This window comes from Girardinichthys multiradiatus, chromosome 21, assembly GCF_021462225.1.
Source record: "Girardinichthys multiradiatus isolate DD_20200921_A chromosome 21, DD_fGirMul_XY1, whole genome shotgun sequence".
Taxonomy (NCBI): domain Eukaryota; kingdom Metazoa; phylum Chordata; class Actinopteri; order Cyprinodontiformes; family Goodeidae; genus Girardinichthys; species Girardinichthys multiradiatus.
Window position 1 is genome coordinate 26,733,709 of NC_061813.1, and position 1,151,151 is coordinate 27,884,859.

The 1,151,151-nt window shown below is 39.5% G+C and overlaps 21 protein-coding genes and 4 long non-coding RNA genes across 48 annotated transcripts; 14 read left to right on the forward strand and 11 right to left on the reverse strand.

Moving 5' to 3' along the window:
* Positions 1-2,084: 2,084 nt before the first annotated feature.
* dipk2ab (divergent protein kinase domain 2Ab) lies at positions 2,085-45,727 on the reverse strand. Its single transcript, XM_047350192.1, has 4 exons — positions 45,192-45,727; positions 32,992-33,877; positions 11,504-11,807; positions 2,085-6,116 (listed from the first exon to the last, which is right to left on the reverse strand). Exons 2-4 carry the CDS (start codon positions 33,643-33,645, stop codon positions 5,770-5,772), a joined length of 1,305 nt encoding a protein of 434 aa, XP_047206148.1. The 5' UTR covers positions 33,646-33,877; positions 45,192-45,727; the 3' UTR covers positions 2,085-5,769.
* Positions 45,728-47,595: 1,868 nt separating this feature from the next.
* LOC124857749 (sodium/hydrogen exchanger 9-like) lies at positions 47,596-166,235 on the forward strand. The gene is made up of 16 exons (XM_047349156.1): positions 47,596-47,775; positions 52,446-52,645; positions 61,134-61,211; positions 61,389-61,465; positions 67,788-67,903; positions 80,773-80,878; positions 87,799-87,937; positions 90,967-91,072; positions 100,494-100,582; positions 103,543-103,656; positions 108,622-108,733; positions 109,612-109,765; positions 145,146-145,191; positions 147,928-147,983; positions 164,179-164,284; positions 164,367-166,235. Exons 1-16 carry the CDS (start codon positions 47,625-47,627, stop codon positions 164,532-164,534), a joined length of 1,818 nt encoding a protein of 605 aa, XP_047205112.1. The 5' UTR covers positions 47,596-47,624; the 3' UTR covers positions 164,535-166,235.
* A 21,836-nt stretch (positions 166,236-188,071) lies between these two features.
* chst2b (carbohydrate (N-acetylglucosamine-6-O) sulfotransferase 2b) lies at positions 188,072-190,758 on the reverse strand. Its single transcript, XM_047350609.1, has one exon. The coding sequence runs from the start codon at positions 190,179-190,181 to the stop codon at positions 188,784-188,786; it is 1,398 nt and encodes a 465-aa protein (XP_047206565.1). The 5' UTR covers positions 190,182-190,758; the 3' UTR covers positions 188,072-188,783.
* Positions 190,759-196,655: 5,897 nt separating this feature from the next.
* On the forward strand, positions 196,656-227,812 carry trpc1 (transient receptor potential cation channel, subfamily C, member 1). The gene is made up of 13 exons (XM_047349479.1): positions 196,656-197,215; positions 197,706-197,860; positions 204,452-204,553; positions 204,663-204,865; positions 206,754-206,885; positions 207,270-207,465; positions 208,068-208,404; positions 210,351-210,490; positions 214,335-214,484; positions 221,688-221,881; positions 223,256-223,457; positions 223,736-223,930; positions 227,325-227,812. Exons 1-13 carry the CDS (start codon positions 197,050-197,052, stop codon positions 227,550-227,552), a joined length of 2,400 nt encoding a protein of 799 aa, XP_047205435.1. The 5' UTR covers positions 196,656-197,049; the 3' UTR covers positions 227,553-227,812.
* Positions 227,813-229,368: 1,556 nt separating this feature from the next.
* Positions 229,369-243,870, reverse strand: pcolce2b (procollagen C-endopeptidase enhancer 2b). The gene is made up of 9 exons (XM_047349480.1): positions 243,638-243,870; positions 243,284-243,392; positions 238,918-239,173; positions 237,685-237,809; positions 236,967-237,103; positions 236,696-236,859; positions 233,643-233,726; positions 230,652-230,819; positions 229,369-230,296 (listed from the first exon to the last, which is right to left on the reverse strand). The coding sequence occupies exons 1-9, from the start codon at positions 243,757-243,759 to the stop codon at positions 230,166-230,168; spliced, it is 1,296 nt and encodes a 431-aa protein (XP_047205436.1). The 5' UTR covers positions 243,760-243,870; the 3' UTR covers positions 229,369-230,165.
* Positions 243,871-244,914: 1,044 nt separating this feature from the next.
* On the forward strand, positions 244,915-245,211 carry LOC124858425. Its single transcript, XR_007035830.1, has 2 exons — positions 244,915-245,054; positions 245,153-245,211. It is a non-coding gene; the product is annotated as an uncharacterized LOC124858425 (long non-coding RNA).
* Positions 245,212-247,591: 2,380 nt separating this feature from the next.
* Positions 247,592-265,133, forward strand: LOC124857945 (U2 snRNP-associated SURP domain containing). Of its 2 annotated transcripts, XM_047349551.1 has the most exons (26): positions 247,592-247,696; positions 248,403-248,501; positions 248,617-248,731; positions 249,724-249,848; positions 249,945-250,015; positions 250,113-250,201; positions 250,349-250,384; positions 250,489-250,571; positions 251,318-251,483; positions 251,578-251,789; positions 252,175-252,218; positions 255,353-255,457; positions 255,556-255,622; positions 255,723-255,886; positions 258,242-258,404; positions 258,485-258,564; positions 258,650-258,737; positions 258,849-258,983; positions 259,570-259,759; positions 260,557-260,637; positions 260,713-260,764; positions 260,857-261,004; positions 263,179-263,289; positions 263,376-263,503; positions 263,594-263,779; positions 264,602-265,133. In XM_047349551.1, exons 1-26 carry the CDS (start codon positions 247,655-247,657, stop codon positions 264,738-264,740), a joined length of 2,919 nt encoding a protein of 972 aa, XP_047205507.1. In that variant the 5' UTR covers positions 247,592-247,654; the 3' UTR covers positions 264,741-265,133. The 2 variants fall into 2 exon arrangements, with proteins under 2 accessions (XP_047205507.1, XP_047205508.1); XM_047349552.1 differs by lacking the exons at positions 247,592-247,696; positions 248,403-248,501; positions 248,617-248,731; ... (5 more) ...; positions 251,318-251,483; positions 252,175-252,218 and having other exon boundaries at positions 251,602-251,789.
* Positions 265,134-265,140: 7 nt separating this feature from the next.
* On the reverse strand, positions 265,141-300,687 carry acad11 (acyl-CoA dehydrogenase family, member 11). Its single transcript, XM_047349553.1, has 20 exons — positions 300,345-300,687; positions 300,153-300,252; positions 299,418-299,543; positions 298,250-298,411; positions 297,990-298,154; positions 297,768-297,909; positions 297,553-297,677; positions 295,865-295,971; positions 295,485-295,596; positions 295,016-295,093; positions 294,741-294,879; positions 291,988-292,095; positions 289,386-289,484; positions 268,761-268,830; positions 267,559-267,644; positions 267,400-267,471; positions 267,047-267,201; positions 266,854-266,970; positions 266,359-266,468; positions 265,141-265,637 (listed from the first exon to the last, which is right to left on the reverse strand). Exons 1-20 carry the CDS (start codon positions 300,512-300,514, stop codon positions 265,523-265,525), a joined length of 2,358 nt encoding a protein of 785 aa, XP_047205509.1. The 5' UTR covers positions 300,515-300,687; the 3' UTR covers positions 265,141-265,522.
* On the forward strand, positions 270,952-276,685 carry ackr4b (atypical chemokine receptor 4b). Its single transcript, XM_047349556.1, has 2 exons — positions 270,952-272,420; positions 275,317-276,685. The coding sequence occupies exon 2, from the start codon at positions 275,322-275,324 to the stop codon at positions 276,441-276,443; it is 1,122 nt and encodes a 373-aa protein (XP_047205512.1). The 5' UTR covers positions 270,952-272,420; positions 275,317-275,321; the 3' UTR covers positions 276,444-276,685.
* Positions 300,688-301,801: 1,114 nt separating the features above from the next.
* uba5 (ubiquitin-like modifier activating enzyme 5) lies at positions 301,802-306,061 on the forward strand. 2 transcript variants are annotated; one of them, XM_047349554.1, is made up of 12 exons: positions 301,802-302,105; positions 302,247-302,292; positions 303,397-303,486; positions 303,577-303,686; positions 303,768-303,854; positions 303,941-304,025; positions 304,106-304,210; positions 304,301-304,428; positions 304,542-304,677; positions 305,254-305,335; positions 305,425-305,531; positions 305,643-306,061. In XM_047349554.1, the coding sequence occupies exons 1-12, from the start codon at positions 301,954-301,956 to the stop codon at positions 305,718-305,720; spliced, it is 1,206 nt and encodes a 401-aa protein (XP_047205510.1). In that variant the 5' UTR covers positions 301,802-301,953; the 3' UTR covers positions 305,721-306,061. The 2 variants fall into 2 exon arrangements, with proteins under 2 accessions (XP_047205510.1, XP_047205511.1); XM_047349555.1 differs by lacking the exon at positions 301,802-302,105 and having other exon boundaries at positions 302,256-302,292; positions 303,397-303,481.
* A 2,833-nt stretch (positions 306,062-308,894) lies between these two features.
* nphp3 (nephronophthisis 3) lies at positions 308,895-328,300 on the reverse strand. Of its 2 annotated transcripts, XM_047350378.1 has the most exons (28): positions 327,505-328,300; positions 326,179-326,304; positions 325,874-326,024; positions 325,630-325,782; positions 325,021-325,151; positions 323,914-324,074; positions 322,610-322,766; positions 321,964-322,038; positions 321,662-321,832; positions 321,451-321,554; positions 321,013-321,127; positions 320,779-320,922; positions 320,568-320,665; positions 319,347-319,449; positions 319,178-319,260; positions 318,901-318,906; positions 318,690-318,822; positions 318,406-318,570; positions 317,394-317,488; positions 317,192-317,314; positions 316,913-317,102; positions 316,597-316,838; positions 316,383-316,458; positions 314,708-314,835; positions 314,319-314,559; positions 314,090-314,215; positions 310,059-310,174; positions 308,895-309,956 (listed from the first exon to the last, which is right to left on the reverse strand). In XM_047350378.1, the coding sequence occupies exons 1-28, from the start codon at positions 327,826-327,828 to the stop codon at positions 309,788-309,790; spliced, it is 3,906 nt and encodes a 1,301-aa protein (XP_047206334.1). In that variant the 5' UTR covers positions 327,829-328,300; the 3' UTR covers positions 308,895-309,787. The 2 variants fall into 2 exon arrangements, with proteins under 2 accessions (XP_047206334.1, XP_047206335.1); XM_047350379.1 differs by lacking the exon at positions 318,901-318,906.
* Positions 328,301-330,927: 2,627 nt separating this feature from the next.
* si:dkey-96n2.3 (uracil nucleotide/cysteinyl leukotriene receptor) lies at positions 330,928-336,345 on the reverse strand. Its single transcript, XM_047349224.1, has 2 exons — positions 336,218-336,345; positions 330,928-334,734 (listed from the first exon to the last, which is right to left on the reverse strand). The coding sequence occupies exon 2, from the start codon at positions 334,719-334,721 to the stop codon at positions 333,795-333,797; it is 927 nt and encodes a 308-aa protein (XP_047205180.1). The 5' UTR covers positions 334,722-334,734; positions 336,218-336,345; the 3' UTR covers positions 330,928-333,794.
* A 109-nt stretch (positions 336,346-336,454) lies between these two features.
* si:ch211-285f17.1 (sickle tail protein homolog) lies at positions 336,455-534,068 on the reverse strand. Of its 13 annotated transcripts, XM_047349220.1 has the most exons (23): positions 457,305-457,418; positions 455,987-456,058; positions 424,596-424,882; positions 399,486-399,566; positions 395,448-395,643; positions 385,785-385,983; positions 384,110-384,203; positions 365,613-366,430; positions 362,737-362,841; positions 362,283-362,332; positions 360,239-360,378; positions 359,902-360,077; positions 355,035-355,165; positions 353,833-353,980; positions 352,892-353,375; positions 352,387-352,585; positions 352,025-352,293; positions 348,099-348,254; positions 347,687-347,809; positions 343,241-343,321; positions 341,489-343,135; positions 340,855-340,986; positions 336,455-338,075 (listed from the first exon to the last, which is right to left on the reverse strand). In XM_047349220.1, the coding sequence occupies exons 3-23, from the start codon at positions 424,707-424,709 to the stop codon at positions 337,545-337,547; spliced, it is 5,874 nt and encodes a 1,957-aa protein (XP_047205176.1). In that variant the 5' UTR covers positions 424,710-424,882; positions 455,987-456,058; positions 457,305-457,418; the 3' UTR covers positions 336,455-337,544. The 13 variants fall into 13 exon arrangements, with proteins under 13 accessions (XP_047205176.1, XP_047205171.1, XP_047205166.1 ...); XM_047349215.1 differs by lacking the exons at positions 455,987-456,058; positions 457,305-457,418 and adding an exon at positions 533,733-534,068; XM_047349210.1 differs by lacking the exons at positions 455,987-456,058; positions 457,305-457,418 and adding an exon at positions 491,123-491,601 and having other exon boundaries at positions 343,241-343,318.
* A 1,914-nt stretch (positions 534,069-535,982) lies between these two features.
* LOC124857684 (OTU domain-containing protein 1) lies at positions 535,983-539,351 on the reverse strand. Its single transcript, XM_047349057.1, has one exon. The coding sequence runs from the start codon at positions 539,067-539,069 to the stop codon at positions 537,876-537,878; it is 1,194 nt and encodes a 397-aa protein (XP_047205013.1). The 5' UTR covers positions 539,070-539,351; the 3' UTR covers positions 535,983-537,875.
* A 4,020-nt stretch (positions 539,352-543,371) lies between these two features.
* tgif1 (TGFB-induced factor homeobox 1) lies at positions 543,372-550,242 on the forward strand. 2 transcript variants are annotated; one of them, XM_047350607.1, is made up of 3 exons: positions 543,372-543,770; positions 546,756-546,985; positions 548,669-550,242. In XM_047350607.1, exons 2-3 carry the CDS (start codon positions 546,761-546,763, stop codon positions 549,335-549,337), a joined length of 894 nt encoding a protein of 297 aa, XP_047206563.1. In that variant the 5' UTR covers positions 543,372-543,770; positions 546,756-546,760; the 3' UTR covers positions 549,338-550,242. The 2 variants fall into 2 exon arrangements, with proteins under 2 accessions (XP_047206563.1, XP_047206562.1); XM_047350606.1 differs by having other exon boundaries at positions 543,382-543,991.
* A 2,031-nt stretch (positions 550,243-552,273) lies between these two features.
* dlgap1b (discs, large (Drosophila) homolog-associated protein 1b) lies at positions 552,274-710,082 on the reverse strand. 2 transcript variants are annotated; one of them, XM_047349694.1, is made up of 12 exons: positions 709,898-710,081; positions 660,632-660,717; positions 614,537-615,662; positions 611,470-611,684; positions 595,827-596,004; positions 593,379-593,634; positions 564,503-564,876; positions 564,341-564,420; positions 559,822-560,240; positions 558,671-558,762; positions 557,735-557,887; positions 552,274-557,258 (listed from the first exon to the last, which is right to left on the reverse strand). In XM_047349694.1, the coding sequence occupies exons 3-12, from the start codon at positions 615,593-615,595 to the stop codon at positions 557,043-557,045; spliced, it is 3,042 nt and encodes a 1,013-aa protein (XP_047205650.1). In that variant the 5' UTR covers positions 615,596-615,662; positions 660,632-660,717; positions 709,898-710,081; the 3' UTR covers positions 552,274-557,042. The 2 variants fall into 2 exon arrangements, with proteins under 2 accessions (XP_047205650.1, XP_047205651.1); XM_047349695.1 differs by having other exon boundaries at positions 557,126-557,539; positions 709,898-710,082.
* A 25,200-nt stretch (positions 710,083-735,282) lies between these two features.
* Positions 735,283-735,658, forward strand: LOC124857756. Its single transcript, XR_007035674.1, has 2 exons — positions 735,283-735,513; positions 735,584-735,658. It is a non-coding gene; the product is annotated as an uncharacterized LOC124857756 (long non-coding RNA).
* Positions 735,659-765,102: 29,444 nt separating this feature from the next.
* LOC124858336 lies at positions 765,103-768,465 on the forward strand. Its single transcript, XM_047350332.1, has 7 exons — positions 765,103-765,247; positions 765,367-765,511; positions 765,581-765,694; positions 765,789-765,933; positions 767,327-767,475; positions 767,595-767,734; positions 767,825-768,465. The coding sequence occupies exons 1-7, from the start codon at positions 765,118-765,120 to the stop codon at positions 768,019-768,021; spliced, it is 1,020 nt and encodes a 339-aa protein (XP_047206288.1). The 5' UTR covers positions 765,103-765,117; the 3' UTR covers positions 768,022-768,465.
* Positions 768,466-804,761: 36,296 nt separating this feature from the next.
* Positions 804,762-837,944, forward strand: htr5ab (5-hydroxytryptamine (serotonin) receptor 5A, genome duplicate b). The gene is made up of 3 exons (XM_047350390.1): positions 804,762-804,865; positions 810,643-811,423; positions 835,933-837,944. The coding sequence occupies exons 2-3, from the start codon at positions 810,716-810,718 to the stop codon at positions 836,263-836,265; spliced, it is 1,041 nt and encodes a 346-aa protein (XP_047206346.1). The 5' UTR covers positions 804,762-804,865; positions 810,643-810,715; the 3' UTR covers positions 836,266-837,944.
* Positions 837,945-907,328: 69,384 nt separating this feature from the next.
* On the forward strand, positions 907,329-917,405 carry insig1 (insulin induced gene 1). Its single transcript, XM_047350290.1, has 6 exons — positions 907,329-907,542; positions 907,633-907,980; positions 910,007-910,131; positions 910,364-910,530; positions 911,725-911,824; positions 914,952-917,405. The coding sequence occupies exons 2-6, from the start codon at positions 907,647-907,649 to the stop codon at positions 914,979-914,981; spliced, it is 756 nt and encodes a 251-aa protein (XP_047206246.1). The 5' UTR covers positions 907,329-907,542; positions 907,633-907,646; the 3' UTR covers positions 914,982-917,405.
* Positions 917,406-922,706: 5,301 nt separating this feature from the next.
* On the reverse strand, positions 922,707-977,737 carry LOC124858070. Of its 3 annotated transcripts, XR_007035747.1 has the most exons (7): positions 977,445-977,737; positions 976,811-976,882; positions 973,969-974,007; positions 947,658-947,839; positions 939,608-939,757; positions 939,140-939,267; positions 922,707-924,516 (listed from the first exon to the last, which is right to left on the reverse strand). It is a non-coding gene; the product is annotated as an uncharacterized LOC124858070 (long non-coding RNA). The 3 variants fall into 3 exon arrangements; XR_007035746.1 differs by lacking the exon at positions 922,707-924,516 and having other exon boundaries at positions 939,144-939,262; positions 977,445-977,735; XR_007035748.1 differs by lacking the exons at positions 922,707-924,516; positions 939,608-939,757 and having other exon boundaries at positions 939,143-939,267; positions 977,445-977,736.
* Positions 932,689-938,868, forward strand: en2a (engrailed homeobox 2a). Its single transcript, XM_047349821.1, has 2 exons — positions 932,689-933,523; positions 935,771-938,868. The coding sequence occupies exons 1-2, from the start codon at positions 933,037-933,039 to the stop codon at positions 936,088-936,090; spliced, it is 807 nt and encodes a 268-aa protein (XP_047205777.1). The 5' UTR covers positions 932,689-933,036; the 3' UTR covers positions 936,091-938,868.
* A 14,918-nt stretch (positions 977,738-992,655) lies between the features above and the next one.
* rbm33a (RNA binding motif protein 33a) lies at positions 992,656-1,035,212 on the forward strand. 4 transcript variants are annotated; one of them, XM_047349391.1, is made up of 19 exons: positions 992,656-992,843; positions 1,001,245-1,001,323; positions 1,002,375-1,002,423; positions 1,003,109-1,003,182; positions 1,004,028-1,004,319; positions 1,006,045-1,006,188; positions 1,007,948-1,008,116; positions 1,008,218-1,008,447; positions 1,010,729-1,010,999; positions 1,012,366-1,012,427; positions 1,017,385-1,017,514; positions 1,017,877-1,018,250; positions 1,020,682-1,020,948; positions 1,021,160-1,021,444; positions 1,022,089-1,022,823; positions 1,026,401-1,026,577; positions 1,027,665-1,027,850; positions 1,029,748-1,029,836; positions 1,029,986-1,035,212. In XM_047349391.1, the coding sequence occupies exons 1-19, from the start codon at positions 992,825-992,827 to the stop codon at positions 1,030,032-1,030,034; spliced, it is 3,681 nt and encodes a 1,226-aa protein (XP_047205347.1). In that variant the 5' UTR covers positions 992,656-992,824; the 3' UTR covers positions 1,030,035-1,035,212. The 4 variants fall into 4 exon arrangements, with proteins under 4 accessions (XP_047205347.1, XP_047205348.1, XP_047205345.1 ...); XM_047349389.1 differs by having other exon boundaries at positions 992,657-992,843; positions 1,010,696-1,010,999; XM_047349390.1 differs by having other exon boundaries at positions 992,657-992,843; positions 1,010,696-1,010,999; positions 1,017,877-1,018,238.
* Positions 1,035,213-1,041,872: 6,660 nt separating this feature from the next.
* On the reverse strand, positions 1,041,873-1,060,413 carry shha (sonic hedgehog signaling molecule a). 2 transcript variants are annotated; one of them, XM_047350425.1, is made up of 3 exons: positions 1,060,293-1,060,413; positions 1,047,333-1,047,594; positions 1,041,873-1,043,567 (listed from the first exon to the last, which is right to left on the reverse strand). In XM_047350425.1, exons 1-3 carry the CDS (start codon positions 1,060,305-1,060,307, stop codon positions 1,042,897-1,042,899), a joined length of 948 nt encoding a protein of 315 aa, XP_047206381.1. In that variant the 5' UTR covers positions 1,060,308-1,060,413; the 3' UTR covers positions 1,041,873-1,042,896. The 2 variants fall into 2 exon arrangements, with proteins under 2 accessions (XP_047206381.1, XP_047206380.1); XM_047350424.1 differs by lacking the exon at positions 1,060,293-1,060,413 and adding an exon at positions 1,050,533-1,051,421.
* Positions 1,060,414-1,068,845: 8,432 nt separating this feature from the next.
* Positions 1,068,846-1,071,634, forward strand: LOC124858323. The gene is made up of 3 exons (XR_007035802.1): positions 1,068,846-1,069,290; positions 1,069,419-1,069,554; positions 1,069,691-1,071,634. It is a non-coding gene; the product is annotated as an uncharacterized LOC124858323 (long non-coding RNA).
* Positions 1,071,635-1,151,151: the final 79,517 nt, after the last annotated feature.

Consider the following 1,151,151-nt stretch of genomic DNA (forward strand, 5'->3'; position numbering starts at 1 on the left):
TGTTTAGCTTTCAACATTAATGGTGCCTTCACAGATGTGCAAGTTACCCATGCCATGGCCACCTACACACCACCCATACCATTACAGATGCTGGCTTTTGAACTTTGCGCTAACAATAAGGATAGTCCTTTTCCTCTTTGGCCTGGAGGACACGATGTCCATGATTTCCGAAAACATTTTGAGACGTTGAGTCGTCAGACCGCAGCGCACTTTGCATCAGTCCATCTCAGATGAGCTCAGGCCCAAAGAAGCTGGTGGCATTTCTGGGTGTTGTTGATATATGGCTTCGTTTTGCGTAGAAGAGTTTTAAGTTGTTCTAATAGATGTAGCGACAAACTCTGTCAACTGACAATGGTTTTCTGAAGTGTTCCTGAGCCCACGTGGTGATATCCGTTACAGAATGATGTTGGTTTTTAATGCAGTGCCTCCTGAGGGATCAAAGGCCACAGGCATTCAATGATGGCTTTTAGCCTTGCCACTAACGTGCAGAAATTTTTCAGATTCTCTGATTCTTTTGATGATATTATGGACTTTAGATGAATCTCTAAATTCCTTGCAATTGTACACTGAAAAACATGTTTAAACTGTTGGACTTTTGGCTCATGCAGCTGTTTGCAAAGCAGTGAACCTTACCCCATCCTTGCTTGGAATCAACTGAGCCTTTCAGTTTGACCATCAAATATATTGTCTTTGTACGGTATTCAATTGCACATAGGTTCAACAGGTTTTGCAAACCATCGTATTGTTTATTTAATTACATTTTATACAACGCCCAAACTTCATTGTAATTGGGGTTGTATCTTTTGTTCATAAACACCAGGCTCAGCTTCATCCATTAGTTCAGGGGTTGGTAAATGAGCCTTCAGGTAATTTTCTTATGCATAACGTTAAGCAGAAGGCGGCAGAGTCAAGTTTAAAGAGAGGACACGCAATATTATGTCCTCACAAAGAAAAAAAACATTGCGTGCATGTGTGCAGCTTAACCCTGATGCATGCACACACACACACTGAGGAATTAGCAAGCTCACCTTAAATGCTGCAACTGTTTCTGCATGAAATTTCCAAATTTCATCCCTAAGAGGAAACCACAAATCTTTTACCCTCCCCCAGACGGAGCTTTTATGACGCCAGGATGAGCAGCACTCACTTTAGGTAAATCAAGTAAGAAACAACTTTGTTCAGCTGAAAGTTCTTGACAGCTGGCAGATTTAAGTCAAATCTTTTAATTTCACCAACATGTTTAACGTAGCATCTTTAAAAGGTACTCAGCCAGACTCCCATTTTGAATCTGATGGTCAGACTCAAGTTGGGACTCTTGAAGACATTCAGCAGGAGCTGAACGTTAGAGCAATAGCAAGGAGGCCTTCCAACTTTAAAGATATGAAGCTCATCACCAAAGATGAATTGTCAAAATACCAGCTTAAACATGCTGGTGTTCAGTTCTAAGGGTTCAATTACTGTGATGCTAATAAAGATTTTCCACTGATTGAGAATTTTATAAAACTATACATTTTTTTCAAAATTTTTACTCCTTTTTCATTATTATTTTTTGAGAGATGCCCGTCTCATTTCCCACCAGAAACAAATATCTTGGTTGCAGGAAAATAATATTGAATATGAATCTGCCGGGGGTATTAATAGTTTTGGGCTTCTCTGTATATGTGAGGACTGTAATTTTGCTGTGGAAACTGTATACCTACACAATAAAAAAGCTTATTTGCCATCCGTGTGAGCATGTACAAGTGTTTTAATGTAAAGCTTCTCTGAAAGGTTACCATATTCAATTTGAACTAATCTTTGAGTAAAGATATTCCATAAAATTCATAAAACTAATTAAAAAGAGAAGGACTTGCATGTAAGTTGAGTGGTGAACACAACAAAAAGAGAGCCTGGGCTTCTAATATGAGGAAAGATGAAGATATAATAGATAAAAACAAAGGAGAACTATAAAAGATTTGGCAAACATTGACATCCAGCTGTGCTACAGGGAATCAATTTTTTAAAACAAAACCAAACTAGAGTTAAATCAAAAGAAACATTAGAAAAGAGAATCTGATTCAAAAAGAGTCCACACAGAGCATGGGTATATTTATATCTATATATATATATATATATATATATATATATCTTCATTTATTTTAATATTTAAATCCACTAAAAGTTGTAAATACAACTTTTGAATGAAAGGCACAGGAAAAATCAGACAACGCTGATATAATACTCAAAATAAAATTACAGTACAAAAGTGGACAGTAAGTTACGCATGAACAAATCCCTCTAGATTCAATGTCCTCCTTATATCCGACACATGGGGAAACAGAAACATAGCTGTCACAACAAATGATGGGAGTTGAAACAAAAGGGAGAAGAAAAAAAAAACTCCAGAAGCCAAGCTTGTCTTTATTGCTTTTCCTAGCTGGCGAGAGTCATATCAGTCTAACATGTGAGCTTTCCCATGGTCTGCATTAAATAAACCTCCACTGGGTATTTAGCATCCTACTCATGACATCAAAAAGTCAGAAAAAAAAACCAAAAACAACAAATGGGCTTTCGAGGCAGACTTCTGTTCTCCTTTTTAAACCAAATTATTTTAAGGAACGTGTCCCATGAACCAAAAGCAAAATGAGCCTGTATTTGTGATTATGCTTTTAATTTGTTGGTCCACTGAGTGTAAAATCATCCCCAAGCTCTAAGTGGTGCGGAGTGTTTAAATATTTAACGGGGAGATTTCTGAGCTGCAAAATTTTAAAAACTGCAGGTCTGGAAGCCATTTCTGGAACAAGAAAGCAATTTTAAAAGATATCTTCATTCCCTTTTTTTTTTTTAACACCATTGACCCGACAGAGGTTATTGCATTAAGCGGCACTTGGAGAAGTCTGACAATAGGATTCATTCATCAAATCAAGATGAAGAAGGGAAAATAGAATGGGAATTAATCATGTGTTCTAGTTCTTTTAGAATCACTCAATTTTCTTTTAAATTAAGTGGTTTTATGACACTGATGGAGGAAAAAGTGTCTAACAGATCATTTATCAATTCTGCTGGAGGCCAACAATGTAAAAAGGGATTGTTCAGAACAGCTATGGCTGATCATTGTTTAGGGGAACAAATCAGTATTCAGTCCCTTCTTCAGAGTGTGGACCAACCATAAGAAAAGGTGTGGTCTCTTATTACAAACCGCCTCTTTGGTATCGGCACATCTGCATTAAGGGACTGCCACAGTCCAATTATCACCTTCCTTTTCCTATGAGCAGCTGTCTCAGCATCTCTGATTCCTAATAAAAAGAAAATAATAATAATAATAATAATCCACACAGAAAAACAAAATGATTGCCACAATCCTGAAACCTGAAAACTGAATGACTGGAAAATAGAAAAGGTGCATCTCAATGGGTTAGAATATCATCAAAAAGTTCATTTCTTTCAGTAATTCAATTCAAAAACTTGTGCGATATAAGGAATTACCACACGCAGCGTTACATATTTCAAGCATTTGTTTTAGATCATATGGATAATTACGGCTTAATAGCTAATGAAGAGCAGAATTAGTTTTTTATGTTTTTTTCAGAAAAGTTGAAAACCACCTAAAATGGGGCTGCACAATAAATAACAAATGGTTTTTCTCAGTATTGTAGTACCCAACATGCATATTGCAAACCAACAGCCTGGACTGCAATAAGCACATTTTTTGAAATAACATGCATTCAGGCTCTCTATGATAGTAATAATTTGGTGACACTTGTTTTTTGATGCAACATATGAAGGTTGTAGAAGGTAAAGAGGAGGTAACCAAACACATTAAGCGACTCAATCAAGTTGTTTCACTGACTTATAATCTGGTGTCTATGTTTGCTATGGACCCAAAGCAGAAAGACATAAACACCTTTTACTTATTTATTTATTTAATCCAAGTCATATCGTTATTGAAGCATCACCCAAAATGATCAAATGTTGCATGGTTTCCTAATCTCCCACAGCCCCGATAAACAGAGGTTTTGTTTTGTTTTATTTAAATACAGAAACATTCAGGCCGAATCATGCGTAGGGTAAGCCTCAAATAGTCATTGCTAAAGATGCTGAGCACTGTAACCAAGCACATTAATGGAAAGTTTAGTGGATGGAAAAAGGGTCAGAAAAAGAAGGATTGTGGAGCAAAGTTTATTGAAGATTTTGGGAGAAATTCATGGACATACACTACAGCTGGAGTTCGTTTTTCAAGAACCGATACTCATACGTATTCAGGACATGGGCTATAATTGATGTTTGTGTTAAGCCACTCCTAAGGAGGAAAAAAAAAAAAGAAAACAAGTCTGGATTGTTGCTCTGTGGTCCCAGTTTCTAAAAGAAAATTTTGTATTTCATTTGGAAAAGTGGAGAGATGCAGAATTCCAGTTGCTGGAGGGCCAATCTTACATTTTCCAGTGTCATTGATGATTTTGGCAGCCAAGTAATCTGCTGGCGTTCGTCTTTTAGGACACTTTTTGCTACCCACTGGTGAGAAGCACTATGGAGGAGATGCTAATTTCATTTCATTTTCCAGCAGGACTTGGCACCCGCCCACCCTGCCAAAACTACCAATGCCTACCATAGCATCACTGAGCTTGACTGGCCAGAAAACTGGTCTGACTTGATCCCTACAAAGAATCTACAGAGTATTGTGAAAGGGACAATGGGAGACACCAGACCCAACGATGCAGATGAGCAGAAGGCAATTAATGAGGCAGCCTGAGCTTCGTTCACTTGGTCGTCTCCATGCTGTGCTGAATTGATGCAACAATTCAAAGTATTCAATGCATATATGTGTCATATATTGAGATATCTTTCAGCAGACTGACATTTCTGTATTAATATTTTTTCTATTAGTCTTATGTAGTATTCTGAAATACAAATTCTGGGTTTTTATCAGCTGTAAGCTGTAACTCATCAAATTTAAGTTATAAATATATATATAGGCATCTTACCTTTTGAACTGTTATCCTAAAAAAAATGAACTTTTTAATGATTTCTGACAATCATTGAGATGTACCTGTACATGAACATTAGTATCTGTGATTTTTTTATTTATTTATTTTTTATATATATATATTTTTTAATTCGACTGAAATTCAAAACTTCCAACCCGCTTTTTCGCCTCCTCTCCCTTGGCCTTTCCTGCCATCCTGCAGCAGGTGATTCATGCTACTTCCACCTTCCAGGCAGCAATGCTACAGAACATAAAGAGCCACAACACAGCAAAAAAACAACATGTCTCAAGTGACTTCAATTCAGCCCTGCAAAACAGAATCAATCCTTCCAAACAGGAAAACTATGACTGAAGTAGATCTTAAGGTTTATAATGGTGTAAAAGAATAAACTGAGGCATAAGAAGGAAAATAATAATAATCATCATCTAGGATGTGTGATGTTACTGCTGCTGTTGCTTGGATACTGTTGGTTTGTGTTAGCCTGGCTCCGATGCGGGATGCGCTTACCAAAGCCCTTTCTTATCTCTGCTCCGGAGGTGGTAGCCCACACCGAGAGCCGGGAGGTTAACTTTGTAACCTTGCTCTCCTGCCTCAGTCAAGATTTCTTGCAGTGCCACACTCCTCCCATACAAAGGGGAAAAGTCAAGGTAAAAGCTAGGCCTTTAGCAAAGTTTGATTTGGACTCTTCCTTCCTGCTCCAAGGGAGCGAATGACATCATGAACAAGAACCGATAGCTCAAGAGTCCAGAGACACAGAGTACAAAAATCATGTCCCAAAGCGTCAGGCCAACGCCGACCCCATGCATTACCTTGCCATGGCAGAGGAGGACGCGGCAGATAGCCGTGTGAGGTATTCACGCAGTTCCTTGGCCGCCTGAAAGCGGCCGTAGTGCTTTTTAGGTTTGGTGCACTCGTCCAACAAAGCCTCAAGTTGTCCGTCTTTGGCTATGTGAGCAGGCGGGTTGTGAAGGAGGCCTCCGGTGGTTCCCCGCCACGTGGCGTACTGCGACAGCAAGTTCTGGCACACGGCATAGTAGTTGTGGTCCACAGTGACCCGGGAACACAGGGCCTCCTTGGAGAAAGAAAGGCAGGCCTCCCTGTCGCACTCCTCGAAGCGGCTCTCGTACCACACGTCGTAATTCTCCGGCTTGTCTGCAGGCGGACACACAAAGTCAATTAAACAGTGGTTAAAAAAAATCTTTAAATAACTTTTTTGTGCCTATAATTTTTCTTTTTTTTTGTTATTGTGTGAACAAAAAGCTTGAGTAATTTCTACTTCAGGAGTTTTAAATCAAAATTTGAAAAGGTGAATTCATAAACGAAAAAATATTAGACTTTTCCAGTGGGTGAGACTCCTTGTTCAATATTGCTCTCCACTTATAATATAGGAGCAATGAAATTACTGGTTAACACTCTTTTACCTTTTAGCTTTTGATATCAAAAGCATGAGCATTTAGTAGATATTTGAAGCATTTCACCGTGCTAACATGTTATGCATGTTTTATTTAGTTTCATTGCTCAATGGTTTAACATTAACACTATTGTCCACCTTATTTTTCATTTTAAATGTGCTATATGTATACATTTGACACCGACATCTGATTTTTTCCTGAGGTACAATGATCAAGAGTTTTTGGTTGATTAATGTTCTTTCGTTTTTGTAAGGCTCTGATCTGCTGATACCAATTTTGACCAATTCTGATTTCCTTTCAAGAACCATCATAACACAGATATCAGACAGAAATCAGGATATTTTTTTCTAGCTTCCCGCTGAAAGGTCATTATCAGCAGAGGGGGCAACATACCACACGTGAGGAAAAAGTCACTCTAAATGTGGTTTAAGCCTTAAAAAAATGACTGGAGTAGACATTTTAAACTGGCCTAGCATCTTATATTAGCGATTAGCATAACTACCATTACATAAACAGCACCCATTGTTTGTATTTCCTAGAATCCTTATTTTAACTCTAAGATTTTCAGAAAGCTGCCAACACTTCTAAATCCAGCATGTTCCATGGTAGAAAGACGTTAAAAATGATAACCTTTCTGTATTCTGTTAAGCCATCCTGTTATCTGGTGAAAGCCTTGCTCTCTCTTGCAGCCTGAATAAACAGAAAAACATCTGAACGTGTCAAAGAAAATCAGGTTTTCTTTTAACTAACATCTTACAACCTCTTGCTGATACTGAAAATGGCTAACCCTAAATGTCTTCACTCAGTAACAGCCTCCAAACCAAAGCAACGAAGTCTGCTGTTGCTAGCATGATTTTGTGATGCTTATGTATGGCGTATTCGTCGACCAGAAAAAGACTGGATTTTCTTACAATAAGAGTTTTCTGGCTTTTACTTTATGTTAACTGGACAGGAAAGAGAGCAGAGAGGAAGGTTAGAGATGTAGCAAATGGCCTGCAGTCGAACCCAGAGAGAGGTGCACAGAACAGCCTTGTTACACAGAGCACCTGCTCTACCCGCTAAGCCCCTGGCACTCTAAGAAAACAAAATTTAAAAACAAAACTGATTTGATTTTAGAGCTTCCAACCGACCAGTTACCAGTCAAAAAGGATTAGGCTAGACACTGCCAGAATCTGGTCACCAAAGAGTGAGACTTCAGAAGATAACAAGAAGGCTGAACCTTTGACAGCAATTTTGCCGTTTTACCATTTAGAAATTTCAACCTGACGATTGTGGGAAATTCTTTATGAAAACACAGACATTCGGTTACATTTACCAGTGCTAAATATGCAAATTGCAAATATAAAATTGCAGAGGAATCATAAACCTCAGATTAAATATTTTGTTAAAATTACAGCAAATATTTATGAAGTAACTCAATTTCCTCTTGCAGCAGAACGTCATCTTGTCTCTTTCCTAAATAAAACTAATATAGACCAATCAAGGCACGAAGCATAGAAAAACGCTTTGAATGCTGTTAACCATCTTAAAATCTGAATTGGCTTAAAATTGGTGTCAACAGGTTCCAAAAACATAAAATTAAAAAAAAAAATAAAAAGAAAATGATGTCATTTATATTTTTAATGCATCCAACTATGCAGATTTTGTTCAAAGAGTTTATTTGAAAATTCCAAGAATTTAACCAGCAACTGAGAGAACCAAATAAACTCTTAAAACATCTCCAGCCACTGAGAAAAATCCTTTTTTTTTTTTAAAGCTCACAGCCGAACAACCGTCTGCAGTTTCATTTGACAGAAATGAACCCTTTTACTTGATTTACAGAGCAAATAAAATTATTTCCCCTGCTCATTTTATTTTCCCTTTTCATTCTATTTAGAGGATTGGGTGAGGAAAAAAGGGAGGCAATAAAAAAAAAAAAAAAAAAAAAAAAAAAAAAAAAAAAAATGGAATGATGAGAGAGCTATTGGTTTGCGCATTAAAAGCAGATCAATAACACTGATGGTAGACTGGAGGAGACCCAGAGGATGCAAACATATAATCAGTGTAGCAGGCACTATAATGCACTTCTCCTCTGGCTCATCAGAACAACTCAATCAAACATCCAGCACTGGCCTGTTAGTGAGAAGGGGGGAAAACCCACTGAGGGGGCCCCCAAAGAGAGGCACATCAACCTCAATCAGTGTGGGTGATGAAGATGGATATATCTGCGCACAGACGCATATAAGGATGTACACGAAAACGCAGCGAGGTGAGGTGAAAAGCAATTAATGCTTCAGAGGCGGTCATGCGTCACACCTCAGCACTGATTGACAGATGGCATCGGGAGAGTGTCCTGTTCTTCTACTTACCAGTCAGAGAAACCTCGGAGAAATAAAAGGGTAGGAAGAGACATTTAGTCAAGGACAGAGATGAGCAAAGGAACAGGTATTTTGAGTCTTAACAAAAGGCCACAAGGAAGTTATGAGGCCTAATACAGCGGTGAGCAAAAGTGTTTTTAATAAGTCACAATTACACACTCATTTGTGTTGGTCAATATAATATGTTGAAGCTTGTGGTTTTACCATGAAACAATATGAAAACGCTCAAGGGGTGTGAATATTTTATACAAGGCACCTGGATCTACCTAGGTTTCTTTCTACCTGTAGGTCAGGGTAGATTTACAAAGCAAACTAAATCATTTTCAATTCAAATCAGCGGCCGCATCAGACGAGGTGCGACCGTCGAGCCCTATGTGTCTCGCGTGTCTTCCATGTTAAAGAGCTCAGACAGGACTTGTACGCATTCTTCTCACTCCTCTGGGTTCACAAGGTTGCACAGAGTTGGGACGCATGGCCTGAGCCCTCGTTAGCATAGCCTTACTGTTGACATTTAAAAGAGAAAGTCGGATTTTGGGAACGCAGACAAGTGTGAGAGAGTGTGGGGAAACGAGGAGAATGAGTTATATGAGTGTTGTCAAACCATCCAGAGAGGCTATAAGCTCAATCATAGGGAGATTGCACCTTTGCACTACTGGACTGTGCAGACAAAAAGGGCACAGAACTCTGTCTCCGGAACCCCCTTCATCCATATGGATGATTCTAGTAAGAGGGTGAAACGACGCATTGTTTTCCGCGTGTTTGATTTACAAATCGATTTGCTTCAGTTTGGACCGATGACGCAGGCATCACACGTTTCAGCTCGCTTTCCCGGCTCATGCTCTAATTGTAGGGATTGGATTCTCTGTTCCTGGAGCCTGTCTTCTACTGCTGTTCGCCGCACGGCCGTGACCTAGTAATGCTCATTACCGCCATGATCCCCCCCCACTCCTTCCTGCTGCACGCACACACACACAAACATGCAGTAAGCAAATAAACTTGAGGCTTAAGCTTTGAAAGGCCAGGGGTAAGCAGCTTGAGTTGTCAGGCTCTAAATGTGTCGGGCCAGACAAAGGGAGTATCAACCTGGATTGTGCTCCGGGACTGGCAAAGGGCTTCGGTGACAGGCTGGAAAATTGCAGCTCTTGGCAATACGATAAATATACACACTTCTGGGGAAGGCAAACACACGAACACACACAAGCATAATCGCACAGGAAATGAAGCAAAAATTCAAGCGAAAAACTGCAGGGATGTTGGAGTTCCTTCACACATTCTGCATTACTTTGTTGTCCCCTGGAGTTGAAGCTAGTAATTTGGCAAAATGGCACTTCATCCCAGGACAATTTTATCACAATGCTTCGATTATGCGCGCAAAAAAAGGAAAACAGGCTCCCTTTCACTTGCAAGCAATATCTCATATCCGTCACAGGGTACAACAATGAAACCTCAACATCTAGCAACACAATAGTTTATCACTTTAATAGGATTTCAGCAAGAGGACAAATCTAAGTGCCGGACGAGGTGACCGTCACTCTCTCTGAAGTGGCCCCTGCAAGAAAGACTGATGGGAGGCAAGCAGCAGCAATCAGGGTGTGATGTATAGCTTTCCTGGACCTTGTTATGGGCCCTTTTTCTTCCAAGAGGCAAAAATCTAGGGCAGCAGATATGGCTCGTTATCTGAACAATCTTTGCTTTGATGGAGACACATGTGTTAGAGGCAGTGGGGGTGCTCGATGAGTATATTCTTAGAAGAGAGGAGACTTCCAGCATATGCAAATTTACCCTTACAGTCTCAAGAGGCCATTCCTAAAACTCTCAGTGCTTCTTTATTAGAATCCTATTTCTACAAAATCCAAACTACGGTCAATGCTTCATGCTTCAGGTCATGTTCGGCCTTTAGCGGAAGCTGCACAATTCTCTTCAAAATGGGAAAGACAAGAAAACAGACTATTCAATTAAGGCAAATGTGTTGTAATATTTAGGAATCTGGAACTGACTACAGAAAAAAAGCTTATCGCCCTAACGTGTCTGTATCTACTGTCAAAGGGTTAACTTAAAGGTTTTATATGAAACTGAAACTGTGACAGACCAGGCCGTTACAGAACGGTGGCAAAGAATGGCATTTTGGAGTGACCAGGTCTTCATAACAAGCATCTAGAATTTATTTACATGCCAGCTGCTTCTTGGGAGTAAAGCCATCTCATTGTCCCAAATGTGAACATGTGGAGTTTGCTACAGTCTACAAAGACTCTAACTGGAACAGTGGGCTTTGGTCAGATACAACTAAGATTGAGCTTTCCAGCAACAAACACCCCAGACTGGTGTGAAAGAAAGGATGAATATGTGGAAAAGCACCTCCTGCCCACTGTTTGGTACGGTAGAGGGTCTATCATGCTGTGGATGCGTTGTGTCTGACAACTGAAAAAGCTCATCAGAGAGAATAATGATTAAAAAAAAAAAATAAAAAAAAATGAATCCTGGAACCTCCCAAAATCAGCCTTTTTCATGGTCATCTCATTTCCTGAATAAAATCCACACACATCTGCTTTATTTGAATTAACCAAAATGAAATCCATTTTACATTCATGTTAAAAAACTATTTTATCTTTACATGGGAGTTTTTCACCCCCACTAAATAAAATTATAGTACTGCAACAAAAAGTATGTCTTTTCTTGTTTTACACATCTTTGATAAGATGCATTTTGGTACCTCGTGACAGAAAGAAAAAAGTGGTCAAGTGATAATAAACGACTAGACATCAACACTCACCTTGCTTTATCTGTCTTTTGTCTGCCACCAGGACGTTTTCAGCGTCAACGATGATGACTTTTCCGTCCCGAGGGCCAACTGCAAAGTTATCAAAGCTGACATCTAGCAGGTACAGGGCAAAGTCAAAGTCATTGTTGGTGAGCTGCTCGGCAATGTCCATCAGCTGGCGTGCCAGGTCAACCCTCTTCTCCCACGGCGCATTGTAGAAGCTCCACAGCTCCTCGCCCACGTAGTTGACAGCTACCATGCGCCCACACGCTCCCAGGTACTTGGCGAACGGCCACCCTTCATCTGATGGAAAGCTCTGGGAAGGAAAAATGTGGATAAAAGAAGTGAGGCGTTGAAAACCGTATAACAAATACTCCAGTGGCTTTGAGAGGCAAAGGCTAACACATGAATTGTGGAAACAGTCATTGTGTCACAGAATAGTTTATTTTTTAATTTGCTCTGAAATCAGTTCCTGAATCCAGAGAAAGATGAAAGGGAAAAAAAACACAAGAAGCTAGTGCAGCCTTAGGTAATTTCTGATATACAATTTTAAACACAAAAGCTGAAAATCAGCCAGAGAATCACGTGAAACAGGGCCAGCTTGGGGTATAACGGATTAAATTTAATAAAAGCAAAGAGCCGGTTTGTGTATAAGCCCTACAGCTATGAGCTGATGCTTGCTGCTTTACTCTGTGCTTCCAGAGAACTGATAGGAGGTGATTTGTGGCAGCAGCAGTTAGCAGGAAAGCCTCATGCCTTCCGAAGCGACTGCGGGGCGTTTAAACTGCTTTGTGGTGCTGCTTAACCCGGTTAATGCAGTTTGGGCATGCTGACAGGAAATCACTGCAAATTATGGGTTCAAACTGATTCAGAACACCAAGATAAACCTACATGTTTAGTAGGTCTATCAACGCTTCGGCACAATAATGTTATCTGATTTGTTTTTGTTTTTTTACATTTTCTGGTTTCTGAACTCCAGCAAACATTAACCATGATTCAAATTAAAGTAGAGATATCTAGAAATAAACACAGAGCAGACAAATTCAGATAAATAAAAAAAAAAAAGAGTCTTTTGTCCAGTCTAGCTGCTATGAGACTCCAGCTCTGGCATCTCACAATTTTCCTTCCCTCCGCTCCTCTCTTCTGGATCCGTTTCATCGTCACAGGCTGCTGCAGCAGCCGGACAAATTGATGGAAAATAGCAGACAGAATCCAACTTTTCTGCAGACGCAAGACTTTTTGCCGCAAATGATAATAAACTCCCATCATATCACAAAACTCTCCGCTGAGGACCTCCGACTTTTATAATAAACATCTGCCATATGCTCAGCTAATGACAGCTCACAATTTCCACGTAACAAATTTCTGCCATTTTTTGGCACACGGCTGATGCAGACACACAACCAATATGTAAAAAAAAAACAACAAACAAAAACGATGTTGCAAGGGAAACACCAGATGACTGCAGGTAAGGTGTGAACTATTATGACTGTTGCATCCTGGTCTGCTCTGCTCTCTCAGTAATTCAATATTTTACCAGCTTTCAATTTCTGCTGAGAGGTGGAGGTTAAATATGCATGGCTGCTTCAGCTTGTTTTAAACTTTAATGGAGTACAAATTATTTACAGGCATACGTGTTAACCACCCTCTGCAACGCTACCCACTGGCAACATAGAGGGTGCATCTCCAGGATAACCGCTGGACCTGTACCGCATATTGGCTATAGATCTAAGCAGATGCAAAGGCTAAAGAACAGGAGGGAACCTGTCCACATTTGTCATGTTACAATCAAAAATCTGAATGAATTTTTTGGGATTTTACATGATGGACAAAAGGAAAGTAGCATGAAAGTAGGACATTCTTTCAAATTTCTTGTAACTAATAACATCTAAAAGGTGTGGTGTGCATCTGTACTCTAATAAGCCTCAATAAACTCCAGTGTAATCAAGTGTCTTCAGAAGCACACCTAATTAGCAAATTGAACATGTGAACCACTGGAAACATACTAAGACATGGCTGTCCACCTAAACTGACAAGTCAAACAAGGTAACTTTAGAAGAGCTGCAGAGACTCCACTGCTCAGGTGGGAGAATCTAAGAGAAGAATAGCTATTAGTTGTGCGTTTCACAAATTTTGTCATTTGCAGCTTGACACAAGCTGGGTAGAGGACACAAATGTAAGAAAAATCTTAGAACTTGGAAAATGACTGATAACAACTGCTCTCAACTCAAGGTGATAGAGCTTGAAATATTCTACAAAAGGAGAATAAGCAATAATGTATCCCTAGATGTCCAAAGCTTGTGAAGACTTGCTGCTGTAATCGCAGCAAAAAGTTGTTCCGCAAAGTAAAAAGAGTGAATGCCAAGCAGATTTTTATGGGAAAAATATTTTCTTTGAATCTTCCTGTTACACACGTCTTTGTGTTAGTCTATTAAATAGAATCCTAATAAAATAGGCTGAGATTTGTGATTGTAACTCAATAAAAAGCGAAAAGGTTCACGGGAGTATGAATAATTTGGATAAGCACCATAACCAAAAAAATCTGCAGTTTCACTTTACAACCACAGGCAATTGGTGAGGAATTTCACCTTAAGCAACCCTGAGACTGCGCTGTGGTCCATGACTCTAGCTAACAATTTCAAAGAAAGAGCAACAGAACCCATGAGGGGCCACTTGAAAAATCAACAGATTTATACACTAATGATTCCTGGCACATCAAATCCACCTTTTACGGATCATCACTGTTTATGTGGTATTAATATACAACGTCTTCTTTCTATCCGGTCTTGGGAAAAAGCGGGAAATAATGCTAAACTACATGATCCATTTCCCTGGGGTGGCCCAATCAATTATGGGCAAGACAAAAAGTCTGTCCACAAAGCAGCCCTTGCTTCCTGTTGCCTGTCGGTCTGTGCCTGTCACTTGGCAATGACTCACAGAGACTTCTCCAAATCATCTCACCTTATTACCCTTACTCTACATTTCTGGAGACAGAAAACTTGACAGGATGAAGATTCTGTGGTTGTAAAAAATAAAAAATATATATAAACAAAATAAAGTTGGACTGCCTGCACTTTCCAAATAGTGGCTGGATAGAACACAATCATGTAAGCTCTCCCTCATAGGAGATTTTAGGATTAGAGACTTAATAGGCTAAAAATCTAAAATGGCTTTCTAAGTTCTGAAATTGCTATAAAACGATTAAGCAGATGATGGATCAGATGGTAAATCCGTTAAAGCTCACATATCGTACTCTAACCCATATTCAAATGCTACATAATGCATTTTTTTTGTTGTTCTGGTTGCTAGAAATATTTGCAGCTCCCAGTATTGTTGACAAAACGTAGCCCATCAAATATTACAGCTAAACCAGCTTTGTAAAAACATCAGCCTTCCTCTCTCGCCCCCGCAGGGCAGATAGATAAATGAAGGGAAGGTGGTTGGAGGTGTTGGATTGGGTTGGTGGCAGATGGGGAGTACAGAATGCGAAGGAGGAGAAATGAGAGACATCGAACAGAAGACACAGAGCGTCTTTCACTTCTCCGCTTCAGTAGACAGGAGGAGTAAACCGGCAAAGACCTGCCTGCTAAACACATCTCTTTCTTTGTTGTCGGATCGCAGGCCTGGACTGGAGCAAAAGGAAAGCGACGGCGGATTGGGGGGGGGCGGGCAGCGGGATGAATGCCCCGAGGCTACTTTCAGACACTGTCAACGGCTGTTATGAGAAAGCCTTCATGTCTGTCTGGCCCCCGTCCTCAGTTCTCAGCATAGTTATCGGTCATTTACCTATGCTGGCAGGCCTGTTGCTAAGCGATCTGCGTACCTATGAACTGCGTTAATGAGCTTCTTAAATTTAAACTTTTGAATATAAAAGAGCCCTGAGGAGAGAAAAACTGAGCAGTGCATGCAGGCACATGGAAGAGCGCACCTGAGCACCCGGATTCAAGCCCTCCTATCGCGCATGTTGATAAATACTACACTCATTCTCCCCTAGCACTCCCTAAATGGTTACACTGCAGAAGTCATTAACGGCCGCAATGAGGCGTCTTGGGGGAAGTACTGGTTGTGGTGGGGGAGGGGGGTGTTGGAAATATATAAAGGAGCAGCCTAAAATCATCTTTTTGCACCATCTGTGAGTGGACCTAAGAAGTATAGTGTGGAAACGTGTGTGGTTGTGACTTTTGCCAATCGTCCCTGATGGTATTAAGCTTTTGAAAACTGCTGAGGTTCCTAGACTGCCAATGACAGATCCCAGCAACTTTTACTGCTTTTAAAAAGGTCTGAAAATTTCTTGTTCCCGTCAAGGGATTTAAAAAAATAATAAAAAAATACTTTTCATCTTCTTCGCAAAGAATCAACTTTCCAAAATGTTTTTAATTACAATATTTCCTCCAATATGAATTGCCCGTCTCAAAACTTTCCAAACTTTTTCAGACTCAATTTTGTAAATGTTTCCATAAATGTTTATGGCATTATGGACATTTAAGGAAAAAACATTCACCAACCTGGGTTTTAATTATTAATGAAATCATAAAACAGAGCTGAAGCTACCTTCTGATACTGCTTTGCATCAAAGGTATGCTTTCTTTTTCTTTCTTTTCGTTTCAAAAACTAGATTGTTAAAGGCTATGATATTCAAAAAATCTGGACTAAACCTAAATAGAGATCCCCATATGTGACTCCTTGGAAAGAAATTCCCAAAAAAGGGTATAAAGGGTTTAGTTTATGCAACCAAATAATCATGGGTCCAGTTTGAAACATAAAGGCCTTAAAAGCAGCAATATAACCTTTTTTTTTAATCTGTTAGCAACCGACACTTTTTTTCAACATAGCCAACAAAAAATGTGTATCATTCAAATAAATATCACAGTAAAAACTTAATTTTTTAAAATAACTTTAGATTTTGTTTAAATTTTAACTTTCAGTAATAAAGTTTGGAAATACTGATTTTTTTAAAATCTATAAAACAATCTGAATTTTTCCATTTGGAGATTTGGAGAACAGTTAAATCAAATGTCATACTTTTCTAGACTTTTTAAGACATCGCTCATCTCATAACTTTTTTTAGTAAAGAAATTTCACAAATTACAGCAAAAAAAGTCACAGGAAATGTCACCTCTGGTTCAAATATAAATAATTATTTAAAGCTGCAAGCAGCGTTGAAGGCCCTCGCAACTGAGCGCAGCGACCGCGTCGCCAGTAGGTGGCACTTTGAGCAACATGTCATATGATCTTCGGTCATGCAGAGTTTCGGTCTGGCAAAAAGTATTCAAAATTTCAAGTAAATCGGACCTTCCAGAAGAACACTGCAGTCGCTTGTTTGTTTGTGGGCGGGGCTAAAACAAAATCATCAATTGACTGTGTCAAAATGTCCATCATTAACTCATGATCATGTATACTACATTTCAAGTGGATTCGATGATGTATGAGGGAGACATAGCCCTTGAAGTGTCCTAGGGGGCGCTATTGATCCAAATTTAAATGTAATCCAATAGAGCTGTTTGGGGGCTGACAAAGATCAAGCATATTCAGTTTGGAGTGAATGCATGTGTAATTTAAAGGCAAACGTATGGCCGTGGCGTGACATCAGAATTCGCCACGCCATCATATTCACACCCTCCAGCTAAAGCAGTAAGTACTGTGGACTGTCTAAGAGCATCATATAATCTGTTACTTGGGACAGTTTCACATTGATTAGGTGAATAACATCAAACATTGACTCTGTAAAGGAAAACGTGATACTTCCTGTTCTCAGGGGGCGGGGCTTCGATGATGTCAGCATCTGATCAGTGAATATTGTTGAGGCCTAGAGGCAGATCAATCCCAGAAGGTTTCATTTGTCTGTGACTTTCCTTGTAGGAGCTATATCAATTTAATGTTTTATGGCAAGAAGTCATATTTTGAGGTGTGGCCACGCCCACACGCTTTCATGTATCAAAAAGCTTTTGATAACTTTTGATCCCCAATCCCTTAAGAGTATACTGAGTGGTTTTCAAATCTCTAAGTCAAAAGCTGTAGGAGGAGTTCGCTCAGATATGCGGGTTAGAAACGGCCAAAACAGGGTCAAAATGGCAACTTAAATCCAAAATGGCCGACTTCCTGTGAGGTTTAGACCAATGCTCCAAGAGACATTTTTGTAGGTCCTGAGAAGATACATAAGTGTACCAAATTTCAGAATCTTCGGTCAAAGCATGGCTTGGGGCTAATTTTTTGAAATTTTGTAGGGGGCGCTGTGGACGAATTAGGCCACGCCCACCGAATATGTCATCAGATCTTTGTTAGGGACTGGACTAGGATCAATCACATTGACTTTGGTGCAGATCAGATGATCTATGTGGAAATTAGAGGCAAACGTATGGCCATGGCGTGACGTCTGACTTCGCCGTGCCGTCATGGCCACGCCCTTTTATGAAAAGTCACTGTGCCTCAAACGAAGTTAGACCCACTAGTTATCTGTCTTCTGACACACTTTCAAGTTGATTGGGTCAAGAGGGTCAGAGAGGCACCTTTCCAAGTGAAAAAAGTGACTTCCTGTTCGTCGGGAACCCGAAGGTCCTCCTTCATGCCAACTTTGGTGTGATTTTGAATTTGTTTTGGAAAGTTATTGCAAGTTTTCACTTTGGGCTCGAACGCCAAGTTCGTGGCCCGGTCACGCCCCCTAAACATGGCCAAAAACTCACGATTTTGATAACTTTTAATCCCCCATCCCTTAACTGCATGTAGACCAAATATGAAGCTGATAGCTCCAAATCCCTAGGAGGAGTTCGTTAAAGTTCGAGGTGAGTAAAAGTGAAAAATGGGCAAAAATTGGCCTTTAATCCAAAATGTCCGACTTCCTGTGCATTTTAGGGCATACCCCCAAGAGACTTTTTTTCTTGGTTTGAGGAGCTCTAGCATTGTGCCAAATTTCAGATCTCTACGCCTTACGGTTCGGGCTATCTCACGTTTGGGGGTGTGGCTAAGTGGTTTGGCCACGCCCACTGACGAGGACATTAAGGATCAAGAATTTCACGCGGGGGACAATTTTGGGTAAAAGCGTGTGCATCTAGGGGCTTGGCAAAGTCCCCATATTGGCCCGCAAAGAGGCAACGGAAAAAACAATAAGAATTCGAGCAATTACAATAGGCCCTTGCAGTTTTCCTGCTCGGGCCTAATGATTGGTGACAGAACAGCTAATTAAGACTCCTTTTTAGTCCTGCTGAGTGAAGTGATGATCTTAAAAACAGTAAATCGGAGCTTAGAATGGATCTTATACAAGTAAATATAGATTGTGATATGGTGCTTTTCTGGATTTAAGTAAAAATAGTTTTTTTTTAAGTTAGTAAGTTAGTTAATAAGCTTTAATATAAAAAAAAATATTTTACTTTATTATAAACACTTTTTGTTAAGACAGTTAATTTTGCCATTTATCTAGAAAGTAGAACAAAGTTATCTCGTTAATTACAGATCTTATCAGCAGGACACATTTACAAAAAACGGTGATCAGAAACTGGCCAAAAGAAATCTATGATCAGTGCATCAAGAAATACAACGTTGTTGGTAAAGATGTTTTAACAGCAATTTATAAACCCAAGGCTCTTTTAATCTAATACCTAAAGGTTCAGCTGGTGCACTGAGGCAGCATCAAGTGCATGTTGGAGGGGGGTTGATTTTTGACTCCTCTCTCCTGGCGTCTCCTCCTGGCTGGTGTGTAGGGAGAGGTGGGAGCAGGCTGAAATGAAACAGGGCCACGGACAAATGGGCCGCCTCTGGAGAAGAGGATGAAACGACTGAAGCGAGAGGCGCAGGAACACACACCTGCGTCCTGACATCTGCTGACAAAGGCGTGCCCTTCTACAGGACCACTCGGGGAAAAGCATTTGTGTGTGCGTGTGTGTATGTGTGTAGGAGTGTTCGAAAAGAGGCTCCTTGTTTTGTCTTTTTTGTGTGCATGTGAGTGCATGTCTATGCGCAAGTGTATCTGAGCGAACGTGAATGAGAACATGCAACGTGACCGGGGCTGATAACAACCTCTATTCAGGGGCCGAGTAAACACAAGTGGCTCCCAAGATTATTGCCTTGGCTGTCTTGCAAAGAACACTGGTCCATCAAACACAAACACAAACACACACACACACACACACACACACACACACACACACACACACACACACACACACACACACACGGAGAACATGGAGCAGTGTTTTAATAATGCAATATTTATGAGGAACCAGAAGCATTGCTTTTGCATCTACAACTACTTCCAGCAAAAAAAAAAAAAAAAAAAAGAAAAAGGAAATTAGTAGTTTGCCCCAAAGTGCTACGTGTGAGCAGCCTAATAAAACCCTGAGCAGGGCGTGGTGCAAATTCTGAACATTTTCTGTCTTGAACAAAACCCTATTCCTTCAATAGCAATCAAGCTGGGACAAGTCTCATCTGGAGTCCTGGGATCAAATTTTCAAGTAAGGAAATGCAGTGGACAACAGCATTAAACGAAACAAAGCCTGCTAAACCTGTTACTGCCAGATGAACATTTTGTAGCCCGTATAACACAGGGGCTTAGAGCTAAAGGAGTCACATCTGCTCTGTAAAGCTGGCAGGACGAGGCTGCCAAGCTGGACTTAAAAAACACATTGCTTTCCTGTGTAGCTCTCCTGTTGACCTTGTGCGTCTGGAAGGAAGTGTGGAGAGCCCCGGCTGGCATTTTGCTGGCCATTTAAGTTTAAAATACAGTCCATGTTAGTCCAAGACGAGTGCTCAGGCCCCACAGGGTAGCCGGCGTTAACTCCTCAGCCAATGCACACATGGTCACTACTGCTCCCCTCCCACCCTACAGTGTGGCTCATCTCATGCTGCTGCTTTTCCTGCTAACCTCTCCCCCTCCTCTTCTCTCTCTGTTCCATCCACAAACCCAGAAATGCCTCTGTTGTACCCATGAACCCAGAAGCTCTCTAATCAGTTCAGATCCTGTAGAGTCACTGTGGGAGTTTAAATGCAGGAGTTTTAAGGGTGGAAGAAAATGACTAAAACGAGACTGTATGATAACCCTAAGTAAAAATAGTAGCTTGACAGCATCAAATCTCTTTAACATGATCCAATTATTTTTATTTGTAACAGGAAGGCAACAAATATTTCTACTGATGCATACCATAGCAACATATATTCATACATATTATTTTTAGCTTAATTTTGATACAAATGGTAAAGCAAATGGTAAAATTCATTTAATGTTCGTTTTCAACTAAACATAATAGATAGACCCCATGACAAATTGACTGGATTTGGACAATTTCCACTTTGATTGATCCTGACCTGGTCAGAAATTGAAAAATCAGATCTTTATTCCCGGTCAGTGAACGCATCATACCAAGCCAAACCTAGTCACACTGACCTTTATAAAAATGTTGAGTGGTGCTCCTTTAATTGCTACATTACAGCATAGCCTTCTTTCAGCCAGATGACCATCAGTTCAGAGGTGCAACACTTTAATTAAGTGGACTGTAAGCCATAGGAACGTTATAGCTGAAAGTTCCAGCAGTATTGAAACCTCAGTTTTCAACATTTTCTATACCTTGTTATCACAAACTTCCCTTTGTTTCATTAATATATTTGATGTGTTTTTGAAAGGAAAACAATTTCCGAGACAAGAACATGCCAGTGAGGAGTAAGGATCTGAAGGGATTTACATCCTCAAACCAGAAAAGGTAAAGCTTTACAGCACAGACAGAAAGGGCATGTACATGATTCTGTTCTGTCGCGCACTGACAGAAATGGGTTATATAGGTCTTGGGAGTTTTGTAGGCCTTTGCTCTGTAGAGAGAATGAGAACAGGATGAAGAATGAGTGCAGGGGACAGTTCAGCTTGATGTTGCAAGCGCCCACTGCGTTGCTAGTCGACAGACGAAACCTTTTGACAACCTGAAGCTGAACCACTGAAAATTGAGGCACCTCATAAATCCAGCCTGCTGCAAGATCAGGAATGTATTAAGTCTCAGGCAGTGGTGTTGACTCTGTCTAGGTGGTGTTGCTGCCCACACAACTGTGAAGGAGCCAGAGTAAAACTTGGCTTTAGACCTGACGACTGGGGGTTTGAAGCCTACATGAAGGGCTGCGTATTTCAGAGCAATGCCAATTATCTCGGGGGCAGCTGGGGTGGCGTGGCAAGCAGGGAGAATGCTGTCACTGACCTCGCACTTCAACCTGTCTGCTGAGCAGAGCATGCACAGAACCCACCTCCTAATACAAACCCTATTAAATATCATAAATGTCAGCAGAGACCTCAGATCTAAAAAGAGGTGCTAGGGTTTGACCAGCTCCCTTAACATCCAGAGGGAGATTTGATTAAAGCAAGTAATTTTTGCACTAGTAAGGGGTGCAAATACTAAAACATGGAGGCACTGCGGTATACTGCTGACCCCTCATAATTTCTCCAGCCGGAACCAGGTGCTTCATGCTTTAATGCAGTGGGCAGTTTTATTACTGCAGTCAAGCTGATGTGCTAAAAAGCATATTCTAGCTGTAACATCAGAGCTTAATCTCCCCAGAGGACAAAGTAAAGTAAAAAGCTGCTTGTTACTGATCCATATTGGTCATCTTAAGGGGTCCTGGGAGAGTTTTGCACGTCTCTCACTGCAGAACTGTCTCTTCTCAAGCTGGGCATCTGGTAGGTTGCGGTGCACTGTGTAACAGTAGGAAGCCAGGGCATGGGGGAGCTGAGAGACGCATCTAAAAAGGAGCTGGAGGGAGGGATTGGTGGTGGGATGGGGCATTTTGGGGGGGGGGTGCCACAGGCATTTACCTAACCAAACACAGCTGTCAGACGTGTGTGTATGTGTGTGTTTGGATATGGCAGGGAAGAGAGAAGGGGATTATAGTAACACAAGCTGGCTCATACGATTGGGAGAGAACACCACAAGACTGTGGCTAGAACAAAGCAGTTGCAGAAATGCTCCGTTCATCGTCTCTCCTTTCCACCAGAGCCCACTTCCAGCGAGGGGCGGCCAAAAAGAAGGGAGTCGAGCCCAGATAACTCCTCGTCTTATCCTAACAGGATTCGGTCTGTACACAAAGGCCTATAAGAATAATGAAAGGGGGTTTGGGAGCACTTGAAGCAGGGTTAAGTAGCATACACAACCTCCTCTGTAATGTGCCAATAATGCCATAATCCCCCAGACCCAAAAAAAAAAAAAAGGTACTAATCACAGAATTGCAACTTAAAGACTATTTACTGGTGGACCTCAGCCACCGAGCCAGCCTTAGGAAGAACACCTTAAGGCTGGAACATCATGCAATCATGCTAAGTGCATTAATAAAAATAAAAAGAGAAGAGCTTTCAGTTCTCTATAAAGAGTCAAAATGGGAACACAGACAAAGAAAATACAGTGTCTTGCAACTGTAATTTTGCCACTTCAACATTTTCCACATTCTGTTACATAGCAACCACAAACCTCAGCTTATTTTCTCTTAATTTTGTATGACCAAACAGCACCAAAGAAATGTATTTGGATATGGACATTGCCTGGCCAATTTTGTCCTTCCTAGTATTCTATAAAAATAAAATATTGTGGAGTGCACAACTGATCGTACTGTCCTCATATACAAACTGTGCCCCTCCTTGAACCGGCACCTTAACGTGGGGGAGGGGTTTGAGTGCTCAAATGATCCTAGAGGCTATGTTGTCTGGGGCTTAAATGCCCCTAATAGGGTCTCCCATGGCAAACAGGCTCTAGGTGACGGGTCAGACAAAGAGCGGTTCAAGAATCCTTCATGAGGACTAATATATCGAGGCACGTGACGTCGCCCGGTACGGCAGAGCCGGGGTCCCACCCTGGAGCCAGGCCTGGGGTCGGGACTTGCCGGAGAGCGCCTGGTGGCCGGGTTGCTCCTTGCGGGACCCGGCCGGGCCAAGCCCGAACGAGAGATGCGAGGCCATCCCGCAGTGGGGCCACGACCTGCGGGGGAAACCGTGAGGGACCGGTGCAAAGAGGATTGGGTGGCGGATGAAGGTGGAGACCTCAGCGGCCCAATCCCCGGATGCTTAGGCTGGCACTAGGGACATGGAATGTCACCTCGCTGGGGGGGAAGGAGCCTGAGCTTGTGCGGGAGGTCGAGAGATATCGACTAGAAATAGTCGGGCTCACCTCCACGCACAACATGGGCTCTGGAACCCATCTCCTTGAGAGGGGTTGGACTCTCTTCTACTCTGGAGTGGCCCACGGGGAGAGGCGGCGGGCTGGTGTGGGTTTGCTTGTTGCCCCCCAGCTCAGCCGTCTCGTGTTGGGGTTTACCCCAGTGGATGAGAGGGTTGTATCCCTGCGCCTTCGGGTTGGGGAGAGGTCTCTGACTATCATTTCGGCCTACGGGCCGAGTGGTAGTGCAGAGTACCCTGCCTTCTTGGCGTCCCTGTCGGGGGTGCTGGATAGTGCCCCTCCCGGGGACTCCATTATTCTGCTGGGGGACTTCAACGCCCACGTGGGGAACGACAGTGACACCTGGAGAGGCGTGATCGGGAGGAATGGCCTCCCCGATCTGAATCCGAGTGGTGTTTTGTTATTGGACTTCTGTGCTAGTCACGGATTGTCCATAACGAACACCATGTTCAAACATAAGGGTGTCCATCAGTGCACTTGGCACCAGGACACCCTAGGCAGGAGGTCGATGATCGACTTTGTTGTCGTATCATCAGACCTTCGGCCGCATGTTTTGGACACTCGGGTGAAGAGAGGGGCTGAGCTGTCCACTGATCATCACCTGGTGGTGAGTTGGATCCGCTGGAGGAGGAGAAAGCCAGACAGACTTGGCAGGCCCAAGCGCATAGTGAGGGTCTGCTGGGAACGCCTGGCGGAGCCCTCGGCCAGGGATGTATTCAACTCCCACCTCCGGGAGAGCTTTGACCAGATTCTGGGGAATGCTGGAGACAGAGTCCGAGTGGACCATGTTCTCCGCATCTATTGTCGATGCTGCTGCCCGTAGCTGCGGCCGTAAGGTCTGCAGTGCCTGTCGCGGCGGCAATCCCAGAACCCGGTGGTGGACACCGGCAGTAAGGGATGCTGTCAAGCTGAAGAAGGAGTCCTATCGGCTGTGGTTGGCTTGTGGGACTCCTGAGGCGGCTGACGGGTACCGTGAGGCCAAGCGTGCTGCGGCCCGGACTGTGGCAGAGGCAAAAACCCGGGCGTGGGAGGAGTTCGGTGAGGCCATGGAGAAGGACTACCGGTTGGCCTCGAAGCGATTCTGGCAAACTGTCCGGCGCCTCAGGAGGGGGAAGCAGTGCTTCGCCAACACTGTTTATAGTGGGGGTGGGAGGCTGCTGACCTCCACTGAGGACATTATCGGGCGGTGGAAGGAGTACTTCGAGGATCTCCTCAATCCTGCCATCACGCATTCCCTGGTGGAGACAGAGGCTTGGGACTCGGGGTTGGACTCTTTCATCACCCAGGCTGAAGTCACCGAGGTGGTTAAAAAGCTCCGCGGTGGCAAGGCTTTGGGGGTGGATGATATTCGCCATGGGTACCTCAAATCTCTGGATGTTGTGGGGCTGTCATGGTTGACACGTCTCTTCAATATTGCGTGGTGGCCGGGGACAGTGTCTCTGGACTGGCAGACTGGGGTGGTGGTCCCCCTTCATAAGAAGGGTGACCGGAGGGTGTGTTCCAGCTACAGGGGGATCACACTCCTCAGCCTCCCTGGTAAGGCCTACACCAGGGTATTGGAGAGGAGAGTCCAGCCGATAGTCGTACCTCGGCATCAGGAGGAGCAGTGTGGTTTTCGTCCCGGCCGTGGAACACTGGACCAGCTCTATACCCTCTACAGGGTACTCGAGGGTACATGGGAGTTTGCCCAATCGGTTCACATGTGTTTTGTGGACCTGGAGAAAGCATTAAACTGTGTCCCTCGTGATGCCCTGTGGGAGGTGCTCCAGGAGTATGGAATTGGGGGCCCTTTATTAGGGGCCATCTGGTCCCTGTACGAGCAGAGCAGGAGTTTGGTCCGCATTGCCGGCACTAATTTGGATCTGTTCCCGGTGCATGTTGGACTCCGGCAGGGCTGCGCTTTGTCACCGGTCCTGTTCAGAACTTTTATGGACAGGATTTCTAGACGCAGCCAAGGGCCAGAGAGGGTCTGGTTTGGGGATCAGTGGATTTCGTCTCTTTCCTTTTGCAGATGACGTGGTCCTGCTGGCCCCCTCTAGCCAAGACCTACAGCATGCGCTGTGGCGGTTTGCAGCCGAGTGTGAAGCGGCTGGGATGAAGATCGGCTCCTCCAAGTCAGAGGCCATGGTACTCGACCGGAAAAGGGTGGCTTGTCCTCTTCAGGTTGGAGGGGAGTTCCCGCCTCAAGTGGAGGAGTTCAAATATCTCGGGGTCTTGTTCCCGAGTGAGGAAAGAATGGAGCGGGAGATCGACAGACGGATCGGTGCGGCTGCCACAGTAATGGGGGCGCTGTGCCGGTCCGTTGTGGTGAAGAGAGAGCTGAGCCGAAAAGCAAAACTCTCGATTTACCGGTCGGTCTACGTTCCTACCCTCACCTATAGCTATGAACTTTGGGTCAGGACAGAAAAAACGAGATCCCGGATACAAGCGGCTGAAATGAGCTTCCTCCGTAGGGTGGCCAGGAACCTTAGAGATAGGGTGAGGAGCTCGGCTATCCGGGAGGGGCTCGAAGTAGAGACACTGCTCCTCCACATCGAGAGGAGCCAGTTGAGGTGGCTCGGGCATCTATACTGGATGCCTCCTGGACACCTTCCTCAGGAGGTGTTCCAGGCACGTCCCACCGGGAGGAGGCCCAGGGGACGGCCCACGACAAGCTGGAGGGACTGTGTCTCTTGGCTGGCCTGGGAACGCCTTGGACTCCCCCCGGAGGAGCTGGAGGAGGTGTCTGGGGAGAGAGACGTCTGGGTGTCTCTGCTGAGTCTGCTGCCCCAGCGACCCTGTCCCGGACAAGCGGAAGACGACGAATACGAGTATGACGAGTACAACTGATCGTACTGTCCTCATATACAAACTGTGAACTGTGGACAAGATGTGGATTTCTGAAGCTTCTCCAGAGTTAAACTGGGTCTCTTAGCTGCTTTGGTGATTAATGCTCTTCTTTCCCTACCGGTTGGTTTAGGTAGACGGACTTTTTTTTAATAGGCAAAAAAAATAGACTGGAACAAATGTTCCAGACTATTTTTTGTTAACCGTGCTCCGGGGTGTTCAAAGCTTAAAATATTGTTTTATTACCATATTCTGCTTTAAAATGTATTATAATTTCCTACCTAAACCATGTGCTGTATTCCTTGGTCTTCATGATGCTGTTTGTGCACTAATGTTCTCTAACACACCTGAGGCCTTCACAGGAAAGTTGTATTTACACAGACACAGGTGTCTTCTGAAGGGAATTTGCTGCACTGTATTTTATTTTGGGGCATAAGAGTGAAGAAGGTGGATACAAATGCATGCCACACTTTTCAGATTTGTATTCGTAAAAAGGGTTAAAAGCATGCATTCTTTTCCTTCCCCTTCACAATTTTGTGTTGGTCCATAACATAATCCCAATAAAACACATGACATGAAAACAAAGCGGAGAAAGGGAAGGCAAGGCCCTGTGTAAAAGTGTGTGATAAGGAGGCTAGTGTAAAGTATTGTACATGGGGCTGATTCTTATTGCACCAAACTATAAAGTGCTTTTCTAAAACGGAGGTAAGAAAAAGGAAAATCCTAAATGTATTTCTGCCTGAGCTCTTGCATCATGTTTTCAGACCAAACCACAGGAAAATATTTTCTATTTAGTTACCTTTTCACACCTTGAAACAGAAATAACTTCAGTTCATCAGGTTTATAAAACTTTGTTTTGGCTTCTGTGAGCTGTGGATAATTTGTTTTTGTATAATACTAACAAGGAACAGTAGATAAGTAATCTATCCAATCAATAATCCTGTTTCAAACTGAGTAAGAACCACACAAGGAGTTCATGCCATCTCATACATACATCTCCTGGTCAAGTGATGCAACTAAGTTGGAGTGAGGAAGAAGTAGATGAGAGGTGGTAATAAAAACATGGAGAGGGGTGGCTGCACTGCACAGATTTGAGTTTTAGAGGAGATGAGCGTACCATTGACTGAGTTAACCCCACAGGCCTGTCAGATCCTATTCTCGGCTTCACTGAGCACGACACGGCTGAGAACCGGGTGCAAGTGCAGTCACATGCTTCTGGCAAACCTCGTCGAGCTTAATGATTCGGAAGGCAGGGCCGGGCTAAATCGAACTAATTTAAGGCTGGGCCAGATGCACTTCATCAAACACAACCATCACCTGATGAATGAGTGAGTCATCTCGCTTGGAGGAGAGAAACCAAGGATGGCAAATAAGATTCGAGCCATGGAAATGAGTAGAATAAATTACTTACTTCTCATGCAAACCAAGTTATTCTTGAATAAGGAGTAAAATTAAACAGGATCGTGTAATTCCTCTGATACAAAGAGACAAGACCTTGACAAAGGTTTGATAAATCACAGTTACAGAAACATTTTTAAAACAATTGGAAAAAATTGGTAAGAGGAAACAACAAAATGATTTAGATGAGATGGCTCTCATTGCACAAGGATTTTCCTGTTCGCCTGTTGTCATTTTGATTAGTATAAATATTTTCCAAGAATATTTATTCCCCAAAACTAAAATGTTTTCCACGTGACAGTAAAGTGGTGTGTGGGTGTGTGCACAAAGAACACACAAAAACCCCATTGTTGGCCAGACCCGAAAACAACACAGCAGATTGTTTCTCTACTGACAAAGAAGGTCTGGTGTCTCATAAAGATTTGGAGCCAGTTTACTGCCTGTGGCTTCAAAAGAGTGGAAACAGAAGCCCCCTCCTCGAGTGAGCGCAGCTCGCTGGGCGGGCAGCAGAAATGTTATTCACATTATTCAGGTGTAAAAAACAAGAGGGAGGAGAGGTGAAGCACAAAAGAACAACCGTAAACTGTAACGCCGCAACTGAAATTGTAGAAAATGTTTTAAAGTGGTCACATTTACCTTGTTAGAGGTGTTTTACCGCAACCAAAAAATAGAAAACATTTCTTGCTAGAAGTGGGCAATATGATATTAGACTGATGAGGATTTGAACATGTTGAGCTTGAAAGTTGGTCAAAATATTTCCATATATGTTCCATGATACAGGCTGAGGGCTTTTCATCTTTCCAAGGTGGCACACACCGTTGCACAGTGGCGCTGCAGACAAAGTTTTGAATTTCTGTTCAACACGTCGATTTGACGTTAGGCAAGGCGTTTAACCCCAAGCTGCCTACATGTCTTCATACCATCGCAAGAACGGTTGCACGTTCATGACTATAGCCGGGTGAATACGGCTTGTAGTATTAAAAGGACTCTGAGCGGTGGATAAGATTAGAAAAGCACTAAACAAGTTTAAACCAATAGGACTATCTATCTTTAGTCAAAAAGGTATAGGTAAAACTGTTGCTTGGAGGTAGTTTGTCAACAAGGCAGACAAACAGGAAAAGCAAAAGGACGCTAAACTTTATGGAGGCTGTGCTACACAGTGCCGACTTGAAAATCCAGTTGAACTACAACTTAGTAAGGCCTCTGAATAAAAGACACTGATGTTTAAGGAATTTAAAGAAGGTAATTTAGGCCCCTTTATCTACAACATCAAAGTAATAACCTATACATCCTAGACAGCTAAACTAACATCAATTTAAATTTTAGAAACTTGCTGCTGGCTCCATTACAGCTCCCACACCCTACAAAACCACCAACAGCAGACATCTCCATTTAATTCCCTGAAGAGTCAGGTATGAAACAGTACAAAATGGTGACAGGGCAACATGACCTCAACAATGCTCCCTCTTAACACTGATATCAGTTCAGCAGTAATAAAGGAATTAGCGGCTATAGCTAATTATAAAATAAATAATTTTTAAGAAATCGTCGTTTGTGCTACATTTTAAACTGTATTCATGATGTCCACATTTCATAAAATCTCATGCAGAATAGTGACTGGATTCCACAATAAAACATGGCATAACATAGGATTTGTTCATTTGTAGATAAGGGCTGCATGATATATCGCACATATATTGTCATCGCAATATCAGAGTGTGTAATATTCACATCGCAAAGGTCTGTTTGGAATGCAGTAATTGTAATATATTTCAAGTGTTATAAACTTGCATGTTATATGCTAGTGTAAGATTTAGCCAAGTGGATGGAGTCTCACAGCAGCAGACACCACACCGGAAAAAACAAACATTGCCCAAAATGCTATTGGTCACAAAGTGTAGAAAGCACAGATGAGAAAGTGAGAAACAAAAGGCATATATCACTACTATCATTGCAATATTTACCAATATTATCAACTTTGCAAGGTTTTCTAATATCATGCAGAGATAGATTACAGAACTCTGAATTCCCAGCTGTAGAGTGTTTGTCATAAAAAGTGAAAAAAATATGATTTTGTTTTCTATACAACTGCCCTATTTAATTAAACCCCATTTAAACAGGGCATAATTAAAGGGAATCATAATTAGAAGTCCAAACAAGAATGTCCCAATAAATAATGTGATATAAAACCGTGTCCACATTATCTTTTTTTTAAGAATCAATCACAAGAAAGCAACCTAACCTCTGAACAAACAGGACACTGAAGTGTTGTAGTGCAACACGTCTCCTGTTCAATCTCTATAGATGGCATTAATTCTTTATGGTCCACTGCTGCCTAACCTTGTGTATAGGGTCTCCCAGTCTCTCAGCAAATATTCTCATCTTTTGAGCTCAGTGATTCTGACGAACATTCAAGGTACCGAGGATATCTTGAGGTTTCTTTGCATTCCATCCAACCACACAACCCTATGTGTGTGTAACCCCAACGGGTCACAGGTTTTGCACGAGATAAACAATTCTGTCCCTGTAAACATGCGAGGGCTACAGATAGTGGGAGAAAAAAAAAGAGCTGTGGACAATGTGTGTGCATCATGTGTTGCTGTGGGATGTCTGAGGCTCTTTGCAAGACAGGGTGATTCACCAAGGCTCTGAACTGATGCATAATGTCATTAAAAAACACTGATGGCATTATTTGTAGAGGGGACACACACAGAACAGAGAGGCGGGCAGGGACACAGAAAGAAAAATAGATGGAGAAAGAAAGGAAGGGGGACAGCGAGCAACTACGCAAGGCTTCTCAGATTGTATAGATTTGATTAAAGGTCTCCTTTTGTCCTCCAAAACGCCCAGAGGTATGTGGTCCTATGTGTAAGGGGAGGAGGGGTCAGGACACATTATTCAATGTCTACATGGGCCAAGACCATTGTTGTTGTGTTCTCTCATGACACGGGGTCAATGCCAGATTGAAATTGATTGTCTGCCCGTAAATCAGTGAGGGAAAAGGATGTGAAGCGAATGGACTGGCAGGGTTTGATATGTAGGATGACAGAACAGAGATGGGCTGCGCTTTCACCACCAACATCCCCTAAAATATAAGTTAAATAAGAATATTTCTAAGTAAAAGGTTTACAATGAATGCTAGAAATAACCGTAACAATTAAAGAGAAAAAAAGTATTTTTGTACTTTTGTGAAATCTCCCTGAAAAAAGATGATTGTAGTAATTGCATGTTATGTTTTGCTAGTTCATTTAATTTTCTAATAAAACCAAATATTCCATAATTTAGTACTGATCTCCAGACGGGGATATATTTAAAATAAAAACTAAAAACTCCTGGAAGATTAATGGGTTTTGATCCCACTTAGCAGCTCCCAGGAGATCCCTCTGCTCCAGTCACCCACAAGTGACAAGAATCCAGACGACATCGACGTATATTAAAATTAAAAACAACTTGGACCGTTTACAAATGCATCCTTGAATAATTCAGAACCGCCCTACATTTGGTGTCAAATATGCAGTATTGCCGGCAGCCAAAATCCCTCATTTCTTTTAGAGGCCACAGCCCTTAACTCGTCTATATTCTGAGCAGAGGAACGCTCGTGCTCAACGTAGTGGTGTGCAGTCGTGATCTAGTCTATAGTTTAGGAAAGGGTGTAACTGCTCGTCTTAGATCCATAGAAGAGGAAGGAAAACGATGATCCCCACCCTGCAATTTACTGGGGGCTTTCTGTGGCCAACACCCTGGTTCTGATGCTCTGATCCTGCTGTACGTAATCCAGGATCCACAGTCCATTCATTGTCATGAAAACACCTGCTGCCACAGATCAGGTGACAAACATCTATTTTTGTAAATGTAATTTATTATCCTCTCATCCAACTGTCAAACATCATTCTGAGAGTGATTTCAAACTGTGTCTTCAGAAATGTCTCAAGTTTAAAATAACCATTCTTTCATTGCAAGCCTGCCATCTGGTCTGCCTTTAACACTGCACTGCTGTAGGGTATGCATTCAAATCATGCTGTTTTATTCTTAGAAATATTCAACAATTATCTTTTTCAGGAAATTTATTTAATATGTAAAAAGCTAATATAAACTGCTTTTATCGTTACTGTAAATTGATTAGGTGTAAATAAGGCATAGGCCCTTTGCCATAGTGATGACATAGCAAAGTTGTACAAAGCTATGATTCAAACCCTTTAAACAGCCCTAAAAAGCCATTTTAATTAGAAGCCAGATTAAATAAATAAATAATATATTTGATCATTTTAGCATCAGTGGGAAAAATCTAAGCTGTTCTTTTTAAAATAAAAGCAATTATGTCATGTTAATTTGTTTACTTGTTTAAATTTATGTCTTAATACTGCGACACTAATACTGCATTTTCAAGGATATCGCACTGTAAGGATACCATGACTATTAGAGGGCAAATATGAATTTATTGAGTAGAAATTGGGTGAAATGCATTCATATCAAATGTTCGTTTACAACTTGACTATACAGTGAACTTTGTAGGGTTGCTCTCAGTCACGGCATAGGTAGCTGACTTAGCTCCGACTCAGAGCTAACTATGCTCTGAGGATTTGAATGATTAAATCTGCACTTATACATTTGTTGTTTAATCTAAATCAAAACATGCTGCACGAAATAATTGGAAAACACACAGCCGGTGAGAAGTGAGAGAACGTCAATTTTCTGAACGAATAGAACAGGAAGAAAGGCAGGCGTGTCTCATCTCTTATGAAACTAGCTTAACAGCATGGGAGGCAAAGCCAAGTTTGTTTGGTTCTGAAACAACCCAAAGTCTTTTAATAAAGAGTTCAGTGTCAAAGACAACCGTGTGGTCATTATTATGAAGCTGGTACTAACGGGAACTGACTGCTAGGCGCAATTAATTGTCCAAAGTTTGCAAACTTCACTTCTAATAAATCAAATATGCATACCCCCGTCTAGGCTGTGGTCAGTGGTGTATATACTGGCAGGCTTACATGAAAAATAATTACTCCCAAACCTGAAATCTGAGTCCAATCTCAAGTTTTTAAAGTGAGTATAAGTCAAGTCTGAAGCCTTTGTTTTCAAGACCCAAGTGAAGTTAGAATCACCATATTTAGCAAACACAACAAATTAAAAAGGAAAGTGCGACAATACCTGCAGTACAAGAGGTTCTGGGTTGAATGCCAAAGTCATCAACAGCTGCATTCTCTCTGTGTCCTTCAAGTTCTTTAGGAGGAAGCTGCCTGAGTCCTTCGTTTCAGCATATCTTCGGACCACACGGTCCAGCAACCTCTGTGAGGGGCAGTGTACCAGATCCGACCAGCCCTCTACCACGCCTGGAGTGAGCAAACGAACGTCCCCATTGATCCGGGCAAACTCAGTCTTGTACATGGCCTGGATGAGGTCACAGCGCGGCCTGCCTGTGGCCCTCTTGCAGATTTTCTGGTCTATTTCGGCCAGCTCCTGGTTGGATCCGAGCCGCTTGAGCACCACGCGTCGTGTGCCCTCCCTGGGCTCTCCATACTGCGCGAAGAAAACGTTCTTGACATTGAAAACGTCTAGAAACCTCAGGCGACCCCAGGACTCAAACGAAACCTGACCATTCATGAACTTGCGGCACCAACTGGTGCCAAAGCAGGCGGGACACTTGTTGAGGTTAATGAATCGTCTGTCAGTTAGCTCATTCTTCTGGAAAGAGGCGAACAGATTGTGGGTGTTCATCAACAAGATGACGGACAACCCCAGCACTAACAGCAGCTTCAGACAGCGGTACAGTCGGCCCAGTTTGAGAGGCAGGAAACGCAGCATGTTGGGAATGGACGGGGATGGTGGGGTATTAAGGGACGGGGAACAGGAAGGGTATTGAGTCAAACGTCAGGGAATAAACTTTAATGATTGTCTGTCATGGTGCAAAGTGGAAACTTCTAAAGCTGCAGACGGGGGCACGGTTGGCACAGGTGCCCACTGCCGGTCTCTGGCGGTGGCGAGTGTGTCATGTTCTCTCTTCCTGGAGTTTGGAAGCCCGCTCGAGCAAGCAGTTCTGAAATTAAACAGAGAGAGAAAAATGAGAACTCATAACTTTGGGTAAAATAAAAGGGAACTGCACTGCGTAAATCCACAATTGTCGCTTTGATCACAGATATAAATTTGAAAAATGGTTATTTCATCTTGCCCTAACCCAATTCCTAAAGTGTGAAACATCAGATAAAATAAAAAAAAGAGACTTTCTCTGGCATATGAAATTGTCTCACAAATTTGAATTGCTTGGGTCATTTAAGAGATTTCATTACTTTTTGGGACAAAATGAGTTGGCCTCCAGCCAATGCAATAAACCTGCCTGTGCTGTTAGAGCTCTCTTCTTCTTAAACTCCTTCTTATATATTCCTCTGTGAGACAAATAAAAGCAGAGAAAAGAGAAAATAAAGTGTCAGCGATCAAATTAAGAGGAGATATACAACTCTCTTACAGCATAAATACAAACGTAGACACTCTGAGGATGATTCCTCAGAGGAGTTCCCACAAAAATCCATCACTTGGCCTCCCAAGAACAGCTAAATAACTCTCAGCCTGCTTTCCTCGACAGTTCCGCTGTGCTCAGGAATCATGGGAGGAATCTTGCTGTGCATTGTGAAGACAGTCACCCTGTGCAAAATTTAACCTTTGATCAGAATTGCCCCCCTTCCTTTTAATCACACTTTGATGTGGGTTCTTTGAAAGAAAAAAAAACGGCTGGTGTCACTAAAATAACGTTTGTGATTGGAAGGGAGCAATGAAAACCCCCCGCTAAGCAAACTGATGTCAGCAGAAGAGAGAAATGTATGAAAGAGATCAGGACACAGAAGGGAATAAAAGCTCCTAATAGTACAGCCCTGATGAAAACATTCCAGACTCCCCAGTCAGCTCTTTAGCCAGTCTTATAAGGCGCTTTTAGAAAGACAATGACTCAGGCCACGCAAATTAGCTGTTCTCAATTAAAACTCATTAGGACACGCCTGTTAGGACCACTGACTTGAGAGGGCATGGCTAACGAGGACAATTGCTAGTGCCATTAGCAGGCGTGTCAACAGGGTCCTTGGATTTTCCTCTCAGATCGAAGCCACAGATTTATAAAGACGAGGTCTGAGCGCAGGCAGGGAGCAGCGGTTCTGAGAGATGTGCGCCTGCAAAAGTGTCAGATAAGAGCAAAAACAGCTTGCTCTTGTGTCTCGTTTCTGTCTGAGAAAATGCCTTGATCAGATCAGGCTAACATGACTAATGTTAAAATAGAAAATACCTAAAATATGCAGGCTAGAGACAGTTATATTGCACATTTTTAAAAAGGTGAAAAATAGGTGGATTTAAGCCGTTTTCATTTACTTCTCTGCAACAGGACAGTTTCTTTATTTCGTCTAAACAAGAGAATATATTTAAAAGTCATTTCTTAAAATAAATCGGGCCTGGGTCTTCATCTAATATTTAATAAAGAACAATTACTGTGACCTTATGCATAAGAAACATTTACAAGTAATTTTGAGCCTTGGTTTACCAGGGATTTTGCAGAGGAAAACATCTTACATGAGGCTCATATTTAAGCTGCTACAACAACAAAAACAGAACCAGTGTGATAAATGACCCAACAAAGTAACAAGTCACCCAACAAAAACAAATACTGTTCCGAAAATAAATTTTTTATTCCATGAAAAAGCATTCATACGTCTTAATACTTCCACACATTTTGTTGCTTCATAACCACCAACTTCAGTTAATTTTATTGGGATTTTATGTAACAGACTAACACAAAGTGTTTCTAAATCGTTAACGGGATGGAAATGAAAAGTTTTCAAAGATTTTAACAAATAAAATAATGTAAAGTGTGGCCTGCATTTTTACTCAGCCCCTTTACTCTCCTAAACCTATATTGAAAACTGGGGTGAGGTTATAAAACAATATTCCAAGTTTTAAATGTCTTGCAGCATCATGCTGCGGGAACACTTTTCTTCAGCAGGAAAGCTGGTCAGAAGCTGATGGAAAACAAGGTAATTCTGGAGAAAAACCTGTTAGTGGCTCCAAAAAACTTGAGATCAGGGTAGGGGTTCACCTTCTAGCTGGCCAAATCTTTAAACAAAGCCGGGGCTCCAAGGAAATTGATAGATTAGCGGTTCTCTACTGGTCAGATTCTGGAACCCACCCTTAATGACAAGCCACGACCGACATCAACGAAATGTTTCAACATCTCAAATTTATTGAAAAGATTCAGCCGTTTCAAAAATGAAATGGTAGAACAGAATATCACAGCATGGCAGCATGATGATGAACCAAATCTGCAACGTCTTCCTTTAGCTTAAAACCCACTCACTGAATATATAAAAATGTCTTATTAACACCGTTTGGCACTTATTAAAGCATTAATCTTGAGAGTGATATAATCACCAAACAGCCATTTTAATACACTGTGTTTTCCTGAAAACGCATTAAATAAAAATTTGCAACTACTATTAAAAAAGAACATTCATATCTTATTGTCCTATTGCCTTTTCTTAGGGAGGCTACATACAAATGCTCTTTATTTGTAAAAAAGAAATAAAACAACATATATACATTTCCTTCCACATTACAATTATGCTATACTTTGTATTGGCCCATCATCATTGTGGTCTTAAGGAACACAATGAGGAAAGATTTAAGGTGCAAAAACTTTTGCAAAAGATAGCATATTTAGTGAACATGTGGCAAACCCTGACCTGCCCCCCCACCAACAAAAAAACAAACACTTCAGTATGGTTTCATGAGGTTGTGCTTGCTTTGTGCTGCAGGGAAGTGAGAGTAAGCTGATTGCTTGAGAGGAAAACTAAATATCCTACTGCTGTAAAAGCCCGATTCAAGTGCAGTTTAGTGTTTGACGCAGGCGGCAGCAGCAGACGTAGCTCCAAAATCATGGGAAAGGATGACATTTAAGTAGGGTGAACTAAGTAGAATGCCACCTCACAAAACCATGAAGTTGTTTCACCTCCCTCTTCATTTGAGAGAAAGAGAGAGACGGCCTGGGTGAGCCAAATCAAGACTTGAACATCACTGACTAATGAGGTGCGGAAGGTGACGAGTGATACAGGCGATTATTTGGCATAATACCTAGAGGTTTTATGTAATTTGAGCAAGACCAAGCCATACAGCTAAGGCAGCAAATGAGGCAGTAAAAACATTAAAGTTCTCGTGTAGTTTTGTCACCTACAGGGCTTTGAAAAATTATTTGTAACCTTACAGACTTAGTCTGTATTTGCATTATTTCTTAATGCTTTCGATCAAACAAATGTTTAACAATCAAAGACAACCTGACTAGATACAAAAAGCAGTTTTCAAATGATTGAACTTATTAGGGAAAAAGGCTATTCAAAACAAACCTAGGCCTATGTGAAAATATAATTGCTACTATGGATAAATTGTGAATAAACTATGATTAACCACATTTTTGGTTCAATTTTGGTGGCCAAACCCAGGCCAGATTAGTGCCTGACCTGAGAAATCAAGAAAATGTTTCAAATAGAACCTTTCTAATACCATGAAGTAGGCCAAAAATCTCAAAAGTAGCAAGTAATGCCCCGATCTAACAAAATGCAAGATGAGAAACAGTGACTGAAAGTGTTAAAAAGCTGGTAAGACTTTAGGACTCCAGCAACCCATACTGAGAGCCATTATCCACAAATAGAGTAAACATGGAACCAAGTTGAACCTTTTCAGGAGAGGCCTGCTTACTAAATTTACTCTAAGGGTGCATCAAAGACTCATTATGAAGGACACAAGAGCACCCAGAACATCCGAGGCACAACAAAAATCTCAATAGAGCGCTCCATAGCTGGAGGCAATTTGTCCTCAACGCAACCACCTGGAGTTCAATTCCCAAGCTTAGGACCTTTGCTGCTTCTGTTCCCCCATTCTCTCCCTTCCTATTTTCTGATAACTGTGAATAAAGGCCAATAATGCCACAAACTCCTAAAAGTAGGGTCTGGCCAAAAATGGCATCCATGTCAGATTCCAAGACCACTGCTGACCAGGAACATCTAAGATCCCCCCCCCCAAAAAAACACCTGGAAGATCCGAAAGACTTTTGGGAAAATATTCTGTAGATCGACGAAGCAGAAGTGGAACTTTTTGGATGGTGTGTATACAGTTACATCAACTGTAAAACTAGCAGAATTTAAAAATAATTACACTGTACCACCAGGCAAACAGGGCGGAGGTAATGTGATGGTCTGGGGCTACTGTGACGCTACCGTAAAGGAACGTAGACAGGTGGATAGACATTGCTTTCAAAAGGAGTCACCATTGATAACTTAAGCAAGTCTCTCTGCTGCCTGGGCTTCAAGAGATAAGACAGTAGCTGCTCCTCTCCTACATACAATGTGGTCCCCCAATTATCTAAACAATCAGAATCAGAATCAGCTTTATTGCCAAGTTCGTACATACAAACAAGGAATTTGACTCCGGTACACTTTGCTCTTTGGTTTTGTTTTTGCATTACAGAATATACATATTTACAATGTACAATATACACATATATAATAAAAAGGTGAATTTGCAACATTTGTATGTTGTTGTTTTGTACTCTATTGAATGTTCAACAGAGAAACAGCCTGGGGGAAGAAACTGTCTCTGTGGCGGCTGGTTTTAGTGAACAGTGCTCTGTAGCGGCGGCCTGAAGGTAAAGCTCTGAACAGTTTATGTGCAGGGTGTGTGGGGTCTGCAGAGATTTTAGCAGCTCTTTTCTTGACCCTAGACCTGTATAAGTCCTGGATGGAGGGAAGGTCAGCTCTGATTATTCTCTCTGCATTCCTGATTATTCGTTGCAGTCTGGACCTGTCCTGTTTTGTGGATGAGCCAAACCACACTGAGATGGATGAAGACAAGACAGACTGAATGGTGGCAGTGTAGAAGATGACCAGCAGCTCCTGTGGAAGGTTGAACTTCTTGAGTTGCCTCAGGAAGTACAGTCTCTGCTGGGCCTTCTTTCGAACAGTGTCTATGTGTGAGGACCATCTCAGGCCCTCAGAGATGGTGGTTCCTAAGAACCTGAAGTGGTCCAAGGCCGATACAGTGTTGTTGAGGATGGTGAGGGGGGTGTATGGGGGTGGTGTTCTCCGAAGGCCCACCACCATTTCCGCAGTCTTGAGTGGGTTGAGTTCAAGGTAGTTCTGACTGCACCAGTGTACCAGCCGAACCACCTGCTGTCTGTATGCAGACTCATCACCGTCCTGGATCAGTCCAATGACAGTGGTGTCGTCTGCAAACTTCACAGACGAGTCCAATGAGGTGCAGTCATTTGTGTACAGGGAGAAGAGGAGTGGGGATAGAACACATCCCTGGGGGGCACCAGTACTTATTGATCTGGATCGGGAGAAGATGCTCTCCAGTCTCACCTGCTGCTGTCGGTCCGTCAGGAAGCTGTTGATCCACTGACAGGTGGAGGCTGGGACTCTACTTGGATCACGTCCAGACAAGAAAAACTCAAAAGTTGTTTCATTGCATATTTTCTATGAAATGAAACTTACTTTATAGTTGTTATCTACACTTCTTAGCATTTAATGGCACTACTACGACGATGCTGTTACCTTACTTAAAGCATAATATTTCACTACACCTGAAGATGCTGTCTGCACAGTTTCCTCATTTTCACATTAACATTGGTTTTCAAGCTAACAAAACGCCAGCACTTTGTTACAACAGCGACAATCGTTAGTTGCATGACTGCAGACGCAGATCTGCACTGTGGATACATGGTTTTTCTCATTCATTTTACAAGAGTAAAGCAGTGATTTGACTGAATCAACAGCTGAGTCAACTCACTGTTGTTGTGCACATCTGTAACATCGACTACTGTGACACTGAAAAGGATACGAGCTTTGCTGTAGACCCAGCCCTCACAAAATGCTTCAAACCGCCCCCCAAAAACACTAATAGGGAAATTTACACATGAAATACATGTTTTGTTGCCACCAGATTAATAGAAAGAAGCTTATGTATCAAACTTGATAAAGTGCACAAATTGTTCGAGTGATGGGTTAATCTACCCCTCCAAAAGAGACGCGAGGTGATAACACGCATAATATATTGCCCATTACGTTTATAAATCTAACATATGGCTCATCTTTGGTCCTATATTTCTGGCAATATTCGGCAGAAAATTTATCAACCGAGAATAGATTAAAAATATTTCCTGTAGCAGGCAGGTGCTGACGTTTAAATCAAGATTAAATCAGTCATTTAATTAATTAATAGGATAATGTGGTGATATAAGACTGGGATATTTTTTCCTCAAATATTTTCCCTTTGAGTGAAATTTTCACACCAGCAAAACCATTCATTTATTTTACTCACCGTCTCCAGCTATTTACAGCAACCTTTGAAAAAAAAAAAAAAAAACACAAAGAGAAATTGGCAATTTTCAGCTCAATCAGGCTTGACAGGTGACCGGCTGGTAGGGAACTCAGGACTCCAATCTTTTTCCTACTGGTGAATGCACCATACATGAGCTCTACCGGGTGTTGACAACATTTTCTAAAGCATGTTAAAATGTGTCTGCGGTTAATTCAGTCTGCTACAGTGAGTGCAAGAGTTTTAACAGTTAACAGGAAGGCTGAACAGAGTACATCAAAGTAGCCGTTTCATCATTCATAATTTCTAATATGTCATAAAACACAGAACTGGAAGTGTTGCGAGCGTTTGGAAATCTTAGAGTTAAGGGAAAAAATTGCTGAAGGGAATACACACACAGAGATGCTAGCTGCACTAGCCACCTAAGATGCTAAAACAGCTTAAAATATAAACTCCAGTCATTTTGTCTTTATTAAAAAAACAACACCATCACCAAAACCTCAACTAACAGTGACTGTTCTCTCAGTGAGATGATGTCCCCTTATAGCACAAATAATAAATGGATGCATATGCCACGAAGGCAAAACATTTTGAATGCTGTTCCTACCTCTTATATTATAGCTCTCCAAGGGAAATCAGAAATGGCTAAAATCAATATTGGAAGAACAAAGGTTTTGCAAATTGGCAACAAAATTCTGATCTGTGCATATTGAGAAACAAACAAAATGGCCTTAAAAAAATATATATTTTATTGCAATGACATAATCCCTGTTTTTTTTTGCTTTATTCTACCTCCTAGCCTTGTTTGTCACAGTTTCAGGTAATAACTTTGTAAACATTGCGCAGAGTGATTCAGGCAAGTTTAGAGGAGTAACCATTTCCTGACCTAATAGGGTTAACACACAACAACATTACTTGAATGCCATGTTTTCTTGTCTTTCCCGTTTTGAAGAGTGAGCAACAGAAACAAACCTTGTACAGACAAACAAAGGCCTATCATAATTGCAATACAAGTGTGTAATAATAATAATAATATAATATCACAAAGAACTGTTTGGATTGGGGTTAATATATTCCAAGAGTCAGGAATTAACACTTGACATGCAGATAACATATTCAGCCTGTTGGGGCGTCTCATAACAGATGTTCACATCCGACACGGATGATGGCGCTCAAGATGATAAAGGTCACAGAGAAAGTTGGAAGCATTGCGATGATAGACGAAAAAGAGAAGGAAAATGTAGATTTGTTTCAACTATCATCATCCAAATATTTAACAATGCATGATTTCCTAATATCACGCAGCCCATGTGTCACATCATGTTTATGTTGCTTAACAAGAATTCCCCCCCCAATGAAAAAAATATATATACCTACGTTAAAGCTTGAATTTTTGCAGAACTATTCTAACATAAGATTATTTTAAGGCTTTTTATTAGGGCCCCAATAAATATAGAGCTGTATCACCCAATGGACGAGACTTATTAGACAACATGTGCAGAGTTAAAAGCACACCGCAAGGCGCTCAAGGAGCAAGGTTACCAACTCAAGGTCAACTCAAGGGTAAAGAAGAAAGCCAGATGTTTTGTATTCAAGCACGGATGCAACACACTGGCATACAAAGGCATTAACATTTACAGCTGTGTTTTCTTTTTAGACAAACCTAACCGTGCCCACAGAGAAACTTGTGCTTCTAATTAATCACCCACACACTATTGCTCATCCACAGTGACTCTGAGATAAAGAGCGAGGCACAAAATCAAGAGGAGCACATGGTTTAGAACAAAGACAAATTTACCTTACAGCAAAAAATAAATAAATAAATAAAAACCTCCACCAAATTTGGAAAAAAGAAATAAAGTTTGTCAGCATGCTGATTCTGCAAAGTAAATCGGTGAGCACTTCGGAAGAAAAGAGGGCAAATCAAAAGGGTGCCCGACTCCTCATGCATTGGAGATGAGTCTCGCATGCAGAACGTTCCAAGTTTGGCAGATGTTAAGAGCCGCAAAATGGCTCATTACTGGGACAGAAAAAGGCACAAGATAAAGCAACAGGCTCTGCGTAGGCTTAAAACAGAGTGACAAAGATCGACACAGTGGTGATCTAATATTTCGTTTTGCATTAAACTTGCATTTTGACGGAATAACTGATAAGACAGAGGGAGGTTAAAATGGGAATTTTCATCTATTTTTCCCAGCTCTTTGTGTAAAACTGGTTTCAGATAATAGAGTACAAGGGAAAGAGGTTTCATTCGTGGCAGCTGGGGGTAAGCTTCATTACAATATAATGAAGTCAAGCCACATAGGAACACGCTTGATTAATTCTTCTGGAAATGCAAAACGTGGGTGCACACTGGAATTATGAGGATTCAGTAAAATAAAGCAAAAATATGCATCTAATTAAAATCTAGCAAAATGAGAGACTTTGAGTTATTGTTCCTGGACTGAAATGACTGAGGTCAGAGTGGCTGTTCTCCCCTATCTGACAGGACGCACACACAAACGCACTAATGTCTGCTCGGAAGGCTGCCAGTATTATCACAAAGCCCTAACCAAAGCTCAGGAAAAGGCCTACTCCCCAACCCCCCTGGTTGCACTGGACTATGCGCTTCCTACTGTGGAAACAAACGACTGTAGCCCAGGTTATTGATGGGGCGAGTCGATAATGTTTGATCACAAAAACATTTTTTTTTTCTACAACAGCCATTTTGCCACAGGACAGCAAGTATGTGGGACAGTTAGACGTAACCTAAAGCATCATTCTCGCACTTTCTGAAAACTTAAATCCAGAGAACATCAGTGCCAACTAACCGCATCGCTTTAATGAACCTTAGTCTATTCATCCCCTCTTCAAGTGAAAAAAGCAGAGGGTTTTCTGGGAATATCAATAGTTTATGCTCTGCAACAAAAATCCCAATCACAGACAGGTTTGGGTTCCAAAACAGGTTTGTTTTGTTTGATTTATTCGACAGCATGTTTTCACAACCTCCCTTCCTCCCTCCGCTGGATTGTGAAGAGCCGTCAGTTTCAATCCATGCAGCAGGCAAGAGGAAACACATCAGGTTCAGCAACACAAGGTTGAGGGAATTGTTTGGAAACAATTACCTGATTACGTGGCATTTCTAGACTTGTACCTATGTCTGGTGTGCTTGTTAAAAATACATGGCCACTAGGCAATTGTTAAGCAACAATTACAAAACCACCCCTGCCTGCTGAGTAATCAGAAGCATTCAAATCAACCACCAGTAGAAAATCTTCAATGAATCAAGGGCACAACATTGGAAACCCTGCATAAGAAATTATTTTCTTACTTGTGTAGGATTTAAATTTAAATAATGATTTCTAAAAGCTACACCTCAATAACTTCCTTAAATGTAAAACGTTTTAAGATCAATATTTAGGACCTAAAAAAATCAACTCCACCCGTTGTTTTTCAACTACGCAGGCAAGTGCTTAGGTTGATGAACTTTAACCCCTTCTTTCAGCATATAGTCATATAACAGTCATATTACTGTATGAGTTCTCATATGAGAAGTCATAGTTTCTCATGGCACTAGAGGACTTTAGTTTGTAAGCTGACTGACAGGAAATGGGGTGGAGAGGGAGAGGGGCAGACATGCAGCAAAGGTCAACGGGCTGGGACTCGAACCCGTGGCAGCTGCGTCAAGGTCTGTAGCCTCCGCTCACGCGTTGCCCACCGTACCCCTGCGCCACCGCCGCGCACCTTGGTCAATGTCTTTAAGTCTAAATTCTTCAAGTCTTATATAGAGATACACCAGTAAGGGATTAGAATCAGCCTTGATCAGCAAGTCAAATACTGAAAATTTACTGGATTTTCTATTCCTTAAACGCATCAAAACTAAGAATGTGCACCATTTCCAGTTTATGAAATGCATCAAAAAAAGGCATGCATATGTTCTTATGCATACATTTACTGGGACTAATATTTTAATTCCTTCCTTTTCTTTTGGCTTCGTAAGAACTAAACCTATGTGACAGCCTGCAGCAATAATCAGTGGGTCAGACTTTACAGAAAATTAGAGATATAAGTGCAGCAATCAGGCTTTTCTTGATCTAGTATGGGTCTTTATGTCTGAACATGAATTAGCTAGTATTATTTAACACATTAACCCCATGTAAGAACCTGTTGATATTGGTGACGGCCAACTATCATTGTCATTTATAGTTATGTACATTTGATATAAACCAAAGACTGACACCATGACTGAGTTTGTTACTTTAACTACACACCATGAGAGCATAGTTAAAGTAAGACAAAGTGCATATGATTAAATGTAATTATGATGATCTGTTTATACTGGTTTAGTGAAGGATTGCATTTGATCATGGGTAATTTTCACTTTTAGGGAGGATCTGATAGTGTGGGGTTCTGTATGTATGCAACGCCAGATTTGACAAAAGAAAAGTCTGGAGTGAATTTGCAAATATTGTTAATATCATTACTTTTAAATAAATAGGATGATGGAATTTAATAACACTCATGTCAAATTGAGGCAGATTATTTGGGTTAGTCTGAACTACCAGCATGTTCTTTTTTTACCCTCCTTTTATTTTATTTTTCTCTGTATGCATTAATGACATTGCCTAAAATAGGATCTGTCAAGTTGGATAATAAATTCTCAACGATGACGCTTTATTGTGATCTGACTTTTTGGTAATTACATAACTTTACATTGGGTGCACAAATCTGTAATCTGTTCGAAACAACTGAATTAGGAAAATGAATGAAAAGGTCGGACTATCTAAAATATATGACGCAGACTGATCGTGTCGCCTTGTAGTGACCACGCAGTGTTTTCTCTCATACATCAATGATCTCTGAAATCCCAACGAAGTATCACCGAAGCGCTGAGAAACACAAAGGAGTTTCTCTGCCTTCAGAAACTGAGGAAGTCTGGGATCCAAGAAGCAGACTCCAGAAATTCAAGATAAGCCACCTCACATGTGATGCAGCGATACGAGCAAACGAGAAGAAACAATGAAACAAACCTGTCAGACTTCTCCACTCCCCCTGACTGTGAAGTAGTAGTGAAATGGTCAGAGCTCAGCGGGCATCATTCTTCAAAGTTGCGTCTACTTTCGATCCGAGCGAACGGTGCATTTAGAAAAAAAAAAAAAAAAAAATCTCAGCCAACCTTTATCTCTTTACAGAAAAGCTGTTTCTCCAGAGCTCGACGTCTCCTCAGGGACTTCCAGTGTCCAGCTCGGTTACACACATCTAGCCGAAGAGCTAGCCTGCTAGCCGCAGAAATAAACAGTTGGCTTTGTGGGGGCTCTTAACTCTTCATTTTCCGGAGCTTTTTCCGAGGGGACGGAACGGTCCCTCTTCATGAGGAACGGAAGCGGACGTGTTGTGTATGAACGCCCGTTTCTATTCGCTTATAAATAGTCCTCTTTGTGGTCACACAGTTCCGTCTTTTCTCCTTCTCTCAAGACAGCTGCTCATCTCTCTTCAACACACCACAATGGGTTCTGTGCCGACTCTTTTCAACACAAGCCTCTATATGCGTTACGACGTCCGACGTCTCTTTCCGACAGTGGTTGCTAAGCGACAATTTGTATATATTTTATGGAGTCTGGAACGCCGCCCCGGTGCATAATTTTCTCTTTTTTTTTTTTTTTTTTGTTATTCTCAGTAGCAAACTGTAACTTTATAAAACCAACCTTTATTTTGCGGTTACCATAACATTAGGTGATATGTTTAAGACATATCACCTAATCAAACAACAGAATATGTGAAAAGATGTTCTCATAAGAACCCAGAAATGAAAACAAAAAGGTGGTTTTAAAATACTAATGCCCCAAATTCTTGTTTACTACCAAAAAATATGTATAGGTGAAAAAAAAGAACATGTAAATTAACCACATATGTAAACTTTTAATAAGTTTGGACAAGCATTTTAAAAAATGACTGGATCTGTTAAGTCAAACGTACTCATCCCCTCGAATGTAAGCAGTGGGGATGAAGCACTTGCTTTGCCAGTGCAAATACAAGTGTAGAGGCTCACAGAATATGTTTTGTTTCTCTGTCTCTTTTTAGCTAATAATAATTGCTGGTTCTATCTTGTACTGAATATGGAACATTTTAGCTATAAGCCTTCACCTTTGTAATTGACAGAATTTATTGTGGGCTTCTACTTCAAGTTTTTATGTCCTGATCCAAACTATGGGAACACCTGAGCTGCATAAAGCCCAATCTACAGAGCCATAGTCATTCACTAACAACTAAAATTAATAAAGGCGATACTTAAATTAACCATGCAAATGTGTGTCTAGATTTTCTTATCAAAATCTACAATAAAGAAAGAAAGAAAATAGGTTTTTGTTTTGTATTAATATATAATAAAATATTCAACTGAAACACAATTTAATTTACTATTTGGCAGGTCAAAAACGGATGAGCAGAAAGTTAAAATTGATTTTATTTTGCCTTTATGTTTAAAAACAAAAAGTTAAAATCTTCAACAAAATGAAACGTTTTTTAATACTGGGTTGTGATAAGGAAACTACAAGTAAAAAAAACTTATTGTGAATGAATTTGGGAATAATTTTACCTAATACAAATATGTATTTTACAAAATTAATATTAATACAAGCACAATACTATAAGCACAGCCTAACGCTTGTTTATCCTACAGGACCAATGAGCAGCAGGATTCTCCTGAGGTGTTCTGCATTAACGTGTCTACTGCGCCATCTGGTGGAGAATGAAAAACGTGACTCATAATTTGTGGTATTTTCAAATGAATAAGGTTGCAAACACAAATCCTGCTTGGCAAAAACATTTACATGCTATGCAAAAAATAAATAAAAAATACGATAAAATTAAATAAGAATGCAAAGGGTCAACGTTTTTAACTACAATTATAGGTAACTAAATTACAATTCTACTTAAATGTCAAGCAAAACATATATAGGTAAATGCATAGATAAACTTTGCCAAAGACGTAACGTTATACTACACAAACTTAAAACAAAGTCAAAAAGGTATATTAAAAATTTAAAAAATAAATAAATACCGACAAGGTTAATTAATACTTGAGCAAAGGATACGCTCGTTAGACAATTAAGAGCTCAAATTAATGCTAATTTAAAATAGCATGTTTTCAATTGTCCAACTTTTCGCGTGGTTCATTTCTAGACTCATCCAGGTTAGGTAAAACATTTCCAGCCTATCACTGCTTTATTGTTGTTGGTTCTCTTCTACGTAAGCCATATAAAAAAATAAAAATAATCATCTAAGACTATCCCTTCTTAGCAGTTTATTATTATTCCTTGAAGAGAAAACAAAAATTTCCGAGTTATTTGAAATGCATCACGGACGCTGCTGATGCGGATGTTGCAGCGGTTTTTTTGGTTTTTTTTTTCCGAAGTCTGTCAGTTAACTGAGAAGAGAAGTGTTTGGCCTAAAGATCCACGAAGATGTCAAACACTGTGAAGGAACGGAAAGATAGTACAGCACTGTTTGTTCTGTCCGCAGTATGTTTAGCCTTAATAACAATTCTCAGCGTATGGAAGTTGAAGCAATTCAAATACAGACTCATAAATGAAGCCGGAGGTGCAATGTTTTACGGTAAGTAAAACATTTACTTACAGAGGCCCATTTACTTACAGAGTGAAGCGCGGAAGCTGCTGTTCCACAACACTTCCTGGACTCACAGTTCAATTAATGTGTCGGAATGTTTATGAGACAAAAGTTTGAATATGACAGATACATCTCAATAAATTAGAAAATCAACAATAATTCATTTTTTAAAAAGAGTCATACATAGATTCATTACACATAGTGAAACATTTATTGTGTTTATTTCAAGGGATTGTAGCTTACAGCTAAGTAAAATTTACAATTCAATTTCTCAGAAAATTTTAATTTTTCTTAAGATCAATAAAATAAAATTAAAGTTAATACAGACATGTTATAATCATGTTATGATCTACAAAATTGTCCTTCAGACAGTTGTTGTCCTAAAGACACTGGCTGTTCACACATTGCTGTATCCAAGTATATAAATGGAAAGTTAAGGGGAAGGAAAAAGTGTGGTAGAAAAAGAGCAGCAGCAAGCATTGTCCAGCTAACTAACACAACACATTGATACAGTAATTCATATAAATTCGCCAACTTTGAGTGCATAAACATTGCATGGGCATATTTTTCAGGAGGACAACATTTCCTGTATCCTTATTTACAGGAATTGGACAATGAAACTGAAACACCTGTCATTTTAGTGTGGGAGGTTTCATGGCTAAATTGGACCAGCCTGGTAGCCAGTCTTCATTGATTGCACATTGCACCAGTAAGAGCAGAGTGTGAAGGTTCAATTAGCAGGGTAAGAGCACAGTTTTGCTCAAAATATTGATATGCACACAACATTATGGGTGACATACCAGAGTTCAAAAAAGGACAAATCGTTGGTGCACGTCTTGCTGGCGCATCTGTGACCAAGACAGCAAGTCTTTGTGATGTATCAAGAGCCCCGGTATCCAGGGTAATGTCAGCATACCAGCAAGAAGGACGAACCACATCCAACAGGATTAATTGTGGACGCAAGAGGAAGCTGTCTGAAAGGGATGCTAACCCGGATTGTATCCAAAAAACATAAAACCACGGCTGCCCAAATCACGGCAGAATTAAATGTACACCTCAACTCTCCTGTTTCCACCAGAACTGTTCGTCGGGAGCTCCACAGGGTCAATATACACGGCTGGGCTGCTATAGCCAAACCTTTGGTCAATCATGCCAATGCCAAACGTCGGTTTCAATGGTGCAAGGAGCGCAAATCTTGGGCTGTGGACAATGTGAAACATGTATTGTTCTCTGTTGAGTCCACCTTTACTGTTTTCCCCACATCCGGGAGAGTTACGGTGTGGAGAAGCCCCAAAGAAGCGTACCACCCAGACTGTTGCATGCCCAGAGTGAAGCATGGGGGTGGATCAGTGATGGTTTGGGCTGCCATATCATGCCATTCCCTTGGTCCAATACTTGCCAAGGACTACTGAACCATTCTTGAGGACCAAGTGCATCCAATGGTTCAAACATTGTATCCTGAAGACGGTGCCGTGTATCAGGATGACAATGCACCAATACACACAGCAAGACTGGTGAAAGATTGGTTTGATGAACATGAAAGTGAAGTTGAACATCTCCCATGGCCTGCACAGTCACCAGATCTAAATATTATTGAGCCACTTTGGGGTGTTTTGGAGGAGCGAGTCAGGAAACCTTTTCCTCCACCAGTATCACGTAGTGACCTGGCCACTACCCTGCAAGAAGAATAGCTTAAAATCCCTCTGACCACTGTGCAGGACTTGTATATGTCATTCCCAAGACGAATTGACGCTGTATTGGCTGCAAAAGGAGGCCCTACACTATACTAATAAATTATTGTGGTCTAAAACCAGGTGTTTCAGTTTCATTGTACAACCCCTGTATTGGTCTAATGTAATCAAATTTTCTGAGAAACTAAGTTTTGGGTTTTTATTAGGTGTAAACCATTGTCATTAAAATTTCGAAAAAAATTTATCTACCTATATCTCTGTGTGTAATGGATGTACATGATATCTTCACATTTTGAATAACTGGAATATATTAGCTATAGATTATATTGTAATTTTATTAAGATTGCTTGCATGGCGATGAAGCTTTTGTCAGAATCTCATCATTTTGGTTTATATCTAGTTTGTGTCAGCATTAGGTTGTTAGAATTTTCTTACACCTATCTGGTAATTCACCTCACAAAGCTAAAGCAAGATGAACATGTTTTTAACATGTACAGCTACAGTAAACAGTTTACATATGCTTTCTATTGGGAGGAGTTCTGTAAATCTTAGGGCTTTTAATGATGCATTCGAGTATTTATTTAGCATCCGGATGATCATATACAACAACCAACTTTAAGGAATTTCTAAAGCACGATTTAGATTTAGAAGTTTGCATTTTTCCTATCCCCACAGGGTCAAAATTATACTTACTGGTTTAAAATAAAAGCATGGTCCTCAGATATAGTTCTTTAGATGTCATTTAGCAAATCATACTTCCACCATTTTTTGTTTGTTTCCATAAGCAAGCTTCTGGGATGATTCCTGTTGGATATTTGGCCACTCGTCATTTAAATGTTTTGGTTTTCTGCCATGTTTTTTTTACATATACAAATTTTCAGATCTGCTTTATCCAATCCAAAACCAGTATTAATGTGTGTATGGGTTCATGGTTCTGTTGGAACACAAAATTGTGTCTAAAAACAATGGGAAGATTCTGGAGCTTGTCCAGCTTGTGCAATGCACCAGTACCTCTGGTAGCAAAACCGCCCCACAGCACAATGCCACCACCACCATGCTTGACTGTAGATTGTTTTTTGGTTTGAAAGATTCTAAATTTACTTCTTGTCACTAGGGGCTGCACGGTGGTGCAGTTGGTAGCACTGTTGCCTTGCAGCAAGAAGGTCCTGGGTTCAATTCCTGGCTGGGGGTCTTTCTGCATGGAGTTTGCATGTTCTCCCTGTGCATGTGTGGGTTCTCACCGAGTACTCCGGCTTCCTCCCACAGTCCAAAGACATGCCTGTTAGGTTAATTGGTCACTCTAAATTGCCCTTAGGTGTATGAATGAGTGTGTGTGGTTGTTTGTGTGTTGCCCTGCGATGGACTGGCAACCTGTCCAGGGTGTACCCTGCCTTTCGCCCATAGACTGCTGGAGATAGGCACCAGTTCCCCTGCGACCCACTATGGAATAAGCGGTAGAAAATGACTGACTGATGAGATTCTAAATTTACTTCTTGTCACTAGGCCATTATAGTTTAATCTCTTTCTTTTCTGATCATAAAACTCTCAGTCAGTGGCAGTATAAAATTTGCTTTACTGCAGCCAGTGACTCTGGTGTTCATGGCATCTTGTAACCTTGGTGTTTGCTGAATTGTATTCTATCATCCTAACTATTTCCGTTCTGTTGATGATGGCAGTTTGGGCCGGATAGTTGAAACTTAGACATAACTGTGCGTTCCGACAGAATGACAAACCCAATAACACATAAACTCTGGGTTGGAAATGAAAAATCAGGCTTTTGGATTGGCATTACACAAAATGGACAGAATAATGATGGAATACATTCATATTCTTCAACTTTACCTAAAATCAACAGGAAGATGGTTGAAATTGTGTCACCAGCATGTTTTAGAAGACGCTGATACCAAGCACAAATCAAAGCTTGCTTTGGATTGGACAAAGCAGGCTAACGTTAAATTTCTGGGATGGCCATGACCTCAACCCCTCTCAAAATGATGTTGTGAAGACTCAGGTCACTAATCAGGTTAAATGAACTCTGCCAAGAAGAGTGGTCAAATATTCAGGCAAAAAGTAATTTGGATATGCATAGTTTTGAGGCTGTATGTAAAATCTCGTGTTGGTTAGAGTAAATCTACAATCAGCTCAAATTTGTGTCCCCGATTTAGTTTTTTATGTCATCAGTTATTTCTTGTTTGATCTTTTTACCTGCTTAAATCCTTCATCAAAGAGCCAAAGTTAATATGGTCTTAATGTCCATAGTAAAAGCATTTAAACCTTTTATGAGAATTATTTGCTAAATTAATTTACAGTATCTTGCCCTGTTCAGGATGTTGCGTTAAATCTTCCTAATACTTAAGGCAATCCTCAGCTAATAGAATAGACTGACAGCAGGGTTGCACAATATAGCGCAAATTTGTCATCATCACCATGCAAGTCTGCACAATATCCAAAGAACTGTTTGGACAGCAATATTAACTTAATATAAAGTGCAATGAATCCATGCTTTGTAGGCCAGTAATACATTGTGTGATGCTCCTGTTTAAAGCAGCAGATGTTTCAGTACAGAGAGTAAGAAACTGTATAGTCAGGCATCTATAGTTTTTTATTAGTCAGATGCAAATGCTTCCAATAAAACCAAACTGTTGGAATGTTTAATGTGATAATGTGTTTATATTTATTAATATGTGTTTGTTTAACATCTAAATCTGGTGCTCCCTTTTTGGAGGCTGTGTTTGTAATAAACCAAAAGCTGAAAAACATGAACACTGAAGTCTTAATTGTTAGTTTATTTTATTTAAGTCATATCGTCATAACTACATTCACCACTACCATCGTATAACACATGATGTCCTTTTGCAATATTGGAAGATAATACTTGAACAGTAAGCTACATTCACATTTATTAGATTTTTAATGTATCTGAACTTGATCATATTTTGCAAGCATTTCTTTGTAAATCTTTTGCAGGTGTTTTTTTGGGTTTAGCCCTCAAGTACTTGTGGTCGGACCGAGAGGAGCATTTGGAGAACATGGGCAGTGTGTGCTCTTGCCACGGTCTGAACAGCACTCCTCGTGTCATAATGGTCAACACCTCATCCCACGGGCACTGTTACAGACATATTGGAAAGATGGGCCAGAGATGCTTGCAGCTCTCAAGTCCCCACATGGTAACTATGGCAATTTGGTTTGACCTTCAGATGAAAGCAAATCTTTTACACGGATAAGCTTTTGTATGTTGTGAGATTAGTATAACTAGAAGCAGAGTGTTCTACAAACTCACCGGCTTTGAAAAGACGTATAATTAGCATTGCAGCAGAATGCAAGCGTTTTGGATGCACCCTGAGTATTTGCATCAACATGATCTTCTAATGGCTCTTTGTTATTAGTTTTTCGGGTTGTTTTCATCGTCCGTTTGTGATTAGAAAAGCACCGTAGTGCATATAAAGAAAGGGAGAGAACTATTTAATCCATATTAGGGATTCTTAGGAGGCAAATATGGTAAAGATTGCATTTTTCAGTTGTTCTGTGAGGACTCTTAAGTGAAACAGCTTCTACACAAATCCAGTTCTTTTAGATCATTTTTAGATTGAGATATATAGCAATGACAAACTGAAACTCTTTGAATGCATTATTTAGCCTGCTTGAAAATGTCTTCTCGGGCCAATTTCCAAGTTTGCCGTATTTCAATAATGAGATACGCTTGCAAGTGGATGTTTGTGGCAGATTGCACTGCACTGCAGAAAAGAGAGGAAGGTGTCTCAGCAGACACTGCAGACGTTTCCTCTTGGATAAACATCTCACAATTCAACCTGTGGCACAGAGCGCAGTTATGGATGTGAATAGCTCCCGTCTTTTTTAAGTTGACAGGCTCTATTATAAGACAGACACTAAAACATACAGTGATGTGTACAGTTTATGGTAACTGTAGCCTTGAAGAGATATATAGCTGATGAAGATTTAGAGAGGTGGAAATGGAGGTAATTAATTTCATTGATAAAGGCTGCAGGGAGATCATTATACCTTAATGATTGAAGATTTGATGTAAGAATATGCTCTGTCATTGTTTTCTTATCAACTCTGTTAGGGAGATTGATTTTAAATGCTGAGTATAAAGTGTCTCCTTATATAGACACATATCTTTAGCCTGTAATTTTGCACAAGCCTAATGTGGAAGCCAAAACATGGAGGCACACTTTACTTAAAACATGTGCAACATAATCCTTGTAAGTTACTGGTAGTGTAATTATTATTATTATTTGTTTATTACATAGATTCATTATGCACAGAGAGATGTAGTTCAAGCATTTGTTTTTGTTAATTTAGAAGATTGTGGCTTACAACCAGGGGTGAAAGTCAGCCGGTACGGTCCGGTACTGCGTACCAATAAAAGATTCTGCACCGGTACGTAATACCGGGAAGAGGGAAGAACGGCTGTCTGCTATGAAACTGTCATCCAGAACCAGTTACGGCTGCAAAAATTCACGAGCAAACAAAGAAGATCAGATCCGCCACCAATAGGCAGTCTAAAACACGATTTAATCAGTTTATAAATATAGCTATTTTCCAAATAGTTTCTGAACTGTTCTGCTATGCTGGAGCCTCAAAGCTCTTGCTTGGCTTCTCTCTCCTCGGAGGTCGAGGCTTTTGTGAACGGCCAGCCTTTAAAACGAGCACCGCTACGTTTAATGTTTGTCTGCTCGATGCTAAATACCCCAGATAAAAGCACAGGGAGAAAAACTAGTTGTGTTTCATGTTATGTTGCTGAATTACAACAACACAGTACAGCTCGAAAACACTGCTTATGACCAGAGAGTTCACGTACAATACATGAGAGCGCATGCGCGCTTACCTCCAAAACAGAACGGTTGCCAAGGAGATCGGTGCGTTTGATTTAATGGACTGGGAGATTTTACACAGGTGGTGCACAGACATAAAAACCGACTCCGGTACACTTTGCTCTTTTGTTCTGTTTTTGCATTACAGAATATACAAATTTACAATTTACAATGTAAAATATACACATATCTAACAGAAAAGGTGCATTTGCAACATCTGTATGCTTTCACCCCTGCTTACAACTAAAGTAGAACCGAAAATGCAGATACCTAAGACCAATAAAATTTATTTTTTATGACAAATTTAAAATGTTATGGCCTGCACAATCATGGGGAGAACTGCTGATTTCACAGATGTCGAGCAAACTGTAACCTCCACAATGAGGGGAAGCTAAGGTTCATTGCTAAAGAAGCTGGCTCTTCTGAGAGTGCTGTGTACAAGTAAGTTAATGGAAAGTTTGGTGCATGGGAAAAGTGTGGTAGAAAACGGAACACAAGTCTGTCTAAGAGTTTGGGGGAGATTTAAAAGGCGTGAACTGTGGTTGGATCCGTGCTTCAACAGTACCGTGTCCATATTCCTTGTTTTAAGCCACTCCTGAACCAGAGGCACCGTCGGAAGCATTCCACTTCTCTGAAGTGGGCTTCATTTACATCTAATGGTAGAACCTTATTAGTCCCTTCCAAACGTTTATTGCCCTTGAAAATAACTTTCCTCTATTTTGCTGAGGGCACTTCAATTCAACTTAATTCAGTTTATTTATATAGCGCCAATTCACAACACATGTTGTCTCAAGGCACTTCACAACAGTCAGGTACATACATTCCAATTAATCCTAACCATTGAACAGTGCAGTCAGATTCAGTTATTTATTCAAATTGGATAAAAAGTTTTTCTGTCTAAGGAAACCCAGCAGATTGCATCGAGTCAGTGACTTGCAGCATTCACTCCTCCTAGATGAGCATGTAGAGACAGTGGACAGTCACTGGCGTTGACTTTGCAGCAACCCCTCATACTGAGCATGCATGTAGCGACAGTGGAGAGGAAAAACTCCCTTTTAACAGGAAGAAACCTCCAGCAGAACCAGGCTCAGTGTGAGCAGCCATCTGCCACAAGCGACTGGGGGTTTGAGAGAACAGAGCAGAGACACAAAGAGAACAAAGAAGCACTGATCCAGGAGTCCTTTCTATGGGAAGGAAAAGTAAATGTTAATGGATGTAGCTCCTTTAGTCGTTTCATCTAGAAAGAAAGAACAGAAAAACTCTGTGCCAGTTTTCAAGGTTAGAGTCTGAAAGAGAGCACATAGAGTTAGTCACAGTAAAAGCTCAGTCAATTGCCATGTCTAGGAGAGAGAAAGGGTTAAACACTGAAAGACAGGGTCATGTGGATCATCGGTAGAGGGTGAGCATTAAGTTGTTGCCAGCAGAAGCTTGGACGATGCCCCTCTCCAGAAAGGTGTCACAGGTAGACACAGAGTCAGGCCAGGTGTAGCTTCTAGGAAGAGAAAAGAGGGAGAACATAAAGTTAAAAGCTGAAATAACAGCAAATAATGCAAAATTGGAGAGTAGTTTGAGAATGTAGCGAAGAGGGTGAAAGTTGTCATTATGTCCTCCAGCAGCCTAAGCCTATAGCAGCATAACTACAGAGACAGCTCAGGATAACCTAAGCTACTCTAACTATAAGCTTTATCAAAAAGGAAAGTTTTAAGTCTAGCCTTAAAAGTAGACAGGGTGTCTGCCTCATGGACTAAAACTGGGAGCTGGTTCCACAGTAGAGGAGCCTGATAACTAAAGGATCTGCCTCCCATTCTACTTCTAGAGACTCTAGGAACCACCAGTAAACCTGCAGTCTGAGAACGAAGTGCTCTGTTAGGAACGTATGGAACAATCAGATCTCTGATGTATGATGGAGCTAGATCATTAAGGGCTTTATATGTGAGGAGGAGAATTTTAAATTCTATTCTGGATTTAACAGGGAGCCAATGAAGGGAAGCTAAAATAGGAGAAATATGATCTCTCTTTTTAATTTTCATCAAAACTCTTGCTGCAGCATTTTGAATCACCTGAAGGCTTTTAACTGCATTTTGTGGACATCCTGATAGTGAAGAATTACAATAGTCCAGCCTTGAAGTAACAGATGCATGGACTAATTTTTCAACGTCACTCCTGGATAGGATATTTCTAATTTTGGCAATGTTCCGGAGATGAAAGAAGGAAATCCTAGAAACCTGTTTATTATGGGATTTAAATGACATGTCCTGGTCAAAAATAACACCAAGGTTTTTTACTTTATTACCGGAGGTCAATTTAATGCCATCCAGGTTAAGTGATTGACTAAGCAGTTTCTTTTTTAAATACTCCGGTCCAAAGACGACAACTTCTCTCTTGTCTGAATTTAGAAGCAGAAAATTTAAAGTCATCCAAGTTTTTATATCTTCAAGCACATGCTTGTAGTCTATCTAACTGGTTGGGCTCATCAGGATTCATGGATAAGTAAAGCTGAGTATCATCAGCATAACAGTGAAAATTTATTCCATGCTTCCCTCTATGGCACTTCATGACACTGCTTACAAAGAACAACCATAGTTTATTAGATGCTGTGTAGTTTGTGGCCTCTGCCAAATGGATGTCTTTTTAGTCTTGTGAATAAAATCTTTCCTCTGAGCTGTCTATCTGTACTCCAAAGTTTCTGGCTCTAAAACATTTGCCTGCCAACAGCTGTTCGTGCTGAGCTGCAATTCAGTATTTTCTCAGTGTGAAAAAATTGAGTGTATGAAAAATCAAGTTAGAAAATAGTTAGGTGGAAAAACAGAAAATCACAATAATGTAGTAATCAGTCAATTTATCTTTATATCTATATATCATCTATATAACTGACTGATTATTATAATTGACTGATATGCAGTATACATATATATATATATATATATATATATATATATATATATTTGTGGAAATTACAAATCATCTGGGCCAAGTATAAGTCTTATCTAATGGCTTCGACTCCTTGGCGTGTTATGAATGCCAAGGTCTCATTAGTAAACCAGCAGAGGCTACCGTACAGGCCATTACATCGGTCAGACCGTGTGTGGACCTCGAGCCATTAGGCCTTATACATATGGGGAGCTAGCACAGAGAGATAAGGATTTCATTGCATTACTGAGTCCATTATGTGCCACTGGGGAGAACAGCATTAAAGTTTGTGGTCTGATTAAATTTAGCACTGCTCAGCCAAAGAGGCAATTAGTGTATACAACACACCTCCATCTTCAACTTTGTGGTGCAGGTGGCCCTTAGAATAAAACTGCTGGTATATGCATAATTTACTCATTCCAGTGGCCATGTTGGCTTTTGTGATGCTTATTTATGTTTATCTTAGATTTTAACAATGCATAAATGCTATGCTTTGTTGGTTACTGCAGCCACGAGAAAAGTAATTTATAGAGTGCTGGGTTATGAATGCAGAGCCATTTGTTGATCTAGTTACCTCTTCAAATGCATAATTTGTCAAAAAGCATGCTGGCTCACTGATTTCTATAGTGGAGTCTCCATCATTGAATTTATGCTGTAATTCAACAAACCATGCAACTAATTCACCCTGGGTAAATATTCATTAGAGCCTGGGCATGTCCTGGAAATAGAACATTAGCAGAGGGTTTCATCTATCAACATTATTTATGCTCTTCAGGCTGTTATTGCAGTTAGTTTAAGGGCAGTTGTAAGTTGGTCTCACCAGATCTCATCATTTGGACAGACGGTTTGACTATCCTAATCTTTTTTTTTTAAATAAAACCTTTAGATTTCTGCTGTTTTTTCCTTACAAATCTACCCACAATACAAATTAAAGTCACCCAAGGGTGAAATTGCACATGCAATACTGCCTTACAGATTGGCTTGTGTTACATCTCATTGGCTGAGATGAGAAACATTCAAAGAGAGAGAATATAAATACAGAAATACCGCATACTATAGCTATTGTTTGTGTTGAAGGTACTGTAATTTGCAGCATGGATTTTGTTGCTTATTTATGGCACAGCCCTGCCATAATTGTGGTACTTCCTTATTTCTAAATGTTCTAGCAGCTTTTTGGATGCAGATAGCTATAATTTGTATTTTGCTTTGTGGTTTTCATTAATCACCTAACACATTGGCAGTGTGCTCAATCAGCATGATGTCATAATATCACTAAGTGCAGGAGAGCTCCAAAGCAGTGAATACCATCAATTCTAGCTATTGGCAACCATGTTATTTCATTCTATCACTCTAATCCAAGTATCTACCATTCCCCATTTTTTTGACAGCACCTGATAGATTTTTAATGTGTTTTTATTTATTATAATTGAGTACAGCCTTTTGCAACCTTCTGATTCAAGCAACAAATGAGCATTGTTAGGACAGTGAATAACACAGACAGGAAAAGTTAATGGAAAGCTTACATTTATTAAAACTGTGCTTCATTTCACTTGAAAAGTGATTCAGTGAAGAGCAATTATCTAATGTATACATGCATGCCTTTATATGAAGTAAACAAATGAAACTGTAAAAAGAATGATTTATCATGTATTTTACAAGGAATCGATCTGAAGAGTGAACATTTTTGCTGTCTTGAGGGAAATTTAGCACACTTAAAGAAGCACAATAAGGGTCTCTGTACATCCCTCAGGATTCAGAATTTATTTAACATTTCAGTAAAAAATGTAGAAATAGATGAGAGCGGGGATTTGCTAAAATCAAGAATAAAATGTATTAATAAACCAACATCTATTAGTAGCTGATTATCTTTAGAAAAAAACAAAGAAAAAAAATAACAAAATCTAAGTCTGTTATGATTTTATAGGAGCTTGAGTTTTTGGATTCTTTCATGTCTCGGCTTTTTCCATTTCCCTGTTGTTTATATTATCTAAGTGTTGTCATTGTAATTCATTCCTTTGTGTTTTAGTTTCTTATTTCTTTCTTGTGTTCTTTGTGCATTTAGATTATCTCTGTTAGATTTTCCGAGGGTTCTATTTATCTCCATTCAATTCCTCTGTGTTAATTAGCCTCCCTCCCTCAGCTTCTCTGCCTCAGCTGTTTGTCATTTCCTCCTGATTGCCCACACCTGTTTGCTATGCCTTTCTCCACACTTCCCTTAGTATATACGCTCTCTGGTTGTCATTAATCATTGCTAGTTTCTTCCGTTAGACTGCCGAATGTTCTGTTGCTCATTTTTTCTGCCCGTTGCTGCCTGTGTTCCTAGACCTGTTCTCCCTTCGATCCTCCTGTAAAGTTCTCCTTTGTTTTTTTATTGAAGAACTTTGTTTGCCATTCAATGTGCATTTGAATCCTTCACAAACTGACATGACCATGACAAAATCAAAACAACACAAACTCCTCTTTATTTATTATTCCTCTGCTGATGAATTAAATAATTGTTAACATGGTTGTTTAAATGACCACAGTTAAAGTGGATTAAACATCTGAGTGTTACCAGTTGCTTATCAGTTTCTAAGATGCTGAAAGGAAAGTAAGTTCTAATATCTTACTCCCAGTTTATACTACAGCTCCTGTCCTCACCAACGGTGCCTTGCTACAGAAGCACACCTGCACACAGTGTCTCTAGGGGCATGTTCTTTCAGCCTGATATGCAGGTCCACATTTTTGTATCAGTCTGCATGAAGTGCAAGTGCTGCTTGCCAAACAGAAAGAGCAGCAAGGTCAAATCTGAAAGTGTGTTCATTTTAAAAGCCATATGTGTGGTTGAACATACACACAGATACTTTAAAACGTTACATAGACTTTTAAAAAGAGCTAAAATATAACATTTATGAATCCACATTTTGTAGCTAGATATGTATTGGGAACACACTCCCTCTACTTTTGCTACCTGTTTGTGAACACAGGCCGATTGGATCTGCAGTGACATCCGCTGTTTACGATAAGAACTGCAGCAAATTCCATTTACCTAAAGCAAAGGTATTACAATCTCACAGAACCAGCCTGAGTCTGACATGTGGTCCAGGTACTTGTCTCTCAACTTGACTGATGGCAGAGTCTCTGCACAAACAGTTGTTTGGTCAGACTGAGGGTCAATGAAGGCAGTGTTGTTCCTTCTGGCAAATGCGTTGGAGTCTAAAAGGTTCCAAATGTGGGTCACACTGGAACCAGTTGCTAATATGACTGGGAATAGCACTTAAAATATCTTGCTGGGTTACGCTAGACATGCCTCCATAGTCAATAAAGGAACATAGTCTTATGCAAACTTTGCACAAACTTTAAACAAAACAGACCGAATGCATAATGTGGACAAACAGAATATATAACTCAGTCAAACTTGGAGAATTATGTGATCAAATCCACTCATTTAGTCCAGACAGGAACTGCTTATTGGTCCAGTGTTGTGCTGAGTCCACTGGAATCAACCATATAGAAGTGCTCACTTCTGGGGTGGATTAGTCGTGGATTAGGTGGGAGTAGGTAGACCAGTCAGGTGTCAGAGGGACTCAAACCTCCACAAATAAATCCAAACTAACTCCACATATCAAACTTCAGTCCCCACATAGCTACACTTCATAGTAGCTATGTCATTAGGGATACTGTCCTAAAACCCTATCGGCATCCTGTAGCCCAAGCACACAATCACTTCATTGAATAAAACACAGTATTGACATTTACAGTCAATAATCAGTATTTAAATTTATAGTTAACTTAAAATAATTTAAAGTTTTCTGGATTTCTAAATCAACTAAAATAAGATTATCAACCTTAATGAAACTTTTTTTTTGCATCTGATATGAAATATTATTCTGAATCAATCATCCAATAAGTAAAGTCACTCTCTTTTCAGGATACGTTTAATCCGGAGGTCCTTTTCAATCTTTTCCTGCCACCCATCATCTTCTTTGGGGCTTACACCCTGAATCAGGTGAGACAGCTTTAGGAAACCCACATTATTTAGCTAGACCTTTATTAACTTGTGGACCATCAGTTTAAAATATTTACAGCTTTATGGTATGTTGTGCTGCCAAATGACTGTACGTGTTGACAACAACTTCTCTATTTCATGTTTCTAACTGTAGCTGCTTTTTGATTCATGTTCCAGAGACGATTCATTGAGAATCTGGGGTCTGTTCTGACCTATGCTTTTCTGGGCACCATGATCAGCTTTTTGTGCATAGGGTAAGTGTTCTGTTCATTCACACTAATAACACCACAAACACAAAAACTTCAAAATGTGTAGCTTAGTTTCATAAGTAATTCTAATCGAACCGTAGGTCCAATTTTTATTTGTGTTTATATGTATGAGTGCATGTCATTTATACATGAATTCAGTTCCTGTCAGTGCTAGTAAAGGACTGATTATGCTAGCACCCTGCAATATGATGACGTCAGCTACAGAAAAAAAGTTAGGTTTGATACTGTATGTAGCGAGCTGTTTACCTTTTTTTTTTTCTTAACCATATCTCTGCAGAGAGAGAAAAAACAAATACCATAGCATATGCAAAACACAGGCTGTTAATATTTAATTAATTAATATGTTTACCTCCATTCTTGTCAATAGCCATGGAGTTGACAAAGCAGAAAAAATGTGATTACCTCAGGTCACTTCTGAAGTCTCAGCTGGTCTATAGGGACCACCAGAATCAATGTAAATTGTTTCCAGTGCAAATTAGTCAATTCAAATGGGTTATGCGTAAGATTTGAGCATTTGTATTATTGGTAATTAGCATAATTTATCCACAATAGTTTACTATTAAAAACTGAGATACATGTGGTTTAAACATGTGGGTACAAAATGATATGTGTAGGGGAACAAAATGAAAGGGCCGAAATTTTATTCATCTTCAATTGATACTGTAATTCATTTATCGGTACAAATAAAAGTCACTATTATTGTATAAAGTTGGTGAGTTGCAAATTAGTCATTTAGTGGTGCTAAAGTTATTATTACTGTGCCTTTTGCAGAAACGCACTTTACACAAAATTACATTAGTAGGCTGCACACTCCCTGGCACAATTTTGTATTGTAAATAAATGATTTACTGTAAATATGTAAAAGGAACTCCATGGATTTAGATATTACTTTAAACAGAAAATCAAGATATTGCAACACTTCACTTTTTTTGTTACTTATTTCTGCAGCACATTTTGAGTAGTGGGTTATTTATTTTGTGTCGACATAATGGGTGCATGTTGAATATACTTCCTTAGATTTGTTTGCTGGTTTGAGCAGCGTTTTTGCATCTCTGTGTAAAATGTCTCCTTGCTCTGTTGTACAAGGTTTTGTTAAAGCAAGAACAGCACAGGTGCAGTTAATGACAGTAATTAATGTTCTGGAAGATTCCCAGTCATCTGTTTTAAAGCGCTAGCTTCAGTGGAGAATCAGCACCATGGAACTTATGGACTGAGCTTTCATTAATCACAGCTGTGCAGCTCATACAATGACAAATGACAATGTCTGCAAAAGCTCTAAGTGTGCTGAACTGTGCTAAACTTGGCAAAATGGTCTTGGTACTATGACTTTGCTTGAGGAGCCTGTATGGATTTTTGGAGTCAGCTACTGTGCTGGTTTATCTTGTTGCAACTCTGGCCTGACAACACTAGATGGCGGTCCTTGACTTTGTTAGGATATTTATATCTTTGTTAGCTAAATGGCTACAGCTGCAAAAAATGTGAACCAGCTAATTGTTATTTGTTTGAAGGTTTTTTTTTTGTTTGTTTTTGTTTTTTTGCTTGAGTTTAGGATTATCTTTGATCAGTAAAGCATATTGAACCTTTTTGTGAATGTGATCTTTGATAATAATGTTTAGTAATATAAAATCCAGTACCTGTCCTTATAATATGCAAAATATTTCATAGCTTCCTCCAAAGTTCATTCTGCCTTTTGATCACAAAAATGTGATATTTCCTGCTCACCAGAATCCCTAAGAAACAGAACTAAGTAAGACATTTTGATGATTCTATACATATGCTTCACTAACTCAAGAAATTTCCATTCAAGGCAAATCTGTACTGACTGCCTCCGATATTCTTAGGTAGACCTCAAGATTGTGCAAATAAGCCAAAAAATGATGAAAACATGGAAATGTAGGATTCTGGGGATTTACATGTTTCCTTATGTAGTCAGAGGAATGCTAGACCACTGTACACCTGTGCATTATTTTCAGCTGGCCCAATGTTGCTTGGGGACCTTAGCAGAATTTGACATTATCAGTAAGCATCAGTCATCACAGCTCAATTAATATGTCCTTTTCTGTGGTTATCATCAATGTTTAAATGTGTGTGCACTGCATATTATTGTTGTGGTTGACAACAGAAAATTAATGTAGAAATCAGAAAACAGTAATACTTGAGTAAACCATTAAGTATTCACTTTAAAAATAATACTTTAAAAACAAATATTTTTCTGATCCAGTCCTGGGTCAAATATAGAACCATCCAGCCCTGAGTTGATTTAAGACAACAGAGTTGGGTTATTGGCTTGACCCAGCACACCGAGTTAGTTTTTCAGCTCAAAACATTGCTTAAAGTGATAAAGGTCCAAAATTACGGCTACCAGAGACTGGGTTGAAAAGCATAACCCATAACTTGAATTACTAATACAAATTATTTCAGGACTGAAATGGATGATTTTCATTTTCTGTTTATTCTATATTAAAATTGATCAAATAAAAAATAAAGTCAACAGCCTTGTAATCGATTAAGACTTCTACTGATAAGCAATTGAATTTGGAAAACAAAAGTTATGCTCAACATATAGCACTGCAAGTAGGCCTCAGGAATGAATGTTAAACATAGCTAATACATGGCAGCGCTGTTATAAATGTATTTACATACTTACCAAGATCAGCCTTGTACTGCCAAGGGGAGTATTTCCCCTCTGACAGCCAAGCCGGGGCAAAACCTCTCCCACGGTAAAGTCAACACTCTATTTGGTTTTTGTATTCCTAATTTGGTATACGTCATTTCCTTTTAAGATGCGATTTTGATCTTAAAAGATTACCTGGGAAACTATCAGATTTCCACCAATAGGCCCTACTGTACTGATAGCTCATCTTTAAACACAACTTCACTCCACACAACATGCCAATATGGAATACTAATCAACAGAATTTTTTTTTTTATTGAGGAATGGCTTTATAGAGCTGTGTGGGCTATTGCTAACTTTATGTATGCAGATGGAAACATATTACAATATTCTGAATTCAGTGACAAATTGCATGTATGCGCTGCACCCATGCAAAATATAAACAAATCCTCAAAGTTAGATAGGATTTAATATACTCCAAGGTTTTCCCTCTCCTATGCACACTCTGTATTGAAGGTGTTTATTTTTGGGACGTCAAATGCAACAAGAAGTTTATAAGAAGTTGCCTATCCAATTACTGTGCCACTGGTGCTCTTAAAAGAGAATATATCCTCAGAGACTTCTACAAGGGATAAATTAGGAAGATTAGATCTAAATATTTAACCTCTCCACTACCCTCATAATTAAAAGAAATGGATTTTGAAATTATGAACAGAATATTTCCAACTAATGAATTTCTAAGGCACAGGTTTAAAATAGATGTGGATAATTCTGTGAGAAGGTAACTGAGGATGTTTTTCACCTTATACAATCCTTTTGACAGGATCTTCGCCAGTTTATTTGGACTCGGGGGATTTATTTGACTAATATAACCATCCAAGATTTTAAATTTAGTGTTTTTATTAATGACAACTATTTTTAGAATGGTAAAAAAACAAAAAAAACATTTTTTTATTAGACAAACATTGCATATATGAATGTCGCTTCTTCAAAACCAGGCCAAATGTTATACAGTGGAAGAATGAGCTAAATTTGTTTTATAAGTCCTTGTTTTTTGTAAAGTCTAAAGGTGCATTTAAGTTGACCTCCTTTTTTAAAACATTTGTATTTCAGTTTATTGCCCTAAATATTATGTTGTATTTAACATATGCCCCTTTGAGTATTAAATTCCTTGTGCTTTAATTTCTTTGTAAATTTGTACATTTAGAACATATAATGTATATTTTATTGTAAATTTTTTGATTTGATTGTAAAATGTTTGTATTAAGAAAATTAAAACTCACCGATGGCCGATTTGACTTTTGTAAGTGGCGGGGCCTGAAGCACCTAGGCTATTACCTATAGTTGAAGCAGGAGAGTTATTGTTGCTATTTGCAGGGGAGGAAGTGCTGCAATCCTCATCACTCTGGGGGCGTTTAAAAAACTCAGATATTTTAGCTTGTTTTGCAGGTGGTTGTGACATCTGTACCGACGCGGTCTGTGTCTACTGCCGGGAGTGTGCGTTCACCTTTGCGCTTGCACGTCGCGTCTGTCTGCACGTCCCGGAGAAAAAATTGTAGAGACACATTCTTGTAGAGGTAGAAATGACATTGTGTTGTAAACGTAATAGAAATAGATCATTTTGTTTGTTTCATAAAATGACTGTGTATAGACCTTTTTTGTATGAGAAATAAACTTTCACCACTTCTGCAATATATGTTATTTGAAAAATGTATTTTAAATAATTATTAGCATGACCATTTGGCGAGGGGGTTGTCGAAGGAACAGGATCTCTAATAAAATCACAGGGTAAATGCTGCATAGCCTCCACAATATACTAAGGCTAATGTTAGCTTTAGTAAAGAAATAAATCCTCTTGAGTGAACACAACCCACTGACGTATTCAATACATAAGACTGATAATATGTCCCAATAATATATTTGGACAGTTGCATGGTCTTCAATTGCCCATGCTTCGTACCATATGTATGCTTTTCATGGATGAGACAGGGATGCACGACATCAAGAAACGTCCGATATGCGTTAGTGGTAGTGAATCTCACAATGATGATGTGACTTGCGATAAGTAAACAAATACTTTTAAGTGTTAATGTCTTTCTGCTTTGGGTTCATTGCAAAACATGGTTTTATTGCAAACCTCAGGCATCATATGCTGCTTTGGCAAAGAAACTTAGCTGTGCTTTACCAGAACATTTTTATGCCCTTCTAAAACATTTCATGTTGCATTATACAATAAGCATTTCCAAATGTACTCCTGGTAGTTATATACTTCCTACTAATATTCCTTGTTGTCCAAGCAGATTTTTGCAATATGGAAATGTCCAGTAATTACTTTTGTTCGGGAAACCAACATTCTTTAGATCATATTGACATTCATGCGTGCCTTTAGGGAAGACATTTGGGAAGCGAAGTGTGGCCAACTGATTTGGGAATTACATTGTTATTATTACTGTTTGAAGCACAAATCGAAACGCATTCACTTAATTTACTGGGTATATTGATTCTGAAACCAACAAAGAACAAACATTACAACTATAATTATTTCACTTTGCAGCCTGGTGCAGGTGCAGATTTGTGTATTTAGTTTTTGCAATATCCAAACAGTCAGCGTTTTCTCTTCTTTTCTGTTGTGTTTTCCTTCTCAAAGTGATTTAATGTCACTGGGATGTTGGCTACCCAGCCTGCACTGCACAGGGTTAAGTCTGCTACAGAATCGGAGCATTAAGCATCTTTTTGAAGTACCTGTGTGATGTTGCAAAACCATGTTTTAAACCTTCATTTAACCTGAAGTTTAGACTTTATAATGCATGCTACAGGTCAGTCTTATTGTTTGTTAGCATGTGATGTCTTATGTAGGAGAACCTAACAGACAGACCTGACAGACAATCTCCTCCATGCCTCTCACTATATGTGTACCTGGCTTTGTATTTCTCTACGTGACGTGCACATACATGTGCATGCACACAAATACCCCACCAGTGGAAGCACAATCACGCTAACCTCAAATCTCCCCTTAAGATACATGAATAAGGCAGCTTATGTTGTTCAACCTGAGGACAGTGCTTTAAATCCTGACCATAGGGACAGGGTTGTGTGCCAGCCCCATTGTAACGTCAGGACACTAAGTGCTCCTCAGAGGACTCGGTGGCATATTGATTATTATGGGATGTGTCTTTGCTAACTGGATTAGCACTTAACACACCTGTGTTGCAATACAAGTAGCTGGCGTGCAGTTATGAATACTGAATAGAAGTTTTTTCTTTGCCTTCAGAGTGCAGCACTTTTATAGGCATGATAAAGCTGGGAACAGTTGGAGTTTGAGATTTATTTTACAGTCTGGCTCCAGGGATGATAAGAAAATTCTTCCTCTGTATTATTCTGTCACCATGCCCTTCACAAACCTTTTTTGAGAACACTGCACATATAAAGATTTCAGTCTGCATTCAAATATCGTTTAATTCAAAATTAGAGTGCAAATTGTCTGTAACCTCACAGTATTGTTTGTATTAGCCATTACTATTTGGAAAGGGGTCAACTCACCTGCTGGTTGTGTCTAGCCCCATTAGCCTGACTACTTGGGGGGGGGGGGAGCCCTGCTGTTTAGCAGGATGACTGATAGGTTTGCACCTGCCTGCCCTTCCAGAAAGATGACCGCAGTGTGTTTTTCTCCCATTTGCTTGATCCCAATACCAGGGCCTGTGTCTACGGCTTCACCAGACTCATGGTGCTTCTGGGACGAGCAGCAGATGGAGAGTTCTCCCTCACTGACTGCCTCCTGTTTGGTGCAATCATGTCAGCCACTGACCCTGGTAGGTGACCTCCTGAAAAACCTTCACAAAAAGTTTTTATCCTTTCTACCTACAGCACCGATCTGGCTTTATACAGATACATCATGAATCTACAATATTTTTACTTCACACATTCTAAAAAATATACCACAAAATAAATGATTTACTGTAAATACTGTAAATTTGTAGTGGGTTATTTCATAAACTGTTATACAAGGTATCGACACAGTGAAAATCAAGTATGGGATTTGATTTAATTGTTTCCCAAATCTTGAAAAGTATGGAAAAGTGAACATTTAGTATAGAACAAGGTTTTAATTTTTCACATTTTTTATTTTCTACTATTTAAAAGGTAGAAACTTGAAACTCTTCCAGTTTACATTATAACAATTAGATTTATTTTTCCAGCTGAATAATTATTTTTTGATTTTGAGTTAATTATAGATAAATTACAATCCTTAAAAGAAATTATGCTTTTCATCATGTTTTTGTCATTTAGATTTATCTTCTGTGTTTAAAACCAGACCCTAAGATTTTAAAGTAAGTTTGGTTTAGAGCCTAAACAAAACATTTCAATTCAAAATATTTGGGGTTTTGGGAAATAAATGTATCACTGATAACAAACTGTGATTTTAAGGATCTGTATTCAGTCCAGTATAATCCAATATAGTCCAGAGTTTTCTAAATATTCTTATGTAAGTTTGTCAAGAAGCAAAACAAAAGTGTGAAATAATTATTTACCACACTACTGAACCAGAGGCCATTTCTTTGTTGTTTCATAATTTCTGGAAAAATAAAACCCAAGACAAATAATTTTCACCAAAAAAATCTATAATATTGAGGCTGGAAAAGTGTAGAATTTGAAATGCAAAGATTGTAGAAAGCTTGGTATAATATAGTAACAATTATAAAAAGAAACCCTGACTCATCCTCTTGTTTTTAATAGCAAAATCTAATATTGAAATTAAAAAGCAACATAATGTAATATCCAAACCTCTCAGTAACGTTTTTAGATGTAGATCAAACTCTATAATGAGATGCAAATTTACTAAGCTATTTGTGCTGCTAAATGTACGCAAGTGACCTAATGTCCTCCTAATTCTTAAACAACAGGGTATAAAAGACAACAGGCTCCTGAACTAGCTCTACAAAGAAAATAGCTTATTCTGCTGTTTGCGCATAGTTAAATTGGGCATTATGTGTACATTTTAGGGCAAATTTCTCCCATGCTCATTTATATTACTGTAAATTACAGGTAGAGCAAATATTGTCACGTTTTTAGAGACCAAGACAGTTTAAGTTAAGAGAAAATACCATCTGCTGAAGGCTGTTGGGTAATTTTGATGCAGAGAAAGGTTTGCTGCTATACTGCTATCCTTGCCAAAAAAAACGGCAGGGTTGTCACAGAAGGTAGAATCGATCTTCCTTGCGTTGATGTGACGTTGAGAGAAGGTGAAGGTTATGTCCAAGTACACAGCCCACACTCCACATTGGAAACTAAAGATGTTTTTGTAATTTATTCAGTGAAAATAACAGGATATAATCAATCAAATATTAGTACAGTGCAAATTTGGGTAGACTTCTTTTAATAATTTTACATTCACTTCTGCCTCTGCTCTGTGTTTGGCTAAAGTGGAGAAATTGTGACCTAAAGCAAAACGAGGTGTGAATAGCTCCCATCTGCTGAACGTTTTGGGTGTGTTACGTCTTTTTAGTGAATCTAGTGCAGAAATAAAGCAAATAACAGCATGTGAAACTGTTGCAAAAAACGTAGTAGATTTCTCTGCTTTGTAAGTTTCTCTCTTGTGTTCTTCAGGAGATGAAGAATTCTTTATACCAATAAGTGATCTCAGTGAGCATCAAAGGGAGGATTCAGACTGTGGTTTAGCTGTCGCACTGAAAGGCAATACTTTGCAATGCCATGCTGTGCTCATTCGTTTTGAACCCAGTGAACTTGTCACTTTGATTAGACTCAAACTGAATGCCTACATGCCAAATGCCTAAAATTGCAAGACCCATAGGCTCTGTATTGTGTTGTCAAAATATTAAACATGCTCCCAGACATTCTGTGATAAGATTTTATCTCCAATTCAGCACTCTAATGTACAATCCTGCTTACTCCTTGGCTTAAAATTTCACATTTTACCAATAAAAACAAGTTACATATAATCAGATATTCTCCAGTTTAGGAAAACACAATGAAAATCAGAGTTTTCTTACCTCCTAAACTTGAATGTAAAATTCATTGGAAGCTAAGTGGACCAAAGCACTGAAAGTGAACAAGTTTAGGCAGTAGGAATACTTCTGCATGGCCTTATGTATATGCATAATAATTAGTTTGAGGTTACTTGAAGTTCAATACCATCTAGTCCTGATGTTTCAGGTTTGAACGAACTGAACGACTCCCACCTAATCGGTGGGAGCAATACCCCGGCATAGGCCTTACCAGGGAGGCTGAGGAGTGTGATCCCCTTGTAGTTGGAACACACCCTCTGGTTACCCTTCTTATGAAGGGGGACCACCACCCCAGTCTGCCAGTCCAGAGGCACTGTCCCCGACCACCACGCAATATTGAAGAGACGTGTCAACCATGACACCCCCACAACATCCAGAGATTTGAGGTACCCAGGGCGGATATCATCCACCCCCGAAGCCTTGCCACCGCGGAGCTTTTTAACCACCTCAGTGACTTCAGCCTGGGTGATGGAAGAGTCCAACCCCGAGTCCCAAGCCTCTGTCTCCACCAGGGAATGCGTGATGGCAGGATTGAGGAGATCCTCGAAGTACTCCTTCCACCGCCCGATAATGTCCTCAGTGGAGGTCAGCAGCCTCCCACCCCCACTACAAACAGTGTTGGCGAAGCACTGCTTCCCCCTCCTGAGGCGCCGGACAGTTTGCCAGAATTGCTTCGAGGCCAACCGGTAGTCCTTCTCCATGGCCTCACCGAACTCCTCCCAGGCCCGGGTTTTTGCCTCTGCCACAGTCCGGGCCGCAGCATGCTTGGCCTCACGATACCCATCAGCCGCCTCAGGAGTCCCACAAGCCAACCACAGCCGATAGGACTCCTTCTTCAGCTTGACAGCATCCCTTACTGCCGGTGTCCACCACCGGGTTCTGGGATTGCCGCCGCGACAGGCACCGCAGACCTTACGGCCGCAGCTATGGGCAGCAGCATCGACAATAGATGCGGAGAACATGGTCCACTCAGACTCTATGTCTCCAACATTCCCCAGAATCTGGTCAAAGCTCTCCCGGAGGTGGGAGTTGAATACATCCCTGGCCGAGGTCTCCGCCAGGCGTTCCCAGCAGACCCTTACTATGCGCTTGGGCCTGCCAAGTCTGTCCGGCTTTCTCCTCCTCCAGCGGATCCAACTCACCACCAGGTGGTGATCAGTCGACAGCTCAGCCCCTCTCTTCACCCGAGTGTCCAAAACATGCGGCCGAAAGTCTGATGATACGACAACAAAGTTAATCATTGACCTCCTGCCTAGGGTGTCCTGGTGCCAAGTGCACTGATGGACACTCTTATGTTTGAACATGGTGTTCATTATGGACAATCCGTGACTAGCACAGAAGTCCAATAACAAAGCACCACTCGGATTCAGATCGGGGAGGCCATTCCTCCCGATCACGCCTCTCCAGGTGTCACTGTCGTTTCCCACGTGGGCGTTGAAGTCCCCCAGCAGAATAATGGAGTCCCCGGGAGGGGCTCTATCCAGTACCCCCAACAGGGACACCAAGAAGGCCGGGTACTCCACACTACCACTCGGCCCGTAGGCCGAAACGATGGTCAGAGACCTCTCCCCAACCCGAAGGCGCAGGGATGCGACCCTCTCATCCACAGGGGCAAACCCCAACACGAGACGGCTAAGCTGGGGGGCAACAAGCAAACCCACCCCAGCCCGCCGCCTTTCCCCGTGGGCCACTCCAGAGTAGAAGAGAGTCCAGCCCCTCTCAAGGAGATGGGTTCCAGAGCCCACGCTGTGTGTGGAGGTGAGCCCAACTATTTCTAGTCGATATCTCTCGACCTCCCACACAAGCTCAGGCTCCTTCCCCCTCAGCGAGGTGACATTCCACGTCCCTAAAGCCAGCCTAAGCATCCGGGGATCGGGGCGCTGAGGTCTCCCCCTTCGTCCGCCACCCAATCCTCTTTGCACCGGTCCCTCACGGTTCCCCCTCCAGGTGGTGGGCCCACTGGGGGATGGCCTCGCGTCTCTCGTTCGGGCTTGGCCCGGCCGGTCCCGCAAGGAGCAACCCGGCCACCAGGCGCGCTCCGGCAAGTCCCGACCCCAGGCCTGGCTCCAGTTTGGGAGCCCGGCTCCGCGTACCGGGCGACGTCACGTGCCTCGATGTACTAGTCCTCATGAAGGATTCTTGAGGATTCTTCTTCCTTCTATTTGACCTTTCTTTTGTAATGCTGTAACGATTGCAAGGCATAAGACATCTTACCTTCATCCGGGAAAAAAATTAACAATGCCAAATGAAGGTCGTTTTTCATAGTTGGAATATAAAACATTAAATAAAGTTGTTCTACAGCCAATTTCTTTCTAGGGCACCTTATATAATTGCTTAAAATCATATATTATTGTGAAAGTGAAAATCTAAAAAAGTAAAAAAGGACTGAGGTAAAATAAGTTCTGCCATAATTTAAAATTAGATAATGATAAAGATACTCAGGATGGAAAGGTGCCTGTTTCTAAGATTTTGAGTTGATATTAAATGCAGGCACATTGATTTATGCTTTCAGGTGTAGAAAAAGAGTTGTATTTTTTAAAATATGGGTCTGTTTCACAGTCTTTCTTTCTAAAAAGTCCTCTCCCAGGGGTGTGGCAGCGGTGCAGGGTTAAAACGTGCGACCCATATTCAGAGGACTTAGTCTTTGACACAACTGTTGCGAGTTCGACTCCCGGCCCAAGTAACCTTTGCTGCATGTCTTCTCCCTCTCTCCACCCTTTTCCTGTCAGCTTACGGTCTAAAAATTGAGAAAAATAAAGGCTACTAGTGCAAAAAAACATTTTTTAAAAAGTCCCCTCCTTGTTATTTTTCACCAAAAAACAAATATAAATGAATAAATTAAATGAACACATATCCAACATTTTGATACGTTTGGACAAAGATAAGTATGTCAAAAACACGTTTCTCCTTAGCATATAAGAGAAATGACATCATGGAATGACAAAACCTATGTTGCTAGCGCAGTCAGCTGTATGGAGAGGTTGTGTTTTTTTTATAATACCATCTGTAAACAACATTTTCTTTTTGTTCACCTGATTGTTTCCTTTTGTTGGAAATATGCCGAAATGCTGTGCTGATTAGTTTTGTTCAAAGACTAAAAAATAATCAAGTCTCCTGATCCAGAGGCAGTGCACCCCATCACCTCCAGCATCTAGTCCAGTTTTAGTTAAGATATTCCACAAATCTATTTTAGGCAGAGAAATATGCTACAGCTCCCCTAACAGACATAAATAGTCTATTATTTTACCCTTAACACATATATTAAGCAGGAAGAGACAGAGGAGCGAGTGACACACAGGCACATTATCAGGAAAACAAAAGCAGCACTGTGTTCTTCACTGAATAGCTAGCAGCTATGTTATCAAGTAAGTTTGTTTATTATCTCTTCATTCAATCCTGTTATTAGAAACAACAGTAATAATTTTCGGGCTCATTCCTTTTGGATTTGTATTCATAAAGAACAGACAGAGTTTAGGTTTGTCTACATTAGCACATGTCAATTAAAATAAGATTAAAATTTTTAAACATAAAGATTTCATAGAATGTGAATTTCTATAAAAAACACCTACAAAATGCTCATGTCATCTTAAACACTAGCCTAAATTACTACAAATCCCAACACACCAATCTGGGTCTGCAGGAGACAGCAGCTCATTCAGCTCAATTTTCTAGATTATTGTGGCTCTAACATCCCCTCATTTGGCACAAAAGCTTTACCATCTACGTAATCGCTCCCTGTCTCTCTCCAAATAAAATCCATATAGTATCCTTGCCTCATTTCTTAATTTAAAGCAGAGAGCTATAAAGCTGCAGGCAACCTTTGGCAAGTTTTCAGCTGCTGTTATTTCCCTGTCATACAGTAGATATGTGCATTTCTCTTCTGTTTACCTATAGTGTCAAAATCATTTTCTTTGGTTAAAAATTCATATAATATTGAAAGAGGTTCATAGAGGGGAGAAGAGAACTTTAATCTTCTTGCTGGTAGTAGGGACAGATACACTTTTAAATCTCATTTGGACATCACAAGGAACATGCTTTGATGCTCCTTTTTAGTATGCATGCATTGATTTTATGAAATCACCAGTTTTGTACTCAGTCGAAGTGTTCTTCCCAGATTCAAATATAAGACCAGTAGTTCACATCAAAAAGTGGGAGGCCTGCTGTGATGCATTTATAGCCGCAGGGGTGGTTACTAAAGGTCGGTGAAAGTCTCACTTAACATGAGTATTTTGCAATTCCACGGTTTTTCCTTTAATCTCGGAGTTCATATTTTTGTATTTCTCCTCACATAAACACTGCACACATACATTTCCGTCTGGGCACTACAGACTTTGAGTTAACGAGTCAAAGCATGAACATTTGGTTAACGCCAGTGAACCAAAATATAAAACAAATTTGTTATTGAGAATCTTTTTATGAGAGAAAAAACTTATAAAGAATGAGTTACAACAAAATCTAGTTTCCCTTTGTGATCACTACTGATTGAAACTGATTTTTGTTCACTAAATGTGAACAGAAATAGTGATATAAAATTTAAACACAGCGACACAACTTCTCTATAGTCACATGTGTGTTTGGGATCATCCTCCTGCAATTCACACAATTCTATCCAAATTTCAACCATTTGACTGGGCCACAGTAGGGTGGTCCAACAGAACAATGATCCCAAACCCAGATCAAAATCAGTTTTGAACTGGAAAAAAACAGGCTAATAACCTCCAACATTTTAAAAATGTAACTTGCTAAAGAAAGCAAGATACCATTCATAGTGTTATATATAGAGTATAGAGTATATATAGAGTTTATGCATATGTTTGGGCCTGTATAGTTGTAACCCAGCAATGGTTAGATAACAATTTTAGCTTTTAAAAGTGATTGAAGTTGTATAGTCACTCCAACCTCACAAAAAAACAAACATCAAATGCTACTGGTAAGTGAATCTGAATCTGAATTGTAAATGTACTGGGCCAGTGAGTTTCCTAGCATGTCATGAGAAAAGACTGGACCTGGTGATCATTGCATCGCACATTTTTACTGGGACAGGAAGAAACATTCTATCCTTCTTTAAAATCTCAGTTTAGTCACGAAAAGCAGACTACACCAGATCAGGAGATTCAGTCCTGGAAAACTTTGATTCAATAACAATAACATACGACCCAAACACACACACACACATATATATATATATATATATATATATCTACATATATGTAGAACCAGACGTCTCCGGGGCAGGACTTGAACTCGATGCAGCTGTGTCGAGGACTGAGGTCTCCATGTATCATATAGTTTCCCAAACTGAGCCCACTGACAGCCGTCCATTGCAGTTATCGCACTGACTGCTTAAAAGTATTACTGTCTAATACTGATTTTTTTTTTTTATTGTTGACGTAAATTTTTCTGGAGTTTAGAAAACCACCTATAAGCAGTCTTAAAAGCTTACATTGATACTTTTACCTGTCAGAGCTTGACATGTTATAGTGATTCCCTTTAACTCTTAATCTTGTATCACTTTTAGCATCATGTCTGCTTAATTTACTCAGGAAAGAGAGCTTTCTGCCTCAGATGGTCACAGTCTTTGTCTCTGCTAAGCGTCTGCACCGGGGATAATTTGACCTAATAAGACTTTTCTCCAACCCTCTCAACTGTGTTATGTTGGAAATAATTGTCTACTGTCTACCTTATGGCGTTGCTGTGGAAACTGACGAACACTTGACAGCTGTAGGACTGGTTGCCGTGACAACACGGCCACCCTCCTTGTGTAAGGGGAGAGGATAGTTTTTTTTTCTTTCTCGTCTTCTTCTTTTCGTCTAGCAGCATAAGTGGTGCACAACACGCTTGCACCAGCCGGGCATTATGGGAGTGGGGGAATGGAACAATCCTGACTCCAGGCCCTGAACTCAGAAGGACTCTGAGCCTGTCATAGACCAAAGAGCCAGATCTGTCAAAATGTCTGAACGCAATTGTCTCGCTATTGTCAGTCTGCTCATTTCCTGTATTGCCCTCGTTGGCCTGTTATTTCCCACAGGGCCAAACATTACTATTAGAACTGCCTGTTCATTCAGATCACAAACTTCACCAAGGCTAATTGTGTGGATTACTTATGCACTATGGTCCCATCAAATAGGATTTGAATTCACTTGGAGCCTGTTTAGTCATGAATATCACATTATATATTACCAGCATATTGCTATACTGGTCACATGCATCTAAATTTAATGTAGTAATAGTCAGAAATGTAATATAATATTATTTGGATCATAAAATTTCCAGTAAAGCCTATATTTTACAGTTAATGCTTCTCAGAAGATTGTGTGGAGACTGTTTGTGTGGAGATTACAACCAAATCTTGTTAGTATCAGGATTCTTCCTGAAACGCAGTGTCAACATTTAGCTCATCCTCCAGTGCTGAACAACTAGAGACATACCCCAAACGATTTGGAGCTGTAATTGCAGCAAAAGCTGGTTCTGCATAGTATTGACTCTGGGAGGCCAGATACAAATGCACACCACACTTTTCAAAATTTTATTAGTTAAAAACTTTGAAACCCATTAATCGTTTTCCTTTCACTTCATAATAATGCACTTCTTTGTGTTGGTCTTTTCATTAAATGTCGATAACTGGGATTGATGGATCCTTGTTTCAGCTCTTCTTCATTACACATACTGTAAGCTCAGAAAAGCAGCTCCAGTGTAAAACGTTTTTTTGTGTAAATCTTTTTTGTTTTATTTACATCTGGGGCGTCACGGCAACCTAACATCATTATTCAAGACACGCCTGTGTGAGAGTTCAAATATGTAACAATGGATGAATGTCAAGCAGTCATCTTATCAAAGCGTGGAGCTGTTTGCCAGCAGTTCGTCCACATTATGCTGTAATTGGCTTCTTCTGCATGTTTTAATCAACTGATTCTACAGCTCCAGCCTCCCTCCCTTCTTCTTCAATCTGCATCCTCTCGTTCCAAGGGTTCTAGTTATCTGCCTTCCTAATAAGCTGCTGAAATGCTCCAAGCTGAAGAACACATGTATGTTTGTTTAGCAAGTAGCACCACAATGCAGAACAGAAACACATGCAGCTCTCATAATAAGAAACGTGTGATACTCTGTATAGTCACGATAAGCACAAATCATAGCCAAAAATCAGTTATTTTGGAGTTGGACTTCTGTTGCCAGTAGATTAAATACATGCATCTTTATTTAAACACATTCGAAGCTGTGAGAGTTAGTAAAACTAAGTTAGAAAACAAATGACCCTTGATATGCACCTAAACATGTTTAGAAATACTTCTAAAATCTCACATTACGAGAATCCAAATCAGACTAAAGGGTTAAAATCAAACTGGACAAGAACATGAGTGATAATCTGTCGGTAAACAAAACGAAACCTAAATACCCACAGGGGTTGTCCAGATGCTGGAACCAAAATTAATAAGGAAAGCAAAAGCAAAAGTAAGCACAGAAAGGTTGTTCTTTGAATAAAAAAGTCAAAATTTCTTAACATATTGCCATCAAAGATATAGATTATTAGTAAACTGGGCTGAGTTGGAAAACATGAATCTGAACAGTAAAGTATAAGCAAAACCCTAAAATAGAGATGTGTCGATCAGGCTTTGCTTTTCCAATGCTGTTTTCTGTTTTATTCTTATTTATTTTTTGATATCTAATGTGCCAATTCTAATTTTGACTGACTCAGATTTGTTTTCTAAAGACTGTAACACATAAAAGACAATAATGTGCTGCAGGTTCTTTCATTGAAGGTATTAGAGTTGAATTCAACTAAAATTGAAGGAATTGCAAGATTATGCATTAAACCTTGTATCCTTAACTTTTATCTGATACTTATTACACTCATAAAAATTACATGCTGATGGTGGATGTTTTTATGACTAAACATAGTGAGTCCTTAGTTTTGAAGCACTGAATGAATAAGAAAAACAACAAGATTTTTTGATTACCCAAGATGCCAATCACTGATCAGAGCCAATTGGCCTGCAAAGTTGATTTGTGCATCTCTAAACTAAAAACATGAAAATAAACCCTAAAAATATTTTGCTGTTTACTTTTTCTACACAAACCTTACTCACCAATAGTTTTTGCATCACATTATAAAAATATAAGAAAAAAAAAGAAAAAGCAACATTTATCAGTTTGACGTTTGATCTTCGTTACTAAAGCCCAGAACAGTAATGCTTATCATTTTGAATTAATACCTACATCTAAATCATCAAATTATTTTCTCAGTTTGTTAAGCTAAAACAGTCTGTTCTGTTGCAATAAAAAAGTTCATTATTTTATGAAAATAAGATTGTTTTCTTCTTAGAGTGCCAAATAAGTGGGACTAGATGTAACCTTGACAAATATGGTTCATATCTCTCAAATGTTAACCGTAAGGTTCAGTTTGCTCTAATATATCTTATTACAAATACAGATGAATGTATTGTATTTAAAATATATTATATAATTGCAGAGGCTGCTGTACAGGTCCTTCTCAAAATATTAGCATATTGTGATAAAGTTCATTATTTTCCATAATATCATGATGAAAATTTAACATTCATATATTTTAGATTCATTGCACATTAACTGAAATATTTCAGGTCTTTTATTGTCTTAATACGGATGATTTTGGCATACAGCTCATGAAAACCCAAAATTCCTATCTCACAAAATTAGCATATCATTAAAAGAGTCTCTAAACGAGCTATGAACCTAATCATCTGAATCAACGAGTTAATTCTAAACACCTGCAAAAGATTCCCGAGGCCTTTAAAACTCCCAGCCTGGTTCATCACTCAAAACCCCAATCATGGGTAAGACTGCCGACCTGACTGCTGTCCAGAAGGCCACTATTGACACCCTCAAGCAAGAGGGTAAGACACAGAAAGAAATTTATGAACGAATAGGCTGTTCCCAGAGTGCTGTATCAAGGCACCTCAGTGGGACAGTCTGTGGGAAGGAAAAAGTGTGGCAGAAAACGCTGCACAACGAGAAGAGGTGACCGGACCCTGAGGAAGATTGTGGAGAAGGGCCGATTCCAGACCTTGGGGGACCTGCGGAAGCAGTGGACTGAGTCTGGAGTAGAAACATCCAGAGCCACCGTGCACAGGCGTGTGCAGGAAATGGGTTACAGGTGCCGCATTCCCCAGGTCAAGCCACTTTTGAACCAGAAACAGCGGCAGAAGCGCCTGACCTGGGCTACATAGAAGCAGCACTGGACTGTTGCTCAGTGGTTCAAAGTACTTTTTTTGGATGAAAGCAAATTCTGCATGTCATTCGGAAATCAAGGTGCCAGAGTCTGGAGGAAGACTGGGGAGAAGGAAATGCTAAAATGCCAGAAGTCCAGTGTCAAGTACCCACAGTCAGTGATGGTCTGGGGTGCCGTGTCAGCTGCTGGTGTTGGTCCACTGTGTTTTATCAAGGGCAGGGTCAATGCAGCTAGCTATCAGGAGATTTTGGAGCACTTCATGCTTCCATCTGCTGAAAAGCTTTATGGAGATGAAGATTTCATTTTTCAGCACGACCTGGCACCTGCTCACAGTGCCAAAACCACTGGTAAATAGGTTTACTGACCATGGTATCACTGTGCTCAATTGGCCTGCCAACTCTCCTGACCTGAACCCCATAGAGAATCTGTGGGATATTGTGAAGAGAACGTTGAGAGACTCAAGACCCAACACTCTGGATGAGCTAAAGGCCGCTATCGAAGCATCCTGGGCCTCCATAAGACCTCAGCAGTGCCACAGGCTGATTGCCTCCATTCCACGCCGCATTGAAGCAGTCATTTCTGCAAAAGGATTCCCGACTAAGTATTGAGTGCATAACTGTACATGATTATTTGAAGGTTGACGTTTTTTGTATTAAAAACACTTTTATTTTATTTGTCGGATGAAATATGCTAATTTTGTGAGATAGGAATTTTGGGTTTTCATGAGCTGTATGCCAAAATCATCCGTATTAAGACAATAAAAGACCTGAAATATTTCAGTTAGTGTGCAATGAATCTAAAATATATGAATGTTAAATTTTCATCATGACATTATGGAAAATAATGAACTTTATCACAATATGCTAATATTTTGAGAAGGACCTGTATGTCAAGAAAAAAAGTTAATTTTTTTTTTATCTCAGAACAGCAAATCAAGCAACATGATCATGAGATAATTTCCTAAATGAAATTAATAATTATTATATTAGTTATATATTAGAAATTATATACAATTATGGCTTCCATTCATAAATAGGTTTTAATTTGCCACACTAAAATGTCAGTGGATGTCAACATAAAAGGATATATTTATTATTACTAAACTCACTAACAGACACTATAAAGACAGAATAACTAGTTCCAACATTTTAATTTCTCATAAATATTAGACTTGTGTTGTCTTTGATCTTGGGCTGATCAGTATTTACCTTGTTAGTGTTTCAGTCATCTTCTCCTTCCTGATCTCAATGGACTGACATTTCCCATTAGTTTTTATTGTCACACTTTGATGATACCTCCACTGCTCTCTTCTGTTTATTGTAGCAGAGTTTCGGAATTACTCTGCATCCTGTCCGTGTAATTTAGTTAATTACGTTTTCTCTTTATGTCTGTATTGCTTTAGCATCCCTTAATCTTTAAGAGCAGTTTCTGTTTTGTTTGTCTTTTACAGTCTCAGTCCTTGGGCTATTGTCGGACCTACATGTGGATTTGAATCTGCACGCCCTGCTGTTTGGCGAGAGTGTCCTTAATGACGCCGTGGCCATCGTCTTGACTCAGTGAGTATCTCCTTGTGCTTCAGTGTGCCCTTGGAATCAGTAAATTTCCCGGTTAAATTGTGTGGGCATGAGGAATTCTCCAGCTGGCTGCGTAGAGGTGGATGCATGGGGGTGGAGGAAGGCTGAATGGAAGCTGCCAGTTGTAAAGAAAAGGTGTGATTGGGCAAAGCGGCTCAACTACTTTGATGCTATGCAGTGGACTACATAAGCAAGTTGCCTCTAGCGTTGTCAGCATCTCATTAAGGAAGCTGACTGCTGGAGTTACTACACACTCCCAGGATAACAAGCCAGGCTTGTAAACTATATGCTGTCCAATTAAGGCAAAACTCAGCATGAAATCAATGGAAGCTCAATGGATTAGGCATTATGAACTTCTCCCATGTCCATGCTGTACATTCCCCTTATTCTTTTCAGTTTGATGTCCCATCTTTTCCTTGTACTGCACTCAAATATGCATTTAATTGCTGGGCAGTGATTGTCTGCACTATTTACGCAAAGTCAGTCAAGAAGACGAGCAAACAGATGGCAAAGTGAAGAAGGAGAGAGTTTAGAATTCACACATAGACAAGTGCAAGATTGCTGGAATCCGTTTAGGTTAATGCATTCTCACAGATTAGGAGTTGTCATGGTATACGCTGTAGAGCACAGCAGGGAGGCTGAGTATCTTCCCAAACAAACAGTCGCATAGTGCCACACTTGTTCCTGAAGTGCCTTGACTGTCCTTCATGTCGTCTCCTGTCACTTGACGGGTTCACCGAGGTGCACAAAGCCGGGCCTTATCACCGAGCCATGTTGATTCCTGGCACTGGAAGTCAGACAAGCTTGAGGAGCAGCTCAGCCGTACGCTGATGTGCCCTCTCCCAGGCGTAAACCCCCCCAACCCCGACCCATGCAGCCACTCAGGCAGGTCCGGTATCTAAGAATGTTGGGGTGGTGGCCGAAAGCGAGCAGCACCAAATCTTTGAAGACACCACCCTTAGTAGGGCACACTAAAAAAATTGACTTGCTGCTAAATTAAGTGTGATAATGCAGCCGTAGTCTTTATTTCCACAGAGGGAGTAATAGATTTTCTCTTTTCATTTGCAGAGCTCATTAGTGACAGTTTGATTGATTCCTTCCCTCTTGCCATGAAGATGAAAAATGTTGTGCTGTTACTGGCTCGTTTCAGCTTAAAGCTACCAGTCAGACTTTTCCATAAAATCTATTAAATTGATCAAACCCCCTTTATAGATTGACTGTTTTAGAACAACATGTCATGGTAAGCGTTTGTGTTTGTTTTGCTATTTTGCTATAATTGTATTGAGTCAGGATGAAATTTAACTTCCCAAAACCAAGCTGCTACATGCACATGCCTCTGATGACATCATGTAAGGCACTATGTAATGATCTTTTAAATACAGTGGTCATTTGTGTTGTGTCTGGCTGGACCAAAATGTGTGAGCCAAAAGCGAGAACACCGCATAATTTTTCTGAAAAATTTGGTAAAAAAAAAAAATTCAAAGGATCAGAATTTTTGTGGTTTTGACCACCCAATACTAGTTTTAGCTGATTCAGATTTCTCTTTAAGAAGTAGAATATAAAAAGACATACGGACAGCATTTATTTTGAATAATGAATGTATAACATGGGCTGCACGGTGGTGCAGTTGGTAGCACTGTTGCCTTGCAGCAAGAAGGTCCTGGGTTCAATTCCTGGCCTTGGGTCTTTCTGCATGGAGTTTGCATGTTCTCCCCGTGCATGCGTGGGTTCTCACCGGGTACTCTGGCTTCCTCCCACAGTCCAAAGACATGCCTGTTAGGTTAATTGGTCACTCTAAATTGCCCTTAGGTGTATGAATGAGTGCATGGTTGTTTGTGTGTTGCCCTGTGATGGACTGGCGATCTGTCCAGGGTGTACCCTGCCTCTCGCCCATAGACTGCTGGAGATAGGCACCAGCTCCCCCGCGACCCACTATGGAATAAGCGGTAGAAAATGACTGACTGTATAACATATTGAGCAAGCACCAATTATTAATTTCAGGAACATAAAAGAGGTGATGCCGTGGCGTTCTGAATTGGCACTGGATGAATAAACTAAACTGAATTGAACTGAGTTAAAATACTATTTGAAAGAGAAGAGAAAAAGATTGTAGAGTACACTTATGAAACATCTTAAAGAGATCATTGCAATTAATAATACTGAAACAACTGCTTCTCTGTACATACTCTGAAAATGTAGAGCCTGCCCTCAGTTTTGACATTTCCAAAAGGTTGAACCCTTTGCAACTAAAATTCTTCAGAATCAAAATATTTCAAAAGTCTCTCATCGACCATATTGCTAACAATGTCAGCTGATTTTTGCGGAGTTATAGCTAACTCCCAAGTTACAGGGATGCTATAGATGGTCTGCTGTGGTTACAAAAATCGTGTCACAAATGCAGCCGCCTCTGCCAGTTACTTGCATAGCTGCTTGTCTCTGGTTTGTTGACAGCTGTCGCCTCCTCTCTTCACGCAAACACAGACGAACACATAATTTCTCTCTCTCTCTCTCCTTCTTGCTTGTGAGGGTTATCTTGCACTCGATGACTTGCATGTTGAAGCCCCCCGCCCCAAAGTGTAAATAACATAGCAGCACAAATAACATTATGCTGCTATTTTTATGAGCAGCACTTGTGTTCTGCTCCTCTTTCTCCCACTGCTCTGAAATATCTGTGAAGGAAAATAATTTGGAATGCATTGTTTTTTCTGAAGAGGTTTATACTTCTTTAGAAGGCAATGTGTTCTTAGGAGTGACTCCAGTAAATTGGACTTGGGAGCTTAGCTCAGCATATTAACACTGGGAATTTATGCTCTCTGCTGTGCAGAGCTTTGCAGCAAGAAACTAGTGGTTTACAATAACTGCACATGATTCAGTCATCAGCAATGTTTTGAAGTTAAGAGTAGAGTATTCACAACAATCATATTTAACACTTACTTCAAATGTTTGGATCTTTGTTTTGGAACAATTAATGGAGCATACAAATCCCTCTGCAGAGCTCCTCTGGGGATGTCGGATCACAACGCCGTTTACCTCGTTTCAACCTACAAATCGGTCCTGAAGAGAATAAAGGTGCAACGAAGACAAATTCCCATCTGGACTGAGCAGTCCATCCAGTGCCTACAAGAGTGTTTTTTCTGCCCAGACTGAGATGTTTTTAAACATGTCTACTAAGACTCAGATTACCTGACAGAAACAGTGTCTGCCTAAACCTCTTTTTGTGAGGATATGTTTATTCCAAAAAAGTCCATCACTATTTATTCTCCTATCACTTAAAGGTATTATTATTATTATTAAGAAGAAGAATGTCAGTTTTAACCAAGGAAACAGTTATCTACATGGGTAACTCACTGAACAGGTGAAAAGAGAAAATCAATTAGCCAAGCGTGCATACAAAGACAAAGTGGAGGTCTTGTTGAGAACAGGCAGCTCACATCCTGCATGGGAAGGAGTTAAAACATGGTGACCAAAAAGTCTGCATTCTTCTTTATAATAATTTTAACATTTGTAATTTTAGTGAGGAGCTGTCTTTTTTTAGAGATCCTGGTTTGAATTTTAAACCAGATTATTTTATCTTTGACAAGGACATAGTCTTGATAGTCAATAGTCAATATATGTACCCATCTAAAAGTCCAAAATACCAAAGTCATTAAATGATTTTAGACCAGTGGCTTAGACATCATTAGTCATGAAGATATTCAATAAATTAATAAAGTATATGCTGTTAGACGTAGTACAGGAACCTCTCCAGGAGTAGATGTTGCAATGGGAGACTTTTACAGTTGGTTTTTAAACATCTGGAGGGTACTAATATTCTGGTCAGATTACTTTTTATTGATTTTTCTTCAGCTTTTATGTGTATCCAACCTCATATTTTAGCACACAGGTTAAAGCCCTTTTATGATAATGACTCTGCTTTTATCTCCTGGTTGAATGATTTTTTTAACAGTAAGGACGCAAGCGGTCAGAGTTAATGGTGTTTTATCTGAGCCCCTCTCTTCATTAACCAAGCCTCCTTAGGGTTGTCTCCTCCCCCCCTTTTATTTGTCTTATACACAAATTACTCCAAGAGCCATTACACGGGACACCACATTAACAAGTCTGCAGATGATTCAGTTATTGTTTCACTTTTAAATAGTTAAAACACAGAGCATGGCTTGTCAGTTAACAACTTTTTAAAATGGTGTGAAGCTTCCCTTTTTAACATAAATGTGGATACGACGAAAGAAATGTGTATTGACTTTAATAAAAGCCCCACCTTCATCACTCCAGTAGGGATCAACAACCAAACAGTGGAGCTGGTGCCACAATATAAATACCTGGGAGTACTAATTAATGATGAAGTGAGCTTCGGTGCACAGTCATCGGTAAACAAAAAAAACATACCAATGAATGCACTTTTATCAGAATCCTTGCCTTTTCAATGTCAGTTCTGTTTTTATAAAAGGGTTTTGTTCTTGTTTTATTGAGGCCATTCTTACTATTTTTCCAATATGTTGGCACAGGTCACGTTTAGTTAGGAATAAGAACTGTTTGCAAATCATTGTTAAAGAACACAGTAAAATCGCTGGCATCTCTTTTGACAGTCTTAGTAACCTCTATAATATTAAATCATTACCGAAAGCTAAGAATATTATATCTGACCCCAGCCATCCACTAAGGGCTGAGTTTTAACCATCAGGATGGAGATATGGGATGCCACTCTGCCGATAGGCTGAGGAAATCTTACCTTGTGCATCCCCATCTTAAGAATCAGTTGCTTTGCATTGTAAAATATGCATTGTGATTGGTATGAAGATATGAAATTACAGGTCCTTCTCAAAAAATTAGCATATTGTGATAAAGTTCATTATTTTCTATAATGTAATGATGAAAATTTAACATTCATATATTTTAGATTCATTGCACACTAACTGAAATATTTCAGGTCTTTTATTGTCTTAATATGGATGATTTTGGCATACAGCTCATGAAAACCCAAAATTCCTATCTCACAAAATTAGCATATTTCATCCGACCAATAAAAGAAAAGTGTTTTTAATACAAAAAAACGTCAACCTTCAAATAATCATGTACAGTTATGCACTCAATACTTGGTCGGGAATCCTTTTGCAGAAATGACTGCTTCAATGCGGCGTGGCATGGAGGCAATCAGCCTGTGGCACTGAGGTCTTATGGAGGCCCAGGATGCTTCGATAGCGGCCTTTAGCTCATCCAGAGTGTTGGGTCTTGAGTCTCTCAACGTTCTCTTCACAATATCCCACAGATTCTCTATGGGGTTCAGGTCAGGAGAGTTGGCAGGCCAATTGAACACAGTGATACCATGGTCAGTAAACCATTTACCAGTGGTTTTGGCACTGTGAGCAGGTGCCAGGTTGTGCTGAAAAATGAAATCTTCATCTCCATAAAGCTTTTCAGCAGATGGAAGCATGAAGTGCTCCAAAATCTCCTGATAGCTAGCTGCATTGACCCTGCCCTTGATAAAACACAGTGGACCAACACCAGCAGCTGACACGGCACCCCAGACCATCACTGACTGTGGGTACTTGACACTGGACTTCTGGCATTTTGGCATTTCCTTCTCCCCAGTCTTCCTCCAGACTCTGGCACCTTGATTTCCGAATGACATGCAGAATTTGCTTTCATCCGAAAAAAGTACTTTGGACCACTGAGCAACAGTCCAGTGCTGCTTCTCTGTAGCCCAGGACTGGGGAATGCGGCACCTGTAGCCCATTTCCTGCACACGCCTGTGCACGGTGGCTCTGGATGTTTCTACTCCAGACTCAGTCCACTGGTTCCGCAGGTCCCCCAAGGTCTGGAATCGGCCCTTCTCCACAATCTTCCTCAGGGTCCGGTCACCTCTTCTCATTGTGCAGCGTTTTCTGCCACACTTTTTCCTTCCCACAGACTTCCCACTGAGGTGCCTTGATACAGCACTCTGGGAACAGCCTATTCGTTCAGAAATTTCTTTCTGTGTCTTACCCTCTTGCTTGAAGGCGTCAATAGTGGCCTTCTGGACAGCAGTCAGGTTGGCAGTCTTACCCATGATTGGGGTTTTGAGTGATGAACCAGGCTGGGAGTTTTAAAGGCCTCAGGAATCTTTTGCAGGTGTTTAGAGTTAACTCGTTGATTCAGATGATGAGGTTCATAGCTCGTTTAGAGAGCCTTTTAATGATATGCTAATTTTGTGAGATAGGAATTTTGGGTTTTCATGAGCTGTATGCCAAAATCATCCGTATTAAGACAAAGAAAGACCTGAAATATTTCAGTTAGTGTGCAATGAATCTAAAATATATGAATGTAAAATTTTCATCATGACATTATGGAAAATAATGAACTTTATCACAATATGCTAATTTTTTGAGAAGGACCTGTATCTCTCGCTGCCCGGATGTGACCTGCGAGCTTTAACCTTGATGTCTGATCTAAACCATTCCATTGTAGCTCTGGCGGTGTGCTTAGGCTCATTATCCTGCTTGAAAGTGAACTCTTTTGCAGCCTCTCACAGGTTTTTTTTCAGGATAGTCCTTTATTCAGAAATACAGTTGCACATAGAGGCCACACCAAGGTAGACTCGATTTGCTGATTAGGTAACTTCTTAAGACAAGCGGTCATATTTGGGGGGATCATAGTGAAGCGTATTGAATATGAATTCACGGCACCCTTTTTAAGATAATTGGTAAAAATCATGTATCATTTTCCTTCCATTTTACAACTATGCATTAGTTTGTGTTGGTCTGCCACATAAAATCTCAATACAATGCATTAAAGTTTATGGCTGTAAAGGAAAAAGAAAAAGTTCTAGGAGTGGGGATCTTTTTTCATTTTAATCATGATGTAATAGTGCTCTTGACTTATTTTAGTTCCTTAAAAGTTTTCTTCTTCTTGTATCTCTTTTCTTCCAGTGCCATCGCCTCATATGACCAGATGGGAAGAGGAAACATTTTTGACCCACCTGCCTTCCTCCGCTCTGTCGGTTTCTTTCTCGGAGTGCTCATTGGTTCCTTCCTTCTTGGATTCATATTCACAGTAATAACAGCCCTCATATCCTTTCAACCCCTCCTCATCCCTCCACCCTAGACTCAATTATCACCTTGGCATCCGCTGCAGTAAATCTACTTCCTGGCCTCTGTCACTGCCCCCCTTTCAACACCATGCTGCACCCCTTCATCAGTAAAAGCAACTGGGCGGAGCCTAAAGTGCTGCTGTGGGTTTCATGATCTCAGAGATGTCATCAATCTCACCAAAAACGTGTGATAAAACTTCAACTGCCGTAGTCATCCGGCGTTTCTCTCTCTCTGATCTTTAGTTAATTAGACGTTAGAGTGAAAAATGAGAAGGTGTCAAGCAGGGTGCTTATGTACAGCTTATGTGTGTATGCAACCCATAAATTTAGCTTTTTATTAAAATCATGCTGACACCAGCCACAGCAACAAACAGCTCCCTGATAAACCAAAATGCCTTAAAGGCTACTTATGACAAACATGAAATCATTAACCCATCCATATGCTTTGTTTTTTAATGCTAGGAGGCTTCATAAGGGAAATAAGAAGTCAGCATCGTATTGCAGTCTCAATAACAGAGATGCATACAGTCTGGATTGCATTTAAAAAACAAACATGAGATCATCTTTGCGTGGTTGGATTACATTTTCAGAGCTGGAGGAAGCTTTGCTTTGTCATTAGCGTAGTCGTTGCTGCAGACAGTCACTTAAAAGCCTTCATTATTGTCAGCTCTCTACCTTCTGTGTGTCTGATCCTAGAGTGCATGCATCCGTACTGTACTTACTCTAATAGACTGTCAAAGGTGTATTTCTTTCCTGTGACTCACTATAAACTGACAATGCTGTTCGGTTTTCCACGTTACACTAGGATCTGTAAGAAAAACTTTGATCAGAAACAGAAAGAGCAGGATCATGTATAATCTCGTTCCTCCATCTTCTAGCAGCTTGTTAGGGAGGTTTTAGTGTATTTATATTAAAATGACAAGTGTTGATCTGGTGAAAGAAGATCCCCATTGAGTTCAAGATATAAATCTAGGCAGTTGTAATCAGGATATTTTGATTTGTCCATTATTGGAGAGTAGTAACGGCATTTTGTCATCCGCAAATGAAGAGATTGGAGAATTTATATGTGCATGTTAATTGTTAAAATGCAGAGTTTTTAGAAAAAGGATCATTTATAGCACATCCATTTTAAGACGTTGCACCATGTTTTTATGTTTTAAATATTAAAAGTAATCTGACATCAGAATACAGAGCCCCCCACAGGTGTTGGATTTCAGCATAAAGATGTGTTTAAAGCCTTATTCTGTATTAGGCAAACCTAATTTTGGAATTAATTTCATAAAACGTATTTGTACCAATGAGTATTGGTTTAAATAACTGACAGAGACCTGTCTTACTTGTTATCAGAAACAAACTTTTCAGTGGAATGAAAATCATTTTAAATCTAAATCTATCAGGCAGAAGAATCATTTTGGGCGTAGCTGTGCATTCACAAATCAAGGAAATATACTCTGCTTGTAATATACTCTGCCCTATATATTTACATAAACATCTGTAAAAATCCTTAAAGACAAAAAAAAAGTCAATTATTGGTAGTTTTTCTGCTGCATTAAACAACAAACAATTTCGAAATGGATCAGAACAAGATGCTTTTAGTATGAAAAGATGATGATAATATATCAAAACATATACATACACTCACTGGCGACTTTATTAGGTACACCTTGCTAGTACCGGGTAGGACGCACCTTTGCCTTCAGAACTGCCTTACTCCTTCTTGGCATAGATTCAACAAGGTACTGGAAACATTCCTCAGAGAGTTTGGTCAATATTGACATGATAGCATGACATAGATGCTGCAGATTTGTCGGTTGCACATATCCCCCACACCATTACACCACCAGCCTGAACCGTTGATACAAGGCAGGATGGATCCATGCTTTCATGTTGTTGAAGCCAAATTCTGATCCTACCATCCGAATGTCCGTCTGGCACCAACAACCATGCCAAGTTCAAAGTCACTTAAATCACCTTTTTTCCCCATTCTGATGCTCGGTTTGAACTGCAGCAGATCGTCTTGACCATGTCTACATGCCTAAATGCTTTGAGTTGCTGCCATGTGATTGGCTGATGAGAAATTTGCATTAACGAGCAGTTGGATAGGTGTACCTAATACAGTGGCCGGTGAGTGTATATACATACTATAGATATCTACTATCTCTATGTTTTTTAAAGCCCTTAATCCTTCGATTGCTACAATTTAAATGAAATTAAAAACAATAAAGAGCCCAATCTGCATTTATTGGCACCTGTTGTAAAAGATGAGGTAATACAAACACTGTAGTGTTCTTATGTTTAACATTTACCATTCCTCCTGCCCCGGCTTTATCAGAGGGATTCCACTCAATCATCTGGCAATTACTGGTAAATTTACTCAAACGAGTTTAGGAATGGGTTAATCACACTCTGTTAATATCTGATATCAGCTATGTGCTCTACATTGGCTGCCTTGTAGAGCACAAACCAACACTGGCTCTTAAGTGAACTGTTCATACTTCCAACAGTTTGTTTTCATAAAGACTTGACAGAGCTACATTTCAAAGGGTTTTAGGTCAGCTGCAGTCCAGAATTTGTCCCCCTCAATCTCACTGTTTTCTGACCTCTGGACGTTAATGCATACGACTGTGCACAAACAGAAGACCAAAAATAGAAAAATATGAAGGACCCAAACTTACTTATCTGTTCCTTCTGTGTAAAAACCAAACACATAGTTGGCCAGGAAGCTTAGCCGGAGGGTATGTGGGGAAAGTCATGTAGAGAGGGAAACAAATTCCATTCAGGCTCAGTTGTTATTTTATATGGCAGGTCTCCAGGCTTATTGAGCACCTACTGCATTGGCTTGTTATTTGCAGGTACAGCACTGCAGTAATTCTCAGCCTCCCGCCTGCTGCACTGGAATCAAACATCTACAAATTGGTACTGCAGATCCATCAGCAACCTTAGCTTATTGGAAAAAGTATAAAAACTGCATGATTGTCTTCTTGTAAATCTTTAACTCTCTGTCCACCTCACCAAACTCACACGACTACATGAGAATCCTCTGCTGGAAACATCAATATTCTTCCTGCTGTCCTGGAGCAGCTTCCTCTCTGCAGAAGCCTGTGGACTTTCAGGTGAACACTTCTTGACTTATGTTGTTTGTGTGTCTATGGTCATATCAGAACTATGTGGGTGACTACTGGGTCATTCTGAATGCGAATCCTTTCAGTGAGTCTCTACCTTCACCAACCCTTCCCCCCAGGCATCACTTCTAAGCTGCATGCACTAACTTGCATATTGCCCCTCAGTATCAGTCACACAAGCAGCTGTTTGGGAGGCATGTTCTGCTGCTGCATCAAAGGACATCTGACAGCTCATACTCAACAAAGATTTAGAGACAATGCCAACTTTACAAGCCTCCACTCCAAAACAGATTTAGTTCTCTTCATGGGTGCAACCCTTTTTAATATAGTAGACTGCAAAAGTGTTCATACCCATTAAAACCTTTCCCCAATTAGTAAAATTACTACCAAAAACATAAATGCATTTTACTAGGATTTTATGTTTTCAAAGACCAAAACAACATAGTGCATAGATGTGAAGTGGATGGAAAAGCACACATGGCATTCCCATTGTTTTACAAAGAAAAATCTGGAAAGAGTAGTGAGCACTTGTATTCAGCCTTACTGAGTTGAAGCTTAATAGAACAAGCTCCTGCTGCAGTAACAGCTACATTTCTTTTGGGAGTGTCTCTACCAGCTTTGCACATCTAAAAACTGGAATTTATGTCCAGTCTTCTTCATTTAAGCTTAGAGCTTTATTATGTCCCTCAAAAATAAATAATTTTTCAAGTTATTTTACTGTCCTTTCAATTCTTACACACTGATATATTTTCCTGTAATATATACCTGTTATATTTTGTATACACAACACATTTTCCTGAGGTCACTATATTTCATTTATCTTTCATCTGAGATTTCTAAATTAAAGCCTCATAAACATGGGAGAATTACTTAAATCTGCATTTTTTTAATAAAACAGGATGATATTCCAGGATGATTTTGTCCCAATTAATAGTAAACAATTCTCACGTTACTAAGGTATTTTTCATATATGGTGCTGAATTTCACAATGAAATCCCTAGATGAGGACATTACCTATGAGTCACAATGGTAATATCATTCTTTAAAGAAAATTATCATTTATCACAGACTAATTTCTGTCCAGATTAAAAGTCTAACATCCATACGTCACTCAATACGTTTCATCCACATCTGATGTGGAAATTAAAAAGAAAGTCCCTGAACACGGGAAGTTTATGAATACCTCACCATATCTAATATTCTTTTAAAATAAATCTGTCTGATGTCCCAGGCTGATTCTTCTCCTTATAAACATTAAAAAGGATTATCCACATGTAATGTGAATCAAAATTAAAGCAATACTAATCTGGCAATATCTCCCGATCATTTACTATATTCCTAACGCCATTAAAAGATAATTGTAGCTTTGTAGAATGAAGCTACACTGTCTCTAGTTGTCACTTGATTCATATCTGATGTGGAAATTGACATATCTGGAATATTCTAATATAACCTATATTTGCACTATAATCCTCAGCCTAAAAGAAAAATGTCCGCCAGAGACCGATTCCTGTTAAGGTTAGGAGTTGACCATCTATGTCACTAAAAGTGTACATGTCTGCTGAAGCAATACTTCTTAGCATACATGCAATATTTTGTCCAGAGTTGTAACAGTTGTAGGATGCAACCCTATTTTGGCATTTACCTTCCATGGGTCCAGAGCTGTAATCTTTGAATAAAATTATAGACATCTTTATGAGGCCTTAGAAATCCCACATGAAATATAGATAAAATATAGTGACATCTATAGAAACTGAACTCTTACCAGGAGAGAAATCATTGTTGAATGACATTTGACTTTAAAAAGGTTATTAATATGTTGAATAATATTGCCCATATTTACCAGGTCTTATTTTTGAAAAATGTACATATATCTGAATATTTTTTCAGAAGGTATCATTGTGAATGTTTAAAAACGCTAATTTAATGTTGAACCTCTTAAAATATGTTTCCTCTGGATGGTGAAAACAGTCCACAGATTGTGAAAACAGTCCACCATTGAGTCATGCTTTTATTTTGAAAAAGAAAAAATTGGAATTGAAACTTAGTGGTTTAAATAAAATTAGTGAATTAAAATAGAAAAATATATTTAGATCTGATTAATTGATCGATTATTGAAAAAATATTTTCTATTGTTGCATTTAATGGCTCTTTTTTTATTTTTAGCTACTTTTTGGCCCAGTAATTATTTTACTGAGTCATTTATTTATTTCTCATGACATTTTTAATTATGGCAGGACTGGTTCCTTATAGTTGTGTTTCTTGGTCTTCGTGATGCTGTTTGTTCACTTATGTTCTCTAACAAACCTATGAAGCCTTCAAGGACAGCTGGATTTACACTGAGCTCATATTACTTACAACTGCACTCTATTTATGAAGTAGATGACTTTTAAAAACAATTGGTGGTACTTGATTTTTTTAGGGGTATCGTTGTTAGTGGGTGTGTTTGGTACTGAATACATATCACCTCCTCACTCAAAGGATCTTGTATTTATTGCAAAATTGTATTATAGGCTTCAGGCAAATGCTTTTATCTATCCTCTATTTTGCTTAGTATCTATAAATGTATTTATTTAACATCAGTTTTATTCTGACTACTGATGCAAGTTTTCCTCAAAACCTAGTCTCATGTAAAAATTATTTATATTACAATATAGCTTTTAAGACAAGGAAATATGCCAAAGTTATGTTGAATTTGGAAGAATAAATCTTGGCTTTGCTGCCTGCTGTTGTCTTCTTCTACGCTGACCACAGTGAATATTAATTCAGTATTCATATTCAACAAACAATGTAGTGTTGTTGTTCCTCCTGCTTTATCAGAGGTATTCCACTCAATCATCTGACAAGCTCTCTCTTGCTTGGGAATAGTCCCTTTGGCCTGTGGAGGAAGAAAACGTGTTTTTTAATGAAATAGCTTGACCTTTACCTTGGTGCTGTTTATGAAGTGTACCATCCAGCATGCTGCCCAGTGTGGTACACACACCATTGAAACATATACACCAAGACAGTGTGATAAAACTGTTACATATATTATACAAACTAAATAAATAAAAAATGCAGAGTTCAAAATCACGATTTCATGTATTAGAAGAAAAGCTATCCAAATAAACCTGGCACTATGAAACTATAACTGCTCTTACCTGGGGATAATCACATTTCTAGGGGAATTAATTTCACTATTGACACCCACAACTACATACTAGATCTGTAGTAACAAGAAATTACTTAAATAAAACCTATGACAACATGAAATAGGCAAAAAGATCCCAAAAAGCAACACATCCGGCTGTGATCTATAGATGAGAAACATTTATTAACATGTATCAGTCTGCACAAATGGTAAAAACATGTAACAATGGTGAACCTTGTCAGGGGTGGATGACCTACCAAAGTTACACCTAGAGCACTTAAATGACTAGTCCAGGAGATCAGAAACGAACAAAACCGAACAAAATCTAATGCACAAGAGGCTTGACGTGTCTCAGTTATAATCAGTGTTCATGATTAAATAATATGAAAGAGACTGGGCAGCAATGGCCTCCATAGGAGAGATATCTCCTTATAATCTTCTTCTCTAGCTTCTGATTGCAGCAGGTACCAGAGCTGCTCACATTCCAGGCTGGTGCTGAAAGCAGAGGGAACGACACATTGATCTGCTTGGGAATGCCTGTTTGTTGATCCCAGGACCAAATCTGTCTTTCAACACTCCTCTCCTTAGGCTCTGCTCCTCTGTTCAATTTGGTTTTTTCCGTTATGTCTTGTTGAAGTTACCAAACTAAATCTTATTATACAAAAAGGCAATCACAGTAAAATGCTGAATTTTAATATTAATATTAAATTAATTAATATAAAATAGACATGGTATGAAAATGACCAGCATGAGGAATAAACATAATAAAAGGCAAATCAAAATAAGGATGAGCATCTAAATAAGCTATGTTCAAACATTTTGATGCTGTGTGACAATTTATTTTGCTAAATCATCATTATGATTTACACATTTCTTAATCTAATCTAGTCTAAATTCTATCATCGGTTACTTTCTCTCCATTGATTACCTGGAGGGCATTTATTTATTTTTTTATTTTATTTGTTTGCCTCAACCACAATCACAGCTCTTAGAAGACAGTGTCACAACTAGCAACGGGGTCAACCACATCTCCTCACTAGGATAGGACTTTCTGATGTCTCATAGTTCAGAGTCGCTGTCAGCAGAGAAGTCCTTGTCAGGAATTTTTTAACTAAGATAGGAGCTCTCTGAGAGGACTCATACCTACATCTTCAAATGTGACTGAATTAAAATAATTCTTCAGGGAAGAGTAGACCAACATTAATCCACAGTGAAATAAAATACTCATTGCCATTGATGCATGATAGTAAGTTAGAGGCGATTTACGTTTAGGTTAGTTTGGATAGCTTTTTTTCCTTAAAAAATAAAATGTATTAAAATTGAAAACTGAATTTTGTATTTACATAGCTTAGTTTTGTCTGATATTAAACTTGCGTGATGATCTGAAACATGAATGACCAAAACACCAAAGTAGAAGAAATCTTTGTCCAAGAGGAAAAATGTCCAAACAGCCAACTTTGTCTCCTTTTAATTATGGGAAAAATTCAGGGTGGATGCCCTTATAGGCATCTAAATATACAGCTGACTGACAGCTCAAACCTGCAACTGGATAATGGGAAGTGCTACGCTATGTTCTGTATGATCAGAGGAAATTCTGCTCTGTCTCTGACATTAAAATTAATTGAATAGGGAGGAACTGTGCAATAATTGTTTTTATAACAGTGGTGCCCATTCAAACTGGAAGCTAGACTGTGCTTGTTTATCAATTTAATGTAATAGTCATCTCAGGGGGCTGCAGTATTCTACTTGGGATGAATGGGCAGGGGATAGAGAGGGGTTTAGTAAGAGCTGAGAGTTGTTCCTGGTGTTGTTTGGTTAGTGAAGCACGTTCGGTTTCTGATAATTACTTTAGTTTAGTGAGGTGATGCCTAATGACCCTTACCTCTGCAATTATTCTTATGTCCCCTGCTGCTCTCCATCATAGGACACATCTAACGTATTTCCAAATTCCCTCTTCGGTAAACGCTTTGTGTAGATGGTAGATGTAATGTTACCTCTTTCTCTGTTAAATAAACCAATCAGGATGGTAAAGTAAAAAGGATCAGAAACGGATGCTGAACTGTGGTAGAAAACTCCTGACTATGGTTTCCATCACTCATATCGTATATCAACATCAGTTCAAACAACAACCACAATGTGTAAAAACAAATAAATAAGGACAGGGAACTGTATGTACAAGTGTACGTGTTTAGTATTTTTTCCCTTTTACTTTTTGATGTGTATATAAGATGGAAGGCAGGCTGTGATAATGCAAGTATGCTTATTTGTTTCCAGCAGAGTAGCTGACTACTCTGGCTGTGAGGTGTTCATTGTGTTCAACAGACAGCCTGGGGGAAGAAACTGTCTCTGTGGTGGATGTTTTTTGCACATAGAGCTCTGTAGCACCGACCTGAAGGTAAAAGTCTAAACCGTTTGTGTCCAGGATTCCTGACCCTAGACCTGGATAGAGGGAAGGTCAGCCCAATGATCTTCTACAGATCTGATAGTTCGTTGCAGTTTGGGCCTGTCCTGATGACCAGCAGCTCCTGTGGAAAGTTGTATTTCATGAGTTGCTAGAGGAAGTACAGTCTCTGCTGGGCCTTCTTCTGAACAGTGTCTATGTGTGAGGAACATGTCAGGTCTCAAGAAAGGAACTGGAAATGATCCACATTAGACACAGTGTTGCTGAGAATGGTGAGGGGAGGCAGTGTAGGGGGTGTTCTCCGGAGGTCCACCATCACCTCCACTGTCTCTAGCAAGTTTAGTTCCAGGTGGTTCTGAGCTCACCAGTGTACCAGCTGAACCACCACCTGTCTTTATGCAGACTCATCACTGTCCTGGATCAAACCAATAAGTGGTGTCATCTTCAAACTTCACGAGTTCCATAGACAGATCCGCTGAGGTGAAGTCATTTGTGTAAAGAGAGAAGAGGAGTGAGGGGAAAACACACCCTGGTGGGCGCCAGTGCCGATGGTTCTTGAGCCGAAGAAGATGCTTCATAGCCTCAACTGCTGCTGCCGGTCAGTCAGGAAGTTGGTGATCCATTGACAGGTGGAGGCCGGCACTATGAGCTGGGTCAGCTTCTGGTGGAGGATGTCTTTGTTGATTGTGTTGAAGGCCATGCTGAAATCTACAAACAGGTTGCTGACATATGTCCCTAGGTGGTTTAGGTGGTCCAGGATGAAGTGTAAACCCAGGTTGATTGTCTGCCGACCTGTTTGCCTGGTAAGCAAACTGCAGGGGATCCAGCAGGGGGGGTGGAATGTCCTTCAGGTGCTTCAACATCACTCGCTCAAAGGATTTCATGACCTAAGACATCAGAGCAGAAGGCCTCTAGTCATTTAATCTTGTGATGCCACTTTTCTTGGTGACTGGGATGATGGGGGAGCATTTAAAGCAGGAGGGAACCTCACACAGCTCCAGTGACTTGAAAATATGAATGAAGATGGGGATTGGTTGGCCAGTGCAGGTTTTCAGGCAGAGAGGAGAGGTACCATCAGGACCCGGAGCTTTCATCCCATTTACATGCTGGAAGAACCTATTTACATCTTCCTTTTTGACCTTTACTGCAAGCAGGGGGAGAGAGGAGGGGGTTACAGAGTTATTGGGAGATGCAGGTCGACCCTTTGTGTGAGAGTGAGGTGTGAAAGGCTGGTAATCAAACCTACAGAAGAAACGTTTCAGATCATCTGCCAGGCGGGGTGTCATCACAGCATGGGGTAAGGCTCCTATAGTTGGTAAAAGTCTACAAACTATCACACTGAAAGGCTGCCATTAGCTAAGAAGCTGTTTATTTTCTCACTGTAGGGTATTTTAGCTAGTTTGATCTCCTTTGTCAGTTTATTTCTTGCCTGCTAATGTAGGGCCTGGTCTCCACTGTGGTAAGCTTCTTTTTGGTCTGATATAGCTGCCTCAGATGTGAAGAAAACTTTTTTGATGTTGAAAGTGCTAAAAGTCTTGATCTGGACACATCCTCGCGGAGCTGATGTATGAAGTCACTACATCACCATACAGCTGCCAGTCAGTATAATGACTTGATGATGGCTGGTAAAGAGTATTTTTCTAGCTTTAACCATTTGCTCTGCTGCTACTGCTTTCATTGCACACATCTTGGCCAGTGCAACTGTTGCTCCCCATCAGAGTAAATTCACATTTATTTCATTTTATGTGATTCTCCCCCAAAGTAGAGAAATGAAAAAAGTCTGAAATTCAATCCCTGCAAGCATGCACTGTGAGGCAACAACCCTCCTTTTGTGCAGTATGCTTCAGATTTCAGCTCACTGACGTGGGCTCTAATCACCTCTTCCACAGTGGTTCCTCTTAAACCATTTTTATTTGTTTCCTCCTTGTGTCACACTTGTTTTTCCTTTTTGTCTTTATTCCTTTATGGCTTAAAGTACTGGCAATAAACTTACATATTCACCATTGGGATTTTATGTTATAGACCAATACATAGTGCATGACTAGGAAGTGGAATGAAAACAGCTATTTTTAAAAACAATATCCCAATCTTAAACACCTCAGAGGACCCTTCAATCCTTTCTGAAAATGAGAGTAGGGTACAACTGCAAACCTTCCATCTAAACTGACAAGCAAGGACAGGAGGCATGTAGTAACTCTGCAGTTCTGAGGAGCTGCAGCAATCAAGAGCCCACATAAGAGTCTGTCGACAAGCCAGCTGTTAGTTGTGCATATGTGGCATTTCTGGAAGAGCGACGGGAAGACAATTGACAGAAAGCTATAGAAGGTCCCGTTTGCTACAAGCCATTTAGGGAACAAAGCAAAGGCGGGAAACAAGATTCTGTGGTTAGATGTACCAAAATTAAACTCCAGCTCTACACATGCCAAACATTGTTTTGAGAAAAACAAGGATGGCATAATCACCCTTAACATGCTTTACTACAGTATGCTGTGGGACTGTTTTTATTCAGCAGTGACAGGGAAGCTGGTCAAAGTTAATGCAAAGAAGGATGAAACCAATATATGCTTGAAATGGTTTTCAGATTTTTATTTGCCAAAAAAATTCAAATGAATTACATCATGTCTCTAGGAGGTTTGACCACTTACAGAATTATACATATGAACCAGGTTTAAACAAAAAGGGGTTTATTTACAAGAAGCAATAATAAACCAGGGTGGTTTGACAATGGCTTCAGCCAAATCTGTAGAAGAGAAGGACAACTATAACACAGCGGTAGATGGTTATCAATGAGCTCTTCGTTTCAAGGAGAGAGGGACTTACTGGCTTGTCACAGAGGAGGTCGCTGGAGAGGAGCACGCTGGAGCTGCAGCGATTGACGGTGGAGAGGGTTCCAGAAAGCTTGAATTCAGAGAGAGATTCACAGTGGTGTAGATACAGCACGTTTACCAATTTTATGGTTTCGACTTCAAAGCAAGGAAGACACAGGGTATCAATTCCACAAAAGGTAAGAAGTCAAACATAAGTTCCAGAGCTTTACTCGGGGAACAGATGTCGACTTGAATACTACCAGCAAGGCAGAGCATCAGGCAAAGAGTGGTTGTCCAGCAGCTCCTTAAATCTTTAGCAGCTTGAGGAAATTACCTGCAGGTGTGACGCCTGCAGAGATCCTCTGAGGGAAGAGCGCTCACTCAGACTCACTTTCAAATTTACAGGAAAACACCAGGATGTGACATACTACTTTTTTAATTAACTATGAAATTATGCACTACTTTGTGTTGATCTCACCTAAAATCCCAATAAAATATATTGGGGAGAACGGACAGAGTTTTTATTCAAGTGGTCTAGATGAAACTTGAAAATATATTTTGTGATTTTGGCCTTGCAGCTAATCTTCTGTACATTATTACAGGATGACATTTACAGAGATAGATGTCTGACCCTTTGGTAGATCATATATATTTTTTTATGTGTTTTCATAACCTGACATCTTGTGAGCATTGTATTAGACTTTTGTCTCTCTTTTGTCTTCCATCTGTCCTGTGGCTTTCTGGTTGTAGCCTCCTGAATGTCTGTGTGCAAATAATAGATGCAAGAGCTGTAACTGGTTGAGGATGATTGCACAAAAAGGAAGATTGTCCTACCCTATAAATTTCCTAAGAGAACTCTTTGTTTTTGCTGCAACTGTGCCAGACCCCAGACCTTTGTGCAAATCTATAATCTTGGTATAGCAAAATAAAACACGAAGACGTCTCCCTTTGAGAACTACTGAGTCTGACTAATCCCTGTTGGTTTTTTTTTTTCCCACAATCTGCCTCCACAGTAGTTTGATGCAGCTTTCAGAACTTTAATCTATTTCATTTCCACTTGTTTTTGTATTTCAGGCATTGTGGCTGTTCTGTTTTGTGGCCTGAGCCAGGCAAAGTACACAACTCTCAATTTGTCACACGAGGGGAGAACAAGAATCAAACAGGTAAATTTGGACTTAATGACTGACTAGTTTTACTTCTACTTTTAAGGAACATTTTCCATTTTTACCCATTCTTATGATCTTTTTCTGGCAGTCTCTTTATCTTTCTATTCTATGCACATGGGAGCTGGTATTAATTGCCGTTAGTGTTCTGGTCATCCTGTGGGTGTCTGTGTGGGAGACAACCCTCCACCTTATCTGCTCAGTAAGCCCAGCACAGACGGAGGTCAGCGCTTCTGAAATACTGAGCTGACAAACTTCACTGTGGAGCAAATAAATCAAAAGTGTACACATAGACTCATCTATGCATTTATTTTACATTATCAGTGCCACGGTGCAGCTGTTTATCACGGAAAAGCTTTCTAAAAGGTAACACAGTTGAAGACCTCACCTACAAAGTAGATTGGCTACGCATTTGTACAGAACAGTGTGTTTACTTGGCAGAATGCCTGTTTCTTTTATTTCATGTTTTATACCTGCTGCTCCAGCTGAAATAAAAAGGTACAAAGAACATTTGAATAGCTAGGCAGGCATATATTTTGTCTCCACAGCATCTCTGGTTAATTTAAATTGAAAGCTTTTTATGTAAGCTTTAAACCAAAGTTGGCTTAATTTATAAAACAAAAATGAAATTTGTAAGTAATTATTAAAATCCAAATATCTGCTCTTCTGTTTTTTATTATTATTAATTAATGTCTTTGTGAGGGAATGCCTTGAAAAATGAGATTTTAACAGATGTAAATAACAGACAAGATGAGCTATAAGGTTTTTCTATTAGGAAGTAGTAAAAATCACAACCAGTCTGTTTTTAATTGTTCAGTCTGCTCTCTTTTTCTTCTTGGTTTCTTTTGACAACCCACATATTTGCAATAAAACTCTTTGAGTATATAGACAAAGAAAAAAGAAACTGACTAAAACACCTGGGCCGCTAAACTCAAAAAGCATCATGCCCTCAGGCTGTAGATTTCTGCAACTGCTTCCTCAAAAGGGAATAATGTCAAAACCGGATATGTCGTGTATTTACATATCTCAGCTTATGTAATGAGGAGACATCTGGTGTCGACTATAAAAACATTGTTACTCACCTTTTTGAAGAAGGTTCGCCCTGTTTGAGCCTCTGATATTTAGTTCAGTGTGCTTCTGACTATTAAAAAGAGAGTGAACACCATGGCAAGATTAAAAGAACCACCTGAGGCCTTCAGAAAGAAGATTGTAACAGTTTATGAGTCTGGGAAGGGATTGAAAGAGGTTTTGAAATATGATGAAATCAGCCGTTCCACAGTTTGGAAAATAGTTTACAAGTGAACGACATCCAGAAGAGCTGCCAATATGTCCAGGTCTAGTCATCTAAGTAAGTTTACAATGAAAATATACAATATGCAAAACGCTAACAGAAGTCTCTAAATGTTCTAAAATCTCATTGTGAGACCTACAGCAGGATCTTGCCACTTTTTTTATTTTATTTATTGATTTATAGGGCACATTTTAAAACTACGACCTCAGCTGCACCAAAGTGCTGTACAGGTAGGAAATCAAAAGGTCTAGCACAGTAAAGGTAAACTGGATCAATGATTAAAAAATCATTGTTGATATAAAAGTGCAAAAAGTGTATGCCTCTGTAGTACAATAAGAAGGAGACCAGATAAATTTAACTTTGGAAAATTGAGGTGTGCAAGAAGAAAAACTTGACTAAGAAAAACATGAAGGTCAGGCTGATGTTTACATCACATCTCCTAACCAGGACCTCTGAAAGATTTATCTTTTGACACCATTACAGATGACCTATTCATTTCAGTCAAATACAATGTTCTAGGAAAAGGATGCTTTAATGAAGCAGGATCTGGTGAGCTCACCATCTTAACACTTATCCACTATGAAATTTGCCATGTATCAAAGGGAGGTTAAGGAAAATGTGAGACAATCTAAAGCAGAACTGGACAGCGCAACATGACAATGACCCAAACAATACCAGTTAATCCACCAAGGATTGGCTTAAAACTAAGAAATCAAAAGTCCTGGGCTGTCCTGTGGGTGTGACTTGAAAAAGGCTGTACAAGAAACAAGAAACCTCTTATACATCTCACAGCTGAAAGTGAGGAGTAGGAGAAACTGTCAGAAACAGGTAGATGGCTCCAAGAAGGGTCTCACTAAAGTGCAGTACTGTGCAAAAGTTTTAGGCAGGTGTGAAAAAATGCTGTAAACAAAGAATGATTTCAGAAATATAAATGATGATTGTTTATTTTTATCAATTTACAAAATGCTAAGTGAGTGAACCCAAACATACAGCCAAAGTCATTAAGAACTATCGTCAGTGTAAAGAAGAACAAGACTTACTGGAAGTGATGGTATGGCACCCACAGAGCCCTGATCTTAACATCATCCAGTGTGTCTGGATTACATGAAGAGAAAGAAGGATGTGAGAAAGCCTACATCCACGGAAGATCTGTCGTTATTTCTCCAAGATGTTTGGAACAACCTGCCAACCAAGTTCCTTCAAAAACTGTGTGCAAGTGGACTTATGGAAGAATTGATACTGTTTTTAAGGCAACGGGTGGTCACAACAAATATTGATTGGATTTAGGTTTCTCTTTTGTTCGTTCACTGCATTTTGTTGATTGATGAAAATAAAAAAACTAAGAATTCAATTTTTGAAAGCATTCCTTGTTTACAGCATTTTTTACACTTGCCTAAAACCTTTGCACAGTACTGTATATATGACAGAAGTGAGGCTGCCATACACAGGCGCCAACATCAGTAGGCAAGGTGGGTGAAGTGTTTTGCCCAAGGACACAACAACTGAGACAGACATAGCGGGGGCTCGAACCGGCAACCCATCGGCTCCACAGTCACCCTATATATACACGCACTTGCATACACATGCACCTTCTCAGAACTACACCCTCTTATCTCTTCTGACCCTCTCTCTCAAGATATTTTTAATCCTTTTTCTTTATCATTTGCAGCTCTTTGAAGTCCTCAACTACCTCGGGGAGATTTTCATTTTCGGCTACATGGGATATATATGGTTTACATTTAGTCACCATGTCTTTAGAGCTCTCTTCATCTTTGGTGCATTTGTATCCTTTTCAGCAACACGATAGAGTTTCTTCACCTACTTTTGAGGAGCCTCTGGATTTCAGCCAGAACTCACTCTGTTTGATTTCTCAGTCTGCTATACTTTGAGTTCGATCCCCTTTTTGTGCAAAGTTACTGGTTCATCCTTCTTGTTTTCAGTTTGGCATCCTTATCATCCCTACAGTGCTTCAAATAAAAAAACAACCCACATCTTAAACTGCTCTGGATTGGATTTGTTGACTGCACAGATGGTATTCAGCTGGCTGGTTGTACTAATAATTATGCAAATGTATACCCTGCAGTACATCTTCAGTAAATAAACACCTATATACCCAAATTTATAATTATTGCCACTAGCTTTGCTAGAAATGCTGAGTGGAATAAAAATGTACTTTGAAATTCGTTTGCTCTGGATTACAGTCCACAGCTCTACTGAACTTGGAAAAAATTCCCTATTTACGAACCTTACAAAAAAGAGGTTGTTATTTTTAACACTTTTCATCTTTTTAAAGTTAGAATCAATTACAAAATTATTTTAGTAACATAGTATATTATATATACTGGTTTAATGTTGTTGGTATTATATCTAGTTTCTATGCTCAAGTTAATTTTAATTAACTGTTCATGACTTGGATCTTCTATCAGCTATACAAATTTTATGTACAGTATTATCCCTATATAAGTCCATTTAAATTAATTGATTTATAGATAAATAATTGGATATTTGCACATACTCAGAATAAATAACCGGAACCCAATGCTAAAGAGATAAAACCCTCCCTTGAGTATTTATTCATTTGGAATAAATATGCTCATGTGAAATATTAATTTTAGTGTTGGTTGTAAACCCCTTTTGGAACAACAGCTACAAAATTCTGGCAGATTACTCTCTGGTTTGGATTCATTTCAGATTTACCCTCTCTGTCTTAACACAGCTTGAAAACAACTCTTACATTAGAAGCATTGGTTGATTTTAGCAGGAAATTCAAAGTTATTTCTTCATGAAACTGTATAAAAAAACTCTGCAAGATCTAGTATCGAACAAAGCAAGAAAATATTTGACTTCTCAGTCAATTCATTTTAATAATATTTTTGGGGAAATTAGCAATTAAAATTTTTCTGTTTTATTAAATAGAGTAACACATTTTTCTTGTGTCATGAGTTAACGATATTTTTTTACATACTGTAGAATTAGTGTAGAATAATGCAGCTCATATTTAAACTGTCTATACTGTATACTTTTGTTTTTGTGCTTGTCTTAATCTAAGGTGGATCCAGTGCTGAAAAGCATAGTAAATGCACCTTCTTAGAGAAAGCATCTCAAACTGTTGCTGGATATCCTTTAAAAATAACTTGGAGGCTCCTCATACATTGGGAGACATTGTCTTTTATGAGACAAATAGCTTTGTCCTTTTAACACTGCCGTGCAAACCACGGGTGTTCATGTTTTTCTGATGGTGGATTTATGAACATCAACATTAAAGACTATGAGAAAAGCTCTTCTTGTTCAGAGGTTACCATGGGATTCTGTGTTAGCTAGACTATTACTCTCATTGGTCAATGTGATCCTGTCTGACTGTAGAAATTTGAAGTTTAACAATGGATTAATACCATGACTAACACGAAGAAGTAATTCATTTTTGTTTTTAAAACATTTAAGGCTTTGTTCATGTTGAAAAACAGGGGAGCAAATTTGGGAAAATAAAAGACAATCACCCATCAGTACCTGAGAGAATATTCTATCAAATTAAAGGAATACAACACTGCCTCATGTGTACATGCACCCCATATTTAAACCCCTCATCTTACAGCTCATGCAACAATGTCAGTGAATGGGGTAAACCTGGTGAGTTATAGGAAATGTGGATTTGTTGTTGTAGAGGTCTAAGACAGTGTGTGGCTTTTATGCTTATTAGTCCATTTAAGTCAATTTAAAGATGTTACCATTAGATTTAGTTAGAAAAGGGTCCCCAGTTCACTGGGATTCTAGGAAACATGTGACGCTAGGTAACTGGGAGGCTGTTTGGTTACCCATTTAGCATTTCTTTTTCACAGCGTCCTATTATTGCTAAACTAAAGGCCCATTTCCCTGTTTTTCCTCGGCCACCTTAGAGTGGGACAAGAGTGACATTTGTAATACACTGAGTGGTCAAATCTGGACAGAATTATTTTACTCTGACTACAGATCCTTTAAAGCACCGTTTGAGGTTTGTTATTGTGACTGTTTTTGTGAAAAAGTGGGAGATTTGTAGTATTCCTAATATTTTCATTGGGAACGAATTAGTATGTTTCTTTGAGTTATTGTTCATAGTGGGGTTTTTGTTAGCTACTTTATTTGGTCAACTACTTCCAATATTGTTGATGTAATTCTAAAGTCTTTAAATATTTTTAAAACCAATGTACATGGTACCAAAAGCTGTAATGGCTGCCTAATCATACTGGCATAGTTTGGTATCATAGCAGACGTTTTCTGCTCGAAGCTGCTGTTGTAGCTGTCAGGTTTTCTTTGTTGGGGAATGAATGGGAGGTTTTGTAGTTGGGACTGGGAGCTATCCATTCTTTAATTGTCCTTTTCTCAGTGCTGGCATAAAAGTAGGGTATGCTAGAAAAAAAGACCAAAGTGACTGCACTCCATGGAGCTGTTCTTTCACAGTCCACTGCTCAGATGGCCAGCAATTATTGTTACTGTTCATTGTCCAGCACAGGGTCAAAGGGGCCACAGAAACATGGACTGAGCAAATTCCTTTCTCAGTACTCCTGTTTAGTCAGAGTGGCTACTAGTGGAGGAAAACACATGACTTGAGTTTATCTGTCCTCCATATAATATCTACAAAGATCTCACAATCTGCTCCAACTGGAAGCTGACGGCGTTGTACAAACAGGAAGAAATGGAGGTCAGAGTCATCTTGAAGGGCCATAAATGTGTCTATAAAAATGGAATAACCTGAGTCATTCACCCTGTGTTAATCGCTCTTTGGCTGTTTAGTAGATTTTAATCGCTATAGCCTCCAGCCTTAGCCAGTGACAATGGAGACTGGCTTTATTGGAAATGGAGCTGCGATGAACGTGCTTAATTAAGTCTATTCAATAGCTCAAAGGCCTTTGGAGGGGAGAGATGACTGATTTTGGGAGCAGGATATTGCTTCTAAAATTCCATAGGGTTCACGTGATTTAATATTGACTGCAGGATGTGAGGGAACTCTGTTTTAGTAATAGCTCTGTCAGACTAACGTTCCCCTGCCATAGGTATTGGTGCTGTTTTGATTTCTTGCATCATATTTGAATTTCCCTTGAGAAAGACTAAAATCTATTCCCTCCGTGAATCTAAAACAAGGTTACCTGTCTGCATAAATGGCTCTCATGCATCAAAGATTATAGAGGGTTTGAAAATATGTTTGGTTCTCTTTACCCGTGTTCTCTTAGTGGCACAACTGCAGATGCTACAAAGTAACCAAAATCTTAGGTTCAGTCAAGGTTAGTAGATGTTAAAAGAAGGCCATGGAAGCTTTTTTTTTTTAATGTGACAAAAGACATTAAGTGTCCAAAATGGCAGCTATTTCCCTGATAACTGCCCACCTATAATTTTCTGCATTACTGCCCTGGACACTTAGCATTCAATCCCATCCTGTGAGCAACATCAAAGTGGGTGTTTAGAGCCGAGACAGCTGGCAGCGTCGGATTGGTTTCATAATTCAGCAAGGTGCCACACTGCTGTGTTTGCATTGCAAACGCAGAGTTTAGAGATGATTTTTCATATTCCACATTCATATTATATTAATACAGTTAAAGCCAGATGTTTACATGCTGCAAAAAAAGATATAACCTTTATTCTCATTGTCTGACACTAAATTAGACACTAAATCCTGTTTTAGGTCAGTTAGGATTACAAAAAATGTATGTAATGGCTAAAGGTCAGAACAATAAACTGAATGAGAAAGTGTGTCCACACTTTTGAGCGGTAGAGTTCATTACCTTAGAATTTTGTAACATTGCCTTTTAAACTGTATTTTGTATGGTGCTCCAGTCCCCCGTGCAACGAAGCACCTCCACAACTTGACGCCGCTACCATCATGATGTAAGAAGATGGTGTTCTCAGACTTGCAAGCTTCCCCGTTATGGTTTCATCCTCACAGAGCAGCATTTCAGCCCTTGTATCCCTGTTATGATGCTCTCGTTCCAGCTTTAGCTAACACCTTTACAAGGTCTTTTGCTATTGTCGTGGAGTTATTATTCACATATCAGACCACAAAACATTAATTGCTGGGTCAAAGAACCCATCTCCTTTCTGTACAATATGATGGCTGGATATTCCTACAGTGTTAATACTTGCATACAAATTGTTTAAACAGGTGACATGGCACCATAAAGGGATGTGGACATTTTGTCCAAGCATGAACCAGTGAAGCTCCCCAATTCACTTTCTAATAAATTGGCTTCTTTTGATGATGTCACACAAGGCAGCAGTAGGTTTGAGGTGTTACTTTAAAATACATCTAAAATACATCTGTACCTCAACTACCTTAAATGTTGTGAATTAACGTATCGGAGGTTTACAATGCCATTAAATCATCATCTGGGCTTTTCAGATGATGTCATAGTAATCTTAGTGTATATAAGCTTCTGAATTTGAATACAAAAATACATACAGAAATTTCTAAAATTATCTCATAATTCTAGCAATATCTGTTTATATGGTGTATGTAAAAAAAAAATCAGATTTCAACTGTAAAATTATGGCTTAAGAGGAAGTTTAGTGTTAGGAAAAAACAATAGTATTGACATGTTTAATGTTGAGGTAGACTGAAACTTTTACCACAAAAGGGCTAACTCACTATATTGCCTTGTTAATAAGAGAACCATTTAAATATGTAATGAGTCTGGTTTGTTCTTTTATCTTAACATTAACAATTTCCTCTGTTCACAGGTCAGTTTGTCATAATTTCCTTAACCATACTCAATTGCTTTAGTTATCCATCTTTATTTCAAGAGCCTGCAACATCTACCCTTTGTCTTTCCTGATAAACCTGGGTCATACAAACAAGATATCTCACACCTTCCAACACTTCATGGTGTTTGCAGGTACAGTTTTCTTCCACTTCTATTTGTTATTAGGTCTTCAGCATAGCTGCAAGTGGGACTGCTTGAGGGATAAATGTTGGATTTGCTATCTTATTTCTGCACAGTTTTTCAAAACTGTGCAGAACTTTCTCATTTATCCCATTGTTCTGGGCCTGCAGCTAACGGTGTATGTGAGGTTGATGAACAGTGTCCTTTGTGGAATAAGTGTAAAACAATGTCTTTATGAAGTTAGTTTGACTGGCACAAATGCCAGCAGCTACTTTAAGCCTTTAATATTTCACTGCTGTTGCTCCTGAGGGCAGTTCTGCTTGAACGGATAAATTCTGAATCATAAATGTTTGTATTTTTCAATCATAACTTGTTAGTTTTTGTTAAAGGAAATGTATATAAATAATATCCTTAATAGGAGTAGTAGAGAGTAATATTTTAAACCTGTTATAGTTTAAAGACTGAAGGTAAAGAAATATGTTATAGAAAGTGTTGCACCATCCTGTATCTCTGAATGGCTGACCTACTTTATGTCTTATGTAAGAATGCTTCCCTATAAAAACCCCTTATCTTGCAATTGTTTGAAATTCATTAACCAATGCAAGCAACCAACACCTCCCCCATTTTCTTCACATGGAGTTCAAGAAATCGATATGGGATTTTTTTGCCATTAGGCTCTGTATCAGACAATTTAAGCAATTTTTGGTCAACAACTGTATTGTGGAAGTGATAACCAGGGAGTAATCTGTTTCCCTTCTATAACGTTATTATCTGGATGGCTTTCTGCTGCCTGTTATAAGTTATTGGTTGTTATATAGTTGTCTGGTAGTTTGACAGATGTCATGAATCCATCTGTTTCCTCAAAAAATCTGTTTTCTATCTATACTCAGGTTTAAGAGGGGCTATTTCTTTTAGCTTGGCTATAAGAAACACATCAACAGAAGCACAGCGCACCATTCTCACCACCACTCTGCTCCTGATTGGCTTCACTGTTTGGGTGCTGGGTGCAACTGCCGGTCCCCTGCTGGGCCATCTGGACCTCAGGTCAGTGTTCGCTGGGGGACAAAGTGGGATGCAGGTTAAACCAACTATCCCATATTTTTTTCTTCTTTTTCATCTGTTGTATCATCGTCTGTATCTTACCCATGATGACAATGAGAATTGAACAAGATTCTAAGGCATAATCAGCTCTTTATTTTGTCAAGATGTTCTCTCTAAGTTGGATTTCTGCCTATCTTCCAGTCCTGAGGATATTGTTCAAAAAAAGGTTTTTAAGGTAGCAATGATACAGGTTATGTTAAATTATATTTACATATAAAAAAAATCTATCAGCCTCATCTTTTATTTTATCCATCTAAAATCCAACCACAATTTTCACACTTCCTTATATATTCTCTATATAGTTGAAGACTCCATGAATTACAGTATTAATAATCACACTGATCTATTTTAATGATAGATTAGATTAATAGCAACAAAAACCCACAACATAAAAAACATAATACTAGCAACTATGTAAGGAGAAATGTCTCAGGGAAATTAAAATTCAAAATGCCATTTACTCGGCTGATGAAAGCCTAACTTTATTTACAGTACATCAGACAGGTTGCTGGATGGCTCAGTTGGTAGAGCAGGAACACCATGTAAGGCTATAGTCCTAGGTTTGATTCCTGATCTTGGGTCATTTGCTGCAAATCATCTCCTCTCAGCCCCCTCTTTCCAGTCAAATTTCTATTTAATAAAGACCACTAATGCCAAACAAATCTTAAAAATAGTACACAAAACTGTCTAGTTAAAAGTTAAAAATGACTGACTGACTGAATCTTAAGAAAAGGTTTGAGGGGAATAAAATGACTTAAAAAGTGGTCCAACAGACCAGAACACTGCCCTATCAAAAGAATCTGAACGCCTTACTTTGGCCCGGTTCTTGTTGCGTTACCTTTCAATGAACTAGACTGACTCTCGGCACCTGTGACTCTCGGCACCTGCAGTTCTGACACTCATCCTCCAATTATATAAATGCAGAAAACTAAGGCCCAGCAGCTGTTCTAGTCGGCCTCAAGATCGATCTCCTGAGGGTAACACTTGCTATTTAAAATCTGGCTCAGGCGTTGGATGTTCGGTGGTTGCTCACTTTAAATCTGGAAACAAATTCTCAACAGGAACAATAATCAGCTTGTGGAATGATGTTGAGGCGTGTGGGAAACAAGACAAAACTCAGCTATAACCTTATAAAGCAGTTAAATTTGTCCTGTGAACAAAACACTGTTTTCCACAACCAAATAAGGCAGGGTGATTAGGCCTGAGTTGACCTAATTGGGCTTCCCTTCTTGCTGCTATTATCCTGTTCTCAGTCTCAGCTCACAGAAAACTTCACAAAGTGATGTCAGCATTCTACAATCAAAAAGACTTTGGAAACATGAGCCTTTGACAAAGTAATAGTAAAAAATTATTTATTAACGTTTTCCAGCTAGAAGCTGTGGCTTCCTTCCAGGTTTCATTATGTACTCCAACCACTTTTCAAATTACAACTAATCATTAAATGAATATTTCAAAAGCTTACTGAGTCCTTAACTAGAAGAAATATCATCTGCTTGATTAAACATTATTTTAGCTGAAAATAAAATCATAGTGAAGACCTTCTGCAAAGGCCTTGGTCACAAGAGTGAAATGTGGCAAGTAACTTAACATAAACAACAGCCTTACCTCAGGTATTGTGTTAGCCTGTGTGTAACATGTAGTAGTGCAACCACTGCTCAAAAACAGAGCCTTGATGCAGCTGGTTTTTGTCATTTTTGGTCAATTTCAAAACGTCTGCTTCTTTCACAAGATTTAGCAGCAGCTGTGCTTTTGCATCCCTAATTATTTTTTACCTTATGTTCTTGAAAAGAAACTAACTGCAAAAAGTTAGTAATGTTATTTAATTAGTCACTGATTTAGGTGACAGTGCCTTTAGACCTCAACGCTGCTTTTAAAACTCTTGACCCAAGTATACCTATCTCCTGTTCAAGGCACTGTCTTATTGCAGGCACTGTACTGGAATGGTTTAGTTCTTACTTACTGAACGGAGTTTCTCTGTGAGCCACTCTGTGAATCACTTCAGGCCTCACTTGCCTCTTGTTATCTAATTTAACAATAATTACTGGGCAAAAATCAGTGGGAGGGTTCCAAGGCTACAACCAGTGCTGACCCAATATAACACAAAGGCTTTGCCAAAAAAACGTCTTAATGATCCCCAGATTCTACTAAAGTGCAGATTCTGATCTAAAGTGCATTGGCAAGTCCACCTCTGAATGTGTCGGGGAAGGACTAAGGGTCGGACCAAAGCGCAGACAAGAGCTCGGTAGCCGCATCATAGTTACTTCCTTGTTTTAAAAGTCCAAAAGGTAACAAAACACACTGCAGGGATGAAACAAGGACTAGATCAAAACTTGCGCAAACCTGCAGGTACTCATAGCAAGGCATAGCATAGTCCAAACAAAGCATAGGTATCCAAAGCGTAGCATAAACGAAGCATGAACAAAGCATAGACATAGAAACGTAGCATAGAAACGTAGCATAAACGAAGCATAGACATCACCGACATAGAAACAAGGAACCAGCAAGGAACTAAACAAACAGAACAGCTAATATACACAGAGCACAGAGAGGGGAACAAAAGGCAGGTAATCAAAGAAACAGGGAACAGGTGTGACAAGGAACAGGTGAAACAAATACAAAGGCTGAGGATGGGTGAAAGGACTGAAACAGAAAACACAAACTAAGCAAGAGAATAAATCAGAGGAGGAAATAAAGAACTAGAACAATTATGAACTAAAGTAAACAGAGAAACTAGAGGGGAACATAGAAACAATAACTTAAGAAATAAACAAAGAGCCATAAGGAGAATCAAAAATTACAAAATAAACCAACAAGTCCAAAATGTCACTCCATGACACAATGGCTGGAAACACTAAAAAATGTTTTGGAGTGGCCTAGCCAGATCAAAACCTAAGATCCGATTAGGATGCTGTTGCATAACATTAAATAGACAATTCATGCTGAAACCCTCCAATGTGGCTGAATTAAAATGATTCAACAAAGAAGAATGAACCAAATCTTTGATGGCAGTTTTTAGGTTTAGTGGCAATTACTTTTTCATAAAGGACCAGGTTGGTTTAGATTGGTTTTTTTCCTCTTAATAAATGAAATCATCATATTAAAACTGCATATTGTATTTACTCAGGTCCTCTATGTCGGATTAAAAAAAATCAATAAGCTGAAACATTTATGTATGATTAAGAAAAGCTCAAATGGCCAATAAGGCATGCAGGAAGGTAATTAGTCACCTCTATTGTTAAAGTGTAATTCATGGCCCAGATCATGGACATATAATTGACTCAGTTTTTGCAGTGTCTATCATGGCTGATGGAAAAGCTTTAAAAAGTATTTATATTGTGTAGATATCAAGTTAAACATTCCCTATGCTGCGGGATATTAGTAAATTAATGTACATGAGAAAAGTTATTGTATTTCTGTAATTCAGTTCACAAAATGAAAGTCATATATTAAATAGATTCATTACACACACAGTCCTACATTTTGAGTGTTTATTTCAGTTATTTTAGTTGATTATGGGTTATAGCTAATGAAACCCAATGTTCAGTTTCTCAGAAAATTATAATATTACAAAAGATCAACAAAGAAAGGATATATTTAAAAAAAAATAGAAATATTATTTTATGGACATGTTATGACTCGTTCTTGGAAAAGTCTGCTGACTTCAAAGATGTCCACTAGACAGTCATTGACACCTTGGCATGGTGGGTAAGCCACAGAGGGTACATGCTAAAATAAATGGCTGTATTCATGCATAATATATTTAAGCATTTTAATGGCAAGTTTAGTGGAAGCAAAAGGGTGGGAGACAAAAGTGCACAAGCAAGAGGGAAAACTGTGTTCTTGAGAGGAATGTAAAGCAAAACCAATTCAAGAGTTTTGTGAAACATTTACAGCTGAAGTCAGAGTTTCACCACACACAGACCTGTCCTGGACATGGGCAATAGACAATCTGTGAAGTACTTAAAAGAGGAAAATGAGAGACACGAGACTAAGTAATGCAGAGAATCTCAACACTGCTATTAAAGCAACCTGGCCTTCCTGAACACCTGAGCAGAGCCGGCAGAGATCTCCTCTATGCCACATTGATGCAGTAATTCATGCAAAAGGAGCCCTAAAAAAGTACAAATACTGTATAGTACTTGGACATACCTTTCAATAAGCCAACATGTATGTTTTCAAAATCCCATTTCTTTATTGATTTTATTTAATATGAACATTTTCAGAGATATAGAAATTTGGATTTTCATTAGCTTTAAGCCATGTTGATCAATGCTAGTAGAAACAAATGATCGGAAAAAACATTGCGGATGTAATAAATATATATATAATATATGTGTTTCACTTTTTAAATCGTATTACTGAAATAAATTAATATTTAGATGAGTTTCTGATTTACTGAGAACCAGCTATAGGTAACATATCACCAGATCTCCAAATGTTCCTGTGCATGTCTCAGATCTTCATGCAGAGTTACACAGAGAATATAATCAAAGACAGGTCCCTCCATTTTCTCCTAAATTAGCCCAGTCTTATCTGAGGGCTGAAGAATTCACTCTGCCATGTGTGGATTGTGGATATTTACTAACCCAGCAATGCCCACATTGGAGACTTGAAATGCCTTCTTACAAACAAAGAAAACAGTCATTTGTGAAGTCAAGTGAAACCTAGAGTCCCCCTATTGTTAATGAATTGCATGCTTTGGTAATTCAATCTGATCGGTTGTTTGTTCCAGCTTTTACAGCCAAACAGCCTTTATTTCACTATTATAAAGAGGACAAAGAATGGTTCTCAGCATGAAATCCTGACACAAAATTCAGGCCCATATTGCCTGATCTTTTGCTTGTTTTCTTTGTGGTTTCTAGACCTGTTCATGTTCTTATCATCGAAGACTGAGCTGTATGAAAGCAGACATTACGTGCAGCAATTCCCAACTTTCTGTGCTGTCTGTCTGTTCTGTGAATAAATCTCTGAATAAATCGAACCATTCGAGACTGGTAATCCCAAACAATGACAAGGATATCTTTACAGTTTCACTCTGGTGAAGCTGATTAGCCGGTTATCCAGCCTCTTATCGACCCTTTCTGACAGCAGTCTATGAGAAGTCTTATTTACAATTCAAACTGAAAATCTTCTTTAAAATTGTACTTTACCTATAAAACAAACCAAAAATATATGTTATATAAAAGAAAACATAGAAAGTGTTACAAACAACTCTATTTCTTGAGAGTTTATGGTTTGGATTGATTTGGTTTATTTTTTATTTTGTGTTGTTTTATAAGTAAGCATTCTAAGATCTGCCTAACATTATTTTAAAGAATAATTTGTGTGTGGAAATCTGATAGAGGTGATAGAGAAACAAAGAAGTTTAATGGCCCATTTTGATCTAACATAAGAGAACAACAGAGAACATGCAGCAACCCAATATTTCTGGAATAGCCTTTAAATTGTCACGCAGAGTCAATCTGAGAAGCCATAATGATCAATGCACCTGAATGTTTATATAATCAGTAATGTTTGTTTAAAGCATACTTCTGTCAGTCACTATAAATTTGAGGATCGGGAGCTACATGGTTACTTCTGCTATCCTAAAACTGTTCTGGTGCTCACAGCAGAACCATTGCAAACCTGATCCAAAAAACACCTCTGTTCCCCACTTCCCATACCTTTGCAAAAGTATTCATACACTTTGAAGGTGTTCATATTTTGTCTCATATCAGCAAATTTCAGTATCTGAAAATCAAAATGGTCTGGTATGCATTTGTATTCACCCCCTTTTACTCCTTTAGCCCTAAATAAAAACCAGGGCAACTGACCGCCTTCTACTGTCACATTATTAGTTACCTGAGCCCACTTGTGTGAAATTTAATCTCAGTATTAACACAGCTGTTCTGTGAAGGCCTCAAAGGTTTGTTAGAGAGTGAACTAACAGCCTCATGAAGACTAAGGAACACACTAATAGGCTGATCAAGATGTGCAATCCGAGAAGCAGCCTGGTAATACTTGGAGGAGCTGCAAGCTCCACAAATCTGAGTTGATGGGAAGATGGATAAAGCTGAATACAGGGAGAAAATCTGTTAGAGGTCGATACTTGAGACTGGAACAGAAATTCACCTTCCAGCAGGACTATGACCCTAAACATACAGCCAGAGCTATAATGTAATAGTTTAGATGAACGCATATTGATTTCTTACAATGGTCTAAGCCTAAATCTAATTGACAGTCTTTGGCAGTATTGGATAACTGCCTCTCCATCCAGTGTGGAGCTATTTCTGCCAAGACGAGTGAGCCGAAATTTCCATCTCTAGATGTGCAAAGTTGGTGGGAACAAACACTTACAAGCCTTTTAGAGTAATCACAGCAAAAGGTGGTTGTACGCTGTAGTGACTCAGGCAGGCTGATTACTACTGCAAGCCACAGTTTTTGTATTTGTGTTTAGAAAATTAAATTGTGTACTATTTTTCTTCCACTACAAAAGTATTTACTACTTTCTTTTGCTTTATCACATTAGATCTCAATAATGTGAATGTGAAATGGAATGTGAAAAAATGTGAAAATGCTCAAAGTAACAAATGCTTTCGAGAGGCACTGCATGCATGATTATATCCTTAAAAATTATGCTGGATGCAACCCATCTTAAATTGATTAACTTTTGAGGAACCAGCATATTTTTTAGGTGAAAACAATTAATCTAGGCTGCTCACCTTGGGATGTCAGATCATATTTCTGTGGACCTGATACCAGCCTATAAGCCCCTAATCAGCAGAACCAAACTCACCATCAAAACCATTCAGGTTTGGACCAAAGAGGCCTGCTCAGCCTTACAGGACTGCTTTAAGCAAACAGATTTGGGATTATTCAAAGAGGATGCTGGACTTTGTGTAGACAGCACGGTGTGGACTTTGCTAAAATCCCGGAATGCAGCATTCAGATCAAGTGAATGTCCTTCCTGACATGCTGGCCAGGATAAGGAAACTCACATCTGCCCCACTGATCCTCAACACCAGCCCGCCGCAGGGTTGTGTTCTCAGTAGTGCTCCAGGAGTAACCTCATCCTGAACATCAGCAAGACCAAGGAGGTCATAGTGGATTACAGGAGGTCCAGGAGGACTGAACACGCTCCCCTATGCATACAGGGGGAGGTGGTGGAGCATGTGGACAGCATAAAGTTCCTTGGCATTCACATTTCCACTGACATCTCCTGGACTGAGAACACCTCACACCTGGTAAAGCAGGCCGAATATCTGGAGAGACAAAAGCTCGCAGACGAACTTTTGCTCCATAAGGCCATTCCCGGAAGAGCTTGAAAGCTGGAAATCTGTCTGATACAAGAAGGTCAGAAGATTTATCTGCCGATCGAAGACCGCGCCGACACCCGGCCCAGGTGGAAACCCACAGAGGTTCTATGTCCAAGGAGAAGAGTTTCCTCCTTGTGTAATGCAGTCGACTAACGGTTCATCTTTTCCCCTCCTGGACGGATGAGAAATTACCGTTTTCTTTTTCTTAATTTGATCACGGACGCATGATCCCCCTCTCCTCCTTTTTCTTCAGACCTGATCCATCCTCAACCTGTGAAGAGCAGAAATAAACGTCAAAGTAATTTCGTTCTTTTCATATTAAACCGGATAGGTGCATTTAGAGGTCTGGGCAGGATGAGGCAGTTAAGGTGATTTAGGATCACCAGTAGTTAGTCTCAGGTATTAACTTGTTGCATGCAATACTGATTGAATTATGTTATGCTGAGCTGTGTTTTGATTTGCTGCGCAAGCGCTGCTGAATTGTGTGTGGTTTATGTTTTGTCCGCCTGATCTCAAATCAGCCACGAGTTAGAAGTTGGACTTTTAAAAGTTTTTCATTCAAAGCAACTGCGGTCTGGGCCTCACCCGACCACTCTTTGTTCCAGTTTTATTGCTGGAGTTTTTCCACTGAGTTCCCGCCTCAGAGTTTATGACTCTTTGTCAAGATTTGGGGCGATCAGCTGGTTGTGGCTAAAGGGCCGTGGCCCCACCGTTTTATCAGCTGATCGCTGCAATCGAGACATCAGCACCAGGAGGATCTCTTTCCATTTCACCCAAATTACACATTTTGTCCATAAAACTACTGGTTTGATCTTCATAGACACTAAATGCGCATATATGTTTTTCTTTTATTATTATTGTCAGGTTATCATTTTTATTCCCTTTGTGTAGAATGGTGCTTGTTAGTTAGGTGAAGGTTTTTGGACCAGAATAATGGTATATCAGGATTATTTCGCTTCAATAAATCTTCATATATATAATTAAGAGAAGCGTTTGTGTTTATTTTGTGCAAGAGTGATTTATCTGTAAAAACAAGGTCGAAGTTCCCCCACCTTCAGTGAAGCGGTTGAATAAACAGTGACAGTTTGTGGTTTTGGTTAATAATTTGTAATTATTAAAGAGCTTTGAGCCCATAATCACAACACCAGAGAACATCTCTGATTTCTATTTGTAAGTAATGATTTTGGTTAAGAAATTATTATTATTATTTTTAATTATGATTTTAAATTATAATTCTTGATAAATATTAATTAATCAATTATCATAATCCTTACACTGATGTGCCTTACAATTTTTAGTTTGTGTGTTTCTTTTATCTATGTGCATTCTGAACCGAGTGTCTGACAAAAAATTTCATTATGAGTCCATAATGACAATAAAGATTCTTGATTGATTCTCTTCTTCACAAGGTCTCTGGAAGTTTTAGTTATTATTGTTCCAGTAGAGTTTACCAAGACAGAATAACAAGCTAAGGGCAAAATCTTATCTTCTGGTCTCAAACTGGTTTCTTAAGTGTAACCAAATAATGTTCCCGATTTAGTTTTACAAACTGAATATCAGTATTTAAAAACGAAAAGTGTCCTAAGATTTGATTAACCAAGTCACTTGAACGTCCTTCTGGCAGTGTAAAGGATGCAGTCTATTTTTGACCTGCTCTGTGTGCATTTAGAAGCAGATTCACTTGGATAGATTTGTGCTACACAAGGGTTATTTCAACCAAAATAAATGAGCCAGATATCAGACTGAAACACAGGGTTGCCCAGATGAATATTTTAAAGCTCAGATAATACAAGTACAACTTTTTGGCTGCTCACATTTTCAAACCACTTCAAGAAAAATTTATTAAGTATAAAATATATGCTGATAACTACTTAACAAACAACTGTTTTGTCTTCACTAATAGCAAATGCTAGAAATAAAATAAACAGAATAAATAAAGACCAAAGCTTATTGACTGTACTGAAGTCCTTTTTTACTGTTAGCTTTACATTGGTTTCTTTGTATTATTAGTTTTAAAGGTTAATTTCTAAAATCCCAACATGGGCTTGGGCCTGTGAATTAGCCTTTTCTAGAGGGCCTATAGACAGGAAGTTTTTTGAAATGTAACAATGTTTTATATTGTGCCCCTAATCAAATACATTTTAAATAATAATGAACTGTTCAATTAGGTTAATCCTTAATCAAGCAAAAATAGAACAGTATATAGCATATTTTTTGGCACTGCTGGCACTGCTGGCAAAGTTTCTTGAAAAATCTATTCTACTCAAAGCATTTCTGTGAATTAAATGTAATTTAAGTACTTTCAACACATGCTTTACATACATGCTTTAAAAACATTTATTTAATAATCCAAGACATAATCCAAGACATTTGTCTGTGATGTGGCACAGACGGCCAGTTCTTTTAGCCTATCTTTGAAATGGCAGTAGCTTAAGTAACCACTTGTTTTAACCTATGTATGGAAAATGTCTTCTCTCAACGCACATGTCGAACCTCGTAGCAGATGGGCTACAGCAGCAGAAGACCATACTGGCCCACTACTCCTGTCAGTTAATATCGGAAAACTAAGGCAGCAATTCAAACAGGCTCACTCAAATTGGGCAACAGCAGATTAAAATAATGTTGTTTAGTGTGATGAGTCTTGACTACAGCTACAACATTCAAAAGGTAGCTTCAGAATATGTGTTAAACAAGGTGAAGCAATTGTCATATCCTGTGTTGTATCAACGGTTCAGGTTGATGGTGGTAGTGTAATGGTGTTGGGGATATTTTCTTGAAACACTTTGGACCTCTTCATACCAATGGAGCATTGTTTAAAAACCACAGCCTACCTATGTGTTGTTTCTGACCATGTCCATCCCTTCATGACCACAGTACAGGTCCTTCTCAAAATATTAGCATATTGTGATAAAGTTCATTATTTTCCATAATGTCATGATGAAAATTTAACATTCATATATTTTAGATTCATTGCACACTAACTGAAATATTTCAGGTCTTTTATTATCTTAATACGGATGATTTTGGCATACAGCTCATGAAAACCCAAAATTCCTATCTCACAAAATTAGCATATTTCATCCGACCAATAAAAGAAAAGTGTTTTTAATACAAAAAACGTCAACCTTCAAATAATCATGTACCGTTATGCACTCAATACTTGGTCGGGAATCCTTTTGCAGAAATGACTGCTTCAATACGGCGTGGCATGGAGGCAATCAGCCTGTGGCACTGCTGAGGTCTTATGGAGGCCCAGGATACTTCGATAGCGGCCTTTAGCTCATCCAGAGTGTTGGGTCTTGAGTCTCTCAACGTTCTCTTCACAATATCCCACAGATTCTCTATGGGGTTCAGGTCAGGAGAGTTGGCAGGCCAATTGAGCACAGTGATACCATGGTCTGTAAACCATTTACCAGTGGTTTTGGCACTGTGAGCAGGTGCCAAGTCGTGCTGAAAAATGAAATCTTCATCTCCATAAAGCTTTTCAGCAGATGGAAGCATGAAGTGCTCCACCAGCAGCTGACACGGCACCCCAGACCATCACTGACTGTGGGTACTTGACACTGGACTTCTGGCATTTTGGCATTTCCTTCTTTCCAGCCTTCCTCCAGACTCTGGCACCTTGATTTCCGAATGACATGCAGAATTTGCTTTCATCTGAAAAAAGTACTTTGGACCACTGAGCAACAGTCCAGTGCTGCTTCTCTGTAGCCCAGGTCAGGCGCTTTTGCCGCTGTTTCTGGTTCAAAAGTGGCTTGACCTGGGGAATGCGGCACCTGTAGCCCATTTCCTGCACACGCCTGTGCACGGTGGCTCTGGATGTTTCTACTCCAGACTCAGTCCACTGCTTCCACAGGTCCCCCAAGGTCTGGAATCGGCCCTTCTCCACAATCTTCCTCAGGGTCCGGTCACCTCTTCTCGTTGTGCAGCGTTTTCTGCCACACTTTTTCCTTCCCACAGACTTCCCACTGAGGTGCCTTGATACAGCACTCTGGGAACAGCCTTTTCGTTCAGAAATTTCTTTCCGTGTCTTACCCTCTTGCTTGAGGGTGTCAATAGTGGCCTTCTGGACAGCAGTCAGGTTGGCAGTCTTACCCATGATTGGGGTTTTGAGTGATGAACCAGGCTGGGAGTTTTAAAGGCCTCAGGAATCTTTTGCAGGTGTTTAGAGTTAACTCATTGATTCAGATGATTAGGTTCATAGCTCGTTTAGAGACCCTTTTAATGATATGCTAATTTTGTGAGATAGGAATTTTGGGTTTTCATGAGCTGTATGCCAAAATCATCTGTATTAAGACAATAAAAGACCTGAAATATTTCAGTTAGTGTGCAATGAATCTAAAATATATGAATGTTAAATTTTCATCATGACATTATGGAAAATAATGAACTTTATCACAATATGCTAATATTTTGAGAAGGACCTGTATACCCATCTTCTGATGGCTACTTCCAGCAGGATGATGCACCACACCACAAAATTCAAATCATCTCAGACTAGCTTACCTGCACAACATCTTGGATGTGCAGTCGGGAAAATCATCTAAACATGGAAATACAATCTCTAGGGGTGCCTAATAAAGTGGCTGGTATATGTATGAAGTGGTCAATCCTGGACTGAATTATTTTACACTCATTCAAGATTTTTTAAAATATAATTTGGATTTGTGAAAAAAAAAGATAAATAAATTGAGATTCTTACTTTTCTTCAAAATTGGGTAAACCCTCTTCTTTTTTCATCTTCATTCTTGGTTACCCATTGCTCACTGTAGATGGGGACAGAGAGTAGGGCTCACTCAGGGCGCTGTTTATGCAAGAAACACAGCTTGCAGCAACATGTTTCCCTTTGCCTCTATGTGTTGGTGTGTAAGAACATGTAAATGAGCAGTCCTCATAACCTGGAGGCTAATACTTAACAGCTGGAACCTGGCTAATGACTGACTGTGTGTTCTGGATGGACAGATGGACAGGTGGAAAACCAATGCCTCTGATGTCTCTTACTTTCCTTCATGCCCCACTGACCTTGGGTCACACACACTCTACCTCCCTGAATGTCTTTAGACATCCCCTTGTAGCAACGTTTCGTGTCAAACAGCAGTTTAGATTTGTGAGGACGAGCTTTTTAATTCACTCAACCACTAAGCAAAAAAAACGGACTTCCACTTTTCTCTTAATATATGGGGCAAAGCAGGCTGAAGGAGAATAGAAAGTCAGTCATACACCCAAGGGCATGTATTGCCCGCAATAAAAATATTTCAGCCTGATTGCATGGACGATAGTAGAGAGATGAATGCAGCTTGTGTAGGTTCTGATAAAACAAGACAACAAGACAAGCAAATGTTCATTTGGATTATTCAGGCTTTTTTTTAGGGATACAATCTTTTAATGCAGCAAAAATATGGCAGCTTTATTCTTGAGTATTAATTAAATGCAGTCATGCACTGCTGGTTTGACCTGTTTGACCAAATTCATCCGTCAAAATTGAACCACCAAGCACATTAATTTTTCATGCATCCCAATGATGTGGTGATGGATTGGAGCTGTTGCGCCGTTCCCAGAACACTTTGTCTCACGTATTTATCAGAACAACCTTCTCTCTTCTCTTCCTCTGTTCCTCTACCTCTTTTCACTTCTCACTTTTTCTCCCTATTCCTTTGCCGAAAGTTACGTCCTATATCTCATTATTGCTCCCAGCTTCCAGTCAGCATCAGGCTTTGGATGTTCAGCACATCAGTGGCATTGGAGCAGTGCAAGTTCAGCCAACCTCACAAACCATTAAGTCAAAGCCACAACTGGAGTGAACTGCCTCAGTTTGACACAAAATAATGGTTTATGTATTCATCACATCACTTTTGTAAAAGCTTGGTGCTCAACCAGGTCTTGAGGTTATTGCACTTGATCCAGAACAGTGCAGCCAGAGCATAGCCATTTTCCTATCTTACCCTATTTGTATTGCTTTCCTGTAGATTTCAGAAGATATTGTAAAATGAGTATTTTTTTATACAAAGTCCTGAAGGGCTTCTAGCCTTTAATTGTTTAAGAGCTCATTTTATACCAGTATAAGTATATCCCAGAAAGTTCCTTGGTCAAGAATGGGAGGCAAGCATCAGTTCTCCGGTTCTTCTTCTGTTGAGCTAGTTGCCAATTTGGTTACAAAAAGGAAACAACTTATTTGGATTTAGAAGCAACTTCATCAATTCACCCTTTGTTCATACACCATAGTCCTACACTTAATTCACCCTGTATATCAAAATCATCTAAGTTCTCAGTGGCATTGTCTAAAAGTGTAAATTTTGACTGATCATTTTCGTTTTTTGTGTAGTTGTATTTACAGTCTTTTGACTGAAAAGTAATTTAGTTTTAGATACATTTCAGTCATCTCTAGTCCTTTTAGCTTTAGTCCAGTTTTAGTTTTGACTAATTTTGCTGTATGTTTGGTCAAATAAACATGGAGTAATAGAGGAAAGATTCTTAATGAGCAATTTATTTTTTTACCTGCATGAAATACTTATCCTAAAATGTAAAGGTATGAAGCTAGATTTTACAACACTAATATACACAAATTAGATTTTGTTTAACTTTATTTAGATTTGTTTTTCAAGAAAGTAAAAAAAACACAAACTTTTAAATAGGTATGTGGGATGTATATACTCACAATTGTCAACATTTATTAAAAGAACATGAAAGTAGTGGAACAAATTTAGTTTTCACCTTCATTTTAAAAAGCTGAAATTTACACACTTTGAAAGTCAGTCCTCTTGGACCTGAACAATAAATGAACTATTACAAATATTGAAATATTTCAGTCATGTTTAAATGTAACTGGGAAATAACCACTGTGACATCACACGTCACAAGGCTATATGGTGGTGGTGGTAGCTACAAACTCTCCTGATTGCAGAACTGCATGAAGCTGACAAGAAATGTCAAAAAAGTGTTGATAAGGGAAGGCCCCAAAGGGACAGGGTTTGTTATCCAGGTACCACTGACTTTTTAAACAGTTTGTTTAACTCCTAGAATCAGCTTCATGCAACTCAGGACACAGGAGAACCCCTGGTATCTTCCAGGTACTTCTTTGATATTAAGGTTGACAACCCAACAAATCAGTCTTTTAGTTCATCTTGGTAAAACACTTCGGTGCCTAAGTGTAAGATACTCAACTCCTACAGCATTGCCTCCGTGACCACATCTGCTCTTATCTAGCCTGCTTTCTGATGTCTATCTACGATTGTTATATTTCTGTCAATTACTGTTGGTTCACACGCAGGGAATATTGTTCCCATGGACAGCTTTTCTTTCCAGGGTCCACTTTTTTCACTTCCAGCTAAGAATCGCTACTTTCTAGTGCTCAGGATGTTTAGGTCTCATTGGCTAGTTTTTCAACTCATCATGCCCTTTCGTGCAACTAAAATTAGATAATGTGCATGCAGCCGTATTGTATCCCAATTTTGCTGGCGTTCTTGTTGCACTTCCAACTAGGAACTCTGGGAAAATTCGATGTCTGAATACAAAGAGACCGCACCATCAGTCTTGCTTTATTCATGTCAATTACTCTTGTCATTGTTTTTGTCATTCTAAATTAGTTTTTAATTAGTTTAGTATAATTTTTCACATGTAAAAAAGGCAACTGATGAAATATTTACGTCATAGTTTTGGTCCAATTTCGACCAGCAGGACAAGGTGTCCCCTGAGAAGTTAGGCAATCCTATGTTTTGCTTGGGCTATTCTTCACCCTCATTCTATATTCATGAAGAGGAAAAGGCAAGTCAGTGCAGATTGCAGGGTGTTGATGACACTTCACTGTTGAATACCGGGTCAGAATGGGGTCAGCTCCTGGGGTAATTGATGATGCCGACGTTACAAGAGACACTGAGGCTGGAGGAAACCTGGTGAGTTATGACTCTGATGTTCATCAGATGTGAAATCTTATCTCCTCACATTAGCTTGCAACGGTTATTATCTGTGGTACCAGGTCCATATATAGCCCTTGGTCAGCACAGTTATAAGCACAAATATGCAGTGTTGATGGTTGAGCTCTCTGTGTGTACAAACACAGGTAAGGGTTTATTTAGAGAGAGCTTTTACCTTCTGACACAAAGTTCGTTGGGTTCGCTCTTTCACTGGGTCGATTGATAGTCATGGCTGTGTGTGAAGAGGCTGAGCAGATTGCCCCGGTAACCATATCTGTCTAACCGGCGAAAACGTTGAGTTTATCAGCCGAAAATGGACTGTAGGCAAAGGACTCTTAGCCTGGAGTTCTGTGCTCCAGCCTCCACTAAAAAGGCCTAGAGGTACCTCCTAATGGATATGACGTCAATATGAAGAGGGAGGACGAGTGCATTAAAAGCGCATTAGGGCAATAAAAGTGACCACTTGTGTGTCTCCGTCAATTTATTTGCACTGATGAGGAAGGAATTCATGTGGAAGATTCAAACATAAAACGCAGCTATTTCTGCATGAAAACTCAATGCTCCACCTCAAATGGATTTGTTGAAGAGTGCCTCCTGTTTATTGTTTGAAGATTTCTCATTTAGGCAGCAGAAAGGGAGAGATCATCAATGTGTTTGTCAGGTGTCCCTGGACTGAAAGAGGATCCACACGAGTATGAATAATAAAACAGTCATGTAGTGCCTCATCCGCATGCTCTTTCACACAGTCCCAAGAGCAAACACAGACTAAAACCTAACATGAATGCATATTTCTCCAGTTGGCTGGAGAAGGGACAATGCTTTAAGAAATCAGCTTCCACATAATGCTCCAAAGGAATGGGAATGTTGTTATGGAGGACACGGCTTAATATTGCTGCGTCAGTGTGTCGGTTCTGTACAAACAAACTACTTAGTTTTTGTTTTTGTGGAGGCTTTGCTTTTAAAAATGAAGGCCACACATGAATTCAGCTCACCTAGTTTGCCGAGCTGCTGATTGACCCTTACTTCTCAATCATTCTCAGTAGATCCTGCTGAGAATGATTGAGTGCTTTTATTTTAGCCCGCTATAATTTCAGCCGACAACCTCTTGAAAAATTAACAGATTGAGTTTTGAATCAAGACGGTTGTTGGGAGAGATTGAACCTCAAACTATATAAAACCATATAAACATAGAAGTATATCTGAAAGCATTACCTTATAGTTTTCATAAGTACCTTCTCAAGTGTTTTGTTTTTAAATTGGTGAAGTTTTTGTCTGTATTTTGATTAATTATTCAAATATTTTTACTTCAGTTGATAATTTATGAAATCTTTGAATGAAACATGACATTAAATGAATCTTAAACAAACTCCTGATCCTCCAAACTAATCAGTGACAGAAGATTTATGAAGTCATTTTTTAAAGATATTTTTTGTGGCCCTTGTGGCCTTTATTTTTTGTAGGCAGACAGGAAGTGGCGGTGAAGAGAGGGGGATGACACGCAGCACAGGTCGCCGGGGTCGGAACTCAAACCAGTGACAGCTTTGTCGAGGATTAAGGCCTCTGTTACGGGGTCTCATGCTTTACCGCCATGAGCCCTATGCAGTCATTTTAAAAAGTTTATTTTATTTGGATATCCTGAAATAATTAAGCATATATGTAATCTGTTTACGTCTATCAACATAAAATACCATACACATTTAGTGGCATCCATGGTAAAAAAAAAATAAATAAAACCTCTACAAAAACCTTAAAATTAATATAGTAGCATTGTCTCCAACCTTAAATTTAAGTGTTTATACAATTGTGGTGGCACAATTTGCACGAACTGCTTTAAAATACATTTAACTAAAACATTTTTATTTGTACTTTAACATTATAAGTTAATCAGTTCAAGGAGCTTCTAATTAGTAATCCAAGAATTACTGTTCGACTTAACACAGAGGCCCGATTTGTTTAGCCACTGGCTACAAGGCCAAGGCTGGGCAAAGACCCAAAATTATGTAACTATTACCCAGAGTGAACAACATGGTAATGGAGGTAAAAAAAAAAAAGTTCTTCTTCTATCAGTAACGACTTCCTCACCGAAGAGTGTTGTTAGCTAGACCTGGTAGTTCTTACATATTCATGGAATTTTCATAAACGTTCTTGATGGGGCGGTCAAAAGTTCATGTCAGATCAAGCTCATGCCGCTCAGCAACCGATTTCTCTTTTAATCTTTAATAAAAATTTTTGAAGAAACATTCCACCAATGCACAATTTATTGCTTATTGATGACATTTCTGCTATAATCAGCACCTTTGGGAAGAGGGGAGAATTTAATCAGTAGTGTCTTTAGGGCATACCTGAACAGACGGATTTTTCTGTTTTATGACTATTGGTCCTCCTCATTTATCCACAGAAAGCTGAAATAACGGTGCATCATTTGGTTCTAACTGGGTGTTCTTGCATAAGGAAGTGTCTTTAAACAGAATCTAAAATGCAGGCGGACTCACTCACTGTGACACAATCAAGTAAAACAAGAGAGTGAGTGCTGCATCGCGGTTATTAATTTAGCCTTCGAAAGCCTTTGAGCTTTGCCCCTGCAAAACTCAAGCCTATGCAATCAAATCGTCATGGAAGGGAGCTGTTAGGTAACTGGTACATTGCTGAGGACGACACTGAGACCCACAGAAATGTAGCTTTCAGCACATGCTTGCTTTTCAACTTTGTGTGTGTGGTCTGACTGTTTTCTTACTGTCTGACTTGGACTGTGAGACTTCCAGTCAGAACCAGAAGAGCAGAAGCACAGACTTGGCAGAGTTTTTTTAACTGCCATCTGTTTCTGTGGTCAGTCTGAACCTAGACCCTTCTGTAAGCCTTGCACACAAAGATAAACAATCCCGTTGCCTTTCTGTCGGTTTTCACATGTCCTGTATTTCATCATGCCTCGAACATCTGGCTACCCAGACTGCCATGTCCCCTGGCCATGTGTCTGGACTTCTGTTCAGAGGGTCTGTGCTTTCAAGGAGAGGGGAAAAGAGAGGGAGGCAGATGCTGATGATGCTATAGGGGGTTGGGGAGAGCTCATATCGATTCATACTAGCTAGCAACACACTAGAAAAGCTCTTCTCATAATCCTCCCCTTAAATAATTCAGCACTCACCCTCAAAATTTCATCAGCACCTACATAAAGAGAACAATCTCCCCCACAGCAGCTGCAGCAGTGTAGAGAAAAGGGAAAAGGGTTGTGATGAGGCAGCAGAGGAGTGAGCAGGTGGGAGATATTTGGCTCATAATACTTCTACCAGAGCTCAAAATCAGCAATCAAGGAACAATACAGGCATATCTGTGTCTCTAAATGTTTTTATTTGATTGTAGCAAATTAGACACTTTTATCATGTCAAATGGCAAAGCTTATGATGGTACAACTGGATAAATTCTTAGTTTTAAGGAAGGAAGCCAGGAAAAAATATGGCAGGACAACTTAGGTTTGTAAAACTGCATTTTAAAACAAACAAAGAATCAAGTGTAACAATTTCGGATAGGTGTGACAAAAGTAGATATATTTAGCTATAGTGCACAGCTTAAGTTTGGTGAAAACCAAATACAGACTCAGCAAAAGTACTTCATACTAGTTGTCAAGCATATTGTATGTCCTTAGAACTCCTCTGTATACCAAAGTGTCCTGGTCAGGCGTGAATCCAACTGGGACCATTGTTACGCTGATCAACACATCGGCAAATCTACAAATGAACTGCAGAAAAAATGCTTTGAAGATGTTGCAGTGGAGCATTCAAAGACAAGACCTCAGTCTGACGGTAATGTCGTGGAAGAACCTTAATTGCTGAGTCATACCTCATGCTCTGCTCCACCCACAGGCCTGTGTGAAGTAAACATTTCTAAATCTGTACCTACCCACAGAACCAACTCTCACGCTTTTGGGCTGACACTTAAGCTTTTCCTCTATTTCTCCTTCTCTCACCTTGCGCAGATAAATATGAAAAGCATCTGGTTACTATGTGGATGCTTGAAGTTTTTGGTAGTGATCCCTCAGCACTACTCAGAGATTCAAAATAAGAAGCTTAGCACCTTCTAAGTAGCTAAATAAACAATAAAACATAAACTATGCAGCCAACAGTGTTAAGGCCAACACTCATGAACTACTTTCTTTCTTTAAATAAATAGATATCAGGAACATCCAACTATTTAAAATAGACCCAACCAGCACTATCTCACTTCAAGTGCCCCTAAAAAGATAGCAAATGTGACCTAAAAACTAGGGTCCGCCAGGACTTTGTTTCTGACTTTGACAGTAATACTCACAATGGCGCCAAAAAAGCACCAGTTAAAGAAAATAACTCAGATTCCAAAAATAAGAGAAGAAACAACAACAATGCTTGTAATTTCTTCCCCAGAAACCACAAGGACATAAAATTGCATTGGTATCCTGGCGAGAAATCGCCTCATTCATTCGTTATGGTGCTTTTCTTCCTCTCTTCTAAGTAGTCCAGGCCTTTGCCTCATCGCCTCCTGTGTGGCTGTTGGGAAAACGTCATATTTCTGAGTGGAATGCTGTGATTCAACTGGCCCATTCATTTTGCTGGACAGGTCTGTGTGCCCTATAATTGTATCTGCATTGGCTGTTTTGGCAGTAAATAGACACTAGAAAGTAGATGGAAAGAGTTAAAAGTTAAAACCATGGTAAACGATTTATTAACTCCAGGGTTAATTGTGGAGTACCACAGGGTTCAGTACTTGGGCCAATTCTCTTTACTATATATATGCTTCCAATAGGTCAAATTATCAGGCAGCATGGGATAAATTTTCACTGTTACGCTGATGATACTCAGCTTTACTTATCCATAAATCCTGATGAGCCCAACCAGTTAGATAGACTACAAGCATGTCTTGAAGATATAAAAACTTGGATTACTTTACATTTTTTGCTTCTAAATTCAGACAAGACAGAAGTTGTCGTCTTTGGACCGGAGTCTTTAAAAAAGAAATTTCTTAGTCAATCACTTAACCTGGATGGCATTAAATTGACCTCCAGTAATAAAGTAAAAAACCTTGGTGTTATTTTTGACCAGGACATGTCATTTAAATCCCATATTAAACAGGTTTCTAGGATTTCCTTCTTTCACCTCCGGAACATTGCCAAAATTAGAAATATCCTGTCCAGGAGTGACGCTAAAAAACTAGTCCATGCATTTGTTACTTCAAGGCTGGACTATTGTAATTCTTTACTATCAGGATGTCCACAAAATGCAGTTAAAAGCCTTCAGCTGATTCAAAATGCTGCAGCAAGAGTTCTGATGAAAATTAAAAAGAGAGATCATATTTCTCCTATTTTAGCTTTCCTTCATTGGCTCCCTGTTAAATTTAGAATATAATTCTAGGCTTAAAACTTTCCTTTCCTGATAAAGCTTATAGTTAGAGTGGCTTAGTTTATCAGGGAGGGGGCCTTCCTCCCTCCCTGTTGGTTGGAGTAAGGGGGAGTCAGGTTTAGCCTAAACCGGCTCAGTTATGGTTGTTCTGTTACCTGTATGACCCCCTCTCTTTTCCAATGGTTATAATCAGTCTGACAGAGGGAGGTATCCCAATCCTTGTGGTTTTTAGTATAACAATGACCATCAGTGAGACCCTTTGTGGGGTGCCTTGAGATGACATTGTTATAAATAAGTGCCGTTTAACTAAATAATCTGAACTGAAACTATCTGTGTAGTTATGCTGCTATAGGCTTAGGCTGCTGGAGGACGTAACGACCACTTTCACCCTCTTTGCTACATTCTCACACTACTCCAATTTTGCATTATTTGCTGTTATTTCAGCTTTTAATTGTGTTCTCTCTATTCTCTTCCTAGAAGCTACACCTGGCCTGGCTCTGTGGCAACAACGTAATGCTCACCCTCTACCGATGATCCGCATGGCCCTGTCTTTTAGTGTTTAACCCTTTCTCTCTCCTAGACATGGCGATTGACTGAGCTTAACTGTAACAAACTCTATGTGCTTTCTTTCAGACTCTAACCTTGAAAACTGGCTCAGTTTATCTGTTCTTTCTTTCTAGGTGAAACGACTAAAGGAGCTACGTCCATTAACATTTACTTTTCCTTCCCATAGAAAGTACTCCTGGATCAGCGTTTCTGTGTTCTTTTTGTGTCTCTGCTCTGTTCTCTCAAACCCCCAGTCGGTCGTGGCAGATGGTCGCTCACACTGAGCCTGGTTCTGCTGGAGGTTTCTTCCTGTTAAAAGAGAGTTTTTCCTCTCCACTGTCGCTACATGCATGCTCAGTATGAAGGAATGAGGAGGGAATGCTGCAAGTCACTGACTGGATACAATCTGCTGGGTTTCCTTAGATAGAAAAACTTTTTATCCAATTTGAATAAAAAGCTAACTCCGACTGCACTGTTCAATGGTTAGGATTAATTCAAATTCAATTCAATTCAAATTCAAAGATACTTTATTAATCCACAAGGGGAAATTAGAATTCCAGTACAACCCATCCAAACATACATCATGACACAAGACAAGGGGGGACGGCTCACCGAGGCTTTGCTGCCCACTCACAGGCGCAGCCCTTGCTAGATGAAAAAAGAGGCCACATTAGGTAAGTAGAGGGGAAAAATCATATTTCACACTTTATCCTTAGCAGGATACAGTTTGAGATTGCAAAAAAACCTCAGCACAAAGAAGCAACAAGTTTACAAAACAACATCATGCCGGGAACGGTGAAGGTGGTGTGAGGGGTGCATATGTTTATCTTGAGCATGTGTGTGTGTGCAAGTGAGTGTGTGCAAGTAAGTCCATGAAGCACTGTCCCAGAGGCCATTGTCCTTGATGGTTTGTTGGAATGTACATCAACCAGCCACAAAGTTCTGAGCAGGTCCACAGATGTCCTCAGGGAAGGGAGGGGGCAAAGGGAGCACAGCGTCATGTTTACATAACTTCCGGGAGAGGTTGAAGATAACCAGCCATCAAGGCCGTGCAGGGGAGCCAGATTCAGAAAAACAATAATTATTTGGGTTAGGCTGACTCTTAATTTTCTGTCAGCCTTGAGAGTCTCACTGGTGCTTCTCAAAGGCGAATCCAAACAGCCAAATTCCAAATTTGGAATGTATGTACCTGACTGTTGTGAAGTGCCTTGAGACAACATGTGTTGTGTGTCAGTCATGACCAAACGTTCACGGGTTCATGGGTGAGAAAAGGAATGTAGACGGACCAGTAAATCGAGACCTTTGTCTCTTGGCTCATTCATCTTTTTATATAATACTGCCTGTGTAGTACAGCTCTTTCTGACTCTGTGTCTTTGAAAAATGCTTTATAGATTAATTTTATTTACTTACTTTCCATTTTCAGGTGATGCGTTGAACAGTGAGGCATGAGATGTTAATAGTTTAGGACTAATAAACTAACCCTGCTGCAAACCTCCCTGAAATGCCTGCTTTTTTGTCCACTACTCTGTGTTGGATTGCATAACATCCCCTGAAAATACATTAAAGTTAATTCTTGTAACGTGACAAATAATGGAAAGGTTTTAAGGGATGTGAATACATTTGCAAGATGCTCATATGCATATTCAAAAACACTGAGCATTATTCTTATTACAGAAGATTTAATATTATTTTCTGCGTTCATCTGAGAAATACTTTCTTCTTGTGCAGTAACTGTCACCTCACCAGATTCTCCCATGCTTCATAAAATACACTACTCTAAATTTAGGCAGTTTCCCTGTGTCATGTCGAGGAATCCAGGTGAACAGCACGCTGGAAGATGAACTGTATGTCATAATAATAAATTTGGCCATCACAGCCTCCTTGTCTCCCTGACTGTCCTTGGCTGTAATCTCCTAAACAATTCCTCCCTATTGAAGTGACACGACTTAAAACACTGATGGCTGTCAGCTCCCAAGTTGCAGGAATGTGTTCTGTACTACATGTAGATATATTTATATCTACATACAATGATGTCAGTCTACAGATTAGATTATCTTTTAGACTATATGAAGACATTAAGTCAATTTGTAAGCTTAAATTGTGCATCTTGAGCAGAACATTGCTTTTTGTTATTATATCCTGCCTGCTGCTGCTGGCTGTGGTATTGTTAAATTTAGTTTAAAATCCTATCATATTGATCTGTTGCAAGAAAGCAACATCACATTTCCAGGGTACTTTACGTTACTACTAGATATAAATAATACCACATTGTTACTGATGGGGTAACGTTTCAATCTCAAAATGACATCTATCTGCAGAGCCGGTCAGAAAAGTTTATGCACTCAACACTGGCATGAGTGCCATATGTATTTTGGCCTTTGAATTTTTGGTGAAATCCCTTTTAGCAAGTTTCAGACAATATGTTTTTTCAGTCATATTTTTTTTGTAGCAATCAAGATGGCCTTGGCACAATTCAGGATGGATATTTAATCACTTATTGGAAATGGTAAAGCTGTCATAATCTTCCTGTGTTTGGGGTTTTGAGTTTATGTTCTGTTTACGTTCTCTGCACTCCCATGTTCCTCCCTTGCTTTATATCAGTTAATTCAGATTTATTAGACTCATTCTGGTGTTGAGGTTTTTGTTACTCTCTGGATTCCTATTTTTTGTTTTAGTTTGTATTTCCTTATAGATCTGGTCCCTCCCTGTTTTTGTTCTTTTGGCAGTCTAATTGTTTTTTTCAGTTCACTTAAATGTTTTCTGTTACCTCGCTGCACTCCCAGCTCATCAATGTTAATTAGTCACTCTACCTCAATTACCCTCAGTCTCTCTCCCACCAGCTGATTCTGATTCCCATCTGATTAACTCTGTGTTCATTGGTCCATTCTCCACTCTCCCTCGTTATATATAGCCCCTCTTTACTACCCTGTTTGCTGCCTGGCTCCATGTCCTTTGATCCCACGCTCCTGCTATCCACCTGCCCATGTCTCACACATGCCTGTGTTCCTGTACCTGGTCGTGATGTAATTCTGTTTGTTGTTAAACCTTTTTTCATCTTCCACTACGCTGTGCATTTGGGTCCTACCTCAACACGTCATGACAAAAGCACTTTTATATTGTTTGGTTTTCTAACATGGTCCCAGCTACTAAGCATAGACTAAACATTTTAATAGTTTCAGGCCAGGGTTATTCCAGAGGCTATTCCAAAACCTATTTTAATGTGTGTTTGGGAACAGTGCTGTTGCTTTCAACTATCTAGCTGTTGAATTGAACTGAACTTGAAGAACATATGTGTTATCCATTATTAACACTGACAGCAAAACAGACACTCAGCATGATGCTGCCATCACCATGCCTGACAGCTGGTAGGGTTTAAAGCCTCACCTTGACTTCCTCAAACATGAGTGTGGCAAAACAGCTTAGTCTTTGTCTCGTCTGACCATGAAACACTTTTCATTTAGCTTTGTTTATGGAAGTAGGTGCAAATTTCCAGTCAAGCTTGAAGAAGCCTGTTTTGTTTCACTGTGGAAAGTGACACTGGTTTGCCTGTATCTTCGAGTTTGTAATGATCCCTGGTGGTTGTTTTTGAACATCCTAACCAATAACTGGAGGTAACAAGTTGGGTCAGGTGGGTAAAACTTTGGCACCGTTGAATGTTCCGATCACACAACGATCCAAATATTCAAAAGCATCACACCCTTTAGATTTAGATTTAAAATTATTTTCAGCCAAACAAGAGCTTTTTTTTCAGATAGCAAATAAGACAAGCATTCCTTGGGGGATAATAAAACAATGTAAACAAAGTATAAATTTAGACGAAAAAACAGAAACGTTTTTATTCACATTTTAATTAAAAACGGCAAGTTAGAATTATTTATTATTATTTATTTCAGTAATCAATGGAGAAAATCTGTACTGGTATTATAGCAATCAACCCCTTATAATTGCTGAGCAATCGTTTGCATGTTTCCACTGGTATTTTGAGGATTTATTTTTGGTGATGAGCTCCAAGTCTTTGAGGTTTGATATCCTCCTTCAAATGCACAATTAAAAGCCCAAATTAAATGCAGATAATTTGTATTGTGAAGGCCCCTATTTTTATCCAGTAATTTTTTTGTTGTCTCTCTATCTATCTTTGTAGCTAGTTACCTAGCTTGCTAGTAATCTGTCTTGCCAGCAATTTTGTGAACAGTTTATTTATATAGCACAAATTCACAAAAATGTAATATCAAGGCAAAGAGGTCTAATTTAAATCTAGTTATGTAGAATTGACACACTTGTCACTAGGGCTGAAACAATTAATCACATTAATCGTAATTCATCGTTTATTGAAATAATTGTCTTCTAAATTAGTAATAAATATTACAAATATTAACTAGAGTACACAGACTCTAAAACATGCCATTTTCTGAAAGAACAACTAACTCAGATATGTAATTAAGCCAGAACTGTGCAAAAATATATAAATTTTGCATTTAAGATGAAAAACCTTTGTTTGTAAACATGCGCTATCCAGAATTCCTCAAGTGGCAAAGCTTTAGCTTCACCTAGTTCAAATTCTACAACAAAAATCTCTTAGTAAACACATTTTTCTTTTTATTTCACCTCTGATTTTCCATTAAAAAAACAAAGAGTATATCTTGGCACTAAAGTAGACTACAAAGGTTATCTGGATGATATTATTCTTTTGAAACAAATCTCTTTAAAAATCCAGAATGTTTGTTTGTGACCATTTTAGCACTGTATTGGTCTACCAGAAAGGGATGAGCTTTTGTTGATGAACTTTTTGTTTCAGCTGCAGACGCATCCTTTGCTACAAATGTTCAAGTGTTCACTATTGACATGTTGTGTTATTACATTGGGCAATACGATGTAAATTTTTGTCTTTAAGGTGGGAATCAAACTATTGGTTTACTATTTTCTCTTTTATGTTTTGCTACAAGTCATAGAATAAGAAATTCAACAAAAAATCTGCAGAGTGTGGCAATTTTTTTATTCAATTACTCAATTAATCATCAGAATAAGTGATGGACTGCTTGATTACTAAAATAATCGTTGGCTGCAGCCTTACTTGTCACACAAGAATGTTTAAAGAAAGCAAAGCAAACAATGTGATTTTGTGTCTGTCCTGTTGTCAAGGCATGAAAAGCCATCCTGATTGCATCCAAAGCAATTTTTGTTCGTTATCACAATGCAGCTTAGTCCTAACAAAAGAATTAATGCGCAAACATTTGGACATCTGTTGAGTGGGTGTTTGTTCATCTGCATGCCAAATAGTGTAAAACAAAATAAGAAAAGATAAAGGACTAATGAACCTTGCTGTAATGTACATCATTTCCACAACTTGCTGATATGAGCCACATTCATCCTGCACTAATGCACACATCGAGAAACACTGCCATACTCTGCCAATATTATTTTTACACCAGCTCAAGTCATGTGGAATTGAGGTTAAAGCTTCAGTGGCAGTGGGATTCTCATCTGCCGTTTCTGTAGACTGACCCACATACAGCAGGCTTGGATCTGGTCATGTATGAGCAGTTTATTTAAAGCTGCAGAAACAACAATGAATGTTTACATCGTTTCTTTTTTTTGTGTCTGTATTTAATTAAGAATTGCAACACAGAAACTCCAAGCAGTCCTCATAAATGATATCTCTGCTACTTTGTTTCTTGAAAAGCTCAATTTTGTAATCTAGAATTTAAATTTAATAGAAGATCTAAGATCATAAGAATAGAATATTGTATGCATTAATGTTCAACTTAAAGTAAAAACTATTAACTTTGCTAATGGATCTCAATACAGTGGAATATTATTGAAAGTTAATTTAATTAAGTAGTTCAACTCAAAAAGTAAAATTTAGATTAATAGATTAATTATGCACAGAGTCAAATATGTAAAGCATTTATCTCTGATCATGTTGATCATTATAGCTTACAGCTAATGAAAACCCAAACTTCAGGTTCTTAGAAAATGAAAATGTTACTTGAATCAAATAAAGACTTGACTGTTGTCCAGCAGACAATCACAGACACCACCCACTATAAGAATAAGTCATGAGAAGTTCTTCCTAATGCAGCTTGGTGTTCACAGAGTGCTGTATCTAAGCATATAATGGAAAGTTTTGCGGAAGGAAAACATGAGATACAAAAATGTGCACAAGCAACAGGGATAACCGCAGCATTGAGAGAACTTTGAAGTCAAGCCTATTCAAGGGTTTGATGGATGAACTGAAGTCTGTGCTTCCAGATCCAACACACACAGACATATCCAGGACATGAGCTAAAACTGCTGGATTACTTGTGATAAACTAGTCCTGAACCAGAGAGAATCAGAACTGTCCTACCTGGGCTAATAAGAAAAAGCCTTTTTGTTTTGTAGTCTGAAGTCCTGTTTTTAGAAGCACATTTTAAATTTCACTTACAAGTTAGGATGAATCTGGATGAAGAATGGATGAAGAATGGAGTGCCCCAGAACCTGATGGTGTTGGTTCACAGTGTTTTATCCAATATCAAGTCCAATATCAGCGACTTGATATTGGACCAGTCCGTGCTTCCCTAAGTTAATGGAGATGCTGATTTAATTTTCCTGATAGACTTGGCTCCTCCCCACATTGCCAATAGTACCAATACCTGATTTATTGCTCACTTTGGTATCACTGTGTTTCGTAGGCCAGCAAACTGGCCTGACGTCAACCTCATGGAGTATTTTCAAGAGGAAGACGAGAGACTTCAGACCCAACAACCCTGGCGAGCTGAAAGCTACTATTAAAGTAACCTGGGCTTCCTGAACATCACAGCAGAGGCTCAGATTATCTCCGTGCCGCACTGCATTCATGTTGTAACTCATGCAACAGGAGCCCAGACCAAGTATTGAGTGCATAAAATGTTCAGTAAATGGGCATACATTTCAATAGGTCAGCATTTTTGTATAAAAAGTTGTTTTTGTCAAATTTAGAAACAAATACTTAAATAAATGTAAATATACCACTCTTTAATGAATCTATACAACACGCTATATGTTTTTTAATGATATTCTAATTACATTTTCTGAAATAGTTGATGTAAAGGATTGCTTATGGCAATATGATGTATGAATTAAAAATAAAGTAACCACTTTTACTAAAATCAAAAACAACAGTGCTTTTAATGTTATCCTCAGTATTTATTTAGGTGAAATCCTTGATGTTTCAAAGTAATTGTGGTTATATGTTAGATTTCCCCTAATCAGGTCAAGTTATATCTTAAAGAAAAAAGATGTATGACCAAGATGGACATTTTCATTTTGGTGAGTGCTTTTAACACCCAACACACTATACTCTCTTTATTCCTGTTGCACTGTGCTGTAAATGGGCTGGGCTCATTTCAGTTCCTGCTGAGACGCATGGACGCCATTATGTATGTTTATAGTTTCTCTTGAGAAAAAATACCAACCCAGTGGGAGTTTGGAACAGGAATGTGCAACGATGACTTACAGCTTCCTTGTAATCTAAACTATGTTACGGAAAAAACAACAACATATTCCCTGTGAGACTCTGCCTCCCTTTCTTTTTAACTTTAACATGTTCCACTCCTGATACTTCCTCCCACTCTGGTGGAAACAGAAGTTGAAGAGCTTTATTGAAGAAGGTGTTTGTCATGTCTAGGTTTTAAGGGGCTGATTAAATCTCTTTGAGCAATGTTATAAGGTCTTCTTCACGTTGATCATGAGTTTTTTTAACTCCACAACCGTCACATGGACTGATAACAGAGACAAAGGAGCACATTTATTCACACATACACACACATCTCATCACCACCCTCCTTGTTCATCCTGCATAATGGAAGTGTTAATTTGCAAGCATGGATGTTTTTGCATGCCTGAGTTTGTTTTGCAAGATGATAAACAAAATAAAGTAACTATTAAGGTTTTCATTGAAATCCTTTTAAAGTAGAAGTGGATGATTTGTACGTGAAGGCTGTGTGCAGAGTGCTGTGATGTGCTGCAGTGAGTCAAGAAGCGCTTGAGTCACAGCTGACCTCACAGGCAGACCTTCCAGATTATACCAGCACACAACAGCTGAGAGGAAGGAGCAGAGACTTTTCTTTTGGATCTGCTAGGATTCGTGGCACATATCAGTTCAGCAGTTTCAGCCAGATTGCTGGAGATCAAGTTACCGCCATTGTCAGCTCTCTGTGAGTGGGTGTTATTTGCATTGAGTGTGATTTCCCAGAAGAATGGAGAGCTCGACCTTATTTTGGAAGCTGACAGACGTTCATAGTTTCACCCCATTCCCATGCTGTTCTTTATTGTCTCCCATTTGCTGAAATGGATACATATTTATGCAATGTTTATTGTGTTTTTGTCCCTTTTGCACTTTCTTTCTTCATCTCACTGCTTGTATTTCTTGCTCCAATTTCCAGTGCTTTATAAAAGTGGTCACACGCCTGGAACATTTTAAGCTTTTTGCCACGTTACATCCACAAACATTGTTGTATTTTATTGAAAGGGCATCTGAAACACCAGCACAACGTAGCCCATAAACTGGGAGGAAAGGGACACATTATTTTCAAAACATTTTAATTTGAAAAGTGTGGCATGTATTCAATCCCCTTTACTGTGATAGCCCTAAAACAAATACAGTGCAACAAAGGGTTAAGCAAAAATTACTACCACCTTTTGCTGGAAAGTGTCTGTGAAAATCCATTTTCAAGTCCTGCCACAGATTCGTTTGATCTAGACTTTCACTGGGCCATTCTGAAACATGAATATGCTTCATTCCTTTGTTGCTCTGGTTGTATGTTTAGGGTCATTGTCCTGTTGGAAAGTGAACCTCGCCCCAGCAGCCTATTGCAGCCTCTAACAGGTTTTCTACCAGGGTTGTCCTGTATTTAGCAACATTCTTATTTCCATTATTTCTTTGACCAGCTTCCATGTCCTTAAGAAAAGCCTCCCCACAGCATGATGCTGCCACCACCATGTTAGGTACCTTTGAGGGAGTTTGGCTGCAATAGATTTTACTTAGAGCTATCAGAGTAGAAACATCTGAATAAAAATGCACACTGCACTTTTAAGATTTTTATTTGTAAAAACTGTTGAAAAGCATGTTTTCCTTCCACTTTGCAACTATGCCATATTTGTGTTGGTCTAACACAAAATCCCAATAAAATACATTGTAGTTTGTTTCAACATGACAAAATGTAGGATTTCAAGAGGTGTGAATAGTTATGTAAGGTACAATAACTTATTTGCAGATTTATTTTTCTGAACTGAGGGAGTACCAACTGGCTTAGACTGAATGAATATGAAACAATGGACTCAGAGCACAATGGGCACATCAGCCGTAAAAGGCACGGCTGTGGGAAGAGACGGACATATATCAAAATATTTTCACAAAGCAGTCTCTGCCATTCTCCAGGCAAAATCACACCCTGCCTTGTGTCTATGTTTCTCTTACGTTGGTATTGAAAAAGTATGCAGCGCTCTTCTAGTCTCTTTTATGTCTTTTTGTCAAACTGCCTTTGCTCGTCTCCAGCTTAACCTTTTACTCACACGTTCTCCGGGATTACATGAACCCATCTTGTCACTGTCAAGTTATCACAAATCATCCTCCATCATGCTCAAGACTCTGGATCTTTTTTTCCTTATTCCCCCACACCTCACCTGCCCCTTCCTTTCTCCATCAGCTCAGTGACACAGCCTGTCGACATGGAAAATGTCCTGTCAGACAAAGCGATGTGTCGTGTGGATCGCAAGCTGTCCAATCCTGTCACAGCCATGAAACAATAGCTCAGCCAAAATACCTTAGAAGCCACAAATCTCATACGACTGTTTAGTAAAACTCTTGTGCATCTTGAATGACTCTCACTTTTCTGCTCAAAAGAAGAAGGAAGCCATGTTTTGGCTGAATAATCAGAATATTCAGAGCAGGAGCTTACTTCCTTATAGTAGATAAGGAAGAGAATTTAAAGGAGATGTGATAAAAACAGGAAGAGCGATCTGGGAGATGTGGAAATAGAAAAGATAAAAAGTGAGACATATTATCACAGACAGCAGGTGCTGAGAAATGGGCGAGAAAACTGCCTTTGTTTGAGTTTAGCTTTTTAAAAATTGATACTGAAAGAAGGAAATGAAAGAGAAAAAATGCATGTAGAAAGGGAAGCCACAGTGCCTTGCAAAAATATTCATAGCTCTTAATTTTTTTCACATTTTGTCATATTAAAGTCCCCAACATCGGTGGATTTAATTTGGATCCTGAACAGAAAGCGGTACAAAATCTAAAAAGGGTGGTCTTTGAAGAACCACATTTTGCTGCAATTACAACTGGCAGTCTATTGGGGATGTGTTTTAAAAGCATTGCACACCTAGAGGCTGAAATGTCTGCCCATTCTTCGCAAAATAGCTTAAGCTCAATCAGATTGGATGGAGTGTCGGTGAAAAACAAGTTTCAGGTCTGACCGCAGATTCTTAGTTGGATTTAGGTGTGGACTTGAACTGGGCTATTCCAACACATGAATCTGCTTTGATGTAAAACATTCAATTTCCACTCTGTCTGAATGTTCAGGGTCTTTGTCTTGCTGGAAAGTAAAGAGCCACCCCAGTCTCAAGACTTTAAAAGGTTTTCTTCAAGGATTGCTATGTGTTTATCTCCATCCATTTTCCTAGCCACTGTAATCAGCTTTTCTGTCCCTGTTGAATAAAAGCATTCCCACAGCATGATGCTGCCACCACAATGTCTGACTGTAGCGGTGGTGAGTTCATTATGATGGATAGTGTTAGTTTTAGAATTTTGCATGTATGCCAAAAAGATCAATTTGGGTGTCCTCTAACGAGAGCACCCTCGTCCACATGCTCGCTATGTCTCCTGCACAAACTGCAAATGGGACTTAATATAATTCTGTTTCTGTCATGATGTAGGGTTGTTTGGTTATTGGTTTGTCATGTTCATGTTTTGTCAAGTTTGGTTTTCGGATCTGGTTATGCTTTTGTTTCATGTTTTTCTAGTTATATTTCTGTTTGTTTCCTTGGATTTGCGTTCTGTTCAAGCCATGTTTTGCTCCTGTCACGTTGGGTTCTCTGTCAATTAAGTTTATTCGGTTCACCTGTCCAAGTTAATCTGTCTCCTTGCTCCACCTGTACCATGGTATGGTACTTTTAATTTGGTCCTCTGTGTTCGTTTGACATATGAAAAACCAATACCATAGGATGAGGTTTGTCGTTTTCAGTTACAAAATCTTAAAAAGGTAAAAGGGGTGTGAATATAAATTTGCAAGTTACTGTTGAACCAGTTTGATGACAACAGGAGGTCAGACACTGGAAAACCAAGGAACATATTGAAAGCAATAAATAGTCCAAGTTATGTTATGTACTGAACCAAAATTAAACATTAAGCTGGCCAAGACCAAAATGTGTACAGCTTTAAGTAGTCACGGCACTTTGTTGCTCTGATGAGAAGCTCCAGTGCTGTTGTTGCAGAGAGCTGCTGGTAAAGGCCTTTCATGTCAGCACCTTCTAAAGGCTCACAGACACACTGTGATAAATAGCAGTAGGATACCTTAAAGTGTCCTGAGCAGCACTGCTTTGCTCTTAAGGTTAACTGCTGACCTGTAAGAGCAAGCATCAGCAGCCATTTATGCTCCGTGAGACATTTTACTCCCACAGTCCGAGTTCAAGATTCAGCACATGAATTCGTGGGGTGAATGAACGGCAGGACAATGCCGTTGCTTTTCCCATGAAGTGGCTCGCTGGGCTGTTGGGGGCTGCTTCTGCCTCACTGTATTTCAATTCAAAGTGAGTGAGCTGAGCAGCCGGCGCAGGCCTGCACCTCGATAGGATAATCACAGCAGCCTTCTAGCATATCTAGCACGATTGCTGCTCTGTTTTGTCATTTATCAAAGGTTTACCCCGTTGACATTTTTCTTGGTGTGATGTGGAAGAAGGGGCTGATTTTGATGAAAATGTTTGAAAGGCCATGTTCAAATCGCAGTGTGGCATTCTAAGCTGACTTTCAGGCTTCATGTTCTATGCTGTACAAGATTGGTTTTTCAAATAAAAGCTTCACACATCACGGAAATTAAAAGCCTTAAGGTTTTTGACTCTGTCACTTTATTGTTCAGATCAATTCAGTTCAGTTTTTCTAAAAGCACTAATTAATAAGAAATGTCTTCTAAAGGCCAGATGTATATCCAACTACTGTAATTAGATTTTAAGGGTATCCCAATTCAGTCTTTATAAAATACTATTAATTCCAATACAGCACAATAATATGACCAGAATTAGAACAAACTGTATATAGGTCAGACTCATTTTAATTATAATACATTAAATTCTAAGTGATCATGTAATGGCAATTGGAACAAAGTTATCTACAGGGGTTGTACAATGAAACTGAAACACCTGTCATTTTAGTGTGGGAGGTTTCATGGCTAAATTGGACCAGCCTGGTAGCCAGTCTTCATTGATTGCACATTGCACCAGTAAGAGCAGAGTGTGAAGGTTCAATTAGCAGGGTAAGAGCATAGTTTTGCTCAAATTATTGAAATGCACACAACATTATGGGTGACATACCAGAGTTCAAAAGAGGACAAATTGTTGGTGCACGCCTTGCTGGCGCATCTGTGACCAAGACAGCAAGTCTTTGTGATGTATCAAGAGCCACGGTATCCAGGGTAATGTCAGCATACCACCAAGAAGGATGAACCACATCCAACAGGATTAACTGTGGACGCAAGAGGAAGCTGTCTGAAAGGGATGTTCGGGTGCCAGCCCGGATTGTATCCAAAAAACATAAAACCACGGCTGCCCAAATCACAGCAGAATTAAATGTGCACCTCAACTCTCCTGTTTCCACAAGAACTGTCCGTCAGGAGCTCCACAGGGTCAATATACACGGCCGGACTGATATAGCCAAACCTTTGGTCACTCATGCCGATGCCAAACATCGGTTTCAATGGTGCAAGGAGCGCAAATCTTGGGCTGTGGACAATGTGAAACATGTATTGTTCTCTGATGAGTCCACCTTTACTGTTTTCCCCACATCCGGGAGAGTTACGGTGTGGAGAAGCCCTAAAGAAGCGTACCACCCAGACTGTTGCATGCCCAGAGTGAAGCATGGGGGTGGATAAGTGATGGTTTGGGCTGCCATATCATGGCATTCCCTTGGTCCAAAACTTGTGCTAGATGGGCGCGTCACTGCCAAGGACTACTGAACCATTCCTGAGGACCATGTGTATCCAATGGTTCAAACATTGTATCCTGAAGGCGGTGCTGTGTATCAGGATGACAATGCACCAATACACACAGCAAGACTGGTGAAAGATTGGTTTGATGAACATGAAAGTGAAGTTGAACATCTCCCATGGCCTGCACAGTCACCAGATCTAAATATTATTGAGCCATTTTGGGCACTTTGGGCCATACTAATAAATTATTGTGGTGTTTCAGTTTCATTGTCCAACCCCTGTTTATAAGGAAGCACACCTAAAGGCATGTAGTCAGTTAAATTTGCAGCAACCCATCAACCTGGGTCAGGGTAGGGTTAGTGCAAGCATGTCGCACTGTAAAAAAAATAAATAAAACAAACTCCAGCAAGGTCATCATGGGAGTTGGGAGGAAACACAGGAAATCCCATTGGACTAGAAGTACTTTCTATGGGAAAGAAAGGTAAAAATAGCAACCAAAGTTAATGGGAGTAATGTCTCTGTCAATTCCTCGGGTGTAGCTGCCTTTCTAGAGGAGAACGTTCTGCAGAAAAGAAAAACTAGGAGAGTATGCAAAATTAATGGCAGCCAGAATTCTGTCAGTGTCTCCATCCAAGAACGAAACATAGCTAAATGCTTACTGTTCTTTCGATAGAAAAGAAAAACTAAGAGATTTTACAAAGTTTTTGTCAACATTGCCTCCTACCGCTACTTTGCCCAGGAAAGAGGACAGCTAAACACAGAAGCACTGAGCCATTAATACTTTCTACAAGAAAAAAAGCCAAAGTGGGTAAATAGGGTTTATCGCAGCCATATTTGTTCAGTGGTTTTGGCCAGGGAAGAGAAAAATGGAGAGCTCGACCGAGCCTGGAGTACTTTCTATAGGAAACAAAAACAGCAGAACACAGTCAATGGCAGCAATAACTCTGTCAAATATGGCATAAAGACACAACTAAACACAGAACCACATTCTATGTTTTATGCTACTGCGTCAGGAATTGACTGTACCTTTTTCTGTCTTACTACAGGGTGGTGGAGGACACAGATATAAATTTGCAGGATGTTTCCTCTGAGGTAAAAGATGAGAAATTCATTTTTCTATGGTTTGTCCATTTTTGGCACTAAAATCTGCTATTTAGTTTTCTGATGCTAGCGTTAATGCATTTTTCCTGATCATCAAAGTACTTGCTTCAGGTGCAAATGGGAGCATTTGTTACCCATCACAAAATTATCTTAGAAAGGTTTTTATTAGAAAACAGTCTTGTTCAAATGAGGCTAGTAAGGATCAGTTTGTTTGTTTTTTTCTAGTCTGATTTGGGTCTCATTTAAAGAAACATGTCAAATCTACTGGAACTTTAACATGAAAGACATCTGCAGATATCTGTGTGCGATGGCTGTGCTACTTTATATCCTGAGTCTGCACACACAGTACAGACCAAAAGTTTGGACACACCTTCTCATTCAAAGAATTGTCTTTATTTTCATGACTATGAATATTGTAGCTTCACACTGAAGGCATCAAAACTATGAATTAACACATGTGGAATTATATACTGAACAAAAAAGTGTGAAACAACTGAAAATATGTCTTATATTCTAGGTTCTTCAAAGTAGCCACCTTTTGCTTTGATTACTGCTCCGCACACTCTTGGCATTCTGTTGATGAGCTTCAAGAGGTAGTCACCTGAAATGGTTTTCACTTCACATGTGTGCCCTGTTAAGGTTAATAAGTGGGATTTCAAGCCTTATAAATGGGGTTGGGACCATCAGTTGTGTTGTGCAGGAGGTGGATACAGTATACAGCTGATAGTCATACTGAATAGACTGTTAGAATTTGTATTATGGCAAGAAAAAAGCAGCTAAGTAAAGAAAAACAAGTGGCCATCATTACTTTAAGAAATGAAGGTCAGTCAGTCCGAACAATTGGGAAAACTTTGACAGTGTCCCCAAGTGCAGTCGCAAAAACCATCAAGTGCTACAAAGAAACTGGCTCACATGAGGACCGCCCCAGGAAAGAAAGACCTAGAGTCACCTCTGCTGTGGACGATAAGTTCATCCGAGTCACCAGCCTCAGAAATCGCAGGTTAACAGCAGCTCAGATTAGAAAACAAGTCAATGCCACACAGAGTTCTAGCAGCAGACACATCTCTAGAGCAACTGTTAAGAGGAGACTGTGTGAATCAGGCCTTCATGGTAAAATAGCTGCTAGGAAACCACTGCTGAGGACAGGCAACAAGCAGAAGAGACTTGTTTGGGCTAAAGAACACAAGGAATGGACATTAGACCAGTGGAAATCTGTGCTTTGGTCTGATGAGTCCAAGTTTGAGATCTTTGGTTCCAACCACCGTGTCTTTGTGCGGCGCAGAAGAGGTGAACGGATGGACTCTACATGCCTGGTTCCCACCGTGAAGCATGGAGGAGTAGGTGTGATGGTGTGTTGGTGCTTTGCTGGTGACACTGTTGGGGATTTATTCAAAACTGAAGGCATACTTAACCAGCATGGCTACCACAGCATCTTGCAGCGGCGTGCTATTCCATCCGGTTTGCGTTTAGTTGGACCATCATTTATTTTTCAACAGGACAATGACCCCAAACACACCTCCAGGCTGTGTAAGGGCTATTTGACCAAGAAGGAGAGTGATGGGGTGCTGCGCCAGATGACCTGGCCTCCACAGTCACCGGAACCGAACCCAATCGAGATGGTTTGGGGTGAGCTGGACCACAGAGTGAAGGCAAAGGGCCAACAAGTGCTAAGCATCTCTGGGAACTCCTTCAAGACTGTTGGAAAACCATTTCAGGTGACTACCTCTTGAAGCTCATCAACAGAATGCCAAGAGTGTGCGGAGCAGTAATCAAAGCAAAAGGTGGCTACTTTGAAGAACCTAGAATATAAGACATATTTTCAGTTGTTTCACACTTTTTTGTTCAGTATATAATTCCACATGTGTTAATTCATAGTTTTGATGCCTTCAGTGTGAAGCTACAATATTCATAGTCATGAAAATAAAGACAACTCTTTGAATGACAAGGTGTGTCCAAACATTTGGTCTGTACTGTATATATTAGTAGATGTTCGCTTTTTTAATAACACCCAACATTACAGTGGTTTGCTAATATAAACACTGTATTCTGCAAGGATTTAAAATGCATCCTGGTTTCAGATTGAAGGTCATTAGATTTAATCTGGTCTCTGTTCTTTAGTTGTACACCACCTAACATGAAAGTAGAGAGGAGTTCAAGAGCAGGAAATGCACTTTTAGTTACCGCAAAGCACACAGACTTTACGACATCCTACCTCACACATCCAAAAGCTGCTTTTTTAGTTATGTGGACACATCTACACATACACACCTACCTCACCATTGGTGTGTCCCAGCAGCTCTCTAGCATCTCTCTTTCATATTTTTTTCTGTAACCTTACTCTTATCTGCATGCTATGAATCAGAAGGAGTCTGTGAATCTCTCTAGCATTGAGTGGCCAAAGAGAGGACATGGCTGGCAGGGCTACATGGATCCCGCTGGAGGGAAGAGGCCAGGCTCCATTATGTTTAAATGGATGAGTGTAACCTTGCCCGAGGTGTGAGTTCACACACAAATATCTCAGGCTGTGGTCCCACTTTAGTTGCAACAGATCTTTAGGGATTGTGCAGTTTATAAGATTGTGTTTTTTCCACTATGGTTGGTCAGAGGTTGCACTTGTTTAAGTGGAGGTCATTGGAGTGCAGGTTTTATCATTTTCCATAACGCATCAGCCACTTCAGAGTGTGTTTGTGTGTCAAAGAGTAATATTGGTTCTTTCTTGGTCTACAGGTTGCAGCAGAGAGGCCAGACACAACACAGAGCCTGTGGCACCGTCTGGACCACCGGTATCCTTTCACTGCTTTTTCTTTCTGTGAAAGACTCCAACATCACAATAGTTAATGCAGTAGCCGTTATCGTAGTGTCATATGGTAAGTTCAAGACAAATAATACTCACCATCAGTGACTGAAGGGAAAATCTGGTACATGTCAGTACTGCAGATTTTATCCAAAAGGCATTGAAGCACCATTAAATGCAATAAATGTGTATTTCTTTCGTTTTGCAAGAATTTAGAAGCATTCAAAATTTTTCAACTCACATAGTAAAAACCAAACCTTTAAGTGATTTGTAATATTATTTAAGTATCAGATGTTTAAATACAATTAACACTGAGAACTAGCACTGTTTTCCTCGGATATGACACAACAGAATGGCCTATTTCTTTTAGTTACTGGCTACTAGGTGGGACGAGGATCCGTTTTTACTTTTGCCACCACCAACAGTGACGAGGATAATGAGGGAGGTAAACAACAGCTCCAAAGCTCACTAAAACCTCCACGAAGAGTGGCACCTTGGTGTCACCAGGTCTCCATGACAACCATTATAATTATCTACATTTTTTTGTACTACCATCACAAACAAAAACATAAGATAAGATCCAGGAGTTATGAAAGTAAGATGATCAGAATGTTCAGAAACGTTTTTTTCAGCAATCCAAATCTTCCTGTTTCCCTGGGGTATAAATATGACAAACAGCCATTTATCTAAGTCACTCTTGAAAATACAATAGAACATGCCATTCAAGAATTGCAGATGTGTGTTGATCTTTGTAAATCCAGAAATGGCTACAAGAAAATAGCTTCTGACTTAAACTTTCCCCTTTCTACAGTCAGACAAATAGCTAAAATGTGTAAAACAACTGAAACTGTGACAGTTAATGCTGGATGAGGAGCCAACTTATTCTTGCTGCCATGCACAGTGAGGCAGGGATTAGGGAAGCAAAATAAATCTCCAAAGTTCACACATAAGCGAGGAGATTACACTCCTGCAATAAAATCTACATTTATTTTTAGGTCTTCTACACATCTTTCCCAGGGATGCCAATAAATGCGATGGGTGCTGTACCTGTCAGCTGCAGTATTATTATCATCAAAAAGATGTGAGACATACTTCAATGTTTGAGAACACACTCTGCCAGTAAAACATGTTAAATCCAATTAGATTTGATACATTTTCATGATTTTGTATTCAGTATGATCAGCCACAATAGCAAAGCAAAAACACCTCCTGTTTTTCTCTTATGACAAACAAAAAACTATATCTTTAACTTTGGTACATCCTGCTTATCTCAAAATGTGAAAAATCTGTAATGAAGACACTAAATGTTTGTGTTTTACAGAGTGATGCAGAATCAGTAACATCAGGTGGTTATAATAAATTAATTCTGACCTTTCAGTAGAACTGCACGAAACTCTATTTAATTTAAGATAATCAAATTTTTCCCACTTTCTGGCCTCATGACTTGGCTCTGTTTAGTGAGAAGATTATTTTTCCGTATTGCAATCATTTCTGCAAATTGATGAGATGAACATGCAAAGATTCAGACCACTGCTTTGTTTATCTGAGTGAATGTGCGGTAATTATAGTATTATCAGTACATGTAAACGAAAAAAGAAGAGGGAAACTTCATTTCTTTGTAATTACGGCTTTTCAGTCTGCTAATTTGCTTTGAAATCTGTTTTGGGTTTTTTTTTCATTTGGGTTTTTTGTACTTTGTTTTTTTTATCTATTGTCTGCTTGTGGTTAATTTATTCTTTTTAAGCATTCTTACATCTTTTTCTAGTCTTCTCACTCCTGCTGTTTTAAATGTTGTTCATGCTGCATTTCTTCAGGTAAATGTACTTTTCTTTCTGTTCTTCTTAGATAATTTTGCATTGGGTACTTGAGTGTTTGTTGTTGTTTTGTGCCTCTTTTTATCAATTATTGTCTTATTTTAGTCTCTTTTTGGAAGATCATCAATGGATTATAGATTTCATCTTTTTCCTGACATCTGTTTTGTCTTTGTGTGAATTTGCATATGCATATCTTAAACCACTCTTATTTTTTTGCATTTTGAATTGTAGTGATTCAAAGTCAAATTTTACGTTTTGAAGTAATTTTAAGTCCTGTTTTTCCAGACTTTTGAAACATTTTTCATCCTTGTTTGTGTTTTTTTTTTTTTTTGGCTTTGGCCCTTTTACTTGTTTTCAGAATCAGAATCAGAAAAGCTTTATTGCCAAGTACGTTTTTGGACATACAAGGAATTTGTTTTGGCGTAGTCAGTGCAATACAGTACAAATTAAACAGTATAAACATATCTACAATATAATATAAATATATGTGCACAGTTTTAAGTGAATATGTGCACAGTTTTAAGTTTCATTCTAGTTCTTAAACTTTCTGTTTATTTCTCCCCAACTCAACAGATGAACCAGTATTTTATCTACCTACAACAGACAGCTTAGCAAAAGAACCCATTTTGTTTTTTACAGACCCATTCTTAAAGAACAACTAATTTGTACCAGTTTATTTTGGTTAATTCTGTAACAATGGCAGATGAATATTTATTTGATGGGTATAAACCAGTATTTTTACACAAAGAAAGTAGTTACTAAAACATAGCAGCCAAAAAACTGATATACCTGCATGGTGTGCAGTGTATCCTGAGAAAAGACTTTGCACAATGTTGTACATGTGCTTATTTCTGCTTGTACTGTCGATTTGCTTGAGCTTCTTGCAAAATGAAACAGATATTTATCAAAAACTGGCCGTCACATTGTTCCTTCTTCCTTTTGAACATCTCCATGTTCCTGCCACTAAAATGCCTCCTCACAGTTTGATATTGTCTCACCCACACCACACACAGAAGGGTGTGAAAAAGGGATTGACTTTGTCTGCTAAAGAAACACGGCACAAGATATCTAAGCTCATATGAGACATCTTAATATAAGAGAATTCACATTTATGGATATCTTTCTTTTGTCTTTGGGGATTATTTAAAACCAGACAGCAACTGTTCACATAATGAGTATGAGCATTATGTTTTCTTTAAGGATCAGACAGATTTTAATCAAGCACTGTTTGAGCTCATGCTGCTGAAGCACAGAATAAAGAAGTGGGGAATGTGGCTGAATACATGAAGCTGATTACAAGTTTGTTTTTATGTGTGGGGGGTTTTGTGCTGGTGATGATTTTTAATTAGTTGCACCATCTGAAAACATTAACTTTTTATAAAGGAAGTTGTTGGCTGTCTTGAAAACTACTGTAGTGGAATACTAAAATATGATGTTTGCACTGAACCTTTTTACATGTTCAGGTTACAACCACAAACTTTAATGAATTTTATTGACATTTTATGTGCTAAAACAACACAAAGTAGCACAAATTGAGACATGAAAGAAAAATGCTGATGATTTAAATGCAGCTAACTATGTGTGATGGAAAAAGTACTTATTCAACCCACCTAAAACCCACAACCCCCTTTGTGAAACATGGTGGCTTCTTCATGCTTTGGGGATGCTTGTTAACAACAGGGACAAAGAAGCTCTTCCATGTTGATCAAAAGGTGACAGTATCTAATAATTCTCAAATAATTTTCTTTGTGTTTTGCAGATGAAAATTTGGCGTTCAAATGTTTTCAACCCCCCTGAGTACTTTTAAAGAATCACATTTCAGTGCAGTTACTACTGCAAGTCTTTTAAGGTATGTATCGACGAGTTTAAATATATAAAGAATGAGCTTTTTTCCAGTCAGACCGAGTGGATACAATTTTCAAATATTGCCACATATCCAGTCTCAAATCTTTGAAGAAAAGCCTTCCCCAAACCATGATGCTGCCACCCTCATGTTTCATGGTGGGGATGCCGTTTTCAGGATGATAGTTTTTGGCATGAAGGAGAAAAACCTCAGTTTTTGTCTCTTCAGAGCCACTTCTTTCATATGTTTACTGTGTCACCTACACAATTGGCAACTGACTTATTCTCATTCCTGGTTATCAGAGTAAGGGAGGCTGAAAACATATGTATGCAACACTTTCTATTTTTATATGTCAAACTTTGTGAGGATCTGTCACATAAAATCTCAGTGAAGTTCTTTGAAGCTTGTAGTCAGAAGTGTTTTTCAAAAACACTTTCACTCAACATTGCGAGTTAATTTTTAAATATTTAATAAGTGTCAATTTGAAATTTAAATAAAAAACCTGTGATGTTTTCACAGACTGATAGGTCTCTACTGAGACTATAAGTGGGGGCTCAGACATCAGTTACCATCACTGAAACTCATCCCTAAAAATGTGTCTGCACACACTGTACCCAGTGGCTATGGTTTAAAAGCACACATAATGGTTTCATTTGCACATATGTGGGAGAACAGTTTTTTTAAGTATTATTTTTATGCAAATTAGAGGCAAGGCAAGAAGATGAGAGAAACTGTGAACAGGATGAAGAGGATGAAAGAGCAAGTTCCGACTAGTGTTTTCATAATGATTGTGAGAAAAACACACACAATGTGAAGGTGCTTTCAGGTAGAACAGAACTTCCTTCTGCCACGTAGTCTTGTGACACCTGCGAGCTTGGCTCTGCTTGGCGTTCTGCTGCTCTCTTTACTAACCACACCTTAGGCCTGGGTGGAGGAGTCATTAGGGACAAACAACTCCAAGGTGTTCATTTTTGGTGGAGATCAAAGTCTGTTTAATGTTTGCTGCTAAACTGGTTTGAATGCTGTAGCTTTAGAGGCTGGAAACAGATGACTCTGTTTAGAATCTGGCGTCTCAACGACGGCCACCCAAGGTTAAGAAATTTAAAGCCAGTGTTTCCCATAAATGTGATCTGGCTTTAGCAGGATTGTTATCTCTATGGTTAGATTTAAATCCCTCATCTTTATGGGTGTCTTCTCCTTCTTCTTGTTATTGTTGGCTCCATCCCCACCAAATCCATTTTTTCCTGTTAAAGTGCATCCAGAAAATATTCACAACGCTGCACTTTTTCCACATTTAGTTATGTTGTAGCCTTATTTCAAATAGTATCAAATTAATCTCTTTCCTCAAAATTCTACACACATTGTGACAATGTGAAAAAAAAAACATTTTTGATATTGTTGCAAATTTATTACAAATATAAAACTAAGAAATCTCATTAATATAATTATTCACAGCCTCTCCCATTAAGCTCAAAATTGAGCTGAATGCATACTGTTTCCACTAATCATCCTGGAGATGTGTTTACAGCTTAAATGGAGTCCACCTGCAGTAAATGTTGTTGATCAGACATGATAAGAAAAGGCACACCTGTCTATATAAGGTCCCAAAGTTGACACTCCATGTCGAACACAAACACCAAGCATGAAGTCAAAGGAATTTTCTGTAGACCTCCGAGACAGGATTGTCTTCAGTCACAAATCTGGGGAAGGATGCAGAAAAGTTTCTGCTATTTTGAAGGTCCCAATGAGTGGTCTCCATCATTTGTAACTGAAAGACATTTGGAACCACCAGGACTCTTCCTAGAGCTGGTCGGCTGTCTAAACTGAGCGATCGGGGGAGAAGGGTCTTAGTCAGGGAGGTGATCAAGAACCCCATGGTCACTTTGTCAGAGCTCCAGTGTTCTTCTGTAGAGAGAGAAGAACCTTCAAGAAAGACAATCATCTCTGCATCAATTCACCAATCAGGCCTTTATGGTAGAAGGGCCAGACGAAAGCCACTCCTTAATAAAATGCACATGGCAGTCTGTCTGGAGGTTGTCAAAAGGCACCTGAAGGACTCTGAGAAACAAAATTCTCTGTTCTGATGAGACAAAGATTGAAATCTTTGGTGCAAATGCCAGGCATCGTGTTTGGAGGAAACCAGGCACTGCTCATCACTAGGCCAGTACCAACCCTATAGTGAAGCATGGCGGTGGCAGCATCATGCTATGGGGATGTCTTTCAGCAACAGGAACTGGCAGACTAGTCAGGATACAGGGAAAGTGAATGCAGCAATGTACATCTTGGATCAAAACCTGCTCCAGATTGTTCTTGACCTCGGTTCATTTTCAACAGGACAACGACCCAAAGCACAAAGATCTCAAAGGAGTGTCATCATATTCAAAAAGACTTTAGGCTGTAATTGCTGCCAGAGGTGGACTAAATGTGGAAAAAGTGCAGCGCTGTGAATACTTTTCAGACGCACTGTACCCTGTGGTCTGCCGTCTGATTTAGGAAGCTGAAGATACTCTTAAGATTTTTAATATTTCAATCTAAGCAACACCATCATTAGAATGTAACTGTCCAAATAAGGTTATGTTAACCTATCTACACTTGGTAATATTCCAGACTGGTTAAATAAGTTTCCGTACCCACAGACCCGACAATACATATGATAAGATCAAGGAAACCAGTAGACTACAAATTTTTTCGCAACCTTAATATTCGTAACCTGCTCCTGCCTTTTGTAAACAAAAACTAAACTAAAAACTAAATTTTAGGATCTCATGGGCTTTAAATCAGTGTATAAGCATTCATTTTCACCACCTTTTTAGGCACCACTGCTAATACTCTAAAGTTTTATTTATGATTTTTAACTAAAAGTAGAAGTTAAAAAAGCCCTTTTTTGTTTCAAAATAACCAAAACTACAGTCTTGACCAAAGGATTTGGTACCGAGCATGGCAGTGGTGCAGGGGTAAAACATGTCATCCATATTCAGAGGCTTCAGTCCTCAACGTTATCTCCCTTAAAAAATAGGCATCAACGGGGCAGCATGTGTAAGAAAACTGCTAAGAACAGTTTTCTGTATAATTAAGAACTTTCCAATCAGAAGTTCAGTTGCGAGGAAGAAAGCTTTGGAATGTTTAAACGTGTGTAACAAGCACATCTACCACATTCCTTGACACCACCGGTGCAGAGCTAAGCATTCCCTGCAGGCTAGTATCAAGCACAGTAGAAAACTAGCACTGCATGTCACCCCGAAGATATAAACAACACAATGAACCGTGGTGGTGGCAACTTCATGCTGTGGGGTTGCTTTTCTTTTGGACAGCAGGCTTGTAAAAGACAGGCAGCAAAGAGGCCACTCGTGTCTAACAAGAACATCAAGGACAGAATGAATGTCTGCAGAAATGACAAGTATGGAGTGCAGAACACTGGAGCAAACTATTTTATCTGATAAATCCCCCTTGGGAGATATGGAAAAACATCTGTCCAGAAGAAAAAGTGAGCAGTCCAATGAGTCCTGCGTTGTGTCAACAGTCCATGTCTTTAACCATTCTGTTAAAGAAAGTGCCATTAGAGAAGAGTAGGAATTAAGCCACCTCCAAGAGTAGCTACCCACAGGTGGGTAACATAGTTTCCAGTACAATTAACCACATCAGAAGACAGAAGTCATAAAAAAAGTCTCTAAAGGACTTAGAGTTTGGACTTGTGACAAAGAAACTTTATAGATCTTAACCTTGTTGAGAATCTGTCAAAATTTCACAAAAAGTGGCTAGATAAAAACAAGCCACAAATTGTGTGTAACTACAAGCACTAATGAGACAAGGATGGGCTGCCGTCAGTCAGGATTTGGCCAGACAACTGAAATAAAGCATGCCAGAGTGAAACACAAAAAAAAAAAACATAAAACACAACATTTTTGTCTTTTCTAAAATGTTTGGCCATGACTGCATGGAACTAAATGTCAGCAATTTCCCACCCGTAACAATCAATAATAATTTATATCACCTTTTACCTTAACAGTGAAGCAATAAAGTAAGAAGATTTGTGTGTGGTCAATTTTTTTGGTTGTTGTTACAGCACTTCTTAGCAATAAATCTTATACTGTCGGAAATCCTGTTTGTTTTTTTCTTTGTAAGGAAAATGCATTTGTGGGTTGAGCCGCAGAGTTGATTCCCTGAGGTTTTGCCACTGAAAAACTGAATCTGCCAAACAACTTTTGGTGGAGGCAGTGTGATGAGGTGGGGCAGTATCTTCCACACTGGAAATACAAAACTTGTCATTGTTGGTGGCAATCTTAATGCAGAGAGATATTGAGATAACATTCTGCCACCAGTGGCAATCTCCATTTTTATGGACTGAAGATGTCTATTCCCACCCCCATGGAGAGGATTATAAGACTACCTCCAAAATCTGGACATGGAGAGGATGAAATGAACTGCCTACCATCCTGACCTTAACCCCACTAAACACTCGCATTAAATACTGGCTGAATAATGGGATGTTATCCCACAAACCAAATTAAGGAATCGTGGCTGGGTACAGCTCACCCACGCATGCTCAGGCTCCTGCGTGTAAAAATTAATGAACCTTTGAATTGCAATTATGTCTTCCAATTCCGATCATCCCCCCCAAAAATAGCACCAAACAATAGTCAGTAGCAGAATAAAAAGTTTGCTACTGGCAGAGAGGATTTGACAAGTTTTCAAAGGTACAATCCTGCTGTTCAACCTACAAATGCCTTTTTCTTATAAATGTGCCACTTTTAAGGGAAAGTCAACTGATTTTCCAATAGTACAAGTGCTATTGCCAATCTGTATTGTTACAACAAAGATATAATCAAACAAAAACAAATATTCTTAATTTGTGTTAATTTATATTATTCCCTTTGGCTTCTTGGCAGCTTCTCTTTTTATTTCTACATAAATAAAATCGTAACTCGAAATACGTCAGTTCTAAAATATTACGTGGCCTTATCGGTTAGCTTGCCAGACAAGATGCTCCCTGGGTGTTCAAAATCCAGGTTATAAACAAAAGGGATCCTCCCCTCTTATTCATGGTGTATAGAAAGGTACTGGAATAGATTATCCATTCACAACAGATTGGACCCAACCCTAATTCCACCAAACAAATAACAAATGCAGGTGTGTCATAATTTGTTTACTTAATAGTATGAGCATTTGTCAATCAGTTTTATGAGTGGGTGTGTATTATATGCTTTTTGTTTTTGTTTTGTTCAGTCTGTTGTAAGATGTTGCTCACCTCCTTGGTAACTTTTCATAGTTTCAGGATGTGCCCTGTGGACATAATTATCAATATAGATACTATTAGAATCCACTTATCTGAGATTGGTTTAAAGTAGAAGTATTCTGTGAGGTTACCCCTACCAGTACTAATAAAAATCCAATTTTTTGGTTTAGTAGTTTTAATCAAAATAACAAACAAGCAGGATAACATTAGGGTATGTTTTGGCGCAGGATCGTAAAACTCTGATTAATTTCCTCCTACAAATAAAACAACAAAACTTTGTGTACCTGATTTCAGTCTTGATTCTTTGCTTCTGGCTGTTACCTCTAAATTATTTGTTTTCCATTTAAATTTGCTAGCGTTTTAATAGAAATGCAGGTTAAAACACAATATAATACTTAAACACATCTGTAATTTAAAGCATACTGCAGAGATATGTTTTCTAATACTCCAAAGAACTGAATTCTAACAAACTTCATTACACCATAGAAAACAAAGTTTGAAACTGCTTTAGTGCGTGGCCTTCGAGACATATTTTTGAAACTATAACAAGGAATTGGCAACTAACACAGTGCTGGGGAGGATAAATACAAAGAATGACAGCAGATATTTAAACTGTGACAGGTAGAAGATAAGACATTTCAGGTGTGACAGGGAAGCTTTGGGTCAAAGGAGGGTGGGATGTCTGTTTGGCTGTGGGCAGGAGAGGGGGATGCTCAGCTTTTTCCTGAAATGAACCTATTGAAAAATGTGTTTAGTTCATTGGCTCTGTCCAGACATCCTTCGGTCCGATCGTCCTTCTACTTGAAGCCTGTGATCTTCTTCAGCCCTGACCACACATCTCTGATATTGTTTTCCTGGCGCTTGCTCTCCAGGTTCTTCTTGTACACTTCCTTGCTGTTTAAGTTGCTTCTGTATACTTTTTAACAATTCACTATGTTCTCTGAAGGCTCTCTTTATCTTGTTAATCAGGTCCTTTGGATCACTGGTGATCCAGGGTTTGTTACTGGGGAAGCGTTCTGGTGGGGATGGTGTTATCCACACAAAAGTTTATATAGTCGGTTACACACTCATGTCATGTCATTGATGTCCTCTCCATGTGGCTGGCACAGTGCATCCCAGTCTGTAGCCTTAAAGCAACCTTGCAGAGCTTCTTCAGCTTCCTGTGACCATGTTCTCACAATTCTCTTTATTACAGGCTGCCTCCGAATGTGGGGCTGATATTTTAAACAGAGAAAAGCAAGACTGCAATCTGATTTGCCCAAAGGAGCTCTTGAATTAGAGATGTATCAGTCCTTGACATTTGCATAAAACAAATCCAGCTTTTTTTTTCTCTGGTAGAGCAGCTGACAAACTGTTGAAACATTGGAAGTGAAGCAGAGGGTGAAGTGTGGTTAAAATCACCAGATATTGCCACAAATTAGGGTGTTGGATCTATAGCTTTGCAGCAACTGAGCTGATGAGACCACATGTAATGTCAGAAACAGCTGATGGTGGAACGTAAGCGTTTGTGTTTGCCGGTCGTCTTTAAATGCTGGATCGAAACCTCATCAGACAAATACTATGAAGATTAAGTGAGCAGGCTTTTCTCCATTCATATACTGAAAGTCTTTAAAGTCTACCTTCCTTCATTCATAAAAATGACACTGCACATCACTCTGAACACACCATCCTCACTGTGAAACAAGGTGGAGGCAGCGTTATAATGTGGGGATGCTTTCCTTTAGCAAGGGCAAGCAAGCTATTCAGACATGAAGAGACAATCGATGGAGCTATAGTAAAGAAGACATGTTTTGACTATGGAAGTTTGTTTGCTTGGAGGATGTTTCCTAATACTTTTCTACTTTTGGACATTTGGGGTTGTTTCTTACAACCGGGAGCAGTTGATTAATATCTCAAAAGCTCAAATAATACTTCAACTACAACCCCAAATCCCTGATGAGTTGAAAAGGAGACGTTGTGGATGCAGAGCAGGAGCTAAGCGAAGAGAGAGAAGGAGGAAGTTCAAACCATCTCTTCTGTCAATTATGATCGGCATTGTGAGATCGTTGGGAAACAAGTTGGATGAACTCCAAGCCCCACAAAGGACTCAGCCAGAGTACCAGGAATGCAGTATTATGCGTTTTACTGAGACATGGCTACAGGATCATATCCCCGACTCCACCGTCTCTCTGCCGGGCTTTTTAACCATACGAGCAGACAGAGATTTAAAGAGGAGCTGTAAATGTAAAGGAGGTGGACTGGCAGTACTTGTGAACAACAGATGGTGTAATCCAGAACATGTTAATGTGAAGTGTCGTCTTTGCAGTCCAGATATTGAAGTGTTGGCAGTAAGTTTTCGTCCATATTATTTACCCAGAGAGTTCACCAGTGTTATTTTGGCAACAGTTTACGTTCCACCTTCTGCTGTTGCCAACACTCCATGTGATGCCATCAGCTCAGTTGTTGCTAAGCTACAGACACAAAACCCCAATGCATTTGTGGCAATTTCTGGTGATTTTAACTATACGCCACTCTCTGCTACACTTCCAAAGTTTCAACAGTTTGTCAGCCGCTCTACCAGAGAAAACAAAACATTGGATTTGTTTAATACAAATGTCAAGGACTCATACATCTCTACAGCAAGACCTCCTCTAGGCAAATCAGATCACAAACTTGTTTGTCTCTGCTTGAAATATAAGCCCTTTGTTCAGAGGCAACCTGTAATACAGAATGAAGAACATTATGAAGAACCCTGAGCATCCTCTTCATGAAACTGTCCTACACCAACAGAGCGTCTTCAGTCAGAGGCTTCTTCAGATCTGCTGTAAGACGGAGCGCTACAGGAGACCCTTCCTGCCCACAGCCATCAGCATCTACAACGGCTCTTTGAAGAAACTTACATAATGAGCTACAACAACGTTTAATTTCCCTTTGGGATTAATAAAGTATTTTTGAATTGAATTGATTTGAATTATACTCTGGACAGTTTTTTGAGAGCAATTCTACTGTGGAACTGGGCCATTACATCAGCAGATGCTAAGCAGTAACTCCTCCCAATGCAGTTGTGTGGACAGAGGATTTTCTTAGCTGCTGTGTGTGGGAAAGAGGCTTAGATTGTGGACTTAAAATTTTTGATATTCAGCTATTTAAAAAATACCTGATGACTCTGTCACAGCACTCGAACATTATAACCTAAAAAGAGTCACCTCAAAGGGATTTCGCAGAGACTAGTGTTCTTTTCCTTTGTAAGGAGCTCTAGAGACAGCTCTGGTCAGGACTAAGGGTCTAGTCACACCTGCCACTTTTGGTCCTCTTTAAATGATATATTATAGATATTATGAACCAGAATTAATTTCCCTGCTTCATCCGGACCTTTTGTGCAGGTCTGAATACACCCAACTACGGTAAACATACGTCTCTTTGGACTAAACATTTTGGACTCTCCACCCATTCTGACTGAAAAAGTTTAATTTTGCAAAGATAACTGATTAAACAAATAATGAAAAAAGCATTTTGTTCCTTCTGCTTCACAAATAGGCACCACTTTGGGTTGGTCTATCAGACTTTATATAAAAATAATTCTTGAAGCATAGTTACTTGTTGATTTTTTTAGCCCAGTTTACATAAATGGTCACATGAAGTGGTATTATGAAACACTATCAAAAATGAAGTTATAATAGCTGTGAAAATGTTCTCCAGGACTGATGAGAGGTTAGTGAGAGGAGACGTGGGATGTGAGGAGAGGGAGTGATGCTGGCTGTAAGGGTGGCTGAAATAGCAGCTGGGCTTCTACCAGCACAGAACTACTCAGCACCTCTTTAAGCAAACATATGACACCGCTGTGAAACAGAGAGCACCTCTAGCAATAATAACCATCCACTGGGCTGTATTATTGCAACATGGAACAGGAGGCTGCAGGCTGCTTCATTTCACCTTTCCTGTACCCTTGTTTTCTCTCGTTTCCTCTTTTTGAGACATTTTTCTCATTACTAATAACCTAACCAGAAGTAAACCAAGTCTGGAGACTTATAAGAGCATTTCCTTGTTATATTTGTTGTTGTACTCCTACTCGTACTCGTCGTCTTCCGCTTATCTGGGACCGGGTCGCGGGGGCAGCAGACTCAGCAGAGACACCCAGACGTCCCTCTCCCCAGACACCTCCTCCAGCTCCTCCGGGTGGAGCCCAAGGCGTTCCCAGGCCAGCCGAGAGACATAGTCCCTCCAGCGTGTCCTGAGCCATCTCCTGGGCCTCCTCCCGGTGGGACGTGCCTGGAACACCTCCCGAGGAAGGCGTCCAGGAGGCATCCGGTATAAATGCCCGAGCCACCTCAACTGGCTCCTCTCGATGTGGAGGAGCAGCGGCTCTACTCCGAGCCCCTCCCAGATTGCCGAGCTCCTCACCCTATCTCTAAGGGAGTGCCCGGCCACCCTACGGAGGAAGCTCATTTCAGCCGCTTGTATCCGGGATCTCGTTCTTTCGGTCATGACCCAAAGTTCGTGGCCATAGGTGAGGGTAGGAACGTAGACCGACCGGTAAATTGAGAGCTTTGCTTTTCGGCTCAGCTCTCTCTTCACCACAACGGACCGGCACAGTGCCCCCATTACTGCGGCAGCTGCACCGATCCGTCTGTCGATCTCCCGCTCCATTCTTCCCTCACTTGTTGTTTTTTTTTTCATTTTATGTCAGGGCACTGTGCACTTTTACATCCCACATTATTCATCTCACACTCAGAGGTATAAATGTTGCTTGTATTCCGTTTGGATGACAATGGCGAAGCACGGTTTTTGTCTCCTTTTCAGGAGGAACAACCAGAACAAAGTCTGAACTCTTCTATGAAAGTGGCTAATAATTAGAACTCAGAACTTTTACAGCTGAAAGCTAATGAGTGTGCTGTCACATTTAAGCAGTGGTAATAAAGGGGTTCCAGGATCAAGTGTTTAATGGAATATGCTGTCACTAACTGCCCTGATTAGAGAGGTTTTAGAGTCTTATAGCAGGGTATAATTTTTAATATGCATTAGCCTGAAGCATGTTGATTTCCTTTCCTAACATTAACAGATAATTTCTGTCTGCAGTCATTCTCTAGGCTCATCTGATATGTGACTCTGCACTGCTTTATAGCAGCTCTTAAACACATTTGGAAGCTAATTGTGACCTTGTTTTTTATTTTAATCAAGAGCTTCACCGACCTGATTTCCTGAAATAAGATAGCTCATTTTATTTTTAACTCCATCTAACTTTCAGACATCCCCTCAAATGATAGGAATGTGCACTTTAATATGAAATATGTGAAACGCTTAAAAATCCAAATTAAAAATAGCACAAGAACGTAGAGCTGGAATGACTAATATGGAGCTCTCTGCCCTGTAACAAGAAGGGCCATTGACGCTTGATGACCTCATAAAAGAAATATCCTGCTCGGTGTAGCTGCAAAGAGGTTCATCCTTTTAGCATTACATCATGTGAATGAAGTTAAGTCAGTGGAATGTGCTGTTTTTATACTTAGCCATGAGATTTTGATTAAATAGTGATTCAAAGTCCAGGTGCACAAAGTCCCTTGGGAATGTGTTCATAGCTGATCTTGTCAGGTAATATCTTCAAACTTTGATGTGTTTTATTAGCTGATATGTCAACACAAATTAGTGTAAAAAATGTTTTTGTTTACAAGTGGAAGGAAGGATCAATCCATCCATTGTCTATATCAGCTTTTCCATGCAGAAGATTTCTGGAAAATATTTCAATAATAAGAAAAGTGATGATAAAAAATATTTAACATTTAATCATAGTCTTTGAATGATTAGAGCCCCACAAACAAAAAAACTTTCCCTTTATTGAACATATAGTGCAATTATACCTCAAAATAGGACACAATAATTGCATTAATTAAAACTTTAAAATTGTTATATTTTTATTGATGCTCTCATTAAACCTCTAATGGAAAAATTATCATATTGTCATATTATTAGTTTTTGGGGTTGGCAAATATCATCAATTAGTTAATTGCTAATACAATGAATCCAAATTCTTTATCCAAATAATCCTTTTTCCCAATAATGATACATTTTACAATAATTGCCCTTACTTGGTTTACACTGTGATTAAATTACACACAGGCAAACTCTACTGGTTAATTAGATTGACAAAAGGCACTGGATTTTATTTAGAGGTATCAGAGTAAAGGAGACTGCCCATCACACATTTTAGATCACATTATTTACTGCTACTAGTTTGCATCGGAGTACCTCCTAATCCTCATACAATACACTGAAGTTTTTGGTTGTAACATTAAAAAATCTGAAAAGGTTATGAAATATAAATATTTTCCCAATGATCTGTGTTATGGGAAGAAACTTGTGCCATCAGAAACTGAATTTGAATAGCTCTGACTGAATTTGTATTTGTGTAATTTTAAATTAAATGCATTGGTTTAAAAATGAATTTCTGAATTTTATGGTTTGAAACTGAATTCATTTGCTTTTAAAATGTATTTTGTTGTATTAAAAATCAGTTTGACTACTTTCACTTTCAGGTCTGTAATTCAATTTCAGTTCCATAGTTCAGTTTTTTGTGTCACACATCCGGGTTCTTGAAGCCACAGATTAATCAAACACAGATTTATTGATTCACGGATGTCATTCACTATTGCTGTGTCCAAATTCAGGACTGCATTCTTTTGAAGAACGCATTTGTAGGCCGATAACATCCTGGATGAGGCAACGAATGCTGTCCAATCTCCAAGGTTCCAACAAATGCATTCTTCTTTTCCCCAGATTTGAAGGATGGGTCTGGTGTATCCTCCGTGTCCCACCGTATCCCATGATTCATTTTCAAATCAATGCATTTAATTTCAAATTACACAAATACAAATTCAGTCAGAGCTATTCAAATTCAGTTTCTGATGGCACAAGTTTCTTCCCATACTGTGTATCCACAACGACATAATGAGTGTATTATATGAGATGGTATCATGTGTTCAAAATTATTATTGCTGTAGTTTTTAATGAAAACAATGGCTTTAAGTTGTGGGTCACATTTCTAAAGTATTGGTAATTCATAATTTTATCTAACAGCTAATTCAACATTGTAAAGTGACATCTAATTTGTTATTTAAAATCAGCAGCTAAAACAAAAAAACCCTCCCCAGCTACACTTGTCAAAATCGCTGACAGTAATTTGTGCAAACTATCCAACATCTTTTCACTGCATCATTAAAGCTGAACAGTTGTTCTTTCATACCCGTCTCACTAAATAAAAGCATTTTTTTATCTGTTATATTGACTATGGTTATGACTTGGTGCCTTAATGAGGTTACAGATATCTAAAGCCACTGCTGACACACTGTGGCCCCCCGCTGACCGACTCGCTGCCACAGTGCTGTGGTAGATTTACTGGATTCTTCAGAAGCCACCAAAAGCAGGAGGTTGGAAAGACTTAATTTATGTTCCATCAGCTGTATAATAGATTAAAACCAGAGTTGTTTTTTAATATTATTTGCCTTGCAGGATGAGGAGCGCCCCTTTGAGACTGAGCCAGAGGACTCCAACGTCAATTTGGAGAAATCCGAGCTTTCATCCACACAAAGCAGCGACTCTGGGTCCGAGCAGCAAGAGGACCTGCTGGAGGGAGACTTGGGCCTTGGCACCGGAGCAACTCATGTCATGGAGGAGTGAATTTTACCACTCTATCTCTACTTTATCATCCCCCTTCTGCTCTAACGCTAGCTCACCGCACCCCACAGAGCGCGGGGACTCTGGTCTGCGTATTTCAAAGCTACAGAGTGGGAATGAGTTGTTGCAGTGGCTCACATAAGGTCACACAACCCCCATGCGCTGACATGTGTGCAAAGACACACTCACACTGGAAGGAAGGGACAATTAGTGAAAACTAGCACTCATCCTGTTTCTCTGCTGGAGATGTCTTGGCTTGCTTTGCTTCAGCTCTCTGGAGTTTTACAACTGGAATTAAAATGATGACATTACTTTTTATCTACAGGTGTAAGTCAGTAAATTAAAATATCATGAAAAAGTTAACTTCAAACAGCTCATGTATTATATAGATTTTCCTTACAAAGTCTCCTGTGTTTATTTAAGATGTTTATGGCTTACAGCTAATGCAAAATATTTGAATTATTACATAAGATCAATTAAAATAATAGATTATTTAATACAGAGGCTATGCTGTGGCAGTGTTACAGGCTACAGAATCACAGGAAGACTGCTGACTTGAAAGCCCTTGACGCCCTCCACAAGGAGCGTACGCTGCAACAGGTCATTGCTAAAGAAGATGACTGTTTATTGGACGCTGCATCCAGACATATTAATGGAAAATTGAGTGGAAGGAAAACTAACAGAAAAAAGGTGCACAACTAATACGAATAAGGGGACTTCAACCAAACCCTGTGCAAGAGTAGGTGAAATCAGCACTTTAAGAGCGCACACTCATCACTGCATCTAGAACACTGTCTAAAACTGTAACATTCCTTGTGTTAAGTCACTTCTGAACCAGGTTTCTGTCACAATCCTGTCAAGAGTGATTGTCTGTGGGACTTATTGCCCTTTTCCTACCACACATTTTCCTTTGTGTATTGATCTGATGAAATATGCTAATCTTAAATATTGTGATTTCATTTACTTTTGAGTTGGAAAATCATCATACTTTACAAAAATATAGGCTTGAAAACGTCAATCTGTGTGTAATTAATCTATGAAATGGGTTTAAGTCAGTGAGTTGAGTTGCTAAAATAAATTTACTTTTCAATAATATTCTAATTTGTTGTGGCTTCCCCTCCTTGTGCACGCGGTCAATGACTGTCTGCTGGACGGTTGTCAAGTCAGCAATCTTCCAAATGATTGTGTAGTCCATTACAAAGCCTTTCTTTATTAAAACTCTGTCTTACTGGTCTTATGTAATATTCAAAATTTTAAGCAACTGCATTTTGAATTTTCATTAGCTTTCAGCCATAATCATTTAAATTGGAAATAAACGCTTTTAATGTATCACTGTTTTGATTTTTAAATGGAATTACTTAAAGTGCCTGCGACATGTTTTTTTCCCACAAATGTAGAAATTGAAGAGAAATTGGGCAGTAATTGGCATTATTTTGGGATTAAAGATGTGATAATAGACCATTGTGACACAGAATAGGCATATTTCATAAATTTTGCAAGTCCAACGTCGCCTGGAAATTAAGTGAAAGGGGAGGTCTCCGGTCAGTCATTGTGTGAGCGTCAATTCTAAACTGTTCAAGTAAGACAAATAATGTCAAAGGTCGGGGTGTCAGACAGATGAAGGACAATGTTGAAGCAGATGCTCTAGCCAGGCTGTTCAGTGCATCTGATATGAAAAGATCGATAAAGAAAATGTTACTTCTGCTGTTTCGAAACGGATGAAGGCTCAGCAGGTAATAACACCTTGTCCCAAAAGCACATTTAGATATTGGCTATTGTTGTATCAGTTATTGCTAATAATTAAAAATCTGAAATTAATATTAATAATAACAATAATCCCAAATTATTATTATTATTACAATTTGATAAATTACACTTATACAATATATTTAAATAAATGTTTCTCTAAAGATTTTAATATAAGGTTAAAAAAGTGACACACCAGGTAGTGTCTTCAGATCTTGAATAATCCCTTGTTCTTGCTGCTACTGCTCCATGCTGCTCAGCTTCACCTCCGGTTGTTTTACTCAGTAAATACTGTAACCCTGGATTTACACTGTATCTGCTCAGCTGCACTCCGGTCTGGCTGCGAAGCCCAGAGGAGCTCCAAGAGTCATACATAGATCCAATAAAAGCCAGTGATAAATGCGGCAGCAAGTGTAAAACAACGTATTCTGTCAAAATTAAACCAGTTAAACTGCTTCACTTTTCGTTTTATGCATCCAGATATTTTCCTGTGTTTTGATCTACAACGAGTGAGTACACTGAGTGCAGCGAAGCTATTTTTGTTGCTTAGTTTGGTGCATTTAATGTTTAATTGTTCGATTTAGAATACCTTAGTTAACCCAGTAACTGAACTAAATGATCTGATGTACACAACTGCTAATATATATACATGTATATATAAATATATGCATGTATTTATTGATATAGCGAGATCTAGTCTGTCTTTAGTGAATTATTTTTTGAAAATCCGGATGTTGAGCTCGTTCTGTTTTTTGGTGGTGCGGTATGATTTATGCAGTTTGACTCCAGCCGTGCTCCGGCATTTGGCAACAATAAACTCTGGTGGAATCGGATAGCTGTTGTTGAGGTAGGAAAACCTTACTGGCCGTTAGTTAACTCTTACATTACTCCTCACCTCTCATCGATTCTTTTATTTGGTACCCAAAGGACAATCCTCAGTCAGAGATCAGTTGTACGCTTCCACAAGTTTATAAAAAACCAATCTGAATTCAGAGAGGGGACACACACTCACACTGGTACCTAGAAACGTCTGTGTGTTGTCCGTTTTGGAGGGGCCACAAATACCTTTATATACCCCTCGCTGCTATGCAGTACACATACACAATCATTCTATCTGTGGATATCTACCCAGCAACCATATAACCTCATATCCAAATAAGGAGTACTTCAGGTTCTTCTCTTATAATAAACTTATCGTGTCTGGCCCAATTTATGACCTTGCCCTCTCTGTGTGCTGTTCTCCCCTGTCTTTTTCTCCCCCATCAGTGATTCCTTGTCCTTCACTAATTTATGATTTTGGACTCTCTACTTCCCTCCCCAAGGACCTTGCACTTTCTATGCTTCACTCCCTAAGCTTGACCCCCCCTATGCTCTATGTACACATGCCAGTTACACACAGAGATAGTTAATATTACACACATAAATAGTTTATATTCTACAATCCCCCTTTTGAACTCTAACAAAAGAGTTCACAATCTAAAATGTCCTTCTAAGAATAAGTAGAAATAAGTAAAAATATCCCTCCTTGAACCGTCATCTTAACATGGTGGAGGGGTTTGAGTGCTCAAATGATCCTAGAGGCTATGTTGTCTGGGGCCTAAATGCCCCTGGTAGGGTCTCCCATGGCAAACAGGCTCTAGGTGATGGGTCAGACAAAGAATGGTTCAAGAACCCCTCATGAAGAACAAAATATCGAGGCACGTGACGTCGCCCGGTACGGCGGAGCCGGGGTCCCACCCTAGAGCCAGGCCTGGGGTCGGGACTCGTCGGAGAGCGCCTGGTGGCCGGGTTGCTCCTCGCGGGACCCGGCCGGGCCAAGCCCGAACGAGAGACGCGAGGCCATCCCCCAGTGGCCCACCACCTGCAGGGGGAACCGTGAGGGACCGGTGCAAAGAGGATTGGGTGGCGGACGAAGGTGGCGGACGAAGGTGGAGACCTCAGCGGCCCGATCCCCGGATGCTTAGGCTGGCTCTAGGGACGTGGAATGTCACCTCGCTGGGGGGGAAGGAGCCTGAGCTTGTGCGGGAGGTCGAGAGATATCGACTAGAAATAGTCGGGCTCGCCTCCATGCACAGCGTGGGCTCTGGAACCCATCTCCTTGAGAGGGGTTGGACTCTCTTCTACTCTGGAGTGGCCCACGGGGAGAGGCGGCGGGCTGGTGTGGGTTTGCTTGTTGCCCCCCAGCTCAGCCGTCTCGTGTTGGGGTTTACCCCAGTGGATGAGAGGGTTGTATCCCTGCGCCTTCGGGTTGGGGAGAGGTCTCTGACTATCATTTCGGCCTACGGGCCGAGTGGTAGTGCAGAGTACCCTGCCTTCTTGGCGTCCCTGTCGGGGGTGCTGGATAGTGCCCCTCCCGGGGACTCCATTATTCTGCTGGGGGACTTCAACGCCCACGTGGGGAACGACAGTGACACCTGGAGAGGCGTGATCGGGAGGAATGGCCTCTCCGATCTGAATCCGAGTGGTGTTTTGTTATTGGACTTCTGTGCTAGTCACGGATTGTCCATAACGAACACCATGTTCAAACATAAGGGTGTCCATCAGTGCACTTGGCACCAGGACACCCTAGGCAGGAGGTCGATGATCGACTTTGTTGTCGTATCATCAGACCTTCGGCCGCATGTTTTGGACACTCGGGTGAAGAGAGGGGCTGAGCTGTCCACTGATCATCACCTGGTGGTGAGTTGGATCCGCTGGAGGAGGAGAAAGCCAGACAGACTTGGCAGGCCCAAGCGCATAGTGAGGGTCTGCTGGGAACGCCTGGCGGAGCCCTCGGCCAGGGATGTATTCAACTCCCACCTCCGGGAGAGCTTCGACCAGATCCCGGGGGATGTTGGAGACATAGAGTCCGAGTGGACCATGTTCTCTGCATTTATTGTCGATGCTGCTGCCCATAGCTGCGGCTCGTAAGGTCTGCGGTGCCTGTCGTGGCGGCAATCCCAGAACCCGGTGGTGGACACCGGCAGTAAGGGATGCTGTTAAGCTGAAGAAGGAGTCCTATCGGCTGTGGTTGGCTTGTGGGACTCCTGAGACGGCTGACGGGTACCGTGAGGCCAAGCGTGCTGCGGCCCGGGTTGTGGCAGAGGCAAAAACTCGGGCCTGGGAAGAGTTCGGTGAGGCCATGGAGAAGGACTACCGGTTGGCCTCGAAGCGATTCTGGCAAACCGTCCGGCGCCTCAGGAGGGGGAAGCAGTGCTTTGCCAACACTGTTTATAGTGGGGGCAGGAGACTGCTGACCTCGACTGAGGACATTATCGGGCGGTGGAAGGAGTACTTCGAGGATCTCCTCAATCCTGCCATCACGCATTCCGTGGTGGAAACAGAGGCTGGGGACTCGGGGTTGGACTCTTTCATCACCCAGGCTGAAGTCACCGAGGTGGTTAAAAAGCTCCGCGGTGGCAAGGCTTTGGGGGTGGATGAGATCCGCTCTGAGTACCTCAAGTGTCTGGATGTTGTAGGGCTGTCATGGTTGACACGCCACTTCAATATTGCGTGGCGGTCGGGGACAGTGCCTCTGGACTGGCAGACTGAGGGTGTGTTCCAACTACAGGGGGATCACACTCCTCAGCCTCCCTGGTAAGGCCTACGCCAGGGTATTGGAGAGGAGAGTCCGACCGATAGTCGAACCTCGGCTTCAGGAGGAACAGTGTGGTTTTCGTCCCAGCCGTGGAACACTGGACCAGCTCTATACCCTCTACAGGGTGCTCGAGGGTTCATGGGAGTTTGCCCAACCGGTTCACATGTGTTTTGTGGACCTGGAGAAGGCATTCGACTGTGTCCCTCGTGATGCCCTGTGGGGGGTGCTCCAGGAGTATGGAATCGGGGGCCCTTTATTAGGGGCCATCCGGTCCCTGTACGAGCGGAGCAAGAGTTTGGCCGCATTGCCGGCACTAAGTCGGACCTGTTCCCAGTGCATGTTGGACTCCGGCAGGGCTGCCCTTTGTCGCCGGTCCTGTTCATAACTTTTATGGACAGGATTTCTAGACGCAGCCAAGGGCCGGAGGGGGTCTGGTTTGGGGACCAGTGGATTTCGTCTCTTCTTTTTGCGGATGACGTGGTCCTGCTGGCCCCCTCTAGCCAAGACCTACAGCATGCGCTGTGGCGGTTCGCAGCCGAGTGTGAAGCGGCTGGGATGAGGATCAGCTCCTCCAAGTCCGAGGCCATGGTACTCGACCGGAAAAGGGTGGCTTGTCCTCTTCAGGTTGGAGGGAAGTTCCTGCCTCAAGTGGAGGAGTTTAAGTATCTCGGGGTCTTGTTCACGAGTGAGGGAAGAATGGAGCGGGAGATCGACAGACGGATCGGTGCGGCTGCCGCAGTAATGGGGGCGCTGTGCCGGTCCATTGTGGTGAAGAGAGAGCTGAGCCGAAAAGCAAAGCTCTCAATTTACTGGTCGGTCTACGTTCCTACCCTCACCTATGGCCATGAACTTTGGGTCATGACCGAAAGAACGAGATCACGGATACAAGCGGCTGAAATGAGCTTCCTCCGTAGGGTGGCCGGGCACTCCCTTAGAGATAGAGTGAGGAGCTCGGCCATCCGGGAGGAGCTCGGAGTAGAGCCGCTGCTCCTCCACATCGAGAGGAGCCAGTTGAGGTGGCTCGGGCATCTATACCGGATGCCTCCTGGACGCCTTCCTCGGGAGGTGTTCCAGGCACGTCCCACCGGGAGGAGGCCCAGGGGACGGCCCAGGACACGCTGGAGGGACTATGTCTCTCGGCTGGCCTGGGAACGCCTTGGGCTCCCCCTGGAGGAGCTGGAGGAGGTGTCTGGAGAGAGGGACGTCTGGGCGTCTCTGCTGAGTCTGCTGCCCCCGCGACCCGGTCCTGGATAAGCGGAAGACGACGAACGAACGAAGTAAAAATATTACTGTACTACCTGTAAAAGAGAAAATCATTAAGAAAACATGCATCCATCATATTATGCGTCCATGAATTCACACACTGAGTCTTCATCCACACAAAGTTAAATCATAACCTGAAAAAGATACAGAAACATCAAAATGTAACATAAAATATTAAATGTTCGCCAAACGGTGTCTTCTGGGGAGAAGGAAGTTCCACCACTCCCAGTGAGAGAAACTCAATCATTCCGCCTCTTCTTCTGTCTTTGGGTTCAGTGTGGTGTCAACATTTACACACAGTATTTAAAGAGTATGTGGGTGTTATCTCCACTTAAAAGAGTTTATGCTTTATGGCCCTGAACCGTCCTCGGGTCAGGTGTAACAACGTTATCTATGAGCAGACCCAGCTGCTCCTGGTTTTGACAGCTTCCTCCACTAACACAGATGTTCTGCAAAAAGAAAGGTAACCTAAAGGTCATACACTTTGGAACACCTTAGAGCACTTAATACAAGAATTTACATTAGAACTCCTTTCTTCTGGTACTGAAAACAAATTATCACAATGGCGGAAATGAACACATTTCAAATTAGTACCATAATGATAAATATCAAGCAATAAACATGAAAGTTAGATAAAAGCATCCGAGATTTCCTTCTCAGAGTCAGTTTCGCTGTCAAAGTGGGAAAAAAGAATTTGGCTGACCCTTGCTGTCCAGGCAAAGGAGCCTAATAGCATCATGGCGCATATTTGACAGTCTCTCTGTTGCAGATGTCGCCAGTCCATCATCCAGAGAAAGGTTATGTGCAATGTGTAGAGGTCTTCCCTCTCACTGTGGTGTGTGTGCAGTGAGGCAAATGACCTTATGATTTCTAACTTTCAGGCAATGCGATGGCCTTAAGTCGATTCTGAAATAACGTTGCACTGCCCAAGAGATTATTGTGCCCTTGTAAGAACAGTGTTCTTCAACCACCTCTTCAATCACTTGCCAGTGATCAGCTTACAGTTTTTGTCTTGTGGTGGTCCGCTGTCCTCACACCTTTCAGGCCGTGGATGATCCAGTTGGAAGATGACCCTTGTCCTGGAAGCCAGATGAAGCTGGGGAGCTTTCCTGCAGCTTTCCTGGGTGTCTAGTAGGATCTGATATGGGCCATTCCAGCGCCTGTGACTTCCAGTGTTTTCTCCTAGATTCTCTGATCAGAATCCAGTCGCCAGGGATAAAGGACTGGAGGGTTGAAGTGGCTGTTTCTGGTAATGCAGCCTTCACCGTCTGTGAAACTTGAGAAAACACAGTGGACAGGTTTTGACTGTAAAACAACATCCTATCTTCCCACAAAGATGTGGAAGAAAAGGATCTTGGCAATAACTCCATGTTACTTTATTCTGACACTTCCCCCCCTTTTGGCGCAAGGTCCAACCCCTGCGACAATCCAGCAAAAAGTTTAAACAAGAATGTTCAAGTAATCAAGATCACATTACATAGAACCAAAGAAATGAATTCTGACATAACTATGTGTCTCTATGAATTCAACGAAAACAACAGAAATAAAATCCAGATGTTTATAACTGGAACTCAGTTCCATTAACAACAAAACACAAACTTCAGTCGTTGTACAGTTCATCAATATTTCACTTAGAAATAAGTCACACAATTCTTCCTGATTTGTCTTGCATGAAGATAAGTTTTAGATTAATGTAAATCTAATGTAATTTTGACACATACAGTCCACAAATTAAATCTAATAAATAATTCCTGTCAAATATGAAATCATAACTGATTCTTTATCAAAAATATATTCCTTACTTTTGGCATATATTGACTGTCAGTTAGCGTAATGGCACCAGGGATAACTTTCAATCTAATAAATCACCAATGATTCTGCATGCAAAACTAATTCTTCAAACTAGTGTAAACTATTTCATTAACCTTTTTATAGTAAAACACATAAATCCAAATGTCATGCTACATCCTTAATTATTATACAAAAAAACCTGTTTTTAAGGCAACAATCACTACAAGCATTTTGATTCTATTGTCTCTTAAACAGTGTTAAAACTCAGGAAGGGAGTTGCAGAGCGTTACCATGACAGCAAAGGCATGAACCAACCTGATAGGTGGGCGGAGTCAGGCAGAACAAACCTCTGATTGACAGCCTATGGGCGGACCCACAGTTTATTAATTCAAACCCATATTAGTGAACCTTAAACTGCAAAACTGTCAACATGCACCTACCTCAGAAACAAGCTGCTTCTTAACTCTCCTGAAAACTCAAAGTTTTAATCAATCTGGGATTTAGAAACATTATTCTAAACATGGATTATTGTTTCATGCAACATATAAACAAACATTCATTCCAACAAAACAAAGACAAAACATCAAAGACAAACAAATGGCCAAATTTGAAGCTTCAAGAATTAAAAGAAATATTTAACAATCTCTTTTCAGAATATGTTTTCTCAGCCATATCTATTAATGCCATAATTGATCAATTTTGTTATGACAATCTTCCGGATCCTTTTTTAAGATGAGTGCACAAACTATTTAGAAGCACAGCAACAGTTTTCTCTTAAATTAATCCAAATTTACTGATGCTGAAACCTTTTGCCAATTCTTTGTACTGTAACTCTATAATAATAATAACTACAATCCTGAGAGTTATTGTTATAGTTCTCTTTTGTTTTGCTCAATTTTGATCGCAGATGCATTCAAGAATTTCTCTGCTCAGGTTAAATGCAAAGAAGTATTTTAAGCCAGCGTTGACATTTTTATGGTATACCCAAACAAAACAAAAACTGCAGTGTTTGACCTAATCAGAAATTAAGATAAGAAACTTGACTCCAAACTAGACTTTTTCCACATAGTGTTTCAAAGGGAAGACACACATAATTTTCCTTAATTTGGCTATTTAAATTTTGAGAGTTGGGGAGAAAATCATTACTAGAACCCCTCTTTAATAATCCAAATGCTGATAAATGTTCCAATATTTTATCTTATTAATCTGAAATTACCTTGTGTACCTTTCTACTCCTATGTATTGTTTTAATCTTTAAACCCTAAGAAATCAAACAAGGAACCTTTATTTCTTTTCTTTTCCTAAAATGAAGGATTTTCTTTATCTTTATTTTGTTATAAAAATCCTAACCTTGGTTCCAAAACAAAACTCTTCAACCCCAATCTGTGTCACCCAGAGTAGAAATTTTAAGTATTATTGCATTTCAAAGCCACCAAATGACTGGAACTCATCATTGGCTTAGATCTATTTTAATAGGTAATCAGTCTACCTTTAATTAAGTATTATAATTTTATGGACCCAAAATCTATGGCTCATGGGCTTCAGGAGTCCAGAAACCACAGGTTGAGTACTCCTGCATTGAACAATGATGTTGGCTCTCTGCAGATTGAAGAGAGGATTGGCTAAATATCCCCAGACCTGTTAGTGTATTATTTCTGCTTGGACAATAATCAGATTTAAAATCACTTGTTCACAACTCCTAATTTACCTCAGATCATATTTGCTCCTACCCCAGTTCATAAGAAGCTTCGGACAAACATTATGCTAAAAAGCCAAAAACAAAACAAAAATACAGATCGGTTTTAAAATAAAGGAAAAAGCATGCTTAAAAAACTTGTTACTGTGGTGGAAAATAACTCCACGGTTCTGAAGGCCTTTTCATGCAGAGTCTTTTATGGAACATAAGATTAGTTTAATTTTTGTGTGGTACCACTGTCCAATCAGAATCTTTCTTACCTTCAGAAATAACCCACTTTTTCCCATTTTCATTTTAAAGGTTTGTTTTACCAAGGAAAATGTGTTTAACAAAATCAATTACTCTCAAAAGTTTTAAAAGTTTTTAGCTGGTGATATCTTAGAAAACAAGTGTTTTAATATTTCTGTGCAGCACAGAACTGATTAGGTGTCCTTTCCTTCCCCAAAGGAAAAGAAACTGCAGAACCAAGCCTTTCATAGTTTTTTGTCAGGACCTGATATAAGGTACAGTGTAAATCAACACGCTGCATGAATCAGAAGAGGAAAGGAAAACCTTATATAACATCTTCCCAGCACCTGCTGTGAAAAACAATGAATTTGTACTTTCCACAAGCGTCAGTTAGCACTTGCGGCCAAAAACTGCACCAAACTGTAAGTACTGTGTCAGAGACTGTATGAAGACCATCTGCAGTAAAACTAAGCCTGTTTTAATGAAGTCTCTACCCATTAGATGTATGGGATACAAACTCTGACAACAGAAAATAATACCTGAAGGAGAAACCCATCAGGTGTTATGCATGCAATGGGTTTTAAAAATGCTCCTTCATGAGATCTGTCCTGAGAATGACATAGAAACACTTGGTTACTGCTGAGTTTTGGAGATGTAACTTCCTCTGCTTTTTAATAACTTTTAATAACTATAATAATTGACCCTAAATATTCCATGACGAAAGCGAACTTGCTTCTCTAAAAGAATTAACTGGAAAGTATCAAATGAGTTAAGTTATCACCCTTTTGAAGATACTTTTCTAACCCTAAAATAATATTTTAACCCGCTATATCTGTCAACGTCAAGCAAGCGTCACATGAGCAGCGGTTAATAAGCGTTCTTCGTTGCAGAAAATAGGAAAAGATGTATGCAAATGTGTGTGTGTTTGTACGTTACCCCCATCAGTTTCTTAATCGCTCAGTCAGACTGTCATGGCACACAATCCTTTATCAGTCCAAAAAACAACCCAGGCCCTTCAGGTCTGTTGGTGAGACATTCAATCCTTCTTTGTCCGCTTTTAACTTCTCCAGGAGGGAGAAAGAACTTTGCTCCGGCCTGTTTCTCCGCATAAGATGTGCTTCCAATATAAATCCAGTGTATCGCTCTTCTGGCTCTGCAGCAGCATGGATCGTTGTCCATTTCAGTGGGTTTGGGCCAGACTACTTCTGAGTTTCGTTCTGTGGAAACTCACACTGTGATTTACAGCAGACAGGCAGGCACTCTCTTTCAGGCCGTGCTGAAGAAGCGTCTCTGGTGTAGTAGCCATGGAGAAGGGCAGATTACTAAAGTCCAGACTCAAAAACGCAGATGTTACACTCAAATCCCATACATGTGTGTATGTGTGTGAGAGAGGCAGATGAAAAAGTTTAGTATAGGTTCAGGTTTTGCACACAGAAATATTATCAGTCAGTCAGTCAGTCAGTCAGTTGTCCACCATAACATGCACTATACTCCTTTCTTTTCCGACTGATTGCACTATTTAAGACAAACGAAACTTCCTGCAGGAAAGTTTTAACTCTTGTTGATGCACTCTGTGCTTTTTAATCTTTTTCTTATGTTTCTTATTATTCTCATCTCCATCCATCAACTGTTTTACTTGAAACTCTTTAAACTCTTTAACTTATTTACCCTAAAACTTCCACTCTGTGAAAAACCAAACTTATCTTCCCAAATTAAAGCATATTTAACACAATCGCAGAGGGCCTTGAACCCTTCCACTCAGCGGGACTTTTTCAATCTCTCCTGGCCCAACCGCTGTGATGCCAAACCCAGTTTGACTCCTAGGAATGAACCCTCCGTTGACTCCCTGGAATTCCTTTTACTTAAGCTTATTATTACAGTTTCACCATTTAAGTATCTCAACTGTCTTCCCTCACCTGCCAGTTCAGGGTCTCGGGGTCCTATCCCTGGCCACTTTGAGGCGTCCTCAGTCCCTCGGGGAGGCTCTTATTAACCCCAGCCTAAACACCCCAGTCCTCGTCAGGACTGAGTTTGGATTGCCAAATCCGGAACTTATTTGCTTCAACACCGTCACCATTTAAGTATCTTCGGTGAAAAGTATGTTACAGCCTCAACATTCAAGTATCTCGGCTAAAATTTATCTTGTCTCATTCAACAAATATTTTTACGCAATATATCATTCCTTTACCGTAATCCATTATTTCAACCAACAAATATTTTACCCAAAACTGATCAAGACTGTAAATTTAAGAGAAAACAGATATCTATTCCACAACACCACCTACACTATTAGCAGGCAAAAAGAGAATAAATATAGATCTCCTTACCATTTTGGTTTTGGGTCGACCCTGCGGTGTTGTAGAATGACGTCTGCCTCGTAGTCAATTAATTATCCTTTAGTTAGTGCCAATCCGGGTCACGGCACCAATTGTTGAGGTAGGAAAACTTTACTGGCCGTCAGTTAACTCTTACATTACTCCTCACCTCTCATCGATTCTTTTATTTGGTACCCAAAGGACAATCCTCAGTCAGAGATCAGTTGTACGCTTCCACAAGTTTATAAAATACCAATCTGAATTCAGAGAGGGGACACACACTCACACTGGTACCTAGAAACGTCTGTGTGTTGTCCGTTTTGGAGGGGCCACAAATACCTTTATATACCCCTCGCTGCTATGCAGTACACATACACAATCATTCTATCTGTGGATATCTCCCCAGCAACCATATAACCTCATATCCAAATAAGGAGTACTTCTGGTTCTTCTCTTATAACAAACTTATTGTGTCTGGCCCAATTTATGACCTTGCCCTCTCTGTGCGCTGTTCTCCCCTGTCTTCTTCTCCCCCATCAGTGATTCCTTGTCCTTCACTAATTTATGATTTTGGACTCTCTACTTCCCTCCCCAAGGACCTTGCACTTTCTATGCTTCACTCCCTAAGCTTGACCCCCCCCTATGCTCTATGTACACATGCCGGTTACACACAGAGATAGTTAATATTACACACATAAATAGTTTATATTCTACACTGTCCACATGTCGCAGCACTTGTGCTTTGCCATCTGATGACAGCTGACTTTCTTCTGACTCTGCTTTGTCTCTCTCTGATAATGACTGAAATATATCTAAAGAAACATCAGATTCTTTGCTACTATCTGTGTTGTCAGCCATTGTAGCAGCAGTCAGTTGGCACAGGGGAACCCCGACACAGCAGTCAGGATTGGGGTTCCCCTTTTACATCATAAAAGAGGGCAAAGGAGTGGTCTGGAAATGCCTTTTTAGTGAAATTTATGACCATATATGGTCATAAATTTCAGCGGCATGAAATGGAGTCTTGACGAAAATTCAACTTGGAAGACTCACTTCCAAGTTGAATTTTCAGTTTTACTATTCAAATTTTCCAAGTTGAATAATATGATGTCTGGCGTTTAACTACTGTTAGTAGTTAGACAGTTCACTTCTGGCTCCGTTTAACTACTCCAACACGTTATGCAGAATCTCCGGCTCTTCAGCTGAGCTTCGACCCTCCTCCACCCCATCTCCACCATCTGGCTTCCAAGCTCCTTCCAACTCCCTTATCTCCTCAGGCCTCCACTCCACCACCAGTATCAGGATCCCACGGGGAAGACGTATCTAATTCTAACCCTAAGATGTTCATTCAAGCTCATGTCATTATCAGCATCCATGTCTTCCACCGGGGTCCGAGCGACAAAAGAAAACCAATTGCCATCTCTGTGTTTCTCTCATTTGTGAGTTTATTCAGGTTGAATTTACTTTTTGAAATATTTTATTAATATTTCCTTTCCATAAATGTAATTAGATTTATCATAAAAATTTTATGTCACAGGCACTTTAAATGTATTATCTGTACAAAGATATTTAAAATTATTAAGATGCACCTGTAAAACATTGTAAAAGTGTAAAATGTTAAGGTAACCTCATGATCTTATGTTTCATAATGTGGGAACTTCCTCACCAGCACATATAGTGATTGGATGGCATTGTTTCCCCTAATCACCCAGAATGGTATTTCTGTACCAGTTTTGTTTCTCTTTTCTCCCCAGCTCCTGAGTAAACCTCCATTCCTCTTTGTCCTTTTATCTCATCCAAATGTTTTACTCTGCTCATTTCACTCCCTGGCCTGCTTATCATTCAGAATGTCCTAAATGTGTAAGTATATCAAAATTTCTGCCTTTAATTATGGTCTATCGTGTAAACAAGCTCTTGGATCTTAATGAGAGACCCTGTTTAAATAAAAGTTACATAAAAAATTTAAATAACTATAGATTGCACTTTGTTGCTTTCTGAGTCATAAATCTCCAGGCCTCCCAACTATTTTCTCCTTCAGTAAAGTAGAGTGCAGTCTGCTGTAGGTAAGGCTTTGTGTAATACACCCACTGCCCTTGAAAATGATATCTCCTCTACTTATGCAATGAATGCATGGGTGCATCTGTTGAATCTGGCTCTGTTTTGGCTTTTATTTGTGGAAAATGTTTACCCTGTAAGCCTGATAGCAATCAGTTATGCCCTGATTAAAGAGTTGAGAATAGCAGCCTTTCATCACAAGTCTTCTGATGAAGATCCTATAAATATGTTTCCTAAAACTAATTAAATATAGTTTCTGTTTGATTGCTGACACAGTTCCATTGGTTCCCATGCTTAGCAATTTACATAAACTTGATCTTTATATTCCTAACTTTTACACCCTGTGTCAATCAATCTTGAGAAGTACAAATAAAGCCAGTGTGTTTTTGTCTCCTCATTAATGTAGTTCTTACCATTGAGAGCCTTTATCTCTTTACAGGAGGACATTGATCAAAAACAAGGACCAGCTTTTAAAGCTCTATAAATTCCAGTAGGGAACAAAATCAACCCCACATCTTAAAAAAGTCATTTTTATGTTTTTATATGGTTCATATCTGTCTCTGATGTTTCCTCATTCATTTGTGCATCTGCCTTTCTTCAGTTGCACTTTTATTGTGACATTCTCTTCTAGCTGTTAGTAACTGTTTGATTTACTTGGTTTAGCATTCATTAGTGCGATTGTTTTTTTGCATACTTCTTCCTTTGTATTTTACTATTGACCACTTTATGTTATATATGGCTGTATGAGCATTGCTGTGTAAATAAAATCTGATTGGTTCATTTAATAAATTAGAATCTATTTGAAAAGCTAATTTATTTAAACGACTCAACTCAAAAGATGCAACATATATAGCTCTGGTACACACAGTGATATATTTCAAGCATTTATATTATTCCTGAATATGTCAAACATTTTATTTTTTGGTAATCTCCCAAATTCAGTTTTTCAGAAAATTAGAACATTACACAAGACAAAATAAAAAAAGGATGTTTTAAAAACAAATGTGACCTGCACAATTATGAGGAAGACGTCTGACTTGACAGTTGTCCAGCAGGCAGTCATAGGGGTCATTGATAAAGCCCCTGGCTTTTCAGTGAACAGTGTGTTCAATCATAATAATAGAAGGTTTAGTGGAAAGAAAAAGTGCCATTGACCAAAGGCTGATCGCCTCCATGCCACTTCTTATTAATGCAGTAATTCACATAAATCAAGTTCCTCATAAGTACCGATGGCATATGCAAAAAAATACCTGGATGCAACTTTCAGCAGTCCAACAATTCTGTATTATAATTCCTTATTTAAATTGGTCAACCAAATCATTAGTCTGTAAACTTTTTCTGCAAACTGTATTTAGGATTGTTATTAGGTGTAAGCCATAATCATAAAAACAGAAAAAAATATAATAAATGCTTGGAAATATCCCTTTTTTGTGTACTGAATTTGTACAATTTAAGCTTCACCTTTTGAATTTGGTTTCTGAAAACAAAACTTTATTATGGTAATCTAATTTATGTACAGCTGCACAGTATGTTTCAACATGCCTGTTTCAATAACTCAGTGCTTTTATCGCATATACTGTGAAAGAGAAGTGCTTTTAGGTGCTGATGCCCTCTCTTATTGTTTTTATCTTCAAGCCCAGACATGCATGTGTATTATTACATCATACATGTTTCTGCAAACAGCTTCATGCTTCACCTCCAACAGAAATACAGGAAAGGAACACCGTTAAGACATAAACAAGACAAACCTACTGTGCTACATAGGCTTACTTTTTTCATTAGTACTTAATAAGAGTTAGTATTTCCCACAAAACCAAATGTGCTTGTAATCCTTTGTTTGCAACAGTTACTCCACCTTTTTCATTTCTCTATGTAGATATGGACAGATCTGCAAAAGGCCTGCAGTTAGCAGACATCATGGGAAAAAAATGTTATCAGCCCTCCTTCTGCTTTTCATATTTTGTCTGTCATCTATATTATCAGGCCACATGTGCCTTTTCTCATGGGCGGGCTTACAGAGATGGAAAAATGCCTAATCTTATTTTACTTGTTATTCTTCACCTTAACCCTTCATTTTACTTGTTCACAACAAAAGGGCTATCCTAGCTGTTTCTGTGTAGGTACAGAATAACCATCACATTTGGTACTACTGTTAATTATCCATGATAAGGATAAAATAAATTGTAAAATAAACATTTTAAAATGTTACCACAACAACAAACATTATAATACACAATCTAATGCATAATAATGGATTTGGTTTTGATAGAATTTTCAATTGTAATCATTGAGGATTGTAACAATTTATGATTATATCTGCTGGAGGATCGATGTTTACTCAAAACCTGTAGGCCAAGAGACAGAGTGGAGGTGTTCGGATACCCCATTCTGACCAACATTTATATAGAAATGACTGAAGGACAGTTTTAACAGTTCTTTGATCTGTTTTATGCAACATCTGATAGAATTACACTTATAGTGCAAGGTATACTTTTTTGTTCAGTTAAAACATTGCAAGGCTTTAAACTGTGTACTTTATTTTGTTTTAAGTGGGCCATATATTCTTATATATATATATATATATATATATATATATATATATATATATATATTTTTTTTTTTTTTTTTTTTTTTTTTCAAAGACTAGATTGGCCAGGAACGTTTTCTTCATTTCTAAACCTAAAAATAGAAATATAATTGCAGCTGTTTAATTTCACAATAAAACAAGCATAACAATAAATAATATATAAGTTGACCTGTTATCGTTTTTCAAAGGGTCATGTAGGTGTTGGGGCAAAAATGTCAAATAACAAATTTTACAAAAAAAAAAAGAGAACAAAATGTCTCTTGTAAAAGACACTACAACCACCGGATTCAACTGTCCCCTAGTCCCTTTCTCCTATAGTTGAAATGAACCCAAATAAAATGCGACACTTTTAAGAACCTAATACACTCTCGTCAATTCCTTTTATACGAACAGAAATAAGTTTCAATATTATTTGTAAGTGGTTTAGTATGTAACAGTAGTATGCAGCAGTTATCTAGTATGCTTTTTCTTAATAGCTGTTAAGCAAGACTGACTATGAAAACAAGCATTATACATCAGTTTGCCCCTTTTAATTGCTTGTGTCACAATTAAATATTTTGTACTAATAGCAAAAATACATTTGTGAGGTTTTGTTTTTTTGTTGTTTTTTTTTTTCATTTGAAGCCTATTTTGAAAGATCTACAGTCTAAATGTGCAAACTATGGAGGTAAGGTGATTACACAAATAAATGCTGGGTTATTTGTTTTAACCCAAATGTTGGGTTTATTTATAAACCCAACATTTTTAGGGAAAAAAGTTAGGCAGTTCTAACCAAACTTTGGGTCAAAAATGGTTACAGAAGGCAGTAGAAGGAACCTAATCATTCTTTACTGACACCCATTTTGAACAACACAATGACCACGTTATGACTTATTAAACTTCCTCCATAGGATGACATATGTAATGGTAAGACAGTACGATTAAGCTGGATATTAATGTTTATATCAACGATTTGGTTAATGACTTGTTCACACTAGAGAACAAGTTTATCCACTCCCTCGGGGATCAATAAAGTATCTTTGAATTGAATTGAATTGGATTATCCTTTTACCTGCTCAGTAGTTAGCAAGCTAGTTCTAGCCATATTCAACATTGACATTTTGGCCAGAGAATCAATCCCACCTTATATAGTAAGTATGAATTATTATATTCAGATTCAATTGTTACAACTTATTAAAATTGTGCTCAAATTGAAATTTTACCCAATTAGATAGCTTGTGCTACCTACTTAGCACAAGCTAATGCAACCTATTTTCAACATTTACACTTAACAATAATGTTATCAATGAAGGCAGTATTATTGTTTACAGTTTTATATATTAAGTGGAATTTGTGTTATCAAAATGTATTTCATTTCAATAAAACGTATAAAAGTGTTATTGACATTATGAGGTCTTATTGTCCTGTTTTGGGTTTAGATGTAAATTAAGGGACAAAGATTACCCCAGAAGTTGGTTAAAATGCCGTAACTTTTCTCAACTACATTGCTTGTATATTTTTAACCCAAATATCACATATTAAGTAATCCAAGTTTGATTATTATTTTCAACCCACACTTCGAAAAATATAATTTTAGACATTAATTTACAGTATGTTTGGAAAAACCCATAAACCAACCCTGTTGTGTTAAAGCAACCAAAGTGGATCAGTCGATGGTGGATATAAAAATCTACCCGCCCAGGTTTAGATACCCAGTTGTCAAAAAATTCTGCATTATTCAACTGAAAAACGAATATCTGTTAAGAGGGAAAATGTAAAAAAGATAAACAACAAATAACTTTGTTGCATAGGTGTGCATGCCCTTAAACTAATACTTTGTTGGGGCATCTTTTGATTCAATTTCAGCATTTAGTCTTTTTGGGTCCACACCTGCCATCGATTCTACTAAATTTGAATAAATGTAAATAAGGTTCATCAGCCCTAATAAGAATTTTCTTGACATTTGCATTGGATTACATGCATTTCATAGTATAAAAGCATTCAGTGGAAGAATACAAAACAAATCTACAGTATTATGTGTATATTTACTAGGGGTGCACCGATTGATCGGCCAGCTAATCGATCGGCCCCGATTTCCTTAATTTTGGGAGATCTGTGATAGGCCGATACTTGCATGTGAAATCACTTTACTTGTTAAACCGATTGTGCAAGTTTGTTTTGTTTCTTTTTAACATGTGAAAAATGAAAGGCCAAACGAACTGCAATGCTCTAAACGTTTCATTTATATTTGGGAGCACTACGTCATGTGCAGTGACAAGTTTGTATTGTTTCACGGGTATTACTAAATGTTTTTGAATAAAATAACATTGGAACTTTGAAGGTGTATTGTGACCCTATAACACCTGAAGGTGTAAGTTATAAAAAAAAATCGGTATGGCCAAAATCGCAATCGGCAGGTCAGGTTTTTAAAGATTGGTGATCGGCCAGAAAACTGCAATCGGTGCAACCCTAGTATATATGAGAAAGTGAATGAGAAAGTGAAGTTATCAGTAATTAGAGAATATATGGAAAAACATGGACATGATCAAAACTAGACATTTCCCCATAACTGGCAAAAAGACAAAACGGCAACTTTTCAGGAAGGCTGCCTGAAAGCAGAAATTTCTGGCTGGTAATGGCTGTGTTCTACATGTGACCGTCTTCTGCCATCTTAATTTGTTTGGACTAAAAAGTAGGGTCAAAAGATAGAAGCCTTCACTTCCTAAAAACACCCAGATTTGGTCAAAATCTTTCAACATCTTGTGGATGAAAGGGTTATGGCCTGATGAAACCACAATTTAACTTTTGGCCACAATTCAAGAAGGTAGGTTGGACACAAAACAGCATTGCACATCACCTAAACAACACTTTTTCCACAGTGAAATATACAGGTCCTTCTCAAAATATTAGCATATTGTGATAAAGTTCATTATTTTCCATAATGTCATGATGAAACTTTAACATTCATATATTTTAGATTCATTGCACACTAACTGAAATATTTCAGGTCTTTTATTGTCTTAATACGGATGATTTTGGCATACAGCTCATGAAAACCCAAAATTCCTATCTCACAAAATTAGCATATTTCATCCGACCAATAAAAGAAAAGTGTTTTTAATACAAAAAACGTCAACCTTCAAATAATCATGTACAGTTATACACTCAATACTTGGTCGGGAATCCTTTGGCAGAAATGACTGCTTCAATGCGGCGTGGCATGGAGGCAATCAGCCTGTGGCACTGCTGAGGTCTTATGGAGGCCCAGGATGCTTCGATAGCGGCCTTAAGCTCATCCAGAGTGTTGGGTCTTGAGTCTCTCAACGTTCTCTTCCCAATATCCCACAGATTCTCTATGGGGTTCAGGTCAGGAGAGTTGGCAGGCTAATTTAGCACAGTGATACCATGGTCAGTAAACCATTTACCAGTGGTTTTGGCACTGTGAGCAGGTGCCAGGTCGTGCTGAAAAAGGAAATGTTCATCTCCATAAAGCTTTTCAGCAGATGGAAGCATGAAGTGCTCCAAAATCTCCTGATAGCTAGCTGCATTGACCCTGCCCTTGATAAAACACAGTGGACCAACACCAGCAGCTGACACGGCATCCCAGAACATCACTGACTGTGGGTACTTGACACTGGACTTCTGGCATTTTGGCATTTCCTTCTCCCCTGTCTTCCTTCAGACTCTGGCACCTTGATTTCCGAATGACATGCAGAATTTGCTTTCATCCGAAAAAAGTACTTTGGACCACTGAGCAACAGTCCAGTGCTGCTTCTCTGTAGCCCAGGTCAGGCACTTCTGCCGCTGTTTCTGGTTCAAAAGTGGCTTGACCTGGGGAATGCGGCACCTGTAGCCCATTTCCTGCACACGCCTGTGCACGGTGGCTCTGGATGTTTCTACTCCAGACTCAGTCCACTGCTTCCGCAGGTCCCCCAAGGTCTGGAATCGGCCCTTCTCCACAATCTTCCTCAGGGTCCGGTCACCTCTTCTCGTTGTGCAGCATTTTCTGCCACACTTTTTCCTTCCCACAGACTTCCCACTGAGGTGCCTTGATACAGCACTCTGGGAACAGCCTATTCGTTCATAAATTTCTTTCTGTGTCTTACCCTCTTGCTTGAGGGTGTCAATAGTGGCCTTCTGGACAGCAGTCAGGTTGGCAGTCTTACCCATGATTGGGGTTTTGAGTGATGAACCAGGCTGGGAGTTTTAAAGGCCTCAGGAATCTTTTGCAGGTGTTTAGAGTTAACTCGTTGATTCAGATGATTAGGTTCATAGCTCGTTTAGAGACCCTTTTAATGATATGCTAATTTTGTGAGATAGGAATTTTGGGTTTTCATGAGCTGTATGCCAAAATCATCCGTATTAAGACAATAAAAGACCTGAAATATTTCAGTTAGTGTGCAATGAATCTAAAATATATGAATGTTAAATTTTCATCATGACATTATGGAAAATAATGAACTTTATCACAATATGCTAATATTTTGAGAAGGACCTGTAGTGAAAGTGAAAGATGCAGGATCCTGATGACTCCTAACAAAGAAGATTGAATGCTTGAAATGAATGAAAAGGTGCTTCAATAATGCAACCAGGCAGCTTGTCCCTCCAACCTATTTGTTTGTTTTACAATTGAATTATGGAGAATACATGTCACATTATATGCTGAAAAACATATTTCTGTTATTTAGTGACATTGCAAAAACCTAGCATTCTAACAGGATGTGTAGACAATTTATGCCCACTGTACGTATATTTGACCTAGAACTGGATTAGCAAAACAGCCCAAATTGGGTTGCTGGGTCATAACCCTGCAGTTATGAGCATGTAGGGAAAATGGTGGTGGGAATCGGCATAAACCGAAAAGGTTTTAAAGAAAAAAGATACGAGTTTGTTAACTATTAAAGCACCTGCTCTACTTAACTCCCCAAAATAAAACTGTGGATCTCTAAACATGTATTATAGTGGATTGTTGAAAAAAGAAATATAATTTTTAAATAATGTCTCAAACACTTATTTAGACCTTTAGAGTTGCACATACTCCATCCTTGCCATGTGTTTACCTGACAAACTCCACCTTTAAGGTATGTAGCTATTAGCAACAAATGCATGGTGGTGCTCAAAACTAAAACTGCTTGCAAATATACAGTGCTGTAAAAACGTACGTCCTCCCTTAGAAATTTATTTCGCTTTTGCTGTTTTGTGTCGTTTCAGATCATAAAAGTAATTTTAATATCAGAAAAAGATAACCTGAGAAAATACAAAAGGAAAACTTCTAAAAAATTATCATTTCATTTATTTAGCGAAATAAGCTACCTAAACCAACCTGGCCTTGTTTTAAAATACCGCCTGAACTTAAGAATCCATGCTTCACCTAACAGAACCTGTTTGACAACATGACACATCTTGATAGATATTTTAAAATCCTGCTCTATTCTAAAGGAATTCATAAACAGATGAGCATGATTCAGCAATCAAAAAGAGAATGGGCACAAATGGCATCTATGGGAGAGTTATAAGGAGAAAATTAACGCTGACCAAATGCACAGACCCTTCTACATTAGCAAAAAAAAAACATTTTGATGATCCCCAGTTCTTTAGGGAAAATGTTTTGTGGACTTGTGAATATAAAGGTTAAGTTTTTTTAGAAGGTGGGTATTCAGTTTAACCTGCCATAAAACTAACACAGCATTTCAAAGAACGATAATCATATCAACAGGCAAACACGGTGGTAGTAGTGCAATGGTCTAGGGCTTCAGGACCTGGACAATTTGTTATAAATGATGGAGCCATGAATTCTGCTCTCTACCAGAAAATCCACAATTCCACCTCTGAATTTCTCAAACACTTATTAAATGAAGGTTTTGAAGTGGCCTAGTCAAAGTCTAGACATAAATCATATTAAGATTCAATGCCATGACCTAAATAAAAATAAGAGTTGCCCAAAATTCCTCCACGATAATGTAAAATGACTCGTCAGTTATCACACACCAGTAATTAGTTTTAGGGGGCAATTATTTGTTTTACATAGTGCTAGGTTGGTTTGGAAAGCTTCTTTCTCCAAATTAATGAAATCATAATTTAAAAAAAATCTTTTTTTGTATTTGTATTTGACAATGAGAAACATATAAATGTTATGTTAAAAAAAATAAGTGAAAAACAAAAACTCTGTAAGGAGGGGGAAATACTTTTTCAAAGCACTAACTCTTATTCCAAATTCAACAAGCAAGCAAAATAAGTGTGAGAACCCCTGCCTCAATTTCTTCAACCACAGTTTGAAAATGTTGCGCTCATAAATGATGCATAAACTCGTTTACTGTGAACTTTACTCAATGCATTATTCTCAGATAAGGTGTTTCCATAAGAGCAAGCAATTGTAAACATGTGAAGATGGTAAAACAACAGACTGCTCACACTGACACATAGAGATGATCTCCTGCTCTAAGGTCAAGACTAAATGTCCACAGTGCATGACATCATCCTACAAGGACTCTCTGAAAACATAAAAAAACTATAGAGATTACTAGCACTGTTCTGATGATTCTTCTAACTATGGCACGTCATCAAACCAAATTACTGATTGTCTCTGACTTTAACCAGGTCCTATAAAATAAAAATGATTTTTTTTTTATCTGTTACAACTTTTTTCTTTAATCAACTATCTTGTTTTACTTTTACAAACCGTATGGAGCGTGAAAATAAAATTATTTAAAGATTTTGAACATTCAAAAATAACCTTAAAAACATCAACTTTTAAGATACATAAATTATCCTTTTTTTGCCCCCCCATCTTAAGTCATTGTCCAACACCCGGTGTTCCCATATAAAAGAAGTGAACCCCTTCAAATACAAACTGCAACTCAAAAACAAGATATACATTCCAAATGTGGGCAGTCGGATCTCCTTGAACACTTGAACGTAAAGCTTTAATTCCACAACAGGAGGAAACGGCACTGCATGGAAAATGAACATTAAATTAAAAGGTCTTTGGTGGTGAGGAGGATGCTTTATTTATTTTTCTTCACAGTTTGGAGTGCGTCAGCAGCGATTTGCTCAAATCCTTGGCCTCCCCGGCTGTTCTCACCCTCTCGTACCCTAGGACGGACATGGCGTGGTGGCAGTAGTCTTCCACCTGTTTGATCTGCTGGATGCTGAGCACCGTTCTCCAGGCGCTGGCTGCCTGCGTGGCATTCCGGGAGGAGACGATGAACGGCTTGGAGGAGGAGCTGGAGCCACTGGTCATGTTCAGCGCAAATGACTCGATGTCGTGGTTGGCGGTGAGGTTGGCGAAGTGGTAGACGTTCCTCAAGGTCTTGACGGGGTTCTCCACCAGGTCCTCGTACCGCACGGCCATGTACTTCCCCTTCAGCCAGCCTGGAGGGTTTAAGGCAGTCCTCAGAGTCCTGGAGGTGCGGTCGCAGATCACCTCCATGGCTCCGATGGAGTGGTAGTCAGACCCGTCTTTCTTGTTGGCCTTGTGGCCTGGATCCACAAAAGGTATCCGGCGAAGTTTAGGGTCCCTGCTGCGGACCACCTGTAAGTTCTCCCTAATCAGGCCATGCCTGGATTTAATCCTGGAGTTTGCCACTGCCCGAGGGTCTCTAACTAAGTGGATCACTTTCAAATCCAAGGATGGGTCCTCCATTAGAGGGGCGAGAACGTTTAGGTCCAAAATGCGCACCCCTTTAATGACTATAGTGTTATATTTCAGGCACTCCTCCTCTAACAGTCTAAGGCTCTGAGGGGGGCACTTTTTGCACACTTTATCATCCACCATCCCCACTACCTCTTTCCTGTAGGCTGAGCACAGGGGGTAGGAGCACACCACCTTGTTCAGGGTGGCCCCAAATAGCCCTAAGGAGGTAAAGTTCTTGCCTCCAGGGCTGTTGTAAAGTTGGAAAACAGACAGATCGCAGCGATACAAGGAGCTCAACATGTCTCTGGCCGCCCCCTGCAGGGACACAGCATCCCCAGGGTACAGCTTCTGCCAGATGTGCCACATAGGCTCGTACAAGAAGAAAACATCCGGATTTTGGTTAAAAAGCTCACCAAAGAAGGAGGACCCAGACCTCCAGGTGGTGAGGACGTAGATAAGCTGTCTCTTCTTAGCCAAGGAGGGCCTGTATAGAAAGCGAATGTCAGATCTGCTCTGATGGGTGGTGCTCCTCATCTGATGGTTGCACTGCTGGGGCTCCTTGGTCCATTTATAATTGGCCAAATTGAGCATGGTGAGCACCAGCAGTAGGAAATAGGCCATGACTAACACAATCCTCTTCCTGCGCAGCACTTTCATCACGATCCCAGGCTGTGCTATTATCTTGGTATGATTCCTGTAGGTTCTGAGCTTTCTCCCAAAGCCTGCATCCTTCTCCCAAGGTGCTGTCAACTTCAATGGTTGATGGTATTGTTTGCCTCTCATCTGTTACCCCTGGAGAGAGTGGCTCCCACCACTGGACACAGCGCTTTACATTGACAATAATGCACCAAGGCGCACTCTGTAGTGTTAATGCTGGGAATTTATCCCCCAGATGATTAGGTAATATATATTCCAAAAAATAGAAAAACGGTGCTCACTACACTGCGCAATGTTCCTCATAGGAGCCTTGGTGGATGGTGATGATGACGGAGAGGCTTAGGTTGCTCATACCGAGCGCTGCAACAAGAAAGAAAGAAAGAAGCCGCTGCCGTCGTCTTCATTGTAACAGACGCCCTGTTTGCTCATGTTCAGCGGGGGCATCTCTGCGCAGATATCGTCTGAAGCATCTCTGCAAGCACAGTTTGGCGAGATCCACACACACTCACCCTGCAACAAAACAGAAAAGAGTCTAGCGCAGGGGGCTTAAATCATCTGGATGCAATTAAACGGCGTGCAGCCTGTATGCGCAGTCACAGCTTTAACAGATCCCCCACAACAACCTTCACTGCTAGTCTAACTACCACAAACTGAACAGATTCAATCAGAATGCAGGCGCAGAGCCCCGCCCTCTAAGGCCCCGCATTGGTTCAAGTAGTGACGTATTGCGTAAACAGTTCCTTTTATTGGTTATTTTGGCCGTCTGTCGTCAAGGCCACCCACATATAGATATACATGAGTAGACAACGCATTCGCTTCAGTATCCCGTAGCAACTATACGTTAGCTTCTTCGTGTTTTGAGTTGACAAAGTCGTCTCGGAAAACAGGGTTTTATGAATGAAACATTGTACACACCTGAACTGTATGTTCTGCTCATTTTGTTTAATCATTTTATACAAAATAAGATATGCTTATTTTTAATATTGATATTGATAGTAATAATAGCTATCACTGAGGCAAAAATGACCAATATCTCTAAATCAAAATAAGACCGAGGAACCATTTCGAAATACAATGTGCTTAAAGTTTACGGAAACATAACATTAATTAACTTCTGAAAACATACCAAACCATTATAGTTAGCTAAATTTAGTTTTTGTTGTAATAGCTAATAATATTTTGCTAACAATATTTTTGTTAGTGTTATTTAATCTATTTACAGTCCTTTAACCTTGTTTTTAAGCTATTATTATTATTATACAATGATATACTTATTTGTAAATCCAAAGGGCCAGTATAACAAATTGTAATATACTACCAATAGTGGACATATTTACGATAGTAATTAGTAATGAATGCATGAATAGAAATAATAATAATTATTGTTACTATTATTAGTATTAGTAGTATAAAATAATGTACTCATTTGTAAATACAAAATTGTAGTATTACAAATTGTAGTATATTGTCGATATCGTTGGACACTAACAATAGTGTTGGAAATGTAATAATAATAATAATAATGATTATTTTTATTATAACTAACTGTAAATTCAAACTCTTTGGATTGTAGGAAATGTTTTATTATTAATGACCGAAATAGCTGTAAATATTGCAACTGTAAAGCTTGAACCTTTTTTTTCTTACAGTATCATAACAGAGCATATAACAGCCACTAGCTTGGACTGAATCCCCGGTCGATTGTCTTGCACAGCTTTTTGTGTCTCAAAAGCAACGCCACTCACAATATGGCGCCGCGTTGACGTACAATCTGGGTGCTACACTTCTATATCTATGTTACGTGGAAATGGTTCAAGCTTTGAGCTAGAGAAGTCTCAACCATTCCTTCCTTCCTTCCTTCCTTCCTTCCTTCCTTCCTTCCTTCGTAGAAGCAAAAAATTCAAGTAAGAGAGCTTTGCAGATCTGTTTGAAGCTTTGTTTTACATCCATATTTTACTACAATAGCTATCACCTATTATGTGCTCTGTGTAGGAAGCTGGATTGTTTGGACGGGTCAGAGTCCCATGTTAAGTACATGTTTACCACTTCAGTATTTATTCTTTCTACACTGATCAGGCATAACATTATTCAATTCAATTCAAAAAATGTTATTTCGAACATGATAGTAGAATAAAATTACAGACATATTTAAAAACTCTAGAACAGAGAATGTAAGATACACATTTTTTGTAGTAACAATAGTCCTGACAAAAGGAGTAGGAAGAAGTAAAAAACGTATGAACTCCTAACCCATAAACTCAATATTATGCTTTCAGATGGGCCCACATTATTAGGCATCATAAAGAAAAAAAAACAACAGAATTATGCTACATCACACTCATTCTTGTTCATATGAATTTCTATGACTGCTTACTGGAAAAGTCAATAGAATGCAATAAAATTATTCCTCTGGTGGGGAAACCATTTCTTTTGAATCACATAGGTTTCTAAGTAAAACTGTAACAGGTCTTTTTTGATTATTTTTTTTTTCACAAGAAGAAATCTGTCCGCTTTTCCTGAAAAAACTGGCAAACGTTCTGCTGAAGCTGAAGGTCCAGTGAAACCCTCATACTCTGCTGACTGAAATTTTCCTTCCTAAAAAGCTTACCTTGCCTGGCATTAACAGCCCCACTCAACTAAAAGAGGGAAAAAGATTTAAATGAAATGATGCTTTAACCCCAACCATAAGTCTGACCATCTGTAATGGCCATATGGGTTTTGCTGTTTTTATAACATTGCAAAGTTTCTTTTGATCTACATCATGTAATCAGTTTTGGTTAGAATTTTGCAAAAACAATAATCACAGCAGATCTGAGTTGTCTTGTCTGCAAAGTCCAGCTGAAACTGAGAAAACCTCAGACCGGATTAGACTTAATGATGTTAAACTATTATAAATTGTTATGCTTTGTAAAAACTATGAGCTGCATTTGTTTGCATCCCACAGATGCCTCTTCCGTAGTGTTTGTCAAATGTTTTCGCAGATTTTCTTACTATGAAAGATTTGTGCAGACTGCCCTCTGCTGGGGAACAGCGTGTTCACCCCTCACAATAACACAAAGGAGGACACTAAAGTTAAAGAATATTCAGGAATTATGATTTTTTTAAATAAACCATCTCTATTTTCTAAATTTATGAATGCTTTGATATTAAAAGAAGCAAACAAAGGCTGCCATGAATTAAAAACAAATTACCAAAAAAGAATATTTTGAATCAATACTATCAACCATTGAATCTGTTGAATTCAGAGTTTTTACTATTGGTATAGTACAAGTAAAGTGTTGTTCAAAAGTAATCATACCACTTTACCTTTTCCATATGTTTTCAAATTGCATCTACAAACCTCTATGTATTTTATAGGGATTTTATATGATAAATCAACACAAAGTAGCACATCATTCCGAAATGGATCAATGGTAATCTGGTTTTCAAGATTTTTTACAAATAAAAATCTGGAAAATGTGAAGTGCATTTGGAGCACTTCCTGTTTGTTGCAAGCCATGGTGGGAACACACCAAACATGTGGGAGACGGTGCTCTGGTCAAAGTAGAACAAAATGTAACAATTTGGCCTAATGAAAAGGCTATGTGTGGTAGAAAGCTATGTCCCTGAACACAGGCACCCCACCATGAAACATGGTGGTGGTAGCACTATGCTGTGGGGATACTTTTCTTTAGCAGGGACAGGGAAGCTGGTCAGAGTTAATTGGAAGATGGACGGTGCTAAATGCCAAGAAATCCTGAAGAAAATATGTTAGAATAAAGACTGGGCCATAACAATTTACCCGTACTCGTACTCGTCATCTTCCGCTTTATCCGGGACAGGGTCACGGGGGGCAGCAGACTCAGCAGAGACGCCCAGACGTCCCTCTCCCCAGACACCTCCTCCAGCTCCTCAATGGGGAGCCCAAGGCGTTCCCAGGCCAGCCGAGAGACATAGTCCCTCCAGCGTGTCCTGGGCCGTCCCCTGGGCCTCCTCCCGGTGAGACGTGCCTGGAACACCTCCCGAGGAAGGTGTCCAGGAGGCATCCAGGAGGCATCCGATATAGGAGGAACTCCCCTCCAACCTGAAGAGGACAAGCCACCCTTTTCCGGTCGAGAACCATGGCCTCGGACTTGGAGGAGTTGCTCTTCATCCCAGCCGCTTCACACTCGACTGCGAACCGCCACAGTGCATGCTGTAGGTCTTGGCTAGAGGGGGCCAGCAGGACCACGTCATCTGCAAAAAGAAGAGACGAAATCCACTGGTCCCCAAACCAGAACCCCTCCAGCCCTTGGCTGCGTCTAGAAATCCTGTCCATAAAAGTTATGAACAGGACCGGTGACAAAGGGCAGCCCTGCAGGAGTCCAACATGCACCATAACAATTTAATGATTAATTATTTCAGGTCTTCTTGTAGAAGCTGTTGGACTTTGTGATGCAGGATGAACTGTCTGTTTGTGTGTTTCACTATGTGGAAAAATCTGAATTTGTAAGATTACTAGTAGCTTATACTGGCAGAAGCTGACCTAGAAGAAGTAGCTTCAAAAAGAACAAGCATGTTTCCTTAGATTTTTATCTTTATCTACACTTTCCTTTTTTAATTGTTTTCTTGGGTTTATTTTTTAAGAGTAATTGGTGATTGAAGCCTGATTTGCTAATGAATGTAATAGAGGTTAATATTTTTATTTTTATCTTAATTTTCTGCATGTTAGAACGCAAATAATCAATTATGAAATAAAATGAACAGGATAAAGAATTACGTCCATATTATTCTTCTGTATTACGCAGCAGCACTGCTATGGCTGCCTAGGAACTGTTTGATGTTTTTTATCAAATCTTTTTAAGGGACTGACTCTGGATTTGTTATCACATACGATCTTTTTTTACCTGACTCCCTGCTGGGCTTTCATTTTTACAGGTTTTTTTTTATGTACATTCGAAGCTGTGAGCATTCTTTTGCCAAACTGCAAAATAGTCTTAACCTCCTCAGTCCTTTCTGGTAAAATATATAAAGATGTTTGCAAGTGTTCTGACAAGCTGGTGCAAAGCTCCATTATAGCCTTGTGTGGACTCAAACTGTCTAAATAAAATTTATTTTCCAATGAGAAGAAAGCCTCAGCCATACATGTCCAAACGAATCTATCACACAATCAATATTTAGCCTGTTTTTTCTGATCCCCTGAAATAAAATCCAGTGCAAACAACTGCCTTCCAAAGTCACCTAAATAGCACTCAGAGTCTACGTAGGCAATTTAATCTCAGTATAAACCCAGCTGTTTTGTTAAGGTGAGCCAAAGCTTTGTTAGAGATCATTAATGAGAAATAGCATCTTGAAGAACAGGAAAAACACCAGATGTAAATGAAACATTATCCTTAGCTCTGGAAATCCCAAGAAGTATGTTTAATCCATCATGAAAAATGTAAAGAATATGTTCTAATTGCAAACCTAGCAATACATGGCTGATCATCTAAGCCTGATCATCTGGCCTTTATGAAATAATGGCTAACATAAATGCATTGTTCAAAGAAAGCTATAAGAAGTTTAATTTGCTTTTTTCCAAGTCAGCAAACACATGGAAGAAGGTGCTCTGAACAGATCACACCATAACTGAACCTTTTCATCTACATGCAAAACCTTATGTGTATGGTGCACATCACCCTGATCACACCATCTCTATGGTGACATATGGCAGTGGTACCGTCATGCTGTGGGAATGCTTTTATTCAGTAGGAAGGGGGAAGCTGTGCATTAAAAAGGGAAAAGAGTTAATGGGAAGATGGATGGAGATAAATATAAAGAATATCTTGGAAATCCTGTTAGAGGCTGCAAGATACTTGATACTGGGTGAAGGTTCACTTTACAGCAAGTCAATGAACCTATACAACAACCAGAGCTACATTGCATTCATCAGTTCTTGCCTAAATGTCACCCTTGGCAAGCCACTTCTTCTACATCCCAACATTAATCTAAGGGGATCCTAATACTCACAAAAGCAGTAAAATGCCTGTTTTTGTTCCTACACAGAATAAAGATCTGATAATTCTCCAACTGTGTTGCGAAGAGTCACTGTGCAATCTAGAGACATCCATTTCAGGTTTGACAACTGGATTTTGAGCAAGAGATGATGAAATGCAAACCAGATTACTAAACAAATAATGCAGGACTAAATTAAATGCTGCAGTCAGAGAGCTGATTGAGGAAAGTTTGGAATAATCTTTGCCTAGTTAAATGCTTGGACGCCCCCAGACTGTGCTGCCATGGGCAAAGAGCCACATCGCCCAACATATCACCACTGGGTGGTTCTACCGAGCATTGACTCGAGTATGCTACTTATTAATGCTCACTTTTCTTATTATCTAACTAAAAACATTTTGTGTTTATCTGTCAGATGAAATCCCTGTAATACACTGACGTTTGATGCTGCAACGTGATATAAATATTTTTTTCAAGGCACTGTAAATAACTTGAAACATTGTGCGATTTTTCGCCGTGTAACATATTAAGCCTGCCTCTTCACAGCCTTTACGGTCAGCACAAACAGTACACAAAGCAGCACTGTTACGTAAACATAAGTCACACACGGCGACGCGCGTGCACGGCGGATGAAGGACGAAGCATGCGCAGAGGAGTCTTTGTCAGCAGCATCAGGACCAAAAAGATCCCAGCAGCGAGCCTGCGATGTGGTGGAGAAGATGGTGCATGTAGACATGCTGAAAGAAAGAAATGACAGCTTCGGGTTTTTTCGGCGCCAGCAGACATTCGACCCTTTTAATCTAGTGTTTGAGGTCGGACAGTCGGTAGCAGACGGTTATATTTACTCGCATTAAAACAAACGCAATACCTGGGGGTGTGTTGACCGCACATAAACATTTCTCCTGATGACGACGCTGTGAACCTGCTTCCGTTCTGCTGCGACTCGCTTTGGGAAGGATTCCTCCACTGTCCAGCCACACCTAATAATGACAATGATGATGACGGGCTTCATTGTGTGAGATGGTCGCAGCTTTCTAGTGGGATGCACATCAGTGCTTGGCCGTACTCGCTCTCCGTCGTAATGGCAGCTCTGTACCAGGGCACGGATACCTCCTCTCCAGACAAATTCCTGGCCTTGAAAGACGTGAGAGAAGTGAAGGAGGATACGACGCTGGACGAGAAGCTCTTCCTGCTGGCATGCGAGAAAGGTTTGCCCAGATTTTAATCCCCTTTTTTGAGTCTTTTTATGCTTGTCATCTCATAAAGGCTCACATGTACCTGCAGTGAATCAGTTAGGCCAGTAGTGGAACATTATCTGTGAAGCAGGAGGCCTAGATGTACAATGTGTCTGCATGTTACTGGATTAATCTGCTAAATGTCCTCACCTAACAAGGAGAGGTAAAGCAAGCAGGCTGATGAGATACAAGCAGGTGAAATACCACAGAGGCATGGGCATTCTCAACCAGTCATTGATAAGTTCACAGATTCACCATATAAAGCCTCTGTAAACACAACGGAGCAGCTGTAACTCTCCCTTGAGGGCAATGTTATTATTAAGCAAAGATGGATGCTGCCTGCTCTGTCTCACCACTCACCTCATATCTACTGCTAAGGTCTGGAGGCGTCTCCTTAAACATCTTTGCAAGATTCATTTTAAAGCTGCTTCTGAGTGTGATGGACAATTTTGTGTCTTCTCAGGTGACTACTACATGGTAAAGAAGCTGCTAGAAGAGAACCGCCATGGAGAGCTGAACCTCAACTGTGTAGATGTTCTAGGCCGGGATGCGGTGACCATTGCCATCGAGAATGAAAATCTGGACATCCTGCAGCTTCTGCTGGAACATGGCTGCCAGGTATGTAAAACATGAGGATACGGTGCCCTGCAAATGAGTTTTAATGGAATTTTTGGTGACCACTCAATGCATGACTGATGAGAAGGATACATGGTTGTCCGAAGTTTGGCATCCATGTATCCCCTTTACTGTGACATCTGTAAATAAATTCCAGCTCTGCCTTTAGAAGTCACCTGATTAGTAAATACAGCCCACATATCTGGCTTTTATGCAGTGTCAAGACTGTTGAATTGTTAAAAGAAAGCCACAAGAAATCGTGTTTGCAGTTTGTCATGTAGGTGACACAGCAAACATGTGGCATGTTCTCAGGTCACATGAGACCAAAGTATTACTTTTTGGCCTATGGAAATGCTATGTTTGGTGGGCAACTAACACCCTGAACATACCATCATACCACCAGTGGACAATCGTTGGCGTTGACTTTGCAGCAATTCCTCATACTGAGCATGCATGTAGCGACAATGGAGAGGAAAAACTCCCTTTTAACAGGATGAAACCTCCAGCAGAACCAGGCTCAGTGTGAGTGGCCATCTGCCACGACCGACTGGGGGTTAGAGAACAGAGCAGAGACACAAAGAGAACAAAGAAGCACTGATCCAGGAGTCCTTTCTATGGGAAGGAAAAGTAAATGTTAATGGATGTAACTCCTTTAATCGTTTCATCTAGAAAGAAAGAACAGATAAACTGTGAGCCAATTGTAAAGGTCAGAGTCTGAAAGAAAGCACATAGAGTTAGTCACAGTAGAAGCTCAGTCAATTGCCATGTCTAGGAGAGAGAAAGTGGTTAAACACTGAAAGACAGGGCCATGTGGATCATCGGTAGAGGGTGAGCATTAAATTGTTGCCAGCAGAAGCTTGGACGATGCCCCCCTCCAGAAAGATGTCACAGGTAGACACAGAGTCAGGCCAGGTGTAGCTTCTAGGAAGAGAAAAGAGAGAGAACTTAAAGTTAGAAGCTGAAATAACAGCAAATAATGCAAAATTGGAGAGTAGTGTAAGAATGTAGCAAAGAGGGTTAAAGTGGTCATTATGTCCTCCAGCAGCCTAAGCCTATAGCAGCACAACTACAGAGATAGCTCAGGATAACCTAAGCCACTCTAACTATAAGCTTTATCAAAAAGGAAAGTTTTAAGCCTAGCCTTAAAAGTAGACAGGGTGTCTGCCTCACGGACTAAAACTGGCACCTGGTTCCACAGGAGAGGAGCCTGATAACTAAAGGATCTGCCTCCCATTCTACTTCTAGAGACTCTAGGAACCACCAGAAAACCTGCAGTCTGAGAACGAAGTGCTCTGTTAGGAACATATGGAACAATCAGATCTCTGATATATGATGGAGCTAGATCATTAAGGGCTTTATATGTGAGGAGGAGAATTTTAAATTCTATTCTGGATTTAACAGGGAGCCATGCTTGTAGTCTATCTAACTGGTTGGGCTCATCAGAATTTATGGATAAGTAAAGCTGAATATATATAGTAAAGAGAATGGGCCCAAGTACTGAATCCTGTGGTACTCCACAATTAACCCTGGACTTTAAAGATGATTTATCATTTACATGAACAAACAGGAATCTGTCAGACAAATAAGCTTTAAACCAGCCTAGCGCTGTTCCCCTGATCCCCACAGAATATTCCAGCCTTTGTAAGAGAATATCGTGATCGACTGTATCAAATGCAGCACTAAGATCTAACAGAACCAGTACAGACACAAGTCCATTATCTGAGGCCATAAGAATATCATTAGTGACTTTCACCAGAGCTGTTTCAGCGCTATGATGAGCTAGGAAGCCTGACTGAAACTCTTCAAACAGGTCATTGCTGTATAAATGCTCACACATTTGATTAGCAACTATTTTCTCAAGAACTTTAGATAAGAATGGAAGATTGGATATAGGTCTGTAATTTTTTAAGTCATCTCGATCAAGCAAAGGTTTCTTAAGTAAAGGTTTAATTATAGCTACCTTAAAAGCTAGTGGTACATATCCATTTACTAAGGATAGATTAATCATATCTAAAATGGGGCTGGTAATCAGAGGGAACACTTCCTTAAATAATTTGGTTGGGATTGGGTCTAACATACAAGTTGAAGGTTTAGATGAAGCTAATATTTCTGATAACTCAGGAAGCTCCGCATGATCAAAGCAGTCCAAACACAGATCAGGTTCTACAGTTACTTCCAATGTTGTCTCACTTGCTGAGGATGAAGTAATCATCTTCGGGAGTATGTCAAAGATTTTATTTTTTATATAATTAATTTTATTTAAGAAGAATCCCATAAAGTCATGACTGCTGAGAGCTAAGGGAATGGATGGCTCAACAGAGCTATGACTCTGTGTAAGTTTAGCAACTGTACTAAAGAGAAACATAGGATTATTCTTGTTCTCTTCTATTAATGATGAGAAATAAGCTGTTCTGGCTTGGCGAAGTGTCTTTTTATACAACCGTAGGCTATTTTTCCAGATTAAGTAGGAATACTCTAGGTGTGTAGAGCGCCATTTTCTCTCCAATTTTCTAACATTGTGCTTTAAAGTACGCACCTCTGAATTAAATCAGGGAGCCTGCCTCCTATGAATAATTACCTTCTTTTTCAAGGGGGCTGCATTGTCTAATGCACCACGCAATGATGAAGTAACACTATCAACAAGAGAATCAGTTTGTGAAGGGGAAGAAACAAAATTATTGCACTCCACTGTGTTTTTCTGTGATAATGAGGAAATAAAAAGTGGAACAAATTCTTTAAAGGTTGTTACAGCATTTTCTGATATTGATCTACTCTAATGAAATTTTCTTTCAGGTGTGGAGTACTCGGTTAAATTAAACTCAAAGGTTATTAAGAAATGGTCAGACAGGACAGGGTTATGAGAAAATATTGTTATGTCTTTACACTCAATGCCATATGTCAGCACAAGGTTCAGAGAATGAAGACAAAGGTGGGTAGGTTTGTTAATGTTTTGAGCAAAGCTAATTGAGTCTAAGATAGCATTAAAGGCTATATTTGGGCTATCACTTTCAGTGTCAACATGAATGTTAAAATACCCCAATATAATAACCTTATCTGTATTTAACACTAAATCAGATAAAAGGTCTGAAAACTGATCTAAAAATTGAGAGTAAGGGCCTGGTGGACGGTACAAAACAACAAACAGAAGTGGTTTTAGTGCTTTGCAATTTGGATGCGGAAAACTAAGGATTAAATATTCAAAAGAGTTGTAGCTATTGATTGGTCTGGGACTAATCAATAAATCGGACTGAAAGATGGTTGCTACTCCTCCTCGCCCAGTATTTCGAGGAATGTGAAAATTTAAGTAATTAGTAGGAGTTGACTCATTTATAGTAACATAATCCTCTTGCTGCAGCCAGGTTTCTGTGAGGCAAAATAAATCAATCTAATTGTCACAAATCAGGTCACTAACTAGCAAAGTCTTTTAAGAGAGAGATCTTATGTTCAGTAAGCCACATTTAAATGTTTTATTTTTCTTTTCAGTCTGAGTTGTGTTTATTTTTTATGAGATTTTCATGATTTCCTCCTTTTACATTATTTTTTAATCTATTCAATTTTGGCTGAGGGCGAGATACTGTCTTAATAGGGTAATGGGTGGGTAGCAGTACAGAGGCTGCAGAGAAGAGTGTTAAACTACGACCCTGCTTCCTGGTGTGAACCCTGGGTTGTCAGAGTTTTGGAGAACTAATAAATTCCTAGAAAGAAGAGCTGCTCCATCCAAAGTGGGATGGATGCCGTCTCTCCGGATCAGACCAGGTTTTCCCCAAAATGTCTACTGTCACTTTGATGAGAAGGACGCATAAAGTACTGTGCAAAAAATTTAGGCAAGTATAGAAAAATGCTGTAAACAAAGAAGGCTTTCATAAATATAAATGATTGTTTATTTTTTATCAATTTACAAAATGTTAAGTGAGCGAACCCAAACATACAGATAAATGCATTAAGAACTATCTTCAGCAAAAAGAACAAGACTTACTGGAAGTGATGGGATGGCCCACACAGAGCTCGGATCTTAACATCATCCAGTGTGTCTGGATAACATGAAGAGACAGAAGGATGTGAGAAAGCCTACATCCACAGAAGATCTGTGGTTAGTTCTCCAAGATGTTTGAAACCAGCCGAGTTCCTTCAAAAACTGTGCAAGTGGACCTATAGAAGAATTGAGGCTGTTTTGAAGGCAAAGGTGTCGGGGGAGGACTGTGGGTCGGACCAAAGTGCAGACAAGAGCTCGGTAGCCGCATCATAATTTATTCCACACTCCAGGTAGTATGGCAAAACGAAGCATGAACAAAACATAGTCATGGTACACGTAGCATAAACGAAGCATAGACAAAGCATAGACATAGAAACGTAGCGTAGCATAAACGAAGCATAGACATCACCGACATAGAAACAAGGAACCAGCGAGGAACTAAACAAACAGAACAACTAATATACACAGAGCACAGAGAGGGGAACAAAAGGCAGGTAATCAAAGAAACAGGGAACAGGTGTGACAAGGAACAGGTGAAACAAATACAAAGGCTGAGGATGGGTGAAAGGACTGAAACAGAAAACACAAACTAAGCAAGAGAATAAATCAGAGGAGGAAATAAAGAACTAGAATAACTATGAACTAAAGTAAACAGAGAAACTAGAGGGGAACATAGAAACAATAACTTAAGAAATAAACAAAGAGCCATAAGGAGAATCAAAATTACAAAATAAACCAACAAGTCCAAAATGTCACTCCATGACAAAAGGGTGGTCACACCAAATATTGATTTGATTTAGATTTCTCTTTTGTTCATTCTCTGCATTTTGTTGATTGATGAAAATAAATAAGTACCACTTCCATTTTTAAAAGCAATCTTTGTTTACAGCATTTTTTCACACCTGCATAAAACTTTTGCACAGTACTGTAGATAGAATGAGAGATGACAGAGAGAGAATCCTCTGTACATGAGTCAACAGATTTGGGTTGTCATGAATTAAAAATAATAAAAACAGATAAGAACAGAGGATTCTCTGTAAGAATATCTAAGGTCTGATTTGGAGCCAATCACAAACAGAAGCCATGACAAATCTCCTATGATAAAACACCTTGCAACACTTTTTTTCTTGCGTCTGGATCATTCCAGCGCACCAGAGATCATCTGCTGCTGAAGCACATTACTGATCATCTGCCAGGGAAGTGCGCACAGCCCGTGTAACTAATTACACATCATGCAAATGACCCACTGTGCTTTGATGCTGATAATAGAATTAATAGGAAAGAAATAAAGTCATTATAAGGCAGATTAAATCTGTCATTTGCAAACTAGATGCTACAATCACTTTTTAGCAGGTGGAAAATTACACCCGATCTATTCCAGAAAAAGACAGTGTATGCTTTAACCTTGTCACTAAACAAAACAAAATGCATCGATGACAGACCAAGACCAATGCAGAGCAATTAGAGATGAATCTGTTTTATTACGATCTTTGAATGTGAACATATGCCAGGGGAGGGTTTATACAGTAAAAAATGATTTAATGTCACAAAAAAATAATTTAAGCAATCAAACTTGCTGTATATTGTTAAAATACTGGCAAAATACACAAAACGAATTCGGTAAAGTTATTGGAAAATAATTTATTTTTATGTACATAAATGTTAAACTTAAATTCTTTGCAGGACAGTTATGACGTTATGTTTTAAAATTAGGAAAGCTATAACATACAGATAGCCTAAAACAAACTATTTTTATGTAGCTATTATTATGTCCAGCATCGAATATTGTGCCTGTTTATGTTAAACTCCAAACTCTTCAAACACAGTCACATCAAGCAACACAGTTAACAAGCTGTGTGCACTCCTATGATGTCAGCGTAGACACAGCACCGACCAGCTGCCCCTTGTCCGCACCGATGGCGGAGGGTGCACACTACTTTGGACACAACTCTGCTTTTTTGCATAATGGCCTGTAATCCATCATTCTGTTTAAAGGCTAAGCAGAATACAGTCCTTGCCTCACTGGGTCCGTCCGCACCACAAACATAAAGCATGTGCTCACAGAACAAATTCAAACTCTGCCTTCTGCTTGCCCAATTACGAAGTCAGAGGTGCCCTATTAAAAATGAACAGATAAGAGCAACAAACTCATCCGCGCAGAGGCTGCTGTGACAAACCTTCTGCTGTGAATAGCGACGACAAAAGTGAACTAACTGCAGTCCAGAAAAGCAGGAGCAGAATGGAGCGGAAAGACAAAATCAACAACTGGATCATTTATAATGATGCCGAGCAATCAACCCCTGCATGTTTAAAATGCCAGAGAGGATCTGATTGCCTTTTCCTCCAGATCCGCTGGGGGCAGTCAGCCATTAGCCCACGTAATTTCCTCATTTAAATAGGGCTGTTAGCACCTCTTTTGCACCTGTTATCCATTTCACACGCAATCTTTGAAGATCGTGTGGAACACACCCACTTATTGTATGTGCATTTTTTTTTTTTTGCACAAACAGTTTACCACCCCTTATTTGGCATCTTTGAAGATCAGGCTCTTTATCTTTTTTTCACTTTGCATGCCTTTTCTTCATTTTCTCTTTTTTCAAAAATGATGTATTTCTGTGAAGGCCACAGATGCCTTGCTGGTGGCCATAGACTCAGAGGTTGTGGGAGCCGTGGACATCCTCCTCAACCACAGGCCAAGGCGGTCCTCAAAGCCCTCTATTAGTGTAAGTCCCCTCCCATTACAGATGATTCAACTTCTTTCCAGATTCAAATAACAGAGCACCACAGCGTCTTTTCTTGTAGTCTCTAATAGATGTACTCTGTCCTTCTCAGAAACTGATACAGCGAATCCAGAATCCAGAGTACTCCACCACCATGGACGTGGCTCCAGTCATCTTGGCAGCACACAGGAACAATTACGAGATCCTGACCATGCTACTGAAACAGGACATCTCTCTCCCCAGGCCTCACGCTGTAGGCTGCGAGTGCATGCTCTGCAATGCTAAAAACAAGAAGGACAGCTTAAGGCACTCCAGGTACATACTAATTCAGTGATTTATAGATAAAAATGGCATAAAGCAGGTTTCATGGCAGCTTGTGCATGTTTGTTTGTGTATATGGAAAGGAATTATTTATGCAAAAGCTTTAGCAGGAATGCTTTTATCTCTGTGCCACAGATGACTCCTAATGCAATGTGTTGCTATTTACCTCTGCTTATCTAGCTTAAGAGGAACAGCATTTGGAACTTGTATTATGTAGCTGTTGTACACTGACATATACAAGAGATTTGAAACTTAATTTAAGTAAAAGAAAACCACTGTGTTTTCCCTAGAGAAGTGGTACACGTTTCTTTTGGATTGCATTTAGGATTGGAAGATAAACTTTTGCTGAGCTATTCTGCTGCGCAGTTTTATTTTCTCTCCCACACAGCGCTCTAAATGAATCAAGCTGTGGTGTCTCTGCCAAACAACACAGAGTTTAAAGCAGCTTCAAATCAAGCGACTAAAAAACTTAATGTTTCTGCATTTCATTTTTGAGTATCTCCCTATGTATATATCCCTCAGATACAAACTGGTTGTTATCCCTAAACGTTACCATGAGTTGAGTTAAACAGTTTATTCTATAAAATGGATCCGTTTATATACTATGTCATAGTTCTGTTTGCTGGCAATGTCATCCCTAACATGTTTTGGACTCGCACAGATATTGAACTCGGAACAATACTAATGACCTGAGGAGCAGTTTTGAAGCATTTTTCTGTTAATGTAAATTGCATTAATAGCTCTCTGTTTGTGGTATGATTTTATTGTTGCCAGTCAATAGCAGCACAGTAGTTGGTGATTTAACCTTATAATAACTGATGCAACTGCACCCAGCATATGTCGGGCGGATTGACAGTCTTACTTCATCTTTTGTCACCCTCATAAAGCCTAATATTAGGATCTTTAACTTCGTCCAGTGTTTTTGCAGTAGCATAAGCTCACTTTGAATCTATTCAGGAACAAAAAATCCCATATAAATATTTATTTTTCATAATAAGATTCCTGAAAAACAAAGTTGTAATGTCATTTTTTATTTAACCTTTTAAGTTGGTCAAATTATCCGATAACTTTTAATTAGTAATTCCCAGCTTTCTTTTTTAGTGGAGTATAAATATGGCATAACAGGCTTGTGTCTCTAATGCCCTTTTTCCATTAGTACCTAATCTGTTTGGGTTGCACCGGATTTCACAAGGTATGACACTCAAAATGGAAAAGACAAGAAAACACACCTTTTAAGTAAGACAAATGCATCTTTTGATCTTCAGAAATCGGCCTAAAAGAAACTAGCTTCTTCCATAAATCTGCCCATATGTTCAGTCAAAGCAATAAAGTAACACCACTGGAACAGTGATTAACAACCTGTGACAGCAACCCATATTTATCTTGTCACCATGCACATTAAGGGGGATGTTAAGCAAAACCTCCAAAACTCTGAGAACTCCAGGGAAGAAAGACGTTTTGGTCTCAGCAAGTCACCAAAATAACTATTGGTTGTAAGGCTTTTGTACACATGTTAACTAGAGGTGACATGATTTATACTCTGCCAGTTGGTCCAGAACTGTAAAAAGTTTTATTGTTTATCACAGGTCTTTTTGCCATAGTCATGCAGTTAAATTACAACTCTACTAAACTGTTACAGTTGTCACAGGAATGTTTTTCTGTATTGCTTCATTTTATATTACCTTTGTTTTTATTTTTCTAACTAAACAACTGTGATTGGTAACCATAAAATTACCTGGTTACATATAACTAATGAATCTCATGTTGTGTGTGTAACATGTGAGCTTCACTCACATTGGCTTTATACTGTTTCAGTTGAATTCCAATTTTTAAGCCACTTCAATACTTTTTTTTTTTTTGTGAAACCTTCGTTCATTTTCAGATTTCGTCTAGACATCTACCGATGCCTGGCGAGCCCCTCTCTCATCATGCTAACTGAAGAGGACCCCATACTACGAGCATTTGAGCTCAGCACAGACCTGAAGGAGCTCAGTCTTGTTGAGGTGGAGTTCAGGTAAAGTGCTGCTTATCCATCAGTCTGTCCATCCGTCCATCTATCCATCCATCCTTCCTTCCTTCCTTCCTTCCTAGGGTCTTTCTGCATGTAGTTTGCATGTTCTCCCTATGCATGCGTGGGTGCTCTCTGGGTACTCCAGCTTCCTCCCACAGTTCAAAAACATGACTGTTAGGTTAATTGGTCTTTCTAAATTGCCTTAAGGTATGAATAGGTGTGTGCATGGTTGTTTGTCCTGTGTGTCTCTGTGTTGCCCTGCGATGGACTGACGACCCGTTCAAGGTGTACTCCGCCTCTCGCAGTGTATGCATACAGCACAAACAATGATACTATTACCAATAGAGCTAGTAAGTGTAAGTGTTTAAGGACCTTTCTCCACTGTAGGAATGACTATGAAGAACTGGCAAAGCAGTGCAAGATGTTTGCCAAGGATCTTCTGGCTCAAGCTCGAAACTCTCGAGAGCTCGAAGTGATTCTCAATCACACCTCCAGTGAGGATGATGTTGACAAGAGGGGCCTGCTGGAAGAGCGCATGAACCTTAGCCGGCTTAAACTAGCCATCAAGTACAACCAAAAAGAGGTAGGTTAGAGAAAAGTCTGCATTTTTTCAGTAAAAGCTTTCTGATTTAATTTCTGTTGGCAATGATCTCCTATTTACTGTACTTGTCATATTTATCAGTTACAGCAGTACATCTTGTGCTTGTCCTTTGCGGACAAAAGTTTGGCACCCCAAAATGCTTCCTTCAGACGACAGTAGTCAAAGACAAACTAAAGCTCTATGGTTAAAGCTGCCAAATGATTTACAGCCTGAAAGACCATGTGTGAAAAATTTAACTCATCTATCATTGTACATCTGGCAACACATTTCTTCCTGCAGGAGAGAAAGCATTAATATAGTTACTTAAAAGGCTGCACATCAGACATTTTTACTTATGCAAGACTTAATGAGAAAAAAACATGTTTATTTTATTAGATTTTTACAGTATATAGTCTGAGAAAGAAATGTTGAACATAACTGAACTAGTGCCTTGCAAAAGTATTTATACCTCTTGAACTTTTTCATATTATGTACACAAAGTAGTGCATAATTGTAAAACAGAATGAAAACACTAATATAAACATCAATCTTGTAGTTGTTTTTTTCTCCTTTCTGTCAATTCCTGTTGTTGCCCATCTTTACAGTTTGTTGCTCAGTCCAACTGTCAGCAGTTCCTCAACACCGTCTGGTTCGGAGAGATGGCCAGCTACCGACGCAAGCATACCTGCCTGAAGATGGGCACGGTCCTGAGTGTGGCGCTGCTCTGGCCACTCCTCTCCATCTGCTACCTGCTGGCACCCCGCTCTCGCGTCGGCCAGATAATCCACACGCCGTTTGTGAAATTCATCATTCACAGCGCCTCCTACTTCACCTTCCTGCTGTTGCTCAACCTGTACTCTCTGGTCTACAATGAGGGCAAGAAGAACACAATGGGCCCCGCACTTGAGATGATCGATTACCTGCTGATCCTCTGGATCATAGGTGAGTTGTTTATCCAGTAAATGATTAACTTGGTGTGGTACGACATGCTGCTATGTAGCTCAAAGCTTAAATGTTAAGTTTGTATAACTGAATAATTAACTGTGACTTAAACAAAATAGGACTAAAATGTTTGGTGGAAAACTAATGTTACACATAACCCAGTACATAACATTCCCACTGTGAAAAGTGCTGGTGGCAGCATCGTGCTGTGGGGGATTCTTTTTCTGGGCCAGGACAGGTGGGAAGGTCAGAGTTGTTCATGGGAAGATGGACGAAAGGAACATAAAATCCTGAAAGATCTGTTAGAGGTTTCACTGGATTTTAGATTAAGAGAGAAGTTCCCTGTCCAGCAGGAAAAACAACCCTAAACATACAGCCAGAGCTACAATGTCATGGTTTAGATTCATAGCCTTGAACGGTCTAGCCAACATCCAAACATACGATTGATAAAATGGATGTTCACAAACACTAATCTGACAGATCATTAACCATTTTGCAAAGACAAATTGACAAAAAGAATTGCAGAGCTAACAGAGACATACTCCTTAAAAGTTGTAGCAAAAGGTTGTTCTACAAATTACTAACTCGGGGTACAGAAATAATTTTACAAACCAAGTGTCCATTTCCTTCCACTTAACAATTATGCACTACTTTGTGTTGGTTAATCACTTTAAGCCCCAAATAAAATACATTATAGGTTGTGGTTGTAACACTTATAAATGTGGAACATTTTCATGTGGCATCTATGCCCCAGCTTGCTTATCAGATGCAGCTAAAAAGTCACATTTATAAATGGCCTGTCTCTGGAGAGCAACCTCCTTCCCTACCTACCTCATATGCCAAGAAGCCATTATCATCATGCTCTTTGGGCCTCGTTAATGGTTCTGACTTCTTGCTGGGATGTTTGTAAGTGGCTGTAAAACTCTGCTTTTTTCCCTAGTTCCTTGTGCTGTAGATCTCATTCTTCCCAGCACTTGGTTGATAAATCATCCCATTAACAGCCAAAGAATGCTGTAGAAGCAGTGACATTTGCTCATTTGACATTAAGGAAATGGATGAGGGTTAGTTTTGAATTTGATGTCACTGGAGCCACAACAGAAATGCGGAACTGGATTTTGCATGTGCTGTATAGCGGTAAAACAATTATTTAACTATTGCAAAAGAACAATATCAGAGATAATTTTTACAAAGTCGTTTAATTTGAAAAGATGTGGTCTGCACACCAGGGTCCCTTTTGCATCAACACATCGAGCAAAATAGAAAGGATGGGAGGTTGCCATGATTGCCGTCCTCTAACATGTTTTGTTATCAGGATGCGAGCAGCTATTAGGGCAGCATTTTTACTGCTTGCCATTGTTCATTCTTTCACTCCTGCTGCACCCATCTTCTCATCTTTGTCCTGCTCCCTTGAGCCAGTTGCCTCCCATTAATGGAGAAATCAGATGCTGTAAGACTGAGTGTGTTTTTGCACTCGGATGCATGAACGTGCCTTAATGTTTCTCATGTTGTGTTTGTCTCATTTCTCAAACACGAGTGGGCGAATAAGCAGCCCAGAGGGCTTTCTGTACAAAAGGCTGTCACTTCTTTGCTGGCTTCCTTTTAAAACCCCTGACAGATTAATCATCTCTAAATTACAGTATAGAGTTACACATTGGCTGTTTTTATAACCTATGTACACACAGAATTAATGGATTTTTTTTTTGTGCTGAAGTAAGCTACAACAAATCTTTATTAAATTCCACATGCATCCCTAAATCCTACTGGAGACACATTTTCACCATGTCAATTTTTGAGTTTTTGTGTCTAACACATTCCCGTTTCCCCTGCGGCTCCACCTGAGAGAAGACTTATGGGTTAATCTGAACAAAAATCTCCACATGACTGCAAAAATCAGTGTGTCTGTATATGTAAGTCTATCTGATGGTAAATTTCTGCACCCTTTGTAGGAATGGTGTGGTCAGATGTGAAGCGTTTGTGGTACGAGGGGCTAGAAGACTTTCTGGAAGAGTCCAGGAACCAGCTGAGTTTTGTGATGAATTCTCTCTACTTGGCAACCTTCACTCTTAAGATAGTTGCTCATAGCAAGGTAAAACCACATTACAGATGTAAATATTTTTTTTAATGAAAATATAGAAACATTTCTGGTCAGAGGGCTGCACGGTGGTGCAGTTGGTAGCACTGTTGCCTTGCAGCAAGAAGGTCCTGGGTTCAATTCCCAACGGGAGTCTTTCTGCATGGAGTTTGCATGTTCTCCTGTGCATGTGTGGATTCTCACCGGGTACTCTGGCTTCCTCCCACAGTCCAAAGACATGCCTGTTAGGTTAATTGGTCACTCTAAATTGCCCTTAGGTGTATGAATGAGTGTGTGTGTGGTTGTTTGTGTGTTGCCCTGCGACCCTGCCTCTCGCCCTTAGACTGCTGGAGATAGGCACCAGCTCCCCCGCAACCCACTATGGAATAAGCAGTAGAAAATGACTGACATTTCTGGTCAGAGGTTTCCACTCATCATGGACTTAATCTCATATTAATTTGGGGTTTTAATGATTTGTTTGATTTTTAATTTTACAAGATTGATGGGATGGTATGATGAACAATTTTAGTGATTTTTAACAATATTTGAGTGCATGACTTTGAAATTCTGGCTGAAAATGTGACCACAGTCAAAAACCAGAAATGGTGGAGCACTTTTAAACTGGTAATCTTCCTTCCAGAGATCAGGTTTTTAAGCAAAGTTCACAAATTTTGAATTGGGTTGATGTTGTAGTCATTCCAGAACCTTAATTTTAGCCAGCTATAACCATTCCAAAAACAGTTTTGACATGCATTATTATTGTTTTGTATATACATCAGACTGTGTCCAAAGTTTCAACCATCTAGACCCAAACTGCCCTCTTAGATGTTAAGAAATTGTTTAGGATGTTCAAGAACCACCCATTGCTTGTTGCTTCTTTAATGGACTAATCAAATCCTCACTTGATCAGAGTAAAGTATTTGGAGCAGCATTTCTGGATTTTTAGATGATATTCTAATTCAAATAATGAATTGTTGCGTTGTTACAAGTGGTAAAAAAAATCATTATTTAAAAAAATATATATAAAGGTGTACCCCAAGGCTTAGTTCTTGGTCCACTTCTTGTTAGTTATATATAAATAATTTGCCTTCCCTGTGATGGTTGATGATTCAAATCTAAACATCAGCGGACAACCTATCCAACAGGTCTGAGAAGTAAAAAATCTTGATGCCATGTTGCAGTCTCAGTTAAAATTTGACAAGCATGTCAAAATGTTATGCAGACAAGCAAAAGCAATCTTATCTTTGCTCTTACGAGATACTGCGTACCATTCCATGCTGCATGTATTTTCATGCAATTACTTTTTTGCCATCTAAATTACTGTGTAAGCTAGTGGTCGCAAGCAGCACCTTCAAATATCAAGCTGCTTAGGATAACATGTAGTTTATTAAGATCTTGATAGGAACGCTATTAGATCACATCCGTGTAATGTACTTAGGAAACTGAATATGATAAATTTTAATTACATTTTTGAACCGCATCATATTTTTAATTGCTTACAAGAAAATTATCCTTGAGTCTTCAGTCACAGCTACTGGTTTAGTAACTCATGGAGTTATAAGAGTAAATTACAGAAAACTGCTCTAAGACAAACAGCCTTCTTTATACAAGGGGCTAAGAGCCCACCTAGGGAAACTCATTGCAAATTAGCTAAGACCATCAATGTTGAAGTGTATGGTATTTGTTAATACTTAAGAATTCATTATACAAATAAATAAAAAGGTTAAGTAGAGTTGTACTACCAGTGGCATTTGCAGATTTCACAAAGTGGATGTAATAATGAAGAAGGAGGACCTACCCCAAATTCTTCAACCTCATGTCAAACCAACAGATGCATGGTTGAAATTTCAACAGAGTTGGACAATGCAGTGGGACAATGAGCCTAAAAACACATTATAACTAGCATCGGAACAGTTAAAGCAAATTTCTGGAATGGAACCAACCTAAGCACTAATGTGAAGTGCGCTAAAAAAGTACGTCTATCAGAAAACCAACAACTCCAATATCACTACGGTCAAGAGGAGTGGTTGAATATCCAGCCAGAATTAAGCCAGAGGCATATTGATGACTATACAAATCGCACATCTTCCTTGTAACTCACCAATGGACATTTATTTAAATATAAGGTATTTATTTGAGCATGTTTTTTACAATTTTCACATGGTGTGGATCAGAGAAAATCAACAATAAATGCACATCTGTGCATCAAATTATAGTGCCTAAGACTTACTCAGGAGGTGTATTGGTGTACTGTGTGTCCCCATTGTTTGACTGAAGGGTAGAAGGCTTCCCAAAGACTGGGTTCAACATTTAATTTTTTTTCTAGGCGTTTGAAAAACTTACTCTCACATACCTCAGCTAAGTCTGAAGTTTTGCCAAACTATGCAAGTAATCACTAAATGAGAATCTGTGTATTGTTAGGATCCATAAAAATGTAACATGCAGTGTCTGAAAGCTAATTTATCACATGTTCACATCTTTTTTATAGTTCACAGTCCTTTGATATTGCATCCAGCTCTGAGGTGGAGAAGACAAGCTTGTCTGCAGTTCACTAAAAACAAATATATTGCCTCTTAGTCATGATGTATAACAATAATCAAATCCTATCACAACAGTGTAATCTTTTAGACAAATGGATTCAGTAAAAAGGCAAAATCACAACAATCACCCACACAAACAAGCATAGCCTGCATCAGGTTGCTTTGCTCTGCTTATTTTTGATACTGCCACCAAGCGGCAGCAAACACCAATGCCATGCATCATGAACAAAGCTGATCAATGCAATACCCCTCATCAACACAGTCCATTATGTATGTGTCATGAATGGACCAGGAAGGGAGGAGATTGCAAGCTGGATACAGGCAAGCAGATAAAGACCTCTAATCAGGCAACAGCTTTGCACAGACCTTATATATATATATTTGTTGTATTTCTGAGAAAGGCTTTGCACTTTTAACAGGTTAAATGGCACTATGGTGTGTTTGGATGAAACATCTCAAACCCATTACTTGTTACAATTGATTCAGATGCTATTTTCAGACTAATTATATCTGTTGTTTTCCTGTTTTGGTTAGCTTGACCCATCCAAGCAGTTATAATTTTGAATTTATAATGCCAGGCACTCAATCAAGGTTTCCAGGACCTTTGGAAGAGACAGGTCCACAGCATAACAGGTCCTGTACCGTGCCTAACAGTGGGCACGAGGTGATTTTCTACATAGTCATCCATTGTTTCATGTCAGACTCTTCTAAGATGAAAAGCTGAATCTTAGTCACATCTGATCATAGCACAGAGTTTCAATTGAAGTCCCAGTAGCATTTAGCAAATTTCATACATTTACATTTATAGTAATAGGACAGAAAAAGTTTTTTTAATGGCAGGACTTCCAAACAACCCGATGGCATCTAACAGTTAATATGAAGACTTGGTGACCACAATATGCCACTCTTTGCTAGAGTCCTCAACCAGGCCAGTGGCTAACAGAAATCTGCCTCTGTACCACATAATTTACACCCCCTGAAACAAAAGTTAGTGAAATGCTGATAAAAACCTTCATATGTGCTATTTGACTAAATAAGTAAAGTAGGCTATTTTTTTCCCAAAACCTTCTCAAAGTGGGTTTTTTTCCACCAACTTATTAAATATACTCAAATTAAAGGTTTAAAGATTTTTCTAAATAGGCTTTTTACACAACTTTACAAGGGGCTTCAAAATGTACAGGGGCTTGTAGATAAGATCAGTGTTACCATCAGACAGTTTTACTATTTCAGTTTAAACTGCAGTTTAAGATTTCAAAGCACTTAAAATGTCCTTGAAACAAGTTGGCCTCTTTCAGATTGTTTTGTTTCTTGATCTGCAGTTCAAAAACGATCCAGACACAGAGAGGAAGAACTGGGACGCCTTCCATCCTATCCTGGTGGCTGAGGGGCTTTTTGCCTTTGCCAACGTTCTGAGTTACCTGAGACTCTTCTTCATGTACACCACCAGCTCCATTCTGGGGCCACTGCAGGTTGGTAAGCCCTTATGTAAGGATTATGAAATTATTTTTTATATTATATTCTTATCGCATTGGCACAGACAGGCGATCACACCACCCACTCTCTTCCTCTCTCTGTTAATGTGATAACTCAAGGGCCCACTCTAAACATCACAGCAGCTGTTCTTTTCTGTCTGATAACATCTTCACAGGCATTAATTACAGGTAGATTGAATTTTTGCAGGGGATGAATGATTTCTGTTTGAATAATAAAATGATCCAAGCGCACTAAATATTCTTATCTTGTCATTTGCATTACTATTCTGCTCCTATTATATTAGAATAACTGCTGTTTTTCTTCTCAGGCCAGATTTTCTGAAACATTTTTGCAGTTCTGAGGCAGATGGAAATGTTTCTGAGAGTTCAGGACATATTTTTTACAAGTTATTGGGTTGACTTATGTCAAAATCTGGCAGCTAATCTAAACTCTTGCCATTTTAAGAGCCAATTTGGGTTCAAGGGAACAGAGTTAGTGTGTAATTGTGAAATTGCCATTATCTATAGCAACCTGCATCGAGCCAATTTGTGTTCTTATATGGTCAGTAATTCTCCTTGAAATATTTTTAAAGGTAAACAGATCTGAAACTTTTTCAATCACCACTAAATGGCCCAATGTAGCCACATCATACTAACTACATACAGATGTAGTGCCTTGAAAAGTACTCACACTGTGTGCATTTAACTGGGACACAAAGAAGAGCACAATTGTACAGTGGAAGGAAATTATACATGGTTTTTAACACATTTCGCAAATAAAAACCTGAAAAGTATGGCATGCTCTTTGGGTCAATACTTTGTTGAAACACATTATATTGGAATTAAAGGTGCAAGTCCTTTGGGATACGCATGTACCTGCTTTGCACATCTAAGGGCTGAAATAATTGCAAATACCTCTTTGAAAAACAACTAAAGCTCAAGAGAGCATCTGTGGACAATTATTTTTTAAGTATTGCCTCAGATTTGTAATTGGACTTAGATTTGGACTTTGATTGGACTGCCTGTTGCAACACATGAACATGCTTTCATGCTTTTGCAATCCCTTTTATTCTAGGATTGTCCTATTTTTAGCCCCCTAAATTTTCCATCAGATATGATCATCATCCCTGACCCTGCTGAAGAAACAAACATCCCCACAGCATGATGCTGCCACCATCATGTCTTACCTGGGGGATAGCAGGTTAAGGGTAAGGCGGAGTGTTAGTTTTCTGCCACACATAGTTGTTTGTAAGTTGGCCAAAAAGTTCAATATTGATGTCATCTAACTGAAGCAACTTCTTGCTCTATCCCGTCCACTTGTGACAAACTGTAAACATGACTTGTTATGTCTTTCTTTCAACAATGGTGTTCACCATGCCATTTTTCTATAAAGGTCAGATTTGTGGAGTACAGAACCAATAGTCATCCTTATGACAGATTCTTCCTGTCATGGTAGGTTTGTCATGGTAGGTTTCCAATGCATAATCTTTACATGTTTCCATGTACAGATTATGCATTGAACAGTGCTCTGCATGATTTCTTAAGCTTGGTATATTGTCTTAACTCTGCTTTAAACCTCTCCACAACATTATCCTTGATCAGTCTGACTCTTTTAGCAGTACAATTGCAGTGATTGAAGTTATGGGTCTTTTTACAAAAATCAAAGCATAAAGGCACATTTCTTCTTTTTGCTTTAGAAAATTCTGAAATCTGCAATTTAATTCAATTCAATTTCAATTCAGTTTATTTATATAGCGCCAATTCACAACACATGTTGTCTCAAGGCACTTCACAACAGTCAGGTACATACATTCCAATTAATCCTAATCATTGAACAGTGCAGTCAGAAGGAAAAGTAAATGTTAATGGATGTAGCTCCTTTAATCGTTTCACCTAGAAAGAAAGAACAGATAAACTCTGAGCCAGTTTTCAAGGTTAGAGTCTGAAAGAGAGCACATAGAGTTAGTCACAGTAAAAGCTCAGTCAATCGCCATGTCTAGGAGAGAGAAAGGGTTAAATACTGAAAGACAGGGCCATGTGGATCATCGGTAGAGGGTGAGCATTAAGTTGTTGCCAGCAGAAGCTCGGACGATGCCCCTCTCCAGAAAGGTGTCACAGGTAGAAACAGTCAGGCCTGGTGTAGCTTTAGGAAGAGAAAAGAGGGAGAACATAAAGTTAAAAGCTGAAATAACAGCAAATAATGCAAAATTGGAAAGTAGTGTGAGAATGTAGTGAAGAGGGTGAAAGTGGTCATTATGTCCTCCAGCAGCCTAAGCCTATAGCAGCATAACTACAGAGATAGCTCAGGATAACCTAAGCCACTCTAACTATAAGCTTTATCAAAAAGGAAAGTTTTAAGCCTAGCCTTAAAAGTAGACAGTTTGTCCATCTAGAGCCCACTGATGGCCTTTGTTATACTAAAAACCACAACGATTGGGATACCTCTCTCTGTCAGATTGACCATAACCATTGGAAAAGAGAGGGGGTCATACAGGTAGCAGAAATGGAGGGTGTGTTTGCACCTCAACCATAACTGAGTCAGTTTAGGCTAAACCTGACTCCCCCTTACTCCATCCAACAGGGAGGGAAGAAGATGGAGGTAAAACATAAGGAAGATAGCTCAGGATAACCTAAGCCACTCTAACTATAAGCTTTATCAAAAAGGAAAGTTTTAAGCCTAGCCTTAAAAGTAGACAGGGTGTCTGCCTCACGGACTAAAACTGGGAGCTGGTTCCACAGGAGAGGAGCCTGATAACTAAAAGATCTGCCTCCCATTCTACTTCTAGAGACTCTAGGAACTACCAGTAAACCTGCAGTCTGAGAACGAAGTGCTCTATTAGGAACGTATGGAACAATCAGATCTCTGATGTATGATGGAGCTAAATCATTAAGGGCTTTATATGTGAGGAGGAGAATTTTAAATTCCATTCTGGATTTAACAGGGAGCCAACAAATAGGAGAAATATGATTTCTCTTTTTAATTTTCATCAGAACTCTTGCTGCAGCATTTTGAATCAGCTGAAGGCTTTTAACTGCATTTTGTGGACATCCTGATAGTAAAGAATTACAATAGTCCAGCCTTGAAGTAACAAATGCATGGACTAGTTTTTCAGCGTCACTCCTGGATAGGATATTTCTAATTTTGACAATGTTCCGGAGATGAAAGAAGGAAATCCTAGAAACCTGTTTAATATGGGATTTAAATGACATGTCCTGGTCAAAAATAACACCAAGATTTTTTACATTATTACCGGAGGTCAATTTAATGCCATCCAGGTTAAGTGATTGACTAAGCAGTTTCTTTTTTAAAGACTCCGGTCCAAAGACGACAACTTCTGTCTTGTCAGAATTTAGAAGCAGAAAATTTAAAGTCATCCAAGTTTTTATATCTTTAAGACATGCTTGTAGTCTATCTAACTGGTTGGGCTCATCAGGATTTATGGATAAGTAAAGCTGAGTATCATCAGCATAACAGTGAAAATTTATCCTATGCTGCCTGATAATTTGACCTATTGGAAGCATATATATAGTAAAGAGAATTGGCCCAAGTACTGAACCCTGTGGTACTCCACAATTAACCCTGGAGTTTAAAGATGATTTATCATTTACATGAACAAATTGGAATCCGTCAGACAAATAAAACCAGCCTAGCGCTGTTCCCCTGATCCCTACAGCATATTCCAACCTTACTAAGTGAATACTGTGATCGACTGAATCAAATGCAGCACTGAGATCTAAGAGGACAAGAACAGACACAAGTCCATTATCTGAGGCCATAAGAATATCATTAGTGACTTTCAGCAGAGCTGTTTCAGTGCTTTGATGAGCTAGGAAGCCTGACTGAAACTCTTCAAACAGGTCATTGCTGTGTAAATGCTCACACATTTGATTAGCAACTATTTTCTCAAGAATTTTAGATAAGAATGGAAGATTGGATATAGGTCTGTAATTTTTTAAGTCATCTCGATCAAGCGAAGGTTTCTTAAGTAAAGGTTTAATTACATCTACCTTAAAAGCTTGTGGTACATATCCGTTTACTAAGGATAAATTAATCATATCTAAAATGGGGCTGGTAATCAGAGGGAACACTCCCTTAAATAATTTGGTTGGGATTGGGTCTAACATACAAGTTGAAGGTTTAGATGAAGCTAATATTTCTAATAACTCAGGAAGCTCCACAGGATCAAAGCATTGAACAAATTCCCTCTTTTAACATTTTCCACTCTTCTGTTATTTCAGGGTCATAGGTATTCTTTGTGTTTAAATCACAACATTGTCTACTTGGGGGATTTATAAAAACAGCCAATGTCCAGTTTTCGACTTGATGTCTAGAATTTAATTAGTTCCCCACCTTGTGTGTTCTGTATTACGTAAAGCAGTCCTCAGGTATGCACCAAGATATTTCTAGTCATGCCTTCCTGTCATTAAGTCAGGGCACAGTTTATGGTTGGCTTATAAAACACTAATTCTACACTGCAGACCGTAAACACGCATGTTCCATCTCAAATCTCTTATGGCTTTCTGCTTCCCCTCTATACTGTCTCCCTGCCCCACTCATGCTGTGACATCAACTTGTGGCTTGGCAGGATGGAAAAATGATTAGCTCTGGAAACAGACGCTGCACTCACATGGCAGTCACACCTCTCCCAGCGAATGCAAACGCACCCACACATTTCAGCACTCTCATGATATCAGTCCGAGCCAGTCTTCCATCCAGCCGCACCCAGAAATTCCCCCTTTCCAATGTGCAAGCATACAGACAGTGACTCATGACTATGGGGGCTGCAGTCAGGAAGTTTCTCTGAATTGGATCTCCTGAAGAGCCTCGCTCATGTGCTATTGCGGTAGTTCCCCCTTGCTGAGTTTGGAAAGAGTGACTGGATGTGTGTATATCTGCTTGCTCGCGGCCCAGACTTAACCTCACTGACAGCATTAATCCATCATACCTGATGGCTAACTTCATGCAGGAATGCGCTTGAGAGGACAAACACAAGCTGTGCCCCAGCTATGCAATATATCTTTTTAATAGGGTTCTGAGTAGCTACTGTAGAGAAACAGCATTGTAAGTCCTAAAAAGGTTTCTGCAAAAATTGTCAATTCTGTTATTGTAGCATCATGTTCTTCTATTGGTGCCTTGTGTGTCTTTTAAGTTAAGTATATGGAGATAGTCCTCCAGACCACTGGGAAAGATGTGTGAAAAGCCTTGAATAATTTGCTGTTCCATTGGAGACTGAAAAAGTTGGAGAAGTCCAAGTACAATTAATCAAACAGTCCATCATGTCATGCACGGTAACATGGTTCCGAGGGCCCTCAGAAGACAAACAGGTACACAGCATCACAGATCCTCTGCTTTACTTAAAGGTTAATATGAAGTGCTTTATTGAATATTTATCCATTATTTTATGCCAAGCCCACCTGGAGTGTTGGCTGCTAAAAAGCTCAATCTTCCTCTCAAGCAACGCAAATAGTTTCAGATACAGTCTCATTATAATTTAATAAACTCTATAACTTTAAGGTTGTGATGGTAGGACAGAAACATTGTTTTTCTGGCAAACCTCCCAAACAATCTGTGGCATGTAGATAGCATCTAATGTAGGGATCTGCAACCTATACAACCTAAAGAGCCATTTTTTCCCCATAGTGAATAAAAACCTTGAGCCACAAAACCTTAATGACTCATAAAAAAGATAAAAATTTGAAAATGACTTAATATCCATCTCTATTCAAATAAAATGTGTTTTAAAAGATTCAGTGTGAAATTGTGCTGCTATAATAAAAGATTGATTTATTTCTACCAGGATTACCATGAAACCGGGGTCACTTTGCTTTATTTGGCTATTTAGTCAAGAAAACTATTTTTGCCAGTGTTTTAGCTACACATTAAGGTTTTTTCTGTCAATATTAGGGGCAATTACATTTGGGTTCTATTTGTAGAGTTACTAAACTGGGCTTTATGTCAGACTTGCCAAGGAAAGATAGAACCTCAACTCGGCTCCTAAATCACCTGTGCACACAGGGGAATTTATATATGACAAGAGACTAAATCACCCTAACAGATCAACCCTTCTGCTCAGACAAGCCGCCTGGATCTCAGCTCAAACACGCTGGTCTTCATTCACCCAGAGGTGAAGGTCACTCTGGAAACACTGTGGGCTTGTGATTTTGTTACGGCAACAAGCTTGTTTAAACATCCTTTTAACAGATGGGGCCACTAAGGTTTAAAAATAGCAGACTTCCAGTAATCTTTGTTACAATCTTTATTCTGTCCTCTTTGTCTTCCTACAGGTACGGAGGGCTTAGATCTCCTCAGCTGCCAGATTAAAAAGTATTTTTCCACTTCTCTGTGTGGGCACGGTTTCTTTGCAAAAACAAAGATGTAAAAATGGGCGACAAGGGCACATAAAGAAGTGATGAGGGATCAGAAGATCCTGTTTAGTTTGCCATTAAGCTGTTTTGTGTTTTATATGAAATAGCAGACATTCGGTAGACCTGATCAAAATTGCCTGCTTACCCCCCTTGTAATTATAATTGTTAATTAATATTTGTCTTGGCTTATTCCAAAAGTCTCTGCTGCTGATGGTGTAAAACAGCAATTTTCCACAGTGGTTAAATAAAGTGCCTATTCTATTCTTATCTATTCTATTCTAGCGATGCTTTAATCAGCTCTGACTGGTGATTGTAAGGTCAAACATTTAATTTGTTTTTATTAAAAACATCAAAATTAAGATTTCCTTCTTTTTCTGGTCTTTCAAGGTATCAACCAGCAGTGTGTGCATTGATGCACTTTTTTCCATTTAATAAAAGTCCTTCATATTCCGTTGGATTTAAAACTACTACCTCTGTGAACAAACAGAGGTAATAGCACATTTATTTTTCATTCATTTTACATTTTTATTTGCTACAGTCCTTACAAAAACTGAATTGGCACATTAGATCTCAAAGAAAAGCAGATATCGATATTGGCCTGGAAAAGCTTGATTGGTGCATCCCTGCTGCTTAATATAATAATAGCTATCAATATATACTTACCTTATTATTATATTACTATTATTATGTTATTTTACCTGTGTGCGTTATGTTTTACAGGCGAATAAAAAAAAATCAAAATCAAAATCTTACAACAACACTAATATATTATATTTCTTGGACCAACCTGTCTTACCAACAGTGGAATAACAGACACACATCAATGTCCCACAGATCTCCATGGGTCAGATGCTTCAGGAGTTTGGAAGGTTTCTGGGCCTCTTCTTGCTTGTATTATTCTCCTTCACCATTGGGCTCACCCAGCTTTATGGAAAAGACTACGTTAAAGACACAAAGGACCAGATTAAACCAAACAAGGACTGTGAGGGAATCTTCTGCCAGCAGCAGAGCAACGACGCATTTCACACGTATGGGCAAACTTTAAGCTTTCTTTTAAGACAATGATTACTGTTCAGAATGCTCATTAAGTGATGCTAAAGTTATACTGAAGAACAAATGTTACGCAGTAGTTTTTGTGTCTGCATAACTAATACATTGTCTATCTTTTTGTATACGTGAGACTATTGAGATTAACTAGAGAACATTTAACCGTGAAAAAGATGAATATGATGACCTATTGTTTGATAATAAAAACAATTCTGGTTGTAAATTTACAGCATTCATGACACAAATTATAATAAGTACAGTACAAATTCTGAAATAATTTATTTAAAAAAATATATAATAAAAGCTGCATTAATGTTGGATTTTAATGAGGAAATAGTATAGAATACAAAGTCCCACAAAAATATGTGATCTTATTGGGCATGTATCATAATTTTTACAATGGTTTCTTTTCAACTGTGCTCAGGTCCGTAGCGAGGATAGTTACATTCATTTAAATTTTCAAAATTAGACATCCATGCATAGCGCAGCACCCACCCAAGAAGAAAGTAGTGATACCAAAATCTCCCGCTCCAATGTAAGGTTACAAAGCAAAGATTTATTTGCCAATTTATCCAGTGAGGATGAGGAAGTTAAGACAAATGTTGTCTGAGAGCTGTAGGTTGGAGAGCTATGACTGACACCCAACCCAAGGATATAAAGACACTTGTTGCCTGTAATTTGCAATGGATTTGAATAAAAAAACTGGAAATTTTGGCAGCTTGCAGACCTCATTTCTACTCCAATTCTGACAAGCATCATTAGTCCGATGCACACACGTTTTTCCTAATGACTCTCTCAACTGCATAGCCTACTTTATATTGTTTGAAATATTGCACCAGTGAATGGACGCAGCTAAAAGTCTCACATTTCTACACATATAAAAAGTGAAAGTCGCAGTAATATGATATAAACTTTATTTTTCTTGTTTTCAAATAAGTGACCATCCACCCCTTCGTCATGTTCCTGTTACAAAGGTCTTAAGTGATATTTGCTCTTTAAGTTCATTTTGTATATGTGATCCAGATAAGATATCCTAAGCATTTGTGCAAGTGAATTACTGCAAATTATGTATTTTTAAAGATTTATAACTCAAATAATTACACCGATTTTTATTGAAAAATACTTCAGAAAAATGTCAAAATATTTTAAAGCCAAAACTCAGGTTGTAAAATAAAGTCTTTTTTTTCATCCAACAGTGATTTCAACATGCTGGTTGTGTGATCACATCCAGCCTGCGGTTTTGAGTGACCGCTACAGGGGTGGAATATATTGCTAGGTTATAAGTGGATATAAATGCCAGATGTTTGGCCGGCAGCCACGCTTGTATTAATGTACCAGCATCCTCTGTTTTCCAGGTTTATGGGGACCTGCTACGCTTTGTTCTGGTACATTTTCTCCTTAGCGCATGTTGCGCTCTTCGTCACCCGCATCAGCTACACCGAGGAACTGCGCTCCTTCGTCGGTGCCATGATCATAGGCACCTACAACATTGTCGTGGTTATTGTGCTGACCAAGCTGCTGGTGGCCATGCTTCATAAAAGTTTCAGACAAATTGCTGTAAGTTTAAACATTTGGCTCAGCAGTTGTCTCAAGCAATTTGACTTCATCTCAGAGCTGAAAACAGCATCTGCTTTCACTTACTGTTAAGATTAGATGTTGCTTTAAGCCCCCCTGAAATGCTTCACAGATGGGAAATGGTTTCTTTGTTTATTCTTTGATTAATTGTTTGATTCTGATTAGATCAAAATGGTAATTTTGCATTTTTAAGATTCTTTTCTCTATTGAACTGTTAAGGCTTTAGAGTATGAAGGGCATTTTTCTAATGCTTTTTACAGAATCATGAGGATAAGGAGTGGAAGTTTGCACGGGCCAAACTCTGGCTCAGCTACTTTGATGACAAGTGTACCCTGCCCCCACCTCTCAATATCCTAACCTCGCCGAAGACTGTCTGCTACCTGGTGACCAGCCTCAGGAAGTGGATCTGTTCTCACACCACAAAGGGCAAAGTGAAGAGACAAAATAGTCTGAAGGTGAGAAAGTTGAACACTAGCTGTCATGACGTCAGCTATCACATCATCATTTTGAATTCAAAATAATTGTTAAAAAGCTCATATTCCTTTGATTGAAGGGTTTCATATATCATATATTACAAGGTTTGATATACCTATGTATAAATATACAGGTCCTTCTCAAAATATTAGCATATTGTGATAAAGTTCATTATTTTCCATAATGTCATGATGAAAATTTAACATTCATAAATTTTAGATTCATTGCACACTAACTGAAATATTTCAGGTCTTTTATTGTCTTAATACGGATGATTTTGGCATACAGCTCATGAAAACCCAAAATTCCTATCTCACAAAATTAGCATATTTCATCCGACCAATAAAAGAAAAGTGTTTTTAATACAAAAAACGTCAACCTTCAAATAATCATGTACAGTTAGGCACTCAATACTTGGTCGGGAATCCTTTTGCAGAAATGACTGCTTCAATGCGGCGTGGCGTGGAGGCAATCAGCCTGTGGCACTGCTGAGGTCTTATGGAGGCCCAGGATGCTTCGATAGCGGCCTTTAGCTCATCCAGAGTGTTGGGTCTTGAGTCTCTCAACGTTCTCTTCACAATATCCCACAGATTCTCTATGGGGTTCAGGTCAGGAGAGTTGGCAGGCCAATTGAGCACAGTGATACCATGGTCAGTAAACCATTTACCAGTGGTTTTGGCACTGTGAGCAGGTGCCAGGTCGTGCTGAAAAATGAAATCTTCATCTCCATAAAGCTTTTCAGCAGATGGAAGCATGAAGTGCTCCAAAATCTCCTGATAGCTAGCTGCATTGACCCTGCCCTTGATAAAACACAGTGGACCAACACCAGCAGCTGACACGGCACCCCAGACCATCACTGACTGTGGGTACTTGACACTGGACTTCTGGCATTTTGGCATTTCCTTCTTCCCAGTCTTCCTCCAGACTCTGGCACCTTGATTTCCGAATGACATGCAGAATTTGCTTTCATCCGAAAAAAGTACTTTGGACCACTGAGCAACAGTCCAGTGCTGCTTCTCTGTAGCCCAGGTCAGGCACTTCTGCCGCTGTTTCTGGTTCAAAAGTGGCTTGACCTGGGGAATGCGGCACCTGTAGCCCATTTCCTGCACACGCCTGTGCACGGTGGCTCTGGATGTTTCTACTCCAGACTCAGTCCACTGCTTCCGCAGGTCCCCCAAGGTCTGGAATCGGCCCTTCTCCACAATCTTCCTCAGGGTCCGGTCACCTCTTCTCGTTGTGCAGCGTTTTCTGCCACACTTTTTCCTTCCCACAGACTTCCCACTGAGGTGCCTTGATACAGCACTCTGGGAACAGCCTATTTGTTCAGAAATTTCTTTCTGTGTCTTACCCTCTTGCTTGAGGGTGTCAATAGTGGCCTTCTGGACAGCAGTCAGGTCGGCAGTCTTACCCATGATTGGGGTTTTGAGTTATGAACCAGGCTGGGAGTTTTAAAGGCCTCAGGAATCTTTTGCAGGTGTTTAGAGTTAACTCGTTGATTCAGATGATTAGGTTCATAGCTCGTTTAGAGACCCTTTTAATGATATGCTAATTTTGTGAGATAGGAATTTTGGGTTTTCATGAGCTGTATGCCAAAATCATCCGTATTAAGACAATAAAAGACCTGAAATATTTCAGTTAGTGTGCAATGAATCTAAAATACATGAATGTTAAATTTTCATTATGACATTATGGAAAATATTGAACTTTATCACAATATGCTAATATTTTGAGAAGGACCTGTAAATAGATAGAGAGAGAGTGAGCGAGAGCGAGATTTCTTACCCATTCTTCTTTGCAACATTGTTTAATTGCTTGTATAGTCCAGGTTTGGCCAAGCTACAGCTGTGGGATAGATGGTCTCACATTTTAGTCTAGATTGGAAGACTTCATGGTGAACTTAGTAGGTGAAAGGTGCCCTGGACCCGCGGCAGCAGAACAAGTATAAATCAACATATTCCACCACCAAACTTGGTGGTTTTAGGTGTCTGTGCTGATATGTAGAGTTTGGTGGCACCCTGAATTATTACCAAACATTGCTACTTTAGACGTAGTGGTCCTAAGGACATTGTTCCACAAGTCTTGAGGTTTATTCAGACGCCCTTTGCAAACCTAAGTTATGCTGACATTATTTTAAGAGAGAAGACACTTTCTTTTGGCAACCCTTACATCATCAATTATGATATTTTATGTGCTAAGGCCTGTATAGTTTCACTGGTCACTCTGGTTTTTTTGCAATTTCTCTAACATTGCATGGTCTTAACATGAGGATTTTGATAGATGGAATCTCTCTTAAATATTTTCCTCTTGCAACTTATCTCTATTTCTGTCAAATGATGGACTTCAGATATTTTGGGAATACTCTTAAACAGAGTTTATTTACGTTATAAACAGTCATAAAAAATCGTAAGAAAGAATGGCAATTAAATTTTAGGGCTTCAAAAGTGCTTAAAATGGGCCTAGAATTTTATTTAGTCCTTCTTAAAATTGTATGTACTTAACCTTTGTATTGAGTTTTTTTTCCTTTTAGAAGTGGCACTGACAGTAAACAGTTAATTATGTGTGTTACAGGAGTGCTATAGGAGTGTTACAGCATTTGAGTATTATTACATTTTGATAAATCTATAATGCTCATGTTGCTAGGCTGCAAACAGTCCTATCAGGATAATTTTTTAATGATATTTATTTATTCCCAAAAACCTTTGAAGCTCATTTAGGAGAGTATATTTAATAATGTTTAGCTTGAAAAACATGTATTTCAGTAAACTGACCCCGTTATCAATATCCATTATTTTGGCCTCTGTGTAATTGTCAATCAAGGAAGATAACTTACATGCAAAAGCAATTGACCCAAATGCCAGATCTGAAAAACACTAAGACAAGTTAACAAGGTAATATTTAACTTAAGCTACTGAGAAAGTTAATTATACGGTAGAGTAAGTTATTAAGTAACTTATTTAAATTATTTGTTTGTAATTTGTGTAGTTCCTAAAAGGGTCATAAAACTCTTTTAGTAAATTTAACCTACTAAAAAGGCAAAAACCTTGCCTATAATCTTTTCCAGATGGCAACGGTCACTTTTAATGTCATTGCTATAATCTTTCCATCTTGACATTGTGTTAACTTGTATCTGTTTGATTCAGAACAGCAGACTTCTTAGGATTTGTTACATATACAGATTAAGTTAGATTTAAAGTAAACCAGACTAGACACTTTCGTTATTTCCTTATACAATATATAAAACAGAGCTGAAAGAGGGTGTACTTTTTTATCATGATCCCTGTAAATAACACTATTATTGCCTTTTTTTAAACACAATTATGGTTTACAGAATGTTACACCATGAGTCTGAAGTCCTTCAGTGTGGTTTCCCTGCAGGAGTGGAAGAACCTGAAACAGAAGCGTGATGAGAACTACCAGAAGATTATGTGCTGTCTGGTACACCGCTACCTGACTTCCACGCGGCAAAAGATGCAGAGCATGGATCAGGCCACAGTGGAAAATCTGAATGACCTACGCCAAGACCTGTCCAAGTTTCGCAACGAGATGAGGGACCTGCTGGGCTTCCGGACATCCAAATATGCCATGTTCTACCCAAGGAGCTGAGGCAAAAAGCAGACTGTTTCCCCTTCCGTCTTTCTTAATAAAATCTTTGCTTCATGTTTATCTGGGATCCTCCAAGCATGTGCAAAAACTCTGCTCTTTAAAGTCACTGGGATAATTTTAATACCTGGACCTTTGTTAGAGAAATATGTATTCACCAAAGCCTCAAGACTCAGGCCTCCAATCTGTTAAGCTATGTAACCTTTATTTTGTAAATAAAGAAAGCCATTCTTTTCAACAGGAAAATAAAGATTTCAGGATTATTTGGACTTTCTTGGGATTTAATTGCTTAAAAAACTGACACTAAGCTATATTTTTGTGAAAAACATTTTTCTTAAAGGGATACACTAATTTTGAATTTTTAAATGAGATTCCACTAACAAAATTTTATATCTTACTCATCTTGGTGTCCTCATTTAAAATAAATGCAGATTAGTTGGACCTGGAAGCTAACAGTTAATCAAAGTTGGGCCAAAACCAAAGCAGACTTATTTTGTCTTAAAACAACTCCTGTCTTAAAAATTAGATTATAAAAGTATTTTTATATGAATGCTATTTCCTTTACCTTTATAAAAGCATCACATTTGCATCTGGTGGTTATTTATAATAAGGCCAAAGATCATTATGCCCCTAGAAATGGGCTGGTAACTGAAATTGGAAAAGCTTGATCGCCCTTGACCAGTGACCGCCCAGTCAGAAACAGGATACTGCAACATCACTCAATCTAAAAGTTGTTAATGCAGGCTGAACACTCCATGTTAGTTATTTTAACTATAACTAGGGTGATTGAAACTCATAAATATTAACTTTTCTGATCAGTGAATGCACTAAGATTCACTGACCAAGCTGTGAGAAAGCAAAAGTTTCAGCAGATAACAGAAAGGCTACACAAAGTATTGCATTCTGTGGTAACCTCTTGAACTTCTGTCATGGAACATGCTGGATTTAGTAAAATTTGGCAGCCTTTTGGAGATCTCAGAGTTAAGGTAACACTTTTAGGAATACAGACAAATGGGTTTTACTAATACTAACCATGCTGATTGCTAATTAAGAAGCTAAAGACTCAATTATAAAATGTCAACTTTGTGATTACTGTGTATTTGCTTTAAACTAGTAAATACTTAGGGCCCACTCAGTGCAGGAAGACTACAAAAACTAGCAACTGGATATTGGCCTGAAACTCAGAACCGTGCATCTGTAGAAATAGAGTAAGGAGGCAGTGCACCACCGGTGATTTTCCAGTGTGAAATAGGAACCGAGAGGCTTCACAACCAAAAGCTGACTACCACTGTCTTAAAACAACTCCAACCTTGCGGAAACATCATAGTGTTTAAAGCAAACACTATGTTACGAACGTTTATGCTGTCGTTATGTTTGCGTTGCATAGATATTTGGACAAAAGCCCACAATTATTTACACTGGAAACATACGTAGGAGGTGGTGTGCCTCCAATGATCTGTCGGTATGAAGCATGTTCCGGGAAAGAAACAAGCTACCGATCAGAGAAACTGAAGTGTGAAAAACAAAAATAATATAACAGGTTAAAAAAAGTTAAAAAGGTCATAAAATGAAGTTTGCACAAACCTATATGATGTTGAGACTGGAGTTGCTTAAGAAGTCTGCGTCGCTTATTGCTTATAACGTTTTAACTGAACAAAAATACTGAAATACCCCCTCCTCTTTTTTTTTGCCCTGAAAGGTCTGTTCAGCTAGTAGCAGACTTTTCTAATCCATGTGCGTGTCACATTTTACATATCTGATCCATCCTCATGCTAAGCAGGGCATAGCTGCCTCAGCAGCTTTAAACAGACAAACAAAATAAAAATGTCAGACTTTTATTTGGTAAGATAAAAACAATGCTTTATAAATAATATTCTTTTTAATTGTTTTTTACATGAAAACAGTTTGTTGCCTAAACAAAACAGTGAGAGCATTTCAGTGACATGAACTGATGTTGGTTGTTATTGCACTTTTGTCACTACATTTAATACTTCCGACCTGTCCATTAGAACTGAACACTGGACATGTTAGCTAGTTCTCATAAAACTGGCAATAAATCCCTTCTGAATATTAGGAAAGTTAGGAAAATCAAAAAGTCCTTCTTCACACTGTATTCTGCAGCTTGAATTGTTTAAAACACTACAAAGTAGAGCCTGGAATCATTTTAGAACGAAAGTGCCAGTCTGGGAGGCCAGAACAGATGGGAAGACAAAAACAAAATAGTGGAATGTTTTTCTAAGTAGCTACAATTTAATCCCTGCGAGAAGCGTGGCAGGAATGCAAGGAAAATAGAGGGAGAAATTTTGACTCATTTTCTGCTCATTAATCTCAGTTTAAAAGGACAGAATGACAAGCTGTTTTTTTTTTTTATTGAAGCTTGCAATTACTAAATGTTGTGTGCCAAATTAGCAGAAACAAGTCCTAACAAATGCAAAAATGTGAGTTACCCTTAATTTAATGAACCATACATATTCTTTGTTTTTCCCTGCCAGCTGTGCACCCAGATTTCGTGGAGTTTCGATGGAGTTCAGTTTTCAGCCTAATTGTTTCCATCCACAGCTGAGCCCCTTTGAGCGGGAACGGTGCAGCGGAGATCCTCGGAGCGACAGGGAAAGATCAGCACTGCCTGTTTTTTAGAACGTTAAGTCCTTTCTGGTTCTTCTTCTTGAAGGCCATAACGAAGTGGTGCGGGGCGATCTTCCCCCGGCCGTCCTCATCCACCTGGCCCATGAAGATGTAGTTCAAGCCTGGTGAGGTCACACAAAAAAGACCTGAATGCAGTGGCAGAACGGCAGAGACATTCAGGGAGGCCCAACATGAGAATCTGCATGTGGCAGGTGTGTATGCCTTATGTTTATATGAACACATATAAACATATTTATTTGTTGTTGACTGTTGAAACAGTGAGTTATGCCGCTTACCTAACGCCTTGGCTAGTTCAGCTGAGCGGGAGGCACAGCAGAGGCGGCAAACTCAGAGCCATTTGTTATTTAAAACAGTCAACCAGAAGCTGCATCATAACTATAACCATTTACATAATATCCTTTTTTTATAAACATGTGAGAAGAGATTATATAATTTCACCAGCATCATTGCACTTACCTCTTCTGATTAATGGACACTTTTTGCACAGGATAATGATCTTGGTGCTCATTGTCTTCCCCGCCTGCTGGATTGCCAGGCTCCCTTCCTTATACACATTGATGATGGAGACGGTGGCGTACATGCTTCCTCCTCTTATGACTGCAGTAATGACCGTGCCAGTTATCACTGTCACAGACGCCAAAAAAAGAAAATAAGGATTGGTGCGACAAATAAAAGTGCTCTAATTTTAATGATTATCCAGCTCTCAGTGATTGTGTATGCAAGTTAAACACTGCAGGTTTTTATAAACGAGGCTACAGCAGGTTTCTTGTCAGACGTGGATGGGAAAAAACAATAGAAATTTCTGGAATTTGACAGCAGCAGTAATGACAATCTCTGTTTTACCTTACTATAAATGAGAGAAATATGGACAATATCTCTCCAGTAAATTTAATTTTTATTATCTTGTCTTTGAATTGCAGCTGGGCTGTAAAAGTGTCATGAATTACCAGGATCATCTGACATTTCACAAAGCTGCTCCTTAGCCATGAGCTATAAAGCTCCTTCTTAAAAGTCAAACAACACAATATCAGCAGTATCTTCTACTTGGAGAATGTCAAGTAGAGTTTTAGTGAGAAGTGTACATATACTAATCATGTATTTGAACTGTTGTTTCTAATATCATGATGTATTGATTATACAACAACTTCCAGTAATTAAAAAAATTAAGAATTGGCAGCACAAGTGTGACCTTATTTTAGATGTGCTCTAATCCCCCCCACATAGATCTAGATACACATATTGACTCAAACACATACGTACATCAATCTAAATGTTCATTAACTTGACAATCCTATTAATAATGTACGTCAAGGTCTCAGCAGTGATCCTGATTAAGTACAGTTGGGATTTGTCAGCAAGATTTTATTTTAACATTGTATTGATTACTGGATTGATCAAAACTAAATAGAAAAGGTGAGGGTCTAAGGAGGAGAATTGCAGATCTTTTGTCAAAACAACTGTTCATAAACATAAGCTATCCAGATATATTGTCACTTTGCCCAGGTCTGGAAAAAATTCTTAACTGAAAGGAAATTGTTGACAATGTTCAGGAACATGCCTGCTGTGAAGCTATGCGTGCAACACCAGTGTTGCTGTCCATGGGGAACCCCAGTTTAACATCACGATGTAATGCTGACTGAGAAAGACGTTCCTGAACTGAAATCTACAGCTGCCCACATGGACAACCCAACAGTCTTCTGGAAAAAGCTTCCATGGTCAGATTAGACCATGATTGAGCTATTTGGCCACAACCACAAGAAATATGTTATGAGGAGATGAACCTGATATGAACCTGATAACACTGTGCCAACTTTTAAGCATGTTGGTGGCAGCATCATGCTAGAGGTCTGTTTTGCTGCAAGCGGTTACAGGTATGTTGCACAAGGTGGATAGAATAATGAAGAAGAAAAACTACCTCTTAATCCTACAAGTTTACCAGAAGTAATTAGTAAGATGGTTCAAACGTAGCTAAAATTTGTTGTTCTAACAGAACACTGAACCCAAACACACATTCAAAGTGGTTCTGGAGTAGAATAAAGCTGAACAACATCAAGCTCCTGGAAAGGCCTTCCCAGAGCCCTGACCTTTGCTCTGCCAACAATTTGTGGACTGCGCTCAAAAGCCACAGCAGAAAACCAATCAATTTAAATTACATCCACTGCATAATGTGACAATTATGTGAAAAGCTTTGCTACAAAAAGTGTTTAGTTATGCAATATCATGCTTGGGCTCATTTAACTAAATATTTGTGGAGTGTTGTGAATATATTTGAGCTTGAATTTATAATTTAGGCCCTCTGTAGAGAGAAAATCTAGTTTAAATTAAAACTTGGTTGTTGTTTTTTTAACTCAATCCTTGTAGTATTATAATTCTACCTTGAAAAAAATAAAGAGTCAAATAAATTAAAGTCCAAAATTAAGATGACTTTAATGCAAATGATTAGTGCATGTAAGTTTCAAAACTGCGTAATGTAAAACTTAAATCAGTTAACAAGCGGATGAATTTAAAAGTGATATCACCTCTCTAAAAAAATCCATAAAAAACCAATTATCTTTTAATACAAAGCAAAGCTGGCACTTTCCCCGAATGCTAAAACAATGCTATGAAGTGGGGTGTTAAACAATATTCCTGTTTAGTCTGACCGGGCCTCCTGTTAAGTACAAAAGTACACAGTGTTTTTGTTCTGACTCATGGAAACTCATGGTATCAGGAGGCGAATGATACTAGAGGAATTATAGATAAAGAGGACACCTAAAGGAAAAAACTGGACTCACAGATGCCATCACTATGTCTGTACTGACAGAGCTGAGACTACCCAGAGGGGCTGTTTCAGTCAGTTCTACTGTTACACAACTGATGGTTCTCAGAGAACTTAACTAGATTCAGCAACACCAGCTGCTTTAAGACTTAAAGCATTGATTAGACAAGAGCATTTTCAGCCTACTGTCTCACCACTTCTAACATATCATGAGCTGATTCCCCCAACCACATCACGCAGTAGACATTTTCCACATCGTTTGCTCATTGGTCTCTGGCTCAAATCCAAGTGCAGATCTCTCACACGTATACAGTTAATATTCCGGAGGTTCGTGTCCGTTTATTTTACTGCAAGTTACCTTACAGGCTCTAGATGTGTGAGTGTGTTTGTGTTCTTACTGGAGGTTACTGTACCCTAATGTTTACAGTACTTCAGTTTCTGAGTGCCTTTCAAGGCAGTCTTTTAGTAGCATGACCAAAAAAAAGGAGAGGACATGATCAGGACTGTAAACGGCTATTTAGAGGGGGAGAGTTTGGGCTGTCGGGAACTTCAGCTGATATTTGTCTACAGATCCTCATCTGGGGAGCTGTTTGGGATTAGCATTTTTGCAACAGTTGCACAACCAAATAAATGCTGTGATCTATTAATTAGGGTACTTCATAAACCAAAATATGCATTGATGTTCTCACCAAAATTACTGGAGCAGTAATTGCTCTCAAGGGTTCCTCGTCTTTTGCATTTCTGCTGACACAAGGCGACGGAGTGCTTCAGAGCTGTAGGGACATACACACAAATGTAAGGTTTTTCAACCATTGATACAAGCATGTAAGTTATAGCTACATCTGCTTTTTATGTGGTTTCTTTGTTGGACACTCAGTTACACAATCCTCTCTTCGCTGTCAACGTTCAAGACAAATAATAAAATAACATAACAAGAAAACATCTGTTTTTCAAGTTAGAATCTATAACGGAAAGAATTATGGCTTCGAGAAAATACAAAATGACTGACTAAATATTTTCTCGCTGAAAAAAAGGAAAAGCAGGGAAGATGAACCAATCAAAAAGCAGTGTCACAGAATGACATCAGCACATTAAGGTGGGGGGAGGGGGGGGGCAGCCCAAATAACTGGGCCTGACTAAGGGAAAAAGCAACAGTGTGTGGGAACGTGAATGTTTGAATATGAAAATGAGCCATGATTGCGGGCACAGAGGCATGCCCACACGGCGAGTCAACCTGTTTAATGTGCAATTTACTCGGGGGAAATGGTAGCAAACACACACTTTTAGGATCAGTTCTGCATTAGCATGTGCTGCTAATGGGGACTTTCCATCTACGGGACAGAGTGTTCTCTCCAGAAGACACTCCGAGTGTTCAAAAGGCTTTTCATTATACTTTCATTGTAAGTCATACTATAGGTACTTCTTCAGTATCAAAGTACAGAACCCTCAACTTCACTTTTTGGCACCCCTTGTAAAGATCTTTTTAAAGTATATATAGTTGCAGCAGGAAAATCTCACACAAAAAATAAAAACGGAAAAATCCATACCTTCATTACAGTTGTTGGGGAAAATAAATCAACCTTAAAAAATAATTGTATTTTTTACACATTTCTTGACACACTTTTTGGAATGACCTTTTTTACTAATTCTTTCTGTTTCCCTGGGGTATAAATATGATATGACTCAAAAGCTCACTTCTGTTGGCTCTTCAAAATAAGAAAGACATTCCATTCAACTCAGGGAGATGTGTGTTAATTGTTCTAAGTCAGCAAACCATTACTCGCTTAAAACTAAATGTCAATAATTAAAAGGTCTTTTGTTTTTGTTTTTTTGTGGTGCTAGTGGGCTGTATTAACAGCAATTGGACAAGAAATGGGCAGAGAGACAGAATTCTTCTGCTGGTGTTACGCAACAAATTCAGAGGTGCATACCGGCACCTACTGTACATCATTGTATAACTCCACCCACTTTATTCTATGTTTTAGTTTTGTATTTCATAAAAATGAGAACAATGCTTTATTTATAATACTCTTGATTTCCCCCCTATCACCCCTCTGTTCCTAATATTCCTTTTAGACTGAATTATCTCCCATTACCTTTTTCTGTCATCCAATCCCGGCACTACGTTTAGTGGCGGTGAGGAGTGTGACAGCGCATGCGCAACGCAAATCAACTAAGTCTGTGCTCCACTAACAAGCCTGAGATCACGTGACGCCAAGTCGCTGATGTAAATTCGTATTCTCAAAGAAAATAAATTGTATTCACAAATTGTTATAGGCTGCACGGTTGCGCAGTTGGTAGCACTGTTGCCTTGCAGCAAGAAGGTCCTGGGTTCGATTTCCGGCCTGGAGTCTTTCTGCATGGAGTTTGCATGTTCTCCCCGTGCATGCGTGGGTTCTCACTGGGTACTCCGGCTTCCTCCCACAGTCCAAAGACATGCCTGTTAGGTTAATTGGTCACTCTAAATTTCCCTTAGGTGTATGAATGAGTGTGTGCATGGTTGTTTGTGTGTTGCCCTGCGATGGACTGACGACCTGTCCAGAGTGTACCGCGCCTCTCGCCCATAGACTGCTGGAGATAGGCACCAGCTCCCCCGCGACCCACTATGGAATAAGCGGTAGAAAATGACTGACTGACTGAAATTGTTATAGCATATTGTATTCATAAAGAATAAACCACAACTGTAATCTTGAACTTTGTGTGTGTAATTTCTTGAAGCTGTAACATTTTATTTTGTATTCTTACAGAGAAAATATAGAATACCTCTTTTGGATTTTACTTATGCACAACTATTGACTAATATGCACACATGTCCGTCTTTACATACACATTGTTTTTGACAGCGTTCTTACCCCATACTAATAAGGGTGGATGAGGACCCAAGCTCATCTTGCCTCCTGGTAGGGCAGGAAACTGCAGCTTCGTGGGGTCACCAAATCTCCATAACAACCACTAGTTTCTACCTCCATGCCAACTGGTTGTTCAGGAGTGATGACGTGAAATATCCATTTCTATCCTTCCATCACAAAAGTAAATGTGGAGCCTGCAAGATGCATGGCCATTGTCAACTTTGGTGGAGGACCTGTGATGTAGTCGGTCTACTTGTCTTTCACCACAGATTCTTTGAAATATTCCGGCATTTAAATAAAAATCCAATGGACTCTACCAGAAAACTGAAAACGGGTCATCATTTTGGCCTTTCAACAGAATAATGATCCAAAACATATGGCCAAATTTAAAAGACACAAAACACAAATGGCCACAGGCGCAAAATTAACATTGTTTCATGGCCCTCTGAGCCCCCAGACCTATACTCCAGAAATTCTGTGAGGTAAGTTGAAGAGCTGAGAACATAAGAGACAACCCAGGACTCTGGATGATCCAATGGGATTGTGCAAATGGGAATAGTCAAAGATCTCTCTCTGTATATGCTCCAACCTCGTTAAATGTTGAAGAGGAAGATTCAGTAATGTCCTATTAGCAAAAAGGACTTATGCCAAGTACTAACAGCAGGGGTGCCAATAATTGTTCATTTCATTGAAAATTATTATCTCTTAGCATTTTTTGATTTTCCCCGCTGAATAAATGTACTCAAATGAAAGGTTAAACTTTTCTTCATTTTTCAGTGTGAGGTCATGCTGCTGCAAGAAGTGTTCCCATAAGGTGTGAAAGGTGCTATAATTCGATCAACAAATGGGTATCTATCAATTCTTTTAGTTGTTTTTGCAGGAATACTACGTACGTATGGGCCTAGTAGTGACCGGCTGTGTGGTGGTAGTTGGTGGTGTGGTGGTGTTGGGCAACGTCTTCGGTCTGAACTTGTAGTGTCCAATGAAGCCATCCGCTGTCAGACTGAGATCTGACAGGAACTGAATCAGGAGCTGATTCCCCTCTGAGAACACTGGCCTAAAGTGTGGCATAGAGAAGAAGGATCGATTATGAACCCAGAGGAAGTCATAAGATAGAGATTATTACTAAAAAATAGTACCTTATGCATGACAGAAATCACCTACGCTGGGGGGCTGTCTCCGCAGTATTTGCCGATCCGTTTGGCGTCATTTATTTCTGCCCCGTTGAAGATGGAGACATGGTCATAGCGGCAGTAGTTGTCTCGCTCCACGTCGAACTTCTCAAACTTTACTTCAATGATCTGCAGCAGTAAATATTTCTCAGATGAATTGACTTTCTAACACAGCCACATATGCCTCTAAATAATATTCAAAGTGCACGGGAATCTCTATAAATTTGGAAATCAAAAAGTCTATTTATTTCAGTAAATCAGTTGAAAAAGTGACACTCATGTATTCTATAGATCATTACAGACAGAGTGATATATTTTAAGCATTTATTTCTGTAGATTTTTTTATGGTTATGCCTTTGAGTTTTTCTGAAAACTGCTTGTACACCTTTTGCTACCTGTAACTTTCTGTAATAATGCTTAGATACAGCACCCCAAAAGGCCAGCTTATTTTGCAATGACCTTTTGTGAATTACACTCCTTGAGAAAAATTTCATTGAAGTCAGCAGTCTTCCCAATGATTGGGGAGGAAACCATGGGGAACTATCTCTTGTGGTTTGATTAGCTGTAAGGCATAATCATGAAAATATATCACTCCAAGTGTAAATAATCTATGTAATGTGAGGTGTAGTTTTTTTTTTATTGAATTATTAAATAAATATATAAATATATTTACATTTATTGAGATGCACCTGTCATTTAAGTTGACTGACCTGGTTTTTTGGTGCCACTATATGCCAGAAGCAGGTGACACCAGCTGGATAGTCCTTTTCAGGCCAGTTAGGTGTTTTGAAAGTCCCAGATGGTTTATCTAGTGTGCCTCCACAGTACTGCTCACCTATGACAACACAGGGTGAAATATCATAACTGTTTTTCAGTGGATGTTGTTCCAGATGTTATTTATCATCTTTAAAAAGCTACATTTGGGAAACAGACTAATATTCTTGTGTAAAAGATCCCACAAAATATCTTTAGTCATAATGAACTTTTGAACCTTGGAGCTCAGTTTGGGCACTGTTACAAAAATAAAGGACACGTTGCTCAGATATGACAACCTATTTTAGATGCTCCGCCATGATAAAGACATAGCTCGCCAAACAGGATGCTGGGACAGTATCCATTACAGCCTGTGAACATTGCTAAGTACAAGAAACCATCCATTAAAATTCCACCAAAAAAACAGTAAATAGGACTTCAGACAGAAAAATACCCATTTACCTCTAAGTGATACTTCTGTGACTTTTAACTGAAGCAAAAAACAGCAGTGAGAAATTCCACATCATGCTGAGAGAAAGCTCAGATCCACCTCTCCGTTACTTTGCATGAACCTTTAATTTTAAGTCTTGTACTGGACAATTAAAACACCAAAAGCTAAAACTCATGGAACATTTCTGAAATAACAGAGGTCAGAAGGTCATTTTTCTTTATACTACTTTCAGACAAATCTGAATCTGTACAGATCATAAAACACATTTTTTAAGTTGGTTTTTGATTTAGCATTTTGATAAAGAGCTATTTTGCTTTTTTTTCTTGGCATCTAGACTAAATTAAATCAACTTTATTTCAATATATTTAACAGAGTAGTAAAATCAGTGTTGGATTATCTAACACTAAACTATTTAAAAAGGGTTTAGAGGCCTAAAATGCTGTAAATTTGGCCTTTCTTGGTTCTTTTAATTGCCTCTTTCAGTGGGTCCTTAGTCAACAACTCAAAAACCAAATCATTTAATAGGTTTAAAAAAAAGATAAAAAATGTAAACAAATATAAACCTTTACCTTTTTCACAGTGTAATAATGTATAAGTTTCTTTCATAATTATTCAGGCCTAGAAATGGATAACGTCTTGTGAGAATATGCCCTGTGTACTACAACCCTTAAAGCATTAACATGAGTAGCCATTGCCAAACTGAATCATCCCGTAACCATATTCCTAGCGTCTTGCCTACCTCTCTCATGAGGGTGGGCAGCAGAGAAAACGGCGAGGAAGCCACTGCCAGCAGTGTTGGCGTCAGACACCATCTGCAGGAGCATCTTGTTGTCAGTGGACACGAGGGCTCCGGGCATGAAGGTCCCACAGAAGCGACCAAGTCTCTGCCCCTTGGCATGACCGCTGTGTACATCCACGTAGTCATAGCGACAAAGGTTGTCGCTCTCCAGATCAATGAAGCGAAATGACAGTACGACCACCTTGCCTTCAGGTACCTAGGTCGAAAGTTTTACAGGGCATAGAATAGAGTAGGGACGAAACATTTTAATGTTGAGTGCAACTGATGTGCTGTGGAGAAATGTGTAGCTTTTGCTAATTTTCAAATGACCAACTACTTAAACCTATATTATACTATAGAATAAATTATGTTCATATTCATCACAATATATTTAGAGTGACAGAGTAAAAGGACGCATAAAAAACAACAACCAATGGAATAATTAAATAATTAAAAACAAATACCTTCCATGTCAAATGTGAGCTTCATCAGGACACAATAAATTAATGGGTTCAGCTTTGTTGGTCTGTCATCCAGATCTTAACCTTTGCCGGAAATAGTTTTATTTCCAGAATTAGTTTGAGTTCAGTTGATAATGTATTTCAAAGCTGAAAGCCCTTATTGGAAGAAGTAGGGTGTCCAAATATAGTTCTTCAATCTGGTATTTTAAAGTTACAGTTCACCATCCTTCTTGTTACTCTGGTATCATTAAATCTTTGGATTTACCTGGAAAGAGGTTTTGGGGCTAAACTATGCAAACATTTAAAAAAGGTTCTTGAGAAAACAGAGATGAAAAATATTCTAAATAATTCATACATTTGTAAAATCTGAAAATAAAATGCCGACAATTGGCTTTTTTTAACAACTGAGATTAGATTCATAAGCATTCCTCGCATGTTCATAAGCATTAAATAATGCTTATGAACTTTAAAAAAAATCAAACTTAAGATGTGGCTACAATATTATCCTTAAAACTTAAATCCAGTGACTTTCTGTGATTTACTTGTAAAGTAATTTGAATTTTCCCACGAAGACTATATTTTCAGATTGAAAAGAACATTGAAGAAGTTTTTTTTCGAAAAGAGTATTACATACCACTGAAACATATGTTTCATTAGGACCTCAGCAGCCTTGCTAGGCACACTGACAGTTGTATTTACATCCATGCCATCTACATAAAGCTGGCGGCTGGCAACTTTGAAAATATTAAATTAACAGTGGGCCGGTTCCCACTTTGTTCTTGCTTAGTTTTTTCTTAAAATAACACAAAATACTTTACAGTAACTAATAGTTTTTAGACCCTGAGACTTTTTCACAATGTTTAAGATGTTACATGCACTGACTTCCATTCATATTATTTGTATTTTATGCCATTGATTAACACAAAGTAGTGGATCATTGTGAAGTACAGGTCCTTCTCAAAAAATTAGCATATTGTGATAAAGTTCATTATTTTCTATAATGTAATGATGAAAATTTAACATTCATATATTTTAGATTCATTGCACACTAACTGAAATATTTCAGGTCTTTTATTGTCTTAATACGGATGATTTTGGCATACAGTTCATGAAAACCCAAAATTCCTATCTCACAAAATTAGCATATTTCATCCGACCAATAAAAGAAAAGTGTTTTTAATACAAAAAAACGTCAACCTTCAAATAATCATGTACATGTACATGCACTCAATACTTGGTCGGGAATCCTTTTGCAGAAATGACTGCTTCAATGCGGCGTGGCATGGAGGCAATCAGCCTGTGGCACTGAGGTCTTATGGAGGCCCAGGATGCTTCGATAGCGGCCTTTAGCTCATCCAGAGTGTTGGGTCTTGAGTCTCTCAACGTTCTCTTCACAATATCCCACAGATTCTCTATGGGGTTCAGGTCAGGAGAGTTGGCAGGCCAATTGAACACAGTGATACCATGGTCAGTAAACCATTTACCAGTGGTTTTGGCACTGTGAGCAGGTGCCAGGTCGTGCTGAAAAATGAAATCTTCATCTCCATAAAGCTTTTCAGCAGATGGAAGCATGAAGTGCTCCAAAATCTCCTGATAGCTAGCTGCATTGACCCTGCCCTTGATAAAACACAGTGGACCAACACCAGCAGCTGACACGGCACCCCAGACCATCACTGACTGTGGGTACTTGACACTGGACTTCTGGCATTTTGGCATTTCCTTCTCCCCAGTCTTCCTCCAGACTCTGGCACCTTGATTTCCGAATGACATGCAGAATTTGCTTTCATCCGAAAAAAGTACTTTGGACCACTGAGCAACAGTCCAGTGCTGCTTCTCTGTAGCCCAGGACTGGGGAATGCGGCACCTGTAGCCCATTTCCTGCACACGCCTGTGCACGGTGGCTCTGGATGTTTCTACTCCAGACTCAGTCCACTGGTTCCGCAGGTCCCCCAAGGTCTGGAATCGGCCCTTCTCCACAATCTTCCTCAGGGTCCGGTCACCTCTTCTCATTGTGCAGCGTTTTCTGCCACACTTTTTCCTTCCCACAGACTTCCCACTGAGGTGCCTTGATACAGCACTCTGGGAACAGCCTATTCGTTCAGAAATTTATTTCTGTGTCTTACCCTCTTGCTTGAAGGTGTCAATAGTGGCCTTCTGGACAGCAGTCAGGTTGGCAGTCTTACCCATGATTGGGGTTTTGAGTGATGAACCAGGCTGGGAGTTTTAAAGGCCTCAGGAATCTTTTGCAGGTGTTTAGAGTTAACTCGTTGATTCAGATGATGAGGTTCATAGCTCGTTTAGAGAGCCTTTTAATGATATGCTAATTTTGTGAGATAGGAATTTTGGGTTTTCATGAGCTGTATGCCAAAATCATCCGTATTAAGACAAAGAAAGACCTGAAATATTTCAGTTAGTGTGCAATGAATCTAAAATATATGAATGTAAAATTTTCATCATGACATTATGGAAAATAATGAACTTTATCACAATATGCTAATTTTTTGAGAAGGACCTGTATATGATAAACAATACATGGTTTTCACTTTTTCTTTACTAAGGAAAAGTCCAGTGCAGGCAATTGCCTCCAGACGTCACCTAACTGGTAAACAGAGTCCATCTGTGTGTAATTTAATCTCAGTATATGCATTTGTTCTGTGAAGGCCTCAAAGGTTTGTTAGAGAACAATAGTGAACAAACAGAATCATTTAAGCCAAGGGACACAGCAGACAGGTCAGAAATAAAGTTGTGGGGGAGTTTTTTAGACAGGGTTTTGTTATATAACTATAAACCATGCTTTGTGATCCATTAAAGAACCGTTCAGTGCTCCAAAAATGAAAAGAGTATAGCAAAACCAAAAACCTACCAGTCCATAGGTGGCCGTCTACCTTTAGACTGAGCAAGAAGAGCATTAATCAGAAAAGTAGCCAATAGGTCAATGGTAATTTTGCCAGAGCTGCAGAAATCCAAAACTTTAGCGGAATAATGTCAACAGCACAACTATAAGTCCACCATTGCCTGACAAATCTGGGCCCTATTGCACTTTGACAAGAAAAAAGTCACTGTTGAAAAAAAAAAACAGTAATAAATGTGTGCAGTTTTCCACAAGACATGCAGGGGACACAGCAAACATGTGGAAGAAGATGCTCTGATCAGACCAGACTAGAATTGAACGTTTTGTGGTGGAAAACTAACACTGAAGACCATCCTAAACACACTATCCCCACAGTGAAACGTAGTGTTGACAGCATCACGCTTTGGGTGACTTTTCTTTCTCCAGGTCATGTGAAATGAACTTAACTTAATACTCTTAATACAGCTCAAAACATATTTAAGTGTTAGAATGGCCCAGTCAAAGTCTATTGCTAAATTCAGCGGAACATCTGGGGTAAGACTGGGGCAAAAATGATGTTCGCAGAAGCTTTTCAACTAACCTGACTGAGTTTTGAGTCAATGTGCAAACAAGAATTGGAAAACAGTCCAGTCACTAGATTTGCAAAAGACTTGAAGCATTAAATGTGGGGGAAAGATTGTTCTACAAAGTATTAACGCAGGGGTGCTGGATACAAATGCCGACCACGCTCTTCAGTCATTTGTTTGTTAAAACTGTCATTAGTCTATAAATAAAACTCCCAACAAAATATACTTAAGTTTTTTGCTTTTAATGTGTGTGCCACAAGAGGAGACGTTTAAGGGGTGTGGAAGCACTGTTCAAAAACAGCAATTAAGGAGCAGCACCTTAATCAAAGACAGAAAAATCCCACTCTATTGCCCTGGTTGTCCACAAATATATTTACAATGAAACTGTCATACCACTCTTCCTAAAGTATGGCTGAAAAACAGTGAAATATGTAGCTAGTTTGACTCACTGTGATTCTCCACACACACTTGGTGTTTGGGGGGTAAACGCCTGGGTAACCTTGGCTTCCAATAACTCCAGACTCCCCTGTGATGTTTCCGCCACATATAAAGATTGGTCTGCAGGGAACATTTTTCACATGATGGTAATATTATATTATAACAATACAAGATTTAAAAAAAAGAAACACCATACAATCTGAATTTTAGTCGACATCTATAAAAAAACAAACAAAAAAACATCTTAAATGTGTAAATATTTGTCCGGAGGCAGCTTAGACTAGAGCATTCCTCCTTCTCTAGTCCACGACACCGTGTTTTCTCCTAAATCAATACATTTGAAATAATAGGGAATAAAGATGTACCTCTGCTGAGACTGCGCACAGACTTCCGTCAGGAACAGCAGAGTCCATGCGCCAAAGATACATGTCCTCCACACGGCTGGAGAAACGGAGCAGGCGCTGCGCCTGATTTCGCCCCGTGGCATTGCGCTCAGCAGCAAAGCGGTGGAGGAGTGCTAAAGTGCCCAGGAGTTGCTGCGGGGAGTTTGAACCACTGCAAGATCAGGCACATGAATATAAGGTTTGTTCTGAGCTGTGGGAGGGGACGGAGCTCGGAGTAAAAAAATAAAAATAAAAAAGGGGGAATAGAGGAGGTGCTAGGGGGAGTGGGGTCCTGTAATAGCTTCATACTTTACCTGGTCTGGAAACCACCAAAGGAGATGGCATGATTAAACCTGACTGAGCTTATTCATGCGTGGTTTGACATTCCTAAATAAGATAGATTCCTTCATGTGGCAGAGGCATGGATGAGGGAACTCTGTGTCCCACTTTAAGGAATGGTAATTTACATATATTTAATTTTGACAGGCTAAGACAAAAACAATTTCCATAATAATAATAATAATAATAATAATAAGAATCGTCACTGACTGTCAAAAGGCGGGGAGCGCTCAATCTTCTGTGAATAAAAGGAAGGTGCCACCTGCTGGACTTATATGGCATAGCTACTGTCTCAATAAATTTGAATATTAACGTAAAGCGCTTTATTTAAATAAAAAATAGAAACTTTCATAGATTTATTCAATTCTCAGAAATTACGACTATTACACAACATAAAAACCCAAATTGCTATTTTGACAGTTCACCGGCAGTTATTTCCAGTCTCCACAAAGGCGAATAAACCATAATGTCAGGATCTGGGTGTGTGTTTGTGTTTTTGTGCTTGCTACATGTGCTTATTCTCAGGTGGTGCTGGAGCTCTCAGGTGTGCTGGGTGACAGGTGCGACTTATTCCACTGATTGCCAGGAGGAGTACTTAAGCGGGAGGCTGCCAGCACTTCAATGCGAGAGTGTTTTGCCACAGTGGTACAAACTCTAGCCACACTCCAAATTATGCTTCGTTCTTCGACCTCGTTTAACTTTGGTTTTTGCTCCTCTGCAGATTTTGAAAGCCTAAGCTTTGGATCTATGTCACTGAGTTTTCTGGACTACGTTTTCTGAAAGTTACTCTGGATGATCAAGCCTGTCTTCGTTCTGAGGATTCCTATCCTGTGATCTACCTTCGTTTGGATTCGCATCAAGCTGGCAGCTTCCTGTCCTCTTCATCTCCTGAGCCAAGCCACAAGCGTACCCTGTCCACCCTCCAACGTAAGCCAGCGCACATCGAACTTGTTTACGGTAACCTGAGCTCCACAGCACCAAGTGAACTCTTTACGGATATACCTGCTTAAGACCTGGATCCTGAATCTCATTCCCCCTGGCGAGCTGACATCATAACTCAGTAAGCTGATCTCAGTATCAAAATAACTATTTGCTCTTAGTTTCGTTTTTCCCTCCGTTACCCGTACTCATCCATTCTTTTCACTTCTCTCCTTACAGGGATATATTTCGTCCGTTCCGTTCCTGACTTTATCCTCAATAAACAACCTTTTATTTTACTTCCTCCTCTTGCGTGTTCTCTGTATGTGGGTCCGAACTATTTTCGAACATGACACAAAGCTTTACAAAGTGTTGAATCCAAGCATATTAGTGGAAAGTTGAGTGGAAGGAACACATGTAGTAGAAAAGGCTTCACCATTAACACAGATGCTGTAGCCTTGAAAGGATTGCAAAACAAATCCTGTTAAAGAGTTTAGGGGAAATTCACAAGTCGAGATCTCCAGTTGGCGTCTGTTCTTTGTGAGCCACTATATACAAACATGTTAAGGACATGGCAACTGTAACACTTTGTTTAAAGTGTCTAAAGAGAAACTGGACTGGGCTGTTTCACAGTGGTCTAAAGTCCTCTTTCATTTGGATATTGAGGTCCAAGTTGCTTAAATGTGTAATTTCCACAGTCATTTCTGGAGCCATTTCATTGGCTGGTGTTGATCCACTGTGTTCCATCAAATCCTAAATCACAGCAGATGGATACCAAACTTTTATGGAGATGCCAATTTAATTTTCCAGCAGAACTTGTCTGCTTCCATGACATGCTGCACTGATGCAGGTATCATGCAAAAGTACCCACAGCCAATAACTGAGTGAATATACTGTGAGGTTCATGGACCTACTTTTCAGTAGGGTGACATTTCTATATTAAATGCACTGAATTTGTTTTTTTTTTTAAGTTTTTTTTTTTTTCAATTGTCTAAGAAGCAAAATTTTGTTTTACCTGTAAAACCCAATAATCTAAATGAACACAACAAATCACTCTTGTGTAATAAATCTAAATGTAAGGTTCATGCTTTGAACAGACTTACAGAAATATACAAAACTTTGTTCTTGGTTGAGGGGCACCAGTATAGAACAGTGGCAGAGGAGGAAAAGGTTTTCATTTCTGTTGGTTGCTTTGTGTAGTTATTGGTTTTTGAATTAAATATCCAGGATTTTATTACATGCAACAATCAAATCATGTTTTTATTTTATTGTAATGCAATAGTTCACAACAAAAGTGTTTCTCTGGCATATTTAAGCAGATTAGTATAAAATGATTAAGTAGCTAAAACATAAACATGTCTGATAGGAGTTTAGAAATTTCATAGAGAGGTTGTAGGAAATAAATGTTTCAGTCCCAGTTCTGTCTGAAGCAGACCCTGAACCTTTTTACCATACAAAAAATCTGATCAAACCTTGAATGTCTTTCCAAAATAAAATGAGCAACTTGCCTCCAAAATATATTTTGCACTTTAATGTATTAAGAAATGCTGCCACCACCATGTTTCCCAGTGGAGAAGGTGCATTCAGTTTATTAGATTTCAGCCACACTTTGTTTTGTGTTTAGATTAAAACGTTTCTTTTTTTGCATCATTGACCATCCATTTTCACACTGTTTGTTGTTGCACCTCCATAGCTTTCCTACTTTCCAAATCAACCAAACCATGGCCTCCCAGGTGAAATCAGAATCAGCTTTATTGCCAAGTTCGTACATACAAACAAGGAATTTGACTCCGGTACACTTTGCTCTTTGGTTTTATTTTTGCATTACAGAATATACAAATTTACAATGTACAATATACACATATATAATAAAAAGGTGCATTTGCAACATCTGTATGCTGTTGTTTTGTACTCTATTGAATGTTCAACAGAGAAACAGCCTGGGGGAAGAAACTGTCTCTGTGGCGGCTGGTTTTAGTGAACAGTGCTCTGTAGCAACGGCCTGAAGGTAAAACTCTAAACAGTTTATGTGCAGGGTGTGTGGGGTCTGCAGAGATTTTAGCAGCTCTTTTCCTGACCCTAGACCTGTATAAGTCCTGGATGGAGGGAAGGTCAGCCCTGATTATTCTCTCTGCAGACCTGATTATGCGTTGCAGTCTGGACCTGTCCTGTTTTGTGAATGAGTCAAACCACACTGAGATGGATGAAGACAGGACAGACTGAATGATGGCAGTGTAGAAGATGACCAGCAGCTCCTGTGGAAGGTTGAACTTCTTGAGTTGCCTCAGGAAGTACAGTCTCTGCTGGGCCTTCTTCTGAACAGTGTCTATGTGTGAAGACCATCTCAGGTCCTCAGAGATAGTGGTTCCTAAGAACCTGAAGTGGTCCACGGACGATACAGTGTTGTTGAGGGGGGTGTATGGGGGTGGTGTTCTCCGAAAGCCCACCAGCATTTCCACAGTCTTGAGTGGGTTGAGTTACTCAGTATCAAAAATGCAATCCAAAAAAAGTTCACCGTGGCTTTCAGATTTCGATATCAAGAGAAAACATACAATGTCATCTTTGATAAACCTTAAACATGTGTTTCCGTTCTTTATTGTTTTTTTCTAGTTGAGCAAACACAAGACTTTTCATTTAAAACGAGTGTGGAGGGGGATCAATTACTCGGCATTCGATTGTAGAGCCTGGGCTTTCAACTTAGCTGCTATCGGTGATCGATTTTCTTTTCAGTTGAACAGAAAGATGGCGGACCGAACGCCTGGCTCCCAAAAAGCTAGCGCTAAGGTGAAATTTACCGTTTTTTCTCCTGTTAGCTAAGCTGTTCATATTGTGGCGAAAGCTATGTAATGTTGTGCATTGACGGAAAACGTTTGGTGTTAACATGATGGCTCCTGTAAGAGCTACGCGCGCTAACTGAAAAGTGACACCCCGCTCTAACGAAACCTGTCTATGCTAGCTTAGCTAAGCTAACGACATAGCTAGGGCACCCGTGACTAACTCAGTGTAGTTATTTAAAATAACGCTTAAAGGTAGAGCTGATGATTTGAATACGGAGTGGTTAACATATACGTGCAAATCTTTACTTGATCATTTACATGTATGTTTTCTCTAAGGGCCGAACATTGTGATAACGTTAGCCGCTCAGCGTGCTGTTTTCAGTCAGTTCCGCTGCAGTTTACACCGACCTGTTAGGCCTCTGGCTAATTTTTAGTCTTCACACTGTAACTTAGAAGAAAGTGGATAGTAAACAAAACGCACACAATGCCAAACAGATATTTTGGCATGGTTTTGCTGCGTCGTTGTATATATAGCATTATAAGTTACTGTTGCGTACTAAATAGCTGTCATAGTATGTGACACTTTAAATAACACGTTTTGGGTTTGCTCAGCTGCTGTTTACCTCAGTCAGTTGTTGCTGACAGAAAATATCATTCTTAGTGGTTCTAAACATTTCGTTGAAACGTAGGTTTGTCTTTGTTTACATTGACAGGCGCTGCTTGAGAGCAAACTCAAGTCTTTCAGCATTGGAAAGATGGCTGTTGCAAAAAGGACTTTGAGCAAGAAGGAGCAAGATGAAATAAAGAAAAAGGCAAGTTCGGACCTCCTCTTTTAAAAACATGACTCTTGTAATCCGTTTCTAAGAGGCTTCATGAAATATTTGGATTCATATCTGATTGTTTTATGTTGATTTTCCTCCTGTTCAGGAAGATGAGCGAGCGGCAGCAGAGATTTATGAAGAGTTTCTTGCTGCTTTTGAAGGAGGAGGAGAGGGCAAGGTCAAAGCATTTGTCCGTGGTGGTCTCGCCAATGCACCAAAAGGTACAGCATTTGGGCAGTTTTTAGTTACGTAATTACAAGTTGTGACGGTCTTTTCCAATTGTGCGTCAAGCTGCAAAAGGTTGCATCGCTGTTATTTTGTACCACTTTAGTTTTGCTTTTGACACAAGGAAATGCCAGAAAATAAACTGTATGTAAGGATAATTGTTGCAGAGGCAATGTATTTAAAAAAGGCCAACATTTATGTTTGATAGGAAATGGTATTGAATCATATGAAATCAGACATTTTGTGACCGGTGTTTTAAGGTCATATGAAATCCATATTATCTATTTTCAGACACAGCTTTCCCTTTTTGATTGTTTTTAATCACACTTTACGATGCAACTGACTTGATTTTGTTCACTAAAATAATTTGGGGAGAAAGAAACAGACTCTGAAAGTAATGAAATTGTTTTATAGGATTTGTAGATGTCTCATCGGCAATTTTGTCAAACTCTGACCTGCTGGTACTGATTTTAGCCATTCCCAGTTTCTCTTTTAGAAATATAAATAACAAACAGTTTGTTTTGCTTTCTGGATGCTGAAAATCTACAGAGCGAGTAAAATCCTCCATGTTATGTGACAGCAGCATCCATTAATGAAACCGTACTAAAAAAGATTTACAGCATATTTCCCTTACAATGTAGATTATAGCTTATTGACTTTTTTCTGAACCCTACAGATCCTTTCAATAACCGATCAGCTGTTTGTATTTTGCTGCAGAGGCAACGTCAGAACGTACATGCAACAGAGAGCAGTAGACGTTACACAGATCTGCAGTTAAACACTGTTACACTAATGTCTTAATAGTGATCAGAGTGGACATTTCTAACTGTCTTAGGCATTTTATCTTGGGGATGAGTGCATTGTTAGCATTACTAATAGCAGCCTCATATTTGTATTCCCTGTATGGTTATTAGCCCTTTAATTACTGAAAAGCTGCCAACATTTCATAAGTGGATTTTGGAATCAGCTACTGTGTTTGTCTTTTCAGAGGAATCAGTAACTGATGACAAAAAGGGCAAGCTATACAAGCCCAAATCACGTTTTGAGACCCAGCCAAAGAGCATTCTGCCTTTGGAGACCCCATCTCAGTTTTTAACAGCAGACAAAAGAAATGTAAGTGCTTTCAAAGTCAACTAACCGTGTCCTTTGTTTGTGCTTTGGAATGCTTTGCTTTTACTTTGAAAGTAATAATACATTTTTGTTTTTCAGACTACAAAGAAAAGCAGTGAAAAGGAAAAGAAGAAGAGCAACTTGGAGCTTTTTAAAGAAGAGCTTAAACAGTATGATTAATTATATGTCCACATTGTCTATTGGTCTAATTGTCTGGTAAAAGCAAATAGTTTCGTTTATTATTACATTATGTGCCGCTCATTTCAGGATCCAGGAAGAGAGGGATGAACGACACAGGATGAAAGGACGTGTCAGTCGCTTCGAACCTCTGCCTGGATCGGAGGGAAGACGCTCCTGTGAGTGCATTTAAGCTGCATGAATGTCTTCCATGTTCTAACCCGGCTGGAGACGGCTCAGTCCGGCACGCCTTACTCAACTCCCCATCCCCTTTGTGATACTCTCACACTGAAACAAAATTTATACTGCTTTTCTGCTTCTTTTAGCGGATGGTTCTTCAAGAAGAAACCGTCCGTCCAGTGGTAATTTTGACTTACAGTGACGTGAATATCTCCAAGTTGCTAAGAAAATGAGTTGAGCTATCAGGCAGCAACAGGAAATTCTTTTCTTGTTTCTGTGTCTGCAGTTTTGGACGACTGTGCTCCAGGTTCCCATGATGTCGGCGATCCATCCACTACTAACTTGTATCTTGGAAACATCAATCCACAGGTATCATTCTTTTTTTTTTTTTTTTTTTATATCCAACAATGGATTTCCTCAGGAAGTGCTTCCGTAAAGGACAGATGTGTAGAATGCACAACTCATAGCTGTCCTCCTGGGCTGTGCATCTCTACAGCTCCTCCAGAGTTAACATGAGCCTTTTGGCTGCTCTAATTCATGTTGTCCTTGCCCCGCCTGTCAGTTTAGGTGGACGGCCATGTCTTGGTAGGTTTGCAGTTGCACTGTACTGTCTCCATGTTCAGATGTTGGATTGATCTGAGAGCTGTTAAAGGCTTGGGATGTTGTTTTTTAATCCTGACCCTGATTTCATTTTCTTCACTACTTTTTACATGGCCTGTGTGGTGCTTCCCTTGGTCTTAATGGTGCTGTTTGTTTTCTGAAACCTCTGGGGCCATGACAGAGCAACTGTATTCATACTCTGTTACACATGTAGACGCTATTCACTAATTACATCCTTTCAACTGGTAATTGGGTGCACTAGGTTTTATTTAGGGGTATTATTTTTTTGATGTGAAATTAAAATTAAATCATTTGTGTTTTTTAAATTCTTTGACAATTATCCGTTACTTTGTTTTTGGTTAATTAAATAAATTCCCAGAAAAATGAATAGTTTGTGCTTTTATTCAGAGTTGTTTCAGATTTAGTGCCTTTCAACGGATTAAGTATGTTTGTTTGCACAGGGTTATTTCTGTCCCTGCATTTTGCATAAATATTTCCTATTTGAATTATTACAGATGAATGAGGAGATGTTGTGTCAAGAATTTGGCCGGTATGGCCCCCTGGCCAGTGTGAAAATCATGTGGCCGAGGACGGATGAGGAGAGGGCTCGGGAGAGGAACTGTGGCTTTGTGGCCTTTATGAACCGGAGGGATGCTGAGCGAGCCCTCAAGAACCTAAATGGTACTTTCCTTTATAAGGACCTCACAAATTGCTTATATTTCATTCCACCCTGATAATATACACACCTCCTGTTTCTGCTTTCCATAAATTATAGGGAAAATTATCATGAACTTTGAAATGAAATTAGGATGGGGCAAGGGAGTGCCCATTCCACCCCATCCCATATATATCCCTCCGTCCATGATGGAGCACACACTCCCACCACCTCCCTCCGGCTTACCCTTCAACGCGCAGCCCCGAGAGAGGCTAAAGAACCCCAATGCTCCAATTATTCCTCCGCCCAAAAACAAGGAGGAGTTTGAGAAGGTAACTCAGAATGTCAGCCTGAGCTTTCATGGCATATGGCAGTGTTTAATTGTGCTGGTATTCTGTTAGCCTTTGTAGTTGGCAGTCAGTGCAGCTTTTGTTTAAAGTTGCTTTACTTGGTTGTTTTTTTTTTTCTTTTTTTTTTAATTGTTAAATATGTTTTAGTAGATTCAAAGTAGGAAAAGTTTGGATATATTCAGTTAGCCTGTGTTATAAATAAGTGTTTATGGCTAATGTGGTAAAGTATCATGGGTTTTTGGCGTTTAGTAAAAGGAAATTAGTTCTCTCTGAATTTTGAAATGCATTTTTTATATTTTTTCACCTGTTGCCTATTTAACAATACTCACATTCTATTGTTTATTATCTGATGTGACTTCATATACAGACTCTGTCGCAAGCCATAGTCAAAGTGGTTATCCCAACAGAAAGGTACATGTTTTTCTTTTTTCAAATTGGTGTACAAACTTAGAAAAGAAAGTAACATCCCATTTTGAAGCTAAAAATTTGATCAATTGATCACTGCATGCTACAGGGGGCTGTTCAGTGTGGATGAGCAATGGTTGAGACAGATCGACACTGTTTTTATGCTTGCACATCATGTAACACTGACACGTTTTATCCTTCATTTACCACAATCGTTCTTGTTTTACTTTAAAAGGATTAGTTCAGATTTTTTTTGAAGAGAGGATGTGTGAAGATATCATCACGGTTCCCTTACATTTAGTGGAGAAATGTCTTGTTTCAGTGTCTTTTTAGAAAGTGATTAAGTCCTCAGAGCAGCGGAAGGTTAACAACTAGCCAGAAAGCCAGAAATCATATGTTCACTGACATCACTTCCAAACTACCAGACCGTGTTGCAAAACCCAAAACTTTATTGATCCCTTGTGAAGATTCCTTCAGGGATATTAAAATTCCACTAGCAAGTAAATATCAAAGTGTAGATAAATACAGAGATAAAAAACATGCGCTGCTAAAGCTTTCTCCCGTCCTCTGTCTTCGTATTACCTCTCCTCCCTTGGTACCAAATTTAACCAATTTAGATTCATCTTTAACAACTGTAATAGAGGAAGATATAAGGACCACATCCTAAATAATTGTTCCTGTTGTGAGCAGAGGTATAGATTTGGGGCACAGGTGGCTTCACACAGTCTTATATTAGTAGTTTGTGTTAGCATTACTAAAGCGCAGTCTCTGTGTGTATTCCCTAGAGAATGTGACCCCCTAGCTGTTGAAATTTCCAAATCCAACATGTTCTATAATGTACAGAAGTTGGAAGTTGAAAAGCTGTGTTGTTGTCAGCACCATCTGGTAGCGGTTAGAATGGGACGTTCATGGACCTGAAATAGATTGGATTTTTGCTTTTCTTACTAACCAGTAGATATGACCAATATCAACTTAAAATCTGATCATGATATTTATTGCTGTGGCAAAAAGTTTTTTTAAAAATCATCTCAAGTGTTTTTGATGATATTAACACTGCAGACATTAGGAGCTTTCCTAAAACATTTGCACTCAAAATAAAACGTACCCATTATCAAAAAGCATACTTCACTACAACAGTTACATTCAGTAGTACAGTAGTATACAATATTAGCATTCTGTTGTGTTTTGAAATGTCAAGGCAGCATTTTTATCGTACAGGAAAGCAAAGCTGACAATCCTGTAGGATGATCAATCACAGATGCAAACATTTTCAGTTTGGCTTGTTTTAAATTGCCCGAGTCAGCTAAAACGTGTGCCCCGTCTGATTTTGCTCTTCCTTCCGCTGATCTAAGGATTTCTTGACTTTAAGAAACTCACTGTAAAATGAAATCTTTCTAGCAAAGATAAGGGATCTATAACTGGTAACTGCATCGCAAAGTCTTACTACAAAAAATCCAGATCTGTAGCAAAACATGATCACTTTCATACCTCCACATCATAAACAGTTGATGGTTTTAATCTAGATTAGTGACATCGAACTCTACCACATTCATAATCTGCTGATTCTAGATCTGTACTTCTGGAAGCCATCTCTCTGGCCATTGCTCACTCAGACCGTCTCCCCCCTTGGCCTCTGTCACTCTATGGGCGAACTTAGTAAATCTGGCCCCATGCCAACAAACCCACAATAGAATTAGCTTCTGAATGACCTTTGACATTGGCCTTGGTGAGCAGCACAAGTTGAACTGTCTGCAGCAGCGAGGGACCTGAAAATCATCATGGGATGGATTGGGAAAGTATACAGAATTTTACCCCGCCATTGGTACGATCGGCTCCAATACACGTAAATGTTATCTGTGTTGTCAAATAAAAGACATCCTTTGTCTTGTTGGCCAATTCAGGCTAGTTGTATACAAGCTGCAAGACACATTTTCCCTTAAAATAATCCCCTTTGCACCAGATTCAGTCAGCACAAAGTCCACCAGTAGCTAATCTAGGTCAGGCAAGAAAATCCTGTATTTTTTTTCTTTTTAACTTCAAATTAGTCTGGAGTTGAATGGGATTTGAAAGCCGTTGTAGTGGCAAAAGTTTTTGTCAACACAACGTCTTTTTAATGCTCCCTACTTCTTTCCCAGATATATACAGCTCTACTTGTTGCTTATTTCTGTAAGATATTTATTTGATGTGATTCTGGCAGTGCAATGTAATTAAAATCAGTTCTGCCTTGATAAACACAGGTGTTGACATATTGCAGGGTTTCTCCAGCCTTCGTCTTCCGATTTATTAATCTCAATCGTAGGGTTTAAAAAGTTCAAATTTCTTACGAAATGGTTGAAATTTTCTTATTCAGATCTCATATTCCTCTGATTGTTTTTTTTTTTTTTTTCATCGTCTTATATCATAGCAAACATGGACTTGTGTGCCGGAGTTGAATAAACTTTAGTTTTCAATTAAGACTTAAGAATAATTGAAAAAGCCATTATGTTAACTAACTTACATTATTTATTGGGAATTCATTAAGGTCTTAAAAAAAATAATCTTAAAAATGTCTTTAATTTACAGAAACCCTGCAATATTGAATAAATTACCTTAAGTTATAGAAAAGATTAATTTATTTGAAACTAATTTGTTTTGGTTTCAAATCATTGCGTTTTAATTTTTGGTATCTTTGTTAAAAAATAATCCAAAGATATAGTTACAGTTATGCTTAACTTATTACTGGTGATTTGACACCCTTTAAAAAGTTTTTCCCTTTTAGATATCTTTAAAAAATAATTGTCCTATAACATAACAGTTCTATATATATATATATATATATATATATATATATATATATATATAAATAAATATAATGTTGTATATCTAGAGTAGTGATTTACTCACCGTCTCCTGCTAGTGTCACCAGTCCAGGGCATTTTAGTTGTGTCCAAAAACTACAGGATGCTTGTGATTGTGTCCTTCAGCTTTTTGAGTGATGAATGGTGTAATTATAAATGACGAATAGGGTAAATTTGCGAGCTAAGTGTTGCAGGTGTCAAACCGCCAAGCATAATTTAGGCTTTAATAAGGCAGGCTGGAAGTAGTGCTCAAGACTCCAGTCCAGTCTGAATCAGTTTGCTTTAACTGTGTCTTTCTTGTAGGAATTTGCTCTCTCTCATCCACCGCATGATCGAATTTGTGGTGCGTGAAGGCCCAATGTTTGAAGCCATGATCATGAACAGAGAGATCAATAATCCAATGTACAGGTCCGTTGAATTAGCCAACAAATATGTTTACTCTTTCTACGACTAGCTGATTAGTGTTTACACAGATGACGTTCTGATGGCTTTCTGTTTTCTTTCAGGTTTCTGTTTGACAACCAGAGCCCAGCACATGTATATTATCGTTGGAAACTCTACACTATACTGCAGGTTCGTTCTTCACGTTGGGAAATAAACTTTTACTTTGTGATCACATTCATTCCAGTTGTTTCTATGTTTTTATATTAAAAGTAAATGGTTCGTTTTTCAGGGTGAATCTCCAGCCAAATGGCGAACAGAGGACTTTAGAATGTTTAAAAATGGCTCTTTATGGCGTCCGCCTCCTCTTAATCCGTACCTTCACGGTCCTTATGATGATGGTGACGAAGAGGAAGAAGAAGAGGAGGCCAACAAGAAAGGCTCATTGAAAGACGAGTATGGTTATAATCTTTTGAATGGTTGCAGATTTTATTTGGAGTACTATTAGAATTTAACTTGCTGTTTAACTTTTGACTATTAATGATGTCAATTTATATCTATAACACATTTAAAAGCAAAGCTGATCAAAGTACTTTCCAAAAAAACAAACAGGTAGAATAAATACAAATGGAACACAAAATATGATAAAACCGACTACAAAGAGCCCAAAAACACAACAACATAAAAACCTGAGGGGATTTAAACCGGGTTTTTAAGACGTGGGGGGGGGGGTAAAAACTAATTTGACTCTGCATTGGTGATTTCAAGACAGTTTATTTGAGAGTTGAGACATTGGCACTAAAAATGTCTAAACCCCTAAATATTTCAGTTTACACAGTAAAGGGTTTGATGTTGGGGCTCTTTTTGAGTTTTACAGGTCGATCAGCGTTATTAAACATGGGGCAGATGAGCTTAGGAGCCTGAACAGTACAGCCAGTAGAGTAACTGGACCCTTGTTCTCCACTATGTTGGCTCAATCAAACCCTGGACAACGATGCTGTGATCTCCTTAGTCAGTTTACAGCCATGAAAACTGAATGAAAAATAATCTAAATCGCATTTTTCGCAATAGTGCTGTCTCTTTTTTTTACTCACCTTTTTCCGTCACCCTAAGCAAGAGGTGAGTGAAAACCATGGGAGAAGAAATGTTAAGCTGGAAATGTTTTAACCCATGGAACCACCACCTATTACAATATGTGTAGGACTTTATTGATGCTCAATCCAACAGCATTGTTTCAAGTTGTTGGAGGTTTTTATCTGAGGTGAACATGCACAGAAATCTGGAGGGTTTCCTGTCTGTGGAACGGTTTACCAGATCTCTACCTTCATGCAGTTAATGAGGGGGGTCACATGAGTTTTCTTGTGTGGTTGCATGTGTTTTGTGGGTCTGGAAAAGGCTTATGACTGTGTCCACATTTTTGACACAGTGGAGCTTGTTCTCAGCGCAGGTTTATCTCCATCAGGCTGCCCCCGCTCGCTGATCCTGTGTGTGGTGGTCACAGACGGTATCTTAAGATGTAGTCATGGAGAGGAAGGTGTCTGGTTTGGAACCTCTGGATCACATCTCTTTTTTTTTTTTTAGTTAATGCAGTTCTGCTGGGGTCTCCAAAGCGTCATCTTTAGATTGTGGCAGGGGTGAGAGTCAGCTCTTCTAGAACTGAGCCCATGGTTCTCAGCTGGGTAAAGATGGATCGCTCTGTCTAGGTCAGGGGTCAGTTTCTACTGCAAATGGAGCAGTTACACTGATTGATACCTGCTTTCAGTCTAACATATTTATTTATATTCTACTTATACTCTACACCACTTTTAAGGAAATGTGTTTTTAAGAGCCTGATAAATATCCACGTGCTGGAGGTCGTGTGGAGTAATTTTGGTTTGATCAAAGGTCACAATCTGCCTTGATATCTTAAGAATCAGTTGTTTCAGATGGGAATAAAACCTGCGACCAGTGAAAATATGGTTTGATACGAATTTATACATCAGATTTGAACATTTTCGTCATTGTTTTTTTCTTTTAATTTATGAAAATGCTTAGAGTAACAGCTATGGTAAGTGAAACTTTATTTTATTTTACATTTCAGGACATGGATCACAGTGCTGTCAAAGTAAAACAAACATTAAATATCAGTACATCGAAATAGTTCATTAAAAGCAATTGTAAAATTGGTGCGTTGATTTAAAGTAGCTGGGTATGAAGTGAAAGTAGGAAGGGACAAATTGAAAGTGTGCTGGTATAAAAGTTAGGTAGAAACTGCCAAAGCCTGGATGGGGCTCAAGATGAGGAGCTGCATCATCCAGGAGAGCTTGGAGTGACGTGGCTGCTGCTCTCCTCTGACAGGAGTCAGTGGAGATGGGTCAGGATGCCTCCTGGAGTTTTATCATACTGGGAGGAGATCCCGGAGGCAGACTTATAAGTTGCTGGCAGGCACACCTAGCCCTTTATCTGGTTACTGAGAGGGGTGTTAGGGTTTTCCTGATGGACCTGCTACATTCACAGTCCTACCTCAAATAAGTCGAAGATGAGAAGGATGATTAGATAGTGTTACTAGATTTGATATGCGAGTACAAACCATGGGTGGCCAACCCCTGTCCATAAGTGTTCAGAATGTTTTAGATGTGTTCCTGCTCCAGCAGAGCTGGAAATGTCTCCTCATCAGGTTCTGTAGAACCCTCGTAATGAGCCATTCATTTACTTCAGGTCTGTTCTACCAGGGCGACATCAAAAACATGCAGAACACTGGCTCTCGAGGACTGGAGGTGCACCCTTTAGTATGGACTGTGATTAGTTATAAACTTGCTACGATGTGTGCAGGGAGCGGGACAAACTGGAGGAGATGCTCCGTGGTTTGTCTCCAAGGAGGGGAGACGTTGCAGAGGCCATGCTGTTTTGTCTGAACCACGCTGAAGCTGCTGAGGAGATTGTGGATTGTATCGCAGAGTCCCTCTCCATTCTAAAGACGCCTCTACCCAAGAAGGCAAGGCAGAGCTCATTCCTACACTCCACCAAACATTCTTCAACGAGCTTTAACCTACATGCTGCGTTTTAATGTTTCAGATTGCACGGTTATATCTCGTTTCTGATGTGCTGTACAACTCTTCTGCCAAAGTATCCAATGCGTCTTACTACAGAAAATAGTAAGTTGTTTACTTTAATTAGACGCGGCTGGTCGTTTTTAAATGAATACACCTCAATTAATTCATCTGTTTTTGTTCTCAATAGTTTTGAGACGAAGCTCTGCCAGATATTCTCTGATCTCAACACCACATACAAGACGATCCAAGGACACTTGCAGAGCGAGAACTTTAAGGTACCGACATTAGGTCCACAACCTTCATGAGGTAGATGGTTTAATTTGCTAGTGACCCACATCACCAGGTCTACATGTTCGTCTGTTTCTTTCCTTTTTTCTTCCTTGTAGCAACGGGTGATGTCATGTTTTCGGGCGTGGGAGGATTGGGCCGTGTACCCCGATCCCTTCCTCATTAAGCTGCAGAACATCTTCCTGGGTCTTGTTAATCTCTCTGCAGAAAAGGAGGTCCCTGTTGTTGTAGAGGTAAATACATGCACATCAAGTCCTCTGAATTTTTATCTTAACTTTGACACCACATGCTTGGGTTCTAGTAGGAATGGGTATTGAATCCGGTACTTTTATAGGTACCGACCAAAATCCGTCGGTACTACAGAGTACCTATTCATGTAAAATCAAACGGTACCATGTTTTGGTACCTAAACCCATCACCATGACACTGAGGGAGTGGAAGAGTGGGCAATTTTCCATGGCTGACATGAACACAGCATTGAACCCACAAGAACATAATGGCATCTGTAGCCGCTGGTACCGTCGACAAAGAATGTCTGATAGAAAGTGCTTGAAAGTATGGCTCCACTTTTTAAAATGCGATGCAGATTACGCTCGCTGCAATATTTGTGACAGGAAGTTTAAGGCCAAATGCGGGAATACGTTTTATCTGATTAAGCACAAGATTGAGATTTTATTATTAAACGAATTAACATTACCACATAAACACACAAAAAAAGTACTAAAAACTGGTACTGTTGAGTACCGGGTATCGGATCACATGTGAAAGGTACCCATCCCTAGGTTCTAGCTTGAATTTCTCTTTGTTGTTCTGTTTCAGCCTGAACCTGCAGAAGACCTCGATGGCGCCCCGCTGGCCGAGTTTGTAGATGGCGCTCCTCTGGAGGATGTGGACGGGGTTCCCATTGATGCAGGACCCATTGATGGAGCACCAATTGATGGAGCCCCTCTGGATGATTTAGATGGGGTTCCTATTAAGTCCATCGATGATGACATAGATGGAATACCTTGTGAGTGAAGCAGGGACCGGCACAGGTGGTCATAAATAGGGATGTCCTGAACAACTGTAATTGGATCCCTGAAGAAACTAGGCTCCTAATACCTGTTGCTGTTCTGCAGCTCCTTGTCTGTCTGGTTTGTGACCCGTTCAGCTCAGGGATCCACAGATGGCTCTCTGTGTAGGAGGAGCAGCTGCTCAGAGGGCAGCTAAAAGACTAGCCAGTAAAGTTTATGACTTTCAAAGCAAATAGCTGAGTTTATGCAGCAGGACAAGTGTTATCTACACGATGGACTGGAAGCACATTGAAATATTAGCTAATTACGCGCCTAATTAGAGACTAGTCCTATCAAAACAGTGAGGAAACATGCTAGTGTTAGCATATCACTGCAGCTAACTGTTTATATGAAACCGTTTTTCATAAGGGGTTTCAAACATGGAGCAGTGAAAAAGTACATGCCCTCTTTTCAACCTTCATGTTGCCAGGTTCTATTTAAGGGATTTCTTAATTCTACAGAACAGCCACTGGAAATCAATTTTACCTTTGATTGGTTTTTATTAGTCTGATATGAAAATGTGTTTGATAATCTTAAACAAACTTTTTTTTTATTGTACTGCATACATGTTATTAGTTTTCTAACCTTTCATGATGTGTGGTACTTCCGCAGCTTCCTAATCCTTATTGATTAGGATCAGTACAGGAGGGAAAACAAATTGTGATCAGGACATTCCTAATTATAAGTAGCTGTTCATAATGGATTGTTTCAGATTTACAAATATGACGCTAAATATTCATTCTGGTCCTGACAGTGGATCAGTCTGCAGGAGCAACTTTCAAGGTTGCACCCTCAAAATGGGAAGCGGTGGATGAGGCAGAGTTACAGGCTCAAGGTAATGTTGGGAAGCCTTTAACTGTTAATCATAGATATATTTTCTTTCTTTGTAATTGAACGATTCTTTACTCAGCTGTAACAACCTCAAAATGGGAGATATTTGAGCAACCTGAAGAAGCAAAAAAGTGAGTTGGCTTTGTTTTCCCCTTCTGTTCGGGGTGAATATGTTCTTATGGACTTGCATACTATGTTCACTGCCTTTATTGTGTTTCTGTAGGGGTGAAGCCAACAGTGATGATGAAGAGAAGAGTCCTCGCTCTGAGGATAATCAGAGCTACTCCAACCCCATCAGAGACGACGCTGATAATAAGGCCAAGATGTCTGAAATGAATGAGGAGAAACGCACCAAGCTCAGAGAGATTGAGGTTTGTTTGGATTTTACTAACTGCACATATATTCCAGTTAAAAGTTTACATACAATAACTATCACCATGAATGTCTTATTCATTTTGGGCTTTAAACATTATTGTTTTTATTCTTTTTTCTAAGTCGAATGATCATACAACTGCAAGTCTGAGATTATGGTACAAACACAGGTTTCAAATGTGTATATACATATATTTGAACTAATAGCACAATGACGTTGAATATTTGACCACTGTTCATATAAGAAATGGCAGATGGGAGGAGGCGCTGAGGTAGAGCTTGTCACCATATATGGAGGCCTTAGTCCTCAATGCAGCCTTTGCTTCATGTCTTCCCCATCCCATTTCCTGTTAGTTGACTTTCAAAATAAAGGCCACTAGTGCCACAAAATAAAACAAAAAAAGAAAAGTAGATGGTTCATTTAAACTAGACCTCCTTTTAACTGTAGACCATTATTTTCAAGAGCATAATATTCATCTGCTTTATCTGTTCCAAGACATGTTCTGAGGTGTTTTAGGTCAGTGGTTTTCAATCCTGGTCCTCGGGACCCACCAACCTACAGGTGTTTCCCTTTCTTCACACACCTGACTTATGGGCCTTTGCAGCCCTTGATGGCTTCTGAGAAAGGTAATGCAATCATTTGATTCAGGGGAACTGGAGCCAGGACACATCTAAAACATAAAGGACAGTGGGTCCTGAGGACCAGGATTGAAAACCACCGTTTTAGGTCATTGTCTGCTCAGAACATCCAATTATCTCCCACTTCTCAGCATTCTGACCTCAACTTACATCTTCAATGGAAGAACAATGGTTAGGATGTCTAGAAACAATCCAAGAACCACCAAAGCTCAAGCCTATATTACACCAGAGTGAAGCAAGTTTAAGATCAGTGTATGGCTGGGCGATATAACAAATGTATCGCATTGTGTGATGTCCACAATAACAATATTGTGACTATTTTCATAACCATTGCATCTAATTTGCTGGAAGCTCACCTTTTAGAAATGTAAAGAGTCCTCAAGTGTCTTGCCTGTGATAGAGCTCATATGGAACAGTCATAATGACTAGAGAATTTAACATGGTTCCCAGTCATATTATACCACAGGAACTTTAAACTCAACTTAAAGGGCTGCTCCTCTGGCCACTGAACATTGGTCTGATGTTTTGTTGCTTGGCTTCTATCTGTTTTTTATGTGTGTTGTCACAGTTCAGCATCTCTTTGGTCGGATTTTTGGTCAGAGGGATTTGTACTGGTTTGTTTTTGTAGATTTGTTTGACCGGGTCTAATGTACCGTTTTGTAAATCATTAGCCAAAGATCAGCGATGGTTTTTGAACTTGACGGGTTGGGTTACAAAAAAAATCGGCTTCTGTTTTTCTTGTGTTGAAACAAGTGTTTAGAGACTCCGGCTCACTGTTCACAGCTACGTTAAGGGTTGAACATATTCGTTTTAGGACATATTGGTCGAACAGATATCAGTATGGTCTGAAAGGAGCACCAGCAAAGAAAGCAGCCCCTGCTCCAAAATCTTCAAGCCCAACTTACATTTGCTTTAGGCCGCATGGACAAGCTGAATGCCGTCTTGAGAAAAAGATTTATTGTGGTGGTAGCATTCAATCAGTTCAACTCAAAAATACTTTATTAATCCCAAAGGGAAATTAAATAAAGACTCATTAAGATGATTCCCACCTCAATACTCTTTAACTTGACCTCATATCAACACTTGGACACAATTGGGTGTTTCAACAGGAAAATGAACCCAAAGTTACGCTTCTGTAATGGCGGCGAGTAAAAGCTGGGTCTCTGCCATGAAAGATTTTAATGAACAATAAAAGGTGTCAACTATTCAGCCTGAATTATGCCAGAGGGAGCAAAACATATTTTCCTTGCATCTTGCCAAGGAACATTTTACTAAATATTATTTGGTGTATTATTTTGACCCTGTGTAGATTAGAGTATATCTACAGTAACTTCAAACACCCATTTCTTTTTTAAATGAAAAAAAATAAATCACAGAAGTTGCATGTTGTTATCATACCACACTGAAAAAAAGCAGGGTTAACATGAAATATTAGAAGGCCAAAATCAATAAGGTCTGGAGCAGCAGCCGCACCAAATCATGATGCAAAAGCTTTTTTGACAATTCGTTTATCATTTGCATGTTTTGAAATCAGGTTAAAGTCATGAAGTTCCAGGATGAGCTGGAGTCTGGGAAAAGACCCAAGAAGCCTGGGCAGAGTATTCAGGAGCAGGTGGAGCACTACAGGGACAAACTGCTACAGAAGGTATGGAAATTGGACGCTGTTACCTCAGACTTTATCTGTTACAGCACCGAACAATAGACTGACTCCTTTGGTTACTTTTTTAAAAGGAAAAAGAAAAAGAAAAACTTGAGCGTGAGAAAGAAAAGGAGAAAAAAGAAAAGGAGAAAGCAGAGTCGCGGTTAAAAGAGCTGAAGAAGGAGAAGGAGAAGGATGACACACCAACCAGGAAAGAAAGGTGATGCAGACATTTTGTGTAGAGTCAGATTTCTAAAGTCAAGATTCAACTGGTCTAATATGCATTTTGACACGTTCCCCCTCCTCACAGAAAGAGGCATCACAGTGGGTCTCCCAGTCCACCAAGAACCGGCAGCAGACGAGGCCGGTCATCCTCACCGCGTTCAGAGCGCTCCGAGAGATCGGAACGCTCTGATCGATCGTATTCTAAAGACACATCAACCCGCTCGACCCATAAAGACAGCCCTCGCTCCAGCAACAAAAAATCTTCCAAGAGGTAAGACGGCCTGTGTATAAATTGTTGAAACCAGGTATTTGCATACACTGCTTATAAAGACTTCCCTCATTCAGTCCAAAAACCACAACTATTTGGTTTATTGGTTACTCTAAATTGCCCTTAAGAGTGTGTGTGTGTGTGTGTGTATGGTTGGTTTGCCCTGAGTTGCCCTGTGACGGAGGTGACTTGTCCATGGCGGAACCCGCCCAATGACCACTGGAGATAGGCACCAGCTGCCCCGCCACCCTGCATGGGCAAGCAGGGAGAGATGGATATAAAGACATATTTGTTTTCTCACTGTATGACATTAAATCTGACTAAAGTAAGTCAGCCATGTTTACTAAAGTTATTTATATTAACTAAATGACAAAATGAGACGTGTGAAAACAACGATGACCCGAATCATACTAAATTAGCTACAGTTTTGGCGTGGACATCATGAAGCTCTGATCTTAGTGCGGTAGACGATATGGGCAAGATGGTCAGTTCTGTCAGGAGGAATGGGCCACAGTTCCAGTAAACTATTGTGAGAAGCTTTTGGGAACATTTGACCTAAGTCGTACAGTTCAAAGGGCATTTCTACGAAAGATTAACAATGTCAATTTGTGATTTTGGAGTTAGTAAAAAAAATAATTCCTTCTGCTGTAATTCTGGCATCTAAATATAAAAACAGCAAAGGTTTTGTCTGATTTGATGTTAGACAGTGAGACTAATTGCTTTCCTTTTAAGGTGTATGTAAACATCTGGTTTCATTTGTAACAGATGTTTTTAAAATGAGTTGTGGAAAATTAAAATCTGTAATATCGCTTTAAATCCCACTAGATCCCCATCTTCACCTCGCACGCCAAAACGATCGAGGCGGTCGCGCTCCAAAACACCCAAGAAATCAACTAAGAAGTCCCGCTCCAGATCCAGATCTCCCCACCGATCTCACAAGAAATCAAAGAAGAACAAACACTGACATCATTTATTTTCCACTCGTAAACCAGCCCCTCTCATTGTCCCCCCCCCCACATGATTTAAAGGTGGACTGATTTGGCAGCTGAGGATCTACGATGCCTGAAGGTTAGCGGAAGGACAAAGTGGAGGGCGTTGCATGGGTTGCTATCTGGTGTATCGGGTAGATGGGGCCAGTGCTGTTTTATATTGTAAAGATTTAAAAAAAAAAATGTGGTTTTGTGTCCTAAATTCTTCACCTTCCAATGGAAACCATCCATGTGGTAGACCACAGCCGTGTAGAGTGAGGAAAAGTCTTACGTTCATGCTGTCGACTTCTGTTTTTGTAGTTCACATTAAAAGGAATTCCTAATAAACAAGTGTCATTTTTAAAATATCTGACGCAATGACCGATAAAGGCGGAGTTTATTTATTTACCGTTTATTTTCCTTCACATCTTCATCCAGAGAAGCAGCTAAGCTCTGATTATAATAACAAAACATCATCTGCATTCTTGTCCAGTCATTTAAGGCCTAAATGGACTCGAGTTATCTCAAGATACAACAAAAAAATCACCCAGAAAGTCATTTGGTGTTTGTGTAAAATGCTGCACTGAAAAACTGCCTCCATGACAGTCCTACAATTTATTACTTTCATTTTAACATTTAAAATATTAATTCATAGAATTCCATAGATAAGTATTTTATTTTCCCCAACAGAAATGGCAAGACTCGCATTCAGATCATCATATTTATACTGTATATGTAGAACTATTAGGGTTCAGTTGATGGTCAATGATTGAGGTTTTTATAGCCTGGCCCGGGCCTGCTTCAGCTGATCCTTTAGTTCTAGTATTGCAATGGTGGAAAGGTGCACTTCATCTGGTCCATCAGCAATTCGCAGAGTCCGTGCATACGAATACCTAAGAAATAAAAGTAATGCTACAATCAAGAGAGAGACAGTTGCATCTCAGTAAATTAGAACATAGTCAGTTTTTTTACACATTGATACAGTTCAAGTGTTTATTTCTTTTAATTTGAAAGATTATGGCTTACAGCCCAAATAAGAAACGTCTGATGTAAATGGTTCAGGAATCGCTGACCACAAGGAATGCAACATTTGTCCAGGACACGTCTGTGTGTGGAGGCTGATGAAATCCACATCTTATGAATCTCCTTCAAACTCCTAAATCGGATTTTATTCTCTATCCTCACAAAGCGTCAGTTATCCATGTTGTGTGTGCATATTTCTTTTTTAATAACTACCACATTTTATCCTTCCACTTAACTTTCCATCATAATGCCTGTACCACTCAGCTTCTTTAGCAACAACCTTTTGTGTTCTTCCCTCTTTGCGAAGCGAGTCAATGACTGCATGCTGGACAACTGTTGGACATAACATAATATTTATGTATTAAAAATGATTTTGTTTTATTGGTTTAATGTAATAATTTAGTTTTCTGAGAAAATACATTTCAGGTTTTCATTAGCTGTAAGCCATAATCATCCAAAGTAACCCTTATATTACAACACTGCATAAAGAATCTAAAAAAGATTCACTTTATGAAAAGAGTTACTACATAACATTTTTATTAACATTTAAATCTGTTGATATGCACCTCTGAAAGAAGGTGGAAAACTTACATCTGTGCTAGAGGGAAGTCATCCGACACTCCTGCGCCTCCATGAACCTGGATGGCACAGTCCACCACCTTAGAGGCCATCCTGGCTGCTGCCACCTTGATCATAGCGATCTAGAGCAGAGACAGTGACATTAGGCTACTGCACTACTAATCAGGTTTTACATACTTTGTTTTTCAAAAATGGAAAATTCATGAGAACTCTGAACAGTTGTTATAACAAAAAAAGAGTAGAAATAGGTGATACATGACACCCAAACATCCAATCCCCTTCTAGTTATGGCAAAGGAAAAACTTCACTAAATTGTTTTTACAGCTAGATTTGGAGTTGGAATCTAATATTTCTGCACGCACATGAACCAGAATGGACCACAGACAAGCACACTTGTGTCTGAAGTTGGATACAAGTGCCCTGCTAAAAGTTTTACTAGCATATAATATTAAAAAGGTGTGTGCAGCTCTGCATGTGACTCTTAACGCTGACTACCAACAGTGTTACCTGTTTGCGAGCAGCCCTGCTGCCCAGAGTATCCAAGGCATGAGCAGCAGAGAGAGTCAGCAAGCGGGTCTGCTCAATCATGAGACGGCACTCTGCAATCCAGTGAGCGATAACTTCCTGTAAAAAAAAAATAAATAAGATTAGTCTGTCCTTCAGCTGACGGCAGAAGGAAAGGCCTGCGTTATTCCCTCACATGCTGATAAAGGTTTTTCCCAAACGTTTGCCTGGAAGCAGCCCGCTGACACAGCAGCTGCAGCGCCTGCTCGGCCAAGCCAACGGCTCTCATACAGTGGTGCAGCCTGCCTGGTCCCAGACGCCTCTGAGCGATCTCAAATCCTCTGCCCTCACCTGGAGGAAAACATAAAGAGGCAGAAAAAGGTCACAGAGGAGGGGAATTACCTTTCTTTACATCTTATCCTATGTTTAAAGTTATTAGGCTAACCTTTCTTGTGCCAGTAGAACAGATCAGGCAAATCAATTTCTCAGGCTTTAAAAGGTGTGGCTCCTATCTAAGCCATAAAGGGAGATAGAAATTGAGCGTTTTACCCAGGATCATGTTGGATGCTGGTACTCGCACATTTTCAAAGTGCACCTCAAAGTGGCCACCATGGATGGCATCTGAAAAGAAACAAAGTACACCTTTAAACCAGACCAGATCAGTTCAACATTAATATTGCCAATAGGAGAAGGAAGGAAGAACCCTACCATCGTGTCCGAACACGGTGAGTGGTCGGATGAGCTTTACACCCGCCGTGTCCATGGGTACGAGGATCATGCTGTGCTGCCCGTGCCTGACAAACAAGTTTTTTAACAAAGCTCTTAAGTAATGGAACCTGTCCAAAATTAATCAGTTTTACAGCTGTTAGTGCTGGTGGGAAAGTGCAATCCATTCTCTGCCAGAAATTGTTGGGTGTGTGTTAGAAACTTCAACTTGTAACTTGGAAACAAGGACAATGTATTACATATTTTGGGTGGGACTGTTAAAACACTCCGGTTCCAATAATGCTTGTGGAAACAAGAGAGATGGAGATCTATGATATGTCTCTATGCAAAATAAACATACAGGTAAATATGGGAGAGTGGTGTTAAAATGCAAACTGTGTCACCATGCAACGCTCATTTCCATTATAACAGCACTGAAGAGATTTTTGACTCTAGCGTGTGTGAAGATACAAAGGCACGCTAAAAACATTTGACATTAAATTCAAATATTCGGTATCAGGGGCCATGTGTATTTTTTTCCCCACTGGGAAGTTCTCCTAGCTACAGGCTTCAGTGTTTAGCTGTGTCTCTTTCCTGGGGAGCCCCTGAGTGTATTGCAGCAGTTAACTCTTAGGATTTAATTTTTTTCTACGTGAAATAAAGTACTCATGGATCAGTGTTTCTGAGTTCTTGTGTCTGCTCTGTCCTCTTGCCCCAGATTGCTGCAGATAACGGGTCATCTTGACACCGGTTCTGCTGGAGGTACTTCTTGTTAAAAACGGAAGGCTTCCTCTCAACACTTACTTGCTAAAGTCCATGACTTGATGCAATGGAGAGGTTGCTTAGATAGAGAGCTTTTTTACAAACGTAGAATTAAATACGTAATAAACAATCTACTGAATGTTACGTTGCTGTGGTATAATTTAGATGGACTGTATGGAACTGGATCTAAATGTGGCTCAATGACTGGACAGGAATGAAGTGGACTGGTTTGAATGGAATCTGAATTGATTCTTCATAATTGAACTGGACCTGCTAGTCTTGAGTGTCTTACATGATATTTGTTAGTAAATGGCATGACATACGCATACTGAATTTAATCAAACGGAACAGTTCTTATGCAAACAGCTAAAAAATTCAAAAATAAAAAAATCTGACGATTTTACAAACAAATCATGAAAACTGTCTAAAAGAACACAACTGACCTGTTGCGACCAGCATCAGAGCTGCTCCTGCACATCACAATGGCCACTTTACATTTGGCATTGCCTGCACCTGAGAATACAAAACACAAATCCTGAGCCTCATTTGTGTTCATGTTTAGTTGCATCGCTGCGGTGAACCAGAAAAAGAGACCTGATTAACAATCCACATTCTGCCTCAGTCCTTAACCACTCCATGACCTGAAAAAGTCCGGAAAACAGGGCCTGTTGTTTCCAGGGAAGTGCTGAGCTTGAATTGAGCTCGAGAGAGATTAACGGGCCGACAGCGGGAAAAGCCACAGGTTGATTTACATTTCCGCAGATGGATTCGTTTCGTCTTTTAGCTTGTTATTGGGAACAGACCACGTTTGTTTGAAATTAAGCAACAAAAAAAAAAAAAATGCTTCTTTTGTTGATGCAAAACAACAAAAAATTGCAGTTCAATACTGCCACTAGAGGGCAATATCCTACACTACATCTGAAACCGCATGTTCCAAACTGGAAAGCGTGAGCATGGAGAAATGAATGACTCCAGTGGTTAACTTGCAAAAGTATACACACCCCTTGAACTTTTTCAGCATTTTGTCACGGTACAGCCACAAACTTAAATGTATTTAATTGGAATTTTATGCCATGAATCGACAAAGTTGTGCATAATTTTAAAGTGAAAGAAAAGGTTTATGGTTTTCAAAAAATGTCTAAATATAAAAAGTGTGATGTGCATATGCATTCAGCCCCCTTCAGTATGATATCCCTAAAATAAAGCCCGGCTCAACCAATTGCCTTCAGTAGCCTCCTAATTAGAAAACAGAGTCCACCTCTGCAGAATTTAACCTCTGTATAAACAACGGTTCTGTGAACGCATCACAGACATTAATGAGCAGACAGCAGTCTGGTCAGGAATGCAATTATGGAGAAGTTTAAAGCAGGGTTAGATCATAAGAGCTGAACATCTTACAGAGTTCAACCCATCATTTGATGCCAGGCAAAGAGAGCATTAATCAGAGAAACAGCGAAAAAGCCCATGATAACTGTGAAGGATTTGCGTAGGTCCACAGCTCGGGTGGGAAAATCTACCGCAGGACAACTATTAGTTGTACACTCCACAAATTTGGCCTTTACAGTAGAGTGGAAAGAAGAATAAAGTACCATTTACAGTTTGTAAACATGTGGAAGAAGGTGCTATTGTCAGTCAAGACAAAAATGAAATCATTTGGTCTATGTACAAAATGCTTAATATACCAGCCTCACTGTGAAACAAAGTGGTGGCAGCATCATGCTGTGGAGATGTTCGTCTTCGGCAGGGAAAGGGAAGCTTGTCAGAGTTAATGGATGGAGCTATCTATTGCACTAATCTGGAGGCTGCAACGGACTTTAGATGATGACCCTAAAGATACAGCCAGATTAAATGGCTTCAATCAAAGCATATACACCTGCCAGAATGGCCCAGTCAAAGCCTGGACCTAAATCTAGTGCTCTAGATAAACAGAGTTGGTAGAGACACATCTCAAAAGACGTCCAGCTTTAATTACAGTGAAAATTTCACCAATGTATTGACTTGTGGGGCTGAATGTAAATGTTCACCACATTTTTAATATTCTTAATGCATAATTTTCCTTGCAATTCAAAACTGCTTTGTGTTGGTCTATCACAAAGTCATCATACCGTATGTTCACATTTGGGGTTGTAATGTAACAGAAAGTTAATAGGGATAGGATCAAACATGCAGTAATTCAGAAATGCAAGAAAGTTACATTTCAAAAATGTATTTTACATGTAGCATTTTTCTTTTGTGTTTGTAAATGTGTTTTCTGTTTGATCTCTTACTGTTGTTGGTACTGTAGTCTCTATATTGTTGCAGGATTTCTTTGTCATTTTGCTTATTTATTTATTTATTTTTATATTTTTCCTATGGTCGTTCAATTTTCTGTCTTCTGTTGTAGCCATGTTTACCAAAAACATTTCGATTTTGGTTGTACTTTTGCAGGTTTTTGACGTTTCAGAGACTTAACTTCAAACTGTTGATTCGTAAAAAATACAGATTACTTTGGAATTTCCTTGGTTAGAAGTCCGCTTCAGGTCACACCCATGAGATCTGATGTACACATTGCGTGGACTGATGGTCTTGCTTCCGGTTACTTTAAATCTTTGTCCAGCTGGGAAAACTGTCCCCTAAGGACAAGACATATGGTCACCAGACAGGAACAGACATAAGTATTTTCACAGCATGAAAATCACAGCATGACTTCATGTGAATTCTTTTAACCAATTCATTCTGACAGATGTTTAGTCTCTCAACAGACTGTAAAAAAGTCAAACAAATATTAACTGATCATACCAGCCTAGTAACCACGAATGCAAACTATACAAACTGTTCCACCCCCATAAAACCACATCTAGGAAAGCCTGTTTGGCCCGAGTGCAGGTTCAATCTTCCCATTAAACACTTACGTAAGTCACATGGACCATGATCTGAGGTGATCATGCACAAACATGTCCTATTCACATTGGAATGAAAACAGATATTCCAGATTCCAGCAGTGACACCAAAATATTTCATGTTTGTTATTTGGTTATCCTTCAAAATGAAGTGTTATTTAAGCTAGTTATTTAATTTCTGTTCGCTGTTTTAATTTCTTTATGACCTCTGCATTTGCTACGCTCAACAGAAAGACACCTAAATGGACCATATCAGGAAAACATTAATTTGTGACAATATTGCAAATTATCTGGTGCGAGAAGCTGACAGACCCAAACGCGCTTCCTTCCTATTCCTCTCCCAAACCTTCAACCCAAAATGCCACAAAAGCCTTACATTAAACACCTGATAGATCAATAAACTTAGGATAAAAGTGTTTTATTAAGCTTCAATAATAGTAATCTTAACATTCATTTCCAGACATTTAAATCCCTATTTAGGTAGTGTTCATTGTGTGCTGCCAGAATGCGATATGATCCATCATGCTGTAAATCATAAAATATATCTCCCCATATACAAAGCAAATCTGCTCTTGACACTGCACGGCAACCAAACCCACCTTACTGTGGGCTTAAACTGCCAGGAGACAAAACACACACACACACACACACACACACACGCACACACACACACACAAACACAAACACACAAAATAAATAATAATGAACAACAGGAATGACTAAACTAATATAAAAAGGTTTTTAGAACAGGAAAGGATTCATCACGTGTTACTTTAAACCTTCACAAACACAGGAAAGCCACCATGGGCACTCCCTGCCCTGCAGGACAAAGACATAACAGAAATGAAATTTGCAATTTATCTAAAAAGATAGAAAAAACCCAGAAACTCATTCATCTTTGTATAATGATTTGCATGGACCAACAAACAAAAACAGTGGGATTCTTAGTCATTCAAACCATGCATTCTGGAAATGACCCACACTCACACGCACACACACACACACACACCCACACAGAATGTGTTCAGAGCTACGTGGAGAAGGGACACGCTCCTTGTGCCGGCAGTGCAAGGAGGAGGGCTGGCTGAGAAGCACAGATTAGTCATTTTGGTCCTGGAGAATATTCAAACGTGCCTTCTCAGGACGCAAAACTACAGTTTGTGTGCAGTTTACAGAGGATAATTCTAATCTTTACAAATCTCAGTAAAAAACAGCTGATAGAAGGTAAGCCACTTTCTTATTCGACCCATTTATTTGCTATTACAAAACTCTCTGAGCTGGCAGTTTTAGCGTCAAAACCTGGTTTAGACTGTTAGTTATGAATTAAAAATCTCTTCTATGTTCTTCACACACTGTTTAGCGCTGAAATGGGTCTTGTTTTATTCAAATGGGAAATAGTTTGCCTTATAGTTAGCCTTAAAGTCAAAGTCCTGCTTTGGAGGTTTTATGACGTTATTAAACCTAGAGTGAAGCCATGATAAGTTTGCTTTGTTATCATTACCTCACAAACGCAGCTCTGGAAAGGAGTCCCCGTGTTTTGCAATTTGTGTAACAATCTTCAGAGCTGAATAAGAAAGTTACGATTGCACGCAGTGAGTCAGACGGGTTTTTTGGTCTCTATTACAACTCATAGGCAGACGAAAATAGTGTAAGGGGAATGGCTATCTAGAATACTTACAGAATCACCTGCTTATCTCAGGGGGGTGGGGGGTTATCTTTGCTGAACCTCTAAGCACAAAAGACAGAACATTTAATACATAATTGTTTCAAATTATGACAAACAGAAACAAAATGTCGAAAAAGTTAAAAAAAGAAGGTAAAAATCCAGTTCCATCTAATTATAAGGATGAAGGTAAATGCACTTATTGGACTAAGATGCAACAGAAGTACTTATTTAAAACCAAAAGTGTGTATGTATATGGGGGAAAGTAATACAGTATTTTAATGCAATTTAAATAAGTGTGAAATCTTCTGACACACAGCAATTTTTTTTTTTTAACACCATTCAGAAATGTCATAATTGTTCTGCATTTGCTATGTGAAGACTAAAACAAGCACCAAGAAAGAATGACAGCAAGTTTCGACCTGTTATAAATGACACGCAGCTGTTGACAGTGGCGAATGCTTGGCATTTTTCTAAATATTACTTGAAACATTTCTCCCAGCCGCTGCCACTCCTCCCACACAGAACATTTTACTTTGTTATATAACAGAACTGGACACTTTTCATGAAAAGAATGACTCCCGTTATCTCAACGAGAAGTGCTCTCAGCCAAAAAGATGTACCGTGATGTAACATATCCCACAGTCCCCCAGGTATTATGTCATCAGTCTCATAACATGTTTTGCCTTTGGGCTGCACAGGTTCTTAAACTCCACTTTGTGTATATCAAATTAGATAAACACAATCCGCCCCATAAATATTCTCTTAACCAAGAAATTATAGCCAGAGATGAAAATGTTAAAAATATCTCCTGAATTTCTCTATTTTTGTATCATAATTGATATATTAGGTACTAGCGGTCCTTTATGATTCATATGTTTCCAATTAAAAGGACGTGGATTGTATGATGCCTTAAAAACAGGCAAACAAAGCAACTGATACACTGACTGTTTCTAAAAAACAAACAGATCACAACTGGAACACATTTTCACCATAGTTTTTCATTAAAACATTTAGTATCTGTTATTTTTGGTTGTAAGTTTGGATTTTAACAATAAGCCTTTTACATTTTATGTCCAGTTAACATTGTAAAAAGGACTTTTTACTCCATGAAAACTGTATGTGGCCATCTTGCATTTAGATCTTCCACCAGGAGGTAGAAGACAGGAATAGGAGTCCAAATGTGCAGGTATTTAAAGAGGTAGAGCTCTCAGAAATCAGCGTATTAAAAATGCACATCCCACATCAAGCAGAACCAGCGCCCTGGGTTTGTAGCGCGGGGGGAAAGAATGTTTGCGTGTCATCTTAATCCCTTCACGCATTTCCTGCAATTCTTGTTTTGATCCTGAAGGTATTATTAGGCTACATTATGAGATATATATAAAACAACAAAAAAACAAGTTAAGCTGCACAGTTAACTGATGTTGAAGCTGTAAATATGCCATCTTAAAAAAGGTAAATCTTATCTGCTTGTTCAACAGCTTGTACTGGTGGACATCTAAAGACATGACGGATTTACTGTGGATACTTATTTCACTGAAAGCCTCAAATCAGAAGCAGACATTTCCGGAACCTTGCGGATCACTTAGCATTGCTCGCTGCATCTAAATTAAGTTAATTCAAAAGGTAATTAGATGCTCTCCAAGTCTGTTAGTCTTCATTCATCTCTCTCAGCTGGGTTTCGCTCGCTGTTGTCTTTAAGGCCCACACACATAGTAGGCAGGCAGGACTTAAGGGCTTAAGCTGGAAAGATTCCTTTGAACACAAACAGAATTCCCATCTCCTGTTTCTCCACTTACAGTATTCATGTCCCTTTAACTTATTCACTTATTTTACTCACAATCCGACCGCTGTGTATTCTATTTATGTAACAGACCAACACACATCGTAAAGTGGAAGGAAAATAATGGTTTTGTAAATAAAATATTTTCTGATTGGATTTTATGGTGGGAAAACAGATGCATACCAATCTTCCGAATTCTAGTTCAACAATTTGCTTTCAGGAGTAAGTAAGAAATAGTGTCAAGTATTTGACTAGGTCATTCTAACATGAAAATGCTTTGATAAGCCATAATTTTGTAGCTGCGGCTGTATGTTTAGGGTTGTTGTCCTGCTGGAACGTGAACCTGCATCCCGCTCTCAAGTCTTTCACTGCCTCTAATATGTTTTTCCCCAGTATTGCCCTGTGCAGTGTTGGTTTTTCACCAATCATAGCACTTTGCATGTAGCCCAGTTCAATTTGAGTTCATCTTTCAAAAATGCAATTTTTTTAATCATATTTGTGTTGACAGCCTCTCCCACTGGAGATGTAGATCTAATAAAACCTAAACTGAGGTTTGTGGTCGTAATGTGAAAAAAATTAGAAAAACATCAAGAAGTATGAATATTTCTGCCAGGTACTGGAGTTTGCCTTCTATTTGAATAAACATCTTTAAACTCTGCACTTTTCCTGTGCAGGAAACATGGAAGACATCGATTACCATGAGGATATGGACACTAATTTCAACGACACTTACGAGTACGACTATGAACACAGCATCTGTGAGAAAGAATCGGTGCGCTCTTTTGGCAGCGTCTTTCTCCCGATCATCTACACCCTGGCTTTGGTGGTGGGCCTGGCTGGGAATGCCCTGGTAGTGGTAGTCTACACGTCCCGGTTGAGACTCCGTACCCTGACTGATATGTGCATCCTCAACCTGGCCATCTCAGACCTGCTGCTGCTCTTCACCCTGCCGTTCTGGGCTGCTGACGCTGCCCATGGCTGGAAGCTGGGCAGGTCGGCCTGCAAGCTAAACTCCTTCCTCTACAGCACCAACTTCAACTGTGGAATGCTGCTGCTGGCATGCATAAGTGTGGATCGCTATCGGGCGGTGGCCCACTACTCAATGGGCAGGACTGGGACAAGCACACAGGGGAGAAGGAAATGGATACTTGTGTGTGCTGCACTGTGGGCTTTAGCCAGCTTTTTTGGCCTTCCTGAACTCGTCTTCTCTGAGGTGAAGACGACCCATCACAAGACCAGCTGCACGGCCATCTACCCAACCAGCATGGCACGACCTGCAAAAGCTGCCCTTGAGCTGCTTGAGGTGATCCTTCGATTCCTTCTGCCTTTCCTGGTCATGGTGGTCTGCTACTCATGCGTTGGACGGACGCTGACTAAGGCTGCTGGGGTGCGTAGAGAACGGAAGTGGCGCGCCCTGCGTGTCCTCCTTGCTGTCGTGGCCGTGTTCCTGCTCACACAGCTGCCTTACAACGTGATCAAGCTGTGCCGAGCGATGGACATCATCTACCACCTTGTCACGGACTGCGAAGTCAGCAAGGGCTTGGATCGCGCTCGCCAGGTGACGGAGAGCCTGGCGCTCACCCATGCCTGCATCAACCCCGTTCTCTACGCCTTCATCGGGTCTTCCTTCAGAGGACACATCCTGAAGGCTGTTAAGCACCTTGGACAGAGACTTGGAAGACACTCGAGACAAGTCAATGAGGAGCCTGCGGTGGAGATCGCACTCCGCACACCAAGCCAGAACCAGTCTCAGTCTCAGTCTAGTTTGGAAGACCAGGACACCAGTACCTTCACCATCTGAGACTCCAGCATGTACAGGGCCACCTATCTTTATTGGCTCTCTTGTAATTATGTGTAAAAAGCCTTAAAATAAATTCATTTCTCATGCAGTAGCATATTCTCAGACAAAAAAATGAAAAAGGTCAGCCTGTAATTTAAGTCTATTAATTCAGCAGCAATAATAAGACCCCTACTGTAAAAAAAAACCTGTTTAGGATAGTTATGATTTAAATAAAGCCTTGCATGAATAATGGAAAAAAAAAACAACCTTATATTTAACTTACTTCGTTCGTTCGTCGTCTTCCGCTTATCCAGGACCGGATCGCGGGGGCAGCAGACTCAGCAGACTCAGCAGAGACGCTCAGACGTCCCTCTCTCCAGACACTTCCTCCAGTTCCTCCAGGGGGAGCCCAAGGCGTTCCCAGGCCAGCCGAGAGACATAGTCCCTCCAGCGTGTCCTGGGCCGTCCCCTGGGCCTCCTCCCGGTGGGACGTGCCTGGAACACCTCCCGAGGAAGGCGTCCAGGAGGCATCCGGTATAGATGCCCGAGCCACCTCAACTGGCTCCTCTCAATGTGGAGGAGCAGCGGCTCTACTCCGAGCCCTTCCCAGATGGCCGAGCTCCTCACCCTATCTCTAAGGGAGCGCCCGGCCACCCTACGGAGGAAGCTCATTTCAGCCGCTTGTATCCGGGATCTTGTTCTTTCGGTCATGACCCAAAGTTTATGGCCATAGGTGAGGGTAGGAACGTAGGCCGACCAGTAAATCGAGAGCTTTGCTTTTCGGCTCAGCTCTCTCTTCACCACAATGGACCGGCACATTGCCCCCATTACTGCGGCAGCCGCACCGATCCGTCTGTCAATCTCCCGCTCCATTCTTCCCTCACTTGTGAACAAGACCCCAAGATACTTAAACTCCTCCACTTGAGGCAGGAACTCCCCTCCAACCTGAAGAGGACAAGCCACCCTTTTCCGGTCGAGTACCATGGCCTCGGACTTGGAGGAGCTGATCCTCATCCCAGCCGCTTCACACTCGGCTGCGAACCGCCACAGCGCATGCTGTAGGTCTTGGCTAGAGGGGGGCAGCAGGACCACGTCATCCGCAAAAAGAAGAGACGTAATCCACTGGTCCCCAAACCAGACCCCCTCCAGCCCTTGGCTGCGTCTAGAAATCCTGTCCATAAAAGTTATGAACAGGACCGGTGACAAGGGGCAGCCCTGCCGGAGTCCAACATGCCCTGGGAACAGGTCCAACTTAGTGCCGGCAATGCGGACCAAACTCCTGCTCCGCTCGTACAGGGACCGGATGGCCCCTAATAAAGGGCCCCCGATTCCATACTCCTGGAGCAACCCCCACAGGGCATCACGAGGGACACAGTCGAATGCCTTCTCCAGGTCCACAAAACACATGTGAACCGGTTGGGCAAACTCCCATGAACCCTCGAGCACCCTGTAGAGGGTATAGAGCTGGTCCAGTGTTCCACGGCTGGGACGAAAACCACACTGTTCCTCCTGAAGCTGAGGTTCGACTATCGGTCGGACTCTCCTCTCCAATACCCTGGCGTAGGCCTTACCAGGGAGGCTGATGAGTGTGATCCCCCTTCTTATAAAGGGGGACCACCACCCCAGTCTGCCAGTCCAGAGGCACTGTCCCCGACCGCCACGCAATGTTGAAGAGGCGTGTCAACCATGACAGCCCTACAACATCCAGAGACTTGAGGTACTCAGGGCGGATCTCATCCACCCCCGAAACCTTGCCTCCCCGGAGCTTTTTAACCACCTCGGTGACTTCAGCCTGGGTGATGAAAGAGTCCAACCCCGAGTCCCCAGCCTCTGTTTCCACCAGGGAATGCGTGATGGCAGGATTGAGAAGATCCTCGAAGTACTCCTTCCACCGCCCGATAATGTCCTCAGTCGAGGTCAGCAGTCTCCTGCCCCCACTATAAACAGTGTTGGCAAAGCACTGCTTCCCCCTCCTGAGGCGCCGGACGGTTTGCCAGAATCGCTTCGAGGCCAACCGGTAGTCCTTTTCCATGGCCTCACCGAACTCTTCCCAGGCCCGAGTTTTTGCCTCTGGCACAGCCCGGGCTGCAGCACGCTTGGCCTCACGGTACCCGTCAGCCACCTCAGGAGTCCCACAAGCCAACTACAGCCGATAGGACTCCTTCTTCAGCTTAACAGCATCCCTTACTGCCGGTGTCCACCACCGGGTTCTGGGATTGCCACCACGACAGGCACCGCAGACCTTACGGCCGCAGCTATGGGCAGCAGCATCGACAATAGATGCGGAGAACATGGTCCACTCGGACTCTATGTCTCCAACATCCCCCGGGATCTGGTCGAAGCTCTACCGGAGGTGGGAGTTGAATACATCCCTGGCCGAGGGCTCCGCCAGGTGTTCCCAGCAGACCCTCACTAATATTTAACTTACTTGATAAAGTTAAAAGTAACTTTCTCAACCTAAATTAGAAACCTGGGAAAAAACCTACAACTTTCTGATTGTAAGGTGGCTACTTTTCCCTTTGAACTACTCTCAAGACTTAGCAAATGTAATTATGTAAAAAGTCATTTTAAACCAGGTGCAGTTGGTAACACTGTTGCCTTGCAGCAAGAAAGTCCTGGGTTCCATTCCCAGCCCGGATTCTTTCTGCATGGAGTTTGCATGTTCTCCCCTTGCATGTGTGGGTTCTCTTCGGGTACTCCGTCTTCTTCTCACAGTCCAAAGACATGCCTGTTAGGTTAATTGGTCACTCTAAATTGCCCTTAGGTGTGTGAATGAGTGTGTGCTTGGTTGTTTGTGTGTTGCCTTGCGATGGACTAGCGACCTGTCCAGGGTGTACCCTGCCTCCCGCCCATAGACTGCTGGAGATAGGCACCAGCTCCCCCGTGACCCACTATGGAAGAAGCGGTATAGAAGATGACTGATTGACATTTTAAAGCGGTAAACTTAATATTATCAAATGTGTTTTAAACACCCTGCTAAAACCCTGTTCTTAATTTTACAACATGAGATTTTCCTACTGCAATAAAATATGAATTTGTTTTCCTCCTTCTTACACATCTTTACCACAGCCACCAATAAAACAGCATGACACTGTATGTAAGCAAAACTCATGTCTATTTACTTGATATATATTTACATGCATTAACATTAACTAGGCACGAGAAGCCACACATATGAACCCATAGGCTAAGAAATATAAGTGTTGTAACATTATATGCACTAAGCTATGTATTTTGTATAAATTATGTATTTTCTTAAATAAAAGAACAATGGCTCCAGCGACATGCATCTGTTACGATGAAATAAAGCTAAATCTCAAGCTGCTCGGGGAAACCACAACAACTCCAATCCAACTTTACAATCAGCTCTGTCTTCCAAGCGCTCATCTGCATCGCATTTTATCACATCTTGTGGCTTTGGTTTGGGATGACGGATGGCTCGGTTGCACAGTGGGTGACCTATTGAGTCGAAAAACATTTGGCAAGCAAAGACAGGACAGCTCACAGCAGGAAGCGCCCCTCCATGCTATCAGAGTAGTAAACAGCAAAGTTGAATGTTCCTTAGAGGAGCTTAAAGCCTAACCGCTGTTTTTCATTCACTTATATTTGTTTATTTCAATAAAAGAAAGTTGAAAGAACAAATGATTTGCAGTAGAAAAGAACCTCCCTCCAGATCTCTTTTTTTTAAATGATGCCCTCATGCACCATGATGCCAGACTAACCCATTTACACATCAAATGTTGGCTCTGAGTGCCGGGTGGCCAAAGTCCAATGGTTAACAGTTTGTTTAAAACTCTTTACACAACAACAAAGAATGTTCAGCTTGTTTTGGCAAAGCCTCCCTTTAGACCCCCCCCCCCCCCCCCAATACTTCCAACAGACATGAAACAACCAGTTTACTTTCCTGCCGTGTTTGGTAGCTATAAGTCCACCTGACTCCACTCTAAAGCCTTGAAGGATGTTGGTTCTCACATCAAACACAGATGTTTAGGAGCTGACTTTAGCTTTTTTGTTCAAACCTGATCTGTGTGCAAATCCAGAAACCAGAACCAAAAGATAACAGAAAACCATGTGAAGTGGAGGTAGGAGGCCTTGCAAAAGTATTAACATCCCTTGAACCTCTTACAAATTGTCACATCGCAACCACAAAGTGATGTATAAATGTGACGTGGAAGACAAAGATACATGGATAAATCTGAAAATGTATTCAGTCCCCTTAACTGTGTGATCTCAGAATAAAATCCAGTGCTAATTGTCTTCAGGCATCCCATAATTAGTAAAATCGCCATGAGGATTGGAAAACACAGCAAACGTGTCAGGGAGGGAGTTGGTTATAAAGCAGCATCCCTAACTCTGAATATTTCAAAGAGCACTGTTCATAATCTAAAAATGCTGCTAAGCTATCAGGACAGGACTGACCACGGAGAGCTTTACTCAGAGAAGCAGACAAGACGCCCATGGTAACCTTTGGTAACAACAGACATCCACAGCCCAGGCAGAAAGAAGCCATTATTGGAGGTCATGTAGGAAGCACAGCAAACATGTGGAAGAAGGCCAGAGGGGATCAATGCTAAAAACTTTCACTCCACAAGCCCAAACACTCCATGCCCACAATGAGACACAGAGGTGGCAGCATTATGCTGTTCGGATGCTATTCTTTAGCAGGGTCAGAGTTATTTGGAGGATGAATGAGGCCTGGATTTGGAGTCACACATAAAATTAAAGTGGAAAAACACACTACAGGCTAATCCAACTTTGATGTAATGTCCTTAATGTCTGGGGAACGGGCGGGCCACTCCATAGCTTCAATGTCTTCATCTTGCATGAACTGCTGACACACTCCAGCCACGTGAGGTCTAGCATTGTCCTGCATTAGGAGGAACCCAGCACCAGCATATGGTCTCACAAGGGGTCTGAGGATCTCATCTCGGTGCCTAATGGCAGTCAGGCTACCTCTGATGAGCACATGGAGGGCCGTGTGGCCCTTCAAAGAAATGCCACACCATTACTGACCCACTGCCAAACCGGTCATGCTGAAGGATGTTGCAGGCAGCACATCGTTCTCCACGGTGTCTCCAGACTCTGTCACGTCTGTCACATGTGCTCAGTGTGAACCTGCTTTCATCTGTGAAGATCACAGGGTACCAGTGATGAATTTGCCAATCCTGGTGTTCTCTGGCAAATGCCAAGCGTCCTGCACGGTGTTGAACTGTAACCACAACCCCCATTTGTGGACGTCGGGCCCTCATACCATCCTCATGCAGTCAAGTTTTTAACCGTTTGTGCAGACACATGCACATTTGTGGCCTGCTGGAGGTCATTTTGCAGGGCTCTGGCAGTGCTCCTCCTGTTCCTCCTTGCACAAAGGCGGAGGTAGCGGTCCTGCTGCTGGGTTGTTGCCCTCCTACGGCCTCCTCCACATCTCCTGGTGTACTGGCCTGTCTCCTGGTAGCGCCTCCAGGCTCTGGACACTATGCTGACAGACACAGCAAACCTTGCCACAGCTCGCATTGATGTACCATCCTGGATGAGCTGCACTACCTGAGCCACTTGTGTGGGTTGTAGAGTCCGTCTCATGCTACCACGAGTGTGAAAGCAGCACCAACATTCAAAAGTGACCAAAATATCAGCCAGAAAGCATAAATACAGGTCCTTCTCAAAATATTAGCATATTGTGATAAAGTTCATTATTTTCCATAATGTCATGATGAAAATTTAACATTCATATATTTTAGATTCATTGCACACTAACTGAAATATTTCAGGTCTTTTATTGTCTTAATACGGATGATTTTGGCATACAGCTCATGAAAACCCAAAATTCCTATCTCACAAAATTAGCATATTTCATCCAACCAATAAAAGAAAAGTGTTTTTAATACAAAAAACGTCAACCTTCAAATAATCATGTACAGTTATGCACTCAATACTTGGTCGGGAATCCTTTTGCAGAAATGACTGCTTCAATGCGGCGTGGCATGGAGGCAATCAGCCTGTGGCACTGCTGAGGTCTTATGGAGGCCCAGGATGCTTCGATAGCAGCCTTTAGCTCATCCAGAGTGTTGGGTCTTGAGTCTCTCAACGTTCTCTCCACAATATCCCACAGATTCTCTATGAGGTTCAGGTCAGGAGAGTTGGCAGGCCAATTGAGCACAGTGATACCATGGTCAGTAAACCATTTACCAGTGGTTTTGGCACTGTGAGCAGGTGCCAGGTCGTGCTGAAAAATGAAATCTTCATCTCCATAAAGCTTTTCAGCAGATGGAAGCATGAAGTGCTCCAAAATCTCCTGATAGCTAGCTGCATTGACCCTGCCCTTGATAAAACACAGTGGACCAACACCAGCAGCTGACACGCCACCCCAGACCATCACTGACTGTGGGTACTTGACACTGGACTTCTGGCATTTTGGCATTTCCTTCTCCCCAGTCTTCCTCCAGACTCTGGCACCTTGATTTCTGAATGACATGCAGAATTTGCTTTCATCCGAAAAAAGTACTTTGGACCACTGAGCAACAGTCCAGTGCTGCTTTTCTGTAGCCCAGGTCTGGGGAATGCGGCACCTGTAGCCCATTTCCTGCACACGCCTGTGCACGGTGGCTCTGGATGTTTCTACTCCAGACTCAGTCCACTGCTTCCGCAGGTCCCCCAAGGTCTGGAATCGGCCCTTCTCCACAATCTTCCTCAGGATCTGGTCAACTCTTCTCGTTGTGCAGCGTTTTCTGCCACACGTTTTCCTTCCCACAGACTTCCCACTGAGGTGCCTTGATACAGCACTCTGGGAACAGCCTATTCGTTCAGAAATTTCTTTCTATGTCTTACCCTCTTGCTTGAGGGTGTCAATAGTGGCCTTCTGGACAGCAGTCAGGTCGGCAGTCTTACCCATGATTGGGGTTTTGAGTGATGAACCAGGATGGGAGTTTTAAAGGCCCCAGGAATCTTTTGCAGGTGTTTAGAGTTAACTCGTTGATTCAGATGATTAGGTTCATAGCTCGTTTAGAGACCCTTATAATGATATGCTAATTTTGTGAGATAGGAATTTTGGGTTTTCATGAGCTGTATGCCAAAATCATCCGTATTAAGACAATAAAAGACCTGAAATATTTCAGTTAGTGTGCAATGAATCTAAAATATATGAATGTTAAATTTTCATCATGACATTATGGAAAATAATGAACTTTATCACAATATGCTAATATTTTGAGAAGGACCTGTACTGAGAAGTGGTCTGTGGTCCCACCTGCAGAACCATCCTTTATTGATTGTGTCTTGCTAATCGCCAAAGATTTCCCCCTGTTGTTTATTCCATTTGCACAACATCATGTGAAATTGATTGTCAATCAGTGTTGCTTCCTAAGTGGACAGTTTGATTTCACAGAAGTTTGATTTATTTGGATTTATATTGTGTTGTTTAAGTGTTCCCTTTATTTTTTTTGAGCAGTGTACAAAGCTGCTAGTAGTCAAACAGATTTGCAGCCTTGATTGCAGCAAAAGGTGGTTCTACAAAGTATTCAGTCAGGGGGGATAAAAACAAAAGCACACCACACCTCTCAGAATTTTATTTCTAATAAGAAAAGGTGGAAAACTAATATATGTACGTAATTTGCTTCCATGTCATAATTATGCAGCGCTTTGTGTTGATAATACTACATAAAATCCTTAAAATACAAAAAATACATACAAACTAAAACAGGTATTGCTTCCACTTCAGATGTTTCAAGTTTAAAACCAGAAGACAGACGTCAAAAAAACAACATATCTTTAAGAATCGCATGACACTACAGAAACCCATAGTTCTGCTTTTCTGGTGAGCGTTCTAGCCTCATTCCTCCAGAAAAACAAGTTTAGGCAGAAAACTTCACTTTGAAGGAGATAAAATATGGAAAGAAATTCTAGTTTTCCCCCAAGAGCATGGAGATAAGAGCTAGCAAGTCTGGGAGTAATTTGAGTGCATTATCATGCCCATGGGAGAGAATTATATAGCTTCCACACCACAGAGCTGCACTGCCAACCTCTCTGCACCCTTTTATTTAGAAACTATGTCTAAGAGCTTAAGGAGAAAATGGTGAAGGTAAAAACTGATTCTTGATGTGAAACCTGTTGCTTGGAGTAATTCTAATAAGTTCGAGTTTGGGATGGTACTTCTATGGCAAGTGGTGGTGCTGTAAAATGATGAACTAAATAGTTCTTCTGATCATGAAAAGTTTTTGTTTCTCTAATGAAACAGAGATTCCCCACAGTGGCTTCTCCCAGAATCTCCAACAGAATACTGGGACACACCTGGAAAATGTCACGGAGAAACCAGAATAATTTACAGAAAACAATGAGTCGACCACAGTAACACTACCTTGGAAACATGCTCACTTACAACAGCCCTGTCAAGTTTCACTTGTCTTTTTTTTTCCTGCTTAGTCGAGTCAAAGAGATTCAGTTTGGATATTGTGAGTCATAGGGAAATAAAAATAAAAAAACCAACAAAAAAACAATTTCTATTCTTTCAATTACATGCTTCAGAGCAGCAACCACAGGTCGAAGAGAGCAAGAAACCGGCCGTCAGCACACTCACATACTTCGTGCTAACAAGAAGATATATTCATGCTGGTAAATGACCTCCTTACAACGTCACAAGATTCTTTCCATCGCAGGACATTTTACTTCCAAGAAAAGCAGGGAAGGTTGAGTAGGAAGATCTTCAATGCAGATGTGCGACAGACTTAAACTGTAAACTGTGGAATGATGGCAGGTGAAAATTACAATACACAAAAAACAAGTCTGTTCTTCCTGATAATGAGGGAAAAACCCTCAGGTCACACACACGTAAAAAGAAAAGCAAGGATTATCGTTAAAAAAAACCTTCGGTAATTTCTGGATTTTAAACGTCCAAATAGCTTTTTGCAAACTCCACATGTACACTTGTGATGGTAGGACAGAAGGTAATTTTTCTGGCAAGTGAATCGGTTGTTATGGAAACATGGTGCCACTGAGATGCCACTCCTCGTTATATTCTGCAACAGTGAGCTTTGGGGATTTTTCTTTTGTTTACCTCCCTTTACCCATCCTTCTCGCCGTCAGCAGAAGCAAAATAAACGTGGCTTCTCATTTGGCTTTGTTAGCCACAGTTCCAGTTGTTTTAAACGTTAAATCGCTGCTCTGACTGTACATACAGGCAGGTTTAGGCCAGCAGCTACTTTCTGGGAGCAAATTTCTGACTTCCTGATCAACTTTACTGGAATGCAGGGATCCAGAAAAACATTCTGTGGCGGTAAAACTGCTGTGTCGAACTTTTTCAGTTAGGAGCTCACCAGTTTTTCACAGCTCCTTCACCATCACAATATCTCATATTGAAAAGTTTATCAATTTGAATAAACCTTTTACATCTGCTCTGTTTTACATTATAATTGCTTTATATTTAAAACAGTTCAGCCCGAATGGGGCCCCATGTCTCAGTAAGAATACCTGTATAATAAAAGATGAAATAGAAAAATGACTAAGAAGTTAGAAAAGTTGAATAACTTCTAGATTTTTGGAAGACAGTGGCTGTAGTTCCACTGTGGAAAAAATACCCCCACCGATACATCTAAGCAGAAAGTGATGATTTTACTAAAAAAAGCCACAAGAAAAAAACTGCTGCATATGAAATGAAAAACAAAAACATGGCCACCTTATTTCTGTCTGCAGCGCATCGCTCCTGAACCAACCAGCATGTTGGTTTGAGCTTTTTATTTACAAACAGAAAATATCAAGGTTAAGTTCATTTTACTACTTCTATTTATTAAATGAAGTAGATGACAGTCTGCAGCACAAACCCACGATCCATCCAGCGTTGAAGCTGCCATTTTCTCAAGCCAAGAAGTGGCTGCAACAGTTCAAATATGTCATCAGAACGCATATATATGGCTCTTATTGTGAATGTTTAAAGGAAGTTGTGTCTCTTAATGATGTTGACCAAATACCAACGATCGTAAGACTGCTTAAGACAAGCTGACGATGAGCTGAACAGCCAAGACATTTCCGAAGACAGCAAACATCCATGTCAGGAAAGGACATAAAACATTAGCATTACCAGTGCAACCAAGTAAAAATTGAATAAATAAATAAGAAATGGTCACACTACACCGATTATTTTGTTGTATCCATGATCAAACACATCACACTCTGGAGCTCTGGTGGAGGAGACGCTTTTTCTCTGTCTCCCACCCCTCCCATATCTGCCCTGCTTCAGCTCTGTGTCTCGTCTTTGGAGCCTCTTCTTGCATATCTTCCAAATTCTTAGTTATGGATTTTGTCAGCTGGTCTGTCAATGCAATTGATAAAATTTTCTCGAGGAGAAGACAGGGTGAAGGAGAGCCCAACTTGTCCGGACTGGACGTTTTTCTCTGGATACACAATGGACTCCTGGCAGAAGTGGAGGATTGTGTGTTTGTCGATGTCAGTTGAGGATGTGGAAGTTGTGTATATAATTGGATGTTTGATATCAGGATTTCTGCTTTTTACCTGGTTACCTGGCATATCGAGAAATTCGGAGAATGTCAGCAGCTGTTCTGGCAATTGTGAGGCTGCCTGGCATGTGTGATGGGATCTTCAGGGCGATCAACACTCAGACTGAGATGTTACGTGAGCTGAATCACAGACTGGATGTGATCCATACAAAGGATCGCAGGCAGGTTGCGGTTCCTGGACTCAGGGGTGAAATGGGATAAATCTTGGAGAAAGTTGTTTGCTCGGATCTGGCGAAAAACCAGGAATTTGGCTGTTTGGATTCGCCTTTGAGAAGCACCAGCGAGACTCTCAAGGCTGAGAGAAAATTAAGAGTCAGCCTAACCCAAATAATTATTGTTTTTCTGAATCTGGCTCCCCTGCACGGCCTTGATGGCTGGTTATCTTCAACTTCTCCTGGAAGTTATGTAAACATGACGCTCTGGTCCCTCTGCCCCCTCCCTTCCCTGAGGACATCTGTGGACCTGCTCAGAACTTTGTGGCCGGTTGATGAACATTACAACGTACCATCAAGGACAATGGCCTCTGGGACAGTGCTTCATGGACTTACTTGCACACCCTCACTTGCACACACACACATGCTCAAGATAAACATATGCACCCCTAACACCACCTTCACCGTTCCCGGCATGATGTTGTTTTGTAAACTTGTTGCTTCTTTGTGCTGAGGTTTTTTGCAATCTCAAACTGTATTATGCTAAGGATAAAGTGTGAAATAGGATTTTTTCCCTCTACTTACCTAATGTGGCCTCTTTTTTCATCTAACAAGGGCAGCGCCTGTGAGTGGGCAGCAAAGCCTCGGTGACCCGTCCCCCCCTTGTCTTGTGTCATGATGTCTGTTTGGATGGGTTGTACTGGAATTCTAATTTCCCCTCGGAGATCAATAAAGTATCTTTGAATTGAATTGAATTGGAAAGGCATGTTCTGTTGTCTTTCCCATTTTGAAAAGTGGCTGAGAAAATCAGATCTCTTTGTCACCTCCAGGGAAAAAGGAAGCCACATCCATGGCTCCAGCGCATGCTGTAGGTCTTGGCTAGAGGGGGCCAGCAGGACCACGTCATCTGCAAAAAGAAGAGACGAAATCCACTGGTCCCCAAACCAGACCCCCTCCGGCCCTTGGCTGCGTCTAGAAATCCTGTCCATAAAAGTTATGAACAGGACCGGTGACAAGGGGCAGCCCTGCCGGAGTCCAACATGCACCGGGAACAGGTCCGACTTAGTGCCGACAATGCGGACCAAACTCCTGCTCCGCTCGTACAGGGACCGGATGGCCCCTAATAAAGGGCCCCCGATTCCATACTTCTGGAGCACCCCCCACAGGGCATCACGGGGGACACAGTCAAATGCCTTCTCCAGGTCCACAAAACACATGTGAACCGGTTGGACAAACTCCCATGAACCCTCGAGCACCCTGTAGAGGGTATAGAGCTGGTCCAGTGTTCTACGGCTGGGACGAAAACCACACTGCTCCTCCTGAAGCCGAGGTTCGACTATCGGCCAGACTCTCCTCTCCAATACCCTGGCTTAGGCCTTACCAGGGAGTCCTTCTCCATGGCCTCACCGAACTCCTCCCAGGCCCGAGTTTTTGCCTCTGCCACCGCCCGGGCTGCAGCACGATTGGCCTCACGGTACCCGTCAGCCGATAGGACTCCTTCAGCTTGACAGCATCCCATACTGCCGGTGTCCACCACCGGGTTCTGGGATTGCCGCCGCGACAGGCACCGCAGACCTTACGGCCGCAGCTACGGGCAGCAGCATCAACAATAGATGCGGAGAACATGGTCCACTCAGACTCTATGTCTCCAACATTCCCTAGAATCTGGTCAAAGCTCTCCCGGAGGAGGGAATTGAATACATCCCTGGCTGAGGGCTCTGCCAGACATTCCCAGCAGACCCTCACTATGCGCTTGGGCCTGCCAAGTCAGTCCGTTTGTCTGTAACTTTACAAGGACTCACTTCAGAGGTAACATTGACTTTCACTGACACACAGAGATTATGCATTATAGCTGGAATCCATGACCGTATGCCGTGTCAATCTTCTGGCAAACTGAAACCTTATCTGTCACAAAAAAAACCATATTCAACACTTCTCTGCTCATTAAAATGAGTTTACGTTATACAATACATATTGCATGAGTCATCTGCCCGTTTTTATTGCCCATATGCAAATAGTTTGGGTTCATATGCATCTCTTCAGGGCCCTGCTGGCGTAACATCTTGTTTACATCTAAAGCTGTCCCTTTGAGGGACAAACTTTCGGCTGGACAGTAAAATTTGCATGTCTATTATTCTAAAAACATCCCGTTGTTTTACAAGTTTATTCCACTTACAAAATGCCGTTAAACAGGCTGAGTTGCTCCAAATAAATCTACTTGATCAGTTTTATTGCATTTTAAGCTTTCTGAGTGCATTTTGCATGCTGTAGAAGAAAGAAACCTTTTATTAGGACAGCTTTAAAGTACTCACCACTGCTCCACCACTTTTTGCCGTTTATGATGTAGGTGTTTTTGTCCTTGTGGAGACTGCACTCCATGTTGGCCGCATCGCTGGAAGCAACATCAGGCTCTGGTGGTAATAATTTTGAAGAAAATGAGTCAATGAGGCGCCCAGAGGTTTTCCATCAATCCCGTGTCTTTGTTTTGTGCTTAAATTCCAACTTAAACCGCAGTTAGTCATCAATGTAAATAAAACGAAATGCAAAATCCAAAATGTAAACACTTAGCCAGCAAACGATGAGATTCCTGTTCCCATATCATCTAGTGAAAGAATTAACGGCAACCCCCCCCCAAGTAAAACAAAAAACAACTATGTGTGATAGAGAAAAACCGTAGGGATGTTTGCACTCTCTGTAATCACCTCTAGCCACTTCCAGGCGGAGTGGGAAGCACAGGGGTGGAAAACAGAGGGAAATCACTCGATAATGGACGTGTTTGTTGCTGTTGGCAGGTAATGTTCTGAAATGGGTATTTTACAACGTTGGTAGCAGCGGAGAGGAGTCTAACCAGGCTCGCTTCCGACCGCAACCATCCCAGTAATCCATACCAAATATTTCAAAGAGAAGCTGAAGGATTTTTGTAGGAGTGGTTCAGAAAATTGTACTTTCCAACTATTTATGGGTACAGCTGTGAATATCTGTGTTCCCGCCTTGCTTTAGAATGTACGGTGCCTTACAAAAGTATTCATACCCCTTTGAAGCAAACTTTAATATATTTAATTGGGATTTTACCTTGGATAAGGAGAACATAAAATCTTGCCACAGATTTATTAATTGGATTTTGGTGTTCTTTCAGTATTGAACTGCATTAACTTCATCCATCTTTCCATCAACTCTGAGCAGCATTCCCTGTCCCTACTAAAGAAAAATATCCTCACAGCATGACGCTGTCAGTATCAAGTTTCACTGTGGATCATGTCAATTTCAGAGTGATGTGCACCATTATGTTTCTGACAGACTCATTAATTTACATGTAGGCCAAAATGTTTGGATTTGGTCTCATTGGACCAGAGAACTTTCTTCCACCTGAGCTGTGGATCTCTACAGCTCCTATAGTCTTACTTTAAGCTTCTCTAATTAATGCTTTCCTTCCCAAATCCTTCTAAACTCGGTTAAGTTTGCAGTCTGGTATCTACCACTTCACAATAATTGACTACTTTCTGATGATCCACCACATATGATCCCATTAAAATAAATGTAGGTTTATGGCTATGAAGGGAGAAAATGCAGAAAAAGTTGAAAGGATGTGAATACTTTTGCAAGGGAGAGCATGTAACTATAAAAATATGGGTGAAGTTAAAAGAAGATAACTGAACTACGATCTTGAAGTCTTAGAGGGGAAAACCTCCTGAAGACAGACACAAAAATAAAGCTCAGAAACCATCTGTGGTTTCCATTTAGAGGAAAGTCTTCACACTTCACTGCACAAATTCCTCCCTCACACAAAAACTTCATTCTTTTCTGCTACGTTACATTTTAAATCGTCAAAAACATGTGAGACTTAACCCATTTAACTTTTGGGGAAAGACCCGTTACAAGGAGAAGGACACAGATGGGACGAATCTGGAGGTCTCATTCTTTGTTTAAAGCTGTTTTATTCATGGTCAGTGCAGACGTTAGTCCAGAAGACAAGTAGATCAGGTCTTCTGGGAATATTCCTAGAAGTCCTACAATTAAACGCTCTGCTATTTGACCATTTGATAATCTGACATGATCAGGTTTGCTTAAAGGGGAAAAATAAAAATAAATAAATAAAAAGCTACCTCTTATGGGATGATATTTGTTGACTGCCATGATTAGCAGGTAAAACAGGGAGCACTAAGCTAAACCTCTCAGCTTTGATGAGCAGAAATAAGTGAGACTTGAGTCCAAATATTCAGACAGTGGAAACTATAGTTGCAAAAGCAGACGCAGAGCGAGCAGGAGGTTCAATGTTGATGATTAATCCCATGTTGTTTGACATTGCTCTTTAACAGATGTTTTTTTTCTTTTGGCATTAGTGACCTTTATTTTAAAGTAGACAGTCTTGAAATGGGGTGGAGAGAGAGAGAAGATGAGGACTCTGCTAAGGCCTCTGTACATGGGCCGTGCGTTCTACCGCTAACGCCACGAGCTGCGTCCTAACAGCTGGTATTTTTGAAACAGATCCTCAAAGAATGAAAAACAACAAAAAAAAAAAAACACTGAAAGGAAAAGATCCGCTGTTTTGTCTTCTCGGTCACTCGGAATAGATTTGCAAAAAGAATGAGCAATCAAATTAAAATTCGTCTGTAATACATCCTGTCCTCTTGTGATTATGGAAGTTGGAATGCATGATTAATGGTGCCCAAGCAGCCCACCTTAAAACGCACAGCTGGTCATTGTACTTCGCTTTTAATGCACTTGGAGCATCCTTCCCATTTCTTTTTTTTATCATCCATCATAAAGTATTGATTTTGTAAAAAAAAAATAATAATAATTATTTCTTAACATCAGAGTTTTCAGTGTAAGATTTAGCTACTGCAATAAAAAGCCTTTTTTTTTTTTTACATGTCTTTAGCAGGGGTGCCAGTAGGCGACTGATCATAACAGTACCTGTCATACAGAAGCAGGAGCGGATTTCTCCACTGAGAAGAGGCTCCAGCCATTTCTTCTTCTGCTCCCCGGTGCCAAACATATGGAGCACCTCCATGTTTCCTGTGTCTGTGGAGAAAAACCATTACATGCATTACTGGGAAACTTGCTGCTTTAGATTTTCTGCGCAAATTTCTTCCACATGCCAATTCTTGAGGTTTGACTGCTTTAATTAGAGAGGTTTTTTTCTAAACTGAGGCAGGAAAAAACACATTGTACCATGCAAAAGTATTCACACTCCTTGAACTTTTCTACATTTTGTTATTATTAGCATCCATAAATGTCAACGCATTCTATTGAAGGCTTCAGAGGTTTGTTAGAGAACATTAGTGAACACACAGCGTTATGAAGACCAATGAGCACAGCAGGTCAGGGATACAGTTCTGGAGAAGTTTAAAGCAGGGTTGGGCTCTAAAACAATAAAACAGTCTTAGAACAAATTATGGAGTTCTGTCCTACCATCATCTGAAAATGGTTGCCTTCTTGCAAAACAATGTGTGTGATGTAAAACCACCTCAGAACATCACTGAAACATGGTAGTTGCAGCATAAAGCTGCAAAGATGTTTCACTTTTTTTTTTTAACAATGTACAGACCTACATTCAACTGATAGGCTTTTGCAAAACTTAAAATGTGATGCTCACTGACACTCTCGGTCCAATCTGACAGAGCTTGAGCGATTTTGCAGAGAGAACAGGCGTATTTGACAGCCTCTAGATATGCAAGGCAGATAGAGACATACAGGTCCTTCTCAAAATATTAGCATATTGTGATAAAGTTAATTATTTTCCATAATGTCATGATGAAAATTTAACATTAATATATTTTAGATTCATTGCACACTAACTGAAATATTTCAGGTCTTTTATTGTCTTAATATGGATGATTTTGGTATACAGCTCATGAAAACCCAAAATTCCTATCTCACAAAATTAGCATTTCATTAAAAGGGTCTCTAAACGAGCTATGAACCTAATCATCTGAATCAACGAGTTAACTCTAAACACCTGCAAAAGATTCCTGAGGCCTTTAAAACTCCCAGCCTGGTTCATCACTCAAAACCCCAATCATGGGTAAGACTGCCGACCTGACTGCTGTCCAGAAGGCCACTATTGACACCCTCAAGCAAGAGGGTAAGACACAGAAAGACATTTCTGAATGAATAGGCTGTTCCCAGAGTGCTGTATCAAGGCACCTCAGTGGGAAGTCTGTGGGAAGGAAAAAGTGTGGCAGAAAACGCTGCACAACGAGAAGAGGTGACTGGACCCTGAGGAAGATTGTGGAGAAGGGCCGATTCCAGACCTTGGGGGACCTGCGGAAGCAGTGGACTGAGTCTGGAGTAGAAACATCCAGAGCCACGGAGCACAGGCGTGTGCAGGAAATGGGCTACAGGTGCCACATTCCCCAGGTCAAGCCACTTTTGAACCAGAAACAGCGGCAGAAGCGCCTGACCTGGGCTACAGAGAAGCAGCACTGGACTGTTGCTCAGTGGTCCAAAGTACTTTTTTCGGATGAAAGCAAATTCTGCATGTCATTCGGAAATCAAGGTGCCAGAGTCTGGAGGAAGACTGGGGAGAAGGAAATGCCAAAATGCCAGAAGTCCAGTGTCAAGTACCCACAGTCAGTGATGGTCTGGGGTGCCGTGTCAGCTGCTGGTGTTGGTCCACTGTGTTTTATCAAGGGCAGGGTCAATGCAGCTAGCTATCAGGAGATTTTGGAGCACTTCATGCTTCCATCTGCTGAAAAGCTTTATGGAGATGAAGATTTCATTTTTCAGCACGACCTGGCACCTGCTCACAGTGCCAAAACCACTGGTAAATGGTTTACTGACCATGGTATCACTGTGCTCAATTGGCCTGCCAACTCTCCTGACCTGAACCCCATAGAGAATCTGTGGGATATTGTGAAGAGAACGTTGAGAGACTCAAGACCCAACACTCTGGATGAGCTAAAGGCCGCTATCGAAGCATCCTGGGCCTCCATAAGACCTCAGCAGTGCCACAGGCTGATTGCCTCCATGCCACGCCGCATTGAAGCAGTCATTTCTGCAAAAGGATTCCCAACCAAGTATTGAGTGCATAACTGTACATGATTATTTGAAGGTTGACATTTTTTGTATTAAAAACACTTTTCTTTTATTGGTTGGATGAAATATGCTAATTTTGTGAGATAGGAATTTTGGGTTTTCATGAGCTGTATGCCAAAATCATCCGTATTAAGATAATAAAAGACCTGAAATATTTCAGTTAGTGTGCAATTAATCTAAAATATATGAATGTTAAATTTTCATCATGACATTATGGAAAATAATGAACTTTATCACAATATGCTAATATTTTGAGAAGGACCTGTATCTATAGCCTCGTAGCATAACTGTCTAGGTCATATTTGCCAAAAATATGAGTTAGGCAATTTTGCTATGAGGCTAACGATGCAAAAAGACTGGCAGCTCTAGCTGCAGCAAAAAGCAGTTCTACAACTATTCAGGGAGGCTGAACACAAACGAACCTCGCACTTTACAGTTAAAGGGATGAGTTATGTTCAGAAACACAGACTTTTGCAAAAAATTTCCTTTGAACACAAAAAGACCTTCAACAGATCATGAGAGAAGAAAATATAGTTGTGTAACTTCAATGAATAACTGGCATTTATCAGCCCAAGGCCTCCAAGTCAACTCGAAATATGACGTTGTTTAGCTTCTTTTTTTTTTTTTACCTGGAGCCTGGCAGTTAAAGACATCAGGAGCAAAGAGGCAGCGGCCAGTTTGTTCGGCGATGTAGGCATAATCCAACTGAGTGAGTCCACTGACTGCAGGAAGAAACAGGTTCCACAGCCCGGCCTGCTTGGCTTTCACCTGCACTCACAGAGCAACAATAGGCTGAGTTCAAGGAGAGAAAAATAACTCTTTATTGTAACTGAAATGAATACTGTTGTCTGATGAATCAGTGATGACTGATGTTGAACAGAGACTGTATATTCTTCCAGCCTACCTTTAGATCCTCTATTATTTTGGGGGTGTGCCACCTCAGAGGAGACTGAGCGTGTTTAGCGTAGTACTCTGCAACTTCCTGAGGAAATAACCAACAAATACATTAGTATGAAAAGAAAGTGATTCCATCCTGAATTTCTCTCATTAGTGAAAAGAATTGTCATCCAATAAAAAAAGTAAAACACCACTGCATTAAACTGCATTTTGTTGGTTTGTTTTGATGTTCCCAGCTCTTTCACAGTAAAAAAAAAAAGGCAAATCAGTAAAACATCAGCAATATTGAGCTAACAGCGAGGATTCTGCATGCAAAAGAGATCAAAACTATTAACAGACTCATTATTTTCTCCATGTAATTAATTAATCCTCGTTATGTGTATGAACTAGTCTGTCAAATCCTCTCACATCAAAATGAACCATCATACTGAGCAAACAAAATCTCCTCTGTCTCCCTGACCGCTCTTGGCACTGACCTGCTGAGCAGGAAGCACGTATTCTTGCATGAAGTCTTTAACCTGCTGGACCACAGCCTGGCCTTTGGCAGTCTGCAGGAACAGCCTGTCTTTTGTCAGGCCTGCTAGAGGACTGGCAGGAAACACATCGGAAACGCGTGAAACGTTGGCAGGATATGTTAAGATGCAACAGCTGGGTGCCAAATTCCAGCCCTTGCTCACTAAAGTTCAGTCAGCAGGTGGACTCAATCAGTACTCTTGCCTGCAATAACAATAAGTCCTGGTAACAAGTCTTTTAATGCCAGCCATGTGGGGGTTGTTTTTATATTGACTTGATCACATTAAATTGGAAGTTTTTTTTTAAATCAGAGGATTCCATTCATTTCATGTGTGTAACTAACCTGTTGGCAAGTTGGAGGGCAATTTTAGCCAAAGGCTCGACATTCTGGCCAAACTGATCTGCATTAGGGGCGCTGGCATTACCCAGCAGGTAACGAGCATAGATACCCTACAGTGAAAAAAGAAATTATATATGATAAACCAGAGCTGCACAATATATAAATTCACAATTGTCTTTGCAATATCAGTATGTGCAACACGAGGACCGCCTGGATGCAATATGTGGTATAAATACAGGCGATGCATAAAGATAATGCATTTGGTCATTGGGTGGTATCTAGTGGCTGAGCTGCTCAGGCTTATTTAGGGTGGTGGGACATTGTTTAATGGTAAAGAAAGAAAAAGAAAATGTAGGTTGTAAGTAATCAATTCTGTCATTAGTGTTCAGCAATATTGTGCAGCCTTATAATAAACCAATACAATGGGATGCATAATTGTGAAAAGGAAGGAAAATGATACATGGTAGGCACATTTTTACCAACAGAAATCTAAAAAACTTGCCGTGCATTTGCATTCAGCCCCGTTCCTTTATCTGACACCTCGAAATAAAACCCAGCACATGCAACTGCACTCAAAGGTTACCATTTTATATAGTTTGCCTGTGTGAAATTTAATCCCAATATGAATCTGGCTTAAGGCCTCAGAGGCTTGTTAGAGAACATTAGGAGCACCGCTCAATCCATCATCTGAAAATGGAAAGAGTAAGACACAGCTGCAAACCTAACATGATACGACCGTCCACTTAAACCGACCGACGAGGCAATGATAGCAGAAATCAGAGAAGTAGCCAAGAGGCCCATGGTTACTCTGGAGGAGCTGCAGAGATCCACAGATTAGGTGGAATAATCTCTTGATATGATAACTAATAGTTGTGCACACCACATATCTGGTCTTTATGGAAATGTGGCCAGAAGAAAGCTACTGCTGAAATAAAGCCATGAGAACTGATGTTTGAAACAAACCATCTGAGAAAAATTAAAAATAGGTAGAAGAAGGTCTTTTTAAGATGAGACCAAAATAGAACAGAAAAATTAAAGCTGCACATGACCCTAAACCTAGCTGAATACAACATCCCCACATGGGAGCAGCAGCATCATGCTGTGGGAAGACCTTTCTTCATTGGGAACAGAGAAGCTGATCAGAATTGATGGAAGTTGGAAGGAGCTAAATACACAACAATCGCGACAGAAAACCTGTTAGAGGCTGCAAAGGACTTGAGACTGGGACAGAGGTACCCCTTCCAGCAGGAGAAGAACCTTACCCATTCAGCCAGAGCTACAAAGGAATGCTTTAGATGCATGTGTTAGAATGTCCCAGTCAAAGCCCAGCCCTATACCATTGGAGAATCTGTAGCAAGATTTGAAAATTTATGTACCCAGATGCTCTTCTTCCAATTTTAATGAGTTTAAGCTATTTTGCAAAGCAGAATTGGAAACACTGTATGCCTCTACAAAGAAACCCCAAAAGACTTGGGTATGTTGCAGCTTTAATGGCAGTGAAAAGTGGTCCTAAAAAGTATCGACTCAGAGGAGCTGAATACAAATGCATATAACACGTTTTAGATTTTTAAAAATTTAGAAAGCCATGTATCCTTTTTCTTTAATTCAGTAGTAGACATAATTTATACCAATACATGTTTCTCCCATCACAGGGACTAATGTGTTTGCAAAGCTGGATGTGGTGAAAAAACCTGAGCAATTGAAGCCATTTTAAAGAGAGACAGAGCCAAGTAGAAATTCAGCTGCGGAAAAGAAGCAGAATGGATCCCCCGACAATGGCAGTAAATGGAGATCAGGTCACCAGCTGCTGGAATGCCTGCACAGAGAAGAACCAACATAACATGGAAAATTGTTAACCAATGTTTTACTCAATATGACAAGCCTTTTAATTTGACGTTGGCATTACCTTGTATTCCTTTTAGGCTGCCTATGGAGCTTGTAATGTTGAGATCCGCGGGCCAGTAGAGAGGCATGAGGAAGTAGGCCAGGTCTGCTAGAGGGTTCCCAGTGGTGGAGAGCTCCCAGTCCAACAATGCGATCACACGGGCCTTATTAAATAAAGTATAGTCCGTGAAGCAATTGCTGAAAAATGCCGCCCTGTGGTCAGAATAACTCTTGGAAATCTTACCTCAGTTGGGTGGAATATCAAGTTATCAATCCGGTAATCTCCGTGGACGAGCGTGACCTCATCATCTTTATCTGGTAAGTTGCTCATCAACCAATCAGAGAGCTTATTCATAGCCGGAATGTCTCTATGGGCTGATGCGGTGTACTGCTTCGTCCAGGTGGACACCTGTGGAGATGAAGCCACATGTTTTGTTTTTACTAAATCTAATTACATGCATACAGATTTAATAAAGCGTAGTGAGTGCAAAATATTGTTCTAACTTGTCTCTTGCAGTATCCCGGCCCTCTTCCAAACCCTTCAAGCTTTAGTGATGATAAATCCAGTGAATGCAGCTTTGCTAGAATTTCCACTGCAGCAGCATACACAGCAGTTCTTTCAGCTGGACTCATTCCAGGGAGCTGAAAATCCCTGAAGATGCGGCCCTGCTCAACATAAAACATGCAAAAACCACAGATATAAAGAAAAAAAGAAATGAGCATGTTGCTGTGTAGTACATAAGATGTCTTGCAAAAGTATTCATACCCCTCAAATCTATTCACATCTGGTTACATCTCAACTAAACACTTTGATGTATTTTAGTGGGATTCTACCTGTTAAACCAACGCAAAGTAGTGCTTAATAGTAAAGTAAAAAAGCTGAAAAAGTATCCCCACAGCATTATATTGCCACCACCTTGTTTTACCTTGGTGAATGTGTGTTCAAGGGGATACGAAGTGGCAAGTTTCCAACCACACAGCGTTTTTGCATTTTAGCCCAAAAAGTTATTTTTCCAACCTAACCCAACCAGATCACCCTCTTTCACATGTTTGCTGTGTCCTCTTCTTAGGTTGCTGCAAACATGACTTCTTATGGCTTTTTGCAAACAATGGCTTTCTTCTTGCCACTCCTCCATAAAGGTCATATTTCTAGCATGCAGTTGTGGATTTCTGCAGCTCCTTCTGCGTTACCACAGGCTTCTTGGCTGCTTCTTAGATTAATGTTAGGTTCTCTTGTTGTTTTCAGATGTGATGAAAGGTGCTCCATAAGATGTTCACAGTGGGATTCTGTCATACAACCTTACCCTGCTTTAAACTTCTCCACAGCTTTATCCCTGGCCTGTCTGCCATGTTCTGTGGTATACATGATGGTGTTTTGTTCCCTAATGTTCTCTAGCTAACTTCAGAGACCTTCACAAAAAGAGTTCCATTTATACGCAGAGTAAATTACACAGCTGGATTTTATTTAGGGGTATTGGACGAAAGAGGACTGAGCACAAATCCAGTGCATTACTTCATACTGATCTAACAAATAAAACTCCACTAAAATACAATGAAACATAACAAAATGTTGAATAAGAGTAACGCTTATGAATACTTTTGAATAGGACTGTACAGAACAGATAAAATAAATGTATATGTTGTTGTACACTGCATATTATAACACTCTTACCTTCACATGTTCCATCAAGTAGAACTCTGTTCCTATTACTTCAACATCTGTACAGTACAAAAGAGGCTGAGGGACGGGAAAACCAGCAGAGAAAAGAGCCATCTGGACCCGGTATTCTCTATCCACCTGGACGTTGTCAGAGCACAGGTGAGCACCACTGAACGCATGAACTTTGAGCGTTCCATGCAGGACTAGTCTCTCAGTCCACATTTGGACTGTTCACACAATATAGGAGTGTCTTGGGGGTTGACACACCAGATGAAGATTTGCCACAACCACTAATTGATGTGACAATCTTTGCCAATGACCTGATGGCTGTTAAGAGATATGTTGGCTAAATATCAGCCAACATATCTCTTCATTGATTGGAAAAAACATCCCAAGATAGAAATAAATGACTGTCATTATGCAAGGTCCTGTGCAAGAACTGTTACTGAGAAAATAGACATATTTCTTCTAGAAGAAACAATTTTTAGTATAAAGTGTTTAGAGTTATGCACAAAAGTAAATTATTTCACTTAAAAACAAGCAACTGTATACGTAAAACATAAAAAAACTGAATAAAAATAATTGATTCTCATCATTGTTTCAATACTCTATGACTGAAATAGGCTTGCATTGCTGCCCCCTGCTGGAAAAGGGGCAGAACCACATCCAGCAGAGTTGGTCAATTTCTCTGCAACGTTGTACTTGTGTTTAAAATCTTGAAGCATTGTTGTATGTGTGAAAGCTCACCTTGTGAGCCCCTGGCAACAGCTCACCGGGGGGCTTCTTCCTGAGAACATAACTGATTGAAGATGTCTGGATCAGGAAGGTCGGGTTAGACTGACCAGCACTGCAAAGATAACAGCAGGATATCGTTAGCATTGTTACCAGAAGTGATTGGGACAAATACTAAAACCAGGTTGATGCGACGAGTTAATTTACCTGTACTGTCTAACAGTCAGAGTGTCGTCATTCGACACCAGTGACTTCACCCACAGGTATCTGTGAAGGTTGCCCACATTAAACTTGTGCTGCACTCGTACAGGTGTTGTTTGCTCTTCCATGTCGCAGTTATGAAGGTAAATCTTAATCAGTTCTTCTAGGTTAATCATTACCTTTCACTGCGGAGCCGAGCTGTGCAAACTTTTCCCAGCGCTGAAGTTGGCTTCTTATTCAGAGCTACGTTGAGCCCTTCAATAAAGGGCTATTTCACAATTCCTATGACTTCTGGCCCTTTAATTAGCTCTTGTTCAAGATCTAAACCTAGACTGAATTAATCTACAGGGCTAACAGATTGTTTACCACAGTTTGGGATTTGTAAATCCTTCATTTACAAAAAAAAAAAAAAAAAAAAAAAGGAGGGGGGGGGGGGGAATTAAGTGTAGTTTTAGATCACTTTAGAAGGGGTTTTAATTGACAAAGTATGTTAAATGATCTCCAAGTAGTGCACAATAATTCTCTCCACGTTTTGTTTGAAAACATATTGCAATTTTCAAGTTGGACCCTATCTAAAATGATGCAAAAATAGCAATAACATTTTCTCCTGTTGTGTTTTCATAAATTGAGGTTTTTAAAAATTATATTTTTAACATTTTAGCAATATTCATGTATTGCAGAAAGTTCAGGTCCAGGTTTCACCAGTTTTGAGAATTTTAAGCCAGGATCCCATGTAAAGCAATCTAAATGTAATAATATTAATAATAATAACAATAATAATAATTAATTAACAGACTAAATAAAAACTCCAGTCCAAGTTACACCTGCCTTAAAATTTAGTTTATTTTTTATTAAGATTATTATTTTTATTATTATATATTTCTTGCATATTTATAATGCAGAAAATTCTACCCAAGCTTTGACCAGTCTGAATGGGATTTTAAAGCAGGAACTCTCAGAAAGCGCCTTAAATAATTAAAACGTATATTTCTGTTTTGTAGAACAACCCAGTTCAGGTTTACCAATATAAGTATTCAAAGATCGAAATGCAAAAAAAAAAAAAAAAATACAAAATAAAAAATTAATTCACATAACGATCATCGCTTTTTTTGTATTTTGAATCATGATTTGACATGCCGCAGTGTTTTAGAAACATAAACTATATATAATTGTCTTTGTTATTTAAAAAGTCATGTAGTAATTACAGTTATCAAATGTTCTCTTTAAAATCTGTGAAACAGCCCTTTAAACAAATGCACACGCGGAAGCTACGAATCAGATGCCAACTTCAGTATTATTAACTTTCCCGTTGGTAACCTGTAAAAAAAAAAAAAATCATTAATCACACGTTTCACAAAAATAGCTGATATTAATGTAACCAATAAACGGACTTGTGTAAACAACATTTAAATAATACTTACAGTAATTGGTCCAAATTACCCGACACTTGAAGGTCCGCGTACTCGCTTTCTACACGGACCCTGTTCCAGGGCGCACACATCCTGACAGCTGATTCAAGAAAAGAAGACGTGTACTTCTCTCTCTGCGCCGAGTTTGATCTCCGTTTTGGCTCCGTAAGTTCACTGTATTGCTTGAGCGGGATTCGTTGGAGTCAATGGCGACGGTGGAGGAGCTGAAGCTGAGGGTGAGGGAGCTGGAAAACGAACTGATAAAGTGTAAGCAGAGGCAGTGCGCCGCGGAGGATGCTCACAACAGACCCAAAATTGATCAAATGAGCGCCGAGGTTGTGGATTCCAACCCGTACAGGTGACTTTTAAATATCATTTTCTTTAATTTGTATTTTGGAAAATAGCTCGCAGCCATCAGCCTTGTGACTCGCCGCCTCTTTGAATGGATGTGCAGTAATTCATAGACCACAACCTAACCTCCGCTGTGTTTCTGTTTCAGCCGCCTCATGGCTTTAAAAAGAATGGGCATCGTGGATGATTATGAGGTAGGACATTAATTATATTTGGCTGCTGCTGTTCTCTATTCACGTAACATTAGCTCAAGATAAACATGAAGAAAACACGGGGGGCAGATTTGATGTTGTTCACATGTTACTAATACAACTCTGTTTCAACATGCATGTTTGTATAATGTGCTAAAATGAACTAGACTGGATTTTACATACTGCCAGATGGTCTAACTCATGGGTCAATAATTTATCAATATGTATCATTGTAAAACAGACAGACCCTTCCTAAAGCATTTATACCCCCTAGTCCCTGGTGAAGAAAAACATCCCCACAGCATGATGCTGCCCCCACCATGTTTCACTGTGGGGATGATGTCTGGTGTACTCCTTGGTCTTTATGATTCTGTTTGTTCACTAATGTTCTCTAACAAACCCCTGAGGCCTTCACAGAAAGGCTATATTTACACTGAGATTACACACAACTGCGGCCTGTTTACTATTTGGATTACTTCTAAAGGCCACTGAATTTTATTTGCGGGGTTTGAATACACAGATGTTTTTGGCTGTAATGTGACAAAGTGGGGAAAAATCCAAAGGGGTCTGAATAGTTCAAGGCTCTGAATCGAGCCTCTGCTTATTCTGTTTTGTTTTATTTGCAAGAGTCCAGACTTACACTGACTTTTAGTCACAGTCTTGAAATGTAAGTAAATTTGCTTTTATCCTTTTTCAGGTCAGAAAACGAATGGGGGGGGGCATAGAAACATGTTTGTGTTTGCAGGATTTCTTCATTATTCTGCTGTCTACAAGATAATTAATCTGAATTTCTAAATTTCTAAACAATAAAGTGCTTCTTACACTGATCAAATTTATGTCCTTTAGCTTTGGATTGCCACGCCCCGAACTTGAATTTTTAGTCAAAATTACTGGTTTTACAGGGTCCTGTTGTTTTATTTATATTTTAAATAACAGTATTACAGATTAATTTTCTGCTTAGCATGTAACCACATTTGTAAAACAAGCAAACAAAATATAGATATTTGAAATTTCAAAATGGGAATGAATGGATTTTACAGTTTAGTTCTGTGTAAGCCTTGAAAATCACGTTTTTGGATGAATGACTATTTGGGATTCTGTTGACAGAAAATCCGGACATTTTCGGTAGCTGTAGTTGGTGTTGGAGGCGTCGGCAGCGTGACCGCTGAAATGCTCACCAGATGTGGCATCGGTAAGGTAATAGAAGCCTACATGAACATTTTTCTACCATACGTTCAGTGCGTTCCTACACACAACCTCACCAGGTCTCCCCTGTTGGCCTTACAGCTGCTGCTGTTTGACTATGATAAAGTAGAGCTGGCCAACATGAACAGACTGTTCTTCCAGCCTCACCAGGCAGGCCTCAGTAAGGTGGAGGCAGCAGAACATACACTCAGGTAACACCTAGGGACACTACACCCCCCTCCCCGTATCCACAGCCATTTTGTTTCTCTTATTATTAGTCGTTTTTCCCGCAGAAACATCAATCCAGATGTGGCATTTGAGACTCATAACTACAACATCACGACCTTGGACAACTTCACACATTTCATGGATCGCATCAGGTTGGCATTCCTACTTTACATATTTGCACCTATGAGGAGCTATTTGTAAATATGTTCCTGTTTTTGTTTTTGTTTTTTTTGTTTAGTCATGGAGGGCTGGAAGAAGGAGAACCAGTGGATTTAGTTCTGAGCTGCGTGGACAACTTTGAGGCCAGGATGGCCATCAATACAGTAGGCACCTCACTATGAGAAGAAAGAGGGCCACCAGGATGATCTGTTCAGGTCGTAACATTTTAGTGTTTCTATTTCAGGCCTGTAACGAACTGGGTCAGATCTGGATGGAGTCTGGTGTGAGTGAAAACGCCGTCTCAGGACACATCCAGCTCATCATTCCGGGGGAGACGGCCTGCTTTGCTGTACGTAGACATACGCACAAAAGCTTTTGTTCGTCATTAATTTTGTTCTTTTTACACACATTAAATGGAAACTGTATTTTATATGTTTAGTGCGCCCCTCCACTGGTGGTAGCTGCTAACATTGATGAGAAAACCCTAAAGCGGGAGGGTGTGTGTGCCGCCAGCTTGCCAACAACAATGGGTGTGGTTGCAGGCCTGCTGGTGCAAAATGTCCTCAAGTATGTGGTCAACTTCTCTGGCTGGCATGAAACCTAAAAATAGTAGGTTTTTCAAATTCAAAAAACTTGGAATTGAAGGAGAAACTTTTTGAAATTGGTGTTTTGTTCTTCAGATATCTACTAAAATTTGGCACGGTCAGCTATTATCTGGGATACAACGCCATGCAGGACTTCTTCCCTACTATGACCATGAAGGCCAACCCACAGTGTAATGACCGCCACTGCAGGAGGCAGCAGGAGGAGTATAAGGTTGTATTTTTCTTATAATGTATTTTAGGGGGATTTTTGTGTAATAGACCAACACGGAGTAGTACATGAAGAAGGTTAATGATGCCCAATTAACATTTGTCATTTTTTTTAATCTACTCACAATCTAAAATGTGTACTCTCCATTTGTATTCTACGCCCTTTTTGATACCCCTAAATGAAAGCCAGTGTCAACCACTTGCCTTCAGAAACTCATTGGTAAACAAAACCATCCCCTTGTTGGAGACCAAAGCTGAACTTTCTGGCTTCCATACAAAATGTTACCAGTGGAGGAAATGCCGCATGTCACCCTGAACACACCATCCTCACAGTGAAGCATGGTGGCAGCATCATGGTGTGCTGATGGTTGTCTTTGAAAGTCATTAATTATTTGTCTTCTTCACACTTCTCCACTATTTAGTGTTGATCTATCATATAAAATCCCAAAAAAACTACTTTAAAAGGTCGTGATTGTAACCTAACAAAATGTGGAGACGTTCAGATGTGAATTCTTCTTCTAGTTGCTACGCCAGTCGACGAAAGCTTACAGTTTCTATGTGTGCGGTATTTTGTGTACAGAAAAAAGAAGCAGAGCGGCCCAAGGTGGAAGCTGTGCAGGAGGAGGAGGAAGAAGCAATCGTACATGAAGACAATGAATGGGGTCAGCAGAAGCTCTATTTCTGACATACAGTTGCCTTACTTGGTCTTCCTGAGCTACTGAGTATAAACACACCCGTCTGGATTGTGCAGGTATTGAACTGGTGTCTGAGGTGACTGATGCAGAGTTGCAGGCTGCATCAGGGGTTGTGCCTGACCTACCAGAGGGCATCACTGTGGCCTACACCATTCCTGTTGAGGTTAGTTACCCCAACTTGCCCTTAATGATGTAGAATAAGCGGAGTTGCTTTATGTTTTTCCATTTACCTTTAATTAATCCTGACAATGATGTCCTGTTGTGTTTGTACCAGGAAACAGCCAAAGGAGAGACAGTGGAGGAGACTGAAGTGAGCTTGGAAGACTTGATGGCTCAAATGAGAAAGCTGTAGACAACGATCTGAGCTCTTTTCTCCAGGCCATTTTTTTTTTTTTTTTTTCCTGTGTTCATACTTTTTTTTTTTTTTAACATTCTCATCCAAAAGTCTTGTGTATAAAAAAAAACTATAGAATAAAATCAAGATTAAAGACATGTAATGCATGAAGCTGGTTGCAAGCCCACAAAATAACACATGGAATGACATCAGATTCTCACAAAATGGTCTATTAACCCAAATGAAAAATTAGTTGCTCTTCAATCTGTTTACGAATGTTCAACTTTTCAGCAATGTATCATTCTGCTGCAACATTACTGAAACCTGTCTCAATAAAGTATTTATTAGATTCAATCTAATCTTTCTAAAATGTTGGATGATTTATTTTCCAGTACATATTTACAAGTCATTACATGAAGAAACTGGATAAAAAAGGTTTACACTCCCAAGTTAAAATGTTAGATTTGTCTGATGTAAAGAATGAAAACTATATAAATAATTTGAATACTTTTTTCCACATTTATATAACAGCTGCCCTACACAATTCAAGTAAAAACACAGGCAAACTTGTTTTTTTGTCTCAAGTTCAGCATTTAGTCATATTGGGTTCCAAATACCATCAATGAAAGTAAATCTAATGAATCTGAAAAGTTCAGCTGTCCTAGCAGGATCTGCTAATTTGCATCCTTCAGATTTCTTTAGATTTCTGGCAAGTGCTGGTTGTGTTCTACATGTGAGAACAATCTTCTGTTCTCTGTATCTGGATGACTGGATTAAGGACTAGAATCTACCAGAAGTTTGTGTTATTTTCTAATATGAAAATACAACATTACCGAAAGAACACCAAACACTCAGTGAAACATGGTGGTGGCATCATCATGCTGTGGGATAATTTCTTTTTCCTGATTTGAACTGGGTTTTTTTTTTTTTTTTATGGTCAGGTCCAGATACCAGATTTGGACCCAGAACTCGTAGGTGTTTTCTAGAAATAAAAAGATAGATATAGGGGTGGCCAGTTATCGTATTGTTTATCATGTATCACAAAAAATTCTTATAAGAATTTTGAATTATTGTGACAATAATAAATATCAATTAATGATGTTTGAAAACTCCCAAAACGGGCTGAATTGTTAGTCGTTACTTTTACTATCTTCTCCAATGTTTGCTGCATGAAATCAATAAATGATGAAATGTAGTTACTGCGCTCATCTTTATGTAATTGATGTCCTGAAACAGCAAGTTAATAACAATGATATATCTTAAGAGCAGTATCTGTGTTTGTGATTGCTGTGCCATGCAGTCAGCCACACAGTTAACAAAAAATAATTGAAAATAGTTTTTTATCATCACTTTTGTCGTTATCACAATAGTACCACAAACTATCGTGATAAAATTTTAATTCGATATCACTTGCCCACATTTATATCCCCATGGATATTCATGGTGATTCAGCATCGCTGAAGTAAAATTCCGGGCTCCGGCAAGGGGGTCTTGGCTGGGCAGTGTGCAGTGTTGGGATGTGCCTTCGCTTTGGTGGAGAGGGTGGCAGGCCTGCTTGATGTGGCCGTGTGTACCGTGCGGCAGTGTGGGTGGCCGGCGTCCTGGGGCACCTTCGGGGTTTAGGTGTGGGGCTGGTAGGGTGCCCGGTCCTTGGTGTGCAGTGGTGGGCATCCTCCAATGTGTTGGAGCATGTGTTGTGCCTGCACTGGGTGCGGCTGGTGGGTTGTGCTTGGCCTGGAACTGTAGGCCTGCCCAGAGCGGTTACCCGGCTGGTGCATGTTTTCCTCTCAAACTGATGGGCTGGGACTGCTGGCGCTGGCCAGATGGTTGGGCGGGCTTGGCGGTGTGCTGTTCTGGCTGTTATGTCCGGGGAGGGGTCAAGGCAACGGAATACAGGGTGGCGTGGGGGGGGCTGCAGGGTGTGGGTTTGTGTCCTCTTCTTGGATGTGGTGGTGTCTGCGTGGTTGCGGGGGCATGGTGGGGGACGCTGGCCTCGAGTGCTTCCAGTGGCCGGGGACCTCTTGCCGGGTGAGATTGTCCTATCTTGTTGTGGGGTCGGGGGTTCCGTTGTGGGCACAGTGATCAGTGGTGTCTGCCTTGTTGCGCCTGTGGGCGGGGGCTGAGGTAGGGGTGTTTGGAGCGGGGCTGTGTGTGGAGCTTGCACTGTATGCGTGTCGCTTCGTCTGCTTTTCGGGGATGAAGCTCACCTGTATGGGTGTGCCTGGTTGGGGGGTGACCCTGTGGGAAAATTCATGTTGGGGTTCATTGGGGCGGGGGGCTCATGGGGTTAGGATCGGAATTCATTGGGAGGTTGGGAATATTTCATCTCTGTCAGGCCTCTGCTTGGGGAGTGATATGTCCCGGGGTCTCAGGTGTCTGGGTCCAGGGCTGGATCTGCTCGGGTGTAGATGGCTGCCCGCGGGGCTCGTTGCTGCAGCTCCCTGGGGCTTCTGCACCGTGGCTGCTGGGTGGTTCCCCTGGGACTCTCCCCTGCTCGTCTCCAGGGGGGAACAAATGTTCTATATAGAGCCGCATTTACCACTAATTACATCTTGCATTCATAAGTACTGTGCACTTTTTGGTAAAAAAGCTGTTAACATGAACGTTTCTGTAGGTGTAGAAGCAAGCAGGGCGTTATCTTGTATTCTCTTCATCCTTATTTGTTTCCTCCATTCTTTTCTTCCCTTTTCCTTTTTGCCCCACCTCTCTCTCTTTCGTGCTTCTTATTTTTTTTATTTCTGTCTCAGTGTCCATAACAACTGAAATAATCCCAAGGCAGTATCTAATGAAGTTTCTTTTATAAATATCAAGCAGAGCTTTAAATCGTTAGCTGTAATGCTCCACTAGTAAAAATCTGTTGGGCTTTTTCTAGGCACTCAGACAACAATTCTGAGCGCTACTCTGCCTGACAGGACACGGTAAAAAAAAAACAAAAATCTGGCATTTTAATAGGGGTCCATTTAACGTGAATTTATGAAACAGAAAAAAAAACAAGCAATGTACTTCTCAGATAGGACAATAAAACCTGTTACTGAATACAATTGCAGGGGAATAAATTTAAGTTGCACAAACATGTTTTTGTTAAGAATCCTACATTTTTTGTATGTTAATTAAATCTACTAGAGTATTTTTGGGTTTTTCATTGCATAAAATCATGACGGCATCAGACAATTTCTTAGACAAACTAGAGGCTTGTTTTGAACTTTGGCCTTTTAATATTCCATACACCATTACGGTTAGGTGAACATAAGATGTGCTTTAACATAATTTACAATAACACATTCTTCACTCTAAAAATGCATTTAGGATTATACAAAACAGACAGCTCTGAAATATGTAAACTATATAATTTAAGTGCTTAAGATCTCATGGTTCTGTTGGTTATTAGAGGGCAGTGAGTTTAAATTTCATAAGCAAATCTCCTGTTTTACCAATTTATTAGTGTTATTTACTCTTTACTATCATAAAATTACTGAAATTGCATAAAAACCTACATCAGAAAGCAATAAAAGTGTTAATTGGCACATTTTCAGGGAACTTTTATACAAAGAAATAATCTACCAAACTTCTGAAAGGACGTATTAAAAAAGATTTAACAAACATCCACAGCATTGAGAATAGCTTTTCTTTATATTAGTGTTGTTGTGATACAAAATATTTAGAGAACGGCTTGCTCAGATTAAAAGTGAAGAAAGGTGTACAGTTAGTGCTGGTTATTAATAATCAGAAAGGCTTGCATAACATCAGAGGTTGGAGACCTGTGCCTGTAAGAGTGGCAGAGAAAAACAGTGTCCTGGAAAACGGGAGCATTTTTTGGCATAGTCGCTCCTCTTGCTTTGAATTAAATGTGCACAAAGCACTGTGGAAAAAAGTCAAAAATAAATCACCAGTAACTTTATCCTGAATTTAACAGAAGTTTGTGTGGAAGAAATCCTTCAGCGTACCATTATTTTTCTGTGCTTTGGTTTCTCCTCTATATACTGCATCCCCACCTGCTTGTGCCTTTACAAAGTATTGTACCTATCAGTGAATGGTTTTACATTTCAGCTGTTCTATTGCAAAACAACCTGCAGTGATTCCCAGAGTCACCTCGCAGCATGTGGTAGGGAAGCCGGTGTTTTCAGACTGAACGTGTCTCCGCTGGAGGAATGGTATGATGGTGCGTTGCCACACAACAATGATGGCTCTGCTTCTTTAATCTCCATCGCACACTTATAAAGCTCTGCCGCCCTCTCAAAGTCACCTTTCTCATAACTGGATTGGAAGACAGGGTAAAAGCAAGATTATTAAGGAAGAGTTTAAGGAATGCACTGTGTTTTAATTAAGGAGGAAAGTAAATAATCTTATTTTTTTTACCTTAGCACAGCAAGGTTTTTCAGGGTTTCTCCAACTCGTGGATGTGAGCGGCCCAAACTATCTTCATAGACTTTCAGTGCTCGTTCATAAAGTGGCAAGGCCTCACTGTGCTTCTTCTATAAACATAAAAGCAACCCACTGGTAGTTTAAACTACTCCTTATTGGCTGAGTAAATACAAAAAACTGTGCAAATGTTGATTTCATTTATTATTAGGAGGAAAAAAAAACTAATTATAGCAATTAGAACATAAAGAAGGTAAACGATTTTAAAAAGCAGCAAATAGTGCCCTGATCTAAGAAAACTCAACAATAGATGGGGAAAAAAAGTTATTGATATCCATCAGTTTGGAAAGGGTTACAAAGTCATTTCTAAGGCTTTGGGACTCCTAGGAACCACAGTGAAAGCCTTAATCCACAAAAACACTGGAGAAAACAGAAAACAGTCAAATCTTCCCAGGAGTGGCTAGCCTAATTAATCCAAAAACACGTCAACGACCCATCCAGGAGGTCTGAAAGAACCTAGAACAAGATCTAAAGCACTGCAGGCTTCATGTGACTAAGATAACATCAGTGTTCATGATTCAAAAAAGCAAAACCAGAAGAAATCTATAAGTGGGCAAATAGTGTTTTATAGCAATGTATTGTGCGGGAGGTCGAGAGATATCAACTAGAAATAGTCGGGCTCGCCCCCACGCACAGCGTGGACTCTGGAACCCATCTCCTCGGGAGGGGGTGGACTCTCTTCGGGAGAAGCGACGGGATGGGGTGGGTTTGCTTGTTGCCCCCCAGCTCAGCCGTCTCGTGTTGGGGTTTACCCCAGTGGATGAGAGGGTCGCATCCCTGCGCCTTAGGGTTGGGGATAGGTCTCTGACTGTCGTTTTGGCCTACAGGTCGAGTGGTAGTGCGGAGTACCCGGCCTTCTTGGCGTCCCTGTCGGGGGTGCTGGATCGTGCCCCTCGTGGGGACTCCATTATTCTGCTGGGGGACTTCAACGCCCACGTGGGAAATGACAGTGACACCTAGAGAGGCGTGATTGGGAGGAATGGTCTCCCTGATCTGAATCCGAGTGGTGTTTCGTTTTTGGACTTCTGTGCTAGTCACGGATTGTCCATAATGAACACCATGTTCAAACGCATAGTGAGGGTCTGCGGGGAACGTCTGGCAGAGCCCTCGGCCAGGGATTTATTCAACTCCTACCTCTGGGAGAGCTTTGACCAGATTCCGGACATAGAGTCCAAGTGGACCATGTTCTCCACATCCATTGTCGATGCTGCTGCCCGTAGCTACCTGTAAGGTCTGCGGTGCCTGTCGCGGTGGCAATCCCTGAACCCGGTGGTGGACAGCGGCAGTAAGGGACGCTGTCAAGCTGAAGAAGGAGTCCTATCGGCTGTGGTTGGCTTGTGAGACTCCTGAGACGGCTGACGGGTACCGTGAGGCCAAGCGTGCCGTGGCCCGGGGTGTGGCAGAGGCAAAAACTTGGGCCTGGGAAGAGTTCGGTGAGGCCATGGAGAAGGACTACCGGTTGGCCTCGAAGCGATTGTGGCAAACCATCCGGCGCCTCAGGAGGGGAAAGCAGTGCTTCTCCAACACTGTTTATAGTGGGGGTGGGAGGCTGCTGACCTCGACTGGGGACATTATTGGGCAGTGGAAGGAGTACTTCGAGGATCTCCTCAAACCTGCCATCACATATTCCCTGGTGGAAACAGAGGCTGGGGACTCGGGGTTGAACTCTTTCATCACCCAGGCTGAAGTCACCGAGGTGGTTAAAAAGCTCCGGGGAGGCAGGGCTTCGGGGATGGATGAGATCCGCCCTGAGTACCTCAAGTCTCTGGATGTTGTGGGGCTGTCATGGTTGACACGCCACTTCAATATTGCGTGGCGGTCGGGGACAGTGCCTCTGGACTGGCAGACTGGGGTGGTGGTCCCCCTTCATAAGAAGATTGACAGAAGGGTGTGTTCCAGCTACAGGGGGATCACACTCCTCAGCCTCCCTGGTAAGGCCTACACCAGGGTATTTGAGAGGAGAGTCCGGCTGATAGTCGAACCTCGGCTTCAGGAGGAGTTGTGTGGTTTTCGTCCCGGCCGTGGAACACTGGACCAGCTATATACCCTCTACAGGGTGCTCGAGGGTTCATGGGAGTTTGCCCAACCGGTTCACATGTGTTTTGTGGACCTGAAACAAAGCATTCGACTGTGTCCATCATGGTGCCCTGTGGGGAGTGCTCCAGGAGTATGGAATCGGGGGCCCTTTATTAGGGGCCATCCGGTCTCTGTACAAGCGGAGCAGGAGCTTGTTCCACATTGCTGGCACTAAGTTACTTAGTGCCGGCAATTACTTAAAGTAAGACCTGTTCCCGGTCCATGTTGGACTCCTGCAGGGCTGCCCTTTGTCACCGAACCTGTTCATAACTTTTATGGACAGGATTTCTAGGCACAGCCAAGGGCCCGGAGAGGGTCTGGTTTGGGGACCAGTTGATTTCGTCTCTTCTTTTTGCAGATGACGTGGTCCTGCTGGCCCCCTCTAGCCAAGACCTACAGCATGCCCTGGGGCGGTTCGCAGCCGGGTGTGAAGTGGCTGGGATGAAGATCAGCTCCTCCAAGTCCGAGGCCATGGTTCTCAACCGGAAAAGGGTGGCTTGTCCTCTTCAGGTTGGAGGGGAGTTCCTGCCCCAAGTGGAGGAGTTCAAGTATCTCAGGGTCTTGTTCACGAGTGAGGGAAGAATGGAGCGGGAGATCGACAGACGGATCGGTGCGGCTGCTGCAGTAATGGGGGCACTGTGCCGGTCCGTTGTGGTGAAGAGAGAGCTGAGCCGAAAAGCGAAGCTCTCGATTTACTGGTCGGTCTACGTTCCTACCCTCACCTATTGCCATGAACTTTGGGTCATGTCCGAAAGAACGAGATCCCGGATACAAGCGGCTGAAATGAACTTCCTCCGTAGGGTGGCCGGGCTCTCCCTTAGAGATAGGGTGAGGAGCTCGGCCATCTGGGAGGGGCTCGGAGTAGAGCCGCTGCTCCTCCACATTGAGAGGAGCCAGTTGAAGTGGCTCGGACATCTATACCGGATGCCTCGCAGACACCTTCCTCGGGAGGTGTTCCAGGCACATCCCACCGGGAGGAGGCCCAGGGGACGACCCAGGACACGCTGGAGGGACTATGTCTCTCTGCTGGCCTGGGAACGCCTCGGGCTGGAGGAGGTGTCTAGGGAGAGGGACATCTGGGTGTGTCTGCTGAGTCTGCTGCCCCCGCGATCCGGTCCCGGATAAACGGAAGACGACGAGTATGAGTACGAGTATGAGCAAGGTAAAACCATTGCTACACAACTCTTCTCCGATGGCCTCCCACCCTGGATACCCCATCCCCATGGTGAAACATGGTGGTGGCAGCTTTATTCTGTGGGGATGTGTTCTTTGGTATGGAAATGGAAACTGATCAGAGTTCATGAGAAGATGGATGGAGGTAAATACAAGGCACTTCTGTTAAAGGCTGCAAAAGAAACCATGTAGCATGAGAACATACAGCCAGAGCTACGATTGTTTAGATCAAAGCATCTTCATGTGTTAGAATGTCCCAGTCAAAGACCAGACCTAAATCCAAATGATAATCTGCAACACCTGAAAATTGTTGTTGACAGACCCTCTTGGACCAATCTGACAGAACTTGAGGTATTTTGCAAAGGAGAATAGGCAGAAATCTCAGTGTCAACATGCACAAAGCTGATTGAGAGAAACCCCAAAACACTTGCAGTTTTAATTGCAGCAAACATGTTTCAACAGACATTTAGCTAAAACGTGCAAAACACAAATGCATGCCACACTTTTCAGATTTTTACTTGTAAACATGTGTTAGATCAGTTTATCTATATCCTTATAGACATCACATAAGTACACTGTTGTGTGTTGGTCTATCGCATCTGGGGTTGTAATGTGATAAAATATGATAACAGTTCCAGGGGTATGAATACCTTTAGCAATGCACTGTAAGCTGAGAAAGAATGTACGCTGTAGACAGAAGGATTAATGATGAGTCTCACCAGCTGGCAGTAGAGTACAGCGAGGTTCACCAGTGCTGTGGCCACACTCGGGTGTTTGGGACCAAAACTTTTTTCCCTGATTTCCAATGAAAGCACATAAAGTGGAACGGCCTTCTCCAGCTTGCCCTGTGTAGGACACATCAAACCAAACCTCAAATACAAGAAAAACAAAACCCCTTGAGGTCACAAGACAAAAGTATGTACACATGTAGTTTTATTTATGTCTCACTCTGCGTTTATAGAGCATGGCCAAGTGCTTGAGAGTGTATGCCAGAGAAGGGTGGTCTGGTGACAGGGCTTTCCTGCGGATCTCCAGCGCCCTCTCGTACATGTCCTCAGCAGTTTCGTACTCCCTCCTTTCTGTGTGGAGCGCGGCCAGGTTGTTGAGAGACTGAGCGCAGTCTGGGTGATCCGGACCAAGGACGCATTGGCGCATCTCCAGAGAACGGGTCAGGAACACCTTGGCAGCACTGACAAGAGGCAAATGAAGAAGGATTTCACACACGCAGGTCAAAAATACGTATGGCAGGAAATGTTGCTGCTTTAAGTACAAGCCTAGAACGTCATACTGGGTGTTTATAATACAGGGTGTTGAAGGTGAACTGATCTGGGTCTTACTCCAGGTTGTTTTGGAGGTAGTAAAGGACACCCAGTTCGTTGAGTGTCTTAGCACAGTCTGCAGAGTCCTTCCCCAGGGTCAGCTCCTCCAGCTGGAGGGCTTTACGCCTCAACAAAGTGAAGCCATACTGATGAAAGGTTAAAAAATTAAAGGCAGAATTGTTTAATTAAGTCTTTAGGATTTTTTACAAAAACATTGTTAAAAAAATTCATAAGCCTTAAAACCTTTTAACGTTTTGTGATAACAGATATCTAAGCTTTTAATAGGATTTTTATGTAACAGTCCTACAGAAAGTAGTCTGAAATTTAAGGAAAATCAAACATGATTTTCACATTTCTTTACAAAAGACATGTGAAACGTTTGTATTCAGCCCCACTGAGCTGAGTCAGATTGGATGGGGAGTCTCAAAACATCATTTTTATATTCTCCCATAGATTCTCATTTGGATTTGGGTCTGAACTTTGACTGGGACATTCTAACACATGAATATGCTTTCATCTAAACCATTCCATTGTGGCTCTGGCTATAGGTTTAAGGTTGCTGCCCTGCTCCAAGGCTTCCTCTACATGTTTCAGCATGGGGACGGTGTGTTCAGGGTCATGTGCAGTGTTTCTATTAAAGATTGCAAAGTATTTTGCATGCAGGCCAAACAGTTCAATCTTGGTTTCATCAGACCCAAACACTCTCTTCGATACCCTAGATGGCTTTTCCCAAACTTAAAACAGGACTTCTTATGGCTTCGTTTAAACAATTCATGTTGCCACTTCTCCACGAAGGTCAAAACTGAGTTGTGAACCTCTGCAACTCCTCCAAAGTTACCATGGGGATCTTTGCTGCTTCTCTGATTAATGTTGCTCTTGCTTCCTCACTTTTTTTGGATGATTGATTAAACAATGCTCAATGAGAGTACAGCGAGACTCGGTTGGTAGACCGGGTGCACCATGTGGAGACGCTGTAGTCCTCAACGCGGCTGTGCCGGGTTAAATTCCCCGTCTCAGGCTATTTGCTTCATGTCTTCACCTTTTCTCAACCCTGTCAGGTTAACTAAAGCCCACTGGTGGTACAAAAACTCTTAAAACGCAGTGCTCTGAGAGAAGTTCCAAGCTGGGATAATGTTTTAAATCCAATCCTTCTCCACAACTTTATCCCAGACCCATCTGCTGTGTTCCTTGGTCTTCATGATGCTGTTCCTTCTCTAAAGTTTTCTAACACACCTCTGAGGCCTTCACAGAACAGCTGGATTTCTACTGATATTAAATTACATTGATTACCAATTAGGTGACCTCTGAAAGCAATTATTTCCACTGGTTTTATTTAGGGGTATCAGGGTAACTCTTTTTATTTGTGACACCTTCTGAAAACCAATAATAATTTTCCTTCCACTAATTTAACACAATTTACTAATTAAGTTACCTATGGGGGCCATAGATTGCTGTGGATTAAGGGTATTAGATTAAAGGGATCTGCATACAAATGCAAATGACAATTTTTATATTTTTATTTGGAAAACCTGTATCAGTTTCCTTCTCCCTTACAATTCCTCACTATGTGTTGCTTTATCACATAAAATCCCAATAGAATATGTCAACTTTTGTGGGTAAAAACATGACAAAATGTCATGTCATTAGTACGTTTGTATTTTTAGATATTTTGGTATCTGTAAAATACCCTCACCATGTGACCTTTTTGTCGCGCTGTCTTTTGTCGAATCCTTACCGACCTCTTCCGGAGTTTCTCAGCTTGTTCATACCTGATTGATAAAGTGGAAGGAGTAACTCTTAAATGTTAAATCTAATCCTGTACGGAAAAGCTAAATTTAGTCTTAAATTTTCTTAAACGATTATATTAGTTTGAGAGTACATGCCAATAAGAAGAAAGTTATATTTACTTGTTTTGCTTCTGATAGAGCATAGCGAGTGACTCCAGCTCTTGTGCCACAGTAACATGCTCGGCGCCGTAGGCGTTCTCGCTTATCTCAAGAGCTTGCTTGTACAGCTGTTCAGCGTTCCCATACTTCTTCCACTGGACATAAACCCCAGCCAGCTGGTGCAGAGAGCGTGCAACGCTGGGATGGTCTGGGTCCAGGGCCGTCTCTCTGATCTCAAGAGACCTTTGTAAAGGGGCAACAGCCTAGAAAAACACATCTAAGGTCAATCAGAGACCAATGGTGATAGAGTATGACAAAAAACAAAACAGTAATATACCTGACTTGGAAGGCCCAGGTCTTTGAGAAAGCGACCTAAAGTCTCATAAAGGTTTGCAAGTTTGGTCATACCGTCTTCACTCTCACAGCTCTTCTCGTAACGTTTTAGGGAGTCAAAGTATTCAGTTGCCATGGAGCTTTTGTCTTTGCCCACATACTGCCAATAGGCCAGCAGTTCAGAGAAATGACCCCTTGGGGAAAAATAACAGAAAGCAACCCCTTAGATTGAGTAATACCATCTTGTAACCTATACATGCTTTCAGTCAACACAAACGTTTACCTCTTGTAAAGGTTTTGGGAGACAAACAGGTTCAAAAGGCTGAGCTGAAGTTTAGTTTTGTCCTCCTGCTGTTGGAGCAGCCAGGGGAGCTCATCTGCAACCCGCCATGTGACGCAGTCCTGGCTACAAATATACAGACGATGATTTGAAAATTCATTCTGTGATGGATATGTTAGAGGGGTGGACAAATACTCTGAACAACCTGAGCTGCTGATTGAAGTAATGGATTAGTTTATCTCTGTAAGAAGCACAGCCACTTCCTCCACCTAGGAACTCCAGCCTCACAGCTTCACAAGCCTGCAAGGCAGACAAATAATAAAAAAAAAAACACTATCTCTCAAAAATATTATTTATGACATCTATTTTAATATTGCTAAATACAAATAACATTAAATCCATTAATAAAGTGGTGTCAGATCTTATATGGATTGGCTGGAAGTTAAACAATTAACATCAAGCACCAAGTATAACAGTGCATCTCATTAAATTACAATGCCACTGAATAGTTAAAATATTTCAGTAATTGAATTCAAAAAAATTTGTTAGGACGCAGTTTTTTCTTCCACTTAACGTTACATTAATATGCTTGGATACTGCATTTGTAAACTCTGGTTTCTTTTAGCAATGACCTTTTTTTGGCATACCTTCTTTGTGGAGGGTGTCTACTGGAACGCTGTCAAGTCAACAGTCTTCTCCATAATTGTGAAGCTCATGACACGGCCATAACATAACATTTCTGTATTAATTTGTTTTTTTACTGGTGTTGTAGGGCATTCACATTTTCTGAGAAAGTTTCTGTTAAAAATGAACAGAAGTAAGCACAGGAAATGTGTGTGACATGTGAGTGTAATTTCTTTAACTGAATCACTGAAATAAACTAACTTTTAACGGCATTCTATTTTATTGAGATGCTGCTGGAAGGATGTTTTTAAACAGAAATGGAATGATGCCACCACAAAGACTGGGAATTGGCTGCTGTCTGGATTTAAATGGATGAAATGAGGTGAGGTTCCAGTCAGAATATGGACATTGATCTAACAAACAAGGAAAACATTTCCCACACATCAACTAGGACTGGTATATTACTTCAACATTCAATGTCAGTGGGATCAATATAATTTTGTTGCTCTTTATTAATCATATGGGCCAGCCTTGCAGCTGTTTATAGTATGTTTTTCCTTTCGCTGTGTGTTCTTGCCAGTGAGCATATTTACCTGCATGTGCTCAAACCTGATGAGTCCACAGCGGAGCGTCACAATGCAGACCCTGTTCAGGTGGTAGAGCAGAGAAGACAGAGCAGGCCACTCTAGCTCTGGGAAAAGATCTAACGCCTCTGATTCACTAACTCCATTGTGGCTGGAAAATACAAGGCACAGCATCTAGGAGAGAAAAAAAAAAAAACATGCGCTAATTCTTCCGCTAAGCATTAATGAGTATGTGGTCTAATATTTACCTACTGATGAAATTACAGTAAAGCCCAGAAATGACTTAGTTTTACCTCTTTCATGATGTGCTTCTCTCTGTCTGTGTTGAGGAATTTTAAGATCATTTTTAGTGCCAGGCGATAGAGGGACAAGGTGTCCTGACACTGCAGACACTGTTCCAGGCTCTTCTCCAAGGACCAGCCAGATCTAAAATTATCAATCCAAAATAATTTGATTCATTTCTAAAAATGTAATCTAATATAGAAAATTGTAGCATAATCCTACCTTAAGCTTTCCCAGGAAGCCAGAAAAAAATCACATTACAATAAAATCCAATTCATTCTGAAATCTGAATTACAATCCAATTCAAAAGTAATTTTTAAAGAATTAAATAGGATATGAAGGGAATTCTCTGCAACTGTAAAATATGTGATCCGATTAGGAACAAAGAAGTTAAGCTCAGTAATGGTCTAGTTAATCTGAAAGCTAGGATCTACCTTCTTCTTTACGTTCTTGTTCTTATGCACACAAATAAAGAACCCAAATAGTAGACACGGCTGACCTGGTGATCATCCTTGCCAACAGTGTGACATATAACGCGTTGCATGTCGATGCGGAGCGACAGTGCCTTTCCAGCTTTTTCTCCTACAACAAAAATGAAAACATTCAGAAGCCTTACAAAAGCAAACATTTGCTTGTAATCTCAGATGCTTCAACGCCATTAGTCTGACCTGATCCTTGGTGAGTCTGAGATCCGCGGCCTGACACTCTGCACTGACTACATTCTTGACTTCTCTGGGACTGAGTGGGTCCAAATGAAGTGTGGGCCACAACCTAAAAAAACACATAGTTTTTAACACATGTTTACAGTGCACAGGGGACCAGGAGCAAGAATGTCATATTTATGTATTTCTGCTGTTCTTTTAGCATGGTGGAATGATTTGCATAATATTTAATGTCAATAGGTTTTAAAAACAAGGACTAAGTTTAAGACAAGTTCATAGTGTTGTGGATTTTCTTCTTTCTCAAAATTATACATTCACATTCATCAAAAAAGCTTCTTCCATAATCTTTCATAATTCTGGCTGGACATTTGATCTCTTTCTGGCATAATTGGTGGAGTTAATTTTTATTTGGTTGTTTACCAAACATGTACCACTTTCCGTATGGTTTAGGTTAGGGCTTTCCAGAAGACCAACGTTAGCCTGTTTCTTTCGGATCACGTTCCTACTGGAACCCCCATTTATGTCCACGTTTCAACCGTCTGACCCGAGCTATCAACCATAGATGAAAGGAAGTTGGTTTGGCTGTTTTTGAACAACACAGAAACCTCCAAGGCTTAACCCTGCCATGAACCACCAGTATCACTGTCCACAGCTTTTAGGGTTTCAAATCTAAGAACACTGTCCATACTGTCAAGCATGGTGGAGGCAGAAACATGCTGGGGGCCAGTTTCACTGTATGTGGTGCTGGTGTGTTGCACAAAGCGGATGATATAATGAGGAAAGGAGAACCATCTCTGTATTCTTTAATTTGCCTCGACAACTTGAAACTTACACAGTATAATGATCCCAAACATACATCAGGACTGGCTTTGGAAAGTATAAAGCAAGCTAATTTTAAGCTTCAATAGTTTAAAAATCGATGGACTATGCACAAAAGCAGTGCCAGAAGACCCAGTGATTTAAATATTCTCTGTTATAAGACGAGTGGTGAAATATGCAGCCTGAATGACGCTAGGACCTTGGTAATGGCTGGATTAAAAAAAACTAAAAAAAACGTGCGGTTTCTCTGCAACTCACTCAGGGACATTTAACCATAGGTTGTGGGAGTGGATGCATAGATTTGACCCTATATGTATAATTTTAAACCTGTACACAAAGTCCACAATAAATTCAAACTTTTGATCAGACCATGAATGTACAAAGATAATTTGCAGTCTGAATTATAACCTCCAAGCCTCAGGACACGTCTCTACATTGACAGATACGACCACTCTGACATTGACAGGAAGAGGGTCAATCAGCCACTTCATGTGCCTTTCTGCTTGCTGAAACAGACAAAGCTGAAGTTAGAGAAACTATTCTTGTAATATGGAGTTAAATTATACAAACTGAGATAAAAAAAATGGTGTGTTTAATTCAAATTAGAGAAGGGATATACCTGTATTTGGTCAATTGAGTCAATAATGATGATGATATTTCCTTGATGCCGTGCAGATAGTCTCTCCAGCCAGCGAGGAAACTCTTCCAAAATCTTACTGGGATCCATGGATAAACCAGAAATGGACCAAAAGTGCTGCAGCAACTAAGTGGCAAAGTATAAACAGTAAGCAGACTCTCCTATCAAGTAAGACATGTGATTGCTGGAAGTAACCCACTGACAGAGACTCTTTACCTTTACTGTGAGGCGTTTGATAATGACAACTGGCTCCGAGCTTATGGAAAGTGGGCGGCCGACGAAATGATAAAGGAACAAAGTGCTGGGGGATTGCTTCTGCTGCAGCTCAATCCTGCAAAAATCAAGATTCCACCACTATTAGACAAACTAGACAAAACACAAAAAATCTATTATATTGTGCATGTCTCACCAACCAATAAATCAATCCATCAAACTTTATTTGTAGAGCATAAAAAAAACACTAAGGATGATCAAACTAACTAAACTAAAACCAAAAATCTAACTAAAAAAATCCAAATTAAAAATAAAATAAAAACAAATCCAAATTGTTAACATCAACTAAAAACCAGACTGAATGGATTAATATAGAAGCTGGTTTAAAAGCATCTTAGCCAATATAACCGCCTGGATGTTAGTGTAAAAATAATCTCTCACCATTTGGAAAGCAAGAGAGACTTTCCTGAACCCGGACCCCCAGACACCAGCAGAGGCGGTGTGGGAGGGGGGGCAGCTATCATGTCGTTTAAACGGTCTATATACTGAGAAGAACAGCACACACAGCACAGGGAGAACCACATTAAAGGATAAAAAGGAGAGAATTTTGAAGGGAACGGTAAAAGATTTGAAGAGAAAAGATATGTTGTACCTTTTGGAAGCCTAAATGGGAGGTGGTGCTGCTGCAAGCCTGCTGGTAGGACTCAATCTGCTCCTGTTCGTCATGTAGGTCCCAAAGCACGTCTCCCAAGTCTTCCTCACGCCCCTCGTCTATGGCAGAGTCCTTTGAGTCATCATCTGCTCCTTCAGAACCCAACAATTCCTAAATGATGACGATCATTTTCAGTGTTTAAAACACTGAAGAGAACAACCATCCAAAAATAATGTCTGAACACACCTTCCTTTACATGTTGATGCAATAAAAAGACAATGTATATGAATAATGGAGCGCACCTGCTTGATGACCTTCTCTAGTTGAGTATAAATCAGCTTAGCCCCTTCCTCTGCAGAGCTGCTGTGATCCACCACCTGGGTAGCAGTGAAATTGAGACATGGAAATAAAAAATGTGCATCTAAATTTAGTTTCAAATAGCCTTTTATATTTATAACAAGTGTGCATTTATCAAAGGGTTTTCTTTATGTCACTCAAAAACAGAAGATAAATTAAAATGGATGTAATTATTTACCTAATAAATTTTAAAATCAGCATTTTTCAGAAATGCTGATTTTTATCTTTAAAAAATTAAATAGGGAACAAAGTCTGCTAAATTTTCTTCTAATCCAACTTATCCAGACTAAGAAAATAAAAAAACATCAAAATCCATTCTTCCCAGTGGACAGTGTGGGAGCTCTGTAAGTAAGTAGTACCGTACTAACGAGACAAGACATACAAACTATACAAGCATTGCTTTGTAAAAAAGGTGGGAAAACGAATTGTGGAGGCTTAGGGTCACTCGCATCATCTTTCATCCATTTAAGCCTATTTTATCACAACTGACCCACGATGGTTTGTGTTACTGTAAAACAGCTCACAACAAACTGAAATATTCCCAGGAACATGGTGAAATATATCCGTCTCCCTTGTATACAAGCTACGCACCTTGACTTTGGCAGCCTGGTCTGCTGCATTAACCCTTTCCAACAGCTGCCTGATGGGCCCAGTCAAACTGTTGTCCTCTTCAGTCCTAAGGTACAGCACCAATGGATGTCCATCCGGGTTCTTAACAAAAGCCTCCTCACAGTCTTCAACCACAGAGCTGCAAAATGAATGTTTGTTTCGTCAGTCTATTATTTCTAACAACACAGAGTAACCCCCTCCCCATGTACAACTTCAACCAGATATGTACGCACACTACATAAAAAGATGGATAACCTTTGTTTCTCAGTGTCTGACCTTAAATCACACAATAAATGGCATAAGGAGAAAAGATTATTGTGGGGAAAAAGTAAGCAAAATCTGAAAGCATCAGCCACCAAATATGGAAGGGTAATTATTTTTTACCCAAGTCACACAGACATTGAAAAAAGATTTTAAAAATGTAAAAAAAAAACAACATCTTTCTCATTATTCTCATAGTACAGGTTATGTTTCAGGTAAATATCTGTGTCAACTCTTTTCCAATGTTTTCCTTTCGATTGTTGCCTTTTAGCTCAGTTTCGATTTTTGCCTTTTAGCTCAGCACAGTTTCTTTCATTTTCTTGTGTAACAATAAAAACAGAAACCGAGCTCACCAGAGAATGCAGCTGGAAATCAATGGAGAGTGATACCATTACCTATAAAACACCAAACTCTGACACCAACTTAAAACAAAATGGCCACGCAAAACCAAAGTAGTTATAACAAACCCTCCATCTTGAAAGTGAATTCATCACATTCGGAGTTACATGTAGATCTGTTTAGTGAGCAGCAGTAGCTATGATATCTAATGGACCTGCACCCAACCAAAAGATTTAAAAGCACTCTGTGGCAGACCTGGTCTCGCTGTAATTTGCAACATTGGTGAATAACCGCTTGTGGCAAAGATTTAAAGGCAAAAATCCAGGATATTAGGAGCATTCAGTCAGACACTGTAATTTCTATTCTAGCGCTCACCAGCATTTCTAATCTGATGTGTACATGTGTGAGTCGGCACTCACATTTCATCCAACAACAGCTTCAACTAAATACCCAACTTTATGTTGTGTAAACATTCGATGTGTGAACAGCGAATGAAAGAAACTAAAAAGGCTTGCTTTATCTGTTTCACTTGTACAGTAATGTAATTCTCAAAATGTTATTCTGAAATTCAAACTCTGAGTGAACAGACAGTCCGTCTCCTTAAAACAGGTTTGTTGTCCCTAAAACATGTATGTAATCACAACGTAAGCCAGGAATATGCCAGGGATGTGCAGAGATGTCAGTACCTTGTGACGGTGGATTTGAGAAGGAGCACACACACCGAACTCCGCTCGATCTCCTGCTTTCGCACCGTGGCGTATGAAGCAGCGTCCTCCTCTGGAAAGTAAACGTTTAGGTAGAAATGGCCCAGGCTCTCACACATTCTCCGTAGCACTGAAGAGTGTTTCTGTCCATGAAAAGAAAATTATTATTGGCGACTCCCAACAATTCAAATAACTTTCTTTCAGCCATGTTTAGACAAGCCTTGAATTATGACATTCACACAGGTCAGTGTTTCGTGAGATGTAATCACAGAAAAATGGCTAAATGTGAAGACCATGTCGGTCAGGAGAGAGTTATTATAGATTATCCAAACCAGTAAACTGTGCCCATTAGTTAAGGTTTCGGACCAAGTTAGACACTGTTCTGCTGGAGAGGTTCTGGTGCTTGTGATGTTGGATGACTCCAACGTGGTTCTATAGACTGAAAACAACATCTTCCTAATATTTCCTCCTACAATTTAAAGTTAGATTTTAGGATTGGAATGAGGCCACAGAACCTCTGGTTGTGAGGATACTATAAGCCCCTCATAACATTTAGTTCTTAATCAGCTTAGATAACAGAATCTTTAACATTAATTTCCTAATAAAAATGCCCTTGTTCATAATGAGTGTGTAAATAAATTAGTGTAGTGTTTCGTTCTTGTTCATTTTACGTTTTGTCTGTTTAGTTAATCAGCACTGAAGAGATATTGCTTGATTTATGATCAAATGGATTCTAGATTTTAGTTCAGTTTTCATCATTTTTTCAGTTTTAATTCAGTTGATTCTAAATAAATTTTAATATTGAAAAGTACAATCAAATCTCCTCACTGCTTTTTCCATTTGGAGTAACAATAACTCCCTGGAAAGCAAGTATTTGCTCCTTCACATAGGTGTTTGATGAGTAATGAGAGTGACTGATTTATGAGCATTAATATTGTTAAATGTGGTTTAAATCTCCTACAGTCATTAAAGACAAAGTCTTTCAAACAGCCATGTCTATGAAGGTGCATGACATATTATTAATCTCAAAATAAACCCTCAAATAAAGAACATTTACAGTTACTGACTTCAAATGTCCATCAAACTAACCTTAAAGATATCCAGCTCAGCTTTGGTATCTTGTGTGGAGATTAGGTAGCAGCGCACAGTGTTACTCCATAAGGCCTGGGGCACATGAGGTGACACCTGGAGTAGACTGGCCACTGCAGCATCCCAGTCATCTGAAGGAAGAAATACACCGCAGAATAACCCTGTCTACATAAAACAGAAACTAACATCATACCAATAAACCTACAAACTCTCTATGATATGTCGGTCTTTTAAAGAACAAATGGAACAAAGTAAAGCTATGATTTAGCAGTTTTAACTGTTGTTGCAAGTATTAATAACATTCCCCTGTAGTTATATTGCTGATTATCAAATGCATTTTCTAAGCTGCAAACTTTATAGATAACTGGTACATGTACTTGTTAAACTGATTTTGTTATGTGCTGCTTTTGTGTTGATCGTTATGGTAAATTGATGAAAGCAACCAATTGTTATATTGCTGTTACAAAAAGAAAAAAAACAGTTGGGGGTGCAGAGCCGGTCTGTGAGAAGTGTTTTCCACAGGATGCCCACTCAACCAGCTATTTCCGTCGTGACCACAAACACTTTTTTTTTTATCTCTGCAGGATGTCTTTGTATTCACTTCCTTACCTCTGCTAACATTTGCAAAGGGTCCTTCCACATCTATTAAACTGTGTGCAAACTCAGGTCCTCTGAATGTCTGTTGCAGCTGCATCATGCTACCCATAGAGGGCTCACTTCCCAGCACACCACCAGTCCAGTATTCACACTGAGTTCCTACAGCTGTGGAATACAAAATAAAGTATGTGGATCTAAACTGGAGTATAGACAAAAAAGACCTGGTTCCTCATGTGAACAGATATTTGCATCTTACCCGTCACAGTGGTTTGGTTATCATCTGAGTCAGAGTCATTGGGACCAAAAATGTGGATACCCTGAGTCTGCAACTGCTGCAATTTGGCCTCGAGATCCCTCTTTGCACGCAGCAGATCTTGTATCTCTTTCTCTTTTGTCTCACGGAAAATCTAAATGTAAGTTAATACCAAGTTAAAAGTTATTAGGCTCAATTTGTTCAACATAAAGGAAACCCAAGATTAGGTTGACTCAACTAGAACAAAATTAAACTAAAACTTGCAGTCAAAAATACAATGCAAATAAAATATATTTGGTGCATCTTACCTTAAACTGCCGTTTTACTTTGTCCCTGTCATGCTCAAAAGTGGCAGCCCTCTCCATAGCTTGGTACTTCGCCTCAAGAGCAGCCTCTTTCTCTCTGAGAATCTTCTGGTAGGTTTTCTGAAGAGCCTGTTAAACCCCAGCAGAACAGTTTAAACAGCCCCCTTCCTACATGTACAGGATTGTAAAAAGTATTTTCCCCAAGAGATTTCGTCTTTTTTTTATTTATTTATTTTTTTTTGCCTTTATGAAAGTCTGAAATGTTTCAGATCATAAAAAAAAAAAATTATACTGAACAAAGACAACCTGAGTAAACCTAAAACTCACTTTTTCAATGATGGTTTCATTTATTAAGAGAAAAAAGGTATTCAAATCATCCCGGCCCCATGTGAAGATATATCACCAACCCTGTTAATCAGCCTCAGTCATGCAGGATCCAAAAAAAAAAAAAAAATTACAAATCTTGTCTAACATCAAGTAGACTAAACAGTGAGATACAATATCCACAAACATGAAAACATGGAACAGCGATTAAACTTCCCAGGACTGGCAGGTCTACCAAACTTACTCCAGGAGGTCACAAAAGAACCCAGGACACTGTATCTACAGCACCGCAGTCCAGGTTGGTGTTCATTATTCAATGAGAAAAAAATGGGTAAAAATGGCATCAATGGGAGACTTCCAAGGACCAAACTACTGCTGACCAAATAAAACACAAAGGACTGTCTCACATTTGCTAAAATGACTTTCGGAGGGATTCTGTGAAATGACTACAGGACATAGGAACTTTTTGGAAGGTGTGTTACCTGTTATACCTGGTATAAAACTAAGCAAGCATTTCAGGAAACTGACATAAACCCACAGTCAAAAACAGTGGTGACACTATGATAATCTGGGACTGGTTTGCAACAGGTCCAGGACGACTTGCTGTAATTAACAGAACCATGAACTCTGCGCTCCAACATAAAATCCTGAAGGAGAATGTTCGGCCATCAGTTTGTATCTTTAGGTCCAAACGCACCAGCTGGGCAATGCAGCAGGCCAGTGATCCGAATTACACTAGCAAGCCCATTTCTACATGGGTGGCACAACCAGCTATGAGGTTTAGGGGACACTTACTTTTTCATATAGGGCAGGTTGTTTTCTTCATAGCTCTATTCCCTCAATCAGTAAACCCATCTTTTGAAAATTGCAGTTTGCATTTAGTCAGGTTATGCATGATCGTCTGATGATTTTAAACATTTAAGGTGTGACAAGAAACAAATTAAATCTGTAGGAGGTCGAATACTACTACTACATCGAATATTACAAAGCAGCCCCTCCATTTACCTGCAACTCAGCTCTTAGCCTCTTGTTCTCCTCGTCCAGCTTGGCCTCCTTCTTCTGCATGGATGTGATCTCGTTATTCTTGCTGACGCGAAAGATTTCATACTCCTTACGGAGTCTCTCATACTCCGCTGCATACTCCAGATCCACGGACCCCGTGGATTTGAAACTGGCCCCGATAACCCGAGGTCCGCGGCGGAAGGAGCTGCGAAGGAGTCGGGCTTTGGGCTTAACCTCAACGGGTATCTCACAGGCTTCCCCTCTCTCACCGCCATATCCATCCTCAATCACCTCTCCTGGGCTGACCAAAGAGGATGCGGTGCCCATAATGGCGAAGATTGAAGATATTAGCCTTTTCTAATGAGCATAGCTGCTACTGCGCGATGGAAAACAGGACGCGGAGGGACATTTTTATTTCTACCGAGACTAAAACGGCTGTGATGTTATTTTCATTACATTACCACACAGCTACAGCTACAAAAATAAACGTATTTACGTAGTTGTGACAAGCAACAAAAATGTGATCAAACGCTAGCTAATATAGCAATGTTTGAGTAATTCAACACGAATAAAATACGAAAAGACACGTTTAATAACGCAACGTGGCCGTTCAACAAACTACCTGATACTGTCAAAGGCTAAAAACACTAAAGCTGTGACAAACCCACTTCGGTAAACATTTTTGTTCCCAAATTGTAACCTCTGGAACTTCGAGTCCAGAAGAAAACTTGTGAAGCTAGGTTAAAGAAACAGGCACATAACGGTCCGCTCCCTTTTTCACAGCTTCTTCCTGGCTGCCTTGGTAACAAGCTCAAAATACGGAAGCCCTAAAAAGTCAAAAAAGGTAACATTTGAGTTTTATTTGTTTGAGTTTAACCCACTCACTGGTGGGCTGTAATTCGTTCTATTGAACCCACAGATTTAATAAATCATATAACGTTTACAATGCTTTGTAAACCTGCATATACCATCTGAACATTTCCACATTTTGTGACACTACAGTAAATGTAGGGCATAAATGTGAAATAAAAGGAAAGGGATACACAGTTTTTTAAACTTATTTTTTCAAGATGTACCTATAATGTTCGGAGCGCATATGTATTCAGCTCAAGCTCAGTCATATTGGATGGATAGCGTCTGTAGACGGTGGCAGCAGTTGCATGAATGGTGTCGCAGGTAAACCCCTTCTTCTGCACCCCATTTAAATCCACTACCAACCCAAAAGGCTTCCACACAAGCAAAAATGGGTAAATGTGAAATGTTCAAGGGGTATGAATATCTTTGCAAGCCATTGTATACTCATTTCAAATACGTTAGAAATACTTACATTTACAGTGGTGTGAAGAAGTATTTGCCCCCTTTCTGATTTCTTTTTTTTTTTTTTTTTTTGCTTGTTTGTTGCACTAAAGTGTTTCAGATCATCAAAAAATTTTAAATATTCCTGTCCTGTGATGTGACTTTTGTGTCAGATGTAATGGGACACACACCTTCCACAAAGTTAAACTTTTGTCTCATCAGTCCACAGAGTATTTTCCAAAAAGTCTTGGGGATCATCAAGATATTTTCTGGAAAAATATAGACGAGCCTTAATGTTCCTTTTGCTCAGCAGTGGTTTTTGTCTTGGAGCTCTGGCATGCAGGCCATTTTTGCCCAGTCTCTTTCTTATGGAGGAGACAGAAACTCTGACCTTAACTAAGGCCAATGAGGCCTGCAGTTCTTGGGATGTTGTGGGGGGGTCTTTTGTGGTTTCTCGGATGAGTCGTCGCTGCGCTCTTGGGGTAATTTTGGTTGGCCAGTCACCCCTGGGAAGGTTCACCACTGTTGCATGTTTTGTAATTTGTGAATAATGGCTCTCACTGTGGTTCACGGAATCCCCAAAGCTTTAGAAATGGCTTTATAACCTTTTACAGACCGATAGATCTCAATTACTTTGTTTCCCATTTGTTCCTTAATTTCTTTGATTCTCAGCATGTTGTCTAGTTTTTGACAAAGTTTTGGTCTACCTCCCTTTGTCAGGCAGGTCCTATTTAAGTGATTAGTTGATTGAGATCATATGTTGCAGTAGTCAGGCCTTGATTTGGTTAGAGAAGGTGAACTCAGGTGTGATAAACCAGCAGTGTTTTAACCTGGGTGGTGGGGGGGGGCATGTAGGTTTAGTTTAATAATAAAAACCTTTATTTAAAAACTGAATTATCTGTTTACTTTTGTTGTCTTTGTCTGGTGTTTAAATTTGTTTCATGATCTGAAACACTTAAGTGTGTCAAGCACTACTGTAGATGAGTTATGTTTTTATCAATAAGGAAAACGTTACACTAGCTGCCCGAAACTAATAGAGGATTTTTAGTTCCTCATTTTGGTTTCTGTTAAAATTGTCTTTAAAGAAACGTCTCTGAAATAGAATTCTGACTGTTTCCGTTTGATGTTTAGAGCTTTTTATAGCACACAGGGTAAAAAATAAGTCACTTTTTAACCGCTGTTATCAGTAAACAAAATGAATTTGCATTGCAATATGTCGTATAATTTTTGACACTGTTAATCCTCTTCATTATACGTTTCAAGTCAATCTGGTCTGCTAAGCTGACAGATAGTGACCCATTCTTGTCCACTGGACAAATTAATCACATTTATTAGCTTTTGTTTTGCCACCACCTTTCTTAAAAAAGGATATCTCACTATTGGTATGACACAGGTCTCAACACTCACCTTTGCAGAGCACTCAAAAGAAGACAGACATGCAACTAAAAATTATGCAGAACGCATTTCATTCTAGTGTAAAATTCTTAGCAGCAGTGTCCTTCCATGAAAGATAAATTTGATGCAAAGTGTGGATGTCTGCATGCTTTTTTTTTTTTAGAGGTAACCATTGGTAACCAATCGCTGCCTCTCCTGCTTCACAGCTTTACCAGTTCTTACATGACTGTCCTAAATGAAAGAATATTTTTCAGTGGAAAAAAATAAAGCAAAATTTTTTTCTTCTAACTTTCTAAAGTCATGTAATATTTGTTTTAAAAAGCACAGATAAAACCACGCAGGTTGGACTAAACGGCTGTACACAGGTGAAGCAAATCAGAACACATATTACCAAAATGGAAAGGTAAAAAAGTTTAAATATTAAGTAATCTAAAAACATAAAAAAACCTTACAATATATGATCAATTGCAGTTTAAAAGACAGGATAAGCACAACAGGGTTACATTAGGGTGATGTTGAAGAACCCCCCCAAGGGGTGTTCTGCGTGTTGGTTTATTCACCGTAAGCTGAAAGAGTTCACAAGACATTAGAATAAATCACACGGAAACAGCTGTATGTTATTCAAGTACCTGGACCAGGGAAGCTCTCTGTCATGTGATCACAACACACACCGAGACGACTTCGGAGCTTTTCACTGGGCACATGGCTTTTATTAAAACACATGAAAATGAACAGCGCCCCTGTTTACAGTTTTTTCACACATATGGTTACGTACACACATTTTCCTGCCTACCATATTAGGACATGTTCCTGTCTCCCAGCACCTGCACTCTGCTTTTCTGCTGATATGAGAAGGGAGTGCTTGGCCCGTTAATCTTTTTCACATCCTCTCCCTACAGTTCTTCAGTATTTTCTGCTTCATCACACTCAAGGCCAAGTTTGTGCAACAACACTTCTGCAGGCCACAATGTCTTATACTAACACAGGTTATACATTTTATTTCCCACACTGTTCATGAACATAATAATAACACACTGGTTATGAACATAATAATTAATGCACACACATAATATATCTCCACAGTGTCAAACTCCACTACAAATGAATACCAATGAAAACTGATGGGTTGCCGGGTGTCTTTGAAACTGTCTATTGTCTGAGCATTTTTTCATCTGCACTGGAAAGCTTTTCCACAGAATGGATCTGACCAATGTAAAAGCTCAGTCACCCCTGGTCTTTCGTTAGGTTTGAGGATCATGCAAATGCATTGTTTTAGTAGACATAAGGCCTCTTGCTGGAGTATGATGGTGTAAGAATTGCTTTAAATAAATTAGGGCCAGGCCATGTAGGCTTTATAGACAAATTGTGTCCTTTAATCTGGACAGGGAAGCTCCTCTGTGTCAGATATGACCGGACCCACAGAAGCACTCTTTAATGCCTACACATTGTTTGAATCTTGACAGTAGAAAGTGACAAAACAACATGTCAGAGGCAGCACCAAGGTTTAAAAGGAAAAGTACAACAGATTCTGAGTCTCTTTGAATTCAGTTAAACGACATCCAATCACTCTGGATGATAATCTAACAACAATAGGAATTGTCTTAATAAAACAAGAATGCAAAATTTGCAAAACACAAATTTCTGTGCCACTGCAAAAAAATTTCCATGACTTTACATTTCTATTTTTAACATTATGTCCGGCACAGCTCTAAATTAAAAGAATTTTCTTCGCTCCATTAGATTATCAGCAGACTGATTACAGCACAGCATTGGTGCTGTCCTTCAAGTAGCATATTTACAGATGCTAACCAAGAAATTGTGTAAAAAAAAAACCAAAAGAGTATAAATATAAATGTTAAACACATTCAGTGGGTCATGTTGTTTTGTAGTTATTTTTAGTCTCCAAGTTTGGTTAAAACCTGTAATTTCAGCTACTTCCCCTAAAATTAATTGGCTGTGGCTATATTCCCTTTTCCTTGCTTCAGCATACCTGATATTTCATTTTGAAATCGTTTTGAGTTTTTGATTTAATTTTGTTATTTCATTTTTCTTTGCTTGACAAAGCTCTGCATTGAAAATTGTCGCAGGATAGTGTTCTCTTAATGTTTATTTTTATGCCTATTTTTATAATAATAAAAAGAATATGGGCAGCTGTGCCAAAATATAGAATATCGCAAATGTGGTTTTCCAGCAATAATAAAGCAATCCACTTTATTATTCATAAAATATTGGTTTTCTAAATGAATTACTGGTCATAACCTTCTGAAACCCACAAGAAAGCATAATTGGTTGAGAAAGTAAACACTTTTTTCTGTTGAAAATCAAAGCATTTATATTTAAGTTAGGCAATATTGGATATTTAAACAAATACCGTGTGGTTTAGAAAAATAACATCTAATGGCAATCAAAACTGGGAGGTTTTGTTTTAGTACTTGCCATGCATGAGTCATTTTTATTGGTTCATGCTGTTATTCTGCAACAGTGGTATTGTAGCTCTTTTCATCAGCACCAACATCGGACACAGGTCAATTCTTTGATACGGGCGTTTATTCACAGGCATATTTTCATGAAGCTTTAGCAGGACATAACTTTACATCTTCTTGCTATCCTCGTCATGATGCCATAACATCATAAGGACATCACCACATTTACGAAGTATGAAATGGAAATATGTCTTCATTTATTCAAAGAATGTATTAAATTAACTAATGCACTATAAATAATTTAAAAACATTCACAGGTATCATGTCTTAGATGAGTTTCATGTCAATGACAAATATCCAAAAAATTAAAACCACTTGAAAATGATTCATGGTTTCTCAAACCTTTTATAAATTAAAACCTAAAAAGTTTGAATTCAGTCTTGTTTTCTCTTTTACCAAAAATAAAATCCAGTCCAAATAGTTGCCTTCAAAAGACAGCTAATTAATAAGTAGAGTCTGCCGATGTATAATTTAATCTCAGTATAAATGCAGCTGTTCGATGAAGGCCTCAGATATTTGTCAAAGAACATTATTGAACAAACACCAAAGACCAAGGAACACAGAAGACAAGTCAGGGATAAAGTTGTGGGTAGGTTTAAAGCAGAGTTGGGTTAAAAAAAACAATATCCCAGGTCTTGAACATCTCACAGAGAGCTGTTCAAAACATCACCCGACATAGGAACTGCAAATTTGTGAAGACATGGCTGTTCAGCCAAACTAAGATACCAGCCACAGCAAACAGGTGGAAGAAGGTGCTCTGTCAAATGAGATCAAACTGGACATTTTTGACCTACCTGCATGTGTGGTAGAAAACTGCCCAATGCAGCTGTAATTGCAGAAAAGGTGGTTCTGTTACATTTCTCATGGGGCTGAAGACAAGAGATTTGCCCACTTTTCAGATTTTTATTACTATAATAATAATGAAAGCCATGCATCCTTTCATTCCATTTCATAATTATTATTTTGTTTGTCTAAAACCTAAAATTCCAAAAAAAAAATATTTAGCTGTTGCTATAAGACAATATAGAAAACTGCAAGTGCAAATAATGCATAACAAATATTAAATAAAAATCTCTAAATCCTTTAAATGTGCAACAATAAGACAGTCATTCAGAGACTTTAAACTGATAGATCACATCTCCTAGTTTTACAAAACAGATGAAGAAATGTATTCCTGTACATTTTGTTCAAGAAGAAATACATTACAGGATCCAATACACCGCTGATGCAGGTCAGTGCAGATGTGATCTGATTGGCTCTTTTCAATGACTCCATGCTTCCACCTATACGTTGAGCGTATATTATCCTGCAAATGTGATATGGAACAAATGCAAACAAGAAGTTCATCACTACAAGTATGATCATTTTCACAGCTTTGTCTTTTACCGGACGCTCTTCTTGTTGTTTCAGGTTTCTCAGTTTCAAGAGAATCACTACATAGGTGATAACTATGGTAGAGAAGGGAATTAGAAAAGCAACCATGGTGGAGATCAAAGCTTTGGATGATGTTCTTTCAAGGTACAGCATGCTGCAGTTGTTAGCGGAGTTGTCCTGGTTCTTTTTTGAGAAAAGTGATGGAATCATAGACACAATAACCATCACCCACAGTATGGCCACACTTATATTTGCATACAAAGGCTTCCTTACAAACTGGGACCTTAAAGGTAAAATTACAGCCAGCAATCTGTCCAGGCTGATGAAACTCATCAGGTAGAGGCTACAGTACATGTTAAGGTAAAAAAGAAAGCCTGACAGCTGACAGAGGATGTTCCCAAAGGGCCAGTGGTTGTCAGAGAGGTGATAAACTATGCGCATAGGTAAAATAAGGACATAACAGATGTCCGCAATAGACAGATTTCTCAGAAAGACCTTAGAGGGTGAAGTGCCCTTCTGGTGACAGAATGCCCACAATGCCAAGACATTCCCAGGCACAGCAATGAAGAAGATCAGTATGTAAAACATGGAGAGGATAACATCCCACAATGGCAGAGTTGTTCTGTATAACCCTTCGGTCTCATCCCAATTGGAAATATTCATAGCTGTCATAGCAAGGACCAATCTAGTGCAGAAAAAAGAAAACGTTTAGTTATTACTCTCAGAACATATAGGTTTGACTTAATAAATTTGAATTATATTAAGTGTTTATTTCTGTTGATATTTGTGAATATGGCTTACAGCTAATTAAAAAACACAATTCAGTTTTTCAGAAAATTGGAATGATATATTGCATGATACCAATAAAACTGGTTTGGAAAAATATATATATGAATTTGGGGAAATAATTTGTTATTCCAATTTATTAAGATGCACCTAAATATCATATAAAAAAATACACTATGTTGCCAAAAGTATTAAGATTCGCCTTCAAATCACTGAATTCGGGTGCTCCAATGACTTCTATAGCCACTAAGGCATGCAGACCACTTCTACAATAATTTTTTTAATGGTCGCTAGATGCCACCTGTTCAGCAAGCCCATGGTCAACTGTTAGTATCGTAACAAAGTGAAAGCAATTAGGAACAAAAGCAACTCAGCCACAAAACAATTATAGAGCGGGATCAACAAGTCCAGGTGATGGTATGAGTTTACATCGCCAGACAGCTGCTTTCAAATCTTACATCAACAAGTGCAATACAAAGGTTGGTTGCTATGGTTCATTGCAGTGGTTTAAACCACACCACCAACGGACTCTAAAGAAGTGGAGACAGGTTCTCTGGACTGATGAGTCATGCTTCTCTGTCATGCAATCCAATGGGTGGGTCTAGGTTTGCCGGTTGCCAGGAGAAAGAGACTTATCTGACTGCATTGTGCCAAGTGCAAACTTGGTGGAGGGAGGAATGTGGTATAAAGTTAGTGACCAGGGGTTGGGCTTGGAGTCTTATTTCCAATGAATGAAACTTAATGCTGCAGCATACAACGGCATTTTGGACAATTACATGCTCCCACCTATGTAAAAACACTCTGAAATTACTGTGCACCGGTGCAGAAACTAAGGTCCATAAGGGAGTGAGTAAGTGGACAAACTTTGACTGGCTTGCACCAAGCCCTGATCTAAAACTGATGGAACACCTTTGCATTGACCGAGGGCCAGGCCTTTTATCCAATATCAGAAGATGGAGATTGAAATATGGCTTTAATGATGTATTAAAACCATCATTAAAGTTCATATATGTGGAAAGCCAAGAATCTAAACATTTTTGGCAATATTGTGTATAATAATGACAGAATTGTCTCACAATTGTGATAAGAAAATGTGACCTTCCAGGAAAGAGGAACTACTCAGTTTCCTCTTTGTAGCCAATGTATGTTTTCATTGCTTTACTGAGAGTTACTGTGATAAAGTGTGACAACAATTGTCAAGAGCATTTAAATATGACATCTTTTCTTATAATTTATACTTTAATTTTATATGACTTCAATGTTCTAAGGCTATTTATCACAAAGTACAGCATTTAAACAACTGTCTAGTGTAGATAAAAACTAGAAAAAGCAGCAAAAAGTTTTACAACTTTAAGGATACATTTAGAGCACAACAATCTTACCTGTAATTGGAGCTGGACCCAGTTCTAAATATGCTCACCAAGAGTGGGGGACTTCAGTGTTTGAGTAAGAAACTGATAAAGCCACACAGAAGTGAGAAGTCTACCAGAACGGTGTGTGTGCATCAGCCTTTATATTCACACACAAACACACACACTGGTTTACCCACACGTTTCCATGTTAAGCAGGAAGCAAAACAGAAAATATATTTTTTTAATAATTAACAAAGGTTCAGTGCACTTGATGCATGCAAGTCTTTATTTGCGTTTGCTACTCCAACACACCTTTAACCACATTGTTCATTTATATCATGATTTAAAGCTTTACAAGAAAAAGAGAAACAAAACCAAAATATTTACAAAATCTATCTGTGCAAACATATTTTTGTCTCTTTTACATCACTCTCCTAAAGTATTTCAAAGGCATGCATACAAATAAACTTTGGTATGTTAAAAAAAAGACAACTACTTATTTTCTTAGTAAAAGCATTTGCTGGTATGCACATGTAGTTGAAACAAATTTAGCGCTTGGTTTTCAGTACAGTTCACATGAACAGCAATAATACATGTTAACACAACTTTTGTCCACTGACGTCGGCCGTCACACCAAGAAGAGAGCGTGTAAATTTTCCAAAAGTACATGATTGTAGTTAGGCATGAAGTGAGCCAGTATACAGCTACTTTGGCAAATAGGCACAATAAAATGAAAACTTGCATTAATGATGAGTACAGCTGATAATCTGTAAAAGAAGCTGGCAGTTCATGTTTGTTAAAAATAAAAAAATACTCTAGGAAATCTAAGTTAATCATGAGTTTCATCTTAAAATTTTGTATAAATTCATTAAAGGCTTTTACTTTTCATCCTGAACATAAGAAATATAGAGGATTAAATATACTAGTTATTAAATTTCTCTTTTTTTCAAAATTAAAAGAATTTACATGATATTGTGATTGTAAATTAACTCTATATTCCCTGTTTATGACTACTGCAAAAATATATAGATTTTCAGCACAATTAAAACCTTTCACTTCAACTGCAAAGTCAATCTACAATGTTGTCTAAGATACATAAAAAAAAAAAGTATAATGTTGGTCATCCGGTACACTAAAAGTCCAAACAAGTGAACAGAAAATGAGAGGAAACAAACAGTGCGCAAATGCCAGTGTCAAAATATAAACAGAGGGAGTGCATCATTTTAATAATACTTTCAAATAACAAAAAAAGTCCAATGACAGAAGAAAAAAAACAAAAAAACAACTGAAAGTATATTACATGGAATATATTCAGGTCTACCTGCTGTGCTATAAAGCACACGGGGTGACAATGTGGCTAAGTTGTGTCCTTAGCTGCTGTGGCTGTTGGGATGGAGGATTTGCCGCTGCTGCCGTTGTGCGATCTGTAGCTGGTGAAGCTGGGAGTGTGTATGGTGCGGATGCTCTTCCCACCTGGGCCCAACGGTGTGGGAGACAGAGGGGAGGGGGAGAAGGAGGAGAATGAAGCGGAGGAGGAGGAGGAGGAGGAGGAGTGCACTCGACCGTTCTGAGTCTGTGAGGAGAATGAGAGAGCTTTACCTGTGTGTTGTGAAGGTGCGGGGAGTTTGAGGGATCCGTTAGACAGTGAGGGGATATGGGATGAGGGTAGGGAACCGGAACGGGGGGTGTGAGAGGACAGGACGGAGGACTTTGTCGCAGAGGGAGGAGCGGAAGAAGACAGGTTAATGGGATTAGTAGCATCGGAGTTTAGCGCAAACTGGGGGCTGCCTTTAGCAGAGCTAAGATAAAAAGCAGGGATTTTAGAGACGGGTACAGTGGGGGAAGCAGTTTTATGATCCCCTCCCACTCTTTTAGCACTTCCATTAGCCTGCAAACAGATGCCAAAACAGATACTGGTTGTCAAAAAAAGAAAACTGGTCACACAACACATGTAAAGGGCAAGGCGATGTTAAAAAAAACAACCTTAAGTTATTCACATGGACAAACAGTATGGCTGCACAAACATCAACATCAATGAGGCAGAACTAAAAGTCACCAAAAACAACAAACAGCAAGGAAAATAAGCATTGAACATGTGACATGTTTGTCTTAGTCACTATTTCTCTAATGGGTCTGTTGACATGAAATTCACAGCAGATGTTGGCAACAACCCAGGTAATTAACATATACAAAGAAATCAAAACAAATAAGTCCACAAATAAAGTAATATGAAATAATGGGGAATTACACAAGGTAAAACTATTGAACTTGCTCACTGAAATGTGTTAAATACTTAAAAAACTTCAAGATGTCTTCTGTACGGAGTAACAAAATGATTAAAATTGTATTAAAGTTAGATGAATGACTGGGTCTTTCTAGCACGTTATTTGGCTGTGGGGTTGGGGGTCATTATCTTGGTGTAAAATTCACCCTTGTTTCATCTTGTGATGCCTTTAAAATATTTTCTGGTACATTTCTCCATTCATCCTTCCTTCAGTTATATGGAGTCTGCTACCACCATATGCTGAAAAACAGCCCCCATATCATTATGCTCTCATGATGTTCCCCAACTCACTGTGGCTGAGTGCATAACTGCTGAGTGCATAATTTATTGTTTATTTAAAAGTATTACTAATTTCAGGTCTTTCTTAAGCTCTTTTCTGATTAATCTTTTGACTCTTCTGTAATGCCTGGTTCACACGGCAGGATATTCAAATTGTTGGCTGATTTTCAAAACTTGAGACCCCAGACGTGACGATTAAATATAGGTGTAACACGTTTGGTCCCACAGTATGTGGTGTCCAGCCACACGGCAAGCACAACACACCACACATGAACAGATTTCTCCAACAAACATTCAGATTACAGAATGTAATCTCACACAAACCTCTCGAGATCAAACGTGAGTTTAGAGTAATCTCCTTCCGTCTGTCACGTCGCTTTCTGATTGGCCACACATCACATTCAACAGGCTGCATGCTCGTTTGTCATCGGGGAACACCCCATACAGTAGGATATCGGGGCAAGACAATCCGAAATGTTGAATATCTCAGATTTCACATCGGAGCGGTCCCGAAGTCCTTCCGAGCAGACTAGATCACTGTTAACACACCACACATGGCAGCAATATCTCTTTAGATTATCTTAAGAGCATCACGATAATCAGGGCATGTTAGAAGCAGAAGATCAGGGCAAAAATCAGCATAAAAATCCTGCTGTGGGAACCAGGCATAAGAAATATTGCAAGGAGTACCTAGTTGAGGCTGTTTTAAGGGCAAATGATGTCCTTCCACCTCTGAGTTATAACCCCAATTGGGCTGACTTAAAAAAAATCTAAGTTTAGAAAATTGTCTGTAATGAATGCCATCAATGCGGTTTGTTTTTTGGTAATTGCTCTGGAGCCTCTACAATAAAGGAGGCTTCACAATAAGAACAGATAATGGACAATCATGAGCATCCTCATCAAAAGACTAATACAGCAACACATTATCTTCAGTCAGAGGCTTTTTCAGATCTACTGTAATACAGATGCTACAGGATATCCTTCCTGCACACAACCATAACCATGTACAAATGACCCTTTAAAGAAACTTGGATAGTTTAAGTTAATGCAACATTTCCAGCTGGGTTTAATAAAGCATTTTTAAATTTGAATTTAAACCGAAATTCATAACGAGGGATTATTAATAAATTAATTATTTGGGTTTCCTGTATGTGTGGATTATTTTGGTTGTCAAGAACATCTGTTGTGAATTGAATGTCAATAGCCTTTTTAGAAACATATTAACTGGGAAAAATGCTTAAGTGTTCAACACTTGTATTCCCTGCTGTATACGGAAGTTCTGTTTTTTTTTCTTCTAGAACTGAGAGACACGTTACCAAGAAAGAAAACTGCAAAGGTTAAACAGCACGATGGCAGACAGTAGTGTATCTGTGTTAGAGGCATTGTTAGGCATCGTGAAAAGCTGTCGGAGAAAATCGAGAAGGCAAAGATACATATAGGGAGCTGGAGTGAATAGGAAAAAAGCGTTAAAAGTTTGAAGAGTGGAAAAAGACAGGGACAATGTGGACTCCACTGAACTGATGGTGCAATGTGAGTAGGTTATGCCAAGGTCCTGACGGTAAGAAAACGTATCACCGTGGGGTTAAGGAAGCTGAGCAGTGATGTCGGGTTTGAGCAGAGTTGCAATATGAGAAGGGAGGAGCCAAACAAAAAATCTGTTAAATCTGTATTCGAACATTGCCAGAAGGGTTTTAGGGTTTGGCAACACTGTTTAGGAACTCAGCTGTGATGGAGAACTGGAGATGTGATGACAACTCAGATGATGACAACACAGGAATCCACCTTTCTTTGCCTTTCTCCATTTTGTTTTGTATAGCCACCAACACAGTGAAAACCATGAGCAGTGTGGACATGCAGAAGCATACAGTACAGTGATGTTATGGGGTAACAGTCAAGAGTCAAACATGCTTTTGTGTCTTTGCAGATTCGAGAATAACAATAACAGATCCACAGTTGCAACCACTGTGGCTTTAATTTTTCTTTTTCACAAGTGAAATCTCACAGCTTTGGTAGTTTTTTTTCCCCCTCGTTAAATGCTCCATGCTTTCAATAACCTTTAACTTTAATTCTCCTAGTCTCCGGTAAGACCCTATAATAAAACTACCTGTCGAAACTGCCTCTGAGCGTCCTGCAGTTTTTGCTGTTTTCCAGCTTTGTCAGTTGTACCCGGCGACTGTCTGGACTTCGCAGACAAAGGGACCGGCATCCGACTAGTAGGGGAAGCAACACTGGTGTTCTGCAAGGGGATCCAAATGAAAAACAAAACAAGAAATAAAAAAAAAGGGCAGAAAAAAACAGAATAATTTGGAAGTGTGAGAAGTCAAAACATGGGAAAAAGTTTAACACCTCAAAAAAATCAACACCAGTGAAAACCATGCATCCAGAAGGACCATAAACCTCAAAGTCAGTATATATAGTGCATGCAGTTGAGAATAAGGAGGTAACGACCATCATGACTTCTCTGATGATCAGTGCGCCACTTGCTGAAAACCTCCAAGTTTTAGCAATGAGCTGCAGGAAAAAGATGCTAGTCAGGAACCCAACAAAATGCCACCCCAATCATGTCACCATGATTTCACAGTGGCAAAGCCACTGGGGTTACTTCCAACATTTCTGAGCACCTGTGGAGTGGATTAATGACTTTGTAATTTCAGTGGTTAGGGTTGGAGTGAAGGTAGGTTGGAAAGTGAAAGAGAAGGACCCAAACTCTCCTGGTGCAACAATAGCTAGAGAGAGACCTGTTGTACGGTGGTAGGCACACTGAGGACAGCGGTGGTGTTGTTCGTGGCAGAAGGGGCAACAACAGGGCGAGGAAGGAGCTGAGGTTTTGTCTTCTTTTGCAACAAACGTTTGCCGGGTACTTTAGGCCCATGCGCTTTAGAGGTAGGGAGAGAGGAAGACCTCTTTAACCCGAGAACATCTGAGTCTTTCCCAGTTCTTGCCTTGGTGTCTTCAGTGCTGACTGGCTCTTCCGTGGAGCGTGGTCCCATTTCATTAATAGTGGTTTCCAGCTGTTTGATTGTTTGCTCAAGACTGTCAAGAGTCTTGTAGGCATTCTTCCGAATCTCATTGGTTCTGCACAGGGTGTCTGAGTTCTGGTCTTTCTGTGTGCTAGACACCGATTCCTTGATGGTCTCTGCAAAGGATTTTGAGCGAGCAATCTCAAATCTCTTTGCTTCCTTGTGTTTCCTGACTGTACCATCAGGTTCTTCCTCGTCTTCATACACCACCACCTGTAAGGTCTTCTTTCCAGACTTGGTGCCTGTGCGAATTGCTTGTGTCAGTGCTGCTAGCTGTTTCTTGGGGAACTTGAACTTGAACTTCTTCTTCCCATCTTGTTTGGCATCTCCATTTGTCTCCGTGTTCATTCCACCATCCATTAGGTCAGATATTGAAGATGAGGATGAGGATGACGATCCTGTGTGCTCCACAGTAGTCTGTGTGGACATGATCTTTTCACCATCCACCAACTTTGCACCTTCAGCTTTCAACTGCAGCCCACCGCTACTCTCCGTGTCTGACTCCTCACTCTCTTCATCGATGCGTTCTTCTGCAAGCATTCTCTCCAGTTCGTCTTCGCATTCAAATATGGTGGACAGTCGCTTGTAAGCTGAGCGGATATCCATTGGCTCATCAAAAATGATAATGACAGGCTTCTTGTTAAAGCCATTATCCTGTGGCACACTGGGATCAACTGTAGTGTTGGCTCTGTTTGATGCATTGCCAACAGTAACTGTCTGGACACTACCTTTCTTGGCACTGACCAGTTCTTGGTACTCGCTACAAGACAGTGGCTGAACCTTTTTGTTGGTGATCATAAATGCAATGTCCGGTGGTGGGGGCGCTTCTTCCCCTGGTAAGTCAGGACTAAGACCGGTTCCATCAGTACTGTCTTCAAAATTAGCTTGAGGTAAATCACATTTGTTGCTTGCAGTCTTTCTAGGTGGAGGAACTCTATGTAGCTCTTTTACAGGACTGCTGGTTGTGGTTAACATTTGCTCAGGCTTTGTATTTTTAATTGAGGAAACATGCTCTGGTGCCAGTTTGGTTTTCTTTTCAGTGGTTGTTTTGTTGAGCTTTTTTTCCTTTTGTACTTCTGCACTAGTCTTCAAGGACTCAGCACGTTTAACTTGCTTTCGTGGGAGTTTGAATCCCTTGAGTCCAGTGGGTTTAGGTGATATCGGTGGAGGTGTAACAGACGGAGGTGATTTTGGTGGTGGAGATATAGGCAGCATCTGATGTTGCTGGCTTGGAGAATTGTCATTAGCATTGACATTTGACACCTGTGTTAGAGGTTGTGAGGGCTCCCTGTGTTCTGGGGTGTCTTCCAGTCCTGATGGAGGTGGTTGATCTTTGGGAATCTGGCCAGTCACGTAATATATGACCTGTCAACATGGAATTTAGAATCTTGAATTACTTTCAAACCCTGAAACTCTAGAATGAATATTAAATGAATTGAACGAGTGTTAGGAACTGAAAGTTGTACATACCCCTGGGCTCTGTCTTGTAGTAGTATTTCCATTTTCATCTGTGTCTGGATCTTTATCTTCTCGACTTGGCTCTGAGCTCTGCTAGGACAATGTGTGAAGGAATAATATTACTGTGCAACTGGTGTACCAGGTTGCAACAGATCAACTCTGAAATAAAAAAATTCCTAAAACTGTATTGACCAATTATCCTCCATAGGTCAGTGAAAAGATATTACCATATCCCTTTGAACTCTTTTCTTTTTACACAGTGGGGGAATTGGTAATTTTGTATATTTGCTCGCATAGATAGAAATGAACAGTCTCTAATTTTCCTGTAGTAGTTTTATCATAAAGAAGACAGAAAGAGCATCAACCCCAAATCCTGAAAAATTACATAAAAATCTGACTTTGACTGAATAAGTATTTTATGTTCAATAACTAAGCCAGATTTTTGTTTCTTAGAGATTGGTAGAGGTTTTCTGTTTCAACCTCTTCTCCATCATGGGCAAGACCAGAGAGCTGTCAACAAACATCAGGGACAAGATGGTGAGTCTACAAGGATGAAAATGTGCTAAATGACCATCTTGCTGATCTTTTAGCAAATTCCATCCCTGGTGGGACAGTTTTTGTATTACAAATAAATATAAAATGACCATCACTTAGGGCTGTGTGAAATTAGAAAAATATGTACTTGGATTTTGCTGAATATAGTAATGACACTATTGATTCATTTAACTCACATTTTTCTCACTCTTCTCTCTCTTTTCCATCATCACAATGTCCATACGATAGTCCTTGAACTGTAACATCTTGGTTATTTAAATCTTTAAGAAGGGGTGGGCATCAATGGCAATAAAAGTCCATTAAATTGGCAAAACATATTAACATGCAGATTTTAAATGTATGGTACTTGAAATTTAAATATACTAAACAGTAAATATACCAAGTAGCGATAATGATTATTCACCCATTGGTGTTGCGACAAACACCAACGGGTGAATAATCTGTATTTTATACAACCATATCATCAATCACCCTCAGTCAGTGGCTCTTTGCATGTTCTTGAATCTTGGGTTGAGGATGATTATTAGTAAGCTAAGAGATTGGTCCACAACTACACTGGAGGAGTTTTTAAGGAACTGAATCATCAAGAACAAAACTGGTATTGCAGTACAAAATAATAGGTTGAAATATTGTGGTCCCTGCCATCAAAGACACGTTTAACACTACTTTGAGCTTGTAAGAGAAATAATCTAGAGACTCTAAAGACTTTGGTCATATTTGGTTTCTTTACCCATCCTGAGATGTGTGCAAACCTGATGAGCAACTAAAAGAAACCGCTAGCCAACAATAATTTCCCATCTATTCTAGACTACTTGTCTGAATGTATACAATGGACATCTTGAACACAATTTTCTCTCTGCACATGAATGTGCAAGATGGCCATGATGAGAGCACGAGCTGGCCTGCTGTGTGCCTCTTATAACCCTCAGTAAATGCTCCTCGTCTGGTTGCTTTGTTTCCTGCATTGTGTTTTTCCTGCTCTTACTGTTCCTGCCACGATGTCAGCAAAAAAATAAACAACAGTGATGGAGGCTCTAACTTCTAGCACTATCAAAGAGATACATGCAAAAAATGCAACATTTCTGTGGCCTGTGTCACCCCAACAAAGCTGAGGTCTTACGTAGCACAAATCCGCACGAGTAGGAGGGGGAGAAGCCTGTGCTGACTTGATTGAAGTCATAATGAAACGACTGTCTACTGTTTAAAATAACTTTTTCTTTTACTGCTAACTCACAATCATGTCTATCATGCCACAACTCGTCACTAACAACAGGTTGGTCTCACAGAAACTGGGTTCAGTCTTAATCATGAATTTTTTTAGTAATGCTTTACAATAAAAGATTGTAAAAACTTTTTTAAGTCTTTAATTTTTATGAAATCTGTTGCTGCTGAAGTTTCGTACCTCTTCAAATTAAAATAAAACTACAATTAAAAATAGAAACTGTTCATTCAGAAACCAGATGGGTATCGAGTAATTATTTCCCCACACTCTTGCATTGCATAACTTTCTGTTAATGCTTAGCTGTTCAATACTGTACAAAACGGAATATAGCTCAGATAATTGTGTGTAACCTCTTTGAGATTAACTCAATTTGAGATGATAGATTATTGATAAAAACCTTACTTCTGGAAGCTTTGATTCTGACTTTCTGTTTTGTACATGAAAGAGTTTCATTAAATGACATCTAGTTATACAGTTTAACTCATGTTTTATAAGATATTTTGTAATTTCATCAACATTACCAAGGGTGTCATGTGTTGAAAGTTAACAGTAAACACGCACTTACACTCATCCTAAAACATTGAAAGACATGTTTTACAAAAATCACTTAAAGGGCTACTTCTGATATTTTTGAAGTAAGATTCTATGAAGTTATTATTTGTAATAGTTACCTTTATTGCGATGGAAGATTACATATGACCAGGATCCTTTTGGAAAAGTAAATGCATCCTCTGAGTGGAGGAAAGTAACAAGCTTATCCGATGTATCAATCTGCCTCATCATATGATTTTACGAATCAGCTGATTGTCCTACTGGGATCATTTTTTAAACCACTACATGACCAGCAAAGCACATACCGTCCTCGATGCAGGTGCACAACTTACATTCGGATGCAAAATCTAAATGTTTACTCTATAGGGTGTTTGTTGGCAATTGTACATAAGCTAACCTTCAGTCCGACAGCCCTGAGGATATACATAACACAGGTAAAGAGACACTGCTATTGAAATGATGCCACTGAGGTCTAATTGATGCAAAATTAGGTGTGAGGTTTTGCAAATTGTGCCAATCAGAGACAGAGATGATCAATCTGATCATTTACCAGTCCTTATCACAAATCTGGAAATATTAAAATGAAGACGACTGATTGTCATAAAATAGCAAAGGAGGATTTATGAAATTCAACACGACACCATGTGTGCACCTGCTCATATCCTTTCATTTCAGGTTGGTCTCTGTGGCTACTACTGTCAGACCTCCTGGAGGAAGACGGGTTTATGGTATTTTCAGACATCACCAGGCCGGCGTTGGACTAGGTCTAGGCTTAAGCCTATCGATAATACTTTTACAGACACCTTTTTTTTTTAAACTAAACAGCTTGTGCGTTTCTTAGCCAACACACATACATTTGCAAAGAAATATAGACAGTTGCTGTCGATTTTATTGTCTTAGGCATGCTGGAAACATGTTAAATTTTAGGCTTACAGACGAATTGGAGTTTTTCCAATGCTCAAAAAGCTCATGGCCAGTACTGCTTACTGATAGTTAAATATAAAAAAAAGGAAAGAATTTCATCTTGCCGGTTAAAACAGCAGTGTTTTCCTTTGTGTAGGCCACTGACATATTTCCCACCAAACTAGACATAAACTAGTTGTGTGCGTCACTGACAATACCAAGAAATTGCCCACGTCATTAAATGTTTAGCAGCCTAAGCAATCATATTTGGCATCTGGTACGGGTCTAGTCCATCGATTAAATTTAAAAATTCAAAACCACCCTATCTTCCTTTAACAGCAGTTTTTAATACTTGGTTTCTCCTACATTGCTACATATGTTGCCATGCCTAAGCTGACTAGCTTGTTAGTCTTTTGCCACTCTGAGGATTTATTTGCTTGGAAACAACCTCATAGTGTATGACGTCTTTCTACTACAGATAAGGAACTGGTACTGACAACTTCCCACGTTTAACCTTTTAAATGTATCTTCCTGGAACATATGCATATTCTTTAGAGTTTTGTCACAATAATAAACAATGTAGTTGGAGTTGGATTGGATGAAGGTGTGAAGCTCGGAAAAGCAAATTGAGGTGAAGTTGTGCAAAGACAAAGAGATTGGGAAGTGATACTTCAGAAAATAAGAGGGGAGAGGAGCATGCAAAGTGGTAAAGTTGACCTTTGGTGAACCAAGTCTGCAAAAACACATTGTGTCTATAAATGTGATTTTAAGTATGCTGTTTATCTGAATTGTCAATCAATTGACCAAGTTCCCTATTTTCTTCTTCTTTTACATAACATTTAAATGCTATTAAAGAAAGACACAAGACGTTTTAATTGCCCACAACATACATGGTATATTACAGGTCTTTATTGATTTGGTAGAAAAGACAAATGATAGTTTAATCAGTCTTGAAACACATCATACAAAAGACACACCAGCTCAATTTTATGCAGACTTAATCCTGAAAAAAACCAAAGCTGTGAAATCCAGCAGAATCAAACATGGGAAGGAAACAAGGCAGCAAGGAAAGGAGTTTGGTGGAGAGAGTGGCTATAGGTTTCTTTCGAGTCAAAGCATGAGCACAGGGGTGGTAGAAGTGTTAGGAAAAACAGGCAGCTAGTGCATTACGCAGCTGTTGGTGGCAGGCAGTTAGTTGGGCAGCTGCACGGCGACACACGTGTTACCTTTTTCTCTTTGAGGGGCAACAAATTCCCTGGTCTTAGTTCTTTGATTTGGGGTTCAATTCGATTGGTGGGCTCAACCAAATTTTTTATCCCTAGATCCTTAACTGTGCACTTCTGGAAAACCTGAAGGTTGGAGACAAGTCAAAGGGACATGGGGACAAAGATTTTCAGGACGGGATGAAGACTTTATGCACTACAGCCACAGCTGTGCCATTTGTCACGTACTAAGGAGGATTGTTTCTTTTGGCATCTGTCAGCACCCAGCTGTTGCCACTTCCAATGAAATCAACCACCACAGGAAGAAGCGATAAGCAAAAGATCCCCGATATAAAGAAACAAATAAACCCTGTCCACTTGATTGCCAGGATTGTTTGAGTGTGAATGTGAGTGTGAGTTTTCACATGCATCTAACCTGAAGCTCGGCCATGATCTTGTCGCCATCATCTTCCTCTTCTCTATTACCAGAAGCAGTGATGGGAGGAGGTGTGACGGGTTTCGGTTTGGTCTCTGGAGGAACCTTTGTGGGCTTCGGCTGAGGAGATGGAGGAGGAGCATCCTCCTCAACCTCCTGTGAAAAGTCATGTAAATTAAGCTACTTTACATTATGCAGCAAGAATGTGTCAAGGTTTTGTGCCATTGTGCTGATTGTACAAAGAAAACTGCATTACGATGACAAAAACCTGAAGAGGGACCATTGTTTTTTGATGTCATAAATTCTTAGCAAAATTACAGAGCTTAAAGTGCATATAACATCAAGTTTTATAGCCAGAAAGCCTAAAAATCTTAAGGGTACAAAACAATAATATATCAATACTACCATTTTTTTGGCTGAAAAGCAGATAAGTAATTTCAAAATTAGCTTTTTTTTTTTTTTACTAAAAGAGGCCTTGGAGTCCCAGGAAAATGTCAAATGGATGCTGTGCATTTAATCCCTCCATAGGGTGCCAGTTTGTTAGGTCATAAAGCTATTGCTCTCAGGCAACATTTCTCCTGATCTCATTCTTCTCATTCCATAAAGCAACATCTAAGTCTCCACTTTATGAACTCAAATTCAAGCTAAAGAATTGACAATCACCGCTTTTCTTTTCGGTGGCCATTATATTAGGCCCTGATGCCTGAGTTCTGCCTTCCAAATGCAGCATCATCGCTCTCTGGCAACTTTCAGCTGCACCTGTGTTAGAAGTAGAATCGGAGGCAGATCCTTTAGTTATCAGGCTCCTCTCCTGTGGAACCAGCTCCCAGTTTCAGTCGGTGAGGCAGACACCCTGTCTACTTTTAAGGCTAGGCTTAAAACTTTCCTTTTTAATAAAGCTTATAGTTAGAGTGGCTTAGTTTATCCTGAGCTATCTTCCTTATGTTTTACCTCTGTCTTCTTCCCTCCCTGTCGGATGGAGTAAGGGGGGTCAGGTTTAGCCTAAACCGGCTCAGTTATGGTTGAGGTGCAAACACACCCTCCATTTCTGCTACCTGTATGACCCCTTCTCTTTTCCAATGGTTATAATCAGTCTGACAGAGAGAGGTATCCCAATCGTTGTGGTTTTTAGTATAACAATGGCCACCAGTGGGCTCTAGATGGACAAACTGTCTACTTTTAAGGCTAGGCTTAAAACTTTCCTTTTTAATAAAGCTTATAGTTAGAGTAGCTTAGGTTATCCTGAGCTATCTCTGTTATGCTGCTATAGGCTTAGGCTGCTGGAGGACATAATGATCACTTTCACCCTCTTCGCTACATTCTCACACTACTCTCCAATTTTGCATTATTTGCTGTTATTTCAGCTTCTAACTTTGTTCTCTCTTTTCTCTTCCTAGAAGCTACACCTGGCCTGACTGTGTCTACCTGTGACACCTTTCTGGAGAGGGGCATCGTCCAAGCTTCTGCTGGCAACAACTTAATGCTCACCCTCTACCAATTATCTACATGGCCCTGTCTTTTAGTGTTTAACTCTTTCTCTCTCCTAGACATGGCGATTGACTGAGCTTTTCTGTGACTAACTCTATGTGCTCTCTTTCAGACTCTAACCTTGAAAACTGGCTCAGAGTTTATTTGTTCTTTCTTTCTAGGTGAAACGACTAAAGGAGCTACATCCATTAACATCTACTTTTCCTTCCCATAGAAAGGACTCCTGGATCAGTGCTTCTTTGTTCTCTTTGTGTCTCTGCTCTGTTCTCTCAAACCCCCAGTCGGTCGTGGCAGATGGCCGCTCACCCTAAGCCTGGTTCTGCTGGAGGTTTCTTCCTGTTAAAAGGGAGTTTTTCCTCTCCACTGTCGCTACATGCATGCTCAGTATGAGGGATTGCTGCAAAGCCAACGCCAGGGACTGTCCACTGTCTCTACATGCTAATCCAGGAGGAGGGAATGCTGCAAGTCACTGACTGGATGCAATCTGCTGGGTTTCCTTAGATAGAAAAACTTTTTATCCAATTTGAATAAATAACTGAATCTGACTGCACTGTTCAATGGTTAGGATTAATTGGAATGTATGTACCTGACTGTTGTGAAGAGCCTTGAAACAACATGTGTTGTGAATTGGCGCTATATAAATAAAACTGAAACTGAATTGTGTTCTCTTTTTTATTTTGGCCTTTTAATCTGCAAGCCTGAACGCAGCTAAAAATAAAAACATTAATATACTGGTCCTTCTCAAAATATTAGCATATTGTGATAAAGTTCATTATTTTCCATAATGTCATGATGAAAATTTAACATTCATATATTTTAGATTCATTGCACACTAACTGAAATATTTCAGGTCTTTTATTGTCTTAATACGGATGATTTTGGCATAAAGCTCATGAAAACCCAAAATTCCTATCTCACAAAATTAGCATATCTTTAAAACGGTCTCTAAATGAGCTATGAACCTAATCATCTGAATCAACGAGTTAACTCTAAACACTTGTAAAAGATTCCTGAGGCCTTTAAAACTCCCAGCCTGGTTCATCACTCAAAACCCCAATCATGGGTAAGACTGCTGACCTGACTGCTGTCCAGAAGGCCACTACTGACACCCTCAAGCAAGAGGGTAAGACACAGAAAGAAATTTCTGTACGAATAGGCTGTTCCCAGAGTGCTGTATCAAGGCACCTCAGTGGGAAGTCTGTGGGAAGGAAAAAGTGTGGCAGAAAACGCTGCACAACGAGAAGAGGTGACCGGACCCTGAGGAAGATTGTGGAGAAGGGCCGATTCCAGACCTTGGGGGACCTGCGGAAGCAGTGGACTGAGTCTGGAGTAGAAACATCCAGAGCCACCGTGCACAGGCGTGTGCAGGAAATGGGCTACAGGTGCCGCATTCCCCAGACCTGGGCTACAGAGAAGCAGCACTGGACTGTTGCTCAGTGGTCCAAAGTACTTTTTTCGGATGAAAGCAAATTCTGCATGTCATTCAGAAATCAAGGTGCCAGAGTCTGGAGGAAGACTGGGGAGAAGGAAATGCCAAAATGCCAGAAGTCCAGTGTCAAGTACCCACAGTCAGTGATGGTCTGGGGTGCCGTGTCAGCTGCTGGTGTTGGTCCACTGTGTTTTATCAAGGGCAGGGTCAATGCAGCTAGCTATCAGGAGATTTTGGAGCACTTCATGCTTCCATTTGCTGAAAAGCTTTATGGAGATGAAGATTTCATTTTTCAGCACGACCTGGCACCTGCTCACAGTGCCAAAACCACTGGTAAATGGTTTACTGACCATGGTATCACTGTGCTCAATTGGCCTGCCAACTCTCCTGACCTGAACCCCATAGAGAATCTGTGGGATATTGTGAAGAGAACGTTGAGAGACTCAAGACCCAACACTCTGGATGAGCTAAAGGCCGCTATCGAAGCATCCTGGGCCTCCATAAGACCTCAGCAGTGCCACAGGCTGATTGCCTCCATGCCACGCCGCATTGAAGCAGTCATTTCTGCCAAAGGATTCCCGACCAAGTATTGAGTGCATAACTGTACATGATTATTTGAAGGTTGACGTTTTTTGTATTAAAAACACTTTTCTTTTATTGGTCGGATGAAATATGCTAATTTTGTGAGATAGGAATTTTGGGTTTTCATGAGCTGTATGCCAAAATCATCCGTATTAAGACAATAAAAGACCTAAAATATTTCAGTTAGTGTGCAATGAATCTAAAATATAGGAATGTTAAATTTTCACCATGACATTATGGAAAATAATGAACTTTATCACAATATGCTAATATTTTGAGAAGGACCTGTATGCCAATGAAATGAAATAGAATATGGAGTTCTAGCCCAACCAAATAAAATAAATGATGTAATTAGCATAACATGGACTGATTAATTAACACAGACCTAAATGAGATGACATGACATTAACTACTTATCCCTACTGACCTGGGATGAGATGCTCTCTTTCCGAGTTGTGTAGACCACCTCTCCAGAACGTGTTGTAGTCATGCCTGAGCTGGAGTTGGAGAAGGGTTTTCTTGGAGGTGGCGGTGGTGGGGACTTGTTTGATTTGTCAGACACCTGTTTGGTCAAACTGTCAATGCCTGCTGGCTTTATGGCAGTTTTTGAGGACGCTAGCTTGATAGATTTCTCCATTAAAGTCTTCGGACGTTTATCAGACCCCTTCTTGGCAGGTTTGTCTACTTGAGGCTCCTCTGTAATACAAGTTATTCAAACAAATAATGCTAAGTAAATGGTTTTTAGGCATAGAATGACACAGTGAAGTTGCATGTAGGTTTGATTTGTACCTGATGGTGACTCGACCGGGCTGGGAATGTCTCCCTGTTCTACTATACCAGCAGAGGGCAGTATTTGGCTTTCTTCTAACTCTAAGCTTGGAATTCCCTTCATCATGTTGGCCTGGGCCGCTTGAAGGATCTTCTCAAACTCTTTGCCATCATAGTGACCCATATTCTGCCTTTTCTCTTCCCATTCCTTCTCAGCTGCCTACAAGTTTTAAAAGATAGAAACAGAAGATAAAATATATATATATATATCTTCAAAACTAATAAATGGCAGACTTCTAGTGATCTAACAAGTCAGCTGGTTAGATTCTAGACTTCTAAAGCTAGATGTAGATAGAGAGAATTTTCTGTTATCTCTCTGTTTTTTCTTGTCCTAGAAGCTACACCTGGCATGGCTCTGTGTTTGGCTGTGACACCTTCCTGGAGGGGGGCATCGGCTAGGCTGCTGCTTAGAGGTGTAAGTATTTTTGCAATGCACTGTAAAACATGAGAAAACATCTAAACATACCTCGATGGACATAACTCTGTTTTTGCTTTTCTCCTTAGTGTTCTGGAGCTCCTCTATTACGAGATCCTGGTGAGGAGCGCCATTGCCATTCCCTTGAATCTTCTTCAGCCTGGCAGGACTCTGTGGATCTGAGATGACCAATTTTGGAGATTCCCGGTCTTGAGGCTTACTCAGGTTAGGACTGGGATTCTGAGTGGGGCTAGGGCTGAGGGGAGGACTGGGTTGAACTGAAAGGGCTGCAGATTGCTGGGACTGCTGCATGTGAACTGGAGAACTCTGGACATGATGGATGACCACCGGGGATGAGGGCATCACCTCGGATCTGACGGTGGAGGTCTGTGGCTCTGGTGTAGCTAAGGAGGAGACGAGCTGGACTGATGTGGAGGGACCTTCTGCAGTGGCTTCTGCAGCTGTTGTGTGGCTGTTACCCACTGAGACACTAGTAGAAGGATCGACCCCTTTCTGAGAACCCTCAGTTGAATATCTGCAGATTGAGTGAAACGGTATTTGATACAAATAACATAAAAATTCAGTTAAAAAGACTATGATGTAAAGAAATGTGGTTTAAGGGAGTAAGTTATTTTCTGAAAGGTACAACTCATGGTTGAGCAAAAGGCCAAGACTGAGTTTGGTATGTATGACATATTAAAATGGAAATGAAGTACTACAATGTCCACCAAATTAATTTGGTCATCGGTTCAGTGAAGGTGATGAAAGAAAATCTAGCTGGATCCTGGATTCCTATGTTCACAAGGAATGACCGCTTTGATGGCATGAAGGCAGTATAATCAAACAGCACAATCTCTCACATCAGACTCCTTCGAGAAGCTCTGTAGTGGCCCGTTTGATTTCATCTTCAGTTGCCCCCTCACACACTCACCCCCTACACTCCAGAAGCACCTGTTCACCGGATCCCTACTTTAGCTGCATTTTCCTCCTACCTTCTCAGGCTGCTGAGAGTGTCGGTCAGACTCTTGACCCGTTTTAGCATGCTGTCGAGTTTGTGAGGCTCCTCCTTCAGAAACTTAACAGCCTCCACTTCCACTCTGAGCACAGCTCGCATTCTGGTTTGCAGGGCTGGGAACTCTCCTTAAGTAACACACACATGACAACCATGCAAAGAGTTTTTTTTATCTTTTTTTGATTGTGGAAATATCATTTACTCTACATCTACATACATAAAGTTTCCTATGAAGTTTTTTTTTTTGGTAAAAAGTAACGAGAAGTATCAATGTAAAAGGTTACCAATATATCAATATAACAATATACGGTCATGGTGATTACGTTTTGAAGCTTGGTTTCTCCTAATTATTCAGTTCAACTTAGTTTAGTTTAACACAATGCATCTCAATTCAGTTTAATCTAATTCAAGGTAACTCCATTCATTGCATTTTAGTGCTATTAAGTTGAATTTAATACGATTAAATTCAGTTAATTTAAAATAAATTCAGTTAATTTCAGTTATATTTTTAACTTATTTCTATTCAATTTATTGCATTCCAGTACAGCTTAGATTAATTTATTTAATTAAATTTAATTACATATAGCTCATTTTGCTTTGACTGATCTCAATTCAGTACAATTCAAGTCATTTCTGTTCAAACCTATTCAGTTCTGTTCAATTCAACTTCATTCTTTTTATTTAAGCTCAGTTCAATTGACTCCGATTGTTTTTTTAATTCAGTTCGGTTCAATTCAATTTTAAAACATTTAATTAAGTTGAAATCATAAAACCAAATTGAATACATTTATTTCAGTAAGAAACAGAAAAGAAGTAAATATCTCCAATTCAAATCCAATTGAGTTCTGTCCAATTCAGTTTATCTGTAAATGAAGCCAACAGTCAAATTGAAATCCAGTTACATTCAGATCAGTTCAATCTGTACAATGTATGCCCTGCACATTTAAAACAGCCCTGTTAATATTAGATTTTATCCTTATACATACAACCTATTTAAAGCTAGATCATTCATTTTAATTTTATGAAATAATTATCACTAATATATTGTAAAGTCCACATTTTTAAATGTTGTTTTGTTTGGTCCTACAACTGCTGGTAAAACTTAGAGCTCATCTGCTAGTTACTATTTATGCTTGGAATTTGGTTCAAAGGAAGTACATAGTTCATTGACCTTCATCTTACCTTTAAGGCCTGCCAGAGACTCTCCCACCTTCCTCAGAGTCACTGCTCCCTCCTCCACATCTCTTAAGGTCACCACCCTGGTTGTTGTTGCTGAATCCTTTTGCAGAGACCCTACATATTGCTCCAGCTCGCTGCAGAAATGACAAGAAAGAAAATTATTCAAAGGGTAATAGACACATTCTCCTTTATCCAAACATGAAAACATATGCTTTTTATTAGTAGAAGGGAACATGTACGTTTCTGCTGTTCTCTTCTGCAAGATAAAATAAAATAAATAATTGTGTAGTATACCCGCTTTACAGACACCAGGGGGCAGGGTGCAATAAATGATCCTATTATTCAGATGCAAGAGTAGGAGAGCAGAGGTGACCGTAATGACATGATCCTTAGAAAAGGAAATCGTACATTCTGTCTATAAAATGTTCAGAAGACAGACAATAATCATCTCCCACTTATAAAACCAATTTCCACAATATATTTATTGCTTAGGCTTGATTTTAATGTGTCCAATCCCAAAACCAAAAATGTTGGCTCACTGATTGAGAGCTTGTTTGTGAAAGGGCAACTTCTCACATTGAACACTTTTCACCAAGCCATTCCAGCAGACTCCTAAAGAAAGCCGCCAAATCCGAGGGGAAATGTGCTCAATGATAACATTGTGCGACGAGTTGGTTTGCATGAGAACAGTTGAAATGGTGTTTCATTGTGGTCAGGTAACCTTGAGAAACAACCTTTTATGGAACTCCCCAATGAGAACAGTGACTTGAATGCCCGGCTAAGCCAAGGCCAGTTGGTGAGGGGAGTCATGGAAATTGTAGCTGTTAGAGGGAAAAGAGATTTCTCTTTTGTATCAAGGCTTCGCTATGATGTGCATTTCCCTGTGTCTAAAATGTTCTTTGTCTTATTGCCTTTTGCCTCCTGTCATGTATTGTAATTATTATACTATCAAACCTTTTAAATGTGAAATATTTAAAAATGTGAGACACACCACTACTTTTCAGATTGTGGTAGTTTCAAACCACAGTTTCCCACTCACCCCAAAGCAAACAGTCCTAATTACCACACCTTATTTAAAGTGACAGTAATCATGTTTTGCTAATATATCATTGTCTTGGTACCAAGAATATTAAACACCCAATTCAGTCCTACTGCCAGGTTCTGTTTTTTAAAGAAGCAATAAACTACTATCCCTGGACCTACTGTTCCAAATGTATGTTTGGAAGGCACCCTAAGTGCAGTAAATAATTATAAAATAAATATATACCCATTGAACTTTTTCATATTTTGTCAAATGATAGCCACAAATTTCAAAGGGTTTCATTTTAATTTCTTATGACAGAACAAGACAAAGTATTACATAAATATGAAGTGAATGGGAAATGGTCCATAAAAATCTGTTACGTACAGCATGCATATGTATTCAAGACCCCGAGTCAATATTTAGAGTTTTCCTGCAATTACAGCTGTAAGGCTTTACCGGCTTTGCAAATCTAGAGGCTAAGTATTTGTCAATTTTCTTGCAAAAAGGTTTAGGCCAAGTCAGACTAGATGGAGAGCATATGTGAACAACATTTTTTGGATTTATGTCTGGAATTTGACGGTGAAGATGATTTGATCTGAACCATTCCATTGTTGCTCTGGTTGTACGTTTAGGGTTTTTGTCCTGGTGAAAGGTGAACCCCAGTCACAAATCTTTTATAGCCTCTATCAGATTTTCTCCCAGGATTGTATTCAGCTCCATCTATCTGCCCATCAACTCTGACCAGCTTCCCTGTTCCTGCTGGTGAATAGAAATACATAATTTTCCTTCCGCTCTATGGTTATGCACTACTTTGTGCCAGTCCATTACACCAGTTCCCTGATAAATTACATTAAGGTTTGCAGATGTAACATGACAAAATGTGGAAGAAGATGAGGAGGTATGAATACGTTTGCAAGTCATTCTGCAAATTAAATTCAGCACCGTTTGACCTTGTCTTGTAAACACATCAAAATAAAAAAGGATTTAATTAGGGATCCCTGTTGGCGTGACGAGGCAAGTGAATTAAAATAAGAGCAAGGTAGTCAGTAGTTACACTATTGTTCTAGGCTGCAGCCTCAGAAGCACAGGCAGAGCATGCCTGTATAAACCTGTGAGCTGCAGAGGATTTGGAGGGTGTGGCTTGTCTAAGAGTGGAGGACTGAATAGCTCAGGTGAGCTAAAGAAGACGAAACCTTTTGGGGAATTTCCTTCAAATGGAGCAGAACTTACTGGAGCTGCATGGGTGTGTCTGCTCTCTGCTCGAAGGCTTCTAAAAGCCTTTGATGCAGGGACAACACAGCTTGTGTGTGTTCAATATGTCCCTATTTTGAATTGATATCTACCAAGACGCTTCTAAAAGTTAGGAAAGGTGTATGGTTGCTATTGTGTTGCATCAGCTTCTTTTATAACAAGGTTTGGGAGCTGGAGGTAAAATGTTTGGTTTTTCAGAGTTTCCTTTGTTATGTTTTTAGTGGTTGACCAGACAGCAGCTCAGCTACTTTAGCAACTTGACATTTTTATCAGAGTTGTGCTTTTGCATGTCTGCACAAAGTGGTTTAGGGTTGTCTTGCTGAAAAATCTGTGTTCCTTCAAAAAGACTGTCTGGAAGGTAACATTAACTTCGCCCAGTACGCTAAAGCCCTTCTGTTCCATTCCAAATGCTCATGGATGATTTAGCTCTACCTCTGAGGACGTACTATTAATGACTTCAAAAAGTAATTTAAATGAGTTACATCATGCAAGAAAGAGCTAAAGCCTGCAGAATGCAGAGGTATCTCTAGATGTTATTCATGTTTTAATTGTTCAGCAGAGGATTTTAGCTTTACACCCTAAACGTAGTGATTTCTCTGGCTTCTTGTTTTCTTCATTTTATTAAATGAGAACGTTGATGAAATCCTGCAAACATTTGCAGTTTATTTTTCCTAATATGTTGAAACCAATATTTTCCGACATATTAAATATAGCAACAGCAAGCGACAAGTGACAGTGCCTTAGAAAACTATTCATATGACTTGAAGCTTCCCAACTCCACTAAACTCAGCTCAAACTTTATTTATAAGGCACATTTAAAAGAAAAGGTTGACCAAAGTACTGAACAAATAAAAAGTAAGTACACAGCTGTAGCTTTACGCAAAAAATTAAAACATCACTGTGCAAAATAGAAAGTTGTAAAACTGGCCATAAAATGTATTTACAAACAAATGTTTAAAACACAAAGTCAAAAAGTAGAATTTAGAAAAGTTTAGAAAATTTCCAGGGCCTGGGCAGATCTAATGAGCCATGGCAGGCTGTTCTAGAACCTGTCGCTGTTGCCCAAAGGCTCAGTTGCCTCGGGATTTTAACCTTTGGGAATTCTAGAAGTAGCTGATTTGCTAAGCTAAGCGTCTTGACTAGATTATGAAAGTGCAGCATGTCAGTGCAAACCCACTGAGCACATTTTGCCACATTACAACCAGAAACGTCAATGTATTTTAATTGGATTTTATGTGACCAACACCAAGTAGTTGATAACTGTAAAGAGAAACGAAATTGAGACATGCTTTTAAATAAAACATAATCTGAACACTGTTGTGTGCATTTATATTCAGTCTCCCCGAGTCAATACTTTTGGGGCATATCTTGATGGAAACATCAGTTTTCATGTCTTGCCACAGATTATTAATTAGATTTACATTAGGGTCATTCTAACACATGAATACTATTGAATTTAAACCAGCTCTCTCCAAATGTTTTCAATGTGGGTCAAAAATGCCAAGTTGAAAGAACTCAGGGACTATAATTTTTTTTTTTTATGTAAAAAAGCAAATATATATTCATATATATATTCATTATGAATTATTATCTTGAATTATTATCTTTATATTTGCTCAGCAACAAATTAACAATGCAATATTTTGATTAAACAAAATAGTGGGACCTTTGAAGACAAGTTTAAATCACTGTAGATCCAAAAAAAGGGTGTCGGATGTTTGTCATTTTTCTATTTTGTTTCGTTTTTTTTTACTATTCTCTGCAACAACGACAATTTTCTTTGAAACCTTTGCTGTATGTAGCTAATTTTGATAAATGGCTGTGTCCAAATCTGTTTTTTAAGTAAAAAGTCGCTTGAGGTATGTGGCCCTACTTATTGTAAAGTTACAATAAAAGCAAAATAAAAACATGGCTAATAAAAGAAAAGTAGCTTGTGTTGTACCAAATATTTTCCATTTAAGGAGAAAGTAGATGCGGGCGGCACTTTGGACACCCAACAAAACTCCTTTGTAACTTCCCCACAGCTTCAGCCTAATGCTGAGTTACAATGGGCCTCTTGGTTTCTTCTCAGATTAATGGTCTCCTTGCCAGGTGTGTCAGTTCAGGTGGACAGGTGGACCCTGTTTACTACTCAGGTGACTTGATTGAATTGGATTTTACTTAGGGGTATAAGAGTAAAGTAGGATGAATATAAATGCAGCCACAATTTTCAGATTTTTGTTTAATATCACAATTATGTGCTGGTCTATCACATTAAATGGCAATAAAATACACTGAAGTTTCTAGTTGTAACGTGATGAAATTATTATTATTATTACTATTACTGCTCTGCTAAATATGACTACATATTAATGAGATCAAGAGGTGTGAAAACCTTTGCAAGGCACTGTTTTGGTAAAATCAGATTCATAAAAATTGAGGAAAAAGAATAAAAAATCGTCAAAATTTGACACATTGTTATATTTTCAGTTACTTGAATAAGTAAATTATGTTTAAATGTTTTTATTTTGATAAATCCTAATGCACCATAAATAATATCTTAACCTTTTCAGGAATTAAAATGTATTTTTATTTATTTAAAATTTTTAATCTTACCTTAGCTGCATGAGGACGCGCTCCTCAAGACCCAAGTATTTGTGTCTGTCCTCCTCTACAAGAGCTCTCTGCCTCTGGACAGGGTCTTCCAACCGCTGCATGGCCTCTGTGAGTTTAATACTAATTTCCTGCTCTGCCCGCTTCAGCTGCACCCGTAAAACCTCCTGGTTCTGAACCTGGAGGGGATGTACACAGTTGAAACACAATATGAGAGGACACCAGAGATTAGCAAACCAGTGTAGAACTTTTAAGATGCATGTAGGCTCAGATGTGTGCAAACAAGTCTGAAAAATAACCAAAACAGTAAAAATCATGTAAAAGGAGATGAAGTTCTTGCCTGCAGCTGTCTCGTCTGATGGAGTTGTATCCTGAGGTCAGAAACATTCTTCCTGAACTGCAGGAGATTCACTTTCAGTGGAGATAAGTTCTTGTCTGGTGGGGCTGAATTGGGTTTAGGAGCCATAATAGAAGATCCACCTGGGGCAAGAAAAAAAAAACAAAAACGTTTCATAAACATTGTTGGGATTTCCAGGAAAGCTTTACGCCTCTAAAATGAGCACAGATGCACAAATATATTACACCACCTGTAAGTTCATGAAATTGTTTTCAATATGTTCTCAGAGATAAAAGCGAGGCTGCAAGTTAGCTAATATTTGTCGACTGAGACCTGTGGAAAAGATGGGTAAAAAGTCCTGAAATGGATTCCACTTATAAGGCAGTAGAATAATTTCATACACAAAAAACAAAATCTAAATTTTTAATTTATGCACTGAGTGGTGGAAAAAAATCCCAGGTAAAGATATAGATTTTTAAAGTGAAATTATGGTTACGGCACTTACTAGCACCCCTGCTTCTAACACTTTGTACAACCCCCTTTTGCCTGGCTGGAGCCACATGGCTGGAGCATACGGAGAGAATGATCTTTAACTACTACTCTTTGCACAATTTTTGTAGATCATTTAGAGTTCTACATACTTTCTTTTCAGCTCAACCTGAGAGGTATTTTACTAGATTTAGGTCTGGAGAATAGCTGGTTTTGTTGTCGAGTGACTGCTAATTTGACCAGAGATTTTTAATTTGAATATTGCAAATACAATAAAGATAAATGTAGGTATTTAGTATGCAAATTAGCAAAAAATAATCCATAATGGGGCATAACTTCAATCACTAGATGGTGGCGAAGTGCCAGTAACATGGTCCTTGGTCTGTGTGGAATTGCTTCTAAAGGCACTAGTGGGTTATATATATCACCTTGGCTGCATTCAGACTAAAATCAGTGACGACTGTGGAAGCCACCAATGACAATGGTATATAATGGAGCTAAGGCCCAACATAGCAGGAGAGAATAGTCTAATCTGATATACTGACAGGCATAATGGGCTGGAAGTTACAAAAATACAGGTTTTTTATTCTTCCCGGCAACACTTTATTAGGGGTAAGGTAGTTGCAAAGATTGATTGACTGATGATTGATTGACTGATTCTGAACAGCCATATTTAGACTAAATAATCCCTTCAAACTTTCTTGCATCACATATGATAAGTAGTCCACCTTGACGATATTGGATTTTAAACAAATCAACCTTTCTTTCCTTTTAATTAAAAACAGAATAATAACTTCAAAACATAAAGTGAAAGAAACACTTCTTTCCACAAGCAATCCATTAACTTCAATAGGAGAAGCAGACTTGGAGGATGTAAAACAAACAAACTTTAATCTGTTTAATCCAGAAGCTCTTTCATGTATACACCTTACAGATGTCCTGACCTGAAATACAAGTTACAATTCAAACTCCTGCTTTTGTTTGAGCCTTCAAGTCATAACACCCATCTAAAACGGACACATACAGTAATGTGTTGTATAACTGACATACTGTTATGTTGATTCACATAACAGACTGTAACTGTTAAAGATATTTAGAACAGAAGGCCACACAGGAAGGTTTTTGTCTAAGGATGAACTTTTCAAGCACAACCAATGCCATGTTTTGCTCTGCCACTGGCAGTGGAGATTATGAATGTTTTCTTCAACTCAGATTGAGTGGCGGGGAGCTGCAGAGAACAGATTGGATCACTGAGTCCTCTTGGCAAGCTTAGAAACTAATAGCATCTTGTTTTAAGTAATGCTTTAAGGGTTTGGGTGAGCTCTGGTGATTCCTGCCTCTTAGCTCAAGTTAAACTGGATGTATTGTGAGGAAATATGAGCTGATGACAAGCAAAAGAAGCCTGACTTTGTTTGTTTTTTCACTCTCCTCCACTCTGCTCATTGCGGCCTGATGACAGACGCTGACTTGTGGGCTTGTCTGCACAAGATATTTTGGGATTATAAGCTAAAAAGAGTTAGAGAAAAATAAGGTTGAAGGGAATTACAGTAATACTAACCTGAAATAGGTGCACTGTGGGCTGGAGATGGAGTCTTTGGTGTTCTCTCACTGCATGCAGAAAAACCCATTAGAGCAGGATTGTGATACCAAAAGCTTTTGAGATTTCAGGTTTAAAGGATAATATTAGTAATGATGAAGACATTAAAGTATGACAAGTTAAACCAGAGGGTAAAGTAGTGTTAATGATGTTAAGCTTCATGTCATAGCATAGAAACATACAAATTCACTGCAGTCACTAATTGTCAAGTACACATTAAAACAGAAGATCATAATGCAAAGAATCTAAATGCAGCCAGGTAAAACCATAAACAAAGCCAGTACAAGGAGATCACATGACTTTAAAATCAGTCTAATCTGTTTGATTTTTCATTATTTAGTCAAATCCTTTATCCTTCCTTGCAATTATTTTATTTTTCTCTTGGATCTTACCCTCTCATAATGGGCTCGCTTACCTTTGAGACTCCTTGTTGCCACCAGAGTTTGGGGCCTTTAAAAGTACATGATGAACAAGACCAGTCAAGCTGTTAATCTGTTGCTCCATAAACTTCATTCGCTCTCTGCAGAAATATTAGAAAATGCTACTGATATTAACACAAATAGCTCACTATGAATGCTCTTAACAGAATCATTTGCTGCTATTTTTATTTTTGCTTACTGAAAATGTACTCAGCATTATTTGTTTTTAAAACTGATTTGCAAAAATTCTGAGTAGATATTACTGCTTGAATAATTATATATATTTTTCCACATATAACTAAGTTATTGTGTGATAGTAAATTAAATTTGACATTGTCTTGTTTCTGCTTTTGGTGAACGTGAGTCACTATGGAAACAAATTCAAATACTAGAAGCATGGGGGAAATTCTTGAAGAAACATTTACAGAGATTCCAATTTGTATTTTTTTAAAATTATTTTAGATTAAAATAGAATGTTTATCTCAGTGCTGCCGTTTGATTGGCCAGCAGTCTCTCCAGGGTTAACCTCCACTTTTCTCAAAGTGACTGCTGGGATAGGCATCTATGACCTTAAACAGGTTAATACCTGATAGATGAATGGATGTATTTTGAATGAATATAATCAAAACAATGACTTTTAAAAATACTAAGAAATCTAACAAATAGAAACAGTTCATGAAGCTAATGGCACAAAAAATGTCTTTTTCTGTAAGCTTTGGCCATTTAAATTCCTTTATGTGAAATTAGTTATTTCATGAATGAGATTAGCAAAACATTTGATTATTGTGATGGCAATCCCTAATCTAAAACTTCTAAAAATTTATTTTTTACATGTATTTTTACTAAATTGTGTCGAAGAGAAAATAATTGCCTGAGTGTAGCTAAAGATAGTTGATAAAGTATTCCAGACTTATTCCAGAAATTTGTTTTACAGTCTTGTTTTTAGTAGTATATTTGTCTGTCAAAGCTAAAGATATAACACTAATTGATCATAAAATCTTAAGGGGCTATAATCTAGCTGATAAAGTAGAAGGTTTAATTTTTAGAAACTGGATTTTATTTGTTCTAATATCTTGAATCAACATTGAGGGAGCTTATTTGTGACACACAGAGGGAATGATCTGTAACCTGACACTGCTGTGGCAAAAATGGAATTTTTACGGTTTTTCACCGACACATGTCCAGTTCAGGGTGTAACTCTGCCTTTAACTCAATGACCATGGGAGCTAGGCACTGGCTAATCCCAAATGGATAAGTGGTAATAGACAAGAAATAAATTTATGGATTTTATCATGACTAGAATTGAATTTTAATTAAATCTGAAACTCAAAAAACACATTTTAATTGTTGTTAATTATAGCTGTTAGAATATAAACAAAATCAACCACAATAATCCTTAAAAACTACAATTATTGCGTTTGAAAAATTAATATATTTTGCCTATTATTAGGCATAGTTTTAAATTAAAATTTTGCACTGGAATGTATAAATGAGACTATTTAGTTAGATCAGTACTGGCTCACATAGAACAGTGGCATTTCAGATGTTATGTTACGCTTTTTCAAAGGCCACGCGTTAAGGAAGCAAAACAGAAAGAAAAACATAGCATTTGATAGACATTTTCCCCATGATTCTAATACTTAGGATTTATGCAAATATATATATATACAGTATATGTATATGTATTGCATTTAATAAATACAATGAATGCAAAACGACTGAAATAAATTCAAAAATGCTCAGTTACTACAGCATAACTTAATTTCCTGTCCAAAAGCTATAAGCTGAACAGGTGGCACTATGGAAGAAAAGAGCCCAAAGATTGTCAAACAGGGTAAAAACACAAATTGTTTTACTCTTTAAAAAAAAAAAAAAGAACGTATGGTTGCTATCAAAAATAAAATGAAAACGGAAACTGAAAACTGAAAATAATACGTCATAAAGAAACCCAAAACACCAGAGGAAGCAATACAAAATCATACAATAAGACTGTTTGGTAAGGAAAGTGCTTAGAAAGGTGAGCAACCTTTGTCTTCTGCTCCAAATGTTTATCTTAAAGGAGAATGTGGGGCAATTTAAGGACACAGGGCGGATTGTGGTTATGGCTGCTTCGGACAATACATGGACACAAAGTCAAGTACTAACTCTAGTCTTGCACAGAATATCACACAAAAATATATTTGATGGCAGCTGAGTGGGAGTCTGTTTTAAAGGTTAACTTCAGTACCTTCCTACTGAATTCCCCTACTCTTTTTAAATATCCTCAGTGCCTTCTCATAAAGGTTTTAAAGTGTCTCAAGTGGTCATCTCTGATCTTTTGAACTGACATTGTGAGTTAATTTACTTATTAGGCCCGGTGAATGTTTTCCTAGGTTTTGCATATGCACATGGTTCTTGTAGACACCATGAAAGCAAAGATGCCTCTTGAACGTTCATCGGTGTTCACGTACTTTAACATGGAGCAGAAAAACCAAACACAGGCAGTAAAATAACTTTGTAGACCTAGCTGAGTGATTGTTGATGGAATGATGTTCACAAAGGAAATATTTTACCTTTGAGAGACTATCTTGTTTCATTGTTAGCATTGGGAACATTAACTTCAGACTTTACAGATGTTTGTATACACAAATGGATTAGCCTGCTCAAACTTAATTTACAGACCTTGAAGCTGAAAAACAGTGAGAAGACAGGTTATACTTGGCTTTAGTTGTGGATGATAAATTAGAGACATGGCCAGGCACAGAAACTCAGCAGCATATGGTGAAAGTAAAACTGTGATGCAGAATTAGTCCGTGCTCTCATGCAATGCTTCAGTTCTAATATTAACAATCCCATGCCAAATCTCTGCAACATCTAACCTCTGGTTGCTTACCGTGTCTCCTGGTCACCTGGAGCCGGACTGGGCCCTTGAGAGTGACCCTGAGGCTCTGGGGCCACAGGAGATCCCATGCTGTTTCTGGGCTTAGTGCCTGCAACTTCCTCCTTCCTGATGGACTGGCGCACTGGTGAGCCTCTCTCCAGGGCAATACCATGAGGGGGAACAGCATGAGGTGGAACACCATGAGGGGGGATGCTGTGGATATCAATCATCCGTACCTCAGTCATCCTGTGAGGGGATGGAGGAGGAGTCTTGGAACCCAAAGTAGGCAGTTGGCTGTTCCGGGACTTCTGCCTGTACAGAGGAGGGTGATCCATAGTGTCTGTAGGACTGGGCCCACCATAAGAGCTTGTAGAGCGGATGGAGGCACGGTGAAATCCCCCCATGCCATGTTCTGGACCATCAAGTCCTGGGTTGGAGTGTGGCCCATGACCTGCAACCATGCCTATTCGCGCCTCTTGGAGCAGATATGGATCTGCATACAACCCCTCATTCCCTCTGGTTAGAGTGTGGCTTTTCCCGCCCAAGTCTTGATCTGGCTTTACGTCCCGTCTTTCCAATATAGCGCTGGGACAAGGAGAGATGGAGCGAGCAGAAGGATTGACGTTAGACATCCGGTCCCTTGGAATGGTGGCGTTCCCAGGAACGGAGTTCTGTCGTTGGCCAAATGGGATTCGGGAGGGAGATGGTGGCATGGAGTGCGGACTAGATGGGAGTGCTCCCTGCAGGGGATGCTGTGATGGAGGACCCATAGGTGGATGTCTAAGTGGGTGCTGACCATCACGGGAGGCATGTACCATCTCGGTGTGCATCTGGAAAAGTCCCAAAAGTAAACATTATTATTGTTTCATCTAAATGATTCCTCAGAAGACCTTTCAAATACAATGGTTCCCTTACATATAACATTACTATTATCAGAGTTTTACCACTTGAGGCTTTTTGTTTTTGTTTGAAGTTTTATTCTTGTTCCTTAAAGACCTGGAGAGTAAGTAATTTATCCAGTAAGAGCAAACCATCTGAGTGTTGTGTGAATGGTTTAGTGGTAGAATAGTATTAATAATTGTCCATCAAAAGATTAGCGTTCTAATACTGAAGGACCTGGAAGAGTATTTTTGATCCATGGCAGTGGCAATGGTTAGCACATGTATTTTGTATTTTCATGTTTGTATTTGTAGAAAGGCACTTATGTTACTAGCCTAGGCCTATCTAGGCCTTTGTCTATGTCTTTGGCTTTTAGTTAAGCATAGCATAGCGTGGCCTACGTCTTTAGTCACAAGACTCTACTAGCATTGGGTTTTGCATTTGCCCTTGGCTACTAGCTCAGCCTAGGCTCTCTCTTGAATGCTAATGTTAGTCGTTTGTTCCACTCAATGATATTACCTTACTGTTAGGGTTTTTAATATTTTTATATTGTTTATCACTTGTGTCTGCTCTAAGTGCTTTCTTCCCCCACATGCCATAGACAAAGAGATAAGAGAGAAGGGTGAGTTTTGCTATTATCAGCAACATCTAGGGACTGGCACCAATCCTCACTCCTTTCTCTCTGCTTAAAATCAAGACACATGAACCCTAACCTTTCACACACACACACACCTTGAATGTTGTTTGAACTGTGTGTGACCAAGCATGTATAAATAAAGAGGGAGGAGTGTTAATACTTTGTAGATTTGCACTGCAAAGTGTGAGCTACCCTTGCCACAAGTAAAACTGACTCTGTGTCGTTCCTTACCTCTGAGTTGATTAAATAATACCTATCATTAATTTGGTCCTTCGAGCCGGAGATTATAAGAACTAAACTGATTTTATCTTTCTTTGCAGTGACTGGCGGATCTCCGGGAACAGCCTGACGTCGAGTTAAGCTCTGCCGCACAGCCGCACCTAGGCCTGGTGACTGAAAGTCCCGGTGTGTGACATTCGCATCTGGCCGGTGGATTATTGTCTTGCTCGGCGCCGGGTGACTCTGGAGGTCCGACAGAGTCACCTAGAAGTCAACTCCAAGGTGAGATAGTTTTAAAATACAATACATGAGATAAGAGTAAGCGCTATATAAATGAAAGAAGAAAAGTACTTTAAAGTCGTTTGGTAGTGTGTCGCCGGTCAAGGACACTGCATTGGAAAGGTTTTATTTCGCCGCAAAGAAATAGTGATAAATTTAGGTAGTTATCTCGCCGTAAAGTGATTAAAAACGACTAGGCGCCGTAAAGTGAACTGGATAATTTGGTTGGTAACATTCCGCCGGAAGGGAAATAAATTAAGTGTTGAATAATAAAGAGAGCTCATAAGCTAAGCTAGGTCGAACATACATATTGCTGAAGGGACATAAATATGTTAAAATACTAACTGTGTGAGTGCTGTTTTGTGTGTTTGGAAGACTAAGCATTTTGGAAGAATCTTAGTATGATTCTGCTGGTCTTGTGTTTTCTTTTGCCCAGAATGGAAAGACGTATTGGTGATTCTTGGAGATAAAGGTCGGGTTTAATCCCAGAAAATTAACACCGCTGCGAATTAGTCGCAGTAGAAGGGCGTGTTAATGTGCACTCCTTGAATTTTATGCCAGTGAATTTCTATTTGGGACATTTATAGTATTGTGAACTAAAATTAAACATCATGGGGAAGAAACAAAGTAAATTAATTAACTTAGAAGGGTATGTAAAGTTTATGGAGAATTATGTAGAAGGAGCAGGTATGATCTGTCATAGATGGAATAAAAAACATGGTTTCTTGGGTAAACTAAATATTAACGATATCTTAAAACTACAAGGAGATTTAAAATTAAAAATACTGAAAACCAAGAAACCAACTAAAAAGGAACAGAGAAAGGTTGAGTATAAATTCTCAGACAAATGGCTGGAACAAAGTAAGTTAAGAATCATGCAGAGGCGAAATAAGGAGGAGAAGCGACAGGAGAAGCTGACAGCTGTAGTCTTGGTGCGCCCACATGAGGAAACAGTGGTCGCATCCAGACAGCAAGGTGTTCGGCCCCCTGCCATGCAGGAAGCAGGACAGGAGGCTGGAGCACAACACATTGGAGGAGAGATAGAAGGAGCTGTAGCAGTTCCTACAACTCCTATAAGTAAGCAAGAAAAATTAAGCAATCCTTCTAAAACAGAAGAACAGAGCTCTTCTAGTGAGCCCTGGTCTCCTAATTCCTGGTGGGACACAGGAGTGCGAACTAGGAGTAAAGATAAGAAAACAATTTCTAGCATGTACCCAGGCGAAGCCTTAATGGCTCACGAACAGAAATTTCATCCATCTGGAATAAATTTAGAGGGAGACACATTTCCTCTAGTTCAGGTAGCAAATCCAAACATAGGTGACGCTAATCACCGACAGCCACCAACTATTCTAGTATATAGACCATTGACACAGGAAGACAGAACTGCTGCTTTGAAAGGTATCCCACAGATACAAGAAGGCATGGAAGAATTTCTAGACGCTATTACAGAACTCAGAGGAAGCTTTCATCTTAATGGCAGAGAGATGCTCCAGTGTTTTACCCAGCTGTTTGGCCACCGCTGTGCAGAGTAGCAGGAGGTTTCACTGGATGCGATGATAATGGTGACATATTAGCACATAATTCACTAGATTTAAGGGACACCTTACGCTTACTCTTTGAAATAATTCGAAGAGTTTATATACAGACAGCAGATTATGGTAAAATCTCACAATGCAAACAGAAGGAGGAAGAAGACCCACAAGATTTCTTGGATAGGATGAGACGTGTTTTTAGAGCAAACTCTGCTATACCATATGATGAAGCAGAGGCAGGAGCCTATCAGCAACAGTTGAAGAGAGCCTTTTTGCAAGGCCTTAAAATTGAACTCAGACGGTATACAGACAAACACTGGGTTCATCAAAATACAGGAACTGTTACACAAGCTTTGGAATACGCGCAGCACGCTCATAAAACACAGCAAGATAGGAAGACAGATACATTTGGAATGCAAGACAGTTTAATGGCTTTGCATCGCTCAGGGGCAAGCGGGCAAAGAGGACGGAGGGGATTTAGAGGTCACAGAGGAGGAGGAGGAGGGGGGCCACGGCACAGTTACACACAGAGCAATGTGTGTCTGAGGTGTGGAAAAATAGGCCATTATGCTAGAGAATGTAGGACAATTTTACAAAACCCTGGCGCAAGAGATGACAATTGCTGGATTTGCAATGAGCCAGGACATTTTGCGAGAGAATGTAATGAAAAGCGGGTGTATAACCCCAATTCTACCCAGAATTGACAATTACAGCCACAGCCCCCACCTCCTCCCCCACTAGCAGAGAGAAACAGTAGTGAAATGGAGGAAATTGATATACAAGCAGCATTGGAACTTATAGCACTGAATAGGACGCAGGATTTGCCATATAAAAACATAATAATAAATGGCAAAGCGTATAGCTGTTTGTGTGATACAGGGGCATGTAGAACTGTGCTAACTAAACCTCCACCCGGAGTAAAATATTCTAACACCGCAGTGCATGTTAGATCAGCAGCTGGCACATCAGAGGTACATTACCTAAGTGCACCAGTAACAATAATAGAACCTGAGACAAAACTTACTTGTCAGGCTCCTGTTCTGATAAGTCAAAAATGCCCAGTAAACCTGTTGGGAAGAGATCTTATGCAAAAGTTGCATATAAATATAGTATCAACAGAAACAGGTATGAAAGCTGTAGTAGAAGAAGATGCCCTAGTCCTGAATGAACTCTCACAGCCACATTATTACTGGTCCCTCGATCTAGGCCCCACACCAACAGCTCGAAAACTACTGAGGAGAACCAGAGAAAAACAAAGCTCCAAAGAGGCATAGTACATGCCAGGTACTGAGCTCCATGTAACCATGAGATATAAAAATACTGCAGGGCCAGATCATCAGTATGATACTGTTTTTCACAGAGAAAATAATCAGACTGTTACCATACAGCACCTGTATGTTGACCCCAAAACAGGGAAATCCTCCACCTCAATCATACTGTCAGGAAGACAGCTTCAACAGTTTAAAGGCAGTACACCTCATCTGTCATTAACTAAACCTGTGGGGGGTCAGTGGAAAGAATTAGAAAACTTTATACAGCGTGCTGAAAGAGGGAGATATGAGGCATTAACAAGCTCTGACTGGAAAGTAGATCCTAACACAGGAATCTGGAAACTCACTCTAGGGTGGATAGTCAAAGTTCATCCAAAGACACATTTGGATGAGGCAAAGTGACAAATACAGGGCCTAGCTGAAAGCAAAGAGAGCAACAGGCACCCTGCCTTAGCTGCTGTCCCACCTGAACTGTGGTCCCAATCATCAACTGATGTAGGACTTATAAAGGGGTTTCCACCATGTAAGGTTAAATTAATATCTGAAGAACGGCCAGTAGTTCGCCAGTACCCCTTAAAGCCAGAAGCTGAAGAGGGTATTGAGCCAGTAATACAAGATATGTTGAAGTCAGGAATATTAAGGGAAGCACCTGATGCTACATGCAACACACCTATCTTTCCAGTGCAGAAAGCCAGCACAGGAAAGTGGAGGATGGTTCAGGATTTTAGACCGATAAATAAAATAGTGTGACATGCGAGTCCAGACGTTCCAAATCCACATACATTACTGCATTCATTAACTCCAGATAAAAAATATTTCACAGTGGTAGATCTTAGCAATGCTTTCTTTACAGTACCACTGCATGAAGAGTCACAGCATTTATTTGGCTTTCAATTTAAAAGGGAAAAAATACACTTACACCAGACTACCACAAGGCTTCAGTGAAAGTCCACATGTATATACACAAGCCTTACGATACTCTATGAGCACCTGTGAGGTGCCTGAATATAGTCAAGTCCTGTTGTATGTAGATGATATTCTTATAGCTTCAGACACTCAACAACACTGTGAGGAAGCTACCATAACAGTTTTGAAACATCTCTACCAGACGGGGCACAAAGCCTCTAGGGATAAACTGCAGTTTTGCAAGGAGAAAGTGATTTATTTGGGACATATGTTATCACAACATGGTCGTTCCCTCCTAAGTAGTAGAAAAACAGCCATACAGGAAGCCCCAAAACCACGAACTAAACAACAAATGATGTCCTTTCTGGGACTGTGTAACTTTTGCAGAGAATGGATACCAGACTATGCAGCCATTGTACAACCTTTGCAATCTATGATCTAAGGCAAAGACATGACATTAAAAGACAAAATCATATGGACTAAGGAAGGAGAAGTAGCATTCACAGAGCTAAAAAATCTGCTTCAAACAACAGTCACCTTAGCTCTGCCAGATTATAGCCAGCCTTTCACACTTTGTGTAGATGCATGTAAGGGTTATATGAAAGCTGTATTAACCCAACCATTTGGCTCCAAAAACAGACCTTTAGCATTTTATTCTAAAAAATTGGATTCGGTGGCATCTGGATTTCCAAATTGTCTGCAGAGCTGCCTCGCAGCAGCAGAAGCTGTGAAACAGACAGCTAAAATTGTGTTGTGCCACCCGCTCACACTGAAAGTTCCTCATTCAGTGTCACTTATATTGCTACAAACTTAACTTCCTTTCTTAACTCATGCAAGGCATATTACGTTGACCTCATTGTTACTCTCACAACCAAATATAACTCTGCAAAGATGTGGTCCACTGAACCCTAGCACATTAATTCCAACAGCAGAAGATGGGAAACCACATTCTTGCAAAACAAAGGTTGAGGAAGACACAAAACCTAGGCAAGATATCTCTCAGACTCCTCTGGAAAACTCACAAATAATTTTTGTAGATGGATCAGCATCAAAAGATGAATATGGAAAAAACAGAGTTGGTTATGCAGTAACCACTGAAACTAAAATTATAGAATCACAGGCCCTGCCCCATACATGTTCAGCACAGACTGCAGAGCTGTATGCTGTTATCAGAGCGTGTGAACTATATGAAGGAAAAATCCTAACCATTTATACAGACAGCCAATATGTATTCGGTTCTGTTCACCATTTTGCCAAAATATGGGAAAATAGAGGGTTTAAAACATCAGCTGGAACAGAATTGACACATTTTAATCTGTTAAAACGACTGCTGTTAGCTATCCAACTACCTGCAAAGATAGCACTTTGTAAATGTAAAGCGCATCAATCTGATGAAGCCATGTAAATGAAGGGGAACACCTTTGCTGATATTTCTGCTAAAATAGCTTCGAGACTTCCCCTCACTTTGAAAATGTCAGATCTCCTATTTATAGATATAGATGTGGTGAAAGATTCACAACAATCTGCACCAGCTGCAGAAGTTAAATCTTGGCTGAATAGAGGGGCCATAAAGAAAGATGACATTTATCATTTGGGAAATAAGCCAATATTACCAAAGAATTTATACAAGACGGCGGCCCATGCGACACACGGGGTTTCACATGTGTCGAGAGGGGGAATGATACACTTAGTAAATCTACATTTCCATACCATAGATTTTTCTGACTATGCAAAAAACCTTTGTAGATCATGTATTATCTGCTGCAAACATAATCCACAGGGGAACATGAGACCCAAAAGAGGCCAGTTCCCAGCAGCTATTCATCCCTTTCACACAATACACATGGATTTCATAGAGTTATCATGGTCAGGGGGAAATAAATATTGTTTAGTGGTTATAGATGCATTTTCAAAGTGGGTAGAAATATACCCTGCAAAACACTGTGATGCGCTCACAGTGGCGAAGAGTTTAGTGACACATTTCTTCCCTACATATGGTATCCCACAAATCATAAGATCAGATAATGGGACTCATTTTGTAAATAATGTAATAGAACTGTGCTCTAAAGCATTAGGGTTTCAGTTAAAAAACCATTGTTCTTACCACCCACAATCTGCTGGGCTGGTTGAACGAACAAATGGAACAATAAAAAATAGATTAAGGAAAACAATGGAAGAAACATGGAGGCCATGGCCTGAATGTCTATCTCTGGTTAAATTATGGATGAGAATAACTCCAAATCAAACTGGTCTCACTTCATTTGAAATAGTACATGGCAGACCTTTTCCATTGCCATCAGAAATGGATGACATAGAAAAAGCACAGCAGGAAACATCATTAGCTGAATGGATGAATAAAATGTTACAAACAAAAGAAGTACAGTTTTCCAGTAGTCTGCCAGTAAATTCTGCTCCAATTTCACAGAACAATTTGAGGCCTGGAGACCTGGTCCTGATTAAGACACTTCACAGAAAGGACTGGAGCACCCCCTGCTGGAGAGGGCCATACCGTGTTCTCCTGACCACACCGACAGCTCTGAAAATCGCAGAGAGACCATCCTGGATCCACAAGAGCCACTGTAAGCTAATATCACCGTTACAGGAGCCAAACCAACCGACGGGGTAACAGGGGAATGACCGGGTACAAAGAGGTTGGACCCATATGGTCCAACATCTCAAACCGGCGAAGAAAACAACTGACCTGTGCCCAATTTAGCATGGCTTTTTGTAACGTGTGGACAGGACTGATAAGCCTGGGCCTAATTCTGGTAGCAGGACTCTTTTTCTGTTTAAGGCAGGATCCACAGGATGCAACATCACACGAGAAGAGATGGACACCGGATGGCTCTCATCTCACACCCCTAAAGGAAGGAGGAGGTCACCCATTTCTGCAAAATTACTGGTATCGTTATGTGTATGACACAGCTAAAACTCAAAATAAAACTGATTGTTATGTGTGTTCCATAATGCCCGTGCATTCCCAAGGCCCCACCATATATGTCAAAGCTATGAACCTCACCGAAACAAGTTGCGCCATATCAATGGGCCTGATAGGATATACAAATAAAAAGTTCTTTTTTATGCCAAACCAATATTTCATATTTAACACTTCTGGAGTGTGGAGTGTGAGAGACATAGTCCCTCCAGCGTGTTCTGGGCCGTCCCCTGGGCCTCCTCCCGGTGGGACACGCCTGGAACACCTCCCAAAGAAGGCGTCCAGGAGGCATCAAGTATAGATGCCCGAGCCACCTCAACTGGCTCCTCTTGATGTGGAAGAGCAGCGGTTCTACTCCGAGCCCCTCCCGGATGGCCGAGCTCCTCACACTATCACTAAGGGAGTGCCCGGCCACCCTATGGAGGAAGCTCATTTCAGCCGCTTGTATCTGGGATCTCATTCTTTCGGCACAGTGCCCCCATTACGGCGGCAGCTACACCAATCTGTCTGCCGATCTCCCGCTCCATTCTTCCCTCACTTGTGAACAAGACCCCGAGATACTTGAACCCCTCCAACTTGAAGAGGACAAGCCACCCATTTCCGGTCAAGAACCATGGCGTCGGACTTGGAGGACCGGATCTTCATCCCAGCCACTTCACACTTGGCTGCGAACTGCCCCAGCGCATGCTGTAGGTCTTGGCTAGAGGGGGACAGCAGGGCCACGTCACCTGCAAAACGAAGAGACGAAATCCTCTGGTCCCCAAATCAGACCCTCTCCGGCCCTTGGCTGCACCTAGAAATCCTGTCCATAAAAGTTATAAAAAAGGACCGGTGACAAAGGGCAGCCCTGCCGGAGTCCAACATGCACTGGGAACAGGTCCAACTTAGTGCCGGCAATGTGGACCAAACTCCTGCTCCGCTTGTACAGAGACCAGATGGCCCCTAATAAAGGGCCCCCGATTCCATACTCCTGGAGCACCCCCCACAGGGCATCACGAGGGACACAGTCGAATGCCCTCCAGGTCCATAAAACACATGTGGACCAGTTGGGCAAACTCCCATGAACCCTCAAGTACCCTGTAGAGGGTATAGAGCTGGTCCAGTGTTCCATGGCTGGGCCGAAAACCACACAACTCCTCCTGAAGTCGAGGTTCAACTATCGGCCCGGCTTTTCTCTCCAATACCCTGGCGTAGGCCTTACCAGGGACGCTGAGGAGTGTGATCCCCCTGTAGTAGGAACACACCCTCCGGTCACCCTTCTTATGAAGGGGGACCACCACCCCTGTCTGCCAGTCCAGAGGCACTGACCCCAACCGCCACGCAATGTTGAAGAGGCGTGTCAACCCTGACAGCCAAAACATGCAGAGACTTGAGATACTCAGGGCAGATCTCATCCACCCCCCAAGCCCCGCCACCGCAGAGCTTTTTAACCACCTCGGTGACTTCAGCCTGGGTGTTGAAAGAGCCTAACCCCGAGTCCCCAGCCCCAGTCCAAAACATGCAGCTGAAGGTCTGATGATACAACAACAAAGTCGATCATTGACCTGATGGACACCCTTATGCTTGAACATGGTGTTCATTATGGACAGTCTGTGATTAGCACAGAAGTCCAATAACGAAACACCACTCGGATTCCAATCGAGGTGGCCATTCCTCCCGATCACGCCTCTCCGGGTGTCAGTCTTTTCCTACGTGGGCGTTGAAGTCCCACAGCAGAATAATGGAGTCCCCGGGAGGGGCACTATCCAGCACCCCCGACAGGGATGCCAAGAAGGCCGGGTACTTTGCACTACCGCTCGGCCTGTAGGCCAAAACGACAGTCAGAGACCTGTCCCCAAGCCGAAGGCGCAGGGATGCGACCCTCTCATCCACTGGGGTAAACCCCAACACGAGACGGCTGAGCTGGGGGGCAAAAAGCAAACCCACCCCAGCCCGCCGCCTCACCCCGTGGGCCAAAGTGTGTTTAATATTGGTACTTAAATTGGATTGCACTTTTCTGTTCAGCAGATGATTTCATGGGTATGAATAATTGGTCAGTAGTTAAAAAACAAAAACTCAAAAACTAGTGTTAAATACATTTTAAATAAAAATGAAATAATACATTTTTGTCAGTTGATTTAAAATGTTCAGACCACAAAGTGTTTGGATGATGGAGGCAGTGGACCTTCTGCTATTTTGGTATTTTAGGAGATCCCTGGCCTAGGCTTTTATTTTTGTCTTTTCCTTTGGGTACTAGCACTGATATTTAAGGTTAATTTATGAGTATGTGTAAATGTGTTTGTTTAGCTCTTATGGTGTGTTTGTGAACACAGCTGCCAAGAAAGTCTTCATAAACCCTTAATTTGTAAGTTGGCCCTCATTTCTGGGTGAGGGTGTTAAAATCCATACCCAGAGGCATTGGGTATTTTTTTCCTGCCATACTAAGTTATACTAATACATCAAATACAAATATTTCAACTACAATTTTTTAGCGGTAGCTAAAAATAACCCATCTACCTCACTTTACACTTCTTTTCAAAAGAAAATACTTCAGTTAATACTCTTTCCTACTTGCTTACAAGACTAAAAACATTGATTCTCTAATTTATTTTTCCAGTTTTAAGTGAACTAATTTTAACGAAGATAGGACTATACCTTTCTTAAAAAATGCAGCTCCAGGGCTAGCCTGCAGTTGGTTAATTTGCAACACGATATGTCAAACAATGTCTGTTTAACCAGTCAGCTAATCATTGTCATTTATCATTAGCCCAACCACTTTAAAGGAACGTCAATGGCCAATGTGGAAAAACAAGAATGGCTTTCTATAATGAGAAAATGACTTTTCAGATTTAGTTAGCAAAACTAAGAACTGAAAACAATAAGAACATCTGGTTATTGTGGCAGACCACATGCTATGTGATCTCAACAACTATCTAAACAACACGTCCCCTTGGTTATCTGGGTGCAATCTTTGCATTACTTTCACTAATGTGTATAAACTCATACTCTACATAGAGCATTTATATGCAGTCTACAAGGCTAATTCTGTTTGAATCAAGTTAAACCATTTAGCCAGTTTACCTCTCATTCAGACATACCACGGCAACAGTAAACACAATATAGCCTTGCTTAGTTGCATATAGAACAGAAAAAACAACAAAGATTTCCATTATTAGATTTATAATCCACCAATAAAACATAACCTGAAATACTGAAATCGAGTGTACAATCAGTAATAAAACCTCAGGATTTGCAATACGCTTTGTATAATAACACTGTGCAGGAAGCTGTACATGCAGATCTGGATCCATTCCATTTTCCTTCCTGTCAAACAAACAAGCTATTGTTTTAGCTAGGTATGACTCATAGGTTACACCTAGGAGCCAAGACGTGTCAAAAGCCCTGATGCAAGTTCTTTCATACACTTCAGAGACAGTTTTTCATTTAGCACTTTTTTGCACAGTGTTGCTTTTGTCTGTTTTATTCAAGCACGCCAAGACAGATTATTGCAGGGAAGAAAATAATGACATGGGTGTGACTCTTGCGTGTGCAAAAGTGAGCGTGCTTCGTGGACTGGAAGAAAACAACTGCTCAAAGTGTACTGCAACAAAGGGTTCATATTTGGCTGTGACAACAACTAGAGAGGGAAATATGCTTGGAGTGAAAGCTCGCACAACCTGCATAAAGTCTCACAAGGGGGATCTGCAGAGCATTACAAAACCCCAATGAACTCCTATACTGAAGGTGCACATCTTCATGAAGAAAAAATATTGACTTTTTTAAACTCTGAAGCACTTCACATCTATGCTTTCCTATTCCAGCAGAGCCATATTTAGAAATGTTTAAGCCATTATTGGTCAGTCCTAAACAGATGCTGGATCTCAGAATATCCCTAAAATGAACAGATTTTGTTGTAAAACATGGATAAGTATCTGCTTTGAGATAAACAAATGAGGCTACAGCTCAAAAAATAAGCACATGGGCAACCAGATCCGACCGATGAGAGGGGCCCTGTTGAAAATGGCTAAGTCCAACATGCAGACTTATTTTTCCACCATGGTCTTAAGCCTCCGGTAGTACGGGTAGCCTGTTTGGTTTATGTGCACCGAGCTGCTTCAGTGTCTTGCTGTGTCAGCACTGGATAAAGTTTCTAAACTGATTCACAAACTGCAGAGATTCACAGTGAGTCAAGCTAAACAAATAAAGAGCTGTGCTGTCATGGCAAAGCAGGAGAGTGTAAACATTTAGAGAGCCTGACTGGTTGAATGTACTGTGTGTAAAATGATAACAGATGATTAAAGTCGGGTAATCATGATGTTCAGTAAAATTAGACATTTTTTAACATACATAAACCTCTCTGGTAGCAACTACTAATGACTACAGAACTGCTTTTCAGTGACAGAAATGAATATTAGTAGTTCAAAAGGTTTGCTTCTTCATCTTCAAATAAAAAATATTAGAAAATAATTTATTTAATTTAGCTTTTTTTTTTATGTCTAGGCAGTTTGCACCAGTGATTATGGAGCATTATATTGCTAAAAGACCAGCCAAAAATCTTGACTTAACAACACAAGTTGTAGCGGTTGTAAGTAATTGGGAACACAAATCTCGTCATTCCAGCTTGTACTAAAGCCACATGCATATACTTTATATTATTTATTTAAGTGGGCGTAGAACTCCTTAGGCAATGGCAGTGTTCCTACATTTATGTCTATCCTGTCTCTCAGTTGTCCTTTGAATGGCATCACAACCACACCGTGATTTGTTGACCATGGTTCACGCCTGCCCCTTCAAAGATTACTGCCACCATTGCCATTTTCCTGGAGATGCATTCATGCTTGTATTTCTGAACCATTTGCAAACTTTTTATGATTTTTTAAATTTTACAAAGCTGTTTATAAGGAAACAGTATTTTCTAAAACATGCCTCGACACTTCTGTGAGTCTTTCACTCAGCAAGAGAGCAAAACTTTAAGAAGACAACAGGAAGGCTGAATGGAGTACAGCAAAGTTGCTCTGTTTTATCTTTTGAGCTTTTGACCACAGTCATGAATCATTTGGAACTCATGGCTGCCTTGTTAAAATTTAAGAGCTACGGTGAGGATCAAGATTTTATAGAGCATAACCCCAGAGATTGCTGGTTTTGTAATGCTACCTGTGCTCATACTTGTACTCTTACTCATACTTATAATCTTCAGCTTTATCCGGGACCAGGTCACGGGGGCAGCAGACTTAGTAGAGACGCCCAGACTTCCCTCTCCCCAGACCAGACACCTCCTCCAGCTCCTCCGTGGGAAGCCCAAGGCTTTCCCAGGCCAGCTGAGTGACATAGTCCCTCCAGCGTTTCCTGGGCCGTTCCCTGGGCCTCCTCCAGGTGGGACGTGCCTGGAACATCTCCCAGGGAAGGAGTCCAGAAGGAATCCAATATACAGGTCCTTCTCAAAATATTAGCATATTGTGATAAAGTTCATTATTTTCCATAATGTCATGATGAAAATTTGACATTCATATATTTTAGATTCATTGCACACTAACTGAAATATTTCAGGTCTTTTATTGACTTAATACGGATGATTTTGGCATACAGCTCATGAAAACCCAAAATTCCTATCTCACAAAATTAGCATATTTCAACCGACCAATAAAAGAAAAGTGTTTTTAATACAAAAAACGTCAACCTTCAAATAATCATGTACAGTTTTGCACTCAATACTTGGTCGGGAATCCTTTTGCAGAAATGACTGCTTCAATGCGGCGTGGCATGGAGGCAATCAGCCTGTGGCACTGCTGAGGTCTTATGGAGGCCCAGGATGCTTCGATAGCGGCCTTTAGCTCATCCAGAGTGTTGGGTCTTGAGTCTCTCAACGTTCTCTTCACAATATCCCACAGATTCTCTATGGGGTTCAGGTCAGGAGAGTTGGCAGGCCAATTGAGCACAGTGATACCATGGTCAGTAAACCATTTACCAGTGGTTTTGGCACTGTGAGCAGGTGCCAGGTCGTGCTGAAAAATGAAATCTTCATCTCCATAAAGCTTTTCAGCAGATGGAAGCATGAAGTGCTCCAAAATCTCCTGATAGCTAGCTGCATTGACCCTGGCCTTGATAAAACACAGTGGACCAACACCAGCAGCTGACACGGCACCCCAGACCATCACTGACTGTGGGTACTTGACACTGGACTTCTGGCATTTTGGCATTTCCTTCTCCCCAGTCTTCCTCCAGACTCTGGCACCTTGATTTCCGAATGACATGCAGAATTTGCTTTCATCCAAAAAAAGTACTTTGGACCACTGAGCAACAGTCCAGTGCTGCTTCTCTGTAGCCCAGGTCAGGCGCTTCTGCCGCTGTTTCTGGTTCAAAAGTGGCTTGACCTGGGGAATGCGGCACCTGTAGCCCATTTCCTGCACACGCCTGTGCACAGTGGCTCTGGATGTTTCTACGCCAGACTCAGTCCACTGCTTCCGCAGGTCCCCCAAGGTCTGGAATCGGCCCTTCTCCACAATCTTCCTCAGGGTCCGGTCGCCTTTTCTCGTTGTGCAGCGTTTTCTGCCACACTTTTTCCTTCCCACAGACTTCCCACTGAGGTGCCTTGATACAGCACTCTGGGAACAGCCTATTCGTTCAGAAATTTCTTTCTGTGTCTTACCCTCTTGCTTGAGGGTGTCAATAGTGGCCTTCTGGACAGCAGTCAGGTCGGCAGTCTTACCCATGATTGGGGTTTTGAGTGATGTACAGGTCCTTCTCAGAATATTAGCATATTGTGATAAAGTTCACTATTTTCCATAATGTCATGATGAAAATTTAACATTCATATATTTTAGATTCATTGCACACTAACTGAAATATTTCAGGTATTTTATTGTCTTAATACGGATGATTTTGGCATACAGCTCATGAAAACCCAAAATTCCTATCTCACAAAATTAGCATATCATTAAAAGGGTCTCTAAATGAGCTATGAACCTAATCATCTGAATCAACGAGTTAACTCTAAACACCTGCAAAAGATTCCTGAGGCCTTTAAAACTCCCAGCCTGGTTCATCACTCAAAACCCCAATCATGGGTAAGACTGCCGACCTGACTGTTGTCCAGAAGGCCACTTTTGACACCCTCAAGCAAGAGGGTAAGACACAGAAATAAATTTCTGAACGAATAGGCTGTTCCCAGAGTGCTGTATCAAGGCACCTCAGTGGGAAGTCTGTGGGAAGGAAAAAGTGTGGCAGAAAACGCTGCACAACGAGAAGAGGTGACCGGACCCTGAGGAAGATTGTGGAGAAGGGCCGATTCCAGACCTTGGGGGACCTGCGGAAGCAGTGGACTGAGTCTGGAGTAGAAACATCCAGAGCCACCGTGCACAAGCGTGTGCAGGAAATGGGTTACAGGTGCCGCATTCCCCAGGTCAAGCCACTTTTGAACCAGAAACAGCGGCAGAAGCGCCTGACCTGGGCTACAGTGAAGCAGCACTGGATTGTTGCTCAGTGGTCCAAAGTACTTTTTTCGGATGAAAGCAAATTCTGCATGTCATTCGGAAATCAAGGTGCCAGAGTCTGGAGGAAGACTGGGGAGAAGGAAATGCCAAAATGCCAGAAGTCCAGTGTCAAGTACCCACAGTTAGTGATGGTCTGGGGTGCTGTGCCAGCTGCTGGTGTTGGTCCACTGTGTTTTATCAAGGGCAGGGTCAATGCAGCTAGCTATCAGGAGATTTTGGAGCACTTCATGCTTCCATCTGCTGAAAAGCTTTATGGAGATGAAGATTTCATTTTTCAGCACGACCTGGCACCTGCTCACAGTGCCAAAACCACTGGTAAATGGTTTACTGACCATGGTATCACTGTGCTCAATTGGCCTGCCAACTCTCCTGACCTGAACCCCATAGAGAATCTGTGGGATATTGTGCAGAGAACGTTGAGAGACTCAAGACCCAACACTCTGGATGAGCTAAAGGCCGCTATCGAAGCATCCTGGGCCTCCATAAGACCTCAGCAGTGCCACAGGCTGATTGCCTCCATGCCACGCCGCATTGAAGCAGTCATTTCTGCAAAAGGATTCCCGACCAAGTATTGAGTGCATAACTGTACATGATTATTTGAAGGTTGACGTTTTTTGTATTAAAAACACTTTTCTTTTATTGGTCGGATGAAATATGCTAATTTTGTGAGATAGGAATTTTGGGTTTTCATGAGCTGTATGCCAAAATCATCCATATTAAGACAATAAAAGACCTGAAATATTTCAGTTAGTGTGCAATGAATCTAAAATATATGAATGTAAAATTTTCATCATGACATTATGGAAAATAATGAACTTTATCACAATATGCTAATATTTTGAGAAGGACCTGTAGATGCCCGAGCCACCTCAACTGACTCTCGATGTGGAGGAGCAGTGGCTCTACTCTGAGCTCCTCCCGGATGGCCGAGCTCCTTGCCCTGTCTCTAAGGGAGTGCCCGGCCACCCTGCGGAGGAAGCTCATTTCAGCCGCTTGCATCCGGGATCTCAATCTTTCAGTCATGATCCAAAGTTCATGACCATAGGTGAAGGTAGGAATGTAGACTGACCGGTAAATCAAGAGCTTTGCTTCTCGACTCAGCTCTCTTCACCACAACGGACTGGCACAGCGTCCCCATTACTGCGGCAGCCACACTGATCCGTCTGTCGATCTCCCGCTCCATTCTCCCCTCACTCATGAACAAGACCCTAAGATACTTGAACTTCTCCACTTGAGACAGTAACTACCCTGAAGAAGGAAGGCCAACTGTGCTAATCACACCAACTGTTAATCTAAAAGTCTGAAAACTGTTTAAAATTGTGAACTAATTTTGCTGTTGTTTTCAAAACACTAGTATACCTCTGTTTTACAGCAACCCCTCTCTCACATATGCAGTTTTGCATTGCCTAATATAGGTCATTAATGACTGTTTAGGACATTGAGGCTAGAAAAAAAAACAGTTTTAATACTCTTCTTTTAACATTTCATGTGTTCTTAAAAAATAACAATGGCTATAGTCCATAAGGAGCTTTACAAAAACTGGAGAGCAGCTTTTAAATAATAACATCTTATTGTGCTTGTGATTCAGTGTTAAAACTTGCAGCAAAAACGTTCTATTGAGAAATAGCAGCATTAGTTTGGATTAATGGATCAAACGTCATCAAAGTAATTCCTTGGTTGCACTTAATCTCCAGTTCCCCACAGCCTTGCGTAATATTTGTGTTTTTGTCAATTGCTGGTTGGTTAAACAATGACAGAACGTTTAGGAGAGCAGCGCCCTTCTTCTAACTTGATGCCAGAAACTACACAATGTTTGCCAGAAAGCTCAAGCTTTTTAAAAATAAATTTCAGTGTTTTTTATTTATTTATTTATGCTTTTTAGTAATTATTTCTTTTCTTTTTACTGACTTAAAGAAACAAAAAATATATATTTGAGGAAATGGCTTTTTAGGCTTAGGTTTTACTACATCAGCATGAAATACACACAGCAGTATTAGATGCTGAGAAGACATGCAGGATTAGATAAATGGCTTTTTAGGCTTAGGTTTTACTACATCAGCATGAAATACACACAGCAGTATTAGAAATAAACAAAGAGGGCTTACATTGGGATAAGGAATGAGCAAGGGAAATAGACCCTGGAATTAAGTTGGATTGTCCCCTAAAAGGTTGCACTAGAGCATATAGGGCAGGCCCGAGTGCAGGCCTCCGGGAGAACAAAAAGAAACCCCCCTCTGGACAGATTAACAAGAGCCAGGGGGACATTCCTTGCTTTAACTGCAAACAGGATGTGAGTATATGAACTGGAGGCAGAGCTGCTTTTTTATTGCACCAAATCTATTCATCTCCCCTCAGCTGCTGGGACAACAGAAAAGTACTCACCCTGGCATCACCGTTGGCAGGCCGAGGTCCATGGCTGAAAGCCTGAGCCGGATCCTTGTGGTACACCTTGAGGCAGGCGTGATCTGTGATGTTTCTGTAAGGGAAGGAGGTGTTGGCTGGTAAGAAAGCGGCCCAGATATCCCCGTCAGAGAGCGGCCGATCTTGCCTCAACCTGGATCTCTTTAACAGCCCAGCCAAGGGCACATACCCTGACAGAGGCTCTGGCAGTTCTTTGTTATGTGACATTTTCTCTTACTCTTAGAAGCCTACAAAGACATCTAATAATAGTTTCCTACGATGTGGCAGAGCTACACGAATGTCAAGCGAATCTGTTATTTCCTTTGTGCTGATCTCACTCTCAGTGTGATATTGCACCCTGTACCAACCTTAAGGCACCACGAGACAATTTTTTACAACCTTGATAAAGAATTAGTCACAAAGTACACACTTCACTTGAGCAGGATCTCTGCAGAGTAAGGGGGCAAAGTCCCTATGTCTTCTCAAGCATTTTTATTCTGCTTTTATCTCTGCAGAGAGAATCTGTTGCATTTTAATATATCAGTCAACCACTTACCAAACTAGGAAGCAACAATGCCCAGAGAAGAAATAAAAAAGTTCTTAGCTACAATCTATATTGTTGTGCTTGGATTTGGAACAGCACACACAACACCATGTTTTTCTTATGTAAGCATAAACAGACAAACTTCATGTTGCTTAAAGTTTGCAGGGGGAAACATTTGCATAATAAGAGAGGGCAAGAGGCAGGAAACTCAGGGACATTTCTAAAATGTCTTCCTTGGTTTGTTTGAGTGGATCAGAGACCTGTTGCCACACAGCTCCAACTATAACTTTCTCTTTAACACAAGGGGGAGAGGATGCAAGCTTACCAGCCAAAAGACATTTCCTGTTCAAAGGGAGCTAGGAATAAGAGGGACAGATCCTGGAAGGTGGGACACATTAGAGTGATAGATTTATTTAGCTTAATACTGGGGGGGGATTTCCTAATTCCTTTTTCTTGTGAGAGAGAACTATATTTGCACCAGTAACAATGTTACCTTAACTTAGGTGATATTGATCCTTTCTGGTTTTTATTTGTATCTCTGCAGATAGCTGACTTGTCAAACATTTACTGTATTAGAAAGTCAGAGCTTGGATATTTGCACAAGTTATTTAACACAAGTGCAAACACAACTTTTCCAAAGGTGGCCGTCAGCAAAAACAGCACTAATGTTCTACCCAACAAATGGTAGATTTAAATACTTTCCAAGCAGATGTCAAAACTAGACTGATGTATATTTTTGGTTTTTGACAGATTGACATCTCACAGACACCAGTCACTACAAGACAGTGACTGGTGACAGACAGTCACTACAATCACAGCAAAGTAAAAAAAAAAAAAGCTAATCACTGAACTACTTAACAGGCCTATTGCAGAAACAACCTTAATAACTGGTTTCCACAAAGCAAAAAGTCACAAATTTTGTATCAGGTTAGCTTTTGACTTTCAAACTGCTACTTTTCTAACTTTCTGCAGCCGCCAGCTATGCTGCAGTGCTAACACTAGCTTTTATGTGAAACGTCTTACTGAGACTGACGGCATACCACTAATTGCATGAGGACCTTTTATTGTCCTAGTGATTTATTCTCTATTTTACATTCAAACAACAATCTTTACCTGACATCAGCCAGTTCGTAGTACATATTCCTCATGTCGTCTTTGACGTAGACGGCAACGCTGGGCGACTCTAACATCTTCATGTTGAGCTGCTGCGGGAAGGCACTGACAAACAGAGCTCTGATTGTGTCGATGCTGGTGATCTCATTGGGCATGCGGATCTGTTTGGTCTCATCCCCATACTGCAGGTAGAGTACACCTAAGGACAGAAGAACAAAGTGATTAGCCTGAGATAAGATCCCTAAAAGAGATGTGGTTTCCACAAGTGAAGATGCATAATTTGATTTATTTCTAAGGCACGAAAACTACTAAAAGTAATCCACTATAAAATCTTTTCAGTTAGAAAGCCGTAAATTGTCTTTAGTGATATTAGTGATAAGATCATGACTGTGTACTTAAACTGAAACACTATGATACAATTGCCAGTGTATCATAGTGTAATGTATTAAAAACCAAGGTATAGAATGAAAGGAATATGGGGACAATGTTTGCACAAGATTTAAAAAAGGTACTATAAGTTTAATATATCTGTACTGCATGAGTTCGGCAAAATCTTATATTTTCTTGATCTATAGTTTAAAGATATATGCAGAAAAAAAAAAAAAAAAAAAACTTCCCATTAAAGTGGATGATGCATGGTGACCTTAGTAAGGTTTGAACAGTACAATTTTGCTGAATAGAAAAGCATTAGTTTCTATGCGTTCTGTGCGGAATAAGGCTTTTGAATGACTTCTACCCTGGATTGTGGCACAGAGAGCATAAGAAATCAAAGTCAATCCCTAAAAAAAATATGAGCAGAAATTTACATCCAAATCTAACTTAGCTCCTATGAGTCTTGGAAATTAGCATACCATTTTAGTCATGAAGAAAAGAAGAAAATTACTTTATAATAACATGGTAGCTGGGGCAGAAAAGAGGGCAGAAGCAAAGCTCAGTGTGGAACGGTAAATGTTGTGTACCAGAAAGACCAAAGTCTGAACCTCTGAACTCTGGGTGTGGCTTTTCAGAATCAGAATCAGAATCAGAAAAGCTTTATTGCCAAGTACGTTTTTGGACATACCAGGAATTTGTTTTGGCGTAGTCGGTGCAATACAGTACAAATTAAACAGTACAAACATATTTACAATATAATATAAATATAAGTGCACAGTTTTAAGTGAGTGAGAGTAAATATAGAGCAGTATAAGATGCAAGAGCAATACAACAGTGCAGGTGATCATTGTGCAAGTAAGCAGGAGTCCAAGCTGAGCGTTAATGTAACGCATAGAGTTACAGGTTACAGGTGTCCTGTCAGCAAAAAAAAGGGGGGGTGTGGGGGAAAGGGGGAATGTCAGGGTGGTTTCCGGGCTTTGTTAACCAGGCTGGTGGCAGATGGGAAAAAACTGTTCTTGTGGCGTGAGGTTTTGGTCCGGATGGACCGCAGCCTCCTGCCAGAGGGGAGAGTCTCAAAGAGTCTGTGACCGGGGTGGGAGGGATCAGCCAGAATCTTCCCTGCCCGCTTCAGGGTCCTGGAGGTGTACAGTTCCTGGAGCGACAGTAGACTGCAGCCAATCACCTTCTCAGCAGACCGAATGACACGCTGCAGCCTGCCCTTATCCTTGGCTGTAGCAGCGGCGTACCAGATGGTGATGGAGGAGGTGAGGATGGACTCAATGATGGCTGTGTAGAAGTGCACCATCATAGTCTTTGGCAGGTTGAATTTCTTCAGCTGCCGCAGGAAGAACATCCTCTGCTGGGCTTTCTTGATGAGGGAGCTGATGTTTGGCTCCCACTTGAGATCCTGGGAGATGATGGTTCCCAGGAAGCGGAAAGATTCCACAGTGTCAATTGTGGAGTCACAGAGGGTGATGGGGGCAGGTGGGGCTGGGTTCTGCCTGAAGTTCACAACCATCTCCACTGTCTTTAGAGCGTTGAGCTCAAGGCTGTTCTGGCTGCACCAGTCCAACAGATGGTCCACTTCCCATCTGTACGCGGACTCGTCACCATCAGAGATGAGTCCGATCAGGGTGGTGTCGTCCGCAAACTTCAGAAGCTTGACAGACTGGTGACTGGAGGTGCAGCTGTTGGTGTACAGGGAGAAGAGCAGAGGAGAGAGAACACAGCCTTGGGGGGAACCGGTGCTGATGGTCAGGGAGTCAGAGACGTGCTTCCCCAGCCTCACGCGCTGCTTCCTGTCAGACAGGAAGTCAGTGATCCACCTGCAGGTGGAGTCGGGCACACTCAGCTGGGAGAGCTTCTCCTGTAGCAGAACTGGGACGATGGTGTTGAAGGCAGAGCTGAAATCCACAAACAGGATCCTGGCATAGGTTCCTGTGGAGTCCAGGTGCCGGAGGATGAAGTGAAGGGCTAGGTTGACTGCATCATCTACAGACCTGTTGGCTCTGTAGGCAAACTGCAGGGGGTCCAGGAGGGGGTCGGTGATGTCTTTTAGGTGTGAGAGCACAAGGCGCTCAAAGGACTTCATCACCACAGAGGTCAGGGCGACGGGTCTGAAGTCATTAAGCCCTGTGGTCCTTGGCTTCTTGGGAACAGGGACGATGGTGGAGGACTTGAAGCAGGCTGGCACATGACATGTCTCCAGTGAGGTGTTAAAAATGTCTGTGAAGACTGGAGACAGCTGATCAGCGCAGTGCTTCAGGCTGGCTGGTGAGACAGAATCCGGACCAGCAGCTTTCCGGGGGTTCTGTCTCCTGAAGAGTTTGTTGACGTCCCTCTCCTGGATGGAAAGAGCCGTCCTCGGCGTGGGTAGGGGGCTGGTGGGGGTTGGAGGTGCCAAGGCCCCTCTTGAGGTTGGGGAGGTGGGGGTGGTGGATTGTGGCTGCAGCTGTTGGGGGGCGTTGTGGGAGATGGTTGCAGGACTGTCCCTTTGTCTTTCAAAGCGGCAGTAGAACTCGTTCAGGTCATTGGCGAGGCGTCGGTCGTTGATGGAGTGGGGGGCTTTCGGCTTGTAGTTGGTGATTTGCTTGAGCCCTTTCCAGACAGACGCAGAGTCGTTGGCTGAGAACTGGATTTGGAGCTTCTCAGAGTACAGTCGTTTGGCCTCTTTCACTGCCTTGCCAAACTTGTACTTGGCCTCTCTGTATATGTCTTTGTCCCCACTCCTGAAGGCCTCTTCCTTATCCAGTCTTAACCTTCTGAGTTTAGCTGTGAACCAGGGTTTGTCGTTGTTGTAACTCACCCTGGTGCATGATGGTACACAGCTGTCCTCACAGAAGCTGATGTAGGAAGTCACAGCCTCTGTGTACTCGTCCAGACTGTTGGTAGTAGTCCTGAACACATCCCAGTCTGTACAGCCTAAACACGCCTGGAGATTCTCCACAGCCTCACTGCTCCACTTCCTTGTCGTCCTCACAACAGGTTTGCAGAGCTTTAGTTTCTGCCTGTATGCAGGAATCAGGTGGACCATGATGTGGTCGGATTGGCCCAGTGCAGCACGTGGGACGGCGTGATAAGCGTCTCTGATGGTGGTGTAACAGTGATCCAGAATGTTGTCCTCTCTGGTCGGACATTTTATAAACTGTCTGTATTTGGGAAGTTCGTGGGTCAGATTACCTTTGTTAAAGTCACCAGCGACGATTACTAAGGAGTCCGGGTTGGTCCGCTCCACACTCAGTATCTGGTCGGCGAGCATGCGCTGTGCGACCTGCACGTTAGCTTGCGGTGGGATGTAAACACCGACCAGGATGAACGAAGCGAACTCACGGGGGGAATAGAAAGGCTTACAGTTTATGATGAAGGATTCCAGGTCTGGAGAACAGTGCTGCTGAATCACTGTCACGTCGTTGCACCAACCACTGTTGAGGTAAAAACAGATTCCTCCACCTTTCGCTTTGCCGGAGAGTTCCGTGTCTCTGTCCGCTCTGTAGAGCTGGAATCCTGCCAGCTGCAGCGCGGAGTCCGGTATTAATCCACACAGCCACGTCTCCGTGAAGCACAAAACTGCCGATGAATAAAAGTCCCTGTTTTTCCCCAACAACAGTTGTAGTTCCTCCATTTTGTTGGGAAGTGAGCGCACGTTAGAGAGAAATATTCCAGGTAACGGTGTTCGTAGTCCACGCTGGCGAAGACGTACCAGCACCCCAGCCCGTTTCCCTCTCTTCCGGCGTTTCACCGCGTGAACAAAGGTGAGCGCACCTTTGACCAGAATGTCCAAATATTCCAGAGCAGTAGGTAGAAATGTTGGAAATAACTCCTCTGGTGTCGTAGCCCTGATGTTCATGAGTTCTTCTCTGGTGAGAGAGCTCCGGGTACCATCACAGAAGACCGTTTTAAAGCAAAAAACAAAACAAAACAATGCGCACCAACACGCCGAGGCGACCATCTGCGGCGCCATCTTGTGTACCAGAAAGACCAAAGTCTGAACCTCTGAACTCTGGGTGTGGCTTTTGTGCTGTGTTTTAAAAAACAGATGTCTCTCCCACAAAATTTATGAACACGCCCACAGTGCACTTGCATAAACAGTGCCAGAGGAACAAAACAAATTCTATTTTCAATCTGATTCATTTTTTATACTGAAATATGCACTAGAAACATTTAAACTCTATGGAATCTTCTGATTTGAAAAGCAAGTGCTTCCACATATAGCGAAAATGATCTCAAAAGTCAGACGTCCTGACATATAAGGGCAGTTTCAAAGTAGGTTTAGAATATTTCCAATGAAAACAACTCCATTTGAAGACAGGAGGCATGATTTTACTTGGTAAACCCTATAAATACCAAGCCTGTTGAAGCTAACAGATGTTAGTGAAATATTATACAAGATCCTACATGCTCCATGAGACAAGGAGAAGGCAAATCCAGGAAATAAAATTGCTGAGTCTCGGCACTGCAATATTTGGTTTGTCTGGGTTTCTGTGCAGTAGCAACTTAACACAGTGACCATTTGCAGCTTAATTTATTTTCTTCTGTGAGATAGGCTACAAAACGTCCAGATGTTGGCTAGATGTAAAGGAAAAAGTTAATTACACATCTATTATGAGGATTTCTTCTGCATTTAAAGTCTTATAAGTAAGTCAGAAAGAGGAATCAAGTTACATTCCTGAGTGCCTGACCTTGCTGAGCTGGAAACAAATGGTTAGTGGGTTTCGTAACCAAATAGGCACAGATTAGAAACTTTTTGAGTTTAACACACATCTTCACTCAGGCACAAAAGTACAAACTAAATACCCTCCATTTCAACTGCTGCAAATCTTGAACTGCAACAAAACAGCAGTAAATACTACACTGATGCCACTAATTAACACCATAAAACAGAGTCCAACTGATGCTACATTGTTGAATGAATGCAATACTCACTGAAGAGGTCGTAAGGGTTTCCCGTTTCTTTGCTCAGTCTTATGTGGCAAAGGAACCACGCAGACCATGCAGCAACTCGTGCAGCAAGAAACGAGGGTACGAGGAATCCCCAAATGTTCGTTGGGACAAACTGGAGCGTGTGCCTTTGCCTCTGTGTGTGTCTACACTCTGGGAGGGACACAGTTATAAAGTGGTGCCCCCTATTTTCTCTCCACCTCTTCATCACATCATAACCCCCCACTGTCCCGATGCTTTGTCCTGATGTTTTCGATGGAGTGAAGGAACATAATGAAGTACGCTTATGTGTGAGTTAGTCCGTGCGCGCACATATATACTTGTTATAAAGCCCCTTTTGTTGTGTTTCTGATTGGGTTTGCCTTTCTGCAAATGATTTGTTGCACTGAAGGAACCAAAAACTGTGAAAAATGACACCCTGTGGCCTGATTCTATCCAACAAAATATGCAACTTTCTCTTTATCTGTAACTTGAGGCCTTGCTTAGTAGTGAACTGAAGAAAATCATTTGAAAAACATCATATTTTGCTTTGCTGAAAAGTTTGAAAGCTCTTTGCATAAATGCAACCAACGTTTTGCACAATTTGCACATTTTCTACATATGAATACAAGGTATTCAAAACCCATTTTTGATTCTGTTAGGTTACACAATGCAATAGGTTGCTATTTTAACACAAAAAATGGCTTATTACAAAAGCACAACTAAGAGGCATGATGGAAAGAAGATGGAGGGAGACATATATAAGGTAGAACAATAGGGAAGAAATAAATGAAATTGCCGATTTATTTATTTTTTTACTGAATTGTAAAGAGAAGGAGAAGAATCTCTCCATTTATTAGCCTGGAGGGAATAAGCAAACCAGTATAATGTCACGTAATGGTGACAAACAACAAACATGTATACAACTTTGCAATAATATTGCATGGTAAAAAAACTGGAACCTAACTGCTGAAGACAAAAAATGTAAGTGTGCCCATTAAGTTGTTAAAAATTAAGAGGGATCACAGATACATTTTGGAGTTTGGAGCAGTCAGTGGAACCAAAATGATTCAGTTTCAAAATTTTACATTTACAAATGAATGCCTGATATTTAGTCAATATTGTGTAGAACTACCTTCCACTGCAAATACACCTTAAACGCTTTTGTGATGACTACCAGCTTTGCCCATCTAGACACTGAAATATGCCTATTCTTTGCAAAATACCTTTTGCATCTTCCCATAGGTTTTAGCTAAATCCACCCCACAACAACTCACCAGCGTTTATGTCCTAGCTAAAAACAAACATGTAGCATAATGCTGCCACCACCTTGTTTCAATGTGGGGCTGGTTTGTGGAGAAATATGTATGGTATTACTGGCACACGCGCGCGCACACACACAGACACACACAGTGTTTTGCTTGTAGACCAAAAAGTTTATTTTTTGTCTCATCTGACAAGATGAAACTAAAATTGTTTGTTGTGTCCCCTACATGGCTTGTGGCAAACTGGTGCCTTTTATTACTTATCTTACTTATCTTTAAACTGTTGTTTTTTGTCACTCTTTTACAAAGGCCAGATTCATGGATTGCACAAATTATACTTGTTTGTCAACATATTTTTGTAACTGAGCAATGCTGCTTGTCCAAAGTTACCACAGCTTTCTTGGCTGTTTTTATGATTAGCGTTCTCCTTGCAAAGGTTGATGGTCACTTCCTGGTGGGTTTGCAGTTGTCCAATGCTCTTTTCCTTCTTTCTTTCTTTAACTTCCTGTCCTTAACCCACTTGAGGATTTCTGCACTGAGTGAGAGCACAAAAAAAACAAAAGCCACCTGTAAACTCTACATAGCACATTTAAGCTGCCATTCCAGACAATTCTTTGGGTGGGACAGCGATTAATGAAGTGGGAAGCAGGAAAAAAGCCTTTAAAAAAAAAAAGAAAAGTTTTTTGGTGTATTTTGATCTTTAAGAGATGGTGGAACCAACATCAATCGTTCTCCCCGCATCTTCAATGCTTTATTGCAAAATTTGGATGGTATAAGCGTTCCCTTCTTGCTGTAAGGAGTACTGATTGATTCAAAGAGAAACATGGTTAGAATGCCATGAAATAATAGATAGATAGAACACTGCTATGAGCATGGGCATCAGTTTGACCGACAAACCACTGACTTTTGAAACTAGATGTGTAGATTGAGGCAGTTGTGCCATCTGGGTGATACATTCAAAGCAAAAAGACAAGCATTTCAACTGGCAAGATTGTTCTTCTAATGTATTTTCTCTTTCATTCTGCAGTTTAAGCCGATGACATAATGAGGTAATGTTGGCCTGCTGCAGGGGCAGAGCTCGCAGCTATTAGGGCTATTTGCTCAAGAGACTCTTAAACACAAGAGGCCCATCCTGATTCATTGTCTCCCAGTCTCACTAACCTTCGGCCCCGGGCTAAGACTACTCTGCTTTGCATTGTTTGACAGGGCAGGTCTTCAGGTTCTCCACTGAAAAATAAGGAAGCACAAGTTAGGGAGTTGGCGACTCTGATAGTTATTTTGCTGCTGTTCTTTAGTGTACGAATGTGGAAAACATAGTTTTGCAAAGTAAACGGAAAATTAGCTGAACTGTTGGCAGCAAAAGATGTGGAAACTTCAGTCATATACCTCATTTTGTACTTTGCTTTGAAAGATTTTATTTGGTAAAAGAAATTAGAATTAGTTTAGGTGTGGGTATTGTCTTCAGGGCCTCAGGTAGAACGGCATTAAAGACAGACAACCATGCAGAGAAGGCTCACAAACTTTATTATGTTTTAAAGTAAAAGTACTTCAAAAGAACAGTACTCACAGATGTCCTTACTGATAGTAACATAAGATCTAAACATACTTCTCCTGCAATATGATCAGTCTTATTCAGGGACCCCCTTGATTGCTTTGGAGAAGTAATTAAACACAATGCACATGTTTTGCAACAGTTTCCCTCTGAACTCAGTGTGGATGCTAAGCTGCCACAATCCAGATGTGTTATCCTATGCAGATATCCAATACAGATAGAATGCCTTGCAAAAGTATTCATAACCCTTTAAATCTCTTTAAACCCTTTGAGCTCTATCTGCTATCCACTCTGACCAACTTCCTTGTCCCTGCTGAAGAGTATCATCCCTGCAGCATGATGCTGCCACCACAATTGTGGAGTTGGTGTTGTCAGAGTGATACAAAGTGCAGTTTTCCACCACATAGTGTTTTAATGTTGGACAAAAAGTTTCTAATCTGACCAGAGTTCCTTCTTTTCTATGTTAGTTATGAGAGCTGCATCACTTTTGGTAAACAAATTTAGAAAACTTTATCACTCTCAGAAGGGTATGAAGGGTCTGAGAACATTCTAACAGATGCTGACTCTTTGTAACATACAGTATGCCAAGGCACGGCCAGTCAGACAACAGCATCCACATATAAAAAGAGAACAAGATCCTCACTAGTAAATGGTAAACAAAGAGCTTAAAAGAAGACAGTAAAAGTGACAAATGCTAAACGGAAATGAGTAAAATGGACCCCAATCCAAGCTGTGTTGCCTAATTGCTAAGGGAATAAAAGATTGGAGTATCTGTTTGTTCTACTAAGTGGAACAGGACTTCTTATGGCTTTCCTCTTGCAACTCCTCCATTAAAACCATGTTTTTGGAGTGCACTAATAGTTGTACTGTCAACAGAATCTCCAACCTGAGCTGTGGATCTCTGTAGCTCCTCCAGAGTTACCATCTTGATAAGTTTAGGTAATTTATGCTCATGTCTTGGTAGGTGTGCAGTTGCATCCCCTTTTCCATTTTCAGATGATACATCAAATAGTGCTCTAGTCTTCATGATGCTGCTTGTTCACTAATAGTCTAAGATTTAGGATTTTGAAAACTATTTATATCCATTTTTCCAATTCACAACCATATGCTACTTTATGTTGATCTGTCACATAAAATCCCAATGAAATATAGTGATGTTTTCAGTTGTATTGTGATCAAACTAAAAAAAGGATTAGAGGAGAATAAATGCTGCAAGGAACTGATAATGGTACTATGTGAAATAAAAAAAAAAAACATCAAAAAGGAGGCCCTGCTAAGCAGCTGAACTTTTGTATCGTTGGAATTGGACAAATGTTTATGTTTAAATTACTACTGGTCCTCTTTAGATCACAAAAACCTGGACCATAGCAGAAAACATTTTGTGAAACATTTTACTCTTCATAAAATTTTAAATATGGCAATGATTACAGAAAACAGCACACTTACATAATTTTTGAATATTCTCTTTATACCAGTGCAAATACCTAGAGACCTTAAGGATTTAAAAATACTTGCTTGATAGAGCTGGAGCATGTAAAAGCATATTGGTGACCATACCTAGTGAGCGGTCCTTTGTCTGGTTGGTCGATCGCACCACTGGCAGGCTGGCTCGAACCCGGCTGCCGCGGGTGAAGGCTGTGGGTGCTTCCCCCTCAGACATGGCGTCCAACGACTCTAGTGAGGCCAAAGATAGTTGGTCGACCTGATCGCCGACGCTGAGCTGTGGGCTGGGGCCGTGTTTTGGACTTCTGCTCTGGAGTGGGGAAAAGCAAATGGAAACAATACGGGAAGGAGTGAGACAATGGATGCTTACGACAAAACAGCACATGCATAAAATTTACAATCCTGGAATGACACATTTAAAAGTTCACATTTAATGCCTGGTTTCTTTCTTTTTGCAGCATCATGCAGTTCATAACTTGAACCTTTGGTTTGGAAGTCAATGACATTATAAGCTTAAGCTTTATTCATGCACAATGACAAAATAAGCAGCCATGCAAATGTGCAAGGAGGCATTAATCCGGAAAACATTCCTTTGTAACACTTTAGAGGATCTAGGGCTGCATTTAAGAGAAACCAAATCTAATCTGCATGACATGGCTTCATCAAGCCCTGTTTTAAGAGTAAAGGATGTGTGAAATCACAACAGATATCATGGAGTTGCTGGATTGTGCTTTAAGTTAAAACTTTTTCTACTTTTTCTAAAATCCGCCAAAAAAACATTACCGTATTTTCCGCACTATAAGGCGCACCGGATTATAAGGCGCACCTTCAATGAATGGCCCATTTTAGAACTTTTTTCATATACAGGTCCTTCTCAAAATATTAGCATATTGTGGTAAAGTTCATTATTTTCCATAATGTAATGATGAAAATTTAACATTCATATATTTTAGATTCATTGCACACTAACTGAAATATTTCAGGTCTTTTATTGTCTTAATACGGATGATTTTGGCATACAGCTCATGAAAACCCAAAATTCCTATCTCACAAAATTAGCATATCATTAAAAGGGTCTCTAACCCTGACCTGGGCTACAGAGAAGCCGCACTGGACTGTTGCTCAGTGGTCCAAAGTACTTTTTTCAGATGAAAGCAAATTCTGCATGTCATTCGGAAATCAAGGTGCCAGAGTCTGGAGGAAGACTGGGGAGAAGGAAATGCCAAAATGCCAGAAGTCCAGTGTCAAGTACCCACAGTCAGTGATGGTCTGGGGTGCCGTGTCAGCTGCTGGTGTTGGTCCACTGTGTTTTATCAAGGGTAGGGTCAATGCAGCTAGCTATCAGGAGATTTTGGAGCACTTCATGCTTCCATCTGCTGAAAAGCTTTATGGAGATGAAGATTTCATTTTTCAGCACGACCTGGCACCTGCTCACAGTGCCAAAACCACTGGTAAATGGTTTACTGACCATGGTATCACTGTGCTCAATTGGCCTGCCAACTCTCCTGACCTGAACCCCATAGAGAATCTGTGGGATATTGCGAAGAGAACGTTGAGAGACTCAAGACCCAACACTCTGGATGAGCTAAAGGCCGCTATCGAAGCATCCTGGGCCTCCATAAGACCTCAGCAGTGCCACAGGCTGATTGCCTCCATGCCACGCCGCATTGAAGCAGTCATTTCTGCAAAACGATTCCCGACCAAGTATTGAGTGCATAACTGTACATGATTATTTGAAGGTTGACGTTTTTTGTATTAAAAACACTTTTCTTTTATTGGTTGGATGAAATATGCTAATTTTGTGAGATAGGAATTTTGGGTTTTCATGAACTGTATGCCACAATCATCCGTATTAAGACAATAAAAGACCTGAAATATTTCAGTTAGTGTGCAATGAATCTAAAATATATGAATGTTAAATTTTCATCATGACATTATGTAAAATAATGAACTTTATCACAATATGCTAATATTTTGAGAAGGACCTGTATAGGGCGCACCGTATTATAAGGCGCATAGAATAGAAGCTACTGCAGTCAAACGTTTGACTGGGGTTGTGTTATGCATCCACTAGATGGAGCTGTGCTAAAGAGAATGTCAACAAAACAGTCAGATATGTCAGTCAGTCAAACTTTATTAATACACTACAAACCAGCGTTCTGATAACTCCATTCACTCTCATGGTAAGGTCTCTTCTACATAGAATTCTATTGAATAGAGCCAACCGCACGTTAGGAATGCATTGGAGTCTATGAAGTTGAAGTTGAAATCAAACGTTAGTTAAAATGTGAAAGGGAACTTTTCCCTGATTCAGTAAACACGTAAAAGAAACAGTTCGATGCACTAAATCAAACGTTAGTACATTCACAATATAGTAGCGTTAACTGTTGAATTCTTTCGCTGCTGCTTTATTCCCATGTTCGACTGCGTAGCTGACAGCCTTGAGTCTGAACTCAGCATCGTAAGTGTGTCTCTTGAAAGGTTCAATTTTGGGGTCGTTGTACACACACAAGTGGTGTTGGACTAGGAGTAAGCACAGTACAGGTGTTTACTGCTATTACTTCGGCGACACCCCTGACTACGGTAGCCGTAATGCTGCAAGCGGTGCGGCTTTGTAATTTACCAGTCGTACTGAAACATTTGACAGAGCGCCGTGTACAACCAGTATGGATCAACCAATTAACCAATTGATCCATATATAAGGCGCTCCAGATTACAAGGCGCACTGTCATTTTTTGAGAAAATTAATGGTTTTTAAGTGCACCTTATAGAGCGGAAAATACGGTATGCTCACACACTGCAATATTTTTAGCTGTGATTTTTTTAAATGATCAAGAGAAAGTATTGCTTAATTGTTGAGTGTAACGGAAACGATACATAGTTTTTGAAATTCTTTGCAAAAAAAAAAACTTTCAAAGTGTGGCTTTTTAATTCCTACAGAGAGACCAGCTGTGTGTGATTTAATCTCAGTATAAAAGTTCAGTGAAGGCCTCAGAGGTTTGTTGGAGAGCGATAGTGTACAGACATTATTAGGAAGACCAAGGAACAATATCTCAAGCTTTTAACTTCTCGCTGGGAACTGCATAAACCATCGTGCGGAAATAGAAATAGTATAGTACAACTGCAAGACTACCAAGACATGACTGGCAAGCCAGTCAGGAAGAGCATTAATCAGAGAAAAAGGAGCTGCAGAGATCCACTGGTCAGTTGGGAGACCTGCTCAGTTGGGAGTTGTTGACACATAAATATAATTTGTGGTATTCATAAAAACGTAACAAAAAGAATTGTTGGAAGAAAGCCAACAGGCCAAGGTCTCATTTGCTGTTTGCAACAAGCCATGTAGAGAACACAGCAAAAATGTGAATGTCGGTGCTCTGGTCAAATAAGATCAACACTAAACTTTTTGACCTATGTGCAAAAGCTCATGTGTGGTAGAAAACTAACATGGTGGTGGCAGAATCATGCTGTGGGGAAGCTTATCTTCAGTAGGGGTAGACAAGCTGGTCAGAGTTGATGGGACAATGGAATGGGGGAGGGGTTGGAAACATGCGCACTTTTATTTGTAAAACGTTTTTTTTTTAAAGAACTTTTTCAGCACTAGAGACCTTTATTTTTGATAGTAGGCAGACAGGAAAGAGGGGCAAAGGGAGGGGGAGACATTTGGCAAAGGACACCGGGTCCGGGACTCGAACCCGGGACGGCTGCTTTGAGGACTATAGCCTCTATATGTGGTCGTGCCCTAACCCCTACACCACCAGCGCCGCACCCTTAAAAACATTTTTGAAACCATCATATCGTTTTTCTTCCACTTCTCCATTATGCACCACCTTGTGTTATCTAACACACTACATGCACATGCTGCAGAACTTTCTAAGTCATTCACTGATAGTGAAATTAAAAAATCTAAAATATTTTTATTTTTTGTTTTTACAGTTGATATTTTGGAAGCTTTCATTGGCAGGACTGGTTCAGCCTGACAGCCAAAGCAAGCTGGCAGACGCTGACAGAGCAAACGCTGAGGGACTCCAGAGCACAAAGGTTGGGAACACGGTCACACAACAGATGCTAGTAAGGGTGACAACATAGCCACACACACACACACAGTGACACACAGACCCAGCATGATGCAGATAAGATAAAAGGCCAACTAACTTTGTGGGGTGATTGGATTTTCATCAAATACATCTGAATGTCAAGCTCAGAGTGAAGAGAGGAAAGCATGGCCTGTAAAGACTGATGGAGGGAAAGAAGAGAGAGAAAAGGAGGAAAAACAAAAAGAAAATGGCTAAAAAAAATGCCAGTAGGAGCTCGAAATGGAAAAGCAGGAGACATGATAACAAACCAAAGTCTACACTGAACCATCAATAGAAATACTTTGCATAAATCAGGGATTAAAATGATGCTCCGTGTAACGACATTAAAGTGTGCTCATGCGTTGGTAATGTACTATTATGGTGACCTTTTAAAAGAATGAGGTCACATGAAGTTAACCTGTAACCTGAAACCAGACAACTGTTGGGAATTTAATCTGAGCACTGAATGATTTATAAGCTTATTCAGTGATGGTGGGTCCAAACAGGCCTCCCACACCGCTGCTCTAGCTTCTCGTTTGCTCCACTGGCTGAACTGTACTGGAGTTCCCCATCAACTTTAGGTACTAATTATATCAGCAGGGTCTGTCTGTGTGAAACTCCTAAAGTGTAAAAGAAAAAAAACAAACTGAAATTCTTCAAGAAGTTTAAAACTAACTTTTGTTTGCAATTTTCACATTGAAATGTCCTTGTGAATTTGCGACTTTAATCTCTGATGATCTTTTGCCTTGTTTCTTCTTGCAAAATGATTGCGAAAAAAAAAACGTTTTTTTTTTTTCCCAGTTAATTTAAGACTATGACGTTTCAACTTTTTACCATTCAGGGTTTTAACTTGGTAATATCAGGGAAAATCCCAATCTTATCCTTCTAAATAGTGTTCCTTTACTAATGGAAAATTTGACTTTTTTATTGCAAATGTAAGATTCCCCAGCAAACAGAATATAACAGATTTTGCTCATACATTGTTAAGCTAGTTACTAGTTTTTAAAATGTTTGAGAATGGCTCTATTTTGCCATCATGTGTTCACTTTGCCTTGTAACTTGCCCTGCTTTTCTTTTGTCATTACTAATGCCAAATTAAAATATTTATGGGTAAAATTCCTTGTTGCTTGAACAGCTTCTTTGACACCTCCAGCAAAATGCATTAAGCGGAAGGGGGAGGCCTGTATGTGGTATATTTTTTTAGTTTTTAGATGTTTAGATTCTTTAGATATTTAGGTTTTGAATTTATAAAATAAAAATACTAAATTATTCTTTAAATTCTATTATTCTAACTCACCTTGAAAAAAATGGTGCAAGCAGAAAGATGTTCTGTCCCATTTTCTAAGCTACAACAACCAGTGATTCTAGGTTGGACTGAAAGTTAAACAAACGTTTAAGTACTGTATGCTTGTGAACACAGAAAGGATTGTTTTTGCATTAACACCCATCATGTTTGGCCTTAAAATGATTCACAAAATCAAAGCAAGTGGACCAGAGTTTAATCAGATAAAACATGAACATTCATAGACTCGGCTATTACAGTATTATCTATAAATAAGTAAGGTTAATTCAGACATAAGATTTAAAAAGTATTTTTATAAATATGTTTTTCTCCAGACAAATAGACTTGGAAATAGAATTGGAAAATTATTGAAAAGTTAATTAATTTATCTCAACACATTAATTTTACACAGACTGATGTTTCCAAGCCTTTATTTCTATTAATTATGATAATTTTCCACTTATAGCTATTGAAACCATGACATTTAAGATTAGAATATTACATCAGACCAGTAAAAAAAACTTTTTATAGAGAAATGTACACTTAGGGAACACTGTTTAATACCTGCTTAAAGGTTTTTATTTTTAAAAGGTACTTTCAATCTGACAAACAAGCCTTTATCCAAACACATATTCTAATTTATTGAATATAACTGTAATGGTGCTGCTTTATATTTTTCTAGCTCAAAATCTAAAATAGTTTGACTGACCACAGTTGGACTGCATTATTCTACACTAAAAGGGGATTTTTCAAGTTCATGAAAACTTCATAAAAGGAGAATTTCCATACTCTTGAGGCAATACGACCACCTTTAAATTAGACTAACTTAAACTGGAGTTAAAACTGGAATGTAATGCTCTACATTGATTAAAGATTAGGGTTGAAACTAGCACTCTCCGCTGGCCAAATATGGCTAAACTTATGAAGTTGTCTGAACAAGCCACAAATTGAACAGCAGAGAATCACTGAAATTCCACAGATGACCTGAGGGGGGCAGCCATGCCCTGAGCTGCGACAATGTTTGCTAATATAAAACAGAATGAAAAAATAAATAGAATTAATACGGTGCTAATGTAGATATGTGGTATATTGTTAGACTGCCATTACATTGCAGTTCCTTTTACAGAATTTATAGATGACTGAGGTTTTGAAACATTAAATGTAAGTATTATTATTTAAGTCATGTAATGTGAGTAGTATTATTTATGTAACCATAACAAATATTATCAAAAAGCTTGCATGAACCAAATGTAAAATTGAATGGCTGGTAAACATTTTCTATCACCAGCCACTGTTGCTGTTTTCTATTTTCCAATCATGTTGCAGATCCTTTGAAACACAGTTTTTAATTTCTAAAACCTTTAATCTAGTTGTAAAAACCAACAAAAAAGTGGATTTTATTTTTAAATAATGCAAAAGTCTCATTTACATAAACTTAATATTGTCTAGTCTTGTGAGCTGGCTGAATTGGTGGTTGCTGCATTAAAGGCACTCTGGTTGAGCCCCCCCATTAAAATGGGGGCTCAACCAAGATTGTCGTCCAAGATTCTAGGGCAAGATAAATGCAGTGGAGGTCTGCACTAAGAGCGTTATCTTGTCCACCTAATCTCAGCATCTAGCAGGTGGCTCCAACTCCCCATTGACAGAATAAAAGCAATAGAACACTTATGTAGTTACACTTTTTTTATTTGGTTCTGGTGCACCCCCTTCCAATACCACCCTGGGTAACTGTCCATCTGGCCCATATCAAAAACCACCACTGGCTGGATGTAACCATACTACAAAAATAAAACAAAAATGGCTAATGCTATTTTACTGACAGTTGCCATTAAATAAACAAAATATGTCAGTTACAATCAGCAACATGAATGCACCCAGTAATATTGTCTACACCACAAACAAATGTTTACTGCCTGTTCTCTGATCAAGTTGAAAAAGACAGAGCACATGTAAAAATGGGAAAAATTGTAATTGAGACCTTCAATCTTTCTGTGGAAGGGGGTAATTAAGTTAAATTACTCTAAATGAGTTCAGACTCCACAAATCAGGCATTCTTTAAAAGGTTAAAAGGAATCATGCCAGTAGAATGGGCTACATCAAGATTCTCAACATCAGTTGGTCTGCAGAGAAACTTTGTGTTGGGCAAGGTTGGACGTTTCAGTGTGACCGTAAACAAAAACACACAGGTAAACTGGTGAAGAAATGGTTAGCATACAAATATTTACATTTTGAAGTGGCTTAGCCAGACTCCTGACTTGAATCTGATAAAGAATCAGTGGAGAGAGCCAAAGATTAGGGTGATGGCAAGAAGGCCTTCCAACCTCAAAGTCTTGGAGCTCATCCCAATGGATAAACAATAATAATACTTGCTGACGAGCAAAAAGCTGTAATAGTCAGTAAAGGCTTTTCCATTAGAAGGGCATGAGAATATTTTTGGACATTGCCTTATTATGCTTTGGGAGATGTCTGTCTCATTTCCTATCAGAAAATAACTTTTTGATTGAATGAAAATCACACTATGTCTAAATCTGCCTGGGGTACGAAACATTTGCAGGAACATTGACTTGAAAGCAGCTTTAGCTTCAGCTCCTGTCCCAGCGACCACTTCTTGGTACAGATGTAAAAGCCGCAGGCCAACCGATGCTCTGAGAGGACCTGCTTCAACCCGCTCGCACCTACCGTACATTCCACACAATTTATTTCCCACACTTCAGTTAAAACTGTTCAGCCTGTGAGTCCCTCTTTACACCGCATTGGCTTTGACAGCTATGATGAATGTGAAACTGTGACATCGCGATAACTTCTTCACTGAAATATGCAAAGGTACGAAGTCATGAAACAAGACTTCTGAGAGGCAACATGTCTGGAAAATAAAACCTGAGCATGTCAAAGAAATCAGAAAAAGGTTCATTGTGCGGTGAGCTGCAGCCAGATCCAGTAGGCTGTTATAAAAGACCCATGTTAAATAGCCGCTGTGATTAGAGAATGTTAGAGCAGGTCTAGAAAAAACTCTGCCTAATCAGAAGTCTCAGTTGTGTGGCTGTAGTTGCAGCAAACCTTTTCCTTGGGTCATGAAGCCTTTACTCCCAGATTTGCCTGAATCCCATACTTGCAGGAGCTTTATTTGACATGGATGTCAAGTCTAATGCAGTGTGGGTAATCAGTGATCAGGCAAACAGCCATGGTTGTGGAAAAAAAAAGAGAAGGCTGGAAGTAGTTCATTTGTGCTATGTCTCGTTGTGTGCTTGAGCACTTGGGAGAGAGTAAAAGAAGAATATATAGAGCGACTGGGTGCGTGCATGAGTGAGTATGGCCATTGTTCCAGAAAATCTGACCTGAACCCGGGACGTCCTGCAAATATTTATGCAACAGTCTGCTGTCATCACGAAGAAAGCTCAGGTCTGTGTGTTGGGGTTATGTTCAAACAAAGCAAGAGCTGCCATTTCCAGAATTTCCTCTCATCTATAAAAGCAACTTATCACCCGTCCTGAGTCCTTAAAGAGCTCTTTAAAAGCGAAAGGCAATGTTTTATGGTTTCTTAAAGCAATATGGATGAAGTCATGCCAGCGTAGTCTTGGCTCCTGACAGACAGGCCGCCACGTGAAGCAGAGCTGGAACGATTAAACTAAATTACGATTGTTAAGAATAATGGCGGGTCCCACCAGGAGCCGACTGTGTCACTTATGGAGGTTTGAGTATAGACGTGGTCTCAAAGACTGCCGTTATGCTGTTATCAACTGATTGGTGCCTATGTTCTTATATATCTATATAGGTGGAGTTATAATGAGTTTCTCATAAAGCAAGCCGCTTTCTTATTGTAAGAAGTGAACATTTGTCTGATATTTTGCACTGTACCTTTTTCACCTGTTGTCTGCTAAATTTCCGTATGAAATGCAACAATCTAGGTTTTCATATTTTTGCACATTCAACAAACTGAAATGCATTTTATAAAGATTTATGTGGTAGATTAATAAAATGTTGTACATCATTGTAAAATGGATGGAAAATTGTAAATACTTTTTAAAGAGTTGTACAAATAGTCTTTTGGGTTCTGTCCCAGCTTTGTACATCTGATATCTGACATTTTTGCCCTTTTCATTTTTGAAGAACAGTCTTCAATGCCAACCAGGTTACCTGTCTACTGTATGTTGAAGTAAAGCATAACCATAGCATGATGCTGCCTCCATTTTTCGCCATGGGGATGGTGTGTTTAGGGTGATAAGCACATTTTTCTGCAGCAGAAAGCGTTTTGCATGAAGACCAAAAAGTTGATTAATTTGCTCTTCTGACCAGAGTGCTTACTTTTTTCTATGGCCCCTACATGGCTTGTGGCACACTGCAAAAAGTAACTTCTTATAGATTTCTCCTTGCCACTCTTCCATGAAGACCAGATTTGTGGTACTTCACCACTAGTTGTCCTGCCAATAGATTCTCCCACTGGAGCTGTGGATCTCTGCCGTTCCTCCATAGTTACAATGGATCTCCGGGCTGCTTTGAAGATAAATGCTCTCCTTTTCTGGCCTCTCTATTTGGAATGAGTCTCATGTCTTGGTAGGTTTTCAGTCATTTGCGACTCTTTGCATGTTCGGATGATGAATTAAATAGTGCTCCAGGGATGATTAAAACTTGGAATATTGTTTCATACCTTAACTAATGTTCTCAGAAAAACCTCTGAGGACTTTCACAGAACTGCTGTATTTATACTGAGATAAAATTACAAACGTAGTAATTTATCTAAGGGTACCATAGTAAAGGGGGTCAATATAATTTCATGCTGCAAATTTCAGGTTTTTATTTGCAAAACTTTTTGGAAACAATGTATAATATTTCTTCCACTTCACAATTGTAGTGTTTGTGCTGGCCTATCATTTCTTCAGAGATTAAAGATTGTGTTTATAACTTGACAAAAAAGAAAATGTTTAAGAGGTGTAATTACTTTTGCAAGTCATGCTAAGTTATCCAAAGATACCAAGGAAAGGTCGCCTGTGGAAGTGTTTATCTGAATACAATAGTTTGTATTCACAAAACATCTATGTGTACAACCAGAGCAAACACACACAAGGTAACCTGAGAAACAGGTTTTATTCACTCATTCTATATGGTGAAAAGAATGGCTACAGAGGATGCAGATGGAGGTTGTTATGGCTTTAAAAATGCAAACACCAATGTTGGGAGCACGACTTTTTCATTTAAGATGCTAATTTGGCTGAAGCTCTGGGGAGCGGACCTACAGCTTACGGTAATTACCAAGCAGTGAGCTCAACAGCAAACTCATAAACAGAAGACGGCGGCTTTAGGGATGCTGTAACTTTACTTTTTCTCATTCCAACACATTATTTCACTGAAGGAGCCTAGGCTGGAAAAATTCATGTGATAAGAGAAAAAGTTCAAGCTGATATGCCCAAGGCTCCGCTAGATAATTGTGTTTATGTATACAGCAGAGACAATGTTTAGCAGAGCGGGAGTTAATTTAAAATCAAACGCATGAGTATACAGAAGCGCTACACAACTGGTCAGTACACTCTGGGCTGATGATCAGCCTTTGTTTTCTATAGTCTAAAAGACATATCAAAATCCCCCAGTCATCCATTCCCATTCACTGGAAACACCACCCTCTCCCCGCTCCCTCCTCTGATGCATTCCTCCTCTAATCCTTTCGTCACAATCCTCGCATGACCTTTCACAGATGGGCTTGTTTGTTAATTGGGGTGTTAATTCAGATGACTTTAAAGTAACAACAATCAAAGCTTACAATAGAAAGGAAGCACAGTGCCAGAAAACCCAGTAAATATGAGTCCAGCAGAATATGCAAAACAATAAAAACAATTCCTATGCATTAATTAATTATCAGATTGGCATATAAGATAAAGAAAAAACAAGCTCATGCAAATAAGGGCCATAGCTACAACACAGGACATTTCATTAGCTATAAACTTCACAGAAAGGAGGCTTGGGGAATATCACTTAGACACTTTGTAAAAGAAAACTGTTTTAAAGTTGACTTTCTTTAAGCATCGAGTGCATTGCAGAGCAGTTCTGCATTTTTTTTACGTGTACTTATTAATAAATATTCAAGATAACATTTAATTTTCAATAATATATGAAGCACCAAACCTGTTTAGAGAGCTAAAAATGCGCTATTTACCATTTTTGCCAAGTTTCAACAGCTCACCACTGAGTTCCATGTGAGACTAGAGACTCCCCGCTCTGAGAGAAACAGTCTCTTCCTCCCTCGTTATCGTCGCAAAACTAGCTCTGCACAACTGGCCCCTGTCCTGATCCCTTTCCTCCCTGCTTCACTCCACAGCGGATGCAGACACCGCCCCATCACCACTACAACCATCTACCACATCCCAAACAATCCAGCTGCACAATACAAGCAAACACAAAATCCGCAGCAGGAAGACAGCAAGGGAAAAGCCATTGTTTTTAATTGTACCTTTTAAATTCCACCATGATTATCCAGCAAAGATTGCAGAGTGGCCAGGACTGTTTAAATATTTCTTACTTTCAGAATTATCTACCAGCTTTAGAGGTGGGAATCTGGACACCTGCAGCAACCATAAACTTCATAAATAAGAAATGCTGAAATAGATACTTGTATTTAATAAAAAAATCTGTTTCAACACAAATACCCATGTCTGGTCTCAACTCATCGGCTTATTGGCTATGGCTAAAATGACAGACAGAAGACCTTTGTACCTTTAAGGAGATAAGATCCTACTCTACTCTCAGGAGAGTTATTAAGCATAATCAGCAATGTTTTGAGTTCACTTTGAATTCAGATGCCAACATTTATCAAAAAGAAAAACATAAAAAAGACTAAAACGTTTTAGAAGGTCTTTGTAGAGCCCTAAAATTAGAGATGTGCAGTAAAATGCGCTAGTGACCAGAATCAGACAATTTTCAGCTTGATTGGCCAGTTGTAGACTTGAAAACACAATCTTTTTAAGTTCGTAAACACAACATACATAAGCAAACTCCTTTTTCAATGACATGTTGAGAGATGTCTGTGGTTTACGCAGGCTGCTAATTAAAGCAAGACTTCAGCCAATAGCAGGACGACTGAGGATATTACAGCAGTTGCTTTGTTTTATCCTTATGAGCTTTCAACCTTGGTCTGCCATCAACTATGCTGAATCTGAATACATAGCAGCGTTTTGGAAAATCTTGAAAAGATTGCTGTTTGCAGTAACTAATGCTAATCGTGCTGATATATGATGCTAAAGCTCAAAAAATCATTTTGTCTTCGTTTAAGAAGAACCGTAAAACCGAGATTTAGACAAATAGGTAATGACCGATCATGAAAGAAAGAAAACAAATACATTTAATGCTGCTAATTATAGTAAAATATATCAAAAGAAATCAAAATCAGCTAAAATCAGTGTGGGAGGTAGGAAATCAAATATCTGCCTCAAAGTCCCGATTGAAAAAACAAGAATACACTTTGCTGCATGGTAAAAAGATCTAAGTTCAGAAAGACGAAATGACACTAAATCAGATGCCAAGCAAAGTCAAAGTGATTGCATGACTATGCCTGCCATGAGCTGCAATCGGGAAACTCTGGAGACAGCTGAGCCATGTCACTGGTGCCAGGAATTGTGCCAGGAATGGCACCACTGGCAGAAGTACAACTTTTCCCGCAGCTACTGTTCCACCATAAGGATGTTTTTTCAGCTGCAGGACTCGTGGTAGATAGTCTGCACGTGTCTTTATGCCGACCATGTCAACTCGCTCAATTACCAAACAAATATTAAACAGACCCATTTACTAGATTAGCCTCTTCTTTTACAATTAAAGGGAAACATTAATCTTAACATCATTCAGCACTGATTTCGAATGTTTACTTGTGAATTTCAACAACACACATCTTTTTGAGCATGTTAAATGGTAAATGGACTGAACTTATATAACGCTTTTACAGACTGCTCAAAGCGCTTTACACTAGAGCCACATTCACCCAATCGCACTCACTAATGCGCACAAATTCATACACCGATACGCAGATCGGTAGGCAACTTGAGGTTAAGTGCCATGCCCAGGGGCACATCGACATATGGCAGGAGGAAGTTGGAATCAAACCCACAACCTTCTGATTGCAAGACAACTACATTTCCTACTGAGCCACAGTCGCCTATGTTCCAATATGTCGTTTCAGAAAATATTTGCTTTTCACAAAAAGATGACTTAAGCCTTGCACTAAAAATAAACTGATTACAAAAGAAAACAGGTCCAGACTTACACTAAAACTGAAAGATCCATCAGTGCATGCAGTAATTTGCACCCATTCAATCTGCTTCTCACCTTCACTCTATCTATCTTGCCAAACACAAGCAAACTATTTTCTTACAGCTGCAGAGGTTTGATGTGTCCCTACTTGCTCCTTCGTGTCGACCGTGAGACTGAACATTTAGGACGGCCCAAAACTGCACAATACGTGTGTGATTTGCTTACATCTGCAGAAAAATCTTCACAGTGAAACACAAGGTGGACACATTGGTGATCTCTAGTCAGAAGACCAGTCTTTGCATGAGTTAAAGCTTTTTTAACAAGGAGAGACAGAGAGCTTTCTATCAATATACTTGGACAATATGCTGAAAGTTAGCAAATGGCAGAACAAAATATACACCCACTTTTTAAGTACAGCTGTTTAATTGCTTTTTAGCACCAACAGCAAATCATCCAATCAAATGGCAGCAATTCAATGCAAGTAACTATCTAGATGTGCTGAAGACTTGTTCGATAACAGAGAGGCAACGGTTGCTGAAATAACCCCTTGTTACAACCATTGTATGAGGAGTACCAACTTTGACTGTACAACATGTTGGACTTGAGACAAATGGGCTACAACAGAAAAAGCCTACACTAGGGGCCACCCTGTTAGCTATGAACAAAAACTGAGGCTACAATAACGGTCCCATGACTCTTGATTTTAGCTGTATTAACAGGGTGTACCAAATAAAGTGGCACTTGGGTGTATTTCAATAAGTGGTAGCTCATCTTTCATTTTATGCTAAACTTGTTATCTCGTAAGCCACAGCATTTTGTCAGGAATCATTGAAACTAATTATTAACTTCCTGAAGACCACTCAGCTCCTTTGTGGCACAGATTTATTATACCTATTCCACCAGTGGTCAGTTTCTTGATGTTTTTGTGCTTGCAGGAGCAGATAATTAATAATTAGCTGAGGGTTTCATCTAGAACATTACTGCCCCTTTTCCTTTTTTTTCACTGACCTGTCCTAACACTCATTCCCAATCATCCACCTTTGTTCCTGTCAATTAACAGTAGCAGCCATTAAATCTTAGGACTTATGCCTCAGTGTGTTAGCCGCTGTACATTTTGAACGGCAGTCTAAACAGAATACTTGATAACTTTGTAAAAAATGCGACAAACTTGCTCATGTAAAGTATGAAACCACTGCTGAGGCAAAAACATTAAGAGAACTGTGCCACATCCTCCACATCTTTAAAACCAATTATTTACTGCAAATTAGCTCTAAAAGCCGGGTGCATACTTTACTGCTGCAAATTACAGGTGCTTCCTGTCATCCATGTCTTCTTGTTTAGCACAAAAAACACTTTGTGCTTATTTTATTGGTTAGAAAACACATTTCAAACATCTTATGAGCGCAGCTTGCTTGACTAAGTAATTCAGTGACTGTGCTACCAACGCATTCCTTTATCTTTGCCAGGAGCGGGCCAGTGGGAAATAAAATACAGAGGATCAAAATAGGTTTGAGCCAGATGCTCAGAGCTGTGAAATCATCCTAGCACTCCTTCATCTTTTATTCTTCTTTTGAAGTGAGGCTCATTCCTTTGGCCCAAAGGAACGGGTCCAGATGTGGGCTAGACATGAATACCAAAAGTATGGATTGGAGGTAAAGGGGGAAAATTCAATCAATATATTCAGGTACAGTGCCATCAACTACTCTTGCCACCCCCAAGATGTTTATTTAAGGCTTAAAAATAAATTGTTATGAAGACTTTGTTCCCTTAAGATGCCATTCTTTGCTCTCGTTCTCTTATGTGAACTTTGGAGATTTGTTGTTGTTCTTTACCTCTGGGTTGTCATTTTGCCTTCTTTGTCACAGTTCCAGTTGTTTTAGAGGTTGTTAATTATTGCTGTAACTGTAGATACGGACAAACGTAAGAGCCCATAAAGATCTGCCTTACCTGAATGGCATGTTCACAAGTGTTTCCCATTTTGAAGACAGGCTAATAGAACTACAACATCATATTTACACCCAGAGAAAAATAAACTTGTGGATTACTGATTAAAAATTCCTACATTTTCCTATAAACTTTGAGAACGAAATAAATCACAAACGGGTACATTTTTTTTAACAGAAATTATTTGTGGCACCACAAAAACTGTTTTTTCCCACCTCTGTCCATATTGTGAGCAATGTGTGTACCATGAATGTCAATATTAAGAACCTATTTTTTGAAGGTCTCCCAGTATCAACATTTTGGATTAGTAGAAAACTTTGTTTAAACTGTCTTTGTTTTAGTGGCACTGCATTATGTCTACAACTGCACAATATATTGAATCACAATTGCATTGTAATTGCATTATCAATGTGTGCAAAATCGTAATCACAAAGGACAGCTTGATATATATTTGGTAGAATATTACATTTTAAGTGCCATGCATGCAACCTCTGCATATTAATTATATATTTTGCCAATGGGTTAGATTTTGTACCCCTGATGACTAAACTTGATGTATACTTTTAGTGGCGGAGATGCTAAAGTGCACAAAGATTGATGCGGACATTGTGATAACGGAAAAGGAAGAAAACAGTAATGTTTTCCTCATATTAGCAGTCCTAAGTATGTGATAATGACTATGGGTGGTACTCGCACAGCCGAGTTGGCGAGTAGGTGTGAAATACAAAAATTGCAACAGGGTCGAAATCCACCCAAGAAAACAGCCCCTGTAGGATGGTTTTGAAGTGGTTGAATATTATAAGCATCGTGTTTCAGTCATCTCAGTTTTATCTACAACACAGTTTATATTTTCTGTTAACTTTAATTATCAGAAATTTTAAATCATGGACTTTTAAATCAGGAACTGGTTAAAGTTGTTCCTTTAGGGGTGCAGTGCAACAACCATTCCAGGGGGAAATTTAGCTTTTTTCATTTAAGTTGTGGGGGAAGACAAAATCTGCTAGAAACCCTGATGATAGACATATTTAATTCTTTGAAACCATCTGAACTTTTTAGTCATCCCATTACTTAATCGAAGAGCAGATTAAATTTCAGCTACATAAACATGCCAAATAGCCAATCACAACCAACTATGATGATCGACAAAGGGTGCCACAGTCTTTACACAGAGGTCATGAAGTACCAACGACTAACCAAACAGCTCAATCCAACAACTGCCAAACTGGACTACGTTTAACATAGACACTAAAATTAAAATTCTTTAAGTTGGTGCTTTAAATACAATTTTGTTATCCATGTTGTCATGTACAAGCCCTGTTCATTGTTGGTACACCTTCACACAGATCTAAACCTAAGATGTACTTTTATCTTGCAGAATTATGCTGGTGTTGCCCTAATATTGCTTCATATCATGGTAGATGCACAATTCCTACATTAACTAACAAGATGTCTTTACCCCAAAGTGATTTTAGTGTTTCTCTCAAATTAGAAATGCATTAGTGGGCTTTTTGTTCATTAATGGAATTGCCTCTTTGCCTTTTTTGTGCTGGTGTGGTTTAAACAGTGGTTTTGTAAGAGGGCGAACAAGCTAAAGACAGATGTCAAATAACCAGCAAGCTCCTATATGTTGACAAATGGCATTCATGTTGCTCCAAAGGAACGTAAGGGCACAAGGTTAAAAATGTAACTGCCATTGCCCATCAAGACAATCCAAAATCTTTAGGATGCTCATTACCTCTACATGCCTTTTTAGGGTAGAGAAGCACCAATAAAACTGAAGGTAAGTCGGACTGCTGTTGTTAACTTAAGCCAGCGGTAATACAGCTTTGTTTTTGCTACAGATCTGTGCACAGAGAAGAGCTCAGACCTGATTAGCTGGTCTGATTAGTGCACTGGCGATGCATTTGAGACAGCATGTAAAATTCTGTCTGGCTTGCCTCATTATTAGCATCGGTCAGTGGCAGGTCCATCAGGGCCTTCTGTCAGACCGGCTTAACACCCCCCACTCCCTCAACGACACCGGGGATTAGACACAGCTTCGGCGCCACTCTATAGGCCACTTGTCCTCACAGCCGGGGTGCTGCACCCCAAAAACAAAACCCACCCCCCCAACACAACATCCTGGTTCACCATCCCATCATCAAATGGACATCTCTGTTTTTGTGGATTTTGTTTCTGTTGCTCACAGCAACTCTCAGAGTATCATTCAATGCAGAAGCGGCAATAAAAACACCACCTGCTGCTTGGAAAGCAGATGTTTGGGAGCAAGCCTGCTGGAAAAATGTTTGCGAGCTTTCAAACGCAGTTTTTTGTAAAAGTATCAAAATTTACGTTACAATAACATACTTCAACGTACTTTATAAGGACATACACCAAACAAAGTATCACTTATTTACAACAATTTTAACAAATACAAATCATAAACAGGGGAGGCATCTATTTTAGCACCTTTATTTTGATACCCCTACATTAACTCCTAAGGCCTTTCCCAAAATTCCTATCTCACAAAATTAGCATATCATTAAAAGGGTCTCTAAACGAGCTATGAACCTAATCATCTGAATCAATGAGTTAACTCTAAACACCTGCAAAAGATTCCTGAGGCCTTTAAAACTCCCAGCCTGGTTCATCACTCAAAACCCCAATCATGGGTAAGACTGCCGACCTGACTGCTGTCCAGAAGGCCACTATTGACACCCTCCAGCAAGAGGGTAAGACACAGAAAGAAATTTCTGAACGAATAGGCTGTTCCCAGAGTGCTGTATCAAGGCACTTGAGTGGGAAGTCTGTGGGAAGGAAAAAGTGTGTCAGAAAACGCTGCACAACGAGACGAGGTGACCGGACCCTGAGGAAGATTGTGGAGAAGGGCCGATTCCAGACCTTGGGGGACCTGCGGAAGCAGTGGACTGAGTCTGGAGTAGAAACATCCAGAGCCACCGTGCACAGGCGTGTACAGAAAATGGGCTACAGGTACCGCATTCCCCAGGTCAAGCCACTTTTGAACCAGAAACAGCGGCAGAAGTGCCTGACCTGGGCTACAGAGAAGCAGCACTGGACTGTTGCTCAGTGGTCCAAAGTACTTTTTTCAGATGAAAGCAAATTCTGCATGTCATTCGGAAATCAAGGTGCCAGAGTCTGGAGGAAGACAGGGGAGAAGGAAATGCCAAAATGCCAGAAGTCCAGTGTCAAGTACCCACAGTCAGTGATGGTCTGGGGTGCTGTGTCAGCTGCTGGTGTTGGTCCACTGTGTTTTATCAAGGGCAGGGTCAATGCAGCTAGCTATCAGGAGATTTTGGAGCACTTCATGCTTCCATCTGCTGAAAAGCTTTATGGAGATGAAGATTTCATTTTTCAGCACGACCTGGCACCTGCTCACAGTGCCAAAACCACTGGTAAATGGTTTACTGACCATGGTATCACTGTGCTCAATTGGCCTGCCAACTCTCCTGACCTGAACCCCAAAGAGAATCTGTGGGATATAGTGAAGAGAACGTTGAGAGACTCAAGACCCAACACTCTGGATGAGCTAAAGGCCGCTATCGAAGCATCCTGGGCCTCCATAAGACCTCAGCAGTGCCACAGGCTGATTGCCTCCATGCCACGCCGCATTGAAGCAGTCATTTCTGCCAAAGGATTCCCGACCAAGGAATCCTTTGGTCGGGAATCTGTACATGATTATTTGAAGGTTGACGTTTTTTGTATTAAAAACACTTTTCTTTTATTGGTTGGATGAAATATGCTAATTTTGTGAGATAGGAATTTTGGGTTTTCATGAGCTGTATGCCAAAATCATCCATATTAAGACAATGAAAGACCTGAAATATTTCAGTTAGTGTGCAATGAATCTAAAATATATGAATGTAAAATTTTCATCATGACATTATGGAAAATAATGAACTTTATCACAATATGCTAATATTTTGAGAAGGACCTGTATGTTTTAGGTATTTATTGTAAAAAACAAAGAAAAACAATTGCGTGTCAGTTTGTGTTGGTCTAACACATAAAATCAAACTAAAATGCAATAGAGTTTTGGATTGTAATGTAACAAAATATGAAAATGTTAAAGGGGTTTGAATACTTTTGCAAAGCACAAGATAACTGCAAATAACATAATGTGAAAATATTTTCTAGGGTTTTAAAAGTTTGAGTTTTTATATTTTAATGAGTTATTTTGTGAAGCCCTACAGGGGAACTGAGGCAGGACTGGATATTAATAAGTTATCTTGGGTTTACTATTTATTTAAAACCAGAGGCAAAACCATCCCAACACTAATCCCCAGTTCAGTTCGCCTTTTCTTTAATCATGTTCCGATCTCTTGCAGGAAGCTAAGGCACACTTGGAGTCAGCATTATCTTATTGACCTTGAATCTGTGAGGCTAGAGTGGAGTTGGGCCAGGAACCCACGGAGAGAAGAATGTGGGAGACTGAAAAAATTTTGCAATGCTTAAAAATGACTCAGGTGGATGTTTAAAGACTCTTTTCTTTCTAAACTCCCAAATTTGAAGTATTTATTATATTCAAACCAAGTTTGACATGGATTGTTAAGCTGTTAAAAACATGTGGTGCCATAGTTTTTCCAGGGTTACATTTTAATCAGTGATCCTCTTTTGGTTATGCTGTATTTATAACATGGTCTCTACTAGTGTGGGGGGATTGTTTACCATTCATGCACCCATGAAAAGCTTTATATTTCCCACTGCTTCTCTTATCAGAATATCAGTTAAACATTCAAAGTCCATTCTAAATGACAAAAGAAACTTCATTCAACTTAAAAGAGTTAAATTTGTTTGCAACATCAGCAGAGATAAGGAGGAACCTTTTTAACTTGAGACTTGAAGGAAAAGAAATTGACTCAAACAAAGCCTGTCAACAATGGTCTAATTATTTTGTGTCACTTTAAAGCAGAAACACAGAGTAATGTGCAATCTTTATAATTGAGGATGTTCCTTTTATGTTTGAATCCATAGAACGGATTGAAAGATATTTAGCTGTAGGTCAATTCACCCCTTTACCAGTTGACCCATCATTTTACTTTGCACTTGTAAACAAACCATTTCAGACTCATGCACTTAAGCTACTTAGTTACGTATTTTCATGAATATTGGAGAAACATTTTCAGGAATTATGAAGACAAATAGTATTCAACAATTCTCAAAACTCAAACATTTTATTATTGTCAACCTTTACTTTTGTTCTGATCCCTGTTTGGGTCAGCTGACATGTGAATACATGATGGATTATAATAACTTCGAGTTACCTCCTGGTTGGGGATATTATGTGTTGGAGTCACAGCCCGTTTCCTTACAACAGACCATGACTAAAAGTCACTTGAAATTATTATGTGAAAAAAGGTTATGAAATGTTGCCTGATATTTTATGGTGCAAAATAGGAAAAGGTCCAGCATTCCATACGATTTTATCAGCAAGCAATTCTTTCGTGGTTAGCTCACCACATCGATTAAATCTCGTTGTTTTTCCAACTAAAGCGTGCTTGACTTGTCTGTGATGTCATTTCTAGATCCAAGTTCCACATTTGGAGGCAAATCCAAAGGCATAACTTGCAATTTTTAAATAATGTGACAGCATATTTTAAAATAGTTCCACTCAGTCTACATATTTGGAAAAAGTTTTGACTTAAGGTGTAGAAGTAGGAAAACTACTCCAAAATGCTCTGAAGCATTGTTTAAACACAATCTTGGGCAAATTACATAGAAGAACACCAGTTAAATCGCTGGTTACGACACATGAAACATATTCGCAAAAACTAACTACATGCAAGAGATATAGCAAGCTAAGGTATACAGAACGTTTAGTAAACAAAACTGAAAGATACACAGAAAATTATAGCTCTGCTCTGAATAAAGCAGTGAAACTACTGCTGTATGTTATATGAACAAAGCATCATAGCAAAATATAACACCTGCTTTTGATTGTTAGGCCTATACGGGTGTCAATGTGTATGTCCATTCAGGAAAGAAGATAAAAGAAAATTATATCAGTGTGTTCAGTGCTGACCTAAAATTTGTCATATCTGACAAGGAAATATTACATACAAACATACAGTGCTTCTAAATATTTTCTATTTAGAAGCACTGAAGATGCATTTTTTCCTGTTTATAGTCATTCATCTGAACTGCTGCATCCTTTTAAGATGTCGGTTCTTTAACTGTTCTTTCTTCAGATTGTTCTTCAAGTGATTTTTCTGTGAAGCAACACAGCAGGTCAGGAAGTAGCAATGATTATGATTTTTATATTGAAAAAAACACGTGATGTTAAAAGTGACAGAATTTAGAGTTAAAACCTTTATCTTTCAATTTTAACTGAATGTAGTACGTGTTTCAACAGCAGCATAAAGCTGCGTGTTCTCGAAAATAAGTAATACTGAACAAGGCCTTCCATATTTTTGGTACCACTGAAAAAAAAGTCTTAACAAATTAACCTCTCTTACACTAGCAATGAAATTATTGCTAGTCAATTATTTCTCCTTAAGAAATATTTAATTGCAGTAATTAAAATGATTAGTAGCAGTTTTTCTGCAAAAAATATATTATCACAAAACGCCAGGTAATTAACACCCATTGGAATCTCATCACTGATCTTCATTAAGCCACTATCCAGCAAACTGTGAAGAGACTTGCCTCTGCCCAAGGCAATGGTGTGTCACGTGATCAGATAAGCGTAATCTGATTGGCTAAAAGACGCTCAACTCGATCGAGTGCTGATTGCTTTGGCTTTAGTCACCAGAAGGTCAACACATTTGCAGGCGAATCTTTTGCAGGTGAATTTCTGCAGGTGAATTTTTGCTGGCAAATTTTAAGTACAAAAAACAAAAATTCACATACATAATTACACAGGATAAAAATTCAGTGTTATAAATTCAATGTCTAAAAAATGTCTGATTCTAATGAGACTATTTTACTTCCATACTGTTGGCTGTTCAGAGATCTATGCTTCAATAGGTGCTGGTTGCGTAGTTTCTCTGCCATTTTGTACATTCTCGGTTTTGGTCATTTCATAGCTGACCTTTTCAGGTATGTTTCAGTCATATGCCACAGGACATCAAATTATACCCATCTTGGATATATTTTTGTGAAGTAGCAAAGAAGCAAAGAGTTGACATCAGGAGATAACAGTAAGGCTGAATGTATGACATCACACTTTCTTTGTCTTATTCTAGCTTTTAACTACCTGCTGTTATGGAACATAGATAAATTGACAGCTTTTTGAAAATCTCAATGTGAGTGTAACCGTGCTTTCACACCAAACCTTTGAAACGCTTTGTACCGTCCCAGTATCCCATTTCTACAGCAGATCACGCTGGTATGAACCCATCCTGAAACGGACTAGAGAACCACACCCTGACACGGTTACAACTTCCGGTGTCAGCATGGTTTATCTGGACCCTGGAGTGGTTTGCTTACCGTATGAATGCATGCCGGACCAGCATAGTAAAAGCAGGAAGAGAAGAGGTAATGTAAGAGGAGCGCATTTGAGTCAAGGAAGAAATAGAGGAAAAATAAAGTAGGAGCGTGAATCCGAGATGCACAACTACATTTGAACACCAAAGTAACAACAGAAACCCCAATGAGGCAGACTTTCTTCTTTATGCTTTTTTTCTTCTTGATCAATGCAATACTGTCCCAGAAACAAACCATTGCAACTGCATGACTTTGTTTGATCCAATCTAAAAAATCTCTGTGTGAAAGCAAATTGGGAAAACTGAAGGTGTGAATTTCTTTACTTTTACCAATCTCTGGACCAGACCAGCAGTGTGATTGCACACTAAGGGTCTCTAGAATTATATAAGGAGAATGCTAATCATGCGTTATTGACATGTAAAAGGTCACAGACCTTTCTGTCAGTTTGTCTGCTTGTTGACCAAAAATGCACTCAGCTGCACCAACACATCCACTCCATTCTGTTCAAAAACCTGTTCACAGCTCATCACACACACAGAAACTGACACAGGAGGAAGGAATTTGGATTCCGTGTTTGTGTGTGTTTGTGATCGGTCAAGCGGCTCATTTAGTCGCAGTCGTTGCCCCTGGGCAGAGGCAGAAGGGTGAGGAGGATGTGTGGCGGTCTGGGCCAGTGGGAAGTTATCTCATCTCCCTTTGGGAGGCTTGCAGGTGTGTGTGTGGGTGGGGAGGAGTGGACGAAATTAAACCACTTGCTTTTGTTGTGGCTTTGAGGATCACAGAAGTAGAAAAAGAGCATCTTAGACAGAGTAAATCAGTCACTTGATTTGAGTCAGTGTTAGGGCAGTGGTTAAAAAAAAGTGGGGTCATCAACTTTTCCGGCTCCTGTGATATTATCTTTCCAACCTCCGGATGACCTTGATAAAACTTCCGCCTTTGTAACTCAAACCCAAGCAGACATTTCATTCTCACCTCTGAAGCTTGCACAGCCACTGATGCAGCTTTTCCTGTATGGCCGGCACCTTTACACCTGCGTGGGAAAGGCAACAAATCCTCCCCTCTATCTTTCACACAGCAGTGCCATGCTGAGGTTTGTTTTCTGCTTGTTTTGTCTCAAAGCAGAATAATAACACCTAACCAGGACGCAAGATGACAAATGCTGCAATAAACTCTTTGATTGTGCTTTGTTTTCATTTTATGCTGCATCTGTCAGCAGTTACTGATTGCACTCCTCTTCAGTAATGTCAATCAGATTATGTCATGTTCAGTTTACAGTCATACTTTGCTCATGAGCCCTGAATTCACTTGGCAAATGTTCATGCTGGAACTGTTTGGCATTACGAGAATATCTCGTAATAAATTCAAAAGCAATCACCAATACGCTCCATCTCACCAATCCACATAAACTAGAAATCAGCATAAACTGTGCATCTAATCTCTGGGTTGATGAACTTTAAAAGCAACAAAACATTTTGTTTTCTACAATATCTGAACCAAGATTAAAGTACCATCACAGAAATGATCCCTTCTGAGAGCACTGGGTTACATCCTTAATGATCTATGTGCTTGGAATGATCCAAAATACGTTTAGATACAAAATCTAAGAAAGAAGCTAATGACCCTTGCCATCTTGTAAATAGGCAGCAGGCAAATCGCCTTGTAAAACTGGAATAATGACAAATAAATTAAACTATTCTGGACAAGTCATAGGCCATCAATACAGCATCAGTCTATAAATGTTCCACACTTTATTGAAAGCCTGGAATTCAATGCAATGTTTAAAAAAATGCAATTTTTTTAAGGGCAAAGAAATTAGGCAGCAACAACTACAACACTATAAAAAGGAATTTTGGTGGTATTAAATATTACTAATTCACATTTAAATTGGAATGTAGCATATTAGTTTGTATAACTAATGTTCTGTGATGGTTAAACTCTAACACATTCATTATAATTCGACTGAAGATGTTTCGGTTAATTGTTATTCTCATTAATCATGTGCTGTTTCCAGCACATTTTAGTAAAACTGGATGTTTATGAGTTGTATTATAAATATATCAACTTGGTAAAAGTTTTAAATGGTCATACGGCTTGTGGTTGTGAATGCTAAAGTCAATCTTGCTAACAAGATGAGCTTTTTAACACAGAGATTAATGATACATGTTAGCTGTGGTTGTAGGTGAACGATTAGCATGCACACTTGGAGTCAATTTCAAAAGCTTATATACAGCTTGAACAAGTTTAGCGACAGGATTAATGGTAATGTCCAGCTTGCTAGCAAGCTAAACTTCACAACTGTGAACAACAGTAAAATTGTATACCTCAATCACAAACCAGTTCTTATTTAGTTTCTTTTTAACATGGATGAAAAACCAGATGACTATGAAAAATAGCTTGAAGGTGTTTGTTCAAGGGCTATGGGTTAGAGGTGGAACCATGGCATCACTGTTTTCAAATAGTTATTGCTTTTGACATGAAGTCAAACAAGTTAAAATACCTCACAGGGATACTGGCACACATTTTTATTTTAAAACACATACTTACTATGTTTGTAGCATCCTTTCATTTGTTTTTTTTTTTAAAGGACACAAAGGATATATATATATATTTTCTTTTTGGGTGGGTCCCCAACACCTCTATGGCCCTGATAAAACATTGCTAAAGCCCAACCAACTTTACTACATTGTTATTTAATTTAATTAAAATGATATTGCAAATGACTTACCATGATAAATGTAGCCTACAAAATTTCTGTTCAGAGATTAATTAATATCTACCCAAGTAAAATATATCCAAATCGTTAGTTTTATTACTTCAATTCTAACTGTTTGTTTTAACAGTGCAGTTTGATGCAATTCTAGATCTAATAACTTTTTTAAATTTATTTGTTTATTGGTATTGTACGCCCATTTTAAATGTCTGTCACTCACTCCTATTTACACCCCTTACATTCCCTAAGCATGGCAACAGCATAATAAAACTAACAGTTCTGTGTCATGGCTTTGTTTTGCCATTAAAAAAACTGAATGGGTCCCCCAGCTGGCAACTCGACTGAAAACTTTCTGGAGGCGCCCCTGGTAAAACAATAAAAGTCGCACAACCACCTCAATACAAACATCTACCATCATTACTATGTCATCACCATCCATTTCATGCAAGACGCAGCATGCTGTAGCCTAATTGCATAACCCATAACGCGCGATCATAGTAAGAATTGTTGTGCAATTATACCAACATGAGTTCACGGAGATCCAGGTGAGTGCACCCTTTCGATCATTTTCGAGCTCAAGGTGCCGATCAAACAAGTTACCAACAAGGTCATACATCAGCTGCATTTTTTTCCCGCTGGTAAAACTTGTACGCAAACGTGCATTGTGACAGCGTGCTGCGGTGAGGAAAAACATTGTACTGTTAGGAAAGCGCAACAAAGCACGCATCGGTGTGATCGCTTTCAGCTCAAACTCACAACACAAAAGCAATTTAAACGGCTTCAAACGCACTTGCTGACTAGAATGATATCAAACATCTCGATGTACCTTTATTGCGTGTGATCCGGACGCATGTACTCCTGTTGGCGCAAAAATACTTTTCAAAAAGTTCCTTTTCAGTTTAATCCTTGTCGAACTTCACGTACAGAGAACAATATCCCTCCAAACCATCTTAAGCTCCATTGCCAGTTCAAGCAGAGCTCTCCTCCTCTCACACAGAGCCAGTCCTCTTCTACAAGCACCTACACGTAAACTGAGCCCTTCAGCTGTGACATCACGAGTCCCTATGGCAACCCTGACTCCACCCAGGTCCAAAGCAGATCCTACCTGTCTGACTACCTCCAACTCAAAGCATTCTCCCCTTATTATTTTTAAATCGTTCACCCTGTCGATAAAACCATTTGATTTGTATGTTTATCTGTATTTGGATCCCAGAGGAAAAATATGACTAGACTCAGACACATGTAAACAAACAGGCTGATGATGTCTTTTCATCCTTGCTGGCTGTAGATTTGCATATGCAGCCTTCTGTCAGCATTTATGATCAGTGCATGATGTTGATGTGGAAGAGGGTTTTGCTTTGCATGTAGAAAGGCAATGTGCTGATGCCAAACCTGCACACGAAAATCCCTCTTGCACAATGCTTTGCACCTTCACTCAGAGCTCCTCCGTGGCTCGGTGCCATTCTTAACATTACCTCTTTTGTTTTGACTCAAAACCCTCTGTTTGCTTGTCCCATTTGTCTACTCTGACCCAGAGCAAACACACATACAATGACCAGGTGAGCTGAAATGTCCACCTTGAGACTAGCCTGGCTGCTTCAGAGAACTGAAAGGCCTGGCTGGACTCAGAAAACAACACTGGAAAATAAGGGTTATACATCACCGTGTCACCTAGAGTATACAAGCCTGCCGGAAGGTATAGGCAAAAAAGTTGATTAAAGTAGAAGCAAATATGGCCAATTTGAACTGTTGCAGTTTGCATGTTTTTTACTATACGTCATAACCTATTCTTTCACTGCAGATGTGGGAGGGAACCATGACAGGCAGATTTATTGGATACACAATGTTAGCCGCAGCAAAAAATAGGAAAGAAATAGTTTGGCAGTTTCACTGCAGTATACAAAGAAAAATAATCGGTGTAATTTAAAAACTACACAAAAGCCCTTTATACAGCTGTTACTTTACAAAAATTCAGACACTGACAGATTTCTTAGCGCTTCTGGTAAAGATGAGTAAAAACCTTTCAAATAAATGTAACTTTCATGGCTGTAGCATAAAAACACAAAAAATCAAAAAGCTACTGAAACTTTTAAGTAGAACTGCACCTTCTTTAGTCAGAGGAAACTATATATTTTTAGGCTATTGTATGTTTGCATTTCAGAATATTAAATATTAAGTAAATAAAATTTTGTTGGAATGAACTGAACTACAATGCAACATCACTAAAATCAATGCCAGTTCTTCTATAATAACATAATGTCACAAAAATCTATCAAATGCAATTAGGTAACCAAAAACCAGGTTAAACTCTTTTTTTATTGCCTTCCATTTTTTACAGACTGGTGGGAACAAAACTATCAGGTGGGATTTTCTGTAGCTTAGGTCACATCAGGTATCATGTCTAATGTCTGGTTTCACTGCAGCTGTTCCAGATCTATTTGCCAACCAAAGGCAGGGTTTAACTTAACCACAGCTAGAGCACAGATAGGCACCAAACCTTTGCAAGGCTCCACTGGCCACTAATTCTACTCAAAGCTTAATGCATCACAAGATTTAGCAGCTACAGATATGTCCCCCAGCTGCTTGACGTCACCATCACCTTAACGAGCTGTGTACTGACTAATTTGTGCAAACATTTGTTAGGCAAGAGTTACAGTCTTCCACATATAGTAGAAAACATCTAAGTTACTTTATATTTACAAAACTAAATAGTTATTCCATAGTAAAATTCTCCCGAGTCTTGCAAAAGTATTCATATGGCTTTAACTTTTTAGAATTTAGTCATTTTTCAAACTCACAGGTTCAATTATAGTTTTTTCAATTTAGTGTCATAGACCAACTCAAAGTATGGCATAATGGTGAATTGGAAGGAAAATGGTACATTGTTTTTAATATTGTTTACAACACAATCGAAAACGGCATGCGTTATGAGAACACTCAGAAACACCCTCAACACACCATAACCACAGTGAAACATGGTGGTGGCAGCATCATGCTGTGGGGATGCTTCTTTTCAGCAGTGACAGAGCAGCTGGACAGAGTTGATGGGGAGAAGGATGGAGTTAAATACAGCAATTCTGGACTGCAACACTTGATATAGGCTGAGAAAGTAGCAGAGTTTAACCTTCCAGTAGAATAGTAGTGAAACATATAACAAGAGCTATATGCAAGGTTTAGATCAAAACATAAGTTAGAGTGATGTGTTAAAATGGCTCAAGTTCACACCGATGTCCAAGTGAGAATTTGCTTCAAGACTTGAAAGAGTTCAAAGCTTTTCACATGGAAGAAAGTGTCAGTCTCTATGTGTAAAGCTGGTGTATCATTTTCCTTCCACTTGACAATAATGCATTACTTTGTGTTGGTCTATCGCATAAAAACCTTTAAAGTATACTAAAATATATTGTTGTTGACATGACAAAATGCAAAAATGTTCAAGAAGTGTGAATACTTTTGCCAGGAACTGTAAATACCATTTGTCTGTGCCTAAACAAATTCCAAAACATTGTTTAAAAGGAAATTGCTTACATAAATCACATACTTTACATAACTCTGGTTTCTCAAACACTACAAATAATGTTATTGGTTTTCTTGAAGCCACTGACCTGCTCTCGCAGCCTCTCCTGATGGCCCATGATTGCTGAGGCATGGTGGGGGTATTTTTGCTTCAGGTGCTCCAGGAAGGCTTCCCTCTTCTTGTCCATATCTGATGGCTGCATGGCCAGGATCTCTCTGGAGCTGCGAGCCCCTCCTAATGTGTGCCTTCGAGGGACAGTGCGGTTGCCTTTGGCATCTCCTCTTGTAGAAACCGTCCCATTTGGAGACGCCTGCCTGGGGTTTATGTGTTCAGTGTCCTCTGGGGAGGTGACTTTCAGGTTGCTTTTGGTTTGTTCTGAGAGGGGGACACAGGGATAAGGGATCAAGATTAATGGATTTTACTAAAAGCCACAGAAAGATATGCACATCACAAGAAAACATGTGACTTTCTTAAGCATAACTGCATGACCAAATATGAAATATTTCAAGCATTAATTTTTTAGAATTTTGATGATTTTGGCATACAGATAATTAAAACCGGAAATTCAGTGTGTCAGAAAATTTGAATGTTGTTAAAAGTTAAATATTGGAAACCCGTGGTGTCTCACCCAAATCAGCTAAATAACTCCTGCAAAGGTTTCCCGAGCTTCTAAATGGTCTCTCAGTCTGGGTCAATCATGGGAAAGACTGCTGACTGGACAGATGTCCAAAAGACAGTCACTGACACCCTCCACAAGGGGTGTAAGCCACATAAGATCATTCTAAAGAAGCTGGTTGTTTACAGAGTGCTGTATCCAAGCATATTTAAAGAAAGTTGAGTGGAAGGAAAAAGTGTGGTAGAAAAAGGTGCTTTAAAATTTCCTTTTTTATTGATCTTATGCAATATTCAGACATAATTTTGGGTTTTCATTATCTGTAAGCCATAATCATCAAAATTACAAGAAATAAAGGCTTAAAATATTTCACTATGTGCAATGAATCTATATAATATATGACTTTTAATTTTTGAAATGAGTGACAAAAATATTGCATAACATTTACATGACATTTAAATGTTTTGAGATGTACCTGTATTCCAGTTAGTCAAAACAAATGAGGCTTAAAATGACAAATTAGATCCTTCACTAATTTTATTATAACTGACATTAATGTCAACATTAACTTTGTCAAGAAAGAAGAAATAATTCACAATTTTACTGTATGTTCAGCAAGTCTTTCAGAGGTAGACAGTGCAATTAATGAAATTTCTTGTTACATTTGATCAATTCCCCTTTGCAAGTATGCTCTCAATTTGTAATGTATACAAATTAGCATCAGGATTTTCCCTTGGTCAATGGTTTAACCCACATACAAGTACAAAACAGGAAAGCAAGTACAAGTAAAGATGGCAGAAAGAGGAGAGGACCAGCGTCGAAACTCCTTTCCTTGGCTAGTACGAATTAACACAAGGTCAGTATGAGATGTCCCCTGGTAGATGACAGCATCACATGAACTCACAGTGAACCTGCTCTCATCTGTGAAAAGTACAAGCCGCCAGTACCGAACCTGACAATTCTGGTGTTCTCTGGCAAATGCTAGTCAAGCTCCACGGTGCCGGGCAATAAACACAGGGCCTAGAGGATGCCGGGCCTTCAGGCCACCTTCCCGATGTCTATTTCTAATAGTTTGGTCTGAGACATTCACGCCAGTGGCCCACTGGACATCATTTTGTAGGGCTCTGGCAGTACTCATCCTGTTCCTCCTTGCACAAAGGAGCACATACCGGTCCTGTTGATGGGTTAAGTACCTCCAATGGCCCTATCCAGCTCTCCTAGAGTAGCTGTCTATCTCCAGGAAAATGCGCATGGGAGAAACAGCTAATCTTCCGACAATGGCACTTATTAATGTGCCATCCTCGTGAGGTTGGACAACCTCTGTAGGGTCTAATTATCTAATGCTACCAGTAGTGATACTGACCCTGGTCATATGCAAAGCTACTGAAAAGCAGTGAAAAAATTAGGTGGGAAAAATATCTGTGGCCTCCACCTGCAAAACCATTTGTGTTTCTGGGGTTGTCCAATTGTTACACCTTTAGTGCACCTGTTGTTCATTTTATTAACACTAAAACTGCTGACACTGATTAACAACCCCCCCTACTACTGAACTGACCACCTCAATATTCCAGAAGTTTAACTGACTTGATATTATAATCTGATTAAAAAGTGTCCCTTTAATATTTTTGAGCAGTGTAAGTTGTCATTACTAGAGAGTGCATATTTTAATCTCAGCGAACAATCTGAAATTGGCAGTTTTTACTCAATATTGCACTTTATTGCAAAGCCAAAGAAACCAGGATGAACATCTATATATTTGCAAACCATGTTTTCATTTTTTCATCTTTTAATGTTTATGCTCTTTTTGTGAAACACTTTGGGATTTCTGATAAATCTACTATAGAATAAGTTGTAGGGCTGTCAGGTACAGAGTGGCTTCTGTTAAATGGTTATGCAAGCACATTCACATCATTAAAACCAATGTAACATTTCAAATGGACTGCTTTTATGTTGAACTTTTCAAAAGCTTTTACACTAAAAGCCACATTCACACACACAGACACACATTCACACACTGATTTGCAGATCAGACGTTCTGTGTCTTGCTTAAGGAAACTTTGACAAGTTGTGTGGGGGAAGCTGGAATCAAACCAACAACCTTCCAACTGCTGTGGTAATTTAAATTTATTCTGATATATTAAAATTAATCTGGAACAATTTAGTGATGCATCAGAGGTAAGTTGTCACAGTGGGTTGCAAAATGTATGTCAGAGGGTTAAAAAAAGCATTATGGTGAAATCATCTGGTTTCTTGTTATGTATGCAGGTACAATCTGTACAGGTCCTTCTCAAAATATTAGCATATTGTGATAAAGTTCATTATTTTCCATAATGTAATGATGAAAATTTAACATTCATATATTTTAGATACATTGCACACTAACTGAAATATTTCAGGTCTTTTATTGTCTTAATACGGATGATTGTGGCATACAGCTCATGAAAACCCAAAATTCCTATCTCACAAAATTAGCATATTTCATCCAAACAATAAAAGAAAAGTGTTTTTAATACAAAAAACGTCAACCTTCAAATAATTATGTACAGTTATGCACTCAATACTTGGTCGGGAATCCTTTTGCAGAAATGACTGCTTCAATGCGGCGTGGCATGGAGGCAATCAGCCTGTGGCACTGCTGAGGTCTTATGGAGGCCCAGGATGCTTCGACAGCGGCCTTTAGCTCATCCAGAGTGTTGGGTCTTGAGTCTCTCAACGTTCTCTTCACAATATCCCACAGATTCTCTATGGGGTTCAGGTCAGGAGAGTTGGCAGGCCAATTGAGCACAGTGATACCATGGTCAGTAAACCATTTACCAGTGGTTTTGGCACTGTGAGCAGGTGCCAGGTCGTGCTGAAAAATGAAATCTTCATCTCCATAAAGCTTTTCAGCAGATGGAAGCATGAAGTGCTCCAAAATCTCCTGATAGCTAGCTGCATTGACCCTGCTCTTGATAAAACACAGTGGACCAACACCAGCAGCTGACACGGCACCCCAGACCATCACTGACTGTGGGTACTTGACACTGGACTTCTGGCATTTTGGCATTTCCTTCTCCCCAGTCTTCCTCCAGAGTCTGGCACCTTGATTTCCGAATGACATGCAGAATTTGCTTTCATCCGAAAAACGTACTTTGGAACACTGAGCAACAGTCCAGTGCTGCTTCTCTGTAGCCCAGGTCAAGCGCTTCTGCCGCTGTTTCTGGTTCAAAAGTGGCTTGACCTGGGGAATGCGGCACCTGTAGCCCATTTCCTGCACACGCCTGTGCACGGTGGCTCTGGATGTTTCTACTCCAGACTCAGTCCACTGCTTCCGCAGGTCCCCCAAGGTCTGGAATCGGCCCTTCTCCACGATCTTCCTCAGGGTCTGGTCACCTCTTCTCGTTGTACAGCGTTTTCTGCCACACTTTTTCCTTCCCACAGACTTCCCACTGAGGTGCCTTGATACAGCACTCTGGGAACAGCCTATTCGTTCAGAAATTTCTTTCTGTGTCTTACCCTCTTGCTTGAGGGTGTCAAAAGTGGCCTTCTGGACAACAGTCAGGTCGGCAGTCTTACCCATGAATCGTTGATTCAGATGATTAGGTTCATAGCTCGTTTAGAGACCCTTTTAATGATATGCTAATTTTGTGAGATAGGAATTTTGGGTTTTCATGAGCTGTATGCCAAAATCATCCGTATTAAGACAATAAAATACCTGAAATATTTCAGTTAGTGTGCAATGAATCTAAAATATATGAATGTTAAATTTTCATCATGACATTATGGAAAATAATGAACTTTATCACAATATGCTAATATTTTGAGAAGGACCTGTATGTTTTAGAGGGTAAAATGAAGGATTTCTTGCAGTTTTGACTTCAGCTCTTTAACAGCTGATCAAAGAATTTCCAGCGAATTGCCACAGTTTTTGCCTGTGATAGCCTAAAAGTACACAGTTTACCACAAATGCAGGGAAGACATTATTTTTTCTAGTCTTACCCTCTAAGACACTTTGAGGCTAAGGGTGAGGGAACCTTGTTGTAGGTTTAGCTGTTGCAAGAACTACACCCCTCCTAGTAACTGAAGTTCACCAGAACAGAAGAAGCATTTCAGAAGTGATGTGAAATATCCTCAAGAAACAAGTTCAGTTGGCTTTTATTTAAGCACTTAGGATTGTGAAGTCCTGAAAGACTAAGAATCTATGCAGGAGATTGCAGTTTTTCCATACTGATTTTGTTATCTGCTTTGTTTTCACCTATGTGTTTTTACAAAAGCAGGTATAATTTTGCACAAAATACTAAGTGGCAATGAATCATTGACCTGAAACCCCCACCCTTCTCGTGTCGCAGCAGGTCTCATGTACTCCAATACTATTTTTAACTCACAAAACAGTTTTCCTACTGCTGACAAAATTACACTCAGCAGAAAGAAAACACTCAAACACTGATTGATGTAAATTAATTTGTGGGAGGCATATCAGAAAGTTCATTACCTTCCCTAAGTGAGCAATCTTTGGCTTCATCAGTAACTTCTTCTTCCATTGTTCTATGAAATCAACATAAAAAAAAAAAAAAAGCTATCCAAGCGGGGAGGACCAGCTCACTGCTTGCTTAGACATTCCAAATGTAGCTCACGTGGGAAAAAAGGGGGCCTGAAATAGGCCCTGCCCCTCTGCCCCAGGATAGACTAGTGGGGATTTAGAAAGTCAACTGCATTCCAGGACACAGAGTGACCAGAACCTTGCAACCCCCCAGGCTAAAGGCTCTGCTGCTTCTTTGGAGCGATCACAGACTGAGTTAAAATAGAAAAAAAACAGGAACATACAGAGCAGAAAATATCGTCTCCATAAACCCAGAGCCTAACAGGTGTCAGACCGGCTGACACACGTAAACCCACTCACATTTACTCACAGTCTGTTCTTCATCAGGAGTCTGTCTGCAGGTTGTCCCTCATTAAGTTTGCTGTCTATATTGAGGGGGTCCACCAGATGCTAGAAGGCATCCAAACGTGTCATAACCTACTTCTGAAACATTGCAAACTGCTCTCAGCATATGTAATGTGCTATTATTTAATTAACTCGTGCTCTACAGGACAGAGAAAGACACATGACAGTCGTGTAGGGAATGTTTTAAATTAGAACACACTGTTGCCTATAGTTTATTTGTCTTAATCGAGAAGGTCTGCATCTGTGTGCGAATCGGTTTCTTTGCAGCTGCTGATGTAAAGTGACCCAGTCTGAATGTACCAGAAGAAGGCACAAAGCAACGTACTTTTATCAAGAAAACGTGAGAGGATCAATGAGCCAGGCTGTGGCCCGTGTAATCGAAACTGCTGGGGAGAATGAATGAATAAAACACAATGTAGCAGCTGACCTGTAATGTCTAACACATGGAGACGAGCTTGCCTCTTTAATCCACCCACATGCTCTGCCACTTACTCACAAATGGCTAAGAAATTAGCTGGCCACAGGGGACAGTGTCATTTGGTCATACCATGGAGCTAATGTAGTGCTGATAATGTTCACTTTACTCTATAATGTTCATTATTTGCAGAAAGCCACCTAACAAATGTCTCCCTTTATGAGTCGTGGAACTAGGCAGAATCAACAATGCTGGTGAATGGGGTCGGCCAATTTTCAGCTTGATCGGTCCTGGCTGGTGAGCAGCAGGTCAGATTTTTTTACAGTCAATGAATGCACCTAAGCTCTGCCAGGTCAATGTAAGAGCAATGCTCTTCTTTGTTGATGACATGTCCAAGCATCAATGTGATTCATTCAGGCTGCAAGAGCGTGAGAAAGAGCAAGACTTGAAGCACATAACAGGAAGGTTGAATTAAGTACAGGAAAGTTGCTTCTTTTGTGCTTTCAACCACTGCCTGTCATGAAACGTGTTGGATTTGGAAATATTATTTTAGTTTGTTTTGTTTTTTTTTCACAACTCTAGCCAAGCTAACCGCACTAATCACTAATATAAGATGCTGAACACAGCTTAAAATGTGAACTTTGTAATGATTGTTTTAATTTTAAGCTAGCAGTCTTTTTTTTTTTTTGTTTACAGCAACTTCTCTCTTACACACACAGCTTGCCACTGCTTCAAATATTAATAATCACCGCTCACAGAAGGAAGGCTAGAAAAAAATATTTTAAAATCTATTTATCTATATATCTTATCATGATATACTTGTTGAACAGAAATTATCTTTGGCTAAAACTGGAATCGGCAGGTCGAAGCTAAAGACAGTTAACAGATTGGAAATCAACCATGAAATTCTTATTGGTTCATCTCAACTCTCTTTTTATTTCACTTCCATGGTAAATGGTAAATGGACTGAATTTATATAGCGACTTTCCAGTCATACAGACCGCTCAAAGCGCTTTACACTAAAGCCACATTCACCCAATCGCACTCACTAACGCTTGATAGATCAGTAGGCAACTTGAGGTTAAGTGCCTTGCCCAGGAGCACATCGACATACAGCAGGAGGAAGCTGGAATCGAACCCACAACCTTCCGATTGCAAGATGACTACCCTTCCTACTGAGACACAGTCGCCATGGAATCCTGATTTTCTTCTAGCCTTTTAAAATAGTTTTAATCACTAGTTCTTCAGGCTTTTTGAAGGTCTTTCAACATTGCTTTGGACATTGGCTTCTTTTACCCATTCATTTCAATCCAGTGTCTCACCACTTTCAAATGAATGTATTTGTTAAGCCACTTATTTCTCTGACCTCTGAATAATTTCAACATAAAATTGCTTCTTTGAAATGGACCAGTGTTAGGTCTACTACAAACACCAACTTAGCAAAGAACTAGTTTAAAGCTGGATCTTTAAACCTGTTACAAAGACACAATTTGCTTCATTTTCTCTAGCTGAACCAGAAAGGGACTCAAGGGAGTTATGACCTATAACAAGGAATATTCAGTCCCTTGGGAGAAATCTGCTTTGAACATAGGCTTTTACTGCACATTACCCTCATCTGTAACTTCCAAAAATAAATAGAACAATCCCATATACAAAAAAGCAGCAATTCATTAGAAAAAAAACACTAATCACTTAAAGCACATAATTAAAAACTGTTGGTTACCATTACTTTGAACCTTTTATTAAAAAATCTAGCCATCCAAAATAAATTAATAAATAAATATCGCATCCATCACGCATTCCGTGGTGGAAACAGAGGCTGGGGACTCGGGGTTGGACTCTTTCATCACCCAGGCTGAAGTCACCGAGGTGGTTAAAAAGCTCCGCGGTGGCAAGGCTTCGGGGGTGGATGAGATCCGCCCTGAGTAACTCAAGTGTCTGGATGTTGTAGGGCTGTCATGGTTAACACGCCTCTTCAACATTGCGTGGCGGTCGGGGACAGTGCCTCTGGACTGGCAGACTGAGGTGGTGGTCCCCCTTTATAAGAAGGGGGACCGGAGGGTGTGTTCCAACTACAGGGGGATCACACTCCTCAGCCTCCCTGGTAAGGCCTACGCCAGGGTATTGGAGAGGAGAGTCCGACCGATAGTCGAACCTCGGCTTCAGGAGGGACAGTGTGGTTTTCGTCCCAGCCGTGGAACACTGGACCTGCTCTATACCCTCTACAGGGTGCTCGAGGGTTCATGGGAGTTTGCCCAACCGGTTCACATGTGTTTTGTGGACCTGGAGAAGGCATTCGACTGTGTCCCTCGTGATGCCCTGTGGGGGGTGCTCCAGGAGTATGGAATCGGGGGCCCTTTATTAGGGGCCATCCGGTCCCTGTACGAGCGGAGCAGGAGTTTGGTCCGCATTGCCGGCACTAAGTCGGACCTGTTCCCAGTGCATGTTGGACTCCAGCGGGGCTGCCCTTTGTCGCCGGTCCTGTTCATAACTTTTATGGACAGGATTTCTAGACGCAGCCAAGGGCCGGAGGGGGTCTGGTTTGGGGACCAGTGGATTTCGTCTCTTCTTTTTGCGGATGACGTGGTCCTGCTGGCCTCCTCTAGCCAAGACCTACAGCATGCGCTGTGGCGGTTCGCAGCCGAGTGTGAAGCGGCTGGGATGAGGATCAGCTCCTCCAAGTCCGAGGCCATGGTACTCGACCGGAAAAGGGTGGTTTGTCCTCTTCAGGTTGGAGGGGAGTTCCTGCCTCAAGTGGAGGAGTTTAAGTATCTCGGGGTCTTGTTCACGAGTGAGGGAAGAATGGAGCGGGAGATCGACAGACGGATCGGTGCGGCTGCCACAGTAATGGGGGCGCTGTGCCGGTCCATTGTGGTGAAGAGAGAGCTGAGCCGAAAAGCAAAGCTCTCAATTTACTGGTCGGTCTACGTTCCTACCCTCACCTATGGCCATGAACTTTGGGTCATGACCGAAAGAACGAGATCACGGATACAAGCGGCTGAAATGAGCTTCCTCCGTAGGGTGGCCGGGCGCTCCCTTAGAGATAGGGTGAGGAGCTCGGCCATCCGGGAGGAGCTCGGAGTAGAGCCGCTGCTCCTCCACATCGAGAGGAGCCAGTTGAGGTGGCTCGGGCATCTATAACGGATGCCTCCTGGACGCCTTCCTCGGGAGGTCTTCCAGGCACGTCCCACCGGGAGGAGGCCCAGGGGACGGCCCAGGACACGCTGGAGGGACTATGTCTCTCGGCTGGCCTGGGAACGCCTTGGGCTCCCCCTGGAGGAGCTGGAGGAGGTGTCTGGAGAGAGGGACGTCTGGGCGTCTCTGCTGAGTCTGCTGCCCCCGCGACCCGGTCCTGGATAAGTGGAAGACGACGAACGAACGAACGATAAATAGAGGATCAACTAAAGATTGATGAATCCCTCAGAGCATAGTGTAAGTACCTTTCCTCATTTTTGGGGAGCCCACTGCAGAATGCGCTGCTAAAAATGAGTTCAAATGAATCCAGTGAGAAACGTTTAATCTGATTATGTAAGGTATTTCTAATGAGAGGAGCACTGATTGAGATGTATTTCAGTTTTTTATATTGTGTTATTTGTGACCAGAGGATTTGAAAAATTTGCATTATTTCATTAGAAATTTATTCATTAATTTTCTATACTGCTTATTTCATAGAGGGTCACAGGGGAAGTGGTGCCTATCTTTAGCAGTCAACGGGCGAGAGGCAGGGGACACCCTGGACAGGTTGCTAGTCCACTGCATGGGGAACACAGAGACATACAGTGTTATTTACACCTAAGGGCAATTTAGAGAAACCAATTAATCTAATAGTCATGTTTTTGGACTGTGGGAGGAAGCCAGAGTACTTGGTGAGATCCCATGCATGCATGGGGAAAACATGCAAACTCCATGCAGAAAGACCTCCAGGACCTCCTTGCTGCAGGGTAGCAGTGCTACCAATTGCCCCACTGTGCAGCCTTCATAAGAAACTGTCTTTGGCAAACTTTTAGTAGACCTAAGGAAAGGTAAATGATGAGACAAACATAAAATCTGAGTTGTCTAATTTACTCAGAAAATGTCTGGTATGATCTGAGAGCAGTGGCAGCAGTGGCAGCGTTTGTGTCAAAATTCCTCCATCCTGATAATGACACATACATCATCGCAAACTAACAGGTCAGTCTTTCCAAAACCAAACCCGTAATCAAAGCAGCTCCCGCAAACCAACAATTACAACCTTAGGTTCCAACAACCTGCGTGGCTGCACTTTTTACTGTCAGCATTCCAGACCACAAAGATAAAAAGACTCCTCCTTTTAAAGAGTCACAAGAGACCTGGAAGTGAATTATGTCAGGCTGCAGTGGCTCAAGAATGTGATTCTCTCTTGCCCAGATGCCAGTGTTGAGTAAATGATGGTCCTCTCGATTGAAAGACAACATGGGGCACTTGCTCAATGAACAGCAGAGTAGGCCTTCTGTTTGCAGTTACTGCCTGTCTGTCACTTATTTATGGAGGAATGCTTCAGTGTGCACACGCCAACTCTCCCTTGCTATTACTGTCCCATAACTACGCAGTTGGATACAAAGATCTGTTGTGTGCAATAAAAGCATGGCTCACGTGGCATTGCCCTGAAGCCATGAAAACAATAATGGTTCTCTGGTATAATTACAGCCTTTATTATCTGTAAGTAATTAGAAATGGGATAACCACACAAGGAGCTGTATCATCAACACAAAGTAGATTTGGATTAACATTAATCCATATTAATGCATGTAAATAATCAGTCTCATAATTTAGCACAAAAATCAGTTCTGAGGGATGAACCCCTTATCTGTGCCTAAACGATTCCAGCACAAATTGGAAGAACAGAGGAGACTTTGGATATTTAATAAAAATAACATTTTATATAAATAATTTACACTTAATCAAAGATTTTATTTAACATTGATTACACTATGACATATTACCAAATTATTATCATGACTAATTATTAACACTTTAATCATGACATCTTTTTTCTTCTCCACGCTTAGGACTGTTTTCCTGTTTTGTTTTGTTTTTATTGCCTCCTGTTTTATTTTATGTGAAGCACTTTGTGTTGCTCTCATTATGTGTGAAAAGAGCTATGCAAATAAAGACTGATATAAGAAATTAATGTTCAAAATATCTAAGCTGATTGGAGATTTGAGAACTTTTACTTGGTCTCTCTCTCTGAAATGTAATTTTGAGTTATAATACGAAGCGTTACTTTTGAGGTAAAAATGTAAGAGAAAAGAAAAGAGAAAAGGGATTTGAAGTTTCCCAGTACTCTGGACACATCAGTTTCCCAGCACTAGAAAAACCACCGTAGTAGAAGAAGCACAACACTTTACTGTGGCCCAGATCTTGTGTGTTACTTTTATAGTGCCACTGCAGCTGGCTAATATTTTCTATCTATGGAAAAAAGAAAAGCAACTTCTCTGCTTTTTGGCTCTACATGACCACTCATGTCCTTGTGAACTCAGAAATCAAGTATCACCATGCCCTAAATGTATCATTGCTAATGCTTCTTTTCGTCCTTCCCTTTTCAACCACATTTTCACATTGTTCGTATGGAACGTAGTACCGTCTCTTCTATGTCTATTAAACAACAATGTGCTTGGCGGGGCTGGTGGGATTACATAAATTATACAAATATGTAAAACATACTAAATTATCGTTCAGACAAGTGAGTGGTTTGTGGAACTCCATTCAAGGTTAGAAAATTTCTGGAAATGTTACAAGCACAAAAAGATTTGCAAAACAAATTTAAAAATCATGCAAAGTTAGATTTTACATCCCAAACTTAAATGTACAGTTGTACATGAACTGTGAATAGATTTTTCCACTTTTCTGCATCTTCTCCTAGTCCTTTTCTTATGATTCTACTGTGTGCTCTTCATTTGTTACATGTACTTTCCTCTACCCAATCCCACCAGAGTACACTGAAGCGGCCAGACCGCACAAGAGAAATTGTAGAGGTGGCCTGTGAGGAGTCACTGATTACAAATATAACAGATATGTTTCCAAGGAGGCAGCTGCATACAGCAATGCTGCTTGGTCACATTTTTCAAACTCAAACACATTCATGCCCTAAAAAACTACTAAAGGAAATATTTTATTTCCGATCTAGGTACAAGATATGAAACTAAAATTCTCAGACATATCCACGTTTCACTCAATGAGTTTTATGCCAGTCCTTAGTGATCCAGAGAAGATAGGAAAATAAACACCTTTTATAATTAAGAAACATTTTACTCCTAGTATAAGCTGGGTGGCTACTTAAACAACCAAACAATCGCACGACTTATTATTTAATAAGAAGGTTCTGCTTTAAATAAATGAACGAGTTCCATGTCGAATCTGCAGCCCCCCCCCCCCTCTTTACTCCTGTATTTTCCCATAAGGAATGTAGTGCTGAATGCTAATATGTTCCTATAAATGACAACCTGGTCCAAACTACTTGAAAGGATAGATCAGAATTTTTTAAGTAAGGTTTGGTTGGAAAAATTAGAAGCAGGTCATATCCTACCTGCAGTAGATAACTGTATCTGGCATCTTCATTTAGTACAAATCCAGATTAGTTAGTCCCTGGGGCTGAAGCTAATGGTAGTCAGAGAAAGACCAAGATCAAAGCGGACTTCTACCATTGTGCTTTTCTCATTGGGTGGTTATTTACAGAGAAGTAAATGATTATTTCCACGATGGCGAAGTGCCACCAATAATCTTCCTTTGTGAATTCTGAACCATCCCTTTAACTAAGACTAAAGAGGCATCTATATCTAAACCTTACAGACAACCTAATTTCTGTGGGTCATACGGTCAGTGCAATTATTTTTTTTAGTTAAGATATGCATGCTGTATCAGTGTGAGTGTGTGCTTTCAGATACACAAGACTTCTCTGCTGTGACAAACAGGAAGGCACTGGGCCAAACGATGAGTTACATGGTATGGTGTAGTGGGGTGTGTTTCTTTGAGCATTAACACATGGGAGAAATGAGTGAATGGTTTACCAAAATAGCTCTAAAGGAGTAGATGTGGCCTACTTAAAGACAAAAAATGAGATACCGAGAGTGTTAAATAAGACTATTGGCAGTAGTAATTGATTTTTCTGTTTACTGCCTCCTGGTGAAGCTCCTCCTGAGTGGTTGATAGGTGTAAATCTTTGAATGGAGGCCAACGTTTGTCTCCTTCCTACTGAATAGACAATGTAATTAAACTCGGTCTATGTGCGCCGTCATAAAGGGTTGTTCTACATTCCTTGCAAAAGTAAAATGTTACATTAGACCTGTGTAAATTCGCCGGTTATGTTTTTACAAATCATTTATCTCTCTCTCCCTCTGCCTTCAGTCTTCCTCCCGCATTGTTCAGTCGGCCAAATAAACAAGCAGAGAGGAGGAGAGAGATGAGCTGTACAACTTCTGCTTCGGCCAGCTCAAAGCTCCATTCATTAGCAAAAATAATAAATAAAAGCTCTTGTCTGTCTGTCACTTAATGAATCCAAAGTAATGTTACAAAATGTGGCTCCTTTTGGAATGAGCTGCATCTCTCCACCAGGGGGTGCTGTTGAATATCTCCCACTCATGTTATGCAATATACTGTTGATCAAAGATGTATCTCTCTGTTTGTATTAAAAATACTAAGTATTTGTCCCCCTGATCCAGCTTGAAACAAGCTTTTAAATATGTTCTTTGATAATTTATTAACGAAAACATTAGGTGCTGCTTATTGGACTGGTGTGTCTGTGAGTGTGCTTTTTGCGTTAGCTGACTGTGTACAGGTCTGCCAGCAGTCTCCACCAGTGTGTGCACTTCATAAACTCGTAGGCCATAGTAAGCCAATCCAGCCATTGGCTCAGAGGTCGGCCAGTTTCCCTTGACAACATTTGCTGGGGCAACAGTGAAGTTCTGAGGGAGGGGTAAGGGGACGCTGCGGACAGCTGTGACTGGGAAGACCCACCGAGGAGCCAGAGAGGAGGAATTTTCTCCCTCTCCCTCTGTGTCTCTGAAAAAGAACTGCAGTATCAGACTCGCTCTGGCTTCATCACTTTAAACTCATGTGCACTGCAATCACTAAAGGGAATTTGATCTCTTCCTGGATAAAAGATAAGAAGTGATCTGGGTGCAGTTAATTTATTCACACCAAATTCCCAGTGTGAAAAATCTGTTTAACATCCGACCAAGTGCATCAAGCCAGCGAATCAACTAGTCGTTTTTTGCTCCTGTGCAGAAAATGTCACCTAAATCATACAAAAATACAGAATAAAACACTGCAAATTACACTCACAGTAGTACACAAGACCACTTTGTAACTTCAAAAACTGACCTAAGATAAATAGTTAATAGAAAATGTATTCCCAAGTCTTGAACTTTCTCACATTTTATCAGGACATTTTATGGAACATCCTAACACAAAGATGTGCATAATTGTGAAGAGTCAAAAAAAAAAAAGAATACATGGTTCACATTTGGTCAGAAGAGAAGAGGGAAAATTTGAACTTTTTGGCCAACATGTTATCTGTTGAAAACTTACAGTGTACATCACCCTCAACAGACCATCACCTCATGGTGGTGGCAGCATGATGATGTGGGGATGGTCTGTTCAGGGTAATCATGGCAGGGTCATGGTGTGGGGGTGCTTTTCTACAGCGGGGACGCGGAAGTTTGATGGGGCAAAATACAGATCAAATCCTGGAAGAAAACGCTTTAGAGATGGTAGAAGACTGGGGTGGAGGTTCTCTTTCTAGCTGGATTATAACATAACTTGGCCAGAACTTGGCCTCCATGCTATAAACAGTATATATGTCACCTAAACTAACAGTGTGTTTTATCACAAGACACACATTTTATGAGTGTAAACACTATATGTTTATGTAAGATTGTTTTACAGAACGTTTCTAAACAAATATGATCCTTGAGGCTTGTTCATTTTCGGGATTTCATTAGAATTCCAAAAAAAACCGACCAGATCTTCAGAAATCTGGATAGGTCATGATAGTACCACCATACTATGTGTCTATGAAAAAATGCAAGATAAGAGCATGCAGCTTACATAGTAAGAAATGCAATTGGATTTTCAGGAAATGATAAAAAGGTAAAAATTCAGGATTTTCTGTTTACGTTAGTGTGTGTGTGCTGATAACATATCTCATATCTGCATTGGCAGGTTTCTTTATCAACTGACATGATAGACATGAACAAACAAGAAAGCACAAAGTATACAGAAAGATGGCCAGAAGCAGATGGTTTTCAGGTGATATGAAACTTTAAAAACAAAATTTGTTTTGAGTCAGTAGTGATTTGGCTTAAAGTTTGCGATCTCTGCATTTCTAGAGAGCTAATCCAACATAACCACAGCAAATACATGGTGCTGCTTAATGCTGAAATGGTTCAAGGATTTGCAATAAATCATTCATTTAAGACTTAGATGCAGTCAGGAAGACTTTAGGACAAAGGGTGTGTTATAATTGCTGTCCCAGTCCTTTGCTGCAGCAGGTCAACTACGCATTATTCTGCACAAGCCGTCCATTTAAATATGTCTTTTAATATGCCAACTTTCTCACAACTTTGTTAAAAAGGGATCACGCTGCAACTGACTCTCTCCCTCCCAGTGATAAGCAGCTTAAGACCCAGACTTTGCAGCCAGTCAATCATGCGTTGCTGACTTTTCCAGCTGCACCTCATATCTTGTCCTCTCCGTTCTACCCTGCATGCGAGCCAGGAGTAATCAGCTATAGCGGTTATTACTAACTAACAACTTGAGAATGCAAAACCACAGTTCAGCATTTGTTCAACCAAAAGATTCGCAGAGTTGCTTTCTGTTTCAAACCGTTATACCCCAGCCAGCTCTGAACGTCTTTATATTCTCTGAGACAAATCAGGTTTTGTGTGTTCAAGGGGGAGCAGATGAAGCTGAGTGGCTGCACGAGGCCCTGTTTGAGAGAGGTGAGTGCTGCTGGAACTGATAAGTGATGCAGGTGGTTGGAGATGAAATAGGGCCCCCATGAGGGGGGTATCCACTCCTGAGAACACTGGTGCCTCTGTCCCAGTCTTTATCTGTGAAATCCTCTGTGTGTGCTGTTCATCTGCTGTGTGCTTCTGGCGGTGCACTCTTGCATTAATGTATATGTGTGGCACTCAATGAGCTGGGTGGATTGTATCCAAGCTTACAAGTCCGAGGAGCAGATAGGTGGTTCGACCGGAAGGTTTTTGAATGTGAACTAGTTTGGTAGGATCAACTCAGAAGAAGAAGATTTTATGCATCGGGGCGATGCATAAAATCTGCATGGATTGCAGTGTAGCGTAGTATGTCTCCCATATAGGAGGTGGACCTTCTAATAAGATCATAATAATGTAAGTGATCAATTTTAAAGGGGAAAAATGGAGAGAAACAGAATCTTTACTATTGTACAGATGTGGAAAGCAAAAAATTTTACAGTTTTCCCATGGCAGGGGCTGACAAAGAGTGACTTTCTGCAAACTTTAATAATTTTACCATGTTGGGGCCACAATACAAAGGCCACGATCATCAGGTCATGAGAATGTGGATGAGAGAAAAAGAAACAATGTGACTGATTTTATTTTACAAAATCTTATTTGAAATTGCTTCAAGATCTTTCGGCGGTCTGATCGCGAATTTGTACTGTTAACCTAATTTGACACTATATGAAATTCCCTGGCTAACCCAACAGCAGGATACAATGTAAGTCCTCATAAGTAGCAACTGGCTGAGTAAGTTAATTATTACAGAGAGGCATTAAATTGTTTCTTTTTAAAGCTGCTCTAATAAGAAAATTACTGTGAAAGTCAGATATAAATGGGATGAAAAAATTATACAATACGCAATACGTAAAAGGTATTAGACCATGGGCCTTCTTGACAAAAACACAGAAATCACAGTAGGACCGGTTCCACATGTTATTTATGAAACAGTGACCATTGTGCCCCTCCCTTTCTACAAGTGTTGGCAGCTTGGCAACTTTGCCGCCCTGTTTAGCACTTTGCTGCTAAATATTTAGGTTCATATAAGTTTATATAGTCATTTAGGACTTTGTTGCTCGTAACCTTTTTCAAACCAACGACTAACAACAAATGTATTGACTCTTCTTTGATGTTAGACTTTTAGAGACTCTGACTTGAAAGATTGTATCATTTTTACTCTTCTCAATGAGCAGAAGATGCTGCCGCAGGCCCCTCTCCTGTTCCAAAGGACTCACATGTGGCCCAGTCCACGCACAGCAATCCCTCCTGCAGTCAGAGAAATGCTCACTCTATTATATCCAAAAAGGAAATTAATTGCTCATTCCACTGACAGATATTTTCTGTCATCTTTGGTCTAATTAGGGTAGACAAATAAAAATAAAAACAGTAACCCCACCAAGGCCACATTTGAAAAGATTAAAATAAAGAATAGACACAAGAAAGTTCATTAGTAGTTCTAAAAATATTTAAGGGTTTTACTCATTTTTGTCCCTCTAAAAAATTGTATTCCTCTATCCTACAGCACCCATTACAACAACAGGCACATGTCCAGTTAAGCAAATTAGATAATGTCATTTAGCAAAGTGTTCTGTTAACGTTGGTTCTAAAAGGCATTACTGGTATTTTTAGAGTAGGCTGTGGTCTATTTATAAGGACAGGCAGAAGCTCTTTCTTTATGAGGTATTAAATTAGTTAAACACTCTTTCCTTTTTAGTTATATTTAGATATCCTGCTCAACCTTTCAGGTCGGCCGTTGATGCATTTTACTGAATGACAGTGGCAGTAGCAGGATGTGATAAAATCCTTTTACTCGGAAATGTTAAAACATCCCATGGAAAGGGGCAGGCAAGAAAAAGGCTGCAGGAGGAAAATTAATTTTCAAAGAAAACCGTTTCATCTCTGCAGCTGGCCAGACCGTACCAGCCCACACGTATTCTGATTGGCTATTGATGACATCATCCCCCAGATCCAAACCTCCTTTCCAGCCCGACAATATAATCAGTGCCGAAACATCTCAGTGATGTAATGCAGGAAGGGCTGCATTACATCGCTTAAATAGCACCCTGCTTTCTTTTTTCTCTTCCAGCACCGAACTCTAATTTCTTCAAATAATTCCTCTATCTTTTCAACACAACCCCCCCCCCCCCCCCCATCTCATCAGTTGGATTCAGATAAAATCTTTCCCTGTCTGTTTATTACCACTCAAACACAATAGGCCAAGAGCAATGAGAAGCTTCTGAAACAATTATCAAGACATGACAATTTACAGTTTTTAACACGTGCTCATGTCCTGTGGCTCCAATTAACATATAAATCAGAGATCGCACCTTTTTCTTCCTATAAGAGGTGCGAACGCAGCTGGGCATTACATAATTAAGAACTAAACTGTTCAGGATAAAGTGCAAAATATTATTCTTAGCAAGGGTTGGACAATAAAACTGAAACACCTGTCATTTTAGTGTGGGAGGTTTCATGGCTAAATTGGACCAGCCTGGTAGCCAGTCTTCATTGATTGCACATTGCACCAGTAAGAGCAGAGTGTGAAGGTTCAATTAGCAGGGTAAGAGCACAGTTTTGCTCAAAATATTGAAATGCACACAACATTATGGGTGACATACCAGAGTTCAAAAGAGGACAAATTGTTGGTGCGCCTCTTGCTGGCGCATCTGTGACCAAGACAGCAAGTCTTTGTGATGTATCAAGAGCCACGGTATCCAGGATAATGTCAGCATACCACCAAGAAGGACGAACCACATCCAATAGGATTAACTGTGGATGCAAGAGGAAGCTGTCTGAAAGGGATGTTCGGGTGCTAACCCGGATTGTATCCAAAAAACCACGGCTGCCCAGATCACAGCAGAATTAAATGTGCACCTCAACTTTCCTGTTTCTACCAGAACTGTCCGTCGGGAGCTCCACAGGGTCAATATACACGGCCGGGCTGCCATAACCAAACCTTTGTTCACTCATGCCAATGCCAAACGTCGGTTTCAATGGTGCAAGGAGCGCAAATCTTGGGCTGTGGACAATGTGAAACATGTATTGTTCTCTGATGAGTCCACCTTTACTGTTTTCCCCACATCTGGAAGAGTTACGGTGTGGAGAAGCCCCAAAGAAGCGTACCACCTGTTGCATGCCCAGAGTGAAGCATGGGGGTGGATCAGTGATGGTTTGGGATGCCATATCATTGCATTCCCTTGGCCCAATACTTGTGCTAGATGGGCACGTCACTACCAAGGACTACCGAACCATTCTTGAGGACCATGTGCATCCAATGGTTCAAACATTGTATCCTGAAGGCAGTGCCGTGTATCAGGATGACAATGCACCAATACACACAGCAAGACTGGTGAAAGATTGGTTTGATGAACATGAAAGTGAAGTTGAACATCTCCCATGGCCTGCACAGTCACCAGATCTAAATATTATTGAGCCACTTTGGGGTGTTTTGGAGGAGCGAGTCAGGAAACGTTTTCCTCCACCAGTATCACGTAGTGACCTGGCCACTATCCTGCAAGAAGAATTGACTCCACAATTGACACTGTGGAATCTTTCCGCTTCCTGGGAACCATCAACTCCCGAGACCTCAAGTGGGAGCCAAACATCAGCTCCCTCATCAAGAAAGCCCAGCAGAGGATGTTCTTCCTGCAGCAGCTGAAGAAATTCAACCCGCCAAAGACTATGATGGTCCACTTCTACACGGCCATCATTGAGTCCATCCTCACCTCCTCCATCACCATCTGGTATGCCGCTGCTACAGCCAAGGATAAGGGCAGGCTGCAGCGTGTCATTCGGTCTGCTGAGAAGGTGATTGGCTGCAGTCTACTGTCGCTCCAGGAACTTTACACCTCCAGGACCCTGAAGCAGGCAGGGAAGATTCTGGCTGATCCCTCCCACCCTGGTCACAGACTCTTTGAGACTCTCCCCTCTGGCAGGAGGCTGCGGTCCATCCGGACCAAAACCTTACGCCACAAGAACAGTTTTTCCCCCCCCCCATCTGCCACCAGCCTGGTTGACAAAGCCCGGAAACCACCCTGACACTCTCCCTTTCCCCCACACCCCCCCTTTTTTGCTGACAGGACACCTGTAACCTGTAACTCTATGCGTTACATTAACGCTCAGCTTGGACTCCTGCTTTACTTGCACTGCCATAATTGCACAATGATCACCTGCACTGTTGTACTGCTCTCGCATCCAATACTGCTCTATATCTACTCTCACTCACTTAAAACTGTGCACATATATTTATATTACATTGTAGATATGTTTATACTGTTTAATTTGTACTGTATTGCACCGACTACACCAAAACAAATTCCTTGTATGTCCAAAAACGTACTTGGCAATAAAGCTTTTCTGATTCTGATTATGTCAGCTTGTTCCCATTTAATTTATTCTGACTATTTCATCCCTTTTTTGGCGAGACCTACACATTATGTTTTTTTAAATCACAGTTTGTTGGTGTGAGTGTGCGTATGTGTCCTCGGCAAACATCCAGAGCTCAAGCGGATTAGCGAGGGTACTCTGCCCTGATCAAAGCGCTGCAGAATCCAGCTTAATGGGGCAAACTGTGCAACATATAACCCATGCAGAAGCAAAAGCTTGCAGACCAAAGGCTGATAGTTCACCAACTTTACTGAAGAATAATCCTTGAAAGGCAACAGTTGGAGGTGTTTATAGATCTTTCTCGTTATCTAAAGGGATCCCAGTCAGAGTGCAACAAAACAAAAGATGGAAGTTGGGACAGAAACATTCAAACTAAGTGCTGTCGTCGATTGTGAAGCGTGCAGCTGTCAGCTGCTTCATAGAAACTGCAACTGTTAATGAAGACTTTTTATGCCCCCCTTTTAATATGTTGACATGATTATTACAAATCACATTTATGCCAAGTTGCTTAATTTTTTGATGATTACTCTTGAAAACTGTTGGTATTTTAGGCTGAAATTGTAAGCTTTCATCTGTTTGTTTGGAAATGTGCGCTTTTCTTATTGTTGCAATTGAATGACAAATATGAAAAAAAAACCTTAAATTACCTTGTTGCACAAAAAACAGCAATAGTGTTCTCTTTCAATATATCAATTTTTTTGTGAAAACTTGCAGTTTAAAGCAAAGCTAAAGAAGGTCCAAAAAACCAGCCGCCACAGAGACAGTTTCTTCCCCCAGGCTGTTTCTCTGATGAACAATTGACAGTCAGAGTATCAGAAAAACACTGTGCATACTTGGACTGATCCCACATTATATCCTATTGTAAAGTCAATTGTGTGTGTAAATTAAATATTTTCTATTTTCATCATATATACTTTTGAGGTACATCATGTGCAGCATAGTTAAAGTTAAAATGTGTAAGGAATGAAGATGTGGGAGTCTCGCTTCTTTTCTTCTGATTTGGGAAAACATCAGGATTCATATAGATTATTTATGTAAATATGAATCATGTTCCAGACTTAAAATAAAAGATTCCTCTGTCCCTTTTATTCCATTTTTAGAGACACATCGTTCAATTCGCCACAGGTTGGAAAAGGCCAACATTCATTAGATTGGCTCTGACTGGTTACTGGCAGGTCAAAAACTGAAAAAGAAAACTACAAAAAAAAAGAAGGAATACATACAATAAAAATATTTGATGTTTTTGTTTTTCATAAGCTGCATCAACACTAAAAAGTCCCAATTTGTTGGGTCTATAAGCATGGCGACAACAATTAAATGTCATAGTGCTGTATTTTGTGGTGGACCAGAGGCAGACAAGTACGGAGAGAGCAGAGTGGGATCAGTGAGAGAACTCCTTCTTTAATTCTCAGCGCTTACTTACAGGCGAGTGCAGGGCAACAAACTGTCCAGATACAGGCATTGAAAACAGGATCCAAATAAGGGTAAATCCAAAGCTCCAACAAGACATGGAAGACGTAACCCAAAGGACATATCACGAGGACATGGAAGAGACGTAACGACACCACGTGGAACAAAGGACGAAGGCAAACTTAAATACAGACAAAGGTGGACATGAAACTATAGGGCAGGTAATCAGAGGAACAGGGAACAGGTGAGACAAGGAGGCAGGGAAGCAGAGAGAGCAGGTGAACTAGATAGGGACAAATGAGGACATGGAGGAACTAGACGAAGAACAAACTGTAAACACACCCAGGGACCAGAACACGGGGGGAACAGATCTATAAATAATAATACAAACAGTCAACAGAAGAGAACCTAGGAAACAGAACCCAGAAACGAGGACTTAAGGACTAACCAAACAGTAACAGAAAAAACACCTGACTAAACGTAACTAATTACAGAATCAAAACCACAAACAATAAACTGAACATAACCTAAAAAATAAGACACCAGAACGGGAACTCAAAGACTAATCATATTGGACAGCAACCACCTAACTAAAACGTAAACAAATACAGAACCAAGTGACACACTGTGACATTAAACAATAGGATTGAAAAGAAAAATGTGGAGACACATATTATTTTTCTATTTATTTTCTTAGAAAGATATTACTAGAAACATACCAAAAAGACAGAGTAGGGACCTTGGGATATAGCTTTTTTGCTAAAGCTAGAACCATTGACTGACTGGGAGAGTAACACTAGGGATCTCAAAGAGAGTTTGTTTGACATGTTTGCAGTCCTTATAATGTCTTCCCCTGTTCAAGCAGTTTTTTTGTTCTGATTTTACAAGAAAAAAAATGGAAAACAACAGGTATAAAATTGGAAGACTTATGTACCAAAATGTAAAAACAAATTCCACAAAATTATATTTGCTAGCGCCGTTTATCTAATTAAAGCTTAAAAAAAGGAAACATTCAATTCAATTCAGTTTTATTTATATAGCGCCAATTCACAACATGTTGTCTCAAGGCACTTCACAACAGTGAGGTACATACATTCCAATTAATCCTTACCATTGAACAGTGCAGTCAGAGTTAGTTATTTATTCAAATTGGATAAAATGTTTTTCTGTCTAAGGAAACCCAGCAGATTGCATCCAGTCAGTGACTTGCAGCATTCCCTCCTCCCGGATGAATTAGCAATGCCTGCTGCAATTCCTCTTCCCCATGCACATAAAGTCTGTCATAGAACCTTAACTTTTTAGCTGCATCATAGGGATTTGTTGGCTCTATAGAGAAGCTCACTAATATTAAATAATGCATAATAGATGCCCACCCTGTTAATTCAGATGAAGATAGTGACTGTAATTAAGTAATTCTCCAGCTCCAGAGAGAGTCCTCCATCAAAATGTCTGAGCTGAGCTTTTGGAGGCCAAATGGGCTGCGCCTAGCACAGCACTAGGGGACATCGGGAAATTTTCAAAGCAGTACAAATAAATATTATAATATGCAAACTAGGCATATGGAACTATTTTCCACTTCCTGCCAGTTTAAAAGAAAGTTAAAAAACTGGAGGACGTTGGTTGGAGATCATGCACACCACACTTAGAGACAGATGCAGATCCACAAGGAGAAAGTTGATACAGTACCCCAGTCCTTTCCTGAGCTTCATTATGCACCCAGTGAGACAGTTATTTGGTGATGTCTGTGTGGCTAACCACAGTCATTGATGGCTTTAACATGTGCCCACCAGCCCATGGGCTCCATTGGTCTTAGATCTTGGAAAGCTGAATTAAGTGGGGCATTGTTGTTGCTCTGCCGGGAAGGATACACTCTCCTGTGAAAGGAAAATCTTACAGGAAGGAAATGATGAAAAAAACGTGCTATGAAAAGGTGGTAAGGGGCATAGCCAAGGGAACCTTATGAGCTTATGTGAAAGTATGTTAAGTGGCTGTTTCCACAAGTCCTGGCTCTAAAAAAATAAACGCGTTTGCTCTATAAAGTATTTCTGCAGCCCTGAATGTTCAGTTATTAGACTAGCAAGTGTTGTGATATTTTGAGAATGAAAAAAAAATAATTAAAATTTTTATCAAACGATTTAAAGGGAATGTATAGGAAGCAACTCTACCAAATATTTAAAATTGTAAATCCAACTTAAATATACAATTGAGAGCTGGATTTGGCAAAGGGAAAAGTGTTTTTTTTTTGGTGACTTTTAGAAAAGAAATTGTAGAAATCCTTAAAATTGTCTAATCATTAACTCTGTACCTATAAAGGTATTATAGGATGCTGTCGTTGATCTGAGTAGAGTCTTTTGTGGAACTGCTCAGTAACCTACTCTGGAGCAGAAAAACCAATACCCGGAAAATTATTCATGCCCCACTCAGATTTAAATTTAAAATAATTTTCATCTCACCCAGAAATGTATTGGCCATCGATGATAGGCTGAGCCCGTCAACGGTTGTTTTTTTTGGCCTACAGGTTAACGGCAAAACACAGTTGGGAGAAGCCTACTTGACTCCACGGACATACGCATGGAGGCCACATGGACTCAAAGAAAATGTCCACCGGACTTTTATGACTGCGTCCTGCTCGGTGGGAAAAAGTCTCCACATTAAACTATTTTATATGTGACACACTGCTCTGAGCAGCCGTTCGCAAGTACACGAGTGAAAGCGTAGCATACTCAACAGGATGGTGAACCTATAAATGCTCATGTAAGGCTGCACGGTGGCACAGTTGGTAGCACAGTTGGTAGCACTCCATTCTTGGACATTTGTGTTCTAAATTGGCAAATCAGCCCATGGCTGTTTACATTGCTCTCACAAAAAAGTCCTAACATCATCTGCGTGAATATATCGCCTATCGTCATTTATTGGACTGACGAAAATCGATTGGAAAAACATTACATACCGCCCAACCTTACCCAGGTCTACCCCAACAGAAAGCCCTGGGTGACCAGGGAGGTCCAGCAGCTGTTGAAGAAGAGAAACAACTCCTTGAAGGCCAGGCGATGAGGGTATCCACAGAACAGTCCCAGTGACAGCAGGCAGGTTTGGGATCCAGCAGCTCACCAACTACAAGACCAGCCTCAGTGCTGCTGACGGAGACGCCTTGTTGGCAGGGGAGATGAACCTCTTCTTTGCTAGCTTTGAGGTGGTGCCACTAAAAGGCAGCTGGACTACACCCTACAAGAGACTGCAGCTTCACTCTCACTGTGGAAGAGCATGAAGTAAAGCACACACTGCAGGCTGTCAAGCAGAGGAAGGTTGCTGGACCCAACGGTGTCCCTGGACAGCTGTTGAGGGACTGTGCTGACCAGCTGGCAGGAGTCCCCACCAGGATCCGCTGTGCCACCCTGTCCTTCATCATTGTCCCCCTGCCTAAGAAAACCCACATTTCCAACCTGAAAGACTGCTGGCCAGTTGCACTGGCACCAGTGGTGATGAAATGCTTGGAATGTCTGGTAAGGGCTATCGTCACATCACTCCTTCCGAAAAGTTTTGACCACCACCAGCTTGCATACAGTGCTAAAAGATTCACTGATAATGCAGTAGCCACAGCCCTTCATGCTGCACTGTCCCATCTAGAGCAGGAGGGAACCTACATGCAGCTCCCTTTTGTGGACTATAGCATTTAACACATTTAACACCATCTCGAAGACCAAAAAGATAATAGCGGACTATAGGAAAAGAGGAATGGCATGTCACTCCTGATCAATAGCAGGAACTGTGTGGAGAGAGTGGCTGACTTCCACTTCCACAAGAGGAGGACCTGACCTGGAGCATGAACACCTCTGAGCTTCTGAAAAATGCCCAGCAGAGACTGCACTTCCTGTGGGTTCTCAGGAAAAATAACATCACACAGAGAGTGCTGGTGTCCTTTTATTGGTGCTCTATCTAGAGTATAATGACCTTCTGCAGTTGTGTAGTACACCAGCTGAACAGCAGCTCATAGGAAAGAGCTCTAGAATGTCATTGAGGCGGCCCAAAAGATTGTTGGTTGCCCTCTCTCCACCCTTGAAGAACTTTACAGGTCCAAAAAGCCCATAACATCATAAAGGACACTCACCTGGGTTACGCACTGTTTGATCTGTTACCGTCAGGCAGATGCTACAATACATGCAATAATGAGAATATGGCTCTCAGTATGAATGTGTGTAAGTGAGTTTTTATTTTATCTTTTAAACTGCTTCTATTTTTCTCTTTTACATAAATTATTTATTGCTATATGATAGCTTTTTCTTAATTTTGTTGTACCTGTGACAATGACAATAAAGGATATTCTAATTTTGTTTCTACAAACAGAGATATTTGCTCTGTTAACTAACTTCAGTGCTAACTGCAAAAGTATTTAGCTAGACAAATGCAAAATTGTTTTAGCCTAACAATAAGAAAACATTGAGAAACTATAAGCTGTCAATATGTCAAGAGTCAGGCTCTTTAAAATCTTTCCTATTTTCCTACAAATTCTCAAAGTGTCTTATTGAAAAATTGATAAGAAATTTCAGTAATGGCTGACTGTATGTGCAGAGCAATTATCAAGCAAGAAGGCTGAAGCTATGCTCGCTTTGCTAAACTTTGATCTAAAACATAGTTTTTCACTATTTGATGCGTTCAACAAGTGTGATCAAGTATGTCCTCAGCTGGTTTGATTTAAAGCTGTCACACTTGTATAATCCAATTTAAATAAAGTCCTTAAAGATTATGGACTTAATTCTGTGCAAAAATAGCAACTCGCAACTTTTGCATATAACAGCTTTATTTGATACCAAGTATTAAACTGCTCTGCTGGGCGTCCTTCCAGTATTTACACGGACCTGTCTATTCATCAGTTGAAGCAGGAAGCAGTTTTCCAAACAGACCACATACAGATAGAGGACATGTTTCCTCAAAACGTCCGACTATAGAGCTTCGATTAGCCACCGTTCCTAGAATATCCCAGCTTTATAAAAACATCCTGTGTTTGTCACTGGCTTTCCAGAACTATTTCAGAGATTGGAGTTTTGTAATCTTAGTCATGTTTAAATAAGAGTTTGGCAGCCTCAAGGAGTAATTATAAAATCATGCTTTCATAATTACTCATTAGTAAATTTAATCCATAGAAAGCATAAAAAAGGCCCACATCTGAAGGACAAGGGCAAGCCACTGCAGGTTTATAACCAGGGCAGAAGTCTCATCCATATTTATTGGGATTAGTCGGCTTTAAATCTCAAATTCAGGCATTTCTTAATTAATGCTTTATGAGAATAAAGCATTAATCAGTGGCTGTGGATACTGGTCTGGTATTTGGGTACATTTGTAGGTTGTTGATAGAGGAAAATTATAATATTTTGTGCATTTAACTTTCTCTGACATCAATCTCATCTTTTTCCCCCCAGGGTTCACTAGCTCAGTCATATAGCTTCTGTTCATGTGTATACAAAGCTTATCAATCAGTGCCGCTAGCAGACCCTGGTAGACTATTCTGCCAAATGCCTCAGGGACAGATGTGAGACGCAGCGGTATTTATTTATAAAAAATAACATTGCAGGTTAACAGAGATGGTCAGTATCAATGTTTTCTTCAAGTCCTTTTCTATTCATATCCTTTAATCATATCCACATTTTGTAACTTATAAACATCATTGCATTTTATTTATAACTTTTCTTTACAAATAAAAATCTGTATCGTGTTGTTCGCATTTGTTTCAGCCCCCTTTACTATGATACCACTAAATTAACCCAATGCAACCAATGACCTTTAGAAGTACCACAACTTCTGTGTAATTAATCTTAGTATAAATCCAGCTGTTCTCCAAAAGCCTCAGAGGTTTCACAGAAAACATTAGCACACAAACAGCATCATGAGAACCGAGGAACACAGCACACAGGTTAAGGACAAAGTTGGGAAGATGTTAAAAGCAGGGTTAGGTTATTAGACAATATTCGAAGCTTTGAACATCTCATGAAGCACTGTTCAATCCATCATCTTTATATCACCAAGAACATACAGGTCCTTCTCAAAATATTAGCATATTGTGATAAAGTTCATTATTTTCCATAATGTCATGATGAAAATTTAACATTCATATATTTTAGATTCATTGCACACTAACTGAAATATTTCAGGTCTTTTATTGTCTTAATACGGATGATTTTGGCATACAGCTCATGAAAACCCCAAATTCCTATCTCACAAAATTAGCATATCATTAAAAGGGTCTCTAAACGAGCTATGAACCTAATCATCTGAATCAACGAGTTAACTCTAAACACCTGCAAAAGATTCCTGGCCTTTAAAACTCCCAGCCTGGTTCATCACTCAAAACCCCAATCATCGGTAAGACTGCCGGCCTGACTGTTGTCCAGAAGGCCACTATTGACACCCTCAAGCAAGAGGGTAAGACACAGAAAGAAATTTCTGAATAAATAGGCTGTTCCCAGAGTGCTGTATCAAGGCACCTCAGTGGGAAGTCTGTGGGAAGGAAAAAGTGTGGCAGAAAACGCTGCACAATGAGAAGAGGTGACCGGACCCTGAGGAAGATTGTGGAGAAGGGCCGATTCCAGACCTTGGGGGACCTGTGGAAGCAGTGGACTGAGTCTGGAGTAGAAACATCCAGAGCCACCGTGCACAGGCGTGTGCAGGAAATGGGCTACAGGTGCCGCATTCCCCAGACCTGGGCTACAGAGAAGCAGCACTGGACTGTTGCTCAGTGGTCCAAAGTACTTTTTTCGAAGGAAAGCAAATTCTGCATGTCATTCGGAAATCAAGGTGCCAGAGTCTGGAGGAAGACTGGGGAGAAGGAAATGCCAAAATGCCAGAAGTCCAGTGCCAAGTACCCACAGTCAGTGATGGTCTGGGGTGCCGTGTCAGCTGCTGGTGTTGGTCCACTGTGTTTTATCAAGGGCAGGGTCAATGCAGCTAGCTATCAGGAGATTTTGGAGCAGTTCATGCTTCCATCTGCTGAAAAAGTTTATGGAGATGAAGATTTCATTTTTCAGCACGACCTGGCACCTGCTCACAGTGCCAAAACCACTGGTAAATGGTTTACTGACCATGGTATCACTGTGCTCAATTGGCCTGCCAACTCTCCTGACCTGAACCCCATAGAGAATCTGTGGGATATTGTGAAGAGAACGTTGAGAGACTCAAGACCCAACACTCTGGATGAGCTAAAGGCCGCTATTGAAGCATCCTGGGCCTCCATAAGACCTCAGCAGTGCCACAGGCTGATTGCCTCCATGCCACGCCGCATTGAAGCAGTCATTTCTGCAAAAGGATTCCCGACCAAGTATTGAGTGCATAACTGTACATGATTATTTGAAGGTTGACGTTTTTTGTATTAAAAACACTTTTCTTTTATTGGTCGGATGAAATATGCTAATTTTGTGAGATAGGAATTTTGGGTTTTCATGAGCTGTATGCCAAAATCATCCGTATTAAGACAATAAAAGACCTGAAATATTTCAGTTAGTGTGCAATGAATCTAAAATATATAAATGTTAAATTTTCATCATTACATTATGGAAAATAATGAACTTTATCCCAATATGCTAATATTTTGAGAAGGACCTGTACTATCCCCATGGTAGGACATAGTGATGGGGGCATCAGGCTGTGTACAAGCAGGGTAAAGTCTAAAACACCAGTCATTGAGAGCAGTAATTACACACCCTTGGTCTACACTTCTTTTAATTTACATTAAATTGCTGTTCAGTCAACACAGCTACACTAGCCCTAAATCTTTGAACTCTGGCAGTACTATCAGCTTCCATTCTCCTGTCTATTGCTCACTCTTTCTCCTCTCCCTCATTGGTAAATGTAATACCAGCGCTTTTCTCCAGGCCCTCCTCCAGCAATGAGTTCAGTGCTTACCGCTTTCAATTGAGGAAGGATCCCAGACGTAAAATTTTTATGCAGAAACCACAATTGTGCCAACACTTTTCTCATTGCCTGGTTAAAAATGGGAGCTCGCTTTTAGCCAAACAGAAAAAGTAAGAAAAGTTTACACTAAAATTGGCTTAGATAAGCAATGTTTTAAAAAAAGGAAAAAAATAAATACAGTGAAGTTTGAAATTAGAATACTCTAGTTAGAAGTGGGTCTGTCCCAACATTAGACCATGTGCAGAAATCTACTGAAACCTTTGTCATTTTCATTGTGTAGGCATGTTTTATCACGTCTGTCATTAACCATGAATAGGACCTGTAATGAATATTCTGTCCGGAGGCTTGATCAAACCCAAGAGCTTGATGAGATGTGTCATGAGTTGACTTAGAGCCCACTGACAGATGACAGTGACGACAACTTGACGGAGAAACACCTGGTCAGGCTTCTCACCCCATTCCATCACCACTCCCTATTCGTACCCCACTGATGGCCTCAGCTACGCTCGGCCAGATGCCACTGGCCCAGGTGTGTAACCACAAATATCAATGCTGTGTGAAAGCCATCAAACTCTGTTTGCCATCCCCTGTTTTGCATCAACTAAGATATCTGGCCTTAGGTGTGTGCTTGATATCAGTCACATATAAAAATGTGTCGACTGATCTAATATATTAGTTCTGATTTGTATTAAAGCATTTAAATTTAGTACTTGCATGATCTGATAATTTTAGATAACTTGTAGCATATGGTCCAAAGCTACTGAGTGCATCTGCCTATAAAAGCACTGCCAAAAGGACTGCGCCTCATATGCTAGCATTTAGAAAAACAGCACGGCTGTATTAAACTGGCAACGAAAGCATTGCCTTACAGTTAATAACAGTTTCCTGTGGTCTTGTAAAAAAAAGACAACTTGCTATATCAGCAAAGAACACATAAAACTTGTGAGAGAGTTTAACTCAGCCAAAGTGCAAAAACTGGTGATGAATAATGGGTTTCAGGGACTATGGAAAGAGGTACAAGGGTGCAAGCCCATTTGTCTTTCTGATTGGGGAACTCCTCTACTGTCTGCTCTACAAGCCTAGCAGGAGGACTGAGGTTGATGTATTCGTAGCTCAAAGAAACACAACAAATTGGGGTGTGGAAGTGAGCTAAATGCAAAACACTGCTGAGAAGCAAAGAAATGTGTGGAAGGTTTAGTTTGGATATGACTAAGAAGACAGAGTGGTAGGAAATTTACAGATGCAGGTCTCTAAATTAAAAGGTCATCAAAATCGTTAAATTACTTCAGCAATTTAGAAAGTGAAACTATTATATTATTAAGATTTATTCCACATAGAGAGATATATTTCGATGCTGTGTGACATAGAGGCATTCAGCCATGTTGTTTTATTAGCTGTCTTCTGTTTGTCTGCATTGTTGAGTTCTGGTGTCTCTCATCTTCCTCTTGACATAAATCGACATCTATATGATTCTTTATGGGGTCAGATCAGTTCGCTGGCCAGTAATAATTTAAGAAGTTTTGGTATTTCTGGCAGTGCTGGCAAGCGCCAAGTCTATAAGGGCAATGAAGCTTCCAGAAGAGGGAAGCATGAAGAGCTCTAAAATTTCATGGTAGATGGCTGCGCTGAATTAGGACTTAATAAAACACAATGGAACAACACCCACAAAAGAGGAATTTGGAACACAGAGGACCACTCAGCTCAGGTAAGATGCTTTTTTATCATGTTCTTGTTGCTTGTGGAACTTTTTCTAACACACATATTTTCCTTCCACTAAACTTTCCATTAACATGCTTGGATGCTATACTCTATAAAAGCCAGCTTCTAAAGCACTCACCTTTTGTGGCTTATCGTGGTTGTGCAGAGGGTCAAGAACTGTCTGGTGGACCATTATCAAGTCAGCAGTCTTCTGCATGATTGCATAGGACATAACATGGCCATAACAAAATATTTCTGTTTTAAAATTAATTTTTAAACAGTCTTATATAATATGATTTTCATTGGAACAGTATCTTTGGTTTTGATTAGCTATAAGACATATTCATCAAAATTAGCAGAAATGGATGCCAATGAATATATGGATTTCACTTTTTTAACTAAATATTTGAAATAATATAATTTGTTTATTATATTCTAACTCTCTGAGATCACCTGTAGCAAAAATAAAGAAGCAATCTATTCCCTGCATATATCTGATAATCTAATTGATTGTACCATCATAAAATAAACATTTAAGTACTTAGTTTAACTTATTTAGTTTACTATGCTCAGATTTTCCAGATGCAAGTGAAAAAAGCTAATGGTCTTCCTAGTGTTACTGTAAAGATCCAGACATCAAAATACTGTAAAAGAAAACACAAAACAAAAACCCAGAGATAATCACTAATTAGGGCTTGCTTACTGCTTTTACAGCAGCTAAGTCCTAGATACCAGTGACACTAATGTTTAATTTGAGGAGAGGATAGCAGAATCTTTCTAGTGGAAAAATACTGCAATCCATTTGGTCAAATTAGTAAATTTGATGGACAAGCAGCTACTTTAATACAACAGATACCATCTCTATGTGATCTAAAAAAGGTTCAAAGGATGAAAAAAGTTCAGCCTGTTTGGAATTTTGAAATTAACTATTAAAAACCATTAAAGTGACAGGACTGTGTGAGGGCTGTGTCTTGTAGAAAAATGTAGTTTTTTTTTAAGTTCAATCTCTCATTATCTGACCCTCGACACTCCTCTCCCTTCATTGGCTTAATTAGATGCAGCCACACACACATTAGTTACTCCCTTTTTTCTCTGCCTTCTCTCTCAGTTTTTTCCAGCCCAATATTGAATGGCTGGCTGAACCCCCCCCCCAAAAAAAACTAAATAAAAACAACTATGCAAAGCAAGCTTCTTTTACTGCCAGGGGACTCAATCAGAAAGCAACAACACTTTAAGAAGAGTAAAATTCATGAAAAACCTCCAAATCCTGGTGCAATTAAAAACTATATGCTGTAACTGCAAGACACTTCTTAAGTAAAATAAGTCTATTGCCATTTGATTGCATGAATCAACAGCAGGAAACGAGAAGTGGAAAAAAGGGTTGGGGGTTTAAAGACTAAACATCTGTGCTTTTATCAGTTCACATCTGTGTTGTTGTATGAGATGCAACTACTCACCCTGAGCTCCTTCTGTAACACAGTATGTCCTGATAAAATCAATTCTTTCCCCCCTGGAAACAACCACAGCAACACAAACGAACACTCTGCTTCCCGGTGCCCTAAAACTTTTTGCTCTCTGCCGGCAGATCTCCTGATATTCCCTCCCTCCCCAACTCTCCCTCACTCTTACTTCAGCACTTCCTGGGCTGGTGTTTATGCTCCTATCAGGCCTTCTTATAAACTACCGCTAGTCCCTTCCCCTCTCCTTCTCTCTCTATGTCACATGCAAGCGTACATCCGTGTGTGTGTTCCCTCTCTACTATAAGGTGTTTTAACCTCTTGGCTCTATTTAGGAGTCTGGCTCTCTTCCGTTACGAGATGAAGAGAAAAAGGGTGAAGGTGGAGGGAGGATCAGGCAACGGAAAACACACGGTGGGGGCTTCCTGCTAAAACGTCTTGCTGAGACAGTTACATTTTTAAGGCTTTTGGGAAAAGGGGATTGCAGTGTTCAGTTAGGGCTGGGGGTGTGTCTGGAACTTTCTCTCCAAATCCGACAGCCTGCTGTGAAAAACCACAGTGAGACTCAACCCTTCATATCCCCTACAGTCAGCCTCTCAGCCTCAACCTCTCCCACAGTCTGCCAAGATTTTTCTCCATACTACCCCAACCCCTTTTTTAAAAACTCCTAATCATTATTTCCCCAGCAGGCTGGCCAATGTGCACATTGACACACCAGAAACCCAAAAACAAAATTGCTAGTTAGTAAGGTGAAAGGTTATGTGTGAGCACAATGAGCTTTTGTTGGTGTTGTTCACAGCTTCAATATTGTTTGATTGTAACACCTTAAAGGCTCTCTGTGTATTTGGGCCATACTCTGACCTGGTTATTGTTTTAGTTTGTGTCATGCGTTCAAAAAACAGCTCGTAGATCTGAAAGAATAATGGTGAGCGGGTCTAGTGTGTATAGGAAAAGCAAAACTCTTTGATGGATTTGTAAATACAGACTGAACGGACATAGACAGTGGCAACTCTGGTGTTTGGTAACTTTTTACTCACCCACAGCACTTGTATACAGAGGGGAGTTATGGAAGTCATATAAAATCTTCTGAGCACTTACATGAGAGAACGCTACAATGATTCCCAACGGGTAAGTTACAGTTAAAACATTCAATTGTACATTTGCAACCGAACTGGACAATTTCCAATTTTGATTGGGCCTGACCAGGGATCAGCGGCTCAGAAAGTCAAAAGTCCAATAGTTTTTCCAATCAGGTTGCGCACCACACTAACAGAGACCAGGCTGAGCTAACGACAACTGTCTTCCATGTGGATAATGTGGCTAAATAAGGAAGTATCGTTGATGTGTTTCAAAATGAAGTTGGAAGAAGGACAGAGAGGGGAGAAGCTAAAGGAAACTGTCTTCTACATGACTATGCGTCTTTCAGGCAATGACAGAGGGCTGATATATCTCAGCTTGTCTGCGTACACGAGTTGCTTGGATCTAGCGCCCATGCACTGGCTCCTATTCATACTATTACTTTAGCTCAGCTGAACAGCCAAATTCTGCCCAGAGACAAACAATTTTTACAAAACCTGACGGGGGTGCTGGTTTATACATTGATTACCAAAAAAGGAGAAGAAACATAATAAAATGACTTCTCATTAATGCAGTTTCTGTAAGCTTGTTTTCCCTGTTGTATAAATTTTTCACATGAGAAAAACAGCAGACCTCTTCTCACTGTTTTTCTTTAAAACTCTTTGTTGTTGATTTTCTTCTTCTGCTCTTCCGCTGTGTGTTTGGCACCACCATCTGACTGGGAGAATTATTGTACCTGGATATGCATACAGCCTTGTGCAGATTCCATGGGGCAAATGATGATCAAATTCACGTCATACAGGCTTTGCAGTCAAGTGGGCAGTTTAACAGACTAAACATGAGAGAGAACATAACTTAAACTAGGTAACAGGAAGGGTGAATAGAGCTCAGGGAGGTTGCTCTGTTTTATAATTTTCAGCTTCCAACCCCAATCTCTCACAGAAAAATGCTGGATTTGGAAATACTTGCATCTTTCTGGAAATTGTCAGGTAGGGATCTACATTCTCTAAGGAATACACAAAAGGTTTAGCAAGAATCTTTAAGGACATTGACAAATTGATAATGTTATTGGATTTGGTGGCAGTAGCATCACTGGCATTTCAGTCACATCATATACAGGTCCTTCTCAAAATATTAGCATATTGTGATAAAGTTCATTATTTTCCATAATGTCATGATGAAAATTTAACATTCATATATTTTAGATTCATTGCACACTAACTGAAATATTTCGGGTCTTTTATTGTCTTAATACGGATGATTTTGGCATACAGCTCATGAAAACCCCAAATTCCTATCTCACAAAATTAGCATATTTCATCCGACCAATAAAAGAAAAGTGTTTTTAATACAAAAAATGTCAACCTTCAAATAATCATGTACAGTTATGCACTCAATACTTGGTCGGGAATCCTTTTGCAGAAATGACTGCTTCAATGCGGCGTGGCATGGAGGCAATCAGCTTATGGCACTGCTGGGGTCTTATGGAGGCCCAGGATGCTTCGATAGCGGCCTTTAGCTCATCCAGAGTGTTGGGTCTTGAGTCTCTCAATGTTCTCTTCACAATATCCCACAGATTCTCTATGGGGTTCAGGTCAGGAGAGTTGGCAGGCCAATTGAGCACAGTGATACCATGGTCAGTAAACCATTTACCAGTGGTTTTGGCACTGTGAGCAGGTGCCAGTTCGTGCTGAAAAATGAAATCTTCATCTCCATAAAGCTTTTCAGCAGATGGAAGCATGAAGTGCTCCAAAATCTCCTGATAGCTAGCTGCATTGACCCTGCCCTTGATAAAACACAGTGGACCAACACCAGCAGCTGACACGGCACCCCAGACCATCACTGACTGTGGGTACTTGACACTGGACCTCTGGCATTTTGGCATTTCCTTCTCCCCAGTCTTCCTCCAGACTCTGGCACCTTGATTTCCGAATGACATGCAGAATTTGCTTTCATCCGAAAAAAGTACTTTGGACCACTGAGCAACAGTCCAGTGCTGCTTCTCTGTAGCCCAGGTCTGGGTAATGCGGCACCTGTAGCCCATTTCCTGCACACGCCTGTGCACGGTGGCTCTGGATGTTTCTACTCCAGACTCAGCCCACTGCTTCCGCAGGTCCCCCAAGGTCTGGAATCGGCCCTTCTCCACAATCTTCCTCAGGATCTGGTCAACTCTTCTCGTTGTGCAGCGTTTTCTGCCACACTTTTTCCTTCCCACAGACTTCCAACTGATGTGCCTTGATACAGCACTCTGGGAACAGCCTATTCGTTCAGAAATTTCTTTCTGTCTTACCCTCTTTGCTTGAGGGTGTCAATAGTGGCCTTCTGGACAGCAGTCAGGTCGGCAGTCTTACCCATGATTGGTGTTTTGAGTGATGAACCAGGCTGGGAGTTTTAAAGGCCTCAGGAATCTTTTGCAGGTGTTTAGAGTTAACTCGTTGATTCAGATGATTAGGTTCAAAGCTCATTTAGAGACCCTTATAATGATATGCTAATTTTGTGAGATAGGAATTTTGGGTTTTCATGAGCTGTATGCCACAATCATCCGTATTAAGACAATAAAAGACCTGAAATATTTCAGTTAGTGTGCAATGAATCTAAAATATATGAATGTTAAATTTTCATCATGACATTATGGAAAATAATGAACTTTATCACAATATGCTAATATTTTGAGAAGGACCTGTAAATACCAACAGGTTATGTAGCAAAAATCATATGGTCTAGATTTATAGAGAAACTGGATTAATCAAAAAACTGATGTAAGCAGTTTCCAAAATCAATTACTTTAAGTCATACAACAAGAAAGAATTATACTTTGCAACAAGAACTGAAAATTGCTATTAAAAATTGTTGCTTCAGCCGCTTCACATAAAAAATAAAATGAATGCTTATAATAATTTTTCCTTTTGAAAATTACACTTTTCTAATAATTTTGCTACTCAAAACAGAAATTACGAGTATCCAAACTCTCCTGTTTAGCACTTAAGATGTTGAAAATAATTAATGAAAAGGACAATAAAACTCAACACACCTAGTTTTATTAATCATGATTGATCAAAGAATGCTCACATCAAAGACAAGTTTAGCCCTTTTATGACTCATTCTTATCTATGGGGCGATCCAAATCTACCTCCATCCAGACTGACAGGCAGAGCATTAATCAGCAACACAGTCAAGATCCACAGCTCAGGTGGGAAAATCCACTGACAGGACATCTACATCTGGTCATTATGGAAGAGCGAAAAGAAGAAAGCTGTTGTTTAAAGAAAGTCTTAATAAGTCCAGTTTGGTTTTTGTGACTTTTTATAAACTTTGTTGTCTACATGCAAAACACAACATTTGGAGGAAGACTAACACTGCATATCACTCTGAACACACAATCACCACATTTAAACATTTAAACCCACTGTCACATTGTGGGGATGCTTTTTCTTCAGCAGCACCATGATGGATGGAGCTTAGCAGAGGGCAGTCCTGGAAGAAAATCTGCCATTGAGGTTTGCCTTGTAGCAGGACAACGACCTCTATTGTAGCCAAATCTACAATAGAATGGTTTAAATCAAAGCATATCCACATGTGGGAATGGCCCAGACCTTAATGTAACTGAAAATCATAGGCAAGACTTTAAAATTCCTGTTCACAGACGCTTTATTAACAATCTAATTGAGCTTTATCTATTTTGCAGGTCAGAATGGGCAAAATGTCCATCTCTAGACCTTTAAACGCTGGTAAGTTGTGCCCCAAAAGAATTGCAGCTGTTTTTACAACAAAGGGTGGTTCTACCCAGTACTGACTCCAATAGAGCTGCAAATATTTTGTGGAAAAACGATTAAACCTGTGCATACTTTCCATCCACTTCACAATTATGCATAACTTTGTGTTGGTCTATTAAATAAAATCAAAATTGAAGTTAGCAGTTATGACAAAATGTAAAAATATTCAAGGCGTCTTAATATTTTTGCAAGGGACCTTAAAATGACCAAACTACACCCCTCTCTCAGTCCCACTGTACTAATTTCACCCCATTCCTGGTCTAACATCCCCTTTCCTTCTTCTTTGAATGTAAGCCTTTCAGTCATTCAGCCGAGACACATGGGCCGATTTGGGTGCCTCTGTGCCAAGTTGGATTCAGAAAACATTAATCTTGTTTAGTCTGGGCACCATGTGTTCGAGCAGGGAGGCCTCCCTCCTTCACAGAACCCCTTTCTTCTTTGTGAGAGGAAAAAAAACCCACATACTGACAGTCCCACGAAACAACAACACTTTAAAGCAGCGGTTAGTACAGAAAAAAAGCAGAAATATGAAGAGATATAATGTCCTCTCACTCTCTCTGTGGCTCCACTGTCACAACGTGCATGCTCAGTATGAGGGATTGCTGCAAAGTCAATGCAAGCGACTGTCAGCTCTCTCTACATGCTCATCCAGGAGGAGTGAATGCTGCAAGTCACTGACTCGATGCAATCTGCTGGGTTTCCTTAGATAGAAAAACTTTTAACCAGTTTGAATAATAAACTGAATCTGCACTGTGTGATAGCTAGGATGGAATGTATGTACCCGACTTGAAATCTGTATGATTCTATTAAATTGACTTGCCTTGAGACGACATGTGTTGTGAATTGGCGCTATATAAATAAAACTGAATCAAATAAATAAAAACTGAATTCAGATGTGCTGGCATGAACGTTTTGTACACCAGCATTTATTTAACCATGTAATAATGGTTGAGGAAGACATGTTGACTCAGAGCAAGAGTTATTTATGGAGCAGAGAGTGTGAAGAAGGTGCCACAATGTGTGTCCTGTATTTGTATGGGTGTGACTTTACTTCATATACATCTGTACTCTCAAATACGTTTTGTACAGGTCCAATGTGGGAGTTATTTTCCTGATTTTTTCCCCATAACTGAAAACAGGTCTCACACTAATCCCTGAGCGTTAAATCCTTAAACTGCTGAAAGGAGACCCAACGAAATGCAGAAGGGAAACAAACAAAAACAAAAAAATCAAAACAGGTGTGGATTGAACATATGAGCAGGTGAGGATTTCACCCCAGGCTTTTCAGCTCAGTGTCTCAGCCTGTGCCAATCTGCTTCAGAGGACTCGATCCTTCAGTCACCCTAGTGAATGAGCCACCTGTGAGTCTTGGAAGAACTAGATGCTACTTGTATTATTGAACTTGAGTAAAGAGGGTAAAATGGCAGTTTGCTTTCAGTGACACAAATGAGATGCAGGAAACGAGACTGAAAAGCTTTATGATCTCCAGGATGAATAAAAAATAAAAGATAACTCAACATTGTAAAGCCAGAGGAAAACATAAGCCTAGATGGGGATGAATGGATTGATTTACAAGACGAGTCTTTCAAATTTTAAACAAAACGAATATGACAGCATGTTTTCTACATTTTCTGCTAACATGCAGGTGGAATACACAATATAATTTTAATGTCCACACAACATTAAAGTCGGTAAATCTACTATACCATCATTAATTATAATTTATACCAAATCCAAGAATATTTTTTCCTTTTCAATGTTGCTTCCATTACATCTACAGAAACGGTCCCAATTTGTGAAACCGTAATTTCATCTAATTTCCTGGTTGAGCATAGCCTAAAAGTAGCTTGCGCATCACCCCAAGTGGGCACTGTGTGACTGACAGCAAACACACCCTGACCTCCCTATATTTTATATCATTTGTGAATGCACTGATGCACTTTTTTTGCAGTCAAATGTTTTCCATTTTTGGGATATTGCTTAACTTAACACACCACTGGTTATGTTTCATGTAAAAAACAACCTGTTGCCAGAAACCATTCTGAAATAGTCAGTCAGTCAGTCATTTTCTACCACTTAATCCATAGTGGGTCACGGGGAGCTGGTGCCTATCTCCAGCAGTCTATGGGCGAGCATTCTGAAATATTTCTGTTATATTTAGTAGGGTTATAATTTAAGTGTATAAGTCGTTAAAATTTTTCTTGTCAAATGATTTCTGTGTCTCTTCCTTATTTATAACTTGGCCTATCGTACTGTTAAACTAGAGATGCACCAAGAAAGTTGGGCTGGAATTGGACAATTTTCAGCAAGACCGGCCTTGACTGGCTAGTCAGAAACCTTAAACTCAGACAGTTCAAGACAACTTAAACTTTCAGTACTGTCCGTAAACACACCATAATGGCTCCACTCCAATCGGTGCATTTCTAATTTAAACAGTTAGGATATACTCACGTTGCTCAGATTTAAAAATCAGTTTTCATAAATGCTTTATAACTTATAAAGATGAGACCTCATTTTGCTACAAAGACTGAAAGCAGTGTAGAGCATGTAGAAAAGCATCAGCATAAAAATACTAGGTTTCATATTATATGATCACATAATATGATGATAGCTGCTACATTATGCTGTCAGTCTTTATATCTCCATAGGTTTGTTAATGATGCTTCACAGGAAAATTATGTTTGTTGGCAAATCAATTTCTCTCTTTGTCTTATGTAGCTCCGTCAAGTGAAAGTAAAACAAATCTTGTATTTAAATAAGACACAGCTATTAGTAGCTTGCAACATATGTAAACATTGTTACATATTTGTTACAATGGTTCACATGACAACTACTCCTTAATCAAACAAGAAACACCTTAAAAAACAGACAAACCATAATTATATTTAACGTGGCTGATGAAAGCTGACCTTCAGTCACAGCTTACCAAAATTCTGACCAACTCAGCAAGTTTGATCTCATCTAAAACTCTGAGTGGGGCTTTTATCATCAACAACATAAAGGCTAAAGTTTATATAATGTCAATGCAGACACTGAGCAGTCTTTTTCTACAATGTTGCACAAGTGCAACTATTGAGGTTTTGAATGACTGGACATTTGTGGTTTGACAACTCCCTGAAGTGACAATACAGAGACACATCCCAGACTGTTGGAAACACACAAACTCTTATAAAGCAGACTGTTAATCTGCTGTCATTTTGAGCTTCCAGGGAGCAGAAACTAAACAGACTTTGATTAAATAAATTAATAACACGTTGAAGTAATGAGAATGTGAAGTGAGAGGTGTGAGATCAGAGCCGAACTGTAGAAATTAATGTGGCACTATGAGGCCATCTGATGGTCCTGTGGCCTGCTGCAGCAGTGACACAAAGGAACAACGAGACACAGCTCACCCAGTGAACATCACGCAGAAGGTCAGATGAGTTTCATGACTTTGTTTCTGTCACCTTCTCTTTGAGTTGCGGAAACATAAATAAGTGAGGGTGGAAGATTAGCAGAGATTGGGTCAAAATATTGTCTTCAAACCAATATTTGCATACATAGCCTCACAATATGAGTGTGTGCAAAAATGATTCAAAAAAGGCTGATTGGAAGGCAAAAAATTTTGCTTTTGTATTGCAAGTGTGATGAGTTCACACTTTGCATGCCAATAAGATATTGATCCTGTTAGATGGAGCCTATCAGCACAGATTACAGAGCCGATGATACTAAAGGTCACGGAGTACTGGAAGCACACATGAGAAGGTTTTGTCTTATTTAGAACATTAACAAACCATAGGGTATTACAGAATTTTGTCATAGTTTATGTTAGAATTTAAAATAAATTGTTTTAATTAAATTTACTGGATTGGCGCAGCTCTTTGCTGGCTACCATTTTCACATAACAGAAAGATTTCCAGTTTAAACTGCATGAATTTCAAAGTGAAGTTTGCAATCTGCAATGGGTGAGTTTGAATATGCATTTTAAATTGGCAATAAAAACCCAGTTCAAATGTGCTGATGATAAGCCTTGTATTGTGTGTGGATTCATTGTTAAAAATATAACATAATTCCAGAAAAGGGTCAGTAGGTGTAGGTGCAAGCCTTAGATTGGACATGTTTCTGGAAACAGTGGCTGCTTAGATTTATTTAACTTATTATTTATTTATCTAAAATAGTTCTTGTGTTTGCTTGTTCTTCCTTGTATATCAATATTAGAATAGATTGAGAAAAACTGAGAAAAACTGTGGGAAACATTAAAATAATTACTAACAAACTGTTGGTTTAACAGAAACACTATAAAGATTAGTGTTTTATCCTTCAGATAAGGGAAGCTACCTTAGGCACACTTGACATTTGTGGTGAACTATTTTAACTCCAAGAAAACTTCACAGACAACTTTACAACAAGATTAGTAATTTATGTATTCTATCGTACTGTATATGTGATAATATTTAGAGGGCACTCACAACCCTCTAGCCACTCCTTTCCAAAAAAGTAGCTAGTGTCAAATCTAGCACCTGTTTCTGATGCTACTGGAGAGTTTTAGACAATTTGATTGAGCAGCAGTAGGGATAGTTGTTTTGTTATTGCTTTAGTAAGTAATTTATTGTTTATATGTTCTTACACTGTTTCCATTTTTCTTTTGTAACAATCTCAAACCCATTCCCAGCTCAGTCTTGTCGTGCTGCAGTTCATTATTTTGTTACAGTGACTCAACAATTTAAGAGTTTGGAGAAGAAGCACAAACAAGGATGCTGTCAAGTACTCAAAGGCACCACATGTTATTAATGTGTCTCACTCAATGTCTGACAGTCATATGCCATCAGATGTGATCACCGGCTGTAAGGGGGCACCCTAATTGGCTACAACATTGCTTTAAAATAATACTTTCTGAGCTGTATTTTACCTGAGGGACAGATGGAATACATTCATGAGACAGAGACAGTATACAAGATCCTTTCAAGTTGTTCATGGAAAGTCCAGACTTTTCCAGACTCAGAATTGCAGAGTTCTCAGACTTTTTTTGTTATTATTAAAACATAAATACAAAATAGATGTCAGAAATGTCTACAGTATGGACTGGTGGCCTCTACAAAATGTACTCCACCTCTGACCACTAGATATAGGAAGAAGGATGGAAGGACACAAGGAAAGAAGGAACAACACAAAAAAGAAAAGGAAAATAGGAAAAGAAGAAAGAAAAGAGACAAAAAAGGAAAGAAGGAAGGAAAAACAAGGAAATAATAGAAGAATGAAGTATACATGGTTGAGAGGAAGGAAGGAAGGAAGGAAGGACACAACATGTATACAACAGGATATAGAATCAAGGGAAACGCAATATTTTCCGTACTCATTTTTCTTTTTCCATACTCATCCAGACTTTTATAATACTTAAATCAAATTCAAACTTCACTACTTTAGACTTTTCCAGGCTGTGTAGGAACCCTGAGTATATCCAAGAATCTGCCAGTTGATGATTACAGTGATTTAACCTTTAACATTTTCAAAATTTTCTAAATATGAAGTAATTTTACAACAATAAAACTCAGCTAATCCTAAATCACAAACATGGAATTGTACGTTTATGCCAATTATGTTATACAAGTAATTTACAAAAGTATTATACACAAGGGTACATCTGTGAAGAGTTTTAACAAATTGAATTTCACTTACCACTTCCTGGTTTTCTGGTTAGCTAGCATTCTGTGGTTTTCAAACATTTGCATCATTAGTTTGTTATTAACACAGATATGCCCTCTATCATGCACCCAATAACAACTCTATGTTTGATGAATATACTCGTTTGTATGCCAACTGGCAAGCAAAAATCCCCGTGATAATTTGAAACAGCTTTTTTTTTCTGTGGACTCATACCAAACAGAGGGATAATTCTGTTTCCAGGCGTAAGGCGGTGTGTGACCTCGTATGCAACTCTAAGTTTTAGTCAGTGCAGCGACTAAGTTTGGCTGCAGTTTCAAACATTTTAACTTCTGTAAGATCCACATTCCATGTGCAGGATGAAGCAGATGTCAAAATGAGGCATAACGCTGCATTTCCAGTCAGATCCTCATCCATAAATAAAGCTCTGTGCCTTCTTTTGCTTAAGTTAGCATCTATTGAATTTACTTTATCTTAAAGTCATGAACCGGTTTTAAGTGAGCAAAGGTTACAGCAAGAAATGTGGCAAGCAGTCAGTAATCAGATGACTTTCCAACACAACCTACAGTGCACTACAAAAGTATGCAGACCTCTTGGAGCTAATTTTTTGTCACATTACAGCCACAAACTTCAATATATTTCATTGAGAAATTTTAAGAAAAGTAGCACAATTGTGGAGCAGAAGGAAAATGATGGAGGTTTTTTTTAGATTTGTTCTGTACTGCTGCAACAGGCTGATAGCTTGTGTATGGCAAAACATACTGCTAATTACTAACTATGGAACATCCTGCTAGCTGTTAACTCTTTTGAATCTGATGAAAAACAGAAGTGCTAATTTTCTCCCCATTTACTAAATAGGAAGTGTGTGCACATGCTCTTTAGTTTCAAAGAACATACTGCCTTCTAGTGTCGTGGTGGGGGAAAAACAACTTTCTACTGGTGCCATGTGTTCAGAGATCGTAAATAAAACTTTGTTGTATAGATATGTTAACAGAAATGGAAAAAAGTATCCAGTTTTCAATGGATTGTTGTGTAAACAGGGCCAAATTCCCTCTTAGAAAAACACCAGGTAGGTTATTTCAATCAATCATGGAAAGAGTATAGCACAACTGCATATCTTACAAGACATGGCCATAAAGTGACATACTAGGCAGGAAGAGCATTCATCAAGGAAGCTGCCAGAAGGCCCATGGTAACTCTTGACAAGCTGCAGAGAACCACAGCTAAGGTGAGAGAATATAAAGACAGAATCGCGAACTATATAGACCTAATAAATCCATTAACCAGGTAGTCAGCAGCACAGGAGCACCACAAGGGACTGTACTTTAACCATTCCTCTTCACTCTGGACACCTCAGACTTCCAGTACAAGACGTGACTCCTGTCACCTGCAGAAATACTTGGATGATTCAGCAGTCGTGGGGTGGATCAGACATGGACAAGAAGATGAGTACAGAAAGATGGTGGAGCGCTTTGTAGCATGGTGTGGAAACAAACATGTCATCTTGAACGTGACTAAAACAAAGGAGATGATTGTAGATTTTAAGAGAAACAGGAATAAGTCAAAAACTATTTCCATCATGGGAGAAGAGGTGGAGGTGGTGGGGGAGTATAAATACCTCAGTGTTCACCTGGACAACAGACTGGAGTGGAGATGCAACTGTGAAGCCATCTACAAGAAGGGACAGAGCAGACTGTACTTCTTGAGGAAGCTTAGGTCCTTTGGTGTTTGCAGCAAGATGCTGCATATCTTCTATAAGTCTGAAGTGGAAAGTGTGATCTCTTCTGTCATCATCTGCTGGGGTAGCTGTTATGATTCTGGCACGTCTGCTCTACCCTGTCTCCCTGGCTGCAATCAGCAGATTAGATGCACCTGGTGGCTGCTGCAGTGTAGTGCAATCTGTGGATTGCCAAGCACCTGTGTCTTCCCTGATATATACTGACTCTGACAATCAGACGGTGCCAGATTTTTGAAAGCCATCGTGTGAGTAGATATCCAGCGTTCCTTCCTGTTTGATCATTGTTCTTGACCTTGCCTTGCCTTTTGGATTTATGCCTCTGCCTGCCCCTTGCCTGACGCCTCTTGTTCCGATCGTTGACCCTGTTTCCATCCTTGGATTATTGAGCCAGCCTAGCCCTCGGATTATTCAGCCTGGAGTCACTTTTTACCTGTGCTGTGGAGATCACCGCCTGCCGCCCACTGAGGTTTCCCCTCTGGGTTTCAAGTTCCACTCAAGACAAAAGCAGGTTAATGACTTTTCTGATCCCTGCAAAATCTGGAGAAACTACAAGTCACTAATCCCTCTTTCTGCCTGAGTGATTCCTGGAAGCTGTGAGGAGTGTTACCTGTGTGACGTTTTCCTGTGGCTGAATAAACCTTTTAAACTTTCAGTACTGTGTCTGGCTGAATCTTGGGTCCGCCTTTTTCTGATTCATAGCAGTAGCAGCATCAGAGCCAGGGACTTGAAAAAGCTCAACAAGCTAATAAAGAAGGCTGGCTCTGTTCTGAGGACTGCTCTAGAACCTCTGAAGATCGTTGTGCAAAGAAGGATTCTTTATAAAATGAAGGAGATTATGGAGAACCCAGAGTATCCTCTTCACGAGACTGTCCTACAACAGTGTAGTGTTGTAGGAAGAAGCCTCTGACAGAGTGTCTTCAGTCAGAGGCTTCTTCAGATGTGCTGTAAGACAGACCGCTACAGGAGATCCTTCCTCTTACCTCTTTGAAGAAACCTATATAATGAGTTACAACAACATTTAATTTCCCTTTGGGATTAATAAAATATTTTTTGGAATTGAATTGAATTTGAATTAGAAGTCCAGTTTAAAGTTTGCAAAAAGAACATGTAATGGATGCTGCAAACATGTGGAAGACGGTGCACCGATCACATAAAATCCCCAAAAAACAATACATAAAACCTTTGATTATTATTTTCATTACAAAATGTTCTACAGATGTGAAAACTTTTGCAAGGCAATATAAACCCAAGGCTGTAATGTGAAAGCAGCAGAGATTATAAAAACAAAAACAAAGAAGGCAACTGAAATGTAAGGCACACATTTAAATCGTTCCAAGTGCAGCAAAGTTACGTTTTGTTGTCATAGAAATGTAGATCTAATGTTTATACAGTAATAAAAGGCATTTAGCCTAATTGTGTTAGGCCCATGAGTGCACTTTCGTGCCTTCTGGTGCAAGACAAGAAGGATTGGTCTTAATAAAATCCATTTAGCAAGGCAAACCGTAACAAGTCTGAAATATTTATCAGCACTCGCCTACAATGTCAACAGAAACACAAACAAATGTGCTTCTGCAATGAGCATGGGGTTTACAGCAAGCTGAAGAGTTTCATCTATCTTAAAAAATTCATTATGTAGAACATGTCTACAATGACTTTGGAGAAAAATTAATTTGCTTATCTATAAAAGCTCAATTTATTGGTACTTTTAAACTGTTTTAGCTGGGAATAATTGATGATTTCAGAGCTTCGTATCAACTGCCAGCTGTCGGCTTGTGAGCTGTTGCCCTCAATCAGCAACTTAGCGTACTTCTGTAGACTTCTCATTGATGCAAGAGCTCACCCAGTCAGCCTGTCAAAATCTAATTTCAGAGGATAATACCACAACAAACAAACATGTTATGAAATTTGTAGCAAAGAGAAGCGTTTGGCCCCGAACACCATTAACATTCAATCTCCGGAAGAAGAGAGAACAACGGGAGAGAATAAATGGGAACATCGCCCTGACTGCTGTCTGGTTGCATCTGTAGCATTTTTAAGGCTGATCAGTGTGGTAGATGAAGGGGTCGAAAAAAGGACTTTCAAAAACTATACAGAGGTTCATGTCCAGCTGAAAGTGAAATGTCACAACACATCCACACAATATACTGGTCCTTCTCAAAATATTAGCATATTGTGATAAAGTTCATTATTTTCCATAATGTCATGATGAAAATTTAACATTCATATATTTTAGATTCATTGCACACTAACTGAAATATTTCAGTTAGCAAACACTTAAAGGTCTCCGTATACTTCCACAATGCAATCTGCATGGACCTTGCTGACACACACGTGCCCATATTTATATGGGCACTCTGTTGAGTTGAAGTTCAGAGTTCCACCCAGAGATATGATTGTTTTACTAAAGCCTCAATGTGGTGATAAAGGGCTTGTTTGTCAAATTTATATTCAGCAGACAAGGCAAAAAAAAGGGAAAATAATTAATTATAGAATTTATTTTGTTACCAGGATATGAATGCAGTTTTTGTGTCCTCCTTGTCTCTGAGAAATGCTGGAAACACCAAATCTCCTTTGGGTTTTTTATTGTTAAGTTGCAGGATGTTTGAATGAGGTTAACTTTCTGGAGGAAGTTGTGCAGGTCAGGGCTGCCACCAAAGTGTCAACAGTTCAGCATCTGTTCTGCGAAAACAACAAGCCTGCAGGGACAGACCGCATGGGCAGCCATCCACGTAGTGTTACTACCATCACCCAATGAACTTAACATGCAACGACATGGGGAATCCACCACATTTAGCATTCAGAAAAAGAAAACCTTTTATTTCTAAAAAGAAATCACACAGTCAATCTTCAAGCTCTCAGTCGTTTTTTTAATTCTAAAATGAGTACTCTTTCTCCAGGATTGCTTTTTTCCTACAGTCTCTGCAGTCTTGAATATATCTTATTATATAACAAGAGATGTAAGATAAACTATTCTGAAGCCAATCGTAATGAATGTACATTCTTATGCTGGACGTCATGTGAAACTGTAGGCCAGCAAGATGTGGACAATCTGGCCTAATTTCTAACTCATTGAGACAAAAGTAGCTAAAAACATTCGATGTTCACTGAACTGTAAAAAGGAAAAGAATTAACATTCATTTTTTGCAGAGCAGTTGCAAAAGTTTAACAATTTTTAGAATAATTAAGTTGATGCCACCCTGTCTGTTAAATATTCTATTTGCCGTTTTTAACTTGATTTACTCTGATATAAACTAAGAGGGGTGGGACAAAACAGAAAGAAACGAAAAAGACAAAAAGGGTGAGAGAGGGGGAAACTTTTCAACTTTTCAAAACCGCCAGCTGGTGATTACAGTTAAGCAGAAATCCCCTTCTAGTGTCTTCATAATCTTGCTCAAAAGTGCTGCGTCAGTCTCATCACAAGCTTTCACTGTGAAGCTAAAAAGCATGTGAGGCTCACCGGTGACGTCATCACACAGCCAAACCCTATTATGGCCCTCTTTAGAGAGAAGAAAAATCCTCAGATTTCAGATTGAGTGTTCGGGACAGAGGATGTTTGATCCCTGCTTCAATGTTTCTTAGTGTTTGATACTGTAAGAATGTACCAGAGACGCTCAGAGGCACAGGGCAGCTGTCGGCTCAGCTTTTTATATTAACAGGGGGTGAGAAAGCGAGACAAACTTGGCAAAAAGTGAAGTTTAAGTCACCTCCTAACTGAACGAGCTGTGCTAGCAGGGATAAAGTGAATGCAGCCATATTCAAATCTGACATCGCAGCAAGAGTGAAATTGCAGTGTGGCTTCACTTGAAATCCAAGAAGCTGTACACCTGGGGGCGCTACTATACATGCCAGGAAATTTTCTACTCACCGATCTGGTGTGGAGGGAAGTCCATTTGAATGCTGTTTGGTGTCATTTTGTGAAGTTAGAGGAAGGATGCTATATGTTTTACAGCTTCACCTACATATGGAACAACAAACAAGCCTTTCTGAAGCAGAAGGGCTCTGATTAGTTATATATATATATATATATATATATATATATATATATATATATATATATATATATATATATATATATATATATATTTATATAACAAAAGCTTTAAATAGAGTGTAAACTATCTAATTGCTTTTATTAATAAACACAAATTGTGCTCCACAGCAGCTAAAATGATACAACACAATGCTATAATATTAATTTCTGGGTAAGAAAACACAGGAAAGTATGTTCAGAAAAAAAGTGTTTAAACCACAGGAATAATTTTCATCAAATCAAAAACAAACAAAACTTTTCAAAGATATCAGGGAAGTATAAATATGTTGTAGAGAATATATATAAATGAGCCACATAATTGAGAACAATTGAAAGAGGCATCTGAATTAGTTCAATAATTTTCCTATATCAGTCCAATAAAGGACATATCATTTATAAATCTCAGCATAGAAATCCTGGATCAAAGGTGTTAAAACTTTACTGAGGATATGTTAAGTACAGCAGTGTTTGTCTATTTGCTGCCAAATATGGTCCATTTAAAAGGGAAACAGTTATCTTTGGTAAATCCATAGTCGGGCTCAGAACTCAGAACCAAATAGTGCCTATGAAATCATTTTTGTCTTATTAATGCTACGGCACAGAAGGAAAGCAACCTTATACACTCGGTGACTGAATTGGAGTTCTGTGAAAAACAGGGTCCTTTATCTTTCTAATTAATATATAATGAATGTTGTTTTAAATTTAAACTGATAAACAAAGGGTATTAAGTATTTTTGACTCGCAAGTTTTAAATAAAGTCTAAACTACCAAGACGATCAAAGCCCAAATGCAGCACAGCCAATACACATTAAGAGACTGAAATGCTGGAATCCCTTTTGTAAAAGTAAACAACAAGCTGCTGCTGCTGCAAAAAACGTGAATATCAATATGGTTGGAAATCTAGTATCACTTCCTAGAAACAGGAATTTCCAGGGAATATAATTTATGTCTTATTCTGCACACTTGAAGCAGCCCTTTGCCAAAAAGCCCATTGCTCATTAGTCATTATTTATTATCCACATACTACAGTCTCTAGCAGTCATAAAACAGGGCAAATTCAAGGAGAAACCTATCAAGAGCCACATACTTCAGGGGTCAATAAAAAATCCATAACAACTCCACTGGTAACTGAAGTCTGCAGGTAAACACATCCTGCATTCAGCCTCTAATTTAAATGCAAGTTGATACATGTGCTTTTCGGGACTGCATCGGCAATGCAGTTCCAAGTAAAAACACTGTAAGGTGAAAAACCTTACAGTAATTGCAACAGAAACAGCCTAGAGAAGATCAGAAAAATAGCTCATATTCAGGTGGGGATTTTCTTTGTCTTAAAGATTCATTTTGCTCTCAGAGGACAGAGTGAGGGAGATAAAGAGAAGGAGAAGCCTATTGATCAGTGACATTTAACTCTGCTAGAGCATTAGCTTAAATGCAATGGTCACATGTTTCTCCACACAAGTTCCCAATCAGGCATAACCAAACTTATCATAATCATCACAAGATAACTGCATCAAGGCAACTGTATTTCTTAAAAAAGCTTGAATCCTGTGTAAAACTTGAAATGTTTTTATTATTATTATTTTTAAGCCTAAAGAAAACATTTTCTCATTTAAGAGTCATACCTATTTTAGCTCTTGAAGGAATCTATAGCAGAGATGCACTTAGAAATCTGCTAGTGACAGGAAACAGGTAGCTTTCAGCCTGATCAGCCCTGACTGGTGACTGGCCAGTTGCACACTCGGAAATTTAATATTTTTGCACTCGGTGAACACACAATACTAAATAACCTGGTAGCAGTGACAACAACACTCTTCGGTGTGGGGCTGTGATGAGACTTATGGCTCTTTGAAGGGAGATGAATCTTGCGGATCACTTCTTTTCAAAGAGCCATTCAAAATACTGGTTCCTATGTTAATTTATTTTTAAAAACCCAACCTGGCCTATCTGATTATAATTATTCTAAAATATTGAAGGGACATGAAGGGAGAGTGGATAACTCAGGTGAAAGGGTTAGCCAGCTTTGCAACTTCAATGTGTTATATGGAAATCATAGATTTTCTGTGTGACCTTAAATGTAAAAAGACACCAAAAATGCCATGGTGCGGTCTCCTGACACAAACTAATTTTTGCCATTAATGAACGTTGTATGGGCTGCGCTGAAGTGGAAAACTACAAAACAGTCAATGAATTTTAGCCATTGGCTGGTAATTCTTGACAACTAAACAAAGGTTAGAGGGACAGATCGTTAACAGGCATCTGCAGAACTATACACTGAGGAGGAAAACAATTTGAATCAAGAAGACTGCTGCAGGGATATATCTAAAAGTTGTGGGATAATGGCTCTCAAGGACTAACACTAGGAACCAATTGCCTTGTTCTGTTCTCTCACTCAGCCTCTTCAATTTTATGTGTCATATTTTATATCGAACTGGCCAGTGGCTAGCAACGACCCCCCCACCCCCCCACCCCAGCATCTACGTGGATATTTGTCTATTAAGGTTCATTGTTGCTTCCCATGTTCAAAATTAATCCAAAACATTGATCATTACCACCTTCGTCAATAAGTTGCTGGTTTGATCTTCATTGTTGCTCAGTGTGCTTTCCTTATAAATTGATCAATTTTTGCATTTTACTCTTGATTATTATTTAGTTAATTAGTAGTTAGTTAAAAGTAGTTAGTCAAGTCAAGTTTATGTATATAGCGCTTTTCAGCAACAAGGCACTCAAAGTGCTGTACATGAGGAAAAACATTACAAGTTAGTGAGTGTCTTAGCTAGGCGAAGGGTTTGTTGAACCTGAATTTAACTATAAGAGTGAAAAAATTTTGTTTAATACATTTTTACATAGATAGAGACATGTTTGTGGTTATTTTTATATTAGAGTGATTTGATTTCAGCAAGACTATTGCTTGTATGATTTCTTTTGGTTAATGGCCTGATAGTTATATTTGGTGTGATTTTGGCTAATAAATATTAATTATAATTATTAACAGTTACTAGTGGCCAAACAATCTCAATTCCCCAACCCAACAAGTTTGAATATACAAACGCAGGTGATTTTTGTTAATAATTGTTAATTACTGATAATAATTATTTATTTATAATTGTTAATAAGTGCTAATAACCCAGTAATCACAATCCCATGCACTTCTAATATCTAATCGTTGTGGATGATTTTGGTTTGGAAATTATTAATTATAATGATAATCATATTAATTATTATGATTGTTCTATAGTTCCTACTAAATAAATATAATCACATTTTAATTGCACAACACATGTTACTGCATTGTTGTCTTTGACCTGATTAGCTCATCAAGCGATTTCTATCTAAGCATCATGGAATTTTTTTTCTCATCTGTTTCTCGCTTTCAATGTTTAAAGAGTGTGTGGAGGCTATAAAATTGAATACCACTGACAAATCAAATCTACAAACATGGTGTCATTAAAAAGAAAAAAACAAACAGTGAAATCATTCAAAGTGGGATTGAGAAACATTAAACACTGAACTCAAACGCCAGATGTGATCAAGTCTCAGCATTAACGTTTTTTTTTCTTTCTTTCTTAAAAAGTGCTTAAATATTCTCTGTAGATAACAGATCAAGGTGTATCATCAAGCAGTTTTTTAGGAACTCTGTTTTCTTTCATCTCGGTTGTTTGCTGATCTGGGTTGCTGTCAGATATAGTTTGTTCACAGTTTACTGTCAATTTCAGGGGTAGAAACTGGGGCAGACAAGGGCACATCTGAGGCACTAAAAGTTGCTGCTGCAGTAAAGTGGCAGAGAGGACAAGAAACTGTTTATGTTGAAAGGAAAATACAAAATGACTGTGGTGATTAAGACACCAATGATGCTTCAGATGGAGCAGCCAATTGCAGAGGAAGAAGTGTTATGTTGTTTTATTGCGGGCAGCGTGTATATATTGAGAATGACTAAGGCCTAAGGACATACTTCCACCAAGTTTAATGAGAATACTTTAAGTTAGCGAGGTGTGGAGTGCAAAACCCACTTATAATCAGCCTGTTTTACTCTCTAGCTGAGCTCACCTCGTTTCCTGCATACTGTAAGATAATTCTTGCAGAAAAGTCTTGACTACATCTTTTTCCTGTGTTGCCAGTAAACAACCAAATATGTGTTCAACACATGTCTCTTAATGGTCTTTTTAGTCCAGCCAAAATGTGTTCTGTGATTATCGAGAGAGATTTCAAGGTGAATTATAAAATTATTTATGTGCTTTGAAACACAATGGAAAATGCATCAAGCTTTTCTTTCTCTAAAATAAGATGGACCTTTATTAAAACCAAAAACCATGACTTTCAGCTTAACACAGCAAATTATGTTGCTTTACTATTGTCTGTTATATCTTTGTTTAGGGTTACGCTGAGTGGGCTTAATCCATGCCTAAGACCTATAAATGTAACAATGCTCCTCATAACATTTCACATGTTATTTAGAAGGTAGAATTGTAGAAATGTCAGAATTCATGGCTGAGCAATGAAGGGCTCAAAGGCAGGAACAAGAGCCCGCAAGTAAGAAGGTAAACAATCCAGGAGCTCTATACAACTAAACAGAAACAGACAGAGCTGTAAAATACTCTACATCTAACAATGAAATATTAGCAAAGAGCAAACCAGGAGTATACATGGACTGAGGGAAGTAATTATAAGGAGCGTCATGTGGCGTTAACTCCAAACATAAACCTGATTTCACAGTGAAACAGGAAGTAAACACAACTGTGAGCACAAGAGGAACATTATATCAAAATAAAAGACAAATAAAGGATCCAAGAGGAGAGCATAACAACAACTAATACCACCACAACAACAAACATATGTTGGCAATAGCTTTTAAACAAAATATTCCTCTTGTTTTTCAAAAGTGGAGTTTTGACGATGCTGTTATTTGCCGTCAATATCTTACCAGTAACATAATGTTCTCAGAGTGGTCTTAGAATGGAGAAATGTTCTCACAAGAGAGCCCCCCCCCCACCCCCTGGACTCCGTGCGAGGCTGGCTGGAGAGAAAGCGCGCTAATGTCTCTTTGCTGGCAAACAGACATAACTCTTCAACTGGATCCGAGAGTGTCATACGATCACGCAATCATATGCACAAGTTCAGTAATGAATCACTGTTTTTGTACCCGTTATTCATTCATAAAAAGGGGTAATTAAGGTATAAGCATTGCTTGACATTCTCTCTGAGCCTGCAGAAGCAAACTGTGTTCCAGAGAGTTCCCTGTCTCTACAAAGCAGAGTGGAGCAGTTTCCCAGTCTGAAAGGAGGACAACAGTAGCCGCATCACCGTGGTAACGTGCAGTTTGGTCGGCCCGACAGAGCAACCCCCCAGTCACTGCTCCGGAGGTTAGTTGGAAGCTAACCCTTTGTTCACAGAGCTTTCTTCAGACGTCGTCGTCACCTGGACAACTCCTCCTCAACACGTTTCAAACGAGGTTAGAGTTTGGGCAGAGAGATTTAAGGTGAAATGATCTGAACGTTTTCATTTTATGAAGTTTAGTTTTGTTTGTGTGAAACTCTGCTATCTTATTGCTAGCAGGCTATCTGCAGCACATGTGCTCAGTTTTGTGTTCTGTGTTTTTAAAGTTAAGACAAACTTTATTTAAAGGGGTGATTTTAACACAGAAGATTGATCATAATGCGCCGTCCACACTTATGCATTTTAACCCTTTTATTGACGGTATTTTTAAAGGTGTGTGTTTGATTCTGGTGCTAAGCTATCAGCTTCTTTTGTTAGCTTTAACTGCTAACAGCTAAGAACATGTGCTTGCTGCTAAAGAATATTTACCCATAAAGGTTGTCAGTTTTCAATCCAGTAAATAATATTTTCCTAACATTATTTTACTAAGTTTGATAACTAAGTAAACACCATTAAGCCCCATTTCTCCAGAAAGATTTGGCTCTTTTCCAAAATATTTCCTTAAATATTTTACCATTTCTTTAATAATATTTCTTTAAATATTATTTTAATAAACAAAGGCAGCTAATGAGACACCGTTGAGAAATGGTCATCCAGAAGGTTGGTTTTATTCAGCAGATCATTCTTTAAAACATTATTTTATTAAAATAATATTTTATCTGATCTTGCATTGTGAAGGGTTGTCTAAAGGTATGCTGATTATTGCCTAAGTTAGTTCCAAGACTAACTTAACTTCATTTCCAGATCCTTCAAGATAATCCTTGGTTCTCAAACATAAACATTGCCTGGTAATGTTGCATCACTCTTTTGGTCATGATTTTTAACCATCTTTAATCAACTTGTTTATATTGTACATAGCCCATTAGTCTTCGTTATTCTTTAATTCTGCTTGGTAGTTTAGTTGGATTGTTTTAGCAAAGTAAAGAGTTTGTTGATTGAAATATGTTTGACTTTGAGTTGACTTATTTTTGTTAATAAATTCTTGTATTTTAAGAAATTGTGTGAATTCATTCTATGTGTGTTCAGAGTTTATGCTGTTCAATAATGTCAGAGCTCGTCTCACACCTTTCTATTTTGTCCTAATACCATCGCCTTACTGGGCTGGTATTCACAGGACAACCCTTAACAGATCGAAATATTATTTGATAAAATCTTAAATTATTAATATTAAATATTAAATAATATTTTCAGATTCATAGTCACAACAGCAGTGCAAAGTTTATGGAATAATGCTCTCATGAATTGCTACAAAAGCTTTGATGGCAAAGGTATTTTAGGATGTTGAAATCTGCATAGATATTTTTCCCAAACAATGTACAAACTATCTCTTTAATTAATAGTATATTCATTTATATTTACCTGCCTAATCTGTGTAGTTTTGCTAATGTTGATTTCCAGCAACCGGTAAAAAGGAGAGAGTTGAGATCATCTAGACCATCAAAGGGCAACCATGCACACAAACCTAGGAGCAATTCAGAGTGGCACACCTATGATGCGTGTTTTTTGGACTTTGGGAAGAAGCTGGAATACATGTAGAGAACTCAAATATTCCTGGGGAGAACATGCAAACTCCCTGCACAAAGTGCCTAGCTGGAATTTGAACCCATCAATCTGAACTGTATCACACTGCATTGAATGGACAGAAAAAGAGGTTGAGCATCTTACATACATTATCAAAGAAGAACATATAGCAGATGTTATCTTCAATCCCCAAAACAGATGTATAAATGATCCAAGCCAACCATCTTCGCAATGTAGTGTTAGTCCAAAATCGCAGTATTATTTAAATAACAACATATTCTATTAATTATTGTTTATTAGTAAATATAGTAATTCAATGATGGACAAATGATTAAACCCTATTTGTATTAATATATGTTTGTTGTTGCTTTAAAGCATAATATTTCTGAACATTTGTTACACAAATCTCTGTAACTGAAATGTTAGCTTGATCTTAGCTTTATTTAAAAGCCTTTCCTTTCTATCCACTACATGGACAAACATATCTTTAGTTGGCATTAAAACAATCTTCACTTTTCAGTCAAAGAAGCACAAAAATCCAGTATTCTTAGAATGTTTATGTGAAAAAAATAAACAGAGCAGTGGTTTAAATTTAAAACAAACTACAGAGATGTCTGTTTTAAGCAGTTTTGACATCTAACAACTTTGTCTGGATGCTCCTGCTCTTGCTTACAGTTGGAAGAACAGACAGACGTGGATGAATACATATGTGCACACATCACATTTGCCTGAGAGGTAAAAAGAGCGAAATGGAGAGATATTGATTTCTCTGTCGACTCTTTGAGAGGAAACCCTGAGGGAGCCTTTAAATTTGCTTCCACCCTTCAGTTACCTGAATTAACTACATTTATCCTTTGGACTAAAAGACAAACATAGACAAAGAAAAGATCTATCTTACATTTTTATGTCCAGATGGAAAGAATATACATTTGGAGTATTTGCTTTGATTCTGCACCCTAATCAAGCCAATCAATAATGAAGACCTTGCACTAGAAATCAGAGCAAGTGTGACTGAAACAAATGCTTTTGTTTCATCTTGAATCTAACACACAGAGAAACCTAATCCTCTCTCCTGTCTCTCATTGAGAGCTGGATGGACTACGGAGAAAGAGAAAAGCCCTGCTGCCCCGAGCTACACCTAAGAATGAAAACATACGCCCACCAGTCCCAAGAGAAGGATCTACTGTAGCCAGTCATGAGTGGCCTAATAACTTTAGCTCTTTCTTCTTGCTCAGTGGACCAGTTATTGTCCGCCTGTGTTTGGCAGATGAGTCAGATCCAATCATTTTCCGAGCACAGGCCCCGGGTCAATGAACACACCATTAACTCACCTATAGTCTATTGCTTCTAATGACTCAGTTGACGTCTCTTCAGTCACTGGGTACTTATTGACAAACCAAGGACAAAGGTAAGTTGTCGCCTACAGCTGTGAAAACATCCTGGCATTGTGACTTCCTCCCTTAAGGCATTTAGATGGAAAGCCCTGACCAAACTCTCTTAATTGACTCTTTTTCTGTAAAAGGAAAAAAATCTTTAACTTTAACAAAAGCAACAAACTTAGAGGGTTACAGGTTTGAAAACTGAAAAGAGGTGTTTTGTCTCCTTTGCATTATATGTCACTTGTTATACTTTTCTTTTTGTGATACTCTTGTTATTTCTCTGTAAATTTTTTAGCATGGAAATCAGATTGTAAAAGAGTAGAGAAACATTGCCTGTCTATACTGTACAATGACTAGTGAAATGGGTTGTGATGAAAGAGCCCTGTTTCAATGTGTTTTATTTCCTCTTGTAAGATTCTCTTTTAAAATATAAGTTACGCAACAAAGAAACCTTTACGGCTTTATATTGATCCCTTTTGGCATCAGTCCTCTTTGTGCTTTGTTAAAAAAAAAAAACTGTCAAACTGATGGAAAGAGCTGAGACAGCCATTTTGATCAAATACTAAGAGCTGTTGTTACACAGGTTTAAACATTAGGAAATGAAAGGAATTTGGATAAACAGCAACTGCTATCATGTCTTTGAAGGATGTGAGTTGCTCTTGATGCACTCCTGTTCTGAATAGAGCTTGTCTAATTGGATCAAGACTGTGAAATTCAGTTTTCAGCTTTGTTTATTATTCTTATAATTTATTCATTTTATTTTTTTTTTCATTTATATTTATTTGGCATGACATCACCAACTCATGTCTATATTTCACATTGCCAGAGAAACTTATAAAAAAAGCCATTAATAGTCGATGTTGACAAAACCTCATAACAACACCAAAGAATGCAAACTCAACAAATGTATGCCTAATGGTTGCCTAATAGTGACATAATTACAGTAATTGCTCATAAGACTTTTAAACCTGTTTTCCAACCCTACTGTAGCAACTAGCTGTGCTGCAGTGCTAATGATAACCTTTACATAAAAAGGAACAATAAACTGAGATTTGGGATTAGCTGCGTTAATCTTATTTCCATCCTCCTCTGAAACATGGTTACAACTATAGCTGCTGTTTGCTTACAAAAACAACATCCTTTGCTGTTGCTTTATTTTTGTGTGTGAAATGTCTATTAAATTTGCTTGCAACGTCAGCCATTTCTAATGAGTACAGTACTATAATGAACTAGGTAGGGTTTGACATAGTAGCGTATCTTAAAGCTCTTTTTCTATACAGTTTTCTCATGGTCTAGTTTTAGTCTAAATATTTTGTTTCAAGCTACAAGCAAACTATTTTGCGCTAAGCAGAGTGAAGGTAGTAGTTGAAAATATTTTTACATGAGAGGGCAGAAGTTCAAATTCTTGTTTCCATATATTTTTTACTCATATATGCTCATATATTACTCATAATCCCGTTACTTTAGGTTATTCTAATTGATCAAATTTATTCTGTCAGATTACTCTGAATAGCTGTTTTTAAATAAAATTATGCCATTGTGCTTGTAAATGGACTGAATTTATATAGCACCTTTCCAGTCATGCTGGAATACCCCTGTCCAGGGTGTAACCCACCTCTCACCCGTAGACTGCTGGAGATAGGCACCAGCTCCCCTGCGACCCTGTAAGGAAGAAGCAGGTATAGAAAATGGATGGAAGGATGTTAAATCTGCAACTTTATTGTGTCAGTTAACGTTTGCTTGCTCAGATCCCGCTCAGATGGCTTGATAAATGTATTTTTCAACAACAGGTGGAACGGATTTAACCATTTTCTGAGTCATGAGCAAATGAATAAAAACGCACAGAAATAACTGAATGTAATACACACGAACCCATAAAATGGAAATTTGTGATTGCTTTATTCAAAGTAAGAGCAGGGGTTTTCACTTGTAATCAACCTCCTACTCACTGACAATTTTTCAAGTCAATCAAACCAAATTTAAAGAGGGGCGGGTGAAAAAAAATCACTGAAAATATTTTTTTTTCTGCTGAGTAAAGAAAGTGTGCTAAATTCTCCACTGTCTCTCAAATAGAGTTGGTTTCAATATGGATTAGTTAAAACATTCAATATTTTTTGGCTACATATGACATGCATTATTAGTTGTGTGTGTCTGGAGTAATTTGGTATTTATTTTTGCCGCCTGATGGTTGTCAAAGATGAAAAAGTCAGGAAATTATGGTTTTTGGAGTTACAAGAGAGTACAATTGATTTAATTCCCACTCTTAGATTCAGTGTCAAAGAAATGGGTGAACCCATCCCAATGCTTAAACTCATTTCCATCACACTAAGCTGCTCTTTCAGCTTTTTGTCTAAGAAGAAACTGACACAGTCCCCAAAACGTCAGTCACAGATAAACAACTTTTACAGTAAGTGAGCAAAAATGACACAAACATTTCAGCAGCAAATATGTCAAACCAAGTCCTTCACCAGTGGATCAAACAGTTACAGACAGCCAGACAAGTACAACAAAATATTAAATGTCTCACTAACCTTTGACACTTGGAAGACAAGCTAAAGCAATCCTGCACATACTGATGTGGTTACACATTGAAAGGCCAGACACAGCAAAAGCACAAGTGTGTGTGCCTCTTTAAGCAAACTCTTCTAAGTAAGAGAGTCTTTTCTCAGTCACCAGCACCAGTAGGTGAGGTCAACCAGAATCAGAGAGCCCAGAGGACAAATTGCTACTTGGTGGGTCATAGAATCTAAGGATTTTAATGATCATACACACAATGAAAAATTCAAGTTTGTCTAGACTGAAAAAAGCCTTGGGGGTTTGATGAGAACAGAAACTACTAAGGGAGCTAAAGAGAGGATGAGTCATTATCAAACATCATCCATTTCCAGATACCTTTATCGACTGCTTGGACTTGCCAAGTTAAACTGTGTTCATTCACACACTGTAGTCTTGAAGTTTTCTTCAAAATCACTTTAAATAACCGTTGATATCCTTCATATTCAGTTATCCTTATCTTGCCTCCAGATTGCCATGTTGTCACCTCTTTACCCTCTCATTTACCCACTCGCTTCCACTTGTCCAATAGCCCACTCCCAACCTCCAGTAAATATGCTCATCAGTTTTCTTTGACCGCTCTTTTATAGAACATCTGTGCATTGAAGAGACAGCACCAACAGTCCATCCACTGTCTACCCTAAAATCTTGCTAAATTTGGTATACAACTTTTGTACACATCTAACACGGGATTGAGGCAATGAATAGATACCTGCACTTAACCAACACATAACAAGGATACATTGTTATTTCCATAATCATAACACTGCCAATGCTTCTCACATCCTACAGAACTAAACAACCAGACAAACACAGATTCTTAGTCGATAGAAAATGTCCTACAATGTACACTCACCTGCCACCTTATCAGGAACACCTGGTCAAACAGAGCATCAAAATGGGGAAGAATGGACATCTAACTTCAGCTGCGACAGGGTAGGGTCGGAATTAGGCCTGAACAACATGAAAGCACTGATCCATCCTGCATTGCATCACTGGTTTAGGCTGATGGTAGTGGTATGATGGTATGGGGGATATTTTACTTTGGGCAGTTCATCCTTTTATGACCACGGTGTACCCATTTTCTGATGGCTACTTCCACAATTTAACAATTTAACATGTCACAAAGTTCAAATCATTTCAAACTGGTTTTGAGAAATTTACCATTAGTTCAATGTAGTCTAGTGGTCATCAGAGTGACCAGATCTCAAGCCAACAGAGCATCTTTGAGATGTGTTGGAACAGGAAATTTGCTACATTGATGTTGAGCAAACAAATCTGTGGCAACTGGGTGTTGCTTTAAAGTTTGACAACTCACATGATGACAGTTTTTAATGTTCTTGATTTGGCTGCAGAAGGTCACAGAGTTGGGGAAAAAAAGGGATGACAGGCTTCCATGCTGGAATGCAAAGTTCAACTCCATCATCTTTATCCAAGGGCATTTTAACTCTTGATATAAACAAAAGTTTAATAATTGGAGTAAATTGTCCGTGCTTTTGGTTGGAATTATAAATGTATTGGTTTACATGTTAGAATCTAAGAGTTAGTCCAATGTTGAATGCGGCACTGAGAAATTTTTTTATTTAAGACCATCGTCCACCAGCCACCATAGCACCACCATTTTGCGTATTGTTCATTCAACAAGTGAGCCAACAAAGAATTTTCTTAATTGACTGTAGGCAACAACATCCGTCAATTTGCATTATCTATAAAATAAAAGCACTTTGTATACAGAACTTTGGAAGATAAAAGTTTTGAAGTAAATTGTGGATATTTTGGTTTATTTTATTGGCTGGTGGGATCATCTCAGTTGTACAGCGTTTAACTATAGGCCCACTCCATAAACAATTTCTCAACCAAGTGCTTTAACCACTGAGAATAGTATTCAAGTATTTTGATGATTTATGGTGATAATAAACATAGAAACACTCATATTTCATGTATAATTTCAATCTTATTTATTTCTGACTCCATTGAGCCAATTGGCTCAACTGAAATAAGTGAATTTTGAGCCCAGAGCTAACCAAAAAATACTCTAAGTGAACTTGACCAAGTAGATATTATTTATAGGACTTACATTAAAGTACGTTTCCTCACACTAGACCGCCAGTAGATTATAGGAAATTACTCTAAATCAGAGGTTGTCAAAGCAACTATGAAACGTCCCAAACGTCATGTCCAGAATGATGCATGGCCAGTTCGAAACATTCCATTGCAAGCAGCCTCTTACTCCAAAACAAGGTTTGAATGAAACTACCTAAATTGCAAAACCCATATAAGCAGTATACCCTCTGAGATATAGTATACTGTGTGAAAATTCAACAGCTCTGGTGGCCTGGGGGGTTGGATCTGTCATAACACAGGCACTATAAACGACCCACCTTATTCTATAACCCATCATTCTTTGAGTGAATCATATGTACAACATCCAGACCAGCTTGCTTGCAAACAAAGGCTATTTCACTGTGCAAATATGAATTTAAACATGTGGGAATATCAAGTTTTTTTACTTTAAACTTGTTACTAAATTATAGCTGCACTTATATCTTGCACAGACTTGGAGGATAACCCGGAGAAACTGCCTCTGCTTATGTATAGTAGCATATGTTGCTGCTTCAGTGAGTTTTCCCTTCCTCTTCTCCTTGTTTTCCATCATTGAAATTTCCCCACCACTTTCTGTGAATTTAAGAATTTTGTGGATTTAATCTGTATCGTGTTTTCATATCAATAAGAGCTGTGATGCATGTCCCCTGAAATAAAACAACTTACCAAAAAACTGTATCAGTCGGATTGCTGTTATGCATAAACTGATATTGTGATTCGATATATTGTGTAGTGCTGATTACTACATTACTAGATTACACATTATTTCTTAAACAGAAAATTATACCTAATCTGTTCTCAGCATTTTTAGGAACAATCCTGTTTCTCTTTGGGTGCACGTTACACACACAATTGTTGAAGCCACAAATTTAGCCACATCCCATTATAGGAACAGCCATGAACAGTGCAACAAGTACCGCAACTTCATGGTGATGTCTCCATATGGATAAAAAAAGAAGAAATTTAGGTAAACTTCAAAATAGTTACTTACAAATTACTGTTTCCTTAAGGATAAATGGTAAATGGACTAAACTTATATAGCATTTTTCCACTTACACCGACCACTCAAAGTGCTTTACACTAGAGTCACATTCACCCAACTGCACTCACATTCGAGCACACATTAGTACACCGATTGGTAAGACACTTGAGGTTAAGGGCCTTGCCCCAGAACACATTGACATGTGGCAGGAGGAAGCTGGATTCGAACCGACAATGTTTGGTTTGGATTTAAAGAAGACCACTCTTTCCAGTGAAATTAGATTCAGCCGTATTGTCATTGCAATTGTTGTAAGTACAAGGCAACGCAATACAGATTGCACCTAACCAGAAGTAATTAAATATCCAAGTTGTGGCCACCATCAATCCAACATCTGCAGCACCAGGAACAAGGTGGATAAACTTTTAGAAAACCAACTCAAAAGTAGGAAACTTCTGTTACATAAGGTTTTAATGCCTGACTGTCTGCTTCCTTTTGAAAGCTTTTTGAAGTTAAATAAATAATGTCAAACTTCTGCTCACCAAAATAGTATAAAATTGTGGGTTACTGCAGAATCTTGTAACGCCAAAAGAAAAATTAAACCTAAATCTACACCTAATGTTCCACACTGTCTGGAACAAATATATCAAACGGATTTCACTCTTGGTGGGAGCTTCCACTTTAAAGGCTGAAATTGGATCCTTTGGTGAGCTGCAGTCGTCTTTGAAGCTTTCACACAGTGGAAATGTCACCTGTCACACACATTTATTGTCTGACAGGCCTCTGTGCAACCACTCTGTTTGACTCTGTGGGCTTGGGCCGTTGGCATCTTCATGCCCAGTAACTGGCATTAGTGTAGGAGACAACTAGGCAGGAATTCTCATTTTAACACCCTTTGTGTGTACAGAAGCTATAAATTAGGTGATAATATAACACAAAACTGAAAAGCCTGTTTTAAATGCAAAAACGTAGACACAACTTAAAAGAGGTTGCATTAAATCAAGACACTGTATTGCATAAAGTTTATACATCAAAGTAATGGGAAATTGGTCCATTCTTTTGCACGTTTCTGCCGAGAATGGACTGCTGAGGCAGTGCCTTTTCAACTGAGAACTTCAAAGTTAATGTCCAGGGATATAACAATGTTTGAGCAGCCACTGAAGTACAACTTCCCCTTAAAAATGCACCGCAGGACAGAGGCAGATGTAGAGAACAGTTCATTTATTCTATTTGATGGTCTTTTGTGAGTTTATGAGTGCCTGTGTGTATGAGGGGGGCTGGAGGGGAATCTTTCAATAAGTGATTCAAATGTTGTCATAACACAACAGGAGAAAGAGACGGGAGGAGGAAGACCTCTCAAGGAGAAACAATAGCAGAGAGGGTGTTGGTGAGGAGAAATACAAAATGATTCACAGTGAGGAGTGAGGGAGGACAGAAGAACTCCGTGAGGAGATAAAAGAAAATAAAGAAGCACTGGACATAATCAAAGAAGGGTGGTTAATTAAGAATTTCGGGTGTGATGTCATTTCTACAGGGTCTGACCCCAGCTTTTAAGAAGGGCATCAGCTCTGCAAAAAGACTGCAAGCTAAGAAAGAACAAGCACATCTGGTTTCCAGAACAAACCTGACTCCCCCCAGCCTTGACTTCACCAAGATGAGAGATTCACACAGAGACACAACCCGAGACCTGTTGATTTCCCAGCATGCCCAGCTCACATTCCTGACCTCCTTCTGTCACTCTACCATTTGACTCCGCCTTGTAGCCTTTATCTACATCACCCCCATTCCTCTTGCAGTTCCCTGTAGAAACCGATCACTCTACAGTGATTTATGAGTGACTGACAGGGAACATTACAGCAGCTCAGGAAATTCTATACTGTCAGGCAAGCCATCAACAACAGCGACATAGATGTAACGCAATGGAGTAAATCTTCAATTATATACAGTTCTGCTCAAGTTTTATCTAAGAGTGTAAGAAGATTGAGTCAAGACATGAAAGCCGGTGCCATGCAGAGTTGGGAATGCGGTCAGAAGGACCAAAGGGTACAGTGATAAGAACCAGTGGATCCCAACCCAGCAGGATAGTGACAGAAGTTTCATATATCAATATATATAGATAGATAGATAGATAGATAGATAGATAGATAGATAGATAGATAGATAGATAGATAGATAGATAGATAGATAGATAGATAGATAGATAGATAGATAGATAGATAGATAGATAGATAGATAGATAGATAGATAGATAGATAGATAGATAGATAGATAGATAGATAGATAGATAGATAGATAGATAGATAGATATCTATCTATCTATCTATCTATCTATCTATCTATCTATCTATCTATCTATCTATCTATCTATCTATCTATATATAGATATATATATAGATAGATATATATACAGACCAATCAGTTCTTTTTCCGATCAGTGAAAACATCATACAGATGCCATCAAACTAACCACAACACTCTTCAGTGTGGTAGTTGCTACTGCAAGACTTAAAATTAACAGAGTCAGAGTTCACTAGGTGTTCCAGAGTATATTTCTCTACTTAAAGCATATTTGCGCTAAATGTTGGAAGAAATTGGAAAAATGAACTTATAAATGTATTAAAGCAACAATTAATATTGTTTTTGTGTGGTCATTATAGTCCATTTCAGTTGACTTAAATTATAATTAACTGCCTGAGTCATGAGTCTGAGAGAATACTAAGAGAGAGAGAGTAATGCTAACTGCACTACTCTTTATTGTGCGACGCTAAAGATTAAAATATCAACTCCAAATTATATTGGCTATGTTTTAAGTTAGTAAAACCCTGTGACGTGGCCCCTGCTCCTATTATAAATAATAATGACTGTTCATCGCGGAGGGAAATAACTATTTTAAACACTGCTACATATGTAGAGTTCTTAAAAAAGAAAGCTGAATTTGCAAATATTAACAAAATGTTACAAAAATTGAAGATCAGTAATCAGCAACAAATCTTTGAATGGTTAATCTCTACTAATACACAGTTGCTCCTTAGGTCCATGACTATGATATTTTTTTCAGTAATGACAATAAACTTAGTCAGCTAAAGGAAGCAGAAAGCATAGAGGAAAAATACTTATAAAAGACTTATAAAATAAGGATAAAAGTAAAATAAAGTAAACTTCACCCATGCTAATTCTAATTCAAGCCAATGTCTGTTTACAGGATTCAAACAATTCTTTCCTGAAATACAGTATGTGCTGCTTCTATTCATTTTTAGGAGCAAAGTCTTAGTGAGTTCATCCAAGTCCTTCTCAAACTGTAATACCCTGGGGGGACTTCAGTCAAAATCATATTTTAGTCCATCTAGTAGAATAAAATAAAGCACCACTTGAATGAACATCCCCACAACGAAAAATAATACCAGACTAAACAAATTAGCCAGAATTTATAAATAACCTATTAATATTAATGTTAACATCAAGAATAAAGAAGAAATTTGGGAAACAACTCCAAAACTAAAAAATCCAAACAAAACTATGTACAGTGTACCGATAAACCACAAAACCATTAAAAATAAACTATCTTTCAGAGAAAAATACATTTTATGTTACTTACTTTGCACTGAGCCATGCTGCTGACTTGAAACTTTAGGTGGGCTGATCCTGCTCTTGGAAGATACCATCTCCACATTCTGGTCCTTCTCACCTGGACTCTGGGAAGGGCCTCGAGTCTCAGTCTGGTTCTCACTTTGTGGTTTGTCTTGTGCCATAGCTCCTGTTAAGGGTTTCTGTCTGTTCAGGGCACCGTCGTTACCGGCCCTCATTAGCTTCTCCCCCACACTCAGTACACGGGCACGGCCAGCCATGCCGACTGTGCCAGGGCATTCCTTCCTCGGGGAGGGAAGCTTGGATCCGGCTCCGGCTGAGGAGGGCCGAGCAAGCCGGGAGGCTTTAGACATCCTGTAGGTTAGTTGAACCAGTGAAAGCTGCTCAGCAGCTGTATCCCAAGGGCATTCCGGAGGTTTTCTTGGCTTTCTGTGACTCTGGAGCTGCAGCGTGTTGAAACTAGTGCAGGTAAGACAGAAGGGCCAGAGTAAAGGAGAGAGAAGAGAGGAGGGCACTTTTGGGAAGCAGGGTGGGAGGAAACTTAGCTCCTTGGAAGGTTTTCACCTCTCCTGGCATGGCCTCCGGGGATCATCCTCCAAAGCAAACAGCAAGCGCATAAGTAAGTATGTGTGTTGGTAAACAGCTGAATGTGTGTATCAACCTGTGGAGTGACAGGATGTGCCGTGCCAAATGCAAACAAAACCTCAGGTCTCCAATGTCAGCACAGTCCAACTTAATCTCCCCTTTGCCTCCTCCTCCATCCCTTTCTTTTCCCTTGCAAACCTCTATTGCTCCCCCTGCTCTGCACCTACACTCATAAAACAGCCATGAACTTTTCTGTCTTACCTAATAATTCCTTCCCATGTTAATGTCCACTTTTCCCTTGTCTGTCCTCTTCTCTTTGGTTTCGATTTACATGCTCTCCTTGTCTGATGCACAGCGGGAAACCATCCCTTCGCTCTGGCAGGCAGTAACCAGAATAAGAAAGAATTACAGACCACCAGAAAAAAAACAAAAAACAAGAGCAAAAGGAGGAATGAGAAACTGCCGGCAGAGGCTACGCAGAGGAGCCCTCCTCTTCAGGTGCAGCTGCACAAGCTGTTCCAGATGTGCGCGCAGCGTTTCACGTCATCGGCCAGCTCCTCGGAGCCACACTCAGCTACAAACCACTACTTTGCCTTGTCCTATTTTTGCCTGTTCCTCTTTCCTTCAACTCCTTCTCTGTCGGCTTCGAGTTATTTAAATCCAGTCAGCCTGCGCTCCTCACATGTGATGAAATGTTCAGAGGCAGGAATCACACATGCGCAACACAACACACTCATTGGTGGATTTTACAGAGAATTACAAAGCCCAGAGGAGGGAATCCTTAAAGCATTAGTGAATGTATATGGGTTTGCAAGAGACACACAGTAAAACTGCTCTTAGCTGTTGCATGCATGTTTGAGTGTGTCAAAATAAAAAAAGAACAAGGTGCAAAAGACAAAAAAGCAAAGAAGACCCTGATGGCAGCAGCCTGTTTGCTCCAGGTGGAGATGATTAAATGAATTGTTTGGAGGTACTCTCTAACACATGAGCTGCTGACAAAGTGTGAGAGAGGTGCTGGAAAATGGACACTGCAGGACTGAGAAAGCTTGTTTCAAGGAAAGGAAAGAGCCGGTGAACTGCAGACTGTACTTGAATATATGTAGAAACTGATATTTAATGCTTTAAATATATTTGTTTGATTTTTGGGTGTTTAATTTGGGATGTTATACTTAGTTTCAAGAATAATTGATAATCATTTAAAGGGCTAATTATTTTGATCATAGTTAAATGTGGTTTATTGGGTTTTTGCTTAACCCTTTTGTGTTTTCTTTGTGTTTAAGGTTTTTCACCTATTGTGACCACCTGTGAACTTTAAAAATAAAGGAAAGAAAGAAAAGAAAAATTGTTTCTGGGTCATTGAGTGAAATCCAGTTTGAATCCTATTGAAGCAAGCTGCCTTTTCAAGTGGGGGAAACCTGCAGTGTAAGCCCAAAAAAGTGGGAACCACTTTTTGTTTTTTCTTTTTTTCTGCTCTTGGTGGAGGAGGACGCTTTTTCTCTGTCTCTGTGTCTTGTCTTTTTTGGAGCCTCTTTTTGCATATCTTCCAAATTCTTCCAAAATATGGATTTGGTCAGCTGGTCTCTCAATGCAATTGATCAAATTTTCTCGACGAGAAGACAGGGGTCGGGAGAGCTCACTTGCCCGGACGGGACATTTTTCTCCGGATACACGATGGACTCCTGGCAGAAGTGGAGGATTGTGTGTCTGTCGATAATGTCAGCCGAGGATGTGGAAGATGTGTATATAATTGGATGTTTGATATCAGGATTTCTGCTTTTTGGAGTCAGCGGTTACCTGGCATATCGAGAAATTCGGAGAATGTCAGCAGCTGTTCTGGCAATTGTAAGGCTGCCTGGCATGTGTGATGGGATCTTCAGAGCGATCAACACTCAGACTGAGATGTTACGTGAGCTGAATCACAGACTGGATGTGATCCTTACACAGGATCGCAGGCAGGTTGCGGTTCCTGGACTCAGGGGTGAAATGGGATAAATCTTGGAGAAAGTTGTTCGCTCGGATCTGGCAGAAAGTCCAGGAATTTGGCTGTTTGGATTCGCCTTTGAGAAGCACCAGCGAGACTCTCAAGGCTGACGGAAAATTAAGAGTCAGCCTAACCCAAATAATTGTTTTTCTGAATCTGGCTCCCCTGCACGGCCTTGATGGCTGGCTATCTTCAACCTCTCCTGGAAGTTATGTAAACATGACGCTCTGCTACCTCTGCCCCCTCCCTTCCCTGAGGACATCTGTGGACCTGCTCAGAACTTTGTGGCCGGTTGATGAACATTCCAACGTACCATCAAGGACAATGGCCTCTGGGACAGTGCTTCATGGACTTACTTGCACACCCTCACTTGCACACACACACATGCTCAAGATAAACATATGCACCCCTCACACCACCTTCACCGTTCCCGGCATGATGTTGTTTTGTCAACTTGTTGCTTCTTTGTGCTGAGGTTTTTTGCAATCTCAAACTGTATCCTGCTAAGGATAAAGTGTGAAATATGATTTTTTTTCCCTCTACTTACCTAATGTGGCCTCTTTTCTCATCTAGCAAGGGCAGTGCCTGTGAGTGGGCAGCAATGCCTCGGTGACCCGTCCCCCCCTTGTCTTGTGTCATGATGTATGTTTGGATGGGTTGTACTGGAATTCTAATTTCCCCTCGGGGAAATAAATAAATAAATAAATAAAGTATCTTTGAATTGAATTGAATTGAATTAAATTGACAGTGAAAAACCAATGGATTGAAGCAGAAACTTTGTTGGAAACCAAAATGGCTGACTCAAAGCTACTGGAGCAGCTTAAAACAAACAGAACATCTGTAAAGTGATTATTCTCCTGGATGGCTAACAACATTGTTCGAATGCATGCCATGATGTCTGAAGAGGAGCTCAGAGGCAGCTTTAAAAAAACTTGTAATGGAGGCTAAAGTTATGGAAGCCAATGAAGATGTGGAGGCTCAGTATCTTGCAGAGGCAGACTTAGACAATTCTGGAGAAGTTCCACAGTTAAGTGAGCTGCAAAAGGCTGACATTGAGAAAACTTCAAATGAATGTGAAGTGGAGCTGAAGGACCATGTCCAGAAGACACTGTCATTGTCAGTTCCTCTTCAAACTATGGTGAAGAGGAACTGACAACGGTGGTGAAAGCTGCAGAAGAGAAAGTGAAGAGTGTGGCGTCTTTTGATTCTAGTGGAAATAAAGAGGCTTTTGACATCATGTTCAACTACATGGAAAAATTGGTGAAGAAGTCAAAGGAGCAGTACACACAGTGGACATTCTGGGCCCCTCCAGCTGAGCAGAAGGATTTTCATTTGCGTGTAAGAGAGCTTGAGCAGATTGTTCCAAAGTTAATGTCCAGAAAGGCAGAGTTTATTGAAGCCAAGGCTAGAAAAGATGCTGGAAGAGTTGCAAGTGCATCTCCCATCAGCTACCCAACATCAGCCATCAGATTGAAGCCAACCTCCCTCCCCAAGTTTACTGGCATCAGGTGAGATTTTCATCGCTGGAAAAGAGACTGGGAGGCTCTTCAGAGTCAAGGAGAACCCACCGGGTCAAAAGAAGTTAAAAAGTTCCAGCTCATTGACAGTTTGGATGAGAAAATAAGAGAGCTTCGACTGGTGACCTATACAACAGCAGATGACATTTTTTGTGTACTGGAGAACAGGTTTGGATCCCAACCAGCTATTGCTATTGAACTAGTTGAGGAGCTCCAGAGATTTCCACATGTCTAAAGTCACCAGCCCAAGAGAATTGTTGAGCTAATCCAAGTTATTGAAAAGGCCCTAAAAGATCTAAATGACCTTGGGGACACTGGAGCTTTAAAAAACCCTCTTTTGACCAAGTCCATTGAAAGCAAACTTCCTGATCCATTGAAGAAAGAGTGACTTCTCTTTGCAGCTGAGAGGATAAGTAATAAACCAGAGAAGCGCTTTGACAATCTTCTGGCCTTCCTCAAGAGTCAGGAGAGTATTTATGAGCAGCTCGACCAACTGAGGGATGAGGACTCACAGAGAAAAGAAACTCGACCCGAGCAGAGGCAAGCAAGGATTAGAACCCCAAACCAGTCAAGCAGCCATACACCAGGGTGTGTTGTATGTGGGGACATCAAGCACAGAAAAAAGCTATACTTCTGTAAGAAATTCCGTGTGCTTAATTTTACAGAGAAGAAGGATGCAGTGCGGAAGTTGGGAGCCTGCTGGAAATGTCTGGAAGTCCACAACGCTGATGATCACTGCAAAACTTCATTTTTGTGTAAAAATTCTGAGTGTAAGAAGAGAGGCATAGACCACCATTACTCTCTATGTCCAAATGCTGAAACATCTAGAGACAGCACAATCCAAAGGAGGAACAGTAGGAGGTAGTAACAGGACAAATTACACTGAAGCTCAAGAAGAATTCTTTAAAAAACTCTCACCTGAATTAGCCCAGCAATGCCAAAATGTATTTTGTAACACAGCATCAAGGATCTCCCATGTTGCAAAAAGTCACTCGAGTCTTCTAGAAGAGAATGGACTAACAGAATGGGCTGTCATAATGATGATACTGGAAGTCACAGCTAATGATGGACAAAAAATTGGGACACTGATTGATCTAGCTTCTGATACAAATTATATCACTCATAAGACAGCAGCCCGACTAAATCTCAGAAGTGAAGATATCACGCTTGTGGTCCATGGTGTAGGAGGCATGAAAGTCTTTGTCAAAACAAAGCGGTACCTCCTGAAAATTTGTATCCGTAGCTCAAGATGCACTTTCATGTCCCATCAACTGGTTTGTTATGGGCTAGACAGTATTGCAGATATCCATAAGCATGTGTCTCCAGAGAAGCTGCAAAAGTTCTTCCCAGGCATCCCACTCGGGGACCTGGTAAAGCCAAAAGAGATTCACCTCCTTTTAAGCCACAAAGAGGGTCAGCTCGCACCACAGAAAATCTGCATTGTTGGGGATCTCGTGTTGTGGGATGGACCACTGGGAAAAACAGTTGCTGGCACCCATCCTGAGTTGTTTCAAGAAGTCACTATATCAGCTCACACATCACGAACACACTTTGCAAGATTTATGAGAACTGCTGTTGTGAAGTATGAGGAACATATTTGTGTAGCCCCAAGTTACTATCCACACAACCAGCAAACATTTATTACCTTTCAACCTCCAGTTGCCTCCAGACACAAGTCCAGTTGTGCAGCTACTACATCCAGGTTCCTAGAGTGGTGGAAATGGGACAGCATTGGCGCTGGCTGTGTCCCCAAATGTGGAGGCTGCCGCTGTGGGAACTGCCAGCCAGGAGGAAAAGCAATGACCCTTGCTGAAGAAAGGGAGCTGGAAGTAGTAAAGAGTGGGCTCACGTATGTAGTTGCTGATGACCATAGTGAGAAGCCTCATTGGCATGTCAAGTATCCCTAGGTAGAAGATCCAGCCACATTACCAAGTAACAGGAGTGCAGTTGAAGCTACATTTTTGAGGATTGAGAGACAACTGGCTAAGGAGCCAGAGTGGAAGACCGCATATGCAGCTCAAGTTCATGAGATGGTTGAGTGCCGAGCTGCATTGAAGTTATCTAAAGATATCTTGGATATATGGACTGGTCCAGTATGGTATATCAGCCACCTTATTGCACCAATCCCACGCTCTGTCACAACTCCAGTAAGGTTTCGAAGTGGACGTTTTGCAGCTCTGGGGGACATACGGAAGATGTATAATTCAGTGTGGCTTGAAGACCGAGAGGTGCACCTGCATAGGTTCCTGTGGCGTGACTCTGAGGAGCTAGGGGAATTTGCAGTCACAAGAGTCAACATAGGCGATAAGCCAGCAGGTTGTATTGCTCAACTTGCCCTAAAGAAAACAGCAAATCTCCCAGAGTTCAGCCATTTTGTGGAGGAGCGTTGAGTAATAGAGGAGCATAGCTATGTTGATGACCTTTTGACCACTCATAACAACTTGAACCAGCTCAGACTCATCACAAAAAATGTCGAGCAGATCTTAAATGCAGGGGGGTTTGAATTGAAGCCATGGGTCTTCTCTGGTCAAAATGGGAGGCAAACTGCTGGGAAGCAGTAACTGGAGGCTGCTCCAAAGATTATGACTCTGCCGAATCAGCTTGGAGAGGAAGAAAACAAAGCTCTTGGCCTTGGCTACATCTTGGAAGATGATAGTCTTCATGTCATGGTTGGAATAAACTTCTCAAAGAGAAAAAGGAAAATGAGACTCTGCAAAGACATTCAACTGGAGCAGGTGAGAGCTCAGACACCAAACCCACTGACATGACGAGAATTACTCAACCAGGTTTCCGGGCTATATGACCCAATTAGTCTCACAACGCCTGTCAAGCAGAAAGGGGCCATTCTGGTCCGTAGAGCATTTCAGGAGGCTAAGCATAGAACCATTGCTCTCTCAAAAAAGCTTAGAGCAGATGCTATCAGTCTCTTTGAAGAATATGCTCAGCTGAGTAAGGTCAGGTTTCTGAAAGCTCTGACACTAGTGGGTGCACCTGCTGAAATTGATGCAATTACCTTTTCTGATGGCGGCGAGCAGGCTTATGGTGCCATTCTCTACCTGCGTTGGGCATGTGATCAAGGCCCAATAGTAAGACTTGTGGAGTCTAAAGCTAAATTGACACCCTTAGACCACAAGGGGGAAGCAGTCAAGGCAGAGCTGTGTGGAGCAGTATTTGCTGCCTGCTTAAAGAGGTACTTTGTGCAACATTGTCAAATTCAGGTAAAGCATTGGTACCACGTTGTTGACCGCCAAACTGTCTTTTGTGCAATTCAGCATGAAAGCTATGGTTTACAATCCTTTTTTTGCTAACGGGATTGGAGAAATCCAAAATAGTACACAACTGCAGGATTGGTGGTGGATCCCTGGCCCCCTGAACATTGCTGATATCATTACTTGTGGGTGTGGTTTAAAAGATTTAGAGGAAAATTCAGCATGGCAGCGAGGCCCAGATTTTCTGAGTTTACCAGCTGATAAATGGCCAATTAAATCTCCAAAGGATGTTTCATCAGCTGCAAGAGAGACTGTTGGAAAGATGCAGAAAAAATTATTTGCTGCTGTACTTACAAGAGCTCAGAGGATAAAAGAACCCCCAGATCTAGAGCTTCGGAGACCACCTGCTGGCACTACAGTCAAGAACCTGGTGGATGTAAGACGATTCAGCAGTTTGACTCGACTGATCCGGACGATTGCCCAGGTCTGGCGGGCTGCAAAATGCTTTGCAGGCCAGAAAAGGTTCATGAGGACCCCAAAGTGTGAGGCAGTGTCATTAGCTGGGGTCATTACTGTAGTAGAGCGGCAAGATGCTTTAAGAGATATTTTTCTTGCTGCACAGGAGGGCGTCACCTTTCCAGCCACCACAATAGACCGTTTGGTGGTGTACCAAGAGGAAGAATCTGGCCTTCTGGTTTGTGGTGGAAGAGTCCAGGCTTTCAATGAAGACCGAGATGGTGTTCCCCTATCACCACACAACGCCTGGGTCTCAACGCTGCTGGTTCATGAAGCTCACAGCAGGGGTCACGAGGGAGTGGCTGCAACTCTTTTGAAGGTGAGAAAGAGCATGGATAATCAAGGGACGAAGAATTGCTCAAAAAGTTTTTGAAAATTGTGACTTGCAAGAAAGCCAGAGCTAAAATATGTCAGCAAGTGATGAGTGATTTGCCTCAAGAGAGAGCTAGGCCCGCAGCCCCATTTGAGTTTACAACAGTTGACCTGTTTGGACCTTATCAGGTTAAAGATGATGTGAGGAGGAGAGTCACAGTTAAAGTTTGGGGGGTGGCATTCTGCTGCATGGCCAGTAGAGCAATTCACACAGAGCTTGCCAACTCTATGTCAACTGAAAGTTTTCTAATGGCTTATCAGATTCACAGCAATTCGAGGGCATCCTAAAAAGATCTGGTCTGATCCAGGGACCAATTTTGTTGGTGCCAAGCTTGTTTTGGAGTAGTTGGCATGAACAGGTCTGCTGTGGAAGAAACTTCAGCTCAAAATGGAACTGACTGGCAGTGGAAAATCCAGCCAGCGGATTCCCCTCATCGAAATGGTTCTGTTGAAGCAGCTGTTCGGATTGTGAAAAAGGCATTCCAGAGTCTGGAAAGAGAGTCAGGGCTCACCTTCAGTGAGTTTTAAACAATACTTCAACTTGCTGCTAACCTTGCAAATGAACGCCCTATTGATGCCAGAGTTCAGAGCCAGGAAGACACTGTACAGTATATTACACCTAATTCACTTCTGTTGGGACGAGCATCATCAAGTGGTGACTGGAAAACTTTTGACTTCACAAGTTATCCCTATAAAAGACTTCAAGAAATGCAGCACAAGGTTAACAAGTTTTGGAGGTCCTGGAGTCAACTTGCTGGACCAAACCTCTTTGTCAGAAGTAAATGGCACACCACACAAAGAAATGTCACAGTCGGAAACAATGTTTGGCTGTGTGATCAGAATGCATTGAGAGGTAACTTTAAGCTTGGGAGGGTCATCAGTGTCAACCCAGACTCCAGAGGCATTGGGCGGGATGTGAATGTTAGTCGTGACAGGTTGCTGTGCCCCAGAGGTGAGACCCACATCCAAGAATCCTGCATCCAAGTATCCCAGTTCCAGCATTCTGAGGGACACTCAGACCACAATTCTTCACAGAGATGTCAGACGGTTAGTAGTCCTGCTGACAGCAGAGGAGTAGGCAGGAAACCCAGGAGGAAGCTGACTTTATGCGATCTTGCCAGCGGTTTCCGTGGGAAGATCGAGTGGGAAGTGTTGAGCTGAGCTTCAGGCCCCGCCCCTTTCTGGCTGAGTGCAGGTCTGGGTGTGTCTCCCACCCTGATGGCAGCAGCCTGTTTGCTCCAGGTGAAGATGATTAAATGAATTGTTTGGAGGTACTCTCTAACACATGAGCTGCTGACAATGTGTGAGAGAGGTGCTGGAAAATGGACGCTGCAGGACTGAGAAAGCTTGTTTCAAGGAAAGGATGGAGCCGGTGAGCTGCAGACTGTACTTGAATATACACTGCTCAAAAAAATAAAGGGAACACTCAAATAACACATCCTACATCTGAATGAATGAAATATTCTCATTGAATACTTTATTCTGTACAAAGTTGAATGTGCTGACAACAAAATCACACAAAAATCATCAATGGAAATCAAATTTATTAACCAATGGAGGCCTGGATTTGGAGTCACACACAAAATTAAAGTGGAAAAACACACTACAGGCTGATCCAACTTTGATGTAATGTCCTTAAAACAAGTCAAAATGAGGCTCAGTATTGTGTGTGGCCTCCACGTGCCTGTATGACCTCCCTACAATGCCTGGGCATGCTCCTGATGAGACAGCGGATGGTCTCCTGAGGGATCTCCTCCCAGACCTGGACTAAAGCATCCGCCAACTCCTGGACAGTCTGTGGTGCAACGTGACGTTGGTGGATGGAACGAGACATGATGTCCCAGATGTGCTCAATCGGATTCAGGTCTGGGGAACGGGCGGGCCAGTCCATAGCTTCAATGTCTTCATCTTGTAGGAACTGCTGACACACTCCAGCCACATGAGGTCTAGCATTGTCCTGCATTAGGAGGAACCCTGGGCCAACCGCACCAGCAAATGGTCTCACAAGTGGTCTGAGGATCTCATCTCGGTACCTAATGGCAGTCAGGCTACCTTTGGTGAGCACATGGAGGGCCATGCGACCCTCCAAAGAAATGCCACCCCACACCATTACTGACCCACTGCCAAACCGGTCATGCTGAAGGATGTTGCAGGCAGCAGATCGCTCTCCACGATGTCTCCAGACTTTGTCACGTCTGTCACATGTGCTCAGTGTGAACCTGCTTTCATCTGTGAAGAGCACTGGGAACCAGTGGCACATTTGCCAATCCTGGTGTTCTCTGGCAAATGCCAAGCGTCCTGCACGGTGTTGGGCTGTGAGCACAACCCCCATTTGTGGACGTCGGGCCCTCATACCATCCTCATGGAGTTGGTTTCTAACCATTTGTGCAGACACATGCACATTTGTGGCCTGCTGGAGGTCAGTTTGCAGGGCTCTGGCAGTGCTCCTCCTGTTTCTCCTTGCACAAAGGTGGAGGTAGCGGTCCTGCTGCTGGGTTGTTGCCATCCTACGGCCTCCTCCACGTCTCCTGGTATACTGGCCTGTCTCCTGGTAGCGCCTCCAGGCTCTGGACACTATGCTGACAGACACAGCAAACCTTCTTGCCACACCTCGCATTGATGTGTCATCCTGGATGAGCTGCACTATCTGAGCCACTTGTGTGGGTTGTAGAGTCCGTCTCATGTTACCACGAGTGTGAAAGCACCACCAACATTCAAAAGTGACCAAAACATCAGCCAGAAAGCATAGGTACTGAGAAGTGGTCTGTGGTCCCCACCTGCAGAACCACTCCTTTATTGAGTGTGTCTTGCTAATCGCCAAAGATTTCCCCCTGTTGTCTATTCCATTTGCACAACATCATGTGAAATTGATTGTCAATAAGTGTTGCTTCCTAAGTGAACAGTTTGATTTCACAGAAGTTTGATTTACTTGGAGTTATATTGTGTTGTTTAAGTGTTCCCTTTATTTTTTTGAGCAGTGTATGTAGAAACTGATATTTAATGCTTTAAATATATTTGTTTGATTTTTGGGTGTTTAATTTGGGATGTTATACTTAGTTTCAAGAATAATTGATAATCATTTAAAGGGCTAATTATTTTGATCATAGTTAAATGTGGTTTATTGGGTTTTTGCTTAACCCTTTTGTGTTTTCTTTGTGTTTAAGGTTTTTCACCTATTGTGACCACCTGTGAACTTTAAAAATAAAGGAAAGAAAGAAAAGAACAATTGTTTCTGGGTCATTGAGTGAAATCCAGTTTGAATCCTATTGAAGCAAGCTGCCTTTTCAAGTGGGGGAAACCTGTAGTGTAAGCCCAAAAAAGTGGGAACCACTTGACAAATATACACAAGAGTGACCTATAATATTTGACATTTAGCAGATATTTAACATCATATGATATGGTTTTTTGCTGTTGACACAAGATGCACCAAATTATCGATATACTAAACTCTCAAGACAGGTCACCCTATCCACATGCCACATGAGTCGGTGAAAGTTGCAAAATGTGCTGCGGCACCAACACAGACAAGTGATATAACACGCTCGGATGTGGCTGTTCGCTTGCTGAGTAAACACCAGAAAATGGATTACAGCAAGGGATCAGCTGTGTTGAGGCGACACTCATAAATAAAAGAGTAGCAATCTGCATAGACTGTGGCACAGGATTTACACACAAGCTGCAATGCATAAAAAGTCAAACTGATAAAACACAGAAGTTTACACTGAAATTTACTGTAGAAAGTTTAAGCTTCCCATCCCCCCACGGACCTCCTTTAACACTTTAAAGCCCACACTGAACATGACAACAGCCATCACTGATCATACAGATATTAAATATTAATCACATTGCCACTTATCTCTCTGGCTCTAGATAAAGACCAAAGCAGATTGACCTACATACTTTCCCAGTGAACAGTTTGCTGACAGAAATCTGAGGGATAAGAACCTCGTGAGAACCACTGCATGTCTGGTGGATTTCAGAAAAAAAGGTTGGAGACACGATGATATATTAGAATTGTGTCAGATTATATTTGTGCGTCACTACTGTAGCTGCCTGTGTTTACAAAATTATAGTATTCAGGATTAAATCAAATCCAAACCCGGGACAGTGGTGAAGCAGACCAAACATGGAAACTTGTTTATAATTTGATTGTGGCTTTGGGCACATCACCATATCTGGTTGGAGAAAATGAATGCTCTTTTCAGCAACTAAAAGCCTCCAACACTTAAAGCCATAATCCAAATATACAGTAGGAACTTGCCTCAAAGGTTTTTAAATATTATATTTAGGAATGGATATAATTCAGTTTCCTAATTAAGTCTGTAATTTTGTGCAATTTGACAGATCACAGGGTGCATCGATAGAGGGAGGAAATTCATCAGGTGGAAAAAAGTAGAAGTGGCAAACAATCTACCACAAGCCCTTCAACTTTCAAAAACACAGCTGGTAAAAGATGGTTGTTTGATGAGTGAAAACCGGCACCAGCAATAAAAGCAAAATTAGCAAACATGCACCCTGTCGCTGTGCAAGTCCAGGCCAAACAGTCATCTACTGTTTGAATCTCGGCAGTTAGGTGTTTGACAAGTATGGAAATACACAGGTGCCAGATAATTCCTCAAACTTTGATCTTAGAGGATAAATGTGTTGAGGAGTGGCTGTTAATTCACACATGCCTGTAAATGTGACAGAAAAGACTCATAATAAATGTGCAACATTTGTAATTCACCCAGGATTTGACAAAAAATCAACTATGGTTGAAGACATTTTTAGAACACACACAATGGCTTCAACGGTTCATGTTAACAAGCCAAACAGACAGTTATGTAAAAGTGATAAGTTGATGGAAGAACGTAAAAATCTCATATTTACATTTTGAAGCACCTTAAGTGTTATAATCATGAGATTTAATGCTAATTGACAGTGAAATTGTTACCAACTCAAGAAAAATGTGGTCTTTTAATTTATTAGAGGGGACTGTCTCCACTCCCAGCATTGTCTGTCAGATGAGAGGCTGCACCCCCGGGGTTGTTCACAGGGAAAGCAATGTAATAAAATATGGCCGTACACTGCGGGGGACACTAAAAACCCCCAAGTTGGTTTCTAGTTGTCAGCTTTCGATGTGCCACAATAATAAATGGCTAGTTCTTACTGAATCTGATCATCTGTAGTTCAAAACCTATAAATCTTCCACACTGAATAGAAATCCTTCGGAATGGGCACTGCGCTGGTGGTGTAGGGGTTAAGCGCGCGACCATGTGCAGAGGCTATAGTCCTCGATGCCCCTCTCATTGCTCTCTTTCCTGTCTACCTACTGTCGAAAAATGCAAAATTAAGGTCTCTAGTGCCGCAAAAAAATAAATAAATAAATAAAACAATCCTTCGAAACATAGATTTACAAGAAGGGACAGAGCAGACTGTACTTCTTGACGAAGCTTGGGTCTTTCGGTGTTTGCAGCAAGATGCTGCATATCTTCTATAAGTCTGTTGTGGAGAATGTGATCTCTTCTACCATCATCTGCTGGGGGAGCAGCATCAGAGCCAGGGACTTAAAAAAGCTCAACAAGCTGATAAAGAAGGTTGTCTCTGTACTGGGGACTCCTCTAGAACCTCTGGAGATCATTGTGCAAAGAAGAGGATTCTTCATAAAATGAAGAACATTATGAAGAACCCTGAGCATCCTCTTCATGAGACTGTTGTACAACAACAGTGTCTTCAGTCAGAGGCTTCTTCAGATGTGCTGTAAGTCAGATCCGCTGCAGAAAATCCTTCCTGCCCTCAGCATCTACAACTCTCTGAAGAAACCTGCATAACATGAGCTTTGGGATTAATACAGTACTTTTAAATTGAATTAAATTGAATTGAATTGAGTTTGTGAAACCATCTTTCTATTTGTTAAAAATCAGAAAAGAGCACTCCATTTGTTTCTGCAAAAGCTCTTCTAGATGCCATTTAAGAAAACCATCAATAGTCACCAAGACTTTATGCCATTATAGATTCTTATAACTAGAGAGGTTTGCTTAGAACAAAAAAGAACAAGATAAACCAAGGAGGAGCTAAGCAGAATTATTCGTTTAAAAACACAATTTGTTAGTTTTTAGAACAGCTGTAGAGGTGTGTTCGTTGATGCGACTACAGCAGTTTGAACCTTATTTGAATTAAGTTCAAGCGCAGAGTTGTTTCATGCATTTCCAAACCACCCTCTAAAGGTTCAGAGTTTATTATCAGTTATCGTTTATTAAATTGACAGTCCTCCATATTTTCGACAATGTTAATCTGGCCAGAGATCAGTCAACAAACCTTTAGACAAACAACTGAGATTTATTTGAAACAACACAAAATACGTTTTTACGTATCTACCAGGTTTGACATTTATATGCCTTTTAGAAGTTGACTCCTTTAATTTCTGTATAAGAATTGCAAAAAAAATGTTTTGCTTTCAGTGGTCTGTCGCTTCTGGATTGGCACATTTTATAGCTTTGATGGAGTTTTGGACCACTGTGATATACGATGATATTGCTTTACTGCTCTTTTTTGATCTGCTTTTTATTATACTTTATTTCCTCTTTCCATAGTAAACTGGTACAGAAAAATATTTCAATCAAACTCAATATTTTCCCAAGCTTTGTAGGAACCCCGATTTTATCTTTGCAAACTATTATAATTATAAAACCAATCTTCTCATAAAACCAACAGTTCATAGATTTCATGAGCTATTTTGAATTTTAAGACTGAAAGAAATGAAACAGTAACAAATAAAAATCTAGGTGTTATTTAACCAATTAGAAATTCTTTCATTTGTAAATTCCAACTCAAAGTTTCCAGGTGTTTAAAAAGGTATAACCAGGAACCATTTTCAGTGAGGAAACCTGATATTTTGTTTAGTTCCTGTTTTGTGCAGTGAAAAAAAATATTGGGCTGAGCAAACGATTCCCAAAAATCCCTGTTACTATACCAATGTTTCAAAGTTAAAATGCAGCTTTTGTCTGTCTGCTGTGTGGTGATGGTCAGGAAGTCTGCGCTGGCTTTATCAGATCGTATATTTAAGGAAACAACTATGTCTGAACACAATGCCGATTAAAGAGCAAAGTTGTGGATCACTAATAATTATCAGTGAACTTCATTTATCTGCAGTTTAACCGAACACAAAGGACAGGTTGACTCGCAGTGGAAGTAGGATTTGGAAGGCAGTTGGAGGGGGATGGGGGTGGAGGTGGGGGTTGCTTTGTACTTCTCTGGAGTGGATTAAGAACGAGTATTTCTTTCCAAGCCTGCAGGGCTGGTTGTTTCTTTTCGTACATTCCTTCTCAGAGCTTCTTCTCAAGCATATCATGAGTCATTACTGACTGTAACGTTTAGTCCGTATCAGCAGCTGAATCTGTGACTGTGGGCATCAAACAAACTTTGCACAGACAAAAATTTGGGAATTTCTGTGCAAAACGATGAGGGAGCATTACCAGTGCTTCCCCCTAGGATATATAATGCAGACAGGCTGCTGAATTATCATACAACTTATGAAAAAAATGTATTTTTCCGTCAAACCCTCAGTTAGACTGCAGTCGACCTAAAATTATCCTAATAATTTCCCACTTGAGCAAACCATCAATGTTTTATCAGAGACTTTTTAGTAACTCTCAGGCTCATTAAATTAAAATGTGCTTCCAATCTCTCTCTGGAACACACTCTATCTCATATTGGCATAAACAACAACAAAGTGAGCTTTTCTGTTTCAATAGAAATCCTTTACTCCCCTGTGTATTTTCAGCTGTTGATTGTCCCTATATCCCTTTTGAAGAGAAGTGACTCAAGGGCAGAAATGAGGCAACTAGATTCACAGCGACAGTTGGAACCAATTAGCTTTAAGATGCGGCAGCTCCCTGGGGAGAGCCAACAAGTATGTTTCACATTATTCGCCGCATCAAGTCAGTTAATGTTGTGCCGAACATTGGAGTAGGGGGCTGTCATTCATTCAACAAGTCAGAGAAACCTTTGCAGCCAGGAAAGGTGCTCATCATCAGTTGCTCAGACCAGATTTATTAATGTTAGAGCCATGATACTGCAGACTTGTTAAACAGAATGATGTAACTAGAGACTTCTTTGGGGTCCCATACAAAATATTGGTCTGCACAAAGAATGGCATAGAAAAGTTTCCAACTTAAACCTTCTGTCACAGCCAGAAGCTAACACTGAGCGTTTACAATAAAAATGCTTAAGTATGAGCAAAAAAGTGTTTTATTTATTTTTTTGCTTTACAGTAAACTAAATTCAATTTATTGTAAAAATAAATGTACGAACATTTTAATAAACATATATGGGGCTCTTTCAGTAAAAACCTTTAATAAAATTATTGATTAAAAAGTTTCTGTCAGGTTGGAAAGATCTTATCTCTGATTTTCAATCAGAATAAGTGAAATGTGACAGTAGGTCAGCTTGTACATTCTAGAAAACAGTTTTTTTTAATAATTGATTTATTTACTGTAGATATTTTTATCTAGTGGAACACATACTATAGGGATGGATGGATGGATGGATGGATGGATGGATGGATGGAAAAGACTGATCACAAATGCTTGATAGAGAATTCTGGGAATCTGAGTTTTATTGGGTAAAACCCAAGAACCCACGGCTCCCATGGCAGAATTTCACAGGCTAGAATACAAAGCAAAATTAATTTAATTATTCTCATTTAAACTCTTATCTTAATTTTACATATGAACTCACTTTTAATGCTTTGGACCAATTTAATTTGTTATGTTGTTTAAAAAAATGACATCTAAGTATGTATAGAAAGTGTAACTATAACTGCTATGCAATGTATATAGCCCTTTAATTTGGATTGACTTGTCAGACTCGTGTTGTTCTTTATAGCTTTTCCCAGGCATCACAGGGAACTTTAAACTCCCTGCTGATGCAAAAAGTAAAGATGTAGCGATACAAATATTTATTTTTTCTCATTTCCTGAAGTAGCTGTAAAACTCCTCAGTGGTAAATACATCTTCAGTCACATTGGTGCTAAAGTTTGTTTTAAAGACACATTTTTTAAGCATCTGCCGTAACAGCTTGATAATAAGGGAAACTATGAGCGCAGTATTGGCTCTTTTTTAAGCAGCTATGATGATGCAAAATAGGCCTACATCCCCAATTACAAGTCAGTCCTCCTTAAGAAGAATCCTTTGATGGATTATTTTCCCAGAGACAAGGAGATAAACATTTTAGCTCAATTGTTGCATGATTTAAATGTTGAGAACCTGTGAGGTCTGAAGAATCAATAATGCAGCTTCCAGTGAGAACACAGTACTGTCATCGTGGCTTTATTTCCTGTCTCTGGTGCCCTCCTGTGGCCTTCTGAGACACTTTTGGTCCTCTGTCTTCTGGATTTGAGGCATTTGAGCACCAACTCACTGTTTGGAAACATCTAAACTTCATATTTTCCTCCCTTTGCCCCACAGGAAGCAGCTATGCCTTAACATTTTAGGAGAGTTCAGCTTCTTATTTTGACAGCATGTCAAGGGTGATATTGGAGGAAAGCTGAAAGCCTCTGCCTGAAGTGGACAAAAAGGATATGAGGGAAGACAAACTACCTCTCCACCCAGAATGATGTAAATAAGTGGTTTCTCCATTCTCTTTATGGGATATTGATTTGTTTTTCAGCAACTGACTGCAGAGAGAGGGTGGGAGATAAACAGAAGAGCAGAGAGGAGTCTCAGGCTTATTTCTGTGCAAAATTAAGGCATTCCACTAAGAAAAGAAGAACAAGGGTGTGCCTATTTTATGAAAGATAAAAACAGGTAGGAACATTGCTGTAGGGCAACTATAGTAATTTATGCATTTATTTTATGACATCATATACTGTTTTACCTGTAACTACAATGAATATAAATATAAAACCCCTATTTCCTTGTGAGATTCCCATTTTATGAAAATAGCATTCTCATAATTAGGTAAAGAAATTAGGAGGAGAAGGTTCCAGATTCCTCTCCCAGGTGTTTTTTGCATTTAGCTCTAAAATCAAAATGCTTCTTTAAGGTAAGTTATTTAAACACAAAAAGCCAAAAACATTTACATCAGTTTACAAAATGCAAATGTTTGCACTCAAAAAAAGAAAATAAAAACGTGTAAAAGTCTTTCTTACTTAAAGATTGTCTCTTTCATTTTTGGTAGAGGTAAATTAAAACTTACAACCATGAGGGCAAGTTGTCACAAAGACATTCCAGCGGGTTAGCACCTGTTTGAGCTTGTTCTTGTTAACATGCAAACAGCTTGAGGAGGAAGCATCTTATTGAATCATCTGTTAGGCACAGGGAACAATATGGTTTCTATCTTACAACTTCAGTTACAGTCTTTGCCAACAGTTTGAAAACTTGAGTTCTGAGGTGCTAACATTATGCTGCAACACTGAAAACACTAATAATCCAGGACCTATTACAAACAAAGAGAGGTTTATCTGTAAAGCATTATTGATGCAAAAGGTAATACAAAGTGCAACAAAAAAAAAAAAAAAAAAAAACTACAAATACATTGAAAGCATTATATTGAATTTTACAGATCCAATAAAAATATAAAATATTAAAAGGTTACATTTATAGAAGTAGCTAACTAAGACCAGTAAAAACCTGGTAAAATCACATTTCACCTTTCTGGTTAACCCGTAGTAAACAGTAATATTTTCAGTCTTCAGCAAACAGTTTCTGCACATCTCACGTATTGAGGGAGTTTGTTTCAGAGCTGGCAAGCATTGAAATGAAATATTGCCTCACGTATTCTAAATTCGGGTCCTGCAAACATTAAGGGAACAGGTCTTTGGTCCAGATAGTTCCTGCTTGAGAAGCAGCTCTGAAATATGTTTAGACCCATAACCATTCATAGCCTAATAAATCAATAACATTCAACGTTCTATCTTTTTAGAAAGAAGGATCCAGTGCAGTGATTTTAGAACTGATATAAAATTATCCCTTTTCCTGGTGTTGCTCAGGAACTAGTAGCAGCATTTTGGTTACGGAGACCAGTAAAAATGAAAGCGTACACAATTTTTTCTGTGAACTGTTTGACAAGAAACTAATTTTTTTGACAATATTTAAGGTGGTTGGCTGATTAATTAATAGACTTCATGTGGGTGTTGAAATGTAAGTCTGAATCCCTAATGGGATCTAGGTTTCCTGCTTGCTCTGTGATCTTTAGTCTTTTCAAATAATGTTGGTTGCTGATCTTTAACCTTTGCCTTTTTGTGATAAAAAACAATTATGTTCTGCATTGTTTTTAGGAAATTCTGACCCATCCTTTCATTGATCTTATGGACATACTGACTCAACATTGCAATTAACTATAATCATGTAAAGACATAGAGATGTTGCAGTACTCCATAGTCTGAGCTAGTGAGTATTTAATAAAAGTGGGCCAAAGATAAAGCCTTGCAAAACTCAACACAGTGATCTTTGTTTGCTCAGATGTATGATTACCCTATGACAAGTCTGTCAAAGAAGATCTGAACCAATCTAGTACAGTCTCAGTTATTCAGTCGGTATGTTATGATCAAGTGTGTCAAATGCAACACTAAAATGCTAAAATACCAAAGTTCTTCATGCATCGTTGTTCACATATGTGTCATTTAGAACCTTTATCAATGTAGTCTCCAAATTGAGGTTGAAAACCTGACTAAAAGTATTGAAGAGATTGCTTTTTGTCAAAAATGAGTACATTTGTTAATAAACACAATTTTCAAAGATCTTTGTCAAAAATATTTAGTTATAAATGGGTCTGTAATTACATCTTTAAAAGAAGCTTGGTTATTGCAATTTTCAGGGATTCTGGAAATATAAATGTCCTAAAAACATGTCATATACTAAATGGCATTTTCAAACAGACTCTTATCCAAAATAAAAAAAAATTTTATTATTTCAAACCTTATAAAATGTTTATATTTAATTATTACCCCTAACACTAGTTCTAGGCTGGTTTTCAGTTCCAGAGTATACTTTTTTTAAATTTACCACAAAATAGTCAGTCAGTCATTTTCTACCGCTTATTCCATAGTGGGTCGCAGGGGAGCTGGTGCCTATCTCCAGCAGTCTATGGGCGAGAGGCAGGGTACACCCTGGACAGGTCGCCAGTCCATCGCAGGGCAACACACAAACAACCATGCACACACTCATTCATACACCTAAGGTCAATTTAGAGTGACCAATTAACCTAACAGGCATGTCTTTGGACTGTGGGAGGAAGCCGGAGTACCCGGTGAGAACCCACGCATGCACAGGGAGAACATGCAAACTCCATGCAGAAAGACCCCAGGCTAGGAATCAAACCCGGGACCTTCTTGCTGCAAGGCAACAGTGCTACCAACTGCGCCACCATGCAGCCACAAAATAGTCTGTGATAATATTTCTGTGGTTTAAACTCTATTCAATGAGATATCAGAACAGTACTTGATTTTCTTCAAACACATTAAGGGTACGGTAGTGTTCCCCAGTCCCCCACTTGTTCCAATAACATGCTAGTCAGCTGAGTTTGTCGACCAATTTAGAGGAAACTGCCTAAATTTTCCCCCTCAATGAAAAGATGAGTTCAGCTGTTTAGAATTTTTTAGGTTTTGGCTTGGGCCACAGAGTAGCATCACCTATCTTTTTTAAGGTAATGTTTTTATAGAATACAATAAAGTTCTTAATTGCATCATGCACTGACATAAATGATTTGTTGTTAGTTCTCAGCTTCCAAATGGCCCAGTACTTGAAAAGACACATAAAGCAAACACACAAAACACACTAGAAATATGTGCAATAAAGAGGCAAGGGTGCAAACTATACATTACAAAAGACACAAAGACAAATATAAGCATGGCACTGAACAACATCAGAATAAAAGAAATGTTAGCAACAAGGTAGAAGAGTCAGTATGTCTGTTGGTAAAAGAAACAGCCAACTGAAAGCTCTCTGCCAGGGTTAATGTACTGGAGGTACAGAAGGGCCATTTAATTTGTTTATTTAATCAAAAGTATTTAAAGATGAAAAAATTTAATTTCAAACTGAATGTCAAGTTTTAATCTAAAACTTTGGTTAACAAACCAATTAAATTAAAAACAAAAAGAAATGGAGCTAACATTTATTTAAATTTGAATCCAAATTTAATTCAGCTTAGTTTTATTATTACATTGTTTTTCTATTTTGAGTTTTCACATATATATTTTCATGTTTAAATTTTTTATTTTGGTTTCTGATTCATTTTTTTCCTTTATATTTAGATTTTTTTTTTTCACTTTTAAATTCCTTTATTTCAGTTTTAAACCTCTGACCTTTGACCCTGTATGGGCATGTTTGAGTCCTCCGCTTTTCATTTTGGATTCATGCAACATGGAAACTTTAAAAGTTGACGTTTTAGATCCTATATACACTGTTATTGCATAACTGTTTAGTAAAATAACATCACACATTTGCTATTTGAGCATTTTAGTTGTTTGTCAACACAACTCTTAGAGTAAAAGGAATAAAATATTTAAATTTAAAGAGCCAGAAAAGCCTCCACATTCCCTGTGGACGCATCATGTATCATCGTAAGGAATGGTGCCAATCATGTTTCCACATTCCTGTCCTTCGATGCTCTCACCGTCACATCAAAATCCAGCCAAAGGTTTGAAACTGACAAACAAAACTTTAACAACGAAACTATTAACGTATGTTAATAAAAAATCTAAAAGTGAAAATAAAATATGAAACTGAACAAAACTTTATCTTTAAAAAAGAACTTAACGTGAAAACATATGTCTAAATATGAAAGAAAAAAGATATAAAAGTGAAATGTCCAATGAGATACTGTGGATTTCAGTTGAGGATATTATGCTCCAACTTATGGAGATGATTTGGGTGGAAGTGTCTTATTGGGTACTTTATTACATCTGTTCAACAAAGCCATCATTCAGATTCTTCCGGCAGTTGGAGGTTGTGTCGTTCTCAGGCAGCCCATCATTACCTCTTGTTTTGGACTTGTCAAAAAATAAATAGCTTTCGGCGGAAGAACCTCATGGAACTAGTGACAATATATTGGAACGAACATTATGTTTAACTCGGAGGAAGTTCTTTTTAGGTTTATGTGCTCAACCTTTGTAAGTGTTAAAACCAGTGATGGGAATAACAGCGTTAAAATAAATGGCGTTACTAACGGCGTTACTTTTTTCAGTAACAAATAATCAAACAAAAATTACTTTTTCTAGCATTACAATGTCATCGCCGTTCTCATTACCGACAATTAAACGGGGCACGTTATAAACTAAAGCTACTCATTGAAGCTCTTGTCATCTGTTGTGCCTCACAGCCACAGGAGCTAAACTTTTTTTCTTTGGTAAAGGGAGGAACAAGAGGCCAGACGATCGCATAAGTGATAATGATTGGCTAAGGTAGAGTAAGCTTTCTCTGTAAATCAGATGCAGTGTTCAGTTTATACACAAAAAAGCAGATGTAAGCTGCAACAATGACAGATCTGGAGGGAAAGATTGCGCTTTCAAAATGGAAGTACAGATACTACTTTATTCTCCTTGAGTTTATCTGAAAGAAAAGCAATTACAAAGACATGGCTTAAACCTGGTATAATGTCATCTATGATATATTTGTGATGCAAAGAATCACATTCTCAACAAGACTCCAAATTTAGAGCAAACCAAATTTGGAGACATCTGGAAGAAATGGAAAATGTATATTTTTGAAGTATGCACTCTCCTAATTATTACCATAGAAAATATCTTGTGCTCATGATAGAATATGAATAAAAAGGATTTGGTGTGAAGGGATTGGAAACAATAAGAGAACTGTAAAAAAACTAAGATTTTTGTTGTAGTTTCAAATGTTCTCTTGTACAGATTTCCTGGTTTTTTTTTTCACAAAATGATAAAAAAGTAAAATGTCCTAAAATAAAAAATTTAATCAGCACTCAGAATTAGAGGTAACCTTCACATATTTTGATAACAAAGATATATGTTTTTCTTTTTAAAGTTCAAAATCCAAACTTGAGATTCCTTTTCATCCTTAACTTTTTTTTTCTAGTTTCTTTTTCCTAATTATTATTTTTACTTTCAAACATTTTATTTTTCAAATACACAAAAATCATAGCCCTAATTTATCTCCATATAACGTCTTTAATTAACCATTATTACCCTGCTAAAAATTGTTTTTCAAAGAGGACGAAGAGAGAAAAGAGCTAATATAACTGAAAAATATTTAATATGGAACACAATGTCAAGATTTCTTTTAAAATAGCCTTTTGGTTTTAGCTAACTGTTGATTTAAAAGAACAGTTGCGGTCAAAACACTCATCTGTGTTCTCCGTTGTCATTATAGGTATCTAGACGATAAAATGAAAATAGCTATAAACAAATTGTAAAATATTGATATTTCTGTTTTAATTGCACAATGGCATAAACTTGTAGTGTTTCTTTCCCAAGCATATCATACTGCACTAATTTTACATCCGCCAAAGCCTAACAGCCATGCTAACATTTATTTTCATCCATTTATGTGTGCGTTGGGCTAATTGTTCCATAGCGCATGCACAGAAGTGGATTTTTCCACCATTGGATCAACATTCAGTCTTATCCAAATAGGACAGAATGGTTATAAAAGTCTAGAAATCTCCCTTCCTGAGTGAAATATGTTGTGAGGAGTGTGCTCACTGAATTATATAGGCCTTGATATGGCCAAGCATGAATTTCTCAGCAATTATTCAGCAAGTTTTTCAACCTGAAGTAAGTAACGTTTTACAGTGATGACTCCCTCTGGACCATTACAGCTGGGTGGTTGTAATTTATGCTAACAGATATTTCATTTGTGACCTTTCACATATGAAAATGCCACTTGTCTGAGCGTTCTCTGGGGGATTGTGAATAATCTGTGTGTCTGAGTTTATATCTGCGTATTTATATCTCATGCTTACCAACAAATTGGATTTCCATTGGAGTTTTTTTATTTTTATGCGTGGGTCTCTAAAACCAGCACACCTTAAATAGCTTTCATCACTTTACTCAGTATCTCAGGTCAATCAGATATTTAAATGATATGATTAGTTGTAAATCAGTGGATCAGAGTGAGTGCATGTAAGAAGCTCATATAAATGCTTGAATTACATATATTTAAAGTAATCAGCGTTTAAATTTCTGCAACAATTTAACTGGGTTGGAATTAAAAATAATAACTGTTTTCAAACCTGTAGGTAATCACTGAATCTTTGTCACTTCTGTCTGAACATTTAAAACGGATTAGGCTAGCCATGCATGCAAATATTGCTACAGATCCCAATTGGCATTTCTTCTACACTTTATCTAATTACTCCCTCACTGCAAAGGCAGCAGATGTGGTCAGAAGATTGGGTAAGAACTAACATGGGGTATACATTCCAGGTACATACAGCTCTGTATGATGTCAGTTAAACTGATACAAAACCATTTCACCTCCCAAAACCTGCATTATACTGTTAAAATACAAAGAAAGCCAAAAAAGAGAGTTTAGGAACAAAAACTCCACAAATCAATCCAAAAAATATTTAAGCAGACCGATATCAGATTTTCACAGTATGATAACCTTGAGTGAAAAAAATCACAGTTTCAAATTTCAGGATTCAGCCAGCTGACAACCAGTGCATAGCAACAGTAAGGGGAGGGCTGGCACTGTATTACTTAATGCCCCTTACACCAGGAGGAAACTACATTCACTGCTGCACTTTTTCTAATATCTTCTTAAAAGGACGTTAAAATGTAAGGTTAGAATTAAAAATTTTGTTAGTTTAGGCCCTTTGGTTTTCTTGTGAATTTATATATAAATGCAGACAGAAAAGTCTTCCAAACTGAATTCTGAAAGATGGAATATATCATGAAAATTCAGTAAAAATAATCTTATTCAGCATAAAAAACCTTGTTATATTTAAAAAAAAAATCTCAAGGATTGATTATGTTGAAGAACTTTCAAAGAAATCTGAATACTGGAGCACATTCTTGGGTCACATAGGACCTAGCTCTAGAGACCAGTCTCACGTGTTTGCTGGTCGGTGCATTGTCATTAGCTGTTAGGCATGGAGGTGGAGTGTGGTGACATGGGCTAGATGAGGGCAAAATGTTAGGTAGATAACATGTAATGATGGCAACATGGCTGCTAGTTGGGAAGCAATGGAAAGTGACCAATATGTTAGAGTTACAAAATAAGAGAACGGTAAAAACCAACTATAATTTGGCTGGATTTAAGTCCAGTAGAATTCATCTAAGGAACCCCAAAGATTTTAAAACAACCCGCAGTGTTGAAATGCAACATTAAACCGAATTACAGTCTGAAACAGTTCACTGCTGTTAAATGTTAAAGGTCAACTCTGATGTAAAAAGGGGTGAGGGGTGTAAATCAAACGTAAGGATCAATAATCTGAATTACAAATTAAATGTTCTGTTTGTTCTTTTAGAATTTATTTTATTCTGGACAACTAACTCTGATAATTTGAAGTATCCAAGACAGAAGAGGCCCAGTAAACTCAAGCTGTTTTGGATAAAATATTTCACACCTAAAAATATCGTTTTATTGTTTGTCGCTGTTTTACAAAGAAAATGCCATCAGATTTTCTAGTCAACAGAATCGTTTATACATCCATTTTCTTCACCTGCTTCTTCCATATAGGGTCACAGAGGATTGGAGCTGGTGCCTATTTCCAGCAGTCTATGGGTGAGAGGAGGGGTACACCCTGGACAGGTCGCCAGTCCATCGCAGGGCAACACAGAAACACACAGGACAAACAACCAAGCACACACTCACTGGCATCTAAGGGCAATTTAGAGAGACCAATTTACCTAACAGTACTGTTTTGTGACTGTGGGAGGAAGCCGGAGTACCCAGAGAGAACTCACGCATGCACATTGACCAACATGCAAACTTCATGCAAAAAGACCCCTGGCCAGGAATTGAACCCAGGACCTTCTTGCTGCAAGGCAACTGTGGTCCCAACTGCGCCACCGTGCAACTTTTAAAAATCTGATTTTAAAAAATCTGAATTTGTACTTAAAACAATCCTGCAATTAAGATCTGATAGATTTTGAAATTGAACTATTATTGTAAGATATTTCAATAGCAATATTGGTTGTGATTAACAAACATTTTCCAAACTCCTCTCTTTTTTTCCATCATCATGGTGACTCCACAACTCTCCTTGAAGTTTAGCCCCTTGATTATTAAGATCAGATTGAGAATGAAAGTCAATGAAAGTCCATCCAATTGGTCTAATTAGTTTAGAAAATAGATTTTGAATTCATGTCATCTGAAATACTAAAGCCAACCAAACATTTCGATACTGCACACAAAGTAATTGATGACTGCAATTCAATATAATTTGCTGCGATAATGTTTACTTTTTAATGTTTTTATTATAGATGGAAACTGAAATCGTATTGCTCCGAGCATGTGAGCATTTCCTTAACACTTAGCAAAGAATAAAGCGGAGCATGTGAACTGCAGCGGCAGCAAACAGCAGCATCCATGTCACTACACAACATAAAGTCTCCAATCAGTACACATAGATGCAAGTGGACAGACATGCACACACACTCGTATGGCAACACAAACACACAGGGCTTCAGTCAGCAGTAGAGTTCTGCTGAACAAACAAGAAGGGTTTGACTCGGGTTGACACCGGACAGAGATAAGCATCGAAGTCAGAAGAGACACAAAAGGGAGACAGACACATATAGGGGACTAAATGAAGCATGAAAGGGGTGGATGGTGTTGAAAGAGATCATGGCGTAAAAGTACTAGCAATAGGTGTGGTGGACAGAGTGGAAGGAGCAGCTATGTGACATATCAACCTGCAGCATTGGGCTCATGGTTTGGAATGAGAAGAGAGATTATTTGGCTCCACGTCTCTATATTACAGTATGCTGAAATCCCACCGGAATAATGGTCCCTCACTTTATGGATTCCTTCTATGGCCATAATCTGAATTAACAGCAATTCTCCAAGCTAGAAATTTCATTAACTTCAGGTTAATTGCAATAAACTGCATTATAAGTCACTCCAGACAATTCTTGGCAGCTCATACTGTCTGAGACAAGAAGTTTGGTGTAAATATTCCTTTGGAGAAGTTGATTTCACATGCTTTGCCGACCTTAGGATAAAAAAGTGGAATGGTTTATGAGTACGAGGTTCTAAAATAACTTCCTTTGCCTTACTTGTTCTCCACTTCTCTCCAATGTTTAAGGACACAACAGTGGGTCTTTGTTTTCCTGACCATACACGTATGCTTCAGCCAGAATGGAAACATGACCACAGCACTGGCACGCACATGTTTCTGATTGGCTTTCATTTTCAGAGCTAAAGTCAGAGGTCAGTCCAGGCCCACCACATTGTCTGGCACCTAATCTAACCCTTTTAGCTTGTTGTTGGTTTGTCTGAACACAGGTTTCAGTGTTTATACCCGATCGAGACTGAACCAGACCCCCTTGGTTGTGTATCCTATCCCGAGTTGCTGGAAACACCTACTGCCTCCCTAATGTGCTCCTTTAGAGGCAGGATTCATCTGAGGCAAGATCTGCTGAATGAAATGACAAAGTAAGTCACTCAAGAAACCTGATTTAAAAAACGGTGAGGTGCGTGAGGAGAGTACAGGAAAGGTAACTATAGTTTAAAGAGAAAAGAGATGGAAAAAAAATTACTCTCTTTTGAGGAGGGGGCAAGAGAGTGCTGTGGCTTTGGCCAGAAAACCCAAGAGTCTGATCCTCATTAAGGAGCCCAAGGAACATCAAAGACTAACCCCAAACCTTTATCAGTGAGGAGCAGCCACAATCCCCATGATATTAAAACTGGGCGCCGCTCAGTGTCAAGTTCTGATGCATGAAGAGGAGCTCGGTTGACTCAGAGGCTGGAGGACTTAAAGATCCTCGGGGTCAGTAGAAAGTTAACTTTTGCCCCCCTCAGTGCTTTCCTGCTGTTAAAAAAGCTTTCTGTGGGAAGAAAAAAGCAGGGAACAATGATAACAAGCAGCTGTGGGATATATTGGTGGAATAGCATTGTGAGTATGCTCTAAAACATTTTAGAATGAAAGACACAACCTTCCCAGATGATTTAAATTAGCAGAACATAGTTCATTCAGAGTTTATCCATTACTTGCATTGCATACTTGATCTCAGAACTCTTTATGATGTAATTCTTTTTTGAATTCAAGAACTTAAGAGGAGGACGCTTTTCTAGTTATATTCCTAACTGGTTAAAATTCTGACTTCTTCTCTTTGTTAATAATTTCAGTAATTTTCCAACACAATTACCTGAAATGTAGTACTTAATCATGACAGAACCTTAACTATGTGTATTGTTGACTTTAGATAGTGTTACTTCTTTCAATGACCTCCTACGTTGATACAGTCATGGATTTGAGACAATAATTTCAGATTTGAATCCATAGTCTCAGAAGACCTCTTGCCACCAAATTTCAGGTCAAGTGCTGAGTAATTTAGACCCTTACAAACTATTCTCAACACTTTTGTTTCATGAGAATAGCCTCTACAGAAACTTTCACTGAGACCATTCTTTCTTTCTTTCTCTCTCCAGGCCAACGCTTCACATACTGTTTAAGTCTTTTAGATATAGTATTTATTAAGGCTAAATCTAGGCAATTCAGAGCTTTGGTTGAGATGATTTTAAATGATTGGTCTAAAAGTCTAAAGTTCCCTCACAATACCTGTTGTTGGTGTTCTGTGATTTTATTTTTGCTTCATCCCAAGCAAGGTAATCTGCCACGGTATAAACACCCAATTTGAAAAATGACGGCCTATTTTCATGTGTACAGCCTAAAAAATTCTACTATAGAATGTCAATGTGAAATTTATTTCTATAGCACATTTTAAAAAACAAATAAGTTATTCTTAGTGATTCACAATTTAGCTAAACAAACAATGACATACATACAGAATAAAACAATAAGTAAAATACAAAGAATTGTCTAAAATAACCCATCAAAAAGATAGTACACATAGAAATTAAACAATTAAAGGTATCACAGACTTCTCAAGCCAAGTGAAAAGTCAAATAAAATGTGTGTTCAATAAATCTATGCTCTCAACAGTGCAGATATGTATAGGTAAACTATTCCACTATAGGGTGTTCACATTATTTTGTCGCCAGTCTATCGCAGATTATTTTGTCACTCTAAAGTTGTTGTTTTTTTCCTGAAAATCTAAATGTCTTACATCTTTTACAATGATTTGCTAAGATACAGTTAAGGATCATTTATCCAGAAAGGTTGTTAGTTTTCAATCTAGGAAAATAATATTTCCCTACATATTATTTTTCTAAAACTAATTAAACACCAGTTAAGAATAATTTATCCAGGAAAGTTGTTGGTTTTATTCAAAGTAACATTTTCTTAAATATTATTTTAATATTTCCTTAAATATCATTGTACTAAATAAAGGTAGCTAATTAAACACCACTGAGAATTTGTCACCTAGAAGGTTGGATTCATTCAGCAAATCATTTCTTGCAATATTATCTTATTAAAATAATTTTTTATCTGATCTTGCATTGTGAATGGTGGTTTGAAGGTATATCAATTATTGCCTAAGTTAGTTCCAAGACTAACTTAACCTTATTTCCAGGCTATTCAACATAATCCTTGGTTCTCAAACAAAAATAACACTGAATGGTAATGTGGCATACCTCTATTGGTCATGGTTTTTAACCACCTTTGATTCACTTGTTCATATTATATATACTCCACTGGTCTTCCTTATTCTTTCATTTTGCTTGGTATTTTTAGGTGGATTGTTCTAGTATAGTGAAGAGTTTTTTGATTGAAATATGTTTGACCTTGAAGTGGCTTAATTTTGTTAATACGTTTTTGGATTTTAAAACATTGAGTGAATTTATGTGTGTGCAGAGTTTTGCTGTTCAGTATTGCCGGAGCATATTCCATCCTTTTCTCTATTGTTCTAATACCAAATATATATTAATATATATTAAATAATGTAATCCTCCTCCTTGAACCGGCACCTTAACATGGTGGAGGGGTTTGAGCGATCGAATGACCCTAGAGGCTATGTTGTCCATGGCTTAAATGCCCCTGGTAGGGTCTCCCATGGCAACCAGGCTCTGGGTGACAGGTCAGACAAACAGTGGTTTAGACACCTTCATGAGGACTATTACAACCAGGCATGTGATGTCGCCCAATACGGCGGAACTGGGGACCCACTCTGGAGCCAGGCCTGGGGTCGGGGCTCGTCGCCAAGCGCCTGGTGGCCGGGTTACTTTTCGCAGGACCCGGCTGGGCCAAGCCATCCCCCAGTGGGCTCACCAGCTGCAGGGGGAACCATAAGGGACCGGTGCAAAGAGGATCGGGCAGTTCAAGTATCTTGGGTTCTTGTTTACTAGTGAGGGGAGAATGGAGCGGGAGATCGACACACGGATCAGTGCGGCTGCCGCAATAATGGGGACGCTGTGCGAGTCAGTTGTGGTGAAAAGAGAGCTGAGCCAAAAAGTGAAGCTCTCAATTTACCGGTCGGTTTGCGATCTGACCCTCATGTATGGTCGTAAACTTTGGGTCATGACCGAAAGATCGAGATCCCGGATACAAGCAGCTGAATAAGCTTCCTCCACCGGGTGGCCGGGCACTCCCTTAGAGATATGGTGTAGAGCTTGGCCATCCGGGAGGAGCTCGGAGTAGAGCCACTGCTCCTCCACACTGAGAGTCAGTTGAGGTGGCTCGGGCATCTGTATCGGATCCCTTCTGGATGCCTCCCCCGGGAGGACATGTTGGAGAGACTATGTGTCTCGGCTGGCCTGGGAATGCTTTGGGCTCCCCCCAGAGGAGCTGGAAGAGGTGTCTGGGCGTCTCTACTAAATCTGCTGCCCCCCGCAACCTGGTTCCGGATAAAGCGGGAGACAACAAGTACGAGTACGAAATAATATAATAATAATAATAATCACAACAACAGAAAATTAAGATCAATGCGGTATTAGTCTTTCAAAATAGAAACATTGCACAAACATTCATTAGCACTCTTCTTTTTCAGCCCAATATTTGCTCTGTTAAAAATACAGAAAGAAAACCTTAGGTCTGTTACACAACAGTTCACGGGATAACACCAACAACCATTTGATGATGTGTTTTTAAGGTTCAAAGTTGCAAACTGTATATCTATCACCATGTTTAGAAACAAACATAGCTATGTTTTTTTTGTCATTTCTGAGCTAAAGTGGGAATGCATTGTTCTCTCATGCAACTACATATGCAAATTTTACCTTCAGACAAATCTTAGATATGTTTTATTCTGAAGACAAATGTCGCTTTAACAGAATTTGCAGCAGCTTCTCGACACAACAAAAACATTAAAGCTACAAGCTGCTAAGCTGAGCTAAGAGAGAACTTGTGTGCCTTTCAAAAATGAAACATTTTGTTGATATCAAAATGATCATCTCGCTAGCAAACAGGTAAAAACACCAGGGTGGACAGATTGAGAAGGATTAACAATAATAAAATGGAAACGTGCCCTAGATAATTCCACACACTACATAGATTAGGAGTAGAAAAGCACTGAGTCTACCTTGGTGGTCTAAAAGCTGCAGCTGGACAGACTCATATTAAAACAACACAGAAGGAAGACACCAAAGATTAACAAAATACTCAAATAACATATGTTTTATCTTAGAGTAATGCACCATGACCCCAAGAAGAACTCAGTGTTCATTCAAAAAACTCCAGATCTCCAAAATCGACACATAAACTTATGCCGCTTCACAAAATGCATTCTTGTGTGTCATTATCGAAAGATAAAAAACCACCACAATTCCCCAGAGCTGTATGAACATTTCAAAGATATTTTTAAGAATGGAAGTCTGGAAGACATCAGATTTTAATGCATAGATGTTTCTAAGTCTAATATCTTGCACCCTTTATCAAATGTTTGTTCAGCCATAACAAAAGAGTTGGTTTTCTGGGTACTGTTAGTTCCTGGAAAAAAAAAAGAAAAACATTTCCAAGTGTCAAAGACTCCTACAGCACTTCAAATCAGTTCTGTGACTAAAAGGTTTGCACGTAGGATCAACAAATACTTATTTAGGAAGACAAACAAAGATTGAATGGAAGCGCCAAAGAGTGAAAGCCCTCAGAAAGCTTGCCAAAATGTCTGATGATTACTCCAAGCCACAGCCATTAAGTCTCTCACACAACTGCCGACCTTTGCACTGGCTCCTGACAGCCAAGGCCTCATAATCACAGACTTCAGAAGCTGTTCATCATATTTTTGCTTTTTATTTTTATTTTAGCCATATTACCTGTGAAAGTACTGATGACAATAAAGATGTGCTAATGGATAATAGTCTAAGAAATACGCTTTTAATTCTAATTAGTGACCTTTTCTAAAAAGCTAAATCTATGCAAGGCTATTTTTAACCTTTGAAAAAAAGAGCTTGACTTTGATGTCATGAAATAATTTCTTTGTAAGTACTTCAATATGAAAGAAACAGCTCCTCAATTAATAAAATCCTCTGTCTTTAGATTAGAGATTGAATCAAAGGATCAGCAGCCATTTGCTCATGTCAGCTTTGCACTTATTGGCATGTTGGTATTTCATAGACCTTCTAGGGAGCAAAGTGGATTAGCCCACATTGACTTGAAGTAAAAAGGAAGTAGAAAAAAACCAAATAGGTCCCACATAAAGAATATTCCACAATCATTCTATATGATTTTTGCTGGTAAAGCAATAGGACACTGTTTATTATTCTAAGCTCCAAAACACTGTAATAGTGTTCATAGCCCTTGACATTTATATTGTGACCTCCTGAGTCAATATTTCCATTACTACAAATTACACTTGCAAGACATTTGGGGAATGTCTCTACCAGTTTAACAACATTCCTTTCCGCTCATTCTTCTTTGAAAAAAAAGCTCAGGTTCAGTCAGATTGGATGGGAACCATCAATCAACATCAATTCTGAAGTTAAGTTTTAAAGAAACTCTGAATAGCTGCGAAGTCCGTGGGAAAGAAAGCGTTCTTACAGCAGGGTGCTGCCACCGCCATGTTTCACTATGGGGATGATATGTTCAGTGTGATGTTCAGTGTTAGTTTTCTTCCTTGCCTAATGTTTAAGTTTTAGTCTTATCTGACCAGACCAGAGGACCGTCTGCTCAGTGCATCCCCTACGAGGCTCATGGCAAACTGCAAACAAGACTTCTTATGGCTACCTTCTGATCACCGTTCCATAAAGGCCAGATTTGTGGAGTGGACGACTAATAAATGTAAACAAGTTCTCCAACTTCAGCTTCAGCTTTCTTCTCCAGAGTTACAATGGGCCTCTTAGCTGCTAAAAGCTTAGCTGGTGGATTTTACTTAAGGGTATCAGTTTAGAGGGGTGTGAATATAAATGCATGCAACAGTTTTTTACATTTTATAAAAAATTTTGGAATCCATGTGTTAGTTTCCTTTCACTACACAGTTAAGCTCTATCAGACAATGGGTAGTTCAGTGGGTAGAGCATCATACTTTTATTCTGAAGGGCCCAGGGTTCAAGTTCCTGCTCAGGTGGTATTGTTTTGTATCCTACCCAAGCACCTAACCTGTACTACCGCACCTCCTCTACTGCATCTCTTTGTGCACTTCCCTCTATTTCTACACTGAAGTTAATAGTTGTAACATAACAAAATGTCAAAATGTTCTAGAGATATGAATATTTTTGCAAGGCACTGCATCATCAAAAGCAGACAATGTAAGCAGCTGAAAAAGACAACCGCTGTATGAACTGCAGTTAAAGTTTTCTCAGCACTTTCTGAATGTCTTCGTCCAACAGCCGCTACGCTGCTACCGCACCCAATCAGTGGCGTCCCATCCAGTTACACACACACACGCCCTACAAAACCTCCCATTTGTCACAGTGACAGGAGCGGCCTGCGGTTATTGACTGGGAGAGGATTCTCTTCAGCTTCACAAATGCAGTTATCAAATTAGATACAAAAGCAAAGCATGTGGAAAGCTGAGTGTTCAATGACTTGTATTTGCCAAGTGAGGTAAATTATATGCAGTAGGAGCCATTCAAATAAAAGATAGTTTCTATAGAAAAGTGTTCAGGGATGTGTGCTTATGATTTTGGTTTCTCTTGTACCTCCACTAACTATGCTGAGATATATGTCTTACTTGTTTTAGTTTTCTGTTTGGTCATTTTGATTTGTTACAAGTTTAGTGTATTTATTTCATATTTTTGAAGAATGCTGTGTTTTGTTTTTCTTTTCTCCTTTGGAAGTTTTTGTTTTTCTTTGGACACAACACTGTGTCAAGACTTGGGCATGTTTCACAGCTGCCTTGAAAAATGACGATATAAGGTTTAATTTAAATATATGGACGAAGACAGGCACAAACAACGCGGTAGATTAATCTGGAGTGCGGGAAGTAATAATAAGTAATAACTGAATTAAAACTGTGACGATCCTGGATCATCCTACTTCTGCCCAGACTACGAGAAAATTAATAAAAGAAACAAATTTACTTTATGGACATCTTCTCCCAGTCTTCGTCCATCATCTTCTCCCAATTTGTTATATTAATTCATGTGGGCTTGCTAAGTGTGAAGATAATCCCTGCATCACTTTTTGTCAATTACTAAGGTTAATTTCCACAAGCTGCTGATTTATGTAAAAATAACCCAAAATAAATGCTTGAAGTAAATCTAAATCTGCCAGGAGTATTAATAATTTTGGTTTTAACTGTAACAAATGAAATTGTTAAACCCGTTTTAAATGCTGCTTGGTGAGTCCATCTCCCCCTATGTCTTACCGATGGTGTTTTAGATGTAGAATTTAGTGTTGGTCTGCCCTTCTTGTATTCTGATGGTCTGTTTTTCATAGTCAGATATTTGAGTCCAAGGATTAAGGTGTCATTTATGCCCTGTGAACTACTGGATTTGATTTGACTGGTCAATACAGATGGCAGACATTAATCCTGTAACAAGAAAGCTTCCAGAAGATTAAAAGAATACAGTTAACTCAAGTATGTGCCTGCATTGTATAAGAAAAAAGTCAACCCCTCTGTTTGTCATAGCAGAATTTCCACCCAGAAGAAAAGCAGGTGATAAACCGTATACAAATGTACTGTTGAGGAAGGTTTGATGGTATCAAAAAGTGGAATCAAAAGAAAACCTATTTGAAGCATGTATGCGTGTGTGTGTGTGTGTAATAACATCTGACCTCTGCAGCAGAAACCAAGATCTTCTGATCAATTTGTGAAGTCATTAAAACCACCAAATGTGGATGAAAGATTCAGTGTTGTCAGCACAGAGTGTAGAGATAAGCTTTACACAAGCTCCATTATCAAGTACCACCATACAAGGGTGTGTGAGGACATGAATGCAAATGCACACTTTGTGTTGAATATCAGTGCAAACCCTTATAAAAGCTGGCCCATTTTCTCCACACACACATCTATTTGATATTTTCCTTTGAACATGACCTGGCTGCAACATCAAACGAGAAGCTCTTTGACTCCTTACTCGTGAGTTTTGTGCTCACATTGCTCCTTTGAGAAAAAAGAAAAAGAAACCTTAATCAGGCAGTATATCATGCATGGTTAGTGTTTGGGAAGGTCATATGGAGACTGTGATTACATCCTGACTCCTACCACCAAGACAGACTGTCTCACATCACCAGTAAAGAGGAGCAGCTATTTCCAAAGCACATCTCGTGGTGGATGAACAATAACTCTGTGGAGAAATGTGCAACCCTTTGGGTGTTGTCATTTTGACAGTGAACATTTTCTTCTCTGTGTTATCAGACCTTAGATCCCGTAAAATGACTATCAATATCACAGTCTTGTTGGCTTTTTCTCAGCTGCTTCTACATGTGACAAAAAATGAGGTGATTGCATTCATCACTTGTTGCTTGCAGATATGACAAACTACACTATCATTCACTTTATTGGTGACAAAATCTTACACATATACCATACGTTTCTTAAGCTACTTCATCCAGTCATGTTCAGGAAGGAATTCGTGCAGGGGAATTGTTTAGAAAAACAAAACAAAACAACAACAAAAAACATCTGTTTCTGCTCCATAGCACCAGCTTCCCACTGCAGGAGACACTGGAGCCTCCAGCAGCGGAAGAAGACAGAAGAGGACAGATAATTCATCAGGCATGCAGAGCTTCACCAGGCAGCGAGATGGAGATGATGACTGTACCAAGATTAATTGCAACCACAAGAATATGCACAAGTTTTACTCTTTCCTATCCACCCTTGTCATGTTTCTCTTTCTTTTTTTAGTCTTGTCAAAATAATTCCCCCACTGCCCGCTCTTCAACTTAATTTCTCAAGTATGACCTTTATTCAGACTTGCCTTCCTCACGCTTGATGATCGAACAAAATGTCACAAGTCAGGATGTAGTACACAGTGTTGCTTTTCTACACTGTAATATAGTCTGGGTGTAATGTGAGTTAAATCACAGGAACTATAATCAAGAAAATATGTACACTGTTGTCCAGTTCGAAAATTGAATGTGCATTTGAAATAAAAACAATCTAGATTTACAAGAACACTTACATTGATTATTGCCATAAAACAACTATGTTGTTTGGAAAAAGCTGCCAAGAGAGATTTCTGCCTCAAAAAAGAAGAAGTTGTACAAACGGAAATACTGAGAAGTGAAATGATCACTTGTTGAAAGAGGGGAATTCAGACTGCTTCTCCTCAAGAAGGCCTTAATCACTGGGGATATCTGGGAAATTATGTCACAGTCATGTGAAGTTACCTTGAGCAAGTTCAGAAAAAATCCAACAGGTGAGTGATGTCATTTCATGCCTTCCCAGGTCAGACAATTCAAGATGTTTTAGGGATGTCCTGATCCCGTTCCAGGAATCGAACTGGGGTGGCAGTCAGGGCAATTTAAAATGATTGTATCCGAGTTTTTGGCAGTACTTTAATTTTATGTCATAAAATATTGTAATGCTCTACTTAAAAACATCATCCGCATGAGCTGGACCTGATTTTACTGAAGACGGTAATTGTATGTCAGAAATATCTTGAGAAACTGCTGATAAAGCTTTGTTGGGACAGCATATTTACATTGACCAACAGAAACTCATGTTTGGGAAAAATAACTGTTTCTTTCAGTAAAAACAGATGCAGACCTAAGTATCCTGAAAGTCATTGGTCACTAAGTTAAAGGGGACACTATCACAATACTAATCTAGACCATGTAATACTGATAAAATATATTGTTTTTCCAGGCATATACATAGCATTGATTCATTCAGAGGAAACTTGATTTTTGTTCTTTAGATTTATACCACTGGAATGCAGCCAATTAAAGCAGGAAATATAACAGCATGTTAGTCTATGCTTAAAGCGTTGTTTTGCGCTCTAAGGAAACTTAAGAAGCCCTTCAGGGAAATGTCTTTAATTAATAGTAAAAACTGCTGTTTAGCATCTTGGACGGCTTGCTAATTCCAGAGGGATCGGCTCAAATGGCTATCAGATACAATAATCCTACCAGAGTTTGGCATTTCACACCTCATCTAAGTCACCAGCGGCTGAAATGAAAGAAAAGTGAATGACCCATCAATAAAAGAGTATATCTGAGAAATATAAAGCGCCATCCTCTTCATGTCTGTTGGATTTGTTTTCAGGACATCCTCTTAGCTTCTGAAGATTATTGCAGACACAGACACCATCTGCTTTATAGAGCTGGTAAAGAAGCTCAATCTGTGTTTATGCTTCCATCATAGATTTCACCATATTCCCAAAACCACCAAACAGGGTCTAAATGTATGACAGCATGCTTTAGGTTTATTGCTTGTTTTCCAAACAGTGACTAAGAATGTAAAAGTATTTCAACGAATGCCAAAAATAACTTAAATAGAATGTGAAAAGTATTACGAGGCAATATGTTCAACCCACTCTCCAATATAGGCAAGCTTGTCCTCGTCTAGGATTTGTTGATATAACCTGTAAATATTGTTAGAAATCTGAGATAATGGACACCATAGTTTAGGCTGCAGCTGTCCATGTTTCGATGAAAGACACGTCACTGTTTTACTCACTGAATGACATACTCTACACTCAGTCTGTCCTTTCACGTTGCTGAAGTAGGTCCCCACATAACAAAAACAGATCAGACTGTAATGGTGGCAACATTTTGATCTTAAATCTCAGACCTAATACTACTGTCACACTTACTTAATAAGATATGGAGCTGTGAGAAAAGAAAGCAATAGCACTGTCTTCCAATGCATTTGACACTAGCATATATGATTAGTTCAGCAGGTAGGCCAGTTAGTCATGCATTTTTGAACATGTCCAAAAATTATGCGGAATGAGTGTGGCAACTCTAAGACGCCATAAATACAGCACATAAACTCCACTGATATGAAATTTACCCAAATGCCTTAACGTAGCCTGACAGAAACGTTACGTAATTATACTACTTAATAGTTGGCTATGCAAACACTCTGTCTGCGCTGATGAAAATTCACTCACCTATATTGGCTAAACTCACAGCAGCATGACCTAGTTTCAGATCAATTTAGATCTCACGGACCATTGACCTTTACACCCGAAATGGTCACTTAATCACTAAACATTGAGAAAATTCTGAATTATGATGGAGACGACAACATTTCAGCAATGTATTGGGGGCCTGTTCATTAAAATCATTTTAATCAATTCTAAATTTAACAAGTTGTCAATGTAGGGAGGACATAAATGGTCTGATGTGTGCCCTTCTGTTAGTTCCTGTTAAAAGCCTCGCTGCAGCGTTCTGCACCAATTGGAGACAAGTGACAGCCGGTTTGCCAAAACAAATAAAAAGAGAATTACAAGGACAAAAAGCATAAATAACCATCTCCTGGTCAGATTTGGATAACATTGCACACAATTTAGAAATGTTCCTCAAATGATAAAAGCAATTTTTAACCAGTACTCTTGAGTGGCTTAAGAGACATTAATTGGTTTAACAGAACACTAAGGTTTCTAAGACTGGGCTGAGAGGAGAAGCCCAGAGAACCAAGGTGTTGTTTAATCTAAGGAACTTTCTGTTCAGGGGCAATGATCAGAGTTTCAGTCTCACAAAAGTTTAACTGAAGGCAGTTAAAGGAATCCGTATATTTTAACATTTCACCACACCAACACACGTGGTAAGATAGGAAACAGTGTGACTGGAGCTGAATGATAGTTAACAGCACATCAACGGCAAACTTAACAATATATGCAACTGTTTTTTAAAACTAATACAAAGAATCAGCTGCACAGACTTGTGACTCAAGACACCCTGCAAAACGGGTAAAGTAAAAACTAAGGTCAGAACAGACACTGGAAAACAAAGAGTAACCCCAGAAACAGCAGGTTTAAAGTCATGTAAAATTGGTAAATACATGTAAAAAGGTTCCTCTTTAAAACTATTTGATGTACCTAAACATTACAGATATTTCTAGAATGGTAATGGATTTTGTCAATACATGTTACTATTTAAGCACTACTTTACTAGCTTAAGTACCAAATACCTGCTTTATTTAATTCTATACAGAAGACTTAATTCAAGTGCAGGTTTATTCTTCCAGCTAAGGGTTATTTAGAGAGCACTCAGAGCACTCAAGGAGAAAATGCAAACTCCATGCAGATATGCTTTTGTCGCAATAAAAACCAGGACCTTCTTGATGCTAGCAGTACTAGAAACTCAACTGACTTGCTGCATTTATATTTATATTCTGTAAACACTATTTTACTGTAAACCTGTTTTTTGGGAAGTTCCGCTTGTTCATTGAAGTTGGAATTTCCAACTGACAAATACATTAGAATTGACGTCAGAGTCCCAACTTAAAAAGTTAAAGGACCTTGATATACCCCAAGCTGGAAGTCCAATACGGCTGCTGGGGTGTTGCAAGGATAAACTCTGACAATTTTCATCTCAATAATTCAGCCGCAAACATAGCACAGCACTAAATCTATGTTTGAACATGTTCCTCTGGTGTATGAATGTATAAACCTCGGAGAAAATCATTATCAGCTTTTTGAATTGCTAATAGCAGCTAGCCTGGTCACTGTGCACAACATGTGTGAAATCCCGCTATTTCTCAGACTTGCAGCTGGAACACAGTTAAGATTGTGATGTCATTCCTAAGTCCAAATTCTGACTTTAGAGGCAAAAGCGAGTGCAGAATTATTTACCCATTACAAGGTTAAATTACATTGTAAGGCTTCGATATACTGAATATAAGATTTAACAATCTAACACATCTAACAGTAAATCTTTGCTCACAAATATTACATTGTAAAGGGCTGTAAATTAATTTAAATAGAGGTGGAAAAAACAGAATGGAATTTCCTTTTTTTTATTTTCAAGCACGTAAAAGATTGATATTCTTCTTAACAGTTAACTACTGCAATGAACTGCTTGACTTTAATGTTATTGCTGTGATCATATGTTTTACGAGCATGTGCATCAGAACAGGAAAAAGATGAAGACAGTGAAACTTGACCCCATGTCACCTGCCACTAAGCAGCAGAGAAATGGTTTGGCTGAGTCAGAATGTGTAGTTTGCTGCTGAAGCTGCTGTTGTGCCCTTCCACACATCAACCCCACATGGCCCACATACAATCTGAGTTTAACGTGCATACAGCATCAGCACTTCTACCCTCTGCAGTCAAACCGAATGTTACTGACCTACTGAGTCGAACAAATAAGAAAACTTAAATGAACTGATGATAAATTGTCATAAATGATTCTATTACCCCCAAAAAACTACACACAAAGAACTACGGATGCACTCCTCAATGGCTTTGCAGAAAGCAAGCAATTTTCCAACCATGTCCTAGCTCACTTGTTCTGTCACTCAACCTGTCACTATGGAGATGGGCTCAGTTTCTCTGCTATAGTGCCTATACTGCAGTACACAGCTACACAGGAAAGCGGAGGTGGCCATATTCTTAAGTGATCCTTAAAATGGTCCTCAAGGTCAGTGTCACCTTAAGATGAAGCATGAGAACTGTTACATTCACTGATAGGAAGTCTGACCCAGGAGGAAAAAGTTTGCAGCATCACAGAAAGGGCAACTGCCACCTTAGATGAGTGTACTGAAAGGGAGGCACGTGGAATAATCCCAGTGACGCCCAGGCTAACTGGATCACTGGTGATGCTCACACTGTAAAAACAAAGCGTGGTATTTACAAGAAATTACAGGTAGCTGTTGTTGCCACAACATATTTTTGTTCACGATACATTATGCTAAACAAAAATATCAGTATACATCTGTTTATAGTTAATAACCCTGAAACAGCAAAACAATAATTCTAAGCTAAAAACAATCATTTCTGTAAAACAACAGTACAACTCATTTTAATTTTATTTAAATAGGGGTTGGTTAGTGTTGATTTTTTAAGCATCAACTGTAACGTGTCCACAGTATAGAAAACAACGCATATTCAGAAAATATTTATGCAGTTATTCAACGTTCAAACCAAACATTTCCAATAGTAAATAAAAGCACAGGCTAGAGTAAAAACAAAGATTGTCTGCCAGTAGAGGATAAATACATGTCCACACTGCCCATAAACGGTAATGGTGAGTGCTTTCAATGTTGGGCTCATAACGCACTAAAAAATTTGATTTATTTTCATCCAAACTCACCAACATTGTAGATATATAATAACTTTTACATATTCTAATTCATCAATTTTTTATGACAATATATATAATATATATAAACTCTGGCTGCATGCATATAAGTAAAATATGATGATAGATAGATAGATAGATAGATAGATAGATAGATAGATAGATAGATAGATAGATAGATAGATAGATAGATAGATAGATAGATAGATAGATAGATAGATAGATAGATAGATAGATAGATAGATAGATAGATAGATAGATATGTCTAAAACATTAATAGTGGGGATATAAAGAAGCAAATGGACAACATTTGAGGGCACACAGAAAATGTTACACTCATATGTCACTGTCCTGATGTGCTTTTATAAATTACAAGACCTGACTTTGAACAGATACATACTTTTTGTTCCTAATTGTTCTGATAAGTTATTTTATATAAAAATTACTGTTTTCGCTAAATGAGATGGGGGTGGGGTCTTGCTCTGGGCACAAAAAATGCGAGAACAGCCACTGGTTGCCAGTAATTTATCATAGATTCCTCATTTTGTTTTTGCAGCGTATAGGTAATAACATTTCTAGAAGAATGAGTAACATATCAGTGAGAGCAACATGTTACCAAATAATATTGGTTTAAAGAACGAAAGGACCATTTAAGATTCAGCAATTTTAACATGACTATTATAATGGATAATAAAGTTTGAGCTTTTGATAAAAATAGTGACATCGAATTAACTAGAAATGTTAGGTGCAGTACAGCTGTTTAGTTTGCATCTCATAATGTATTTGAAAAAAGTTTTTTTAATATCGGAAAGAGGAAAAAAATGGTTTATCTCAAAAGTCTTAAAATTTCCTTACTGGCAAATTTGGGGCTTCCTTTGTGCTCACTAGGAAGAAGGTCCGCGAACTGCACCCGGTGTCCCGACATGTTGGGCTGTTTGTTTCAGAGTATCCCCACAGTAAACTTCCCGACGGTCGAGGTGGTGGACCGCGAGCTCTGGCGCGTGGGAATCCTTCACGCAGCACCGCGCGCGGCAGGAGAGCGTCAGCGTCCGTCGGTGACTTTCTTTCTCCCTGTGCGGTGATTCAGAGCCAGCAGCAACCCACTGCGGTGAATGAGCCCACTCTCACCTGCCTCCTGCTTCTCTGCTCTGCTCAGCCTGCCTTCTTGTTTGTGCTCCGGAGAAAGAAAGAAAGAAAGAAAGCGCAGGCACTGGAAGAGCTCATTCCTCCTCCCGCATTAAAGAGAAGATTAAAACTTTCTTATATGTGCGTGTCTGCATCGTTACGTCATCACTGTAAAGCCTTCAGAAATGATATCATTATTCGAAAATAGCATGATACAGTTTAATTAGGCAGCATCTCAAACACACACGGGTAACAAAAAAAAAAACAAGTAAGACATTAGGATGTCGTTAGGTTGTTTAAGAAAGACGTTTTAAAATTTAATGAAAAGAAGACATAATATAATCCTAAATGCATACTTTAGACATATCCAACATTTCCCTTTGACTTGTGCTTTGTTCAGTAACTCATTGAAGAAGCCTTGATTAGCTCTAAACTTGAACAAAAAGACAAATAAATGCTGCATACATTATTTTACCGTTGAAGTAATCATGGAAATATTCAAGTCTACAGTGCCATCTAGTGGAAGCAAAACCCAGCTGTACATTTCTTTCTTGACCTATTCCTGGTATTGTGATAGTTTTGTTAAAGGCAACAAAAAAAAAAATCAAGGGTCGTTTCCTGCACTTTAAATAATTTACTGAAACAAACCATAATGAAGGTATTTCTGGAAACACATTCAGGAACCTTGTAAAAATAGATTGGAATGTGTTGCAGTAAGACAGTGAGGTTTTTTTTTTTGCTCTTTTAAAAGTTGTTCTCCTGCGGGTTTTCCCATTGAAAATCCTCATTTAGTCATAAGATTTATGGGTACAGACTACTCCCCTTCTTTTTTCATTAGGGAATATCCTTCTACTACTGTGGCAAAGGTTGATACCTCCAGCTCCATCATTTATTTCTCTTCACAAATCCCTGGACTTATCATATACAATCCCTTGCACAAATATTTACATCCCTTTTTTCACATATGTCATGTTACAACCACAAACTTTAGTAAATTATATTTAGATTTTATGTGATAGACCAACACAGAGTAGTACTTAACTGAAGTGGAAGCAAAACTCTTTGCTTTTACAAATACAAATCTGTGTGGCACGCATTTTGTTCTGCCCCCTGAGTCAACTCTTTGCATAAACACATTTTGCTGCAATCAGGTTTGCATATCTAGAGAATGAGATTTTTGCCAGTTCTTCAAATTAAATTAGTTCAAGCTCGATCCGATTGAAATTGGTTCATTTGTAAACAATAATTTTCTAATTTTGCCAAAGATTTCCAATTGGATTTAGAGCTTTACTGTGACTAGGCCATTCTAACAAACAACTATCCTTTGACCAAAACCAGTGTATTAAAACTGACTGCATAGTTTGGATCGTTGTGCAGCTAGTAAGTGAACATCTACCCCAGTTTCAAGTCTTTTGCAGTCCCTAATAGATTTGCTTCCAGGATTGATCTGTTTTTAGCTCCATCTATCTTCCCATCCATTCTGTTAAAACATCCCCTTGGCATGTTGCTGCCACCACAATTCTGTGTGTTAGGAGTAATGTTCTGTTTTAATTTTATGCCACAATCCGCTTTGCACGTAGGCCTAAAAAGTTAAATTTAGGCCTCTGATGTCTTGTCCCCTATGACATGTGGCAAACTACAAACAGGCCTTCTTATGGCTTTCTTTTTGCCACTTTTTCAGAAAAGATTTGTGCAGTGCCCTACCAATCAACCCTTTCAACAATTTTATACAGTATTTCATTCACTTAAAGAACAATTATTTCACAAATACTGAATTTTCCATTTATATTTTTTCTGAATTATTTTTTTACAGTGTAGCCAACGTTTTTTTTTTTTTACTAAAAAGTGTCTAATCAAATGGTGGGTATATATAGTTTCAGCAGTGTGGTTCAAATGCAATCATTTGAAGGTTATATAAATAAAATTAAGTTGAAAAAAAAAGTATGAAATATTCATTTGTAGATAAAAACCAGGTAAATGTAAGGTCATTTTTTTTTAATTTTATTCAGAAATAATCCAGAAAAATTAAAGCAAATGAAACTGATAAAAAAAAAAACTCTAATAATTAACAGGATACCAATAAAAACTCAACAATTGTGTTGGAACTAGGCATGGACCAAATATAAAGGTATTGCAAGATTTTTTAAAAATTGGTTTCACAACCTCCTAAATTTACCATTTTACATTCCTACAGTTTGTAGTCGTTTTAATGAGATGCCAGATAAAGTGCTGGAGTGACTGGAATTTTCTCCAGTTGTGTGGAGCATAAAGTAGCACAACTCAACCCCTCCCCGACCTGTTGATGAGCTGACTGAAAGAAAGCTACTACACTTTATACTTGCCTTACAGAAAAAGAATTTCAGCAGTTTAGAAATGTTTCAGATACAAAAAGCAAAACAAGAAAAAAAAACATAATCATGATTTAAAAACAAAAAAAGTGGCACCCGTCCCTCTTATTAAGGTGCTGCATGTTTGCTTGAAAGCTACCGCCAAACTGAGTTGGTGTTATTTATATTTTCACTTATGTCTATGTATCAAGATCAAAATAACGACAAAAATGAATAAAACATAATACCTTTAATAATATATTACTTAAGCAGCAGTGGGAATGCTTTAATGATATAAAATTATTATATTTTACTTTTTTGTGTTAACGCTGTGCTACTGTAGATAAAATACGGTGAGAATCAAATACTGGCCCATGCCTAGTTGGAACTTCTGTGCAAAAGAGAGAAAACAGATTTCACAAAATACATAAAAGTGGGAAAATGCAATTTAGATTTCAGCGCATTTCAAACAGGGTTCTTATTCTTTTTCATTTTAAAATTCTATACTTTTCCCAGTTGAAATACACAGCTTCTTTCAGCAGTCTTTAGTAACATTTTGGACATTAGAGTACAAAATATTAGTGTTGAAATAGGTTGCATAGTTGTCATATCTTATTATTTGTAAGTTTTGCAAATCAAGAAACAAAACAATGCTAAAACCGGCTTTTGATTTATTTGGAATGCAATATTTTACAGCTTTTTTGTTGTTTGCCCTAAATTTGACGAGCTCTGTTTTAAAATCTATAAATGTTGGACTTGTCCAATAAGGACTGGAGTATTCCACACTAAATGTAGATTCTTTAAAGCAGACTGTGAACTTTGGCACATTTATTTTGGTTTGTCAAAAATATAAACATTAGCAAATGTGTTGCTGCATTTTACTCAGACCTAAATCAACAGCCACAGGTTCAACCTCAATTTAAAATTGTCCTTTTTGTTTTATGAATAAGTGTACATTCAGTCAGTCAAAAATCTAAGTAATAATGGCTAAGATATTAAAATTAAGTTGTGAAGAAGCAAATAACAGACATATAATGTCATATAGATATGAAACCACTGCAATTATTAGGCATTTTTAGATTTTTGTGCTTTAGAAATCGGAAAAGGAAAACATTTTTAAAAATCAAATATTTTCCTAAACTTTTTTTCTATTCTTATTCATACCTAGAGAATGACAAAAGCAAATCCCAGACTTTTCCAGACTGCATAGGAACCCCGTTTAAAATGTATGGCAACCGCTCCACAAAGCGTTTCAGAAAAATATAACTGGTCAGCCAAAAAAAAAAGGCAGATAAAGTTTGTACACTTCAAGTACACTCTCAAACTTAAAGTATCACTCAGGTCAATGTAAGTAAAACCATCCAATGAAACAGGCGTACATCCTTTCAAACTCTAATCTGGAAGTTCTCGTACATAGAAAATCTCAAGTCTGTGCACTGCACTTTTTCTCACGTAGGAATCTTGTAAAAATAATTTAAAGCAGGTAGAAAAGCGTTTCTCTGTCATTTTTCTAACATAATATGTCCACTGTAATACAGCCTTTATTTCAAACAGAACCATTTTGTTCTAGGTACATCTTAGACAGCGAGGCTGCCATTGACTTTGCCAGCTCCTCATCCCGCTTCTTCTGCATCTGTGATTGTCGACACCAGTTCTCGTACTCCGGGTTGGGGAGACGCTTGTCCAAGATGACATCATAGTGACCGTTGCTGAGCCAGCTAAGCCAGATTGCCAGTTTGGAGGCGTCCTCCTCCCCCAGATAGTGGACCATGGTGGAGACGGTGGGGCCCTCCAGGCTGCCACCAGTTGTAAGGTGGATATTGACGTTCAACATTTGGCTCATGGCTAGGAGCTCCGGGTAACCGGCCCATGCACCGTCTTGTGCTGCGTTGATCAGGAACTCCCCGATGTCCCCTTCAATGATGGGGATGAACTCGTCCAGGTGGTCAGCGATGTGGTGCACAGCCTGCTCCCGCAGCTCCCCGTGCCTTGCCTGGTCCCCGTACATGGCCTTGCACACGGCTCTGTACAGGCAGTTGCCATCTGGAATGATGTGGTACCTGTACCTGTGCCTCTCCTGGAGGTACTTGTTTTGTCTTTCCACCTCAGCCAGGTACCGAGTGACCTTATCGTTAATGTCCCTTGTTTCTGGGTATCTCTGCGGCGCAGACTCCTGCAAGACACTCAGCTCGAAGGCCTTCTCCTTTTTAAAGTCGTTACGGGATGATCCCATGGCAGATAGTTCTTCCATATCCACAGAGGCAAATCCATTCCTTCTAGAGGCAGACGGTTCGGAAGAAGATTCATCCTCGTATGAATTCCTCATTGTCCCATTGATACTGTTGCTCCTAAAAACATGATTCCCAGGAAACATCTCATCAGTCCCATTGCACAATTGATTTTCACCTCTTTGCGGCTTGTTCTTGGGCTCCTTTATGGTGTGAGGCGGAATTCCCGTCACAGACCTCTCCACTCCATCAGGTCTACGGATTATTATCTCGGCCGTCGATGTGAAGTGAACTGGCCTCATCGAAGAGGCTTCATAGCAGGAAAAGGCAGGCATGTTTGTCTCACCGCCGTTGGTCGCTGAAGTTGTGCTTGGGCGAAGTTGTCCGTCGACCTCAGAGGAACTTTGGGTCGCCCCGTTGGAGCGCTCGGACGCAGGGGACAGAGTGACAGTAACTTTCCTGGACCTGGAAGCCCTCGGGTAGTGTGTGAGAACGCTGCTGTACAGCTGCATGTTTGAAACGCAGTCCTTTATAGCGAGCGAAGCGGCCGTGCCGTTACGAAAACATGACAACAGCGACTAAAAATAAATCCGGCCCAGTGTCATCAGCAACTACAAAAGCAGGGAGTTGTGGGGAACGTTTCCATGGCGCCCAGTCCCGTTATCAGCCGCAAGCAGAGACGACGACACGCTCCAATTCTGGCTCTTTGCGTCATTTGCAGATGGGGTGCCTCCCTAATTTTAGAGTTCAAACTGCAACCAGACCCTGCTGGTAAAACACAACCAGGCAGGATTCAAACAAACAGTATTCCCGTTGAGATTTTTCAAAATAAAAATACATTTTGAAAGTACCAGTCGATTTCTCCTACATTAATCTAGCCAAAAAAGATTGTATGAAGTTAAAACAACCCAATGAACTGTGGTGCAAGTAAAATACATATGTATTTATAACAGACCACACTAAATGGCAGCTTTGTGGTTTAAATTAAGTCATATCTTGAACATCTAGTATTTAGAAATCATTTTAATAATTACAGGACATTGTTTGATTTTAGACATGTCTTATCAAATGACAGTACTTATATCCAGCCCACATACAGACGTTTGCTTTTTCTGCTTTTTGTCACGCCCCAATATTTCAGATCGCTAAACAAATGTTAATATCAGACAAAGATAACCTCATTAAATACACTACTAAGTCCATTCCTATATGGATAAAAAAAGTAAATGAAGGTTTTGGAGTGGCCTATTCAAAGTTTGGACGTAAATACAAAGATGCTGTCATGACTCTAAACAGGTCATTCATAATATAAAATCCTCAAATGTTGCAAAATTAAAACAATTATGCAACGAAAATTGAGTCAAATTATCTCCACGGTGTCATAAAAGACTGTTAGTTATCACAAATGTTTCTGGCAGTTGTTCCTGCCAAGCACTGCGAAACTAGTTATTAGGTTTAGGGGATAATTACTTTCTCATATAGGGGCATGCTGGTTTGGATTCATTCCTTTCCCTTAATAAAGGGAATCATAATTTTAAACTGCTTGTTATATTTACTCAGGTTATCTTAGGGATAATAGAATTTGTTTAATGATCTGAAACATTTAAGTGTGACAACAAAGCAAAAATATTTGTATTTGTAGGTAAGTGTCCATCAGATGCTGTGCAAGATTACTGTTAACAAAAACTAGTTCTAAATTCAACTCACACAGATTACAAATGAATATATTTATGCTCATAGACCACCACCTAAACAATTTTTCTCCATACATTTCTCTGCAACCCTACCTATAGACTCCCTGCCTGCAGCAGGCTCCCTAACAATGGCATGATCTCATATATCAGTTTGATGGATAGTGCATGTCACTTGTTTATATATTAAGGCATAAAGTAAAGAAGAAAGGCAAGGGGAGAAACATACTATTAATAATGGTTCCCCAAAAATACAAACGTATGTCCTAGCATGATGGCAGTATTTGGCAGAGTTGTACCTTCTGTTTGTCTTTGAAATAACAATCATTTTTGGGTGCATTTAAGTAAATGCAAGCAATGGGTCACTGAACCAGATAACGCAAAGAAAGTTGTTTTTTTTCTCCAACATGCAGAAAATATTTGTTCAGATTCCGTTTATTAACATTTTATTTATAAAAGAATAAAAGACATCTCTCTCATCGTTGCTTAACAAATATGAAAAATGGCGGAAAATAGAATTACAGGATTAAATTGTACTAAATATAAGATCCGTCTAAACACACAAGTCGAAATAGTTATTTAAAAAGTGACAAAATAAGAGTTTATATTTATTATTATGCCAAGTAGGCTTTAGGCACGGGAATGCGACAACGTTGTTTTCTTAAACAAGTGGCCCAGGTCCCATAAATGCAACGATACTCTTTTATTTTGAAAGGACACATTTGTCATCCGGTTTACTGTGGCACTAGGTGACTTGACCTATCTCCCTGCTGTTAGTCCAAGCCATAGAGTGTAGGCAGTTTTTTTTATTTACAGTATGACTCTAAGGCACCAACACACAGTGAAACATGTGGCAGAAAGAAAGAAAGAAAGAAAGAGAAAGAAAGATGTGGTAATTCTAAAAAGGTATTTAAAAAAGCACAATTTTTTTTAGATCTAATAAATAAATAAATAAATAAATACAAATAAAACTAATCAAACCACTAATAATATTATTAAGTAATAATTATTCTATTAATGTATAAATGACTTATATTGTTGTTATGTAGTTGTTTCAGTTTGATTTATACTTGAATGACAGTAGGCTACAAGCCTTCGATATAACAAACTTGTTCATGTGCCTATATTTACCACCTAAACTGTTAGAGCTTCTGGAGCTTATCAGACATGTGGCTGCTTAATATAGCCTTTACCTCATAGCAGTCATGCAGTTCCAATTAATGCTGTTACGTATTCTGATGAATGTATGTCTTATATATGATGAAAGTTCAGGAAATATGCTCAGTAATAAAAGGCTGAAATGAATTAGTCTGTACGATATTTATGTATAGTTATGAAATCTTTGAAGAAGCGTTATTTAATGCAATCTTGGTGTCATGCTGATTTAGATCAGAAAGAAAAGGAAAGACCTGGGATATACGTAGTAGAATACACTGGACTTAGAAACCATCTTCATGAAAAATAACAGAGTGTGCTACCAAGTATTAAGAAAAATTTGTTGAAGGGTCCCCATCTCTTTCCATCAACTGCAGCTTCCTTGCTTCGTTGTTGATATGCCACCACCATCATTTTTCACGGTGGGCATGGTGTGTTCAGGGAGCCAGGGAGTGTAGTGTTTATTTACTGCCACACAGTGTTTTGCATGCAGGCCAGAGATTTCAGCTTTGATCAGATCTAATCAGAGCACCTTCATCCACATGTTTGCAGAGTGGCCTTCTTCTTGCCAGTCTTCCTTAAAGGCAAACGTTGTGAAATGTAGGACCCATTATTTGTCCTGTCAAAAGATTCTCCCACCTGAGTGTTAGATCTCTGCAGGTGCTCCACAGTAGTGTTGGTCTCTTTTGCTGTTTCTCTGATTAACAACCAACTTGCCCAACCCATCTATTTAACTGGACAGCTAATTCTTAGTAGGTTTCCAGTAGTGCCGTATTCTTTACATATTCAGATGAAGGACTGAACAGTCCAACGTTTGACCTTAAAAGCTTGGGATCATTTTGTATAACCTAACCCTTTTCTAAACTTCTACACAACTTTCTACCTGACCAGTTTCCTGTGCTCCTTGGTCTTGATGATGCTGTCTGTTCACTAATGTTCTCTAACAAACCTTCACAGAAAAGCTACATTTATACTAATATTAAACAACACACACATGGACTCTATTGACTATTTAAGGGACTTCTGAAGGCAATAAGTTGAAATGAATTATAATTAGAGGTATCAGATTAAAGATGGTTGAATAAAAATACACCCAAGACTATGATTGTTTTTGTGAAGGTTCTTGAAAACCATGTAAACATTTTTGTCCTCTTCCTAATTATGTGCTCATTTGCTGGTCTGAGATCATGAGATATATATATATATATATATAGTTTGTAGCAGGACACAATTTGGAAGAGTGTAAGGGGTGTTAATGTGTTTGCAAGGCACTGTATTAGTCTTACAAAAAGTTAAAGATTAATTAGCTGGTTATATATCTGTGCCTTACAATGAAATATTTTATTTTTGTATTTTAGCCTATGTGATCAGTTTCTCCATGTAAACTTGTTGTTGATTTCTGGTTGCACAGCAGCATTTTAACCACCAGAGGGAGCCCGAGGACCTCAGATTTTCTTCATGCTGTCATCTGTGACAAAAATAACCATTAGAGGGCGACATTTCCACCTCTAAGATGAACCCGAGCATTTGTTTGGAACAAATTCATGCAAACAGCCGATGCCACAGCAGCTGTCGCAAGGTTGTGCGCCGCATACAAATGAAGGCATCGATCGCTTCCCACCCCATCGCCGTCCTTGTTTTTGGCTTCAGTAACCGGGACTGGCGCACTATAACCTCCAGCTGCTGCAAGGCGGGGTCAATATGTCACTACTACACCCACGTCTGAGGTTTTTTAAACTAGAAATGATAAGAGATTCATTTATTAAGGAGCATTATTAATCTACTGCGAGGACGCGCCAAAATGGAAGAGAAATGTGGAGTAGTAGGAATAATTTGAGTCCCTTATTGTATAATGGTAAATATTTTAAAGGTGGGAATACATACAATAGGAACACTCTCTTAAAAAGCACAGCCTGGGGTAGTAGAATATAAAGTCTTGAGACAAAGCCACAAAACATGTTTTGCCTTAAAGCAGACCGTGTTTGTTTCACTCAGTTACTGCCACGAGGTCCGCAGTGCTCCGCCAGCCTGTTGTTTTGTTTTCATCCCGATAGCCCTCATTCAAGAAATAACATGCTCTCTCAGCATATTTTTCATCAAATGTGTGTGTACGTTAATATGCATTTAAGGGGAATTCTGCAGCAGTTCAAGACTTACGAAACCGTATGCATTCATGTCAGTGGAACAAGCCATGCTGATGTCAGAGATTTTCTTCCCCACACAGCTCAACATGGTGGGAGGATCTCTGTGCGTTGAGTCACGCAGCTGTCAAAGATAGCTGTCACCCAGTTTCAGGATCAAACACACACACACACTGAGTCAACGAGGAAAAGGGCTTTGAGAGCCGAAGGGACGAAGAGGTCTCAGGTAAACCCCCACCACCATCTCTTCTTTCTTTTTTTTTTTTTTTTCTTTTTTTATCGAGACTCGCAACAAGGACCAAGAGAAGAGAGACCAACATAAAAAGAATAATTTTAATAAAGAAACTTGATGAATAAGGATTTTTTTCTTTCCTGTGATACACGTTGAACAGAGGAAAACAGAGGATTTAGTGGGCATTTTCCAAACAGAGATGAAGACGAAAAAAGGTAGGTGGGATGTTTTGGAGGAAATTGTGGAAAAATATAAACAATGGAACTCGAGTCCTGAGAAAACGTTAAACAGAATCTTTCCACTCATGCAAACCATGCAGTCCATTGTTTCCTTCCCAGACATGACAGGGGGCTTTTCTTCCACCATGTGCTGGCGCGGTGTCAGAAGTCGATATGCTTGTTTTTCACCCACCGCTTAAGATCAGATACACATGTGTTTTAATGCGACTTTTGTTTATGTTGCACATCCCAGTGTTTACGTGTTTTTATAAGGACGTCTTGACATAAATCGAAAACAAAGCTTAACAGGAAGACGCCAGATTGTTGTTTTTGTACCACACTATGTAGGTATTTCTTATTGTGTTACGGAGTTATACAGTTACGATACAAACCAAAGTTGGTGGCACCATTGTTGTGTTCACGAGTTTGTGACGTTTTGACAACGTGCTTGCTTTAAAAAAAAAATCGATACATTGTATCTTTTCTGTCTTAAAGGGACAGAAACACACTAAGCACGGGTTAAAGTGTCTTAAATCAGAATGTAGGCTAATGTCCATCTTGACCTCATTGTTGGGAAGTTGGCTGTTGCCTTGTTCGTGGACCTCGTGGTGCAGCTCCTTCCCGCAGACACACAATAGAAACCATCTTACAACTTGTGTTAAACTTACAAAACCAGCTACTTCCGTGGGTTTAAGCACTTTTCTGATCATTCTGGTTAGTTGTAACTTTTAGGAAGGTGTGGAGTTCACCATGAAGTGTCTATTTGCGAGTGGAAACTTTTCAATCGGGTACAAAGAAACACGCAGCCCTTGGGTTCTTTTGTTTAGTCTGGAGACGCTGATTTGCAACAGGTCTCCCCTCCCCCTTTCCCTTCTTCTCCAGCCTACGTAATTACCTCATCCTGTTGGGAACTTTCTTTCTCTTCCCACTACTTTGTTGAAGTGCAGACTGCTTTAGACGTGTAACTGAAACCTCATATGTCATTAGAATTTTTCTTATTGGGCTCTCTAAGCCGTTCAGGTGTAAATATTGGCCTAAATGTCACACAAGCTACTAGGAAGATGCTTTAAAAGTTGGGATTTCTTTCCAAATGGAGTCTTCTGTTTAAATTTAGTGTGTTCAGTCTGCTGCCAGTCAGGCGGGGGCTGCATTCCCATAAAGTTTTTAAAACGTACGTTTCAAAGTCGAAACAAAATTTCCCATGTACCAGTCTTATGGTTTAAAGTAATTTGAATGAGATACCAGAAGTTACTGGAGTTTTCTCGATCCCTATGTTGCATAGAGTAACACAGCATTGCCCCTCCCCAACCTGTTGCTCTGTATTGCTGGGCTGTAGGCTGAAACGTGTTTCCATCATTAACAAGAAAGACACATTTGGCTGTTTGAAAATATTTCCAGTCATGAATAAGGTTTAGAGCTTACAGAAACCCAGAGGTTTTGTGGTCCTAAAAATGATACGCGTTTTTAAGTTAAAAAGTGTTTTGAGAAGTAGATATCAATACGAAATTATTAGGAAAAACGCCACAAACACAAACTTAAGTCTCAAACCTAAAAAATGTCAGATAAAATGCCTCATCTTTTGTTTTTGGTGTACCTTAAAGACTGCTATTTGTCACCACCTACAGGCCTGGCATACATACTGCGACATTTTGTCTGTTTTTTATGTCTAAAGACATAAAAAAAAAAAAAGCCATGTTTATATGGAAACTTTTAGAAAGGACACACATGGATAGAAAATCATCACATGGACATGGCATGAAATCTTTGAAGTTGTTGTCTACCTAACCATCAGTCTTTTCTGATTTGCTTCCATAAAATAAACTTTTGTTGTATGGCACAAAAACTAACTCTAGCCTGGGTGCCCACATAATCCTAAATTTGTGTCACCCATTGTTCTAATTAAGACATCAGGGTCTACCTGAAAAGGCACCAAAATTAATATCACATTGTCATTTGCGAACTATTGCATTTATTTCTTTTTTGCTTAAGTTAATGAATGGATTAAGGTAGTAAAAAGACAATGTTATATATTTGTTTTTAGATTTTAGGTGTAACACTAATATTTTTTACTAAAAAATTATCATTTTGTGAGAATTTCATACCACGATTTGACTAGACAACAGGAGGAACGCCTCGTTTTCCACCTTTTTGTAGAGAAGAAACTACCGATACTGCAAGACAGCCATATCCACCATGCTGTTTACCTAAGATGATAGACATAAAAAAAATAAAATAATTAAATAAATGAATAAAGACTCCGACAGCTGAGCAATTCTTGGAAGCAAAGGGGTTAGGTGTATTTAGAGTCATGAGAGTGGCATTGTTGATATGCCACTCTTGTGATGATTCAAAATGCCCCAAACCTTGTTTGACAATGACTAACATTGAAAGCAGAACTTTCTTATCTTTTTTTTTTTAATGAACTGCTGCTGTTGTTCAAAACCAGAATCTGAATTAAACGTTTCCTTTCTCTACAGATTGGCTTGTTTGTTAAGGCAGAGGTTTTTTTTTTTTAACCGACACAGCATTAGACCAGCCTTTGTGACGTCCCCCCTTCGCCTTCCATCTCTCCCCCCTCCTCCTTTTTCCTCCTCACACCCTCCTCCCCTCGCTCTTTATATGAATCACATGGCTGAACTTGACAGCTCGCTTCTGACACATCAGCTGCCTCCCAGACAGCCTCTGTGGGATTTGATGAAAATTGGATAGGCTCCACTTTTTTCCTGTCCTGTCCTAATGTGCTCTCCTTTTCTTGTTTCAGGTCTCATGATGCTATCAGGGAGTGAGACGGACGATGAGGACAGCATTGACACCCCCCTGGATCTGTCCTCGAGCGCCGGGAGCAACGGGAAGAGGAAACGGAGAGGGAACCTACCCAAAGAGTCGGTCCAGATCCTCAGGGATTGGCTGTATGAGCACCGTTACAATGCTTACCCGTCAGAGCAGGAGAAGGCCCTTCTCTCCAAGCAGACTCAGCTCTCCACGTTGCAGGTATGAAGTGAAGACACATAAAATTACCTAAGAATTGCTGCCAGTAAACAGTGAGAGTGAAAAAATACCCCACCAGGGTAAAACTTAAGAGGAAATGAGCGTGAGCTTGACTGACTCATATCCTGTCAAGATGGCAAACACAACATGTCGACAGTGAATTGAAGGTCATCCAAACCAGCTCAACGTGGCAACATAAAAAGTATATGAGGCAACGTGAGTAAACTCACTCCCTGTGAGTGCTACGGGTTTGGCTGAGAGACATTGGACAGGAATTTCCCTCCCTCCAGCCGGGTTCCATCCCAGCTGTCTGGGAACAATGCACAGTCATTTACATAGCTAGAATTACAGGCCTCCCTGAGCCAGTTACAACTAGCCTAAAGGGGTGAACAAAAAGGGGGGTGGGACAACCATCATTAGTGCTGTGACAAAGAAGATTAGCTTTTATTGAAAGCTGTTAAAATACAAAACTTAAAGGAATAGTTTGGGATTTTTGTTTGGTCATAAGCAGTTAACATATTACCTGCCACAGGTAACTCTCCTGGCATGTTCATGTAAATCCAGATTAGATGGTTCCTGAGAATAAAGCTCAGGAACAGATAGGGGTCAAGATCAAAAGCAGATCTTTACTGTCTTAAAAAAATTCCACTTTTAAAGATGACAGGCATTTATGCAAATGCTATTTTACGAAACTTTAATCTATAGACATTTGATTTGGCTGATTATTTACAGAGAAGCTGATTATTTACTCTGGAAATGGAGGCTGGAGGCAGTGTGTCACAAATGATGTTCCTGATAGAAATGTCAGAGTAAAAACACTCTATAAATAAAATACTATTAATTCAAATGACTAATTTCTGAAGTTTAGACCTCTACCAGACAGTATCTCTGACTGTATATGCATTACATGCCCCTTCTCAGGACATCTTTTACACAGAAAGATCATTGATGCCTCATTCCTAAAATTATCATTGGTTAATTTGCAAATAATTGCCCAAGACATGCCAACATGAACATGGTTCAAAGGTTCATTAAATAGCGTTTGCATAAACCACTGTGATGTCTTTGACAAAGAAGTTTTTTTTTTTATAGTTTTACTATGCTTTGGTCTTGGCCCCTTTTGGGCTACTGTTGGCTATAGATTTTGAGGCAAATCAACTGGATTTATTCGGAATAAAGATGGTATGTATATGTTTAAAGGTGTGACACACATACCACACACATACCACACTACAACCTCTATTTGTGGACATGTTCCTGTAGTGTTTGAAGAAAATTAGGGGAAATACATTATCGGCTTGTAATGCTAATACTAGTTAGCACCATAAGAGGTAGCAAAACCCTGTGGCTTTCTGGCTTGGAACTAGAGCTCAACTCGGGAACTCCAAGAGCTCAACTATGAGACAAATTGAATGCATCATCATTTACTGCTGGTCTGGTATGAGCTGCTAATAATCCGAAAATTTCTAAAATAATTCTATAACTCCTGACCTATCCCTTTGAAGTCCAAATTAAAAACGTTGAATGGACTAAATTTAAATTTCCCAAAAATTTCCAAAAAATATGGCTTGTAGAAGGTGCCAATTGCATCTTGTAAAAAGTGGCAGATTTTATTTTGTAGGCATAAAAAGTTAGTCCTACAATACAGCTTTCTCATTACGAGGACATATGTGCTTGTCTTTTCAGGTGTGTAACTGGTTCATCAATGCACGGCGGCGACTCCTCCCGGAGATGCTGAGAAAAGATGGCAAAGACCCCAACCAGTTCACCATTTCCAGGAAAGGGAGCAAGGCCAGTGACAGTTTCTCTGACAGCTCCCAGTCTCCGAAACACAGCAGTCCCGTTGCAGGCGCAGAGGAGGCCTGCGACAAACGCGTCCTCCATCCCTCCAGCTTCAATCCCAGCATTCCCAACGTCCTGAGGAAGCCCACGTCCCCCTCGGTGTCCTCTCCAGTCTCCTCATCTCCCACTCCGGGCCTCATTCCAAACCGGCCCTCTGTCATCTGTCACACCACTGTCACCACAGCCATGCAGGCCAGCCCGACAGCCTCCCACCCTTCAGTGGCAGGAATGAACTGCGACAGGGCGGCCGAGCTGTTGCAGTCCATGCAGGCTCAAGCAATGTTTCGGTGCCGGGATGAAGGGCTGCTCTCTGCCGCTGCCACCACCACCACCAGCATCCTTGGCAGCACCAGCATGGAGGGCAACCTGAGCCCCCGCAGCGGGCTGTTCAACACCCCTCCCCCAACCCCTCCAGACCTCACACAGGACTTCAGTGGCTTCCAGCTCCTGGTAGACGTGGCCCTCAAACGGGCTGCGGAAATGGAGCTGCAAGCCAAACAGCTGGTGTCCTAAAGGAGAGGATGGCAAGGAGACTGACTTTGCGTCTCGAATGTGATACTCCTTAGTTCAGTGACTTTTTTTCTGCACGCAAGAGAGAACAAACCCACATGAAAGCCTGATCATTTCTATTTTTTGGTATACCAATCTACATGACGAGGATGTTCTTTTTTTTGTTTTTTGTTTTTAAACTGTATCAAGGTGCCTTGGCTGTAAATTGTCATTTCATATACATGCCCATGTATCTACATGTGTATTTTATTTGCACACAGGGACCAAAAATGTTATCAAAGCAATGCTGCCTGTCTTTATGTCTTTGGCTTATACTGAATATTGCAATAGAGGGTTGGATGATAATTCGGATAAGTCGTGTCCACACTCATTTATGGGTAAAAAACATTTCAAAGTTCCTGATTGCTCTGCCTCATTCGTTTGCACACTAAAGGCAGAAAAAGGTCATCTCAGTGTCTTACACTTCGCTCTTGGCATCAATGAAAAACGTATTCACTACTGTAGTTAATGTTTAACTGTTTTCATAAGTATAGTTATGATTTTGTCATTTACTTTTAGCTATTTTAAAATAAATTGTTTTTCTTTATAATCATATCTTCATACCAAGGGATATTTTCAGATGACCTATGTAGCAGGTTCTTAGGCTGAACCTTCACCCCTCACCATCACTCAGCGAAAACAACGGCCAGTGGACTAACAATAAACACTACATATTTGCAGTTTTAAAACCTGAAAGACAATTTTTTTTGTTTTGAAATCACCAAAAACAAGCATTTTTGCTTATAATAGGATCATGTGTACAGTTAATGTGACACAATGCCCAATGATGTGATTTCTTTTCATACTGTGCAATGTTTGTGGCAAAAAGTGGTCACATGGGATTCAAATAAAGTTTTGTTTTTTCTACATCTGGACGTTTTTTTTTGTCATTTTTTGCTATCATTTAAGATCCCTTGAAGGGAGAGTATAGAACTTTTGAAGTTGGGTTCTGTCAAGAGGTTCTAAGCAGTAATTGCTTAATATCTTCATTTAGTGTTGATTTTGATGATTGTAGCTTATAGCTAATGAAACTTTAAACTTCAATTGTCCAGAAAATTAAATAATACTGATTTTAAATACATAAATGTTAAGTTATGGTCATGAACACCCAAACATACCAAAGACTACTGACTTGATAGTCAAGTCAGCCTTCTGTTGGTCTGGGACCAACTAATCTTGATTTATTGTCAATAAAGACGCTATGGGAGGGATCTACTGTTAACTGCTTATATCTTTTTAACAAAACCTCAGTTCAAATATCTTGAACTATCCCTTTAACTATCCTGTAAATCCAATTTAAATTTGACGATTACATTTTCATCCCTTCAGGATAAGCAGAAGACTGTTCTGTAAATAAAAGCAGGGAATACAGGAGGAAAGAAAAATGTGGCACCCTCATTCTTCCACAGGCATTCCTGGGTGTGAGGGGTTTTACAACTCCCATGAATTAGCATAATCCTGCATAAATTAACACGGGGCAAATGGCAGACGTCAACAGTTTCTTGCCAGCGGGGGTTGATGCCTCAACGGCTCACAACAGAGGCAGAAAACTGAGTTATTCTGATCCTGCCACAGACCTAAAGCTTCTCTCAATGGCCTCAGTAGGATATTGTCAATTTAATTTGAAATTAAAACGTAAAAAAAGAATTATGAAGCCACAGAAACCAGAGGTAGATTGCTCAAGTATGTCATATTTTGATTTTTTAAAGAGGAGTTTATTTAAGAGGTTATGAGCAGCCAGTGTCTTACCTGTGGCAACTGTCCATAGGTGTGTTTGATTTACACTTTGAAGTCAGAATGTCAGAGTTAGAAGTCTGAAAAATTAAATAATCACCAAAGTGTGACTTCTGACTAGGAAAGTCAGCAGTTCCTGGTCAATATCAATGTCCAATATGGCCTGCTTTGCATAAGCAACATTGTCAAAATAGCTGGTAAGTCACTTTAAAAAAACAAACAAACCGTACAAGCAAATCAAAATATCATGATTTAAGTAAACTGTGTTTCAATTATTTTTATACTACTTTACTTTTGCATCAGGTAGTTACTCTTTACACTTTACATCATCCATATTCTCGACATGTTTAACACAGAAAGATCATTGGTTGCGCATTGCCTTCAACCTTTTTAGAAGGGTTCAAGGTTAATAAAATTGTTCGGGGAAAAAAGCCATTTTTGAGACATTTTAACAGAACATTTAAAAAAATTCCGATTCATTAGTTATTTTAAATATTCTTAAATAAACTGTGTTTCTTGTAGGGACTTGATAGTATATAAACTCTTAAAAAGTACAGCAGTAAACACTGAATTGACAAGTTAGAGAGGAATTATGATGTTGCTTACTGATAAAGAAAAATATATTTTTGTTTTTAGTTTTCTGTAGCAGACTAGAAATCTACATATTGGTTCCTGTAAGACCTCAAATAAGTGTCCACAAGTGTTTTGAGTCACATTTTCAGTTATGAGAGTTTTTATGGTTTATGACCAAGTCTAAGATGAGGGACAAAATCACCAATAAAGGCTTAAGCAGACATTCAGGCACAGTAGTTACCACCCAGCAGCAGGTTAGACCATACAAATGGTGGTAGAAGACCTTGGCCCAGAGTGCACACAAAGCCAACATCCTCCCACAACCATCACAGCGCAAACACCTAACCCTATTTCTGACCACCAAGACCAACGTGCGTCCTTCTCAGCACGACTGATGTGTGAGTGACAAAACACCAGAAGCTGTGCTGTGTAAGGGAGCATCAAGGCTAAACTGAACCCAAGAGTGCCGTCTAATTATAGGGATCTGCCCCTGCGGAAGGGGAACGCCCCAAAACGGCCTACTAATCTGCTTAATTATATTCCAATTGAAAACATGTGGAGACAGGGAAAGAAGAAAGAAACACAACAGCAGCAATGACTCTTTCCTTTAATGCCGATAAGAGCTTATACATGTGCCATAACACCAACAGTGTAATAACTGAATTACAAAATGTATATCTGCTCAATATGTTATTTGTGTGTTTTAGTTTACATTTACATAGGGAAACATTCATGTATGTACAAATATTAATCTGACCAACAACAGGTGCACCTCTAATCATAATATCACCAAAAAGTTTCTTAATTTCAATAATTCAAGTCAAAAAGTGGAAATCATAGAGATTTACTACATACAGTGAAGTTTAAAGTGTTTATTTGTCTTAATTTTAATGATTGGCTTACAGCTAATGAACACCTATAATTTCAGATAGGTTTCCCTAAACGGTTCTCAAATAGTGGTACCTGTACAACTGGTGGTACTAGGGCTGCCTTTAGTGCTGCTCAGAAGACATTTGGTATTATTTATTTGCAAAGTAAATACAAACTGTGATTCGGATTCATTCGACTTTTTGTGTTTTGTTGAGCACTGATGCGTGTTTCCACCAGGTTTGGGAACCAAGCTTGACTCTTCAACAGTGGTTGTTACACAATGTGGAGGAAAGCATGGTGGCAAGACAGTAGAGTTTGCTTATCTGCACGCAACGTTCCTTTTAATGCAAAAAGAAAGCATCCATAAACTACATTTAATAAGGAGGAGATGGCGACTGTGCAAGAACAATGGTATGTACAATGTTTTCATTTGCATATGTTCAGTAAATATTGTTTATCCTGTGCATTCTTCGTCTTTGCTGCCTTACTCTTTGCTTCTATTGTCTGCAGCTTCGAGTTAAACAAGAGTTCGCGCCCTGGAACCTCTTTTCGTTGGTGGAAACACATGCCACTCGTTCAAAATCGGGCTCTGAACCGCGTTGGTGGAAAAGGGGTAGGGTAAGCTACAACAACTCATTGCTAAAACAGCTGGCTACTTAAGAAAGCTGCATCAAAAGTTGAATAGAAGGATAAATGGGTAAAAAAAAAACATGCACAAGCACACGGGTAACTGCTGACTTAAGAGGATTGTGAAGCACAGCCCATTCAAATATTTAATGACAATGGTATTGCTGTGCATGACTGGACAGGAGACCCACCCAAACTAAAACCTATGAAAACTCTATGGAGAATTGTCAAGGTGACAAATAGATATACCAAGCCCAACAATACAGATGAGCTAAAAAGCCTTATTAAAGCAACTGGGGCATCTTCAACACCTCAGTAGAGCCACATGCTGTTCAGCTCCACGCCCCAACCAAGTATTAGGCCCATATGTTGTGATATACATGCACATTGTTTTCAGTAGGCCTGGGATTAGGAATTAAAAGTAATTTTTTATTGGTGTTATTTAGTGTTCTGATAAACTAACCTTTAAGCTTTCATTAGCTGTGAGCGATAAGCAACAAAATGAACAGAAATAATAACTTGATACATATTACTTTGTTTGTAATGAATCTATGAGTTTCACTTTTCAAACTGAATTACTAAAATACGTTTTTTTAAAGATATTTTAATTTATTGAGTAGCAGATGTACATCACAAGCTTCAGAAATGCCAGAATTGCTGCCCATAATTCAACATTCTGGTTTCTAACTCCCTGCTATATCAGGAGGGTTATACTGATATGTTATATTAATAAACAAAAATAGAAAACCTATCTTTTACCAGACAAGTTAATGCAAACACAAGTTCAAAAGTGAAATAAAAAAATACTAAAATGGCTTTGACTCAATTATTTGTATCCTGTAAACTTTCATCCATCAGCTAAAGGAAATACAAATTGTCTGTAAGATTACATGATCACTTCTATCACAAATTATTTTTTACCTTAATGAAAACTTAAGGTTGCTGTTTAATTAGGTAAAATAGCAGGATAAACTGTATTCCCTCCTATTCAATGGCACAAACATTGTCAGATCAACACGGATAACTAAATTACACATGAAGTCCTGCTGTTCGGTTAGCTAAAATAATAAAAATGACTATAGGCCTGATCAGGATTGTCTCCACATTTAAGCAGCTGTCAGAAATACCTTGTTATACTTGAAGAAAGTTGGGTCACATTTCCCAACAGGGAAGTGGTTCAGAATATGGCAGAACACTTTTTCCTTATGTGGGATAATCCTGATGAGAAGGATTATATGTAATGAGAGATGGAACTTTGGGTTACATACAGGGGAATTCCAAAAAAATAGATTGGCATAGAAAAAGTGTATTTCAGTAGATCCATCAGAAAGTGAAATTAATTCATAGATTCACTACACAGAGAGTGATATATTTCAGCTATTTACTTTCTTTAATTTTAAATGTTATACCTTATAGTTAATAAAAATCCAAATTTATGTTTGAATTTGAGTATTTCAAAAGACCAATGATTTTTTTAAAAGGATCACAATCTTCTTGTAGCTTCTACAACATGTTTTCCCTCCACTCAATTTTCCCTCAATATGCTCCTACCCAGCACTCTGAAAGGCAGCTTATTTAGCAATGGCCTTTTTTGCCTTGTGTTCCCTAGGTAACTGGAGCACGGCCAAGTCAACAGTTGCTCCTATGACTCTGTATGTCATCACATGATCATAACATAGCAAATCTGCAATAAATTAATCAAAATTACAAAAAATAAATGGTTGAAATATATCAATCCGTGCGCAATGATTCTAGTACATAATCTTTTGTTAAATAACTGCAATAAATTAACTTTTCCATTATATTCATATTTATTTAAATTTACTAAAACACTCAAGTGAAGTCAGGCACTCACGCAACGTGCCTCCTGCCCTGAGACTGCTGTTGTGCTCAACTATCGTAGTAGAAATTAAGGCTGATCACAGAAACAGAAAAAAACAAAACAGGTGCCTTTCATGCAGAAGAGTCAATAAATAAAACCCAAACACAGTATAAGGGCCGTGTTATTAGTGTATAATTATATTAATAATAATAACCACATTGTCAATATGCAGTCACCTCCGCAATTAATAAATTAAACATTAATACAAAATATTAGAAATATGATTCTTCTGTATGACCTTCAGTAATTGCTTCATTTGGAGGCAGAGATGCACACACAGTGAGGAGAAATAGTCCCTTTCCATTTTTCTAGACTCAATACTTCCAAGAAACGTATCTTGGCTAAAAATGACATTTAAAAAAAATATAGTACAACTACATTATATTGTACCAAATATCAGTATTTTAGCTCAGTCTGATACACAGGAGTGTGAACACAACACTTGTGTAGGAATAAACGTAAAAAAAAAGACAAAAAAAACGTCCACATGCGAGTCATGTTACGTCATACTTGTGTTCTTATTACAGACATGTTTTTCTGAGTTTAAAATGAGACAGGGCAGTTGGTTTGTTGATGTCGCTACCCCAACACTCACGAATCTTTCGGCTCTAGAAAAATAGGAAGCACTTTTGAGATCTGAATGAAAGCACACACTCCTTATGACCCTCATACACAGATTTACTTTTGTGGCTCTTTCAAAAGGAGGACCGCAGTCCCAACCTCTCTGCCTCACATGGACTAGAAAAACCTAGCCATTTAATCCGACCCAGTGAAGCTTAAACAGAATTCCGTTTGTGTCAAATACACTGCCTTGCAAAAGTATTCACATGCCTTGAACTTTTTTCAACGTCACATTGCAACCACAAACGTTTGTTTTATATGATATTTAGGTGAATGTAAAATAATACAGTTTAACAAATGTATTACAAGTAAGAATCTGGAAAGTGTGGTGTGTTTTTGTATTTATCCCTCTTTACTCTGATATCCCTAAATAAAATTCATTATAATTTAATCTCAGTAAACATATAGTTCTGTAGGCCTCAGAGGTTCGTTAAATAGCATTACAGTTTAACTCTGGAAGAGCTGCAGAATTCCACAGCTCAGGTGTGGGAATCTGTTGATAGGACATCCATTAGTCTTGCACTCCCCAAATGAAGACCAAAACTGAACTTTGTGGCCCATAAATCCTTGAAAAAAACCTGTTAGGGGCTGTAAAAGGCTTGATACTGGGCAGAGGTTGCAGGACAAGGATATTAATACAAATGCATGTTGCACTTTTCCGAATGTTATTTGTAAAGAAATGTAAAACCATTATTTATTTTCTTTTTACTTCACATTATGCAATAGAATTGCGAACACACCATCCCACACGCAAACATGGCGGTGGCTGCATCATGCTGTGGAGATAAAAACCCCACCTCACATCCACATGCAACACACTATGCTTGGTGGAACATTGACACTATACATCACCCTGAACACACTATTCTTGCTGTGAAACAAGGTGGTAGCAGCATCGTGGTATGGGAATGCTTTTGCTCTTTGTAAAAGCACTATTTTGTGCTACTTTTTGCACAACATAAAATCACTGTAAAACAAGTAAAAATTTCTGATTGTAATGTGACAAAATGTAAAAATGTGCAAGAGGTATGAACTCTTTGTTATGTAGTATCAGGCAACTTTATGGAAGAGGCTTTTTTTTTTTTAGACAAATCTTTATGAGTGATAAACAGGAGTGCTACATCAAAGCTGAGAAAAAGGAAAAGAGGGAGACAGGAGATATATAAATAATTCAATAAATACTGTAAATGTACATTTCCTGTTCAGACACCTTCCACGGCGAGTGAGCCCACAGTGATCTGGAAAGTCGTCAGAAAAGGTGGTTACAGTATGTTAGCACCCTAGCCTTACCATTCAGTGCTACTACAGTGTTTATGAGACAGTGTAGAATATTAGAGGTGTAGGTGTACGCATCTATGCGTCTCAGAGTCTGGTCTGTGCCTCGGGAATATAGATCTCGATGCTGTCTGCGCTCTCAGTGGCCGAGCTCTGCCGCACCGATGCGGCACGTTTGGCAGCGAGCAGGCGTTTGCGAGCCTCCAGGCGTTGGCGCTCGGAGCTCTCCAGTGAGTGGTCCCTAGCCAGAGGTGGGTGGCCCTTCAGGGGCTTCTTTGGCACAGGGGGGGGCATCCTTCTCTCCTGGACAGGAATAACAAACAGTCTTAAAACTGGGATTCCTCGGGGGCAGGCTGAAGGTAAACAAGCAGGACAACTGCTAGTTTGCATTAAGGTTATGCAGAGCAGTAGGTGGTATAATGTGAGAGCATGCAATCTCGGATGAGGTTATGGTTTACGGTGGCAGCCATTTATGTGGGGTAACAGAGCACGATGGTGGCCTTTGTGTGAGGTAAAAAGACCATTGGAGATGGACAGGCCCCAACGGTGCATGGCAGGTAGAGTGGCTTCTCAAAAGCAGCTCACTGTCAACAACAAGATAGAGCAAAACACACAAGACAAGTAGCGGCATCAGGCAGGCAACACATATATGCATGCTACAACAAAGCCAATATGACTGCAGCAAGCATGCAAGATTACTGAAGCATTCCAAATTCATATTACGGCTAGGCATTTAAAATTCGCTCTGTGACTTTCATGTGTGCTACGTTTGTGCGCACCTGAATTCCTGGGGGGGTCAGAGGTTTCCAGTTGTTGGCTTTGAGCTGGTGGAGTTCATCAAACTTCAGGCTAATGTTCTCAATGGACAGCTGGAGCATGTCCCAGAAACCCGCCAGATCCTGGGAGACGGGCCGCCGGTGTGCATTTGGGTTCTGACATATACACATGAACACAAGCATGCAAACAGACACTGTTTATACACACAGTTTTGGTTATTTTTTTCCTATTGGTAGATTATTTGGAATTTGAATGGGGCTGCGTTTATCAGACACTTTGCATCATACTGTAAAAAGTGGGGAATGGCCTGCTTTACAGTATGTGACTTGACAACTACACTACCCTTTATTTTTCTCAAAATAACTGGTGATAGATAGGCTATTTGTAAATCTTTCACTTTTTTTTATTTAGGGGTATCGGAATGAAAAGGTGATCAATACAAAAGCAAATAAGACTTTTCAGATTTTTATTTGTGAAAATCTCTGACAATTGGGCATCATTCTCCATCCACTTCACAATAATGCTGAACTTTGAGTTGGTCTATCGCATTAAAAAGTTTGTTGTTGTCATATGAAGGGGTATGAATACATTTGCTAAGAGCTCTCGAACATGGCAAATACAAAAACAAAACCTTTGTGTACTATAATCTCACAATTACTCTCCAACAGCTAGTTTTCTTGTTGCGTAAGAAAATGCAACGAAGGGTTTGGCGGTTTATTCATGTACAAGTGTCTGAATTCAAAGATCTTTATCAGGGTACCAGTTAAACTCAGTAAGATCTTTTCTATATGTTATAGATGGAATAGATGTGATGTCTACACTGGATGCATAGTTAATGACAGCTAGTGTGGCCTGTCAGCATGATTTGTGCAGAATGATGTCAGTGTAAAAGTGGCAAAGAGAGGGGGGTGGCATGCAGAGGATGAGGTGACACATACCAGATTCTCCTCACACAGCTCCCGGAACTGCTGAAACTTCTGGGACATCAGCAGCTGGGCACTCCCCACTGCACTGCGGATCTTCCCTAGGACTGCAGAAAAAGACAGAAGCACATGCATGCACACACACAGACATACCAGACACATGCACACGCAATTCACAATGCAATTACTCACAGAGCTGCATACTGCAGGCATGCTGCACCACTCACAGGAGGGAGGTGCATTGGTAATGTAACAAAAGAATGGATGCTTTAGAGGATATCATTCATTCTGGAAAATGGAATTTTGCATAAAATTACATATTTCTGCTCCACATTGCAGATCATTTACTATGAAAGTTAAAATACCACATTTACAATGTCCAGAAATGTTACTATAGTCAAGATCTGATGCAAAATCTTGCAATACAAATATAAAAGTATATGGTTTGGAGGCTGATATTTGAGATAATAAATGATACACTGCAATGCATGATGTTATCTCTCTGAGAAAACAGTTGCCTATGGAATCAGAACCTGAGAAGGGGAGTAATGAATTGGCACTAAGTATTCAGCTCCCTCAGGGTGTGTGTGTGTGTGTGTGTGTGTGTGTGTATGTGTGTGTGTGTGTGTGTCTGGTAGCGTGGGATCTGGGAAAATATAACCTTGAGACACCCTCCCTGTTCTCTGCGCTCTGTGAAAGAATCTCTTGCCTGGAACCAAAAACACTAGCTGCATAAGCAATGACATTTTCAGTAAGGCATGAAATAAGCTGCGCAGTAAGGACAGGTATAAATACAGGGCATCCTGCCCGGGGCTTGTTTGCTCACACTGGTATGACCATGCACTCGGGAGCTGCTCTTGGGTTTCTTCAAAATCAAGTAGTTGCTTTGGAGCAGTACTGAGGGAAGTTTGTTTGGGTGGAAGATCATTATACAGGCTAGAGGACACATGTGGGGCTGGGGCCAGCAGTGGCCTATTGATAAGTATGCACGGTATGTCCGTAGAGGCCAGAGGGCCTGAGACAGGAACAAGCAGCTATTGTGGTCCAATACCATGAATACCAGCATCCTCTAAATCTAGGGAGATCCAATAATGAAAAAAACATATCTAACACTACTGTACAACAGCTCTCTTCATATGGTATTTACACCAAATTATCTAACTTACCCTCATCAGGCAGTTCATTCTCCACCTCATCCTGCTCCATTTGTCTGCACCAGCCCTCCATACGTTCCGTCTCGGCTTGCAGCAGCTTGAGGAACCAGCGGCCATCACGGGGGCACACTGACCGGCTCACGGCCTCCAGAGTCTCTACTGCCCCCGGCTCGGGTACGCTGTCCATCCAGGGGTCTGGGGGAGGCAGGATGGATGGGTCAAAGCCCACCTCACCATACTCATCTGCGGCACAGGCATGGTAGTGGTTCCCAGAGCCCTGGATGCTGACGGTGGAGGTGGTGGCGTCGCGGGAATGCTGACGTGGCATGGTGGCACACTGCCGCAGTGGGAGCTCGGGAGCATCAGCCAGGTTGTCGAGGTCTGCTTGTACAGCTGTGGTCACACTGTTGGACCGGGTCATCCTGCGGTGACTAGAGATGGATGCAGGAATAAGGTAATGTTAAAGTTATACAGTGCGCCTTAGAAAAGTATTCTTACTCCTTGACCTTTTCAAATTTTTATCATGTTAGATCCACATATTTTAATTGTATTTTCTTGAGATTTTATGTGACAGACCATGACAAACTAGTGGATAATTGTAAATTGGAAGGAAAATTATATATAGTTTACAATATATTTTACCAATTAAAATCTGAAAAGTTTGGCAAGCACTTATACATAGCCCCCTTTACTTTGGTACATGTAGGGGGTACAGCAAACATGTAAAAGAAGCTGCAATGGTCAATGTTTCTTTTGCCAATAAATAAAGCGGTATGTGTTAACACACTATCTCATGACAAAACACGGTGTTGGCTGCATCATGCTGATGGGGATGCAAAACCCTACTACATAGCTACATGCAAAACACTGTGTAGTGGAACAATAACACTCTGCATGAGTGTGAACACAGAATTCTCACTGTTAAACATGGTGGTGGTCGCATTATGCTGTGGGGATGCAAAACCCCATATCCATGTGCAACACACTACGTGAACATAACAATGGACACTACCCTGAACACCCACATACATATTCATGTTTTTTAATGCATAAAATCACAATAAATAAATCGATATTCGAGGCTGTAAAATAAAATGTAAAAGAGTTGAAGGTATGTGAAGACTTTTTTTTTACAATTTGTTTTTTAAGATTTCTTTTGCAACATTAGAGGCCTTTATTTTCAATTTTTTTCAACAGTAGGTAGACAGGAAAGAGGGCAAGGAGAGGGGGAGACATTCGGCAAAGGTTGCCAGGTCCGGGACTCAAACCTGGGACAGCCGCATCGAGGTCTTTGTCCTCTATATATGATCGCATGCTTAACCCCTACACCACCAACGCTGTGTCCCGCTGTACTTTTTTTATGCAACAGCCATCTCATTAACACAGAGCTCTTGGAGTTGCTGCTGGAAATGAAAAATTGAAATCTTGATCACAGCGATCTCTCCATTGATAGTGACAAATGGCTTTTGTAGTGCAGAATGGGGGGTCGGGGGGGGGGGGGGGCGGTTTGTCACCTGTCTCATTCAGCAGCAGCAGAGTGTGCAAACATCTGTCACACCACAAGGACTGCGGCAGAGCCGACGTGCACAAACACAGTACAGGCTTAAAAACACCCTCATTCACACACCTGGGAGGCTGTAGTGTAATGTTTCGCTCAAAGGTGTTGTGCCACTGCCTACCAGGCTTTGCTAAGTTCTCAATGACTGTAAAACCACATATACACAAACACAAAACACTCCTCAACAGCCCAGTAATGAATAATATCCATGAGGGATGCGGCTGTTTGATTTGCATTGTCGCAGTGGACCCACCAGGGACTCAATAGCCAAGCTTCTTCAATGCACTCTGACCCAAACATGACCACAGTCTTCTCACACAAGAACCTAAGCTTGACCTGCCTGTACGAATGACCACCAATCCATCACGCCTGGCTCAGCCCACCTCCGGATGTACACTCCTTCTCCAGAAGCATTCATCTTTAATCCCTCCCTCATTCATCCCACCTCCTCTGTGAGCAAGAGCAAGAGAGCAAGACCAGGGGGAGTGGCACCAGGCAGATCAAACGGCGTCTGTGTTTGCGCTTCATGTGTGCTTAAAGGCAGCCCTGGTGTGTGCAAGTATGTGTGAAGAGCAGTTAAAGAGTAACTCCAACGGGCAGGTGTTCACTTCTAATGACTTTATCTGAATTTGTACAACTTCCTGCAGGGGAAGAGAGAGGCAAGGCAAAACACAGCCTAGACAGGTAGGTGTATTGATAAACAGGAAGCCAAGAAGAAGAGAAAAAAAAGGCTTTTAAAGAGAGAAGCCAATCAGTGAAGACAAAAGCTTAAAAAATATTTCACACTGTCATTTTACAACGCAAAACACCAGTGTACCAAAAATGTAACCTTTTCACAACACAGAAAATGCTGACCACCAACACTGCACATTACCCTGAACATACCATTCCAAAAGAAGCGAAACATGGTGGCGTCACTATCATGCTATGGGGGTGCTTTGCTCACACTTGTACACACCATTCACAAATTTGGGTCATATCAATTGTAAAGCTACACAGTGCCAAAGCTCCTGTCCGACTCAGCAGCATAGTAAAGGGCTATTTTTCTTTTATTTTGCCATCAATTCAGATCCTTTACATGCCAGTTTGCGATATCCTTTATTGACTTTTACACCAGTTAAAGAAGTTTGGGTCCAGTTTAAAACCTACTGATAAAAGTATCTTAGAGGCCAATGAAAACATAGAGTTAGACAAACTCTACGATCTTTTATGATTTTTGAAGGAGTATTTGTTCATTTGTTAGTAAAAATTAACATGATCTGTGAGTTGGTGAGCAAATCAAAAATAAAGGCTATCAAACAAATATAAATAACTCAAAAAACTCATTATTTTCAGAAAATAAAGGTACGATTGGATTTTTTATTTTTTAGATGAGGGAACAAAAAATTAAGCTTGGAAACTCAACCTCTGTTTCCACAGTTAGTTTTAATTTCTTTCATACTTACGATCCTAAATACAGCCAAATACATTGAAATTTGTGCCTGTAATGTGACAAAATTGGGAAAATGTTCCACTGACATGAATACTTTCAAAGGGCACTATAAAACCAAAGAAAGATAATTCATCTAAGTCAGCGTTTGTACAATCGTATATTACAAGACTGAAACCTTAGTCTTAACATAAAACACGAAAGCTGAATGACAGATAAAGGAAAAATACATCCAGAAAGTGACAGCTGAAAGGATGAGTTTTCTTGTTGTCATCTCAGTTGTCAGTACCTTAGTAGGTTAGGTAACAATGCAAAGGCTGGGAGGCCTAGCTGTCTGTAAGGATGACTTTTCGTGACAGTGGCTTAGTCACTGCAGGGCTCAGACATCAGCCATCTGTCACCAAGAAGTCCAAACCTTCTCCCAAAAGCTTAACACATTCGAGTTTGTTTTAGCATCTTTCATTTATTACTTGAAAGTTCCTCAATAAAATTGCAATGTCATACAGAAAGAAGTCAGCGGGTAGAGTTGAAGAATTTATTTCCAGACATTTTAGAAAGAAAAAGTTATCTGGCTTGGTCTGATACAGCTTGTTTACATTTCTTAGTAGAGATAATAAGAAAGAGGTTATGACCATCAAATGCTTACAAGCATCTGAAAGCAATGAAGTAAATGCATGCCAATGGGTAAATAGTTGGTATACACCACAGAAAAGGCAATACAAGTAACTCTAAACATTAACCGAGAAAGCAAAAGCAGAGGCTCTGTGCTACATCACGTTCCAGGCAGCCAAGGCAGACTCGAAGGTGTCTGCATGAGTTAATATTTGGCTTGGCGACTCATGGAAATCCGAGCTTGGCTGATCAGTTGAGACCTCCCTCTTTGAGGAAATCCCCTCACATTCTCCGACACTGTTCAAGTGTGCATGTGAAAAAGTGCTGGACTCAGCCCTCCTGGGGACCTTTGATCAAAGCTGATCTCTTTGAAATCAAGAAAGAAACTGCACCCTGATTTCGGAGGTAAACACTCGTACCCGTCACTGAACAGAAGTTCACTGTATTGACAGGGAGAATACAAGTAGACAAAGGGCCTCGGTACTATAACAGTGGGTAAACTGGGCAGTTTCTCCTGAAACTGAACAAGAAAGAACCTCAGAGTTCCTCTGAGGTAAACAAACCCAATAAAACACCCTCCCACTGCTGTCTCTCCTCCATCCTAAACATACACAAACACAGAACCTCAAAGTTGCCTGAATTACAATGTGTTGAGCAACAGATGGCTGTCAACTCTCCCTCTCCACCTTCTCAGCCCCCCTCACCATATCCTCTGGCCCAGCTGTCGCTTGGGGCCCCTGGATGAGGGGAGTCTGACGCCAACCTCCCTTAAACTGGGGACAGCTGCTGAGGAGTTGTCAATGTGAGAGGAGGGGTGGGGGTCAGGAGCTTGCAGCCCACATGACAAACCCTATCTATCTAAACAGGCCCAGTTCTCTGCCGTATACCTCCCATTAGACTGATCAGGTTTCTCTCTTTGTGTCCCCACTCACCATCGGTCATCCTCCACCTGAATTCCTATTGACTGGAATTTAGACTGCTCATCTATCGGCCCTCCTTCCTCCGGGTCCACCTAAGGGGAGGGAAGTATCTGTCAAAACCGGAGCCAACCTTTGTTTTCAGACCCAGGAATACAAGTTTTGCTTTCTTCAAACCTGAATCCCAATGGAGAGGCACTTTCTGAGCGCTTCTCTCTGCGCCTTGCTGTCAGCCTTGATGGAGGTGGTGGCCGTCGCGGTGATTGTGATAGTGCTGTTGGTGACGTGCTGGCTGGCGGGGCCATGCACCTGAGCGTTGGCCGCCTCGATGGCCGCTGTCAGGGCTTTCATGCTGTCGATGCTTTCAGTGGAGTTGGAAAGCCCCTGCTGGGAGCTGATGCCTGCCCGCTGGTTGGGGCCTCCGTCCATGTATGCGTCCTGGGCTGACTCTGTGCTGCTCTGTGCCGTTATGGAGATGAACGGTTTGGATGGAGTGGTCCTTGGTGGCACAGGTGGAGGCGTCTTTTTGTATGTGGTGATGCATGATGAAACTGTGGAAAAATGGCAGAAAAACACATAAAATAATTATTGATATCTGGGGTAGAAATCAGCAGAATATCAAGTACCAACAGTAAATATAACTCAAGCTGAGCCACAGAGGCACATCTGGTACAGATGTATTAAAAGCTCTAAAATAAAGTTGATTTTTTATTACATGTGCATAAAAATGTAGAAAATTCCCAACTTTTAATCTGAGTATATTTATTCAATAGGGGGATAATAATCCACATAAAAAAAGTTGTTTTTATCTAAATCTCTGGTTCCACCCCATACAATTCCTCTGATTGTTTTGATGTTCCCATCACTCTCCCTAAGCTTTAACATCTCATTCAAAAAGATCTATATCAGGGATGCGCTGATTAGTCTTTTCATGGCCGATACAATTTTTTTATTCAGTCAGTCATTTTCTACCACTTATTCCATAGTGGGTCGCGGGGGAGCTGGTGCCTATCTCCAGCAGTCGTATGTGCAGGAGGTGGGGTGCACCCTGGACAGGTCGCCAGTCCATCACAGGGCAACACACAAACAACCATGCACACACTCATTCATACACCTAAGGGCAATTTAGAGGGACCAATGAACCTAACAGGCATGTCTTTGGACTGTGAGAGGAAGCCAGAGTACCCAGTGAGAACCCACACATGCACGGGGAGAACATGCAAACTCCATGCAGAAAGACCCCCAGTCAGGAATTGAACCCAGGACCTTCTTGCTGCAAGGCAACAGTGCTACCAACTGCACCACTGTGCAGCCCTTTTTTTTAAATGCAATTTAATTCAATTCAGTTTATTTATATAGCGCGAATTCACAACACATGTCGTCTAAAGGCACTTCACAACAGTCAGGTACATACATTCCAATTAATCCTAATCATTGAACAGTGCAGTCAGATTCAGTTATTTATTCAAATTGGATAAAATGTTTTTCTGTCTAAGGAAACCCAGCTGATTGCATCCAGTCAGTGACTTGCAGTATTCACTCCTCCTGGATGAACATGTAGAGACAGTGGACAGTCACTGGTGTTGACTTTGCAGCAATCCCTCATACTGAGCATGCATGTAGCGACAGTGGAGAGGAAAAACTCCCTTTTAACAGGAAGAAATCTCCAGCAGAACCAGGCTCAGTGTGAGCGGCCATCTGCCACGACCGACTGGGGGTTTGAGAGAACAGAGCAGAGACACAAAGAGAACAAAGAAGCACTGATCCAGGAGTCCTTTCTATGGGAAGGAAAAGTAAATGTTAATGGATGTAGCTCCTTTAGTCGTTTCACCTAGAAAGAAAGAACAGATAAACTCTGAGCCAGTTTTCAAGGTTAGAGTCTGAAAGAGAGCACATATAATTAGTCACAGTTAAGCCCAGTCAATCGCCATGTCTAGGAGAGAGAACGGGTTAAACACTAAAAGACAGGGCTATGTGGATCATCGGTAGAGGGTGATCATTAAGTTGTTGCCAGCAGAAGCTCGGACAATTCCCCTCTCCAGAAAGGTGTCACAGGTAGACACAGAGCCAGGCCAGGTGTAGCTTCTAGGAAGAGAAAAAGAGAGAACAAAGTTAAAAGCTGGAATAACAGCAAATAATGCAAAATTGGAGAGTAGTGTGAGAATGTAGCAAAGAGGGTGAAAGTGGTCATTATGTCCTCCAGCAGCCTAAGCCTATAGCAGCATAACTACACAGATAGTTTCAGTTCAGATTATTTAATTAAACGGCGCTTATTTACAACAATGTCGTCTCAAGGAACCCCACAAAGGGTCCCACTGATGGTCATTGTTATACTAAAAACCACAAGGATTGGGATACCTCTCTCTGTCAGACTGATTATAACCATTGGAAAAGAGAGGGGGTCATACAGGTAGCAGAAATGGAGGGTGCACCTATGAATCCAACAGAAAACAAGGAAATACAAGAATTTCTTGATTTATGAATCACAGCATGTCCCAAACCATTAAGTTTTCTTTAACTAGAAATAGGTGCATGCTGCTCATTGATGTGTATATAAATCCGAAATGGTGGGACTTCCTGGTTTTGGCATGCAAATCATGAAAATTGGCAGACCGATTAATGAATCTCTAATATAGACCAGGTGTTGGCATAAAGGAGACTGAAAGACCATTCAAGTGGCAGGATATCACATTGGCAAGCAGATTGTGAATGCAAGGCACATGAAACATATATGACTAAATATTGTTGCCCAAGCAGTCCTCTGGGATTGTGATATTCCAGCCATTGATACTGCCATTAAGTTTGCAATTCAAAATATTGTGCAGCTCTACTATTCACCCAAACCTGATCATATCTACAATCTGAGTGATAATTAAAAAGCTTGAAACAACTGGAAATGTTCCAAACATGGCGAGACAATGATCCATGTTTATCTTGCCACAACACTCAGTGAGAGGGATGTTAGCAGACGGAAAAAATACATAAATATCCAGCTCTCACTTGCAAAGATCTGCACCAAAATGTTTTTGAGCAAAAACGTTTAGGTGAGTAGCAACTGGCTTGTTGTCATTTCCTTGTTTATGAAGATCAACAAATATTTGCTTTACTTGAACTTTAAACATGCTATATTGCATACTAGAAAAGACATAAGAACATGCCAATCAAATAGCTTGAATGACATGTTATCTTGTCTTTCCCATTTTGTAGAGTGGCTAGAGACGTGGACCTTTGTGTTACTTCACATCACTGCCAGTTTTTAATATGGGCCATATGGGCAGCTATTTAGGGAAGTGCACAAGCACCATATAATTGATAATGTTTAGTTGTGCCCTGAACATGTTTTTGTCTGCTTTTATGCATGTGCAGTCAGTGGGGAGATGACACCCCCATATGTTGAGTAGTAGTCCCCTGATTGCTGCTGAGAAAAGGAAGACAGTGTGCAGATTTCCACTGTTTCATATGTGGTGCATATGAAAATCCAAATAAAAATGCAAATTTTTTAGCAATTGATAGAGGAGATAATTGTGACACCCGCTATTTTGTTAAAACAATTACTTCTAATCTTTGGTGTGAGTTTATTCTTTTGCAATCACAAATGACCTTATTTTTATGCATTCAATACATCTTTTATGAGGATAGCTATAAATGTAGAGGTCAGTGCAAATCAATTTGGAAAAAATTTAGAAAAAATTGGAAAATATATAGTACAATATCATTTGTAAAGGTTTATCTGCATCAGTCCATCAATAGACCTTTAGTCCAAGCACTGGAGTCAAATCAACATTAGATTAGGGCCAACTTTGACAAATCAGAGACACATCTTGTAATAGGATTAGCATGTCAGCTACTTGACCCACTAAGCTAAATGGTTAAGCTCTCTACATGCCGACTGTATCTAAAACAATTTGGTAATGCTAACAAAATGTACGCCTGGTCATGAGTGTCTGTTGTTTGCACAAATAATTACCACAGAGGTTAACTGACACCATGGAAATGAACAACAATGCTCTATTCAACCTGTATAAATAACTTAAAAAAAAACATCATGAGAGCTGTCTTCTGTAACATGCTCATTCTTTCTGTCAGCATTCCTCCTTCTCATGTTACAGCTACAGGTTCTGTACAGACAATGAAGGCTCTCACAGACCCTCACTCAGAAGCCTCTCTATAGAAATGCTCCAACAGACAAAGAAAACATGGCCCGTCTGCAGAGAGATAAAAATGGCCATCCTAACAACATTATGACCTGGAATCTCCTTTCCTGGACTGCTGCTGTCATCAAAACTAGGTTGCTCTGTCTCTCTGCTCTACGGCAAAAGTAGGCCAGCGGGTTTCCTGGTTCTCTTTTAATCCCTGCAAAAGACAAACATCCTACCCTGGTGAGATTGGAGCTCTGTGTGCAGCAGACAACCTGTTGCCAGACACGCCCAGCCCAAGTAGCGGTGTCTAAAAACGATTAGAGCTGGGGATCTTGTTTGCTTTGTGTCCTGACATACTGGATGTGAACAGAGAGGTGACTTTATCCTGATTTTGATTTTCCTGATTCATCCGCCGCCTCCTGCCACAACGGATTGGATTTCAGTCAGGTTTTGACAAGCTGGAAATATATTCCAGATGAGTTGCTTTGTGATGAGATCATGGTTGATCATGTGAGTGTATTTGATAATCACATAACACAAAAAAGACTTAATGTATTTTCAACAAATCTGCAAAAATGTGAGTAGGAAACTCTATCAATCCCAGTAAGAGGCAGCATAAAGTAGGCAAGCCACAAAATGCTCCGTTGTCTAAACGTTTTCAAGGAATATAGTGCCTCTCAAAATGTTTAACCCCTAAATTTATTTTAGATTTTGTGAGTCTACTATCACACACATAAGTGTACTTTATTTGGTTTTAAGTAACAGACACAATGTAGCTCAGAGTAAATAGAAAATATTTTAAAAAATCTGAACGTTTGGCATGAAATTTTATTCAGACCCCTCTGGTTCAATACCACGTTCAAGCCCACTTTTCTGCAATTATAATTGCAAGTCTTTCTGGGCATGTCTCTACCAGCTTTTCACATCCAGCAACTAAAATTGCCTATTATGTTTTTGCAAAAAAGCTCAAATTAAGTCAGATTAGATGGAGGAGCTCCGATTGTATATTTAATTTTGTCCATCCCAAGTCTTTTGCAGCCTCTAACACGTTTTCTCCAATGCTGCTCTGTGTTTACCTCTATGTTACCATAAACTCTGACCAGCTATCTGTCCGTGCTGCAGAACCCACAGTATAATGCAGCTACCATCATGTTTCGTTGTGAGGATGGTGCTTTTAGAGTGATCTGCAGTGCTAGTCTTCTGCCACATATAGAGTTGTGCATGGTGGCCAAAAACATAAAATGTCATGTCTCATCTGACCAGAGCACCTTCTTCCACGTGTTTGCTGTTTCCCCCTATATGGCTTGCAGAAAACTGTACACAGGACTTCCTATGGCTTTCTCTCAACAATGACTTTCTTCTTGCCACTCTTCTGTAAATCCCAGATTTGAGATTGAGATCAAATTACACACAGATGGACTTCATGCAAAGGTATCAAAATAAACAGAGCTTAATACAAAAGCATGACACTCTTAAAAATATTATGTAAAAAATTGAAAACAATGTATCATTTTCTTTTGACTTCATACATATGTACTACTTTGTATTATTGAATTTCATAAAATACATAAAAATCTGTAAAAGGATTAAGAATACTTTTGTAAGGCACTGTAACTGCCCTTTGGGTACATAACTAACAATTGGAGGGAAAAGGGTGACAAAACACATACAGATGCGCTGAGGGAGAGGGCGAGGTCCTTTCCCTATCAACCAGGAGGTTCAAAGGATGAAATGTCAGCTGCTTTCAGACAATCTATCCCCTGAAGTAATCTTAAAGTCACACATGAGGGTGTGTGTGTGTGTGTGTGTGTGCACTCCTCTCGGGCCCTCAGAAGAGTTAAAGAGGGTTTTCACCCGCTCAATAAAGCACTATATGAAACCGGAGATGGTGGGGTAGCGTCCCACCTAGCTGCCAGGGCAAGGGCCAAGGACCCCAGAGAATGACAAGCAGTTTCGAATGCCAAGGCAGGTTAAGTAAACACACCCAGGAGTTCAGACAAGCCCACGCACACATGAGCGAAGGCACAGCTCTGCAGAGAAACATTTTTAACACTGACACAAGCCAGCTTAATATTTCAGCCTCTCAATGTCAAGATGGGGATAGGAGAGCAGACTTCCTGTCCGCGACATGCTCTCCATCCATCAGGAGCTGATGTCAACAATGTGCTGGTCTGTGCCAGGGTCTATATTGTCGTTTAAAGCAAATTCCAGTGATGAAAGCAAGTGGATTCCTAAATTTGTTCTGGCCTAACTGAAGTGAGGCCAAAACAGGGTGGTGGGGGTGGGAAGGTGGGGGTAGGTGGATGTAAGAAAGCAGTTTGATCCTGTTGCAGAGGCAAAGGCGTAGGGAGAGCTGCACTGCCCCAGACCTCCCATGTGCAGAGACAGTCAAGGACAGAGCGAAACAGGATTCCATCAAACCCCTTGACAATGATTGAGGAAAGCTCTCCTCATCTAATAGTAAGACTAAAATAGGGACGTTCCCTATTCCCCTGCATGTAACAAAAAAAGGAAATTGTCTTGACCAATTTAATCCATCCCCCCTTCACACACACACACACACACACACACACACACACACGCACACACACACACACATACACACACACACACACACATCTGCAGCCTGCTGTGACCATTGTTATCCCAACAGAGGAGTGGAGTTTGTGAGTGACAAAATTCTAGTGTCTCCCTGCCAAATCCCTCTTTTTGACAAGTGCATTAAAAGTCTCATGCCGACAAACTGGTGTGATTGTCGGCTTTTTTTCTTTTTTTGGCAGAGCACTATCCCCACCCTTGGCTTTGATGATATCAAAGAAAGCTCTCTTCCCTCCCCCGAGACAAAGCGGCCTCCATTCATTTTTCCAGCCCTAGGAACAAGAACAGAACTTGCCATCCCAGAGCCCACCTCTATATTTCACTCTGCAGATCATAGCGTCCCACTCTGTGTGTCTGCATAGGTGTGCGCTGTTTCCTTTATTTTAATCACTGAGCTTGGATTGAAAGCAGACAGCTGCTTTGTAACCTCCAATCTGTGGATCTGTGATAGGCCACTTCAAAGAGCAGATGGTTTGGTTTAAGAGGGCTGGCTGCCTTGGTGGAGCGAGCGAGCTCCCCCGTGCGGAGGCTAGGGGAAAACCACTGCCATCCAAATAAATACAAAGAAAAGAGGGTGGATAGTGGAAGACTGACAGCTGAGCCCAGCTGTACTGTGTTTGGGAGTGAAGGTCTGCTGGGGGAGGGGGGAGTGAGATAAGAGAGACTGAAAAACTGAAGGAAATTGAGGAAGAAATGGAAAATGAGGGATGAGGATAAGTTACTGCTTGCCTCTGTCTCCTCCCTTGGTCTATTTTTCCATCTCCTCTCTTTCTGTCCGTCACACTCCCCTCACGCTGACTCCCACTGTGAACCAGCTGGAGTCCTTTGTGATAGTGTCACCATGGTGAAACACGGCAACACGAGGTTTGCCAGTAGGCTTGGTGTTGTACCAGCAGCAGGCAGAGGAGAGCTTCTGTTGGCCATTTGGGACTCTCATCTGAGCGTCAACCAACAAGAAAACACAGTAGGAACGCTGGCTTGGCAGCCAGGGTAACACTGAAAAAAATTAAACGGACAACAGTATATACCAGCATGTTTCAAGCCTTGAAGCGTCCGACTTTTGCAGCCAATTGTTAAAACTCTCCTAACCAGTTTGTTTTGGATTCTAGTAAAAAAAAAAAGGTTTGTCCCTCTGTTTTTAGGGCAGCTTCACAGAATGACAATGACGTTAAAAGGTTCATGCTGTGCAACATTACACCACTGTTGTGAACGGAAGGGCAACAAACACCACGCGACAGACACTACTAGATTAGTTGTTCATGACCTCCCTGGTGAAGATGTGTAAGATGTGTAAAAATTCCTTCAAAATAAAGCTCATCTTTGTTCTAGTAGAGTCTTTTCATATTAAAACTTAGTAATACATGAGTTCCTGTTTTTCTGGGATATGAGTGTGACATGAAGCAGGTGCCTATGTCACTTAGTACTTCTTCAAAATGGTAAAGACCAGTGAACATGCCAAACATGTAAGCGAGATGTGTGCTGATCTTCAGAAATCAGGAAATAATTTTTTTTTTCCCCTTCCTAACCATCCTGCTGTCATGGGTCCTCGTTTCCTCTCGTCTGTCACACCCCAGCTGTTTTAAACTATTGCTCTGGCTGTAGATATGTGCATTAATCTGTGAGTAGCTATTTTATGTGACCATAATTTATGAAGATCAGCACATATCTGCCTTACTTGAACAATCTGTTCTCCTGTATTGTGTTGAGAGTGACTAAAAGGAATAGTGTTCAGGTCACATTTTTATACCCCTTGGAAACAGGAAGTTATAGATGACTAATTCACAGTTCCTCAACTTTCTGATCATTTTTGAAAAGAAAGCATAAATAAAAAAAATGCTGCAGTTACTTTCATAAAAAAGGTTAGGGGTACACCTTGAAATCTGACAAAATTCCAACCTTTGTTTTGACCAAGTTTATTTAGAATATGCAATCTAAAAGTTTTTATAAATCATTAAATCAAGTAAAAATACCTATACAATCTTTACTTCATGGGTACAGAAAAAGCCCTTCTGAACGCTGTATACAATAGCCCCGTTAAAAAGGACCTCCCGACAGCCCTCAGAGCCACCTGAAAGTCCCTCTGAAAGCTTCATGTCAGTCTGCAACTCTCAGCCGTCTAAGGTCAGAGGTCACAGTAGAGGGTTTCTGCTCTCCAGATGCCAGAGATCTCAGACACAATAGCTTGCTGTGTGTGCATATGTGCACGTGTGAGCATGCTGGGAAGGTGGCAATCAGAGTGGGCCTTTTAAAAGAGTATACTTAGCATGTGTGAGCGCTGGTTGGGGAGGAAGTTGTAAACATCCTGTGTTACCTTTTGCACTTGAATAGTTTTTTTTTTCTCTCAGATAAACTCAAAGCATATCAGTGCAAAACTGTTGTTTGAATGTACTTACAGTGTCCTCTGACTGGCAGTGATATCAACAAAGCTATGCAGCCCTTTCTGACATAAACCTGTGTTAACAGTGGGCAACTGCTCCGCCAAGCTATTAAAGAATGTGTTTACAACTGTCTGCTGCCACTAAATATGGCAGCCAACTGTGTGGTGTTAAGCAACAGACTCACTTCACTTAACCTACTTTCCTGTGACCTAAGTTCAAATTGAAAGCCTGGTTACCTGCATGCTTCTTTAAGGGCTTGAGGCTCTCCACGCCCAGTACAGTGACAGACAAGCTGAATGTTACACAATTTTTATGACTGTTTTCAGTTTGATTTTAGTACAATGTCTAGATTGTATTGTTTATGGGTTTGTGTAAATATGCCATATTACAGATGATTGTTTGATATTCTTTAAAATTAACAGAAATTCATTGCAGTTAAATCTAAAAACGGTACAATCATTAGTAACACAGAAAAGATCAACTCAGTAGTTGATCTTTTGGGGTAAACTAAAAATGTCTAGCTGTAGACCTTTGGCTGTAGACCTAGCTTTTCTTTCATGAAAGAAACAGTACAGTTTAAATACTTATACTGTCTTTTTTCACCTTCTATTATTACTATTTGAGAGCCATTCAACATACATATTGTGGAAATTAGTGGAAAATCCACAAACATTTACATACAAAACAATGTTACAACTTATTCCAGAATGTACGTTATTTGCCAAGAGTTAGCTTTGAAATTATGATCCCACAGTGCAAAAATCACTATATATTTCTCAAAACACAATTAATAGTATTTGCACTACTTACTATATTGTATACATGTGCATCCAAGAACAGTTGTAGAAATATTGCACAAATATTGTTCATCATTTATCTGTATATGACTCACTTAGAGGTTGCTTTAGCAAAATTGTCCTGATTTAATCCTGCGTGTCAGCTCAGGGTCCCCTTTGACAATGATCTGTATTGGTGTCATGGACAAAACTCAACTTCCAGTACCTGTTGTTGGTGTTCTGCCTCTGTGTCTGTCGCACCCCCAGCTCAGTGTGTCATGACTTCTTATCATATGCATAACGTGCAGCCGTACATATTATTTTGCCAATCTAGCAAATATGGGTTTTCCCAAACAATCTAAGGATTTTCCATCGTACACATTAACAATTATAGTGAAAGAAAGACTGTATTGGCTCCCTTATTTCCCCATCAGGATGTGCATTGTGACCGGCTCTATATGTTGCACAGTTTCTTGTCTAAGGTTTCTCTGCATGGGATTTTAATAAGGAACCATGCTAAAATGCGCACCTAAAGAGAAAAAAATATGCTGGCCTAGCACTTCAACAAAATGCTCCGCATGAAAACATTATAACATTATGAGTTTATTGAACACTTACACTCTCAATAGATCCTGCATTTATTTTCAGTGTGTTTCCTTGGACATATTATTAAGACATTATAGGACATTTTTGCTACTGCATTGGAGCAACATAATAAGGTCTAACAGAATGTCCAGGTAGGACAAAACAACTGTTGCAGTCAAGAAAACCACAGAGGAGAGAATGCATCACCTGAAGTCCTATTGGTGTGGAAATTAAATGCAGTAGTAATGCTGATCATGCAATACTGATAGTACTTTTGTGTGTTTTATTGTATATTAATTGCCTTGCCTTTAACAGATTGGGACTCCATTTGTGTTGACAAATGTTTATACTTAAAAGATTGTTTTAGGAACCAAAAGAAAAAAACAAAACAATTGGGAGATCCGTAATAATTACAGTATATAATAGGGGCCCACCAATTCATTGATTTCCTTAATTTTTGGAGAACGGATATTGGCTGATACATGTGAAAATTACCTTATTCACTGATCTTATCTATTTGTCTAACTTATTGTGCAAGTTTTGTTTCTTTTTTGAATGTGAAAAATTAAAGACTAAACTATAACACCTGACAGTTATAAAACAACTAGTATCGGCAACAATCAGAATTGGCAGGTCAGGGTTTTTAAAGATTGGTAATTGGTCATCGGCCAGAAAACTGCAACTGGTTCACCCCTAGAATATAAAAGTTCTTTTTTATGTGAAATTTAAAAAAGCACGTTCCATTTATTTGTACAGGTGAATTGAGCAGCAGTAGAGATCATGGTGATTCCTCCCATCTTCTCTGGCAAGACCTCACTTCATGAAGAGGTTTTCACACACTAGACCTGCTCTGTCACACCTCCAGGCTGCTTCTCATTGTTCTCCACTCTTCCTTGGCAACAGCTGTACCCTGACTAGTCCATAACTACATGAAGAGACACATCAGTCTTCCTTTTCTGTTCAAAAGACCTGCCTGCAGGGGCCTCAGGGATAGAGGGAGAGAGAGAGAGAGAAAGAGGGAGCATATTCACTCAGTTAAAGGGGAGAGCAGATAAGCGAGAAAAGGCAGAGGCAGAAAGAGGACGGGACAGAGGGGTTAGTTTGCCGTTTCCTTCAGTTCCAGTGTACATTCCAGTGGCCTTGTGGAGCATAAACTTGAGGATTAGCCAAAACACTAAAGCTAACACACCCACACATCTCACGCATGCTTTCACTGCTCTCATTTCCCAAAGCATTGCTCTCAACTGACTGAAACTTTAAAAGCAAAGCTGTCTCACTGTGCAGAGTGACACATCAGATGTGTCTGAAGCAATTCCAGTGGTAACTGTAATGAGTGTGGCATAGCTGAAGGCAAAATCATGTAGCTGGAAGAAATCAGTCAGTCATTAAACAAAACTGGGTTTGTGATTGAGACCAAAAAGGTCCCAAAATATGTAACTTGTTAAAAGCAAGTGAGTTTTGATGGCCACATTTTGTTTTTTAAGTGGATGACACAAAGCAATTATGGTAAACTAGAAAAGTAAAAAAATCCAGAACACCAATAACACAGTCACTGTCTCCGAGTACCAAACACAGCTATGTGACCATATTACAGTCTACTAGAGGTGTAATGAGATTAAAACATCACTATATTTCTCAAGTGAAGTCTGTCACTCTGACTTTGTGTGGTATATCACATTTAAACGCTTAATAGGTGTTGGTTATGTGTTTTAAATTGATAGCCTGTATGTTCAAGACTCTTATTTTAAAGTAAGAAAGGAAGTAGTTGTTGAGTTGCCCTGCTGGGTTGACACTGTCAGCTAAGAAAGACCGCTTGTCGGGCTGAGCGACAACACACTTATAAAAGCATTGAAGAACCCTCCAGCGCAATCTAAGTAGAAAAGACATGAAGGACTTGTGAATGCTGTGAGAATAAGGCATCTGGCTAACTGTTAGCTGCTAACATGCTAAAGTTAGCATCTGGCGTGAAGCTTCCTAAGAGTGCAAAAGTCCTATTTCTCAATTTTTAAACAATCTAGACTGCATATGATGACATAAAAACCAAAATTTATTAAACTTAAAATGTTAAAACCAGAACTGAATAATTCGACACTGAACAGTTAAAACACAGTTTTACATTTGGGACACATCTGTTCAATTTGTGAATCACAAAAGAGAGTACTTTATTTTTTATTTATCGATTGTTTTATTTATTTATTTCAACAGGGCCACCATAGATTGAGACAAGTATAAAAACTACAATACCGGACATCTGGACTTGATTAATGTGCATCAGTCGCAGATTCTTAAAAACTATTCTAAAGAGTCAGTGTATCCAGGTTACAGATGATATGCTATGTTTGGCTCACTAGAATAAGGTGAGACTTTAACAATATTTTAGGGAAAACTGAGAATAAAATTTTTGTGTTGTCACATACATATTTTTTTCGATTTTCTTAAAGTATTTATTCTTTGTTTTTTATCATTTAAAGGTGGTTTTAATTCAATATATATATATATATATATATATATATATATATATATATATATATATATATATATTAACCTGTATTTTACAGTACTGGCAACACGGCAGCACAGCAAATCCCAAATGCTTTCTTTTTTTATGTTTTCACAAATCAAATAAGGGGTCAAACTATGTCTAAGGAATTGCTGTTTAGTGAATAATTATTTGATCCAGCTTTGACTACTTCAAATACTTCATATTTTTAAGTAAGAGCTGCACAACTGGAGTCCAAACTCCATAGAAATCAGTGAAATAGCTCCTAATACACTTCAGTGGACATACTCTCATACTTCACTTTGATGACACACATAACAGCTTTTTAACATTGCAATATGTCGCTACATCCCAGTTTGTGATTTTTTAATCCTTCACTGCATTTGTAAACACAAAAAAATGAGATTCCAGCTGTCCTTAAAAAAGATGTCTTAATCTCGTTAACCCAATATCGTGTACCGTCTCAACTTGTCTACTGTCCACCAGTAATTAAATCCAACTCATTTTCAGCAAAGTGCAAGAGAAAAACGAAAAATCTGAACAAACCTCTGAAATAAACAACATATACAAGCAGCCCAGAAGAATCAGGCTCAAGGGCTGAAACACAATGCCGATGTCGTATCATCAGATGAAAGATCGCTGCACACGTCGCAGCAGAATGTGGTCAAAAGTTCACTTCTTCTTTCAGCTTTCTACTGCAATCTCTCCAGGGACTAACACCGAAATAGAGGAAAAGTGCAACTTGTAAAACAAAAGGTGTGTAAAAATGACAGATTCTAAAAATAAGACAGTAGTTTTTACAAGTGTATAAGTTTACTTTTTGAGAAATGCAGTAAAACATCAGTGTTGGTGCACGATGCCTTGTGACCCCCCCCCCCCCCCCCCCCCCATCGCATTCCTTTAAATCTTTCCCCCTATTTGACGTTCTTTGTCCTGACCACTTGCACATGGAGCAGGATGGGGTGGGGGGGGACACTGGCAGCCTAATCCACTGCCAGAGGCACACTTAAGCCATCTGAGCCTAAAACTAAACGTCAGGCCTTATATATGAGAGAAGGAGACGAGGCAGACAGTGGGAAATTTGAAAGTTAGGAGAAAAAGGAAGAGGAAAACAGGGGAGCAAAAAAAAAAAGGTAGGAGGTAGAAGAGATTCAAGGAGGTGGGGGGATTTAGAACAAGAGCCAGGCAAGGCTGGTGCATAAAGTTTTTTGTGGTTTCCAGTCCTGACCCCGTGACCCTATACATCCTGTTGAAGGAGGAGGAGGCGGCAAAGGAGGGATCAGATGGCAGCTGTAGGTCCTGGCGGGGTATGTTAATTTGAAGGAATGCATAGCGCATAAAAAGCATATTTGGGTAAAAGTGTGAATAACTGAACTGGGTCCGTTTCTCTCAGATGTGACTTTTCACACCCCTCTTCCCCCTCTCTTCTTGTGTATTTACATTCACTCCCTGCATAATCTGGTTGAGGATGGGGGAACAATGGCTTCTCCAGCATTCCCACTCTCCTGCCGAGAGCTGTCGTTTGTCTCCTGCATTCCTTTCCCCATTCATTTCTCTCTCCCTCTGCAGAATAGAGAGAAAGAGAGAGAAAAAACTGCTTCTCTTTACATGGAGGAGGGGTCTGAGAGCATGTCTTAAAAATCTTGAACCAAACTCCCCCTCCTCCTGCTGTTTTACTTGGTTAGTGAAGCAGGAAAGCGTTAAGAAAGGGAGGAGAAAGAGGAGATGCATTCTTTCTCTCTTTTTCTGTCTCTCAGTACGTATCAGGGTTGAGTTTGTGGCTTATTTTTAATGACTGGGTAAAAAAAAAAAAAAAAAGAGTGGGGAAGGGAGGGGCTGGGACTCCTTCCCCGCCGGCCGCCGCTCGCACACAGACTTCTTGCTCAGTCACATTACTGTAGTCGAGTCTGGGACTTTCACAGAGAAGTCTTTAATTTGCACTGGGGCCTGGCCTCCCACACTGCACAGCCCAAACCACCCACTTACAGCCGTGCACCATTCCACTGAGCTACTCCAACAGATTCTGCACTGAAAGCAATATGAACTCAGCAACCGCACCATTTAGCTGTCATGCAGAGTTGCAAAACATTCAATATTCTGCTGAATCCAGCGGTGGACAGAAACATGTTTGTCCTCCCCTGCATGAAGTTTAACCATATATCCCGTTCCCGCATGTTTTTCATTCCCCGGGGCTTTAAGTTTGCAGGCCCTGCCCTGCCCAGCTTCAGCATGCAGGAGCCATGGGGATCATCCACAGTCAACAGTGAGGAAATCCTTTTGGGGCTTTGCTTTTTTCCTTTGCTCTTTCTGATGCCAAAACATGGACAGGAAACCAGAAGAGTGGGATAAAGCGAACCAACCACATACCTGATGTGCCACTCGGCCCATTTACTTATTTTCGATAATAGCAGGAGTGTAATCATCTTTTTATTTTTAACTGGAAGTAGCTGCAAGTGTACTGACGACAGGGTTGTGCACAGCTGCAGCCACTCTTCTACTGTTTGCCGTCACCCCCTCATCTCTGCACCCCTCTCTCCTAATTGTTTTTTCATTTTTCAAACCAAAATCAGCAGGAGAAGCATGAATGACACTCATGCTTTGTGCTTCCTGTGTCAAAACGCCACTCTTCCTCCCTGAATGGCCACAATCAAAGCATTCCTAAGGCCCCTAACAAGCCAGGACCAATTAAGTCGTAAGTAAACATAAACACCCTGCGGCCACTAAAAAGAAAAGCTTAAAGCCCTTCGGATTTATCCTTTTAACTTTTATTCTGCTCATGAGCATGTTCAGGCAGGTTACTGACAATGTTTTAGGTCACAAAGAGACAAAACTTTTCCTGAAAGGTTACTTGAGATCACGTCACACATTGCAGAGGCCATAATCACTCAGACTGAATCAGATTACACAAGCTTTCATAGCGACATGCACACAGGTGGGACAATGGTGACATCTAGTGAAATATCTCATAAAAATCCTGGCAACAGTGAATTTGTTTTTTTTAGCATCAGACAAACTTCAGCTACAAGAAAGTAAGCAAAATAAACCAAAATGAAGATTGTTGGAACTTTAAAGATTAGACTGTGAACAATATAAAAAGTAACATTGAAAAAAAATAATGCTACCGAATTTAAAATGAGTGTTTCAGGCTTGTCTAATGATCCTGGTTGGGTTCTCTTTTTGCTTCTGTCTCTTTGTCCTTCAGTCCATCATTCTATGACTCTCTTCATTTCACATCGCATTAGATAACTGAAAAATTGTACAATTGTTTAGCTAGATTTCCCTAGCTGAAGGCAACCACCAAGGCTTCAGACCTGCACTGAAATAGTCTTAGCAGTAAAAAGATAAGGTTGCATTAAGATCAACCCTCATTAATTATTTATGGGTCATTTTAAAAGCTTATTGAGAATAAGACCACCACTTTAAAAAGCGTTATTTGACATGCAGAGACATGGACCTGAATAAACAGTTTATGTTGACATCTTCATAGTCAGAAACATACCAACTAGATTTATGGTTTAACAATTGCAGGATCATAATCTAAATTGTATAATAGTATTTCAGGTCAAACTAAGGTCACGATGAAGGCTGTTTGCACAAGTTTTGGTCAGAATGTGAGACGCCTGCCAAAAGTCAGATTTTGGAGCGACAAAAGAAAAGAAAACCTCAGCTGCAAAAGTCAGAGAAAACATCCACACATATCAATTACTTCCTTTCGATCTATTTATCCAGCAGTTAACATCATTTGTTGATAATGACATGTTTAAAAGAAACGCTTAGTGTTTTTTCTTTTTTTTTTTTTCTTTGTGTCAGTGAAAGAGCGACAGTGCAAGTTCCCACTGGCTCGCATTCTCAGACAGCCGTGACAGGACGAAGTAATTACCGAGTGGCTGACACTCCAGCATGGTTAGGATTTATCTCCTCCAGGAAAAGAGATAGCCAAATCACAGTTTACCCACACCCAGCTCCCCGTTCGGGCTTGATCCTGCAGCTGCAAACCGAGAACCCACACACGAACACTTTGACACCATCCCATGTGCGCTAACACCCTCATGCTCTCAAAGCAAGTACAGCTGCCAGCCACAACTGAGACGGCCTGTCTTTATGTTTTCTTTTTCCATTTTATTTACCAAGCAAGCAATGCATGTGCGCAGTGTGTTGACACATGCCTTGACCCGGCCCTTGTTTCCTGTCAAACACACCTACTTGCACCTTCAAAGCATGGGGAATGACAGCATTATATGCAGGTGTGTGAAGGAGACCGGAGGAGAGAGAATCTGAGAAATGGATGACAGACAGAGAAAGAGTGGTATTTAATTTATATCCCTCTTTGAATATAAATTCCCTCTTAGAAGATGGTGGCTTTGATCCACTGATACGCACCTGTAGCTCCTGCATGCAGAGACACAGTGAAGTTAAAACTGAGCTTTAACAGGCCCTGTAATTAAAGCCCAGAACGGGAAACAAAGAAAACTATGACTGTGTTTGTGTGTAACCAAGGAGCACAGGAGGCAGATGGAACTCAAAATGTAACATCCTCACATAAAGCTGTTTAATCTTCATGACTTGGAGCTGCATATACATCAAGTGATGCATGAATGTCAGCCATGACTCAGGGCTTTAATATCCAACAATGTTCACACTGCATCTCAGAATCTAGGCCTGGAATATAGTATCAGACAGTGTTTGCAGGAAAAAAAAGTTATGTTTGTCTATATTCAGAATCTCTTGCGGTAATGCAACAAAAACACAGGTAGGAATGCAGCTCCCTCTAGTGGTAATAAGCTGGACTAGTAAACAGATGTACTTCTATTATACTGTAGTTAGCCTCAAAGTATAATTGCTTAAATCATATGACTTAGGTAATTATACTATGAGGCTAATGTTATGAAGATTTAACAACATCTTCTAAATAGTGGCTTTATAGTTTAATATAGTTTATAATAACTGATTATCATTATACTTTATATAATAAGTAAAGCAAGTAAAACTATTATAGTATTTATATAATGGCCTTCACAAGTTAAAGACCACAGTTGTTTTAAAATAAAAACAAAAACAGAAATAATATAAAAATTGTAGAAGTACTAGTAGTAATAATAGGAATATTAGAGTAAAATGGTTTTAATTATCTTTTATTATTATATTTTTATTATCATAGTAGTTATTGTAGGCATTAAGAGTAAATTATTATATAACTTTTTATAACAATATTAATAACAGCAAAATTACGTAAGAATAACATTAGAGCCACTATAATTTTATAAAGTATTATAGTGATGATGTAGCTTTTATTGTAGGTAATAATAGTATAAGTAATAATAATATTTGTGAAAGTGCCTTGAGACGCCATATAAACTGAATTTAATTGAAATTAATATTTAATAATAAAGTTTTATAAAACAATTACAATATATGAAACTAGTATAAATAAATAGATACTTTATTTAGCTATGCAGAGTTGTAGATTGACAAATAATACCCAAGACAAATGTGTATTGTTTTTTTACAAATGAACCATATGTCATATTTAGCTCATATTGCTCTCATTCAAACAAAAGTAATATAATCCCTCATGACCATGGCCTAGTTGGATCAACATGCTCATGTGCTCAATAATTGTTTGTGTGTATCCATGACATGTTGTGCTCAGCTGGGCTTTTCACCCTATTCCTAAAATAGAGTGCTGAAAGATGGTAGGTGAGCGAGCAAGCAGTTAAGCTTGGCAAGTGTGTCTATGACTCACTCAAATGCACATGGTTGAACAGAAACATGGGGCCACAGACTGCTCATCTGTCACGCAGTAGGGTGTCAGAGGTCCACTATCGACCATTGCAGGCCTTGGACTGGTAAGTGACACCACTTATCTTTTTTCCCCAAAGCATTTGGGGTGCAGTATCTTTCTGCTAGAAGCAACAGAGAACTCTGAGATGAGCCCCTTTGAATTTCAGAGGGGACTTCGGTTTGACCTAAATATCCAGACTATACAGAGGCTCATGTTGCGTTACAGTACCACCAAGCCTTTCTCCGTCACCTGTCAGTCCACCCTGTCTGAAATGTACCAAAATAAACCTGGAGTTGGATAAGGATAAACATTTCCCAGATTCCAAGAGTGGACACACAGGAACAAGCTAATCTGACATGGCCACATGCTCATATGGAGTACATTTGGAAGGGAAAACAGAGTGAAGTGATTCTGAAAGTTCATAAAGATCTCATTGCTGCAAACCCCAGTCCACTTAAAGTGTCTTTCAAATGTATGTATACCACTTCAAGTTTGAACTTTGGGTTCGACTTCCGGCCGGGGGTCTTTCTGCATGGTGTTTGCATGTTCTCCCCGTGCATGCGTGGGTTCTCTCCGGGTACTCCGGCTTCCTCCCACAAAGACATGCTTGTTAGATTAATTGTTCTCTCTAAATTGCCCTTAGGTGTATGAATGAGTGTGTCCATGGTTGTTTGTGTGTTGCCCTGCGATGGACTGGCCACCTGTCCAGGGTGTACCCCGCCTCCCGCCCATAGTCTGCTGACTGACTTTGAACCATTTAATCCAACAACACAAACCTCAGGTTATTTCTATGGATTATATGATGTCACAAAATGCAGACTACACAAAATAGTCCATATTTGGGAAGTAATAGGAAAATGATACGTTTGTTTTCAATTTCACAATTAAAAATCTGAAAAGGGTAGTCTCTATAAAAATTCACCTGAGTATATTCTTCTTGGAGTAACCTGCTTCATAGATCTAGAGAATGACATTTTTGCCCATTCTTCTATATGATAGTTCAGTCATTTTGGATGAAGAGAAACTCTGAACATCAGTTTTTAGTCTTGCCACAGATTCTTCATTGAACTCAGGTGTGGGCTTTCAGTAACCCATTCAAACAAACGGATATACTTTGATCTAAACCATTACAGTGTAGCTCTGGCTTTGTGGATGCTGTTACCCTTCTAGAAGGTGGACCTCCAGCCCAGCCTCATGGTTTTGGTAGCTACCAACAGGTACTCTTTTTCAGGATTTTTCTCCAACTATCTTTATATCAACTCTGACCAGTTTTCCCGTCAGTGCTAAAGAATAGCATCTCTACACCCTGAGGGTAGTGTATTCAGGTTGCTGTACAAGCTTAGTTTTCTGCCACAGACAGCGTTTTTAGTGTTGGCCAAAGAGTCAAATTTTGGTCTCAACTGACCAGACCTTTTTATGCATGTTTACTTTGTCCCATGCATGACAATAAATTGGATTTCTGACGTCTTTCTCACAACAATGACTTTTTTCCTGCCACTCCTCCATAAAGACCACAATTTAGGAGTGCAAGACTCTCACTTATTTCAGCAGATTCTGCCACTTGAGATCTCTGCAGCTCCTCCAGAGTTACCAAGGGCGTTTAGGCTGCTTTTCTGATTATTGCTCTTCTTGCCTTGCTCCTTGTCAGTTTATGTGGATGGCTATGTCTTAGTAAACTTACAGTGGTTACATGCTCTTTTCATTTTCATCTAGCCAAGTCATTATGATGAATTACAAGTTTTTTTTTTCATCAGAGTGGCGGAAATGGGCTTCCATACTCGGCCTTCATAATGTTCTTTGTTTTCAAATGCAGAAAACCAGCTGTGTTTAGGTTGAGTTTAGATCACACACGGGGAAATGTATTTACCAATTAGGTGACATCTGAGGCAGTAGATTCCCTTGATTTGTTTATTTTCATTTAATTTTTATTCAACGTTTATTTAATCAGGAAAGTCACATTGAGATTAAGAACCCCTTTTTCAAGAGAGTCCTGGCCAAGAGGCAGCAAAAATTACACAACAATTACAATTCGATTACACAATTAAAATACCATATAAATTAGGAAAAACTTAAGGGCGTCATGTCTAGTGTTCTCAGTCTGGACTTAAAAGTGCTCAAAGAAATACGTTCAGTTAATTTCCAGGCTTTTCGCAACATGTTTCATGTAGATGGAGCCGAGTAAACAACAGCCATTTTACGCAGTTCTGCGTAGAGAAAAGGTACAGAGAGCAACAAATGATCATTTGAATGCAAAGAGTAAGAATCAACACTACTCCATGTAATTAAATCACAGATGTAGGAGGGCAGCAGCCCAAGCATGGCCTTATACATAAAAGTACACCAAGGCCATCCCCCTTGAGAGTACAGCTCACAGTGATGAGTTAAGGCTTTTCAGTTAGTAAAAAACTCAGAGAAGCATCATAAACAGTATCAATTTAGCTGAGTAAAGGGGTCGACTGAATACGCACACCACAATTTCAGAGGTTTATGTGAACATTTGTGAAAACCATGTACACTCTTTATTCCATTTCACAATTAAACACTGATTTGTATTGGTATATGTTAGGGGTTTGAAAACTTTTGTATTGTTTATCACTCATGTCTGCTCTAAGTGCCTTTCCCTCCTTACATGTCACAGAAAGGGAGATGGGGAGAGGAATGAGTTATGCTTTTACCAGCAACATCTAGGGACTGGTACCGAGTCCTCACTCACTCCCTCTCTCTGTTTAAAATCAAGACACATGAACCCTAACCTTTCTGACCCCACACACACACACACACACACACACACCCTGAATGTTTGTTGAACTGTGTGTGAACCAGCATGTATAAATAAAGAGAGAGGGTGCCAACACTTTGTAGTCTGTACAGCAGAGCTACCCTTGCAAGTAAAATTGACTGTATCGTTCTTGCCTCTGAGTTGACTAAATAATACCTAACAGTATATAACACCAAATAAACGAAAAACAAGGTTTCTGGTAGTAATGTGACGAAGTGTAAAGACGTTTATGCGGTAGGAATACTTTTTGGAGACGGACTCTGTATGTCTAGGTACAGTAGGCCAACTATCTTTATTAAACCACTTAGCTTAAAACATTTACTTTAAAATGCCTAGAGTTTGGAAATATCAGTGAGATATAAATTATATTGTCCACTTTGGTTACACCTCTTAATTTAGTGATCTTTAAATTAATTGCTTTGCAAAGACAAGAAATACATGAAGTATGATGAATCAGAAAGCATGAGATGGGCGTTGGCGTCCATCAGCCAAAACAACAGAGGTAAATAAAATTATGCACCGGATTTTCAAAGTACATCTCAGTACTGGTTTGACAAACGTAATCTCGACTTTTACCACGAAGGTGAGCACTGAACTATTTTGTTTTCAATTAGTAAAATTGAAATGTGAACATATATCAGTGGGCTTTTAAGCATATTTATATATATTTTTTTATGTGTGCTTAAACAACGCTTTTATTCTGAAAGGACCACGTCCTAGCTTCCCGTGAATGCCTTCGTTGCGCAGTTTGCAAATCCCCGGTCATGAAGCCATCATAATCAAACAGCAGCGGTATAGGTTTACTCACACAGCCGGGTCCAGAAGTCCCACATACGGAGCAGCATGTTGTATAAACACTTAAATAACGCCATGACAACTCTTTAGCTCTCCGTTCAGCTCTCATAGGGTCCTCAGTCCTCCTTTTCTCTCTGACGTTAGTGGATCATGTGTCAGTGGAAACCCCCACACCCCACTCTACCCTAACATTTCGGGCACGAACATATCCAGGGTGGGACAGTCTCGTTTAAGGACTTCACCCTATCCTTTCCCCGCAGAACCCCTTGACTTCTCAAATGTCTGTGTAGCTCGGAAGTGACATCATTTACCCCAGCTTTAGGAATATATCACCCATTTTTGTTTTAATTTCTTTAATAACTTTATACTTTGTTTTGCATTTCCAATATTAGTAGAACGTATATCATTCTTAAAATTTTTTCTACCATTATGTTGTGATTTTTGATTTGATGTTGATAACGGGCTTATAGCAAGAGATTTTTAATTAGCTGGGTACTCTGATAGCAGCAATACTGCTCAATACAAGGGTGCCCTCAGAACGTTAGAAAGGGGTTGGCAGAGGGGGTCCTCTGATATTTGGATGGCACACCCAAAATGGGTGCCCCAGTGCTGTGAAAATGTATTGCACCCTATTCTGTTTTTGTTATTTTGTCACACTTTAATGTTTCAGAACATTAAACTAGTTTTAGCATCACACAAACATAACTGTAAATCCAAAATGCAGTTCAAATAAATATTTCATTTATTAAGGGAAACAAGCCATTTGTGAGTGTCCAGCTATCAGTTTGTGACCTTAAGGATCAAGCGCATTTGGGTTATACAGCAGAAAAATCATCCAAACCCACAAGCAATTCCCACATAAAAACATAAAAAAACATAACTAAATTATGATTTAAGAGTAGCTGTGAGTGAATAAAGTAAGTTTACATCATTGGTTCTAAAAAGAAGGTATGAAATTACACATGCTCAGTATGAAACACCCCATAACAGACGGCTCCTATTTATACACAAAAAAGGTATAAAACGTCCATAACCACAACAGCATGAAAGAGAGAAGAAGGCGAAGAGGTGTAATGACCCAAAAATCTTTTTGATTTCTGTTCTATATGCAACTGCTATCCCCTCAGTATTCCTGTAATTAACAAAAATTATTATAATAAATCATCTAAGTTCTCCATAAAGCCAGTTTTACATTTCCGTTGTAGAAAACCACAAGCCATCACAATAAGTATGAACAATTTAATCATAGCTTCATATCAGTTTAGTTAAAAAACCATGGGCTTTAGTATTTACTTAGAGACTGTAACCTGCCCTGAACATATCGCTCTGTGTCCACAGACACAACAGGAATATGGTTTTCTTTTAACTGCCTCAAACCATTTCTGACAGCACTAGCGTCAGCAGGAATGAGCGTCGAAACTCTGCTCAGAGGTCAGTTTTTTTTATAATGCATGTATTTTTATTAAACCAAATGCTGCCGCACTGATTTTTTCACCTGAAATGCCTCATTTAACCCACCTTGAGAGGGAACTTTTAAAAACAACATAAAAACCTTTAGAGTGGTCTTTTATTTTGCTATAACCACACCTGAGTCAACCCGACACATGACAAACAAGTTCTGGACCTGCTCCTGGATGTTTGCGTAGGCCCATGCCGGCAGGAGGGAGAGATCTGCTCGAGTGCGCGGCTTGATCTTGATCCGGTCAGACCGTGACGCTCTGTATCCCTGCTGCCTATATTTAGCGTTGTGGGAAATCCGATGATATTTATTCTCTCAAGCTCTATTCTCAGATCAGGACCTACTGAATGGAGCTGGCGATGGCAGCGATTGTTCTTAATTGGGTCAAGCTGTGTGTAAGTTTCTCCATCCACCCACTCGCCCAGCTACTGTAGAAGAAAGGGCAGAGGTGGAGTGTTGTGTTAAACTGAGCCCCTGGGGGCAGTGTTGTACAGCTCTTTATTTTCAGCTTTTACTCCACTGTAAAGTAACAACACTGTTATTCCACAACAGTGGAGCCAGAAGAGAGATAGTAAGGATGAATGTTGCAACTTGAACTGAGTTCATTTAGGGGTTTTTTGTGTCTCATGCTTAGTGGCAGTAGCTAAATTTTGAAAAATCTAACCTTTTATTAATGTAAGTACATTCATTCAGTGGGGTGAAAGAATTACCATTTTTATTTTTACACACCTTTCCCAGGAGGTGCCAATAAGTGCAGCTGGGAGGGTTAATAATGCCAAATGTTGAAAATAAATGTTTTTGTATGTGTTTTCTGCACTAAAACAAAATAGTATGACTACAATTATTACAAGACGTTAGCGGTTTTGTCTTTTTGAAGCATTGATGTAGCCTGTTAAATAAAAAAAAAACATTAGTTGGTAGAAGTATTGATTGTTATATGCTTGTTTATGTTTATCTGCATTTTGATCCTCTGATCCTACAATTTTATTGCTTAAATATTTCCTTTATCATATTCTCCCTTTGATAAAACAGCTCAATCTGCTTTTGTTTGGCAGCTCCAAATCCAGCATAGCAATGTGCGCAGATGAAAGCACGTCTCCACCTGAGTGTTAAAAACTAAATGAAGAGGTGATATTCCACTGAGTGCTTGAAAAGGCACTCAGCAATTTAAACTGAGAGTATTCCACAAATGCCGAACCCCTTAGGGAGTGCTTTAGTCAGTACAACGCCCCTCTTTGGAGCTGAAGAAAATTCACAGCCATTAAACACCGGCCTGGATAGTTTGATAGAGACTAGGTGGGGGGAAAGCCTGGCATTTTAGTCAATACATTACCACCTCCAAAGAAAAGATGCATAAGGAAATTAGATTGGGGCAGGCCACTGAAAGAAATGTTAAATTATGACACGTTTCCATTAAAATCTTAGTGAGACATTTCAAATTGAAAGTATTCTTACTGAACAACTTACAATAGAAAAAAGGAAGGGGATGTTGCAGTTGTATTAGAGGCCAAGGAGGTGCGAGACATAGCAGGGTGAAAAGGTGGTTAATATGTTAACTGAAGACGAAGCGAGGTGGAGGAGCCACAGCTTAGCGGCGGTGAAATCCTCACGTTAACTGATTACTATGGATTTTCCAGAGCTTTACAAAGAGGATCTGCCACAGATTCTGTTAAACCGATCCGATGGCACTGATGTTCCAGCCAAACGTGTCTGTCCAGGGCTGCAGTTAGCAAACATGTGAGTGATTGCGAGGGTAACGCAAGTGTGTTGCAGTGTGCCAGTTTAAGTGGGCAGAGAGGCAAAGAATGAGAGAGAGAGGCAGCCACTTCACGTTCAAAGAGGAGAGATCAAAGGTTCGGTTCTTTTCCTTTGGATTAAAAAGATCATCAATAATAATGGGCAGGAGAAGCACAGCGGTGAAACGGAAAGGAAGCTGATGGGTTTCTCACAGCTCCCAGAGTGTGTAAGAGTGTGTGTGTGTGTTTGGTGTGATATTTTGGCGGTTTGCCACCGGGACAAACAGGACCAGGAGGTGTAAGTGTGGGCTGTTTTTCTGGAACCGGTGCTTGAAAACAGCCCTCAGAAACGTCATGCAATATTTACCACAACAACTTCACTTCTCACTTTTAGGCCCCCAGCCAATTTCCTGTGAAACCCACTGTAATCTGCATGTGTGCGCGCACATTTGCGCATGCATGCAAATGTCTGCATGCACGCCTCTTCTGCAATGTGGAACAACAGCAATAATTAACCATGAAAATGCTGTGAAGGGGTATGCTCTGTAGCAAATGAGTGTGCTCTATGGTATAGTACATGCTCTCTAAATTTAGTTTTTGTTTTTTATTTGTTATTTTTCTGTTTGTGATGGTATTACAAAAAAGGTGTCCTTGTGAACAGGATTCACTGTATTTACCTTCCTTACCTTCTAACTGTGCATAGTGACAAGATAAATGTGCCTTTCAGTAGATTACATTTTTTTATTATAGCTCTGACTGTAGCTTTGGGGAAGTTAGATGAGCAATCGTTGTGTACTTCAGTGCTTGAATGGCCTGTACTATTGTTTTTCCTATTTTGAGGAGGGGAAAAGAGAAAGTTAGTAATCTAAAAATATTATCTGAAAACAAAAAACATCTAAATAGCAAAAACTAAACTTTTAATGAGTATTTACTTGTATTTCTTGTACATTTTGCTTATAGAGGTTACAACAGAAATGAAAATAAAATAATAACCCTCATTTTTGAAAGATAAAAGAAGTGTAAAATAACCCGAAAAGTTTATTTTAAGGGGGAGACTTACCGCGAATCCTGTATTTAACACTGAGTGAGAGGAAAATTGCTGTTATGTCACCTTCTACATAATGTTTAAGATATATTTTTTTCAGCACTAGTGGCCTTTATTTATTTATTTATTTTGACAGCAGGCAGACAGAAAAGAGGGCTAGAGAGAGGGGAAGACATTCAGCAAATGTCGCCGGGTCCGGGACTCAAACCCGGGACAGCCGCTTTGAGGACTGTAGCCTCTGCATAGGGTCGCGTGCTTTAAACCCTACACCATCAGCGCCATGCCACCTTCTACATAATGTTAATCTCTGTACAGAAGCCTATGTTCCAATGTAGAGCGAGAAAGAGAAAATGTGGTCACGCTGGGCTGTACTTTTGCTCCAGTCACAGCCTTCCTACCAGACCAGACTAAAAAGCAGTGGCTAATTAATTACACTGACTGATGCCTTGGTGGTGGAAATTTCAGGAAGTGATGAACAGCGCAGTAGTGCAACTATGACAGTAATATAAAGCAGTCCTTTATCTCCAGGAAAACCATGGCAAGCTGCTCCCTCCGTCAACCTAATCTTCCTGTCTCGTCTGCTTGTTTGAGCTGATTATAAGGCTCATTTTCCTTCAAAGGTCAGAAAAAGTTGAGGACAAATTACATACAACTTTGAAAACCAGTCAGGAGTGATGCTGCATCGTCCCTGACCACACGGCTAACAAATTTCGTTTTGTGGCAAACCGAAGCTCCAAAAATTGATGTCCACTTTGCTGCTTGAATCTCTGTAGCCATTACGGATGACACAAGTGTATTTTCGCTGGCATTTGAAGGTGTGATCTTCATGTTACGGATGAGAAAATATTTCTGTGCAGGGTTCGAGAGGCAGTAAATTGCAAAAGAGAGGAAAAAAAGAGCTATTCTCTGTGGCATGTCTCTGGTGCAGCAGCTGTGCAGGTGGAAAACTGAGTTTTGTTTCTCACAACATCTCCCCTGATAGATGGTCTTCATTAACTCCTGCTTCCTCCTGGGAAGTAACTGCAAACGTCTGTGTCTTCATTTCAGTCTTCGATAGATCAATACCTACCACCACACAAGCAGACAAGCAGCTGAATTATCCATTATCTTTAATTGCAATGTTAACCTGTACTGTCCGAGATATACAGTGCCTTTCCTAAGGTATTAACTCCCCTGACATTCTTCCACATGTCACGTTACAGCCCCAAACTTCAATGTGTTTTGTTGGGATTTTATGTTACAGACCAATACGTAATATACCTTAGTTGGGAAGTGGAAGGAAAGTGATACATAGTTTTGGAAAGTTTTTACAAGTAGACATCTTAAAAGTGTGGTATAGTTTGTGCACACAAACAAGGAATTTGACTTTGGTTCCATTTTGCTTTCATTGAAGACATTTTAAATATTGTAAACTAATGTTTACAGACGTTTTCAATCAAATGAGCTATTTTGCAAAAAGAATGAGCAAAGATTTTAGCCTTCAGATGTGCAAAGCCAGTAGAGACACACAGCAAAAAGACTTTGATATTGCAGTAAAAGGTGGTTCTGCAAAGTAAACACTCAGGTGTCTGTCTACCTATGCATGCCAAATGTTTCAAATTTAATTAGTAAAATATTTAAAAAATCATGCATCATTCTCCTTCCTCTTCACAATTAAGTCCCACTATCACACTGCAGAGTTTGTCTCCTGAAAAAAAAAAAAAAAATTAAAACCCTGAAAGGATTTAATTGAAAGTTAAACTGTAGTGAACAAATGTTTTGTCAAACTCAAAAATGTATTTAGTGTCACCATTGTTCTAGTTTGCAGTGAATGTGTTTAATTAGCCAACTGCTGCACTTGGCAGCTTGGTTTGGGGAAATGTTTTCGTCTAATTGGCATAATTAAATGAGAGCTGAAGGGAAAGCCAGCCTGCATCAGGCTACAGTGACTCAATGCGTGCGATGTAACGGAATGACGTTTGGATTTTGCAGCGTGAAACATGGAGGCACTCAGTGCTGAATGACAGCACTACTTAGCATCAATACTGCATATAGAGATAAAGTCAAGCTCTCTAGATCATGAGGCACACACAGGAGCTAAAATAAGATCAAGTAGTCCCCAACTTTAGATCTTAGATAAGCTTTCTATGTGGGAAAAAACAGTTCTGGATTCAATTAATTAGATATAAGAAGGAAATTGGGTAAGGAGGATAAAAATACAGAGGATGTTAGCAAAGTGTGACTCCTCTATGGTCAGCAAATTGAGCACAGCCTTTGTAAGGACTAGCAAATGCAATCTAATGTCAATCAAATGCCTTTTCTTGCTGTAATTGGGTTGCTCCTGTATTTCTCGGTTAATTCTATTCAACAGGTTGCATAATGTAGAAACCACACTGCCTTCTCTGCAGGCAGATTAATTTGTAATGGGCTATAGAATATGTATGTTAGTGCATAGTCATAAGCAGATGAGTCAACATGTGAAAAATTGATGTTTTCTCCGACCTGTGCTGCTCTGGATGGTTCGAACGGTGGTGGCGGTGCGAGGCGGGGAGTCCATCCTCCTGTCGCCCAGTGCCACGACACCCCCTTCCTTTTCCTGTGAGCAGCCCTTCTCTATGGCACGCACGTAGCTGTGGCTCCGCATTCGGAAGCAGCCGGACATGGGTAGGTCCAAGGCGTCCACTGCCTGCGACTCCATCTCGCTAAACACTGACTCACAAACTGCCTCTATCTGCCCGTTCACCTCTACCTCGCTTACCTGCAAAAGGAAAGCACCTGGTTTACCGCATGTCCTAAAGCACTGGATAAAAGAAATGATTCTATGCTATTCCACTTATTAAAGCCTGACAAGCGTTTTATGTACTTCAACAGATCTGATCACTACATTTTTACACATTCTGGCTGTACTACCACCAACTTGAATGTTTTTTATTGGGATTTTTTTCTGATAGACCACCGCAAAAAACAATACGTTTCTTTTTTTTTCCACCAATAATGTGCATTTGTATTCAGCAACCCTAAGTCAATACTTTGTAAAACCACCACTTTCTCTAATTAAAGCTGCAAGCTGTGCAATAAATCTGTTAATTTGATTAAGGGCTAGACTTTGACTGGACCATTCCAATGCTTGAATATGCTATAATTAAAACCACTTTCTTGTAGGTCTGATGGTAGTACGTTTAGTTTTATTGTCCTGCTGCAAGGGGGACTTCCACCTCAGTCTGAAGTCTTATGCAGCCTCTATCATGTTTTCTTCCATATTCCCATCAACTTACCAGCTTCCCTTTCCCTTCTAAGGAAAGGCATCCCCACAGCATGAAGCTGCCACCACAATGTCTCACTTTTTAGACTGTGTTTTCAGGGTGGGGTGCGGTGTTAATTTTTATCAACATCTAGCGTTTTGGTCTTTTGAAGCTTTTCTTTAACAATTGGGGACAAGGCTTTAGGAAATGAGGAGAGGCTGAAGACATTTGCACCATCCCATACATAAAATTAATAAAAGCACTTAAGTAGGGAGGGTGATATTAATCAGAAAGTTTATCACAACAATTTGTAGTATTGTAATTAAAGCGATGATAAAAATGATTAAAAAACCTCTTGCAGTCTTTATTTGCATTAGCTTGTCTGGTACTGCACATTACTACAATGAAAATCCCACAAACACAACTACTGCTCTTAAAAAAACTTAAATAGGCTACTTCAGGACTCCAGTTACATTAAGAAGTGTAATGTTATTGCTAAACTGCACATAATACCAACATTTAATCATACTTTAAAAATATATACATTAATATTTATTGCTGCACTTATGAAACAGTGAAAAAACAGGAAACTAACAATAACAAAAATATATTTACTTTTTGAGGTATGTAAACGTCATCAAGTAGAATGTATCGTTGTCAGGATAAACAAATATTTTCACGATAGAAAAAGATTATGATAACAATGAAAGCCTTGTTAGCCTGTTTAAAAAAGGGTCTAAATAAAGTAAAAATCTTTGAACAGTTGTGGGTAATCTGAGGGTAGATATTGTGGAGCTCCACTTTAGTCCTTGTAGAGCTAACATGAAGCAAAAGGCATAAAGCGGAATGTCACTAAAGCTCTGTTTGCTGGTGAGTATACACAGAGATGAGATTGCTGAAATCAGTTATCTGGCGTTGAAGTTACTTAGTGCTTGTGTGATTTTAAACTCAAACAAATACATATATGACACAGAGAAACCAAGCAAACTCTCTATTTTTAAAATTTCTTGAACATTTTTTTTAAATGGCAGGTCCACTCTGACATTTCTCTTCATGTCTGGTCCTTGCCAGAACTTGAAAGGATGTCTCAAGGATCCATCATTCAGACAAAGGAGCAAATTGTTGTCTCTGGGCTTTGGATGGGACATTATCTCCTGAAGTACATTAAGCTTACCTTTTTGTGCAAATTGTCTAAAGTATAACGTTATAGTAAAGTACAAATCAGTGATCAAAATTTCAAATGTTGGCCCCTGCAGCAATGGTGATAAGGCCACCATAACAAACTTTTTAAATATACAACAATGTGTATTTGGATATATTTGAACCGGGCTGAACAATCTAATTTCTTATTCTAAATTCAACAAACTCACCAAAACTGCTAGATTTGTTTACCAGAATGCATTTAGACAGAAAATGCATATCAAGGAAAGGTACAAAATCAGGGGGATTTTGCACATACCTGTGTGTAAATAGTAAATTTGAATAGTAATTTATCAGCTGCTCCCCAGCAAACAGATCTACCTAAAATCTCCCCCAGACTAACTAATCTACATTAATTATGAGTCTAGGGGATTTTCACACTTTTTTGTGTTTGCAGGATTGTTGATCAGGGCATCAGATTGACTACATAAAGGACTTCTTTCCACTCCAAAAGCTTACTGGACATGGCTTCTGAGCTACAGGTTTGGACTTCCAGATATGCTCTGACCTGACTTATGGTGCTCATGGCTCTCATGTAGCTCTCGTTGCGGGAGCGGAATTTAGGCGAAGCCAACAGCCCTGCCGGGTCCAAGCTGTCCAGACTCCTGTTGATGGAAACCTCGCTCACCGCCCGCAGGTAGCTGTGACTTCGAATCTGCAGCTTGGGCGAGTGTTCGGTGGAAATCCTGCCACAAGAGAGAAAGAGAAAGAAGATAAGCATGAACCAATCAAACATGGAAGATAGAAGCAGAACAGATGGTTAAATGAAAATATTACCATATTTTAGAGCAAGAAAACCTTTAACTATTGAAAATATGGAACTTACCGTATTTTCCGCACTATAAGGCGCACTTAAAAACCTTTAATTTTTTTAAAAAATGACAGTGCGCCTTGTAATCCGGAGCGCCTTATATATGGATCAATTGGTTAATTGGTTGATCCATACTGGTTGTACACGGCGCTCTGTCAAAATGTTTCAGTACGACTGGTAAACTACAAAGCCGCACCGCTTGCAGCATTACGGCTACCGTAGTCAGGGGCGTCGCCGAAGTAATAGCGGTAAACACCTGTACTGTGCTTACTTCTAGTCCAACACCACTTGTGTGTGTATAACGTTTGAATGTACTGTTGCAGGAATTGCCTGAACTATATGTGATTAGAAGCTCAGTGTGTGGGGTGTATGTTTCGTGTGTGTGTATGGAAGATGTTGACATTACTCCTCCGGACAGAGGTGGCGCTGTGGGCTGCCGTAGCTGAGAATCAAGAGTGAAGGAGTGACGTCGGTATTATTGTGTGTGTGGGGTGGGTAGAGACGGCGACCGGAGCAGCGGTGTATGAGTCTGTAAGCCCTGTGTTTTTACGTGCTGCAAAGTCATTAAAAAGAACCCCAAATCTGGTCAACAACTCAGTGTTTTGATGCTGTTTCTTCATGCTCAACTCAGCAACGTATGAGTGAGGGAGTTAACCCCGAGGAAACTAGTAACTTCGGCCCTGGAGAAAGAGTCTCCCCTGTGTCATCAGACTACGGTCAGGGGACAGAAACAGGAAAGGTTAACAGTACTAACGTTTGATTTAGTGCATCAAACTGTTTCTTTTACGTGTTTACTGAATCAGGGAAAAGTTCCCTTTCACGTTTTAACTAACGTTTGATTTCAACTTCAACTTCATAGACTCCAATGCATTCCTAACGTGCGGTTGGCTCTATTCAATAGAATTCTATGTAGAGGAGACCTTACCATGAGAGTGAATGGAGTTATCAGAACGCTGGTTTGTAGTGTATTAATAAAGTTTGACTGACTGTTTTGTTGACATTCTCTTTAGCACAGCTCCATCTAGTGGATGCATAACGCAACCCCAGTCAAACGTTTGACTGCAGTAGTTTCTATTCTATGCGCCTTATAATCCGGTGCGCCCTATATATGAAAACAGTTCTAAAATAGGCCATTCATTGAAGGTGCGCCTTATAATCCGGTGCGCCTTATAGTGCGGAAAATACGGTAACTAAATTTCAATAAACATTTACATTAAAATATGCTTTTCTGATGCCTTTGGAGCCATGTCTCTCTAAAAACAGGAAGTCACTACCATATGTGGAAAATGTTGTGTTTTCCAGAAAAGCAAGACTTGACTGCCAATTAAACAGAAAAAATGTGTTCTAGACAAAAAAAAACAAAAAACCTCCCTTAACCAAATATGTAGAAAACTGTTTCACTATTTGAAAAAATGTTTTGCCTCAGTATCTTGAAATAACTGCAGTCTTGGCTTCAAGAGAAATAAAAAATAAAGGAGGAGGGATGAGGACAGAGCACAGTTCATGCCTTGACAGATTGTTATCAGTGAGTCAGCAGACAAACCAGTAAAGTGACCATGGATGTCAGTGAACATAAAGCTGTATGGGTGAGAAAATTTGAGAAAACGTAACGTTCAAACATGGGATGAGTAACATTAGCTTAAGCTGACTTTTTAGTGCCAAATATTCATCGATATATCCATGTTTACAAAAAAACGTTTTCTTTTTATTTCCCTTTTTATATATTTATATTTTAAATTTCTTCATTGAGAGCAAAGTGGAACCGAAGTCAAATTCCTTGTTTGTGTGCACAAACTTGGTGAATAAAGCGGATTCTAAAATGACTGGGAAAACTAACTAGACAAACTTATGGAGTTTGATAAACACAGACTTAACATGTGTAGAAAAAAATTTAAGTTTTAAATAAGCATTTATTGTTATTTATAACATTATTGGCTAAAAACAGAATTTTTTTGACATTTTAATATTTAAAATTGCCAACATTTTTACCTTATTTTACATTATTCGGCATTATAAAATTTTTTGGTAGCCACACTGGGCTCACCGCAGCGATTTTAAATCTCCGGCTATGTTGCCAGTTTGTCAGGTCTAGAAGCTGCTGCTCTTAGACTGCATTTCTCCTGACTTCATTCAGAATAACTAATCAAAAATGCACAAACAGAAACTAACCCACACAGTTTATGGTAAAGGCAGACTTCTTGTATGTACCCAAGGTTTGTTGTTCTGGGGTTATTGTTATTCTGTCTGCTGAGCCTGCTTTGCAGTTTGGAAGGCAAGTGAATCTGGAAATAGTTTGCTTTGTTCTAACATATGTAAGTTACCTGCTGTAGGTATTGGTTTAGGTTTTTAAAATGTGCCATTTGGAAAATTATGTCTTTCGTCTTAAGTTTTTATTTTGTAAAGATATTAGCTATTTTTTACTCATTTTCATTGTATCATTTAAAAATGAATAGTTGCATATTATTTTATATTATATGGCAGATATATTTTCTATAAAATATAGCAAACATACAATCAAACAGTTACAGAGTACTTCAGTAGTCCTTTCACCAAATCCTTTTTTTCTCTAATTTGTGTAATTTCTTTGACTATTACTTTTTACTTCTAATTGGGTAATGTTATTTTCAAGTAATCCTGCTCCTGCTCGAGTAGAATATTCAACTGCTCTCCTTAAATCTGCAATTATGTCATGATTTAATGCCCATGTTTTGTGTTGCATGCATAATTACCCCCATTCACAAACTTTTAGTTGTGCTTTTGTGTTTGCTTTCTTTCTTTCACACTTTTTTACATATTTTTCCCAACTTTAGGCATGGAAATGAATAGAACCATAGCATTTTCTTATAAGGAGTAGTAAAAATGATGGCATTTTATGTTAAAGAGCTCAGTATATGTGAACCTAAATATATAGTACATAATGATCCAGCACTGCTGCTCCAGGAGATACTCTTATTTAATCAACAAGCACAACATTATAGAAAAACACCCACAGTTGCACAGATAGTCTGTCCTTGAGGTACCTCATAAGCAATTTCTAAAACACCTAACCATGAAGACTTCCATATGTGTCAATAAAATGAAGTAATTATATCTGTACAGCTTTTTTATTTTAAAACCCATAACACACACTCTGACCTTCACCCTGATAAAAACGCACAACCCTGTCTCAAAGGAAGATGAACAGAGTGTCTCATTATCTTCCACCTGTTTCCAATCGGATTGCTCAGCAAGCTTTGGGTCTGTGCTGCCTCTTTGCATAGGTGTGAACAACTGTGTGTTTGGGTTGTTGAATGCAGGCCAAAAAAGTCATCAAATAGGGGACATTTAAGAAAAAATCTGACTCGTTCTCTATGCATATCATGGCCATCTTACAACTTACAAAAAAGGAAAATGTTGGACATCATCAATTAGATTCTTGAATCTACTGAGTAATATAAAAGCAAGCACACAGAAACATGCTGTACAACTCCTGCTCTCTGCCTCCAGGTCAGACCTTTTCAATTATGCATTTCTTCCTCAAAATAGAGCCTGGTTGCCACAGCAAAGCAACCTAAATTAGTCATCCTTGGATGGAACACTGGAGGATAAAGGTGAACTAGAGGGACAAACTATTAGGACAGGAATAAGGATGTCAAATGCACATTCATGAAGCTCAAACTTTCATCCTGTAGCTCCGCCATCTTTGTGGCTTTCAAGTGGATCTAACAAACTATTTGATTATTTGATATCAGTTCATTCTTTTCAGATTCAGGATTTGTTTTCAACATATTCTCAAAATACAGCACCATGCCTTTTTATTATATCTAAAAAAGCGTCTGGTGCTGGTGTGTCTTTTTAAAATGCAGCATCATTTGACAAAACATTACTAAATATAATCTGTGCTGACTTTATAAAGAGGAAAAAATTTTATTTAAGATATAGCAAATATGCTTTAGAGAGTAATAACAAGCAATGTGTAACGGGAGAGAAGAGGTGAAAGAGTTATACAATGACAAAACAGCAATAATCAGCATTATCAACTGAAAGAGCAGGGATATATTTGGATCAAGATCAGACAGATGGACTGAAATTGAAAATGTTTCCTGTGAAATATTATATACATATGTTTCATATACATTTATCCATTGTTTATTTCCAAAAACCTTGAACGGTAATTTCCTAACAGAAAAGTTGTTGAATTATGTTATTTGGAATGTTTTCTGATAATTTGCAGTGTAGTGTGCTGTGTTGCTAAAGTACAAGTATTCTCTGAAATTTTAATAATAATTTCAACTCTTTTAAATTTATAATTATTTGAACTAAAAACCATTCCAGACTTTCTTGCTTAAGTTCATCTGTTAGGATTCTTTATGACCTGTTGAGCTCTGTTGAAACTCAATATGTATTCCCGTATTTCACTGAAATGTATACTTACAAAATGACTTATCATTGAGAGGCAGCACACTAGATAATTTATTTTCAAAATATTTAATAAAATCTATACATATACATTAGCCCTGTTAATCTAGTTAGTTCTACAATTAAAAACTTAGGGCACCAAATGAAGCCTAAATATTGGGAATTATGAATATATAATAAAATACAATTAAGTAATATAGCCAAATAATAAAAATTGAAGAAACTGCCTTTAACATTTTTCTGTAAAATGTAATAAAATATGAATTTTAGATGGGGAATAAGCTAGGACATCTATGCATTTTTTCTCCATCTAAAATAGAAACAATCAAACATTTGCACAACACATTGCGTGCACATGAAGAGATCATCATCAATATTGCTCAGCATTTCAAAGTAGGTTTGTCTTGTTTAAACCTGAGCCATTTAGAGTGGTGTGCTCCTGACTGCTGAAGTGAGTCCGGTTGAAATCAGCCATTCAGTTTTTTGGAAAGTATTCAACAAGTATCCAGGTCTGGCCATCCAAGCAAGTTCACCCTGAAAGCTGACTGCAAGGTGCTAAGAAAAGTAATACTTTCCAAAAGGTTATCACAGAGCCTACAGCAGGATCTTGCCAGTGTTGATATAAAAAGAAATGCCTCTACAATTAAAAATAGACTGCATAAGCTTAACTTTCGTGAGAGGTGTGCATCCAGCAAACCTTTGCTTTCTATAAAATACATGAAGTCTGTCAGGGTTTGTGTAGTGGAGGACCCCGGAATGCAGACGAGCAGGCAGCATGACGGTAAGTGAAATGATTTAATTAACAAAAACTTACTACAGAGGGTGACGGCAAAAACAGACATGGGCAGGTTGGCAAAACAGGCTTGGCATGATCAAAAAAGGACAGTACATGAACAGAGACGGTGATCCAAAATGTTTCCGTGAGGAATGAACAGAACAGATGTGTATATATGGAGCAAGAACCAGGTGAAACGAGGAGACTGAATTCTAGGTGCAGGTGAACCAAATGAAGATGACTGAAAACAGACAGGATAGAACAACACGTGGCTAGAGCAGAAAAGAGACTCTTGAATACATAACTAGAATAACATGAAACTAAAGCATAACCAGATCCAAAAACCTAACTTGACAAAACATGAACTAGAAGACAAAAACTAAAGCATGACCAGGAAAATAATAAACAGACACATGATTCAAAACCTCAAACGTGAGAAACATAAGAAGAAAAACCAAACAATCCCAAATCATAACAAAGGCTAGACCAAAAACTAAACCCCGAAAGAACACTGACAAAGACCCAGACATCTAGAATTCTTTGGACAGATGAGTCGGGAATTAAATTATTTGGATGACATAACGGAGGACGTCTTTAGCATGGTCCAAATATAGCACACGTGAAGTGGATTATCAACGGGTCATATCAAAACAGACAGGAAACAAGCTAGCAATAGTCTAGTGCCTCAGCAAACTGCAAAGCATAAAAACCTTTTACCCAGAAGAAATGCAATTCTTCAAGTACATTAAAAATATTTTTATTGATTGCTAGATTTGGACAAAACCTCATATCCCACCCTGATGTTTACCAGAATCTTCAGAATATGGATGTTTTTTTGTGACTGTGAAGGGTTATGCACAAGAAACGAGGTGTCTAAATCTCTATCAATACGTGTCTGAGTTTTCCTTTATAAATGAGCTTTAAATAATGTTAAATGTAAACTTACTATTCAATAAAATGGTCATATTTTCAAACAGCTAATGTGAAAGAGCTCTAGTTATGAGAGAGTTTTACAGGGAATGGACTGAATTTTGATTGAGCTCATCTAATCTGACCACTTAAAGTGCTTTATACAAGAGACACACACACACACACACACACACACACACACTAATATGAATGTGTGCGGCGATGGATTGTTAACTTTCTTGATCTTTTTCTCTAGTCTGAGGAATGTGGCCTGAATAAAAAAAATAATAGAATCTCTTTCCCCTTAGTGTGATGATGGTGCATATGCTGCTCTTTTCTCAAAGTTTACCTCTGATTGGCTGATCAAGCCCACGTGACTCTTTCCCAAGAAGGATTGAGTTTTCACAATCAATGAAGAGGCACCTCCTTGAACCGCCACCTTATCGTGATGGAGGGGTTTGAGTGCTCAAATGATCCTAGAGGCTATGTTGTCTGGGGCCTAAATGCCCCTGGTAGGGTCTCCCATGGCAAACAGGCTCTAGGTGATGGGTCAGACAAAGAGTGGTTCAAGAATCCCTCATGAAGAACAAAATATCGAGGCACGTGACGTCGCCCGGTACGGCGGAGCCGGGGTCCCACCCTGGAGCCAGGCCTGGGGTCGGGACTCGTCGGAGAGCGCCTGGTGGCCGGGTTGCTCCTCGCGGGACCCGGCCGGGCCAAGCCCGAACGAGAGACGCGAGGCCATCCCCCAGTGGGCCCACCACCTGCAGGGGGAACCGTGAGGGACCAGTGCAAAGAGGATTGGGTGGCGGACAAAGGTGGAGACCTCAGCGGCCCAATCCCCGGATGCTTAGGCTGGCTCTAGGGACGTGGAATGTCACCTCGCTGGGGGGGAAGGAGCCTGAGCTTGTGCGGGAGGTCGAGAGATATCGACTAGAAATAGTCGGGCTCGCCTCCACGCACAGCGTGGGCTCTTGAACCCATCTCCTTGAGAGGGGTTGGACTCTCTTCTACTCTGGAGTGGCCCACGGGGAGAGGCGGTGGGCTGGTGTGGGTTTGCTTGTTGCCCCCCAGCTCAGCCATCTCGTGTTGGGGTTTACCCCAGTGGATGAGAGGGTCGTATCCCCACGCCTTCGGGTTGGAGAGAGGTCTCTGACTATCATTTCAGCCTACAGGCCGAGTGGTAGTGCAGAGTACCCTGCCTTCTTGGCGTCCCTGTCGGGGGTGCTGGATAGTGCCCCTCCCGGGGACTCCATTATTCTGCTGGGGGACTTCAACGCCCACGTGGGGAACGACAGTGACACCTGGAGAGGCGTGATCGGGATGAATGGCCTCCCCGATCTGAATCCGAGTGGTGTTTTGTTATTGGACTTCTGTGCTAGTCACGGATTGTCCATAACGAACACCATGTTCAAACATAAGGGTGTCCATCAGTGCACTTGGCACCAAGACACCCTAGGCAGGAGGTCGATGATCGACTTTGTTGTCGTATCATCAGACCTTCGACCGCATGTTTTGGACACTCGGGTGAAGAGAGGGGCTGAGCTGTCCACTGATCACCACCTGGTGGTGAGTTGGATCCGCTGGAGGAGGAGAAAGCCGGACAGACTTGGCAGGCCCAAGCGCATAGTGAGGGTCTGCTGGGAACGCCTGGCGGAGCCCTCGGCCAGGGATGTATTCAACTCCCACCTCCGGGAGAGCTTCGACCAGATCCCGGGGGATGTTGGAGACATAGAGTCCGAGTGGACCATGTTCTCCGCATCTATTGTCGATACTGCTGCCCATAGCTGCGGCCGTAAGGTCTGCGGTGCCTGTCGCGGCGGCAATCCCAGAACCCGGTGGTGGACACCGGCAGTAAGGGATGCTGTCAAGCTGAAGAAGGAGTCCTATCGGCTGTGGTTGGCTTGTGGGACTCCTGAGGTGGCTGACGGGTACCGTGAGGCCAAGCGTGCTGCGGCCCGGACTGTGGCAGAGGCAAAAACTCGTGCCTGGGAGGAGTTCGGTGAGGCCATGGAGAAGGACTACCGGTTGGCCTCGAAGCGATTCTGGCAAACCATCCGCCGCCTCTGGAGGGGGAAGCAGTGCTTCGCCAACACTGTTTATAGTGGGGGTGGGAGACTGCTGACCTCGACTGAGGAGTACTTCGAGGATCTCCTCGATCCTGCCATCACGCATTCTGTGGTGGAAACAGAGGCTGGGGATTCGGGGTTGGACTCTTTCACCACCCAGGCTGAAGTCACCGAGGTGGTTAAAAAGCTCCGCGGTAGCAAGGCTTCGGGGGTGGATGAAATCCGCCCTGAGTACCTCAAGTCTCTGGATGTTGTAGGGCTGTCATGGTTGACACGCCTCTTCAACATTGCGTGGTGGTCGGGGCCAGTGCCTCTGGACTGGCAGACTGGGGTGGTGGTCCCCCTTCATAAGTAGGGTGACCGGAGGGTGTGTTCCAACTACAGGGGGATCACACTCCTCAGCCTCCCTGGTAAGGCCTACGCCAGGGTATTGGGGAGGAGAGTCCGACTGATAGTCGAACCTCGGCTTCAGGAGGAGCAGTGTGGTTTTTGTCCCGGCCGTAGAACACTGGACCAGCTCTATACACTCTACAGGGTGCTCGAGGGTTCATGGGAGTTTGCCCAACTGGTTCACATGCGTTTTGTGGACCTGGAGAAGGCATTCGACTGTGTCCCTCGTGATGCCCTGTGGGGGGTGCTCCAGGAGTATGGAATCGGGGGCCCTTTATTAGGGGCCATCCTTTTTGCGGATGACGTGGTCTTGCTGGCCCCCTCTAGCCAAGACCTACAGCATGCGCTGTGGCGGTTCGCAGCCGAGTGTGAAAAGGGTGGCTTGTCCTCTTCAGGTTGGAGGGGAGTTCCTGCCTCAAGTGGAGGAGTTTAAGTATCTCGGGGTCTTGTTCACGAGTGAGGGAAGAATGGAGCGGGAGATCGACAGACAGATTGGTGCGGCTGCCACAGTAATGGGGGCGCTGTGCCGGTCCGTTGTGGTGAAGAGAGAGCTGAGCCGAAAAGCAAAGCTCTCTATTTACCGGTCGGTCTACGTTCCTACCCTCACCTATGGCCATGAACTTTGGGTCATGACCGAAAGAACGAGATCCCGGATACAAGCGGCTGAAATGAGCTTCCTCCGTAGGGTGGCCGGGCACTCCCTTAGAGATAGGGTGAGGAGCTCGGCCATCCGGGAGGGGCCCGGAGTAGAGCCGCTGCTCCTCCACATCGAGAGGAGCCAGTTGAGGTGGCTTGGGCATCTATACCAGATGCCTCCTGGACGCCTTCCTCGGGAGTTCTTCCAGGCACGTCCCACCAGGAGGAGGCCCAAGGGATGGCCCAGGACACGCTGGAGGGACTATGTCTCTCGGCTGGCCTGGGAACGCCTTGGGCTCCCCCTGGAGGAGCTGGAGGAGGTGTCTGGAGAGAGGGACGTCTGGGCGTCTCTGCTGAGTCTGCTGCCCCCGCGACCCGGTCGCCCAACCGGGTCAGACGGAGGACTGACTGGAGAACTGGTGTTGATCTCCAGTTGTGATCCGGTTGTTTATATAGTACCCTTTGCACAACATTTTTCGTGTTCCTGAAAGGATGTTTGTCTGTTTTTCCACCAAGACTTAGATAAACAGTGGTAACTTTATTTCGTAACTTTTGTTTTTGTTCAACTTTCACCTGAATGAGCCGAGAGATGGTTCTGTGGGAGCTGGATACTACCTGGTGTCATTCGGTAGGTTGGGTGAGCCATGACCACAAAGTAGGCACTCTGTCCTCCTGTTAAATCATTGCAGTTCTAGTCTGAGAAGCTAACGGATAAAAAGTGTTTTTCTGAAATGTGAAATTTCATGCCCACCCCAACCCCACTGTTGTTTTTAGGCATCAGAACCAAGAACTTGGCCATGCAGCCATTTTTCTAAACTCCTGAGAGACCAATATACTGTTGAAAAATGTTAGACCTCAATAAGCTCAAATAAAACTCTGAATGTTTTGTGTTTTTTTTTAGCTAATTAAATCATTAGAAAATAGATTTAAGTGTGATAAATAATAAATAGAAACCTTGATTACACTAATGACTAGTTCCTAGTGTTTCTTCTTGTAATTCTTAATTATGGTGTAATGATTTTTTATTGGTGAGAAATAAATCTTGCTTCTTTAAATTAGTAAAGAAAGTTGTAGGGAAACAATTTTTTGACAGATTTTGTTTATACATTATGAAATTGACTGATTCATATACATCAATATAGATTAACACAGGTTTTTAATGTTACACCACTGAGTCAGATAAATCTTTCGAAAAAAAAAAACTGTACTGCAAAACTTCCATTTAGGACATGAACCAGTTAAGTGCAACACAATCACAATATTAAAGAAGACCATGTGGTGTCAGAGCCTTTAAAACTGCTCATGACATTTATTTATCTAAAGAATCCAAATAATATTCTTAAATCACTCAAATAGGTATTTGGGACAAAAAGTCCTGATAGGGACATTAGTCTGGCCTTAGTTTGTACATTTATATACATAAACATATCAGCGATATGCTTTTCATTACTTTGCACTGAAATTTCTCGAAGGCATACAAAATAATTTAGCATGAAAACTGAGTGGACTGTATTTAGAAGAACCAGCAACAGGAGACTTAAAGGAAATGTACAAATTGGCACTTTTAGCTGACTGTCTCTCAACACCTGGTCCCACTGTATTCCTCTGGGCTCAGGAGACATTTGATATCTTTCAACTGAGCCAAATATGTCACACTGTGTATTTCAAACCTCAGAGATCCATGTGAATAATTCATAACAGCAACTTGACTTCCACATGTGGGTGTGGGTGATGCACAGAGGAATCAGGTAAAAAAACAAAAATCTATTGATGCCTTTATTCTGCTAATTTTTTCCTAATTTCACAGAGGATTGGTTGTGGAACCAATAAGTTCAGCTTTGGTATTTTAAAAGCTTGATCCAACCTGTAACACCTTAGAGTGACTGGCAAGGGCTTCCTAAAGTGTCTCTTTATAGAACAATTGACATTTACACATTTTTCACAGCTGATCATAAATAACAGGGTAACTGTAGTTGTCTTTTCAAATCATTCAATTCCCATTCCTGACTTTGCAAATAATGTAACAGTCTTTAGTTTTTTTTTCTGTAAAAAGACTTTAGTAGCAGATCAGAATAAACACATTGTCTAACTTTTTGAAACCAATTCCAAGCACACCAAGGACAAAATGGTCACAGATTGCCTTCTGAAACATATGGACTAACAAAGCTGATTATTCAATCATTCCAGGGTGCAAAAGACTTGAGCCAGCTGACAAAGACTCACAAAGTATGAAAACAAGTTGTCAGCGGCTTCAGACTCATTCGCTATCTCCAACATGCAGCACTGCAGTTTGGGGCTGTGTCGCTGAATTGTATCAAATGATGATGGCATTCCCAGCACCTCGCTCTAGTCATTAGTGGGGCCCCAAGCTGTTCCACACGTTCTTATATAAGATTGTGTGTCTTTGTGTGCTAATGTTTGTGCAACCAGTAACAATGACTGAGCATACACTTGTGTTTTTCTCATCTCCAAGTATTACACAGCTAATCAGTCACAGCGCTATGCTTTAAAATAAAACTTGTGTCCTCATTTTTTCTCTGTTTATATGAAGTGTAAAGTAAAACACCTCAATTCAGTGGAAGATAAAGATCCACTGTCTAGGACTTAAGAAATGCATTAAAATATTCATAAGAACTAAGTTGGTTTATTAGGATAGAATAACCTTAAAATATGAATGGTTGTACTGATACAGGCAAGAACATAGAAAAACAGAAAGGTCATTTTCAAGTGCTTATGTGATGGACTGAAATGTGGTTATTATAAGCCAGAAGAATAGTCTCTGTGTTCATACCTGAATGTTGTATTGACTTCATTGAAATGTGCTTATTGTAAGCCAGAGGTATAGTTTTTCGGTTCATACATGAATAGTATTGATGTCAATAGATGTAGTAACCAAGGGCGACCAGCAGAGGGGGTTAAGCGCTAGTGAGCGATAACAAAGAGCACGGCACTTCTTCTTCTTCAGTCAATTTACGCCTGAGCAGAGGAAAGACGTGTCCGTGACTCATTTATTTAATATTCCCCTTTTCAGGTATGAGTTTCTCATAAACCAACCTGTACTGTTGAGAGTGGGTTTACTAACTGATAGACTAGTTGAGGATGTTTGTTTTGTTATAATTATAGTTACATACTTTGCTATTATTAAATGAGATTTAACCACGGTTAGCCGGTAGCTCACAGCCTAAAATGCTAGTCCAGATCACGTGTGAATGATGCAGCACATAGTATGTCTAGCTGTAGACAACCTTTGCACATGAGGTTAGGAATGTTGCATACATTTTGAAGTTAATTCATGCACTATTGAGTGTGTGTATTTTGGAAAAGGAAGCTATACAGAAATATAACATCACAGCAAGTTGGTTTATTTTGTATTTTAATTTTTTTTGTCACTTGTTACTGACATATTTGTGTACCACAATATTTTGTGAAACAACTACTGAAGTTTATGGATATAATTATTATCCTGTATGTACCTATGTTTCACTTTTTTTCAGTCAATATACACCTGAGCAGAGGAAAGACGTGTCCGTGACTCATTTATTTAATATTCCCCTTTTCAGGGCGATTACACTTACAGTGCAGAATATTTACGATTCTCCATTTTTTAGAGCAGCACATATAAAAAGCTTATATTATATAAGATTTTTTCCCTAGCCAGAGGTTTTTCTGAATTGTACAGTATATAAACCTTTTAGAAATATCATAAATAAGGCTACAAACTTTTGAAACTCTAAATCCAATTGTGGACATTACCTGTGGAAAAATTAATGTAGCTGAGGTAAACTAAAGCAAACTGAAAGAGCTTTTAGTAAAGACATACCTAGGCGTTTGCCCATTGGCACAGTATGGCACATGATGGCACCATTTACAACAAACATTTTTTTAATTTCCAAACCTTTTTGACATGTCTAAAATGGTTTCTTCTAACATATTGTTCATTTAAATTGCCGATGTTCATTTTCCATTTTTAGTAAAACACTGGGAAACTACTCTCTTTCGCACCAACTGCTGCATGTTCCCTGATAGGCAGTTTCACGCAGAGCTATACCTCGAGTTTGGTTGGTCCGATTTGCACAAACGACCCCTCCTTTTATTCTGTAGAGCCAGTAGAATCAGATTATACCAAACACATTGACATCAGTCCCAGTAATCACCACAAAAAAGACGATGACCAGTGACGCAGACTGAGTGGCTGTTATGTTCTTCCAATCACGTCCGTGTATCCGCATCCAGGAAGCAGGAAATGTGCTACGTTTGTTTGGAAAGCACACTGGGAGATGTACATGGGTTGGACAATGAAACTGAAACACCTGGTTTTGGACCACAATCATTTATTAGTATGGTGTAGGGCCTCCTTTTGCGGCCAATACAGCGTCAATTTGTCTTGGGAATGACATATACAAGTCCTGCACAGTGGTCAGAGGGATTTTAAGCCATTTTTCTTGCAGGATAGTGGCCAGGTCACTATGTGATACTGGTGGAGGAAAACGTTTCCTGACTCGCTCCTCCAAAACACCCCAAAGTGGCTCAATAATATTTAGATCTGGTGACTGTGCAGGCCATGGGAGATGGTCAGCTTCACTTTCATGTTCATCAAACCAATCTTTCACCAGCCTTGCATGTATTGGTGCATTGTCATCCTGATACACGGCACCGCCTTCAGGATACAATGTTTGAACCATTAGATGCACATGGTCCTCAAGAATGGTTCGGTAGTCCTTGGCAGTGACGCGTCCATCTAGCACAAGTATTGGGCCAAGGGAATGCCATGATATGGCAGCCCAAACCATCACTGATCCACCCCCATGCTTCACTCTGGGCATGCAACAGTCTGGGTGGTACGCTTCTTTGGGGCTTCTCCACACCGTAACTCTCCCGGATGTGGGGAAAACAGTAAATGTGGACTCATCAGAGAAAAATACATGTTTCACATTGTCCACAGCCCAATATTTGTGCTCCTTGCACCATTGAAACCGACATTTGGCATTGGCATGATTGACCAAAGGTTTGGCTATAGCAGCCCGGCAGTGTATATTGACCCTATGGAGCTCCCGACGGACAGTTCTGGTGGAAACAGGAGAATTGAGATGCACATTTAATTCTGCCGTGATTTGGGCAGCCGTGGTTTTATGTTTTTTGGATACAATCCAGGTTAGCACCCGAACATCCCTTTCAGGCAGCTTCCTCTTGTGTCCACAGTTAATCCTGTTGGATGTGGTTCGTCCTTCTTGCTGGTATGCTGACATTACCCTGGATACCGTGACTCTTGATACATCACAAAGACTTGCTGTCTTGGTAACAGATGTACCAGCAAGACGTGCACCAACAATTTGTCCTCTTTTGAATTCTGGTATGTCCCCCTTAATGTTGTGTGCATTTCAATATTTTGAGCAAAACTGTGCTCTTACGCTGCCAATTGAACCTTCACACTCTGCTCTTACTGGTGCAATGTGCAATCAATGAAGACTGGCTACCAGGCTGGTCCAATTTAGCCATGAAACCTCCCACACTAAAATGACAGGTGTTTCAGTTTCATTGTCCAACCCCTGTAGTTACCCAATAAAAATTAAAACGAAACAAAGGATTATACATTTGGGAGAGAAAATTACAAAGGTAAGAAAGGTTTTGTATTATGTTTTTCAATCGTGAGTGATAATTCTAGACTTCGTTGGGTGTTGTTTGAGTAAATCCTGGGTGGATTGTGACAAAACTTATATTATCAGAATCTGTGAGGTCTAAGCAGTCTGCAGATATGCTGTTTGTGTATGTAGAAACAGTGGGGAGCTGAGACCAAGATTCGCGGTGACGGCATTCTGTGGATTTTCTGATCAACTGCTTGTAGTTTTAACTGTGTTTGGTGTTCGTAGAAGTGGTTTATATCATTTTTTATCCAAGAATCTGACGTATTAAAGGACAACACACATGTCTATGTTTAACTAAGAGAACATAGAGCAATGAACACAGAAAAGAAAAGTACAATTCCTCCCCCGTTCCGGTTTTACGTTAGCTTCGAGGTTTAAGAGGGGATGTGACAAAGGTTGGGTCGGGTGCATTCTCCTCTTGGTCCCACATGTGTTCACCACCCTTGCAAATGACATCCCAAAACATTCTTGAGTGAAAACAAAAACAGCCCTCCCAAAAGTAATTCATAGCATACACTCACTTGAGCGTCGTCATTTCCGTAAGAGAAGGCTGTGTGGCCTTCAGGTAGCTGGCTCGCCGTGCCTGGACCTTGGGAGAGGGTTTGGGGCTGCAATCTGAGTCGCCACTATCCTCCTCTGCCATGGCCTTGATGTAGCTGCCACTACGCATTCGCCGGCAAGGGATCTCGCCATCCTTCCCCAGTGGAGAGAATCCACTCCAGTCATCCTGAGGCACCTGCAAAGATGAGGTGAGATTAGTTAAAGAAGAAAGAAAAACATTCTTCCCACAAGCGGATCCACAAATGGATCCAACAAGACCACAATATATTTCAAACTTGTCTTGATCCTACCATTAACCTCACAATGCCGATTGCCTTCTTTTGTGAGTCCCATGATGCATGCTGCATATCAAACGTGGGAAAATTAATCGTTTGGACAGAATACCGCTGTAAACCCTGGCCTCTGTCTGCTCTCCTGGCTTTTCACACTCACTAATGAAGGTAAGAAAAATAAAAGGAAAACCCATCTCCTTGCTGGTATAATCTAAAAGAGGGTGAGTCAAAGACAGCAGAGATGGAAAGAAAAGGGGAAAAACAAAGGGGGTTTTGTTCGGCACAACTACCACACTCCCAATGTGAGTGGCTTTTAGAGCACCAGCTCCGAAGTGAAAGAAATGAGATACAGAGTGAGAAAAAAAGTGCAGGGGAATCATTCAACGGACGGCTGCGTAGCTAGGAAACCAAGCTGACCTTAATGTCAGGGGCAACTACTGAGTGGTAAAGAACGGGATTGGATTACCACCAAAAGAGGTGCGTGAAATAAAGCCATGCTTAAATTATATACATATTTTCTTTACATCTGCTTCACAGCATATAGCATTTGCAAGATGTTGCATGAAAATTTTCTTGCACACACTAGCTTGCAGGATGCCATTTAAACACAAAAATAACAACACCTTCAGTAAACATTTGAGGCTCCTACTAAGTGCCTAGATTCACTTTGAAGACACAAAAACAAAGCTTTTTCTGCCTGACAGAATTGTTGCCTCGTTGCAGTGACAACATCCTTCCTTGATCGGCTTTCCAGGATGTTAAAATGCATGGCCAGACAGAACACACTGCCTTGTGCTTTCCCCAATTCTGCCCTTTTCACTCATGCTTTCCTCTGCTCCCCTTATTTACTTTGTCGTTTTTCTTGTAGTGTACGTGCACACATACAGGCACAAACTATGCACTTTGACTCTCTGCCTTTTTCGACAGTTTCTCGTTAACATTATTCAAGGATTTATTTTTAACCTACTCCACAATACAAAGTGCCTGGAAAACTTTTCGCATTGTGGTGTGCTTACGCCCCTTTTCTTGGAAAACCTCAAAATAAAATCTAGTGCAGCAAATTGCTTTCTTAAGTCACCTCAGTCATTATAGTCATCCTGCTCATAATTTAATCTCAGTATAAACATAGCTGTGGAGGCCTCAAAGGTCTGTCACAGGACGTTAGTGAATTAACAGCATCATAAAGACTAACAAACATTACAGACAGGTCAGCGAAAAAGTTGTGAAATGTGGGCAGGGTTAGAGTTTAAAATAATATCTTAAGTTTTAAAAATGGAAAGAGTGTGACAACTGTTTACCTATATAGACCTGGCCATCCACCTAAACTGACAGACCGGGCAAGACGATTATCAATCAGAGAAGCACTCTAGTGGCCCATGGTTACTCTGGATGAGCTGCAGAATCTGTTGACAGGACAACCAGTTGTGCACTTCACAAATCTGGCCTCTACAGAAGAGTAGAGGCAATAAGGTAGCTGTTGTTGAAAGAAATCAATAAAAAATCTTATAGATATGCGTGGTGGAAAACACTGCACATCACCCTGAATTCACTATGTCTACAGTAAAACAGTGATGGCAGCATCACACTTAAGACCATCTTAAGGTAAGGGTTGATTGGAAGATAGATAATCCTGGAGGAAAGAAAGGGTAAACACTTCAAAATGATTCAGGCTGGGATGAATGTTAACCTTCCAAGAGGGAAACAACCATAAAAGTACAGCTGAAGCTACAATGGAATATTTAAGTCAAGAGCATATTTAGTTGAGCTCCAATCTGAGCTTGAACTATTCTGCAAGAAAAATGGGAAAATAAATAATTCTCTAGATGTTTAAAGCTGGTAGGGAAAACCCCATAGACTAGCAACTGTTGTAGTTAACTGTGTCCACAAAGTATTGACTCATGGGCTCTGAATAAAAATGCAAATGTTTTTAATTTAAAACACATTAGCAATTACCATTTACTTCACACATATGCACAAAAATTGAATTTAATGGCTATTAAACAAAATCAGATTAAAACACATTTCAGGGGTGTGATTACTTTTGCAAGGTACTGAAAATATGGAAAATTCTTCCATAACCAGAAAAAAACATGCGTGACCCTGCAACAGTGCAGGGTTAGTATGCATGCTTCTCTGTGTTGTGTGACCACTGAGCTTGGGGACTGGGGCAGTTTTCTTTCCCTTTCTGTCTGCTGAACTCTTGCTCTCTCTGATCTTACAGTGGCACCACACTGACTGAAACACACATTCTCCTGACTGCTGCTATAACCAGACCAAGCACAATCTTGACAGCAAAATAAATGTACTTCGAAGGGAAAGTGTGCCACTCACTCAGATGCTCTAAATCTTCTTCACTGTACTACATACTGTAAAAAAGACACTGACTGTGAGAGACTGTTTGGGCTTGTTGAATTACGCAATGGAAGAGTACTGGATAATTGTTTTACCAAAGAAATGTCAAAGTATTAACCCATAGCAACCTACACATAATAAAATTTAGTGCACACAAACACAAAATAGGAGATGCCATGGTATGGTTTTTCAAGAATGATTTATGAATATACAAAGGATAACAACACAAGACAAATGATCAAGGTTTGACAGGATGAATCAATCATTCAACTCCTACAGACAGACATGAATAAACAAATGCATATTCATGCGGGAATAAAAAACACATGCATGGAGTAGCAGCTGGCCCAGATGATCTATGAAGCATGGCATGCAAGATGTGGGGCTTATACGACAGTCCTACCTGTAGGAAATGGCAAGTGCGTCCCTGCTCAGCTTTGACGAGAGCTTTATCTAGATTGACGGAGGCCTTTTGGTACACCTCCCTCGCTCTGCTCACTGTCAGTGTAGAGGACCATGAGCTCTTCTTAAGCTGGAGTTGTCCATCGAGAGTACTCATAAGAGGAAGACCTCCACTGCTGCCACCTGAGCATGCCGAGCACTTCACGTCATTGTTGCTGCGTGACGTCTTAAGTGACTGGCCGCTGATGGTGTTGTAGGACTCCATGAAGTACTGTGACTGAGATTTGTCTGGATGACGTCCAATAGTCATGACTCCTGAGGGATTAGAACCAACACCACCCCCCTGTTGGTGATGGTAGAGACACATCTCTTTGTCGAGCGTGTCATCCGAGCTCCAGTACCCTGATGTAGAGGTACGCATCTTAGGTTCTGACCTGGAGCGGTCTTTGCTCTTACTGCGCTTGCTGTGCTTTAGGGTGCCAGAGCATGAGGGAGGATCGTCTGGACTGGATTTGCTGCCATTCAGCTTTCCACTCCCACCTCCTCCAGAGCCCGAGGGCCCCTCCAGAGAGTGGGACTTGGTGAAAAGCTTCTGCACAGAATGCACCAGGTGGCGAATTCGACCAGGGCTGTCACTGCGTTGGTGCTCCAATGCTGTATGCTTGTATTGTAGCGTGTGGTAACCTTCACGTCTCAGTGGAGCCTGGGTCTCAAACTGCTCAAGCAAGTTTGACGGTATTCGGTTATTGTTCCCTCCACTTCCCTTACAGCTCCCTGTAGGCCCGGTGTAAGGCACCACAGCGCCGCACTCTTCCTTCAACTCATGGTGGGAGCTATAATGTCTGCGAGGAAAAGTGCAGCTGGTCAGGTCCGGATAGGCACTGCACTCAGTCTGAAAAGTGCTCCGCTGGGTATAGCAGGGGTTTTCAGCTGGATGAGCCTCCCCTGGGTTAAGGAAGTAGGATCGGCGATCGGCATGCCCCAGAATCATAGAGTCATAAGACGGGTCGCAGGTCACTGTGTGGTGACTGCGGCTGCTGGACAGGCCTTTCATGGTCATAGTTGCTGGGTTGGCTTGCGCTCCCAACTGCTCCTGCAGAAAGACTGCACAGGCCCCAAATCTATCTCTACAAAAGCATCACGCAGCCATAAAAAAAACAAAAGAAAAAACAGACAAACAGGAAGAGAGAGACAGAAAAGAGAGTTATAAATATGTTGGTGTTGGCTCTCTATCATCCATGACATTTCTAAATGCTATAACAGAAGGCAACTAGGCCTCTTGTTTCTTGAAGAGGTTTCACCTCTCATCTAAAAGACTGCTTCAAATGACCAGCAGAGAGGTGAAATACCTTCAAGAAATAGCAATCAAGCTGCCTTCTATTTAAGAACTAATGACAAATATGTATCTGAAATATTTTTACAAATTCAAAGAACATTATAATGACTGCTTCCTTTTGAAGAAAGTTTTTTATAGCATCAATTAGTAGATGAAAAATCTTGATGTTGAGCCTTTTTCTCAGTCAGTATTTTATCTTTGTTGTTTAAAACCTCACATGGAAGAACCATAAATACAGTAGCTACATGCTACGATGCAACTAACACCCGTATATGTCCTAGAGTTTCAGTGTACATTTTGTTTGTGTTTGGCTTGAATTAATCAAGAAAAATGACAGATATAAACAAGTGTGTGCTATATTTGTTCAAGGCCATGGTCAGGAGATGCGTCTATGTAACTTAACAAAAGAAAAAGACTTGGGAATGGGTATAGCAGGTTAAACATTTTAAAGGGCCCCTGGGCAGCTCCTGACACTGATAATAAGGGACCCAACTGTAATTGCATTCACATTGACCATAAAATAATATGTAAAGCACTTGCAAAAAGATGAGAGAAGGTAACTCCTTTCATAATACATCCCAACCAAACTGGTTTTATAAAATGGGAGGCATTCATCCACAAATTCATGCAGATAACTTCATTAATAGACAATTCCTACAGTAAAAACATTGAAAGTAATATATTGTCTCTAGATGCGGAAAAAGTATTTGCTAGAGTTAACTGGAAATTCTTGTTTGTAACCTTTTGGAAATTTGGTTTTGGAAACTCTTTCATAAACTGAATATGAATATCATACATTATTATTGAACCACTAGCAGCAGCAATCAAGCAAACTAAAGATATTAAAGACATAAAATGCATGAGCATCAAACATAAAATCAGTCTTCATGCAGATGATGTGCTACTTTTCTCAAGCGTTCACAAACTTCTCTCTCTCCCTCTCAGGTAATTGGGTTGATACATACAGTATTCTATAATTTGCAATCTCCAGTTAATTGTTCTTTCCACAATTCCCTTAATACACAGCTGCAGTCAGGGAATGTTACATATTTAGGTATCGTTTCTCCTAAATTGACAGATGTAACAAAACTAAACCACATCCCGCTATTAAAAAAAGTGAAAGATGATCTTGCCAGATGGTCTCTACTTATATCCCTCATGTGAAGGGTTGTTTCAATAAAACTCACGGTCTTGCAAAGAATCAATTACTTATTCTAAATGATCCCAAAGAAACCATCATCTGACAGTTGTGGATCTCTGGACTCCTCCATTTCTACATTTCTTTGGAAACCCCGTGTATTATCTTAAAAATGCTACAGATTGCCAAATATACAAGAGACGTGGCTGGCTTTGCATCTGGTTTCTTTGTATGGTACTGGGGTGGGGTTGGCTTGTCTGCTGGGTGGTTCCTGGTGGGTGGCGTGTGCTTGGGGCTGGTGGTTTTCACTGCCAACTGGAGGGTGCTGTTACGTCCGGTGACTGGATTTTTTCTGCGGCTTGGGTCCGGGGGTATTTCGGTGTATTTTAGTGTGTTGGTCGTGTGCCCTCATTTGCACAGTGTATTCTTGTTGTGGCTATTGCGCTGGGCCTGCTGGTCAGCTTTTTGTTGCTCGGGTGGGGCCATGCTGTTGGTCGATGCTATGTCCTTCCAGATGGCTCCTCTTTGTTGGGGTTTGGCGACTTCTTCTGTCAGTAGGCTGGGTGTAAGGGTTGGGGATCGTGGTTAGAGGGTTTGGGCAGTTCTGGTAGGGTTGGGATGTTGGTCCTGGTTGTGGTCAGTTCTTGGTGCCTGTACCTAGCCGTCGGCTCAGCGGGGCTCGGTGCTGCTGCCATTGGCCCTGGGTTGGATGTGCTGGTGCCTCCCCCACCCTTGGTGGATCTTGGTGAACAGTGGTGCCTATTTGGGTCAGCTGGGGAGCTGGGTCTCTGAGAGAGCATTTTGACCCCCAGTGCTTCCAACCACTTCCCCGGACACTTTATTCTGCCTGCTCCATCACACTACCACTCATGTAGGGCCTTGGGGTGCGGCCATTGGGCTGTAGGGAGGGTTTTCCATCTCCACGGTCTCATCGCAGCCTGGACCCCAATTTTATTGTACAATTTAGACACTCTCATAACCATTTTCACACATTTTCACACGTCTTTGGTGTGTGTGTGTGGGTGGGGGGAATGAAGCCAATAGGACCACATCATCAGCAGAGACAATCCTAAGGCCATCAAAATGAATCCCCTCAACACCTTGGCTGCGCCTAGGAATTCTGTCCATAAAAGTTATGAACAGAATTGGTGGAGTCTAACTCTCACCGGAAATGAGTCCGACTTACTGCCAGCAATGCGGACCCAGCTCTGACACCGGTCATAAAGGGACCTAACAGCCCGTATCAAAGGGCCTGGTACCCCATGCTCCCAGAGTACCCCCCACAGGATTCCCCGAGGGACACGGTCGAACGCCTTCTCCAAGTTCACAAAGCACATGTTCTGGTTGGGCGAACTCCCATGCACCATCCAGGACCCTGCTGAGGGTGTACAGCTGGTCCAGTGTTCCACGGCCAGGGCGAAAACCACACTGGTCTTCCTGAATCTGCGGTTCGACTATCCGACGGACCCTCCTCTCCAGAATCTTACCAGGGAGGCTTAAGAGGGTGACTCCCCTACTGTTGGAACACACTCTATGGTCTCCCTTTTTGAATATGGGGACCACCACCCCAGTCTGCCAATCCAGTGGAACTGCCCCCCCCCACCCCCCCAATGTTGGTGGTGTCCCGTGAGATGCTAGATGGTGGACCAGAATCGCCTTGAAGCCGTACGGAAGTCATTTTCCATGGCCTCTCCGAACTCCTCCTATGCCTGGGTTTTTGCCTCAGCAACCACCTGACCCGCATGCCGCTTGGACTGCTGGTACCTATCAGCTATTTCCAGAGTCCCACAGGCCAAAAAGACCCGATAGGACTCCTTCTTCAGCCTGACAGCATCTCTCACCTCCGGTATCCACCAGCGGGTTCGGGGATTGCCGCCATGGCAAGCACCCACAACCTTGTGACCACAGCTCCGGTAAGCTGCCTTGGCAATGGAGGCGTGGAACATGGCCCACTTAGATCCTATGTCCCCCACCTCCCCCTGAACGTGTTTGAAGCTCTCCCAGAGGTGGGAGTTGAAGCTCCGCCTCCCAGGAGACTTAGCCAGGCGTTCCCAGCAGATTCCCTCGAGATTCGTTTGGGTCTGCCAGGTCTGACCGGCATCCTCCTCCACCATCGGAGCCAGCTCACCACCAGGTAGTGGTCAGTGGAAAGCTCCGCTCCCCTCTTCACCCGAGTGTCCAAGACATGTGGCTGCAGATCAGATGACTGCGGCCTAGGGTATCCTGGTGCCAAGAGCACATATGGAAACCCTCATGTTCAAGCATAAGGGTTTCCATATGTCCTGGTGCCAAGAGCACATATGGAAACCCTTATGCTTGAACATGGTGTTAGTTATGGACAATCCATGACGAGCACAGACGTCCAATAACAAAATACTACTCGGGTTCAGAATGGGAGGGCCATTCCTCTCAACCACACCCCTCCAGGTCTCACTGTCATTGCCAATGTGAGCGTTGAAGTACCCCAGCAGAACAAGGGAGTCCCCCGGAGGGGCACTCTCCAACACCCCCTCCAGGGACTTCAAAAAGGGTGGGCAGTCTTAACTGCTATTTGGTGCATAAGCACAAACAACAGTCAGAACCCGTCCCCCCACCCGTATGTGGACGGAGGCCACCCTCTCGTTCACCGGAGTGAACCCCAACGTTCAGGCACCGAGATGGGGGGCAACAGGTATGCCCACCCCAGCTCGGCACCTCTCACCAGGGGCAACTCCAGAGTGGAAGAGTGTCCATCCCCTCTCAAGGAGACTGGTTCCAGAGCAATGCATCAAGGTGAGCCCGACTATTTCTAGCTGGAACCTCTCTACCTCGCACACCAACTCAGGCTCCTTCCCCACCAGAGAGGTGACATTCCACGTCCCATGAGCCAGCTTCTGCAGCCCAGGATCAGACCGCCAAGGTCTCCGCCTTCGTCCGCCACGCATAACACATTGCATCCGATCCCTTTGGCCCCTCTCATGGGTGGTGAGCCCATCGGAAGGGGGACCCACATTTCCTCTTTGGGCTGTGCCTAGCCAGGCTCCATGGGTGAAAGCTCAGCAAGCATGCCCCACCTCCTGGCCTGGCTCCAGAGTGGGGCCCCAGGGACCCGCCTCTGGGTGAGGGAACACTCTTTCCATTTGTGGCAATCATCATAAGGGGTCTGTGGGCTGCGCTTTGTTTGATCGCTCACCGTGGACCTGTTTTCCCTGGGTGACCCTACCAGGGACACTCAAACCCTTCCAACACGGTAAGGTGGCAGCCCAGGGAGGGGGCTCTAAATATATCTTGTATTAATTACTACCGTGTACATTTCAGAAATGTTGCTGTTGTTATATATGCGTTTATTGTTTGTCCCTGTGTTTTTTTCTCTTTTTCCCTTCTGTTATTCCTCAAGTGTAGAAGCAGACCTCTAGGGTGTTATATTTTCTTTCTCTGTCTTTCCCTTTCAACTTTTTGCCCCATCTCTCTTCCTTTCTCTCTTCTTTTTTCCCTTTTGTTTGGATTGACTTATGTTGCTTTTTCTTTAAAACCAAGACTCATTGGTCCAGGCCCCGTTTTAATAATCTCTTTAAAAAGTTGCTCTCCTAATCAATTTTGAGGAGACTGTGTGAAATATAGGATCAGTTAGCTGTTTTTACCTGACAAGTTTGGTCTTTTGCTACCGTAGCCCATCTTTTTATAGGTCTGACATGTTGTGCATTCAGAAGTGAGATTCCCTATACCTTGTTTGTAATGAGCGATTATTTTAACTACTGTTATTTCTGTTATCTCAAACCATTCTGCCCAGTGTCCTTTGACCTCTGACATTAACAAAGCATTTTATTCACAAAATTATCTTTTACTGGATATTTTTTGTTTTACAGAACATTTTCTGGAAACCCAAGAAATTATTGTAAAGGAAAAAGTAATCTGGGGCAGTAGATCAGCAGTTTTCAAAATACTAAGACCAGCCCATCTTGCACCAACTAACAGGTTGTGTTGAAAGTCACATAAATACCCTTTCTTCCAAATTCTGATGATCAGTTTAAACTTCAGCAAGTCATCTTCACCACGTCTAGATGGCTAAATGCAGTAAGTTGCAACTATGTGACTGGCTTAGTTGCTGTTTGTGTTAAAAGGAAATTAAACAAGTGTGCCTAGTAAAGAAGCCAACAAAATCTTTATCCAAAACGTGTTCATTAAAAAAGCAGGTCTGTGATTGGTTAAATACTCTGACCATTCATCATTTTTTTATCCAATACAAAATGACCCTTTGAGGAAATAGCCTGTAGATACAATACATCCAGGGCAGTAGATGGGTTGTTTTAATTATGTTAGAGAAGCTCACAAAATTACCCAGTCTCAGCCTTTTAATCCAGGGCTTTTACAGAACACTGGATAAAGGAATTAGGTAAAATGGTGCATATAATTTCAGGTTTACAGTACAACTTCTCAGTGTGGATACATGCACACCCCTTTCATCCACAAACATAAATTGGGCTTGTGGACTTTCCATCTATACCTTCAGTTCTTCTAAAGGCAAACTATCTGACCCAATAAATAGCTTCTGGGCATTAGGTGTGTGGCAACTGTAATAAATGACCTTTTCCTCTCACCGTGTCACAAAAACAACTGCATCCACATCAGCACCCGCTGAACTACTTTCTTGCTCATTTGAGGATGGCTTTTTACTGAATCCTCACCATTTTTAACAGAGTACAAGTAAAAATAATGAAACAAAAATAAAAGTCTATTCACTCCAGTGTAACACACCGACAGCAGTGTGGCTGGGCCTTAGCATTACTGTGATTTTATAATAAAAAGGGGAGGGTAAGAGGGATAAAAAGCATGCAAGCCATACTTTTATGTAACTAGAGGACAGGGTGTAGGGTCAAAATGTAAGACAGTGAGGTCCATTTATTACTTGCTTGCTTGATTAAATGAAAATTTCGAAATTATTAAGGCCATTTAATTCTCACTACTGGAACAGAGGATTATACCTCAGGGGGTAGAGAAATAAACAAATAGAAAAACAGTGGTTATCTTGACCCTCAACAACAACAACACAACCAAAATAATTAACTCACAAAGTAAAGACTTCATATCAGTTAGACATGCACTTCTTGTAGGGCTCCTGCAGGACTGTGTCCAACTAAAGGTATTCATTTCAGTAGACAGAGATCCTGTCTGTCGGTTGCTGAAACACGGAATGTGACCTAAATATAAAGGCCCTCACGGTTATTTACGGCAGTGCGTCTGTGGCACAGCTGGCTGCTACACTGCACTAAAGCTGTAAACCGATGTTGGGTTATATATGCTATTTTCCAGAGAGGAACACATACGCGTAAACACATACACATGAAAGTAAACATGCTGTACAGCTGACAGAGTGCACATCTGTGTGGATTTTTAATGCTACTAGTAAAGTGCAGCTTTTAACAGGTACATCGGTTGGGTTTATTGTGTGTCAGGTAAGGCCAACCCTGACAAGCACTCAAAAACAGCTGTGGTCATGTATTATAATTTATGTCCATCTTAGCTGACTGACCTATTTGTGTCTCTACCTGTCGAGTCAAACCTCTCCATATTGCACATAGACAACTTGACAGGCCTCTCTGAAGTAGTAGCCAATAATGAGGCAAGCTTTTCACACAGGCCTCTAATTTGCTTTTTGCTACACATCACATTCGTTGTAACACCAGTGCTTTTCCACACACACAACACAAAATGAGATATATTGGATAATTACTTTCAGGAATATTAAAAACAATGTAGTCTAAATCTAGATGTAGCTAGCTCCCTGATCAATCTAAAGTATAAACCAAGCTTTAATTGAAGTGTCACCAATGTTTCTTTGAATTAATTAATTCTATTTTAATAGAAGAGTTCTCCAAATGGGAGTCTAAGAATAATCATAGCAACAGGAATAGAAGAAGAAGAACAGGAATAGGAAAGAATTACAGAAGCACATCCTTCGCATAAAAAACAACATAATGAATTTAAACTTTACAGAGCCAACATCACATCTGTAGAAGTTTTTAAATGACTGCATACAAAGCAGTACCGAATTTTGCATACCTAGATATATTATAGCCCGAACTTAAACCAAATCTTTCAAAAAAGAAAATTGGTGGCTTCAAAATAAAAGTTGTGATGGACTGCTGATCTGTCCAGGGTGTACCTCGCCTCTCGCCCAGTGACCACTGGAGATACACACCAGCCCCCTGTGACCTCTCAAGGACAAGTGGGTATAGACAATGGATGGATGAAAGCAAAAACTAAAAAGAAGAAAAAAGCTGTGCAATGTAAATAACTGGTTTTCATTTTATCCCTTCACCACTTTGTCCTTTTACAATTTTGTTTGGCGTTTTCAGATACACAAACAAGCTATCTGCCATTGGATAGCACAGCCGCTTTGAAAACCAATTACTTTAAAGCCATTTTCTGTAGTAAACTCAGTCTGATGCAAGGAGATTTTTGTTTTTAGTTCGATCAGTCGTCATAATCTCCCTTATTCCAAAAGAATCAACTGGCCTAACACGGATCAGAACCAGAACTATTGGAAATAGTGTATGATATAAAATCCCAGAAAATTATATTTAGTTAAGCCCAAAATTCCAGTAAATGACACAAGAATCCCTGAGAAGATAAACAAGTGTAAAAGGAGTCTTGATTTTGAAAAATAATAACTTTAATTTTAAAAAATGGCATGTCAAAAAGTGTTTATATCCTTCTCAATAATTAGTGGAAAATGTTTTGGCATTATGTCAATCAAGCCCTTCTTTTTATTGCTTATGAGTTATTTGCATGTATTCACTGATATTTTGAAGATTTATCTTTGGTAATGAGTACCAAATCTTTAAAGTTGGAACACCTCCTTGCAATCACCCTAATCTTTAGCTCTCTCCATTAATTCCCCATTATAAACAAGATGGGACACTGGCTGTGTCACTACAAAGCATTAATATTAACTCCACTCAGAAGAAGCATTTAGGTAAAATAACCTTTATAAAATCTAAATATCCCAGGGGTATGAACAATTTTATAGCTCAACAGTCCAGTTAAGTTGAAATAATTCAGAATTTATTTTTTTCTTTAAAGAAATACTTAACCAAGAGAAAGAAAATGATGTGCAATGTTAAGTTTATGGGTACAAAATGGCAAAGCATGGGTATGAAAGGGGGGGTATAAACTGGCTTAGGGGCAACCTAACACATAGCCATCTAGAACCCAAAAGGTTAAAGCCAGATGATGCAGAGCTGTCTATTTTAAATGTAAAAACTTGTTTCTCTGTGTGACCGCAGCAGGTACACAGTCAGATCTGCTCTTAGGATTAAAAGATTAGGCTAATATACAGGTAAGCATGTTTCTGACATGATTAACCTTGATGTTGTATAGTTATAAACCATAGTTCAAGCCATTACCTAATTATTCAGCTTAAACTGCTTTTCTGTAATGATAATATAATGAACACTTTTATTTTGCATCTTAAAACGTTTTTCAAAAAATAACAGAAATAAGACAAGATCACAAACTTGATAATACAGTAGATTATTGTGTAATTCTATGAATGTAATTTTATTCTTAAACTGCAATAGTGCAAACTGAATAAATAACAAATACAATCCAAATATCTACATTATGCTCATTAAAACTGCATCAACAAAACAGCACAAGTTTTGTCTTGATGTCATCAACGGTTTCACCTGTGATCAATGAAGAATAGATTTTCCCTGCATTATCTACCACTTGATAAACTGCTGTGTAGCTTTGCAGTGGTATACTCCACCTCTAATGTTCTCTGCATAACCTTGAGCCTTTAGTCTCCCTAAAACATATAAGAAATGTGGTATTAAAATGCAAAGCCACATCGACTTACCACAGACAATCTTTAAAGCAAGCTGGGAAATCAATAAGGCTTATTGCAGGGGGACTGTCGCATCTTCTTTGTTAATGATGAATCCAATTAAATTGATTAACATGGCTAATTTTATATGCATATGAGTTTTTGGTTTCAGTTTTCAGGTACAATTTAATTTAGCCTTTGGTCCAAAAAATGTTTTTATTGCAGTTTATGGATAAAACACCATATTGTATTCCCAACTGAAGCTCCCTACCTTTCTTTTCCTCAAAGGTCTATGCAAAATCACATCACAAAAAGATTTAGTTACACCCTTTCATAGAGTTTGTACCAGTCAGCATCTGCTGATTTAACACACCTGTCTTCCAGTCAAAATGTGCCAGACAAAGCCAGACACTAACAGCATGTGAATAGGGTTTCCAAGTCACACTTCACTTAATGAGAAATATCGAAACCAGTTTATTATTGTGAGATCCCGTTTACACCCAAAGAATAAACGTGACAGAAAAATCCTTCCATCGTCTATTCCTGTTTATCCTACAGGGTCGCAGGGCAGCTGGTGCATATCTCCAGCGCTTATTGGTCGAGAGCTGGAAAGGTCGCCAGTCCATCACAGGTAAACACAGAGGTAAACACTCAAACCAAAGACCAATTTAGTAAGACCAGTTAACCTAACATGCATGTTGTTGGACTGTGAGAGGAAGGCTGGAGTACCCGGAGAGAAAACATGCATGCATGGGGAGAACATGCAAACCCAGACAGAGCTAAGGCAGGGATTTAAACCCAGGACTGTCTTGCTGAATGACAACAGTGACACCGACTGTGCCGCCATGCAGCCCTGTGACAGAAAAAAACTAAAAGCAATAGGGGTTTTCACATGACGTTGCAGTCACGTGGCCCCACACTTTGCGATTGCCATCTTGGGTGGCAGCTGCAGCCTGTTTTTGTTGTTTTAGCGTGTTCAGTGAAGCAAAACTCCAGACCATTCAATTTAACTATGGGGAAAACTTGCTTAATTGGGGGTTGTGCTGCCCGTGGTGGTCAAGACCAACGTTCAGTGTATCGTCTGCCAGCCGTGATAGAAAATCATTGTGAGAAAACAAAAACACTGAGTACACAATCTGGACTGCGGCGGACTGGTATCCAAGGCGGATTTGGACGGCTTGAACCTCACTTACGCCTGAGTGTGCAGTGCACATTTTGACAGGTAAATAAATAATGTTCATCTACATTTATTGTAATAATATTCTGGAAAGTAGACTGCTAAGACCGTGAGCTGATCAGTTGATTCTGAGCTGGGCAGCACTCAGCACTGCCACCCAGCACTCAGTGCTGTGACCTACTTCAGTAAGCTGCTCTCTCACTCCTTGACCAGCTAGATGTTGGCTGCAATTCACCTTTAAGGTTATACTGTAAATGTATTATCTAGTCATATACTTATTATGCAATTATCCAATAAAAGGCAATATTGAACTTATTATGGATTTTTGCCAATGTTGTGGCTATGAAAAAATAGTTGTGCGGCCATTCATCTGGATTTGCGCTAAACAAACCAACTAGCAGTACATATGGATCCACCTTGTTGATGACTGCAGTTTTCTTGAGGTACATGACCCTAACAGGAGGCTGTAATGACTCTAGATACTTATCCATGGTTGAAAAAGTATGCAGTGTTATACGGAGACACCCAAGATGGCAGACCGGAAGTGAGGCTGTGACTTCATTGACTTCAATGAAAACTCCCCATTATGGAAATACGGTTTTTGAGATCAACTAAGCCACTTATATACATTAAATGCAATTCAAACAAACATAGACACAGATATCATGAACATTTAAAAGTTATATCTGCACCAGAATGATGTAGAATAACATTTTAAATACAGCCACAGGCCAGTCAGACATTAAGAATGATTGTATTTTCTTGTGTTTTCACATTATGCTGAAGTTGCTCTTAGGGATGTCAGGAGACTCAGGGAAGCTAACTTTAATGTCTTGCTTTTAAAATGACTTGTAAATGATGGATGAACTCATCTCTTCTTATTGGCTGCAGCAAGACAAGGTTTTAGAGGAAAACTGCAGGTTGTGGTTTCCTGATGAATTTCATACATTTTGATTATCCACAAAAGCAATGGCAAACTGATATTACCTTATGTGGTTATAGTACCACATATTTTAAATAAGCATGTTTCTAAAACATACAGCAGGAAATATAAAGCACATACATGTCTTTATCATGACAGCTCCCACAACATATTTCCATCCTAACGTGTCTGCAAGTAACAGCTTGGCATCACTTTAACACATTCTACAAAATCTAACAAAGTCAAATTAACAGCAATGCTCTACACCTTGTTTCTTAATAGGCTGATGTGCTTTGACACCGAAATCAGCATATTTCTGCCAGCTGTATTGGCTGCATTATGAGACGGCATGCCTTTACGGATGAATGGATGCGCCTGGTTTCTGTAAGGCAGCTCCTTTGTAGCAACCAAAATAATTAGGCTGACTGTCGGGGCCCTTTCTGACAAATGGAGTGACTGTGCCGAGTTGTGGCTGGGGACCCACCAATCACATTCCATAGACAAATTCTTCCAGTGTTGAGGACTATTTGAGAAAGGTAAACAAATTAACCAAAGCCCCAACTCTTGAAGGAGGCACTGCAGATGCTCCTGTTGTGTATCTAAAGACTTGGAAGAAGGAAACTGACTTGACAAGCAAAAGAAATTCTAAAGTCAGCGAACTTGCTTTCAGAGTGCCTTTTGATGTCATTCTTTTACAAATCTCAAGAAATCATTTATCTTTAATCTAACCCTCCTTTTTAATTTCACTGACATTTATCAGAGATGTTCTCCTCAGATATTCCATTTTATATGTCTACTTACAAGCAAATTAATTCCCTGATGCTAAACTAGAAACTTTTCTAATTTCTGTAAGAAAAATCTGCAAATAATATAAAATAAATCTGCTCAAAGTATTTTCCCTTTTTTATAAAAAAGAAATGTAATCATTTAAGAATCTCAGCATCTTTGTCTGAAAAAAGATTAAACTGAGAAGCTCTAACACTTGGCTTTGACTCCATAACAAAATGTCATGACACCAAGGAGACTGCTTTTGTATGGCTTAAGGTTGACTCCATCAAGGGTATATATGTTGAGAACAGAAGGGAATGATGGCAGCCCAGATCTCTGATTTTCTATTTAAAGGTTACATTTACAGACTGTTTATCAGGCAGTAAGTTAGTCTCAAAGAGCAATTACCTCTCTTTATTCTGTTATATGTTACAGTGTGTCTGTTGGGTGTCAGGTAAATCTCTGATTCACAAGAAATAATTACAATAACTGAACTGATGAAAATAGCAGGACAGTTTTGCCTTGATGAGTTTTAACAACATTGCTGTGCAAAAGTATTGTCACCTACTGGACTTTTTACTTTTTTGTAGTTATTTTACACGACACAACTATAAACAATGTGTAAATTCATTTAATTAGTTTTTATGCGACAAAGCCACACGAAGTAGTTAAATGGTAAATGGACTGAACTTATATAGCACTTTTCCAGTCATACAGACCGCTCAGAGCACTTTACACTAGAGCCACATTCACCCAATCACACTCACTAACACTCACACATTCATACACCGATATGCAGATCGGTAGGCAACTTGAAGTTAAGTGCCTTGCCCAGGGGCACATCGACATATGGCAGGAGGAAGCTGGGATTGAACCCACAACCTTCTGATTGCAAGATGACTACTCTTCCTACTGAGCCACAGTTCACCGGTGTCAATGATTTGCCTCTTGTCATTCTTCCATAAAGCCCAGATATAAGGAATTCACAACCAACAGCTGTCTGTCAGATGCTCCCAACTGAGCTGTGGATCTCTGCAGCTCCTCCAGAGTTACCATTGGCCTCTTGGCCACTTCTCTGATTAAAGCTGTTCTTGTCAAACTTCGCAGTTTAAGTGGACAACCCTGCCTTAGTTTTCAGTGGTGCCATATTCTTTCCATTTTGCATTTGATGGATAAATTTACTCAAAAGGTGCACCCCATTTACTAAATAGTCGACTTCTGAAGTCAGTTAATTACCCTGGATTTTATTCTAGGGGTATGAATAACTTTTAAGGCGTTTTATCCAGCAAGCTGTACTGAACTTAAAATAACACCTTCCTACAATGCAATGCACAAGTAAAGAATGGAAAATGTAAAGGCATACTTTATAGCTAGTTCAACTAAACATTTTCAAATATGCAGGGTTCTCTTTAAACTCAGACAATAAAACCCACTCTTCAAGAAGGATATATTTCTGACTTTTTTCAGATTTTCTTATAAAAAAGTCACTTTCCTTTTCCATAATTCGCAAAAACAAAATTGGCAAAAAAGCGACAAGACACACTCACAAGTGCCCACTGATAATAAATGTTGCCCAAAAGCCCCTTTTGAGGATAATAACACCATTTAAATAAAAGGTCATTTTAAGCCTTTCAAACTAATTTATTTCCACCAACCTTGGTATTACGGAGAATTCCTATTTTCTTTCTTATTTTTTTCCCTAATAAAGTTTAATAAAGCCATCCATAAAAAGCTGCCATTTAGACATAATGACAAATAGATTTTCTGGTAGAAAATTATGTGTTTTTTTGTCTAACTTATGAAAACTCACACATGCTAGCTACTTGTAATCAAATGTGAGAGAGGAGTGTTCACAAGAGTTGGCAATTGTAACAGTTTGTACCTTTATAAAAAGGCATAGGCTATGTAGGAAAATTGTGAAAAAATTGTCAAACTTTAATCTGTAATCATATGTTTTGAGCATTCTCTTAGGGGGTGGAGGTTTTAGCGATACATTTTAATTTGTAGAGGGAAGGAATAGGAGTAATGATCATATTTCTGTAAAGTGTTATTAGATGTTTACAATGATACAAGTAATCCAATCTGTCTTCCAACCACAAATATACATTTAAAATTACTACAATTCTTTAACAGAACTACCAAAACAGACAACGCAAACAACCAAAAAAGGTGTGAACTACAGCAAAAGCTCAGCTACATCATTATTGCTCCACATTAATTCTTTGGACTACTGAAAAATGAAGGAATTCGTAAAGGCTCATGAAAGCGTAACATGCAATCTCTTTTCATCAAATAGGGCATTTTTAGCAGCAGTTCTTGAGGTAAATGAACATGACAACAACATCCACCCCCCACATGCAGAAGCCTGAGTTCAGGGCCTGACTGACAACAAAATAAAGCCAAATGACTTCACTCATCTTTATATTTACCTGCAGAAAAAACCCAGATGTGTTGCACATAAAAAAAAAAAAATGAAAAGAGTGCTGGAATCTATTGTTTGGGTAAATGTCCACTGATGGATTTTGCGAAATCACAGGTCTTTATTTTATTTTTTTCGCTAATTGGCTTCCAATGGATAGAAGTGCTAAGCTATTAAACATGTCCATGTGGTTGAACATGCTTTTCTATTGATGCATTACAATGTTACAGTTGCACTGAATGAGTAACTATGTATAAGTTGTACAATAACAGTTTAAGTTTAGCATATGAAGGCACAAAAGTCAGATTTTGTGCTATGCCTACTTTCCTACTGCAAAACTATTCTGCTCTGTATCACCATTCAGTCTGGATACCTTTCTAAAGCATGGCACTCCTTTAGTTTTTATTGTTAATGTATTTAATTAACCGATTAAATAATAATTATAAGAGTAATTTTTCAAGATCAAAAACATTTTTATAAGGCTTTCAATCTAGCTTAAATGCATCAGTAGTTTTGAAGGGCCCTCCCAGCAGTGTGCCATAGGTGAATTATACCTTTCACCCTCCTCAGTGAAACACCCCAGCTCCAAGAGAAATTATATTAGGTTAAAAAGAACAAAACAAGTTCTTTAATAATAAATAAAACAAAGAATTAAGGGTTAAAAATAAAGGAATACCACCCATCACTCTTAACAAGGCAACACAGTTTTAAACTTTACTCGACAAACTGTGAGCAAGATGTCTGTTAGACAGGTAACCTGAGTAGATAACTAACCAAATTATACCAGCCTGTTAGTTACCCTGTAATGAGTAGAAAGACTTTATTATACTGTGCATGATATGAATTTGAAAACCAGGTTTTATATTAGCACATTGCTACTCTATATATTTTTAAAAGGTTTTATGGCACTTGTAGCCTTAATCACTAGTAGCTTGACAGGAAGAAGAGCAGAAACAGAAGGGGAAGACTTCCAGTCCTGGGGTCAGGACTCGCTGTATTTAGAATTATGGCCTTCATATACACCATACCACTAATTCTGAAGCACTTAAAAATATATATAACAGGTGACCAAAGTGTTGTACAAAAAATGTAAGAGAGAACAGGAATAAACAATGAAAACACTGTAAAATAATGCATAGGAGCTATACAAAATCTAAAATAGACACAGATGCCAACTCAGTCTGGGTTGAAAGCTAAGGAGAAGAGGTGTGTTTTTTAAAAACAGGAAGAGATGGAGTCTGTCGGACGTACAGCAGCAGCCCATTCCACATTTTAGGAGCCAAAGCTATAAATCCTCTGGATTTATAAAATGTCTTCGAGAAAATCAAAAGCATCAGGTCAGCCAATCTAAGAGCGTGAAATGGCACATGAGGCAGCTTAGAAAATAGGAAGGGGTAAAACCATTAGACTTAAAAACAAATAAAATGATTTTAAAATGGATTCGAAGCTTAACTGGAAGCCAGTGGAAGGATGCTAAAATCGGAGTTATATGTTCTTGTTAACTTGTACCAGTTGCAAATCTTGCAGCAGCATTTTGTAACACCCGTAGACTTGAGATAGAGGCCTGGCTATTTCCAATCAAAAGAGAGTTACAGTAACCCAGATGTGGGGTGATAAAAGCAGGGATTACTGTCTCTAGATGGCATCGAGACAGGACGGGCTTGATTTTTAGAAGCCGCCTCAAATGAATGAAAGGGGACTTAACCACGACCTTGACATGCGAGCCAGGTTTTAGGCTGGGGTACATTTTTACACCTGAATTTGTGATGCTGGATTTTTCATGCACAGTCAAAGAGGCAAAGTCAAAGGTAGGGATTCAGCTGGAGCCACTAGATTTCAGAAGCATCACTTTTCATTAAAATGAAGGAAATTCAGTGCCACCCATCCCCTGATGTCAACAAGACAGTTAAAGAGAGGCTGAACAGACCCATTAGGTTTTAAAGGGAAGTAGACTTGACAGTCATGAAATGGCACACAAAAATAAAAAAATATCACCAAGTGGCAACAAACAAAGTGACAAGAGGAGATAGCCAAGAATGAAGACCTGAGGTACCCCCACAGGGGAGGGCAGCAGAGGTTAAATCATCCATAGTTAGACAGAAACCCCTTACAGTGAGATAGGACTTGAATCACTGATGTCTTAGGTCATATACTGGTCCTTCTCAAAATATTAGCATATTGTGATAAAGTTCATTATTTTCCATGATGTCATGATGAAAATTTAACATTCATATATTTTAGATTCATTGCACACTAACTGAAATATTTCAGGTCTTTTATTGTCTTAATACGGATGATTTTGGCATACAGCTCATGAAAACCCAAAATTCCTATCTCACAAAATTAGCATATCATTAAAAGGGTCTCTAAACGAGCTATAAACCTAATCATCTGAATCAACGAGTTAACTCTAAACACCTGCAAAAGATTCCTGGGGCCTTTAAAACTCCCAGCCTGGTTCATCACTCAAAACCCCAATCATGGGTAAGACTGCCGACCTGACTGCTGTGCAGAAGGCCACTATTGACACCCTCAAGCAAGAGGGTAAGACACAGAAAAAAATTTCTGTACGAATAGGCTCTTCCCAGAGTGCTGTATCAAGGCACCTCAGTGGGAAGTCTGTGGGAAGGAAAATGTGTGGCAGAAAACGCTGCACAACGAGAAGAGGTGACCAGACCCTGAGGAAGATTGTGGAGAAGGGCCGATTCCAGACCTTGGGGGACCTGCGGAAGCAGTGGACTGAGTGTGGAGTAGAAACATCCAGAGCCACCGTGCACAGGTGTGTGCAGGAAATGGGCTACAGGTGCCGCATTCCCCAGACCTGGGCTACAGAGAAGCAGCACTGGACTGTTGCTCAGTGGTCCAAAGTACTTTTTTCGGATGAAAGCAAATTCTGTCATTTGGAAATCAAGGTGCCAGAGTCTGGAGGAAGACTGGGGAGAAGGAAATGCCAAAATGCCAGAAGTCCAGTGTCAAGTACCCACAGTCAGTGATGGTCCGGGGTGCCGTGTCAGCTGCTGGTGTTGGTCCGCTGTGTTTTATCAAGGGCAGGGTCAATGCAGCTAGCTATCAGGAGATTTTGGAGCACTTCATGCTTCCATCTGCTGAAAAGCTTTATGGAGATGAAGATTTCATTTTTCAGCACGACCTGGCACCTGCTCACAGTGCCAAAACCACTGGTAAATGGTTTACTGACCATGGTATCACTGTGCTCAATTGGCCTGCCAACTCTCCTGATCTGAACCCCATAGAGAATCTGTGGGATATTGTGAAGAGAACGTTGAGAGACTCAAGACCCAACACTCTGGATGAGCTAAAGGCCGCTATCGAAGCATCCTGGGCCTCCATAAGACCTCAGCAGTGCCACAGGCTGATTGCCTCCATGCCACGCCGCAGTGAAGCAGTCATTTCTGCCAAAGGATTCCCGACCAAGTATTGAGTGCATAACTGTACATGATTATTTGAAGGTTGACGTTTTTTGTATTAAAAACACTTTTCTTTTATTGGTCGGATGAAATATGCTAATTTTGTGAGATAGGAATTTTGGGTTTTCATGAGCTGTATGCCAAAATCATCCATATTAAGACAATAAAAGACCTGAAATATTTCAATTAGTGTGCAATGAATCTAAAATATATGAATGTTAAATTTTCATCATGACATTATGGAAAATAATTAACTTTATCACAATATGCTAATATTTTGAGAAGGACCTGTATAGTCAGAAACACTGATGTCATAGGTCTCTTTAGTCAGTGACTTCCAAAGGCTGGAGAGTTGAAGCAAACCCTTGAGGTATAACTGAGGTTGGTTCAGGACTTGCGGAAGCCTGAAACTTGGAGCAATCAGTTGTTCACCGACCAAGTTCACTTCAGTTGTCTGGGTAAAAATGCAATAGATGAAATCAGATTCTCAATTTTCGAGCCACAGTTCTTCTTAGGGCACATGGGTTGATCCTCTTTTTCATGCAGATTAACAGCGGGCTGTGCCTCGGGTCTTATTTCCATGAAAAAGAAAATTTAACCAGACACTTCAAAGAGGTTCTGATGCTGGGGGATGGTGTAATGAATTGTGTGGGTTATTACACCAAACACTTAAACTTATCTACTTGCAGCGTCTGCATACTTGAGCTTGGACTTTAAAATCACAACAAGAATAAAAATGGTGAACATGCGAATTGATCAGTCGGAAGTCCATGAAAATGTTTAGCTGTTCGGCAGCAAATACTGTGACTTAACAGTGAAAAGAAAAAAAATTAACGGACTGAAAAATACGACCAAATATCACTCCCACAGATACAACAAAGTGTAATTAAGGGCTAAAAAAGTAGATTTTGCAAGAAATGTCCACTTTAAATAAAAGCTGTTAGATCGTGTTATGCATACTGTATCTTTTTTTTTTTTTGTACTTACTGTGATATCATGAAACCATTATGTTTTTACTAAGGTAATTATACTGTGCCTATCTCATATGACGTAGGCCTGCATTACTGCTCATGATCAGATGAAAAGCTTTACTATCTTTTCTCAATACACAAAATCACAACTCCTCTCAAAATGGGACACCGTAGCATTCATAAAGCTTTTTTTAGTTTGTCAATAAAATAGCTTTTGAAGCACCAGATAAACAGCCTTTGCCTGTTTCCTCCTGCATTCAGACAAAGGGGCAACGTCACATTTTCTTATTAAGTCCCATCAAAAATCTGGGGCAGCTTATTCTGGTCTATGGGAATGCAGGGTACTGCTGTGATGGTGATAAGTAAATCAAAGCCTGGTGAGTCTGAGCATTATCACATATTGGGCCTTGATCTATCAACCGCAAGCATTACCAAGAAGTGAAGAAAAAAAAGAAATACAATGAACGCTGTAAATGTCAATGTGAGGCTTGCCTCAGCTTCCTATTTGTGGATTTTGGCCTTGTTTATTGTAGCTTATAATAAGAGTGCAGTTTCATTATAGGTCCTGTTTCTAATTATGCAAAGATTTAAGAGCGGTTTTTGCATAGCCTGAGTATACACTTACAATTTACACAATTAAGTGTATATTCTGTGTTAATCTCTCCACCAATTTAGAACAAGATACATTGCCTTGTGTGAGTCACAGTCTTCCATTCTCTGAATAAAAAACAAAAACATCTGGTTATGTGGATGCTCTTTGGTTGTACAGTATGAACAGTGTAGTCACTTGCTACTGTCACCCAGGATCAGCATCAAAACGCTGCCAGAGGCAGATATAGTGTCAGGTGATTTCAAGCCACTGACTCTACAGCTCATTATATGTAGGGAAAGACAGCTGGCCATAAGTGCACACAGCTAATGTGTTATTATGCATTTAGCTAAAACAGTCTAAATACTCACTAAATGTCTGTTGTTGTTGCATTTATCAACTTGAATTGAACATTATGTGGAGAATAAGGATTAAGTATTATATTAATAATGTGCCAGAGTAATGCCCAAGAGTAATTAGGATTTGCATATATTGTTATTCTAATGAATTCAGAAATAAATTGGGAAAAGGAATAAAATGAGAGTAGAGAGAGGTTATTTTCATGAGATGATGCATCAACTCTTCTTCTGCAAAGTTTTGTGCTAAACTAATAAGGGCAGAGGTCACAGCCTGCTAATCGGAGGTGAAAAGACGAGAACAAAACTTGATGGTTTGTGTCTTTCCTATACCGTGGTCAGCATGTCACAGGGAGGACACATCAGCTGACACACGGACAGAATCTGGGAGTGAGATCCAACTGAGCAAGGGGTGGGGGGGGGGGACTTGCTGTCTTCTCGAATGAGAACTGGTGGACACTTATCCATTGTGACACCCACATGCAAGAGCCAAACAATCACAAATACAGATACAAACCCCAAGGACACAAATCAGACATACCCCTGTTGAGACCGGGAGGCATTGGTTCAGCCCTCCCTGTACACCATGGAGATTTCATCCTAAACTAATGTCAGCAGAGAGCAGGTGACAGAGCAGGTAAGAGCTGCACACTGATAGTTGGCAGCTCAGCTCCCAGCTGACATCACATCAGAACTTGGCAACACGAACAGGGCATGTAAATTCCTCCGTAAACAGAGTCTACAGCGTTTATGTCAAAGTGAACGTTATGTCTCATGTCAACCCAAGATTAGCCAATGTCCATCAAAGACTCCAGATTTAGGTCCTGTTCCTCTGATTATTGTGTCAATGGGCAAAGTCCAGAGGCTGACTACTCATGTGGCAAATGTTAAACTTTAATATACTTTTGAACAGACATTTAGCAAGGCAAATTTAAATAACAAAACTTAAAACCACCGAGCTGCATTTCTAACCCTGCTGTTATTTATTTATTTTGGCTCCTTGCTCTACATTGCTGTTTTTTCATATTCCACAGATATAAGATTTGATTAACTTGATGACTTACAATGGAGCTGCTCCATTGCAGATAGGTCCACAAGTCTTTTAACTAAGTCTTAATATCAAGTAAAATGTTTCAAGTTGCCTCTAGTTACTGTTATAATATCTGTACTTATCAAATGCATGTAATTTTATTTACAAAAAAAGTGTGACAACCACAGAGAAACTACAAGTTTGTAATTCAGAACATTTCCCACATGTGTGGACAACAAACAATAATCACACGACAACATGGGATACAGATTGTTCATAACCTCAAGTCTAAGACCATCAGTCTAGGCTAAGTTTCAACTCTTGAAAGCCACATTCCAAGTCAAGTCTGACGTTTCTATTGATATGATTCAAGTCCAACTTCAGTTCAAGTCTTAGACTCAAGTGACTCTCTCTGCTGAATGGACAACTGCTGAGGAAGCAGTCAGCTATATGAGTGAGGATGCATGGAATGTGGCGAGCTTAATGACAGTGGCTGGGCAACACAACCATCAGTTGAACCCAGCTTAGAGCTGATCTGCATGAACCAACTATAGAACTACTATATCCCACTATTTTTTGTCCCCTTGACAACAGGATAGATTATTTACATCTGCATGTACAGAGAGAGTGTCGGAGTCTGGGATTTTTTTTGTGTGTTGTTTCATTCCTGCTATTAACAATCATTCACCACTAGATGCAGCCAGAGCCTATGATTGTGTGTACACGGGTGCTGAGGTGAGCAGGTGCTGCCAATCTTCTTTGTTCTGGAGGCGTATAAGAAGGCTGGTCTGTCTGCACTCCAGTGCCTGAGTGTAAGCCTTTGTGGTAACATCTCCTGGCCAGTTTCCTTGCTTGTCTCTAGTACTTTTGACTCAAGTTTGTCTTATCTCGTTCTGTGCTCCTTCTCAGGTGACTTCCTAGTCCTGGCTCCAAACTCCTCTGAATCATTTGTGTGGGCTTCAAGCTCCAGCCAAGAATCAAGACTTCAAGCCTTCTAGAATTATTTTGATCAAGTTCCAGCGAACAGCCCAAGCCCTTCGACTCCTAGGATCTCAGGCAAGCGAAGCCTGCTCATCCTCCACCTGTAACTTTACATCAAGTCTCAAGAAACTTCTCCAGAGAGCCCACCACTTAACTTTGATTAAAACCCTGATTCAGCAGTAACTGTCCGTCCTCTCAGGCTCCGCATTGTTCTCCCTCAGCCTACCATGTTTCCTTCATCAGTAAGCAAGAACGTATTCTCATTCTCAGAAATTCAACTTCAAACCTCAAGAGTAACTTACCTAATCTCCCTTCCCACACAGTTTGTGTATCCAGTCCCGGTTCTAGTTCCATATCCACAACCTGTCAAGATAAACTTGTTAAACTTTTCTCCTGCCTCCTGAGTGTCATTCTGCATGTGGGTCAAATCAGTAAAGAAAACCATGACAGAGACTGATGTGTGGCTAAAGAAAGTCATCCTGTTGCTTGGACATCAAGACTCTACTTCATTATGAAGAAAAAGAAAGTCTCCCTTTATTACATATTTTATTATGTGTGAAATGACAAATTGTTTGGTTATGTGTTCAATTGTTATTTCAATCCTGTAGAGACTCACAATAGGAAACACAAAAATGCGATTAGAGAAGTTACACAACGGATGTTTATTTCTTTGGCGCTCAGACCCCAGAGGAAGACATGAATGCTGAGAATGACATAAACTTGAATGAACAATTAGAGTTGTCTTCCCCCGGGATCCGATACTGGTGATGGAGACGAAGCTTGACGATAAGGGAACTGGAGGAGCTAAGAATCCGGATGGAGGCGATGGGGTGGAGGAGGGTCGAAGCTCGGCTGACAGCTAGGAGATCCATGGATGGGGGACTTTAAATGCAGAGCCTTGAAGGATTATTGGCTGAGGATTACTGCGGACTTGATGCTGATTGGTTGGAGCGGAGACGCACGGAGGAGCCATTGGATGAAGCCGGAGGTGCGGGTGAGTCTCTCAGATTGAATTTTCGTCATAACTCTATTTCAATCCTGTAGAGACTCACAACAAGAAACACAAAAACGCGATTAGAGAAGTTACACAACGGATGTTTATTTCTTTGGCGCTCAGACCCCAGAAGAAGACATGAATGCTGAGAATGACATAAACTTGAATGAACACTTAGAGTTGTCTTCCCCCGGGATCCGATACTGGTGATGGAGACAAAGTTTGACAATAAGGGAACTGGAGGAGCTAAGAATCCGGATGGAGGCGATGGGGTGGAGGAGGGTCGAAGCTCGGCTGACAGCTGGGAGATGCGTGGATGGGGGACTTTAAATGCAGAGCCTTGAAGGATTATTGGCTGAGGATTACTGCTGACTTGATGCTGATTGGTTGGAGCGGAGACGCACGGAGGAGCCATTGGATGAAGCCGGAGGTGCGGGTGAGTCTCTCAGATTGAATTTTCATCATAACTCCATTTCAATCCTGTAGAGACTCACAACAAGAAACACAAAAACGCGATTAGAGAAGTTACACAACGGATGTTTATTTCTTTGGCGCTCAGACCCCAGAGGAAGACATGAATGCTGAGAATGACAAACTTGAATGAACGTCTTAGAATTAGAGTTGTATTCTCCCAAAAAGGCCGAGGCTGAAATGGGATCAGATGGTAATAAGACTGACAGGCGGGAGTGGATAGTGTTAAATGCCGGAAGTAGATATGGAATGATGAGCGAGGAGGAATGAGTTAGACATAGTAAGAATAGAGGGAGATGAATGAATGCGCCATGAAAGCATGATGACAAAGAATGATGCGAGTGGGTGAGCCTGCATAGGCATGAGAAAGGAGAATGAGGTGCGTAAGCGATGATATGCGATGAGGTGCGTAAGCGATGATATGCGTCATTTTCATGCCGCGAAGGATTAGGATGCGGATGAGTGAGCTTGCGTAGGCATAAGAATGGAAAATGAGCCGCGTAGGCAATGATGTATGTAAAGTGCCATTAAAGCATGAAAATTATGAATGGATGCGGGGAATGTTAAATGAAATGAGCTGTGATTTTTCAATTCAGTTTTCAATTCAGTTTATTTATATAGTGCCAATTCACAACACATGTTGTCTCAAGGCACTTTACAAAAGTCAGGTACATACATTCCAATTTATCCTATCCACTGAACAGTGCAGTCAGATTCATTTATTTATTTAAATTGGATAAAAAGTTTTTCTATCTAAGGAAACTCAGCAGATTGCATCGAGTCAGAGATTTGTATCAGTCACTCCTCCTGGATGAGCAGGTAGAGACAGTGGACAGTCACTGGCGTTGACTTTGCAGCAATCCCTCATACTGAGCATGCATGTAGCGACAGTGGAGAGGAACTCCCTTTTAACAGGAAGAAACCTCCAGCAGAACCAGGCTCAGTGTGAGCAGCCATCTGCCACGACAGACTGGCGGTTTGAGAGAACAGAGCAGAGACATAAAAAAGAACACAGAAGCACTGATCCAGGAGTACTTTCTATGGGAAGGAAAAGTAAATGTTAGTGGATGTAGCTCCTTTAGTCGTTTTATCTAGAAAGAAAGAACAGATCAACTTTGAGCCAGTTTTCAAGGTTAGAGTCTGAAAGAGAGCACATATAATTAGTTACAGTAAAAGCTCAGTCAATTGCTATATCTAGGAGAGATAAATGGTTAAACACTGAAAGACGGGGCCAGTGAAGGCATGAAATTGTTAGATGGATGCGGATGAGTGAGCCCGCGTGGGCATGGGAATGGAGAATGGGCCGCATAGGCATCAGAGTGATGAATGAGCCTGCGTAGGCATGCGAGTGGTGTGAGAGCTTGCGAAAGCATGGAGCGGTGCGTGAGCCTACGTAAGCATGCGAGTGACGAGTGGGCTGTGTGAATTTGAATATGACCATTTCGTGGAGGTTGTACCTGATGAGAGGAGAATTAAATGATGACGAGGAGGTAAGAGAATGTATGAATGAGGTTGATGGTGCTGACGAGAACACCTTGGGAAACAGGATAAAATAGATGAATGAGATTATATAATTTCCTAAGAAGATAAATGCGATTTTATAGGCCATCCATCACCAGTTATTGGATGAAATCTTACCTAGGAACTGAGAGACCGTTGAGCGGCCAAAACAGAAAGGAAGTCTGGACGAACATATGATGCGAAAGATGAAGAAGACCAGCGGCCAAGTTGTTGAAGGGAAGCTGAAGAGACTCCTTGAGTGGCTGCAGTGGTGGCTGCCCCTATTCTGAATGAATGGCCCGAAAACTGACCAGGGGGCAGGTTGCATAAGCTTAAGGTTTGTCTAAAATATTTGAGGAACCGGGAGGCAGACATGGGGGCCCCTTCAGGAGTAAGAAAAAGGGGCGTGAGAGGTGAGCCAAGTTTATGGCATTTTGTAGCAAACTTAAACATGGCTTGTAAGAGTTGAAAATGATTATTGAGGCGGACAATAGAAATGAAGCAAGGGCTTTTCCTTTTGGTGTGTTTAAGGTAAAGTTTATAATGATCAGGATAAAACTTGAGGTCGGAAAAAGTTAAGTCTCTATTCGGGTCAAAGGAGTTATTAGGGGAAGTGAATTCACCCAGTCTAAGGAAGCCATAAAAAGCCAGGAGAAAGGCACTAGAAAGGAGAGATAAATTAAATAGGAGGAAAAAGGGCTGGAGGAAAGGGCTGTGATAAGGGTTTTTAAAAGGGGAAGTGTAACTGGTCTTCGAGAGTCAGAATAAGGAGCGCTATGTTTAGCGATACCTTTAAGAAGGAGTTTGATAGCATGGTTTGAGAAAAGGCTCAAAGTAGGTTTGGAGGGATATTGTTTTGAAAAGAATTTGATGCCTGCCACTAAGCTCCTAATGTAGGGGAGTTTAAAATGACGATATTCAAAACAAAAGGTTATAAAGGCTAGTACAGTTTGAATTAGAACTCGGTAAAGGGGAGTGTTATGAGCAAGACAGAATTTGGCAAAGGTTTGCCAAGCAAAGGAATAAGATCTAAAAGTGGAGGGAGCTAAACCTGATTTGCAATAATAGTGTGCTGATTGGAGAAGAGAATGAAGAGATGGGTTTAATCCAGCTTTAGATCTTCGAAGGGACGAATCGGAGTGGGCTGAATGTTGGCTGTTGGGCAGAGATTGTGGAAGACCTGAAATTTAGAGCGAGAGAGAGCATCGGCGATTGAGTTATAGTAGCCTGGAACATGATGGGCAGCAATGATGAAGTTATGTGTGACAGATAGCCAAGTAATAAGATGAAGATAGGGCATGATAGCTTTAGAGGCAGAACAGCCTTTTATTATTGCTTTGACCATGGCTGCATTGTCACAGAGAGCAACAATGCGTTTCCTTTTTTGATGGCCCCAAACGCAGCAAGCTATGGAAATGGGAATGATTTTATAAAACACTGAAGATTCTGATTGGGGAAAAGAGGGAGGCCATAGCCCTGCAAACCATTCTCCTTGGAAGAACCCCCCAAAACCCACGGATGGGGCTGCGTCTGTGAAAAATTGTAACGAATCGGCCGATTGAATAATGTCGTCTTAAAAGAAAGAGATTCCATTCCAGCTCTGAAGGAGACTTGACCAGAAAGCTAAATCTGAATAACAGCCGTGGTCTAAAGTAACAGGGTCTAGCAGAGAAGGTACGGAGTTGGCGAGATCCAGCAGGCGGGAGATGAAAGAGTGACCTTGAGGGATAATGTGCATTGCAAAGTTAAGGTGACCTAAAAGAGACAGGAGTTGGCGCTTGGAAATCACGGAAAGTGAGACAAAGGACTGAGAAACTCCGCGAATGCGGGACAATTTATCCTCGGGCTGAGAAACAATCATGGCTTTGGAAACGAGGAGGATGCCGAGGAACTCAGATTACTTAGCTGGACCTGACTTCTTTTCTGCGGACAAAGGAACGCCAACTTGTTGAAAGAGCTGAACAAGCTTCGGAAGAGAGGGACCAGGGGAGGGGGGATCGATGAGGAGAAAGTCGTCAAGGAGGTGAAGGACGGAAGGGAGTCTAACAATGTTGAGAAGAATCCAGCAAAGTGCTCCGGACAATTTGTTGAAAAGAAAGGGGCTGCTCGTACAACCGTAGGTAAGCCTCACAGTGAAATAAAATCGGTGATCCCATTTGACACCTAGAAGGTGCCACTGAGAGGGGTGGACCAGCATGATTTTGAAGGCATCAGTGATGTCGGCCTTGGTGAGCCAGGCGCCGCGCCCAGCAGATTTGATGAGCTCGATGGCGTGGTCGACAGTGGTATAACAAAGGGAAAAGGGAAGTTTGGGAATGATGGAGTTGATGCTAGGGTGGAGGCCAGAGAGGGGGGCTGAAAGGTTGATGATAAGGCGCCTTTTTCCCCGAATATTTCCTGATGGCTATCCCAATGGGACTGACTCGGAAAGAAGGAAAAGGGGGAAATTTAAATGGACCTATCATGTATTTTTTTTGAGACTTCTTTAAGAAGAAGGTGGGCCACGACCTCTGGTTCATGAAGTGCTGATTGTAAATTAGGGCAGATAAGATGTAGAATTGGGGGATGGAGGAACGCCTATGAAAAACCCTTGGGAGAGGCCAGAAATAAGAAAATCTGAGAAGAATCGATCTGGATGGAATTGAAGGAGGAGAGCTAGTTCAGCAATGTTAACAGGGGTTGAGAGGTGGCTGGAAATTAGTTTTTGAAACCTCGACGGATTTTGGGGAGGGACGAACGGCGGGGACAAACGGACTTGTGCGCCCTTGCATAAGCTGCAGACATGGAGAAAAGGACATGAAGTATAAAAACAAGTACCCTCATTAAAGTTATTGCAGATAGACGTATTATTGAAAACCTCAATTTTTCCGCCTCGGCGGTCATGAGCCAGTGGAGTTGGAAGGTTGAGAAGCAGGGATGGGTAGGATTACAGGAGGAAAAGGGGACGGAGGGACAGAGGGAGCTCTGATGGCCGACTGAGCCGCAAGTAAAACATGCAATGGCTTGGGTGAGCATGATGAGAATCTCTGTGTCGAGGATGGACCAGTCCAAACGAACACCAGTCAGAACGAGGGTGGAAGCAGCTTTGGGAGAAAAAGATTTATGATACTGATAGAAGATGGAACAACCTTATTTGAGATGAAGGTCTGTTATAAGTGAGAGGTAAATGTCAAGTTCCACTCGACGCGCCGGATAAACTTAACAGATTATATCTCTAAATATACTGAAACCTGCCACGAATTCACCAAAAGATAAGTCTTTGGACACGATCTGAGGATTTAAAAACTGCTGTGAGACCTTCTGAAGAAGCTACTCTGTTCAACTTCTGGGGATGGAAGGATTAGGAAAATCAGGTTGATGAGCTGGCCCTGAAGGATCTTGGAGCGGAGGCACTGTAGTTTGTTCTGTGGAAGCGATAACTTGAGACTTGGTTTAACTTCACAGTTAACCTCACTGTCCAGACAGTTGCTGTACATCTGTATCCAGAAGCTGTGTTTTGTTTGAGACCACAATTTGAAACTGAATTAACTTTGCAGTTAATTTTAGTATCTGTCATGATTTGTGATGCATGTATCCATTCAGGAATTGTAAAGTTTGTTTATGTTTTGAAAGAGCAGGATTTATTGCCAGATTAAATCCCAAATTTAATCTAATCCACCCTGCCATAAAAAAAAAAAGGGGGGGGGGGGTATCAAAAGCAGATTGCAAGTACTACCCTTAGGAGGAGTAGCAATTTTCTTTTCCCTTTGCATTTTAAACAGTGTCTAATCACTAGTTCCTCCCAAAGGAAGGTGAAGAATCACTAAAATCACAAATATCCCTAAAGAAAGGAGTAGCATTGTAACACTTGGAGCATAGTGTTGTCACAAGTCACAGGTTAAATGGTCAACTTGTGCACCTGTTTTACACTCAAATGTAATACTCAAATACAAATGTTTGCAATATATGTATAGTCAAAGATACATATATAGCTGGACATACATTTGTTAGATGTTGTTGCTTTTAGCAATTTCTCATAACTTTGTTGTTGTTTTGTAGTGTCTGCCAGAATGATGGAATCAAACTCCATTATGAATTCAGCAGACGTGGAGATTCAAAAGGTTGTTGTTGCTGATCTCATCCGTTTGTCTCCAAATGAGCGGGATGCTTTAAATCAGTTTTACCTTGCCGCATGTGATGAGAGGATTCAGGAGTTGGTAAACTTCATTAAGTATCCGACTAGAGATCCTCGGATTTCAGATGTTCTTTGTCAGCTTACCTTGTTGTATCAGCAGCAATCACAACTGGAAGCTAAAAGATATTTTCAGTTACAGACTGCCCATCAGATGACCCTTGAAAGAGAGAATGGTGTGAAGTTTGAGCTCTCAAAAGCTGAGGAGAGGATGGAGAAAGCTGAAGCAAAGTCAGAGGACCTGAAGGCAGATGAGCTCAAGAAAGCATCATCTCAAAAGGGGGGACAGACCCCCACCTCTCAGATACCTGATTTGCATTTTCACTCACAGCAGCTGCAGCAGTCACAGCCACAGCAGGAGGCAGACTCAGACAACAGGCATCCAGTGCCTACAGAGTCTCCCCTTCCTAAACTTAGTCCAAGTGTTCAACTTACTTCCACAGACCCTAACAAAAGTGTTGGAAGTCAGACTGTCTCCAGTGGTGTCCTGCCAAATCCCATAGCAGTGGACAACCACCAAGATGAGAGAGTGCCGGACTCAGCATGCACAAGTGGTCCAATTGGGTGGACGGAGCAGCCTTCCAACCTGATCTGCACCCCTCTCACTTCTGACTCTGTGTCAACCCCTAGGGGCCAGGAGAGACCCAACCTGACCCACCACCAGGCAAGAGTCCATTCATTAGAAAGCTCTCATTTAAATCACGAGAAAACTCGTTTTCATCCCCAGAGGTTAGATCATGATCTTTCACCATTTCATGAACCTAACCAGCTTGAGTTCTCAAATGTACATGGTCCACCTTGGGAGCATGGTGTCCGTTTTAAGCAGCTTGAATCCCTTGCTAAGGACATAAAGATTTTTGATCCAGGTATTCAGGAGTCAAATATTGATGCTTACCTGCTTGAGGTTAAACATTGTCTTCTTGGCTTGTGTTTTCCTTCTTCTTGTGAGAAGCTGAGACTTATTTGGAAAACAACAGCTAAGAGTGTTCATGTGTTCATAAAAACTCTTCCTCCAGAAATTAGTGACAGCTATCCAGCTCTCTGCCAGGCTCTTAGAGAGGAGTACTATGTTTACAGAGATAAAACTGCTGCCACTATTGATGCTTTGGCAGTTTTGCAAAAAGAGGATGAACCTCCCAGAGAATATTTTCACTGTTTGAAGACTGCTTACTATCAGGGATGTTATGCTCCAGGTCTTGAAGAAGACCACACTTTTAAGTCTTTGTTTCTTCACAACCTCCATGTAAGCGTGCAGTATGACGTGACCATGCATTGCATAACAGAGAATCTCTCCTTGCAGGAGATTTGTAGATATGCACAGGTTGTGTGGGAAACACGTGTCCGTTCAGACAGAGCAGGAAAAGGCTAAGTTAGAGTGTTAAACATTCAAACTGAGAACAGGCCTAAGAAGAAGCGCAAAATCAGTCCCCAAGTGATGCAACAGAACCAGGGGGGTGGTAACTGGCATCAGCCAAAACCCAAGCTGCCAGTTACAAGACAAACACCTTTTCACAGTGCAACATCGAACTGTAAGGTTGGTGGTAAAGAGTGGAGCCACACCAAAGATGTCATTACAAAGGATGAGTTTGAGATGATCTGCAGGTGCATTATAGCTTAGGTAACGGCGTTCCTAAAAGACATAGCAAGCTGTTGTAGTCCAGAATCAACCCTGTAAAATCTATCAAACAAGGTATGAAGATGGTAAATAATTTATCTCACCCTATATTCTGTTTTAATCTTTTTCTTTCTTATAGCTTTGAACTTGAGAAATTATTAAGGTCTAAAAGCAGTATTATGATGGTGTGAAAATTATTACAGGATTTTTCTTTTTTTTTTTTCATTTCATTAGTGTTAGTCTCTGCCCAAACCTGCCTCACTTCTTCCCAAGCACTAACCTCTGAACCAAAAATTAACTGTTGAACTCTGCCTACCTACAGGAACCCAGTGACTCTATTCACATGGCTGAGGACTGATGGTTAGCCCCAAAGACTGTGGACTTCATCTCATTCTTCAGAACTAAAGGGGAGAATGTTGAGAGCCAGCCATGGGTACAAAATGAAAGGCCAGTATGAACGTTTCTGGAACTTTCAAAATAAATCGCATTAACCTACTTCCAGCACAGCCAGAAACAGGGAATAACAGCGGACTTCCTCTGACGTCCCTGTCCGAATAAAAACACCACTTTTGCAACAACTGACCTCTTCCACGCAGGTCCCCAAAGGAACTGGACGGAGGGACACAGCGCGCTAATGTCTCTTTGCGGGCAAACAGACATAACTCTTCAAACTGGATCCAAGAGTGTCATACGATCACGCGATCTTATGCACCAAGTTAAGTAGGAATGAATTGCTGTTTGTGTATCGGGTATTCATTCATGAACGGGGGTAATTAATGTACAAGTGTTGCTTGACTTTCTCTCTGAGGTCTGCAGAGGCAAACTGTGTTCCATAGAGTTCCCAGCAGAGACCCTGTCTCTACAACACCAAGTGGAGCAGTTTTCCCGGTCTGAAATGAAGGACAACGGGACCGGATCACCGTGGTTACAGCAGTAACGTGAAGTTTGACTGGACGACAAACAAGCCGCCCCACCCCATAGCTATGGAGGTTAGCTGCAAACTAAACCTTTGTTCACTGTGGATGCTTCATTCAAGTTCGTCACCCGGACAACTTTTCCTCACCACGGTTCACGTAAGAGGTTGCGTTTTGGACAGAGAGTAGTAATTTAGAATGAAATAATGTAAACATTTGTCGTTTTATGACGTTTGATTTTGTTTGTGTTGAAACTCAGCTATCTTAGTGCTAGCAGATTATTTGTTCTGCACATGTGCTCAGTTTGTGTTCTGTGTTTGCGTTTTTTTTTTAAAGTTAAGACAAACTTTATTTAAAAGGTGATTTTAAACACAGAAGATCGGCCATAATGTGCTGTCCACGCTTATGCATTTTAACTCTTTTACCAGTGTGTTTGATTCGGATGATAAGCTATAAGCTTCTTTTGTTAGCTTCAACCGCTAACAGCTAAGAACATGTGCTTGCCTGCTAAAGATCATTTACCCAAAAAGGTTGTTAGTTTTCAGTCCAGTAAAATAATATTTCCCTAAATATTATTTTACTAAACTGGATGACTAAGTAACACAATTAAACCCATTTCTCAAAGATTTGGTTCTAATTCAAAATAATATTTCTTTATATATTATTTTAATTAATAAAGGCAGCTAATTAAACAGTGTTGAGAATTGGTCATCCAGAAGGTTGGTTTTATTCAGCAAATCATTCTTAAAATATTATTTTATTAAAATAATATTTTATCTGATATTGCATTGTAAATAGTTGTCTAAAGGTATGCCAATTATTGCCTAAGTTAGTTCGAAGACTAACTTCACTTCCAGATTCTTGAAGATAATCCTTGGTTCTCAAACATAAATAACATTGCATAGTAATGTTGCATCACTCTTTTGGACATTTTCAACCATCTTTGATCAACTTATTTATATTGTACATAGCCCATTAGTCTTCTTTATTCTTTCATTCTGCTTGGTAGTTTAGTTGGATTGTTTTAACATGGTAAAGACTTTGTTGATTGAAATATGTTTGACTTGAGTATTTTTGTTAATAAATTCTTGTATTTTAAGAAATTGTGTGAATTCATTCCATGTGTGCACAGAGTTCTGCTGTTCAACAATGTCAGAACTTGGCTCATCTGTTTCAATTTTGTCCTAATACCACCGCCTTATTAGGCTGGTATTCACAGGACAACCCTTAACAGGCCAAAATATTATTTAATGAAATATTAAAGTATTAATATAAAATATAAAATAATATATTCATATTCATAATAACAACAAAATGGAGAAATACATCTTACCTAGAGAGGAGCCCGGGTGGGTGTTGGCGAGAGTGAATGCTGAGGAGCAGTCTAAGCGTTTGAAGGACCCCAAAAATGTGGCAGTGTTGGCAGCAAACCCTTGGAGGTGGTAGGTCAGAGATGTAATAGAATGCTGGAGGGAGTTCATGGATGAGATGAGCGAAGTTGGAACTATTTGGATTGTAGGAGATGAAGAAGCCTGGGGTGCAGGACCGACGGGAGAAGAAGCGGCAGTGGTAGACTGCCCTGGCGGAGCGACGATGGAGGCCGGAGTCGAAGCAGTTATTTTATTGAAATAACGCCGTTTTGCAGGAGGGTTTGCCGATTTCTTTCTGTGCTTTCTAGGCAAAGAGGAAGGCAGGGGAGGTGAAAAGGGAGAAGCATCTTGGTAGGGCAGGAGATCGGCGAGCTAGGCGAGGTGTGAAGGTTCTAGGTCGGAACCCGGGAATATGCCGCTTGCTCTAAGTTGGGAATTAGGAGAAGGACCTCCACAATTAGCGGCTAGGTGAACGCTCCTACGGGCAGAGGAGGAGGGAAGGTGGGCGAGGGTCCGTGACAGAATGTAGTGCGGAGCCATTGCAATCGTCAGATTCGACGTCGGACATTGTAGCTGAAGTCAAAGCTCGGCTGACAGCTGGGAGATCCATGGATGGGGGACTTTAAATGCGGAGCCTTGAAGGATTATTGAAGGATTATTAAAGTAATGGGTCTGTCTAATTTCCACTTGGGTAAGGGTGTGTATGTGTTTATCTTGCCCTGTGATGTGCTGGCAACCTGTCCAGGGTCAACAGTAAATCCAGTTACTCTCGCCCAATGACCGCTGGAGAAAGGCACTCCAGAAGGAACGTATTTTCCACACTATAAGGCGCACTTAAAAACCTTTAATTTTTTCAAAAAATGACAGTGGGCCTTGTAATCCGGAGCGCCTTATATATGGATCAATTGGTTAATTGGTTGATCCATACTGGTTGTACACGGCGCTCTGTCAAAATGTTTCAGTACGACTGGTAAACTACAAAGCCGCACCGCTTGCAGCATTACGGCTACCGTAGTCAGGGGCGTCACCGAAGTAATTGCGGTAAACACCTGTAATGTGCTTACTCCTAGTCCAATACCACTTGTGTGTGTATAACGTTTGAATGTACTGTTGCATGAATTGCCTGAACTATATGTGATTAGAAGCTCAGTGTGTGTTTCGTGTGTGTGTATGGAAGATGTTGACATTACTCCTCCGGACAGAGGTGGCGCTGTGTGCTGCCGTAGCTGAGAATCAAGAGTGAAGGAGTGATGTCGGTATTATTGTGTGTGTGGGGTGGGTAGAGACGGCGACCGGAGCAGCGGTGTATGTGTCTGTAAGCCCTGTGTTTTTACGTGCTGCAAAGTCATTAAAAAGAACCCCGAATCTCATCAACAACTCAGTGTTTTGATGCTGTTTCTTCATGCTCAACTCAGCAACGTATGAGTGAGGGAGTTAACCCCGAGGAAACTAGTAACTTCGGCCCTGGAGAAAGCGTCTCCCCTGTGTCATCAGACTACGGTCAGGGGACAGAAACAGGAAAGGTTAACAGTACTAACGTTTGATTTAGTGCATCAAACTGTTTCTTTTACGTGTTTACTGAATCAGGGAAAAGTTCCCTTTCACGTTTTAACTAACGTTTGATTTCAACTTCAACTTCATAGACTCCAATGCATTCCTAACGTGCGGTTGGTTCTATTCAATAGAATTCTACGTAGAGGAGACCTTACCATGAGAGTGAATGGAGTTATCAGAACGCTGGTTTGTAGTGTATTAATAAAGTTTGACTGACTGACTTATCTGACTGTTTTGTTGACATTCTCTTTAGTTCCATCTAGTGGATGCATAACACAACCCCAGTCAAACGTTTGACTGCAGTAGCTTCTATTCTATGCGCCTTATAATCCGGTGCGCCCTATATATGAAAAAAGTTCTAAAATAGGCCATTCATTGAAGGTGCGCCTTATAATCCGGTGCGCCTTATAGTGCGGAAAATACGGTACAAGTTTTTAAATGCTCTCAAGAACAAATACCTTAATTTTTGGTGGTATGTCCTGTGGTCTCATAAAAATAAATAAATAAAAATAAAATAAAATTAAGTGTTTCACAGTAATGACAATTTTGCATTCTGACAGAAAAAGAGAAAGCTTGCAAGTATGTCCTGTGGGTATTAGGCTGCAGGTGGATGACAATATGAAGAAATAAAAATGTACAGCAATTTTGAAGCAACATCTCAAGACATTACCCAGCAAGGTAAATACTAGGCATCTGGGGTCTTTCAAACAGACAATGACCACTACCTTAGTCATAAAGATTATTCATAAAGCTACTGAAGGACAACAAAGTCACAAATCGTTGTGCCATTCAAATTGAGCATTTGTGGGTAGAGCTAACAAAGTTCATGTGAGTAAGATGGCCAACAAACTTAAACAGATTTGTCAGATGGACAGAGCAAAATTTTCCAGCAAAATATTGTGACAATGTTGCAGAAGGATAGCCAAAAGGTTTAGCCCCAGTCATGCTATAAAAGGAAATTCTTCCGAATGCTATGTAAATGTATGTAAAACCTTTGTCTGTGAATAGCGAAATAAAGCATTCTCAAAATAAAAGCCCTACCATTCTGGCATTTTAACAAGAAGAAATAAAATGGTAATCATAACTGACCTAAAACAGTAAAAGTACAGTCTTATTTAATTTTATGAACAGAGAAAAATAGGTAATGTGTCTTTTGTAAAACAAATCTTACTTTTGAAATAAGTATGCAGTGACACAACAGAAATCAAAACTATCAGAATGTTCTGTTTTTATTATTTTAGTGAAACAGTAAGTATGTCATATCTCACACAATGTTTAAAAGGTTTCTCCTAAATAATCCCGTCTTTTTCTTTAAGTGTGCTAATAACTGGTGCACATATTTTTCCAGTATTTTTTCCTGCTGATCCCAGGCATTTAAATATTTGAATTCCAAATAAAGCATGGAGAGTATAGAAGGTGATTTGCGGTTGGGTGTTTTATGAGCAGCCAAATGAACTGTGAAATGAACAAGTTAAATTAGCTTCCCATTTCATAATTTGCTCAGGTACACAGAGAAAACTGCTCTCTAATTTTACTGGTAACCGAGGTGACACATGCATCAAAGAACATTACCTTTTTGCCTATTAAACGTTATCACGGGCACTGTTTGGATGGGTACTGCACTTATGGAGTCTCATTTTTCGAAAGGAGATATGATCTTAAATTACCTTTGAGACATAAAAAAACAAAATGACTTAATTAAAACTTTCAAATGTAATTAGAAATAAATGAACTGAGGTTGTTTTGAAGAAAGACCAAGCGTCAAAACAGGTTTTATTAATAGCTTAATCAAAAAACTGTATAAAGCAAAGTATTGGAGAAGGCTTAACAATATCTGTAATTTGTACTACAATATCTACAATTTGTACTACTTAAACATATCATGCTGTTTCTTCCGCTATAAATTATTTGAAAAGCCGTTACAATTGCTTTAAAATTGTTTTACAGCTACATCACAGCTTCATAATCCTGTCTGACTTCAAAACATCATCTCCTTCAGCAACCTATTTATGCCACTGAGTGTTTTGTCTAACTTCTTTTGCACACAGTGTAAAAATTGAATCACAGCATTCTGCGTTAGTTACTCCATTTGAGCAAATGTGTCACAGCAACTTCAGTAGAATATCTGAGACTGTGTTATATATTGATAAACTGAGTAAAAATTGAGAAGTGAATGTTGCACGAGGAAGAGATTCAACACTTTCATTCTGTCAGGTGTAAATTCAATATTCTTCTACATGTACAATCATGTACTTTCTTCATTCTGTCCTGCTCTGCTTTTACAAACAATAATTTTTCACTATTTTAAGGTTCATCCTCTATCATTGCACTGTTCCTGGCCATTGGCTCTGCGTTATTATCCTCAGTGCTGTGAGGATTCATCTGATCAGTACCCATTTACAAATATGCATCCTAGAAAGCAGACTGATGTAATGCATCCTCTTCCATCGGTTTAACATCAAGATGTCTGTATTTGAAAAGATAAAAATTATGTTGCAGCTCTGAAGGAATTCTGTGATGCGGCTAATTATTCCAATGAAGATGCCTTTGAGTTGGTAAAGAACATGGATTATTTTCAAATGGCCTTCAATGATGACCCATGCGAATGGCAGTGATATGTTCTCAAGTGGTAAGCTTTGCTTGCAGTAAATCCAGTTACTTGGCAGGGGTCCTCAGCCTGAGGATTCACAGCTGGCTGGCAAACTAAAGCTGATCAAAAAACAGCCATTGAGCAAGTACTGATTTTTCTCAGCCATTGATAAAATAAACAGTTTCAAATTTATTTTGGAGAAAAATTACTTAGAATCATAAAGAATTACCAGGACCTTAAACGCGTCATCAAATCTAAAACAAAATGCAAAAAACAGAAAGAATCAAGGTTTGACAATGGCCCCAAATCTAGACCTCGAACATGATTGAAGCAAAGGAACCTTAGAAATCTGTGGAGAATGCTGTGGAGAATGGAAAAATACAAAAACCTTAATAGACTGAAGCAATTCAGTGAAGAGTGGGCCAAAATTCTAACACAGTGATATAAAACCCAAATAAACGCATACAGGAAATTGTCAGCTAAGATTTATTCCTGCTAAATGGGGTTAATACAAACTATTACATATGTTTTCCCCAAGCACTGCTTTTAAATTTGTCTTCCTTTTTGTTTAATAAAGAATGAAACTGTGGCATCTGTTGTGTGTTTTGTTTACTTTAGCATTAATTTCAATAACTAAGAACTCTATTAACTTCCAACCTCACGGAGTGGATAAGTATTATTTATCTAAATGAAGGCAGCTGTCTTGGGGGGATGGAAAAGGTCGAATGTAACAAAGTTATTATGGAAATAACACAGCATCTTCATTCCATTGCCTCATTGTTAGTGTCTATGTTTTCCTTCTTTTAGTGGCTTTGTTCCTCCCACCTGACATGAAGAGGACAGGGATGTAAGCTGAGCAAAAGAAACAGGCATCAAATAAAGAGAGACCATTTTGCTTTGTAGTCCATAATTTTAAACTAGTGTCAATTAAACGTGACTGGTAGCACAGCTGCATCATCTGTCCATTTTGTTACAGCCAGCCACTTTGTGTTATCAACCCTGCCAAATAGCACTGTTCACTGCAACTTATGTATTTACTTCTCATTTAAATGCACACCATGAAATAATGTGTTGCTCTTTTTCATTAGTCACAGGATAAAAGAAGAGTCCCTCAAAGGATACAATTTTGCAATGTCACTAAAAATCTTGTCTTCCTCAATATGTACTTAAAATCTAGGGAGTCGCTTTGAGATTGTGTGCTGTGTTCCAGCTCTAAATTATAGGCAGGCTGAAGCAAGAAAAATGGAAATTAAGAAGGAAAAAAAACCCAAAGACCCTTCATGCAGTGTGTAAGACGTGAAACTGGAATGGATGTGGATGGTTGTCAATGGAGGTAAATAAATATCTCAAAATCAGCCATAATGTGTAAACAATAGTCCAAGTTTCTGTGGCCTACATCTGATTATATTTATACACAACATAGCGCTTTTTAAAATGAGAATAAACTTAAATAAACCTGATGTAAAGATATGATGCCATAACTGTCCCTTTCAAAGTTAGAACCAGCACCATAAACTATGATCTCCTTTTAAAGATGCTTGGCTTTCAATTTGTTTTAACGTCTAAATAGGTACCTTATTATTATTATTGTATTAAAATTTTGCAATGACTATTTGGAGGAATGTAACTGATCACATAGTACAGTCATTAAAAGTGTTTTTATTGTTTTCAGTTGAATAAATAGGATCTAAAACTAAACGTTTCTGTATTTCCTCACAGTTATATGCTAATGTGGCCACTGTGCTTTCAAGGGAAAGTACGGCTATTTTTCTTTAATGATTTTCCAAATTGTTTTGAGTCAATTTCTTTTTGCAAAACAAGTCATGCTGTCACTAGATATGTTTCAGTTACAAATGTGTGCCAAACTTTGTCAATATTCTGCTAATGTTGAAAAAACTTAATTTTGCAATTGCAGTGTTTCCATTAAATAAGAAAGGCAATTAAAATCACGTGAATAAGTTTGTTCACATGATAACATCATCCTCCGACTACTTCCTGTCGTTTTCTTGTTGTTGTTCTTTGTTGTCAGTAGTTGTTGATTACGTGACTCGTGTGATGCGAAAAAAGTAGTTTCTTTGCAGTTTTGCTAAATACACCAATATTGATACGGCCCATAAAAAAACCCCTCATCCTACCACAGAAACTTTTTATTAAAAAAATGGGAGTTTTTTCGAAATTGCCTTGTGTCCATTACGCAAATGTATTTTCATAATTACAATTTTCCCAATTTGATGGTCAATGGAAATGCAGCTACTGACAGGAGGTAGCAGCCCAAAATCATGATACTACCACCACTTTGCTTTAATATTCCCTCTGATTCTAGCCTGACTTAGAAAACTGCAGTAATGTACATTTTTCAACATCTCTATAACCTTATGATAAAAAATATTCTGAATAAATACTTCAGACTGGGCATTTCTGGGAAGAGACTTTGACACGACCACCTGTTTTAATGGGCCTATCAAAACAAATTTTCTGGTTGTCTGTGAAGAGTTTCCTTTGACTTCATGGTCTGGTTATTGACATGACACGTGCTTCAAATTGTGAAGCTCCATAGCTGCAGGTGTGTACTGTCCCACATGTTGATTTGAATTTGATTTAATGAAGAGAAAGAAAAAAAAAAAATTGGATACACATATGTAAAACTTTATTTCGTACACAGGGAAGAAAATATCTAAGAGGTTGAGATTTGATTTTAAAGAACGTCAATTATAAAAAAAAAATATTAAATATCTCAAAATTATTTTGTTTAATCAACATAAAGCAATGAGTATGATATTCAACAAAGTGAATTTTATGGTGTTTAACAAGAATGAGCTTCTGATTTATACAAGAATCAATTGAATAATAATAAAAAAAAACCTTCATAAAAACCATCTAAATTTCACAAAAACTGCTCGGATTCTTGTTAATTCCCTCTGTAGATGTTTCTATAAAACAAGAGGCTCGAGCTAACTTTGACATGATGAAATACATGACGGAGGGGCACAAAATCCCCAAATTATTCATATGCCTGGCAGATTTATTAGAAAGTTTGTTTCCTAAAGGAAATGACACACAGATCTCTCAAAAGATTAAATAAATGGAAAGGGAGCAAAACTTAGAAATTAATTTCTGTTTATATATTCAATTTATTTAAAAAAAATCATGTTAAAAAATGGAAAATCTTAACTCAAACTCTTTTAATTGCAGACCAGCTTTTTGGTGGTTTATCTTTGATGATGAGTTCCAAGTCTTTGAGGTTTGAAGGCCTGCTTGCCATCACCCTAATCTTTAGCTCCTTCCACAGTTGCTGGGCCATTGCAAAAAGTTAAAATTACTTCCATTAAAAAAAAAACATGTTGGTAAAATTTAAAGGCTTTGAAAACTCAAGCTACAAGGGGTATAAAAAAATGTTGGTCTTAACTGTATAGACAGTCATGATCAATAATTTAGAATATGTATTACAATGAGGCTCGTTATACCTAAAAGCAGGTATTAAACATACTTTTCTTAAAGCTCACATTTCTGTATTAAAAATGTTTGTTTACTGGTCTTATGTAATATTCCAATCTTAAATGTTGTGTTTTCATGAGCTGTAAGTGAAAATCATCACCCTGTGCGTAAATAATGGATATATTATGGTTCACTGAAATAAATGAACTTTTTAATAAAGCTATTGTTAAATATGACTCTCTTTATATATTTCTAGCGGTTACCAGCATTTGTGCCATTGCTTTTGACATTTTTTTTAATTGTAATCTAGTGCTTTTAGGCAGAAGCAATGACATCAGTTATCCATCAGCAAGTTGATACAGCAAAACAACGATTATGGTGTCAGATTATGCAAGTATTAATGTTTTTATAAATGTCTCACTAAATCCTTGGCGTTGCCTTCTGTTTTGCTTTCTGCACAACACTGCAAGAGTGCTAAAGCTTATGCCTGGCAGAGAAAACATGTTCAGCACTTTAACTTGCTATTAGGCATTTTTGAACACTTTGTCCACTTGTAAATCCCACCGCTGCCATCTGCTCTGTCACCAGTTATCATTGCACATAAATAGGAAAACATTATTATACCCAAAAAGCCTCAGAAACCCTTTTCCTTTTTTCTATCCTTTGCTCTGCTCCTTTCATTCCAGAATCTCCCCATTATCTTCTTCTTCCTCTCAATTTTTCCCCGACCGTCATTCTCAGAGATACCTTTGTGTCTTTCTTGTCTCATTTCTGCAGCCTGTCAACCTTGATATATGTGTTTCTACTGAAAGTGCACCATAGGTTTAGCTCTGCAGAACAGAATGTTGTTTACAAAAGGTCAGAGGTGAGTTTAGAATGTGCTGACTTAAATTTGTTATTAGATATTTCACACTGTTCCTTCATACTGCTGTATTGGCCTGTTACTGTACATCACTGCAGGTAAAGCTACATATCTTAAGGAATGTTGTGCAGAGCCTGGCAAAAGTAATCATGCTCTGTGATCTTTTCCTCATTTTGTCAGGTCATAAAAATAAACTTTAATGTATTTTATTGGGCTTGTATGTGATAGATCAAAACAAAGTACTTCATACTGGGATGATTATATGTGTTTCAAACTTTTTAACAAATAAAATTTTAATGTGTGGCATGTATTTTTATTCAACTGTCTTTACTCTACTAGGCCTTAATAATTTCTATTCACCGTATGACGGGGTTTCTTCATCCTATCTTTAAGGCTAAGTGAACCTACAGAGGAAGCTCATTTCAGCAACTTGTTTTAGGTGTCTTGGTCTTTCAGTCATGATCCATATCCAATGACCATAGGTGTGGGGTGGAACATACACTGCACTTTGTGACTCATCTGGGAAAAGTGCTGCCCAATCAAAATTAACTTACTTTTTAGGCTCAGCATTACTGCAGATGCAGCCCCAGTCTGTCTATTCCTCTCCCGCTCCATCCTTCCATCACTCCTGAATAAGACACCAATTAACCTGATCTTCAGCTGCACTCCGTGCACACTGAAGATCACAGCCTGAAAATGCCAACATAAACCCATCATCTGCAAAAAGGAATGATGTGACCCTGAGATTCCTAAATCAGACACCCTTCCTTTCCACAACTACACCCTGAGATCCAGTCCATGAACACCACCAACTCGGGGGCAAGAGGTAGCCCTGGCAGAGTGCAACATGTAATGAAAGCAAGCTTGACTTTATGTTGAGAATGCAGACACGGCTGGATAGACTATTAAAGCATGTTTTATAGGACACAGTCTTTTTCAGATCCAAAAAACACCAGTGGGCTTGACAATCAAATTCTAACTCTGGGTAAATAAATCTCACTATAAATACAGTTGTTCTGTGAAGGCCGTAGTGGTTTGCTGGAGAACAAACAGCATAATAAAGGCAAAGGAACACAGCAGACAGGTCAGGGATAGTTGAGAGGGAGAGTTGTAGACAGATTTAAAGCAGAGTTAGGTTAAAAACTAATATGCAAAGTTTTGAACATATCTCAGTGTTCAATGAGTATCCAAAAATGGAAAAAAACATGGCACTGAAAACCTACCAAGACATGCCCATTCATGGTTAAGCAAGGAGAGCACTAATCAGACAAGAAGGCAGGAGGCCCATTTTAACTCTAGAGGAACTGCAGAGATTCACAGATTTAGGTTGGAGAATTTGTCAACAGGACAACTATGTGTAATGCACTTCCTAAATTTGGCCCTTATAGATGACTGACAAAAAGAAAGCCATGGTTAAAAGAAAGCCATGTAAGGATGTAACGTAAAAAATGCGGAAGAAACAATGAGGTCAAAAAGGAACAAAAGTGAACTTTTGGACCAACAAGCAAAACGTGTGGGGAATAAACAAAAAAAAGAAATACTGTTGCACATTACCCTGAACAAACTATCTGCATTTTCAAACATTTACATGGAGGTGGTTGTATCTTGCTGTGGGGTGATTTGTTCAGTACAAACACAGTAGATAGTCAAAGTTGACAGAAAGATGGATGGTGTTAAATAAAAAGCAATCCTGAAAGAAAACATGTTAGGGGCTACAAAAGAGAGTGAGAATTGGTTTGAAATTCACCTGCCAGCAGGACAATGATCCTAAACATATGGAGTGGTGCAACTGCAACAGAGTGGTGTAGGTTAAGGCATATTCAGGTGCAAAAATGGCCCAGTCACAGTCGAGAACTAAATCAATTCAACAATCTAGAAAGACTTGAACATTTCTGTTCACCGCTGTCATTCCTCCAATTTGACTGAAGTTGATCTATGTGCAAAGAATAGACAAACATTTGGCTCTCTGGATCAGAGGTTGCACTAAACTTTTTCGTTGTATGTTATTTTGACATGACAGGGTCAGAAGAAGCCTGTCATAATTTTGTTTTACCCGTCACTTTATTTTTTAAAATGATAATAATGAAATATTCAATAGCATTTATTTTCATTCATTTAAATTTCTGCATATTCGTGCATCCTTGGAAAAAGATGTTTCTCATATTAACTTTTTTACACATGTCCCAGAACATTTTTCCATCCTCCCTCCTCAACCAGAAGAACTCCTGCTCCCACTGATCTCTATACTCCTGTCTAACCTTCTTACTGCCGCTTGATCGCTCAATAGTTGCCGAGGGCTGATTAGTTGTTTGTTCTTCATCTTCCTCTGCATCAGTTGCTCTTTTATCAACACCATTGTCATTATTGGTCTTGTTAACACTACCATCTCTAGGGTTTACAGAGAATGGTCCGAAAAAGAGAAAATATCCAGTGAGCGGCAGTTCTGTGGGCGCAAATGCCTTGTTGATGCCAGAGGTCAGAGGAGAATGGCCAGACTGGTTCCAGCTGATAGAAAGGCAACAGTAACTCAAATAACCACTCGTTACAACCAAGGCATGCAGAAGAGCATCTCTGAACGCACAACACGTCGAACCTTGAGGCGGATGGGCTACAGCAGCAGAAGACCACACCGGGTGCCACTCCTATCAGCTAAGAACAGGAAACTGAGGCTACAATTTGCACAACGCTCACCAAAACTGGACAATAGAAGATTGGAAAAACGTTGTCTGGTCTGATGAGTCTCGATTTCTGCTGCGACATTCTGATGGTAGGATCAGATTTTGGCGTCAACAACATGAAAGCATGGATCCATCCTGCCTTGTATCAACGGTTCAGGCTGGTGGTGTAATGGTGTGGGGGATATTTTCTTGGCACACTTTGGGCCCCTTAGTAGCAATTGAGCATCATGTCAACACCACAGCCCACCTGAGTAATGTTGCTGACCATGTCCATCCCTTTATGACCACAGTGTACCCATCTTCTGATGGTTACTTCCAGCAGGATAACGCGCCATGTCATAAAGCACAAATCATCTCAGACTGGTTTCTTGAACATGACACTGTACTCAAATGGCCTCCACAGTCACCAAATCTCAATCCAATAGAGCACCTTTGGGATGTGGTGGAGCGGGAGATTCGCATCATGGATGTGCAGCCGACAAATCTGTGTGATGCTATCATGTCAATATGGTCCAAACTCTCTGAGGAATGTTTCCAGTACCTTGTTGAATCTATGAAACGAAGGATTAAGGCAGTTCTGAAGACAAAAGGGGGTCCAACCCGGTACTAGCAATGTGTACCTAATAAAGTGGCCGGTGAGTGTATGTATGTGTATACAACTCTATATAAAACTTGTTTAAACTGCACCTTTGCTTTTCTCTTGCACAGTCTTAGAGAGCTGCTATTTTAAAATTTCGTTGTGCTTTTTTGTACAATAACAATAAAGGGACTCTGATTCTGAATACAAATGCATACAACACTTATAATTTTTTGCAAACAACAATCTGAAAAACCATACATCTTTTTGTTTTATTTTTGTTTCACAATTATGGTTTATTTTGTGTGGATCAATCACACAAAACCCCAACAAATACATAAAAGTTTGTTGTTGTAAAGGAGAAAAATATGAAAAACTTTGCAAACCACTGTAGGTATTCTAATATTCAAATGAAAAGCATTCATCCACAGTCGAGAGCAACCTACCTGCTTTAGTGTTTCATCTTTGGCATCTTTTCTCTCCTGAGCTCAATTCCACACTCCTTGCCATCTGTGCTTCGACATTTCTACACCTTGAGTAGAATAGAAAAAAAAAAAAAACAAACATCATCAGTGGTTAAGAATTCATCACAACACATCAAAACACTCGTAGAGTCCCCCCTTGTGGGTAATGTGCCAGTCCATGTGCTCATACTGTGCTGTCGCACTCTGCTGTCTTTCCTGCACTCATTTCAGAGTGCACCGCATGTGTTTCATTACTGGTGAAATGCTTGGGGACGAGGCATGGAGTAATTCTTCAAAAAGCACATTTATGAAACTATTCCTGCTTTTAAATTGACCCAGGAAGTAAAAACAGAAAGAAAATTGGCTGGATTAAAGACATTAAAACATGTGCATAATCAGCTAAGCCCCATTTTATATTAGTGGAAAACAAAAAAAATCACCACACCAACATGTTGGTTTTGATCCTAAAACCTCGCCTACTTGGAAAGCTGCTAACAGAAACGCAAGAAGGGAGGGCATATGCAGAATTAATTTTAAGCCTATTTGCACTTACTTAAATCTAGCATGTCGAGTCCTTGAGGTATTCTGAAAGAGAGCGAAAGCCAGCTTTTGTCTCAGTGCAGTGACTCCTCACTGCTGAAAAGCAGAGAGAGGAGATTGCATTTACCTTCTACTTCATACAGCTTTTATCAATGGTCTGTCTTCTTGATTTCTTCCTCGCACAAAAACAGCTTATGCAAGCTGACGCCATCTCTGTCTTTGCAGCAAACAAAATCAATCAAAACACCAAAGCAATAAAAAAAATGCAAAACAAATATTAATGCATTAGTAAATTAGGTTGAGAGAAAATGACAATTTCCTGATTTTCTATAAAAGTGGCATTTAGGCATTTAGTTCAGTGTGAGGGCACCGAACAGATGGTGGTCTGTCACTTACACACATACACACACACACACACACACACACACAATTTCACAGGTCAGAGGGAGGTTACCAATACTCCAGTGGACACCAGATTATTTTTATATGGCGAATATGAAAGACAAAACACGTGTAGGTCAGGCAAATGTATTGCAAAATTTTAATTATTAAAAAATCTTATACAGAAAAACCCCACAAAACATATTAAAAATAAAAACTTTATTTAATTCACATAAAAAGAATCAATGCTTTATATTTTCAAATTCATCATGTAGGTTAGTTGTAAGGCATGTCCTTTAACATATTTGTTTCATGACCACTATAGCAGTCATGTACTCAGAAGTAAGATGATGCTAAACCAGAAATTTTAAATGCATTGCTGCAAACAGCTTTTAAATTAAGATTAGCAGGGTTTTATCTTGTTTTCATTTTAAAAGAGGATGATTAGCACTTAGTCTTAGACCTGAGAGCTTGTTGAAATGAAATTGAGTGGAACAGCTTAATGCTGGGAGATGCTCATCTTTCCAACTTCTAAAACGGAATATTGAGATTTTTTGGAGAGGCTTGTGAGAAAAAAAGATTTACCTTTTCAATAAACCCATTGATTACTTTGTAACTGAAACACAAAAAAGAATAGAAAGCAAATAAAAGATCGAGGTCGAATCCTCAACTTTACCTTTTCCTATGTTCCAAAAAAAAAAAAGAAAAAAAATATCTGTTTATTATAAATAAAAAATATGCCTGTCTCATGTTGCATGAAACTTAAAAGGCTGAAACACTCATGTTCCTCAAAGCAGATTTTACACATCAAAACTGGAGCTCATGAAAATATGAAGACTCTTTGGTCCAGACCTTTTCCACAGTTGCTGTTCACACATGCAATGCACAGTGGGAGAGTTTCTGGTGGAGATGCTATCCACTGGGAGTAGCATCTGTTTAAAACACCAAGGGGGCAGGATGTGGTGCTAAATATACACAGTAGGTTTGTTTTTGTTTTTTTCTATACAGCACACCCCGAATACAATATAAGGCTCCCTGATGATTATTTTTTTTCACCAGTATGTAAATGCAGTCTTAATGTTGAGGAGAAAGTAAGAAAATACAGGTGAACTGGAAGTGTTACAATACAGAAACTCTCACTTGCCGTTCTGGTACTGGTGTGATAAGTTTGAAGCAATGGCATGACCAGTCCTACCTTAATTTATCTAATGACTAAAACACATCAGTGCACCAGCATGGATAGTTTTCCTACAAACTGAAGCATGTAGATCTAACCATAAATGTTTTGTATCCCATGGTTCATTACACATTGCCTTCTGATCATGAAAACCTTGCGAAACTATATCTGTCCTGGCTTATATTTAATGCAGTTGTGCAATCTTAAAGTAGTTCTGGAGGAACAAAAACAGTCTACAAATGTAAGCACTGTCTTCCACAGCCTTCGTTTTCCAGCTTTGAACTAAACTCTTCTGAGGTCAGTTGTAAAAACCTGGTTTTCTGCGCTGTTATTTAGCACCCCCCTTCATAAAAGATTCTGGCTTTCTAAGTGAGGTTATACTAAACTAAGATTATGTTCTTATGGTTGGAGATTTTATTATTTACATGTGTTGTTTTGATAGATCACTGGTAAACAACTGCTTTACTCTTTTAACTTGGTACTGGCCCCACACACGAGCACGGACAACAACTGGATCTGCTTCTTTTATATTTTCTTCCCGTGTCTAACACGGGAATTTGTGACTTTAGACTTTCAGATCATATGTCCTACATTTTATTATAAAGTTTAAATCACTAAGTGGGCTTTCAGAACACAGGACTTGATTGGTTTAGACCTTAACTGGCTGATTGGTCTTTCTGTGCCAACAATTAGGAATCATCCTGCGCTCCTGTCATGTGGGGTCCCACAGGGCTCAGTTCTAGGGCTGCTGCTTTTTCCCCTGAATTTATAGTCTCTAGATTCTATACTTGGGAAGCATTATGCCATGATTGTCAGGTCAATCTGCCTTTAAAACAGAAGGACGGCTTTGGACACTATTGGATTATTCAGAGGATATTGAAACTTGGCTGGCCTTCTTACATTTTAATGAAAACAAAACAGAGAGCACAGTGATTGGAGCAAGTGGCCACTGTGAGTCCACCGCTGTTGATTTGGGACCCCTGAAAGCATATTTTAAGCCAACAGTTACCAATTAGGGTTTTAACTTAGACAGTGATTTTAAATTGGGCAGGCAAATTAGAACAGTTGTAAAGTCCTGCTTTAATCATTATGGTTGTTGGCAAAAGGGAAATCTTTTCTGTCCAGAAAATTCTTTGAAACAGTGATCCACACTTTCGCCCTGCTTAGATTACTGTAATGGACTTTATGTTGGACTGACAGTCCTTGCACTCTCATCTGCAGCTGGTACAAAATGCTGCAGCACATCTTTTAAATGGTACTAACTGAACACATCACCCATGATATGGCCTCACTGTACTGGCTGCCTGTGCAATTTAGAATTCACTTTAAAATTTGTATTATAATTTTTAAATGTTTGAATGATCTTGACCCGTTGTATCTATCCGACCTTATTCATCCCTACTTGCCTTCTCGTCCCCTCGGTTGACCGAACAGCAGCTCCTGCAGGTACCAAGGTCTAGGAGGAAGCTCAGAGGAGGCTGGGAATTATCTATTGCTGCTCCTCAATTGTGGAATAAGCTACCCCTCGACATTAGAGAAGTTCCATCATTGCCTACTTTTAAAACTCGTCTTGAAACCAATTTTTTTCCTTTGAATTTGAACATCAGTGAGACTTAATTTGACCTTGTTTGTTTTAATTACTTTCATTGTGCTTAATCCTTTATCATTCTTTTTTTAAGGTTTTTTTTTATCCACAAGTGCCCTGCATTTTTTTTCTTTGACATTTTTTCAAAAGTGAGTTGGCAGGAAATAGGATGGAGAGAGGGGAGAGGACATGCAATAGACATCAACGGGACAGGACTCTAACTGACAATAGCCTGCATCGAGGACTAAGGCCTCTGTACATCAGTCGCGTGCTTTACCACTGCACCACTGCACCACTGCCCCGTTCTTTTATCTTTCTTATGTCCTATTTATATCTGTTTTTCTTTTAAGGTATATTTACACTTTGCAGTGATGTGCAGCACTTTGTTTCAGCTGGTTTGTCAGAAGCACTTTATAAATAAAGTTGGTATTGTGAGAACAGGGGTGGGGGTTGGGGGCTAATGACCAGTCTGCACCTTCACCAACTTAATTATGGAAATCTTCTGCTACATTTGGACATTGATCTTCCAGGCATCTCACATTAAGGAAGTAGAAAGTATCAAGAAGCTATCTGGAGCTAATGCAGAAAACATTAGTTTTTTTTTTTTTTCAAATGCTGCTACTCTGCATCACCTTTATAGTATTTCAGAACTTTAAGGGAAAAAGTTGAAATGATCCTTATCTGAAACAGAAGTAACTAGCTGGAAAGAGTTAGAACAAAGACATTTTGGCTATAAAACAAATAACATTTCAGAGAAGCTGTGTTGTTAGCTTGAGAAAAATATTTCTTAGTCTAAAACTTTAAACCATGTTGGAATAAATAAATATCTTAGGTTAACACTTATAATCAAGTCTTTTACAACATAAAAAATGAAAAAAAAACATTTTCTATGTCATTTTATAGTTTCACTTTAACATAATGTGCCACATATTAGTCAACATTTTCTTTTATTTTTTATGTCTATAAAGTAACTGATACAGTATAACTGGAAAATGTTCCACTGCATCTAAAATTTAAATCTTCTTAAAAACTGCTGAGGAAGTAAACATGTACTATACAATAAATAAGATTTTTCATGTAACTTCATTTTTCTTGTACTATTTTCTTCACCTCTTAAAAAGGGAAAATTTTAATTCACGCTCTGCAAGAACACGTATCACCTGAGAGAAAGAGCAGAATCAGAAAAAAGGGAGGAGGACGTGTCTATTAAATAATGGATCAACATACAATATGTTTTTAATAAATGAATAAATAATCAATGCATAAGCTTAAACAATTACATGACCCATCGTCATTTTAAGCAACAATTTCAAATTTCTCTCCTAAATTATGCTGTTAGAGAAAAAGACACTTCATCATTACCATAATTACATGTACAGAAACATGAATAATATTCATTATAATCTTTAACATTAATTTTGAGATTTAGCAGTGGAACTGCAGCGGCAAGATCCCAGTAGCTGCTACCTGCTATCTAAATAATGTATCTGTGTTCAATTATTTAAAAGAGAAAATGTTTGACCTATCCAAAAAAAAGAGGAACTAGTAAAAAAGAAACGGAAACGAAATGAATACATTCTCTCCACCAGCAAAAAAAAAAAAAACACCTTTATATGCTTCAGAGGGATACAGAAATAGCTTCCTCTGTAGTCGTGAATCTCTCAGAGCTCAATCAATGGGCTAAGGAATACATAAAAGATGAGGCTGCGTTTGACCTGAGCATGGAGGTTGAGGGAGGGGAAGAGTAGTGCTGAGCCTGGACCGAGGAGATGGCTATTTAGACTCTTTCGGGGGATCCTTTGAAGTTTTGGCAGCTGAGGACGGATTGTGGATCAGCCCGTTTGCCCTGCTACATTTAACCTCACAAGCTCTAGCAATGCTCACATTAAGTCAGCAGCAGCACCAGCTGGCTGCTTGCCTGCCCAGCATAATGCATAATCTCCACTTTTGTGTGGCACAAGTCCATTATACAAAACCAAGATTCAGACTTCAGCAGCGATAATCTCTGTTTTATTACATTTTCACAGAAACATAGTTTCACACCAGTTGGCAGCAGACCTTACGTTGATGCTTGTTTCTGGACGTAGACTGAATTTGTGAAGCAAGAGCTTGACTTCAAGTCAGATGTTATTGTGATTCCTTATCAGTAAGCAGGAACCGCAAAGTGACGAAGAACACAGGATCAAGATCAATGAAAATTTATAAACACACAAAAACAGACACACAACAAACACAACTGGAAACTTGAAATGATTGTTTGAATTAAGCACCCACTGAGGATAGAATGAGGTGAATTGTGTGAAAAAAATTACCCTGACTGAGAAAAGCTAAAAATTAGGAGATTAGGGAAGCCAAACATTAGGAAAACATGACATTGTAATAAGGTTGTCCAATATAGCAATGAGGATATTAATTAGGATTTGATTTTCTTCACTCTATTCTCTTTTCCATCATCATCTATTTTCCCCAAGCTCTTCCTGAGATTTTTGATCTTTGTTGGTTGAATCTACACAAAAACAGATGAACAGATGAGTGACTAATGAAAAATCCAAAAGGTACTAGCCAACCCACTGTAGCTTTAACAGCTTGAATTCTTCTGAGAAAACTTCCTACAAGGTCTAGGAGTATCAATAGGATTTTTTGACAAGTCTCCCATTTCTGTGGTCAGATACTGATGTTAAACAAGAAAGCCTGGCTTGCAGTTTTCGTTCTAATTCATGCTAAAGGTGTTCTGTTATTCTGACGTCAGGATTCTCCAAAGGCCTGTCAAGTTCTTCGACATGAATAAGTCTATTTAGCAGTGGGGAAAATATTACAACTGGACCTATAATAGAGGTGGCATCCTATCATAGTACCAAAGAGGAGTTCATTGAGCTTTACAAAAGTAATGATTGTAAATTTGCTGCTAAAACTACGATATTTCCATCTGTAAAAACATTTAGTTTCATCATTTAAAAAAACTCTGAACCCCTCTTTACTGTATGCTAATGAGAGCTCATAATGACAATTTCAAGACACTTTGAAGTGACTTAATCTATTCATATGGAATTTTTACCACTTGTCCCATGAGTATAGAGCCATTAAAGAATCAGCTATACAGCATCTCTCTAAACCCCTAAAGCCACACTGGAGTAAAACGTCATGGCAAACAGAATGCATAGAAATTGCATTGACTGTGAACTTTCGGAATCTCATCTTGCAGCAGGAAAAAAAAAAAAAAAAACATTAATCCGGTTTAGAATACAACCAAATCTCTATGAGATTAAACTAGTTCCAGATTTGGAGTAATGAAACAGTAGGTGATTAAACTAACTGACACATCTGCTGCCACAGTCCTGGTCTCATGTTTTTTTTTTTTTTTTTTTCTTTACACTTCAGAAAGCTCTGATCTGCCAAAATGCACCTCCCAGGCCCATGGGTTACAATATTACTTAAAACACGTCTGCCCGGTCAGTCAAGACTATGTAAGGAAGAGTGTTTTGCCGCCTAATTGGTGGTGTTTTAGCAAGGGCACTGAAAGGACTACAGCATTTGCAATTGAAATGCAGGGAATGATTTGGTTGGCAGAGGGGGGTTGATGGCACCCCACCTGGTTGCTTAGACTTCCAAAGGCCACATTTAATGAATTCACAGTGGTGCAATGTGAAAACCTCACACTGATGACAGGTACTCATTTATTAAAAAGCAGGTGTTTGTCTCTCCAGTGTGAATATGTGTGCATTTATATAATGCATATGCATATATTGGTGCAGTGAGTACAGGTGTGAGTATTTTTAGGATAGGATAAAAAAACCACAATCATTCTTTGATTTTGTCCAACTGTCTAAAGTCCGAACAAGTCAATCCAGACCTGACCTGTGGTGTGAAAAAAAAACGTAGGAAATTGGACATATAAAAATGTGAAATATTGTAGATTTTGGTCATTTGTGCACTTGATGTAACAAATCTGGTGTTTCCCAAATATCTAAATGTCAAATAAATGACCCCTTTACTCCAATGCTCAGAGTGAAAGAGCAGTAACGTAGAACGCGTTTTGTCTGCTGCTCTCCGTCAGCCTTTGTGTGTGAAATGACCCGCTCAGCTAGGACTCACCTGAGTGGGAGAGACGTGATCGGAGAGCAGCATATCACTAGTCCTAAGAACTCCAATGTGTAAATCACAACGCAGAGTTATGTTGAACACAATCAGGAAACTATTGAGGCCTATAATTGTTTTTTGGTTTTTATTATTATTATTATCATTACTTAAGACTAATGTTAAGAAAGTGTCTTAACAATAGCCTTAAGTTAACAATAGCCTTAAGTTAACAATAGCCTTAATTCTGAAAAATGAAAACAAAACTAGGGAAAAACCTTTATGGAATTTTGACAAAATAAATAAATTTCATGGGGCCCAAGGTTTAAGCAGCTCATTGAAGGCTGTCAGTGCCATTGTTCACACTATTTCTTGTTTACCTCTGTTGTTTTCATTGTTACAGTGTGCTGTTGCACTTTAGGTTCAGTTTACTTATTTTGTGAATTCTTGTGTGTAAATAAACTTTAAGCATGAAATGTCATAAAATTAAGAAATTGCACATTTTCTTACAAAATTATTGACTGTTGAGCTTAGGGTCCAAACAAATAACTGTAGGCAAACAGAAACATTTAAATCACCTGTAAGTAAAGGGATCTGCTCATCGTGAGTAGTTCCAGACATTTGACCTCAACTACAAATCTCATTGAAACATGAAGATTGAGAACAAGTGGTCTAACATATTTGCTGGGATGTCCTAATCTGATCAGAAGTATTGGAAATGGGTCCTTATCAAGGATTGTTATCAGGGTCCCTGACAAAACTCCTGATACTAATTGTTTGTGTACCATCAGCTAAACCCTAATGAGCAATGCAGCTGCAAGTTGCACTGGCAGTTATGGCCTGATAATCAAACAAGTGCCTTTGTGTAAGAGAATGTATAGCCTTCTGCAGTTTTCTGTCTGTGACCTGCATTGTCTACACTGGTATTAGTGTAGAAGCGGAGCTGAAACATGACATAAAATTTGATAATGTTCAAAGCAAAGCGCTGAGTTTATGAAGCAGGAAAATAACCTTTTCTGCTTGTTTTGTCCACACACGAACAACTGAAGCTAAATTATTTTTGGGTCACACTAAAACAAGGTGCCAAACTCTTAGGTTTGCAGCATTAAAAACTGGATCAACAGGAGCTAGATATGAGTTTACTGAAGACTGTAGATTTATGTGTCAAGTAAGAAATATTTCTGGAAACAAAGTTTCCTTAAGAAACTCCGCTTGGGGCAACATTTTGCTATCAAGAAAAACAGATACAGCAGCATCTAGAACCTCATTGATGAGTGAGTTAGATAGCACACAATCACAATACTAATATAGACCTTGTAGTGTATCATTTTACAGCACTGTAAGGGTATTGAGTTTTCAATGAGTTACATGATTTAAACTTGAATAGACTAGGACTCTGTGTTGGCAAATGCCTTTTCTTAAAAGACTTGGATCAATATTAAGAAGAAAATGTTGGACTACTATCATCCACTGATCACTAAAAGAAACAATGTAAAACAAGAAAGAATGCAAACGGTGTAAGCCCTATAAATTTGTTTATGTAAATAGACCCAAGCTCCATATTTGGGTCACTTTATTAATATTGTGAAGAGCTGATCTTTTACACAGAGCAGGAGAAGCATATTAATGTGATATGCTTCTTTTATTGTCTTTCAGTGCAAATTTAAATTTTTGACACCATTGTCAGTTTATATTAGATTAGATTAAGGGTTACATTATATTTTGCATAAGAGCAACAGTCAAAATATTCAGATATAAGATGAAAACTTGGCAGGGAGAGTAAAAGCCTGCAGCACCAATGCTGTGAAATGAGAAAAAAAGAAACATATGGCGCATTATGTCCGACTGTGTGACTGTTACTGAGCCTAGAAATGAAATGAATACCAATGTGATATTTATGGAATCATAAAAGTCAGTACAAGAAACATTCAATATAATTTCCCTTTCTCCACACTGACACTGGATGCTGATGGCTGAGATTGTTGTTCCACCCTTAACCAAGTAGTTTTGTTGCTCGTTTTCAATCAGGTATTTTACGGTCAGAAATAAACTGTTAAAAAACTTTATAAAAGATAGCAAATCAGCAGCAAAAAAGCATTTACTGACCTATTACTACAAAGGCCCGTGTGATCAGTAAGAGATACCAGCTAGGGCAAATTATTTCTACTTATTTCTACTGGCCAAATCATGCTACTATGCTACTTAGGAAAATCAAGTCAAACAGGTCTGGAGCTATAATAAGTCAAAAATTATTTATACCCCTAGCAATTTAGATTTTATCCTAGTTTGTTTCTGATACGATTTTAAAAGTATCTTAAAGGATGAAAAAAAAAACTGTATAAACAAAAGTTTTGAAAAACAAATTATTTACAGGCTTGTCAAAAACAGGCTGCATGGTGGCGCAGTTGGTAACACTGTTGCCTTGCAGCATGAAGGTCCTGGGTTCAACTCTTTGGCCAGGGGTCTTCCTGCATGGAGTTTGCATGTTCTTCCCATGCATGTGTGGGTTCTCACTGGGTACTCTGGTTTCCTCCCAAAGACATGTTAGGTTAATTGGTAACTCTAAATTGCCCTTAGGTGTGTGAATTAGTGTGTCCATTGTTGTTTGTGTGTTGCCCTGCAATTGACTGGCGACCTGTCCAGGGTATACCCTGCCTCCTGCCCATAAACTGCTGGAGATAGTCACCAGCTTCCCCACAACCCACTATGGAAGAAGCGGTCAAAAAATTATTGATACCCTTCTTAATGAATAATATGTATCTTTGGTGATGAGCTCCAAGTCTTTGAGGTTGGAAGGCCTCTTTCACATCAACCTAATCTTTAGTTCCCTTTACAGATTTTCATTCTGATTTAAGCCAGGACTCCGGGCCACCCAAAAAAGTAAATATTTCTTCCAATTAGAAAAAATATTTTAGTAAATATAAATATTAATTTAGACCTAAATGTGTCAGGAGTATAAGTAATCATGGCCTTAACTATACGGTATATTTTTCACTGGCTAGCCGAGCACAGCCCACAAAGAAAACTGGCAATAAACTGACAAGAACAGCACAGCTTATGCATGGACAAAAAGCACAACCTTTTAGAAAGGCTGGAAGGATGGCAGCAAGTGCACAGGTTAACAGATCATTCTACTCCTACATCAGACAATACAGATCCTCCAGTATGTTGTGGACTAACGCCTTATGCAGTATCATCAGTACCACACTGCAATCTTGTAAAAGGGTCATACACTATGGTGCTATAGTTGTGACACACCCTCATTTGCACACCCTTAACTAAAATGTGAAAATATTATAAGAAAATAGAGAAAACATGTTTCTTTATGAAAATACAAGGAGACTTTTACATTACATCTGAGAAGATGGAAATAGTGGAAGGATGAGGAAAACTGTCTTCAGATGCCAGAATGTCTATGTGTGTTTTCATCTGGATCTATCTTCATAAATTTAGGATAAAATAATATAATACTTATTCTGTGTATACTATATACAGAATAAGTATTTTCTGTATATACAGAAAATACTTATTCTGTATATAGTATAGGTGTTCCCTGTTGGTTCCTTTGAGTTTTGCGTTACCTCTTGGAAGCTTCAGGAAATAAAATCCTGAAAATGAGACAAAAGCATATACTGTAATGAGATTATGAGTTAGTTTGACTGCATCTATCTCTAAAATCTACTGTAAAATTAGAAAATGTTTTACACACGCCACTCAGTAACTCAAGAAATGTAAACCAAAAAAAAAAAAAACTGCACAAAGTAGGCAATCATATTTATAACTACTGGTCTTGGGCTACAAAATTCAAGTGTTTTTATATTATCTTGTGTTTTTCATAACTCCTACTATTTTGCCTTGTAATTTCTGCTGCTTCGTGCAGTATTTTGATTTGTTGATTGTTATTGATTGTTTTAATCCAATTGAATGCATTGAATTTGCAAGGAATGTTCAGATTGGAACGAAAACATCTGTGGCTAGTGGTCTCGTTTGGTTTACATACCCTCAGAAAAGTGCAGGAGAAGCAAGAGTTTGATAGATTTGAATGCATGCACAGAACGTGTAGTGAGGAGCATGTATGAGATAAAGGCGTTCACATCAGTCCTACTGCACGCTCAGCTTTGTGGCACAAACATAACACCATTTTAAACCACAGTTGCCATCTATGTGACTCAATAGGAGGAAACATCAGTAAAAGAACCAGATGATAGAAAAAAGGGATTCAGTCGAACTCAATCGGGCCGATATGCCTACGATTGTTTACACCTGGACACCTGGGATCCCTCTCCATCTGGTTTTTATGTTGGCTATTCATCCAGCATGGAAATAAGTCTTCCAATGGCTGGAAATAACTACAGATGAAGCTGGTAGGCCTTCAGATTGGGTTATCTGCGCTCATTGTACAACCTTTGATGCTACCTTTATGCTAACCGTGCTATTTGTGTTATTTTAGCCATCTACATTTTTCATGTGTTTCTCTTTATACCGTCCCTCCGAAAAAAAAATCGTTTGTCCTCAGCGCCCAACCTCTTCTTTGTTTCTTCTTTGTCTAAATATTGCTATCTGTCCGTTCAACTAAAGGCAATTGCTCTCTGATGTAACATGGAGCAAAGTGAAAGAAGATAGAAGTAGAAGGTATACATTTTCCGATTTAAGCTATGATGGGTCATTTGTTTTTGAATTTTCAAGAACATTTAAAACCCATTGTTCCATTTACACTTCTTACATGGTTTGAGCTGGTTAAACAACTTGAGTGATGGGAGAAGATTAAATAATAAATTGTTTAATCTTGTCCCATAACTTCTCCTTATGTGATTCAGAATTTAAACCACGTACCATGGACTGAAGACTTCAAAGTTAGATAAAACAAGGTTGTACAGCATTTTGACAAATCCTGGAAAGGAACTGGTTTTCATCATTTGATAAATTTGAAAGTAAAGGATAATTTAGAGAAATTAGATTTCTTTAGATACCTTCAGTTAAGATAATATGTCTTACCAACAATGGCAAAAGAAAAAATATTACAAAGACCAATGAGATTGCACGCATAATAGCCCAGGCTTATTCTGCCAATTCAAAATCTGTAATCTTAAGAAAAATTATAAAACCTTCTTAAGGGCTGGGGGATCAAGCACACTATATATGAAAGAGTTGGTAGAGGGAACCCTCTCAGATGATAACTTCTCAGCAATGGGAAAATGTGTGTCTGACAGTGTCAACTACAACTTATTCTGTGCAGCAGCATAAATTTAGTTTAAAAAATGTAATGTGTTTATTTATCACTGCCAAACTAGATTCTAAAGTAAAGCTGGGGAGTTTGTAGGGAGGCAGAATCTGGACACCTTAAAAATTTGGAGCTGTCCCAGAATCCATCCGTTGTGAAAGTTTATCAGTAAACCTATTAAGGATATCCTTTGGAATGGAATAGTTATTGGCCAGGAGGGATATAATGAATCACTGAGTATAAATGAAATGCTTTCTTAAGTGTATTGGTGTTGTTCCCTTTACTCCTTTTGATGTGTAATGTCTATGACCATTGACTTAATTTGTATACTCTGCGTATCCCTTCTTATCTATTAAAATTTGAAGACTGAACCATTGTATGTTGTTAATTAATGTAAAAATCTGGCTGTGTAATTGGCAAATATTTTTTTCTGACTCACTGGTTCCCCAAAACACAACAAAAATGAAGTTGCAGAAAAACTCTCATTTATGACATGTCAAATCCACAGAAAATCACAACAAAAAGGTCTAATCATTTTAACTTTTCGGAAACATTCTCCATCCGGGCTGAATTTTGAAGGGCAGATAGTGCAAGTGGTGCATTTGCCTCTCATCCATCTCCACATTTACCACTATTTTATTCTTTTTCATGCATAATTGGATTTTCTTTCCATCTTTACTTTCTTGCCCCTGGAGAAAAATTCTTTTGATCTTTTCTTTCTGACTTCATCCCCCTGAACTGCCCGGAAAGGGTTGGCGTAACCACAAGGCAACTTTTTAGAACCTGCTGGGCAATAGTGTTACTATACTACTAGAAGCCAGGATAATAACACACACACACATGCATGCATGCACGGACGCACGCACACACACACACACACACACACATACACACACACACACACACCGAAACGTATAATAGTGTGTGCACTGCTGGGGAAGATCTAGCAATAGTCAGAACTAGTGATTTCATGCAGATTTTAAAAGTTGCCCTGGGCTGTAAATGACTGGCATGAGCTGTTGGAGAGGGGGGCAAGCAAATAGCGGTAGAACAGAAGGGTGTGATCAGTGATTAAGTGAAAACACAAACTGGGAACTCTAATCAGACCAAATCAATGTGAACTAATCCCGCAGCAATTAAGAAACTGTGGTTGAATGCCCCAGACATAATTCAATTTCTTTCTGAGCTCCTAGTGTGAATGAATTGATTAAAACCTCTGGACGCAAGCCAGCTGAATAAAACAAGAGTTGCAAAAGCTTTTTTCCTTCTACAGACGAATCTTATGGTATTCAGACTTACTCTGACAGCAGGTCAGATGTCAAGTCTGTATCTCTGCTCCATAGCTCAACACTCTGCGGCTTTTTGATAAAATGAGAAATACAATTCATGGGGGAAAAAAGGAAAAATAATGTCAAATGAGACAGTGGCAGAGTGGTGACATTTTTTCTTATCCTGATTAGCCTCTCTTTGTTATTTTCTCTTTTTTTCTGTCTCTGATAGCCTCTTTCTTTCTTCCCTTCTCATCCAAAACCTTTTATGGGATATTAAAAAAAAAATCTGTGCAGATGCCTTTTCTGCTTCTCTGTCATGAGCAGACCATCAAATGGTGAATTATATTTCTGACAGAGATACACAACCAAGGCTCAAGATGGAGACTTTGTCTAGAGCAAGAGAGTGTAAGGAGAATGAGGCAAAACAGTACATTTATAGAATTAAACTAATTCATTGTAAGATTCTTCCAAAACATTTTCTGCTTTCACTGCTTCACTGCAAGATGTCGGATTCAAACAACCCAATAGCTCTTGAAATAAAATTTAAAAAACTAAACTATTTTGAGCCTTATTCACACAACAATTATTGGTCATTTCAGAGAACATCTAAAAATAAGAATTTATGTGGTTTTTAGAGAGTGCACTAATGGGCTTCATGTAACAGCTTATTCTGAAAATCCCATTGACTGAGATTTTAAAGATATATATCATAAAGAAAGGTTTCTTTGAGATATTTGTGCTCTAAAGGACTTGTTAAGTAAATCTTTTGGTTTGCTGAGATGATGGAAATGTAAGAATGAGAAAACTAAGAGGATCATCACCCTCCACTGTAAGTGTAAGAGTTAGAAAGATAGGCAAATAGAAAAGGGAAGAAGTAGAGTTACAATCATAGCTTGTATGTAATGTCGTTGAGGTTAGAATAGAGATCACTATAATTTGTCTTAATACTGCCTAAATCTGACTGACCTGCAGGTTATGAGTCAACTTCACATCACTGATTATTTTAAGAGACTAGTATGGACTACAGTTTGCATATGCACCATGCAAAGTCTGGCAAAGATACTCACAATATGTGAGGCTAACATCTCCATCTGCTTCATACATAAAAAGGTAAATTTGGTTGTCAGATTCCATTTCTGATTCAGACTGTACTGGTATAATTTAATTTGGTTTACAATTTTTCAAATAAGATATAAAAAGATAATTTGTTGATTATAAATGGCCTATAACATTACACAACATGGATCAGAGACATAAAGCCAGTGTGAGCTTCCAGTCCAAGCCAACTATTGGATTGGAAGTACTGCTTTAAAATGCTTGAGGTCTAAATTCTGCCAACAAATATAAAGCTGTCTCACATCTCCCACTAGAATTCCTACAGCTCTTTTTGCAAGGACCCCCGGCCAGTCCCTCCTCTTTCATTGACAGAATGCAACCCAAAGAAGGTGCATATCAGCAATATTCTTTCTATTGCTTGTACAGAATGCTGAAGGGTTACAGCACTGCTGTGAGAACAGAAATAGTTTTACTCGATAAAAAGGGAAGGGCGCAATGATAAATCTATCCAAGTCTAAAGGGCTCACTATATTAACTTGTGTAGGAAGCAACTGATTCCAACTAAAATTAAAAAGAAAGAAGTTATGGGCCACAGATGCACTTAAGTTGCAAAAGCAAAGACTTCAGACTTGACTTAGACTCAAGCTTTAAAAACTCTAGACTTCTGAAAGCAGAATGAGCGACAACAGTTGGTTTTACCAAATTGTACTTTAGACACTGATTTAACATTTGCTCATTTATTATACTCTTATTTCAAAGTTATTTTAATCTCTAAATCAATTTGTCTACATGTGTTGAGGTACAATGCAATAAAATCTTTTAGGCTTTGGTTCTAAACCACTTTAATGCTTTTGGTCCAGCTTAAAAACTAACCTTTGTATTCATAAGTTGGAAGTCAGTTAAACATTTTTGACATGAAATACATTGATATAATTATACTTGAAAACATTTTAAAGTGGCACATAAATAAGTACATTTGGAAATAAGGAGACCTAGCAATAAGAGGCACAATACATGTTTATTCACTGTATTTATACAAGAGCAATAATTGATGATTTTCAAAAAATGAAAATGACCTGCTATTACAATTACCTTTAAATTGGATGCAAAGTGGTGCGCCACATGGCTCAGTGGTAGAGCAGGTGCACCATGTAGGCTACAGTCATCAACACAGTTGTACTCGGTTCAATTTCCAGCCCTTGGCCATTTGCTGCATGTCTTTCCCTTCCTTCTCTCTTAACAAATGGGATGCAAAGTGTATGTGTGATGTACTTAGAATAGATCTTTATTGCCTATTAGATTGGAGGCCTGACATCAGTTCACCAACATATAAAGACAAATTTACAAAAGATAATAGCTCAGAATTTGAACGTCAAAACAATATGACCTTACAACAGATTAAAATCTCAAAAGATAAATATTATTTGAGAATGAGTAGCATCAACTGTTGTCACACCACAAACTGTCCCATGGCTGTCAGCATAAGCTCGTTTATCTAAAACATCTGTGAGACGGCCACAAGCGCATAGCCTGAGGCCTGTCAGGACAGATTCATTCCAGATTGTCAAATCTGCTGCCTCAGAAAATAGTTATTTTTTGTTTGCATATAAAAAAATATATATATTTCAAAACAGACAATCCATTTGTAAAGATAGGATGCTTAAAGGATAAAACCCTTTACAAATTGTTCATAAGTGATGACAATGGAGTAATCTTACAAACAATACTAATGATATTATGTGAAAATATCTGAATATGACTTATGTTTGCACCTGATTTAACCTGCAGATGTAGAAAACATCAAGATGTCTCCAATGATAAAGTACCATGTTGCTAAAATTTACTATACAAATAGGCTTGCCTTACCTAGATTAGTTTAAATATATTGATCAAATGAAGGAAAAACAAAGAAAACAAGAGTTTGTAAGAGTACATATTTCCTTCCATTCTTCTATGGCCTGTCAATTTATAAAGCTCAAAGTTCAACTTCAGTGCACTTCAGCAACCACTTCACTCAAGTCAATATTTTATGAACAGTCTAGTGGATATGTCAATGGAGACTTTAGAGGACATACAAAGTTTTTGTGTAAGTTCATTATTTTTCTCCAGAAAAAAAAGATTAAACAAATATAAATTTTAACCTGTGTCATATCATTTTGAATGAACTTTCCTTTTTTTATACTCCATTCAACACTGCTGGTTGATTTACATTTATTTCATTTATTGATGAATAAATGTAGCCCAAATCAAAATAATCACAAATAATATTGTAAATGCTGTTTTCTAAGTGCAAAATCAAGATCAGTTTATATAGGTTGGCAAATAAATATAGTAAATATATTGATGTAAATATATTGATGTTATGAATATTGTTTTGTATGCCTATTGTATTGCTAAAAAAAATCCAAACAGCCAGAGAAAATCCAGTAACTGGAAGTCTGTCTGGCATCTCACTGAAATAATTGTAAACCATAAAAGCAATATAATGAATATTTAGAAGTTTTGAAAGTATGTTTTTCCACTCTATTACAACAATATATCATGTTTGATGAACATATTTCTAAGACTCTACCTCTAACAAAGTTGGTACTTTTGATAAAAACCTGCTGTATCAAATCCTATACTTGTCTTCTCCCCTCTGGTTGAAGACCAATAAGGCCACATTCACCTTCTAAGAAGCTTCTAGGACATGAAAGTATTTGTAATAATTTAAAACAAATTGCCATTAATTGAGTGATAGGACAAAAAATACTTTAAAAAACTTTTTCATTTTATAGAAAAGCTGTTTAAAATGTGTGTCATCCACGATGTTGCATATGTGCATAGGTTGTATTGGTAGATTTTTGGCCACAATTATTTAAGGAAGACAAAACATAAGCAAATGATTATAAATAAGTATTCTCACACAGTTCAAAAACATGACTGTTAGGTTTATTAGTGTCTCTAAATTGACCCTAGGTATGAGTATGTACATGCAGTGTTGTTTGAACTGTGTGTTTGTACCACGCCTCTCACCCAATGGCAGCTGAGGATAGGGTACAGCCACAAATTCCTGATGGAGGATAAAGGTGATGTTTAAAATCCATCCAATACACACTCTAACATGACTCTTTTACTGTTAGTCTGTTAGTCTTCTGTTAGTCTTTAAAAAGGGTTAAAAAGTTTAGTTTACCTTGAAACTAGAAACCTGCTGATGCCTATAATGTAAGGTGGTTATAAGGGGTAAGTTGTATTATGCACTGTTTTTTTTATTTTAATCAATGGTTAGAAATATTTATATTCAACAGTAAAATCCAGAATATAAAACATTTCATGTATTACGAAAGCTCTCAAAATGAAAATAGTTACGGTAATAGGTAAAAAAACCAAAGAAACCAACAAAGACAACAAAAGCTGAATTAAAATATATAAAATTGCCTTGCCAAATTTTCCAAACTCTGCTGTAGTCATATCATCACCAGATAAATACAATAAAGAAACCCAAACACAGACTTTTTTGAGTGCAGAGAATTAAAAGGCCTGCTGAGGGAACATCTAGCCATCCATCTTGCTGACACCTACAAGCTATGCAAGACAATCCTCAGAAGCACACAGTATATGATCATTAAATCAGCATGTACACACTGCATGCAACCTCCTATGAAATTACTACCCTGTGTGTAACTGTCGACAACTGTCTGAGTTATAAAATTAATGCAGCATAGTATTGCATTTATACAAGAAAAGGGCCTGATTATTAGAACAAAACATGGTTGGACCTCTTAAAGAGACAGGTCCATGTTAAGGAGGTTATGTGGCAATACTTCTGGGACATTAAAACCTAATTTATATGCAAAACTAAATCAGGTTTATTGTAATACATGCAAGGGATGGCATGCATGAATGTAAAACATATGATTTCAATAGGAACAACATATATACATAAAGAATGTGACTGCACAAGATTACATTGTAAACCTTATAGCACACAACATATGTTTTAATATGTTGGAGAGCTTTTTGAATGAAATCCTAATGCAAAGCTGGATCAGACATTTTATTATCCAGAAAACATGTGTTGTCCCTCTGAACTGCTCTGCACGCTGACTGTTGAGGAGTCTTGGTCTCTCCCTCTCCCTCTCCTAATCTAAAGTGAAGGTAGTTGGGCTATCAGAGGAGAATTTAAGGGGATTACACAAGCTGAACAAAATAAGGCTTAGTCAGAAAACTAGAAAATCTGCTGCGTGCACAAGGACATGCAACACACAAAAAAATTCCTGTGACACAACTAAACGCATAACATTTTCTTCAAGGTTGAATAATACCAGCTCTTGGCACTGTTCTACTTTGACATAGCAGAGGAGGGGTGATATTTTAGAGGAATTTGACTGTAGATGCTTGCACACATAAAGGCTGTTCTTTAATCAAAAATGAAGAGTGAAGCATTTAGTCAAATGTTTGCATTATTGATTAATAAAATAAACTATATAAAAATTGGAAGCATCAGAAAAACAAACATCGGGTCCCTATTGTATTTTAAAAATATGTTAAGACAAATTCAGAGGACTAACCACATGTGAGATATTATAGCACATCTTTATTTACATCAAAACATAGCTAAAAAGCGGAATCAGTGGGTGAAAAAAACTGTTCATTGCCAAGCTTCACGACAGATTTGGCCATTTCCAACATTTTTCTCTGCACATGTGGAATATATTTAGCCTTTTTTTCTGTCTACATGAACTCCTGCTCTAGCTGACCTCCTGGTGACCTTGTAATATGAACTGATTGCTGACTGATAAACTTTCCTTTGTCATCCCCCACTTTATTATATCTCTTAATGCTCTTTTCAGCACCAGGTAAACTGCTGGTCCCACTACAGACGCTGTGGCCAGTTGGCTGCCATGACATTTTCCAGGGATTTTTTAAATAAGCAACAGTTTAACAGTGTGGTTGCTACAGAGCACAAGAAGAAAAGACCTCTCCAAACCTGGGCTGTGCACAGTCAATTTTGATGAGACTTTCCTCTGGCATTTCTACACATGTTTATTGTCAAAATTACAAACTAGATTCAAAATTTCACAATGCTCTGTGATTTTTAAGTATTTTAAGGACAATATTTGAATAAAGACATTGCATACTGCAGACACTTGGTTGGTTTGTTGTGGTTGTGACAGCGGGTGGGTGCCTGGACTGAAGGATGGACAGACAGATGGATTTGAGAAGGAATATTAAAGTGAATGACGTTGGTCAAATATTTTGGGTATCCATCAACACGCTTCTCACAATATTTTACTGTATCTTTCCTACAGACAGAACTGGTGTAACTGAATCAGGTTTGTGGGTGAGTTTTCGCATTGCACACACATTTTCTATGGGGCTGAGTTCAGGGCTTTGTGATGGCCACTCCAACTTGTAACTAATTTGATGGTATACTGTTGGTCATTGTCCATTTACACTCAAGCTCTAAATTCCTGGCTGGTGTCTTGAGATGTTCCTTCAATATTTACAAATAAAGTTCTTATGCCATGATGTCATCTAATTTGTGAAGTGCATCAGTCCCTCCTGCAGCAAAATAATAAAATTAATAATTTAAAAATTGGCACCACAACTTCACTGCCAGAACACATTCTTTCCCATAATATAAAAGAAACAAGGTAAAAGTGTATTATCCATTTTACTATAATTGAAATGACATTTGTAAAAACCAGTTGGCTTAGGCTCTAGTTGTGGTGAAATGTTCAGAAGAGCACTTTTGTAAGTTTCAGGTGCTTTTATATGATATCTCAATACAGATGCTCTTCACTTCTGATGACTCAATGTTCAAGTCCCCTCTACACAGGTCCAGTTGAACTAAAGTACATGAGAGATGAGTCAAGATGGGTTTAGAACAGGTTATAGCTGCTATAAAGTTGAGTGCAGTGGTTATATCATAAAACAGCATATATAGCAAGTGTCTTCACCTGAGGCGAAGCGCTGCACTGAAAATATGTTTCTGCTCCTACTCACTTGCAGTCGACATCGTACAGTATAAATATGGACGCACTGCCACTCCAGTTCTCAAGGTCTGGTGCTCTGCAGGTTTTAGATGGGGCTTTGCTACCACACAGCTGATTTGAATGGTGAATTACCTCCTTAGCATTCCACCTAGCTCAGCAGAGGCCTGCTAATGAACCATTCATTTAATTCAAGTGTTGTATTTTGAACCAGGGCAACCAGCCTTTGAGGCCAGCTGGCTGAAAGCAGGCGAAAATGTTCTGTCTTGTACAGAAAAGGCCAGTTCAGCTGTTTTCAATACTGCCGGTCACGAACAACATGTATAGCAACAGCATGGTAACTACAGGTAAGGCGAGGCAAGGCATTTTCATTGAAAGAACTATACCATGTTTTACATGATTGTTTTTTTTGTTTTTGTTTTTTTGTTAGGACAGTAATACCATGAATCTTTCCTAATGTTACTCAACATGAGAATCTCATCCTACGCCATGCCTGAAAACAAATTTAGAATATTTTACCGTTAGAGTCCTGGTCCCACTGTCTGCTTCACTGTCTGCTTTGTAAATAAAATTCACTTCCTTCCATTGAATTATTGACAATACAGAGTGGTGCTGCATGTGTTGTTAGAAATTGCAGACAATACCGGTTGGGATTTAGCCACAATTTCATGTTGCTCTTCTCTTTGTTTTCCATCAACATGATTTTTCCACCACTCTATAGCAGTGGTGTCCAAAGTCAGTCCTCGAGGGCCTGTTTCCTGCATGTTTGTTTCCTGCATCAGCACACTTGACTTCCATTGATGGGCGATTGACCACCTTTTGCTGAACTGCAATTGCCTGAATCATGCGTGTGAAAGCAGGGAAACATCTTAAACATGAAGGACACGGGCCTTCCAGGACCAACTTTGGACAACCCTGCTCTATGACCTGTGCAGTTTGTTTGGCCTATGACCAAATTTGTTATTTGCATGCTAATAATACATGTCACAAGAAATGTTACACCCTACTAAATACAGGTCCTTCTCAAAATATTAGCATATTGTGATAAAGTTCATTATTTTCCATAATGTCATGATGAAAATTTAACATTCATATATTTTAGATTCATTGCACACTAACTGAAATATTTCAGGTCTTTTATTGTCTTAATACGGAGGATTTTGGCATACAGCTCATGAAAACCCAAAATTCCTATCTCACAAAATTAGCATATTTCATCCGACCAATAAAAGAAAAGTGTTTTTAATACAAAAAACGTCAACCTTCAAATGATCATGTACAGTTATGCACTCAATACTTGGTCGGGAATCCTTTTGCAGAAATGACTGCTTCAATGCGGCGTGGCATGGAGGCAATCAGCCTGTGGCACTGCTGAGGTCTTATGGAGGCCCAGGATGCTTCGATAGCGGCCTTTAGCTCATCCAGAGTGTTGGGTCTTGAGTCTCTCAACGTTCTCTTCACAATATCCCACAGATTCTCTATGGGGTTCAGGTCAGGAGAGTTGGCAGGCCAATTGAGCACAGTGATACCATGGTCAGTAAACCATTTACCAGTGGTTTTGGCACTGTGAGCAGGTGCCAGGTCGTGCTGAAAAATGAAATCTTCATCTCCATAAAGCTTTTCAGCAGATGGAAGCACGAAGTGCTCCAAAATCTCCTGATAGCTAGCTGCATTGACCCTGCCCTTGATAAAACACAGTGGACCAACACCAGCAGCTGACACGGCACCCCAGACCATCACTGACTGTGGGTACTTGGCACTGGACTTCTGGCATTTTGGCATTTCCTTCTCCCCAGTCTTCCTCCAGACTCTGGCACCTTGATTTCCGAATGACATGCAGAATTTGCTTTCATTCGAAAAAAGTACTTTGGACCACTGAGCAACAGTCCAGTGCTGCTTCTCTGTAGCCCAGGTCTGGGGAATGCGGCACCTGTAGCCCATTTCCTGCACACGCCTGTGCTCGGTGGCTCTGGATGTTTCTACTCCAGACTCAGTCCACTGCTTCCGCAGGTTCCCGCATGGTCTGGAATCGGCCCTTCTCCACAATCTTCCTCAGGGTCCGGTCACCTCTTCTTGTTGTGCAGCGTTTTCTGCCACACTTTTTCCTTCCCACAGACTTCCCACTGAGGTGCCTTGATACAGCACTCTGGGAACAGCCTATTCGTTCAGAAATTTCTTTCTGTCTTACCCTCTTGCTTGAGGGTGTCAATAGTGGCCTTCTGGACAGCAGTCAGGTCGGCAGTCTTACCCATGATTGGGGTTTTGAGTGATGAACCAGGCTGGGAGTTTTAAAGGCCTCAGGAATCTTTTGCAGGTGTTTAGAGTTAACTCGTTGATTCAGATGATTAGGTTCATAGCTCGTTTAGAGACCCTTTTAATGATATGCTAATTTTGTGAGATAGGAATTTTGGGTTTTCATGAGCTGTATGCCAAAATCATCCGTATTAAGACAATAAAAGACCTGAAATATTTCAGTTAGTGTGCAATGAATCTAAAATATATGAATGTTAAATTTTCATCATGACATTATGGAAAATAATTAACTTTATCACAATATGCTAATATTTTGAGAAGGACCTGTATTGCTTCCAAGCAGTCCTTCAAAATTGCAATGTTGTGCACATTGATATTGAGGGAAAGAAAGGAGAAAACAAAAAGAGAAGAAAAAACAGGTATTTGAATGATGAATGCAATTTCATATCTTTAGCAGCTCTAGTATAAAGCCATGTAGAGCAAGGGTAAAAAAGCTGACTGGATAAGCTGTTTAAACTAGTCAGTTACAATGTATATCTTACAATTCCTTTTCCTTTTAGGCGATTTATTTTTTGAATATCAGATTTTAATATTTCAGAAGTGAAAGCACAGAGCAAAGATTAGAAATAAATATGTTTGTCAATCCCGTATTTTAGAAAATACTAAAAGCCCATTTCATAGTTTTAGATACTTTTCAAGGTTGTATAGTTTCTTTAAATATGGAATTATCACATGGAGTGAGAGTGAAAATAAATCAGTAAATTGAATTTAATAATATTTAGTGGATCATCCTAAAAACATTCACCCTCTTCCGCAGATGCATTGAGTTAATTATTCCTGCTGACATCTACCTCAGGCAATATGAGAATTTCTGACACATTAGTATGGTTTTATTGAGCCTTCACAGAAATCAATAAACACACATTGACTCTTAGTTAATTTTATTGCTGTGGGCAGACTTTTACAGACATCATTGAAAACATTCAACCAGTTCATTGTTAGGGGAGTAAAACTACCATGAATTGTGTTTGGCATTGAGTAAAATCTTAATTAGAATGTCTGAAAGGTGTAGATATAACAGATTTTTTTGTTCCAAGAAATTTTCGCATGGCTTGAGATCAAGTTAACCATTTTTTTCCCAGCCAAAATGTCTTCTTATGAAAATGAAATTAAAAATTTCTGGCGTTTGAAAATACAAGAGATTCCAAACTAGTTACAGCAAAATTAAAAACATTTGGCAAATTCCCTAAAATGATTAAACAACAAAGTTTGTGGCTGAAGGAAACCTACAATTACAAATTAGACAAGTTAATTGCAGCCTTTACTAATTGCTACTATACTCTAGCTGGTTGTCAACAATAATCCAATAATTGGGATTTTCTAGGTTTTTTTTTATGTAACCTGCATGCAAAGCAAAAACAGAAATGAGATTAAAACAGAATCCTTCTCCATAGAAAACATACACACATATGCTCCAGCACACATATACACACAGCCCTCTCTTCCATAAACCTCCCCCTCCTGACATCCCGAATCATTATGACAACGACTGCTCATCCCTCGGGCTGCTTCATCGTCAAAGCTGGCCCAGATTTCATCAGATTATAAAGATGACATCACCGAGTGTGTTATTGTATTGTGCTTTTGCATGCAAAGGCTGTCCTGCAATCTATCTGCTTTGTGCTACAATGCAGCTTTATCTGCTTGTATATTTCCAAACACTTAAGAAGTGCAAAAATCATCAAATGGGCAAGTGTCTGCGCTCAGTTTTAAAGAAGTACACAAAAGCATCAACATTTAAATGACATAATATGCCTCATCAGTTGTTGTAAATGCACAAGGAACTTCAGCCAAATAAGCTCATATTACAAACATCTACAATTAGCATAACATACATAGAAGAACATTGCACAAAATTGCCCTTTATCTTGCCTAAAATATCCCTACCGTCGAACTGAATCTATAAAAAAGACGTGCAAGTAGGTTTATTTTAATTTGGTTTCAATTCAGGCAAATTTCCAACTTCAGTTGTTCTGTCCAGCCAATTCTGACTTAAGCCAGTATCAGATTACTATTTAGAGACTGTAAATAACAATAACAAACTGAAAACCTCTAAGCCTGTGGTTCGCACATTAGGAAGTGGACTGATGAGTCAAAACAAATGCTACAGAATTGCCTTGATTGCACAGATTTAAATGTTTTGAAGCTTCTGTCTCTGATTCAAACCAACTAACAAAACTAACATCATTGTTCGAAAGAAGGCCCAGCAGAGAGTGTACTTCCTACGACAACTTAAGAAGTACAAGTTTGCACAGAAGCTGCTTGTCGTCTTCTACACTGCCATCATTTCGTCTGTTTCATAGTCATCCATCACTTTGGGGTTTGGCTCATCTACAAGGCAGGACAGGTCCAAACTGCAACAAACAACTAGATCTGCAGAGAGCATAATCAGGGCTGACATTCCCTCCATCCAGGACTTGTGTAGTGTTAAAAAAGGGCATCTTTGGAGATCCCACACATCCTGGTCACAAACGGTTTAGACTTTTATCTTCCACAGAGACAGTTTCTTCCCCCAGGCTGTCTGTCTGTTTAACAGTAAGAACACTTCACAGCCAGAGTAGTCAGCTACTCTGCTGGAAACAAATAAGCATTTTTGCATTAACACAACAATCTTTTATACACATTAACAAAAAAATGCACTTGTACAATATTTCTTTCCCCTTTTTGTTTTTACATCTTCTGGTTGTTGTTTGGATTAATGTTGATATACGATGTGAGTGATGGAAACCGAAGTCCATCGGCTACTTGTTGGTGCACACAAACAAAGTTGATTCTGATGCATGATGAGAAAGTGGCATCATTAAAATCTTTTCCTACTCGGTTTCTTGATGCCTGAGTAAAATGCCTCAGCTTGTCACAGTTACCCAAAGCTGTTGGCCAGTGATGACCCTGACTAAGCCATTTATGCTGCATGTGCACTTGTTTCTCTCCCTCTCTTACTCTGGCAGAACCACCAAGGAGATCTGGGTCTCCCCACAAATGCCTGTATTTTATGCTTTCAACGCACATGCTTTTACTGTCTGTCTTCCTGGCAACATAAAAAGCAGATGGAGAAGAAGAGGAACACAAACAGCTTTCTCTTCTTAACAACATGGTTGTCACACCATAAAAGGATTGTCTGGTTTTCATAATGCATTTAACACATCTCACTGACAAAGGTGAACGGCTAAGAACTGATTTGTTTTCCCTAAACAAATTACAGTGAAAAGAATTTGGTCTATATTTTATACATCCTTTTCTTGTAGGTAGGCAAGATGGAAATGCACATTGAAGTAAGGTGACAAAACAAACTATAAAAGCTGAGCACTAATTCAGACAAACATTGATGGGTTAGCAAAAATACAGACAGAGAAGACATACTCAAAGACTAAATGGGACAAACATAATTTTTGTAGGTTCTGGTCTGCTATTGCCAATACCAATTTCTGGTCTTCCTGATGTAAGTGGTCATTATTTGTATTAGAAGCAGACATTATGTCACAGTGTGCCAGAAAGCAGTCACTTTAAAACAGCGCACATTTTAGACTACCTTTAGCATCTCACAGTAGCAGTTAGCACAGCTAACATTACTAGCCAATCTGAACAACAGCAGTGTATATTTCTATCCAAAAGAGAATGCTGATCCTCAAATTTGCATTCTCTTAATATAATGGTGTTCAAAAAGCTGCTAACATTTCCAAATACACCCATGTCTCAGTCATAGAAAATAGAATTTCCCTTTTAATTAACTTCTTACATCTCTGTTCCTCTTCTGACTTATTTTTTAAATAACTCACTAAACCTGAAAACGGGTAACTTTGAGCCATCTTCCGCTAGTACCAGCATCCACAAGGATGAGTGTTGTTGGGTAGCTTTTACAAGTACTGTGTTCACTGATCAGAAATATATGTGACTGGCCGTGGCAAAACCAGGAACAAGTCTACCTGGGGTTGTTTTGAGTTATTTACAGATCCTGAAAGTGTGGAGTCTAAGCTTTTCAATGATGTCAAACTTGTGGAAATCGAGAAAGAATTGAAGAAGATATGACCATCTGAATGTCTGCACTCGCCAGACTACTTTTCTGAGAAATCAGCTTTGAAAGATTTGTTGTTTTCTCTGCCTGAAAGCAGGGCGGTGACAAAAGCTGCTAATTTGAATAACTTTAAATAGCCCACCTCCCCCAACTGTTTGTAAACAGAAGCTCCAACTGACTGCAACAGACTTCTGTCACTGAATTCATAGTAGTATTTTTCTATGTAAAGATAATTTACAGCACTGCATTACAATTTATTATTATATTATTTATGTCTGCAAACTGCATCATGACTGCAACCTAATCTCTGCATTCTGGTGATTGGTTTGGTTTCCTCTTGTTTTTAGATAAGTCTCACTTAAAGTTCCAGTCTATTAAATGTTCTGCCTCAGGCAGTTTGAAATCCTATGTCACAGCAATTAGCAAATTATCAGGGTAATATGGATGTGTTCTTCTTAATATATAATATGAAATGTCCAAAGATTATTGTAGCATGCAGAAATATTGTTTATCAGTATTCATTTTAGGTGTGCAGGTATGAATAAAGCTATGGGCTAATAGCTTACACCTTTTGAATACGTGTTAATCTAGAAGAGGCTGGTGATGCAGCTACTTAATCTGTACCCATCAAATTTTATGTCTGCAAACCTCTTGACTTTAATGGACCCAGGAAGAGAAATGGGCAATAACTTGACTTTGAACATGTCACAAATGTGATTTTTATTTACAACTTTATACACATTACAAATTGCCAAAACGCCAATGTCACAGTGCCACACCATCATCATCTACTGTGTGCTAGTGTGTGTTGTGCTTTGTGGTGCTGGTCATGTAATGTCCTTCGCTTCATCGGAACAGAAAGGCCTGATCTTTGAATAAAGATAAGTCTGCCTGTCCGTGGCCAGTCCAGGTGCAGGCAGGGCAGGAACACAGACAACAGGGTGTAGAACTCCCGGGTTACACAGGAGCTGAAAGCTAACAGGCTCTGTGTCGCTGTGAGTCCTAGCTAGGACCACACCAGGTCTGTTGGCATCAAAGCTGTTAATAAAAGCACACAAAAGATAACTAAAAACAGGGATTAGATTAAACAAAAGCTGTGTATCGTTAAAGCAGTTGTATGTTTATACTTTATCAGAAAAAAAAGTGGAATGTGGAACAAATATCTGCTGTGCAAAGTCAAAGCTGTAGTGCATCCTGATCTTCTTACTTGAAGGTGGGGAGGGGCCGATGGACAACTGATAGTCGTCGCAGGTCTTTTTGCAGGCAGCAGTCATCTCGTTGTAGATGGCCCTCTCTTTTTGAACAAGCTGAAGATGATCCAGTTGCTTCTTGATTGCTGCAGTCTTCCTCTCCTCTAGAAGGTTTGCACTTCTTATAAGCTGGTCATTACAGGTCCTTCTCAAAATATTAGTATATTGTGATAAAGTTAATTATTTTCCATAATGTCATGATGAAAATTTAACATTCATATATTTTAGATTCATTGCACACTAACTGAAATATTTCAGGTCTTTTATTATCTTAATACGGATGATTGTGGCATACAGCTCATGAAAACCCAAAATTCCTATCTCACAAAATTAGCATATTTCATCCGACCAATAAAAGAAAAGTGTTTTTAATACAAAAAACGTCAACCTTCAAATAATCATGTACAGTTATGCACTCAATACTTGGTCAGGAATCCTTTTGCAGAAATGACTGCTTCAATGCGGCGTGGCATGGAGGCAATCATCCTGTGGCACTGCTGAGGTCTTATGGAGGCCCAGGATGCTTCGATAGCGGCCTTTAGCTCATCCAGAGTGTTGGGTCTTGAGTCTCTCAACGTTCTCTTCACAATATCCCACAGATTCTCTATGGGGTTCAGGTCAGGAGAGTTGGCAGGCCAATTGAACCCAGTGATACCATGGTCATTAAACCATTTACCAGTGGTTTTGGCACTGTGAGCAGGTGCCAGGTCATGCTGAAAAATGAAATCTTCATTTCCATAAAGCTTTTCAGCAGATGGAAGCATGAAGTGCTCCAAAATCTCCTGATAGCTAGCTGCATTGACCCTGCCCTTGATAAAACACAGTGGACCAACACCAGCAGCTGACACGGCACCCCAGACCATCACTGACTGTGGGTACTTGACACTGGACGTCTGGCAGTTTGGCATTTCCTTCTCCCCAGTCTTCCTCCAGACTCTGGCACCTTGATTTCCGAATGACATGCAGAATTTGCTTTTTGGACCACTGAGCAACAGTCCAGTGCTGCTTCTTTGTAGCCCAGGTCAGGCGCTTCTGCCGCTGTTTCTGGTTCAAAAGTGGCTTGACCTGGGGAATGTGGCACCTGTAGCCCATTTCCTGCACACGCCTGTGCACGGTGGCTCTGGATGTTTCTACTCCAGACTCAGTCCACTGCTTCCGCAGGTCCCCCAAGGTCTGGAATCGGCCTTTCTCCACAATCTTCCTCAGGGTCCGGTCACCTCTTCTCGTTGTGTAGCGTTTTCTGCCACACTTTTTCCTTCCCACAGACTTCCCACTGAGGTGCCTTGATACAGCACTCTGGGAACAGCCTATTCGTTCAGAAATTTCTTTCTGTGTCTTACCCTCTTGCTTGAGGGTGTCAATAGTGGCCTTCTGGACAGCAGTCAGGTCGGCAGTCTTACCCATGATTGGAGTTTTGAGTGATGAACCAGGCTGGAAGTTTTAAAGGCCTCAGGAATCTTTTGCAGGTGTTTAGAGTTAACTCGTTGATTCAGATGATTAGGTTCATAGCTCGTTTAGAGACCCTTTTAATGATATGCTAATTTTGTGAGATAGGAATTTTGGGTTTTCATGAGCTGTATGCCAAAATCATCCGTATTAAGACAATAAAAGACCTGAAATATTTCAGTTAGTGTGCAATGAATCTAAAATATATGAATGTTAAATTTTCATCATGACATTATGGAAAATAATGAACTTTATCACAATATGCTAATATTTTGAGAAGGACCTGTATTCTGTTGGCACTGCCAGCAGAGGTCGGTGTGGGGCCTACAGCTTCTTATGTGTGGGAGTAGCTGGGTCCAAAGCGCCTTGAAGCTTGATCTGCAAATTGCACGCTCCCCTGAAAGAAAAATATCACAGGGTTATTAATTTTTGATGAAGTTTTACATCACTGGTCATTAGAAGAATTTCACTGTTCTATAAAAATATATTTTTATACATACCAAGCTCCTTAGCAGACTTCATATGGAGGCGCCACACTGAGGCCTTTGACACATGTGTTGGCAGTAGCTTCACATGACAATCCCTGTGGCCAGGATGTCGACCAGGCAGCATGATGGCGTGATCCTCTGCTTAGTTCTTTATGAACTCCAAAACTCTGCGGAGTTGCTCACTGCTGATAAAATCGGGATCCGGTGGCCGCTGGCTCTTTTTCCTCAAGCGGGGTCTTGCACCGTTCTCATCAAAGTGTCTGATGATGTCAGTCAACATAGCTTTACAAATTCTGAGCAGGGGAAACAAAGGAAATATTCAGCTTATGGTTTACATCGACAAGTGTTGACAAAATTGGTATGACAACACACCACGTTAATAGGTATTTGTTTTTTTTTTGTTTATCTTCAACACCTCAAACTTTGATACAACCCTTCCCAACCCCCCCCTAAAAAAGCCAGAAAAGTTTGTTGTGAACACTGATCACCTAGTGCAAGGGAAAGAAAGAACCCATCTCAAGCTTAGATTGAAAATACAACCCCCTCCCCCCACTCAAGTCAATTGTCACATAGGATACAGTGATTGCCTGCTAACCTCGTGTAGCTACGCTAGCCAAAAAACTGTGGTGACCGCCAATCACCCAGCGCAGGCGGAAAAAAAAAACACAACCTCAAGCTTAGATTAAAAATACAAACACAAACCTCACTCAAGTCGATTTTAATATTTGACTGGTCAGGTTTATGTGATTTGTCCGCTTCAGTTCATAATTTTTTTACAGTATGATGCATCATAATAGTTTTTTAAAAAGTTATCAAACTCACCCCATGAGAAACTGAAAGGTATTCCGGCAGACTTCGATGCCTCCGATGGAATAAGTTGCCCTGGCGTGTTTTCTTTTACCTGGTGTCTTCTTAGTGGATGTGGTCATTGCTGAAGTTTCTAGCATATGCCGGTTTGCTTCAAGATGTCCGATTATTCTCATGTCCTGCCACTCCCTTGCTGCTGCTAATGAATCCATCCGTATGTTGTACATGATTTCTGGAGAAAGTTTGCAGCTACAGGACTGTGTCCCAAGTGAAGAGTTCTCCTTTCTTCTTCTGTAACATTTACAGTCAAAGTTATGTATCTTCTCCATTTCACTGTCTCTGTTTTCCTGAAATGTTGTGATAGCAATAGCTTCTGATATCTTACGTTCTAGCTCCTCAGCTGCCAGTCCAAAGCTTTCTTCGTCATCCTCGTCTGGGGTTGAAGACAGCTGCAAACTAGGAATGTTCTCCAAAGTAATGCAGTCGCTATCATCTTCCGCTTCATCTCCTTCTGATTCAGAATCTGAAGAGTCTGGCGGCGGCGGCGGTACTGCTGGACATATACTCCCACAGCGAAGCGCTGTAACAGCTGCGGTACAGTTTGTTTGCAACACGTTGAGCTTGGTCCATCGTGAAGAAATACATAATTTTTAATAGGAGCTGTTAAGTAGCCACGAGGTTTCTTGAAGCACGCTGGTTATTGGTCGACAAGCAGAACAAAAGCCAGCGCGGAGCCAAACAAAGCCGCTACAGAAATGAGCTGAGGCTTTTCCCGTCCCCAAAATGTAAATACTGAGTTTTAGATTGAAAACAAGCTGAGTTTAAACATAAAATTTACCATTTTAAAACCTCCGAAACTGTCATTTAAAGTACTGAGTGGATACTTCATAATTTCAAATTGCACATTTTGCAATAAAACGAAAATCACTATTTTCTCAGAAATTGACGTTTTTTCCTCATTTTCTCCCTTTGTGCTCTGCCGACTTGTTCCTGGTTTTGCCGTGGCACATCACATATATCAGATTTTTGAGTTTCCAATAGTTTGACTAATTGCCAGACAGTTGAACACTTCTATTCCACAAGATGATGGATCCATTCATTTAGAACCAGCAAATAAAGAAATAGGACACTCTTTGTTTTGTTTTTTTCCATTTTATTTTTGTAGAGAATATGATATCAGAAATCGAGTAAAACTACATGGGTCATTGTTTGTATATGTTTTTCATCTTAAGAGATGACAAAGTCTGTATTAGAAATGAGGGGGCAGACAATTTAAAAGATGCTGCCTAATTAACATGGATTCCTGCTGCAGAGCCTGCGAACATATGTTTACTGTGATTTTCAGACAAAAGTAGGTCTCAGATACTTGCTGTACAACAGTTTATCATTAGTCTAGGAATGCGCATTTGCATTTGAAAATGTGTGCATGCGTTCAAGAGTGGGTGGAAACAGTTTGGCACCACACATAAAAAAGCACCGTCATGTGCATGAAGAACTCAGCGCTGTCCGTGGTTCTGAAATCCTTCCTTGAAGCTGCTAACCTTGCTGTCTGTTAGGAACATTCACTCATCTTCTGCTCCCTTTTAAAAGACACAAACCACTCTCACAGATAATATATCTTGATGCTCCCCCCCTCCTCACCAAAATGATCTCAAAATACTGTGATCTCCTGCAAGTCTGCTGTTTCAAAATCAAATCCAAAACAACTTATTACATGTAACAAGATCATCTATACTAAAAAACAGCACGGCCTCTAAAAAGGCTCAATGAGAAATGTGACCTGAAAAAAGAGGTGACAAAAACAGGACAAGAAGCCAGCTAATTCCAGAGCAGCCACATACCCCCTTTCCCAATAACCCAGCCCACAGGGCCAGGCTGATGCATGACCTCCAGCTGTCTGTTCATTTTTGTGCTCAATTAGCAAAGAACTCCCCCTCTGCATGCACAGGGATCTTGGCGCATGTGACCTTTTCTCCCTGCTAATTTAATTACTATTAAATCCAGATAAAATGTATTTGTCACAAATGGGAAGGATGTGGATGTCAAGGATAGAGGCAAGACGAACGTGACTAATTTGTTTCCCCACAAACTCATTTGCAGATGGGAAACTGGTATCAAAGTGATATTAACCATTGCTCAGGATCCAGGCCAATTTATGAGGCACAAGAGGAATTTATAAAACAGTGTTGTAAAGGTGCAATTGTTATAGGTTTTGATATCATAGTTATAATAAAAAGATACAACTTTGGAGAGAAAAAGAGACTATACTGATGTGAAAAAATTAGAAAATTTTCATTGAGGAATATTCCATTTTATTGCAATCTGCAATAACTGCAATTGAAAAAAAAAAAAAATTATGTTACCAGTCCTGTTTTATTCCATTGAGTGAGATATGACAGTAAGTAAATGTGTATGACACACATGACCTAAAATTGTTACAAATAACTTATTTTGTGGATTTTCAAGCTCGTTACCTGTGATACCAAATAGGAATAGGTTAAATAAATAAGTAAATAGGGGGAAAATCACCCCTTTTCTAGTGTAAAAATATAATCTTCATGATACATTTTGGCTATGTGGTAAAAAGGAAGAAAAATAAAACTCTAAAACAAGAATTTTGGACTTTAGTATCAATCCATGCAAGTAATTATAGTGAAAAGAGGGTCTTTCCCTCTTATGTTGTCTCTCTTCTCCATGCATACCACCTTGGTATCTGCAGTGTTTTTGGCTTAGTAACACCTTTTTAAGCCATTCCAACCCTACCTCAATTAATACTCTGCTGACGTGTAATGGGCTCTTGTAATGTCATATGACTGTTGTTTTTTTGTGAGCACAAACATAATAGGAAAATTTATTCTCTAAACTATTGAGAAGTTAATCAGAGATTAATACAAACTTGACATTTGGTCGTTTGCCACATGTTGGAATACATATGCATTGAATACCAGCTGGTAGATTGAACTAAACATTGAAAAGATGCTTTAAATTGATTGAAAACAAATGTTTTTACTATATTGTTTTAAAGTGAAGTCTTTCCTAAAAGGAAATAAAATTGTGGCATTTTAATATTCGGGGATCTCAGGGCAGGAGATCCTTTCATAACCATAGTAACTTCATTGGGCAATTGGTTGCACTGAATTTTATTTCAGGATAGGCATGGGATAGTATGGAATTCTCATTGTATGATAACGTGGAGCACAAATAAACACAATGAAAAAACAACCATACAGTTGACATTGCTTCTACGCTTTAGTTAAACATCCTGCAATCCAGTACACTATCGTTGTTGCATGCCCAAACAAATACCACATGGCTGACCCCCTCATCCTCTGGAAACACGTACACAAACAGCAACAAGAAGGAATTAAACATCAATTATTAATATTATAAGTTTTGCTCCCAAACATCGATAGATACCTGCGTTAATGCCAATATATTATATATATGTGCATCCTTAATAAAAATAAAGTCTGTTTCAGCTACAGCTAAAGTTGGAACATTGTATGAACCATAAATTAAAACAGAATACAATGATTTGCATTTGAGCGGTGGTTGTTTTAAAACACTTTATAAATACAGTTGGTTTGGTATCAAACTCCTTTCCATTGTTGCTTCATATACAACTTCAGTTGCTCAATAGTCTGCGTTGTCGCATTTGACATTGTCGTATTGTGTGCTTCATAATGCGCCACATATTTTCACTGGTAGACAAGTCTGGACTGCAGGCAGGCCATTCTAGTACCAGCACTCTTCTACTATGAAGCCACGCTGTTGTGACACGTGCAGAATGTGTAGGGACATCCCTGAAAAAGATCTGGCATGGTTGGCAGCATATGATGCTCCAAAATCTGTATGTAACTTTCAGCATTAATGTGCCTTCACAGAAGTGCAAGTTACCCAGGCAATCTGGATAGTCCTTTTCCTCTCTGGCCCGGAGGACACAACGTCCATGATTTCCAAAAACAATTTGAAATGGGGTCTGATGAGTCCACAGCACACTTTTCCACTTTCCGTCAGCCCATCTCAAATGAGCTGAGGCCCATTGAAGCCGGCGGCATTACACAGTGGTGGAAGACTAAAGCAAAATATGGAATAAACACCCTCAAAATTTAGGAGAAATATTTAAATAAATGTGATTATTATGCAGGATATTATTGCTTCTTGCTGTTTTGCGCCTCATGTAGAAACACTGAAAGCTAATACTAGCTGGATAATTAGCTGGGCTCTGTTAATCATCCTGCTTTCAGAAATACTGCTCTAGACCTTTAGCATACCAACTTTACCATTAAAAGAACATAACCTTACCATGCTTAAAAGGGGCAGTGTCCTTTAATTTCATCACTCAACTTTCCAAGGAGATGGCTGTCTCTGTCAAATAACAGTTACACCAAACAAGGATGGTGGGACCAGAAAGGAGCAACTGCTCTCCAAACCAGAATGTTCTCTGTCATTTTATTAATGAGACATTAAACCTTTGTAACGTGACAAAATGTGAAAAAGCTATGACGGTATGAACACAGGTGCTTGGTAGTGGATAATACTACATAAATTTGTATCGGTTTATGCAATTTTAGAACTTTTTCATGGAAGATCTTTAAATGCTGTAAGTGATGCTTTCAGATGCAGAATAGTTCTCTTGTGGCCTGGGGCTTTTCTTTGAGAGCAGCCAGAACTGTTTTCATAGTTCGCAGCTGCTCTGTTTACTGTAACCTACTAGTAACCTCGCAGGGATATCTCACTCAGAATATAAATGCGTTTTCATGGCACAGTGTTTAAAGGTTTACAACTTAATAGCTAAAAAGTTTAAACAGAACTGAAATCATGTTGTTGTCAAAGCTGACCCTCCTAATGAATCATAATTGAAAAAAAACAACATACTTAATCATTTCAAAGCTGGCTGCTATCAATGTCACCAACTGAATACCACATTTGGTTTTCTTCTCACTTCTTTCTGTGCAAAAAACGACTTGTGCTAATGCATTGTGCATTCACACACTGACACACAAATACAATCGCCATCTGTCACAATGTAGCCTCCCTGAGCTCACCTTCTCTTCCTGCCCCACAGAGACACATCCTCACTAATGATTCCTTAACTTTGTTATCAACTCGTTATGGCAGATAGTATGCACCAAAGCTAGATTTACATCTTGGTAATGGACAAAGTGTCACATAGTCATCTGCCTGACAGTTGCGCTGATTCACCAGACTGTGACGTACTTGTACAATTTTGACATCCACCTGCTCTCGAGTTACTCCAGTCATTATGTCCATCTGCCTCATAACCTTTTGCGTCTGATAATACAGCCAGAATAGTTATAGAGCAACACTTTACTAAAACATGCTTTAACTGTATTTGGTTACACAACAGCTTTTTAGATATAATGATGACCGATTAGTTATACATGCAATCACATGGGAGGCCTGGTAACAAAAAGGTTTGTCACAGGCTTCAAATTTAGCAGTTCCTTAAAAAATAAACGGACTCCGCAATTGTCTGTATTCTTTTGAATCCAGTATGGGAACTCCTGTGTAAATATAAAACTAGAAATCTTTGGATTTCTTTATGAAATCTTTGCATTTTTTCAATTGAAAGCTGTCAGAAGTAGATTATTCTACTATTGCTAAAAGCTATTTATTACTGCAGTCTGAATTGTTTTATGGTCTAAAACCATGTTTACTCCAACCCACTGGTTACCTCATGTGGAGATCTTAGTAAGTGGATGTCATTATGCTTTCAACTACTGTCTGGGAAACACATCAAGCAACCAGAGGTAAAGAGAGAGTGGCGGATTGGTGAGGGATAGAGTGAGTGTAGTGAAATTATGGCAAAAATGATAATATGACAAAGGGATGTGGTGGTGAACGGAGTTTGGAAGCGTAGCCCAAACTGTAACTCAGTTATACTAAGTCATAAAACATCCCCCAACTCTGAGCGGGGTGAGCACACAAAGAGTTATAAAACCTTTGGCACCAAGCTAGTAAGCAGTAAAGTTGAAAACAAAGAAAATGGTGAATTTCACCATGAGGTTATTATAACAGTTCAGTTCCACAGCGCGCCTGCGCTTGCTCTCAGGTGTTAAACAACCCCGCAAAACACATACAAAGCTGGGTAGCACAGCGGCTTCAAGACATCCAACACAGCACATCAAAGTTTCAATAAAAGGTTGCATGTACATATAATTCAGAACACATTAGATTAAATGGCGAATCTAATCGCACTAAAACCTCCTCCACCCTGCCCAGACTTTTTCTAAGAAATAAATAAAAATAAAGGATGGCTTTTACTTGTTGTTGTCTTCCTTCTGAGCAGAGGGAGAGAGGGGGGGGGGGAGTTGGAAGTTAATGTGCGTCCACAGTTAACTTCAGGAAGAGCGGTCAATCTTCGTCCTCTGGCCTCCTTGGCGAAAGGGGAAAATATGATCTGACCATCAGGAGTCGACTGGACAAAACAAGGTGGCGATCCGTTTCCTTGAAACTCCGTGGTTTTTTTTGGTTACGTGTTAAACTCACGTCTTCGATCGGCAAAGTGAAATTTCTGGCGTCTTATTCCAGAAACCTCTTTTATGAATTTTTCTTTGGCCAACAAAGGAGAATAAAGGAAGACTCCACGTGGGACCTCTTCTTCTCCAGAGGATGCTTCAGTTGCGTGGTAACCGTGTCAAGGTCTCCAGCTGAAGGCATTCTTTAAAGGGGGTCACCTTCCTTTATAATCTCCTGTGACATCAGACTTGGGACGCCCCTGTCATATCAACCGCAGTGGCCGATGGGATTTTTAGTAACGGACTGTCCTGGATACAAAATGGCCGAAACGCCGGAAGGCCTGGTGGTGTCCAGCAATGTGCAAAAGGTCCAATATTCAGCAAACATGTGCTCCAACACCCCCCACTAACACACACACTCACAGTAAACATTAGTAATGCAGAAACAGGACAGCAATGTATTGCTTTCATATGTTACCTGGAATTCATTACTTTGCATACACTGCCTTGAAAAATTATGACCACTCCTTGATTAGTTTACCAAGTTAGAAGTACAAACGTTAGCACATTTTAGTAGGATTTTATGATACAACAACACAAAGCAGGGCATATGTGAATGGTGGAAAGACAATGATTTTGTTTTTCTTTTTTAAATATACCCTGGTCTGTATATGTACTCTGCCTCAATGTCTTTAATACCCCAAACAACTGTGCAACCAGCCAGTGTTCGAAAAATTCTCCCATCATTACAACACTGAAACATGATAGTGGCAGCATTATGTTGTGGAAATGTTTCTTTTCCCAAAAGGCACAGGAAAACTTTGAAAAAACCTGGTAAATGCTGCAGCTGACTCAAGACTGGGGTAGAGGTTCACAATCAGACAGGGTTACAATTAAATGGTTTAGAATCATTTATCAGCCATTTTTCTCTTTCAGAATGACCTAGTCAAAGTCCAGACGTAAAACCTGCCTGAGTAACTGTAGCAAGACTAAGACAATGGTGCTCATACATGCTATCCATTCAATTTTAAGTGAGGGATATTTTGCAAAGAATAGTGAAGAATAGCAAAGAAAACTGAATGTAGTTTATGTCACTGGACCTTGTTTAGGGGTATCTGAGTAAACGAGGCATAATACAAGTGAAGGCCACACCATTATGACCATGTTTCATTTTCATTATTCTATTTATTTATATAGAGGCAGTTTTCACAAGTTCTCCACCTAGCAAAACAGCAACTACTTCATAGAAAGAATATGCAATCCATCTTGTATGAATAAAAGACATTTTTCACTCAAGGATTATCCAATTCTTGATCAGACTTCATTTGAGTCTGAATCTGGACCCCGGCCTGCCTATTGGGGATCTCTGAATTATTGCATAAAATCCAGTAACAAAAACTTCTGTTTTTTTCACGTGACAAAATCTCAAAATACTTTTTGCAAAAGCAATGTATACCGAGTGAAAGCAGAAAAATAAGTAATTAAGTTGTTTAAACTGAGGAAAACAGTGATAAAATACAGTTCTCTAAATGTCTTGTCGTTTTGTGTGCTTCTTCTACACAGCATTTATCCATCTCCACCTTGTTCTACGGCTTGCCTTGGCTCCTCATGCATTGGCTCTTGTGCCTGATTTAGCTGGTGCCTTGGGCCAGCAGCGGTGGTATCTAGCGGTGGTATAGAGGGCCATGTAAATGTCACCATCTCAGAAGCTGTGCTCTGTGGAGCGTTAAATGAAATCTGGCAGAGTTTCAGGGCCCTGCCTCTCCTCACATGGACATTCCACAGTTCATAGGCCCCAATATAAAATCCATCACCATCCTATGATTACATCAAGGCCCACACCGTCTTGCTTTAGAAATGGTCTATTAGGCATGTGTGTTACAGTCACATCAGTATTGCTGTAAGACTCCCCTAAACATGATTCTTGTCATGTGATGTTTTTTGCTAAAGGAGCCCTGCCAAAATGAGTATAAAAGTGCTGATGTATAAGTCATAATTAATTAGAAAGGGGCATGCCTAAGCTTTGTAATCCAACAAATTTAGTCATATTAATTTAATGCTGAATGCCGACTGGCTGATACTAGGTCCCAATGGGAGATGTTGGAAGGGCTGCAGGCTGGCACAGAAGGACGATGAGCAGTTGAAGGTTTTAAAGCAGAAAAATCTCCTCTCAAGAGTTTTTTCTACTGGAAACCCTGTCTCGAGAGGCTCTCTCTCAAAATTAAAATAAGGAACATAAAGGGGCTTTCAGTCTGCACTGATGCCAGGTGGATCCAAGACAACCATGTCAAACCTTTATGCAGAGTAAGGACCATCTCAGACCATCTCTCACATTCTTTTTCCTTGTCAAGGATGGGATCAAAGTAAGGATGGGTACTCTGCTTTCAGACCCTTAAAAGACACAGCGTAAGCTATTTATCTACATGGTGCTGTCTTGGGATGAGATCAATTAAAATCATATTTTTGGTAGAAGATAGCACCACTCAAAAGCTGCCATTAGATATCATCTATCCTGTGCTGCTTATTGCTACTTCATCACCACAGATTTGCACTTCTGATTTAAAAATAGGCTCCAGTGCACCTACCTTTTCCAGCTTATCTTGTGTAAGGGGCTCTTGAAATAAATCTCCTTGCCTTAAATACACAGGATCTCAGCTCACAAAGGCTTACTTCGATGTTTGGACACATGATAGTCTGGGCCTCCTGTGGAAACTCGGACTGGCATAAAGTAACCTAAGGCGAACTACTTCTCTGAGGCAGGGACAAGTAGATTAATTCAGATCTGGAGTAAAATAAGCTGATTAAACTCTAACAGATTATAATGGGCTGGTGACAAGAGAGCTGCTTGACAGAAAAAGTTCATAAAACAAGTTATTTTGAGTGCTGAATGCTATGCAAACAAAACAATGTTTTTGACATCAATATATTTACAAGCATAGTTCTGTTTAAAGCATGACATGATGGACTGGTTTTGAAAAGGGTTAAAAAAAGTTACAGGTTCAAATCTCTAGAATCTTTCATAATACTCTTCCTGTAGTTTACAGTCCTTTTAATGAAATACTAGACAAGGTATACAGGTGTGACTGGTGTCTCTAGCTGTATCGAGGAAGTAAAGCAGTGCTTACCCTCTCTAATCTGTTGCTGGGCATTGCTGCTCAGCTGGCTGAAAGAAGGCTACAAACTAGGCCATTTAAAAATATTTCTGGTCACAAGCAACATAAGCAGTCAATGAATACAAATGAAAGGAGTGCAACCCATCACTCTTAATATGGTAATTTGTATTGCTGTGCATGTGCCGGTTAAAATTGACACGTTCACGAGTGGTGGTCGTGCAGGTGTTTTTTATCCGGTTCACAGTAACACCTTCATGAGTGGTGGTCATTTTTCTGAGAACTTTGAACTTGAAATAAGTGCAACTCAGCCTGGTGGCATTTAACAGTGCTCTATTGAGAAAATGCAAGATGCACACTGTTTTTCATGTGGGGAACTCCAGAATCTAAAGAAAAAGCCTAAATACTTTCCCTTAACAACAAGAGGATGGTACCTGGAAATGACAGTAGACCTAAATTAATGTGTCCCAGTTAATTTCAAGAAGCAAAAGGTATTTTCTCAAGAAACAGGCTAACTGTTGTTAGCAAAACAAGATCATATATTTATCTGCTTGTTACTTTAACTACAGCAAAAATTTTACTAAAAGAGGTTGGATAATACAGTTTGTGAAAGATTCAACAGAACAAAAGCTTTACAATGGCAAATAAACTGTTTCAGTTGCCATTATTACCCTGGTCACAGCATTCTGCATGTGCCCTTGGTTGCAATGGCGTAAGGAGACACAATGCCATATGAAAAATCGCTTCAACAATCCCTTACAACGCATTTGACCGTGCAGCATACACAACTTGATTACCACATAAGCCAGGCTGTCACAGATATTTGGGACATGTCAAAAAAGTCTGTAAGTAAATTGCATCCTTCAATCATGCAGTGCTAATGGATAAAAGCATTTTTGCTGGCTTTTCATGACATAACAACAAACCAACGAAGTCCAATCCAGTTAAAATGTCCGTCAGTATTGTAGTACTCAACATAGTCTTAATAATTGCTGTGTTTAAACAAAAAAAAAAAACAATTAGATCATTTAATAGATTTTTGTGAATTCAGTGATACTCAATTATCACAGTGTGAAAATCTCATACAAGCTCATGCCTAATGCGTTTAGTGAATCATGATTTTCAAAGAATAGCAGTAGCAGAACTTTCTCTCACGACACATAAAAGTTGGCTTAGTTGCGTAAGTAAAGAAACTACAAACTTGCTTGACAAATTTAAAATAAATGTAACTATGATCACACACTCCCTCACTGTGTAACGGTGTCCGGAAACTCTGAGTCGTCATCAGTGCCGGGGAGATCTTTGTCATGCGTCTGATTCATCATCTTTCTCCCTCTCCTGTCAGCTACTGAGAGGCGGCCAGTCCAGACGCTGCAGGCTACTGCAGAGAGCTGTGGCATGGAGGCACACTGGCAGGTCAGGAGAATCTCCTTCACTACTCTAGAAAGCTAATCCGTAACTCTGAGAAACTGTAAAACTGTCATAGCAACATGACTGAAAGCTCCCTAACTCCTAATTGGGTCCAGCTTTCAGTAAGCTGCATTCTATTTATGTTTTTAGACCAATAACCTACCATTGGCAGAACATTTGGTTGTTGTTTTTTTTACAAGATTATTATTCTGCTATGCCAAATTGTGTCAAACTGAAATATAATAAAATGGAGGTCACCCACATATTTGGATTGCAAATTTCCCTCATCAGCGCCAGGTAACAGTGGAAATGTCATACTAATTGGTTATTGCGGGATGTGACATCTGTACTTTGTGGAGGTTAAATAGGCTGACACGACAGGGGCACTGACTGCTGATCATCGCATCCTGGCAACTGCAAAAATATTAATCTTAAAATGATTAGGCAACATACCATGAGACTATGACACATTACAAACAATGTCTTACAATTTGGGGATGACAAACGCTATTACACTGTCAGGATAATTGTGAGAGTAAAGTCGTTGGCTATCCTACTGTTCTAATGGTTTAAAGCCCTGTCAATGAGATCTCAGAAAAACCTACATGGTTAAATACAAGTTAATTGGACTCTTATTTTTTTAAGACATTATATCTAAAAGGCTTCTTCAGTTTTGAACATGTTTTGGAAATATTCGGCCAATCAATTGCAGTCAGAACCATCATGCTAATAGTGCAGATGGGTTGTCACTGTTGGGCCCATAAGGTCACAATAGTCACTGGCCCTACCCTCCATTCAGTTGAATGTTTAGGTTATCACTTGACGACTAAAATATATCCCAAACGATGCTATGCGAGATGTTTTGGTCACATCACAAAATGTGATCAAATGTGCGAAATAATCGCAATTTGGGTGAATAATTTCTCCTGAGCAATCTCTTTTCGGTAAATGAACGCCTACTATGACATTCTAGTTTTTCTTTTATAGAGGATGAACTATATGTTATGAAAGTTTGACTGATTTTTATAGCTCATTTAATGGTGAATTTACACAGTAACAGTTATTTACCACTGTGTATTTACCCTTCTGTTGTTGATGCTGTTGTTTTTCTTTTCCTCCTTTTTGGAGGAACATTTGGTTTGGAACTGAATGCTACATGTAAAGTTAATCTTTCTTTAGTGTAAAGATAAGACATTTTAAAAGTTCTTGTCTTTATGAAATTACACATTAGGTGCCTTAATCCAAATTTCCACTATCAACTTATTGAGAAATTGTTGCAGCTCTAAAAACAAGGTTACAAAATGCTTCGTCAGTGCTGTCAATCTAGTGTAAACACATGCTTTCTGCTTGTGAGCAGCAATGTCTGAGCTTATTAGATTCCAGGGAATCCAATACAGAAGCAGAAGTCCATATAAAATCAATCTTGAGCCGCACTAACCATAAACAGACCTCTCACAGACACATTATTATGTGTATAAATTCTGCAGATGACCGTACACTCCACAACATTCATTAAAATCATCCACACGCTGCTATCGATGGGATGGCTTTCCCCCAGAGGAGCCATTTGTACATCCACATTCAGCCATACATCTGCTCACGTTGACATCAGGAAAAAACTATATCAGGATCTGCCACTATCATTACAGTTCCTTAAACAAGCGAGACTGACTGGGTTTTTTAAATTCAGAATTATTACATTGTTGTAACGTGTGCACTCTATCACACAAGTTTACTAACAGTTGCTTAGCATTCTGCAACAGATTCAAGCAGTGAAAGGCATCTGCATCCGTACAGCGGCTTTGATAAAGGCATCTCTCCCCAAGTCTCCGGCTTAAGGCCTCCCTGGTGGATTATGTTACCCAACAATGGCACTGGCCTTTCGCAGTTGGAGCATGCCCCAGTTGCTGGAAGGCTACCTCTCTCACCAGAATTAAATGGGTCTGTAACAGAGAGCATGTCTACAAAACATCTTTATACTCCCAAATGCATGTCCTATTCTTTTGCAACAAAGAAAGAAGAAAACAAACCAAAATATTTTACAAAGGAGCATGTTCATGATTGACATCCAAGTATCTAAAAAAATAGAGAGCCTTTTTTTCAAGACAGAAGCCTTGAAGTAACAATGGAGTAATAAGAGCTGAAGGAATAAATTGTTGCATGACCTTCGGCATGAATAGGCATGATTTTTTTTTTTAATCTCATGTCATTTTAAACAGTCCAAGTTTCCATCAGACATTCAATAACTGTGACTTTATTTAGCCATGACACACAGATATCTTGAGCATAAACCTGCCTATCCAATGAGATGACAGCAATACCAAACAGTAATCTGCTTTCCCAATGCATGATCCAAATTAATCGGAAATGGTTTCTAAGTCTATTCAAAGATCCCCTCTTACAGACCAATGAGTTACATTAATTAAGCATATATAATGACTCAACTAATTACATTTTTAAAAATTCCTTGAGGCAAAATCTTGCATTTAATGCTTTGTTTATTCCATAAGACTCCATACTTCTAATTTCTCATCATGTTTCAACAGGACAATTACTGTTACACAACATGCTTTTTACTTCACTTTGTGTGATAGAATAAGCCAGAAGATAGCAAATAGAAATAGTTTTGTTCATTTACTCAAGAAGTGAACCTTGGGTAATTCAACAACCTCAGACCCCATGCAGTGTCCTCGTGAGGACTTGTGTTTAGATATGACATTGAGCTGTTCAAACCTCAGTGTTTGGCTTCCTACCAAACACATCTTGCATGTTCTTTTCTGTTCTAAAATACTTTCAAAAGAATGAAAACAGAAATTACAAGACTGATGCAGGTGTGCTTAGAGAGTCCCCTTGATCCAAAACTGTGTGTCTTCTCATCATTGAGGTCTTGGAAATAGAACAAGTCCTGTTCTCTAAAGCAAGTGACAGAGAAGGAGCGAGACATAGTGGGACTCGACAGGCCCCAGCTCTGCAACAGTGAGGCGTAATCAAAATTTGGCAAAGGAAAAAGAACACTGAGAGTATTTACAGTACGTCGGAGAACACAGTAACAGCTGACTCATCATTGCTGTCATCCACAAGCATTGTTACGACACAGCCGAGACTTTCGGCCCTCCTTAATAAAACCTGCAGGGGGCATAAGTTATGACTAACAGCTCTGTCATCATCGTGCTTTGCAGAATCTTCTTGTGTTAACCCCTGGGGTGTTAGAATGCAATCATAGTGCCATTGCTCATCTACCCTATGGTCCTGGAAAATTCGATGGCCTTTATATATATATATGTGATTATATATATTGTAATTTCAGTGTTCTGCAGCTTCAAAGACAATCTCAAATAGTGCAACAACAACAAGGCCATTCTACACTGTCTGTGATGATGCATTTCATCTGGACAGGATTATCTGCATAATCAAGTGAGACTTGCCGGGGTATGTAGGAAGTGTGAAAAATATACAGAGATGTTGAATTATTAAACAGCCCTTCTCTCACTTAAAAGCATTTCCAATGTTCCACTGGGCACACCTTAAAAGGATTTACTTAGGCAGTGTTTGTAGGTATTTTGTAGCAGAGAAGATTCGTTTTAGTGCTGGTCAGAAGTTCACATTTACTCATTACTGACATGAACGTCAATAGATGATGCATTTGAACTTGAACTCGAGGGCAGAATGACAGATAGATAGATCGATCGATCGATAGATGTTCTCCTATCTATCTATCTATCTATCTATCTATCTATCTATCTATCTATCTATCTATCTATCTATCTATCTATCTATCTATCTATCTATCTATCTATCTATCTATCTATCTATCTATCTATCTATCTATCTGTCTGTCTGTCTGTCTGTCTGTCTGTCTGTCTGTCTGTCTGTCTGTCTGTCTGTCTGTCTGTCTGTCTGTCTGTCTGTCTGTCTGTCTGTCTGTCTGTCTGTCTATCTATCTATCTATCTATCTATCTACAAACAGCACACTTTGCTTTCATAAATGGACTGTAGAGTTGAGGTTGATTCATTAAAGAAGGCTAATGTAGAGTTTTTTGGGATCAGTGCCCTGTTCCACCACCCACTACGTCCAAGTTTTAACAATCTAGCTGTTGATCTGTGATAAATTTGAAGAATTAGGGGGTAGTCTTCCTCGGTTATTGTTTCATACCACTGTCAGAAAAATAGCTCACAGTATAGTGCTGCCACCACCATGCCTGACAAGTGGTAAAGTGTTTAGATTTTAAAACCTCACCTCGACAGCAACAAACATCATATCCTTGTCACTGCAGTGAAATGGCTTAGGCTTTGTCTCACCATTAAACCTTTCTCCAGAAAACATGTCACTTCTCCATGCAGGTAACTAAAAATTTCACTTGTGTTTGAAGGTGTCAGTTTCGGAGCAGAGTTTTCCCTCTTGGTCGGCAAGCTTTCAATCCATGTACATGTTAAGATCCCTTCACTGTAGACAATGATACTGGCGATCCAGCATCTTCCAGTATATCCAGTGGTTTTGGGGTTGTTCCTGAACAGCCTAACCAATTTTCTTTCATTGGAGCTAAATATTTCAGTCAGATGAGAGGAACTTTGACACAGTTGGGTGTTCCCGACAAACAATGATCCCAAACACTCATCAGAACTGGTTTGGGGATAAATAAAGCAGGCCAATATTAAGTTCTAGAAGACCCATCCACCATGGCTTTAATCCACCCAATTTAAGTGGTCAAATATCCAGTCAAACATATGCAAGAAACTTGTGTGATAGAACGTGTGTGATGAATATGATCCCGCATAGGAAAACTTAGTTAAACATTAAAGGGGGTATTTTATATATTTGACCCTGTATGTATATTTTTGATCTTGTGTAAATTAAATAAAATTCACATATATTCAAACTCAAGCCCCTTATTCTTCTTTTCGAAATTAATTGATGTTGTATATAGCAATGTTATTCTGGTTGAAAAAGGACTGTTCAAATGCATTATTAAAATGCAATGATCAATGAAATTCATGCCAATGTTATTGCATGTAAAATTTAAAAAATAAGCTTAGGAGCAGAATAAACCCTTAGCTAAATGATAAAAAAAAAAATCACAAGGGTTGCAGACATAAAACATTTCCAAATAGGTGGATTCTTTTAATTTATTAACAAAACTGAAGTGTAAAAATATGAGCTATGAAGCATGAGCCAAGCCTTTAGAGTTGAGTTCAGAAACTAACATTAGTTGACAGCCAAAAAGCAAAACTTCTGTTTTCACAGTATAAGGAAACCCCTACAATCAAGGAAGAGGCAGACAGTCTCTCGTGTGCGGGGGACGTTGCTGTGGCCTTGTGAATAATAAAGAAAGCGTACACGTTTGGTCTTTTCAGAAGTTTCACAGGCAGCAGTGGAAGATCAACAGATTGTTGGATTGGACTGCTGCATACTTGAGATAAGAGAGCAGAAAAAATGTCTGCCTCGCACCTTTAGGTAGAAAACGATAACAAGGAGAGAATTTTAAGAAGCAATTCAGTTCAGCAGCAGTTTTTAATGTTCTCCCTGTGTTATTCAAGCCTTACATTCCATTTAGTTGATGAATTATGGCTTTAGCATATTTCTTTGACCTCTTAGTTCTGATATCTTCAGATCTCAGAGTGCCTCTCCTGAAAAAAGGGGTTTATTGCATTCCCCTGACTCCCAGCCTCAGCACAAACACTGCTGCCTAATTACTAGGTATATCCTAATAGAATAATTTTCATCTTCACCAGCAGACAAACAGCACAACTGTATCTTCCAAGACAAACCAGCACGGCATTTGAATCAGACCAGTAATCCATTCAAACTGCAGGTGGATTCAGTCTGGAGAGAAATTTGCAGATGCAATGTTGTTTATTTCTACTGGTTGAATTGCACTGGTAATGCTATTTGAGGCAGTGTTTAAATGACTGTAATCACACAGTGTGGAGAAGTGCTAGTAGGAAAGACTCAGAAAACCCAACTATCTTTAAAGAAAACTGGGTACCAAAGAGGCTGAATAAGTTCGACATGGATACACGAACATGTAGTCCCTATTACAAAAGAGGAGGCTGAAAGAGCTGGAGAGTGTTTCTCTAAAAGGAAGATGGTCAATTTCACATCCCACAGCCCTGGATGTGTGGTGAGATGACACTGTATAAAGCAGCAAAATCATCCCACAAGTGATAACACCGTTTGCTCTGATTTAATGGATGGTAAAAGGGAATGGTATAAGTGCGCTCGTCGCGGAAAAACAAAAATTCTGCATCTCGTCCTCATATTTAAATGCCAAATACGCAATAGCAGACGCAAGTCTGCCGTCAAAGCGCATGGATGGGGGTGATTGGATATTCTACAACTGCCTCATTATCACTTAGGCGGAGATAGTACGGACAGCTGTCAACGTGCCAATTAAAATAAAGCAGTCTACCAAGTTTGTCAGGAATGTTAACCTTATTTCTAAGATTCTCAGAATAAGGAGAAAGTTATGCACCTCTGAAACATCTATATGCAAAAATCTGATCATTTATACGCTCTATATACGCTCTGAGCCCCATCTGTTCAAAAGTGCATCTTTTATAATACAGATGATTACTTTACTTGATGACCAACACATTCTCTCTGCAGAATGAATGAAGCGGAGGGGGGAGCAATATGCACATTCGCTGCCTACCTTGTCCGAGCGGAGTCCGTGCGACAGCCCAAGAGAGAATAATCCTGTGATTTCCGCTGAAAACTGCTTGTTTCCTTTAAAACGATCTGAGGTCTGGATTGATCACAGCACGTTACTTGTACGGTAAGGTCCCAGAGACCGTAGTATCTTCCTGCACCGCTCCGTCTGTGGGCTGCAGAGGCATCACTGAACGTATGAACGAGCGCTTCACATGAAGGGAGAGACGGAAAGTCAGGAATGGAGTCTGTGATTGTGATTGTCTCATGGAAATCATATGACATGTCGTTTTGCTGTTAAAATCATTCAGTGTAAAACTCACCTTTTACAAAGAATCATTTTTACTTCCCACCTTTCTTAATTTTGTCTACTGGAGCGGTTATCAAACATAGAATGAAAATAAATTCTTTGAGTTTTTATACATGTAATTTAGAGTCTCCAGAAGGTCTAATAATGCTGTGGCTCCTAAACTTTAAAGTCCACCCACCTAGAAAATGAAATAATGTTTTTCACAAAATAATTGCAGTGTTGTGAGTCATCATGACCCTAATAAAATTATACAGACCATCCACTCCACACTTACCAGCATTTACATTAAAAATATTTAAATGTGACGCAGTGGTTGAACTATTATGCAGTAAATAGAAAAATCACATAATTGGATCCATAAATGCAAAAGCCGAGAAAAAGTTGTTGGAACATTTGAGACAATGTCCCCTTAAATGTTTGACTCAAAGTGCCTTGAGGTGGAAAATTATTAATTTCTTTATTCCTTTCTCAAAAGCAGAATATATTTAGGAACTAAATAGATAAGAAATGTATTACTGTCAACAAAAAAACTCAGCGTTCATATTTCAATCAATTTCCTTCTTTAAAAATTCCATGTACTGAGTAGTGCACATTCCCACAGAAGTGTACGCGTCTGTCCAACCTCTATCCAGATGGTATCAGAGTTTTATTCCACATATTCAAACTTTCATTACATTTCTTCTTCCTTTCAAAATGACATTTACATTTTGTTCACAATGTATTCAATGTTTCGTCCTTGATTTTTACATTCCTTCCACTTTATCCCAACGTCTTGGCTATGCTGTGGAACATATTCAATGATTGTTCCATTTTCAGGCTTGAATCTCTTTGATGCTATAAAAGTTAACTTCTTTCCATACAATGGTTGTCAATAAGAGATCACAAGGAAGAAGTAATTACTTGCAACATTTTTCTTAATACCACTGTTACAACTTCCATCCATCCATCCATCCATCCATCCATCCATCCATCCATCCATCCATCCATCCATCCATCCATCCATGTTCAAGGCATCCCCCTCCCCAGTGACATCCTCCATCTCATTCTGGGGATCCCAGGCCGGATGTGATTTATAGTCTCTCCAGTGAGTTCTGTGTCTTCCATGGTGTATCCTCCCAGTGGGACATGCCCGGGAAACCTTGAAGGGAGGTGCCCTACAGGGCATCCTGATCATATGCCCAAACCACCTCATCAAACCATAGGTCAGTGTTGGAACAAAGACTGACTGGAAAATCAAGAGCTTTGCTATTTGGCTCAGCTCTTTCTCCACTATTACAGACCACAGCAGTGCCCGCATTAATGCAGACAAAGCCCTAATCAGTCTGTCCATTTCAAGGAACAGGCCTGATGGCATCCATTGTGACTGGGAATAAGCTCTACTTTGTGCTAAGAATGAGGACACAGCTCTTGTTTTGGGCATACAAGGATTCGATAGCCCTTAAAAGCCACCCAGATACCCTATATTTCTGCAGTCCTCCCCACAAATGATCTCAGGGGACAGAGCCTGAAGACTCATGAGAATGCAATTCTCACACTACAGCAGGGGTTGCCATGGTAGTCCAAAACAGCAGACAGGAGAGTGTGTTCCACTTATTGAGGTATCACACTTTCTGCCTCCTTGGGTAAACTTTCTTTCTCAAAAGCAGGGCTGCTGGAGAAGAGGCTCCGACGGTTAGTTGAACCTCGGATCCAGGAGAACCAATGTGGTTTTCATCTTGGCCATGGACCAGTGGACCAGATCGTTTCCCGGAATTGCTGAGGGGCACATGGGAGTACACTTCTCTGGTCTACGTGTATTTTGTGGATCTGGAGAAGGCCTATGAACACTGGATAGAGGAGATCCAGTCACTATGGAGGGGGTATATACCTCAGTATAAGTTCTCCATAAATTCTCCGCATTAATAAATCCTTCACCATGCTCATAACAAGTTCATGTCTGCATTTTGATCTTACTATTTACAAAACATGACATGCATGCATTCGAGTCCTGTTGATACACAAATAGTTCACGGATCTTGTAAAACCTGCAAGACTAAACCTCCATTCAAGTAAATACATCTTTATTTTCATTGTTTACAATAATCTGTAGTGCTATGGTTTTTTTTACGTTTGTTTTTTAAAGTTGCTTAAACAGTAATCTTTAAGGTCAACAAGGTTTTAATCGATTTACAAAACCAACAGAGTAATAAACGATGCGATAATCTCCACTGGCAGTTCCATGATAAATGAATAAATCCATCCTGAAGGAGATTATTATGAAATAATTTTTTTTTATTACATCTATCTATCTATCTATCTATCTATCTATCTATCTATCTATCTATCTATCTATCTATCTATCTATCTATCTATCTATCTATCTATCTATCTATCTATCTATCTATCTATCTATCTATCTATCTATCTATCTATCTATCTATCTATCTATCTATCTATCTATCTATCTATCTATCTATCTATCTATCTATCTATCTATCTATCTATCTATCTATCTATCTATCTATCTATCTATCTATCTATCTATCTATCTATCTATCTATCTATCTATCTATCTATCTATCTATCTATCTATCTATCTATCTATCTATCTATCTATCTATCTATCTATCTATCTATCTATCTATCTATCTATCTATACTAGAAGCAGTTATGCGAGGACAGATCACAGCACCTTCTTCTATCCACCTTTATTTGTCCCTGATGCTGTGGAATGACTGGAGGCTATCCTGCTGGGAAAGACTAGGGCCAACAAAGCATGTAAGCCGCTGCCTTTTTGCCGCCAGGCAGCCTGGATCTTAAAACAAAGTGGCATACTTTGACACCAGAACCCTGGCAACAGCAGCTGCAGCGGTGACACCTAGGCCTGAACTTGCCGGAAGCTACCTGGATCTGTTGTGTGGGCTTTGAATGTTCAGAAATCAATGGCTGTACGCATGTAGAATCTAAGCAATGACAGGGGCTTGGGAATGACATTGCATAAGAAAACATTTGCCCTCGGCCTTTATTGGTTCTCTTCACCATAGCTCAAAGCTTTTTCATCAGATAGCTTTCAACAATTTATTGGTGCCAGTCGGTCAATAATAGTGTTCCCTGGAAGTGTTGGTGGGATCAATATTTCCCCTGTGATACAGGAAACGATGCACAGAGAGAGAGGAAAAAACAACAGGAGTGATAAGCACTTGCTTTGTATGCAGATTACATTGATTACTTGTGTTGCTAGTGGAGCGTTATGAATTGAGCTGAAGAAATTGGTATATTTTACTGCTGAAAGCAAACTGTGTTAATATCAGCTATCAGGTTTGCTGGGATTTCACTCCCTTTGAGGTTAATTGTTAGTGTAATGATATAATCTTGGTTTATCCCAGTGCTGCAAGTAATTTTTTGTGTTTGGAAACAAAACTGTGACCTTATGATGACTGCAGTAAATCACTGTGGCTTAAACAAGGTTGGGAGTACACAGTTTTGTATTGTCTTCTACCGGTCTACATAAAGCAGGCTTTGATTAAAAGCAACTTCAAAACCTTCATCTTGTGTTTTTGAGCCATTCACCAACTGTCCTGCTGTTGTGCTTCAGACCATTGTCCTCCTACATTTTCCTTCAGACTTTTCTGTTGCAGAGCAGAATTCCTGGCTCAACCAAGTCAGGAAGAAACAAAGTAGCCCCGACTACACTTTTACCACCCTGTCTGACTGTTAGTAAGATGTTATTTTTGTGAAATGCAGGTGTTTTTACTTCCAAAAGTTCTACATTTGTCTCAGCAGTCCACATAATACAGGTCCTTCTCAAAATATTAGCATATTGTGATAAAGTTCATTATTTTCCATAATGTAATGATGAAAATTTAACATTCATATATTTTAGATTCATTGCACACTAACTGAAATATTTCAGGTCTTTTATTGTCTTAATACGGATGATTGTGGCATACAGCTCATGAAAACCCAAAATTCCTATCTCACAAAATTAGCATATCATTAAAAGGGTCTCTAAACGAGCTATGAACCTAATCATCTGAATCAACGAGTTAACTCTAAACACCTGCAAAAGATTCCTGAGGCCTTTAAAACTCCCAGCCTGGTTCATCACTCAAAACCCCAATCATGGGTAAGACTGCCGACCTGACTGCTGTCCAGAAGGCCACTATTGACACCCTCAAGCAAGAGGGTAAGACACAGAAAGAAATTTCTGAACGAATAGGCTGTTCCCAGAGTGCTGTATCAAGGCACCTCAATGGAAAGTCTGTGGGAAGGAAAAAGTGTGGCAGAAAACGCTGCACAACGAGAAGAGGTGACCGGACCCTGAGGAAGATTGTGGAGAAGGGCCGATTCCAGACCTTGGGGGACCTGCGGAAGCAGTGGACTGAGTCTGGAGTAGAAACATCCAGAGCCACCGTGCACAGGCGTGTGCAGGAAATGGGCTACAGGTGCCGCATTCCCCAGTTCATGCCACTTTTGAACCAGAAACAGTGGCAGAAGCGCCTGACCTGGGCTACATAGAAGCAGCACTGGACTGTTGCTCAGTGGTCCAAAGTACGTTTTTCGGATGAAAGCAAATTCTGCATGTCATTTGGAAATCAAGGTGCCAGAGTCTGGAGGAAGACTGGGGAGAAGGAAATGCCAAAATGCCAGAAGTCCAGTGTCAAGTACCCACAGTCAGTGATGGTCTGGGGTGCCGTGTCAGCTGCTGGTGTTGGTCCACTGTGTTTTATCAAGGGCAGGGTCAATGCAGCTAGCTATCAGGAGATTTTGGAGCACTTCATGCTTCCATTTGCTGAAAAGCTTTATGGAGATGAAGATTTCATTTTTCAGCACGACCTGGCACCTGCTCACAGTGCCAAAACCACTGGTAAATGGTTTACTGACCATGGTATCACTGTGCTAAATTGGCCTGCCAACTCTCCTGACCTGAACCCCATAGAGAATCTGTGGGATATTGTGAAGAGAACGTTGAGAGACTCAAGACCCAACACTCTGGATGAGCTAAAGGCCTGCTATCGAAGCATCCTGGGCCTCCATAAGACCTCAGCAGTGCCACAGGCTGATTGCCTCCATGCCACAGCCGCATTGAAGCAGTCATTTCTGCAAAAGGATTCCCGACCAAGTATTGAGTGCATAACTGTACATGATTATTTGAAGGTTGACGTTTTTTGTATTAAAAACACTTTTCTTTTATTGGTCGGATGAAATATGCTAATTTTGTGAGATAGGAATTTTGGGTTTTCATGAGCTGTATGCCACAATCATCCGTATTAAGACAATAAAAGACCTAAAATATTTCAGTTAGTGTGCAATGAATCTAAAATATATGAATGTTAAATTTTCATCATGACATTATGGAAAATAATGAACTTTATCACAATATGCTAATATTTTGAGAAGGACCTGTATTTTCCTAGTAGTCTTGGGGATCATAAACAAGCTTTTTGGCAAATGTAAAACAGGCCTTTGTGTTCTTTCTGTTCTGCAGTGGTTTGAACCTTGGATGAACTTTCCCATGGATGCCATTTTTGCCCAGGCTCTTTCTTATTGTTGACTCTTATTAACTCTGACCTTAACTGTGGCTAGGGAGGCTCTTCTGTGACTTCATGAGTTGCCAATGCAACGTTGGAGTAATTTTGGTAGGCCGGCCACTATTGGAAAGGTTCATCACTGTTCCATGTTTCTCCATTTCTGATAACTGTGGCTTACTTGAGCCCCAAACACTTTAAACAATTTCCTTTCAAAAATTATAAATGTCACAGTTGCGCAGGTGAAGCTCCCTCTGCTCCCTGTCCTTCATCATGGCCACCCTGATGATGGTCATTTGAGTAAACTTCCACCTAGTGTCTTGATAGGTGAACAAGTGATTAGCTGTAACTTATAATTGGCCCAGTCTGTGTAACAGTGTTTCTCCTTAACTCTTCAGTTCTTTAGATCTGGACACGATGGGCTGCTTTTGGAATCTACTTCGTGCTGTCAGACAGATTCTGTTTAAGTGATTCATTGTTTCCACAAGTCTGACAGTAATGGGGCCTGGCTATGGCTAGTGACTTTTAACCAAAAAATAAGGACAGTCAGCAGGAATTCTAAATTTATCAAGGGGAAAATTATATCTTCACATAAGGCCAGGTTGTTTTGTATAGTTTTTTACCTGAATAAATAAAATCACCTTTTGAAAACTGCATTTTGTTTTTACTCAGGTTCTATTCGTCGGATTAAAAAAATAGTTTGAAAACCTGAAACATTTAAGTGAGACAAAAGCAAAAATAGAAAAAAATGCGTAAAGAAGGTAAATACTTCTTCCTCAACACTTTTTCTTCTGCCCTCTGGTGGAAAATCTGAGGCTGCACTAACTGTATAAGAGAGTTTTTATGGAGAGCATAGTCCTTTCTTTAAATTGGTTTCAGGACAAAACATGTAAAAAATCTGATAATTTAAATAATGAGTCTTTAATAAAGCCATATGAAAAACAGCATGAACAGTATTAATAAGGCATTCAGCTGTATTTTATTGGTGATTGCATCAATTGCTTCCTTTTTTTATTTGTTTGTTCTATTCATGTCTTTTTGGTTGGGAGAATATGATAAATAACCACACATTCCTAATGTATTAATAATGATACACAAAATGAGAAGCCCCGGTGAAAATGAAAAAATACGTTTTTGTTATATCAAAAGAATCCAATAAGAAGTTCAGTTTTAAAAAAATATAGAAATCTTAAGGGACTGTTGATTGGTGCAGTGACTTCCTTGTGGGAGACGTGTGATTTAACGTACTTCACAGCATCTACAGTCATACATTAGAAATGCTAGCCTACACGGGTGTGTGATTTTCAGCAAGTGATAGAGTGGAAAATACAAAAATGTAAGATTTACATAACCTTATGACTAATTTCAAACAGTGACAGAAAATGTATAAATTAAGCAGCAGCATAAACATCAGTGTCCACAATGTGGCTGACAGTAACATATCACCCAACTCAGGGAGTCCTATTTGCAGCCAAATCCATTTCAGGTTTTCCCTCAGTCATAAGCTCAGCATGCAACAGCCAGTTATTTATCAATAATTCAAACCAAGATGGTTTGAACAGCATGAAAAATGACAGAAAGTGAAAGGTTACCTTTCATTATTAGGTAATAGTTTAGCATTTCTGTTAAATCACATTTAGACAGTTTGTTTAAAACTGATCAGGTCCTAAACAAAGAAATCTCAGAATACCTCAGTTTACTACAAATGCCTCCATAATTCAATATCCAAACATATTTTCCACAGCAGTTTAGATTATATCTACAGTATAAATAATTATCATTGTTTTTATTTGAGTGATCAAAATAATTGTGCTGTTAGATGAAGCTCAAGCTTCATTGCTGTGAATAATTAATAACAAATACTATGACAAATACTGCTGAGCAACAGTGCAAATATTCATGAAGTCTGGATATTACACCAAAAGAAACAAATGACACCAAAAATAATTTTTGGAGGAATTTGTGGAGGAATTTTGTATGGAAAATATAATGCTTTGCAAAGTATTCAAACCCACTGTACTTTTCACATTTTGTCACATTATAACCACAGGCTTCAAGGTATTCAATGCGATTTTTATTTATGAGATAAACACAAATTACGTCATGATGATACATGATTATTAAAAATCTGTAAAAATCTGGTCTCCAGATTTACTCATCCTCCCTGAATCAATGCTCTGTAACAAATGAATATACGTTGATCTTAACCCAGGTTGCTCTGGCCGTATGTTTAGCATTCTTGTCCTGCTAGAAGGACAAAAATGCAACTCTTTTGGAACTTCTAACAGGTTTTCTTCCAGGATTGCCCTGGATTTAGCGCCGTCCATCTTCTTGTCAATTCTGACCCCTTTCCGGTCCTTAGGCAATATCCCGACAACAGGATACTGCCACCACCATGTTTCACCATGTTGTTTTATAACTCAAGCCTGCTTTGAACTTGTTCACACCACTTTATCTCTGGCCAGTTTAATGTGTTCAGGATGCTGTTTGTTCAAAGACGTCCTCTAACAAACCTCCAAGGCCTTCATAACTGTATTTAAACTGAGATTAAATGCACAGGTTGACTCTTTTTACTAATTAGGTAACCTCTGAAGGCAGGTATATGCAATAGATTTTATTTAGGGGTATCAAACTGAAGACGAGTGCATAGGCATGCCACACATTTGAGATTTGAGAATTCCCCACATGTAAGAGCAATGAGAATTCGGATTTCTGAAGAATGTTCCACAAAGTATAAAGTTTTTCTGAGAGACTCTTTTAATGTTACCAATAGTAATACTCTCCAGAACATAACACCACAAATGGCGGTTCAACCTTGACTCTTGATATCACCACTCTTTTTCTGCACCTCTTTAAAGAACAACTTCAGACTTGACAGATTAGCAGCTCTGACTGGGTCTGGCTAGGAAAAAAAAATCACCTGATTGGAGGCTTTAAGCACATTCCCAACTGGTGCTTTCGATCAAAGCTGGTAAAAAAAAAAAAAAGCCAGAGGGACATCTGCAAACCTTTGATGTTTCCTTGAAGACTCTATTGCTTCCCAACACAATTTAATCTAGACCTTTGTCTTGAAACATGATTAATTCCAGTCTAAAAAAAGAAGAGGGGGAGATGTGTAAACATCAGTGTCTAAATTTAACTCTGCGGTTTCATTATTGTACTTTTTTTTTTTTTAGCTCCCAGTAAATTATTACCTAATGCTGCCACTCACGAGGGTACCTGGATGTTTTCATGCACAGATAAAAGAACATGAAAGATAAAGGTCAGAGCTGTGAAAATGCTGTTTATGTCATACAGTCTGTATGCTGAGCTTTCTTCTGCAGCCATACAAACACTCGTAAAAAACTAAGAAAAGAACTGGCATTGAAGCTGAATTATTCAGATGAAGGGGGTGGAATACACAATGTCTGGTTCCAGGAGGCTTTGAAACAAGCCCTGGAAATGTTGGCAATCAATCAGCATATTGCTCACAATGAGCTATATGTCTGTGGGTGGGATGTGTGCGTTTTGAAATTGTGTGATTGCACTCTAACAACATCAACTAACACTTAAAACAAAATGAATCTCATCTATTGACACACAAAATGGGTCAAGTTCATTTATTAACACTGAATTGTTTTACATTATAAAATTTTGAGTCAAGGGTTACTTTTAAATATACACATATAACTAGCTGAGGGAACGCATCTGGATCAGGTAGACTAGAAAAGACGTCATCATAATCACACTTTAACTAAGAAACTAAGAAAACTCCACCAACTCTTCCTGTTATTGAATAGATCAGGTACTGCTAAAAAATTTTTATTTCCCTCATTCATGCAGCTGCCAGCCTCCATCCAGCCATGGCTCTTCTCTTTTCTCCCTGAGGGACCTGAGCTTTTTACACTTCCCTAAGCTTTACAAAAGAAATTCATTGGGAGCTATTAAATATTGAAGATAGTATAAGGGTATGTTACAGAGGTCTTTTTACATTGCAGAGGGTGACAGAGAGTGATAAAATGTTTGGCACCATCAATGCAGAAGACCCAAGAATGAGGTGTTGCTGTAGCTGTTTTAAAAGGAGAAATGCTGTTCCTTGCATCTCCAAATAAGGGATATTTATTCGAAGCTCAAATCAAAAACTAATATCATCCGAAACTTCTTTTATTTTTTCATACAAGTTGGTTTGAGGGACCTTGAAACTTCCCCAGACATAACATTTTGAATAAATCATCTTTGCTACCTCTTTCTTATCTTTCTATCCTAGAATCTTTTTAATCCCCTAAAGCCCAAAACGGGAAATAATTGTCTATAAAACCTACATTATAAAAGTAAATTTGTTTTTATCATAATTAAAACATACGTTTTTCTTTCTATTTTCTTTCACATTTCTCAGTTTTTGTATCATAGTTGATACATTGAGTATTTCTGGTCATGTAGTTATATTTTTCCAAACCAACAGGATATGGGTCGTATGCTTCATAAAGACACATGACTGAAATCCAGGACAGTAAAATATACTTGCATACTTAAAGTATCAAGATGAACACAAATACTTTCATCACAGTTTTTCTGTTCATAATCTTTTTTTTTTTAAAGTTATTTTTGTTGCATGAACAAATGTAGGATTCAATCCAGCAGGTTTCAGAGGAAAGTACCAATGTTGTTAAAGTACAAGTTTCAGAAAAATATGGATCAGAAATAAATTGGTGGATGTTATCAGAGTAAAGCTCTTTGCATAGCCAATAAAAGTCCCTCACAAGTGCTAACTATTCTTCTTCTCACCATGAAGAAAATGATTATGTACTGTGACAGCTTCGTTAAAAACATAATGTTGGAGACTACAAAGTTTCAGTTAGAAGTTTATATTCACTTGTATTGGGCATGGATGTCATTTATTCTGAGCTTTTTTATGGTGAATTTGAACTGTTGTTTTTCCAGGCAGTGATTACACAACTTCAATGTGTCATGTTTGTGTTTAATTTTATGACCCACATGCAGAGATCAGGCGGATGACACAAAATAAAAAAGTAAGTGGTTTATTTGCACGATTTTTCAGAGCGCATTTCATCAATCCTAGTCCTTCTGTTACAGGAGATGTCTAGGGGAAGAACAAAAGAGCGATTCGAAGTTAAGGAAAAGCAGAGAACATGAAAGATCATGCTAAGAAAACAGAAAATAAGGCGAGGAATCTGAGGGAAGATTGAGTTTGTCAAGGAAGTCCTGAGCAGCGCGTTGGAGTGCCAGCAGGTAGATGATCGCTGAGGAGAGCTGATCTGCTGAAGACGACTATAATGGCAGATAAGTTTCCATGTAAACACTTTCAAAAAGGAGTAGATGACTTAAGAGATCCAATGTCTGTTGTGGAAAGTAACAGGAAATCCAACCTGTGAGGCACAGAGGATGCAAGGAGTTAGAGACACGTAGGTTAGCATAAGTTAGACTCTATGAGGCTTGACTCCATCAATCAGGCTGATTACCAGGCCGCTCACTTTATCCATGTCAGTCTTAATTAGGGGAACTGCAGTCCAGTTTGAGAGCTACAACCTGCTAACCATGCCTACAGGTGATCTGCTACTGAGAGAAGGCCTCAAAAATGCCTTCAACAAATATGTTAAAATCATGAAACAATGTTTTTAAAACACATTTTGTTTACCACACAGTTTTATCAATTAGAACCAAATGTTGCTGTCTTTGGAAGGAAAGTGATTATCGCATGCACTGAGTCTGTTCCCGCTTCCTTTCACCCCATGACCCTGTGCGATCGCTAACGGTAAAACTTTCTAAAATCATGTCAGTTTCGAAGGGTGGGTATAAATGGCGTCATATCATGAAACATATCGTGACCACGTCCACTGCCTTGAACCATTCACTTTGCATTAAACACGCCTCCTACACAAGCATGTACAACTTTGAACCAACCTGTCCAGCATGGTGGTGGTATGACTGTGATACTAGTTCGATTCACAAAGTGTGTGAAATGTTAAGGAAAGAAAACCATCAGAAAATTATTTTGCTTCACCTCATATCAACAGCTAAATGACTGAAACTTGAGCACAGCTGTGGTGTTCTACCAGGATTGAAATCCGAATCACATATTAAAACTGGGTGGGATTAAATAAAGCAGCCTGCCGTTAAGGTTCTGAAATGGCCCCCTCTTCAACCCTGCTAAACATTTGTGAGCTATACCTAAAATCTAGGTCCAACCCCTTTAAATGAATTTGACCTATTCTAGCATAAGGTATGGTCAAGTATATTTATACCAAATGCTTGGTTGCAAAAAGTTTGTAGTTTGTCTTCAACTTGGAAAGGTGGGTGGTGGTGTATGTGTATATTTGAGCTTATCCAATTTTGAACAACATTGGATTAGAGAAAATCCACCGTTTTTGTTTTTAAAAAACATTGTAGTTGTATATTGTATAAGTGGTCCACCCTGGAAAAAGAACATTTCAAATAAACCATAACAAACCCAACACTACAATAATGGCCATGATAATGCATTAGAATATTAGCAATGACAAATCTACTACAGTTGCGACTAATGCAACAAGAGAGGACCTAATGTTGAACATTTGTAATAACCTGTATTGCACAAACATGGTGGTCCTTAAATTTGATCCTTAACACATTGAAATATTCAAAATACACAAGACATTTGGTTAGGACTTTTTTTGCACTGTTTTATGACTGCTTTATGCTTTGGACCAAATCAAAATGAATGAGATTTTACACATTTTGTCATGGGAAAACTTTGTAATAAATGTCTTCCATCTTGTTGGTTAGCCTTGAGTTCAATTTCACCCATCATATGCAATCCTTAACTACCAGAAAGTTTAAAAATTCTTAAATTTTGTCCTTGCTTATCTGGCTCCAGCTGGGATTCCCACCACAGTTTTTATGACCCAATGGCTGTTAGATGATGAATTCAATGTGTCTGTAAAACTCAGCTGAGAAATATGACTCGGAATGAAAGAAAGAACATTTCTATAGCCAGTCAAAATATTTTGACAGATGCAGAGACAGTAGGACATGAATGCATGCAGCATAGTAGCTGGTGCACAAATTGAAGCATTGACCCTTGAGTTATGAGGAAGCGTTAGTCTTTTTAATAACCAGCGTGCAGATTTGACAGTGTATGCTTCACAGATTCCGTTGGGCTTTTGTTACAGCAGAGCTTTGGGGTTCTGAGAGAGAAGCTACTGGTCCCTGGAGCCGGTGCCATTGTGTCCTTACTTTCTGTCATCACATTGCTGCCTTGTCCTTTTTGGTTGAGACAGGCAGGAGCAATTCTTGCTTGAACTATTTGCTGACAGGTAGAAGGTGCTGAGGGAACCAAACAGACTACATTCTCTTTGCTTCACTGCATTGCTTTCTCTTCCCATCTTCTGCTCTTTGCCCTCACCATCTCTCTTCCCACCTGAAACGACAGATGTCAGATGGCACCCCCCCTCCACATTCAATAGACTTTGACCTTGGTAAAGAGTCCACCAGTGTCATACTCATTAAGGCTTTTCTCTGAGTTCTGTTCCAGTCAAAAAGAGCATAAATGATTTCTGTTCACCAGTCATTACAATCCCAGCTCTAGTACAGTTTGAAATAAAATGCACTTTCATTTGCCACATGTAGTCTCACAATAAAACGATTTGCCTAAAAAGGATGTCATGCTATCCTTGCTGCCAGCTTTTCAGCTACATTTAGGAAAGATGGATAAACTAAGTTGTTAAAAAGAGGAAAATATACACTTTTAGTGACAGCTCTTTTAATGGATTATCCACTGTAGCCACACTCCAAATGCAAATAAATATCATTTTATTGGACTGTCATACAGCGCCTTGCAAACCATTCACACCTTGAACCTTTTCGCATTTTGCCACATTACAAGCAAAAACCTCAATGTATTTTATAGGGAAGTCACTAATTGTTAAGTTGTTGCATGTTTGCAAATAAAAACATGAAAATTGTGGTATGCTTTTGTTTTCAGCACACCTGAGTCAATACTTTGCAGAACCGCTTTTAATTGCAATTACAGCTTCAGTTCTTTCGGGGTAAATAACTACCATCTTAAAACATGTAGAAAATGAGATTTCTGCCCATTTTTCTTTGTAAAATAGTTCAAGCTCAGTCAGTTTCGGTGGAGAGTATCTGAAAAGACCAACTTTGCAACAGACTATCAGTTAGATATAGATCTGGGCAAGTAGGTGTGTCGGAGCTACATGGTAAGTGAAGTTTTTAATAATATCTGAACTGATAATTTACAGAGGAGTGAAACACAAGACAGAGCAAAAGTGTTGAGATGCACATGGATCGGACAGGCAAACAGTCATGGACAGGCTGGGCATGATAAACAGTAGGATCCAAGGCGAGCAATGAAAACCAGAAAGTTTAAATACAGAAGCAGGGTGAAGAGAAGACCAATGAACTAGAAGAGCTAATCAGATAAAATGTGGAGCAGCTGGTGGCAGAGAGAATGCAGAGCAACTGAAAGAGGGAGGCTAATTAACACAGATGAGCAGAAACAAAAACACTGGAAGGAATCTAACAGAACACTAAATGTACAGGAATACATAGACATTTTTATTCCAGCATTGCTCTGTGTTTAGCTCTATCTGTCTTCCCACTAACACAGATCAGTGTTCCAATTCTGACTGATGAAAAGCATCCCCACAGCATGATGCTGCCGCCACCTTGTGTAGTGTGTTGAGGGTTATGTGCAGTGTTAGTTTTCCACCGCATATGTTTTACAGTATGTAGGACAAAAGGTTACATTTTGTCTCATCTGATCAGAACACCTTCCACATGTTTCATGTGTCACGTGGCTTTTAGGGAATTTGTAATCAAACCAAATAATTTTTAACAAAGAACAGTAATTTTTATGTGTTCATACAACCAGTTCACAATGCAAAACAGAAGGGTGCATAAAATACTATTTAAAAATAAATTTTATGAATAATTTGCCTATGCTGTCTTCCCTGAGGGCGATTCCTTTTTCGGGAATCTTTGGCTTAGGTCCCTTTCTGGTCAGACAGAAAGGTTTAAAGAGCTAGTTTTATTTTCAGCTGGGGTACAGTCACAAACAGCAGACCATACTTTACTTTGGATCCTAGGTTTCTTTGAATATGCAGTCTTTTAGTCAGCCAATCGAATCCAAACGTTTAGACTCGTTTCCTCCCCTATGCAACCTGTGGAGGCTGGGGGTAAAGAGAGAGGGTTCTGCTGTGCACCAGAGTTTTGTAGCTCTATGACGTGATACGATTCCAGCTGTGAAACTCACACCTCCTGGGAGTCAAGCATGAGAATGGGTTTAAACTGAGATTTCTGGGATTCAGAGTTTGGCCATTTTCTTTTTCTCTTTGCACAAGTTAGTCCTTATTTCATCCCATGGCCGGACCCCAGCAATTCTGACGGCAAATGATTGCACAAGATTTCATTTAGGTTTACCAAAGTAAAAGGGAATTATTACAAATGCATGCCAATTCTTTCAGATTTTTATCCATAGAAATAATTTTCCTTCTGCTTCAGATTCCTTGTGTTTGTTGATCAAATAAATTCCCAATAAGACACGCTGAAGTTTATGGTTGTTAATAGACAAAAGGTCAGATAATTAAAGGTGTAATTACTTTTTCTAGTCACAATATTATCAGACATGTCATGGTCATTACAATTTATCATTTAGAGGATGTAAGGGCAATGAAAATGTAGGTTTTTAAAGGATGTTTCATGAAGTAAAAGTTTTTTCTGAGAAAACAAACTAGCAACCTTCCTGAGAATCAAGCAGTTCTACGTTTGAGGCGCTAACAATGTCACTAAACCACCGTACATTCTGCCACTGGGAGTGTATGACTGACACTATTGGATTCAGAGATGAAAGAACAGGGGGTGGCCGGATATAAGAGTAAATCACAGAGGATAGAAAGAAAGAGTGACAAGCCACTGCGGGCAGACGTGTTAAATGTTAGTTTGTAAAAAAGGAATCTTTGCTGCCAGGGTATCAGGAAAGGATCACAACTCTAAAACAGCCATCAATAGCAACCACATTCACACCATCCTTATGGGATGTATGCTGCACAACAGTACACTAAATCATTCCCAAGATCAGAGGAGCTGAGCTATACTGCAAAGCACACCTCGTCCTCTTTCTTGATCTTACTACAGCTCCTGCTTGTTCGTCATCTGTGAAGCTGCTGTTTTTTCTCATGCATGACAAACATTCAATTTACCTTAATTTTGTTTTTTGGTCCAGGTACGTTTTGCATTATATAGAGGGCAAAACTGGGGTAATTAAATTAAGAGTTTGTGCTCTCCATCCTAAACTAAGTATAATGAATGGTGTGAGCTCAAAGCTGAAAAGTGACATTGACCTGACAGGACATCTAATATCAATTCAGAAACAGAGGAGGAGGATTTAAGCAAAAGCCTAAATGGCTTCACAGATGCAGAAATGATGAAGGTCAAGCCAGCATGAAGTTACTTGTTACAAAGAACGGGAATTGGAAAGCCGACAGAACAGGCTTGGTGCCCTTTAATCGTGAATCTCAGTAAAATGTCCTGGGGAGATCACAAGATTGAAAGACATTTGCTAATTGGAGGACAGGATGATAAAGATGGAGAATTATTTTATTGATTCTGCTACTTTTGGACTTTCACTTCTTAAATCAGAGAAGACTTTGCCTAAACCCCCCCCCCCCCCCCCCCCCCCCCCTTATAACAAACAACTACAGATCTGACCTTTCACACACTTTTTACTGCTTTCTTCCATTACCTTAAAAATGCCTTTGCTTGACTCTTGCAAGTAGCCACGGCAACCTCTTTATGCAATCCTGCGGATAATGGCCCGAAACCTTAAAGATACTGTACACGTTCTTAGGCTGTTGTAATGCAAAGTTGTCTATTCTTTGATAAAAGTTAACAACCCCATAGAAGTTAATGGTTCTAAGCAGTGTTTATAGTCTCTCTGACTTCAAAGAATACACTAAGATATAATTTTATTTTTCCTATTGGCTGTCCTATGTGGTGTACTCGCACATTGTAGCAGAATACTCTTCTGAACTGCAATAAGGCCTGGTGATGTCTTCTGCCCCAGCAGACATAAAAGGACATGAAAGGAGAGCCATTGGGCAAAAGGGGGGTACACCCAGGACAAGTTGTCAGTCTACCAAAGGGCAACACAGAGAAACACATTACAGACAACCATGCACGCACATATTCAAGCCTAAGTTCAATTTAAAGTGACCAATTAACCAAACAGTCTTGCTTTTGCAATGTGGGAGGATGTACCTGGGAGAGCCCACGCATGCAAACTGCATGCAAACTACTGCATTGTTGAGCAGCACCTAGAGAAATATATATACATATATATTAGCATGATTAGGTAAATTCCTCCTTAAGATTCTCAGTGAAGATGATCAATGTTTAAGAGACAATGTAATGTGTATTGAGACTAACAAATTTATATAGTTTAACAAATGAAATTGTGGTCAAAACAGGCCTTGTTTTGCCCTAATTTATTTAAATACAATTAAAGAAAGCAACGGGAACAAAATCCTCAGCAGAAGCAAATGCATGAAAATCCTAAAAATGCTGTACATACACTGAGCTGGTCAAAAAAAATAATAAACTGTCCAAATAAAACAGAAACCAACTTCTTGCCGACCTTCTTTTGCCTTGCAGGCAGGCCTCAATTTAAACAGCAGGGCTGAACAAGTCCCACTGCTGTACATCACAGAACTGAGGGCCCCAAACGGGAGAGCAGAACTTGGTGCTTTTAATATTGAGGTGGAATACTGTGGGAGTCAGTTGTGGCAGACCTGGAAGGCAGACAGAGACAGAAGGAAACAGCTCTTTTTCAATGAGATGACCGACAGGCTTGTGGAGTAACTAATGATCAAAGTAAAAAAAAAAAAAAAGTTGGTTGAAAATGCACATCTGACTTGTATTTGGTCCTGTAACTATTGTTAATTATGATCTTGGAGTGACTGGTGAGAAAGGTTTTGTTTTATATTTTTATATAAGCAGGTGTCTCAGTATCTTTATTGGCTTGGTGTCTATTCACTTATATTCAATTCAATTCAAAAATACTTTATTAATCCCAAAGGGAAATTAAATGTTGTTATAGCTCATATTATGAAGGTTTCCTCAAAGAGCCGTTGTAGATGCTGATGGCTGTGGGCAGGAAGGATCTCCTGTAGCGCTCCGTCTTACAGCAGATCTGAAGAAGCCTCTGACTGAAGACACTCTGTTGTTGTAGGACAGTCTCATGAAGAGGATGCTCAGGGTTCTCCATAATGTTCTTCATTTTATGAAGAATCCGTCTTTCCACAATGATCTCCAGAGGTTCCAGAGGAGTCCCCAGAACAGAGCCAGCCTTTTTTATCAGCTTGTTGAGCTTTTTTAAGTCCCTGGCTCAATATGTTTTGTTTGAAGAGTCCCAAACCATTTACGCACTTACAATTGAGATGCACCGAGAGTGTATACCATTAAAAGCAGCATATCAGCTGGGTTATGTGCTGGATGCTTGGCATATATCCAGTGGTAAGAGCAGGCTGTAATTAACAAGCAAGGGATCTATATTTATTGCACATTTATTTTGTCCATAAAAGTAATAACAATATTTATTTTATTTATAACACTTATAATTTTCTGAGAAGATCCAAAAATACTACAAAAGATTTTAACTCATCCCTTTTGTCAGGTGTTTTCCCCCAGGCCTAAAAAACAGCAAACTGATGTTGAAAAAGAACAATCTGAACAAGTTACTATTGGAAAATTAAAGGTCCACCTCAAATCTCCCATTCATCAATAAGGTTACTGAAAAACCTATGTTTCAACAGTTAAATACCTTGTTAACAATGATCAGCAGCTTTGACATCTTCCAGTCAGGTTTCCGTGCTCACTACAGGTCCAAGACTGCTCTTGTCAAGGTGTTCAATGACATCTGCATAAATGCAGACTGTGGAATAACCACAGTGCTGGTATTATTGGACCCCAGCGCAGCATTCAACACTGTTAATCATGTTAGATTTCTAGAGCAACTGGAGAACTAGATCAGTCTTTCAGATACAGCACATGGCCGGTTTGAGCCATACCTGAAGGACAGGGACTTTTTTGTGTCAATAGGTTCAGAGTCAGAGTTGACAAAATTCACATTCAAGGTTCCCCAAGGTTCCATCCTGTGGTCCCTCCTATTCAATATCAACATGCTCCCCCATCTCAGATCATAACAAATAACAAGATAAGTTACCATAACTATGCTGATGATGCACAGATCTACATTACAATGAAGTAATTACTTTTGGACCAAAGGAGGAGAGATCAAGAATCAGAATCAGAATCAGAATCAGAATCAGAAAAGCTTTATTGCCAAGTACGTTTTTGGACATACAAGGAATTTGTTTTGGCGTAGTTGGTGCAATACAGTACAAATTAAACAGTATAAACATATCTACAATATAATATAAATATATGTGCACAGTTTTAAGTGAGTGAGAGTAAAAGTAGAGCAGTATAAGATGCAAGAGCAATACAACAGAATAAGCACACAGCTACAGTCACTACAGCTAGAAACCAGTGATCAGGCCCGAAATCTGGGTGTAGTGATGGACTAGGACCGTAACCTTCAGAGGCGCATAAAGACAATCACTTAGTCAGCCTTCTATAACCTGAAGAACATTTCGAGGAATAAAGGTCTAACTATGTCCCAGCAGAATCTTGAAAACTCATCTCTTTATTTAGTCAAATTGATTTCTGCAAAAGTGTCTTCACAAGTCTGCCTAAAAGGTCAGTTGGACAGCTGCAGCTGATCCAGAAGGCCGCTTTCCACGTCCTCACTAAAACCAAGAAAGTAGAGCACATCAGTCCAATTCTCTCGCCAGTCCTTATACTGGAGGAGTAAGTTACACTTTGCTATAATGTCATTTTCTAATGTTTTTTTTTTTCTTCACATTTATTGATCAACTGAACATCAAGGGCTATAAGTTCAATACTCTACACAGAGTCAAGGTTTTCTTTCAAATGTTTGAATAGTCATTTGGTTTTCATCTATGTTTGTCTTTTCCTTACTCTATTGTTGTTTATTTTTGTCTAGCCATGTTCAGTTTATTTGTCTGTGTTCATTATTGTTAGTAAGGTGTTTCCATATTAGTTCAATACTTTGTGTTTAGTTTCTTAGTTTATTCTTGGTTTCTGTTCTTAGTGTTTTAGAATTATTTTTTTCTCAGTTTAGTATTAGTCTTTTCTTCTTGGTTAGAAGTCTTTTTATGTCTTAGTTCAGCCTTATTCTCCTTGCTTTACTTCTGCCTCAGCTGCTCCACATAATCCCTGATTAACTCCCCTGCAATCAATGTCATTCTCTAATCTCTACTCAATATATAAGCTCACTGGTTCTCATTGTTCATTACTGGATCCTTCTTTTACACTACCCGTTTCTCTGCCTGTACTTTATGTCCTGTTCTTGTGCCTTCAAATCCTTCAATTCATCATGCTGCTTTAGAGTTCTTGTTTTCGTTTTGGTCTAGCTCCTAACTCACAAATAACAAACTTATTAGCTGAATTAATTCAAAATTGGCACCACATCAGCCAGTTAAAGCCTACAGTATGCAGAGGTGGATGCATCGTTACATTATTATCAGTTCATTGCTGTAACATTTATGTAGCATTTACATCAATTTTGTAGTAGTTTTTGAACAGTTTCCATGTCCTAATGTTAGAAACAATGTATAAAAATTATCATTAAGTTGTAAGTTGATACAATGTTGTCACAGGATTACCAACTTCTTGACGAGGACCAGGACTATGATGACACATTCATGTATACATGAATGTGTTATTAAACTAATCAATAATAAACAGGAGGGAATTGTTGGAAAAATGTATAAAAATGATCATTGTTTAGTTTAAACAAGGTTTATGTTTTAAGTTCTACTCTAGTTAAAGATGATTCCTGTGATTGTTTTTTAGTGTGTAAAAGGGAGTGGAGAGTTAAGGAATGCGGTCCGGAGTGGATCACTCTCTGGACATGACATTCTCATACCATATATGGGAATGATTACTTTTTATGTTGAAATCTCTGTAAGAATTGGCTGAACCGATTCCCGCTTTTTACTTGTAAGAATGTGAGTTGTAAATAAAAGGCTAGTGCAAGGACTTCTTCCTTTGTGAGAAGGAAGTCGCTGTTCTGCAGAGGACTGTCTCTCCCTAGCAAGTCAAACGTATTTGGTTCATTTGTGTCTTCTTTTGCACTGATCTGTAATTATCAGCTTTTTAACTCTAACATTTCTTTGGTCCTTTGAGCCGGAGCACTAGAAATCTGCTGCCCCGGGGCCCAGCGGTGCTTGTGGGGTTTGTCTGCGCAGCCTCCAGAACGTCTGGAGAACAAAAATCCTGCACAGTGAATTCTGTGTTGGTAACCGCCGAATCGACCGAGGGGCACCGGGAAGATGGATCAATGCGTTCCAACAGACAGTGTGAACGAACGCGCAGGTAAGACGAAACCAAGTATATTAAAAGGAATACGCGAGCCGGTATGCTCGGCGTTTTGAAGAGGCCTGATAATAAACAGAGGGTGTGTGTATGAATGCAGAATCACATGATTCACTCAGTGAGACAACCCGAAATCTTGCTGCCGCTAACATAAAGTTGTTAACAGCTGAGATGTGTCATGGGAAATTCTGATTTGGATATTAGGTGCTATCAAATCTCAGTCTAAAACTCCTGCATTAGAACTCAAAGCGGAAAACCGGATCAAACCTAGGTGGAGATGTTGGGGCCCCGTCTGAGGAATTCTGTTGGTTTGATGGTACAACAAAATATATATATATATATATATATATATATATATAAATACTATACCCCTGTTAGATAAAAAAAAAAAAAAGAGCGGAGTCCGAATAATAATAATAAACTAGAGTAAATAGGATAAAAGTATATATAATAAAGCACAGAAAATAAAATACAGGTCCTTCTCAAAATATTAGCATATTGTAATAAAGTTCATTATTTTCTATAATGTAATGATGAAAATTTAACATTCATATATTTTAGATTCATTGCACACTAACTGAAATATTTCAGGTCTTTTATTGTCTTAATACGGATGATTGTGGCATACAGCTCATGAAAACCCAAAATTCCTATCTCACAAAATTAGCATATCATTAAAAGGGTCTCTAAACGAGCTATGAACCTAATCATCTGAATCAACGAGTTAACTCTAAACACCTGCAAAAGATTCCTGAGGCCTTTAAAACTCCCAGCCTGGTTCATCACTCAAAACCCCAATCATGGGTAAGACTGCCGACCTGACTGATGTCCAGAAGGCCATTATTGACACCCTCAAGCAAGAGGGTAAGACACAGAAAGACATTTCTGAACGAATAGGCTGTTCCCAGAGTGCTGTATCAAGGCACCTCAGTGGGAAGTCTGTGGGAAGGAAAAAGTGTGGCAGAAAACGCTGCACAACGAGAAGAGGTGACCGGACCCTGAGGAAGATCGTGGAGAAGGGCCGATTCCAGACCTTGGGGGACCTGCGGAAGCAGTGGACTGAGTCTGGAGTAGAAACACCCAGAGCCACCGTGCACAGGCGTGTGCAGGAAATGGGCTACAGGTGCCGCATTCCCCAGGTCAAGCCACTTTTGAACCAGAAACAGCGGCAGAAGCGCCTGACCTGGGCTACAGAGAAGCAGCACTGGACTGTTGCTCAGTGGTCCAAAGTACTTTTTTCGGATGAAAGCAAATTCTGCATGTCATTCGGAAATCAAGGTGCCAGAGTCTGGAGGAAGACTGGGGAGAAGGAAATGCCAAAATGCCAGAAGTCCAGTGTCAAGTACCCACAGTCAGTGATAGTCTGGGGTGCCGTGTCAGCTGCTGGTGTTGGTCCACTGTGTTTTATCAAGGGCAGGGTCAATGCAGCTAGCTATCAGGAGATTTTGGAGCACTTCATGCTTCCATCTGCTGAAAAGCTTTATGGAGATGAAGATTTCATTTTTCAGCACGACCTGGCACCTGCTCACAGTGCCAAAACCACTGGTAAATGGTTTACTGACCATGGTATCACTGTGCTCAATTGGCCTGCCAACTCTCCTGACCTGAACCCCATAGAGAATCTGTGGGATATTGTGAAGAGAACGTTGAGAGACTCAAGACCCAACACTCTGGATGAGCTAAAGGCCGCTATCGAAGCATCCTGGGCCTCCATAAGACCTCAGCAGTGCCACAGGCTGATTGCCTCCATGCCACGCCGCATTGAAGCAGTCATTTCTGCAAAAGGATTCCCGACCAAGTATTGAGTGCATAACTGTACATGATTATTTGAAGGTTGACGTTTTTTGTATTAAAAACACTTTTCTTTTATTGGTCGGATGAAATATGCTAATTTTGTGAGATAGGAATTTTGGGTTTTCATGAGCTGTATGCCAAAATCATCCGTATTAAGACAATAAAAGACCTGAAATATTTCAGATAGTGTGCAATGAATCTAAAATAGATGAATGTTAAATTTTCATCATGACATTATGGAAAATAATGAACTTTATCACAATATGCTAATATTTTGAGAAGGACCTGTATATAGCGCTAATATAAATTAATAGAAGTAGAACTCAGTTCTTAATAGTTTTTAATAGATATTAAAAAAAATAATAATAATAACTCTTAAAATGGGGAACTGCGTCCGGAAGCAGCCCTCGTTAGAAGGAGATGCAACGTTTATCCACTCAAAGGATCCAGATACAGTAAAAATCTTGCAAATGGCAGAAAGATTATAATTTTAAAGGACATCTTTCGGTTCCTGCTTGTACCCATTTGGTACAGAGATTACAACAGAAAGACAAACTTAGGAAAAGGAAAAAACCCAGTCAAACTTAAAAAACAAATTGCTGAAGCTTATAAAAGAAAGGCAGGAAACAATAAAAAGAGCAAGGAGGTTTATATAGCAGTTGCCAGAGAAGAAGATAATGACACTGGTGTAGTAAGGGTGAGGGGCAGGCAGCCACAGCTCCAGCCTGCTGCTGCAGCTGCGATAGTGCCTGAACCCTCAGCGCCAGTGGGACAAATGACTGAAGAGGCACCACCATATTCACCACCAGTTTTTCCGACTTCACAAACTATGAGAGAGGGATCCCCAAATTTAATAACCAGCTCCCCGGTAGCAAAAATACTAGGCGGAGAAAACAGGCAATTAAACTGGATGGCCTTAATGACACTGCTGATGACACTCCCTATAAACAACAGTTAAAAAATGCCCTCCAGGCAAATGCTTTACCTGAGATTCGAAAATGGGTCACAAAACATAATATTGATCTACCCACCTGCTCGGTTACCAGTTGGCAGAACTGGGCAATGCATGCTGAAAAGGTGGTCAGTGGAAAGAAAAAACAACCCCCTACTGATACCTTCTATGCTGAAGATGAAATATTTTATGCAGGATCAGTATGTAGGGGGAGGGGTAGAATGAGAAGAGTTTTCAGAGGAAATGGAGGCCTTAGGGGACGTGGACAGAGGCAAGTGAGAGGGAGAGATGACAGAAGAGATTATGTATACTGGGTTTGTGGACAGCATGGTCATTGGGCTAGAAACTGTCCAACTGGACGACCCAGTGAACAATGACTGGATAAGGGAGAACAGAATGTTGTTAAAGAAGGAAAAGGGGAAGTTGATGAGAAAGAGGAGTTGATAGACATCGCAGCAGCATACATGGATAATCTGAGATCCTCTCTATATGCAACAGTATATGTCAGTCTACATGAAATATTAATAACTTCACCTACTGCAATGTTTAATGATCTGATTGAATATGTGAAACAACTGACTAACATCATAATGAAGTTTTTTAACAGGTGATGATCATCCAGGAGGAATGCAGTGTTCTAGGAAATGCAGTTAATTTATTAACAATACATTTTTCTTCAACAGGTGGAAACTGGAGAAATAACATCACACTGTGTGGAAGTTTTGTTGACTAATCATTGGTTGGATCCATGAGACATTATGTGCACAGACCAAATGACCAAAAACAACCCAAGACCAAATGACCAAGGTTCTGACTGACCTATGAACCTCACTGACTTGACAATGATAACCTGACACTTCTCCAGATTGGATGGACCCAAAAGACAACATCTTCAAGGTGGACCCCACAAACACCACCTTATTGATCCTTGGTGGATAAAAAAAGAATTGAAGCATTCAAAACAGACCTAGTGGGAAAAAAAGGGTTATGAGAAAACAATGTGCATTTTAAAAATATAAAAAGAAAATTATATGGGAATTTTTGTAAATGAAATTGCTCTGATAGAGAAGTAACTAAGTAAATGTATTTGTACAGCACATGGCAGACAGGGCAATTCAAAGTGCTTTACAATTTAAAATACAAAATCCTAAAAACCATCAAGTGGATGTTCATGACAGCCATGAGGGAAACGTTGTCAGTGTCAGGATCTGGAGTCATCTGCTGCCTGCTGCTTACACCTTTCCAACACTAGGTGCCGCCAGCAGGAGAGCCCCTGAGGCGACAGGTGTTGCGCATCTATTCATCAGCTGAGAAGCATAAAGAGGATGGTTGCCAACACTTCGGCGCCTGAGTGTTTTGCCTCCGTGGTAATCTTTTGGCCAGCTCTGAAGACTTTGCATGATTTTTACTATGAAGAAATTTTGAAGGATTATTCTGTATGAACTCTAACTTCCCCTGTTACCTGTTCCAGGTGCGATTTCTGCCTGACCTGTTCCAGTCCTCTGTAGTGACTCTGGTTACTTCCTGGATTTTGACTGTACCTGGCAAGCGGGGCTTCTTTCCTGACACTAATTCTCTCCCTGGCGGTTTTCCCGGATTCTCCAGTAAGGGAACGTTTTAGTTGGGTCATATTCTGAGGTTCAGCCACTAATCATTTCTCTTTGTGTTTTTCAGTGATGAAAGATTAGACTCGCCGCTTCTGTTGTGCCTGACCAAGCTTTGCAATAAACTTTCTTATTTAACAAGTTCTCTGAGTCTCTGCATGTGGGTTAAGTCGGCTGTTAAAATCATGACAGTTAGTGTGTGAATGTGTGTGAATGGGAATGTTTGATTTAATTAAAAACCGTCTTTGGGGGACTTTTAAAAGTGCTAATAAAGGTCTGATGTTCTAATGATCATTTGCCAAACTTTTACCTCTATAAGGTTTCCAGACTTTTTTTCAAAATCATATAAAGATAGTAAAGGTTCTACCTTATTTGAAATACTGATAAACATAAGAAAGCTCATAGACCTGTCTTCAATTTACGAAATTATTTTACAAGCAGAGTAATTAAATTTTATGTGGCCAATGTCTGTCCATTTTGTCTGTCTGTTTTTGTGAAATGTTTGTTTTGTTATGTAAAAATTAGGGTACATGTGCATGATAATAATTAAAACCAACAAGAGCAAGTATGATCCTCAACAGTACCATAATTATTAGGTCAATTTTTATGGTGAAACAAAAGGATTTTCACAGATGTTTGGACTTTTTCCAGTCAGGTTGATCAAATTAGATTTAAAATTTAACACAAGATGAAATGCTCCTTAACAAAATTACTGGACAGAATTACTATTCCTGAAATTGAGAAAACTTAAGTTAATTGAAATAAACTTTAGTTACTTGAAATAAATACAAATGTAATTAAGAAGGGAAGAGCTGACTGAAACTGTACAGGTGTGTTTATAAAACTGGGTAAGAAAAACTAAGATTGTAAGACATAACATGCTCTTCATTTTTGTGTTCATCAATTTTATTAAGCCTTCTAAACTGATGCGGAGTGATTTTTTTCAGAACTAATGAAACCTAAAGTAAACCAAGCATTATTAAAATAATAGCAACTAACAGAAATAGTGACCTCATTCTTTAATATAATGAGGACTTACTGCATTTAAAAAAAAAAAAATAATTAGAATAGATGCATCTAGTCAGTCAGTCAGTCATTTTCTACCGCTTATTCCATAGTGGGTCGCGGGGGAGCTGGTGCCTATCTCCAGCAGTCTATGGGCGAGAGGCAGGGTACACCCTGGACAGGTCGCCAGTCCATCGCAGGGCAACACACATACAACCATGCACACACTCATTCATACACCTAAGGGAAATTTAGGTGCATCTAAATAAAGCTAAATTAGAATAAATTATTCAGAGCTATAATCTTGCTGATGAATAAAAAAAATGTGTCATTGGAACCAGATGATTAAAAGAGAGCAACGTTATCATGGCCAAAGAGAAACATTTGCAGGAACGATGAAATTAAATATTATTTAACCTTGTCTATCATGACACCATACAAGGTTTTATTAACATCTTGAACAGCGCATATTATGTATGGAAAGAAATAAAAATAAAGGTATAATTGATAGCACAATGGAAAAATGCAGAGTTATTACTGAAATTATTAGATGCTGTGCTGTTACCAGCTAAATTAGTTGAGTGTATATGTGAAGGGATTACTAGATGCCCTGAAGGAAAGCTTATATTACTTAAATCAATGTTTCAATGAATTGTGAGCCATGTGCAGAGCCATGTCTTAACAGGAGGGTAGTAGTTTACTACATATGGATTTAATAATTAATACTTACTAAAAAAACATTTTTTTGTGCATCTTGTTTGACATGTCTGAAACATTACCCCCAAGGAAATTTTTCCTTGCAAAGGACCAGATGCTATAACGGTGACAAAAAGGACTATGTACATTTAGAATTCCAAGAAGGATTTATAGTGATAATGGAATATACACATTTTTGTTAACAAAGTCATACAAGAACTTGGTAAATGTTTCAAGATTGACCTGAAAATATAATGTAGCTATTATCCCCAAAGTGCAGGTCTGGTAGAAATGACAAATGGGACAGTTAAATAGCTTAGGAAGACAATGGAAGAAACAGAAAGAAATTGGGTTGAATATCTATATATATAGTAAAACTTAGTATGAGGATAACCCCATCAGCTCAGGGTGGATTAACACCTTTTGAAATAATACATGACAGACCTTATTAAATTCCTGATCTCCAAAAAGACCTAAAAGATTCACAACAAGAGGCAACGTTAGCAGATTACATGATGAAGGCATTACAGCTTAGAGACATACAAAATGTTAATAATCTGCCAAATGATGTGTCTGAAGCCCTACGGGTTCCTGGTGACGTGAAAGCAGGTGACTGAGTGCTGATTAAGACCATTAAGAAGAAAATGTGGTCTGATCCAAAGTGGGAGGGTCCATTCCAAATGTTATTGACAACTTCTACTGCTGTGAAAATCCAAGAGGGGGCTACTTATAAACACACACTGTAAGAGGTGAGCCTTTCAGTCTTTCCACTCAGGCTGGAAATGAGAAAGCATGACTACAAAGGGGTCGTCGCCATCTAGTGGAGACTTCGTCTCAATGTCACTGAAGAAACCAACGATCTTTCCTAGCCTTTAGGGGTGAGAGAGAGACTGATAGGTAAATCTAAAGGAAAGATGTGGTTGAAACATTTAATTTTGTTTTTCATGTGTGTCCTGATTGTGTTAATAATATGTCAGATATTTCCACAATCTCATAATCTCCAGAAATTAAAGAGGTGGATACATGAAGATTTCCATGGAATGTTTATACAAGATATAAATTACTTGTTTGAGACAAACAGCTGGTACCAATGTGAAAAATTGTAATCAAGTCCAGAAACATTTCTGGTTGTTATGTATGCACTGAACTTCCTATCTCTTCCAACCAGCCCAGGTTGACAGCTAGACCATTACCAGCGCCAAGAAATGAGTGTTTATCAGAAATAGTGTTTCTGGTACCAGTACCAGTATCTGCGTGCTAATGGGCAATGTAACATTTTACAACTGTGATGTTACATAGTTTAAACAGTTTAATGTTACAACTCCTGTGTCCAATTATGTGGAGCTTCTTGCAGGTTCCTATTTTTCTCATTGTGTTGTGGGCACCTGTTCCATCTCAGTGGGGACTATTCCAATGCGCATGTGTAACATGACTTACTATTATTCTTTACACCAAGCTGGACCAGGGGGAAATGTCCTTGATCTAAAGGGCACTTATGCAGTAGATGGATTTCAATGGATGTGTGGAACTGCCATTTATTTGCATTTGCTTCCTGTCACGATGTGGTTTTGGATCGGACCAACGTGCAGACAAGAGCTCGGCAGGATCATCTTTGTAACTCAACGTAGCAAAAACACTGCAGGAAATGAACCAGAGCCTAGATACAAAGCTTACAAAAAATCACTGCAGGTTTCCCAAGGCAAGGCGTGGCAAAAGATTCCCAAGGCAAGGTAATGCAAAAAACAAAGCATAATCATGGATGAGAACGAGGTGTGACGAACACAAGGAACCAGCCACAAACAATGACACAAAACCAACTAATATACTGAGGGATAACAAAGGGCAGGTAATCAGAGAAAACAGGAAACAGGTGTGACAAGGAGGCAGGGAAGCAGAAAGAATAGGTGAAACAAATACAAAGACTGAGCATGGGCAAAGTAACTGATAAACAATAAACAGAAACACAGACCAAGCAACAAGCAAACCCATAGACAAAGATAAATAATCAAATGGGGAATAAGAAAACTAGAATAATCATGACTAAAGTAAACAGAGAAACTAGAGGAAACATAAGAACAACAATAACAACCTAAGAACAAACAAAGAACCCATAAAGAAAACCTGAATACAAAAGTAAACAAACCTAACCACACTGACTGAATTAACTGGAAAGGAAACAGAAAATAAACTAGTAAACGAGAAGAGTGCAAAGGAACAAATAATAAAACACAATTAAACACAAAGATACTAAAGAGAAATAAAACTAGAGAATCCAGGGAAGACCAAGAACTATAATAATTACAATAATAATAATAATAATAATCCATACAAAGTAATAAGAAAAACAACCATAAAAGAACTTAAGAAGTAAACACTTGGAGGTGGAAGAGGGAGAAAAGAAAACATGATACAAAAACCAAAATAGAAAAATCTAAGCAAAAGGTAAACACAAAGTCACAAACAATGTCCAAAAATGTCACTCCGTGACACTTCCAAGTTGGAGTGATGTATGTGCACCTTTTTATGTCAATGATCACACTTGTGTCATTTCAGTTCAACCTTCCCTAAAGAGGGAACTCATCCGTGTGAAGCCACATGAGGAATTCAAGCATAGATCAACAGGAAATAAGAGCTCTTACAAAAGCTCTTACAGAACTGTTCACAGAAGTCACAGCTCTTCGAACCGTGGTGTTGCAGAACAGGATGGTTGTGGACCTGCTGACGGCCTTGGTTGGGGGGGGGGTTTACACTCTCCTGAACGAGACCTGCTGCACCTACATCCCTGATGAAACCAATGGCGAAGATGGACACACAGTGAGCGATGCTATATGCCAATTAAATGAAATTAAAAGGGGTATGCAGCAGGATGTCCATCCCGGTTGAGGAAGCCTTTCTTCATAGCTTACTTCTGGACCGTGGTGGCAACTGCTTTTGAAAATCATGACCCCTGTCATTGCTGTGTTATTGTTGTTTTTTTTTTACTCTGTGTGTTATTCCCTGCATCAGAGCAATGATATTAAGGATGGTTGGAGGAATTTTTGATACAATGTTGTCCCAGGAATACCAACTTCTTGACGAGGACCAGAACTATGATGACACTTTGGAGGAGAAATCACTAAACGTAACAATAGTTTAATGTTTAATGAGGTGTATGCATAAAGCTTTTTGGAAGTGTATACATGAATGTGTTATTAAACTAATCAATAACAAACAGGAGGGAATTGTTGGAAAAATTTATATTTTCTTTACATATTTTTTTACTCTCTTTAAATTCAGATATTTACTTACATTTTCTTAATGTTTGGTCGCATTGCCTTTAAACTGTATGACTTGGATCAAACACTTTGGGTTTCCTTCTACAATCTTCTTTAAATAATTTGCTGGAATTCTGCACACTTTCTCCAGACAGAACTGGTCCAACTGAGTCAGATTTGTCTTGCACACACACACTTCCATTGATTTTCAGTCATTTTCAACCCTTTCTATGCCCTAACCCTGACAATAACCCTAAACCTAACCATTACCAGTGCATGCCTAACCCTGACCTTAACCTAAAGTCAATTCACACCTTAGTCCTAAACCTAACTGTTAGCAAAATAGGTCGTGAGGACCAGCAAAATGTCCTCACTTTGGTACAAACGGTCCTCAATTTGATGGTGAAATCAGGAAAATGGTTCTCACTGTGATGCCAAGACAGGACCTGCCACACATTTTCTATTGGACTGAGGTCAGGGCTTTGTGCTGGCCCCTCCAAACGACTTTCTGTTCTGCTAAGAGCTTCTGTACAACTAGTTTGGCGGTTTGCTTAGAGTCATTGCTAATTGGGAAGTCTTATTTGTGCCCAAGACTTAAATTTATTTTGTAAAATGCTCCAGGCTCTTCCACAGCAATACAATCCCAAAACATGATGTTGACATTCCATGTTCTTAGGCATTATAGCAAAGGCATGCTCTTTTAACTCCAAAAGCATAATAGTCATTCTTGCTAAACATTTCAGTTTTATTCATTAAACCAGGCAACATCTCCAAAAATTAAGGTATCAGTCTCTGATACCACTCTTACCAGCTTCACACCGGATCTTTAAAAGCTCTTTTAATTTTGATCTAGGGTTGATATATGTATTTCACAGTAAAACATGTTCAGGGATTAGTTTCAGCTTTGCACTGCTCTGGTACTCCAGGAACATGTTCTACACTTCCTCATGATACATTAGTTTTCTAATAACTGATATCTTATTGATGGGAATTACAAATATTGGTCAATAAATCTACATCTGTAAAAGAATTATGCGTCCTAACTAATAATATTTAATTGTATTTAGTTTTCATAACCATGAATCTCAACCATGCCACCCCATAGTATAAGAAAAGGCCTAGCTGGGTTGCGGTGACACCAATCACCATGGTCTTCCTCCTTTCTTAGGATGTTTGAGCTTTTGCAAGTTTTCAAAGAAAGATTTGCTGTAATATTGAAAGACGTGTTTTGCTCTTAATACTCTAATTTTATGCTTCCATTAATTTTGTTGATCCCTGGGGGTGAGGTTTCGTCACAGCTACCTCAGCTGAAGTTACAAAGTATTTTAGTCTTATCTGACAACAGTACATTTGGCCACATTTTCTGTGTCCCCAACATGACTTGTGCCAAATTTTAAATGAGATTTCTTTAGACGTTCTTTCAACAATGGTTTTCTTCTTGTTGCTTTTTAACAGAAAGGGCAGATTTGTGGAGTGCATGGCTCGAAGTTTTTCTTTTCACAGATTACCCCAATTGAGCTGTGGATCTTTGCCACACCTTCGGAGTTACCATGGCCCTCTTGAGTACACTGAAATTAAATTGTACACTGTCATTGTTTTTCTAATAGCTCTGACCCACATAAAAAGAACACTCTGGAGAAAATAGAAAGAGTGAAATGATATTTATTGTGCCACAAAATAATCAGGAACGAAAACGGGTGAAACTCCAACTGTAAGGGGAGAGGGGAAGAGAACTGGTGAAAACAGGGAACAAGCGTAACTGAGCGAATGACAAGAATTCAGGTCGCCAGGGGTAGAGGGATTCAAGATCCAAGTTGTCATAGCAGAGTTTGTTTTGTTGGTTTCTTAGGTGCTTCTTGGGTGAGCTTGGAGATGATTGAGTTAGCTCATTTGTGCTGATACTTGCGTTGGAGGGTGGACAGGGTACGCTTAGGCTTAGATCCTGGAGATAGAGGAAGCAGGAAACTACCAGCTTGGTCGGTAATCCAAACGGGAACAATAGTTAGGAAACGAAGTCCTCAGAACGTAGATAATCTTGGTCATCCAGAAAACTCCTGGACACAAAGTCAGTTGTCCAGTGACGTAAATCCAAAGTTCAGATTCTTAGTCTGCGAAGGGACATAAACAAAGTTATTCCAGAACGAAACACAAAGCATAGACTTAGCATTGGCTGAGCTTGTTACCAAAGTAGGCAAACACTCTGGCGTCGAAGTGCTGGCAGGCTCCTGCTGAAGTACTCCTCCAAGCAATCAGCAGAATAAGTCGCACATGTCCCCCAGCACACCTGAGAACTCTAGCACCATCTGAAACACTGAGGCAATGTTGCAAACACAATACAAACACACACACACAACCCAGATCCCAACATACACAGGCTGACTTTATTTATGTCATTATCCTTAGGTGTTTCAGTTTTTGGGTTTCTGCTATGTTTCTGCTATGTTTTCTTCATTTCCCTGTTGTTTATGTTCTATACTTTAACCTTATTAGTTATTCCTTTGTACTTAGTTTCTTAGTTCATTGTTGTTCTGCGTTCAGTATTTATTCTTTCACATCTCTGTTAACCTTTTCCATTTATTTATTATCTCTCTGTGTCCCAGCTGAGCTCAGTTTGTGTTATTAATGCCGCTTTTCCCCGGGCTCTCCACTCAGCCCAATTTGTGAACGTTTCCATTACTGGTTTTTCCAATACGGTAACTGCTTTTATGGACCTACTCAGTACCGAATAGTTCTCTTCACTGTCTCCTGGATTATCTTGCCTATCTAAAACCAAGGCTGGCATTGTTCTCACGCACCTGTAAGCTGCGCAAAATGAAGACTGTTGGCCATGCCATTGAGAGGTGCCTCAGATCTTCTGGCCTTGCAATTCACAGACTGGCATACAGAGAGCATCAAAAAGCTTAAGCTAAATCCCTCCATGATGCAGGGTCCAACTACTATTCTAACATCATCAATAGTAGCCCATGATATTCCAAGCAACTCTTTTCTACAATTAATGATCTCCTCAATGCTCAAAGCCAGGTCCCCGTTGATCACACAGAACACAAGTGCAATGGCTTACTCACATTTCTTCACAGATTTAAAACCTCTCCAGCCTCCTTGTTCCTCCACCATCTTCCATTTACTTTCAACCTGTGACCTTTACCCACTTTGATGAAGTCACAGAAATGATGTTGAATGCTTCATTAAAATATTAAGCCATCTACCTGCGCCTTGGACCCATTCCCTACTGCACACATGGAATCTTATCTCTATGCCATAAGCTCTCTCATCACACAAATAGTTAACCCTTCATTTCAGTGTGGCCAGGTCCCATTCTCACTTAAAACCAAGATCATCAACCCCCTTCTGAAGAGGCCAACCTCAATCCTGAGGTGTTTTCCAATACTGGCCCATCTCTCACCTTTCGTTTTTATCCAGGCTTCATGATCATCTTCATTTTCACTCCTTATTTTAAAAGTTGCAATCTGGTTTTCACCATGTTCACAGTACAAATACAGCACTGGAGAGGGTAACCAATGATCTTCCCCGTCCCTGTTCAATTATCCTTGACCTAAGAGCAGTGTTTGATACTGTCGACCACCACATCCTCCTCAACCACCTCCACACTGATACCGGACTCAGTGATACCGCCCTAAAATAGTTTTAATTCTACCTTTCAGACAGATCTGAATATGGCAGCCTTGGAAATGCCAAATCCTGACCAGCCAACTCTATTTATAAATAGACCAACACCCACCCTGCCACTTCAGCTTCAACTCCATCTAGCACCCTCGCCGCCTGCTTGGAGGAAATAAAGACTTGAATGATTCACAACGTTTTCCAGTTGAACACCACCAAAACTAAAGTCATACTGGTTGGCACCACTAATGGTCCAATCATCTTCCAAAACAACCATCTAAATCATGTGTTTAAAAACGTGTTTCTTCCACCTTAAAAATATCTCCAAACTATGTCCCTCTCTGAACCTCAATAACGATGAAAAACTGGCCAAAGCCTTTGTCGTGTCGGGGATTGATTACTGTAATGCCATGCTAATAGGAATTCATGTAAAGAATATCCAGAAGCTGCAAAACATCCAGAACTGTATTTATCACTCCAATTCTCTATAACTTCCCTGGCTCCTCATTACCTACAGAATTTATTACAAAATTGCCCTCATCACCAACCAAACTATGCATAAATATTCAGTATAAATTTATCTTACATAATTCTTGTAGTTGGTTCTGTAGAAATGGAACAATAATTATGTCATGTTTTGTGAGTGCTTTTGGGTTCTTCTTCTTCTTCTTGTTATTATTACTATATATTATTATTCTTGATAGGTTTTGAATCTTGCTTCTGTTATTTTCCTGGTCATGCTTTAGTTTTTGTCTTCTAGTTCATGTTTTGTCAAGTTAGGTTTTTTGGATCTGTTTATGCTTTAGTTTCATGGTTTACTAGTTGTGTTTAAGTTTGTATTCAAGAGTCTCTGTTTGGCTCCAGCCACGTTTTGTTCTCTCCTGTCTTCAATCATCTTCATTCAGTTCACCTGCACCTAGCATTCAGTCTCCTTGTTTCACCTGGTTCTTGCTCCATATATACACATCTGTTATGTTCATTCCTCAGGGAAACATTTTGGATCACTCTCTCTGTTCATGTCTTGTCCTTTGATCATGCCAAGCCTGTCTTGCCAGACTACCCATGTCTGTTTTTGCCTTCACCATCTGTAGTAAGTGTTGTTAATTAAATCATTTCACTTACCGTCATGCTGCCTGTTCGTCTGCATTCCGGGGTCCTCCGCTACAAAACACTGACAAATTAGGTAGAAAAATATTTCAAAACAAACTGAAATCGCTGTGTTGCACTAGCAAGATATCCTGAAACATACGTCATTTCAAGATAAGATGTGTCGAGGGTAGTTCCCTCTCAGCTGTTCAGTGTGTTGTTGATGTTCACAAGCTGTTTGTTCATTTTCTATATCGTTGTTTTTCTGTTATGCACTGAACAAAATGACAAAGCGCTGCGTGGTGGCCAGATGTTCTAATTACTCCAGTGAACACATGAGACGGTTCTCATTTCCAAAAAATGTAAATCTTTGAGAAAAATAGGCAAAGCAAGTATAGAGAACAATGAACAAGTACTTTCCATCTCTATCTTTTGTATGCTGTAGCGATCATTTCACTGCAGTCTGTTTTAAGGAGACACCTAGCATAAAGGAATTCTTTGGCTTGAAATTTGGACACAAATTGGTTTTAAAACTGACTGTGATACCTTCGGTTTTCAAACGAAAACCCACAACAGAAGATATCAACACATAAAAACATTGCAGAGTGTCAGGGTCTGCCACTGTTAGGTTTTTGAGTTTGGGTTTTGTTTTTGTTTATTTCCTTCTTCTAAGCCACGTGCTTTTCTGTTCATTCATGTTTATTAGATTCCTTCTGTTTAGTTTTTCTTTCTTATGTGTAGTTTTGTTGCTTCCTGGGTTCTGGTGTTAGAGGTATCTAGTTACAATTCCTTTTAGATCTGGTTTCCCTCCTGTTTGTTCTTTAGTTAGTTTCATTGTTTACTTGCTTCAGTTCAGTTAGATGTGTTTTGGTTACCTCCTTGTACTCCCTGCTCTTCTGTGTTAATTAGTCACTCCCTCAGTTCTCCTGCATCCCTGGTTTCCAGCTGTCTCACATTCTCCAGATTAGCTCCTCTCCAGGTTCATTAGTTCATACTCTACTTCCCTCAGTATATTATCTTCCTGGTTTTCATTGTTCCTCGCTGGTTCTTCCTGTTTACATCTGTCTTGCTACCTGGCACCATTTCCATGTCCCGGTTCTAGCTTACCCATGTAAGTTGTTATTATTATTATTACTAAAAGAAGAAACCTTTCTACTCACCATGCGACTCACGAGCGTCAGTCTGCACATTGGTCCAGACAAACCACAGCGATTCATGACACAGAGAAGCAGTGTCAAAACTCGCACAGAAAAGAATCCATTGAAAAGTTCCTTTGTTTATGTTTTTGGGCATTACATGTGTGTATATATCTGATACACAAATAAATTGGGGTTTTAGTATAAAATAAGATGCATATTGTGGATATTTTCAGTAGTTTTGTTATTAGTGTATTAATTAATTAATTATGTTTTTAATTTCTATTTTACTTTTAACCCACATATAAACATCGAGTTCGTTGTCTGAATGAAATATATTGTGGGCTTTTTTCACTGATTACAGTTTGTAATATTGCCATCAGTTATGAAGTCTCAGAACTGCTGACCAGAAAGCCAGAAGTGACAGTCACTGGTAATATAATTTAATAAATGATACAAGAACCTTTACAATTATGAAAATTAATCAACAACAAAAGTGTATGGTTGTCAAGTATATATATATTTTCACCTAATTTGTAGAATATTCAAAGCACACAAGAGATCAAGAGATGGAACAAGAAACAAAGGTATTTTAGATATGTCAGCTCTTAATTTAGCAAAACAAAATAAAAATATGTAACTATTGATTAATAGTTTGATTGACTAGGCTGCACGGTGGCGCAGTTGATAGCACTGTTGCCTTGCAGCAAGAAGGTCCTGGATTTGATTCCCGGCCTGAGCTCTTTCTGCATGGAGTTTGCATGTTCTCCCTGTGCATGCGTGGATTCTCACCGGGTACTCCAGCTTCCTCCCACAGTCTAAAGACATGCCTGTTAGGTTAATTGGTCACTCTAAATCGCCCTTAGATGTATGAATGATACAATGGACTGGCGACCTGTCCAGGGTGTACCCCGCTTCCTGCCCATAGACTGCTGGAGATAGGCACCAGCTCCCCCGCAACCCACTATGGAATAAGCGGTAGAAAATGACTGACTGACTAGTTTGATTGAAGATTAAAGTTCATGTGAATGCCATCATCTATACACAGCTAGTACAAGTAGATAATGTAATTTTGAAATAAAAATTTCCTATGAATGGAGATTACTAAACAGTATCCAATGTTTGTTTTAAACAAATTATAATAAGCTTCTTATTTATGACTATATAACTCTTATACATTTTGTATATACTGGTATGTCTTATTTCAGAGTAATGGAGTTTTGACAAAAAGTCAAACTGAAAGACTCACCTCCACCCCCAGGCCGTCCTATGACTCCACCGTGCGTCTCTCCTCCATCCGATCAGTGTCATATCCGCATGTGTCTTCAATCAATCATCCTCCGAGACTTCGCTTTTAAGGACCTCCAGTCATGGATTCCCCGCTCTTCAACTGAGCTTTGACCCTCCTCCGCCCCACCTTCCCCATCTCCCTTCCATACTCCTCCCGGCTCCCTTACCTTCATAGGCCTTCACTCCACCACCAGTATTGGATCCCAAAGGGGGAAGACTAATCTAATTCTAAGCCAAAGATGTTCTTCAAGTTCATGTATTCTCAGCATTCATGTCTTCCTCCAGGCTCCGAGCGCCAAAAAATATTAACTTTTATTAATAAACTTCTCTAATCGTCATCTTGTGTTTCTTATTGTGAGTCTTTTCAGGTTGAAATGAAGTTGGTGATGCCACCCACATGGAGAAAGAAGGACTAATACGGTCAGGATTGTTACAGATCGCCATGTTCAGATCAGAAAATGGCTACTTGATTGTTAAGGTAGCTAAGATATTTTCAGTTAAATTTTCAGTTACACTGAATTGTCATAATTGACTTCAAGGTCATTGATATATATCTTAAGATATATGACATGAAATTGATCATGTTTTCTTACTTTTAGGATTGAAGAAAAAACTATAAACTTTATTAAAAGAGGATGATTGCAATCAGCTGTCAGAATGGATCAACTGTATTGTACACCACCCCTATTGGTCAGTGATGTCAACCCCTCATGATTACCCAGATGTGGTAAAATGGTTGTCTCTGCCCAACCGTATTGTCAACATCCATTAACACGATAATGACCTCTTCCGTCTATCCCTTCTCCTCTAAGACGTAGTCATTTTCTTATTGGGCTAAATTTTGCAGGTAAAAAACGTAATTAACTTTTGCTTCAAATTATTGCTTAAAAATGTTAAAGATTTGAAGATACTGACAAACCTTTACTCTTGCAGAACATTGCTGGCTGTTTATTTAATACGAGGAATTATCACCTCCAAGGCAGGTTTGAATCAGGATGTTTATGTGAAAATGTTTTTTTGAGCAGGTTATGTTGGAGATGTAGCTACAGAGGTGCTCTCTGCCAAAAGGAAGCTGAGGACCAGCCTAGACTACCATACAGAAGAACGTTATTTTCAGACCAGCGATGCTCAAAGACACGGCTGTTGCTAAAAAACTGCCAAGATGCTGGTCTCAGTTCAGATGAGGGACGTGGAACCCAGTATGAATTGCTGGAAAAGTGTTGTCGATATTATCAACTACAGATGATGTTAGTGGTACTCTGTGATGTATTTCTAGGTCTCTCCAGCACATTCGTAATCACAGTCTGTATGTGCTATGTACTAATACTTTCTGGGAATAAAATGATAATATATGATTAAGAAGACTTTGCAAGTTGATTAAATGTTCATGTATCATTATTTTTGTTTTACTGTGTGAATGTCGGTAGATTTATCCCTCATGTTGTTGAATATGCTGACCATTATGCCTCCTGTAGTGATCAATGTAGGCAGTTTGCTATTCATAGATATTGAGACAACTTGTCTCAAAGCTAGAGAACTGTGTTGCAAGTCTCAAATCTTCGCATTTTCTCAGCATTTCATCTTGCAATTCGTATTTCTCTACAGCACTGGCATTCAACCACCTGTGGAAAAGCTGGCAGTTGTTGGAGGTACCCCTGAAAAGTAAACATCTATTTTTGTAGCTTTTGAACAAATACACATGTATGCATAATATTGTATGTCTTGAATATATTGCCAAAAGTATTTGTCTGTCTACTTTTACATGTACATGAACTTTGATGAGATCCGATTCTTAATCTATTAGGTTCAATTTGTTGATGGACCTGCCATTGCCAGCAAAATAAACTTATTGTTTTTCTTTAGTTATGTTCAGGCTCTGGCAGCCTTAATTATTTTTCAAAGTATTTTTTAGCAGTCAGACAGGAAATGGTGTGGAAAGAGCACGGTAAGGGAGTGCAGAAAGCGTCAATGTGCCGGGATCTATTCCCACAACAGTCTGAGTCGAGAACTAAGGCCTCCGTACATGGGTTGCCCATGTACCCCCTGCACCACAAGCAATGTGCCCAGCAATAGCAACTTTAAGTATTCTATAAACATCTTCCACGAGGTTTACGAGTTCATTGTTAGATAAGAAAACCAGAATTGCAGCCTCTGCTCTAATTAATCCCAAAACTGTTCAAAAGGTTGAGGTCAGGACTCTGTGGAGCCCAGCCTATCTCCAACCCTTCACTGTTGCACCCTTCCTCCTCAGACACGTGAGTCATCGTCGCTTCATTAGAACCAGCTCCCTTTTCTTCATCACTGGACCAAGATTCTTCCTCAAAAATTATCAATGAATTGCTCAAATCTCTGCTGAAGTTTCAACGTCCTCCGCTTCAGTGTACTTATTCACAATTGTTTACATCTTTGCTTACTCTTTGCAACAAATGAGCATCTCAATCATGGAACAATTTATAGTAGTGTGTGAAATACTTAAATTATTGAATTTTTTGTGTACACAGAATTAATGCACATTAGTTCTTATTTCCAGTGAAGTCTTGATTGAATTGTCAATGGCCCTTCTGACATTCCACTCATCCACCCATTCCCTCCGCTCACACAACAGCCTCCATCTGCCTCGCACTTTGTTACAGACAATGGGTAGACGGGCCTTCTGTTTAGCTGCCCCTGTCTTTGGAACTCCCGCCCACACAACCTAAGAGCTCTGCAGACAGTTGCTGCTTCTTTATTTTATTTATTTCAGACAATGATTTCGGTAAATAAATCAATTTCAGAAATGCTTATAACAAACGAACAAATATCCAAATACCATACAAAAAAGTGTTTGGTAAATGATAAGTGCTTTATAAATTCAATTTTCTATAATATTATTTTTAATTTCACATTAAACATTTCACATTTTACTGTCAGACTAAAGGACTTAGATTAAGTCCTTAAGTGTCATTAAGTGTCTTGATTACGCCCCCCACCCTTGCTTTCTCATCTTTATTGTCTGCTGCCATCCTCATTTGTAATCTACCTGGCACAGCCACCAGTATTGGTCATGGCAGTGTAATTGTGACATTAGCATGCACCTTGGTTCCACAGTGATCCTCAAATGTTATGAATAAATATACAGCGTGAAAGTCACATAGCCTGAGCTAGGGAAAGACGAAATGCCGGCAGCTTGTTAGTCAAGGTCCCTAATTACCAAACGGGATATGCAAGATGGTCCCTATTGTCCAAGTCTCCAAAGAAATGTCTTATGGGCATGCTATTTCATATTCCCTGATTGAAAAGATGTATAGCCATTGCAGACATTTTAGTTAACAGTTTTTTTTTCTTGCAAATAGCAAAAAAATGTAGAAACTGTGTTATTATTCAACAATGCTTGAATATAACCACAGGATTCAGAGTTGCAAAGACCTAAATGTGTCACACTGTGAATCACAACATAATCCCAAAGTGACAGTCAATCTTTAATAATACCCATCACAAACATATCCCTCAAAATGAAAGTGATCAAAAGTGGAGGGCATGTAATTGGATGTGATTTGGCTCATTAGTTGATGAACAGCCAACAAATTGGGCCTTGTCCTTTGCCAGCAGCATGGGTCACAGCAATCAGTCAGTCAACGTAGAAAAGCTGTCCATTCTCATCTTTAGAGCACAACATCAACTTTCGACAAATATTGTTCCGCCTGTGAGGTTTACAGCAATGTCAAGGATTGTTTCGGCATAGTAAGTCTCAAAATATTACAATATTGTGAAACGTTTAATGGTTTTTGCCACTTATTTGGACGTGAAACCCATATATTATATAGATTCATCACACATTGAGTGAAATATTTCAGTCAGTAATTCATTCAAAAGAAGGTCCAACCAAGTATTGAGTGCATAGAAATAAACATAATTCTCAAAAGCCTGACAGCTCTGTTTAATTCTGTTTTTTTATTGATCTTAAGTAATATTCAAATTTTCTGAGACCATGAATTTGGGGTTTTAATTATCTGTCAGCCATAATCATCAACATTACAAGAAATAAAGGCTTGAAATATTTTACTCTATGTGTAATGAATCTATTACTGTCTGAGAGAGAGCAGGAACACACCAGCACACCACACATTATTCAATTTTTTTTAGATGTACCTGTATGCTTTTTGACTTAAGTGTCATAAAGTGCTGTAACAATAGATAGCTTTTAATCCTCTCTTCTGTGTCTATTGAAATTGTTTATTCGCTTCCTGAAGCATACCTGTGCATAAACTATGACTGCATGTGTGTTTAGAACTATAAATGCTTTAATCAAAGGCCTTTTTCAGTAACTACTACAGACAGTTCAAAGCAAGCATGTGCACAGACATTTTTGGGGCCAGGTGCTCAAGCCAATAAATGGGCACTCATAGGCAAATTATTCAGAAAATAAACACATACATGTATGCTATGCGTTATGCATGCATGGTCTTTATATGAAAAGGAAATAATTTTCAGCAGGTGAGGCACATTAATTACCCTTTTTGTTTTAGGAAACATAGAGCCAGAAGCCACGTAATGCAGTGCCATAATGTTAAATATTGTGCTCAATTTTGCACCAAACGTCTGGGATTCCCTGACATTACCTGTCTGATGCTACGGGCCAGAGGAGAAACGTGTCAATGCAGTGGTTTGGCCTGGTGCTAAGCACTGCATGTGGGCTAAGTGGAGGAGGAGAGAGGGGCGAGGTGGGGCTTGTGCTTGGATCATGAAAATAGCAGAGGCATTCTTCTGGGTCGAGTTTTTACCTAAATCCTAGTGCCCACAAGCTCAGTCGTCATGAGCAGAATAACCTATTCTTAAAGATAAAAACAAACACTGACACAAAAACAAAAGTTTTAATGCTTTTTTGTGACAGCTCTGTTGGTTGTGTGTGTTTTTTTGTCAGCGGTTGTGGGAAGAGATGCCGTTTGTTGAAATGCTCTGACCGAGTAGACTGGAAACATCTGAAATCAGACCTCATTATATTAGCTCCACAATGTATTTTTAGATTCATTGTCCCACTATAATAAGCCAGTTGTCACAAATCTAGGGGTCAAAGTGAACCCCATCCATAAGTTCAACAGTTGGATTAGGGCAATTGTTAAATCAAGCTTTTTCCAGTTGAGGTAACTGGCTAAAATAAAGCCAATTCTCTCCAAGTAGCACTTTTAGACAGTAATCCACACATTTATTACTCGACTGGATAATTATAATGCATTTTATGTAAGGTTCAGTGCTTTGTCCATCAGTTGTCTCCAGAGGGTACAAAATGCAGCTTGTCTTTTAGTTGTCACTAAGATGTTCCCTTCACTATCTCCCCCTTCCTTTTAGGAATAATTTTAAAATACTTTTATTTGCTTTTAAAGCCCTCCATGGCTCTGCCCTATTCTATCTCTCTGAACTGTTGCAGACATATCCTCCTACCCACTCAAGCTGTTTAGCTGCTCCTCAATGTACCTACGAATGAGTGTAAACCTAGAGGAGATTTTGCTGTAGCATCTCCCAAATGTGAAATGGTGGAACCTTTGGGTTTTCAGACGAGATTTAAAAACTATGCATGTTTTTAAATCTATTCTAAAAAGCCATATTTTTACCCTGGCATTTTACACCCTTTGAGATATTGGTTTTATGTTGGGTCCAGCCATGGATGGATAACAACCACTGAACCACACAAAGAATGCACAGCATCAACTTATTTTAAGGACAACTCCCCAGGAAGGAGTCAGTGGCTGGATTCCTGATGACACAGTACAAAATTCTGCTGTGCAGCATCATTCGTCTTCCTACGTGCACAAGGGGTGGCACGTGGCACAAGGGGTGGCACAAGGGGTGGCACAAGGGGTGGCACAAGGGGGTGGCACAAGGGGTGGCACAAGGGGTGGCACAAGGGGTGGCACAAGGGGTGGCACAAGGGGTGCGAGCCTCTGAGGCCTTGTCCACAAGTTGGCGGAAATCTGGGAAAACTAATAACTATTTATGCGTTTTGGCCTTTTATTCACACATAAACTCCGTTTTACATCACTAAAAACAAATAATTCTAAAACCTCCGGCCAAACTGGAGATTTATAAAAACTCCGTTTTTGAGTCTGCATGTGTCCATGATCCAACGGACTTTTACAATTCGTCGCATCACTGTCTGCAAGAAATATTGCGGCGCTGACTCCAAATGTGCAACCATTGTTTATAGACTTGGCCGTACAGTGGAGTAAAAATGAATGATGAACGATTCCCAATCAATACTATCTTGTGTTTTATGAGCTTTATATTCTAAAACTGTGTTTAAAAGAAGTTAAACTTCTTTTTCTGTACACACAAACAAACCTCCTGGCGCCACATTTTATACCTAACAGGAAGTCGTGATTGTTTTGAAGGATTCTGATTGGCTGACATAGGTTTCATTTTTGCAGTACACTGCCCCCTATGTGTTTGGTGTGTTTAACACAACGCCCAGTGGCGTATTGTCAGGAGGTCAGAAGGAGAGGTTAGTATTCCTCTTGAGATGGGAGGTTTCCTAAGACAGGAAATCTCAGGATCTGAGTCTTCTGGGTCTGATCCCTCTGAGATAGAGAGCAGATAAACTCAGGTAAGCAACTAGGTCAATACAACAACAACAAGGCAGACCTTTTCGATCCTTTAGTGCATGCCATGTTTTCAAGGCAGAAACTATTGCTAAAAGTACATTTAAACAACAATTACTTTTTGGAAAGACTGTATTGAAATGTGAACAAAATGTAGACACAACACTAGCCTATCATTTAGTTAAGGAAAATTTAACACGTGAAGCATTGCTGCAGCAAAGTTAAGTGGACTGACCAAAAAATAAATAAAACAACAACAAAAAAGTTCTAAAACTTCAAAGCCATAGAAAGAAATATTACTCAGGATGACAATAAATAATAATGAAATCTCAAATATCAAGGAAATTAAGAAACATTTGTGATGGTTCAAAACTTTTGCACAATACTGTATTTTTTGTACTATACAAAGTCGCTGAGGGAAATCCAGTTCCAGTACATTTGCTTAAATTTGTGCACTCTTTAGATTAATAAAAGATTCACTGTAGTGGTAAGGCTTAACTGAATAACTGTAATGCATTTTAATGCTTATTCCTCTGCAAGCTGCTTGTCCGCACTGCGCTGACAGTTTTACAATCCCACGGTATAAAGCAATGGTGCCACTGTGTGGACACAAGCTACACACAAGCTGCAGAGGCTTATCTTTACAATGCAATGCATGTGATTTGTAAGGAGTCAGCACAAAGTCAACAAAATGTTTTATCATGATTTAAATATCAGACTTTTATTACTAAAAATACAACCTGTGCAGTGTGCACTAAAAAGAGAGAGCACTATAGTAAAGAAATGCACCAAAGATTAGAGAAAATAGATAAAAATACAAATAATAAACTTCATATTTTATTCAATAAACTCTGACCCACATAACGATAAATCTGTGGCATATCTATTGTCTTTGGAGGAGAGGAGGTTTGCAGCCTTTTAAGTATGGGGCACCATCACTCTCTCTTAATCTTTATGTTAATTTTTTACAGCTTCATTTTTTTACTCTATAAACTACCGACTGCAGCTTTTAGGTTAACTGACTTTGTTATGGAGTTGTCCAACAATGTCTTCTTGTACTTTCACAATTTGGTCTTTTCTCCTCACCCTGCTTTTAACAACTAAATAACAGACTGTTTATGACAGGGGAAGATAACAGATGCTATAAAAAGGAAACACTGTGACACCAGATTTGACAGGTGTTGTTGTTCCCTGTTAATGAAATGTTAAGACTCCATTTGTTGTCTGAGAGCCAGAAGTCTTTTTTCGGAATACTTTACATCCCCCTTTTGTGTTATTGCATGTAGAAAATCACTCCTTGTATTGATTCAATTTATTCTCTGTGCAGCCATTTTCTCTTTACACCCTCCCGCTTGCTCAAACATTGTATGAAAAGACAAATTATTTCCCTATAGGCACATTCTGTTTGCCGAGGTGTGCTTGGTATCTAATGATATTATCTCTTCCCCGTACAGGAGTACCTATGAGTGGATGTACACCACAGCTGCAGTGTTGCCATATGGTTTTCATGTCACGCTCATCATCAACCTTTGTTTGAACATTACCTGGCTCTTTCTGTATGACAGGGAGTAAGTACGCTGGTACACACTGACCGTAAGGTTACTCCTGCTGCTACTTTTTATGATTCACGTGAGCACTTTATTTTTCTCTGTGTCCAGAATGCTGCTCCCAGTGCTTCTGACCTCAGCTCTAATGACGCTAACTGATTGCATGATGCTATTTTTCTCCTGCCATGGGCTGAAGATTTACGGCGCCTGGCTAAGCAAATATCGCAATGCAGACCTCTGGATGTTCAGGATATTGGTAAAACTATAAATATAGGGCAACACTCCTGGATGTCTTTTTTATTGGGTCTTTGTAACATACTTACAAGAACTGACGTGACAAAAAGATTATAAAAGCCAGTGATAAATCTTCACACTCTGAAGCCGGCTTTGATAAGTAATTGTAAAAAAATTGCAAACACATAATTCATTTTAAATGCTGAAAATCGTCAAGTGAAAGTTTAACCTTTTTCTTTTCTTCGCTGATGGACCAATGTCCTACATCCCCACATCTCCGTCAACATGATAAAAAGGAAGATGTTTCTACAAATCAAAATTTAAGTCAGCCTTGTTTCTCTTTAAAACATGGCCCAAATTTTAAATATGTGATAAAAACTATTTGTTAAATATTTTCATTCAACTTCCTGTTTAAATTATGTAAATAGATAAACAGTTATGTTTTTTGATAAATACTTTGAAATGATGAGTACAGTAAGCCCTTGAATTATGAAAAGTCGTAACTTCACAATATAATATAAAAAAATGTATTTTTTGTGTTTTTCTTCTGTTAACAGGTTTAAGTACCGAGGATTATAACAACCGACCTGTATTTAAATAAATTGAACAGATGAGAAAAATAACAGTAGTAACCCCAGACATGGGCCACAACTGATAAAATCATTGTGTTAAGTTGCTCTTGAACCAGAGTGTCACTGGAGTTGAAGGAAAATGGGCTGTTGCTCAGTTTTCAAAGTCCTCTTTTCAGATGAAAATCAGTTCAGCATTTCACTTGGAAATGATGGTCCTAGGGTCTTAACAAAGTGGGCAGAGGCACATAATTTGATCTAGAAGTTGATCTAGATGGCATTCTTGTACTTGATTGGCCAGCAAACTTACCTGACTTTAACCTAGAGAATCTGTGGGGTTTTGTCAATAGGAAGGTGAGGTGAGAGACAGCAGCCCCAACAATGCAGATGAGCTGAAGGCCAGTTTTATCTTACTTGGATTTTCTTACCACCTCAGCATAGCCACAGGCTGATCGCCTCCTTGCCATGCTACACTGATGCAGTAATTCATGCAAAAGGACGCTGACAAAATACTGAGTAAATATACTGTATACTGCAAGACATTTTCATAAAAGCGTTTTTACCAAAGTCAAAATGAACTGCTGTATATTCATTCTTACTATACTGACTCTTGCTATTAGAATATTATCAAATAGGTAATGAATGTATATCAGTGAGTGAATATACCCACTGAAATAAACTACCTAACTACCAAATTTACAGAGATGCAACCGTAAGCCCAGTTTCAATATGTTTAGAGGTTTATCATACATATTCCATTTTCCGATGCACCCTGAAGAAACATTCAAAGTTAAATCAGTCGGCGAGCTAATCTGAAAACTGTACAATCAGCCTTATATACAGAAGTAAATGCCTTAAAAATTATGCACACATCTCTCCCTCTGTAAAGTCTGTAAAAACGGCTGTTGTGAGGTTAGGTGGCGGCTGGAGGTTGAGATAGGTCATGGCAGAAGCCCCGTGAGGAGCTGAGATAAGGCTGCCGAACAGACAAACGTCTAGTGCTACATTAAAAGCTATAGTACTAGGTTCCATAATTGTGCTATAAAGCAGTTCAAGAAGTAAAAAATTAAAACACAAGCAAAATTTTAACTAAACAAATCAATAAACAGGTGATTAAATACAATGACTTAAAAAAACATTTAAACTGACCTTTCTAACTTCCTGTAGCCGAGAACAGTGCTGCAGTGGAAATGCTAGTTACTATGTAAATAAAAACATATTTGACTACAGAGACACTAAATGCAGTATTATATGCGAAATCCAAAGTTCAAAACATTTTTGACACAATTATTATTTTGATATATATTTAATACATAATATATATAATATATTTTATATATATTTAATTATAATTATTATTAACTGCAGCAGAGAGAGTAGCATCTTTTGGTCTTTAAGTCTTCAAAACAACCACTATACATGATCTACATGCTAACTGACAGTTTGTTATGTACAGTGTAGGTCCTGTGATGCTAGGGGCTTTTTTCTTTTCCAAATGTCCTGGGAAGCCTGTTAATGTGCATAGCATCATGAACTTTAAAATATCAAATAAAAACTCCGAAGGTCTTAACCAGAAAGCTAAAAATGTATCATCACTGGTTCTTTCATAAGAATAATGAACTAAAACATATGGGCAAATCATCTCAGTCATTGAGCTGAAGAAAACAGGTGAAAAAATTAAAATTATAAGCAGTCAAATTATAAAAATCATAGCAATTGTGTGAAATGAACAAAACAAAAACACAAACCTAAAAAACACTCTTTTTTGAACTATGAACACATAGTTTGTTGTTGAATTGTAGCATTTAGGAGATGAGCTTCAATCTGCAGTAAATGTCAGATCAGATGAACAGGTAGTGTGTTCTGAATCTATGTTTTCACAGAGAAAGCTGTCAAAGGGAAGGGGAACTAATGCAGTTCTTGTAGATCTGCTGCAGTCCTACAGGTCCTCAACATAATATATAACTGCACTTGGTGGTGCTCATTTGAGGAATACTGGGAAGCTGGCAAGTAACTGCCCCAAGATAGCAGTAAAACAAATCCTTTATTGGCCAATGTGCAGCATATATATAATTAGCAGAATAGTGCTATCAACTGAGTACTGACAGTGTATGTTGGACCTCATATGCTGTCAGTTTTTACTTGGTAGCACTATTTTGTTTTGATTCATTTTGTCTCAGTCAGAGCACATGTTAAACATGTCAAAATTTTGCCTTCAGTCAAATTGTAATTAATTTTTGAATTTGTTTGAAAAGTAGACAATATTCTAGAAATTTTACTGGCTAGGATTCATCTGTATGTGTTCTATCTTTGGCCACAAAAACGCAAGCAGCTTTTAATAAGCAAATAATTGGAACAACCTCTACATAAATCCAATTAACAAAAAATCTTTACATTTACTTACTGGTACTAGTTTCTTAGCAGTCAAGCTCTCTCTCATTGTGTCAAAACAGGTGCAAAATGGAGTGGCAGTGTATGCCACTTGGGGGACACTCTCCACTTTGCTGAACCTGACAATCTACTTGCAGCATCAGACGGAAACATCTCGACGCCACTGCACAATGTTGTCACTGCTGCTGCTACTGATGAAGCTGTTAGTGTGGTGACTCCCTGATGTTTTATGTCGTGTAACTGCTGCTGCTGCTTGTCACAAGACAGGAGCTGCAGGAGAAACAAGCCTTTTTTCTACCGCTCCCAGGTTTCTGTTGGAGAACCTCTACCTCGACGAGTAGGTACGATACACTGTGACCATCTACCCTGTAGTGATCCTGTGGCTGACAGGCATCATGGACAACAATGCATCTCCTGGTAGTCATACGTACATCTTTCATGGTAAAGTTCCAAGTTTGCATCTATATTTATTGATGTTTAACAGATAAAACATTATTGCCTCATTCTGCATGCACAATTCACTGTGGGTACAATTATTTGGCAATTTGCATTTCGAGAATTAATTTTATTATTGAACAGCTACAGATACTAAATGTCAACCTCAAACCTATTTAGTATTTAAGAAATTATAAGTGAGGATTTGGCTTTCTTTGGGGAAACTCTATGTGTGCACAATTATTGGGAAACTATTAGTGAGCAGAATTATAATGCAACTAAATGAAAAATGAAACTGTTCCCATCTAACTTGTTTATTTTTATGTTTCAAAGTGAGAATAATGAACAGACACCTGCAAATTTACAAATAGACATGTCTGACATAAAAACTAATGATCAATATAACCCCCCTTCTTTTTATACCAGAAATACACCTTTCATTAATGTATTTCAGTTTCTAGATTTGTTGGTGGTCATTTTTGTGTAGCAACAAGCACAGCCTCCCAGGCACTGTTCAGAGTGGTAGGCTGTTTTATTTGACTGTAAATCTGCTGTTTAAGAAGGCCCTGCATGTTCTCAATAGGATTTAGGTCAGATAAGAAAGGGGGCTACTCTTTCATCTTTAAGGTCTTTACTTGCTTGCTACACAGAGGAAGACTCCGTTGCATGAAAGGAGCAGTATGCTGCATTAAAATCGTTACCGTCTTGAGGATGCAGACTTTTCCTGCACCACTAATTTAACAAAGTGTCTTCTAAAAACTGGTAGTAGGTTTGGGACTTGATTTTGAGTTCACCTTCAACCTGAAGAGGTCCAACTAGCTCACCTTGAGTCGAAGTGTGTCCTTTACTGATCCAGCCATGGGGCCATCCATCTGGTCGGTCTTACTCTCATCTCATCAGCCCCTTAAATCTTTAAAAAAGCTGTCTTCAGATACTTCTTGGTCCAGTTTTGTTGTGTCTTGTTAAGTAGTGGTTGGGTTTCAGACCTCCTTACCCTAACCATGTCTCTGGGCACTGATTGCTTCATAATTCTGTGCACTCTAGGTAGGGTGCAGTTCTGGAATATTACAGAACAGGAACAGAATGATTTCCTTGGAGCTTTATGTTTAATTCTTGTCTTCTCTTCTTTGACTGGTGATTTTTTCTCAACAGCTTTCTTGAGACCCTGTTGACTGCTTGTAATAATAATACAATATCTTGGCAAGTTCAAGAGTGCTGCCTCCCTCTGAAAGTTTAATTATAATCTTTTTTAAGTCAATTAAATCTCTATTTTGGCCCATTTTGCCATTAGCCCATTAGTTGTCTAATAATTATGCACACCTTGATCCACTGCGCCACAGCCTCCCTCATTACACAAATAGACATCACATAATATTGCTTAAATCCAACAAGCATTCAGGTTAATACAGCTTTGAGGTAAAAATGATCATATGGACAAAATGCTCACCTTCCTAATAATTGCACACGGTGTGTATGATGTATACTTGATGACTTGATTTCTTCTTCCCCTGCAGCTTTGATCCTGGCTATTTCCTGCACACTGATTGTGGTTTGCATCACCCTGGTCACGTGGAGGCATCGCAAACAGCCGCTTTACACGAACAGTGAACCTAGATTGTCTCCAGTGGAAATATCTTTAACACAACCAAACTTTTTTCTATGAGTTTCCTGTGATTCTGGTAAAATATAAAATGTACATGAGGTTTTAGAATGTCATTCTTCTTTCTTAAGAAAACTGGAGACAATATGTGCACCTCTTGGAAAGAAAATGCTGTACATCTTTTGTTTTTGTTTTTTTTTACCAAATGACAACAACACTAAAATTTATGTTTTGAATCCGTTGAAAGAACATAAGTTACAATACACTGACTCATGGACTGTGTGTTGCAAGAATGCTGTTTTGCAACACTTCTGGAAAACTACAATGTTAGAAAACAGCAACAAAGATGGCTTCCTTGGATAACAACATTCATTTTAACGGTTGTTTGAGATTCATGTCAATTAAATATTTTCTATCTTGCCATAACAAACATAAATGTGTGGAGTTTGCTAAACAGATCCAGAACATCAAATGGGAACCCTGTTGTGAAGTCAGATGAGACTAGTATTGAGATAGTCAACATGTGGAAAAGTACCTCATGGCCACCATTATGTACAGTGGAGAGTCTGTGATCCTATGGGCCTGTTTCTCTTCAAAAGGTCCTGGGAACCTCGTTAGAGTGTATGGCATCATGAACCCTTAGGTGATTTTAAAAGAAAGTCTGATGAAATCTGCCTGAAAATTGAAAATGTGCCCTAACTGGTTTTTCAGCAGGATAATGATCCAAATTATAAGACCAAATCAATGTAGAAATTAATTGCCAAAAGAAAAATCTACCTTTTTCCATAACCATCTCAGTCCCAAGACCTGAGTCCTACAAAAACTGTTAGATAAGCTAGTTTAAAAATCAATATAAAGGCAAATGAATTAAAGAATATTTACAGTTAGGTTAAAGGATCAATACGAAAAGTGAAGTTATTTCCACAAAAAAAGGGCTCTGTAACTGCCATGGTTCCATGTGAAACATGTCGTAAAAATCAAATTATAATAGTTATACCAACTAATGAAATTGCTTTAAAACTATGAGTGACTTTCACCCATTCACACACATCCATACATCAAGAGACAGGATTGATAAGGAACCTGGGTTTAGTGTCTTGTCATATGGCATATGAAATGTGGCACTGGGTGAGCCATAGTGGCTCCCACAGCAGTACAAAACAGAGGCAGTTAGGTATTTAGTATTAGGTATTTGCAAAATAATCAAATAAAAAATAAATGCAGCCTAAAGACAATCATTATATAAGTGTGTCTGGTGAAATCTATCTAATTCAATTAACATAATATTAAAATTAAGTTAATGAGAAATGTATCTAAATGTACACAGGGGGGAGAATGGTTCATTATGGTACCCTAAGCATTACATGGAAATGCAAATAATTGCTTATAGTTAAATGAAGTTTTAATCCTTGGTAGACGGTTGTTGTGAATTCACCTCAAATCAAAGTGGTAACATCATTTCACTAATGCCTGATGCCTATTCCACAAATAACAAGGATCGTATAAGAAGCACTTTGGCGCCATGTAGTGGTCAGAGTTATGTCCAGTGATGCCTAATTTATGAATTAGCTTCTTAACTACCTACATTTATATCTATTGTATGTGTTATATCAAAATAAATATCTACTTAATATGGAATGTGAAAGAAAAAACAAATTTTTTCTTCTATAATTGTATGTATTTTCAAGCTGAAAGGGGTTAAAATTTCACCACAGTGAACCATAACATGTTATTAAATTTTTGGCCTAGAACTGGAAAAATGTTTGGATGTTTGTAATCGAAGTTCTTTAAAGATTCATGAGGAATCTTTTTGCACATGAGACAGGATAAACTGGCTCAGTTATGGTTGAGGTGCAAACACACCCTCCATTTCTGCTACCTGTATGACCCCTTCTATTTTCCAATGGTTATAATCAGTCTGACAGAGAGAGGTATCCCAATCCTTGTGCTTTTTAGTATAACAATGACCATCAGTGGGACCCTTTGTGGGGTTCCTTGAGACGACATTGTTGTAAATAAGCGCTGTTTAACTAAATAATCTGAACTGAAACTATCTGTGTAGTTATGCTGCTATAGGCTTAGGCTGCTGGAGGACATAACGACCACTTTCACCCTCTTCGCTACATTCTCACACTACTCTCCAATTTTGCATTGTTTGCTGCTATTTCAGCTTTTAACCTTGTTCTCTCTTTTCTCTTCCTAGAAGCTACACCTGGCCTGGCTCTGTGTCTGCCTGTGACACCTTTCTGGAGAGGGGAATCGTCCGAGCTTCTGCTGGCAACAACTTAATGCTCACCTTCTACCGATGATCCACATAGCCCTGTCTTTTAGTGTTTAACCCTTTCTCTCTTCTAGACATTGCGATTGACTGAGCTTTTACTGTAACTAATTATATGTGCTCTCTTTCAGACTCTAACATTGAAAACTGGCTCAGAGTTTATCTGTTCTTTCTTTCTAGATGAAACGACTAAAGGAGCTACATCCATTAACATTTACTTTTCCTTCCCATAGAAAGGACTCCTGGATCAGTGCTTCTGTGTTCTTTTTGTGTCTCTGCTCTGTTCTCTCAAACCCCCAGTCGGTCGTGGCAGATGGCCACTCACCCTAAGCCTGGTTCTGCTGGAGGTTTCTTCCTGTTAAAAGGGAGTTTTTCCTCTCCACTGTCGCTACATGCATGCTCAGTATGAGGGATTGCTGCAAAGTCAACACCAGTGACTGTCCACTGTCTCTACATGCTCATCCAGGAGGAGGGAATGCTGCAAGTCACTGACTGGATGCAATCTGCTGGGTTTCCTTAGATAGAAAAACGTTTTATCCAATTTCAATAAAAAGCTAACTCTGACTGCACTGTTCAATTGTTAGGATTAATTGGAATGTATGTACCTGACTGTTGTGAAGTGCCTTGAGACAACATGTGTTGTGAATTGGTGCTGTATAAATAAAACTGAATTGAATTGAATGTACAAAAAGTTTTGAATTTTCATTTAGCAGGTGGCCCATTAATAAAAATACAATTCACATGTAGAAATCACTGAACTGGCTCAGGAGAACCTATGAAAATATAACTTAGATAACTATATGGCACTGTAATGATTTGGATAACTACCAGAGGTAATACACACAGTGGTTAAATATGTACTAGCACTCCATGTGGGTTCAGAACGTATGTAAACAAAGTGTGACATGTAGGTTTAAAGTCCACGACTTAAAATGCTTCACTGACAACTGAAAGCAAGTCAAGGTCTATACGACCATAGAAGGTATAAAGCGAGTACATTAGCAAAAAAGAGGCAACGAATGAGTTTAACTCCGTTCGTTCGTTCGTCTTCTTCTGCTTATCCGGTACCGGGGCAGCAGACTCAGCAGAGACGCCCAGACATCCCTCTCCCCAGACACCTCCTCCAGCTCCTCCAGGGGGAGCCCAAGGCGTTCCCAGGCCAGCCAAGAGACATAGTCCCTCCAGCGTGTCCTGGGTCATCCCCTGGGTCTTCTCCCGGTGGGAAGTGCCTGGAACACCTCCCGAGGAAGGCGTCCCGGAGGCATCCGGTATAGACGCCCGAGCCACCTCAACTGGCTCCTCTCGATGTGGAGGAGCAGCGGCTCTACTCCGAGCCCCTCTCGGATGGCCGAGCTCCTTACCCTATCTCTAAGGGAGTGCCTGGCCACAACCTACGGAGGAAGCTCATTTCAGCCACTTGTATCCGGGATCTTGTTCTTTCGGTCATGACCCAAAGTTCATGGCCATAGGTGAGGGTAGGAACGTAAACCGACCGGTAAATCGAGAGCTTCGCTTTTCGGCTCAGCTCTCTCTTCATCACAACGGACCGGCACAGCGCCCCCATTTAATGGAGTTTAACTCCATTAATTTGTTTTCCTGCTGAGGTTTAAATGTGAGCTAAAAGAATAGTTTATCTTTAGAGGTGGTTTTATTAATCTTTCAATAAATATTGCATTAAAACAAACATAAATTGTATTGATCTTTTGACAAATTCTCTCAATGGGGCAAAAATGTAGACCTGTTGCTACATGGCATACAGGTGTAATCAGAGCAATCATAAAATTTATCATGATAAGACAAGATCCAAAGTCCTATGAACTAGATAATAGTACTTATACTTTGTCTCCTGACCTTCCAGCTGTAGTCTGTCAGCACACTACGACTTCCATCATGTTTCTCCTCATTGAAAATACCGGTTTCCATTTAGTGATACATGCTGGCAGCATAGTTCTTGCGATCATCTCTCAGATAATCTCAGAAGTCTTCTTTTATCTGGTGAAGGAAGACAACGTGCCCAATGGTGAGTGATACATCATGCGTGCAGACTGCAGTCATGGAATAGATTTAGGCAGTGGCATTAATATATTTTGCAAGATGTTGAGAACACCAAAGATCAGTGATTTGCTTTTGGGCGCTCAGCTGTTTTTCAGACCTCATCCTGGAATGTGTCCAAGACCTTCTCCCTAGAGGTGACTATGGACTCGTGGTCTGAGAACTACTGGATCCCAATTGACTTATGGTCTAAAATGTGGCTTGTTTATGCAGCTGTGAGCCTTTATAGAAGGTAGATCTGCAGTGAAAGAATGAAGTGTGGTTTTGCCAAAATGTCTTAATTTTACTCTCCTATCTATAGAAACATACTTGGTCCTGAGTCCTGCAATCCTGAAATCCACTCTCCCAAATTCTTTCTGATGTGGGCCATCATTAATTTTACAAGGGTGTTTACCATGCCTATGTGGGATAGACAGTAAGTTGTGTGCAACACTGCATGTCAAAACGCTGGGGTTGGAAAAAATTTATGATTTCTGCAAGTAAGTTAATACTCTTTAAACTTTCCACAGCTTTATCCTACCAGCAGTGTTGTTCAGGTGGATTCTACCACTCCACAGCTTCTACATGCTTTTCATTTCCTACTCCAACCTCAATGAGCACAAAGCATGGCTTGCCATCAACAACCCTGGTGTGATCCCATGGACACGTTATCTGGTGATAAGACTGTGATAGCTTTCGGAGTGTTGTAGTGCCTTGTGATAGTCTCAATAACCCTTGAACCTTTTCACATTATGTCACATTACAAGGAAAAATCTAATGTGTTTTACTGGGATTTTATGTGATAGAGCAACACAAAGTAGTGCATAATTGTGAAGTGGGAGAAAAGCATTCAACGTTTTTTTACAAATATGAATTTGAAATGTGTGGCACGACAATGTAATCAGGTCCCTAGAGTTAACACTTTGTAGAACCACCTTTTCCTGCATTTACAGCTGCTAGCCTTCTGGGGCATTATGTAATACCCCATTAATACATGTAATACTCCTTTCTAACAAACAAATGTGTTTTCTTTTATGTATACCAAGCGTGGCCCGCAGGCCGTTTGCAGCCGCTGGAATGTTTTTACATGGCCTGTGACTGCTGTTCACGAATGATACAAATTTGACCCCCCAAAACAAACAAACATCCAGTGACCTTTATTCAAAACCAGATTTGGGTGTACTTTTCTTAAACTTAGTGAAATGCGTTAAAAGTTTTCAAAGGAGGAGTGATGTATATCCACTTCTTATTGCTGATGGTAAACAAAAGATTTTCTTAGGAAATAGAAAATAATTTACCCCAGAAAATGTTAGAAATTGAATGACTTTAGTTTGATATGGGTAATGTCTGAGACTATTTTTATGTTTTGGATCTTTTTGTTGGCAAGATACGCTTTTTACTGGTTGCTTCATTAAGATATAGTGTCTTTCTTTGCTAAACAGGTAACATAAAACTTTTATTATAAAACAATTTTAGCTTTTTTGATAAAAAAAAATTTAAAGAAGTTTTGGCCCTCACCTACTTTCTACTGGATTATTTTAGCTGTATCTTTCTGCTATAAATATGCTCCTCAGTTTTATCTCCTTTGCAGCTTCTAACATGTTTTTTGACTGTCCCTGATGAAGAACAGCATCCCAGCAGCATGATGCCTCCACTGCTGCATGGCAACAAAAATCTACAACTTTGTTCCTGACCTGTTGGGTGTTTTTCTTAAACACATGTTACTGTACTTATAAATTAGGTGACTTCTCAAAGAAAGTGGTGGGACCGGATTTTATTTAGGCCTTATCAGATAAAAGGGGGCCGAATACATATACATGCCACACCTTTCAGAATGTTCTTAAAAGAAAAGTTGAAAACCAGGGATCTTTTTCCTTCTTACTAATTATGCAATAAGTTGTGTTGGTCTATCGGTAAAAATCTGTCTGAAATATACAAAATGTGTGTTTATATTGTAAAACAAATACAGGTATTTAGGTGTTTATGAGGTATGAGGTATGAAGTATGAATACTCTTGTGAGGTACTGAAGGGGAAAATTATCACATTGTGTTAAACTCCTTTTTATAGACCCAGAATGGATTAGCTGTGTTTGCCTGGTGGTCTCTTTTGCATTCTGTGGTGGGTTTTGGCATAGTGCTTAAATATTACGCCAGTGTTCAGGACCAAGTGGCCAGTTGCATTGTCCTTTCCATCGTCTTCTTGTGCATTATTACATGGTAAGGACAGAAATTCATATACCATATCATTTGTCAGGTTTAATTCTAGATATTGTTTGCGAAAAAAAATAAATAAAAGGAAAAGTAATTAATGTTAACGTTTATTCCTAAACTTACAGGTTTGCCCTGCAGAAGTTCTTTTTGACCAAGTACATGCGCCATACATTCAGCATTTACCCTATTCTCGTTCTGGGACTGGGTGCAATGTTCACTAGCAGCTACCACGTCCAGAACTTCTCCATAAACACAGCCGTCTGTGGTAAGATGAGAATGAAAGTGTGATAAATTATCCAAACAGACTATCTGCACTTTATCATGGAATTTCACACTGAGCATTTTTCACCTTTAGGAGTCCTTATGCTTCTGATTACCATCATGAGCTTCATCCATTTGATCTCTGCATGTCAGGAGAAGTCCCGCAAACCTGTTGTTGCAGAGCTGAGATTTGAAGGCTGTGAGACCGTGTACCAACCAGAAGGGAAAATCAAGCACAAAATACAGAACTCAGAGAAGAGTTCACATGCAGAGGCAGAGAGCACAACTTGAGCAACAGTTTTATGTATAGTAAAACAACACAATAATTGTTATATTGTATGTCTGTACATAGCCTGCATACTGACCTTATTCACTTAAATTTTAAAAGTGTGTGTAATACATCAACCACCAAAAGGTGGCGGCAAACGATTAGATTTCTTTTCCGAGGTTCAAACTGGCGTTGTACCAGGAGATGGCACAATGGTGCATGCTTTAAAATTTATGTGCATGGGGTAAAACTACATTCTTTAAATGAAAAGAATCAGTAGTGACCTTGAAGAGAAGTTAATTTTTATTGACCTTTGTGGCTTACACTATTTAGGAACTCTTTAAATTCAAAACACAATGTGTGTGTGTGTGTGTGTGTGTGTGTGTGTGTGTGTGTGTGTGTGTTCCTGTCTTGGCATCACAGTGAGAACCATTTTCCCGATTTCACCATCTAATTGAGGACCGTTTGTACCAAAGTGAGGACATTTTGCTGGTCCTCACGACCTATTTTGCTAACGGTTACGTTTAGGACTAAGGTGTGAACTGACTTTAGGTTAAGGTTAGGGTTAGGCATGGACTGGTAATAGTTAGGTTTAGGGTTATTGTCAGGGTTAGGACATAGAAAGGGTTGAAAATGACTGAAAATCAATGGAAGTCAATGGGAGTCAACACATGGTCCTCACTACATATAGCAAAACAAGAGTGTGTGTGTGTGTGTGTGTGTGTGTGTGTGTGTTTGTATGTTTACATAACTATAAAATCCTCTTAATAAATTAGAAAACATCTGTATTTTTCATCTCCTTCTCTGCTCCTCTTCAGTTCTGCGACTGTTTACTAGAGGCGTAATCACACTCAGGTTTGAGAGAGCCCTCTTTCCTGACGCTGGTTAAAGAATGGAATATCAAACATGCCCTTTGGCTTCAGGGAAGAGCAGCTCAACCTTTGATGAGAACACTGAGCTTTATTAATTTATTAAGTAATAAATGAAAACAGAGGAGACAAAGACAAGATAGATCCAATACATATGACCATGGCATTGACATTTGTTCATTTGTTATGCAAAATGGATACTGGTTTGAAAGGTGGAAATGTAAAATGCAGATATTTTCTGCTTTTTTTTATTATTATATGTCATATCTGCTTGTTATATGTGTTTATCCCATTCTTTGCTGCAGGCACAGTGTTGTGTCAGTATTTGAACACACATACCACACATACATTCACTTGTAAAACTCACCACCCTGTGGTGGGTGGATGTCTTTGACCCTCATCTTAATCTCAAATTGGCAATTTTCTTGACTGTAACATTTGGGTTATTATCTCTGATTGTATAATACAGAAATAATTTGCTTGCAGGATTGTTTAAGGAGACCACATTGGAAATAGAAGAAAATATGCTACAGATTATGCTTACTTGCAGACTGTTGTCTGCAGTAATGATTTTGTGGCTCACTCAGTTTTTCAAATAAAGTTTAATTTAAACCTCATACTATTAAATATGAATCTAATGTAAATGCTTCATCTCTAAAATAACTGCTGAGGTGTTCAGCTGCTTATTTCATATGCAGTCTGCATAAAGTAAATTATTTCTTACTCATGTTGTGCACAAAACTCCTCAGATCTAGCTTTTTATTTACTCTAGCTGCTTTCCTCCAAGTACCATCAAAATGTCCTTGCGGACCTTTTAAAAGAGCCACAAGAAGATGGCATTTTATCTATACTGATAGTCTGTTGACATTCTTGGTCTGTCTCTTGTTTAAGGAATGTGGCAAAATAAAAACAGTATATTTTCCTTACTAGCTGGTATTTGAGTTTGGGTAAATGTTTTTGTTTGCATTGTATGTTTTTCTACAATAAATTCATCTAATTTGGATCCAGAGGGGGGAGCCACCAAGGCACCAACATGAACTGAACCTATACAACCTAAAGAGCCTTTTCCAGTCACTACGTGACCTTTCGGCTAGATTCGAAGTTGCTGTGCCAAGATTTCCCGCTCAGCTGATTATTTTAGTTTATTTGTGTAATCATATTTAGAGACAAAATATTTATTTGTTCTGTTGGCTTCTTGTAGAAGTTTCTTTAAAATATACATTTTATAGAGACTTTTTACCTGTATAAATAAAGGTGTAATAACAGGTGAATGCGACTGAACTCGATGCTGGGTCATATTTATTTTTTAAATAACATAAAGGTCTTCTCTAAATAGTTGAAGCACACTGTGATTGCTGTGTGTAACCTGTTTGCAAAGGAAATGTGGAGTCTCACTACCAATACAATTGAGAGAAAAATAATGTGTGACTTTTGACATCTTATAACTTAACACTGTGAAATTTGCAGAAAGAAATTACAAATTGTAGCCTTTCTTCAGTATGGGAGATTAAAAACCACCATATTTACACATCTCTTTTCTGTAGCTATATTAACACAGACATATATATTTATTGAGCATGCATGCGATCCTTTCATTTGGAGTCTTAAACATGAGTCCTTAAATGGGTGCCAAATAAAGAGGTCCAAAATAAAAGAATGGCTTTATCAGAATTAAACTCTTCTGCAGAAACTACATAAAAGAGCAAGAAAACTTTTATGTTTTCTCAAGCGTATCATCCCAAATACAATTGATTAGGCCCGTTGTTCACTACAATCTGTTTTCTGGGTTCCTGCTGCTCCTTGTAATTGCAAAGTAGATTCAGCCCTACGTGGGCCTGTTCCCCCTGCTGTTTTTAAACAGAGGGTGAGCAAAAAGCAGACTTTTACAGCTGAATTCACTCCTTTCCTGTTCAGCAGACAGAGTCTGTGGATGAAAATCTGAGACAAAGACGTTTGGAAGGCAGTTCTCTTTGTGAATTTAGATTAACCCCTTTCATTCACAAGCTCAAAAACGCAAAAAAGGTTAGCATGTCTGTTTTTCTTCCACAATACTTTTTTGCTTTAAAAACTCTTTACACCCCCTTGCCCAACATGTATCGAGTTTGTGCAAAAAATGCTTTTTCTCACAAGCTAAAGCGATAAGAAATAGTTCACAGTGCTGAAAATGGTTTAGTTTATAGAAAGGCTTACACCATCAACCATGTGAAGCTGTTAAAAATGCATTCTGTTTCAGCTACAAACTAACAACCCATACAAATGGTTCTTGATTGACTATTCTAGAGCCTTTGACTTGATACCACACACATGGATCCTGGAGTTCTTGGAACTGCACAACAACAACAACCACAGGACACCAAGAGCTCAAATGTGGAAGACAAGTTTGAGCTCTTCACAATGTATAGGGGATAAAGGAGGGAGCCCAAAGACTATTACCCATCAAAGCTATCATCCAGGAAAAAACAGCAAAGTTTCTGGAGTACATCAGGAAGATAGCCCCACATTATGAACTTGATTTTTTTTTTCTATATTTGGTTTTCAAATAGTATGTTTTGTTTGTGTCTTTTTGTTTTACCTTATTTATTTAACAGACTCAAAGTCCACATGGACACAAACACACGACGACTCTGCTTGCTGACAAGATAAAGATAAAGTGGGTCATTGTATAACCTGGAGGAAATGGTCCACTGTATCATGTCATATTAACATCTTAAAGGTAATTGAAAGTAATGGCGCACTGCATAATACATTTTGAGAATCTGAATAACTTACAAAGGCAAGTATAAAAAAAGAAAACGGTTTATGGTTTTACCTTTACAAAATCTGTGTTAATGGTGAAGTATTAGTGTTTCCTGACTCTCACTGGAACATTTTTCAACACCCACACATTTTTCTTACTAGCTTCCAGTTTAACAGGACAGTCTGGCTATTTCTCTTCCCTCAATACACTGCACCAGATCAGAAGATTAAAAATATTTCTAGATTTTGGCACAACAGTCTTTAAATGCTGAGGAAAAAGAAAACATCTCAGCATAACCATTGAAAATAAGATTGTCCTGCATCTTTTACTGGCTGCCATGGATTCCGGAAGGTATAATCCCATTTTCTTCAAAGTGTAATTTTGCTTGGTTCTCTGCAAAACAAATGATAAATGCCCAATGGTAATTTAAAGATTTCAGGTGGAGGCCATTAAATTGCTTCACGGATGTGGCTCGTGCACATATTGCACCACAGCTTTATCACATCTCTCTGGAGCTCTGCGGCCAAATCCTCCCTGGGGTTAAACACTGGCTAAAGACGGCAGACGTGTTGCGAGAGATTGTGGTATTTCACTGTCTGGCAGCCCTGTAATTGTTTCTGTACTCTCCAAAGACCTATCCCTTCATAAGAGAAATAACCTAGATATGCAAATGTGTATTCCCAATTAATTTAATTCATATAATTATGTAGAGAAAAGAGATTGGGTTGGGGAAAAAAGGAGTGAGTGTTACCTTGTGCCAAGTTGTCCTCCCACTCGAGCCCTCTTGCTCTACAGGGTACAGCTAAATTAGCTTAAAATATTGAAGCATTCTTGGTTGCCCAGATGAGCATCAATTATCTCTAACATTTTAATGTGAGGTCTTCAGCGTTTGAAATCAACAAACTGTGATGCTGGCAGAAATCAATGCAAGAGGTTGAATGCAGCAGCTAAGTCTATAAACATGACCCCATTTTCAGATGTTCTTAAAGCTTAGATTAAAGTAGAGCTTTAATGTGAACCAAAGGGCTGCTCAGCATAATGCTCCTTATAAAGAAGCTGGTCTAAACTGAGAAAAACAGTCTTTGTTCGGGACAGGAAAACACTCACAGTTGCTGTGTATTTAGGAAATTATCTTAGGGAGGTTTTGGGGAAAAAAATTGCTTCAAATATGTATCATACATAAGATTTGATTTTACAATATTTACAATAACATGACGATAACCTTTGGTATTTCGAAAATAAAACTTAAAATAAAAATTTGCATACAAAATTGCAAGTACAAAGGTTTTTTGTTTTTTTTTATTGCAACCAAAGAAACAATCTCACTGTTTGCTTATTCTTTCAATTTTAGAACTTAATTTGTAAATGCCAAACACTGATTTTGGTTGTCTGATTATTTAGGTGTCATCCTCATTAAGGTCTCATCACCAGTTAAACCAAAGGAGGTCTTGCTTGACATTTCTTACGTCTTTTACAATTATGAATCTTTTGCAATCTACAGCTCTGCCTTGAAACCTTTTGTTATTTTGTTGTCTTTCTTATTTTTATTTTGCCATTATGAAATGCACTGGATTTAAAACATTTGCCATTCAAACTAACATATATGATCAGTATAAACGTATTAAAAAAATATTAAGCTCTCTTTAAATATTTTGAGATCCCTCAACATTCATCAGTTTCCTGGTCACTGTTTATAACTCATTCTTTCATATAATACGCTGATCATGAAGCACAGGGATGTATTTCTGCTGCATCTAAGCAAATCCCTTAAAATTGCTCATGGTTTATGCCTCTTCACTTATGACTTAAAATTTAAACAACTACAAGGGATTAAATTAAATATTGGGCCAGGTGGAGATTTAAAAAAGTGGTCAGTTTGTGGTCAACTGGGGTCAGACAAATATTTTAGGCATGATCTGTGTCATCATTTTGAAACATTGACACTCAATTCAATGTGCACTGGGAGTTCTGAATCTGAGTCAGGATGGAAAGTTGTTCTACTTTCAGTCAGGAGAACAGCTTCCTTGACAGTTTCCAATACAAATGAGCCACACAACTCAAAATAAAGTAAACTTTTTTTTCAATATTTGCACATATTGCCTGTTTTCTTATTGGATAGCACAGCTTGACTTATTGCATGTGTCAAACTGCAGTGCAAGGGCCAGTGCAACTTTTAGATGTGTCTCTGCGTCAGCACACCTTGATCACATAGTTAGATGATTAGCAGGACTCGGTTAAACTTGCGTGCAGGAGGAGTCAGTTTTTTCAGGTGTGTTGGACTTGGGACACATCCAAAAGTTGCAGGACAATTGTCCTCAAGGATTAGAGTTTGATGACCTATTTTAGTTAATAAAACATCTTTTAAATTAAAAGCTTTTTTTACCACCGCATATCTAATGATCAACCATACTTTTATATTTATTATCTATATTTTATATCTTCCATATATTCAGAGCATAAAATTGTAAGATGGGAGAGAAACTATTGCCATAATAAGTCATAGGCATTAATTCTGAATTACAGTACATGTTGGACCAAAACTAATAACAGCGGATGGGAGTCACAAAAAAACAAAACTTGTAATGGACAAACTTTGGATAAATTGCATTCAAGTGGCATTCTGGGTTTGGTGCGGGCATTTCACAAAGCCAATGGAGCAACAACATGTATGAGGCTGACATATTTACTCTTTGCTGGTAACAAACAAACTTAAGCAGCTCTCAGTATTTCAACTGTGGCACACAGATGCCAATTAGTTTGCCAAGACAATTAGAATATATGTAAATGCTCTGAATTAATTAATCCCATGACACACGTAGACTAATTAGCTGGTAATCCCCGACTCCTTGTTGCTCCATATTTAAGACATCCCACCCAGTCCAGATACGGGGACAGCAGATAGAAAAGTGTGAAATCTTTAAGAATAATTAATCTTTTAAATGAATGTGTTTTTTTTTTTTATTACATTTGCCTAATTAGTGTTGATATGATCCTGTTATTGCTGATGCGCATTTTAAGATATCTTCTAGGACTAAGGCAAACCAACAAGGAAATAGTTGATGTTAATCAAAAGATATGCACTTTAAATTACAGACGTAATTAAGGCGAGCAACAATTATCAGGGGCATGGTTCTCTGGTGGTCCATGAGTGGCTTAAATGAGACAGAAACTTAAATCATTTATAAGAATTATGACAGCCGATAATCTGTTAGACATTTTTACTCTGTATTGATTTGAATCCTATCACTTTCCTGCATCTTGGACCAAATTCCCTGCATGTTTATTTTAATGTTGATTGTGTGTCTCACTGTGTTTTACATAACCAACTTATAATAGTACTGTTACACCAGTGGAATTTGTATTTTGTTTCCATTTATGTGAAATGGAGTTTTGACAAAAATTCAGAATGAAAGACTCACCTTCACCGCCTCCACCTTCCAATGACTCTCCGGTGCGTCTCCCGGCCTTCCAATCAGCATCCTGTCCATCTGATTCTCCATCCAATCACCTTCCGACACCTTGCTTTTAAAGGAGCTTCCACCGTGTTCATCTTCGCTTGTCAGGTGAGCTCATCCCTCCTCCACCCCACCTCCACCATCTTCCTTCACATCTACTCCTGGCTTCCTCGCTCCCTGGCCGCCAATCCACCACCAGTGTCGGATCAGGGGGAAGACATATTTAAATCTAAGCCTTACAAGTGATCATCTTAGCTCAAGTCATTCTCAGCATTCATGTCTTCCTCCCAGGTCCGAGCGCCAAAGAAATAAACATGTAATTTCTCATCATTAAAACTTTTCTAATTGCCATCCCTCTCTTTGTGAGTCTTTTCAGATTGAATTGCTGATACTTACAAAATTTTGGAGCAGAAAAAGAACTAGCTCATTTTTGGACCTTGGAAGAAAATATTAATAGAAAATCAACTAGTTCAGAGATTGAGAGAACTTCAAACTCCACATGGTTCATAATTAAATAAAAGAGGGATTTTGAGAGCTTGGCCTTGTTTTATTCTAAATTCTAAAATGCTAAATAGTAGTTAAATACGGGGATCTTTAAAAACACACAAACACATTAATTTGGTTTTATCCCTGCTTATTCAGCTTCATCTTGACTTGGTTTCAAAAAGAGAGCAACAAACAGATGAACAAAAAAACCATACTAATGATGAGGTAAAGCTTTTGTTATTCTTTAATGCAAAATCTATGACCAAAGTTAGGCAGTGAAAGAAATTATCTAATAAAATTTCACAGTGTGGTGAACAAACACAATTCATCATTTTGATTACTACAAGATGGGCAAATTTAGTTTCTTGTGGATCACATCTTATGACGCATTTATTGTTGTGCTACACAGCAGCCAAACAAACAACTTTGTTTTTGAATGTTAAAATTGTCACGAGTTGAAGTTCTTCTGTCTGTTTTTTCCTTTCATGTGTTGGTTCAGATTCTGGTTTGAGTAGTTCCTGTTTTATTTTTGTAATCTTGGGCACCTTAATTTGCACTAATTGAAGCTTGTCTTTCTCGTTTGTAAAAACACTATATATACATATTTCTAAAAAACAAGTTTTGTTTTTATTTCCCTTTTTATATATTTCCATTTAAAATGTCCTTAATGAGAGCAAAATGGAGCATGACAAATAAAGCTGAGTTTGATTTTGATTCTGATTTTCTTCCTGTTAAATGGCTGCTTTGTAACTTTTGTTTGAGTACTTTTTTTGCTTATTTGATGTTTAGTTTTGCTTGGTTTCCTTGTTGTTTTACCTGATCCTTGTGTTCACTGGTTAGGTCATTTCACTCAGCTCCTTTAGTTAATGCTCTCCTGCAGGTGTTTCACATTCAGTTAATCAATCTCACCTGTTGCCACTCCAGCAATTACCTCCCAAACAGTACTAGGTCTGTTTCCCAAGTCATCTGTCACATTATCCTGTTGCCATACCTGTTTATCTTGTCCCTACTCCACTCCACCCTGTGTCTTTTGCAGTTTTGTGTTTGTTTTCTTTGAATATATCTGAAAAATTACCTTTACCTGGTTATGTGTTCTCCTTGTCTGTGTTTTCAAGTACATTGAAACATGACAGTTCTTTGATAAATGTAAACCTAATTACAGACTATTAGAAACATTTAGCTATACATTTATCTGGGCTTAAATTATAATATCCCACGCAACTCAAAACTGACTCAATTTAATTTGAATGAAGCAAACGTTTAGAGCTTTAACCTAATCTATTTTACATTAGTTTTACCGAGGAGCCAGACTTATGTGTAATATTTTAAAGAGATCATGAACAATGTGCTTCCAGGCTTTCTAAAGATCCTTTATGCAATGTTGTTTTTTTTCTTTTCGTGGCTTAATACATTTTCAGTCAACTGTCTAACTTGTTAAGTAAATTAAATATGAACACATTATTCAGATGTGTAAAGGCTCATGAAACTTGAGATGAATTGGCTTTGTGTCTTTTTATGGCAGACAACTTAGCAAATTAACTATTTTAAATTGGATCCTCGAGCACTTTGTTGATTGAAGCCTGCTGCAAAAACACTGTTCCAATTCCTTTACTTGAATATATAAAAATCTCAAAAATAACACAGGCTGGGCATCATAAAATAGTATTTTAGTATAACAAGATGATTCCTAATGAGTAATTAGATGAAAACCTTGTGTACGGTAGATGATCAAAGATAGGATGATGCATTGCTCAGATTCTGTGGTGGTCTTGTTTTTCTCTCTTTTTGTTGAAGACAGGATTTTCTGATACTTTACTTCAGCCCTTTGGTTATTAAAATGTCATCTGTTTCCATGAGTTACAGGGTTTTGTGTTTAGTTTGTGTTCTGATTTTGTCATTGTTTGGTTGTTTTGGTTTCAAGGCTTCCTTAAGTATCTGTCTATCAAAGTTTTCTTTGTATGTATTTTTCATTCCATAATACTCTCCATAAGTTGTAACAGTTTGCTCTTCAAGGAAACTGCCAGCACAACCAAAACTGGTCAGTTACTTATTACAGGTCCTTCTCAAAATATTAGCATATTATGATAAAGTTCATTATTTTCCATAATGTAATGATGAAAATTTAACATTCATATATTTTAGATTCATTGCACACTAACTGAAATATTTCAGGTCTTTTATTGTCTTAATACAGATGATTTTGGCATACAGCTCATGAAAACCCAAAATTCCTATCTCTCAAAATTAGCATATCATTAAAAGGGTCTCTAAACGAGCTATGAACCTAATCATCTGAATCAACGAGTTAACTCTAAACACCTGCAAAAGATTCCTGAGGCCTTTAAAACTCCCAGCCAGGTTCATCCCTCAAAACCCCAATCATGGGTAAGACTGCCGACCTGACTGCTGTCCAGAAGGCCACTATTGACACCCTCAAGCAAGAGGGTAAGACACAGAAAGAAATTTCTGTACGAATAGGCTGTTCCCAGAGTGCTGTATCAAGGCACCTCAGTGGGAAGTCTGTGGGAAGGAAAAAGTGTGTCAGAAAACGCTGCACAACGAGAAGAGGTGACCGGACCCTGAGGAAGATTGTGGAGAAGGGCCGATTCCAGACCTTGGGGGACCTGCGGAAGCAGTGGACTGAGTCTGGAGTAGAAACATCCAGAGCCACTGTGCACAGGCGTGTGCAGGAAATGGGCTACAGGTGCCGCATTCCCCAGGTCAAGCCACTTTTGAACCAGAAACAGCGGCAGAAGCGCCTAACCTGGGCTACAGAGAAGCAGCACTGGACTGTTGCTCAGTGCACTTCATGCTTCCATCTGCTGAAAAGCTTTATGGAGATGAAGATTTCATTTTTCAGCACAACCTGGCACCTGCTCACAGTGCCAAAACCACTGGTAAATGGTTTACTGACCATGGTATCACTATGCTCAATTGGCCTGCCAACTCTCTTGACCTGAACCACATAGAGAATCTGTGGGATATTGTGAAGAGAACGTTGAGAGACTCAAGACCTAACACTCTGGATGAGCTAAAGGCCGCTATCGAAGCATCCTGGGCCTCCATAAGACCTCAGCAGTGCCACAGGCTGATTGCCTCCATGCCACGCCGCATTGAAGCAGTCATTTCTGCAAAAGGATTCCCGACCAAGTATTGAGTGCATAACTGTACATGATTATTTGAAGGTTGACGTTTTTTGTATTAAAAACACTTTTCTTTTATTGGTTGGATGAAATATGCTAATTTTGTGAGATAGGAATTTTGGGTTTTCATGAGCTGTATGCCAAAATCATCCGTATTAAGACAATAAAAGACCTGAAATATTTCAGTTAGTGTGCAATGAATCTAAAATATATGAATGTTAAATTTTCATCATGACATTATGGAAAATAATGAACTTTATCACAATATGCTAATATTTTGAGAAGGACCTGTATATTGAATTGTTTACTGTTGACAGTTTTGCCTTTCAGCAAAATATAACGATCTCAACTGGTATACCAGAAAGTCTCATCGGAGACATTAAGCATCAGAGACCAAAAAAATTACCCTTAGCTTTGTACCTACTCAAGGATAAATAATATAATTTAGCTCTATATTTCCAATGGGTTCAATTTGAAAGAACTTTTATTACAACAGGAAAAGAAAGTTGGCTGCAATATGTTCAGAAAACCTTTCTGTCTGGCTGAACAATTGCTGATTTGAATAAGAACTTTCAGCAGTGGCTTAGCATAGACTGATCGTCATTGTTTAAATATAGAAAGCCGCAGACTTACAGCTGCAGAATCAAAACCCACCTTCTACTGACCAGAAGGTGGCAAAGAAGACACCTTTCAGAATTAGAGGCATCAGCTACATCTAATTCTCACCAACACAGCAAAGCCCTATGATCAGGAAGAGAAAGCAGTGTGTTGTCTCTGACGGGGATCAATTTCAAGTATCTGATTCAATGTACTCCAAAGGTCTGAGGTCTCTGATTGCAGCAAATTACAGATTAAAGGGTCCTTCATGCTGTTTCTGAGGTTGTTCTGACACTCTAGTGTGAGTCTGAGAAGAATTGCTAAGAGTGATGCTGGGGTGTGTATCCAGTATGTCATTTTCTTGGAAATCAGCAGGCTCATTTCTTCACTGAGCAAGGTGAAAGAACACCAGATTGTCCTTTCAGGTGGCAGATGGATGACATTCAGGGAAATTATTTGGCCCTGACATCATATTGTAAATGCTTATTGATTCAGCTAGAGCAAAGCTTTATTCTACAAGCTAACCGACAGTGCCACAAACTTTGATGCATTTTATTGGAATATAATGTGCCAAACCAACACAAAGCTTTGCTTAATTTAGAAGTGGAAGGTAAATTATACATGATTTTTCACATATAGTTTTACAAATAGAAATGGAAAAAAAGGTGGGGTCACAACTTAGTCAAAATCTTGCAGAACCACATTTTGTTGCAGTTACAAATAGAAACTGTTTAGGGTATGTTCCAACCTGCTTTGCATTCTAGGCTGAAATTTTACTCAGTTTTCCTCGCAAATCAGCACAAGCTCAGTTCGATTGAATCAAGAGACCTGTTTTATGCAGTTTGGTAGACCTAAAATTGTGCCATACTCTTTTTCCATATTCAGATGATAAACTGAACTGTCCTCTGTCAGATGTGCAAAGCTTGGGATTATTGTTTTTACAACCTAACCCTGCTTTAAACTTTTCTACAACTTCTTCTCTGTCCTCTCTTTTTTATTATTTGGTCTTCATGATACCAATTTAGCTAACTTCTACATTGAAGTTGTAGAGTGACAAAATGTGATGAAGTTTAAAGGGGAATGATTATGTTTGCCAGGCAAGGCTACCTTAAACTCAAAACGTAGAATGTCGTGTCAAAGATATAAGAAGCTTCTGCATGTTTTTCCTCAGACAGCCTCTAGGAGCTGCAGATAGAAAGCTTCTCTGCTGATTCCATGTCATATGACCTTGACTATTTTGTTAATTTTCCTTTTTTTTAGGGCAGACCCTCAGGCTATTCCCTCAAAAAGTTAATCAGGGGATCACTTGGCACATTATGTCTGGAATTAGACAATTATCAGTTAAAGGACCCTAATAGTTCATTAACTGTTTCAATTATAGATTTTCATTGATGATTAAATAAATTAAAGTGATTGAATTAGCCCCAATACTTTATGTTCAAGCTTTTCTTTCAATTAGTCAAAAGGTAGTAATTATTTGAGGCAGTTTGAGACAAGTCATTGGTTACCATTTGTGAGGGAAAACACTCCAGGGACTCCAAATCTAAAACCATAGCACTTTAAAAAGAGATTTGTGACAGATAATCATCAGAATAATCCTATTTTGAATCAATTTCTTAAAAAGGTTTTCTTTATTGGTGGAATTTAAATAAGTCAATTGGACATTCATGAAGACAAAGAACTCCCTCAGGTCTGTGCGTGTTAGTTCATGGTAAGTGAATTATCTTTCCACAAACCAGTAATGTTTTGTTTTAAAACACTAATCCTCTACTTAAAATAAAAGCCATTTGTGTTTTCTAACGTCAAAAATGGATGAGCAGAAATTCACCAAAGAGAAAAAAAAAACTGGCCCATTTCTAATATTCTGACTCCCTCCGCAACTCATCTTACTTGCAAAGTGTGTTCCACCCTGTTGCATTACTAACCAGATGTGGTTACCAACTTTTCAAAATTCAAAATTTGACCGACGGTTCAAATAAAAAAAAATGCTGCTCTCTAAAGTCATCAACTGTATATATATATATAATGTATATATAGAGAGAGAGAGATATAAAGATATATATAGAGAGATATATATCTCTATATACACATATGAAGTACTGTGCAAAAGTATTTCACCCTGTGGCGTCACTGACCAGATGTGCTTAGCAACTTTTCAAAATTAAAAATTTGACCGACAGTTCAAATAAAAATAAATTATGCTTTCTAAAGTCATCAACTATATATATATATATATATATATATATAGAGAGAGAGAGAGAGAGAGAGAGAGAGAGAGAGAGAGAGAGAGAGAGAGAGAGAGAGAGAGAGATACAGATATACAGTGCCTTGCGAAGGTATTTGGCCCCCTTGAACCTTTCAACCTCTTGCCACATTTCAGGCTTCAAACATAAAGATATAAAATTCAAATTTTTTGTGAAGAATCAACAACAAGTGGGACACAATCGTGAAGTGGAATGAAATTTACTGGATGTGTCAAACCTGTTTAACAAATAAATAACTGAAAAGTGGGGCGTGCAATATTATTTGGCTCCCTTGCGTTAATACTTTGTAGCGCCACCCTTTGCTGCAATTACAGCTGCAAGTCGCTTCGGGTATGTCTCTATCAGTTTTGCACATCGAGAGACTGAAATTCTTGCCCATTCTTCCTTGCAAAGTAGCTCGAACTCAGTGAGGTTGGATGGAGAGCGTTCGTGAACAGTAGTCTTCAGCTCTTTTCACAGATTCTTGATTGGATTCAGGTCTGGACTTGGACTTGGCCCTTCCAACACCTGGATACGTTTATTTGTGAACCATTCCATTGTAGATTTGGCTTTATGTTTTGGATCATTGTCTTGTTGGAAGATAAATCTCCGTCCCAGTTTCAGGTCTCTTGGAGACTCCAACAGGTTTTCTTCCAGAATGGTCCTGTATTTGGCCCCATCCATCTTCCCATCAATTTTGACCATCTTCCTTGTCCCTGCTGACGAAAAGCAGGCCCAAACCATGATGCTGCCACCACCATGTTTGACAGTGGGGATGGTGTGTTCAGGGTGATGAGCTGTGTTGCTTTTATGCCAAACATATCGTTTTGCATTGAGGCCAAGTTCGATTTTGGTTTCATCTGACCAGAGCACCTTCTTCCACATGTTTGGTGTGTCTCCCAGGTGGCTTGTGGTAAACTTTAAACAAGACTTTTTATGGATATCTTTGAGAAATGGCATTCTTCTTGCCACTCTTCCATAAAGGACAGATTTGTGCAGTGTACGACTGATTGTTGTCCTATGGACAGACTCTCCCACCTCAGCTGTAGATCTCTGCAGTTCATCCAGAGTGATCATGGGCCTCTTGGCTGCATCTGTGATCAGTCTTCTCCTTGTTTGAGATGAAAGTTTAGAAGGACGGCCGGGTCTTGGTGGATTTGCAGTGGTCTGATACTCCTTCCATTTCAATATGATTGCTTGCACAGTGCTCCTTGGGATGTTTAAAGCTTGGGAAATCTTTTTGTATCCAAATCCGGCTTTAAACCTCTCCACAACAGTATCTTGGACCTGCCAGGTGTGTTCCTTGGTCTTCATGATGCTCTCTGCGCTTTGAACAGAACCCTGAGACTATCACAGAGCAGGTGCATTTATACGGAGACTTGATTACACACAGGTGGATTCTATTTATCATCATCAGTCATTTGGGACAACATTGGATCATTCAGAGATCCTCACTGAACTTCTGGAGTTTGCTGCAGTGAAAGTAAAGGGGTCGAATAATATTGCACGTCCCACTTTTCAGTTTTTTATTTGTTAAAAAAGTTTGACACATCCAATAAATTTCATTCCACTTCACAATTGTGTCCCACTTGTTGTTGATTCTTCACAAAATATTTGAATTTCATATTTTTATGTTTGAAGACTGAAATGTGGCAAAAGTTCAAGGGGGCCAAATACTTTCACAAGGCACAGTATATCTATCTATATATATATATATATATATATATATATATATAGATATATAGATAGATAGATAGATAGATAGATAGATAGATAGATAGATAGATAGATAGATAGATAGATAGATAGATAGATAGATAGATATCTCTATATGTATATACACATATAAAGTACTGTGCAAAAGTATTTCACCCTGTGGCGTCACTGACCAGATGTGCTTAGCAACTTTTCAAAATTCAAAATTTGGCTGAGAGTTCAATTTAAAAAAATGCTGTTTTCTAAAGTCATCAATTCAGCAGGCTGTGAAGAAATGCTGTAAACAAAGAATGCTTTCAGAAATATAAATGATGATTGTTTATTTTTATCAATTTACAAAACGCTAAGTGAGCGAACCCAAACATACAGCCAAAGTCATTAAGAACTATCTTCAGCGTAAGGAAGCACAAGACTTACTGGAAGTGATGAGATGGCCCCCACAGAGCCCTGATCTTAACATCATCAAGTGTGTCTGGATTACATGAAGAGAAAGAAGGATGTGAGAAAGCCTACATCCACAGAAGATCTGTGGTTAGTTCTCCAAGATGTTTGGAACAACCTTCCTGCCGAGTTCCTTCAAAAACTGTGCTCTCCTAGAAGAATTTATACTGTTTTAAAGGCAAAGGGTGGTCACACCAAATATTGATCTGATTTAGATTTCTCTTTTGTTCATTCACTGCACTTTGTTGATTGGTGAAAATAAATGATTAACACTTTCTATTTTGAAAGCATTCTTTGTTTACAGCATTTTTTCACACCTGCCTAAACCTTTTGCACAGTACTGTATGTGTATATGTTATGTATGTTATACATATATTATTTTATATGGTTTTGTTCATCTCAATTTATTAAAAAAACTATGCAGGACAAACTTTCAGTACTGATATATATTTTTCTTCTCTTTGCAAATCATTTTAATCATAAAAAGAAATCGGAATTTAAGTTCTGACTCATCTACCTTTGACCAGAAAAGAAAAACCAAAATACTGCTTGCATTTTAGCTAGTATTTCATAGTTTCAAATGTAAATGCAAATCACCATTTCTTTTTTGTTTTGTTTTTTATTACTGGATTTGAATTTGAAGTCCAGCATGGACCCATCCAAAACAAAAAGATTGCCCATGCAGCGAGAAAATGAATGCTGTTTCAAGATCAGCATAGTTGTATAAAATGTGAGCAAAGTAATAAAACAAACAGATTTCTTCTTTCTTCCAAATTCTAAGTTCTAACTGACAGTAGCAGCTATATCTAAGTGAAAATAATCTGTAGAAGCATTTCTGGGAAAGATTCACAAGATCTGCCTGTGTGAAGAGTCATAAATAAATAAGCAGTACATGGAAAAATGTTATATACTGACAGCTATATTGAGAGCAAGGTATCACAAAACCCTGAACAACCTGACTCCTACTTATCTGTGGAAAGTAAATAGGTGGAAATACCGTGACAAAAACTTGGCTTTTGTCCACTACTTAGAATTCAAGAAACATATGAAGCTGCTACAGTATTTCTATTCCTGGCATGTACACTGCATCACATGAGGGTCTGGGTAATTTATCAAGACGTCGGTTCAGTGGTACATTAAGGAAACTTCTGCAATACTGTGTTACAAGGATGTCCAGGGGCCGGATCCCGAAGGAGGAATGATACAGCAGTACCACCTTAACATATGACTCCAGTGGTAATGAATCACAAACAAGCAATAAAAAATGATGTGTGACAAAACGTGTTTGATTATTTCTTTTGAATCCCCATGTGGCACTGTATCGCATTGGGTCCTGCATGGTCCCATAAACATTTACTCGGAGACAAAACAAATCGGTAGCATTTACAGAAAACCACAAAATAACAGAGAGACTGTGACAACACAGACTATAAGTGCTACACTGCAATAGAACCTGTATGATGAGCAAGTATACAATGATACACACAGAAATATGCAAAGAAACAAAAAACTAGGTTGTTTTATCAGCAGTGTCATAAAAGCCAAGATTCAACCTATTTCAGCTGCAAATAGGTCGCTTTATATTTCCCCCCTTACTTTAAGTCTATCTTTGGCTTTTGTGCTACAAAGTTGCAAAACTTTGTAGCACAAAAGCCAAACTCTAATTGACTGCAATTTTATCCTGACTTCAGTTTCCGTTCATACAGTCTTCCTGTTAAGAAAAGTTTCAATGGCTTTCCAATTACAGCAGCACATAATAATTTCTATAGCTGTCAATAAAATTTCTTTAGCCAGGGCCAAATCTCCTTTCGAAGAAACACTAATTCCTCGACACGTTGTCACAAGTGGTGGCTAAATTAAAGCACTTTATTTGAGTGGAAATTATTTCCACAATTTTATTACGTTCCACCAGCAAGTTATCTTTTTTTATTGTACAGTTTCCACTGTCCTGCATGCTCATCTCCTTTCCAACTGAAGGTGTCACTGGTGCCAATGTTGTTGGTTTGTGTATGTCAGGATCTGTGTTGTGTTTTGTTGTGCACTGTGCTTGGCCTTTAGGTGGCTCTGGGTTCGTGAGGAGTGGTGACAGGTGTTCCATATTCCTTAATCATCCTTGGAGGGTATTTACGTTGGAGGCCGCCAGCAGTTCAGCGCCAGAGTGTTGCCCTCAGTGATATAGACTCAAGCCACAGTTAACCTAGCTTTGTCTTTGCCATCCAAGTAATTTTGTATGTGCTCCTTCGCAGGCCGGATACCTGGACCTGACTTTGTCTCCAAGCATCTTTGCTATTTTGGATTTTGACACTGGAGAAGGATTTCCAAACTACATGGATTAAACCTGGTTTGCCTATCCTCTGCTTTCCGGAACTACTGGCTGGCGGCTACTTCGACGGTGCTCTTCCTGGAACTACTACGGACCACCTGAAGCGAACCCTGTCCACCCTCACACACAAGAACATCTCCCACAGAACCTCAGTTATCTCAAAGTGAGTCAAGTACTTGCCTGCTCCGTTCATCTCAGTGTGCTGCTCCATTGTTGTCTCACCCCTCCTGGCGGATCAACCTCCACTTCCTAGTAAAGCAGATTTGTTATTTAGTAATATTCACCATTTTGATTCATACATTCTTACCGTGTCTACTTACCTTGCAGTTTGTCCTCCGGTTCCAGCTCCGCCCCTTTCCCCTCGCTCACTGTAAAATAAAGTATTTGTTAAACTTTACAGTGCCTTGCGAAAGTATTTGGCCCCCTTGAACTTTTCAACCTCTTGCCACATTTCAGGCTTCAAACATAATGATATAAAATTTTTATTTTTTGTGAAGAATCAACAAGTGGGACACAATCGTGAGGTGGAATGAAATTTATTGGATGTGTCAAACTTGTTTAACAAATAAATAACTGAAAAGTGGGGCGTGCAATATTATTCGGCCCCCTTGCATTAATACTTTGTAGCGCCACCCTTTGCTGCAATTACAGCTGCAAGTCGCTTGGGGTTTGTCTCTATCAGTTTTGCACATCGAGAGACTGAAATTCTTGCCCATTCTTCCTTGCAAAGCAGCTCGAGCTCAGTGAGGTTGGATGGAGAGCGTTCGTGAACAGTAGTCTTCAGCTCTTTTCACAGATTCTTGATTGGATTCAGGTCTGGACTTTGACTTGGCTATTCCAACACCTGGATACGTTTATTTGTGAACCATTCCATTGTAGATTTGGCTTTATGTTTTGGATCATTGTCTTGTTGGAAGATAAATCTCCGTCCCAGTTTCAGGTCTCTTGGAGACTCCAACAGGTTTTCTTCCAGAATGGTCCTGTATTTGGCCCCATCCATCTTCCTATCAATTTTGACCATCTTCCCTGTCCCTGCTGACGAAAAGCAGGCCCAAACCATGATGCTGCCACCACCATGTTTGACAGTGGGGATGGTGTGTTCAGGGTGATGAGCTGTGTTGCTTTTACACCAAACATATCGTTTTGCATTGTGGCCAAACAGTTTGATTTTGGTTTCATCTGACCAGAGCACCTTCTTCCACATGTTTGGTGTGTCTCCCAGGTGGCTTGTGGCAAACTTTAAACGAGACTTTTTATGGATATCTTTGAGAAATGGCTTTCTTCTTGCCACTCTTCCATAAAGGCCAGATTTCTGCAGTGTACGACTGATTGTTGTCCTATGGACAGACTCTCCCACCTCAGCTGTAGATCTCTGAAGTTCATCCAGAGTGATCATGGGCCTCTTGGCTGCATCTGTGATCAGTCTTCTCCTTGTTCAAGATGAAAGTATAGAGGGACGGCCGGGTCTTGGTGGATTTGAAGTGGTCTGATTCTCCTTCCATTTCAATATGATTGCTTGCACAGTGCTCCTTGGGATGTTTAAAGCTTGGGAAATCTTTTTGTATCCAAATCCGGCTTTAAGCGTCTCCACAACAGTATCTCGGACCTGCCTGGTGTGTTCCTTGGTCTTCATGATGCTCTCTGTGCTTTGAACAGAACCCTGAGACTATCACAGAGCAGGTGCATTTATACGGAGACTTGATTACACACAGGTGGGTTCTATTTATCATCATCAGTCATTTGGGACAACATTGGATCATTCAGAGATCCTCACTGAACTTCTGGAGTGAGTTTGCTGCACTGACAGTAAAGGGGCCGAATAATATTGCACGCCCCACTTTCCAGTTTTTTATTTGTTAAAAACGTTTGACACATCCAATAAATTTCATTCCACTTCACGATTGTGTCCCACTTGTTGATTCTTCACAAAAAATTTGAATTTTATATCTTTGTGTTTGAAGTCTGAAATGTGGCAAAAGGTTGAAAAGTTCAAGGGGGCCGAATACTTTCGCAAGGCACTGTATCAGTCTCCTGATTGCTTACAGCATGTGGGTCAAAACAATCTGTAAAACTGACAGTGTATACTTGTGTATACTACAGTTTGTTTATTGCCGCACATTACTTGTCCATACCAGAGTAGGCAGGCCTTCCACATCTTCTCGGTTTTTGCCACCACACCCTTTAGCCTCTTTGTATCTTTGCCTGTGATGTGGTGCTGAGTCAGAAGAGCCTTTCGGAGCAGGTTCACCTTCATAGCATCCAGCATTCATGTTTGATGGTGACTAGCCAGCATTCAGTTCCAAACAGAGGAAAACGTTACTATTCATCTTGCAACAGCAGAAGCACCTCGACTCATGGGGAACTTGTTAATCCTACAAAAACAGCAGGTACAGAAAATCTTTATGGAATAGCAAAAATGATTGAAAATACACTCCTAAGTATGTTTTGTTCTCCATTTCAAACACCCCATTGTTTCAATAACCAGGATATCTAGGTTGTGTTCAAATGTATTAGTTTAGTAATATTCTCATTCTTTCTGAGGGTTCTTATGTAGCCTTTTTTTTTTTTTTTTGCTGAATAACCATCTAGATGGAAAGGAACAAACAAATGGGGGCATATCAGTTTCTCCAATGTTTATGAAACAATTTAACTATAACCCAATTGTAAGTCATTTATATGAAATGGGACTGGGAAAAGGAGTGGCCAATGTAATTAAAACCTCGCCAGGCAATAAGTTAAGGGTAGAAGAGCTTGGTATAAACTGTGTTGTGTCAATAGCAGATATGGCTGTCATATTGCTTACCAAGAAGATATATGCTTCCATCCTGGGGTGGCAACAGATTTTTATACCATAGTACATTTACATAATGCTTGTTCAGTGGCAGGTTTGGGGCATCTCCAACGAAGAGTGAACATCTGTCTTTCTCTGTGCTAGTTTGATAAATGAGAGCAGACTAGACCTTTGGGAGAAGGGCCTTAAAATAGACAAGAGTTAAATCTAGGCAATTTAAACAAATAGACAAAAACCACAGCAGCAATTGACATTGACAATTGACATATGTCTTGGATCATGAAAGCATGCAAACCATTTCTAGTTCAAAATGTAATTATATGTTTCCTTATCTAATCAACCAGGCTTGAATCTTTTTCGGTGTAAAGGTTGCAGGCTATTTTAATTCATATTAATGTCCATGATGAACAAGTCTCATAATCTGTTTTACAAAGCCGTTCTGAAGGATGAATCCAGCCAAGTGAAATCAAATATAAAAAAGCAAAGGAGGTTCTGGATTGTTATCAAATTCAAGACTCGTTTCCCTATCTAAAGCAATTGGACATAATCAATGTTTATACTTATTATTAATCACACTATATTCTAATGAGTTAATTAATGAAAAACAAGCCCAAAAGAATAAAACAGCAATTATTTAACTAATTCTGAAGGGAATTACTACAGGAAAAATTAAAGTTTGTTGAACATGAAATTATTATTATTATTGCTGATCGAAGGTTTAACAGTTTTACTGGCCTCTCGAGTTTAAAGAAAGAGTCCAATTTTGAATAATTGTAATTTGAAAGGAGAGTTTGGAAGAGGAAAAAGGATGAAATTCAAAGTTTCAGAAATGCTTTGACAGTCAACAAACTGAACCAGAATGTCAGTGTAAGATTGAGAAAAGGTAGAGCCTACTGTAGGTCAGACAAGACTGTTTACTTTCTTGTGTTTCTGCTCAGTGGTTTCTACCATTTTAGTCCATCTCTTGAGTGATTGTCAGCTTTCAACTCCAACAGCGGTCCAGTCTGCCTGGAGATCACTCCCAAAAAACCAAGCGGACTCTGGGATGTTGAAAACATCCCAGGTGGGGAAGAGAGATAAAACAGAACATTGCAGGACCTCCACACAAAAATTAAATGAAAGCAGCAAAGCGTACAATGCAGAAAAATCATTTATTGCAGTTGATCAGGCTGGGTTTGGTTTTCCTCTGCTTCTACATGTCCTTCTCATAATATTAGCATATTGTTATAAAGTTCATTATTTTCCATAATGTCATGATGAAAATTTAACATTCATATATTTTAGATTCATTGCACACTAACTGAAATATTTCAGGTCTTTTATTGTCTTAATACGGATGATTTTGGCATACAGCTCATGAAAACCCAAAATTCCTATCTCACAAAATTAACATTTCATTAAAAGGGTCTCTAAACGAGCTATGAACCTAATCATCTGAATCAACGAGTTAACTCTAAACACCTGCAAAAGATTCCTGAGGCCTTTAAAACTCCCAGCCTGGTTTATCACTCAAAACCCCAATCATGGGTAAGACTGCCGACCTGACTGCTTTCCAGAAGGCCACTATTGACACCCTCAAGCAAGAGGGTAAGACACAGAAAGAAATTTCTGAATGAATAGGCAGTTCCCAGAGTGCTGTATCAAGGCACCTCAGTGGGAAGTCTGTGGGAAGGAAAAGTTGTGGCAGAAAACGCTGCACAACGAGAAGAGGTGACCGGACCCTGAGGAAGATTGTGGAGAAGGGCCGATTCCAGACCTTGGGGGACCTGCGGAAGCAGTGGACTGAGTCTGGAGTAGAAACATCCAGAGCCACCGTGCACAGGCGTGTGCAGGAAATGGGCTACAGGTGCCGCATTCCCCAGGTCAAGCCACTTTTGAACCAGAAACAGCGGCAGAAGCGCCTAACCTGGGCTACAGAGAAGCAGCACTGGACTGTTGCTCAGTGGTCCGAAGTACTTTTTTCGGATGAAAGCAAATTCTGCATGTCATTCGGAAATCAAGGTGCCAGTGTCTGGAGGAAGACTGGGGAGAAGGAAATGCCAAAATGCCAGAAGTCCAGTGTCAAGTACCCACAGTCAGTGATGGTCTGGGGTGCCGTGTCAGCTGCTGGTGTTGGTCCACTGTGTTTTATCAAGGGCAGGGTCAATGCAGCTAGCTATCAGGAGATTTTGGAGCACTTCATGCTTCCATCTGCTGAAAAGCTTTATGGAGATGAAGATTTCATTTTTCAGCACGACCTGGCACCTGCTCACAGTGCCAAAACCACTGGTAAATGGTTTACTGACCATGGTATCACTGTGCTCAATTGGCCTGCCAACTCTCCTGACCTGAACCCCATAGAGAATCTGTGGGATATTGTGAAGAGAACGTTGAGAGACTCAAGACCCAATACTCTGGATGAGCTAAAGGCCGCTATCGAAGCATCCTGAGCCTCCATAAGACCTCAGCAGTGCCACAGGCTGATTGCCTCCATGCCACGCCGCATTGAAGCAGTCATTTCTGCCAAAGGATTCCCGACCAAGTATTGAGTGCATAACTGTACATGATTATTTGAAGGTTGACGTGTTTTGTATTAAAAACACTTTTCTTTTTTTGGTCGGATGAAATATGCTAATTTTGTGAGATAGGAATTTTGGGTTTTCATGAGCTGTATGCCAAAATCATCCGTATTAAGACAATAAAAGACCTGAAATTTTTCAGTTAGTGTGCAATGAATCTAAAATATTTGAATGTTAAATTTTCATCATGACATTATGGAAAATAATTAACTTTATCACAATATGCTAATATTTTGAGAAGGACCTGTATGCGAGTCAGCACAGCTCAGCTGGCAGCTTCGGGGATCAGGGTGATGAGTCCTCACAAAGAATAATAAAATTCTTCATTTTTGTCTACCAGATTATTTCATTTAGAAAGAGAAGAAAAACAATTTATTATTGACCCAAACAACAACTAGCCCTAAATTCACGATATATTTAATTAATGTTCACAGTTTGCTATCTAAACAACCTGAACCAATTTTGCGGCTCATTTATCATATTTTGTCTGAAATAAAGTTTAAAACATATATGTAGGTCATGACGTTGCTTAACAATTATTATATTAATTATGTCATTGGCTAGCAATTGTAACCAAGCCTTTTCCAGCTTATTTACAGTTTGAATTCTCTGCTGTTCCATTTACTTACATAAACTACAGTACTCTGCATCTATATTTCCACTTAGAACACAGCAGTTCTCATTCATATATTGTCAGGCTTTTCTGTTATGATTTGGGGTTGTTTGGTTTTGGTTTGGTTTTGGTTTTTCCTCATATGTTTCTCACAGTTAAGGTTTTGAATCATGCTTCTGTTTATTATTTTCCTGGTCATGCTTTAGTTTTTGTCTTCTAGTTCTTTTTTTGTCAAGTTAGATTTTTGGATCTGGTTATGCTTTAGTTTCATGTTTTTCTAGTTATGTTTCTATTAGTTTGTATCCTTGAATTTCTGTTTTGCTCCAGTCATGTTGTGTTCTGTCCTGTCTGTCAATTAACTTTATTCGGTTCACCTGCACTAGGCAAATCAGTCTCCTCGTTTCACCTTGTTTTTGCTCCATATATACACCTCTGTTCTGTTCATTCCTCACGGAAACATTTTAGATCATGTCACCTTGTTTTCTGCCAGTTCTTGTTGTTCATGCCTGTTTTTGCCTTCACCGTCTGTAGTTAGTTTGTTTCATTAAATCATATTACTCACCACCGATGCTTCCAGTCCGTCTGCATTCTGGGGTCCTCCACCATACCAAGCCAGACATTTTCCTCATCAGAAAGCCACATAAGTTTGAAACAATAACAGAAATGTGGTCCATTCAGTCTTTATAATTTTGGCTACTTTAAAAGAATGTATTAAGCTGCTGCTTCATTATTCTGCTTTTGGCTCTGCTCCGGCACCTGGACTCCACAGGAACCTATGCCAGGATCCTGTTTGTGGATTTCAGCTCTGCCTTCAACACCATCGTCCCAGTTCTGCTACAGGAGAAGCTCTCCCAGCTGAGTGTGCCCGACTCCACCTGCAGGTGGATCACTGACTTCCTGTCTGACAGGAAGCAGCGCGTGAGGCTGGGGAAGCACGTCTCTGACTCCCTGACCATCAGCACCGGTTCCCCCCAAGGCTGTGTTCTCTCTCCTCTGCTCTTCTCCCTGTACACCAACTGCTGCACCTCCAGTCACCAGTCTGTCAAGCTTCTGAAGTTTGCGGACGACACCACCCTGATCGGACTCATCTCTGATGGTGACGAGTCTGCGTACAGATGGGAGGTGGACCATCTGTTGGACTGGTGCAGCCAGAACAACCTTGAGCTCAACGCTCTAAAGACAGTGGAGATGGTTGTGGACTTCAGGCAGAACCCAGTCCCACCTGCCCCCATCACCCTCTGTGACTCCACAATTGACACTATGGAATCTTTCCGCTTCCTGGGAACCATCATCTCCCAGGATCTCAAGTGGGAGCCAAACATCAGCTCCCTCATCAAGAAAGCCCAGCAGAGGATGTTCTTCCTGCGGCAGCTGAAGAAATTCAACCTGCCAAAGACTATGATGGTGCACTTCTACACAGCCATCATTGAGTCCATCCTCACCTCCTCCATCACCATCTGGCACGCCGCTGCTACAGCCAAGGATAAGGGCAGGCTGCAGCGTGTCATTCGGTCTGCTGAGAAGGTGATTGGCTGCAGTCTACTGTCACTCCAGGAACTGTACACCTCCAGGACCCTGAAGCGGGCAGGGAAGATTCTGGCTGATCCCTCCCACCCCGGTCACAGACTCTTTGAAACTCTCCCCTCTGGCAGGAGGCTGCGGTCCATCCGGACCAAAACCTCACGCCACAAGAACAGTTTTTTCCCATCTGCCACCAGCCTGGTTAACAAAGCCCGGAAACCACCCTGACACTCTCCCTTTCCCCCACACCCCCCCTTTTTTGCTGACAGGACACCTGTAACCTGTAACTCTATGCGTTACATTAACGCTCAGCATGGACTCCTGCTTTACTTGCACTGCCATACTTGCACAATGATCACCTGCACTGTTGTATTGCTCTTGCATCTTATACTGCTCTATATTTACTCTCACTCACTTAAAACTGTGCACATATATTTATATTATATTGTAGATATGTTTATACTGTTTAATTTGTATTGTATTGCACCGACTACACCAAAACAAATTCCTTGTATGTCCAAAAACGTACTTGGCAATAAAGCTTTTCTGATTCTGATTCTGATTCTGGGGCTGCAAATTCACCTTGAACAAGAAACGACAATTTGGAGTGCAAAAAAAAAACTCTTAATGAAATAGTTTTGACGATTAGATTATGTGGCTTAAGCTTGTTAAGTTTAAAATTGAAAAGAAGGCAATAAAGTAAAGTTTAAAGCAGTCGCCAAGCTCTTCTCATGCAGGAAAAATCTTGCAGCTCTTTTCTGCATTAGACACCAAAAGTTTGCCCCTTGAATAACGCAGTGTACATCTTTTGTTCACTCCAGAATGGAAAACAGTAAAATGACTCCAAGGTGAGCAGCACTTACAGTATGTTCTTTATGTAAAAAACAGCATCATTCAGTTTAAAGCTTTAATAAAAAGTGAGCTTCACTCCTGAATGTGTTCGTGTACAACGACTAGATAAAATACTTTTACATGCCTGGAAGCTCCTTTAATGTTTAAGATTTCTGACATGTAATCATTTATTTAAATTAAAAAGACAGGTTTAAACGCACAAATTGTGGATTAGCCCAGTGACACATGGTGAGACAGCTGATAGCACTTTTAGTTGCAGCAAGAATGTCTTGATTTTGAATCCTAGCCTGAGGTCTTTCTGCATGGAGACTGCATGTTCTCCCTGTGAATCCTTAGTTTTTTTGTCCTGTGGGTTCTCGCTCCCAAGTTAGTATAGAAAACTCCCCTGCAGCATTGGTATTTCATTTATATTCCAATCAGTTACCCAAGCCAGCACACACTTTATCACCACCACCTCTTTTCACAGAATGGTTGAAGCTAACAGTCAATTTCTGCTTATCCCTCCTTTGTGTCCAAAGCCATGTCGCTTTGTCTTCTTCCCACTCAACACAAGTTGATTTATTCCCTGACCATGCCTAGAATTGCTCGACTACTTCCCTGTTTTCGCCCTCCTGTCCATCACTGACAAACACAAACGTGGATTAATCTGTGTGTTGCTACAGATGACACGAGTCTAAGTTGTACTCAGAGTTTGTGATGTAGAGAGTGACATACAACCTCTTCAGCTTCACATATTGTGGTCAGTTTGTGGAGGCCTCTGGCTTGATTTTTTTACAGCTTTGCACATTGCATGGCAGGCTAAGTTGTTTCGAAGCTCTGGAGAAATGAAAAAAAATTATTCTCAAAGAGGCCCTCTGACGCATGTAGAAAGGCAATGGCATCTTCAACCTCTAACAAGTTGCTAACATGTTGGAATGGCTTTCGAAAAATGGTTGCTCCCTCCCCCCCCCGTAGGATGGCCAGTAAGAGAAGAGTCTCTCAAGAACATTCATTTTCTGAGAAGTTGAAGCGTTGGGTTGATAGTTAACAGCCAGGAGGAGAGTTTTTCTGGCTACACAGATAAGGAATAATTTATTCCAGAGCTTTTATCTCATGAATTCATTCTTTGAGATAAACTTAGAATAAAATTGTGGGTTGTTACATTTAAAATAATAAGGGCGGGGGTCTGCCTTATAATGTTTGCTAAATAGGCTTTTGATGTTGGAGTGGCATGTGATGTAGAGGTAGAGCAGCCTCCCCATGTATGGAGGCTATTAGTCCTCGATTGAGCCATCTACGGTTTGATTTCCAACCTTGGAACCTTTGCTCCATGTCCCCCATCTTTCACTCTGCTGGTTTTCTGTCTCATTACTGCAAATAAAGGTCACTAGCGGCACAAAAATCTTTTAAAAAGGATTTTATTGTCTCCTACATTTCACAAAATTAGAGCCTAAATTAGTGTTTAGTTCCTCCAGTTCCTGCTTAAATTTCTGTTTCTTATGTTGCAGATTTAGTTGTCACCTGTGGCTGTGTTTTGTTTTTGTGTGTTTCTCTTTTTCCTAAAACACTTACCTTGCATCCATGATCCTGCTTGCATCGTCTCTGCATGTGGCTCGTCACCCCACAGAGATTAGGGATCACCAAAATAAATGTTTGAAAACACTTAAAGCAACGTTGTGCAAAATACTAATACCTTAAATGTCCAGTTGCAATTATTTTGCAGGAACTGACATGGGTACTATTAAATGTGGCACAAATTATTCTGTTAAAAAATATACAAACCATTTTTCTGAATACATTTATTATGCTACTAGCCTTATAAATTTGTTTACCTTAGAACCTTTTAACACATCATCACCATGGGTGGCAATACATTTGAAGGGTGTTGGAAAATGTAGTTGAGAAGTATGGAATTATGTTCCACTTTTCATAATGCAAAAGGTCAGTGGAGCACTCAATAATTCTAATATTTAGTTTTCTCACTTGTAGCTGCTGACACGCTGTTTATAAAGTATAAATATTGTTCTCAGTGGGAAAAAGGCCTGGTTGGAATCTCCAGAGATTGCCATGAATCCATTTTGACTGTTGTGTTTGTAGCCTGGCTACAACTGATCTGATGATGTCTCACACTGTGTCATCAGAAGCTGAAGGCCTGACATGTGGTCCCTAAACATAGCACAGTGGAACTTTCAGGGTAGATCATGAAAGAAAACTCGAGTCTAACAGTTAAATGTCTGTGGCACAGATTCACTACCTCGCAGGAATAAGTCAGCATGAAAAAGGCAACTGTGGTTCAGTAGGAAGAGTAGTCCTCTTGCAATCAGAAGATTGTGGGTTCCTCCCGCCATATGTCGATGTGCCCCTGGGCAAGGCATTTAACCTCAAGTTGCCTACTGATCTGCGTATCGGTGTATGAATGTGTGAACATTAGTGAGTGCGATTGCGTGAATGTGGCTCTAGTGTAAAGCACTTTGAGTGGTCTGTAAGACTGGAAAGGTGCTATATAAATTCAGTCCATTTAAAAATGTTTGCCGATGCAGCTGTTTTACAAACCCTACTCATAAAAACATTACAAGGTATTTTGAGATTACAGATAAATCTATACTTAATTATGAATTATCAACCTTTATTTGTGAAAAAAAATCAAAGAGATCTATCACAAAATTATTGATTGGATGATTAATTGGACTTTTATCCATTTTCCATCACTCCATATATTGCTTTGAGGACATAAAACAGTAAAAGGTTGTGAAATCTCAAATGGCATGCTGCAGTCTTTGACATGCAAAGTCCGTCCATCTTCAAACATCATCCTCAGCCTAAAGAAATAGAATTACTGCACTACAACAAATTGGAGCAACATTTCCAAACACATTACAAGTTTAGATAACTGTTCGTGAGCAGAAGCTCTTGGTGTACTCTGCCAGCAGCCTCTCAAACAGTGTCTGTTCCCCTCCATCTTGTTAATTTATTAAATTTCCTTCCCCTTCATTCAGAGCTGCTCGCCTCAGCACATCTCAGCCTAACACCTTGCCTTTCTGAGCCTCCTCTGGCTTTCATAGCCACTAACATGTGTTGATGCTGTAATTAGCAATGGGTGGCATACATATCATTGAGTTTCAAGGACGGCACAAAGTTTACAGACTGTTGTCTGCAGTGCAAAGGAGGAAGCTTACATTTCGTGCACCATTCAACCAGATGCACGAGTGAACAGTTTTATAAGGTAGGGCTGTGTTGAAATGTAGTACTTATGACACTTACGACCAGTGGCGGTTCTTGAGATTTACCATACTGCATATGCACTGCATAAATGGCTCATACTGTATTAATGCAGTTTTTTACCGCATGGTCATGATAAAATTCAGTACACCTTTTTTCAATTTTATGGTTTTCTGCATAGGACATTGTTTAAGCATAGCCTTATGTGTACAAAGACACAACAGATCCCATTCTGTCATTATTTATTAAACCAAAAATAAGTCCACTTGTAAAAGCTGTGTGAAGTGTTGAAAAACTAAGTACACCCGGCCTACTTCCATTGGTTTTAAGATAGGACGTAAAAGTCAGGTGCGGCTAATCAAATATGCTTGATCAGTGTTGTGCCAGTTCATCCTTTGCAGGAACTAGTTTTAATTTCAGTTCTTGTTCATAATTCTCCACCTAAACAATTTGAACTGAATTCACAGCTTCGACATGAACTAATTCTCGGTCATTTAACATATTTTGACTGAAATGAAGTTTGAAAATATAAACGTTGCGACGTCATTCAAATTTGCATATTCTTTATCCCATTACCGAGCAACCATTTTTTTCTCTTCTGTTGTCATTGCTAACAGAAACTGTATTTTATAATAGCTACTATTCCAAAACAGCAGCTCACATTCACATATTTTAATGCTTTCATTCTCAGAAAGCAAAACGAGTCTGAAATGTTGACTGAAAAGCGATCTGTTTAGACTGCATTGTAATTGTGGTAACTTTTAATCCTCCTATTGCCCTCCCGACAACACAAATAGGATGAGCTTTTCTGTTTTATCTTTTAAACACACTGCAATACTGAATAACTGACAGATACTGAAAGATAAAGCGATCTTGGGAAAGAGGGCGGTAGCACTAACACATTTTTCAGTAATTCTATAGTCAAAAACATACAATAAATCCAGATGGCCTGTAAATAATTTTGGTATAAAGGTCAAACAGCCTGATGTTCCTCTATAAAGAATCTTAAATCTTCAAGCTTATTAGCAGCCAGAATCTTCAATCTATTAATTAATTGTTGTTTTGGCTACTTACCTGAAGGATGATCTAAGGAAAAACTTAAGAGGTGTAACAGAATGAAGCTGCAGTTTCTCTGCTTGTCTTTGTTGTATCTCCTGCCCTTAAACAATAACAAAACAACAAGCTTAGAGCAAGGCAACATGCATAGGACTACAATATGAGTATTGGTCCTCTCAAAGATGGCAAAAACTGCTGACATTTGTGTATACCTTTTTATGATGCCTGCACACAAAAACACAGAGAGACTCAGCAGTTACTCAGCACATGCTGTGAGAAAATATACTGCTGCTCTTTCTGCATAAAGTATCCGAAGTTTACAAAAATATTGTGTAAATCTTTGGTTTTCTCCAAACTACAACGTTCTCAAACAATATTATGAAGATCAACGCCCTGCTTAAGTTCATCATGTAAAAAAGTCAGCATATTCTGCTTAAAGTTTTCAAAAATGAGAGCTCTATAAAAGAGCGCATTAAATTGAATGAGTTTACACACAACACTGCGCTTGATTAAATGACCATCAGGAAATGTGATCAGCTCTGTTGAAGCAGGAGTTCTTGCAGCTGTGGAGATAACAGGTTATTGTTAACAAAGATGCCAAGGAGAAAAGACATCAAGGGAACAAACTGCTGCTGCCCGTCAATCTAGGAAGAATGATATTACAATATAACAATATGAAATCTGTCATTCTGAGGTGTGAAAGATTATTCAAAAGTGGATAACAATTAGGACTGTTGCCAATCTTCTCAGGAGAGGACATCTCTGCAAATTCAACCAAAGGTCAGAGTGTGCAATTCACAAAAAAGCTGAAAAAAATAAGATAAATCAAGCACTTTTTCTAGTGGTCTTAGTTAGCTGGTTAAATATTAAAGTTCATGACGGTACAGTTAGAAAAACCCTGAGCAAATATGTTTAAGAGATGGTTATTTCTCTTTAAAAAGAACATGGATGTTTTTGGTTAGCAAAGCAGCAATCTAAATGAAGCACAAGCCCTGTGGAGAAATTTTAAAAGACTAGAATAATTTCAGAAGCTTAATTATTCATTTGTCACATTTTATGAGCCAGAAATACTAAATAATATTGACCCCAACTAAAAGGATCATCACACCCATTTTGCGTCTTGTGTATTGTGAAAAGTGTGTGAAAATATAGTCAGTGGCTCACAAACAGCTTATCAGAACTTGCAGTTGGGCAAATAACATGTAAAGGACTAAATCATGACACTACCTCAGCGCAGATGTTCAGTTTTTACCATGGATCATAACTTTATCAACATGTGATGGTCTAGGATCACAGAGCAAATAAAGGACAATATACAGTTGTTTTGCACTTACAGTAACTATGTAATGAGGGATTGAAAGTCACACACACTGGCACACAGCCTAGAGTTTATATGACATGTTTACCAGTTAAGTCCTTCAACCAAGGCAACACCATATTTCCTCTCTGGTCATTTCCCAGGACATGCAGTTTTGAGTTATAGTACTGACAGCCATACGCCCTGGTCGCAATAGCAGTAATTGATGATGAAGGCAATTTATGGGGAAGGACAACTGTGGTGCAACAAGGTCAGGGATGTGATGAGCAGGAGGCTGGATGGACAGAAAAGATAGGACTCTTTGCTTTGAACAAGGAGGAAGAGCAGAAGAGGAAGAATACTTATTAGAAAGCTGATTCACAGTAATTCAAAACAAGGCAAAGTATTTCCCCCCAAATCACAGCCATATTTATTGTAAGGAGTGATTGGAGCTTTCACTTTCCTGTGAAAAACAATACTTACCCTGCATGATGTGAGCATACCTGGTGCATTTTCATCTCATACGGCCTTAACAGCTGAACACTTTTAGCCAAGGTATTCAATCTGCATATGAAGTAGCAGTGTCAAATTCAGTGTGGAACACCTTAAACTCCACACCAGTTTTTTTTGTTTTGTTTGTGCAGCAGCACCATTCCAAAAAAGTTAAGGGGGATGGTGGAGTTTATAGGATTTAGAAATGATGCTAAAGCTGCTTGAATGTTTTCCCCAAGGAATGGTCTAATATGATAAACTCTAAGCGTGCCTCTGCACGTGTGCAGCTGTATATTTCATGGTTAGTTAGTAGACCCTCTTTTGTCTCTGAGAAATCCCCTGGATTAGAAAAGACATAAGTGTCAGAGAGTTGGATAAACCCACTCCTCATGCTAGAGTGAATGAGATGGATGGTGTGTGTGTTTACGTATCCATTGCAGATCCAGTGGAAGAGCTTGTTACTTCATGCAGGCTGTGCTAAAATAAACTGGCTTGTTTTATGCGTCAGTAATAAAGAAACGTCCCTTGGTACTAACCGTGGTGCTGGAACCAGCTGTTCCAGAGGTACATGTATTATCGGAACTCTTGTTTCTATTTTGATGAAATTGCTCATCAGGATAGTACTGTTATAGTGCTGCTGATTTGCTATATTTATAGCCAACTTAATGTCAGTCTGCTTCACAACAATAACCTGGCATTATAAAGTCTGATAAGAATCACATTTTGTAGCGGCAATCTCATCTATCCATCACTTTTCAATTTGCAGGTGTTTTATTGAAGAAAACTTTTATTGTATTTATAAAACTAAACCTTCCCATAAGGAAGATTTTTGGCTGGAAAATGCTGATTTCTTAAACCACAATCTAAAAACAGCTGGGTTAAAAGAGAGACTATTCTAAAGTTAAGGCTTGCAAAGAGTGAGCTGAAAAGAATAACCAATGACCTGCATTACACACCAAGGAAGATACAAAACATGCAACATTGCAGTATCCTCATTACCTTGTTTAAGTAACAAAAATAAGGAGGACCACCTTATAATGTCCAATAATATTTGCACTCGGTTAAGTCCAAAATCATTCATACCCGTGGCAGGTTTAGATTTATAGTGATCATTTAATGCCATCAACATCAAGTAACTTTTGCTCAAAACAAGACCCATTCATTAAACTTGGCTTGCTGAGCAAAAATAGAAATGGTTTTCGGACTAACAGAGACAGAAATAACTGACCCCCCCACCCCCTCCGAAGAAATGCCACCCCACACCATTACTGACCCACTGCCAAACCGGTCATGCTGAAGGATGTTGCAGGCAGCAGATCGCTCTCCACGGTGTCTCCAGATTCTGTCACGTCTGTCACATGTGCTCAGTGTGAACCTGCTTTCATCTGTGAAGATCACTTGGCACCAGTGGCAAATTTGCCAATCCTGGTGTTCTCTGGCAAATGCCAAGCGTCCTGCACGGTGTTGGGCTGTGAGCAAAACCCCCATTTGTGGACGTCGCGCCCTCATACCATCCTCATGGAGGCTGTTTCTAACCGTTTGTGCAGACACATGTACATTTGTGGCCTGCTGGAGGTCATTTTGCAGTGTTCTGGCAGTGCTCCTCCTGTTCCTCCTTGCACAAAGGCGGAGGTAGCGGTCCTGCTGCTGGGCTATTGCCCCCCTACGGCCTCCTCCACATCTCCTGGTGTACTGGCCTGTCTCCTGGTAGCGCCTCCAGGCTCTGGACACTACGCTGACAGACACAGCAAACTTTCTTGCCACAGCTTGCATTGATGTACCATCCTGGATGAGCTGCACTACTTGAGCCACTTGTGTGGGTTGTAGAGTCCGTCTCATGTTACCACGAGTGTAAAAGCAGCACCAACATTCAAAAGTGACCAAAACATCAGCCAGAAAGCATAGGTACTGAGAAGTGGTCTGTGGTCCCCACCTGCAGAACCACTCCTTTATTGAGTGTGTCTTGCTAATCGCCAAAGATTTCCCCCTGTTGTCTATTTCATTTGAACAACTGCATGTGAAATTGATCGTCAATCAGTGTTGCTTCCTAAGTGGACAGTTTGATTTCACCGAAGTTTGATTTACTTGGAGTTATATTGTGTTTAAGTGTTCCCTTTATTTTTTTGAGCAGTGTATATCAAGCAGAGCATTACAGCGATAGCAGTAATGATCCACTTGTGAAATAAATCTGTTGGGCTTCTTCGTGGCACTCAGACAACAATTATGAGTGCTACTCTGCCAGACAGGACTCGTTAAAAAAAGAAAAACAAGGCAAACAAAGAGAATTAAAAAAGTTACATTTGCAAAACATTCTAATGGTAATATATGTATATCTAAGCTTGTCTTTCAGTGATCATTTTAGGAGCCATAATCTGGAAGTGTAATATGCACTGATATCTAATTTCACCATAAACCAGCCACTGCCTAATCGACCTCGTAAGATTCCTGACAGAGAAGTCGAAAGACTAATCAAAAGAGTTGTCCAACAGCCAAAGAGCACTCACCGAGAGCTTCAGAAGGACCTGGAAATGTCAAGTACTGTTTTTACAATGAAAATAACTAGGAACTTTGCCTCTGCGCATACTCAGTGGGTAAGACTGCACTGTTGAGGTAAAGGAATGCTGGGGCTTGTTTAAAGATTGTAAAGCTAGTGAAATACTGGGAGAATATAGTCTGGTCAATTGAGGCCAAAGCTGATCTCTTTCAATGTCCTTACACACACCATATTTGGAGGAGGAATGTATGTCACCAAAAAAACATTGTGCCAAAAATTACATTTGCCGGTGGGAACATAATGATGTAGGCTGTCTTACAGCATACAGTACTGGCAGAACTCATATAACTACACAAAGGGTGAATAAAGAAATGTACAGGGACATTCTTGATAAGAATCTGAAGGTGGAACAAGTCTCAAACACCGCCAATGAAACTCCTGATTGATTTCAGAGGAAGAAACTGCTAGAATGGCCCAGATAAATACAGGTCCTTCTCAAAATATTAGCATATTGTGATAAAATTCATTATTTTCCATAATGTCATGATGAAAATTTAACATTAATATATTTTAGATTCATTGCACACTAACTGAAATATTTCAGGTCTTTTATTGTCTTAATACAGATGAGTTTGGCATACAGCTCATCAAAACCCAAAATTCCTATCTCACAAAATTAGCATATCATTAAAAGGGTCTCTAAACGAGCTATGAACCTAATCATCTGAATCAACGAGTTAACTCTAAACACCTGCAAAAGATTCCTGAGGCCTTTAAAACTCCCAGCCCGGTTCATCACTCAAAACCCCAATCATGGGTACGACTGCCGACCTGACTGCTGTCCAGAAGGCCACTATTGACACCCTCAAGCAAGAGGGTAAGACACAGAAAGGAATTTCTGAACGAATAGGCTGTTCCCAGAGTGCTGTATCAAGGCACCTCAGTGGGAAGTCTGTGGGAAGGAAAAAGTGTGGCGGAAAACGCTGCACAACGAGAACAGCAAACTCCAAAAGCAACAAACTCCAAAACATACAAACACAACAATCCAATTCAACAGAACTGAACTTGCTGTTGTTTTTGCTATTTGCAGCATTTTTCCTTTTGCCTCTGTCTATTTTGTGTGATTGCAGCATTTGTCTTTTGCAGTGTTTTTCTGTTGAATTGGATTTTTGTGTTCGTGTGTTTTGGCGTTTGCATCATTCACGTGTTTGCAGCGTGTTTTCGCCTGTGCGTTTGGTCATTGTACATTAGGGACACCAAGGGATTCAGCAGTCGCAAAGATTTCTTGTTTCTAGGGTCGGTGGTAACCCCAGCATTTGGGTTCATTTTATATAATCTAGCAGGCTTTAGGCTGCATTAAATTACTAACAAAAGGAGGTTTTCCTTCATTTTCGCGGGAGAAACAGTGTCCCGCAGGATTTTCCTGAGCCCAATCGAGAAGAACTCGATTATAAGTTGCACAAGGACGTTTCCCCCGAACATTAATTGGATTTCAATCAGTTTCCGCGATATAGAGGTCCATTGTGTCAACATAGAAAGAGACGAATAGCGGAGTTACAGAAAGATCATCAATCACAGAGCAGCACAACCCGCGCTCCTGAAGCAAGCTCTGATCACTGCATAGTCAGACTAATTCGAAAGAGGGAACCTTTACGAGACGCTCTGTTGAAGGAGATAAATCTCTTCGCTCTAGGCGTTAGAGAAAATTAAAGTTGTGTTCATGTGAAGATTACAGCCAAACAAGTCTTCCATCCAAGCCAGAAAAAGTGTCGTTTATCGTTTAATTGGAGCAAGCCCTCCCCCCTCCTTCAGCTCGCTCCGTGGTTTATTCCAGCCGCGCTGTATCCTCCTCAGCGAGGCGCGTCTCCACCGTCATCCACACACTGAACCAGGCGGTTCAATCACAGCACTGAAACATTATCAACGTGAATATGGACAGGGAGATCAGGATCGTCAGGACTGCTTCGTTCTTAACTGTTAACGGGGTGAGTTATTATTTACGGAATGATGAAACGAGTTTTCTTTTCCAACAAGACATGGAAATGGTGTTTTCCGACTACTGTTGATTCAAAAGTAAAGGTGCGTTTCTCAGATTCAGTATAACAAGTGTCTTTGGAGATGATTATGTTTGCAGATGCAACTCATGCATATTAAGATGTTAAAGTTGTTATTCTGGATTGCTGTGCTTTTATTTATTATTATAAAAGATTAATAATTTTCGACATTCATACGTGTACGCATGCAGAAGCTGGCTGGAAAAGATACACGTTGCATCGCTATGCACATTGGTTCTGCTGTACCAAATTCAAAAAGTGATGCATTTCTTCCCTCTTTTTTGCATTTTCTTTTGAGGTTTTAACACAAGTCAGAGGACACATCTCAATAACTACCCTCCTTTTCATCAGCAAATGTCAGCATCAGAGAAACTCTCCTCGGAGGAAATTGCGCAACAGCTGAACAGACAACAGTTTCCCTAATGAAGAGCTTTGCAAAAAGAAAATATCATTCACACTGGTGCAGTTTTAATCACAAGGCGTGCCCCCCAAATGTGAAATGAAAATGAGATGTCACGTTTGCTATTTACGTACATGGCTCCTCAGCTGACTAACTCTTTAAAAAGTAATTTTTTCTACCTGCAAACTGGTACCTTGAAGAGACAGAAAAACTATGAAGGTAATTTGAATACAAGAGAAATGATCACAGTGGTGGCAAATTGGTTTTCTTTCTTTGAGGAAAAATACACTTGAATTCAAAAGAGAATAGCTGCAAATTAAATTGATTTTTTTGAAATGTTCAAAAAGGAAACATGCTCCTGCCAGTTTCCAAACAGGATTGTTTCTGACGAGCCCTTAAAAGGTTTAAGCTCCTCGTAGGTTGGTCTTTTACATCATGATCCCATCCATTCTTCAGCTTGAACCCCATTTGCACCTCTTTGCTCCTACTAAATGGTAGACATGGACACCTTCGCATAGCTAATGAGATCCTAATCACAATCCATTTACGTCAGCTCAAATCCCCAGGAGTGTTTCATCCAAGAGCCAGCTGGTTCTTTCCAAGTAAGGAGCAATCTATTTGCTGCTCCTTGACTTCAGTGGCGGTCAGGCCAATTGGAATCTTTCTCTCAATTCCCTTCGCATATGTGTACATTTTCAGTCTGTTTTTCTGCCTCCTTCCATCTTGGGTGTTTGCCTTTTCCAGAGCGCGTGACAGCGGCCCATCCTGACCCCTGCCCCTGCTTCTGTAATATTAGCAGAGTTTTTGCAAGATTGCTTTCCTGAATGCATGCATGTTTAATCACCTTTTCTCTTCACAACAGCTGTCTCGGCCGTGTTATTGGGCTTGCTAATGAGAGAGGGCAGGAGAAGGAAGCCAGGGGTTAGTGGTGTGTTGAAGTATTTGATCAAAGCATATGGATTGTGATGTGAAGAGGCAGTGTACTATGTTACTCACTGGCGTTTTCACATGTTGTCACATTACAACCACATCTTATTGGGATTTTATGTAATAGACCAACACAATATAGTGCATAATTACGAAGTGGAATAAAAATTATACATGGTTTTAAAATGTTTTAGCAAAGACAAAATCTGAAAAGTTTGGCACCCATTTGTATTCAGTGTCCCTTTAAAGGAATATAATACAATGCAATCCTCTTTCACTGCAAGGCTTTTAGGGTGTGTCTATACCAACTTTGCACATCTTGTGTCTTAATATGTTGCCCAGTCTTCTTTGCAAAAAATAGCTCAATCTCAGTGAGATTGGATGGAGTGTATCTGAATACTTATTTTTGAGTTGTGCCTCAGATTCTCAATTTGATTTTGATCTGAATTTTGTCTGGGCCATTCTAACACCAGTATGTGATCTAAACTACTCAACTGTTGTGTTGGCTATATGGTTAGGATTGTTTTTCTGTTGGAAGGTGAACCTTTGCTCCAGTCTCAATTCTTTGCAACATTTGAACAGGTTTGCCCTGCATTTAGGGCCATTCATCTTACCATCAACTCTGTCTGTTTCTCTGTCTCTGCTGATGAAATATATATCCCCAGTATGATGCTCCCAGACACGTTTAACTATGGAGATGGTATTTCCAAGTTAATGTGCAGTGTTTTGTTTTGCATTTAGGCCAGCAGGTTCAATTTTGGCCTCAGCTGTCCAGAACACCTTTTTCAGAGGTTAGCTCCATTCGCTTTGCTCATGGCAAACAGGACCTCTTTGGCCTTCTTTCTATATTGGCTTCCTTCTTGCCACTCCTCCATACAGGCTAGATTCAGACTATGATTAATAGATGTCCTGTTCACAGATTCTCCTACCTCAGCTATGGAGCTCTGCAGCTCCTCCACAGTTGCCAAGGGCCTCTCAGCTGCTTCTGAATAATCCTCTCATTGTCCAACTGGTAGATTTAGGTTAATAGCCATGTCTTGGTAGGTTTACAACTGTGCTGTACTCTTTCTGTTTTCAGATGATGGAGTTAACACAGCTTCATGAAATGTTCATGGGATTTTAACTTCACCAACATGTTTTCTCTTACTGGGTAAAATATATGATGTGTCAAAATATGATACTACAATGTGTCATAGATTTTCTTTTGCAAAATATTTAAACTTTTATGTTTGACTTTTATTTTATGTAAAAAGAATGCCCAAAATTATACAATCCCATTGCAAATTGCAACAGTCTGTGGGACAATTTAAGGTTTTATGCATCATTCCAAATTAACCATACTGTACTAAAGTGTCCTAATTACCCTGATTATTTATGAGCAGGGGTGTGAACAGGGGTTTTCATCAACTTCATCAACATCAACATCAACCGGTGAAAAACGTCAGCTCTCTGCAGTTGATTTCTGACAATTCATAGCTAAAACTAAAGAGCTTAGTGAGGACCTGTGGCTGCGCTTTGTGGCTGCTCAAAAGTCAGGTAAGGGCTACAAGGCCTACATTTCTTCAAGTTCAAGAAGCCGCAGTATAAAGTATTATTGCAAAATACTAGACCTTCTACACAGGAAAATCTCAGAGGACGCGATCGTAAGTCAAAATTGGCACCAACACTGGCAAAGCTGATGGTGTGATAAGTGAAAAAGAATACATGGACAATCCCCAAAGGCCATTCTGAACAAAGTGGGCCATGCAGGTGGCATCCTCTCAGGGAAGACACTCAGTTTCACACTACATACTGCTGGACTCCATGGGTGTAGACCAGGGAGAAGCCCCTTTAAGGACCACAAAAGTCTGCTTGGACTTTGCAAAATTTCATCTAGAAAAAGTGGAAGACTTCATATATTTTGTTTTGTGATGAGATGAAACAAAAAGTTTCTTGTTTGGCAACAGTGATGTAGACTTGATATTGCAGAAAAAAGGAGAAACATTTAACCATAACACCCTCCTCATGGTTAAACATGGGGGTGGAAATATAATGCTTTTGGTTGTATTTTTTTAGCCAATGAGACTGGGAACCTTATCAAAGTAAATGGCATCATGAAAAAAAAAAAACGTTATCATGATTCTCAACTTGAGTTGGTCTGAATAGAAACTTTGTGTTAAATGACATTTGATGTTTCAGCATGACAGTAAACCAAAATCCACAGGTAAACTGAATGGTTGGCCGACAATCTTTTCGTTTTGAAGTGGCCCAGCCAGTCTGGACCTGAATCTGATGGAGAATCTTTGGAGGGAGCCAACGATAAGGAGACAAGGAGGCTTTCCAACTTTAAAGACTTGGAGCTCATCAAAGATACCAATGGGGACATCTAAAAAGCAACATTTATGAAAACTTTTTGGTTGCTCTATTAGCCCAAAATTGCGTTTTCTTTGATTATTGAGAAGAGTATGAATAATTTTAGGCTTGGTATGTTTTTATTCACATGTAAAAAACAGAGAAATATTTTTTTCCCACAGCGATACTGTGTACATTGTCTTGTTATCTTTTGGGCCATGCTGATTGTTATTTGTAAAAAAAAAAAAAAAAAATGTAAAAACAATATATTTCTGTTCATAATTACATGTTGATCCTATACGTAAACTCTGGCAAAATAAACACTGAAGTTTGTGGTTGTAATGTGACAAAATGTAGAAATAATTTCAGGGACGTACTTTTGCGAGGCATTATTCTTACAACAACTGATGGAGTGATGTGTCTTGTTGTGAGTACCCATCAGGCTTTATTGATGATGCCAGTCACAGAGAGAAAATCCATCTAATTAAACCTTTTGGATGAATAAAGCTATCAGAAGAAAAGATTTTGACCAAAAGCTCTGCTGGGTTTATGTTTCTGGGGTACCTTGCGTTACCTGCTAGACATTCTTGAAGACTTTCATTGATCTGTTCTTATTCAGGAGAACAGTTCTTTAATAAAAAGATTATGGCAATCCATGTTTATTCTACTGATGAAATTAGTCAGTCAGTTATTTTCTACCGCTTATTCCATAGTGGGTCACGGGGAAGCTGGTGCCTATCTCCAGCAGTCTATGGGCGAGAGGCAGGGTACACCCTGGACAGGTCGCCAGTCCATCACAGACTGATGAAATTATACATGGCAAATTCATTTGCCCTATTATTAACAAATGGTCTTCAGAGTAGATGAGAACCCAATTATATCATCTTGACCCCCATAACCCCACCCTCATATCAGAAAAGAAAGCATGCAAAATGTATGCCTGTATAAAATATTTATAAATATCTGTATAACTCAACTGTAGGGGTTAAGGTCAAGGAATAATTTTCTCAGGTTTCTCAAAATGCCTGGGAGAAAGGTTTGAAGCTAGAATATTTTAAAGCATGTAATATCCTTCAAACATTACATCTATAAATAATGAGCAGTATTAATTTTTTTAATTTGCATTCTAAGGGATTGTTAAAATATGAACATATGAATATTTTTCCAAAACACTGTGCATGAAATTATCATTGCTTCTAGGGATTCTTGTGTGAGTTTTAGTTATTGTAATAAGCATTAAGGTTTTGTTTGTTTGTTGTTTTTGTTTTTTACTTTGGTTAAACAGTTTAGGAAACAAACCAAAAATAAAGATAAATACCAGACTAAGGGTGAAAAACGTCATGTCAAACAGTAGCAGCAGCACGAGGTGGTTTTATAATTTACTGCTTTTGCTATGTTGAACATCACACTGTGCAGACTTTAGAGCTAGTCAAGCATCCTCCTGTGAATGTGTTGACTCGGTTGGCGTATCACATTTTTTCCCTTTTCTTGGCTCAAAATGGGAGTAATCCTATGTTGCAATAGAATCTCTCTAAATCAGATTCTTCTTCATAGCAAAGCATATGCATTCCTAAAGCATGCAACTGAAAATACTGATGAGAATGACTTTGCATGTATGACATTTCACAGTTCGAAAAACAAATCTGCAACAAAGACTGTTCATTGTGCAACACAGGTCTACTTTTAATGTTAATCAAAGCACAGCAGTGCGATAATGAAACTGAATATTTTTGGTCCTTTTCCCGAGCTAGAGATGTTACCATGAGTGCTTCTAAGCCTTTTTAACGGCAAATGAAATTGCACTTGAAAAGTTGTAGGTAGGTTGCTTGACTGCTGAAATGAGAGACTCGAGTGCATTTTGCCATTGTGAGCAAATCAATAAACTACCTCTCAGACACTGTAATGCACTGCACTGCATTTTAACACTAGTGTTAAAACAAGCAGTAAACACAACACATTTAATAGGTATTCTCATCTTTAACCTTCATTTGCATCACTGAGACTTGGATCAGATTGAATCACTGTAACCTTTCCTGTCTTCTTTCTGCAGAATACATCAGCTGCCTGCAGACATTTTCTCTGAATTTTCTTGACCCTTGGCTGTGGGGTTGTGAGCAGCTACCATGACATACAGCAACTCCAGCTCTCTGACAGCCAACCTCAGTGGGGCTCTGGATGGCTACAACTCTGGAGGAAACCTTTACCGGCCATTTTCCGTTTTCAGTGTCCTCACTCTCACTTTACTGGCAATGCTGGTGGTGGCCACCTTCGTGTGGAACTTGTTGGTGCTGGTGACCATCCTGAGGGTGAGGACATTCCACCGGGTGCCCCACAACTTGGTTGCCTCCATGGCCATATCGGATGTGATGGTAGCCGCGCTGGTTATGCCGCTTAGCCTGGTCCACGAGCTAAATGGCAGGCTGTGGAAACTCGGACGAGTGCTCTGTCAGGTGTGGATCTCGTTCGACGTGCTCTGCTGCACGGCCAGCATCTGGAACGTGACAGCCATAGCTCTGGACCGCTACTGGTCTATCACCAGGCACCTGGAGTACACGCTCAAGACTCGAAAAAAGATCTCGAACGTGATGATTGCCCTTACATGGCTGCTATCTTCCATAATCTCCCTGTCACCGCTCTTTGGCTGGGGAGAGACGTATTCAGAAGGGATGAAGTGTCAAGTGAGCCAAGAACCATCCTACACCATCTTCTCCACCTTTGGGGCTTTTTACCTCCCACTTTGTGTGGTTCTGTTTGTCTACTGGAAGATCTACAAAGCTGCCAAGTTTCGGATCGGCTCTCGGAAGACAAACACAATCACACCCATGGCTGAGGTAATTATACTTTTTCTCATTTTATTACAGTCTCATTAAAACATCTTGTCATCCTTACACAGTGCTTTGCAAAAGTATTTAGGACCATCAAACTTGTTTACATCATGGCTCATTACAGTTACCATCCACAATGTATTTTGAGATGGCATGTGTAGCTACTTTTTGGTCCCTCTTCCTGAGCAGGTACGATATGGGCAGAGTAGGGACAACATGTGATGTGAATGGATTGCTGTTCACTGATTGGCCATGGGACCAGGAGAAATGAGAAGGTTTTCACTGAAGTAGTGCAGAGAAAAGTTAATAAAACTCAGAAGCGATTACTAAAATACTATGGACCACAATGGCCGGGTGGCACTGTATTTAATAACTTTCTAAACCAGCTGATCACACATAAAACTAGCTGTTCAAGCCCACATACATTTCCCCCAAAACACACAAAACAATACCACAATGAAACAGCTTGTTTGGTTTGGAAATTTATTGATGGTCCTGAAGCGAAACACCATCTGCAGAAGGAAGAAAGGGCAGAGAGCAGCTGCTGTAATCGAACTGCCTGCATCGGATCAAACAAGAAGAAGACTCCAATGAGCACGAATATCCACTGTCCAACCTAAAACTAAGTTCAGCGCGGACAAAAGTCTGCGGTTTTGCGCTTTGAAGTCCTCGTCTTCGTTATTGCCATGGCTGAGACAAACATAAAGCCCAAAATTGTAACATCTTCTGTCAGACTTTGGAGCTTCACCAGTCCAGACAGCAGTGTCTCTATTGTCTGTTTCTCCTGCCACACCCCCTCACATCAGAACCCCTGAGGTTAATTTTATAAATTCTGGCTCGGCTGTGGTCCAGATAATTATCCCAGTGGATCATTTTATACATGATAAAAACATATAACATATAAGCCATTCTTGCATTTAGAATAATACAAACATTAATTTTATTTTGTTTGTTTATCTTTTTATACTCTATTTATTTATTTATTATTTTTATCATTTCATGCTGATTACTTTAATGTGACAATGTAATACACTAACATTAATGGTGGCATAGCGCAGTCCACACAAGTCAATGAAGACACAACAGGTTTCGTGCCGAGTTGAGGGAGACAGCAGCGGTTGAGTATCTGTTTTAGTCATAAAAGTTTCAGTGATCTTTTTACAGCACTTACACTTTGAAACTAATGTTTTTTTTTACATTTTAACAAATACAAATCTTTAAGTGTGTAATGCATTTGAATGAATCTATTACTATTGTTGAGTCTAAACACATTTTACTGCAATTACAGCTTCTAGTCTTTTTTTGGTCTGTCTCTACCAGCTACCAGCGCATCCAGCAGCTAAAATCTTTCTCAAGGTCTGACAGATTGGACGGAGAGTCTGAGATCATTCATTTTCAAGTCTTGCCATAGTTTCTCCTTTTGAGTTAGGTCTGTATTTTGACTAGGCCATTCTAAATATGCAGAAATATTGATGAAAATGGTTTGATCTAAAGCATTCCATAGTAGGTTTAGTGTACAGTTTACTGTCTTCTTGATGGAGGTTTCTCCATCCCAGTCTTGTGCAGCCTTTAACAGGTTTATTTCCAGGATTGTCCTGTATTTAGCTTTATCCAACTATTATCAGCCTTCCTGGCCCTGCTCACAAAAAGCATCCCCACAGCATGCTATCACCCCCATGTTTCACCACGGGGAAGGTGTGTTTGGATGCTGTGTTAGATTTCTACACCACATATAATTTCGTTATGCTTGTGTATTAATAAGGTGACTTCTTAGGGCATACATTGCACTGGATTTTACCTAAGGGCGTCAGAGTAAGGCCTTTTAGATTTCTTTTGAAAACCGTGTCAGTTTCCTTCCACATCTCAATTACGCACTACACTGTATTTCTATTACATAGAATACATTGAAGGTTGTCAGAACTATTCAAAAACGCAAAGGTTCAAGAAATTTGAATCCTTTTTCAAGGTACAGAATTATCTGTATAATGTTCATATTTCACTTCTCAAAGTAATTGTTTATTACTGTCCCTGGGGAGCTGTTCATCAGTAATCAGAGAAGTCCACAAGTATCTGATGTGTGAGCATAGGAAAAAATAATTGAAGTCATTCTGCTCATCACCCGCAGCCTGCTGATGAGCGTAGGCCGAGAGTTGAAAGCTATAAATACTGTCTTAGCATCATTAATAGGGGGCCTGCACCTTCCAACTTTGCTGTTTAGCTAATTAGCACACATAAAAGTCTGGATCTGTTCCGCATTACATTAGCAACTAAGTTTCTGCTGAGAAATTTACCCACCCCCTAATTTCCATCTTACATTCCAGCTATATCTAAAAGGAATCATTTGCATTGGTTACATTTATTCATTAGATAAAGCATTTCCCTCATACCTAAATGTTATTAATTTTTTTAAATAAGATCGAGGTATTTTTTAAAAATACCTAAAATTGTATGACCTCAAAATATATCTACAGATAGTCAATATTTTTCCAAAAAATACCCACTGATGACCACCTTTTTTACCTTTGGGTCTGTAGCTTTGGTATTAGCTTACACCAAAATAAAACATCATGCTCAAGGACTAATTTAATTAGCCCTATCACTAAATAAATTGCCTACTCTAAAATTTTATTACCTTCCTTTTGTCAGGTTGTATCAATCAGGCAATCCATCTCCGAGCAACAGCAGTTATAGGTAATAGGTTTTGGTGTTTTCCACAGGGTTCTGTTGGGTTATTCGTGTCTTAATATAAATTCTACTCTCATCATTTTCAACCATAACCTGCAAACTGTAAATTTGAGCTTTGATATGAGCAGTGTAATCCAAGAAAATAAGCCCTCTGGTCTCACACATCAATACGCCCACTCAGACATACACACACGCATATAGACACTGCAACAGAAACATATGGTATTAATAGGTATGATGCACACATTCCTGACCTAGTTGAACAAATAATTCTCAGAAAGGCCGTAAAATGGATTGCTTTTTGAAACAATACAGCAAAGTGCAAATATGCAGAGAAGGAAATCTGTCCACCCGGAGCTCTGAACCCATCAAACATCATACCCAATCTTTAGCTGCTAAATGGTTTTGTTCATTTACTTAAAATGGAGTGTGAAGCTTACAAAAAATCTTAAGCTCTTTTTCTCTTATCCATAATGCAGTTCCACACAGCTCCAGGATTAGTATTAGTTTTTTCACTGAAGTTGAAATATTTAAAATTTTTGTTTCCATTAGCTTGAAGTTAATGGAGGTTTCTGCTGATTGCATGGTTATGGCACAGTTCCACTGTTTCTGGCTGTTGTTCAGCCAAATGTAGCAGCTGTGCCGCAAAACTCAACAGCTGTTCCTTTCATAGAATGGTGTACACATAGATTTAACTCAGAAGCATGACTTGGCATGAATTGAAGCAGAACCAGTTGTTTTCCGTTACTTACAATTTATCACACTTTTGCAAAACCTTCATGCTTTCATTAATATGCTTACTTTTCTTACATTAGAAATGCATATAAATGTGTTTTGTAGCCTGAGCAAACCTACACTTCTCGCAAAAAGTTAGGGATATTCAGCCTTCAGGTGAAATGTTATGGAATTCAGGATGAACCTAAAATGCGCCACAAGTTGAACTTAATGTGACCTTCTCCAAACTCACAACAGGTGTTTAATCCACGAATCATCTGATACATTTCCTGGTTTAATCAGAATTGGTATTTAAACAGTCCTCCTCATGCTGTTCACATTTTGATAACAGTTGATCAACAGTACCTTGCCATTGCGAGGATTCAAACAGGATGTTCTCAGACAGAAGTGGCCACTGACCTTAGTGTCACAAGTGTCATCAGCAGGTTGCAACGGAGATACAGAGAGCGTGGAAGAGTCACAGAAAGGCACAGAAGTAGACGTCTTTTGGCCACATCCCACCACTGATGACTGCTTCTTTTTGAACAGTGCCCTGTGGAACTGGATGATGAATGCCACTACACTCCAGGCATATCGAAGGGAAGTGAGAGAAACCTGTGTAACATCAGACCAAACCATATACAGCAGCGTGGTTTGCATGCAAGACAATCTGCAAGAGTTCCTTGACCACACCACCAGGCAGGGGTATCATCATCTTGCATTGGCCAGAGAGCATTTACGCTGGACGAGGGACCAGTGTGCCTCAGTGCTGTTCTCTGATTAAAGTCGATTCATATTAATCAGAAATGATGGCCACCAACTTTGTTGGAGATGTCAAGGAGAATGCAATGCATCAGCTATTGTTGTCACCAGACAAGCCTTTGGTGGTGGTGTTACAGTGTGAGGAAGTGTGTAGTAGAACTGTCCTACACTTTGTGAATGGTACAGTGACAAGCTCACACTACCTAAATAATACCTAGAAATTGTCAACGACAATGTTCCAGCTCATCTAGGTGGCATCATTAAGGAAGGGGCTGCTGGGCACTGGGGTACCACAAATGGTACGACAAGTGGCCTGCACTTTTTGTAGACCTGAATCCCATAGAAAACCTATGGGATCAGCTGTGTCACTGTATAGAGACTCTAGAAATCTGTACCCCAGAACCTCAATGACCTGTGAGACGCACTTGTAGAAGAATGGGATGCCACACCTCAGCACACAATATGTGGACTTGTGAAGAGCATGAGATGTCGTTGTCAAGCTGTAATTGATACTCAAGGGCACATGACACGTTATTGAGACATTGACATTTTTTGTTGTGGTATACACACCAATGTTGATGGCTTTTGTTTGAGTAAATTGTTTGAGGAAGTCACCATTGCAAGCTTCTTCTTAAATGTCCTACCTTCATGATATGATATCACTGTGGCATAACTTTTTACGGTGTCCATAAATTTAACCTGAAAGCCAAATGTCCCTAACTTTTTGGGAGAAGTGTAAGTTGGTTCAGGCTGAGTAGTGTCAGTGTCAATATTGATCCTCCTCCCCTTGAAATCCCTATTCAAAGACGAATTATGAATGGTCTCACTTTGCAAGCTTTTTCCTTTCTATTTGACCCTACCTTGTTAGATTCCAACATGAGTTCTTTTGAAAATGCTGTCCTTTGCTAAAGAAACTACATCTGGATTCAACTCTCCCCAATAGCTTTAGGCAAACCTCTAAATTACAGTTTTTCTCAAAAGTCCTCGAAAAAGTTGCTGCTGAAAAATTAAATGACTTTATGTTATCATTGATGTTTTTCAAGCCGGTTTTGGTAAACTGAACAACGCAGAAACTGAAAATACCAAGTATCAGTTGATGGCAGCAGACTCCGGAGAGGCCATTGTTTTGATTTTATTGGATCTTACCTCTCCATTCGACACCATGGATCATGATATTTTGATAAATAGACTGAAGGACTTATTTTACTGTTTTTTATGACTAACCTGTTTTCAGACACAGCTACTCTGGACTATGCAACATCATTTTTACTTGTTTAAATAAGGCACGTCTGGATCGCATTCAGACTGCAGAATGTGGCAGCAAGGCTTTTAACCGGGCCTAACAACATGGACCACATAACCCCAGTCCTGGCCTCATTGTACATCTGAGATGGTGTTTTGCAGGCAGTGCCACTGCGGCTCTGGAATTTCCTTCCACTGTCTCTACGCTCCATAGTCTCTCCTGGCTCTTTTAGAAAACACATAAAGATGTGATTATTTAGACAGGCTTTACTTATTTAGTGATTTGTATCATTTTCTTTTTAATTCTTGTGATCACAAACCAGGACAGCAAAATAATCTGTTCACTTCAAACTGCACAATCGCTCTGTGATCAGGAAGGCCAACCTGATCACAGAAGATGCTTCTCATCCCTTCTATCACTTAAATCAGCTGTTCCCATCAGGCAGAAAGTTTAAAGTCCCTTAAACTGAAACATATTTTAACACACTTTAAACAGTTGCTTTTAACAGTCCCCTTTTGTGTTTTAATGTGCTTTTTATGTGCGTCTTGAAGTATAATAAAGTTTTCTATTCTGCTCTATTCAATTCAGTCAGTCCCGGGAATTGCAAGCAAGCTTTGGGTTCATGCTGCTACGTCACCTATTTGGTTGTCGTTCAAAAGAGTTCACTCCTGCTGCATTTGCCCTGGCAGTTTTGCTTTTCAGAGATACTATTGGGTCTCTTTACCCAGATCATAGATCAGAACTAGATGACTATCTTTCCATCATTCTTGACAGGTCTCTTTTTTTCATAGGCACTGGTTTCTACCAATACCACGCCATCTTTGCTACCCAGGCTGCAGGTCACTTGCACCAATTTGGTCAGTGGACATAGTGGGGTACTCTTGACTATGAATTGTATTACATATTTGCTGCTTGTAAATTTGTCATGCAGTCTTTGTGGTGCGACATTCATCCCTCAGTCAATATTCCAATCCATATGGGTGTTGACAAAGGAGGCCACCTGATCTTGTATCAAGAAGGCAAGATGGTTTGTAACAATTTTGTTGACCTTGCCTGTTCAGTCTCCAGCTGTATATTGCTGCATGCCTTGCTCCTTCTGCAGTGGCAATCATGCAAGGAACTCCTGCCCCTACAATCTGACATTCCAGGCAGATTGACTAAGAAAGCACTTCTCCACATTCATTAAGGTGAATGCCCTTATATCTGCTTTTAAAAGTCACCCTGATATAAAGACTTTGTGAACTTTCTCATTAGTGGATTTATACATGGTTTTCACCATGGAAAACATTCCTAATTCCACCCACCACTGTCACAATCTCCAGTCTGCTCTCTCAGAACCCGACACAGTTGACAATCTTTTAGCTAAAGAAGTCATAGAAGGATTCATTATAGACCCATTCAGCCAGCCACCCTCCTAATTTTTTTGTGTCAGCCCAATTGAAATCACCACACTCAAATGCTCTGGTATGAAGAGACTAATTATAGATCAGTTAGCTCGTGGTTCACTCATTCCTAGTATTAACAGCATCATTTCATTCCCAGATTTTCCATGCAATATGCAACAATCAAATGCCAATAAACTCATCCGCTTGGCAGGCTAAGGTGCCTGGCTCTCCAAAGCAAACATCACTAGCGCCTTTAAAGTCCTTGCTATTCACCCAGATTTCTGGCATTTTTTCAGAGGTTTTTTTTTTTGGAAAGAAGCCTTATTTGCAGTACGATTTACATTAACCTGCAGAAGTTGCCCAAACATTGCTGACTCTTTCAGAAGCATTATGGTGGATCATTATTAATATCTATAAGCTCCCCTTTGCTTTGCACTTTCCAAACAACTTCCTGTTTGTGTCCTCACCACAAACACTTAAAGCTGACCCTGAGCCATCTGGACACCTCTGGACTGCTGGACACTTGCCACGAGAGCAAGCAAGGTGTGAGTGATGTTTCCAGTTGGACAAGAGGTGGGAATATTTCTGTGTTACTCTGCTGATCTGGAACTGAAAAAGAATGGATGTGGAAAAGATAACTGCAAACCCTTCTCCCCTATAAAATAAACTCTAAAAACGTAGGTCTCGGTTAACTTGCAATTAAGCCTTAGGGTTGTTCACTCACTGTTGGAATAAAACTTGACCATCTAGTAAATCAAAGAGGAAACCAAACACGATCCAAAGGAAAGCATTGGTGTATAATTTATGGACATACGTGATTGGAAAACTTAAAATCCTTTTAGTACCTCAGTTGGTATCTGTGTAACTTTCTTTTTCTATACTGCTCCATGTGTCTCATGTACAGGTCCTTCTCAAAACATTAGCATATTGTGATAAAGTTCATTATTTTCCATAATGTCATGATGAAAATTTAACATTCATATATTTTAGATTCATTGCACACTAACTGAAATATTTCAGGTCTTTTATTGTCTTAATACGGATGATTTTGGCATACAGCTCATGAAAACCCAAAATTCCTATCTCACAAAATTAGCATATTTCATCCGACCAATAAAAGAAAAGTGTTTTAATACAAAAAACGTCAACCTTCAAATAATCATGTACAGTTATGCACTCAATACTTGGTCGGGAATCCTTTGGCAGAAATGACTGCTTCAATGCGGCGTGGCATGGAGGCAATCAGCCTGTGGCACTGCTGAGGTCTTATGGAGGCCCAGGATGCTTCGATAGCGGCCTTTAGCTCATCCAGAGTGTTGGGTCTTGAGTCTCTCAACGTTCTCTTCACAATATCCCACAGATTCTCTATGGGGTTCAGGTCAGGAGAGTTGGCAGGCCAATTGAGCACAGTGATACCATGGTCAGTAAACCATTTACCAGTGGTTTTCAGAATCAGAATCAGAATCAGAAAAGCTTTATTGCCAAGTACGTTTTTGGACATACAAGGAATTTGTTTTGGCGTAGTCGGTGCAATACAGTACAAGTTAAACAGTACAAACATATCTACAATATAATATAAATATAAGTGCACAGTTTTAAGTGAGTGAGAGTAAATATAGAGCAGTATAAGATGAGTCCAGTATAAGAGAGTCCAAGCTGAGCGTTAATGTAACGCATAGTTACAGGTTACAAGTGTCCTGTCAGCAAAAAAAGGGGGGGTGTGGGGGAAAGGGACAGTGTCAGGGTGGTTTCCGGGCTTTGTTAACCAGGCTGGTGGCAGATGGGAAAAAACTGTTCTTGTGGCGTGAGGTTTTGGTCCGGATGGACCGCAGCCTCCTGCCAGAGGGGAGAGTCTCAAAGAGTCTGTGACCGGGGTGGGAGGGATCAGCCAGAATCTTCCCTGCCCGCTTCAGGGTCCTGGAGGTGTACAGTTCCTGGAGCGACAGTAGACTGCAGCCAATCACCTTCTCAGCAGACCGAATGACACGCTGCAGCCTGCCCTTATCCTTGGCTGTAGCAGCGGCGTACCAGATGGTGATGGAGGAGGTGAGGATGGACTCAATGATGGCTGTGTAGAAGTGCACCATCATAGTCTTTGGCAGGTTGAATTTCTTCAGCTGCCGCAGGAAGAACATCCTCTGCTGGGCTTTCTTGATGAGGGAGCTGATGTTTGGCTCCCACTTGAGATCCTGGGAGATGATGGTTCCCAGGAAGCGGAAAGATTCCACAGTGTCAATTGTGGAGTCACAGAGGGTGATGGGGGCAGGTGGGGCTGGGTTCTGCCTGAAGTTCACAACCATCTCCACTGTCTTTAGAGCGTTGAGCTCAAGGCTGTTCTGGCTGCACCAGTCCAACAGATGGTCCACTTCCCATCTGTACGCGGACTCGTCACCATCAGAGATGAGTCCGATCAGGGTGGTGTCGTCCGCAAACTTCAGAAGCTTGACAGACTGGTGACTGGAGGTGCAGCTGTTGGTGTACAGGGAGAAGAGCAGAGGAGAGAGAACACAGCCTTGGGGGGAACCGGTGCTGATGGTCAGGGAGTCAGAGACATGCTTCCCCAGCCTCACGCGCTGCTTCCTGTCAGACAGGAAGTCAGTGATCCACCTGCAGGTGGAGTCGGGCACACTCAGCTGGGAGAGCTTCTCCTGGAGCAGAGCTGGGACGATGGTGTTGAAGGCAGAGCTGAAATCCACAAACAGGATCCTGGCATAGGTTCCTGTGGAGTCCAGGTGCCGGAGGATGAAGTGAAGGGCTAGGTTGACTGCATCATCTACAGACCTGTTGGCTCTGTAGGCAAACTGCAGGGGGTCCAGGAGGGGGTCGGTGATGTCTTTTAGGTGTGAGAGCACAAGGCGCTCAAAGGACTTCATCACCACAGAGGTCAGGGCGACGGGTCTGAAGTCATTAAGCCCTGTGGTCCTTGGCTTCTTGGGAACAGGGACGATGGTGGAGGACTTGAAGCAGGCTGGCACATGACATGTCTCCAGTGAGGTGTTAAAAATGTCTGTGAAGACTGGAGACAGCTGATCAGCGCAGTGCTTCAGGCTGGCTGGTGAGACAGAATCCGGACCAGCAGCTTTCCGGGGGTTCTGTCTCCTGAAGAGTTTGTTGACGTCCCTCTCCTGGATGGAAAGAGCCGTCCTCGGCGTGGGTAGGGGGCTGGTGGGGGTTGGAGGTGCCAAGGCCCCTCTTGAGGTTGGGGAGGTGGGGGTGGTGGATTGTGGCTGCAGCTGTTGGGGGGCGTCGTGGGAGATGGTTGCAGGACTGTCCCTTTGTCTTTCAAAGCGGCAGTAGAACTCGTTCAGGTCGTTGGCGAGGCGTCGGTCGTTGATGGAGTGGGGGGCTTTCGGCTTGTAGTTGGTGATTTGCTTGAGCCCTTTCCAGACAGACGCAGAGTCGTTGGCTGAGAACTGGATTTGGAGCTTCTCAGAGTACAGTCGTTTGGCCTCTTTCACTGCCTTGCCAAACTTGTACTTAGCCTCTCTGTATATGTCTTTGTCCCCACTCCTGAAGGCCTCTTCCTTATCCAGTCTTAACCTTCTGAGTTTAGCTGTGAACCAGGGTTTGTCGTTGTTGTAACTCACCCTGGTGCATGATGGTACACAGCTGTCCTCACAGAAGCTGATGTAGGAAGTCACAGCCTCTGTGTACTCGTCCAGACTGTTGGTAGTAGTCCTGAACACATCCCAGTCTGTACAGCCTAAACACGCCTGGAGATTCTCCACAGCCTCACTGCTCCACTTCCTTGTCGTCCTCACAACAGGTTTGCAGAGCTTAAGTTTCTGCCTGTATGCAGGAATCAGGTGGACCATGATGTGGTCGGATTGGCCCAGTGCAGCACGTGGGACGGCGTGATAAGCGTCTCTGATGGTGGTGTAACAGTGATCCAGAATGTTGTCCTCTCTGGTCGGACATTTTATAAACTGTCTGTATTTGGGAAGTTCGTGGGTGAGATTACCTTTGTTAAAGTCACCAGCGACTTTGTGAGCAGGTGCCAGGTCGTGCTGAAAAATGAAATCTTCATCTCCATAAAGCTTTTCAGCAGATGGAAGCATGAAGTGCTCCAAAATCTCCTGATAGCTAGCTGCATTGACCCTGCCCTTGATAAAACACAGTGGACCAACACCAGCAGCTGACACGGCACCCCAGACCATCACTGACTGTGGGTACTTGACACTGGACTTCTGGCATTTTGGCATTTCCTTCTCCCCAGTCTTCCTCCAGACTCTGGCACCTTGATTTCTGAATGACATGCAGAATTTGCTTTCATCTGAAAAAAGTACTTTGGACCACTGAGCAACAGTCCAGTGCTGCTTCTCTGTAGCCCAGGTCAGGCGCTTCTGCCGCTGTTTCTGGTTCAAAAGTGGCTTGACCTGGGGAATGCGGCACCTGTAGCCCATTTCCTGCACACGCCTGTGCACGGTGGCTCTGGATGTTTCTACTCCAGACTCAGTCCACTGCTTCCGCAGGTCCCCCAAGGTCTGGAATCGGCCCTTCTCCACAATCTTCCTCAGGGTCCGGTCACCTCTTCTCGTTGTGCAGCGTTTTCTGCCACACTTTTTCCTTCCCACAGACTTCCCACTGAGGTGCCTTGATACAGCACTCTGGGAACAGCCTATTCGTTCAGAAATGTCTTTCTGTGTCTTACCCTCTTGCTAGAGGGTGTCAATAGTGGCCTTCTGGACAGCAGTCAGGTCGGCAGTCTTACCCATGATTGGGGTTTTGAGTGATGAACCAGGCTGTGAGTTTTAAAGGCCTCAGGAATCTTTTGCAGGTGTTTAGAGTTAACTCGTTGATTCAGATGATTAGGTTCATAGCTCGTTTAGAGACCCTTTTAATTATATGCTAATTTTGTGAGATAGGAATTTTGGGTTTTCATGAGCTGTATGCCAAAATCGTCCGTATTAAGACAATAAAAGACCTGAAATATTTCAGTTAGTGTGCAATGAATCTAAAATATATGAATGTTAAATTTTCATCATTACATTATGGAAAATAATGAACTTTATCACAATATGCTAATATTTTGAGAAGGACCTGTATACAGAGCAACATGCTGGATGGCTCACTGCCTTTCCTGCTGCTAATAATGGGCGGCTTCTTATAATAGCATCCCAAGTGAGCAGCTGCTGTAACTGCACTACATTGTCCATGCAGTTTGACTTGTGTTCGAAAGTGTCCTGTGGAAGATATACTATTTTTCGACATCCCAGCCCAATTAAACGGAACACCCAGACTTTCCTGTATTGAAAGTACCTTAGGAATGCTAAACGCCCATTCAATATTACAAACCTGAACTCTTTAATTCCTATCAGTACAAGTACTTTTTAATTCTTTATTATTAGTCTTAGCGTTCATTGGTAATTTAGTTTATTACATTATACTTGTAAATATGTTAGTTTGGTTAATAATTTATATACACTTTTATTCCATCGGAAGCTCATGATAATTATTTTCTAATCTTTAGCTGATGCGTAATTTATCTATGATTTGATTTTAAAGCAAGAAATAAAAGAAAACACCTAATTTTTTTAGAAGTATAATAAGAATCTTTCCTTGGTAAGGTAAGGCATTCACAGTTATGCAGTAGTTCAAAATGGTGCTAATATCCATTGCACTCTTGTACTGTAATAATATCAACTTTTATTTCTTTAGTTTTAGGTCTGTAGCAAGGAAGCACTGATTTGAATTAGCTTTGATTTTTCCTCTAAAGTCTTTAATAATTTGTTAATGTGGCATGTTGAGTTTTTTCAGGAAACGTTAATCATAAAATAAAATATATATTTTCTTCATGGGAACAGTTGTTATCTCAACAGAAAGGTATAATACATGACTTAGATGGACGCTGGTAATATAGCCAATGAGAGGTTAGTTTATGGACATTAAAGCCATTTAACTTAGCTGACGGTTACTACAGTAAATAAAGACACGGGAAATCATTATTCAAATCACATAAAGAACCAATAATGAATGCAGCTTTTCAAATGTTCTCCCACAAAAGCATAATTACCATTTTAACCAACATCCATTATATGTACTCCAGAAAATGAGTTCATTTTTTCAGCCTTTTTTACTGAAAACATTAGGAATCCTCTGCATCACAGCAATTTCCTAAGATTACATTTTTTTATTTATTTGTTCCTTTTTTTTTATTTTGTGCTTCATTGCCATTTATATATTCTGATAGCCGAGTTGTTCTGTGGAAAAAGATGTTTACAACTCAGTTGAAGTAACATTGCTGAGGATATAGCAACATTATCATACAAAGATGGTTGGCATTTTTCTGCTGTGACTATGAATCTGAATATATTATTTAATATTTTATATGAATACTTTAATATTTTATCAAATAATATTTCGGTCTGTTAAGGATTGTCCTGTGAACACCAGCCCAGTAAGGTGGTGGTATTAGGATAAAATCAAAAGGGTGAGCCAAGCTCTGACATTATTGAACCTCACAACTCGGCACACATATGGAATTAATTCACACAATTTCTTAAAATACAAGAATTTATTAACAAAAATAAGTCAACTCAAAGTCAAACATATTTCAATCAACAAACTCTTTACTATGCTAAAACAATCCAACTAAAATACCAAGCAGAATTAAAGAATAATGAAGACTAATTGGCTATGTACAATTTAAACAAGTGGATTAAAGATGGTTGAAACAATGACCGAAAAAGTGATGCAACATTACCATGCAATGTTTATGTTTGAGAACCAAGGATTATCTTGAAGAATCTGGAAATGAAGTTAAGTTAGTCTTGGAACCAACTTAGACAATAATCAGCATACCTTTAGACAACCATTCACAATGCAATATCAGATCAAATATTATTTTAATAAAATAATGTTTTAAAGAATGATCTGCTGAATAAAACCAACCTTCTGGATGACTAATTCTCAACGGTGTCTCATTAGTTGCCTTTATTTATTAAAATAATATTTAAAGAAATATTAAGGAAATAGTAAAATATTTAAGGAAATATTTTGGAAAAGAGCCAAATCCTTCTGGAGAAATTAAGCTTAATGGTGTTTCGTTAGCTGCTTTTATTTATTGAAATAATATTCAAAGAAATATTATTAAGGAAATAGTACAATATTCAAGGAAATATTTTGGATAAGAACCAAATCTTTCTGGAGAAATGGGCTTACGTATGCAAGCACGTGGTCTTAGCTGTTAGCAGTGAAAGCTAACAAAAGAAGCTGATAGCTTAGCACCAGAATCAAACACATACCTTTAAAATACCAGGGTTAATAAAAGGGTTAAAATGCATAAGTGCGGACGGCACGTTATGATCAATCTTCTGTTTAAAATCACCCTTTAAATTCAATTCAATTCAAAGATACTTTATTAATCCCAAAGGGAAATTAAATGTTGTTATAGCTCATATTATGAAGGTTTCTTCAAAGAGCCGTTGTAGATGCTGATGGCTGTGGGCAGGAAGGATCTCCTGTAGCGCTCCGTCTTACAGCAGATCTGAAGAAGCCTCTGACTGAAGACACTCTGTTGTTGTAGGACAGTCTCATGAAGAGGATGCTCAGGGTTCTCCATAATGTTCTTCATTTTATGAAGAATCCGTCTTTCCACAATGATCTCCAGAGGTTCCAGAGGAGTCCCCAGAACAGAGCCAGCCTTTTTTATCAGCTTGTTGAGCTTTTTTAAGTCCCTGGCTCTGATGCTGCTTCCCCAGCAGATGATGGTAGAAGAGATCACACTTTCCACAACAGACTTATAGAAGATATGCAGCATCTTGCTGCAAACACCAAAGGACCAAAGCTTCCTCAAGAAGTACAGTCTGCTCTGTCCCTTCTTGTAGATGGCTTCACAGTTGCATCTACACTCTAGTCTGTTGTCCAGGTGAACACCGAGGTATTTATACTCCTCCACCACCTCCACTTCTTCTCCCATGATAGAAATAGTTTTTGACTTATTCCTGTTTCTCTTAAAATCTACAATCATCTCCTTTGTTTTAGTCACGTTCAAAATGAGATGGTTGTTTCCACACCATGCCACAAAGCGGTCCACCACCTTCCTGTACTCAGCTTCTTGTCCATCTCTGATCCACCCCACGACTGCAGAATCATCGGAGTATTTCTGCAGATGACAAGAGTCTGTCTTGTACTGGAAGTCTGAGGTGTACAGAGTGAAAAGGAATGGTGAGAGTACAGTCCCCTGTGGTGCTCCTGTGCTGCTGACTACCTGGTTAGATTCACAACCCTTAAATCTCACAAACTGTGGTCTGTTTGTCAGGTAGTCTTTGATCCAAGAGATTGTTGAGGCCTCCACCTGTGTCTTCTGGAGTTTCTGACAAAGCAAATCAGGTTGGATTGTATTAAATGCACTGGAGAAATCAAAGAACATGCTCCTCACAGTGCTGCTGGCTTTGTCCAGATGACAGTGGGTTTGTTGAAGCAGGTGTATGATGGCATCTTCAACTCCAACTCCACAGCGATAAGCAAACTGAAAGGGGTCCTGATGGTTTACTGTTTGCTTACTCAGGTGGACCAACAGGAGTCTCTCTAGGACCTTCATGATGTGAGATGTCAGGGCAACAGGTCTATAGTCATTGAGGACTGATGGGTGAGTTTTCATTGGTACCAGAACAAGACAGGAGGTCTTCCACAACACCGGAACCTTCTTCTGGGCCAGGCTAAGGTTGAAGAGGTGCTGCAGAATCCCACAGAGCTGCTCTGCACAGGCCTTCAGGACTCTAGGGCTGACATGATCTGGACCTGCAGCCTTATTCCTATTCAGTCTCTCCAGTTGTCTCTTCACCTGACTTCTTGAGACACACAGGTGGAAGGGGGAAGCAAAGGAAGCATCAGCATCTTCTGATATGGTTGAAGGCAAACATGTAGAAGCAGAAGGGTCTAGGGCTGAAGTGGAAGATAAAAAATGTGAGGTGTTACTGGACAGCTGTGGGTCCTGTGGGTCAAAGGAAAATGGAATGTCTGTTTGGCTGTGAGCAGGAGAGGAGGATGCGGAGCTTGTTTCTGAACTGAACCTATTGAAGAATGTGTTCAGTTCATTGGCTCTGTCCAGACCTCCATCGGTCTGATCATCCTTCTGCCTGAAGCCTGTGATGTTCTTCATCCCTGTCCACACATCTCTGATATTGTTTTGCTGGAGCTTGCTCTCCAGCTTCTTTTTGTACACCTCCTTGCTGTCTCTTATCTTGACTTTAAGTTGCTTCTGTATAATCCTCAATAATTCTCTGTCTCCCTCTCTGAAGGCTCTTTTTTTCTTGTTAAGCAGGTCCTTCAGGTCACTGGTGATCCAAGGTTTGTTATTGGGGAAGCATCTCACGGTTCTGGTGGGGATGATGTTATCCACACAGAAGTTTATATAGTCGGTTACACACTCAGTCATGGCATTGATGTCCTCTCCATGTGGCTGGCACAGTGCGTTCCAGTCTGTAGCCTCAAAGCAACCTTGCAGAGCTTCTTCAGCTTCCTGTGACCATTTTCTCACAGTCCTCTTTATTACAGGTTGTCTCTGAACAAGGGGCTTATATTTCAAGCAGAGAAAAACAAGATTGGGATCTGATTTGCCTAGAGGAGGTCTTGCTGTAGAGATGTATGAGTCCTTGACATTTGCATAAAACAAATCCAATATTTTGTTTTCTCTGGTAGAGCAGCTGACAAATTGTTTAAACGTTGGAAGTGTAGCAGAGAGTGAAGCATGGTTAAAATCACCAGACATTGCCACAAAAGCATTGGGGTTATGTGTCTGTAGCTTAGCAACAACTGAGCTGATGGCATCACATGCAGTGTCAGCAACAGTGGAAGGTGGAACGTAAACTGTTGCCAAAATAACACTGGTGAACTCTCTGGATAAATAATATGGACGAAAACTTACTGCCAACAGTTCAATATCTGGATTGCAGAGATGACACTTCACAGTAACATGTCCTGGATTACACCATCTGTTGTTCACAAGTACTGCCAGTCCACCTCCTTTACATTTGCCGCTCCTCTTTAAATCTCTGTCTGCTCGTATGGTTAAAAAGCCCGGCAGAGAGACGCTGGAGTCGGGTATATGATCCTGCAGCCATGTCTCAGTAAAACACATTATACTGCATGCCCGGTACTCTGGCTGGGACCTTTGTAGGGCTTGGAGTTTATCCAACTTGTTTCCCAACGATCTCACATTGCCCATCAAAATCGACGGAAGAGATGGTTTGAACTTCCTCCTTCTCTCTCTTCTCTTAGCTCCTGCTATGCATCCACGGCGTCTCCTTTTCAACTCATCAGGGATTTGGGGTTGTAGCTGAAGTATTATTTGAGCTCTTGAGATATTAATCAACTGCTCCCGGTTGTAAGAAACAACCCCGTTGCCATGGCAATGCATCATAACAAATGTCAAAAAATAGAAAGTATTAAGAAAAATCCTCCAAGCTGCACATCATCCGACACTGGAGTGGACAGTCATCCAAAAAAAATCAACTGTATCCACCACAAGAGGAATAGTTCCCAAAAAAGAATAAATCAGAATCAAAAGTAACAGAGCTACTCCAACCTGCTGCCACCTTGAGCGGCGCAATTCTAGAATAATAAATAAAGTTTTTCTTAACTTTAAAAACACACAAACACAGAATACAACTGAGCACGTGTGCTGCAGATAGCCTGCTAGCACTAAGATAGCAGAGTTTCACAAACAAAACCAAACTTCATAAAATGAAAAACGTTTAGATCATTTCATCCTAAATCACTTCTCTCTGCCCAAACCTAAACCCATGAACCGTGCTGAGGAAACGTTGTCCGGGGCGACGAAGTTTGAACGAAGGCTCGCTCTCCGGCCAAACTGCAAGTTACTGGTAACCACGGTGATGAGGTCCCTGTTGTCCCCCTTTCAGAAACTGCTTCACTCAGCTTGCTGGGAACTCTCTGGAAACAGTTCGCTTCTGCAGATCTCAGGGAGAAAGTCTAGCAACGCTTGTACTTTAATTTACCCCGTTTAATGAATGAATACCGGATACACATACAGCAATTCATTTGTACTTAACTTTGTGCATATGATCACGTGATCTTATGACACCCTTGGATCCAGTTTGAAGAGTTTATGTCTGTTTGCCTGCAAAGAGACATTAGCGTGCTGTGTCCCTCCTGTCCCAGTCATCACCGGGGTGGAAGAGAGTGATCTATTGGAAAGGTGGGGGTTTTATCCGGCCAGTGTCATCATGGGAAGTCCGCTGTTACCCCCCTTTCCTAATGTGCTGGAAGTCGGTTATATGCATTTTATTTTGAAAGTTCCAGAAAAGTCTGTACCGCATCTTGATATTTTAATCCATGGCTGTCGGTCCCAACATTTCTGACATGCTTTCTCTCTCGTTTCCATATTGACAAGCTAAAAAAAAATGAGCAAAAGCTACAAAAAATACTTTATAATGCTCAATTTGTCATACAGCAGATGGGAAGTGCCATATTTCCTATTACATCTGTGTTGCTGTTTTCAGTGCTCCAATAGTAATATTATATTCAAAGAAGAACACTAGAATAGCCTTTGACTTTAGCGCTGAATATAAATATGTGGATAAAATGGCAACTGAGGGGCCAGTAGTCAGGGTGTATGGTTGTACTTTCATACAATGCTTGCACTATGCACAACACAAAGGGGGACAGCCCTCTTCTTTGATTAGGAAAATAGTCAATTAAAAGCTCATTCTATGTCCAACTGATATAGGGGCCTTTTTGCTGCACCTTTAAAACATTGCAACCCTGTCTGGTGAGTCATATCGCCTATATAAGCAAATACTGCTGCTGTTCAACAAATGGTCTAATGACAATAAACCAGCATTTGTTTTGTCTCAAATTAATTATCCATGAGCAAAAATATGTATCTTTTCTTTTGTTTCTACCGTCTTGCTTATATGGCTGAGTAATTCACATGCTGTGATCCTTTGTTCGTTGTGCTCAGTTAACTACTCATTCATTGGTATTATGGCATATTGATGTTTAATAATAGTTAATATACTTTGTAAACCCATTAAACATCTTGCAACTATTGACTTTTTTTTAATCACTGTCTTTTTATTAGAATTTTTCCTTTAAACATACAAAAGAACTGTGGGTACAGAGAAATCAACGGTTTGGTCTATTTAAATAACATACTTACAGAAAAAATGGAAATACAACAAAACAATCACTGCAACATAATCCCATTCATTCCTACTCGGGTCACTGCCCTAGATCTGTGCACTACATCTTCACCTCAGACAAGGAGGGAGAGCACATTCTAAAACGAATGAACTCGCATGAAATATTATTCCACATTATGAAATTTGTCAAGGAAGGGGCCCCATGTTTTTTCAAACTTCCCAGAAGAATGTTGAAGAGAACATCTTATTTTTTCTAGTTTCAAGCATGACATAAGGTCATAAAGCCGTTGTTTATAAGTTAGAAGAGCAGCGCCCCGTCACTTAATTAGAACTAGCAGAACCTCACTAGCAGAGAACTAAATGACAACACCTGTCTTTTAGAGACTGGTACGTGCAACTCCTCCCCAGTGATGCCAATGAGAGCCAAGAGAGGGCTGGGTGTCACCGCAACTCTGAAGATGCTGGACAGAGTGAAAAAAACATCTGTCCAGAACTGACCAAGGCTGGGACAGGACCAGTACATATGAATCAGTGGCCTTCGCAGTTTTGCATTTGTCACAGTATGGGTGATTTCTGGAGACAGTTTGCTCTTGGAGAAGAGGGCTCTATGTACCACTTTAAGACAATGACGCGCACACAGAGATGTTGTATTAACAAGTTTAAATATAGAAGTCCATGTCTCATCTGTAATGGCCATGTTCAAGTCTGTCTCCCATAAGGATTTGAATTTGGGTGAGGAGGTTTGTGTCCTGCTTCCCTTTTTGACTATACCATCTGTACATGGGTTGCACGCTTTACCCCTGCACCCCCACAATGCACTCATTCTATTGTATTCTAAACCATAATTGGAAACACTGAAATTCTGGAAGTATTCAGGTTAGACATCAGCACTCCATTTCTCCAATCAACAAGAATACTTTATGTTACCAAGCCATGCATTGATTATGCATGCGCCCTCACACTATGGTTTAACTGCACTACAATAATATAGATGTCTATCTACAGTTAGTATTCTCACCACAGCAGGTCATTTGATCCTAGAAAGTCACTTCAAGCTAATGCTACACATGCAGTTGGATGAAGGGAATTTACTAAACTCAGATGCCATCTGCAGTCAAATGTCCAATTCATTTGGATGGGACACAAAGACAGCTAGTTATCAGTAAAAGTAAGCATTTCTTAATTTATGAGCTTTTTGATCATAAACACCTGCTGTTCCATCAGTAATCTAACTGTTCACTCTGCCCGAGCCACAGAATCTGTGAAAGCCATGTGATGAACTATGTTACTTCTTCCTCTTTCAGCTGGGGCTGGTTCCTGCCATTAGAACCAAGTGATAAATTCTGCCCGTAGATTCTGTGATTAATGTGGGAGATTTTCAGATGGTTCTAGACAATATGTCTTCATACATTTATGATACTGCCTTCTTCTTTTAGTATGTAGTGGTAGTAGCTCCCCTTTTATCTGAAAGGTGTTTGAAAACCAATAGAAAACCTAATTTAGATAGTTTTATGTTTCATTGTTCTAAGATTTACAGGCTTTCTGCTTCTAAAACATGTGTCCTTTAAAGTACAAAGAATAAAATGCTTCCAACTTCATATAAACAACTGCTTGACATAACTTGATATAAATATCTTATGTGATTCTTGGCAGCAACATTTCAGAGTAATGTTGCAATTTGTATATGGTCTTTACATTATTTATATCTAGTATTAGTAGTGATGCTTAGGCCGTAGGTTTTTTCCTAAGAATAAGTCCTACATTTAAGACTAAATTAGACCATAAATAACATCCTTCACATTTTCTTCATCAGATCCTTGACATTGTCCTGATATAATAGATAATAAGCAATAATCAGTGTAACACAACACCTCTTTTGTAAGAAAAACATTTATTAACATTTAAGCTAAATATGATGTATGTTATATTGATAGCATCCAATGGGAAATTTCCATACAGTAAACATCAAAAAATAACAAGCGAAAACATGTATAAACCTTTTCTTCTTTAATTTCTTTAATGAACTGCCAGTAAAAACAGAGACAGGCGGCAAAAACTTAGCTGCCACATAAGTTGATTATCTTGTTGGCAGTGTTGCAGCCTCAATGCAAACAACACTTGATAACATTAAACATCTAAAAAGAAGGGTAATTATTCACAAAAGGCTTCCTCTTTGGAATTCACAGCTATTTACCTAAACACAGACTCAAAGAAGGTTGGAAAGGAGGCTGCTCTTTCATTGATTTGGACTTGTTTGAGTTGCTCTAGAATTAATAGCGTTTGAAAGAGCTGTTCAAGAAGCCATAACATTTTATGATTCTTAGTCATTAAGAACTCTAGCCAGTATTACAAAGAGTCCCATCTTTGCTGAGTGTCCCTCAGCTCCTTTAGGACTTCTTGAGGTTCTTCATGGAGAATTGTGTCTATTAGAGTGAACCTGATGATGTCTCTTTTACTATTACAGCTGATATAGGTTTTAAAACCCTATAACTGTATGAGCCATAACCATCAAAGTTAACACGAATGCTTGAATATCACTCTGTGTAATGACTTTCACTTTTTGAGCTGGTGAAATTAATTTACATTTCATTCATATTCTAATTTACAAAGATGCACCTGTATATATTTTTCCACACAGTACACATAGTAGCCTAAGTGTTGTATAATAATAGGGCAAAAAACGTGCGTAGGTTTTAAAGCTGCACTAAGTGACTTTTGTAAAAATTTATTTTTTTCATATGTTTTTAAAACTGTCCTCACGGTATAACATGAAACCACTGATCTGTGAAAAACATCAAGCTCCTCTGGCTTCTGCCAGTGGTCCTACTGCCATTTGCAGAAATACACCGCTGACAGTCAGAAACAACCAAAAAGAGCTAAGAGGAGTGTTTAAGCGGGGTCAATCACACTAATGTACGTGCTGCTCACACCTTTCCCCCGCACAGCGCGTACCGTCGTTCAAGTTCAAGATTGCTTTAAAGAAAATCCATGTTAAATACTTATCTTGAGGTTTTAGTCTCATTTTAAACTACACTTATGCAAGTGCTGATTTTAGTAAGCAAAGTATACCTCCAACTGGAGGGCCAGAAACATGTTTGGCCTTTTCCAGCATGCAACATGGTGTATGCAGTTTCATTGTGCCAAGTCAACTATGGATTGTTTTTATCCTCCAACCTTTTAGAATGAATCCAGTGCTCAGTGCTTATCGGTGAAGGTTAAAAATCCAAAAGTGTTACTCTCAAAAATCCATCGTAGATTCACTTTCCTATTGTTGAGAGCTATGCCTTTGCCTGTATACAGGTCCTTCTCAAAATATTAGCATATTGTGATAAAGTTCATTATTTTCCATAATGTAATGATGAAAATTTAACATTCATCTATTTTAGATTCATTGCCCACTAACTGAAATATTTCAGGTCTTTTATTGTCTTAATACGGATGATTTTGGCATACAGCTCATGAAAACCCAAAATTCCTATCTCACAAAATTAGCATATTTCATCCGACCAATAAAAGAAAAGTGTTTTTAATACAAAAAACATCAACCTTCAAATAATCATGTACAGTTATGCACTCAATACTTGGTCGGGAATCCTTTGGCAGAAATGACTGCTTCAATGCGGCGTGGCATGGAGGCAATCAGCCTGTGGCACTGAGGTCTTATGGAGGCCCAGGATGCTTCGATAGCGGCCTTTAGCTCATCCAGAGTGTTGGGTCTTGAGTCTCTCAACGTTCTCTTCACAATATCGCACAGATTCTCTATGGGGTTCAGGTCAGGAGAGTTGGCAGGCCAATTGAGCACAGTGATACCATGGTCAGTAAACCATTTACCAGTGGTTTTGGCACTGTGAGGAGGTGCCAGGTCGTGCTGAAAAATGAAATCTTCATCTCCATAAAGCTTTTCAGCAGATGGAAGCATGAAGTGCTCCAAAATCTCCTGATAGCTAGCTGCATTGACCCTGCCCTTGATAAAACACAGTGGACCAACACCAGCAGCTGACACGGCACCCCAGACCATCACTGACTGTGGGTACTTGACACTGGACTTCTGGCATTTTGGCATTTCCTTCTCCCCAGTCTTCCTCCAGACTCTGGCACCTTGATTTCCGAATGACATGCAGAATTTGCTTTCATCCGAAAAATGTACTTTGAACCACTGAGCAACAGTCCAGTGCTGCTTCTCTGTAGCCCAGGTCAGGTGTTTCTGCCGCTGTTTCTGGTTCAAAAGTGGCTTGACCTGGGGAATGCGGCACCTGTAGCCCATTTCCTGCACACGCCTGTGCACGGTGGTTCTGGATGTTTCTACTCCAGACTCAGTCCACTGCTTCCACAGGTCCCCCAAGGTCTGGAATCAGCCCTTCTCCACAATCTTCCTCAGGGTCCGGTCACCTCTTCTCGTTGTGCAGCGTTTTCTGCCACACTTTTTCCTTCCCACAGACTTCCCACTGAGGTGCCTTGATACAGCACTCTGGGAACAGCCTATTCGTTCAGAAATTTCTTTCTGTGTCTTACCCTCTTGCTTGAGGGTGTCAATAGTGGCCTTCTGGACAGCAGTCAGGTCGGCAGGCTTACCCATGATTGGGGTTTTGAGTGATGAACCAGGCTGGGAGTTTTAAAGGCCTCAGGAATCTTTTGCAGGTGTTTAGAGTTAACTCGTTGATTCAGATGATTAGGTTCATAGCTCGTTTAGAGACCCTTTTAATGATATGCTAATTTTGTGAGATAGGAATTTTGGGTTTTCATGAGCTGTATGCCAAAATCATCCGTATTAAGACAATAAAAGACCTGAAATATTTCAGTTAGTGTGCAATGAATCTAAAATATATGAATGTTAAATTTTCATCATGACATTATGGAAAATAATGAACTTTATCACAATATGCTAATATTTTGAGAAGGACCTGTAATACGTGGTTAAATAATGTGACCTTTTAAAATACCGGCTAACATCACCTTCCCTTGAATTTCTAACTTCTTTCAGTGGCAACCTGTTCCTTCTTCAGGTGGCAGACTGATTTCCTTGGTCTATATTATCAGTTGCTGACCTGAACGCATTCATCTAAATTGACCACAGCATGATTAGTTTCCCCTCTCTTAGTATGGCTTCCTGATTAAGTGATACAGGGAACTCAACTGTGTGGACTTGTGTACTTTGTTGGCTTCAATTCTGCCATTTTTAAGAACATGGTTACTCTTACAAAAGCTTTGACCTTGGCAATTTAACCATAAAAAGGAAGTTTGTCAGTCTTAAGCTGTGCAAGGCAACAAACTAGGTAGAAGGAAATCAGCAGATGAATTTTGACAGTTTCGTTTTCCTTTTCCTCCTCAGTAAAGATGTCAAACGGCACAAATTGCAATACTGCTAAATTTTAATTAAGACACTGCTCCAGCTTCATTTTTTGTTATGTGGTTGTATGAAATGAATGAAAGTCTTTGGCTTGATTCGCACTCTACTTAGCAATCTATAATGCATCTTTTGTTGAGCTCCATGCAACATTCACTGCAGCAATTGCCTCCTTGTCAATTTACAGTTAAAGATATTCAATCTGTTATTGAAAACAAAACAGCATTGTCTGATTGATGAATCAGTGAAGTATCTGGTTTATCCTGTGCTCCTAGGTAAAGGAAGAAGCCCAACAGCCGCAGATGGTGTTTACCGTTCGCCATGCAACCGTGACCTTCCAGACAGATGGGGACACATGGCGGGAGCAGAAGGAGAAAAAGGCAGCACTTATGGTTGGCATTTTGATCGGCGTGTTTGTGCTTTGCTGGATCCCTTTCTTTATCACCGAGCTCATTGTGCCACTGTGCTCTTGTGACATCCCACCAATTTGGAAGAGCATCTTTCTTTGGCTGGGATACTCAAATTCCTTTTTTAACCCACTTATTTACACTGCCTTTAATAAGAACTACAACAACGCCCTAAGGAACCTCTTCTCCCGACAGCGCTGAGCCGGTCTGTTCGCTTGGCGGTCGTGCTGCACCAGCTCGCACAGTTCCCCCCCCCGGCCAAACTGATCTGTCTGTCATTTCATCATCTCATCAAATAGGTGATAACCAGAAACTGTGTCTAAGAAGCTTTAGTCGGCATCAGTACTGTTATTGTCAATGTGTTTTGTTTATTAATATGGAGAGAAAACGTCTGTCTCCATTTTTAAAGTGAGGAAATTATTTGACAGACGCCGGAAAAAGGTATTTGGCACCTTACAGATTTCTTCTGTTCTTGCTTTTTTGTGACTTGTATATGTTTCAGAACATCATACATGTTTTAATACCAATATTGCCACAGTATTCAAAGACAGGCAGTTTTCAAATGATGATTTTGTTTATGGCAGTATTTTAAAAAGCAATGCAAATTATTATTTCCCTATGGGAAGAAGTAACCACCCACCTTGCTAAATTATGAATTAAAACTGATTAACCACAATTCAATTTCACTAGCCAGACCTGGTTTCTGCGAGACAGAATCAAAAACAGCACTTCAATAGAAACTGTTGGACAGCATGACGTAGGCTAGAAGGTCTCAAAAGCAACACATCATGCCTCAGTCCAAACAAATTCTAGAACAGATGAAAAACAAATTCAGCATTATTATCGATATGTCTGAAAAGGGTTATAAAGCCATTTCTAAGACTTTGTGACTCCAGCAAATCACTGTGAGAGCTATTGTTCACAAATGAAGAAAACATGCAGGTGTAGGCATAGAGACACCCCCAAGATGTGATATTATACCTGTTTCAGGTCATACTGTGCTACCAGCAGTAAATTGTGTTTTCAACAGAATATCTGACAAATTATATGACAATAAAGAGACAAATTATTCTTTTCTGCTAGCTGACATATTAAAAAAGTGGAGTTATCACTTTTATGACAAGCTTTGATTAAGCAGCATATTATGGTGACACTTTATTTAAAGACACGATTCTGAACTGAAACCTAATTTTGAAGACGCCATGCCATAATAATTCTTTCCTATAACAATGTTAATATTTGAATGTATTATTATTCGATTGTTAAATACTTCAGAGAATTTTTCTCTTACTTTGTGTAAAATGTTTCCTTTTTGATGAGGATAGATTTTGTAACCCGACCCCTATGTCACATATTCAGTATGTGTCTGCTGCTGTTTTGATTTGCCCTTGCTGATCTGAACTTCCGGAAAGAGAGATACTTTTTTCTAGCTGAGAAGCTAGATTGATGTCTTTGATGGATGACTTCAACAAGACAATGTCGTCTGTTGAACTTTCTTATCAATTGCTCCCACATAATTGGAGAAAACGCTGTTTGTGTCAGCCCTTTCTGCTTTATTTCTGTTTCTGCGTGTTGCATTCTAATGTAGGGAAACTTGCCAAAGCATCCTCCCCTTTTGCTGATAGCAGCATCAGCCCAAGTGTGGCATGCAGCCACGAACACCTGTGCTTAAACAGAGAAAGATATGCCTGCCACTCTGAGAAACATTTTTCTTGGTCAACTCAAAGGATTTTTCAGCCGTATTTCCCAGCTTTGAAAGAGGTGGTGGTTAGATACGGGAGCATGCTGCTAGCATGTGACCCCCTGGATGAAAGAGATTACAGGTCCTTCTCAAAATATTAGCATATTGTGATAAAGTTCATTATTTTCCATAATGTCATGATGAAAATTTAACATTCATAAATTTTAGATTCATTGCACACTAACTGAAATATTTCAGGTCTTTTATTGTCTTAATACGGATGATTGTGGCATACAGCTCATGAAAACCCAAAATTCCTATCTCACAAAATTAGCATATTTCATCCGACCAATAAAAGAAAATTGTTTTTAATACAAAAAACGTCAACCTTCAAATAATCATGTACAGTTATGCACTCAATACTTGGTCGGGAATCCTTTGGCAGAAATGACTGCTTCAATGCGGCGTGGCATGGAGGCAATCAGCCTGTGGCACTGCTGAGGTCTTATGGAGGCCCAGGATGCTTCGATAGCAGCCTTTAGCTCATCCAGAGTGTTGGGTCTAGAGTCTCTCAACGTTCTCTTCACAATATCCCACAGATTCTCTATGGGGTTCAGGTCAGGAGAGTTGGCAGGCCAATTGAGCACAGTGATACCATGGTCAGTAAACCATTTACCAGTGGTTTTGGCACTGTGAGCAGGTGCCAGGTCGTGCTGAAAAATTAAATCTTCATCTCCATAAAGCTTTTCAGCAGATGGAAGCCTGAAGTGCTCCAAAATCTCCTGATAGCTAGCTGCATTGACCCTGCCCTTGATAAAACACAGTGGACCAACACCAGCAGCTGACACGGCACCCAGACCATCACTGACTGTGGGTACTTGACACTGGACTTCTGGCATTTTGGCATTTCCTTCTCCCCAGTCTTCCTCCAGACTCTGGCACCTTGATTTCCGAATGACATGCAGAATTTGCTTTCATCCGAAAAAAGTACTTTGGACCACTGAGCAACAGTCCAGTGCTGCTTCTCTGTAGCCCAGGTCAGGCGCTTCTGCCGCTGTTTCTGGTTCAAAAGTGGCTTGACCTGGGGAATGCGGCACCTGTAGCCCATTTCCTGCACACGCCTGTTCACGGTGGCTCTGGATGTTTCTACTCCAGACTCAGTCCACTGCTTCCGCAGGTCCCCCAAGGTCTGGAATCGGCCCTTCTCCACAATCTTCCTCAGGGTCCGGTCAACTCTTCTCGTTGTACAGCGTTTTCTGCCACACCTTTTCCTTCCCACAGACTTCCCACTGAGGTGCCTTGATACAGCACTCTGGGAACAGCCTATTCGTTCAGAAATGTCTTTCTGTGTCTTACCCTCTTGCTTGAGGGTGTCAATAGTGGCCTTCTGGACAGCAGTCAGGTCAGCAGTCTTACCCATGATTGGGGTTTTGATTGATGAACCAGGCTGGGAATTTTAAAGGCCTCAGGAATCTTTTGCAGGTGTTTAGAGTTAACTCGTTGATTCAGATGATTAGGTTCATAGCTCGTTTAGAGACCCTTTTAATGATATGCTAATTTTGTGAGATAGGAATTTTGGGTTTTCATGAGCTGTATGCCAAAATCATTTGTATTAAGACAATAAAAGACGTGAAATATTTCAGTTAGTGTGCAATGAATCTAAAATATATGAATGTTAAATTTTCATCATGACATTATGGAAAATAATGAACTTTATCACAATATGCTAATATTTTGAGAAGGACCTGTATGTTCTGCCACACAGGTGGGATTATTCATATTACTGGCCACATTGAGATCAATGACCAGAGTGACGTTCAAGGCTAAGTTGGACTGTGCCCCTCTTTCCTTCTTTTCTCTCTTTACCATCCTTTGATAATTTGCAAGATAATCAGTAGGCTGGAATACTATTACACACAGCGTTGAAAGTGAGAAAAGGTCTTAATGTTCTTAGTTAGAATTGGTTGACAGATAAGTCGACAAATAGTCCTTTATATTCTTGTCAATGCCTTTTTTTTTTCTCAACAATATAAGTGGTTTGGTTTTTTGCTTAGGTTTATTGTCAGAAAAATACCTTGACTGATTTATTGATGAATTAATGAATTTATACAGATTTTTCTCTTAGGGCTTGGTTGATGTGTCCTGGTTTGTGATAGATAGAAACAAAATACAGTGCTAAGAAATACATTAACTCCTGATCTTTTACATGTATAACAGTTACTTGTTTGATGGGGAAAGAAAATATCTCACATCAGATTAATAATGAATTAATTTAATTAATGGTAAAATATGACACTGATTTATATATTATTATATAGTACTGTGATTAAATATAGCATTAATCTACACTGTATTTTCCAATCAAAATCCAAACCCAAAGATCGCATCAACGACTCATCCAGCAAGCGGCCAAACAGCCCAAAACGATGTCTAAAGCACTGCGCGCCTTGCTTCCATGTTCATGATTAAACAATGGGAGAGAAAGTGGCCTTAAAAGTGTTCAGTGTGACTGAAGCAATGTATATGATCCATTCTTAGTTATTGCAAACAGCTGATGGCAGTTCTTGCTGCCAAAGGTGACACAAACAGGCTGGCCAAAGAAACTGGTTAAGGGGCAATTGCTTTTTCACAAAGGGCCCAGTTAGTTTGGATTGATTTTTTTCCTTAATAAATAAAATCCTCATTTGAAAACTGCATTATCGCTGTATTAAGGTTATTTTTCCCTCTCATTTGAAATTATTTTATGATGTAAAAGCAACAAAAAAAGCAAACAAGGGAGAAACCTACAATAGTACATTATCACAACACTGTTGATTATTGTCCAAGTGTTGGCTTTTTCTAGATCAGACTAATTAAAAAGAAAGGCATGATAACTCCTTCACACCGTTTCATCAGCATGTCTGAAATAGCTGGGCATATGAGCAGAGCAGGGAAAAAACTTCAAGAAAAACGAAATCTGTCAAAAGTAAACAAACTGAGCCTCATAAATAATAAACCAAGAAACAACTGTGGATTTTGTGCAGAGCAAGTTATTAAACTTCATTACAGACAGCATTCAAGTGAAAACATTTGAGTTAATTACAAAAAGATAGATTTTTGTAGCTAGTCCTTATCTAGTGTATGTGCTGATAAACTGCATTCCCTTTCGATTTATTCAAATGTGTGTAGATAGAGGTACGTTCTGTTCTCTGATGCTTATTAGCTATACACTTTACCTCCCACGCATATTGTTTATCCACACACCCACATCATGAAAGCAACAAAACCTCTGTGCAAGTCATTGCTTTCCTCGTCTTTAAATAAATAGCTGCTAAGAGTAAACGATTGGGTTTAATGTCAGTTCTTATTAACAGAGAGAAAATAGGAGGCATGTAGGTAAATTTTCTCCAGACAAAGTAAAAACTTGAAAGACAGCTCTGACTGCACAATCCACCAATCCCAGTACTCTCGCAATAAAACAAATCTCAATCTGCACTAGCATTTCATGGGTTTCTCTTTGCTTAATCTTTATTCCCAGTTGGATGATATATGCCAAGTATGTTTTATTAATATTGTGCTCAGAAAACAAAACAAGCAGCGGTGAATTCAGACACCTTTGGAACCTACCATGGCACATTAATTTGTGGGAAAAGCAAAAAGCCTTGACTATATTCTCGTTTGTGCTTATGTGAAGAAAGCCACCACCAGATACTATCTCTATATGCTCTAAGCTTTTCACAGAAAATAATGCTCCTCTTTCATCTTGTCTTTTATTTTCAAAATGTTGTACGATATGACTGTTTTCTGGCACAAATTGCCACTTTCTACTGAAAGCATTCACCACTGTAGAATCAACGAGTGAACCTTTATTCACTTGTGTAGTGAAATGTACTGTGAAGAATTAAGCATGACTCAGTGATTCTCAACAAACAGTTGTGCCACATGTAGTTGTGAGAAAAACATTAAAGCTCCTTGCACCCTTTGCCAGGAGGTAAATAAATTTATTTGTTCAAAAAATCTACAACTTTATTTTGAAATTGTCTTAATTTGTTGTTTTTTGGTTGTTAGTTTTTTCAAATAACGAGTATTAGGGGTATCGCTAACAGAGAATCCCACACAAATAATCTGGGATTGTTGGGGTTTACTGTCAGCTCTACTAAGTAGTAGTCTATAGGCAGGGGTTGAAGAACGAGAGAAACATGATGAGAAACAAAAAAGAATATATAGAGAAATGTCAAATAACAACAGTTGTGTTTATTGTAAGAGACGACGTGTGATCGTGACAAAATGAGACGCTGGATCTGTATGATCTTTTGGACAAGAAACGATCCTGTTTTACAGGCATGTTGACTTATAAGGATTTTGTGTGTTTTGTCTTTGTTTACAGAGCACGTTTCTGCACATGAGAACTCAAAGCAAAGTAATTGATGAAGGTGATTAAACACTTCACATGAAATAGAAAATAAGCAATAAACTGTCTTTATTCCTGTCTCTGGAATTTACCAATTGACAACTTTAACACACATCACTGGACACATCGCTGAAGTGCTCCATAATACAGTTAAAAAAACAGCGAAATGAAGATATTTATTTATGCCAGCAGGTGGCATAACCTACCATGGGAAACATAAATAAATTTTTTAACTAAAACATTTCCAAATATTAGCATTCCTTCGGTATATCTTTAACTAGATTTCTAATCAGGATAGCCAAACTCATGAAAAATCGATAGCTAGGCAATATCTTTGCATTCCACCTTATAATGACAAGAATGTGGTTAAATTATCTCAATATTTTTCAACTTTAAAGTTAAACCTTCCTCATACATTTAAACTATGTTCACACAAGAAATGGCACTACAATACAATCATAGAAGAACAACTAACAAAGCAGTGCAGAAAAAGAAGAGGCACGGGAGCCAGGATGTAGTTGCATTAGCTTTTATGAGCAGTTCAGGAGCTAAACAAAACAGATTCGTGAAGGATTGGTGGGCACTACGTCTTGGAGCCTCAGCCACCGACCAGATGCTGCCAGTGGCTTGTTTTATAGATAATAACAGGGGCATATTTTTGACATGCACTGTCGTGTTCCCCTTATGAACACTACTACTGTACAATGATTACATTGTTAGGGTCTTTTAGTACCAACCTATAGTTGTTGTTGTTTTTTTAAATATCTACAATGAAAAACACATTGCAAATTCAAAGTTTAAAACTTATAGGTTTACCCTCCTTGAACCGCCACCTTAACGTGGTGGAGGGGTTTGAGTGCTCGAATGATCTTAGAGGCTATGTTGTCTGGGGCTTAAATGCCCCTGGTAGGGTCTCCCATGGCAAACAGGCTCTAGGTGACGGGTCAGACAAAGAGCGGTTAAAGAACCCCTCATGACGACTACAAAATTGAAGCACGCAACGTCGCCCGGTACGGCGGAGCCGGGGTCCCACCCTGGAACCAGGCCTGGGGTTGGGACTCGTCGGAGAGCGCCTGGTGGCTGGGTTGCTCCTCGCGGGACCCGGCCGGACCAAGCCTGAACGAGAGACGCGAGACCATCCCCCAGTGGTCCCACCACCTGCAGGGGGAACCGTGAGGGCCTGGTGCAAAGAGGATTGGGCGGCAGACGAAGGTGGAGACCTCGGCGGCCCGATCCCCGGATGCTTAGGCTGGCTCTAGGGACGTGGAATGTCACCTCGCTGGGGGGCAAGGAGCCTGAGCTGGTGCGGGAGGTCGAGAGATATCGACTAGAAATAGTCGGGCTCGCCTCCACGCACAGCGTGGGCTCTGGGACCCATCTCCTTGAGAGGGGCTGGACTCTCTTCTACTCTGGAGTGGCCCACGGGGAGAGGCGGCGGGCTGGGGTGGGTTTGTTTGTCGCCCCCCAGCTCAGCCGTCTCGTGTTGGGTTTACCCCATTGGATGAGAGGGTCGCATCCCTGCGCCTTCAGGTTGGGGAGAGGTCTCTGACTATCATTTCAGCCTACGGGCCGAGTGGTAGTGCGGAGTACCCGGCCTTCTTGGCGTCCCTGTCGGGGGTGCTGGGTAGTGCCCCTCCTGGGGACTCCATTATTCTGCTGGGGGACTTCAACGCCCATGTGGGAAATGACAGTGACACCTGGAGAGGCATGATCGGGAGGAATGGCGTCCCCGATCTGAATCCGAGCAGTGTTTTGTTGTTGGACTTCTGTGCTAGTCACGGATTGGCCATAATGAACACCATGTTCAAACATAAGGGTGTCCATCAGTGCACTTGGCACCAGGATACCCTAGGCAGGAGGTCAATCATCGACTTTGTTGTCGTATCATCAGACCTTCTGCCGCATGTTTTGGACACTTGGGTGAGATGGGCTGAGCTGTCCACTGATCACCACCTGGTGGTGAGTTGGATCCGCTGGAGGAGGAGAAAGCCGGAAAGACTTGGCAGGCCAGGCACATAGTGAGGGTCGGCTGGGAACATCTGGCGGACCCCTTAGCCAGGGATGTATTCAACTCTCACCTCCGGGAGAGCTTTGACCAGATTCCGAGGGATGTTGGAGACATAGAGTCCGAGTGGACCATGTTCTCCACATCTATTATCGATGTTGCTGCCCGTAGCTGCGGCCGCAAGGTCTGCGGTGCCTGTCGTGGCAGCAATCCCCGAACCCGGCGGTGGACACCGGCAGTAAGGGACGCTGTCAAGTTGAAGAAGGAGTCCTATCGGCTGTGGTTGGCTTGTGGGACTCCTGAGGCAGCTGACGGGTACCGTGGGGCCAAGCGTGCCGCGGCCCGGGCAGTGGTAGAGGCAAAAACTCGGACCTGGGAGAAGTTCGGTGAGGCCATGGAGAACACTACTGGTTGGCCCCAAAGCAATTCTGGCAAACCGTCCCGGTCGTGGAACACTGGACCAGCTATATACCCTCTACAGGGTACTCGAGGGTTCATGGGAGTTTGCCCAACCGGTCCACATGTGTTTTGTGGACCTGGAGAAATCATTCAACTGTGTCCCTCGTGATGCCCTGTGGGGGGTGCTCCAGGAGTATGGAATCGGGGGCCCTTTACTAGGGGCCATCCGATCTCTGTACAAGCGGAGCAGGAGTTTGGTTCGCACTAAGTCGGACCTGTTCCCGGTGCATGTTGGACTCCGGCAGGGCTGCCCTTTGTCACCGGTCCTGTTCATAACTTTTATGGACAGGATTTCTAGGCGCAGCCAAGGGCCGGAGGGGGTCAGGTTTGGGGACCAGAGGATTTCGTCTCTTCTTTTTGTAGATGACGTGGTCCTGCTGGCCCCCTCTAACCAAGACCTACAGCATGCACTGGGGCGGTTCGCAGCCAAGTGTGAAGCGGCTGGGATGAAGATCAACTTCTCCAAGTCCGAGGCCATGGTTCTCGACCGGAAAAGGGTGGCTTGTCCTCTTCAGGTTGGAGTGGAGTTCCTGCCTCAAGTGGAGGAGTTTAAGTATCTCAGAGTCTTGTTCACGAGTGAAGGAAGAATGGAGTGGGAGATTGACACACGGATCGGTGCGGCTGCCACAGTAATGGGGCGCTGTGCTGGTCCGCTGTGGTGAAGAGAGAGCTGAGCCGAAAAGCAAAGCTCTCGATTTACCGGTCGGTCTACGTTCCATGAACTTTGGGTCATGACCGAAAGAACGAGATCCCGGATACAAGCGGCGGAAATGAGCTTCCTCCGTAGGGTGGCCGGGCACTCCCTTAGAGATAGGGTGAGGAGCTTGGCCATCCGGGAGGGGCTCGGAGTAGACCCGCTGCTCCTCCATATCGAGAGGAGCCAGTTGAGGTGGCTCGGGCGTCTATACCGGATGCCTCCTGGACGCCTTCCTCTGGAGGTGTTCCAGGCACGTCCCACCGGGAGGAGACCCAGGGGATGACCCAGGACACGCTGGAGGGACAATGTCTCTCGGCTGGCCTGGGAACGCCTTGGGCTCCCCCCGGAGGAGCTGGAGGAGGTGTCTGGGGAGAGGGACGTCTGGGCATCTCTGCTGAGTCTGCTGCCCCCGCGACCCGGTCCCGGATAAAGCGGAAGACGACGAGTACGAGTATGAGTACGAGGGTTTACCATGCTAGCATGTTGACACTGCTTCAACACTAACAGGGTTGTGGTCTTTAAGTACCAACCTACATTACCTGACACCTAATGGTTTTAAAAAAATTAAAACACATCGAAAACATGTTACAAATTAAGAGGGGGAGATTTGACAATACTTTTGTCATTTATTCTCCCAGGGTCTAAGGTTGAAGCTAATAAATGTAGCATGCTAACATGGAAATATGCTGAAATGGTTGAGGTCATTCAGATTTTTGATAACTTTTGGAGGTTGTCATTGCGCAGTCATAGTTTGACACAGAGCCTATGGAAGGCTATAATTGACATGTTAGCTTTGGCGTTTGCTCAAATTTGTACTAGTTTGTAACTGGCTCAGATGTTTCTGATGCACTCAGTGTTTCAAGCATTGCAAAGCTTGATAAGGTCAGGAAAACATCATAATTTTCTTTAAACCATAAACTGATGTCAGATCAAAATTGGACAACCCAAAAAACGTCATAGTGAATTTCGTTATCCCCTGTGTTATAACTTGTGCTGCACGGCATAAAAGGAAATAAATATTTTGGTTTTTTTTATAGAAAGTTTCTTGCTTTGTAAATATTTCATGTTTCTCTGGGAGAACAGTCTGAAAGGGGTTGGATGAGCTTTCAAAATATAGCTGTAGGCTATTTTGGAACAAGTAGGGGAAGAAAATCCAGGTACTGAGATGTAATGAGAAGAATTATGAATTATGAACCAAAGTCAACCGTATTAAAGCTTTGTTGCACTTCTGGCTTTGTTAACATCTCATATAAAAATGAATAAAAGATAGTAATCCTGATCAAATGGAAATTTTGCAGGTTTGAAGTCCTTTTCAAACACTGACATTCTGATCATTAAATTTTTTCCTCTGCTTGACTGCAAAAATAATTAAAGATTGCACCATAAAAATAATTAAAGATTGTACCATTTTCCTTTTTGTTTTTATGTTTAAAAATAATGTCAAATGAACTACCTTTGGGTCAAATCTGTTCTTTTTCGATTTGCTTTACAAATAAAACAGCTGAATAAACATCACCCAAGAGTGATGATTCCTTATTTTTTGCCCTAAGAAAAAAAAAGACTTTCAGTATGTTTTTCTCTTTTATTCTTCTTACATCCACCTAAAAGGCAACAACAAAATAAACTTACCGGTACTTTTATACCTATTTTTATACCTACCCTCTCCTGTAGAATCTTTAGATTGGCTTGGTGCTGTAATGGAAATGGATACCATATGTTTCTGTGACAAAAATGTGAACATTTAGAAGTAAAAAATAAATAGGTTTAAATATAAAAAATATTTACATTACATTATAACTTCGAGGTTTACAATAAATATGTAACTCCTTCTGAGGACTCAAGGCTGGGATGTTAACTGTAAAAATGTATTTGAGTAGCAGGTTCCTGTGGTGAATGACAAGGATTATGGTGCATGTCAAAAAATGACAATATCATAATATGGTTAATTCAGTTCAAAAATGAACCTGATTACATTCACATATGCAAAGAGAAATAGAGTATTAAGTATGCACGTGTTTATTTTTATGTAATGTAGATGACCATGGCTTAGAGCTAAAGAACACCTCACATTTTGTCGATTAGAAAATTAGAATAACACATAAGACCAATATAAGATAGATTTTCAATATGGTTTAAACCGTTGCTCCTGTCCAGGGTGTATCCTGCCTCTCGCCCATAGACTGCTGGAGATAGGCACCAGCTTCCCCGCCACCCACTATGGAATAAGCGGTAGAAAATGACTGACTGACTGACTGACCGTTGCTTTGACCGTTATCTAGCTAACACCCACTGCAACCTCCACATGGAGAATAAGCCACAGAAGATAATTTCTGAATAAGGTGGCTGTTCACAGAATGTTGTATCTAAATATATGAATGGAAAGTTGAGTGGAAGGACTTCTGACAAGCTCTATAGAGATGCTGATTTCATTTTCCAGCAGTACTTGACCCCTGCCCACTCTGCAAAAATCAATAACTGGTTTATTGACCATAGTATTACTGTGCTGAATTGGACAGCAAACTGGCCAAACCAAAAATAATCTATGTCCTACTGTCAAGAGGAAGACGAGAGACACCAGACTGTCATGATAGTGGTTTGTTGAGGATCCAAATGGCAACAGGAAATTGGCAGACACAACATTGTGGAATGAAGGATTTATTAATAGGAATAGAAGAACACACAGGAACACGGGAGATAGCAACAGCAGGATCCAGCAGTAAGAGAAAGAAACCAAGGGACTTAATGCTGTGGATATGTGATTGTCAGGAAACCAGGTGAGTATAATCAACAGAATGAATGGCAGCTGAGTGGGAAGCAAGGCTAAGGAACAGAGGAGATTAGACCAATGACATCTCGAAAACATGGAATGACAAGAAGAACGACGAACACCAAGTAAACAGAGCTAACTATGAAAATACAGAAAAACCTAAAAAAAACAAGACCCAAAATACAGAACTCAGACAAATGTATGTCACAAAGTCCATGGGATCATGACAGAACTACAACACAACTCCGCTCCCAAGGGCAGAATACAAAGGGCCAGTTAGTTCCTGAATCAAAAACCAAACCCAGGTGTACAGAGAGGGACGGACTGGTGCATGCTTTTCTCTACCTACTACCGAAAATACTGATTTTCACCTCAGCAATAAAATAGACCGGTCGCCTCCATGCCCTGCCATATTGATGCAAATGATGCAAATGGATCCCTGACCAAGTACTGAGTGCTTATACTCTGTGGTATGTGTATATGCTTTTCAGGAGGCCAATATTTGTGTAATCTTTAAATTTTCAAACAAAACAAAATCCAAGTCTGTCCAGGGTGTACCACGCCTCTCGCCCATAGACTGCTGGAGATAGGCACCAGCTCCCCCGTGACCCACTATGGAATAAGCAGTAGAAAATGTTCTTTAGGTGATGGAAGGCCGACCTAGTTACTACCTTTATGTGCCTCTGAAGGTTCAGGTCTGAGTCCATCACTACACCCAGGTTTCGAACCTGACTGGTGTTTTCTAGCTGTATTAACTGAAGCTGTGTGCTAACTTTTAAACGCTCTTCCTTTGGTCCAAAGATTATTACTTCAGTTTTGTTTTGATTCAGCTGAAGAAATTTTAGGCCCATCCATGCATTGATTTCTTCTAAGCATTTACCCACCGCTTGGATGGGTTCATGGTCACCTGGTGACATTGTAACGTATAGCTGTGTGTCGTCTGCATAGTTATGATAACTTACGTTGTTGTTTATTAAAATCTGAGTTAGGGGGAGCATGTAGATATTGAATAGAAGGGGCCCTAAGATGGACCCTTGGGGAACGCCACATGTGATATTTGTGCTCTCTGATGTAAAGTTACCTACTGACACAAAAAAGTCCCTGTCCTTCAAGTAGGATTTAAACCAGTTGAGTGCTATACCAGAAAGGCCGACCCAGTTTTCCAGGCGCTCTAATAAAATGGAGTGATCAACAGTGTCAAATGCTGCACTAAGGTCCAATTATACCAGCACTGTGGTTCTTCCACAGTCTGCATTTATACGGATGTCATTGAACACCTTGACAAAAGCAGTCTCTGTACTGTGGTGAGCACGGAAGCCTGACTGGAAGACATCAAAGCGGTTGGTCATTGTTAGGAAGTTGTTTAACTGCTGAAACACAGATTTTTCAATTATCTTACTGATGAAGGGGAGGTTTGATATAGGCCTGTAGTTCTGTAGTAGCAGCTTGTCCAAGTTGCTCTTTTTCAATAGAGGTTTGATAATTGCTGTTTTTAGGGCCTGGGGGAAAAGACCTGACAAAAGGGGCGTGTTTATTATTTGAGTTAAATCAGATGTTATTACAGGCAAAGCTTTCTTAAGGAAAGCTGTGGTTAAAAGATCGAGACAGCAGGAAGAAGAGCCTTGTTGCTGTACGATTTCTTCTAAGATTTTGCAGTTTATTTGGTGAAATTGAGAAGTTTTGTCAAAATCAGTTCTAGTTGGAGACAACATTGGTACTGGAGTGGATGTGCTGACTGCCCCTCTGATCTTTTGGGTTTTTTCAGTAAAGAATTTAGCAAATTCATTGCAGGCCCTGGTAGAGTGGAGTTCAGATGCTACAGTTACAGGAGGGTTTGTTAACCTGTCGACCGTGGCAAATAATGCACGAGCATTGTTAATGTTTTTGCTGATGATCTCAGAAAAGAAGGATTCCCTTGCATTTTTCAGTTGTAGGTTATATCTGTATAGTCTCTCTTTATAGATAATATAGTAAACCTGGAGTCCAGTCTTTCGCCACCTGCATTCAGCTTTTCGACACTCCTTTTTTTCACTTCTGACTGGTGGAGCACTTCTCCATGGAGACATTTTCTTCCAAGAAATGACTTTCACTTTAATTGGAGCAATTGAATCAATGATGTCCGAGATTTTAGAATGAAAGTTATCTACCAGCTCATCTACAGTGTTACAGGGCAAAGTGGAGGTAGAAGAGTAAATCTGGTTAAAGGTTTCAGCAGCACCGTCCTTAAAGATGCGTTTTCTTATCATGTCTCTTTGGTAAACTGAGTCATTGCAGATGATGTTTCAAAAATAACAGAAAAGTGGTCAGATAGGGCAACATCAGTTACAGACACCTTGGAAATGTTTAGACCCTTAGTGATGATCAAGTCCAAAATATGTCCCTGTTTGTGCGTTTGCTCTTTAACATGTTAAGTCAAACCAAAATTTCTAAGAGTGTAACATAGATCTATTGCACTTCTGTCTTCAGGATTCTCCATGTGAATGTTGAAGTCTCCCACAATAATTAAACAGTCATAATAAACACAAATCACAGATAAAAGCTCATTAAAATCACTGATAAAGTTTATTTTGGACTTAGGGGGCCTGTAAATATTCAAGAACATGGTTCGGACCGGGCTCTTTACCCGTAGAGCCAAATATTCAAATGAGTCCAATTTGCCCATACATACTTTTTTACACTCTAATAAATCTTTAAACAAAGTGGCCACCCCGCCACCTTTTCTTTGCTGTCTGCTCTCACAAACAAAATTGTAGTTCGGAGGCGTCGCCTCTATCAGAATGGGAGCTTCATTAAATTTATGTAACCATGTTTCTGTTAAAAACATAACATCAAGATCGTGGTCAGTAATGAAGTCATTGATTAAAAATGATTTTCCTGACAGAGATCTAATGTTCAGTAAAGCCAGTTAATATGACTTAGTTGTTGATATTAACTCTGTGTGTGGTTGGACCTGACAGTTTATGGCTTTTGTTGATTGTTTATTACTGTCTCTTATCCTTTTGGCTTTGCTCTTTCTGTCACGTATAAGCACAGAGATTTTACAACTATCTCCTATTAGGGGCCCAAGTTTTTCCTGGACATGCTCATTTCTGATAGAGTTACCACTGGGGCCCAGACTATATCACAGAGAAGTGATTTGAAGGTCCTGATTAGGAGGAGATAGATTAGGAGGTGGTGGAGGTCTGCGGCATTTGGAAGATGTTGGTCCAGTAGCAGGGCCTCGGCCACAGGGGGTGTTGAATGGAGAAGATGTCAGAGCAATTTGGGTCCCGACTTTAAGAGCTCCTTTCATGTTATCAGAATCCAGTAAAACAAAAAGCGGGCTCAGTGGAGAGATGGGAGAGTTCTGTGCGGTCTGGGTCGGGGTCTGGGGTGAGGGGGGTTTACCGGGGGTGTTGGTCTGGGTCAGGGTTTGGGGGGATGGGGGTATAATGGGGGGGTCCACTTCTCCTGTGGATTTCAACGGGGAAACCTTTTGTGATGGCCTCTCTTTCTCAGCCAACTGGCTGATTGTTTCTGCTGGAGCTGTTGGAGGCAGCGTTATCATTGCTGTTGATACTCCATGTTCTCTTCTGAAGGTCGAAGCTGCTGGCGGATTATTTACTGAATAGAAGAGATTAGATGTGAGATGTCTGGCTCCTGGCTTGTTCAAACAGAAACCATCTTGCTTGAAGAGTTGTCTTTTTTCCCAAAAAATATTAAAGTTGTAGATGAAGTTCACAGGTGTGGTGGCACATGTTTTTTTCAACCACTTATTAATCATCAGACGTCTGAAAAAAACCTCATCTCCACAGAAAATCGGTGCAAAGGGTCCGCTGAGAAACACCTTGATTTTGAGACCTCCAACAATATTCAGAAGACGAGTGAAATCCCCCTTCAGTCTTTCTGATTTTTTCTTAGCCACATCATCCATGGCTCCACAGTGTATAATAAGGTTTTCTAGAGACGGGCGTTTTTCTGTGATTGCAAGAATATTCTCTGAGATATCAGAGACCACGTTACTGGTACCAATCATAACTTCTGTGTTTTTCTTGTTGCAGAAGTTTTTAATCCCATCCACAGCTGTGTTGCCCACTATTAGGGTTCTTGGTCTGGTGGGGTACTTTTTTCTCTGGCAATTTAGGAGAAGACTGTTTAGAATGAAGGTTGTTCTCAAATCTTTTATTGTTCTCAGAAGATGGATAGTTTTCCTGGTTTTCGTTCTATAGCGGAGTAAATCTGTTTTGGAGGGGAATTCCATTATTTCCAGCTGTCTCACTCCTATCAGTTGTTGTGGCAGCAGCTCGTTGTCAAAGTCTCTTTTTTCCAGGGGAAACGGGGGCATTTCTCTGTAATTCTGACCATTCTAATTTATTTAATTGCTGAGATCTTCCAGTGAGTAGTCTACCTTGATTTTTTGGGCATGCGCCGAAAACATGCCAGATGGGGTCTGCCGTTAGGTTTATTCTCAGTGTTCTGTTTGCAGGCTGAGTCATTGAGCTGGCTGTCACTGTTTGGGATCACAGGCAGAGTTGAATCATTGTTGTACCCCATATTCACCTCCACATTCACTTCTAGTCGATGGATTTTCATCTCCACAACAGCCAATTTCTGTAAAAGTTTGTCGAAGTCCTCTGTGGTGAAGGGAGGCATTTTGTGCTGATTAGCTGGCGTCAACTTGTCCTGCTTTCGAGTTCAATTATAAAAACATCAAAGTCCTTTAAAAAAACAGAATAATAATAATAATCCTTGGGAGTCGCTGGTAAGAAGTTGTTTTAGTCCAATATTTCCGTAATTTTGGCTGAGATAAAAAGTTAGGAGTAAAAGGATGCAAGCAAGCAGGGAGCTTAGGAGAAAAGCGTCTGAGCAGGCAGAGAGGTGGAAGTGGAAAATAAAAAAAAAAGTTTTACATACTTATGTATGTAAAAAGTCTATATGAGTTTCACTTTTTGAATTAAATTACTAAAATAAATTAGCTTTTGGCTGATATTCGAATTTACTGAAATGCTCATGTACTGCAAAACTTTTGTTAACACTTAGTGTAAATATTTTGCTTTGTAGAAGAACTAATACCAAGAAGTGTGTATAGAATTTTTTCTTGAGAAACGTTTTATGATGATCAGTCAGCCATTGGAGGCTGGTTTATAAAAAGATACAAGCATGTCTTAAATCTCTCTCTGGTGCCTAAGCCGGGATGTATATTTCAGGGCCAGGAGTCAGTGTTCTACTGTTCAAAGGATCACATCCATTCATGTCCTCAGGGGAAGACAGCATGCATGAGGACGTGGCTTGGCTAAAATGACTGAGGATTAGAACCAGGCGCCTCTGGCACACAAACCTGTGCTTCAGCTAATGAATATTTCAGAAAAAATGCGAGCAGTCTTTGCACGACAAATGCAGAGAGATGCAGTTAACTCCCTCAACACAAAGAGAAAAATGTGAAAAAGCTTGACTTCTATTGACACACACAGGGAAGAGTGTAAATTTTCCTCTTTTCCCAAACTGTATCCTATCTGATCACCTATAAAAAACCTGGATATGTTGAATCCATGGAGCAAAGGGTGATTGTTGATGTTTCCTGCAGTGACTCATCTCTGTCGCTGTATCTCTTCAAGAAAGCAGGCTCAGTTTCTTACAGTTGGAGGTGACATCAACTCTCCGAATCTGTTGCTGTTCTGTGACGGCTCATTTTTATTAAAATAGATCAAGATAAAAAGAGTAGAGGGAAACTGTGAGAAAAAAGAGGTCCTGCTGAGATTCTGTATGTATGTGTTATGCGAATGCACATATCATCTCCACTTGTTGGCTGCTTTTCATCCAGATTCGTAGGGAAATGCAGAGGTGACTGTAGAAAAAAGGAACATTTAAATATCTATAATGCTCCAGAGGAGTTCCTTTGTTGTTGTTTTTTTTTTTTTTTTTTTTGGATTTTTTAAAAGTATTTTAATGATTACGCTCAATAGGTTTGACAAAGACAAAAAAAGTGGAAAATAGACATTTAATAAATGCTTGGTCCCCTTTCTTATTAATTTACACTGCCTGGTGTATGATTGTTAGAGCAGTACTAAAATAGTTCCACCATGGTTACAAATCAATATACAGTAAAGCCAAAGTCAAGATAATTATATTTAAAACGCAGGGGGAACTGGTGCCTATCTCTGGAGTGCATTAGGCGAGAGGTTAAATGCATCCAAATAACATATGTAAAATCAAAGCTTCACATAAAAAAAAGATTAAAATGATAATTTAAAACAAATTAATAACTAATACATAATAATACAACTTACCTGGTAACATAAGTAAACTGAATGAAGTTACTTTGGGGCAAACGGGTCTGTTGTCTCGGGGCCAGGACAGGGCGGAGGGGCCAAAAGCTCTACCTGCAGCCTGAAAGACACATGGTCAAAGTCATAAAATAACTATGTAACATACTGACATTTCTGGAAAACAACAATAAACATTTTTCTGCTTCAACACACTGGTCATTTTCAGTTTTTTGTTGTGCCTTTTCTCATTTCTGCCCTCAGCACTCATCAACAGCAGTAACTCTGTCCTGCCATGGCCTGAACAGGTAATTTAATGTATATGTGGGAAGCATCTTAAAGATACTCAGCACATACTGTTTTGCTAAAGTGCCAGTGATGAATTATGATTAGTCTCTGACAACTGGAGGGACTCTTAGGTGCCCGTATTACTTTCAACCCTTTCAAAATTGTAACAGTGAAGATAATGTGTCACTTTCCCAGTGCACTTCAAAACATCATGACACACACTGAATGAAAAACAGAATTTTCAACATATCATGTTGGGTTCATTCATGTGGAATGACGTCTCGAGGTTTTGAGTGGCAAGTCAAGATAAAGTCTCTAATCTTTAAGGGGAAAGTTTGAGAGATATCTCAAGTCTTTGTTGTTGAAGGACATAGCAAGTCAATTATAACTTACATTTTTTTTTTTTTTTTGCATAAGCTGAAGTGCTAATAAACTTTTATTAGCTAAATAACATGAATACATGAATGAAAAATAGTAATACACAGCAAGTCTTTTTGGGATTTTATGAAAAATTAAGCATTGGTATTCTGCAAATGCATAATATGTATAAAAAGCAATGTCCAAAATGTCCACAAGTCGTTTGTTCCTATTCAATTCTCAAGTCTATGAGGTGCAAGTCCACGTTAAATCTCAAGACGTCAAAGGGCAAATTCAAGTCAAGTCTTAAGTTTTAGAATAGAATAGAAATAGCCTTTAGTGTCCCAGAGTGGGGAAATTCAGGTGTATCAGCAGCATAGTGAAAGGCAAATGGAAGCATGGAGATACACACAAGGAAGACTCAGGGCTGAGTGAGAACTGCTTAAAGGCAACTGGAAGTAGTAGAGGTCCAAGTCCACATTAAGTCCAAGTCAAATCTCAAATCTTTGTGGGGCAGGTCCAGATCAAGTCTCAATTCTTTAAGGGGAAAGGTCTAGTAAAATCTGTAGTCTTGAGGGCCATTCCTAGTCAAGTCTCAAGTATATCAGGGACAAGTTAAAGTCAAGTCTCAAGTATTTCAAGTGCAAGTCCAAGTCAAGTCTAACTCCTTTCAGGGACAAGCCCAAGTCAAGTGTTTCAAGCGCAAGTACATGTCAAATCTCAAATATTTGAAGAGCAGGTTCTTGCCAAATGACAAATCTTTATAGGAAAGTATGTCAGGGGCAAGTCCAATTCAAGTCTCAAGTCTCTAATGACTGAAATTAACATTGTCACTTTGATGACGTGCCATCTAAGCTACCTCTAACGTACAGGTCCTTCTCAAAATATTAGCATGTTGTGATAAAGTTCATTATTTTCCATAATGTAATGATGAAAATTTAACATTCATATATTTTAGATTCATTGCACACTAACTGAAAAATTTCAGGTCTTTTATTGTCTTAATACGGATGATTGTGGCATACAGCTCATGAAAACCCAAAATTCATATCTCACAAAATTAGCATATTTCATCCGACCAATAAAAGAAAAGTGTTTTTAATACAAAAAACGTCAACCTTCAAATAATCATGTACAGTTATGCACTCAATACTTGGTCGGGAATCCTTTTGCAGAAATGACTGCTTCAATGCGGCGTGGCATGGAGGCAATCAGCCTGTGGCACTGCTGAGGTCTTATGGAGGCCCAGGATGCTTCGATAGCGGCCTTTAGCTCATCCAGAGTGTTGGGTCTTGAGTCTCTCAACGTTCTCTTCACAATATCCCACAGATTCTCTATGGGGTTCAGGTCAGGAGAGTTGGCAGGCCAATTGAGCACAGTGATACCATGGTCAGTAAACCATTTACCAGTGGTTTTGGCACTGTGAGCAGGTGCCAGGTCGTGCTGAAAAATGAAATCTTCATCTCCATAAAGCTTTTCAGCAGATGGAAGCATGAAGTGCTCCAAAATATCCTGATAGCTAGCTGCATTGACCCTGCCCTTGATAAAACACAGTGGACCAACACCAGCAGCTGACACGGCACCCCAGACCATCACTGACTGTGGGTACTTGACACTGGACTTCTGGCATTTTGGCATTTCCTTCTCCCCAGTCTTCCTCCAGACTCTGGCACCTTGATTTCCGAATGACATGCAGAATTTGCTTTCATCCGAAAAAAGTACTTTGGACCACAACAGTCCAGTGCTGCTTCTCTGTAGCCCAGGTCAGGCGCTTCTGCCGCTGTTTCTGGTTCAAAAGTGGCTTGACTTGGGGAATGCGGCACCTGTAGCCCATTTCCTGCACACGCCTGTGCACGGTGGCTCTGGATGTTTCTACTCCAGACTCAGTCCACTGCTTCCGCAGGTCCCCCTAGGTCTGGAATCGGCCCTTCTCCACAATCTTCCTCAGGGTCCGGTCACCTCTTCTCGTTGTGCAGCGTTTTCTGCCACACTTTTTCCTTCCCACAGACTTCCCACTGAGGTGCCTTGATACAGCACTCTGGGAACAGCCTATTCGTTCAGAAATTTCTTTCTGTGTCTTACCCTCTTGCTTGAGGGTGTCAATAGTGGCCTTCTGGACAGCAGTCAGGTCGGCAGTCTTACCCATGATTGGGGTTTTGAGTGATGAACCAGGCTGGGAGTTTTAAAGGCCTCAGGAATCTTTTGCAGGTTTTTAGAGTTAACTTGTTGATTCAGATGATTAGGTTCATAGCTCGTTTAGAGACCCTTTTAATGATATGCTAATTTTGTGAGATAGGAATTTTGGGTTTTCATGAGCTGTATGCCAAAATCATCCGTATTAAGACAATAAAAGACCTGAAATATTTCAGTTAGTGTGCAATGAATCTAAAATACATGAATGTTAAATTTTCATCATGACATTATGGAAAATAATGAACTTTATCACAATATGCTAATATTTTGAGAAGGACCTGTAGAAGCGCTGTAGTTCTTTTAGTTCAAATCATCACAGTTAATTAAAAATGAACATCTTTCTTGTTTGAAACATTTAATTAAACATGTGTAAAATAAATTTTGTGCAAATGTTGACTACTGTGATATATTTAAACAATTAATGTTTTATTAAAGTAATTTTAATTTAATTAACCCATTCATTTAAATGTGTGTCCAAGCTAGAAAACAGCTAGAAGACCTGCTCTCAAGGACAAGAATAGTTTGCAGTAAAAACGTATTAATTTTACAAATGGTTTCTCCAAATTGTAGACAAATGCTACTTTTATTGACTACTGCAATCTTAAAATGATGTAACCCTTTGATGATAAGTGTCTTACGAACTTAGTGAAGCACCATTTTGCTTTTATCATCTGATGCTAAAAGGTATCCAGTTAATAACTATTTTTGGGTTTGCATCCCCTACTATCTTTTTCAAATGCCATCAGAGGTTTTTGATGAAGTTCAAGTCAGGTGATGATCATGTCCAGTCTTGTATCTTCAGGGCATCTTGTGAAAACCAGCCTTGGAGGACTTTGAGATGTTCATGGGATGATTGTCCCATTAGAAGACCAAGTGATGCCCAAGAGTCAACTTCCTCAGAAATGCCACATTTTCTGCTAGGATTCCTTGATACTTGATTGAATCCATCTTGTCCACCACATGTTGCAGGTTTCCATGGTCAGAAGAAGCAAAGCAGCTCTAGAACACCACTGAGCCATTGTAAGTACTGTAAGCATGCTGATTTTTTTAGCATCATCTTCGCTAGTCCTTCTCCAGGCATGTCACTGATCCATGGGTACGAAATGTTCAAGGTTTAATTAATCTCTCTACAGAGCAGAATCCTAAAACCCTTATTGTTTTATTTATATAGATAAGAGTGCATTGGAGCTGATTTTCCTTGTGCTTCTGGGTCAGTAGTGTACATGTTGTCTTTTCCAGTCAGATGAGGGTTTTTGACCACCTGCCTCCTCAGGTATCTTTTGGCAGTGTAATGGAAATTATTTTATTAAGTGTTCTAAAGTGTTCCAAAGTGTATGACCTTTAGGTTACCTCTCTCCTCAGAACACCTGTGTTAGAGGAGGAAGCTGTAAAAGCCATTATCAGACATTTAATGGTTAAAACCCATCCTTTAGGGTTGTGTCTCTGGAAGAGCAGATGGTCCACTCATAAATGACTTTGTTACCTTTGACCCGAGGAGGGTCTAGGGCCATAAAGCACAAACTCTTTTAAGTTGAGGTAACACCCACATACTCTTTAAATACTGTGCGTAAATGTTGATCGGGGCTCTGCTTCACTAACCAAGCTCAGTGACAGGGTCTTCAAATGCTGAATGCCTTTGAATAAAACTTATAAAGACGAAGTCCAGATTTTCTCTTGTTGTGAGTCAACTTCTCTCCCACTTTGATAAGAAAATTCCACTACAGCAGCCATTGAAAGCTTCCTCTTTCTGCATCGTCCAGGTGGGACAGCCACTGTTCCTATAAGTTTACGTTTGCAAACTATGCCTCAACCTATATCTCTAGGGACATTCACTGCTTTTGCTATCTTCTTGTAGCCTTTTCCTTGTTTTTGTAAGATAAATATCTCTTTTCTGAACATTGTGGATCATTCTTTTTCTTTAACTATATTTCAAGCAATGAAACATTACAGTCAACAACCCAGATATTTGAGGTGTTCTGTCTTATTGTATTTCTGACACCTGATTTGCAACGGTTTTCTTGTAAAGATTTATATTCTGGGGGTTGAATAATTTTAGGATTGAGGTTGTCATTTAAAAAAGGATTTGGTGTAAAATCTTGCTAAAATCTATGAAATCATAGTTTTGTAAAGTACTGTAACTAATTGCAAAAACATGAACAATTTTGAATGATGGCAATAAACCTAATTTGCAGTCAGTGTCGAATATATTTAGGTATCACGGTAATTATATTTGAAAAGATGCTTTAATAAGATGTTCACAAAGAAAGACAGCAATGAAACTTCTTAGAAAAACTTGTAAATACTGTTAATAGAAGGCAACCTCCTGCTAAGATCAAGCAGATTTTTTTGCTCTTTGGGGATTAATGTGTATCTCAAGCTAACGGAGAAATGGATTACCTGTACTTTTTAAGATGTAGGAAGCATTACTATGTAGGTATGAGATAGATAGACAGACAGGCAGACAGAGATATATAATTAGATCGAATTTGAGATTGAGTCATACAGAAACACTCCTACTGAAAAACAAAAAAGGCAAAAACAGGGGATTCCACTTTTCTGCTAATTCATCTGTGAAGGGAGTTGCAAACACACAAAGCTCAGTTGCTATGGCACCAAGATATTGAAAGCAAGCAGAATCCAGTTTACATACAGTTAGTGTGAAGTCAAAGAAAAGATATATGCTTGTGACAATTGTACTGCTACCATTCCTAATTAAACCTTTACAACAGATGTCAATTCAGATAAAAGGTAGAAATGGTGAGCATAAATACTCTTGCCATGCTGTGGTTAAATATCAACTTCTAACGGCATTTTGTTTGCACAATATGTCTGTAGGAGTTGATGGACACTCTAAGTCTGAATGAAGAGCCCAGAAAATTCTGCACAGTTACCCCTGGAGAAGGTACTTCCCCTGGTGTAAGAGTCTCTCTGAAACTAGTATCAAGAAATTGGGGATGTCATTTGTTGGCACAAGCGTGTTCATGCGGATGAACGCGTGCATTTCAGTGCTTCTGCTCTCCACCTCAATCAGCCCCATGGAGCTTGTTTGCAAGCTCCTACTTTGATGTCTGATGACACGCATGTCGGTGCTGTGTTATCATCATGACTCACGTTTAATCCAATGTGAGAGGCTCGGCTTTGAATTCCCTTGACGAAATATTACAATATGAATGAGACCTGTTGTGCAAAAACAGAATGTGGCTGATTAGTAAAGATCACTTTAAAACAAAGGATGATAACAGCATATAAATGTGCATGTGCAAGGCTGCGCAAAGAAGAGCAACTCCCCCTGGCATGTCTGTTTACAGAGACCATTAAAACTGCCTTAGAAACCCTATGAGCAATCTGCTGCAGCAGTAAGGGCCAGAACTACAGTTCATACAGTACATTACTAACACAACAAGCACACATGGGAAACAAGTCTTATTTTGCATTCCATTATTTGATTGAATTCCTCCTCAGGAGATGCTTCTGGCACAGGCTCACGGAAAAGCCACTGCATGGCCCTGAAAGTCTTCATTTTTAAACTCAGAAAACACAACTTTTATGACTTTTTTTTTCTTGTTTTGATTTGCTTTACAATTTTGCAAAGAAAGCCAACCTCAACTGGAGATGTTTTCATTATGCATGCAGTGTTTGACACAAGTAAATCCTTGTTTTCCACAGATTCAAATGCTCCTACCAGCCTTTGGCATGTTTCATTTTGAATAAAGCAAAATGTGAAGTAATCACCATTTAATTAATTCATTATCTCTGTTTGCAGATATTAACTGAAAGCTTTCGCAAGACAGATGGCAGAAAAAAATACCGTAACATGGCACTGTAGCATTTTTATTTAAAGCCCTTCAACAAATTGTTCATTACTGCAGCACTTTAAATGGTAACCTTTAAAGCGGAGGTAACTGTGTGACTCCTGCTGTCTTTGAGGGTCAGAAAGCACCAGAAAACCTTCAAAGAAGACATCAGCTACTTAATTAGGAAATTCTAAGGATTGTATTGTAGATACATGTGCAGTAACTTCATTGCTTAGTTGGATGTTTGCCAGCATTAAGATCTATTTAAGCAACAATAATCTGTACTAAATTACTTTTAGTGATACATTTATCTAATATCAACAACATTCAGCAACAACACTCAGTGCTTTGCAAACATATTGCAACCCTTCAAAAAATGTTCCTATTTGATTACCTTACAACCACAAACTTCAATATATTTTGTTGGGATTCTTTGTGACAGACCAAAAAACAGTACTGCATTATTGTGAAGTGAAAGGAAAAGGATCTGTGCTATATTTTTTCTGAAGGGGCTATGAATGCATTTATGTTTAGTCACTTACTCTGATAACCCTAATTGAAATCCAGTGTATAAATTTATCTTTAGAAGTCAACTAATTAATCCACCTAGATGACTTTAATACACATCGGCCATGTCCTGCTGAAGTGTGCGGAAACAGAACATATTCCTATTTCTGTAGATTTTAGCCAAATGCAGTTATCTATTTACCCCAGCAAGTGGCTAAGCCTACCATCAGAAACATCAATAAATTACTCTGTACCCTTAAATGAATTTATTATACCGTAAAATGTTTACTATGCAAATCTTTTAAACAACTTCCAAATATATTTATAGCTTAAATGAAGATACAAATATATATAGATTTAAATATATGTATATCTTCATTTAAGCTAGATCTCTCACCAGAATAGCCATTCTCATGCGAAATCCATCAACAGTCAGTCTTTTGTTATCCTTATATTGACAAAATTATGGGTCAGTTATCTGTAAATATTTTTCAACTTCAAAAATTCTTCTATCCTCGTCCATTCTGAATTATTGTCCCACCAGAAACAGCCTTTGAAGAAGAACAGAAAAAGTAGTTTAAGCGGAGCTGTGGGAGCCTGAATTTAGTCGCATTTACCTTTAGATTGTATTCTGGAGCATGTTCGAAATGGATCGCTGGGGGGCACACTTTGGAGAGTTGTTTGCCAACCAGATGCTGCTGGTGTAGGTTGTTTCATAGAAAACAATAGCCGCCTATTTTTTTGAGTTGTAGAAAGGCAAAAGATGACAGATTGCAGTTTGCAACAAGCCTTGTAGAAGACACAGCAAACATGTTTGAAAGGGTGTTCGCCCTTTAGATTAGACCAATATTAAACACACTACCCTAGTGGTGAAATGTGGTGACAGCACCGTGGGGATGCTTTTCATCAGGAGGGACAGCAAAGCTGGTCTGATTTTATGGAAACATGGATTTATCTAAATAAAAAACAGGATGACTATAAACATAAAGTCAGACCTACAATGGAATGGTCTCAGTCAGAGGCTGAGTCAAGGTCCTGGCCTAATCCATTAAGAATATGTGGCCAGACTTGAAAATTGCTGTTCACGTATACTCTTCATCCAATTTTAATGAGGTTGAGCTATTTTGCTAAAAAAATGGGCTAAAAACTCAATTTCTAGATGTCTGTAGCAGTTAGAGACATACCGGAAGGCTTGCAGCTGTAATTGCAGGAGTAATTGCAGCAAACGGATGCTATATAAAGTATTAATTCAGTGGGGCTGAACACAAATGGAAGCCTCACAGATTTGTATTAGTGAAAAAAATAGAATATCAGTTAGAATTTTCCATCCACTTTATAATCATTAGGTACTTCTTTGTGTGGTTCTATCACACAAAACCCAGAGAAAATACACAACAGTTTGTGGTTGTAATGTTACATAATGTAAAAAGCTTTAGTTGGTATCATTACCTTTGCAAGGTGCTGTAATTCCTAGATATCTAAAACGCCATCAGTAGTGTGTTTCTGTATCTCCCTGTACAGGGCTTTTTATAACCACTGTTGGCCCGTGCCAATCCCACACTACTCAGCCCACTTCTCACTTAAAATGGGCTGCTGGGCTGCAGTGCTCCACAGCATGTTCTCATTGCCATCTCAGGAAGGTTCAATATCTCTTAAACCATAGAGCTAAGCTTAAAATGAATTGTACATTCCACCCAGGAATTATTCAGTTCATGCACTCCTCAGTTACATTTAAGCAGCCAATATAAAAGCTTCTGATAGGCTCACACCCAGAGGGCCTAAAAGATTTGAATTAATTGTTATAAGAACGAAACTGGTGAAAATGAGGAGTTAAATGACTCCCTACAGAACATGATCAAGAAACAAGTATTATCATACATACCACTGTTATAGCGTATCTAATGGCTGGGAACCGTCACTATCCATAGATCATTCTGTACCTACTCATGCATGACAATATTGTTTCAGCAATTTCTAAAAGAAGCTTGTACTGTTCATTAGTTCTTATTGATTATTCAATTAAATGGATCTTGATGTGCTGAGTGAGCAACATTATGAGGGAGTCCTATTTGCTTAAAGGATGTGGTATTGTCAAAGACTGGGTGTGTGTTGTTAAGAACAGTATGTTTTTAGGTAGCAGTGAGCACAGGCAGAGGATGCTAAATAAACTGTAATTCTCTTTTCCATATAGTAATAAACATTTAGGATGAAAGTGTCTTTAAACCACACACTCACGTGACAGCTTGAAAAGAAAATGACTTTTCACTTTGTTGCAGTTCAAGTAATTCAGTGAGGCCACTTACCTGACTCAGCCTCATCAAAAATGGCCCTAATAATTCAGTTAGAGAAAGGTAAAGCTACAAGCAGAAAATCAGCCAGAAACACTTCAATCTGGAGGGATCAACTGCGTGTTAAGCTCCTGAAATAGTGTTGGTTGCTGCAAACAGTTCTCTGTTATAGGAAATTATAACAGACAGTCGAAATCGACATAAATGAGTTGATTCCATGCAAATATACACATTAGCCGAAGGCATGTGTGGAAATATAATCGAATGTGAAATATGAAACATCTAATTGAGGAATACACAAATGAGACCGTTGGGAGTCATGTGGACACACGTTTCATCACTTTTGACAAATCTAACAGTAAACCACAAGCTAACTTTCAGACCTTAGCAAAAAGCCAATATAACTAGACAACATGAACTAGTTTAGATCAGGCAGTCATTAACAAGCTTTTAGTACCCTGTTTTTATAATTTCTGTTTAGACTGCTGATATTGATGTCAATTTAATTGGCTGTAGTGTCTAAATTTTAGATATCATGTCCATAGTTAGAGTTAAGCTTCTCTTTCTAACCATAAAGGTATAACCAAGGGACAACCAGACTGGCCGTTTCATAGTTGTTTTTCCAGAGTCCTGGTAAAGTGTGTTAATCTTGAGGTGGATAGAAAACAGTGAATTAGGGTCCACTTTAAAAGATTACTAGATTGTCTAACTGCTTGGAAAATATAAAATAATAAGAAATACTAAAGGCGTATGTACAACACTGTTTGTCCAGATGATACTGCACTATGAAGCCAGTAATATTTTTAAAAAGTGTTATAATAGTTCAGAATATTTAAGAAATCTTGCATGTCCCAACTCAGAAACTTTGTGTTAGCCAGAATGTTTATTTCAAATCTAAAGATTGACATAACAGTACAAAAAATTAAAAAAATTAATAAATTGGGTAATTTGATTAATTTGGTTATTTTAAATATATGTGGACTATATGGCCATGGATAACAAGTGAAAAGAAAAGAGGAACAGAGAGGAACAAATATATATTTTATTTAACAGTTTAAACCAAACTGCAATGAAACATATATTTATTTGTGAAAGAGGAATTTTGTGTGGTTTATTGTGTTTTTCTTGTGCACTTTGAAATACATATTGATGATTACTTCATCCTCAGCAAGTGAGACAACATTGGAAATAACTGCAGAACTTGATTTGTGTTTGGACTGTTTTGATCCTGTGAAGCTTCCTGAGTTATCAGAAATATTAGCTTCATCTAAACCTTCAACTTGTATGTTAGACCCAATCCCAACCAAATTATTTAAGGAAGTGTTCCCTCTGATTACCAGCCCCATTTTAGATATGATTAATCTATCTTTAGTAAATGGATATGTACCACAGGCTTTTAAGTTAGCTGTAATTAAACCTTTACTTAAGAAACCTTCGCTTGATCACGGTGACTTAATAAATTACAGACCTATATCCAATCTTCCATTCTTATCTAAAAGTCTTGAGAAAATTGTTGCTAATCAAATGTGTGAGCATTTACACAGCAATGACCTGTTTGAAAAGTTTCAGTCAGGTTTCAGAGCTCATCATAGCACTGAAACAGCTCTGCTGAAAGTCACTAATGATATTCTTATGGCCTCAGATAATGGACTTGTGTCTGTTCTGGTTCTGTTAGATCTCAGTGCTGCATTTGATACAGTCGATCACAAAATTCTCTTAGAAAGGCTGGAATATGCTGTAGGGATCAGGGGAACAGCGCTAGGCTGGTTTAAATCTTATCTGTCTGACAGATTCCAGTTTGTTCATGTAAATGATAAATCATCTTTAAACTCCAGGGTTAATTGTGGAGTACCACAGGGTTCAGTACTTGGGCCAATTCTCTTTACTATATATATTCTTCCAATAGGTCAAATTATTAGGCAGCATGGGATAAATTTTCACTGTTACGCTGATGATACTCAGCTTTACTTATCCATGAATCCTGATGAGCCCAACCAGTTAGATAGACTACAAGCATGTCTTGAAGGTATAAAAACTTGGATGACGTTAAATTTTTTGCTTCTAAATTCAGACAAGACAGACGTTGTCGTCTTTGGACCGGAGTCTTTAAAAAAGAAACTGCTTAGTCAATCACTTAACCTGGATGGCAATAAATTGACCTCTGATAACAAAGTAAAAAACCTTGGTGTTATTTTTGACCAGGACATGTCATTTAAATCCTATATTAAACTGGTTTCTTCTTTCATCTCTGGAACATTGCCAAAATTAGAAATATCCTATCCAGGAGTGACGCTGAAAAACTAGTCCATGCATTTGTTACTTCAAGGCTGGACTATTGTAATTCTTTACTATCAGGATGTCCACAAAATGCAGTTAAAAGCCTTCAGCTGATTCAAAATGCTGCAGCAAGAGTTCTGATGAAAATTAAAAAGAGAGATAATATTTCTCCTATTTTAGCTTCCCTTCATTGGCTCCCTGTTAAGTCCAGAATAGAATTTAAAATTCTCCTCCTCACATATAAAGCCCTTAATGATCTAGCTCCATCATACATCAGAGATCTGATTGTTCCATATGTTCCTAACAGACCACTTCGTTCTCAGACTGCAGGTTTACTGGTGGTTCCTAGAGTCTCTAGAAGTAGAATGGGAGGCAGATCCTTTAGTTATCAGGCTCCTCTCCTGTGGAACCAGCTACCAGCTTTAGTCCGTGAGGCAGACACCCTGTCTACTTTTAAGGCTAGGCTTAAAACTTTCCTTTTTGATAAAGCTTATAGTTAGAGTGGCTTAGGTTATCCTGAGCTATCTTCCTTATTTTCTACCTCCGTCTTCTTCCCTCCCTGTTGGTTGGAGTAAGGGGGAGTCAGGTTTAGCCTAAACCGGCTCAGTTATGGTTGAGGTGCAAACACACCCTCCATTTCTGCTACCTGTATGACCCCTTCTCTTTTCCGATGGTTGTGATCAGTCTGACAGAGAGAGGTATCCCAATCATTGTGGATTTTAGTATAACAATGGCCATCAGTGGGACCCTTTGTAAGGTGCCTTGAGACGACATTGTTGTAAATAAGCGCCGTTTAACTAAATAATCTGAACTGAAACTATCTGTGTAGTTATGCTGCTATAGGCTTAGGCTGCTGGAGGACAAAATGACCACTTTCACCCTCTTCGCTACATTCTCACACTACTCTCCAATTTTGCATTAATTGCTGTTATTTCAGCTTTTAACCTTGTTCTCTCTTTTCTCTTCCTAGAAGCTACACCTGGACTGGCTCTGTGTCTGCCTGTGACACCTTTCTGGAGAGGGGAATCGTCCGAGCTTCTGCGGGCAACAACTTAATGCTCACCCTCTACCGATGATCCACATAGCCCTGTCTTTTAGTGTTTAACCCTTTCTCTCTCCTAGACATGGAAATTGACTGAGCTTTTACTATAACTATTTATATGTGCTCTCTTTCAGACTAACTGGCTCAGAGTTTATCTGTTCTTTTTTTCTAGGTGAAACGACTAAAGGAGCTACATCCATTAACATTTACTTTTCCTTCCCATAGAAAGTACTTCTGGATCAGTGCTTCTGTGTTCTTTTTGTGTCTCTGCTCTGTTCTCTCAAACCCCCAGTCAGTCGTGGCAGATGGCCGCTCACACTGAGTCTGGTTCTGCTGGAGGTTTCTTCCTGTTAAAAGGGAGTTTTTCCTCTCCACTGTCGCTACATGCATGCTCAGTATGAGGGATTGCTGCAAAGTCAACACCAGTGACTGTCCACTGTCTCTACATGCTCATCCGGGAGGAGGGAATGCTGCAAGTCACTGACTGGATGCAATCTGCTGGGTTTCCTTAGATAGAAAAACTTTTTATCCAATTTGAATAAAAAGCTAACTCCGACTGCACTGTTCAATTGTTAGGATTAATAGGAATGTATGTGCCTGACTGTTGTGAAGTGCCTTGAGACAACATGTGTTGTGAATTGGCGCTATATAAATAAAACTGAATTGAATTGAATTGAATTGAATATTAAATGTAGTGGAATTATTAAAACGTTTGAATGTGTCAGTATTTAATGGATTATATTATGTTATGAAGTATGCTAAGCAAATGAAGTAAAGCCCACTTAAGGAGCCAGGAAGGATATCACAACATGAGTGGTTTCAGTAATGTTCTCTCCTATCTTACAAACTAATTGCAGTCATTATGTGGGTTGTGATTTATTCTGAATATTGTAACTTAAGTCTGAAACACAGAAAAGTTTTTATTCTGTACATTTTTAGAAGCTATTACTTCCCAATATGTGGTTATAGCCAAGTTTGAGCAGATAACTAGCTTAAGATTATTTATATAGCAACAATTGAAAATAAATGTCGTAACGCACTCTACAAGACCAACTGGTCTAATTCATGTCCATTTATAGAAAAGCCAGTTAGGTCCAAATTCAGTTCAGAGCAATCCTGTTGATCCAATACAATTCAGTCATAAAGTCAGATTCAGATTCAATCATCTATTGTAAAGTCAATTTATCATACAGTGACAGTTGGTAAAACCCTTGGCCAGTTGCATCACGTTGTTGATTGAGCAGCAATCCCACACCATGAGGATGCACGAGGCAACAGAGGAGAGAAACCTTTTTACCGGTATAAACCTCCAGCAGAACCAGGTTCAGTATATACTGCCATCTGCCATGATTAACCAGGGGTTGAGAGACCAGGAAAAAGTCCACATCATGCATGGAAAGAAAATAAATATGGGAGAACATATATGAACATATTTGACTAAAGTCAGCCTTGGTGAACATATCATAAACAATACTGAAACATTTAAAGCAATGGCACAAGAGAGTCTTAAACTGAACACTGGTTTTAGTATTTTCACTAATGAAAAAATGCTCTTTGCTGATTCTTGTGAAAACTTACTTTCGAGTTTTGCTCATTCCAATAAGCACCCAATGCACTGATGGCTTTTTACCTGACCTAAAGAGGAAGGGATCTGATCAGACGGAATATTACTATGATCAAAAAGGAAAAGGATTTCACAAAAAGTCTCAAAATAAAACCTTCCAGAGCAAAAAAAAAACTAACTGGTACAAACATAATCAACTGGTGCTTTACTGTTTTCTCTGTCAGCTGTTTCACTGTTTGTGCCCATGCTTCGCTGTCCAGTTTGCATGAAAACAAATCATTTGTCATCATTTGAACAGGAAGGGGCTGCCAGACAGAAGCAATTCAAGCCTTCATCACAGCTCTCCAACTCCCGTGAAATTTATATGCACAAAGCAACAAAGCGCAGACAAGCACATGATAGTCTTCAAAGCGCAGAGGTCACCATCAGTGTAACTGCTTTGTGTGCATCAACAAAGACTTGTAGGACATGGCTACATGCAGTGGCTCAAAGAAGATACGTGTGAAACCCATTTATCAATGTCAATGAATTATATTTTCATACATCACTCATTATATATATATATATATATATAAGATATTTATATATCTTAGCAAAAAGTATAAAATTTAATTAATATTCACATATGTCCTGTATTTTCGTTTCTTAGTCCTGTTTGATGGTGGCAACTAAGGACTGTTATTTGCGGTGAAATTAATTAGACATCTTACAGTTTTTTTCCCCCAATTAAAAAGATTAAAAGCCTGTTATAAAGTTAAAAAAGAATGCTTAGTGTTGTGTGTACTGTAACTCTTACTGTGAAGTCAACTATCCTCACAGGTTGACATGAAAGCAAGAATGTTCAAATGCTTCATCTATTCCCTTGGTCATTTTTCACAGCTACCTACCTACTGGGAAAGATCCAACCTCTTTTGCCATTTGCTCCTAATCTGTCAGTATTGAAGAATAGATGTCTTACTCTTCTTGGATCAAGAGATCAACATCGCACCCCATGAAAAGTTCCAAACCCCCCAGCATGGTGCCCTGTTTCGGTAAAAGAGAAAAAGGTCCTTTCACGTGCTTTGCTTGGGATTCTTGCTGGAATTTGGAGCAGCATGTGTGGATTCATGTATGTCTCCAGAGAATGCAGATCAATCAGCTACGGCTCTGTGCGCCTGTGTCTGTAATGTAATCGTGGGAAATGTACGAATGGAAAGACAGATGGACGGAGACGCTGACACAATATAAATAGATAATGAGACCATTTGTTTGAATTGGTTGTTCCACTTCACTTAGCATATAGATGATTGCTCCCACATTGCAGCCTTCTCTGTTGCCAGCAATCTTAAATGATGTCCTGATCTTCTATGTTCCAGGGTAGTGTCCTGTCAGATCTGTTACACCTCATAATGTGTGGAAGTCTGTAATCGTGCAAATATGTTTGAAAGTATATAGAGAAATTTGTTCATTTAATTTATTGGCTATGTTGGAAAAAAATATGTATTTATAAGATTAAACTCTGAAACAGCAGTTTTTATCTTTAGAGCTATGAGCCAGTTACAGAAAATTGATAAAATGTACACTAAAACATAAATATCTAATAAAGCTTCACTATTTTAATAGGGGCCTATAAAGGGGGATAAACCTTTGAAGGTCTCCAGTTTCATGTTTATGTTGTTTATGTTTATGCATTTGGCAGATGCTTTTATACAAATCGTCTTAAAATGAAGGATGTTAATGAGGATGAAGTTAATATCAAAGCTATCAATAAGGTACTTAGAAGAAAGAACACTAGTCTCTCAAGGTGTTTTTAGTTTGACTCTGGTGCGAGCAACAATAACAGGCACTTAAAGTTTACAAAGTTTATATCAGTAGGTATGATTCTTCTTGGTCTTGGTCGGGTTCCAATACCACACTGAAGGAGAAAGAGTAGGGCATCTGGGGGTGAAGGTGATGAAGCTAAATAGATAATGATGGAAAAAGAAATGTGTGAGCTTGCTGTCAAAAGATAGAGAGGAGATCTGAGGGGAATGGGCAGATCCACAGAGACTAAGACCAGCAGGTAGGCATGTCTTGTGCAGAGGAGAGGAAGAGAGAGAGCCCAAACACAAACCACCTACACGGCTCTGTGAGCATGACAGCACTTTCCCTTCAACAGACCCCCTGGGAGACGACCAGATGTGGAAGGAGAAGAGTCTTCGAAGTCCCTGATAAGGTAAGGGTTCAGGATGAAGGAGTGTGGAACTCAGGAACGCTCCTCGGGACCATAACCTTTCCAATCGACCAAGTATTGGACACCAAGGCCACAAAGAACGCTAAGAAACCACCATTCGTCGGACCGTGCCAGACATAGGAGAAGTGATCAATAATAGTAAAAATAACTGTCTCATTGTTTGAAGATGGAGAACAGTGACCAAATCTATGACAATGTGAGACCAAGGGCAACTAAGAACTGAGAGAAGCTCAAGAAGACCAGAGGGGGGCTCAAATGGGGCACAAATATGGCAGGCAGAAACATATTCACAGACATCCTTGTTCAACGATGGCCACCAGAAATAATGACGAAGGAGAACCATAGTTCAGCATTCAGTTCAAGTTGGAAGAATGACTCCATCAGATGACTTGAGGCTGGATGGAAGCTGGAACATAGAGCCGTCTTGGGGGACCAGTTTCAACTTGTTAGGCCTACTGGATCTTGTTTTTCAGATCCCAGGAGAGGACCCCAGTAACACATGACTGAGGGAGAATGGTTGCGATCTCCTGAGGATCCTCCTTCAGTGAAACCTGCTGGGAAAGGGTGACTGATTTGATATTTCTGGTACATGGACGAAAATTAATGTAGAAGTTAAATCAAGAAAAATACAGGGAACAATGTGAATTTGGATGCCAAGCTGACTGTAGGTAGGCCAGGTTCTTATGGTCGGTCCAGATGTTGATCCATGCCATCCAGCCAATGCCTCCATTTTTCTAGGGCCAACTTAATAACCAGGAGCTCCCGGCAGATTCTGAAAGATAGGTGGAGAATTGGTCAAACCGAATGGTATGATGAGGAACTCAAAGTGTCCAATGTAAGTCTTAATCGCGGCCTTCCACTCATCACCCTCACGGATACAGACCAGGTGGCAGGCATTCCTGAGATCCAGTTTAGTGAACATGGTGGCTTTTTGCACAGGTTGAAGAGATGAGAGTGGAATATTACTGGAAAATGTAATTGTTTAACTGCATTTGCGTTGGGGGGTATTCAGTCTGATAGATGGCGCCCGCCGGTATCCCCGGTGGGCTTGATCTTTTGGCCGAACTGGACAGGCTAGGCAGAAATGACCAGGTGCACCACAGTCGAGACAACATCCAGACATTAATCTTCTCTGCCTTTCCTCTGTAGAGAAGTGAGTTTGGCATAACTGCATTGGCATAAGTGCAGTTTTCTGATATCATGAGAGGTGTTGTGTTGATCTCCTAGGGCTCCAGGAGTTAGTGAGTTTTTTTTCTCTCAGGTTGATTAAATGTTCCATCGTTTCAGTTCATCTCAGCATGCTAGTTCATCCTTTGAGAGCTGGGGAGTTCCAGCCAGACTCAGCAGCCAAGGTGCGAAACACTGTGGCTACAGTCCTACTCCTCAGTCTCAAATGCAACCGTTTTGTTTGGCTTTTCTTTGTTCCTGTGTTGAATGAAAAAGTATGCTTAAGCTTATCTGAATATTTATCAAAAGAGAAAATATCGATGGTTGTCTCATCTTCTGAAGCCTCAGCTCACCTTAATGCTTTGTTCCTTAATAATCCAATGACATGAAATCTTACTTGTATCATCTGGGAATGAATGTGGAGAGTGGCAAAAGAAGGATGCATCAGGCCTGGAGAATTGAAAAGGCCATGCAGAAGATAAAGCAGGGGCGGAGTAAGTGTAGGATTGGAGTGGTGTTTTTGTTTGCAGATCGTAAAGTTGTTTGGAGAGATTGTCCACAGATTAAATGAGGGTTGTCTGTTGCTGCACACGGGATTGGTGAACAATAACAGGCACTTGAGAAAGTTTACAAAGTTTATTTTAGTAGGTATGAATGACCCTTCCAGGTCTTGGTCAGGCACTGATTCAGCACTGAAGGAGAAAGAGAATATTAGTAGGGCGTCTGGAGGTGAAAGTGATTAAGCTGACCAGATAATGACTAGAAATTTGTGGGTTTACTGTCAACAGGATAGAGAAGAGATCCAGGCAGAACAGGCAGACTCACTGAGACTGAGACAGGCAGGTGGGCATGTCTGGTGACAAGCAGTCTGTAATGCATCCAAGGGAGCGCATCCAACAGAGCAGATTTGTTTAGAGCGTGGACAGGAACTGGGAGAAGATCAGCATTGAAGAACGAGAAGGGCTTCCTCAGTGGTCCAGAAGGGTTATCTTCACACATCATATGCGCAGTACTTCAGGCAGAGATTTGGAACAAATCCTTGAAGTAGGAGGATAGAACTGTGGTTAGTTCTGGGTAGCGAACACAAGGAGAGAGAGCAAGGGAGGCCTGACTACCACGCAGTGAACTTAAACAGTACGGTGTCTGCCTCTTGGATCCAGCCATAGACATTAATACGTAGACAGCCTATCAAACCCTAAAGGGTGTTCCGATGTCACGGCCATTTTGTGGAGTCAAGTCGGAGAGCCAAAATGCCTCTTATGTGTTCAGTACTGAATTGTTTGAACCGTGTAGGTGTCCAAACCAAATCAAGGAGAGCTGGGCTGTTTTGTAAGAGTTCTCATATATAATATTCTGACTTTATTGTTGTAATTTCAAAAACAAAAATCAATTGTCTTAGCCTGCCCGTAATTCTCCGTCGAACCTACAAACAGAGAGAGGTACCCCCAATCCTTGAGTTTTTTAGTCTAACAATGGCCACCAGTGGGCTCTAGATGGACAAACTTTATCAGTTTGTTATTTTACTTAGTACCCCTACACATAGCCCATTCTAAAATGTCCAAACTCTAATACTCAGTAGTTTAATCTAACCTCCCCAACAACCCCGTACCATTCCAAACCCTTTGTGAAGTGCCTTGAGACAACATGTGTTGTGAATTGGCGCTATATAAATAAAACTGAATTGAACTGTACATAAGTGTGTGTGTGTGTGTGTGTGTGTGTGTGTGTGTGTGTGAATAAGGCGAGGTATTAACGTAAATCTCTGTTAAAATGTGCTTTATGAAATACAATCCTTTTATTTGTATTAGTTCACAGCCTTGCTTCCAGCAATATGGCGGACACACGGTTACGTCTCAGCAGCGGGCCAACCCAGTCAAAGAAGTGTCTACATAATAATGTCACTGGATACAGCTCCTCTAAAAACTCCTCCTGATTACTCCAATGAGCTGCAGCCGCAAACTCACACCTGATGGTCCTCCCCTGCAGAGGAAAAGAGAGAGAGACCAAATATAAATGACCTGCACACAGCTCTGTGAGTATGACTTAGTCAGGCTCTATCAGAGATAAAAGGGGTAACAGTGCAGGCATGGAGGGCAGTGCACAAAGAGAAAGTGCTATTTTCACATCAGAAAAGTTTAAAGCATTTCCAGTGCAAATTTGTGCATGTCCCTTCACCATCTATGAGTCTACCCATTCTTATTAGAATCTATCCATTCATCCATTAAAGCCACCAGTCCATCCAGGATCCACCCATTGATCGGTCTATAAATTAATGTATTCACTAAATCCAGCAATCAGTCCATTAATCCATTCACTTAACCAGTGAATCCATTCATCCGTAAATCAATGAATCCATTCATCATGACCACCCAGAAATCAATTAATCTATTTGTTTATTTATGCTCCAATGAATGAATCCATCCATCTATCCATCCATGCATCTATCCATCCATCTAGGATCCACCCATGAAATCAATTATTTATAAACCCATCCATTCACTGAATCAATAAATCATCCATGCATCGATTCATTGACTATTCAGTCCAATCATCAACCAATCCATAAATCCATCAATTAATCTATTTATTCACCAGCTGAATGCATGAATCCATCCACATTTCATCTGAGAATCAATTCCTTCGTGAACCCATCCATTTACTGAATCCATAAATCCTTCCATTAATCCAGCCATGGTCCATTCATTAATCCATTAATTGAATATCTCATTCATTGACTGAATCCATAAATCCACAAATACATCTATCTATAAATCCACAAAGATCTTCAGATTTCTTTACATTCCAATTTTGTAGGGCAGTCATGTCAAGTTTCAGTCTTTGAGGTTCAGTGACCTGCAGCTTTTAGATGTCTCTATTTAGGTAAATCATTAGGTTACTCAGCAAGACTGTAAAACGTGACTGCATGCTGAGGAGGTAATTCAGCCATTTAGATAGGTTGAACCAGGGACACATCTAAAAGTTTCAGGATATCATTCCTAAAGAACAAGTTTAACACGTCTGTTCTAAGGAGACACATAGGCACTCTACCCTAATGCTGCCGTTCTAAAGGAACATGTCAAAAGATATTTTAAAAGTCATCTCAGAGGGGCAGTGGTGCAGGTGGAAAATGCGTGACCCGTGATTGGAGGCCTTAGTCCTTGACGCAGGCCGTCACAGGTTCAAGTTCCAGCCCAGTGACCTTTGCTGCATGTCTTCCCCCTCTCTCCACCCCTTTCCTGTCAACTCACTGTCAAAAAATTAGAAAATAAAGGCCACTAGTGCTGAAAAAAAAAAAAAAACATTTAAAAAGTCATCTCAGAGGGTTTCTAGAGTTACTTCAACCACCTTGGTTGGTGGGTCCAGCAACTCACCTTGGCTGTTTCACATCTTGTTGCAAAGGTTATACAGCGTAAATCTCCACTAGATTGTATTAATGGGGTACATCAATTTTAAAATTAAATTTTAGGACATATGTACTTACCTCTTTCCTTATCTTACTCTAGTTGTTCCTGGCTTTACACCTCATGAATCTGGAAAAGACATAGCAAGCAATGCAATTCTAAAACCATATTCAGACCTAAAATTTGTAATTTACTTCCTATCCATGGTGTGATTTCTAAAATACATGATACATGAAAGAAAGTAAAACATTACCTTTTGAATCTTGGCCATAGGTCTTTCTTCATGCAGTTATCTTCAGGTACTCTGCCTTCCTCCCGCATTCCAAAATTTTGCACGTTAGGTCAGTTGGTCTCCAAATTGCCGTTAGGAATGAGCCTGTGCTTTCATAAGTATTTACCCTGTTGGAGCTGCTGCTCTGTCATGGACTAGCAACCTGTCCAAGGTGTACCCTGCTTCTCACCTAATGACCACTGGAAAAAGGGGCCAGCCTCCTCGTGATTGTGAAAGATTAAGTGGGTATATACATCGAACTGTTAGATGGATTTGAGAGGTTTTTTGACCATTCACCTCCTTAATATAATTTTTTTTAAAATTTAAAACGTACCTCTTGTTTTGGTTTGAGAAATAAACTCACAGAATGGTTTAAGTATATGGGCACAGAATATAGGTATGGCATGGCAATGCGTAAGCAGGCAATGGAGCTACATGTTGGCAATGGAGCGAAGCTTTATTGCTGGACAAAAGAGGTGCAAGGTTACAAAAAAACAAAAGTACTTAAAAAACATTTTAAAAGATTAGTTAGATGAGGTAATGTTTAATGGTGTCTGTTTTTCTTTATTTATATCCTGATGTAAACTAGAGATGTAAAACTCACCAACATTCAGTCTCGCATTTAGAGAAGTTTTTAGTTGAGATGTGGGGAGCAATGCTGGGGATCTGCTGAATGTTATGCACAACTGTCTGGGTCAGATTGATGTTGTTTTGCAGGTGCTTTCAGCTATTTATTAAAATTCCTCCTCTGTAATTTTTTGTAAATCTTTTGCCTTTTGTTAATTCTTTAAGTGTTGGATAAAAGCTAATACAGTCACAAAATTTACATGAAAAGGAGACTGAAGTCCTATCAGGAGTCAGCCAGGGAAACTAGACAGACCAAACAAGAATCCCTAAGAAGAGAACTGGGATTGACAGGACACCTGGAGGAGTGAATAATAAGTGCTGGCAGGAAACTTACAGGGTACTGATTAGACAAGACATGTGCTCATTCTGAGACTGGCAAGACGTCTGCAGACTCTAAGAAGAGAACTGGACCACATGGGGTGGGGCGTTGGTACAACATAGGAGATGGACTGACTCAATGTCTACACTCTCACATAGTTTTCTCATCCAAAACACTAAAGTCCACAGCAACATTACGTCTACAAAGAAACTGATTTGTGGACCCAGGCAAGCAGGACCCTAACAACCCATACTTGGTCAGCCCCAGGCACTAGACCATTCTGCATAGGGAAGTTCTGGGAGCTAGACAGGACTGTGGCATTACTCGGAATTGCTGGCTCCAGTGTGTTAGCTCATAATAAATCATAAATGAAATAAAAAATAAGTATGTTTTTGTTTTTACCATGTCTAAAAGTGCATTACAATGAAATGGCCCTCTCCACACAAAAATGCAAAAATTAGATTTTGTGATGCATTTCAACTGGTCCATACCTAACGTCACATAAAATAGGACTTTTATAAATGCTTACCAACATTGATATTTTATTTCCAACTAAAACATCAGAAAAAAGGGAAGTGCGAATCATAGCAACGGAATAGGCATACCATATATGGAGGTCGCAGTCATATTGGTTACCCCCTTCATTCCTTGCACATTACTGGTTTGAGAACAGCAAAGGCCAAAAGCCCCACAACATTTTATAATCTCGATATTAAGAGATACACCCGCTAATGCGTTCTGAGCAAAAAAAAAGCCCTCTGCTGGCACGGGTTGGATAAGACATTGTGTTTTTTGATTGCAATCCCACAGACCTTTTAGATACAGACTAAAAAAATGGAAACAGAAATATCCTGAATAGTCTAGCTGGGGCTTAAAATTTAAAATTCTAGCTTAACCTGTTATATTACAAGAAAATGAGTATAAACTCTGGAAACAGTGAGTGATATGATACCAGTGTTATTTCTTTGTTTCTGTTTGGGGGTGAAGTGCAGTACAGAAGTCGAACCCTCACAACTGTAATTAGTAGAAGAGGAGATACAGATAAAAAGCACACAGCAGCATGGACCCCTTCATCCTAAACATTTTCATATAAGCCCACTGCACTCAGCTTCTCAGCACTGAGGAGGAGGTTACCTTGAATAGTTATGTATTTCCATTGATAAACAAAACTGCTCAGAAAATGCCTCTACAAATAGTTATTTTAAACTCACTATGCATTTGCTTGTATGGAATGTAGGTGTAGCCCTCTTGCGGTTCCTGTTTGCTTTTAAGAAGAATGATTGAACAAAACATAGAAATCATTGAAAAGATGGGTTCTACTGAGTAACAGCAAATGAATCAAAGGGAGTGAGCTTGAGACTATCAGAGAAAGGCACTCCATGGATAGATCAAACGTAGAGGAGGTCTGCACCTGTCTGGGATTGTGTGATATGAGCAGGGGTTTGCCAGCTCCCAAGGGGGAAAGAGGGCCCCTGTCATAAAGGCATCCTAACATAGACATGCCTCGGTGTTCCCATCAGGACTGATTTGTCAGCTCTTATTTTCACTTAATGTGTTCTTTAGAGTTACAGCGATGCGAAGGCAACAAGTTGGAATGTTATCATAGCAACTGTGGTCCAGGAGAAATGTACAATGATGGAAACTACAAGAGACAATGAGTACTTTAGTAAATGCCAGTTCGGAAAATTGTCACAAGATCTACATGCAGAACTATTTGTACTCTTAATGCTTTTAACATTCTGTCACATTAAACCACAAACTTTAATTTATTTTAAAGGGATTTTGTTGTGATATACCCACATAAGGTAGTCTATTATTGTCTATTAAATAGAATGAAGATGATACATAATTTTGAGCACTGAAACATTTTAAACCTTGGTGTGCATTTTTTCAGCCTGCCTGAATTTGTAGAACCACCTTTTGCTATAATTACAACTTCAGATCTTTGGGTGTATGTTTCTCTACCAGCTCTACAGATCTAGAGACTATTTAGCTCCATCTATTGTTCCCTTCCTTGTAACCAGCCTCCTTGTCCCTGCTACAGGAAAGTATCCCTGCAGCATGATGCTGCTACCACCATAGTTCACAGAAAGGATGGTGTTTTCATGGTGATGAGCAGTGTTAGTTCTCCGCCACTCAAACATAGCATGTCAGCCAAAAAGATTAGTTTTAGCCTCATCACATCAGAGCATCTTCTTCCAAATGTTTGCTGTGTCCCCGACATAACTTGTGGCTTTCTTTTAACAGCAGAGTTCTTCTTGGCATTCTTTCGTAAAGACCAATGGAGTGCACGACTAATAGTTCTCCAGACAACAGATTACCCAACCTGTGCTATGAATTTCTGCAGTTTCTCCAAAGTATTCATGGGGCTGCTTCTCTGATTAATGCTCTCCTCACCCAGCTAATCAGTTTAGGTGGATGACCATGTCTTGGTAGCTTTGCATTTTTGCCAAGCTGCTTTTATTTTCAGATGATGAATTACAAACTGTTTGTGAAATGTTCAAAGCTTGGAATGTTGAAACTTAACTCTGCCTTATACTTAACCATAACTTCCTTCCTGTCCTTTCTGGTGTGTTCCTTGATCTTCATGATGCTTTTTGTTCACTGATGTTCTCTAAGAACAGCTGTTTTACTACTGAGAATACATTAGAACTAGGTGGAATGTATTAACTAAACAGGTGACTTTGGAAAGAAATTGGTTGTCCTTGACCTTCTTTAGGGGTATCAGACAAGAGGGTTGACACTTTACAGATTTTTATTGGTAAAACCTTTTTTAAAACAATGTATGACTTTCCTTCCACTTTGCTACTCTCTTGGTTTATCATAAAATAGACCTTAAGAAGATACTGCGGTTGTTTTTCAAGCTTAATCTTTCAGCAAAGCCCTGTATTTTATAAATTAAAGTTGCCAATTTAAAGCAGTTTTCCAGAAATATCTTAGAGAAGTGAAAGCAGGACACGGAACATGGGTGATGAGAAGCAATGGAAACCAGAGAGTTTAAGTACAGAGCCAGGGTGGAGATATGACCAATAAACAAGAGGAGCTAATCAGATTAAATGTGGAGCAGCTGGTGACAGGGAGAATGCAAGGCTACGGAAAGAGAGAGGCTAATGAACACAGATTAGCGGAAACGCAGAAAACACTGGAAGGAATCTAACACAACTCTATATGTACAGGAATATAATAAATAACTAAACAATGGGATGAAGTAAAATAACAGCAACTAATGAACATAAACCAAGAAGTGCAGATAAACAGACAAGAGGGAAACTCAGAAACACCTAACACAGCTGAATCATGTCAGAGGTGAGAAACTAGAAACTAGGAATTTAGACACTGGCTGTGTAAACCAAAATATTCTAAGCAGCTTTTTGATTTCCTGTGTATTTGATAAAAGGATCAAGCAGTACACATTCAAGAGCAAACAGACAGGAAACTAAATTTAGGTTCAGCCAGTTTTAATCTGTGGATGTAAAACCAGCCAAGAAGTAAAAGCTACAAAACTGCAGGGATATTTTATAACTGTCCAAACCACTGAGCCCAGAAACAAAGATACGTTAGCTTTTATACTTCAAGTCAGATATAAATATTAAACTTTCATTTTGTTTTACATGTCACTGCTCACAACAGAAAAAGATATACAATTTTGTATGTGTAAAAATGTGAAAATTTGTTTTTTATCTCTCTGAGACATCAGGTAGCACCGCTTGACAGAGATAAACACTTAAATATTATAAATGATTAAAGATGCTTTGTTATAAGAAGTAAAAATGTAACAGCTCTGAAAAGGTGAATATTCAATAAATGTATTGACTCACTTCATGTAACTTCAGTGCATACAGAATGATGATTACATCCATGATGAACACCAGTTTAGTTGTGTTAGAAACCATCACAGTACACAAATATGTCAACAACAAATCCTGGATAAAAAATCAATCATATACTTGTTCAATTATGAATTAACTTCATCATGAATTAACGTGCATGAATTAACTTCAGAAGATAATACATAATTTCTTACCTCATGTGCAAGGGCTGTCTACAGCCAGGATACATTATGTATGCTACGACATACACACCTGGGTTAGCATCATCAGGTGTGATCTACCAGCTAACTGTGGTTGGAACTCAACTAATAACAGAGTATGTAAATATAATAGATGACAAAATGTATTCACCAGCAGTCTAACCGTCAGTAAACTCAGATACAACAGTACAGGTGTGTCTATGACAAAACTCATGCCAGAAAAGGGAAATATTTAATAAACGAGCCATAGACTCATTCTTTCCTCTGCTCAGGCGTGTATTGAGTCCGAATGAAGTGCTGTGCTCTTTACATCACTAGCGTTAGACTTTCCACTCCTGGTCACCTTTGGTTACTATATCTACTGAAACAAATTTGACTTTACCATTAAACCTAAACTATTGACAGACACACTGCAAATGTAAACAGCAATAATCAAGTGTGTAATGAATACAATACAGAGGCCTGGCCAAAAAGAAAGTCGTCACCAAAAAAAAAAAAGGTCACACACTAATATTTCGTTGGACCGCCATTAGCTTTGATTACGGCACGCATTCGCTGTGGAATTGTTTCGATAAGCTTCTGCAATGTCACAAGATTTATTTCCACCCAGTGTTGCTTTAATTTTTCACCAAGATTGATGATGGTAGAGTCTGACCGCTGCACAAAGCCTTCTCCAGCACATCCCAAGGATTCTCAATGGGGTTAAGGTCTGGACTCTTTGGTGACCAATCCATGTGTGAGAATGATGTCTCATGCTCCCTGAACCACTCTTTCACAATTCAAGCCCAATGAATCCTGGCATTGTCATCTTGGAATATGCCCGTGCCATCAGGAAAGAAAAAATCCATTGCTGGAATAACCTGGTCATTCAGTATATTCAGGTAGTCAGCTGACCTCATTCTTTGAACACATGCTGTTGCTGAACCCAGACCTGACCAACTGCAGCAACCCCAGATCATAGCACTGCCCCCACAGGCTTGTACAGTAGGCACTAGGCATGATGGGTGCATCACTTCACCTGCCTCCCTTCTTACCCTGATGCACCCATCATTCTGGAACAGGGTAAATCTGGACTCATCAGACCATATGACCTTCTTCCATTGCTGCAGAGTCCAATCTTTATGCTCCCTAGCAAATGCAAGCCTTTTTTTCCGTTTACCCTCACTGATTAGTGTTTTTTAAGGCTACACAGCTGTTCAGTCCCATCCTTTGAGTTCCCTTCACAGTGTGGAAATGCTCTTACTTTCACTATTTAACATAGCCCGGAGTTCTACTGTTGTTTTCTTCTATTTGATTTCACCAAACGTTTAAGTGATCGCTGATCATGATCATTCAGGATTTTTTACCGTCCACTTTTTTTCCTTGAAGATGGTGGGAACCCTTTATCCTTCCAGTTTTTAATAATGCGTTGGACAGTTCTTAACCCAATTTTGGTAGTTTCTGCAATCTCCTTAGATGTTTTCTCTGTGTGATGCATGCCAATAATTTGACCCTTCTGAAACAGACTGACATCTTTTAAACGACCACAGATTGTGTCTTTCGATATGGATGTTTAAAAAATGAGAAGCAACTCATTACACCAGTTGCGGTTAAATAACTTGTTGCCAGCTGGAACATAATCGCCCATGCAGTAATTATTCAATCGGAGGCTCGTACCTATTTGCTTAGTTGAATCCAGGTAGCGACCTTTTTTTTTGGCCAGGCAGTGTATGATCAGACAGAGTAACTATACCTCTGGCTTACAATGAACACATTTCAATACAGAACCAAAACAATATTTCTTCAGAATATTTAACAATGTCCTAAGTCGTTTTTAAGTCAAAGATTAATGTATGAAAAAATATTTTTCTTTTCAGTTTTCTTTATTTAAACACATTGCAATTTCTGTTTGGTGTTACTGCTTTTGAAATATTTTGTTTAATTTCTGAAGTGTCATAGTTATCCATTTACGGTCAATCAATTCAGGGGTTGTATTTAAAGGTCACTGTACACACACAAAGCTCAAGAGGTGACGAGAAGTTGATTTGTTGATGAAAAATGTTTTTTTTCTATGTCTATGTATTTTCCCCATGTACTGTCATTATATAGCATTTGTAATTTATAAAGGACATTGTAGAGGACTCAAACACATGCAGGAGGCAGGCAAGATTAGGTCAAAAGAGCACATTTAATGATAAAAAGAGAACATGCTTAAATAAATTTGAGGTTAAAGATAAAAAACCAAGAAAAAGAAAACTAATGTGACATACCATACCACTTAATAAAGCACGTAGAAAACAACCTAACATCTCACCTAAGTGCTGTATGAAAAATGTAGAGAAAGAATAGGAATAAAACAGCTAAGAGTTAACAAATAGGATCTTAAAATAGTATAGGTACCTACTGTACAAAGGTTAAAAGATTAGGACACAGGTGAAAACTCCCACTTGGTCCCACTATGCCTGAGTAACTCATATCAAAAGAGAGTTTCTATAATCCAGGCGTGAGGTAATAAAAGCATGGATTCCTGTCTTTAGGTGGCATTGAGACAGGAAGGGCTTCATTTTTGACAGCGGTCTCATCTGAAAGAAAGAGGACTTAACCACAGTATTAACATGTGATTACTTTATTATTCCACAGACTCATAGTCCACAAGAAAACAACAACACGACATATAAAAAAGAGAAGAGAGACTGGGGTCCATTTTTACATCTAAATTAGTGATGCAGGATTTGTCATGCAGATCTAACAAGTAAAAGTCAAAACAAGAGATACAGCTGGAGCCACTGGATTTAAAAAAGGATGACCGGCAGTCTTTTTTTTAATTAAAATTATGGAAATTTGGTACCATCCATCCATTGATGTAGAGGAGAGAATCAAGGGGTGGAACAGAACTGCCATGTTTTCAAGGGAAATAGACTTGAAAGTCATCAGTATAAAAATATAATGGCACACACTGCTTTCTAAAAATGGCTTGAAGTGGCAGTAAATAAAGAGAGAACCACAGAGGGCCAAGAATGGAGCCTTGAGGTACCCCCGGGGAAGGGCAGCAGATGTAAAATCATCCATCACGATAAAGAAACGCAGATCAGAGGCAGGATTTGAACCACTGCAGAGCTGAGCCAGTCTGAAGATGACTATGTTATGGTCCCTGCATCAGAAGCAGCTGTTAAAAAAGGACAATCCATAATTATTACTTTTTCTGTGATAAAATCTATTTTCTACTGGTAAGTAGTTCAAACATAGATATTCAGACCTCTTACGGCTCCTTTGAGGGGATACCCTCATGTTCCCAAATCAGTCATATTCCATAATCTCTCCAGGCAGGCTCTGATCTGCCCTGAGTCTTTCCTCTTGTAAAAATCCAGAGTTAGAAAGGAGCAGCAGGTGGCTGCACTCCCCGCCTTATTAATTTTAGCCTAACCAACGTAGGGAGGAAAGCTACTGTTTCTGCTGCTTTTATTCACAGATTCATTCCTTCGGGTCACTGCTTATTGTTCATGATGGCGTGGAAAGAGGATCAATTACTTAATCAACTTCTTCGCCCTTTGGCTTGGCTCTCTCTTTGTGACAGATGAGTTGCAACTGTTTCATTCGGCCTTGAGACTTAAATAATTATTTTAGCTGAATAAAAAAACAGCTATAAAAAAATATGTGGGTGCACCCTCTCAAGTCAAAACACCTGCAAACATGTGTGATCTGTCTTTTATGCCATTCCTGACTTTTGCTTTCTCTGAGTGATTAGATCTCTGCTGTGCTGGTACTTCATTGTATCACCCAGATATGAATAAAAACAATGTGAAAGTGCCCAGTGGAAATTAAAGCAATAATGTGTGAAGGCGGTAACAGGGCACTGAAAGATCTCTCGAGGTCTCGGGTGGCATTTTAAATGAAAACACGCATCGGTGGAAAATGGATGTATAGAAGCTTTATTATAGTTTCCCAGCGTTGCAACCCCAGGCCTTGGTGCTTAATGTCATGTCTACAACTAGTTTGTGGTACAAAAAAAATGTTTTTTACACAATGGTTTGTATTGCTCTTGTCTGGTATTTTTTTATTTAGTGCAGTAGGAGACTGATGGACAAGTTCAGCAACCTGCAAAGAGAAAACTGCAAGATGGTGTTGAAGGTTTTTATGTTTAGCAAATGTTTACATGCACTGTTTAAAAGGATGAACTATCTTTTAAATCAGACTAAAACTATTTAGATTTGCAAACAGCAAGAATATTCAAAGATTTAAAAAAATAAACTCTTCACATTTTGATGTTTATGTACATTAAGACTATTGTGCATTTAAACAATTGGGAAAGCCAAGATAACGATCCTATGGCTTTGTAAGCTTCTGAGATTTAACTTCAAACTTTGATTTGACTGGAAGCAAACCATACTGCATACTGGAGTAACAGCATGGAGAAAAAAATAAATCAGCCAATACATTTAGAAGAGATTTTCAACCTCTGCTAGTCTGGTTCATCCTTTTGTACCAATTCCAGTACCAATTGAAAGGGCCACAATCACCTGTTCAAACAATAATACACAAATGTACAAACTGCAAGAAAAGGTCTAGCAATCATACTATTCAGAAAGAAGATGGGTTCTGTAACCCGGAGATGAGCTTACGTTGGTGCACAATGTGTGAATCAATCCCAGAACAAACTTGTTCTGGGATTGATTCACACATCGTGCTACATGGATTTTTCTGTTCGACCTTATGCCTGGTTCACACAGCAGGATTTAAAAGTCCCTGCAAAGATGCTAACTGAAGCTGGTAAGCTTCAGCTATCATTAGCTATCATTAGATATGTGTATATTGTACATTGTAAATTGCAAATTTGTATATTCTGTAATGCAGAATATTGCATTGTACATTGTATATTGTACATTGTAAATTGTAAATTTGTATATTCTGTAATGCAAAAACAGAACAAAAGAGCAAAGTGTACCAGAGGCAAATTCCTTGTTTGTATGTACGAACTTGGCAATAAAGCTGATTCTGATTCTGATTATTCACAGCATATAAGATCTTTATTAACATGGGCTGAAAGGCCACATTACTTCTAAAACAACATAAAAAGCCAGAATACAATTTGCAAATGCACTCAGGGGACAAAAATTTCAATTTTGTCCTGTAGTTTGGTAAACTAAACTTGGAGATAGTTGACATACATGTCCAGTGTTACATCTGGGGGGGAGGGGAGCTTGCAAACCTGAGAACACATTCTAAGGAGATGGCAGCATCATATTTTGTGTGTTTAACTGCAGGAGGGACTGGTCCATATCACAAATAGATGGAATATTAGGATATAACATTATGCCATGTCAGTCAGAAGTGAAATTTTTGGCACAAATGGGTCTCAAGCATACTGCCAATTGGTTACAAAGTGGTTAAGTACAACAAAGTCACAAAGCCCCGATCTCAGACCCACATAAAACTTGTGGCCAGAACTAAAAAGGTGTGTGTTAGCAAGGCAGCCTAACAACCTGTCTCAGTTACCAGTCTTGTCAGCAAGAATGGGCCAAAAGTCCTGCAAACAACTGTGAAAAGGAAGTTAAACAAATAAAACACAAATAAATTATTTTGGGAGAAAAATAATTAATTGTTAGTCAAATATGTTAGTCATTAACCTTTGTATTTGTTTCCAAAGCTTAAAATGAGCATAATTGAATGCAAACCTTCTTCATACTGAACCATAATATCAGCACTGACATGGGGCAAAGCCATTGAGAGATTTAAAAGCAAATGAAATAACTTTAAAATGGATCCTGAAACATACAGATAAGCAACAGTGACATTAAAACAGGAGTAATGTGCTCTGACTTTCTTGTTCCAGTTGAGAACCGTGCTGCAGCATTTTGCACAATCTCCAGGCGTTTATGTATATGTGGTTTTCAGATCCAAATATAAAAATTTTTCTCTCTAAAATGAACATTGTACATATCTGAGAAAATCATTACTGAGATAAATTTGGATTTTGGATATCCACAACCCAGCTGTTATCAGTCATAAGTTTTCATTTGTGTTCATGTAACCAAGAGTAAAGCTATGTTGACGTATTTGAATGTACATTAATCAATCGCCCTCATTTCTATCAAAGTGCCCAAGATAATACAGTCAATATTACTGAAGCCATTGATTCTTTCCCTCCCACTGAAAAATCTCTGCAAAAAATAAGAAGACAATGAAATTTCAGTATTTCTGAATGGTATAATTTATAATCACTAATAGATAAGGACATGCCAGCTAAAGTTTATGAGAAAATCACTGCAAGGTAATAATTGCATCAAAGTTTAAATTTGGTAATGATGAAAAATGTATATGCGATTAAGGAATTAAACAATAAATACAACAAATAGAAAACAAAACCACATCTACGGCTTCTGTGGCTACTAATGTGGGGACAATTTTCTTGTAGCTATTTCCTGTAGTAGAAAATACATCTGTCTGCCTTACTTTAATGACATGTTTTCTTATCTTACCTGTTTGAAGAGTTGCTGAAAAGAATTGGCTTCTGTGTCATGCCATATTCATTCCTAATGAAAATAGAAAGCTTTGGATTACTATTTAAAAAATTAGTTCAAGTTAAGGTTGGATTTTTTTTAATGTTTTATTGTGACATTAGGCTACAGCATTAAATATTATGTATTAGGGCTTATAATTGAATCAATATAAGTGGCATTTTTCTTCATTCCTATATATTACCTAGTGCAAATCCATGATGTTACATGTCTTCTATCAAGCTAATGCTGAAACCTATCCATATTTATAATGGTTGCAGGATGCCCTGATATAAAATATAAAAAAGCCGCGATGATGTGGGTGTGAGGCCAGTGTGAATGTCAGGATTGGGTGACAATGAACAGACAGGCCGATGTTCATGGAACAATTTGTCTCATTTGAACATGATCACATGATTCTGTAGAATGCAAGCAATTTTCAGTAAGTGCTAATTAAAATTTAGCAATGGATTTTGTTTTGACAACTTGCCGGAGCTGACCTTTCTGGCACTCAAAAAACAACACACAGACGAAATATAAGGAGAAATATCCAAGTGAAATGTAAAATACTATTATTAGACCTCGACATACAATTAATTAGCGGAGCGTAGGAGTCCCATTGGATTTTATTTTCAATTTTCCAAGTAAGTGTTCTTAATACATTCAATCTCTGGAATCTGTTAACAATTTTTAACTTAATTAACGAACATAATCATCTCAATGCATTTTTAATCTTGTCCTAATTTCCTGAAACTTTTGTCTGTCAAAATGAGTTTGATGAAATTTGCTCCCTTGTAAATGAAGAGCCTTGGCTCATCTTTTTTTCTGGCATTTTCTCAGGCTGAACAAGGACACAAGTATATTCAGAGTGGCAGGTACAGTTCTCCTAATACATTCAGGTCCTCAGAGTATCACTACTGAGCCTCTGCTTGACTCTCCGAATGTATTCCTACCTTTAAGGCCTTTAGATTCTGCATGGCTTGACTCACAGGCATTCAAGCGTTGACTAAAGCTGTGCCCTTTCAGTTCAAAGCAGGTCTATACTGACTTATCAATTGAGCCTTGAGAAAAGCTAAATATTCTCAGTTATCATCCTATCGAACCCCTCCCCCCACCACATTTTTCCCCAACTGGAAGTGCTTTAATTCACCTACACCCCAGCTGTAGGCGAATTTTCTTAAAATGTCATGCAGGGATTTATCTAAGAACCTTTGGGAAAGCACTGAAAGCAGATGAGAGCCATCTTATGTCAGTATTACTGTTTTTATCAGCACAGACAGGGCAGAAACCGTGATGACGTCATTTTGAACCACTTGATGATTAAATTAGGTTTTTGATATGGATATTCATTGAAATTATTGTCCTTGTTTCATTATCTGCAATTAAATGCCAAGATAACTTTTTGTTATAATTGCCTGCAATTATTGGATTGGCAGGGCCAATTAGCATTCTGTTTGTTCTACGGTTTAAAACCCACCATTTGTTATAGATCCATGAGAAACAATTGTGTTTAAAGGCTTAGATAATTATGACTGAGTGGAAAACAATTTAGCTGTTTAAAAAGCCATATTGGGGCTTCATAGCTCCCAGAAGAAAAAGGCATGTCTTAATGGTGACACAAAGGGTAGATAAAACAATTTTACAAATTTAAAGTGGCAGGTGCATCTAAATAAACTAGCAATATCATTGACGAGGTGATCTGATTCAGATATATCATATATTTATTAATAATTATGGCCTACAGCTAATTAAATTTCTCAAAAAAATGAATATTACATCTTGCCAATAAAAAATTGTCATGCTTTGTAGATTGTAGTTTGAACCAAAATGCAGGATGAACGTGGGGGAAGATATTTAATAAATAAACAGAAAATGTACAAGTCTTGAACAGGGCAAACAGGACATTGGCACAGACAGAGAAACTGAGAGGGTAGTCCAGCTTATGAACAATGAAAACCGGGATCCTAAATACTGAGGCAGGGGTGGAAAATGACAAAGGAACCAGATGAGCTCATCAGTGGAGATCTGGAACAGTTGTGGCAGAATGAAGGCAGGGAAGCTTAGGAAGGAAGACTAATTAACACAAAGGGAACTGAACTAAGACATAAAGAAATTAGTAACTAAGGGGGGGGACTAACAGTGATCTAAGAGAATAAACTTCAATACACAGAAGAGAACACAAGAAAAAAGTAAGAAACTAAACACAGAGGAATTTGTGTGTAGGAGCTCCTGATATGTGTTCCCTTTTAGCCACAATAGAGAATTGCTAAAGAAGCTGGCAGTTCACAGAGTGTTAAATTCAAGCATAATATGGAAAACTGAGTCGAAGCAAAAAGTGTGGTTTAAAAAAAAAGTTGTACAAGTAACAGAAATATTTTAGGGCAGAATCACAAGGCATTTACTGCAGCTGGCGTCAGTGCTTCAAGAGAAAATGCACACAGACATATCCAGGATATGGCTGCAACTGTCCAATTCTGTGTGTTTAGCCAAGGGTTCTCAAACCTAGTTCCTCAGGGTCCACTGTCCTGCAAAATGTTGACGTTTCCCTTCTGCTACACACCTGACCAAAATGAATGGTTGCTTGACAGGCTTCTGCCGCATATGCTGCCCTGCTGAGGAGGTGATACAAAGACACATCAAAAAAATAAAGGACTTTGGGCTCATAGGACAAGGGTTGAGAAATACTGTTAAGCCACTCTTGAAACAGAGATGGCATCAGAAGCAACTTACCTGGGCTTAGGAGAAAAGGGACTGGACCGTAGCTCAGTGGTCCAAAGTTCTCTTTATGGATGAAAGTTATTTTTTTTCCATTTGAACTGGTGTTGGTCCACTGTGTTTTATCAGGGCTAAAGTCAGCACAGCTGTCTACTAGAAAATTTAAGAGTACTTCATGCTCCCCTCTGCTGACAAGCTGTATGGGGATGCTGATGTCATTTTCCAGTTGAAATTTTCAACTTGCCAACATTGCCAAAAATACCAGTACCTGCTTGAATGACCATGGTATAACAGTGCTTGAGCAAACTTATCTTACCTAAACTCCATAGAGAATCTATGGAGTATTTGCAGTCAAGCTGAGGCTGCTAGGTAAGCCACCCAGGCTTTCTGAACAGCTAAATAGAGGTACAAGCTAATATCCTTCATGCCATGCTGAAATGATGGGGTAATTCATGCAGACACACCCCCAACCAAGTATTGAGTACACTACATGGTCATGCTTTGCAGTATGTTGGTATTTCTAAATGAAAAATTATTTGTCTTTATAATATTCTAATTTTATTATAAATTTTTATTATAAATATTATTATAAATATTATTCTAATATTTATGTGGACTTTTTATTAGCTGTTGAAATCATCAAAATCAAAAGAAATGAAATGAACACTTAAAATATACATATATATCTCTATGAGTGAAGAATCAATATAAGAATTTCACTTTTTTAATTAAATGACTGAAATTAATTAACTTCAACTGTTTTCTAATTTATCAAATTGCACCTATTGTATTTGTCACTTCAGTTGTGGACTATTTTCAAATGAACAGATGAGACAGAGTTAAGCATAACATTGAAAATATGCTTTTGTAAAGCTGAGAGAATGATTGGATCGTAGTGAGAATGTTGCTTCTTTAATTTCTAATTTATAACAAAGCTGCAGCCAGTCAACAGGATACTTTTTCAGCGACTTGTGAGCCTCGTAAGGTTTATTTGTGAGTCAAATTAGGATCAAAGTTATAAATTATCTTCCCCAGACATCTCATACAAATTCAGGGATATGTGGCTGTCAAAAAACTCATACTAACACTGGAAATGATGACTAAAACAACTGGTTAATTCTCCACTCATACCAGTAAATGAACTGCTAAGAAAAAGCTGCGCCGTCTCAGTACAGTTTTGGTCTGAAACAGGTTAAAACCGTTAATCTTACTAATCTTCTCAATATCAAATGCAATCAAGCGATTAGACTGAATGAGAACGAGACTGAAGGCCTATGGGAGTCAAGAAAATGGGCTAGAAAAAGCTGTTTAATTACAGTTTGTATAAATAGTGATGTGGGTGCCATCTGCTGGTTGATTATGTGTCAAACACAATTCTATGTGTAACCCTAACCTACCACTAGGAGGACACTGCACCACAGCAATGCAACATGCATGAACTGTCACACACACACATTGGAGGAACATGTTTTTGTCTTGTTATTTTCTGCTACCTTATAGAAAAAGACATGTGTTTTCTGCCACTGGTACAATTTAGGTTTATCAGGTTGAACAGACCCTTTCCCATGAGGATCTTGCAATAAGTGTTGTGCTTTATCAGAGACAGAAAGTACAACAACATCATACGGATATGACTAATAAACCTGAGCGATAGCGTTTGGCTAATTATATATGTGCAATTAAATGTATGTTCCTGTGAGTACGTTGATTGTTTACAAAAAGATATGAACGAATTCAGTACAGTTATTGCTAAAGTATTCATACCCCTGGGACTGTTTCACATCTTGTTACAGCCACAGAGTTCAATGTACTTTATTAGAAATGTACGACATAGACCAACACAAAGAAGTGCATAATTGTGAAGTGGATGGAAAGTGACACAGAGTTTCCTTTTCTAAAGCACAGTGTGAAAACAGATCCAATCTGTAGCAACTGATTTGAGACACATCTGGACTTTGACAGGGCCATTGTAGCAATTAAAGATGCTCTTATCTGAACCATTTCAATGTTGCTCTGACTGTATGTTTAGGGTCATTGACCTCTTGGAAGGTAAACCTCCATCCCAGTCTCAAGTCTTTTGCAACTTCTAACAGGGTTTTTTTTAAGGATTGGATTGTCTTCAGCTATATCCATGTTTCCTCCAGCTTCCATTCTTCCTGCAGAAAAAAAAGCATCCCCCGAGCCTGATGTAAGGTGTTTGTTGGCATACATTACATCTAGGCTACAAACTTCAAATTTGGTCCCATGTGACCAGAACACCTTTATCCATCTTTGCTGTGTCTCCTACATACAGTACAGACCAAAGGTTTGGACACACCTTCTCATTCAAAGAGTTGTCTTTATTTTCATGACTATGAATATTGTAGCTTCACACTGAAGGCATCAAAACCATGAATTAACACATGTGGAATTATATACTGAACAAAAAAGCGTGAAACAGCTGAAAATATGTTTTATATTCCAGGTTCTTCAAAGTAGCCACCTTTTGCTTTGATTACTGCTCCGCACACTCTTGGCATTCTGTTGATGAGCTTCAAGAGGTAGTCACCTGAAATGGTTTTCACTTCACAGGTGTGCCCTGTCAGGTTTAATAAGTGGGATTTCAAGTCTTATAAATGGGGTTGGGACCATCAGTTGTGTTGTGCAGGAGGTGGATACAGTATACAGCTGATAGTCCTACTGAATAGACTGTTAGAATTTGTATTATGTCAAGAAAAAACCAGCTAAGTAAAGAAAAACAAGTGGCCATCATTACTTTAAGAAATGAAGGTCAGTCAGTCCGAACAATTGGGAAAACTTTGAAAGTGTCCCCAAGTGCAGTCGCAAAAACTATCAACAGCTACAAAGAAACTGGCTCACATGATGACCGCCCCAGGAAAGGAAGACCAGGAGTCACCTCTGCTGTGGACAATAAGTTCATCCGAGTCACCAGCCTCAGAAATCGCAGGTTAACAGCAGCTCAGATTAGAGAACAGGTCAATGCCACACAGAGTTCTAGCAGCAGACACATCTCTAGAACAACTGTTAAGAGGAGACTGTGTGAATCAGGCCTTCATGGTAAAATAGCTGCTAGGAAACCACTGCTGAGGACAGGCAACAAGCAGAAGAGTCTTGTTTGGGCTAAAGAACACAAGGAATGGACATTAGACCAGTGGAAATCTGTGCTTTGGTCTGATGAGTCCAAGTTTGAGATCTTTGGTTCCAACCACTGTGTCTTTGTGTGGCGCAGAAGAGGTGAACGGATGGACTCTACATGCCTGGTTCCCACCGTGAAGCATGGAGGAGGAGGTGTGATGGTGTGGGGGGTGCTATGCTGGTGACACTGTTGGGGATTTATTCAAAATTGAAGACATACTGAACCAGCATGGCTACCACAGCATCTTGCAGCGGCTTGCTATTCCATGTGGTTTGCGTTTAGTTGGACCATCATTTATTTTTCAACAGGACAATGACCCCAAACACACCTCCAGGCTCTCTAGGCCTTTTGACAGCTTCTCTGATTATTGCTCTCCTTGCCTGGGTTGTTTGGTTAAAGCGCACAACCATATCTTGGTAGGTTTGCAGTTGTGCTGCACTGTTTCTGCTTTCAGAGGGTGGGTTGAACAGAGCTCCATAGGTTGTTTAAAGCTTGGTTTTCTAACCTAACCGTGTTTTCAACTTTCCACAACTTTATCCTTGAACTTTCTGCTGTGTTCCTCAGTCTTTATGATGTTTTTTGTTCAGTAAAGTTCTGTAACAAACCTCTGGAGCCTTCACAGAGTAGTTGTATTTATACTGAGATTACATTACAAACAGGTGGGCTTTGGTCCACTGGATTTTATTCAGAGGTTTTAGAGCATAGGAAAAATGTGGAAAAGTTTAATTTCCACCAGGTGAAAAGCATTTTACCCAATATGATTCTATAGAGATTTGACCTTTATGAATATTATCAGCGTTACCTCTAAATATCCTTTCATCTAGGATGAGTAAGTGTCAGGTTCTGGGAGTTGCTGCTTGTATTTTTGTGCCTGCTATTAACTACGCTTCGCCCCTAGGTGTGGGAGGTTTAAAAGGAGCATGCTGCCCGCACTTCGACGCCTGAGTGTTTTGCCTCTGTGGTAACATTCAACCGGCCACGTTTAAGACATTCAGGTTTTGCTAAGCTTCAACTTATCAGTCTTGTCCTTGCTTATTTCCAGGTTCAGCTTTGGACCCAGTTCAAACCCAGTTCAAGTTTGAAAGTACCTACCTGACTTCGCCTTCTTTGCCAAGATTTCCAGTCAGGCTTTGTTGACAGCCATTGGACTCCATACTCTCAGCTCTAGACTCCATCTGTAAGGAAACACCGAATCAAAGTTCTGATCTGTGGGAAGGATCAGTTAATCAAAGTAACCAGGCCAACCAAGCTTACCAGACCCAGAATCACATTCCTCCGGCGAACCAGCTACACCTACAAACTGTAAGATACCAAACACTGCAAATCCTAATTGTCCCCATCCTCTACTTACCTGTTACCCTTCCATGCAGCCGAGAGGTTCCAGTCCCAGATCCCGCCTTCATCGGACCTGTGATAAAATAAACACTTTAAACTTCATAATCTCTCTGAGTGTTTTCTGCATGTGGGTCAGATTGGCTACAAACAAATTGACACTAAGCAGTAAACAAAATCTCTGCTCGTTCACCAGTCATGGTTTGTCCATAATCATTTTTTAAGACTTCTTTAAAACAAACTAGTTTGATAAAATCTCTTGTAGTGTGTCTCTTGTCACTGTTATTGATCTAACTTGCATAGCTTTGTGGAAACCCCATAAAACATGCCCACTTTAAAAATCTGTTGCCCCCTTGGTCTTAGCGTTGAAAAGCCGCACTATGATTCAAGGCTGAACATTCAATTTAAAGCCAAAGAAAAAGCATACACTGTACATCAAGGATTCATCCGTGACAAGTGCACAGCAGGCCAACAAGGACACTGGTATGACGGTCATACTGTACGAGACAAACTGTTCAAACTTTCTGATGCGGAAACTCACATGATGTCAGCAAGAGGGATCGATGTTAATAAGTCATAAAGTCAAATGTTGACATCAAGGTCTTGAACTCTGATATACTGGGTTACCAGACTATCCAAAAAAAAAAAAAATTATTTTCTGTTTTGACTATTCACTCAGACCGTATAAGTTTTACCCCTGACTTTCACTTTTTATTGTAACATATAACAATATACAACATTTTATTTATTTATATCGAAATCTATCCAGGCAACAACTTCTGTTTTTATCAAAATCTAAAGTATGTCAGTGTTGTTCTTGACATTTGTGACACAGATTTAGTTTTTACGTAATGTACGGGTCAAGTGGAAATCCATAAGGAACAGTAAGCAAGAGCAGTTTACTTTTTAACTTTTTCTCACACACAAGTGTTTGGCACTTCCCCTGATATGTGGCAACCATTGACAGTTAAATATTAAACTATAGCAAGAAACACCAAGCACTTAACAAATGTGGTATGATTTTCTTCAAGGGGGAGGTGGATGGCAGCTTTTGGCATGTAATTTTTAAAAAGATTATCTTTAGGTATATGAGAAGAATAATAATTCTCATATACGTATGAGAATAAGTATATGAGATTTAAATAAATATTAAAATATTTATTGAAATAAATCTTTAAATACAGTTTTCTTTGTGCACTATAACATTTTGAAAAAGATCTGTTTTTGTTAAAACATTTTACAAGACGGATTATAATCTACTAACCGCCCATCAAAGTAGTGTGGGTGGGAATTGCACTACTTGAAAAGAGAATATTCATGGTAACTCTATCTTCTTGTATACAAGAGGCTGTGGGTCAGTTCTCTTTAGGTATGGTCCCTCTAAATTGTCCAAAGGTGTGTGTGTGTGTGTGTTCCTGTCTTGGCATCACAGTGAGAACCATTTTCCCGATTTCACCATCAAATTGAGGACCGTTTGTACCAAAGTGGGGACATTTTGCTGGTCCTCACGACCTATTTTGCTAACGGTTAGGTTTAGGACTAAGGTGTGAATTAAGTTTAGGTTAAGGTTAGGGTTAGGCATGCACTGGTAATAGTTAGGTTTAGGGTTATTGTCAGGGTTAGGGCATAGAAAGGGTTGAAAATGACTGAAAATCAATGGAAGTCAATGGGAGTCAACAGATGGTCCTCACTACATATAGCAAAACAAGAGTGTGTGTGTGTGTGTACTTGTTTATGTTATCTAGGACCTGTTTTGGTATGAAAACATATTTTCTGAAGACAGATTGGCTATATGGGGACCAACTGTCTGGTCCTAATGTTGCAGACCCCCATTGCTAGTGGTAGGGGTTAGAGTTAAAACTATGAGGTGAATTATGTTTAAATTCAAGTTACGGATTATGAATACACTGGTAATGGTTAGGGTATTTTACAAGAAACATTGGTTCCTTCTCCTAGGGTTGCAAGAACAAAATGACTTTCTTTTTTTTGCAGAAAATAATTTTTTTTTGGCAAGTTTTTGCAGCTTATGCCTAACATATTCTGGGAAAAACTTTTTTCTTGTGTGGTGCCTCCCCCTCCTTGGTCTCTCTGATTCCCACTGTGGGTTGCAAGTGTCTGCAATGCTTGGGGGTTTCTTTCTCCTCAGTGTTGCGTGGTTCTGCTGCTTTTCTACTCTTGTCTTTCTACATGTTGTGAGGACCTTGCATTGACTGTCATTGTCTTCTATTGATTTCCATTCACTTTCAACCTTTTCTATGGCCTAACCCTGACCCTACCCCTAAACCTAACCATTACCAGTACATACCTAACCCTTAACTCAATTCAGACCTTAGTCCTAAACCTAACCCCTAGCAAAAAACAAAGTAAGAACCATGAAAATGTCCTCACTTTGAAACAAACGGTCCTAACTTTGCTGCAGAAACAGGAGCACACACATGTTCACACACACACATACTGATCCAAAAGATTAGTAACATAGGTTCACATTTTCATAATGTAGAGCCATATGCAACCCCTATTTACTAAAGTCAATAAAGCAATTAGGATACCATCTCCAGCAAAACTGCCCTCGCACAGGTAGGCAACGAGCTTTTCCATTTGGTGTCTCTGATATGCTGCATCAGGACAAGTGAAAAAGAACGATGGACAGATGGACGGACGGATATAACAACAGTAACAAAAGGAAATTGTTTTTTGCCCCCAGTTGTTGAACCCTCTCTAACATGGATATGAATTGACTACTTTGGTAGTTTTTGTGAATTCTAACATTTGAAGATTTCCTCATTAAAATCTATTTTATGTATATATATATGGTTGACATAAGCTAAAATGTTTATGCATTTTTAGCATTCTTATTATGGAATACTCAAGTATTCTGACTTGGAAAATCAAAGGAACCTCATCAATCGTAGATCTCAAAATCCAACTTGGGTGTAGTAATTGTTATAATTTGTTGGGTTTTATGTTCTACTTAGTCATGTCTCTAGTACCACCCATATTTTATATGTGAAGGCAAAACCAAATAGTTCATGAGCACAAATACAATATAAGGAGTGGTTACTAACTGTTAATGGTAATAGCCAACCAGTTTTTAAGTATTTTTCATTGTTTTTCAGCCTAGTCAACCAAAAGGTGGTCTTATTGTGGTGGGGTGTTGTTCCCAGGTTAAACGCAACAGTAAAATAGACTCGAGGTGACTGTGGCTCAGTAGGAAGAGTAGTTGTCTTGCAATCAGAAGGTTGTGGATTAGATTCCAGTTTCCTCCTGCCATATGTCGATGTGCCCCTGGGCAAGGCACTTAACCTCAAGTTGCCTACCGATCTGTGTATCGGTGTATGAATGAGTGCAATTGGGTGAATGTGGCTCTAGTGTAAAGCGCTTTGAGCGGTCTGTATGACTGGAAAAGCGCTATATATAAGTTCAGTCCATTTACCATTACTCACAGCCCATTTCTTTCCAGAACTGGGTTAGACCCTCCTAATTTTTTAACGGCATAGATTCAACAAGCTGCCAGTGAGTGCCATGTGATTGACTAATTTGCAATTGTTGTTGACATGAAAATGAGCAGGTGTACCTAATAAAGTGGCTGGTGAGTGTAGACGTTATTTGCTTCATGGTGCATGTCAGACAGGTTACCTCCCCAAGTTGGTAGATATGGAAGGACATAAGGGTGGCAAATGTTAAAAGTGAGCATGGTTGCAGCTTAAAGAAATAATGTATTTACAAAGTGGCATGTGGAAATAGTAAAACTCAGGAATTAGAGCACAGAGATAAAATACCAACGTAAACATATTTATAATCATAATTTTTATGTGAATTAAGCTTTTTGAATGACCATGAAACTGTCTTTGCTAAAAACACGAAAAGCTTCTCTCAAAAATGAAGGTGCTGATATTCTCACACATTAACAAGGCCGAGCAATCTTTCTCAAAAACCCAATTCAATCAAGTGACTTTTATAAGTTATTAGTCATATACCCATCCGCATACAGCTCCCAGTGAAGGCTCTCATGGTGAGTTGTCTCATTATTCAGCGTGTGTGAAGCAGTTCTGGGATCTGCCTGTCATCAGCATTGTGGTTAATTTGTGTCTCTGTCCACCTTTACTCGAGGACAAACATGTGAGGAATATTTTGGGCACATTGTGCAACTTCTAACTGACTCACTACGACACACGTACCATCCCCTTCCTCTCGCTCAAATGCAAACAAATGCACCCACAGAGGGAACGGCGGTGATTGGTTGAGAATGACATCTGAGAAGCTTGGGATTGTTCAGGATGCTGATTGGCTGTCAGTTCTGTGCTGTTTGTGAGCCGTTTTAGCATAACTGGTATGAATCAAGCTTTTGTGCAAACATCCCACAGACACTGCAGGGCTGTTGCAAACACTTTATTTGCATCAGCACATGGTGACATGTTCATTTTGCTGTTGAGTCATCTGTTTATTTGACTTGTAAAATTACAAAGTCATTTGAAATAAAGCCACCACCTCCTCTGTGACAAAGTACACGGTTTTCTAATACAGCTTTTGTTGAAAGAAGCCAACAACATTATTAAGCTCAGCACTGTACAGTTAGGGTGTTGATCATTTCATATGCAGAAATATATTAAAATATCTGAATGGCTTTTTAAAGGGCAGCAAATTACATTGAATTAAAGGAAACTGTAAACAGAATGAACGATACATTGAAAAAGAAGTCAAAAATGATTAGTGGCACAACATTCAGTACAAAATCCATAAGAATAAAAGAAACCACAAAATAACAGAAGAATTAAAATTTGGGAAAAAATTCAAATAAAACACTAAATTTAGAGAAGCTGTAAAAAAAAACGAGTAGGTCAAATCAGTCCCACAGTGTACCCCACTTCCTGCCTATCCTTAGTGTTTTGTGCTTATAAACAAAGCACTGTACTGAGCCTATCCTCATTTCTCCATTTTGTGATGCATTGCATGAATTCTGATGGCAAATTTCGAACCGACTTTTCTACATGTAAATACATTTTCAACTGCAGAGCAAATACTGATCTCACAAAAAAAAATAAATCTAAGGAGAATTTTAAAATGTTATTTCATTGTCTAGAGGGACAGAAGATGTGCAAAAGCTCTTTACCATCATGATGCATCTTTGCATCATTACAGCATGGCCAACTAAAACAGGTTAGGATATTTCTTAACAACATCTGTCTGTAGGTAAATTTCTTGAATTGGGAATTTGCTTATTTTCCAAACTTCCACCTTCTGTTTTGGCTCAGAGACAGAAAGCACACTGTAACGGGAAGTGTGCAGGATCTCTCATTCCAGCTGCTCCATAACAATGCTGAAGAACAAAGGGATATGGAGATAGAATCGTGATGCCACGCCCTCTAGCTGCAGAGGCAGGGCTTTTATGGCAACCTTTATTAAGGTGGTTGATACACTCAATGCCCAAGAACTTCTCTTTTATCTTCTATGCTACAGACAGAGGACAGCCTCTGAAACAGCTTGATATTTAGACCACAACTCACAGTGCGGGGCGATATTGTTACTGGAAAAAAGAAAAATGGATGGGGCAAGTTCGGGGGAAGTGTGAAATGTTCATCTAGAAATGAATAGATGCTCCAAACATTTATGTCATATTTACATGAAAGTATCATCTCTGATGGGTTAATACAGATTCAGGGTCCCAGAAAATGCGTTAAGAGAGGAATAAATGCCATGTTTTCTGACACATGATGTGAGGGGAATAAACAGGATGAAGCTGCAACCGTTTCCATCTTAATCAACTCTTCGTGAGGGTGGATTAGGATGTTTCCTTTCATATTTTCACAGAGGATTGAGGGGGAAGAAATTGTCAAGCTTGGGTTTGATAGATTAATTTGCCAACTCTTGTAGCAGGCTTCTTCCTCGTCTTTCCCATTGCAGAAATCCCTCTGGGTCAAACAGCGTAATCTGTGACATGCTTGATCTGCTCTTCATTTGAAGTGTCGTATAGCATCCTGTTTTATCTCCTAATGTGAAGAAGACCTCCCTGATGCAAGCACCAACACTGCTGGTTGCTGGGAGCTATTAGGTATTTGCTGAGTCATTTCCATGGTTATTATGGTGCAGCATTAGCTAACATAACACGTATGGGTTTGGCCTCATCATTAATGCACATGTTTCTGTCAGTGGAGCGACTGGACATAATCTACAGGCTCTTACAAAAGAGTTCACACCTCTTGAACTTGTCAACATTTGCCACTTTAGAATCACAAGCCAATATAATTTTTATTCTGGTCTTATGTGATAGACCAATACAAAGTGCAACATAACTGCGAAGTAGAAACATACCTCAGTGATGTCAGCGGAACTTCCGCCACTACATCTCTCACTACTGTGAGTAGGATATGTGGTTTGAGCAGTCCCTTTGTTCTGCTGGCTAGGCCCAACAGGTATGTTTCTTGGTCTTCATGAGGCCTTCACAGAACAGTGGAAATTGAATTACACACTGGCACCTGGATGGCAAACATTTACATACAAAGATACATATTCATTTGGGAAACACATGCGTCACTTCCATGAGACAAATGTCCTCCTCCAGCAGAGAAGACTACTATTGTTGGACTACTTTGGGTGTGGTGGTATTTTGAGGGCCTTGTGAAACTTTTTTGCACCTTTCCTCTTATTTGACCTCTTTTGTCATAAAATTTTGAGTCTATGCTGATTTATGTGCATTAAACGCATTTCTCACTGAAATTAGGTCTTCGTCAATATGACTGATGTCATTATATATGGATTGCAGCGATGTTATTTAAATGTGTGCAAATATCCTCTAGACTGGTGACGTTGGGTCCAAGCATCTTTTAAAGCTACGACCTGAAAGAAAAGGAAACCTGTTCGGGTTAAAAAACAAATTTCATCTTTGATCCTTCATTGCACGGTTTATTTATTCAAGCTTTCCGCCTACCAGGACAACTCTAAATACTCAGAAATGAAACTGGGGAGACAAATGCTAACTTTCCAACCTCAACATACTTTCATGCTTGATTTGTTTGCTTCAGTATGGTAAAACGGCTCAGGCGGAGTGCAGCTGTGACATTTATATTTAACTACTCAGTTATCGGTTTATTTTTCCTGAACAGCTTTTCTCATTCTGTTCAAGTGAAACCAATTTAAAGTCAGTCAGTTTGAATGTTATGTTGGGAAGTTGTAATGCTTTCAAAAAACTCCTTCTAAAGTTGCTTTATCTTTCAAAATGTTTAATGACATGGTTAGAACAGACTAGGCTTTTATATGTTGGCCTATATTTGATTCACAGCCTGAAATATTTGACTCTTACAGTAGAAGCCATTTTTCCCACATATCTTACCTCTGCACAGAGATATAAGGTCCAAAAGTCTACTTTCAGAAGTACTGTAGGCTCCCTGGTCACAATAAATGGAACACCTGTTCAATTGTGTACCACAACTGTGAAATCAATGTATTAAGTCATCTAGACATGGTGAAGATGACCTGCTGAATTTCAAACCCTGCAATAGACCAAAGAGTACCCATCAACTGATCGCTGCTTCTAGGAGGATAATGCCCACATCACAAAGCTCCAATCATCTCAAATTAGTTTCTTGAACATGACCATAAGTTCACTGTATTTGAAGTGCCCCCAGTCACTTGCGACCAATCCGGTACTAGCAAGCTGTTCCTAATAAAACAATCTTTAGGTCAGAAAATTACTGCATCATTCTTTCATTTCATAATGTCATTTTTAAACATGTGCTTATTAAAACTTATGCCCTAAACAGCCAGACACTCCTCCTTGCTTGCTCTAAATGATGTAGATAAAAGACACACTAGGCACACTTATTTGGTTTTAAAGTAATGTATGGGACTATATCACTGAATCTTATAGGAATTAATTAATTTGATCTAAATTAACCTAGATTCATATTATTCAATTTTATTTCTACATGTATGTCTTGTAAAGTGCCTTGAGAAGACATTTGTTTTGAATTTGTGCTATATCAAAAAATGTAAATTTATTTTACTGTCTCTTGAGACTTTAAGCAATCTTCCAAAGAAAATCAACTTTGTCTTACTCTGTTAAAATTGTCTGTTTATTAGCTAGAAACCGAAAGTGGAGAACAAGTGGCTAAGCATTTCTGCCTTGGGAGTCTCAAAGAAGCATTCACACAAACTCAAAAAGAGAGTTGTAGATAGCAGAGGTTTTACAAGACAAACCTCATAAAATGAACTTAAGTTCTCATAGCTAACAGAAGCAAGGTATGCCTCCCAGCAATATGTTGTTAGATGCTTATTAACGTTGTCAGGTAAAAGAGCCATAGGCAGATGAGACTCAGGGAATTTCAATGGTTCAGTTAGCTCCTCAGCATGTCATCAATCAGGAGCATGGTAATGGATTATCATTTGATTCAGGTGTGTTGAACTTGGGAAATAGCTAAAACATGCAAGATACCTGCCCTTAGGGACCGACTTTAGATAGCTCTGGTTAAGATTGTTTGTACAGAGTCAGTGATGTATAGTCAAAACGGGTCTGGAAAAGTAAGTCTATTATTGGACAATAACAAATAAAGGTGGTTGAAGCATCTTGAACCCATCTGAGGATCCAAATATACTGCCCATGTTAAAGAAAAGATGTGGTACATTTAAATAGTTTAAGGCAAGTTAGCATGCTAAAATGTATCTATGTAAACAGATATTTAAAACTAGATATACATGGTCGTACTTGACTGACGGACAGTTGGGTATCTTGACTAAATTGTTTGATAAAATGTTATTTTACTTTCTTCGTCTTTTCTTCAGACTTCTGTTTGAACATGTTTTATGACGATTGCACATTGTTGCATCCAGGTTGGCTGAGATGCACTGATCCATGTGACTGTAGGTGATGCCATGGTTTGACATGCTCTGCAGCAAGAGTTTCACATAAATGAATAAGAGTCATGTAGTTAACTGTATATGCTTAAATATTTTTGCAGTGTCAGTTCTAAGGTATCTGCAGCTATTCTGTCCTGTTTCCTGTTTTTATGCAATTCTTTTCCTGTTCACTCTGACCCACAGGATGTTTTAAAAAAGATGGATGCAATGACAAATAAAACCCTGACACAAATATTACAATTTGGTGTACTTTTTGGTCTCCTTATTTATAATCTGCAGAGTGGAGGATGATGTTCTAAGAAATAAATACTCAGAAAATCAGGTGAAAACCTTAGACAATATTTTACTCTGTGGCATTATTCATTACACCAAAACCACACTGATTTTGCCATTTTACTGTTCAGTGGCAAAAATAATAAGTAAAGTTTATTCCCAGAGATTTTGGGAATTAATTTGTACTCAACCTTCACAGAAGAAAGTTGGCTTTAGGTATGGTGTTTGACAAGAAACACTTGTTTGTTTTCTTTTTTAGCAACTTTAGTGAAGATTTTGAGCTTTGTTTTGAATCATTAACCACGTAACTTACTCAGTTTCAGGAAATATTTAGATGTCAGACAGCTTGAGTTGGCAATAATTTAGTATAAAACAAAGGAGTTCATTGTCAATACAATGAGCGAAAGGTTTCTGGAGCCAATGGCTGCAATATCCCAAATCATCAAGTTGATGCACTTGATGAGTCAGTGCAGACAAAACTGTAGGTCACCTGGGTCAAAATTGCTATGTCAAAAGACCAAAAATATATATTTTAAAAAACTGAAATTACAAGTTACTTTATTTCTTAAAATTCAAGAAATAAAGTAGCCAGATTTTGTTTTTGAAAGGACTGTGTTTATCATTGGAGATCTAAAACCTAAAATGTTTTCATGTTTGCATTCCTTAGGGCTCAACTAAAAAACAAAAAATAGAAAAGAAATTATCCTATTCTCAGCAATAAGAATATGATTTCAGTCACTCTTTCTTTGAAAATGTTTACTGTTTTTATCCAAGATCAATAAATTAATGAAAAGCAGCTTTGGGTATACCTTTTGAGTAAATGCAACTGGACAGATGTGGTCCTATCAACATTAAAATTAAAGAGAATGCAAAAAGTGTGGTTATTAAAAGATGAATGCTTTGTGTTTTTTAACTAACATTTTTCATTGTAAGAAGATTTGAATTTGTCAGTAATAAATTAGCTCAATTAAAAATAAAAACTCTTCATGTGCATCAACACCCTGTGCTGGGGGGCCAAATTTGTATCATTCTTTTCAGGGGGCCACAAATAGCCCCTGGGGCACACCTTAAATGCCTCTGGTCTTAATGGTTCTCCTTCCTAGTTTAATTTGGGGAAACCCTATATGCCTCACCAATGTATAAGATGTTGTACAACACTTGTTAAACCACTTTGTCTTGATAAAAGATAAAGAAAAGTCCTTGTTGTATCCAGCCCAGTTTTAAATCCAAAAAGAAAAAACATATTTTGGAAATGGGATTCCTTAAGATGTTAGAAGCCCTCCTTCCACTATGACTTAAGTGAACACAAATTAAACCAATGTAGGACAAAATGACTAAAAATTACTAAAACTAAATTAAATTTCAGTGAAAAAACAATGACTAAACATATATAAGTTAGAGGAAAGATATTTAGCATTATTAGAATTATGTTGTAACTGAATACTATTTTATTTCTGTTAAACTGAATTATCTGTGACAAGCTGCTTTTACATGGTGCCTAAAGATATAATTTTAAAATGGTACACATACACCTGACCCATGCTTTGACTTCAAAGAGATTCAAAAAATAATCTTCTGAAAATGGCTACGTTCTGGACAGAGAATGAGGGAAAAAACAACCAAAGTCCAGAGAAAAACCCTAAAAGAGCTTCAGAAACTGAAGAACTAATAATTAAGATCACTTTAAAATACTACAAGAAATGATTGGGGCAAAATATAAAGGGATCTAATGGGGCTTAAAAAATTTGCTCACTGCTGTATATAAATTGAAGTTTTTACCTTACACCAACACACAAGTTTTGTGTATTCTGTTTAAAATATTGATCAGATGGGGACTGCCTGGATGTACGTATTGTCTGGTTGATGTTAGCAGAGAGTGTTTAAAAGTTGTTTTGCTACCTCTGAAGCAGGGTTGGTGTATTACCGTAAAAACACATATCCATGTTGTTGTCGATCCTCGGATGAGGGTCATTGATCTTTATCCCAATTACACAATCTCTGAGAGACGTGATAAGACTCTACACACCGCTAAGCCACACCTCCTGTAGACTGACCCAAAGTTTAAAGCCTCCTGCAGCATGTAAATAACAGAGGGAAAAACAGCTGTGCCACTAACCCCTTTTCCCACTGCATTCCTATATATAAGAGTACCTGTGAATGAAATTAGTTAACATAACAAATTTGCTTTTAAGTTAGGAAAAAGGGATTTATTCACCTTCCCTAACCCGACGGATCATTAGCTGACCGCTAAACATATTTTCTTGTTTGTTTGTTTTTTACCTAATACTACTACTACTACACTTTTTAATGCCATGGTTCTCAAACTGTGGTAACAAGTACTGCAGGTGTTCATTGCCCTACATTTAGTGATAAAATATTTACTTGGACATAGTGAATGACATTGAACAAGGAACAAGTGCTGGTGGTTACCTGTGCTTTGTTCCATTTAGCTCTGAAGTCCTTGGATCTGGAAATTACACCAAACCAAACTGAATTGGGCTCAAGTTGTGAAACCCAGTGGAATTTGCTAATCACTGATCACTTACCAGGCTAACTGCTTTAGGAATACAAGCTTGTAACAACCAATCCAGTCCAATCTTAAAGCATAACCAGCTAACAAGGGAATGTTTGAAGAACGTTTGGTGAATATTTGCTTTAGATTAGTTGAAAACATAAACAGATATTCTCTGACTGTCATTATGGAGAGTTTTCCTGATGTTGTTCAAACGTTTGTATTAGTGAAATTTTCCCAGACTTTCAACTAACCATGATTTTTTCCATCCACTGAAGATTTAGGGAAAATACGTTGCCATCTAAATTTTCAGTTTAACTGTTCATGAAGTTGGTTTTATGGTAAATTTAGGGGAATTTTACTTTGTGAGAATAAAACTTTGCAAGATTTTTTAATTTGATTATGGGCTGTAAAATTTTAGGGAATGGTTTCTGGAGGTACTTCAATGTTACACTGTGAAATTTGCAGGTAACTTTCAGGAAACCTTCAAGGAATAGTTTACGGTATAGTCTTTGAATGGAAAAGTTGCCAAAAGAGAACATTACCTAATAGTTCAGAAGGTCACACTGTAATGTTAAACTGAACGTTTAGAGAACCCTTTATGGAGCATTCAGGGAGCTGTTTGTTCCGTCTCTGTGGTATCACCACCTTAATGTAGTAGAGGGGGTTAAGTATCCCTATGATCCATATTGTCAAGTCTTTGGACCCAATAGGGCTCCCATGGCAAACTGGTCTCAGGTGAGGGGTCAGACTATGATGAAGGAAGAACTTGATATTTGGTGTACTTCACCCCGAATAAGGAAACAGGGGCACTCTCTTGGAGCCACTCTGGAGGTGGTTTGAAGTAGGCACCCTGGTTCCAGGGGTACTTTCAGACTCAGCCCTTAAAAAAAGCAGCAGATGGCCACCTCCACATCAGCAATGGGGAGAGAAGTGGAGATCAGGAGCCATAATATGAGTCATAATCTGGATTTGGTGTTTCATGTTTAAAAAAGCCTCTTTCCAACATGGCTATAGTGAATAAAACCATTGAGAAATTAAAATGACTCAATTGTGATTAAATTACATGTCACAAAACAATGACTGGCACAAAACAATGGCTAAAACTAATAGGTCCAAATTATTTGGATCGCATCTAATTGTGATAGCTTATATGTTTGTTAGAATTTTTATATTAATACCCTTGGAATACCTCTTTAGAAGCCAGAATTACGTGTTTTCCCGTCATTTAAAGTATTGCTCAGTTTCTACTTTCACTTCTGTCCCAGAGCCACCTGATCTGATCGTCTGTCTACACCGGACAAGGGAGGGCGGGGCAGAGGCCTCACGTCATATCAGCCGCCGCGCTCTGATTGGCTGCCGACTCTCACCCGACACAGCTGAGATTGTTTTCTGCAGAGGAAGCTGCTGCTCTTGTTGGTGCGATCAGCCCTTTCTTTACCCGCGGAATGAAGCAACACTTTGGGTGCTTACTGAAGACGATATGAACAAAACAACGTCATTCGTGTGACTGTACACTTGACTGTAGGGAAACAAAGAGGGGGGATACTGGCTGCAGGAGCAGAAGTAGAGGTTTCTGTTTGAACTCTGAAACCGTTTGTAGACCAAGGTAAGGGGCCAGAATCCTGACTCGTCTCATGGTAATTCATTTTATTTCAGCATTACCGAGAAATAGTCTCTGTTTATTTATGTCAAACAGCGCAAAAGTGCCAAATGCCCAGATTAGAAGATCACTGCTGGACCTGCTCTTGTTCACCGAAGACTGAAACCAAGCATTCGTCCGGAGCGAGCTGGTTCGCCTCCAAAGCCGAAGAGATGATGTCCATCATCACTGCGATGCTCGGTAGCGCCTACGGCTCCCTGCACGACGTCCGCACCGCCAACCTCATTAGAAGGGGTCTGGTCCTCTTCACTGTCGGGGTGTTTTTGGCGCTGGTGCTCAACTTGCTGCAGATACAGAGAAATGTCACGTTGTTTCCAGAAGAGGTGATGGCAACTCTGTTTTCATCTGCCTGGTGGATCCCACCATGCTGCGGGACAGGAGCTGGTGAGTGGCCATTCACTTTATATAAAATACTTTCCTACATTGTGTCAGTTGTTTGATGCTAATTTGGGGAAAAAAATAATGCAACATCAGACGTTATTTATTAAGAAATAGAGCACATCCTTCTGTTATTATTTTTTGCTTATACATTAGCTTTTAATTCACAATCTAGTCTAAATAAGGTATGTCTGCAAAGCAGATTGAGATCCCGGCCTTCTGATTGGCTACACCTACGTGAGCTGTGCGCTCATTGGTTGATGTCATAACGGGTGAGTTGAAAGCCCTCCCTGAGAACCCCGGACGCACATCCTTGTTAGGCTCCTCCCCCCATGTGCTGCAGGGCAGAAAACAAACTGAAACAAAAAAAGGATGTTGATTCATTTTAACCACATATGGTTGTTATTATCAGTATAGATATGAATAAGGATGATTTTATAAAGGGAAGGAAAAAACTGTACAGGTGGGTGTTATTTACATGCTGGTGATTTTCAGATTCCCTTTGTTTAAACTGGTAAGTTGGGACCAGTAGCTGCTAATGAAATAATAATCTAGCAATAATCTATTGACTATTACAGTTGAATTAAGTTTATCTTGAGAATTTATTGAATGTCTTTTTATTTTGATTCATAACCAAAATGGGAAATAAGTGTTAGCTAAATTTAACAACAGTTTTCAGGTTAACCTGGCTATTCAGAATAATGTTCCTTTATTATTATTATTTTTCTTAATAGAGGTCCACACACATGACAAACAGTAACTGGTTAATTAGTTGGGCTATCTCATCATATAGAGCATGCTGTTCATCCAGTTAGTTTAGTTTACAAACAAATATTGTCAAACTGCCAAAGTTGTTTCTCTTGTAAGCGAGAGAAAAGTGCAGGAGCCTGCTTTCAGCCAGCTGACCGACAGTAGATGGGTTTCTTGGTAAAATTTTGCATAGTCTGGACAATGATCGGAGTAAGTATGCAAAAATGTTTTTCCAGACTTTATTACCTTTCCTATTGTCTAAAGGTTGTCCTTACTTCCTTCTTTCATTGTGTTTCAAGTTTTTTTTTATTTTCTTCCTTCGTCGCTTTAACCCTTGTGCCTTTCCTTTGTTCCTTCCCGCCTTCTGTCCTTGGCCTTCCCCCGTTGTTGTGTTCTTCCTTCCATCTTTCCTTTCTCACCTCCTTATCCTGCCTTCATTCTGTTCATTTTTTCTTCATTGTGTCATTCCCTCCTTTTTCCCACGTTTCCTTCTAAGCTCACTTTCTTTCTCGTGTATTTCATACTTTTCTTAATGTCTGTATTCACCCTTCCTTTAAAATCGTAACCTTCTAAAATCTTAGGACACAAACAATATTCTTTTTAATGGAATAAAAAACGTTATTTGTTATAAAACATTTGGCAAAATCTGCAGAACATTAATGTGAAATCTCCTCAACCTTCAACATTGAGAAAACACCATAGAAAATAACTCCATAAACAGATTAAATTAACAATTAAGAATACATTACATCTTAATATTCTTAAATATTCTTTTCATTGGTTTATGAATTCTGAATTTCTTTAAAATAAGCTTTAGATCAATGTTTTAAACTGAAGTTAAAGAATGTTTAATATTTCCACAGAAACAATGAAGTTCAATCATGTTATTTTGACACATTATGGCTACAAATGTATTTTATTGGGATTTTACAAATTAAGTGACTTCTGAAGGCAATTCGTTCCACTTTGAGCTGAATACAAATTTACAGCAAATTATTCAGAGATTTTAGAAAACTAGGTCTTATTTTCCTTCCACATCACAATTATGCTCTGATTTTATCTTTGACATAAAATCTCAATAAAATACAACTGAAAAAGGGTTCAAGGGGTGTGAATACTTTTACAAGGCACTGTGTGAGTGTAAATAAGTCACTAAGTGTAAAAGCACATGCTCTGCAGATAAGCTGTCACAGCTCTGTCAGAATTGGTCCACTTTGGGTCACATAATATTCTGCTTATCTTGTATAATTCTGGCCTGTTTGTTCCTGTTTTTTTGTTGCAGCTGTTATTGGCCTGCTGTACCCCTGCCTCGACAGCCATTTGGGAGAGCCACACAAGTTCAAGAGGGAGTGGGCCAGTGTAATGAGATGCATTGCCGTGTTTGTCGGTATCAACCATGCAAGTGTTGTATCCTTTCACAAGGGGCTCATGCTCTAGATTCCCAAACCGAGTTGTTCTAAAAAAACTCCAGGTTTGAAATCCGATCATATGGTTTGAACCACAGTAACACAACGTCCAGCTTTTACGTTTGGTATTGATGGAACTTGGTCACAACCGGTCAGACAAATATTTACCTTAGAGCACAGTTCTGTTCTGATGACAATCTGTTTGACTTTGCCCTTAACTCGCCGTAACCCAGAAACTAGACTTTGCCAACAACGTGCAGCTCTCCCTGACCTTGGCTGCCTTGTCTTTGGGCCTGTGGTGGACATTCGACCGCTCCAGAAGTGGCTTCGGCCTGGGAATCACCACCGCCTTCCTGGCTACTGTCATCACGCAGCTGCTGGTCTACAATGGAGTTTATCAGTGAGTCAAACAGTTTTCGGTTGCAGTTTTGTACATGTTGGTCCGAAGACAAGCGACCTGACACTGATAGATTTAAGCTGATAGAATTTGAATTATGATTTTAAGGTTGCATCCCTGTCACTGGAGAATTAACGGCTTCGCCACAACTAGTTTACATTTGCCCATGCATATTTACAGGACTTTTTAAACTCCTTGTTCTTTTATTACATATAAAACCAGCTCAGTAGCCTTAGCCATCATTTAGCGCTGAATAACTTTGGCTAAATTTAGGCTGCGGTCAGTCTAATCACTAATAGCTTCAAAACTGTGTCCTATATAGGCCACACTTACAGCTGAACGCCACACTTACAGCTGAACGCATGTAAGACATTCAGTCCAAATAATTTACAGCTTTTTTTGATTTGCACACAGACTAAAGCAGTTGATTTGCAGTCAGACCATATTTATTGTCTGGGTTTTTCCAGGGTTTTTTAAAATCGCGAAATATTTTTGGCCATAGTCTTAAATACACCTGAATTTTCATACTAGGTCTTTAAATGATGTAGTTACTTCTTAAATTTGTGCGTTTGGGAATTCCTTCCGGAATCACTTTACTTTTCTCTCCTTTTTTTTTTTTTTCCAGTTTCTATTTTTCAGAAACGTGCTGCCAGTATTTGTTTTCTCCTTGATTTGTAGTTCTTGTTGAAGAATTTAAGTGGTGTTCTGCTGTGACAGAACTACAAACCCCACAATGGAGAGAAGCAATAAACCAAAAAAGGAATTTATCACCTGACCTTCATACCTTTTCTGCACAACTACAAAATAAGTCTGCTATTGATACTAACTTAAAACCATTTATTTGGGTCAATAAAATTAAAGTTTCCTTGTTAATTAACCTCTAGTTCTGCCTTACTTTTGCAAAAGTGCATATTTAAAGAGGTTTGGCCTCAAACAGGGTTAACTAAAAGCCATCATCAATACGGTTTTCTGAAACTTAAATTGTGGAAAGGCCTTGTAGTTTAAGTGTGGTTTTAAAACTGTAAATTTTTAAACCTTATGTAATTTACTAAGAGACTGGTTATTTCCCCAATCTGCTTATACATTTGGCCAAAAACATCTGTGGCCAGTTTTAATCCTAGAAATGCTCGGTTCTGACCCATTATTCCAAAAGCGCTGTCATGTTATAATCTGTTTTATTCATTTGCTCTATTTCAGGTACACATCTCCAGACTTCTTGTATGTGCGCTCCTGGCTCCCGTGCATATTCTTCTCAGGCGGTGTTACCGTGGGTAACATCGGACGACAACTGGCCATGGTAACATTTGCTGCCTTTTATTTGGGTTTTCTTTACTAAATGAAGAGTTAAACTTAAAAACTGGTGCCTGTAATAACATTTACACTACACCTTTTTGGGAATGTTTGCTGTTGTTTGGTAGGCCAATTAATCTACTTTTGAAACGAGTACAAGAACCTTTTGGTTCTTCAGCTATTGCTTTCCTGTATTAGTTCCCATTGACCAATCAGAGAACACTCAGTTATCAAACTACATTTTATCTGCAGAGGTGCCAAGTTGAACTGAGAGGTAAACAGGAGATGTCTTTTCTTCTGCTTTATTTGCTCAGCATAACCCTGCTGCATTTATCTCCACCAGCTTCTGCTCTCTTCATTGATAAAAAACAAACATGACTTCAAAAGGCTCGTATTCGCCACACATGCTTTTTAAGCAATTATGAAGCGGAGCCAATAGATAAGATTGCGAAATGGTTTAAATTTGTGCAAAGAGCATTGCAACGCCCCTCCCCCTGCTTTTCCGTCATAATTATCCCATCAAGTCTGCTTTGATGTCTTCATTAGGCTTTTGCCTGGAAGCCTCGCCTCATTCTGCCTGTAAAGTAAGAGTGCCGTCACTCCCTCAGTTTGACTCAGCGAGAGCGTGAAAGCAGATTAAGAGCTCTTGTTTTTCACAGTCGCTGCGAGCCAGTCAGGATTCGGCTGACCAGAGGGTCATTCGCCTGCTTGTTGTTTTTGTTTACGATGAGGCCTTTGGAATGCTGGCACAAGTCTTAACTCGTGGTTTCGTTCGCGTTTTTTTTTTTTTCCCCTTCTTCTGGTGCTGCGGCTAACTTATGAGAAGGATCCGAGGGAGAATTAACTTGTTTTTTGCATCGCAAAATTTTTTAACTTGTTGTTCTTAGATAGGTCTTTATTATGTTTCGTCTTTAAGCCTGTTATGGTGGAACAATTTGTTTTGTAGAATTTTCCACATGGACATGGCTGCTATGTCTACCTTTTTACTGTGGTTTTTAGAATAAGGGTTAAAAAAAGGTTTTTACAGCTTATGCTCAAACTGTACTTAATTTTTCCCAAATGTTGATGTGTTCCTTCAAAAAGAGGAACAGAAAGAAAAACGACTGACTTAACCTGTTGCATTTGTTCAGACATCAGCGATAACAGCAGTTGTTTTTAAGGTTTTCCCAATCAGGATTTTGTTTTTGCTCCCGATACTGATCCAAGTCATTTAGGATTAGCCATTTTCCAATACCGAGTCCTATTCAAGTTAATAGAATCTATGCTGGTTGCGTTTAAGTGAAGAACATTTATATAGTAATTTTATAGTAAAATGTGATTTTAATGTGATTGTGTCCCACATGATTAATTCAACCAATGACGTTCTGGATAATAAAGCATCTTTGCTTAAGCATCTTTGAAAATATTTTATTCTAGACTTCTATCCTGAGCTGTAATTTACTATTTATATTGGAAGCGAAAGAGACATCACACAGTTGAGATAGCTTTTGCTGTAAAGCAGAGTTGACGTTTTCAACTGACTTTAGCATTTATTAACAATTAATGCGATTTAGCTTTAATAGCTCTACTGTGGTCTGCTCAGCTTTCCTATGATCAGCTCGGGGTCAATTCGCTCCTTTGCCAATTCCACAAAGACAACCAAAACTGCAATAAAAACAAAGTTGTAAAGGTGTTAAATGGCCAGCTCACTCTCTGTTGTACCAGCCTCTATAAAAAAAACCTTTTATGCCTCCTCTAACTCGACAACACCCCACTGATGGCAAAAATAACCAACACTGAGTCTTCTTATCTCAGTAACGGCTTCCACACCAAAGAGTATTATTGTTAGAGTGACCCAGTAGCGCTTTGCAATTGTGTATTCACTGGTCAGGTTCAGTCAAGCTGAACATTGCCCAGTTCCAATCACCATCTAATATCATGGTTACTCTCTAATTTTATCACTAGGAATTTCTGGAGCACATCCCTAATCTGTAGCTCCAACATGGGTAGAACTAGCTAACTAAGCTACAATAATGTTTTCACAACACACCCCCTAAAACACACATAGCTGTGTGAGTTGTTTCAAATTTGACTCGATGCTCTCACCTCCAGTCTTAAATAAACTACTGCTAAAGATGTTTCCATGCTTAGCAGTATGCTAAGGTGCTAGGCTAATGCTAGCAACTTGACTCTGTGTTTTCAAAGCTGTTCTCCTGCTCTACAAACTTATTACTCTAATTGAAAAGCCATAAGCTGTAATGACAAAATTTTAGCCAGCACCAAGCAGCTCACCTGTCCCAGTCAAGGAGCTGCGGCAGCCAAAACAGTCTCCCTTTGAACTCTAAATGTAATTTTAAATGGTTCCCCCAAGTTTTCTACTTTACATTTTGAGGTTATTCCAGCAGATTTCATGACATCCTGGAGAAGTGTGTCAATATTGTGAAGGTCTATTTCAAGTACAGTTTGAAAAACCGTAATCTTAGACCAGAGGTAAACATTAACCTTTTTTCACTTCTTTCACTGAAATCCAAAATAAAGGTTCTCATCATTATCTAAATCAAAATGAAAAGTAATTTATCTTTCCTGAAATTAACCTTTAGGCAATGGAAAAAGTTAGAAAGTCTTGAAGCTCATTCTCAATTTTCCTTTATTTAACAGACATTCAGACATTTCATACTTTTTCACACAGGACTCCTGTATATTTTAAGGGAAAATTCAGATTAGTTTGATAAGAAATTGATATAATTAACCAAGCCACACACACAACAATAGTTAAAGTATCTTTATTTGTCTCCCGTGGTAGAAATTAGCTTTGGACAGAAGGTTTTACTGCACCGGCACACATTGCACTCATCCATAACTTCACAAAGATAAATAAATAAAACCATTTCCTACAAAAAAAGCAGTGATTGAATAAAAAACACAATTTACCTAAAACACGTAAAGTTGTTTAAAACGGTTAATTTAAAAATGGTTAAAAAAAAAGTACCAAATTTAGTATATTCCTAGTTGGGAGAGAAATATGCCATAGCCTGAAAGTTGAGATCAGTCGAAGAGTCCGATACCGAATTTTTAAATGTATCTACTCATGTATTTGTGTTGGCTTTTCTTTTTGCTGCATACAGCTGATTGTGGTCTTCTTTGTCTTTCCTCAGGGGGGCGTGGAGAAAACCCACATGGACTGAACGGCAAACTGCCAAAGAGGCAGACATGAAGTGAAGAACAGCTCGAGTGGAAATGGATTAGAGGGATAGGAGGAATGAGAAGGATAACCTGAGTCCTTGTTTTTCAACTCCATCCTTTGTTCTAATAACCAAGTACAGGTCAATTACGCCCCATCAGCTAACGTGCCATGCCCTCCGAACCTCCTCACAGCCAAACCGATCGTCATTCCCGTTGTCCTCCATTAGCATTAAGGCATCTTTCACACTACACTGGAGGATGGATTTTGCCTTGTTTTACTTTTGTTTCGTTTTTTTGATGTGACAATTGGACACACAGTGGTTTTATTCGTGGCGTGGACTCTTGTGTGCACGAGTGTTTGAGCGTGGGTGTAGTGATGAGGTTGCAAAGATGTCTTGAGATTTTCTTCGTTTTTTCAGCCTGACTGATATGGTCATAAAAGGGAAATGTAGTCTAAATGGGAACGCACCTGTGTTCACTCTTACGTAGAAACGTATTCAGTGGCTTTGCATGTTCCCAGACAAACCAAATTAAAGTATTTATTTTGGAAAGTTTTCACTGAACTGGCAAATGTGTGGTATACAGATCGATGCTTTACAGTTTTTGAGGAATGGTTTGGGAAATTATTTGCTTTCTTTTAGTTTTAGCCATGATTCTTTGCCAAGCAGCTGCAACATTTTGCAACAGAACCTTCTTTAAGAACATGTCTGCATTTGCAAAATGTTATTTATCCGATCTCGAATGAGTAACAATTGATTTTTACACAGCAAAATTTGCTTCAGATTTATTGCTTGGTAGTGATTCACTGATTCAATGCATTGATACAAAAAATAAATATGTTATCATCAAAACAGATTGAGCTGAGCTGTTTGGGGTTACCTATGTGAAAAAAGGTATTTTCTCCCAAAAGCTGCATCTCCCTGTAAAGCTAATTTAGACCTGCTTTAAAATTTCAGGAGCAGTTACTTAGCTCTAGTTTCCTCACTTCAACAAAGTTAGAGAAAAGTTTTTGTGTGAGGCCTTGAAAAGTGGATGTAATATGAGTAAATATGCAGGAACGCTTATTTCTTGCATCAGGCCTTACAGGCTCTCGCATCTGCAACTGGACTCGTCCAAGAGTTTCTAATTTGGAAATTGGGCTTTGAACATGGGGATTAAAAATGTTTGTTAGCTTTTCTGCAAATGGTAAAGCGAGACTTTGTTCTTAGAAATTTCAGTTAAAAAAAAAAAGGTTATGAAGATGAGCTTTGCATTTGTTTTCAGGATTTTAGAAGAAATCAAATGATTTCCCAAAGTGTTGATTTATGTAAATGTTGATAGACGGAATGAAAAGCAAGGGGGCGTTAAGTAAAAAGTTCCATTGTTCAGGGTATTCTGTACTAAGTGCGTATAAGCACATGCATTTGTGTTTATGAGGTACATGAAGATACTTGGGGCGCTTCATGCAAACTTTTTAATTTTTTTTGCTTGTAAAAAAATATATATATATTTACTTTTGGCTGACAGCACGATATCAGTTTTCTAAAATACTATTTTCTGCTGTTTTAGTTCCAGGCAAAAAAAACCCCCAGAGGATTGTAACTGAAAGAAAAAGAGATTGTAAACAAAAGTATCTCCACCTTTAGGAGCTAAACGTCACGTAGGATCATGTGATCACACTCAGTTTTCCCAGCTGCTTTTAAAAACCCGCTCGGACAGTTTGGGAACATGCACCAATTAAACGTGTGGGCGGGACATTATTACGTAAGATTTGCAATCTGTGATTGCCTGTGTTTTATAGAATTTAGTGCTTTTGTCACTATAAGGATTTAGTTTTCTTCTTTGTGTAAAGATAGCGTCATTAGTGCTTCTGTGTGTAAAAGCATTCTGCCGATGTAATCACCAGGTATTACAACACTAGGCCTACAGTATGTTTAGTGTTTAGGGGTCAAGAGGATTAAGTGCAATCACACCACACATGAGCCGATCGTTTCTTCTTATTTATTATTTCTGACAAAGGCTTAAAAATAATCCGTGTAAATGCAGTGTGACTTGTTTGGAAACAAAAAAAGCAATAACATCTGTTTTTTGTCAGATTTCATGCCTTTTGAGTCAAGACCAATGACTCCCATCAGAGACGAGATAAAAAATATATATGTTGTGTCAAACTGTTGATTAAATCTCATTTTGTAGCATTATATAAGGATACCTGATTTATATTTTGAAATACTTTGTGGCAGACCACTTTAAGTAGAGTCTGCATTCATTCAGGTATGCTAAACAAGAGAGGAAGCTTTATTTATTGTATGTTATTTCTTCTTCTTCTGAGGTGTTGAATCACCTTGTTTTTATTTTGATGTGTTTTAGTTCTTTGTGTCTTAAATTTGAGCGATGTATCGTTTTTGCTACCTTGAGTTCAATTGAAAAATAAAAAAACCTGAGAAGGATATCTGTGTTGGAAGAGTGAATTTTATATATTTAAACAAAAAAAATCAATCATTGATGCACTATTGTGATAACGTTTTTGCTTTTTTTTGTGGCAATTTCAGATCTCATTAAGGGAAAAAAGCTATCCAAACCAGTCCTTTGTGAAAATTAACCCCCCTACATCATGAATTACCTTTGATTAACCACTTTTTTGAAAACCTTCCAAGGAGTAGTCGGTCCATTAAAATTACTCTTAAGAGTGCATCCATGACTCAACCTGAGAAGTTACAAAACAACCAAGAACAACATCTGAAGAACTGCAGGCCTCCTATTCCTGATGATCAATTTTGGATTTTCATCAAACATGGATTGTGATATAGGACAATAATCCAATGCATACCAGCAGGTCTACCTCTGACTGGCTGAAAATGAGGCTATTGAAGTGGCCTAGTCAAAGTCCTAACTAAAATTAGATTGAGACGCCCCAACATGACCTTATTATGCCATTCATACTCATAAACCCTCCAAGGTGACTAAAGTAAAACAATTCTTCAAACGTAGTTTCGAAGATTGGTTAAACCAGTTATTAGGCTTAGGGAGCAATTACTTATCCACATAGGGCCAGGTTGGTTTGAATAATTATTTTCCCTTAACAAATGAAATCATTTTAAACTGCATTTTGTATTTACTCATTTTATCTTTGTCGGACCTCAAAAAAATATTGGATCTGAAATGCAACTGTAACAAAAATAAAGAAACAGAAGAAATGTGTAAGGAGGAAAATACAGTTTCAATGTACTGTATATGGACACAGAAAAAGATCAGATGAGGTTATTTTGAATGGATGTTCGTTTTGTTGAAAGAAAAATTCACATTTTCCTATCAGCGTCTGCAGTTTAATGCAGCCAGTTCAATATTTGAGAAAAATTTAATTGCAGCACTTTTATTTCTAATTAGATAAAGATAATACATTTTATTTATCTTCTACATTTATGACAAGCAGTACACATGGCTCAATTGTAATCTCCAACTTGGATATCTATGCATTTTATTACAAGAAATACTTTTTCAAAGCGAGTGTGTGCATGGTTGTTTGTGTGTTGCCCTGCGACGGACTGGCGACCTATCCAGGGTGAACCCTGCCTCTCACCCATAGACTGCTGGAGATAGGCACCAGCTTCCCCGCCACCCACTATGGAATAAGCGGTAGAAAATGACTGACTGACTTTTTCAAAGCTTCTTCAAAGGAGAAAGCCTGTACATCTACCACAGTTCCAATAAAGAAATCGTTGCTGTTATAAATGCAAAAACTACTTCATTTTAGTGCCGTAAATCTCAGATGCATAGAATACATAAAATCCTATATCTTTGCTCACTATTGCACACTATAGGACAAATTTAGTTAATCGCCAAAAGAAAGTCTGCTTCGAACATAATTGAGTGCTCATGCACATCAATGATGGGTGTGTAAAAATTTAATTGAAAGCAAATGGTGAAAAAGTAAGTAAAGGTAATTAAACAGAGGAAGCCTCACAGATGCAATGAACACCACTACCAACACTTAAATGAGTTAGATGGGGCTCACATTGTGAGACCAGGTGGTTGCAAGGTGTCCAGTATATGGTGGTTGGTACCAACAGGTATTTTAAGGGATACCCACACATGTTGCGCCATGCCACATTTCATTCAGCTCCATGATGAACATTGTGAAGCCTGGTTATGTTTCTGGTGAACTTCACTTGCTGTATCGACTGACTGTCGGATGCTGCAGCAACAGCCTAATGATCCTGTGGCTGCACAAATTACACACACAAATTAGGCCCTCTATACCTGACAACTACTTGCTAAATGATGAGCTGAGTAACTTTTTTCTCTGTGATTTTATCTGCGTTTATTTTCATTTCTATACCAAAAATTACTCTCATTCCAAACTTGAAAAGGAAATTATTTATCGCCACTTTTAGTCCGAGGGAGGCTTGAAAAATTCAGCACATTGCAAAAAATATTCATACCCCTTTGGCTCAAAGCAACTCTGGAGGAGCTACATAGATCCACAGCTCAGGTGGAAGAATATGTCAAGAATAAAAACATTTTTCATGCACTCCACAAATCTGACCTTGATGAAACAGTGGCTAGAAGAAAGCCATAAGAAGTCATGTTTGCAGTTTGCTACAAGTCATATGAACACAGCAAGGGTGTGGAAGACGGTGCTCTAGTCAGATGAGACCAAACCTGAACTTTTTCTCCACCATACTTGCTTGGTGGAAAACTTTCAATGGAACATGGTGGTGGCAGCATCATTCTGTGGAAATGCTTTTCTTTAGCAGGGACAGGGAAGTTGGTCAGAGTTGATGGGAAAATGGTTGCAGCTAAATGCAGGAAGACTGCAAAAGACTTTAGACTGGGCTGGAGTTTAGCTATTTTGCAAAGAAAAATTATCAAAAATGTTATTACTTAGATGTGCAAACCTGATAAAGACAAGATCCAAGGGACTAAAAGGTGGACTGTTGTAGCCAGTAATGTAATCCCTGCCAGTAATGTTTACTAAGTAAGGTTATTTGTCTGAATTTTTGGCATAGCATAAACTTTTTTTTAAATGCAATACCCGTAACACTCATAGGTCAAATGACCCAACTATCTAACTAACAACTGTAGGCTACTTGAAAGTAATTCGCTAAATATTCCTCCATATGTAAAATTATAATTTTACATATCCAAGCAATGAAACAGTATTCTAAATTTTTTTCCAACTGATATTTCTCTGATTGGCTTTAACAATCCTTAATTAAGAGTGCTACAGAGTCCCTGATGAATGAATATAAGGACTATGTCGTCAATCATCCATTTTTTTCAATAACAAAATGCACAAAAATGGATTAAAAGCTTTAAGGCTTTTACTAATATAACTTGCAGTTTGTAAATTATTAAAGGATTTCTTTAAAGCTACACCAATATCATAATAACCGGCCAATCATGAAAACTGTATTTTTGGCTCAAAAACATTAAAAGTTTAGCAATTACTGGCAAGTTATTTGGATGTTTTACATGCTCTACAAAGTTTTGAGTCAGAGGAGCTAAATACAAATGCTCTTCACACTTTTTTTTACTTAAAAGAACAATCAAAAGCCACTTAATAGTTGAGCTATACTTTGTGCTGGGCTATCACAAAAACTACCAATAAAATACACTGAGGTAGTTTTAATGAGACAAAATGTGAAAAAGGTAAAATAATAACTTTGTAAATCACTGTCTGCTTTAAAAATGCTTCCATTTTACTTTGAAGCATAAGAACCCTAAACATCATGAGATTTACACACGAAAGCTTCTCTTGAATCTTGTTAGTGGAACAGTCTACAAAATGGTTATAATTAGCAGTGCGCTCATTTTGAAAAAAAGAAAGAAAAACAAACCACATCTCTCTCATTGTCGGTGAAACAAATGACTAACACAAACAGCTTTAACTATAGTCCTTTAATTTTATTTAAGTCTCAAACCATATCAGAATTGAGCTGTCTGGGGCGCTGGTGACTGGCTCTGCTGCTGCGGCCAAGCTGAAGCTCTTTTGTCCCTGTGCTCTGTCAGTCTCCAAAGCCACCATGGTGTCTTTGGCGGCATATTCCCTCTCCTTCCTCTTCTTTGTGGGACCATCCCCAATGGGCCAAATAGCCCTGAAACTGCCCCCCTCCCCTTGTGTGTCACTGGGATCATGAGGGACTGCCCCTCCTACTCTTCCTGCCTCTGCGTGCCCCGTCCCAAAACACCCCTTTCTGGAGGGCAGACTTCTATTTATACCTAGTGGGGGACTGACAGTTAACCTTTTGCACTTGGGGGGGGGGATTTCTGGGAGTGCAGCCAATGTCTGCAGGCTATTTTAAATGAACCGCTTAGTATGAAAATATCTATCTATCTATCTATCTATCTATCTATCTATCTATCTATCTATCTATCTATCTATCTATCTATCTATCTATCTATCTATCTATCTATCTATCTATCTATCTATCTATCTATCTATCTATCTATCTATCTATCTATCTATCTATCTATTTATGCTTCCTTGCTATAATAATGATCCTGCACCACATGCCCTCTCTCCTCCCTCCCTCCTCTTAGGAAGGATAATTGGACGAGCTTCAACCTCCTTTCATTTACAGGCACAGCAAACCGAAAGACTCCATTAAGGTACCTCCTCTCTGCCAACAACACCCCCTACCCCTTTTCCTCCCCTTTCTCCTCTCACCCATAAGCTTCATCCTTCCTTCAGGGCACTCAGACAAGCCAGGCTGGGGCCTGATCTGACTTATCGATTTGCCCCATCTACAGGTTTGCCCAGGCAGACGTCTCCTTGCTGATGTTGGTGGCTTTAAAAAGGTTTGAGACTCAACCGCTTGGAAACAGGAGAGCTCTGAAACATTTTTTTTATTTACACTTCATTTGTATGTCTTAAAATATGATCAATATGAAATAAATATGGAATGGAGTCCTCCAGAGTGAATAACACTCTCTGTCATCCAGATGTCCACATGGGAGAGGAAATGAATCTTTAGTATTTGAAGGTCAAGATGTTACAATACAGCTGTGACAAGATAGAAACATTCACTCTAATTTTGAAGGGCACAACACAGTGGTTGTAAAAAAAACAATAATTTATTAAGCTATGCATTAAGCACAGCAATGCACCCATGCTAATATTTTGTTAAATGTCCCTTAGCAGATATATGCAAAACTACAAACTTTCTGTAACCATCAACTAGGTTCTGGTATAATTCTGGCAGGACATTCGACCACTGGATTTCATTTTATCTTGCCAAATCCATTCCAAAACCTGTTTTGATGTGTTCTTAGGGATCATTGCTCAGAACCCCTCTTTCGTCCACAGAAAGCTTAACAGACCCTACCACCACCGTCCATTTGTCTAATAGGTTTTAAAGCCTCACCTTAACTCCTTTAAACATAATTATTCAGTGTGGCCCAATAGCCCAATCTTTGTCACATTTCTCCAGAAGGCATCTGGCTTTTATATGTGGACAGCTGCAGATCTTAGTCAACCTTAGAGGTGTCGATATTGAAACAGGTGCTTCTTCTTTGGCTTCTCATTCAGTGTTGATGTTAAACTCCCATAAATGTGGTGTTTCATCATCTTCCAGCTAATGACAGACCCGAGGCTTTCAGGGTCCTGGGTTGTTCTTGAACATCCTACCAATTTCATTTCATGTGAGGGGAACGATTTGGGTCATATGGTTGAAACGTGGACACAGTTGGACACAGTACAATGATTGTATTCATTAATATTGAAGATAATAATGAAAAACACACAAAAAAACATATTGTTTATTTTATTTGAGCAGCTCTGATTAAACAAGTGATTCCAATGTAATGAAGTAAATCAATACATTTTTATATAGCACCTTTCCCAGATAAGAATCCCAGTGCTTCACAATGACAGAGAATAACATTTAAACATGATTAAAATGACAAGTAAAAATCAAATTAAATGATACAGTTAATTAAATGTAAATGCACAGTGATACTTAAAGGGACCTTAAGGAAAAGCATGTTCAGGTATGAATGTGCTATTTGGTACTGCTGTTTTTATGACAAAGGGACTTTATGTGCACACATTTTATACATTTATATAATTATCAACAGATCTATTGTGTACAGTTCCTCCTCCACATAGCGTCATTCAAGCTGCTCAAGGATTTAAATACAAATAAAAAATAAATTATTTTTCTCTCTGCAGCAGATCTTTTGTTGTCTCCCCTTTGTCTCCCACCTAGTTTGTGGACAGTAAAGTCTAAGGATCCAGATGGATCGGACTAATCTTAATTGTTTACATTCATAGTTATAGAAAAGATATGTGTGTTGTAAGTCACTTAAAGTAAGAAAGTAAGTTCTTTTAATCCATGATTTTTAATACATTTTGGCCATGTTTGTGAACTTATAAAAACCCTCCACTCTGCTGTCTTTCTATTAAACCACCCTACCTCCAAGAACTTCTCAAAACCCATCTAAAAACTTTGAGTTGTAAAGCACAAACCACATATCATGAAGAAGCTTTACCTCCCAATAAAATAAAGAAATTATCTTTCTGGTTACCACCAGATGACAGTGTTTATCCTCCCAGTCTGTCTGGACATGACATCTGCGGACCCCTAGTGGAAGGACAGGGAACTGAAATGTCTTCTGATTTTAAAAAGCTTTTCCAGCCAGCATTCCTCTAACATTTTTTGAAATGCAAGTGTTTTTAGTCTTAATAAATCATAAAATGAGTGTTATTCTGTGATGTGAGAAAATTAGCTCTGAAGTGTTCAAAAATACATGCTGGAGTGTGAAAATCATATTGATTATATAAAAAAAATACATACACGATTTCCTTAAAGCCTGATGAATATACAGTTTTGCGTTTGATAAAGATGCATTATTAAGCAGCGGCAGGTATATTATTGTTAGAATATTTATTTGGTGCTGCAGCCTGCAGACTAAGTCACATGCATGATGGAAAAGGTCAATAAAATGGATTGAGAGTGAAGAAAACCCTTGCACACTCTTCTTTCTCTGCTAAAAGGTATTTGGCAGTATTAACGTGCTGCTTTCACTGATAGATAATGAAAGATTGTGCATATGTATAAATGATGGAGGGAGAGAGGGAGGGAAGGAAGGGGGCCGTTTAGGTCTACTGAGCCTTCATTACACCAGAGCAGAGTCCACTCCTGTCCTTTGCCCTCACTCATTGCCTCTGCTGGCCAGGAATAATGAATTACAGTGGATGCCATGGGAGGGAAGGAGGGGGGGGTGAATGACTGGAGTCCATTTTAGATCAAATTACCTCTCAGATCCCATTCAAATGGCAGTCTCAGGCTGCTCTTTGCCTTCTCTGTGAACCTCTTTCTGCAGGGTAAATGATCCGTTCACATTTGCTTTCCATTAACGCATTTTAGTGGCCGTTATTCCCACTTTTTCTGCTTTGCTCCATTGTAGGTTCCCCAAAAAATAAATAAAAAACTGATTCAGAATCATCTTTAAAAGGGTAAACAACAGCCATCGTTGTGATCATCATGGTGGAGCGGGGGATTTATCAGTTCAGTCAGAGTGCTCAGATACATCCGTGTTGCTTTCCTCCTCTTCCTTCTGTGGGACAATAAAAAAATGACAGCATAAACATGTGGTAATGCCATATTATGCATGCCATCCAAACAAATCCTTCCCAGTGTAAATTAAACACACCTACTTCATCTCACAGCCCAGATCAGACTCTGTAAAACCGACCAGGCCAATAATGGTAAAAGGTAATGGAATAAATCAGGATCCATCATATTATCTGTCCAGAAGTCTAACAATTTTAGGAACTCACCAACAAATAAAGACTAAAAGTGGAACACACGTCAATGAGTTTAGGATCAAGTTCAGGGGAAATAAGGACGTAAAGAACAAAAGAATGAGAAGTTGCTCTGCTGATTCAAGATTAAAGGAGATTAATAAATTATCTTCTCCATCTTTTTATTTTTTCATATTACAACCACAAAAATGTATTTTATTGGGATTTAATGCTATAGACCAACTCAAAAGAGAGGACAGTTGTGAAAAAAATGAAAAAAAAGGATGCATGGGTTTTTTGAATTCTTTCAAATACAACTTTGGAAAGAGTGACATCAATTTGTATTCAGTTCCCCAACACTTTTTAGCACCGCCTTTTGCTGAAATCACAGCTCCAGTTATTTTGGGGTATCTCTCTAGACACTGAAATTGTTCCCAGTTCTTGGCAAAATAGCTCAAGCTCAGTCAGACTGGATAGCAAAACATTTATTAACAGCAATTTTCAGGTCGTGCTAATGATTCCAAATTGGATATTAGTCTGGACTTTGACTGGATCGTTCCAACACATGAACGTGCTTTGATCTTGTTATATGTTTACTCTTTTGGAGCCTCTAAAATAATTTCTTCCACCATTACCTTGCATTGAGGTGCATCCATCAACTCTGACTAGCTTTCTGTCTCTGCTAAGGAAAGGCATCCCTACGCCATAATGCTTCCACTACCATGTTTGACCATGGGAACGGTGTGGGGATGAAGAGGAGTTTTTGTTTTCCTAAGCGTATAGGGTTTTGCACGAAGGCAAAAGTTCAGTTTTAGTTCTATCTGACCAGAGTACCTTCTTTTTCTCTAACAAACAGCTGTATTTATACTGAGAATAAATTACTTACAGGAGGACTCTATTTAGTAAATAGGTGGCTTCTTAAGGCAAGGGTTTTATTTATGGGGAATCAGAGTAAAGGGGATGGAACAGAAATGCATGCTGCACTATTTAGATTTCTGTTTTTTTTTTTACTCATTCTGTGTCCTTTCTACTTCACAGTCATGCATTAGTACTTTATGTTGGTCTATAACATAATAAATCCCAGTAAATTACATTGAAGTTAATGGTTGTTGTGTGGGGGAATGAAAACTTTTACAATAGGGGTTAGGAGTCTTTTCAGCATTAGTTATAAATTTGAATATTATCAATGACTGCAGACTTAATGGTCTAATTAAAGCTTGCAGCCTCATTCAGAAAGCCCTAAAGGTCAGAGTTTGCCCTGTTCTGATTAGTCTCTATATGTGTGGGCAGGCATGCTTTGCACCTCTCAGCTGAGAAACGCTCAGTTAGCAGAGGCTGAAAGTTGGTGCAACTGACGAGCCCGTGCTCCCCATAGGTGACAAATTCCTGACATATCGAACTGGGGGGTAAAAACAACTCAAGTGCAGCAGAGTAAGAGGTGGGGTGAAAGGGACCCAGGCGCACATGGCACTTTCAGGGGAGTCCGGCACTATTTTGGCGAGTTTAACTGCAAAGGGCGCGGTGCCACACAGGGAGAGGGGTCGGATAACTGCTCCTGGCTGACCTTCTTCAACTATAATTAAAGCTGGGAACTGAGCGCGAAGACATAACCCGAATTGTTTTATCACCTTTTAAATAAATTAGAGATCCAAAACAATTGCATCTTAAAGTTTGCATATTTGTTTTGCGATTTCAGTTCAACTTTTAAAACTCACTTATGGGGTATCGTTATTTTGCCATTTTGAGAAGATTCCTTTTCGGCAATGCGTTGAGTCTGCTGCCCTGTGCTTTGATTTGCAAAACTTTATTAAGACGCGTTAGAAAAAGATACATCACGCTGCACAACAAACATATCCTGTACCTATAGAGGCTGATTAAACTCTCAGAGCAAGAAATCCGTGTTTACTCTGCAGCAAGTGCTTTCCACCTGTCCATCTCCCACTTGTTCTTCCTTTCTTGGTATGTGAAACATCCAAAACTCGCAAAACATCGCAGATTTGGCCCGCACAGGAGAGTGCAGGGCCGACAACTGTTAAAAGAAGAACGCAAACTACAGCGCACAGGTGCTGCAGCTTTGACGCTTCTTGGTATCGCACGGTCTTTTCAAATAATCATTCGCAAGTTGCCCCCTTTTTGTTCCTCTCGAACTAACTCTGCAGCTTTCATGTCGCATGGCAGCTTGTTTGTTCTGGAAGACTGGGAATGCAAAGCCTGGAAACGTACAGAAATAGCCACTGCGGGCAGTGCATTCCCTGCTGTCACAGGTAAAACCACCGCACTGTGAGAACCGCATCAGGACAAGCCTACAGGGGCCTGGCACCAGTTATGCATCGCAGACATAACTGCTGTTTGAATATGAATATGCATGGCTAGGACCATGGAGGGATCCGTACAGAGGAGGAAAAAAAGTTAATCTATTTATATAAAAAAGATGTTTAATGTGATTTAAACTTATTTTAACATCTAAATATAGGTGAAACTCGTTTTTGCTGTTTAAAAGTTGCGTGTGGGTTAAAAAAATTGCAGGTTTTTGCTTTTATTTGTACATTTGATCTATATAGAAAAAAATAAAAAAGGCTAAAGAGGGTATAAGTGCAAACATACTGTGCAGGTATTTGATTTATTGATAAATATAGATTAGAAAAATAATGACCTGCTGAGTTCAAAATATATCTACTATTATTTATTTATTGTACTAATGCAATCATTCACTGCAAGCTACTTTTGTTTCCGTGTGTGCAGACTTTATCTACCTATATATTCATTTACCCCTTCATATACGTTATATTTAGGTGTACATTATTCCTAAAATCCATCACCATTTTACTCTAGACCATTATTTATTTATGTATAGAAACATTCATCATTTAATTCTAGGTTACATATTTTATTTATTTTTTGCTTCAGGTGCGGATTTATTTATTATTTGAACTGTAACGCAAAGAAACTTCATAATAAGCCTCATAATTCGTCCTGTTTTGACTTCGTTATCAGTCATCAAGACCAAGATTGCTCCATACAAACACATTTTCGAAGGGGTCTGAATCCCACAATGCTCCTCGGGCTGAAACTATGACTTTAGTTTGGAACTACTGCCACACAGCCACAGAGATGTGACTCTTTTCTGAGTAGATCCCTTTAATTCCTTGATCACTCACAAAATATAAACACCTGCCGTTAAAACAGCAATATTTGACCACCAGACGGGGATTGTTGCCCACGTTGCAGCTTCCAGCGGTTCGCTGAAGGGAAATCAGCTGCATTCAATTAGCCTTCATCTAATTTAGCCGAGGCCTTAATTGCGCTCTGGGTGGTAGCTGTTTGCGCTAAGCTCCGTTTGAGGCTTCTGTAGAGAAAAGAAGGAAGACGAAGAAGAAAGAACAATCCCAATTCAAATGAGATTTATCTACGCCACACCGATCAGACGGATTAAGACTTATTAAAACCTATAAATGTCTAAAAGCAGAAGATTCAGCAGCAACAAAGTCCGCAGCGTGGCGACTCCAGAGGATTTCTCTGTAATCACAATCAAATCATGGCCAAAACAAAAGTAAATTATATAGACATCATCTACCTGCAGTGCGATGTGTAAGGAATAAATTAGAGAGTAAATGATTCGTGTAAAGGCGAATGTTTAGTAAATAAAATGTGAACCATATTTTAATTTAGGCATTTTGGAGAGCCTGCAATACGATCCGAGCATTACTTGCTTTTCAGAACAATAAGGGTTCGGTTTCTTTTGGGATTTTTCCTTTTGCCTTCAGATCTCCCCTGCTCTTTATACATGAGTGGACATCTCACCTTAAAAACGTGTCTCATTCAGTTACCGACTGACTTTCTTTGTTTTTTGTTACATTGCCCACCCGTTGCAATTAGGCCTTGCTTCAAATCTTTTCTAATTCGTCTGCCATAGGCGACCCAGGATAAGACAAAAAAAAAAAAAAAATCTGGGGACAGCCGGCTTCCAGACCTAAAAAAAAGTGTAAACGGAGGGGGAAAAAAAATCATACAGGATCATCAAATAGAAGAGACGTGCTTTCAGGTTTTTGAAAGGCACAGGAAGCTGGAGGATTTGGTGCGACTCCTGCGATGGTGACAGAGCCGATTTCTTAGGGGACCCCCATTCATCTGGAGGCATGGATGATGGCCGGGAATAAGGAGGGTGGAGAGGGGGACGGTGGGACCTTCTGCAGATGCGGCCCCACCGCCCTCTGATCAGTGAGCTGGCACACATCACGGCGTCCATTCACAAATCCTCCTCCTGCGCGTCACCTTTTGTAGTACTCCATAGTACTGACGTATACGACAATCCTACCAGGAGAGATACAGGGAACGAGGAGGAGGGGGTGAAATAAAATAGGTTATAGGAACCCAAGGACAGAGCACATGCGCACAACGCGCGCGATTGATTTGTAGGCGTAGAGAGGGGTGATGTCCACGGGCGCGCGCGCGCGTGCGTGATGTGGTAGGAGGGAGGGGGAGTGGAGCTATAAGCGGATATTGCTGTATACATTCACTGCATGGATACAGAAGTTTAGGCTTTAAAATAAGAAGGAAATGACAATTATGTGGTAAAGATTCTTGGATTATTTTTAAAACACAAGCAATGAGGGGATAGATAGATAGATAGATAGATAGATAGATAGATAGATAGATAGATAGATAGATAGATAGATAGATAGATAGATAGATAGATAGATAGATAGATAGATAGATAGATAGATAGATAGATAGATAGATAGATAGATGCTACACAGACATGATTTCTATTTTTGCAAATGAACAGAGCATTACTCCGACATTGTAGTCATATTTGTCCATGTGGACTTCTGAAATAGTAGAAAAACCAAAAAACTTCAGTGCAATATTAGCCAATAAACCTGCATACTGCAAAAAAATTTAGAAAAAAATAAAAATGCATGGGTTTGCTCCATACGCTGCGATCGAGAAATTCAAGCGGATGCAGGTCCTCCAAAGATGTGATGTTTGCGTTCAACATGTGAAATGATTGCAGACGCCGAGGTCTATGACTGCTTTCCACAAACTGGGTTTCTGCTACACCACAGCAACCGCGACATGGCTCTTTCCCAAAGGCGTGAACAGCAAAAACAACAAAAAAATAATAATAACTTTAAACAAAAACCTGTACCAAAACTGCATGTTCTAACTATTCACTGTGCATTTATGTGGAATGCACATGATAAAAGCTGTTCTGCATATATTCGCCCGACTGGAGAAGCACACGGAGTGATGAAAACAGAGAGCAATTAGAAAAGCACCCAATTAACTATTTACGGGACAATTTTTCAAGAAACCACAAAAATCCTAAATAATCAGGAAAGGCTTGCACCAAAGCACCCAACACAACCAAACAGCCATCAGAAAGCACATTAGCCAAATCATAAGGAAATGCTCAAATATACTCAACCAGTTAATAGCTTCACTGGCGGTAAAGTAAAATAGAAAGATTTGATGTGGCTACAGCAGCCATATTTTGACCCATAGCCAACCAGTAAAGTAGCCATGAAAATATTTTTCTCCCAATAGTGAAACATCGATACGACCATCTGACGTGCGCGTCAAAAAAAGACATTTTCATACACAGATGCAATAATAATGCACATATTATTTTAACTGAAAGTGATGAATGTGTTTAACAAAAAAAAAAAAAACATGATATAATAGTTAATTTTCCGTTTTTCTTTTACAGAGCTGCCATGATGAGCGCTTGCACAGCCAAAAACACGCGTGTGAAAGACTGATGGCATCACTATGATCACCTTTTACCTGCTTTTCGGTAAAAAATTTCTAAAATGACCCGAGCTTTAACAATTGTTCCAGACTCGCTTGTTTTTCAAGTGAAATAAGAAAAAAATCAATTTTTGGAAGTTTATTTTTGCCACCATTGAGAATACTACGACTTTTACGGAGGGAGGGGGCTTAGTTGCAGAATATGTAATATATGTTGTGGTGCACAAAAGGCCTCCCGATCCTAATTCAGAGCCTGCAGTAGTGTCATTTCCTCCACACGCCCCTGTGTTTTTTTACTGGGGAGGTTAGAGGCCAAGCCCAGGCGGTAGCGGCCTGTCTGTTGATCCATTGTTTGCTGCTTATTTAGCGCTCAACATTAATCTGCGCTTCCCCTCACAAGTGAGAAACAATCACAGCGTGAGAATGTGGCCTGTCTAATTACACCTTTCACTCTTAACTCTCCACTGTTTGGACTGGGCGCACAGAAGCGGTGGGTGTTGGTCAGGTACGATTCAGAATTCAAATGTTCAGGCTCAGACAGAATGAGTCCATTTGTAACCTTAAAATGAAGCTCGAATATTCTTTAAAAACTAGCTATTGGGAACATGTAAGTCAGGGCTTTAACCAGGAATATCTGAAGAAAAAAAAAAAAAAAAAAACTACAATAGCAAAAACAATGAACCATACCAAGCAGCAATCAAAAAGGGGAAAGCTTAGAATTTGTTTTTTTTCTAAAAAACTAACCCAAATGTGACGGGGTAGTCTCATACGCCAAAAGTACAAATGGAAATAGTTTGAACGTTGCCCTCAAAGAGAAAACAGCTCATATCAGGGGGGGGGGGGGGGGGGGGGGGGGGAAGCATTAGAACAAGCTCAGGAATGCAAGGCATGCGCAAGATTACATTTTAGAAAAGCTACATATGTTTCCCACACTTGAAAAAATTAAAAAAATATAATTTTGGAAAACAAATGAGCTCAAAGTCGAGCGATCCAATGCTTCTCACTCACTCTCACAGCCGCTCGTTCTGCAGATCCATCCATATCAACGCCGGCTGCAAAACGGCAGAAGAGCACCGTCCGTCCGCGCCGGCCGGTGGAGAAAACCCCAGGAAACTCGGCTTTGGAGGTGGTCAGCAAAGTTACCCAAAGTTTTGTCTTTGGCGCGACTCCGGATCCCGAGCAGCGCGCACAAAACAGTTTGTTTGCATCACTGATCTCTTTTAAAGGGATATGGACCCAGTTCTGGGGCGACTGCAGGCGTCACGGCAGGAGAACGCAATCATATTTTAAATACCTAAAACGCATCAGCTTTGGCTCTTCTTGGCCATCGCGCTTTAATTATGAAGCCGTTTAGTTGCATGTACTGAAATGAAGTGATGTTATTTTCCAGGAAACAAACAAATATATATATAGAAAAGTCTTTAAATTAAATGATCTAGTAAATGTTATTGTACTTATATAACGGTTTAAAATGTTAATATTTTTTTACTCCATACCCAAATATTCATTTTACGCATACCCTTGTCCAGCTGACTTTATTTAATGCCTTTATTTTAACCATAAACAGCTCAAATGTATTAAAACTGTCGAAAATGGGTTCAAATTCAACAAACGGCATCTCCCTTCTACTGGATATGTTGCATTTTGCCCCATAGGTCGTTACCAGTATTTGTTTTCATGTCGGCAGACTTTCAGCTGTTAATCAGCTGATGTGTATTTTTGCTTTTCATAAAAGTGACCTTAGTTAAACTTCTCATCATTCATATATGTTATGGGGCTTATTTAACATGATGAAAATCTGCTCTCCTCTAGTGTTATTGGGAGTATTGAACCCCGGGGATCCACGCAGCTCACCTATTGCGAACCAACGCGTCAATCCTCTCTATGTTTTTCTATGCACCAACCAATGCACATTTCCTGAAACTCCTGAGAAAAATAAAGTACAACATGTCATAATATATGGGTGTATCTGTGTGCATGCACCGGATTCAAATTAGGCTTTCCTCTTCGTAGATGTTCGGGACTCTTTCCCTTTTACTAGGGCGAGGATGGGGCGTTTGTAGACTGCTCCGGAGTCTGCGTCATGTGACCCGGTTTCTGGCGTCCTATTGGTCAAAGGCACGTGTCTGGAAGAAGGGTGGGAGAACGTCACTCGGGGGGCTCGCATTGAAAATAAGAACAAAACTCCAGAGTGAGAGCATTAGAGCATCAGTTTAGGAGCCTCTTTATTTACCCTTAGTTTAGTTTAGGTGTAGGCATTCCCGGGGACGCACAAATCGGATGGTGGTATAAATTGGACGGTGCGCAAATGGAAAGCGCTTTAGCTCTGAGATATCAGTTGTAACCAGATTTTAAGGGAATATATGAGACAAATTATGCTTTTCGCAAAGGACACTACGGCAAGGCTTTGCGTGGTGTCCAAGGCACTCACTGGTATTTGAGTTGTTTTATTTATTTATTTTACCCGTGCAGTTTTTTTGGGGGGGGGGGGTAATTTCCCTTAAAGTTGTTCGCAAAAATTCTTGCTGCAGAGGGAGCGACAAAGGGGTTAAAGAGCGTAAAGCGAGGGAAAGTGAATCAGGATGGAAGAAAATGATCACGGCAAAAGAGATGCGGTGGAGCGGCAGGAGTCGCCGGATGAATCCAACAGAGCCATCCTCCCTCTATTACAGGCGCCGGGGAACCTGCAGATCCCGCACCGGGTCACCAATTTCTTCATCGACAACATCCTGCGGCCGGACTTTGGACGGAAAAAGGATGTGGCCGCGCACCGCAACGAGAGCAGCCCGGCGTCGCGGGAGAGCCGTGGCAGCCCCGCCGCCCCTCAGACCGAGCCGGTGGGCAGCACAGTGCCGGCGGAGGGGACCTCCACTCCGCACACGGCCACCGGGCCAAAGAAGCCCGCGAAAGCCGCCGAGGAGTCCCTGAAACCCAGCGTGGAGAACGGAGACCAGTGCCTAAGCTCAGACTCAGACAGTTCCCAAGCCAGCTCGAACCCATCTATGTCGCAGCCCATGCTGTGGCCAGCCTGGGTCTACTGCACCAGATACTCGGACAGGCCCTCTTCAGGTTGGTGGCATGCCGTTTTACTACATCCTCAAATATTCTCCGTAACCTGAAATACCCCGTAACACTGACCCTGGATGGCTTGACCGAGTTTTAGCTGCAGTAGGGAGAACGATCGATGTGCAGCGCACACAGCAAATATCCCTTTTCAAATACAAACATATATATATAAAGATATATATTTAAACCAGGAAAAGCATTCAGTCGAGGATTTTACACAAAAACGTGCCATCGCGCCTAAATAAACTTACATAATTTATCTCGTTAATATTAAACTTAAAATATTCTCGAACGAAGAGAGCAGGCCTTCTGAGAAAACCAAAACAATAGAGGACAAATACTGAATGCTTACGGGCAGCATTTTTACATCTTTTTAATTTTTAGCGCGCAACAGTACAAACAATATCGACACATTTTTACAACTTTACGCACAGATTTCTCCCTTGTACATTAGTCTAATTTCTCGACTCTAATAGTAAATCCTTTCAGCTAAACACAAGCGTGCTAAACTACACCTCTTCCAGGCAGCATGGAAAACTTCAAACTTACATTTTGAAGCACTTGTAGAACCTAGTTTTGCTTTCTAAAAGTTAAGTTTGGGATTATATCAAATCTGCTTGTGATTTCATAACAAGCTTGTTGATATATTCATAAACTAACTCATAAACTCCCTGAATTTCTTCGTAAGTCTTTAAATATTTCTTAGCGTGCATATACAAAGTAGAGTACAACTTGTTCTCATGCATTATGTAACGTTATACTATAGAGTGGCGTGGGCTACTACTACGAGTTACAGAGCTTCTGTTTTCACTCAGCGTATAGGGTTGATTCTGGGTTTGTTTCATTAATGTTTTCGCGCACTGTTTCGGATGTGGGGACCTAGAAGACCGTCTTTCCAGATGGAAAATGATTGTGGCTCTAATGTGTGCTGCTCAGATCCCGCATTCTGTTCACGTACGTCCACCAAGGAGTTTTTCAAGTGGCCTACAAAAAGTGAGGGAGGGAAGAGAGAGAGAGAGGCAAAGCAGCAGCAGCGAAATTCATCGTAAATCTTAACTAAACAGAAAAAAAAAAACACTGATTCTGCTTTTCCTGCTGTCATCTGATAATATTTGTGTCTACAGACGAGACAGTGTCACTGTGTGTGCGTGTGTGTGTGTCTGATGCGTGTCTGTGTTTGAAAGAGAGGGAGAGAGACAGCAACAGGAAGCCATGACTGCTTTTGGAAGCTTGGAGCTTATTTTCTTGCTATTTGTCAATAATAAACAAACATACATTTAAATTACTCATATAATTTTACGTTTGCGCCTTTTTGGCTTTCCAAAAGCACAAACCGAACTGAGCACACACGTAGATATTCATTTGTTTACATGTATTTCAGGGGGATTGGAATAAATAGTCGGAAAACGAGTCCATTTGTTGTAAAGTGTGCATACATTACGCACGGGTTTTGGTTACACTAGGAGATAATGTTCGCAACGCAGGGCAAATAATAGAATCAGATTCGCGTTTTAGTGAAGTAGTTTAGGAAAACATAAAAATATGGGTCATTGCTCTTTGTCTATCAAGCTGTTTTGGTCTATGTTTCACCATGGGTCGCCACCTTGACAAATCGTGAAGTTGCCATTTCGTACTTGCACAACAATGTTGTACTTAAACCATTCTTTACTGCTAATTAATATTTGTGGTGAAGTATTTTATCCAATACTGGTGATAAATACAAAAACAAAAAACACTCAAATCTCGCTTGAAAGTAGATTATCAGAGATTATCTGAAATCTTGGTATTATGCCCTATTTCCATTTAATTTAAATCTGATTCTTGTTTGAGGCCGTTGATTGTCTTTTAATATGCGCGATTAAACTAACTCCTATCGACTTCCTGCTGGTAAACGTGATTTATTTGAGTCTCAAAACATTTCCTTATATGTAGACTATGAGTAAAATATAGCAAATACTTAAAATGTTAGGTTTTCAGGTACGAAATGGAACTTTCCACATGACATTTCGAAGGATAGTTAAATTTCGGTAGGTTTGCCACTGAACATTTCGTACCGATCATGCATAACTTGACTTCGAGGACTTTTCTGGCTACGAGACGACCAAAACTACAAAAGTACGAAATGGCAAATTAGCGAAAAATGACCAGCAGGCTTTTTATGATAATTTTGTCACCAATGATCGTTTTTTAATACTGACAAGCAACTGCGTGTATCTCTGAAACCCCTCCACCTCTCTCCACGCCACACAGGGCCAAGATCCCGCAAACCAAAGAAGAAATCGACCAGCAAAGAGGACAAGCGACCACGGACGGCCTTCACAGCGGAGCAGCTGCAGAGACTAAAGTCGGAGTTCCAGACCAACCGGTACCTGACGGAGCAGAGGCGACAGAACCTGGCGCAGGAGCTGGGTCTGAACGAATCCCAGATAAAGATCTGGTTTCAGAACAAGCGGGCCAAGATCAAGAAGGCCACTGGCACCAAGAACAGTCTGGCCTTGCACCTGATGGCGCAAGGACTGTACAATCACGCCACCGTCACGTCGAAGGACGAGAAATCAGACAGCGATTGATTCCCTGAGAAGTAAACAGCAGCCTCCTGACGAAAAAGAACCTATAGTAATCCTATGATAGATTTATATGGAGATTAAAAACTCTACTTACAGGAATATTTAATGTTACCACTGCAGATACTTTTAACTATCACTCACTATGGATGTACACAATGGCTCCAAGACACCACAACAAATAAATAGTCCCTACAAGAATGTCTAACCCCACCATAGGCCTCCGTAGGTTCCTATGGGAATATTATAGTGATTTTTTTCGTTATATGGGAGGTGTAATCAAGCCTACAATGCAATAATATGATCGAATAAAGGGCCAGTGTATAGCCTATACCAGCATAAATTGTTTTAAAAGAAACAGAGAGATATTTCTGCAATATCACGTCTATAAAAGATGTATAAAGGTACGTTTTCATTGTTTTTGTCGTGCCCGCCCCCTTCCTGGGGCTACAAATGCTTACACTCTCCATTTTTATAAGCCGTATAAGGATTACTGCTATCCATGATTGTCATCCCGTTACATTTTAACTAACTGGCACTTGACGTTTTTATCTGTCAGTAAAGTCGGAAATTAATAAAAAGAAAAACTGAAGTCCAAAGAATATTTTTCTGCTGCATCCAGGCTACTGTGAATTTAAATATGCTAACAAGGTTTTTCTAATGCCATGCTCGCTTGGTTTTCTTGGTTGTTTTCTGCGTGTAAAACGGACAGTGAAATTTGTTAGGGCTAATTAGGCACTGCGTTATTTTTTTTATTAAATTTTTTTCCCCCCAAGCATTGTTGTAATGCGGTTTGTTGAAAGTGACCAGTGGCAGTTCTTGCATGAATGGCACCCTGGGCGAGCTCCTACTTTGGCCACCCCATGCACACAAAAAAAAAATCAACATTCTGCAAAAGAGCTTTTTTTATTATTATGTGATTTAGCAGAAACATTTAGAATTAAAAATATTGATCAAATAACAATTGAACCTGATACATATTTTTTGCAATATTTTTTAGAAGAGCGAGGGATGCACCAATTGATTGGCTGTAGATCGGAATCAGACAATTTTTTTCTGGAACATCTCTCATTGGGGATTTTTATTTTTCAGGTCTATGAACACATCAACAGCATGTACTCTGCTGCACTTGTTCTTGGTTTAACAAAAATCAAATTAGAGATGTTTGGGTTATATTCTTTGATGCAAAAATTGTGATAATCTTGTAATTTCTACATTTTCTGTTTGAATCAAATCTAAATTTAACACAAAAAAACTGCAGAACATTTTATTTCCCCTTTTATTTGTTTTAATCGCTAACAATAAAATATCTGAATTCATCAGTGTTGGAATTGGCATCTTACACCTCATAGGAAACTGGATATCGGACAGGAAAAGTCTCATCAGTGCATCTCTAATAAGAATGCCCTTCTTCTCTAAATAATCCGTAATCTTTGCAGAAAGAACTCTGTCTAGGTTTGTCCAGTCAGCATATTGTGGTTTTTATCACTGTCTCAGTTTAAGTTGTTTTCCTTTTCTATTTTTTTGTGTCATGGCGCCACCCCCCCACACCCGCCCCAGACCATGCCGCCCTGGGGAGATAGCCATAAATCAAAAACCGCCACTGGAAGTGACAGAGAGAAAATAGGTTTTCTTTTTCTTTTGTCTTTTTTAACCAACACGCAAAGGTAGGCCTTGTTTATATGATTATGGTCGTCTTACAGCCTTTAAACAAATGTGCGTGCTCTCTGCGTTATATGCCAATGCATCAGTGCAGCTATCATAGTTTTAAATAGCAATATAAATCATTTTTTGTAGCTAAGCAAAGGCTATGATGCTGCCTTTTGAGTCACAGAAAGAACTCTGTAGCATAAAGACAATGATGACAACCATTTGTGCGCACTCTTTAGACCTTTACATGCAGGTTGTTGGATGTTCTTGGTAAATTTTTCTCTATTTACATTTTTATTACATATCCATATATCATAAAAAGAAGGGAACTCCGTCAGTGACTGTATTACAAATGTTGGAAATCTCTTATCGTTGTTGAAAGGACTTCATATGTGTATTTATATAGATTATATTGAGAAAAAAATCTATCCAATGAACAGTGTTGCTTTAGAGTAGATATCTGAGGTGTTTACACTGCTTGTTTATCTTGCAATAACTTCTTTTCGTTTTCCTTTTTTGTTTGCTTTTCTTTGTGAATGAAAAAAAAAAAGTTTATGGGGCCTTTTTTGCATGAAAGCTGCAATTTGTTGTACTTTGGGCAGAAACAACTGTGTTTAATAACCTTGGTCTTTATCAACAAAAAGTATGATTGAGTTTTAGACTGTATCCATACCAAATTGTGGACTTTTTTGCCTTTTTTCAATGTGTTTTCTTTCTTTTGTTGTGCATCTGCAAAAAGTGTGTGTGAATTAAAAAAAAGAAAGAAAATCCACCAAACAGAAACACACTTTGCCTTAAAAAGTTCAAGTGGGAACTTTTTTTCCTGAAACAGAACTGTGCCGAATCAGAGAAGCAGTGTTACTTCAAATGCAGACTTACTCAAGTTTTAATGCCTTTATGAGAACTGCTGGTACGACATTATGAATTTACTCATCAGCGTATATCTATCTATATATGAACATGTTTAAATGAAATTACAACACAGAGTTGTAGAATACAATGCTATTTTTTATTTTATGTTGGAAGTATTCTTTGGTATAAATGTACATAATTTGTATCATGTATTAATTGTGTAATTAACTGCCTCCTGAAAAGCCGCAAAAGAAGAGTAAATAAAACCTTGGAGAATATACATGAGCAGGTTTCTGGTTCCTTTTGTATTCATGTGATGAAATATGTACATAAAATCTTTATTCAGATGGTTAACTTGCCAAAAAAATACATTATAGGCTCACAAATTCATTCTTAAACATAAGAAATATCCATGAAATCCATGCTAGATCACATTCATTGATTTCCAGATTGAAACATTTGCAAAAAAAAGCATCCAAACATCATGCAAGAGAAAGCCTTGAACAATTCCCAGGCATGTTTCCCCAACAATGCCTCATCTGCATTTCCATACTTGCACCGCTAGTCTTTGAACGCCATGTCTAACGGCCAGCGACTAGCGTTGGAGCAGATCGGGGGGCTGCTCCCAGCACTGTCTTCGAGACGGTCAGTCTTCTCCGCCACCTCTGAAAGGAGCCTGAGCTATCGCGAGGCAGAAATGGGGAGCAAAGAGGGGGAGAGAGGGAGGGGGTGGAGGGGGAGGGGAAAGAGAGCAATGAAGGTCAAAGCCCGTCATGGCTGCAGGTGGCTGTCCCCCCACGCCCTCCCTCCTTCCTCCACCCTACCCCACCTCCGCCTCTCTTAGTAACCCATTCTCCACAGTTTTCTCACTCTCTAAACTCATGCACTAAGTCAGCCTTACACACACACACACACACACACACACACACACTTATCACTGTACTTCATTTTATTCTCCCACACATTCCCCAGACTCCATTCATTTCTGTTAGTCCCCTCTCTCTCTCTCACACACACATACATTCACACTCATCTGTTGTTTTGATCCTTCATTCAACCAATAGGAATCTTCATCTGCATGTTCACAGGAAGAGGAGCTGCGGGAAGTTCAGATGGGGACACCAATGCGTGAACAGAAGCTAAAGCTGTTGAGCAACATGAGCGCATTGTCCTGGAAATTAAGAGAAAATACGTTATCTGTACATAGCTCGGAAGTGGAGATTAAAGATTATTTCTCAAATGAGGTTCTGTCAAAAGATACAAGCAGTTAATATTTTTCCTGCAGCAGATAACGTTACTGATGTCTTTCTTTAGTATAATTTCCGATGTACTGATTCAGAAAAGACAATAAAGAGTCCAAGAGCGGGTCAAAAAGGAAGTGGACATCCACCGTTTTAAAAGAACTCCATTCTTAAAACATCGTTGGCGCTGTATGTTATGAACCTTTAATCCCTCTTCACATTTGCATTGGGTGGTTATCTACAGAGAAGCCGATAATTGTTTAAACAGGAAATGAGGTTGTGCACTATGTATGATTGAAACGCATACTGAGGATGGAACACATAAAGTATATGTCATAGTATACTTTATGTTACTATGACTCTAGTCATAGTAATCCCCTGATAAAAAATTAAAGCACTGTAAAAGCACAAAATCAAAAATTTGTTTAAGCATTATTTCATAGATTTGTACACTGCCGTACTTTCTCATTAATAAATGCGCTACAGTTTTACAGTCTGCATTTTACAGTAACACAGTCCTGTCCCTCTGCCTCTTGTTGCTGCAAACTGCTGGATGCCTGGCTGAAACAATGCTACTAAACCCTCCCCTTGATTACAACAAAGAAAAATGAGGCTATATGAAAACATTATCAGTCATGAAAAACAAGAACAGTCAATAAACATTAAGAAAAACACTAGAATATGAGTAATAATCAGTATGTTTTGTTAATATACCATGGTAGGAATAATAATTTTCCATTTAAAATAAACAGCTACATCATGTTGTGCATTTTTTGTTTCAAATGTTTTGTTTGTAAAAAAAATGCTGCAATTAACAAAAACAACAGAAAGTTTTAAAAAAGCTGCAAGCTCGCTCCACAAAACGGAAATGCATCAGACCACTAGGGGGAGTCGACCAGACCCTGAGTATAGACACAGGGTCTGGTTGTCTCCCCCTAGTGGTTCAGTGCATGTAAAGACATTAACGGGATGCCCAGAAGAAAGTTGGAGTGAAGAAAGAAAATATATATTTTCCTTCATGTCCTTTTTAAACACGTGGTCGTAATCTTTTACAATATTATAGAACAGCAACATATTTATGTTGAGAATATTAGCGTGCTTCTAGTGGTCTGGTGCACATCTTTTTTTTTTTTGGCGCGAGCTTGCAGCTTTTTTTTGTACTTGCTGTTGTTTTAGCTATTGGCAGCATTTTTTCTTTTGTTTCTGTCTACTAATTGTGATTTAAGCATTTTTCTTATGCAGCGTTTTTTCAATTGCATAAGTTTTTTATGTTTGTGTGTTTTGGAGTTTGCATCAATCAAGTGTTTGCAGTGCATTTGTGGCGTTTTTAGCCGTTTGCACCTGTCGGCCACCCCCTTTCCATTCTGCCCTGGGTAGTGAACTATATAGCACAAAGGTGGTGCACTACCACTTCAATGGCAAACTTGATTACAGTTTCAATTTAATGAAGTAGCAACTTCATACACTGGTATAAGGCTATATATATTTTTGGACCGGAGTTGTGTGAAAACCAATTAGCTTATAACTTGTTAAACCAGTCCCTGCTTTCTCACAAAACGAAAACATCTTGAATCTGTCACAACAAGAGATGTAGAAGAACAAGCCTTAGATAAAAATGAGAATAGTCTGTGTACCTTGAGTAAAAATAGCACCATGTTAAAAATATGCATTTTAACACAAAAAATACAATAAAAACTATAAACCACATTGTATTAGGTTTTATTTAAAGTAGAAACGCAGCAACTCATTATGCTGTTAAAAAAATCCATGTTGATTTAGTAGCAGTTTTTAAGTGCTTATTGCTCCTAGAGTAGCACAAGTATTACATGCTGATATTTCCTTGTTTATTGGTCAGATTACCTGCTCAGGTCGCCAGCCTGCAGTCTGCTCCTTGACAGAGTGTAGTTTTTAATTTTTTTAAATTTTTGACATTGCTGTAAATGCACCAGAATTAGCCAATAGCCTATTTTTTTATCCCTTGTCCCTGGACAAATAAAAAATTGGTCTCACTAAAAACAAGCAAAAAGGTTGCACAATAACAATACAAAGATTAAATGAACATACTATAAAAATCCTGTCAATAAGTACAATAGTCAAAGAAAACCACAAGTACTATATGTAAAGGTCTAAACAGTCATCAAAACATATTTAATCTTAATCATAACAACGGTGACTGTTTATGCTTCCTTAATTTTTAAACCAAAAATGTCTATTGGAACTTTTTCTCTTGCACTCAAGGGAAACATGTAGTAGTCTTCTTTCAGCTAGCTGACCAGCAATGCACAGCGCCATGTGGAGGAAGTGCAGTGCTGCTTTACTACATAAAGCTATGATCACTTCATCACTTTCTCTGTCATCTAATGACAGATTTCAAACCGTAATAACCGTATGAGATTTTTAAACTGTTATTTTTTAAAAACCTTGGTGTGCATCACTATCTATAACCACACAAAGGTTTGGGCTGAGAAGAACTGCAGAAACGTAAACTTTCTGAAGTGAGTGTGGGATGCATCAAGTAAAGTATCAGTGTATATATCTCTGCACACAAAAGGGCCTCATCCTGCTATGACCTCTCCTACCATCCTCCCCCTCCCCTACTGTGTCATTTACCCACAGTTTTTGAATGCTTCCTACAGCCAGAGTGGAATCTGCTCAGAGGTGCCCGGGCTTTGTGGCGGAAACATAATTAAAGTGGTGAAAGATGTAAAAGGTGAAGAATAGGGATGACATCAGGCCAATTTCACACTTGGCACTCGAATGGCTAGGTCCAAGCCAGGACTCTTGCCTCGCAACACAGATCAAAGCCCACTGTCAACGCACCAGTGCAGGGAAAAAAAAAAGAGGCAAAAGGACACCTAACTATGCTAATCCCCAGGACGAATATATTTTAATCTTGTTAGAATACAAGTTAATGCCGTGGCTCAGTGGCTGAACTTTTTTTTTTTTGCAAGAATGAGAGGTGGAAGGAACTACTTTTACCTTTTCTACATGAGGTGCCTCTGTCTGGTACCGCCGAATAAACAGTCAGAGTCTGAACAAACTTTCTTTTGGGCCTACACCCCGTATTATCGAGCTGCATACTGTACAGGCGGCAGATACTGTAGCGGCCCCAAGCCGTTGAAAAGGCAAGCAACATTTTCATTAAGAACAACGATGGGAGGGGAAAAACAGTGTCAGTGACCCTATTTGAATCCCCACTAGGGCATCTAACATGCAAAGGAAATGAGTATTTTGTGGACCAGTTTGTCCCCTCTCACACTGAGCCCTCCTTTCTCAAAAGCACCTTGGTAACCCTTGATCTCTCATGTATGGAAGTCAGGGCACTGGGGCCTGTAGAAGTTGACTGGGCAGACAATAGCAAGTGGATGCATTCCGGTAAAAGTCACACCCAAGCAACTCTCATTTCACACATCGTGTCTGAGTGACCCTTGAAGAAGAATGCAGAACTTTTAAGCTCAAATTCTTTTGGGTCGCTTAGAAAACACACCTGTGGACTATTTTCTATGTTATCAAAAAATTTGATCTAGGATGGGTTTTTTTGAGCTTGTTTTCTACTCAATAAGAAGTGGACTAGTGTAATTAATTCCAGAGCACTGTGTATAATATACATCAGATCCAGATTAGACTAAATTAAGAGTCAGGAGAAAACACTGAAGTCAACTATACTTGGTAAAGAAAAAAAAAACTTTTCCTTTGATAAATTGTACAGGTTAAACTGATTGTTTTGAGTAGAAAATTAAACCTTTGTTCTCAACCAGTGACCACTGGAGTTATTCACCGAACCCCCTGTGACCCTACACAGATAAGCATGTGAAGAAAATGGATGGATGGAACGAACCATTTAGATCATCTAAACACAAAATATTCAATGTTATGTCCTTATTTAAGTATTAAATGTAAAACAAAGAAAAACATTTGTTAATGTTGGAGCAAAGGCAATCACTATAACGGTAAAGATGGGTGAAAATACTTCTAATTTCCTCAAGATATTTATCCATCAATTCCTTCATCCATCGTCTATACCCGCTTATCTATGCAGGGTCATGGGGAAGCTGGTGCCTATCTCCAGCCCTCTACGGGTGAGAGGCGGGCTACACCATGGACAGGTCTCCTGTCCATCACAGGGAAAGACAGAGACACAGGACAAACAACCGTGCACATACACATTCTAAGGGGAGTTAACCTATCATGTTTTTTAACTGTGGGTGGAAGCCAGAGTACCTGGAGAGAACCCTTGAATGCATGTGGAGAACATGCAAACTCTATGCAGAAAGACCCCAGGCCTGGATCTGAACTAAGGACCTTCTTGCTACAAGACAACAGTTCTACCAACTGAGACAACGTGCAGCCAAGATATATATTGGTACCTATTTTGATAGCTATATAAATAACAATATAGTAATACAAAGTATATACAGGTTAATACAAGTATAATACAAGTTATAATTTTATCAATATATTTTGTCACTTTTGTTGAGATTACACTATAAGTCACAATAAGGTAATACAAACTAGGGATGGACAACATAGTTACAATTTTGGCAATATGTTTTCTGGTAATTATGTTGATCGTGATAAACGTGACTAGTAAAGTAATATGGAGATACAATTTTATCGAGATATATTGTGGCATTTATGGCGATTACAACATATGTCACAATAAAGTTAATATCAACTAGCGATGGAAGATATTTTGTAATGTCTAGATGATGATAATGTAAGTAATAAAAAAACAGTTGTACAAATCTGAGATGGGTGAACTGGACTTAATATGTTATCAAGATATTTTGAGGTAACTGCGGCAATGGCTTTAAAAGTAATATAAACCTAGGGATGAGCAATGTAGAGATAATACTTTGTGTTATTTGTCGTGATGATGATGTAAAGCAACAGTAAAAGTTACACAAACTCGGGATGAGTTAAACTTGCTTAAATTATATCAAGATATTTTTTGGCAATTAAGATATAAGTCATATAAAATCTACCACCAACAGTCTAGAAAAAGGCTAAATTTTGTGATATTTAGAGCACTTACATTATAAGTCACTATAAAAGTAATCCACACTAGAAATGAGCAAAATTGTTTATAAATTTTAGCAAGATATTCTGTTGTTTCTATAGTGAATAAATTATACAAATTAGGGATGGGCGATATGGACCTAAACTTTAGTCAAGATATTTTATATTTATGGCAAAGTCATGAGAAAAGTTGTAAAATCTACACATAGGCAAAATTAACTTAAAAGCTTTGTGGGATTTATAGCGATTACCATAAAAATCAGAATCAAAGTGATACAAATTACAGATGGGTGATACAAGCCATAAGAAAAGTAATACAAACTTGGAATACATGTTATGGACTTAAAATTTTGTGGTATTGATGGTGATGCCGATGTAAATTACAATAAAAGTAATGCAAACTAAGATGGGTGAAAACAACTTAAAATTTTATCAAGATATTTCATGGTATTTATGGTGAGGACAATAAAAATAAAAACATATTTTAAAATGTGTCTTTTGGGAAAACATCTGAGTTTGCATGCAGTCAGAGCTCCACAAAAACTATTTCTGCTCTAAAAATAAAAGTTATCGCTTATCATATAGGCAACTTCACAGTTACATGCAGTACTGCTACTGTGCTGCTGCACGCTACATAACTGCATTCCGTCATATTTTGAACCATAAGCACAACATTAATTGATGCTCTCATGGAACCAATGGTAAAAAATAATTTAAACAGCACGGTTAAGTAAATAATTATCAACAGTTTATCATTATCCTAAAATGACTAATTGATGATTTAACAATACTAAACAATCTGATCATTCCCAGCATACCGTCTAGAACCCAACAAACATATATTTTGCCTTTAAAATAAAGCTTTACCATTATCATATAGGTTGCTCCAGTACACTGGTTACATTAAGAAGTTCAACTGTGAGACTGAACAGTGCATATTCAGGTTCTGAAACATAATGTTAGCATTATAGCATAATTGCCTAAGTCATATGACATAGACAATTATGCTATGAGGTTAACGATTTAATTCGGTTCCGTTTAGCTTATTTATGTACCACAAATGTACAATTGTCATCTCAAGAAACTTCGCAAGACAAACAGTTCCAATTAATTTCCCGTTATTTACAGTTCAAATCAATTAAATTCATTCCAACATAATTATATAGTCAAACTTAATTGTTTGTACACGCAATCCTATTCACTCCTAACTGTAATACCTGACAATCCCTGCATACTGTAAATGATACTATATTGCCCATCCCTAATTAATATCTCATTATTTTTGTCAGTTTATGATTATATTGATTGATGAGGTAAAAAAAAATGGGTTAGTTAGTCCAAATTATCAATATTTAATTTGTGAATACACAGGCAAGAGATGAGATGGTTAAAATGTTTAAATAATTCAAAAAGTCTTAAAATTTTAGATTTTCTTTGTTGAGGTTAGTTTTTGTTGAGGTCTAAATTGTTAAATGAACAAACACCCCAGAGCAGATTCGATTTTTTAAAACTCTTTCATCTAATCAGGATATTTGCAGAAATTAGACCACCTTTATACATATGTTTGGCCACGCATCATGTTCTGCAGTATACAAATGTTCCAGTTTCTATTTCTTATTTGTTAGTCATCGTCTAATATGTGATTGTAATGGTATGGTAACATGGAATAAAATATCAATGCATCTGAGTATTTACATATTTAAAACATAAATTATTATACTGTTATTGAACTGCTCATTTTAAAACAGAAAAAACAGCAAACAGCCCTACTGCTGCTGAAATAATGTACCATGTTGATTTTTAAATAATAATGTATCATAATGTTACCTGAAGCATTTATTTCATGTTATTTTGATTTTGATACAATGGTCATAGCAGAAATATCAAATAAACACCTGCTAAAGTGAACTAAACATATTTAGATTAAAAATGTTAATCAAACCTGTGCAGTTCAGCTCTTTATAGAGTAACACATGTATACAAAAGGATAATTAGTCAGACTTTCAGCTCAGGTTGCGCCTGCAGGCAGCTACTTGACAGACAAGCAGCTTACCAAGTATTGTTTTAAAACAAGTATTGTTTCCTTTATAACTCCTATGTTTTTTGTGTAGTAGCCTTCTTTCAGCCAGCTGAATGACAGTGTGCAGTAACAGTGTGTCACATTACTCTGTGCAGCAAACAGCCAAAGAAAACATTCTCTGACAACTTATTAAAGGAGCTGTGAAATGTAGCAACTGTGTGTCAGAAATGTTTTGCAGTACTTTTTAGCACCGTGTTATACATTCATACTGGTAACTGGCCTCTTCTCACTAGAACCTAAAAATATTTTCAACCTTTTAGTCATAGCCTCCTTGGTGTGCATCCCTGAACGTAGGTTTAGAGTGATTACCCACCTCAAAACACCAACTCTAACATTTCTTACTTTCAAAACTATCCCAAATCGCTCACAAATCGGACATTTTTTCATCAATCCAAGCCCATGTTTGGCTGTTCTGTTCTGTATTTAAGGAAAATAATATCTATTCAGGTAGGTTTTTAAACCATAGTCCTCGTGAGGGACCAAGGTGCAAACGAGGCTATGAAAAATATCAGTATGTTGTGTTATGAGGTGCATTACAGTTTCATAAGTCAAGGCAACAGAAAAGGCAGATCTCTTGAGCAGATTGGTTGCTTCTTATGTTACATTCTGCTTACACATACTAAATAAAGATGTACAATGTACAGTCATGCCAGTTCAGACCCTTTTTTTCACTGAGTTCATGTTGCTTACTGACACACTGCTAGACAGGGTCAAGGATACATCTGACTCACCTCAGACCTCTGCTTTCCCCCCGGAGAATGGCCTGTCACTCACTTTATGGTTACGGATCATAGCTGACAGAGGCACAAAGTGAGAGCTCGATGCTGCATCAACAGCACCAACATCATCGCCAAAAAACCCCATCCTTAGTGTGACATCTTCCTCCTAGTCCACTAACACAGCTCTCTCTGCACTGAGGAAAGAAAAAAACAACATTCACACACCGAGAGCTAATAATAAAGTGTCATTCAGCGAGAGCAGGGAAGAGCTAAAAATAATGAAATATAGACATTTACCTTTAAATTCAGCACACTGATGCTGGGATATAGGACGTCTAGCAATAGAGTTGTTAGGAAGTGGCAGCCAGTGTTACAAAGCTTTAAAATGACAGGGTATATTTCTTAATTTAAGCTTTTTTTGCACAGGCTGGGTGTAAAAAATGTTCTGTATTGAGCTTAGTGAAACCGCATCAGGTTGCTGTAGAAGATAGCCTTTTATAGGTATTAGATAGATGACAAAATAATCACATCCATAGAGATGTTTTCCTAAGAGCAAAGGGTTTCGCAAGTCTGTGATCGTGGCGCTTTGTTCTTTTTTCCTGATTTAAAATAATGTGGATTTTAAAATTACTTTAGAAGCCTTAACTAAGACATCAAACACATAAATATTCCAAAAAAAGTCAGATACTTCCCTTTACAAAATGATACGTAGCGGAAAAATGTGATAAGCAGCTAGTATATAAAAGATACTGCAACAACCTGCATTTAATCATTAAAAAAATAAACCAATATGGCCAACAGGTTGAACAAAGAGCAGTAGTGTTGTTGTGCAGTAAGACTGAACACTGAAATTATTATATTAGTAGTGTTTTTAACTGCTTTTTGAAACTAATGGATCAAATGTCCCCTTTTAGTTTTCTATTAGTTTAAAGGAAAAACATAGTTACCTTTTGGTATTTTGTGGAGACCTAGAGCAAAAACTGGTGTGAGCGTACGACCCTACTACCCTAAACCTCTTGGAGCCCGTGATAACATCATTATCAAGCCAGAATTACAGTGAAATTTAGTAACATACATGTATAAAAGTCTACTGATGCACCAAAAACCAGACTGGAAAAAAATTAAGGTCACAAACATTTTTATCATGTTCAGTTTGAGCTTGCACATATTTCAGAGGAGAAGTGCAGTTAACAAATAAATAAAAACCTTTTCAATAATTTAGCTCAACCACATCTTTAAAATAGGAAAAGTTTGGCTTAAAGGAACTCAACACAGCCCCAAACTGCAACCGGAGCACAATAAAAATCAGCTGGTGTTTCAGTTAAAAAGATTTTTTAAGGTCTGGTGTTTTTGGCAGCATTATATACACTCAGCACTGTCAGATTAATACAAATATATAGTAAAAATCTTATTAATTCATATAAAAAAAGACCATGGCTTCTTCACAAATACAGATGCTACTAATTTGGACTGAACTGTGGACCCAGACAGATGCATTTTAACCAAAAATAACATTCCCGTTGTTGAGTTGGCATTCGAGGTGAGCTCCGGCTCAGACAATCGTGCCTTAGCTCACAGAGGTGGGCGTCTCCCTGTTTTGTTTTGTTTTTTTCTTTTACCCTCTCACTCATTTTGCTGCATGCTGCCATTTTAACTCACTCCTGAGTGGCAGGCGAGAAGGCGTGGCTGGTGTTGGCGGCAGCCATGATGGTGGAATCATCACCGCAGCTCCTGTGCAGAAGCTTCCTCATCAGTCAGGTCCTGCATTAACGCTACATTGTGGTTTAGATCCAAACTTAGGGACCATGTAGGCCAGGAGTTGCATGTGATGTCACTGAGGACATGGCGTAAGATTTCTATCAGAGAACAAACTTAAACTGGAACATTTGCTTGCTGAAGTTCAGAATTTAAAAATTTTTAAAACTAATTTTAGGTTTCCGCTTTAGTTCTGTCTTTTAGAGCTTGCACTTTGAATCTTTTAGTAGATGATAGCAAGCGTCTGCTACCTTTGGTGTCTTATACTTTGACCAACTGACAGGGGAAATCCGATCATTATCTAGATAAAAACAGCTATTCACAGTAAAAGTTCAATCTTGTGTCCTGTTGAGTAAGGCAGAAAGTAAATGAACACAGAGATATTTTCTGAAAACAAATAGATTTTGTTTACTTTATATTAACAAGAAAAATGTAAAGGTTACTTATAAAAGGTAAAAATAAAACCCAACTAATTTAACATCTTGTAAGCTAACTAAGGTAATCATGATACTGCTGTTTTTAAAAAAAAGTTTTAGGCAGTAAATAATGCCTATGCTGTTTCTGAGGAGCACATGTTTAATGTTTCAACTTTCACACAGAACCATAATCTCACACAGAAAATTTTAGAAAAATCCGACCTTCATTTTAAGTGCATTCATTCAGTAGTGAAAACAAAACATTTTGAGTAATAATAGATTTATAACACAGCGATTCTTCAAAATGAAAAAGAGAAAACATGCTATTCAAGTCTTGTAATTGTTTTTTGTTAAAAACATCACTGGGGCCATATTTTTTAAATAAATGCAATTGTACCACTCATGCAGTTTATACTTTTCTATTCTAAGCTGGTCACAGACCTGTTATTAATTATTAATCTATAACTTCCTGTTTCTCTTGGGTATAAACATGGCATGATGCAGAGGCTAACTTCTCTTACCGACTCGTCATAATAGGAGTAATAGATAAAACAAGGAAGAATTAAATAGATGAAATTAAAAAAATTATCTTTTCTTGCAGTAGCATCATCTCATGTTGAAAAATATAAGAAAAAAATCATCCTTTATTTTAGGAAATTTATTGAGTAGAAAAAACATTAAGAAATTTTAGTTTTTAACAAAACAAATCTACAGAATTGGAAAGACAAGAGAACATGGCTGTCCAAAAACTCTGTTTTTAACTAAATCACAAATGCCACCATAGTGGCAACCCTGACAATAAATGTATGACATAAATGTAACTGAAACCTTTAAAATGTATACTTCACAGATATATAATTTACTATTCTAAGTTGGTCACAGTATTGAAGTCTGATAAATCAGTAATTCATGACGTCGTGTTTCCTTAGGGTATAAAAATGATGTGACACAGAGTTAGTTGCTCTTCAAAGTGGGTAAGAAAATAAATACATTTTGATCAAATAAAGCAATCTTTTCCTGCAGTAGCATAATTTAACACTGAAAACTCAACATGTCCAAACTTTAATTTGAGTGCATATATTCAGAGGGCAAAAGTCTACATAAAGAAAATTTTAATTTAGTTTTAATCAAAATGGCTCTTCAAAATAGGAAAGACAAGAAAACATGGCATTAAAATGAGGAAAATGTGTATGGATTTGTATGTGTCAGAAAATAAAAACAAGAAGCTATTGGCCTAAATTAGCCCATTACAATCGTCATGAATGATGAAAAGTTTAAAACAGCTAGAACTGTGACACACAAGCCGGAACATGAGCCAAAGTTTATCTTTCCACCATGCACAGTGAACAGGATAGCAAAGGAGATCTCTATTAAGGAAATGCAGGAACTACATCAACGAGGGAGACCTTAGAGCCACCAAGTCTCCATGGCAATTATCTATTTTAATTTATTTTGAAATGATACAAACTGTAGAGGCTACTTACTGCAAATAGGAAAATTAAACTCCACAAGTGCATCCAGGTGGCAGTCCAATAAAACTGTTTTCAAATCGTCTGCATTAACATAGTTTATCATGATGGAAAACTATACATTTGTTCTAAAGTTTAAGGCACTAAATTCATGCCTGTGGTCTTTCTAAGCAGCATGTGTTTAATGTGCGTTGCATCCATATGCAGCCCTACTTTCCCACCTCCAACTCTGAAAATTATAAAGAAGAAAAACCTGTCTTCCTTGACTGACCACAGCATCTCCTAACCAACTATGTTTGAGGTCAAAGTTCATTATTTCCCCTTGGCAACACCACAGCAACAAGAAACAACGGTGTCTAGACAGGTCATGGTGCCCCCTCCCTTTCCCCAGCAGTGCCAACACCCCTCCTTACCCTCCCATTCCTGGCTCCTTCCGGAAGGAGGTGTCAGTGGAAGCCAAGTACAGGGTAAACAGGGCATGGTGTTGGGGGGGGGGGCCTGTGGCCTTTGGCCCGCATGGGGTCAAATTTGCAACTCCACCCTCCATTGATCAAAGATGAGGATCCTCCACACCAGGACCTCGGTCAAAAGAGGGCAGGGTCGGGAGATGAACCCTGCGTTTCTGTAATCTAGACGTGTCCAGGCCCAATTGTCTTCTTTCACGGCCCAAAATGGACCCTTCCGGTGCTGCTGATTACATTAGGGAGGACAACCTTTTTTTTTCACAGGGGCCTCCAGACAAAGAGGCTCTTCCGTGCTCTTGCCATCTGGTCCCCGAAATAACAGAAAAGGTCCCAGGAAAGAAAAAGGGAAAAAAGAAGAGCCTAGAAAGCACACCAATTTAAATGAAAGAACCACTGTTTGAATAGATGGGATGGGTGGACAGATAAGCAAACATACAGTAAAGCCTCATGTTTAAGCCGAGATTGGAAGCCAATCTACATCGGCAAATAAAGCAGCATACATGGGCTCCCCTAAGTAAGTCTGTAAACAAAGAGATGTGCCACAGATACACACTAATACCCCTGCCATGAAGGTAGAAAGAGTCTTCATCAGGTTACAGTGAGCTATGGAGTCAGTGTTGGCTCTTGCATAAGTGGCGCCCTGGGTGAAGCATCATGTGCTACAATATTGAGATGAGATAAGATTTTATCAAAATTTAGTTCTGGTTTCACAAATTACAAACTGTGTTGTCAAGAATCTGTAATCAGTGTAAAATCATCAAGGGTAGGTTTAAATGGTCTAAACATTGCAGGTTCTAGTCAGAAAGGCCTTTAGATTAGGAACAAATTTTTCATCTAATACAAACTTCAGCATCATTAACCAGCCGAAACATGTGGCCATATTGTCTTATAGTCCAGTCCACAACTACTACATACACAGTATGTTGTACAAACCTAAACAATACTGATATTTCTAAGATAGAAAATATGTTAAATGTACTAAATTATGTACTAAACTATGTAGAGTATGTTTTAAAATGTTTGACAAGAAAATCAAGCAAGACTCAAAGTGTTGAACAAACCAAATCAAAACATAAAACAGCCATAGTGACAAAATCTATTATGTAATAAAATAGACAAAAGAAATTCTCTTATGATTATTCTGCAGTTTGGCAAACAGTAATCATCTGATTTAATGTCAAACAATGAGAAAAAAGGTGTGTATCTTTTATACAGTGTTTATAAACATCTAGTGTCAACTAAATCATGTGCATTATCTTTGAAGATAACGGCTGAAGCTAGTAGGAGTGTGTCATTATCCACAGTGAAACTAGTCTTGTACCGACATGAGCTGAAAAGCCACTCAGAGATGAAGACCCCAATAATCAAAAAGCATCATAAAAAGCTAGATTATAGTCTGCAAATGCATCAGAAACAAGTAACAAAATCTATTATGTTTTAAGATATACAAACCTGAGCAACACCCTCTCATACAGTCATATTCAGTAAGTTAGAATATGCGTTCTGATGACGCTCGTTTGTCAGATTAAAAGTACGTTTTGAAAATAACCTTAAAGGAGGCATTGAACATACTTTTCAAGCCCACATTTCTCCATTTTATATTGTTTTGATATAACTATTAAATCTTAAATGTGGGCTTGAAAACATCAGTCTGTGTGTTATTAATCTATATGATGGGTTTTACTTAGTGAATTGAGCTACTGAAATAAACTTTTCAATAAAATGTTAATTTATTGAATATGACTGTATAGAATAGAAATTATGTCAGAAGCAATAAAATATAGGATGTTCAAGATTTGCCTCAGTAATTGGTTGCCCCCTGACATCATAGCATACTCAAAAGCTGTATCTTACAAACCCGAACAATACTAGTAGATCTAAGATGTAAATGAGTTTAAAAGCACTAAGATATGGAATTATGAAAGAAAAGACAGGGAAAAGCAAATACATTAATATGATTCAAGATTTTGAAAAGTTTAAGGATTTTCAACACATTGATTACTAATTTATTTGCAACATTAATTACTCACTCTATGGCCATTAGTTTGTAATTTGTACACCTGTTTATGCTTTGTGGTACATTAAATACTTTTCCTGTAGGTGCAGCACCTTCAACCTGATTTCTATCCCCATGTGTCCTCTACTATTTGACCACTGAGACATTTTAATCCGAGTTGGGATTAAAATGAATTTCAAGATAAAGGAAATTCATCATTTCTCCGTCTATACTTTAAGACTTATTTTAGTTTCAGTTTTTGCAATTCTAACAGGAGATCATTCTGAAGCACCTACATTTGTTAACAGTTTAAGAATGATTCGTCTTTTAAAACGACACACTGATGACTCCTCACTGCCGTCTTTTGAAGATTATGTCCAATTTAAAATCCTGCACATCTTTATTGAGAGTGTAACAATGTGCTCTGCTCACTTCACTAACTTCCTTAAAAAGGTGTTGGTGTTCAACATGCAGTCACTGCAGGTGTGATACCCTGTGTTTTATTGTCACACAAATATATAACCTGGGATTGCTGAAGCTTTATTTAGCTAATGCTTGATTATGTGCTCTGCTGTGCATGGCTTGTTTTTGTTTCTCTCAGTTTAAGCTCAGAAGAAAATTTGCTGAATAAACAGCCTCATTAGTGGCAGAGGTGATGCTGCCCTTGTTGTTGAATGGTTTTGTAAGGAAGAAAGGTGGATGTGCAGCTTTGATGGGGAAACTTTAGCAAGTCATGCAATAAAGAACTGCATTGTTATTTTTAAAACATGTGTTTTTCTGAAAGCAATAATTCTTTGGATTCTAAATAAATTGCAAATTTCAAGGTCTACTGACCAACAGTCAGTCCTAAGATTGTCTATTTCTGTCATATTTACACCTGCACCCAGCAGTATTACCGCTATAACTTATCACCAACTCAGAAACAATTTTTTTAAATGGATGCACATGTTCAAGGTTTTAGATTTCAAAAGGAGAGGAATATTTAAAGAAATCCGCTATGCAAGAACAAAATACTTAAATTAATGATAACATATTTGCATGTTTTTGGTAGATAAAAAACTGAATATCTGTGGTGGAAAAAAGACAAAACTTTGACAAGGTTTCTTGTTAGTTTTATCAGCCATTCAGACATTCAGTAAAATGGATTTAAGTGAGCAATCCTGACAAAACAGCATGCAAATTTATAACCCACGCTTTTTAATAACTTACATATTATAACACCTTTTTTTAAATTCTTGTTTTACTTTTATCTAAAAACTAAAATGTAATAATTAAAGCATCCTTCACATTTATTGACATTCCCGGTAAAGATGTACAAGAAGCCTTTAAATAAATATAGTTTGTATTGCAAAAGCATAATCTTACACAGACAAAATTAGAAAAAGCCAATCTTTAATTTCAGTATACTGAGTCCTCTTCTGGAATAAAAAAAAATCCTTGTTTTAAAATAATTATTTTCAACAAAATCAATCACTTTTTTTTGCGTCTAACAACTGCTATAGAGTAAATGTAACCAAAGCATTTTTCTAACTTATGGTATTTAAGGTAATCAGTGTTCAGAAACTTCTCCTCAGTAACCAATGACTTTGTGCTTCCCTAGAGCATAAATATGATGTCACACAGGGTCCCATTCCTTCTAAATGGGAAAGACAAGAGCACATGCCTTTTAAGTACGGCAGATGGGTGTCGATCTTCATGAAAAGTTGTTAAACAAAAACAGCGACTCTTCTAATCTTTCTCACATTTACCGTCAGAATTATAACTAAAACATTTTAAATAACTGGAAAAAACAAGGCGAGGAAGGACCCAAGTTTATCTTGCCACTACACAGAATGAGAAAGACGGTGAGATAAAAACTGTAGCAAAGAGTGGCACCTTAGGGTCACCAAGCCTCTTTACATAAAACTTCTCCATCAACAAATAAAAAAATTAAAAGCTGCGAATCTGAAAAAAAAGGCAAGAAAGCATGAAACGCTCTTTAAGAAAATCTGTTTCATGCTGTGTTATCAACACACAGCCCAAAAAAGGCAGACGGCACAAATCTGCAAGGCAATTGGAGAAAAGGGACTGAAACCAACTGACTTTATGCTGGTGGGTTTTCTTGACAGCTGTATCCTGGGTGCAACGGAAATTACCGTCAGTGTCTTAAAAGACCTGCTTGAGCACATGACAACAAGCTCCTCTCATCCCTGCTGTACCTGCGGCAGCATCCTGATGTGTTCATCTGTTTCCAGAGGAAGCAGTTTATAGCTCAACAATATGCAAAAAATGAACGAAAGAGGGTAAGCTTCAGAGGTTTGGCTTCTGTGTAATGAAATAAACAACCAAACCAAACCAAAACATGGCTGCACGGACTTCCATTCAGGCTACAATTTTATCTGCGTAAGCATAGCTTAGACATGCTTTGATGCTGCACATTTTCGCTTACTTTTGTACACTTGTTGTTAAAAATTAAACCTCTTTAACATTTATTCAAGTGGTTTATTGTTTTGTGTTGCAATTACTGCCAAAAACAGCAAGACAAAAAGGGCCATAGAGCAACCATGTGCACAGAATGACTGACTAGCAAGGGTGAAAATATTTACTTTCGCCCTCCATATTTATTGGCACAACAGATCAATGTGCACAATAAGCCTTAAAATCTTGTATTGCAAGTTCATAAACTGACAAAGAAAAAATTCCCTATATCAGTAACTGTGAGCTTTGGAGATTTTGTTTTAACCTCCCTCACCATCCTCCTCACAGCTTGGTGGTAGGATGAACTTGGGTCCTTGTCCAGCTGGGTTTGAAACAGCTCCACTTGTTTTAACCTGTTTATTATTGCTGTCAGTGTAGATATGGGCAAGTGTAGGTGAGTACATTTTTCTTATGATGCTCTTCTGAACTACAAAAAAAACTAAATTAACACACACCCACCTTGCTTGAGTGGTATGCTCTCTTGTCTTACCCAGTTTAAAAAGTGTCCAAAAGAATATTTACACCCCAGAGAAACAGGATGTGACATATAACTAATTAAAGTCATGGATTACTAATTGAAAGTTATTCCACATAGCAACCAATTCAGAATAGTAAAATATAAATTACATAAATACTTCTGATATTGATTTTATAGGAATAGTTAGGGTTGCCACGAATTATTTCATAAAGATGATACAGTATCCCAGGAGCAGCCCTAGGCTGGTTACCTGTAACAAAGCATATTGAGGTTTTAAAAAAGTTTACATTGTCTGTCATACTTTTCCAAGAGTTTCAGAACCTTTTAATGACTTCTAATGAAAGGTGCCAGAGACATTGTGTATGGATAATAGAGTAGCGTAGCACTGGCGACCTGTCCAGGGGATCCTTCCTCTCGATCAACAACTGCTGGAGATAGACACCAGCACCGCCACAACCAAACAGGGACAGGCGGGTATAGACAATGGATGGATGGATGGATGGATAGATATATTTCCTGTCAAAAACACGGAGGGGCTGCTGTCAAATTACAGTTGCATGTCAGCATGTTTGTTAAGCAGCTGACTGCAGGCTGGCTGTACAAGCAGATATGCTTCTGTTACTCTATGATAGGCAGAATGACAAAAAGATATAATATTCTTAACAATTTTTTGTTTTAGTCCATATCAAACTAACAATCAAGATAATCTGTTGAAAACATTGATACACTAGTAATATGTAACTTGCTATTTCAGTTCGTCATTGTGCTATTTTATTTTAACAGCAGCTGAAATAATTATTGCTATTTTCAGTTTTAGAGAAGAAAAGCAACTGTTTTTATTGAAGGTTACACAAAGAGGCTCTCAAACCAGCTGATGCCTTAAAAGGCTGCTAACAAACAGTGGTGCTGTGTACTGTTTAAAACATAGCATATATCATATTATGAGAGAAATGTTTTGGGGGCTTCCAGTGCCCTTGCACCATTTGGAAGTAAAACATTGTTCTCTATGCACTCATTTGACTTTACTGTTTTGAAATTCATGAACTGTTTTGCATGTTTTTTTTCTGTTCAAATAAGACAAAGTGGCAGTGTAAACATATTTGGTGCAGTCACAGCCAAAAATGAAGCAAACTCAAGCACAGGCATACAGTACTTACACAACAATACATCTGGGATCTAGTCCCACACCCTTCCAAAAGACAAAACAAAACAAAAAACTCCCACACATTTTAAATTTGCAGGAAAAATCGTTACAAGAAGCACAAAAGCTTCTCGTGCAGATTGGAATGAAACACCTGACGATTACCTTCCTGTTAGAATAAAATCTGCAAAACAAATATCCTTTCCAAACAGTTCTATCTTTGCTGTCATCTCACTGAAGAGAGTTCCCCCACCTTTACTGTCAATGCATCATTCTTCAGCCAATCTCTCAGTCTTTTCCTTTCTGCATTTGATCCTTTTAGTTAAAGCTAATCTAATGAACAATAAGCACCTGAAGTCTAACCCACCAAGGAGTCATTGCACATATGTCTGGTGGGGGTTGCAGACACCAGCTCAGCGTCACAGAAGTACTGAAGTGAGTGCGACACATAAATAGGGCAGGTGGTGCCAGTCAAGTGAAGTACCTGAACGCAGTCCCAGTCTATAATGTCTGAACTACATAATTAGATATTTTTCCTTGGCGATCTTCAAATTATGTCATCAGGACTTATGGAGAACTCATTAGTCAGTGCAGCAAACAAACTAGAAATAGCTCTCAATCCTTTGGAGACATGCAAAACGTGTTCCAGGGAGGAACTGGAATCGCTGTGTGAAACCAACAAGAACCAACATGACACCTGGCGTTTTACAGCTCAGAGTGGGTTGTTGCACGCTGCTAAGCACAGTAGTGACGAATGCTTCTTAATTGTACGGGTTTGAGTGTGCCCACAGAAATCACAAATGGTTGTCCAGAAAATGCTACGACTCTGAATGTTTTTTTATTATTATTCGCTAAAAAATAAACAAATGAAAGAAAAAATGCTTTCTTAAAATAAATGTTATTGTATGTACATTTCTTTAAAGAAAGTAATAAAATAGACAAAATAAATTCTCTTACTGATTATTCTGCAGTTTGGCAAACAGTAATAATCTGATTTAATGTCAAACAATGAGAAAAAAGGTATGTATCTTTTTACAGTGTTTATAAACATCTAGTGTCAACTAAATCATGTGCATTATCTTTGAAGATAACGGCTGAAGCTAGTAGGAGTGTGTCATTATCCACAGTGAAACTAGTCTTGTACCGACATGAGCTGAAAAGCCACTCAGAGATGAAGACCCCAATAATCAAAAAGCATCATAAAAAGCTAGATTACAGTCTGCAAATGCATCAGAAACACAAGCTTAATTTTTTTAAGACATGTCCTGTGGTCTGATGAAACTAAACTGAAACTCAAGCATTTGGTCATAAGGACCACTTTTACCTTTGGAGAAAAGGAGCTTGCATGCCTGAGAACACAATCCTGACTGTGGAGTACAGTAAACTCTTCTGAGTTTAAGAATGTCCCAAGTTTGATTCCTGGCCTTGCGTCTTTCTGCATGTGTGGTTTCTATCTGGCTATTACAGCTTCCTCTTACAGTCAAAAAACATGACAGTTAGGTTGATTGCTCTCTGAATGGCTCTATGTTGCCCTGCAATGGACTGTCCTCCTGCCCGATGACTGCCGGAGTTAGACACCAAACCTCCCCACAACCCAGCAAGGATAAGCGGGTATGGACTGTTGGGACCCACAGCCATGGATTTCAACATTAAACTCCGGTACAAACTTTTCTGGAACTTTCAACATAAATTGCATTAACCTACTTCCGGCACAGCCAAGCAAACTGTAGCAGCGGACTTCCCATGATACCACTGGCTGCACATGGTCCGACCTCTTCCACGCCGGTGATCATCAGGATAGGAGGGGAAACAGCGTGCTAATGTCTCTTTGCTGGCAAAAAGACATAAACTCTTCAAACTGGATCCAAGGGTGTCATAAGATCACGCGATCATATGCACAAGTTAAGTACTGATGAATTACTGTTGAAAGAATCCGGTATTCATTCATAAAAAGGGGAAATTAAGGTATAAGCATTGCTTTACTTTCTCTCTGAGGCCTGCAGAAGCAAACTGTGTTCCAGAGTTCCCTGCAGAGACGCTGTCTCTATGAAGCAGAGTGGAGCGGTTTTTTCCTGGTCTGAAAGGACGACAACAGGAGCCGCATCCCGTGGTAACGTGCAGTGTGGTCAGCGGACAGAACGAGCCGCCCAGCCACTGCTCTGGAGGTTAGCTAACCGTTTGTTGACTGTGGACATTTCTTCAAACTTCGTCGTCGCCCGGACAACTCCTCAACACGTTCATATGAGGTTTGGTGTTTGGGCAGAATAAGAGAGATAGAAGGGATTTAGATTGAAATGATCTAAACGTTTTTCATTTTATGAAGTTTGATTTTGTTTGTGTTGAACTCAGCTATCTTGGTGCTAGCAGAATATCTGCAGCACATGTGTTCAGGTTGTGTTTGTGGGTTTTTATAGTTAAGACAAACTTTATTTAAAGGGTGATTTTAAGCACAGAAGATCGGCCATATGCATTTTCACCCTTTTGTTGATGGTATTTCTAAAGGTGTTTGTTTGATTCTGGTGCTAAGCTATCAGCTTCCTTTGTTAACTTCAACTGCTAACAGCTAAGGACATGTGCTTGCTGCCAAATAATATTTACCCAGAAAGGTTTGTTTTCAATCCAGTAAATTATGTGTCCCTAACATCATTTACTAGATTTGATAACTAAGTCAACACCATTAAGCCCCATTTCTCCAGAAAGATTTGTCTCTTTTCCAAAATATTCCCTTAATAATATTTCTTTAAATATTGTTTCAATAAATAAAGGCAGCTAATGAGACCTGTTGAGAATTAGTCATCCAGAAGGTTGGTTTTATTCAGCAGATCTTTATTTAAAACATTATTTCATTAAAGTAATATTTTATCTGATCTTGCATTGTGAAGGGTTGTCTAAAGGTTTGCTGATTATTGCCTAAGTTAGTTCCAAGACTAACTTCACGTCACTTCCAGATTCTTCAAGATAATCCTTGGTTCTCAAACATAAACATTGCATGGTAATGTTGCATCACTCTTTTGGTCATGATTTCCAATCATCTTTAATCAACTTGTTTATATTGTACATAGCCCATTAGTCTTTCTTATTTTTTAATTCTGCTTGGTAGTTTAGTTGGATTGTTTTAGCATAGTAAAGAGTTTGTGGATTGAAATATGTTTGACTTTGAGTTGACTTATTTTTGTTAATAAATTCTTGTATCTTAAGAAATTGTGTGAATTCATTCCATGTGTGTGCAGAGTTTCTGCTGTTCAATAATGTCAGAGCTCGTCTCAGACCTTTCAATTTGTCCTAATTGTCATATTGTTTCGAACAGATTTGACCCACATGCAGAAAGCAATTCAGGAGTTTAACGGTAATGAGTTTATTTACAGTGTACAAGTCTAAAAGTCTACAAGTCTAAAAAAGGTTTGACTAGTCCATTAAAAATCTATAAAACTGTTTCAATTATTACTCAAATAGCCAACAATGGGCATAAGATGATTCATTAGAAAAACTGTTGGAATTCAACAATTAAACAGCTATCTGAAGACATTAGCTGGAAGGTAAGTATTCATCCTAGGGTTCTCTCCTGCCTTTTTGGTCGTTGTTGATTTTTTAAATAACAGTAAAATTCTTTAGTAGGAAAAAATGTGTTGAGGCTTTTTTTATGTAATTTTGAACAGGACAGCCATCCAGAAGTATATTCAATAGAGAAAAGTTAAAGGCTTTTTTTCTCCGTTATTCTCATTATACACAATTTGGTTTATTAATAAAATATTTTGAGCAGTCGCTCTTATGGATTGGCATATCCAAACAACATCCAAAATGGACCATGCTGCCAGAGATGGTGAATCAAGCTTCAGGCTCGGACTCGGGTCAGACTTAAGTTGCAAAACGAAGACTTCAGGCCTGAGCTACATTTATACCCTAAAGGCTCAAGACTTGACTTGGACTCATGCTCAGAAACTTGAGTCTTTTTCAAATCTTTATCTTATGTGATCAGGTGGGAAAGCAAGCTAGTATATAAGCTACAGACCCCATTTCTGACAGATGATGTGTACCAAGCTTGTATTTTCCTGTGAAAAGACGAACTTCAAATGTTAGGCAGTAACGTTTGTGTACCGTGGGATGTTAATGGCTCATAACAGTCTTTTTATGACAGCTGATTCCTCCTGTCCTATGACCACACGACTGCCTCTCCAACTGAACCATTAAATGACTTCAGGTGGATTCAGACTAAGATATACATAGCTTGCGTTCAACATCTTATTCTCTCACTTAAGCAATCTGCGTCATTACAAAGACACTTGCTGTGCATCAAAATAAAAGCACTTCATGTTCTCTTTATTTGGTAATTTGATATTCATATTTATTCACCACACTACTCCTTCCTCTTTATGTTCTAATTTACAACAATAATTGAAGCAAGTTTACTGTTTGGACCAGACATAAATGCAGACTTGGAACATGGTTTAATAATGTTAAAGAATCCACCAACTCAGAGTGAGGATGAAGGCCTCTAAAACCCATCTAGTACATAATATAGTGAAGGACTGGGCAACATGAACACAGGGATTAAGAAGTGTTAACTAAGTCATTGCAAAGACAAAATAAAAAAGCACTTTCTTTTATCCACTGAGAAATATGACATCAACCAATGTTAATCTCTTTCTATTATTTTCCCTAGAACATCAATATATATAATAATGTTTACAGTGTGGTAAATGTTACACTTTATCAATTTCAAACTAACATAAAACAGCACATACCAGCTTGTTGAATGTTGAATTAAATGTTAAAAGATTAAAAGATAATTGTTTGTGTTCTGTGTTAAATTAGGCCTGAGAACAAACAGTAACAAAAATATTTGTGTCAGTTATTAGATGTTTGAGACTAGACTTGGACTTGGAAAAAAAGGACTGGTGAACATCTCCGCCTTTTTTCAGCTTGTACTGGGTTTAAATAGGGTCCTGTGATCTAGGTAGGGTCCTGCTTTTTTCCCAAATTCAGCGATTTTATTTCCTGAATTTCACTTTTTCCATTCCAGCCATATTTATGAAGCAAAAAAGTGTGTTATTATGGAGAGAATGAAAAAAATGCAAAAATTCAACAGCCAAAGAGATCCACATTTAACGACTGTTATTCAGCTTTCATAAATATATCAAAGTGAAATATCAGCAGAACATTGAGTGCTTTTGCATGGTATTTCCAAGTATTTCCACTATATTTTTTTAAAGAACAAAAAACATGTGCAAAACAAAAACTTTATTATATTTCACATTTTAAAAAGAAAAAAGCTTTAGTTTTTTTTGTGTTTAGCTCTCATGTTCTCCCCAAACAAACAAAGCTTTTTTTATTTTTTTCTGAGTGAATATCTGATTGAGCACAAAGTAACAAAATCTTCAACAAAGTCGTGACTCGCTCCCACTGATTTAGCTGAATGTTGGCAGGCGTGACTGACTAGTGCTAGTACGATTGTGACAAAACTTACAGAAAAGTTGTTGTCCCAATTCCTAAAAAAAATCGCTGGGGTATTGTTCTGTCCTAAACTCTGCGCTAAGCTAAACCCAGTTTTTAAATTTTTGTATGGCATCAGTGTTTCAGCGAGCCTTTTCGTCATGGCAGACCAATTTATTTCTGTCTGTGTGGAGAGGAGAGCCGAGCCGATCTCCGGCTAACCAGATAACGACAGTCACAAAAGGCTGCAGTGGCGAAAATACTTGGAAAACTGCTATATATTTTTCCGTACCCTCCAATATGCGCAAATTCTGTGAGTTTGTAGTGGATTTCATCTTGTTTGTTAAATTCCTCGATTCTGTCTACATCGCTGAAATCATAGGGCCCTAGTTTTATTCCCACTGCAACCGTGTACATTTTAAAGTGGGTCAAGAAAATGAGTAGATGTTCTACGCATGATTTACGGATGCCAAATAAAAATATTTAAAGTGGAACTAAACCCAAAAGCATAACCCCGCTTAATCTGATATACTGAAACATGGAGAGTGACCAGAGCGATGCTGGTAGTTTCGCCATGGATACATCTTGTCATGTGGAAGATTTTTAACCTTTATCCTTGTCAGTTCGAGCCGCTGGGTCAAGGTACTGACTCAGCGATGCCTCCTGCACAGGCAGTGGAGGACAGAATAGATCCAGTTTTTGAGTGGTAAAATGATGTTAGTTCATGGGTTGGAGTCCTGGCCCCTTTGACCTTTGATGCATGTCTTTCCCCTCTCCAACCCTTTCCTGTCAGCTCACTGTCAAAAAATTTGAACTTGTGGTCATTGCGGCTCCCTGTCCTCTGTAGGGAATGTTTGTTGTAGGTTTCTCTCTAAATAATCTAAGTACCTAAGTTAAAACGCTATGCTAACTAACAGGTAATAAAATGCTAGCCTGAAAGACTCAATCGCAATTCCAACTCCTGACTTGCTACGGGGGCGTGTGTCTGAGTGAGATGGTTTTATACCCAAACATGGGTCTGTGACGTAGACATGTACCAAGCTGTACCATTTGTAACAAACAAGAAAATTCAACTGCAGTAGCCACCCTCCAACCCAAAGAGGACAGCACTGAGACAGTTTTAGGCCAAATATTGCAGAATTACACAAGTTTACTCCAAAATGTCCAAATTTGAACAGTGACATGAAGATACCACCCTTAAGGCCCAATAATTCAGTTTATCTGCAAAAAAGGTTGATTTGGGGTTTAGTTACACTTTAACCACCTAAAACATTTACTCCAAAAACGCTGTAAAAAGAAATCAATTTTTTCAGAGCAGCCTGTTTTTCAACATTGCGTTAGCCATTAGTAATCACCCAATAAACTTTGCTGCTCTTTATTACCATATGAGAGTTCATACACTAATGCCCTGACCACATCAATTGTTTAAATGAAGACCATGACAGTCAATTGGCTACTTGACTGATAATTAGATTTTGTTACTTGTAAAACTGATCATAGAGAATTATATTCCATCTTTTTTCTCACATGCAACGGTCTGAATATACCCACGTTGTTTATAGACTAGGGCAATGATTCAATACTGAATTAACAAAGTTTCTAGCCCTCCGATTAAATACTGCATACAGGCTATACATACTGCTAAGTTTAACTTGGTCAAGTTCAGTTTTATTCTGTTTCTATTCTTAGATACTAAAGATTAAAATTGTTATCATATTGCTGCATGCAAATTTCAAGAATGTTTGTGTTATGGTGGAGGAAGTTTGGAATTGGAACTCCCACCTGGAAAATGAATACTAAAGAAAAATCCTAAAAGCTTTTTCCCTTTTTGCAATATTAGCCTTTTTATTTCAAGTGAACTGTCACTGCAGATGAGACTTCTATTTGGCAGGAAAGCAAAAATTCAAAAGCTGGTTTTCACAATAACGTACAACAAAAGCAGTATGATTTAAACTTGAGAATCAGTGGAGATAAAGACAGGAATCCAAAAAAAAATTCAGGTTCAGGTCAGGCCATGGAAAATACATTTCTCAAAAAAATCCAGACAACTCAGTAAATCAGATATTTTCAACCCTTGGGGAGCCAGAATAAAGACTTGGGTAAGATGTGAACCCATTGTGGGACGTGAAAGACCAAGTGACAGTCTCAAGAAAACAAATAAAATGTAAAGATTTGTGCTAATGTACTTCTTTTCATAATATTCATATAAATTGAAGCAGTTATACATGGGTAAATATAGCTGTTTAGGGTCTACTGCAGCTTTAGGGTTTACTGCAGTTTTATAGGTTTATATATTTCAACTGGCATTAATAGAGGTCACGAGGCTATAACTGTTCATTTGTTGACCAGAAACGCAAAAGTATTGGAATTATTTTTCTCAGGCACAGAAAACATGTTTGCTCTGTATAAAAATGACAATTTTGACAAACTGAACAAGTCAAAGTTCAAATCTTTTTAGATAAGAAGGGTCTTCTTCTGACATTATTTTACAGTATGTAGTTAACTTAAACAATAACTGGGTAATAAAATAAGGAATTGGTCTTAAATTATTCCAAGTCAAAATATCTTAATTTCCCATGAGCCAGCATGTGGCTAACAACCACTGTCACAACAGTTTAAAGATTTAGGCTTTAAATTAAATGTGAGCAACAAATATCCAAAACAAATTTACAAACAAGTTTAAGAATGTTTTTAAATTTGTGATTTACAAAAGTGCCTCAACACCTTTAGCAAGATAAACTATACCAAAAAACATCAACTGACAACATGGAATGGAAAGGTTTGTTCATTGTTTCTAGGGGGAACAGCACTTATCTTTTCAAGTAATATAGGGAATTTTGGTAGATATTAAATATAAGCCATAAACATTAAGCAAGAACTCAAGTTTGTACTGACCAGGAAATGTTTACACTTCATAAAAACTTCCAGAACTCATGGGAAGTTCCATGACAACAAAAAAGCAAAAATGACAAAATGTTTCTCTTTCCAGGATTAACTTTACCCCATTAAAATTTCTAAACAATCAAATGTCATTGGACACAACTTTAGAACAAACTTCAAGATCTCCCAACCCAGAGCAACCGAAAAAGAATGAGATCATTGTTTTTCTGCAGCCCTGGGAGAGAAAACAAATTTCTCAGCTCTTGCAGTGTATGTACAGGCCTTAAGAGTGTGATTATCAAAACAAACAAAAGAACAAAAGGAAGAAATATAGCTATACTGTTAACTACTTTCTAAAAAAAAAAAAGCCAGCTACATGCAATTAGCAACAAAAACAAACTTCTTTATGGCTAATTCTACTATCTGTCTGGAAGTTGCACTCGCAAACAGCAACACTGCCAGAAATAAGGTGAATGGTGTTTAACATCGGATACTTCCGGCCCAAACCTTCTGGTCAGATTTTAAATAAAGATGTTGGTTCAGTCAGGCATTATTCTTATTCGTCGTGTGTAGCGTCCAACAGAAAACTGTAAGGTTGACATGTTGATATGGGTTGTAAAATGAATGAATGTGTCAACTAAGTAAAAATAAAAGTTAACTGTGGTTGAGCAAGATGGAGCAAGAATTTAAGTTTGCATCTAGTTTCAATCAGTTTAGCAACATCGTTAATGTGAAATTAAAACTTGCAAGCACGCTAAGCCTCTGGGAAGCTGGTTATTTCACTCCTTCGCCATTTTGTACTTTGCAGTTTTGGATGATCCATAAACAACCTCGATGGGCATAAAATGGAGCCGACTACTGCGGGACATTTAGTCCCTACCTTGCCCATAAGAGAGACATTTCATGCTCACATTGACAAGTGACGATTTAAAGAAATTTTCTATAAACAATTAATAGTCTATTGCAAGGAAATGCAATCTTTATTTTATACCTGCAGGAGGTGACTTAGAGATGTTTTTGTAAATCTTTCATATTTCATATGGGTTAACTGGCCCAAACATTGATCTGAACCAAAATTAATTTAAATGGAGCGTAATACAAAGCTTTCAGAAAAGCTATACAATTGCAATAAATTAAGACATGATATTTGAGTAGACTCTTTCTCTATAATTTGTGAAAATGCCCAACTGGAAAGAAAACTAAACTGATATGCCATGGTTTAAGTGAATGGGTATGAACTGTTATTAAATGGGTACAAAATGGGAGCAATAGGGAATAAAATCACCATGTCTGGAAATTAAATGGGAATATAACAAAGGGGTGAACTGACCTGGAGTTGATCTTCTGCATCTATAAAACTTTGCTTGGGCAAACTAACGACTCCACCTGTCAAATTGTATCCTTATAAATCGTTTGCATTTAATATAAACTGACACAAGCTCGTTGCTTTTAAATATACAGTATACTGATGCACATACTGGGTCTGGACTGGGAAGCTTTTCAATAAACGCTGGTGTTAATTAACTGTCGATGTATTCAATCTAACATTTGATAAACAAAACATTAGTTGACAAATAATGCCTATTCTGACAAACGTTTACGTACACTAACTTAAGTCATTTATTTATCTTTAATTATTTATTTAAAAAATCCACCCAAACTAAAAAGGTATGGAAAATGTTACATAAATTTTGTAGGTTAAATTCTATCTGTTTGCTACATTACCATATTATTGAATAAATGTGGTCTGTTAAAGCCTGTGAGAACTGGTGTAACATCTGCACTCTGGAATTCACACCATGTCTTCACTTTCAAACCAACATGTGCTCTGCCCTAACAGTCTAAGAAAACATTTTAAAGAGGGTCATTAGTTACCAGTTAAAGGCAATAATCACCTATTGATAAAGATGAAAGGGCTCAAAGGAAAACAATGTGGAAATGGGCTGCTACCATTCACATCACAGCTGGATTCCTGAGGTTAGAAGCTAAGTCCTGTTAATAGTCTCAAAGGGCAAAACGCTGAGCACTGAGAACTTCAGTGTGACTGTTTGGAAGCATAGCCAGAGTTTAGGCACACAAACATGAAAAATATCAATTTCACATTTGGTTTAACGCTTTCACACTTTGTGTCACTGACACCAAGAGGGAAGGACTGCGGAAGACAAAACATAGCTCCTGGATAAGGATCATGTTAATGCCTATCAATTAGGATCAAAAAGGGATTAACAGCAGTGGCATGGAAGCCCATGCGAAGTCGCTGAATGCTAGGGGTCGCACCCCCGACTTCATTAGGCCTGACCTTTCCACGCCATTGTGTGACAGCAGAGACCTTGCAGTCGGTGGGTGCAGCTTCAGCCACCTTAAAGGGCTTTCAGAGTCGAATATGAGACATGCAGAAAAGGCTGTTTGAGATCGGTGAAATATGAAATATTCCCTTTCAAAGTCCAGGGAGACTTATTAGGTTACTGCAACTTAGTGCAGGTGGGTATTTACTCATGAACCCCCCAAGCTTCCTGCAAAGAAAATCATTTTCTTTTCTCACCTTGGAGAGAAGTGAGATTTACTAATTAGTCATGGTGCAGCCTGCCCTCGACTATGATGTACCGCAGGGATGACGAGCTCAACTCTGCCGTGCTGTCTTAATTCACAAAAAAAGGTCAAATGGCCTATGTGAAAGCAGGTATTCAAGGTGTGTTGGAATAAGCCCCAATTAAGCAAAAATGCAAGCAACACTGCCAATTCTCACATGTCTGATGGTAACTTTGAACACATCCCCAGAACTGGGAAGACGAATGATCCTTCATGTTAGAACCACTTTTCAAAACTGATCTTTAGATATGTAAAGGTTATATAGAGAAAATGTTTTAAACTATTGCTGTAAGCGTTAGCAGCAATGCAGAGAATAGGTCAGTTTTCACAGATTCATTGATTTGTGTCTTTTTAAAGAATCTGGCTGATTTTCATTATTTCCAATAACAGCAGAATGTGTTGTTGTCTTTAAACCATAAATGTTAGTCCTTCAGTATGATTCTAGTCAACCTACAGCACATTCCTTTTGCCCTACATGCACTTTAGTTTGGCCTGTTCTTCATATCTTTGATGTCATGTGTAGAAAAATGGAAGAAAACAATGTATGCCAATGTATGTTTAGGCAGCAGTATTGATATTTTACAGTCAATACTACTACAGCCAATACTGAAAAATGTTTTAAAGTTATGGTTTTAATACTGAGGATGGTATTCCAAACCACACTAATAGGATATTTTTATAGTTTTTAATATATTATTTAAACACTTTAATGTGGACATTGGCAGATTTTAGGGTATTGAGGTACACTGAGAAATGAAAAGCCTCTAAAGGTTTCCATTGCACTGTTCTTAAGAATGTGCAGAGCAATGCAGTGAAGCCCCTTCCCCACTTGATCCTGTGCACTGTCTGTCAGCTAGCTGTAAGAAGGTCATTACAATTTTAGATGCAGGACAGACAAATTTGGCTGTCTGGACATATTTCTAGTTGCAAATAAAACAGGCAGTCTTGGTGCATGGTGCAAGCTGCATGTCTGAAGAAGCATACTGCAGCAGATAGCCTGACTAATTACCCCACTAATATCAGCTTGTTATACTCCCATGATTACTTGATAAAACTCAGAATGAAAAAAATTAAAATATTCTGCACATTAAGTATGTTTACTTTAAAGCTACTACTGTTTCTTTTTTTAACAAGAGCTGTTAGAGCTTGGTGTGCTATCTTTAAAGTTCTTGTATTAATACCATGACACTGTAAGAATGTGGTATTTTACTAATGTTAGTCTCACCATTAGAATCTCATATGTTTTTTTTTAGTTATGAGAGAAATTATTTAATATTTAATACAAACCTGCTTTAGGGTTGTGGTATTCACACCAAATTAGCGCTAATGTCAAGACTTCACTGTGAACTAGACCCTAAGGATCTTTTTAGAAGTGTTTTTACAGAATTAACTTTTCGTGGTTTTTTTTTATTGAAAAAATCTAATGATTTCTTATGATTTCTAACCAGATTAGAATGTGTTATTTTGTTGACTATAGTATCAGCCTATTAATCTGATGATAGGACATATCATGGGTAATTATTTAGCTTTTGAATTCTTCAAACTTGACATATTTTTCAAAACTTTAACGTCATGTGTAGAAATGAGGTAGATCAATAAATCTACATTTATATAATCTATTCCAACCAAAACAGATGGAGTTGTTTTTTTCATTTTGTTTTTTTATTTGCGAGTTTTTTGGTCAACTTTTTAAATCCATCTTTTAGTTGACAATGCAAACTATTCATGCATAGCATGCATGTTTTGCAGATTACTATGCTTAAAAGCGATACATTCCCCATTAAACAATATCTGTCTTATGTCAATGTCTTGATCAATATCTGTCTTATGTTAGACTCCATGTCAGTGGCAGTTCTAGACCAAATTTACCAGGGGGGCCAGCGTTTTTTCATTGGGGCACAGAACAAAAGAATAATAATTAAGTAAAAATGGCAACATATTAGGTAAGACACAGACAGACTTGTGGCTCTGGAGCTGCAGGTTGCAGACCCCTGATCTAGCAGATAAAACCTGTGATCCTATCTCAATATGGCTGAAGCTAGAAGTGGAACACCTTAATTTTTTATTCATTGTTAAAGTAAAACTGTAAAGTTAAAAAATAAAATTGGTCCAATCGGTACCAATCAGTTACGGTGTCTGTGCCGTCGCATTTCATCAAAAGAAATTGATTTAGTATTATGTCTTCAGTACAGGGATCATAACAGGGGCCTGGACCAGTTTTACAGGGGCACTGGCTCCTGTTGGCCCCTGTCTAGAACCACCAATGCTCCATGTTGCTGGAAAATTGTATGCTGTGTACAAGTCTTCACTTGCAAGGCTTCATTCCACTTACATTTTTTTACTAAGTAAGTACAAAGAATGCAATTAAACCTAAAAACGTTTTAAAGATAGCAGAAGCTTGTCTGAGAAGAGGGAAAGATCACTGCAGTGAACAGTGGTCTTCCGGACCCCGCCAGCCCTCCTCAGGCCGTTTACAACACTTGTAGATGAGCACGCTCAGTGTTAAAGTCAGGTCAAATTTGCAGGAAAATGAGAACAGGAAGCATTCTGCTGAAGCTGTCACTGCGGCGGCTGCTGGCAGGGGGGAGCGGACAAACAACATGTGCACATCTAAAGACTGGCAGGTTCACAAACAGCGGCAACAACAGCAAGGCAAATACACAACATTTAGACTGCTGACAGCAAAATCACTTACCTTTCAATAAAGCTCAAAAATAGCAATCAGCGTTTACAATATAGTAAAAAAGTTTAAGGCCGACACGCCCATTTTAATGTGGACCTGATATTCATGAATTGTTGTGGCTTCAGCAGAAATTCAGAACCTTCAGCCAAACAGCAGTGAGATGTTGGCTCAAGATGGACTTAAGAAGCGGAAATTTTATCTAGAGAAAACCCACCTGATGAAAAACATTTTTTAAACATTAACTGTAGGAAACGCTAAACACCAATAATACAAAAATAAGAAGAAAAAAACAATGAAAAGAACAGCAACGATTTATTATCTGTATATTTTTTTTTCTCCAAAGATATCTAAATAATAAATCGCGTAACTGTTTCAATAACTCAACATAAACAAACTAAACTGAAACTGTAAAATTTCAATATTGTGTGCATGAACTGAAATAAATGTGGTGAAGTTATCTCCACTTGTTACAAAAGCAAATAAGTTAAACATTAAAAGAAAAGAAAATTAGATTTAGTCTGACATTAAGCGATAGGTTAGGCTCATGGCATCGCTGCATATGCATGATCCCTAAAAAAGAGCCTTTTCTCTCACCACAGAGCTGAGGCTGAAGCTAACATTACTGACAGCCACTGTTGTGTTACATGACATCAGAACTCAGTCTGGCTTTCATATGAAGTCTTAACATTGGACAAAAACAAGAAGTAACAAGGAGGGTCGCCTAAACCTTTGCATCAAACAAACTCGCAGGACTAAATCACCGTTCTTTACTGTACTGTACTGTAGTCTTTTTTTAAAGTACATTTCCAAAACAATACAACCTCATTATCGTTTTCATCTTAATTTTTAATTACTGCAGCCTAACACCCAGATCATGTCGTCGCTGTTTTCTTTCATTTTTGAAATAGTAAAATATGGATGAAATATTTTCTAAATTAAACGACTGAATTGTTTAAAAATAAACGGACAAATATGAGTGTAAAAATCTGTAAACAAAAAAAAAGATTTAAACCGTATAAAAACGTACGCAACATGTTTTATCATTTAATACTGGAATATTGAACGATAAAATAATGCTACGTTTTGCGTTATACCATGTTTCGATCCATGACCTGCCGCACATATAAAAATCTATGGAAATAATTATTTTTGATTTCAGTTTTTATCTATTGTAAAATAAAATTTAGCTACATCTAAATGAGTTTTTTAATTCTAGAAAATAAAAATAAAAATAAAAAACACGCAAAATATTTTTCTAAAGGTTTAAATTACTTATTTAAAAGAAAGATATTTCACTTAATTAGCTTACAGCTTGTGTAATTACTGCAATGTAATGACTATAAAAGGTGCATTGCATATGGCATGGAGCACGCCGTTCCGTATTATATTAATATGTAATTGCAGTTTATGTTAGTTTTAAATTTTAAATGAAACTTTTATTTCTACGTATTTGAATTCAAATTTGAATTAGCTTGTGTTAAGACCATTTTGAAAATTTTGAAAATTCACAAAGGTTTAAACTAAAATGAAATAAAATAAACATTATTCGTGCTGCAGTCAATTAAAATGAAACCTATTACTATTAACCACAATTATTTTAAATTATGCATCCGTTTCTGCATAATTGTTTTTCAATGAAAAGTTTGCGTAGTGCATAAAAGTTGGAGGATTTCAAGGACTTAGACTGTAGGTTCAGGTTTTTCTTTTTACAAGCTATATAACCGTTTATCTCCTCTGCCATGAACTAAAATGGACGCTGATGGCTTTGAGATGAAGGCTGCGACCAGCCCAGGGTCTCAGCTGTGCAGTTGTGGACCCAAGCAAATGGACCCAAGTAAAGCCAGACTGCCAAAATACATTTTGTAATACACTGAAGGTATTCATTTGAAATGTCCCACGACAATGTTAGAGAAGACTGACTGATTGAAGATCATGCAGCAAGAACTGCTGAGATAAACACCACCATTTCACCAGGCGGCAACTGCTTCTACGGATGCTTTTCCAGAGGGCCGTGCTTTGAAACATGCTCAGATTTTACTCTGTTCACACTCAGAAATAGACCCAGAAAAATCTTTTCATTAAACCTCAGGAAGCATTAGAGCCCAGATGAAAGCCTGTTTTTCAACAGAGATTGTCACAATGTCAGACCACGTGACCTCACTGTGGGTGGAGACAGCGAGCCAATAGAAAACCAGGGCGGATGCTTCAGAGTGCTTCTTGCATCGGTGTTTTTCAGTCAAGCCTCAAGTGAAAGTTACAAGATTCATATCCATGATTATGTTATGAAGAGATCAAAAAAATCAGCCTTGATAAAACCAATTGCCACTGAGAAGTGAGAGACAGCATCAGGTGCTGATTAGTCAATTTGCAGCCTGCAGCGTGCAGAACTGGCATTGCAGTCCAAGAGACCAGCCTGTGCAAACACCGCTGCATACTGTGGAGTGATATTTCCCCCAGGCACTCACATTCAGTAACTGCAGCACCTAAAAGCCTTCCTAGAATTGCTTTACTCCACTTTAATTGAGCACAAATATGCTTTAATGAAAAGGTCAACGCAGATCTTACCATTTGTCGACATGAAGTCATGACTGTCAATGTCAACGGCTGCAAAACAAAAACAAAAACATGAGTCACCTGTGAGAATGAAGTAATGGCAAACAAGTTTGAGCCTGTTCGAGATTTGGCTGTAAACACAAAAACACAAACATTTTTGAATAACATTTATGTCGCTGTCTTTGTAAACAATCTAAACTATATCTACGGTCAATCTGTGAAAATAGAAAAACAAATTCACATTTTCTGTTAGCTGCTTGTTTTGCTATGATAAATTAAGAGTCTAATTTAACTTTTAACATTTACATGGAAAAAAAGTTTACAAATGATTGTTGAAGTTTGTAAAAATGTTTATAGCACACATAATTTAGGACACGCAAGATGAATAATTTTATTTTATGGTGCCGTAAGGAGATGCATTTCTATTATTTATCATCTTAACAGCAGCCGCATTGATCAGATACATTTTTACTTATTTATAAAGCAGTTGTAGGTTTAGTTAAATCGTAGTTATAAGTTTTGCAAAAACTTTCTCCTGTGCATAATTTATTTCTGCGAAAGTTTTTTAATAATCCACGTTTGCCAATTTATCGCTGCGAACACAAAATTAATCGACGAGCCTAAAAATACATTTACTTTTATTTAACTCCAGACCTGTAAAAACTTCTGCATGTTTTCAAACGCAGCTTCATGCCTCAGTAAACAACACAATCAGCAAGCACTCAGAAACCATTAAAGCAACCAGGACAAGAAGAGATTAAAGGAGCTCCTCTGACGGCAGATGAGTATGCACTAAGTAGATGATAATGAAGAGATCTGTCCAGGCTGGTCAATGATATGGCAAACAGATAAACATCACAGTCTCAGTGAGTGGATGTAACTTGTACTGTCAGATGGACGCTCGAAGCACTTTTAAAGCCGAAGTTAATTTCAGCTACTTGCATTACTCCCTCAGAAAAGAAAGTTGTAAAGAAAAAAAAAGCTTCAACTGCAGATTAGGTGTTATTTTTTTTTTTATTTCAAGTATTATATGGGCCAAAAAGAACATCACTTATTGTATTATATCACTTTTTACACGGCTTCAAAGTTTATATTTACTTTCATGAAACCTACTGGTTTACTCCTCTTTAAACAAAAAAAAAACAGACTTGCAGTGTAAATAAAGTAAAGTTTATATTTATATCCTGTCATGTACCTTCAGATAACTGTGGTTTTCAACAGCAAATTACTTCAAATTTAACCAAAATCTGCAAAAACATCATGAAGTAAATTCTGTCCTTCTACCTATTGGAACCTATGCTCTTCAATAACCTTTAGCTATAACTCTAAAAAGCGACAGAAAGATACTTTAACTGTAAATGTATCAGTTCCTGTCAACGCTAAATTATTTTTATTTACACACTCATTTTGCATTATTTATAAGTAAATAAAATATTGAACATTCCTATTTGATGTCTTAAAATGCTAGATTTATGTGTCATTCCCTGATATTTAGACATGTCTTTTAAAATCCAAAGTAAAGAGGATAACATGCAGAATGTTTATTTGGTGTTTTTCTGATAGTTTGATGCCCTGCAAGCCTCTTGCAGTCATGTAGCAGACAAAATGGCTACCAAGCGTCTCAGATCTGCAGCACTCGATAAGAAAGTGAAGGAAAATGCAACTAATGTTCTGAGAACCAGATTAAAATATTAAAATGGTCAATAGTTCAGTTAACCCATGCATGCAAACTGTTGAGAAGAGTAAGAAACGTCTAAATGAAAATATTTCAGTCAGAAATGTCCGTACAACAACAGCATTCCCTATACTTTCTGGATGCAGTCATGCATTTGCTTCTGGAGCAATCTAAATGTACTGATTCGCTGCCAGTCTCAGGTTTTTTTTGTTTTTCAATTTTTTAATCCTATCTCTGACTGTGTACGTCACGGATGAAGCATTAGAGCTTCAGCAGCCATCTTGGCCAAACAGAGAAGAAACGAGAAGGAGGGAGGAACTGGCTCTCCGACTGAGTCATATGACTGCAGAGTCTGCAGTGACAGGGCAAAAGTGTCTAGACGGGTCTGAGTCCATCAGTCTGAGCCCATCAAAGATTAAGTATACTGGCAGCATCACACAGATAAGTTGCGATTGTTTCAAAATATGGAATATGTGTATATAATTAAATTATTCTAAATATATTTAAAAAAAAACAATTCAGCATCAAATTCAGATGTTCTCTTTTTATTTTGGATACTGTGTGAAATTTGCCTGAGTCAACCAGGCTCATGCATTCTAGGGGTGCCAGGTCTCAGCAAAATCTGAAGAATTTTACATTTGGTTTAATGCTTGCAAATTTCAGTTTTAGTTTTCTATGTAGGCTTTGAATTTTTTATTTAATCTAACTCTGTTGTACTTTGACGCTACACAAGTTAAAGCTTGAGATAAATAAGAGAACATTTAGGCTTGGAAGGACAAGAAGCAAGTTTTTGCCCGATAAACAATAAATACATTTATGAAGAATAAAAATTTTATCACTGGCTCCTTTTATAAAATTTTTGGTAAGGCTATTATATTTTAAATACAGTGAATTCACTCTCCCCATGCTAGTGATACATTTGACCAGCTGGAGGGAGCTTCATTGCCACTGATATCTTTCAAGGGTAACATGAAATGTAATGAATCAGATCCTATTCAATAATAACAACCAATTGCATGTTTCATAATATCTATCTATCTATCTATCTATCTATCTATCTATCTATCTATCTATCTATCTATCTATCTATCTATCTATCTATCTATCTATCTATCTATTGTCATTAACTAAAAGTGAGCAAAACATCTATCCCAACCTAAATTTCTGCTAAAAACAAACCTTTCTGTGCTTTTGCAGGCTGCCTTGCACATGATGCACTCATCTTGAACTCCATGGCTGAGGAATAATTCTCTGCAGAGCATAAACAGACACAATAGAGGGAAAGATTTTTAGAAAGAGTTCATAATGCATCAAAATGCAACAACTTAGGTGCCTGTTGCGTTAGATACAAAGATTACAGATTTTTCTTGGGAAAATAAAAACATATTTGCCAATTTCTTGGTGCTGTGGCCGAAAGGGTTAAAATAAACGCACTGAATCCAGGTTTTGGCCCTCAGGTGACTGCTGAGTAAACAGATAGCTCGAGCGCGCGTGGAGTTAATCAACAGCCTCGCGTCAGCAAAGGTGCGTCACCTGCGCATCTTCCTGAAGTAATGTGTGAATGAGGTCAAGTCCCCACAACAAAATATCTATTGTCTGGCATGAGTTGCACAAAATATAACCCGAATCTGGTGCAAATTCTTTTTTAACAGCACTAATGAACGGGACTATCTTATCTTCCGGTCTTTTTCGCATGTCAACAAAGGAATATGTTGGGGTGAAAAGCGTTAAAAACACGAAAAGGAGTGCTGTAACGCTGCAGCATCCGATCTGTGTAAGGTTGCTTGCACTCCAGAGCTTGCCTTAAACCTACCTGTGCACAAGGAGCTGTCTGTCCGCTGATGGACTGCAGAAGGGAAAAATAAAACTTTCGCTTTTTTGTTTTCTAAAGAGAAAAAATAAACATTTCGTCAATGCCTGGCGACTCAAGGCGAAGAGACGTCTATGGAGGAGCTCAATGATCCCCAATTTCCCACCAGGCGGCTTCCTTGTAGATGCGCAGAGACGGGTAAAACTACATTTCCAATTTTATCAATTTGAGACAGACTCCAGACAGTCTCCTAACGGTTGCGTGCCTGGTCCCCTCTCGCGCGCGTGCACGCCGAATGGCGCGGGAAGCGGCGGCGATGACTGATTCCGGAAAGGACAACGCCCGCGTCCAATGGCGATGAGGGTAATGAAACGGAGAGCCAATCAGGATGGGATGATAGCGTGACGTCCCGCCTCTCCATCCTCCTTCTCACCCGTCTGTTGACAGTGAGTGCACTGAATAAAACAACAGTCTGAGTCAAGCAGTTCATTGCAGCGAGATTTGGGTCACTGACTGCAGTTTATTCACTCTGGGAATAGAGGAGAATGTGCATGGCTGAATGCGGTAAAAAGAAATGATATTATGCTTAATTAACACAGCCATTTTCATACAATTAAGTCTATCACTGGATACAGAAGGACAGATGCAGTGCCTTGAGAAATTATTCACAACCCCAGAACTTTATCACAGGTTGTCCCCTTACAAAGCTTTTACACGATAGACCAACATCTATTAGTGTATTGCATATGAACAGGAAAATAATTTTTTTTTACAAAAGAATATCTGAAAAGTGTGGCACACGCAAGTATTTTTGAGCATGTATCTCTACCAGCTTTGTATACCTATAGTCTGCTGTTTGTGGGGATTCGTCTTTGAAAATGAGCTCATCATCAGTCAGACTGGATAGAAAGCATCTGTGAACAGCTACTTTCTTCCCACAGATTCTCATCTGGATTTAGATTTGGACTTTGACTGGGCCATTTTAACATGTAAATATACTTAGATCCAAACTATTCTAGTCGCTGTACTCCCGAAGGTAAATCTCCACAGCAGTTTGCTGAAGAAAAGCATCCCCCCAGCATGATGTTGCCACCACCATGCTTGAACAGGGGGATAAAATGTTCACAGTTATGTGCAGTGTAAGTTTTCTGCTGCACTAAGCGCTTTGTATGTAGGTAAAAACAAAAAAATTGTTATGGTCTCATCAGACCAGAGTTTGCTGTGTTTCTTGTAGTAAACGGCAGCCATGGCGTCCTATGACAATCCATTAACAAGGTTTTTTTTTTCCTTGCCACTCTTCCATAAAAGCCAGATTTGTGGAGAGCACACCTCATAGCTGTTGTGTTGACTGGTTTTCCCATCTGAGCTGTGGATCTTTGCAGGTCCTTCAGAGTTACCATGGTCCTTGTTGTGGTAGGTTTCCAGTTGTGCCAAACTTTACTGGATTTTTTATTGGAAAAAAAATAATAAAAAGAAAAACTTTGTATAATTTACTTTTGACCTAACAAGTATGCAATACTTTGTATGGCTCTGTCACAAAAAATCTAAGTTATACCAATTTGATGTTTGTGGTTGTAATGCAACTAAAACATCAATACATTCAAAAGGAGTGCCGAGTTCTTTCTGAGGCTAAACGATATTAGCTACAGTGGCTAACTGTCAGTGATTTCAATAAGCCACATACAAAGTTCATTAGTCACAACCTAATTACAGGTCAAAAAAGAAACTTACATAGTTAAACTGAACTCAAAACTAAAAGAAGCATAAATTGTTTAAACTAAACTGAAGTGTAATTTATTGCAATCTAATTCTGTAGATTTAAACGAACTTTAGTACTGGTTGTACAATGTAGGCCCTTCATTACCCTAATTTAAATTTCTCCACAACTTTATCCCTGACCTTCCTTGGTTTTCATGATGCTGTCGTATCTTTAATGTCCTCTAACAAACTCCAGAACAGCTGGATTTTTACCAAGATTTAATTAACCATTTAACTAATTAGGTGACTTTGAAGGAACTTGGTTTTATTTGTGGGGTATCAGATTAGAGGCTAAATACAAATGCACACAACATCTTTCAGATTTGTATTTGTTACACACTATATTCTGTCAATCACCTAAAATCCCAAGCAAATGCACTGAAATAAGATAAGATGAGATAAGATTTAGGCTTAGCAAGACATTGATATTTTCTAGTATAGTTCATGGAGTTCATATCTTCCATTTTTGCCAGTGGGGGCCTTTAACTTCTACTCATTTAGATAAGCTGCTCTCCAAAGTATTTCATTCACAAAATTAAGCTCTTGCAGGGACATTCTGGTTCCATTCCACAATGCTAGTACCACTTTTTCTCAGGACAGCTGCTGATCCTTCAGAATTGACATCAAAAACTTTTCTTTTTTTTGTCCATACAAAACAACTTCCAATTCGGCATAAAAATTCTGTCAAAGTCTACACAAGGCATACAGATAAGTTTGTTGTAAAGAAACCTCTGTCCTTTGGATTGGAAATAACAAGTCTTGTCTCCTTCAGCTTTGCACCCTTTAATTTGCATTGTTATGGAAAACCACTGGATTTGGACAGAGCACAAAATCATTGAGGTCACCATAATAGAGAGTGACAGCTCCCCCTTTTTCAAATCTATTTGGAAGTAAAATCAAAATTCCTGGGAAAGAAAATCCAGGGGGCAAAGAAATATCTTTTACAGCTTTGGAAACAGATGTTTTTGGGAGACCATTAATATGATGTGCAATATGAATTGCACCTGCAGGATCTGAAGTATTAAGAGATGGAAAACATTTGTAACGCCGCAAAAATGAAACAACTCCTGGCCTCTTGTCGCTTTAGTTATTGTTGGAAGTTGGAAACAATAATGTTTGTTGAATTCATAATTTCTATTGCTGCAGAAAATATGTATGTGTGTGGATTAACTGCACCTCAATGTTTAAAATGTTCTATGAAATTCAAAGACTGCTTTTTTTCAGGGAACTTTATGCCTTCTTAAATTAAACGTTTGCGTCTGATCCTCTCCATCTCCCTTCCTTTTTAGATACTGACCTTGTGGCCCGACAAAACAGCCTCTTCCTCACCGCGGGACCCCATAATGAGCCAATACAATGAGGCTTCAGTTCAAGTTCACTGCTCACCTCTCTTTGGTGTTTCTCGGGGTCTTTGTTGACGTTTGTCAGCCCCAGAAGAATTTGGGGGGTTAGAATTCAGCTCTCTAAGCCAACGGCGGTCTCAGACCACAACTTTGACTCCCACACTGGAGCACAAAAGGCAAAACATTTGCTGATTGACGAACAGGCTTCTCCCTGTCAGACAAGAAGAGACTTGGGGAAAAAAGTTGGCATTTTTAAGTGCTGCAGTGTAAATGACAATATGGAAAATTAAATTTTTACACTTGGGGCCAATGTTCAAGGTTTATTATTAATACAGTTCAAACCATTTGTTTACAGAAATTGTATGAAAGACATTATATTTTTATGTCACTGTGTGACAGTAAAGCTTTACTTTCTTCAATTTCAAGTTTACACACATTGCGTCACTAGTTGGTAAAATTGCATTTAAACTGTGTAACTTGGAAAAAATATTTTGGGTATTCTTCAACAAGCTTATCCCAGTAGCTTTCTGGGATTCTGGCCCATTCTTCCTGACAGAAATGGTTTAACTGAGTCAGGACAGAAAACTGGGCTTTGTAATGACCACTTCTTAACACTGGCTTTGTTTTCCTAAAGCCACTTTGCAGCTAATTTGTGGTATAACTCAGTCATTGTATATTTGAAAGAGCCATTTGACCCAAAGCTTCAAATTCCTGGCTTATGCCATGAGACGTCACTTCAATATTTCAACATAATACATTTTCTAAAAATACCATCTATTTTGTAAAGTGCACTAGTCCCTTCTGAACCAAAACACTCTCACAGGATTATGCTGCGACCCCTGTACTTCAGATATGCAAGTTTCTCCCTCTCACCCCCAAAGGTAATAATGGTCATTATGGCCAAACCCTTCAATGTTAGTTTCATCAGACCACAGGGCATGTCTCATAAATAACATAATTTTTTGTTCCAAGGTGCATTTACAAACTGTAATATGGCTTTTCATGTTGTTATAGGAGTATTCCTCTCGCAGTGGCCTTTCAGCCCATGTTGGTAGAGGACTCGTTTCACAGTAAATCATGACTTTTTCTTACCAACTTCAGTCAGTATCTTCACAAGATATTTTGCTCTTGTTCTGGGGTGGATATGCACATTTCACACCAAAACTAGTTCTTGTCTGGGACACAGAACCTGTCTCCTTCCTGAACAGTGTAATTGTTTATACTTAGGTATATTTATGTGAACAGCAGGACATGGCATCTTCAGGGATCTGGAAATGGTTGTGAGGAACCAGAGCTGTGTCCGTAAATCTTATCCAGATATTTTGATTGATTTCTTTTGATTTCATCGTGATGTCACTCAATGAAGCAGTGTGTTTAAGATGTTGCCTTAAAATACATCTACATGTACACATGTATTTCCCTTAGCTGTTGTGAATTAACCTATCAGAAGCCTACAATGCCTTCACATCATCATGAAGAGTTTTCCAATTTGTTATCCTGACATTAAGCAAATAAAAATAATGTTTCTAATTCTAATTGACCTAAACAGAAAATGTTTAATCTGATTTTATGCCTGACAGTGAGAAAAAAACCTGAAATATCTGATTTTAACCGTATGATGTTTCTTTTACCTTGTGTTTTGCTATGAATCTTATCTTCTACAGGCTTCTGCAACCTCTAGGGTGTTTATTTATTTAATATTTAGTTCCATGCCGCTTCACTTAAACTCTGACCAGCTTTCCTGATCCAGCTAAAAGCATCCTCACAGCATGATGCTGCCACCATTTTCCACTATGGGAATAATGTTTTCATGGTGGTGTATAGTGTTAGTTTTCTGTGACAAATAGTGTGTTGGGTGTGTTTTGCACACTTTGTGAACTTTGATGGCATTCCCTCTTTGTGCTCCAAAGTTGCTGAGACATGAAAAAAGATGTTACTTTTAATGAAAGAAATGAATCTGAAAATTTAGAAAATTACATTTTTACACTTAGGGGTGATTTTCAAGGTTTATTATAGATATATGTTTTGCTGTAAATCCATTCACCTTTTATAGTGTTAATATTGTCTTACATTTAATTCAATTTGAGTCCATTTCATTTCTCACATAAACAAATAACGTTTTTTGATTAAAATGTTTTTCTTTCATTAAAACCTGCCAGTCACCTTGTGCCATATGCTTTAACAAACATCCTAGGACCAAGGCTTTGACATACCTCCCTGGATCTATGCCCAAGATCTGCTTGGACCTCATAGACAAGCAAGCCCCCCTATTCATATTATTATTAGCTCAGCTGAACAGCATGTTTCACTCAGGGGTGTAAATTTTTTTTAATTAAAGCCTCATAGTGGACAATAAGGCACTGGTTTAAACACCATACCCAGAGAAAGAGATGAATAAAAAAAGTTAAAAGAAAGAACAAAGTTATTTTCATTAAAACAGTTTTTTTTTTATCCTAGTTAATCCTGAGACAAATTAGCCACAAATTTTTCTTCTTCTGCTTGTGATCTGACTTTCGTTTTCTTTATTTGTTGTGTATTAGGCGCCACCCTCTGACTGGGAGTATTACTGTCCTCATCAGTCAGCACAGTCAACCCAGTCACCAACATTTGGGCTACAGGTGTTCATCCACAGAGATCATTGAGGCCGGGTGCAGATAACTATTTCTACACAACACAGGCTTTGTAGGGCATTAGAAGTTATGAGTTAGGCTTTCATCTGCTAGTACACCATTTCTCTAGGCTGGGGAATAGACACTAAGAAATCCTTGACCCTTCCCCTTTGCAAAATGTCAATCCTAAAGGGTTTTGCTATAGCATTTAGGTCTTGGCTGTGGGATGGACACGGAAGAGGTATGTTTTTGTGTCTGGTGAACTATTAGTTTTCTTTGGCCCTATTTTTAGCCCATTATCCTCTTCCAGTCGGAGTGAACTTTTCAAGTCAGTTACTCAATGCAATCTGCAGGGTTTCCTTGAATAGAAAACTTTTTTTTTTTTTTGCAGCACTAGTGGCCCTTATTTTTGTTATCTTTCCAAAGTAGATAGATAGGAAGTGGGGTGGAGAGAGGGGGAAGACATGTAGCATAGGTCTCCAGGGTTGGGACTCAAACCCAGGACTGCTGCGTCAAGGATTGAGGCTTCCGAATATGGGTTGCATGCTCTAACTCTACATACTGCACCCAATAGAAAACATCAGTCAGTCAGTCATTTTCTACCGCTTATTCCATAGTGGGTCGCGGGGGAGCTGTTGCCTATCTCCAGCAGTCTATGGGCAAGAGGCAGGGTACACCCTGGACAAGTCGCCAGTCCATCGCAGGGCAACACACAAACAACCATGCACACACTCATTCATACACCTAAGGGCAATTTAGAGTGACCAATTGACCTAACAGGCATGTCTTTGGGAGGAAGCCAGAGTACCCGTTGAGAACCCACGCATGCACGGGGAGAACATGCAAAATCCATGCAGAAAGACCCCTGGTCAGGAATTGAACCCAAGACCTACTTGCTGCAAGGCAACATTGCTACCAACTGCACCACCGTGCAGCCCAAGAAAATGTTTTAACCAATTTTAATAATAAACTTAACCTAAGTGCATTGATCATCGTCCACTGACTTGGAATCTATCTCTAGTATTGGATTAAATTAACTTTTTTTGGTAAAGCATTATGTAAACAACCCCCATTGAATCACCAACTTAACATAGTGGAGGCTTCGTGTACTCCTGTGATCCTGAGGGCTATGTTGTCCAGAGCTTTAGTTCCTGCTAGGGTCTCCCATGGCAAATTGGCCTCAGGGGAGGGGTCAGATTAAGAGTGATTCAATGATATGGCCGACCACAAAAAAGGCGAACCTTGCCCGGATTAGGTAGACATAGGCACCCTTATGGAGCGCAGTTGGGGGACGCCTGCTGGTCCGGAAGCTACATGAAGCGCCCTCTATGTGTGCCACCACCTGGAGTAGGACTCTCTCCTACTCCATGGTTGTCCAAGTAATGAGGTACCAGGCAGGGGTTGGGGCACTCTTTGTGTCCTGTCTGAGTGATCTTCAATTCCTACCTCTGCAGTTATAAAGGTACGTTTGTCATACCCCAATGGAGGTTGGGGACATGGAATCTGAATGGACCATGTGCACTGCAGATGAGGCTTCCATGAGCTGTGGCCTAAAGATTATTGGTGTCTGATGCAATGGCAAATCAAAATACCCACTGGTGGGCACTAGTGGTGGTAGAAGCTTTCAGGCTGTAGAAGGAGGCCTTTAAGGAAGCAAGTTTTTTCCAGAGTTTTTGCCCTACCAGTCCTGAGTTTGTCTGCAAAAACATGGGCATATGTAATGTGTATACAATGAAATCCACCTGGTAGGGCTTACTTTACTTTCACTTTTCAATATTTTAAGACTAAAATGAAATTTAGATTTATCATGAGTAAAAGATTTTCACAGATTTTTAAAGACATTACTATGCAACCCTGTTTTAAGTCACTAAATGCTTATATATTATGTGTCATGGCTTGATTATTGCTGCCAGCCGGTAATTATCATTCCTGTTGTGCATGACACAAGAGGCATTAGAGAGGTCAAATGGAAAGGCTTCAGGCAAAACGTTTTGGTCTTAGCTCTACACCAAATGTGAATGTAGAGCTCTTGGAGGGGTTTTTGGCTTTCTGTCATAAAGACCATTTACAGTGTCTTGCAAAAGTATCACATTTTGTCCCATTACAGCCACAAACTTCAAAAATGTATTGGTAATGGTTATTGTTACAGACCAGCACAAAGTAGTTCCACTTGTTAGGTAAAATTAAAATGATGAATGTTTTTGAAATTCTTTTTAAAATAAAAATCTGAAAAGTGCATTTGTAGTGTTAAATCTATCCATCTAAAAATGGAAAGAGTATGGCATATCTGCAAACCTACCAATCGATGTCCATCCATCTAAACTGAGAGCATTAATCAGAGAAACAGCCAAGAGGGCCGTGGTAACTCTGAAGGTGCTGCAGAGAGCTCAAGTGGGAGAATCTTTGGCCCACATGCAAAAAAGCTAATACTGCACATCTTCCTAAATGCTCTGTCTCCATACTGAAAAATTTGTGGCATTGTCATACCTTTCTTCATGCCTTTCTTTAGCAGGGAAAGAGAAGCTAGTCAGAGTTGATGAAAAATCGACGGAGCTAAACTCATGGCAACCTGGAACAAAACCAATTAGAGGCTCCAAAAAGACTGGCGCAGAGGTTCACCATCCAGCAGGACAATCCCCCAAAACATACAGCCAGAGCTACAATGGCTTAGATCAAAGTTGTTTGATGTGTTAGAATAGCAAAGTTAAAGTTCAGAGCTAAATCCTATTGAGAATCTATGGCAAGACTTTAAAAATGACGAGCACAGACATTTTCCATCCAATCTGAGCTGTTTTCAAAGAAGAATGGGCAAATAATTGCAATCTCTAGATGATAGAGGGATGCCCCAAAATACTCGTACTTGTACTCATTGTCTTCTGCTTAATCCGGGACTGAGTCGCGGGGGCAGCAAACTCGGTAGAGACACCCAGACGTCCCTCTCCCCAGACACCTCCTCCAGCTCCTCCGGGGGGAGCCCAAGGCGTTCCCAGGCTAGCCGAGAGACATAGTCCCTCCAGCGTATCCTGGGTCGTCTCCAGGGCCTCCTCCCGGTGGGACGTGCCTGGAACACCTCCCGAAGAAGGCGTCCAGGAGACATCCAGTATAGATGCCCGGGCCACCTTAACTGGCTCCTCTCGATGTGGAGGAGCAGCGGGTCTACTCCGAGGTCCTCCCGGATGGCCGAGCCCCTCACCCTGTCTCTAAGGGAGTGCCCGGCCACCCTACGGAGGAAGCTCATTTCAGCCGCTTGTATCCAGGATCTCGTTCTTTCGGTCATGACCCAAAGTTCATGGCCATAGGTGAGGGTAGAAACATGGACCAACCAGTTAATTGAAAGCTTCGCTTTTCTGCTCAGCTCAACTCAACGGACCAGCAGAATGGACCGGCACAGCGTCCCCATTACTGCGGCAGCCGCACCGATCCGTCTGTCGATCTCCCGCTTCATTCTTCCTTCACTCGTGAACAAGACCCCAAGATACTTGAACTCCTCCACTTGAGGCAGAAACTCCCCTCCAACCTGAAGGGGACAAGCCACCCTTTTCCGGTCGAGAACCATGGCCTCGGACTTGGAAGAGCTGATTTTCAACCCAGCCGCTTCACACTCGGTTGCAACCGCCCCAGGGCATGCTGTAGGTCTTGGCTAGAGGGGGCCAGTAGGTGCCACGTCATCTGCAAAAAGAAGAGACAAAATCCACTGGTCCCCAAACCAGACCCCCTACGCTCTTGGCTGCGTCTAGAAATCCTGTCCATAAAAGTTATGAACAGGACCAGTGACAAAGTGCAGCCATGCCTGAGTCCAACATGCACCGGGAACAGGTCCGACTTAGTGCTGGCAATGCAGACCAAACTCCTGCTCCGTTTGTACAGAGACTGGATGGCCCCTAATAAGGGCCCCCGACTCCTTACTCTTGGAGCACCCCCCTCTAGATGATAAAGGGACGCCCCAAAATACTTGCAGCTATAATTGCAGTAAGGCAGTGAGAGAGTGAATACAAATACACACCACACATTTAAAAATTTTTATTTGGAGCTAATGCTGTAAACCAAGTACCATTTTTTTACACTTTACAATTATGCATTTCTGTTTGCTGGTCTATCACGCAAAACCCCAAAAGCACACTGAGATTGTGGATGTAACATGACAAAGTGTGGTAAAGGTTCAAGGCTATGAATACTTAAATAGGGCCTATAAGTTGAACAAAGGTTGCAAATAAAAAATTGCTTCTTTTCTGATCTCGATTATAACATGACTTTTTTTTTTACTTGTTTCTCTTAGCTTCTCTAAGTATGTTCTTGTCCTTCAGTGTAAAGATACCATCATAAAACAAGGTAGCCCCAAAAGACCTTCTCTCTTGACAAACCCCCCCATGCAAATTATTTAGGAAAACTCTAATATTTGTGGAGGAAAAAAAGATGAGCATACTGATACAACTTTTAAATTGTGAGGTAGCAAGACAAGACCCCATCTTTCCATTAATAATGGTAGAGGTGTTGCGTTTATATCTACAGGACTTAAGAGTAATTTAATTTATTTTCTCTTTTTGGCTCCTAGTGAAATCAGAATTGTAAGCCTTTCTCAATTCTGCTATGGACAGCAATTTATTTTCTAAATACAAACAAAACCAATCCTGAAGCATACCAAATCCAATCTCCTGCCATGAAAATATTGTATCTTTTTTTCTGGTTATGTGATTCTTTTAAAAAAAAACATATTATCTAAGTCTGATTTATTTGCTGGAATAAGGTGCATGCCTAATTCATAGTTTGAGTGGGAGTGTATTATCACCTGCTGGATTTGTTTGTGTATTTCATATAATATTTTGAGAATAATAAGAACATGCAAAAAAGGTTGTAGGGGATAAAATGTGGGTGATAATATATAAGAGATTTTCTTTGATCACTTAACTGGGATAAGAATAAAGGCAAACTTTTACATTGATTTATTAGTTTTCATCGATTTTCTTTTACTTATCCGAAGTTGGGCTGCAGACGTAACAGGTCCAGAAGGAAAACCCTGAAATCTCTTTACATAGCAACACCCTCTAGCTCGCTTTGTTGGATCCCAAGGTTTTTTCAGGCCAGCAGGAATTATACAGTCCCTCCAGCAAGTTACTGGTCTGCTCAGGATTCTTCACCCTGTGGGACATGCCTGGAAAGCCTTTACAGGGGAGGTGTCAAGGCATCTATCTTGTTCAGAAACCCACCACTAGGTCATGAAACCATTTTAGTTGACTCCTTTTAAAGCAGAGGAACTATGCCTCTATTCCAATGTCCCCGCAGATGATGGAGCTTCTCTTCTTATGTCTAAAGCTGAACACAAGGGCAAGGAAGAAGTTCAGTTTAGCCACTGGCTGGTGACTGTATGGGGGCTGGAACATGGATGGTCCAATAAATCAAGACCTTTGGCTTTCAGCTAAGCTTTTTCTACATGATGCCAGACTGAATAATTTCCAATCCATCCATCCATCCATCCATCCATCCATCCATCCATCCATCCATCCACCCATCACTCACTCACAAACGAGACATCAATATATCTAAATTCCTCTTCTTGAAGTACAGACTTGTCTCCAACCTGGAAGGAGCAATTCACCTTTTTCAGTAGAGGTATAGCATCAGATTTAGAAGAATAGCCTCTTGAAGTGTTTTATCAATGTTAAAGAAAAACCTCTTTTAAAATGTGTATTATGTAATTATGGAAACTGCCATTCATGAAAGATGAGCTGCAGACATACAGTGGCTTGCGAAAGTACTCGGCCCCCTTGAACTTTTCAACCTCTTGCCACATTTCAGGCTTCAAACATAAAGATATAAAGTTCAAATTTTTTTGAAGAATCAACAACAAGTGGGACACAATCGTGAAGTGGAATGAAATTTCTTGGATGTGTCAAACTTGTTTAACAAATAAATAACTGAAAAGTGGGGCGTGCAATATTATTTGGCTCCCTTGCGTTAATACTTTGTAGCGCCACCCTTTGCTGCAATTACAGCTGCAAGTTGCTTGGGGTATGTCTCTATCAGTTTTGCACATCGAGAGACTGAAATTCTTGCCCATTCTTCCTTGCAAAACAGCTCGAGCTCAGTGAGGTTGGATGGAGAGCGTTCGTGAACAGCAGTCTTCAGCTCTTTCCACAGATTCTCGATTGGATTCAGGTCTGGACTTTGACTTGGCCATTCCAACACCTGGATATGTTTATTTGTGAACCATTCCATTGTAGATTTGGCTTTATGTTTTGGATCATTGTCTTGTTGGAAGATAAATCTCCGTCCCAGTCTCAGGTCTCTTGCAGACTCCAACAGGTTTTCTTCCAGAATGGTCCTGTATTTGGCCCCATCCATCTTCCCATCAATTTTGACCATCTTCCCTGTCCCTGCTGACGAAAAACAGGCCCAAACCATAATGCTGCCACCACCATGTTTGACAGTGGGGATGGTGTGTTCAGGGTGATGAGCTGTGTTGCTTTTACGCCAAACATATCGTTTTGCATTGTGGCCAAACAGTTTGATTTTGGTTTCATCTGACCAGAGCACCTTCTTCCACATGTTTGGTGTGTCTCCCAGGTGGCTTGTGGTAAACTTTAAACGAGACTTTTTATGGATATCTTTGAGAAATGGCTTTCTTCTTGCCACTCTTCCATAAAGGCCAGATTTGTGCAGTGTACGACTGATTGTTGTCCTATGGACAGACTCTCCCACCTCAGCTGTAGATCTCTGCAGTTCATCCAGAGTGATCATGGGCCTCTTGGCTGAATCTCTGATCAGTCTTCTCCTTGTTTGAGATGAAAGTTTAGAAGGACGGCCGGGTCTTGGTAGATTTGCAGTGGTCTGATACTCCTTCCATTTCAATATGATTGCTTGCACAGTGCTCCTTGGGATGTTTAAAGCTTGGGAAATCTTTTTGTATCCAAATCCGGCTTTAAACTTCTCCACAACAGTATCTTGGACCTGCCTGGTGTGTTCCTTGGTCTTCATGATGCTCTCTGCGCTTTGAGCAGAAACCTGAGACTATCACAGAGCAGGTGCATTTATACGGAGACTTGATTACACACAGGTGGATTCTATTTATCATCATCAGTCATTTGGGACAACATTGGATCATTCAGAGATCCTCACTGAACTTCTGAAGTGAGTTTGCTGCACTGACAGTAAAGGGGCCGAATAATATTGCACGCCCCACTTTCCAGTTTTTTATTTGTTAAAAAAGTTTGACACATCCAATAAATTTCATTCCACTTCACGATTGTGTCGCACTTGTTGTTGATTCTTCACAAAAAAATTGAATTTTATATCTTTATGTTTGAAGCCTGAAATGTGGCAAGAGGTTGAAAAGTTCAAGGGGGCCGAGTACTTTCGCAAGGCACTGTATCATCTATAATGCTACAACCTGTGAGGGAATATAGTTTGATTTTATTACCATTTTGTTTTTTTCACGGCTGGGTGCTTACTGTTTTGTAGCTATGAACTACAATTATCTTTTTAATTCTCCTGCAAAAGCGTAGATAACTTTTGAATTTTTATCCATTTTGTCACATGACAACCAAAACATGAATTTCATCAGGATTATATGTGATTGACCAACACAAAGTAAAACATAATTGTTTTAGGATTGGAAGGAAAGCAGCTGTCAACAAAACTTTTCAAGTCTTGCCATAGATTCTCAGCGGCTCAGTTTCAAGTCTTTTGAGGACTCTAACAGGTTTTGCTCTGAGATTACCAGGTATTTAGCTCCACACATCTTCCCATTAACTTTGACCTGATTCCCTGGCCCTGGGTAAGAGAACCAGCCTCACAGCATGATGCAGCCACCACTATGTGTCACTGTGCAGATGGTGTGTTCAGGATGATGCATAGTTTGAGTTTTCCACTGCACTTATGGGTTTGCATTAAGGCACAAAAAAGTTACCTTTGGTTTTATCTTATGAGCACACCATATTTGAGATGTTTGCTGTTTTTTTTCCCTATATGGTGAAAAACTTTAAACTTATGGTCTCAAACTCCTCTAAATGTCCTCAGGGGCAGGTGTCCTGCAACTTACAGATGTGTTTATGTTTCTAGACACCTGAATCAAATAATAAGATCATTAGCAGAAGTCTAAAGAACTTTACTGCATGCTGAGGAGGTAATCAGGTTATTTCATTCAGATGTGCAGGACCTGGGTTGCATTTAAAAGTTGCAGGTCACCTGCCCCTGAAGACTGGAGTTGAGAGCCCTACTTTAATTAAAACTTCTTAAGGCGTTCTTCAAAACTGACTTTCTTCTTCCCACTCTTATTTAAATGCAATACTTGTATAGTGTGGTAATGACAGTTGAGCTTTCCAACAGATTGTTCCACCTGAGCTGTTTATCTCTGCAGCTCTTCCAGAGTTATCAAGGACCTCTTAGCTGCTTTTCTGATTAACTCTCTACTTGCCCAGTCTGTCAGTTTAGGTGGACAGCCATGTTTTGATAGATTTGCAGTTACCATATTCATTCCATTTTTATATAGTGGATTGAACAGTACTCAGTGAAATATTCAAAGCTTATCATATTGTTTTAAAACCTAACCCGGCTGTAAACTTCTCCACAACCTTATACCTAATCTATCTGGTGCTCTCCTCAATCTTCATAATGCCGTTTGTTCACTTGTGTTTTCTAGGAAACCTCCGAGGCCTTCACAGAACATCCATCCATACATCTATTATCTATATCCACTTATCCTTGCAGGATGGCAGAGGGGCTGGTGCCTGTCTCTAGTGGCTATTGGGCAAGAGGTGGGGTACACCCTAGACAGGTCATCAGTCCATCACAGGCTAACATAGAGGGAATCGCGATAAAGAACTCATCCCTAAGGGCAATTTAGATTAACCAGGTAAATTAACAGTGATCTTTTTGGACTGTGAGAAGAAGCCAGAGTCATCACAGAGCAGCTTTATTTATACTGAGATTAAATTATTGATGGACTCTTTTTACTGGTTAGGGGAATGCTGATGGAGATTGGCTGTTCTGAATTTTATTTAGAGGTATTAAATTAAAGGGGTCTGAATACATATGAACTACACACTTTTCACATTTTATTGTTATCAAAAACCTATTATCATTTTCTTTCATTTCACCGTTATGTGTTTTGCTCAAACACATAATACCCCAGTGAGCATTATAACTATTCATACCTCTTTAAAGGGTTCAAGGGGTATGAATACTTTTGCGATGGATAATAAATTACTTTAAAAGTAGGCAAATAGCAGTCGTATAAATAACTGACTGACATTTCTGAGGTCGGGTGCGCAGCCTGTCTTAATATCCTAGGAACCCCTCTGAGTTTGCTGATTATTCAAAACAATTCATACATGTGGGCTTTCATAGCAGCAAATTTATGATGAGCTGCGCATTTATTGTAACACACAAGAGCAATGTTTTCTTGTTGATAGAGATAGATGTGCATCCAGTGGGTCTACCTCGCCTGTCAGCGCAGATGCAGCAAACAGATCGAAGGACCTTGCTTGTTTCTCCACCCCCAATGCATCATCGCCGCTGATCTCTGGCTGCCATGTTTGTATCCTCGTCGTGGAAAGAGACAGCTACTGCATAAAAGCTGTTCCTTACTACTCCCTTATTAAGCTATCATAATGTTGACGTTGTGAGCATTAAGTGCAGCCCCTAGTTGTGTAGTATTTAAGTGGACGGGCTTTGCACAATGGCAGCCGACGCTCAGGGTGAGTTTTTTTTCTTTTCTTGACCTAAAAATGCTAAGTTAGCTCTAACGCGGCTAGCAAAAGCTAAAGTTAGCTTATAAAGAGGCTGCAGCCAAGGTTGCAGGCCGTTTTGTAGACATCGGCACAGCGAAAAATGTAAACACCAAAAGGTAAACAGCGATAATGAAAAGAAATAGCACAGATAATTTCGCAAACGTGATAGCAATCTATATAATAAACGACGTCGATCTATTTTGTTCTTCGATCACGACGAAAGAAGTAAAGACAGTGTTAGCACGAAAGCTAGCTTCTGAGCTGGTGAACAACTGATAAGGAAAATGTGTCAATTTTCGGAATTGCTAATGCGATCCCAACATAACGTATTATTGCCCAATTGTTTTACAGTTATATTATTGTGTTATTTATTGGTAAGTAGTGTCTAGCGGCTGTTTCCGTTAAATGCGTGACCGCTTTTAATGCCGTAAGCCCTCTATCTTGATTTGCACGTTTTTTACAAGAACAACTCACTTTTGACGTATAGCGGAACTGATCATTTTGAGCTTTTGCTTCATTGTTTCATTGTCTTGCAATTAAAGTCTGACTGAGCTTAAAACCTCGTGTGTGCAAGTGGGCACCATCTGTGACGCAGTTAACGGTGTGTTTTTACTCTTCATTGCTCTTTACATGGTTGTTGTGTATAGTTAATGTTGGGTTGTTGAGGCAATCAGAAGCCTCGGAGCACCTTAGATTTAATGAAAGGCGTGTAGGTCAAATTAGCTTACCTAAAATGACATGTGCACCTATTAACGCATTTACTACAGATACAGTTAGATTAAACAACATATTTAAAAAAAAAAACGATGAATGAACAACATTTAATGTATTAAGCTTGGTGTTTAAAAGCTATATATATATATATATATATATATATATATATATATGCAAAATAATTACATAAATGTACAAATGTTAATGATTGGTGAAATACTATACATAGGGATCAGCATTAATATTGGTACCGGCCAATGTTTGTCATTTTTTAACATATCAGAATCTATCCCATAAGGAAAATGGGCCGATATTAACAGCTGATGTTTATTTCAGTCTTGTTGCAGTTTGTGTGTGTTTCTGGAGGAGAGGAGATGGGGTTGGCCATGTGGTATTTGTTTGGACATGTGACAGTGGTATTGATGCAGCACCATCCTGTACATACATTACTGTCACCAGCCAAATATCACTAGCCTGTGTGGTGTCTGGTGGCTTCATGTTGCCGATGTGAGGATGCCCTTGGAAAAAGACCGAGACTGTATTTAACAGAGGAGGATTTTATTTTTAATCAGTCCCAAATCAAAAAGTACAGATTAATGCATCAGATCTGGAGGGATCTCAAAATCAGATGTGGAAAAACTTTCCTAATCTTCGAACACACAGCCCATATGTTTTGCCATATATCCCTCAGCATATGCCTCTCTCTTTCTTTAAACAGAGTCAGGGGTTTAGATGGTACATGTTTTGCCATAAATGGTAACCCTCTGGATGTGGCTCTGACTTGAGAGCGGTTTATCAGAAAAAATTGTGTCTTCTAGGCACAGTCCAGCATTTGTTTTTCCGATCAGTCAAACACTCCCTGTTCGAGTTTCAGCTGAAGTTGTGAAGAGCCATATGGGAGAATGAATGTCAGTTCAGCATCTGTATAAACTCCAGACACCACGCCTGTCTTAATTCAGGAAAAATACTTGTTCTGGCTACATTTTGAATGTCCTTCACTATGACTTTTACCTTAGGGCTCCTTGACAATGTAAACATTTATAATCACCATTTTTTCAGTTATTAAAATTACAATTATTTAAAGTGCTATTCATTGAGATGGGAAAACAATGCATTCATTGCTCTTGGAGAATTGTGAATTGCCTTGAACTTCAAATGTTCTGGTTAATTAAAAAAAACAAAATAATTTGGAGCCAAAATCGACATTGAAAAATGAATTTGATTAATTGCACAGCTCTACACGCAGCGGACCGAGTATTTACTAATTGACATGAAGTGTCATGGTGGCAATGAAACAAAGTAAAAACAGGACAAAATTTACACAGTTCTCAGTCAGAAATGTCAAATCAAGCAGTGATAATAAGAAAAAGACGATAAACTTTACTTTTTCCTGTGATTCGCCTTAGACAAGAGAGATGTCAACTCATTGCCTTTCAAAATGTTTCTTACAAAGGAAGGAAGAAAAGTTTATAAACCTGTGCAACCTGAAAGCTGGTTGTGGGTTTCTGCAATGCTGAAGCTAACAAAAGCATAGAGAGATAAAGATAACATACGCTACTGTTGTGTAAATGATGAGCAGAGTTGTTCTTTACTTTTATAGCAAAGAAATAAATGAACTAATGATTACCTTTATTATTGTTAATGCAGTCAAATTTGTTTGCTGTTTGTTTTTATTCTGGTCTATGTGCTGCTGTCTTCCAGTCTGTATCAGAGTTTATTTGGAACAGTTGTTGAATGACTCGTATTTCTCTAAATATTCATTGCTTATCAATGTCCCCGGTGACATTGTACGTTTTATGTACTTTCAACTTAAAAAATTAGCCTGTAATTAGTACAATGGGCTGCTCTTCAAATCGCTGGTAACTTTGTGTGATATATCTGTGCTTGGCTCATATTTCTATTGTGATACTGTGGTCATTTAGTTGACCTTCTTGTGTTTTTTGGTAAAAGAGTTTTGCTCTGCGGTCACAGCGGTGTCTGTGATCTCAGAAATTATAAAAAAGGATTTGTCTTTTCCTCAAAACTTTATTTTTTGCTTGTTTTTTGTAAATGTGTATTATGTTTTATAATGATACATTTTCTAATAAAATCATGATATTATAAAAGGCAGCCAAACAGTGCTTGAATGTTTGTTTGTTTTTTTACAATTTGACTGGTTATAAACGTTTGTTCTGCTGTTAGAATATGTGGAAGGACAGTGGTAAGGTTTGTTGTTTATTTTTTTCTGCTGTTGTATCATGATTAATCCCAAATACTTTCAAGTATTTATTTTTAGGTTATATGGCACAGCCCTATGATTGCGTGAACCAAACTTTGCCGCCCATGACAGTTCTGGAAGAACATAGGTACTGTTACATCTCTAATAGGCAATGATTTTAATTGTCTTTTAAACTTCACTTTAGTGCCACACCAGTTTCATTAATACCGCAGAGATCTTTGCCCTTAGAACAGCCTTGTAAAAAAAAAAAAAACTTATGCTGTCAATGCTAAAAATTGTTTATTTTGCTGTTTTGTTCTGCTTATCCGGGCTTGTACACAAATACGAATTTTATAAAAAAAATTACTAAGTGCTCTAAACCTCAGACATTTTTCTGATAGATTTACATAGCAATAAATAATGATAAAATATACCTTTTTAAAAGTACATCTTTACAATATGTGCTTCCCTGTTTTTTTTTTAACTGCTTCTTGTTTGTTTCGTAACCTGAATGTTTGGTCCTTGTTGGTCCTGATTAGTTGCAGAACACCAGCCTAATGTGTAAGAAACTTTGCTAAGGACTATCTTCTCCATTTGTGTGGTCCAAAAAGCTTCTAATTACTTTTTGATTTTCCTCCAACTAATTCAGCTGACTGCACATAGTTCATGTAAACTAACTTTGTGTCTGAGGGATTATTTTTCATGTAAGCGCAGCCAGAATCAAAGCAGAACCACTCGCTGTTAGGATTTTTTTGTTAGGCATTATTACCGTTCTGTAAAAAGATGATTATAAAATAAATTACTTAGTGTTTTCTGTTGACAAGTGACTGCTGTTTTGTTGCAGCTACTTTTGCTGTCATTAAGTATGAGGGATTACTGTAAAGTCAACACCAGTGACTGTCCACTGTCTCTACATGCTCATCCGGGAGGAGTGAATGCTGCAAGTCACTGACTGGATGCAATCTGCTGGGTTTCCTTAGATAGAAAAACTTTTTATCCAATTTGAATAAATAACTGAATCTGACTGTACTGTTCAATGATTAGGATTAATTGGAATGTATGTACCTGACTTTTGTGAAGTGCCTTGAGATGACATGTGTTGTGAATTGGCGCTATATAAATAAAACTGAATTGAACTGAATTAAGCCAGGTGCTCAGGAAGGTGGGCAGATATGCACTTTTCCCCCGGACTCAGATGAAAACGTAGACTTATACAATTTTGGGTTTGTGTTTCCAAAGTTCTGTGTGTTTTACTTCATTATTTTGTGTATCTACATCTTTTATGCTGAAACAAAAATCTGATAGGTAGTGTATTGAAAAAAAAAGGTGACTAAATGTCAGGGTGCAACAGATAATGCTGCTTTTGCTGTTAAAATAATGCTAAAATAAAAATGTATCAGTACATATTAGAAATACATGGTCTGTTGAGAAACGGCAAAGCAAAAGCAAATAAAGATCATTCAGACAAATTAATTTTGTTTTAGGTTCACTATGCGATTGGGCCTGCCAAGTCTGTCCGGCTTTCTCCTCCTCCAGCGGATCCAACTCACCACCAGGTGGTGATCAGTGGACAGCTCAGCCCCTCTCTTCACCCGAGTGTCCAAAACATGCGGCCGAAGGTCTGATGATACGACAAAGTCGATCATTGACCTCCTGCCTAGGGTGTCCTGGTGCCAAGTGCACTAATGGACACCCTTATGTTTGAACATGGTGTTCGTTATGGACAATCCGTGACTAGCACAGAAGTCCAATAACAAAACACCACTCGGATTCAGATCGGGAGGCCATTCCTCCCGATCACGCCTCTCCAGGTGTCACTGTCGTTTCCCATGTGGGCATTGAAGTCCCCCAGCAGAATAATGGAGTCCCCAGGAGGGGCACTATCCAGCACCCCCGATAAAAACGTACAAAAAAACGGAACACTTCGTAACTGCGATTGAAAACTGCCATCGTCTTGCTGCTGCTACTTCGCACAATGACGTCTTGTCATGTGTCCACAGACTAAGCCAGTAGCGAGATTTACCGAGTAATGGTAAAGATTCTTATAACACTCCATTGTAACATGCACACTGGTTGATTACATTAAAACAACCTTTTCTACAACAACATTTAAATCCATGGCTTCAGTGGTAACCCATGTAACAAAGCCTAAAGGTGCTACAATGGACTTAAAACCATCCTTGATGACTTAATGTACAGCTCAGTAAATTTTGATATTAAAAATTATTCTCTAAATTTAATATATCTGCATCACCCGGTCTGTCCAACATTTTTTAAAGGTTTAAAAGGTGACAGATTCAGATTTTCCAGAGCTGTCAACTCTTGTACTTTAACCCGTAACAATGCAAAAGACAAGCTGAACCATCAGCGGAGACTTAGGCAAATAATTTTTCTTAGCAGTAGAAAAATAGATTTAAAGAAAAAATAAGGATGCTCAGCAGTTTTTTAGGCTCCTTGTATCGTGAATGCTGGTTTAGAGGCACCCTGTTTTTCCCTCTCTACTAGTTCCTATGGAAACATACACATCATTGCTTTGTGTGCTGGATGTGTCAAGTTGACTTCTTGGCTCCTTTAATGTGAGCAGGAGATGTCTTGGCAATATGTGGCTGTGTTATTTGATAATTGGTTTTATATAGAATAGATTATTCCAACAGTTATTAGGGTAATCATGTATTACAGAGGAAGGTTATTTAAAAGGTGAACTAAAACCACCTGCTTCTTTAAACTAACCCTTTGTAGATTATTTTTTTTACAAAAAAATGATAGAAATTTATAACGATCTATGGATAATCTGTTATTAGAGCTACAACCGATGTTTTCCCCTTTTTAAAAAGAAAACATTTCTTCAATTAAAAAAAGATTAAAATGAGATTGATCAGTATACCTCTTAATCGTTAGGAATGAGTGAAAATAGCTTTGAATGCTTATGTTCTCGGAAATTTTATGATGTCTCTAGAAGAACTTGAAAACTACTTTTCTACATGCTTTTTGTAAATCTGTCTATCAAATGCAATCAGGTACTTCAATTATAAACTCCCCTTTTGAGGGTGTATGCAGTTTTTCATATTCCAGATCTACATTTTAGCTTTGACTTTGTTGAATCAGTCTAATGTCTGATGTAAAATAGTCTGTGTTGCTCTCTTTCATCTAACTTTGTGGTTTTGAAGGTTTTATTTGTTGACATAAAAACCAAAAAGCTTTATGCGAGTGTACTTTATTCATTTGCTAAAGAGATTTCTTTGCATCTGAAAAATGCACTTCATTATGATTTACATTCTTAACTGAAATAACGAATAGCGGAAATTAATCTATAGTTGTCTATTAGCAAATATTTTCCTTGTAATCATATTGACCTCTGAAATAAGTTTTTTAAATGATCCCAAATACACAAAATTAACCCTTTATGAAGTATTCTGACCTCCTTTCATATGCTGTTTTATTTTTTAGCTTTATCTGAAAATGTTATTTATTCAAAAATATATGTCCTATATAAGTTCCATAAACATGTTGTTTTTGGTCATCTTTTGTTCTCAGTAAAATGGTACATTTTGATTACAGCTACATATGTAAGGGTCACACGTTGCTGCCTGTTTGTGATCCTTAGTCAAAGTCACCGAGCGTTTGACTGTTTGCTGTAGTAGTGTCATCTTGCTTCGCAGTTTTAAAATGTTCATGGTTGAACCTAAAACGTTTTCTCCACCAACATTAAAGAGAACCTTTTCAGGATTCTTTACATACAAACAGAATGTTGCGAAGTGTTATTCTGAAGAAAAAAAAAAAAAAAGTAGTCTTGGAGTAACCATATAAAATTACACTATATTGCCAAAAGTACTTCTCTGTCTACTTTTACATGTACATGAACTTTGATGACATCCTATTCTTAATCAATAAGGCCCAATTTGTTGATGAACCCACCGTTGCCAGCAACAGCAACTTTATCTACTCTGTAAACATCTTTCACAAGGTTTAGGAGTGTGTTCATAGCCAGATGAGAAAATCAGGATTGCAGCTTCCGGTCTAATTCATCCCAAAGGTGTTTAAGGCCAGTCAAGTTTCTCCACACCAAACTTTATACACCTGCAGCCATGGAAGAGATTAGAATTCATCGATTCAGTGCTGTGAGCAGGGGTCGCGTTAACAGAATATTTTCTGGTTTTAAACGGTGACAGAAAAATCTGAAGGCCATCTGTCATTTTGACACATTGCAATTCACACTCCTGCCTACTTGCTGGCGAGTTAGCATATTAATTAGCTGTTTCCTCCCACTGAAGCGAGTGCTTGCTGGATCAGAAAACTCCTCGTTCAGACAGTCAAGCCGACTTCTGATCAATTCAATTGGAGAAATGTTCCCTGATATCAAAACCTTGGCTGAAGCGGCGCTTGTAATTCCGGTTTCTAGTGTGGCTGCAGAGCACAGATTCAGCCTCCACAACAACATGAAAACAGCCAGGAGAAGTCATCTGCCCGAGGCAAAAGTCCAAAATCTTATGACAAAAGGCTCCGCAGCAATCCCACTAGAAACTTGATATACGCAAAAGAAGGTGCGCAATTGAGGTCCATGCAGACCAGGAGGAAGTTATGAGGCGGTGCGTTCAGGTCACAGCAGGTGATCCAAGATGTGTAATTTCACTCTTTCTTCGTAGTTACAGGGATCACAGTCAGTGTTTTTTGTCACTGACCGTGGAAAAAGTTACTTGTATTCATCTGGTTGATGTGGATTCTCTGTTTAGCCTGAATATTAATTAGAATAAATGAAAGGAAGTGCAATTCATGTTTAATTATTGTCATTTTAAAAGATAAAGCGACGGGTAAAATTGGTTATGATAGGATTTTCTTTTGACCCTGTCAGTCAAAATGACCGACAACGAAAAAGTCTTGCACAACCTCTGGGTGTGACCTGATATTTTTGGCAATATAGTGTATGTGCTCTTCTTTATGCCCACACTAGGTGACGTTTCCTGACACTTTCCTTATTAGACATATTGCCAGTATGGTATAGTATTGTATCAGTGGCTTACTGTCGACGTATGAATAGTTGGATGACTTTTATTAGGTATTTAATATTAATAGACAATGTCTAAAGTGGCCCTGTTTGACAGTAGTCAAGTAAATGTTTGTTTCTTTTAATCCATAGGGAGTAATTTATATATTGTTGATAAAAGGTAATTTATTTTTCGAAGCTTTCACATAAAACCGTGTCCCTTATTGTTCTTTGGTTTAACTACAATAGCTCTCCTGATTAGACCCAGTGGGGCAAACACTGTTGCGTCAAAGTAAAAAACCGAGCCAGAATATTCAGATGGTTGATCGTTGATTTAAATCCCTATACAACTAATAAGGTAAAGGTTACTACTGCGACCAGAAACGATATTGTTTAAACTGGTCACCATGTACCTTTACTGTAGGAACTGTAGTTATTAATATATATTTAGAGGATAATTTGTCTTTCTGTTGCAGATTTTGACTTCGATGAGTATAACAAACCTGGTGCTGAGCGTTCCCGCAGAAGAAGAGGTGGAAATGATGCTCTAGAGAGGTAAAACGCATAAAAATGATCCTGCTTTCAGAGCTGGGTTATTATGTCTATATGAGGCTTTGAATACCGTCAATGAAATTTGCTGCAAATGTACTGTTGGTTGATCAAAGATGAGTTAATAAACATTAAATTAGTTTGTGTTGCGAGTATACTTCCTGTTAAATATTCTTTACCTGCCATTCCTGCTTTGTAGCTATTATCCCCCCTACAGCAGCGCCTTGTGTTTATCAGAGTGACTCCAGAGATTACTATTCACAGATGTAAACAGCCTCTCTGCTATGATGACAGCTTGTTTGCTGCATTTACCAATCCACAGCTACATGCAGCATTAACCTGTTTATTGTTTAGTGAAAAGACGCTTTTAATTTAGGAAACTAATGGTAAAACTAATGGTAAAAACCTGTTAGAAAGTCTCAACATGATGATGCATTAAATGCAGATGTTATATAGAACCAGAAGCCTGTCTGTGCAACTATTGTACATTTATTTATTTATTGTGAGGAAGGCTTAGCAATATTACATTTTTTTAATTATTTCTTTATTTATTTATAGAAATAAAGCTACTGAGCATTTATTTTAGTGTTTTAGCCTGCTGACTTTATCATTAATAGCATCAGCTGATTAGTGTCAAAAAGGCTCACATTCCTGTAAAGGTCATGTTAAAGGTCCTGTAGAACATCTCAAGCATGTTTTGAACAAATTATAAGCTTGCTAGATAACAGTTCATTATATTAAAAAAAACAAAAACATCACCTTTAAACTCTAGTTTTATCTGAAAAGCTTAAATACAGCTATCAACATTCATCGTATTTATGTTCTGGAATGTTTTCGTATATTAATACAAAAGTCGCTCATCCATTTAATATAAAAGAACTGAAAATGCAAACAGAAACTGTAAGCATGCAGAGCTGGGATTCTCCTGCTACAAAACATGAATATTAAAGAATGGCTAATGCAAAAAAAGGACATTGTGCATAGACTTTAACCCTATCTTATCTATTTGTTTATTTGACCCTACTCTCATTTTCTTGCCTGTGTTTATGCTGTCCAGTGATTTGGAAGAGGATTTGTTGGAGGAGGATTGGCTGTCTGCTAAAAAGGTAAGAGTAAAACATGTTAGCTGTCGGTTATTGTTTATTTTGCTCTCCACAAAACAATTTACTTTGAAGCACGGCATTTCTGCTTACAGCAGGAATGTAAATATCTAACACATTAGGTGATATTGTTGAAACCCTCGAATAGTCGTGAGGGTTGGACATGGAGCAGGTGGCTCCTCTGCAGGGGGAACTGTTGATGTGAAACAGGAGGAAATATAGTGGACAAAAAAGCCCGGTGTTGACCTGCCCAGATTGCCTTCACCACATGGGAATAAAGTATCCTCAGGGGTTGGAGGTGATCTGCCCCCACGCCTTCAACACACACACACACATCCACGTTTTACTATCTTTATGAGGAGTTTTCAGTTACTTCCATTGACTTCCATTCATTTTCCATGATTTCTAGTGCCTAATCCTGACCCTAACCAGTTCATACCTAACCCTAACTATAACTCAATTGATAGCCAAGGGCTAAACCTAACCCCTATCCCAAAAACGGAATTTGGAAAAGTGAGGACCATGAAAATGTCCTCACTTTGCGATTAAAAATACGAAAAATGGTCCTCACTCAGCAGCAAGTACAAGAACACAAACACACCAAAAAGAATCGGCAGCTAAGAAAAAAATTTTTAATACGGTACATTTTCACACTAGAATGTTTTCTTGTTTTTTTTTATGTTTGTTTCAGAATCCTTCAGAAGTGTCTGATGAAGAGTTGAACGACGACCTTCTTCAAAGTGATGATGAAGATCTGAATATGAGGTAAATTTCTATAAAATAAAGTTTCCAGTTATTTTTTAGTTCACGTTTATCGTCTGCTTCTGTTTCTCTAACACCCTGTAGTGGTTTCTAACGTTTCCTAGGGCTGCCACTATCAACTTTATTTTATTATTATTTTAATATTCAGTATGTTGAGACTGAATAGAATTAAAGAAAACTTGGCTTGCTTCTCTATATATTTCATTTTAAGCAAAGGGAACAGATTGTTTTCCCTTTAGACTGTAACATATCAACTTTATTTACCTGGGTGTATTATGTATGAGGTGTTTTGTTTAAAATGTATTATTTTGTGTATTAAAGTTGTCTCGACAAACGTCTTTCCTAGACGTTCGGCTAATTAGCTGCCTGCGTTGATGTGAAGACTAAATTTGAAGAAGAGAAATGTACATAAACGCGTTATCATCTGAAATGTATGTTGATATCTCCGTTGGACCTGTCTGACATGATTTTGCTGTAACAAGTTCTGTTGTGGTTCTGGTATCTTCTATCATACAGTGTGGCAGGAGTTGGATTTTATAAGTTCACACATGTTAAAGTCCTGTGCAATTTTTTTGAAATTGAACATTGTGCCGTAATTTGAACAACTTTAGCTTTTGGAAACTGTTTACGCAGCCCAGACCGGCAGACTGCAGCCAGCAGTTTCTCCTCACATACAGAGATGTGGAGGAAACATCTAATTTTCATCATTTCAAAAAATAGGGAAACCCTAAATTCATAACAAATGAGGTGTTAACTAAAAATATTGATGTGGGCAAATTATTCCAGTTGAGGTCATTAACCATCACGACGAGTCACAGAAGTTCTAATGTTTGTTTTTTTGCTCTTAGTGGACAGGATGCTACATACAGCATGGGAGCTTCCTATAACCAGCAGGACAACTTGCAGGAAGCATACTACACAGATGATGTCGTGAACCTGGGTGCAGAGGGCTGTGAAGAGGGGGAGGAGGGGTACCACCAGGAGGAGGAAGAGCCGTATCCAGCAGAATTCAACCAGGACAACACAGAGATGTCTGAGGACCAGATTGGTTACACCGGGGAGCCAGCTGAGGGCGATGATGGCTACCAGTATGAAGTGCTGGACATCGAAATCAGCGAGCCCATAGATGGTGAATTTCAAGTGAGTTCTCGCGTTTGCTTATTATTGTTGATGTAAAGGTGTGTGTGCACACACTTCACACCCACACGTTCCCCCACTCACCTTTTCTCCCCACCTCTATTGTGTCCCAGAGATAATGTCTCGTCTCGCTTCGAGAGAAGTCAGGGTGAAAAAAAATCTATTCAGGAGAAGGAGACATCTATTTGGCATTTTTCGGCAGAAGACCATTAAAATCATTATCAACTCCTGCCCGCAAATTTCTCCATCTTGCTGACAAAGTTTTGTTGACGGCTTGTTTGGCGCGAGGTAACGCTCCGCAGTCGCCTTGGAATCCCGCTGCCATTGTGACCTTGGGCCCTGTATCTTTAGAGCAGCGAGGAGCGTCTTTGTGTCGGGGAGATGTGCTGCCAATCGCCTGAGGTTAATGTGGGAGGGGGGGGGGGGAGCCTCCCACATTCTGTCTTCTGTCTTTTTACACTGGATCTGATAAAGTCCCACACAGGTGAAAAGATTATTGACCTTCTTGAGGACACTCCATACAGTTTTCTAATGATTGATGTTAGTTTCTCTTTCATTCGTTTCCCTTTCCTCTTAGGCCAGGCTAAGAGGATCAAAGATAAGGCCAGATCCATGTGCAAATGTCTGTTATGCTCCATTTACCCGTGCTGTGATTCTGTTTGGCACCTGACAGAGATATATTAGCCTGCTTCCCCTTTCAAAGCAAAGATAAGATGTTGACCTTAGTCAAAGTGGCTGTCTATTTTGAATCTTGGGGGTGGATGTGTGGGTATATTTGCTGCTTACAAGGTCACTAAACTCCTTGGCCTTAACATTTTGCTCACCCTGGTATTCATTGAGGGTTACATGGAATGGCTTAAATGATTAAGTTGCTCTCTTCCCTTGGGGTAGTCTGTCCATTTGTTTGCTTGTCTGCAAGTTTGTTTTTATGTTTTGCATGTCTGTGTGTTCCAGTTGGCAGGTTAATGTGGTACAACAAGAAAAAACACTATTGTGTGACCTGCAGCTAGTGCTTGTTATTCTGAATCGCTTTACTAGCGCTGCTAGTAGGCAAATGGCTTGTAGATTTTTGCTTCAAACCAAAGTTATTTATTTTGGATTTATAATAATAAATTGCAACAAATCAGAAGCTGATTCAGAAAGTTGTTATGGAAATATAAAGAGAGGGAGAAAAAAAAGATTTGTCATCCTGGAATGTTTTGCATTGTTTGCCACGGAGTCGTGAACTTACAGTTCAGCCAGTAACGGAGTGATTTGTGAGGAGTCAGTCAATGATATTTTCACCATCACTGAAGCGGGGAGGAGTGTTTTTATCTGTGCCTGCATTTCTGTATATCATGTCAAACATTTACATCTCATTGAATTTCAAATGCTGTCAGGAATAGTAATGAAGCTTTGCTCCCACTGTTATGGTAATTCACCATTGGAAAGGGGTGGGGCTCCCTGGTGCCTTCCAGATCCTCACCATAACATTTTGGTCTGCATTCTCTGTTGTTTTTAAAAAAAAAAAAATTCTCTCTGTTGACGTTCAAATTTTACACATTCAAAAACAAACTTGTATTTTTCTGTACTCATTTACCTATTTTTCCTTTATTTATTTGCTTGTTTAGATGATTTCTGCTAGTTGCTAGTGCGCTGTGATAATTCACCAAGAATTTCTAAAATACAGTGGTGCTTTGTTGATAATTATCAAAGACTTGACATTTACTTTCTGTATTAACCCTTAAGAACGAGGAATTTCAAAGATCCAACGGTGACGAACCTCTCGATGAAGCTGAAACCACTCAGGAGGAGGATGCTGAAGAGGCAGGAGGAGAAGAGCAACAAGAAGAAGACACTACAGAGGAACCTCGCATCTATGAGACAGAGGAGGTAGGATTTGACTGAGTATATTGATTTCTGTTAAAATGCTTCACCTAACACTACATAACACATGCAGCTCCTTTTTAAGACCCTTTTCTTAATATTGCCCTAATTTCTTTAAAACTAATTTCTTTGAAAAATGTCAAGTTTGTTTGTAATTATTAGAGATAAACAGAGTAAACCAAAGGGGAATGAAGGAGGTCAGAAATGAGCAACCTTCATCAACCAAAGAGCCGTTTTGGCCCTCGTCTCTGCAAAATAAAACTCATTTTGTTTTTTTGTTGTTTTTCATATTTTCTTTCAGCACCAGAGGCCTTTATTTTTCAGTTTTTCTGACAGTAGGCAGGCAGGAAATAAGGGGAGAAAGAGGGGGAGGCATTTAGCAAAGGTCGCCGGGTCCGGAACCTGAACCCGGGACGGGCGCATCAAGGACTTTAGCCTCTATATATGGTCTCACGATTAACCCCTACACCACCAGCGCTGCATCCTAGTTTTTTGGTTTTGATAATGTTCTGTGGAAAGTCAGTGCCGATATTACTTGAAAACAGCGGAACTGCTTAAACTATGTTTTCTTAATGCATTTATGTATGAAGGTTATGTAAGGTCATAAAACTATTGAATTTGATGATCTTTATTTTGGACCTTGAAAGGCCTTAAATTTGGCCAAATATTCTATACTTTGTCATAGTTACATTTAGTTATATTTTGATTTTGTTTTCCATCCCATTTATGCATATTGTTTTGAGAAATGCGATGGCAGCATTCATTTGTTCCATTATTTGAAGCTCTGAATGAAGAACTATGGTTATTATGCTGTGACAGAACTACAAACCTTTTCACGTAGGGAAACGGTATCCTCAAAGGAAAAATGTTTTTCCCGACATTCAGCGTTCCCATTGACAGAATTCTGCTCCTGACTGTCCTAAAATTTTATGTTCAGTTAAAATCCAAACTTTGTCATTCAGGACCAGCCTCTTCATCGTTGTAAATAAAATCCTGTTATCAATAACATTTGTGAAGCTTACAATAAACTATATAAAGGCGTTGAAGTTGGGTAACCTTGGTGTAAAAGCGCTCAAGTCTCATGCTAGAACTGAAAAAAACACTTATGTAAGTTGACAAAGTCATATTTAACTTGTTTATGCTGTTAAAAATGTTAATTACAAGTCAAGTGCTTTGCTATAATAACAGTAATAGTAACAATATTATTCTTATTCTTAAAAAGTAATATTAAACTTGCTGAGAAGTATTACACAGACAGTGAAGGAATTACATGATTAAACCAATTTATGCATCAAAACCTGTTTCTTTAACCTTTATCTGTTTTTTTATTAGACTCTAAAAACTACAGCAAAGCTCAAGCTGCTGATTGATGCTTTCCTAGACCAAAAGTGTCCAGAATTGATGCATTAAGTAAAAAAAATAATATTTTTCAGTATTTGACCTATTGACCACCAATCGGCCAGTTGATTGGTCCACCTCTAGATGTTTCTGCATCATTTTTAGTAAAAGTTTTCTTAGTAGCTTCTTTGGCAGGCTTACACAGCCACATGGAGACGTGGAGCTTCAGCTTGTAGACCTCTGCTGAAGTATTAGCATGGAATTTGCCAGTTTTTCGTAAATGCAACTCTCTTCTATAAAACGTCATGATCCTTTTTGGGATAAAACTTGAGTAAAGCACAGTTACTCTGAAATGACTTACAGTAATCGTAGTCAGGGAGCTTGCAGGTGAGGTAATTGTGATTTTAATATTGTGCACGGTCTCCAGGGAGAAAATGAGACTCTTGGTGATGAACAAACACAGGAGGAATCCGAGGAAGAGGATGACGAAGGCGAAGAATCCGGCCGAATACGATTTAAATCCGAGAGGAAGGAAGGTGCTGTTGTGCGACTGGCGGATTCTGGTAGTAACAGAAGGAACATTCCTGAAACTCTAGGTATAATATTGTTTTTATTTTCTTGGCTATATTTGTGGATAATTTATACTTCATTCCCTGAAAGAGCAAAGCTTGAATGTTATGTTTCCACGTGTCTCCAGAGCTGTCAGAGAAGGCCAAGAAAGATTTGATGGAATTTGAGGAACAGGAACGGCAGAAGAGACAAAACCGTCACGGAGGTCGAGGCAGAGGAGCAGGAATAGGAGGAGGGGGGCGAGGAGGCAGAGGAAGAGGAGGTTTCCATGGTTTTGGAATGGCAGATTTTAGAGGAGGACAAAGAAGAAGAATGCATGACCAAATGCTCCCCCTGATGGGAAACATGAGCATACAGGTAAACTGGTGTACTTATCTGCCCAAAGCCCTTTTAAAGGAGTCCATTAGTGAAAGTATTTATACCCCATGAAGATTTTCACTGTTCACATGCAACAATTAACGTAATTTATAGCGATTTTATGCGATGGTCCAAAATAAAGTAATGTATAATTTTAAAGTGGATTGAAAAGGATGCACGATTTTCAAAATGAAGACTGTGTTTGTTAATTCAACCTGTATTTATGCAGGTTGTCACATTGAGATCCAAGATCTCTTTTACAAGAAAGCCCCGTTTGATAGACAAAAACAAAACACAAACACAGTAACAATTCAAATAATTAAAACATTCAACTCAAATTAAATCCACCAATAAAATCTGATCTAAAAACAAGAGCAAGTTTCATAGGATTTCATAGGATGTTCTTTTGTATTCAACCAGTCAGAGTTTTGTAGAACCTCCTTTTTGCTGCAATGCAGCTTCAAGTCATTTAGGGTATGTCTCTACCAGCTTTGCACATCTAGAAATACATTTACTAAATACTTTTACCATTTTCGAAAAGCTCCAGCTTAGCTCGATTGGTCTGCAAACATAAGTTTTCAAGTCTTGTCAAAACATTTTTGATACTGTTAAAAGAAAGGTTTCTTTAATGTTAATCATGTTGGAATGTAGCTCCCCAGAATGTAATTTAATCAAAAAATGTTTTATTCTTTTTAAAAATCACACGTTTAAACTTGTTAGCAAAGGCTAAAGCTAATACTGTGATCCAAATTAGAAGCCTGTTAGTAGCAATAGTCACGACACGGCAGGTGTGTTTTTAGTAATTATTTGGTTGCTCTACCTGACATTTTGTAGAAGTTAAAGTATAAAATACATTTACAATAGTATGAAACACTTTCAAAAGTCTGATAGCATTTCAATATAAATTCAAATCAATACGTTGGTCCCATCTCCACAAATAAGTATTACATCTATTTACAAAAACAAAAAGCCTCGTCTGTTTGGCCTCGAACAGGTTTTCGTCCAAGATGAACTTGTTTTTAGATCCGTCTTTCCATCAGCTCTAAACAACTTCCCTGTCCCTGCTGAAGGAAAGCATCCCCACACCATGATGCTTCCACCACCATGTATTACAGTGGGGATGGTCTTTTCAGTATGATCTCCAGTGTTAGGTTTGGATCCAGACCAAATTTGCTCTTATCTGACCTGAGCTCCTCCTCCCATGTTTGCTGAATCCCCTACAGGGCTTGTGGCAAACTGCAAACAGTTTATAACATTCATGACCGTCAATGGTGGAAAAAGAGGATGGTTTGCATAAAAAGAAACGTGGTTTTAGGATGGTTTTTCTCATTTTAGTTTTACTTATTTCAAGGCATCTGGGCAAAATAGCTTGACAAGAAAACACCTTTTATATAAATAACTCTGATTGTTCTACTGTATGTATTTAGAATACAAATAAAAAAACTGAACTGTTGATGTTATGCGTTTTGTTGGAACCTGAGCTGCTTGATATGCTGTAACAACGTCACATGTAAGGCATGCCACATGTAAACCAAACCTAAATTAGTCGATTTTTCTATACATTTTTCAACAAAAGCCGTATAGATCTGTGGCGGTTCTTCAGACCTTTGCTCAAGGCTACAGGTAACAAAGCAAACCGAGCTAAAGAGAACCCCTAAGGTTAAAGTATTTCTCAAGGCTGCATGACATTTAAACTCCAGCACCGCGTTTTTTTTAAGGTTATATTAATTAATGATAATAAGCTGTGAAATTCCAAACACAACACCAACACAGGGAATGAAAAATTAATGGCACATGGATGACATGCCAACAACACAAACATTTTGTTGGCTGCAGTTAATGAGGTCTTGTTTTTTGCGACATACTGTAATTGTCATGTTTTTACCATTTGACTAATTTGGTCAGTGGCATGTTTGTTTGTTTGCTTGACCAATTATCAAAGATCAATTTGAAACAGCACCGAGCTGCAATGTGTGATTACTTTCCCAGCATTGATCAGTTGGTAAGAAGATTATTTTACTTGCAGGTACAGTTGTTCATGTTTGTGATTCATGTTCGCTGTAGCTCACCTTAGAAAAACTGGACTGGGGATCTAAGTTCTCTTAAATGTAAAATTCAGTGGAAAACCCATTTACTCTTTAACAGGTACACTTTATGTTGCAGATGAACTTGAAAGGGTGTCACCTTCTTAAAGGGAGAGCTGTGTTATGACATCTTGTCTTGTTTTCTTTATTTTTCCAATTAACAGCCATCCTCCCGAATGCCTTCTCCGCATCTGCAGGCCCATCAGCACCACCCTTCGCGTCCAAGAGGACCACCTCCCTTCCAGGAGCACGGACGCCCCATTCTCCAGCAGCCTCTCCAGCCCCTGATCCCCCCTCACATGGCTCACCGCTCCCCATCGCTGCGACCCCAGATGGATCAACCACCCCCTCGAATGATGAGTTCCCCACCGCCTAGTTTCTCTCAGCATCACCAGCAACAGCCCCCTCAGCCCAAGAACATCCACATTAACCCCCACTTCAGAGGGCCTGCACAGTCCTCTGTACAAGGTAGGTTAGCCCATTAATAGCAGTGTGCCTTTAAATTCACTTTTAATTTTAAAATGACCTCAAGTCCTGCTCTTTTTTTATACGTGAAAAGAGAAAACCAGGGCTTTACATCATTATATATTATTAAAGTAGTTATTACTACACCAGCTGAAGAAGAATATTTCTACCTACTTGAACTGTGAACATTGGACATGGAGAGGGATATTTAGGTCACCGAGCATGACAACAAATTAATGCAGTACATTTTGCCATCTCAGAGTCACCCAGACAGAGATTACCCAAGCTGTAAATGGATTTGACCTGTGTGTAATTTAATCCCAGTATAACTGCAGCTGTTCTGTGAAGGCCTCAGAGGTTTATCAGAGAAAATAAGTACAAATTTCTAACATCTCATGGAGCGCTTTTCACCTAATCTGAGAAGTTCCCCCGGTGACTCTGGAGGAGCTGCATAGATCCACAGCTCAGGAGGAAGAAACTGTTGACAGGACATTAATTCTGCGCTCCATAAATTTGGTCTATTTGGAAGTGGCACGAAGAAAGCCATTGTTGAAATAAAACCATAACACATGTTAGTGAAGTCAGAGTAAAAAATAAAACCATAAAAAAATGTACTGGACATCACAAACTGGGCTTCAAAGACTGTATTCAGTATGACATTCAGTCCAGACTTGACACATTAATTTCTAGATTTTGATGTAAGATGGCAAAAAAAGGCAGTAAAATAGCCTTTTACCACATGATCGAATGGGAAACCAACATTACCATTGTGTTCATTTTATGATCTGTGTGACATACAGATTAACAAAGCCAACTGGGTCCATGTTCTGCACTCAGAAGTCCAGAATGATACGAAAAGAGCTGGAAAAATCTTGAAAACCGAGTCTTAAAAGTACAGAAGTTTGACAGACATTATAGCACATGCAGAATGATGTTTAGTGCATTAGTGCATGCATTTGTGCAGCAGTAGTATTTATTAACACACAATTAGGTGGAAAAGCTCCGATTGAATTTCCAACATACTGTCTCCGACGCCTTTTTTCATATTCAGAAAGGTAGCTGGATCGAAATTCAGCTTATTGAATTATTTAATGCCTAATGTTATGAAACAGCAAATACCTTCTTTACTGTTTTGTAAAATACTCTTTATGTATTTAGTATTGCCTTGAGCCCCCTGCTAAGTACCAAGCAGTGTAAAAGAAATGTGTTGAAATTTCACATTTATGCCTAAGAGGCCTTAGCATAGAGAAATCGCTGCCTCTCTACCATCATCGCCTCTCTCTGCCAACTGTCTCTGATTTTCATCTTCCACCCCTCCCCCCTTCTTCTCCTTTTGCTCCCTGTTCCTGCCCCTCTCTTCTCATTGCAGTGCCCTTGATGCCTCCTGCTCAGAGCCAGTCCAGACCTGCTGTGGGTCCTCAGAGGTTTCCTGTGAGTAGCAGCTGCTCCTCCACCTTTCATTTGCCTCACTTTCTTTCACCCCCGCCACACGGCCAATGCCCCTTTATGTGAGGGGAAATATCATCACTTCAATTAGACCGTCTGCACTGGCCAAATACAGCTAAAGCGAATCCGTAAACCCCGATATGAGCCTGGCTGCACGACTGGAAATGCGTGATAGGAGCTTCAGGCAGACGACTTTTGGAGGCAGGGCCCGCAGTGACGGGAATTACTTAACAGCTCTTCATGGATGGTCTGGGGCTCAGACAAGCCAGTTTGGTGCATAATGGACTTGTGAATTCAGGATATACTACTGGTTAAAATAACTCCTCAACTTTGTGTCCTAAAGACACAGAAAGGTTCTTAAATGATATCTGAGCCACTGAAACATGGTGGTGAGCTGATGCTCCCCCCCCCCCCCAATCTTATATTTTGAAGGTGGAATTTCATGGCTTACAAATGCATATAACATTAGTGATTTCCTGGAAGCAAATGTCTCCCATTTCACTCACAAAGAATCCCTCCCAAAAGCGGACACAAATATCTTTCAGGTCATTACTGCATTGAGGAAGCCTGCTTGCCATAAAGTCAGCCAAAGTGCCGTAAGTCAGTGCATCCTTCTAGATAATGATGCCCAGGCATCAGGTGGTGCTGCTACTGACTGACATATTTCTGGAAATTACATTTTATATGGATTTATGCAAATTAGCAATCAGAAATTGACTACATCCAATTGCCTTCATGCGGCTGTACAAATGAGCCTGGCTGTTTCTCTAGAGATGCGCTTAATGAAAAGCTGTATTTTTATTTACCTCTTTCCCAACCTTCAGTGTCAGAATGATGCTGCTGTTCCCAGATGTCTCACATCATGTTGGACATTGATAGCAGAGTTGCTAAAACACACATTTGGCTCTTATCGGAGAGTAGAAGATGTAATGGGAAGAGAATTTAGACAAGTTGGCACATAAACGACACGATGTTGGATTCCCCCGCTGTCAATCACATTTAGGCTGGCGTTGCCAAGGACGCAATTTGAAATGCAGGTGACACACCACTTGGCAACTTCCCATTTATCAGTGGACATGTGATTACTCGTGATTGTCATACATTATCATCCCATCAAATTTAATTGTTTAAAGGTCAGACTAATGGGGGGTCATAGCCTCCAGTATTAATGTGTTAAATTTTTGCTGGTTGAGATAGGTTTTGAAATATTAATCTTAACACGGATTAAAATCATTGTTAGGAATGGTTTTTTTCGCTTCACATTTTAAACCACTACTCCACCCTCTGATGATCATTTAAATTGTTCAATGAAAGAATTGATCTATTTAAAAAAATCAGCATATGGAGGAAAAAAATGAAAGGCTTAATGGGACATTATTGTAAAAACTGTAGTAGATGGATTGGCTTTTTCCTTCATATTTATTTGTTTCGTTTTGAAAACGCTTCAACATTTTAGAAATGATTATCGTTCTGCTTTATTAGGAAGCTTGGCTTACTGCCATCCCTAACCAGTCATCTTCTGGTGGTGCCTACTGATGCTGGTGGCGGTAAAGGAGTTGCTAATGAGGTGTGTGAGAAGGAATTAATGTCGCCACAGTGTCTGTGCTGAGGCAGAAAACAAACCCTAGCTAGCCAGTTCATCTTCTTGCTCCCCTGCTGTCTGTTAGTCACTGTTTCAAACACGGTTAGCCTCTACAAAAGAAAATGGGACTGTTAGAATGATGGACTGTAAAACATCACTGAGACTTTTTTATAGAGGGGTTTGGAGGAGTTGTTTAATCACTATCCTACCTACCACAGGTAGTCTTGAGGATCCTAACACTCGGGTTGAAGTAGGTTAATCAAAGTAGCACCAATTTTCTGTGGATTTCTGCTGTCTTAATCAGCTCTATTCTCAAAAATGGCGTCACAACCTCTGGAAGTGCCATTTTAAAAGCACTATATATAACTATATTTGTTTGCACTGTGTTTTATGCAACGCAAGGTGTAGTAAAATCAGAACTGCACATTGCTGACTATAAAAAAGTAAAATGTTCTAGCACCTATTTAAAACAAGAAATAAAACATGGAATTACTTGAAGGGCACTACAGGTAACTATAGAGAGAAAGTTACAAAATATAAAAAAGTTCAACATTTACCTGCAAAAAGTTCCTTTGTTATAACTATAAGCTGCAAAAGACATTCAGTATGGGTCTTTGGCATGAGATCCCACGATAATAAAACACCACACTGTTTCCTCTCAAAATAAAGCCTGTCTTGTTGTACTGTCTAGTTGCTGTCAACATGTCTTTCTCAGGAGGAGTAAGCCATCATTTTGAGCCTATGATGTAAGGGCTTTAAGCTTGACATACTGGTAAGAAAGGAAGTAGTTCTGGAATAGTTACATTGTTTATGGAGTCGCTTAATATAGTCTGCTAATTAAGCAGACCTTACAGAAGCATTGAAGAAGCCTCCACCTGTTGTAAAATGTTGCTGTGGCAACATTTCGGGTACTCAGTAGAAAAAGTTAATGGTGACAAAGCTACATATAGTTTGTAAGCACTATGAGAATTGTTAGTAAGTAAGTAGATAAAGTTTATTCATAAAGCGCCTTTCACAGACACAAAGTCACAAAGCGCTGTACAGCAGGAGTCGCATTAAAATTATACGTGGTGTAAAAACCACTAACCAAGCTAGCGTTAGCATCTGCTTCGGAGACACTTTTTGCAATTGAAATGAAGGGTGGTTTACTTTTTTTTTTTTTTAAGTAAATAGAGATTCCTGTAAACAGTTAAGCTCAAAATTATTTATAAGCCTGGTAGATTTAGGTTTAAAGTAATCTACTATTATCAACATGTTTCTTCTGACTTGTTATTAAGATGCTATTAACATTTCTGGCCCAACCACAGTCCCGACTTGAATCAGATGGAGAATCTGTGGGTGGAGCTAATGATTAGGGCGATGACAAGGAGGCCCTCCAGCTTCCAAGTCTTGGAGCTCATCACCAAAGATAAATTAGCGAAAACAGCGGAAACATGCAAAAGCCCCACCAGCAATTATAAGAATGGTTTGATTGCTTTTCCATTAATTACTGAGAAGAATATAGATAATTGTCAACATGTTAATTTTGAATAAATGTAAACGAAAACAGATACGTTTTCTTCCTAATTGATACTTATTTTTTGATCTTGTTTCCTTTTTAGAAAGAAACATTTGGATCGAACGATAATCATTTTAATTTTGAATGTGCCAGGACTAGGAATCATTTAGGGATCAACTGTAGTTTGACATTTATGAAACCTTCTGTTTGTAAAAGCACAAGAAAATTGCATTTTCAAAGCTTTTGTTGGCACCACCCTTGCTTGACATGAGCACAGAACTCCCAATATAAGAACTAGTCAAACATGGACAGGATTATTTTCCAGAAATAACAGATTTACAGTAAATCTCAGTAAACCCCAGTCTTTGTCGATCCGGAGTCAGACGATACTCTATTTACAACTTTCGTAATGTTGCAGTTTTGATTGTTTTTTACTTTTTTAATGCCCAACTGTTGCTCGTATGAATTGGTGCTTTCAAAGGCGGGACGTTTCCTACAAATCACGCATCAGTTCGTACCCAACAGGGGATCTTTTGTTCCAGCTTGTAGACCCGACAGTTTAAGGATTGCAACCAAAATAACCAATAAAAGCTTTTTGACGATAAAATTCAGTTTAATTAAATTACACATGATGTTTGAGCATCTTTAATAACTGTTTATCCCCCTATTTCGCAGTTTAGGTACATTGCTGTGAAATGTTTGCCTCACAGATACAGAATTAAAGTTTGAAGGCACAAAATGGCAATGCAAAGGTAGGAAACGGGGGGGTATGAATCAGGGAAGATGTGAAATGACCAACATGGTCTTTAATCATTTATTATGTTTTTCTTCATAGTATTCAAATCTTTAAACATCCATTAACTTTATTGCTTGCTCTGTCTAAGACATCAATATAAATTCCCTAAAACATCTTGTTAAAATGAAATGTTCATTATTTATTTGGCCTTCGTCTAACATATTTGCCTACATTATAGCTTCTTAGCTCGGAGCCATACCGGCTTCACTCAAATATTGAACTTTCCAGACACTGTTTTATCAAGGATTAGAAGTGAGAGGATGAGCTGTGGTATTTGAGCGGTATTATATGGACACCGGAGTCCTCATTGTGCAAACCCGTCTGTCTGACCTTTTAGAATGGTATGATTGTGCCCCCATTGTGATCCCCCTGTCTTTGTAAAGCCCATTTGATTAACTTTTGTTAAGCAAGTTTTGGGGACTCTGGCCTTGCTTTTTAACACCTCTTCTCACTAAATACCTGCATGCGGTGGTGGAATAAAGATGGATTAGGCCTTGATAGCATCTTAAGTAATTTACAATAGGCTTGAAGAAGGCAAGCAGCCCATTTGTGGAAGTGCCACGTGTTGAATAGGAGGTTAATTTTTCAACAAAGATGGATGTTAAAAGAATAAAGGAGACAGTTATGAGGGGGGATTCAAATTCCAAGGAGGGATTAAATAGTTATCTGGTTTTCTTGGTTAAATTGATTGGATGTAGAGTGTGCAATAAGTAGAAATCTGTCGACCAGACGAAGTGGTTGAAACAAAGATTTCAACCACCTATTCCCCCCTGAAACACCCTTTCCTTGTTAGAGGCTGGCTCTTCATTTATATCAATAAAGCCCCAAGAAATATTAATGCAGATTTGCTCAAGAATTCATGCTGAAGGGTTGCTCTGATATTGGCATGCATATTGATATTTACAAGTAAAGGTTCTACATCTGTTTAATGACCCCAGCACCACAATTACTCACACTCCCTGCCCAGTGTAATTCTCCATCAATTCCCTTAGATTAGTTTTTTCCATGACTGAGTTTCTAGATTGGCAAATGATTCATGAGTTTTGTGTTTTGTGTTTTTTCTCAGGGCCTGGGAGACTTCCAGCAGCACATGCCGGGTAATTTTGGTCCACCCCAGCGACCGCCTCATCACATGGAGCCCTTAAGGAACCAACCTCCTCAAGGCCCCCAGGAAAGAGAGCCCCTCTTTATGGGAGGTGAGTCTCACGTCTAGCCTTGATGAGTGTTGCAAAGCTTTCTGAGCATATTGAACCCTCTTCATCACCTCTAGCACTATACCTCCGGTGCTGCGGTGTTAGCAGATCTCATGTTAAATGCATGTATCTATATACATGGGAATGAACCTTGGAAATGGCAATAAAAATACATATTTATGATTTTCCATACCCATTGTTAATGTAAGATCGATTTCCTATGTTCTTGTTTACCCCTTCACCCTAATTGAGCTGTCGGATGTTGTTTTTCATGCTACAGTCTGGAGATTTTTGGAGAAATTTCTTCTTCAGAGAAAAGGAAACTGAGTTGCGTTGTTATTTTGTCTTCTTCTGTGTGGACACAGAGTGTGGAGAATCATCACGGTTTCCAGGGCAGCAGTTGTTCGATCACCCCGGGCCCGGCTCTTTGATGAACAGCGGCAACAACCTCCACCACCACCACCAGCAGCAGCTGCCTGGCCAGGGCCACATGGGCTTCGGTCCACACGGACCGGCCTTCAACCAGCCGGGCCAGGGCCCGTTAGGACTGTTTCAGAGAGAACCCCAAAGACCCAACCTCCCTCCCCACCAAGGTCACCAGGGGATGGCGAACTTGAATCAACAAGGTGGCCCCCCAAATCAGCCCCGACCTTTCATGAGCCCTCGGCAGCCGTTCGGCCAGCAGGGCAACATGTTCCCCCCTCCACCAGTTCAGTATGGGATGCAGGTACGGCTACGAGTAAGTGATCTTAATGTCCAGTACATATTTGGTTATCTTGATTACGTCTGCTTCAAGTATTCAGAGAACATCTAATGTCCCTGAAACTGAAATTATTAAAAAAGAGTCACACTCAGCAACAGCATCTTTTGTAAAGAGAAATAGACTAGAGCTCCCCCTAGTGAGAGAATCCTTATTTTATGACAACTATGAAAGTAAGTAAATTGTATTTCTTTATTTAATTTTGGTCAAAGGGTTGTGCATCATAACTGAAATCCAACAATAAATTAAATAAACGACATGAAAATTAAACTAAGTCAAACACCAGTGAGCAACCCATGCAAAACAAAAAGGTAACTGGGATAATAAGCAGACTGGGAATGCCACATTAAATAGTTCAGCAATAAAAGTTTCTGTAAAAGTTCAGTAATATCCTGAAATTTGGGTTTCTGCCAAAGTCTTGAAACGCCACAAAGTTCTAAATTTAATTGTCTTAATTTTGGGCCACAAAGTCTTGAATCTATCCAGATTTTTCATACTAGGCCTCAAATGGTCAAAAAATTCAAGTGTTACGCTGTGGCAGAAATATAAACTCAGGATTTAGAGATTTGAATCAGCCCATTTTCCTCTCATGCATGCATAGACACATCATGGTTTCCTGTCTCTGCTTGATGACAAGGACTCTGATCACGGTTCTGTGGTGAAGGATTTTATTGGCTGGTGTAAGCGCTCAGGTCTGAAGAGTAATGTCTCAAAAACCAAAGAATTGTTGATTTATCAAAGACGCCTCCATCATGCCCTCCAGTTATTATCCACAGACAGGCTGTAGAGGTTGTAGAACATTACAAATACCTCAGTACAATTATGGAAGGCTGCTTGACCTTTAAGGTTAAAACAGATGCAGTCTGTGCTGAGGCTCACCAGTGTATGTATTTGCATTGGAAATTGAGAAATATTAATATGGAGGCTGTTTTTCTGACAAATCTTTTATTCCTTTTTTCTCGAGACATTTTTAACTTTTTCTTTTATGTGTTGATTAAGAGACTAAACAGCATAGTAAAGATGTGCAGCAAAGCTTGGAGAGCTCCTCCAGCTCTACAGAACCAGAGTCACGTTCATGGTTCAAACCATCCTCTATACCATGATTACATGTTGCTGCCATCAGCTCGCAGATACTTGGTGATAAAATGCAATATAAAACGGTACAAATGTTGATTTGTTACTATTAATGTTAGCCTCCTTAATAATTTCACCTGATGGGCCAAAATATAGACTAGTAGCCTATGGTTGTGTTATTTTAATAAAAAATTATATAAAGGCTACTGACATGTTTTGATGGATAGAGGCTTTAAACCTTCTTTGCAAAACTTGTTGAACAATTCTGCTTCTAATACTGACTTACTGGCTAAAATAGTAAGTTTAAGCAATTAAAATATGTATTCACAGAGAAATCAGTGATGGGAATAGTTGGCTAAAATCAAGAACTGTTGTGAAATGTACAGTATAACGTAGTAGGGCATTAAAGCACTCCAGTCACATGTCGGACCACTTTATGTTGACAAAGTTATATAAGGTATTAGGTTATTTTTTTAAATATTCTTGTGTATGTCTTAAAAGTTTAACATTTTAGCTTTCTAAAACTTGCAGAAGCCAAGACGTTAGATGGCGAAGCAATACAAAGAGACTACAACTGGAGTGATGTGTTTATGTGCTTTGGTACCAGGTAGGGCAGACTTGCAGCTGCATTTCAGACAAGCAGCAGGTCGGATAATTAAGCTGGATGTGGACCTAGGCATAAAGAGTTGCACTTGTCTAATCATGAAGTAGTGAAGGCTTGAAAGACTATTTCTGAATCGTAGATGCTAATAAAGGTTTTGTGATGAGTCTTAGTCGGCTGTAGCTATTTTAACATCTGGGCTGATCCATTTGTCTGAATAGAGATCCGAATCTGGAACAACTGATAAGTACTTTTCATGGGGAATGTCATATATTGACTAAATTGGTATTGCGCTGATGTAATCCAATAAAAACAAACCTTAGTTTTGCCGGCATTTAGTTTGCGGGGGATATTTTGCATCCATACGGTTGTCATTAGGACAGAGAGGGTGAGGTTGAAGGGAATCTGTAGACTTTATAGTGAGGTATAACTGGGTGTCATGTAAAGAAAAAGAAACATTGTGCTTTCTGATCCAGTTCCCTCGTAAAGGCCCCATAATAGACCCGTGTTGTACCCCATGGGAAAGAGGAAACATGAGTTGGACCAGTGAAGAGCTGTGCCATTAATACCAAGCCACTGTTCCAGGCTGTCTAGAAAGATTTATTTGAAAATACAAGAAGTAATTCTGCAGAAGTTGCCCACTCTATTACCAAATAAACCCTTTATAGAAACAGATTTCTAGATGTTCCATATATATTTGCTTAAATGGGTATGTGCATTCTGCTGCCATTGCAGGGTCTGATGCACGGCCCCCCTGTCTCCCAGCTGTCACATCACGACCCCTTATCACCCCATCCCATGCACCAGCAGCAGCCCCACCACCACCATAGGCAAGAGATGCCCCATCAGCAGCACCAACAGATAAATCTCAATGAGCCTCGCCCCATGACACATCATGGTCAAAATCCTTTCCATCAGCAGCAGGGGCATGGTGGCCCCAGGCATATGAATCCCCGTTCTCTGAACCCCCAACAGAGGAACATGTCAAGCAGGCAGAGAATGGTAAGAGATTAGCATACAAGCTCATTATTTTGTCAAATCACAGATTTTTGCTTTGCTATGGTGTCACACAATTAGTCCTTATTATTTTGTTGTTATTATTTTTCAATTAGAAACACCCGATTTGATTTGAGACCAAAATTATGCAAATAGATGATTTAAAAAAAGAACAAAAAAAGGAACGCTATCTCTTTGTGTCTTACCATGTCTTCAGAACACACCCATCTCCAAACAAATGCAGCACCGCAACAGCAACCTACGGGAGCTCCCTGTAGCACCTGGTAACGCAAACATTAACAGTTCCTCCCCCGCTGCCAGCATCAATCCTGTTGCCAGGACAACGCCGGGGACGCGTCCGGGTCAGAACACTCAGCCGGCGTATGGTGGTGGCAGAGGAAGAGGCCAAGCTGCGAAGCCTGAACCACAGGCTGGGGAAGCAGGCAGGGCGGTGACTCAACAGCAGGAAGCTCCAAATGCACCATCCAGCTCAACACCACCGGTCAGTGATTCAGGATCGGACCCAGTTGCATTGAACACAAAAAGAACAATGAAAATCACTGCTCATATAATTGAGAAAATTGGATTTTCCACCCATTGGCTGTATATTAGAAAACACAGTAAAAAAGATTCTGTCAGCCTTGTTGACTTAGAGTTGTTTATTCCCTTGGATTTTTAATTTGTTTAAATTCATGGATCAGTTCAGGGAATATTCCTTAAACTTGGAATACTTGGAATTTATATTTTTATTGTCAACAATAACAAAAACACTAATCTACCACAGAAATTAATATTGAAATGACTTTGCAGTATTCCACTTTTAATACAACTTCTGTAATGCAGAAAGAGCAGAGGAATTCACTGTAAACGCAAAATGTGTTGGACTTTTCTAGATGTAGTGAATCTAGGTTTTTCCAAATAAACGTTTTGACTCTGTGCATTGGTGTTCAATGCACAGTTGTACAAAGGTGACATCATTTGTTCTGTTAGTGTGATAAACGCAGGTTGTTTCTAAACCACGGTAACAAGTAATCATGGCAAATAATCCGGGCCAAAGTTATTATGACTACAATTTTTTTGTTCTTGAAATTTGATGCCCGAATTTACAGTTAAATTATGTTTTGCAACCTGCTTCTTGTGGCGCAGGACCCTGATGAAGATGAGGAGACGCGGCAGTACCGTCTGAAGATTGAGGAGCAGAAGCGTCTGAGAGAGGAGATTCTAAAGAGGAAGGAGTTGCGGCGGCAGATGCAGGCTGGTGTCAGAAAGAAGGAGCTGCTGGAGAGACTTAACGCTCAGACAACCACACAAAACCAGGACTGTACTCCTACACAGACTCAGCCTTCACTACCAAATCAGCAAAATCCACACCCTGTACCACAACAGGCAGTACCACAGCAGCCAGAACAAAACCTGCAGCAACTACAGGCACACCAGCAGAGGCAGGTGCCTCAGAGACCACAACAGTCAGTAAATCACACATTAACCAATCCCAATCAGGACAGCACCATGCCCCCTAGAAGTCCTGCTCAGAACCCCGCACCACGTCCCAACGTCAAGTTGCGCCTTCAGATGGTAAAAGGGAGCCCACTGGAGAAGCAGATCCCCAGCTTAGGTCCTGAACAGCAATGGAAGCAGCCCCAACACAATCAGCAGCAGCCACTTCAGCCACAGAGAAGAAACAGCTCTTTGCAGAGTGTAAACAGACCCGGCGCTCAAATTCCCCAAAAGAACCCCCCTCCTTCAGTGAGGCAAGGCCCAGCTCAGAGTCAAGGAGTTAAACCTGGGGCTAAAAGAACTGTGATGCAGCGAGTCCAAAATGCAGCTGTGGAAGCCCAGCAGGTGCCACAGAAAGTCAGAGTTGTCAAACTTTCAGGACCGGTGAGCACAGGATTTTATTGTTATTTGACACCTTCTTTTGTGCCTGACATTTATTTGATCCTCTCCTGTAGATTTTACCCACAAGGGAAGCTACCTAACTGGGAAGGAAATGCCATTGATTCCCTCTCACTGTCTGTTTTGTAATCTAGTTGATATCTAACCTATGAGAATGACACAGTGATGTCTGTGTCATTTTGGTAAAATTGATCAGTTAACAATGTCTTCTGTGTCTTAGGAACTGGTATTTAACCCTCGATGTCTTTACAGACTTTTTACCTTTCCTAACTCAGAAAGTCTGGGGGCATTAATAAAAAAAAGAGCAGTTTGACATTTATCTGTAGAGTTGGGGGCTCCTCAGCACTGCCTTTAAAGGTTGATATCCTCTTTTCAGGACAGACGCGGGTTCTCCTTAAGGCAAATGGGCCAAATGAGAATAACAAGATGTCCATTTGTGGTTATTTCAGACTCTCCTGATACAGTACATTTCAAAGCTGTTCAAACATCTTGAACTTTTCAAAGTTTCGCCATCTTACAACCCCAAACTTAAGTGTTGGGGGTTCTCAGTTTTCACTGGAATATTTTTTTGTTAGAAAGAGACAGAACTGAGCATATTTGTGGGGTGGAAGAAAAGTGACAAAGGTAGCAATCAGAAGAGATGTTGTGTGCATTTGTATTCAGCACCCCTGAGTCAATAGCTGCAAGTCTTTTGAGGCATGTCTCTGGCATCTGCAGACTGAAATTGTAGCCCATTCTTCCTTGAAAAACAGCTCAGTCATAATTCATGTGAAGATCAATGTTAAAGTCTTCTCACTGTTTCTTTGTTGGTTTTAGGTCATGTCTTTGACTGGACCATTCTTCCATAACTAAGCTATCCTGTTGTAGGTGAATGTCTGTCTGAGTCTTAAGTCTGTTGCAGCCTAGAACAAGTTCTGTTCTGGGATTGCCGTTTATTAAACTCCATCCTGCTTTCTACCAGCTTTTACCAGCTTCCCTGCCCCCGCTGAAGAAAAGCATCTCCACAGCATGATGCTGCCGCCACCATGTTTTACCATAAAGATGATGAGTTGAGGAGGTGCTAAGACAGTTTTCTGCTTCTTGTAGCATTTTGGTTGTTGGCCAAAAAGTTCACTTTTGGCGTAATTTGACCAGAGAATCTTCTTCCACGGCATTTCCACCGAAAAAAGGGGTTCCATAGTGCGAAATATGGTTCAACTCAGGCTCTGCAGAATACTAAATTTTTCTCTACTAACTGTGACGTAACCCATGGACACGTCAAAGCTGGAGACCAGAGAAGCAACAAGTATGGTGGTGAAGACAAAGACCGTGCTACTAATAATAATGATTATAATGATAATTTAGACTTTATTGATCTCACATTGAAGAAATTGTCCTGTGCATTTAACCCATCCCTTAGAGAGCCGTGGGCTGCCATTGTGCGGCGGCAAGGGAGCATTCAGGGTCTTGCTCAGCGACCCAGAGTAGCAGGCTGCGGGATTTGAACCAGGATACTTGTGGCCTCTCTGGGACGCAAATACCCTCCTCTCTAACCACTAGGCCACCACTCCCCCAGCTCTCACTGCGCTTTCCTTCCGCATTGTGTAACACCCAGCGTTGGTGACGCATGCTTAGTTCCCAAAACTGGTGAGAACGTGCGTCGGTTCTCAACGGAACACCAAAGTCTGAAGGCACCCGATCCGAACCGGTTCAAGAACAGGAGTTCTTTCTGTGGAAAAGGGGCTTGAGTGTCAAACTGTAAACAGAATGTTTTGTGGCTTTCTTTCAACAATTGGCATGTTGTACATGGGCATTTTGGCCATATTCTTTCCATATTAGGATAATGAATTGAACAGTGCTCTGTGAGAACGTTTGAGGTATTGTTTTACAATCTAACATGCTTTAGATTTGTTGTGTTACCTGGTCTTCATGAAGCTGTTTGTTCCTTAATGTTCTCTATCAAACCTCTGATGCCTTCAGAGAGCAGCTTGATTAATACCGAGGTAAATTATAGGTGGATTCTATTTAACCATTAGCTTCACAGTCACGCATTTCTGTTGGTCATTTATATAAAATCCCAACAAAAATACATTGAAATGTGTGGTTGTAATATGACAAACTCTGAAAACGTTGAAGAGGAGCGAGGTAGTTAATAAGTTACTGCTTTGTTCCTAATTACACACTAATCTTTCTTGTTGAAAGATGACAAAGAGATGCGTGTCAAGCATTAATACTCATCATTGAAGAGGCACGTTGGTGGGATGTGATACTGTTTGAAATAAGCCGCTTTCAGGCCTCATCTCAGGATGAAGCAGCTGCGCTTGAATTGCCGACTGGCCGCAGATCAGGTTCGCAGGGTGTCACTGTGTTGATGGAACCCAGTGCAGAGCTATCTGATCTGCTGCACCTTGTAGGGGGAAAAAAGTGAAGGAGGGGATGAAGAAGAGGCAAAATGGCTGAAAACGAAAAGCCTCATAAGTTGCAGTGTGAAGAAGATTCTCTCCCACATTGTTGTGCTGTCATCAGCAAGAGCTTTGACAATGTTATCTCTTCTTATTCCCCTTCCCTCTTCCTCTCTGTCATCCCTCAGTTGCTTTTTATATCAACCCTTCTCTCAGGTGTGAGGCAACAAAAGATGCCAATCCAAGACCCTTGTAATTAATCTTTCTTGGTTGAAGGTATGGGGGGGGGGGGAACATAATACCTGTGTAAGAAAGTTGCCACTTTTGAGGATTTGGGTTTGTATAGCTTAGGCACAGAGATAAGAGGCAAATTATATTTTCATCAGGTGTAATACAAAAGCGGTGCAAAACACAAAAGCTCAGGAAAATGTGGGTGTGTGTGACGGGGGGTGGGGATGGAGTACACATCGAGCTGCTGTCGCTTCGGTGTAATGCAGCTTAGCATTTGATGGGCGCAATCAGGAGCTGTGATTTCTATAGAAGGGATTAATCCATTTACTCTCCGCTGGGGACAGGTCAGAGATAGCGCCTCTTTTCTTCCCATGTATTGATCTGTCACATCTTTCTGCAGAGTCGGAGAGGGGACGACCTTCAATTCCTCACTGCATGTCAACAGAGCAGAGCTGTGACTTTATTTGATAATGAGACCATCACCTTGTTGGTTTGATCTTTATTCTCGGCAGAGTGGCTGATAGAAATCCAGTTCCAGTGATTGCAGATATTTAGTTTCCTTTGTGGAGATCCTTTTGCAACCCTCGGTCAATCATAGACAGTGCTTTGCAAGCCTGTTAATACCCCCTGAGCTTTTCCACATCTTGTTGCGGTACAACCCTCGTAGTTCAATGTATTTTATTGGAATTTTATGTGATTGACCAACACAAATAATTGTGAGTTGGAAAGATATAAATATTGTTTTGAATGCATGTTATGATGTCAGGGACGTCATGGAAAAAAGCTGCTCTGGTCAGATGAGACTGCAATTAAGCTTTTTAGGCCTATATGCACTGCTCACAACACTGAACCCATCCATGTTGCCCAAATACTTCATGTTGCTACACACAAACAAAGAGGAGCAGAATTTGGATATGAAGTCAGTGTTTTTCTCCATTCTTTCAATCCAGAGTGGGAAGGAGCTCGAGGCATCCGGTGGCCCTGTGCAGCAGCAAGGCGCCTGGCAAGCAGCTCCACTCAACCAAAGCATCCAGAGGAAGGTGACCATGATGGGACAGCAGCAAACGGGACCAGGTGGAACACCGCAGGCTAGCCGCGGGGGCTTGGGAGACGCACCGCAAAGCAGGGTATGAAATGAAAGATATCTCTCTTTGTGTCTTTATTTCAGGACACTAATAATCCGGTCAGTCAGTCAGTCAGTCATTTTCTGCCGCTTATTCCATAGTGGGTCGCGGGGGAGCTGGTGCCTATCTCCAGCAGTCTATGGGCGAGAAGCAGGGTACACCCTGGACAGGTCGCCAGTCCATCGCAGGGCAACACACAAACAACCATGCACACACTCATTCATACACCTATGGGAAATTTAGAGTGACCAATTAACCTAACATTCATGTCTTTGGACTGTGGGAGGAAGCCGGAGTACCCGGTGAGAACCCACGCATGCACGGGGAGAACATGCAAACTCCATGCAGAAAGACCCCAGGCCGGGAATCAAACCCAGGACCTTCTTGCTGCAAGGCAACAGTGCTACCAACCGCGCCACCGTGCAACCCTAATAATCCTTTCACCTGAAATGTATTTATTACCCGTGTAGAACTGTTTCACCGCAACTCCACGCCAAAATGTCTCCTGTAAAAATGCATTATGCTGGTGCTCAGTAGATGTACCAGTTATGCAGTAGGACAGGACAGTGTGCCAGGTTTGGGAGTATCGACAGGCTGAAAGTAGCAGAACAAGCAGGGCTCCACGATTTCCCCTGGCCTCTCTGGGCAGATGTCACCAGCAGGCTCTTGTCACTGGTTCCATACTCGCAGATGCTGACAGTGTAAGGCAGCCACCAGTACGCTTGCATGGCTGCGCTCCCTTTATGCTCCCCACACACACACACACACACTCTCATAACCATATTCCCTCCACTTCCTCTCTTTGTGGGGCGTCTCCCTCCCCCTTCTTTTTCTGCACCAGGGGAAACATACCTCTCTCAAACAAGATCATATGAAGATATGTCATGCAGCCTGGCATCATCTTCTGACGTTTATGTTCTGTGTAGAAATGTGATGAGTCAATCACGTTTAAAGTCTGAAAGGCACAAGAGGAAAATGCGTGATGTTTCTAAAAGTACCTTTGCGTATAGAATCTCTTTCATCAAGATATCTGAGCAGGGTTTGGTATTTTCAGGCCTTGTGTTAATTTCATACTCACTGCTTGGTTTAGGTTGTCTTATCAGGCCAGGGTCGAGGTCGAGGGGCTGGTCAGATGGGACGGGGTCATCCACTGCCCACCAGGATGAGCCAGAGAGGACCAGATAAACCTCACTGTACTGTGTGCATCGAGGGCCTCTCCACATCTACAACTGAATTTCAGCTGAAGAACCTTCTCATGTCCATCGGCCCTATAGAGGTAGAAGCCAAACGCACGACACCTTCAGTAATATTTATGATTTACATATTTGTACAAATCTTTCCGATTTTCATCCTGTTTCAACCGCAAACTTTAATATATTTTATTGGGGTTTTAGTTGATAGAACAGGACATTTTATTGTTATAAAAACATTTTAACCAGTTGTGCACTTTACAAATCTGGCCTTGATGGAAGAGTGGCTAGACAAAAGCTATTGTTGAAGATAAAACCATGGAGGGAAACACAGTAATCGTGTGGAAGTTGACAAACCTTTTGTTGTACAATACATTTAAATAAATGACGGAAATCAGAGATTTGAACATCATCCCCATGGTGAAACAGGGCGGTGGCACCATCATACTGTGGGGATGCTTTTCTTTAGTAAAGAAAGGGAAGTTGGTCAGAGCTGATTGATTGAAAGATGGGTGGAGCTAAATACAGGACAGAAACTGTTTTGATTATTAGGGTTGCGCCAGTCAATCACCCCCGATTTCCTTCATTTTGGATGAACGGCGATTAGCCGATACTTACATGTGAAACTGGTCGTATCCACCGATCTTATCCGCCTCTGCAAAGGACTAAAAATCAGCCACTGTCCCTTTTTGCTCTGATGTGAGAGATGGCTGACTGACAGACCCGCCCACCAGGTCACATACAGTTTGTATTGTTTCACGGGTATTGTTCAGTGTTTTTCAATCAAATATGATTGGAACATTGGGACGTTTGAACACCTGACAGTCTCAGTTATAAAACAAATCGGTATTGGCCAAAATCTGATTCGGCCCGTCTGGCTTTTTAAAGATCGATGATCGGCCAGAAAACTGCAATCGGTGCAGCCCTGATATCTATGTGTTAGGTTGGCCCAAACTAGGCAGTTAATTAATATTAGATCTTGTAGGATTAGATCTCCCAAAGCAGAGATCTTTAGGGCACGTTCTATGCGTTGCAATGCAAAAACCGTTTCCTTTTGCTCCTTTAAGAGTATATAACAATGTGTTCTACACTTGTCTAACGACATAATGGTGTGAATGCTGGGCACATTGTTTGCTCTGGCAGCAGACTGTGATTAGTCCCTGACAGATGTAATACACAAATGATAACAACAATGCCTGTAGACATGATAAATCTTCACACTGTAATTATACAAAATGTTAAGAGAGCACTCTACCTGAGCAACATTACCATTCTTTATTCAACTCAGAAACGTTTTAATACCTTTTCTGAGTTGGACACAACAGTTTGGGGCCTTAATTTAGGTTTACGTATGAACTTATTAAATTTCAGCTGTTCTTTACATAAGTTGGCAGAATAATGCAAACGGATCCTTTCAGAAATGTTATTTGGCCTATGTCTAAAACACATTTTGTTTACACCGAGAAATTGTGATCTTTAAAGTGAACTGAAAGTGTGTACTGTAAAAATAAATGTTGATCTGTTTTTGAAATATTGCTCACACGTGGCCCAGTCAAAGTCTAGACCATTCTCTCCAACAGAGAATCAGTTGCAAACTTTGAAACTGATATATTGAAGTGAAAAACCCTGTTTAATCTGACTGAGAATGGGCGAAAATTTCAGTGCTTCAGGGGCGTAAAATGGATCATTTTTCTTTAACTTCATCGTTTTGCTCTATTTTATGGTGGTCGGTCACATAATATCCCAACAGAAATATTGACGTTTGTGGTTGTAATGTGTAACAATATTAAAAAGTTCATAAAATGTGAAATTCCTCACCAACCAGTGTAAAAATAAATGCTCTTAAACGTGATGTTATAGCGTCCTCTGTTGGGATTATTTGGAAGTTTGTGAATTAATTATCTTAGTTCCCACCCACCCCCACGTTCTCTTGTCTCCTTCTCACTCTGTTCTGTTTGTCCTTTCCTCTTCTGTCTCCTGCAGATGTTTAAAATGATTCCCCAGCAGAGAAAAGCAATAGCCAAATTTTCCAACCCCCAGCATGCAGCAAGTTTCCAAATGAGCTTCCATAGGTAATCAATACTTCCTTTCAGCTTTGTTCACATAATCGAATGATTACAAATAACGATAGTCTGATGGTTTCACATTTAAACTGTCGTACAGTGCCTTGTGTATCTCACCAGTCCGTGGTTCAAACAATATTATCACCACTGCTACACAGGCACATGATTGATTTGTCCCACATTGATGTCTCGCTGATTGATGGATGAGGAGCACAGCAGATCCACTGATGGCTCTCTTTCTCCTGGTGTTGTGGGAGTCTCTCGTGCATAGCTCTGCTCCACATGGGTGCAGGATTGTTTCTTCAAGTCCCTCGTCGTCCCGTCGCAGATTTCATCTTTCGTCTCCCTCCATCTTGGACAAGTGAACACAAAGACAGTAGCTGTGTGCATGCATGTGGTTGACTTTGCTTGCCAAGTGGCTGTAGTTGTAAAATAGCTTTGAAGAGACACTAAATAGTGAATCCTCCTTTGATGTTTGTGAACTTTCTTTTTCCCCTCCATCTCAAGAGGACACTGGTGAAAATCTATCATGGGATAATGGTTGCTGCCCTCCTCATTTAGTTATCTATAATAAATGCAAAATGACACTTAACACTCATTATTATTCAACTTTAAACACTTCATAGTAAAGTTATGATGTCGTCTTATGCTATGGTTTAATGCGTGGAGACGTTATGGCAGAGTTTGTGGTGTCATTTTTACTCCCTCTCTGTAGATGGCAGTATTTTATCTTTTTTGAAGCTTTGCTGGTTTCAGCGTTTTGGGAGTTTTTTGGGGGGCTCAATAGCGCCATCTAGGGGGGATGTTGCATGTAGTCACAGAGTGGGCCTGGATGTGCTGGGTAGATGTTTATTGCTGCTGCAGCAGCAGAAGCCGGACTGACAGAGATCGATTCAGATTTCCGGACACCGAAACACTTTGTGGATACTGTGTAGGCGTTCTGGTTCTCCTCAGAGTTCTGTGGATTTAAAGTTTAAATCATTTGTTGGGTCATTTTCTGTTGCTTTTCGTTGTGATTATAATACAATCTTTTAGCTGTTGACTTGAACGCATTAGTGGGTAAATCTTTTTTTGACATGCGGTTTGGTTGTTTGTCAGATTATGTACTTGTCAAAATTAAGGGTTCAGGGCTGTGCCAAAAATAGTTTTTTATTATCTTTATCATTATTATTATTAAAGCAGCTTGATTTCTTATAGCTGGCAGGAACCATATTTGGAAGATTGGAAAGAATAGTTTTAATTATATTTGGAGATTAACTGCTCAGGTAGATTCCTTATTCTTTGTGTTAAAGCTGGAGAGTTTAGGGTGTTGAAGCCGTCTGATAGGTTGGTGCCTTATGACGGAGCAGAACGGTCGACTCGGATTTCAAATCATTGTCACTCCCTTATAAGTTTAGTTATAAGGGAAGTAAAAGAAATTGATCTATAAATAAAAGCCCCCTCCTAATATATTCCACAAACGTCGTCTGAACAATCTGAAATAGAAGTTCAGTTATTTCTCCACTTCTTAATTTACCACTTTATATTTTTCCAAGGTTTTCCGTCTTTTCTTGAAGGTGTAGCTTAAATCATTGATGCCTAAATATCTCCACATGTTTTCTGTAATGTTTGACTTGACTCATGGAAAATTTACTTTCATTTAGTCTCATGTCATTCCCTTTTTTTTTCTTCTCCACTGCAATTTATTCCACATAAATGGTTGCAACATTGTTTATTACTAAACTTGGCAACTAAACTTAAAAACTATTAATAGTAAATGTTGAGGGGGCAACCATTATGTTTGTAGTGGTCATGTATATAAGTAGGCCAGACATGTCACTCACTATTTATCCATAATTATTTTTTTTTTTCCTTGTGTTAGTCATGCTGTAAGTTAGTTTTTTTTATATGTAAAGGCTAAGTTGATTTGTCCAGAGAGCAGTCCTTCATACAAGTGGTGTGTTTCTATTCTAGAGTCAGAATGAGAAACAAACTGGACCACATTTCTGTTTATGAGTAAAAGAAGCGTTTAAAGGAAGACAAGAAAACTGCTAATAAAAACATGGCCAATATACCGTAAACATGCTGGTATGTGAAGCCGGTTAAACTTTAGCTCGAACACGTGTGCTTGCTTATGTGTGGTGTCCATGTGTCTGGTGCCTTTATAATCACGTCTCTTTCTATGTGTGCCACGTTTAAATTGTTTTGTACTTCACAGAAGCTGTAAGTTTGTGGGTATTCAGCATTCATATTTATGGAAGCATTTACTACTTGAGTATTAAACTATTTTTAAAACATATTTTTTTTTTAGGTTTAAATATTTAAGAGCTAGATTTAAAAAAAAAGAAAATAATTGAAAAATCCTACCTCCTTGCTCAGTTTTTGCACTGACTTTGTCAGACTTCTCAGCCATTTTAGGCTTCAAATTTTTACGACGGTGACATCCTGATGTGCAGCCTCATTAGACAAAGCCTTTAATGCTACATGATTTCACTTGGATATAATTGGTGTACGACTGGAAGAAAAACTGGAGTATTAAATTTGAAGGAATATCTTGGATAGTCGGATAAAACTTTCTCTCGGCTGCTTATCTGGATGACATCCCAAATTAAGATCCTTATTTTGTTTCTTAAGTTACGATCTTGTTGTTCACAAGTTCTTGTTTACATCTGACCGTTCTGCATGTGTGTGTGTGTGTGTGTGTGTGTGTGTGTGTGTGTGTGTGTGTTTCCTTTCTAATTGGGGTTTAATTGAAAGAAACAATTTTAAAAGACAAGGTTTCACATTCATGAAGTTGATTTTTAATAGTAACTAAGCGGATGAAGCCAGATGTTCCTAAAATTCCTTCTTGTACACAAGAGGTTTCAGGTTTAAGTTCAATTTTGTGTCTGAACTGACTTCAACATGTTTTGTTCCCTTTGATTTAAGTTGAGGTATTTTAGAGATTTTTCTTTACCTCTGTGTCAGATTTCCTGTGTTTATTTTTATGTTGTGGATTTTACTTAAGGTTTTCGTAAATCCTGTGGATTTGGAACAAGTATCAGCAATGCTGCTGCTCATAGTGACAATATTATAAGACATTATGTCTTTATAATGACAGACACAGATTCATATTGAATCTTTTGTACTTTACAGTGAAGAATTACTTCCATACAAACTGTGAATATTTGAATTTGACGCAGCAATTCTGCATATAAACAAAATATTGCAGTGAGCCTTTTAACTAACAGCAACTTTTATATCAGATCACATCATGTAGTTAAAGTAGACTTCATGCATTTTTTTTTTGTTCATTTATTTCTCTCTTTCATTAAGAAGTTAATAATTGATATCAGGTTTATGGCAGCTTTGGTCAAAGTTGTGACATAGCTGGATGCTCAGAACCACTAATGTGTTGTTTGTTTTTTTTTTTATCAGGCTTCAGCATTCAGATGTTCTGAAGAACTGCTGTAATATTGCTACTAATGTCCCTTTCATATTTGTTCCAGATCAGTACCAAGCCCTAAAAATGCAGCTGCACAAGTGTTATCGTGGTTTAAGCCTGAGTGACCATACCAATGGGTTAGCATGTAGTAGTATTTCTTTATCCTTGCTAGTTCAGAGGTGCACTGATCAGAAGTTTCTGATCCTCTGTTTTTGTACAGCTCTTACCTGCCAATACTGTTTTTAGACTTCTGATTTTGAAGAGAAAGAAAATCATTCATGATACTTTTCTCTATTTCCGAAACACTGGCATCATCATAATGCCGTAAAACATGACTTTATTGTTTTAAACAGGAAACATGTTACATTGGACACTACTGTGGTTAGCATCACAAAAACAGCAGTATTTGTGTGTATTCCCGGGAGAATGCAGTTCCCTACCTCGACTCTTGATTTTCAAAACGGTGCCAACATCTCCAAATCCAGCACATTCCTTGACGTCCAGAAGTTGAAAGCTCATAAGAGTGAAACTGAGCATCTTTACTGTACTCTGTTAAGCCTTCCTGTTATCGGCAGAAAGTTCTTCTCTTTCTCGCTCTTCTGCAGCCTGAATGAAGCTCAGACATGTCTCAACATGCTGTGGCAAAAAATCTTCTTTCATTTCTGGGCTTCCTCTCGACTTCAGCTTTAAACGTCTCACTGATACTGAAAATAGCTTGCTTAGTCTTCATCTCTCAGCTTCGTCTTCGTCTCTCAGCTAGACCAGTTGGTCAATTCTGGTCAAAAGCTCATTTCCCTCAGTTCGTTTTTATTCAGTCAACATAATTGTGTTTTATAGTTATTTGTGGACTGAATGTTTCTGTGTGATGCCCAAAAACCTAAAAGTAGAGTAAGATCGGATTGTTGCTGTTGGGTTATTGTTCTCTGAGGGAAATTGGACAAAAACATAAAAGGCTGAGGCTCATAAAACCTAAAGGTCCTACTGATCCACGTTGTTTTTGAGACTTTGTGGATCCCTGTAAATGTAGTATTATCTCCTCTTTTTTCTTTGCTCCCATTCAGATTTGTTTAATTTTTCATGTGGTCGGATGGCTTGTGGTGTGCCTTACTTTAGGTATGGTCCTCTTCTAGTGCTGTTGTTGTAGTCACAATGACTAATGATTTTTGCATGTTATGGTGTTGTGTAACACTGGAATAAACCCATACATTTTGTCTTCAACAGAATGATCCTGATAGGAGCAGTTCGGTGGAGCCAAGACGCTGCTATGTCACATTTCTTTTATTACAAATGCTTAACACTTGAAGTTTTCTTTCAGCTTTGCAGTCTGGTCTCAGAATGAAGGTTTAATGTTGACCTTTTCCCCCCTGAACAGCTGCAGCTGATCTTCCATTACCACCTCTTCTGTCCTTTGCTGCTCTTCTTACTTACCGTACACTTGACCATTTCTCATTTTTCCTTTGACAACTCTGTTGTTGAGTCAATTGCAGCAGGGTGGCCTGCCTGGATTACCATTGTTTGTTAGCCCAGTGGATGGAGGTTTCCACTTTTGTGACGACTTCTGGGCTCGCAGAGCAGAAACGTAACTCTAAAGCGAGCCGCTTTGTGGCTTTCTCTGCACCAAAGGGTCCTCCAAGCTTCTTGACAATCACTGTTGGTCAAACTCTTTAAAGGAAGCTTCTATGAACTCCTGATGTCGAACTGTATGTTGCACCAAACAGTGACTAAAGAAATCCAACATGTTGGAAATTTGATGGAAAATGTTGACAAAGCATCATGTAATATGTTTACACTCTAAACTCTGATGTTTCAAACGTGAAAGGACCATGATTATGTCTGAAGTTATTGCTTCATTTGTTCTGATGCTGTAAATGTGGAAAATATTCTACAGTGATGTTCGTTTGAACTCCTTAAATGTTCCTATGAAGATGTGAATTGTTACATTGGAAAGCAAAAGCGGAAAATAAACTACATGATGCCAGTAACAGACGTGTTATTATTGACTCACTGGAAGGAGATGCGTTTTGCTTTGAAAGGTTAAAAAAGTAAATGCCCTTGTTTTTTATACCTGTTGATTTGCTAATAAAACTATAAAAAATTATGTTTAAGAGCCTATTATTTTCATATCTTTGATTGTGTTTGCTTAACTTTATTAATTTGACATTTTACAAGGAATAAATGTAAAAAGGTGAAGCGATTTTGTTTTTTTACATTTTTGACTTTTGTTTAAATGTTCAGCTTCAGCTTAAAGTAAAGACAAGAACTTCCCTGGACAGTTTCATCCCATCTATTTGCCTTTTTGTCAGGACAGTTTGCACAATTAACTCAATAGTACACTGTTGAGTACTGGTGTATTTTTTCCAGTTGCATGGAGAAACATGGCACTCCACCTTCTTCACATGTGGCAGATGAAGTGGGAATTGAACCATTAACTGTCTGATTGTAAGATGATTGTTTTTCCTGTTACGCCACAGACTGCATTCATTTTTTTCATGTTTTCTTAAAAAGTCTTGTTTGATTGTTGGAACTAATTCTGGCTTGAATAACACAAGACAACATCAAAGGTGTGGATAGACAAGAAATGACAGCAATCTTATTAAAGTCACATTTTAAAAGCTTGAGTTGGCAAGCTGGTTTAAACAAAAATAAATATATTTTGATGTACAATGTTGTTTTGAATCTTTACGTTAAAACATGCCTACCCCAAAGGACCTCAGCCAGATAACTACTCTAAATACTACCCGTATCAGTGTGTTCCTGCAGAGGACAGTGAGGGGAGCTGAAAAGGTCAACGGAGTGTTTATGGGATCTGTTTTAAGAGTCATTGCAGTCACAGCTTCCTCCCACATCCCAAAAGCATGGTCTCTAAATTGTAAGTGCTTGTGTGCATCTTTGTACAGTGTGTCCACTTGTTGCCCTGCGATGGACTGGCGACCTGTCCATGTTGGCTTAATCTGAAGTCACTGAGAACGTCGGGCTATGCTCCTTATGATTAACGGTTGGTGTCCCACAGTATGTCCTCCTAGATCCTGGCCAGGGCATCGCTGAGCTCCTGGACAGTCTGAGGTGCAACCAGGTGGTGTCATATGGATCTACACATATCCCAAAAATATTCCATTGGATTTAAGGGAGCAGTTAATGGTACTCATTTTTTCATTCTTCCGGAAATGCCTGCATACTCTTAAAACATGAGGCTGGGCACCACCTTGCACCAGGAGGAACCCAGGACCCACTGCATCAGCGAAGGGTGTAACAATGGGTCTAAGGATTTAATCCCGATACCTAATAGCAGTCAGGGTGTCATTGTTAATCCGATAAAGGTCTGGGCGTCCCTCCATCGATATGCCTCCCCAGACCAACACTGACCCACCACCATACTGATCATACTGAACAATGTTGCTAGCAGCATAAATTTCACCACAGCTTCTCCAGAGCCTTTCACATCTGTCACATTAGCTCAGGGTGAACCTGCACCAGTGGCAGACCTGCCAATTCTGGAGTTCTCTGGCAAATGCCAGTCAACCTCCGCAGGGCAGGCAGCACAGGGCCTACTAGAGAACGTCGGGCCCTCAGGCCACCCTCATGAAGTTTGTTTCTAATGGTTTGGGGTGAAACATTCCCGCCAGTGGCCCGCTGGACGTCACTTTGTAGGGTTCTGGCAGTACTCATTCTGTTCCTCCTCTCACAAAGGCGCAGATACTGGTCCTGCTAATGGGTTACGGACATCCGACCGCCCTGTCCGGCTCGCGTAGAGTAATTGCCTGTCTCCTGGAATTTCCTCCATGCTCTTGTTACTGCTGGAAGATACAGCAAACCTTCGGGCACTGGCACTTATATACAGTGCCTTGCGAAAGTATTCGGCCCCCTTGCGGTAATACTTTGTAGCGCCACCCTTTGCTGCAATTACAGCTGCAAGTCGCTTGGGGTATGTCTCTATCAGTTTTGCACATCGAGAGACTGAAATTCTTGCCCATTCTTCCTTGCAAAACAGCTGGAGCTCAGTGAGGTTGGATGGAGAGCGTTCGTGAACAGCAGTCTTCAGCTTTTTCCACAGATTCTTGATTGGATTCAGGTCTGGACTTTGACTTGGCCATTCCAACACCTGGATACGTTTATTTGTGAACCATTCCATTGTAGATGTGGCTTTATGTTTTGGATCATTGTCTTGTTGGAAGATAAATCTCCGTCCCAGTCTCAGGTCTCTTGCGGACTCCAACAGGTTTTCTTCCAGAATGGTCCTGTATTTGGCCCCATCCATCTTCCCATCAATTTTGACCATCTTCCCTGTCCCTGTTGATGAAAAACAGGCCCAAACCATGATGCTGCCACCACCATGTTTGACAGTGGGGATGGTGTGTTCAGGGTGATGAGCTGTGTTGCTTTTACGCCAAACATATCGTTTTGCATTGTGGCCAAACAGTTTGATTTTGGTTTCATCTGACCAGAGCACCTTCTTCCACATGTTTGGTGTGTCTCCCAGGTGGCTTGTGGTAAACTTTAAACAAGACTTTTTATGGATATCTTTGAGAAATGGCTTTCTTCTTGCCACTCTTCCATAAAGGCCAGATTTGTGCAGTGTACGACTGATTGTGGTCCTATGGACAGACTCTCTCACCTCAGCTGTAGATCTCTGCAGTTCATCCAGAGTGATCATGGGCCTCTTGGCTGCATCTCTGATCAGTCTTCTCCTTGTTCAAGATGAAAGTTTAGAAGGACGGCCGGGTCTTGGTAGATTTGCAGTGGTCTGATACTCCTTCCATTTCAATATGATTGCTTGCACAGTGCTCCTTGGGATGTTTAAAACTTGGGAGGGAAATCTTTTTGTATCCAAATCCGGCTTTAAACTTCTCCACAACAGTATCTCGGACCTGCCTGGTGTGTTCCTTGGTCTTCATGATGATCTCTGAGCTTTGAACAGAACCCTGAGATTATCACAGAGCAGGTGCATTTATACGGAGACTTGATTACACACAGGTGGATTCTATTTATCATCATCAGTCATTTGGGACAACATTGGATCATTCAGAGATCTTCACTGAACTTCTGAAGTGAGTTTGCTGCACTGAAAGTAAAGGGGCCGAATAATATTGCACGCCCCACTTTTCAGTTTTTTATTTGTTAAAAAAAGTTTGACACATCCAATAAATTTCATTCCACTTCACGATTGTTTCCCACTTGTTGTTGATTCTTCACAAAAAATTAGAATTTTATATCTTTATGTTTGAAGCCTGAAATGTGACAAGAGGTTGAAAAGTTCAAGGGGGCCGAGTACTTTCGTAAGGCACTGTATGTGCCATCCTCACGCAGTTGGACTAACTGCAATCTCTGTAGGGTCCAGGTATCACCTGATGCTACCAGTAGTGACACTGACCCTGGTCAAATGCAAAACTACTGAAAAGCAGTGAAAAAAGGAGGAGGGGCCATAATATGCATTTAGAGAGAAAATTAAGACGTGATCGTTTTGGAACTGCATCCAAAGCAAACCTTCAATAAACTGTATCCTGGGAAGGAATGTGTCCTGGTCGCAGAGTTTAATTTGCTAAATTACTTGCACATTCTAAAGATAATTAGTTGAACTCTAAATTTTAAGATTACTGTGATTTCAAGAACTGTTATGCAATAAAGAATATGGGTAATAAAAGGTAGCATTAGTGTAAAGCTCAGAAACTGCCTTTATGTTGTTTACTAAACATGGTTTTATAAAAGCAGCTCTATTATATGTCAAGAATAAAAACCGGAGAGAATTTCTAAGAATACATACCAAAGTTAAGTTTTCTTATTTCTCCTTGAGATTATCTCAGAAATGGTTTCTAACCAGCTTGACCTGAAGCATTTAGTTTCTTTTAACTTACTGCTCCTCTGCGGCCACAGAAGAGCAAAGCGCCTTCTTGACCAAGCAGGCCAACACCATTTGCAGGCCTTCTCTCTTAGAAACTGCAAGTTTTGTTTTCCAGCAAAGCCAGACTGTTCATGTTTGCGAATGTCAACATTTGTAAAAGCAGTTGTTGAGCCCCAGCAGACTGTGGGCCCCCAGAGGGATTAGAGGAGGCTCTGTTTACCTGCTCTGAGGAATGTTGCCCTGCGTGGACGCTTTTGTGTCTGACAGGGACCCAAGGTCACACCGATGGGATGCTTTGTCCCCTCCTTGAAGTTTCCACCTAGCAATATCAACAACACAACACAATGTGGGAGAAGAAAATGGAATTCCTGCTCATGTTGCAACAGTGCTCAGAAACCCGGGTTCACTGGCCCTTCTTACCTTTGAAAACTCAGTGATGGATGACTTTGTATCAGTTTTTCAATGTGTTTGGTTAAAACTTCCCAATCTCCAGATTATTTTTTCATTTTCATAAATTTCAAGGCTCCTAGTTATTCTGCTTCAACTCCATTCTGGATTGTCTATTGAAATACAGCAATTTAGTCATGTTTTAATCACATACATGTGTTGCTTCTTAATTTCCACACTCACACTGGCGTATGAATAAATATAAATTATGTCTTGATTTGTTTGTCTTGAAACTTGATTTGTTTACTCAGTGATTAAACCTTTCAAATTGTATTGGTTTATTTATCAAGAAATTTAATTTTTTTACTGAGAGATAAACAGAGAAACTACAGAAGTAAACTACATATTCCACATACGTTTGTGGGAATTTATAACATTTTATTTTATACATTCGCTCACCTCCCTACAAGCATAATTTAAACACGACAGAGGTTCTCCAGCTGCGAAATGGCAGACAAGAGGGGCCCTGCAGAAGATAGTGAGGGGAGCTGAAAAGGTTCTTGAAGTGTTTCTAATCACAGTCCAGGATTTGTCTCAGACAGGAAGAGACTGCTAAAGATTTTCAGAGACTCCTCTGACCCTCTCCGTTAACCTTTTCCGCCTGCTGCCATCAGGAATATTGGTACGGCATCATCAAAAGCACTAACACTGTCTCTAAGGCTAAGTTCATCCACGCTCACAGAGGAACACCCTTTTAGCTGCTTGTATCTATGATCTCGCACTTTTAGTGAGGGTCCATAACTCATGTTCATGAGTGTGGGTCAAAATAAACAAATTTGGAGCTTAATGTTATGTTTCCAGTTAGCTCTCAGCTGGAAAAAGTGGGATTGCTTCCTTTGGGTCAGGGAATGTCTTTTCCTCAAGTGGAGAATTTCAATGTCAGTATTTTGTTTATGAGTGATGACAGTAGGATTAGGGTCTCATCTGCAGGAACGCTGGCATTGCTCTGGTCAGTCTTGGTGAAGAAAGATATGAGGAAATAAAATCAAATCTCCTGATTTACACCTCTTTCTCTTTCCGACCCTCACCTATGATCATCAGATATGGATGATCAAAAAACAAGATCCTGGAATCAAGCAGCTGAAATAATCATCCATTCCAAGGTGGATGGATCCAGCATTGGAGCTCAAAGTATAGCTATTGCTCCACAACAGCTTCCTGGATGCCTCCCTTTGGAGGTTTTCCGCACATGCCCAACTGGTAGAAGACCCTGCTCCAACTGAAAGGACTTTACATTCCTTCTAGCCTAGGAACACTTTGAGAACCAACAGAATGGGTCAAAAAGTGTTTGGAGAAGAGGCCTGTCAGGGTTCCCCTCAAAACCTACTTTGCAACCTGATCTTGGACATGCAAAAGATGATGGATGGATTGTTCTTCACCACAACAAACGGTTTCTGTAGTTAAAGTCCCGATCCATCTATTCATCTGTTGCTCCAAACTACTATTAGCCGTGTAGAAAGTACCAAGATACAACTCCTCGGGTGAGGCAGGGCCGGTTACCCACAGAACTGGAGAAAGCAATACAGCTTTATTTTTTTTCCAGTCTCAGACTCAGACTCAGAGGACCTGACATTGAACCAATAAATAATAATGCATTATATTACAAACTTAAACTCAGATTATTTGTAACATGCAAATATTTCTAGTAAAATCTATTAGATTTGCGCCTTTTTGCTTTGGAGTAATTCAATCTCCAAACGTTCTTGAATCAGCAGTACCCCTATGCGACCACACGGTGTCACCATTGCACCGACTAATGACCTCCAAGCGACAGCGCGAAACACCGGCGCTGGAATCAATTTGACAAAGATGCGCCCTGAAGGGTCTCCATTAAGCGCTAAACGCGCACTATAAGTCTTTATGAAAATAGCGGAGGATTACAGAGATTTGCTCTGACTAAGTGAAGCTGGGATTTGGGGTCTATATTTCCTACAGACCGTGTTTGACCTGAAGCAGCCGACACCGGTGGCACAACAAACACGCTCCTGTTTAATTTGTCTGCACGTTGAGAAGTTATTTGCAGAGGGCAGACCTCGTTAAATTTGACATGGGCTCTCAACATTTCACAAGCATGCAAAAGGCAGTTCAAAGCGCAATATTCAACGTTTTTTCTTTTTTTTTCTTTGTTCCTGAGAGCGCTTCACCAAATAGAGCAAAATCTCTTCAAACAGGCCAAGGTAATCCAATTTACATGCAAAACGGCTGGTTCCTGTTCATTATTGCCATCCAGTTTGCTTATAACAAGCAAACGGTAACAATATAAGAAATAAAGCTGATAAGAAATAAATTTCCGATAAGAAATATATATATATATTTCTGTGGTGCTTTTCCCAGTGGTGCTCATTTAGACAAAGACAACTGCAAGTTTGAAGATTTTCTTTATCTCATTTTTGTAATAAACATATAAATAATAAACTCTAGACATTTTTGACACGTCGCCCTGTTATGAAAGTTAACTGGTATGGTAGACTATTCAGACATGTGTATCTGCCGCACGTCATTTTCTATATATAGAAAACTATGTCCCTATTACAAAATATGAAAAGAAAAAACATTTTAGTACATTTACAAGAGTTACTTATTAATTTATTTAACGAAGGGGTTTCAGTTCTACTTTAACTGCTACTGAGCTGTCAAAATCTGCAGTTTTTTTTTTGACATTTTCTTTTCTTAAGAAGAAAACTGAAAAAAATTTAAACAAACACACAAAAAAGCAGAAAATGCAGACATGACACCAAAATAATAAAATAAAACAAATAGCAGAACAAGATTTCCAATACTTTCCAATCTACTGTATTTTTTAAATTAAAATATATTCTCATATCTTACACTATTTCAAAAAACGAAATGTGATTCGGCAGCAAATCTAATTTACATTTCTGAGTATAAAAATATAATTTATGGAACCCCGCGAAGTTTTCTCTATACCCCAAAATATAACAGTCAGTTGCACATGTATAGTGATCTTTTTCTCTGTCCAGTTTTTTTTATTCATTTTTGTCTTTTTTGTTGTTTTTCTCCTTTTTTAATTCTTTTTTTTTTTTTTGCAGTTGAGATATACAAAAATAGATTATGCACAATTTGCTGCTCGCGTCGTTTCACTATCCATTTCTGTGACAGCAGCAGCAGAGTTCACTTGAGAATAAATTATTCAAAGAGGAATTTTTTAAGGCTCCATTCATTCTTTGAAAGGGGACGCATCATGGAAAAGTCACTGAAATAAATATCCCAACTCCGCTGGGGCCTTTGTCGTGTTTTTGTTCGTTTTTCTTTTCTTTTTTTTTTTTTCTTATTTTAAGATCATTCTTATTATTTAATATGTCATTCTACTGGATAGTTCGAGGGTCCTACTTGAGTCAGATTCTGATCCTGTGAGGGGGGTTTCAGCTTGGATATGCTGACATCCCCAGTGGATGGATCGAGTGGTCGTCCAAGAGCCACGTCCCCAGCTGGTAAAGGAGTTTGGAGTACCAGTGCACCCCCTCGCTGTGCGCGCTGACCCGAGGCCGGGAGATAAACAGCGACGAGGACACCCAGTGGGCGATCCTGACGGGCGCCAGGGCCCAGTGCGCCAGCTGGTGGTCCTCGATCACCGCGTAACAGGACGCCAGGACCTGGTCCACCACCACGGTCCCCTGCGCCGTCACGGGCGCGAAGGAGCCCTCGTGCTGTTGCGTGTAAATCCGTTTCACGTTCACGGCCACGAGTCGACCCCGTTCCCCGTGGTTGACGAACACCTTCTGTCCGGGTCGCACGTCGCTGGCGAACACCGCCGACCGCGTGGAGTTCTCGCTTCCGACGAAGATGAGATGCGCGGCGGTGAGGGTGATCTTCTGGCCCGCTTCGGTCTCGATAACGTAGAAGGTCCTCCTGGTGGTGGAGTCTCGGTCTATGAACATGATGAAGTCGGTGTAGACCGGATTCCCGTCGCCGTCCGCCGCCAGGACCCTGTCTCCAGGTTGGAGGTCTTTGACCGCCATCTTGGTGCCGTCCTGCAGGGTGACTGCGGAGGAGCCCGGGAAGCAGCCGCCCGACTTTGCTGCCACTGAGTTTTCTGTTGGAATAAAAGTTTAAGTTAAAATTTCTCCAAAGTCATTACATGACCCAAAAGACACTTCTTTCCAGAATGTTTTAGCCTTCACTCATACTGATGACTTCATGCATTTTGCAGATTGATGCCCTGTTTCTTCCTTCATGCCAGATGCAAATGTGCTTTTCCTTAAATCTGACAGTTTCTGTGAAATCAGAAAACTTCAAGAACTAACTTTCTTCCACTTTGCAAAGTGCCCATAGGCACACTGCAAACTGTTGCCCTTTTGATTGCTTTATGTCAGATGTGGATAAGTTTAACCTGAAACATGAAAGATTCTGTGAAATTCTAAAACATTCTTATTATATTATGAAACATTCAAAACATAGCCATCATTCAAAACCCACTGGGTTTTCAGCTTCCACACACCCCGTTGGGCCCACATTTTGCAAATTGATGCCCCACTGGCTACTTAAGCAAGATGCAACCTAGCCTAAATCTGATTTATTTATTTTTTTGACAAAATCAAAAAACTTTACTTCACCTACTAACCATAATTAAAAACACTCAAGAACTAATTTCACTTGAATTTACAAATTTTCCGCACATTGTATTGCCCCTGTATGAATTTTGCATGTGGTTGCCATTTCCGCTCCTAATGCTAGATGCATATTAGCTTGGTCTATAACCTGAAGGTTTTTATGATGTTAGAAAACATAGAGTTGTAATGTAACCATTATTAAAGAAGTCATCTTCTCTCATTTTCTTTTTATCTTCCACACATCTCAGGGCTTCTTCACGCCAGATGTGCATCGGCCTGAAACCTGACATTTTTTGAGGAATCTGAAAACATAGTCTTATAATAGCCGTCATTCAAAAGCCACTCAAGAACTAATTCCTCTTGAATTTATTTAAGCCTTCACAAGTGTTGGTGTTCCTGTATGCATTTTGCATGTTGATGCCCCTCAGCCTCCTTGATGCCAGATGCATATTGGCTTGGCTTGTAAAACCTAAAAGCCTGGGCTCATCTATCCTTAATTAAAAAAGGGCCCAATAAAGAACAAGCATTGTTATTCTAAATCAGCTTGGTGGATGGAGCTACTCTCCGCAAAGAACACTCACGCCTTTCCCAGCTTCTCTCCCCATATTTACTCAGGTGCAGAAACCTCCATGTGACAATTCACACAAATAGGCGACTCACAACTACTATTTACCCAGTGGAGCCACTTTTCCAAGCCTCTCGAGTTGTAGATTTGAATTTAAATGAGTGCCCCCGGACTCTTAAATGCTTGCTGTTGTGCAACATCAATGCACACCCCTCCGCCACCACCCTGTCTACCACCTCTCCTTGCTTTGTTGTCAGTCTTGATGACAATAATTTTGGCCTTGGTGGAACTCTTCACATACCAGTTTCTAGGATCACGCAGGAAAAAAAAAAGAAAGAAAAAAGGGAGGTTTTCCTACTTAGAATTTGGGAGCTTTTAATCTTCTTTTAAGGTTCCCGAGCATGAAATGAGGTGACAACTGCAAACCAGATTTGGCCAACATTGTTCGGCCAAATCCTTTCTGTAAAGTCGCATGACCCCTGAAGACACGTCGGCCAGGAGCATACTGTGATCTCAGAACGTGTGAGGGGAATGAGAAATAAGGGATTTATCAATAAAGTGTGGGCTGACAGAAGCGCAATGGTTCATCTGTCAGCGGAAAGCGAATTTAGGTGTCATGCAGTTAAAGCCTAGATTATTTTTTTATCTAACATGAGACAGAATAGAAGCCAGAAATGTCATAACTGATAACAAGATCTAAAGAAATGGCCATCCTTTAATTTGTCTGGCCATTAATCAGCCTCATTTTATACGTTTTCAAAGGTTCAAAATGAGTCTTCAGGTGTAAAGGTGCAAGGGCAATCAGGTGCAACCTTTGTGTTGCACTTGATTGCGTTTTTTTGACTCCATGGATTTGCTTTTCTCAGCTTCCCCACTATCCTCTGCAAGGTCCCCTTGTAAGTCTGGTAAATAACATAATTTTCCTTTTTCCCTGTGATGTCTTACCCTATGAAAAATGTAAGAGACAGTGACGGTTCTTGCCTATAGGCCGCCCTGGGCAAGACCCTCCTTCTGTACATTTTGTTTTCACAAATCAAGCCTGGGATTTCAAATTTGCCATCACTGTGGAATATTTTAGTCCAGGTTTGATCTGTCAATACATTGTGATTTTTCACAATGGTCTCAATGTAAGGTGGTCTTGATGCCAAAGAAAGTATTAAAAATGCTCCTTTTTTACAGAAATAGAACAAAGATTTGAAAGATCTCAAACGTTGTTTTTAAGAGCAAATGTGTGGATCAATAGAGTTAAGATTAGTAGTATTTATTTATTTTCGGAGATATCAAATACAGTCAAGATTCCTTAAGAACACTTGTAAAATAGTCCTCGAATAATACTAATAGGAATCTCAAATCGGATTAGTCATATTTCCTTACAATACCCATTTCCCACTGACTGGACAGCACAAAAAGCTGTTGCCCCCTGATAGAATTGCACCCTGGGCTGTGAGCCTAATCCCTCATATAAAAAACCCGAGTAGTAAGAGCAGCGATGATGGGTATAAACGAATTGCAACTTATTTTTGCCACCCAAACCATTACTTTTTAGATGGCCATCCTGCCTCTCTGGTACTTCTCCCCCAACACCACCCCAGCCCACCCTACCCCACTGTCCTGTTTACATAGGATATGGTTTAATAGTGCAGTTGATTTGTCTCAGAAGTCAGACCTTGGATCTGGGAATGATGTCACACCCAAGTTGACCTCCGTCTAGTTGTAGGTTGGAAAACCAGCTTTGGTAGTTTTTGCGTTGCTAACTACTGTTAGCAAGAACAGCCAATTACAGCGTATTTCTCTATTTTATATTTTCAAGTCCACAAGTAGAGCTTGTACTGAGATACAAGCCATCGTAAATGTTGTAAATGGTTTATACGTTTCACAATTTTTATATGTGTGGCAGCCATATTGGATTCTGAACTTCAAGAAAGACACTACCTCCGACTTTCCCATTTGGGATTTCTGATTTCAGGTCATGTTATTGCTACATTTCTGAGAATCACAAAATCCAACTTTATTGAACAAGGACGACACGCCATAGATGTGAAACCCTTAATCTATCAGTGGCCCCCATCTGGCCACCCTCTTTGAAGACCTTTTGGATCCGCACCTGCTCATTGCATGGACAAACCTAATGTTAACCAGTAGGACATCTGCAACCTTTGTGTGTTGTCATCTTCCCTCACTATTGTTTGGAGGACCTTCTTGCAGGTCTGGAAAACATTTCTGAGCTCCACCTGTTTTTGAGGTTCTTATAGCTTATATACCCCTACAACCAGCACCAAAGTGAGCACCTCACAGCTCCCACCTTAAAGGCGGTGGTACCAATGGGGATGGTCAACGGGGACAATGGCCACCCTATGAACTGCCCCCCATCCAAACTCCAGCAACCAAACAATCTTAAATACATAATATTTTATATGAACATGAATTGAGGCTAAAAGTAAATTTTCAATTAGTTACACTGATGTATTTTTTCATATACAGCTATGTACTTTTAGAGGCGCTTTAGTGCAACCTTTGAATGTTCACTCCTCCACCACTTTATATATTAAAGCATATAATAAAAATATAATAAAACTCATGCAATTCTATTATACCTTTTATTTTTTGTGCCATTTCATGATAATCATTGGCCCAAAAACTGGCCACTCTCTTTAAAAACCATTATAGAAGCACTCCTGCTTACCTGCTTTCACAGAGCAGTGGATGTGGGCCTTTGACTCATAGTAGACCCAATCAAATCCAGCTTCCACGGCCAGCCTGGACAGTGTGCCGTATTTGCTCTTGTCTCTGTCAGAGGTGGTGATGTCCACAGCCCTGCCTTCATAGTGCAGGGACTCGTCGAAGTGGTGCCCGTCCTCATCCCAGCCCTCTGTGACCCGGAGCTTTACCCCGGGCCACTGGTTCATCACAGAGATGGCCAGCGAGTTCAGCTTGTCTTTGCACCTCTGCAGGAAAGCAGAAATCAGGTAAATCATTCAAATATAGTGAAATAAAAACATTCTTTGTCATTCTATTTCCAAAGAATATGGCTTGCACACCTTCTCCATTATACATCTGCTTGCTTTTTCCAACAGTGGCAATGAAAGATTTGGACTCAGTGAAGCCTCTCCCTCCCCACCTGAATCCACGAATTCTCTGCAGCTCTGATCCTGAGCTTGCATTTCTCAGTGTGAGCAGCAGCGTCAGAGGGCACAGCTCGGGTAAGAAAGCTGCTCATGAAATATGGATAAAGCACTGCATTCGCTTCACTGCCTCTATATCATATGGGTCTTTGGTTTCTGGAAGGTGCGCAAAGTGTCACTCCTTTTTCCTATCAAAAAGGGGGACATCTAAACAACACTGATTCATTATAAATGCACAAGTTAATGTTAGTTTACTTTAAATAAATAATTGATTTTGGAGTTGATATTAGGATGATCTTCCTTTAAAATGTGTGTGTGCACACTCAGTGAGGATACTTGGCCCTCTCCGGGACAACTATTCTCAATATGTCAAATAAAACATCACAAAGAGTCCTTTTGGACATAGAGTGGGGGAAACTTTCATTATTCTCCTCCTGCAAAGTCCTGGGAAACGTGACATGCCTCTTTAAGAGGAGGTGTTATTGGTTTACTGAGAGACAAACCTGTGAAATATCAGAGGAGCCTCATGTAGGTCAGGATTTTTGAGGTTTCACAGAACTTCACTTTAATCTGTTTAATATGGGCATCACACTTGTAGAATGTGATGAATAAAAACTGTTTAAGGGGGAAAAAACTCAGAGAGGGGATTGTCGGAGTCAAGAGCCGTAAAAGCTTGAACTCTTTTTATTAATTCATCAGGTCGTGTGCCGCAAATCAAGCCAAATTCTGCTCAACCACCATGCATGAAGAAAAGCCCAGCAGGGAGCCTTGCAAACCTGTGCTCTTGCGCTCCGGAGGGGTGAGTTGTTCAGCAGCCCGTCTCTTAATCTTTTTTCACAAATGATTTGGTTAGAGGAAACACTTATCAGCTACCTGTCAGTGGAAACAAGCCCGAGAGCGCATCTCTTTCCCCAACTCACTTGCAGAAAGCGCCGTACTGCATACATATCTACTTTGATTCGGGTTGTTATTTTGACTCAAATGAGTTTTGGCTCATGGATTAAATTGCTTTTAGAGTCAACTAACATTGATCAACTTGTTGAAACAGAAAATAACATGTTCCACAGAGAAAGATCTGGACACGCTCATCTCCGTTTGCTTATTAGCAGACAATTGGGACTGAACCGTGAAGTCTCGGTGTAAGTGGCCCCATCACTTTTGGAGATCAGCTCTAAAACTGTCAGACTAAACGGGGTTGGCATGAACTTTCCTGGGAATCAGTTGGACTTCCTTCCGTGTACGCTTCTAATTCAGCTGTCCTGGCTGGACTGTAGTGGACTGATTTATTACTTTTGGTACAGTACACATCAATCAGAGCTACTGCCTGTGTTAATATAAAATTTCTATAACGTAAGACAACGGAGACAATTGCGCTTCGTACGTAACGTAAAGGCGCACAAACCGTATGCCCAACGATGGTAAATCGTTATGCAAAAGGCTTAAGAGGCTTAAGCCTTTTGCATAACGATTTACCATCGTTATGCCAAGGAAAAGTGATTGCCACTTTTCCTAGGCGATCAGGTCTGTTGGACTCTTAAAGGACCAAGCAGTTTACCTTGTGCTCGAAGTCAAATTGAGGATGTCTTGAAGCTTTTCACAATAAGTCATGAGTGAGATCTGCAAATTGAAATTAACTGAAAAATAAACCCCTGCAACAAAAGACCAGTTTATGACAGACATATTCGACACATTTACACTTTAAGCACCTTCTTTTCCACATGTGTTTAAATCTCTTCCAGAAACTGCACTCAAATTCCTTTAAAATTTAAATTTCTCTTGAAAACGGAGACAAAGAACCTCCAAGTACATCCTCATCGCTCCACTCTGGAAATAACACATCCTCCCGGGCCTGTAATTTAATAATCCCCATCTTTTGGGAACTTACAGGTATCTGATAGAAGGAGAGAGGGGGTTATATGGGGAAGGCTGAGCACGCACGCAGTGAATATTTAATCAGAGCTCATGCATGGTGCAAGGCACGAGTTCAGGGACTCCAGCGCGCCACCCGTCGCCACCATCACTACCACCGTCGCATTTTTATTCTCACTGAGCCGATACCAACACAAAGCCGCCTGTTTTGTGTTTTCACATTTCACCAGGCTCTCAGTGCTGAAAGTAAGGATGGAGCGACGCGGCATCCTGCAGACCTGGAGGTTGGAATCGAGTAGCGCAATAAGATCTGCCGTCATTCGTGCAAAACTCGCCGCAAAAAAACGTGCAACCGGTCCACGTCCACTGGATCCCCACCCTTTAAGAAACGCAACATTTTTCATTGCAACGCTGTGCGCCTTATACGAAAGACAAATTACACAACCCAGTTGGAAGAAATGTCTGAAGCGCATCACCAGAGGACACAATAATCACCCTAATCCAGAAACACAAAAAGAGTCAAAGAAGGAGGCTGTGCAGAGCTCTCAAATTGAGCCTCATTCAGATACAAATATAGATATGAGGAGATGGAGGTGGAGGTGGGGGGGGGGGGGGGCGCATTAATATTTCAAATCCACTGTCACAATAATGAAGGCCGAGTGTCCTGACTGTCCGCCTGCACATCACTCCTCCAGCTGGATTTCTACATGAGAAAGTCCCATGCTGGTGCATCAGAGTGCATCTGCATTTACAGTGAAGTTAAAAGGCTCAGTGTGAAGAGTTCAGACTTCACCTAACGTGCGCAATCAGTCTGACAGGGAGGTTGTTGCAGTGCGCGGTGATGGTGGAGGAGGAGGAAAATAAAAAATACAAGATTATTCAGTGCGCTTACCTGAGTCATCATCCTGTCGGCTCCCGTGTTCTCCTCATCCTTGAAGATGATGTCTGTGTTATAATTGGGAGTGAGCTCTTTAAAGCGCTCGGAGTTCCGTGTGATCTTGCCCTCGTATCTGCCGCTCGCCCCCAGGGTCTTCTCCGCCACGTTGGGGATGAACTGCTTGTACGCCAGAGGTGTCAGCTTCTTGGGGTGTCTCCTCCTGCCGTAGCCCCTGCCCGGTCCGCATCCCACCGCGGAGGACACCAAGGACAAGCAGATGAGAACGACAGAAGCGATTCTGGTCCAGCGCGGATGCATGTTAAAAAGAAAAATAAAAAGGTCTAAAAAAAGAAAAAGAAAAACGAGTCACCGCTGCTGCTGCTGTCTTGTCTCAACCACCGATGTCCTTGTCTCCCCTCTTCTCCTGTTTTTCCGCCTGCGTCTCTTGGTCTCTTACCGCGGCAGGTGCGGAAATGAGCGCCTCAGACTGACGGTAGTAACGGAGAACATCGAGAGAGGATAAAAAAAGAAAACTAGTGAGAGAATTAAAAGCCACGGGATCTCTGGTTAAAACTGCAGCCGCTTGTGCGAGCCCGGCGCTTTTACTGCTTTGTATTATAGCAGCGATCTATAGCAGGGGTGGGACTTAATTGGCTCGCCTAGGCAAACCCTCCTGATGTTATCCCACTGAAAAAAAGGAAAAAAAAAAAAAATCTGAAAAAGGATTTCTCCCACCTTAGGTTAGTCTCCCCTTCATGGAGGACGCGGGCTCCTCCTCCATGGGAAAACATCAATTATGAACGTCTTCAACCCTCCCGTTTTCCAGCTCTTCCACAGCAGAGGGAGAAACTTGCGAAGTGCTTGACTCGGATCTGAAATCAGTGTAAGTTCTCCATGTGCGTGTGCGCATGGGGCAACTCTCCGCATGGAGACACTAGTGGACGCGCAGTGCGCATACCTGTGTTACAGATGACTTGGCAGCGATCCGTGTCCAGAGAGAATGACGTCGTTAAAGATATATAATAAAATGGAGAGCTCGCTTGGGTCTGAAACGACCTCATTTGGCATTACCTATGTAGAGAAAGAGAAAACTCTTGCGCAAAGTTGCACAGTTGGAGACCCTTTTATATAATATAAAGTCCCAGGAAATTCCAGTAAGCCTATCTGGATTAACTTTATGGTTTTAAAACAAATCAAAAATCGCCTGGTCAAAAGGTTTTCGAAAGAACGAGATCTTTGCATTGCGCTCTCCGTGCGCTCATTCTGTGCGCCATTCTGTTGCGCATTAAAGCAACAAGACAAACTGACAGTAAAATAATAGAGACTATTTCAAAACTAATAAGGGTGACCGATGAGCAGAGGAGACTTACGTATTTAAAACCCTGGAATTAACCAAATGATCTCTACTCTGTTTCACTCGACCAATCAAAAAACTGATCATATTTGTAAAGTGAAAGGACAATAATATAAGGCTTCATTTCTAACACAAATGAAAGTCAGAAAACTGGTATACCATTAGAGCTCAGAGGTATGTCTACCAGCTTAGAACGTGAAAGGTTTGTCCATTCTTCCTTGTAAAGTGGCTAAAGACAGTCAGATTGGATGGAGAGTGCCTGCGATCATCAGTTTTCAATTCTTGCCATAGATTCTTAGTTAGATCTAAATCTGGACTTCAACTGAGCCGTTCTACCACAGCTCTGGCTGTATGTTTGGATGATTCCTCGCAGGAAGGTGAATCTCTGCCACAGTCTCATGTCTTTTGCAGCCTCACACAGGTTTTATTCCAGGACTGTCTTGTGTTTAGCTCCAACCATCATTAACTCTTAGCAGCTTCTCTGTCTCTGCTGAAGCAATGTATGCACACATCATGATATTGCTTCCACCGTGTTTTGCCATGGGGTTCATGAGTTCAGGGTGATGTGTGGTGTTAGTTTTCCGCCGTTTTGTATGTAGGCCAGAAAGTTTAACTTTGGTTTCATCAGACCAGAGCACCCTCTTCCACATGTTTGCTGTTTCTTCTACATGGCTTGTTGCAAACATAACTTCTTATTGCTTTCGTTTTGCCACTCTTAAATTTATAAAGGCTGGATTTGCGGAGTGCACGATGACTGGTTGTCCTGCTCATAGATTCTTCCACTTGAGCCATGAATTTCTGCAGCTCTTCCAGAGTTACCGTTGATGTATTTGCTGCTTCTCAGAATATTGTTCTCACTGCCTTGCCAGTCAGTTTAGTTGGACAGCTATGTCTTGGTAGGTAGTTGTGCCATTCACTTTCTCTTTTCAGATGAGAGACTGAACAGTTCTCAGTAATATCTTTAAAGTTTGGGATGTTGTTTTATAAACTCAGCCTGCTTAAAACTTCTCCACAACTTTCTCCTTGACCCATGCTTATTGGTGTTCCTTGGTCTTCTTGATAGTGTTTATTTGCCAAAGTTCTCTAATAAACCTCTGAGACCTTCATAAAACAGCTTGATGGATTTCGATTTATCAATTAGGAACAATAATTGATTGAGAGGTATCAGAATAAAGGCCGATTAATGGAAATGCATGCCACACTTTTAGGCTTGTATTAGGCATGCTTTGTGCTGGTCCCAATAAAACACATTGAAGTTTATGAATGTAATATTGGAACTTGTGGAAAAGTCGAAGGGGTATAAATACCTCTGAAAGTTGTTGTAAAGGTGAAGGCCGGGGAAGTGCATGCATGGCAAGCAGACATAAACATGTCCTTCATTTTGCACCTTTACAGTTTTCTTATGTGTTCAACTAGATTTTATATCATTCAGCAATATTTTAAAGCTGTTTTGACCCAACACGAAACCAATCAAGTCTTATTTTACATAGCTTTCCACTATCAGACCTAAACCCTTACCTCATTTAAGGCACATGCATTCAGACAAAAGCAGATATTTTAAAACAGATTCAGGGATTTATAAAAGAAAGGATTTGTCTCATAAGAGTAACTATAGCCAGAGGACTGTTTTGGGGGGCCAACTTTGGCTCTCATCAGAAAGCCTGCATGGCACATTCACTCTTAGGTGAGCACACCAGCTTGTGGTGTGGCTTCAGACTCATTAAAGCAAGCTCTGGCTGACCTCCAGTTTGGTATGTTGTTCAAGCCTGTGCCAGGCTTAGGGAAACCAGAAAAGGGAAAGACCACCTGCTGGTCAATGAGAGGGTTATCATCAGCTCCTGGCCAAAAGATGACTTGTGCACCTGGCACACTGCTGTATAACCCTTAAACTCTTCCAGTGGTGGATTTCATTTGTTTTTTTCATGGATATTCCTAGATGTTCTTCTCATCAGCTGGTTCTGTAGACGTGGTTATCGAACATAGGGCTCACAGCACTTATGACACCCTGAGGAGGCAGAGTTTCACCCCTGGTGTGTTGCTCCACGTGTAAGGTGGGACCTGGCATGCCACATGCACGTCTAAAACCCACAGAGATGACACCTCTGGTAGACCTCAGACATCTAATTCAGCACAAGTAATCATAATACATCTGTCAGGCAAAATAAAACTCATGATAAGGTGAATACTACAGGCCAAAGAGGGTTCTTTGTAAATTAAGTGGGTGACAAAATGTGATGCCAAATGAAATGAATTATGGAGAAATTGCAATGAATAATGCAGCCTAAAGAGCAAGCAGCACTGATGGGTTTGAACTTGTGTTTCCCCACAGAAGAAACCAAGAATTTCTCAGCCAGACTTGGGGCAAAGACTATTTGCAAACATTAAACTTAAGCGTTTGGTTTTAGTCTATGCCAGTGCCAAATGGGTGGAGTTTGCAGCTAAAAGCAAAGGAAATCTCTGCAGACAAATAAGACAGTAAAAATCTGGTAAATGGAGTTTTGGGGATATTTTCCTCTCTTGAATTGTGAAAAAGAGCAAATTAAAACAACATACGTTTGAGATCATCAGTGGAAGAAAAATGATACATGGTTTTCAATTTTTGTTTACTGATCAAAATTTGAAAAAGTGGATGTGTATTTGTGTTCAGCCCCATTTACTGTTACCCCAAATAAAATCCAGTGAAAAGACAGGCCACAGAGAAAGTCCTGGAAACGTTCAAAGTGGGGTTAGGTTATAAAATAAATCTCATAAACTGAACATCTGACAGTTCAAACCATTATACGAAAATGAAAAGAAATAGGGCAGATAAGCAGCCACGAGCCCCATCGTGACTATGGAGGAGCTGCAGAAATATACAGCTCAGGTGGGAGAATCTGTGTACAGGTCAGCCATTTGTCATGCATTCCACAAACCTGGCCTTTATGGAGAAGTCACATAAACAAAGCCATTGTTAGAAGACAGCTATGAATCAATTTAATTCAAAAATTGTTTATTAATCATAATTAAGGAGTCTTGTTTGTAGTTTGGCACCAGCTGTATAGTGAAGACAGTAAACATGTGAAAGAAGAGGCTATACACATTGCCCTAAACAAAGCATCCTTAGAGTGAAACATGGTGAAAAAAATCCTGCTTTTTTAAGACACTGTATTTTCTTACAGTTTCATTTTCACAGACAGTGGGGTTCGATATGACAGCAAAATAGCAACACGGAGGTCCAGTTTATGAAATAGTTCTTAAGGGATTGAGTTAATTACACAATTCATATTAAGAAGCCTGTGGCATGTGGTGCCTTTCCCTTTAAGGCATCCAACAGCCAGTCAGGAATCACCATTTGCAGTTTTGATGTTTCTCATCCCTAAAACAAAACTCCAGACTTCACCTGCACTGCTTCCTACACTGATAAATACTTGCCTTTATTATGCTGCCTTCCTTTAAAAATCCTCCCTCTTCATCTTGACATTCAAAGGATTTATTAGATATGCTGTTGCTTAGACCAAATCCACGCCCATGTTTGATTTCTCGAACCACAGTCCTGATCAAGCACAAGCTAGATGCAACCAGGAGTGTTTGATGGAGTTTAACCAGAGTAAGTCCCCCCAATTACTGCTTAAAGCCTCCTCCTGTCTGAATGTTTTGTAACATTGTTAGACGGATTAGGACTACAGAATAATCACGCACAAACATTTAAGCAGTGTCAGGCTGCTGTGCTGTTTTCCCTTTGCTGCAAATAGGGTTTCCTTTCTTTCAGTCAATCGGAAAGCCGGCCCTACCGCAACTGGGATTTTTCTCGCTCAGACCACATTCAGACCTTTATCCTGCTTTGAACATTTGACAAACAGTTTACACCACAGACAGGTAGCCATCAACACCACGAACATGTGTCTTCTTTTGTTCCTGCAATAAAGTCTGAATAGTCTTCCCCTGAATGGTTTATCCAAGTCGCACGCATAAAGCATTGTGTTGAAGCAGAGAGTAACAATTCAGCTCAACAGATACAAGTGCCCCAGAGCTAATCTGTGGAAATTTCACAATACAGTATCTGGAATCACAGCCCTCAGCGTGCCCCGGAGTCTGTAAAGGCATTTTATTTGCACTCTCCAGCCGCTCCCAATACTTAAACATTAAACGCCAAGGCTAGACAGGCAAAACCACTTTGAACTGCAGGGCAAGGTGAACTCCGAAGGAGGGGAGGGAGTGCTGAGAGAGTACAGAGCAACGGGGGCTGGTGTTTGAGCTCCAGGTGAGTCAATGCAACACCATCACAGTCTTTTGCAATGGTGACGGGGAAGGGAAGGATCATACACGTCAGTGTTTTTAAATTTGACTGTGCTTAAAGTTTCTCACCAGACAATATAAACAAGATTTTCTTATTATTATTTTTAGGCCTTTATGTTTATGTGCAAAAAGTAATATTATGTGCCCTTAAAGGGCTTATGTCATCATCTTTTAAAGATAGAAATATAAAAGTATGAAACATAAATAAATCGCAATCATTCCATTTCTTTAAAAAGGGGATAAGTACTTTAAATTTAAAACACACTTCTCTAAAGCAAAAAGAGTACTTTTGAAACAGGAAGGCCGCTCATACTGAGCCTGGTTCTGCTGGAGGTTTCTTCCTGTTAAAAGGGAGTTTTCCTCTCCACTGTTGCTGCATGCTTGCTCAGTATGAGGGATTGCTGCAAAGTCAATGCAATCGACTGTCCACGCAAGTCACTGACCTGATGCAATATGTTGGGTTTCCTTAGATAGAAAAACTTTGAACCAATTTAAATAATAAACTGAATCTGACTGCACTGTTTGGATTAATTGGACTGCATGTACCTGACTTAAAATCTGTATGATTCGACTGAATTGGCTTTGTAAAGTGCCTTGAGACAACATGTGTTGTTAATTGGCGCTATATAAAATTGAACTGAATTACCATATATGGATGATGATGTAGCATCTGTACCGACATCTTCTCAAAATTTTCCACAGTAATCACAAAATGTCTTTTTTTTTTTTTTTTTTTACATAAAAGGGCCTTGGAAAAGGTTTTTATCCCTGGATTATGAAATAATTGTAATCTTGGATGTAACGTTGAGGGAAGAGGACACAACACATGGCTATGACAGATAGCTTGAACAGGGAGTCAACAGCCAAACCACCCAAGCTACTGCTGGCGTCATTTGTGAGCATAATGCTTATGAGTTGAAAAATGCAGTAGCAGTTTTGATTTACTCTATGTATAAGCCAAATGATGCAAATGAAGGAGAAAACATTTGTCTGAGGCAGATGTCTGATTTCTTTCCCTTACAATCACTACATGTCTACCATTAGCTTGGAGTGAATTTTAGATCCAAACAACATTTTGTAAGAAAATAAACGACAAACAGACAACCACTGAACTTTTCCTTAACATAAAGTGGCCTGGTCAAACAGTTGTTTGGAGAAATTGGAGCATTGACCACATGCATATCATGCTAAAAATGCTGGTCAGAGCGTAAACAGAAATCCACATACATTTTGTTTTTGTTTTCAATTCAATTCAATTCAGTTTTATTTATATAGCACCAATTCACAACACATGTTGTCTCAAGGCACTTCACAAAAGTCAGGTACATACATTCCAATTAATCCTAACCATTGAACAGTGCAGTCAGAGTCAGTTATTTATTCAAATTGGATAAAACGTTTTTCTATCTAAGGAAACCCAGCAGATTGCATCCAGTCAGTGACTTGCAGCATTCCCTCCTCCCGGATGATCATGTAGAGACAGTGGACAGTCACTGGCGTTGACTTTGCAGCAATCCCTCATACTGAGCATGCATGTAGCGACAGTGGAGAGGAAAAACTCCCTTTTAACAGGAAGAAACCTCCAGCAGAACCAGGCTCAGTGTGAGCGGCCATCTGCCACGACCGACTGGGGGTTTGAGAGAACAGAGCAGAGACACAAAGGGAACAAAGAAGCACTGATCCAGGAGTACTTTCTATGGGAAGGAAAAGTAAATGTTAATGGATGTAGCTCCTTTAGTTGTTTCACCTAGAAAGAAAGAACAGATAAACTCTGAGCCAGTTTTCAAGGTTAGAGTCTGAAAGAAAGCACATAGAGTTAGTCACAGTAAAAGCTAAGTCAATTTCCATGTCTAGGAGAGAGAAAGGGTTAAACACTGAAAGACAGGGCTATGTGGATCATCGGTAGAGGGTGAGCATTAACTTGTTGCCAGCAGAAGCTCGGACAATTCCCCTCTCCAGAAAGGTGTCACAGGCAGACACAGAGTCAGGCCAGGTGTAGCTTCTAGGAAGAGAAAAGTGAGAACAAGGTTAAAAGCTGAAATAACAGCAAACAATGCAAAATTGGAGAGTAGTGTGAGAATGTAGCGAAGAGGGTGAAAGTGGTCGTTATGTCCTCCAGCAGCCTAAGCCTATAGCAGCATAACTACACAGATAGTTTCAGTTCAGATTATTTAGTTAAACGGCGCTTATTTACAACAATGTCATCTCAAGGCACCTCACAAAGGGTCCCACTGATGGCCATTGTTATACTAACAACCACAATGATTGGGATACCTCTCTCTCTCAGACTGATTATAACCATTGGAAAAGAGAAGGGCTCACACAGGTAGCAGAAATGGAGGGTGTGTTTGCACCTCAACCATGACTGAGCCGGTTTAGGCTAAACCTGACTCCCCCTTACTCCAACCAACAGGGAGGGAAGAAGACAGATGTAAAAAAATAAGGAAGATAGCTCAGGATAAACTAAGCCACTCTAACTATAAGCTTTATCAAAAAGGAAAGTTTTAAGCCTAGCCTTAAAAGTAGACAGGGTGTCTGCCTCACGGACTAAAGCTGGGAGCTGGTTCCACAGGAGAGGAGCCTGATAACTAAAGGATCTGCCTCCCATTCTACTTCTAGAGACTCTAGGAACCACCAGTAAACCTGCAGTCTGAGAACGAAGTGCTCTGTTAGGAACATATGGAACAATCAGATCTCTGATGTATGATGGAGCTAAATCATTAAGGGCTTTATATGTGAGGAGGAGAATTTTTAATTATATTCTGGACTTAACAGGGAGCCAATGAAGGGAAGCTAAAATAGGAGAAATATGATCTATCTTTTTAATTTTCATCAGAACTCTTGCTGCAGTATTTTGAATCAGCTGAAGGCTTTTAACTGCATTTTGTGGACATCCTGATAGTAACGAATGATAGTTATTATCAAAAGAAGTCTTTCGCTACTGTGGTGAATTCAGATAGACTAGACTCGCCACTGGATGCTTTTAAATTGTTCTATAGGGTGCTGGTTTGTTAAATCTCCTAGTTACTCCAAGTTCCTGACTTCCTCATCCTCACTTGATAGATCACCATATAAATCGCCACTTTATGAACTGAGAATTGAGCTGGAGACTTAGTTATAACTACTTTCCTCTGGGTTGGCCATTGTGTCATGCACTGATCACCACGGTCGGCTTTCCAAATGTAAGGTCATCTCTCTTCAACAGCTTTCGGCTGTGTTCTCGGCTCTCCTGTTTTTTTTTTCTCTTTCATACTTTTTTACAAGCTCTCAATTTCAGACATAGAAAAGAACTGTTGAGAACTACAAGCGTGACCACAACTAAGATTGAAAAGTTGTAAAAACGTTGGATGACGTGTGCCCTTTAAAATAATCAGTCATAATGAAATTATATTTTAAACACTATAGTAAAAAAATGGGTCCTATCAAGAAATAAAAATTGAATAAGTATAGTTTTGTGACTGGATACTGATAATCAACTGCTAACCCAAACTGTAAAAGCTACAGTACTGTACAAGAAATCACCCTTAATGCTTGGATAGGAGTTAAGAATGATAAGTGGCTGGGTACTGGACTCTAATGGACAACATTCAATGACTAACAGCAAGTGTGACCACTTCTAGAAAGGAAAGTATACTGACTTTTTGGTCATCTGAAGCATTTAAGCATGTGATACATAACACCAATGAGGAAATACTTCAACAAAAACTCTAAAGAAGTAGCCATTGCTGCAGTACAGTCTGTGAAGGGTTATACAAACATTTCTAAAAAACTGTACCCCACATAAAAGCATTCAAGATAGAGCAATTCAAATAATTGCATTTAGTAGTAGTTAGTGGTAGCAGAAGTAGTTACAAGACATCTAGAAAAATAATATTTGGACTTAAATAATCAAAGTGAAGGTTTTGAGGCACGGTGGTGGAGTGATAATTATAAGGGCTTGTTCGCAACCCACAGGGTCTTCTCACATTACAGACATGGAGTCAACACCTCTAATTATTGATGTTTTCTGGGTAAAATACGAGGCTATCCGTCCAACAGCTTTAAATAAAACAGTGTCGCTCAACAGGACTATGATGCCAAACACAACAGCAATTGCCCTGAAAGCTAAAAAGAAAAAGAATTAAGGTGTTTTAATCGTTTACTCACAGTCGGTGTAACCATCTCTATAAAAGCAGAACTTTTGGTGGTTTGCTGATCCAAAGATTACAGGTGTGTGTTCATATAATGCCAAGATGCAAAGAAAAGCAGCAATGACCTAAGATAAGCAATTGTTGTTGGACTCTGATCTCTTAAAGGTTATAGGGCCATTTCCCAACCATCTAAATTATATTATTCTACAGTGAGACAATTATTCACAAGTAGAAAACATTAGAAAAAGTTGTCAAGGTCAGCTTTGAAATGAAAAAGAGAAATAAAAAAAGAACTCCATCTTCATATAGTCATCCATTAGCTTGTTAAATGTTAAGATTATGATAGTCTGGTCAATAAAAAAAAAAAAAAAGTATGGCTTGTTTAGAAATGTTCCCCCAGGAAAGCCACTTTTAGCATGCACAGGTGCATGTGAATGAACCACAATACTTCTAAAAGCAATACAGAGAAAACTAAAAACAGCATATCATTAAAAAACACCTCACACTAGCTGTTCGGCACAGTGGTAGAGTGATTATGATCTGGGCTTGCTTTGGAGCCACAGGACCTGACCACTTGCAAATACTGCTCCCTATAAGGGATGGGTTAAATGCAGAGGACAAATTTTGTTGTAATGTACATGTGCAATGACCAATAAAGATGATGATGATGATTATTATTATTATTGCGTCACCCATAAAATCCTCTGCAAAACACAGTATTCTACAGTCAAATGTGAAGCTATCTGTATGACAGCTGAAGCTTGGCCGAAACTAGGTCACCATTCGGAAAATGCTTCCAAGCTCAGCAGCAAATCTAAAACAGAATGACTAAAAACAAAAGAATCAACATGTTGCAATGGTCTAATACAAGTCCCGACATCAACCCAGTGAGCAGTAGCTGTGTTGACGGAGATGCCTTGTTGATTCTGGAGGTCAAATGAGAATATCTGTTTTTAAATGAAAGAGAAACATTATCTTAAATAACCACTTGTCACAGCTAAGGTATACACACTACCATCTCTGAATGCACAAAAAGTTGAACCTTGAAGCAGACGGGTTACAGCAACAGAAGAGTCTATTATTTTCATAGACTCATTTACAGACTTAAAAAAATACTACCTGGTTTGATAAGTATTGAGTTCAGACATTCAGAAAGTCTGGCCAGAATTTCATACAAACAACAGGAAATAAATGGATCCATTCTGCCTCTTCTCAATGTTTTGGACTGGTGGAGGTGTTTAATGGTGTGGATCAGATTTTCTTGACATATTTTGTGCCCCTTTGTACCAACTGAGCATAATTCAAACACCAAAAGGGGGTCATGTCCAATCAGTGAGTTTTTAAAGCTTGGTATTATTGTTAATCTATCCTAACCAGCTTTGCTTGTCTTGACTTTGGGCTTGTGCAGGTTTATATGTTGTCTCTCTTACCTCCTTTAGCCTTCTCACAGGTTCTCTTACAAACCTTGATAACAAAAGAGCCAAAAGAGGAATTTTCCTCTAAATATGTGACACTTTCTCCCATGGCAACAAAAACCTTTGACTGTTCTCCACATAAACTTGGCATGCTTGCAATGAATCAATATTGAACTGAATCAGAAATGAAACTGAATTGTGACTTTATGAATCAGAGCCATTGTTAGAACCACTAGTGTGGCCTTTTTCTTTTTTTCAGTGCTGAACTTTGCAAGGCTGCCTTTTGTTGTATGAAATAAGTTCTGAAGCCTTAAGTTAAAAGCAAACTCTGGCCCAAATCATCAATGGTCTGTTTTTAAGGATCTTCCTAACATGCACCACAACCTCAATTCTATGCAATGTTTCAACTCCTGCCAGTATAAGCTGTGCCTGTTCCACTACTGTCTAATGGAGCAGCTCTTACCTGAACCAAAAAGTTTCTATTTAGCAGCATCTTATAACTGCCAAAATCCCATATGGTATCGTCGAGCGACAGAGCACTGCAAAAGTATTCATACCTCTTGAACTTTCCCACATTTTGTTATATAACAACCACAAACTTCATTGTTTTTAACTGGATTTTGTGTGATAGGCCATCACATAGTCGTGTATAATAGTGAAGTAGAAAGAAAATGATACATGGTTTTCAAAACATTTACAAATAAACATCTGAAAAGTGTGCTGGATTTGTATTCAGCCCTCTTAACTTGGATGCCCCTAACTAACGTTCAGTGCAACCAGTTGCGTTCAGAAGTCAGCTAATTGGTAAACTGAGTCCACCTGTAATTTAATCTCAGTATAAATCCAGCTGTTCTGTGAGGGCCTCAGAGGTTTAGAGAACATTCATGGATGATCACCATTATGAAGACCAAAGAACACAGCAGATAGGTCTGGCGAAACTTGTGGAGAAGTTTAAAGCTTTGAACATCTTAAAGAGCACTGTTCAATCCATCATCTGAAAATGGTTAGTTTACATGGCTGTCCACTAACTGTCAGTCAAGAGCATTAATCAGAAAAGCAGCCGAGAGAAACATGCTAATTTAGGAAGATCTGCAGAGATCCGCAGCTTAGATTGGAGAGCTATTACCCATGTACTACAAAAATCTAGCTTTTATGGAATAGGGGCAAGAACAAAAGAAACACTATCCACGGTGGAAAACTAACACTTGCACATCATCCTGAACTCACCATGGGGGGGACCATGAGGGGGGCATTTTGTTGTCGGGATGCAGCAGTAATTGCAACTAAAGCTGATTCTACAAAATATTGCCTCAGGGGTGTTGGATACACATGTCTGCGCACTTTTCAGGTTTTTATTTGTAAAAGAGCTTTGAAAATTATTTTATATTTTCCTTTAGCTTCACAATTGAATGAATTAAGTATTTTGTCTTGCTCTATTGCATAAAATCCCAACAAAAAACAATGAAGTTTGTGGTTGTAACGTGACAAAACGTGAAACATTTCAATGGCTGTGAATGCTTTTGCAAGGCACCATCCTTATTTCACATTTTTTGTTGCACCATCTCGACACCACAGGACCACAGTCTTCACTCAGACAAACAGAACAACAGAACTCTGGTGAATTGCAGGAATATGGAAGAAGTCAGGACACTGAACTAATAAAAAGTGATAGTGATAAATGAAACCCACTCAGCAGTTGATAGAGTGCAACTAGAATATTAAATTCAACACAACTTTTGAGCTCTGACATTGTTGTAAGATGCTGCATGTCAGATATAATGCTTGTTCCAACACATGTTGATCTACATGCTTACAGGAGACCTTCAGTTAGAGAGCACCACCAATGACTCGAAGACATAAAGTTGTGTAACAGCGTATAAATGATTTATGCTCCAATCTGATTCACTGTGATCTGAGACCACTGGCTGTACAAATATACTTCTTAGAGATGAGCAATGTGCTTCAACATGAACTCCTCTGGGTTTGCTTTCATTAAAGTGAGGACACTGATTCTATCTCTCTAATGAGCCCTGAGTGCTTCGAGTGTGTGCCATTTTACCTTGGGCAGCAAAAAGCGATGGTAATAACTCTCCTCTGACTGAAATGATGAAAAGAAACACAACAAACACCATGAAAAGCTTCAATCACACACCGTTAGCAGGCTACTACACTACCTGTGCCGACCACAGAAACCACCTGTCTGCCTGAGTCACTTCAGATATGATAATGAACTGCTCAGACATTCCTCTTTGCAATCACTTCTTTCTCATTTGATAACTGCAAAACATTGCGTCTTTCAGCAAACTGACACCGACATGTTTATTTGTTCCCAAGGAAACAAACAAAGATTTTTTTTGCATGTTTCCCTTTTGAGATATATGCAAATAATCATTAAGGGCCTATTTAAACCAATCTCAGGTTAATTTTCGGCAGACATCTCGATTTAACCAAGGGAGGAGGAAGAGTTGCCATGCAACGGAGACTCAGCATTAGTAGTAAATTAAAGCTGATAGCAATCAACCTATATCCTTCCCGCTTCTGTTCCTTCATTCAGACTCTCCTAATCCCGGAAACTGCAGCTGCTGATCAAAGTTGTTGCTTAGAAGGAACAAGGAAGAACAGGTGATGTGGCTGAGCCTCATATCTTACTGGGAGAGGTGGCTTTGGATGCACACAGATCTTTGTCAGCTGGATGTTTGATGACGATCTAGAGTGGAAAAAGCCCAAGATGTTAGAACAAATTACTGCAGTTTGAATGGTGTTGCCAAAGTATTCATGCTGATGGAACTTTCTTTTACAATTTTTCACATTACAACCACAAATGTACTCATTGTATTTTATTGGTACTTTATGTTGTAAACCAAGACAAAATAATGCACAAAGAAATTCAAGACAAAGTGATATGTTTCATATGGTGATGGTGGGATGATGTTCTCAGATTTATATGCTGTGTTAGGTTTCCACTATTGAATAGTGTTTTTTATCCACTCCAAAAAGTTTAATTTAATCTCGTTTCACCCGAACATCTACTTCCACATGTCTCTTGTGGTGAACTGCAAATTTGCCTTGTGGTTTCCTTTTAGCAATGGCTTTCTTCTTGATCAGTAGAGTGCCCAACTGATAGTCTGTTCGGACAGGTTTTCCCACCTGAGCTATGAACTTATGCCGCTCCTCCAGAGGCATAATGGGTCTCTTGACTGCCTCTCTGATTAATGCTTTCCTTGCCCAGCCTCTCAGTTAAGGTGGGCAGGAATATCTTGGTAGGTTTACAGTTGCGTCATACCTTTTCCATTTTGAGATGATGGACTGAACAGAGCCCCGCGAGATGTTTAGAGCTTGGAACATTGTTGTATAACCTCACTTTGCTTTCATCTTCTCCACATTTTTTTCCCTGAACTGTGTGCTCTGTGTTTTGGTCTCCATGATGCTGTTTGTTCCCTGATGTTTTCTAAAAAACCTTTGAGGCCTTCAAAAAACAGCTGAATTTATACTGAGATTAAATTACACACTGGTGGACCTTTTTTAGTAATTATACTGTTGGTTGCATTATATTTTAGTTAGGGGATTCTGAGTAAAGCAAACATGTATTGTTTTTCTTCCACCTTTTAATTATGTGGTACTTTTTGTTGGTCTATCACACAAAATCCCACTCTGGTTGTTACATGGTAACATATGAAAAGGTTAAATGGATGTAATTGCTTTCGCAAGGCATCGTAACTATTAATGGTCTAACTAGCAAACTTTTGAGTCCTAATCGAACAAAAGAAGCAAAAGCCACATTTAACTTGTTATGCCCCAGTATGAAACAAATTTGCTGATCAGAGAGGGACAGAAAAAAAACACCTAAATATAAAAATAGGTCAAAATGCATTTTTTTATCAAATCAACTGCATTTATTACATGTTTTTGATACACACTAGTTGCAAGAATAGTCACTATATAATGGTACCAGCTAATGTAATTCAGGACTTAAAGAAACGATTTTCTGTTCCAGCAGGATTTAGAAAAAAGCCAATTTTAGGCTGAGAATATGAGGAAGAACATGTGAGCAGAGGAAATCAACACTGATAATAAATGCTAAATGCTGCGGAGAAGGATGAGTTTGATTAGCACTCAGGCTACCATGAACCGCAGCTCATACCCTGAGCCCTTAATAACAACACCCAGCCTGCAATGTCTTCAGGCATTTTCTATTACAAGCAGGGCCTCTCTGAGAAAAGATTCATATTTGGGACCAAATCCAGAGTAGCTTCATAAAAGAGCTTGGTTCTCATACCTATTTTTATGATCTGTTTAGCCAGCTTGCCCGTTTGAGCTCGGGGGGGTTAATTGTTTGTGACACTTAAAAGAGGCTATATTGAACTGACGTCCATTAAAACTCGTTTGATGTACGGCAAGCGGTGGATCGATTTAACTTTGAGGAAAGACCACAAACAGACATTTAAATCAACTTCGCCACCAAAGATATATTTGCAGTGAGATTCATTTTAATCAGAGTTGAGATAAACAAGATGTGACATTAATTTAATCAGATAATCCAATCCAGGCCATAATTACAGTTCAGTTTTAAAACTATTTAAAACAGGGTTTTTTTTTGTTTGTTTGAGATGCACAATATTGATGCCACATATATAAAATTGGCAATATTCATACTTCTCTGCCAAGAAAAATATTAGAATTAAGCTAGTTGCTAGTAACATATTTGCCTTTTCAATATTGGATGAGTAAAGTACTTTCATTTACACCAAATATTGAATGACCGGTTATACAGAAGAATAAAACACAGCAACAACCCACAGGCTGGAGAAACATCTATTACATCTCTTGATGCCTAAGCAGTAGGAAGACTTTCTGACGAAATCAGGAAAAGAACATCAAACCCACCATTAAACACGGTAGTGGTAGTGTCATGGTCTTGGGTTGTCTTCTTTCTGCAGGACCTGGATGACCTTTCGTAATCCATAGAACCATGAGTTCTCCTCTTTAGCAGCAAATAATGAAGCGTAATATTCAGCTTTTCTTTTAATAAAAAACATCATCATCTGAATGCTGCATTTTGTATTTGTTCAGATTATCTCTGTCTCATATTAAAATTGGTTTCATGGTCTGAAACATTCAAGTGTGACAAAAAAGCAAATATAGAAGAAATCTGTTATTAGCAAATAATGTTTCACACAGTGAGGTGGAGCCTATCCCAGCAGTGAGTGGGTGAGACTGGTGTGACGTCCACGGTGGACAGGCCGGCAGTCCATTTCAGGGTCGTCATGGACGATGTCAATTTAAGGTCTTACAAAAATAATGAAACTCATTAGGAGTGTAATAATGGATGGCACCTAAATTCAAACAGACTTCACTAAGACTGCGTTTAGACACGTTAGTCTAATTTGGCTGAAAGACAAGAATTAAGCTCAAAATGAATCCGTAACTGGGCCTGAAATCACCTACAGTTTACTGCCATGCAGAAGACGTTCATCAATTCAATTTGAATAGTCAATAATTAGTAATCCTTGACCTCTATGAGCATTCCTTTGGCTCTCTTAAAAGAAATGATGTAGTATCTCAGTCAGCTTGAGATCTGCACCTAGAATAGCCAGCTCCAACACTTTTGTTATTTTCTTTTGGCCCATTCTGTTGTAGATTTACTGTTCTGCTTGGGATGACCTAATTTCAGCCAGACTTGCAGTGTCAGACAAATTGTATTACATTTAACTTTAGAATACTTTGGGAACTAGAGGAACTCATGGTCAACTCAGTGACTGTTTCATTTATGTGCCTCTTTGCAACCCAAAGTTATGTTGCCATATTCTCTTTAGGAAAATCATGTTTTCTCCCCCCACAACACTCTTAAAGAAGCCATACTTGTATTTTTCTGCTGTCATGATGTTTAATGTTTGACATTCTGGGTGAGGCTTGTAGAGTCCAAGGTGTGGTTGCAGAAAAGTATAAAGAGAGGTTGTTCTTTTACTTGAGGTGGGAAGAACTTGAACAAAATTCTCTTTCTGGCCAAGAAATTTCATACTTTACAAGAACTCAAATGCAAAACAAATGAAAGTCCTCATAGGTTGGTTCTACTCCTGTATTTGTATATAATAACCACACAAGAAGGTTCAGGTCAGAAAATGTGTCAAGAGCAAGCTGTTCTTGCAGAGTATGCATAAGCCTTCAGTCTAGGATTTCACAAAGCTGTTTTTTATGGAAAAGTTGCAAGAAGAGAGCCAAAAAGATGTTCATGAGGGGAAAGTGCTCTTGTCAGAAATTGGCCTTTTTGATCTAGAGGGAGAAACGTACACTGAAATTGACATTCAAAACACCATACCGAAGATGAAACATGGTGGTGGTAGCATCATGGTGTGGGAAATTGGTCAGAGTTGATGGGAGATGGATGAAGCTAAATAAAAAGCATTACTGAAAGACAACTTGTTACACTCGGGCGGAGGTTTACCTTCTAGCCGGAAAATGACCCTGAACGTCATGTGCAAAACGCTGCAGCCAGGCTTTTAACTAAGACCTACAGGACAGCTCACATATCTCCTGTTCTGGCCTCTCTGCATTGGCTCCCTGTGCACTTTAGGACTTATTTTAAAATTGTGGTTTTAACTTTTAAGGCACTTCATGGTGAGGCTCCCAAATATATAGTGGACATTTTGAAGCCTCTCTGTCCTCGTAGGACTCTGAGATCTTCTAATCAGATGCTGCTGAAAGTATACAGAACTTAGTTTAAAACCCGTGGTGACAGAGCATTTCAGGTGGTGGCACCGAGGCTCTGGAATGTTCTCCCTCTATCAATGCACTGCTCCGACTCCACTGATTCTTTTAAAAAAAGTCTTAAGACATATTTATTCAAGCAGGCTTTTAGCTAAAATTTTGTTTCACTGATTTCTTATTGTTTTTATTATTTTTATGTTCCTTTTTTTGTAAAGCACTTTGTGACTTTCCATGTCTGTAAAAGGTGCTATATAAATAAAGTTTACGTACTTACATACTTACTAACGTGCAGCTAACTGAATGGTTCAGGTCAAAGCATATTCAGGAGTTTCAATGGTCTAGTGAAAGTCCACACCAAAATCTAATGAGAATCAGAGACAATTTTTAGATTTGTATTTGAGAAATGTTTTCAAAACCATATCTCATTTCCTATCTAGTTCACAATCACACGCTTTGTGTTTATCTAAAATCCCCATAAAAATACATTGAAGTTTGTCGTTGTTCAAGTTCAAGTACTCTTGCAAGGCATTGTAGCTGCAGTCTAAAACATCTCTCGAACAAGCATGATATATTTGAAATGGTAGATAATAAACATGTTTTTCGCCACAGTTGTTGATTCACAAGCTGAGGCGAGGCACATTCTTTCACACTCCACAAAAGTTCACACAGTCTAAAGGGTGCCTGTCCTTTTTGCTCCGTCATTGCACAGCTCGGTAAGCCTGGACTAATCCTGTCCTGCCACCGCAAATAAAACCCCAAGCCCTAAATACATTTCAGAAGTACAAACGAGGAACTGGAGCATTACTTTAGGTGGGATGCATGGAGAAGAAGGTGGGCTGCTGGGGCATGTCTGAGCAAGTCCTAGCAACATTTTTCTTTGTGTTATAACAGAAGGTGAGTCCTTTATGGTTACTTTTCGGGATTTAGGCTCCTATTAGAAATTGAACCGTGTAAGGTCTAAAATGTATTTAAGTTTGGCTGCTCTGGTTTTCAATGAACTCAAAACCACTTCCTGTCGACAGGTGGGAAACTCCTCATCCTTTATCTTTACTGCCTCAGAAAAACGGCTGCCCTGTCAGGCTCAGAGGGCGGAGTTTAACCTTTCTTTCCACTGTGCTGCTGCACGTTGGGAAGGTTTATAAAAGGCTTAGATCACAGGTGAGGGGATCACAGAGCAGACAGCACAGGTGTTTGAACAGTGAACTGAAGGTTGTTTTAGTGCCCTGTATATTTGAACATAATCTCAAATCGTACGTTATGTTTCAGCTTTGTGAAGATGTGTTTCTGTCTGCAGATCAAAAGCACAGGAAACGGACCTGCTCACACTGGAGATGGTGGCAGCGTGTCACACTGTAACCCATCTTGCAGATTATCCTGCTCAGGGCTTTTATTATTTAATAGTAGTGCAAATTGATGATTGTTTAGGGCGCCTAAAATTGATGTTTATGTTCTTGCAGGAAAGGTGTTTCCCCTACGTTTTTGTTTCTCATGTAACTTCGTCTCACATCACTTCAAGAATTGCACGCTGTGAACTGTAATTTAATAGTTTTATTGATAGTTTTGCATCTTTCCAAACATTTTGCACTTTTTATGAAAGGTTGTGGCCATTGTGGGGGCGACATTCTCCACGTGCGGAGCTCCCTGAAAACTGACAGGACTGTGTGCAAAAACTCACCCACTTGCTACATTGTCAAGTCTGCCAACCAGACTACAGCTCAGCACTCAAAAATGTATTGAATTTACTACCCTCAAAGTATTTTTCTTAAATAAGGAGGCACAGAGTGAGTTGTTACTGTCTAAACAGGCAGGGATGGAGAGTCAGAGAGATGTTAAAAGTTTAGTCACAGCAAAACCTCAGCAAATCTGAGATTTAGTCTAAATTGTTTAGGATTCCTGCACAGGAAAGAACATGAGGCATAAACAAGTGCAAAAACAGACTCGTACTAGGATTGTCAGCTGCTCTTGTCCCTATCAGTTCATTTGTCTGCATGTCTGGGTCAGAGTTGAAACAATATGCAGTGTGACACACAGCAGGCCAATACAGAAAGGTAAACTCTAGGCTGACTCATCAGAGGTGCATTTTGGGCTGCTGGAGGTGGTTTATGGAGCTTTGTATCCTTTCATATGAAAATTAAAACAAGGTAACACATTTTATTTCTTAAATGTATTTTAATTGCAATGGATTTTATTTGGGGGTGTCAGAAGATGGAATATAAAGCATGCAACATTTAAAATTTGTATTTGTAACTATTGTAAATCTGAAAATAATGCTTTTCTGTAGACTTCGCAAAAAATTGCTACTTTGTGTTGATTTATCATATAAAATCCAACCAAAATATATTTTTTTGGGTTTATGGTTTCACCATGACAAAAGGTAAAATAGATCATCATAAATACAACAAATATACTGTGGACCTTATCATTTTACTAAATTATCCTTTTATTAACCATTCTCTATATGCACTTTATCTTATTCAGGGTCACCACTGAGCATTGGCAAAAACATATGGAACAGCCTGAACAGGACGTCCACAGAGACACATGGACATGCAGGCAACCATGGACGCTTGCCATCAAATCTAAAGGTGAGCATGTAGTTGCCAATTAAGCTAATAGGCATATTTTGGGATTGTGGGGAGGAATACTCCACGCATGCGCAAAACATGAAGAGTCCACTCAGATTGTAATACATTTTATGTAAATATGTTTGGAAGTTTTTATCAGTTTTTCAACCAATTGGCAGGTCACGCAGATAGAACTTATTAGTGAGTTAAAATAAACCTTTCAGTTTGAAAATTTACCGAAATGAAATAAAATTACTGAAAGCTGAAAATATGTTATTAAATTAATAGACACAAATACAAATATACACGATTATAGAAGCAATAAATACAGTATTTAAAATTATAAATAAAAACGTATTTCCAACACTAAAGGACTGAGTTTTATCACTATGGTTTTCAGTTTTGTAGTCTTATGTTTGGTATGGTTATTAATTTAGCGCTGTGTCATTGTATCATCCTAATGTTTTCCCTTCTGTTAGGTTTATAGTAGGGGTGTAACAGCACACAAAAACAATGGTCGGGTTTTAAAGTGATGCTTCGGTACGCCTTTGGTACATTTAATTTAAGAGAAACACAGTTGTATACATATCTCTATTATTTAGAATATTTCAAAACGAACCAACTGGAGATCTGGTTTGATTTTGTCAATTGATAAATCCATATTCACTGCTCAAAAAAATAAAGGGAACACTCAAATAACACATCCTAGATCTGAATGAATGAAATATTCTCATTGAATACTTTCTTCTCTACAAAGTTGAATGTGCTGACAACAAAATCACACAAAAATCATCAATGGAAATCAAATTTATTAACCAATGGAGGCCTGGATTTGGAGTCACACACAAAATTAAAGTGGAAAAACACACTACAGGCTGATCCAACTTTGATGTAATGTCCTTAAAACAAGTCAAAAAGAGGCTCAGTATTGTGTGTGGCCTCCACGTGCCAGTATGACTTCCTACAACGCCTGGGCATGCTCCTGATGAGATGGCAGATGGTCTCCTGAGGGATCTCCTCCCAGACCTGGACTAAAGCATCCGCCAACTCCTGGACAGTCCGTGGTGCAAAATGACGTTGGTGGATGGAGTGAGACATGATGTCCCAGATGTGCTTAATTGGATTCAGGTCTGGGGAACGGGCGGGCCACTCCATAGCTTCAATGTCTTCATCTTGCAGAAACTAAAGCTCTGCAAACCTGTTGTGAGGACGACAAGGAAGTGGAGCAGTGAGGCTGTGGAGAATCTCCAGGCGTGTTTAGGCTGTACAGACTGGGATGTGTTCAGGACTACTACCAACAGTCTGGACGAGTACACAGAGGCTGTGACTTCCTACATCAGCTTCTGTGAGGACAGCTGTGTACCATCATGCACCAGGGTGAGTTACAACAACGACAAACCCTGGTTCACAGCTAAACTCAGAGGGTTAAGACTGGATAAGGAAGAGGCCTTCAGGAGTGGGGACAAAGACATATACCGAGAGGCAAAGTACAAGTTTGGCAAGGCAGTGAAAGAGGCCAAACGACTGTACTCTGAGAAGCTCCAAAACCAGTTCTCAGCCAACGACTCTGCGTCTGTCTGGAAAGGGCTCAAGCAAATCACCAACTACAAGCCGAAAGCCCCCCACTCCATCAACGACCGACGCCTCGCTAACGACCTGAACGAGTTCTACTGCCGCTTTGAAAGACAAAGGGACAGTCCTGCAACCATCCCCCACGACACCCCCCAACAGCTGCAGCCACAATCCACCACCCCCACTTCCCCAACCTCAAGAGGGGCCTTGGCACCTCCAACCCCCAACCTGAAGTTCCCCCCCACCAGCCCCCTATCCACGCCGAGGACGGCTCTTTCCATCCAGGAGAGGGACGTCAACAAACTCTTCAGGAGACAGAACCCCCGGAAAGCTGCTGGACCGGATTCTGTCTCACCAGCCAGCCTGAAGCACTGCGCTGATCAGCTGTCTCCAGTCTTCACAGACATTTTTAACACCTCACTGGAGACATGTCATGTGCCAGCCTGCTTCAAGTCTTCCACCATCGTCCCTGTTCCCAAGAAGCCAAGGACCACAGGGCTTAATGACTTCAGACCCGTCGCCCTGACCTCTGTGGTGATGAAGTCCTTTGAGCGCCTTGTGCTCTCACACCTAAAAGACATCACCGACCCCCTCCTGGACCCCCTGCAGTTTGCCTACAGAGCCAACAGGTCTGTAGATGATGCAGTCAACCTAGCCCTTCACTTCCTCCTCCGGCACCTGGACTCCACAGGAACCTATGCCAGGATCCTGTTTGTGGATTTCAGCTCTGCCTTCAACACCATCGTCCCAGTTCTGCTACAGGAGAAGCTCTCCCAGCTGAGTGTGCCCGACTCCACCTGCAGGTGGATCACTGACTTCCTGTCTGACAGGAAGCAGCGCGTGAGGCTGGGGAAGCACATCTCTGACTCCCTGACCATCAGCACCGGTTCCCCCCAAGGCTGTGTTCTCTCTCCTCTGCTCTTCTCCCTGTACACCAACAGCTGCACCTCCAGTCACCAGTCTGTCAAGCTTCTGAAGTTTGCGGACGACACCACCCTGATCGGACTCATCTCTGATGGTGACGAGTCCGCGTACAGATGGGAGGTGGACCATCTGTTGGACTGGTGCAGCCAGAACAACCTTGAGCTCAACGCTCTAAAGACAGTGGAGATGGTTGTGAACTTCAGGCAGAACCCAGCCCCACCTGCCCCCATCACCCTCTGTGACTCCACAATTGACACTGTGGAATTTTTCCGCTTCCTGGGAACCATCATCTCCCAGGATCTGAAGTGGGAGCCAAACATCAGCTCCCTCATCAAGAAAGCCCAGCAGAGGATGTTCTTCCTGCGGCAGCTGAAGAAATTCAACCTGCCAAAGACTATGATGGTGCACTTCTACACAGCCATCATTGAGTCCATCCTCACCTCCTCCATCACCATCTGGTACGCCGCTGCTACAGCCAAGGATAAGGGCAGGCTGCAGCGGGTCATTCGGTCTGCTGAGAAGGTGATTGGCTGCAGTCTACTGTCGCTCCAGGAACTGTACACCTCCAGGACCCTGAAGCGGGCAGGGAAGATTCTGGCTGATCCCTCCCACCCTGGTCACAAACTCTTTGAGACTCTCCCCTCTGGCAGGAGGCTGCGGTCCATCCGGACCAAAACCTCACGCCACAAGAACAGTTTTTTCCCATCTGCCACCAGCCTGGTTAACAAAGCCCGGAAACCACCCTGACACTCTCCCTTTCCCCCACACCCCCCCTGTTTTTGCTGACAGGACACCTGTAACCTGTAACTCTATGCGTTACATTAACGTTCAGCATGGACTCCTGCTTTACTTGCACTGCCATACTTGCACAATGATCACCTGCACTGTTGTATTGCTCTTGCATCTTATACTGCTCTACATTTACTCTCTCACTTAAAACTGTGCACATATATTTATATTATATTGTAGATATGTTTATACTGTTTAATTTGTATTGTATTGCACCGACTACGCCAAAACAAATTCCTTGTATGTCCAAAAACGTACTTGGCAATAAAGCTTTTCTGATTCTGATTCTGATTCTGATTCTGATTGCATGAACTGCTGACACACTCCAGCCACATGAGGTCTAGCATTGTCCTGCATTAGGAGGAACCCAGGGCCAACCGCACCAGCATATGGTCTCACAAGGGGTCTGAGGATCTCATCTCGGTACCTAATGGCAGTCAGGCTACCTCTGGCGAGCACATAGAGGGCCATGCGACCCTCCAAAGAAATGCCACCCCACACCATTTCTGACCCACTGCCAAACCGGTCATGCTGAAGGATGTTGCAGGCAGCAGATCGCTCTCCACGGTGTCTCCAGACTCTGTCACGTCTGTCATGTGCTCAGTGTGAACCTGCTTTCATCTGTGAAGAGCACAGGGTGCCAGTGGCGAATTTGCCAATGCTGGTGTTCTCTGGCAAATGCCAAGCGTCCTGCATGGTGTTGAGCTGCGAGCACAACCCCCATTTGTGGACGTCGGGCCCTCATACCATCCTCATTCAGTCGGTTTCTAACCGTTTGTGCAGACACATGCACATTTGTGGCCTGCTGAAGGTCATTTTGCAGAGCTCTGGCAGTGCTCCTCCTGTTCCTCCTTGCACAAAGGCAGAGGTAGCGGTCCTGGTGCTGGGTTGTTGCACTCCTATGGCCTCCTCCACGTCTCCTGGTGTACTGGCCTGTCTCCTGGTAGCACCTCCAGGCTCTGGACACTACGCTGACAGACACAGCAAACCTTCTTGCCACAGCTCGCATTGATGTACCATCCTGGATGAGCTGCACTACTTGAGCCACTTGTGTGGGTTGTAGAGTCCGTCTCATGCTACCACGAGTGTGAAAGCACCCCCAACATTCAAAAGTGACCAAAACATCAACCAGAAATCATAGGTACTGAGAAGTGGTCTGTGGTCCCCACCTGCAGAACCACTCCTTTATTGAGTGTGTCTTGCTAATCACCAAAGATTTCCCCCTGTTGTCTATTCCATTTGCACAACAGGATGTGAAATTGATTGTCAATCAGTGTTGCGTCCTAAGTGGACAGTTTGATTTCACAGAAGTTTGATTTACTTGGAGTTATATTGTGTTGTTTAAGTGTTCCCTTTATTTTTTTGAGCAGTGTACAACAATTAAGCCCAAACAAAAACAGTTACCATTCTTGTTGAGCAATTGTAAGAAAGGATTATGCCAGCATTTGGTTATAAAAAAAAAGTTTCAATCATTTTGAAATCATATTGATATATAGACAATCCAGTGCACGAGTTGTCCTTGAACACACCGTTGAAGCTTACCTGGTCACACATTTCAGGTGTGTGGTCAGATGTCTTTACAGCAACAGGTCTGCTATAAATATCTGGACTAGTAACTTCAAACTGATTCAAACATGAATTGTGAAGCATTGTTTTTTCCTTGAGGAATACAACTCACACAGCAGGAGCCTTCCAGCTACAGGAAGTTCAGCCTCAAAAACCTGAGCCAAAATATGACTCTGTCATGATGGATGCAAACATGGACAGGGATGAAGCAAAGTTGTCATTTTGGATGATCATGATCACTTTTAGAACTGCTACTGTTATGAATCTATTTAGGTTTCTGTTTTAGGCTTTTCATTTGATTTAATTATCTGCATGTTTGCCACTCATACATGTCAGATTCTGCTGCTATTACCTCATTCAACTGAGATGCCGACGCAGCAGAAATATAAATCCACTGTTAAATACATTTAAACTCTACAAAGTGTATGAACAGAGCAGAGGACTTCATTTTGTTACATATGCATAACACATGCATAACTAACTGGTCCAACTAGACCTATCATCAGCCTGTCAGCTTGCTGACCATTCTTGCTAGCTGATCAGTTCTGCAGCTCTCGGTAGAATATACAGTTTGTTTTTGATTTCGAAGTCTTCTCATTACAGTCCATCGTGTCCTTCTTCAAAATCTGCCTCAGTGTGTTGTTTTCAGCTTTTGGGTCAGGGGTTTTTCTACAGCAGTAAAGAATACAACCATACCCATTTAAAGAACGAATGTGAGATAAAAACACAAAAAGTGGTACTTTGAGCAGAGTGGTCATGCAAAGCAATACTCAGTTCTTAAGACTAATACCTACCATGAGGTGCATGGAATGCAGAAATTGGTTTGCTGTAAGAGGGAATTTTTATCCAGGTAAATCACAATTTACCACAGCAAAACAAATCTAAAAGGAAACCATGACATTTTGTTTCGAAGAGATTAAACTATATGTTACATGAGTTCAGTTGATTTTGAGCCTTTGTCTGACCAGTTTGTTTAAAATCAACACAAAGGAGGAAAATGACAGAGATTTCAATTTGCTTTGACTGAATCTATGAATCTATGGCCTGCAAAAAGACACTTCCAGGTGTGCGTGCTTCGCCAGGGTTTTAGAAACCCCTGAACTATTAAACAAAATTAGATTCATGATCACATTTCTGTAGAAGCTATTTCACATATCACACAAACACATTTTGTTCATGAAGATATTCAAATGATGCTTCCGCAATCTGTTAGATGCGATCTAACCCCGCCTCCAACCATGCCACCGTACCTCCTCGTTAGCAGGAAATAATAAAAAGGAAATCTAGCACATATACTGGATGCTAAATAATAATAAAAATAAAAATAGCCCAAAAACACATAAAATGTGTCCAGCAAGAAACATTACTAATAATAAACTGGCAAGTAAATTTAAAAGCTGAGGTAATTGACATTGGAGGGTTAATGTAGAGTTTCCTGATTATCTCATAATTGTTGAAAATTTGGTTTTTAGACATTTACAGAGGTCATAGCAGCAGCACAAAAAATAAAATAATTAAAATCAGACAGTATACTACCTCAGTGAGAGTTTGACAATAAAATCTAAAACATTTGGCATGTATTTGTATCCCCCCCTGTATTCTGATACCCTTCAATAAAAATCCAGTGCAATCAACTTCCTTCAAAGGTTACTTACTTGTCAGAGTCCACCTGCGTGTAATTTAATCTCTGTATAAATATAGCTGTTTTGCAAAGGCCTCACAGAGACCACTAGTAAACAAACAGCATCATGGAGAACGATGAACACAGCTGACAGGTCAAAAATAAAGTTGGTAAATAAAAGATGGAAATGGTATAGCAAGGATTGCAGCCCTACCAAGACATGGTAGTCCAGCATCTCTGATGGACAGAAAGATGGACAGAGCTAAATACACAGCAAAACTGGAAAAGGAAAATAAATGAAGTTCGTGGTTAAAATGTGAAAAAGTTCTGAAGGTATAAATACTTTTTAAGGTCCTGTTTAAAATATAAATGTATCTCCTGTTCTTGCCATACTTTTACCCACCTCAACCTGGATTCAATGTATCAGCACTTCTGACTGAAAAGGGATAAGAAAGTGGAAGCATGCATGACAAACACCAAAAAACGAAGACAAAAGCATATGCCAGAATTTTATCCCTTCAGGTGATCTTATTAAACATTTTTATATAAAGGCCTGAGCTAGACATAATGATTTTTCATGCCATTTTCCTCATGAATATGGAGGATAAGTGTGTGAGGATCAACAGATGATGTGGGGGCCAACAGGGGGCACTGGGGGCCTAATCCTCAATTCAATGGAACATGGAGGAGAATTTCCTTTCACTTCTGCTAATACCTCTCTGCACCAACTTTAAAGCCAACTGAGTCTGATAGAATCTTTATGTCTCTGATCTCATTTTAAGATATTAATGTGATTTGAAGAAGCAATCAATCTTCTGTGTTCAACGAGCCCGCGGACATGACTGCTCCCAAATGAACCGTCATCAGTGAGTCAGTGATGTCTAATCAGGACTTGATTGGCACCCTGGGTGGAAACAACCTGTGAATCAATCAGATGTGAAGTGCATTTTCAAGGGCTCAGTCGGCTCTCTGCAGGCATATGCGCTCCTGTCGTGCTCTCTGTGGATATTCACATGCATTTAATGCGGTTCGTTTTTCCACATATATGCCTAGTTTAAACCTTTCCTACGAATATCTGCTTATTATCGGATTGCATTCAGCGTAATCAACAACTTTAAGAGGCTTTCGCTCTAATTATTCTCTAAGTCTCTCTGCTTCTGTGAGTTATTTGCAGTGGAGAATTATGATAAAGCACATTGTTTTCACCAATTATCCTCTATGGAGAGACTGACCTGCTCCCCCTCTCTACCTACTGAGCCGTGGTTACCAATGGAAACGGTGTGAGACTAACATTTACTCTTTTGTGTGATGCATTGCAGTTAAAAAAATGAACAAAGCATAGAAAGGTAATGTGGGCAAGAGCGAGAGGGAGACGAGGCTCTGCAGAGGCTGAACTTTCCCAACTAATGTACCTTGTGAGGCAGATGGTGACAAAGATAAATTAGCCAAAGAAAGAGCAGGGGACGCTTCAACAGCAGCCGACCCTCCGACACCAATTAGCAGATTGATTATGCGCCTGAGAGAAGCGGACGCTTGTCAATCAGCGCCACACAAGGGGAGCGACAGGAAGGAGCTGGTGTGGATGTACCTGGAATGTTAAAGGAACAAGAGGCTGCTCCAAGGGACTCATACAGAGGCACTGATCCATAGGACTGTGCAGCGCTCAACACTGACACACTAAAACAGCAAAGGTGCAAATACCACTATGCTATATAGAGGCCTGAATACCTTCAAACTAAAATACCTGTATGACTGGATGCAAACAGACCTGTTTGTGAACCTAGATTTTCTTACAGAAAGATCAGAGTAGATTACTGCAAATTACAGTGGCCTGCAAAAGTATTTATATCCTTTGAACTTTACCACATTACTGCCACAAACACAAAGTGAAGAGGATAGAAAATGATGCATGGTTTTTCCAAATAGTTTACAAATACAAATCTCAAAAGTTTGGCAAGTGTTATTCTGATACCCTTAAATAAAATCCAATGTAACCAAATGCATTCAGAATTTAACATGTAATTTTTGTGTAATTTAATCTCAGCATAAATCCGACTGTTCTGTAAAGGCCTCAGAGGATTTGTTAGAGAACATTAATGAACAAACAATATCATATAAAACAATGAACAAAGCAACTTCATCCCTGACCTGTCGTATGATAAAATTAAAGAGAAGCTTAGTTTAGTTGAGAGTACAGTTTGTTTGCAAACCTACCAAGGCTACTATTAGTCGTGCACTCCAGAAATCTGGTCTTTTTAGTAGGGAGACAACAACAAAGTTTATTGAAAAAAAACCAAAGTTCTGTTCGCAGTTTGTTATAAGGCCAGTATTGAACATTTGGAAGAAAATTGCTCTGTTCAGATGAGACCAAATTTAAAACATTCTGGCCTACACGCAAAGTGGTATGAATGTTGAAAAACAGACATTGCACATCACCCTAAACACTCCTCACTGATGTGGCAGCATCATGCTGTGGGGTTGCTATTTTTTCAGCAGAGATCACAAATGAACTGTTTGGCTTGCATGCAAAGCACCATGTGTAGTGGAAAACTGGCATTGCAAATCACCCTTAGCACACTATCTTCACAGTGAAACATGCTGGTTTAGCATCATGCTGTGAGGATGCTTTTCTACAGCAGGGAAAACAAATATGGCCAGAGTTGATGGGAAGACAGATGGAGCTTATGGTGTGTTTGATTTGTACTTGGAAGTAGAATTTTCCAAGTTCCCCATTGGTAAAACAACAAATTAGCCCAGTGAGGTCAGGATTCTTAGGGAAAGTTTGAGCTAGCCAAACAGCCCTCAGTTTTATGTCACCCATGGCTGCTGTGCATATCAGATAGTGACGAAAGTTGTCAGTATAAACTATGTATTAGCACTTTTGACACTTTTTACCAAATTAAACCAGTAGCACATATAGTGGTCTACATTATCTATTCAAAAACCCGTTTTTTTTTAGCATTTAAATGAATACATTTAGGGGAAAATATTGCAACAGCTTCTATTGCTAACAGTCATTAGCACCAAGTCAAACGGCATGATCCAACTTGCAACCTGAAGGCGCTCAACTTAGATGTGACATAATTCTCAGCTCTGAGCTCAGACTTCTGTGGAAAATCAAATGCAACATAAATACAGAGCAAAACCGGAAAAAAACCTGTCTGAGGTGGCAAAATACTTGAGACAAGTGGGAGATTTATCCTCCAGCAAAAGGACAACACTAACCATACAATGAGAACTATAATGGAATGGTTTACATCAAGGCATATGTTGCATGGCCTAGTCAAAGCCAGGGCCTGCATTGCAAAAACGGCCATAAATTCTTTATTAATCTCATGCTCGTTCTCAAGTATGCAAGTATACACTGTTTTGTCAGGAAATTCAATTAAAATACATAGATGTTTCTAGTTATAATTTGCAAAATTTCAACAGGTATGAAGATATTTGCAAGGCAGTGATTGTGTATGGCACAAGGTTCTTATACATTTTACTCATGTTTTTAGTCATACACACACATCTCCATGCTATTCATCACATCCTGAGGAGGTGGGCAGTGGTGTACTGGATGGTGACAGTCCTGTTCAACGTCATTTAGCAAGGACACCCCAGCAAGGACATAAGGTAAAGAAATGCTAAAATTAGTGCAGCCTGACAAGCACAAAGAGATGCTTCATTTTTTTAAACTCACATACTAGATTGCAAATCCTAATGTTTTAGTCAGTTCTAACCAGGTGACCTGAAAGCTGTTAATAGCAGTAATATGTGTAACTGCAGCTCACTTTGATATATGACTTTATATATGCAAAAACACACACTGAGGAAAGTCAAGAGTGAAAGTCCACAAAGCTCAATGGGGCAGCTAAACATGGAAAAGATAAGGACAAAATTAGATTTGGCTGCAAGAGGAGAGACCATTAGGTCCTGATTCTCTGCCTCTCCCTCACAATATATGGTCCACACTCACTCTTAAAAGGATGACGATGACATCACTCCCATATTCAGAATACCAACTGCATGAAAGAATGAAAAAAAAAGACGGGAAACAGAAACCAATTTGTTAGATTAAATATTTCTCCTTGCCACCTGCATGATTTAGATGGCCCCCTGACCGCAGTCGCACAAGGTTTTACCCGTCCTAAGACACAGTATTCTGTCAATCTGGCCCAGCCAGAATTTCTAATTATAGGCTACAGATGCAAGAAGGTCAAAGGCTTATTAAAAGTCAAGATTAAAATTCCCAATGCATATTATAAGCTACCTCCTCCCCTGACTAGCAGTTATTTGCTAACTCATGCCAACACAGTAAGCAATAATTCTCAGGAGGAGCAGGTTACAGTGCATGTGAGGTCAATATATATATATGTGTGTGTGTGTGTGTGTGTGTGTGTGTGTCTGTGGGAGGATAATAGTGTTGCAAATAATTTTCAACAAAGTATTTCACTGAGCTGACATCTGTCTGCAGCTGTGTATCATCTAGTCATAAAAACTAACTGTAACCAATTTACTTTTTGGTTAAATATGTTAATTTAAGCAATACTTACCTTTAATCTTGTACTTGCATTGCATTAAAACAGAATGTTTTTAGTGCACTTTTTCAGAATCAACCTTTTTGTGTAGAGTTTGCATGTTCTCCCTGTTTTTCCTTTGCACTTTTCCTGATATTTCAGTTTCGTCCAGTCTGCAGTCCTAACAAATGCATGTTAAAAGAACTAGTTATTCCAAGTTTACATCAGGTTTGAGTAAGTAAGTAAAGTTTATTTACACTGCAAAAAAGGAAAATCTTACCAAGTATATTTTTCTAACTTTTAGTCCAAACCTCTCATCACACTTAATATACGTCAAAAACATCTACAGAGATTAAGTTATGTGAGATATAACCACTTGTTTTGAGACAATGCATCTTGAAAATCTTGATAAGCAAAATAGTCTTGAAAACTTCTTGTTTTGAGTCATTTCTTAAATGAAACAAGTTTTTTTGTTTTTTGTTTGTTTGCCATTTAGGCGAGTTTGAAGTTCCTGTGAGGTTTGTTAAACAAAGTCTTGTTTCAAGAAAAAAAATTAACTTGAATTAAGACAAATCTGCTTTATTGATAATCAACAACGATATCAACAACATGCCCAACTCACAGTGCATTACAAAACATTCTATAAGTGTAGCTATTTTTAATACATTTCTGTCAAACCAAACATTCAAGTGATTTTGATTTGGAAAAAAGACAGCTAAAATCATATTTCATTCTCTGTTCTGTTGCACTCTGGACAGATTCCAGCATATTATTCCAAAGGTAATGAGTACAAATACTGTTGTATACTACAGTAATTGGCAATGCTCTAAAACATTGTTTGGTCCAAATACCCAGACTCACCACTGAGTCAAGACTGACATTTGATGATATCTGTGAGGTCATATTTCACTGCAATGTACTTGCTATTATTAAAATTCACATAAGAGTATGGTGTATAATCAATACACTTGTCTGCCTCCATGAAAATATTGGCTTGAGCTAGGGAGGGAAAAATACTAAGATGAAAACAGGTTGCAGAAGGGTTATAATGCTGTGAATGCATTTCTCAATGCTAGTCAGGAATGCACACTTAAAGGTAATTTGTCTTAAAATGCAATGTTCAAATCTTAATTTAAGTTGGTTTTGGACCTGGATCCAGAGCAATGCCACAATTATGAAACTAAGAAAGAGTTAAATACATTTTAAAACAAGAGGATGACTTTCAAGCTGAAGAAAAAGATGCTACCTTTGATGCCCAAAAGCTACACTACTTTTGGGCATCACAAGCTTATTATGAGACGCAAAAGCTCACAATTGTAGTAAAATACTGCTCAGAATGAGTTTTCGTGGCTAGTTTCAAGATTCTCTATACCTTGTGAGGCTTTAATGCAATGTCTTATTTCTAGAAATCTTGTCAAGTTAATTTTCCCTTGTTCCATTGGCAAATTGTTTTGCTTATTTCAAGCCAAAAAATCTAATTTTAATTTAATTTTACTTATTTTTGAAGTGTCATTTTTTTCCAGTGTATAAAGTGTCTTTGCAGACACAAAGTCACAAAGCACTGTACAAGGAAATCACATTAAGATGTACATTAAAAGAACAATAAAATCATTAAATGATGCATCTGATCCAAGGTGCTGTCTCAGGGTCTTGATTAAGACTGATCAAATAATCTGTCTTGGAGTTACTTGCTAAAGTCAGCCAGACCCATGGTGTTAGTCAGCAAGCCTTGCAGCTGCATTTTGCCCAGCCAATATATAAAATGTATCAGCTACTGTTCAGATCAAGACTCGCAAAACTCTATTATAGGATGTACACAATATTTTATTTATCTAACTAATCAGAATATTTTATCAAACAATTAAAATGTTTTTCACCCATTATAATGACGTGCACAGCAGAATAAAGACTGTACTGGCACCTGCAGAGCTGCACAGAGAGCAGCTGAAACACTAGTCATTAAATTTAATGCTGTACAAAGTTTATGAAGCACTTAGCAGCATACAATAAACTGGCCAAATGATCAATGAGTCATATCAAAAGAGAGAGAGAGACAAATGATAAAGCCATAGTTTGATGGCACATTTTCCTAACCGAGTTAAATCTAAACAGCCCAAACAGCTTATCGGGTCTTTCTTGCAGAATCTACAGTTGAGACAAAGTGCGTTGCAGTCTGGAGAAATGGTTAGGGCACCTGCTGCATTCAAAATGGCATCACATTACTAATATAGAACATGTAATACAATTGAAATATAGTGTTTTTTCATCATATAAGGCAGGTACTATAATAAAGTATTGGACTTGGACTTAGTATTGGAATGTGACTCCAGTTGGTATTGGGGTCAAAACATTGTTAGTTGTACATCCCAACTTAGTTGTTTTTCATCTTTAGAATTGAGAAATTTTAGTGATATTAAAAGATACATAAAAAAATGTAATTGCAGGAAAAAGGAAAGTATGAATTTAAAATGAAAGAAATAGAAATTAGTTCCTTGGCTTGTCTGTATAGGACTTTGCTTGGAGGCTGTCTGAAAGCCTACCCTTGGAGTAACATGTTTTTGTGCTATAAAAGCTGCCTTGCAGTGACAAGGCAGGTCATCACAATAAACATCTTTTTCACCCTCTTTTCTAAGAGTGACTTCTTTACTCACCTTCTTTAAAGAACCTCCCAAAAGATGTGCAGACAGACACTCCAGTGGACCAGCTAAGCTGTTGCTAGCAGACACGGTCTGTTATGAACCAAGGCCATTTCCGTCAACAAGATCAATCTCACTCAGAAAAAAAACAGGCTGTCTGCTTTTTCTCTTTTTTTCCCCTCCTGTCGCTGGACCAGTTCCAGTGGTGTCTAATCACTTTGCTGCTCTGTTATAGAGTTCACCTTCCATTACAGCATTATAGCTCCTTAATCATAATTGAAAAATTGATTAAAGAATAATGACATGACACTTGTTTAATCAGCTCACTCGGAGCCAAGCAAATAAACTTACTCATCCACATGCACGCACTGTCTGGTGTGTGGATAATGAAAGCGGGAAGGTGAAAAGCACTTTATCAAATGAATGGCTGAAACAGAGCCCGACCATAGTTATTATCAGTCCGAGCTGGAGGCTGAGACTCCTGTGAAGACAGGGATGCAGGTGAGAGTAATCTCTAACTGGATTTAATTGCTAGGTAAAAAACAGCTCTAAGAAGGGTAGAAGGGGGATTGAGGGGGATTGCCATATTTATGAAAGTAAACATGAGACTGTACTTCCATGCTTCTTCTTCACATGTGGTTTCCCAGTCTCAGGTCATCTTCCCTGCATCTGCAGCTTGTGAAGGCACCTGAGGAGGAATAAAGCATTAATTATGCCTGTGTGGTTAAATGGTGTCTCGGGGTATCGGTGTGGCACCGCAGTTTGAATTTGACCCTTAGTGATTCCTGTACGTTCGGGCTCAGATGCTAGCCTGGGCACGTTTATGGGCTGCGTGATGCATCTAGGGTCTGAGGCAAACTCATGAGAAAGCCATGCATTTGTATTCATGTATTCCCAATACAACAATAACGCTCTCTGTGGCTCCAAGAAGGGGATGACACAAGCTTTTTTGATCAATTTACCCGGCCACACGAACATGTTGGTTTCTGAGCCCCATTACTTCTTTTTCTTGGTGATGTGACGGATTTAAAGACTGGAACAAGAGACAAACAGCATCTCTGTAGCCTATATTGGTTGGCTTATTTACATTTTAATGATAGGGTCACTTGATATGACATGGTCGTCCACACTGCTGCATTCATGTAATCTGCACAACTGAGCGGGAAACATTTTCAATGGTAATTTTACATGTCTTGTAAATTCACTCATACCCTTTGAGGTATGCCACACTTGGTCTCATTACAAACACAAACTTCAATGTATTGTAGTTGAGTTTTAAGTTATGAAACAATGAAACCAATCCAATGAACCCCCTCAAAAGTGTAACATGTATTTGCATTCATCCCCCTTTACTCTGACACAGCTAAATAACGTCTATTGCTTCAAGCTGCTGCTTCTGAACTGATCTAATTAGTAAAAAAAAAAAGAATTTTAGAAATATTATTGTTGAAAGTTGTTGTTGTATAATTTCCCTTTGGGATTAATAAAGTATTTTTGAATTGAATTGAATTGAATTGAAAGAAAGCCATTTGAAGTCGCCACTGCAGTTTGCCTTAAGGGGCCACAAGGGGACACAACAAACATAAAGAAGACACTCTGGTCAAATGAAACTAGAATTGGAATTTCTGACCTAAATGCAAAATGCTATATGTGTCACAAACTGAACACATGATCCCCACAGTGAAACATAGGGGTGGAATCATAATGCTGTGGTGGTTTATTTCTTCAGTAGAACAGCGACGCTGTAGGAGCTACTTATAGATAGGTCAGTCTTGACTGAAAACCTCTTAGAGGCTGCCAAAGCATTGAGACTGGGAAGTATAGCACAGCTACTAACCTGACAAGGCATTGGTGTCCACCTAAATTGACCAAACAGGCAAAACAAAAATTTACCAGAAAGGTAGACAAGAGGCCCTTGTTAAATCTGGAGGAGCCACAGAGAATCACAGCTCAGGTGGGAGAATTTGTTGTCATGAAAACTACTGTTTCCTTTATGGGAATCTGGGAAGAAAAAGAGGTTGCAAAAGACGTGAGACATGGGTGAAGGTTTACCTTCCAGCAGGACAATAAACTTATACTACTGCAAGAGCAGCTAAAGGTGTTTTTCCTTCCAATTCCCAATAATGTGCTAGTTGCAAGTGCTAAAATGTTTAAGGGTGTGAATATTTTTGCATTCTGGAAAATTTTGCTTCAAATTTCTGGTAACTTTAACATCTACAGACTCACCTTGTCTTTAAATTGAAATTTAATCTGCTTTTGATGTGTTCTCTCACAGAGGAGAAAGAAGTTTAATGCGCAGGTATCAGTAAGAATTACAGGCAGGCTTCTGCAGAGTATCAGCTGCACTTTCTTCACTGGAAAAAAAGACACTTCAAAAATAAGTTAAATTAAATTAAAATGAGATTTTTTGGCTTGAAATACCCCCAAAAATCTGTCAATGGAACAAATGAAAATTAACTTGACAAGATTTCTAGAAATAAGACATTGCATTAAAGGCTCACAAGGTATAGAGAATCTGGAAACTAGCCACGAAAACTCATTCTGAGCAGTATTTTACTACAATTGTGAGCTTTTGCGTCTCGTAATAAGCTTGTGATGCCCAAAAGTAGTGTAGCTTTTGGGCATCAAAGGTAGCATCTTTTTCTTCAGCTTGAATGTCATCCTCTTGTTTTAAAATGTATTTAACTCTTTGTTAGTTTCATAATTGTGGCATTGCTCTGGATCCAGGTCCAAAACCAACTTAAATTAAGATTTGAACATTGCATTTTAAGACAAATTACCTTTAAGTGTGCATTCCTGACTAGCATTGAGAAATGCATTCACAGCATTATAACCCTTCTGCAACCTGTTTTCATCTTAGTATTTTTCCCTCCCTAGCTCAAGCCAATATTTTCATGGAGGCAGACAAGTGTATTGATTATACACCATACTCTTATGTGAATTTTAATAATAGCAAGTACATTGCAGTGAAATATGACCTCACAGATATCATCAAATGTCAGTCTTGACTCAGTGGTGAGTCTGGGTATTTGGACCAAACAATGTTTTAGAGCATTGCCAATTACTGTAGTATAGAACAGTATTTGTACTCATTACCTTTGGAATAATATGCTGGAATCTGTCCAGAGTGCAACAGAACAGAGAATGAAATATGATTTTAGCTGTCTTTTTTCCAAATCACTTGAATGTTTGGTTTGACAGAAATGTATTGAAAATAGCTACACTTATAGAATGTTTTGTAATGCACTGTGAGTTGGGCATGTTGTTGATATCATTGTTGATTATCAATAAAGCAGATTTGTCTTAATTCAAGATAATTTTTTTTCTTGAAACAAGACTTTGTTTAACAAACCTCACAGGAACTTCAAACTCGTCTAAAATGGCAAAAACAAAAAAACTTGTTTCATTTAAGAAATGACTCAAAACAAGAAGTTTTCAAGGCTATTTTGCTTCTCAAGATTTTCAAGATGCATTGTCTCAAAACAAGTGGTTATATCTCACATAACTTAATCTCTGTAGATGGTTTTGACGTATATTAAGTGTGATGAGAGGTTTGGACTAAAAGTTAGAAAAATATACTTCAATATTAAATTCCCGACTGCATTATTCTATTGATTAAGATTGATAAAAGCCAAGTTCTTAAAACCTCATACACTTTTAAATGGCTTTCTTGAAACCCATACTTGTTCTTTGTCTCCAAAGAGAATAGTGTATTTAAGATTTTAAATAGGGGAGATATTGATAATAATGCATCCACATCCAATTTGTCTATAAAATATATCGTTTTCCATTTGTTTCTGAAAGAAGTCTTGAGCAGACCCGTGGAGTTCAGGGAAGAACGTTCGCACGGCTCAGAGATGAGGGATAAGCCTTTGAAACTCTAGTAAACCACAATGAGAGCCGGTATCCACAAATAGAGAAAACATGGAACAGTAGTTAACCTTTCCAGTGGTGTCCAGCCTCCCAAAATTACTCCAAGAGCACACCGGTGACTCATCCAGGAGGTCACAGAAGAACCCAGAACAACATCATGATCACTGCAGGATTTATTTGCTTTGTTAAGGTAAGTGTTAATGATTAAACAAAAAGAAAGAGACTGGGTAAAAAAGGTAGCCATAGGAAAGTTCCAGGGCAAAAACCACTGCTGATCAAAAAGCACACAAAAAACCAGTTCACATTTCCCAGAAAACATCTTGATGATCTCCAAGAATCCTGGGAAAATCTTCTGTGGACAGACAAGACAAAGTGAAACATTTTGGAAGGTTTGCTTTACATTTAGCATGAATCTTAAACAACATTTCAGAAAGGAATCATGAATTCTGCTCTATAGCAGAAAAAGGAGAATACGTATCTGTTATTCATTTTGTGACCTTGAGTCCAAGCACACTTGGGTTATGCAGCAGGAAAATAATCCAAAGCGCATCGGAATGATGAAATCCCATTGAGAGGCTGTGGTGTTCATGCTTTAAAGCTTTCCAATGTGACAGAATTAAGACTATTCAAAAAAGAGGAGTGGGCCAAAATTCCTAATAAGTAAACAACTGATTGACAGTTATCAAAAAAAACAATTATGGAAATTGTTGCTGTCACTGGTGGCACAAGTTATCAGGACTATGGCTTTTCATACAGGTCCAGGTTGATTTGGACAGGTTTTGTCCCTTTAATAAATGAAATCACCAGTTGAAACTGCATTTTGTATTTACTCTGGTTATCTTTGGCCCAGAACAGCCATGGTATGTTTGTAAGGGCAGTATATTGCACCATGTTTAATTTGTCTTTTATTTCTCTGTTAGAGATGTGAAGCAGAAGAGTTTAACCAAAGAAGATTCATTAGTTTCATCTCTCAATGTGCTAACACGGCCGCTTCACGGACTGCACTCAGTGATGTGTGTTAAATGTGCATCTTCAGACTTAATGTTAAATTGATAAACACTTTTTACCCCGTTTGATCTCAACTGAGCATTGTCTTAATGTTCTTTAGTGATAATCCTGAGAAATCATTTGTGCTGTTGGGTAAATGGAATGAACTTATATAGCGCTTTTCCAGTCAAACAGACCACTCAAAGCACTCTACACTAAAGCCACATTCACCCAATCGCACTCACTAACGCTCACACATTCATACACCAATACGCAGATCGGTAGGCAACTTGAGGTTAAGTGCCTTGCCCATGGGCACATCAACATATGGCAGGAGGAAGCTGGAATTGAACCCACATCCTACTGATTGCGAGACAACTACTCTTCCTACTGAGCCACAGTCGCATTATACAAGACATGAATGGGTATTACATTTAAGTATAAATAATCATTAATACAGGTATAATACAGGTTTCACTTGACTATTATGCAGTAAAATATGTTTAATAAAGAAATTAGATGTGTACATAGATATTTAGAGTCAGTTGAACATATTTTGCCTTAAGAAGTAAAAAATATGGCTGCTCTGCACATATGGCTATAAAAAATAAAGGAAGTATATATAATTGTCTAACATTAGGGAGATTTCTATATTCAATCTCCAAGCCATACATGCTAACTCTTGTTGACAGAAATGTCATACAGATCCCATTAAATGAGTTCAATCTGTACCTTAAAAGAACATTGTTGTATATTAGGCAAGCACACAACATAACGTTTTTGCCAGTCAAACACAACATGATTCCTTTCATTTTATTTATACAACAAAAACTATGAATGTTCTCTATTAGTACATCCATGAGTATATGGAGCCCAGCTCATGTCCTGCTGGAGGAAAATAAAACTTATAAATATCTGCCAAGGTTTGGGAACAGTGCTATCTGGACTGTCAATAGAATCCATGTGTATACAAAACATTTTTATTGTACCAATCCAAAAATGATGGCAGACATCAGTCTCCTGTTTTCATTCATGTGAATTGGAAACTGCAATAAATAGATTTTCAAATAATGAGTATTTAAACACATATTAAAAATGTTGCATAGAATTGCATAAAATATTTGCAGGTTGTTTGCAAATATTTACAAATTTGCATATTTACAAATTTGCATCATTTATAAAATAGTTATTCTTCCTGACCCCTTAGGCCTTGTACACACATAGCAGCGTATTTAAAAAACGAATATCTCCCCTACGTCGTTTTTAAAAATAATATCGTACACACGGGAGGTTTTTCAGAAAAGTTTTCATCCAAACCTACCTGCAGAAATACGCCACTGAGCGTTGTGTTAAACACTCCAGACCAATAGGGGGCAGTGTACTGCAAAAATGAAACCTATGTCAGCCAATCAGAATCCTTCAAACCAATCACGACTGCCTGTTGGGTCTAAAACATGGCGCAAGGAAGTTCGTTTGTGTAGACAGAAAAAGATGTTGAACTTCTTTTAAACACACTTTCAGAATATGAAGCTGATAAAACACAAGATATTATTGATTGGGAATCGTTCATTTTTACTCTACTGTATGGCCGAGTCTATAAACAATGGTTGCACATTTGACGTCAGCACCAGAGTTTTCTTTGAATTTTTCGTTTATAGTGATGTAAAATGTGTTGATGTGTGGATGAAAGGCAAAAACGCATAAAAAGTTATTTGTTTTCCCAGACAAGGCCTTAATTATTTGACATTCTTTCTATTACAGTTTTATTTATCTTTTTAACTTTTTTTTCCTATATTTATTACTTCTTTTTTGTACAGGGACCGGATGGCCCCTAATAAAGGGCCCCCGATTCCATACTCCTGGAGCACCCCCCACAGGGCATCACGAGAGACACAGTTGAATGCTTTCTCCAGGTCCACAAAACACATGTGGACTGGTTGGGCAAACTCCTATGAACCCTCAAGTACTCTGTAGAGGGTATAGAGCTGATCCAGTGTTCCACGGCCGGGACAAAAACCACACTGCTCCTCCTGAAGCCGAGATTCGACTATCGGCCGGACTCTCCTCTCCAATACCCTGGCGTAGGCCTTACCAGGGAGGCTGAGGAGTGTGATCCCTCTGTAGTTGGAACACACCCTCCGGTCACCCTTCTTATGAAGGGGGACCACCACCCCAGTCTGCCAGTCCAGAGGCACTGTCCTCGACCGCCACGCAATGTTGAAGAGGCGTGTTAACCAGGGGTAATTTTAGGGTCTCAAAACATTGGGAGCTTTAGCTCAAACCCAAAATATTTAATTTTCCATAAGACAGTTTATAAGTAATTTAAAGTTAAAATAACATAGAACATATAGTACCAGTTCTCTGTCTCGGCTGGGATTAGACTGAATGTTAATTATTGTGAATCAAACAAAAAACGTTTACAATAATTTTACTTGGTTTTTATTTTTGTTAGAAGCTAAATGAAGGACAAGGAGAAACAGAGTTTAGAATGGATGAAAGACCATTTTGCAGAAGCAGCATTTTGAAGAATTTAGAAAAAACGTAATTTGAATTTTTGCTGACAAAAAGTTTTCTTAAACTTCGAGAAGTAGCTGTAATTAAACCTTTACTTAAGAAACCTTTGCTTGATCACGGTGACTTAATAAATTACAGACCTATATCCAATCTTCCGTTCTTATCTAAAATTCTTGAGAAAATAGTTGCTAATCAAATGTGTGAGCATTTACACAGCAATGACCTGTTTGAAGAGTTTGAGTCAGGTTTCAGAACTCATCGTAGCACTGAAACAGCTCTGCTGAAAGTCACTAATGATATTCTCCTAGCCTCAGATAATGGACTTGTGTCTGTCCTGATTCTGTTAGATCTCAGTGCTGCATTTGATCCCGCTGATCACAAAATTCTCTTAGAAAGGCTGGAATATGCTGTAGGGATCAGGGGAACAGCGCTATGCTGGTTTAAATCTTATCTGTCTGACAGATTCCAGTTTGTACATGTAAATGATAAATCATCTTTAAACTCCAGGGTTAATTGTGGAGTACCACAGGGTTCAGTACTTGGGCCAATTCTCTTTACTATATATATGCTTCCAATAAGTAAAATTATCAGACACCATAGGATAAATTTTCATTGTTACGCTGATGATACTCAGCTTCACTTATCCATAAATCCTGATGAGCCCAACCAGTTAGATAGACTACAAGCATGTCTTGAAGACGTAAAAACTTGGATGACTTTACATTTTCTGATTCTAAATTCAGACAAGACAGAAGTTGTCGTCTTTGGACCAGAGTCTTTAAAAAAGAAACTGTTTAGTCAATCACTTAACCTGGATGGCATTAAATTGACCTCTGATAATAAAGTAAAAACCCTTGGTGTTATTTTTGACCAGGACATGTCATTTAAATCCCATAATAAACAGGTTTCTAGAATTTCCTTCTTTCATCTCCGGAACATTGCCAAAATTAGAAATATCCTGTCCAGGAGTGACGCTGAAAAACTAGTCCATGCATTTGTTACTTTAAGGCTGGACTATTATAATTCGTTACTATCAGGATGTCCACAAAATGCATTTAAAAGCCTTCAGCTGATTCAAAATGCTGCAGCAAGAGTTTTGATGAAAATTAAAAAGAGAGATCATATTTCCCCTACTTTAGCTTCCCTTCATTGGCTCCCTGTTAAATCCAGAATAGAATTTAAATTCTCCTCCTCACATATAAAGCCCTTAATGATTTAGCTCCATCATACATCAGAGATCTGATTGTTCCATACGTTCCTAACAGAGCACTTCGTTCTCAGACTGCAAGTTTACTGGTGGTTCCTAGAGTCTCTAGAAGTAGAATGGGAGGCAGATCCTTTAGTAATCAGGCTCCTCTCCTGTGGAACCAGCTACCAGCTTTAGTCCGTGAGGCAGACACCCTGTCTACTTTTAAGGCTAGGCTTAAAACTTTCCTTTTTGATAAAGCTTATAGTTAGATTGGCTTAGTTTATCCTGAGCTATCTCTGTAGTTATGCTGCTATAGGCTTAGGCTGCTGGAGGACATAATGACCACTTTCACCCTCTTCGCTACATTCTCACACTACTCTCTAATTCTGCATTATTTGCTGTTATTTCAGTTTTTAACTTTATGTTCTCCCTCTTTTCTCTTCCTAGAAGCTACACTTGGCCTGACTCTGTGTCTACCTGTGACACCTTTCTGGAAAGGGGCATCGTCCAAGCTTCTGCTGGCAACAACAATACTCATCCTCTACCGATGATCCACATGGCCCTGTCTTTCAGTGTTTAACCCTTTCTCTCTCCTAGACACGGCAATTGATTGAGCTTTTACTGTAACTAATTATATGTGCTCTCTTTCAGACTCTAACCTGGAAAACTGGCTCAAAGTTTATCTGTTCTTTCTTTCTAGATGAAATGACTAAAGGAGCTACATCCATTAACATTTACTTTTCCTTCCCATAGAAAGTACTCCTGGATCAGTGCTTCTTTGTTCTCTTTGTGTCTCTGCTCTGTTCTCTCAAACCCCCAGTCGGTCGTGGCAGATGGCCACTCCCGCTGAGCCTGGTTCTGCTGGAGGTTTCTTCCTGGTAAAAGGGAGTTTTTCCTCTCCACTGTCGCCACATGCATGCTCAGTATGAGGGATTGCTGCAAAGTCAACGCCAGTGACTGTCTACTGTCTCTACATGCTCATCTGGGAGGAGTGAATGCTGCAAGTCAGTGACTGGATGCAATCTGCTGGGTTTCCTTAGACAGAAAAACTTTTTATCCAATTTGAATAAATAATTGAATCTGACTGCACTGTTCAATGATTAGGATTAATTTGAATGTATGTACCTGACTTTTGTGAAGTGCCTTGAGACGACATGTGTTGTGAATTGGCGCTATATAAATAAACTGAATTGAATTTAATTTAATTAACTACGCGCCTGGTGTCAACCATGACAGCCCCACAACATCCAGAGATTTGAGGTACTCAGGGCGGATCTCATCCACCCCCGAAGCCCTGCCACCACAGAGCTTTTTAACCACCTTGGTGACTTCAGCCTGGGTGATGAAAGAGCCCAACCCCGAGTCCCCAGCCTCTGTTTCCATCAGGGAATGCGTGATGGCAGGATTGAGGAGATCCTTGAAGTACTCCTTCCACCGCCCGATAATGTCTTCAGTCGAGGTCAGCAGCCTCCCATCCCCACTCTAAACAGTGTTGGCGAAGCATTGCTTCCCCCTCCTGAGGCGCCAGACGGTTTGCCAGAATTACTTCGAGGCCAATCAGTAGTCCTTCTCCATGGCCTCATCGAACTCCTCCCAGGCCCGAGTTTTTGCCTCTGCCACAGCCCGGGCCGTGGCACGCTTGGCCTCACGGTACCTGTCAGACGCCTCAGGAGTCCCACAAGCCAACCACAGCCGATAGGACTCCTTGTTCAGCTTGACAGCTGCTGGTGTCCACCCCCGGGTTCTGGGATTGCCGCTGTGACATGCACCGCAGACCTTACGGCCGCAGCTACAGGAGTTTGGTCTACATTGCCGGCACTAAGTCGGACCTATTCCGGGTGCATGTTGGACTCTGGCAGGGCTGCCATTTGTCACCGTTCATAACTTTTATGGACAGGATTTCTAGACGCAGCCAAGGGCCGGAGGGGGTCTGGTTTGGGGACCAGAGGATTTCGTCTCTTCTTTTTGCAGATGACGTGGTTCTGCTGGCCCCCTCTAGCCAATACCTACAGCATGCGCTGGGGCGGTTCGCAGCCGAGTGTGAAGCTGCTGGGATGAAGATCAGCTCCTCCAAGTCCGAGGCCATGGTACTCAACCGAAAAAGGGTGGCTTGTCCTCTTCAGGTTGGAGGGGAGTTCCTGCCTCAAGTGGAGGAGTTCAAGTATCTCGGGGTCTTGTTCATGAGTGAGGGAAGAATGGAGCGGGAGATCGACAGACGGATTGGTGCGACTGCCGCAGAAATGGGGGCACTGTGCCGGTCCGTTGTGGTGAAGAGAGAGCTGAGCCGAAAAGCGAAGCTCTCGATTTACTGGTCGGTCTACGTTCCTACCCTCACCTATGGCCATGAACTTTGGGTCATGAACAAAAGAACGAGATTCCGGATACAAGCGGCTGAAATGAGCTTCCTCCGTAGGGTGGCCGGGCACTTCCTTAGAGATAGGGTGAGGAGCTCGGCCATCCGGGAGGGGCCCGGAGTAGAGCCGCTGCTCCTCCACATCGAGAGGAGCCAGTTGAGGTGGCTCGGGCATCTATACCGGATGCCTCCTGGACGCCTTCCTCAGGAGGTGTTCCAGGCACGTCCCACTGGGAGGAGGCCCAGGACACGCTGGAGGGACTATGTCTCTCGGCTGGCCTGGGAATGCCCTGGGCTCCCCCCGGAGGAGCTAGAGGAGCTGTCTGGGGAGAGGGACGTCTGGGTGTCTCTGCTGAGTCTGCTGTCCCCGCGACCCGGTCCCGGATAAGCGGAAGACGACGAGTACGAGTATTTCTTCTTTTTTTTTTTTCTGTTTTTCTCTTAACTGGTATTTTGATACAGCTGAAACCAGAAGTTCACATATACCGTATAAAAAGACATATAACCTTTTCTTCCTCACTTAAATTACACTAAACCTTTCCTACTTTAGGTCACACATACACCTGAACAGTACGATGGCTAGACATTCTCTTGGTGTTTGTACTTGTGTATATTTATTCAAACAGATGGACATTGATGCACCTTCATGCATTTGGAGATTGTACCCAGGGATAAACCAGGATCCTGATTACTTGGCTGATTTCTTTAGATTTTTCCATGAAGGAAAATTACACAAAAGCAAATGTCCACAGGTTTGCCTCCAGTTAAAGAATCAGAAGCTTATGAAGCCATGAACATGTGGGCTTTACTCAGATTGTTTTAAGGTATATAACCATTTTAGTTTATGTAAACTCCTGACTTTGATAAAAGACTGACATTTGATTAATTATTTTTTTTATTATTCTGGCATATAGCAAATAGAGATATTTTTTTATCCATACCAACCTAAAAACGGAAAGGTTAAGTTATTTAATGTCAGACTGTTAGAAAAAATGGTTTTTGTGTAATTTTCCAGTGAATGTAAGTATCTTGTTTCAAGCAAAATACCCACTAAATTTTTCAGTAGTTTTAAAGTAAACAAGCCTTTTGCACAGAACATTGTGATTTTGCTGTTTTGCTCTGGTAGTTAACACTGTGAGTATAGACAGCAAATATTAGCTGGTTCAGTAGTAGAAGAACCATCGGATGTGACACTGAGTGGCAAGTTGGTTGCTGGCTCAGTGTCACGTCTGATTGTTCCTAAATGTTCCTCGAGCCCTGCTATCAAAACAACTGACATAAGAGTGATTTTTTTTCTTCACCATGACTGTCCTTGTTTTAACAACCAGAAATACTCCCCAACAGCTAAATGGTTTTTTTCAGAAGCAAGATATAATTGTAGGGCCCTTCTTTACAGCCAGCTGCCAGGCAATGTGCAGCAATAGCCTATTAAAAGCTCCGCAGACTCAGAGAAAACTCTGGTAACTTCAACACCTCTTTGGGCTTTCAATAAAGACACTTTATAGTGTTGGAAGAAGATGTCAAAGGAGGAACTTGTCCTACACATCTTTCCGACATGTCTAGTTTAAAAACAACTTCTGTTTGAGAGTATGAATAACAAAACCCAAGGCAAGTTTAAAATTTAAAAAAAAACATCAAGATAAAATAAAACAGATTTTTTAAAATAAAATTTCAATGACAATTTTTTTTTGCCAGCTGGAAAAGAATGCTGAAAGCTGATGAGAATAACACCGATCACAGCCTAAATTAGACTTTCTGTTATTGTTGGTCCTGTCTCGTATTTAAAATTCCATATTGTATATTTGGTTCCCTTTTTTAGAAGTTCATATAATTTGCCTTCTTGCATTTATTTAAATTTATGGGGGAATCTGAATATCACATTTGGCTCTTCAGTTGCATAAATTTCTATATTCCTGCTGATCATGGGACTTTTTGCTTTTCTTATGGGCCAGTCATTATCTTTCCATCTGTTAACGAGAGGCTGAGCTCTTCACTGAAGTACTTTGATTAAAAGTGATAAATGTGACAGAAGATAAAGTAAACAGCATGAAAGTAAGTATCAATTCATTACACCCCTGGCTGTGCGAGCTATAAAGCAAGTAAGAAAAGCATTAGGCATTATGTACATAACAAAATGATATACAGTATCAGTTGTAAACATCACAGTCTATCACACTGACAGTACCGACATATTCAAGATGAATGATTGTCCCGGCAACCAAAAGCAACTCTCTCCTGACTTGCTAACAATAAGTCATCTATAAATCTAGTGTTAAAACTAAAAACATCCCTAAAATACATACACAATCATCCATAAACATTCAATTTAAAAAAAAGTGTTCCCCAGTTTATTAATTTGGTCATTTAGAATGGTTAAAGGTATATTTTTCCCAAGATATATTTCAGTTTAAAGCTAGATTTATACAAAAACATGTAATTTATATATATAAACATATAAATATATGGTGCAGTTGGTAGCACTGTTGCCTTGCAGCAAGAAGGTCCTGGGTTCGACTCCTAGCCGGGGGTCTTTCTGCATGCGTGGGTTCTCTCCGGGTACTCCGGCTTCCTCCCACAGTACAAAAACATGACTATTTGGTTAACCAATCTCTCTAAAGGGCCCTTAGGTGTGAATGAGTGTGTGCATGGTTGTTTGTCCTGTGTGCGTCTGTGTTACCCTGCGATGGACTGGCGACCTGTCCAGGGTGTACCATGCCTATTGCACATAGACTGCTGGAGATAGGCACCAGTTTCCCCGTGACCCACTATGAAAGAAGTGGTAGAAAATGACTGACTAACATATACATATAAATGAAAAAAGCAATATCTGTCTACCAGTCTCCATTGTAGTGAACTGTTTCATTGGAGGATGGATAGTGGAAGTCTCCAATAACCATTTTTCTTGCCCATATGTCAAATATTCATTACAGCATCTGGATATCAGCAGCTTGCAGCAGACCCACTGTTTTTTGTATCCGGACAGAAGGATACTAGCTACCAACCTGCTAGTACATCAAGCTGGATTTAGAGATGTTGCTTTAAAACATTTAAAAACCAAAAAACAGAGTAGTCCCTCACTTCTGGGAGTACAGGTTGCATGTGTATTTGCACCTGTAAACAACCCATCCTGTTATGCATCAGACAAACATTATCTGGATAAAACTGTGTTGTTTCCCACAGGTCATCTCTAAGAAGTGCTTCAAGCACACCACATTCTGCGTCTCCTTACTCATTCAGCTCAATCAGCTTGCAACCTCCTCAGCAGATGGCTATGCACGTTCTTCTCCATAACAAGTTGTCTGTTATCTACCATTCATCATCAAATATTATAATAATTTTAACTGAAACCCAAAGAAAATGCCCCTACATTGTTGTACATAGTGTTAAAATAAACATAAGTTTCCTGGAACAAGAGTGGCTGCTGCAAACGTCTACAGAAAGTTGTAACAGAACTGATACATAATGCAAATGGGTCTAAAGTATTATTAGCAAATAAATGTTTTTTTCTTTGTTGCTCAAAATGTTTCTAAAACCAAACTTCAACAATGTTACCTATAAAGTAACAAAGAGACCAACACAGAAGAAGTGTGCTGGTTTTCCAACGGTTTTTTAAACCGTCTAAGGGATTTCTAATCCACACACAGATCTAATGTGCTTCCTTGTTGACGCTGAGTGATAAACTCTACAATGGGGTGTACAAAGAATCTCATTAAACATAAATCTTTTCCAAAAAATATCTTCATTGTTTTTCTTCCTTTCTCTGCTTATTTTCCAACTTGTGATCTTCTAGATCTTTGTCTTTGACATTGCCATTATCACATTTCCAATACTGTGTCTGCTTTATAGAAAATGAATAACGTGAAATGTTATCACAACAGTTTGATGTTGGGCTGCACAGTGTGCACTGCTGCCTTGCAGCATTGAGGTCCAGGGTATAAATATTGGCCTGGGGTCTTTCTGCATAAAGTTTGCATGTACTCCACTTGCATGGATAGGTTCTCCAGAGGTAATGTGGTTCCCTGCCACAGTCCAAAATCTTGACTGTTAGGTTAAGCGGTCTCTTTAAATTGGTCTTAAGTATGATTGTGTTTTGTGCATGCCCATTTTATCTGTTTGCTTCTGTGCTGTTTTGTGATGGACTGGTAACGTGTCCATGGTGTTCCCCAAAATACAGCAAACAGTGAAATCCTTGGGTCACTAACTTTCTACAAAAACATCAGATAGCATCAACATGCTGAGCAGTTGTTTAGGAGGCATCTGAGAAGAAGAAGAGTCTTTTTCTGTCCTACCATAACAAACATAAATGTGTGGAGTTTGCTGGACTCTAGAGTAACTTTATTTGAAATTGTTTGCATTGGTCAACACAGAAATGGTTCACCAGACACACAATAAACAGTTTTTTCATGGCCTCCTCAGTGTCAAGACTGCATTTTCCAAGTCAGAGGCAAATTTATTTTGTAATTCTGATACCAAATGAAAACACTACTATTTAATAAAGCTATTAAAAAAGGCTGAAGAGGTTATGACAACAGAAGACCAAAAGCAGATGTTCTATGTTTTAATGAAAATGATTTACAGAGCGTTTACATCAGGTTTTTTCAAAATAATGTTTTGATGATGAGGAAAGTTCATCTGGGTATTGAAAGTAAAAATCTATTTCTTTTTCTCTTGTCAACGCATTACTTTAATATCTTCTATCATTGTTTGGAAGACATCAGATCTTGCTCTGGATACATGCTGCGCTGCAAACACTCATGCCTCCAGTGCTGATGATGCCTGAGTATCTTCACCTTAACTGCCTTCCAGCAAAATCAGTGAGGTAATGTTTTTCCAGGGACAAATACAGAAATATGATATTACATCATCGGTACTAAACCTGGGAAGAGGGCACAAACATGTAAGATCTACTCACACATACACTCAAACACACACTAAACCACACCCACCCACAGACACACACACACACACATACATCTTGGATAATTAAGCTTTTTGCTGCTCAGGCTCCATTGTTGCAGCCTTTCAGAGCCTTTGAATGTGGTGCTAATTTGGCAACGATGGTGCTTTTTAGGTGCTTTTTATCATTTAGCAGATGCTTTTCAATCTCGTGTGATGCTGTGGGAGGAAAAGGAGGATTTCAGGATAGTCTAGGGGAGTTTGGTAAATTGGTAGATTTTGGAGGAGGGGGGTAAGGAAGCTTTCAATGTGTCTCCACTCATGGTGGTAATAATAAGACCAGAGTGCAGGAAGAACTAATTACACGCCCTGAAGAGTTGTTTGACAGTTTTATAGTGCAACATCTATTTTGTCTATCTGCCATATTGACATCTGTCTTGGGAAAAGGATAGAGGGTTTGAGGAGGGCATTCGTTTCTCTAAATTAAACCTAAATTATTAATGATTTATTTAAGCAATCACCAAGTAAAATCCTTATTGACCATTGTTTTTTTATAGGATTAAAATCTTTGATCTTTTTTATAACTTGATTAGTTTAATATCATTATATGGATCACACAATCCTGATAATCAGAACTAGATAGGTAAATTATTGATTTAGATTTCTTAGATTGTTCTCATTCATCGAGAATGGGATTTAGCAGCTGCACAAAGGTTAAGACAGTCAAAATATTGCAAAATGCACGACACTATTAGTTACACTAAACAAACAGTGAATGCAGGTGTTTGATCCTACAATTTATGTTTACTTCAGTGCTTAAATTATATAAAAATTATATCCACTGCTTTTCTTTCTCTAATCCAGGTCTCTTGTACTCCTGCGTTCTTATCTTTTCTGGAAATGAGGCACCTCGGCACGGCCATATGTAGTTTAGTTACACAGGTGATAAGGACGGCTCTCCAGATAGCAGTGTCCAGGACAGCAAATATTTACCTCTTGAAGATAAAATACCTGCCAAAGTACAATTACTCTCTATAACTTCCAAGAAAATGCTCCTCATGATATCTAATGACACCAACATGCGGATGTCCCATATTTTGCAGTATTCTTCAGTGCTGCAGTTGAATTAGTTTTGAAACTTTCATGCTAATATCATTTATATTGTTGTGTATGGAGAACGTCCAACACAAACATAAAAACAATTCTTGCTAAATGATTTAGCAATGTTTTAATTGTTCACAGAGGGCTATGAAATCCCATCGCTAAATCATTATCTATAGCCGCAGGGGGTAAACAAAGAGACACACAGGACAAACAACCATACACGCATACACTCATGACTAAGTACAATTTAGAGAGACCTATAAACCTAACAGTCATGTTTTTGTACTGTGGGAGGAAGCTGGAGTACCCAAAGAGAACCCACACATGCATGGGGAGAACATGCAAACTCAATGCAGAAAGACCCCAGGCTGGGATTCAAAACCAGGACCTTCTCATTACAAGGCAACAGTCCCATCATTAGTCAACACAAGTTTTCGACTGCACGGTGGCGCTGTTGGTAGCACTGTTGCCTTGCAGCAAGAAGGTTCTGGGTTTGACTCCCAGCCGGGGGTCTTTCTGCATGGACTTTGCATCTTCTCCCTGTGCATGCGTGAGTTCCCACCGGGTACTCAGCCTTCCTCCAACAGTCCAAAAACATGACTGTTAGGTAAATTGATCTCTATAAATTACCTTTAGGTGTGAAACTCTTGCCCATAGACTGCTGGAGATAGGCACCAGATCCCCCCGTGACCCATTATGGAATAAGTGGTATAGAAGATGAATGAAAGTTCCTCACAAATTTTCAAACATTGAGGTGTTGTGTTGTTTTTGTATTATATTTGTCTGGACTATTGCCTTTAGACAGTCAGTCTCCTGCACAGCAATCAACTTACCTGCAGCTCATCCAGAATATCATGCTGAATAGAGGAAGACAAGTGTATACTGCTGTTCTTTGCCAGATTGCTTGGAAACTACTCATGTTAGTTATATATTTGTTTCCCAGAATCTCTGTATTCCTGCTGAATAGAACCTCTTTGTCCTTCCCTTTTCTGCAACTTACCCTCACCTGAAAAATCATTCTCTGGTCTTTCATGAAAAAGGTCTCTAAATTCCTCCTTCTGTTTTGATAGTGCCCTCCGATCTTAAATTTGAGAACCTTTTCTTGGGTGATAATTGGGTGTTGAGTCCAATCTGTTTCAATTATGACATACCACAAAATGTTGAAAAATGGATTGTTAAAGAAGAAAATAAGTAATCATCTTGACTGAAATATCTTAGACCATCTCTGCTACATTGTACTTTTGCTGGTGTTTTCTCAGCTTTCATCAGTGAGTTTATTGCAAAGACCCTCATCTGGAGTAATGTTTATGGAGTCAAAATTGACCACTTCAAGACACCGGTACTTAAAAATCAGACTGCCGTTGAAGCCGACGCGCCTGGTATCAACAATATCTTGTCAAAAGTTGCCTAAATCACATGTTTATCCCAGCAGAAAAGACAATAAATGCTGACTCAATGTCTGCAAAACTGAGCTGCTTGCATAAACAGGAAGATGTTTCCGGTGAAGCAGAGTCACTATAGAAAGGCCTTTCATTTCCCACATTTCATAATTGTGTTGTTATGACGCATGCACTTCCATATGTAACAAATGCATTAATGTATTGAGGCTTTTGTAAGCAGTGAGAGTTCCTGATGTCTCTCACAATTATGTGTGAGTGTCATCACTGTTTAGCAGAATACCCTGTAATATTATTCCTTCTCTCTGTAAATTAGGGACTATGAAAATTACAGGCTAGAGTTCTGGCTCACAGATTTATGAACTTTAAGTGCTGATATTGATGGAAGGGTAATAGTAGAGCTTCGCCCTGAGTGTAAATAGTGTCTAAGGCAATTACACTTTTATCACATGGGGGGATATGCAGAGGAGAAAAAACCGTGAGAGACCTTGCATGAATGGCTATACTTTGGATAACAAGCCCAAGATTCGTTGCATTTTGAACATTACACATTAAGAACTTCATTATGCAGCTTTCACTGTTAATGAGAGAAACTTTTGTTTATATGTAATAATGCATTTTTTTAAACCTTGCTCTGTTGTTAGCCATGCATTTGTTCCCCACTCAGATTCAGAGGCTAGAACGGGGCTGTCAGGTTCGACCAAATGACCAAGATAAACATAACAGGCTTGTTTAGATGACATTCAACAACACACAGCTTTACGTGACTAAAATATGAAGATATGCATTAATACAACAGACTATTAGGGCCAACTGAAGAAAACATATTCTTACAGGAGATGTTTTTAAGTTTTGTATTTGAGGGTATGGTAGAAATAACATGAACAGAGTTAAAGAACAAAGACAAAACATTGAGACAAATGGCACATTTTTAATAAAACATCTTACAGTATTTTGTGATTAAAGCATGAATGATATCTTGAAGGAAAACTGCTGAAATTGCTCTATCAAAGTTATTTAATGGAAGGAATAACTGCCTTTTCTTATTCTTAAAGGGAGATGGGATTGGAATGGGAGTTTTTGAATTTGTTATTAACATTTCAACTTTGTTCTTGATTTAGCTTTCACTATTTTTTTTTTTTTTTGACTTTTTTTGTCAAATGTTCAGTTTTTTTGTGATTTCAACTTTATTTTCAACATTTGTTGGAAATTTTTACTTTTTCTTGTAATTTTGAATATTTTTATCTAAAAAGTATCTTAATTGTTTCTCTACATTTCACATTTATTCTTTACATGTTTTGTTTTATTTTTTTAAATCAACCCTTAAGATATTTTTTTGTCATTTAAATTTTTTTTTTTTGGTATTCTGTCTTCTTCAAATTTCTATTTTATTTTTGATTAAGATTTTTTTGTTTGCTTTTTTGACATTAACCCTTTTTTCTTGTCATTTTGAATTCAAGTTCAAAAGAGCTAAACAAAAAAATATTTTTAAATATATAAAAATATATATAAAGTCTTAATTTGTTTAACCAGTTACCCTCATGCATTCAACAGGTTATTTTTTTTCTTTTTCAAGTGATTCCCACTTGACGGCCGTAGACATAAAAAGTAGCAGGAAAAAAGGGATGTATATGACAACGTCCAAACTCCAAGTACCCAGATGTTTTTTTAGGCTGCTCATCTCCAGCTCTGCTTGAACTGTAGGATTTGAAAAATAGTTTAAAAAGTCTAAACTGTAAACATGTCAAAGATATGTTGTAAATAACAAAATTAAAAGCAAGCAACGTATCTACTGAGGTCTTGTTTTGAATTATTTGCATGTGAGTTCGGTTGATTTTTATGGATTTTATATGTTAATGGGTCTTCAAAAAGTTTATTTGACTATCAACACAATGATGGGACAAATAAAGGAAACCTCACGATTAAACAGCTTGTAAAACCACCTTAAGCAGCAATAACTTGTCCCTGTTATCAGTCTCATTATCAGCCTCGCTTGCATCATCATTGTGGAGGATGTTTGACCCACTCTTTACATAATTGCTTTAGTTCATTGACCTTTAAGGGCATCCGTTTTGCACAACTATATTAAGGCTCCATCACCATATTTGAATGAGGCTGAGACATTGACCGGGCCAATGCAGCACCCCAATATACTTCTTTCTAAGCCACTCTGTTGTTGGTTTGATGCCATTCTTGTAGTCATAGTCTAATTCACAACCCAATGTCTGCCAGACTTTACTCTTTGACAAGAATCTTTATACTTGATCTTAGAATAATTAAACTATATAATAATTAACTATATAATATATATTAATTAGAACTTAATAGTTGACTCAGCCAGTGAAAGGTGTCTTGGTAGACCTCCAAACCTAAATATTTGAATTACAGTAACAAAATAAATTTCATTGATTTGTATTTATTAGATTCAAAACATTTATATCGTTTGTGTGCACAAGCATTGCCAAACCCCCTTAAAGTACTGTGGGCCAGGTTCGAGTCCAGACTCCAGAGACCTGTTCTGTCTAAGTAACTTTAAACAGTATAGGCATGATCAGAAAAGCTGCTGGCCATCCTATTTCTATGACGTGTTCTTGCTGTTCATGAAGCGATGTATCTGACTGAATTAAATCACTAGTTTCTTGCTTTAACTATTTGAAGGATCCCAGACGATGATGTGATGGCGTTGTAAGCTTCTGATAGGTTAATTCCTAGGATTTGTTTTAATTGGAGGCACGGCAATGGCTGTATTTTAAGATAACAACTGAACCACACTGCTGCCAAGATATCAGGAAGAGAAGGATGGACATCTACAAGTCTGATTAATACTTCGGTACTATTTCTAGATGCTTTAAGGTGCCATGTTTATCTGGTCAAACAATTAAATACAGCATGGATACCATGGGAAAGTCCAGCCGCCATACAATTTAGGAAGGAGATGGGTTCTGTGTTGACAGATAAACCTGTTTTGGTGCAAAATTAACACCTGAACAAAACTGAAGCTGCTAAGAAAGTCAAATTATCCACAGTGAAACAAGTCATGGGAACATGGGATGAAAAGCCACTCAGCAGGGATGGAGTCATTACTCCAAAAGCAACATAAAAAGTCACATTACAATTTGCAAATGGGTCGCAGACCTTAATTTTTGTCCTGTGGTCTGAAGAAACAAAAATTGCATGTTTGCAATAGTCCAATGTAACTTTTATAAGTAGCCGCATGAGTATTTTACAAAAAAAATCCTTTTTAACATTTTCATCATATAGTGTCGCATTTTTAATTACAGAGTTTAGGTGTTTTGTCAGTCATTGAAATAAAAACTGCCTTAAAATTTTGATTTGTCAAAATATTATAACACAAAATTATACTTGATAAATCTTTGCAAATAAAGAAATGGGAGACTGCACCGCCATTATTTGAAAATATAATTTTTTTAATAAATAAAAGATGATTATTATTGATTTTTAATCATTTAGTGTTATTTCATTTTTCTAAACATCTAATAATTGTAGGTGATATGGATTCAATTTATGTTTAGATTGCTGTAACTGTTTATCATGTGAAACTTGATATACATATTGATTTTTGAGTTCTTGAGTTTTTTCCAACAAGACATTATAAACAGGCTGCACGGTGGTGCTGTTGGTAGCACTGTTGCCTTGCAACAAGAAGGTCCTGGGTTCGTCTCCCAGCGGGGGTCTTTCTGCATGGAGTTTGCATGCTCTCCCTGTGCATGTGTGGGTTCTCTTCAGGTACTCTGGCTTCCTCCCACAGTCTAAAGACATGACAGTTAGGTAAATTGATCTCTCTAAATTGTCCATAGATGTGAATGAGTGTATGCATGATTCTTTGTCCTGTCTGTGTTGCCCTGTGATGGACTGGCGACTTGTCCAGGGTGTACCCTGCCTTCTGTTCATAGACTGCTGGAGATAGGCACCAGGTAGAAAATGACTGGCTGAATGACATTATAAACACAGTGGTGGGAACAGTGGTCAGCTTGGTGTGATATCTAAGGACCTAACAGTGGTCTATGATCAGCTCAGCATCACTAAACAGCAGAGGATCCTGAAACTTGCTCTCCTTTTTCTACATTTCCAATAAATCTGCCTGGCAGCTCCTCTCTTCACAGTAAAGCATCGGTTAAATTGTTTTGGTAAATTTAAATCTGAAGTTTCTTGTTAAGCATTGCTCCCTGTGAAGCTCTCCTGACACCCATGTCGAAGGGTTAGGATTTATGTTTCAGCAGTTAGCTGTGCGCTGAGCCCCCCTACCTTCGTCTCCAAACGGCTCTTCCATTTGCCCCCCTGCTTTTCTGCTGTACGTATAGCTGATATCTTTCAATCAAGAGCGCTCCTGTCCTTGCAATCACAGTGTCATTGTTCACCTCATGTTTTGGAAAGCTCCTTTGACAGAGCGCTGTGATGAATCACCTGGTTAAGGCTTTTGGAAAAGAACCATTTAGATCCCATCGTCGTCTTTTTTTTTCATAGACTTAGAGGGAAAAAACAACATTCAATTCATTTCTTTGCTCTTTCATGTCTTCTGCAGATTTTTTCATTTCGTACACAGTGTTTTAAAAGTTATTCACAGCAAACCCTCCTCTTTTCTTCTCGCTGGGATTCACAAAGCAAATATCTGTCGGGTTTAGCTCATAAAGGGAGCGCTTTTACTTGCTTAAGGTGCTGACGGCAAGGCACACTCTGTTATGTTGGAGGCTTAGAAAAACAAAACTTTGCAGGGTAAGTCTCAGCCGCCAAATTAAGTGGCAGAGTCTTCCAATTCTTCTCCACTCACCCCGTGGAAAAATGAATCCCCTTGCTCTTTTGTCCAATAAGCCGTAGAAATGTAGAGAAACTTGTGCTCTTTTTCAGCTCTGTCATGTAATTCTGCCAATTTCTGCTTCTTCTTCTTCTTATATCAACTCCTAAAAGTGAAAAGAGAGACGGATATAAACTTGCAAGAGGAGCATGTAAGCACATGATGTGGTTCAGAGATAGTTTTTTTCAAAAGGATGCAGATTAATTATAAGCACCTGTGATTTCAATAAATAAAAAAAAAAAGCTTTTTTATTTCAATATTTATTTTTGTGGCACATCAACACAAAGTAGAGCATAAGGGTCAAGTGGAAAGAAAATGATACTGGGAATGGAGTGGCATGCATTTTTCTTCAGTCTCTTTTACCCATAAATAAAATCCAGTGCAACCAATAGCTTTCAGAAGTCATTTTAATAGTAAACAGAGTCCATCTGTGAGTACTTGAACCTCAGTATAAAATACAGCTGTTCCATCAGATTTGTTAGAGCACAGGTGAACAAACAGCATCAATAAGACCAAGGAACACAGCAGGCAGGTCAGGGGTTTTGGAGAAGTATAAAGCAGAGTGAGGTTATGAAACATTATCTCAAGTTTTAGAAATCTCACAGATCTACCACTTGAAAATGGAGTATAGCAAACCTTCCAAGACATATTGGTACAATGAAGCTGGCTGGCCTGGCAAGCCGAGCCCTAATCAGAGAAGAGGTCAAAAGGACAATGGTAACCTCAGAGGACCTGCAGAGATTCACAGCTCAGGCTGGAGAATCCGTCTTTTGGTAAACAAATCTGGCCTTTATGTGAGAGCAACATCGTTGTAAGAACACAAAAAAAGCTGTTTAAAAGTCATTTAATTCACAAGGAACAAAATGTATCCTTTGGGTCTACATGCAAATAGGTAAATGTGGAGGAAAACTAATGTTGTACCCTGAATACTCCATACAGATGGTGAAAATATGTTCTGGCAGTAATGCCTTTTTTTACAAATTGAAAAGTGTTGTGTGCCTCCCTTTCCTCTGGTAATACTCCAAATCACTTGCAGCAGTTATGGCAGCAAAAGATGGTTCCACACAATAAAGACTCGGGGGACTGAATACACAGCACATTATGTTTAAAAACCACACATCACTTTTCTTCTACTTCACAATTATACTCTACTTAGTGTTGGCCGATTATATAAAATCCCAATAAAATATATTGAGGTTTTTAGTTGAAACATGACAAAATATGAAAAAGTATATGGCAACAAATTAGTAGAACATTGTTGTGATCAGAGAGCACCCAGCTAGGAGCATTAGCCTTGGCTGCTCTGGTTGGGAAAGCTTGGTTGAAGGTGAGCACCGTCGTGCATTGCAAGAAATGGGAATTTCTCGCTTCAGGCATTTTATCCGCCTGTTGTTCCGACATCACTCCGCCCAGTGCAATACACACACAGACGTCCTTGAGTGATTGGACTGACATTTTTGGAATGGTCTCCAAAAACTGAACCTTAACCAAACACTGCAGACTGCAGTGACACAAAGATCAAGTACTGTTATTGCTGATATATTTATACCTTCAAGACCTTCTGACTACACCAAACACCTCAGGGAGTGAACATTTTATATTGTGGAAATAAAGACCGTTTAGCAGTAGTCTAACATGCAGAGTAATTACCATTCACTCCTAATTTACTTTGTTTGAGAAAAGTAAGCATGCAGGACCGCACAAAAAAACCACAAAACTGATATCAAACACATGCAAATTCGTGCGACCATTAAGTTCTGCTGTTTTGGTGATCATACATTTATCAACATGACTTTGAAAAGCATTTTCCTAAAGTCTTTTCTAGTATTGAATGCAGGGCATGTTCCAACAGCTGTTTTTTTTTTGTCACAATTATTTTTTAGTGTTTCTTTCATATCTGCTATGAATGAAGCCATGTGTGCAATCAAGAGACAGCAGCTTCAGCAATGTGAAGTTCGGAGACCTGGGCAAGCCCTCTGCTGTCTACAGCAGAGAGGCCCGACACCTGGGCAAACACTGCAGCCCAATGATCTGTCATCAGCTATGGAAACCAGCTCCAACCTGGTCGCTTTTGTCAGTGCACAAAAGAAAATGCCTCAAATTAATTTAGCACTCGGCATTCATCTTCTGTGGAGGCTTAAGACCTCATCTAAGCTTGCGAAACAGCACGGAGCTCATGGGGCTTCATGTAAGAATTTTGGCTCTTAGATGAAGCCAAATGCTGTTAAGACGTGACATGTTGACTATCTAGTGAAGTATGTGTATCCTGTTAATTCAGACAGTTGGTAATACCTGGGATCTAGAAAGCCTTCAGATGTACTTCTGTGTGTACCTTCCTTCTCTGATCTCTTTTACTCAGCCTTTTCCTCCACAATGCCAAACCTCTTGAGGACATACAAGATAATTGTCCCTTCAGCCAACTTTTTCCCACAGGCAACTTTAAATGAAGCGTTGCTGATTCAAGATCATGTTGAGCGCTGTGGTGATGACCACTATGGTGCTCAGTGATAACACTATGCTATTTTTGGTGGTTTTTGACTTGATTTTACACCTAAACCTAAAGTGTATATTCAAATAGGAATACAAATGTTCACGGGTGTTTTATTGTTAATCCATTTTTTCCTGTTAGAGTCACTATTTACCAGCAGACCTAGTAAAGATTTGTGAAAAGTGTTGAATTAAATTAATCTTTATTTACACAATAGCATAATCTCACACTGAGAAATATAGAACAAAATAAGCGGTGATTGTAGTAGATTCATTTAATGTGGAGAAGAACCTATTATTAATGGCCAAATATCAGAATTCAGAAAGCCTAAAAATCTGAAAATTACAAATTGTCTTGAATTTCAAAACATGTGTAACTCAAAATTCACTTTTCTGACACAAAAAGATAAATTTAAGATTTATAAAACAGTATGAACTTCCATGTATGGATAGAAAAATATATTGTTTTAACACACCTCCTGGAAGCTTCTCACTGCTGGAAAAACAACAAACTGATGTTTTAAAAAAAAAATGTAAATACATTTTTACATTTCCAATGTAAATATATATATGAGAATGAGCTCTAAGGAAATGAATTAGTATAATAGGTGAAAAGGCCAGATTTCTTCCAACTCACCATATATATATATATATATATATGTAGACATATATATATATATATATATATGTCTACATATATATACAGATAAATATAGATATATCTATATATATACAGATATAGATATCAAAGTATATAAATATATAAGCCATTACTGTTTGTACAATGAAAAAGGTTTACTGTGAATAAAATGCTCTCAGGATCAGTGATGCTTGCTCTTGACTAAGATTACAGGTCCTTCTCAAAATATTAGCATATTGTGATAAAGTTCATTATTTTCCATAATGTCATGATGAAAATTTAACCTTCATATATTTTAGATTCATTGCACACTAACTGATATATTTCAGGTCTTTTATTGTCTTAATACGGATGATTTTGGCAGACAGCTCATGAAAATCCAAAATTCCTATCTCACAAAATTAGCATATCATTAAAAGGGTCTCTAAACGAGCTATGAACCTAATCATCTGAATCAACGAGTTAACTCTAAACACCTGCAAAAGATTCCTGAGGCCTTTAAAACTCCCAGCCTGGTTCATCACTCAAAACTCCAATCATGGGTAAGACTGCCGACCTGACTGCTGTCCAGAAGGCCACTATTGACACCCTCAAGCAAGAGGGTAAGACACAGAAATAAATTTCTGAACGAATAGGCTGTTCCCAGAGTGCTGTATCAAGGCACCTCAGTGGGAAGTCTGTGGGAAGGAAAAAGTGTGGCAGAAAACGCTGCACAACGAGAAGAGGTGACCGGACCCTGAGGAAGATTGTGGAGAAGGGCCGATTCCAGACCTTGGGGGACCTGCGGAAGCAGTGGACTGAGTCTGGAGTAGAAACATCCAGAGCCACCGTGCACAGGCGTGTGCAGGAAATGGGCTACAGGTGCCACATTCCCCAGGTCAAGCCACGTTTGAACCAGAAACAGCAGTAGAAGCGCCTGACCTGGGCTACAGAGAAGCAGCACTGGACTGTTGCTCAGTGGTCCAAAGTATTTTTTTCGGATGAAAGCAAATTCTGCATGTCATTCGGAAATCAAGGTGCCATAGTCTGGAGGAAGACTGGGGAGAAGGAAATGCCAAAATGCCAGAAGTCCAGTGTCAAGTACCCACAGTCAGTGATGGTCTGGGGTGCCGTGTCAGCTGCTGGTGTTGGTCCACTGTGTTTTATCAAGGGCAGGGTCAATGCAGCTAGCTATCAGGAGATTTTGGAGCACTTCATGCTTCCATCTGCTGAAAAGCTTTATGGAGATGAAGATTTCATTTTTCAGCATGACCTGGCACCTGCTCACAGTGCCAAAACCACTGGTAAATGGTTTACTGACCATGATATCACTGTGCTCAATTGGCCTGCCAACTCTCCTGACCTGAACCCCATAGAGAATCTGTGGGATATTGTGAAGAGAACGTTGAGAGACTCAAGACCCAACACTCTGGATGAGCTAAAGGCCGCTATCGAAGCATCCTGGGCCTCCATAAGACCTCAGCAGTGCCACAGGCCTATTGCCTCCATGCCACACCGCATTGAAGCAGTCATTTCTGCCAAAGGATTCCCGACCAAGTATTGAGTGCATAACTGTACATGATTATTTGAAGGTTGACGTTTTTTGTATTAAAAACACTTTTCTTTTATTGGTCGGATAAAATATGCTAATTTTGTGAGATAGGAATTTTGGGTTTTCATGAGCTGTATGCCACAATCATCCGTATTAAGACAATAAAAGACCTGAAATATTTCAGTTAGTGTGCAATGAATCTAAAATATATGAATGTTAAATTTTCATCATGACATTATGGAAAATAATGAACTTTATCACAATATACTAATATTTTGAGAAGGACCTGTATACACTCTTCAGTATGTGGGTAAACTGCCCCTTCACAGTATACATTACCAACATGAGCTGCATTTTCAGTAAGACCTGCAGCCCTGAAGGAATATATTTACTCCAGATGAGAATGCTATAGACTTCCAAAGCATTGCACCAAAGGAGTAACCTGAGTGCCATTTCCATGGAAACACCATGTGGCTTGACTGCAATCAGCGTTCAGTAGCTACAGCTGTCACACAAAGCCATTCAGACGAGGAAAGACCTTCAGAGTAAAACGGACCGAGGACCAGTGTGACAGGGATTAATTTTCTATTTCTTCTGAACTCTACATTATGAGGCGTGCTGTTTAAACTTCATGAGTATCTTGTCTTTATCTCTTTAAACTGGCCAATAATCTACCACCATATGCAATAAGGCATCAGTCTTTTGGTTGGATAGGAGGGCATGCCTCTGCACCGCATTCAAGTCACCTTAATTCCTTGTTGGTGTTATCCATCCCACATCCAAGCTATTTTTGTAACAATACTTGCTTTCAGATCAAGCAATTAAAAGGGAGTTACTGTATCATCTGGATTTATCTGAGCGGCAGGAGAATTTGGAAAAGATATTAACTTGAAATATTAGGTATAACTGAAACAAACGATTCTTCAAGAACAAATTTATTTTGTTTTTTTTAATGATCCTTTTGGACTTAAATACTGAATTACAACACACATTTTTATTTATGGCCATTGAAATCTCTAGTTTAACAATAATGTGCAAAAACAGCAAACTCTTGTGTTCAACTAAGAATGTCATTTTGGTTGTTTTTTCTTTTTGTACTGATACAATCTAAAAAGTGCTGCCTTCATTTGTACTTAACCTTCCTGAATCAGTACTTTTATAGAACCACCTTTCTACAAGTTCACCTGTGGGTCTGCAAGTATGTTTGGTAGCTGGGACAATTTAGAGACTAAAATATTTGCCTATTCTTTATTTCACTTTAGTCTAAGTTCAGTCAATCTGGAAGGGGACCATCTGTAAAGGGGAATTGTCAAGTTTTCTCACAGATGCTTGGTTATACATAATTTTGGATTTTTAATCGGACCATTTAACACATGCATATGCTTTAATCTAATTCAGAGGTGTCCAGTCCTCAAGAGCTACTATCCTGCAACTTTTAGGTGCATCCCTTTTCCAACACATGTGAATCAAATGAAACGCTTGTCATCAGACCTCTGCAGAACTGAATGACTGATGAGGGAATTCAGCCATTCAGGTGTGTTGGAGAAAGAATGTATCTAAAAGTAGCAGGATGGTTGCTCTCAAGGACTGATCTAAAGCCTTCCATTGTAGCTCAGGTTGGATATTTTGAGATCTTGTCCTGTTGGGAGTTGAACCGGTGACCCAAACCCAGTTATTTTACCCTATATTTAGCTCCATCCCATCAATTCTGACATGCTTCACTGTCCCTGCTGTAATAAGACATTCCCACAGCATGTTGCTGCCACCACTATATTTTATTGGGTGGATGGTGTGATTTATAGTCTTAGTTTTCTGCCAAACATAGTGTTTTGGATTTAGAGCAAAAATGTTTGTTTTATTTGACCAGTGTTCTTCCACATGTTTGCCAGGCCCCCGACATTTGGAAGACTTCTTATGGATTTCTTTTGGTGATGGATTTCTTTTTGCTTGAGGATAGGTTTGTGGACTGTACGTCAACAGATTCTCCTACCTGAGTTGTGGATCTCTGTAGCTCCTCATGAGTTCTAATAGATCATTTGGCTGTTTCTACTTGACCAGCTATTTAGGCCTGTAGTCTCCAGTTGTTCTATGCGCTTTCCATACTCAGAGAATGGATTGAACAATGATCTGTGAGATGCTTCACAGCTTTATTTATGTTCCTTGATCTTCATGATGATGTTTGTTCACTTATGTTCTCTCATAAACCTCTGAGTCCTTCACAGAACAGTTGTATTTATGATGGATTTAAATTACAGACGGGTGGTTTAGGTGTTTACTAATCACGGTTAAATCAAACACTATTTACAAAAGACAGATAAATGTATTTAAAAACAGAGAAAATAAAATTAATAACCTCTTGGAGGTTTAGGAACAAAATTATTTCTATTTGTCCATCATGTTCATTCTGAATGCAAGTAAGATTAACGTTTTCCAGTGACCCTACCACAATCTCAATTTGAATCTGATTGAGAATCTATGTAGGCAGTTAAAGATTAGGGTGATGGCGAGAAGGCCTTCCTACCCCAAGATAACACCTCAAAATACCAGCGGAAACTTGAAAAAGCTGGTCAGAAATTATAAGAAGGGTTTGAGTTTTCCTTTATTTCCTTTATTTATCAAGAAAAATGTAAATCATTTTTAACATGCCGATCTTAAAAAAATTTAAAAAGAGTTTCTTTTTCGAAAATGATATTTCTTTTATATTGTTTTTTTTATCTTTTGAGAGATGCCTCTCTCATTTCTTATCAGAAACAATGAAAATAATTTTAAACCTAAATCTGTTGGGGTATGGATAATGTTGGCCTTAACTGTGGGTGACTTCTGAAGACAGTTGGCTGCATTAGATTGTATTTTGGGTTATCAGATATAAGGGGAATGAATAAAATGCATTCCACTTTTCAGATTTTGTATATAAAGAAAGAACTACACTGTATCACTTTACCTCTGCTTCATTATTATGACTACTTTGTGTCGTTCTAATTTAAATTTTCAGAACACTACACTGAAGTTTGTGGTCGTAGTCTGATAAAATGTAAATACTTTTGCAAGGTATAGCAAATCATGTTATTTCCACTGTATGGAAAAATGTAAAATTTTTGGGAACAAATTGTCCAAAATGCTCAATATTAGCATTATAATGTTAGAAAATACAATCACAAGAAACATTATAGCAAAATTAGTGCAAACAGGTCTAAAGATGCTAACATTTCTGCTATAATAATGAGCATAACGTCTTTAATTTCTTTTGATGAAACTTAATCACTTTATTAGGAGCTCAAAGACTATTAGAGGAGATTGATAAGACTCAAGCTGAGTTACTTATCATTCATTCCTAAGTTTACAAATCCTTTCCAAGTTTTCTTCAGTGTAGCCAGAGGATGAACAATATACTATGTCCCCAGACTCCTTCTCCTGGCTCGCTTCCCCGCGGGTTTCTTTTCAGCAACAGGTTAGCCACAAGGGCAGATTAAGCCGTCTCCCCCTCCCCAATCATGCGGTAATACCAGCGAGCTGCACTGGGGTTTTTGCCTGTTGAATGGTGGCTTATGGCAGCTAAAGACCTCTAGAGGGGGAATCCTGAGGGGATTACTCTCACGTCCTGCCCAAAGTGGGAAATCAAAACAGTCTGGAGCGCCTTAGGGAGGAACTTCATACAACCAGCATTCCCCCACTTGTGAACACACACACACACTAATGCATCTATAGGCTCATCTGACAACATGCATAATTGTACTGTTGATACCCATGTATAGACATCTAACAAGGGCCAGCTCCACTCTTAGAGAGGATTAGTTGGACTGATAATGAAATAACAGACTAGGGAGCTGCGCTTGGGAGGATTTTACACAAAAAAGATCTGAACTGCTTTGTCTTTTCTTTGTCTTATTGCTTAGGTTGGAAACATAAAAATATGTAACTTCTGCAATGCAAGTCATTGTGCGACCTCAAGGCCATAATGTGCAGGGAACCCCAATATTTCCTGCTTCCTTATAGGAGGCGATTAGCCTGGCTCTCAGCAGCAGCGGAACGCATCATCACGGCATTAATCTCCTGTAAGGCCTGCATCTTTTTTCACCAGAACATCCTGACTGGGATTACACAAACCATCAGCGTTCGCCTGTAAAATAGAACTGTGAGGAACATAAAGAGAGGCTGTGCCATGGTCAATTGTCATGGACTTCTTAATTATCATCCAAATGCAATGAGTCACGTTTTTATTTCACTCGCAGTTGTAAACTGGTTCTGAGTTTTGCTTTGGGTTTTACCTAAATCTGAAAGCTTAAGAAAATGAAAGCATTTAGGTTTTGTATATTAAATATTTCAGATTACATGAGTCATAAATGACAAAATAAGACATCTGATAACACTTTAATTAATTCTTAAGAATAAATTAAAGATGATAAAATTAGGCTTTGTTATTACATATATTATGACATATTAATTACACTTAAATTAACTTCCAAAATTAATGCAGATTTGGGAAACAATATACATTGAACTAACATTTTGATTAATATTAGGTTAGATTAGTAAAGGCAACTTTTCTAAACAAGTTTTTGCCATTAGTTAACTTTTCCTTTCTAATAATGTTTACCTTTGACCTATCAACTTTATAGAAAAACAGCAGAAATAAAGGTAATTGTAAATATAAGTTATTTTTCATAATGAGCATTTGTGTACAGTACTGGAAAATGTTTTTCTTATCTCTAGTGAAATCTTGGTAAAAACATTATGCTTATATATACATGTTTTGTTAAATTGTATCATGTAATAAGATCACCTGGGTCAGATTGGATTCCACACAACATTATATTATATTTTATTGATTTTTGTGTAACATTTTGACTTATGATATAATTGTAATGATCACTATTGCATTTATATTATTATTACCATTAATACTACAAGTGTTGTAATGTGGATGAGCATGTGTTACGTTTCAGTGCCACGCTATGTCATTAATATCATCCATCCATCCATCCATCCATCCATCCATCCATCCATCCATCCATCCATCCATCCATCCATCCATCCATCCATCCAATGTCTATAATCGCTTGTTGCGGACATACTGGAGCCAATCTCCAGCTATCACTGGGCGAGTGGTGGCCACACCCTGGTTGAGTTGCCAGTCCATCACAGGAAAGCATGCAGAAAAGACCTTAGGCCAGGTTTTGGACCTATAGGACTTTAGCAACAGTGCTAAGAATTGTGTCATTGCACAGCCCTCTTCAATGTCTTGTATCATATAAATGATCAGGTCATGATTTATTAAATAATGTTATGGGATTTTCATCAAATTATTTCACTTAAAAATGTCAGATAGCCATTTTGTAATCCCATGAAATGAAATGTCATGTTACATGGATTGTGTTTACAAAGTTATCTTCATGTTTCAGTACAGTTTTAAAACATCTCATTTTAGGATATGTAATTTACAAGATGTGAGGTCCATAATGTCCTCATGTAATTTATCATGACATCTAATGCAGTTTCCATCTATCAATTTTCTGGATGGACTGGAGACTGGAGTGTATTCCAGCAGTCATTGTGTACCGAAGCGGGCTACAGCCTGGTCTGAATGCCATCACAGGGCTGAGAGGAACAGTCATCCAGATGCACGCTCATACCACAAGGCCAAATTCCAGTGATCAATTAACCTTGGAGCTGTTGGGGGTGACACTTCTGTGCTGGGAAGAAAACACCACATGAATGGGGTGCACTTGTCAACTGCACAAAGAACGATCCAGTTGTGGTTTGAGCAACCATTTCTAAACCTCACCTTGCTGTCATAATCCATGGGTCTTTGTTTTCTGGTTATTACTTTGATTTTGTATAATGGATCATTTAAGGTTGCTGTTATTTTTGTCATTTATGGTGTTCCATACCTGATGTACTCATTGTTTTGAGATTCTGAGTTCTTTTTTGTCTTCTGCTTTGTGTTTGGTAAGGTGCTTTTGTGTACTGTTAGATCTCTCCGTGTTCATTTCTATGTTAATTAGTTGTTTTCCCTCAGCTTCTCTGTTCAAGCTCTCACTCAGCTGCATTGGCTTCCTCTGAATAAACTGTTACTCATGTCTTTTATGCCACAGGAAATGTTATGTTAATGAACAATTCTGTTCAAAGTTAAGTTGTGTAATGTTGGTTTTGGCAGTGTCATTGTATTACCTTAATATGGACTTTTTTAGTTTCCCCAAGTAAAAAAACTAACATAATCTCAACGTACTATACAAGACAGACGTGTCCAATTCATATACAGTTACTGTATGTAGAATTTAATTTGATTTGGTCAACCTTTAATTCAAACCAATTTAATTCCCTACAATGTAATCATATAGTCACATTCAGTTTTAAGTACATATAGTCCAATTTAATCATTATTTTAAAACTGGAGCTATGTATCAAAAGAAGCTCAGCTGAATGCATTAAGTCATAGACTGCAGCCATTCCTCCTCCAGAGTAAATATGTTGCGACAAGGTGAAGCAGTGACTCAGCGTTTTTTAGAATTTTATGGAAAAACATACAGGGGTTGGACAATGAAACAATTAGCAGGGTAAGAGCGCAGTTTTGCTCAAAATATCGAAATGCACACAACATTATGGGTGACATACCAGAGTTCAAAAGAGGACAAATTGTTGGTGCACGTCTTGCTGGCGCATCTGTGACCAAGACAGCAAGTCTTTGTGATGTATCAAGAGCCATGGTATCCAGGGTAATGTCAGCATACCACCAAGAAAGATGAACCACATCCAACAGGATTAACTGTGGACGCAAGAGGAAGCTGTCTGAAAGGGATGTTCGGGTGCTAACCCAGATTGTATCCAAAAAACATAAAACCACGGCTGCCCAAATCATGGCAGAATTAAATGTGCACCTCAACTCTCCTGTTTCCACCAGAACTGTCCGTTGGGAGCTCCACAGGGTCAATATACACGGCCGGGCTCCTATAGCCAAACCTTTGGTCACTCATGTCAATGCCAAACATCGGTTTGAATGGTGCAAATCTTGGGCTGTGGACAATGTGAAACATGTATTGTTCTCTGATCAGTCCACCTTTACTGTTTTCCCCAAATCCGGGAGAGTTACGGTATGGAGAAGCCCCAAAGAAGCGTACCACCCAGACTGTTGCATGCCCAGAGTGAAGCATGGGGGTGGATCAGTGATGGTTTGGGCTGCTATATCATGGCATTCCCTTGGCCCAATACTTGTGCTAGATGGGCGCGTCACTGCCAAGGACTATCGAACCATTCTTGAGGACCATGTGCATCCAATGATTCAAACATTGTATCCCGAAGGCGGTGCCGTGTATCAGGATGACAATGCACCAATACACACAGCAAGACTGGTGAAAGATTGGTTTGATGAACATGAAAGTGAAGTTGAACATCTCCCATGGCCTGCACAGTCACCAGATCTAAATATTATTGAGCCACTTTGGGGTATTTTGGAAGAGCGAGTCAGGAAACGTTTTCCTCCACCAGTATCACGTAGTGACCTGGCCACTATCCTGCAAGAAGAATGGCTTAAAATCCCTCTGACCACTGTGCAGGACTTGTATTTGTCATTTCCAAGACAAATTGACGCTGTATTGGCCACAAAAGAAGGCCCTACACCATACTAATAAATTATTGTGGTCTAAAACCAGGTGTTTCAGTTTCATTGTCCAACCCCTGTATCTTGCATCATCCTATGGATATTTGAATAATTATTTAGTTCAGAACACTAGAGAGGGAGATGAAACAGTATTGGTAAGCACATCAGTAGACTTTCTTGTTAGAACGTCATAATGGACTCTTATTTTATATTTTATAATGTAATCAGTGAGAATTACAAAGCCCTGGTATCCGTTCCATAGAAAATTTGTTGGCAGAGTGGAAAAGGTGTGTGTGAGCAAGGCAGCCTACATCCTGACTCAGCTTCACCAGTTCTTACAGGGGAATTTCACCAAACCATTGTGAGAAGCTTGTGAAAGGTTGGGCCCACGTCATACAGTTTAAAAGGTATTTCTACTAAATACTAGTTAAATCTAATAATTTAAAGAAGGTTAAAAATGATTTGGAAAAAATATTATTTTATTATTTTGGCATTTAGCCAAGAGAAATAATGTTGGTAACCCTAAATGACCAAAATCCGGAAAAGTTTTATCAGATTTGTATTTGTTTTGGTCAGATGGTAAAGTATAAAAATGTTCTGTTTCATTTTACAAACGTGTTTTCATCTGTATAGTGTGGATGCATAGATCTGCCACCCTAGTAAAAGAAAAATAGCTATATTATGTAAAAAGGTGAAAACTTTACTGTACTAAAAATATATTTTTCACGTTTGTACAAGATCTCGTTATAATAATATACATATCTATGATGTTACATAATATCTTTTCATGTTCTTGTAGTATAACACGTATTTTGTATGCACCTAATAATTTATTTGCAAGGTTAAAAATTTATTTTTGGAACAATATGTTTTTATTATTAAAACGTTAAACAGTTCAGAAATATTCCACATTAATTTGAGCCAGTTTTAGGCCACTTTTCTTTTTCCTAACCCTGTATGGGTCCAGATATTTCAGTAAATGTCTCAAGGTAAACTGCGTGACAATGTAACCCGACCGGATTCATTTCAGCTGATGTAGTTTGTATCCATAGAGCTTCCCGTGCCCACAATGAGAAATTTTGATTGAATCTGACTCATTCTTCCTCCTGTACAGCCCTGGGTGCTTTCAATTTCTTCTCAGGGTTTGGATGATTATCACAATACTATCCAAGCTGGGCAAAAACAGCTTAATCTGTCCAAGGCTCAATCCAAGCATAAAACAGAACTTAGTCGGTTCCTGTAGTCGAGACGTTTTCTCAACCTCTTATCTGCAGCCTCATCAATTTTGTTATAAGGAAAAACATATGTTATTTTCTAGCAACAAAAGTTGTGTTATAACATTTAAGCTTTACTGTTCTGACAAAAATTTGTACAATATATTATCATGTTAGTACAATGTAATATTTATATTCTAAGAACGTAAAAGGTGTAAAGTCTGCATGTTATAACATGATATAGCTCTATTTTTCAGCTGCCTGGGTGGCAGCTCTGTGCTTCCATAGTATCTCCCTGTCATGGTCAAAGTGGTTCATACTATGGGGCATAACTTCACAATGCATCATGTTGTTAATTGTTCAGTTTATGATATTTCATGCTATTATTTAGATTGAATTGTGTTTTCTATTTCATGATAGATTCTGGTTCATTTACATTCTGGGATTCGGTTTACACAGTATTAAAAGGGAGATATTTATATAGATACTCCAGCAGAAGTTAATCTAAATTCAGAAGAACACCATTCAAGGACCTGTCCACCCACACCATCAAATCATCAAAGGAGGATTTTCAGTCCAAGGAAGTTATCTTTTAGCATGTACAATAGAGTGAGTCATACACAAAAACACTCTTTCAGCTGGCTTCAAGGCAACTGCTTCTTAAACAGCTGTTGCCTGCAAAAATTAATTTACATGTTAGTTCAGCAAACCAACACAACTAATGATTTCTCTGAGTAGCCAAATCCCACCTCCTCTAAAACTGACCTGTGGCTTGCACGCACAGAAGGGTGGTGAGAAATGTAGGTCAAAAGCTAATTATGTGGCCTGACAAGTGAGGCTTATATCAAGAAATTTTTCAAGGACTACCACAAATCTGCCTGCACATGCTTTCTGAAAACCCACATCATGTGATCCATTAGTCTATTATTAGTTGGAGTATGGGATACAGTCACACCTTCGCGTCAGGAACTTAATGGTCTTCAGAAGCCAAAGTCCAAATGTCAGTGCAAGCTGTCATGGTGGTTTTGTTGACTTAAACCAAGGTTAGAATACAACAAGGGCAATCATATTTGTCAAACCCATCCCTCTTGGAGGGTCTCATAGAAGAGGGGTAATTTAGGGATCAGAATGGGAGAGCCACCTGTTGAGAGATGAGTGGTAAAAAGAATCTGTAGGCCGTCCCGGCGTGCCTCTGTTTGTAGCCAGGAAGTGTCGTTTCAGGGCTTAATGTTGCATTCCACGAGTTGCCTCGACTGTGATCTCACAGAAATGCTGCTCTCAGAGTGCGTGAGATTAATATTTAACACAACACTGGGCTGAAAATGCTGCTTTGAGTCTGGGATTTAAATGGCTGTGTTTTCATAAGAGCTCACCTGTCACTGTTATCAGGCCCTCCTCTGTCACAAAATGTTTACGCCTCGTCTCAGATGACTTCTCCACAGGTGGGTGCAGTGCTCAGAAGTGAATCATTTCCACATTATTGTGAGGTCTGTGCAAATTGGTCTTAGAATAATGTATTTGTAATGATTATATTGAGAACTACACATTAATAGATAGGTTAGAATTTTGTTGCAGGTTATTTGTTGACATGTTATTACAAGATTAGTTAAGCTCTCAACCACGGATCTGTTTTCACCCCTACATACGCTGATAATCCTCTGTGTCATTCTAACACACACATAGTCTTTGATCTATACTATTTTATTGTAGTTCTGGCTGTATGTTCAGTGTTTTTGCCCAAAGGTGAACCTTGATCCCAGTCACCAGTCTTTTGCTGCCTCTAACAGGTTTTCTCCCAGTATTGCCCTGTATTTAGATCCATCCATGTAAATGGTAAACAAACTTGCAAAGAGCTTTATCAAGTCCCCAGAGACCCCAAAGTGCTTTACACTACAATCAGTCATACACACATTCACTACGTCGTAGCCACAGCTGCCCTGGGGCACACTGAAAGAAGTGAGGCTGCCATACACAGGCACCACAGAGCTGACCACCAAACCAACAGCAGGCAAGTCGAGTGAAGTGTCTTGCCCAAGGACACAATAACTGAGATGGACAGAGCGGGGTTTCAAACTGGCAACCCACTGGTTACAGGACGAACTCCTACCACCTGAACCACAGCTGCCCCTGTTTAGTAACTGGAAGCAAAATTAACTTAATTGTCACACAGCATCAAAATGTTTGAACTTAGCTTATTTACATGCTCATCATTATTTTGATTTGCTTATTATTTTGTTTACTCACCATGTTGATCAATTTCATACTGCATCTATTTCATATTAATTAATTCAATATTAATATTAAAATTCAGCACTTTACTGTGATCTCCTTCTTGTATAAAATGGTTTGATTTAGTAAAATGTCCAAAACAAAATGGAGAAAAAAAGGGGGAGAAAACCAAACTGAACAGAGGAGCAGAGCCTGCTGGTGGAGGAGAAGAGAGGAGTGTTGAAAGGTAGATTTGGTCATTGGATCATGGTGTGAACAAACAGGCATTCCCGAGCCCAATCAAAAAGTGTTGTTGCCCTGTGAGCAGCTCTGGTACCTGCTGCAATCAGAAGCTAGTGAGAATATTGCAGCAAACCAGAGAACTTCTCCACAGACAGGGAGTGTTATAGATGACCATTTAGGCTTAGGCTACTGACATCAGCATGTACAATACAGCAAATACTTCATTTACATCTTCCTTCTACTTATATAGTGCTTATATTATTGTACTGTTGTCTAGAGTTTGTATATATATATAATCTCGAGTTTTTCCAAAAACATTTTACAGTCTGTTAATATTTAAATAAATTTGTACTATATTGTTTGAAATTTTGTTCACTTTTTATTCATGGCTATTTATTATTGTTTCTACTATTTATATACCCATCCTAATATTACCTTACTAGAGGTTCATCTTTAATCTGTCATGCCACTTAAATTAATTTAATTTCGCCCTAGGGGGATGATAAAGTTTATCTTATCTCTATAATAATAATAATTGTATGATTGTTATAGAAGTTTATGCTCTCATTTATTCGACTATTAAGGGGGTGGATTCCTGCGCGATCGAGCTGGTAGCATTTTATTAATTTGCTGTTTTACATTTTTCTGAGAATATCTCTCCTTTCTTTCGGTCTTTCCGCCATCTTGCCTGCTTTGAACACTCTTAAGATCACTAAAAGTCCTCAATAATCTTAACTTTTCCTCACGTTAGGAGCTCTCTTAAGGCCTAAGATGCTTTGTGAATACATTTCATCTCACCGAGGGAAAATTCAAAGAAAAATCTAAGATATTTCTTAGAATGACGTCACTAGGAGCTACTTTTAGTCTTAGGATTCTTTGTGAATACGGGCCCTGAATTTTATTGTTCACCATTAGTATTGCACATTCAGCTTCACTGCTCTGTATCTACAGCACGACTGAGAAAACACATCTCACAGGTAGAACATTTTGAGTGCATGAAAGATAAAAACCTTACATTCAAACTTGTCAGCCAAAAACGAGAGTCTCACACCTAACTGCGGGTCAAACCTAGCTCTCTCAGAGCAATCACTGCACTGATTGGGTGACAAAGATGAAAAAAGGCCTTTCAATAACTCGGACCAATGTTGTGCCTTTGCTCAGACCGGCTGTTGCCCTGGGTGCGTGTGAAATGCTTGCCGTGGACAAAGTAAACCAGTGCCGGTGCCCATGCTCCATTGTGCTCAAAGCCTCCCAAAGAGGTCTCTTCACAGGTCCAGCAAACACACTCTCCAGACTCTTGGCATATCTCTGAAGATCCTCCTTTTGTGCGAGGAAACACATTACTCTCTCAAGGAGAGGAACAGGGGAAACAAGGCAGCGCTGGTGAAAAGGCTTAAGTATCGCACCCCCACACCCCAACCCCTGTCAGACCGCCTCGCCTCTCCTTCTTGCCTGATGATAATTGGGACTGAAACACTTTTTTTCTGGTCAAAACCTAATTCAGTGAGTAAATTGCAACATGGAAAAAACATGAATGGGGCCCAGGCTGTGTGGTGACTCAGCCACAGAGGCGCTAAGAGTTGCTCTTTGTGATTGTATACAAAAGGGAAATGTTCTGTTAATCAGCATTGTTATATCAAGTAAGTGTGCTTTCCTTCAAAACTATATGAAGGCTCAGCTTCTCATTGGAAATCTTAATAATGTGGCATTATAAACTCAACATTTGGGATGCCACACAACTCACAGGTGAAACTTCTGACTATTGTTTGGTGTGTTCCAAATATAAAAAAAACACCCATATAAGGTGTAAAACAATAAACTGCTTATTTCTCATACCGGTGAAATGCAGTTGCCATGGAAAACAAACCACAATGCTGACCTGACCAGCTTACGCAGAATTATTTCCCCCTTTGCTTGTTGGAAAAGAAAAGCAAAGAAGATTAAAACTCAATAAGGAATGCAAAAAATGCCTCTGCACACGGATCAGCGACAGTTTGAACAGCACCACACAAATGCTTATTTCACAATGCCGAAATTCATAAGAATATTTATGGTTCATTTTAAAAGCAGTTACATCATTAGAATGAAATTCCCACTTCAATTTCAACAGTATAGCAGGGCAGCATAAAAGAAGAGAAAAGCCAGAGTTGCTGGCTTTATAATTTACAAGAAAAAACTTTGTTTGTAAAGACTGATGCACAATTCATTCAGCCTTTTACCTTAGTCAGCTCTGATCGGCTATCTCCAGTTTATTAAAAGCATTGAAATAAAATAGATGGGTCTCAAAATTACTGTATCTCAACTTCATTTAATATAACCCTATAACTAAAACAAAGTTAACAGAAATGAGTTTGTGTGTTTTATTGTACTTTAGAAAGAATTTGGAGTCAGTGGGTCAAACCTTAATGGAAACTGGAAATAGAGATTGGTCTGTAAAGGGCAATCTCTACTTAAAACACATTACATGATGTATCAAACACTAAAACACAGAATACAGTAACAATTGACACCCCAACCTATGTGATCACATCCTTACTTTTCATGCAAAAATGTGCGGTTTTCAAATGCCATACATGATTTTGTTTACTTTGACTAAGAATCAAATAATTTGGTAGCACATTTGTTAGCTCTGCTGTTGACTTGCATCAAGAAGGACCTGAGTTCAATTCGCAGCCAGAATCTTTTCGCATGGAGTTTGCCTGTTCTCCCCGTGTGTTTGTGAATACTCCGGCTTCTTTCCACCGTTAAAACATATGCATGTTACTATGCAGATTAATTAGCTGCTTCAAATTGCCCTTTGGTGGGAGTGTGTGGGCATAGTCCTGTGATTTGGGCCATATGGGTATTTGCCCAGGGCGGCGAAAGAGGGGCTCGTCCAGGGCACCTTTAATAAAAAAAAAACACTCGTACCAGCTTTCCAGCCTTGTTTGGCAGGTCCAGTTGTGTCAGAATGTTTAATCATTGCTCTGACTGTAGATATGGGCAAGTTTGGTTCATAGCTATTTTCCTGAAGCAATTTCCTGACTTTAAAGGTCAGCGCACATATTATGGGATGTTCTCTCCCTATTACCGTTTTAAAGAGGAGCTAAAAGGGCTACAGTGTCACGTCATATTTATGAATGTCACAGATAATTAATAACTCCAGGACACTATTATCAACTTTAATAAGGTAAAAATAAAAATAATAAAATGTGTCTGTTACATTTTTTATACAATTTGTTTTTAAAGCTATGGTTAAAATAAACATGTTTTTACTGGACGGATATTTTGTCCAGAGCTGAGTAATTGTACTCTAAATAAAGGATGGCTTTTCTGTTTCTTTCTTTAAAGAAAATAACACACGGTGATCCCAAAATTATTCACACCCCTTTCAGAGTCCCGGTTTTAATTTGATAAAGAATATGTGGATTAGCTAACATTTAGGGTGATGGGAAGGAGGCCTTCTAACATCAAAGACTCGGAGCTCATCACTAAAGACAAATTGTCAAAATACAAGTGGAAAGATTTAAAAAGCTGTTCAGTAACTATATGAAGGGTTTGATTGTTGTAACCTCAATAAAGATTTTTCTACTGATGATTCAGAATGCCAAAAAATTATTTTCAACATTCAATTTTTTTATAAAATGTAAATAAAAATATATAAATTATTATCTTTTTCCCTACAACAGATATTTTCTTATAATGTTCTTGGTTGAATGAAAATAACGTTTGAGTTAAACCTAACAGGGGTCTAACTGTATTTTAGGGCTTTTTATAGATCTTAACCAGGGCTGCTAATAATTTTGGAGGGTATTGTAAAACTGTTTTCAGAAGATTCAGAGCAAGTAATTTATTGGCAGGTTGTAGTGTTAGTAGAGGTAAAACACAAGTGTCAATGATGATCAATATTTATATTTTTCTACTATGCAGAATCACACATTTTAACTTAATTCTGATGCAATTTTGGAGGCTTATTCAGGTTAAAGTTTCAAAACTCCTTGGTTATGAGTAAGATAATCAATTGGTTAATACATTTTCGCAAATCATATAATATTGTTCAAAACCTTTTCTTTTTTTTTAAACTTTCCTGGTTACCAGACAACTAAGACATTGCTTGACATATTCACATAAACAATTAGAGGGTGCATACAAACTGCTGTGGCTTCTTGTGAGGAGGCCAGTCCCAAATATTTGTTGATAGTCAACCTAATAATGGATGCAAATGTGGGCAATGTTTGACCATTTGAGGTCATTTGTGCAAAAGGGGTAAGGGTATGGTGATGTTTTGAGAGGAAGGTTTCCTCCCAATCATCTTAAAATGTGTGTGTTTTAATGCAAATTTAAAACAGTACTTTGTAATTTGGGTTAATGAGGTTCTAGTTAGACAAAATGTTCTTAAGCTGCAACAATAGCATTGAAACATATTAGTTTAGTTGTGCTGTACTATATGTGATATATGTATAGTTTCAACAAATTATGTTTTAATGGCATTTTTTTATTTAATGTGATGTAATATTTAAATATCATGGGCATTTTGGTGTTACAACTATTGCAAGTGCTGCCAGATTAGGCCAAGACTTCTTTATATAAAAATGTAATACTATAAAAACAAATCTAAATAAATTTGATTTAAAAACTATATTTCTTTCAGTGATGATACATCACTATGCATTCATTGCTGCTGCATCTGCTGAGTAACTTGATCACCGAATAAACCAGACTGCAACAGATTTTATTTTGCACATGTTGAAAAGTTCCATGAGAAGACCTGTACAGGTCCTTCTCAAAATATTAGCATATTGTGATAAAGTTCATTATTTTCCATAATGTAATAATGAAAATTTTACATTCATATATTTTAGATTCATTGCACACTAACTGAAATATTTCAGGTCTTTTATTGTCTTAATACGGATGATTTTGGCATACAGCTCATGAAAACCCAAAATTCCTATCTCACAAAATTAGCATATCATTAAAAGGGTCTCTAAACGAGCTATGAACCTAATCATCTGAATCAACGAGTTAACTCTAAACACCTGCAAAAGATTCCTGAGGCCTTTAAAACTCCCAGCCTGGTTCATCAATCAAAACCCCAATCATGGGTAAGACTGCCGACCTGACTGCTGTCCAGAAGGCCACTATTGACACCCTCAAGCAAGAGGGTAAGACACAGAAAGACATTTCTGAACAAATAGGCTGTTCCCAGAGTGCTGTATCAAGGCACCTCAGTGGGAAGTCTGTGGGAAGGAAAAAGTGTGGCAGAAAACGCTGCACAACGAGAAGAGGTGACCAGACCCTGAGGAAGATTGTGGAGAAAGGCCGATTCCAGACCTTGGGGGTCTTGCTGAAGCAGTGGACTGAGTCTGGAGTAGAAACATCCAGAGCCACCGTGCACAGGCGTGTGCAGGAAATGGGCTACAGGTGCCGCATTCCCCAGGTCAAGCCACTTTTGAACCAGAAACAGCAGCAGAAGCGCCTGACCTGGGCTACAGAGAAGCAGCACTGGACTGTTGCTCAGTGGTCCAAAGTACTTTTTTCGGATGAAAGCAAATTCTGCATGTCATTCGGAAATCAAGGTGCCAGAGTCTGGAGGAAGACTGGGGAGAAGGAAATGCCAAAATGCCAGAAGTCCAGTGTCAAGTACCCACAGTCAGTGATGGTCTGGGGTGCCGTGTCAGCTGCTGGTGTTGGTCCACTGTGTTTTATCAAGGGCAGGGTCAATGCAGCTAGCTATCAGGAGATTTTGGAGCACTTCATGCTTCCATCTGCTGAAAAGCTTTATGGAGATGAAGATTTCATTTTTCAGCACGACCTGGCACCTGCTCACAGTGCCAAAACCACTGGTAAATGGTTTACTGACCATGGTATCACTGTGCTCAATTGGCCTGCCAACTCTCCTGACCTGAACCCCATAGAGAATCTGTGGGATATTGGGAAGAGAACGTTGAGAGACTCAAGACCCAACACTCTGGATGAGCTAAAGGCCGCTATCGAAGCATCCTGGGCCTCCATAAGACCTCAGCAGTGCCACAGGCTGATTGCCTCCATGCCACGCCGCATTGAAGCAGTCATTTCTCCAAAGGATTCCCGACCAAGTATTGAGTGCATAACTGTACATGATTATTTGAAGGTTGACGTTTTTTGTATTAAAAACACTTTTCTTTTTTTGGTCGGATGAAATATGCTAATTGTGTGAGATAGGAATTTTGGGTTTTCATGAGCTCTATGCCAAAATCATCCGTATTAAGACAATAAAAGACCTGAAATATTTCAGTTAGTGTGCAATGAATCTAAAATATATGAATGTTAAATTTTCATCATGACATTATGGAAAATAATGAACTTTATCACAATATGCTAATATTTTGAGAAGGACCTGTAGTAGCTGTGACCCAAAGGTAACATTATTCAATTGTGTGCTATGCAGTGCATATGCTTTATCTGCCCTAACGAAGATTCACTCACATCTGCATGCTCAATCCCTGGAGCAGCTCCAACTGATGGTAGCCCACCTACTTTCTCATGAACTGGGCTAATATTCATAAAGCATTGGATTTTCATTCCTAGATCGTCAATTAATTATTTAATATATTCACATCAAAAAGCAACAAATGGAGTTCATTTAGTTTTTCACAAAATATTCTTCATTTCCACTTGTTTAGACCTGGGTAACCCTTGTCTTTCACAACACCAACATACAAGGCAATACAGGAACCAATGTAGTAGCTTTACTCATAAATAATAATATTCATGGGAAATTTTGTCCAATGCAATTACTAATGCTTTTAAACCTTGTGCAAGTTCAGTGTATACTTTAAATCAAGTAAAGAATTAAATCAAGACTGAACAAAGTATAGCTTTGGGCAATCTGAGGAGATCATTTTCAAAATTGTAAGTCTCCACTTTCCTTTGTCACACCATGCAAGCTCAAATCTCACACTAAGACAGGCAACTCTGTCATTACTGCCTTCTTCATGCACAGCATGTGAACAGCTTAAACAGTAGCTTTACAGAGTATGGTTGAAATTGAATTGAAACTAAGTTCCATTGTCATAAAAGTGTATTATTTTTATTTTGACATTTTTTTTTATTATAAAATGCTTGTGAATTATTACTTTAAATATGCAACAGCATAACACAATTAGTACTGTTTCAAACTAGAGTCGCAAAATGGAATTTAAGTTTGCAGAGTTACATTTTTATGCTTGTGGCTCCCGTTTATTGAGGCTGAATTAGCAGAACACAGCATTGTCTCTCCTGCAGGATCCTGGGAATGTGATTTGCATTTTGCTTGTGTATTCTGTATATCCGCCACCTGCAGTGGATGGCAAACCAAGGAACTTAAAGGATGATAATCTCCTTGGAATTCCTCTGCATTTTCTTATATGGATGAGAGGAGAGCTGGACAGTCGGGTTGAAAGGTCAACGGGACCAGTTTGCTGAGACCCATCTGTCGGCCCCTGCTCTGTTTACGCACTATCTTGGGAGTGAAAGGCAGGCGTCTCAAGAGCTATCCTGTTCTCATAACACAGCAGTGCTTCATGTAGCTGAAGAACCTACAGAGGGAAGCTTGTGGTCTGTGCACAACGAAGAGCAGCATTCCTCATCCCATTCATCATCTGCTTGACTAATAATAAGCAATAGACTCAAGCTGCTTTAAAGCTTGATGCTGCATAGGCTAGTATAAGATTCTCACGGCATGATAACCTTGGTTATGGTATGTTGATTTTATGTTATCACTGCATTTCCACAAAAATGTAAAACAAAATTGTATGATGTTGCTGATATTCCCTGATTAATTAGTTTGCCGATTTAGTCAGGTACAGACTAAATTGCCTTTGTCTTGGCCAGCAGCTCTTAAAACAGTTCTAGATGAGCCCAAAATTATTTCTACAGTTGGAAAATTTTGATTCAAAATTATTTTTGTACAGCCAAGAAATTTTTCTTTTGATATGAAATGAGACTGGAATCTGTCAAAATACAATATAACATTGTAAAAACAGTACTAGTTTAAAAACAAGTTTTAATTTGTATTTTATAAACAATTGCATGTTGAAATTTGTAATAGCCTTCTTAATAAACATTAGAAAAATCTTTATTTGCATTAAACCAACCAATTCTTTCTTATTATTGGTGATCAGCTTAACACTGGCATTTTGACCATTTATCTTTTGAGTGTTTGAGGTTGAAAGGCCTCCTTGTCATCACCCTAATCTTTAACTCCCTCTGTATATTCTCTATCAGATTCAAGTAAGAAATTTGGTTGGCCCAATCAAAATTGTTCATATTACTTCCAATTATAACATAAATGTTGGTAAAATTAAAGATTTCTTTTGAGTACATCATAATAATTTTGGGCTTAACTGTACGTGAATGCGGGTCAACATTACATCACTGTACTGATTTTTTCCTGCTAGATGTGTTTCCAAACAGATGGATCTGTCTTTACTTTCAGCAAGCGAAAAGTGTAGTAGCCTTCTTTTAGCCAGCTGACTGGAAGTGTACAGCAACATGTGGGGGAGGGGCAGCACAGCATAAGATAAATGAAAGGAGACTTCCTGTCAATTTCAAATTTTGGCATACCTTGATCTCTGTAACGAGCAACATTTTGGGACCTTACATGATGAAAGCATAAAAAAAAAATGTTAAGGTTATTTTGAAGACGTGTTCATCAAGAACAACCAAATCCATGCAAAAAAATCTAACTTCAAACAAATTGCTTTGCAAAATCACAAGCTAGAAATTTACATATTGATTAGCCGTCTATGAATATAAAAAAAAACTATCTCACGAAGAAGAGGTTTATTTCTTATGTAGAAATAACTAATTTATTATTCAATTTAGACTCAAATCAACTACTTTACCATTATGAGTGTCTGTGTATTCTCTATATTTTCCTTTATGTCAAAGTAAATCTATGATTGTATGAATTCATTCCTTCAAAATGACACACTTCCATCTGGAGGATTGCCAAAGTTTCATACCTGCCACTTCACTGAGTCGTTTCATTCACAAAATCTATGATTATGTGTTTTAATAACACCACTCCACTCGATGAGAGAAAAGGATGGCTCAGGGAATATCAAATGTTGATGTATGCAAAATTAGATGGTTTCCCAACTCGGGTGAAACTATGATACTGTATTTAGAGTGCATTTTGCCTTAACTTGTAAAAATTACAGCCTTGACTATGTGTTTAAGAGGAGCTGACTAGAGTTGGAAGGCAATATATGCAGCCCATGACCACATTAAACACTACTTTAATATCTGACTTCAAAGTGGAAGGGTAAAAGGCACCAGCAGCAAAAACAATAATTTCACACATAATTATAAATATTAGTTAGGATTTAAACCCATTTTAGATGTGACTTTTACACATTGACCTCATATGATTAAAGTGCTGGAAGACGAATGCATTAGGTGAATGCCTCATCACTGTTAAAGATTAAAAAATAAATATAGGGAATGTAACGCTTACATATGACAGTTGTTAACTTTTATACTTTTTTTGTTTTTTATCATTTTATGGTAATAATCACATTCTACAGTCCAAAACTGTACTTTTAGTTTCTCCTAGATGATATCACAAGACGGGTGCTACTTAACTTTTTACTTTTTTAACATAGAAAGTACTCCTGGATCAGTGCTTCTATGTTTTCTTTGTATGTGTATGCTCTGTCTTCTAAAACCCCCAGTCTTGTTGTGACAGATGGCCACTCAAATTGAGCCTGGTTCTGAGTTTTCCTTTCCCCTGTCACTATATGCATGCTCACTATGAGGGACTGCTGCAAAATCAACGACACAATGCAAGCGACCGTCCCTTGACGCTACAGGCTCATCCAGGAGGAGTTAGTGCTGCAAATCAGTGACTTGATACAGTCTGATGGTTTATTATTCAATTAACTTTTTATCTGTTTGAATAATAAATTGAACTTTACTGCATTGTTTGATAACAATGATTAGTTTTGAATGTATGTACTTGGCTTGGAATCTGTCTGTATGATTGGATTGAAATGACTTTTTGTTGTAAAGTGCCTTGATGTGACATGGCTGCTAAATAAATAAACAGGATTGAATTAAATTAGTCAGACTGTCTTACTTTTTTATGTTTTGGAAAACAGTTGTGTCCATTACAAAGCTCATCGACTACTTTTATATCTTAATATCAACTAATTCAGTTTATTTATATACCTCCTATTCACAAAAAAGTAATCTCAAGGCACTTAATAAGACTAACAGGCCCACTTCATATCCAGAGTTACATAATCAGCTCAATCCAATCAAATCATATAGTTATCAAAGGAAGCCCAGTTAATCACATTTAGTCATTGATTTTGCATCAATTCCTTCCCTGGGACAAGCATGTGGTGACATTATGATGATAAGCAACAAGTAATTTATATTATCTCTCTAAGCTGATGTGAACTGTGAAATGAAATTATAAATGACTATTTGTAACTTTGGAAATGTTGTTCACTGAGTTTAGATATTCTGTCACTAAATTCTCCAAGTTGCAAAAGCTCTGGAAAAGGCTCTCTAAATGTTGGCAAATCAACTGCCCCTTATTTGTTATCCAATATGGCTGCCACACATATAAAACAGTCAAAGTTGCAGAAATAAAATGTTCATTTGCACTTTATGTTAAATGAAACCACTGGCACACATGGTACATTGCAATCTCCATTTGTGAACATGCTCCTTTATTGTTTGAATGCATAACATTATGAGAAATGCATTCAGCTTGTGGCCTATTGCTACCTGTAGTTAGCCTGGTCTCTGACCAAGGCTAATTTGCAAATTCGTAGTTTTTCAACTTGAAACTAGAATCCATTCCGCTGGCCTGGACATCACTCCGAGAACGAGATCCAACTCTCCAGATATATCTGACAAGTTTCTGAGGCAATTTTATCATAAAATAAAATGCAAGTATGAAACAAATAAAACAGTATTTTTGGTGTGGTTTTAATTTGCAATACTGGTGAGATGACAACTCATCATGATCCTAGACACATTTAAGCAATGCCAATAGGTTATTTGCAACAGCTAAAGTTGAAGTGCATTCAATTCAATAACTGACCACTAAAGGGGTGTATGATATTCATTAGGTAATTATATCCTCAAATAGATTTTTGTTTGTTTCTCTGCAATTATTTTTGCTTGGATATCCAGTAACTGCAAAAATAATGTTTTCATAATACACAAAAAAACAAGTGACATCTATCATGCAGTAATGTAAATGTTAAATGTTGATTTTAGCTATATTAGTCTCGACTCTTTAGAGCACGAGTCTGAGTCACGTGTAAAGTCTTTGTTTTAGCAACATACAGGGGTTGGACAACGAAACTGAAACACCTGTCATTTTAGTGTGGGAGGTTTCATGGCTAAATTGGACCAGCCTGGTAGCCAGTCTTCATTGATTGCACATTGCACCAGTAAGAGCAGAGTGTGAAGGTTCAATTAGCAGGGTAAGAGCACAGTTTTGCTCAAAATATTGAAATGCACACAACATTATGGGTGACATACCAGAGTTCAAAAGAGGGCAAATTGTTGGTGCACATCTGGCAGGCGCATCTGTGACCAAGACAGCAAGTCTTTGTGATGTATCAAGAGCCATGGTATCCAGGGTAATGTCAACATACCACCAAGAAGGACGAACCACATCCAACAGAATTAACTGTGGACGCAAGAGGAAGCTGTCTGAAAGGGATGTTCGGGTGCTAACCCGGATTGTATCCAAAAAACATAAAACCACGGCTGCCCAAATCACGGCAGAATTAAATGTGCAGCTCAACTCTCCTGTTTCCACCAGAACTGTCCGTCGGAGCTCCACAGGGCCTTTGGTCACTCATGCCAATGCCAAACGTCGGTTTCAATGGTGCAAGGAGTGCAAATCTTGGTCTGTGGACAATGTGAAACATGTATTGTTCTCTGATGAGTCCACCTTTACTGTTTTCCCCACATCCGGGAGAGTTACGGTGTGGAGAAGCCCCAAAGAAACGTACCACCCAGACTGTTGCATCCCCAGAGTGAAGCATGGGGGTGGATCAGTGATGGTTTGGGCTGCCATATCATGGCATTCCATTGGCCCAATACTTGTGCTAGATGGGCGCGTCACTGCCAAGGACTACCGAACCATTCTTGAGGACCATGTGCATCCAATGGTTCAAACATTTTATTCTGAAGGCAGTGCCGTGTATCAGGATGACAATGCACCAATACACACAGCAAGACTGGTGAAAGATTGGTTTGATGAACATGAAAGTGAAGTTGAACATCTTCCATGGCCTGCACAGTCACCAGATCTAAATATTATTGAGCCACTTTGGGGTGTTTTGGAGGAGCGAGTCAGGAAACGTTTTCCTCCACCAGTATCATGTAGTGACCTGGCCACTATCCTGCAAGAAGAATGGCTTAAAATCCCTCTGACCACTGTGCAGGACTTGTATATGTCATTTTCCAAGACAAATTGACACTGTACTGGCCCTACACCATACTAATAAATTATTGTGATCTAAAACCAGGTGTTTCAGTTTCATTGTCCAACCCCTGTAAGTGCATCTCAAGTCTGAAACCAAGTCAGTATTTCCTGTTTGTGGTGAACCCAAATGTGGAAAACCTCCGTAAAGACTAGAGGAAGCAAATTCTTTCACTTTTCACCAATTAGACCTGAGGTTTTCTACCACGATGAGTTCAAATGTAAACAAACCAGAAGAGAGTGGAACAAAGATCTTGAATGAAAGGAGCGGAGCTGATTACTCACAAGGCTGGTGGAGGTTAAAGAACAACTAGACTGAAAAATGCCTTAGCAGACAACAAATTACCAATCGTCCTCTTTAATCCTTAGTACAGATTACTCTGCTTCCTGGAATTAGACAACACCAGTGCATCACAGAGCAACAATTGGTCTGAAATGTGTTACTAATACATGTTTGGATTTGCAGCTATTTTGCTGTTTTATGTTTGGTTAGATATATAAATGATGTTACGAATAGCGATGTATTCATGCTATCTTTGCTTGTTTAACATTATTTTGGTAGAATTTGCATATTTACCTTTTTAAATTTTCTTAAAGGTTAATGAAAGGACAGAACAAGATTGCAACATGACTTTTTAATTTGAAGTAATTATTTAATTACAAAACAGCCCTCTGAGCCATCTTAATTACAATAGTTAATAAAGATTAAGTCGGCTTACATGAAAGATTTTGAGCTAATCAAACACTTAAGCTGCATGAACCTTCCAAAGAAAAGGAAACAAATGAGCATAAATCTTCTGTGATTATTTCTCTCTGCGCTGGGGTTGTGTAAACTGGGGAAATTCCTATTGTTGGCAGATGCACCATCAGGCCTTGAATGTCCTTCAGGCATCTGTTCTACAAGTCCCGGCTTTACGAGACACAGACTGAGAAGTTCAGCCAAAATATTCAAACCAAGTATACAAAATAAGTCATCACGCCCTCTCCAGATGAGGGATGGACCAGGAATTGTCTCATGAGGATGACATGTGGAAAAAAGAATGACAATTATGTCACTTTAATTTTATGCTGTTCAGTAAGCATGAAATAATAACGGTTTGTGACAAATAGGAACATCAAAGTGCTTGTGAAACATTTAAACTTGCTTTGTGGAGACAGGCATGTGCAGGCCTAAACAAGCCTCAATGAACATTTAATAAATCTTACATTGAAGGAGAAAAACTCTCAGCAGATTGATAAACTGCTGACAGCTTTATGACAAAATTACTATTGTTGCACTGGGAGCACTCATCATTACTTAAATCAATAGTACGGCATGATCATTTATAGTACACCGCACTTCTAGAGTTTCTGTCAACCCTTTGATTTGGTCCAAATCTATCACCAGTCACCTGTACTACAACGCACAGGTTCTCCTAATAGGCAGTGGTTATGACCTGAGAACTTGTAATGTGACACCTTGCAGCATTTAGAAAACAACATACTGTACGTCTGAAGGTCTGCTGTAAATCCTTAATTTTGTAAACATTTCAGTTGCTAATACTTTTGATTCTTTTGTAAATGCTTTAAACTTAGAAGTGTACACTGCAGACACACACAACAATTCATCAGGTACTTGTGTTAAACTATCAGTATAGAGTTTAGTCAGCAAAATTAAAAAAAGTTTCTATGGTTTCACAGCATCTCACAGAAGCGGAGCACACAGGCCTTTCTTGCCCTGTACATGTTATTCGCCTACATGAAAGGTTTTACATAAAAAGAGTTTGAACATACCAAATACAAAAACGAAAATCAGGATCACCTCTTTCTATATGACTCTGTGTAGATTTCCCAACATATTTCTGTTTTTGAACCCCAAATTAACAGCGGCACAGTCTGGTGACCCTCAACTTTTCCTAGTTGAATCCCACAAAGGTAGTAACCAAGTTAAATAAGGGCATGATTGTAGAACAGCAAAGACTACTGATTTTATTTCTAGTCACAAATATGGCAAAAATGTCATCTTAAAAAATATTTTTTGAGTCAAATGTTTTTAAGGAAAAAAACATCTCAAGATTCCACACTTGGTTTTTATGACCAACTGTGGTTCATCTGGATCTGATTGTTAGAAAACTGCTAGAGAAGGGAACTGATGTTGTTAAATTCTTCTTTTAGATGAGTTTGCAATACCAGTGTGTTCAACTGTTGCTAACAATTAAATTCATGATTACACCTGCTCAAAGTCTAAAAACTCCAAAAGCAGAAATATGCCATATACTTTTACTCTTTTAGTTCAGTGGTTATGTTTACAATAAGTAGAATTTTGTCTACTGTAGAAGAACACTAAAGGGTTCACATCAATGCTTTTTTAAGAAACGTTAGACTTTTATAGTCATGCTGGGTGCCACATCCTCTTTAAAAGCTCATCTCTCTTGTGGTGTCGCTCAGGGTCCTTTCTCGGATCTGTTGTTTTTACTTTCTATGTTCTTCCTTTGAGTTCAATTATTAAGAAGTATGGGATCACGCAAGTTTTCCTACCACTGTAAAGTTAACCAAGGTTCCTTTAAGACTCCTTTTTGAGTATTTAAAAGATGATAAGATCTGACTGGCACTAAATCTTAAATGAGAAAAATAAAGAAAAACATAGTTCCACTGGATCGTTGAGGTTTCCAGAACAAATGTTCAATGATCTGAGTTTCAGGCTTAAACACAGTGTAGCATTGGACCTGTGTGGTAGGTCCTCCAAAACTGTTCATAAAACTGTCTCAGCATATTACGACCTCTTAAATTAGACACTTATTTACTTACATAAACATATTTGAGAACTCATTTACTTCACTAGCGTTTAAACCTGACTAAATTGATATTTTCTGTCTTTCCGATATAATTTTCAATTCATGATAGTAGTAAAGTACTTTGTTGAACTTGTGTTTTTTTATATTTAAATGTGCTTTTCAAATAAATGTGACTTCTCTTTACTTGCGTTATGATGATTTATTACACAGAAGATTGTCTTTATTTAGAGACCAATTAGGTGTGAAGTGTTACATGTAACCAGACAAAGAATCCACCTGCAAAAGTGATTCTGTCTGTTTCAGAGTGTGTATGCTTCCTGGTTTTTGATGGGTTTTCACATGTCTTCAGAGAAAAATCATGCTTCTACATCAATTAAGCTCCTCCTCCTGCTGTCTCGAAATTTTACCCACAACTTACTTTAGGAAAGTCATAGTGTCTTTGAAAAAAATAATAAACTCATCCCTTTTGTAAGGTGTTTTCCCCCAGGCTTTAATAACAGCAATTATCAAACCACTGTTGAAAAAGAACAATTTGGACAAGTTGCTAATGCAAAAGTACAGACCCATCTTGAATATTCCATTCAACAGTAAGGTTATTGAAAAAGCTGTGATTCAACAGTTAAATACCTTCCTGACAATGACCATCTGCTTTGATGTCTTCCAGTCAGGTTTCTGTGCTCACCACAGTCGTATTATTGGACCTCAGCGCAGCATTCAACACTGTTGATTATGGTATAATACTTATGACTGGAGAACTGGGTTGGTAGGTGGTCTTATGGAATGTGACTATCTAGATGCTCCCACCAGCTCAAATGATAAGAAATGACAGGATAAGTTACCATAACTACACAGATGACACACAGCTCTACATTATAATGTCACCAGGTGACTATTAACCCATTCAAGTGTTGGGTAGATGCATAGAACAAATCAATGCATGGCTGTGCCATAATCTTCTTCAGAGGAATAAAAACAAAACTAGATAATTGTTTTTGAGACAAAGGAAGAGCGATCAACACTCAACACACAGCTTTATTTACTACAGCTAGAAACCACTGTTCAGGCCCAAAATCTGGGTGTAGTGATTGACTCAGACTTGAACCTCAGAGACCTGAACCTTCAGAGGCACATGAAGACAGTCACTAAGTCAGCCTTGTATCACCTGAAGAACATTTCCAGTAATAAAGGACTAATGCCATCCATGCATTTATCTTTAGCTGAATTGATTTCTGCAACGGTGTCTTGACAGATCTGCCTAAAAAGTTGATCAAACAGCTGCAGCTGATCCAATGTCCACACTAAAACTAACAAAGTAGAGCACATCACCCCAGTTCTAAGGTCCTAACACTGACTCCATGTATCTCATAAGTCACTGAGTTTGCTTATTGGTGTGGAGTTGGAGTTGAAGATACCATCATTCACTTGCTTTAACAAAGCCACTGTCATCTGGACAAAGCCAGTAGCACTGTGAGGATCATGTTCTTTGATTTTCCCAGTGCTTTTAACACAATTCAACCTGATTTGCTTTGTCAGAAACTCCAGAAGACTCAGATGGAAGCCTCAACAATCTCCTGGATCAAAGACTACTTGACAAACAGTCCACAGTTTGTGAGACTGAAGGGTTATGAGTCTAACCAGGTAGTCAGCAGCACAGGAGCACCACAGGGGACTGTACTCTCACCATTCCTTTTCACTCTGTACACCACAGACTTCCAGTACAAGACAGACTCCTGTCATCTGCAGAAATACTCAGATGATTCTGCAGTCGTGGGGTGGATCAGAGATGGACAAGAAGCTGAGTACCGGGATCTGGTGGACCGCTTTGTGGCATGGTGTGGAAACAATCATCTCATCTTGATCGTAAATAAATGAAGGAGATTATTGTAGATTTTAAGAAAAACAGGAATAGGTCAAACACTATTTCCATTATGGGAGAAGAGGTGGAGGTGGTGGAGGAGTATAAATACCTCAGGGTTCACCTGGACAACGGACTGGAGTGGAGATGCAACTGTGAAGCCATCTACAAGAACGGACAGAGCAGACTGTACTTGAGGGAGCTTAGGACCTTCAGTTTTTGCAGCAAGATGCTTCATATCTTCTATAACTGTTGTGGAAAGTGTGATCTCTTCTGCCATCATCTGCTGGGGTAGCAGCATCAGAGCCAGGGACTTAAAAAAAAGCTAAACAAGCTGATAAAGAAGGCTGGCTCTGTTCTGGGGACTCCTCTAGAACCTCCGGAGATCATTGTGCAAAGGAGGATTCTTCATAAAATGAAAAACATTATAGAGAACCCTGAGTATCCTCTTCATGTTGTACAACAACAGAGTGTCTTCAGTCAGAGGCTTCTTCAGATCTGCTGTAAGATAGACCGCTACAGGAGATCCTTCCTGCCCACAGCAATCAGCATCTATAATGGCTCTTTGAAGAAACCTGCATAATATGAGCTACAACAACATCTAATTTCCCTTTGGGATGACTAAAGTATTTTTAAATGAATTGAATTGAATTGAATTGAATTGAATTGAATTTTGTTATCATTGTACCATCGACCTTCCAGACCACTCAGGTCCTCTGGTTTAAGTCTGCTTGCACCAAACCAATCAGAACCAAACATGGAGAAGCAGCATTCAGTTCTTTTGTTCCACTACTCTGAAACAACCTGCTAGAAAATTGCAAAAATGCTGAATCCCTGAGTTCTTTTAAATCAAGGTTAAAAACCCTTTTGTTAACAGTTCTCTTTATTCTATTTAAACCATTAACAGAAACATCATTAATTTTAGTCTGTAGTCTGACTTTTCTTTCCTATCTTTTACTATGCCACTGCAAAGTATTTTTATGTGGTTTTTCTCATTGTTTTCATCATGCAAAGCAATTTGAATTGGCTTGTACCTAAAATGTGCTACACAAATAAACTTGCCTTATTTTTTCTTACATGCATACCTATTTGAAACAAAAGTATTTCCAATTGACATTTTTTATCAAATATAGTGCACAGAAACCACTATAATCTTTTGAGATTTAAGTTGTTTTAATGTGGGGGAATTAAAAACTCAAACAGGTTAACTTGACTCTCCTTTGAGACATAGATTCTGTAAACCGTAGTTCAAAGTGCTATGTACTAGAAGGTAAGATACCGTCTGCTAATAAAAGGTACACACATCCTAATTTCAGAAATTAATTCTCCTTTGAACAGAATAATTTATTCACTTTTACCTTCAGGTATAAACAAACGTGTAATTATCTTCTAAATTAGGTGAATAAAATTCTGGTCTAAACTGTATATATCTATAGACAGTGTACTGTGCTAGGCAATTACTTTAAAAAAAAAACAAGATACAGCAGCAGAGAGAGTAAATTTTTTCAAATTTGTTTTTGTTAAGCTTGTTGCACCAAGCTTAGTTGTATCTGCAGGTGAGTCTGCCTTTTTGAAGCTTCAAATAAACTTCCAACCTTTGTTTATTAAACCATATTCTTCAGCTAGATATCCTCCCTCCAAGTGTCAAATGAGATAAGAGATAACAACTTGCACCTTGAACAGCTTTAAAAGAACGGTTTCACATTCCCTAGTTGGCCCCTGTTAGTTCTGACTGAGACTTTGCCTCCTAAGTGCCAAGTTCTTATAGGGTAATCTCTTAAAGTAGATATATCATTTGTTTCTTTATGGAACACACGGGCCTTTTGTGGTTCAAAATTTGATCTCTGAAAGTTTGATCGCAAAATGTATCGCAACATTTGTATCGCTGTTCATAAAATCAAAATGATAAACCAAACGAGAGCAAATTTCTCTAGAAAATAAAAGCCAGGTACTTAGGATAATTGTCATTTGTGGTTTTCTTGGCTCCCATTCTTACACCTTTCACAATACATGAGTCATTTAAGCCATTGTTATCACACAAATATTGTTTGGTGGAGATTTAAGTGGTTCCCATAAGACTGTCCAGAATTCCTGTCTTGCTTGGGCTGAACATTAAGTTCAAGATGACACCTTAAAGCAGATAAAACGTGCAATGCTATTTCCCATTTTAGGGGTGAGTACAAACTGCCAGTAGAACAAATCCATTCTAAACAATACCAACTTGTTTGAGTGAAACGCTTAAATTTAATCTCATTTGGTTGTTTAAAGGAGCTTAAAGCACGAAGAATGTTATGCAAGTTGCTTCATAAGAGAGAGACTGGAAAGGAGATTTAGAAATACAAGAAAGTATTACAAATGTCAAAGAGGTGGTACAAATGCACACATTTAGTCTTTTTAGGTTACTAAATACAATGAATTTTTACATTAGACTGTTAGTAAATGGAAATAATACCTGTCAGTTTCAATCCAGAATGTACTTTTTAGGTTTTTTTTGTTAGAATGGCTTAGTAGACCAACCCTAGGTACTATATAATTGTGAAGTAAAAGGAAAAAGATGCAGGATTGAACATTTTTTACAAAAACAAATCTGAAATGTATTTGAATTCAGCCTTCTTTGCTCTGATACGCCTAAATAAAATTTTGTTCTACAAGCTGTCTTCAGAAGGCCCGTAAAGTTGTTCTGTAAAAGCCTCAGATATTTATTAGAGATGATTTGTGAACATGCAGCATCATGAAGACCAAATAACACACCAGACACATCAGGAATAAAGTTGTGAAGAAGTTTGAAGTAGGGTTAGGTTATAAAACAATATCACAAGCTTTAAACATATCACTGAGCACACTTGCAGTCATCATCAGAAAATGGAAAGAGGCACAACTACAACTGAACCAACACAATGTCATACTAAGCTGAGGAAGCAGAGCATTAATCACATAATCAGCCAAGAAGCCAATAAAAACTGGAAATCCAAAGCTAGGGTGGACATTTTTTCAATAGGACAACTTTTAGTCATGTACAAGAAGTGGTAAGAAGAAAGCCATTGAGGTTCGCAGTTTACCAGAAGCCATGCAATGTACTATTTGGAGCTTTTCTTCGACCCTAAAGCAGAACCACACTGTGAAAAAACAGTATGTTTAAAAAACAGCAGCACCGAAAGTTCCCAGTCCATATAGATAACTTTTTTGTGAACATACAAAAGGCTATGTGAGGTGGAAAACTAACACTGCGTATAACCCTGAACACACTATCCCTACATATGGCACGGTAGTGGCAGCATTATGCTGTGGGGATGCTAATCTTCTTCAGGGACATGGAAAACAGGTTCGGTCTGGAGGGTAAGATTGGTGAAGGTAAACATAAGGGTATCCTGGACCTAAACCTGTTAGAGGCAGCAAAAGACTCGTCATGGTGTGGAGCAGTCAAACAACCATAAGCAAACACCCAGGGCTACAATTTAAGTTTAGATCAAAGTATATTCATGCATTACAATGGCCTTGAAAAGTCCAGACCTACAGTAACTCCAACTAAGAATTTGTAGTAAGGGTTTCAAATATGTCTATATGTACTCTGCATCCAATCAGACTGAAGTTAAGCCATCTTTACAAAGAATAATGGGAAAATCTGGTAGAGGAGGGTTCTCAAACACCAGTTACCAGGTACAGGTGTCTTACAACTTTTAGATGCAATCCTTGTCATATACACTGCGGTTGTAACATAACAGGTAAAAACAATTATTTTCTGAAATGGGTTGCCTTAGTTCCAGGGTGTACCCCGCCTCTCGCCCGTAGACTACTGGAGACAGGCACCAGCTCCCCCATGACCCAGTATGGAAGAAGCAGGTACAGAGAATGTATGGATCGGTTGACTTAGCAGGTAAGAGCCAGCTTCCATCATTAAACGTTTTTACTGAACCTTGTACAAACCATATTAGCTGCAACTTTGAGCCTCACTCGACACGTATCCCTTCTCAAGATGACGCCCTCCGCCCCCTTCCTTCAGCAACACTCACAGGGCCACAGCAGGTTGTAACTTCAGCTCGTTTTCATCATTTTTCTCAAAAGGTGCTCGCTGTTTACAAAACCACAACAAATGTGACACTTAGAGTGTCGGCAGCTACAAAGCCCCAGTCGAGAGATCTGGACCTGAGAGTGAAAGATGAAAGCTCACACTAAGACTGGAGCTCCGGGTGACGCTCAGACAGACAGGGGGAAGGAGAGGATGAAGAAGACAACTAGGAGTGCAGGACAGGGAAGGCAGGGTGGTGGGGGATGGTTGAGCCAAGGCCAAGGCTAACGTCTTTCCTGTTTAATATACTTTGATATGAGCACTGCAGACTGTGAGTGTAAAAGGGCGATAAGCAGGGACTTGTCAGACTCTTTATGGGATGCACCGTTTGTTTATTAATCACTAGGTTCTGTGATGTGTCTCTCATCACCCCAACAGGTATAATTAAGCTTTAAAGGGCATGGGGGAGGCTTGATGTGTCTGCAATTCATTTTATCTCCTTGTTCCTTTTGAAGTTGCTGCATGTGAGTGTACACTGCAGGGTGTGTGTGTACAGTAGGTGAGAAAATCTCTGTATGGTCAGGGGGGCTGCTCTATTAGGAATCCGTCTGTGGTTCCTGTGTTGCATGACCTGAAACGTTTGCTTACACGCCAGCTCATTTAGCCTGACATGTCTTGTTTAGCCTCTGTGGATGCTGTCATTTCGAGCACTGACAGTTCAAAGGTTGGCAGTTTTTGATGGCCAGGTATTGTGCTCCTTAGTGGAACATCTTGGGTTCCCAGCAGGCAGCTGTGGCGGCCCTTTTTTTTCTTGTCCCCTCACCTAAAGTATGTGACAGGTGTCAGTGGTGAAAACAAAAAAAGCTATCTTATTGTGATTGGTAAAGTGCTGTTGACCAGAACCAAAAGGTTAAGCAAATCGGAATATACATCAGAGAAATGTTCTTTCTTTGCCACCTTATCTGTTCTGAAATTTACTTGTGGTGTCAAATGAGATATTTTGAGCGGGACATCATGTAGGAATGTAAACAAGTCAGCACTGCTCCTCAGCAGCCTTGATCTTCTGGCTGTCTTTCAGCAAGATATATTCTTACTTATTTTAACTTTAAAAAAAACAACAGTCTAGTCTGGTACCTTTTATTTTTTGTTCTGAAATTTTTTGTTAACTGAAATAGCAATTTTGAGGCAATATGTGCTTTGAAAACACTTCTGCTACCTGTAAGTAGGCCAGACCATTGTCCATAGAGTCTGATGTGCTCTGTCTTGATTCTGCTCTTTCAAGAGCCAATCTATGTGAGAAAGGATGGGAAGTTGTACTGTGTAGTTTGGCAATGAGGACTGAGCAGGCCACCAGCCAGCAGCTTAAATCCTCCTGTTCGGTTTCCTGGTATGTAGGAAAAACGTATGTTTTTCATATTGAAGTGATGCCTAGTGCCTCATAGGTATGATGGGCAATGTCAGTAATGTACCATAATAATCACAACTATATGGAATAACAGACATTAAGAGGTGATACTTCATTATTTTATACAGTGCTTTGCAAAAGTATTTATGCACGTTTTTGTTTCATTTTGTCACATTACAACTGCTTTTTACTGGGATTTAAAGTGATAGACCAACACAAAGTTCTTCAAAGCAGTGTGGAAAAGATGACACATGGTTTTCAAAACAAATGTAAAACAAAATGTGTGTTGTGTATTTGTATACAGTTACTCTGATACTCTTGTAAGCCTTCCAGTGCAAACAATTACCCACAGCAGTCCCCTAATTAGTAAAGCATGACAAACTGCAAACCTTTATATCTTCCCACTTAAACTGACAGGCCTGGGGCATATAGATCATTGCAAACCTAATAAGAGAATCAACTTGCCGATTGTATGGCACCCCCACTCCTGCTTTAGGGCAGCTGTTTGTAGCTTACCACTGTCAGTGTGTGAATGGGTGGATGACTGATTGTAGTGTAAAGCATTTGGGGTCCTAACTAGATAAAACGCTATACAAGTGCAGGCCAACCAAAGGGACAACTGAAACTGGAGGAACAGCAGTGATCTACAGTTTAGGGGGTAGAATTTGTCAACAGGAAAACTATTGATTCTACATAAATCTGGCATTTCTGGAAGAGTGGCACGAAGAAAGCTGTTGTTTAAAAAAAGTTAGGGGTTTGCCACAAGCCATGTAGGGAACACAGCAAATATTTAGAAAAAGGTGCACTGGTCAGATGAAGCTTAAATTAGAAATTTTTCAAATTGTTTTTCAAACTTTATTGGCCTGATCTTTAAAAGGTTTGCATGTACAAAACCCCACACAAACCTGTTTGCGTCAGCAAAGCTGATCTACAACCCAGGTGCTAATCAGATTGCGTGTGTAAAATCAGCAGAACAGCGGGCGCAAACTTTTTATTGTGTTTGCCTTCATGAATATGCAAAACATATGATAATGACCCAAAACGTGCAAATATATGGGAGGAGGATTTGCAAATGTAATCACTTACCGCCTGCAATGCGATTTATGAAACCTGAAGTGGATTGCGGGTCCTGTTTTTGCGTCTAGATTTAGCACGCTTGAAATGCAGGTGCTACCTGGGACCCAAAAAATATCTACTGTCACGTTGGCCAGAAAGAGGCATCATGGCGAAGTGTGCACATAACTGATCATCCACCAGAGAAGAGTGCACACCCCGTGTATATGTAATTGCACATCATGTAAAGGACCCATTGTGCTTTGATGTTGATGATATAATTTATAGGAAAGACATAAAGTCATTGTAAGGCAGATTAAATCCTTAATTTGCAAATTGGATGTTAAAATCAATTTTTAGCAGATAAAAAATTCAACTTTTTAAGGTGGCTTTTTCTTGTGTGAGAAAGACAGTGTATGCTTTAACCTTGTAACTAAACAAAACAAATTGCATTATTGACAATAACATTATGTCATTGCAGAGTAATTAGAGATGAATCAGTTTGATTACAATCTTTGAGTGTGAACAACTGCCAGGGGAGGGTCAGTGAAAAATTATTTTGTGTCACCAAAAAAATTTTAAACAATCAAACACATACAGGGGTTGGACAATGAAACTGAAACACCTGGTTTTAGACCACAATAATTTATTAGTATGGTGTAGGGTCTACTTTTGCGGCCAATACAGTGTCAATTCGTCTTGGTAATGACATATACAAGTCCTGCACAGTGGTCAGAGGAATTTTAAGCCATTCTTCTTGCAGGATAGTGGCCAGGTCACTACGTGATACTGGTGGAGGAAAACGTTTCCTGACTCGCTCCTCCAAAACACCCCAAAGTGCCTCAATAATATTTAGATCTGGTGACTGTGCAGGCCAAGGGAGATGTTCAACTTCACTTTCATGTTCATCAAACCAATCTTTCACCAGTCTTGCTGTGTGTTTTGGTGCATTGTCATCCTGATACACGGCACCACCTTCAGGATACAATGTTTGAACCATTGGATGCACATGGTCCTCAGGAATGGTTCAGTAGTCCTTGGTAGTGACGCGCACATCTAGCACAAATGTTGCTACCACCATGCTTCACTCTGGGCATGCAACAGTCTGGGTGTTATGCTTCTTTGGGGCTTCTCCACACCGTAACTCTCCCGGATGTGGGGAAAACAGTAAAGGTGGACTCAGAGAACAATACATGTTTCACATTGTCCACAGCCCAAGATTTGCGCTCCTTGCACCATTGAAACCGACGTTTGGCATTGGCATGAGTGACCAAAGGTTTGGCTATAGCAGCCCGGCCGTGTATATTGACCCTGTGGAGCTCCCGATGGACAGTTCTGGTGGAAACAGGAGAGTTGAGGTGCACATTTAATTCTGCTGTGATTTGGGCAGCTGTGGTTTTATGTTTTTTGGATACAATCCGGGTTAGGACCCGAACATCCCTTTCAGGCAGCTTCCTCTTGCATCCACAGTTAATCCTATTGGATGTGGTTCGTCCTTCTTGGTGGTATGCTGACATTACCCTGAATACCTTGGCTCTTGATACATCACAAAGACTTGCAGTCTTGGTCACAGATGCGCCAGCAAGACGTGCACCAACCATTTGTCCTCTTTTGAACTCTGGTATGTCACCCATAATGTTGCGTGCATTTCAATATTTTGAGCAAAACTGTGCTCTTACTCTGCTAATTGAACCTTCACACTCTGCTCTTACTGGTGCAATGTGCAATCAATGAAGACTGGCTACCAGGCTTGTCCAATTTAGCCATGAAACCTCCCACACTAAAATGACGGGTGTTTCAGTTTCATTGTCCGACCCCTGTATATCGTTAAAACATTGGCAAAACAAACAATACGAATTCAGTACAATCATTGGAAATTTTCTTTTTCATGTACATAAATGTAAATGTAATTATTTGCAGGAAAGTTATGTGATGTTATGTTTTAAAATTAGCAAAGTTATAGAGATAGCCAACTCTTACAACAAACTCTTTTTATGTTAGTAATATTACATTCAGGCTTAAATATTGTGGCTGTTTATGTGTTTGAACTCTTCAAACACATACTGCCAAAATGGAATGGTCCGTAATGCTATCACTAAGCCACATTTTGACAAACACCAGAACACAGCATTCTTTCACAGTCTTTGATGTTGAGCAAAGTAGATAGATGTAGTCCAGCTTGTTGTCCAAAGACCGTATGTTGGCTATGATGGTGGAGATTGCCGGCCAGAGTGGATTAGTCACGAGTCTAGCCCAGGTACCTCCAGACTTACCCCTCTACTTCTTCCTTATGTGTCACTTGTGGAGTCTCCACTGTGGGCCTTGTGCAGTAATATTGGTCGGCAATTTAGCAGGCCTCTGGAGCAGAACGCAGTCTGGTAGCTTTCTGGCAATCACAGGTCTTAAGTCTATAGAAATGTCTCTACCAATGTCGAGTAGGAGCTCACAGGTGTTGGTTTGCTTTATGAAAAATGACTGTGACAAAGACAAAAACACTCGAACTTACAAAACAAAAACACCATCCTACATGCCGCCATTGTTGTTGTTTTTAGATAAATTTTGTTGTAGCTTCTAGAGCTCAAACGTTACCACTGATTGAACAAAATGCTTCATTGTGTTAGCCATACGATTTTGTATTTGGAATATTTATTAAGCTGACTTCAGTGACCTCCAGCATTCTTGGAGGAGGTCTGCTTAGCTTGCTTGCGCTTTTGGCCGGCCATGCCTGTGCACACCTTTGTGCACCTGAGTAGTTGCAGTTAAGTAGAGGCTAAACGTCACATTTATATCACAAGATTTTTTTCTGAGGCACAGGAACTTCTAATCACCAGATGAAATCATGATAATAACTAAATGATAAGTTGGAAGGATAACTTCCTTTTGATAACAGGTTTGAGTTGTCAGTACTGAGCCATATGACACTTTTAAATAGAGCCAATAAAGCAGAGCCTCCATAAATAAACATTCATCAGATTATCAGAGATATACACGTGATCAAACAGATAGTAGAAACAAAAACATCTACAGCTGCACCTACTTTTGGCACACTGACTTACATGCAAATCATGTGTTCATGCTTCAGCTTTCATCGCGCACTAAGATTAACAGTCTAGTTTGGCAGGCTCTGAACAAGCTTCAGGTTTGTGAGTGAAGCAGCAGCGAATAACTGGTAAAGCAATATGATAGGCCAGAAACTTGGTGCTTTGTTTACCAGATGAGGATCCTTTATAACACTTAAAATGTCTGGTGTCATTTCACTGGAGTAAGTGAGAGTCACTGGTAAATATTGCTTTGAAAAAGGGAGCTTAAATATTGATATTTTGATTTAAATAAAATATCAGGGATTTGTTGGTAAAATATTCAAGCATACAGGGCAAAATTCCAGCCTCTTTACCACTGTTGTAGATTTAAAAAATATAATCTGGAAGTTTAGAAATTTAATTTATTATTAAGTAAACTTGAGATCGACATTTCTCAATGTGTTGCAAACATTTTGTGTAAAAAGAAAAACTAACAAAGTATTGTCATGTTCAGTATATAGAGAGCATTTAAAACACCTTTAATAAATTAGTTGCACATAATGTACTTTACATGGCTTTACATCACCTAATGAGTTTCCTAGAAAATTCAACACTCGCTCACACACACCATAATAATCACATCTAGAATGCCCAGACCTAATTGTACATAAGAGTTAAGAGAATAGTTGAAATTGATATTCAAAGATGCTCTCTCTCCAACCTGAGTGAGTTTAAGCAGTTCTGAGAAGAAGACTGGGCAAACATATCAGCCCCAAAATGTGCAACGCTGGTAGAGACCTACCCCAAATGACTTGTAGCAAAAGGTGGTTGGACAAGCTAATAAATCAGATAAATTAGTACAAATGGAGGAAAAACTTTTTCTCTTTCTGCTGTTTCTCTTCATAGGAGTTACATCTGGCCTTGTGTTACAGTAAGTCCAACAGTGACACCTTCCTGAAGGGAAC

Bases quoted from the DNA above. Each gene is read 5' to 3' on its own strand.
- dipk2ab (XM_047350192.1), bottom strand. From the start codon at position 33,645: ATGCTGCGTTTCCTGCCTCTCAAACTGGGCCGACTGTACCGCTGTCTG. The intron at 11,808-32,991 runs GTATTGTCGCAC...TTTCCTTCCCAG, and splicing joins CAGAACCTCTTGTACTGCAG to AGCTTTCCATCAGATGAAGG. The intron at 6,117-11,503 runs GTGAGTGTTGAT...GTCCGCCTGCAG, and splicing joins CAAAAGACAGATAAAGCAAG to ACAAGCCGGAGAATTACGAC.
- LOC124857749 (XM_047349156.1), top strand. From the start codon at position 47,625: ATGTCAAACACTGTGAAGGAACGGAAAGATAGTACAGCACTGTTTGTT. The intron at 80,879-87,798 runs GTGAGTATCTCC...CTTTTCTTCCAG, and splicing joins GTGGCCATCGTCTTGACTCA to TGCCATCGCCTCATATGACC. The intron at 87,938-90,966 runs ATATCCTTTCAA...CTCTCTGTCCAC, and splicing joins TCACAGTAATAACAGCCCTC to CTCACCAAACTCACACGACT.
- chst2b (XM_047350609.1), bottom strand. From the start codon at position 190,181: ATGAGAGGCAAACAATACCATCAACCATTGAAGTTGACAGCACCTTGG.
- trpc1 (XM_047349479.1), top strand. From the start codon at position 197,050: ATGCACATCAGTGCTTGGCCGTACTCGCTCTCCGTCGTAATGGCAGCT. The intron at 197,216-197,705 runs GTTTGCCCAGAT...GTGTCTTCTCAG, and splicing joins CCTGCTGGCATGCGAGAAAG to GTGACTACTACATGGTAAAG. The intron at 223,931-227,324 runs GTGAGAAAGTTG...GTTTCCCTGCAG, and splicing joins AGAGACAAAATAGTCTGAAG to GAGTGGAAGAACCTGAAACA.
- pcolce2b (XM_047349480.1), bottom strand. From the start codon at position 243,759: ATGCCACGGGGCGAAATCAGGCGCAGCGCCTGCTCCGTTTCTCCAGCC. The intron at 236,860-236,966 runs GTAGGTGATTTC...GCCACACTTTAG, and splicing joins TGCGGAGACAGCCCCCCAGC to GCCAGTGTTCTCAGAGGGGA. The intron at 230,297-230,651 runs GTAAGTGCAATG...TGACCTCACCAG, and splicing joins GTGTCCATTAATCAGAAGAG to GCTTGAACTACATCTTCATG.
- LOC124857945 (XM_047349551.1), top strand. From the start codon at position 247,655: ATGGCGGACCGAACGCCTGGCTCCCAAAAAGCTAGCGCTAAG. The intron at 260,638-260,712 runs GTAATGTTGGGA...TTCTTTACTCAG, and splicing joins GGCAGAGTTACAGGCTCAAG to CTGTAACAACCTCAAAATGG. The intron at 261,005-263,178 runs GTTTGTTTGGAT...TTTTGAAATCAG, and splicing joins CCAAGCTCAGAGAGATTGAG to GTTAAAGTCATGAAGTTCCA.
- ackr4b (XM_047349556.1), top strand. From the start codon at position 275,322: ATGGAAGACATCGATTACCATGAGGATATGGACACTAATTTCAACGAC.
- acad11 (XM_047349553.1), bottom strand. From the start codon at position 300,514: ATGATTAACCTAGAAGAACTGATTAAGATTTACCTTCATAACTGCGAC. The intron at 299,544-300,152 runs GTGAGCTTTCAC...GACAACGTCCAG, and splicing joins TGTTGCCAGGGGCTCACAAG to GTGGATAGAGAATACCGGGT. The intron at 298,155-298,249 runs GTTAGAACAATA...TCATCTCCACAG, and splicing joins CGGGATACTGCAAGAGACAA to GTGTCCACCTGGACGAAGCA.
- uba5 (XM_047349554.1), top strand. From the start codon at position 301,954: ATGGCGACGGTGGAGGAGCTGAAGCTGAGGGTGAGGGAGCTGGAAAAC. The intron at 302,106-302,246 runs GTGACTTTTAAA...TTTCTGTTTCAG, and splicing joins GTGGATTCCAACCCGTACAG to CCGCCTCATGGCTTTAAAAA. The intron at 303,855-303,940 runs GTTGGCATTCCT...TTTTTTGTTTAG, and splicing joins CATTTCATGGATCGCATCAG to TCATGGAGGGCTGGAAGAAG.
- nphp3 (XM_047350378.1), bottom strand. From the start codon at position 327,828: ATGGGCACCGCATCCTCTTTGGTCAGCCCAGGAGAGGTGATTGAGGAT. The intron at 317,489-318,405 runs GTAAATATGCTC...TCTGCCTTGCAG, and splicing joins TCAGGTTTGAGCACATGCAG to GCTTGTGAAGCTGTGAGGCT. The intron at 317,103-317,191 runs GTAAACGTTTGT...TTTTTCCCCAAG, and splicing joins TCCCAAAACCTTTACAAGAG to GGGTCATTTCTCTGAACTGC.
- si:dkey-96n2.3 (XM_047349224.1), bottom strand. From the start codon at position 334,721: ATGACAGCTATGAATATTTCCAATTGGGATGAGACCGAAGGGTTATAC.
- si:ch211-285f17.1 (XM_047349209.1), bottom strand. From the start codon at position 491,465: ATGTCTAAAGCCTCCCGGCTTGCTCGGCCCTCCTCAGCCGGAGCCGGA. The intron at 395,644-399,485 runs GTTAGTTGGCCT...TCCCCACTCCAG, and splicing joins AAATCCAATCACCCCACAAA to AGCAGAAGTCCAAAACACGG. The intron at 362,842-365,612 runs GTAAGCAACCAG...ATATTTCTGCAG, and splicing joins CCAGGTGACCAGGAGACACG to AGAGCGAATGAAGTTTATGG.
- LOC124857684 (XM_047349057.1), bottom strand. From the start codon at position 539,069: ATGCAGCTGTACAGCAGCGTTCTCACACACTACCCGAGGGCTTCCAGG.
- tgif1 (XM_047350606.1), top strand. The intron at 546,986-548,668 runs GTATGAAGTGAA...TTGTCTTTTCAG, and splicing joins CTCAGCTCTCCACGTTGCAG to GTGTGTAACTGGTTCATCAA.
- dlgap1b (XM_047349694.1), bottom strand. From the start codon at position 615,595: ATGACCATGAAAGGCCTGTCCAGCAGCCGCAGTCACCACACAGTGACC. The intron at 564,877-593,378 runs GTCGGAGAAAAC...ATTTTTCCACAG, and splicing joins AACCATCCAGAGCAGCACAG to TTTCATCATGCATCACCACA. The intron at 557,888-558,670 runs GTATGTGTCACC...TGTATATGTCAG, and splicing joins AGCTGTGTGAGGAGAATCTG to AACCCAAATGCACACCGGCG.
- LOC124858336 (XM_047350332.1), top strand. From the start codon at position 765,118: ATGTTTCTCCTCATTGAAAATACCGGTTTCCATTTAGTGATACATGCT. The intron at 765,248-765,366 runs GTGAGTGATACA...TTGGGCGCTCAG, and splicing joins GGAAGACAACGTGCCCAATG to CTGTTTTTCAGACCTCATCC. The intron at 767,735-767,824 runs GTAAGATGAGAA...TTTCACCTTTAG, and splicing joins CATAAACACAGCCGTCTGTG to GAGTCCTTATGCTTCTGATT.
- htr5ab (XM_047350390.1), top strand. From the start codon at position 810,716: ATGACATACAGCAACTCCAGCTCTCTGACAGCCAACCTCAGTGGGGCT. The intron at 811,424-835,932 runs GTAATTATACTT...CTGTGCTCCTAG, and splicing joins CAATCACACCCATGGCTGAG to GTAAAGGAAGAAGCCCAACA.
- insig1 (XM_047350290.1), top strand. From the start codon at position 907,647: ATGCCCAGATTAGAAGATCACTGCTGGACCTGCTCTTGTTCACCGAAG. The intron at 907,981-910,006 runs GTGAGTGGCCAT...TTTTTGTTGCAG, and splicing joins ATGCTGCGGGACAGGAGCTG to CTGTTATTGGCCTGCTGTAC. The intron at 911,825-914,951 runs GTAACATTTGCT...GTCTTTCCTCAG, and splicing joins TCGGACGACAACTGGCCATG to GGGGGCGTGGAGAAAACCCA.
- en2a (XM_047349821.1), top strand. From the start codon at position 933,037: ATGGAAGAAAATGATCACGGCAAAAGAGATGCGGTGGAGCGGCAGGAG. The intron at 933,524-935,770 runs GTTGGTGGCATG...CACGCCACACAG, and splicing joins CTCGGACAGGCCCTCTTCAG to GGCCAAGATCCCGCAAACCA.
- rbm33a (XM_047349389.1), top strand. The intron at 1,001,324-1,002,374 runs GTAAAACGCATA...TATGCTGTCCAG, and splicing joins GGAAATGATGCTCTAGAGAG to TGATTTGGAAGAGGATTTGT. The intron at 1,003,183-1,004,027 runs GTAAATTTCTAT...TTTTGCTCTTAG, and splicing joins GATGAAGATCTGAATATGAG to TGGACAGGATGCTACATACA.
- shha (XM_047350424.1), bottom strand. From the start codon at position 1,050,835: ATGCATCCGCGCTGGACCAGAATCGCTTCTGTCGTTCTCATCTGCTTG. The intron at 1,047,595-1,050,532 runs GTAAGCGCACTG...GCTTTCCTGCAG, and splicing joins CCGACAGGATGATGACTCAG to AGGTGCAAAGACAAGCTGAA. The intron at 1,043,568-1,047,332 runs GTAAGCAGGAGT...TTATTCCAACAG, and splicing joins CCACTGCTCTGTGAAAGCAG to AAAACTCAGTGGCAGCAAAG.